The following is a 1,153,433-nucleotide window of genomic DNA, read 5'->3' as shown; positions in this document are numbered from 1 at the left end:
TTACAGCAAGACACTGATATTCCTCCACTGAGTTGGCACCAGGGGTCAGGGGTGGGTGGTGTTCTGTGTTCCCTTCTCTTGTATTTGGCTAGACCTTTGCAACTGCCTTGACCAACAGAATGTGGTAGAAGTAAGGCTGTGTGAATTCTGAAACCAGGTGCAATTACACACAAAATACAATTTTATGTGTCAACTTGGCTGGGCCACAGTGCCCAGATATTTGGGGTTTTGTTGTTGTTGTTGTTGTTTTGTTTTGTTTTGTTTTGTTTTGTTTTTGTTTAGTGGAGGTACTAGGGATTGAATCCAGGACATCATGCACGCTAAGCACATGCTCTACCACTGAACTATACTCACCCCTCAACACCCAGATCTTTGGTAAAACATTATCTGGATGTTTCTGTGAGGGTCTGGGGGGATGAGACTAACATTTAAGTCTGTAGACTATGAGTAAAGCAGACTGCCCTTCATGATGTGGGTGAGCCTCATCCAATCAGTTGAAGACTCAAATAGAACAAAAGACTGACTTTCCACAAGCAAGGGGGAATTCTACAGCAGATGGCTTTTGGACTTGAACTGCAGCCTTGGCTCTTCTCTGGGTCTCCAGTCTACTGGCCTACTTTGCAGATTTTGGACTTGCAGCTTCCATAATTGCATGAACCAATTCCTAAAATTTAATCTCTTTATATATATTATATATTATATATTATATATATATATAGCTGACCCTTGAACAGCACAGGGATTAAGGATGCTGATCCTCTGCATAGTTGAAAATATGCATATAGTTTATAATCTGCCCTCCATATCCAAGGTTCCTCCGTATCCATGGTTCTGCATCCAAGGATTCAACCAATCAAGTATGGCATAGTAGTGTAGTATTTACTATTGAAAAAAATCCCTGTATAAGTGGAACTGTACAGTTCAAACCCATGTTGTTCAAGAGTCAACAGTCATGTATCTCCTCTTGGTTTTTTTTTTTTCTCTCAAGTACTCTGACTAATACACCAGGTCATAAAAGGCAATACAGCCTTCACCCTGCTCTCTTTGTCTCTGGACACTTGCCTTCTGGAAGAAGCCATCGTGTTGTGAGGAAGCCCAGGCCACATGTAGAAGCCACATGTGGATGTTCCCGCAGACGGCCCCCGCAAAGCTCCGGGCTGGCAGCCAGCGTCAATCACCAGACATGTGAGTGAAGCACCTTTGAATGACTCCGACCCCCAGCCTTCCTCAACACCTGCCATCTGAAGCCTTGGACATCACGGGGCAGAGGTGAGCCATCTCACTGTGTTCGTCTGGATTCCCAACCAACAGAAATCTTCAGATAACAAATAACGAAATAATTTTGCTTCACAACTTAGTTGAACATTTCAGTCTAAATGATTCAATACTTGAAAGACCAAGATAGATAGCGTTTCTAAAGAGGGTGAAGAGTAAAATTAAGGAAGGCTTTGCTATCAAATTTGTGAAGAGCTGAGCTCGCCCTCCCTCTGTGACTTCCTGCACAGGTGCTTTAAGTGATGACGCCAAGTAGGGCCTAAACCACACCCTCCAATGTCCGGCTCAGAGAGATGCCACTTCCCTTCCCAGGAGCTACACGCCAGGCCCCCAGGGGTCTGGCCTGCCCACCTTTGAGGAAGACTGATGGCCAACTTTTGGGAAGAAGCCACTGTCCGGGAGTACCTGGCTGCTTTCCAGAACTTCTGAAATGAGGACATTTAGATGGGCCACCTCCAGATCCAGAGTCATACCCTCTGGAGGCTGAGAGGAAATTCAACCAAGCCCCAGGCTGTTCAGGAAGAGATAGAAGCTGGCCCCAGGATGCTGACACCAGGGAAGGGAAGCCCAGATTGTGAAGCAAAGGCTCCGGGCCAAAGCTTTCCTTCAGACTACAACACTCTGACTTGGGAATCTGAATTCAGGCCAAAGAAAATAATTCTGACTAGTAGCTAGTAGCCAGGGCAACTGTGCCCACGATGACGCTGACGTGTTCTCAAAGCAGATCGGCCAGGTGGGAACCTGGGAGGGTCCCAGCCACAAAGCTGGGAAAAAAGTGTTCTGTACAGTTAAAGTTCTTCACCCCCTTGCAACATGTGCAGGCAGTAAAGATGGCCAGAGGTTATGAAGGGCGTGCCACACGCCAGGCACCAGGGTAACCTCTTTACCAACATCATCTCATTGAATTCTTAAAATACCCTCTGAAGCAGGTACAGTATTAGCTCCACTGAACAGATGAAGAGACTGAGGCTTGGCCTGCGATAGAAGTCAGGTAGGTGGTATTTCAAAGCCCATCCTCTCACCCACTTTGCTGTTATCCTGCTTTCAAAGGCAGGGCGACGCTTCCTTACTTACTACTTGAGTGTGTGTTTCCCAAGTTCAAGGACATGCTCCAGCATAACCACAGTACAACCATGACAATTAGGAAATTGACACTGATTCAATAACACCGTCTAATCCACAGACCCCATTCAGATTTCACTGACTGTGCCAATTATCTTGCTTATAGGTCCAGCACCCAAACCAGGATCACAGCTGCATTCACTTGCCATATCCCTTTGGTCTCTTTCAATCTAGGACAGTTCCTCAGGCTTTCCTTATCTTTCACGACCTTGATGTTTTGGAAGAGCACAGGCCAGTCACATTATGGCATGCTCCTCAAATGGGGTTTGTCTGATGCTTCCTCATCATTTATGTATTTGGGGCAGGAATACTGCAAAGATGGTGCTGTGCTCTTTTCAGGGCATCATATTAGGAAGCTCATGACATAAGTGTGTGTCATTGCTGGTAAACACAGAGGGAGTTTTAAGCAAGGACTTGGAGTCCTATACGGAGAAGAAAGACTGCAAGAGCCTGGAATTCTGCCCCATGTAACAAACGCTTTAATACGCTTTGACCAGCGGGCCAGCCAGGCAGAAGCCAGCCCTGTTCTATAAAGGGGAACAACAGAATCGCTGGGAAGCTGTTAGGACAGAACAGGCTGTGTGGGCTGGGACTCCGGAGGGGAGAACCTGAGTGGTTGGAAGGAATTCTCCAACAAGCAATTTGGAGGGGAGTGTAGGGCCCCACAGGGGTATCCTCACACAGCTGGAAGAGCAAAGAGCTGGATACTGGTAAGAAGAAGAGTGAAGCTGATATGGGAAAGGGAAGGAAAACCGGAAGGAAGAAAAAATGGGTGGGAGGAGAATAACAGGAAAAAGCAGCAGCATCCAAAGGGCTCAAAATATTCGCTTCATACACCTTCATGGGAGTTTAAAAACTGTAGTGTTTAGTTGGCTGTGCTTCTTATTCACTGCACTTGGAGTCAGACCACCTGTGTTAATCCCAGATTGCTGGGTCAGTTACTCAGTCTTGCTGATTCTCAGTTTTCTCATCTGTAAGATGAGGAGAAAAATACCTCCCAGCATTGCCCGGAGACCACACCCCACCACATACCCCGCAATATTGACAGTGCGTCTGCTGTGTGGCACCCCTGCTCCCTGGGTGAGGAATGCTGCTGAGAGCAAAACAGAAAGGAATGCCTGCCTCCATGGACCTGACTTTCTAGGGGGGCAGCCTTCCAGAGTGTTCTCTAAACTGTGGAGCACGGTGCATAGTCGAGGAATTACTGCTCTCCAAGGTAATGGTGAGTGTGACCTGCGTACTACAGATGGGAACTAAGTCTCAGAGGCCATGGGAGCAATGGTAGCACTAAGCAGAAAAGGGGGGTCACCACCCTCTGTTCAGACTCTTATGGATGGAAGAAATGTGCCCATCTGAAAACCCGACATAGCTGGTAAGAGCAGAAAAGCTCTGGAAGGACAGTCACTAAACTTCCCGGGGAGGAGGATAATGACAAGTTTTACCCAGCCACAGCCGCTGAGCAAACTGGGCGTCTGTGTGACTTCGGGAGTCTGGAGACAGCGATCCCGCTGGGGGAAAAGTTGCCCCCTGCGTTCGGCCGTTGGCTCCCTCTTGCCTTTCTGAACTTCTCTGCTCTTTCTTAAATCCGTGTCCTCCTCACATCTCCCCAAAGCCACACAAGCGCCAGCACACACACCGTCAAACATTTCAGTCGTCATGATTTCCAGTTGGACTTCATCCCTAAGCACCTACCTCCCTTTCCATTTTCTCACCTTCCTCTTGACTTTACAGAGGGCTGATTTACATGCCAAAAAAAAAAAAAAGTTTTTAACAGAAGCATACAAAGCAACTCACTAAAAACCATTTCTTTTTGTCATGGTGAAATAGCCATAACACATTTATCTTTTTAAACATTTGTAAGTAAACAATTAAATGGCATTAAATATATTCCCAATGTTGTGTAACCATCATCACTCTCTTTATCTAAAATTCTTTTTCTCTCCCTGACTCTTGTGAATCTGCTTTTCCTGGAGTGTAGGGGATGGGCTGGGAGATTTCTCCATGGGTTACTCCCTCCGAGGGAGTTGTCCATTCCCATCTTCCTGGGGTAGGTTTTGGAACTTTTTCTTCTTCTTGGAGCTGCTGTCCTTGCTGCCAGCAGCCTCTTCAGGTCCACTGCTAAGCGGCTCCTCCTTGGAAGAGAATTTCCTCTTTTTCTTGGGGACACCCTTGTTTCCTGACTCTTCAGGGTCAGTCACTAACTGTTCCTCTTTGGGGAAGGATTTCTTCCTCTTGGGAAGATTTCACTGCCAACTGTCTGTTCAAGATCACTACTAACCAGTTCCTCCCTGGAAGAGGATTTCTTTTTCTTGGTTTTGGAGAAAGAGACGGATGCATATTCCATCCCATTCTCCTGAGGAGCCTCCTGGGGCTCTTGGTTTTTCTTTTTTATGGGTCTCTCACCTGTCCCCTCGCACTCCCCCAGAACACCACTGCGGTCTTCTGAAGATGTGAGGGCCATGGCAGAAGCTGTCTGTCTTCCTTCTTCAAGCATTTCTCCTATTTCTCCAGCTTCCTGGTCATCTCAGCAGCCATTTCCTCTGCCTGAAGCATTGCCTCCTTGATGGCATCCAGATTCTTTCGAAGAATCTCCCCAGTCTCACAGAAGAACAGCTGCTCCTCGGCTTGTTCCTGAAGCTTCTCTCTAAATACACCCGTGGGCACCTCAGAGAAGCAACCAGTTTCTGAGGCAATACTGCATTTGTCTGCCAGGTATCAGGAGATTCAGCCTTTGTTCTCGGCAGCTGCATGGCCAATGAAGGTAGAGGGGAAAGGAGTTCATATTTTGGGGTGTTTCCCCTTGTCTTTAGGGCTCCAGAAACTTGGTCCCTTTGCTGAGCCCAGGGAATCACTCAGATACCAGGACTGCCCATACTTAAAATTTTTTCATTACCTCCAACAAAAACTCTATACCTATTAACAGTGATTCTTCCTTCTGCCTTCCCCCCAGCTCCTGGTGACCTCTGTTCTATTTTCTGTCTTCATGAATTGGCCTGTTCTTGAAACGTCATATAAATGGAATCCTACAATATTTGCCTCTCTGTATCTGGCTTATTTTTTTCTGGCATAATGTTTTCCAGGCCCATCCAAGTTTTAGTGTATATCAAAAATCCCTTACTTTTTATGGCTGAATCAAACATTTTGTTTCTCTGTCCATCTGTTGATAGATGTTTGGGCGGCTTCCTCCTCTTGGCCGTTGTTAATAATGCTGCTATGAACATGGGTGTGTGAATATCGTTAGCTCCAGCCTCTGCTTTCAGCGCCTCAGGATACATACCCAGAGTGGTGCACTGTGAGCACATTCAAAAGGCTGCCTCCTTTGCAGATGATTCCATGTCCATGAGTGTACAAGCTGCCTCTCCCAACGGAGCACTGCATGTGGGCTGCACCATGTGTACAAACCATGTGGAAGCTGGTACTGTAACCTTCACTGCACCACATTTCTCTTGGCTTCAGACTCCCGGCTGGGCAACCAATGATTAATCTAGGGCAACCCTCTCAACTTCCAGATGAGGAAAGTAAGACTCAGAGAAGTGAAGTGTCCTGTGAAAAGACACTGAGTGAATAGCAGAACTGAAATTCAAACCCACAGGTCCTGACGCCAGCATAGACTCTCTCTGGTGCTGCCCCGCCTTTCACTTCCATCACTCTGCTTCCCATGGCTCCAGCTCTGCAAACTCTTTAATTATTTGGGAAATCATTATTTTTCTCCTTTTTAAACTTCTCCAACAGTTATGCAGTTTCAAATTCCAAAGGCTAAAAGTACTGCTACGTGGTACCAAACAGGGTGGACATTAACTGTCTAATGTGGGAGAGATGCCACAAATCCCACTGCTGAAGCGTCAGCTGTGTTTCTTATTTTATAATACTTTCCATTAGTTGGTTCCCCAAATAGGAGCGTTGCTTCCTGGTTTCCGTGGTGATTTTTTAAATTTTGCTCAAACATTAATAACCGGATGCGACTGAACACGAATTCAACAAACCAGAACTTCATCATGACCAGAGCTGTCAGAACTGCATCAGCCAAATACTCGCCCAGCTCTTGGCCACCACCAGCTGGGGACACAGATCCAAAGACTACTGCGCCTGGGGTTCCATTTTGATGTTAACATGAACACAGCTGCTTGGCTTTATTTGTGTTCACTGATTTTTTTTTCTGCTGATAATTAAAAAAAAATTTTAGGGCCATTTTAGGCTCACAGCCCAACTAAAAAGAAGGTACAGAGATTTCCCATATACCTCTTGCCCCCACAGATACATAGCCTCCCCCATTATCCACATCCCCCATCAGAGTACTAAAGGATTCTCCCTACACTTTAGCGATCCAGACTTCACTAGTGGGCTGGGCAGCATGGCTACAGGCAGCTCTAGGCTGAGATCAGGCCAGTTTGGCAATGCTAAGGAAGAGAAGAACTTCCCAGGGAAGGCCTCTAACTGGCTGGCATGGGTCTCATGCCCACCTCTCCAGCTGTAACCAGAGAGCTGTGATGGGCAGCTGCTGTGGTCTGAATGTGTCTCCTCAAGATTCATATGTTGGGATCCTAACCCCCAAAGAGTTTAGTATTAGGAGGTGGGCCTTTGCTCTAGTCATGAATATGGAGCCTTCACGAATGCAATTAGTGCCTTATACAAGAGATCCCACAGAGACCCCTCGCCTGCTGCCTCCACGGGAGAACACAGCAAGAAGGCATCAGATATGAACCAGGAGGAGGGCTCTCACCCAAATACGACCATGTAGGCCCCCTGATCTTGGACTTCCTGCCTCCAGAACCATGAGAAATAACTTTCTGCTGATTATAATCCACCTAGTCTGCAGTATTTCATTATAAGATCCCAAATGGACTAAAAAAGCAGCTTCACTAAAGTAAGGAGGCATGTGCTAGCTAACCCTCAGAGCAGTAGGTCCACTGCTGGAGGTCAGACTGCGATGCCCAGGCAGGTCTGGAAACTGGAGGACAGCCCAAAGCTGACAGAGAAATGCACTGTGGTCATATCACATGATGCGGTGAGGTTGTAACCAGCCATATACAGAACGTGGGGATTTTATAGGACAAACAGTCTAATTTCTTCAACAAATAAACGTGTATAGAAGAAGGCAGGAGAGGGGTGTAAGGAAAAACTGACAATGGATTAAGAGATACTTAAAAGACGTATCAACCAAATGCAATGTGTGAATCTTATTTAGATCATGATATGAAAAAGTCAATAGTAAGAAGACATTTTTTTAAGATAACACGAATTTTCAACACAGATTGGGTATTAGAGGAAATTAAGGCATTATTAATTTTGTTAGATATGATAATTCTATTATGTATATGGCTTTAATAAATCTCTTACCTGTTAGAGATTCATACTGAAGCATTTAGAGAGGAAATGATATCCAGTCTAGTATTCACTTTAAAATACTTTACTGTAGGGTTGGCAAAAGTTTTCTGTGAGAGGCCAGATAGAAAATATTTTAGGCATTGTGGGTCACACGATTTCTGTCATGACTGCCCATCCTTGCTGGTAAGATGCAAAAGCAGGTACAGACGATACACAAACGAATGGACATGGCTGTGTTCCAATAAAACTTTATTTACAAAAACAGGAGGCAAGTCGATTTGGCCCCTGGGGGTTGGAGTTGGCCAATCCCAGCTCTAGTGCAAAGAAAGGAGAGGAGCAGATAGGTGACAAATGTTGGTAATTGTTGAAGTCGGAATGAGAGGTACCCAGTAGTTCATTACTCTGTTTTCTCTACTTTTGCATTTTTTGAACATTCCTATCATAAAAAAATTCAAGTGCCCAGAAGAGATCTTTTTGGAAGGAAAGAGAACTATTTGCCTTTGACCTCTCACCTAATCTCCACTTTCTTTGCTTTTGCCTGTCTTTTTCTTGGATCTGTTTCACACACCCACTCACACACACATCTCCACTGTGATATATTTTTTTAATCAGAATGAACTTCCTAGACAGCCCCATCCTGAGAAAGGCAGCAAAATTCTGCAGCACATCCTCGTCGTGGGGTCTCAAATTCTTTCCCAGGAGACTCACAGGCCCCTTTCCTTTTAGAGCTTTTATACCCTTGTGAACATTTTTCCTAAAATGGAGATTCCAGGCCTCAGGGCTGAAGCACACCACTCTTAGCAAAGCACTGTTGTTTTCTTATTTCTCCCCAGGAAATAGGAATGTCCCGGAGAGGATTAGAAAATTAGCAGACAGCTCTGGTGAAGGGCTGGGAACATGGGCTGGAAGTTGGAATCTGCTCAGAACATCTGGGAGTTCAAAGAAAGAAATGTTAAGCTATTCATCAGGCTCCATAAATTTTCCTGAAAGCAGATAATTATGAAACAGAGAGAACACAGTGGAACATGTTGTCAGAGGAAAGGAATTACATACATCTCACTTGAAACTGCCTTGAATGTGTAGGCTGAGCACATACGTCATTTCAAAGCAAGGGCTGAGGATCTGCTGAGGAGAGACGGGTTAGTGACCCTTCTGTTCCCAGATCCTGCACTGGGTGACAAGGGTACCTGCAAAGGCTGCTCCGCATCTGTCCTCCATCAGCATCAGGCCCCAGCCCCTGCCCCTACCTGGAAGGATTTCTCCTTTGACGGACCCAAGCCCCATCCTCCACTTGACTTCCAGCTCTTGCAGATGGGAAAAGACCTTTCCTGACAACACCAGCCCTGGTGGCTTCTCCTTCTAAGGAGCTTCTCGAGCACATTCTGATGGTACCACCTGTTATCACTTAATTGTATTGTCCTACATCCCACCGAGGAGAAGTAATGCTGACTGATGCAATAGATTAACTCCAAAGTCTCGGTGACTTAACATAAAAAGTTATTTTCATTCATAATGCAAAGTGGGTGTTCCTGGCCAGGTAAGCTTTCACATCATCATTCGGGGTTCCCCAAGCTTTATTGTGTGGCTCCATCCTCTTCTTGTCCTTGGAGTCCTTGTTATTCGGTGGACAGATGAGAAAAGAGAGCATAGGGAAGTTCCATCTACTTTTGCACAATATCATGTCTGTGAGATTCATTCATAATGTCGCTTCAAAGAGTAGTTAATTCTATTTCATTGCTGTATAATATTCCATTGCATGAATATTCCACAATTTATCCATTCTACTGCTGATGGGCATTTGGATTGCTTTTTTAGTTTTGGACTATTATCAGCAAGCTATTATGAATGTGTCTTCTCGTGTACATATCTGTCCATTTCTGTTGGGTATATACCTAGTGGTAGAATTGCTGGGTCATATAAAACTTTAGTAGAGGTTGCCAGTTTTCTAAAGTGGTTATACAAATTTATATGCCCACCAGCATTGCATGAGAGTTCAACTGTTGCTTCATATCCCTGCTAACTCTTGGTATTGTCTGTCTTTCTTATTTAGCCATTCTGGTGTGAATACAGTGGTATCTCACTGTGGTTTTAATTTGCATTTTCATATTGACTAATGATATTGAACATCTTTTTTAAAGGCTCATTGGCCACTTTGGTATTCTTTTTTGGGAATTTTCTGTTCAAGTCTTTGGTCAACTTTTCTTTTAGGTATTTTGTCTTTTTCTTATTCTGGATGTGAATTACTTGCCAGTCATATGGGATTACAATTATATTCTCACACTCTGTGGCTTGCCTTTTACTCCTTTCATGGTTTTTATATTTTAATGAACAAATGTTTTAAATTTTAATGAATTATGGAGCACCAATCTTTTCTATAATGGGTAGGACTTTTTATATCCTGTTAAAGAAATCTTTGCCTCTCCCAGGGTCACAAACATATTCTTTTCTGTTTCCTTAGTTATCTTTTGGAAACTTTATTTTTTACCTTTCACATTCAGGCCTGTAATTTAGCTGTAATTTATTTTTGTGTTTGGTATGATGCAGAAGTCAAGGTTTTTCCCGTGTCAATATCCAATGGGTCAGCATCATTTACTGAAAAGACCAACCTTCTCCTGCTATATTGCAGTGTACCTTTGTTGCAAATCAGGTGATTACATATGTGTGGATCGATTTGGGGACTCTTATTATTTTAGTCTCTTTGTCTATACTTTTGCCAATACCACACAGTTTTAATTATGGCAGCTTAAAAATCAGTGATTTACATCCTCTAACTTTGTTCTTACTCAAGATTGTCTTTGTCGTTCCTGGTACTTTGCATTTCAGAATTTGCTTGTCAGTTTTCACACACACAAAAACACACATATACATCTGAGGGGATTTTGCTTGGGATTGAACTGAATCTACAGATAAAATCAGAAAGAGTTAAGAGCTTTATAATATTCTTTAAGTCCATGAACATGGTATATAACTCCTCTTTCTTCCTTCTTCAATTTTTCCTGGTAATGTTTTGTAGTTTTCTGTATAGAGGTCTTGCACATCTTTGGTTATATTATTCCTAGCTGATGCTTTTTGGTATTATTAATAATGGAACTACTTATTGAAATTTTACTTTCAAATTGTTTATTGCTAGTATCAAGAAATACTATTGATTTTTGTATACTGGCCTTGTTCCCAGTGACACTGACCAATTTCTTAACTATTTTGGTCTGTCCCAATCACAGTTCATTGCCCAGAACTCAGTCACATGGCCACACCTAAATGTAAGGAAGACCACAAAATTGAGTCTATTTGAAGGCCCAGGAAGAAAAGGAAAGGAATTTTTGGGAACACAGCAGATTCTTCCATACTCTGTACGAGATTTTGATGTCCGTGGGTTCACCCTGTCACTATGTTGCAAGGAACTCTAAAGCTCTCCAAGTCTAAAGACAGCGTTTAGCTAATTTATAACTTTTGGAGCTCTTCAGAATGCCTTAGTTGGCAAAAGACTGCCTTACTAGTTATATTCTGTTACTTTGGATAATTGTATGGCCCCAAGGTAATCATAAACCACATATGAAATACTGCTTTGAAATCACTTGGTGGGGTCCTGCTCCACACTAGACATAAGTACCATTCAAATTATGCATAGGTTTCTATGGTTCCAGACTGGCATAGAAATAAAGCACACGCCACACCTCCTAATGAACCTGCAGACCATACTCCCCACCCCACCGCTCCCTACTAAAGGTGGAAATCACACAGAAACAAGTTACTTTATCTTTTGAATGACCTAATTCAAAGTTTTTGCTCCCATAATGTTGTGATCTCATGTTATGTTTAATTGTTGTTACCAGATACAAATGATTTAGTTTCTCAATTAACCTAATTTGGTTATAAAATGCACAGCTGCCAAGCTCGCGGCTCAGTCACTGAACTCTGATGGCCTGTGTCGGGCACTGCTGAGTCCTGATTGGTTGGATTTGAGGGTGGTCTTTAGTCTGTCAACAGCGCATACAAGATATGGTTAACAGCTTTTATAGTTTAATATTTATGCAGAACACAATTTCATGTATTCTGAGAACACATCTGACAATGTTCAGGTCAGTCGATTCCAAAGCTGGGATGCTCCAAAACACAATTTTTCCCCCTAAACAGCAGGTGGGAACATGGGCACGGTTCAGCCACGTGTTTTGTGCAGATTGTACTGCTGTGAACAAAGGAGAAACCTGAATGTGAACGGAGCCTCACCCTTTCTCACAGAGGCAGGGAGGGTTTCTGATGAAGTCTATTGGGGTCTGAGGCTCAGGCACAATCCTACAAAGCTTTGGACCCCCAAGGAGCAGTCATGGGCCCTGAGTGTCCCTTCCAGAGGAGCCACATCCAGCTGTGCCTCAGGCCCCCACCCCACATCAAGCACAGAGAGAGAGGGTATGGGAGTGTTTGCGGAAGGAAGAATGGGCTCAGGAGGTCATTCTCCAGCCCTGCAGAACTTTATTCTCACTTTCTCTCCCCTTCCCTCTCTCTCCCCTCCTCTCTCCCACTGTCATAGAAGATGCTTAGCTAAGAAGCTCTTCTCAGCTCCCACAGCCCCTGTTCCACTCCCTACTCTCACCCCCAGCACAGAGGGCTTTTCCCTGTGATGGCCTTCCTACTCTTTGTTTGGATTTATTTTGCTTCAATATATTTCTAAGGTGTTTTCTCCCCATATGCTGCTGAATCATATCTGAGCTTTAGTCAGTGGCTTAAATTAAAGTTCTAAGATCAGAAATAGGGGGTGGACATGTCAAAGACAAAGTAGCCTCCAGGGACCCCTCTTCCCCAGTCCCCCCAAAAATCCTTGTAGTCTTCCTCCTCCTCCACTGGGTCAACTGTAGTTCTTCTGGGAACATTCTGGACAGAATTCTTCGTGTTCATGTGTGTCGGGGAGGGTTTGTTTTGTTTTGCTTTTTCAGGAAAACCAGGGTAGTGGAGCAGGGTAACCTTGGAATAATAGAGAGGGTCGGGCTGGGACAGAATATTCCCATGATGTGTGTCTCACTTGGGGCTGGACCCAATCCAAGGGAACAAAGGTGCTGTTCTAAAACACATTCTCTGACAAAATACTGGGTTACTATGGGTTAATATGTTACCATTTTTCTAGGTTTCATAGAATTTGGGAACCAAATTCAGAATAGAGTCACCATTCATTGAGCATTTACTACATATATGCCAGGATTTTTACATCCTTTTAACAACTCTATGGGGTTGATATTGAGCTGAGGCTCCCGCCATGTGCTACAGCTGGTAAGGGTGATGCTAGGAGAAAGAACAGGTTTGTTCATCTACTCCAGTGATATTTGGTTGTTTTCATGTCTATGGAGGTAAAACAATTACAGGGCAAATGAGATCATTTCAGGAGGCAAGTATTCGAATTTTAATTTGATACAGCCCTCATAAATGTTAAAATCAAGATCTAACTAATTATCTCTATATTCTGGCCAGTTGCATAATGCCTCCTTGGGGGCCACTGGAAAAAGCAGCCGCAGGTCGTGGGTCCTGTGCGCCCCTGCTCTGGCGGCTGAGATGCACCAGTAAAATTTGAGACTGGGTTTGAAGGGCAGGGCCTGCTGACATTCTCAAAATGTCCAGCAGGTGGCAGTGTTTCCCACACCGGCAGAGCCGACCTGGGTCTGCACTGAGAGCCCTGGAAGAGACATGAAAACAAATTTGTGGGGACCAATTGTACCACCGGCCTGGATTCGACTTTTTTTTTTTTTTTGCCTTTTTCTACATTTTATTTTCAAAACATTTTAGTAAAAATAATCAAGGTACTTCCGTGAAGAAGTAAAACCGGGTGCTTCCCTTCTCCTGTCCCCGGATGCCCTTGACTGCCTGAACCCCTCACTGTGATGTTCCCAATGGGTCTGTCCTTCCACAAACACCCCCAGGAAGATTATTTCCAACCCTCACCTTCATCCACCTGTCCCACCACCCCACCACCTACTGCCACGTTGCTGCCCCACTTCCTTTAAAGCCAGCTCCTGCCATTCAGCTCTATCCTTCTGAGCTGTAATTCTCCTGGGAGAACCAAGCACATTTCCTGGAGGAGATTGTGAGGGAGGCCAAGCTGTCTCAGAAAAATCCTGGGACCCAAAGGAGTAACCAATGGCTGCAGCTGCTGACTGTAAGGAAGACCCGTCAGGACTGACGGAGGCTTTGCCAGGTCTGTGCCTGCATAGCCAACAGGCAGCTACTGCAAGTTCAACCACAAGCAACAGTGGGAAGTATCTCATCTCCCACTCACAGCCTCCATCTGTCACACAGCCTGACATCTTAGTACTGGAGATATACTTTCAATTTTGAGAATGGTCAGATTTTCTAGCGCTCCCTATTAAAAATGTAAATGTAGCAGGGACAGCATCAAACTGGGGTATAAATGCTATGGAAGTGAAGAGGGGCTGCTTCATGGGAACTGGGAACTGACAAGTGTGTAGATAAATATGGTAAGACACTCTCTGGTAATTTTCCTAATGACAATGTAAAACATTTTTATATGCAAAAGCTGAATTATGTATAAAGTTAATTAGAAAGCTAAACAGTCTGAGAAATTTCATTTTTAAATAACAGTCCACTTTAATAATGACTCACAGGCCAAAGTTTAAAAAATAAATCATTGTATGAATTCTTATGTTAAATTAAACTACCTAAGCCTTGCTGTAATACTGTATTCTCCTCAATATGTGGTGGTGCAGGGAAGAGGCTAAACAGAAGGGCAGTATTGCAGAGGAGCATTTTATTTGGTTTTTTTTTTTTAGGGGAGTGCTGGTAATTAGGGTTTTATTTATTTAATGGAGGTACTGGGGATTGAACCCAGGAGCTCGTGCATGCTAAGCACACATTCTACCACTGAGCCATACCCTCCTCCCCTCAGAGGAGCATTTTAAATTGCAGAAGTAAAAAAATTACACAATTTGTAATTGTGATGAGTGTAAGTTTATTTTTATGGGAAAGATTTTTCTTCCCTAAAACCATTTCTGGAATGGTAAATTGTTTCCATTATTAAAAGTTGAAGTCGTTAGGAAAGAAAGAAAGAAAGCCGGCCAGCCAGCCTCTGAGTTTTGGTTAGAAGGACAGGCATCATCCAGGCAGGAGATGCTAGGAAATTTAGGAGAAAGGCTTTTTCGTTTGTTTGTTTGTTTTGAGAGGGGAGGTAATTAGGCTTATTTAGTTTTAGAGGAGGTACTGGGGATTGAACCCAGGACCTTGAGCTTGCTAGGCATGTGCTCTAGCACTTGAGCTGCACCCTCCCCCTAGGAAAAGCTTTTAATAAGTCCAGTATCAGCTAACTTTTATCAAGATTATTAAATGCCTACTGAGTGCCATGTGATGTAATAGACACTTTGTATACATCATTTTGTTTAGTATTGGGCCATTTTATGGATAGGAAACTGAGGCTCCACAAAGTTAAGTTGTCCAAGGTCACCAAACTTATAAGCACCAGCCAGGATTTAAACCAGAATTCAAGCTCCGGTTCAAGACCTTCCTGCCCTTTCCACTTGATCCCACTACAGTTACGCCAGAGTAAACCAGCATCACAAACCTTGGAGAAGTGACCAGAGACTGGAAATCTCCAAAAGTCCCCATAATACTTGTCTCAGGTTTTTACTGATATGCAAGGAGCTCATTCTTACAGTCCAATCCCCTGACTTCCTGGGTTGTCAAATGCTTCCCTGTGGGAAACGCTGTACTTGGAAGGATTGTATGTTCCAGTCCTACAGTCAGGACGAGTATTCTGACTTGGAGACGTTCATGCAGTGCAGTACACTATTCAAAGGGGGATTTGGTCAGCCTCTGGGACACGAGTCTTTTTTTTTTTTCCAGGCAAATGAGTGTGTTTACTTAAATATTTATCCAAAAGTGGCCCTAAGAGCAGTGGATACAATTCCCAAATATGGTGGCTTCTTCTTTGATATAGCACGCTAGAGAATGTCTAAGTTTGTTAATTCTCAAAATTAGATATCAGTGCTATATTTTTTAAAGCTATATGACTTGTACTATGTCAACAGGGAACCTTATTAGAATCACAGTGTCATCCAACTTGCAGCAAGAGAAATCAATTGGTAAGAACGTCATTTTAAAAAGTCAAATAGAGCTCTAAACTTGAATCATTTACATCTTGACTTTTAAAAATATTTTTAATCCTTTCTAAATATTCAAAATATACAATTACGTACTTTCTACTTTAAACAAAATGAATAATGTTTTGAAAATTAAACAGTATATTTTCTACCTTGTAGACAGCCTCTTCCTCTAACACTGCCACTGAGTTAGCAACTTTTACTTGATGTAAAGCTCAGATTCAGATTCCACGCCCTTTTTTGTTCCCAGCACATGGAACTCAGCACTCCTGGCAGCTCCTGCCCCTGACATACATCTACAGGTTCGGCTGCCCACACGCTTCTCTGGTTGACAGGCACCCTGGCTGTCCAGTGGCTCCGGGGAGGGAAGGAGACAACAACACACCCCCGTCCATCTTCCCGTGATGACAAAGGGAATGTTGTCGTGGGCGACAAAGAGGCAGCTTATTTTGCTCTCAGGCCTGGGTGATCAGGGCCGGCCCGTGGCATGGTTCCCTTGTCATGGGAATGACACTTCTGAATACACATTAAACTGCTATGTTTTTCTTTCCACTTAAATCATGATGTTCTGTGGTTCTCCGTCCATTTAATCAACAGGTTTCCATGCTTCAGGGACCAAGAGATGCCAGTGAGGACAACCAGGTCACTGCTCAGCTTCGGCTGCCAAATTCTTTGTTTGTTATTTTTTTTGATCCCTTGACAGACAACAGTAGTGATAGTTGCCTCCAAAGTGAGGTGTGGCCAGGGTGCAGAAAGAAAATATTAGCACTCACCACCATTTTCATGTTTATCTTATCTTTTAAAAAATTGAAGTATATAGTTGATTTACAGTATTGTGTTAGTGGCAGATGTACAACGGAGTGATTCAGTTATACATATGTATCTATATTCTTTTTCTTCCAATTCTTTTCCATTATAGTTTATTATGAGATATTGAATATAGTTCCCTGTGCTGTACAGTAAGTCCTTATTTATCAATTTTATATATAGTGATGTGTATCTGTTAATCCCATACTCCTAATTTATCTCTTCTCCTTCTTCCCTTTGGTAACCATAGTTTGTTTTCTCTGAGTCTGCTTCTGCTTTGTAAATAACTTCATTTGTACTATTTTTTAGATTCCACATACAAGTGATATCATATATATTTGTCTTTGTCTGACTTACTTCACTTAGTATGATAATCCCTAGGTCCATCCATTATCTTATCTTTTAAAGTGTCTATTTTTGGATGGATGTTTTATAAAGCATGCAGTATATTAATACACTAATAAATGTAAAGGCATACATATACGATGCGCAGATATATCAAATATAATATATGCATATATTCAAATTATTTTACTGGAGGGTGGGGATGCATGATCAAAAACTTGTGACCACTGATTTTGAAAGCCAGACTTTTGTTTTAGTAGAACATTTTTTCCCCTAAATTCCAAAAGCTCCCTTTAACTAACAAAAGTATTGCTTAGAGCACTCCACGTTGACATTTACTACAAACTGTAGGAAAAGAAAACTTAAGTACCTTCTCGTCTAGGGGACGGTAGATAGTACCTCCCGTGTGGGAAAGCGGTGGGAAGAGGAGGAAGAGAGGCAGATCGCGTGCGTGGGAGGGGCACGTCCCACTCCCCGCTTGTGCTTGAAACACTGGTGGGTTAGTCTAGACGGCTCCCAGAGCACTGGGGTTGTCCCTCTTCCCTCAGGCACCTGAGGGAAGGTCCACATTCAACACAGGCCTCCCAGGCTGAAGATGGTGGCGAGGTAGGCAGGCTGCAAGGTGGTCTCTCAGAGCCCTGACCCTCCAGTGGGAGTGCAGCGGCAGCCAAGGGTCTCAGTCCCCTGACAGGGTGCTGGAAGTACTCAGAACCATCAGATTACAGAAAGTTGAGGGACAATGAGAAGCCACAAAATTTAAGAACCAGAGAAACTATGGACACAGGAGCCAAAAGAACCAGGTGAGATCAGCTTCACCTGAATGAGTGCTTGGGAGGTACTGGAAGCTCAGACACCACACCAAACCAGCCACTCTGCAGTGAGGACCAAGGGGGACTCAGAGACCCATTCCTAGACCTTCCACCCCCACGAGGACATGGTCGTCTCCCCTTCCACTCAGATGCTTCTACAGCCAAACACTGTTTGTGATGGGCTGAATTGTGACCCCATCCCCACCCCCATTCATACATTGAGGTCCTAACCCCTCGTACCTCCGAATGTGACCTTATTTGGAAATTGGGTGGTAGCAGACACGGTTAGTTAAGATGAGGTCATACTGGGGTGGGGTGAGCCCCTAGTCCATCTGACTTGTATCCTTATAGAAGGGGGAAATTTGGAGACAGATGCTCTCAAGGAAAACACCATGGAAGAGACACAGGAGGAAGGTGGTCTGGTCTACAAGCCAAGGAGAGACGCCTGGAACAGATCATTCCCTCCCAGCCCTTGGAAGGAACCAACCCTGCTGGCACGTGACCTCAGACTTCCAGCCTCCAGAACACTGAGACAATACATTTCTGTTGTTTAAGCCACTCAGTCTGTGGTCTCTTGTTACAGTAGCCCCAGCAAACTAATATGCCATCTTTGCTAAAGATGCAAGGTGGATGGGGAGAAATCCGGAAGACTAAATCTTTATTCAAGAGGGGCTGGGACAACCTGGAAGAGACGGTTCTAAACTAAAAGAATGTGAGTTTTCTTGAGATATCTCTCAGGGGAAGTTACCAGGGGAAGTCTTCTGCCCCCAGAAGAGGAAACAGAGGCCTTAGCGGAAGATAAGAATAGTCATGGACAATGAAGCCGGGACATTTTGCACATCTGAGTGTACTGAGTAAGACCTCAGCCCAGCTAGTTTCAAATCTCTGACGCTGCAGCCTACCCTGGCCTCCCTCTCAGTGTGACCAGCGCCCGCCTCCCAGATAGTTTATGGTTTCCAGGCTGATCACCTATGGTATTATAGTCTTACAATAGACCCCAGCCTCCTCACTCCTTGCGTTGGTCCAGGTAGCAGGGTCCTAAGCTGAATAAGAAGCAGTGTCATGCTGGAGCTGGTTTGTACCAGCTCATGAGAGCTGGCTGGTCAGTTTTCAGGAATTTTGTGAGCCAGTCGTTAAACAAAGCCATTACTAAAAATTAAATTATAAAAACTTATGATCAAATCAATTATGTATTTTTTTAAAGTAATAAATACTCAAAAATCCTCACTTCCTAATTATTTTACTATTATCTATGCTTCTGAGGTTCCTTGTCTTTACATCTGTACGGTGGAAATATTTTATAATGAATTGCTACTGTGCATGAACTCTTCCCAATTCCATATCCGATGACGTCCCATTGAAATCAACTATGGAACTGGTATTTACACCACAGAAACTGGCTGTGTATCCGCCCCCTCCCCACCCGCAGGAGGGCCAGCTGTTACGGGTTTTCCAGCATACACACCATTGTGTAGATGTGGACGTGGGTGTTGGGCTTTTTGTTCTGATTAAGTAGTAGATCAACTGAAAAAGCTGAAGCAACAACTGTTATCAGGTGTGCTCAGGTCAGCCTTGGTTCCTAAACCATGCAGGAGTGATGAGAACAAATCCAATCTTCCGCAGTGCCACGGAGGAGAGAGACACCCAATGAGGGTGACACCACTGAGACCACCCATGTGCTCCCAGATTTGGGGCCGGAAGCTAGACAAGTAGCTACTGACCTCAATTCCGTTGTTCTCTTTTGCCACTGTTGAATAACGGTGCTGAATGGGGCACCTCGGAGCTGGCTTCTACCAAACCATCCCTATTCCTGTAAATTACCCTGGAACTAACTCTTCTAATCCTGCTTCCCTGCAGCAAGAGAACGAGGGAACTCAGAGGGCACCCGAGTACCAGGACTCAATCACGGGACTCTGCCGTCTTCTCTGTAAACACCCCTCCTCCACCCGCTAATACGGCATTTTAACGAGCCAGCGAGTCCTTCGGGATTCGACCCTCTTTGCATAGTAAGAGGTGTAAAAATAGCAGGTGACCCCACTTCAGTGACAGGTGCCAGGCAAAAGTGTTTTCTGGGACCACAGCACCATAGCCAGGCTTGGGGGCCAACCTGGGCTTGTACCCAGCTCCTCCACTTACCAACCATGTGGCTTTGGGCAAACGACCATCCTCCCAAGCATCCATTTTCTCATCTGTAAAGTAGCAAATCAAGGGAGATGTCAGAAGTTGAATGAGCAAGAGATAAAGATTTAAGCACATATATTTTCAAAGTTACAATGTCAGTCAGTGCAATAGAGGGGGAAATAGTAAGTTAACTATAAAGAAATGGGAGGGATGTCATAGAGGTGGTGACATAACCTGAATCCTTGCTATGACAGCAGGACATCAGACGTCAAGCATGTTATTTAGAGATCAGGAGTTTGCCCCCAGAAGCAGTAAAAACAGAACAGGTAGAAGGAGTTACCTTAAGGGTCTGGGACTCAAGATGGGGAGAGACACAGCTGTTACTTTTCATTGCTGGATTTTTCCAAAGGTTTTTACTTTGAAATCCTGTTCAAGTGTTAGCTTGATTCAGTTTTTTAAGAAGAAAAGAGCTGTGCCTTCTATTAGCTAGATTTGTAACCTCTTGAAAAGTGAATTGATTTCATTTGTTCTTCTCTCTAGAGTTGACTTTATATGTCCTTTGGAAGTGGTTTATTTTTACAGTTTCTGAAACTCTGTTTCTGTGGCTCCTTTAAGTCTGTTTTGTATGTCTCTTGATTTATAATATGTTGGCAAATCATTCCAAATAAAGCCTCTTTTCTTGTGAAAATATGTAAAGAAATTGCACCGGATGGCTCAGAGTTTGAAGTGGGAGCTCTCATCTCCGAAGCACTGAGCAGAGTGGCAGGCAGCTCAGCTGAGCCTGGTCCCGACCTCAGAACCAGAACCTTGGTCCCATTTAGCAAACCCACCTCCCACCCCCATCCCCATCTCCGGCCAAATTGGAAACCTTCGACCCATTAGCCTCAAGTTCACAGACCTAATGGGTCCATGGATAGGCTGCAGGGGACCCACAAACCCCTAGAATTACATTTGCAACCGTGTATGTTTCTGGAAAGAGTGTCCAGACAGTTTTCAGATTTTCAGTCTCCAGGACCCTAGAACGGAAGAGGTTTTGCTGTCTGTAGATCTCTAAAACTCCTGACAAAGCAAACTTCAGGGCATTTTACACCTTTATAAACAGTAAAGATTCTCTCCCCTTCTTATCTTTCTAATGTAGAGTGGTAGCTAAGAGCTCCAACTCTGGACCAGAGTGCTTGGATTTGAAGCCTACCTTCACCATTTCCTAGCTGTGTGATCTCAGGCAAATTACTTAACCTCTCTGTGCTCTTATCTTCTCAATTATAAAACAGGGCAAATAATAGCACTGACCTCATTGGCTTGTTGTGTAATTAAACTCCAGTGGCATTTTTGGCCTTTATTTTGTTTAGTCTCCTGTGACCCTCTTAAAGACAGAGGTCATATCTGGTTCATTTCTGCATCTCAAACATCTGTTGTTGTGCCTGCCATATAGCAGTGCTCAAGAAATGAATGGATGGATCTCGAATTCAGGCTTTGCAAAATTTCTACCCCAGCTCTCCCCAATTACAACCTTTTAAAAAGGCTTCCAGCCTTGATCGGGTGATTTTTAGATTCCCAATTCACTCTTCACTCATCATTTATTCAGTAAACAAATATTTAGTGCCTCCTATGTGACAAGCACCGAGGATACCGTAGTAAACAAAACAGCAAAACCTCTTGTATTCATGGAGTTCATATTCTCTTTCCACTGACGAACCCAAAACCTTCGCGGGGACCTCCCCGGGCAGTGAAATCCTGATGCCTCTTGATGGGAAGATAATGGTCAAGCCCACAGACGTGCCCTCTTGGATTTACAGTCCTGTAATGGATTACAAATACACGGTGATCACACTCAGACCAAAATACTCCCAGCTTCCAGGTAATTGACAGCCCTAGGGCCCCTGTTTCAGGCACAGGAGCCCTCCTGGCATCCTCCTCTGGGTTCACTGTCCCCATGTGCTGGGCTGCTGCTTCTGCTTCCCCCTTCCCCTCCCCCTCTCCCTCCTCCTCCTCCCTGGGCCTGACCCAGGGGAAGAGCCTGGGCAGGCCTGGGCTGTTGTCAGCCGAGATCAAGGAGAGAAAGTACCAGCGGGGAGTGCAGGGTAGGGCAGCGGGGGCCTGAAGGGAGCTGGCTCTGGGTTGGCAGTGATGGGACATGTCAGGTCAAGTGCAGGGAAATGCTGCAGAGGCTCTGAGACTGAGCAGGGTCCCAAGGTCACAGAACTCACCACACACGTCCTGCCTGGTATTTTCTCTCTGTGAGCAGATATTTGACTATAAAATCTTTTGCAGCCGTGGGAGGGAGGGAAGGCGTAGTCTGTCACTTCAAACAGAAATCTTTCTACTGGACTATGGAGGCTCCACACAGAACCCAGAGGCTGGGGCAAATCAGCCCTTGACTCCTTCCTTCCAGTTGCCTCCCTGCCCACACCTACAGGACAAACAGAGCTGTCCGGCCACCTGGCCTCCTCCCACCACACGTCAGGGCCTCAGCACTGGCACCGACCTTCAGCCTTCTTCAGCAGCCCTGGCTGGGGTCTGCCCCACTGTCCCGCCTTCCGCCCCAGCTGGCCTCGGGCTCCCAGTGCTGTCTCCCTCCCTCAGTCTCCGCCCACACTGCCTCAGCTGCTGTAACCAGCTATTTTTACTTCAGTGACTGAGTATGCCTGCTTTGGCTTCCTTGGGGCTGGCGTGGGGGACTGGGATTGAGAGGCTGCTTCGCCTTCAGGGGTCTGGGCCATCTCTTGATTTAGGGGTAGGTCTTCTCCCACTCAGTTAAAGCAACGGAAGGAAAGAGTCTGGAAGAGGTTCTAAGTAGAGGAGGGGCCACAGCATGGGTCCCCCAGAGTGCTAGGTTCATCCTTCCTTTTACACAGCGTGGAGCGCCCTGAATTTCTTCCCTCTCTTTCCTCCTAAATAACTCTTCCTTGGTTTTTAAGATTTAGTTCAAATAGCCCCTCTTCTAGGTCACCTTCTCAGAGCCCTCCAGTCCACAGCGACCTCCAGCTGCTCTGAGTTTGTCGAGCTCTCACCGTACAGGCGACACAGTCCCTGTTCCTGTGTGTCTTCTTCTGGGTTGAGAATCGGCCCTATTCATTATGGGCCACATGGGTCTGTGCGGAGAAGATGTTTGAATTCATAGTTTGCGTGGCCAACTCCTTGGGGGCAGAGGAAATGCCTTGACCTCTGGGAGACTTTCTCACCCCTTGGTGTCTTGATGGTGAATGGTAGGTGTGTACTTCCTTGCTGATCGATGGCTGATTAAAGGTGGAAACTTGCCTTGTCATTTGATTTCACTCCTGGTAAGACAGGGAGGTCACTGGCACTTTGGGGAGGAGCCCAGACCTTGTCTGTTCTTTGCATCATATGCTGCTTCAGCAAAAACCAAGGCTGAATACGAATTCAAAGGAGTGGAAATTACAGGGAATGTTTTGCTTTTCTAGGCTCGTGTTCCAAGGCGATAATAAAACATCCAAGTACACTTCCATTCCTAGCTCAGAAACCACAACAGATGGAAGCAAGTGTGGGCAGTAATTAGAGACCAAGGTGAGGGAAAAGAGTCATCCATCGGGCCCTGAAAACCTCATCAAAGGAAATCAACACAGAGAATAAAGGCACCCTCGGTTTGTTTTGGAAGCAAGGACGGGGGATTATGTCCTGGCTCCTACAAGTACAAGAGACCTGGCACTGGCTTGGACCATCCAAATATTAAACCCGGTAATTATGTGCTGTGGGCAGGGCCAGCCTGGTTTCTCAGTGCCACATCCATTTCCTGTGGTGGGTGGCAGGTCTACAAGGCACAGTGGTGCCAAGTTTTCTCAGCAACCTTCTCAGTGTGGGGAAGTTAAAGTAAGGCCAAAGACCTCTGTCTAGAAACACAAGGTGAGCCACTGTGAGATCGTTTGAACAAGATGGGCCAGGTTTCAGCCAGAACGGCTAGATCTTTATGAACAGAAGCCAAGCCACGGAACATGGTCCTGTGGCAAAACCAATCAGGGGGAACTGGATCTCCTGGGTGAAGAGGCACCAAAGGCAGGAAAAGAGAGAGGAAGCACCTTCTCTGATCTGGGCCAGTGAATGGTTTGGCCAACTTCGTTATCTTTCCGTAGGCCTGCAGGGGAGCATCCCGGGGCTTCTGAGTCCCGCAAGAGGCAAAGAATCATGGTCCCTGCTCTCTCCTGTGACCCTAGCATCGGCACCCTCTGTTAAGGGAGATGGCTCCTTTCCCTTTGCCCCACCAAGTCAACTAAATAAAAATGACCAAATTTGGTAAAAATAGCCATTATATACCTTCACGTATAAGCTGTGTGAGTAAGAGGAACCCAAGAAAAAGAAGTTGGGGTCCCCACCATTTTGGAGCTAAAGGAAGAAGATGGTCACTGGGGATGCCAGCACTGGGAACGGAGCCTCCCAAGAGGAGTCCTTCCCAAGGCTATGCCTCCCGTGGAGCAATGCTCCAGGGTGTCTGTCCCCCGATGCCTGGGACTAGGAGACACAGCTCCCGGTGTGAGGACCGCCCACAGAGCCCCTGAAGGTCAGAGTCTCCTGAAGACCAACCCACAGTCCTGTTAACTCCACCTCCCTGAAGGATCTAGGATGAGGCCTCGCCCACAGTGCTCAGTGATCTCAGTAGGAGCTGTGTGCAAAATCTGCTTACCTCATGTACATTTTTAGGAGGAACCCACTACTGTGATGTGTTTCTCAGCATTATGGGAGTTACGCTCGCACACGCTAAGGCTGGCACACTTGGTTCACTGCCTTGGCGAAGAGATACAGCCACTGAGCTGGAGAACAACCTGCTGCTGCCTCTTTTTCTACCCCTCTATGGACGTGTGCCACCAAAAAGGCCTTACATTTTTTTCCAGCTTTATTGAGCTATAACTGCTTGAATTTATTTAAAGATGCAAAAATTTTTTTAAGTTAACTTAAATAATAATTTAAATAATTATTTTAAGATTGCATTTGCTAATGTTTTTATTAGTATTTGGTCATGGGAGCAAATCTAGAAAAAAACAGAAAATTATTAAAATAATTTTTTAATCTCTTGTAACTGCACAAACTAGAGTTAGCCACTGCTACCCTTCAGTAAATGTGCTTCCAGCATTCTCTCTCTGCCCCCCTTTTTATTTTTAAAATTGAAATCCTATGGCATATATGTATGTATACACACACATATATATAGACACACAGAGATATATATGTATACAGATATATATACAGGTATTTCTGACATTACTAGACAAATATGAGACATATATCTCTCTGTGTGTATGTGTATATATATCTGTGTGTATATATGTACATGTGTGTGTGTATATATATATATAGTTTTTCATTTCGTCACATTGTAAATATTGGCAACAAATATTTCTTCATACACTTCAAAAGCCACTACCACAAGCAAGATATAACATATTCCCATTATCCCCCAAAATTCTCTGTCTCTTTCTTGGTCAATTCCCTCAATTCCTAGCTCAAGGCAACCACTGATCAACTATCTGTTAGGATAGGTCAGATTTGGTTTTCTAGTGTATTCTATAAATGGAAACATACAGCATGTATCTGTTTGTGGTCTGGCTTCTTTCAGTCAGCGTAGTGTTTTGGAGGTTTACCCAGATTTCTGCAGGTAAACTAATTCATTCCTCTTGATTACTGAGTAGTATTTCATTATATGGATACACCACAGTTTATCTGTGAATGTGTTGACAGACACCTGAATAGTTTCTAGTTTTGGGCTATGATAAATAAAGCAGGTCTTTGTGTACACATATGCCTTCATTTCTCTTAAGTAGACATCTAAGAGAATTGCTGGATCATAAGGTAGGTTATGTTTAAATTTTTATATTAAATTTATACATTTTTCAAAAGTCAAAGTGTTTTCAAAGTGTTTGTACCATTTTACGGTCCCACCAGTTGTGTACAAGTGTTTCAGTTCCTCCACCTCTTCAGCAATGCTTGGCATGGTCGGTATTTTAAATTCTAGCCATTCTATTGAGTGTGTTATTATATATAGTGGTTTTTATCTAACATTATATTATGAGTGTTCCCCAGGATATTAAATATTCTTTGGACACATCATTTTGTGTGAATTCAATGTATATCATTACATGGGCGAACCACACTTCAGGTAAGTAATTCCCCATTGGTGAACATTTAGCTTGTTGTTTTCTCCATAAATAATGCTGTTAAAACACTTTGGTCAGAGTAGGTGGTTATTTCCTTAGGATAAAGTACTCAAGTAATTCTTATGGAAGAAAAATTAGAAAAATACAGATAAGCAAAAAGAAAAAAAATCATTTATAATTTTGCCACTATGAGAAAACCATCCTCAACAATTTGGGGTATAGTCTTCCAACCAACTAGCTAACCAGCTAGTCATCTCTACACTTTTTAAGAGTCCCTTTTGTTGTTGTTGTTCACTGCTTTATTTTAAGCACTGTTGTATTATAAAATTTTAAAGATTCATAATGGAGAATGAACTTTTGGTGGGCTCTTGATACGTACTGCCAAGAGCTCATTTCTGGCATTTGGGTGCAAGGAAAAAGGATTCTAGCATTCCATCTGTCCAGTGAGCAGCTCTGGATGCTTCCAGTGGAAGAGGTCTGAACCTTAAGGATAATCCTCTACCTTAAGGGTCATCTCCTGTAGATCTCAGGGCAGACTCTAGAAATGTTATCTCTAAAAACCTCAGATAGAGCCGTAGAAGAAGCTGCATGTACAAAACTAGAAAGCAAGAAAGCAAGCTGCTTCTTACAGGCACTCTTGTCCCCTCTGCCAAATATATATATATACATGTTCTAGAGCCCTTCTGGTGAAATTCTTCCGTTTCTGAACTTTGTAAAGAATGTGCTATTTGACATACGCTCTCTGGATCCAGGGAGGAACTTCTTAAAGGCTGGGTGCGTACTAAGAACAAGAAAGGCTATGAGCTGGACCATGGGGACGGGCCCTGACAGGCAAGTGTCTCTGAGCCTTCAGTCTGGTGAGCACCTGGGGAAGACACACGGGTAGAAAACACCACTTGCAAAAGAATAAGAAGGGAAGAGAAAAATTTGGTGTTTTTTTTTATCCAGAGGTTATAATTATAGTTACAGTTATAATACAATGCAAGCAATCACTTCTTAGAAGCAACACTTAGAAAATGTGTCAACATTGATTTGTACTTCCTATGTGTCAGGCACTGAATTAGTGCTTTATGCACACTGGCCTCTTTAGTATTCACAGTGATTCCATGAGGCTGTTGGCACTATTACCCCAATTTTTTAGACAAGGAAATAGAGGCTCAGAGAAGTTAAGTAACTTGCTTGAAGTCATACACCTCATACATGTGACTTGAGCCTGTCTGACCAGATCTGTATTATATGAATCCACATGGCCCAGTAATTCCCCTCCCTTCCCACTCCTCCATACCTGGCACCTCTCTGAACTGTGCCCAGTAGTGTTACCTCTGCTCCGTTCATTATATCCACACCTGCATGTACAGCTGGTCACACCAGCACTTTGGAAAGTATATACACCAGGATGTAAGAAATATGAGTGATTCTCCCAGGGCTCCCAGATGAGAGAGGCAGCATTGTGTGAAGCAAAGGGCACTGGCCTGGGAATTAGAAGGGCTGAGTCCTAACTTGAGATCTACCATAACAGCCTAACAGCCTCGCGTAAGTCCTCTCTAGGTCTCTGTCAGGTCCTCTGTGCAGGCGCTGGCTTGCCTCCAGCGTCCATTTCCCCATGTGATTATAAGGCCTCCCTCAGGGGTCCTTGGGGGACTAACTGAGACCATGTATTTCAATATGAAGCCTCTTGAACCACTCAGCTGCCCTAGGAAACTGCCTGAATGAATGGAATCCAAGCTTCGTCACTTGCTGGTTGTGGACTCCTAAGCCATTTATCTAACTTGCTGTACCTCAGTCTCTTCTCTGCGGACTGGATCTCCCTCATAGTGTTACTGTAAGGATTAAAGAGACAGTGCCTGGACAGAGTAAGGAGTACATAAATATTATGAATACTATTAATAACAGGCACTCTCTACACCCCCACGCTTAGGTTGGTTTTCCCTGTTGTGTAAACCCCGTTCTGTTTGTCTTACCCATGATGATGGAATGAATTTCACACAGGCCTCTGGTTCTCTTCAGAGGTTTGTCACAGGGTAAGACATGCTTGGTGCTATTATTTGAAGGTGTTTAAACCCAGAGCCAGTAAGAGAGCTGACTCCAGCTCATTGAGGTGAGAGCCTCCTGCCTCTTGGTTCACTGCACAGCGATCGTATCATGGGCAAGATGCTCTCCTGGAAATACTCAACACCAGTATGGTGTGTGGAGTGAAATTCCACTGTGTATGTGTTCCCTTGCGATCTGAAACCAGGGAGGAGCCAGGGCTGCAGGAAGAGTGGGAGCAAGAGGGGAGGGTACTGCACAGACATTACCCATCTGCTCTTCATTTTAAAGCCTGATGGGAGCACAGTGTCCTTGCTCCTGTATTTTAATAAAATTGTCCCAGTGGCACATTGCCTTAAAACCTGCAGGCAAACCACACTAATTCAGACCAGGTGGATTTTGTAAAATGTCAGCATTTTTGACCATTTCATTCAATTCAAAATATTTTCTAATTTCCCTTGCAATCTCTTCTTTGACCCAAGGAATATTTCCAGCAATCTTTCTTTTATTGATTTCTAGTTTAATTTCCCTGTGGTTAGAAAACGTATTTTGAATTCAATTCTTTTTAATTTGCTAAGGTTTGTTTTATGGTCCAGATTATAGTGGAAGCATATTTCATTTGCACTTGAAAAGAATGAATACCTACTATTGGGTGGGTTATCCTATAAAGGTGAATTAGGTAAAGTTGGTTAATAGTTTTGTTTTGGTTTTCTGTAGTCTTACTACTGTTCTGTCTGCTTTGTCTGCTTGTTCTATCTTGCTATTGAGAGAAGAGTGTTGAAATCTCCAACTATAATTATAGATTGCTCTATTTCTTCTTTCTATCAGTTTTTATTTTACATATTTGAAGCTTTGTAATTGGTTACATATACATTTAGAATTATGTCTTCTTTTCTTGACAAAATTATTTTTTATCTTTATGTAATACACCTCCTTATCTCTGGTACTATTTCTTGTTTTTGAAGTCTACCCCGGCATTCTTTTGATTTACCATTCTCTATCCTTTTACTTTTCAACTATTTGTGTCTTTATATTTAAGGTATATTTCTTATAGGCAGCATATAGTTGGTTCTAGCTATTTAATTCAATCTGATAATCTCTGCCTTTTAGTAGGGGTAGATTAGACTATTTATATTTGATGTAATATTTTTATTGACGTATAGTCAGTCCACAAAATTTTGTCAATTTCTGGTGTACAGCATAATGTTTCAGTCATACATATACATGTATATTCTATTTTCATATTCTTTTCCATTATAGGTTACTACAACCCCTGTGCTATACAAGAGAAACCTGTTATTTATCTATTTTAAGATAATTATTGAGATATTAGACTTAAATCTACCATCTGCTAGTAGTTTTCCATTGTCACATCTTGTCTTTTTTCCTTTTTTCTCTTTTTCTGTCTTCTTTTGAATTAATTCAGTATTTTTAAATTATCCAATTTTACCTCCTCTTAAATTATTTTACTTAAAAGTGTTCCTATATAAACTTAAGCCTTTTAACTTACTGATTCCTTTAATGCATTGTCAGCTAGAGGTCCTTTTTATTTTCATTGAAAGAACAGTGGACTTGGAATCAACCAAACCTTTATTTGAAACCTGACTCTGCTACCACTGGCCATCTTGGCCTTGGTCAACTTAATCTTTATAATATTCAGTTTCCCCATTTGTAAAATTGGGATGATTATTACCACTTTTCAGAGTACAATGGGAATCAAATGAAAAAAATTAATTACAGTATCTAGCATAGGCCTAGAACACAATAAATGCTTAATTAATGTTGCTTGCTTTCATTTTATTTGTTTGTTCTCTGTACAGCTGTTTCTAAAAGAGATTTGAGCACTGCTAAGGAAACAAGTACCTGGCCTATTTACTACCAATCTTGTATCTTCCTTTGAGACATTGCTAATGAATCATAGTGCTGTTTTAAATAAACTCAGCTATAATCTTTCTTTTCCTTCCTTCCTTTTTTTTTTTTTTAATGTGTAATCTTTCTCAACATTGTGCCAGTCAATTGGAGATGGATCAGAATGCAAAGCCTATGCACCAAGGTCCAGCACATCAACCCTACTTAAAGCCTTTTAACACGTGAATTATTTTAATTAGGTTAAACCCCCTCTTCCTCTAACAACTTTTTATCTTTGTTTATTTATCAAACCCTTTGCTGAGGTATTGCAAAGGAAAACTTTAGTCAGTTCAGCTCCAATGATTTCAAATGCTGAATCAATGAGGTTTTTATCTGGCATCTGTGAAACCGGACACCAAAGAAGAGAAGGGGGCGAAAGTGGAGTTGCTGGCCAGCGGTCGGGGGCGGGCGGCAGGCTGGCTCATCAGGCTCATTTTAGAGCCTGACACAAGCATGTGATGAGGGTGTGGCATCTCGTGATGGGCACCAACCATTCCTCTTGGGGTCTTGGGTGTCACTTAGCTACAGCCAGACAAAGAACAATCTGTCATTCGCTTTGAAAAAAAGCCTTGACCTTGCACCACAGCAAAACACTGAACACTCCTCATTCAGCTGCCTCTCCCCCACCCAGCCCTGAAAAGAAAGACTTCCTGTTAATGGTGCTGGGGCCCTTTGCCAGTCCAGAGACTGGTTGGTGCTCAGGGACAGACAGACATGCAGCTTTGTCCCCACAGGATCCTGAGCTTGCTGGGTGGGGACCTGCCTGGTCAGTGGTGCCACCACTGCCCTCCTTGTAACCCCAGGATTCGTTTCTTCTTACTAAGGAAAACATCAGCGAGAGAACAGCATGGCTGCCTGGAGAGAGAGTAAGAGAGACCCCTGCAGCCCCCGCTCGGCCTGGCTCTGCACGACACCAGTGTCCTTCTGCCTGCTTTCCTTGTTCTCTCTCCTTAACATTCTCCCCGCTGTTCCTGTCACGGAAACCTTCGTAACAGCATGCAGGGCAGTGAAATTTCTTGAAGTTTCCATATCACCTGTAGAGTGTTCTATGCTTTCACCAATTTGGATCCTAGAGATAAACGGGGATGAGTGTCTACCTCTCACACACTCCTGTGATTTGCATGGATGTGACCAGAGCCCTGCCAAACAGGGCTCCAGGAAAGAGTACCTTCTCTTCCGTTTATCACAGACAGGACATCTTGTTCTGGCACTTACTGTTTTACTATTGAGAAATGGTTTTGGTCCAAATATGTAAGAATGGCTAAAAATAAATTCACAAATAGATAAGCACACACCAGGATTCTTACTCTGAGTCGTTAGTAGCGCTTTTGAAGTCTTTCTGCAAAGCGGAGGTACAGCTTAATCCTGTGGCCTCTGAATTCTTGTTGCTTCAAATACCGCTTCATGTCCATCTAGAAACATCACAGGTCTCTGCCAGCACAGCTTAGGGGAAATAATCACGGCAACAATAACAAAAATCTGGTCCCTGGACCCAACAGGTCACTCTCTGGACCTCTCAGCTTCACCTGAGGAATGCTCTCCCCTCTCCTCTTTCTTCAAAGTTCACTTAAAGGTCTGGGCTTCTGTAAGACTTTGGTGATTCCCAGGCAAAAATCATGAATCAGGCTCTGTGCTTCCATGGTAACTTACATCTGAAATGTGTCCTCTAAAACAGACTATTTTTGCTTCTTCTTTTTCTTGTTAGACTGTGCGGTCTCTAAAGGCAGGGAATGAGAGTCATTTGTCTTTCTAAGGGCCTAGCACATGTCCTCAATAATGGTTAGTTGAACTGAATGGAATTTATTTGAATTGAGTTAAACTGGCTCCTTAATACAAAACTCAGGTTGTAAATATATTCCAAGGTCTGAGATGAAGATTATTTGATAATATCTCTGCAATATCAAAAGGCCAAGGAGCAAATATTCCCATGAGCCATGTCCAGGCTTGCAATCCATGTGATTGCATCTGTGCACTGTGTGCTAGGCAGCCACAGCTGGATGCACGAGGTTTATAATTTTGTGATATAAGAATGTGATAGAGTGAGGCCATGTTGAAATGATGGCTAAAACATTGTGTGAGATGTTTAGCATAGAGACCATGCATTGTTCACAGAGCTGACATGAATTAGAACTACAAATTTAACCATCCGTTTGAGATAGTCTGTTAAATGTTTCAAAAGAGATTCAAGGATCCCTTCCAGGAGCCCATTCTAGAAGTCTGACTGTGCTTTGTGATCAGCCAGTAATCATACACTTCTCAGGGCTTAACCTACATCATCTCATACTATCCTCCCCACAGCCCAATGAGGCAGACACTATTGCCCTCCCACGTCTTAGGTGGGGAAACGGAGACAGGATTCGGGTAAGTAACCTGCCCAAGGCTCATGGCTATTAAGTGGCAGAGCTGGAACTGGAACCCAAGCAGTCTGACTCCAGAGTCCATGGTCTGTTCATCCCAGGAACTATATACACAGTTACCCAGTACACTAATCTGCCACAAGCAAACACATCCTTAGATCTAACCTAATCCAAATTACTGCATGTCTACCTCCGGATTTCCAGCTGTGTCTTTTGTAGAAAAAAGAAAAAGATACTCAGCACTCTTTTTATAATCACAGCGTGAATATTTGAAGACAGTTTTAAAGTCGTTTCTGAATTTTCTTTCTGCAGTTTAAATGATTCCAATTAACTTCATTTTTCTGCCAGAGATTTTTTTCCCCCAGCTCATAAGTCATCCACATTTTTCAGGCCACATTTTATTATTATTATTATTTTTTGGATAGAATTCCCAAATTATGAAGGCCCAAACTGGATAGGAGTATTTTCCATTTAAGGCCTGACCAAGGCTATATGCGGGGAAAAGTATCCAGTAGTTTTACTTATCTTTTCCTCATTAATATTCCAGCATCATGTTTTTTTGTTTTCCCAATAGTTTCTCTATTCTGACTAATTCTGTTTGTGACATAGTTGCTAACTTTGAAAATCTCGTAACATTTTTTCACTATAGCTCTTGTGAACCACTTCTCATCTTGTACTTGTGATATAGGTCATTTTTTAAAAATGTGTCAAGGCCAATTTAAAAGGGTCATAGGGAGTTTAGTTCTCACTATTTGTGATGTTAGCAACTCCACCTAATTTGGTATCATCCACCAAACACAAGATGCTTGTTCTCAACTCCATCATGTGGGTCACTGGAGAAAGTATTTATATAAACCTCTTTTCCCATAAATACACTTTTCTGGCTTCCAGATAGCCTGGGAGTGCTGAACTGAATTCACAATTTAATCTTTTCCAAGAACTGCAGTTGATTATCTGAGCTTTATGCAGACTTAGGAAGAAACCATCAAGATTCAGTTCCAAATCTAAAGAAATACTGATGTTTGGCCACTGCTCAGTTCCTGGAAGACAACCAAAGCTGAGTTTGTTCTAAATGCAGGAAGGCTAGCAATGTTCTTTGGAAGCAGAAGCTTGGCCTGGATATCTGCAACTTACTGAGAGGGCTCTGCCCTCATCTTGCTTCTAGACTGGCATTCCTTTTAGTTATTGCTAAACAGAGACAAATTACAATCTGGTAGCAAGCCAGGGTAACTATAAACTTAAGTATTGGAAGTCTTTAAACACAGGTTTTATATTGTTTATTTTATATCTTGTGCCTTAGAAAGGAGAACACAGGTCTTTTTTTTTTTTTAAAGGAAGTTTCATGACTTTTTCTTCACTTTTGTATTTGTAGGGCCAACTGCTGCATTGCTCATGCCAATAAATCCCAGACCTAGAGAATCACCTGCAGAGTTTGGAAAATTCACATGGTCCACCTCTCCCTGGAGGGATTCATAAGAACCTGAAATTAGCAATCTATCAATTAACACTGGCTGATTTAGGTGGGAGGAGAAATTACTGGGAGAATATTGGGTAGAATCACCAGGTAAGGCTTGGAAAACACACCAGAATTAAAGGAGAGTGACAACCAGCCAGGACCACAGGCAAAGCCACACTGCTGAGCCAGTTCAGGGAGCCCCCGGTGCCATTACCCCTGCTCACTGAAGGCAGCTGCTGGCACCCCTTGCAGACTTCGGAATAACACTCGTGCATCATCTTGTGACTGTTTAGACATCATCTTCCCCACTCACTGGACTGTGAGCCCCTGGAACATAGAAACAGCATCTTATTAATCTCCCAATTTCCAGCCCCTATACCAGTCCTCAGGACAGAGAGAACAGAATGCTGAATGAAATAAATGAGCAAGTAGAATTTAATTGCTAGATATTAAAGTAATATAGGCAGAGAGGGTGAGAATTATACTTGGCTCTGTGTGTCACTTTAGAACCTCAGAAACACATGCTTTCTCATCCTCCATTCCTCCATTATGGTTTGTCAGATGTGGTTTCAACAAAAAGTTTCATTAGCTTTTTTTCCAGGTCACCAGAGGGTACAGACTAGGAAGCTGTTAGGATGAAGGATAATAACATGCTAGTAACTATCACAATACAAAAATAGTAGATGGTCTTTGTTTATTCATGATTATATACTATCCACTCATCGAAAAAGACCTGGTACAATTAACTATAGAAGGTCTAAGCTCAGAGAAATGAAAACTTATGCTCACACAAAAACTTGTTCGTGAATGTTTGTAGCAGCTTTATCTGTAATAGCCCCAAGCTGGAAACAACGCATATGTCCTTTGAAGGACGAATTAAACAAGCTGTGTTACCTCTGCATCACAGAATACAACTCAGCAATAAAAAAGGACAAACTATTGATATGTGCAACAACCTGGATGAATTTCCAGAAAATTATGTTGAGTGAAAAAAGCCAATGCCAAAAAGTTATGTACTGTATGATTCCATGTATGTAACACTCTTGAAATGACACAATTATAGAAATGGGGGACAGATTAGTGGTTGCCAGAGGCTAAGGAGAGGGTGGGGACAGGAAAGATGTGTGTCGTTATAAATGGGCAACATGAGGGATTCTTGCAGTGATGGAACGTTTTACATCTTGACTGGATCAATATCAATATCCCAGTTGTGATTGTGCAAGATGTTACCATTGAGAAAACTGGGTAAAGTGTTCGCAGGATCCCTCTATGTTATTTCTTACAACTTCGTGTAAATCTGCCATTATTTCAAAATAGAAAGTTTAATTAAAAAACAGAAACAAAAGAAAAGGTATAAGCAACACAAAGTTGTGAAAATAGAAAATAAAAACCTGAGAGGCCAATACTCTATGTTCTTATGATTAAGCATTTCAATAATAATGAATTTATTTCTGTGCTTCCTCGCAGCAAAAGATAAAGAGGAAACCATGATAGGTTTTATATTCTTGTTCTGTGATGAAAATAATCACAGAAAAATTTTAGGAGACAGTCTTTTCCCTGGCAGTCAATTTTAGAAGAGCAATGAACTTAAAATAGAAGCCACAGGGAACAAAATAAGATCTACAAATTGAAGCCAACTCAGAGCTCAGGTGCTGTTCATTTTAATGCTTGATGGTCCATGACTTGGTTAAGGGATCCTGGGGGGAAAAATGATACAACCTTCACAGCTGGTCTTACACATAAGTAGAATAGATGATCACCCAAAAAGTGTGGCTTCAGGGAAGCCAAAAAGACACTTCACAGACCGTCTGTTATTTCCTGTGCAGTGTCTAAAAGTCTACCATTCAGAATGCACTTCTTTGGCTAAGAATTTTTGCTATCTGTAATTCTTCTACTGAAAATTCAGAGACTGGGCCTTGTTTAAATAATGTACACAGAAGGGGCTTTTGGACATCTAAGAGACTCAAAAGAATTTGGGCAAAGAGTGTCACATCCTCTGCTTTCCCTCCTGTGACTGCAGATGCCTCTTCCCATTAAGGGCAACCCCCAACTTGTGCTTCCCATCCCAGCCCTCAAGGTCTAAGCTGCTACAAATATCCCCTACCTCCACTAGATCATCTGTATCAGCATACAGACACGTTCTAGTACCTCCTATCTCTAAAAAGCCTAAAACCAAGCAACCCTACATCTCCCCCTATATCCTGCACCAATTCTTTCCTCCCCTTCACAGCAAACCTTGAGTTGTCCATAGTCCTGGTATCCACTTTCTCACTTATCTTTCTCTACTGAGCCCATTTCCTGGGGGCTACACACCTCAGAGTCTGCACAGCTGACCGCCACATTCCCATATCCGAGAGTCACTTCTCTGCTGTCATCTTACCAGCTGTCTCTGCAGCATTTCTACCCAGCTGCCACTCCCTACCTCATGTCACACTTTTTTCTCTGATCTCCCATGACTTCCCACGCTCCTAATTTTCCTCTTACCTCACTGGCTGGTGGCACATTCTGAAAGTTGAGTTGTTGCAACACGTAAGGGATTTGCCACATGTTACTTGTTCCTCCTCTGTCCCCTCTAAACTGTAAAGTGACCTACAGCTCCTCCTTTGTCTTCTCTAGCTTCACTTTCTCTCCAGGAAATCTCATCCAGGTCCACAGCCAGTTACTTCCAAATCTGTATTTCCAGCTCTGATCTCTCCCCAGTACTCCTGATCTTCGTGTCCAAAGGCCAACTCATCTCTACAAGAATGACTAATTGACACCTCAAACCTATCAGTCCAAAGCAGAACTCAAGATTTTTCTCCTTCAAACTGTTCCTTATTCACTCTCCCCTGTGGAAACACCAAACAGCCAACTGCTCAGGCCAAAAATTTTAGAGGTTTCCTTGCTTTCTCTTTTCTCATCCCCAGCATCTAATCCATCAGCAAATCCTGTCAACTCTACCTTATGTGGAATCCACCCCTAGTCCAAGCCTGTAACAGGCCTGCCATTCTCCATTCCCCACCCAAGCCCATTTTCCACAGTGGCTAGAGAAATCCTTTCGAAGTAAATTGGATCATATTCCTCCTTTGCCTAAAATCCCCCATCTCGTTCCCAACCAATTAGATAAAATCCCAACATCTTGCCACAACCTACAAAGCACAGACCATTTGGTCCCTGCTAACTCCCTCTCACTCCTGCCTCTGCCAGGAGGGGATCCAGCCATGTGAAGGGCACAGATCGTGTCTGCCTTGTCATGGGGGTGTTCTCAGGCCCTAGGGCTGTAGGTACACAATAATTATTTGTGGATCAATAAGGCAATGATTTAGGCAGACAAACTAACCATTCTACACTGGTAACAACAGCTTTGTACCTCAGGGTCCTGGCTTGTAAGCCAGCATCATAACCACCGTTCTTCCTGGGCGTCTGTGGGAACTAATGGAAAAAATTCCAGCTCTAAAAATTCACCCAACTGTTCTTTAATGGGTACATGTTACAGTGTGTGTCCTGTGATGACATTCAGAGCTCCTCCTTGCTTTATCCTTTGTGTGCAATGACACAAGACCCTTCAGTCCTCAAGTAAATGCTCCATCTGTGCATCAGCGTGTGATTATCGGCTGTGGTAAGGCCAGAAGGCTGAGCATCAGGGAGGGGATCATCACTCCCAAAGAAAGCAACGGTGTCTGGGGAGGAACCAGAGTCAGCGGGCTCAGAGAAGCCGCACAGAACACACGTCCCTGAAGGAGGAGGTTCGGTCTAAGTCCCCGGCCCGATCCACGCGCGGCCTGACCGCCTGTGCCGGCGCGGTATCCGGCTGGTTCCAGCTGGCTGAGCGGGTCTCAGATTCGCTGCGTTCTGTCATTGTTTTCCTTCTCTGGAGGGTATGTTTTGTTTGTTTAACATTCTCATGCATCGTTTAGTCTGTGCTTGTCATAAAGTAAAAAGATTAGGGAGGAGGGTGTAAATATCACCAGTCAGCCTGCAGTTACATCCCATACTTTATGGAGAGCTGATACCTACTCAATTTTCCCATCTTCCTTCCCACTGCCTGCCTTCTTTTCCCCCTTCTGTAAATGTTTAAGGTCTTGTTTTTGATTTTTAATGGAAGTACAGGGGATTGAACCCAGGACGTCATGCATGCTAGGCATGCACTCTACCACTGAGCTACACTCACCCCTGTAAATACGTTTGTGCCTCCAAAAAAGGGTGTGTGTCACAAAACACCACCAAAACAACACCAAAACAAATTAACCAAAAATTCCTTAATATCAAATATACCCTTAGTAGTAAATTTCCCTGTTATATATATATATGTATGCATACAATACATACAGCATATATATCTTAAAATAATTGGCTTGTTCAAATCAGGATCCAAGCAAGGGCCACATATTGCATTTGGGTGATGCGTTTTAAGTCTCTTTTTTCACCTGAAGGTTCCCTTTTCCTCCCTTTCTTTCCTCTTGCTATTTATTGAAGAATAGGGTATTTTTTTCTGTAGAATTTCCTCCATTTTGAATTTTTCTGATGGAATCTCTGTAGTATTATTTAGCACGTTCCTCTTCCCCTGAATTTCCTATAAATCAAATGTTATGTTTAGAGGCTCAATCTGATCTGGGTTTTGTTTTTTTGGCAGGAGCACTTCATAGGGGATGTTGTATATTCCCCTTGGGGGCACTTGAGGACTAGATGTCTCTTCTTATGTTTTCTCCCTCTGATAATCATGGCCTGCATCCATTATTCCATTAAGGTTTTGCAAGACGGTAAGATTCTAACTTTTATCATCCTTCTACATTTCTTATCTGGACTATTTCTATACAGAGAAATTTTCCCTCATCAACTATTTGGGATACCCTGAGGGACACTTGGAAAGAAATCACTGCTTGCCAGGGAAAAGAGGCAAACAAAGAGGCACCAGCTGCGCTGTCTGGTAAGAGTGTTCCTCAGAGCACTGGTGCCGGAGGAGGAGGAGTGACAAGTGGCAATGAGACGTGAGCCTCTCCTATCTCATTATTTCTGTATGGATGATTCTGAATGGACTCATTGTTGAGTCTCTAGTCTCCAGTCCACAACTTAGGCTTATCTGCACACTCCCCATGCTGTCACTGAGCTTTGTCCTGACTCTGTAGTTCAGCTCCGAGGACAGGAACCTTACCTTATACTTGAGTCCCTGACAGACCTCGCAAGGCACTGAGCCCTATGTAGGCTATCAATAAATGGCTGATGACCACTCGTAAATTCAAGAGGATAAGTTATTTATTTTATCACTATCATAATCATCCTCAGAAGCCCTTCTGAAGTGTCTGTCTGATGACAGGGCTGCATGGAATGATATAGTTCTACTCCTCAATAAGGTTTACACCATCACAGATTGACATAAAGGAGCCAGATACCTGAACCAGCCCAAAATGAATACTCAGAATACACAGATACGTTCTAAAGGTAATGTTACTGCTAAATTGCCTTCCAGAAGGCTCATACCAGAGTACCCTCTCCCATCGGTGTATGAGAATGCCTACTTCCCCTCCCACTTGCCAAGGTTAAACGTTAGCAACTCTTGGAATCTTTGCTAATTCTATAGGTGAAAATGGAATCGTATGTTCTAATTTATACTTCCAGTCAGTGGTGAGAATGAATACTCCTTCATATTGGCCACTTGTGTTTCTCCTTTTATGGTTAATTACCTATTCATATCTTTTTCTGTATGCACTGCGGTTCCTGTGTACTGCTGGAGGGGGTGGGTGCTAGATGGCACCACTCAGCAAGAAATCAGGGACACTTTGGAAAAAATATCTATTTTAAAAAATAGAAAACACATGCAGGCAAAAAAATGTTTCAAGAAAAATCACACATAATCCTACTTCTCAGAGAGAAGGGTTGTTAATAATTTAGTTATTTCCTTCCAGATTTTCTACGCATATAATGATATTTTTTTACACACATGGGATCTTACTATCTTCAGCTTTTCTGTAACCTGTTTTCCTCATTGGAACTTTTGTGGTTTCTTCAAATAATGACAAATCAATAAAAGAAAGATAAATATAGAGTCCATTAACAGAAAACTAAGCAAAGGATATGGATATGGATAGATCAATGATCAGGTACTTGAGTTCAGGCTGTTTTCCTCCCATTCCTATCAGGCTGGAGGTGAGGGTGGTGGGTCAGGAGATGTGGAGGCAGATGGAACTCCTGTCGTAGGTACCTTTAAAAGTATTTTAACAAGTTTAACTGGGGTCTCGAAAGCATTTTGATATTCTGAGCTAAAAGATGGACAAATATATTTTATCAGTTAAGAACAAACACCCAGAGACCACTTTCCTTCATCTAGAATTCATGACAAGGTGCTGTTGTATTATCCGTGATACTATAATATAGTTACTTGGGTTGGCTAATGCTTTTACTCCAAGAAACTCTAAGCATTTCATGCGTTACATTATGTCTGTGATAAATCAGAAGAGTAGTAGCACAAATGCCCGGGAGGTATCCATCCTTATGGTTAATGGGAAGTATACATGAAAACAAACATATGATTCCATTTTCCACTACCACAGAATTGGCAGAGATTCAAAGGAACAGTAATGTCCAGCTGCGGAGGGGAGCCTTCTCATACACAGATAGGGGTAGTGTGCTTTGGGGCCAGCCTTGGGGAAGAAATTTGGTAACCATAAGGTCTTGAGAATGAGTGTGCTCTCTGATGCAGCGGTATCATTGGCAGAGCTTTATCTTAAGGAAAAGAGCAGTAGTTTGACTGACAAGGTATATATACAAGAAAGTAGGGGATTGGGCAAGGACATTGTGACATACTCATTCCACAGAATACCACAGGGCAATTAAAATCATGTTTTAGATGGGTACTGGCTGACACAGGAGAATGTTCATGAAGTATTACTCTGTGATGGAGGGAGGGTGCAGAAAAGGGTACATGGCACACCCCCATTTTTGTTTGTACACATATGCACAAAAATGACTGAAAGATCTGCCTAAACACTGAGTGATGAGTTACTGTGAGTGATGAGATTATGGGTGTTCACTTTGTGCTCTCCATCTCCTGAAATTGCTTGCTTTCTGCAAACTGAAACTTGTTTAGAAGGAAGAGGGCTGCATGGAAATGTGCCTGGAGAAGGCAAATTTATTTTTCTGCCTTGGTATAAAAATTAGCTGAGAGATCAGAATGCCATATGTCAAGTCCAAAATAGGATGATGTGTATCTATGATGGAACAGAAGCTCAAAACAGAGGTAAAGATGGAAATGCTGACATGGTTGGACAGGCTGAATTACAGTAGAGGGTGGTGGTTGAAATGTTAAGACCCTGGAGTAGGCAGCCTTAGAACAAAGACTGTAGAAGAAAGGGTCCTGCAGCCCCTGGAAAAAGGTTAATCAATAAGACCCCATCTTTCCTGTCTGAAGAAGTCTTCACTGCTCCCCTAACCAACCCCACAGTCCAGCTCAGCTGCACAAGGCCTCCTCACCACCTGGTTTTCAGGTCTGAACCCTGTGAGGACCCCAGGAAGCATGCTGTGGTACCCCCACCCCATCTCCGCCTATTCAGACCCCTTCCATCTTCAAGAGTCATACCTATGCCCATCTCCCAATCTTCTGACCTGAGAGGCTCTCTCCTTTAAGCCCTTTTGCATCGTGTTTCTTGATTTCTGGCTTCTAGCCACCTTTTTGAGCATTGCTTATCTTATCCTTCTGCTTCTGCCCAGAAGGCAACCTGAATAAAGACCACATATTATCCAGCTTGATGCCCACATATCAGGTGCTACGTAACTATTTGCTGAACATTTTTAAAATCATCTTTTTATTTTAGAACAGTTTTAAATAAAAATTGCAAAGATAGTATAGAGAATTCCTGAATTCCTACATCCAGTTTCCTTGATTATTAACATCTTATATTACTATGGTACATTTGCCACAGTTAAGGAACCAATATTGATGCATTATTATTAACTATAGTCCATACTTTATTTGGATTTCCTTAGTTTCCGCATAATAGCCTTTTCCTGTTTCAGGATCCTATCCAGGATACTAGATTAGATTTAGTCATCATGTCATCATACGGCAATTTCTCAGACTTTCCTTGTTTTGTCTTGTTTTTAATTGAGATACAATTCACATACCATAAAATTCACTCTTTTAAAATGTACAATTCAGTGATAGTCTACTGACAAAGTTGTGTAACCATTAGCACTATCAAATTCCAGGACATTTTCATTGCTCCAAAAAGAAATCCTGCTCCTGTTAGTGTCACTCTCCATTCCCTTGCCGCTTTAGTGTCTGGTAACCACTAATCTACCCTGTCTTTCTGCATTTCCCTATTCTGGAAATTTCGTATCATTAGAATCATAGAATATGTGGCCTTTTGTGTCTGGCTTCTTTCACTTAGCATGATGTTTTCAAGCTTCATTCACCTTGTAATATGAATTAGTACATCATTCCTTTTATGACTGTATAATATTCCATTGCATAGATATACCATTTTTTGGTTATTCATTACTTGTTGGTCATTTGGTTTGTTCCACTTTTTCGGCTATCATGAATTATGCTTCTTTGAACAATTGTGTACAAATTTTTGTATAAACATATGTTTTCAATTATCTTGGGTATATACCTAAGAGTGGAATTGCTAGGTCATATGGTAATTCTACACTTAACTTTTTGAGGAACTGACAGTTTACCAAAATGGCTATATCATTTTACATTCCCATTACATTACAGGAATGTTGTGAAGTTTCTGATGTCTCCACATTCTTATCAACACTTCTTCTGTTTTTTTGCTCACAGCCATCCTAGTGAGGATGAAGTAGTCTTTTACTGTGGGTTTGATTTGCGTTTCCCTAGTGACCAATGATGTTGAGTGTTTTTTCATGTGCTTATTAGCCATTTATATATCTTTTTTGGAGTAATGACTATTCAAAATTCTGCCCATTTAAAATTTGGATTATTTTTTACTGTGGAATTGTAAGAGTTCATTATATATTCTGAATACTGGACTTTTTTCACATATAGGATTTGCAAATATTTCCTCCCATTCTGTGGATTGTGTTTTCACTTTTTTCTTTGTAACATCTTTACTGATATATAATTCCCAAGGCATTCAATTCATCATTAAAGTGTACAATTCCATTTTTTAGCATATTCACAGAGTTGTTATACAATTATCACCCTCATTTTCTTGATATTTTTCTTTGAAGCACAAAAGTTATTAATTTTGATGAATCCCAATTTATCTTTTTCCTTTGGTTGCTTGTTTTTGGTGTCATTACTATTTAAGAAACCACTAACCCAAGATCATGAAGATTACTCCTACATTTTAAGTTTTCTAGTTTTAGTCCTTATATTTAAGTGCGTGGTCTATTTGAGTTAAATTTTGTATATGGTGTAATGTAGGGATCCAACTTCAATCTTCTGCATAGGAATATCCAGTTGTCCCAGCACCTTTTATTGAAAAGACTATACTTTCCCCAATGAATGGTTCTAATACCCTTGTTGAAAATCAATTGGCCATAAATGTATGGGTTTATTTCTGGAATTCTGATTCTATTCCATTGATCTAAATGTCTATTCTTATACCAGGACCACATAGCCTTGATTTCTGTAGCTTTGTAGTAAGTTTGAAATCAGAATGTGTTAGCCCTCCAACCTTGTTTTTGTTTCCAAGATGGTTTTGGCTATCTGGCTATTACATTTTCATATGAACTGGAAGAAACTTAAAGTAAGAAACTTCAAACTGTCTTCTAAGGAGATGCATCGTTTTGATTCCCACCAGCAATGAATAGGAGTTCCTGTTGTGCTGCATCTGCACCAGCATTTGGAATTGTCATTTTTTTTTTTACTTTAGCCATTCTAATGAGTGTGTAATGGTTATCTCAGTACTTTTTTAACTTCCATCCCTTAATGACAAATAATGTTAAGCATCTCTTCATATGCTTATTTGTCATGTGTATATTTTCTTTGGTAAGATATCTGTTCATATCTTTTGCCCATTTTTCATCAGATTGTTTTTCTTGCTATTGAGTTTTAAGAGTTCTTTGTATATTTTGCATGCAAGTCCTCTATCAGATATGTGTTTTGCAAATATTTTCTCCTGGTCTGTAGCTCGTCTTTTCATTCTCTTAATTGCTGAATATTCTGAATTTAAAAAAATCCTCTTGGTAAGCTTTAAAACCATTAAAGGGTACCCATTCAAGGCTGCTGCTTTATGAATTACAAAAAGGGACTCCCTCTGGAAAGATCCAGAACCAGATAAAGATATGCAGTTGGATTTCAGCCCCCATCCACCTCTTTCACTGGCACCTTTGTGCAAGGCAAAAATTGCACAATCCCCTTGCAACAACCCATCCTGAAACACTTACAGAACCTTCCACAACAGGGCTCTTGCCTACTCTCCAGCCACATCTTATCCTTCCAGCCTTCCTCTCTACATCCTCAAAAGCTTTATCTCAGCAACCTGAAGGAGCTTTGCTTCCAGCCTCAAGACTTTCACGTGTCCTCTGCCAGTGCGGCAGGTGGAATTTTAAGATGGCTCCCAATGATCCTTACCTTCTGGTGTTCATGGCCTTGGTGGTCCCCTCCCCTTGAGAGCGGGCTAGACCTTGTGACTTGCTTCTAGTGAATAGAATAGAGCAAAAACGACAGAATATCACTTCCATCATTAGGCTGTAAGTGACTAAATTCTGTCTTGCTTGTGCACTCTCTCTGCCTCTCTCACTTGTTCACTCTAATGAAGCCAACTAACCTGCTGTAAGCCAATTTTGGAGAGGCTCATGTGGCAAGGAACTGAGGCAGGCCTTGAGCCAATAGCTTATGAGGAGCTGAGGCCTCAGTCTAATGGCCTGTGAGGAACTAATCCTGCCAACAACCACCTGAGTCATAGTGGGAGCACATCCCCACCCCCAATAGAGCCATTAGATGGTGACTTCAGCCCTGGTTGACACCTTGACTGAAACCTTTTGAGACACTGTGAGTCAGAAGACTCAGCTAAACTACACCCAGATGCTTGACCCACAAAAAACTGTGAGATAATAAATGATACTATTTTAAGCCACCATGTTTTGGGGTAATTTGTTACACAGCATAAATAACTAATACTGTCAGGAATATTCCCCTCCTCACTTCCCACTGCTCTAATGCCTACGTGTCTCCAAGTCTCTGATTTAAATGTCACTTCCTCTTTCCCTAAAAATTCTCTACACATCAGCAAGTCTGACTATACACACTCATACCATTCTATTCTCTTCTGCAGCATTCATCACCATTGCAATAAGTTCATTATCCAAGTATTTGTTTCCTGTCTGTCTTCCCCAAGACTGTTGGTTCCAAGTCCGAGCTGGCTATATTTTTTCCATACTGAATTCCCAGCACCAAACATGGTGCCTAGCACAGAATGGGGATATCATAATTGCAAAATGAAAGAATGAATAAACAATTGAAGGATTAATAAATGAAGTACACAAAAGTCAGAAAGAAGGAAGTGGAAAAAAACCCAAAAAACCCTGGTGCCTTGTAAAGATAGTTATAAAAGTATTACAATTCCCAGGGTTTCTTTTTTTAATACCAAAAAACAAACAAACAAAAAAACCCAAAAGAAAATAGAACCACGTTCTAGATAAAAATTTATGACAGAGTGCATTACAACCAAATTCACTACATAAATAAAAAGTCAAACAAGGGTTGGTTCATAGTCCAGGATTTTGATTAAAAAAAAAAAAAACTTTGCAGTTTTAATAGGAGTAACAGGAACTGACCTGGGTAATAAAGGATGAGAGAGTGAAGACAGAGTTCCTGTTGAATAGATGTTGCCCCACATGATCACAGACTCAGACTGGAGCTGGTGTTTCTCTGCTCTTGATATTAAAGCTGGGAAAAAGCATCCAGTTTTTTCTGTGAAATAAATTTTTAGCTAAATGCTAAAAGGAGGATTTTCAAAGTTTGAGTATAAACCTTTGGCCACAGAAAGGTAAATTCAGACCAGCCATTTTAGTTGGCTAATCTACAGGACTTTTAAAATGGTAATACAACATAGTTAGCAGCCAGTGAAGTGGTTTCATCTGCGGGTCCTAATCTTCACCGCCTACCAAACAGCATCCAGTGCGCTCCGAGCGGGCTGGGCTCGCAGGGCTCGGCCAGCCTCTGCAGGCGGCTCCTCTGTCCCTCCCCTTCAAGCACCCCGTGCTCGTGCTCGTGCCTTCCTCAGTCACAGGCACACCTTTTCATCTCTGTGCCTTTGCACATGGTCTTCCTCTGACTGGAGGTCCCCCTGTAGGGCCACCAAACCCCTGCGACGCCAGATTCAAATCTCAACCCTCCTGTTCCCGACCTGAAGGAGGGCTCCACTGATTCGTCCTCAGCGGGCACTGGGGTTAACCTCTTTAATGCCCTCAAACACAATCAATGTTGTATTGTCAGCAGGCATGTCTTTTACTTACCTCCCTACTACTCAGACCAGAGGATATGGTCCCTGTCTTGATCTTTTTTCATCATCACATCCACAAGTCTTTGGATGCAGTGGAGGCTTAAAACATATGTTGTTAAATAAATAAATGAAAAAATGAATGAAACACATATGCTAAAAAGCTTTTAAATGAATCAGATATACTTTATATTCCAATGCCAATAATAATACAGCCATAGAAAGAGATTTAATGTTTAAAATATTTTAATTTGCCTTGCTATGGAATTTTGTTTTCAAATGTACCAAAAACACTCTCTCATAAAATGAAAAGGAACTTAGAAACGAATAAACAGACTTTTTCTTCACTAGCCCACTAGCACACTGGCTACAGGTCCTAATGCATTACTTGAAATAGTCACATAAAAGCCAAGGAAGTAAATAAATAACAAAGCAAACTATTAAATATGGGAAAATGAGGTTTTAAAAAGCTTTCTGTGATTCTTAATAGTCTATTGTTGAACTTTCAGCCAAATAATTTGAACAACGTTTAAAGTTTAATAATAAATATTAGTCTTGTGCAAAGTGATTAAGCCAAAGTAGTTTACTTCAGATACAGGAACTTAATTACAGAAAAGGAATGTACCAGATTATTTAGGGAATGTTGTTTGAGAGGACAGTGTTCTCATGACCAAGTCCAGTGTATCCTGAATCCTCATGTTATTCCTTTCTATCAGGGAAGACTGTCTCCCCGACGACTTCATGTTTTCTTCTGGATCGAGGGGGATAAGGGTATGGGGGTTGAACAGACATCGAGGCTCCCCCAAGATGCCAACTCTGAAAAGAATTATTGGTACAGTTGAAGCTTTGCTGAGGCCAAAGACTAAGGAGTATGGCTGTTCTTACGCTTGTTCATGTATGTATTAAGCTAAGACAGACAGACAGACACACACACACACATACCTTTTAATGTTTTTGTTGTTGTTGAAGTTTTCCCTGTTTCCATGAACCATATGGAATATGGTTCTGAAATATGGGTCTAAAAACCCCGCCCATAGCAAGATTTTGGACTGGCCACATCTCCCAAAAATGATTCTTCTACATTCTCAGTCTTACAAAGTCTGCTGCTCACTTCACCAAATCAGAACTATCTGAAGTCTAGGATAGATAACTCACTAGTTTTTTCTAGTCTAGATGTGTGTAATCAGAGCTGATCTGGAAAGGAAAAAGGTGGTGAGGAGAAGGGGGTGGGTAGGAAGACAACACTTCCACCTTTGTTCACGTTTCTGGCAGAGGCATGGTGTCGGAGCCCCTGCCTCTCCCAGGCCCCACTCAGGAAGCACCGTTCAGTCTCTCCTCAGTCTCTCCCTTCTCTCTCCCTGGGCGACTTACACTGGCATGTGCACAGAGTCCAGGTTGTCCCCGTGCTCTTGCATCCGGGCTGGGAGTTTGATGCCCGCTTGATGGTACTTTTTCTCAGAGATATTCTGAACTTTTTCCTTGAGAGAGGGCAGCAGAGTAGACATGACTGGAGAGCGCATGTTAATGGCTTTTTTAATCGCTGGGCGTTTTGCCATCATTCTCCTGGGGAAGGGGGGTGACATTTAGGTCACATCATCCTGTTTTCTAGAAATGTCTTTGAGCTTAGGAGAGTCAAAAAGTTATACCTGAATTGTACAAAAGTCATGCGTTTCTTTTCTCCTCCTGATTCTTCATCCTCGTGCTTCCTTCGAGGAATGTTAAACATGTTGGAACGAAAGAGCCTTCCTATTTCCTCCTCAATCTCTGTGAAGTGTTGACGCCGGAAGACAATCCAGGCTACGTAGGTACAGAAAGTATAAAAGGACTACGACAGAAAACAGACAGGATATGATATGTATATGGTATGATGTGAAAACTCCCACCTGTCTATGTAATACCACTAAGTAGACGCAAACCCTCATGACCCAATTTCTCAACATGCCTGAAAGGCTGTGGAAAATTATACATGTACTCACTTTTCCAGGAGGAAAATCAGACGGAAGATTAAAGGAGTGGCAGGCAGCTAATTAGCATCCTTTATAGGAAGGATATTCACTAAAAATAAGTGCCTGACAATTGGCTATTGGTTATTGCCATGCTTCATGCTTCATACCAAAGAGCAAAGGCCCCAAACGTAAATGACTCACCTCAAAGAATTTCCAGTCTTTTTGTGTATCTGATATTTTCTCCCTGAAATAGAACAAATCACAACTACAGGTTGAAAGGGAAGCTCAGTATTTCAGTGACCTAGGCATCCTTTATCTTCAAAAGGCCTCTCTGCAGATCATTACCTGTGGTCCCATGACCATTTAGTCACATAAATGCTATCAAAAGGCATTGCTAATGAGTGCCAATGACTTTTTCTTCCACTTCTTAGGTTACCCAAATCAAAACCTCTAGCGTTTGGTAAAAAGTTAATCAATATAAATTCAGGGTAAACAAGCCAGTGAGGAACTGCATCTTTCAAAATGTTTCTGGTAATGTGAGTGTTAGGGAGGTGACGAGAGTGGAAAGATGTGAAGAGGTAACACAAGGTGTTAGTAGCTATGGAAATAAGAACTAGAGGCTAAGTCTAAAATGAAGAAAAATAAAATAAAAAATTTAAGCAATGATTATGGCTACTGGGCACAAAAAGAATCAGAAACAAAACAGACACAGGTCTACCTTGCCATGCAGTCAACTGGCTGGGAGGACTAGTGCTCTCTTCCTTCTGAATGAGGTATGTAGACTGCGCCTTGTCTCTTAAAGACAGGCAAACGCCCAGGAGTCCTTGTGATACAAATTCAGCGTTAAGGATGCTGGCGTGGGCATACTTAGTAAACCTGGCCTCCCTTTTCCATTCAGAACACAGGCCATTCTGATCCTGAGTCCCAGCCTTGGGAAAGCGCATAGCCTGGGGCGGACTGGAGTGCTGAGTCGGGGGCTGAGCACCTGCAGTCACCCGGTCAGTCGTGGGGCCCAGGCCAGACCCAGGGCACTCTAAGGTTGATCGTGGGTTTGCTTCTGCTTTTGTTTTGGTCTTCCCTGGAGTAACTGAATCCTACGACTGGCCCTGCTATCAGGCTCTCCAGAACCGTCCTGAACTCCCATGGTCTGGAGAAGATGACCCAAACCCCTCTAGTCTTCTCACAGGGACTTCACAGTCTGGATGGGCCCAAACTATCCCTCTATTTAGGGGAACCACTGAAGAAGTGGTTCAGCTTTTACCGGGGCAGGTCCCTCCCTGGATCCCTCCCTGGATCCCTCCCCTCTTGCAGATGCTTCATTTCCACACATGCAAATCTTCAACAAAGAATTAAGACAACAGTAATTACTAAGTGTGGTGCTAAGCCGTTTACATTTATTATCATATTTAATTCTCATAAGATCCCTATAATATAGTCAGAATTATTACTCCCACTTTACAGCTGGGGACACTGAAGTTGAGACTAATGTCCAAAAACATATATTTAATTAGGGACAGAGTCTGAACTAAAAATCAAGCCTGTCAGATCTCCACAGCTGTCCTTGTAATTAGGATGCTAGGGAAACAAACTTTTTCTTTAAAATATTTTGCAGATAAAAATACTAAACAACAGAGCCCAGCAGAAACTTTGCAGGATAAGCCTCGGCATCCTTCTGTGTCACCTGAAGCCTCCCCCTGACAGGAGCACTTCTGCGGTACCCCTGCCTTTCCCCGGCCTCTAGCAGCTGGAACCAGAGACCACGCACACCTGCCATGCTGAAGCGGAAACCAGCCAAACTCCGTTTCAGAATACTAAGTCAGCCTGCATCCTGGGAGAAGGTTTACAGCAGCACTCACACTGGCGCAATCCAGACCAAGCATCATCTTAGCAAGGTTTTGAAATAACAGAGTGACTGCCCAGGAAACATATACTTTCTCACGTTTTCTTTCATTTTTCTTTTTTTAAACATTACAAGAGAAGGTACCATGAACCTCCTCCCTTTGCCTCAAATTGCCATAAAACTGGAGCTTCTTTTTCTCTTAAAGCCCAGAGCAAACTGATGTATGCAAACCGAAATTAAGTACAGAATGCAGTGGGTTTCTTCTCACCACTCTGCTGTAGCTCCGCACATGACACTGAAATGAGTCCAGGAAATGGAGGCAGAGAATGAGTACATTTGGGAATGAGCACATTTAAATCTGCAAATTCATCTCTTGCTAGATTTTAAGTTGTTTTTCTTTTTTAAAATAATTCTTAATATTTTTATTCTATATACATAAATTTGAATATTAAGTACATAATAATTATAAATTGATCAGAAATTTAGAAATGTACTGAGTACAAACAACAAATTTAAGTTCTCCAAATCCTCTACCAGTTGAAACAGGGTTGATCACAGCACCAACCAACAGAAATATAATATAAGCCTCAAATATAATTTAAAATTTTCTAGGCACCACAGTAAAAGGAAACAGGTGAAATTAATTCTAATAATGTACTTACTGTATCCGAAACCCCATATATTATCATTTCAATATGTAATCAATATTTTTAAATTATGAATGAGATACTATATTCATTTAAAAACTTTCTGTCTAGTGTAAAGCATGATTCAGTACCCGCCAGCCACATTCTAAGTGCGCAAGAGCCACCTATAGCACATGGCTGCCACGTAGGTCAGCAAAGATGCTGGACGTTCACCTGTGAGAGCAGAATTCAAAGGAAAGAGGGGACAGTCAGGCTGTTGGTAAACCCAGAGATTATCGGTGGCCTGTTAGGTGCTTTCTTACTCCTTCTTGCTACATGAGACTCTCAGCTCTAGACCAAAATGAGGAAAGCTTATTTTTAGTCATTCTTGAAGTGGTGCAAAGCCTAGGGCCAGGCCCAAGAGGTTCTGGGCTGGAGACAGAAAAAAGACTGTGTTCTCACTTGCCCCCTGCCTCTTTAGGTGAAATCAGGTTTAAATGATGGCCAAGTCCTGCTCTGAACAAGGGAAGAGAAATTTCAAAGGAATATGTTTGGAAGAGGTGGGGAGAAGGGGCCTTGGTGCATGTGACTGCAGGTGAGGGTGGGGGACTAGTGCTTAAAGAGGATTTGAGCACTTGAATTTCAAAGAGACCCCTTTCTCCTCATCCTCATCCCCACTGCCAGCCTCTTTGGTCACCCATCAGGTGACAGCTGCACTGAGAGAAGAGGAGGAGAGTACATCTCCCAGGGTAGAGACAGAGGAGCCAGAGGGCCACAGCCAAAGGACAGATCTAACTCTACGGCTTGTGCCACGAGGAGGTTTTCTTATCTGTCTTGGAAAACACAGAGAGCTTTTACTGAACATGTTCATCAAAATTTTGCCAAAGCTTTTGTAGTATCAGGATTTCACAGATGCATTTAGAATAGAAAGTCATGTCCTCCTACTTCTCAAGAAGCACGAAAGCACTAAATTAACAGCCCCCAAATTGCCGGTTTTAACTCCAGAGATAAATAGCATAGAGTATTCTAGTCCAATATTAAGTATGCAAATATTAGAGACAAAAGTCAGAAAATACACATGAAAATGTTCTCATTAGAATATCAACTTATTCACATTGTGAAGAAGTGGAATAACAATATGTTAAAATCAGTTAATCACTCATAACTGGCAAAGACATTGTCCTTCTCTTCTCCTAGATAAAAACAACCAAGAGAACAATACAGACTTCATTCAAGGACACAATCACACCCATGGCCAATTACAACTTTTACTGGTTAAAATATGCTGTAATCTGTTTTCCACAATATCTTTTGTTCAGCTCTTTGACCTGTATAAAATTTGTTATGTGAATGGGAGGTGGAGAGTTCTGAACTGATTTTTTCTTTAAACTGCTATCCAACAGGCAGGAGAAAAGCAGGCGACATTGCCTACAATGACTAAAGGACCAACATCTCCTGGAAACGAGCTAGTACTAAACGGAGGCAATCACTTACTTTCAAACATGAGTTCCTTTAAAAGTTTGTATAAAAATTACATTGTCATAAAAATGTACTGCTAAAAGTACAATAAATTAAGTGGAAGTTCTATATCCAGGAAATGAAAAGATATGCTAAAATCTCTAATTATGATATAATTATTTATAGTTTGTTTTTTACCCCCAAATTAGTTTGCAATGCATATGTTCTTTTAAGGATTAAACATTAAATATGGACAATAAAATTATTTTTGGGGGGGGTAGGTGTTTTTTTTAACCTTGTTATAGACTGAATGTTTCTATCTCTCCCTCTACCTTAATTCATATGTTGAAGCCCTTTAAAAACCTAATGTGATGGACTTGGAGGTGGGCCCTTTGGGAGATAATGGGTTTAGATGAGGTCATGAGGGAGGGGCCCTATATAGAGATTAGTGTTCTCTTAAGAAGAGGGAGACGAAGGTTCTCTGTCTCCACCATGGAGGATACAGTAAGAAGGCAGCTATCTGCCACCCAGGAAGAGGGCCCTCACCAGAACCAGACAATGCTGGCCTCCTGATCTCACACTTCAGGTTTCAGAACTATGAGAAAGTAGATTTCTGTTGTTTAAGCCATCCAGTCTGTGCTAATTTGTTATGGTAGCCTGAGCTGACTAACACCAAACGTAAATTCTAGTTTTCTCAATTTGAAGTGACACTTTAAAGACAGAAAAAAATTAATGTGAAGTTGAGAAAAGGTGATTTTTACAAGTGATTGAATAGGAAACTTCATAAAGCTGACTATAATTTTATCATAATACTTTTCTTCAAACTTTTGTCAAGAAAAGAGAAAATTCCACATCTTCCTAAATAATAGGGTTTTCAGCAACTGAATTTCTACCAACAGCTCCAGGGACCTGGAAAGGCCTCCTGGATTTGGACCACAGGAATGTTTTTGATGCTGAAATTTCAATCTCCAATTTTAAATCTCTCTCTATTGCTTCTACTACTGCACCTCACAAGAAAGTTCCGATCAGGGAAGTCCTCAAGCCCAAGTCACCCACCAGAGGAGTCCTACGTCTAGTTCTAGTGTCCCTGCTGCCCCCAGACAGTCCACGGGAAGCGTGGCCTCCATGTAACATGGTGGCGGAATCAGAGTGCAGCAGCTGGGGCCGCTGGTCAATTACACCCCTGACTGCAGCAGATCTGGGAGGCATGTTTTCATGGCTGCCATGCTGGAAGACAGCATGAAACCTGTCAACTCCAAAAAAGAATTGAACACAGCAATGGAAACTCTCAAGAGCAGAAATGATGTAGCAGGATAAAGAATAAATGCTGTTGGAGTGAATTAAGAGCACATTCCCAAATGGTGGTAAATCACATTGAAGGGAATCACACAGATGGTGGTCATGGGAAGCAGACCAAGTATATGTACCACTGTGGACAAGAGGGTGCAAGAGAAGAGAAATGGCCAAGAAAGCCAAAATATAACCAAAAACAAAGAAAATGAGCCTGAACTGAAAATCTATCCATATAAACATCAAGTCCCATTTGTGAGAAACCTCATGTTCATTTTTGTTTTTAAACTTTATAGACCAAGTATGTCCTTATAAATAGCCAAGAAGAACTGAGAAAACTGGAGAAGCCTGGAGAGAACCCACTCCAACGAAACAACGAAGTTACTAACCCAGCACCATCTCTATCCGACCTGACTTTCTTTTTTGCAGGTAGAAGGAAAGGGTTTCAAGACTCAGAAAAACTGAAAAAAGAAAAATTCTAACCACATGCAATAGTTATAAAGTTCATTACGTAGAAGGGTAGAAATCCAAGCTCACATGAAAGACTTTAAAATGTAGATAGAATAAAATGTTTAGTAAAGATTAATGGTAATGATTTTAAAAATAAAGTAAAATAAATTGGAAAAATCAGGTGAGAAGTGCAAAGTATTATATAGAATTTCATTAAGGGTTTTAGATTCCCAATTGTAACAAAGAAATGGGGATAAATCATAAAACCTCAAGAGAGAACAGGAAAACAATAAATATATTCTAGATCTCAAAAGATCCAACAACTTGTTTAATAATGCAAAGCATTTTTTAAATTGCCCACACTTCCTTCACTCTAACAGATTATGTTTTTCCATTTATTCTCTTGCCCACTGTACCATCTATTCTTGAACAGGACTTTTAAAATTTAAATATAATGTGTCATATACTCTTTGACGCTGGAATTCTACTGTGAAAAATTTATCTTTAGGGCAAACTAGACAAGTACCTAAAACATAGGTATAAGAAAGTTCATTGCAGTGTTATTCATAATACTTAAAAAGGAAACATTCCACCTTTTCAACAATACACTAAAAACATTTGAAATACCAGGAAGGCATTAAAGATGATGTTGTAGAGCTATATTTACTACCATATTCCACAGAATATTAACAGTAATAACAATAATAACAACAAAAATGAAATAATAATAGTTAGCATTTACTGAGTACATAGTATGTGCCAGGGATGGTTCTAAGTGTTTTATATGTATTATATCATTAAAGTTTCACAAAGTAGGTATATTATTATATACATTTTACAGGTGTAATGTTATAGAAGAATAAATTCTATTTATTTATATAAAATTGTGTGTCTGTGCATACAAAGATGTCTGAAAGGATAATAAACGAAATGTTGGCACCAAATTTACCCTTTCCTTTTTATGTATTATTTAATTATTTTACATGATTATGGGTTAATTTTATAAAGAGAAAGAACAAAACTATATTTGAACACATAGGGAAACAACAAGCTGTTTTCTTGACATGATAAAAAATTCATCATTTAAACTAAGGGTCAACACAGTAAGTACACAGCATGTGCTAGTCTGTTCTCTTTCAAAACAAAAAAGGTAAGGCTGACTTTAGTTGCTTTTTTAATGGAATTAGACACAAGAAATGCTACTACTATGGCTAATTAAAAAATTTAAAATATGTCTACAGGAGAAATGAAATCTAAAAGCTACCTTTTATAGATAATATGCCTAGAAATTCCAAGGAGATAAATTAAAATTTTACATAGACAAGAAATGTGTTTAACAAATGTATCATAGGTTATAACAAAAATTGATAACACCAAATGCATTCTTTTTTTTAACCAAATGTTTTCTTATATATTTTTATCATCAAAAGTATATTACCAAACATGCACCGATAGGGGAATGGCTAATCAGTTAATTATAATAAATCCATAATATCCATAGTTTAAGAACTATTCCATTCTTAAAAAGAAAATGGTAGATTTATATGTACTAATCTTCAAAAATATCCAAGATTTGTAAGTGAGAAAAGCACATTTCAGAATGACAATATAGCATTATTCTGAGTATATTAACTACAACAACATAAGTACATGTGTGTAATTGAATAGCAAACTAGAAGGACATACATCAAAATGGGAAGTAACAGTACTTACTTCTGGGGAGCAAATGACATCAGGGAGGGTGGAGGGAGTAGGAGACTTTCATTTTTAACTCTATATACTAACTAACTATAAACTATGTACATAACTATTTAAAATTTTTACCCTTGGGATACGTACATGAAATACTTGCATAATTAAAAATAAATAAATAAACCAAAACTTTACATTGGTATAAAAAAATTTAAAATGTGGGTGCTAGTCTAATTTAGGACCACATAAATTTCTTTAAAGATTACTATGTAAAACTTTAATGGACAAAATAAATTATATGAATAAATGGAGACTACATCTTATAGCTCTTTGGGAAGATTCAAAATAGTAAAGATGACACTATTTCCTAAGCTAAAGTATAGGTTTTAATACAACAGACAATAAAAGGTTCTTGGTAGATAACTCTTAGAACTTGATTAATAGTGAAATTTACCTTAAATAGGCAAGATCACCAAATACAAGGTTTCTGGAGGTAACAGGAGTGAGCACTTGTTTTCAGCTAAATTGTTTCCTTTCCAGCCTGGCTCACTGCCTTCAATCCCTGAGGTCCACCCCTCCTCACCTCTCCTGCTTTGGGTGCCCAAGCTCTGTCTATACCTCTATTGCACCTGTCCCCAGTCATTGGCTTCCTTACCTGGTGACGCCTCCAATAGACTGTATGCTCTTAAAGAGGATAGACTATTCTCCTTGTACCCTGGCACTTAGCACCGTGATTAAGACAGAGCAACAATGTTTGTTAAATAAAGCAAAGCAAAATATAAACTATATAGTTCTCTGTTTAAAACAGGAAAACTGATCAATAAAATTCAATAGGAATTCCCCAAAACAGGTCAAAATATTAGAAAAATTCAACATCTAATAAACAAGAAGGGTTACAATAGAAAAAAATCATTAATAAAAATTACTGGAAAGTTGGATATTTGTAAAGAAAAAGTATCTTAGATTCATAGCTCATCTGATCTGATATCTTATAAACAAATTTCAAATGGATCAAAGCCTTAACATTTTTTAAAACTCTATTTTCAAAAACTAAGAAAGAAAGGTAAGGAGTTTAGCCCAGGAATGCATAGAATCAGCCCAGGAATGCAAGAACTTGTATGACTATCAAATAGCATCAGAAATAAGATGGAAATGCTCAAATAAATAAAAATTTAAAACATTTTCATAATGTGTAAAAACATAAATATCAAAATGAAAGCAACAAACTAGAAAAACAAGTGACCAATCCTAGCTGTATGAAACATATATTAGATAAATTCTCTTTCCACTTGATAAATGGTTAAAACTAGACGAAGAACAGACAGTAAATTATTTTACACAGAAAAGGAGCACAAACTCTACAGTCATGAAAGATATCCAAAGTCAAATAAAATATCTTTAAGATTTTTATACACCTATAAGCTATCAAAAATATTAAACTAATAAAACCAAGTATGCTTATTGCTGACGGTGATATAGAACGTTTTGGGAGTTTGGGGGGGGGGTTGTTGTTGTTGTTGGATACAGAATGTTTTAACCTTTTTAAAGAACAATCTGGCAATATGTAACAAGTGCTATAAAATTGTTCATGCCTTCTAGGCAAATACATTCTGGGTAATAAGCCACAAGTAAACAGTACAAATGAACAAAGTTATTTATATAAAGATCCTCAATGCAAAAACATTGTAGAGCAGAAAAACTGAAGCCACACAAATGTACATAAGACGAATGGTTAAGCAAACTGGTATATTACAAAACAGAATAACTACAGTGGCTCCTCAAAGCGGCAGGTGAGATTAACTAAGCAGAATAACAGAAGAAGGTATATAGAAAAAACATGAAATACAAAAAAGCATAAATAATACAAATATTATTTTGTGTTTTGAAAATGTGGAGGAATGTGGAGAGAGAGAAATCATGTACTGCATTCTTTTCCAATAAAGCTTAAAAAAAAAAAAAAAGAGGTCTGGCCATGACCATGGCATGGATCTTGAGCCAGCTGTGAAAGCACTACTCTGAGAAGGAAATTTTGGGTGAAGCATTGGAGCTTTCCCTCCTGCGATCCCAAACTTTCCTGTGATGAGACACTTTAAATTTTTAATTACAGTAGTTTATAACATGTTATCCTAAGGTAAAAATTATCTTCCCACAAGCAAGGTCGTCTTATAATCCTCACCTTACTTGCTTGTACCCACAACTGTTGCTGCAAAACAAGCAGCAGAAGGGCAGGGGACACACCCAATACCCTTGTCAACACGGGCCCATCACTCATTCTCCCACCCAGGGCAGCCAAGTGGCCCTTGTCTGGCAGCTGGAAGCCTTCCTGGTGGAAAGCAAGATTCCATTGAGCTGATATAACTTGAGAGAAAAGTCATTTAAACCCAAGTAGCGGAAGGTTGTTAAAATATCAGTCACAACTGAAACACACAATATTGTAAATTAACTATATTTCAATTAAAAAAAAATCAGCCAAGATTCTGGGATTCTTCCTATACTCACTTGCCTCTCACAAAGGAGACACCACATGTGTCTGTACAACAAAAAAGACACCCAATTACTCTGTACAACAAAAAAGGAAACTTTCTAAGAGCACCAAAAGTCAAAGTTAAGGACTGTAAGGATATGGATATACAAACATGTGAAGAAACAATGAAATCCTAAATGTGTGCTTACTTTCCGCAGCACATGTGATGCTTATCAGGCATTCCCAAGCCCAGGACCAGCACACAGTACTTCTGCGCCAAGCATTTCTGCGCTAGTTCTAACTTACTGATAACCAGTTTCATCTCTTTTTTCTCTACAAGGCCCCTGAAAAGAAAAATAATAATTTGGATTAATTTTGACAAATGTCTCTATTAACTAGTGAAAAGTCAGAAGTATAAACTATTTGGAAAGAAGCAGAAGTGAGTCAACACATCTCACTCATCCTTTCATTTATTGAGCAGTGGCAGAGGAAGGTCCTCAAAGTCCTTTGATATTTATCACTGTAATCAGCATCTCAAGTTTATGGTGAATTTTCACTTTTTGATAGATCCTTTATACATTGTGCTATGTATCCGTAATTTTATACACAGTCCTAATCTATATGGAACAGTTCAACTAACAAAGTCCCTATTCTAGTAGTTTCTGAGGCAGTTAGCAGCCCACTTCCCTGCTGTTTTGCTAATACAGCCATGGAGACTCTTTCCCACCTTAGCTTTCCTTGGGTTCCTGATGTTACTGTTCAGTAAGTTTGGGGGAATCAGTGTTTGAACTACTCAACGTTTGCCCACCTCAGTTCTGTGTTTGCTAAGGAGGCATTTGTGGACTACTACTCTGGGAACTTTGGCATCAATTATATTTACCTTGCTTCCTCGTGAAAACACAGCCCCAGTTCCCATTGAATTGCAAATGAACTTTCTAAAAGACAACCTGTTCCTAGGTTACAGCATGTCTGAAGTCTAATTTTAGAAGTCTTTGCAGTACAATACAGCATGAAACAATACTGCCATAAATACATTCCAATGATTCCTACTGGAAAATGAAGTGTCACTAGCTTTTTTCTTGCCCTTCTACTTTCAGAAAGATTTAAACCAAATGAAATGCACTCTAAACAGCAGGGACAGCATATTGCCCCTTCTGATGTTAACCACTAGACTGACCACATGAGGATAAGTTGTGGGGGAAGCGTGTGGGTTGAAAGATAATATACGTTTCAAAGTCAAAACATTATTACATGTGGTGAGAAGGCTTGTGAGTCACTGGAATAAAATGAGTTTCTGGAATAGATTAAACAGGTTCCAACTTTAAATGCCCAAATACACACACATGCCCCCACCAACACCCCAATGGCCATCACTGTGCCTGCTCCCTGTTTTCTTCAGCAGTACCACCCTCATCCTTCACCTGTACTTTGCCAGAGTAGCCTGTAGTTAATCTCTTCTATTGCTGTTGAAAACAAAGCAAACTAATTAGCAACAATGAAGAAATGCTTTGAAATGTTTAGGTCAATGGCTCTCAAGTTTTAATATATGTAAGAATTGCCTGGGGTACTTGCTAACAAGTGTTGATTCCCAACACCACTCCTTCTTCAAGATTTTGGTTCAGTAGGTCTGCGTAGAGCCTGGCATTTAACTTTATTTTTTATTGAAGTGTAGTTGATTTACAACGTTAGTTTCGGGCGTACAGCAAAGCGATTCAGTTATACATACATTTTTTTTTTCAGATTCTTTCCCACTATATGTTATTACAAGAAATTGAATATAGTTCCCTGTGCTATACAGTAGGGCTTTGTTTTTTATTTTATATATAGTAATGTGTATATGTTAATCCCAAACTCCTAATTTATCCCTCCCCTGCCCTTCCCCTTTGGTAACCATAGTTTGTTTTCTATGTCCATGAGTCTGTTTCTGGTTTGTAAATAAAATTTGTATCATTTTTTTTTAGATTCCACATATTAGTGATATCATATTCTATTTCTCTTTCTTTGTCTGACTTACTTCACTTAATATTATAATTTCTAGGTCCATCCATGTTGCTGCAAATGGCATTATTTCATTCTTTTTTATGGTTGAGTAATATTCCATTGTACATATACCACATCTTTATTCATTCATCTGTCAATGGACATTTAGGTTGTTTCCATGTCTTGGTTATTGTAAATAGTGCTGCTGTGAACACTGGGGTGCATGTGTCCTTTCAAATTATAGTTTTCTCTGGACATATGCCCAGGAGTGGGGTTGCCAGATCATATGATAAGTTTATTTTTAGTTTTTTAAGAAATCTCCATACTTTCCCTCCATGACCCTGGCATTTAAAATAAGCCCAGGTATAATCCACTGGAAAAAAAATTTTGGTAATAATTTCAAGTGCCATACAATTGGTTATAAACTTTGATCCAATAATCTTTCCTAGAAATTTATCCTTTTTAAAAAATTATCCAAAGTTAGGGGAGAAATCTAAAGCATGAAGATATTCAGTGCAATTATTATTTCTCTATTTGTCTATCAGAAAAACTGGAGATGCCCAAAATATATAAAATAGAGGGACTACAGAGTAGGAATACAGGCTGTAGAAATATAGCCAGGTACTGTTTAGGACTTGACATTAACCTAACATATGAGTCCCCGTGGAACTTAAGCCAGGCACCAAAGTCTATACTTTTAATGACTATACTATACTGCCTCTTAATAGGTACATCAATAAGTCATTAACATACACTGGCTTGATGGAAAGTTTTGCCACCATTAAAAATTATAATTACAAGATTGTAATGATTTAAAAATGCTTATAATATGATGTTTAAAACTGCATACATAATTGTACCTTTGTTCAGAAGCTATAAATCCTAATTACAAATGGATAAACTCAAGAATAGAGAGTAGGGTTGACTGGTAGGGAGTGTGGGTACACTACACAGTGGTTTCGGCACAGGCTTTGGAGTTAAACCAAACTGCCTCAGCTCCACCACTAACTAGGCATGTAATCTCCAGCGAGCTCTTTAACCTCTCTGAGCCTTAGCTTCATCTGTAAAATGGGAATAAGGCTGCTTCTTCTGCAATTAGGGCTTTATCATCTAAAGTCATCAAATGGTGGCTATGATATCCTTCTGCACCTCTTCCTGCCCCGCCTCACAGGTTGTAGGTTTCCTCCCAAGTGCCAACCACTAGGGGAAGATAATATGCATTACCTCATCTAATCTGGATGATAACTGCAAAGTGAGTGCTATTATTATCCCTATGTTATACCTCATTAATTTGACTGAAATTAATTTTTTTCTTAAAGTTATTTATGTCCAGATATCTCAATGTAATTTATATTTGTTTATATTAGAATAAATAAACCAATTGACTGCTGGAAGCCTGAAAATGAAGTTATTATACATTTTTTAGAATCACACCACAGAACCATTAATTTTAAGGCTTGGATTTTTTCTTTGTCTTTCTGTAACTGATTCCTTCTAAGAAAATCTACCACATACCACTGTGTTCTAATAAGTTTTAGTATATTTTAAAAATAACTAAGAAACCTTTCTTCTCTGTTATCTATTGCTATAAATTAAGAAATGAAACAATGTCTCTGCTTGATTGGCAATAACCCACAGAATTGGCAAACACCATACAAAATATAAGCTAATATGCTTCCAAAGTCTATTCAGTTTCTTCCTGGTAAACAGTAAGACTCCTCAAACCTTCTGAGCCCACAGCTGACTGAGCCCACAGCTGACTGAGCCCATTTGCTTGCTACCACAGAAACACTTCATGATCTCTGGATGCTCTGCTGGATACTGCATATTATAATGGCTTTACTGGAGCAGCAGTGTTTGAATTATTTATTTGGTTCTTTACAAAACTGTCATCCAAATACATGTATCTATGCATAAAATGTTTTTCAAACTGCTTATTTACATGCAAGGATTTTGCATTTTGAAAACATTCTACAGTAACAAATTGATGACTCTACCCGGCATTCCTAACAGCTAAATCATTGGGTTGGTTCCACATGCACTGGGGAGGGCAGCCTGGGCACTGGGAAGTTCCATGGCTTGTAAAGGTCACCAAGCCTGAGAGGCATTGTTCTGCCTTGGACTCTGAGTTCCCAGATTCTTGCCCTGTATAGCTCTGAACCACCTCCACCTCCGGGGATTAAATTCTTCATATGTAGCCTAAGAAGTCTTGTTTTCTTCTGTGATATGGAATATCATTTTGGTCATATCTGTTAATTTTTAAAATTCTGAGTTTTTTTTATTAGATGCTTACAAACTCTTTAGCAAGAACTTTGTAAGCATGAAAAGCATAGAAACAATATCTATATCGGCACAGTCCCACACAGTAGCTGTGAGCCACAGCAGCCACTGAGCACTTACTGTGGCTGGTCCACACTGAGGTACGCTGAAATTGTAAAACAGACACCATTTCAAACACTTACTACAAAAAAGGAAGGTATTTCATCAGTAATTTCCTAATATTGACTGCAGTTTGCAATGATAGTATTTTTGAGTCAACTGGGATAAATAAAATATCTTCTTAAAATTAATTTGACCTGTATCTTTTCACATTTTAAAAATGTGGCTATTAGAAAATTTTAAATTCCACACGTGGCTCTCGCCTATTGGCATACCCTTCTACTGGGCAGTGCTGGTCTATATTTGGAATATTTAGTTCACAGAATACCCATCTGAATTATTCAGTGAGCTTTAAAACCGGTAAGCCCCTCCCTGTAAAATGTTCTAGTAAAATCCAAAGATTTAAAAATTCCCATCATCTCTTTACCCTAGACAAAGGTTAGCTTTAATATAGACAGTGATAAAGCTTCAAAGTGCACCGCAAAGTCCTACTCACACCATACAGCTTTTGGGTTTCTTTTCCAGCGAGATTTTTTCCAAGTAGTAATATAAATAGTATAATAACGCCATGAGGAAATTGTCAAGATGCTTATTCCTGTGGGGAGATTAAAAGAAAATAAAAGATTGATAACATATTTCAAACAAAAAGTTTGTTATAAAAATACACACGGACACAAAACATAAGAATATTATACCTATCACACAACTAATTTACCATTTAAAATTCTATCTACTGTAACCATTGAAGATATAAGACATATCTGATTTCTGTAAACAAAACTTTTTGGGAGCTCACAGTCTGAATTATAGTTTTACTTATTCATAAGTTTTCATTTTAAAAAAGTTTTACAGTACAGGTAATTTTTTTCATTGTTTAAAAAATGTACACAAATGTAGCAAGTAAATAGCCTCTCTTTCTCACTCCTTTCTCACCATCCTACTCCCTAGTGGCAGCCACTGTTAAGAGTCTGGCATGAATCCTTCCTAAACTGGCTAGAGCAAAGACAATCACATGTAACATCCTCCCCCACCAACACACATCCATATGCATGAATATATGCCTTAAATTTTTTTTTTTTTTGGTAACAAATGGGATAATGCTGTATACACAAGTCTTTGCAACATGCTTCTGTTACTTACCTATGTAGCATGGACCTCTTCCCATGATACCATGTAAAGATTTTCATCATTCTTTTAAACAGCTGGATAAAACATTCTACAGCTCATAATTTATTTAACTAATCTTCTACTGATGGATTTTTTTAGGTCTTTTAAAAATATTATAGACTTTGCTGCAGTAATTACCCTTTTAGCCACATCTCTGAGTAACTGCCTAGAAGAGAAACTGCTAGGACATAGAATATCTGCATATTAAAGTTTCATAAGTTTTGCTCTCCAAAAAGACTGCATTAATTTATAATCCTACCTCATTTGTTTTAAAACTAGGAGCCTTTGTTTTCTTTCTAAATATTCTTACAAGATCTTTGTTGCTTCCCTTCTAGCCCCAAATGGAAGTTCTGACTCTAGTGTGCTTTCCTTAAACCATAACTTGAGAGTAGGATGAAGGTGAGAATGACAGACTTTTTTTTCATATTAGTAACTACTGTCCTCGGTTGGGTTCTCCCAGAAACACATCATGAGATAAAGATTTGAGAGACAGTAGTTTACTTGGAAGTGATCACAGGAAATGTCTGTAGGGGAGTGGGGAAGCAAGACAGGAAAGGGATGTTAACAAGTTCGTTATCACTGTGCACAAATGTAGTTCAGTCCCATGGAGGACTCTGGAAGACCATGCAGAAAACTCAGGATTATCCTAACAGACGGAAGCTGGAATATTTACCTACCAACTGTCCCCCCGGCACATCACTGATTGGAGGCTGCTTTAGGGGCACTGACTCCCTAGGGGCCCAAGGCTGCCTTGTAGTCAAGTTGAGTGTGCTCCTGCCATAGAAAGAAGCTGCAGGTAGGGAATTCTCAGGTGTCTGTCTCCACTGAATGCTGAAGGAATGAGAGGGCTGCCAATAGCACAGGACACCCAGCTACCACTGAGCATTCACAAGTGCAGGTGCCATGTGAAGCACCCTCCACGCGCAAGCACACGGAGACACCATTATTCCAATTTAGTATCTGAGGAAACTGAGGTTTAGGAAGGCCAGGAAGCTCACCCAGGGTCAAACATCTAGTACTTGTTGTGGCTGCCAAACATAACTAGTGGAGAAAACTGATCTTCAGTAAATGAGTACACCCTTTAGCTAATATATATGTGGTGCAGTCTTTTTTTTAAAAATGATTTTTAAAAATTTCTCTTTGTCCATTTTATTTATTATTTTTTTGGTGGGGGGGTAGTTAGGTTTATTTATTTACTTATTTTCAATGGAGGTACTGAGGATTGAACCCAGGACCTCATGCATGCTAGGCATGCACTCTACCGCTAAGCTATACCCTCCCCCACATAGTGCAGTCTTAGTGGGACTCCAACAATGTGCTTTCCATACTCCTTGCCCTGGGACTTTATTTTGGGCTCCCGTGACTTCTGGCTTCCTCTCTTTGGTCTCAGTCTCTGAAACTGTGTCCTGAGAGCTTGGCTTGCATAAAGCCAGCCCTTTCTCCAAAAATCAGATTTGCCATCATTAATTAGATGGAATTACTTCAAAATAAAAGATAAAAGATCTAAAATGTCTCACAAGCATTACATACCTCATAAACGTTGAAAAAGAACAGATACGCTGCATCTCAGTATCTTGTAGCAAAAGCAAAGCAACAACTGGAAGGAGAGAAGATGGACAATTGAAAGAGGGACAAACAGCTGCCCCAGAGGTTGGCACCAGATAAGTCATGTAAGGATGATGAAACAGTGACTCACATTTAGCATCGTGGAGTGTAACGTTGCCCTGCTGACTCCGTTTCTCTAAGCCTTTGGCTGACATATCCTCTCTTAAAGCGAACCTTTTATCTGTCAACCTGTTTTGGAATAGAACAGTGTCTAGTAGAGCTCTGAAAGGTTTTAGTTGTATTTAATCTATCCTGAGGCACATGAGATGTTTACTGTAAAGTAAGGAGAGTCTGAGTGTCACGCATGGGTTTTGTTTAATGTAGGATCATTTTGGAATAAGTTTTATTACACATTATATTTACTATGCTAGAGGTAGGAGGAATGCACAAGGCCTGACATAAAATGTAAATACCAATTTCACCCTAAATAGATCATTTAAATCATCTATTTATGACACAGCTTTCATTTTCAGATTTTTTAAAAAGTATAAGAAGCTGAAAATTTGCTAATAGCCAAATGATCACAGGGATACATTTACAGGGATAACTGTAACTCCCACCATAATTGTGAAATAGTGCATGTTCTTTCCTTGATGGGTATTTGCATCTCAACCTAAGATGATGGGAATGCTCTTTTTGTAGAACTGGTAGAGGCTTAGGCCATTCTGCTGAGACGCACTTTCAGCAACATTGTCGCGGCGGTTGGTTAAGCTACCTGTCTGAAGCTGTACCATCAATTTCAGCAAAGTGAACTGCTTTGCCTCTCTTTCCTCTTTCCTTGAATTCTACCGCAGGTGTAAAACTGTAATAGAAATGAGGAAATTAGGATCTTAACCTTTTCTTGGGGGAAGACTGATCATAGCATGACCATAGCTCATGGAACCACAGGACTAGCACATATTGTGAGTGGAGTCCCGGAGAGAATTTGAAGCACAGCAGTACTCAATTCATGTACTTACATGTGGATCAATCATCTACAAAAAGATTAAAATTTCAGACTTTATATTCCACCTCTACATAATCAGTAGCCTCCAGAACACCACCACACACAAAACATTTCCATCTGAAAACGCTGCAGCAACTTCACATGAAATAGAAAGCTCATGATCGGTTTGGAAGAATTTATTTCCTGAGTACTCATTATGCTTCAAAGTGCTTTTAAGCACGATCCCATTCAACCCTCACAGCAACTCTATGAGGAAAATATTACCATATTTACAATTTTTATGCATGAGAAAGATTGAAGCTTAGAAAGAGATTAAGTAACTTGACCAAGATCACTTAGCAAGTGCCAGAGCCAGGACTGGGGCCCAGGTTCTCCAGCCACAGAGCCATGAGCTTACCCACCAGGCAGTCCAGTCTCCAGAGCAGCCACCTCCGTTGTCATAGCTGTGGACTCTTCTAGAAGCCTTAACTATCTCTAGGAAGGTTTCAGGACCCTTTACTTAACTCCAGGTTTCTTACACTCTAGAGTCATTGTAAAAGCATTACTGAGCAATAGCGGGCGTAACTAACAACGGGCACAATTAAGTGACAAGTAAATATATACTGAGGCCATACTCTGTGTCAGGCATTGCTGTAACATTGAAAATAAGGGATGTCTAATTAGAGTCAATGCACAGGCTCTCAGGAGCTCAGCAACTGTTTAATAGGAAAACAGAGAAAAGCATTTTGAAGACCAGCAGGATGTGGTTCCTGCCTTACAGAGAGTGCATTTTCTGGGAGAACTGTAGTGTCTACCAAACATGTTGATTTGGTGGCTGTTGTGGATTATGTCTTTTATTTTTCTGGCTGAAACAATGCCATGTTGATGATATCATCCAGAAGCTCAACCTCTCCCACAGTACATGTCCTTCTGTTAAATGCAGTCATAGTAATAGAAGCACTTTCTCTCAAACTTCAGTCATTCTCTAATCATATATATACGCTTATCATCTCCTTGTCAATATAACAGTTTTGAATTTCCTTTGAAATTTTTCTAGGATTGACTGCCTATCAAGTTACCAATGGCATTTTTCGCATAACTAAAACAAAAAATTGTTAAATTTGTATGGAAACACAAAAGACCCTGAATAACCAAAACAATCTTGAGAAAGAAGAACAGAGCTGGAGAAATCAGTCCACGACTTCAGACAATACTATAAAGCTATAGTAATCAAAACAGTATGGTACTGACACAAAAACATACACACAGATCAATGGAACAGGATAGAAAGCCCAGAAATAAATCCCACACACTTATCATCAATCAATCTACAACAAAGGAGGCAAGAATATACAATGGAGAAAAAACAGTCTCTTCAATAAATGGTACTGGGAAAACTGGACAGCTACAGGTAAAAGAATGAAATTAGAACAATTTCAACACCATATTAAAAAAAAAACTCAAAATGGATTAAAGACCTAATTGTAAGACCAGATACTATAGAGTTCAAGATTTATAGATACTAACAGGTATATACAGAATAGATAAACAAGTTTATACTGTATAGCATAGGGGAATATATTCAAGATCTTGTAGTAGCTCATGGTGAAAAAGAATATGAAAATGAATATATATATTCATGCATGACTGAAAAATTGTGTTGTACACCAGAAATTGACACAACATTGTAAACTGACTATAACTCAGTAAAAAATCAATCAATCCATTAATTAATTTAAAAAAAAGACCAAATACTATAAAACTCCTAGAGGAAAATATAGGCAGAAGACTCTGACATAAATTGCAGCAATATTTTTTCCGACCCATCTCCTGGAGTAATGTAAACAAAAGCAAAAATAAACAAATGGGACTTAATTAAACTTAAAAGCTTTGGCACAGCAAAGGAAACCATAAACAAAATGAAAAGAAAACTCTATTTGGAAAAGATACATGCACCCCAATGTTCACAACAGCACTATTTCCAATAGTCAAGACATGGAAACAACCTAAATGTCCATCAACAGATGAATGAATTAAGAAGATGTGGTGTATATATAATGGAATATTACTGAGCCATAAAGAAGAATGAAATAATGCCATCTACAGCAACATGGATGGACCTAGAAATTGTAATATTAAGTGAAGTAAGTCAGACAAAGAAAGAGAAGTATCATATGATATCACTAATATGTGGAATCTAAAAAAATGATACAAACGAATGTATTTACAAAACAGAAATAGACTCACAGACATAGAAAACAAACTTATAGTTAACCAAAGGGGAAATCAGGGTAGGGGGGAGGGATAAATTAGGAGTTTGGGATTAACATATTACATTACTATATATAAAATAAACAACAAAGACCCACTGTATAGCACAGGGAACTATATTCAATCTCTTGTAATAATCTAAGATGGAAAAGAATCTGAAAAATGTACATATATATATATAAAACTGAATCACTTTGCTATACATCTGAAACTAACATAACATTGCAAATTAACTATACTTCAATAAATAATGGTTAAAATTTTTTTCTGAGGTTGGTTACCCACAAACTCATTATTTTAGAGAAATACTTCCCCTTGGAAATAATTAAGTTAATCCATTTGGTACTTTCTTCTTTCAGGAGTTTTTGCCAGCATCCTGGCAATATTCAGGTTGTGAAATAGGTTAGAATCTAAAAGCATGTACATGATGTCACCTCAAGGGAACAATTTTCTGTATTTTTCTTTGTTTCTTTCAGACCACTGGCACCACGTTGGTCAGTGGGTGATTTCTAAACTTTTCATTCTTTCCTGTGCTCTTCTTATCACTGGTCTCCAAGCATTGGGTATTTAGTGGGAGAGAGTATACTGAAATATTGAGGGGGTGGTGGGAAAAAAGAAATGAGAGGATACCAAATGGGGATGGTGGCAACCTCCAAAGAGAGATGGGGACCAGAGGAGGCAGAGAGGTGGCACAGTGATGGAGAGAGCTATCTTCTACATCTGTATACTTTTGTGTTATTCGAGTTTTTTTTTAATAACAAGAATGTACTGACTTATTATCTGTGTACCTAAAAAGAAGTTGATAGAGATATATAGGAAGAAACAGTATGTGGTTATTGACAGACCATTTCAATAGCCTCTAACAAAATGCTCAAATCCCTCAAACATTCAGACATTTTCTAACGACTCTTTGAAGTCCATTCTGCTTGCTGGATGTCTAATGTGCAGATTAGTACCTCCTTCCTGAATATAACAGCCCCCAAATAAGAACACGAAGTTGTTTTCAGTGCTTCCTTGGATCATCACAGTGTTTTGGCCACTTACAAGCCATTGACTGTTAACTTTTCTACCAGGCTAAAGAAGTCTCAGGTCACCAGCCCTTCCCAGGGTTTCTCTTCTCTGGAAGATGAAAGAAAGGTACACCCAATTTCAGTTAATTTCAAATGAAATTGCTGCCCTCCTACCCTTGTCTCAGTCCCATCCCTATAATTCAAGGTTTCCTGCCTTATTAGTTGCCTGAGATGATTTGAGATGAGAGAGCCTTAAAATAAGAAATTTGAAAGGATACATTTGGAATCTTATAGATTAGATCTATGAACCAAGTCAAATGAACTTATAATTATATAAGCATAAGATCATAGATAGAGGACATCTAAAAGATCATCTAGTACATGGCTGTCGTTTTACTAAAGGAGAACTAACGCTCAGAAAGGCTGACCATGTCTCAGTGATTGAAATTTGTGGCAGGCAAGTGTCTGCCCTTAGCCAACAGGCTGGCATTTACTGCTAAACCGCTAGTCCTTATTTTCTGACCTGTGGACATGCCTTCCCACACTGCCTGAGTGGCTTTTCACTTGACTGAAGTCATCCTCCAATTCAGATAGTGAGATGGACTTCTCCCAGTGAGTGCCCTGCCATAGCCCTAAAAGCAGCCTATGCCCACAGTACATTTGGAATAACTTAAGAAGCATCACTAGTAATAACTGAAAATTGTCCTTTGAACTGCACCTCTGATTGGCTCCCAAACCAGTTCTGTACCTTCCTCCAATCTCCATAGTCTCCCCTTCAATTTGGCAACCCATTTAGAATCACAGACCACACTGTGTTGATGTACTTTCCTAATATTACAGCACAATCACGTCATTTCCCTTTGCCCTGAAATAAATGAGAAAACGCAGTCATGTTTTCTCCTGGAAGTCATTACTAAAATGCAGAGGGTTGAACCACTCTTGGCTTCCACACAAGTGAGAGGTTTTCAGTGGTCACTAGAGTCTTTTCTTAGGCTATAAAAAACAAGAGAAGTTCGGGGCTTCTCAACATGTAGTTTCCTCGACTGTATGTCCTCAGGGGAGTCAGTGACCTTGGCAAAGACTCAGAGGCTGCTGGTTCTCTCCCCAGTTGGGAGCAGGGGCACTTGAAACATGAAGGGACAGGACTATGGACACTGTATCACAGAGAAGCACGTCATGTGGGCCAACCCAGATGTGGCTTGTGAATAAAGGTATTCCCTCTTTAACAAGGAAGAAATGGGCATGCATGCTGATGAATTATGCAACACCCTCATTTACTCCTCACAAGGCATTATTATTCCATTTTGTAGATAAGGGAACTGATAATTAACAAGGCTAAGTAACTTGACAAATGATAATCACCTAGTAGGTGGCAAACTAGGATTTGAACCCACATTTCCCTCCAAACCACTCTCCACTGTCTCTTCCCTAACTGCCTATTAGGAAATAATTATCATGCCTTCTCTGCCCATTACTGTGTGTCATTTTTTTGTATGGAGGTGATGGGTATGCTGTTATAACCTCATACAGTTATTCCCCCTCAGGGTATAATCTGCAAAGGTCAAATTCTGCCTGTAAGTAGGGAATTAGGTCTCTCAAGGGTAGGTTTTCCATTGTCATTCATCCAGGAAAGATGCCAGGAACTGCAAGGTGGGGAAGAGGAAAGGGATCATCTTCCCTTGATCTGAATTTGAGAGTATACAGATGTCTGCAAACTCCTGTTGGCTAGTGGATGTAAAATGTGGTCTACCTCATGTGGAGGAAGATTAAAACCCTAGAAGGGATTTCCAGGGTCTTAAATTGACAAGATAGAATTTGAACACCGCTGAGATCAAGCTGTTACTTTGTAAAGCAGATTATCTGGATTCATGACACGCTTAATTCCCTCCAGCCCCCAACTCCAGCTGCTCTTCCTTAGACTCCTTCAGAAGCTCCTTCACCCAGGCATGCTCCCTGCATGAGGGCCTTTCTCAAGGTTGCATCTGATTATTCTTCACACTTCCTGTGAGTAATTCCATCTACTCTACTAATACCGATAATTCACAAATTTATATATAAGGTTCAGATCTTTCTCCAGACTTATGAATTGATCCATATGCCTATTGGACACCTCCGCTTGGGCATCCGACAGACACTTCAAACACAGCATGTCCAAAAGTGAACTAATTCCCCTTTTAATCTGTAGTCCCTACTCCTACTTCCCCATCTCAGCAAATGGGTACCACCATCCACCAGGCACCCAAGCCAGAAAACAGTGTCTATCCTTGATTCCTCCATACCCTTAGCCCTCACAACCCACTAATCACTTAATTCCTTAATATATCTTGAACTTGACTGCTTCCCTCTCTTCCCATTGTCACCATCTTAACTTTAGCTACCATCACCTGTCAACTGAATTTCCGCAACTGCTTCTTCACTGATATCCCTGCCTCCAGTCTTGTCTCCCTCCAAGACTTTCCAAGCTGCAGCCAGAGTCATTTTCCTAAGATGTGGTTCTCATCACAATTTACTTCCCTGTTTAAAACCTTTTGATGGCTCCCCTGTGCCCTCTGAATAAAGTTCAAATTCTTCAGCATGGTATGCAAGACCTCTCATGATCTTGCCCTGGTTTAAAACCTCTACTTCATCTCTTTAACACGCGCCTGGAACTCTGTACTCAGCCTACTGAACTCCTTGCAGTCTCAGATATGTCTGGGCCTCGGCACATGCTGTTCTTTCTGCCAGGAATACACACTCCTCCTCCCCAACCCAATCTCCATTCACCTTCCCAACTCTTTCTCCTCCTCAGGTCTTGGATATCACCTCCCCTGGCTTCAGATAATGACCCCATTTGGGTACTGGGTCAGGGCCCTTGGATGAACAGTTTTCCTCAGCCCCGGTTCCATCCCAGGTGGCTGTGGTGGCAGTTACTGATGAGTGAGACCTGAAGGGAGCAGCAGTCTCAGGGGCAAGAGTCAGGGTCAGGAGCACTGCTACCAAAAGATTCTCCTTACAACGGTAGCCTGGAAGGGTCTGGTTTATTTTCAGTAAGAAGAGCAGCATAGATATATCTTCCTGTACCTTCAAACTCCCAGGCTTTCCTGTCTGTATCACTTCCTTCCCACCACACTCAGTGGAAAAGCTAATCCGCACGCTTGATCCCATTCCCAATTCCTTCTCTTCTATTCTTGCTCCCCAGACTTGGGATTTTCCTACCTTTATGACAAAACCAGCGACAAAAACCCCCTTCCCTTAGTACTGGGTCCCCTAAAGGCTACTACCTCTTTCCTTTCTCACTGGTAAACTTACTGATAAGAGATACTATTTTTGCTTGTTTCTCCTCTTTATCTCAGATTCTCTCTGCAAGCTACTATTATCTGATTTCTACTCCACTGCCCTCCTGAAACTGCTCCTCACCTAGGACCCCAGTGATCTCTTGTTAAATCCAAAGGATTCTTCTCAGTATTTGCCCCACCCTGAGCTCTCTTTAGCATCTGACATTGCTGACCACTCCCCACTCCAATTCCCTTTCTTATTTTACCTTTGAAGCCCTTTGTGTCTCAGGGTTTTAACTCCAACACTTCTAATCATGCTTTCTCTTTGGCTAGCTCCTCTTTCTTCACTTGTCTGCTATTCCTGAGAATCACGTGAAGATACCTATCAAAACCTTAAGAGGTGCACACTGATTCAGAGATGTAGCAAACTGTAATGTAAGGAGAAGATTATGCGGATCCTGATTGGAACAAACTTTAAAAATATTAGACAATAACCAGAAAGTCCTACTGTATAGCACAGGGAACTATATTCAATATCTTATAATAACTTATAATGAAAAAGAATACATATAAATGTATAATTGAATCACTATGCTGTACACCAGAAACTAACACAACATTGTAAATCAACTATACTTCAATTATATATATATATATTAGACAATAGGAGACATCTGAATACAAACTGAATATGTGACAATGTTAAGAAATTACTATTTATATTTTTAGGCATGTAAATAGGAATTTAGTTTTTAAGAGAGCTTATTTTTTTGACATACATACTGAAATATTTGCAGGTGAAATATCTGGAATTTGTTTCAAAATAATCAGGGGTAGAGTAGAAGAGGGTATAGATGATATGAAGTTAACCTTAATTAATGATTGTTGGTGCTGTGCCATGGGTGCATTGGGGTTCATTATCCCATTCTCCCTACTTTTCTTTGAAATCTTCCAATATAAAAAGTTTAAAATGTTTATATATTTTTTTAATGTTAAATAATGCTAGAAAAAAAAACTGGCAACAAAATCAGACCTACAGTGACTTCAGATATTGGAATTATCAGTCACAGGATGTAAAATAAATATAACCAGTATGTTGAACGTTGGTTCAATGGTAACCCTTAACATTGGTGCATTGGTGGTTTCTGGGGGTAGAACTTGGCAAAAACTTCACCTCCTAGTTTGTACATTTATGTATGTACTTGTTTTTCAGTAATTGTGTGCAACTTTGTAATGAGAAAAATAGATATGTAAATGCAGAATATAGTAAGTTAAAAACGTATGTGTGTGTACACACACAGAGAGGAAGATTTGGAACTATACAATAAATGTTACATGTTAACAGCTATACTCGTTCTGTGTGGGATTGTAAAGCTTTTTTAATTTGTTTTTGCTTAATGGTATTTTCTGATTTCTAAAGTAATATGATTGAAAAAACTTACTTCATAATTTTTAAAGTAGGTATTCTCTAGGCCACTGTCATTTCACTTCCCACTGTAATTTAGCACCAGCTACTCTCATGAATGCCAAACCCCTGCTTATTGAATTCTTGACCTGGAGGTTTCACAGGCAGGGACAGTCTGCCCTCTCTATCCTCAGTTGCGTAACCCGCAGATACAGACGGCTGACTGTACTGTGTCATTTCATAGAAGGGACTTGAGCATCTGTGGATTTTGGTATCTGTGGGGTGGTCCTGGAACCATCCCTTTCAGATACTGAGGGATGACTATACCTCAAACTCTGCACATTTGAAAAAGTAAACTTGTTACCTTTACCCCTTCCATAAACATACGGGCTCTTACACCTTTATCTCAATGGACAATATCATCACCCACTCAGTGACCCAGACATTCTTGCCTTCTCTCTCTGTCTCACAGCTAGTCTCACTAGCTATTCCCTCTGTACACAAGACTGGATTTATCTCCAAGTTGCCTCTAGAATGACTCTTTGACTCTCTGTTCTTCTGCAAGTCTCCATCTCCCCTTCGGACTGCTGCATAATTGTCTCGTCTCCCTAGTTCTAATCTCGCCCTTCCATGCTCCATGCCGTAGAGCACAGATACAACCCCATCATGTATGCCTGTAAAGGTTTGTGATGTGATACTGAACAGAACCGGGTATGAGAGCAGTGACTGAACAGGCCTTCACCTCTGCAGCTCCCATCCTGACCACTGTCTCCTCTCCACCTTCTCTGCCTCTGCCCTGTCTCATTGCCATGAATTGGGATGACATAAGTGTCTGCAGCATTGTCTCTGAAAAAAGAGCATGTTCCAGGTCATAAGTCCTCTCTGACTTCAAACCTACATTTTAATGTGTGTTGGGACATGCTTTGACTTTAAAAGGGAATCAGTACCTACCTTTCCAACAAATCCAAACGCTAACTCTGGCCTAAAACCTACAGAAGTCTGCTTTCCTCTTCCTTAGCATCGTCCTTACTAGCTGGACTCCCAAGGTAATCCTGATACTCACCCTCGCCACACTGAGTTGCTCAAACACAAAGCAGCTCCACCATGGAAGGGTGGCCCCTCATCTATTCTTCATGGTACTCCTTTCCTCATCTTTCCTAACTACCCCCAATTTGTGTACTTTACACAGTCTGGAGTTTGGGCTCATTTGTTTTTGTTTTGCTTTTTAAATTGAGGTATAGCTTATATGTAGTAAAGTGTATAAATCTTAAGTGGACAGCTTGATGAATTTTTTACTACGTATATATCCAGGTAACCACCACCCAGATCAATATATAGTCCATTTCCAACACCTCAGAAGGTTCTCTTATAACTCCCCCCATCACTGCCAATTGATAGTCCCCCAAATGTAACCACTATTCTGAACTCTATCATCACAGTTCCTTTATGTCTATTATTTTAAACTGTCTTATAAATGGAATCACACAATACTTACATTTTTGTATCTGGTCTTTTTTTGTTTAACATTATGTCATACAATCTACCTTTTAAATTATATCATCCCATGCATATTCTACAAAATTAGTGGAAATCAATCGAGCCAATTTAAAGAATAATTTGGTAACAAACCCAAAGAAACTCTGATTTATGAATATGAATGTTTTTGAAAAAGAAAGTCAGTGTGAAACTGATATTTGTGAATTTGTTGGTAGGCTCATACAGGAAATAGTGCCACTTGGGTAGGTGGTTATTAGATTAGTGATGAAAATTAGCTTGAAAAATATTACAAATGAACTACATTTACAAAGAAGATCAGTAAGCAAAAAGTATGGTCCGATTTTCATCATAAAAAGAGAGGACTGAAATGGCCTTTAAATATATGAAGACTGAGGAAAGGAAAAGTTGGCACTAGAAATTCATACCTACATTTTCTTGTGCTTTAACATGTATTTTGACTCCTGTGATTATCTTGCTGTCTAACCCCAAAGCTATCTTGATGTCTTTCTCACTATCTCACACTCACTGAATGTGATGTTTTAGGAGCTACTCGCAGAATCTTCTGTGACCTACCTGAGAACAAAAATTGCAACCACTGCTTTGGACATGACAGATTACTCAAACACTGAAATATGTATTCTATGAAATATAAGCTTTCAATTTTGATTCTAATGTAATGGCTTAGCCTTTATTTATGTTTAGTTGACAGTAAATATTTCATTATATTTATAATGTAACTATAAGTTACGTCTGCATAGCCAATTCCCTTCCTGAGCTCCAATCCCATTTGTCCAGCAGCCTGAGATGTGTCCATGTGAGCACACCATAGCATCCTCAAACACAACACCAGTTTTGCCTTTTATTCTGTATGTGGGTAAAAGGCAATTCCAGCCACCCAATCACCCAAGCCAGACATCAGGGAATCAATTCAAGCACCCACTTCTCAATCTCCCTTCACATCCAGGCACTATATCTATCAATTCTATCCGAACAGACTGTCAGTTTCATCACCTAAGTGTTTCTTAGTCCTGCATCCTTCTCTCTAGTCCTCCCACATGGACTTAGTTCTGACTCTCACTGTTTCTTACCCAGATAACTATCTTTAATCCTCCTGCAATTAGCCTTCTACTTGGCCCAGTGCTTGAATCTAGTTGGTTGTTCAATAAACATTTGGTACATGCCTATTCTGTGAAGTTCTGTGGGTGGCTCCAAGATATGAAGATGACTAAAACAGTTCCTGCCATTGAGGGCTTACAGTCTAGCAGAGGAAGACAGTGTATACAGCGGAAAAGATATTGGCATCAGATAAATCTTGGTTCAAAATGTCCTTCTGCTACTTACTGGCTGAATGACTTTGGTTCAATTACTCCCTGAGCCTTGTTTCTTCATCTATGAAATGGAGATATTAACCCTCACTTTCCATGGCTGTTTTAAGAATCAGAAAAATATACGAGTGTCTGAGACATAATAGGTGCATAGCTGGTTAACGGTTAGTATTCTTAGGTTAGCGATACACTCTTTAATAGAGTCATTATTCTCCCAATAGAGAATTAAAATTAGTTTTTCTATCTAATAAATTTACCTTGTAAAAATTACTGTCTGTGGCAGCAGATGTAATATGGTCCCATTAATGTAAAACTCCATTTCTGTAACTCAAAAAGGCAATTTTATAAAGTCATTAAGAATATGGACTCTGAGCCCAATAGACCTAGGTTTAAATCATCTTAGTCACCTTTGAGCTGTGTGATTTGGTCAAGTCACTTAGTTTTCCTCAAACTACTTAACCCTTTGACATCGGTTTCTTTACCTGTAAAAGTGGATTAACATGCAGCAGTTTCAAAGGGTTGGCAAACTGATTAACACGGTGTCTGGTACATGAGAAGCAGTTGACAAATGTTATCAGAAAGTGATACATGGAAGGCTGGTCACCAAAATGGTTATCTCTAGACAGTGGGATTTCAGCAGATAGTGATTTTATTCTTTATACTCCTCTGTATTGCTTGATTTTTTTTTTACCTCAAGCATATGTAATTTTCATAAAAGTGATAATAAAGTCTTATTAAAATTTACCTTCTGAATTCAAGACTCCTGGTTTCATCTCTCCAGTACCACATCCCTAACCGTAATCCCAAATGCTGTAAAATGAAATGATCACAGCAAAAATAAAGGTTCAATTTACAATCCACAAGTCACAGTGAACTTTTAACAATACTTCCCACTAGTTGCTCTTTAACTCTATTCAGTAAAGATGTAGGATATTAAACTTTTCTTAACTTGAACCTAGGATTTTATCTTTTTATTGTTTTTAGGTGATGTTTCAACAGAAAAAAAGGAAGGGAGGGAGGAAAGTAGGGGAGAAAGTAAGAGAAGGAAGGAATCTTCACTCAGCCTGCACTACCTCAAAGCTCATCATAACAATTTACTGATTATTGGGACTCAGACAATAATCTGGTGCTCAAGGCAGCCTCAACTGTTCAGAGGGGTTAGATACTCCTAACAGGAGCCTGGTAACCCTGCCCCTGCCCTTCAGAGCCGTGGGCGAAGTCAAGTTTACCCCTTCCAAGACGCGGGCGCTACGAGTCCGGAGCCTTTCCTTTCGGGGTACCCCTCCCACCGCAGGGCGGCTTCCTCCGCAGGAGGTCTATTTATTTTGCAATCAATCAATTAGAGGGGGTGAGGGGGTAGTTTCGTATATCTAGATATCTACGCGGGGAGCCGGAATTCAGTTCTGACCGTTTGCTGAACACACCTCCATCGTTTGGCTTCCGTAGACAACTATGCCCCGTCTCCCTGAGTGCGGCTCGCCCGGGGCTAGGGCGGCGCCCCTCCTAGGGAGGGGATGGAGGGCGCGGACCACCGAGCCCGGTCCGGCGCCGCAGGGCGGCTTTTCCACCGCGCGCGGGTGGAGGCGGCCCGGGCTGCACTTACATCCGGGTGAGGGCCGCCCGCGCGTCCAACCGCCGCCTCCTCGAACAAAACTCGGGCACAAGGTACGTGGTGTTCCGCAAGCCGCCTCATAGCGTCGCGGAGGCAACCGTCCGCGGGCGCGGGAAACGGCGGCCGAGGGCGGGCCCTGCTTCCTCCGCGGGCTGGCGGCCGGCCCGGCGTCGCTCCCGCCCCTTCTGACAGTCTTTGCTGTGGCGGCTCACTGGCGCCTCACAGCAAAGCTGCCCGGGGTTTCTTTCTTTAGGGTTCAGTTCTTCGTTCCTTTCCACCGTGAAGTAAACCACTTCACTGTTTTTTTGTTTTTAATTAGAATAACTAGATTCAGTTCCATAGAGAGGATTCCCTTTCTTCCAAACTTTAATAGCACTAAATTAAGTTCAAATCCAGGTTGGGACTAGGTTGATGGGAGTGGCGGGGCGGAAGGGGAGGAAGAGTGGAAATAAGGTTTTAAGAACTTGGTTCTGTTGCATAACTTAGATGTGGAACCTAGGGCTAGACAACACCGACCTCGCTTCTGAAGATATTCAAAGAGGGGTTATGTGAATTTTTAAGGAGTAATGTGTGTAAAGCAGCACCATTAATAAGTACTCAGAATTAGCTTTGCTCAAAGAAATTTGTGTCTATGGGTAGTCAATTGACATTTCTACATTTACACTTTTCAAATCATGTCTTGTAATTTCTTCTTGCAGCTGAGTTGATATGCAGATTCTGGTTGGTATTTTTTTTTCCCTTCCAACATTGATGTAAGCAATGCTAGATGACACTACATGATTGGGAATGCCTAATACATTCTTTTGTTTTACCCCAAGGCTTAATTAGCATTAAATGGTTGCTCAGTAATTAGTTGATGATTGTGTACTTAGCTTTTAAAATATAGCAATAGATCTGCTTCTGCCTACCCCCACCGTCCCAGTCTCACTACTTGATAAAACATAATCTGGTCACCATGGTATAAAACTGTAATCTCCTAGATTTATGTTCCACTCACTTGAGTCTACTGTCTAGCTGTTCCAGTTGGCTCAAATACAAGGAAACCCACCTATATACTGGCAGTGCTGCTTTGAGGCTGTGGCTTCAAGGCTGGCTTATATCAAGATGACTCACTTGAAAAGATGTCACCAAAATATCTCAGTCACCAAAAGCTTCTCACCTAGCACTGTATATAACATGGGGTGGGAACCTGGGGAAATACTGAGCTGAAGCTCCAGAAGCACCTGAGAGCTATCAAGGACTCTGAATGGGACCCATTCACCAAACGTTCAGGCAGCCTCTTCCCTTTATCTCAGTGAGTGAAGAAATTTTAATAGAAAACCAAACATCTTTTACACCTTACCTTGTTTTACTTTGGGCTGTCTAATATACAGTATACTAAGGTAAAAATAAAAGAATTAAGGACTCAAAACAATGACCTACATAAACATGTGCTAGAGGGACATAATATTTAAAGGAAATCTTTGATACCTCTGAAGGAACCAACTTTTATTTTTGTCTCACTACCAGACACTATCAAAGAGAGACTAAATGATTGTTTTCATAGCTCTAAATCATTATTTTAAACGTGATTCAATCATTTCTTAGATTTTTTTTCGCCAACTAGGTTTTTTTAATGACATTAGAAACTCACAATCTAAAATGGAAATAATTTTCCTTTAAAAAAATCATCATGCTTTAAATAGGGATAAAGATGCTGTCTAAATATTTAATAATTCCAAATGTCCTGTGAGGGAAAGATTTGTGTGTGTGTGTGCCTAATTCAGAGAAATGTCTAAGGTCATAGAACTAAGTTGCTGGTGTCAGATTTAAGGCCCCAAATATTAACTGGATATAATGCATACTTATACTATGAAAAAGTCATAATGGATTAGTTTTCAAAGTTATAATTCTACCTTTAAATACTGACATGTAAGGAAACAGCTATGCCAGTATTTGAATTATCATCTCCATTTTCTGTTGCTTATTTCCCCAATCTTCAATTCACAACCTGATCTATACTGAAAGGGGTGGAGGAAAAGAGCCTATGACTTCATTTGTTCTAAGGGAAAGATATTACAACAGTATCAGCCTACTGCATTTCAGAAATACATACACCCTAAAATATTTCCATTCCAAGAGCTATATCAAGAATAAATACTGCGCTCTTTTTTCTAAAGATCCATAATTTTTCAAGGATTTGAATTCTGTATCTAATTTTAATGCTTAAAGATAGTCTTCCATAACAGTTTTCTCATACCTACTTATATATGAAATAAACAGAAGTAATTGAATATTCCTGTTGTTCCTTAACCTAAACATATATATTCCCTTAGCAATTGTGATGTATGGGTTTGAGATTCTTTAAAACTTCAATTTAATTCCAGTGTTCAAAAACAAGGGTAACATGTCTCATAATACAACTTTTATAAACAACATTCAATTGAAAATAGGTGAATACCTTATCGTGGCCCAGTATTTGAGCTTCATAAAAAGAGATCTTTTGATTTCATCTAGGTAGTCAGGTTATACTCATGTCTAAGATTACACATAGGATAAAGAAATTCTTGTTAAGTCCCCCTGTCATATTGAATAGATGATAAAGATCCTATTAGGCATGTTAAGTTTAAAGATGTAAATAGCACTAATATCTCCTAATGTACAAGTCAAGTTTTAATTAATTTCCATTATATATTTCAAATTTAGAATAAGCTTGTTTTGAAATCTCACATATCCCAAATACTATAAACAACCTGGTATGTCTTATTTTGACAGGTGTCTAAATTTATGCCTCAAAACAAGGACAACTATGTTAATCAGACATTTAGGTAAGAATTCTGAGAAAAGTACTTTTTCAATCCCTTAGCATCCTATATGTATTGCATTAGCTTTAGTCATGACCACTAGTCCCTAGCATAACACTACTTTTAAGTTCAAATGATGCTAATTAATCTTTAAACTGTAATTTAGCCTCATCCTAACATCAAGTACTTTTTCCATTGTCATTTGACTATACTGATCTAACATTTGCTAAGGAGTACCCAGGAGTTACCAAGTTACCAGTTTCAACTGATCCCTGGAAACAGTGAAAGGCTACTTTGGTGGCTTTATCTTAGCAATATTCAGATCTAGGCAAATTTGAGAAGCTAGAATAAAAACACTCAAGAAGGCCAGGAGTTTTACAAATTACTTTTCAAAATAAAAGAAACTGAAGTCTCTACATAGATTGATGTTAGTGTTATAGCAAGTTATCAGAGGCCAGGCCATGGATCATTTTTCCAATACTTTTCCAATACTAGAAACTAATCTCTTCTAAAGATAGGTCTAAAATGAGTAATACTAATACCTAAAGGCACTTATATAAAGACTCCATTATACTTTGAAGTTAGAGCAAGGGATAAACACTTTCAACAAATAAAGGACTCATAAAAGGTTAACAGAACAAGTATCTTGGTAAAAACTCATGTTAACTGTCACTCTGAGGTTCCTGATTACCTGATTCTGTTAGTAACATGGTAGTTTGTCAAATATTTATGTGATGCTATCTGCAGTCAATGAGATACCCTTAATGCCTCCTTGCTGAAAATTTTCCATCAACGTGGCATCAGCACTGGAAAACTCAAGTTATCGTCAGCTTTCTAAGTGTAAATAGCAATTACTTTAAAAAAAAAAAAAGTTTATTTTGAAGCAACTTCACAACTGCCTTCTTATCTTCCTCTCCCACCCAAATGAGACTTGCTAAAAAAAAAAAAGTTCTGTGTGTACATAAGAGTCAGCTCTTGTGTGAGAGTCGTTGCCAAAGCCCAATATTTTTAGGTTACTTTTTTCCTCCAGTTTTTATATTATTTCAAAAATTAATCTCTCTGCATGATATAGATAGGTACACTATGAAATTAAATATTAACTTCTATAATTCACTGTTATGAACAACATGAAGTAAATCTATATCATTTGGAAGGAGATATTAAAATGTCTGTGTGATGAAAACATTAGGTTAACGATGCATTTTCCAATCAGCTTTACTGAATTTCTCCCACATTCTTCTTAAAGAGAATAAATCATAACAAAGCAGATGTGTCATTCCACTAAAATATAAAAATAAACATGAACCCTCTTCTCCCACGGATTTTAAAGCTTAAGCCCAGGACAGTGGATCCCAAAAGGCTGCAATATACCTATATTTAACAATCTCAAATCGGAAATACTGGAAAATGGACAAGTTGTATATTAACAAAAATACAAGACTATCTTGTAGTTTGTCTTTTGAAAACAGAAATCTATTCCAGTGATTTAAGGCAGGTATTGAAAAAGCATTGATTCTCCAATCAGAAAAAAGAATCTATATTATTTCCCCACTGCCCTGCAAGTAATTAAAACTGCTGGAAACATACTTATGGAATTTGCCCTAAAATCAGAGCTGTTTCACTAGAAAATTAAAGTTAACACAAGTTTGACTAAATTTGGACTCAATATTAAGTGGCTTTAATATTTGCCTGCTGGCTTTTGTTTCAGGCACCTGTATGTTAACAGAAAGCAACTTGTTTCTTAGTATGTTAGGCTCTTATCAGAAAACAATTCCTGCCCCAGGTTTTGTTAGTTTAGAGATCATTTTATACTTAACCCTGGAATGTACTTTGCTGGACTTTTCAGGTGGATTTTCACTTGAAAACTGAAGCCAAGCCTTAGGAGTTTGAACACTATCAGACCACAGTCTGGTTTCTGTATTAAAATAAGGGGAAAGTTTATCCAGATCTTCTCCCCTTAAGTTGCTGGTAATTCAAAGCAGGAACCTTATCTGAGAATTAGACAAAACTGAGTTAGATAAATTTCACCTTATACTAATAACGTATTTATTTAGAGATCAACATGAGTAAAACAGTAAGAAGGGAAAATTGAAAACTCAAAAGACAGTAATTTTGAGATCAATTTCAACTTTACTTTAAAATTTGTATTTATGCATTTGCTTCAAAAAATATGCCCATCCTTAACGTTACTAGTGTTCACTTTCCTCAGAAAGTAGTACATAAAAATAAACAATTCAAGCTTCTATATACTGTTACCAAGCTTTCACAGAACACGTGTGCAAGCTTCAGGTTTCCCATCTCAAATCTCCATGCACAAACTAAGCTAACCAAAAATGCTCAAGTCAGCAAACACGCAAAATGCATTAAAGAGAAACCTCAAATAATGTTTTTAAAAAGCAAACTTTAGAACTAACCTTTTTAATTAAACTAAGTTGTTGCACCTTTCCTTTCATATGCATACACCGGGCTAAAAAGCCTTCCAACAATAGATCTCTTACTTGGCACAAGGACATTTCAAAGAAGAAACAAAAACAAAAGGAAAAAGAAAATACAAAGGAAAAGAGGTTTACGCTGACTCGAGTGCAAGTTTAATCCACTTCCTCGATGGTCGGTCCCCCGGAGGCTCCAGAACCGCCGCCGCCGCCAGGGCCGCCTTGATAAAGTTTGCTGATGATGGGGTTGCACACCCTTTCGAGCTCTTTCTGCTTGTGTTCATACTCATCTTTCTCCGCCATCTGGTTTCGGTCAAGCCAGTTGATCACCTCCTGACACTTGTCGAGGATCTTGTTTTTGTCTTGCTCGTTAATCTTGCCCCTCAGTTTCTCGTCTTCCACCGTCTGCTTGATGTTGTAGGTATAGGACTCCACGGCGTTTTTGGCCGCGACCCGGTCGCGATTGGCTTCATCTTCCGACTTGTACCGCTCCGCCTCCTGCACCATCCGGTCAATGTCGTCCTTGCTCAGACGACCCTTGTCGTTGGTGATGGTGATCTTATTTTCTTTACCGGTGCTCTTGTCGGCGGCGGTGACGTTGAGGATGCCATTGGCGTCGATGTCGAAGGTGACCTCTATCTGGGGGACCCCGCGGGGCGCCGGGGGAATCCCGGTCAGGTCGAACTTGCCCAGCAGGTTATTGTCCTTAGTCATGGCCCGTTCGCCCTCGTACACTTGCACCAGCACGCTGCTCTGGTTGTCTGAGTAGGTAGTGAAGGTCTGCGTCTGCTTGGTGGGGATCGTGGTATTCCTTTTGATGAGTGGAGTCATGACGCCGCCAGCCGTCTCGATGCCCAGCGACAACGGGGTCACGTCGAGTAGCAGCAGGTCCTGAACGTTCTCGGACTTGTCCCCGATGAGGATGGCAGCCTGCACTGCGGCTCCATAGGCCACCGCCTCGTCGGGGTTGATGCTCTTGTTCAGCTCCTTGCCGTTGAAGAAATCCTGCAGCAGCTTCTGGATCTTGGGGATGCGAGTGGAGCCGCCGACCAGCACGATCTCTTGAATCTGGCCCTTGTCCAACTTGGCATCGCGCAGCGCCTTCTCCACCGGCTCGAGGGTCCCGCGGAACAGGTCAGCGTTGAGCTCCTCAAACCGGGCGCGGGTGATGGACGTGTAGAAGTCCACGCCCTCGTAAAGTGAGTCGATCTCGATGCTGGCCTGCGTGGAAGAGCTCAGGGTGCGTTTGGCGCGCTCGCAGGCGGTGCGGAGTCGGCGCACCGCGCGTTTGTTGGGTGCTATGTCCTTCTTGTGCTTGCGCTTGAACTCCTCCGCCAGGTGGCTCACCATGCGGTTATCGAAGTCCTCTCCGCCCAGGTGAGTGTCGCCGGCTGTGGACTTCACCTCGAAGATGCCGTCCTCGATGGTCAGGATGGACACGTCGAAGGTGCCGCCGCCCAGGTCGAAGATGAGCACGTTCTTCTCGCCGCCGGCGCAGCCCTTCTTGTCGAGGCCGTAGGCGATGGCCGCCGCTGTGGGCTCATTGATGATGCGCAGCACATTGAGGCCCGTGATGGTGCCCGCGTCCTTGGTGGCCTGGCGCTGCGAGTCATTGAAATAGGCCGGGACCGTGATGACCGCGCTCTGCACCTTGCCCCCCAGGTACGCTTCGGCGATGTCCTTCATCTTAGTGAGGACCATGGAGGAGATCTCCTCGGGGAAGAAGGTCTTGATCTCTCCCTTGTACTCCACCTGCACTTTGGGCTTCCCTCCCTCGCTCACCACGCGGAATGGCCAGTGTTTCATGTCCGACTGCACTGTGGCGTCTTCGAACTTCCGTCCGATCAGCCTCTTGGCGTCGAAGATGGTGTTGGTGGGGTTCATGGCCACCTGGTTCTTGGCAGCGTCGCCGATGAGGCGCTCGGTGTCGGTGAAGGCCACGTAGCTGGGGGTGGTGCGGTTGCCCTGGTCGTTGGCGATGATCTCCACCTTGCCATGTTGGAAGACCCCCACGCACGAGTAGGTGGTGCCCAGGTCGATGCCGATAGCCGGGCCGCGGGCAGACATCCTGACCGAAAGACAGGCAAGCGACGTTAGACGAGAACACCTGGGACAGAAAATCCGCGGCCTCAACTAACGGTCGCCTCACACCCAACACCGCGAGCGCAACCAGCGTCTCCCGCTCCCCTCTCTCAGCTCCCGGCTCTTATAGTTGCCTTCCTGCCGCCTTCTGAAAACTCCCAGAACCAATCCGCTCCCGGGACCGCCCGCCACAGGCTTCCCTGGGTCGGAATGACCCGCCTACCGCCCAACAGATTTCTAGCTGGGTGAGGGGCGGGACCCCGGCCTGCGCAAGGACGCGAGGGGCGGCCGTTATGCAAATAAAGCCCCTCCCTAGTGTACCCCGCGGCCCGCAGCTTGGGGGCGTTAGGCTCGCGCCCCCGGCCAGGTGTGCGCGCTTTTGCCTTTCCTAAGACGGGGTTCGTCGACGTCCGGTGGATTGGCAGGAAACAAGGCCAATGAGCAGCGCGGACGCCCAAGTTGGGTGGGGCAGGAAGGGCTGGGGCGTGGTGCGGGCGGGAGGCGCTGAAAGATAACCCGGAGAGGGTAGCCGTCTAGGTAGTTCGGTCAGTTCTTGAAGTCTGAATTGCTGTGTAGTGCCCAGTGTCCCAGCTAACCTAGCTCTCGGGGGCGGGACAGTTCATTCTGAGTCGGTTCCATCGAGGGAATAGGGCCAGAGCCGGCTTTTTTTCTTCCTGCGGAGCCGTGGGCGTTGGCGTGGCCTTGGCGTGAGGGCGGCTACCTCCGGGCGGGAACAAAAAGAAATGACAGAGAAATTTCTAGGATGAGCGGTCGGCCTCCTGGAAATTTATTTTGCGCGCTCAGCGTCTCGGTGGGTGTGAGCGTTGGTTAAAATCAGCCTGACGGGGGTAGGGGGACAGCAAGAGCCCGGGAGAGCGTCCGGGGAGGCCGGCTGTTTTTCCGCGTCGCTCGCCAGGCGGCCTGCAGAATGGGAGGCCGGAGAGTGGTTGCAGCTCGTCGTCCCAGTGTTTACAAACTTTATGTACCTCGCTTTCCATTCCCCCTGCTTGTCCTGCCATGCAAAGCTTCGTAGTTTCACCTCCCTGTTCTCTCTACTGCTTTCCTTATTTTCCGTTTCAAGTGCTTTACCCGCCGCTTTGGGTTCTTAACAGGGAAATCTGTAAATTAGTTAAAGCCCACATGTTGACACACTATAAAATAACCCATTCTCGTGTCCCTCGTGATTCTCTCATCTGCAGCTTAAACACACACGATCGTGTTTATGATTGAGTTATATTATGACTGAACTCAACTGAGATAATTTTTTTTAGCTATGATGAAGTTATACCAGAGGCATAAACCCTCAGAAGGTAAATGAAAAGGGGCGCAGTTCATTTTATGTTTAAGAGGAACATGAGAGTAGGTCTGGAAGTACGATCTGGCTCCAGGTAATCGGAGATAGAACCAGTCACCTATAAATGTGCTCTTGAAGTAAGACAATAACAAATTCGCATCATGTAGGGAAGCTGGAGACATTCATTATAAGAACATTAACAAATACCTGCTGTGTGAGAGTAGAAAGACAAATGTAATAGTCCTTCCTTACGAACTTGGGAGTCCAATAAAGAGGTAAAAATAATTCGAGAGAAGTGCTATAGAAACACAAAGAAGGAGCACATCCAGACAGGGGAAAGTATGTTCCTGAGGGCTTCCTGGAAGAGGTGACATACCCTAGCCAGGCGCCGAAGTTTGCCAGCAAAGGGGAGGAAAGGCATTCTTTGCATGGGTTGTAGCATGGGCAAAGATGAGAGAAGTGTGTGCTGGAGCAACTACAAGTTTTGTGCAGAAGATTAATGGCACTATGAGGGGAAAGATAGAACAACAAATAGTCTCTTTAGGTAGACAGGATACATTTAAGAGCTTTATGTGCCATGATCTTTTTCCTGGGGCTATGGGAGGAGGGAAACTATCCTTTGAAGGAGGCTAATGTATTGTCCATATCAAAGTTGTTTGAGACAGTGCTGGAGAAAAATTTTTATCTGAGAGACACAAAAGTTATCTGACCAAAAAATAATGTTGACAGAATCCTATGAAGTCAATCAATGGACATATAAGTTTCTTCTATCTAGTTGTGTATGTAATTTCCACTTTTTAAACACACATTAGCTATTAATTTGTTAATCTCATTGGTTAAATAGTACTGGTTTTAATCACAGGTCCATCTCTTTTTCTATGAAAGAAGTTAGCGAAGAAATTTGAACTAGGAAAACTTTAAAAAAAATTAGGAAGACAAAGATCAAACCAAAATGTTTTTATTGAATTTACCTTAAATTGTGAGAACAGATTTCTTGATTTTATTCTTGGAAATTTTTGTCTTTTGTGTGTTAAAAAAAGGAGTGGTGGAGGGAATTAGTGAGCTGGAGAGCAATACCAGTTCTTTGTAGAACTAATGATATGATGTGATTTAGAGACAGGATCCCAACTACAACTGAAAGCAGAGAATTGTGTGAAACACAAACTCTTCAGATCTCTTGGATTCAGACAGCCGGCACACACATACCTCAAGCAAAGCCAGACTGCAAAAAAACAATCATGCTTGTTCTTACACACAGACACTAAAATTAGTTTTTCAGAAGGGAGGGGTTCTTTTGTATAGTAACTAGGTACTATCTCTATGCACAATTACTACAAACAGATCTTGCAATCTAACTACCACATTTATCTTCAATACAGCTTCTGAAACCACAGTAGCAATTTTATCAGTATTTTCATGTTTTTTTCTGCTCTAACTTTTCACCTAGTGAACTGATGTTTCATATGTTTCATACTTTAAATGGCATCCTGAGCTTTCCCCCAAAAGACACAGTATTTGCATTTTGATTTTATATGAAATGAACCTTTGTAGTCCTAGAATGTTATCATATACTGACCGTTCTTGGAGTTTTTATATTTTTCCTTATTTGTATTGATTTTCTTTTTAATGTTCTTTTTGATGATTGTGGCTCACATTTCATTAAAGACGTAGCCCATTAAAATTATCAAATTAGCAAATTTATGATCAAATGATACTCTTCAGTGCCAATAATGTTGCAACAAAACAGGTAAACCCTAATAGTGGGAATGTAAATCAGTACAATCCTTCTGGAGGGCTGTGTGACAATATTTTTTCTTTACCTTAAATATGATCATACCCTTCATTTAGCATTACTCTTTGTGGGATTTATCCTTAGGAAATAATAGAGCATGCCGGTATATTATTTATGATAACAATGATAAAAGGGAAATGGTTTTAATATCTGACAATAAGAAAATTATTATTTAAATTATAGTTATGAATTATTATGTAGCCCTAAAAATTGTTTCTAAGATTTTTGATACAGGAAAATGTTCTTGATATTAATTAAGTGGAAAAATAAGATACAGGAGTTGTACAATCATACATAGGTATGAAAAATGCATCAAAATTAGTTATCTCTAGAAGGTAGGATCATCAGTAATTTTTCTAAATTTTCTTGTACTTTTACAATTGGTTTTCAAAGCTTGACTATTAACATTCAACTGAAACAAAATTCGCTAATCCTACTATTTACATAGAAATTGCTACTGATTTTTAACAAGTGAAATCCGTTTGGCAGATTATAAATACTAGGTTGTTTCAAAATATTTTTTAATTCAAAGAGTGAGATCCCACACAGTCTGGAAAAAACAAGAGCTTTAATATGTGTCAAATTTTCTCTAATTAATCCCCAAAACCCAAAAGAGTACCTGGAACACAGTAGTAATTCACTAGCTCAATGTTTATTAAAAGTGACCTGAGGCATATTATTTAACCAAAAGAATCTAGAAATTATTTCCATTTTTTTCTGAATAAGAGGAAGATTCTCTTCCTACTGCTTATATTCTGTACTAAATAATACTGCAGAGACCAAAACCTGAAATAAATTCACATCTGAAAATATTTGTACCTGAGATTCAAAGATGAATAAGATGAGGTCTAAAACTATGTGCATGGGTAGCCGTGCCTCCCTAAGGAGACTAAGCAAGAATACATTTCTTCCAGAATTGGTAGGGAAAAAAATTAAGGATTTTGTGGAACCCTCTCAATCCCTACCCAGGCAGAACCTTAATAAAAGTTGTGGATTGTTTGAAGAGTAATGTTGGCCTGATGAGAAGCTGGAATAGGTAGCAGTCTCTAATTTGAGGGCCTATGAGCAAACCGGAGTTGAACAAGTTATTATATTTAAGATCTCTATAAATGCTGCCATTTTATAATTCTTTGGATTTACCCTGTTCCAAAATATTTCTCCAGTCACCTGTCACTATAGGAAAAATTTTACCACTTTGAGTCTTAAAAAACTCAGTCTTTAAAAGTTGTAATTAAACTGTATATTCACAGTAGCCTGTGGTAGGACACTACCATACCTGGTTTGCAAGGCTAAGGGACCCAAACCTGGAAGAGAGGCTTTTCCAGAAAAGAAGTGAATCTGTGACAATAGCAGACAAATTGTGCCTTCTTCAATTTTATAGATGCTAACTTCAAGAATGGACTCTTGTGGAGTAGTCTGAAATAATCTGAAAGAAGTGAAGTTGTTGTCTTATACATGGAGACTCAGACTTAATATGCTATTATTGCTAATACTTATTAAATTCTGTGAAATTAGGCAATTATTTTTCAGGACTTACCTGAAATGAAGAGAATACTCATTGCTGATCACATGGAAAAAGAAAAACAACTTGTTAAATTCTCAAACTGAAAATAAACAAAATGAGTTATATTGGTAAGGAAGTCATTTTGCTGAATAAATTGTTTGTTAGAGAAATGAATTAACCATCCAAAAGAACTAAATACTATGTTGGTGGATTTTTATAAATAATTAACTTTTTTTTATATTATGAGAAAACCACCTTAATTTGTTGCCATCTGTTTTTGCCATGAGATAGTACTTTCAAATCATTCTATATTGAAAGAAGCCAGGATTTGGAAATAAGAATTTTAGTTAATTCTTTGTGCACTTCTTAAGCTGCTCAGAAATATCATGATTAGCTATATTAGATTCTTTATTATTTTGATATTGAATGAAAGAAATTGATAACTTTTCAGACAAAATTTTTTAAAAGAGCCAGGTTGAAAAAGTACAGTATAAATAAAAGTAATATACAGACAGTTTAACTTCTGATCATAGAGGAGGAAATTTTATTATGTATAAGCAGTAGATTAAAAAATGTAACAAAAATTGTCTTTGTAACACAGTAACTCCATTTTATACTTATACAGAAAATAATCACATTATAGAGTGCATTTATATCACTTATAATTATTGTAATTCATTACATTTGTAGTTTAGTCCAGTCAAAATTTAAGCCATATTTATTTCGTACATCTAATTCCACCAGTCAATCAAAAATCATTGTTACTGAGTTTCTACTATATTGATCTGGCACCTTTAATTATTGATAGTATTCTTTTATCTTTTCTGTTTCTTGTCTGTTAGAAGTCTGCAGTTCTGTATGCTTATTCATGTTCCCAAAAGAGATTAGCTATAGTTTTTGTTTTAGACTCTAAAACTTCTCTAAGCATTTTTGCTTTATTTCTCTTAAAGCAGTTGAATTCACATGAATTTGAAGTCTTTAATAGATTTCTCATCTCCCTTCTCAACCCTGTACCCATTATCACATTCTAATCAACTCCCTGTGATTTTTTTGTTAATTGGGTTATTAAAATGAATATTCAAGTTATCACTCTGTTTTATAGATAGAGATGTTAAATGATATGCTATTATGTATTCTCTAAGTTAGATCTCTTTGTGCAACTCCTTATTAAAACATTTGAAGAAATCGACTTAAAAACAAACAATTCTGAAAATATGTAACATCTTGATATTGCAGAAGAAACGATGATGATGATGATGAATTGGGTACACAGTTAACTAAAACCAGAACTACAAATATATTCACAATAAGGATATAATGTAAGATTCATATGGTTAATAAATGTGTGTATATCTATCTGTCTGTCTATCTGTCTATGTACCTATCTGTTATCTCCAGGTTAAAATCTCACTTAACATTTCATTTTCCCATGAAAGTTTTTTTTAAACAGGTTAACCATTGTTTGATTCAATACTTAGTTGAATTTCTCTTGACATTTGAAAGCTGAGAAGCATGGTATTATACATTAATACCAAGAATAAATGTTTAACAGAAACTTATTCTGCCTTATTAGGTTACATTACTAAGTTGAGAAGAAAATACTGTGTCTTAAGATACATTCTTCTTGGTTGTCTGTGATTTGTAAAAATATACTACTGTTGAAGTAGTACCACTTCTATTTTTTCTTCAAGTAACAGACTTAAAAGGGAGCCCCATTAATATTAATAATCAAGTTTGTATACACAGTGAAAAAAGAGGAAAAGCAAATGTTACATTACAGGAAGCAATAACTAGATTATTTTTTCTTATTAAAATATTGGTCTTAAATTTTTTCTCTGTACCAACATCTTTTTATTTATACTCTAAACTGCAGATTTTGGGGTATAATTTTTGAAATTGTCTAACTACATTTCATGATATGTAAACTATAATTCAATGTATTTTAAGTTTAGAATTATATGTGTTTATACAGATACGTGATTATCTCACTTTATAATGTATTTATAGTAGCCTAGCAAGCCCTTTTATTTTAGGAGGGACCCTTGAAGATAATTAGCATATAAAGTTTCATTTTAGTGTAACTTTAACCACTGATGTCATATGAATATTCCAGTTATTTTTCTTTAGCAGATTTTCCACAAATAATAGATAGGAGAGTCACCACGAATCAATTTTGTCACAACAAAGTGATTCCAAAGTGATATTTACTGAGTTTTCTTGGATCCTTGCAACTGGAACTTTGGGGTTTGATGAGGTTTGTCAGAAGACAGAAAAGATGGTGTCACTTCAGATCTGATATTCCTGGGTCTGGACTTAAAGATTATCTGTTGAAGATTGATTCTTCCCCATGTCCTCTCCAAATTCAGATCTCACTTCTCCAGAGGTTTAGAAGGCCCTATTTGACCACTGCCACACAGAAAAAGACAAAACTCAAGAAAAATAATATTACAAGTTGACTGCTCTACAAGATACAACATAATTCTTAGTTCAGAATTTAATGACTTTTGGCACCAGGCCAGTACACTACACTGTTAACAGAACAAAGAATGGGAACAAAAAGCACAATTCCTAGAACTTAGATTTATTTAACTTCTTCCCCAATGTAAATTCATCATACCCTTCAAATATAAGGTGTTCTTATTACCAATGTAATTTTTCAGCTATGGGGACAATTTTTTTCTTACATGAGCTAGGTAGGCTAGAATGGGTATGGCTCATAAGTACATAACATAAAAAGATAGGAGGGCAGCCAGGTAGGGAAAGGTAAGGAGAAAGGAAGCAGTTAAGAAATGTTTTCCTTCAAATAAAATAATTTTACAATGTATTTGTTAATGGCAAATCTCTGAATGAAACATAGATCTAACAAATTTAAAAGTTCATGTCCTTTTTATTGAGTGCCTTCAGCCATCAAGTTAACATTATTCTCTTTAAATATTAAGTGCTTTACACTCTGCAAATGAAAATAAACACACACGCACAGAGACATACACACACACACACGCATGCACACACAAAGGAGTTTTCCTTCAAATTCCTAAGTTCATAACTCCCCTAACCTGCTTCAGTGATTCTGGGTAGAATTATATTTTTCGCAGGAATGCTTTGTCCTAATTTTGTCAAAAAGAGATTGTCACTTAAATTATTTTTTTTCCACATCAGGGAACACTTAAGTATTTGAAAGAAACAATGACTTTCATAATCTGGATGTTTATATTTGTCATCTAAAAATGAGCTCTGCTGATTCTGATTGGAAAAGCATTTGGTTTAAGTAGAATAAAAACAAATAGTAACTTTAAAAATAAAGCTTAACTGGGACTTCATAGGCTGTCTCCCTAACTATTCCTTTCCCAAATAGGTAAGTACATAGAGTTAGCAAGTTTTCTAACATAAAATTATTAATATTCCTGACTCTGAAATGAAATCATGTCTTTTACATTTTTGTCGTCCTTTGGCCCTAGAGTTTCCTGTGATTTACTTATTACAATGGTGATTAGTACATTGATACATCTAATTTGGAGCCAAGTACTGAATTATAATCTTCACACCATCTTTTTTGTCAGCAAATGAGTAAGATAATGAGAAAAATTATAAGTGGCTTGCTGTCCAGTAGTGATCTGTGGTGGATTTTGATAAAAACTGTGAATGATTCTGTCACTACTAATGGATCTCTGTGATTTGGTTCTCCTAAACATAACAAGGGAGCAACTTAAATGAAATTTTAACTTTTTAATACTAAAGTCAACTAAGCATGTGCATATAAACATCAAGTGGTATTAAGTTGGTTCAAAATTAGCATGAATTTACAAGCTGTTGTCATTTAGTTAATATTTATATTTCCCAATACTCTGAGATCCAAACATTCTAAATCCTTGCACTTTTGCCTCTTGCCAGCATATAAATTTATAAATAGGTAAATTTCACCTGTCTTAGTATGAGACTGTACCTGTATGTTACCAAGGAATATGTCCATGAGTTTGATAAAAGGCAATGAAAGTAGGCCACTTAAGAGACTATGTAGACATTATCCATGGAATCTTCAGCATCTTATCCTATTCTTTAAAAAGTAACATTTGGCAGATGGTAGAGAGATCCTTAAAGTAGGAGACTTAACATAGTAAAACCAATTGTATAAGTTTCAGAAATCAGGCAATAGAGGCATAAAATTATAATCAGATTAGATTGGGAGGAGCATTGTTTCACTTACACCATTCATTTCTTAAAAGTTTGCTGCTAGGTTAGGGTGGATATACAACTGTTGTTTCTTGAAATTATCTTTCATTTCTTTTACGAGTAAGACTGTCTTTGTAAGTTTACACTAGAAATATATAGGTATTTTTGGTAAATTGAATAATAAACTTTTGTTTTTAGACAACTTAGATTGATTTATAAGCCTTAATCAACCACAATGTGGTAATTAGGGATTTTGTTTTGTTTCTTAATCAAAGAAATGAAAATTTTCTTATCCACATCATCTTTTAAAGCAAAAAGAGGAAACTGATTATTCTGGGGTCCTGATTTTTGGGGAGGATATTTTCAAATGATTTGAGTTAGTCAACTCATCAGTCTCATAACCAATAAAAAGAAATGGTGACTGATGGGAGAGATTAAAACATAAAGGTAAGGAATAGAGAAGACAGAGGGGCAAAAAGTCACAGAGGTAGAAGTATAGAAGTTGAACTCAAATTTATTTTTAATTGAGCACCTACTATGGCCCTGAAAAAAATGGCTGATATACCACTAAATGTTATAAGTTTAAATAAAAGGAAATTAAAACATAAGTGTTTAGTATTTATTTCTAAAACATCATTCTGAACGACCCATTCAAATAAAAAGTTTTGTTTCTGACTGATAAATATGCACATTATTCAGTATGTTCATTAGGTACCCACTATAACCAGGTACCTTACGAGGCATAGTAGGTGATAGATGATGAACGAGGAGTACAGTCTCATAGGAGCTTTGTCACATTTGTTACTGAGCTGAGCAGGCCCTTCTTTGTACTTCTTGATAGGCAGAGTATGTAGCTTAGTGGTTAAGTACAGGAATGTAGAAATCAGATAGGTCTAGTTTCAAATTCCAGCTCTACTATTTAGTTTCTGTGTGATCTTAGGAAAAAGACTAAGTCTCTCTGAACCTTGGTCCCACATCTGGAAAATTAGAATACTTACCTCATAAGGCTATAAGGATTAATTAAAATTACATCTGTAAAGCATTTAGCAGAGTACAAGGAGTGCTAACTAAATGGATGCTGGGATTACTGAGACCCCTGGGATGGGTGGATCATGGGTTTCCAAATCTGGGCCACAGTTTCAAGTTCTTAACATCAAATCTAACACTATTTGCTTCAGTTCTCTGGCATTCATCCTGTCACCCCCAGTTTATTGCACCTCAGGTATCAGGAGAGGGGAGACATTCCACAAGGATATGTTCCCACAGAGCCTTTCAGTACCCTAGAATCCTAGGTGCCTTCAGAGCACAGGCTTGTATCACTGAGAAGCATTTGTCACAAAAGAGGTGGAGGTGGTGAGGAAAGATGAAGAGCTGATCAAAGTAGATTAATAGCAAAAAAAAAAAAAAATTGTAACTCATGAAACCCATTTAGAATTAAGAAATGTACCAAGTTGCTTTATTCTCAACTATGTATACATATACATTCAAGTTTTTCTCTTCTGGTTGGTACTAATTTAGCATTTTGTTAATAACAATGACAAGTTTTAGGTTTAACTGTTACACCGGTTCTTTGGGGAATTTTCCAGAGATCTATTAAATATATCAGTTCCTTAGTTAGTGATAAAGGAACAAATATTATTTAATCAGGGAGAAAGTTGCCAACCATCACCAGCTTCTCTTCCCACATTTTTAGAATATAAACATTGGTATATTATCTCAAGTATTTATGCATACCCTTGGCATGTTCCTAACAGTTGTTTCACTAGGTACTGTATAGCTCTGAGTGAATTGGTTTAATCTGATCAAATCATTTTAACCTATCAAATTTACTTCCATTTCTACTCATCTCACCTAGAAAATTTCAAATGTTTATTTTTTAATTCAACTTTTGTGTCATGTTCATACTTTTGTTCTCAACTACAGTACTTAAATATGATTTTTAGTCAGTCATATTTCTTTAATTGATGCAAATTCTCCTTATTTTAATTCTTTAATTTTTATAACTAGCTCCTGGAATCCTTATGTTCCTTTTCTAATTTTTGTTCATACTCAAACTTCATACATTAAACTTTAGCCATGTACGATTTTACTCACATGAGTCATTTCTCTGAATATTTTTACTTTAAAAATTCAGGGGTGATTAAAATAAATTTCTGAGGCTTAATCCACTGCTGCCTTGGTTGTGCTTTATTAATCCCTGAGATTCTTAGACCTGTTTACTAAAGAATTATAAACATCTGAGTTGCATGGTAATTGGTGGCAAGCTTGTTAAGCACTGACTCCATTCCTCAGGATTTCTTGCTGGAGAACAAAAGGCCCTTTTAGCAAGACTATGTTTGTGAGACAGAAAGAGAAACAAGATTTCACATATATAGATTCTCCCTGAATTTTCAGATTTGGAGCCTAATCATGTAAATTATAAAGGCAGGAGGAGGAGGCAGCTTCCACAGCCTGGCTTCACCGCCTTCACAGCACAGGATGGCAAGAGGCAATACTAAGTAGGTACAGCTCTGTAGCTTCATCCACCCCAGGAGAGAGGAGAAAGAAGTGGGAGGAAACTGGGCCGGAGAGAGGTGCTGAATACCTTTCATTCCCCCTAGTTTTAAAAGGCAAGTAGCCTTTAAAGGAACTCTGCCTTAATAAGGAAAATTGTACATTATACTCACAGAAGCTTGTGCAGCCGGAGCTAGTTGCAAAACAAAATGTGTGTCCTGTGTATCATGCAACTGGCAGAAAACAACATTGTGAGGTGTGGCTTTGTGAACTTATAAACATCTATTATGAAAATCAGAGATTATGTTTAATATTTATATATTTGCTTGCTAATTGTTGGCTGTTAGTATGTGTCTAAACTAAACCCCCTTTCCTTATGGAATAGGAAATCCTTTTTACAGAGTGGTAGTGTTTAGAAAGACACCTGTTCTTTAGTGGTGGGAAAGCCATTTCATAGAGATTTTAATGAGGGGGTCATGGAAAAAAGTGGTCTCAAAGAAAATGATGTCTACTAAGACTATATAAATAGCTTGGAAATTTGGTTTGAGTTAATCTTCTCTCTTTACACTACTCTGACGGTCTCTGGGTTTGTTACAGAACTTTTGTTAGATTCCTATCAGTAATGTATATACTGTATTTCATTTTAAATTGCTTTTCAGATTTAATTACTTGATAAAGTATTGTATCCAAGACTAAGATGAATCACTTTTCTTGGTTTTTCTGCTTTATGTTTTTTTTTTTAATTCCTGATTTCTCATTCATCTTTTCATGTGTTTTCCCCACCTGTTCTTCCCATTATTTTGTTCTAATTCTGCATGGCTCCGGAACTATTTCAATTCTTACTTAACACCTCAACATATTCTCACAAATCTATGAGCTCACACTGTGCTCTAATATAATACTTCTCTTTCAACTAATTCTGTGCTAGTCACTATGTCTCTCAGTTCTCTTGGCAACTTGTTCTTTTATGCAAATTGTATACAAAAATATGACTTGCATATCTTAAAAATGTGATGTAAACAAAAAGAACAATACTGTTAAATTACTGTTCATAATCACAAAATTATACTTTTAAATATAAGAGTTATTTAAAATCCCTTTCATTATGAGACGGGTATTACAATACAAGTAATTCACATTGAAAGGCATTCTATCCAATAGATGTGTTGATTGGTGGGCCAGTTTTGCCAGTGTTTTAATTCACATGTAATTCATGTAGACTCTGTGTCAGCAACAACTAACAGTAATACTACTTTTTAAAATGATAAACTAGTTTCATTTATATGTTCTGTGATTATTTTATAGTTCTCAAATTTTATAGTCTTTTACAGAAAAAAAAAATGCATGGTGATAAATTGCAGTTTGCTATAACACATTTTCTCCAAATCTTAGATAGTATAAAACACAAGACATTTTTCTGCACACTCTACTTTTATAAAAAACCAGATTTGTAATTGATTTCTTTATTTTATTAGATTTATCAATATACATGGCAGCTTTCTCAAATCTCAAAGTAAGTTCCAAAAGTATGTCATTTTAAAGGTGAAAAATCATTTTCCTTTAGATGTCATATTCCTAAAGAACTATTAAAGTCTATTTATAAACAAAAATAATTGATAAACTAACACACTTTAGAAATCAAATATTTTAAATTATTTTAAATGAATACAAGATATGCCTTTTTAATTAACTATCATAGTTAAATTTAATATCACAAAACAAAATGACTTGTCCCCACTAATTTCTCAAGTGGGGTAAAGTCACTGGGTTTTTACACTTAATATAAGTTTTAAATGTGCATATTAAATGATAATATTTTATCAATTATACGAAATATTCATTTATAGGAATTTCCTTAAGTCCATCAATCTTTTTAGGCCAAGTTAGAGCCCATGTCAATCTTCGAGGTTAGATTCAGTGCACCTAACCTGCCTAATAAACTTGTCAATTTAAGAATATGAATTTTCATTGATAAGAAGGGGAAATAAACAGTGACTAAATCACTGTTCAAGTTACAAAAAAAAAAGCTAAAGTGAATGAGATAGTTTCAAATAATTACTTTAAAAAATTTTTAAAATTTAAACAGGAATGGCCAATGATGTCAGGTTTAAAGTTTCATATGGTAACCTTAAAAAAAAAACACATAAAAATAGTGAAGTCATCATCTTATTGATAAAAATACCTAAACTTTAATAGTCATTGAAGGGGTAACAACCACTTGTAGTCTACATTTAAAAGTAATTTTAATCATAGCTAAAACAAACTAAAAACAAAGAATTCTATTAAGAAATAACAAAAATGATAAACATTTAATAACACCTAAAATGTAGTTACTTAAGATCCTAAACAAAAATATTAAACCTAAGAGGGCTCTGAAATTTTTTTCCAACAATTCAACTTATAAAATCATTTTCTAAATAGCTGATATCCTTTGCTTTGGTGTTTTGTCTGCTAACTAAACATTATACAGTAGAAAATCACTTATGTTCTTTTCAAATGCTTGGCATTATAATGTGATCTCATATCTTTCCTCAAATTAAATTTTGCTCCACATATTCCACATGTATACAGATGAACATCCATGTGCTGTTCCAACTGTTCATTATTTGGGAATATCTGAAAGCAGACCTGGCATATAGTCTCACCAGCAGATAAGTGAGAAATCATATGCCGTACATGGTCATGTTTTCTGAAGTTGCCTTGATCACAAATGGAACAGACATACCTGGCCATGCCTTTGTGCATATCATTGTGCAGGCGCAACTGACGTTCTCTTAAAAACTGCTTTCCACATGTCTGACAAACAAACTGTTTTTCCTTAGTATGAACAGTATAGTGTTCTCTTAAGTGACAGCGCTGATAAAATCCTTTTCCACACAGATTACAAAAATGCTTTCGTCTGTGATCTCTTTCGTTCTCTTCCATGATGGCACTCTTAAACATGTCTTGGTCTAGGCAGCTAGACATATGTTCAACTACTAGATTTTCAGTTTCAAAACGCTGGCCACAGTTCGGACATCGAAAAGGACAGGCAGAATGTTTAAATAACTGCTTTTTTTGGATACTGTTTATCTGGAAATGATTGTCCCGAAAATCATCCAACATTTCAACAAACATATCCCTTATTTCAGACTGCTCATCAGGATTCTCTTCCATGTCCATTTTCTCCTCGGTGTTTCCTAACCCGTTCATCGTCAGATCTTGGGGTTCTCCACACCTCTGGGCATGTTCCTGAAGCTGTCTACCCTTCACAAGTATTTGTCCGCATTTACCACATGCGCAGATATTCTCGATGTGTTTGGCTAAGTAGTGAGACGACAGGTCCTCCTCGGTGATCGTGAGCCCACAGAGCTCACAAGATGCGTTTTCAGTATCCTCTTGTACTGGACTGCTGTTGTTTGGGGGCCTTAGATTTTCCAAACCACTTCTTTCATCAGCGTTTATTGACATCCGAGGTTTCAGACTTTTCCTCCCACTTTTTTTAACACTGACATCTTCTTCCACGTAGTATCTATAAAATGGCTCTTCAGGTTCGTCTTCTAATTCGTCATTGTCAGTGGACTCGTTACAGTCTTTATCGGTAACTTTAATAATGTTAAAATCTTTCAGTTCATCTGTAGGAATATCTTCTGGTTCCATCTTGATAATGATTCTTTTCCTCTCAGCAGCTCTGCTTTTTTCTTCGCTGGCTAGTTCAGACTCCACTGTGCTACTTTTTCTGCTGCCAGTAGTTGAGGCTGAATCATCAGCAGCCTGGCTTGTGTCTCCTCTGTATTTGTCTGTCTGTGCAGAAAATGTTTTAGAAGAATCCTTTTCACCAAATTCAGCTTTGATATTACTGTCTTTCCCATCTCTAATATCCACTATTCTGTGATAGGATCTTGTGTTTTGGTATGAATGTCTGTTAGTACAGGTTAGCACATGCTCATCTAATAATTTTTCACAGCTAAAGCCAAATCCACAACTATCACAGGTAAAACTCCGTCCAAAGCGTCGTGACACACGTTCTTTTGGAGTAGATAATTTGGACACAGAACTCTTCTTACATACATCAAACAGTGGTTCAGGAAAAGTACCTAATTGCAAAGACTCTTCATCAGGCTCTCTATTATGGGGTGTATTTACTGTTGAACTTGGCTCTGCACACCACCTATTGGCTTCACTGCCATTTCTAGCTACGGTGTCTTCATACATTCTTACCCCAAATATCATTTTGCTGTTCTGTTTGCTAGAAGCAGAAGATGAACATTTTGAACTGGAACAATCTGCATCCTGTATGTCTTCTAAGCAGTCAGGAACATTGTACAGCTGTAGGTAGTTCATTGCCACTTTAAACTGCTCAAAACTGGAAGGAGCTGTCATAATTTTTCCTAAATACATAAACTGCAAAATGAGATCAAAGCACTCGGCACTAATTTTCATGTTGCTGAGATTCAGTTGTGCAGTACTGTGCTGATGGTTCATGAAAAACATTCTAAAATAGGAGCTACAGGCAGCTAGAACTGCTTTGTGTGCTTGAAAGTAAATGTCATCAATCGCAATACAACAGTCACAGAGAAAACCCCATTCCCTTTGGTTGTTTAGCTGCTGAAGGACGTAGCTGCTGTGGCTGGGCTTTGCCATCTTCTATTAATTAGGGACCTATATGAAACAAAAATATTAAAGTCAGACAAGCTATCAGAAAAACACTTGAAAAAAAGAATAATTTTGGCCATGACTTGTGAATTGTGTGACTTTGCTATCAAGGTACGAATAGCTTTCCATTCTAATGTAGCACAATGCAATAATATATACCGGAATCATTTTTAAAATTTGTTAAGTGAAGATACCCAGCCATTTATTCAAGCTTCTGATTTTTATTTTAAGAAATATAAGCAAAGATGTCAAAAGCAAAAACTATCATTTTGGTTTCATTACAACTCTAGTGGGAAAAAGGTATACTGAATTTGAATGGAAAAAAGACACTAGTTAAAAGTACTTGAAGGATACAAACAATGAAAGTAAATAAAATAGCAATTTAAATTGACAGTAATTAGATTGCAGAGTATTAAAAACTTCTTAGGTGATTGACATAAAGGAATTATTTATTGCACATCCTTAATTATGATGTGGGTATTTTGGTTGTGTCAAAAGAATCCTTATGTTTTAGATATACATACTGATCATTTATTGATAAAATGATGTATCTAAGATATGCCTGAAAATAATCCAGGGGGTGGGTGTGGGGGCTATAGAGGATAAAAGACTGCCATGTGTTGGTAACTGTTGAAGCTGGGAGGTAGATATAATTCTATGCTTGTATGTTTGAAATTTTTTCTTAGAAAAATTCTGTTTACAAAAGCTTATTAGATTACATGGAAATGGCACCAAACAAACAGATTTGATCAATGCTCGTCTCTTTTCTTATTAGAGAAGCAGTAATTCTGTAGAGTCAGAGTATTTGTCTGATAGGGGTTGGCAAGCACATCAGGGTATAAAGAAGCAGTGGATCTACTTGGGAAGGAGTTACCTATCCTTAGATTGTAGATTTTTCTTCATTTTTTAATCATTATAAAAAAAAAGTATACAAAAGTAACACATGCTCATTGCAAAAAACTGAAACATAAAAGTACACAGAATAAAAACACACTTTATATCACAAACCTCTTCCCAGAGGTAACCTCTCCAATTATATGTCTTCGGATCTGTTTACATGTATACACACAGAGTCAACAGCTACTGAGTACCTACTATGTGCCAGGCACACAGTTTTGTTTTTGTTGTTGTTGTTGTTGTTGTTTTACCTAAATGGTATCATACTGTATATACCTTTCTGCAACTAGTTTTCTTCATTTATCAACATATGGTAGGCACTATAAATATTTTTGAAGTAGGGAGTTGACATCAAATGAAGAAAAAGAAGACAAACATTTTAAAAGGATTATAAACCCTATTATATTATAAAGCTAAAATAAGATTCAATTTTAGCCTCAGTTTTTAATCTGTATACATAAAACTTCAGACTCTATCTTCTACTTAAAAACAAGTTCCTACGCAATATGACTGAGCATAAAAACAACATTTAACAAGCTGTTCAGGGAAATAAAATGTTCATTCTTCAGTCCCCAAACCCTTCAATTCCTGCAGTAGTAATTAAGAGATTACCTAAATTTAGTTACTTCCACTTGCTTTTTATCTGTTTGTCACAGATCACATGTGATCTCATACCCCTATTCCCCACTACCTAAAGATCACTCTGCCTCCTTCCTGCCTGAAGACACAGAGCTACATAGTCAGGATGTGCACCTGGTGAAATGAAGGTGGCTTATAATGAGATCTCCTGCCTTCTTAAAATTGCAACCAGAAGGCCTTCTCTGTAAGCTAGATCAAGTATTTCAAATAGGCACAGTATTTCAACCTTGTGTAACTCCAATATCTGTACTAAAATTAAGAAGTCATGTTCAGTATGTACCTAAATACAAAAAGCAATGTATGGACAGATATTTATCAATGTGTTACTTATAACCTGAAGTGCCTGGTAATAAGGGAGTCATGAATAAACCAAGGTAAATCCCCTCCCTAAAATTCACTGTCATGTGGCCTTTATGAAAATTATTATTTATGAATGAAGACCATAGAAGAAAATGAGAAAAGATTTCAGGATGGAAAGTCAACTAAATAAACACAGGCTATGAAATTATATAACAATTACAATTACATAAAACAAATCCAAATAACAACTAAACCTTATTCAAAGGGTAAAAAAGGAAAAAAAGAAAAAAACCCCACAAAAATATAGACCTCAAGCCCCATTTATGTACTTTGAGATTTCTCAGTCTATAGGTATTCTGCAGAATTCATAGAGAACTTTAATGAATAAAGAGTGTAGGGATAGGTATTATTGCAAATTTTTTCTAGTAATAAGAGTTGTTCAAAAATGAAACAAACTCGTCCAAAAGATGAGTGCCCTGTGGAGTTCAGAGATGTTGATGACAGTACTGTCCAAAGAGCACAGGCTTCCAAGGGCTTCCAAGGGCTTTGGATCAGAAGGCCCGAATTCCAATCTAGGTTTGCCACCCTGGATAACTTGTTTGTTCTCACTGACCCCAAGTTTCCTGAATGGTCAAAGTGGGATAATAATATCTCAAATAATGTATCAAACATTAGGATTCGTAGGAGCAATGTGTAAAATGTCTAGTGCTTGACTTGTGATAATTAATGGAAGTAACAGTGGTGGTAGTTGTGGCAGTGGTGACACTCACTTAAGCGTAAGAGGTAAGTTTGACCAGATAATCTTAAAGTTTCCTTCCAAATAAGAGTCCAGCAGGATGAAAGCCAGCTTTTCATCTGTTTATCTCTTAAAACTTTGAAGCTGTAAATATCCCATGCTTGAAATGATTACATAAAGAACCTAAAAGTTCCAAGGACCCTTCTAATCTAAAGGAAAAGCAGTTTTATGGTCAGCAACCAAAATTAATCCAGCTACACAGAAAATCAATGACAGTCATCATTCAATTAAATTAGTGAACATACATTGTGTTAACATAAACAAAACACTACAAATAAGAGCATCAACAGCATCTTAACACACGTTAATTCAACAAACATTTGTTGAGTATTGTGGTGTACCAGGCACTGAATAAAATACTGAGAATCAACAATAGCATAGGTACTCTGTAATCTGAAGGATACATAGTTGCAGGGAATTTTGACCTGTTCCAGATTAGTGACTTCATTCAATATATACTCTGCAAAGTGCCTACTTTGTGCACAAAGGCACTGTGCTGGGTGGAGAAAACAGGGCTCTGGGTCAGACAGACTTGAGTATGAATCCCACCACCTCCATATCTGTGTGTATGTTTCTTTCCCTCATACAGCTCCAGCTGAACAATATCTTTTTGTCTAAAATCAGTGCTAACACTTTAGCTCCTAGACTGACCTAAAACTGCAGTTTCATTAATGTTATTATACAAATATGCATGTTCTGAGTAAAGATGATTTTAGGGAGAGTAACTTTTTTTTTAATTGAGTTATAGTCAGTTTACAACGTTGTGTCAATTTCTGGTATACAGCACAATTCTTCAGTCATACATGAATATACATATATTCATTTTCATATTCTTTTCCACTGTGAGCTACTACAAGATATTGAATATATTTCCCTGTACTATACAGTATAAACTTATCTATTTTATATATACCAGTCAGTATCTGCAAATCTCAAGCTCCCAGTTTATCCCTTCCTATCCCAATTCTTTTATTTAAAATTGTTTATCTTTCAACTGTTTTTGCTTTTCCAACTACTTCTGTGATTGCTTTTGGTTGTGTTACTAGCTGCATCACTGGTAGAACAAGTTTGTACAGCTAAAACTCAGGGCTGGGGTCGAGAGTAGAAACTTCAAATGTGATCAAAGTCAAGGGTTCCCCGAAGGCTAGAAGGACACCTAGTGTGGAAGCAGTTCTCCAGAGGAACAAAGAGTTAGGGGATACAGAAAGATTTACACTGGATTTTTAACACTTTGAAAAAGCTTAACCAGCTCATCTCAAATTCAAAAACAGCTACCAAGCCCATTAAGAATATTAAGGAATTTCGATATTTGTAGGCTTTTAGAGCTTAGAGATCTAATCTAGTCCAACCTTCTTATTTCATAGAAGAAAGACAAAGATGTAGTGCTGTTAAACAATGTTATCAAAGATACAGTTAACTGTGTTGAAGTAGGTACTGGGACTCCTGACCATCCAGATGGGTACTAAGCACTGAACAGTGGTTACTACACACTTCTTGGTACTATGCAGTGTGCCCTTCTGCAAAGAACAAGGACGGGGCATGTATCCTTAATATAGGGTTTATTAAGGCTCTAGCACAATTAATTACACCATCTGAACACCATCTGTAACATGGTTGTATCTGCATGTGTGTAGCTAGTCTTATTCAGTAGATGTGTTCCCTATGTTATACTCTGTAAGTTGTTTCAGTAAATTTTTCACTGACATGGTGAGATTTTAGAAATACTTTTCCTTCATTGCTAAATCTCTTAAATTGGAAAAAAGTTTTGCTGGAAGTTTCCTTTGCCCTAGCCTTAGTCAAATGATAAATTAAAGGTCTATAAATAAACATATAAAGTGAATGAAAAAGTAAAGGAATTCCGGAGTGACTTCTTTAAGGCAACCCATCACCCTCTAATTGCGTCATAGACTTGCATTACCTAGGACAGCCCCTGAAGACCTCAGTGAGTCTGCAGCAGAGCCTAGCATCGCATGCAATTCAGCACCTCAGTCTCTGAACTGCAAACACTTACCTCTGGGTATCAAAGGAAATTTAAGTATATATATTCATTTCCTCATACCTATTTCTTATATGACTGAATGTAAGTATATGGATTTAATTTGAGGGCTATAGACTAACTTCTTAAGAAGCCTGAAATATAGTGAAAGGATTTTCTCATGTTTATAAATCAGAGTATCAGAGTGTACTAAACACCTATAATGTTCCTAACACGGCATAAAGCATTGAGGTAGAGGATGGAGAAGGGTGGTATACAGTAGAGCCAATTACATATGAGGGATTACATTTTAAACCAAGAAACAATTTGACAAAAATTAAGTACTAAATTATATTGAATAAAGTTCAGTAAGTTTAGAAAAAGAAAAGCATGAATTGGACTAGAACAGTAGGCTTTAGGAAGGATTTGAGTGAAGTCTTGATGAATGAGTAGAATCGAGAAAAACAGAAAGCAAGGGGAAAGGCATTTCAGATACCCGTATTGGTGTGTGCGTAAATAACTGGAGAGAGGTACACAGCAACACAAAAGCTTGGAAATGTAATGAGAGGGAAGGGAACTTTGTTTTATGGCCTTCCTATCGAAGTGCCAGAGTTTAGTCTAAGCAGAGGTGTGTGTGGCTTAAAACTAGAGCCTGGCACATCAGTAATATATACGTATATATGTACACACATGTATATATATATGCATGTAAATATGTATATCATTTTATCATTTAATACCCATAACAAACCCCATAAAGTATATACTGTTTTAAGACCCATTTCCAGATGAGAGAACGAAACATGATGTTACATAACCTTCCTAAGGCCACAGAGGACTTGGTGAGATTAGAACACAATACGACTCTTGAGCCTGAGATCATAGCCTGAACGACTTTGCCACCTATAAAAATAAGGTCACCTTGGCAAAATTCTTTCCTAGAATACCATTTTCCAGCGTATACAGTATCCCAATCTCTAAATTTAAGCTTAATAAAATTTTCTAGGTTTTCTCCTTGAGATTTCCAGGCAGAACTGGTTGTATAAGGCTCCCAAAGGTAAAAGGTCTTTACTTCAAGGCACTGAAATTGGACAGACATGATCAAGTTTAGAAAATTTTACTCACTTTTTAGAACAAGCACTCTGGCTGGTTATTAGACTACAAATTCAGTACTTAGTACAGGAAGTTCTGAAATTATAATTGGGTTATGTTCTAAAACTTTATTTTTAAGTTTTTTATTTGTAACTTGAAACACGTATTCCCATAGAAACAAAGCTATAAATGGTGGCTCCATTCCATGCTCACACCCTAAAATATTTAAAAGCCCTAAAGTAGCTGTGTGTTCATTTGTCCCAACACTGCTGCAGTAGTACCTGCATTTTTAGCACTAACAGCGGTACTGTGCAGCAATGCCTACTACACCCAACTCCCTGGGACAGCACGAGGCTTACCAGCCTTTGTGTTCCCTGTGCCTAGCACACTTCCCACATAGTTGGCACTTAATTCATGCTTGTTAAATGAAAGTATTAAATAAGAGCCCAGGAAGCATACACTGATAAATTTGAATACCAGTCCTACCATTTATTTAGCTATGAATTTTCTTAACCTCTCTAACCCTACTTTTCTCATCTACAAAGTAGAGATAATCATACTCCTCACAGAATTCTTCTATAAATTAGAGATGACAAATGTTTGTCTTTTCAATCTGCGCATAATATGATTTTTCTTAAATATTAATGTCATCATTGTGAATAAAGTTCATAGAATTTTATGAAATAATCAAGTTCAACCCACTGCTTTATAGATGAGAAAACAAACTGAGGCCCTGAGAGGTTAAGCTATATACTCAAAGTCACGTCTAGTTTTAGTGGCTGACGGGACAGGATCTTGGTCTCCTCAATCCTGGCCTAGAGATATTCCTGCTATTCTAAGAGCAGCCCCCAGGGACAGCAACACCTGGCTGGCTGCTTTCTCCTCTGCATCAATTATATTCTCCTGAAAAACAGGAGCTGTTCAAATTTGCTAGGGTTGTTTGCACCTACACAAAATGGCCTGAAACTGTTGTGCTTTGGGAGACTGTAGTTTGTTGGTTGGTTAGTATTTTTCCGTCTCCTTACTTGTCAAGCCAACAGCTGTCACTTCTGAAAGGTGTGCTGATCTCCTGCTGCCCACCATTTCAATGTGTTATGGGTGATGAAATTAGATAAAAACTCACTGAAACTGAATCTACATAAATAATTTCATTTTCTGTGAGGACCTAGGGAAGTGTTCTATGAGTAAGATAAGGATTTTAATGCCTGCACTCCGTTTAATCTATTTTTATTGCTGATGGGCAACAAATTGCCTTAGTCTTTGGCTTCAAGCCAGGGCACTGGATAGCTGAGGCTGTCAACCAATTTCTGAATAAATGAGTTTGTTACCTTAGTTAAGTGCTAGGTCTAGGAAATGAATTTAGCCACAAAGAAAGCAAAGGGAACATACTGGCTTCTGAAATACTTCTCTTTCCCTCCAGGCGTGGAAGAGGAAACGCATTTAATTCAGGCAGTCTACAGTTTGATCTGTTCATCCTAAAGCAATATGGCATCTTCTGACCACCAGAGGGCACTGGGTGAACAGCAGGCCTCTCTCAGCAAAAAGCAGCTTCACTAGGAAGTCCCTTTTTGCACGTGGCATACATATTCTTAGGGTTCATTTTGTGGAACTTCTATCTATTCCAGAGTACTCACTCTGTGACTCTGGGACCCACCAAAAACTGCTCGGGGTCCCCGTCTCCACCATGCACCAATCACCCAGGCTACTTGGGAATCACATGGGACTTCTTCCTCCTAATTAACTATTCAATCTTGCCAATTTTCTCACTAAGTATTTCTCAAATCTGTCCATCCTTACCTTCCCTGTCCTTCTGAGGCAGGGACTCATTACTCCTGAATTATTACAATAGGCTCCTTAACTGGTCCCTCAAATCCATCTTTTACCCTCAGACGATTCATAAGGAATAAAAATCAGACCCCATAATCCTGCTTAAACCCTTCTATGGGTCCTTTCACATACCCTCAGGCTAACATACAAACTCCTTAGCAAGGTATACAAAAGCCCTCCGTGCCCACCCATTTAGTCTCCTGTTTGGCTACGTCCTGCTTCAGGCTCCGTGTTCAAGCAGCATAAAATATCTTGTCACCCCCACTCCATATACTTCATGTATTTTTTATCTCCATTTTTACTCATGCTTATTGGTTCTTCTGTCTGAACCTCCCACATATCTTTTAAGAATCAGTTTATCACTTCCTCCAGAAAGCCTTCTGTAAGACCTCCCTCTCCCACTGTTTTAGGTTTTGATATTACTCTGTGTATCATCTCCTTATTTTGCACCTATTATGCTATTTTCAATCATCAGAACAGCAACATAAAGTAGATGTTAACTTACTAGGTGTGTGAACTTGAGCAGGTTGTTTAACCAATCTGTGCCTCAGTTCTCTCATCTAAGGATGGGGATGGTATATCTTTCCGGCATTTAGAGTTACTGTAAAGGAGTGTTTGTCACGGAGCAGGTGCTAAATAACAATCAGCTACCACAATTATCTATGTGTCGGTCTCTGAACTAGACTATGAGCAACTTTAAAGCAAGGACTCTGGCCTGTTTGATTCCCTGCAACACAGCAGGTACTCAGTAAATGTTGCTAAGTGAGGCACCTCTATGGCTATGGGAGGGACTACCCAGCTTTCTTCTTTCAGCAGATCCACACATATTTTTTAAATGTATTTTTTTCCGATTTTGTAGCTCCAAGTGTTAAATTTTTAATTCTAACCAAAATCCTGAAAACTTCACACTCTTACCTAATTAAGTCAGTAAAACCAGGGGGGAGAGTAAAGCTCAGAGGTAGAGTGTGAGCTTAGCATGCCCGAGGTCCTGGGTTCAATCCCCAGGACAGCCACTGAAAATAAATAAATAAATAAATAAATAAATAAATAAATAAATAAATAAACAAACAAACAAACAAACAAACAAACAATTACCTCCCCTCACAGCCCCCCCTGCCAAAAAAAAAGTCAATAAAATCAATAAAAAAGTATCATAAAAAGTATGTTCATAGTAAGAAACTGAACTCCATTTTTAAGCATTAAATCTATTTAAGATTCCTCCTAATCCCAAAGCAAAAGCTTTCATGCTTTCATACATGATATTCCCTTGCTTAGAACCTCTTCAATGTCCAGATCACTCTCTTCAAGAAGTTTTCTGATTCCAGGGTAAGGCAGATGCCCCTCTTCTGTGCTTCCAAAACAGCCTATACCTACAACTACAGGGTGACAAATAGTGTATCATCCAAGCTGGGATGCTCTATCCATCACCATACTCACAGCAGGGATTATAATTATGTGGTTCCCCTGCTTTGCTGTAAACTCCCTGAGATCAGGGCATTGTCTTAGTCATTACTGTATCCCCTGAGCCTCTAAAAGTTGCCTGACATTTAGTTGATATTTGATCAGTTTTTGAATGAGTAAGTGTTGAAGTAAGCAAGTTTTATTTTGCTTATCAATTTTTTGTGTTATTTCAATTATGGCAATTTTTATATAGAAGTCAAAATTTTACAAAGTGATTTTCCATACATTATACAACTGATTCTCCCAACAACCCTTAGGTAGGTGTTTTTATTATTCTCATTTTGTGAATGAGGAAACAGGTTCAGTGGTTGATACTCAAGGGTTCATCTCATAAGACAGGACTCAAACTCTGACTCTTGATTCAGAGCCCTGACTTTCAGTTTCTATAAACCAGACCATACTCTTTCTGGCAATGACTATTAACTGAAGTGTCCCTTTGGACACCAAGCCTCCCAGAGTCACCCCATTCGCATAAAACCTCATATTGCAGGCAGAATGCCCTGCCCCTCCCCATCTCCTCTTCCATCTGCTGACTCCCACTGCCCATCAGAGCAAGCCCTCCCCTAATACTAAAGATTTAAAGTGAGGATGGAGCTCTTCAGTTATCTCTAAAAAGGATTATATGCATCTCACATGCAGACAACAAACAGAAAATATGATTGGCAATTAAATTCTTTCTTTAGTTTCCCAATATTATTTTGAAAATCATTTTTTAAAGTCGGTAACTTTTATTTATAACTAGCAATAAATCTCCAGAAAAGAATATGGAGAAAAATATTCCATTCACATCAGTGACAAAATTTTTAACTACTAATGACTAAGTTTAATGAATGCCTCAGGACCTACATGCATAAAGTCTCATTGAGGGATATAATTAAGGATTTAGGAAAATGGAAAGATAAATGATGTTTTAAGGTGCAAAGACTTAACATCACAAAAATACGACTTCTCTCCAAATTAATACACAATTTAATTCAAATTAAAATCCTAACAGGCTTTTTACTTTAATTGGATAAAATTATCTTTAAGAATAAAAGGAAAATCAACTTCTGGCATGACAGGGTGTGAAGTATCAAGGGTCTGCTCCCCAGAAAAACTGATGAAAATTGTTTAAATATTTTAAGTCTCTGGAAACAGGCCTAAGGGCATATAGCAAGTAAAGAAAATCTACTCAAGAAAATCTACTCAAATTTGGTGAGAACTAAGAGATTTTGTGATATCTGAACCAAGAATGCTCCCTCCCTTTCCTCTCCAAGGTCAGCAAACCCAATCTCTGCTCAGGCTGCTGCAGCCAAGAACCCAGAGCTCCCTATCCCCTGAGCTCTCAGTCATAGGACTTTCTTCCCTAGAGGTGCAGGAATGGCAGCATTTCTTATCCTTTGCCCGGCTACCAGCAGCTGACTCTAAATTCTGGGAGAAAGTGGCCAAGAGGTGGGAGTTCTATTCTTCCATCCAGCCCCTACTGGTGGGGTGAATTATATGGTATATGAATTATATCTCAATAAGGATGTTTTTTAAAAAAAAGAGTAAGTGGAAGAATATATGCCAAGAATAACAAAAGTATGAAAAGGGAGCACATGAACCCCCAGATATCAGAATTTAAATAAGGCCACTATAATCAAGCCAACATGGTACAGGCATAGAGATAAACAGATCTGAATTGAGACACAGAAATAAATTCCTATGCATGTAAGTACCAAAATTGATTTTAAACTCAAAGCAGAGTAGTGTAAACAACACCCAAGTCGCCAACAATCTCAAATAAGCAATGTTGATTTAACTTCTACATACTGTTTTGGGAATTTGTCTTTAGAACATCAACTACTTCACAGCTCACTCTTCTTGAATATACCAGGCTAAGGAAGAAGTGATTCTGTACTTTGACTAAGACTTCTTATAGTTACTATACAAATGACAATACATACCATCATATAAGTACACTTAGAAATCTATCCTAAATATGTACCATCTCCTTCCAGGCCACATCTGAAAATTGCACAGTCATTAATCCTCTTCTTTCCCCTAATTTCTTTTCCTTGATGTTTGGCATGTGCCTCTGGATACTGATCAAGGGGGAACTCCATCATCCCATATCAGCACTGGGATATCCTGGCAGTGGTCTTAATGGCAAGTATACCCATTCCTTCCCAACTATAAATTATGAAACTCTTAACAAACATGAGGGTTTTGTTTTAATGAGTTTGGCCAGTATAAATCAACCTATCAGAGGCTTGACACCAACATTAAAAGTGTGAGAACTAGCCCACCAAGCTATGGTAAGCACTTCATAAGGACAAACTTAAAATAGCAGCCCTGCTATATTTAAACTCTCATGTCTGTTACTTAATCATAGAATTTTAAATCAGTCCAGTGCAAAACATTCCTTTTTCCTTTACCTGGCCAATTCTCATCAACCTGAGTAGGGAACAGAGAACATAAGCCCATGAATCATCAGGGCCATCCCTAGCAGGGTGAGGCACACACAGCAGCACATTATGATCAAGTGTTATCTTCTTTCCTTCTCAACAAGGAATTGACTATTAACAGTGATTACCTCTTGGGAGTGGGAGTCAAGAATGTCTTTCATTTTTGTATTTTATGTACTTCAGTACAGTTTGAATTTTTACAAAGAGCACCGATTTCATAAAAAAAAATCTCCATTTTGAGAAAAAATAAATATGAATCATTTTTAGTTTGGTTCCCATTAGAGTGTAAGAATAAATAAAATAATTTCAATATTTTATGGTAAGAGATATCAGCACAAGAACAAAGTATCAGGAGAAAAGGTCTTACATAGAGACCAAACTGACCTCTCAAGCAGATGTTTTTCAAATATACCTCGATTTTCGGGGGAGGACAACAAATTGTAGCTTAAAAATAAAAATCTATGGGAAAATTTCTGCATTTTTATCCCAAATGGTTTCCTCCCCTTTGGGCCAGAAGCTTAATAGCTAAGGCTAAGCACTTGCCCTGGATGGAGGAGGAGAGGTCTTGTGAAAGCAGACAATTCTTTTCTCTTGCACTTTAGGATGGGAAACGGTGCTGCAAGGACCACAGAGACACCCTTAAAAAGCTACCTTCCCTAGAGCCTGGCAAAAGAGAATGAGGAAACAGCACAAAAATTCTGCAATGTTAAAGCGAAACACAAGGTCAAGAGCAAGTAGCTGGGACTGTGCTCTGCCCTGCTAAGGTCCTGGTTAAATATGGTTTCTCTTTCTCTACAATGATACCTCAGGGCTCCCCCTTTCTCCTAAATTAGGCCATACTGGGGTAGGGAGAGTAGAAAAGCTTCAGATAAGACCGTTCAACCTGAGTTATTCTAAACCATGAAAATGTGGTCATAATGAAGAAGTTTGTTTTTAAAATGAATACAAGACGTTAACTGAAGGCTGTATTTCTAGAATGTTTTTATTAGTCTTTGGAAAAGCATTTCACCTCAACTATGTTTCAGTTCTCTCTGTTTAAGATGAGGAAACCCTCATCTAGCTTTGAAAGCCATTCAGTTATTTACTGAGACTTTATTACATATCCAGCAAGTGATTCAGAAGGAAAAGTTTCAAGGTTCTGATGGCCAGCTTCAAACTTCATCTTTTTGTACCCCAATTCTCTTCATCCCATCCATTTGAAATGACAAAATTTAATAGAATCTAATTTCTCCGTTTCAAAGGAGAAGGTGGTGAGTGCTTTGGAGTTATGAGAACTGCAACCTTAACCAAATCTGGTCCAGAGAGGCTGATTCTAAGTCAGAGGGCCTGGGACCACTTCTTGGGCTCCACTGTCAAAGAGAAAACTGTTCCTGCCGTGATACATACTGCATGGAAATACACTTAGGCCAACGGAGAATCTGCGCGTGACTACCACGTTAAAGCTCGATTTAGGAATATTATTACACGCAGACAAATGCCTTACTGTCCCCAGACAACATCAAGGACTTTCATCAACATCTCCTTGACGCTCCCAATTTGGAAAACGCCATGTCAACCTTTCAGATACCGTAGACGCATTGCTTAGGTAGCAAGGGAGCCTGGCAAAGTGCTGAGCTCAGACCCAAGCCTACATATTTTAGTGGTAGCGACGCTCGATCTACGTCCAACATATTTACCGAACACTCACAGAACTTCTAATAAGCGCCCACCACTTGGAAGCGAAAGCACTTTCTTCCCAGGAAACTGAAGATCTTTCCACTGAAAATTCCCAAACCCGAGACCTATCACTTTTTACTGAACAAAAAAGCGTGTGTGCCGGCAAGAGGGAGTGGGAAAGAGCGTGGCAAGAATTTGCACGGCTCTGACGCCTCCTCCCTCGGAGCGCGCCCAAGTCTGCGGCCTCGGGCTCCGGGACACTTCCCCTCCCACCCGCCGAGGAGCCGCGGTTGTAAGTTGAGAGAAGCGGGCTGGGCACGTCAATCAACTGGGTCCTCCCGCCTCCCGTCTACACCTACCCTCCCCTCCCCCCTCAGAAAAATAAAGGCAGAGAAAGAAAGGGAAAAGAAGGTAACTAATTTGGGAACTAGTTGTCGTGGGGTCTCCGTCTCAGACCCATGGAGGCCGCACGTCCCCGGCCAGGCGCGCCAGCGGGCGGCGGGATCAACCAGGCGGCCCGGCAGCCGCCCGTCGCCGGTCCTCGCAGCGCGTCCGCCGCACTCCGGCTCCCCGCACAGGTCGGCGCCGCTCTGGCCCCGCACTCCGTCAAGCCCGCGGCCCGCCGCCCTCTGGCCCGGGCCAAAGTTGCGCAAATAGCCCCACAACTGGCAGATACTCACCGGCCGCAGCAGGAACCGGGGCTGCGGAGATTTTAGGGAGTTTAAGGCAAATCAGCCACGGGAAAGGCAGGCGGAGGCGAAGGGGCCGCGAGCTGCAGTGGCGACGGCGCGCGGCGCTCGGGCTGGGCTGCGCGGAGAGGCTCTGGCTCTGCCAAGGACTGTGCTGCAACAAAGGACTTCCGCTGCCGCACAGCCGCGCCTGCCGCACCGCACTGAGCCGGCCCCGCTTACGCGGCGACTCCGGGTCTGCCCACCAGTTCGCTGCGGCGTCCGCCAGCCTTCCCCTCCCTTTCGACCGCCCACCCACTCCGCCGCTGGCTGCTAGGGGCACCCGCGGTCGCCTGTTTGTTGCAACAAGTTTCTGCGTCGGGCTCCGAGGAGGCTGGCGCAACCCGCACCGCGGGCGCCGGCGCGGTGGCGGCCTGACCACCCCTTTCGCCCCTCTCCCACGGGTAGGCTTGGGACCTCCTCCTCCTCCTGTTTGCACAGCTGGATGGGACTGGGCTCCTCCCGACTCCCCAGTGGCAGGATGCTGCTTTCCCACTTCGTCCAGATGTCAGACCCCGGCCCCATAGGATCTATCATCTGGGCTGTCCTTCACTGTACGTCCCCGGCGTTCTGGGGGAGCCGGCACCCTTGCACTGTCCCGTGCGCGGCCAGTCGGTTCTGGGTCGCCCATTCCCCGCGCTCCCCCCACCTCTGCCTTCCGTGGGCCTGTCCGTCTCTGGCCTTGAGTCACTTCCCCCGCCATGCCCCACCCCGCCCAGCGCGCCTCCCCTCCCTGGCTCCCGTGGCTTAGCTTCTTTGGCCCCGCGCCCTCACCCCTCTCCCCGCAAACACGCGGGCGCATCCTACCCCGCCCCCACCCCAGAACTGAGGGGGTGCCCATGCTTTTGCACACCCTGGGGAAAGTCCCCAGGTCACGCGGTTGTGTGTGGGGAGCCTGTGACGCTCAAGCTCATCTCCACGCTTCCGCCTACAGAGTCACGACTAAAGACCGGGGCTGCGGCGCCCGGACTGCGAGCCGACCCCGGCCTGGCCACTTGAGCTGACTGGCGGGCAGGCGCGCACGTACGCACGCACGCACGAACGCACACCCCGGCCCCCGCGCTTCTGGTTCCCCAGCTACCAGGCGTGCGGTCACGTGGCCCTTCGCGGGGCGGCTGGAGCGGGAAGCCGCGCGAGAGCGGGCCGCGGGGTGCGTGAGCCGGCGCCGCGGCGTGACGTACGCGGCGCGGGAGCCGCCCCTCCCGCACGGAGGAGTCGGCCGGCCGCCCGCCCGCCGCGGCGGCCTCTGGGTAAGCGACGCGGCCCGGCCCCTGTGGGCTGCCCCGGGCTCAGTCCCTCCCGCCGCGAGCCACCTTGGGCGGCGGCCTGCAGCTGCGTCGGTCGCGGGACAGATGCAAGTAGCTGGGGAGAGGGGTGTTTTTGGTCCGTTTGAGATGTCAATCAGGGCCCAGGAGGAAAATGGCAACCGGAGTGAGAACTGGGCCGAGGATATCCAGAGCCGCCCTTCGCTGCCCGCATAAAGCGGCTGCCGGGGCCTGATGCAGGCTGGGACAGCGCGCGGGGGCGCGGCAAAGGCACGGAACCGTTTCAGCTGCGGGCCGGGGTGCGTCCCCGCGCGGGAAGCCCCGACGGGCCTGCGGCATTCCCCAGGCAGCCGCGCCCCCGACCCTTCTCGCAAGTGGGAGGGTCTCTGGGTGCCACCTGCGAGACGCGACGGCTACTGTCCTCCCTCTCCTTCCCTACCCTCGTTTGTGATCACCCCGTTTCTAGGGCAGAAAGGGCCCCCACCCGCATAATTCATTTTTATTTTTTCAGATTATATTAATCTGATTCTGAGCAATTCCAGTCTTTCCTTAAAGTTTGCTCCATCACTGCCTTCCCTAGCACTCATTATTTGGAGAAATCAAGCTGTTGTCAAGTTGTTTCGGCAGCGCCTGGCTTTGTACCTGGAACTTGACAGCAGCTAACATGTTTCATAAATTAACACCCGTTTCCCCCCAAGGGATTAAATTTGGCGTGAATTCTCTTGAGACTCAAGTCTCTTTGGCAGAGCTGTTGAGTCTCCCAGGATTTTGTCAAGTGTGTAAAGTACACTTAGAATCACCGATTTTAAAACTGAAAGGGGCCTAACAGGAAAATGCAGTTCATCTCTCATGTTACAGATGAGACCACCAGGCCGAAAAGTGTGTAGCTTGATCGAAGTCCTACACCTCTTCAGTAACTGGACTCCGAGGCTCTAGATGCCTTCCTTGGTCGTTGCGCTCTCCACCAAACCAGGCGTGCGTTGCCAGTTTAACACACTACTGTAAAGACAGTCTGCCAGAGGTGATTACACTTCAGTTGATGTCGGTTATTGAGAAATCAGTCTTGGCCAGTGTGTGAGGGCTCTGGTATTTTAAGGAATAGGGTTGGCACTGTGTCTAGGTGGAATAAACTTCCTTTTAATGTGCTTTAGAGCTCAAAGCCCATCCCACCCCCACCCCCCAAAATATTCAGCCCTATTCTCTGCAAGAATAACAGGATTTGTAGCATTGGTTGCTTCTTTGGGTAAAGGTATCAAAAGACCTCTTTAGCAATCATGATGTTTTTATTAAGGGTAAACTATTAATCCATTATCAGACATCAGCTCCTTAATAGGGAACAGAACACTGATGGCTAGGAAGTAGAATAGATGGGTTCTGATGGCTGGGAAATTATCAGGAAGCAGTGGAACATCACAAGGATGGCCAGCAAGCAAAGAGGAGACTTCGCATGACTTGCAACACCGTTCTGCCCAGCCCTGCCCTGAATGTCTTATTTGGAGGTAGTGGAGGTGGATGCTCCTCAGGTTTGGTTGCTGTTTATTGAGTACCGGCAGTGCCTAGCTGCTTTCATAGATGAATTTTTAATACTTACGAAAAGGGGTTAGTATTGTCTCCATCTTACAAACGAGGAAACAGGCTCATAGAGTTACCTGTCGTCGATGATGCTGTCATTTGCAGTAGAATATTGAAGCCTAGATCACTTTATCTCCCACGTCTGGTCAGTGCTCATTTGCGTTAGATCTTGCTACCACTTCAGCCGGGAAGGGGATGAGAGAATCGCCTGTGGCTGATTTATTGGCGCCTGTGGTTGCCCAGAGAAGCTGAGCAGGACTTTCAGCTGCCCTCTGTGCCTTAGAAAGTGGAGTTGTGTGCTTCCACCCTATCTCCTGAGGGGACTGCGAAGGAGCCAGGCTGTCTAGCTGGGGAGGAGGGGCCCAAGTGCCTTGGCCATAAATTATCCTGGCCAGAGCTGTGCTGGGAAGTGTTGCATAATGCCCTCCCCACCACTGAACCAAAGTGATTTATTTACTATGGTCCGTAGGTGATGCTTGACCATCTTGTTAAAGAAAAATTTGCCCATTTTAGTAATAACAGGGCCAGAAAAGAGTTGAGGGCTTTATATTATTGCAGGGTTTTCTTCTTGTCTTAAAAAGCAGTGCAGGTGCTCTTATCTTGATAAATTATGAAGTACTTCTACACCACTTCCTGTGCCCCCTTTCTGCTTCTTTATTCCAAATTGCATGTGACGAATGCTAAGAAAAATACTGTTCCAGTTTATAGTTAACCAGCACCAGCTATGGAGTCAGACGTAGCTTTTGATCTCCACTTTATACTATTTGCTAGTTGTGTGTCCTAAGCTTAGGTTTTTCCTCATCTGTATAATGGAAATAAAAATAATATGTATAGTCATGGTGAGGATTAAAAGAGATAATATACATGGAGCATTTAGCACATAGGCCTTAAATAGTATCTACTCTTTATAATAGCAGCTATTGATAATGACTAGAACAGTATTTCCTCTAACATAAAAAAGATATTGCTACTTGAACTTGCTTAGAGAGAATGGAGGAAGAGGAGAGAAAGTGTTTGAAGCAAACATCAATTTCAGAATTATTGGTTGCTTTTCCTTGCTAGCAGAACTTTTTTCTCTTTTAACCTCACCTGGAGAAAAAAATGTTTATAGTGTTAAGTTAGTTATTTTTGAAAAATTTTCTAATTCATTTCTTCCCTGGTTACAAATCAATCATACAATGACTTTTTGTTCCTTCTGAAAAAGGCACTTTAAGCAAAGGGTTTCATTAGCCCATGTGGATAACGTGTTTGTGGAACGTTCCATGGCAAAGGAAGTATTGGTTCACCTATATTCAGAAGTTGTAATCATCCTTGTTTGTACTATATTCTAGGTCTATACTAGCATTGTTGTTTTCCAAGTTTCTCCTGCTTTGATTAGTTTATTTTTTTCTTTCAGAAATGCAGTCTTTATTTTTTTTTAGTGGATTAAGAAGAATCTTTTCCTTTCCTTTACAGAGTTCTGATTTTTTTAGGTTCAGTAGTAATTTGCACTCACTGGTGTTAGCATTCTTGTTTGCCGGGTGTTGCGGCTTTATCAGGCATCCCACATGTTGGTTAGATGGGGGTTAGAGATGTAGTAGGTTGGCTGTGTCTGCCAACAGGCGGGAGGCCCCAAACTAACGTTCCCCTGTTCCGTTAAAGGTTTCTAGAGCATAACTGCTCTTCCTGTATCATCCACCACGTTGCTGCTTACCCTTTTCTTTTACATTCTTAGTGATTTTCATAAGCAGAGGCCTAGAATTACTGCAGATTTTACTTCAAACAATAATTTTCAGATTTGGACTTCCCGTGTCATTTTCAGATATGAAAATAGATGTAATGGCATATGAGAGAGTAAATATACCTTTCTCCTAAATACTTTTTTAGAAAGTCTGAAAATGGTGTGTTCCTCATCTGCCCCCAGAATCCATCCTACGAGCGTGGGAGTATTTCTGTTTCTTAATCTGGCTAATTTTTTTAGTTTAAAGTTAAAATTAGAATTACAGTTGGTGATTTTTGTTCATTTAATGAAACTGGGATAATTCCCGCATTTTGAGCACTTCTCGTGAAATTGCTTCCTTTTTTCTGTAATTTTAGAGTGTGAAATAGTCTCTTGGGTTTCCTTGGTCCCTTGTTCTTCTAATGCAGTGGTTCCTAATTAAGGCATTATATTAGAATCACCTGAGGAGCTTAAAAGGGATCTGCGCCTCATCAGCAATTCTAGTGTAGGACTCAGGCAACAGTACAACTCTACATGGAAGGTTTTAGTATACAGTCAGAAGTTGGAGCCACTATTCCAGGATGAAATGATTTCTGCAAATGTTCTTTCTCTCTCCACAATCATCTGAAAATACCATTAAAACGTTAAAATCATTGTATAAAGCCTTTTATTATGTGGTGCTTTGAATATTTCTGCTTTTACCTTTGTATTTATAGCCATGAGTAAGTATCTCAAAAAAGCTGTACACATTTCTCTGTCAACTTTCTTGTCTCCATTTCTTAATGATAATTAATAATAAAGTCACAGTGGTAGGAACCACAAAGAAAATATCTAAGACTATTTGTTTTCCAGAGAAACAGATGTCTTACTCCTTTTATTTCTTCTTTTATGAAAGATTCTTAGAGCCTGCAAGAATGAAAAACTGTATTCTAGGACATCATCTTGGCTATCAGAGATCTGAGAGTCCAGTCTAACTAATGTAATAGATTTTTTTAAATAAAAATCAACGATGTTCCCTATCAAGCTAACTTTGAATTTAAAAAAGCTGTGCTAGCTTACTTAGTTTGAGCTAATCCAGAGTTACTACAATCTAGAAAGTAAACAGGTTTTTTGTAGTCTCTCTTAAATATCATTACTATTATTGTAAATACCACTCTAATAACAGATGAAGCATTTTAAGATGTAGCACTGTTACATTTTGACTATAGTATTTGTAAATATAATGATTATTTTTCTGCAACCTCACATTTTAAATTTCCACAAAAATTCTCAAATGCAACTTCTAAGATCTTTCTGTATACATAGGAAACTTTGGCTATTCCACATACTAGAGAAAATAAAATGCGTGGTCAAAAAATGATGAGCAAAGGCTGTATAAAAAGCCTAGCTAAGGGGGATGATATAGCTCAGTAGTAGGGTCCCCTGGGTTCAGTCCCCAGTACCTCCATTAAAATAAATAAACCTAATTAACCCCCCAAAAAAACAAATAAAAATTTTTTTAAAAACTTTAAAAAAAGCCTAGCTAATAACTTATAAAGTAAGTTGTATTAGAAAATGTTCTGTAAAACAACTATACTTCAATTTAAAAAAAAAAAGGATAGTTGCCTTACAAGGTTAGGAGGAATAAATTTGATGGTTTAGTAATATCTTTGCATATATGAAAAAAATGTTTTGAATAACTTTGTAATGTATTAGCTCTATTAACATGAGGTGAAATCTGGTTGTACTGCCTTAAAACATGAAAGGTCTATTATGCAAACACGTTTGAATGAACTTACTATGTTTATGAGGTTTTTTTAACAGATCTGAGTTTATTTTTATTTTATAAATTTGGAACATTTACCCTCCTAATTTGATTCAGTGTATTTGCAAAATCTGCATCAGTATATATATTGAAAGTTCTTGATAGGGCTTTTGAAGAAAAGGCACTGAGTTTAAAGTCAGACTTGAATTAAACAGCGCCATATAATAGCTAGTACTTTGGGTATCTTTCCTGCCTTCTCTGAACCTATGGTTTCTTAAACTTAAAATGGAAATAATATAGCACCCACTTAACTACCTTATAGGTTCAAAAAAAGATAATGTAGGGCAGAGGTTCTCCAAGTGAGGTCCAAGGACCCCGAAGGTTCCTGAAAGCCTTTCGGTGGGTTTACAAGTATTTCCCCTTTGCCAAGTCCAAATTATCTTAATACATTTGAGCCAAGCAACATGCGGCAACAGACTGAATGCAGAAGCAGAGAAAAGAACCCAGCTGTATTTTTTAAAGCCTGGTATTAAAGAGGATTGCAAAATATAAAACAATGCCACCCTTCTCACTTTAAAAAAATATCTATTTTTTAGAATAAGTGTGTTATTTATATTAGTATATAATGGGTTTACTATTATTTCAAATATATTTAAATTTAAAAAATTTTCAATGTTGAATATGGTAAATATTGGTAAATATAACCCACATAAACAACAGTTTTTCACAGTCCTTAATACTTTTCCTAAGAGTGTAAGTGGATCTTGAAACCAAAACTTTTTAGAACTGCTGATGAAGGGCAATGAATGGCTGAGTAGTCCCTATCAGAACAATTCTGCGGATAAAAACCATAAACTTGAAAAAAAGTTTAAAAAACAACTAGATAGCACTTGAGAGTGACAAAAAGCAAGCAGGAACTGGAATGTGGTATACACCATGAAGAAGGAAATGGCCATGAATAATTTTCCATTTTTATGGCTTTTAGCATGAGAGAAGGCCCCAGTTGGTGACATGATGGGATGGCTAAAACTATGATAACTTGTAGTCTTACTTGCTTGAAGAAAAGAGGACAGAGTTCAGAGTTACTACACAGGAGGAAAGTAAGGATGAAAATCCTAGAAAGGATGTTGGGGGAACCCCAAATTCTGTGTATAAACTCAACTTGAATCTCTTGCCAACCCCTGAACGTTTAAGTGTGTTGCACAACCTCCAAACAGCACACCTAACACTAAAAAAGCTGAACTTGGAGTTTAAGTTCAGACTAGTTGATTTGCAAAAAACAAAACAAAAACATCAGTACTCTTTGGAAGAACAGTACAGTACCTCGAGTCTTTACTGCAGTAATTACAATGTCTATGATATCATCCGACGTGACTAAACATAAGAAGAAACAGAAAACTCATCCTAATGAATGGAGATTGACCCCAAGATGATGCAGAGAGGATTTAAAGCAGCTATTATAACTATGTGCAAGCAAAGCAAAATAAGGTGGTAATGTGTGAACAAATAGGAAATCTCAGCAGAGAAATAGAAACTAAGAAAGAATGAGATGAAAATTTTAGATTTGAAACTATATCTGAAATAAGAAATGGGTCAACAGATTAGAAATGATGGTGAACTTGAAGATAAATAGAAATGATCTCATCTGAATCAGAAAGAGAAATTATTGTGTGTGAAAGTTCTCTATAAACTTCAACACTCTGTATTAGCTCAGGGATTAATACGCTAGGTTTCTTTCAAGGCCTAAACTCACCTCTCCCCTCTCCATATGGACTGACTTCATAGTTTGTAAATCAGTGCCATCTAAGAGTACTCTCAAATTCTCTCTGCTTACCTCAACCATCTCCTTTCCGCTATTGGAGAAAGAGATCCTTTTTTTCCTCCATGACTAACTGCTACACTTAAACTTTTGATTACATTCCTTCTGACATCTAGAGATTCCACCCCTCTTCAGCCTGCAAGTCTTTGATCTGCAGCTCCCTAATGTCCTGTTCTATCTATAGCTACCCTTTATGGCCTCTGGTTTCTAACATCCCCCTGCAGTCATATTTTGCTCTTGCTGCTTTCCCAAACTGTTGTCAGAAGTCAGCACACTTGGGGGTGTTTGTAATAGGCCTCTTCCTCATTCTCTGCAGCATTTTATACCATTGCCACCTCCACCTGCCAAGGTTCTCACCTTTCCTTCACTTCCCTCAATGACATGTATTTTTTAATGTCTCTTCTTCTGTCCAGTTATATCTGTTCTTGTTTTTCAGGGATTCAGTCCTAGCTTTTTCCCCTTCTTATTTCACTCAATAGTCCCATCCGCTTCTGGTGACTGCAGCCTTGTTGTTTCTCTCCCTCTCTAGCCCTGCTCTCTCTAGAGTCCCAGTGCTGCTTATGGTCTCCACTGATAACTAAACATTTCTACTTAGATGTTCTAGAGGGGGTACCTTGAACTCACTTTGTCCAAAATGAAACTCCTCTCTTACCAAGCCAATTTCTATGCCTTTCCTGTGGCATTCTGGGATGCTGCCTTTATATCAACACCTAGTACATGGCAGTTACTCTGCAAATGGGACTCGAAGGAATGAATTAATTTTTCCAGTTACCTAAGCTGGAATTCTGAGACCCACCTTTGACTCGATCTCTGTGGCTGGCCACATCCAGTCTGCTGCCAAGTCATGCCAGTTCTACATCTGGCATATCTTCTTGTGTTCCTTTCTCTATTCCCACGGCCATTATTTGGACATTGCAGTAGGCTTCTTTCTGGTCTTTATTTCTCCAGGCCTTTCGCCTGTTAATCTTTTTTATATGTTGCTACTAGAGCAGTCTTGATTCACAGGCCCAGTGATGGTGATGATGGTAACTGGTATTTATTGAACATTCACCGTGTGCCCCCCTGTTTCTAAGTGCTGATATGCATTGTCTTATTAAATGTGTGTAATAATCTGTGAGGTAAAAACTGTAATTATCCATATTTTACAAGTGAAACTGAGGGCCAGAGAGTTAAGTGTCTTGTCAAGATCACACAGCTAAATGGCAGAACTGGGATTTTAATCCACGCTGTCTGATTCCAGAATCAAAAGTTTCACTCTGTGCTGTTTATTCTCCCTCCACTGAAAATGTATCTTAATATAGTTCTCCATTTCAAACACAACTGTCGTAGCTTTTAGTTTGGCATTAAGTACCCTCGGTGACCTGACCCCCATCTCTTTTTATTCACCTACTTGTGTTTTTTTCTATGCCAAACTGAAATCTTCAGTTATCTATGTATTCATACCTCTCCCTGTAATTTCACTCAGTCTGTTTTTTTCTGCCTACAACGCTATGTTCATTTTCTGCCTGTTTTCCAGATCCAGTTCAAATAGATTATTTTTCATTGGATTTCCTGTCACTTATCTCCCTCTCATAGTATTTTCTTCAGCTGCCTATGGCCCTTATCACTTTTGCTTCATGTTGTAATTACTTTGTTTTACATTTTATCTCCCCTGTTATCTTCTTGATTGCAGCATCAGTGTAATTTTTTCCTGTCCCCATGTTTTGGCCAATGCATGCTTTCAATTTTTTTTCTTTATTAAATTTATCTTCAAATAATATTTATTCTCTAAGTGAATTTAACTGTTACTCATAGACCATTAACCACAGATTTTTGTATATGTGGCTTTTTATTGTGCTATTTTCATTTCCACATGGTTCAATAGTTCATTATACTAATGCATTATGTATATATATCTATATATAGAAAGAACTGGTGAAAATGTTTATGAACTGAGGGGTTTTTTTTATTGAGGTATAGTCAGTTTGGAGGAGGGGGTTGAGATAATTTGTAAGACTGATTTAAGGTACTTCAATTTGAACCATTTTATTAAAACTAAGACATGTTTTTCACATACTGCAATCTCCAATATACAGTTTTACTTTGGTTTTTTAGTTTCTCTATAAATTGGTGGATTTTAGAATCAGAAAAATGTGGCAAACATAATAATGACATTTTGTTAAATGGCCTTTTGGAACAATGCCCACAACTCGGATTTTTGTTTATATTCTTAGAAGATAGGCTCAAGTCTCTGTAGGTTCTGTTATCTTGTCATTTCATTGCAGCTTAAAGGCTTTTAAAGTGAGATAGTAAGGGGTATGAGTTTTGGTTTTAATTCTTTTTTACTTGGGGGAAGGAATAGGGGAAACTGTTAATGTTAGGTAGGATTTTTTTAAAGTAATGTATGAATGTAGAGTTAAAAGAAGCAAGCTGCAGGATTCCTAAAGTACAATATTAATTACCTATATAAAATTTTAACACATGCAGAACAATACCATACCTTCTTAAGGGTTATATACAGAATATGATAATGTACAAGAGAGTCATAAACACCAAAATCAGAGCAGTGGTTAATCTTGAAGGCAAAGTGGGTGAGAGGATAGAAAGAGGGAGAGATGCCAGGAGATCTCTACCATGTTTGTAATGTTCACTTTTGGTGCCCGGGGTGGGGGTGGGGGTGGTGGGATGACATTATTTTCTTTACCTACTTGCCTATCTGAAATATTTCATAATTTTAGAAACTGAGGGAAAAAGGAATCATGTAGGTATGTATTTATTATATTAAACTTCCATACAAGTTGTTTTTTTAAGTTCAAACAGTATAGTTCCCCCCACCCTTAACTCCTTACTCCCTAGTTTCCCTCCCAGAAGTGAAACTCGTTTCTTTGAACCTTTCCAGAGATGTGTACACAAACCTTTAAAAATAAAATAACTACTCTACCACTTTTACATAAATAGTAGTCTTCTCTACACAATTTTATATTTTGCTTTTTTTTTTACTGAATACGTTTTGGAAATTATTCCATATTAGTACAGTAAATTTGTAGTTTTAATAAAAATAGATTTAACCTATTATCAGTAGTAATTACTTTTATCTTTACCAGTTATAATCTAGATTTTATCCACTAATAAGTATAAACATTTGTCTTGCTGTGTCACATTTGCTTAAGCAGCAGGAAATCTGGGTTTTCCCTGATTCTTCTTTCCACATATTCCTGAGGCTTCCCAGAGCCATGATGTATAGACTTTCCCTAGGTGCCCTCAGTTGCTGGGTCACGTTCCCCCTGGGAGGTGGGGAGGGAGGACATCTGGGCTCTGGAGCCCAGTGCCTGGGTTTGAATCCCCTGCTCTGCCACTTACTAGCGGTGTGACTTGGGTAGATTAACTCTCTGTTGATTATGTCTTCACCTGTAAGGTGCATTGAGTATTCCCTTTCTCACAGAGCTGTATTGAAAATTAAATGAGTGAAAAGTGCCTGACACATAGGAAGCATTAAACTGTTAGCTATTTTTATTATATTGTCCATCACTCAGCGTTTTGCTGCACAAGCTACTGCCAGTCTCCAGACAGCTAACTCCACACTCTCATCACTGACCTCCTTAGACCTTGGTCTCGCTTGTTTAGTGAGAAAACTTCATTCTTTTATTTCAGGATCTCCTCTTCTAGAGGACATTCTTCTAGCACCGCAGTGATGCCCTTTATACCACAGCTGCCTCCTCTCTAAAGCACCAGGGCTTTCTGCACAGTTGGGGCAGAGAAGGTGGCAGAGCCTCCCACCTCCCAGGGCACTCTTGAATGTTCTTGCTGCTCACGCTAGACTTCTCCGCCAGAATTCTTTTGCATCTTCTCCCTCATGCACAGTTTTTCCCCCTGAGACCAGTGGTCCCATCCTGTGTTCTACTTCTTTGGGAACCTCCATTCTTATATGTATCTGAGTCCATTTAAAATTGGGGTTTAGATTCTTTCCCATGGGCCTCTTGGGCCCCATGTGAATCTGGGGATATGGCTTGACATCCATTTTAAGGGCTTCTGGACTTACTGTGATAAGTTTCCCAAACATTGTATGCTGGTCAGGAGGCCAGTGTCCCCAGTGCACACAGAGGATCCCTAAGGAGCAGTGACAGCACTACCTACCCCAGCCAGGGCACACTGTTATGTTTTTAACATTTATAGCTAACATTATACCTTACATCACAAGGTGCTTTTCACATAACTTACCTTGTTTCACTCTGAGGCAAGGATCAGTAACTTATTCCCATTTTTCCAGTGAGGAGACTGAGGACTAGAAACATTGTGGTCACGTAGATTTATAAAAAGGACAGACTTCCTTTCACGACTGTGTCAGTTGACCAAGCTACCTTCTTAATGGGTTAAAAAACAAGGCCACATTTTATGGTTTCAGCAGGTTCGTCATGATGTGGGATTTAATGTTAGCTAGGTTTGGGGTAAAATTAACAGTATTGGAAACTGTTGAATAATGTCATTTAAATTTAGGTCTCTTTGTACCTTGTAGGTTTGTGTGAACTACAGCCAATTTTGTAAACAAACAAAAAAACAACCTATGTTGTCCTTCTTCTTAGAGGCACCATGGATACAGCTAGCCATAGCCTTGTCCTTCTGCAGCAGCTGAACATGCAACGAGAATTTGGTTTTCTGTGTGATTGCACAGTTGCTATTGGAGATGTTTACTTCAAAGCTCACAGAGCAGTGCTTGCTGCTTTTTCTAACTATTTCAAGATGATATTTATTCACCAAACAAGGTAAGGATGTGCTTTTGTAAATCAGAAGAATTTTTAATATTGTGATATAGCTAAACCTTATTATAACATCATTTTGGGTATTATTTGTTACGGGGTCACCTTAGGAAATACTAATTTTTTTTTAATTGTATACATCTTAATTAAACTGAGTGGGTAGAATCTATGGTAGAAGAATGCAAACAGTAATAGCGAAACTTTATTGAAGTCCTATCCCATAACCAGGCACTAGTATTTACCTAATGTAAATTCTACTGTTATCCATACTATTTTAGAGAACAGGAAACTGTAACTGGATGTCAAGTAACTTGCCCAGCCAGGATTATACAGTTAATACATCAAACTCCAGTGCAAATTTTTGCTCTTAATCACTAAGCTGTTGATTTCTATTCCATAACACTTTCATTGTCATAGTTCTACCCACCCTATCTTCCATATTGCAGTTCAGAGGTCATTTATTTCAAATATTTTTTCAAAAAGTTTTTTTGAATTTAGATTACCCCAACATGATAGGTCCGTAGGGAGAGAGCTATGAGGTGGTATTCAGATTCTGAGCTCCTGGTAAAGAGTAGTCTTAATACATCCTAGGTTGAAAGTGACAGAACAGTCGATGCTTTTTTAAAGGAACTTACATGAAAATACTTAGGAGTCCAGCTTCAATTATGTATTTTAATTGTTCATTCATTCAACTATTTATTGAGTACTTATACATCAGGTACTGTGCTGGATAGACCCCAGTAACGGGTAAGTTATGCCCCTGCCCTCAAAAAGTTTATAGTCCAATAGAGAGGTAACAAATGTAAAGAAAATAATTGCAGTATAATTAATCTCTCTGCGCCTCAATTTCCTTCTCTGTAAAATGCCAGAGTAGTATACCCATTCCGTGGTGTTGAGCAAGTTAAATGCATTAATAATATTAAAATGCTTAGAACAGAGCTCTGCACTGTTAGCTGCTGCTATTGATAATTAATGTGATGTCTATGACAGACAAGGTAGAATGGAGTGTCAGCAACCTTATTTTGAAAAGTTTGGAACAGGTTTTACAGAGGCTCTGGATCTTGAAGGAGCAGGAGGAGTTTTTCAGATGTTGTAGAGGAATGCAAAAAGGTACATTGCAAGAAGAGGGAAAAAACACATGAAAACATAGGCAGATATGAACCAGGCTAGCACATTCAGAAAACAGAGTGGATCAGAATGATTGGAATATATGACAGAAAAGGGAGAGGAGGTTAGAGTAAGGGACAAGTCATGCGTAGCCTTTTCTGCCACACAAAATAGTTTCCTCTCTGACTTAAAGTGTCAGTGTAGAAACCAGATTAGAAACACTGCCTTCACATCAGTCTCATCCAAGAGCTGTGAGTTGGTTCACCTCTTAAAGCACCTGTTGTGCACCAGGCACCGTGCTAAACTAAATCTAGGAGAGACAAAGGTGGCAGCCCTGTGTTGTGGTATCTCTGTTGAGCAACTAAAACTCCTCAGTTAACACCTCTGTGCCAGTATTTTAAAAACCCTGCCACAGACCATGGCAGTGAGTGGGTCAGAGGTAAGAGTGAAACACAAGAGGGAATCCTAAAAAATCAGGACTAAAGAAATGAGCTGCCAGCATACTGACACCCAGTGCTTTTTGCTGCATTGTCACAAACTTTTGCTTCAGGGAAGGTAAGTGATTTCATTGTTACTTGTCATCCAGCATTTCCATCAGGTTGTCTTTATTCTAATTTTGCAGCATGATTCCTGATTTCTTGTTATACAGTTATTTCCATCTGTTGTCTGAATTCTAGATTCATATGTGAAAACTGGGTTTAGGGTTAATTTAAAGCTTTTCAGGGTTATACCTGTATTCATTTGTGATCAAAAGAGTGATTTTATTAATATAGTTTGGAAGCCAAAATAAGGTTAGTGGAATTTAAATTCTAAATATTACCAATTCCGATAGACCTCTTTGAGTTTTTTAATTATTTCTTATTGTAGTAAAATATATATAAACATAAAATTCACCATTTTAACCATTTTAAATTGTACAATTCAGGTGGCATTAAAGGCATTCAGATGTTGTATAACCCTCACCATTTTCTATTTCTAAAACTCTTCATCACCTCAGAAAGAAACTGAACCCATTAAATAATAACTCCCCATCCTCCGCACCCCCACCCCCCACAGCCTCCTGGTAACCTCTGATCTTGTCTCTATGAATTTGCCTTTTCTAGATATTTCTGATAAGTGGCATCATATAAACTTTGTCCTGCTGTGTCTGACTTATTTCACTTAGCATAATGTTTTCACTGTTCATCTATGTTGTAGTGTATATCAGAACTTCATTCGTCTTTATAGCTGGATAATATTCCATTGTATGTATATGCCACATTTTATTTATCCATTCATCTGTTGATGGACACTTGGACTGTTTCTACTTTTTGGCTAGTGTGAGTAATGCTGTAATGAATATTGGTGTGTAGGTATCTGTTTGAGTCCCTGATTTTAGTTCTTTTGGTTATATACACTTAAAGTACACTGTTAAATTCCTTAAGAGTGGGGTACCTATTTTATTCATCATTTGTCTACCTCTGGCACTTGATATAAGTGCATTTCACTTAGGAGTAACTAATTAAATGTCAAACTAATCAGAATATCCATGTTTCTTAACTTTAGGCAGTAGACTGAATACATGAAGACTTTTGCTGGGCCATAAAACTGCTATACAATGAAAGTTTAAGCTTTCATTGCTGTGTTTCATCAAGGCAGATTGCTAAGTCAGAACTTTTTGGAAAGAAATTGCTTTAGCCCAAGACTGTATACTGTTAACTAAAAGGCCGACTGGGTTGTTTCATTCTGTGTGGGTCTGTTTTTTGTTTTTAACAGTGAATGCATAAAAATACAACCAACTGACATCCAACCTGACATATTCAGCTATTTGTTGCACATTATGTACACGGGGAAAGGGCCAAAACAGATTGTGGATCATAGTCGTTTGGAGGAAGGGATTCGATTTCTTCACGCTGACTACCTTTCTCACATTGCAACTGAAATGAATCAAGTGTTCTCACCAGAGACTGTGCAGTCCTCAAATTTATATGGCATTCAGATCTCAACGACCCAGAAAACAGCTGTCAAACAAGGGCTGGAGGTCAAAGAAGCTCCTTCCACTAACAATGGAAACAGAGCTGCTGTCCAGGGTGACCACCCCCAGTTGCAGCTTTCTCTCGCTATTGGGCTGGATGATGGCACTGCAGACCAGCAGAGGGCCCGTCCTGCTGCCCAGGCCCTGGAGGAGCACCAGAAGCCCCCAGTGTCCATCAAGCAGGAGAGATGTGACCCAGAATCTGTGACCTCCCAGAGCCATCCCTCACCTTCATCAGAGGTGACAGTCCCCACATTCACTGAAAGCGGTATCAAAATACACTTATGCCATTACTGTGGGGAACGTTTTGATTCCCGAAGTAATCTAAGACAACATCTCCATACCCACGTGTCTGGATCTCTCCCTTTTGGTGTCCCTGCTTCCATTCTGGAAAGTAATGACCTTGGCGAAGTGCATCCACTTAATGAAAATGGCGAGTCTCTTGAAAGCTGCAGGCTCAGCCCCTTCACTGTCAAGGAGAATGAACAGCAGCCTGACCACACCAACCAGGGCACCACTGAGCCTTTGCAGATCAGCCAAGTGTCTCTGATCTCCAAAGACACAGAGCCAGTGGAATTAAACTGTAATTTTTCTTTTTCAAGGAAAAGAAAAATCAGCTGTACCATCTGTGGTCATAAATTTCTCCGAAAGAGCCAATTGCTGGAACACATGCATACACACAAAGGTAAATCTTACAGATATAACCGATGCCAAAGGTTTGGTAATGTATTAGCCCAGAGATTTCAGCCGTATTGTGACAGCTGGTCTGATATCCCGCTGAAAGGGTCTCGCTTGTCGCAAGAACAGTTAGACTCATCTTGTGCCTTAGAGTCAGAACTCACACAAGAAAACGTGGACACTATCCTAGTTGAGTAGCAGTTTCTTCTTCAGGATTTTTTATACCAATTCTGAAAAAGAAAATTTACATGCATTTTTTAATTCATAAATTATTTTCCTCCTCAAGTTCTATTGGCATTTTCTTTGCCATTTATCCTTGGTTTTAAGGTTGTATATACTGGCTCTTATTGTAAGATATATTGATGCATAACTACTAAAATTTAACCTTCATTTAGGGCTGTGAACTTTTCATAAATTAAATCACAATTTAGACATCAGAAATCAGTATGGAAATATGGAACTTCAGATTCAATAGTTACTTACAGAATTTCTAAGTTTTTCCAGGCTATAGGATCTGTAAAATCAAATTGAATATGAAATAAATGAAACCTATTTTAAAAAATATTCTATACTCTCACTTTTGGCTAATGTTCCACATGAATTAAGTTCTAGTGTGGATTATTTTAAAATGTTTTCTGCTATATAAGAAATTAATAGTTATTTTAATGCATAACTATATGTTGTAATGTATAAAAAGTTTGTTTTAAGGCATAGCTATACCAAATCATGAGTAGTTTTAAATTACTTGTTACTTACTAGCTCTGCAGCATCTTACATGGCTTTATTTATTTTTTCACACTGAGCATACCTCATTTTCAATAAAAGTATTTTATTTGAAAGAAGAGTTAGTCACACACAAAAAAATCTTAAAGAAAAAAAACAGTAAGATACACATGTGTACATAGATAAGCAGAGAAGCCCGCAATGTCAGAGACAGCTTCAGATAGGTCTGTGGTGACTAACACCCCAGTGTTAACCTTAATCTAGAGTGTTTTCTTAAAAACCTTAAGAGCAACTTGAGCTTTTTATGACCAGAGGTTTATATGAGCTTATGTAATGATAAAGAAAATGATAAAATACAAATTATCTTTTACCCTCAGTGTCAGAAGGTTTTCTAGGCTGCCTGAGTTGACATTAATTTTCTAACAGTCACTTGAAAAAGTAATTTTTCAGTGACACAACTGTCACTTTTTTCTGTTCCATAAAACCAGCATAGTAGATACAGTCAGTGTCCTAAAACTATGTTTAAAATCCATGATAGCCTTCCCTCCGTGAATCAACTTAACTCTCTTTTATAAAGATGAAACGTACAAAGCTAAAACTGCAGAAAAATTAAAATTGATGGACTGAATGGTAGAGTGTCCTGCTCTATGTAGCTGGGAAATAGCTGGTCAAACTTCACCACGGAGGGTAGCTCTAAATGGTTTCCAAGATGTTTAGTTTCAGATACTAGATAGTCAAGAGTAATGAAAGAGAGAGGCTTCAAAATAGCCTCATCTTTTTCATATGGTACCTGTTAAATTCTAAGCCTCACAGATATATTAGTAAATTTGATAAATTTGGTTTATTTAGCTTAGAATTTAATTGCATACAAAACCTCTTTGATCTCCTTCCTGACTGTATGTTTCTGAGATTTCCTGATAATATCAGAGTTCTTCAAGTATCAGAGTTTAGTCAGGAGGGAGCTCAAAGAGTAATCTAGCTTATTCTAAGGGCACAAAGGTTTTCTCTGGGTTAGCAGTGAGTTTAGGGGAATTATAAAGTGATAACTTTTTTTTAAGGACCGAACGAAGAAAACCAATGGGCTTTGTCTAAGCTGGTTGAGTTTCTGCCCTAGACAAGGGAGGGAAGCCTCCTGGGGTCAGGATCAACATGTTGAGAATGAAATCTAAGTAGCTATTGATACAGGGTCAGTTATGTTGGGAGTAATTAAGACAAATGTACTGCTCTTTGGGATCAGAACTTCATCTGACCTTAATCTTAAATCATTTAAGGAATTATTCAAATTCATACTACCCTCAAAGATTTCATCTCATAGGATAAACACAAAATAGATTTCATGTATTTTAGACTATTCTGGATATATTCCCTAACCTCCTTCACATAAAATTTTATTTTCCTCATTTAGATAACAATTTTTTTCTGATTTTTTTTCTTCTATGTTCTTTCCTACTTGCTCAGTCATTAGTCTTTGACACAAGAAACGTGTACAGCTAAAGGGTAGGACTCAGTGTGCATATGAGTTGTGGGCAGGGTTGCAAGCTGTGCAGGGCAGAATCTGGAGAAATGGCAAGTTTGCTTGTGGCTGATTGGCCATGATGGACATTAATTTAAAGAAGAAATATATCTACTTTTGATGGGTATTAAAAAAGAGGATGAACAGTATTTTTATTCTTATTCATAAAGTTACTTTTAATATTAGGAATTCTGGGGGGAGAGTATAGCTCAGTGGTAGAGTACCCGCGTAGCCTGCACAAAGTCCTGGGTTCAGTCCCCAGTACTTCCATTAAAGTAAAGAAATTTAATTACCTCCTCCCAAAATAAATAAATAAATAAAAATAATTTAACAAAAAATATATTAGGAATTCAAAGTAAATGTTCTTTCCTTCATCTTCATAATATTCTTTCTGTTTTAGAAAGTAGAAAAATGTTTACTTCATTTTATAGAAAAAATTTCCAAAAGCTGGATTCCTGAGAGTCAGTGAGTAGTGGTGTGAGGAATGACCAGGTTTTTTTTTTTTCATTCATTCAATAGGCATATTTTTAAAATAACTTTTATGACTAAAATTGTGCCCTGAGTATATTTTTTAAGATATGATTCCTCAGTAAGAAAATTGACTTTGTATTAAAGAAGTTCTCCTAACTAAACCCTTTAGTTTTAACTACATCACTTGCAAAATGGAGCTATAATCTTAGCCATATTAGTATGGTTTGCATAATGATTATCAAGTTCTTAAAACTAGAAATGTTGTGTGCACCTTAATCAATGTATCAGGGAAATATGAAACAGACATTTTCCCCTTGGATCAGCTTAGAATTTTCCCTTCTTTCTAGATCCTACATATAGTTGTTTTCTGCAGAAAAACAGACTGTTTCAGTGTTTATCCTTACCAGCATATTATCAGAACTCAGTATCTGATAAGTGCAGTCTGCCTTATTAAAAAAACAATTTTTTTTATTATTTCTTGAGATTATTTACTTCTTGCTCTGATTTTCTGATTTCCCATCTGTAAAGGGGTGTTGTGAGGACTGTATTAAAATTGTGTTAAGTTCTATCAGTATTATTGATAAAAACCAACCATACAAATAAAACTGTTTATTCCATAGCTAAACCTATTGACTTCAGTATTCCAACTGATAAATTCTAGAATGTCTAGAAGTGATCATGTACTATTTAATACTTAATAATTGACAAAATTCTTTCTATTTTTTACAAATACTCTATAAACAGCAGTGTTAGAATTCCTATCCTACTGTAGTTTAATCATAGTATTTCTCTTTAGCTTTTAGCAAGGAGGATATTAACTCTTTGGCATTATAGAGAATGAAACCTTGCCAATTGGAGCTTTATTGAAAGTTCCCCCAAACATATTATTTACATAAAAGAAAAGGAACAAAGGCAATGGAGAAAAAAAATATCATTTGCATTTCTTTGATGTAGCTCATCTAAAAAGTAGATGGGGACAGGAAATGGAGTAGGGGTAACATAGAAATTCATTGTTTTATTAAAATAGGATTGGAAGAGGCTTCTCTTAAAACTGAAGGAAATATATATTAAACATGGAAAAGAGTCTGAAAATGTATAATTCCATTAATGTTTACTTGAACAGGCAGATTCTTGATATTGTAACTCAGATCCTTGAGATTTTTTTTTTTTTTTTGGTAGTAATTGAGGTGAAGAGTTTTCATAATGTAACGTATCTTTGTGTGGTCTTAAACTAAATGTAGCTCTGTGGTATTTTATTATAATTAATTTTTAAATTCCTAAGAGTGAAATCTATAAATTATTATTCTTTGTTGTCCTTCTGTGTTTGTATGATTGGACTTTATGAAAACTGGTGAGATTACACAGTTCTAAGCCTGGATGTCTTAAATACAGGAATTACAAATTGTGATTTTTGTCTTCAAGATCTGGGAGAATCCTTTGTGCTTTAGTGTGTATCTGTGTCTCACTTGATTACTTGGTAGATATTGCTCCTGCAATTGACAGTAACTGTCATCATCAGCTCTTCTGTTTTGTGCCAAATAAAGTCATTTAGTCAGATTAAATCAAGTATCAACTTAAAATACTTTCAAAGAAACTTGGATTTCAAAAACTTGTACAATTTTAAAAAGGCCCTCTGAAGAAATCTTCACAGTACAAGCAACACATAGCAAATACAGGAGACTGAAATCAATACTCTGTTGTACGGTTAAATTCTTCCACCTAATGTATTGTGAGTTTGCTTCAGAAAAATTCTTTCACAAAATTTTGTATCCTCTATTTGAAATGAAAACAGCGAATTTCATATACTTTATCAAGACAAATAAATTAATGTGATGATGATAAAACCTTTTATAAATGAAATGTGTTCTTATTTTACAGAAGTGTCTGGCAAATGTTGTCTTCCTAGTGTTGAGGTAAGTAGTCTCTGTGCCAGGTAACATTTTGGATGTGTGATACAAAAATGCATCTGTGAGCCCAATTCTTACCGGCCATAATCTGTGTTAATAGAATATTGGTGTCCTAATCAACTGTTTCCCAACCACCATCTCAGAAAGAAAGATAATATCTAGTTATGTCCCAGAAGTTTCTAGCCTTGTTCCTTTCTTCCCTATACACTCTCTATGTCCTCCAGTAACATAATCTGTAACAGTGGTTCTCAGCGAGGGCGTGTTGGTCAGGGTTCTCCAGAGAAACAGAACCACAGAGGGTGTGTGTGTGTGTGTGTGTGTGTGTGTGTGTGTGTCTTAGAGAGAGAGTGACATGCAAATTTGGAGGGCAAGAGGTCCCAAGATCTACAGTTGGCGAGCTGTGGAGACCCAGAGGGGCGCTGATGTAATTCCAGTCCAAACTTTGTAGCTGAGACCCACAAAGGCAGGAAGAGACCAGTGTCCAGGCTAATAGGCAGAAGTTCCCCGTATTTTCAGGAGGATCAGCCTGTTTGTTCTATTCAGGCCTTCAACTAATTGAATGAGGGCCATTCATATGAAAGGGTAATCTACTTTACTTAATCTACTGATTCAGATGTTAATCTCATCCAGAAACATCCTCACAGACACATCCAGAATAGTGTTTGACCAAATATCTGGGTACCCAATGGCCCAGTCAATTTGACACATAAAGTTAACCATCACACTGGGTGATCCCCCTCACCATGGGGACATTTGGCAGTGTGGAGATGTTTCTGGTTGTCACACCTGGGTGGGAGTAGGGGGAGAAAGTGCTTCTGGCATCTAGTGGGTAGAGAGGCGAGGGGTACAGCTGAACATCTCACAATGCAGAGGATAGCCCCCCACAACACAGAATGATCCAGCCCAAAATGTCAAGAGTGCTGAGTCTAATCCTGGTCTAGAAGCTTAAAATAACCAGATTAAAAAAAGAAAAGAAAAGAAAAGCTTAAAATAAGTTTTCTGATGATTGTCAAGAGCTGAAGGATACAAAAAAACTTTAAGGATTCTTGTCCCAGTCATCTCTGAAGTTAATACTATTCTTAATGGAGTATGAGATGTGTTTTCATTCAGAATTAAATTTCTATTTGTATTATCTTTTATCTTATTTTTTCAAATATAAAAATGTGATTATTAAAATTCATGGATGTATTAAGCAAGAGGACAGTTTTAAACCTATTCATACAATGTTTGAACTAAACAGTTGTGTGTGTCCCTCAGAAGTAGGCTGTGAAATTAAAATGTGATCATACTTTGTGTAAATATTTAATCTGGCCAAAAGGTGGCACCAATGTGCCTTTTAAAAATCTATTTTACATGGTGTTCAAATTTGTCATCTGTCACTATTTGTTTAATTCACTATTCGGTACTTACCTACTCTTGGATATTGCTTTACTTTATAGAGTCATGACTATGAGAATTTTCCTAGAATTCCATAATGTATTAGGCACTAAAATATCTTGGCATCCCTCTTTGATCAGGATGTTTCCAATTTACATATATAGCAGTAGATAACTTTAAAACACCACATTTATATTGTGGTTGTTACATTGAGCATTTCTGAGGATTCTTGTAGGTCTTTAACAGTAGGGCCTTGGAATTTTAGTCCCAACACATAAGCTCTTCTAGTCAGGTATCAAACAGTTTTGGTGTTCTGTCTAGTCAAGATAAATCCAGGGACATTTGAGTAAAATACTCCCTTGTTTCTTACCTGTTGTTTCTTTTCTTCACATCCACAACCTGTGAGATAGGCCTGTATACTATTTTCTGGAATTTACTTTCTTTTCAGCTGCAGTTCAACAGCTGACTTTCTCAGCTGGTGTTCTTCATCCCTTTCTTCCCTCACTTTCTTCCAGCCAGTTCCGTTCCCTGAGTAGGCTGAGACCCTCTCCCATAGAGGTCTTGCATACTCCAGTCCTGAGTGAACACAGTCCACCCTCTTTTCCCCCCCCCATCATTTCTACCTGCAATCTTATTATTATCCTAGGACTCTGTATCTCCTCACCAGTGCTTCTATGAAATTTATTTTACAGCTGATTAGCCAATTTGGAGAATGAGCCAACTTCCTCTTAGATAAATTCTCTTCTAGTGTGTGTATAATGTTGAAACTTCTTTCACTGAAGAAGTTTGGTGATGTATCAAAATAATGGAAATAAAGTATCTTCCCTTAAACTATTAGAAAACCTTGGTGCCCTTTTATGTCAGAAATCTGAAGGAATAGCAGTGCTCTGGGAGGGCCTCTGCACAACTGAACTGGTCCCTGCTCTCTTGGGAACTGGGGGAGAGGCTCATGCAGGAAGGAATCCTGAGAAGGAGGTCTTCATCGGCTGTAACAGACATTACCTATTGTCTGGTCTAGGTTATTACTGAATTTCAGGAAGATCCATGTTAGGTTTTTGTGGACCAAACAGGCCTTTGAGGAGTGAGATCTTGTGAATTTAGCTTTGCCACATTTTTCTGTAGTGGAAGCCATATGGTACTTAGTCCAAACTAGATGTAGGTAAGTATCTAATTAAAAAAAATTTTTTTTTGATAACTGGCATTTGTACTTAAGTGCCTTATAAAGAGGAAAATCTAAAGAACCTATGGTGGTTTGTTAGAAAAAGGATGTAACATTTGCAAAGATAAGGAGAAAGGTTTCAAAATGCAGATCTAAGATTCCAGGGGAGTGAGTCTCGAAAGTTTTTTTGTTTTGTTTTTTGTTTTTTTTTTACTGGACCAGTTCTCATTTGCCAACACTGCCCTTCTTTCACATAGGTGCATGGTCTGTGCTGTGAGCTCAGTGGTTCCTGTTCTCGCTTTACAGCGTTTTAAGTGTGGGAGGAAAGGCATAAAAATGGAGGACTCCTTTTTAAAAATTTTAAACATCTCCTGTTTCACTGTCAACATCATCACAGTTCTGCAGACTTCTCAAACTGGTGGTTATGTTCAGACCCACTACATAGCACCATGCAAATTATGCACAGTTAATGCTAGGGGGCACCACTCACCAAATGCATGCTTCTGGGGTTGGGTTGTGCACTTTCCATAACTGTGCAGGGCAGCCTGCCTGTCCTTATCCCGGTTTCAATGTTGGGTTTAAGAAGCCTGTATTTTGAATTTCTCTAGCAAGTAGCAATTTTCATTGATGCAGCCAGGAAATTATATTAAAACTAAAAAACAGCTGGTATAAATAGCAATGAAATTAGAATAAGAAAAAAATTAATCCTTCCTAGGAGATACAACTATATGTTTGTCAAAATTTGTAAACTGTGCACGAAAAACGGTGGATTTTACTATACGTAAATTATACCTTGATGGAAAAAAGGTTAAGACCACCCAGATTAATATAGAAGTCTTAAAGCTTAATGACTCATAATGATTATCATTCACTATTAATCCTTTCACAGGTCAGAAAAAAAACACCTCAGCCAGACACTAAGGGTATAAATAAAACCCATAAAACAAAAAAGATAATTCTGAAATTTACTCTGAAATTAGTGAAATTATTGATAAGGCAGTTTGTGGCACATCTGGATAAAAGATCAGAAAGTCAGGTTGACTTTTCACCTGAATTGAGTAGTGGGTGACCAGTTATTTTGGCATTCTGTACATCTCAGCCTTACACAGAGTGCAAGGACAGTTCTAACTAGCCATTCTGATCAGGAGGATGGAAATACTCTGGTTTTGGATGACCTGTTTAAAGGGAAGTGATATTCTAAGTTTTTATGCCTCAGATGGCTATTCCACAGGAATCCCTGCATTGTAATTTATATATGAGGATATTTGACTTGAGCATGCATGCCTGTAGCTGCGTTACTTGTAACTGTACACATCACAGATGTGGTCCAGAGACCCACTTACAGCCACACTGACCAGACCTTCCTGTGACCTGAAGGTCCAGATGTCAAAGTAGGAATCTAGAAATAAAAGGTGTGAGTACACGTGTATAAATGACTGCACCTGCTTTTGTGTCACCCTGTGCTCTCCATCTCCCAAGAGTGCAAAACTGGAAGGCCTGGTTTTTATGGCCACAAGTAAAGCTGTGAAAAGTATAAGAAAAACTTAATCCTTGCTGGGAGTTTTCCAGCCTAGGAGCCATCACCCCATCCTCCTCTCACCTAGGTTTTCTTTAACTGTTCACGGTGCCCCTGCCCAGCTTTGCTGAGGATTTTCTGCGGACATGTAGTTTGCACATGCACGTACACACATACACTCACTCTCTTTCCTAAGCTGGGGAATTGAGCTTCCAGTGATCTCAAGCTTTGGGGGAAAAGAAAGGTATGTACTTCACAAAGAGATTGGGGACTCCAGACTTAAGTGGTAAGGGCAGAATTGCTTGTGAAGACAAGCGTTGCAAAAGGTTATGCATTTTTCTCATAATAGAAAGATGTGATTTAATAAAAAAAAATTTTAATTCTGCAAAATGTGAAATAGTAAATGCTCTCTGTACAGTATGTGTACGTTAATGACATTTTACTTTGGAACAAAGTTAAGTTCTAGGACTTTTAACACAGTATCAACTTTGGTCCCAAGATTTAGAACGCACACTCTTTCATAGAGCCTAATTATTATCATTGGGCTGTGCTTAAGAAAAAACAGGGCTGTCGATGTTAAGAGCAGAAAATCAATGTCATAGTAAACACAGAACTTTTGAAACACCCAGCTTTTAGCAGGCACCATCTCAATAAGCATTTTCACTTCAAGATTGCTTAGTTATTTGGAAAACCATACGGATTATTAACAATTCCTAGGTTAGTATAATGTGGAAAACAACTAGTGAGAACAGCAAGAGATGATGAAAACAAGTGCACTTCTGCCAAGTTCATAGATGCCATCAAAGTCAGAATTGCCCTTTAGATGCCATTAGTTCATGACATGGAATTCAGGTTCTAGGTGTTTGTGTTTCTCTTTGCTGGAGGTGAGCTCTTTCAGGCATGCCATCGTAAATTCTGTCCAACACAATCAGCAGAGTAGAACTTTTGGTGGCTCTACCTCAGTGGCTTCAGCAGTGTGATCTTTATAGTTTTAGGAAGTGAATGTACTATACCAGGTTTCTCTTGAAAGGTTTGGATAAATAAAATAAACACGAGCCAGTAGAACATTTATTCTGTATTAATAGTCAGTACATTTATTAATTCAGGTTGAATTTCTTTTTCTACAGAGTATTATTTCTTTAATATTTGCATCTGATCCACAGTAATATAGTACTAATTTTAATGAGAAATACAAATTGGAACTTTTGCTTTCATGATAACTCATCCACTTAACATTTTTACAAAGAACTACTATAAATATGTAACATTATGCAGGCCTTTTTCTGCACCTGTTCACAAGTCAGAAGGAATACACTGTTTAACTATTTAGAAGCTGAATACTTTCAAACTGCCCAGTATTTATATGGCCATCGCCCCACACCAGACAAAATTAATCACCGTCTGTTCTCCCACCAGTGTACTCGCGAGGCTGCATCACCTGTGGTTCTTTGCCTTAATGTCTGCCCCAGTTCCAGTTGCTACTGCTCCCTCAGTTGAGCTCTTGGAGGGCAGGGAGCCTGTCCCCTTTATTCAGTATTTGGCATGTGTTACATACCCAATACAAATTGAATAAATTGAATTTAAATTTAAGTAGTTTCCTTCTGTTAAACTTTTGTAACTAAGTAAGGATTACAAAAAACTGTTTTCAAAAACAAACAAAATGTACTGTATATTGAAATTTTGAATTCTTTATAATAAGAAACTCCATGTTACACAGTAAAACATCATAGGAATTTGAACCTAAAGAACTCTAAACCTTAAATGAGGATTTAAAAAAATGCAGAAATGGCAGGCAAAAAGTTCACCCCTGATTATTATTATTAGGTGAAATTAGAAAGTAGACTTTACACATTTGAATAAAGTTGATGTTAAAAAATATTTTCAAACAATGGGATTCTAAAGCCTAACAATTGTGTTAAAAATTCTGCTGTAAACCCCCCCAAATTAATTCTTAACTATAAAAAATAAGGCAACTTGAAGTTAGAAATTTATGGATGAAGTTAACTTTGGATTGCATGCAGAAGCCAGATCTGACTGGTACCCTCTCATAACCATTATCTCTAAAAGCTTTTAGCAAGAAGGCCATTCACACATACTGGTGAAATAACATAATCTCTCAGAAATAAATCAGAGTTTATGACTTCACTAAGTAGTAGACCAATTAAGAGCATCACAAACTTCGTGCTGTCAAATACATTACCTTGAAAGAAAATTATGCAGACAGCTTTTCTGAAGAACTCCATTTGTGCCCCATGCTTATTGTTCTTTGAGGTGGAGGAGGTGGCAGGGAACATAATTTCTCTTTGAAAGTTCTTTTGTTTTCTGCTACCTGTATTTAAATGTTACCAAGGACTATTTCTGTATCCTATTAAGTACTTTGAGAAAATGTTAAGAGAATAGTGCTACATAAAATAGAGGAGGATTTTTATATTCACTAGTTGTAAAGCTAACTGAATAATCCTTGACTCTTAAAAGAGAGAAGATAACATGCTGAAAAACTTAACAAGTATCTGATAAACCAACCTGCCTTGTAAAATTCTGAGTTGAAAAAGAAACTGAATCCCAGCTAATTAATAAATGTTCACTAAAAGCAGCATTTATACCACAGCAAATTTAAATGCAAATTAATGTGGTGTTATTAGGTTGCTTTTAAATGATCACTTTAATATTGTCAAGTGGATGTGAATTGAATAAGAACCTACCTATATTCATTTAATATCTTGCATATAAGGTCAAAGTGCTTAAAATAAATACCATTAAAATGAAAAAAAAATGAGTGGCTTCTAAGTCATCTGATTCCTAATTATTTCTATAACAACAAAAAAATTTGGATCACCTTAGAATTCACTGCAGTAGAATTCGGCCATGTAGCAGATATAATCAGATTAAGACCAATTTCTGGATTCCTTTTTCAAACTGGAATCCTACTTATTTAATTCACGAGATATTCTCAATAGAAAAGATCAAGGAGAATCCAGTTAAGAATGAATGCAAATAGACTACACATTTCATCACAAAAACAATCAATTATAATACATTCTAAGCAAATATGTATCACACCGCAGTGGGAAAAAAAAATTAGAAACCTAGGACTAGTTAGATAAAATGTTACTTTCTTTTAAAAATTCATTACACATACTTACCTCACATTTGTTTTTAAAACTCCCAAATAAATATGCCTAAACATTTCAAAATATTTTCAGTAACTGGTAAGTGCTGTACTTTTTGCTCATTCATGAGAAATTACTAAAAACTTACAATGCAAGTATATTGGCTTGAGCCATCATTGCAGAAAATGAAGGCAGGATTCTTTAAAACACTGTAAAATGCACCAAATTTAATCAGTTTTTAAAAAATTGTTCACTTTTAAATATGTAGCTGCTGGTAGCTGTCCAAGTCCATTAGCACCACATATAGTGAATTAAAAGGAGTATTTTTAGGAAGGATGACTTAGCAGTCTTTTTTAAAAAAAAATGTTTAAAAGTTATAGAATTAAAAGAAACTGATTTCTTGAATCATGTTTTGAAAGATCCAATTTTAAATTGCTAAATTGAAGGATTTGGGTGGGTACCTTGCCCCCTAAGGTTATAAGCATGAAGGTGGGAAAATCTGGGAGAATACTTTTGTATTCTTGAATCTTGCTAATAATATTCATTATTTGGTTCAGTTCCAAAGTCAGATTAGGTTCTTTTGCCAGAGGTCTCAATATGTACTTCAGGAAGAAACAAAGATGTATGGAACAAATTAGCACATACCTTCTATATGCAATCCACACGTAATGGCAAGAAGTCACCAGGTCATTTAAATCATTTAATGTACATTCTTTTCTCCACGAATGTGCAAATACCTTGAGCAAAAACCTTACAACTCAAGTGAAAGCTCTTCATTACTTCATTTGCTTTCAGAGTGACACTGTCACTCAGTTTAGACAGTGGGGAACTATACAATATGAACCCTGACCTGTGAGGTAAGGAAATGTGCTGCAGTATTATGGCCATTTCACACAAGGAAAGACTGAAACAAATACTTTTTCAAAAAAATATGGCAATCACTGAGATCGATTACTTAAATAACAATAAAATGCAAATAAGCCCTTCTTGTTATATTAAGTTCACTTTTTGGTAAAGGATTAGCTGGACTGAAATTACTGATGAAAAAGTTACTTTTCAATATTCAGGTAAAGTGTTTTTTACTGGTGTCTCTCAACCCATAGGCACAATAAAAGAATTTTGACATTTAAAATATAATGTTCTTTAGAAATAACTTTTCACTTTCTATTCAGCCATGTACTTTGCTCATTCTTGGCCAAGAATGACTAATATTTTCACTAAATCATTATGATTTCCTAGGATTTCTACTGCCAGGCTGGCTTGGAATCCACACTTTCCTCTTTGAGGAGAGATTGGTGAATAGTCTCTAGAGATGTAATCCTGTAAGATGAATCCTATGTTATCCGTGATAACTTGTTACTTGGGAAGTTTGCCTTCTCCTGGATGGAAGATAATATTCTACTTTTTGTTTTTATTGTTGCTGTTGTTTTTGTTTTTGTTTTTGTTTTTTTTGACTTTTCAGCAGATGATCTCATGCATAAATGGATTTACACAGGTCTGTTTGGGGCAGAAGAAAGATGGAGAGGGAAAATGCACTCCCCGTTTCCCCACCTTTGCACTTGGTAATTATTTGCCTGTTTGTAGTAATTTGTGAGTGGCTTTTGTAAGGGACCTGAGCAAGACTAGAATATCACTCATGTTTAACCAAGCAACATATATATATATATATATTTTTTTTTTTTTTTGGCCTCCAATATTTGGGGGGGGGTTAAGACTACTGCCTAGGAGTGTAACAACTATAAATCACACATTTACAAAAATAGCTCACCTTATTCACCATTTTAAACAACATAAAAGTGCACCGTAAAAAAAAAAAAAAAGGTTGTTGAAAACTGAATGCAATATTCACCTATACACAGATGTATCAAGCAGAACCAGGCTTTATGACATCAGAGGATATTAAAGAGCTTATGGTATACCACAAGTGCTCAATAAATACATCCTCCCTCAAGCACCCTAATCTCCACATGCCATTTTAGCAACTCCCTGGATGTCACCTTGCATTGCACTCTGTACTGACCTCCTCCAATCCAGAAGTGGCTTCATGGCAGTGGTAGGGAGGGTTTCGTAACTTGATTAATTCTTTAGCACTTCTGGGCTGGAATTGTACCTTTAAATTCCACAGATGGTATTTCTCTCATTTGTTACAGAATAAGAAATGCCACAAATATGTAAAATACTTCACCGTTAAGCTTTTCTTCCTCCCATGATCTAGAAACTAAATCACTGTAGAAGATTGTTTATTGTATTATCATCAGAGGCCATTTCATTAACCAGCTGTTCTATGGACAACTGGATAGCATTCTTGACAAGAGAAGAAGCTGTTTCTATTAAGAGTGTTTCATATTGTTCTGAAGTTCTACCCTCAAAACCACTATCATTAGCAAAAACCCCTACTTGCTCATTTTCAACTGAAATTAAGAACTGCTTAGGGACATTTTTAGACTTCTGAACATCAAATTCACTGATTTCGGTGTCTGTGATAATAATAGCAATTGGCTCCATTCTTTTGCTTTCTTCTGGTTTGGGTTTTTCTGCTGTGATCTCATTTTCTTTAAAATCTGATTCCTGGCTCAATTCAGTATCTTTTGGCTCACTCTCCTCAGTTACAGTCTCTCTACTTTCATGGTCTTTCCAGTTTGGTCCACTTTCTAGGGTATCATTTCTGGCTCCTTCCACAATTTGTTGATCTGGGAGTGCAGGTGAGGGAGGAACATCAGAAACTACTGGAAGCTGACATTCTGTATCTGGAGTTTCCAGTGGGCTTGCTTGCTGAGGTTGAACGCTTTGTTTTTCCTCAATCGTTTCAATATCTTTTTCAAGGATTAGAGTTCCTGTTTGAATAGCAGAATGCCCCGTATCTAACTCCAGTTCTACCAAAATCACTTTCTCTCCAGAAGTTATGCTGTTGTTCACATTTGATTCACAGACCTCATCACCCTCTTTCTGTGAGACATCTTCCCTTATATCCTGGGTCGACTTGGTCTTTGTTGCCTTGTCATCTGACTGGGTCAGAGTTTTTGTATCCAAACTCTCAGCCTCTGCCTGCATTTTGATGCTGCGGTCTGAGTCTTCTATAATTTTGGAATGCTTCCTTTTCTCCCCTTTTGAGAATTTTATGCAGGGAATCTTGAGTCTGGATTTTGCCTTTTTCTTAGAAGGATCAGCATCCTCAGCATTGATTTCAGGTTGCACCTCAGCCTCAAAGGACTTTTGCTGCTTTGAAGAATCTGACCTTTTCCTGCGTGTTACAAGGCGTTTGATTGAGGCCCAGGCCCCTCCTGGGGGCTGTGGCTGATCAGAAGCTCCTGCTTCTGGGGAGCACTTCCTTGCTGCATCAGCAGTTTCAGAGCCAGCTTTGGGCTTCATTGCTTTGGCTGCTTTCTTTCTTCTCTTGAAGCAAAGCATTGATGCTTTTTCCTCCTGCCTCTCCTCCTGAGGACTAACTTCTGCCAATCTCTTCTCATCCTTGTTTTCTACTTGAATTTCAGAAACTGTGGTCTCCATTCTTACATTACACCTTTTCTTTAGAAAAGTATATGTTCTCTTCCTTAGCAGACTTTTATGATAAAAAAGTGGGCAAAAATATACTGAGTAAAATTTCTTCCAGGTGTATTCACTCCTTTCGTCCTACTCCATACAGTTGTTTTAGGTGGTTTCTCCAGTTACACAAATACTTAGATTCTCTATTACTTGTAATTTCTCTCTTTAATATCTTCATGAAAGCCCTTTACTGGATAGATTTTTGTTTTATTTACGGATCAACCTGACAAGAGAAAAGAGAGTGGTATTTTATTTCACCATCAGCCTATTGTTTTCTATAAAGACTATTTCAGTTGATTGTATAGATTCTGCCAAGCATGTTTCCCTTATAATAACTTACTAAAATGACTGGAGAGTAAAACTTGGGGTTTACTTTTGCCCTATCAGAAATATTTCAGCATGAATTTAGTTTGTTCTTCTCTTTGTTAAAACTTCATTTTGGATTACTCTGCAAATCTGATATTATTTAATCAGTTCTGTAGTTGTGCTGTCTTTATGAATTGTTTATGATTCTGAATTGCAAGTTAACAAACAAAAACCACCACCATCCACAAGAAAAAACAACGAAGGGCAGAGTGGTGAGCAAGCTAGTGTAATTTTTATTACGTGTAATAAACAGTTTTGAAGCTTGCAAAGGGTCCTAGAGATTATTCGAGAGTATTCAAGTCCTGCCAGATGAAGAAATTGAGCTCCAGAGTGGGCAGCTGGCATGCTGAAAGCCATACAGTTAGATGAGGTCATAGCCAGAGTTAGAACTGAAGACTTTGACTCTCTGATGTTCTTTCCGTTATACCATAAGGTTTCTGTTCTAAAAATGTGTGTTTCATGAAGGAGGTGCTACTTTTCATACATGCTCTTGGGAAATTTAACATTACTGTCCTTCTCCACTGTTAAATTTGTTTGTATAATTTTGACATTTTTTCCTAAGTAGCTGCTGTTCAAATGTTTTCCATAATGAGCACATAGTTGAAGGTCAGAGTGAGTGATAATAACAGCTGACATTTATTGAGCTACTCCTGTGTATTAGGAATTGCTAAGCACTTTTACATACGTCTCTAATCCTCCCACAACATTACAAAGTGAGTAGGTGGTGGTATCACATCTACAGATGAAGAAATCGAGGCCTAGAGAGGTTAAGCAATTTGCCCGGGATTACATAGCTAGTAGATAACTGAGCTCAGATTCGACCCAAGATTGCTTGTTTCTGAAGCCTGTCCCCTGAAATTGGGAGTTTCATTAGAAAAATGAATTGTTTGGAGATGCCAATCTGCACTAGATCCACTAGTCAAAAAATTTAAAAATTGTTTAATGGTCATGTGACCATAATACAGCCCAGCAACTTATAACTGAACCAAACCTGAACGGGGAGTTCTTGCTGTTTTAAAATCAAGCTTTCAAACTCTTTATATTTTCTTGGTTCTTGATCTAATTTGAAAGCCAAAAATAAGTTGATAAGCTATGCAATTGGCAAACTGATTAGTTATATATATAAATATAAAGGTATATTTTAAAATTAGTCCACAAAATGGTATGATAGTATCAATGGTGATCACCTAACAAAAATCCTATGAATTTTAGTTGATGGATGTCCTAAAATAAAGAGACTCTTTATACTGTTTTTATGTAAATCTTTCACTATTGAAGGTTTATTTGGGTAGCTCTTGATTCTATGAACTACAGAAGGAAAATCAGTTTATGATCTAAGTAAATATTTCCTTAAGCTGGGTGTTACATATACTCCATGCCTCTGGCAGAAAAACAAAATCATCCTAGAACAATGATGGAACTAAAATATGCACATTTTACAGTGTCCCTCCTCATGAGATGCTTCCGTAAGCATTGGAACCACGGGTGATTATAGCTCTCTTTAAGTCTCCCCACCTCTTGTAAGTTCTCAGCGCCTGAGAGTTTTTATTAACCAGAGGATGCATGACTGATAGCAATATTGAAATTAGATCATGTTTAGGAACATATCATTTGAAACCAGCCTGGATGGCCCACAGACAACTGCTTGAGAAGCTCACTTGAATGTGTATCACGATGCAGAAATAAAACATACCCAAACAAAACCTACACTGAAATGGGGAAAATGCAGTCTGCAGACATTAAAACTTTGCAGAACATTAGACCGCAAATGATTAGTCCTTAACCTGCACCGGTAGTTTTATCGCCTCAGAATCTTAAAGCCTCGGTAGTAATTTCCTGATAGAATCGCAAGTCTACTGCCACAGAAAATACCCCTTCCCCTTCTCCCGTGAACAGAGGAGCACGGAGGCAAAGAGCAGCCACTTCCCGAGGAAAGCAGTGACTCTCTCCCTGCGCCAGGTGTGGACCACGAATTTTCTTCCCGGAGGAAGGCGTCTGCCCTCCCTCTCGATGCGCCTTATGGCAGGAGCTGGAGCGCAGGGTAAAGTAACTCAAAAAGGAAAGTGCTGGGGCGTGGAACAGACAACCCAGCTTCAAGCTATCTGCACAATTACCACGGCCAAGAACCCCAAACACATTTCTCTCCAAAAGGGCAAAGGAGGAAAAAAAACGACCAGCAACCCATGCTCCTAGACTCGCTGTAACGCGGAGAGGGTAGGTGGGCACAGCTGATGAGAGTCGCGCTGGCTGGAGAGTCCTGCAGGCAAACGACCTTCCCAGTTCTTACCCCGGCCACGTCGAGGGGCCCGGATTCCCGGTGTCCAGCGGGCACCTCCCGCCCACTCCACCGGCAGGCGGTCAGCGGACCGGACACCCGCCCGCACCCTCTTCCCCGCAACCTCCTCGTCCTCTTCACTTACCGAAGGCGCCGGGGTCCCTGGCCGACGCTGGGGTCACGGGGGCGTTCGCGGGGCCGGGCGCCTGGGCAGGCGGGAAGCCACTGTCGCACCCGGAGCGAGCCGCCCTCTGCAGAGGGACCGCAGCCCGGAGGCGCCCCCTCCCCAGAGCGCGGGGACCGACAGTCGGCGGCACCAATGCGCGCGGAGCGGGCGGGCGCGGGGCGGGGCCCGGGCTGGGGGCGGCGGGCGGGGCGTGGGGGAGGCAGGAGTGCCACCTGCGAAGCAGTTCGCCCAGCCGCGGGGGAGCAGACCTTCGCGCTCCCAGCCGTGCGACCACATCCTGGAAAGGGCCGAGGGCCACGGAGAGAGCCAGAGACACAGAGAAAGCCGGCAGATGGGGAGGGGACCAGGGTCGCAAGCCTCCCATTTTCTCAGACGCAAAGCAGCAAAATCCAGTTTTAAATTATAGGTACTCCCATTTTAAATCCCCTCATTGAATATTTAAAGTCACAGCAGATATCACACTTTAAACGTAGGCTTCAAAACTATGCAGAGTGCATCTCGTTTGGAGAGAAAATTTCATATATGAATTGGGAAAAAAAATTTTTTCCCCAGGAGTGGGTTTGGGTGTAATGAGGTTATCAAGATTCGTTGCCAAAGGCTCTCAGAGGCCCAAGATACAGACCTCTGTGTCCCTAAGTATCTAGCAGGCAGGTAGAGATGATGCAGTCTGTGTGCCATTAAGGTCAGCAGAACAGAGGAGCCCAGCCCCTTCCATTCCTTATACCTTATGTATTTCCAAGAATAAGGAGCTTACAAGTTATCCGTGCTTCCCTTTCTGATATTCCTAGGTGCCTGCTTAACCTTGTCCCTCTCAGTTAAGTAGGGTTGAGGGATGGAGAACAGAAGCCTTTCCTCACAATTCCAGTCTTGATCAGAGCAAAGGGTGCAAGACAATATCTTCCCTCCTGCCTGACTGGCTAGGCTGTATATTTTCATACATTTTGAATCTTTATCTAAACAAGTTCGTAACCATAGTGAAAAGCACCATAAGCATTTATTTGTACACATAATCCATTGTGTACAATGCATTAACACCAATAAAAGTTGTTGCATTGAGAGTTTAGAGTGATTTGCTTTGGGTTTAATATTACCTACAAAAGGGCATTCCCAGGAGCTCCAGCAGTGAGGTCCTGCAAGAGGAGTTCCTGCCTCCTCCTCTGGCCCCTTCCAGGCACACAACCCAGATGAAGAAGCTATTAAAGTGGAGGGAAGAACTACTGAAAAGCAGTTGTATTTATCTCTTTTCTTCAATAGGATCATGATCTTTGAGAGAGTAAACTTCAGTTACCCATTTTTCAGTGTTTTTCCAGGAATATATTTTACCATATAGAATATATTCTATAGATTCCACTGAGACTTATTAAGGAAAGAACTATTGAGACACAATAGCAAAGCTGAGTCTAAGCTGTCAACATCTTAGAGACAAGAGCTGCAAAACAGGAATATCCGTAAGCATCTAATTTATAGTAGTTGTAATTAAGAATTCAGTTTATCTTTGTTCATTCAGCAAACCCTAGTCTGTAAAGATGTCCTTTATATCCCTAGATGGGGTACTAACCCTGCTTACTGCCAGTTTTGAACTTTAAACAAACCAAAAGAAATCCATGCCACTCATAACCAACTGAGATACTACTACTTATTGAGATCCAAGTTTTCTCAAACCTAGCAGACCTCGGAGTATGCAACAATTTCAGGCAAAAATAAGATGAGCTTATCTAGATGAAGACGAGGTAGAACAGCTATCTTATTAGGAATAATTGGAAATGAAATAAGGGACAGGTTAAAACAATAAAGGCCATCTTAATGACTTACAGATCTTATTCCACTTACTTGAAAAAAAAAGACTAATGAAAGGGAACTGAAGGGTGGTTCGAGGTAGGAGGTGAATTGACTTTGTATTTGAAGGGCAGATTTCTTTAAGGTACATTACATATAACTCATCCCCAACCTCCAACACACACAGAGTGGAGAACTATAAATAAAATAATGCACTATGGTTTTTCTTTAGGATATAACTAGAACCTGACACCATATCTGAATTTTAAAAATGTATCCAGTATCTCATACGTGAAAGAAACCTGTCATCCCTGAACTCACTTAAGTGACAGTTAGTAAGCTATTACCCATATCATTGTCTGCAACTTCATGAGTAGCTTTTCATTATATAATGAGAAACAGGCTCTAAATATATCTCCAATCTGATGAGAAATTATCCTACCTACAGCTTATCTTGTTAACATCATCAGATACAATGTGCCAATAAAATAGCTTATTTATCTGACCTCTACTGCTTCATAACATTTATCCCATCCTGGTCCCTATCCACCCACAGCCTGGGCCGGTATCTACCAAAAAATGTTTTATAACTCTGTGATAATCATTCTTACATTTTAGAGACCTGCTGGGAATAAGCCCTCCACTCCCCCATTCCTGGTTCGCCATTAAATGAACCTGTGGCTCATTTTCTGCTGGTTTGATCTGTTCCTGGGCACGATCAGGGTTGCACCAGCCAACACAAACTCAACTGTAATTCTGTTGTAATCTGCTTTACTTGACAGCACCCATATGCTGCCTTGTCTTTGAATTGAGAGTATGTATACATTTTCAATGCACAGCAACAGCCTCCGAGGTACAGATCAGAGAAGGTGCAGTCTGTGTAATAGTAATATTATGAATATGGGGAGGGAAGCCATTAGCAGCCCAGATAAGGGTCAGAGTAGGGACAGGGAGGCAGTGACCTTGAAGGACTCCTAGCCCCAAGGTAAAGGCCCCAGACCACCTCTGGCTACACACACTATGTATCCCCAGCATTCATGCTCCCATAGGTCTTGAATTCAGGTCTTCAGTCAGCCTGCAGGTATTTCTTGTTCTTTATGCTTTCTCTTTCATCACACCTCTTTTTTTTTTTTTTAAATCACAGATTGAAGACCCAATTCCACAAAACCCGTATCATCAATAACTGTTCACTCGCCTTCCTAACTTCTTTATTTCTTGTCTCTGCTTCTTCCACAATTTCATCAACCCTTTCTGCCTGTCACAAATAGGATGTCTGTTTCTGTACAACCTGGCAGGGGCTGCCTGCTACAAAGGGCTCTGAAGGCACAATGATGTTAAAGAGTACAGGCTTTGGAGTCAGATGACCTTAACAAGTGCACTTGGCAGAGAGTAGCAGTGTAATTGTGAAGTGCTTTTCTGTACAACAGAGACACATAATTTGCCTATGTGTTCTATTATCATTTATCTCTACATATCTCCAACCAAAGGTCAGCTCCCATTCTGAAGCTAGAGGTCACTCTGCACAAATTTGTTAGGAATTTATCCTATAGATGCTTCTACACAAGTTGCAAAGATACATATGATATGAGAATATTCACTAGGACATTATTTGTAACAGTAAAAACCACGAAACAAGTGTCTATCAAAAGGACTATTTAAACAGTTCACAGCCATAAGAAACAAGATGTATCCCAAACTGCTGATGGAGTAAGAACTCCAAGGTATACTGCCAAGTGGAAAAGGCAAATTGTACCATTTGGATTTTTACTGAAGGCATATTTCACTTCTACTTAGGGAAATTCTTGCATTAGTGATGGTCCCTTCACTCCAAGCAATACCTGGTAAAAACAATTTGACTTATTTATTGTATTAGGGCTTTGTTTATAATCTTTGCCTTATTAAACCTCCACACATCTCTCCCACCAATTCAGTTCACTATTTCTGTCAACATGAAAGATTTAAACCCACATGGCTTTTGGTGATATAAGGAGGCCTAAATTGTTTAGATGATCTTTAAGTCACCACGTCTGACAATAGACTGCTTTCTTCCTGTTTACAAACTGAATTCCCAGCAAGTCCCATTCCAGATGTTTTACAGGACATTTTAAAGCACACCAGAAACAGTGAACTCTGCAGGGTCCAAACAATGCTTTGTAACAGGAACATCACTGAGTGTGTACAGTGTGTAGAATGTGCCAGGTGGTGTTCAAAGCGTAGTGGAGCTGGGCTTTGCGCTCAGGAACCCTTTGCCCCATGCCCTCAAAAGCACTGCCATCACTCCTTAGACTGGAAAACTGACCATATTACAACACTAGTGTTTACCTGGGGGATTAAAAATAGTAAAACCAAGGGCACCAGGAAAAATACCACTCTGCCAATGCCAGCAGTGTTTAGCATGGGCACTGGGGGATGCAACATCTGGAAGGATCCACTGCAAGAAGAAAAAGGGGAAAAGGGAGGAAAAGTGGGATAAGAACAGAGATAGAAGATAAATAACAAGAAGGGAAGGGAAAACATTTGAGGGAAATAAAACATTCTGTAGGGAGGGGTAGAGCTCAGGCACATGGTAGAAGCTCAGTAAATACTTGCTGAACCAACAAGGAAGAAGAGCTACCCTGCGGTTAATGCAATATGACCATCCTTCCTAAAATGAAGAATGAATGGTACTAGGGGCACAGGCAGGGTACAGCTCAGTGGTAGAGCCCATGCTTAGCATGCATGAGGTCCTGGGTTCAATCCCCAGTACTGCCACTTAAATAAAAAAAAAAAAGAATGTCTAGTTCTGTGAAAAATGTCGTGAGTATATTCTCAGGGATTGCACTGGATCTGTGGATTGCTTTGGGTAGTATGGCCATTTTGATAATGTGGATTCTTCCAATCTAAGAGCACAAGATATCTTTCCATTTCTTTGTATCGTCTTCAATTTCCTTCATCAATGTTTTACAGTTTTCAGGGTATAGGTAACCTCCTTGGCTAGGTTTATTTCTGGGTATTTTGTTGTTTTTGATGCAATGGAAATGTTTATGCCAGTTATAAAACTCTGGTTTTTGAAGTGCCAAAAAAAAAAAGTGAATGAAGGGCCACAAATGGCAAAATATCCCCAAAAAAAGAATGGTGCTAAGGCTGTGACAGAAATGAGAATTCTAAGGAAGTTCAGGACAAAAACCTGTATAAGCGATACTTTCTCAGGGTGAAAAAAAAATGGAACAATATAGAAAAGTGCATGATAAAAAGGCACATCCTCCATACTCTGCTTCTCCCTCAACCGTCTCAGGAGGTTTCTTTATTACACAAGTGTGTGCTGTTTCCCCTCTAAACACAACAGCATCATAAAGTACACACTGCAGCTTGCTTCTTCAGTCCCAGGGCCTGCCCGGCAAACGGGGTCCCATGGGACAGCAGAGAGCCGGCAGCACAGTCTGTTAATGCTGCCATTTATATTTGAACACTGAGATTAACTGCAAAATTATTTACTTTTATTCTATGAGTTCAGTAAAGTAATTAGACATGAGCATGATTTATGCTAATTGATACATGAGGATGGGAATTAAGGCTGAAGAAAGGCTTCTGGGGGAAACTCCCACTGCTTATTTCAGAAGGTCTTTGGGGCAGGGACTGACTTCTCTCGACTTCCCCACACTTCCTGACAGGAGGCCTGAATAAACACTGACCACATTTTCAAAGTAGCTTCTTGAAGATGGACAATCTGGAAGGAAAAGAAACAAGAAAGCGCTGAAGTATTTCCTCTACCCTCCCTCACCGCACCATCACCCTCTGGCACCGCCAGAGCTGTTAACGTTCATATCCTTCCCCACAGCTGACTCTCCTAGGGTCTGTCCACAGACTTGAAAACAAGGAACGGCATTTACGTCATGGCCGTGTGACTACTGTTCAACGCCAGTCCAAGCATGAGCCAGGATGACATCTCCAACGTCACAGACACCCTCCTGCAGAACAGCGTTCCCCCAGCATCAGCACGAGGTCTCTCTTCTTTGGAAGCAGAGATGCTTCTGGGGGTAACCGTCCTTACAGTTTCCTAATTGATGACTGCAGTTTGCCTCCATCTGGACCCTTACTTTATTAAACCATGTGAGAGCTTTTGTTTTGCATCATTACCCTTGACTTCGTCGCCCTCTCTAGGCCTTTTAAATTCCTCCCTCCTCCTGATGGATTTATAATTCTGGGTCACCTGCAGTTGTCAGGACTCCCCTTCAGTACTGTCCAGATCAGGATTTGGTGTCCTGAAAACCATGTCTTCCTTTTTCTTGGTTTAGTCCTCACTTTGCTGGAGTACACTGCTAGCTCCCTTCCCAGGAAGAGATGTGGGGGTGGCAAACCTATACATATGTGAAAACCTCTGGATAGACTCGGTGGGGTGTACGTACAAGCGGAAGGTCACCTTTCCCTGTAGACCTGGAGGGCGTTTCTCCATCGTCTAAAAGCCTCTTACTGCTGATAAGAGGACAGCGGTTCAGTCTAGTTCTTTTTTTTTTTTTTCCATAGGTTAGCCATTTTTTCTCCTCTGGAGAAGGATTTTTAGGATTTTCATCTTTGATGTTTCTGAAATTTCACCTGAGTGTATCCAGGGGTGGCTCATTCATTGTGATGAGTGGTGGGGGCCCTTCACTTAAGGCCCCACGAATTCCTGGACCGATCCTGCTTCCTTTCTCTTTCCTACGTTCCGGGGCATTCACTCACTCTCTCCTGCTAACCATCTATTCAGAGTATACAGACCTTCAGCTGCTCCTGCCCTCCAATGTGCTATCAGCTCAAAGCCCAGGGCTTCCTCGGGTCCCCAGAGGAGGTCTAACCTCCACTGCAGCCCCTCCGTAGTTCATTCAGATGGCAGCTATCTCTCCTATACTGCCAACCTGTGACGAGCTGTGTTCTTCTTCCAAAAATGTATTGAAATATAAATGTTTCATTCACTGGTTACTGCCAGCTCTTATTATAGTCCCCCACCCTGCAGTGATGTCTGGAAAGAAATCTTTTGAAAGCATTAGAACTTGCATTTTCATAGCTTTGGAGCCCTATAATTCACAAATATGCCTCATAAGGAAAAAAGCAAAACTTTCACCAGTAACAACTTACCCATTCAGAACAGCCCATTCACCTGCTCAGTTTCAGGGTCCAAATCAATATCATAGAAACAGGGCCGGGTAGGGAGTCCAGGCATGGTGCTCATCTAGGTGTGAAATACCATTAAAAACAAACTGAATGTGATCTATTTGCACCTTCCCTTCAGATAGAAAGCCCAAGGCACAAAGATAAAATATTATTTTACACTTGTCCATAAAGTGGCACTCTTCATGTTACACATTAAAAATCAAGTCACTGATCCTGCTACGATCTCAGCAGGAATCCCTCAGGTCCTCCTGCAAACCAAATGCCAGACTTCACCAAAGTCCCCCATACCAACAGTTGCAACAAGAGGTAGAGGAGATGCATCCACCTTCATCCCACAATGGCAGGTGCCATGGAGGCTGAGGGGTCAGTTGTTTACCTCCTCAGTTCTCACGTCACAAAATAAAAAGGAGATGCATGGCTTGTCTGCTGTTTCATTTTATTCTAAGGAGTCTTGTGCAGATACTGCTATTATTTTTGCTTCAGCAGCACATTAGGAATCAGTATCAATTAACTTGGGCTAAGCTAAGACATTTCTGTACATAATCTACATGGTTTCACAATCACCATTTTTACTGGTCCCTTTGGCCTTCTGAACCTGAACCTGCAATGCTTACGGATTTTATTTGCACTTGCTTCTTTTTCTGAAGACAGGTATCTACTTAGATGTAAGTCTGTAAGGCTTGTAAGTGGAAACTCGGTATATTTTAATCTGTAACAATGTCCTTTATGATGAATACACAAATTCCAAATCAGATCTAGACAGGAGAAGAGTTTAAGCTGAACTTCTACCACTTAACTGTAAAAATGACGTAGAAAAGGATCAGTCACCTTCTGTAACACAAAACACCTAGGCTTTAGAAAACCTGATCCTGACATCTGCGTGCCAGTCAAGGAGGGAACTGACATCGGTCTCTAGTCTCAAATTCTATTAGAAATAAACAACTGCTGAACATGGGGACAAGTAGGAAAAAGGAAGGGAATGGTCCTCAGACCTAACAGAAAAGCCTGAAGATGACATTACAGAGATAAAGGACATGTGCCCATCGACGTAGACACGCATGTGTGTGTTGGCAGAAAGCTCTGAAGATGATCCCTGAAATAGGGATTAGTAGGAAACACTGGTCGTATCAATAACCAGAAAATTTTAAAAAATGGAAAGATTATGTGGACACATATACAGAAAGTTACATTAAAACTCCAAAAAGAAGCCACCACATCTTGAATTAATACGTAAAATGCTCAGATCCTCTGAGCCCTGTTCAGGCCCCAACAGGAATTAGAAGGCGTGAAGAACAGTCACTGTTAAGCCATCTAGATTATGTGTGGAAATGTCTTGGTCCAAGCTGGCGTCTAACATGAGAATTTATTCTAGATGAGAAAGTTCTGAACTAGGCAGGCTGTGTTTCTCTCTGAACTTCAGGCCCGACTGCTTTCAGTTTTGCTTTCGTCTCTTAGAGTCACCCTCCTGCATGCAGACATCAGAAGTGACAACACTGCTTTTTCAGCTGCCAGCTGCAGACAATGTCTCCAGAAAGAACACACATTTCTGCAATATTCCAGGTGCTGGGTAAATGATTTGCCATTCCTATTAAAAAGGAATTTCTACAAACCCCAAGGACTGATGAGCATTATAATAGAGCAAAATCTCCTGTCTCTGGAGCGGCTGAGGGGCGCTGATTTGCAGGCACGTGTCTGACCACCACTGTCATGGGATGACACTGCCCCACAGAGAGCTGGGAGGTGCAGGGCTCCCCTCTTCAGTAACTTGCCCAAGGCCAAAACCAGTGGAGGTGAAAGTAGATTCGGCTTTAATGTTATGAACTGTTGACTCCATAATACCACCTCCTACCATTTCCTTACACTGAAAGAATAATAGCTCCGAAAGGAGACCTACTGGTTTCTTTTATCTGTGTATTGGCTTAGTTTACTATTTCAATCCTGTACTGCAGGTAAGTACAATCTGCAGACATAGGACACTGGCCAGATCTATGGGGGAAACCTGGGCACAGGACCAATGTTGACTCTGGGACAAAGTTAGTCCAGACTGTGATTATGCCCTTCAGCTTCCCTTTACCTCCCTGTTAGCAATTTTCCTCTTTAATATGCATAAAGCCCATAAGATAAGAAAGCATCTGATAATTAACTCATCTTAAAGCGTAAGTAAACAACCTCACCTTTCACATCTACAGGGTTTACTCACATTTGAAGGGGGAAATACTTTACTCAAAAATGATGAATTCCCTGAATTTTAGACGTAAGCTCCAGGCCTGTCAAGGAGACCCGGGAGACTCCTGGGTATATATCTGAAGGAAATTATTTCAAAAGGACACCTGCACCCCAATGTTCATAGCAGCACTATTTACAACAGCCAAGACATGGAAGCCACCTAAATGTCCATTGATGGATGACTGGATAAAGAAGTTGGGCTGAGTTAGTTGATGAAAGGTGCCCAATAAAAGTCAGCTGTGATTACACAGAAGCATTAACACAGCCTATGAATTAGGCTCATCCTGGACTCCGTCAAGGTCACACTGCCTCTGGGCAACAAAATGATTATTCAGTACAACCAGTCATGGCGTCATCCTTGAACTGACACTAAGATGGCCCAAGATGATTAATCATAACAGGCTGGATTCAACGGTCTCCTCAGCAGCGAACTCTGCTAATTCGGCATTTGTGTGATGGCTTCAGTAATCGATTTGAGGAGCAGAGGTGAATGAGCAGCCCTCTGCCCACAGCACTCACTTACCGTTCCCACCAGAGGGTACAGAAAACCAGCCCCGACACTGGCACGGATGTCTCTAATGGGCAGGACGAAGCCTGTGGGCATGCCTTTGAGCTCTGGGTTGTGAGACAAGGACAGGTGTGTCTTGGCCATGCAGATGGGCAGGTCCCCAAAGCCCTGGGGAATAGGGGCAGAAGTGGGACAAATGAAAAGCTGAAGATGCAACAAAGAACAACCGGGCACTGTGATGACATGGCTTCTGCAATTTATGTGAACCATCTAACTCCCCTTATACCCCTTACATGGCACTGCCCTCCTCCAGCTGGGTTATTATAGATTAAAAATCTTCATTGGGAGGAGGTGAGCACTTACAGCCATATTCCACAAGTGAATATCTTACCTTCATTTATATAACCAATTACAAATGATAGTTTGGAGCAGATGTGAGGATACAAGTAAAGGCACGCTTTCGGCGGGGAAGGATATAGCTCAGTGGTAGAGTGCATGCTTAGTATGCATGAGGTCCTGGGTTCAATCCCCAGTACCTCCATCAAATAAAAATAAGTCTAATTACCTCCCTCAAAATAAAAAAAAATTTTAAAAATTAGAAAAAGAAAAAAAAAAAGCAGACTCTCAACATTTTAGTAAGACATTCTATGTTTCCTCACAGCTTTTCCACACACTTATATATCACCTCTGGGTAGATAAACAACGTGGGACTGGATCACCTAATTCAAGCTCAGCATTTTAAGAGGGGAGAAGGCTGCTGCCCAGACAGGTGAAGCAGTGCTTGGTAGGGCAGGAAGAATGCAGGCATCCTGACTCCAAGGCCTGCTGTAGGAAGAGATGAAAGAACAAACCAACCAAACAACTACCTGCTTTGTGTAGACTTCAGCTTTGTGCTGTGCTTCAGGGAGCAATTCAATGTCATCTGCCCCATAGATCTTCTGTGCAATGATCCTGATTTTATCCTCAACGGGGAGCTGACAGACAGGAAAAAGGGGAGACCGTGACTAAATACATGTGAAGACACTCACCGGGGACATGGCCATTTCCAGGTCAGAATCCCCAAAAAGGCCAGAGGTGTTTTAATTTCTATACACTTACATGGATAGGCAAGTATTTTGAGGTTTAGTGGGTTAGAAACTTTTTTTTAATACCAAGCCCCAGATTTTATAAGTGGAAAATGTCCCAAAGGTATAAGGTTACTGTGTGCATGTGTGTGTATTTAAGATCTCACTAGGTACATTATAAACATTACTGCTGACTACCCAAGAACAACTATTTCTTCACAAGTGGAAAATAATACTCTAACGCTACAGACCAGTTTCCTGTGAAAGCAGATCTGGGATACTGTTTATGAAATAAGGCAACTGATACCCATCCACACAACCTGTTTTAATACAGTATATTGACTGTTAGTCACTGTCAGTGAGAAACAGTAATAAAATCATCTACATACCTAGAAAACAACCCAGTGACTTACACAATCAATATGCTTCAGGGATGGTGTGAAAAGACATGCTTTCCATAGCACCTGAAGCAAAGAGAGCAGTGGACGGAGGCCAGTGGCCTAACCAGTGACTTCTAGGTCTAAAGAGGAAGTGCAGGGCTGCTTCCTCCAGGGCAACGCTTTCAGAAGTGGGGCCTAGCCTCTTAAATGCTGCTACAGCCAAATTCAGGGCACTAGGATTCAGAGGAAACAGCATAGGGAGAAGCTGCCTAAAGGAAATGGGAGGGACAGCTACCCACAGGTAACCTGGATGAGCAAGTCACCAGAATTAGGCAATATGGGACTCTATGCTCCCTAGCAACTAAGGCTAAGAGAACACATTGAGTGACTTTTGTTTTTTGAAAGGAATAATCATCTATCCATGAAAATAAACATTTCCTTTTGAACTAAACAATAATAATTTATGAAGGGGCTTTGGAAAATGGATATAAATAAAGTGACTATTCAATTACAGCTTCATAAAGATGCAACAGAGATTATTTTCATATGCCTCTTATCATTGGAGCTCCAGCAATGCTAAGGCACATTCAGAACTTCTGAAGCAGAAGTACTTTTGTTGAAGGGTGACTTAAGACCAACAGATGCTGAATGAGACAAAAAGTGGCTGTCTCCTGTTTCTCAGAACAGAGAAGAGTTCCAAGTAGAAATGGGTTATAAAGTCCTCTTCTTCCAGGCCTCCTGCTTGCCTTCCAGGACTGGGGTTCCTAATTTAGGCACTGTGGATGGAGACTTAGAGAGGATGCCTATAAATGCTTTGTATTTGTGTGCAAATTTGTGTTCATGGCCATTTCCTACAAAGGTGATTGGCTGAACAGGTTTTCAAACCAGTTTATAAAACTAAATAAAGTGTCCAAGTCGATAGGAAAATGTTAATTAACTGTAATTAAGAGAAGTGTATTACATTTGCAAAGGGTAAAGAAAACAAGAAAATGTTAAGAGAATGTTAAAATTCAAGAGTAATAGGGTTTCTTCCTTCTATCTTTTTATGGCTAGTTTTGAAAGTCTATGATTATCTTCTAAAAACCAAGCCACGGAGCAGCCTAGATGACACAAGCAGAAGTAGCTGCAACACCCATCCCATGTTCCGCACAAAGTTACCAACTGTTGTGGGCACACACTTAATGTCCAATCACATCCTGAAACACAGGATAGAGAACTGAAAATAAAATACAGCCCCATAATAAGAACAAACTTTCTGTGAACTAACTTTACTGTATCCCAGAATAAGCAGTGCTTCTGCCTGAGCCAGACCTATTATAATTTACTCAGTTTTGGAAAAAAGGCTGAAGCCTGCTTGGGTGCTTTGGTTTTGCACCTGAGTGCTGCTCTGAACTTGAGGCAGCCCTGTACCAGGAAGTGCCCTTAGGACCACACTGCTTTCCCCTATGCTGGGCAGTGGTTGGAAAACTTTTCTGACCTTGATGGAGCCCCTTGCCAATTTGCCATAATGTGGCTGGTGCCCTAGGGTAAAGACTGTAGTGAGCTACACTCTTGGTTCTATATGTAACCCTTTTCCTGCCAGCAGAGGGACTATACTATGAGCCTTTTCAAAAGCCAGGATGTGAGCCAACCTCCTGGGGCTTTCTTGCCTGGACCCCCTCCTCTAGAATTAAGCAAAGCAGCAATGTGTGCTGGTAAGAAAGCGGTCTGGAGTTGGGAGTCTAGGCTGTGGTCGTATAACTCACCCACGTGGGAATCAAACCCACAGGCTGTAGCTGCTAAACATGGGCTCCAAACAAAAGCAGCCACACAGAAACCCAACTGTGCTTTTTGTTTTTTTGCACCCAGCAAGCAACCCACCTTGAGGTCATAGAGGAGCTGGAAGCTGCTGGGCGCCTCAGCTGCTCTCTGGACGGCCTGAGCCAGCGCCAGGGCGCCCTTGCCCCCTTCTGCCCAGTGAGTGCACTTCACTGCATCAAAGGCCCCATGCTCTCTGGCAAGTTGGCTGACGAGATCCAGCTCGGCCTCCGTATCTGTCCTGTAAAACAGGCAGCGCTTCGTGTAAAAGCACTGATGATGGCTGGAGAGGGCAGAATGCCATGTTTTTGCTATTAAAACCCATGTGAATTACCCATGGATAAACCGACACTAATCAAGTAATAGTGCCTGGGTTTGAATTGTAGCTCCACAATGTACTATCTGGAGACTTGCAGCCAGTTACTTAACCTTTATGTGCCTTGGATTCCACATGGGTATAATGGGAATAATCACAGTACATCATTGGGATGTCATGAGGCTTAGATGGTAAGTACACGCAAAGCACTTAAAACATTCTAGGCACATCATAAGGAATCGAAAAACACTAGCTTTAAGAAATCTTTGCTTCCCATTTTGCTGTGGTTAGACCCTCAGAACAAGACCAAAACTGGCACCATGATACCTAAATGACCCACATAAGTTCTCTCTTAAATGAACAGTTCCAGCTCAATAACGATTTGTCAGGATAACATCCCACCAGACCTGGTGAAATAATGGGACTCTGTAGGGCTACGATTAGAGACCAAAAAGAGTATCTAATAACCGGCCCATGTTACCCACTTCACCCAGGGAGGAGGGCACCCACAGGAGCCAAATTTGACTGCAGACCCTCAGCAGGTGAGGTGCCGGGTCGCTGTGACATAAGCGGTGCCTGTAATGCGGCAGGCTCTCATCGGCATCTCCCAAAGCACAGGCTTAACAACTAACAGCAGCAACTGCAGAACGAAACGAAGCTCAAAGCAGTGCTGCACAACTTGCTCCAGGCAACGTCTGCTGGCCGTTCTCCACAGTCCCCAGGACGCTTACACGCTGTACTCACTTGAAGGCATTCACAGCCACTACTACTGGAACTCCAAACATTCTGGCATTTTCAATTTGTTTCCTCAAGTTACTGAAGCCTTTTTCAACCAGCTCCAGGTTCTGCAGAAACAGCAAAAGGTCTGTGAGGTCAGAGAGCAGGACTGAAAACAGTTGCCAGTTCTTCTTAAGAGGGAAACTGTCTCCTTGAGCCAACAGCCACTCACTGTCAGGACAAGCGGCCAGAGAGCAGAGGTGCGGATGCGCTTCTCGGGCCGCAGTGAGTTGCGCTCCAGAGCCTGCCACGCTGGAGGGGGTCTGGTGTATCTGCTGTCAGCCCACCGAATCTTAACACCTTATTTGCTGTTTGAAGGGCATCAGCTGCCCTTGAAAAAATTCTACTTATAACCCGTTTTATAGATTGTATGTACTTAGATGGTACAGTGATACAAACTGACTCTATTCAGCATGGCATAGGCCCTTCCATCAGAAGATACAGTGCCTGGTATTTGTCAGAAAACGTGGAGTCATCAGTGACGCTTTCAAAGGTTTTTAATGAACTCAACTATAAACCTTCCTGTGTCAGAAATAGGATAAATATCAACTTCAAGAAGCAAATACTATGAAATTTTAAAGGAAAGTAATTAAGGAAACACTTTAAAATATGCTTCCTGGAGCACTGCCTGCAGCATTGGAAAATTGCAAACAACACAAACCTCCTTCATTAGGGGACTGGCCAGTGAATTATGATATATGCACTCCATAAATATGTATCACACAGATGTTATGAAAAGTAAAATCATCTGTATTAGCGTGGAACCATTCAAAGATGTACTAAAACTCCAGAACTATGAAGAGCTTAATTCCATTTTTGGACAAATACAAAAATATATGTGTATATTCAGGAAATTTTTTAAAATGTTGAGATATGCACCAAACTGTTAAAAGGGGACTCAAATCATATATATTGTATTCTTGTATTGTTTAATTTTTCTTATACAAAGGGTATGTATTATGTAAGTTTAAAATCCATTTAAAAATACATTAAATATTTTTCAAATGAAAATGTCAGTCTTATACAAAAGTATGTACATTAGATTGTGAGTAAAAACCCAGCATTAATAGTGCTTGGTTTGTGGTTTCCATAATACAGCAGAAAAAAAGGGTAAGTTTAAGGCAGAAAACAATTGAGATCATTATAAACATGATTTATACTTTTCTTCCCTTTAATAATTGAAAACTGAGATTAGAATTTAGTTGGTATTTTAAAGGGCACAGCTAATTCCTTACTTCTAGTCACACAAAAACCAATTAATATGTAGGACTGATTGAGAACAGTTTTAAATAAGCAGAATTTCTTAAATGAAGACACCAGCTGGGCCAGTTAGGGGCAGTCACTCTAATTAGACACAGGAAAAGGCTGCGGGGTGGCAGGAGGGCCAGATCTGTGAATTCCCCTCCTACGCATGAATCAGACAAATGACCATAAAAGGCAAATCATAACTCAGGAGACAAGCAGACTCAAGGCACCAGTAGTTCTTTTCTAGCTGCTTTTGAATCACTTCATCTGGGGGCTGAACAGTGACCCTGTACTGCTTGACAATTTAAAAGCCTCCCAAAAAGGCAGAAATCATAATTAACAGCGATAGCGGCCGACCTTACCATCTCATACAGGGGCCCTTCTCTGGCCGGACCACCCCAAACTGGTGCTAGAGATGTTTCTTTGATGGGAAATGATATAAATATGAAAAGGCTCGTGCTCCCAATTCTTCTTTGAGCTCCCGCTTGATGTCATAAACCAAATTAGCTCATGAAAATTTTGCCTAGAAAAATAACCAGGATGCTGACCATATCTCAGCCCTTTAATATGGATTTAAGTCTGCAGAGGAAAAAGCATTTCAAAAAAAGGCCCTACTTGCTTCTAAAACGAATGGTATTTGGAAATCAACCAGCCAATGCAGGGAAGACTAGGAAACTTCCATCGTCTAGGGCAGGGTTTCTCAAGTGCAGCACTAGACATTTTGGGCTGAGCATTTCTTTGCAGTGGGGATTGGCCTGTGCATTATGGAATGTTTAGCAGCCATCCCGGGGCTCTACCCACAGGATGCCAGTGGCAACCCCACCTCGAGTTGTAACAATCAAAAACGTCTCCAGACACTGACAAATGCTCCTGGGTGGGGGTGGGGGGGAATTGCTCCAGACTGAGAACCACCCACCGGTCTAGGAGAGTGGTCTTACTGACATCCTATGTGGGCAACTGCTGTATGAGGCCGCTCTTCCTGTTTCCTCTAAAAGCTCTGCAGCACACCAAGGGCCATCGGCATCCCTTGCTCCGAGGTGCTTCCCTGGGTCACAGTGACAGCCCTGCTCATTTCTAAATGGGTCAGGCTGAGAAATGTGGATTCAGCATGTGGTGCTTTCTAGGACAAATAATTAGAAATGACTGCAGTTACCTCCTCTATGTAAGCCTTGGGAAGAGGAAGTCCAGCAGTCACCTGGAAGGAAAAGAAGCAAAGTCAGAGGCATTTTCCATTTACAATTAGACTTTAGCTTAAAATGGTGCTTTGCCCTGTGTTAAAGGCCAGAAGCTGCAGGCTTAGGGGGATACACAGTAGTAGAAGGCTGTTTTCTGCCCTAAGGATTAGAGCATATGACCAGTTCTACAGCACAGAACAAAAATAACGGCTTGGAGCAGAGTGGGAGACCTTTGTGGCCTGAACTGAGGAGGTGAGAAGAGATGGCCCTAAGGCGGCAGGCGGGGGAAGGGATGTGCTCTCGCGGGGCAGTTACCCCAGTGAGGGACGCGGACAGCAGTAGGTGTGGGAGCAAAGGTGAGTGTAGGGAGAAAGACAGCTGTCAGCCCTGCAAAGTCCCCCTGAGATGTCCACTGCAGCATCTGTGACACGCCCTGCGACGGGCTCAAGAGCTGGTCCATGGAGCCAGCCCACGCCTTTGTGGAGCTGAATCAGAGCGCATGAGCAACGCAAACAAGAGGGAAACACAAGATTTTCTTTCTCTACAGGCGCTCACTATTACAGAGGTACCTGGTGGGGCAGCCCTGCTGCATCCACAGGGAAGTGCATGGGGGTGAAGGTGCCGACTCCAGGGACCCACTGTGGGCAATGAACAGTGATTAAGAAGCCTTCAGCTTGGTCAGCTCCCATTCCTCAGAGACAGTGCGGCACTCCAACTCCAAAAGGGGCCCCAGAGAGGTGGGGTGGGAAGCAGGGCCCTGAGGCTCACGGAGCTCCACGAGGTCCCCTGAGCAACAGGTGTGGCTCCTTGTTGGAGCTGTGTGGAAAGCTCTCCATTCAGTACTGCCCAGTGTACACAGTCGCATTATTTTTCAGACAGTGACACTGGGAGGAAAGGAGGGAAGGAGGAAAGTGACCTCATGGCGTGAGGGTGAGTGAGGGGGTGTGAGACAGAGAAATGTTGGTTCTGATCAGGAAGAGAAAGGAAGTCCGTCCTGCACTCCTGGGAGAAAGGGGCGTCCTGGGTTAGGAGAGCTCCTGGTGCCCGCAGACAAGTAGGACTGGAGAGGTGTGCTGGGGTCAAGATGGCCGTGGCTCACACTGCGTGGTCTGGGGACCTAATCCTTTCATGGGGCCCAAGAGGTCAAGGCTATTTCCGTAACAATTCTAAGATATCATGGCTCTTTTCGCTCTCATTCTCTCACTGAGTGTATGATGCACTTTCCCAAAGATTATGTAACATGTGATAACAGATCAAGTGCAGAAGATGAGAATCCAGGGATCTTCCATTAAGCAAGACACTGAAGAGATCTGAAAAATGTACAATGCCTAGGTGTTTTGGAAAATACAGTCACTTCACTGTAAAAAATGTTGTTTATGTTAATATTTGATTTCTAATATAGTAAATACCAGTAGACATAACCCACTGAGCCAAAAGTGTAAAGAAGTTCTGAGACCAAAATTCTTGAGAACTGCTGTGTTAGGAAACCCTGATCACTGCACTAAGAAGTACTGACTTTCTTCTGCAGGTGAGGGAAAACTCATTTCTCAAGTTACAAGACCAGCTCCTGGAGGACAGGAATTTAATACTTCTTCAAATACTTTCTGAAAACTAGCACCATTTCTTCACATGCAGGCGCTGAAGAAAAAGAGTTAAAATAAGAGAACACAAAGTACAATTTCTAAGCAGTATGAGTTTCAGGAAAACACAAAGCTCAGGTCGGAGCTGAAGATAAAGTGTCCTAACCTCTGTTTCTCCCCATCACCCGGAGGCTGTCCTGAGCATCCCTGCACTCCTCCTTCCCCGCCGACTCCAGGCGGTCTGTGGTCCTGCCCAGCACGCACCTCTCAAGAAGGGGCTGACCTCTAGCTCGGCTAAATGGTTTGCTTGGCTGGCTGCCAGTGTCACCATTTAGAGGGAAATGGGACTCAGAATTTAAAAGGACAGTCTGAATATAAAGGAGTTTTTGTAAGTATAGAGAAACATGTGTCCATGGAGGGGCCGAGATATTATCAGATGTTTTCCTCAGAAAGGCAGGCCGTGAAGGCAGCCTGGGCTCCGTTAAAACACTGAGAGCTGGGCTGCCTGTGAGTGATGAGGCAGCCCGCACAAGTGCTGTCTGAACACCCCCTGCTTTCGGCATCCTATTCATCGTGAGGCTGAGAGCAGCTTAATGAAGAAACAGGCACAAGTCATCCAGCTTCCTTCAGAACATTTCTGAGAATCCAACTCCTCCAACTCCTGATCCTCACCGTGGGGCCGCCTCCGTGCATCTTCAGAGCCCTGACAGTGGCAACAAGCACCACCACGTGAGGGCGGAGGCCCGAATACCGGCACTTGATGTTAAAGAACTTTTCCATTCCAATGTCTGCTCCAAATCCTGCTTCGGTCACTGTAAGTGAGGAGAAACGCAACTAAAAATGCCATCCCAACTCCCTGGATGTTATAAGAAAAGCAGTCTCTCACTGATTTCGCACAAGTACTCACCTACAAACCCTTCAGGACCAACAAGCTTGAGTGCGACCCGGTCTGCGATGATGGAAGAATTCCCGTGCGCGATGTTGGCGAACGGCCCCGCGTGAACAAACACTGGAGTGCCCTGTGGATATTGAGACGTCATGAGCAAAGATGCCAATCCTGCTTCAGAAGGGATGACACGGCCCAGGGGACAGAAGTTAGCTATAGAATCCCAAAGAAGAAGACTTCCCATGGGAAAGTATGAGGCTGCGTCTCTTTATTTTTCAGTAAAGTCCCTGTCACAACTGTGAGAAAGGACAGGAAGAAAGGGATGAGCAGGGAGAGAAGGTCTCAGATCCCTGAGAACAGTGGGCTTTACCACCACTCCGCTCCAAATGTGGGAAAACAACCCGGGAGGGCGGGAGTCACTCTGCTCACCTCAAGTGTCTGCATGAGATTGGGCTTGATGGCGTCCTTCATAAGCACCGTCAATGCCCCACTCACTCCCTAGAAAACAAAAGTAAGAGTCGTCGATTCCTACCAACAAGAAAACCAAGCCAAAATCAACATTCTTATGTCTTCCCTCTTTAACCATCTTGGACCAATTAGCACTTTTACCTAAACTAGACCATCCATTCATTTGGTTATTTATTTTGGGATATAATATGAAGTTACCAATTATCTTAAGGGAGAACAGAGAATGAAAATGACATCTGTATGTAAATTCTGGAAAGACAGGGAACCCTGGTAACAAGCACCTCAGTCAAGCTCTGCTGCTGACCCACGTGGGGAACCCACTTTAGACCAGTTCCCAGAGTCTGGAACTACATGTAACTCTGGTGTCTGGCGGAGACGGCTGTAAACCAGATTCAGTATGCGTCTCCTGGGCCTTAGACTGAAAATCCACCCAGGAGTTCAACACTAACTTGTGCATTATGTCCCCCTTTTAAGCCATCCAACCACAGATAAACAAACCGGTATCAAAGTAAGATAAAGCTGTATTCACTTATATTCAGTTTTAATGAGTTTCTAAGTTTCTAGTTTAGGTATAAAAATTTAAAACAATTTCCTTTCTTACACATATTAACTGTGAAAACTGGAAATTACTATTGCCCCACTTTTCTGAATTCATCTATCATACCGCTAACCACAGGCCAACCATTTTGGTGCATATCAACACAAACATGCTTTAAAAAAATTAATCCATAAGATCATCTCATTCCAAACTTCATAATCCCATGTAGACTGTTCAGAAATAATCTCGAAGTGGACAAGCCTAGTAGGATCATTAGAAGAACCAGCTGAGTCATTCCCGATGTGAATATGGTGCCAACGAGCCTCTGCCAAGGGTCCTCTGTGCTGGGAGGCCTGCCACGGGGAGGGGCCACGGTGTGACTCCAGCTCAGCTCAGAGGGCCTCACTTGGACTCTCGATGCTCTCTAAACTGGAGTCATGCAGCCTCTTTTGGAAATACTCACAGGCTGAAGATACTGCTCAAACCACCTGAAACCTGTGGTCTGTTACTGGAGCATACCGCCTGTCACTCACTATGAAGTATTTTTTATAAACGTCATAATTATCTTTTAAATAGCAAGATCGTATGAATTTATTAATTTCAGCAGCTTAAGTACGGCAGTTTTTGTTATCGGTCACGGCTGAGACATGCTGGGACAATAGACACAGATGCGTCACCAAGTCTAGAGCGCCAGGGCACCCACCAGGTCTTCAGTGCTGATGGGCTCCCCTTTCTTGCTGGATGCCACCACCATTTTGCTCAGTCTCTCTCTCATGTCTTCTAGAGAACTGGTGAGAGCCAGGACAGCCATGATTTCACTGGCCACAGAGATATCAAACTGGGTCTGTCGGCAGGGAAAAGACACAACAGGGAAAACCGTGTTAAACCAGACATGTGAACTGCGAAAGCAATCTGTATTTGCACCCGAGACCCAAACAAATAGCTTAAAAGGACAGAATAAAATAGTAAGCAAATAACTCAATGAAAATAACCCCCCAATAGCAAAAACTTGTAATTAATTATTCCAAGACCTTGAGTAATCAATTTTTACAAATAAATGTTCCAGTAGGACCAATAATCCCCATGAAGGCAGCTTATAATCATGTGATTACGGTTTCCCTAACATACAAGGGAACAGCACTGAAGCTCTTACACCAAAGAGACATACTATGAAATGGCCACCAAAAAGCAGCAGTTTTAATCAATTTAGGTACAAGGATATTTACTCGGGGCTCTCCACCTTCAGGAAAAAAATGAGGGGGGAAAACATACAGGTGACAATGGGATCTACTGCAAAAGCTGTCAGGAGTGCTCAATACCCCACACACCTACTCACTCACATTTTAAAAGGGAGGAGGCAGAACAACACCTGGCAGTATCAGTGCACCGGGAGAGGATGGAGGAGGAGAGAGGAAGCAAGGACCTCGTTCCCATGAGCTGATGTACTTGGAAAGGAACAGATAGTTACCATCCGTGTGTGCCCCTTCTCCGTCGGAGCCTGTCCAATTGTGATCTTCCTCAGGAATCTATCGTTGGTATCCAACACTACAGCACAAAGAGGTTAGGAAGAAAAGATACAGTAGAAGGGAAGACACAGTAGATGCAGTAGAAAGTAGAAAGAGAAAAGGACCATAAAGGTAAAGGAACCAGCAGAACTTTAAAGCAACAAGTCCAACTTAATGACCATCTATCAATAATTTGATTTTAAACTTAATGGTAAAGCTAGAATATGGGTCCAAGTTAAGTACTGATGCTCACATACCACTGATGTACAGGAATTAAAGACAGGAATGTGGAGTGGCTTGGTTTTATTCTGCCTAGAAAATTTGAACAATTAACTAGAAATCTGGAATCTATTTCAAAGCGTATTTCATAGCCCATGAAAAACAGGGCAAGCCATAGTTTTTCAAAAGGCCGAGGTCTGCATTGTTCTGTGGGATGACTCACTGACCTTACACACTCCTGAGACACAAGGGCCATGAGCACAGGGCAAAGACAATGCCTTCTGAAGTGGGCTGGGTAACAGCCCTGCTTTTTCATTCAGTGCACTTAGAAGAAATAATTTCCGTTCTGATGCCAGAGTAATTATCCAATTGCATACCCTTGGAAAACATGGCAAAGATCAACCTACTAACTAAACTTAACCCTCCTCCTACATCGAACTACTGTGAATTTCAGTGTTTTCCCAATTTTGTTTTTTATATTACATGCCAAAAATAACAACAAAACATATAATGAACAGCAGCAAACCAGTTCGCACTCTTTTAGGGTAGGTCAAAGCGGAGAGGCATTTTTAAGGTACTTGGCAACATGCCAAGTTATTTTTCATAAAGACTGTAATAATTTAAACACCAAAAGCAGTGTCGTATACAGCACTTGGACACACACACACACACCCCCATCTGATAAGTGAAGTATGTAATGTGTTATTGGAGCCTACCCTTATTTTTCAAAAACAGAACAAAATTTTAAAAAGTATCAAGTTCCTTATATCTAACTTCTCTGTATGAAGCAGCCAGTCAACGGGTATGATCCATATTTTTGTCTGCTTCTACTTTCTTAGAAAGCATGAATTTTCATAAAGCAAAGGAAAACTGAATGAGATACTAAATTTTCAAAACAGATCTTTAGCTTATTCCTCAAAATATTATATTATGTGTCTAAAGCTACTGAAGCAGAGAAATAGCAGTGTTGAGTTAGATATTACGAGTTGCCTTAAAAATGTCAGTAGCTAGCACAGTTACTGAGCCAATGACAATCACAAAAAAAGTCAATAAATTGGTTGTCAGCTGTATTCTGCGCACTGGATGAAAAGTCCTTCTCAGCAGTGATAGAGTTAGGTGGATACGCTGTTGGTACAAAATAAAACTCTAAGCCATGCTAATTGTACATAGAGAAAAGCAACTCATGGTGGTGAAACCGGGCAACTCACTCAATAACCTGTTAAGTGTTTAAACCTTGAAGGCTGCCTACTTTGTTACAAGAAAGTTTAATAAAATGAGTTAAAAATGAGAAAAATCAAGTCACTTATGCCAGACGAGAGCGCTAAGACTAAAGGACAACATGATTCAGGAAGTGATTCAACATGACTTCTCTACTTCATGACACCAAAACTTCTTGCATAAAATGAAATTTGCAAGATGTTATTTTTGGTTTATGCATGAACTTCTGTAAAGCCAATCTCTTCACACCAATCAACACTGAACAGCCAGCAAAACGTCCGGCTAACCAAACGAGAGGAGGTTTGATTACACCTAAAAAGGGGAGAGATTGATGGAGGTAGTCGAAAAAAATGATCAAGTTGCCATCTTAATCAGGCCTTAACTACAAAAATACCAACACGCAAGCTTCTGGACCTCACATTTTACCAACTCTTAGGGAGGGCATGGGGCGTGCAGTATAACCAGACCAGTGGCGGGCAGGGGGAGTTGGGGGGTGTTGTGCACTGCTCTGGTACCTCTTTGCCAAGTTATAGTTTCCGGATCAATGTCCAGTCTTGCAAATCTGTTTATCTCTTCATCTGTCAGCGTGGTAGGGTCGGTCTTTTCGATGCCTAGTCTCTGAAGAGGTAGGGAAATTAAAACAAAAATAAGACAAAACAAACAAATGTACACCAAATTAAAAAAAGAAATTTATCCCTATCTCCAGATAGGGTCCCCTCTAAGGAAATACGAACCCTATTAAATTCAGAAGGGAAAACCATGATCCTTTCGGTTAAATGTGTTTCCCACTCACACAAGTACAAAGGTATTATTAACACAATTGTCCCTGTCACTGGGCACCAGAGCATGTCCCTAAACCAAAGCCCTATGTAAGCACAGTGACCAAAAAGCATTGTACCCAATTCATTGTATGCAGATATAATGAAAGGAAAAGATGTTCAAAGCTTTTTCAATCAGTTGAGAATCCCCATTCAAATGCAAAATTAGGAAGGGCAAAAATAAATATCCACAATAGAAATCAACGTAAATCACTTCTGCATGCTTTTGAAGTAGCACTACTCTTTCACTGCCTTCTTACTGTTTCAAAAGGCACAAGAAGGGTTTGGCTCTTCCTCCTCATAGAACTTGGGAATTCGTTTATTTACAAGGTGTACCATGGTCACATCCTGAAATGGAAAGTGCTTGTAAAATGTATTCTCTTTTTCTTATAACTTGAGGTAGATCTGAGTGGGCCCAGCAAGCCCTTCTCTTCCCATAGGTCCTGTGTGGTGAGGACTTTGTTTTAAAACCTCAGGTGTGTCATCAGAGCTGGTGTTCACTGGCTTGTCAAATAGCCTCCACAAGCCTGGCACGTGACACTGTTTACAGAAGTCAGCAAAATCCTGAGTCATTAAGCCAAGAATCTGCTGTTGACAACCCACTCTTGACTGAGCACCCGGGGACTAGCTGATAACAGTGCAAGAGAGGATGCTTAGGGACTGGGAAACAGGAGACTGAAGTTCTAGTTCCAATCCGACAAGGGGTGCTGTGGCCGTGGACAAGTCCTTTGATGTTGAATGCCAGAGCTTCTTAACGGATCATTTTTTTAAACATCTAGTCCAGCCCCTCCCCACATCTGACAGAAAGTTCCATCAGCAAAGGTAAGATTAAAAGTTGCCTGCTCTTTCCATGGCACTTGCTGCCTTGCAGAACACAACTCTTACAAAACAGGGTAAGAACCGACTTACCTCATGCGTAAGATTCTAGGGGGGAGTGTGAAAACAAAGAGAAGCTAAGAAATATCAAACTGTATAAATGTCACTTTTTCTTAAGTCCAGAGAAGAATGCATATATTTAAATATAAATCATGACAGAATTGTAAAGCAGGTAGGGCAAAATGTAAACTATTTCTGCATCTGGGTAAAGGGGAGCATCACGGAGTATTCTCACAGCATCAAAATACTAAGTTGCAAAAAATTAAAGTGAGTGTTAACTATTATTGATAATAAGGCAGCACATACCGGTGAGTGAATGCATACCTGTGCCAGGCAGTCTAAAGAATATTTATAGATACATAAAATTTCCTTCATATGTAAAAGTAACACAGAAATATATTTTTGAGTTTTATTTTTAAAATCCTCCTGTGCTATCCCTTTTTGGTCATACCTTCCCTGATCCATAACTTCTGGCACCCGCTGATCTGCTCTCCATCACTATTGCTTTGTCTTTTTAAAGAATGTCATATACCTGGAAGCATACAGTATGCAACTGTTTGAGACTGGCTTCTCTCACTCAACGTGCCTTTGAGATTCATCCAAGTTGTTGTGTGTATGAACAGTTCATTCCTTTTACTGTATAGACATACCAGTTTATCTGTTCACCCACCGTGGGACATGTGGGTTGTTTCTAGATTTTGGAAATTATCAGTAAAGCTGCTAAGAAATTCATGTTTTTGTATGAACACAAGTTTGTATTTCTCTTGGCTTAACACCTAGGAGTGGAATTTCTAGGCATATGGTACATGTATGTTTAATGACTATATATTTGTTACAGGAAGTCAAATAAAATAGAGAAGTAACCACTCTTGATTAAGGTCCTGATGCTGGGAAGAGCAGGTATTCAAACTGCTGTGCTGGCATCCTGACTCCTATATGCTATAAAGGAAGTGTCACTCCTCTTCTTAGCTGAGAGCAGGTTGTCAGTGCTCTATTTATTCTGGGACTAACCACTAAAAATTTACAGTTAAATGAGAAACAACCTCTACCACCAATTTCTGCTATTTATATCATGACCTTATGATTATGGTTATGGATATAATTTGATGCAAAACAGGCTACCTTAAGGAGATTTTTACCTCCTTATCATTCACCCAAATTCATACTAATCAAAAATGAAGAAGAGAGACGCTTACCTGTAACCTTCGGATTTGGATATCAGAGAACGTTCTCACTCCATTTACTGATGGTACCAAACGATTAAAGAGAGCCTTAAGAAAAAGGAGGAAAAGGGCTGTTAAATGAGAGGAACCACAATGCCGTTATCGGCACTCGAGGGCCCCATATTAATTCAGTGCTTTAAACCCTTCACAAGTGCCCTGCGGCCTCAGCAGCCTACCTTGTCTGTCTGGGTCTGTTCGTGGAACATCCGGGCGTCGATGGCTGCAGCAACGAGGTTATTCGCTGCAGTGATGGCGTGGATGTCACCAGTGAGGTGGAGATTAAACTACAAAAGGGCAGAGGCCACATCAGCCTTCCAAGGTCTCTGCATCTTTCCAACATCACTGTACTGTAACCAAACCAATCCCTACACTAAAGCCAGTGGGAAACGGATGGCAGCACAGCTAGCGGACAAACGCCCAACACAGATAGCTCTTGAGAACAAATTACTATGTGTCCCCAGAAGGAACTGTGATTTTCAATAAGAGACAGGTCCAGTAGCCACAAATGCCACACCACCGGGATCAACGGCAACACTGGATGAGTAAGAACACTCACACCCTCTGAGCAGTGAGCAAGCAGCACACCGGATCAACCCAACTCCACGCCTATATGTTGCTCCCAGTGCGTAGTTATTACTCTGAATTCACTTCATGTTGGTTTGTCCCTATCTCATGCTTTATCTGATCACCTGCTTAAAATGACTATTTCCACTGAAAGCCAGACTTTGAAGTCCTTGTCATGTTAAAAAAACTAAGCAGTTTAAAAATTAGCAAATTGAGATTTTTTTTCCTTAAGTGTTGCTTCAGCTACAAGTCATTTGTCCACTAAGACCTTAACAAAAAAGGTTAATCTTGGAAAGGAAAACCTATTAAAAAAAAGTCTACTTCAACGAAATCCCGGATCACATTACCTCTTCCATTGGAATGACCTGTGAGTAGCCACCGCCTGCAGCGCCACCTAGAGGACACGTCAAGGGTGAGGACTCAGGTTAAGCATGTTTCTCCATGACTTGGATATCAAATAAAAGCAAATCGGTTTTCATCACTGCTATGCATATTATTTTATTTACTTTTTTCCAACCATTTGGACAGATTTGATCAAGTGTTTCCTAATTTTCTTTATCAAGCTAAACCATTTGATCTTGTTCATGCTGAATAGTGTCTCAGTTGGATCCGAATCTAACTGATGAAACCATGAACACATACATAACCTACTCACTATCTTTAGAAACAGGTGCCCCGTGATTCCTACCATGTGTTAAAAGACCCAGCCTACAGTTACATAAAAGCAGACCTGTTCAGTTTCCTACTCTTATAAACACTACTCTGACATTTTAAAAAAAGAATATTTAAAATACACACACCAACAGAGACTGCAATTCTTCCTAAGTAGGACACACATTTTAGAAAACAGCTTAACTGCTAGATTTTTGCTGGCCCATTTGGATTATTAACCAAAAGTCAGTTAAAAAAAAGTGTCCAGGTTATCAGGTTATCAGTGAGATAAAAGTCAATTTGAGGTAATGGTTTTTTGTGTGGGCTTTTTTGCGAGGCAGAGATCACGCAATGAAAATGGGGCAATTCGTGTTAAGAGGAAAAGCAGAGTGCTGGGTTCAATAAGCAGAACAAGGAGGGAGGGTATAGCTTAGGGGTAGAGTGAGTGCTAAGCATGCACGAGGTCCTGGGTTCAACCCCCAGTGCCTCCACTAAAATAAACAAACAAACAAATCTAATTATTATCCCCCCCCCAAAAAAAACCAAACAAACAAAAAGCAGAACAAAGGGAAAGGCTCATTCTGAATTAAAAGGGGCTTGTTAAGACAAGCTCAAAAGCAGAACTAAGTTAACACACTTGGCTAAAGAGGGGCAAAAGTGTACCCTGTGTAAAGATTCATAGTAACCACTAGAACAAGCAGGTATGTGACACCCTAACACTAAGCAAATGACAAAGCTAACGCTGAGAACCTATTACAATCAATAATAATCTGAATTAGAAGAACACCATGCTGCAGTCATCAAAAACTGATGGCAAAGTACGGTTACTGATGTGTTTTCATCTCATCAGAAGAAATGCTGTTTTAGAGCTTGAAATAGACCCGGGGGCTCCCTCTGGTACTTGAAGACAGTGCCTTGACCAAGTTACCTCTGAAGTCCCAGATGCCACTGTAAGTGGTGATAATACTACCCTATATTAGAAAATAAAACAACTGGCAAAGACCGCTTAGCACAAAACCTGGCACAAAGCTTATATTTAATAAGCAAAGGCTTTTCTTACTCCCACATGGGAAACATCTGTAGGGTCTGTCTTTGTCTCTAGAAAGTCAGCATGGTGATCAGTCTCTGTGATTACCTTCACTGTTACTGTGACAGCTGACTATCAGTCAAACGAAAGGAAAGCATCCCTGTAACTGAATCGCTTTGCTCTACACCTGAAACTAACACTGTGAGTCCATTACACTTCAATAAAAAATAAAATTAAAAAAGATACAAGGCTATATTGTAAGGCATATTTTATAATAACTTTAAATGGAGTATAATCTATAAAAATACTGTATCACTATGTTGTATACTTGAAACATACTAGTCTAATAGTGTAAATCAATGATACTTCAATAAAAAATGAATTGAAAGGGTATAGCTCAGTGGTAGAGCACATGCCTAGCACACGGGAGGTCCTATGTTCAATCTCCAGTACCTCCATTTAAATAAATAAATAAATAAACATAATTACCTCTCTGCCCAAAACAAACAAACAAACAAACAAACAAAAGAGTTTAAAAAAAATTTTAAAGAAAGCATCCCTGGCTACATGTTACCCATCCCAGGGAATCCCTGTGCAGTGCCAGACAGTGGCAGCAGCAGCGGGGGTGATCTGATGAACGCCATCACCAAAAACACAACAGGGGGTGAGAGGAAGACGGTCCCAGTGCCTGAATGAGTTGAAGACCCCCTAGACACTCACAGGCTGAGGGGGCCCGAGGAATGGAGGAGGGGCAGGTGCCCCCTGGCCAGCTAGGTCTGGTCCCACTAATACCTTTTATTCCGAAGGTGGGGCCCTGTGAAGGCTGTCGCACGCACGCGAAGACGTTCTGATGGAGATGGGCACCGAAGGCCTGCACCAGCCCAATCGTGGTTGTGCTTTTCCCCTCGCCCAAGGGTGTTGGAGTTATTCTTCAAGATGAAATCAAAAGAGGAAAATTAAATTTATGTGAATTAAATCCATGTATCACTAAGTCAGGTCTAACAGATGCTGGAGAATGACTCTTAATCTGAATAATTAGAAAGATGAAAGGCATGAAAGTGATCTTTTCTGAGAGTCTTAGTTGTAACTTCCCCTCAGTTTTAAATTAAAAAAGACTTCTGCACTTCAGCTCTTCTGACTGTAAGGGGCAAATATAATTTACCTTATAAGAGATATTGCTACAATTTTAATTTCTCAATTTAGTCTCAGAAACTAGCTTTTATATGTATATAACTCAGCCAAGCAAAAAGAAAGATGAATGTTCAAAAGGACTACAGAATTAATGAATTTTGGGTTAAAAAAGGCAATCCCATCTGAAGACCAGGTTTTAAGACCCAAATTCTTCCACTTACTAGATGAATAACCTTGGCAAATTTTCTCATCTCTGCAGAATTATACTCTACTCTTACCTCACAGGGTTGCTGTAAGAATCAAATTAAATACATGTGAAAATGCTAAAACTAAATTAAAGGAACCTCTACATATACATGCTACATGCAAATGAAACCCCTGGTAATAATAATCAGGACTAATATTAAGATTCAATTGAAAAAAAAAGAGAAAGATTCAATTGGTAAAGGAACATTTAAAAACCATACCCGGTCACCACCACGTATTTCCCGTCGGGCTGGTGTTTCAGGCGTTCCAGCGCTGACAGCAGGACTTTGGCCTTGGTTTCACCATACAATTCTACCTCTTCAGAGAACAGACCAATTTCTCGAGCCAGGTTACCAATGGGCTTTGGCTTGCAAGCCCGTGATATATCGATGTCACTTAGAAGAAACACAGAAAATATGTATCAATCTTTATCCACTGGATTCAATTAATCCCATCCTACCCACCCCAACCACTGGTGGTGCTTTCTGAGGGGGCATACACACAACCAGGGCCTCCATCAGCTAAAAACCCACAGTCCGCAGAGGTTCAAACTAGTAAAATTTTATTTTCACCTTGGCACGGGTGTCTTGAGGTTAAGTTTGTTATACTGAATGATCCACTTTCCCGGCTTACATTTCTCCAGGAAACGCTTTGCACTCTCTACCGTGCTCTAAACAAAAGGACACAAATGGAACTGAGAAGAGGTGATGGTTTTAACCTCCGTCTCAATTCCTAATCCCAGTCACTCAAGTTTAATCACAAAATGAACAGCTTCATGATCCGCCTATTAACATGCTTCGATTCTAGGCCAGAGTCTATAGGCAGCTTAAATGCCCTGGGCTGCCTGCCTCTCCCCCGCCAGCTGGTGTGTGTTAAGAAGGGCAAGAAGCCAAAACACACTGAGCAAAGCCAGGGTCTTTGCACTTTTCTTCCCCTGAAGTTATCACATTCCAGAGTCAATGAAAATCGTGCTGCCCCTGCTTTCCTCCATGTGTATGACCGATTCAACCTCTCAGTTCTTCCATTCCCTTTTTTACTTCAGAAGATTCCCATCCTTACTTAGACTCTGAGTAGGTCCTTCTGACATTTCCATGTGGGGAGAAAAGCAGTACCTGGAATTCTGTCTAGAACTATTACACAAACTTCCATTCACACCCACCTCCATTAGCATCGCCACTGTCATGGGCCCAACGCCTCCAGGAACGGGGGTGATGAAGCTCGCCCTCTCCTTGGCCTCATTGTATGACACGTCACCCACAACTCTCCTCCCACTTGCTTTTGTATTGTCTGGTCAAGAGGGAAAAAAATCAAAGCACAGCCTCAGAATCACAATCCTGGTGTTTATTTCTAAGTTAGGTGATTAACTACAACAGCTTGCTCCAAAATCTAAGTCGAGTTTGGGGTGTGTAGTCCCATCTGGTTCAAGTGTCGACTTTACTCAAAAGCCATGGGATGACAGGTATTCGCTATTTCCTAGGGATAAATTTATTTTACCTGCAAAATTCCACAAGATGCTTCAGTGGTTTCTCAAAACCAGGTGAATTTTTTTTTTATTCTTAAAGCCAATCACCCAATATATAATGAGCACCTTTTAAAATGTTAATTTGCTAAGGCCTTCAAAGGAATTTTTTGGGTGCACAAAGCTCCAACTATATCACAGCTGCCAGATACTGTTTCTACAGCAACTGTCAGCATTTTGTAAGTTCCAGGCATGAGCTGGAGGAACAATTTAACATCCAATTCCAAAGACGAGCAGCTACTTAAATGTATGCAAAAGGCAAAGAATATAATTACACTTCCCTTAAAAGGATACCAGAACAACTACAAATCTTACCAGCAAAGAAGAGCTATTCAAGAGAACAAACCCCATGATGCATCATTGCTCATGCACACCAAGTACATCCTACCTTTGGCTTCAGTGCACTTCCGGGAGGGGCTGGGGACAGAGCTAGACCTTTTGGCTCTAAGACTTCCAAGGCAGGATCTGGTAGGATCTTAGCCACTTCATCTCTTTGATCAGATCGCCACAAAGGAGAAAGGAAGCTTCATAGTTCAACCAAAAAGCCAGAAATAAGTGACCTAGGCTCTAGGATCAGCTCTTCCCCTAACTGCTAGTTCTCAGCCCCTGGGGGCTCCTTACCGATCAAAAGTCCAATCCAAAGGTGCAAAGAAGGATGAATACTACCTATTTCGCAAACTTGCTGAGAATCAAGTGAGAAATTGTGTATGTTTCTTGAAACTGAAGAAGCATTCTCCAAACATAAGGGTTTCTCTCCCCATCCTAGATAAATAAGATATTTTCTGTATGTAATCCAAGGAACACAACTCCTTGGGAAGGCTTCAGGTTTCTAGATTATGAAGCAGCAAGCTTTTGCTATGGCAGAACATTTCCTCTCCTAACCACTAAGGCTGTTTCAAAAAGCCAAGGAAATACAGTTGAACGCTGCCCTTTGTATAGGTTTCAATTGTCTAACCCTGAAGTTTGCTTAAAAATGTCCCTGCAGCTATTTCTATTTCGGAGTGTTAGTCACTTTCTCTGTGTGTTTCTCCATACACAGAAGACACGTCAATTACTGCACAACTTAATGCTGCACTGGGTGAGCTCAGCTCTGCTCTTTAACTCTCAGGGCTGACTTGAGTGCCCTCTGATGTAAGTACAGGGTTTCATGGGAAGTGTGATGTGGTCAGTGGACCATGTCTCAGTGAAAGTTATGGCTTCAGTAACCAACATTTTGGCTGTCTACCCCAGCCCTAGAATTTCTCTTTCAACGGGAACTATTAGTACAAATCTATTTCAGATCCAGCTGAGCCTTGACTCCTTCACATGTAATTTGGGGACCCCAGTAAGAGAGTCCAGCATAAAAGCTGCTACACTGGATAGGTTGAGACTGGATTAGGGAAGGGAGTCGTTTCCCCCTTTTATAACCCTTCCAAATAAAACACACTATTAATCCAACCCTTCTCAAATTATTTTTAGTAAGCCAAGCAGGTAGAACACTTTCACATATTTCTCTGGCCAATACTTTCTGCTCTGCACTTAAATCTTAAAAAATATTCCTTAAACGACAACTACATATCTTAATTCATCCTTAATTTGGAAAATGACTTAAGATATTATTCCTGAATGGACCATGCAAACAATTTAAATAATCAAAACATGAATCCTTCAAGAAGTGGCCCAGCTGTGGAACATGGTATTTCAAAAATGAACATTGCAAAGAACAGTCTTCAGGTCTTCCAGGAACATGTAAGTCCGATTCTGCTGTCCTTGGGAAACAGTAACATCTAGTCTTATTGATACTTCACCTACATGCCCAGGGTCAGTAAAAGTACAGCTGACCAGGAAGGAAGATACTGCTTTGACCTAATTCACATTTTACCATCTACATGAGGAATACATTTGTGCAGGATGGTAAGTTCTGTGCGTAAGTCAACATTTCATACCTGTCTGCAAGACTCAAGAGCCCCACCTGGGTTTTGCTTCTTCTATCTCTCAAATCCAGTCCAAAAAGAAAAAAAGCCAAAAGCAGAAATATGACACAGAAGATACAAGGTTTTCAACAGAATGAGCCTGAATGCCATATTGCAAGGGCTGTAAGTGAGGCGTTGTAGGAGAGCAATTTCTTTATCATCCATTAGATAATTACAGCACAAGAAAATGAGTGATCAATTATGAGCTACTGTCTTAAAAGCATGGTACGGAGAGTGGGAGGGAGGTTAAAAACGGTGAAGGCTTGACAGTGACTAATGTTCCTGGCAGCTTAGTGTCTATATTTCAAACTTGAGATGGGAAGGGAGAAAAAAGGAATATTCTTCAACAATCCGACAGATGCAAGTGCCAGCAGTCAGAGGGCACAGGCTGGACATGGCACCGCAGAGACCACTGCCCTGAGGTACCTAAGGGCAGACTAACGGCGAAGAGCACAGGACAGCAAGCGTGAGACACCAGAGGAACACCCAGCTCTGTCGGGGGGGCGGGGTGTGCGGAACAGGGTTGGGGGAGAAGAATTTTCAAAGGAGGAGAGATCATCTCTTGCTGAAGGGCAATCAGACAAAGTCTGGAGGGAAGAATGGACATTTCGGACAGGGAGGAGGTGGGGAGGAAGTCTCTGAAAGTGAAGAGCACAGTTGAGCTTTACTCAGTTGTGCAGCCCACAGACTGGGATGGTGCTGGATACACAGAAACAGGTGCTTGATTAAAGACTGGTCCTTTCTTGGGGGTGGAAAGAGATAAATTAGAAGTTTGGGATTAGCAGATACAAACTACTATATCTAAAATAAATAAACAACAAGGTCCTACTGCATAGCACAGGAAACTACATTCAATATCTTCTAATAACCTATAATGAAAAAGAGTATATATATATATGGATAACTGAGTTACTATGCTGTACACCAGAAACTAACATAACATTGTAAACCGACTATACTTCAATAAAAATAAATCTTTTTTAAAAGGATCGTTCCTTTCTTGAACTCACAAGGTATGCATCCAAGTATTCACTGAATTGTCCTTTCAGAGTTTAAGTCTGAAAACTTCACAATGAAAGAGCAGCCTGCTCCACGTGAGATTCAGGCACAGGAGCGCAGAGGACAAATGGGGCGTGCGTGGGAAGGGCACATGACCCCTTGTACGATGGTTCAAGACAGGATCCACAAAGTGCATGTGAAGAAAAAGGCCGCAGAGGTGGCTGAAACTAGCATGGGGCTAAGGAGTCTGACAAGTAACAGGGGAGAAGGAGGCTCACGGGTCCACATCAAGACCCGTGAATGTGGCAAGAGCACGCAGATGGATCTAAGTGAGAGTCAGTCGGCGGCCGGGAGACCAGGGAGAAATTCAAACACTGCATTTGGTGGAGAAGGGGACAATGAGAACAAAGAAGAGAGGGGAAAAATTTCTAATATTAAAAAATGGATTCACATATAAAACAAAAGGGAGGGAAACCGAAAGGGCTTCAGACCTGTGGGAAGGAAGAATATCACTAACCAAACAGGGGAGTGAGGAGTAACTCAGGCATGAGGATGCCAAGTCTGTTTTGGACATGACTACAAGGCTGGGTTTATCCTCTCAGCCTGGAAAAGGCCCAGGTCAAACGTCTTCTTTGCAAAGACCTAATTAGAGGACTCTTGGCAGCATGAATCCCTCTCCTGGAGCCTCGCAGCACTTTGCAAAGATCACGCTGTATTTTAAATTCATCCATCCCTTGTTAAAATAGAGGGTGATCTCTACATGATGATAAAGTGAGATCTCCTCTTGCCTTCTCCCCCACCCTCTCCGTGGACAAAGTCATCTGGGAAGTCATCTGGGACTGCACAGCACACTGGCTGACGTCACGGGCTCTGCCCTCGAGGGGCAGCTCCACCACTTACTACCTGCATGCACCCATGGGCAGGCCAAGCCTTCTCAACCTTAGCACTTCAAGCCTGAAACAGTACAAGGGGTTCTCACTTGGGCTACATCTTCCTCTGCCCAGCCCACCTCCTCCAGCAACACTCACCTGGGACATAATTGATTCCACAGTCGATGACTATCGCCCCAGGTTTGATCCACTCCCCTTTCACCATTTCAGGCTGACCCACTGCAACTACCAGGATGTCACCTTTATTTACCTAGGGAAAGAGGGTTCTGACTTCAGAAATTAAACAGTGACACATAAAAAAATCTAGGTGCAGAAAAGACATCCCTAAACTTTGCATGAAATTCTTCATTGTCATCAGCTATTTTATGCAAGTCATGCGCCATCTCCGACAGCCATTCATATACTGTGCTCATTCCTACACATGTCAAAACCTCCCCTTCCACTAGACATTTTATTGAATGGGGAACTTGGGAACCTGCAGGGTAGGGAGGAGCACAGGCTTGGAGCCACAGGCCCGGGACAATGTCCCTGAATTACACGACACCTGGAGACTGCTCCATCTCCTCCAGAATGAGGGGTCACAACCTTCCACAGAGCACTGCTCGGGGAGGACAAACGAGGTGCTGGGCCTCTCTGCTGGGCTCTCTCCACATTTAAGAGGCTGTGCTGTCAATGGGATGTGTCCATGTGAGAATTCTTCAGCTCAGGAATCTAATGCAGGGGTCAAGAACAAGTTGTGACTGATGTCACAAGACCACTGTCTACACCCTCCCTGGGACACCTCCACCTCTGAGGCTACCACTGTCATGTATCTGGGATCTGGCTACCCCCCAGTTCCTATGCTGCTCATCCCTACATACCATGAGATGGGCTAATGTAGAAAGAATATAGTCAAAACAAAATCTTTATACACTTGTGCAAGTTTTTAATTTGAATCTGCTTCTTCATCTTGTGAAATAGACAAGAACCACAGAACTGTTATGTTAAAGGAGATAACAAGGTAAAGTACACGGCAGTTTCTGGCACTTAAATGTTAGCTATTCCCATTATGCAAGAACCCCCACCACATACGGGAACATTCGTGCATACATGCATGTGCACACGCACACACACACACAGAACGCCTTCCACTCTGTCGACCCCTTACCTCCTCGTTTAGATTGGCAGTCCTGGAGTGGCAGGTGGTCACTGTGGCATGGTTCCACAGAAGCAAGTCATGCATCGGGGCACCAACTATCTTGCTGCGCCCGACCACGACAGCATGCCTCCCGGCAATCTTTACCCCTGGAAGAGAAGCCAGCTTGCATCAGAGAAATAGGGCAAGCTGCCTTCCTTTGCATGCCGCCTCAACAGGAAAATTCAGAACAAGTGCACAAAAACAGGTTCTTAGCATCAAAAAGACATCTTCCTAAAGCTATTCCTTCTTTGGCAACTCAGTGTTTCAGTTTCAAATTGGGACATATACATGTGTCCCACTTGCTGTGGGCTTTTGAGAGCAGCTTAAGCCCAGATCCATTCATTGAGTCATAGGAGAGTGGGAAGAAAACCTACACTCAAGGCAAAAAGAAACCCTGACATACAGCTCAACAGCCATATGGAAGAAGACAGCAGGTTAAACCACATGGAAGAACAGCTATAACAAACAGGGTGCACGTAATGGGGTGGAGGGAAGCGAGGGAAATTACATCAGTATCAGTAAATCTTTAGTTCTTCAAACAAATTTCTCCTCTGGCTTAGGGCCTGAGCCACAGTGTTATTTGCAGGGAAGTGGTAAAGGGGCACTTTAACTTAGTAGAAAGCTTTCTTTTCGTTTACTCAGTACCCGTTCTTCTGGCACTATTCCAACGTCCTTTTCAGGGCAGACATACTCTACTCTGTAGAGGTGGTTTGGGTGAGCACCAGCGGGTAAGTGACCACAATCATCCTCTGGCCAATGGGATCCATCCCATGGCTATGAGGCATTAGGATGGAACACGCTGGAGCTGCTCGGGACCACCAAGTGGAGCTGAGGATGAGCTACCACATAGAGGGGAGCAGAGGAAAGGTCTTGAGGACTCCGCTGAGTCCCTCTACCCAGCCCTGTGGAAGTGGATGCTTGCTTCGGGGAGTGTGGGTTTAAAGTGTGCTTGTCACTTAACATTAACCCCATCCCCGAAAGATAAGTTTCTATATAATGTTCACATCATGAACATCTAGAAGTAAAGCCCTCACAGTGTGAAGTGTTTAAAAGGTACCCAGCTATACTTCTTAGGGTTCAACAAAGGACCTGAAGCTGCATTCGGGCAAATGGTAGCTTCACTATCAACAGGAGGAAGTGGGAAGCCTGCAGGCGCTGTGGCTCACAGGACTTGTCTCTACCAAGCTGTAACACACTGTGTGCTCGGCACGCCATAGAGTATAAATTTAGTTGTAGGACTGAACAGCAATAGCTGTCCCAAGGCTTATAGCTTGACCTTTCCTTGCCAGCCACAGAAAATTTTCCCTTATGTTAGCCAACATTTTCCACTTGAAATTTCTAATCCACCTCCTCTAAACAGGACACCATGCCTTGCAAAAAATAACCTCTGCTGAAAAGTATTCATGATGAAATTAAAATACCATGATGCTGACCAGGTAATGGGCTAATATGGCCAACTGCTCAAGAGATTCATTTCCAGCTGTCTGTCTAGTCCTAGAACTACAATGGAGACTTGGTGCCCACTCTGGGGTGGGGACTTTCCACTCTGTACCCTTACAGACTATCTGAATCCTTTTTACCATACAGGTTATTTTTTCATACAAAATAAATTGCTTTGAAGTCAACTACTGAGTTCAACTCTTGGCTCTGTTCCCTCTTGGACAAATTACTCAACATCTCCCAGCCTGTTTTCTCAGCTGTCAAACAATAAGAGTACCTACTTCATAGGGCTATTGAGAAAGTTGAGATTTTAGGTCAGGAAGCCCCTAGCGGATAGGTCCAGTGCCAATCCACTTATTTAGGGCCCACAGCGTACCTCCCTTATAGTTTTACAGGTCAAGACCAGGCTCCACAGAATGGTACTTTACTTTTGTCTGTTTTTACCTGTCTCTTTGATGAGTTCCAAGCATCCTTTGGGTGTACAAGGGATGAAACAGTCATTGAGGTCACCTCTAGCAAGTTTTCCAGCATTGATGCTACTCAGTCTAAAAGAAGGAAAGTGAAAGATGTCTTTCCTCTTTAGAAGCAAAATGGTGTGTTCCCGAAATAGAAATGTATTATAATTAGAATCATGCAATGTGGTACAGACAGCCAAGCCAAACTCACCCGTCCACATCCTTTTCGGGTGCAATAGCATTGACCAGTGCTTCAGTGTTAATGGGATTCTCTGAATCTAAAGGTAGCTGCACTATGAACCCATGTACAGTGAGGTCTTCATTCAAAGACGTAATGCACTTTAACACCTAGAAGTAATACCACATACAATTTGTATACCACATAGAAAGGGTGGCAACACTTTCTAAGTCAAAAGCCAGCCTGCCACATTTTCCCCTGAGAGTTTAATTGTAATCCTCTGAGAATATAACTTCCTTTGGCTCCTGAGGGCAACTCTACTTTAATACAGAATGTAACCTTCAGGTGTCTGGTAAGAAATCCATCAAATTAAAGAGCTAAGAACTTTAGTAAAAATCATTATCCAAATCAAGATTCCTGTGATGACAGAAATATTCCATAATTTGCATCTTACAATGTCAAAGTGGCTACTGAATATTTGAAATGTGGCTAGTTCATCTAAGGAACTGAATTCTAAACTTTATTTCATTTTAATTAAATGGCCACATGGGGCCAGTGGCCACCCTGCTGGACAGTGCAGACACAGAACATTTCCATGACCTCAGAAAGGTTCTTTCTCCCCCTGCGCCTTCACAGCTAATCCCCCACCTACGGCAACCACAGTTCTGACTTTAATCACCGATGGTTTGTTCTGCCTGTCCTTGAACATCATGTATATAGAATATGCATTTCATTTTTAAAATGCAATACAGGCCAAGGACCAGTTTCTAATGAACATCGCAGGTGATGTGGAAACAAACGACGCGGCAGTCCCACTGTGAGCGCCACACACTCATACGCAGGACGGCCCCGTTTACTCTGTGGGTATTTCCAAAGATTCTTCCGGAGGCCCAGTCTGTGAAGACTTGGTGGTCTCTTATATGTTTAATGTTATCGGTTCCCAAAGTTTCCCCAAACCAAAACCAGACAGGAAAGCACTTTGGCTGCCCTCTTAACAGCTGGTTCCTAACAGCTCACCTCAGATTCTGTGGCCGTGCGTGGTAACTTAATGTGCTTGACTTTGATCCCAACCTGCAAGAATGAACATTTAAAACAGGAACATGGCAAAAGGACTTGAGATATGGGCCCATTTCTTCCACAGATAGGAGTAAAACCAACCAGGCGGTGCTGAGCATCATGTCACCCTCCTCTGTCCTGAGAATGAGTCTCTCAGTTTGACCCATTCGTCAGGTATTTGCTGCCTGTCACCACTGCACTTTGCAGTTTCCTGCCCACGACTCCTGTCCTCTGGGAGCACACAGATCACTGATTAGAAAACATTCCAGGGCAAAATAAGAGGCCAAAGCTCTGCCACCCATTTCTAACTTGCAAAATAGGGCGATAAACGTTTTTATGGGAGGACCGCAAGGGGCAAGGGATAACAGACAGGGCCTGGAGGGGGGTAAGGGCAGGGGTGGGGGTGATGGCACCCCTGTTCTGGGCCTTACCTCTTCAGCAGCCTTCAGCTTCACACTTATATAAAGGTTAGAATCATCTCTGTTGCCAACCTAGAATGACAAAGACATGCAAATCAGACAATTAGGGAAAGCCAAAGTGTAAGGAAAAGCTTCTAAAATTTTAGTTTTGATAAAAGGAATGTTTAATCATGAGATTCCTGCTGCAGAGAACTTTTACAGGAGAATCAGGAGAACGTAGGGACAGCATGGAGATGTGAACGTAAGTGGTATCACCCATCCCTCTCTGAACAAAGCACACCTGACTCCCACTGAAAAGCCAAAAGAAGAGAAAACAGGGGACAGCTGCATCGGCCTTGGAAACTAAGCAAGGATGTGACAGGCCTGCCTAAAACGTGTGGAATTTCTGCTTGCCACCAGGTTGACGTGCCAGAACAAAAGGGCATGACGGCTGAGGAAATGTCATCAGAGCTCTGGTGTACATTCTGCACCCTCTCCCCACCCCGGGGACAGAGGAAAGCTCTCAAGCCCCACCACACAGAGAAGAGAAACCAGCGAGGGTGGACCTAATCCCAGCTCACATAGAACAGACACCTACGTGAGGCAAAGGGCAGTCTGCTGCCCTCCAGATGGGGAGGAAAAAGCACGAAGAAGCTGAACCTTCTGACCCGCCACTCTAGGTCTCACTATGTTCCCCGTTTCTTTAATTACAGACATATTTAGGTTTTCATTGTAATCATTTATCTGTAAAATTTTATTTTACAAGTATTTTTTCATGTTCTGATGGTTGACTTTTGTCCTTTTCAAGGCTGAAACAGTCTCTCAGGGTGATATGCCACAGTAAGTTTGGTTTTTCCCAAAACTGCAGTGGGAAAAATGGGAGGTCCCTTGACACCAAAATGAACTGACGCATGGTTCCTTTAAACGGGACGACTGTGGAGAAAGAAGCTGGCCTTAAGGAGAGTCTCTCCAGTTCCTGTCCTGTTGATGCTGCTCTGGGAAGCCCCTGTCAGGCTCACAGCACATGGCCTTACTCTTAGCTTCAGGTGTCCTTTATAGAGAGATTCTCAGTTTTGCCAGTGCTAATTTGAATGTCAAGAGAGGCCGATGAGTCCGGTGAGGGGAATTTGATTTTTCTATGGGTTATGTGCACCTCAGTGCATTAGTTGCTTCCTGTGGGGGCGTTCCTAGAATTTTAGTGCCTCTCATGTTTTTTCTTTGGTCATTTTCTATACATGGTCTTTGCCCCTATCATCCAACTCTCATTGATTCAGCTACCAGACTTAAAATACTTTGGGATTCTTAGCTCAAGGTAGGAAATATCAGAGTATTGTTTTTTCATTTTTATTAATACTGTAAACAAAGAATGTTGCCCGCCATTCCAGTTCCACAAGGATCAAGTCATTAGCCGCTACAGTCTCTGACCTGCAAGTACACCCTGAAAGAAATTCAGGATGAAACATTCTGTGTTTTGGATACATGGGCCCCTCCATAGTTAAAATACACATCTAAGGAAGTATCTCAATGACCCCAGATTCTTGCATCTTCCCACAAAAAGAAAAGCACTAAAACCATTAACTGAGATACCTGATCCTGTGACTAGCAGTATTCTTTCACTAAGCTCTTCACTGCCTGTTTCCCCAGCCAAAATTCTTGTATATATCCTGGCTCCTCCCCTACCTCTTCAGTTTCTACGAGCAATCCAAGAGGCAGTCTCCTGGGCTAATTAGGGAAGGGAGGAAATGCAGAAACTAGGGAACAGTCAAGAAACAATAGTACAGCCTTGGGGCAAGGTCCAGGTTCCTCCTCAAGGAATCTACATCATATCTTTGAGATCTTCCCCTAAACTGGGTGGAGGACCACAACTTCAGGCTGAGCACAAGATTCCTGAAACACTGCCCCATTACCTCACCACCAACCAATCTGAAGAGTTGCACACTCTGCAGCCCTCACCCCAAATTTTGCCTATATAAATTTAATGTTCGGGTTTTCTGAGCATGAGCCATCTGTTTTCCTGTTTGTCCCTGCAGTAGACCTTTCTCTGCTCCAAATTCTGACGTTTCCGTTTGTTTGGCCTCACTCTTTCGGTAACGATAGTTATAAGCACATGTCACAGTTTTAGTTATAAGCACATGTCACAGTTTTATTGTAATCCTAATGCAAAGGAAAAGACCTCTTGGGATGCAGTTCAAATACTCCTAGTAGAGGCATTTTATAGGGAAAAATGGTTATACAACATTGATAGACTGGAGACAGAAAGAACGTTTAGTTGAAGAACAGTAGATTCTTGACTGACAGTCAAGTGGGTGGATAGAAGACTGGTTTCCCAGAACAAATCTTAATTCCATTATAGTTTATCAAAAAAAAAAATCACTTGAGGATTTTTATCAGAAATACACATTTCTTCCTTGAAGAAGGTGAATTACATCATCTAGAAAAGGCCCTATCCCAGAACAAGTTAGGGATAACATTTTTACACCAGGAGTCTGCAAACTGTTTCTGTAAAGGGTCAGACAGCATCTATTTTAGGTCTTTGAGCATCTATTTTAGGTCTTTCAGGCCACATACTCTGTCATACATTTTTCTTATCTAACCATTTACAACCTGAGCAGTTTTGAACATGGGCCACAGTTTACCAATCCCTGTTTTACACCATAAAATTTCTTGGGTGTTAGCCTACTTGCTAAGTTTTCTTCTGCTCCAGGAGCCTTTTGCAGATTAATAAACTCAGGCTAGCTGAGTTTATTAATTTTTTTGTTTTGTCCATGCCTTTTGTGAGAACTGAATGAGTTACTGTATGTACAGTGCTCTGAATAACTCCTGGTAGGAAGCAAGTGTTAGTTATTATAATAGTTAAAATATATTATGGGCATATTTATGGAAACACAACCTTATTTGTATCTCTTATAATGAAAAGCCAAGTCTTAGTTTCCTTTAAATATTTAGTTGTTTGGGAAGCTACCAGTCCATAGTTTCAAAAGAAATTCCAACTTTTAGGCATATATCCCTGGACCAGATCCTGAATATCCTTGAATGTGATGCTAAGGAATTAGAAAGAAAATTGGGGCAAAGCAAATGGGTTTTGGACATAGACAGAGCTGGGGTCATATCCAGACTCAGGACCTTCCAGCCTGTGGCTTTGGGTAAGCTACCCAAGATCTTTGAGTATCAGTTACTGTGACTATAAGGAGACAGCTCCCATCCTGTAGACAAAGGCTAAAAATTAGAACAACTAGAAACATATGCAAATCATTTGAAATACAGTAGACATTCTACACAAGTCTGTCATTCTTTTCATAAAGGATGGGGAGTGGGTGTGGTTGGATGGATTGCAATTAGATCTGCATTTTGACAAGGGCTGCAATCAAGGTTAAAAGGACAAACTGGAAGCGCCCAGGTCAGAAGCCTGGAAGCAGGCACTGCAGTGGCCCATGGGGTGAAAGCAGCAGAAATCAAAAGGAGGGAACAGATCCCAAGATCAGGAGAGGCATTTTCAACAGCACGACAGTCCCTAAGGGGATGTGGTGAGCAGGGAGAGACCCTAAAGAGACATTTCAGGTTCCTGGTTTTTCTAGTTTTCAGGTTTTTCTGAGTACGTGGGGAAATGGTAGTGCCAGTCACCAGGATGGAGAAGAAACAAGAGGTTGGAGGTGGCACAGATGTGATTACAACATAATATATAAGCCTTGCATCATAGAAAGACATTGATTCTGGTGCTAAAGTGCAAGATTAAAATATTCCAACACTGTTTTCTTGGCAAGGACATAGGAGACAAGCTGCAGAACAGCGTTTATGTAACAAACACACTTTGCAAGCAATAAATTTAAAATACGAGTTTGGAAGCCAATCTTGAAAATCAGAAAAAAATAAAAACCCTCAATATTGCTACCAAAAGGTTTACAGAAGCAGAATTCTTGTCTACGACACTTACTCTTCCTACAACAAATAATTCACAAGTATAAGCCAAGAAATAGCGGGTCCTGCAAATGTACCAAGTGTACACCCACAACATACACCTTTGATTCTTAGTAATTTGCCAGAAAAGGAAAATCCAGCACAGCAGAGACCACACCAGGCAGAACAACAGGCCTTCTGTGCTTTTCTTCTCAGCTAAGGCCCTGTAGGTCATGAGTAGCAAGGAAGAGAAAATATTTAAGTACTATTCACTCTGAAATTCTTGATGAACATGGAACAGAAACTTAGCAAGGGATTAAATGATGTATGTAGAGACATACATACAGAGAGAAACAAAAAGTGAGGAAGCAGGTATTTCTAAAGGGAATTTCAAATGCAAGCTATCACTTTCCTAACTTCCCAATCAACTCTTCAAACATTCATTTGTACATTTGTTCACATGACACATATTAACACTCTTTACTGCCTCCTATACTGGGTGAATCTGGAGCTCTTGGAAGAAACGCTGGATAGAGGCCTAAGTTAGGAATTATTGTCCCATGTAGCTGCGGGACTGGGTAAGCTCACTTAGGGAAAGAATAAGGTGGAAAAGAGGTCTGAGGGCTGAGCCTTGAGGCACTCAAATGGTTTAGGTATCAGGAAGATGGCCAACAACAAACAAAGGAGATAAGAGAAGGGAGTGATGTCCTAGAAACCAAAAGTCTGGAACTCAGAAGAGATCCAGGTTTATAAGTTCCTAACCTACAGCTGATATTTGGGGCCAAATTAAATCGCCTAGGGCAAAAGGTTCCCCAAGCATGGTTCACACACTCTTGGGGAAAACCCAAGACCCTGTGAGAAGATCTGTGAGTGCCACCACAATACTACAATGTCATCTGCTTTTTTAACTGTATTGACATCCTGCAAGCCAAACTAGCCAATTTTTCAATGGAACACCATCTTTACTTGAAAGAACAACTGACAAACAATGATTATTTGGGCTTGAAAATTTGGCAAATATCTTCTCAAAATTGGACAAAGTCAGTCTGCTACTTCAAGGAAAATAACTAACAGTATTTGTTGCCAATGGTAAAATTCAAGCTTTCCAGCAAAAACTGGAGTCTTTTATCTACTCCCGTGAGCTTGACAACTTCTCAATACTTACTTTTCTGACGAGATCATTGGGAATATTAATGATTATGGTTTTTAAAATATTGCATAATGAAACATGTTAACATTCGTAGGATCTGCATAATTCAGTGAATTATTCCAAATGAGGCATGAAAGACAAAAGACAACAAAACCACGAACAGGTAAATATCCATTCAAATAGCAACATAAAACAGGATTTTGACTTAACAAAGTATGAAAGTTCACTGATATGGTTTCAGATGCCACATTGCAACTATTCTTTAAAAACATGACTTACTGAGCCCTGTAGTATTAAAAGAAAATTATCTGGGAAGACTATTAAAAGAACTCTTTCTTTTACAACCATACATCTGTAGAAGGTCAGATTTTCTTCATATATTTCAATCAAGCCAGCATAGCAAGAGGTTGAACACAAAAGTGGATGGGAACCTAGCTATCTTCTACTAAGCCAGACAGTTAAGGGTTTTGCAAAATGTAAAACAATGCCTCTCTTCTCACTCAATTTTGTTTTCTAAAAGTTTTTCATAAAAATGTTACTTACGCTAACGTATAATGAGCTTACTATTGGCATTTTAAAATGTATAAATATTTTAAGACTTCTTAGTTTTAATTTCTAATACAGTAAATGTCAATGGATAAAGCCATATAAACAAGGGCTCTCTAAGGTCTTAAGTTTCTAAGAGTGTAAAGGGGGCCTGAGAACAAACTCTGAAGAGACACTGGACTCAGGAAAGGGTCCCCACAGAGAACGGCAGAGGGCCGGGGCACACCAGCGTGGAGAAGTTGGGCTGGAGGAGCCTCAAAGAGAAGCTGCAAAGGTCTGCGGCAGAGGGAGAGGTCTGAGGTGCCTGCGGTCTTCAGAGCTACTGAGATTGACAAAGGAAGGGACTAGTGGAAATACACTATCACAATACCTGTAAAATTGCCAGACCTGGTGAGAAACCAGGTACTTGCTCCTTCATCTGAGTGATTTGGTTCTTCAGTTTCTCCCTTATTTGTCTAGAGAAAAGGGAAAAGATTGGAGTTAACACTTAATATTTCAAGCTACAAATAAGCGATGTGTGTTACTGGATGTATTCCTCTTTCAAATTAAAAGCACCTTCACTGGACAGACGTTATCTGGCATAAGATGCTCCTTGTAGCGCCCAACAATTTTCTAGGCTTCAAGAAGATATGGATCTAACTGCTGTTGACACTGACTGGGCCATGGGGTATGGGACAGTTAGTTTTAAACATATTAGTTGACAGTATTCAAAATCATACAGTGAACAAATAAAAACCTGGACCAGCACTTCTGGAAGACATCTAACCCTTGTCTTTTTCAGCATTTCCACTCTCCAGGTGCTGTTCGAAAAAAGTTGGCAGGAAAAAACTCAAGCTCACACCTTCTGCTCAACCTACTCTACCTAGTAAGACAAACACATGGTATCCATATAAGGCTGAGCAATAAATCAATGACTCTCACTCTGATTTCAATATGAATTTACAAATTATATCCTAATTTACAAAAGAATTTTCCTTACCCAAAGTTGAAAGTATAACTTCTTGTGAAACAAAGATACATCAGTTTACTAACACATTTCTTAACAATTCAATAGGACATCAAGTAAATTACACCATATCCATAAGTAAATATTCAAAACAGTTCAACCTTGTCCAGTTGTGATACAGTCATAAACTCGAACAAGATCTGTCTCTCCTGGAAGGACCAGTTTTGCCATTTGTCTATCTGCATCTTAACCACACTTGACACACAAATATACCTGGCATTAGCAAGCATCTCTTCCCTCATTCTAATTTGGTTACTCCCTTCCCCAATTCTCTTGACAAATATCTGGCATAAAAAGGCTCAGGAGTCACAAGAAAGACACTATTTGGATTACCCTACGATATGGTAAGAATGTTGAATGATGCGAGAAGTCACACCACAGACTTCAGAATTTAACTAACTACTAACTTGTTTTCTCAAGTCAATATTCTATAAATCACATAGTTCAAAAGAATTAATTGACCGTTGGATTTTCTTTTACTGGGCTTTGACCTGAACAAAGGTCACAGTTCTGCTCTGACAGAAGATAATAGGAAATACTAGAGCTGCCAAGTTTTCACTAAGCTGCCACTGAAACTCCCCAGCTGTTCCAGCCTGAACAGTTTCCCCTGCTTGACAATCAGAAATGGTGCCTGGGTAGCTGCAGAAGGCCTCTCCCAGGAGCCAAGTTTCCAGACTCCACTCTCTCCCCTCCTTTCCCTCCAACCATTATATTAACACAAAGGGCTAGGCAAAGGTTTCTACCGGCTGTCCCCAACCCAAAGAAAACCCATGGTGGGGACGAGAGTGTGTATAAAAAACAACCATTCCTAGTGCAACATGGGACAACAACCAACAGTAAGAACAGATAAAACACATCTGAAGTTCTCAGTAACCCTGTGAGGTAGGCAAGGGAGGAGAAGCTTTCTTATTCCTGCTCACAGATGCAGACACAGGCTCAAAGCAATGAGGTGGCTTCCCCAGGGCCAACTAGCAGAAAGAACAGCGAGTGCAAAGGTCCTGAGAGGGTGAATGAGGTCCAAGGGGGATCAGTTACCGGATGAGGTAGATTGTCATTTATTCTGAATGTGATGGGAACCCATTAGAGGGTCTTGAACAGGGCTGACATGATCGGACTCACATTTTTAAAGGATTATTCTGGCGGCTGAATTGGGAACAGACCGTAGGGGGAAGTTACTGCAAATGCAAAAATCCAGACCAGAGGTGATGGTGGCTTGGGTCACGGTATCAGTGGTAAGCTGGCAAGAAGTGGATGGATTCCCAATATACTAAACATGAAACACAGGGAATGTTGGGGCTACAGATGATTCTGAGGTTTTTAGGGTTGGGAAACGGAGCTGGAAAGACCGACTACAATTACTGTAGGGACAGAGCTGATTTCATACTGATACAGTGAATTTATTTACCAAATCTTACAAGGATTCTAGAACAAGTAGGCATGCCCGAGGAAGGGCATCTAGAGAGAAGTAAAAGTAATACTTACACCCAGCAGGTAGCAAGCATTGGGAATCCAGTTCCACAAGGTGCTACAGGTGGAAAATGTTTCAGCCCAATAGGTAAGAGCAAAGAACAAAATGTTCTGTATTTTCTATGCTATAATTTAAACGAGTCTAAGTGTGCATTTTTATTCCTAAAATAGATTATAGCTTGAGATCAGTTACACCAACTCCTTTCAACTTCTTCTAAGAAGCAGGATTGCTTTAAAGTTGCATTAGCAGGGATATTCTTCCAACTACAAAGATCTGTTTAAAAGCTAACACATCGATCTCTTTATGGGACAGGAGCAGAACAACAACGAGATATTTAAAAATGTACGCAAACCATAATCAGCAAGAGCTAGACAGCCCAGAGTACTAAAGCAACAGGTGGAAAATTTTCTGCCCTGGTGAGAAAAAAAAAATCAAGGCAGTTGTAATTAGGTCTCCATAAGTTCCTTAAATTTTTTTCCTGCCTGGTTTTCTTGGTTGGTCACTAAGTGAGGCAACTTAAAATGAAAAGTGGAATATTGGAAGCCAAGTGTCAGGTATGGTTGAAGTTGAAGAAACTATAAAAGAAGAATGTGGAGAGAAAAGTTAACATTTCCCCTGTTGTCTGTCTATTTTAGGGCCATAGAGCTGTGATGAATTAAATGGTAGGAAGCACTTTAATTTTTATAGCTCATTTCCAAAGTTTAAATGCTATAGTAGAAGAACTTTAAAATCACTGAAACCTCCTAAATCAACAGAAACTTAGTTGCAGATGCCTCCCATTTCCATCCATGGTCCTGTGAGTTATACCATCCTGGTGAAGATTCTGGGGGTAAGGTGAGGCAGAAATAGGCATATGGAGAAACATCCCTGATCCCTGAATAGAACTACACATGCCAGTCACACCATCTTCCATCAACATTCACTAAAATCTAAGGGAAGACATATCTCAATCTCGACACAGTAGAAATCAGAACTAGAGTGCCAATGAATACAGCAAGACAAAGTAGCAGTAAACCAATGAAGACTCGCTGATCCTAACGGACAGATACTAGTAAAATGTCATAGCCAATTAAATATGAACAGACACAGATATAGTTTTAACAGAGTTACTACTGGCATCTAGTGGGTAGAGGCTAGGGATGCAGTTAAATATCCTACAATGCAGAGGATAGCCCCTCACAACAAAGAATTATCCAGCTCAAATGTTAATAGCGCCCAAGGTTGAGAAACCCTGCTACTGGCCAATAAAATGCAATGTTTCGAGTTATCTTTTCTTTCCGAGGGGCAAAAATCAAGGTTGAAATCATTTATGGTTCAATCTGTCAAAATGTGTTTGAATCTCTGTGGGTAAGATCATTTACATTACGATCTAGTTTTCTCCAAGTTGACTTCCCCTACACAGTCATCAAAGAGCCTAGTCAATAAAAGTCAAAGGTGTACATCCCCAGAGAACTGTAATACCCTCGAAGAGTCCTAGTCAGAGCCTAACGTCCCTCAACAGTCACCCAGATCCCTTGCCCCAAGTCTTGTACAATTATTCCTGAAAATTTCCATTACACATTCCAACTCATTCTGTTTCACACAATGGCTCATTATCAAATTGTGGACATTTTATGACTGAGAAAAAAATCATTGCTAAATATAACCTAACAAGGACATTTCAACAAGAAGCTATGGGTAGCAGAAGGAGTAAAGGGTATTTAGCTACATGGCTAAGAAATCTAAATCCCGAAAATAAAGCTGCCCAGTCAACAATCAAGGAAATGTAGCACAAGCTTATAGGAATTTGCAAATGATCTTTAAAGGTCCACAGAATATACTTCCAGTAACTGAGGAGAAAGTGAGGACATTCATCCTCAACATGCAGGGCTATTCTAAACAAGGACACACATTTCTTTCTTCCCCCCCGAGGAGGTTACTGTCATAAGATATTAACAATGCAGTTACACCACAAATGTCTTATTTCATTTGCTTTATTTTCATTTTGTTCACTTGCTGTTTTATTTCATTTTCCATTACAACTCTTATACTGCTAAAAACTACTTCAAATTTTTTGAAAAACTTAACATGTAGTTCCTTGTAAAAACAATTGAGGCCACCTAGTGTTCCAAGAAAGGCATGTTTTTCAACTTCCTAGTCAGTTACGTCAAATTAAAAGACCAAAGTACCTTCTTGTTGAAACAGTTTTCACTGATATGTAGTATGACAGCAAAAGCTACATTATAAAGTATACAGATTAACCAATATCAGTATTTTCTTTTATTATGTTTCAGGATAAAATACTTAAATAAGAATTATTACAATTTAATACAAGTATTTACTAAACTTGACAGGTATCTCAAATATTTGAAGCTTAATGCTTAATGTGAATCTATTTTATGCTCCAATGAAAAAATTTGTAATGTAAAATTCTTCCATCCAATTCTCTCAAACTCTCTCAAAGACCTAAGAAGTGAAAGGTAAATTGTCCAATATTTATGACATGCAAACAGCCAAAAGGCATGCAATTCTAATGAACCCCCCAATTCCCACAGAGTGTAAAAGTCTTCATTAATCCATATACCCAAAAATACAATAAATGCTTTTTAGGCTTCTAGATCAGGGTTTATTGATCTTAACACTACTGACATTTGGGCCAGACAATTCTTTGTTCTGGGGGGCTGTCCTGTCCATTGTAGCTTCTAGATGCCACCAGCACACAGCCACTCCTCATCTGACAATCAAAAATATGTCCAAATGTGGCTGGGGTGGAAGAAGGGGTAAAACTGCCCCTGTATGAGAACTACTGATCAGGATGGAACAAATGGAGCTGGGAACTAGGTTGAATTGGTGGAGAAAGGCTTCATAAAATGCAGGATTTAAAAAACAGATTTAAAGTGCATTAGCATTAGAGAAAGGTCACACAGAGAAAAGTACTGTCAGAGCCCAGGTGCACACACCAGGTGTGGTAGGATGCCTGAACAATGTGGTCCCACCTTCCTACCCACTCATGGAAGTAGGGGCAGTTTCTACTCGGATCCGACAAATTGGTAACACTAAGAACAGACAGCACAGTGTTGCTAAACTTTCCATGCCCTTTCAAAAACTCAGGCGTCTAGATTCTTATGTGTAATTACCCATATTAATGTGCTGAGAAGTAATCTAATTCTTAAAAATAACTCTGTAAGCCCAACAAAGCATATGGCCTCCAGGCTATCATTCTGTAATCTTCAGCAAGTTACGAGACATGACAAGATGGCCCCAAGTCTGAAGATCTGTAAGAAAAGGCCCAACACCCCAAATTAGCCTATTTCAGGACTATCTAACCACAGAACTGCCCATCAGAGCAGACTATGGTCCTAAATCCCAAGCAGGCCTCTGGATCATCATCCAAGGGGAAAGTGGAAAGAGTATGGAAAACTAGGGTCTCCACTTGGAGAGTCAACTGGAGGAGAGGGGAGCCTTTTCCCTCAGCTCCAGGGACCCTCTTCTGTGCTAGGCCAGCCTGATATCCCTTTTCCCAGAGGATTCTTCATGTACGTGGGGATATAACAGGGGACCACACACTCGGACTCAAAGCCCCACTGTCCAAATCCCTAACTGCCTGATCCCCACCCTCCTGATAAACGAGGATGGACACTTGCTCTTGGACCATATCCCTGGTCAGAATTCTTGCCAGTGCCATGACCAGGGTAGTTGGTTGCCAGTCCAGTCTCTACAAGTCCAGCTACAACACTCCCAACAGCCTGGCTGGGTGGCCTGTTTAAGGCTGAGCAGAAGGTCCCACCTCTCAGGAACTCCCATTTGCTCTTCTACACAAACTCCCAGAATCCAGCTAGCTTTGACAGTTAAGCTTCCATAGAACTTCAGAAAGGCCTGCACTTTGGAGCTCATTAGAGGCAAATCTTTTTAAGCACAAAAAGGCCTACAGGTACTTTACTTCCAGGACAAGATGAAAGCTTATCGACTTCACTGTGGTGAGCAGACTCTTTTTATAGAAAATAGTTCTAGCTCTGTAGCTAAGCATATAGTCATGGTTCCATTTTTATCTTTGAACAGCAGGATACATTCTAATTTTACGGCTCAAGATTATAAGACAGCCACCAAAGATACAGCTGGGATAAACACAAACATCACTTGTTTTTCAACAGGTATTTTCTAAGCATCAATTTATTAAAACTCAACCATGTGCCAGGGCCTGCTTTAAATGCTTTATGAGTAATGACTTGTTTAATTTTTAACAAACTTATGAATTAGTTGCCCAACATATGGCTGACGAAACTAAGGCACAAGGAGGTAAACTAGGTTGCCTCAGAGGAGGGAGCAGCATGATGTCCAGCTCCAGGGATCCCACCCAGAGGGAAGTGCGTTACAAACATACCTAACTCACTCTGCTCAACCCACGACTCAGAGCACCTTCTCTCAGCGGCCTGACAAGTAGTAAACCATCTGTCTCTTCTCAAGCAGTCTTTCTAGAAAGAAGACTTGATCAAGAAAAATGCCACCCATGGCAGGCTCAACTCTAGCAAGCTAACAGAAGGAAAGGTCAAACAAACCATACAGAATTTTGTCGGCTCCACTTTGAAAAGCACACATAGGCAAGAATTGTGGTTTGTAGTCTAAACGCCAAATCAGGGTGGTTCTTCTGACACTACTTCCCACCCCTTTCTATTATCTCTTGAGAAGCACCTCCATTGAGTCAGGGAGGGCTCTCAGCCCCAACATCCGTGACTTTCACTCACTCCTCTACTCACTCCAGCTTTTCCAAGGCCATCATGGCTGATCCCAGGGCAGTAGTTTAATAACTTGTGAGGTCAAAGGTCCATGGCACGTGCTGTTGTTTTTGGCTAGGAACCATAACATTGGCAGGCTTCCCCACCCCATAACATTGGCCGGCTCATGGCCCCACTTCCTTCAAAACTGTGCTTTTTACAATGAGTATGAGCTTAACTCCCATATTCAAAATTACAACCCCCATGTCTCAGAAATCTGTCCCTCTTTCCTGCTCTGGTTTTCTTTTTTGCACCTCTCACTACCTTACATTCTATTTCATCGAATCTGTCATCTGTCTCTACCCATTAGGACACAAATTCCAGGAGGGTAGGGACATGATCTATTTTGTTGACTGTTAAGAGTCTAGTGGCTTTGAAGAGAGCCTGGCATAGAGAAGACACACAGAAATTTATTAAGTGAATAAATATCCCAAAAGACACACTTGTCCCTAATCCTCAGATCCTTCCCAGTTTTCAAATCCAGGTTACAATCTTGGAACTCCCCTAAGGAACAAATGGAAGTGTTCCTTCCAAAGGGACAAAATTTGGCAACTAGATCCAGATTTCCCACAGGGAAAAAGCCCAGAAGGAATCTGGAATGATGGACTTTGTCTATTCCTGGCTACCAGGAAGGTATAAAGGGAGTATAATAAAATTAAACAAAAGTTGGGGACAGCCTTCTCAGGAGAGTGGGAAGCATAACAAAGAGAGGAACACTGTTGTAAGGAAAAAAAATTAGTTTACGAAATTCCTTCTAGCAAAAGTAGAAAGTGCCTGATGGAATAAGAAACACCATGTACAGGGTGAAGACCTTGGTTCTAATTGAGCCTCTGCCATTAACCAGCTAAGTAACCTTTGGCCAAATCACATCATTTTTTTTTTTGCAGGGGGATGGTAGTAATTAGGCTTATCTATTTATTTATTAATTTTTTGGTGGAGGAACCGGGGATTGAACCCAGGACCTCATGCATGCTAGGCACATACTCTACCACTAAGCTATCTCCTCCCCTCCCCACATCACTTTTCTTGCCTCAACTATTTCCTCAGCTGTGGGATTCCTCCTTGGGATGGGGAGTGGAACAGATTTTGAAGAAATTCTGACTGTGGAACTCCTGACCTGCCCCACACTTCTTCCCTCTAAGGAAGAAATTTTTACAACTCAAGTACTACATCAGGCAAGAAACTGCCCAGGACACTTCAAGGCTTGCAAATTTGTTCCCCAAGAGACCCAACAGTTGGTGGCAACCAAGGAAGCTGACCTGCAAACTTGGGGAATGAGGGACCCTTTCCTCAGACTCCAGCATCCCTGGCTATAATGTCAAGAAGTTCATTCACCTTTTCTTTCTAAAGTGTACTTGAGCTATTAAAAGAGGAAAGATAGAGACATCCTGCCCAGAGCCTCCAGCTGCAGCCTAAACTGCTCAACTGTATGAACCACGTTTTTGTCCAGGGTTCCCCCAGGGCCATGGTCAAAGGTCAGCTGCCTGCAGCAGCCCCAGCAAAAGGAGGTGGGTGACTGCACTACTCCAAGAATCAAGCAGGTGGTCCCTCCTCCAGAGCTCCCCATCTCTGAGGAATTGTGAGCTCTACCTGCTCCTGGATTCAAGCTCTTCATGAAGGTCAAGGTGCCAAGGTGTGGCAGTCTCAGAGCCACTTTATATGAAAAATCTTCTGTAAGCACAAATAGGCTTTAGCCTTAATGCACCTTGAAGAACTGTGTTAGTAAAAATGAACTGCTTGCTCAACCCCCCGGGCAATGTAAAAGCTCAGCTATGTTAATTCTGAGCAGCCCAGGGAGAGGAACCTTTCCAGTACCTGGAACAGTCTTTTCCAGAGAATGCTTTCAAAGCTGCTGCCAAATCAATCCCATACTGTTCTTCAATGATGAAACTTGGACTTAGATTTAAGACTTTAGCTAAGTGGTTCTCAACCTTCAAGACACATTAGAATCACAGAATGAGCTTTTAAAAGATTTAAAAAATACTGAGTCCAGTGGCTTATTGCTGGCAATTCCAATTAAATCAGCCTGGTGTGGGCACCAAGCATGAATGCTTTCTATAAATTAGTAAAACTACCTTGGAAAAGATTGGCAATTTCTACCAAAACTGCCTCTGTCAGTCTCTCTCTCTCTGTCTATCTGTATCTATATTTAACTATTGAGACAGATATAGATACAGATATATATATCGCCTGTTACTCCACAATTCTACTCTTAGGGGTGTAACCAACAGAAATGTGTATATGTCCCACCAAAAGACATTTAAAAGAATGCTCATAGCAGCACTATTCATATTCATCAAAAACTAGAAACCAAATGTCCACAGGTAAGTAGTGGTATATTCACATAGCATACAAAACAGCTATGAGAGTAAATGAGCTACACTACATGCAATGTGAAATAATTCCAGAAACACAATGTTGACTTAAAGAAGCCAGACAGAAGACTTCATACTGTATGAAGTCTTTTACATAAAGTTCAAAAGAAGCAACACTCGTCTACAGTGTTGGAAGTCAGGACAGTGATTATCTTTGTTGGATTGGGGTGGTGACTGGATGAGAGTGAAGGAAGGGCTTCTGGAGCGCCAACAATGCCATTTCCTGAATCTGGGTGCTAATCAGGTAAATTCAGTAGTGAAAAATTCATTAAGCTGAACACTTATGATAGGTGCACTTTTTTTTGCACGTATTCATGTTTAAATAAAAATAAATTAAAAAAACACAAAAAGCTAAGTGATTTTAACGTGCAGGTAATGTGTTGAGAACTACTGAAATGATCTCAAGGCAACTATCACTGTCAAAAAGATAAATCAATCACCTATGTATACATTAACTAATTACGATTAACAGCTGACATGTATTAAACACTATGTACCAGGAACAATTCTAAATGCTTCTCAGCCAAGAACTCATTTAGTTCTCCTAACAACTCAGTGGCCTAGATACTGTCTTTATTTTACATTTGAGAAAATTTTGGCATAGAAAGGTAAGCTAATTTGCTTAATGCCACAAAACTAGTAAGGAGAGAAAGAAGGTTTCTAGGTGTTTTGGATATAGACACAAGCAAGACAGTGCACATATTATTTACCCTTATGGAGCTTACAAACATATTTAACTTGCTCTCCACTCAACCAAAACATACCCAGTGAGCACCTATTCTCAGAAGGCTGGCAAGAAGCAAACTTAAATTATCTCTTCACAACCAGTCTTTCTAAAGGGAAGATTTTATCAAGAAAAGCCACTGATTAAGGGAGTTGGTTTGAATATAAGCAAACAAAAAACAAAGGTCAAGCAAAAACAATGCAGTTTAGCAAACCATATGCAGAAAACCATGTTGTGATTTCTAATCCAAAAATTTGGGGTTCCTCCTCACCAATGTGAAAGATTCACCATCTTTTTTATACCTCACCTTCTTTGTCCCCACCATCTCTACCTTCCAGGAAACAAACATTTTGGCTCAAGGTGGATTTCACCACCACTGACTCTACAACTCACTCAAAGATCTCTACTCACAAAATTAGGGATTCATAGGGCAATTACTGTTGCCAGCTACAGCTGTTGTTAAATAACTGGTGAGGTCCAATGTCCCAAGAGCAACCTCCTAGAGGATCACACAAAATATACCCTTCCCCCTTCTACTTTCATCTTCCCCCCCAGACTTGTCACCTCCCAAACAAAAAGCAGCCAGGTGTTACTTCCAGGTAATTAAGTCTGGTAATCACATCTACTACTGAAGCATTTAGATTTCCCATTGGGTAGAAATGGCAGAAGTCAAATGGAATACAAAATGTTGTCAGGGCTCAAAAGCCAAACTAGAAAGAAACTCTAGAGATAGGACAAGGAGATAGCATTTAGAGGAGCATAAAACTGAAGGGGAAAAGGGAACGTTTATTGGGTTCTACTTAGCAAATGATGTCTCTGGTGTAGTGGGAAAAGGCATGGACTGGAAGGAGACCCTCTGTCACTAATCAGCCTTGTAACCTTGTCAAGTCTTGTTACCTCACTTATTTCAGTCTACTCACCTTCAAATTACAGGGAAAGGGAGTAAATTGCATTTCTGAGTTCTAACTGTGATGCTGCAGGCAACCGCAACTATTCTTTCTTGTGGCAGAAAATTGTCAGCAGCTGCACTTTTGGGGGCACAGTCGTCGGGCCAAGTAAGAGGGCTTGTCCCAGAAGCACAGAAGCCAACGGGCACAGCCACCAGGCACCCAATCAATCTGCAAACGCAGATCGTGCCCAAGCCCCCTTTCTTCAGTTGCAGGGAACCATTCTTCAGGGGGCTTAGGACAAAGTTCCTCCTCCCCACCCGGCTGACCTGACTCTGTGCTACTAGTCTCCCTCCTGCAAAAAGTGGGTGCCTGGGGGCCTGCACACCCTGCTCAGAGCCCTCGCCTACAGCCCAACCACGCCCTAACAGCAATGACAGGTGCTTACGCTGAGATCACCTTCCCGTTCAGGATTTCCGCCGGCGCCATGACCTTTATTAGTCTGCTGCCCACAACGGACACCGCCAAAAATCGAGGTTCGACTCTCTCTTCTGCAGCCTGGGACAGCCCAGCACACGTGCTTTGCGACCGCCCAGGACGATGCCGCTACTGCGCCTGCGCACCCCCAGACGAGAATGCCTGTGAGCGATCTGAATAGACGCAAGCCCTCGGGCAGCGAAGAGCGGAGGACTGAGGGGTCTGAAGTGCCGCGGAAAGATGAGGAAACTCGGTGAAGATTGGATGGAGGAAATGATTGGCTGGTGGAAGGACCCTTCCCAGAACGCGCCTTCGTGAGGGCGGGGAACCAGCTGTAGAGGGAATCCGGCCTCGACCCCAGCCGTTTTGTGGCGGCGCAGGGGGCGGAGCCGAGCGGGCGGTCTCGCGGGAGAACAGTTTCCCGGGCGCGGGAGGCCGGCGCGGGCTGAAGGAGCGGGCCTGTGCGGAAGAGTCGTGGCCCCGCTCCCGCGCGCGGAGCCTGGTGGGGCGCCGGCCTGCCCCCAGGAGTTACACCTGCCGGATGTGCGGCGGCTCCGGGCGTTCTCGTCCCTTACCGGGCGCCGTCAGACGTGTGTCGGGGCCCCCACCCCCATGCTGAATCGGAGGGTCCTGGTGGAGCCCCTGACTTTGTATCATCTCAGGCGAATCTGACGCTCGGCCATGGTTGAAGCCCAGCGCACAGTTTCAGGCCCGCCGAGCTGGAGCACTGCGTGGCTCCCTCGGAGTCTAGGGTAACCAGGGGGTTGGCCAGTGCGGAGACGGCCGTCAGCTTTCCAAGTCTAGCTTTGGCCAGAGTGCCCCACATCTGGTGCTGGAGAACAGACCCAGGGCTCACATAAACTGGATGCCTAGTGACCGACGAGGGCGGACACTCCTCCCAGTAGGCGTCCACTCCGGAGGAGAAGTGAGATTGGATGTTTGCTTGCAGAGCAGGACCTGAGGAGGAAGGCAGCCCGGATGTTTGTGAGGACTGGTCTTGCAAGTTTGATTGGTTCCAGGACCGCCCCGCAGGTACTAAAATCCGCGAATGCTGAAGTCCGTTATAAAAAATGGCGTGATATTTACATGTAACCTAAACACATCTTCCCGTGCAAGTTAAGTCATCTTTAGATTACTAATGCAATGTAAATGCTATATAAATAGTTACTGGTATACAGCAAATTCAAGTTTTGCTTTTTGGAACTTTCTGGAGCTTTTAAAAAAATTTGGCCCAGAATTGGTTGAATCGGGAAGATGGGGAGAGCTAACTATATAATAACTTAAAAATATAAGGACCTCTGAACATGTACAGTCACATACCTGAACAACTGAAATTAAGAGGAAAATTGAAACATGTGCCTAGTAAGTTATAGGTGGTGACACTTTTGTGGCTTATAATACCAGATAGGTATTGACTATGTCTTGTTTACTGAGGAAGAAGACCTCGATTTACAGATAGAAGAATAGACTTTGAAGGATAATTTGCCTAAAGCTGCATAGCTGTGCCTGGGAAAGGGACCAAACCTGGATGTTTCATCTCTAAATGTATTGCTTTTACCATCTCAACAGCCTGGTTTTCAACTGTTACGTCTCTGTCTGACCTGCACAATTCATTCATTCATTGAGCAAATAGTTATTGAGTGTCTACTGTGCCAACAACAAAAGACCCTGCTCTAGGTGCTAGAGAAACCAGGGTGAACCAATAAAGTTACTACCCTCCGTTAGTATTATGGTGGGGGAATCAGTGATCAATTAAAGAAATATGTACTCTAATTTTAGATATTGAGACATACCATTAAAAAAAATAGCTAGCAAAGAGTTTGGGGAATGGTGGTGGGCAGGAGAGTGCTGTTTTAGAAATGTAGTAAGAAAGGCTTCTTTAGGGAATCTGACTTGAACAGAAACCTGAATGAAGAAAGGAAATGAGGGTGTAAGAGTAAGAAAACAGGAATTTGGTTTGAGCAACTGGAAAGATGGAGTTGCCATTACTGAGTTGAATTAAGATTTTAAATGTTTTTAGATGCCTCTTAGACATCTAGATGTCTAAGTAACATTCATTTAAATGAGAAATATGATGTTTAAATCCATTAGAGGTTAGATGAGAGCCCACGAACGGTATGCTATAGGTGTAGGTAGAGAGGACCAAGGACTGATCCCTAGGACACGTCAGTGTTTAGAATTCAAGGAGATGAGCAAACAGGATAGCGCATTGACAAGAAGAGGCAGTATGTTATGAGAAAAAAACTTTGAGAGCTTGCAGCCTTAGAAGATAAGTGAGAAAGTGTTTAACGGGAAAAGGGGTAACTAATTCTATCAGATATATTGCAGATTGGTCAATTAAGATAAAGACTGAGAACTGATCATTTCACAAAGAATAGACAAAATATTTTTATGCAAATGCTCTTAGTGGTAGTTACTTGAAAAAATGTGTGTCCTTTCTGCAGAAGTTCCATTTTCACAAAAATTTTGAGGTTTATTTGATAATACCTGTCAAAACCTTAAATGTATACATTCTTTGATCTTGTGATTTCACTTTTAGGAATTTATCCTAGAGTAATAATTACACATATACGCAAAGATATGTGTATCAAAATGTTCCTAACAGCATCAATTTCAATAGTAAAAAAATAATAAAATCTCCATCAGGATGGATGCAGTTGTTAAAGGAACAGTAAATATGCATCTATAGATATACTGTAAGATAGCTTTCACATATTGTTAAATGATAAAGGCAGGTTATCCAATAAAATGTATAATATGATTTATGTTAATATATTCAAAACAGGCATTTGATTACATTATCAAAATTTGCCCCCTTGCTTCCTCATTACTATCACATTAGCCTGTTTTATTCACAGCACTTCTCACTATCCAAAATGATTTTATTTAAATCCTTGTTTACTATCTTTTGCTTTTTTCATAGGAATGTAAGATTTATAAGGCATTTCTGGGCTTGTTTATAGTGTGTTTCTGCTGCTTGGGGATGTAATTTTTAAAATCTAATTTTAGAGAAAAAAAATATTTCTTATTTCCCTGGGTTAGTTGTTAACTATTACTCTCATCCCTGAGAATACCACTTATTTTATCCCTGCCTCATTTTTATCATATATAAATGAAGATAGTCATCTCAACCCTAAAGTCACACTAGAATTACCTGTGTAACTTTTAAAAAATGTTTATGCTTAGGCTCCACTGTAGACTAATTAAATCAGAACATGATGAGGTAGTGTCATGGTGTATTTTTTGAAGTTGTCTTTGAGATTCTAAAGGGTGGGCAGATTGAGAAACACGAGAATAGATGATATTTGAAGTATAGTTCTGGTGATTTTGGTATCAAAAATACATAGGGATGTACTTTCTTAGAATTAGGATGCCAGTTTTTCAGACAAATCATCTTTTGCTTTAGGAATAGTAGATGGAATCATCATTTTTCTCCTCTTCTCTAAGTACTTCTCCCTTGATAAGGTGTAGGTATTGAAGTACAAATATTTGACCTATTCCAAGAATTTCACAAAAGACAGACCCAAAATACGAGCTTCACTTTTGCTGGAAACTTTACTGTTGGTGGGATCACTTTCCTAAAGATTGTTAAGTTCACTAATGCTTGATGAAGCCTCTTCATGTTTTTACTTCATTAATTAGGGAAGTAAAGACCCTCAGGCCTTGCTGTATCACTTTGGGAAGCCCCTTTGCCCTTCCCTGGATCTTTGTGATGTGTTCACCTAGCAACAGCTTCTTTGATGTGCAAACATTCTACTGGTAAATTGTGCAGAGCAGCCATTCATATTGGACAATTCAGGTTTCTTCTGGGAATTGACCTTGGATTTGGAATTTTCTCTTGTGCTTGATATGGTAAAAATTTACGGTTTTTACTTTCCACTAAATGAAGCATAGCATCCTGTATCTTTCTAAAGTGAAATACTGATAAATCTTATGAGTGTGTAAAAAATAAAATAGTTATGTACAAAACTAAAGTCACAGAATAATTGTGTTGTATTGCTGTATTTTACTTTTTACTTTAGACTCCTAATATATTTTTATTATATTTCTAAAAGGTAAATTTGGGAGGGCAGTACTATCACCTATATAAGTTAACTTTGTGTTATGGTTGGGTGTTGTTGGTTTTGTTTTGTTTTGTTTTTCCTTTTGGGTTCTTTACTTGTTCAGTTTGGGGGTTTTTTTGTACCTAGTATGGGATGATAAAGATAAACTAGAAATAGATCCTGCTTTTAATATACCTTTAATGTAGGAGAGATAAGATTTTGACCTAATACAATGTTGAATGAGATGACAATCAAAAGAAAAGTATAGATCATATACTATTCAAATTAGGAGAAGAGAGATTCCCTCACCTGGCATGAATCAAGGAAGGAGGTAGTATTGGGATACTGCAGAATCAGTTCATATTTCTGAGTATATACTTCAGTCCACACAGTAGCTTGTTTCCTAGAGGCAGTATGAGTGAAACTCATAAGTTGTTTTTAATAAAGAGCATAAGATTCATAAGATGGTAAGGAAATAAAAATAAAAATAAAGGATAGGATTCTTAAGAAGACCTTATTTCCAATATCGTTCTTGCTCCAGAACTGAGGAGAACATTATCCTCCCTTTTCAATTCACCAAAACTTCAGTAGTTGTTCTTTAAGTCTCATCTTTGGTTCTTAGAAAAGGAATTGATATAGTTATGATTTTAAGTATCAAATGATTAAAATAGGGAAGAGACTAAAATTTCATTGGAGATATTTGTACTTTAATAATTGTCTTCAATATCGATAAATGTAGAATGAATTAATAAAGGAATTTCCAAGTAGACTCCAGGGTTACTAAAGAAAACCAGGCCTTCATACTTTCTGTTCCATGCTATTCAAATCATACTATGCTAATTTTTTTCCTCCTCTTATAAAAATTCCTCTTATTCTGGGACTGTTCCATTTTCTGGAAGATACTATCAGCAAAGAAAACACATATCCCACTTATGTGTAACCCCTCCAGTGCACAATTTCTAAATGCCACTTTTTTTTCCCTCCTAGAATACCTTCTCTGATCTTAAAAAAGAAACTACCATCTTATTGCTTAATAAAATATATGGGCATTAATTTGGAAGACTTATTTCTTCTATTTCTTTCATTTTCATTTTTGAAAAGAAAGATAATATATGGATTTGAACTGGGTAGGGAAAATGAATTTAAGGCAGTACTGAGTTCTTGGGAAAATATATAAAAATTATAATGTGAAGTTACGTTTTATGTTCTGGAGCAGAAAGCGCTATGAGCTATCACATGCTGTATTATTAACTCATTTTAGACTTCATCTTTTGGCTGAATCTTGAGGGATATAGTTAGCATTTCTGATAGATTCAGAAATTGAAAATGAAAGAAGACTGCAAGTCAGTTGTCTAAAGATATGATTCACAAGTAGCATTTAAGTATATTGTTATGAGTACATATATATGTATCAGCAGCCTGTTTCAAGCAGTTACAATTTAAAAGATGTTTTGGTACTGTATTTAGAAACTAGATCTGCCTTGTCTCCAACCAACAGGTTCAGCGGGCAGCTCCTTCTGAGATCTGGCTAAACTGTAAGGATCTGAAGTTGAATCTGCCTGAAGACATTGTTGATGCTGGGCAGACCTCAGCATCTCTTCCTGACCACTCTCTGCAGACTTCTCTTGGAAGCACCTTGGTTCCCCATTACTAGATCTGTTGCATACTTCTTTTATCTCCAGCATGTCAGGCCCTCTCCAGCTTTTAAACCACTCAAATCCAGGAAGGCTTGCTACTGGCCAAAGCAAAGGGCCTCACAAGGCTAAGCCATCAGGAGTCAGGCATCTGTCAGCTTACACGTCTCAGAAGAATAGCCCAGGGGTGAGTTGTACTCTGGCATTTATTTTTTTCCCCATTCTCGGAAGAGGTAAGACAATCTCTTGCATAAGTGAGAGCTAGAAGAAGACAAAGTCCAGTTATGTTTGCTCACTTTCCTGTGCCAGAGCCCTGTGCTAATGAATGATGCAAGCCATGAGTCAAATGATCTTTCACTTCTTATGATTCCTGGCTTGACTCTAGAACAAGTAGCAGTGAAACACGTGAATCTAATGCAACCTCAAAGTGGATTTTACTTATTTTTGCCTTTTTGGTGGTTCTGACATTTCACCAAGGCCCACAGTTCCAAAACAATATAAAAACAGATATAATGGGCCTCTGTTAATTTGATCCAACCCCATCATTTTGCAGATTAGGAAACAACACTAGAGAGAGGACACAGTGATTTAAGGACAGAACAGAGTAATCTGACTCCCATCACCTTTCTATTGTACCATATTACCCCCTTGGTATACAACCTTGTTTTTAGGGCTAGACTCGAATGAGACTCTTCCTGGAAATCAAATACCCTCTCGGATCAGATGATGTCCCTTCTGTTGATTTTTTTTTTAAGACCACTAGGAAGATCCACCTAGTCTAGTTTTGTAGCTCCTAGGAAATGAAGTCTGATCCTGGGGGTCAGCATAGGGGGAGTGGTTTATTTCAGTTCCCTTTTGGCTTTAAATGAGAATGACAAGCCTAGTTTCTTGGCTAGGAATGGAAATACATTGCATTAAAAGTAAATACGTCAATGGATAAAGGAAGTTATACATATGTACATTGTGCGTGTGTGTGTCTGTGTACAATGAAACATGATTCAGCTTTTAAAAAGAAGGAAATCCTGCCATCTTCAAAAACATAGATGAACCTGTAAGACATTATACTAGTGAACTAAGCCAGACAAAGACAAATACTACATGATTTCACATAAAATCTACAACAGTCAAACTTATAGAAGCAGAGAGTAGAATGGTGGTTTCCAGAGGCAGAGGGGAGAGGGAAATGGGGAAATGTTGGTCGAGGGGTACGAAGTTTTAGTTATGCAAGTTGAATAAGTTCTGGAAATCTAATGTACAGCAATGTGACTATAGTTAACAATGCTCTGTTGTATACTTGAAACTAGCTAAGAGGATGGATTTGTAAGTATTCTCACCACAAAAAAAGAAAGAAAAAATGATAACTGTGTAAGGTGTTGGATATGTTAACTAGCTTGATTGTGAAGATTATTTCACAGTGTATACATATATCAAAACATTTTCACATACTTTAAATATATATATATAATTTTTGTTTTTAACCAAACCTCAGTAAATATAGGAAGAAGTAAATGATACAATGCAAAAAGACAGTGTTCCACAGTCTTAGTAGTTAACTCCTTTCAAGTACATAAATGCTCATGAATCCCTCTAGGAAATTAAAAAATTACTTTGCCATTTTTCACAAAATATGTTAACAAAATATTTTTGAATATTGGTACATTATAAAAATATAAAGTGTGTATTAATAATTATAATCTTATTTTCAGCATGTATTCATTTAGCTATGAACTATATTTTGTATCAATTGTAAAAAAGTTTCAGTTTGCAACAAGTAATAATAAAAATAATATTTTATGTTTTCTTTGGGAGTAATATATATTAAAACCCAAATTGAATTATACCTATAATACAGCACCATACAAATCTTATCATCTAATAGTGTCCTTATATTGTGATTTAAAAAGTCAACTGGATTATGTTTGTAAATTTTAATTTTTGTATTTAATTTCAAACATTTGGAAAAGTAAGGAGACAAATAAAACACCATGTATCTGCCACACAGACTTAAATTTGGCATTTCCCTCACCAAATTTGCTTCACTTATTCTTTTAAGAAATAAAACTTCACTGATAAACTTGAAGACTGTTTTGTAACCTCTGATCCCATTCTCCGAACTCTTGGGATCCATGATATAAATGAATTTAACAATTGGATCTGACATCAACCAATAAGAATCTTTGCCACTCCCAGCGCTGGGGCAGGCCTTGGAACTCTGCTTAAGCATTAGCCATCTTGGTTACTGGATTGTAGGGGGAAGTGAGAGGACTCAGGGTCTGGGTGGTGAGAGATGAGGGTGTTAGGGCAGTTGCGGTTAAAAAACTATATGAAATCTATTGGACCATCCTGAACCTTTTTTTTTCCCTTTTCAGAAATAGCTATTCTGAACTAAGTGTATAGCTTTTATGTCCATGTGTGTAATACTTACATATATGTGAATGCGTCTAATGTTTTGGGCATTAAAAAAATTACATGAATGATATTCTACTAGACATAACTTTCTACCTTGCTATTTGCACTCAGTCTTACAATTTTGAGAGTAGTTCTTTTTGATTCACATAAATTTAGTCTGTGCATGTTAACTGCTGTGTAGAATTCCATTAAAAATTATATTAATGTATCACTGTTTTTATACAATTTAATTTTTTCTTATATAAATAAGCTGCAGTGAGTGTCCTTATACAGCATGCCTCCTATTCATATCTTCTAAATTATGAAATAAGAAAAGTTTTCAAGCTTTATTTGAAAGAACTTATCTGCAAAAATTAATTGCAGGCTGGATATTTCTAATTTTTATAAATTAAAAACCTAATTGAATTTTTTTTTCTTATTATTGGTGTTTGGTATCTTAGTGATATTATGGTATACTAAATAAGACATTGAACACAATTTAATCAATTTGCTCTTTTATTTTCAGAGACATTGTCAAGTTAATCATGCTTAGTTCATGGTACAGTATCACTTTTCTGTGCAAGGCACCTCTCACTTTATTTTTCCTCCATCACCTCCATTTCTTACCTCAGTTTGATGTTTTATGCATCTTTTAAAAATATGCAGTTTTGTTTTGTGTGTGGATTTTTAAAACATGTGTCATACATTATAAAATCTATACACAGATCAGGTCATAAAACAAATACCTATGAACCCACCACCTAGTTTCATAAAGCACTGTTAGTACCTTAGAATTTCCCTGTGTGTTCCTTACTAAATCCCTTTATTCCCACCTAAACTTCAAAATAGTAGGTATTTTGAGTTTTGTGTCATTCATTGCCTTCCTTCTCTTCCTTCTCTTTTATCACTCATGTGTAACCCCAATAAATATTAATTTTATCTGTTTTAAAAGTTTATTTAATGGAATTATACAGCTTTTGTCTTCTTCCGTTTCATGAGATTTGTGTTGATCTATGTATAATTTATTCAATAATTTTCATCATCTCGTAGTATTCTATTGTATGAATATACCATAAGTTATTTATCCATTAAACTTACTTGACATGTGGGTTGTTTTCAGTTCTTTGCTTTTTCAAATAGCATTGATAGTCTTTGCTTTCAATGGAAAGCTTACATTTATTGATATTACTGATTATTTGGGTGTATTTTTATCATCATACTATGTGTATTCTGTTTGTACCATTATTTTTGTTTCCTTTTCCCTCTTTCTCTCATGCTAAAAACTGATTGTTTTTGTTTTATTGTGTTGCATTTCTTTTTCCTCATTCCATTTTTCATTTTCTACTAGTTTAGAAGTTGTTTTAGTAGTTAGGTTAGCTATTTTAACATATATACTTAGCAAAGTTAACTGAAATCTATATGTTACTCTTGAGAAATCTGAATACTTTATAGTGCTTTAAACTACTTTTCTCTTCTCAATGTATATATTTTTTGGTCCTGCGTTGGGTCTATTCTTTATTTTCAGTCCCATAAATCACACTTTTAAAATTAATGCTTGTGTAAATATACCCACATATTTACTATTATTTTTTGTTCACTATTCTTTATTTTATCTCAGACTTTGTAAGTTCACTTTCTTTCCGTATGAAACACATCCTTTAGAATTTTCTTAAATGAGGACCTATTGGTAATAAATTTTTGTTTGGACTAAAATTTCTTTATTTTACTGTGAATCTTAAAAAATAATTTAATTCAGTATAAAAGTCTAGTTGGCAGTTACCTTATGCCCTTGATTTAAGAAATACTATTTTATCCACTATTATGAAATTTGAAAGTATGTTTCCAGCTAACCTATCCATAATATGAAGTGATATCAACTTTAAGATGCACCCTAGTTGCAGAGATGTGAAAATTTTTGCCTCTTAGACTCAATGAAAGATGATATATTTTTCTTAGTACATTACAGATATCGTCTTGCTATTTCTCAGCTTCTGCATTACTGTTGAGAAGTCACTCACTAATCTCATTGCTGTTTCATTGTAATTATCTGTCCTTTCTGTTATTCACTTTTTAGATACCTCTCTTTGATGTTCTGCAGTTTCATTATAAATGTGTAGGTAAAGAAATTCTTTTTATTTACTTTACTTTGGATTTGCTAGACAACTTAGATTGGTATCTTACAACAATTCTGTAAAATTCCCAAGCATTATTTCTTCAAATATTGCCTCTTCCTCATTCTCTAAAAATAAAGCCTCCTTGGATTCCAAATAGACATATGATAGACATTCTCATTTTATTCTCTCTGCCTTTAAACTCTTTCATCATTTATCTTTTTTTCTATATGCTTGATAATTTCTTTCATATTTGAGTTCACTCACTCTTCAGCTAGATCTAATTTGCTTTTTAATGTGTCCATTCAATTTTCAAATTAAAATTATTACACTTTTCATTTCTAAAAGCCTTATTTGGTTGTTTTTCCAATATGTTTATTCTTTGTGGCCTCTTGTGACTTATTCATATTTTCAGGGTTTTCTTTATTTCTTTAAACATTTAAACACAGTTATTTTGTATTCTCTTGTGCAAGTCTATGTTTGTAGTATCTTGGTAAGCATAAAATTCTAAAATCTGGTAACTTTAGGAAAATGTACTTTGCTCCTTTAATACATTAAGCACCATGTGATGTATTTATACACCTTATAGAGATTTAGATGAGTACATTTCCTTAGTTTCATTTGAATCATACAAACTTTGTTCTTAGCCAGTTATGCTAATTAAAAATTAAAACATTGCACACTCTTTTGACAATAGGAGGAGATATTATAATGCAGGCAAATCTCCCTAATTTTTACCCCCAATATAGGTGTGAAAGAAACATTAATCAAATTAATGTTGATTTGCTGAAATCAGATTTTTTAAAACATCAATTTGCATGATGATACAATGCATAGGAATTGATTTGTCACACAAAAAAAATAAAGTAAATACTGGTAGTTCAAGTTTCTATAAAGGTTTTATAAGATGTGAATTAAAATTTCCCCAGACATTTTATGTGTGTTTTCTTGGTTCCTGTACTCTCAGAAAGTATGTTTATTAGATGTGCTGCATTTACTTATGGCTAGTGTTATTGATTGTTAGGTAAGAATTTTTAGAAAAGTATTTTAGAAAAATTTTTTAGAAAAAAATTTTTTAGAAAATAGTTTTAGAAAAGAATTTTATAAAAAGCCTTATAGGTCAACATGTTACTTGCTATTTTCTTGAGTCCTATTTCATTTGTTGGGATAGCACCTCAAAATGAATATTTTAAAGTTGTATTCTATTTAGAGCTACATACTCAAGTTTGTATGGGCTAAAACATTGTGGGTTGTGATTTCTAGGGTATATGTTTAGTTAATTAATTCAAAATTTCTCTTTGTAGGCTTGTTTGGATCCACCTCTTAAAGTGGTTCCCACCAGGAATCCAGTCATGTACAACAAAAAGGCAGCTGACCCAGTCCATCCTGACCTTACTGGTTTGTTGGTGAAAAATAAGAATCTTTCAGCTGAGGTATATGGATTACCTGAAAATAAAACACAGTGGGAAATTATATCCTCTGTAGGGAGAGAAATATTCTGATAAAAGACTTAAAGTATTATCTGAACTCAGTTTTGCTTTTTTCTCAATATTGAACCCTTTTATCACTGAGGAGCACTGATGTAGACCCAAGTCTGTCTTTTGCCAGAGAAATCCTTTTGAAGATGGTACATAGTGCTTTTGAGTTACTGCTGAATGCTGTAGTGTTAGACCATTGCTTAGGAACTACCATGCTCAAAATGTTTGTAATAATAATAATTACAAAATGTATTAATAATAACAATTACACATATTAAGCATTTTTCAGTGGGAAGGATGATTTCCTACTTACAATATAGCACCAAATGGCGAATATCCACCAGTCTTATTAAATAACTTGAACCATCTGAGTTATATCAACAGATGAAAAAGAAAGAAACCGCATTTATAGGAAATGCCTTGACTTTTCCCTTGACACCCTGTGATGAGCTAGAGAGTGCTTGTAGGTGTTTTTTAGTTGAACCCAAGTACTGTCAGCGTATTTGTTGCCAGAGAAAGGAGTTCCAAAGGTCACTGACATTGTTAAAGGTAACATGATGTGACTCTTTGTCTGGATTGCCTCTGTGGTGACCTCTAAGTAAAATGTTCTGAACGCTTATATTCTGGGACATTGACCAGCCCTTTGAATGAGTAGCTGTCTCTGGGTCTGTATTGGTTTGCTTGGGCTGCCATAAGAAAGCACAATGGACTGGGTGGCTTAAATAACACGAATTTATTTTCTTACGATTCTGGAGGTCAGAAGTCCAAGATAAGATGTCAGCAGGGTTAGTTTCTTCTTCCTTTTTAATGTTTTCCCCAGCTCTATTGCCATATAACTGACATACAGCATCGTGTAAATTTAAGATGTACAACATGATGATTTGATGTATGTGTATATGTGTGTATGTATGTGTGTATATATATATCACAAAATGATTACCACAGTAAGGTTGCTTCATACGTCCATCACCTTACATAATTACTTGTGTGTGGTAAGAAGGTTGGTTTCTTCTGAGGTCTCTCTCTTTGGCTTGTAGGTGGCCATCTGTTCTCTGTCTTCACGTGGTCTTCCCTCTGTAACTGTGTCCAGATTTCCTTCCCTTATTAAGAACACCAGTCATACTGAATCAACCCACCCTAAAGATGATCTCATTTTAACTTGATTACCTTTTTAAAGACCCTATTTTCAAATACAATCACATTCTGGCAGTTAGGATTTCAACATACGAACTTTGAGGGGGTGCAACTCAGCCCATAAGAGTGGCTTTATTCCTTGAGGCCTCTTTTCACCCTGACTCCAGGTTTTATTTAAATAGATATAAATATATAGCTAGATAGATATGTAAACAAGCATATATTTCAATTTTTATGTGAATATTTTCCCTCTTTTAAGATAGAAAGATGAATAGAGATTAAGTGTAATTTATATAGTTACAATAAATCTTATGACACTTTGTAGAGATTTCTTAATTTGTCTTTTCTTTCAGAAAAATGTGATGCAAATCCCTGAAAACTGTAGCAGTTTTACTATGGGTAGTATTGTTCTTCTTGTCCACAGAATAACTTACTACTGGTACTTAAGAAGTTTGAGATTTTTTAATAATTTGGATTTGGGTTAGATTAGGGTTTATGTTTATGCCCAATTCACCAAATTGTAAAAAAAAAAAAAAAAAGACTTGTTTTAAACTTGTTTAAAGAAAATATGTAAGCTATTTTCAAGAATTTCAAAGTACTTTTTAAAGGCAGTTCTCTACATGTGCATAAAGCATTTGGTACCTATACATATTTTTAATCTGTTTTCCAAAGCAGATATTTAGAAGGCTATACAAGGTCTCATTTTGACTTGATTTTAGATACTATATACATTAAAAACTATTCCATAGCTCATATTGGCATTTTTTGAATTTAATAAAAATTAGTGACAGTTTAACTGCTAGTTTTTTTTTTTTTTTAAGAGCCTAGTGATTTCAACAGAATACCTTCAGCATGAGTCATCTTTCCCTTTTCCAATAACCTATTATTTAATCCTACAGGAACTCAATTGTCATGATGAGACAGTCTTTCTCTTCACTGCATGCATTTAAATTTTTTATAATTAACTTTATCTCTTTGTGGACATACAAAAATAATTATCATGTGTTTCTGTCCAATAATGGAGAAACAGGTGCAAGAGAGCTTTATTTAGGAAAAGCCAGGTATAGAAGGGATAAATATTCAGTTGGTGATTGTGTTGTCTAGTTTAGGCAATATGATACTGAGTTAAAATTCTTTCATAGTGCTAGATGGGCTGCTGTTGTAATAAATAGGAGTTAAACAACTTGTAAAAATGTTACTGATAATATATAATAAGCTCTGGTGTCTTCAACTTAAGATTAATGTGTTTTGTCAGTAGTTCTAGTGCGATTTTTATAGAAATTTTTATTTGTGAGGGCAACATGACTGTTTATGCAGATAAGATGTTTTCTTTCCCTTCTGTAGTAATAAGGCAAATAGTAGAAACCTGGTAGATATAGCCAGCTCTGGAGGGGGTGAAGGGAGGCAATATAAATTTTGCAACTAAAAGAAAATGAGAACCAGTTATTAACTTTAATTGGAATTTGTATTGAGATAATTATGGATTCATTTGCAGTTTTAAGAAATAATACAGAGAGATCCATTACAAGCTTTGCCCAATTTCTCCCAATAGTCAAATTTTGCAAATTATAGTATAACAGCCTAAATGTTAACATTGATATAATACAATCTACCAATATTATTCAGATTTCCTGAGTTTTACTTGTACTCTTGTGTGTGTTTGTATTAAGTTCTAAATAGTCGATCAAAATACTGATTAGTTTTAACACCACAAAGAGCCTTCCTTATTGCCATTTGATATCCACACTAACTTCTTTCCTCACCTTGATCTCTGGTAACCACTCATCTTCTCCATTTCTAAAATGTTGTCATTTTACTTTTTTTTTTTTTTTTTAATTTTAAGAGTACTGGGGATTGAACTCACGACCTTATGCATGCTAAGCACATGCTCTACCACTGAGCTACAACCTCCCCTCAAATGTCATTTTAAGGATATTGTATACTCACAGAGCTAAACACAGTGTTACCATATGACCCAGTGATCCCACTCCTAGGTGGATACACCAGAGAATTGGAAATATATTCACATAAAAACTTGTAAATGAATGTTCATTGTAGCATAATTCATAAAGCCAAAAAGTGGACACACCCAAATATTCATCAGTATATAAGCAAAATGTGGTATATTCATATAGTAGAATATTATCCAGCCATAAAGAGGAATCGAGTACTGATCCATGCTACAACATGGATGAACCTTTAAAATACGCTAAGTGAAAAGAAGGCAGTCATAAGAGGCAACATTGTAAGATTCCATTCATGTAAAATGTCCAGAATAGGCAAGTCCATAGAAACAGTGTAGATTAATGGTTGTCAGGGGCTAGAAGGAGCGGGGAGTGGGGAGTGACTACTGATGGGTATGGGGTTTCTTTAGGGGATACTGACAATGTTCTGAAATTAGATCATGGTGATTTTACACAAGCTGTGAATATACTAAAAACTGAATTGTATACTTTATTTTTATCATTATTGTGTTAGTATGTTACATTATGTCTTGTATTTTGGTGGGGGGGATTAGATTTATTTATTTTTAACAGAGGTACTAGAGATTGAACCCAGGACCTTGCGCATTCTGGGAACACAGTCTACCACTGAGCTGTACCCTCTGCCCTGAACTATATACTTTAAAGGATGAATTTTATGGCAAGTGAATTATGTCACAAGTTTCTCTACATCCTCACCAGCATTTGGTGTTGTCACTATTTTGTATTTTAGATAGAGTAATATCTGTGTAGTGGTATCTCATTGTGGCTTTAATTTGCATATCCCTAATGGCTGGTGATGTTGAACATATTTTTATGTGCCTATTTGCCATCCACATACTCTCTCCAGCAAAGTTTCTATTCAAATATTTTGCCCATTTTTTTCATCGGCTTGTTTTCTGAGAGTTTAGAGTTCTTTATATATTCTAGATTTAAGTCCTTTGTTGACAATCTTTATCAACAAGCTGTATCTGAGGTTTTCGGTGCCTGAATTTAGCTAGGTTCTGAACATATTTCTAGTTTGTTATGCCCAAATCCAGCATCAAACTTTTCAAAAATTGTGATTCTTTAACATGAAAAATACAGGTATACCTCATTTTATCGTGCTTCACTTTATTGCACTTTGCAGATAATGTGTTTTTTACAAGTTGAAGGTCTGTGGCCACCCTGCATTGAGCAAGTCTATCAGCATCATTTTTCCAACAGCATTTGCTCACTTTTATGACTCTGTGTCACGTTTTGGTAACTCTTCCAATATTTTAGACTCTTTCATTATTATTATATTTGTTGTGGTGATCTGTGATCAGTGATCTTTGATGTTACTATTGTCGTTTTGGGACACCATGAACTCTGCCTATATAAGACAGAGAGCTTAATTGATAAATGTTGTGCGAGTTCCCACTGCTCCACCCACCTGCCATTTCTCATCTCTCTCCCTCTCCTCAGGCCTCCCTATTTCCCAAGACACAACAGTATTAAAATTAGACCAGTTAATAACCTTACAATTACCTCTAAATGTTCAACTGTTAAGAGTACACTTTAAATCAAAACCTAGAAATGATTAAGCTTAGTGAGGAAGGCATGTTGAAAGCCAAGACAGGCTGAAATCTAGGTCTCTTGTGCTGAACTGTTACCAAGTTGTGAATGTAAAGGAAAAGTTCTTGAAGGAAATTAAAAGTGCTACTCAAGTGAACAGATGAATGATAAGAAAGTGAAACAGCCTTGTTGTCAATATGGAGAAAGTTCTCTTGATCTGGATAGAGGTCAAACCAGCCACAACATTCCCTTAAGCCAAAGCCTAATCCAGAGCAAGATCCTAACTCTCTTCAATTCTAGAAATGCTGAAAGGGGTGAGGAAGCTACAGAAGAAAAGTCTGAAGCTTGCAGAGATTGGTTCATGAGGTTTAAGGAAAAAGCCATCTCCACAACATAAAAGTGCAAGGTGATGAAGTAAGTGCTGATGTAGAAGCTGCAGTAAGTTATCCAGAAGATCTAGCTAAGAGCAAGATGAAGGTGACTAAACAGATTTTCATTGTAGACAAAACAGCCTCCTATTGGAAGAAGATGCCATTAGGACTTTCATAGCTATAGAGGAGAAATCAATGCCTGGTTTCAAAGCTTCAAAGGACAGGTTGACTCTCTTTTTAGAGCCCAGTACAGCTGGTGACTTTCAGTTGAAGCCAGTGATCGTTTACCATTCCCCAAATCTGAGGGCCCTTGAGAATTATGCTAAATCCACTTTCCCTGTGCTCTCTAGATGGAACAACAAAGCCTGGATGACAGCACTTTTGTTTACAACATGGTTTACTGAATATTTTTAACCCACTTTTGAGGCCTACTGCTCGGAAAAAATGATTAATTTCAAAATATTACTGTTCTTGGTCACCCAAGCATTCTGATGGAGATGTTCAGTAAGGTCAAGGTTGTTTTCATGCCTGCTAACACAACATCCATTCTGCAGCCCATGGATCAAGGAGTAATTTTGACTTTCAAGTCTTATTATTTATGAAATACATTTCATAAGGCTATTGCTTCCATACGATTCTGCTAATGAACCCGGGCAAAGGAAAACCTTCTGGAAAGGATTCACCATTCTAGATGCCATTAAGAACATTTGTAATTCATGGGAAGAGATCAAAACATCAAGATTAACAGGAGTTTGGAATAAGTTGATTTGAACCCTCATGAGTGACTTTGAGGGGTTTAGCAAGCTCGTCAGTGGAGGAAGTCCCTGCAGATGTTGTGGAAATAGCAAGAGAACTAGAATTAGAAGTGGAGCCTGATGATGTGACTGAACTGCTGCAATCTCATGATAAAACTTGAATGGATGAGGAGTTGTTTCTTATGGATGAGCAAAGAAAGTAGTTTCTTGAGATAGAATCCACTCCTGGTGAAGATGCTGTTAAGATTGTTGAAATGACAGCAAAGGATTTAGAATATTACATAAATGGTTGATAAAGCAGGGACAGGGTTTGAAAGAGTTTAGTCCAATTTTTGGAAAACTTCTGTGGGTAAAATGCTTTCAAAAAGCATTACATGCCCAGAGAGATTGTGGAAGGAGGAGTCAATCGATGTGGCAAATTTCATTGCTGTCTTATTTTAAGAAGTTACCACAGCCACTACCAGCTTCAGCAACCAGCACTCTGTTAAGTCAGCAACCATCAACATGGATGCAATTTCAGTTGCCTCCATCAGCAGAAAGATTATGACTCGCTGAAGGTTCAGATGATGGCTAGCATTTTTTAGCAATTAAGTGTTTTTAAATTAAGGAACATACATTATTCTTTTAGACAGTGCTATCACACACTTAATAGACTACAATATAGTGTAAATGTAACTTTTATATGCACTAGGAAACCAAAAAATTCATGTGGCTCACTTTATTGTGATATTTGCTTTATTTCAGTGGTCTGCAATATCTCTGAGGTATACCTGTAATGCAGGATTTAGATTTTTAAATCTTAGTTTGCAAATCACAGTTCATATGGAATAAGTAAATATTAGAACTGTCAAGCTCTCTGGAAGACTAATTGACAAAGTTTGGTCATTAAAAGGAAAATTAAGCTAGATCTAGAATCAATGTTGCGTGAGTCTGAGACTCATGCAATTTAGATACTTTTCAAGAAACCTGTTACCTAACATTATTTTAACAATACCCTAACAGTAAGATAACTAAAACAAGATCTTAAAACATAGTTCTTATATCATAGTACAGGGAAGTGGGACCCCTGCATCACACAACTCCAGGGGACATTCATTATTTATATGGTACCTTTTGGTGAACAGTAACCATTGCAGTGCAGAGAACCCCCTTACTTACTGGTTAAAATAATGAATAAAATGCTGAAGGATCTGAGCAATCACTGTGATTACTAGAAATTGTGATCCACTTGATAGGATAGAGTTTCAACGCAACATTTGTTGAGGTCCTGCCATGTGAAAAGTACTAAAGTAAGGCACTTGGGAGATGAGGATAGAAAAATTAAGTAATCACGATTCTCATCTACAAAAAAAAAAAATTAGAAAATGGGGAGACAGACATATACAGTAAAGGAAAATACCAGGTAAACTGTGAGCATAGGCTTCTTGGAGGCAGTGGCAGTTATGACGAACCTTGAAGGACATCGAGGACTTTACAGAGGTTGAAGACAGGGCTGAAGGACTGTATAAGTAGGTTCGAGCCAATGAAGTAGCTAGAATAACATGCTATAGTGAGTTTGTGGCTCATGGGGAATCATCCCAGGGTTTTGAGGAGGAGTGGTATTAGACGGTCTGAAACAACTGAGGACAGAATTGCTATCCTTTGCTTGTGTTCTTGGAACATTCTGTTCATACCACTGTTACTGTACCCATTATAGTATATTCTAATTATTTGTTTTCAAATTGGTCTCCCTGGTGAACTGGGAAATTTTTGAGCATTCCTAATCTTCTCAGGATCCCCAGAGCCTAGCACATGACTGGAACATAGAAGACAATAAAGGCTTGTTTTTGAATTAAGAATGGTTCAGAGAGTTGCTAGATTGGAGGTGGGAAGACCAAGTAGGATGTCTTACAACAAACAGTGCATGAGATGGACAATGAGGCCATGAAACAAGACAAAGGCATGGGAAGAAAGGGGTAGATGTGAAAGACACGTTAGAGGTAAAATGAACAGACTTGAGGGGTGAGATTTTTAAAAAGAGTGAATCAAAAATGACTATGATCTAATTAACATGTTTTTAAATGAATGAATTTAAATATAAATGGATTTTAAACTTGCTACTTTTAAAACATTTGATCTTTCTATTGAAAGATATTTTCTAAATACATCTTTCATAGTATATTTAACCCATTATTTTTAGTAAATTAATTTATGATTAAATAGATAGGTCTTAAAACAGGTTCTGATTTGCTATACGCAGACTTAGGGATGAAGCAAATCACACTCTTTGATAATAAGTAGAAACTGACAAATGAATGCCTCGGGAAGGAGTGGAAGTGCTCAAGAAATGCCATAAAAGAATAGCTCCTCTACACAAGGAGTGAAAGTTTCACTTGCGTGCAAAGTAAGAAGGGGGGGAAATCCGATCCTCCGGTTTAGTACAAGGTAGAAAGAATGAAAATGTTTCATTATTAACCAGTGATGCTGAATTCTCTTAACTAATCACTTCACTCTTTTTCTCTAGAGAAAATTTGCTAATTTTATTTCACTAATGGTTGTATTCTATTCTAGGAAGTTTTAGTTTAATAATGCTGTAATTTTTCTTAGAGAACTCCTGTTCTCACTACTTCATACTGCAAAACTGATTTCTCTTCAGAATTTTGCCGGAAATATCCTAAAAACCCAACTTCCCACTGTGAGCCATTTACCATTTCCATTTCCTATGTGGTAGAAGGTTGTAATTACCCTATGAGAATTGCTCAAGGGTCAAGACTATAGAGCAGCATTTAATATGCGTGTTTTGGGGAAAATGGAAGAATATTTTATAAAGAAGATTATTCCCGAGCTGGAAATTGAATTAAAAAGCAATCTAAATGATGAAGTCAATGCAACCCTGGAGGCTATGGGACTGACCATGAGAGTTTATTGAATCTTGAAGATTCTTCTTCACCCTGGGAAGCTTCATCTGGTTTCTGAACTATAAGATGCATTTTTTTAAAAAACCACATTTACCTCTTTTATGGTCATTTAAAGAAACACACACACACACACAACATAGTCTGTCACATCCAACTTAGCACTGTTCTTTAATACCAGCACTAGGAGTGCCTCCATGCAAGAGAAAAAGAAATCATAGTAGAAGAATGGAAAGAAGTAATCAGGAAGGGAGAGGAAAAGGAGTCTGCCAGTTTCCTGAAAGTCAAGAATCAGTCATGGAGTCACTGTGGAAAACAGAAACCACTCTACGTATTTCAAACAGAAAATGATTTAATACAGGGAATTATGTATACACGAAATGACTGGAAGGTCTGTGTGTGGGAACTGGAGCCAGCTTCGGATGAGTGAATTCAAAGACACGCCAATGTAGACGGGATCCTGAGGTTCAGAAATTACTGCTGCTGCCATTGAGCTTTTAGTGCACAGCCACAGCCACCTCTCAACTTCCACAAAGCTAGTAACTAGGTAATGGGGTGTTTTTTCCTGTCCCCCTCCTTGACTTTGCTTACTAGCAGAAACAGTAGTGGGGAAGATGGTCTCTTCTCCTTTGTTCTAAATTTCATGGGAACGCATCTCTTTGGTACAGCTCAGTTTACATATAGCATGGCTCTCAAAGTGTAGTTCTCTAGACCAGCAACATTAACATCACCTGGAAACTTGGTAGAAATCCAAATTCTCAGGCCGCAACTAGAAACTTTGGGGTTAGGTCTAGCAATCTGTTTTTTAAGAAGCCCTCCAGGTGATTCTGTAGCATGCTTAAGTTTGAGAAACCATTGGCCTAGAGGAATCCCACCCTCCACAAGGGAGTCTGGAAAAATAACAGTTTTATTTCTAGTTCTGTGGAACAAGAAGATACCACAGGGTTAGGAATGGATACCAAGTGCCAATGACCACATCTAGCAAAAAAGTATGCCCAGTGGTGTCAAATGCTTCAGTGACAGGTGGAGTATGGTGACAAATGAAAAGAATTGTTGAATCTGATATGAGATCATTGGTGACTTTAGAGAGAAATGTTTCCATGGTGAGGCATAAGGGATGAGAGACGGAAAAATATAAAAATTGAATTATGATGGATGAAGAATAAGCACAGAAGGTTCTTATCATTGGTGTGTCTGGGCAGTGAAATGGAGAAATGGGTGTTAGCTTGAGCTCAAATCTTTCACTTCATTTCTATGACCTTGTCTGTGCCCTCTGCCACCCTGCTCCATTTCAGACAGTTTAGTCAGTTCTGCAGCTAATTAAGGAAGTTTGTGGAGCTCTTTTTGTATGGCTTAATTTCCAGTTCTAAGGGAGCACAAACTTCAATTTAGTGTGTACTTATGTTTTAATATGTGCCAGATGCTATGATAGGCCCTTGATATATGTTATTTTTATTTCTTACAACCAGAATGTAAGGTGGGTAAGAAAATTTAACTGATTTGCCTTGGCCATAGTCTGTCTTACTCCTCCAAATTTTGAGGTCTTTTCACTCTTATATATTTTCTTTCTCTATAAATTGTCTGGCTTCACTAAAGTGTGTTTTTTCCAGTGGCAATATAGTTTTTAAAATACATAAAAGTATGTTTTGAGAACATATAAATTTCATTTCATTGTTTGAATTTCACAGACTTTTTTTTTTAGGACATATGGGAAAAAGCACCTTATACACATACTGGACAAAAATGTAGTTTAAAATGCTTGGGCTTCATACCTCCTTTGCTGCTGAGAATTACAGCATTTCTAATTAATGTAATTATTTTTCAGTAACAAAATATTCCTAATCTTTTTTCTGGTTATAAAGCTAACAATCTTTTACAGTGTCAAATCAGATGTGTCTTTTTCCCCCTTGTTCTTTTACTAGTTCATCAGGATCATACAGAGCCTATTAAGAAATTTGAACAAATTAGATTAAAAGTTAATTGACCCTTTAATGTTTGCAGTGCCTCAGTTTTCTTCAACTAGTGAACATTCTTACCTTATCAGATAAAAGAGCAGAGGTTTTTTTAGATGCTACCCAAAAATGAACAAATCAGCTCACAGCAGCTGTACCTCTTATAGCTCCAATCATTTTTGGTCTCTTCCTCCAATGGCAGCCTATGGTGTCTCTCTTGTGTCACTTCCCCTCTCTCACAAGCCATCACTCTTACTTCTCTTTACAGCTCTATGATCTCTTCTTTCCTTTATTTGTCTTAAATTTATTTATTTATTTATTTATCTCTCTATCTATCTATCTATTTATGCCTGGCTCTTTTTCCTGACTTCCATCTCCACTCACTTCTCTGATCAGCACAAGTAAGGGCAGGAACCAAGTAGAGTAAACATAGACTGTTCTTTAGAAGAGAGGCCTATGAACACACTCTCTTTAACAATCCATCATAAAATGAAACCAAAGTACCAAGGATTTCTTTTCTGCTAGGACTTTTAAAATGTATTATTTGAATAATTTAGTACAAGATCTAAACAACTTCAGCGCTGATGAGAATAAAATCACTTATTCCAAACCCTATGTGTCAATTCGGTATGATTTTTAAAATGTATTTAACATTGGAATCTACTATTAGATTTGAAAATCTTTATTGTAAATAATGTATAACTTAAATATCCATTATGATTTAAAATGATGATTTTCTAAAACCAAAATTATAAATGATTTTAAAATAACACTTTCCCTTTCTCATTAGCTAAGAAATCTTCAAAACAAACTTTTCATAAAAGAAACTTCATTACAAGAGATGAAGAGTGAGCTAGAAAGTTACAAAGAAAATAATGTGCAACAGTCATTCCAGATAATGTCCCTGAAAGATGATATCAAGGACCTAGAGGAACTTATTGCTTCTCTAACCAGAATTAAGTCTTTGAAAAACACCAATATTCAGAATCTTGAAAGAGGCAACTGGGATCTAACTGAAAGAATTCTAGAACTAGAAAACCTTCTAAGGTAGGGAATTTTCTAGTTTGTTTTCAAACATGTCACTTTTCATAAGCTTGTAAATATATGCAAACTCCAAAATCACAGAATTTAAATCTAGCAGAATTTCACATACCTGACTCAAAATTACATTTTTAAAAAATAATTTTATTGAGATACAATTTCCATTCCATTAAAATTCACCCTTTTACAGGATACATTCAGTAGTTTTTGGTATATTCACAAGATTGTGCAATAACACCACTCTCTAATTCCAGAATATTTTCATCATTACCTAAAGAAACCCCATGTCCATTAGCAGTTACTCCCCATTCCACCCTCTCTAGTCTCTGACAGCCACCAATCTACTTTCTCTCTGGACTTGCCTTTTCTGGACATTTCATATGAATGCAATCATATAATACATGGCCTCTGTGTTTGACTTCTTTCATTTAGCACAGTGTTTTCAAGACTAATCAATGTTTGTAGCATGAATTGGTACTTCATTACTTTTTATGGCTGAATAATATTCCATTATAAGGATATACCACATTTTGTTTATCCATCAGTTGATGGACATTGGGTTGTTACCTTTTGTAGGTGCTCTATGAATAATGCTGCTATCAACATTTTTGTATGAGCTTTTATATGACTGTATGTTTCATCTCTTTTGGGTATATGCCTTAGGGGTAGAATTGCTGAATCATAAATAACTCTATGTTTAACCTTTTGAGCTTATTTTTGAGGAAGTTCCAGGCTGTTTTCCAAGGCAGTTGCACCATTTTACATTCCCACCAACAATGTATAGGGATTCCAATTTCTCCACATCCTCACCAACACTTGTCATTTTTTTTATTATAGCATTCTTGTGGCTAGGAAGTTGTATTTCATGGTGATTTAATTTGCATTTTCATAATGACTAAAGCTATTGAGCATTTTTTCATGGGATTATTGGCTATTTGTGTATCTTCTTTGTAGAAATATCTATTCAGATTCTTTGTCCATTTTTAAATTGAGTTATTTGTCTTTTTATTGTTGAGTTGTTGTGTTCTTTACATATTCTGGGTACTAGACCCTTATCAGATATATGATAAAAGCACAACATTTTTAAATTTTAATGAAGTTTCTCTTTTTTTGTCATTTGTGTCTTTGGTGTTATATCTAGGAAACTATTGTCTAATCCACTATTATGAAGATTTACACATATGCTTTCTTTTAATAGTTATTGTTTTAGCAGTTAACTTTATGTCTATGATCCATTTTGACTAATTTTTGTATATGGTGTGAGTTAAGGAATCCAAATGCATTCTTTTTCATTTGAAGATCTACTAATTGTGCCAACACCACTTTTTGAAGAGACTTATTTCTTGTGTTGAGTTGTCTTGATAATCTTACTAAAAAAGAGAATTGACCATAAATGTATAGGTTTAATTGTGGACTCTCAATTCTATTCCATTGGTCTATATATCAATTCTTAGGCCAGTACCACACTGTTTTGATTACTGTAGCTTTGTAGTAAGTTTTGAAGTCTGAATCTTTTTCAAGATTGTTTTGGCTACTCTGGGTCCTTTCCTTTTCTCTATGAATTTTAAGATTGATTTGTCAACTTCTGTTAAAAAGGCAGCTAGGATTTGATAGGGATTGTATTGAATTTATAGCTCAGTTTGGGGGAGTACTGCCATCTTTTTTTTTGTCATCTTAATATTAAATCTTCCAATCCATGAATATGGGGCATCATTCCATTTATTTAGATCTTCAATTTCTTTCAACAGTATTTTGTAGTTTTTAGCATACATGTCATATTTCTTTTGTTAGATTTAGTTCTAAGTATTTTATTCTTTTTATGCATTGGAAATAGAACTGTTTCCTTAATTTCTTTTTTGGATCGTTCATTTTCAAGGAATAGAAATATAGTTGATTCTTGTATATTGATCTTATGTCCTGCAACCTTACTGAACTTATTTATTAGCTCCTATAGTTTTGTATTTATGTGTGTGTATGTGGATTCCTTAGGATTTTCTCTATATAAGACCATGTTATTTGCAAAGAGATTTGATTTTCCTTTCTAACTGGATGCTTTTAAGTATTGCAATTGGTAATCAAAATAAGAGCCAAATAATTAGCTGTTTGTATATTTGATAATAAAACATGTTTTTACATATGCTATTCTCTATTGCTGTATCATTATTTTTAATTCCTTTACCCCTCATGGAATCTCATTCAGGGATTCATTTGAGGAGCCCCTTCAGGTGTTACTAAAATAGGAGTACAGTTTTTCGTAATCCTTATCTTTCATCCCTTGTCCCTCAGTGTCCACAGGGATGGTCCCAGGACCCCTGAGGATACCAAAATCTGTAGATGCTAAGTCCCTTTTATAAATGGCATAGGATTTACATTTAACCTATGCACATCCTCCCAGGTACTTTAAATCATCTCTAAATTACTTATAGTATGTATTATGATGTAAATGCTATGTAAATAGTTGCTGATGTACAGCAAATTCAAGTTTTGCTTAAAAATTTTTTAAAAATATTTTCAATCCATGGTTGGTTGAATCTGCGGATCTGGAACCCACAAATACGGAGGGCCCACTGTACTTGCACCCACATGGAACCTCCTGATCATCACAATATTACCATAGTGACAGACAGGTATTTATATGCACATTTCCTCTCAAAAAGGATGGTTTCAAAATTGACCTCCCCCAGGACTTAACGCTGGATTGTTTTTCTCTCCATTTGTGTACCATTTCTCATCTCTCTCTAGAAATAATTGGTTAACTGCATAGCTCTTTTCATAAGAAATACATTTTTATGTGATATGTATATTTAAATATATTTTAAATGGAAGATATTTCTTTTTATTTTAATTATTGAAAATTGATTGACTTGGTCTTATGATATGGTTACCTGTCAGTATGTTACACAGGGTACATCTGGTTGAAAGAAAAAAGGCAGAGAGAAAACCAGACCATTTGGAGAAAAAGTTAGCAGGTGCTAACAGATTCACCCCTTATATAAATATGGAAGGACAAGAAGATTCCTTCAATAGTTTCAAAATGAAGGTGAGAATATACTTTGATTGATTTTTGAAGAAACCAGATTTTTATTACCTTGTCTTACTCCCGGAGATAATTGACAAATGTTGAGTGGCTCGTTGGTCCTCCTCTCTGGAGGGTCAGAGGAAGTAGTACAGCATAGTTGATGGGAAGCCTTTCTGAGATGTGGAGAGAAAGTGCACGAAGGATCTGAAGGTCTCTATGTTACCAAAGAAAAGGTTATAGGGAATGGAGCTGTGAGAGAGCTGGGAGAAGAGGTGGTATTTGGAGAGTGAAATATTGGAGTTTTAAATTTCCAGTATTGGTTAGTACCTGCTGCTGACAAAAATCTGGGCTTTGGGGTTGGGGTATAAGGGTTGAAGGAGGGTGTAGGTGAAAGTCATTGAAACTGAAGTGCAGGAGTCACAGAACTAAATTGGTGGATCATCTACCCCGGACACTGATGTCTAGAATTATGGCATGTGTTGGGTTTAGAAAGAAGAGGTAAAGCTGGTCCGTAGTAGACAGCAATTCTCAGGATGAGTAACAGTTTCATGGAAGAATGTTGGAGGAGGATGGGGGACAGACTATCGTCAAGAAAGTGGTAAAAGTCTATTTTGAAATCCTTAAGCTGTCATTGTTTATTATACAATCTGAATGTAAAACAAGGTCCATTGTGATCCAATTAATGTGAGGGCTTCCACGTCAAAAAATTCAGCAACTGCTTTCAGAGAAGTTTATAGTAATTTCAATTTTTAATCACCTCTTTCAAGTAATTCACAGTAACACTTCCCATTGTTTTTTCACTTCTCTGACCTATCTGCCACATCTCTGAAAAACTCTCCCACATCAGAGTCCATGTAGATCTGACTTTTTTTTTTTTTTACCATTGCTCTTTTATTCGCCCTTTTTTCCTAGACTTTTAGTGATACAAACCCATCATTATTTCAACAACTCTAGGTCCCCTTCTATTTCCCAGTTTCACATGACAGAAAACCCAGAAAATAAACATGTTTACTCAGCTTTCAGAGTTGAAGGTGGCAAGAAGGTGGAAAGAAGACTAGAATTTATAAAGACAGAATCTTCCTGGGAGCTGGGGGTGGGGAGGAGAAGTACAAGCATTATCTTTTATTTTTCTCCTGTTTATAATGAAAGTAGGGTGCTTATAAGGGAAAGGTTGGGCGAAAGAAATGTGAAGTCTTTTATTTATGCTTTTACATTATCAAAGCTGTTACTATTAAATGATGTTTTAGAATCATAATTAAGTCTTTATGAAAATATCCATTTCCCTGCCAATTTTTCACTTAATTGTATTAGCATTCACTTATGATCCTTGCCTGAATCAGTTATTTTGTTAGGAGAAGCAAAATGCTGAGTTTTAAAATTCTATCATGCTTTCTATACTTATTAGCTCAAAATTTTCTGTAAAGAGTTCCCCCATAAACTGGAGTGGTTTGGTTAGCTGCTTCTCTAAGCTAAATTTCCTATGTTCTCAAAACAGTTTCTCCATAACATCACTTTAATATCTCTTGATGTTCTAGTTTACTTTTTTGAGTATGCCCTTGTCTTTCTCATGACTCTGTAACTCTTTCTTTCTGTTGAGAGCTTTTTCTCCTGACGTTTTGTCTTATGACTATATTTAATATTTCAAAAAAAGGAAGTAGATGTCTCAATATTAAATTCCAAATGGGACATTTAACATGTGTGTTGACATATTTAGGATAAGGATGAAGGTATCCTAGTCAAGAACTTGGAGAGAGACATTTTTCACTCTGAAGGACCAAAAGATGGGCAGAAAATTTGGGATAAATGTCAACAAGATTTGAACCATAAGGAAAAAAAAATATGTGAGTTAGACAAACCTCCATATTCATTCAGCTGGGAAACTAAAACTGCACGATCCCACTACCAGAAATTCCTCAGTCGGTTGTCTACTCTTCCCAGCAACAGTGTTGAACCCATACCAGCCATGGAGGAAACTGTGAAAGAGAGCATTCAGGAAACTGGTGCTAATGGGCAATCTTGGAAGTCTGTAAGTATATATACTGATAGATGACTTACTCTTTCAGATTTGTTTAAGATGTGGATTTTGATATTAGCCGACTTCATAAACTCTGTCGCTCTGATTTTATTTTTATTACTGCAGTGATAAAAGGGAAGAGGATGTCCATTATCACAGTAGAGCTAGTGCAGTGTGTCAAGAGCAGAGGTCTGGTTTGAATCCCAGCTCTGCCACTGTCAGCTGTGTGCTCTTGGGCAGATTACTTCCTCTCTGTGCTTTCATTTCATTTGTAAATTTTGGCAGGAGCAGGGGTGGGGTAGGGGTTGGGGAAGCATAGTTCCTGTCCCACAGAGTGGTTTTAAGGATTAAATGGATTAATACATGACAAACGCTTAGTACATTTTCAGTGTAAGCTCAATGAATGCTGGCTTAAAATAGTGGTATGATGAGGAAAATGTTTCCATCATGATCAAACACTTGTCCGTTCAATCTGTGCATAAAAGTAATTGTCAAATCAGTCATTAGTTTGAATTTACTGGTCAAGTCTATCAAAAGATTGAACCAGCAAGTTTAAGTGGTATATCTCCTTGTTATGTCTAAATCATTTTGGTAAAAATTTCATGACTCTCCACCATAAAATTCAAATGAAGATAGGTATTGCTTAAATTCAATGTATTAGTAAAACCTGCTACTTAGTAGTCTTTATTGTACAGTTCCAAACTTTTTACACTCTGCTCTCTTAAAATCCATTATACAATTTTATTTCTCAGTACTCCCTAAAATGTCTTATTTTTATATATCAAACCTGTTTCTTTTTTTAAAAAACAGCTTATACATGTCAAGTCTTCCTAAAATCATCCCCATTCATCTATTTAGTAACTTAATGTTACTACAATGTCAGTATAAGTAGAACTTGCACATCGTTTTGAGATGAAATAGAAATCATGGACCATCAGGATGTCTTATCTGCTTTTTTTTCCCTGCAGAGAACTGAAGGCCTCCAGCAGGAAATTCAGATGCTCACTAAGCGACTGGAGAAGCTGTATCCTAAATGTGAAAAAACTGCTGGAGAATCATCCCAAACTGATGAAAAGTTTAAAGAACAAATAAAACCCTTGAAACGTCTGGAAGGAAAAACTGCTATTAATGACCTTTTTCAAGAGAGATTAGAATTGGACATGAACAAAGTAAGAATTTTTCTGAAGTATAAGGTGTTTCTTTGACAATGAAAATGATCATTATATTATCTAACGTTTAAAGCTGTTAATGCTATTTGTACTTTTCTTAATATTAGGAAAGAGGAAAATTTGCTACAAACTTTTAAAGTTTCTGATTTTATCAAAAAGCCTCTCTTTACTCCCTATCTCCCATTTATCTACTATACATGTTTGATATTTACTGTATGGGGATTTGTTAATGTTTTTCTTAATGTACTTTTTAAGAAGGATTCGAGGGAAAGGAACGCAAAGGAATGACTCTCTAAAGGTGGAATTTCAGGTGTACTGTGTCAGCTAGATATGATGGGTATTGGGAAGGGGCTGTTGATAAAACTCTTCAATAATCATCTTATAGATCATTAACTTCTCTATTTTCTGCTTTTCTGCATCTATAAGGAAAAAGTCAACCCTGAAAGTGGGGTGGGAATAGGTAGGATGCAGTATAATTCATTTTCAGGGAATTTTGATTCTATTTCACTACCTCTTCACAGAGTTGCCTGTCATACCCATACCTATGTTATACTATTTCTATAACTGCTATGCCCCAAAGCGTAAACTCATTCACTCTCTACTCTCTCAGTTTCTCATTCCATTCACTCATTCATCGATCCAACATGTTTTGATCATTCACCTTTTAAAAACTTCCAGCCCTTGATGCAGTAGTATTGACAACGTACTCAACAGAGTCCAAAGATGAATCCAGCGACTACCTCTGCTCTTGAATATGTAATTGATGATGATTCGTTTCCATTCAAATTTTAAAAATACTATATTGAATTTTAAGCATATACAAATAATACATGCTTTCCACAACCCTTGAATCCATGCTAAAAGTTTTGAAGAAAACAATCATAATCTTCTCCAACATTCTTTCTGCCTACTTCACCTCAGTAACCAGTGTGCCTATGTCTTCTACAACCATTGCCATGGTTATGGAAATATATGAGTACATACACGTAGGTGGTGGTATTTTTACAAAATTGGGACTGTACTAGTCAAAATACTCTTCTTACTTGGTAAGAAGTAAGTATGTTATGATCTTTCTTTAGGTCAAAAGATACAGTTTAAGTCATTCCTTTAAAAGCTGCATAGTATTCCACAGTGTGTATATATAACTTACATAATCGACCAATTCCTTATTAATGGACCACTGGTCATTCTTATTTCCACTTTTTATGCCACTACAAATAATGATGCAATAAGTATGTTTATACGTATATGTTTCTACATTGGTGCTTTCTCCCTCTATGGAGTTGGGTTCTAAATGTGGAAATACAGGACTACAATGTGTGAGTATTTTAAAGTTTAATATAAACTGTAAATTAGTAGTGTTTTAGAACTATTTTCATCTTTTCTACATCTATGCATTCTGTATGTTTCTCCTTCCTAATTATACGTGTTTTCACTTCCTCTCTTTCCTCTTTAACCAGGTTTGCCTGGGGCATCTGTTTTATCTTTCCAAAGAACCAATGGTTCTTTTAATAAATACATTTTACCAGTTTATTTTTGATGTATAAATAATGAAATATATGGTATCTTTATTTAAATCTACACTCCTAATTTATCTTTTTCCTTATGTAAATATACTTGTTTTGGGTTCTTTGTTTTAAATCATAAAAGCAGCAAGGGTTATACATATTCCTTTGTAGCTTGCCCAATACATTTTATTATTATTTATTATTTTATTGTTTGTTTTTTTGAGGGGTAATTAGGTTTATTTATCTATTTTTTAAATGAAGGTACTGGGAATTGAACCTAGGACTTCATGCATGCTAGGCATGTATTCTACCACTGAGCTATATCCCTCCCAATACATTTTAATATGAAGTGTTCTTTTACCATGTTTTATATATGTGTATAATTTTGCTGTTGATTTCTATTTCTTCTTTGATCTAAAGTTATGTAGATTTTTTATTGTTTACACTTATGCATATATATTATGCACATGTACATTAAAAAAAAATCAAATATACCAAAAGTCTCCCATTGAAAAGTAGTAGCCCCATTCTCTATCTCCACCTGTCCTCTTTCCCAGAGGGAACTACCTTTAACCCTTTTAGCTATTACTTCTATTAGTAAATTCTGTTTTCCTAAATAATTTGTTTATACTGCTATATCTTGAGTTATTTATTTTAGACATTATCTGTTGACATCCTATTATATGCTAGATGAAGATTTCTCTCTTTTATACCACTTTCCCACCTCCCCCTTCCATCTTCCCAATATGGTTATATCAATATTTTTAGCTAAATCCATAATCAGCGTTTACTTCACTATGACGCTAATGTTTACAAAATGCCAAATACTCTACTCTTGAGACCTTTCTTTTCTTGTAGTACATGTTATTATTCCTAGAGTTAATACTTTTCTTGTATTTTCATATATATAATTTTCAACATTCATTTATTAGTTTTCCCCCAGATACAACATCAGATGATTCTTTCCCATCCAAAGTCCTTAATTCTCTTGCTTCAGTCTGGACTGTGCTCAGTGGGCTTGGGCAGAGCTATGATCCTGTGACTTTTCTTCTCCAGTCTCCTAATTAGGTTGTACTGTTTCCTGAAACTCTTATATTCCTCTCTTTGGGTTTACTTTCTTATTTTGCTGGGGTGCATCCGCTAATAGATTTCTAAGAAGTGGTATATTGCAGAGTGAAATTTTTTTGAATCTTTGCATGAATAGCAAAGTCTTTTGTTTTTAACCTTCACACTCAGTTGGATTTAGACTTTATTTTCACAGAGAGATTTGAAGGCATTATTCCATTGTCTTGTAATTTCCAATGTGTTATTGAAAAAATGGTGCCATTCTGATTTTTGTTCTTTAATATGTTACCTGTTTTATTTCTTTTAATGGATTAAAACATTTGTGATAACATTTTAAATAACTTCTTTCTCATAATAAAATTAACTTATGTACATTAGTTCTGTGTGTTTCTCCTTCCTAATATTGCATATTTTCATATTTTCTTCCTTCTTTAGCCAGACTTGCCTGGAGTATCTATTTTCTTTTTGGAAAGAACTAGTGGTTCTTTTTAATACATTTTATTAGTTTTAAGGTTATATACAATGAAAATATATGGTATCTTTATTAAATCTGCTCCTATTCTTTCTCTCTCTTTTTTTTTCTGGTAGTAACTTTATAAAGTACAGAATAGTAGAAAGAGTACAATTAAAATAACCAGTAATTCTGCCACTTTGAGATAACCAGTGTTAACATAGAGGTATATTTTCTTCTGATTATTTTCCATGAATATTTTAACATAATTAAGACAGGCATAACTTTTTTTATCCTGCTTCTTTCATTTAACTATATCATTAGTACTTTCTCTTAGTAAATTTTTGGAAAACCTGATTTCTAAGAAATGTATAATCAATCATATGTAATTTTTGACATTCACTTTGTTTTTTTCACGTAATGAATAATATTGTAAAGAATATCTTTGTGCTTGAATCTTTATCTAAATATTTGATTATTTCCTTATACATTCTTAGAAAAGTTGAACTAATTTATGCTATCACCTGGTGTTTATAACATTGTCTACTTAACTGTATCCTTGTTAGCATTAAGCCATCACTTTTATTGTCATATTTTATTTTCTGGATTATTTTAATAATGCATATTTATAGTAAAAATATTTTACAAATACCTAAGAATTAAGACTGCAATTTATCAGTCTAGAGTAGATCTAGTGTGGTAGTGTGAAATACCACCCTAAAGCATAACTTGTTTAATACTGTTGACTTCTACAAAGGAAAACTCCAGGATTCAGACTTCCCAGATGGATGAGCATGAGAAGACATTCAAGCAGCCTGAGAAAGACAATAAGCAAGAAACATTATGGAATATTCAGAAGAATCTGCAGATTGTTACAACTCAAAGATTAGAGGAGAAAATTCAGAAACTTCAGAAACAGCTTAGTGATTTGAAATTGTCAAATGAAAATATGAAAACTCAACTGACAAGAGTAAATGTGCTTAAAGTAAGTAAAGGAAGTGAGGCTTTCAAAAATTCATTTATGCTTGGGTCAGTTAGTATTTTTGCTGCATGTTTCTCACTGAAATTAAATTAACATGAAAATTATTTTACATACATATGAAATATATATATAATAGTAAAGCATATAGAATAATAAAATTAGATGCCTGCAAATCTACCACTCATCTTAAAAATGAGAGTATTATCAGTCCCAGTGAAGCCCCATGGTATCCTCCTCAAATGTTGCTGGTATTCTAAATGTTAGGCATCGAGATCCCTTGCTTTTTGGTTTAATCTTACTTGTGTTTTTGGGTTAATAGTTAAAAGTTTTAGTCATTTTGGGGGGATCCTCTTTGGATCTTCTCTATCAAGGTTCAGTTGTGGGATTTCAAGCATACATTTTATGCTTCAAACAGAAGATGCACTAGATACTTATTGATCAAATTTTTTTTTGCCAGTTTATCAAGAATTTTTCTCACTGCAGCCAGTTATTTTCTCTTTCTGTGTTTGATTAGCTCAAACTGGAAGACTTTTGAGGACATGGAACACATGTTAAACCTCTTTAAATCCCAAGTGCCTAGTTTATAAAAGTGCTCAGTGACTTGGTTATGGATGAGTGTGATGGTGGAGAAATGTCCTCTTAATTCATAAATTGTGGAATGTTTTTTCTTTCCCATTATCTAGCTCTTAAAAAAAAAAGGAGGAAAAGAAGCATGAGTTATCATGCATCATGCCTGTCTGTTATTTAGAGGAGATCTAATCACAGTCATCTCCCTTTCCCCCACCCTTACCCTCACAGGACAAAACAATTGAGAAGCTCAGGCAATCTTTAATAGAAGCTGAAGCAATGAAAGGGAAGGCAGTTATGGAAACAGACTTGAAAACTGCACTAGACTCTGCTAAGCAAGAGGCAAGATGGAACAAAGAGAGGGCCCATCCGATGTTAGAAACCGTCACTCCTGAGCTCTGCACAGCAAAGAGCACACTTGAAGAAGTACCGGGACAAGAGAAGGTTTTTTTAAAAAATTACTATATTAAGATTCTTTAAGTTGAAGTGATAAACACCCACCTCAATTTAGACTCTACCTAACTTAGACAAAAGGGAATTGATTGGCTTGTGGAATCAAAGGGAGTTAAACAACCAGAGCTCTGAGAGGCCAGACGTGCGCCTGGGCCCCGGATCAGCACCTGGAACCTCCAATGTATGGCCTTTCTCACCATTTCTTCTTGGCATCTCTCTGTTAACTTGTCTGACTGACAGCCACAGAGTTTTGTAGTTAGAGTTTCTGTAGCAGGAGGGAGAATCCCAAGAAAGGGTCTTACAAGCCCAGCTTGGGTTAAATGCCTATCCTTGGTGAATTCACGGCGGGAAGGAATGGGATATATGATCATCTTAGCTTAGGTTTGTGAACACATCCTCTAACTAGCCAGAGAGGGTAGGGATGAGAAAGAATGGAAGCTCAGGGGAAACCATGTGTTTGGGCTAGGTCACTTTCTAGGGCAAGCATGTAGTGCTTCTAAATTTGGGTACATTTTCACTAGATTTATAAAGAAGATATTTTAAGAGAACTTTTAAAAGCCTAAATGATACTTTTGGGTTATTGTGGGATTGCATGTCACACCTCCATATATTAGTTGCTTAAGGAATATGAAATTTCAACCAATTCCCTTAAGAGATTCTTAAAACATAAAATCATGATATTATAATTTTATTTTTTCCCACTTTTAAACGTTTAATTCTGCATATTCATTTTCTTGATTTTTTTTATTCTTCTCCTCAGTGTCCCTTGTATTTTCATTCCCATCTCTTCTCCTTTGGGCACTCTGTAGTTTACTCTTCATTTCTGAGACGATTTTGGCTTTTCTCACCTGCATTCAGTCATCACATTTTCCTTACCCATTAGGCGTCTTAGACATCTTTTTTGTCCATTTCTATTCTGAATTATTGCATATCGGATGCAAAAGAAAGGTGTTTTTCCTCCATGTCTGCAAATCCTTGTTTAATTACTATTTAATTCATATCAGGTGTGTCAAACAGGTTTCCTTTGCTTCATGGCTGTTTTTTGGAGGGAGTATTTTCACCACTTGAACAGTTTGGATGATACTGCCTTTCTGTTTCCTTATAGTAATTTTGTATGGATATTTGCTATTTATCTATTCATTTAAAAATCCCTTTATTTGCCCTGCCCTCTTAATTTCAGGTACTTCTACGTTAGGGTAGTCGGGGGCAGGGTTTACTTACTAGGTTTCTTAGCTCAGTACCACCCTCTTCTGTTGACACAGTGAGTGCAGTTTCTAAAGTTTAGAAAGTAAAGCTTTTCATTTTGAGAAGGGGTTTATGCGATACCTGATTCTGCAATACTCTAGTTTATATAAGTCCCTTAATTTCCAGTGCTTGCTTTTTTCTTTTCCTTTATCACTGAGCCTCCAAGGAACACCTCAGCCTTTCAAGCAGCTCCTGCTCCCTTCAGAAACCCTTGCCCTCTAGAACTGCCATTTCTGGTCTCACATGCTTCTAAGCCCCTTTCCTTTCCTTCACCACTTTCAAGTGTTCTGTTCTACCAGGTCTCAGACTTGTTCTTAGTATTTCCCCATTTATGAACTGTCCCGTTTCTGGGACACCAGAGGAAACCAGCTGCATCCTCGAGGGTGGGCTCTGGAGCTGCCTCTGTTGGTTTAGGATATTTATTTCCCCACTGAAATGCAACCTGAAGTCTTTGGCATTCCCTGTTTAGGCTTTAGGCATGATTGATTTATGGGTGGTTTTATCTGCTCTCCTTGTTGGTCACTATAGTTTTTGGAGGATGGGCAAAGAGATGTGTATTTAGGGATCTGCTATTACCTACAGCAAATCAGAAATCCAAAAAGTAATTACCTCATGGATGAATAACAAGCAGCAATTAATTAGATTTAGTCTATAAACCTGTAAAAAATAAAAACAGATCTTAAAATGCAAACGTAACTTTAGAGTTCTTGTAATAAAAGGTTTTTTTAAGCTTAAAAATACTTATTTGAATGTAGGATATGTTGCATTTCATAAAGAAATGTTTAATAAAACTAAATTTTTAATACCAGTTTCATTGTACACAGTAAGTAGGTGACCAAAACTAATGACATGTGTTGATTATTGTGGTGGTTCTTTGTAGCTTGCTGACTTTCGAGAAACTATTATGAAGATGTTGGGATTTAACGTGAAAACAGCAGACAAGAAAATCATCAATCACCTAAGGCTTATTATACAAGTATATGAAGCATCTAACAAATCAAAGATTGCTCCTGAGTGTCAGACTGGACAGGATAATGAATAAAGAAGTTCTGTTAACAAGAACTCAGCAGATATGGACCTTTCCTCCAGCATCCTGAATATGGCTACATTATGAATAAAATGCATTGGAAACTTTTCACTTGAATCTGTTCTCTCCTTTGATATTTGCCAATTCACTTTTCTTTGTTATAATCTTGTTCTATACATTTATTTATGGTCTAGTCTGGATTGTTAGTTGTAATATATAGTATTATCTAATTATATTTATTAACTGTATTTTAAACAGGATATTAATCAGCATTTGTTCTTAGTTGGAATATTCGTATCTAAGCTAACGGCCTGTTTCTAGAATGAACAGTTTTTTGGGTATACCCTGTTACAAATCCAAGTAAAGTTATAGACCATAATTTGAATCTAATCTATTTGTTTAACTGAGAGTTTGAAAATCAGATATAAAGTGCTGAAGGGTAGGAAAGTCATTAAGAATTCTTAAAAATTGGAGGGGAGGGTATAACTCAGTGGTAGAGTGCATGCTTAGCATGCATGAGGTCCTGGGTTCAACCTCCAGTACCTCCATGTAAAAAAAATTCTTAAAAATGTACAATAGTCTGTATTGTGTTTTTTATTTTCTTAGTATTTAATAGTGTCTACCAGTGTTTTCCTAGTTATAGACCAATATTTAAGCTAATAGGCTATTTTTAAATAGTATAATTTCTAATTTATTATAATTCTAATTCTAAAAATAGGAAACTGCTCATCTTCCAAACTACTTTTAGATTTATCCAAGGTGTCCTCTGTAGGAACAGGTCAGAATCTGGACAGGTGGACACTCAATGCCTACTACAGTCATTCAAAAGGATCTCCTGTGGGGCTTACTTTTAGAGGGATCTTCAGGGTACAAGGAGTCAGGTTTCTCTGGAACTTACAGAAATAACAGTTTGGAAGAAAATGATTATTGTGAATACTCATTCAAGTTAAAAAAATGAGAACCACTTCTAAATGGTCACACCCATGGTTTTCCAATATGTGCCAACTCACTCTGGAGCACGGCAGGGATCTCAGCATGCCAAATCAAGTATTTCCGATTATAAAGGTCTTTTTCACACTTTTATTTCTCTGGTTCTCCTCCTCCTGCCACCCTCCTCCCCTTTTAAGGGCTCTGTGATTACATTAGGCCCACCTGGACGATGCTGAATAATCTCCCTATTTAAGGTCAGCTGATTAGCAACCTTAATTCTCTTTTGCCAGGTAGCCTAATATACTCACAGATTCCGGGGATCAGAACAAGTACGATTTTAGGGAGCCATTATTCTACCTGCCACAGTCCACATCTAAAATTGAACACACGCCTGCTTTATAAACCAGCAACTCCATTCCTACATATCTATCTAACAGAAATGGGTATATATTCCACAAAAAGACATTTACAAAATTAGTCATGGCAGCATTGTTTTTAATTGTCCCAAACTGGAACCTACCCAAATGACCAAGAGTAAACAGGACAACGAGATCCACTAGCTACGCGTTCAGATCTCCTTTAGGTGTGCGAGAGGGAGAGGTCAACTGGAATGCTGAATTGTCTCAGGAGCCAAACCAGAAAGTGGCTTTAGGTCCAAGACTAGGGAGATAGCATATAGAGGAGAGCATGAGTTTGAGGAAAAGCGGTCAATTTCTGGAGCTCCACTTCGCATGTGTTAAGGCTCAACCTTGGTGGAAAAAGCAGTGGCCTGCAAGGAGACTTTAGTTATTGAACATCTATAACTAATCAGCCTCATAACCCTTGGTTACATCCTCGGTTGAACCTGAATTTTCTTCATCTCGAAATTAGATGAAATGTGATCTGGATTTCTAACTTCTGACTCTAGATTCCAGGCAGCTGCAACTACCCTGGCAGAAACCTTTTCAGGTCAGATTAATGGAGCTTGTTGCCACATAAATACAGGAGACAGCAGCACAACCACTAGGCACTTTCTGCCGAGGGCCCTTTTCCTTAGCCGCAAGATGCCTGTCTACGGGTCTGACAGGCTGACCTCAAGCCCTTCTTCTGAGTCTAGGCGACTGGGGCTTTCCCCTAGAAGTGTCCCCTTCCGCGAAAGAAGAGCCATTATGACTTGCACTCCTTACTCTTCGCCTGCGGCCCAACACATCTTAGCAACTGCTTAGGCAGAGTCCATCTTCCTGTGCAGCACTCCTACTCAAAAGTCCACTGTGGACGTAGCCAAACTGGGGATGCAACTCCTCCTGCCACGCCGAAACCCCCGTTCCACTCGCTTACGTCCGTTCGCGAGCCCGCGCTACTGCGCCTGCGCCCCGCTGAACTTGGCTGCGCGTGCGCAGCCCTGCGCGGAGCGGCGGCGCGAAGATCTCGGCTGTGGGGACCTTACGCTGCAGTTCCGCTGCAGGCGGAAAACGGCAAAGAAGACGCGAGGGAAATGGTGCTGATTAGCTGACGGAAGTGATTGGCTGGTGGAAGGAGCCGTTCCACATCGCGCCTTAGTGGGGGCGGGAACCAGCTGAAGAGCGGTTCGGGTGTCGACTCCAGTTGTTTCGCGGCGGGGCAAAGGGCGGAACCGAGCGGGCGGTCTCGCGGGAGAATAGTTTCCCGGGCGCGGGAGGCCGGCGCGGGCTGAAGGCGCGGGTCCTGTGCCGGAGAGTCTTGGCCTCGCTCCCGCGCGCGGAGCCTGGTGGGGCGCCGGGCTGCCCCCAGGAGTTACACCTGCGGGATGTGCGGCGGTTCTGGGCGTTCTCGTCCCCTTCCGGGCTCCGTCAGACTGGTGTGGGGCTCCCACCCCGTTACCGAATCGGAAGGTCTGAGAGGCCTACCTGTTTTTAAATCCCTTGGGGTGAATCTGATGCTCGGCCAAGTTGAAGCCCAGCGCACTGTTTCAGGTTACCCCGCCCCACCCCAACCTCAGGGCCATGTGGCTCCTTCAGGCTGAGCGGGTAACCCCTGGGCTGGCCAGTGTGCGGAAGGGTCCTCAGCCTTGCAGGTTGGCTGTGGAAGGCCTGTTTGTGTGCCTGCTGCACAGTGAGGCCAAATAAACCCAAAGGTCGGAGTTTGGAGCAGAGAAAAGTTTATTGAAAAGCCAAGCAAAAAGACCGGTGGCCTGTGCTCTAAAACCCCTAACTCTCGATGGTTTTCAGGGAGAAGTTTTTAGAGGTAACATTTGGGGTGAGGACTGCAGGGTGTGTGAATTTTTTCTGATTGGTTGGTGGTAAGGCATGGTGCTCGGACTCGGGCTTAGCCTGAAGTTGCCATCCTCCACCTGGGTGGGGGACCTTCATTCCTACAGAAGAACTCAAAGATGTTATATATATCCCTTGAGGAGAAACGAGGATCTTGCTTTTATGGCTACATTATAGTTTCTTGATTGTTCCTCCTTTGTTTCTTCCTTTCCTTATTTCCCTGACTAGTAACTATTTGAATCTGTTCTTTGATATTAAGGAATGTCTAGGCGCCTGTAGCTTTTTTCCTGCAAATAAGAAATGGGGGGCACAGAAAGGATTTTGTGCCCAGGAGGGCCCCACAGGGTCCTGCTTGATTTCTAGTCTAGATTTTGTCAGATCCCCCATGCAGGTCTGGAGTTAGATACCAAGTGACCAACAAGGGTGGACATTCCTCCCCATAGGTGTCCACTCTGGAGAAGAAGTGAGATTGGATGTTTGGAGGATTGGGGAACAAGTCCTCTGGTCCTGCAAGTTGAATCCATTGAGTGCTGTCTCTGCTCAGGGAACTTGACTGGTTCTTTTGGCGCTCAGATTACAAACTGTTACCCTGATACAGTTCTATAATTTTCCTGTTACTCAGGTCACTTTGGGCTTGACCAAATGGTTTCTTTTACAAACCATCTCTTAGGATAGTGTAATCAATGGCGGAGCTCATCTGTTGAATTTGATTCATTTTTTTGTTTTGGGGTTTTGGTAGATGGCTTTTCCTTATTCTTAAATTCTGATGACATCTTACAGGAGCCACATATATGGAATTAGAGAATCTCTGTTTCTTATTAACAGTTTTATTGAGCTGAAATTTACATACCATAAAATTAACCTGTTTTAAGTGTACAAATCAGTGATTTTTAACATATATACAGAGTTTTGCAACCATCACTGTAACGAAATTAGAGAATCTTTGGCGATTTTTTTTTCCTACTGATTGCCTTTACTATTCTCAAAAGTTTGCCTAAGTGGATGTTTTGGAAATACAACGTAAGAACCTCTGAAAATGTACACTCAAGTTGTGTTATACCTGAGCAGATGAAATTAAGAGGAGAATTGAAACAAATGTTCCTAGAAGTTGCAGGTAGTGAAACTTTTGTGTATTGTAATGCCAAGTAGATAGTAACCATTCCAGGTGTTTTGTTTTGTGAAGAATATGGCACAAACCCCATTTTACAGATGACAACATTGACTTTGAAGGATAAGTTGCCTGAAGTTACATGTTTGTGCCTAGGCTAGGCCCCAACCCAGGATGCTTTATCTCTAAATGTGTTGCCTTTGCCACCTCATGAGCCTAGTTTCCAATTATATTATCTATGTATGACCTGTACAATTCATTCATTTACTGATCAAATAATTATAAAGTGACCACTATGCCACCAAAACCAAAAACACTGCTCTAAGTTCTAGAGATACCATAGTAAATGAGCTAAATTCCTGCCCTCAGCTTATATTCGATGAAGAGACAGTGATCAATTGAAGAAATATATACTCTAATTTTAGATATTGAGACAGGCTTTTTTTTAAAAATAGGCAAACTAAGAGTATAGGGAATGATGGTGGGAGATGGGATCTGGCTGTCTTTTTGAGCAGAAATCTGAAAGAAGGGAGGAAGCTGGGGCATAAGAAAAAGCAAAGATTTAGTTTGAGCAGCTGGAAAGATGAAGTCGCCATTTACTGAGTTGAAATATATTGGATAACACTGTGGAAGGACCAGGCTTTTGGGTTAAAATCATGAATTCAGCTTTAGATGTTTTTAGATGCCACTTAGTCATCCAAGTGGAGAGAAGGGGTTTAAATCCATGAGGTTGGATGTGATCTGACCAAGGGATGGGTGGAGGTAGAGAGAGGACCAAGGACTGATCCTTAGACACTTCAGTGTTTAGAATACAAGGAGATGAGGAGGAACCAGGAAGGAAGATTGAAAAGGAGAGTCCAGTGTGTTAGGTGGAAAATGCACTGGAGATAAGGTGAGGATTTAGCCTTGGAAGACAAGTAAAGTGTTTTGCAGAAGAAGTAGTAATTAACTATGTCAAATGTTTCAGATTGATCAGATAGAATGAAGACAGAATGGTCCATTTGTAAGAGAGGTATGTAAAATCTTTTGCTTTAATTGTTCATATTGGCAGTTACTACAGAAACAGCGTTTCTTCCTTTTTGAGGTGGTGTACATTTTTACAACTTTTTGAAGGGTGATTTGATATTATCTAAAATTTAAATGTGTGTTTACATTCTTTGGATAATTTAACTTCTAGTTTATCCTACACAAGTATTTATACATGTATACAAAGATATATGTATAAAGGTGTTTATCACAGCATTATTTATGATAGTAAAAGAAAGAATGCAAATTTCAGTCAAGATATAGTTTTAAAGGAAAGATAGAAAATGTATAGATATGAAAGACAGCTGCTAAAGACTGAATTTTATCCACCCAAATTCATATGTTGGAAGTCTTCACCCTCAATGTGATGCCATTTGAAGATGAACCTTTGGGAGATTATTAGGTTTAGATGATGTCATGATGGTGGGACCCTCAAGGTGGGATTAGTGTCATTATAAGAAGAGGAAGAGAGACCTGAGCTCTCTTCTTTCTACCATGTAAGGATACTACAAGCCAGGAAGTGGGTGCTTACCAGGAACGGAGTTGACTGGTACCTTGATCTGGGACTTCCCAGTCTCCAGAACTGTGGGACATAAATGTTTGTTGTTAAACGCACCCAATCTATGGTATTTTGTTAGCAGCCCTAACCCTATTAAATGATAAAGTCAGATAACCTAACAGAATGTATAGTATGATTTCGTTTATCTTAATATATCCAGAGGAGGCCTGTCTACTCATACTATCACAGGTTACTCCCTCATTTACCTTCCCTGAGCACTTTTCTATCTGCAGCACTTATCACTGTCTAAAAGTATTAATTTTTATACTTATTTACTGTCTATCTTGTTGTACTGGAAGGTAAATTCTATAAGATTTTTGCCTTCGTTGTTTTTCTTTCTACCTCCAGCACAGGGGTATGTAATTTTTAAAAACATTGTTTTAGGTGAAAAACTCAGACAGACAGTATTCCCCTGATAATTTTACCACAAATTCTTTGATATTCTTTCCTTCAAAGCATTCCCCTGCTTGTGAGTGTGGGCTGGACTTAGTGACTAGCTTCCAATGAGTAGAATATGGCAGAAGTAGAGGTATGTCAGTAGCTCATCATGACTTCCTCCTTGCTCTCTCTCTCGGATCATTCATTCTGGTGAACCAGCTGCTGTATCATGAGGACATATCACACAGTGCTTGGGAGAGGCCCATGTGGCAAGAAACTGAGGCTTACTCCCAACCGGCAGGGAAGAACTGAAGCCACCTGCCAACAGTCATGTGAGTGAGCCACCTTAGAAATATTTGCTTTTCAGTGCCAGTCATGCCTTCAGATGATTGCATCTCCAGGTGACAGCTTGACAGCAGTGTCACAGGAGACCCTGAGCCAGATCACTCAAGTAAGCCACTCTCAAAATCCTGTTAGATAATACATTTTTGTTTTAAGTCATTATGTTTTGGGGATAATATTGTTATCAGCAATAACTAATAACTATTTTTTGTAAATATTATGTTCTGTTGTTTTAGTTAATAATTATTAGTCTCATTCCTGGCAAGATCAGTTTCTTCCTGCCTTAATTTTATCATATATAAAAGAAAATAGTGGACAGTCCTTCTCAACTCTATTTTCAAATTAGAATTACCCTGGCAGCTTTTATAATATATTTACCTAATCCCTATCCTAGATCAGTTAAGGTCAGTCAGAAGTCAGGGTAGGGCCCAGGCATACGTATTTTTAAAAGTTCTCTTTGAGATTCTAAATGCAGGGTGGGTTGGAAACTCCTAGATGATCGTTGAGCTTTCTCCTATTGATTCTGTTATGATTAATACATAAGTGGGACATACTTTAACTGCTGTAAAAGCATTTCCCTGGAATTAGAATCTCAATTTTGAGATAAATAATCTTTGCTTTAGGAATAGACAATGGAATTATTAATCAGGCTTCTTCTCTAAAGTGATGAGTATGTCTGAAGAACAAAATTTTGGCCTGTTTTAAGAATTTCACAGAATTACCCAAAATATAAATTTCATGTTTGCTAAAGTTTTTCCTTTGGTGGATTCATTTTCTCCATTTTTTTTCTTGTGCTTGATTAAATTCACTTTGTGTTTTTATTTTATTAATCAGGAAAGTAAAGAGCTGCAAGTTTTATTGGATCATTTAAAAAGTCTCCCATACCCCACTTCTTTGGACCTTTATGAGGTATTTATCTAGCAACAATTGCTTCTTCTTCCTCTTTTTTTCCCCAACAGCTTCTTTGATGTGCAAATATTCTACCACTCAGTGCAAACATTCATTTTAGAGACATCAGGTCTCTCCTAGGATTTTCCTTGCATTTGGGATTTTCTCTTGTACCTGATGTAGATTTGTAGGTTTTTCTTTCTACTTAGATGAGCATACCATATCCTTCGAATCTGAGGTTTTGAAAATTCTTATGAATGTGTAAAAAGTAGGAGTAGGAGTCATATACTAACCTAAAATTACAGTAGGATAATTGAGTTACACTTTGTTTTTCCATTTTTATGTCAAGGTGCCAAATAACTTACATTTTACTTTTATAAAGTTTGGGAGAAGAGTACTATCATCATCTGTAAAAATGACAAGCTGACTGAAAAATTTATATGCAAACACGAGGGACCTAGAATAACCAAACATTGTTGAAACTCTGAAAAAAAGAGTAGCAAAGCTGAAGTGTTAACAATACCTGATTTCAAGGTTTATTTAAAGCTACAGTAATCTATACAGTGTGATACTGAGATAAAGATAAAAAGATCAATGAATGAATAAATAGAAAGTCCAGAGAGAGCCACACATGTATGAAATCTGTTTTTGTTGTTCTTTTAAATAAATGTAGAAGGACAATTTAGTGGCGAAAGAGGAGTCTTTCAACAAATGATTCTGGACAATTGGATCCATATGCCAAAAGGAAAGAAAAGAAAAGAGTGAGAGTGCACTTTGATCCGTATCTTGTGCCATATACAAAGAAGAACAAAAATGAATCCAAGACCTAAATATAAGAGCTAAAACTATAAAACTTCTAGAAGAAAATGTAGGAGAAAAGCTTTGTAACCTTAAGTTACAGACTTCTTAGATATGACATTGAAAGTGTGATCTTTAAAAGAAAAAAATGGACAAATTGGACTTCGTCAAAACATCTGTTCTTTGAAAGACAATATTAAGAGAATGAAAAGGCAAGTCACAGACTGAGAGAAGATATTTGTAAACCACATGTGATAAAGGACCAATATGTATAGGACATATATAAAGATCTCTCAAAACTTAATAGCATGGAAATAATCCAATTAAAAATTGGGCAAAAGGTTGAACTGACATCTCACCAAAGAAGTTATACAGATGAAAAGATGCTTAATATTCTTAGTCATTAGGGAAATGCAAAGCAAAACCACAATGAGTTACTATTACACACCTATAAGAACAGCTAAAATTAAAAAGGCAGCACACTAATTGTTGGCATGGATGTGGAAGAACTGGAACTCCCATATACTGCAGGTGGAAATGTAAAAATGGTACGTGCATTTTGGAAAGCAATATGGCAGTTTTAAAAAATGTTAAATATACACCTACCATGAGATCCAGCCCCTTTACTCCTGGATGAAATGAAATGAAATGAAAGTGTATATCCCTCAAAAATTTGTATACGGTTGTTCAAACAGCTTTATTTTTAATAGCCCAAATCTAGAAACAATTCAAATATTTACAAATGGATGAATCAAACAAATAGTGGTATAGCCATACAGTGGAATACCACTCAGCAATAAAAAGAAATGAATTATTGATACATGCAACATTGTAAGTTTAACCTCAAAGAAAATGTTGAGTGACATAGACCGGACAAAAAAGACTATGTACTATATGATTCAACTTATATAAGATTCTAGAAAATGAAAATAATAGTGACAGAAAGCAGATCAGTTCTTGAATGTGATGGGATGGGGAGGGATGGGGCAAACAGCAGGAGAGAGGGCCTAAAAAGGGGCATGAGGCAACTTTGGGGATGAGAGTATCTTGATTGTGGTGGTGGTTTCATTGTGTATATATGTATTACAACTTATTAAATTGTATATTATTAATGTATACAGTTTATAGTATATTAATTAAACTTCAATAAAGCTATTTTTAAAGCTACATTGAATCTATTATCCTGTTTACAGATCATCTTCATTTGCTTGTAGGCAGAAGGGTACTACATAATCTTTCTCATTTCTGTATGCTCAGATGCAAATAATAAACTTTGTGAATATTAACTATTGACTGCGATTGTTTTGCTAGTGCCTTCTGCATGTCTATTGTGGTGAAATTGTTTACCAAATTTTGAATGATTTGCAAATGAAACTTACCTGAAAAAAACTGGAACACCAGGGAAGGAGGGAGAGAGACAGAGAGACAGGGAGGGATGGGGAAGAATTACAAATAAAGAAGTGTAATCTTTCTTCTTTAGTGATTCAGAATTTGGACTAACATTCAGTTTAATTTCACATTTATTGAGTGGCAAGCATACAGAATCTGAGACTACAAATACTACATTTCATGACTTTTCTTGTTTCTTGAGGTAAGCCTGTATTGCTGTGAACTTCCCTCTTAGAACTGCTTTTGTTGCATCTCATAGATTTTGGAAAGCTGTGTTTTTACTTTCATTGTCTTGAGGTATTTTCTGATTTCCTCTTTGATTTCTCCAGACAACTCCCAATCCACCGCCTCTGTGAGTGGCAGTAATGGCCGCCTCACCCCCTTCAGATGCAATGCCAGGTCCAAGCCTGCTCTGACCACCACAAATGAGCACTCTCCTTGGCACTGGCAGCCTTCGCCCCAGTGGGGCGCTGCACTGGAGCAAGAGGTGCTAGAGTAGGTGCTCAGTGTGGGCTGGGGACTGCTCTGGGGTGGTCATGGGAAACTGGCCAGAGCCCTGGGCAGTTTCAATCTGCTTCCTCCACCTTGTTCCCAGGAGTAAGCAGGTGTGTGTGTGTATCCTTTACAAGCGGAATCTAGGTTTCTTACAGCCCTCCTGTTAGTCCTACTGTTTTTCAAAGCAGCTAAGGGTAATCATCTTTCTGGTGCCTGATCCCAGGGCCAGGGTCCCCAGTATGTGGTCAAACTGCTCACGCCCCAGGATCTTTTGTGTCCATCTGGTACCTCCACTTCTGTGTCCCCTCCTAGAGGCACAGGTCCCTTCCTGATCACTTCTTTTCCCTTCCCACTGACTCTGTGGATCTTTCTTTACAGCCTTAGTTGTATAAGAGCTGTTCTGTCTGTCTCCAGTTTGTTTTCAGTGAGAATTGCTCCACGTGTAGATGTACTTTTGATGTGTCTGTGGGGGGAGGTGAACTCAGCATCCTCCTACTCTGCCATCTTCATCTCCTCCCCAAATTAACTTACAGGTAAGTCTAGACAAGCTTCTTTACTGCATCAACCAGATAGACATTAAATGCTTGAGTTGTGACTAGTTTTATTTTTATAGAATATTTTATATAGTTAATTTTTAAATAAAGCTTTAAATAATTTTAATTTAAAACCTCAATATTTTAAAACTTGACATTTTGCCTGTTAATTTTCGTAAGGAGTTTAAAAGTTTTAGAAGTAAATAGCTCTTTTGAAAACATTTAAAAGCAATTTTAACTTTTCTATTTGAATACTTTTGTGGGTAAATATATATCCACAGTTTGTTCACTTGAAGTTACAATTTTTTAAAATTACATTTTATTTTTTTAAGAAAATAAAACAAATTATATAAAAATTCAGTTATAACAAAGTTGGTGAATTTCTGAAGCAAAGGCAAGAAATATAACTGCAATGATCTCAGTGTTTGTATCCCCCCAAAACTCATGTTGAAACCTAATACCCAAGGTGATGATATTAGGAGGTAAGGCCTTTGGGAAGTGATTGATTATGAGGGTGGAGCCCTCATGAGTGGGATTAGCACCCTTATTAAAAAAAAACCCAGAAAGCTCCCTTACCTCTTCCGCTACATGAGGACACAGTGGTGAGCGGTAGTCTACAGGCCAGAAGAGGGTTCTCACCAAGACCTGACCATGCTGCACTCTGATCTTGGATTTCCAGCCTTCAGAGCTGTGAGAATAAATTTCTGTTGCTTATAAGCTATCCAGTCTGTGATTCTATTATATAGCAGCCCAAAAGGACTAAAGCCATAACTTTTAGGGAATAATTGTGAATTATGTATGTTTTCATGTTATTACTCATTCAAATGTTATTATTTATCCAATCATTGTTGTCCCATCGACAGAACCCAAATGTGCACGATAATAATTAAATTTAGTCATCTTGGATATTTTGCCAACTTTTAGTCCTAGCAAACCATAGCTTTACATATAACTTTCAATTTTGTCATTTCAAAGATATCTGTGCAAAATATATTTGTACAATAAATACATTTTATTTAACAATTTGTTAGCTTATTTATCATGTTTAAAATTTTAAACAGTGGCATGTGAGCCTTCATTTGTATGCTTGCCTGAGTCCCTGAAAATGTTAGGGACAGCCTGAAGGAGGGACTCTTCCAGGTCTTGAGTCTGCTCTGGTGGTCACTGTGGAACCACCTGATCTGAGCTATCCCTGACTAGTTTCCTCTTCTTCCTTTTCTCCCTTTTTTTTTTTTTTTTTTTTGTTGTTGTTGTTGTTGTTGTTGTAGATAACTGGGCAAAGGGGAAGAAGAATTTCCGGAAGATAAGTCTATACACTTTTCCCTTTCTAAGGAGGACTTAAAGCAGGTGAGTGGCAGAAGAGGTGTCTGGGAAGACCTTCCTGTATGCATTGACCTGCAGGGGGACTGGCTGACTTCCCGGTCCCCACTCAGTTCTCCTCAATGCTGGAGGATGCCTAAAATTCCACCCTTAGAACTTTATCTTAAATTTCAACTCTTTTATATCTTAGTGTGTTGGTATTTCCTGAGAATGGACTTGATTTTGGAAAAGGAGCAGAGAGGACCTGGGTTTCCAGTACCACAGAGAGGAAGAAACACGGCACAGGGGAGCTGAGACAGAGGTGAAGGGAGCTGTGATGGAGATGGGGGAACTGGAAGGAAGTGAGGGGAGGTGTGATGGAGATAAAGTGAGCTGGGATGGAGATGAATGGAGGTGGATGGAGATGAGAGGAGGTGGATGGAGATGAGAGGAAGTGGGATAGAATTGGGAAAGGAGATGAGAGGGAGAAAGTCCAACTGCCCTTTCAGCTATTTTTCCTAGGGCTAAAAGGAAGGAGAATATTTTAGGAGTCAGGTTTTGGCAGTGATAGGGAGCTAGGCTTTCTGTTGAACAACTTTGAAGGGGGCCTTGTTTATGCTGATACTTGAAAACATGGGCTTCCAAATCAGACAAATGGGCTCAAATCCATATGACAGTTTTTATTCTATCTTTTGTTGTTGTTATTGGGGGGCAGGTAATTAGGTTTACTTACTCATTTATCTTTTGATGGCGGTACTAGGGATTGAACCTAGGACCTCGTGCGTGCTATGCATGCACTCTACCACTGAGCTATACCCTCTCCCTTCATCTGACAGTTTTTAGATATCTGACCTTGGGCAACTTGATCAACCTGCTTGGGTCTCAGTCTTCTCATCTGTAAAATTTAGCAGAATAATAAGACCCATTTTAGAATTTTTGTGAGGAATAATGAGTGTCACTTGATAAGTACTTACTAGTGTGCCTAGAACACTCTATGTAAGTTACAGTTACTGGATAATTCACTCTCCTCTCCAGACAAAGAACAAGTCATCTGAGTAAAGAATCCATAAATTGTCTTTAACATAGACTCAGCCAGCCTATTTCTAGTCTTACCCTGAGGTATTCTGACCTTAGACAACAGGTATGAAACAGAAAAATTACCGAAAAGGGGATCTGACTCTTACCTTGCTCTAGTCTAGACCTTGAATCTTCCCTACAACATTGCCACCAGAATGCTCCTTTAAAATGTAAATATAATTATTACTTTCCATCTAAAGTCTTTGAATGGCTTGTTGCCTACAGAACAAAGCAAAAGTTCTTTAGTTTTGCATAGAAGGTCCTCGTTGACCTGGCCTTTTACGACCTTTCCTGCTTCCATGCCCTCTCTTGTATGTGTATGTAAATTTCCTCCTAAGTAACTGAACACAGGACGTGCCTCATTCATTTCTGTCTTATTAACTTTCAATGTTAGTTTAGTTTTGATTATGGCATATCTTCATATGGTTCACAATTAAAGATATATAAAAGGAATACAGAAAAAAGTCTCTCTTATCTCTATTTTCCAGATACACTATTACCCTTATAGGAAGGAACCAAGTAATGGTAATAGGTTTTTTAAAATATCTTTTGGAAGATGTTTCATGTGAGAGTGTGTGTGTGTGTATTCTTTCTTTCTTCTTTATAAACAAATGGTAGCATATTATTCATGCTATCCTGTACTCTAATTTTTTTCCATTTAATATATCTTGGCAATCTTTTCATATTAGTATATTGTGCGTTTTCTCATTATTTTTTGCCATTGCATGGTGTTGTTCATATCTTTATACCTTAACATCTGGCACATAGTTAAATAAGTGATAAATATTGAATGAATGAAAACAAAGGACACTTTTGCTCTGCTCTTGGACATTAGCTGAGTAAGCTAGTGTATATTGTTTCAACACATGTTACACGTATCACACATGACATAGACAAATCATACAAAGTCTTCCGATCTAACAACAATTTGTTCCTGTTAGGAATCTGACTTGTCTTATTCTTTCCCATCCATTAGAGGGAGACATGAACCTGTTGTGTAAAACTAGTACTTAGATTCTCTAACTAGAAAATCTGAACCAACTCTATAGCATGTGGTCGTTCGTAGAATTTGAGCCCCTTACTCAATCTATCCAGGACTGCAGGATCTGGAATGATAAAGGGGGTAATTGCAGGAGGAGGAAGTGTGGACTAGGAGTGAGGGCACAAGTGAACTCTGTCTAGTTACTAACAGCAAGACAAATCCATCATCTTTGCTCAGTGCTGTGCTAGTCAACCAGCTCTCAAAAAGAAAGTCCTGCTTGTTTGCAGTGTTTACAGATTCCCTAGAGAAAAAGATAATACAAAGTGAGCTGTGAACCAAAAACCAGAGAACAGTTGAGAAACATTCATGTCAATCAAGTCCTGTGTTGTTCTGAAGGAAACAGACCCAAGCACCCCTAAGTTCCTCTGACCAAGAGATATCTTTAGTGTAACTACTCACTGCACCAGCTTCAAGCTATGATTGGTTTAAAAACTGAATTCCAAATTCCAAAATTGCAAATTCCCTGGGTATTCAGCTCTCCTGAGTGTGACCAGGCTCCTGCATAATGCTAAGCCTTGTTGGGCTATAGTTACCTTATCTGTAAAATGGGGACAATACATCACCCATTATGCAGATTCCATTGTACAGTGGACACATACGCACTTTGAACATTTTAAAACTATGTTCCCCAAACATTCCTGATTATACATTCACCTTGGTTGTGGGAAATGCACATTTCCGGGACCTGTCCTAGGGCTCCTGGTTCGAGCCTGCTGGGGAGGAGGGGCCTGGAACTCTGTACATTATGAAATGATCACAGTAACTCTAGTTACCATTTGTCACTATACAAAGTTACCACAATATTGTTAATTAAATATTCACTATGTGTATATTATATATCCTCATGACATTTTATAGCTGGAAGTTTGTACCTTTCAATTCTCTTTACATATTTTGTCTATCTCCCCAAACCCATCCATTTGGCAGCCACCAGTTTGTTCTCTGTATCTGTGAGTCTGTTTCTGTTTTGTTTGTTTTTTTTTTTTTTTTTTTGGATTTCACATTGAGTGAGGTCATATGGTATTTCTTTATCTCTAATTTACTTCACTTAGTATAATACCTTCCAGGACCATCCATGTTGCTGTACATGGCAAGATTTCATTCTTTTTTATGGCTGACTAATATTCCATTGTATATACAACATCTTTATCCACTCATCTGTTGGTGGATATTTCAGTTGCTTTCATATTTTGACTATTGTAAATGAACATAGGAGTACATAAATCTTTTCTAATTAGTGTTTTCATTTTCTTTGAGTAAATATCCAGAAGTAGAATTGTTGAATCATAAAGTATTTTCAGTTGTTTGAGGAACCTCCATACTGCCTTCCATAGTGGCTGCACCAATTTGCATTCCCACAAACAGTACATGAGGTTTCCCTTTTCTTCACATCCTTGCCAACACTTGTTGTCTCTTGTCTTACTGATTATAGCCATTTTGACAGGTGTGAGGAAGTTTCTCATTGTGGTTTTAATTTGCATTTTCTTTATAATTAGTGATGTTGAGCACCTTTTCATGTTGCCATCTGAATGTTTTCTTTGGAGAAAAAAACTTGTCTATTCAAGTACTCTGCCCACTTTTTAAATGAATTGTTTGATTTTTTTCATATTAAATTGTATGAGATCTTTATATATTTTGGATATTGACCCCTTACTGGATATATCATTTGGAAATACCTTCTCCCATTCAGTAAGTTGCCTTGTCATTTTGTTGGAGGTTTCCTTTACTGTGCAAAAGCCTTTTTTAGTTTGATATAGTCCCATTTGTTTATTTTTGCTTTTGTTGCTCTTGCCTAAGGAACAATATCCAAAAACTATTGCTAGGATGGATGTCAAAGAGGTTACTGACTACTTTTTATTCTAGGAGTTTTATGGTTTCAGGTCTTACATTCAAGTCTTTAATCTACTTTCAGTTTATTTTTGTATATGGTTGAGGAAGTGGTCCAGTTTCATCTTTTGCATTTGCTGTCCAGTTATCCTGGCCAATAACACTAATGAACATAGATTGAAAAAAATAATCAACAAAAGGTTAGCAAACTGAATTCAATAATACATTAAAAGGGTCATACATCATGATCAAGTGGGATCCATTCCAGAGATGCAAGGATGGCTTAAAATCCAAAAATCAATCAATGTGATGCATCATATTAACAAAATGAAGGATGAAATCTTATGATTACCTCAATAGATGTAGAAAAAGCATTTAACAAAATTGCCCATCCTGTGACACAGTTTTAAAAAACTGCAGTTTAAAGGGCACCTAGACTATACTGGAGGGAAATCATTTACTAACCTTAGATCTTCTGCCAAACAGGGAGGGAACTGATGGATCCCTCCCTGGGATCAGAGGTGCTGGCAAGTGTCATAGTTTAAGTCCCCCCAGAACTCCCTCTGTGCCTGTTCCAGCTCCAGATGTCCTACTAAGGTAGCCTTGGGTGCAGTGTGCCTCGGGACTGCCCTAAGTGTGCACTCACTCCAGCTCAAGTGACCTGAGGAGACCCTAGGGGAGATCAGCGCCCTATGTTTATAAAATTCAGTCAGGTCAGGTAGTGAGCTCTGGGGGTGAATGGAAATCTCCCTAAGAGGAACTCAAACATGCAGGGCAGTGACTTCTCGGCCTCTGAATGTCTACAGAACTCCCTATCTCCACCATTCATTTGTCACTTATCGTTTGTAACAGGTCCTGTAAGTCATTTCTTAGGCATTTATCTTCTCTTAACTAGGGTATAAAGCCTTAGGGAAGTCAACAGTTCAGAGAGAATGGGCATTAGAGTGAAACAGATTTGGTTTGAACCTACTGCTGTTACTATCTGTGTGATGTCAGGCAAGTTACTTAAACTTTCTGAGCCTTAGTCTCCTCATTTGTTAAATGGGAACAAAAATAGCACCTACCTTGTGAGACTGTTTTGATGATTACATGAAATAGTGCAGATAAAGGGTTTACAGGCAATTGCTGAATGAATGGCAGTCATAGCCTCCTCTATCTCCTCCTTCCACCTCCTCATCCTTATCTGAGAACAAACACCTTCATATGTGCTTGTGTTTCAGGTGGACACTTAAAGCATTGTTTTTCAGCATTACAGGGGGCATTTTCACAAAGAGATAAATGCATAAGGTCAAGAAGCATTCTCAAAAAAAAAAAAAGAGTGTTTTATGAAAGAGTGAATGTAATGTCAAGTGTCAGAATAATTTTAAGGTGGAAAAAACTGAAGAAACTCCCAATAATGTTCTCCCTGGAATGGTATTTTAGACTGAGACAGGATGGGAAGGGTAGAGGGAAGGGATAGGGTCAGGCTGACATAAGACTACAATATCAGCGGTAGCAGTATGGAGGACATTCGGAGACCCCAGTGTTTGGAACGCAGGAAACAAATCTACTGAGGGGAGGCATGTATGGGAGCCACATAGCGTGTCATGTGACCTGAATTCCTGTCATTGTAATCCTGGAGAACTCACTAAGTTTCCTTATCTGCAAAATGGGGATAAAATCATTGTCACAGAGTAGGTATGAAAATGAAGCATTACACGGCCACGTGAGTGCCTTGTTAACTGTAGAAGTCAACGTTATCCCAGGAGGCAGTTCTCAGTAAGCTGTGGCTGGTGGAAGGGAGAATGTGGGAGCAGCCTGAGCAGAACCATGAAGGAGAGACCAGTGAGCAAAACTGCCTGGGTAGATAGGGAAAAAAATGTAGAGGTGTAAAAAGAAGAGAAAAAAGGGAAGAATGCAGGAATGTTAGTATGTTGGACAACACTGGCAATCCCTCAGAAGCTGTATGAACTATTTAGAGAAGTTTATTTCTTGGCTGTAATTCCCAGCAAAGGAGAGGATTGAATAATGGAGAAGACCATTTCTTTCTCTGCTTAGGCTTATCAGTTCAATCTATAACGTATGTGAAAGAAGCACCTTCACTCTGTACACAAAAGACAGGGTCTGTGTTTTTATAAAGGCCACTGATGCAATGTGCGTCACTAGAGTGTTAGTTGATGTGAGTCTAAAGGACATGAGACATTTCTAGTAACTTTCCATGATATGAACAAAGAACTGGAAAATGTAAATACGTTTACAAGAAGTAGATAAAATTTAGTCAGTTTTTTGGAATTCTAAACTCTATGGAATCAGTCTTATTAGAATCTATGGCCCCTTAAGCCATGTCTGTCTATACTCTATCTCCTTTTTGACCTTATTTCTGGGAATATTATACTGTCTGACGTATTATTAATATTATCTTATTCTGTGCCAGAAGAGGGAGGGAAGTTGCATTTCAAGAATTGCATTTGAGTCATTTGTGGAATTGCATATTATAATTTCTCACCATTTCTAAGTTATTTAACATATGTTTCTCAGCTGGGTGTTCACATTCATGCCAGTGACCTCGAGGGGCTAGTTGCTTTTCTAGCTCAAGAGAGAATTACTTTAATCAGAGGACAAGAAAATATATTCTTCATGTTGTTTCTTTTCAATGGACAGAAAATTAGGAACCAAGGTATGTGAGAGATTTGTGTGAAGTTGAAGTACCTTCAAGGAGCAGTAGACAGGACAAAAGTTATTTTACATGTATGTTTGCAAATGTCAAAGACCAAGACTGAAAAAAATAAGGTGACTTATAAGGAGTTGGCTGCGTATGCTGGCTGCCCAGGTGGTTCATTTTAACTGTGGGTCAGAGTAACCTTGTCCTGTGGTCTGGGTGTCCAGGTATCAGGTTAGGTCTGCCTTGCTGCCTATGTTCTTGGTCACCTTACTAGAGGCTCCAGTAAAACACGTCAGTAAAGAATAAAGTTATGTAAATATGCACACAGGTGGTCATGCCTAGGCAACAACTTGGCAAAAACTCATTCAGCAATATCCAGGCTCTACTGGACAAATATGCCTCAGTTTACACAGCAAATAAGAAAAGCATCACAGGGTTACAGCAGAGAAAGCAAGGGATTAGCAGGCAGATGACACTGGGTTGGAACCGTCACTCTGCCACATGCACATGGGTGATCTTACCAAAAATGTCATCTCCTTGAGCTTCATTTTCCCATCTATAAAGTAGGGATGGCCACAGGGATGTTATGAGGATAAAAATGAAATAAAAATAAACCAACCTGTGCAGGCCTGCCTACTGTGGCACTGGGATTGAAAAGATTGCATAAATATTACGTGCATTGTTATTTCTAATAAGACATGATCCTGAAGAGCTCTACCGGAATTGGACTTTCAAAAATCAAAGCTTATTATATGAACCCTGATTTATGAGCAGCTGAGATAACCTCTAATATACTGCACTGGTAATACCATGTTCCCAAAATACATGTGTTATTGCAGGTGCAACCAATCTTTCCCTTCCCTTTTATTAATTCCATAAGTTTAGGGTTTTATCTCTCATATCCTCTTAAAACAGAGCAATTTGTACCCACATAATATGAAGAATGAGCCTGATCTTGTTATACTTTGGAGCAGGTAAGAGCATCCCAGGACCTAAATCTTCCCACTTGGCCTCAGGCTGAGAAGAGAGACAATCCCCAGCCATCCTATATGGTGTGACACTTTCTAGTCATTTGTGAGAATCCTCTGCCTATACATTTTGCACATCAGCTTTTGCTTTCTTGTCTTGAACAGGATTTTACTTATTTATTTAGCTTCCTGGTAGTTTCTTTGCTACAGAAAATCCCTCCCCTTTCCCTCTGATTTTTCCAAGTTGAAGCCTTCAGGAGGTATTTGTTGAATTCCTGGGTTGTATTAGGTGGGGGCTATGCCACCGTGAGAGATGCTAGAGATACAAGACGTGCATGGTGCAATCACAGCGCAGGCAGAGTTGATAGGTAGGCTGAGTGCTGTACGGGAGACACGTTCTGCTGGGCTGTCACAGTGTTCACTTTACTAAGGCTCCTGGCTTTGGGATGGGTAATACTTCACTAGACAGAGAAGGGATGGGATGAGAAGATGAGGAAGGTGCACCCTGATGGAGAGACTTTCCTTTCTCCTACTGAAAAATGTACCTGTCTTACTCTGACTTCCTTTGATTTCCCAGGTGACATCTAGCTCATCTTGCAAGCTCATCTTATGAATGTAATTATGCATGCTAGTAAATTAATATTACCCATCACATAGAAGATAACTGAATTTTAGCAATCCAGTGCTTTAACCCCAAAGGATGACTGAATGGTAAACAAACACTTCAGTCCCTGTTGTAGGATATTTTGGGGCGAGGAAAGCCTTTCAATGTCATAGCATGAGGATGCTTCCTTAGGCAGCTTATGAGTGAGGTGGAAATGAGACTGTGACCCTGCTGAACAGGGCACATCCTCAGCACTAGATTTCAAGTGCTTTTTGGCCTAGCTAATGGTATTAACTGTTTCAAGAATGCCTTCTTTTGGTCCTGGTTCAGGGGGTTGGAATAATCACCCTCCCCACTCACTGTATTAAACTAGGCAGTTTCCATCCCTAAGGTACCATTATTGTTCTTGATCCACAGAGTGAGTCAGAAGGAAATGTACTCACTCTCGTTCATTCTTTTGCTTAACATTTCCTTCAATGAGGTTTCCTTGTGTAACAAATAGCTTCTGTGGGTGTTTGAGGGTCTTAAAAAGAGAACAAGCTGTTCTCGTGAGTGGAACGCATTCTGAAGGAAGCGTCACAGCAAACACGGAGCCCTAGTTCTCGTTCTGGGCTTGAGCAGAAGCTTTTCTCACAGTTGGCAGGGGGCTTTAAGGTGGGTCTTGTCTGCAGGAGATATAATGTCCTGACATTCAAGCCATCTTCATTTCCAATTGATTTTAGTTACGATATGGAAGAAAACAGCATTTGGGGATCTGGCCTGGGTTCAAGTTGTTCTCAGCCACTGACTGGCCATTTTCTCAAATGTAAAATGGGGCTATTTAACAATAGAATATACCTCAGAGGCTTGTCGTATATGAAATGAGATAATTGTAGAAAGTGGAACACAGCTAAATGCCCAATAAATAGTAGCTACCTAGGAAAGCATCGTTGCCACTGGGTTCCTTTCCTACAATGCAAGACTTCAAGTCGCTGATATAAGCTCTATGAGCCTCAGTTTCCTCATCTGAGAAGTGGGGTCAGTATTACCTAGTTCACAGAGCAGCATGAGGATTAAATGAATTGCTGTGCAAGCACTTAGTGCACCCTCAGTGTGATGTAGATACTTAATAGATGTCAGTTTTCACCCTCACAGCATCTTTGTCTGCCTATTGGCTTATGACTGAAATTCCTTCGTGATAATTTCCATTCCAGGGATATCTTGTTGACAAGTGCTACCAAATAGAACCGATATTATATACATATTTTATTGAAGTATAACTGATTTTTAAAAACCATCACTTAAAATTTTCTCCTTAAGGTGGAAAGAAGGAAAAAGCCTATGGGTACTAGGTACCTGAAGCGACACCCAGCAGAGGGAACCAGAGAGAAGAGATTGGCAAAGATAAGCATCTTGTTTACCTGCCTTCACAGGTGGATCTGTCAGCTACACACCCTCCTGTCCAAACTAACTTCTCTGCCTCAAGGATCAGGGAACTCTGTCCTACAACTTGAGAGAATCCAGGAGTCCAAGCTTTCATGAAAACTGGAGGTAGGGGGAGTACAAAGTTTTGATAACCACTGTTTATAAAGTAGGTGGCTCTCCATATTTGGAGTCCAACTGCAGACTTCACTCTTACAAACCCAGAGCACACTAGTGTCCCTCTAGGCTATTTTTTGGTTAAACCCCAACACTGGCTCTGTAAAAGTTTCCCTCCAAATGTCCCTTTGGTCTTCGTCTATCAGCAATCTGGAGTCACAACCAGATCAAGGACCATGTCCCTTTTGCCACGTGCATGGATAGTCTGATGATTATAGGCACAAATATGGCACTGTAGTCTAGCAATGGCCTCTGGGACACCTGCTACTTCCCTTTCGATATTTGCCATCAAGAAACCAGTCACTTCTTTGTGAATATCAAATAGTCTTACCAGTCCTCACACTATGGGCTACTGCCGGGTGGGTAAAGAGAGCTTAGGGACCGTGCAGATCTGGGGAACCGGAGCTGCCACCAGGGGACGCTCGCCCGCGGAGAGAGTTTGACACAGGCGACGCGGGGGAAGAGGGGCGCCTCCACAGCCAAGCACAGATTTCCACCTCCCCTCCTCCCCAGCCCTTCCTTGCAGTAGGTGAGTTTGAAGAGGTCCCTGGGATCTTTGGTCTAAGGCGAAAGGTCTTCCCAGCCAACCCTTGAGAGATGGGAACCCACACCCTCCACCTCCCGGCCGTGCAGCGTGGCCTTGCCTCTCGGGGCACGAAGCTGCGCTTGCCGCTGGGGACTGGACAAACCCAGTGCCTCTCTAGTTTCACCTCTAGATGCTTTAAAGAGTCAGGCTTATGTATTTAACGACGCCAAAGCACCCGGCCCCTCTCACACTCAACGTGGGTCAGAGCCTAGGCACCTGTTCCTCAAAGTGTGGCCGCCAGCCGTGCAGCATCAGTTCCGGCATCACCCCGACCTGGTTAGAAATGGACATTCTCCGGCCCCGCCCCAGACCTTCCAGATCCAAGGCCGGTGAGAGGGGCGCCGCCTGTGCTTTGGTACCCCTGCGCGTGACCGCCTCTGCCCTGGGTCTTCGACTCCGCACAGGTGAGTTGAATCGGGAGGCAGGGAGCCCGGGTCCTTCCGAGATCTCCCGGCAGCTGGGTAGGTGGTCACGTGGGCTCTTGGCTTCCTCCTCCCCCCAGTCCCCGTCTTTTAAAGGAAGGCGAGGCTCCTCGTTAAGTCGTTTGTGATCTTGGCAGTGTCTTCGGCTACTGGACCTTTTGACACCCACTCCCTCGCCCCTGCTGCTAGGCCGCTAGAAGCTAGAGGCTGCGAGAGACGCCTCTGGAAACTTGCAGGACGGAGAGGAGGCGGCAGGAGCCCGGCGGGAGAGGGACCGTCCTGGGCTGCCACTGGCATCCGGAGCTGCGGTAAAGGCTGGCGTTTGGGGTCTGGGCTGCGCGAGCTGCGCCCACGCTCCGCAGGTGGTGCTGCTGCCTGGCGCGGGGAGCAGAACTACTCCGGAAAAAGCACGTGCCGTGCTCTAGCGGTTCCTAGGCCGGTGTTTACAAGTAAGGTAAGTGCCCCTTCGCTCACGGTGTGATTTAACTGATTTTCTGTTTGGAATCTAGCGATGGGGAAACAGTAATACTGGGAACAATATAAGACACCCCACCCCCAACCCCCGCCAAATCTACCCGCCTGGAAAACTACTGGAAACAGTAATTTCATGTTCTGACTAAATATTTTCATCCAAGTCTATGGCAAATTAACTAATTAATTTGAGCCTGTGAGCTCTGTGTCGATTGTGCTAATATACATGTCTTTTAAAAGAAAAAAAACTTCTCTGTGTTTTCTCTACGGGTTTCCTGACAGTGGGTGAAACGGTGGCAGTGGGAAAGTTGACCAGGGCACTTTATCTTGAGTTTTATGGGTCTGGGAAGATGTGCATGCATCAGGCAGGTGGCCCGTATTTTCAAATATATTACCTGGCATACTTTAGTCATATCAGAAAGCAGAGTTAATTCTGACTGAGCAAGATTAAGATCATCTGGGCTGTTGTATTTGTTGAAGAGGAACCCAGCCACTGTTCTCTTAACCCGTTGTTTTATCATTCCTGCCTAATTCATATTGGATATAAAATTAAGTCAAGGGAGTATACTTTTTATGAAAAACGAAACTTGGATTTGAGTGGTTTTCTATTTAGGAAGATAAAGTTGACTCAATTTTGTTAGCTTTTTAGAAAGCAACTTTGTGCTTTGGTGTGGTACACGACACTTTTGAGGAAAGATTTTTATTTCATTTTGTTAGATTTCTAGTATTTACATGGGCATTCCATTAGGAATTTTCATTTTTGTTCTACGTTTCTACACTCACAGTGGCTGTTTTCCTTTGTGTGGGGGGGAAAGATGTTATTTTAAAACCGAACACATGAAAAGAAAGATTTCTGCTGTCTGTATTGTAAAAAGTAAATGTACTGTAATGATGAAGAGTGTTACACACTTATTCTTTGACTTTTATTTTTTCTGCAGAAAAAATATATATGTTTCTGCATACATTCCAGAAGAGGGAAGAATGTAACCTTAAGATTCCATTTTACATTTAAGCATTTTTTTTTCAGTTGAATTACTGAAACACTCTTATTTTGAAAGCCACCAGTCCTCTGTAACACTTAAGGCATATAAGTCATTGAAGCCAATTAAAAACATTTAGGACAGCTTTCATAGTGGTTCTGAGGGCTGCAAATAAATCTAATCACGCTTTACATTTCTCAATTCATTTATAACATGGAATAGGTAAAATTTAGTAGTAAATTCAGCCCTTAAAAATATAATTAGCATTTAATAGGTATTGATATGGCCAATTTTAAGAATAAGACACTGCAATTTTCTATAAATGTATATCTAACAGATAATGATTCAGATACATCTTATGATAATTTTAGTTCATGCTTTGAATCATTTTACATAATATCTATAAATAATAAAATAATTGTATAGACTACTGAAGGCTGAACTTGAATCATTTACTGGTAAGTTTTTTGATAATTATATCTAGAACCCTTGAGAAATGCATGCGTGAATTTTAGACTTCATTATCCAGTGCCTAGTACGTTGTTTTAGACCTAATAGCATTTTGAAAAGTCAAGCTTATTGCAGTATAATTTACATGGAGTGAAATCTAGCCTCTTTAGGTGTATCACTCTATGAATTCTGACTGTTGCACACTCATATAATCACCTCCACGATCAAGACAAAACAGTTCCATCACCCACCAGAAGTCCCCTTTGTGGTCCACCCTCTCCATTTAACCCCAGCCCCTGGAAATCACTCATCTGTTGCTTATATAGTTTTCCTCAAATATAGAGTGATTGCGACTACTTAAGTTAAAATACTTTCCTTAATAGGAGCTAAGTGAGGGCTGTGCCCGGTTTATGTGTAGATGTCATTTTTTTCATTTCTGTGCTCATGGTTTGAAATCTAGATTTTCCTGCAGGATATGGATGCAAAATCTTTTATAAACTAATTAAGTTTTACTGTTTAATACATTATTCAATTCAGTAAATAGTTAGAAGCCTGTTATTTCTAGTCACTCCTAATAAAATGTCAGATTGATGGCTTTTTTCTTTTTCCTATGTGCTATGAAAAACAAGAGCCTGTCTTTTAAATACGTACACAACTTCCCATTCAGAGAACTGCAGTTGGCAGTACCTAGGACATACAGAGGGGCCAGTTTATGAGGCACCAGCAAACTGGGTCGTTGGCATTTCTAACTGGAACAGTTATAGTTCTGGATAATAACTGAGGGCTTTACTCAGGAAATCTTTGTGTGGGTGTATTTGAGAGAGGGCAGAAGAATGAGGGTCACCTAGGAAGACAAATTACTGGACTTGTCTATATTTCCTTAAAGCGGGACTACAACCTTTTGTTGGTAAACGTTTTGTGTTCCACTGTCAAACCTGGGACTGGAAGGGGAGTTGAATGCCTTCGTTCTAACTTCCTCATTGGTCATGTCCTCTTGAATCTCCCCACCCACAGCTCTCCCCCACTCAGCCTTAAATGAATATTTGAATATGGTTCGATTTCCTAAAAGTGGAGCATTTTCTCTGGCTGTTGGTATTGGGAAGGAGCAGAGGCTTGCTCTCCCTCCAAACACCTGCCTTAGAGTGTGCAAACCCTGGGGTGAGGCTTTGTCCTCCTCCCATCTTCAAGTCCTCGCAGTTCTATTTCCTTTGCAGCTCAGTGGGCTACTAGGGGAATTAGGTTTTCTCATTTTAGAAAGTACAGATACATGTTCTTAAGATTTGCATGTGAATCAATTATTAATTATCAGTTCTGTGATGATTTTGAAGTGTTTTTTCTCTATTCTTAATCAATATTAGACTGAGAGCCTTAACATTGCTTGACACTTAAGACCTATTTTTTATCTTTTCCATGAAACTCCTTCTAGTGTCTGCTTTGTGAATGTGAGTTTATGACTTCTGCAGGCCACACACACGTGGAGTGTTCGAACTGAGTGCCTGGGGAAGTGTGACAGGCAGGCTTGAGAAAATAGCATAGGAAAATGTGGCATGTGTGTTCCACACAGGCTGCTAGCAGCTCAGCATTTTGGGCAGTGTCAAGAAGTAGTTAAGAAAGTAAAATTAGGCCAAAATCTTCAGGGTGACCATAAAGGCATCTTAACCTACATTGTCTAGAAACTCTGCCAAATACTGTAAGCATATTCAGTGGCATGCGAATAGACTGACCTCATCTTCTTGGATATGTGATGATAGGTTGCAGAATGCTTCCATGTACATCATTTCACTTCATCGTCAAGTGCTGTGACACGGTGGGACTCATACTGGTCCCTAGTCCTACTGAAAACGATGTGAAAGCCCAGGGAGTTCACGTGATTTATCTAAGATCCGCTGGCTTTCAGGCAGGGCTGAGCCTAGGACCCAGTGTACTGCATTGTCCACTGGGCAAGAATACACATAATAGCAGGCCGCTGATGACTGTCTTCTGATTTTTAAACCAGATTTGATGGGCACCTTACTAAAAATCAGTCTACTCTTTCTGGAGTGTCTTTCTGCCATTTCTAGGGCCTGCCTTTTTCCTCTCCAGGAATCACTGTCAACATTTGGAATTTTAAAAACTTTTTTTTTTAGTTTAAGAGCCATAATGTGTTCCCCAGCAAGTACACTAGAACACTATGTGTAATCCCATGTGTACAGAAAGCGTTCCTGCTGCACACAGACGTGACCCGAGAGGGCTCCACGCAGCTGTGTGTGCTGGGGGAGCGTGAGAGGGACCTCTTCCAGCAGAAGACAAGGGCTGTTCATCACAAAGGCTATGGGCCAACTATTATAGGCTACGGTGAGTAATTAAAGAAAATGGGAATGATTGCAGTCATTTCAGGATGTCCGGGTACATGTTCTTTTGTTGGCCAGGTGAAATTCCATGCCTGCCAGGCCCAACAATTAAACTGTTTAGAGACTCTCTTTCCCTGTTGTACCAGATATCGTGGTTATGGAGGCAAAGCTTGGGTGTTCAAACAAATGTGTTGAGAATATCCTTTCCCACAATGTTAAAGAACTTTAATCTTTTTGGAATTCTTTTCTTCAACCAGTTTATATCCCTGTGTTAGAGCAGAACTACTTAAATGACCACAGTTGGTTTATTCACTTTTCTGGACCTCCAGCAGAGAAGACATTCTTTTTGCTGCCTGTTCTCTTGTCTCCCAGGTCTACTGCAGTGATTTAAGTTCATCACCCCTTCTTGTGTCTTTGCTTAAGAAGGAAAAACCCTTCGCGTTGGCTATCAAGTTATTAGTTGCCCAAGACTCCACTGACAGATGGTTGTCACGTGAATCTGGATATATCTAAAATATAGCCAACCAAAAACCAATGTGGCCCTTTAATCACTGTCCAGAAACCAGTTCTCACATTGATTATCATGGTACTGGGGATGTGGGGGAATTCTAGAGAGGCTGGTGAAATCCGTATTTTCTAAGGAAAGTTGCTGTGGCAACTCATTGATTGCCTGGATGAATCCTGGCATTTGCTGTTTGGCGGTATGTGTCTGACAGGTGATTTCAGCCTTTCTGGGCCTAGAATGAACATTCTGTCGTAGGTGCGAATGAGTGATGGAATTGATCCTCTGCTCTTCAGAGAGAGAGACGTCATCTTTGCTTTAAATTGAGTGTTCCCTTTCCTACTGGATAGTGGGAAGTATTATTGCAAGTTCATGAATTTCCATGATACTGTTCATCACTTTGTGTCAGTAAAAGGCCTAATGAAAAAGGAAAAGACAGCAGAGGTTTTCTGACAGTTTGGTGTGCTGGCTTTTCTGAGCTACGTATGCTGATATGCTAAATATATTTTTTGGAGCAATGTAAAGTTGAGACCTCATGAAATTCAGTAAAACCTTGATTGACCAAAATCTTCAGAGAATAATTTTTTGTTTAAACAATTTAATTGATTTTTTTAAAAAGTTGATTGAGTACCAAGCTGAAGTCTCTTGTTCAAGTTCTTATTCTAAAATCCACTGCTTTCCTGCTTCTTAATTTCCTGAATATAACTGAATCTTCATTTGCTGACTGAGAGTGTTGAATTTATCCCATGTAAGTTTACCTTGAGCAGTGCTCTGTATAAGAAAGTTATACTGTGGTGATCACACTAAACTTTGGATATACTTTCTATTTATTAAATTGGGTAAGGCATCTTGTTTTCTTATACTTTTTTTCCCTAAGTTTGAGAAATCTAAAGTTAATTGCCACCTCTAGGTTACATTTTATTATGTATAAATACAATTTGTTATGTGTGTTACCTTAAGTATTTTGCTGTCAATTGTTGTAACATATACTATTTAAGTTGTGTGGTTAAAGTACTTTGTTTTTTTTCTTAATATTTTTATTGAAGTATAGTCAGTTTACAATGTTGTGTCAATTTCTGGTGTACAGCGTAGTGCTTCAGTCATATAGGAACATACATATATTCATTTTCATATTCTTTTTCACTGTAAGTTACTACAAGATATTGAATATAGTTCCCTGTGCTATACAGTATATTAAAGTACTTTAAATGTCTTTTGATTAAACATTGGCTACATAAGATAGGCTCAGATTATTTAGCAAAAACAATGCACTAAAACATAGTAGCCAAGGTACAATATTGAAAACATAAGCACAGAGAACAGGTGTATGTGTAGGTGGATTGAAATAGGAGGGGTGTTTTCAGGATAGATTGATAAAAGCCTCTAAAGAATACTGTCAGTTCTAGTGCTGACATCTAAAGGTTACCAGTGACCTAATTACCAACACCTGTGGTCTCTCCTGTATTCAGCCATTTGCTCTAACTTAGGTTATTTCCATTTTGTAAATGGTTCTTAAAAAAAAAAAAGAAAAGCATCTCTGTTTAAAACTCTTCTTTGATAGATAAAATGTGGAATATACATACAATGGAATATTATTCAGCCTTAAAAAGGAAAGAAATTCTGACACATGAGGCAACATGGATGAACCTTGAGGACATTATGCTCAGTGAAGTAAACCAGTCACAAAAGAACAAATACTGTATGATTCCTCTTATATGAGGTACTGAATAGTCAAATCCATGGAGACAGAAGTAGTAGGGTGGTCACTAGGAGCTGGGGGAGGAGGAATGGGGGCACTGTTGTTTAACGGGTGTTGAGTCTTAGTTTTGCAAGATGAAAAGAGTTCTGGAGACTGGGTGCACGACAGTGAGAATGCATTTCACACTACTGAACTGTAGACGTAGAAATGGTTAAGATGATAAACTTTGTTATGTGTATTTAATACAACTTTTTTAAAAAGTTTGGAAATTGCTAGTTTTGACAATAGTTAGCATTATATGCTTTATCTTCCATATTCTCTATTAGGAATCAGGAATTGTATATGTTAGGAAGCTGAGGGATTGAAATATGAAATCCTGTACTCATGATTAATTCATGCACATAGTTTTTAAAAGACTCCCTTGGTCCTATATTCGTCTCCAGCTCCCATTCTCTCTCCTGTCCCTTGTGGTCAGTCAGTGTTGATTAGAAGTGGTAGCAGCTTTGTATTAGTTCCTTGTCATTTCACCTGGTCTGTCCTGTCTCCTTCACCAGACACAGTGGTGGCTTCCTGAAGGCAGGGAACATGTTTTGGGACTCCTCTAGATTCTCTGTCTCAGCTCAGTATCATGCCTTCTGAAAATGCTCCATCTTTGATTAATACCGTTGATGGGTGAAATTGTGTATTTTCAACACATTTCTTTATATTCTTTTCTTACAACAATTGTTTATTGAATTGTAGTGGGAGGTGAATAAAATATAATGTGTGCCTTCAAGGAGCTTAAAATTTAACTGTACTTACTTTTTACTCTCCCACCCCATCTTTACCATTTCTAAGAATTCAGTATAGTTCTAATAAGGAAGATTAATTTTCTATGTAGGTAACTATAGGGATGCTGGAGTGAAAAATAGTAGGTAACTATAGGGATGCTGGAGTGAAAAATATACTAAGGCATAAAATGCCAACCACTTCACAATGCACTTTGCATATTTCTTATGGACATGGCTGGTTTTCTGTAGGAAAGTTGCAGGAGATTAGAGTGGAATGATGAGTTGGGGCAATACAGTGGAATGCCTTGACTGTTAGAAGAGCATGAGTTATTAAGAGGCTGGTGAGAAGCAGAGGACTGATCAGAGCTGGGTTTTTAAGAATGCTAATCTGGTTGCTCTGTGGACCTGGAGAAAGAGCTCAGTGGAGGCAAGGAACAGTAAGGAGCCTAGTACGGATGCACAGATAAAAGGTAACGAGAGCTTGCTCAGAAGGTGGCAAAAGACATAACATGGGGAAAGGCACTGTGGAGGAAAAACCCAGCGTGCCTTGGTCATTAAAGGTAATTGGATGGAGGGAGAAACTAAAGATAACTGTAATGGGCTTTGTCACATTGAACACAAATAGGAAATAAGGAGTGGTTTGAGGGAGGAAAATGATGACTTTTGCCTTGGATGTTTTATTAATTATCCAGTGCTGTGTAACAAATTATCATAGAATTTAGCAGCTTAAAACAACAAACGTATTATCTCACACAGTTTTTGAGAGGAATCCAGAAGCAGCTGAGCTGGATGGTTCTGGCAAAGGCCTTCTCATGAGGTTGAGGTCAAGATGTCAGCCAAGGCTACAGTCATCTGAAGACTAGACTAGAACTGGAGGATCGGTTTCCAGAATGTCTCACTCACTGTAGTTCCTTGCTGGCTGTTGGCAGGAGGCCAACATAAGGCTACTTGAGTGTCTTCACAAATGGCAGCTAACTTTCCCCAGAGTGAGTAGTCCTAGAGAGCAAGCCAGGGGGAGGCTGCAGTGCCTTTTATAACCTAGATGTGGAAGTCGATGCCATCCCTTCTGCCATAGTTTATTCATTAGAAGAGAGTCACTAAATCTAGCTTATACTCAAGGGGGAGGTTAGGCACCACCGTTTGTAGGGAAGAGTGTGGAAGAATTTGTGGATTTTTTTTTAAAACCACCATAGGTATATTGTGTTTTGAGGACAAAGGAAGGGAGCATTTAAATGATGTGAGGAATAAGGAATCAGGAGCTTTCGGGAGTCAAGTCACCTATGCATGGAAGTAGATGACTGCTGGAGCTGAAAATATTGAAGACTGAGAATTTCTTTAGGCAAGTTTCTTAATGATCTCTCTCAACCAGTCTCATTATTAATGGTTATTGTTCCCTTTCCCAGATTATATTATTCCAGTTATTTTAACTTTTAAAAAAAGACTTCCATTTTTAAGTTCTTTGTTTTATTCTCCCAAGGTTATCGTGAAAAATTTCAAGGTTACAGAAAAGTTGAAAGACTAGTATAATGAATATCCATATGTTCCTACCACCTAGATTTGGTAAATGTTAACATTTTGACTTATTTGCTCTATCTTTCTATCTCATCTATCCATCCAAATATTTTTCTAAACTATTTATTAAGTGCCATTCTTTGGTAAAGAAGGGTTCCCCAGGGGTGGCAGGGTATAGCTCAGTGGTAGAGCATGTGCTTAGCATGTACGAGGTCCTGGGTTCAATCCCCAGTACCTCCATTAAAAAAATAAAAAAATAAATACCTAATTACTTCATACACCTCCAAAAAAAGATAAAAAATAAATATAACTAAAAAAATTTTTTTAAATGGGGTTTCCCCTCTACTTTGGGATAAATCATAGATTCTCTTAAAAAGCTGGAATACAGGTTTAATTCTTTTTCCCTAATTACTAATTTTTAGAGTGAGGAACTGATGTAACAGTCACTTGCAATGGTGGCAGATGATTCTCTTTTTCTTCTCCTTTTTTGAACATCACTATGGACTCGTGGTCCAAGGGGTAAAAGCATATGTAATTTTGCTGTTTATTGCCAAGTGCCCGTGGAATTTGTGCCATTTTGCACTCTCACCAGCAATGTAGGAGACAGTCCGTGTTTTTTCCATAATCTTGCCAAGAGAGTCTTGTCAAACATTTGAATTCTTGGCATATGTGAGAACTGGTATCTTGGTGTAGTTTAATTTGTATCTCTTTGCTGAACAAGGTTGAACATCTTTTTATGTATTTTAAGAGCCATTTGCCTTCCTTTTTTTGTGTGTTCTATCTATGTCTTTTACCTATTTTTCTAATGAATTTTTGGTCTTTTTCACCGTAGTATAAGAGTTCTCTCTCTATACCAGGGTGATTAGCTCCTTGTTGCTGTTACAAGTTGGGAGTATTTTTTTTTCAGTTTATCATTAGTCTTTTGACATGGTATTTTATGATATGCAGATATTCACTTTTATGAGTTTATGTACTTTTATGCACATCTTTTAATGGCATCTGGATTTTGAGTCAGAGTTAAGAAGTTTTTATGATATGCTAAGATTTACTATTATGTGTACTGCATTTATGTACTTTTATGTACATCTTTTTATTGTATCTAGACTTTTGTGTGTTTTCCCCACACCCATGTTGTAAAGGGACTCACCTAAGTTTGACTCTAGTACTGGTGCAGCTCCCGCCCTTCTCCCCTCCTCTTTCCTCTCCCTCCTCTTTCCAGTTCTCTCTCTCTCTTTTCTCCAGTTTTCTTTTAACATTGGGGTCTCTAACATTTGGAGTTTATTCTGGCATAAATTCTTTTTCCAATGATAATTCTGTTGTTGGGTGCTTTCCTAGTGATTTGAGAAATTTGGCCACCTTTATCATGTGCCAAATTTCCAAAAACTTTTGAGTTTTTGAACTTGCTGTTTTGGGATTTTCTATTCTGTTGCATTGCAGTCTGGGTCCAATGAGGAGATAGAAACTACCTAGTAGGTTCAACAGGGGAAGTCTAATATAAGAATTACCAACTACAAGAAGAGATTAAGTATAAGATATAAGACACTCTATATGGCACCCAAGAGCTGAGGGGAGAGTACCCAAGGAAGGACAAATCTGGGGGATTCAGCCCTCCTTGGAAAAGATAGTTTGGCCACTAGTTAGTAGAGATATCTACTGGTTTAGACAGGCTAGAGTGGTCTGGAGTTGCAGGTGGGGAGCAGGCAGTCAGCAATGTGTGGTGTGGGGGCGTGCACTGGGAGTCCAGGTGTCCGCAGAGCATGCAGGTGCCAGAGATGAGGGTTGCACAAGGAATGGCTTCTCTGTGACTGCTTGGGCCACAGCCTGGGCAGGTGACTGCAGAAAGGTTCTCTCTATGCCAAGGCTGCAGGTTTGCAATGGGACCTCCTTCTGGATTCATTTCTGTCACAGACTCCACTGGATGTTGTCACACCCACCCCGCCAGCCTCTGCCCCTGCCGGGATCACAGCAGCCTCTTCCCTGCGGTGTCCCTGAAGCACCCTCTACTGAGAAAGCTTACACTGGGCTCACTTTAAATATTTAAAGGAATTCCATTGTCATAGAACATATACTGAAGAGTGCATTCAAAGGTGAGAGGCAATAAATTGATTATTGGCAAAGGTACATTGGCCTGTCTATTCCTTTTTTATTATTGGCGATTCATAGTGTATTTGAATATCTGTTAATGCTAGTCCTCATTGATCTGCTCTTTCAGGGTTTTCTTGGTTATCCTTGTTTGTTTCTTCATAAGAACTTTAAAATGAACTTACCTAGTTCCAGAGAAAGCGTTTTTATTTAATCTTCTGTTTTTTAATTTTTAAAAGAATTTGTATTAATTCTCATGGTTAACAACAAAAGCAGTAAGGAGGTGAATGAAGTAGAAAATGGGTTCCATGCCTCAGATTCCCACCCCTCTGAGGTTAACATTTTCATGTTATTTTTCAGGATGTATTTCTAGGTCCATACAAGTGTGTGTGTGTGTGTGTGTGTGTGTGTGTGTGTGTGTGTGTGTGTGTGTGTAAGTGTTTAGTAAAAATATGTCAGCCTTTTAAATAGTTATGCTTGTACTTGTAACTTAGAATTGCCTTTTCTTCTCCTTACAGCCATACCTGGCCATGACTCTTTGAGAACATTATGGTGTTCCTTTGTGCTTCTTCTCACAAGGAGTTTTCCTAGCTGTTACCTGTTCAAGACATGGATATCAAAAACTCACCATCTAGCCTTAACTCTCCTGTCTCCTTCAACTGCAGTCAACCCGTCCTACCCCTGGAGCCAGGCCCCATATATATACCGTCCTCCTATGTAGAGAGCCGCCATGAATATTCGGCCGTGACATTCTATAGCCCTGCTGTGATGAATTACACTATTCCCAACAACTCAGAAGTTGGACCTGGTCGACAGACCACAAGCCCGAGTGTGTTGTGGCCAACTCCTGGACACCTCTCTCCTTTAGCCATCCATTGCCAGTCGTCACTTCTGTATACAGAACCTCAAAAGAGTCCTTGGTGTGAAGCAAGATCACTAGAACACACCCTACCTGTGAACAGGTAAATCCAGTCTTCATTCTGAATTGTAGTTCATGGGAGTTATTCAGGTCACTTCATGATTTAGTGAGAATAAAGGTATGTGTTATACAAGGTCTTTATTAGTCACATAGATCACTTAAAACATCTGATATTCTGAGTTCTAGAATGTCTGTAATATCTATTCTGATAGTCTAGTCCTGATTAAAAAGTTAAGTTTACAGATCTGTGTTGTGGGGGGAATTCACTTTCATGACTACATCTTTAGAAAATAAAGATTTAACTTAAATCACTTTCTTCTTTTTGTTCGTTTTGTTTGTTTGCTTTTTGGGGGGAGGGGGAGGTAATTAGGTTTATTTATTTCTTTTTAACGGAGATACTGTGGATTGAACCCAGGCCCTTGTGCATGCTAAGCACACACTCTACCACTGAGCTATACCCTCCCCCACCCCAAATCACTTTCTTCTTGATTAAGTGATTTGGGTTTGAAAAAGAAATTTTTACTTTACTTTCAAGTTAGAGCCTTCTTACCTTGTAAATTGAAATCACAATTTAGTGTTCATGACAAATTGTGTTAAAGATAAAAGTAACTGTTGGTATTACAACTTAATGAAATACTAGATGCATGAAGCCCGAAAAGACATAAAAAAATTGGTACAAACTTTTTAACAATGAACTAAAATAATAACACTTCATATGTTCACAAAATAATAACATTTTATGAAGATTGACAGGAAACTATTTAAATGTAGACTTCAGTTGAAATTTCTTGAACTCTAGGTGCAAGGTAACATGGTAAATCATTTCCATTCAATTTATACTATTTTTAATGACAAGTGCAGCTACAGAGGACAGAGGTGTTCTAGGGAGAAGCATCGGGGTGAGATATGTTTCCAAAACAACCGAAGAACTAAGTTATTGCATATTTAATATTGAAATTTATTACTTTCATGTGCTGTCATAGAACTTTGAGAAAGCTGTACTACACAATTTTACTTTTGTTTTTTTAAAAAAATTGTTGGTAAAAGAGAATATGAAAATTAGGACTTTTTAAAGATAATGTTTTCTCATTCAGCCTTTAAAGAAAGAAATATTTTGTTTCTAAGCATGAGTTTTGCTAATATTTGGGTAAATTAAACCATAGTATAATTACCTTCATTCATAAATCAATCATACCCCTACCATTTCCTTTCCATAAGAAACACGCCCTAGCAAAATTAGGAACTAGCCAGTTGTGTTTTTGGTGCCTCTCTTCCTCTGTGGAAGCACTGGCCCCTCCCTCCACCTGCTTCCTTCAGAGCCTTCTCAAAGGACAGGTCCGTACTCACTCTCCCCTTCTCTTCTCTCTTCTCCCTTCTTGCTCCCTTTTTCTTCTCCCACCCTTCCCATCCAGACTCAATCTGGTCACTTGCTACACTCAGAGATGTACACCCTGATGGCTGTAGCTGGCCATCCAGTTACTGGTGCTCATCAGCACTGCATGGATGGGCATGAACTGGCCTGACCGCTTTCAGGCATCAGTCATTCCCAACAATGACTCTTCATAGATCTGATATCAGTAACAAAGGTTTTGCTTGATCAGGTATCTTGGAATATATTTAACATGAACCCTGGAGGGCAAAGAGATGAATTGGGCAATGTTCATGCTGTTTTTTCCCCTAGAAAGCCCCTGTTTCCTTTTAATGATCTTGGACAATGAATGTTTTCTTTGCCCCCAGAGAGACACTGAAAAGGAAGGCCAGTGGAAGCAGCTGTGCCAGCCCTGTCACTAGTCCAAGTTCAAAGAGGGATGCTCACTTCTGTGCTGTCTGCAGCGATTATGCGTCGGGATACCACTATGGAGTCTGGTCGTGTGAAGGATGTAAGGCCTTTTTTAAAAGAAGCATTCAAGGTACAAGAGTATTTTTAGCTGCTTCTTTAGTTCTCCACTTTTGCTTTCAAACAAGTTTGCAGGTGACCTGGCATAAATTTCACTGTTGGCCTGCTTGGTACTCAAAATACTTGATGTGCAGTTCAGAGGATCATGTGTGTTTGGGGGCAGGGTGGATTGTTTAGTGTAGAGCACTTTGTCTTTAACTGCGGATCTCTACCCCAGAACCCAAATGGGTCTCACCCTACCCATCACCCATCGCTGTCTTCTTGGGAGAAGACGCCTACTTACAACCCTTGTGAAGATAAAGCTTGGGGAAAAAAAGTGTGCTCGCTAGGAACTGCAAAGATTGTTTCTTCCTTTGACTTATGTTTAATATCTGGCATATGTAACAGTCATGGTGGGCTGGCTCCTGAGGAAGAGAGAATAAATACATTTTATGGAAAAGGTCAGAAATCAGTAGTTCAACTCCAGTGGACTTTGAGAATTGACCCAGAGGCGTATCTTGCCCTTAACTAGTGGTGCCTCCCTTCACAATCCCCTTATTTTCTGGTCTGGGTTTAGACTGTTTCCCTACCCTTCTCCAGATTTCTGCTGGGCTGGGTTTTATTTGTTTGTTTTAAATCACGTTTTTAATCAATTTGAAATTGTGCACTCCTAGTTTCAAGGCCAGTCAGACCCTCACCGCACCACATGGAGGAAGGTCCTTGCCGCTCTCCTTCCCTTGCCAGCTCTAATTTGCTGAAGTCACCTTCTTTTGTGTTCTCATCTGTCTCTGCCCCGTAACCCCTCCCCTAGTAGCCCCCCTCCCAGGCAGTGTCCAGTGTTCTCATCTCAGAACTCCCTTCCCTTTTCTGCCAGAGCCTCAGTGCCTTATTCTTATCTGGTGAAGGAAAGCAACCTTAAAGCAATTCATAGTGTGCCAAAGGCAAACAGCAATTTACTGAGTTAATTCACCCAATGATAACTCTAGATTAAGAGAACATTTTACTTCAAGCAGAGAAACTGATGGAATGCAGAGGGTGGTGAGCATAGAATGTTAGTAAATAAAGAGTCCCTTTCCTGTGAATCCTCTGAAATTCATCCTGCAGAGGTCCTAGGTCCTCCACTTAGCCGCTCTGTGACTTGACTTTCCAGCCTGTTTCTTACCTGTGAAATGGAGATGCTCACAGGGATGATCTAAAATGAAGTGAGGTTGGTTATGTGAAAATATTTGGTCAATTGTAAACATCCTACAAATTCAGGATAATCTAGTTTTTCTTCTAACTCTTCTGTATTTAGATATCAAGATCTTTTCTTTCTTCCTTGTATTTCTCTTCTAATCCTAATCTCATTTAAACCTACCTCCTCTAAAATCTTCATAGTTAGGTGGATGAGGGCCCTCTGCCATTTCCAAACTTAATTTTCTTATCAAAGGAAAAACAGCACAGATAAAGGAAGATGATGTCATCAAATGCTGTCAGAACATAAACTGTGTTGTCTGCTTATTTTTGCTTTTACACACACAGAGCTTTTCATTCTATATTTAACATACTCAGTGCTTGAAATTTTTTGTTTATGATGATTGTACTAGTAGATTATAAGGCCAGGTCCAGTTTCCAGCTGTATATGATAAGAACAACTCAGATTTTCTGAAATTCAGAACAGAGCTCTTGATAGGATGACAATTCTCTGTCTTGTTGAGGTTCTAGAATTTTATCTTCTAAGGAAATTTTACCCAGACAACTAACTACATCCTTTAAAAAGAAATTCTTCTTATTTGCTGTTGGGGAAAAGTTCCTCTGCATGAAGTATTTTCCATAATATTTCGTGAACCCTGAGACCATAGCTGATAACAATGAAAAGTAAGTTTCCTCTGCTTTCCCTGTGTCATTCCTTCCTGCTGCATCAGCAGAGGATCTGTTAGGAAAGTCACATCCTAAAAGTACAAATGGGAGTTAGTGCTCTTACAGTTGCTTAATGCCTAAATGATTGTTTCTTTGGTCTCTTCATATTTTTGGCATCCTCTTGTATAAAGGCATTGCAGTAGCTGAAAATGGCCACTCAGTTCTTCTGGTATATTGAATGAAATAAGAATCAAATGTGTTTTCATAAATTGTTAACTTTCTCCACATTGTTATATTACATAATTCCATTTTCATTGATTTAAAAAAAAAAAGGAACTTATTTTTTGTTTGAGATTTAATTTACATACAATGAAATTTCCCTATTTTAACTCTATAGTTTTATGAATTTTGAGAATACATGTAGTCCTGTAACCACAACCATAATTAAGATATGGAATATTACATTCATCCCAGAAAGTTTCCTCATGCCAATTTCACCCCAACCTCCCAGGCTCTAGAAAACTTGATCTATTTTCTGTCCCTCTAGTTTTGCCTCTTCTAGAATGTCATATACTTGAGTCATAAAGTATGTGACCATTTGTGTGTGGTTTCTTTCACTTACCATGTTGCCTCTAAGATTTATCTGTTGCTGTATGTATTAGTAGTTCATTCCTTTCTGTTACTAATATTCCAGTAGATGTATGCCAGTTTCTTTATTTGTCCATTTGAGTTGTGTCTAGGAGTAAACTTACTATTTTCCAAAGTGGATGAAACATTTTGTATTCTCGGTAGCAACGTATGAGAGTTCTAGTTGCTCCACATTCTTATCAAAACTTGATACTGTCAGTCTTTTAAATTTTAGCCATTCTGTTGGGTATGTAGTTATATCTCCCTGTGGATGTAATTTTCATTTTCTTGATTACTGATGATTTTGAACACTTTTTCATTTGTTCATTGATTTTTCTATATATATGATGTACATTAAGTTCTTATATATATTAGTGTTTAGTCTGACTGTTCTGTTGATCTGTGTCTTCATTCTTGTTTAAGCACCACATTATTTTAACTATTGTAATTTTATTGTAAATGTTAATACATGCCACTATAAATACCTCCTATTTTTAAAATATCCTGGCTATTTTCTCATGTTTATTTGTCTACAAGAACATTAGAATAACTTTATTAAGTGGCCTCCCATCCTTAATATTAAGAACAGTGGATCTTTTATTAAACCTAAGAATTATTTTAGGAGGAATCTTTGTTATAGTCTTCACATCCAGAAGCACGTCTCCATTTATTTAGGTCTTTTATATCTCTTACAAAGTTTTGTTGGTTTTTGATATGTATTTGGCCCATTTCCCTATGATGTTTCCATAAATTTCATCCTTTTGGCTATTTTCTATCTATACATAATAATAGTATTACTGTTCTACATGCTTTCACTTTGGTGTTCATAATAACCTTTTACCATTGTCCTTGGACAGTTGAAATCTATCTGCCTGCAGCTCATGAATCTTCAACTCTTTGTCTCTTAAGACATTATAGGCTAAGCTTTAAATGGGAAGCTCCAGCAGCCCATAGTTTGTGTAAAGGATTCTTGGAGGCATATATTTCATTACTTGGGACTTACTTAGTCTTGAACTCAAGAATAATGTCCTGAGGGAGCAAAACACAAGGTAGATGCCTGCTGCTTTAAGAGTATTGGTGAGGGGATGGGTGATAAACATATTGCTCTATTTTAAAAATAAGAACTGGGAAGCTGAGCTGATACTGAACTCAGATCTTTTGATTTCAAGTTCAGTGCTGTCTCTTCCCTCCATGCAGTGGGATATGAATGATAATTAGTATTCAGACAGACTCAGTAATTTTGCAGAGGGAAGAAAGATAATCTTTTATGTTTTATAGTATAAAATGTACATTTTCCTATAAAGCTCTATATCTTAATTAAAAGAATTAGCTTTATATTTTGCTTTTAATTTTGCTTTGAGCTTTTCTCTCAGCTCTGTCGGTAGGGAGCAGCATGCTTCTCAGACTGTTGCATGGAACAAGGAGACCACGTTCATATATTAGGTGGCTGGCGCAGTTCAAGGAAGACTTTTTTCTTTTTGCCAGAAGTGAAGTGAATTACCATGACCTTTTGCATAAGACATTTTCTAGGCTATTTTATTGAGTGTGTTCATATAATTGTGCTTTCTGATCTTTTTTTTTTTAAGTAAAATGATCTTTTACAGTAAACTCTGTGAGAAAAATAAAAGTCAACCTCTAGTTGTCCTTTAAATGCTTAATGTTATAAACCGCTTTACAAAACCAATAAGGATGACATCATGTATAGTTCTTGGAGTTTTTAGAAGGTACTTAGAAGATTGCTCCTGCTATGGAAATACTGTGGGATTACATGTATCTTCTAACTATAAAGCATTATGTTCTAAAGTATAATAGAAAGTTACTGATTAGAAATGTATTTTGGCTTTTAAATTTTATTTTCAAATAGTGTGAGGGTAAAAGCAGTAACAGGATAATTAGCTGTTCCTTAAAAAATTTTTTTTAGCACACCTTATATTACCCCCTACTCTTGGGTGTGTGTAGAAACTGTAAATACGATGAAAGGAGTTGCTCCCTTGGTTAGGTTACATTATATGGCAAATAGTGATAGGATAGTCTCTTGTGATTATGCTATGATTATATGCGACTCCATCATAGCAGACTGGAGAGACACTGGAAGTCAGAGAGATGCATTCCTCCTGGCCTGGGAGAAAGCAGCCATCACACTGTGAACTACTTCTGGGCAAGGAACTGCAGGTGCCTCTAGGAGGTGACAGCAGTGTCCAGCCTATAACTAGCAAGAAAACCTCGGAACTACAGCTGCAGGAACTGATTCTGTCAACAACTTGAATGAGCTTGGAAGAGGATCCTGACCTTCAGATGAGTCCACAGCCCAGTCAACACCTTGGCTGCAGCCTTGTTGGGACCCTGAGAAGAGTAAGCTGTGCCTGGACTCTTTATTCATAGGAACTATAAGCTAATAAATTTGTTTGGTTTTAAGCTTTTAAGTTTGTAGAAATTTATTATGTGGCATGGAAAACTGAAACAATAACTTTAAGGAGATTATTAATGAGCTTAAGCGTTTTCACTTGTAAAATGGGGATATAGGGAAGTTGTAGGACTAAACGAGATGCCGATGGAAAGTACTGGAAATCAGTAGGAGGTCAGAAATGTTGGTGTGTCAGGCTGGGAAGACATTGCTTCCTGTACGTGGCCAGAATGGAGGGTCACTCGGATCTCTAGGGCACCTTTGCTGGTACACAGGCTGACTCAGGATGTGGTGATAAAGCTACAAACAACTAAATTTCAATTGGTGTTTTGTTGAACAAATGTTATGGGAATCTACACAAAGGGGGAGAGAATTATTAAATTTAATCTGATCATAGAACCATGTCTTTTGGGGAATGCTCTTTAAAATCTGCTAAGTTGGAAGGAGGAAAGTTAATTTCAGGACTTAAAGCAATAACATTTGAAATATAGGTAAATTTCAACTTATCTGCATTTGTGTATTAATTTGTACGTGTTTGTATTGAATTAGTTTATTGTTTTATTGTTTGAGAAGCTAAAAGAGCATTTAAAAAAAAAGCCTCAAACTTATAGAAAATGTGCATATATAATATAAAGAAACTTTATTCCTGAAATCATGAGTTGCCAACATTATACCCCATCACCCTCAAATACTTTAACATGTACTTCTGGTATAGCCACCACACAAGAATCAAATTGGGAAATCAGCATTGATACATTACCACCATCTAACCCTTAGACTTGTTCAGGTTTTGCCAGTGGTCCCAACAGTGCCCTCTACAGTTTAGCATCACACTTTGCGTTTAGTTGTTAGGTCGTCAGCCTCCCTCTATCTGTCCAGAAGAGTTCCTCAGTTTTTCCTTGGTTTTCATAATCTTGACACTTTAGAATCTTATAGGCCAGTTATTTTGCAGAATGATCCTCACTTTGGGTGTGTGTGATGGTTCCTCATCATTAGACTCAGGTCACACATTATTGGCAGGAATATCACAGAAATGATGCTATATTCTTCTCACTGGCTTCTTTCATGTGGTGCCTGATTTCAGTTTGTACACTTTGATTATTTGGTTAAGGTGATGTCTGCCAGGCTGGTGCTATCCCTGCTCCCAGACTGTCTCAGGGGGTAGAGTTAGGGAATATATTTATTCCAGTATATATATAATTATTTATTTGGATGTCCAAATTATCCCAGATTTGGCCAGTAGGGTTCCCTTAAACTGGCTTCTGTGTCTCTTCTGACATGTGCCCATAACTCTTTGGACATTCCTTTACTTCCTGGCACAACAGGATGTTTCAGACTTATCTTGTACTTTCTCTGTCCCAGTGGGATAAGCTGGAATAAGCTGTTTCTCCAAGATTCCCTGTTTCCTGTTGGTGGAGAATGATATTTATAAACCAAGATCTGGTGCTAGTTCGTTCGTTGCTCTCAGGATAGCTCTGCTTCTAGCCTCTCTCAGAGGATAGAGTTAAGGAATGTATTTATTCTAGTATTTTTATATATATATATATAAAAGTATATAATATATAAAATATATACAGTTTGATATTTATATTCAGTTTAAAGAATAATTATAAAGCAATCCCTTGTGTGACTAGTGCTCAGGCCATGAAACAGGATATCTTCAGTGCCCCAGAATCCCTCTGGGTGGTCCTTTCAATTACGGCACATTCTCTCCCTGCAGAGGTAAGACTGTTCTTGTTTCTGCCGCCTTTGTCATGAGTTTTTTTTTAAACCACCTAAGCATGTATCCCTAAACAATAGAGTTTAGGGGTTTTTTTTCTATTTTTGAACTTTATACCAACAGAATCCTCTCCTTTATATTCTTTTGTGACTTCTTTTGTGACTTGCTCATTTAATTTGTCACTGAGATTCATCCATTTTTCCACAATGAAATTCTGGGTCATGATATGTTTTATCATAAGAAGTTCAGGCCCTGTTGTTTACTAGAAAGACTCAATTAAGAAATAAAGGCAGCTAAGCACCCTATTGACTTTGGCTCTTCATCGGTTTTCTTATCATTTCTGTTCCCTAAATCTCCCAGATCTCTGTAGCTCTCTTCATCTTCCCTGCCAATACCCAGTCCAGGCAGCCCCCTCTCCGGTTTGCATGACTACAGTGGGTTCTTGCTTGATCTCCTGGCCTCCACCTGTTTTGCTGCCTTGAATCTATTTTCCATACAGTATCTGAAAGAATGTTTTTTGAAATGGAAATTTTATCTCTTCTTTACTTAAAAAATTAAAAAGTACCATTGTCTTAGTCAGAGATTACTATACAACTCTGTTTAGATTGTAGATTACTGCAGTGAGCATTACTTTTAAAACTGTGGGTCTTGAGTTGTTTAGGGTGGCTCTACTTCATAAAGCTTGGCTCTGGGCTTTGGGTTGAGCTCTCGTCTGCACCATACATCTCCACGTTCTCCTTGGACCAGGGGCTGCCCTAGGCATTTTCTCCTCAAGGATGCTCAAGAGGCCAAGCCAGGCTGTTGGGAGTATCACGTCTACTAACATACCAGTGCCTACTGCAAGTCCCATGGCCACGCCCAACATGAATTGGTGGGGAAGTATACTCTGCGTGCTCTAGTACACGGCAAGGCCACTGGCTGAGGGAGGGAGTGAAGAATTGAGAACAATAATTGAATCCGCCACAACCATTGTCAAGTGGCAGTTCTTTCTGTCCCTGTTTGGTTTGCTAACTTCTATTTTCTCTTATTGACCAGTTTAGGTCTCTTATTTAGCTATTGAAGTGTCACTTTAAATCCCAAAGAGGGATATATGTAAAAGAACACAAGCAGGTGAATTTGGTGACTTGACACAAGTGCTCCTCTTGAGGAGTCCTGTGACTTGGAGCAAATCAATTTCAGGTGACTGTCTCACTTTCCACGTGTAAAGGCAAATATGTCTAAACGTATCTCTTGAGAATTCTAAGAACACGCACAGAATCACCTTATTAGTCAAAAAGAAGGCTACTAAAATATTCCCATCTTTCCTTTCCTCACTAAGAAGGCACTGATGGGGCTGAACATGGCCTTGGTACCTGTACTGTGGTTGAGAAGATGTCTCCTATCTCTCAGCTGGGTAGTGGTAGCTGTATTATTGGCCAGGAAGAGATGTAACTAAGATATTGTAACGATAAACTTCCTTTTCTTTCTGCTCTGCTGTAGGACATAATGATTATATTTGTCCAGCTACAAACCAGTGTACAATAGATAAGAACCGGCGTAAAAGCTGCCAGGCCTGCCGACTTCGGAAGTGCTATGAAGTCGGAATGGTGAAGTGCGGTGAGCGTTCCCTTCCCCTCTCGTTGTGTGTGGGACATGCTGAGAGCCGTGTCAAACAGGACAGTTTGAGGACCTGGGGACATGAAGCCTGGGTGAGAGGAGATTTAGGACTTGGTAGCTATCTTCAGGTGTTTGTTTGCTGTCTTATTGGAGCAACATTGACTTAGTCTCTGTAGCTGCAGAGGACAGAGCTGGGGTGAACAGGGACAAGTTACAGGAGGCAGATTTTTTAAATTGAAAATATCTAATTTATCCTCACTCTTGAATGGTAGGTTTGCTAGGAATATAATTCTAAATTGAAAGTTTCTTTTTTTTTTTTCAGTTGAAGTTCAGTCAATTACAATGTATCTGTCTCTGGTGTACAGCACAATGTCCCAGTCATGCATATACATACATATATTTATTTTCATATTTTTTCCAGTAAAGGTTATTGCAAGATATTGAACATAGTTCCCTGTGCTATACAAAATAAACTTTTTAAAAAATCTGTTTTTATATATAGTGGTTAACATTTGTAAATCTCAAACTCCCAAATTTATCCCCTCCTTTTCCTGATAACCATAAGATTGTTTACTAAGTCTGTGAGTCTGTTTCTGTTTTTTAGATGAGTTCATAGTGGCCTTTTTTTTTTTTTTTTTGATTCCACATTTGAGTGATATCATATGGTATTTTTCTTTCTCTTTCTGGCTTACTTCGCTTAGAATGGCGATCTCCAGGTCCATCCATGTTGCTGCAAATGGCATTATTTTATTCTTTTTTATGGTAGAGTAGTATTCCATTGTATAAATATACCACAACTTCTTTATTTAGTCATCTGTCGATGGACATTTAGGTTGGTTCCATGTCCAATCAAAAGACATAGAGTGAAAGTTTCTTTCTTAAAGACATTGCCTCATTGTGTTTGGCTATATAAACTCATAGTAACTGAAACATTTTGGTACCAGCACAGGAATAGAAAAATAGGTCTATGAAAAAGAGTAGAAAATCTGGAAGAAGATACTTTTAAACATAATTATTTACTAAATGACAAGGCATTTTATAAAAATCAATGGGAAAAGCTTATTCAGTAGATGGTATTGGGAAAGTTGTTCATCCATTTGGAAAGACATAACATGAAAGAGCAACATGACATAATACAAACATACATAAAATTCCAAAAGGTTTGAACCACAAAAGTGCTTAAAGAAGATATGGAAGAAATATTTGTATAATCTTGATGTGAAACAGAAAGACAGATCGACTATGTACTAAATTTTATGACAAACGACACCATGAGCAGAGTTAAAGGATATATTAACAAATAAGGCAAATATTGCATATAATAAAAGTTATCTGTTATTGCTATATAAAGAGCCTTTGTAGGTAATTAGGGAGATAAAGGGCAAAAGAAGCAAATACGCAATATACAAGTAAAAAAATATGAAGGGCAAACGTATTAGTTAACCTCACTAGTAATTAACAAAATACAAAGTAAAATGAAATTGTTTAGTCACCGGTCAGGTTGGCGAAGATTAAAAATGATTTTTAATGCCCAATGGTGTTATGAGAAAATAGGTAGCCCTTAAAGTGTTGCTTAGACTATAAATTTTAAAATACTTTTGGAGGGCATTCTTTCAATACATATCAAAAATTTAAATGTGTATATGCCTTCAGCAACTTGACTTCTTTGAATTTATCATAAGAGAGTAATTAGATACAGGTACAAAGATGCATTTTCATTGTAATATGTATAGTAGCAAAGAAATTAGAACCAACCTAGATTTCCATCAATAGGGGACACTTTATTATTTTTTTTAATAGGGGACACTTTAAATGAGTGGTGCGATACTCATAGAACAGAATGCTATATAGATTTTTAAATCGTATGATGACAGTTTTAATAAAAGAGAAAAAGCAAGTTATAAAATAGCATATATGCTATGATCCTAATTTTGAGTATAAAATATGGAAAAGTATAAAAGCATTAAAAGAAAACTGGCTTTAAGTCAAAATTTGTGCTTTTCTATATTTTCCAAACTTTTTCAATTAATTTATTATTTGAAATAAGCTTATTTGTGTAAGTAATGTAAAAAGAATTATACATGCATGTAAAAAATTTGAGTGTATTATAAAAGTGCATTATTTGATAACTGTTTGGAAATAATCAGTACTCACTTCCTAACTTTTCTCCATTTTCTGCCTGAAGAAAATTCCTAATTTCATGGTTTGGAAACTGAGGTATATCAGCACTCTTTAGAAGAGAAATGGATTTAGATTTAGAAATGGAATACATGACCTTGAAATGGAGACCTAAAGATCATTTGGACTATTGTCCCTAAAAAGTCATGACTGATTTTGCCAATACAGTTGCAAATGTAATAATCTTTAGTACATGCCCCACAGACTCCAGAAATAAAAGTCAGGCTCCTGTTCTAAGACACATTCTGTGAATAGACTCAGGTCTTACAATGATACCATTGCTTCATTTTCACCCTGGTGATTGGGGGAATTTGAATGCTGGGTTGGGGAAGAGATGGGAAAGTACTGTGTTACCATCTGCTCTCTGCTTTAGGCTCCCGGAGAGAAAGGTGTGGGTACCGCCTAGTGCGAAGGCAGAGAAATTCTGAAGAGCAGCTGCATTGCCTGAGCAAAGCCAAGAAAAATGGTGGACATGTGACACGAGTGAAGGAGCTACTGCTGAGCACCCTGAGCCCCGAGCAGCTGGTGCTCTCGCTCCTCGAGGCCGAGCCGCCCCACGTGTTGGTGAGCCGCCCCAGCACACCCTTCACCGAGGCCTCCATGATGATGTCCCTGACCAAGCTGGCCGACAAGGAACTGGTGCACATGATCAGCTGGGCCAAGAAAATTCCAGGTAGGGCTTTCTGGGTCTTAGCTTTAAATTTATTTGTAGAAAGGCCTGCTCCTAGCATTTATTGGGCAGGAATACAAAATGGAGGTCCACAAGCTATGTTTCAGGTGTTTAAAAGTTTGACAGCTTGACTTATAACCTTTACATGAAATGTGTTCTTTCGTCCTTTCTTGATATATATTCAACATGTCTTGGAAGGCCAAGTTCCAATTTAGAATTCTTGGCCTCCTCTGAGTTCTGTACCAGATACAGCAGTGCAGAAAGAGTGGTATACCATGGACCCCTTCTCTTCCGGACTCTCCTGCTTTCCTAACCCTGGATCCATCCCATACCACCTTGTACATACCCCATCCTACGCATCACGTCTCTAACAGACACTAGCCTACAGGCCACATCTCATGCCTAGATGTGGTCTGGGAAGATGGGCCCAGGGAAGAGACCCACCCAGGCTCTGGAAGTGGGCGTGGAGCCATTTGGGCAGGAAATTCTAGTGTCCTGGGACCTGGAACATGATCTAAAAGGAAGAGATCCGGGTCCCCCATTAACCCATCTCTTGGGTGTGGACTCCTCACTTTGGGAGGAGGGATGTGATCAGGTGAGGGTGGGGTGGGGCACAATATGACCAGTTTGAAAATGGTATGTTTCTCAGATGCTAAATTTGAATGGTAAATTATTGTTATTTTGTATGTATATAAACAAGTACATATGGACAAATAGAAAGTCAGCTGCTGAGGTAACACGCATCATCAAAACCTGGAATTTTTTTTAACTTGATAAAACTGAAAATGGATTTGGTTATTCATGAATTGTCATTTAGGACGTGCATTTCCTATCCTATAATGTACTCACTTTCCCAGGCCAGTTTGTAATATATACCTAAAGTACTGCATCAGGACAAAATTGCCCTCTAATTACTATTTGAATTAGTGTTTCTGTGAAAGAATGAAGCAAGGATTCTAACATAGAATGACAGCAACCCATCATCTCCCTGAAAGGCCTACTTCTATATCATTACATTTGTCTGAGAAATGAGGGCTCTCTCCGAGTTCTAACCCACGAGGGACAATTCCTATGGCCTGGAGGGCAGCAACTGAACTAGGCAAATTTTAAAGACTGAGCAGGGTGTGCAGCTGGGTGTAGTGCCTCAGCTTCTACAGGGTCATTTGTTGGCTTCTAAGCTATCTAAGAGTCTTCTCGTTTCCAGTTCTGGTTTTGACAGTGTAGCATCTTTACTTTTGCCAGAATGAATTTTCTTTCCTCAACTCTTTCCCACAGGAGACAACACTGACACAATTTCCTCTAGCTTTTATTCTCCGTGTACTCCAAACACTGGTTTTCCGGAGCCCACGTGGAGAGTGATGGTGAAACTAGTTACTGCTGAGAGCTGGGCAGCATCTTGTGTTATAACAAACCCAGACTCCTAAGCTGCTTTAGTCCTTCTTCAAGCCTGGTATTTTGGAAATTTGTCAGAAAACTTAGGTATAGTCTGAAGTTGTGGGTTTTTCCCCTTTCTTCATTCATATGTCTTTGTCCAAACCAACAAATTAAAAAAAAATCACCTAGCCTTGATTTTGTTGAATACCTACAAGTGTGAAAAGCTTACTCTCCCCTGGATAGGCTTATTGTCTATAACTGTGGGTGAGACTGGAACTTGGACACGTATTAGGGACCTGCACTGAGTACAGGATGTGGCTTTGGGAAGGATTTATCCATCTTTTCACTCATTACTCTATTAAGTGCTCCTTTGTGCAGATGTGTTCTAACTGTTCAAAGATTTGAACCGCGTATGTTCTCTGTGCCATAGTTCCCTCACCTGTAAAATGAGGGTGATGAGAGATCCTATCTGTAGGAAATTGGCAGACGTCAGTATGGTTGCCCCATTTTTCCTGGAGGGAAAGGAAGACGTGAAAGGAGGTTAGGTGACTAGGTGGGATGAGGCGGAGCAGGTGTTCTGACCAGAGTCCACTGTACTCTGAGGCCATTTGGTTGGTGACTGTATTTAGGGGACACAGCCTCCTCGTCCTATCGTGGCTCATGGAGGAAGTACCAGTAATGTCCACTTTGCCTCCGAAGCGCTCCCCTCCCTTAGGGACCTGCTCCAGTTGTCCCATGAGCTCTTCAGCTCAGAGTAGCCTAGAGACAGCACGCCTACTCTGAAGAACAATTCTAACACTAGATGGGAAATTTTAAGCAATTGGAGAAATTCTTTCAGCTAGAGCTTTGACTTTATGCAGAGGCCAGCTCTGCTTTCTCTGCAGGCCTCCCACTCACCACCACCCCCATTCGCCCCACTCGTCCCGGCCCGTCATGGACTGGGCCAGACAGGCAGCCCCTCTGGCTGGCAGCCAAGCCCCGTCTTTCCCAGCAGTGCAGACAGTCATTAGGATCTAACTCACCAAGATCAGTGCCAGCTTTCTGTTCTTCGCTAGCATCTGTCTGGGGAGCTGTATAAGCCCAGGTAACAGTCCTTTAGAAATTCTAAATGAAGTTCGTTTCTCCCTAGAAGGGGTTTGAGACTGGGGACTGTGACTTACTTTGAGTTCAAGATTTTCTTCCTCAGGTCAGCATGTAACTGCATCTTTAAAATATTGATTTCCCCTCCTGCATTACGTGTGTTCTCTTAGCTTTTAAAAACTTGCTCTTCTGTTTTTATGGAAACAGGGAGCTGAGGAGGAGGGCGGGTGTGCTCACGCCTCTTGCTTTCCCCAGGCTTCATGGAGCTCAGTCTGCATGACCAAGTGCGGCTCTTGGAGAGCTGCTGGTTGGAGGTGCTAATGGTGGGGCTGATGTGGCGCTCCATCGACCACCCCGGCAAGCTCATCTTTGCTCCAGACCTCATTCTGGACAGGTGAGAAAAAAAAATACTTTGTGTTTCTTCTCTGACTTGTTTGAGTGAGGTGCTGAGTGAAGTGGGAACAAAGTCCTGGGTTCTGCAATTAAAACCTCACTCCTGAAAGGGCAGGTAAGAGGAGGATAATGTCATGAGCTCCTTCACAGGGTCAACAATCCAAGAAGGGTAGCAGGGGCACAACGATTCAGCCTCCTGTGACTCATTCTTGCCTGTGGTGAGGCAGCACTCGTGGGCCAGACCACAGCGGGGCCTGTGTCCTGCAGGGTATGTGGCTGCTAAGTGTACAGGTCAACTTAAATTTTTCTGCATTAAAAAAATTCAGTTTTTGGGTTATCATTTTAAGCTGTCCTGCCGTTCTTTCCATCAGTAGGGATGGACCATTTATATCTAGCTATCTAGACAGGTGATGAAAGTCTTACAAATCTACCAAGTTTACTTTAACGTGCTTTAACTCACTCTAACTGCTTGTACTGTAGAGCATTTTTGGCAATAGTGACAAAAGGAATGGTTATTAAAATCAGATGAAAGTTAACGGAAATTGGGGAATGATAGTGTCAATGCTGTAACTTGGTTGTATTTATTTTTCTTTTAAAGATGGCACAGAAAAGGAACCAGTTTTCAATTAACCTAGGTGAACTATTCACGGAGGGAAAGCTGGGATGTACCATGACACTCGAGCCTTTTAGCAGGAAAAGTAGAATGCTTTCTTGGTGTAAATTTGAACAGTTTGAAAATCTCCATGGAAACTGATTTCCACATTCCTTGTATTGAAAAAGTGCTAGTGTTGAAAGTTTGGTCACATTTGACTCTGCACAGATTAGAAGGATGCCCAGTGCTGTGACTAGAAAGTGTCTGCCCCCAGCTCCTGGCAGTACCTTTGAGAGCATCAGAAGACCCCCCTGCACACCTCATGCAGGTGAAAAGTGACAGCCCAGGGTATTAACTGCCATTCTGCCTGTTGTCATGGATGACAGCGTTGGCGAAGAGCACTAAGTAACTGAGGTGTTTTGTTGGAGAACAGGGCCTTGGGGAAGAGCTGGAGCATGGACTCCAGCAGAAGCAAGCCCAGGTGGTGAACCACAGAGGGCGGTTCTGGAAGCTCAGACTCTTCAGTAACAATAAAAATAGCTAACTTACTGGCTTGTATGGCCTGGCACCATCTTAAGCACTGATGTGTGTTTAGTCATTCCATCTTTACAACAGCCCTTTAAGGGTAAGCACCATATCCTTATCCTTCAGATGTGGGAAACGGAGGTAAGGTAACTTGTCTGCAGCTTCAGTAAGTGATGGAGCTGGACCCAGGGGCTGGCTGTGAAGTTCACACCCTTACCTACAATGGTACCTGCCACTCAGTGGGGTAGAAGACTGGATGGAGGGAAGAGGACGAGGCCAAAAGGCAAAGTAACTTTCTACTTTATTCTTTTCTCATAGAACAATTCTCTTTCACTCTCTGCCCACTCAAAAACCTACTCCCTCTGCTGTCATCTTGGACATACCTGTTATAAGGCAGGCTGAAAGGCCACGCACCCGGCCAGGCCATCTCTCTCAGTCATTCGTTCACTCCTTATGTTCCACTTGGAATTTAAGTAAACACACACACACACACACACACACACACACACACACACACACACACACACACACACACACACACACACACACACACACTCTCTACTTCCCTAGGAGTTAGTGCTAGGAAGAAGTTCTATCTTTCGGTGAACCAATAAATTTGCAGACATTGGGACTGGGTTATTTTACTTTCTGTCTTCATTTCTAAATTGATGCCAGTGACTGTTTCATTCCTGGTTTTTGGTACAACTAACTCTCCTCTTTGTATGGGATCTTTAACTCCTATGTGTGTATAAGTTACTGTAAATTGAAACAAATCCCAGATAAATTTTAGGCCTACCCCTTGGTTAAGGAATAGAAGAAAAAAAGGAGTAATTTTTCTTACATACTATTTTAATAGGCTCTTAGTACTTTATGAATATCTGAAAGTATTATTATTTTTAATAACATAGGCATTGAATATATTGGATTGAGTACTGAAGAGGAGTTCATGGGAATTGTAAATACATTCCCACTGAACAGAGATTTTTTTTTTTTTTTTGGAGTGCTTACTAGTGGTTATTTTTTGTTGAAATCCCTACTTGTTTTTAGAACATTAACTCTGAAGTCTAGAATTTTGGGTCTGGGATTTTTAGTGCATCTTTATATAGATAATACCCTAATGTAATGAGTACATTTCTGGAGGACTTGCTTATTCAAAAATGTTCAAAATGTTACTTATTCAAAAAGTCAAAGGTCATGCACCATAAAGGAGTTCTATTATGAATATTTTTTGCAGCGTGAATAAATAATTTTCACACTACTTGAAAATAACTGTCTTTTGGTGAATTGTCCTGTCAGAGTTCTTTCAGGTGCCTTGGTATGACCATGTGAGCAGTGAATACAACTAAATTAGCCTATTTATTTATTTGTGTAGACCGAGACTATAATTTATTTCCCTTTATTCTTGTTGAGGCTTCTGCAGCGCGAAAACTAGAACCTACTGAGGATGAGAGGGGAATCTTAGCTTATGTCTAACAAGGTGGTTCTGTTAGTAATCACTAGAATCCCAAGTTCATGGGAAGATCTACCACAGAATCTGACCTACTTGCTCACAAAATCATACATGCTAAGGCATTGTGTATCCTTAGCGTCAACAGGAAGCTGTCTAAATTTAAATGTTATTAAGAAGTCGGAGGAAGTGGATGTTAATGGAATTCTGTGGACTCGTAAGTGTAAATGTCCTGAATTTGCATTCATGTTAGGTATTGCATATTGAATTCTCTTCAAGAGACCCACAGAATCTTCACTTCTAAAATTTTATTTCCCTTTAGTACACAGATCATTTCACTCAAGTTCAATAGTTAAGCCCTTTCCATGTGTTAAGCTCTCCTAATCCTGTTACTGTCCACACACAGGTAAACAGACTGATCTGTTAGCCACATGTGTGCTGCCAGCAGGTACGTATGTCAGCAAAAAAACAGTGAACCCCAAAGGGAGGCCCACTTGTTCAATGTATTGTCCCTGGTATCTAACAGAATATTTTTCTTTTATACAGGAGTGGTTATCAAATAATAAGATAGCCTACATGGAACTGCTACTTTTTTTTTTATTTAGCACAGGTTTATAGGCAAATGGGGTGTAAAATTAAATTTCCATGAGCAGGTTGCTTTGATTGATATACTGTTTCAGTATTTTAACATCCAACTCATATACCCACTATCTTGAATTCAAATCTTTTAAACTTGTCCTAATTTCTTACTCATAATTCAGTGTCAATCCGTTATTACTTACAGAATAAATGAAATACGTCTCATTGACTTGTTATTTCAGAGTCCTTCCTTACTCTGTTCCGTATAACTCATTTTAAAGTAGAAATTTATTAGGGTGTCATTTATTGCCCCTGTATTTCTCATTCGTCTTCTAGAAATGTATTTGGTTTCTACAGCCTGTGAAGTGAATAAAAATATTCTGATCTTGTTGCCCCTTGAATGGAATGGTTGGCTACCACACCTGCTGGAGATAGCAATCAGACTTAGTTTTTTAGGGCTGCTTAAGAAATTCACTTTTCTGTGAGGTACACATGTTCTCATTACTGGAGTTGCAGCATTTATCAGGGCTTAAGATACCTTAGAATGTAAACTCTTCCTCCATTTTTGAAATATGAATTTACATTAAAAATGGTATGTATTATAAAGAGGAAACAACACTACTTCAGTATTTAGGAATGTATTCTTAGGTACAGGTGGCAATTTCTGCAAAATAGGATTGATTTCAAATGAGTCCCCTTATCATACTACATGGGGAGGGGTGTGTATGTGTGTGTGTGTGCGCCCGTGACCCCACATCCTAGTCTCACAAAAGAACAAAGAGCCAAACTATTAAACTATCAGTGCAGCACTTGGTGGATTCTTTTTTGCCTCCAGAGATATTTGTAAACCAGCTTTTCTCAGTATCAGATGTCCTCAAGGCCAACAATCATAATTTCCAAATACAGATTGTCCCAGGCAGAGTGATTTGATGATTGGCTTGAGGGACATTCAGTGAATAAGTATTTCTTGGGCTTCTGCTTTGTGCAGGGCATGCTTATCCTTACTGGACACTCTCAGCAGGTGCCTGGGAAAGCCCAGAGCAGGGGAGGAGGGAGGATAGCGTATGGGAAGGGCTGAGGGCTTCCGATAGATTTTGGCATCCTTTGCCCGGGGCTCTGATTCTCCAGGGTGGCCTTACCCTATGAGTGACTTCTAGGGAGCACTAATGTTTTCTCACTTAACCAGCACACTTTTGGAAAGTCTCAACTGGTTGCCGAAGTCTCCATGCTTGTTTGCCAAAGTGGGCAGTATGCACACTGGTAGCTTTGTGTAGCGAGCTTGCAGGGGTGTGAGCGCTGTGGACTGCAGGATCCTGGTGAGCTGCTGTCCTATCATAGCACCGAATGGGAAAGGATTTACCAGGATTGGCAGTACCCACCAATGTCAGTTTACACTGAACTGAATTCAACAGAGGCCCTTTCCCCAACCACTCCATCACTGGAAATGTGCTGGGTTGGAGTTGGGGGAAGGAGGAGGGAGCAACCTGTTCTTTGAAGATCTCAGATCCCCTTCAGGGGCTGCTATGGAGGCTGAAAATGAAACTTGCAGAAATCCATTGCCCCTATGGCTGCCCTTTGCTGTGCACTGTGGGCTTTTACAAGCAAATGAAAGTTTTGTGGCAAAATCATGTAACTGCTTGCTTGTCTGCTTGCTTGTCAAGGACTTCCAATAGCTCTATGACTGATGATAATGGAAGCTTTTTGGGAAAAATGAGGCAGAATAATGTGTGTCTGGCTGGAGTGAATTGAAGCTGGTATTTTCTAGATACATTTTAAGTAATTTACTTCAGAAGTATGTTAAACATTCATTTCTGTAAGGAGGGCTGAAAAGAATTTGAGATGATTCAGTCTGTCTAAAACTTTTGCTTAAAAATAATCTTTGGCAAGTCAAAAATTACTGTGTCTCCATTTCTTCGTTCCTTTCCGGATTCTAACCCATCTTCTGTAATTGCGATTTCCTTGTATGTCATACTCACTTTTTTTTTTTTCCAAACTACATTTAAATGTCTCTTAGTTGCCCCACCAGTTTCTAATTGACCACCAGGAAGTAAGAATTAAGCCTTAGCTATAAAGAATTATTTCTTCTTGGGATATTTGCTTCTGTAATGTTCATTCTTTCCTCATTAACACTTCAGGGTTTTCTGATGAGAACTTGGAATACCTAATTTTAGTAACATATGTTATATTAAGAGCTGGTTGGCTGAAATGGTTTGGATTGAAAATAATCAACGGAAATCCCTTTAAGAAAACATTTGCTCAACAAGTAGAAGGAAAAATGTAGTTTCAATGTACAGTTTTGTCTAAATAGTATCATTCAAATTTTGTTTTAGGGCCTTATAGGAAATGCCCTTTCTTCTTTTTATAAAAGTAATTCTAGTAATTTCATATTTCCAGATGTGGTCTCATTGCCACCCTGTTATAGTTAAAGGATGTACAAGATGAAATTTGAGATTAAAAAGAAAATATTTCTTATTACTTTTGGTGGGCATCTGAAGCTGTATGTTCCTTAAATTTCCAAATGGACTTTTGCAGGGACGAGGGGAAATGTGTAGAAGGAATTCTGGAAATCTTTGACATGCTCCTGGCAACGACTTCAAGGTTTCGTGAGTTAAAACTCCAGCACAAAGAGTATCTCTGTGTCAAGGCCATGGTCCTCCTCAACTCCAGTAAGTAACCACACAGCTGGGCCGTGTTTTGTGGGGGAGAAATGCTGTTTCCAGAGCTGGCATGGTGTTGAGAGTACTGAATTTTTTAGTTTATTTCAAAAGGGGAAAATGGCTTTCTTTCTGACTTCTCTGTTTCATTTTATAGGGATTTAAACTGTAGTTAACTTTTGGTAATTTGACTATAAATTATTCATTGGGTGAATTACTGGTAGTAATGTAAAAATTGACTCAAACCACTCTGCTGGAAAAAGAAAAAAATGAACTTTAAAATGTTTACCTTTCATCTTTTTTTCTTGACATTTTATTGTGTGAAACTAACATGTAATATATTAGTTATAGGTGTACAACATGATTCAAATTTTGTAAATATTGAGAAATGATCACCACAGGAAGTCTAGTTAACATCTATCACCCTGCACAGTCACACATTTTTTTTTCTTGTGATGAGAACTTTTAAGATCTGCTCTCTTAGCAACATTCGAGTATGCAATACAGCATTATTAACTATAGTCACCATGCTGTACACTACATCCCAGTGACTCATGTATTTTGTAACTGGACCTTCAGCCCTTTTTCAGTGTTTATACAGACCTTTAACATGGCTGACACACATTTATATTTACTATTTCGGGTTCTGTTTTTACAGGTTCATTCATTTAGTCATTTCATTCATTCATTCACTAGAGACGTTGAGGATATAGTCCTGCCCTCCAATAGCTTATTAGGGAGAGAGAGAAAACAAATTCATTAAAGAGAATGATCTCTGTACACCAGAAACTAACACAACATTGTAAATCAACTATACTTCAATAAAAATTTTAATTTGAAAAAAATTTTCAAAAAGAATGATCTCAGGGCTATCACAAAGTATGTACAGAGCACTGAGTAGTCTGGGAAGACAGGAGAGACGCTGAAGGGCTGCAGGAGGGACTGATGTTTGAATGTGGAATGCGTTGATGGGTGGATGTTAGCGGGCAGGTGGGAGGAGAAGGACAGGGGTGAGCCAGCAGCTGCAGTCTTGCAGTGGAAGAGCAGAGGAAGGTGGACAAGATTGGAAAATTCAGTGTTGACGATGACAGTGCATAACTCCGCTTGAGAAATGTTGCCTGGGGCATTGAGCAGCCCTCCAAGAGGGTCAGGCAGGGAAGTGTCACGGACAGACAGGCGTTCTTGAAAGTTCACTCTGGCTTCCATGTGGAGGACTGACCGTAGAGAGGAGAGAACGAGGCAGGGGGCCCAACAGGAGTCGTTAGGGACAATGAGATCCTGAACTAACTTGGTGTGGAGGGGACCTGACTTGAGGGAAATAGATGGGTTAGAGGTGGGAAATGGGGAAGGTATCTAAGATATGTGTACGTTGTAGCTTTGCTGTTTTTTTCTGTTTATATAAGTAATACCTGGTTAATATAAACATTCAAACAAAAGAAAAACATACAAGAAAGAAAATAAAAATCACTAGGAGTCCATCTCCCTCCTGCCCCAGATAGCCACCCTAACTTGGATGATCATTTAACAGCTCTTGATAGATAGAGAAATATGTATGAAAACTTATGCTCATATATATAATTTTACATAAACAGCATAGCATCTTGTATTAAAAACTATGGAAACTTTGAAAAAGACTTGCTTTGATCTTCCTTTTTGTTGATCGTTCCACCCCAAAACCAAGTAATCTTAACAACTGGAGGGTAGGCTTCGTACCTTCTTCCATCCTCTGATAATCATTTAAAATAATACCTCACCTCCAGTATATAGAGATAGGCCTTTTGTCCCCATTTTAAAAACTGGGACACTACATACAAATACTTCTTTGCATCTTGCTTTTTTACTTTTCAAAATGCTGTGAAACCCCCTCAGGTCAATGAGGAGAGAGCTACTCAGTCTTTGAAGCAAGGGCATTGTCTACATTGTTCAGTCATTTCTTTGTTGATGGACTTTGACCTTCTATACATTTCCTCTTTTTTTTTTAACCATTATAAACATTGCTCCAATAAATGGAGATGTCGTATTTTCACACATTTTTAAATTTCTGTGTAGTTTTCATCCTGTTCAGCTTACTGTCTATCTAACATCTACACCAGTTATTGATTGCTTTGTTTATTTACTCTTGTTGGGCCTTCGGGTTATTGGTTTTATTTTCTTCTTTCTCAAATAGTACGTATATTTATATTTTAATCCTCAACTGATGACTTATACAGACCTTCATTTGGGCAACATTTGGGGCTTTATTACCTAGATTTTATTCATTTTAGAGCTTAGTGTTTGAAACAACAGGAACCTGTGAGATGCTAGTATGCTGCTTTATTTTAAATCAGGCCAAGCAGCAGCCAAAGCTCGGTGCAGAACCTGTGGCCATGTGGGTCCCAGGCTGCTTCCAGATGTAGCGCCAGCTCACCTCCTCCCCTCCAGCCTAAATTTCCTCTCTAATATGTACTCTCGACACTGGCACTAGTTTTGATGAAAGAGAAACACATAGAGCAGTGCTTCTCAAACTATCTGTTGTGGAAGACCAGGTTTCTTTTTCTTTTTTAATTTCCAAATTGTTATAGACAGTTACTTTTATAAAATATAACAAAAACAAATTACTAGAAAAATGAAGGTGCAAAATACAAGCCCTAGAATTTTATTGTTACATTCAGCTGATTTAAAATTACTCTGTCCATTGCTATCAAAGTTTCCAAATCCTTACCCTCAATTTCTACTTCTCTCTGTGTAGACTGGTAACAGACCATACTCTGAGTAACCCTGGTACAGAGCATGGAGTGCTATCCAGGAGATAGCTGGTCTGGGTGGGAGAGAGGTTAGATTTAGAAGGAGAGGGGAAGGGGAAATGCAGAAGGAGTCTAAAGGTCATGTGAGGCTCAGAGACCCTAAAGAAGACAACCTTTGGGTACTTCCTGTTTGAATCCCAGTCTAACCATACTTGTTTGACAAGAGATTTCCCTTGCACCCAATACACTCCCTACCCCAGTTCTGGAAAACAGTTTGTGAGTACAAATGGTAAACTGTTGGACAAATGAAAATTGTAGGGAAAGCCAAGAAGACTCCTAAGTGCTTTGGGGCTTCTGGCACCTTCTTGACATTTGTTGTTATGATTCACCTTTTACAAAACAATATGAAGGCCCAGTTTACACTAGTAATTAAGTTGATGTGCATGTAGGAAATGTCCAGCTGGGACAATTGAAGTTGATTGTGGAAGAAAATCAACTTACTCTGATTTTCTCTTTGAATCTACCTGCAGACATTGCCTCAAATGTTCACTCTCATCTCCATCTTTGTTAAAGGGAAAATTTGCCTGAAAAGTACATTCCCACCTTGGCACAGGAGGACCATGAAATGCCAGATTATGGGGCCTCTCTTACTTGCAGAAATAACTTAGAATTCTTTTCTGTGCAGTGAAGTGCTCCTTAGAAAGCAGTTTGCTTCTGGTTACAACACTGCAGTGTGAAGCCTTCTGTTTGGCAAAGCTCCTTACAGTCATTTCAGCCTCTGAGATATCATATTGTATTGTTGGGAAGCTAGAAACATCATCTATGCAAATGAGAAAGACTAAGGCCAAGGTGTTCCTCCTGCAGCATCTGAAGGAACTGCCATGTTAACAGAATCACAGAGGGTGAGGCAGGCATGTGATGTAATTACAACCCATGGTGGTAAATGAGTTGATGAGTTGAATCTGTTTACAGTAAATCCAAATTTAAGAAATCTTTTGAGAAAGTGGTTTTTTTTGGGGGGGGGCTTGGTAATCATAACAGTTTTCAAAGTGAGTTTATTCTGTTCAGCATTGCTGTTCAGAAAATGGGGTTCTGTTTCTATCAGAAAATTTCCCACTTTTCAGGAGAGGTGAGTCTTTCTATGCTAAATTTTAAGCATTTGAAGTTACAGGCTTTTTTTTCCTGAATAATTTGTAGCACTAATGTAAATACAGGGACAGAAACCACTTTTCCATCTTAAATTTTTAAAAAAACCCTATGAAATATATAAAACAACCCAATGGGCAGAGGACATAAACAAGCAATTCTCCAGTGAAGACATACAGGTGGCCAAAAGGCACGTGAAAAATGCTCAATATCACTAATTATCAGAGAAATGCAAATCAAAACTACAATGAGATATCACCTCATACCAGTCAGAATGGCCATTATTCAAAAGTCTATGAATGATAAATGCTGGAGAGGGTGTGGAGAAAAGGGAACCCTCTTACACTGCTGGTGGGAATGTAGTTTGGTGCAGTCATTATGGAAAACAGTATGGAGATTCCTCAAAAAACTAAAAATAGACCTACCATATGATCCAGTAATCCCACTTCTGGGTATATATCCAGAGGGAACTCTAATTTGAAAAGACACAAGCACCCCAATGTTCACAGCAGCACTATATACAATAGCCAAGACATGGAAACAACCTAAATGTCCATCGACATTTAGATGACTGGATAAAGAAGTTGTGGTATATTTATACAATGGAATACTACTCAGCCACAAAAAGAATGAAATAATGCCATTCGCAGCAACATGGATAGACCTAGAGATCGTCATTCTAAGTGAAGTAAGCCAGAAAGAGAAAGAAAAATACCATATGATATCGCTCGTATGTGGAATCTGAAAAAAAGAAAAAAAGACACTCTTAACTCATCTACAAAACAGAAACAAACTCTCAGACATAGTAAACAATCTTATGGTTACTGGGGAAAGGGGGTGGGAAGGGATAAATTTGGGAATTTGAGATTTACAAATGTTAGCTACTATCTGCCAAGGGTCCCCTTCATATCTTCAACTGGGCACTAATCTTATGCTTATTTGGAAACTAACCTAGGACCGGGAAAGAACCAGAAAGGAACAGGCAGAACAACCCCTGGCATTCACACGGGGCAGGGATTGTTCTCTCACCAGCCACAGGGAAAACCCTGTGCTACGCTGGACGCTGGCTCTAGTACTCAGAGAAGTATTGCCTCAGCAGCAAGGTAACGCGAGCCCTAGGCTGAAGGCTGCTCTGGTCCTACCAAACGAAACTTAAAAGTGGGTCTCTAGGATCAGACTATTGCCAGGTAACTCAACTGCATCCCAGAGTGAAGCTCAAGAATATTTAATGGAATGGAAGAGTACCCAGCAGCTAACAGGGAAAACCAATCAAAAGTTAGCAGTCACGCAGAGAAGCAGGATGTATGACCTAAAATGAGGAAAAAACAATAGTTGGAAAAGACCCCAAATGATGCAGATGATAGAATTAATAGACAAGGACATGAAAACTATTATAACTATATTCCATATGTCCCAGGAATAGAGGAAAGTATGAGCAGGTTAAAGAGAGACAGAAAATATGGAACACACATTTGAATATTAGATAAAATGGACAAATTATTTGAAACACAAATTACTGAAGCTCAATCAAGAAGAAACTTCTTAAATTCTGAATAGCTATATATCTATCAAAGAAATTAAATTTGTAGTTAAAAACCTTCCCACAAAGAAAACTCCAGGCCCAGATGGCTTTTCTGGAAGAATTCTACCAAACATTTAAGGGATAAATACCAAGCTTGTGTATATTCTTGCAGAAAATTGAAGATCAACTCATTCTGTGAGGCCGGCATTACTCTGATAGGAAACCCAGACCAACAATATTGGAAGAAGAGAAGACAACAGACCAATATCCCTCATGTACATAGATGCAAAAATTCTCAAAAAAAAAGTTTTTTGAAATAGAATCCAATAATATATTACAAACAAGTGTGATTTTTCCCAGGAATACAAGGGTTCTTTAATATTTAAAAATCAATCAACATAATTTACATATTAACAAAATAATAATGAAAAAACATGATTATTCCAATAGGTGCAGAGAAAGCGTATGACAAAACCTAAGGCCAATTCCTACTAAAAACTCTCAACAAACTAGTAATGGAAGGAAAGTTCCTTAACCAGACTTAGCGTGGGAAAGGGAGGTCAGGGAAGCTTCTACAGGGAAGTTCATAACCAGGCTGGACTCTAAAGGAGGAATGGATGTAGATAAGGAAGAAAAGGGAGGGTGGAGAGGAGGAGGAGGAGGAAGAGAGGGAGGGGAGAAAGGGCCTTAGCAGAGCTCGGCATGGTCAGTGCATCACCTGTTCAAGGAATTGAAAGTAGGGTTCAAGGTGACGTGGGCTGGGAACTGAGAATGAAAAGTGTAGAGAGAGGCCTGGTACCTTGATAACTGCAATAAGTAGTCTGGTCTCTACCCCAAGAGCTGGGAAGTCATTAAAAGGAGCCACATGATCTGCACTTTGCTCTCAAGGGCATGTTGGGTGAGGGTGGGGGCAGGGGGAGGGCAGTCATCTGCTCTGGGGGACAGTGGGAGGTTTGAGGACTTGGAACGGGTCTCAAGAAGGGCCTCCGTGAGGAACAAGGTGAGCAGGTGGGTTGGAGAAGCAGCTTCTGGGCCAAAGATGAATATCTGCAGACTGCATCATAGGACATTATGGAGGGATGTGCCTCTAGGGAAGTGGCAAAGTACTACACTGGCATAATTATGGTTCAATACGTCCCTTGTCTTAATTGAACTATGTTGAACTGTGTTGAACTGAGTTGCCTTAACTGAACTGAAAATGCCAATAAAAGTAGAGAACAAAAACTTTCAAAACAAATTCTGTGGTGATGAGTACCAGCCATCCTTCATTCTCGTTACCGTCAAACGTCAGCTTTCCTTTTGATTTCACATATTTGCTATTTATTATTTGAAACTGAAAGCCTGGAAGAGAAGCTAATTACTTCATGCTGCCAAGAATCAAGGAGTCAGTGTTGGTGGCGGTGAGGACAAGATTTAACTGAGCTGTTATTTTGCAACTGTTGGGAGGCTGCAGTATCTTAGATCCTAAAGTCAGAGGGGAATGAAACTTGGGGCAGGGCAGGTTAGGGGAAGCACCTTCCTCATGAGGTGGTCGTGGGGACCTTGGGAGACACATGCCTGTAAGCTTTGCTCAGTGAGGAGCTGAGGCTGGAGGAGCTGGGTGACTGGTCCGGGGTCAGAGGGCTAGAGATGGTGCATATAAAGTAGGTCTGTCTGACTCCAAATTGGTGGTCTTCCTGTCCCAGCAAGGTGCCACCTGCAGTGAGAGGCCAAGGGCCTGGACAGAGGTGGCGGTGGCCCTGCTGTGGCTTCTTCATGTGGCACACATGGTCGGGGGGCTGTATAGCTGTAGTCGTTAGCTTGTGTCTATTAAGCTTCCTTTAGAAGAGGGGCCCTCCTAGGGGCTAAGAGTTGAATTACTCTCCTGACCATCTCTATACGGGTATTTGTTGCAGTGGCTGATATACAATGCAATGGTTTGAGGCAACTAAATACATTCCCTGCTGTGGCACGGCCACGGTTCTCAGCCAGGTGGCACTCTGCGAGTCCATTGGGTCTGCCTGCATTCAGCTAGGCTTTCCCTTCCAGATCAGTGTCAGGGCAGGCTCTCGGAGAGGGAAGGACACCATGCACAGGTGAGGCCATACTTTTAAGGTTTCACCCCACATGCAGATGTCAGGACAACCCAGATCCATCTGGCCTCCCTTCTGGAGAACATACACAGGCTGAGTGCCTGAGCACATGACTTCTGTTTCCTTTTCTCAGAGCAATGACTCTTGGCTTTTATTCTTTGTCCAGGTATGTACCCTTCAGCTGCCGCAAGCCAGGAGGCTGAGAGCAGCAGGAAGCTGACTCACCTGCTGAACGCTGTGACCGACGCGCTGGTCTGGGTGATTGCCAAGAGCGGAATCCCCTCCCAGCAGCAGTCCGTCCGCCTGGCTAACCTCCTGATGCTCCTTTCTCATGTCAGACATGCCAGGTATGATCCCTGTGGGGGCCGCTCCACTGCAGGGGCGGCGGTGGTGGTGGTAAGGGTGGTGCACATGCTCAGAGGAGAGTGAAGAGCTTTGGAAAAAGGGTTTTGCAAGTTTGAGATGGATAAGGTAGAATTGCCACCTTAAAAGGAAAATGAACTGCTGAAAGGAAATGGGGGTGCACCATCAGTGCCCACGCTTGTAACCAAAGATCGGCACACAATGGGCACTGAATGTGAGATGGTCCTTACAGGACCTTTGTGGCACTTTCCAGTGGTGGCCCATCTGTTTCTCAGTTGCTGGGGCTTTTAGCTTGTTGATGGAGTTCTGCAAAGGGCAGTTAGTTCCTCTACTAAAGTGAACTGCGACCTCTTCCTGTACTACCCAGGGCTGGGGTCCTGAGGCCTTTTTTTCTTTTCCAATTGAAGTATAAGTGATTTACAGTGTTGTGTTAGATTCTAGTGTACAGCATGGTGATTCAGTTATATGTTTATATATACATATTCTTTTTCATTATTGGTATTACAAGATACTGAATATAGTTCCCTGTGCTATACAGTAGGACCTTGTTGTTTATCTATTTTATATATAGCTGGGGTCTTTTCTTGAAGAAGTTAAACCCAGCTCCTCTAGAGCTGCTCTTGAGGCCAGTGATATGGGGAGGTGCACAAAGTCTTCCCTGAGAGTGAGAGCTAAGAGAACTAGTGAGCCCAGTAGGTTTGGGAAGGCAGGGCATGAGTAGAGTGTACTCAGGAAATGGAAATGCACTGATGGAGAGGGATGGTGTCCAATGATGGCCTCGTACTGGTACCATGAAGCTCAGTGCTTTGTGTCCTCCGGGATGAGGGCAGCTATGTCCTGGGGCTGGAAAAGGGGAGGTGATGATGGAAGGAGGAAGAAAGTCTAGAGGCTGTGAGAAAGGACAACACACACCTCAAGGATTTTAACACGGGGGAGGAAGAGAAACTGGATTTTGCCTGTTTCCACTTTAATGATTGTACAGCACACAGCCATTTGGAGAACAGAGTCAGTCCATTCTCGTTATTTGTGGATTCCTTATTTGCAAATTTTCCTGCTTGCTAAAATTTATTTGTAACCCCAAAATTAGTACTCACGGCACTTCCAAGGTCATTTGAGGACATGCACAGAGTGGCAAAAAATTTGAGTTGCCTATACTTACGGTGCCAGCTGGAGTCAAACAAGGTGATGCTCTGCCTTCTCCTTTCTGTTCTCATACTGCAAACAAAGGCCTGTTATGTGGTCTAGTTAGTGCCCTGTTTTGGCATTTTTTTTCTTTGTGGGACATTTTACTGTCTGAAAATGACCCCCAAGCATAGCACTGTCTAGGTACTCCTAAGTACAAGAAGGCTGTGAGGTGCCTCACAGAAAACACACATTAGGTTAAGCTTCGTTCAGGCATGAGTTTTAGTGCCATAGGCTGAGTTAAATATTAATGAATCAACAGCATATGTTAAACAATCTAAATATTTAAAGAAACAATAAACAGATTTTAAAAAGTTATGTGTTAATGGGCTGATGAAGATGTTGGGACCAGGAACTCTCAGGAACCTAACCCTGTATCTCTCCTGGTAGCAGGGTTCCATGCTTGGTCATTCAGTGTTTGCAGAGTCTATAGACCTTAACTGTGGTGAACAGCGAGACCCCATCACACTCGGTGATGCTGGGTACTGTCGGGCCATTGCGGGTGGGTGGTGGGTGGTGGGACACCAGGGCCCACAGGACACTGTCCTCACCGTTATGTGTAGATCATTGAACCAGTTGCAGGAACTGGAGAATAAAGGCTGGGGGAAGTGCAGGGTGGGGGTGGAGAGCTGGCTCTGTTGAGAGTTGGAGAAGATGTCAGACCTCCCATGGCTCCTTCAGGAAGGAATCTCAGCACCTCTTTGTCCTTTTAGTAACAGGGGCATGGAACACCTGCTCAACATGAAGTGCAAAAACATGGTCCCCGTCTACGACCTGCTGCTGGAGATGCTGAACGCCCACACACTTCACAACAGCAAGTCCTTGGTCACAGGGCCAGAGCGCAGCCCAGTGGAAGTGAGTGAGAGCAAAGAGGGCTCCCAGAACCCCCAGGCTCAGTGTGCCCAGCCCTGAGGTGTGACAGGCTGCAGAGGAGATCGGAGGCTGCAGCGTGAACTCCAGCGGGAATCAGGAGCCTGTCAGGGGTGGGTGGGCTTCTCAGGCCTTCTGCTGTGCAGTCGGTCACACCAGGCTCGGTCGGTACTGTCCTTCCCTGACCTCCCCACCTCCTGGGAGGCAGAGTGAGAAGACCAGTGTTTTCTGTCACCAGGGGGCACGGCTGAATGCAGTTTATGTCTTGCTTGGCCTCATGGGATCTCACTGGGCTCTCTCTTACTTCCCATCTCCCTTCTGCCCTTTGGAAAACATCATCTTACAGGTTTTGGGGTGAATGGTGGAAACCTGACCTGGAAGGGTTGTCAAGTAGAAAGGGAGGAGAATGTAGCGACTTAACCTGCCCCTTCCAACAGTCCTTCGTATGCTGCCTCCTGACCACTTGATTGTAGGATTGAAAACCACGATGATAATCAACTAACTGGTTCCACACACCTACCTCACAGGCCCATGAGGACGGATGTCACCGTGACTCTGTCTAAGGCCAGAGGGAACGTGATCTAGGGAGCCAGTGGACAAGCTAGGACCTTGCTGCCATCTTCATGCAGGTCCACCCCTCTTGATTTAGAGAGCCTGCGAATTATTTGGGGGGCTGTGTGTCTGTGTGATCACCTTCATGGAGGAGTGTGGATTTACATACCCCTGCCCCTGGAATCCTGGGATTGGCCCCCCACACACACCTTTTAATGGAGGTACTGGGGCTTGAACCTAGGACCTTGTGCATGCTAAGCATGCCCTCTAGCACTGAGCTTTGCCCTCCCCACTTCCCCGCCATGGAATTGCTCTTTCATAAAACTCTCTTGTCCCAAGGGACCCAGCATGTGTGCTAGAGGAATGGACCAGTATTTGTAGGAATGGGGTTTCTCCTGTGAGTGTGCATCCCTGGGGCAGCCACAACTGCCACACCAGCCACCCAGGACAGACAGGGACACTTCAGGCTGTGTGTGTGAGGCGTGCTCCTACGGAAGGATGAACAGCTACATACACATCAGCATGTCAGGTTCAGGGCCAAACTGTATAGAACGGATAGCCACACCACTTGAACAAGATTGTGAACTCTGTTTAAAAAAGAAATATTTAGGGGTAATTATTTATAGCTAGAGAGAATTCTTTTGTACCCTAGGGGTCTTTTAAAATATTTTCTTATCAGAAAACATTTATATGACGGGCTGGGTGAAATAAACTTACTAAAATATTAGTTCTTATTTCACGTGGAATTTAAATAGGACACAATGACAAAGCACCTCTGAAATCACAATTTTAACTCACTTTTTAAAAACTGAAAATTTTGTACAAATTTTCAGGAACATAGTGAATGCATAAAATGAGTTACAGCTATGCTTTGGAAGGGAGGAGTTAATCATGTGTGATTTTTGCGATATTTTAAAAAATTACCACGTGGTAGGGGATTCATGTATTTTCTTGTTGAAAATGGTAAATATGGAGTGTGCCAGCCAAATTAAACCTAGTCATTAGGAAGATTATAATCAATAACGTAAGGTTGGTTTCTTCTAAGGTGATCTTGAATAATTCTTAATTTTGGTATCAGTGCAGTTTTACTAAAAAAGTTGAGCAAAGCTGTATCAGAAACACTTGGCCACATACCTAGACAGCACAGCTGTCCGTATTCTGAGGTGATTTGAAATTTTTCTTAGTGACTCAGTGTTGCAGCCTCAGTGAGACTCAGTACAGGAAAGAAGCTGGACTCCAGGGAAGCAGTGTTTTTCAGAAGGTAAATTTTCTTTCTTTCTGGCCAGCTCAGAATCCTCCTCGCCGACAAACAAGGAGACGAGGCTACAGAGCAGGAAGTGGAGGCAAAGAAGGCAGCCGCGTGGAGTGACTTAATTGTATTTCTAAGAGAGACCACCAGGTTGAAAAAACAAAAACCAAAACAGAATGAGGTCCAAGCTACTGCCCCGTTAGTAAGTAGTGAGGCTTTGCAGGTTGGTTTTGATGCCAAAGTGGGTACCAGATTGGTCCCAGGTGTCCAAGCACCTGTCTGTGCCAGCCCCGTGTGCTCGCCCACACGTGCCCACTGCTCATCCTCCACAGACACTCCTGCATGCTTCTCTGGGCGGCTTGTTCCACTGCATTTGGATTTAGCCCGCGAACAGGAGGTAACAATTTTGGTCACTTCTTCTTGGCTGAGGTCTCAGCTGGGTGCACTGGGAATACAGGTTACTCAGTCCAACCTGAGAGGCCGCGCCTGTGGTCTGGGCCAAGCAGGCAGTTGAGATGATATGGTCTATGGTTTAAAGGTGGTGTTCTTTTGACTATTTAGGGCCCTTTCCCCCTTCCAGGTGAGTGTTTCGAATCTGTTCCCATTAGCTCCAGATGTGTCCCTAAGGATGAGCCCAGTGTGCAGAGTCAGGCTGCTGTTTTTATGGGTTTTGGGTAAACCCCCGTGTCCACTTTAAAGATTAGTCACTTCTCTTTAATAGTGCTTTCTTTTGAAAGTCGTCTTTTGTGAGGGTCTCTAACTGTCCCTCCCCACAAAGTGGTCCACAGGCAATTTAAAATTCTCCCATAGCTAAGCAAGGATTTGTGTCTTCAAGTTCAGTTTTTAAAAGGAGTTACCTAGGAGGAATAGGACCTGACAACTGTAAATGAGAATTAAATAGAGTATTGAAAAAAAACCCCACCCAAGTACATTTTATATATCATGGAAAAGTGACCCTCAGCTTTGTCTTAGACTCGTATGGCAAGATCCCTTCCCCTCATTTTGGTCTGTGAGCAATCGTTTAATACTAGAAACTTCTTTGTGGAAGATGAGTGAGTTTTGAGCTAAATTCCAAAAACATGAGTGTCTAATATGGGATCATATAGACACACTTTAATAAAATAATTAACATGGACTATTCTTAATGCAGAAAACATTAGAACAGTGTTCACACAGGTTCCTGGGAGCGAGCTGGCAGCCCCAAAAGACGACCGCGCAGGCTGCCTCCGGAGAGCCACACCGTGAGTTTTCACACGTTCCGCCTGCATTCCCTCTGTCCTCACCACGTCCTCTGGCCTCAGGCCTGTCACGTGCTCACTGTCCACTGGGACTAAATACAAAAGATTTGACCCTAAAATAATTTTGAAGAGGTTTTTCTTCAAAAACAATGCGGTAAGAACAGAACATTGTCAGCTTAATAACATTTCTGGAGGGTCTTAACGATATTAGAAACAAACAATGCGAAGTCAGCAAAAGCTCGTTGGTGAGACAGTCTTCATCTGGATTACTTCATGGGCTAACTCAGCTAGAAGGGCAATTATTTTTTATTTCAGTTAAAAAAAATCAGTTCCCAATTCTTGGCAGACCTACGTTATATATTCAAATATATAAGCTAAGTGGAAGCAATTCCAGAATTTTCTAGCATGTGAAAACAGTTTGGTTGTTACTTAAATCTGCTAAGAAACTTGCATATATTGAGTTTTTCAAATTCAAGGGTGAACCTTCAGTTTTTAGGTCTACTTTGAAACAAAACATTTTTTAAAGTTTTTGGTGGGGGGAGGTAATGAGGTTTATTTTTAATGGAGGTACTGAGGATTGAACCCTGGACCTCATGCATGCTAGGCACACACTCTACCACTGAGCTATACGCTCCCCACTAAAACATTTTTATTTAATAAGATTTAACACATTTCCTTAAGATGCTAAAAGTCTTAAATATAATAAAGGTTATGTGAAGGTAATTATAAAAATACATTGTTTATTACCTAAAAATAACGTTTGTGAAACACTGTGTGCCAGACACAGTGATAAGTGCCTCGTACATTCACATTTAATGCTCATAATAATTGCTGTTATCCCAATTTGCTGGCTATGGAAACTAGAGAGTCTAAGTAGACTTGCTTAAGGTCACATAGGGAGTAAATGACAGAGTTGACCACAGGCAGTTCCAGTGCTGAAGGAAATCACGCAGTTTAAAAAAACTGAAGAAAAAATATTTTTAGGCTGCAGAATCCATCAAATGCCATCTGACACGCACAGCTACTCTGGTTTAAGTGGGGCTTGGCTTGTGGCACCTGCCTGTCCAATTTCCAGCACATCCCTGTAGACAAGAAGCCCAGTCTCATCTTTCATACGTGTGTCAGTTAAAGCCCAGAGGGGTATGTGGACCCGCTCAAGGTCATAAAACTACTATGGCAAAGCTTGGACCAGAACTCAGGTCTTCTGCCTGCCTGGCCAGCACTCTTCCTTCCGCAGGACTTACTTTAGGAGTCTGCTGCTCGAGCTGAGTCTCAGCTCATCAAGGAGAGTTACGGCTGCCTCCTCCTGTACCATCTGCCTTCAGTTTAGATGGGGTCTGCATGAACGTTACCGAATAGCAGCTGTGACAGGTGGGAAAAAATAGGATGAATTGTATCATTCCTCCCCTCTCATCCTGGGCTCATAAGCTCATGGGTGGTCCTTCTGTCACCTCCTCCTGGCTGTTACTGCCTTCCCCAGATGTATTGCTGTGAAGTAGTTCCTGGATACTTACTTGTGTAACATTCTCGCACCTTTTAGGCAGTGATGCTTCCCCATGGAGTCTGGTCTACCACTGTGCAAAATACATGCATTTATTGTGTTTATAGCTCTCCAAGTTGCTGGAATTTTTGCTCCAGTGGCAGCTCTAAGATGTGCATCCCCTGCGATATTATTCTTATAACCCTTTTTGTTGCATTGGAGTTGAGGGTCTTTTTTCTTTTAATTGCAAGGGTCCTCTTCACTTGTGGGGCTAGTCAGTGCTATGTGACGGTGGGCTTCCTTTACAGGAAGGGGGTAGGTCTGCCTAGGCAAGCCCAGATCAGCTCTTGTGACTGCAGTCTGTACTGGGTGTCTAAATGCCATGACTGTTGGTCCTATAACTTTGCTATTCAGTGGTCCTGTGTACCTCAGAGCCCGCTGGCTGCCTGTAACTTGTCATTTTTGTCCGATGAATGCTTTGCATCATTAAGCAGGCTTTTAAATTTGGGCCTTTTGACAAATGAATGTTTGCTGTTGTGTGAAAGTAGATTTTGAGATCTGCTTTCTATTCTCCAGGTACTACTTTTTCTTTGCTATATGCCTTTAATGTCCATGGAACTGTTGCAGAAATAAGTTTAACGTGACATAAGCTAAATAAAGTGTTTTTCATAATTTTGGTTTTTGTTGGGAGTATAAACTTACAGTAATTAGGTGAAGTAGTCTGTGTACCAATTCTATTCTGAATTCTATCCCATTTTAGGTTTGCAGAGCCTTTTAAGAATTTGATGAAAACCACAGACACCTTTCCTGGAACAAGGTACATAAACAAAATGCTTACATACAAGTGCAAGAGTTAAGAATCTCTGACAAACTGTTGATGACTTTTTAATAAGCAGCAATTTAATCTTTAGTCAGCTAGCCTCGTATTTGTGATTTATGACCGTAGGCACTGTGTGCTCAAAATACAATTGCAGCTCACACATAAAAAAGTCCTGGGATGCGGCTCGTCAGTTTTGTGGGTAGATTTTCTGTCATTACCTCATCTGAGTCAATTAGTATTATACCCTATTAGGGATGGAGAGAAAAGTATTTGATTCATACTGAAGTTAACTTAGTGCCAAGAGTCATTTGAAAATTTCTTTTGCAAGTAGGGAATGGAAGATGCAAAGCCTCTTGAAGGTGTGAAACACAGATCACATCTCATAACAAGAGCTAGGGAATACACTGAGCTTTGAGTGGGGGAAGGCTTCCCCTGGGGTAGAAGCCTGGAGTACAGACTCGAGACGCAAAGGCTTTTATCCTGAGAACTGATGAGCATTGTCAGACTTAAAAATGCAAACAGCACTTTCCTTTCTTTGCATCTTGGGCTTGCCCCCAGAGTCCCTCCTTATGGACAGAAAAGGTCTCTAGGACAGTCACCTCCTTTGGGCTGGAAGGAAGGGAAGGAGGTAGAGATTCTGCCTTTTGCCTCTGGTGAAGCTGGAGCAAGGACTTTCTAACCAACCAACTCAAGGGCTTAAAGTGTGGGCAACACTGTTACTTAAATTTCCCTTCAGGATTATTGTAGTCCATGAAAAGTGATGAATTACTTTAGAATTAAAAGACTGAAGTCGCACGGTAAAAAAAGAACCTTTGCCTCCATATCCCTTCCAACGATTTGGTAAAGAGAAGACAGATGACAGGGTCTCTTCATTCAGTAAAGCTGCTGGTGAACTGCACATGTCCCAGGTGTCTGACCACAGAAGGGCCACGGGCGCTGACGTCTGAGCTGCACCTCCTGACAAGCTTCCTTGACGTCCCCCAGGTTTGCACTTTGTGGAGGAGGGAGGGACCGAGGTTGCTCTGAGACCATGGTGTCTCCCAAGTGTCAAGAGATGCAGGTTAGAAGCAGGTAACCAAGGAAGTGGATCAGTAACTTCTAATCACACTCTTTGTTTAGGTGGGGAACAGTGGTGCTGGAATTGTGCGGAAGGTGGATGGCTTTGTCTGTAGCGTTTGTTAAATAGTATGTGTTAGTTCGCTCTGGAGAGAGAGCTGGCAATAGAAAAATGTGGGTGAAATGGTCCTTCCTTTCATGGCCACGTTCTACACTGTGTTGGCCTCAGCGCCCCCTACAGCACTGGAGGCTCCCACACAGGGTAATCTCCACCTATACGGGTTGTGGGTTTCTAGACCTCGTAAGTTATTCTGTACAAAGTTAAATAAGTAGACTATAAAGCTTAGCTCAAAATTAGTAAAACCCATGAATCCCCCAGATATTTGAAAAATAATTTTTGCTCTATGGAAGGTTATATATAACATTTAACTGTTTTGTAATATAATCCAGTATGACAAAAGTATGGCATTTTTGTCTTGTTTTAATGAGAAATAGCTGAGTTGTACATACCACAAACAGCTTAAGGTTTCTGTACCAACCCCCACCCCGTGGCCAGTTAAACAAACCTGAAGCATCATTTTAAATGTGAAAAGTCTTACAAAATTAACTTACAAAAATGTCACTACCAAGTATGTAGTTTGGCATTTACTGTACATTAGTCAAAAGCTCAAGCTAAAATCTGATTTTTTTAAAAAAATCAAAGTTTACATTATTCATACAGATTCTGGATTGTTAAAAAAATATGCACAAATAACCACATCCATGCAATATAATTTCTTTAAAAATTTTAAAGCAATATAAAAGAGCAGACCTACCTACGTACTGAACAGAACATTTTGGTTTTATAACCTATAGCTCAAGATTGCTGGCTGATTGGAGTAAAATTAATTCTAAACATTTTAAACATGATTGTTTCAGTCAGCCAAGGGTACATGTGAGTTTCTGAACCATTTCTAAGGCAGAATCTGCTTGTTTGTTTCCATAATATATGTGACGAACACTCTGTTGTTCATTGATCATATTTTGCTACACTTTAATAATGTGGTTTTCCAAATCAGAATTTACAAAGTGCCTGGCTCTTTAGGAAACTGCAGTTTCCAGAGATCATGAAACCAATCAGCTAGCTTTGCCAAACTGCCCGTGGTAACTACCGCCCGGGTTCCCTACCCCGGGGAAGATCATTTGAAAGCTGCCCTGGGTCCCGAAAGACCTCTCTCTGGTCAAGCCCAGAAGGGAGGTGTCCACAGCAGGTATGTCCCTGGACCAACACTCAGAGTCACTCACAGGTTGGCCTGGGGCCGTGTGTCCGACCCTGTGTAAACAGGTGGTGGTACGGCGCTGCAGGCCAGGCCGAGCCTTTATGTGGGGGGTGGCCCGTTGGTGTACCTCAGCATGGGGTAGAAGGACCTCGCAAAGTTGTTGGCCTGAGTACAGCTGTAGTCCTCTTCGGAGGAGGGCAGCAGGCAGGCCAGGAGCAGCAGCAGGAGGAGCAGCAGCTGGAGGGGCAGCGCCGCCCTGATCACCCGCGAGAGGAAGGAGCGCTGGGGCCGTGAGCTGCCGGGGCCAGCGGGGCCGGGCACCCTGCCAACAGAGGAGGTGGAGAGCTGCTCAGGAGGGTCCAGAGGCAAAACCCGCCCACGTCACCTGACCCCTGCGTGTGTCAAGACAGACATCTAGGACCTGAGATTAAAACAGGGCCAACAGCTGGGGTTCAGTTTTGGAAGAGAAGCCCAACCCCTTCCAAATGGAAGAAAACCAGAAAACCAGTTTTTACAAAGACCTTGACACTGGCATTGGCAAGACGGCTGCGGTGAGCATGTGACAAGGGGACCGCACTGCTGCCACTGGAGTACCCTTACCTGCTGTCTGTCCTGTTCTTGTCTTTTGTAATTCTCTCTGCTCCCAACTGCTGGATAAAAATAAGCCAGTTAGTAAACTAAAGATAGTTTAGCCCCGTCAATGATGACATGTTCTTCCTTCTTAAATTACACACCTTTGCTTAGGTTGTCTTCCTGCCAAGCTTTTGAGACTAGAGTAATACATTTGAGACTAAACTCTCTGAGGTCAGAAATAACTGGGTTAAAATAATGAGTGTCATACTCCAGCCCGCCGACCTGTTGATGGAGCGACGAGGAAGCCCCTTCAGCAACGCTGGGAGGGCTCCCAGCTTCCACAACCACCACGATCCGAAAGGAAAGTACTGAGCAGAAGACAGCTGTGGAATCAGCTCTTTAAAAGTATTTTAATGTTTCTTTGGAGTGAGCCCCTCCACTGAACAGCAGGCTGAAGCAGATCTGGGCTATTATGAAATACCGCATGGGGCCCTGGAGGCCCAGGTTCCGTCATCGCAGCAACTGTGAAATCCCCAGTGCGGCTCTCCGGGCAGAGAGGGGCTCTCACCTTGGCTTGGGGAGCTGGCGCAGATGCGGCTAGAGGCTGTCCAGCATCTACCTCGTCCAAGCTGGGCAGAGATGAGTCTGGGTTCTGAAATCCACACCCCAAGAGTTCAGTTCGGGGAAAGAGAAGGCTCTGAGTGGTCTCAAGAGCACAACAAATGTGCGTCCTGCAGGCTCTTCATTGCATCGCTCATTCCTCCCTGACTCTGATCTTTCTTGAAGTAGGGGCTTCTAGTACTCTCACTCCCCCTCTAACAGGGCCTCCCTCAAACAAGGGGAGGCCAGCCACCTGCATTAAAAACCCATAGCACACGTTGTGGGGACGGCCTGACAGTGAGCTCTCTGTGGGTACTGAGTAATCACGTGGCCCTACAGTCCAGGCCGCACAGGAGGAAATATCCAGAGTGGGGGGAAGGCCTGCCCTACACCTGGAGAGGCTGTGCGTTGGACGGTCCATTTGTTCTGAGTCGGATCATTTTAGAGGAGAAAGCAGACAAATGAGCATGATCAGGAGAGTGACCAGGATGGTGAGGGGATTAGAAACTGTCATGGGAGAAAAGTGAAGGCATGAAGGCAGAAACGCAGAGGGGCCCGGCTTGTTTTCCATAACCCCAGCCACACTGATGGGTGCTACTGTTATCTCCCTCTTAACAAATGACAGAAAGACTTCCAAGACCTTTGGTGACTTGTTAAGGCCACACAGCTAGAAAGGAGCATGCCCACTCTGACTACTGCCACATGCCCACGGCCTCCCCAACAGCAAGCCTGCAGCACTGCTTTCCCATTTGAATCTAATAGGACATCTTTGTATTTCAAAGTCACCAAGGGACTCACCTGGGTTTGCTGCAGGAACAGTAAGTCTTGAGACACTTGCTCAAGTAACTGTTTGAGTTTCTTCTCAATAACATGTACCTTCTCTTTAGCCTCGATGTAGTCTTCTCCATGCCCCCTGATGAGAAGGCTGTTGGAAATGTCTTGTAAGGACTTTACTTGAGGTTGACGTTCCACTAGCTCCTTTTCCAGTTGCTTAAAAAAAAAAAAAACCTGTGTGAAACAGCTGTTTATCAAAAGGGAAGCTACTGTGGCTGGAAGAAGCTTTCTCAGTGCTGGGAAAGTTCCAGGATGAATGATGGGTGGTCCTCAATCCAGAACCGCCTTCCTCTCCTATCTGCCTGTCTGCCTTCAAGCCTGGCATCATGCAGAAAGCAAAGGGGTCACACCTGACCTCCTCATTCTAGAAACAACTGTGATGCTGGAGGAATTAGAGGAAAGTAGTTGACGGGTTGGTGTGGGAAGACTAGGCCCTCATCCACTATGGCAGGAAGTTGATGGAACATCTGAGTGGGTACACTGAGGAAGCGCAGCTTAAGCATATTATTCGGAAATACAGAGGCATCAGGTGAGTCCGCTTGCAGTGTCCTGCTTGATGTCTAATGCAGTAGCCACTAGATAACACATGGCTACGTATATCAATTAAAAGTTCAGGGTCAGTCGCAACAGCCACAATTCAAGTGCTCCACTGCTAACGTAGCGAGTAGCTGTCACATCGGACGGCGCAGATAGGGAACATTTCCATCACTGCAGAAAGTTCTATTGGACAGAGTGGCTCTGGACAGTGGGGCTAGGAGTGAGTGGGCAACAGCTCAGTGGTGGAGCTCATGCTTAGCATGCCCGACATCCTGGGGTCACGCTCCACTACCTCCATTAAAAAAAAAAAACCCAGAGTAAATGGACAATGGGGCTTTACAAGATTTTAGTACAAAAGTATATTTTTTAAATAGTGACCAGCACTTTGATTAAGTGTTAGCTATTTAAATTAAACCACATTCAAATATATGGATAAAAATGTCACTTTAAGTGCAAGTGAGAAAACATGGCTCTCATCTTGGTTTGGTGGTGAAATAAATACTTGAAAACACAACTGCCCTCCAAGAGGCAAGACTGTGCTACGTGGATACAGAAAACTCATGCAGCTCATCACAGCTGCGGGGCCGCTGAGCACCATGTTGCCCCCCACGTGAGCCATATTCATGAGGGAAAAGTACTGCAAACAGCCTTAAGTTTCTCAGGATCCTGCTAAACACCTGCTCCCCCAGTTTCTGAGAGTCCTGAAGCCTTCCTGCTCTGGACCATGGCTCTTGGTCCCTGCTCTCATCCCGCTTCAGAACAACGAAGGGATGCTCCATAGACACCAACTGGAACACGAGGCCAGAACACCATGAGGGTGTTGGTCCCAGAAATGCCAGGCGAGGCCACCTAACTCCTGACCTCCCGAAGAGGCCAGTGGGAGTGCAGGACAATGGAGGACAAAACTTACCATCAGCTCTTCCTGATACGCCAGGAGAACCTGGGGATCTGCTTCTGGGTCAGCGACATGAGCCTCCTGTCGCCGGCTCTCGGCGCTCGCTAACCACAGCAGCAAGTTTTGACTCAGCTGGTGGAAGTCCTTAAAAACAACAGACGTCATGGCTTTGCCCTTTCTTAGACTACAAAGGCGGGTGTGCTGGGAAGTGGCTTGCTGTTTCTAACCCATCATCATCATCTGCTCTTCTCGTCTTTAGCCAGTGAGTAAAAGGGCTAGATTTAAACTAAATGCCAGGGACCCCCAGGGAAAGCAGAGGTGGGCACGCTTGCCACAGTCCTAGGAGGCATGGTGAATTGTGCAAAGTGAAAAGTGCTGACAGAAAGGTGGGGCTCAGAATGCCACACCTGGTATTACATAGGAAGGCCACACAAATTCCTCAACAAATCTGCTGGATTCACTGTTCAAGGGAGACACCCCAATAGGACAGGCTGTGGCCCAGGGACAGGGCTGCATGTGGGCTCATGTTCTCTATGATGGGGTCAGAGCTAAGTGGGCTGAGCATTTACTATGTGTCAGGTACTAGATTAAGGTTATATGCATGTAGTCCTAAAAAGAACCCTGTGCGGGAGGCACTAGTATTCCCATTTCTCAGATGAGAAAACTGAGGTCTAGAAGGTTCAGTGATTTGCACACAGTCACACTAAAGCTACAGAGCTGGTTAAACTGCTCCTTGTTCCAGGGCCAGGTCTCTTAATCACTCTACTATCCAGTCTTCCTGACAAAGGACAGACATGCAGCAACATTGGTGTGACATTACTGGAACCCTTGTTGGAATCCTTAGACCATGGGTGGGTCTGGGCAACAGACTGGGAAACGCAGGGCAAGTATCAGGTCCCTGAGACAGCAGGTGGGCCTCTTTGGAAACAAACGGTAAAGCACATGCTTCCTAACACAAGCCATATTTGTCTGCTCCAGAGCAGCCTGACGATGATATAAATATCTGCTTCCCCCACCCACGCGGGCCTGGCTCTGCCCGGGACTGGGCCTTGGGTGCCGGCTGGGGATGGCTGGGTGCTGAGTCAGCGTACCTGGCACTGCATGAGTGACTGCCGCAAGCCCGCTCTCCAGCTCTCCACGGCGCCCTGGGCTGCGTCCCAGCGCAGGCTCAGCTGGCCGACTCTGTCTTGGAGCTCTTTGGAGTCGGTGCTCTCGGTCTGCAGAAATTCCTTGCTGCTCACGTTGACAGAGACCAATAATGCCTTGTAGGTGTCAAAGGCTTTTACTATCTCCTACCACAGAGGGAAAAGCTTGGGTCAGGCACTTGGAAATTAGTGACACAGGGTTCATTTTGAACCTCGGTGGGGAACGGATCTTCCAAACACTTCTCCAAGCCGTGGCCCCAGATACAAGGGCAACGTCGCCTGTGACTGGCTGAGAAGCATCAGGTGGGGGAGCTGCCTTACAAGGTCACAGCTTGGCGGCCAGCAGACCAGGCTGAGAGTGGAGGCCTGTCTCCTGGTGAACCAGCTGCACCGGAGGCGTGAACAGACCCTGCTGACCCCTGGTCGACTTACCGTGTCTGGATCAGGTTAAAAAGCCTCGCACGTAAGGCCCATGTGGCTACCCTGCATGTCCCCTTATGCATCACAGAAGTATCATTCTTAGAATGAATGGTAACCCCTGACATGCACACAGTAAAACAACAGCACAAACGTGAAGACTGCCTGGGTACCACAGAACCCCTGCCCTGGGTCCTCTTAGGAGCCCAGCTCATGTTCAGGGCTCACAATGGACACCCCTCCCTGCGCCCAGTGGGGCAAGGACTGTGTGGGTGACAGACCCTCACTGCGTAGCAGAGTAACCAGATCAGGTCGCAGAATCCTCACGGGTAAGCTGGTCCTCCTCCCCAGCCTCAACACTTCCCCCCAAGTCTTGGCTGCACATAGTTTGGAAGGGAGTGTTACACCTGGTCACGGCCACTCATGCCCCAGGGATGCCTCTGAAGTCAGATCAGAGTCACACCTCCCCAGCGCTGCTCTGGGCTTTGGGGTCACCTGTGGGTGCTCCTCAGGGTGGAGTAACAAGGCTGCGCTGGGGTCCCTGCCAGTCACAGAAGTGAAGCGGGAGGGACTGCCCACCACCACACACGACGTGCTACAGGCCTCCCTGACGCGCCGCCCGCATCAGCACGCGCGTTCTGAATCCCTCTGCCCCTCCACGCTCTCACTCACCTTCAGCCTCTTCACCCGCAGTTCCAGCTCCTGCACGTCAGAGGGAGGCTTGGCCAGCTTTAACGTCTCTAGCTCCGCTTGGGTTTTTTCCAGCCAGGTGGTGACGTCGCTGATATCAGAGTTCAGCTGCTGCAGGCTTTGTTTTAGTCTGAGTTTACTGTGAAGTTCCTGCGCTTGGATCAGCTCCCATCTGTCAAAGGCACCTGGAACAAAAAGCCACCAATAAAAAGAAGCAATAACGTAAACAGATTTCTCTGCTTCCAACTAATTCGGGGTCACTGTGACAAAACCTGTAAGGGCTGCTCCTTGCAGGAGGTGTGGGGGTTATCACTTCCCCCGAGTATGGAGCTGCACACTTCCCTCGCTCCGGCTCAAGGCCTGGGCCGCCATCCCCACGAAGGCGGGAAGGAGGTGGGGGGCGCTGGGGTCCCACGTTCAGCGCTCCCGTGCACGCCGTTTGTGAGGCACGTTCTCCGGTCATGAACGGTCAGGTCAAGGCTATGAGCTTGGCTCTAGACTCAGCTGAGTCATTACTTTCATGGTCTCATGAGGAGGCACCTGACAACTCTGATCATCATCTTTGTGTGAACTTTACATACAAGTGAAGTCATGCCGGTGAAAACAGGCACTTCATCACACGAGGGTCCTTTTGTCAATAAATAGCTTCAAAGGTAAAGTGAACAGCCTAGGAATCTGTTCATAAGTACAAGTCAGCTGGTTCTAAAATAACACTGGCTGCTGCAGGCCAAGTTTACGAATTATATAGTTGGTCAATTCCTAATTAATTTTCTGTCGAGCAATGACTTAAAGCAGATATCCAACCAAGGGGAGGGCACAGCTCAAGTGGTAGAGCACATGCTTAGCACACACAAGGTCTTGGGTTCAATCCCCAGTACCTTCTCTAAAAATATTTATAAGTAAATCTAATTACCTTCCCACACCAAAAAAAAAAAAAAAAAAAAAAAAAAAAACCAAAAAAACCCCCTAATAAAGTAAATATCCAACCAACCCCAAATACAGTCTCTACATCTTAACAACCACCTGATTTAACTGTACCTGACTGCTGCCCGGTGAGAGCGGCCAGGCCCTCGTCTTCTTGCTGGGGGCTGCCGTTCAGGACTCGTGGGTCTTCCTTGTCCCCATCAGCGCCTGGAGATAACAGCAGCTTTACCTAGAATGAGACAATTTTTATGTTACCATCTATACATGTTAAAGGCGGTCTGAAGAATGTCCTGCTTCATATTAACAGGTAAGAAATGATGATATGGGTGCCCTTTCCTTCGAAGGGCAACTTGCTGGGAATACAGAGGCACTTTGGTGGATGGCTGGCAGCAAAGCTGATGGTAGAAATAAAGCCTCAGCCAAGCCTCAGGGAGGGAAAGCAGGTGAGATGTCAACACTGGGGATAAAAGGCCTGATTTGATTTGAGGCTTCCTAACGCCCCTCAGACGAACTATGCAAAGAGCATCGTTAAGCTTGCCAGACTGTTACTGCGTTAGCCCTTCTACATGTGCACAGTGTTTTACAAAATTTTAGTCATCCCTCCCAGTCACTCTGTGACCGGCATTATCGTCACCGGGAATCAGAAACACACAGAGGACAAATCCGCCTCCCAGGGTCATTCATCATCGAGCGTTTATCTTTCACTGCACATACTGACGCTTCTGTTATCATAGAGCTGGCTGGGCTGTTGTCTCAGGCCTTTCCAAAAATAAATGCATCCGTTTTTAGAAAAGCCGTGCTTTTCTATGGATTGTGTCCATATGGCCTATTTGTGTGGAATGAAAAAAAAAACAAAACCCTTCAGATTTGTGGCTGCAGACACACACAAAAAAGGCTGAGCTTTTGAAAGTGGCCAGGCGAGGAGCACAGGCACAGTCATCGGGAAAGGCCAAACCACACGGCCCTGGGTGCAAAACAAAGGTGAGGTGCGGGGGTCTCTGTCCCCAGGACTGCCAGGTCTTATTCCCCACCACAGAGGGGCAGATGAAAAATGACACTGCTCGCTGAGCAGGAGGAAGAGGTTCTGAGTTGGGCACAGACAACCCATTATCAAATGACTACACCAGCGGACTCTTCTCCAACTATCTGGCAATATGCACCCCTACACAAAGAGGGCACTCTGAGGACTGATCTAGTGACGCTTACATGGCTTTTGGTTTCTCTAAGAGATGACACCAAAAATGTACAAAACATTTTAATTTCAACTTGCTCGTCACTAATTCTCCGTACTGAGAATGATCTGGGGCCAACATGAAATCCTAGGCTGGCTGGCAGTAATAATAATGGTGACCACTTCTGAGGGCCTTCTTTATACCTTCATACACATTAAACCTAACAACAATTATGTAAGACGTGTTTATCCTCAGGTGTGGAAGGCTTATAGAGGCAAGGTAAAGTGTTTACAGCCTTAGAACAATTGATTGTTAGGGCTGGGAACCAAACCCAGGTCTACCACAGCACATTGTGAAATCTTTCTGAATATGAAGTCACAATTTTTTTAATAGGATGTGTAGTCAAGATAAATATAACAATAATAAGGTTTGGGAGCTCAGGAGCAGCTCAGGAAAGCCAGCACTTTGCATCTCCACTGTTTGCAGGGATGACTGACTCAACAGTAATAATCACGGTCATACCATGTCAACACTCAAAGATGGTGTTTAGCCAGACACTTATCTCTAAGTCTAGTCAGTTTTGCCAGAGTTCTAATGAAGTATGGACAGTTCAGCAGAGATGCCCTCACCATGGGAAAATCAACTCAAAAATATGCCTGGGGAGTCAGCACACACAGCATACACCCAAATCTCTCTTTAAAAATTTTAACTACTACTCATGCACTTGGGTTATACTCCCAGTGGAGGCAACACTTACATAGGCTGGTTTATAAGGGGTGCTGGAATCAGGGGCACTGGGCTGTACGTTCCTATCACCTCCCATTTGCTTGTAATGACGCTTGGGGCAGGAAGGGCTGTCAGGAACATGCCACGAGTGGCCTTCAGAAATGGATTTACCTGAAACAAATAAATAGCAAGTGACAGTCCATCCTTTCCAACCAAAGGATTCGTATTTAGTTACACAAAAAAGGTCATGGGTAACATGGCATCAGGTTACAGTATAACATGAATTCTGCAGCTTTCCTTGCAAAGCATGCATGTTTGCAAAATGTCAGTATGTCCCAGAAGGGAATGAAATGAGACTCATGCAACTGAGCGACACTGGGCCTTCACTAGATGGGTTCACGATGGAGCATAACAAACAGATGATCTGCTGTGGGTGAGTGGCCTTTTGGAGCTGGGGTCTCTGTGGTGGGAGCACTGGCAGTGTGGCCAGGTCCGTGGGCCAAGGGGACTGAAGGCCTCTCAGGAACGATGGGAAGAATGAACATGAGGATGGACTTGGGGACCAAAGGGCTGCTTGTGGCGCCACCTCACCACTGTAGGTGGGCCTCGGGTAGGGAATAAAGGTCGGAGCTGCAAGTCAAGGAAAGGAAGGTGTCTTCTCCTGCGGCAAAGGCAACAGCACGCACCCCCCCGCCCCACCTCCCCACTCTGTTCCCAGGAAATCACCGTAAGCAAGGTAACAGTTCCAAACCAAGCCACCATGAAGAAAGCTTGGCTCATGCCAAAGGACTTGAGTTAGATGGAGGGACAATATAAATACAAAAAGGCACCGTGAAAAATTCCCTTCTGCACAGGCCTGGGGTCGGGGTGGGGGATGGCGTGGGGACTGCTCTGGTCTGGGCGGGTTTTGTATGGAGCACGCAGCTACGTGTGAGTATGGCAGTGCGAATACACCATGACACGAGGACCAAGGCGCATGGTGTGCACAGAGGCAGGGTCAGACATGACGCGGGAGCGAGGTTTAGGATGCGGTGTGCGCCACAGGGGGCTGCCATGTTGAGACACATGCACGGGCAGGGGCCTACCAGAAGACGCTTTCAAAGTTTTTGTGGTCATTTTAAGATAGGCCTCAGGATTTTCGGGGATTTCTACATCTGAAAAAGAACAATGTCATTTTCCTTGCTGCAGGCGTCTGTAGATGAATGCCCAAGTATTAAAACAATAGAAACATTGTCACCAGGGAGGAGAAACGTAACTACCCTTTATCTGTTTCATGAAAAACCTTTAAAAAGCCAGGATTTTCTTCAGCCAACTCCTGACTGACTGAAGCCGTGGTGGGGGAGGGCAAGTGCACAGACAGAACAGAGGAAATCTATGGATGTTTCATCTGAAAAACTTGACTGAGAAGTTCACCAATGAGCTCCCATATATCCAGAGCCATCAGTGAAGAGCCTTCACGACCCAGCATGAGTTTCTTCTCTCTCTCCCTCTCATTCCCCCAGGGATGGCAGTGAGCTGACCTGCAGGTAGGTCAAAGGTGGGAGGACAGAACACGGGAAGCCACACGAAGTCTGGGTCAGCTGGGCGCTGGACTTCGATCCCGAGCTGGCCGTGTGGCTCAGGGGCTGGGAACTTAGCCGGACGGGTCCGTACCTGACAGAGCACTGTAGAACGGGCCCTCCTCGTCGTCTTCGTGAGAGGACGAGCCCCCCACGTCACCTGTGTGATCCCACTCCAGTGGGATGGAGTCCACGCTGACGGGGGTCTCACAGCCAGAGCGCTCGGGCCCTGGTGCTGGGGGCACCAGGTGACAAAGGGACTGAGGGGATGAGGGCTCCTCGCTCTCTCTCCTTTTACGCCAGGAGTCATCCTGGATCTCTCTGGGGTCTTCCATGTCCGTTTCATTCTCAGAGGCCTCCTTTTCATCTTCCAAACCCTGGAGCGGGAGTGTCCAGTTCTCAGAATTACCCAAATCATGGCCTACTGCAATTATGAAGAGCATTAGAAGTCTGCCCCGCCAGCCACCACCAGCGTTTCTGAGGAAGCTCTGAACAGAATGAGGTTCCCTGGCCTTGTGTGTGGCTGTTCCTCTTTAGGCTATCACGTGTGGGGCCTACAACCTGTAGCTTCCAAAACTCTACCGTCTTTCCTAGGAAACCCCAAAATTTGAAATCTAAGTTAAATATCTTTATATAGAAGATAAGGAAATGGGGGACAAAGTTTCATTGTCGGTTAATGGCAGGTTCATCCAAGAGTCAGAAAATAGGAAAAAAAAAAAGTTTTAAAGGCCATTAGAGTGTTCTAGATGAAATTCACAACTTCAAAGACCAGGTTCTTTCTTCCTTTTCTCTAATCTTATTGTTCAGAATATAGAATCTTACTCTGTGTTACAATGATTCTAAGAAAGATGACTGTAAAAGGCTATATTTTAAAGTTGAGTGGGGAGGGTACAGCTCAGTGGTAGAGTGCATGCTTGGCATGCATGAGGTCTGGGGTTCAATCCCCAGTACCTCCGCTGAGAAAAATAAAGTAAAATAAAATTGAGGGACTTGTAGGGTAATTTTTGAGGCTAGCTCTGATGCAGAAATTATGTTTCAAGTTGGCCCACTGGAGACACAAAAATAGAAAAGGTGGCCAGTCGTGTTGGTCAGCAGTCACCAGGGAAGTTTCTGGCACACAAAGGCAGTGAGCTGTGAATAATGGCCTTGCCTCCACCTGTGCTTCCCAAAGGCCCCTTTGTGCAGGGGAAACATAGCTGCTTTTGAAAGCTGGTGCTTGTGGAGCGTCAGGTGAGAAAAAAGCACCAGAAAGGCACAAATACTAAGAGAGAAGAAAAGGCCAACACATCCCAAAGTTACTACTGGAAGCAAAACCAGACCAGTTATGAACGTGTCCCAGGGGTGCTGACACGTGCCAGAGAAGCCCTGTGCTGAGGAATCCGTGGGAAGCAGGAAAGAGCAGCAAGAACTTTCAGAAGGGCCATCCTTTCCATTAGAAATGGTGGCTTCTAAGTAATTATTGGCTCTATATTAGTAAGAGCAGAAAGAACATTTTCAACTCAGCTTTTTAAAGCAGACTCACAAGGAACAAATGAGTGGTTACCAGTGGGGAGAGGGAAGTAGGGAGGGGCAACAGAGGGGTAGACGAGTAAGAGTTACAGACTACTGGGTATCCAATAAGCTATGAGGATCTACTGTACAACACAGGGTATATGCCAATATTTTATAATACCTATAAATGGAGTATAACCTTTAAAAGTTGTGAATTACTATATTGTACACCTGTAACTTACAAAATACTGTAAAGCAACTATACTTAAAAGAAAACCCCCAAACTCCAAAACATTGCTTTTTTTTAACCATAAAAGAAATCACTGTTAACCATTATACAGTAAGTTTTCCAGTTTGTTAAAAATGGAGTGAGTGGGGGTGGTGGTATAGCTCAAGTGGTAGAGCACATGCTTAGCATGCATGAGGTCCTAGGTTCAATCCCCAGTACCTCCATTAAATAAATAAACAAGTAAACCTACCTACCTCCCCCAACAAAACAAAAAAGAACTAAAAATAAATAAATAAATAATTTTAAAAATGAAAAAAAAAAAAAAAAGAGTCAAACATCTACTTCAGTGGGGTTGGGGTGCTGGGGAGGAAGGCGTAGCTTAGTGGTAGAGCACGTGCTTAGCGTGCACGAGGTCCAGGGTTCAGTCCCTAGTACCTCCAGTAAAATAAATACATAAATAAATAAACCTTATTACCTCCCGTCAACAATAAAAAATTAAAAAAGAAAAACCCTAAAAAACAAAACCCATCAACTTCAGGTGGCCCAGAAGCCCTGCGTGGGGGATGGTCCCCTTACCGGCGTGTGGGAGGTGAGCCTCCGGTGGAATCGGGAGACCCTGCCAAACACCTCCTGGCAGTAGCGGTGCAGCTCCTCCAGCTCATCCTCGATCAGCACAGCATCCAGGGGCTCGCTCTTCTGAATGAGCTGCTCCCCAAAAACGATGAGCTGATCAATCTTGTTGGTATTTAACGTAATTTCCTGCTGGAAACCCTATTTAGAATATGAGAAGGAAAGGATTTCAAACTCTAGCTTCATCAATTTTTAACTAAGTGACATAAGATTTAATAATCTAAAACAATCATACAATCCCCCCTCCCAGGCACTGACTTTTCCAATTAAAATAATTCTAAAATATAATTCAAAATGACACATGCACCCCAATGTTCACAGTAGCACTATTTACGATAGCCAAGACATGGAAACAACCTAAATGTCCATCGACAGATGACTCATAAAAAAGATATGGGATATTTACACAATGGAATACTACTCAGCCATAAAAAAGAATAAAATAATGACATTTGCAGCAACATGAATGGACCTGGAGATCATCATTCTAAGTGAAGTAAGCTAGAAAGAAAGAAAAATACCCTATGATATTGCTTATATGTGGAATCTAAAAAAAGGGGACACAAATGAACTTATCTACAAAGCAGAAATACACTCACAGACATACAAAACCACCTTATGGTTACCAGGGTAAATGGGAGTGGGAAGGGATTAATCAGGAGTTTGATATTTGCACCACTTGGTAAGTGATGGAAATGTTAGCTATCTTGATTGTGGGGGTGGTTTCATGGGTGTATACATCAATCAAAATTCATCAAATTGTACATCTGAAATATGTGTAGTTTACTGCACAGGAATTATACCACAATAAAGGTGTTAAAAATAAAATAAAACAATTCTAAGAGTTAGATACGAATGGACATTTCCTATTACTGGATGTGAGGGTCAGGTCTCGTCTTAACGACACCTGGTGGAAACAGAAAATTTCCTATCATCAGTCTCCAACGGGCATTTATTGCTGCTGACATAGTAATAATGCCTACTGGTACCATTACATCAGGGAAGGTAAATTCCCATTTCTCAGCCCCTTATAAAATCTAGCTAAGGAGGAAATTACAGTGTGATTAAAGCGTGATACCGACACGTGTAGCAGTGGGAGAAGAGAGAGCTGTCCCTGGCCCCACTAGTGAGAGTGTCCCTCCTGTTACAGCCTGCAGGTCGCATTCAGACTCGAGCGCTGGAGAAGCAGCATCATACAAAGTTCCGCTTGGAACCTAAAGAGCGTTCTGCCCTTGGATGATTAAAAATGACAAAGAGAACACAGGGCCTCGTTCAGTGACCCCTTGACTGTAAGGAACAGGATCCTTGCTTGTGATAACCCGGCAGTGCACAGGTGGATGCAGTCAGGCCACTCTGATAATGCTGGACTCTGCTCTTGGGGTACTGGGTACTGTACTTGGTCCGCCCCACTGTGCAGAGGGGCCCCCCTGGGGGAGCAGGGGAAGCGGGCCTCACGTTCAGCTGGCGCATCTTGTCATCAGCGTCGCTCTCCGAGAAGTGCTCCACGTTGGTCAGCTGCAGGTCCATCTCCGTCAGCCACACCAGAATGCTCTCCCTGGTCCCCTCGAATTCTTCCCTTTGGTTGGTGAAATGCTGCGAAGGGGGAAGAAAATCATGTTTGTGCTGATGGTGGAACGAGAGCTCAGGCTGACAGCAAGGTCACTCTCAGCAGAAGGGAACAGGGGCCCAGAGTAGCCCCAGGGGCCCACAAGGCGTTCGGCGGGGCAGTGTGGGCTCAGGAGCCTGGGGTCTGGTCCTGGCTGTGCAATACCCACAAAGCCCCTGACTTCTCTGGGTCTCAACACCCTTGTTGGTGGGGGTGTGGGAGTGTTGATCATGATCTCTAAGGTTCTTTCAGCATTTGAAATTCTGTAGTTCTCTGGTCTGTCAGCGATTTTCCCACTCTGTCCTTTGAGGAACCACCTCAAAGTCCAGGCCAGGCACGTGCCTATTTTCACCTGTTTGCTTTTTGCAGAAGCTTTTGCTTGACAGGACTTAGTAGCTTTGAGATGGAAAATTATCGCTCTCAGCGTTGAGCCTGGACGAGTGTCCCATTGCCTTTACTGATATAATTCTGAATGTATTTTCTCAAAGAAAGAAGACTCAGATTTATCACCTCTCAGATTACTGCCTCATAGACAGGCAGCTGATGCTCAGACAAACCAGGATTCAGGGCCAAATGAAGGCGTAGGCTGGTCACAGTCAAACCAGCAGGAGATAAAGAAATTAATGCAAGGGGGCTATCTGAAAAGGTGGCCAATTTCTTCCTGAGAGGGTTAAAAAAAAAAAAAAGTCCAGGTTTTCACCTTCTTGGAATGGTTTCAAGAGCACTCTGCCTTGAGAACAGAAGCAAGGATTAGAATCACTTCCTGTAGCCACAACCCACACCAGTCCTGTCAGTTTACACCTGGACTCACAAAGGGAGATGTACGGTGTCTTCTGCATGACAGAAATCTACAGTGAATGTGTACATCCCAAATTAAACCCATCCTTTGAGGTTAGCGTGCTCTGAAACTGGGAGGATAATCACTGCCCCCAACCTCCACGATCCCTCAGGGTGCAAGAACCAACAGGACACACAAAAGTGGGCAGGCGGGCAAAGTGGGCCTCCTTGCAGGCTAAGAGGTACCTTCACCAGACCCGCTGATGGCAGTGCCTGAGACTCCTCTAATGTGCACACCCTCAGGGGTTACAGATGTCAAAAAAAAGAGATGTGTTTGGTAACACAAACCCTATACCTAGGCTCTGCTCAAGAAACCTGCTCTTTGGCAAATAACTTCTTTAAAAAAAAGAACACTGGCAGCTTGGGTTTAAAGAGAAGGAGGGCTGTGCTGGCGGAATGTTACGACAGCTCAGGCCTCACATGAAATCTTCTATCCGCAGCTTTGTCACAGGCCTGATATCACATGTCAGCCTCCTGCCACCCCCCACAATCTACAAATAACCCGGGACGGAGAGCAGGTTACTCGGAGTCTCCGCAGGATGGCCGTGACCCGCTTCTGGAGGTTGTCCCAGCGCTGGTTGCCCTCGTGCACCATCTGCTTCAGCCTGCTGGCCGAGTCCGTGCGGTTCTCGCGCGCCAGCCGCCGGTACTGCTTGTTGATGAGCTCCAGCTGCGTGAGCCGCTCGTGGATCTGCCGCTGGAAGGCCTGCGGCACAGGGGGCGTCAGCGCCAGAGGCGGCCCTCCCCGACCCCAGACCACCTGCCTTGGTCGGGGCACCCCCAGACTGAACGGCAACAGAGGGCTAACTGCACCGGTTCTGCTGCTGCTGCTGCAGAACAGGCCTCCCAGTTTGCCGCCCGGCGGCCGGCAGGGACGGGTGACCCCCGCAGGGCCGCTGGGGCAGCTGACAGCCGGCTCTGGATGGGGTGTCCTGGCCGCAGATGTGGGGAGCCTGTCCCTTACAGGAAGTCATCTTGGCCATCCCGGACCCGCCATATCCTTGGTTGACAGGAGCATCGGGCAGGGGAGGGTCTTTACCTCAAACCTCTTCAGTTCTTCTTTGGCCACGGTGTACAACACCTCTGAGGAATTCGGGTAGGCCGCTGTCCTCTCTGCTGACTTGAGCCAGTCCTCAAAGCGGGAGTAGTCTTCTAAAAACTTCTGCCACAGCCGCCACGTCTCCTCGATTCTGAGGGGAGGAAAGCAACTCAATATGAGCCATCTATTTCAACCAGAGCGTTCGTGTGGCTTTTTCCCCCTTGACTGGTCCCATCCTCAAGTCCCCTTGTACCGGTGCTAACCCAATGGGAGAGAGACCCGTCTACTGCTTCCAGGAAATAATCTGAGATGTCATTTCTTGGTCAGGACACCCTCCTTGTGGGAGTGCCAGGCTCTCCGAGCTCCTGCTTCATGGAGGTTAACCAAGGGGAGACAGGTGTCTTCTAGTACTTAACGCTGGGACACAGCAGTGCAGTGGCCACCCTCCTTACACCCCGAGACACAGGAGAGCTGGGGAAAGACATGACTCTGATGATACCTTCCTTGAATGATTCCTTTAATGAGCACTGGTCACACCTGCTAAGCCTTCCTTTCTCATACTGGGCACGTCCCCCAGTGAAATGAACAGAAGGGTCACTGTTATGTGGCTCAGAAGGGAACACAGAGTTAGCCGACCACGTGGAAGACATTCAGGGGAGCTTGGTCCTTACTTCATTCTCCGTTCCATCGACATGGCACAAATGTTCCTCCAGCGTCGGTCCAGGCTTCTGGTGGTCTGCTGGATGGAGTCGCACTCGGTCTCGTTGGCACAGGCATCAGAGTCATGCAGGAGGACGTCGCAGATGTTAAACACAGACTCCACTCCTGCGCTGTGCTGCTCAATGTCTCGCTGCAGGTCCTACAACGGTGGAGTAAGAAGCACTGTGAGGTGGCGGTGATGGTGGTGGCATCGAGGGACCTCCAGTGCCCACACTCGTCTTCCAGCCCAGGGGGCACAGTTCTGCATGCATTTCTGCCTAGGTCTCTCCCATCTCCGTGTACCCCTATGCTGTAGCACCTGACACAAGGCCCAACTGCCGGCAGCAATGGGGTTGATTTGTTGAACTGTCTACATGAAGGGCTAGGAGGAGTGGGGGGTCCCCCCGACTACAGCCGACTGCCCCAGGCTCCGGGGAAGCAGGAGCTCTCTGTACTACCCCAGCCCAAGGGCCTCCGATTTAGACCTGGCTTTGGCAAAGTCTTCCCTGGCAAACTGACTATCTTTAGCAGAATCTAAAACTTCAGCAACAGGATCTCGTAACCTTTTATGGGTCACAGAATTTTTAAATCTACTAAGACCTCTGTGCCATCTTCACACACAGAGGCCAGCCTACCCCCGCAAATGAAATTGTGCCCGCAGCTGCGTGGTGTCCACAGCCTCCCCGGGGCCCATCCCAGGGCTCCACAGGCCCAGGAGAAAAATGCCGGGTAGGGACTCCACCCTCCAAGTGACAGAGTCTGGCCACGGCTGGAACTTGGGGAAGGGGCAGGGTCTCTGGAATCTTGTTCTGTGATGGTGACAGTGCTACTGATTCAGGAAAAAGAACTTCACCAAGAGAAAATGCAAGGTTGTAGGAAAAAATGGAAAACTGTTTAAGAAGAAACGTGGCCATTTTCAGTCATCACACAGAGCACGTAACGACACAGTGGCAGGGCTAGGGGAGGGCAAGGTGAGGAGCCTGCTTGTTTTTGCCAATCAGGGTGAGCCAGGCTTCTCCCAACATCCAAATTCTGTGACGAGGGACAGGAGACCACACCACTCATCTTATTACCCAATTACATTGCGACACAGCAGAGACCAAGTTAGATAAGCTGCTGCTCACTATAAAAGTTCCCCAGATTCAACAAAGTTCATTTTACAGGAGGGCCACTGTCCACAGAAAGGAAGTTCATTCTAGGTCACCTTAATATTTAATAATTTTGGAGATTACAATTGGATTACTAGACAGGACTAATGTCTTCTTACTTTCCTTCTGATTAATGTGTGATGTGGATCATTCTGTGTCCAGGTGGAAATGAGAGAATAAAATGCAAACATTTAAAAGTTTTAAATCAAGAAGTTCTTAACACAGATCCTAACTGATTAAAAATCAGCACCTCAAAGTTATATTCAGAAAAAAATGTGTTTTGTCACCCTGTATGTCCTGTGGAGAGAGAGATACAAGGTGATTTTCTTAAGCTCTGCAGTGAGTCCTGGACAAGTGCCTGAAATGCTGGGATGGAACCGTCTTCTTGGCGACAGTGGAGGACTAGCTTTATCACTATTAGGTTTAAACACAATTCCAGATTTAAGAATTCCCACTGGTTCATGGGACTGCCACAGGCTTTCCTAATATTGATAAATACCCCTCTTAACTTTTTTGTCAAAATAATAAGGAACCTTAACGTTGGTGCTAAGTGAGTAATACTGACAATTTTAATTGGTACCAATTTTAACAGGTATCAGTTGAAAAGTGGTACCTGCCCCTGACCTCACCTGGTGAGGCTGGGCAGAAGCCGGAGGAGAAGCACTGAGAAAGTCTAGTCTATGGATCAACATGAGTGTCATGCATCTTAACAGGCTCTTTGCAGTCACTCTACATTATTTACTCAGCTTACATCGAATAAAACAGCTCCAGAAAACTGATTAATATAAAGTGTGAACGAGAACAAGAAATGAGCTCTATGATCATTGATACAAGATTATCCATATCTTGGTTAAAAAAGGAGTCCAAAGGTTTTCAAAATTTCCAAAAGAAACTTCTAAAACACCACAGAATGGCCCACTGATACTGTAGCACGCACTAGTTACTCTGTAAAACACAAAGTGATGGACCATATTTAAAAACACAAACCACTTATGTGCTGAACAAGTGACATTTTACAAACTGAAATGATCCTACCACTAGCACCCATGGAGGCACGCGTGTGCGCACTGAATGGATTTCAAAACTGTTCCAATGCAGAGACAAGCTGGACTTAAGAAAAAACAAAACAACATGAAAGACTTTTTTGTCAACGGTTCTGGAAGCACGGGCTCCTCTTTTTTTGTTTTTCTGCTCCTGAGCAGGTGACACAGAGCAATGAAGCTGGGAAAGAGCTAAAGGAAGTTGGGCGGGGGGTGGGGGAGGCAATGGGGACAGATTGGGGGAGACAGGAAATTAGAGCTGAGAATGCAGCCAGGAAGAATGAGAATACAAAAGGAACTAGAAAAATAAGATAAAGAGGGAAAAGAAGAAAACCATGTGGTGCGTTGTGGGGCCCCAGAATGTCTCCACGGGAGGGGATAGGGGTGGCAAGCAAGTCCAGCGGGGTGGTCTTGGGGAGTGGTCTGGGGAGTTGGCATGAAGCTGAGTTGGCCCAGTTGGGGGTACTGGTAATTACAGGGTGTGGGGGTAGCCACCTGTGTCCAGCCGCCATCAGGCACCCTCAGAGAATCAGGACACCCAAAGAAAACAGGAGAGAGATGCTGGAGACAGTGAAAGTGGTTCAGGGTTTTCAGGGTCACAGAGGTTGCCACCACTTCCTTTGCATTTTGAAGACAATATATTCTACAGGAATAAGAATATAATCCTTATTAGCCTAAGGAGTGTCACATAAAGAAGAGAAGAACAAAAGACTTTTATAAGGCCGACTCCTTCTGCACCAGGCCCCCGAGGGCATCAGAATGAAGGTCCAGGGACTTCACCACTCTTAATCACTTTTGGGGCCTGAGGGCATTTGCAGAAGACACTACTAGGTGATCCCCAGTGTTTGGGTCTTATTTCTGGAAGCAATAAGCAACTCATTATATTTAAATCAGACAGAAACATAGGTAAGGTTTTTTTTTCTTCAAATGGCTCACACACAATTTTTTGTGTGACACATTTCCTGTTTTTAGTGGAGCATTTAAGGTCTGGGTTTAGTTATAACTTTGTTTTTACAATAAAAATACTAAAGGTTTCCTCAGGACATCTGTAGTAGGCAGAATACTGGCACACCCCAGCGAGGTCCACGTCCTCATCCCCAGCACTTGTGACTATGCTAGGTGACATGGCAAAGGAGAATTAAGCTTGCCAATCAGCTGACCTTAAAATAGGGAGATTATCCTGGATTAGCTGGGTGGGCCCAATGGGTCCTTGAAAGTAGAAGAAGAGTCAATCAGAGGGAGGAGCGACTATGGAAGAAAGGCCCAGGGAAATGCAGCATTGCTGGCTTTGCAGATGGAGGAAGGAGACCATGGACCAGGAAACGTGGGTGACCTCTAGGACTTCAAGGCAAAGAAATGGATTCTCCCCGAGAGCCTCCAGTAAGGAATCTGGCCCTGCTGACATGTGACCTCAGCCCTGTGTCTGATATCTGACCTCCGGAATTATAAGATGATAAATTTGTATAAAGCTGCTAACCTCTGGTGATTTGTGACAGTGGCAATACAAAACTAATACAACATCTAATTTCTTTACAGCAACGGTCATCCTGAACACGAACTCCATAATTTTTTTTTGTAACCAAGGGGTAAGGATTCCAAAATGGTGATTCTGAATTCTATAAAGAGGAAACCTTCAAATCATGATACCAGACTGAAATATATACCATTTCAGTACTGGAACAAACACAGCCAAGAGAATGGCAGCAGCTCCAAACTGTACATTTTGGGGAATAAATTCCCTGCAAATTAATGATAAAATGTTAACAGATGTTCTTAGTCCCTGCCAACAGTCAGTCATTCTTGAAGAGGAAAAATGTTGTCAGCTTCTATTCTGTTTACCTGAAAGAACTCACCAGTCAGGGTAAATAATTATTTGCAAGGCTTTGTCTATTAAGAGGCTGTTCAAGAAATTCAACCTAATGGGTCAATCTTGTAAATAAAGCTGATAATGTTCAGTAGCTGTGATTCTACTGATAAGGGCATTAAAATCTCTGTAATGTCCATTAACGTGGTAGTTATATCAATATTCATTTCTCTACAAAGCAAAGACAGAATTTAGACGACCTCAATGAAAAAGACATACTTGAATTTCTGAGGCTAAGTGGAAAAACCAGTATTTTTACTTTGCAGCATGGCTAAGTCATACTAGCTTGAAAATCAGAGAAGAGGCATTATTTAAACAGTAATTGTAACAGGATTAAATAAAGATCTAAGTTGAGAGTAATATCGAAAACTTAGCTCTCTTTCGTGGTAGCATGAGATGTTACTTACTACCGTGAGAAGGACCGATCTGAACTCAAGAGAATTTACCATCAAGGAGTGGCCTTCTGGCCTTGATGATAATCTGATGAAAAAGGTTCAGCCCCTAGCTCTGTCTCCAAGCAGCTGTGACATGTAGGTGAATCTCTCTGCTGTGCTGACAGACAACAAACAGCAAGGTTTTGGAGGTAATGTGAAGAAAGCAGTACACGTCTGAGAACCTGGTGACCACATGCTTATGTGGTTAAAACATAAACTGCTCACAGGACTGAGGAAATCAAGTGAAGGAAAGCCACTAAGAGAATAAAGTAAAATTAACTATTTTAAAAATAAAGACAAGCTCAGGCACCACATATGAGAATGAACAGGCGAACATGAGCCCATGGAGGGCAGGAGAGTGGATCTGTTAAGTTAGATCAAAGAGCACCCACCAGGTTAGGTGGCAGCACCCAGTGAAGTTTCCAAGGTTGGCTAAAAGGGTACGTAACTGATGACAGAGATGCACAGAACATTGCAGGAGAGGCTTCCTATGCTACGGGTCCAAGTATGCACCCTTTTTTTGAAGCTCTTAACAGACACATCAGGTATTGTCCCATGAAAACCTTCTTTGGTTAGAAAAATTATTTTTCTTTCAATTCATTGCCTTCTAAAACTACATTAACAAAAACAAAACAAAGATCAAAGTTAGGAAAATACAAAATAAAAGACCCTGTTTATCACTAAGATTAATGTCTGCATCTTAAAATTACTCCAAGTATTTCCCAAAGAGCTACGTAAATGGTTGTGGTGGGGTGGGCACTTCAGAGACGGATGCCTCACACCCCCGAGAACATGGGAAAGGTGGTCAACTTTCTTTAGAAAAGACAAACCAGTATCATGACACGTGAACCTGCTAAAACACACAGCCAGTGCGGGGAGGGTCTGAGCTGGCGGAGACTGTGCACTGCAACGCTCTGACAAAGCCCACTTCTCACTCCCACCTGCTGTTCGGCGAGCCTCTTCTGGATCTCTTGATCATCACAGACGTCATAAACCACGGGCTTAGAAAGCTCAGACTCGATCCGAGCCAACCAGGTGCGAAGGTTGCTCATGTTTTTGTCTAACTGCTGAATAAAAGCAAAGGTCTCCTTCAGCTTCTTCACCCTAAACACATTTGCAGGATAAAAAGACATGGAAAACAAAAGCAGAATGTTTAGTGGTGAGCAGAACGCACCCACAGGCGTGCTGGAGGGTAAAAAGTAATCTTTGTTGGTAACTGATTTTTACAGCAGGGACAACACTCCTGTCCCCAGATAAGAGTTTTCACAAAACATGGGACACTACAAAATTGCTGTTCTGGTAGATTTTTCAGATGGATTAAGAGTTAATCTACCCAAGCATATGTGAATTTCTGTCATTCCCAGGGTGGGACCCTTGAGACCCAGAACAACTTTCTGGGGCACCAGAGGAGACAAGAGATGCCATTTCTTTCTTTTCAGGTTAAGATAACCACACGTGGCACCTGTCCAGTTTCCATCCTGGGTACGCTCGAGATCGCAGCAGCCAGGGACCTTCTCTGATGGGTAAACATGTTACACGCCTGATTCACCAGTGGTATTTGGTCCATGATGCTTCTCATGGGACCTTCCTCCTGAGCAAGTACAGAGCACATGCCAAACCCCACCACGGCCAGTCTGAGGGACTGCGGGTGCCACACGCACAGACGCAGCCGATGATGGCGCAGCTGTGTCAGCCAAAAAAGGGAGGGGGGGGCACAGTTCACCTGCAAGAACCGCTCCACCTCCACCTACCTCAGCAGTCCGCCTGACTCGGCATGGAGAGGATCTGAACTAACGCGCACGGTGTCAGCGCACACAGAGAGCTCATGCGCACTCACGTGAATGTGCTGCCAAGGGGACATGATGCAGGGGCTGAGAGAAAACGATCTCCATACAGATCCCGAAAGAAAAGGAGAAAATCCTCAAGTAGAGCAAAGGAAGGCTTGTTCTGGTCACCGGTGGACTTTTTAGTTAATCCTAGAGACTGGAAGTAATGCCTCCAACAGAAAGTTCCCACTTATCAATCCTCACATTACGAGGTGTTGTCAGAACTGCACCCCACAGCATTGGGAAGAGAAAGGGGGCGCTGACCCTAACTCAGGACGTGTGCCGCCCATCCCACACTGCCATCTCTTCCTCGACTGCCTGTGAATGGCTTCCTGCCGCCCTCCTCACCCCTCTACCAGCCTTTGGTTCTGGAGCTAAAGTGTACAGCGCATCTGATCCTCACCCTAACCCTTCCACAGGCCTCACCCTGCCCTGCCCTCCTCAAAGCAGCCCCCTTCCCTCCTCCTGGAGCCCCTGCCCCTGCTCTCCGAGATGAGCGGGGCCTCCGTGCCCACATGCCCCCTCAGTGCTCCAGCTCGATGTGACTCTGCATCCCTCATCCACGGTGTGGCATCAGGACAGAGCCCATACCCACCTGGCCACATGGGGCTTGCATTAGTACACCCTCCCCCACCCTGTCTGGTGGGCAGGAACTGTCAATAAACATCTGGTAAATTAAATAATAAGTATGAGCTATGATGCTGTTATTTCAGTAAACCACAGAGTTGTGTGTGTTTTGTTGTTATTATTTTTTTGCCTCCTACTATTGACGAGATCAACCCTGGGGGCTGACTTCTAGCTTCAGCTCTATTTCCAGCCAGCCTTCTGATTTAGGGAAAAATCCTTCTACTTTAACCCTTCGTCTCCAGTAGGTCTCTGAGGTCCCTCCAGCTTCAGGGAGGTGGTAGCATCAGGGAGGTGATACTCAGGTCAGAGCTCTGGAGGTGAGCAGACCCAGGTCTCAGTCCCACTGTACCATCTATAAGCTGAGTACCCAGCAAGGAACCTAACATTCCTGACTCCATCTCCTTCTTATCTGCAAATTATCCACCTTACAGTTAATTGTTGAGTCGAAAACAAGAGGATGCATGTAAAGAATTTGACGTACAGTAAGCACTCAGTATAACACTAGCTTTTATTATTGCTGATTTTGACCACACAATTCTACAAATAACACCTCATTTATACAGCACTGGACCTCACACAGTCCTTTTCTAAGTATTTTATCCTCAACAGCGCCATGAGATAGGCAAACTTGGAAGGAGGCCGTGGAGCCTGGTGGGGAAGAGCCAGACTTTGCGGTCAGGGTCTGGGTTTGAATTCTGGTTCTGTTTAACCTCACCTGTAAAATGGTGTCCACAGCAGTACTTTCCTTCACTGGGTGGCTGAGAGGGCTGAATGAGATACAAACTCATGAAAGGCACTGGGCACTGTGCCTAACAGAGATAAATGCCCAGAAACTGTGGTCACAATGATTTTAAGGAGGTATATTTTCCAAATTATATTCCTCCTCAAATACCACAAAGAGAAGTTTCCTTCAAAGCCACAAGATGATTTATTAAAAAGGAAGTAACAGAATCTGGGGCCAGGCATGGATGCAGCTGTAACCTAGATCCCTGCCCTTTGTTCCCATGGCTTTAGAGGTACACCTTCCTCACCCCAATGTCTTGTCACCTTACGTGCCCAGGGACCAGAAAGAACACTACAGATAATGCCAGAGTAGTGGGGAACCCCGGGACCCATGGGACGAAGTCTTCCATGCAGTTTGCAAGGGGCTGCCTTCCTGGGAGGCTCTGGCTCTCTAGGAAGAACCCTGCCCTGAGAGCTTCCTGGGGGTGGGGGGAGAGGAGCTCAGGCCAGCAGCCTCTGCACAGCTCTCCTGCTTCCTGCTCCCCCTACCTCCTCCTAGAATGGCAGCCCTCACTGCTTCATCCAGCACCTGATCCTATTCCAGCATACGGATCTCAACCTCTTTATTTTAAAAAGAAGAGGGCTAGAACACAATTTTTTACATGAAGGGAGTTAACAAGTAATAAAATAACCTGGGTGCAGAAATACTGAGATGCACTGATCCTGAATCCTGTTAATCCCAAGGGTGAGGTGCATAGTAAGCAGAGGGGGAAGTATAGAGAAGGTGGACGAATAATTTGCTTGGCTTCCCCAGGACCATGGAACTCCAGGCCAGTGGTGTCCAAAATGTGGTCCTCAAGATAAACCAATGGGGTGGGAATAAAATATTAGACTTTCTATGGTTAGCCCATCCTTTTAAAATTTCTGCATTGGGTATGCTTTATAATTCACAGACTTCATTACTAAAATGGAACATACATGGAACATGCTGACATCTCTATGTGCCAGGCTTGCTGTGTTTTATCTCTGTTAGCAACTCATTTAATCCTTACAACAGTGCTGTGAGATCAGAATAGTGATATCTCCATTTGACAGATGGAATCACCGAGGCAATGAGATGAAATAGTTTACCACAGTCACATGGTCATTAATTAAATGGCAGAGGCAGGATTCCAACCTGGGCAATCTGGCTGGAGCTGCTGTCTTAAGCACTTCTCTCATGTCATCTCCTGCATATGCTAATGTGTGCATGTTGAGGGGACCTGATAGTTTCCACTGCTGTCAGGGAACATGATCAGGAGTCTAGACCAACGGCTCCAGGACACACCAGGGGGTAGGAGTCCATCCACCAAGTGCTGCATTTGGGGTACCCACTTTGCCTCTCCATGATTTCCCTTCAATAACCACTGGCTTTGTCCTGGGTCCTGTGCAGGTCCTGAGGATTCAAACATAACTTATTCCCAAAGAGCTCACTATATAATTTAGATCTTAATTTAGATATCATAATACAATATAGGAAGTGCTCGATAAATATCTTCTGAATGAGTACATGACATTCACTCACACCTTCGAACCTGTCTTTTTCATAAAAGAGGTGGTCATACTTTATTTTAAAGGCAAGAGGTAAAGATCAGAGCACCTCTGAGCCATCTTGCCACCAACAATTTGGTGTCACACTATGAGCCACGCATGCTCCTACACCTTTGTTCCATACTGGACAAGTGAAGTACTTACAAACAAGCACACACACCACATGCACACCTAGGGCTTAATTAAAGAGGAAGAGAGAGTAGGTGGGAAAGAAAAGGTCACCAAGAAGCTACAAAACATTCACCCAATCAGGACTTAACCTGCTTCTATATCCCAACCTCTTACTGAAAGCATCACATCCCAAAAGGCCCAGTGGTACAAAGAAATTGCACCAGATAATCACACGTTACCACTCACTCAGAACTGTCAGATGCACTGCTGAGTCTGTAAGGTTCTATTCTGCACAGACACTAATCTGATTATCTAATTTCCCAGGTCAGGAGCACACATCATTTGCCAACTCAGGCAACCTACCTTTGAATTAGGCCTTGTTAATATTGCTCTTGGAAAATTTTAAATCTCAAGTTAATATTGGGAAACAAGGAAACCTATTCAGAAACCAGACTGTTGGCACAGGGAAGCAAGTACAATTCTGCATGACATCAACCACCAAGGCCGTGTAAGTAGCTCACTATCTCTGCACTGGCCCATGCTTCCCCCAGGGGTGCTAGAATAATACTAATTACACATATATTTCAACAAATCCTATTTTGCCAGAAAAAATCAGCATGATTCCCTGAGCTAGTTCTGAGGATGGCAAAAACAAAATATTTAGGTGCAACGGGGGAAGTTTTTCACTTGTGTGGACTATTAGAAGGCCTGAATAAAACCAAAACATTTTTCTATGAAATCAAACAAAATAAGAATTTTGCCAAAGAGGAGCTATGAACTATAAAGTCTTTTGTGGGGACTGTGGGTAGAAATGCAGAAAATAATCAAGGTGAATAAAGTTTTTCCTTTATCTTTAGCTAACGATGGATCGTAATTTAATACTTACGAACCAAGCTCTCCCTTCAAAACAAAAATCAAGCCAGGTTGGTATCATTCCATGTATCAGGCCTAAGTCTTACAACGTATGATGGAGGCTTTAAATATAAATTCCTGTATATGGAATGGTTTACATTTCAGTTCTATTCTCTACTCACTAAAGGGTCAACAGTTGAATTATAAAGGCCCTGGACCAGCATAAGTTTAAAAAATTCCTATGCTAATGTGGACAGCATAGCTTAAAAAAATACGAAGGAAAACTGAGATGGTTGAAGCATCTGAATTTGTATTGAAACAAACAGATACTCAGACCTGTAGGCAGCTGTCAGTTGCTAAAAACACTGTACAAATTGCGCACAATTGCATCTTTGTAAATGACTAACCGTCTTTACAGTAAGATAATCAGTTACTACAAGATCTTGAAGCCCTGATTTGAGGGCACCGACATGACAATACATTTGAGCTAATCGCCTCTTTGAAGCATTTATGTCGCCGGAGGACTTCCATTTTCCGCACAGCATAATCACTTCTCTCCCCTGCTTGTCAAAGACTGGCTGCAGACACCACACGCATGCTGACACTGGGGAAGAACCCATCCCCCGATGGCTGAGCGCACGCACTCCGTAGCCACCATCTCATCTGTAATTTCTATTGTAACCAACATGAGAGCGCGAGACAGCGAGACACAGAGACAGCAGCCAGCCGCCCCTCATATGCAGAGCTGATGGCTGAAATGGCACTTACTGTTGATGAGAAAAAATCATTCCTTAGGTTGGGCGAAACCTCCAAGTTCCCGGCTGCACCTCCACCTCCCGGGGACGCGGCGGCCCCTCCCCCGCCCGGCGCCGCTCCATTCACTGGTTCAGCATCTTCCGCAGGCCGCCCTCCCGCCGGCTCCCGTGGGCACGGCTCGCCCGCCGCAGCAGAGCAGCAGAGCAGTGCCCATGGGCAAGGAAGAGACTTGCTTCTGTGCTAACTGCAATTTTTTAATCTCAGTTTTCTCCCTTCCAATAAACAAATATCTCTAGCTCTTGCCTCTCTGACACGACACACACACACGTCTTTGTTCTGACGCTACAGGACTGCAATGCTGGAGAAAGAAAGTCCCAGTGTTATCTTGGCTATGGGTTATTTATGAAGTGCTATAAACCCAGGGAAGAAACATTTAGATTTGGGGCACGGAAAAGAAGATTTCTGTTCTTGTCAAATTAAATGTCTCTGTTTCAGGTTTAAAAGCAATGGTGAAATCTGAAGTCCCTAAGTCCAACAGGAGTGCCTTCCTCCTTTCCTCCCAAAGAAGAAATTTCCCCGGGAGGTTTTCTGCCCCACCTTTTTAGACCTGTGCATCCTGGCTTAGGAGGGGCAGAGAGTTCACTTGGTCCATTCCTTAGCTTTTTTTTTTTTTTCCAGAAAAAATTCTATCTTGTAGTACAAATGGAGTTCAAGACTTTGTAGAGGAAGAAATTTTGCAGTTTCCCTTGCTAGCTCCTCCTAGGGTTTACCATAATGTATCTGAGAATTCCTCCAAAAAGGAAAAAAAAAGAATATTCCTCCACATCCCTAAATACTGTTCTCTATGTGATCCTGAGTGGCTCTGCTTAGCAGTGCACCCTCGGTTTGTGTCCAAGCCCCTTTTAGGCTCAGTCTCAGCCTTATTTGAAGACTTGATGATACTGGTCATTTCTCATGGGCCCTTAAAGCCCAATGTTTAGTCATTATTACATCTCCACCTTGAAACACAGCAAGCACATTTTAGACCAGTGAAATTAGGAATACAGATTTGGAAATAGTTCTCCCCAAATGCAGCATCTGACCAGCTTGGGTCCACATGCTTGGCTGTCCCTGGTGACCCCAAGGCACAGTACATGGGACCTGCCTGATGCTGGACACCAGGCTATTGACTGCTCACTGCCCTGTGATGGCTGCTGTCTTTTTGGGGAAGCTCCTCGACCCTTGGGAAGGCACTTCTGCAGGGCTCGGGGACAGCAGTCATCTGCTCCAGAGGTAGACTGATGGGGCTAATGAGAAGGAAAAAGGAAAGAAGGGAGGCCGACCTCACATTTAGCTCTCCCTATGCTAAAAACCTCTAAGTCCTTCCAGTCCTACTGGATCAGGCAAGCTGCTAAGACCAGAACAAGTCAACTCTATGACTAGCAGCATTGTTTGGTCTTCCAGAATAACCTTGAGAAAATACAGATAAAGGAAGAGCAATGAAAACGTATCAGTTTAAAAAGGCACATATCTCCCTGCTCATTCTTCAAGGGATGGAAAAACAATCTTAACACATGGTTGCCATGGTAATAACTGCTGAGTGTAAATGACAACATTTTAATTGCTACTCTTGTAAAGCAGGTGGGCTTTTCATATTGGTAGGTAAAATGTGAAAATTACACTTGGTTAAAAAGTTTTTTCATAGACTTGATCCTTCTGATAGCGAGAGAGCTATCTAGTCTAAAGAGGAAGGGACCATATGGTAGTATGTCCGAGTACATCCTTCCTTCATAACGTCAGCTTAAGGATGCCAAGTCCATCAATGATGCTACCCTCAAAAAGAAATTAGTAGAAAGGTAGTAACAATCATGACTTTTTTTTTTTAAGGAGAAAAAGCTCCCATATTCCTTTTTCCACAATTAACATTTAGAAAATACACATTAAAAAAAAAAATCACTGATGATGCCAACCCCAACAGATGCCAGTGTAAATGCTCTGAGGTATGTCTTTCCACTGAGCTGTCTTGTGTTTCAGGCACTGAAAGCTGTGACTAGATCATTCTCACAGGCTGCTACAAAGAGTCTTTAAAAAAGGGCCCCCCAACCCCATGTCCCTGAAGAGGCTCTGCCAAGACAAACAACCAGACAGAGTCACTCACTGAGGACACAGGGCCCCTGTGTCATGGGGCACAGCAGAGGCTGTGATGAATGAAATGGGGAGGGGATTTGGGGAAACAAAAGGATATGGATTTTTAAGGAGTTCAACTATTGTGATTTTGAAATCAAGAGTAGGTGAGATTATGTGTTGAGCTGAGGCTTTCTTTGGCATCAGTCCCATTAAAGGGACGATGACCGGGGACCCTCTTTGCAGAGCTGTGGTCTGTGCTGAAACAAGTCAACTTCGCATCCTTTGGCCCATCACCCATCACCCTGGGTCTAAACTATTCTTCTTAATAGATAACTTAGCTTTCTCCAAAACCCAGACTCACACATATCGGTAGTTCTGCAAAACGACTTCTGTGACTTAGCCATCTCTCCTGCATTCAGGTTTCTCTGGGTCACTTTTCAAAGATACTATCTAAGAAAATATGGGGAAGAGAAAGAGCCAACAGCTACAATGAAAAAAATTAACTTTTCATTTAATCTGTCCATAAGCATAGTAGGATACACTTAATATTTGTCATCAAATCAGACTGGGTTCCAGAATAATCACACCATTCCCAAAAAACATACAGCGCTCCAAATGGGCTTTCTGTTGAAGAAATTAATAGCGTGTTTTATAAGAGTTCAGATGACATAAATCTAAGAAGCTGCCCAAGGGCCCACGAGAAATGCTAAAAGCTCCTGTGGCAATTCAATGGAGAGCAAGTTCTGTGAATTTTAATGCCAACATGAGGGACTGTGTGACCTTATGCGAGGAAGTCAGCATTAAGACTGACATAGGCACCCCAACCCCCTCGATTATTCGGTTATTTTAGGAGATGTGTCCTTTAGATTCTTTGCTTTAAGGCTTTTAGAGAAGCTGGAAAACATTTTACAGGCAGAGGGAAAGCAGTGCTTTGGGTCCTAGCACCACCGCCACCCATCACACAGCCACACCGCACTGGAGGCCAACAGCGCATATGCAGGGACACAGCCATAGCTATCCCGGTGCTCTTTCATCCAGGACCTTGTACAGTTTAACAAGCAAACAGGCTCGCAGAGGCCACAAGACTTGGTCATGGTAAGTGGCAAATCCACCATGTCACCTCACCCTGCTGCTGGCTCTAGCTGTGTCCCCTGGGCCAGCACCATTGGCAACACCTGGCACTCTAATGTTAGAAATGCACATTCTTGGGCCCACCCAGACCCACGGAATCAGCAGCTCGGCGGGGGGGGGGTGGGGGTCGGGTCCAGCCATTCATGTTCTCATGAGCTTTCCAGGGAGTCCGATGCATGTTTGAGAACCACTGCTCTAGAGTAGACAGTAAAGACTATATTGAGTTCTAGGTTTTAGAAAATTCTAATAACCACTTTGAAAAAGTCTCAAAGCTGCCAAGTGCTCTTCTGATGCATGGTACAGGGGGACAGAAAGACCCTGGCTCCGGCCCAGCCTGTGCAGAGCTTCTTCTGCCCCTGGCTCAGTTATTTACCCTCTCTGAACTGCCACATCCTTCTCTGTGAAATGGAGAATACTGATCTTGTAGGGTTGTTGCAAGAATGAGATGAAATAATACAGAAAAATAAACAACACTGGTTTCTTCCCCTATCTACCTCATAATGGAGCCTACTGCCTGAAATGATCAGTAAACTTAATGTGCATTTAAGTAACCCTGTCCTCCATGTTTTAACAATTCTTTAAAATTTACCTCTATATTGCTGACAATGAACCCAAAACAATAGGCCTTTTTCCATTTTTTTTTCCCTTCCAGTGAATTAAACCTGATTTACTGAGATCTTGGACTTCTGAACACCATTCCCAGCCTTGAAGTTAAAGGCTTGTAGTTAAAATCTTGAAGTCATGAAGCTCAGTACCTGTACAGGGTATTCCTCCAAATCTTACCATTTTTAAAGAGAGATGCTGTCCCTGCCACAGGAGTGAAGCAGCACAATACTGTGAGCAGGACAGAGTGGTTAAATGGTGTCTAGAATTCTTTGGCCAAATGAGGCCATTTAGTGTATCCTGCAGGGCTGCAGGTTCTGGTCGGTGTGGTTCAAATTCTGCAGACTGTGCCCCCCTGCTTTCCCGATGGTGATGTGATCAGCGTCAGAGATTAGACGAGGAACTGATTCTACAGGAGGCCAATTTATGGTAGGTCCAAGTTTGCTGCCTCAAACCACAGATTCACCGGAAGTATAAACTCAACTGGGATTTTCCTTGACTGTCTGCCATCTGTCTCAGCCTGGCCTTTGCTTTAAGGTAAAATAAATTATTCCCTCACTATTCCCTCAGCTTTGAAGGGATTAGGGTCTCAATATGATCTACTCATTTCAAGGTAACAAACTAGACGGATCTGGGGTAGCAGGGAGGCAATACAACTGTCTGAGTTCAAGTCCTGGTTGCCTCATGTGCTGGTAATGCAACTGTGGGCAAGTTACTTAACTTCAGTGCCTCGGTTTCCTCATCTGTAAAAATGGGATAATGCTACCTACCTTTCCGAATTACAATGATTAAGTGAAATCATACATAAAAAGCACATTGTTAAGAACATAGCCAGTGGCCAATATATTTGCTATTATTTCAACTCCTTATTTTGCCAGCTACTCCTTCCAAAAAGACCGCTGAAATTTCACCTGCTTTTTTTTTTTTTTCCCCTCTTTCCCACCAAGGAATTGGCTAAAGACAGGCAGCCAGAGAGGAGGGAGGAAAGCAAATAGCCTGTTAAACTGAAGTGACATCACCAAAGCACAAATGATTAAGAATGAATCAGCACTCAGGTCTTCAGGAAGCATCATGTACATCCTGCTCCCAAATGACCTAAGAACAGGCATGATGTCCTTATCCCCTTGGCCAGTGCCCGGTGCCCAAGAAGACTTAGAAGACAAAGACAGTGATGACAAAGACACATCAGACACAATTTACCCAACAGAAATGATCACATTCATACATACTGGAACATTCGTTCATTTCAACAGATATTTGAAGCACTGTTCTAAGTGCTAGAAATAAGATAGACTCTGGTCTCACAGAGGAAAGACCTCTCACTATTAGACATAACCGAGGGAATCCTCTTTCACTCAACCAGTGTGCTACTTAGGGTCTTAGGGAAAGACAATGATAATAACCACTGGATAAATGCTGGCTCCCATATGCTGGTCGTGGGCCAAACGCAAGACATGTGTTACACATCCTCAGACATAAGTGGTGCTGTTAGACACAGTTTGCAAATTTTGAAACTGAGGCTTAGAAAGGATAAATCACTCCTTAAGTTTCCACGGTAAGTGGTAAAGTCAGGACTGGCTCAAAATCTGTGCTCTTAATCCTTACTTGGGTCACCACCATGGATTTCCATAGACTCTTTTTTTCAACTGGCAGTAAAGAGATTTTGAATTCAGCCCAGCTGAGGCTGCCAGCAAAGTCACCCTAATATTAGTCTTCAACAGACCCTTCACAGCTGAAAAACCATGAACGACTTAGACTTTGTTTAGGAGGCCATGTCTTGAGTTGAGATTTAAGCTCTTCTAAGACTCAGCCCCAACCTACCTTTCTAAAAGCTTCATCTCCTGCACTTGAGCCAATGAAGCTTCTTGTAACAAGTTTTCTATACTGCTCTACCCTGTACCTTTTTGCTTACAACGTACATTTCTCCTTCTCGGCCACCCGTTGCACTCGAGTCCTAACCCCTAATTTAGGACCATCTGGGAACACCTCTCTTCTATGAGGCTCTTCCCAATCCCCACCCCCACTGCAGGAAGATGAGCTCTGAAGCCATTTGGCTTTACAGCTGCTCAGATGCCTGCTCCCATTAATAAAACTGACTCATCTTACTTCCTGTCTGTAATTCTCATAGCACTTATCCTGGTGCCTCTGCTGACTGAATCAGGTTCGCTTAATGCTTACAGTCAACAGCGAGGTAAAAGAGACACCAAATTATTGAGAGTATTTTATTTTCAGTATTCCCCAGTTCATTTACCTTACAGGTTTCTCCTGTGCAGTCCACATATCATAAGTGTTCAAAACAGCTGAGCATTATTATGTAAAAGACTCACTCGGCCAGTGGAAACAAAGCCGCATGAATGGCCCGAAAGCCAAGTGACTGCTCTTTGTGTACCAGGTTACAACTGACAAATACTTTGGTCGGGGTCTGTCTTTGGACAGAGGATTTGAACACAGGACATTTCAAAGCTTTGAGTAGCTTTGTCATCATTATTTCATGAAGAGAGATAAAATGATCAGTCTTGTTCCTGATATGCACTAGAGAGCTTTGATTTATAGTCACAGCCCTGCCTCCCTGGTCCACACCTGAGGACCAGATGCCCACTGGGGACCGGGCACACCTAGCACACACCTCCAGAGAAGCTGGGACTTGGGTGTGCCAAGCCCCTGTGGGTGGGGGCAGGGGGCGGTCAGGGACCTCCAGAAGCAGCATCTGGAAATCAGGCCTGTGCCCTTGACCTGCTTGCACTTGCCACACACAAGCAGAAACAGACAGGCCTGGTTTCATCTGGGGGACACGGGAATCTAAGGCAGTATTAGAATTTCTAAATAATACCCCTTCAGGGGGGAGGCTATAGCTCAGTGGTAGACTGCGTGCTTAGCATGCATGAGGTCCTGGGTTCAAGCCCCAGCACCTCTGTTAAAATAAATTAATAAACAAACCTAATTACCCCACACACACAAAAAAACCCCCCAAAATAATAAATAATACCTCTTCAAGGACCAACTCTCATTAAACCTAGTCTAACTCATGTGAAATCTTCAGTTTAAAGAAAAAAATATTAAAGTGAAACTTATTAAAATATAATCTTCCTATTGTGTTGAAATAAGAATTTCCACTCTTTTGTACCAAACCTTGCCTCTCTCTACCTGTACGTTTGTAAAAGCGCCGGATTACCCCCTAGGAAGACTGGGCTGTTTCGAGATCTGTATCCAGGGAGCAGGAATCGATGGTTAGGCCATTTCTTACCTGGATCCAATGACGTCAAAAAGGTGCTGCCAACGGTCATTGATTTTGTGCAGCTTGTCATCAATCTCAGCTGCTCTTGTCTTGTTGCTGGCCTTGATGAGACGGTCACCCATTTGCTTTAACTGTAGCTTGTTTTCAGTGAACAAATTTATTTCCTCCATGCAGTCCTGGCAGAGGCACCAAAACACAAAGATGGAATCACCACCCAAAATTCGTCTCTTTGCCAGCTATATACACACAGTTGTGCCTCCTGAAATTTTTCAAAAAATAAAAACACTTCTCACACCCATTAGTGCAGCTCCCCAGTGAGCAGCTAAAGACTCAAATGATGCTCACTGAGTGCATGTGCAATATAGCAGGCAGTAGTTACTTTCTTAATTCAAAAGCCCTGGTTTCCCTCACAGGTTTCCTCTGATCTAACCTACTTGGGAGCCAAGGACTAGTGAGTATAACTAATTGAACCGAATAGATCAGCAAGAATTTTCCTGAGTTTTAACTGGGTGACATTTTGGGGGACTGTGGGAAGAATGTTCTTTCTTCCTTTCCCTGTGGGATGCCCACTTAGAATGACCCACATTTCCTGTCTCATTGGAAATGTACCTACAACATTGTACAGTTCTGAGCCTGGGAGTGAGGAGGGCAGAAAATACCATGGTAGTCGTAACTGCACTCATCTGGGGACCCCAGCTTACCTTCTGTAGCTTTTCAATCATTTCTTCAATACTAATGTCTGCTGTCTGCAGAACTTTGTTTTCCATCTGCACCAGCCACGCACACAACTCTTTATTTTTTTCATTAAACACAATCCATGAATTGAGTCTGTCTTCTATCTCCTGTTTGCGTAGAGCCACCTGGAAATGAAAATACATTTGGCAGCTGAGTACATGCAGGAAGGAAAGTTTTTCTCTTCCCTTTACCCCCATCAAAAGGACTAAGAAGTCATTCATTTTAATCAGTGGTCCTGTAAACATTGTGATGTTTCTGCCTTTTAAATCCCTAGGGTTCAACTTCAGCAGAAGTGTCTTACACCTTGATGAATGGCATAAAAAGCAACAACAGCAAAATTGTACCTGAAGTATAACTGACAAAAGGATTCGGTTTTATCCAATATATATCTATTATTATTGAGTTATATTAAAAACTAGAAACAGGAAAGAATATATTACACAGCATACAAATTTCTTCTGTTCCTTATTCTTTCAACATGTTTATTTACTGCTTGCTACATGCTAATTTATTACCTTTCTTAAAAATGATCAAGTCCTTATTCTTACTTAAAGCCAATGTTTTGCACATTTAATTTAAAAACTATCACCTGGATCACAATATAAATCTACCATCTGTAATTCATATAGACCATGAAAATTAAAGTCATTTAAATGTTTTAGTGGTATATTTTAAAAACAAAGCAAAATAAAATAAAACACAATACACATCACTCATTTAATCCACCTTTCCAATGTGCACAATGGCTTTGCATGGGAACCATGGAAATGGAACCAAACACTGGCCTGTAGTGAGCAGGCTGATTCCAAAATACTCAAGTGCTCCTTTATGCATTAGCAACCCCTAAGCTGACATCATCAAAGGGTCTTCCTCCTTACAGGGTTCAATTTATAACTTAAATAAATAGAAATTTAAAGAATGCAAATCACCCTTTCTAAATGTACAAAAGTATTCCCAGGTCTCAGAAATCCTTAGAATCTTAGAGATAGGAGTAGCTAAGAGTTCTTTCCGTCAAGTTTGAACATCCCACTTTGCAAATGGGGAAACCAAGGCTGAATTCCCAGAGATTTCTCTGCTATGTACAAAAAACCCCTCTGCTCTTTCCATAGTGAGGCAAAAATATCTTAATGTTTGTACATCCACCCAACCAAATAAGAAGGCTCAAAAAACTATCCCTAAAAAAAAGTGTTTTCCTATTCCTCAGAGCACCTACTTAGCTTTTAAAAATCCTGGCACTTTCCACGGCGTCATTCTGACTGGTTTCAAAATGGTAACGATTAGGAACACCTGGGCTCCAGTCTGCTTTTCAGGATACTTTCCACATATTCTAAGTATTTCCCTTCATACAAAATTTGAGTAAAAATTCTAAAAGGACTTTTAAAATTAAGGGTATATTGTGAACATTAAATACTAAGATAAAGAAGGGAAAACATTTTTATTTTACTAAAATGCATTCAAAAGTTTCTGAGTTTCAACTTTTAATACATCTCTTCTTAATTCACAAAAATGAAATTAAGGAATTTATTTTCCTTAGAATTAAATGTTTTTAAAACAAGGCTCTGTTAGAACCTTTTAATTCCATCCTGATCCTGTCACAAACATACCCTAACCACAATCTAATTCTTAGTAAGCAGAAGTGATCCACTGAGATACTAAGTAGAGCAGCTAATCATTTCTTTTAGAGTTTTAAAAACCAGCTACTTGAAATAAACACTGGACCGCATGTGAATGCAAAGTTCTCGGATAAAATGCCCCCAAGTCTGGCACCAAGTACGACTCCCACTGTTCGTTGGGCCCAGAACAGATACTGCTCCAAGGCCAGACGAGACCTCTTTGCTGAAGTCCTGATTCTAAGACAGGGACTGGTACGTGTCATCTGTACCAGACGAGAGCAGAGTGCACACAGCTGCTCAAAACTGCAAACCTCCCCTCCCCCCAACTTAAGGTGATTTTTTAAAAAGCTCATTAAAAGTGTGCAAAGTTCCAGCACTGAGCACTGGAGTAACAAAGGGTCAAATCTGTTAAACAGTGTTGCTGCCTTCTAAAGGAACAGTGGCCGGCCAGGGCTCCAACTGAAAAGGGCCTCTGGTTCAATGAAATTAAGCTCCTTTCTACTTTGTCTGGCCTTCGGAGACATTTCAATAAACACCAGAACAGCCGTGCCCTGTAGTGAACTGACTTACTCTTAAGCAGAGGTCCTCCCATTGTCTGTGCAAATGCTCTATTTGCTCCTTCAAAACCATCACGTCTTCCACAAGAATGTGCCGGGTGAGGTCGGTCTTCATAGTGTGAAGTTCTTTCAAGTTCTGAGTCCAGTGAGCCAAAGACTTCTCTAGTTCCTGCATTTACACACAAGAAGGAAGGGGGGAGGAAAGAAAAAAAAGAAACCCTTCAACTCAGGCTGCTGTTGTTTCCAAACCTGTAGGCAAATCCTTTGATTGGACTCTGGGGGAGGGGAGGCCAGGAAAGGGGGCGGGACCTTCGCAATGAGAAACAGCCCAGGGCCGGCGTCTGCAGCTGTGGTTGGCCACCTCCTCTCAAAGGAAAACTCTTTTCTACCTTTATTTTCACTTTCTCAGGTGTTTCAGGCTTTTATAGAATTCATTCTGTTTTAAAGTCAAATAGGTCTTTATTTAGAGGAAAGTATTTTTGGAACCTAGTAATAATCTCTCACACACACAGGCATATTTTTAATCCTGAAACTGTGTTACGAAAATGTAGTGTAAAATGTGATTTGCCATGTTTAAAAATACCTAAGAAATGCATTGTTGCTGGGTGGTAATCATATAACAACAGCTTCTGTTCAAAGGAAACTGTTTCAGTTAACTTTCAAAAAGAATGAATATAATCAAAGAAAAAAATAAATTCTTTCCAAATGATTGCCAGACATGGGTTAGCAGAACATTTCCTCTGACCCTGGAAATACTTTTTCTTTTTTTAATGAAGTATTTGTCAAATAAGTGTTTTGAATTCTAGGACTTAATTGAGATAATTACTTTCACGACAGAGAAGGTAAAATCAAACAGCCCAAACACTCAAGATTCTTACTGTGCTTCCAATTCTTTGTATGTTAGCACATTTTAAGGGTCTCTATTCATACCTGTCCACTGAAATCCGAAAGAAGAGACTATTTCCTTTATATCAGAAATAAGTCTGAGGGGTGGCAACAATAAAAATGTGCTAACTCTGATTGATTTTCAGAGTTCTAAAAGCTACACTGGCATGATTTCATAACTTGCCATCAAAGATTCACATTTAATAAGATGGTTCAGAGAAGTCTTTTTAAAGGTTGCATGGAGTTTAAGAAATACCATCTTTATCAGAAGAGAAATCATCACTCCAAATTTTTGTTTCCTAGTTTTAGCTTCACAAGTCAAGTAGCATGGATGAGAGCAGATTCTGCAGTGGAACACTTTTACCAGCTCCATAACATAAGGAGGGAAAGTCACAAGTGGACGTTTGCCACTCACTAACTCAAAACTAGAGATCAAAAGACTGAACTTCAAGCAGTGCTTCCCGCTCAGAGGTGCGGGCCGCAGGTGCCTGCCCAGAAGGGAGGCTTGTTTAAGGTATCCACTGCCAGGTTTAAATCAAGTTGGTTTGGATACTTGGATTCTTCCTACAATTAAAAGGATAATTAACAGGTGTAGAGCTTTTGAATTTGGATGTATTATGATTCTTAATAGATACTGCCAGGCTGTATCCTCAAAGGAAGGACTATCTTTCTCCACACACTGTTTAGTATTGAGTTTTATGTATTCTGGGGACAAGTTCAATATGTGTAATGATCCCTAGTTACTGTTTAGATTTGTATTTCTTTGATTACTAGCCTGAAATGCTACCCACTCCTTCTCCCTGATGCTTCCCGCAGATATATTTAATTCCTAAGGACACTTTCAGATCTTAGACACAGGTAATTCCCCAGAGGAGCCTTCTCTGAGTCATTAGATGAGGCTGGGACCCCCGTTTCATGCTCTCACAGCCCCCTTGTCCCTTTTCCCTCTACCACTCACCATGCTTACAGTTATTCACACACATATGTATGTACTTAGTGGGACTCTGGTTAACATGTGTCTCTTCAATAGTCTAGGCTGTCAGTTCCACACTGGCTGGGGCCATGACAACATTGCTTACCAATGTGTTGCCCACCCGGCATCTATCCCGAGGCCTGGTGTACAGTAAGTCCTCAGATACCAACACGGATGATTGAAAGGAAAGAATCTGGCAGTGTATCTCAAAAGCTTTAAAATGTTCATAAATATTAAGGAAAAAAGCAAGGAATCAAACAACACCTAGAGTGAGGGCTACTGTGGAAGTTTATTAAGGCTGATGCTCACTTATTTGTATAAACATTTCAAAAATCATGCTTCTGTGGGGGGGAGGGTATAGCTCAAGTGACAGAGCACATGCTTGGCATGCATGAGGTCCTGGGTTCAATCGCCAGTACCTCCTCTAAGACTAAATACTAAGTAAACCTAATTACCTCCTCCAACCAATAAATAAATAAATAACTAAATAAACTTTAAAAACAAACAAACAAACAAAAATCATGCTTCTGTTTTTAAGTCAAAATAGTTCAGGTCTGCTACCAAACTAATTGCAAAAGAGAACGTCAGTCAGATGTTTTCCTTTCTTAATTTAACTAGGAAAATTTTCTATATTGCAAAAGTACCTATAAAATTCCAGTTGTCCCTATAACACATGATGTAAAACTTAAGAGTTGTTCGACTACATCAAGTGGTGCACTGCACAGGCCTTGAACAGACTCTAATACAGCACAACTGCCTTTAAGCTTTTGCCTGTGGACTCAATTACTGTTGGGATTGTCAAGTCCCATTTCTCTACTCTACCATTTGGGTAAAAAGAGGGCCAAAAAATGAATGTGCATGTATGTGAATACTGACCTGTAATATGCACAGAATATCTTTGGAAGAATACACAACACATTGGTAACACTGATTGTCTCTCTGGAGAGAAACTGATAGGAGAAAAAGTTTCATGGGTACCTTTTGCACCTTCTGAGTTGTGAACCATGTGACTACATTACTTATTCAAAGATTATTTTATGAAGAGGTACAAACCTCCAGTTATAAAATAAGTAAGCTATAGGGATACAAATTATAGCATAAGGAATATGGTCAATAATATTGTAATAACTTTGGGGACAGATGGTTACTAGACTTATCATGGTGACCACTTCATAATATATGCAAATGTCAAGTTACTATGTAGCATACCTGAAACTAGCATTATGTTGTACATCAACTATATTTCAATAAAAAATCATTAAAAAAATAAAACTGTCCTAAGGACTCAATTGTTTGACAGGTTTTATGAACACAGATGCTCACTATAGCAATGACAAGAAAAGGTAGTATATAAAATATATAAAGAAATCACACACACACACACACACATATAAACATGTAAAGCAATTTTTCCACACATCAACTTGGCTGTAACGGGAGTGTAATTTTCCAAGTAGGAAAGTAAAAGGTCAGACTGGTCGAGAGGTTAGGTATCTCCCCCAAGTGATTCAGGGACGATAAACACTGTCCTAGACAGGTTTCAAGTTACTTGGGATCTTTTTGGAATATGGATATAGGTTGGATGAACTCAATGCCCTTGGCCTCTCTCTTTGATTCTTTCCACTGAGAAACAGAATGCTGACACCATAGAACCTGAAAGGATCCTGGTGGACACTGAGAAGTGTCCTACTTGGGAGAAATTATGCTTCCTCATGGGTTTATGGTTCACATTTGACACAGGTTTCTGGACTTGATAAAAGTAAACTCTATGTGTCAAATGAGAGAGTAACTTGAGATCCTCTTATCTGTTACTGAAGTCTAGATTTAAACCAAAACACACAGAGATGATAAAAAAACTTTGAAAATCAGGGATAGAGAGGAAACTTCTTAACCTAATAAAGGCATCTACTAACACATCACCACCAAAAATCACATTTCATGGTGAAATGTTAGAATCATTCTCTTCAAAATCTGGAATGACACATAAGAGCCAGTTATCAATGCTTCTACAACACTGCTCTGAAGATACTGCCAGTGTAGACAGAACAGAATGGAAGTACAAGAATTAAAAGGAAGAAACTTTTTTAGTCATTATTCACCAGTGGTGATTGTGTTCATAAACCCCCCCAACAAGAGAATAGATATATAAAGTATCGAAATTAACAAAAGAATTAAGGAAGACAGTTGAGTATCATATTGATGCACAAAAAAATCAGTCATGTTTCTAGGCACCAGTGATAAACAGAAAATATAATTAGAAAAAGATAATATTTTCAGTAACTTAAAAAGTAACCTACCAAGAAATAAATCTAACAAAAGATGTACAATACCATATAAATAAAGTTATAAAACACTGAACACAACCAAAAGGAGAAATATGCCATATTCAGAAATAGGAGTACTCAATGTCCAAAAGATGTTAAATTTTCCATAAATTATTCTATACATTCAATACAATTCTATTAAAACTCTTATCAGGATATCTTGTAGTTTGACAAACTGCTTCTAAAAGTTGTGTAAGATCAAAGAACCAAGGACATCCACATTCATGTGGGAGAATGACGTATGGGTACATGTCCCAGCTAAGATGAAGATCGGTTGTAATATAGCACAGTACTCGGGGTAATTCGGTATGAACGCTGAGGTAAGTAAACCAATGGAATAGGGTGGAGAACCAAGAAATAAATCATAAACAGAAACAGGCTCACAGATTCAGGACACAAACTGGTAGTTGCCAGAAGGGAGGAGGTTGGGGGACTGGGGAAATAGGTGAAGGGAATTAAGATGTAAAAGCTTCTAGTTATAAAATAAGTCACAAGGATATAAAGTACAGCACGGGAAATACAGTCAATAATATTGCAATAACTTTGATGACAGATTATTACTAGATTTATCATGGTGATCACTTCATAATACGTGTAATCACCATGTTGTACGCTTGAAACTAATATAAGATTGTATGTCAGCTATACCTCAATAAAAAATTCTATTTTTAATTTAAAAAAAGAAACAAATCATGCATATTTGGAAACTTGATATTGGACACTGGACTAATCAGTAAATGGGCACCAGGATTGTGGTTGTGCATATGAATAAAACAAAAATTGGCTCTTTACCTCAAAACATATACGAAAATCAGTTCTTCACTGAATAAACATGGAAATGCAAAAACCAAAATAGGAAAACTTTCAAAAGGAAACGTAGAAGTATATCTTTATGACTGTAGTATTAAGTAATGGTACTGCTTTTATAAAGTTTAAAAAAACCAAAAGTAATACTTCTACATTTCATTGAGATCTACATACCCATGGGGTAAAACTATAAAGAATTTCACAAGAATGATCAAACACCAAATTCAGGGGTGTGGATACCTCTAGGGAGGGGAAGTACATTGGAGGTCATACAGGGCATTTGCACTGTATTTATAATGTTTGGTTTTTCAGCTAGGTGATGCTCTCGTGGCACTTTGTCATATTATTTGTTATGTTAGAATTTTTTTTTGCATGTTAGAAATTTTTACAGTGAAGAAGAAAGGTTCAGGAAGGAGGACACTAATTTCCAGCACAGCCTGAAGTATGAGACTATTCAATTCTTCCTAATTTCTCAATTTGATCCCTGAAGTCACTAAAGGAAGAAAGTAAAAAATTTTAAACTATATTCCATTAGGCTGTTGATGTCTTTCAAACATCAGACCTACAGATAGAGGGAGTTTCTGGGAATTTTACTGGTCCAAACTCCTATCTGTAAGTTTGCCTTGTCATCTGCAAAGCCCTAAAATATCCAGGAATTTTTGTTAATTGTGGTATCAATTAGGCAGAATATAGTTTGGAAAGTATTATAAAAATGTATATTTGAGCAAAACCTCCAATGTATTGACTTTTTTTTTTTAAGAAATATTTATTTTTTAATGACGGTACTGGGAATTGAACCCATGACTTCATGCACGCTAAGTACATGCTCTACCACTGAGCTATACCCTCCCCTGCAATCTACTGACTTCTAAAAGTGAATTCTTCAGTCATACTTTACTGTCATTTTAAAGACAAGGCCATTTGACAAGGGAACAGCGTTCAATGTAATCTCAGATGCCAACATTTATATTAGAGAGGAGAAACAGGAGGAGGATCTGAAGGAGAAAACCCCCAAATCCTAAGAAGAATTTCTGCAAACTCTTTCTCATTTTCACACACGGACCTTAAAAAGCATTGATTCTAACTGCTTCAGAGAGTAGGATATTGTATTAGAGAGGAGGTAGGAAAAATGTTTTCCAATTGGACATGAAAGCTTAGTTTCACACAGGCACTGAAAGGCAAACAAACACTTCAACATCGCAGAAAACGGCCGAGTGATTATTTTGAACACGACTTCAGATGTTCAGTACCTTCACGAGCTCTTTTTCTTTATGGAGGTCCTCATGAAGTTCTGGAAGAGGGTCTTTACTTTGTGCCTTTAAAGCCTGCAGCCTGTTTTTCAACTCCTTGATTTTCTTTTCACACTGGTCCCAGGTCTATTTGAAAACAGTATTAAAATTGATAAGTATTTGGCTGTTTAAGAATGAATTGCAGGAAGAAAAAAAACGAATGAATTGAAGGAACTGGATAATTAATTTAATCCATGTAATAGTTCTATTAAATGTGTTTTTGTAAACCATGCAGAAACCCAGCTCCTTGTCTTGAGCAGACTGTGGTCGAAAAGAGCAGATGCGGCACCTGTCTGGTTTGATGCCTCTCTGCAACTTCATGTGTGGCTCTTCTCAACCATCGGTTGCCTTTTGCTTCGAAATATTTCTTCCTCCCTCTCATTTCTTCTGATCGAGGTAACTTATTTCTACTTTAATCTGGGGGAAAGTTCACATTTAAAAGGCTACTAGAAGGATTCATTTTGAGCATTTACACTTTTGGGCATACGCTCTAATAGCACTGAAGAGCAAAAGCACTCAACCACTTTTCTTGTCTCCTTTTCTAATGTCATCCAACTGCTCTCTCTCTTCCCTCTTCTAGAAATAGCTTGGCTTCAGTGACCCTTTCATAGTTAGGTGTCACTCTCCATTTCTCACCACTGCCCTGACTGCCACTTTCTGCTTGAAGCACTTTGTGGTTTAAAAAAGCATTTCAACCTCATCATCTCACTGTAATTATAATAAGTTTAGGAGATAGACAGCACAAGTGTTATCATCACATTGAAAATGGGAAAACTGAGGCTCAGAGAAAACCGACTGGTCCATGGACATGTAGTCAGAGATCGCAGCAAGGTCCTACTGTACAGCACAGGGAACTATATTCAATACCTTGTAATAGCCTATAGTGAAAAATAATATGAAAAGGAATATATATATATATATGTATAACTGACTCACTATGCTGTACACCAGAAATAAACACAACATTGTAAACCGACTATACGTCAATTAAAAAAAGTAGCTGAATCAAGAGTGGAGCTAAGGTTGCAGATTCCCTGGTGATGCCATGCTTTCACAGCAGCTCTCTTTCTTAAACCTTACATTGCTGAGCAAAGAGTTGCCTGTATTTTCAGGTAAAGGGGGTTTATAATTCATTAGGATAAATTTCTATCCTTGAAATTACTAAAATTATTGACGATACTAGAGACAGACAAACATAGACTCAAACAGAATTCTACCCCTCAGTACAACTGACACTTATATGTCATTGGGTTGGCCCAGTCCTATAGTAACACCTCACTTAAGGACAGGCCACCTGTCTAGCAACAGCAACTCTCTGGGACATAACTAAGAAGAAAGTGAAGGGAGAAACAAAACAAAACTATGAGTCCTTCCTTAGCTCTTCCACGAAAACTTTAATTGCATTTACCTCCATGCTTTGCAAACATGGCAGGTGCTCAACATGTGTCTGCTAGTTAATGAATTTCACAGTTTGTACATCAAACAAAATTTAGATAATTCACTCACAGGAGAGATGTTCCACACATATTTATTCTTTATTCAGAAAAACACCTCTGACAAGCTTGGTTATCTGGTCTGGGGACACATACAACAGATCAAACGCTGGGCTATAAGGAGCAGGTATACTCAGAGAAACAAAAGATAAAAATAAATAGCTTAACATTACATAGAAAGAAAGAAAAACCATGACCATGTAAGAACTCAAAAAGCATAGTAGCGTAGGGGCTAGGCTCAGAGCAGCGCAGAGTCCTTGAGAACAACATGGTATATTTTAGCATAATAAGATATCAATGATTTTCCTAATAATCACTCAAAATAAAGCATTCCAGTGCCTAAAGGTATAGTTATAAATTATCTGGGAAATTGACTTATATGGAAAAGTGTATTCTTTGATGACAGCAGAAAGATGACGTATCACTGTGTTTATTTTCATATACTGTGCCCAAAGTCAGGCTACATGTGGAACATTAGCTATGGGTGCTGAACTTCTCTTGAGAATGAATTAGTTTCCTGTTTCAAAAGGCAAATGTAAAATAGCACCTCAAGTACTTAGCTATTAACCTCAAGCTTTCCCAATAAATGTTATATTATTCTTTTGCATTAAGGATCTAACATGATTGGCGGATTAGTAGGACTTACTGTCCCTCGGAAAACCCATAATAGTGGTTCCCTAAAATCATTCTCATCTTCACACAGCAAACAAAAATTCTACATATTGATTTTGAATATCACGAATGGAAAAGTGAATGGTGAGCTTACCTCTGCAATGCTCTGGAACTGTTTAATCATCTCTCCCAGTTGGAGTTTTGTGTCCTTCCAGTTGTCCTGAAGTTGACTGATTCGCTTGTCAATTGACTCTTTAGTTTCCAGGTTAGTTGTGTTCAGTAACTTTCCCCCAGCTTCCAAGGTGAGTGCATAGGTAGTCTGCCATCTCTGGAAATGAATTTCTTTATTCTAAAAAGAAAAAGGAAAAAAGTGATTTGCTTAAGCCTCTGATGTGATCAAAACGTGACTGCATGTGTTTGTGTGTATTTCCTTTGGAGTTTCTCTTAAAAGTTAAACTAGATATGAATTAGACAAATCTTGTTGGAATACATACACACTCATTCACGTCAAAGACTAATATTTTAAATGAGTAGACAGCATACTACAAACTGATGTGCTCTTAGAATAATTTCCAAGGGTTGGTAATAGATAAGATTTTTAATATAATAATTAGAAGAACAAAGAAACTGAAAATATATTTTATAGAATAAAAGCCTACAAGATAAATGAATCTAAGAGTATTAAGAAAATGACTGGTATTAGATCTGTTATTAAGAGCAAATACCCTTAACATTTTGTATAGAGTAGCCTACTCCTAACCCACCATGTAAAATGTGCACGTTGTGCTAAACAATTTAAAAGAAGAGAACAAATAAAAAAAGTAAAATACAAGAACAGACACTTAAGCACAGAAAGAGGTACATCTGTGTTTGCACTAAAGGGACAGCTTTAAAAAATTCCATTTGGATATCACATAGGCTTCTCTTTAAAGGGTATTGAAACTCGGTATTCATAATACAAAAATAAAATAAAAACTTTATATTTGATTGATATTTCCAAAAGCATTTAATTTCAGGAGAAAAATTAATTTTTTTCTGTTCTAAACATGATTTCCTTTATTTTCAAATTTCTCAAGGGAGAAATAATAAAGGCTTTTTCCAAAGTGGAAGCTAATATATTAAAACAACAACAGAGTATTGATTCACAAAGATATTTCTGAGAATACTTAGGATAACCCAAAAGCAAAGGAGTAAGACAGGTAGTCCTCTCGGGAGCAGACACATATAAGAAAAACTGCAACTCAGTGAATACCCTGCCACTCCACACGTGTCCTTCTAATATGCAGCACTGCTCGACTTAACTCATCAAAAGCCCTGCTCCTCGTCCAGGCTCCTCTGACTTGGTCAACAGCACGCTATTCACCAAAATGCTCAATCCAAAAATCTGGAGTCACCTGGATTTAGATTTTTCTTTACCTGCCATATCCAAACCATCAGCAAACCCTGTAAACTCTACCTACAAATATATCCTTTTTATCCTCACTGTGACAACTCCTGTCTTATCCATCATAACCACTACCCAAGACCTTGAAACAGCCTAATGAGTTACAGCAGACTGTATTTTTCACAAAACGGCGGCAACAGTATCACTAGCCTCACGTGTTCTTCCAGAACCTTGCCCTTCCCCATCAACTGGTGGTGCCTCTGTCCCCTCCTCTTGAACCCACGTGGGCAGGTGTGATGGTCTTGACTAACAGAGGATGGTGGAAGTGCACGATGTCCGAGGCTAGGTCTAAAAAGGCAGTACAGCTTCTCCCTGGATCTCTTTCTTGGGACATGCACCATTGAAGCCATGAGCCGCCATACAAGAAGTCTGGTTACTGGAAGCCTCCAGGTGGAGAGACCACTGGGAACAAAGCCCTAAGAGCCTCAGCTGTTCTATTTTCTGGCTGGCTGAGCCTTTCCAGCTTAAGTGCTAGACAGGAAAGTGAGGGAGCCCTCAGCCCCATTCGCCATCTGACTGACACCACCTGAGACTCTAGCAAGAGCCACCTAACAGCCCTGAAAATCCAGAATTGTGAGAGAGAACAAGAATCTTCCTTGTTATGCAGCAATAGGTAAGTAATATGCTGGATTCCTGCTCCTCCTCTGACCCCTCACCCCCATCCCATCCTCCTCCTCAGAGTAGCCAGAGGATCTTTAAAAATATATAAATCGTATCATGCTGCCTCCTCTTCCAATTTCAAAGGCTCCTTTTACACCCAGACTGTCATCAACCTGCCACACCTCCCTGCTGGAAGCTCTTCCCCGACGGCCTCTCAGAGTCCGCTTTCCATCACTGCTGCCTCACTGGCTACAGTCCAGTCATACTAGCCTTCTTTCTGTTCCTCTGCTTTGCCAAGCTTGCTCCCACCGTGGGGGCTCTGGGAAAGCTGTTCCCTGTGTCTGAAGGCTCTGCGCCCAGATCTCTGCACAGCTGGCTCCTTCTCGTCATTCAGATTCCCATTTAAACATCACATCCCCAGTGATTACCCAATCCAAAGTAGCACCCAGCCTCTCCATCATGGGCCCTGTTTTAATGGTCCACATAGGCCATGTTGCAATCTGATATTTGCTTTGTTTATTAGTTTGTTTCATTTCTCCCACCAATCAAATTCGTCTTTTCTTGTTTGTTTACTGACTTATCTGATGCCCTCACAAAAGCAAAGGTCTTCTCCTGATCCACACCCTATGCCTAGCACTTGGAACAGTGACCAGCACAGAGCAGGTTCTCAATATCTGATGCCCAGATAAATGAATGAGGCAAGCACAGGATTTCAGAAGGATGCTGTTTTTGTTTAGCTGTCCCTCTACAGTGAAGAGTGGTTCGATAGCTCAGTGGAACATGCCCTAGGAACGGCCAACCAATTATTCTAGTCCGGTGCTCCTCAGACAATTTTCTGACTGAAAACTTGGTTGCCTAAATGAATTTGCTCTTCATGAGGAAGCAGGAGTCCCATTGTAAATTACCACCCTCCACCTACCCATCTCTACTCCCACGGCCCACGAAGCCTCACTACTTCTGGATGAATGGATAAGATTGGGTTTCTGACCCACTAAGGACAAGGCTGAACAGGGTCCCCATGGCCAGCTGGCCTCCCTACTGCAGAAAACACACTTGAAACACGATCTCACAGAAATCATAAACCTGAGTTGAGTGAACATCTTCCTAATAAAGACCACCCCACGGTTCCCACAGTTGCTGCACACACACTACCTGCAGCTCACGGACCAGACTTCTCGTTTGGTGGAGGCTGTGGTGATCCTGGCACTTCACTGCAGAGAGTAGGTGGCCAGTGTCAGACAGGAAGTGGAGCAAGTCCCTCTCGGAGGTGGTGAAGTACTGCCACTGCCTCACCAGCCCATCGACCTCACTCTTCCTCTGCCGGACGCCCTGGGTGGCACTCTGCCACTGCTCCTTCAGCCTCGCAAACTTCGAAACAAATTCCGGTCTTGGTGAAAAAAGATAGGTGGTTAGAGTATTCTGACATTAACGTATAGAAAAATAAGTATCAATACGGTAATAGTAATTCAGATTTGCTATTTAGGTGCACAATTTACATAGAAAAAAACTTCTTTAAATCTGAGCACCATTCGACTTAAACATGATGGGGAACGTGGGGCAGGGCAGGGGCAGTGAGTGGGCTGGCGAAAGGTATTTAGCAGAAGATAATTGCACCTGGCCTGGTATTTTGCTAGCATGCATGACAACCAGTCCCTTAAACAAACTGAAGCTGTTTTAACATACATTACGCCAAGTGCTGTATAGAAAACTAAACGTTGGGTCAATGGGAAAGAGATGGCTAGGTAAGTCCCTTATAATATTATCAATTACTTGAGGGCTGTATGTTACGTAAATGCAGCAGTAAAGAACATGCTTTCTGCTACTACTCAACTATTTCTTTCCCAGATAGTATCCTTCACATGATAAATAAGGCCTTTTATTTATTATGGGAAAAGTCATGCTTTGCTGAACTGATCAAATCTAAACTAGTTAATCATCATGAAACTGGCTTGAATCCATTACTTCAGAGCTAGGAAGAAATAGGCTTGATATTTCTTAGTTATGTTTAAAGAAGATTGAGAGGTACATGGGTCATGATGGGAAGGAAAAATAATGCCTATCGAGACATGTGGAGAAGCTACTTAAGAGGCCAGGCCACTTCCAGGCACTGGTGGCGTGTGCACCCGCTGTGCGAGCAGCTGCAGTCACTGTCACCAGGCCGGCCTAAGGGGCTCTGCTCAGCCTGACTGGAGCTGCCCAGAGACCCTAGCCCAATGCATACAGCATGGTGAGAAGCCTCTTCTTTCACAATGGTGACACAGCTACCTGCTAGGCACAGCAGCACTTTAACATTTATTTTTTATTTTGTTTTTTGAGGGGCAAGGTAATTAGGTTTATTTCTTTATTATTATTATTATTTATTTAACAGAGGTACTAGGGATTGAACCCATGACCTAATGCATGCTAAACATGCACTCTACCACTTAGCTATACCCTCCGCCTTTAACATTTGTTTTTTAAATAACAAAACGTCATGAGATTGAAGATAGAGAAGAAAACATACTATAGAAGAATCCTATGGGGTAAAAACTTAATTAACTGTACTTGGCGGATGGGTGTATGCAAGGCATCTGGTCTCCTAAGCCCACCCATCTACCATACAGAAAAGGGCCACTGATGCTTTTATGGCCACAAAGCAAGACTCCATCCTCACACACAGACAGAAGACCAGCCCCACGTGGTCCATCAACAACATGGCTGCAGGGCACTCGTGGTCAAGATTCTTATGGTGGGAGGCCTGCCTGACTGCATTATCTTCCACACGTCCACAACCATCATGAGCCCCAGACAGCTTACCTCTTCTCTATTTCTGCTGTGTCCAGGAGTTGTAAGGACTGGATGACGTAAGAATCAGCAATCGTCTGGTTTATAGAAACTTCGGCTTCTAACATCTGTATATGAATTAAAACATCAAGTACTGGCTAGTAGAATTGTTTTTATGAATCTGAAACCTACATTTCCTAATAAAATCTAAGCTCACAGAGGGTATGAGAATTTTCAGATGATTTGAGCCTAACTGCAGAAAATGCTTAACCATCACAGCAGCACCTATGAATATAATCGTAGAAGCAAACAGGTCTAGTAACAACTGCATCTAAGGCCCATGTACTGGGCATTTACTATTTGCTATGCATTGAGTAAAACATGCATTGTCTCACTTTTTCCTCAACCTCAGGACTTAAGTAGTACTACTGGATTCATTTGAAGAGGAGGAAATGAGGGTATTCAGTAACTTATTCAAAGTCACCCAGCTTTTTGGCTGGATAGATGTCATTTTCACCAGATGATCTTAATGTAACAATACAGACTTAAATCAGTTATGTTAAAAAGTTATGATGAATTAATCATGTACATTTTGGAAATGCAGGATCTGCCTATAACCACCAGGGGTATCTTCAAATGTCTGTCAGCATAAGCATGGGGGCATTCCTCTGTGAAATGATTAATGCTACAATTATGATTATACCAGATGCATCAATATTTTAGAGAACTATTCAGGGAAAATGCAAAGATGAGTTGAAGTATCTTAACATGCTCCTGGTAAAGTGGTATAATGTTCGCATTCTGTGAAAGCGAAGTTGTGCTGGAAGCTACTCCTTACTGCAGAAAATCTAGGCATTCTGTCATTAACAAAATAGAACAGTAAAACAAAACTTGGAAATTTATGAAACGTGTGAGAATTTTACAGATGATCGATCAACTGACAACTGAATGTGCACAGAGACATACATCTTGTGTTTAGGGATTGATGAGGGACAGGTACTCTCTGTATTTTACTTATATCCATCTTACCCTAACTTCTGTCCCAGGGTGAGGGGAACAAGGTAGCAGAGAGCATAGGTTGACTTACCTCATATGTTCTCTGCTGTTCCAGGAGAGCAGGAAGGCTGTCAGCAATATTCACCTTGAGCATCTCTTCTATCTTCTCTAAAAGCTGGACCCACTTTTCACAGCAATAAATAAACTTTTCATTCAATCCAATCCCCTGAAGCTCACTACAAAGGTTTAAAAATAAAAGAAACAGAGCCATGTAACAATCACACTCCTGAGCTCAACCATTCCTTTCGCCTTAATTCAAACAATGTTGGAGCGGGGCTGTTCTGACCTGCAGCGTTCCAGTGCTGTCGCCGTGGCCCGAATCCACTGCCGGTTCACATTCTGTAATGTCTTTACAGCCATGTCACTAAGTGGGAGCTTGAGGCTTACTTCATTCAAATGCTCAATATCAGGTGACTGGGCTGTAAGTGCCAGCACGTGATTCTGTTAAAAAGAAATTAAAGTCCAGATTTTGGGATGCCCCTAAGAAACATCTAGATGATGAAAAAGCCTCAGAAATCCTACAGACCATCTTTATCTCAAAGGCAAGGGAAAACTGGAGCCTACATAGGTAAATGACTTGTCAGAATTGGACCTGAACCCAAATCTCTCAATCCTATGGCTTTTCGAGAACAAGCAGCATACGTGGCCAGAACCGAAAATAGCCCAGGAAAGAGAAAGCAAGCTCAAATTTTGCTTTTGAGGAAGACGGAAATGAGATTTCTTTTTTAAAGGACCAATTCTGGACTTTCAAGTCCCATTTAGCCTGCCAATAATTTGACCTTCAACAGATCATGCAGTTTATCTACAAAGCAAATGAAAATTTAATCCTTAAGATAACCCTAGGAGAGCATGGTACTCACATATTCATATTCTGGTGAAATCACAGGAAAGCAAATTCACCAAAATTTTATTCTTAAGACAATATTCCAGGAACAGCCTCTAGGTCAACAATCTATTAAGCAAACATCCTTTACAATATCCATGTTGTCACTACAGAACTCTGTTGTAACAGTCTATGTCAGGGTCAGGAAACTTTTTCTATCAAGGGTTAGGTAACAAATATTTCAGCCTCTTATGGGCCATATGATCTCTGTTGCAAATATTCAACTCTACCCTTGTAACATGAAAACTCCCACAGACAGTACGTAAATGGAAGGACATGACTGTGTACCAATAACACTTTATTTACAAAACCAGGTGGGGTGGGGGCTGCATTGGGACCATGTGTCATATTTGTGCTGACTCTTGATCTAGGTTATGAACATTGGTCCTTAGGAGTTTGCAAGATTCAGAATTCTTTAACTCTTCCATTCATTTATGTTAACTATACTAAGCTTACTAAGGTAATAAAGAAGGAAAAAATATACCATTAATTTAATAGGACATATTACATTTGATCTTCAACTTCAAATAGAAAAATTCAATTAATCACAACAGCCAACTCCTAGATTATTCTGGTTCATTGAAGCTAATTAGTAAGGACATCAAGATTTTTAAGTCTCCTACAATTACTGAGAAATATTACTTAAATAGATCTCTATGTTGGCATACTTTTCTAGACCTTAGGGAAAATAGGACAAGACTGAATGGCATATCCATGACTGTGCTCAAGAGTTGGGATGCACACAGATTCTACAACGTGACAGTAATTCACTTATTTTTTAATCCTGTGGTGAGCCTGAGCCCTTAGGAATGACAAATATTGGCAATACCAGGAATAAGTCAGGATTTCCTTCTTTTTCTTGCTGGTAGAGGTGATCCAAATTCTCTTCTTCATGCACAATGAGACCTTTTAAAGATTCCAACTGGTCCCCAAAATCCTTGAACTGTGATAGAACAAACTGGAACAAGAGGAGTTTTCATTAGAAACAATTTTCACATGCATCTATGACAGAATCAAGCACAGCCCTGGGAGCTAATAAAAGTTCAAGTTGTTTTCAACCCTCAGCAGCTCATGGTCTTAAATATTCAGAAGACTCCTGACATTCACTCTGTGCTTTTGTGGGGACGAACAGATCATCTGCTTGACGGGAGCTTGTAGAGGAGGGTTACTGAGTATTCTGCTCTCTCAGTCCTGCTAGTTAAATAGTTTGTTCCTGCTGGTACTGAGATGTGAAATTGGAGCTCTATGGTCTTCTGTTAAGCTTTTTGAGAGTTCATGCACTAAGGGCTTTTCAAAAAGTGAACGAAATATACACCAAAAGGCCATGCTCTAAGCAGCTACTCTATGACTCAATTACCCCAGCTGGGGATTCAAATAACTGTGAGATGTGAACAGTGTGAAAAAAAAAGTGTATGAAATATATCACTTTAACATGTTCAATAAAGAAGAAATGTTTGGTTAAGATCTGCCCACTGTCCATGTGATTGAAGGATCACATGATTGAAGAATCATGTTAAACGGTAGGCATGTCTAGGGCATCTTTATTCTGCTGTTTCCCTACGGTGCCATCCACAAAGCCCTAATAACTATCACTTCACAGGATATAAGGACTTGGGAGTGTGCAAACGTCCAAGACTACAACTGGAATGGAAAAATAAGATGAACCTCAAATTCATTTGTTTTTAGAAGTAGCATCTTTTCCAAGTAGGAAGTCCTCTGGAGGGAGTGCAGTTGACCAGAGACGAGCACATGGGGGTTGGACTCTGTGGATTGTGGGAGTCGATCTAGGAGAGTTGAATTTTGGAGAAAGGCTTCTTTTGTCTTCTGCACATCATGCTGCAGCTCCTGGAGAAGAAAAAGTGATCGCAAAACATTTCCTCCTCCTTTCCCAACACAAATTAAGCTACCCAAGCTACTCCATCAACACCTAGGAGAATTTCTGCCCTGAAATTGTGGGCATGGCTTTTTGTTACTATCGAAAGACCTAAAAAAGCTAAGCCTTCTCTATATGATGCACTTGGTGCTGTTCTGAAATCTGTCAGTTCAGAGCTAAAAGCGACCACGGAGAAATAGAGTTGGGGCTTCTAGATTGTAGAAACTGGAGATGACTTGGGTAGCATCCTATGTTATATATTTCTAGTTACTGAACACTTGAGGGATCTGCTATAATGCATTTTAAGAATCAACCCAACCCTGTCCTCTGCCTGAAGACAGGAATGATGGGCTTACATACCTAGATTGGTTTGTAGAGAGTGTAGAATCTCATTAACCAAGCCAATTTTAGGGCTACTCTGCATTTGTGTGAAATTTGTTTTCTTTAAACAACAGATTAGTTAGAAGTCAGTCAGAAATATGAATCATATGTGTCGGATTTTTGTCTCTAATTTAATTGGTTAACACTTGTTTATTTGACCTATGGTATCAGAAGATACAAAATGTATCTGGTCATCCAGTTTAAAACTAGATAGTATTCACTTTCTGGGTATTTATTAATATAATAGGATAAAACCACATAGGAAAGTATAGAACTCTTAAATATAGTCTAAAAGTCATTATATCCACAGAAAAGCCTTATTAACATGGTGGTCAGTCTATGACTACTTCTAAATCAAGAGATTCAACAACTATAATTCTTAGATGATCACACTCATTTGAGATACTTCTTTTATTAAAGACTTTGTATGAGGCTTTTGCTTTAGAGATTTACCTGCTAGAGTGAAAGGGGAGATTTGGAAGGAGGTGGGGTCAGATGCGTCTGACCCAGCTACCTGCTGCCTGGCCCTCACCTCTAAGCCGCTACCTGACTCTCCCAACCCTGTACATCCCTGCCTTGTCTGTGTCCTACATGGTCTGCCCATGCACCTGTTCTGACCTATTTCTCCCTCCCTGTGGTCTGTCTAGTCTCTGGGTCATAACCCTGTCTGTCAGGCTGTCTTGGCCTTGGTTTTCCCAACGGGCTTAACATCTACCTTTATGTCCCGCAGGGCCGGGGGCAGGATCTCTGCCAGGTTGTTTCCAGACGTGTTGATGTTGGCGAGCTGTTGGTACTTTGCTTCCTGCTGCTCCAGTCTTGCTGCAGCTTCAGCGTGAGCACTGTTACATGCCTTCCAGAGCTGCAGCAGACTCTGGGCCCTCTGCAACTGTTCTGCAATGTCTTGGTTTACCTGGGTCCACCTGTCAGGGCAACATGAACAGGATCCCCATCCATCCTTTCCTTTGCAGCAAAAGCACAATGCACACACTCTTCCCATAAGTCACTAGCAGATGGATTCAGAAGACACTGTTTAATGTCCTTTTAAAATCAATGGCATCATCATTATATAATCAGAATTCCAAATTAGGATATTTCATTGACTTTACAATTCTCAACAAAAACTAAAAAATTTGTGATTGGCAAGAAGTATCTATTGTATTAGGATAGGAATGTCTCAGGCAAAGGTGGAGAAAATACCGAACTATATGCCTGATGAAACTTTCTCCACTTGGGAGGGACTCTTATTTTATAGAAGGGGGTTTTTAAATAGGCCTTGTTTAAAATGTGTTTATGTCAAATTTGTTTTCCAGTTACAAAAGCAACATGTTCCTTACATAAAAGTAGAAGTAAAAAACAACATAGTTCCCTACTTCTCAGCAAAGGGTATTTATTTTCTATTGTTTTCTAATGTTTTAATGTTCTTTAGAAATATGCTATGTTGTAGGACTAATTTCTTTGTGGATTGAGAGAAGAAAATGGAAATGGCTGATATTAACTGGTATCTGATAATATTTTATTTCTTCTTTAGAGAAGTGTTAATTCCTGTGTCTTCGCTGTCTACTTAGGCTAATTTGCATCAGAAAGGTACTTACTCGGTCTTAAGTCACTCATTGTGATCTTAGTCACATGAGCAGAGAAACTTGTTCCCAGGTGGACCCTTCAAAGGATGCTAGCACACAGTCAGTGAGAGAAGGCAGCAGCCGAGTCCTCAGGCCCCAGATTTATACAGCTGGTCTCTGTAAGGGGCCAGACTGAAAAAAATCACCTCGGAGTCTGTGACCTTAACTAGTGCTCTTGATGAAATTTAGGTAGAGACTGCGTTTTTAAAGTAGATACCGCCAAATTATAAACAATGGCAAATATTAAAAATTTATTTGCATCCATGAAATTAGCTAATTTTGTGGGGTTGGCCCATTCACTGGTTGTATGAATTTTTTTTTGGATTCTCATTTACACGCAGTCAAACTGATACAAAAACTAAAAATTGCAATAATAAGAAAAATAAGAAGAACGTGTTTTCTGTAATACATTTTTCATTCTTTTAAAATTGAAAAGTAAAAAAAAAGTAGAAATAAAAAAATTATTTTTATTCCATACTACAGATTGTAATATCTTGCCTTTCTTTCTCATTTAACTTAAAAAGATTTTCCCACATTATTAATAAAAAGTAAGTAAGCCTAACTCTAAATGGCTATACATAATGGTCTATATGTAGTCTGTTTTTTGTTTCAGTACTAAATTTCAGTTTAGTCTGGATACTGGAGTAATTTTTAATTTTTGCTTTCAAATACAACGTTCAGATACAACTTTGTTCAAAGGCTTTTTCTGTATTTGAAGATATTGGTCTTAAACTAGATTTTTTAGAGAATTATTGGGCCAAAGAATATAGATACGTAAATATTTTTAATGTTACGAGTATATGTTCAAACTGCTTTCTGAAAGCATTATAATATCTACATTCTCATCTGAAGCACATGAGAATAACTGTTTCACAATATCCTCAAATCCTTCTAAACGGGCAAAAAAGGTGAAAAATGATGGCACAACTGCTTTACTTTAATGTATTTCACAAATCTCAGAACCATCTGTTTTTAAACAAGATTCTCCTTAATTATATAAACAACATATGCTTACAACCCCCACAAAAAACGTATGTTTAAACCTATCTATCCCTAACTATACTGAGATTATCTACCCATCTACCTACCTACCCAGCTATAACAAGGAAGTAAAAAACCACCTGACATCCCATTAATCTAGAGACAACCACTATTAGCATTTTGGTACTATCTTCTTCAGTCTTTTCCAGCATGCCTTCTGATACACTCTTGTGCCAACAATTCAATGTGCGTGTGCAGTGGTGACGACTGAATCTCTTTAACAGCAACCTGCACCACCATATGCTTCGAAGGTGACTCCCAATACTGTACATGGAGTCACACATGAATCTATGTTCCTCTCCCTGCACTTGCTTCCAATAAGGACTGGATCCAGAGTTGAGGACACCAATGCAGGGTATATAAATTTGGTGTCCCTTGTTCAACCCTTGTTCAGAGTTGGTTTATAGGAGAGGCTAAATCTGCATGAGGTGGAGGTCACTGAGGGCAGCTTAATCTCTTCATCACTGTCTGGAGCAAATAAGCTTTAAGACAACTTTCACATCCCATTCAGCAAAATAAAAGTCTCACAATTAACTAGAGTCACATTCCTTAGAAGGCGCTTTCTACCATAAGCATCAAAGAATTCCTCCCAACCTCAGAAATCATCTCCAATATCCCCTGTCTTCCAGCTGATAATGTTTCTAGTAAGACAGACTGCCCATCAGGCCACCCCTTAGTCTGTTTCTGCCAGTGATGCTGGTGTCCCGGAGGACTACAGCGGGCATTTAGCCCATGCCCAGTGAAAGTGGCTCCACTGGGGTTGTAATTAGGACATTTCTAGACTGATTAGACCAAACACTTGTTCAAGGCAAGTAATAGCCTTCACAACATCAACTCTTACATGAACTAGATCCTTCAAAGCAGGGGAGACCAGAATAGTATGAAACCAATAATCTCAGATGATCAAGAAGACTTTACAAAGCCTACGTCACCTTATTTGCCATGTGTCATTAAGTTAAAAATACTTGACCTACTATTCAAATTGCATCTTAAAGAGTACCTTGTGTGAGTATTTTGGCATTTCTCTTGAATTATTTCAGCAACTGTGGGGCAGTAATCTTTGAGTTTGCCAATAACCTCCTGGAGCTTCTTCCAACTCCCTTCACTGCTCTCAGCTTCGTCTTGAAGAGACTACGAGGACAGAGAGGAATGTTAGTTTCAGAAGGGCCTGGGCCCATTCAAAGAAGGCAGCAGCTTGTCAACACTTGCTGCTATATCACAATAATATTAACACTCAAACCTTAACAGGACAGGGATAAATCATTAGAAATGTGAAGAAGATAACAACTGAAAAGGCATTCTTTCATTTGAGGCTAGAACTTAAAAATAGCATACTTAAAAAAAAAAACACCCAAACCAAAACCTTTAAATTGTGATATAATATGGACATGACAGATGAAGAAAAATTCACTGTAGACTTTTTACAAAGTTTCACTCATTTGGCTTGTGTGGTTCATTCTGGCATTTCAAGTTACAACTTTGACAATGCTGTTCAAAATACTGTTTTGTGCTTCTCTGTGGAAAGCGTAACAGCAGTTGTGTCTCTTTCTGCGCCTTCTTCCATTGGAGAGCTTCTGCCAATAACGTACTGTGCCAAGATCTGGTTAACTTACCTGAAGATTCTGCACCTGACATCTTAAGGCCTCTAATGATAAAACCACAGGCTTGCTGTGTTCCATGCAGTACCCTAATCGGATTGTCATCATATTCACTTCATCACAGAGTTTATCATAAATCTTCCACTCCTGTAAGACAGACTGCATGGAGGTCTTGAGCTCGCCGACCTACACAAGAAGTGGAAACACATTTAGGAAATCATCGACAAGGGGCTCTCTCACCATTCTTCTTCCCTTCTCAGGATTCTACCATTGTACCCAATTTAGACATTTCAATTCGAGGGTACTGGGAGGGAGCTTTGGTGATTCACTGAAGGTCAGGAGGTAGGTCAACAAACAAGAAGCATCAAATAAGACTAAGTTTTAGAATAGGCGAATGGAAAAGAGCCCCGAGAACAGAAGGATCAGCACAGAGAGAGTTCAGCCCATGGAGGGACAGACCAGGGAAAGAACGCTGGGTGAGGAGTCAGAATCTCTGACTGTATGTTTCCGTGACATCTGATTAGCTGTCTGACCTTGGGCCAGATATTTAATCCTTAAGTCTGTTTCTTCATCCACAAAACGGATATAATAAAGGAAAACAAAGAAAATACCGTCTGTGAAAAAGCTTCGAAAACTGTAAAGTATTATAAATGTGTTGCCTAGCACTTACGTCTGCTTACTTTTAGGGAGCCAGAATCACACTTGGCCAAAATGGTGGGCAAGTGCAAAGCAGCAGGAAATAGCCTTGGTGGCCGTATCTTACCCTTTAGTATGTTTTGATAATCATGAAAGGATTAAAGCTGAAGCATGTAAACGATCTCTGATACAATCAGACTACATAAGTACATACATCTTTATATATTACATAAAGAACACTTACATCTCAGCAATAATAAGACAAATAGCTAAACTAAAAAATGGACAAAGGATTGAACAGACATCTCTCTAAGGAAAATACAAAAATAGCCAATAAGCAGATGAAAAGACACTCAACATCCACAGTCGTTAGAAAAACATAAATCAAAACCACGAGATATCACTTCACATCCACTAGGATGGCTACAGTCAAAGTTGGGTAATAACTAGTGTTGGCGAGACTACGGAAAAATTGGAACCCTTGTACCTTGTTGATGGAAATGTAAAGTGGAGCAGCCTCTGTAGTAGAGTTTGGCAGTCCCCCAAAAGGTTAAATACTGTATAGGGTTATCATATGACCCACATGTTCTACTCTCAGGTATATACCCATGAGAACTGAGAGCGTATGTTCACAAAAGGAAACCTATACACAAACGTTCTCAGCAGCGCAGGAGGGCTTCCACGTCTCCATATCCTTGTCAACACTTGGCATGGTCTGTCTTATTGTAGCTATCCTCCTGCAGCCTGAGAGCATTTTGGGGGTCAGATCATTTATTTTCTTGTGTATCTTTGCACCCTTGGCAGTGAGCATAGTGCCGCCCAGAAGATATGTTAACAAATGACTCACACGAGACATGTTAAGCTCATCCCTACTCTCCTGCCTGAGTTCTAGGGGAAGAATGAGGCTGAGGGCTGCCTGTGGATTTCATTCATACAGGTCATTCCCAATTCTCTCTTGGGACAAATGGTTCAAAGTAGATTTTAGTAGATAACAAATAATCCACAAGAAGGCCTCTGGAAAATATGGACACACCTATTAAGAGGTTAGTATTTACAGTTTCTCCCTCCATATGCAGGGAGACATCAGGGTTGCAGTGTCTGAAGATGCCTGTCCTTTCTCTTTCAGTGCTCTCCCCACTGATGGGGTAAATGCAGACTCTGACACGCCTTTCAGACAATTACCAGACGTCTTCTACACTCTTCTTCCAAGCTTTCTCCTCACCCACATGCTGTTTTTCCTCCACCTCTGGAGTTTCCCCTATGCTGACCATGTTTCTAGCTGAATAGAAGCTACACGAGATAGGACCACCCCCTCTCTGAAGCATCAACCTGGGTGGGAGGAATCTGAGCTGCTTCTTCATAGCTGCTCCAAAATATCTGGCCAGGAAACAATGCCAGATGCTCTGTCGGATTTGGGGGAGGTGGAGACATTTTTGTCTGTGTGAGTATACCAGACAAAACAAAGATAACCGAGCAGGTTTCTAGCTTGCCAATGACGTGGGAATTTGGTGGTTTTGCCTCTAATTATCCAGTGCGAAAATTCCCATGGGATTTGAAATGCTTTTTCTCTACTTCACTTAAGGATTTTTCTCAGTAACTTTTTAGTTTTTGGTATGGAGTGAGTGCCCATTATTAAACAACAAATAAGACAAAAGGACATGTGAAGAGAAATAGTACACTCGGAATGAATTCTGGTACCTGGTGGATAACACTGGTTTTCTTTTGAAATAACTCATCAATTCTGGATGCTGTATCTTCCAACAGTGGCATTGTCCCACTCTCCAAAGTCAAATAACTCTCTCTCAACTCATCCAGTGCTTTGGATTTAATTGCAAGTTGATTTTCTATATCCTGGAAGGACAAGAGGAAAAGGTTTTTACATGCTCAGTATTACAAAACAATGAATAACGGGTAAGAGACAGGAGTCCCCACTTTTGAAGTAAAAGTGCTGTTAGAGTATATAATTAAATAACATTACACGAAGACATTTTACTATCACACTCTAAATTCAATTTTTACAACGAAATTTTGTAGTATAAATATATAGTATTACCATATGAATTTTTACAGTAATTTCGATTGATCACATGGCTCTAGATTTAGAAGAATTTGGTAACAAGTCCTTATCATCATGGTATGGCAGAAAGAGTCCAGGAGATACAGTCCCCGTTACGGGTCTGCCCTGTACTGGCAGCTGGATCAAGCATTCAGCCATCAAACCCCCAAGTCTGCATTTTCTCATCAGGAAGATAGTGATGACATCCCACGCCTGAATAACTTAGAACTCAAGGGAATCCACAGTGGCCTGCTGTGGGTGGTGGAGCTCTGAGCTGTGGAATGGAGGCTTCCAGTCAGGAGGTATGTTGAATCAAGGTGGCTGTAAGAACTCTAAAATGGAGATGGCCAGTGGGTAGTTAGAAACAGGATATGACCATTTGAAAAGATCTTTTATGTTGGTGTTCCTGCTCACATATTATGTCTAGTGTTACTCTGTAACCTTCCAGGTAGAACTGGGGTCTGAGCGGACTCTCCACCCCCAACGGTGAGGAGGGCCATACCTTCAGGTAGTCGGTATAGACGCAGCATCACCTGCGTGATGGGGGCAGCGGAACTGTTCTCATTGGCGAGTGACATAATCAGGGCAGTGTGGAGGGAGGAGTAATCCACACTTGTGTGAAGGTGCCTGAAAGACTAAGTGACCTGGCAAATGACAACTGAACAAAATAGGGCACGGCCAACATGCTCTAGCCCAAATGTGATTAAGATAGTGGTTCCCAGGGGAAAGTGGTCCTTTTAAAAGACCTTACACAGTAGATAAAAAAAATTTTCTTCTGAAGAAATAGAATGAAATACTAAAAATCATGGAGACTTCAGATTAATTTTGTAAATATTGGATAAATTAATAAAAAAACATAAAAATTGGAAAACATCTAAATCAAAGTATTTGGAACATTTCTTTCTCTGGAGTAGCACTCAAATCTCTTAAGAACAACAATAATCATGAAAATACCTTCTTCTATTTATCATAAAAATAGCATTTTGCAGTAATGTAAAACTCATGGACACATCTATTTACTATAAGAAAGTAAATACATATCTTGTAGTAGCCAGTAATGAAAAAGAATATGGAAACAAATATATGTATGTACAGGTATGACTGAAACATTATGCTGCACATCAGAAATTGACACATTGTAACTGACTACACCTCAATAAATTTTTTTTAAAAAAGTAAACACATGGGGGTTTAGAGGAGAACCTTCAGAAAAGATAGCACCTTGCCCTACTCCTTGGGGCAGGAGTTGTGACCAATAGCCTAATCAAGCCACCTGGACAGGTGCTCACCTGACAATCCAAGAGCATCTTTTGCACTGAGATCACACTTTCAGGTTTTTGTAAACTGTTCAGTCTCTCCTTTTGTGCCTCCATCCAGTTGTTCAAAATCTGTATTTTGTTTTCATTCTCAGTGATACTTTCCAAAAGTTGTTCTAAATGTTGAATCTACCAGTTATGAATAAGAAAAGAAAATAAAATTTTCTAATTTTAAAACACATGCTTTAATACATAAACATCATGACTTGTTATTTTTAATGGGATAATTTTGTTCCTTCTCAGATTTCTAATATTTTACTTAATATTTCCCAATAACTTTTGGAATAAAGATTCATAAATCAGGAAATAAGAATTAAAATCTCCTTTTTTAAAAAAATCTAATATTTGAAATGAAAGCTAACCTGCTAAGAAAGCTGGCTACTTTGGAGTCCCATAATATTTATATAAAACAAAATCATGTTGCTAACATTCAATATTTTTTATTGCATCATCTATTGATATAGGGAAAGCTTAAGAAAATTTTCTTTCCCCAGACTCTCTTCATTAGACTCACTTAAAAATTAAGTCAATATAAAAAAATCATACATAATTCATCAATTTAATAAAATATTTTTAATGTCTGTGATTCTTCTCATTACTAATGCTCACAATGTTTATTAGGTTACAATCACAGTATATGTAAAGTTTTATAGTTTTATATTCCCTTTCACATAGGCACTTGTTGTGTCATAACATATGATTCATATTAACTTAAAAGGCTGCCCAATAATTCATCAAATGGACACCATATAATTTGATTAATTATTCCCCTGGAGTTGGGAATTCAGTCAGTCTACATTTTTCACCAGTATAAATAATGTTGAATTGAACACTTTGTGCACATATTTTTTCCTTTTTGAAGGACTATCTACTTAAGATAAATGTGTAAGAAGTGGACTGCTGGGTTAAGAGATAAGATGATGATTATGGTTCTTGAAATTCTCTGAATGCTTTTCAAAAGGACATGTAAGCCATTACCTGCAATGTATGAATGTGAGAGCTCTGGGCTTTTATCTCTATATTGCTAAATTTTTCTACTTTAATAAGTATATAATGTTATTAATGTTTATTTCAAATGTCTAATAATTGATGCTGTAATCTTTCCATGTTTATTTGCTAATTATTATTTTCTCTTGTGGATTATCTGCTCACACTCTTTGTCCATTCATGTACTTGAATCTTAATTGTATAAATCCATTTGCGTGCATTCTCTACACAATAAAAGAAATCAACCAATCATCACTGTTATATGTAAATATTAAATATTTCCCTAAGAATAAGTTTCCTTAATCTTTTCAGTCATGGAATGAAAACCTACCAAAAGGTCACACACATTTTCCTTCCTTTATATAATCTTTCTGAAGCTGAAATAGCTTTGCTGCTTCTGAACACCTACTTTCACAGAAAAAAATCAAAATCTCTGACCACTTAGGTGCCTCACGTAATACTCAACATCTTAAAAGAAAATTTCTCCTTAGCACTTGCCTAACTCAATTTCCCACTAAGAAATTGCAAAGAAATATAAAAACTCTTTCCTACTCTTATATGGGCCAATAGAGACTGCTGAAACGTAGGACTTAAAAAGGGCTAGAAATGAGTTGATTATTAGGCTTAACTATAAATTGACTATATGAATGTATTTTAAAATTTTTCAGAAAGTGGTGTTTTGCAAAGGCCAAACCATACATCAGACTGTGACTCATGAGCACACCTTTCTATTCAGCTTCCCGTGGACCCGGTGCCACTGACGGTTCATCTCTCCCAGGTGCTCTGCAAACTCTGTTCTCTCATAGCGCTTGCTTTCTACATCACAGGTGCTTAACTGAAGTAATGACTGGTTGACAAAATCAACTATCCATTGTTTGTAGTCCATTTCCATTCTAAATTCCTAAAACAAAAACCAAAATTCAACAACCAAAGCCTAAACTGAGGAGAGATGAATTGGACCTTCCCTCTGTGCACTCTAGGGGGCGCCAAGCTCCCACCCACTAATCAAGGGGCACCTGTCTGGAGTTACATTCTACCCTCCCCTAACTCCTCCAGGTGTCTGCTTTATTGGAATGGAGAGACTTTTTAGGAATTCCACATTCCTGGGAACAGAGGGACTCACTCCTTTCAAATAGACTGAAAAGTCAAAGGTGGTACCACGTATGGTAGTTGCATCATAGAAACCAAATCAGGACCCAGGGAGTGACAAAGGGTTCCTGTGAGAGGCCTCCCAAGAGCTATGTTGGAATTCAGAGCCATCCCGTGGGCTCATGGAAACGGCAGGATGGGAAGCCTGAAGTTATGACTCTCCCAGAAAACCCAGGACACCTTTAAGGAACTCTGACAGTTCATCCAGCTTCTCTGTTCCTCGGAGGACCATCTAGCCCTCCCAGTTTGAATAACTTTAAGTTCTACAGCAATCCTAAACTCTCCCAGGGTCAAGCATGCTTCTGTCGAGCCCAATACTTTTTGGATTTACCCTGGCAAGTTCCAGCACCAACTCTGGAAACATCCAGGGGGAAAACTAAGTGGTATGCGCTAGGTTACTAGATCTTGAGAGAATACATATGTGTGGACCTTCTACAGACTCTACCATTCACTGAAGTTAGGACGGGACAGGACATAGAGATAAAATCCTTGCTAACATCATGCTTTATGATTAAGCCATTCATCTTCTGCCTACCAGAGGCTAGATCCATCAGCCTGTAAGGTCTCTGAAAGCAATGATTGGGGTCTTCATTCATCTGTGTTCCTAGGGGCAAACCTTGCCCAGCACACAAAAGTGTTTGTGTGTGGCTCATTAAATGTTAGTTGAATCTACTTGAAATCAAATATCATGGAGAAGGCCACATTCCTCTCTATTTGTAGAAGGATATCAACTTTTCCTTATGCATTCTCTCATTCAAAGAACGTTTATTTAACACCCACTGGATGCCAGGTGTTGGGCTAGGTGTGCTATTTCAGGGGGGTGAAAGAGGGCCCCTGCTCTCAAGAAACTAAGTCAAGGTGGGGAGACAAGCAAGTAACCAAATAATTATAATACTCGGTGACAGGAACTATTGATAGTGCCATGAAGACATCTAATCCTGGAAAGTAAACTGATCTGTCCGGGAGAGTAGGGGAGCTGACTCCTGAAGGATGACTAAGAGGATGTCTACAGCTAAAAGTGGGACACTGCAATTTCAGGCTGAAGGAACAGCACGTACAAAAGCATGAGGGGGAGAGCACTGAAAGGGGTCGAGGGACTGCAAAGGCTTTGGTTCAGGCAGAGTCCCGGGTTTATGTGGGGAAATGAGGCTGGAGAGGCAGAGAGAGGCCAGGGCCAGTTAAAAAGCTCAGATCCTGTCCTGTGGTGGCAGGAGCTACCAAAGGAATGTGGGCAGAATAAGAACAAGTATACCAGCTTATCAATCCATCATCCTACAGTAATTTTTCTAAATTATATCCTCCATGTCTCTCTTCAGTATTTCCCTTCTGACTGACTTGCCTTCTTATTTAATGAAAGGGCTTCTGGCTCTTTTGTATAATTACCTTGTACTTCTGAAGAAGATTTTTAACTTGAGTTGCAGAACTCAGTGAATGCTCGGAACCTTCATCTGCAGTTTGATGTTCCACATTGTTCATCCAGTTAATCATTTCTGTGATTGCTTTACGAGACGGCAATTTCTCCATCTGAAGCTGCAAAAACAGAATGATTTCCATTTAATTACCTGCAGTTAACAAAATGAATCAGGGCATCACTAAAGATGATATCTGGTTTGATAAAAGGTCTTGCTACATAATTATGCAGGTTACTCACAAAAACAAACCCAGCATTCAAGCTTAGAAAAAGTGACCCCAAAACAATGACAATGACCTTCACATAAACTAACACAGTGGTGCAGATAAACTGGGAAATAAAGTAATTAAGCCTGATTTCTCTTAAGAAAGATCCCATTGGAGGAGAGTCCAGTAATTAAGACCTACATTCAGTGGTGCCAGAGAAAAATAGGTGGTGTCAATGAAAATTATTGAGTCAGAGAAATAATTTTAGAAGAGTTGCAAGCTAACAAGTGAATGCTAATTCGAATGCTGGGTCTTTAAATACTCACCTGGTGAAGTTTTTCTTGAATGTCTGGAAGTTGAGTGATGAGCACTGTCCACTTTTGTTCAAACTGTGCTAAAGAAGCTCTCAGTGCAGCTGTATCAGCTTCTTTCAGGTGGAGAAGCTGGTTCCCAGTACTTAGAACTGCAGTCTTCAAGGAGGACTTTTCATCAAGTTCCTTTGAAAACTCCTAAAAGGAAACAGTTTTAAAATTTAGAAACTTTTCAAAGTTAAATATGGCATGGAGTAACAAAGGGTCAGAATACTCAATTCAATTCAAATAGTAAATATTTATATGTGTATTTGTGTACATGTATACATGCTCATATTTGTGCACAAACACACACACATTTTTCCTATGAAGTGTCAGGCACTGTTCCAGGCATTGGATATATGAGGGGGAACAAAAGAGATGGAATTCCTGCCCCCTGAATGGCTTATCATCTGGTAGATCAATATTTTTAAAAATAGACAAGTCATCATTTCAACTTTATAAAAAGAAACTATAGAACAAAACACAAAGTTCATATTAAATGAACTAAATGCAACAAAATTTTAACTAAAATATTTGAAATCTTCACTGTGTACTTACAGGTTGTTTAGGTATATTTTAAAATATTTTACATTTTAATATCAAAGTGAGAAATCATAGCTACAAAATATGAGAGAAGAGAAAAGTGGAGAGAAAAGAAGCACTAGGGGAAAAGACAAAAAGGTTTCAAAAGTATAATTTATATTACAAAAGTTAACACTTTCTTTTCTTCAAAAAAAATCAGTATAATAGAACAATAGCATTTCAGTAGAAAATCAATTTTGTACATAACATTTTAAAATCATGTATTTATTAACTAACATTTATGAATTAATTATCCTATGAGGTTTTGGTGGGGAGGGTGGGAATTCTTTTCTGCACTTGTAAAACATGCCCCATGTCAGAGCAAGTTTTAAATTTTTATACACACACACACACACACACACACACATACATACATACTTTAGGGTCAATTAAAAATATACTTTATCATTATTATAAATATATAAATCAACAGTATAAACAAGTAGTTCTAAGTTTGAAGAATGCAGCTGCTATTAGCCCAAGTCTTACTCTTCATCCACGAATGACTATGGAAACTATCACACCAACTCTCATAATTTTCCCCTGATATTTATTCTATTATAACTTACAAAAAAACTGTTTATGTTGCTTCTGATTGTATCCAAGTCCTGAGACACATTGAGGGACTGCTCTTTCCAGTAATTCAGAGTTTGCTGAGAAGATTCCAACCACTTGGTTAACTGATCTGAATCTTTGTTATAACTAACAGGAGCAAAGAGAAAGGAAATTAGAAACAATAAACATCACTCACATATTTTCTTCTGTTTCACTACATGTCTTCCTGTGTTGTCCAGCTCTCTTATTCAGGAAAATCATGATTTTAAGGACTATACCTCATTTCATCCTGGGCCCCAAATCTGATGCTCTTGGCATCTTCTATGATTATTATGACTAATCAAGAACAAAGAGGCATTTTCAAGTCTAAAATAGTCTTTAAAAAATTTATTACAGCTACACAAAAGTAAACTCATCGGTAAAGACAATGATTATTTTTATTCATCAAATGTCCTCCATAGATTTGTGTGTAGTAAAAATATAATCAGCATTTGTATAAGTTGTATAACAGCAAACTGCTGTTGGCTGCCTACCAACATATTTATTTGATGTGATGAAAATATGCAAGCAAAATGCTGTCCCTCTTGTAACTTCTAAATGTCTTTAGGTTAAGACAGCTCCCCTAAGAGGCAGGGAAGAGAATGAGGTTTAAATGTTCTGTTTTCTGCCTCCCTCAAGGAATTCAAGTTTTGATCAGCTAAAGCAAAAAAATTATCTGAAGAACTCCAAAGACTTTTCAAACTATTGTTAACTAACATTATTTTTTAAATTTAAAAATATTTTTGTTAGAGTGAAAGAAAGAGCAACATCATAATATAAAGGTAACGTGTATAATTTTATAACATAATTTCTATTTTCCATGGAACTCACTACCAATTATCCTGAGTCTTACACACCAACAACAGAGACTTTAGATCCCATTTAGCCAGGAAGAGGGACCCAACTGCTTTAGACTGTCAAAAACCATGCAACGGGAGGACCGCATGTAAACTCTGATCGGCAGCAGGATCCCTCTGAGGTCTTTTTCCACAGCAAAATCTGATGCCAATCAATCCCTAAGAAAACATACCTGAGCAGATGCTTGAGAAGCGTCTGTAGTCTGTGTAGCTCGTGATCAATTTTTCTGTTCAGGGACAACCACTGCTCTTCCAGTTTGGCAATCTGGCCCTCGAGTTCAGGACAGCTCACAGATGCCACCAGCTGTTTACCTTCATTCAGAGTCTGGTAAAGCCGGGCATGCTTTTCATCAATGTTTCTTTTTATTTGCTAGTAAAAATAAAGTCACAGAACAAATTACTTACAAATGAAACCAGCCAATCAGTTTATGAATACTTCATGAAAAATCTACAGTAGAGGCTACTGAAGAAACAGCAACACTTTCCTAACCCTCAAGAATTGTAGTCTGGCTGGACAAATAGGATTTATGAATTATTAATTATCTTTCAGGGTGAAATTGTCCAACCAGTGCATTTCTATGGCACAGACTAATACATGCAACAGAAAATGAGAATTTACAGATTTAGATCTGACAGTTAATTCCTCCATCTAGAAACAAAAAAGGTGGCAGTCTACAGGGCCCATTTAACTTGCAGACAGGGTTTGTGTGACTGGAAGATTATTCTGAAAAATCAGGAAGTTTTACATAGAAATCAGGATTTCCTGTGACTCGGGGAAAATGGGACGATCTAGAGAGCGGGGTCTGCATCTGCATGTGGTGACTGGCAGGAACCGTGCAGGAACAGCCTGCTCTCCTAGGTTCTCCTCCACCGCAGTCCCCACCAGCCCTCCAACCGTCCACCCAATCATCATCCCTTATTTCCCATCTTTTGCCTGGCCCCTAGAAGGATTTTATATTGCAACTTAGGTATGAAGGGGATCAATAGGAAAATATTTCTTCATCATCCTTTAGACCCAAATAGTAGGGGAAAACTCATTTTGAGAAACTTCTGGATATAAAGAGTCAGGAAAGAGAAGGAAAGAGAACTTTAGAAGAATTAATTAAAACAGCACATTGCTAATCCAACTTCATGAAAAGCAAAAGAAAATTCTTCAAAACTGCAAATACCATGACCCCCCCACCCCCGGAAGAGGGCTCTGTCGAAAGGCAATTATCTTCTGCAGTTGGGCTCAGCTAATGACATGTATCCTGACAGTTATTTAAGTTTAATCTTGAGAAATAAATTATGATCAAAACAGAACATGTGCGATTTTCCAATTAACTTAAGTCTTTTTAAAAATTACTAAAAAAATTCTAACTCCATCTTCTAGTTGCAACTCCCTCTCGAGTCGGCTCTGAAAAGTTTTAATTTCCCAATTTTATACACAGGATGTCAGACTACATTGGTCCCTTGGCCCGTGAGGTGCTAACCGGCATTGGAACATGGCTTGTTCAACTCCAGATGTCACACAACTGACCAACTACGTTCCCTGGCCCACAGATGTCCACCGGTCAATATACACACAGAGCTCTCCATGATGCAGAAGAGTAATAACAATCTAGAGAATGCGCCAAGTGAGATGGGCTTCACTAGATACCTGTCTTCTTTCAGTCTGGCAAATGCATTTAAAAATTCTTAGAACAATTACTTCATTTTTTATAATATTTCAAATTAACAAAATAACTGGCTTTATTTTAAGGTATAGGGCCATTCTTGGGGAAATAATCAGATATGCATCAGGTTGGCTAATACAAACTGCTTCCTAATATAATGATGTTTAAAAGGCTGTTTTCAACTGCATTCTTCTAGCTGTGCAGATGGTACCTTCTGTAGCCCTAGGCTAACAAAGAATTAAACAGCAGTTTCTCGCCCCCAGAGGATTCAGATTTATCTCTGAGTTAGGCTCAATATGAGAAGATGGCAAAGAGGTTAACTGCAGCTTTCAAGACATCTAGAGAGCATAACTACAGCATTCCAGCCTCTGGAAAATGTTCCTTATAGGAGCTAAAATGTCTCTGGGGAATGGTGGGGCCCTGCCAAGTGTTTCATGTTTTCGGTTTCCATCCTGGCTGGTCAGGCAACAAATCTGCTTCTGAGTTTTAAAGTTGATATTTGATAGCAACCTCTGGCTGCACAGCTCAGATTCTGACTACATACATTCCGAAGTTAAAACTAAGTATTTTAAGTTTCTGTTGAGAAGATTTGAAACTTGTTTCTACCTTGTTGGTCATGTTCTCAATGGCACTCGAAAACCAAAAGCTTTATCTTTTCTATGGCATTGAAATTTGAGACACAGATACTTTGATAATAACAATACTGAATGTTATGCACAAAAAAAATGTCAAGTTTGAAGGCTTTTTATATCACTGGTGGCAGGTAACAGATCATTGTCCATCTCATGCGCTATGTCCAGTTAGGGCTTCACTGCAGTCATTATACTCAAAGTATGTTTAGAGGCCCATGTTTTACAAAGTCCTTTCCATACTTTACCTCATTTCCACACCCACTGACATTCACTTCCAGAGACAGGTAGAACCCCAGCTCGATTACCTTCTACAGATAAAGACACTGAGGCTTAGGGATAGAAAGTTGACAAGTGAGAGCCAGGACTCAAAGCAAGTCCTGATCCCACGTGAGACATGGTTATGCTGAGGAGCCCACACGCAAATCTGCAGTTTCCCTGAATATGTCTCATTGTGAGCTGCGTGATGAACGACATTTCATTTCAATTCAAACTGATTCAAAGTCAGGCAATTTAGTCAAAACGCAATAAAAACGCAAAATGTTATAGACCATAACTCTGACGGCTTCAATGGAAGTAAAATACCTGGTAAAATGAAATCCTTTCCACTAATCTTTCTTCTGTCTCTTCCACCAAACTCACAGAGGGCAACGTAGATACAAGAATTTCCAGGTCCTTTTCAAGAGATGCGTAGTTTTCATCAAATTCTTCCCATTTCTAGAGAATCAAGAAGACAAGATCGGGGGGGTCCTTTTCTAGATTAATTTCAGACAATGATGAAATTAATCCTAAACACAAAAATGAACTCTGAGATCATACAAAATTAAAGCACAGATCCCAGGAGTTTCCACGATACAACCTCACCTAGTGAGAGCTCAGTGTCTGGTGGGAAACAATTCCACTTCCACTGCCTTTGTTGAGAAAGTTAAAAAATCCAGTTGGAATTAGCAGTTAATGCTTGTCGCGTCAAATCGAGCAGGGAGTAACAGGACTAGGTGAAAGGGATACTCTCAGGAGACAGCTCTGTGAGGACGCAGAGCTGTGAGAGAGCCTTTCTCTCATTTGTAAAGGAAGGGACTAACTTCTAAAGACTTTTTCAACAGAAGTTCCTGTTAGACTGTTTCCGCCTTCCCTGCTCCAGTCCCCAGTCCACAGAACATGACTCAACAAACATTACCCAACCCGTGACCCTACTGGGCTGCTTGACGCATAATTCCACTGGGTGAGAAGTGCAGGCTTACACTTCGTCAGGGGAGGACTACTGCCTTAGGCTGAGTCTGCCTTGCCCTCGCCCTCTTCGTTTCCATGGAAGCCCACCCGAGGGTCTCAGCACACCATGGAGCTGACTTATGCACAGTACTATCACCTGTTGGAAAATTAACCACCTCACTAACTCTCTTATCTAGTGAAACAGTGGGTCACCTGGCTGTTAGGGGTACTCACTGGGCTCATGAAGTCATTTTTTTAATTAAAAAAATTAAATCAATTAAATTTTAAATAAAAAATTTTAACTTCAAAATTTTATTGATTTATTTACTTATTTGGTGGGGGGAGAGGTAATTAGGTTTTTAACTTATTTATTTATTTAAATGAAGTCACTGGAGATTGAACCAACGACCTGGTGCATGCTAAGCACACACTCTACCACAGAGCTATACTCTCCCCTCCAGAGTCTTATTTTAAAAAATACCATGAATTATTACTATGAATATCAATTTGACACACTAATTTGAAAATTAATTTTATTAGCAAAAATAACACCATATCTTATTATCACATTAAAAGTTGAGTATTTCTTTGCTTTTTATTTATTTCCCTTATGTGTTAACACCCACTGTGTTTAAGAAGTTAAAGGGAAAATTTTTAAATTGAGAAAGCGCTTTATGTAAGCTTAAGTTTTTAATTTGAATCTGGGCAAGACTGTCACAAATCCACATCAGCAACAGATCACCTGGGCTTGCCCTCTTAGGAAAGCAGTTTCGGAAACACTGTTTCATCCAAATGATCTCACTGAAGATCTCGAAGTGCTCTCCATTTTGCTTATCTGCACACACACCTACAAGGATAAAAAGGTGCTGCGCCACCCCTGCCACCCCTAATTGACAAATTAGAAATCTTAGCTAATATTTCATTCGAGGAGTAGCAATCAGAGCTGGAACAGTGTTCCACATCCCTCACTGCTCTGTTTTGACGGGTAACAATACTAGGTGCTTGTTTTTCGATACCTGGAAGTGGTGGTTGAAAATCCAGAATTCCTGTCTTAAGTACAAAGTTTATGTAAGCCACATACCTGCAACAAACTCTGCAGCTTCATTCCACATTGCTGTGACTTTTCTTCTAGTAATTTAACTTCTTTTACTTGTTCTGCCCAAAACGTCTCTTTCTTTTGCAATAAGGAAGGAAGCATTTTGTTGGAGTATGTTTGGATCCACAGCATATCAGCAACAAGCTTCTGGAAAAAAAGCTATGAAATCAAAAGGATTTTAATATTTATTTATTTTTACATTGTGAAAAATCTTAAAAGCCAAGTTATTTCAACACTTCGTATTGTCATATTTGCTTTTTAATCCAAAATCCCAGAACAGCCATGTAGAGTCAAACATATGAGAAAACAAAATAAAAACTGCCTATGTATCCTTGATCTTTGAGCACTAACAGCATTTTAAAAAATCATAAAGAGGCAGGAGGATATAGTTCAAGTGGTAGAATGCATGCTTGGTAAGTACAAGGTCCTGGGTTCAATCCCCGGTACCTACTCTAAAAATAAATAAATAAACCTAATTACCTCCCCCTGCCAAAAAACAAACAAACAAATCATAGAGAAAGAAAAATTATCCTAGGTAATATTTTTCCACATAATAGTCCATATTAAAGGGCATACATTATTTAGTCAGTTTAAATTTCCAGTGAGATTTTCCTAAATCAGTTATTCCAAGTGTTAAGAAACTTTACAAAAAAGTAGACACTGATGTGGCTGATTAGTTTCAAGATGATAAACTGGATGGATAGATGTGTGAGCCCAAGAAACTCACATGCTCAATAGCCAGGGGTTCCTAAACTCTGGTTCTAACGTCTACTCAGTAAAAGGCTAAAGGGAACTTTCTGATGGGGTCTACTGGGATTCCAGCTGGAAAAACTCCTAGAAAAGCACTTTAAGACCTTTAAAGAGGAAGGCTTCCCTTCACATGGTTCTCCATTTATAATCGGCTGCCCCCTCTCATTGTTTGGGGGGGCCTCTTATTAGGCAAATCCCTTCTCCTACTCCTTGAAAAAGGTACACAGAAGGGTTTATAAAAAGCACGTAGCACAGGGCCTGACACACTGCAGATATCAGTTAACATACTTCCTCCTCTTCCTCTCCATCCTTTATACAATATTACCTTTGAATTTTTCTTAGACTAAGGTCTACTTATCAAAAGCCTGGACTTCAGCTTGATGAAGGTAGGAACCATGCCACACATTTTTATTATCAGCACTTAGATGGCTACCTGTTGTCAGTGATCATGAGGTTTTTGTTTAATGAAATGAATGGAAAATGAAAGGATTTATTGTAGCACTGCAATAGATACACCCTTACGTGTTTAAATATTTCTTTTGATCTCAGTTCGTACTAAAGCCTCTCCTAACCTGCTAAATTCAATTCCCTCTATTAAACGCTCTCAAAACACATACTCCAATTTTAATTTTAAATTTGCTTGAATGACTCCTTCACAAATATTTCTCCTCAATCAACTGAGAGCTCCGTAAATGTAAGGAACTATCTCTGTTTTGATTCACAATCATATTCTCAGTTTAGCAGGGTTCCTGGTACACCGTGAGCACTCTAATGGATGTTTGCTAAAGGAATGAAGGAACGATGCACACTTCACCAAGGAAGAAAATGGACACTCTCAGTTCACACTCAGAAAGATGTAGAGTGATGAAAAGGTGATATGAGCTGGTGTCTTACCTTGTGATTTTGTATTTGAGCCTGTAAGGCATTTTTACTTTTAGTCTGGTGTAAGTGGTCATGAGCAAGCTTTTCCTTTCCGACATTCACCAGTTCCACCATGCCTTGCAACAGAGCATCTTGCTGGCTCTCAGTGATAAAAGGGCTGCTGAGTTCTGTGTATCTGGTTCTCAGGATTCCCCATGTACTGTCAAGTACATCCTGAAAAGAAAGAGCAGGTGTGCACAAACATTTTCATCCAGCCATGAAAATAATCCAAATGAAGACTAAATCCAAACTCCCTTGATGGAAGAAAAAAGTCTTACACTTTTTTTTAAACTGAACTATAGTCAGTTTACAACATTGTGTTAATTTCTGGTGTACAGCATATCAATTCAGTTATATATATATATAATATATATAATATATATATATTCTATATTCTAATATATTTGTGTTTATTTATGTTTGTGGACTAAAGAAAGTCTCACTGTTTATAACCATGGTAATTCACTGATTGAATGTCTTCTGCTCAGACATACCTCTAATTTGTAAACCTCTTGTAGTAGAACATAAGGTAAGTGAAGCCTCTCCCCTTCATCTCTTAGTTTTGCCACTCGGCTTTCATAGTTCTGCAGCTCCACTGTATACACATCTGCTTTCTGAAGTGAGAGATGGTACACAAAAGTAAAACCCTTTAATAAATTAGATAAGTATATATATTCATTTAAAAAGAATTACACATTACAGAAAAGAATTGGGGACAAATGAAAGCCCCATTTCTCCTCCCTCCTCTCCAGCTCTCCCCAGAGATCTCAGTTGACAGTTTGTTCCTAACGCATTCCAATCATGTACAAATAGAGGTCTACACACACATCCTTAAATGCGCCAGACTGCACACATCATTGCTCTGCACTTTGCCTTCCTCAAGTATCAGCTCCTCATCAGCTCTTCAAATCAGTACAGACATATCTGGATCCTTTTAAACAGACACATAATATGCCACTGTACAGCTGCACACTACTTTAGAAACAGTCTGCTCTTCATGGATTTTTCAGCTACTTAGAATTTTTAATTCAAGCAGTGCTGCCAGGTCCATCCTTGAATATTTATACACAGATATATCTTTATGCATCTGTTTTATTTCCTTAGGATAAGTGCAAGTCCAGCACCTAGAGCAGTACCTGAACACAGCAGGTCCTCAATACTTGTTGCATAAATGAATGAAGAAAAACCGCTGCTGGATGCAACAGCATTCATGCTTAAAGTTTTGATAATGTAGCCAAATGATTCCTAGAGGTTGGACTAGTCAGCCGTCCTACTAAGACAGTGAGGGTCTCATTCCCCAACACCCTTTTCAAAACTACAGAAACTTATATTCGGGGATGTGGTTCAGAAGCACAGCTTACACCCACAGCTCTTTGGTTCAAGGTTAAGTCAGTTTGAATTATCTTGACTTGATTACCTGAAGCTGCTCATCAATACTCTGGCCACTAATTTCATTCAAAGACTGTTGTAAAGATGTTTTATTCTTAATAAGTTGATCATATAATCGCTTTATTTCATTCTGTATAAAAAGATAAATGCAGAAAACAGTGAGGATCTCATTTAGGCCTTCAGTACCTTTTTAAAAATTTGCTTGTCCTTTAGTTTCTATGCTATCAGACATTTCAAACATGCCAAAGTAGATGAATCCCTGCATTACCACCATCCATCCAGGTTACCTCTAACAACTACTGACTTGTGGCTGGCTGTCTCTCCTCTGCACTCCCCCCTATGCTTTCTTGACCTCCCTTGCCTCTGATTATTTTGAAGCAAATCCCAGCTATCACATTATTTCATCAGTGTATGTTTCAGTATTCATCTTTAAAAGATAAAGATTCCTCTCTTTAAAAATACTACAAATCAATAATAATTTCTTAGTATTAACTGTCCAGGCAGGGTTCACAATTCTCTAATTGCCTATACCTTTTCTCTTTGGTTTATCTGAATTTGGATCTAAATGAGGTCGTGATGGATTAACATGTGTATTAAGTCTCTTATAATCTGCAGGCTCCCCACTCATCTCTCTTTTTTGTGTCTTCCATTTTTGTTGTTAAAGAGGCAGCAGTGGTGGGAAAAAAATGGGTCCTATATTCTGTACAACTTCCCACTGTCTGGACTGGTCTGGCTGCACTCCCACGGTGCTGCTTAACATGATCTTCTCTTGTGTCTATTTCCCTTGGATTCTAGAGGCTTCCTCAGATTCAGGTTTGATTTTATGGGCAAGACTCCTTCCCAGGAGGTGTTGTGTTTCATTTCCTTTTCATTAGACAATTTTTAGTAGCTTCCTAACTAGTCCACCTGCCTCAATTCTCTGCTCCAATCCACATGAGCCATCTGCCGGATGGATCTATCAGAAACGTACACGGACTGTCATTCCTTTGCTCAAAAACCTTAATGGCTCCCTCTTACCTAGAAATCCTTCCAGATGACACCCTTTAAGTGGCCGAATGTAAACCAGGAAAAAAAATATTACTTTAGCTCAGCCTAACAAATTCATACCCGAGACTCTGGAAAGGACCTGCTTTCAAACGGTCTCCAACCATGAGCAGCTGATCTAACCTAAGGACCTTCACAGAAACAATGTTTCACCGCTTTCCTTAGCAATACCCATTTGTGAATGCCACCGAAAATAGGAATGAACGGAAGTTAGAGGTCCATGCTGTAACCTAAAGCAGTGCCAGAGTAGGAGGAGCGCCCAGACTCGTACCTGATAACTGCGGTTATAGTCGAGGCCAGCTTTCAGGGACTTGCTTTTAGAGGCAGCTGTAGCCTGAGTGTGCTCCAAGTAGACCTGGAGGTTATCAAAACAGTCAAGGAACAGGCTGGGGTTCTTGCCAGGCCAACTCATGGCTTTCAAAAGATCATGCTTCTTGTCACTCATAGCTAAGTAAAGTTTTTTCAACTCAAGAGCCAGTGTCTGCAAAGTGGGGAAGAACACAGTCAATGAGTTCTGACCTTAAGAGGCGTCAGCTCTGACTTAACACATGGGCTGCCTGTGGTAACTGCCAACACATGGGCTTGACGGACGCTCCCTACCTCGTAGTGCACCTGCTGGGCACCGACATCCCCTCGGAAGAGCCCAGGTGTCTGCAGCATCTCCTCCATGCTGCCGAGGCACTGACTGAGAGTCAGAAATAGATCAAATAATTTTTTATCCAAATTTGTGTATGTTTCTTCTGACACATTTTCCTAAATCAAGAGGAGAAAAGGAAAAATAAAAATCACTAAGATTCCTTGCCTTCCTAAGCTGACATTTCCCCTGGTTTTCATTATAGTTTACAATTTATGTTATGATTGTTGTAATAATTTGTTGTTTCAAATACACTGTGAACTAGGTAGTTTAATAAAGAAAATTAAGGTGTTAATGCTGAGAGAAACAAGTTAAAGAAACTCAGTGTTGGGTAGTGAGTTGGCTATTGAATGAAATCAAAAGGTAAATCAAAAGATGAAGGACTCCCTTAGTTGGGCCATCCAGGTGGAAGTGCGGTCCTGGATAAACCATACTATCCTCACTATTCCCTGCCTCCCACATCTTAATGTGGGAGAAAGTGGGTTAATGAAATCAACTATGGCCTGGAGAAGGAAAAGAAGTCAAGAAACTTGAAGGGGTTCATTAGAAGGGGGTGCAATATCTTAAAGATAGGGATGGTACAGCATGGTGACCATAAGTAATTTAAAAACCTGCGAAAGCTACTAATCACCCCAGTTTAGGCTGCTTCCCACCCTCCTCTCTGATGGATACCCAAGATTATCCACATGGTTTCAGTGTTAAGCCTATTCAACACTGGAAACTTTCCCACGACCCCCTCCCACCCTTGCGGTCCGAGAGTACCACAGCAGACAGTACGAATCAATCACAATCCTTGTTTCTGCTAATCCTGGATGTAGGTCAGAAGCCCTTGCACGTGGTATTCTAGGCAACCACTCCCAAGAGTTTATCAGAGTTGGCAAGAGAGATAAATTCTATTTGCAATTCTAGGACTCATTCCATTATATGTCCTATTATTTGTTCAGCAGAGAAAATTAGGACCAATTTACAATATCACATTTCCCTTCATTTTTGTCATTAGAATGAGAAAAATGTACAGCAGCTACCTGTGTCTGAAGATTATCTGCTTCTTGACGCAGGTCTTCAAGTTGGGTGGTGTAAGTTTTCAGTTCATCAGTTGTAGGGTATCTAAAGTTATGCACACTTACACTGGGTAGAATACTCGTATTTGTGGCAACCTACTTGAAAAAGGGACACCCTATTACAAACAGTTTGAGATTCTACTGATGTTACTGTAAAACAGCAAAAATGTCTTAACGTGCTACCTTCCGAGTTACTCTCTTGGTAAGTGTTTTTGTCTATCTTGTCATTTAACACTTGTCATTTATAAGAAAAAAATTAATTAAATTAAAATTAAGTATTTTGGACAGCTTTGAAAATCATGACAGGCTTTACTCAGACACTGGAGGGTCCACTTAGATAACAAAACGAGGGAAAACAAACTGTAATTTGAAAAATAGAGTAAAATCACTAATCTTTCCATTTAGTAGTGATGCTATCCATGTTCTGAGGTTAGCTGTTTCTTTTCCCATTTACTGGTAGACTCCTGGCACTTAGCCAATTCTTAGAATAGAACAGAGTCACTTCCGGGGACAGATCCACATCTTGACTTGTTATTGAAAAGCTAAATAAGTATTGAAAATGAACTGTGACTTCAGAAGGGAGAATGATTCAGTTAATTTCCTTCCTAAATTGGAAAACTAACATGTTAAAAAAAACAGGATGGGGTGGTAGAAGACTCTGCTGAGGTGGGAGGGGGGCAAACCAAGGATGGGTTTCTGTCCTTGGAAGAAGAATGACATCCATGTTACAGTATGTATGTCAAGGAGAAACCAAGGCTAAAGCCCTACTAATGAGTCTGATTCAACTTTAATTGGTCAAATAGGTTCTTGGCAGAATAGAAGAAAACTGAAAAGCTCCCACCAAATTGGGGATTGGGAAACCATCAATAACCTTTGCCTGAGAAGTCTGAGTGCAAAGCTGAAGGCAGAAGCTTGATTGCTGGTAGCAACAGTGCTAATCTGTGCATGGACTCCCTGTTTAGAGAGAAATCCAGCAGTAGCTGGCACAGCATGAATAAAACCGTGTAACGGCATTGATAAGGTATGACAAAGTGTGCTGGGGAGGATACCTATAGACAGGTACCACTGGCACAGGGGCCGGTGGATTCCAAAGTCTTTGGATGAATGATACTCATATAGCACTGTGTCATTTTTAAAGTGTTTTTTTTTTTTAAACATATATTATCCATTCCTTTATTCACAGATACACAGTAACCGAGATTTTATGATGTTCCAGGTACTGTGTCAGGCGCTCAAATGTGAACCAAGAAGACCTGGTCTTTCTTCCCATGCCATCTAGTGCGAAATACAGACAAATAAACAGGCGCATGGCAGAGTAAGAGCTATTCTCAGGGAAGCCCAGGGTGCAAGGGAAGCACAAAGGGGAGAATTTAATGCAGATTGACAGGAAGGTGGAAAGGAGACAGCGAGGTAAGAAAACCCACGTGGCATCTTTGCTTTCTGAAAATAAATTGCTACATAATACAGAACATGCATGTGTGTTTAATGCATGCTTGTTGGACTTTTCAAAGATAAACACGCTTATCAACGCTGTGTGCACATACACACTGACCTGGGGCTGCACAAGCTGAGGGAGAGGGAGCTTTATTTTTGATGAGAGTTCATGATGTAAATATTGCCACTTGTCTCCACTTTGGCCCTGAGGTGACAAGACCGAGTCTGCAGAATCATTTTCAGGGCTAGATGCCTTACTACTTTTAAGGGAAAACAAAAAGTGAAAAGAATAATCAACAAAAACTTTATTAATTCAGACGTTTTCTAAGTGACATTAAAAGAAACACTCTTAATTCTCCCAACCATAAAACTACTGAAAGTTCAATTCTTTAAAAATATTTTACCTCACGGATGATGTCTGAGTTGTCTCTTTATTGTGTTGGCAATACTGGGGCCACATTTTGTGAGCACTGGATTCTATGAATTTGATGAAATCTTTCTGTTCCATTGGGTTTAACTCCAGAACCTATAATTGAGTAAGATTCAAATGGTCCTATCAATCAAGGTTTTCGATTAGTACCCAAGGGTTTCTTCTGTTGAGATCATCTGATTCGGAACCACTTCCTAAATCATCATTTACTATTTCTTTTTCTTGCTTGATTGTTCTTGCTAACTTTTATTTTTCAAAAACCTATTAAAAATATTCACACAATGACCAAGTATCGTTTAATATATACGACTTACATGGAAAGCCACCAGAAGATACTAACACAGTTTACAACAATAAGGAAAGCAGTGCTGCAGTTATAAAGGTAAGCTCATCCTGCAGATATCTGCTTGCTTGGATATAAGATGAGAGTTAGGGAAGTTCAAGTGTCCCCAGCTGTAGCAGATAAAAGCCCCACAGGTCCTGCAGTGAAGGCTCAAACTCAGAGCTACTGCACACCCAGGAACACCCACACATCACGCTTCCTCTTAAGAAAACACTCCAATGGCAGCTCAGTATTTAGTTCAATGGGAAATCCCATACAGAAAGCTTTATTCTTATTCTTGTAACTGTTCAGGGCTGAAATTACCTGTTGCTGCTGGAAATCTTTTTGTCTGCTGAATGGTGGCCTTTCGGTTACAACAGATTCAAATTCAGAAAGGTCATCTGCTTGGAGAACTTTCTGATGCTCTGAAGGTTTCTTTAGAATGGCAGAATGCTGCAAAACATTTTATGATGGCCATCTATTTAAAATGGTAGCCCACTTGATTTCGATTCAAATAATGAGACTCCATAATGGAGAAGCTTTATATGAAGTAGATGACTGGATTTTGTTAATTATGATAACTAAATACTATGATTTAACATACTTGTTTCATAACAACTTCAAAAGCCACTACATCTGATGAAGTGGTCATCTTATCATTTCCTCAATTTAATTCACCCAGTGAATTACTAAAAGAGAGGAAAATCTATTGCCTTTTTTTCCTTGAGAATAAAGTGGAAAAATACCAAAAACAGACACAATATTATGCTTATGAACTCAAATTTCCCCCATGTCTAAAACTTAAGTAGATTTTTTGAAAGAGAGAGAACATATTAGTTTAATAAAAGGAGATCCACACAGCTGGTGTACGTGGAGCCAATCTTCTTTCTCTGACTGTAAGTCCTATAAGTGGAAACCACCATCTCATAAGTACAGATGCAAACCTTACATAGTAAAATCCCACTCATTAGATGCACACTTGCATATATATATATATATATATATATATATATATATATATATATATATATATATATACACACACAAACAGAATGCTTTTAAAAGTCACAAGAACACTTTTAACTGTAAGATACTTCAATCAATATATATAAATATTTGTAAATGAATAACAAAATCACCCTGGAAACGGGTTTTTGTATTTCTGATGTCAAATTTTAATCTTATCTATAAAGGCTTAATTTTCCAGTCAACTGGAGTAACACAATTCCTTTAAAATACATCCTTCTTGTATAAAGAAGGCTTGCTTACACCAGAACTCATTATCAGTAAGAACAACCAACCCAATTCAACCAACACCTTCCCTAACAACAACCTAGGTGGGAAAAACCGCACAGCAAAATGAAAACAGTGACAAAACCCAGCACAACCATCCCTTACAGTTTTAAGAGGCATAATTCTATAGTTGTTTCCTGACCTTCACCCAGAGTTCCCTCCTGATGGGTCTACTGTATGCGTATACGTACATACATGTCTACACACAGCCATATTTTACCTGGTCCTCACTGTATTTCTCCTGAAGCATCATCTGGACTTTTTCTAAATTGCACTTCACAGTTTTTAGTTTCAAGGAAAGTGCTTCAGCCTCCTGATGAGTGGCTCCAGTATCTCCCAGGCCCTGGTCTTTGCAATTTTCTAACAGAGAGGCAACCTTGTGTTCAATCTCTGTTAGCATAGCCTAGAAAATAAAATCATTCAATTGTACATAGTTCTGGTCTTAAACAAGTGTTACACCCCAACATAAGTTAGATTCACTCTCTCTACCTAAGTGTATATAAGAAGTCTCAGAAACACAGGTTGGAAGGGATCTTGAGGGGAAAAAAAAACTACCACATAATTCCTCTGCTTTTTAATAGGAGTACAACCAAACCAATCCCAAATTAAAGATATCACTCTCTAATCTAAAACAAGTGATTCTATATTCACTTTAGAAAACACAGCTGAATGTACCCAGTATAGCTTAGTGGTTAAGAACACAGACGCTGGAACTAGACCCCTGGGTTCAGACCCCAGCCCTCCCACTTAGCAGTGGGGAAAATTGAGGCACTTGACACGTTGCATGAATCTGTTGTCATAGATTCACACACATATGACCTCTAGTCATTTGCAAAATGGGGATAATAATAGAACTTACCTCCTGGGGTCACTTTGAGGAGCTACAGTTAAATCCACGTACTTTGACCAGGGCTTGATACACAGTCTATGTCAACTACCATTATTTTTCCCCCCACCTTCCTGGACTTTTTCCGTTTGAATCCAAGTGTTGAGCAGTAATTTTAAAAGATCTCCATAGAACTCTTTGAAAATTCTTTCCCTGGCTCTTTTCCTTGTTTTTCTCAGGACAAATAAGCTTCCAAAATATCAGAAGACCACAGAAGACATAATTTGTAACCTAAAACACTTAGTCATTGATACAACTGGCCAACTTACACCCAGGTCTAAAAATAAATCAGGAGGATGAAGTAAGTTTCCCAGCAAGTCACCGTCGTTGTAATCCTCCTCAACAGGTCAAGTTCTGTCCTCTCCCGGGGCTGTGGAGCCCCGAGGGTCGTGCCAACTGGCTGGGCACACAAATGTAGCCGCAGCAGTCAGACTCACATTCCAGCACTGTGATGGCTGTGCTAACATCCTGTGTGACTAAGAACAAGTCCAATGCTTTGACAAAAACTTCAGGAAAAACTCTATTCTTAAAACATTTTCAAATAACATCCTTCTAACTTCTCCATCCAAGCAAACTACTTGTATCCTCTAGACTCTTCTAAGCTTAAACAATACGAGCTCATAGATTTTAGATTGGCTGTAAACAAGGCGTACTGTAATTCTGTGCTTCTTCTCCACTTAGCTGTTTTCTGTATACTTTTTCATGTGTCTCATATCTACGCTTTACAATTCCCATTTTAATAGCTGCAAGTTAACACTCCATGGTTCTCTTAACCTCCCTATTGTTAAGCCTTTAAACTGTTTCCAGTTTTTCACTTTTGTACTCAATGCTGCCTTAAATACTTTTCTCCTTCTTGGGTTATTTTCAGAGGTTAAATTTAAAGTAATGGGATAACTAGGTCAAAGCAGATGGACATTTTATCTGATGACAGCTGACTTCTGAAAACTTGGAATCAGACAGACATTAGTGGATCAATTTCTCCAGAGTTTTCCTGGATGACATAATTTTGTCAAGGTAATGTAGGAACAAAACAACAAATGTTTTGATTTGCATGTCTTTAATAATCAAGGCTGAGCATTTTTTCTCAAATATTAAATTACTGAATATAATTTTTTCTTGATGGATCTGTTTGCTCCTTTCAAATTTGAACATTTTTCCTCTGGGAATTTAGCATTTTTACAGACCACTGTAAGGCTTTTTACGTTTCAATATTAAACTATATGTGCCATGGTGTTTTATAAATGAGCCAAGGATAGCCCCTATGTATGGACCCCTATATTGTTTATTTCCTCACTATAGGCGGGACCATTAGCTCATATTTCACTGGTGCCAGACTCAAAACTAGATCCCCATATCTGCTAACCCTGGTTAAGACAAACGGTGTTGCTCTGAAGTCCTCAGCCTTTACTGTCCTTCAGAGTTCTCTGACATCCCCTAGACACACAAGCCTCTTGGGATTCCCTATCTCCTGGAAGTCCCCTCCTCTCTTCCCCTTCTGGGTGGTGGCCCACCCCTCTCCCTTGCCAAAGCCTCTGGAAGGTGCCCTGCCATGAGGGACTCCCAGTCCCTTCTGATTATGCCAAAACTGTGCCCAAATAAAGCTCATTACCCGCTACTGCCACCTTGTGGTCATATCTTTTCCTTGAGCAGCCCCCCAAATCCTTGAGCTCACTACAAGTGGCCAAGGATGGGATTCTGGTGATGATCAAGGAATTGGCCATGGGGTCTATCTAACTAGTCAGCAGGACAGTCAACTGGCAAATGGCTCCTGGACAGCCTTAAATGGCTGGGTTTCAACACTGGAACGCAGCAGTGTCAGGGTAGAACAGCATTGCTCTGTGTGGAATTACACTGTCTTTTCCAGACTCCCCTGCACCACCTCAGCCAGGCCACGTGGCAGTGCCAGTACTGGCGTGAACCCACCCCTTGGGGCTGACTTTTGGGGTGAGAGGTGCTGAGCTGTCCAGCGAAGGAAGTCAGCCTGCTTGCCTGGGTCCCACTAGGCAGGTGCTGGGTGTTGGAAGATTGTGGGTCTGAACAGAAAAAGGGGAGGAGTGCCAGCCTCAGGCCAAAGTGTCTTCCCCAACCCCAGAACGAGCTCTAGTGGGTGGAGCTCCCTGTGGCTCTGGCCAGTGATTTGGGGGTACTCGCAGAGGAAGTCCCTGTCCCTGGGGACCACTGCAAACAAGCCGATCAGGCAGAGACATCAGGCCAAGGCAAGTCTAAGGGGCCTTAGGAGTGGCGCCTTGGCTGTTGTGACACTGGATTATGTTGCTGCAAGGTCAGCAGTCTGGCCCCTCCCTGGAGGGATACAGAGATCCCAAACTGTGGGCTATGCCAGCAACTGTTACTCAGAGTGACTAAAGGCAAGGAAGTTGACATTCCTGTCCCTCCCAAGCAGAGTAGGGGCATTCCTAGTAAAATGACAGCACAGCCCTTTTATGCTGTATCTGCAATCTTGCAAATCAGGGTATTCAGTTTCATTTCTGATGAATGAAAATTCAAAGAACTTAATATCCTGAATAAAGTAGCAGTATTTATTGAGCACTTTATATATACTTTATACAGCAGACACTGACTTATATACTTTATCTCATTTAAATCTTGATCAAGTCTCAGGAGAGAACCTACTGTATGAGGAAAATGAGGTGAGTTTACTCACTCCAGTTCAGTTAATGGGACAGAGCTGGACTGGAGTTCCAGATTCTGAGATCTTACCCATTACTATCTTCCCAAATACTCTGTTCACATAAATCACTTCAAAGAATTATCCTGAGAACAAGAATTTGAGGCCGCAGGGGTCAGAGTAACAGGGAGAATCACACTGTTGCTTTAAGAGAAATTCACCCCGTCTTGGAAGGTGATTGGTGAAGAGGCCGTGAACTCAGCTCCGGCCGCCTTACCTGGCACCCTACCAGTTGCTGTTCCACCACCTGCTGCATGTCTGCGTTTAATGTTTCCGGCTCGAATGCCACGTTGGCCTGGTGCAGCCACAGCTCCAGCTTGGCCACCTGGGTCTTGCAGACATGGAGGACTTCCGCCGGCCCGGGCCTAGGTTTCTCCACTGTGGCCTCAAAAGCTCCTTGCTCGTCAGAAAAGCCCGCAGCTTCAGCCCTGACAGGAGACGTGGCACCCTATGATAAATCCAAAGATAATCCAGCGGTGAAAAGCCAGGAGTTCTAAATGTTTAGATTCGGACTGGCAAAGATCTGTGAACTTACAGTATTTCCCCAGTTAAAAGAAACAAATATATATATGGGCAGAAGAGGTAAGAAAGAAAGAAGAGAAAAATGCACCTCCATGGGCATAGCAATGATCACGTGACCTGGCGCCCCAGGTTTCCAAGCAGCAGATCTGCAGGTACACAGGTACAGGGTTCCTGGGCGCAGAGGACGCAAACGGGCTTGTCGTTCATTAAACGGCCCCAGGAGACAGGTGAGTACAAGCGAGAGGGTGTGCGTGTGGGTGTGTGTCTGAAACAGTTCAGCGAACTGGCTGCTGTTTAAAGTTGCGTGACACATGATTAAGCAATGCTTACATTGCTGTGCGCTCTGTTCAAACAGGAAAAAAAAAAAGATCTTTACACATTGGCTGGAATATAAGGAAATATGCCTCATACTTTTAACTTAACATCTCAAGTAGTTAGATTATAAGATATTTTGGCTTTCTTTCCCCTGATATACATGCTGTTACTTATCTCAACTTCTCCCTACTAAAAATAGCTTTGAGTTACAAGCTTCAGGGGAGTAGTTTGGAAATTTTTCTCCTATTCTTCAGAGAGAATCTCTAAAAATACTTTTCACCTTCTAGATATTCAAATATTATTGAGTTAAGGACTAGATGCTTATAGTACATAGTAAAAAGAAAATATGATGTGTGCCATGTGTACTTTTTTTTTTAACTTAAGTATAGTCAGTTTCAATGTGTCAGTTTCTGGTGTACAGCACAATCTCCCAGTCATGCATATACATACATATATTCGTTTTCATGTTCTTTTTCACTAAAGGCCATTACAAGATATTGAACACAGTTCCTTGTGCTATACAGAAGAAATTTTTAAAATCTATTTTTATATATAGTGGCTAAAATTTGAAAATCTCGAACTCCCAAATTTATCCCTTTCCACCCTCTTTGCCCCCATAACCATAAGATTGTTTACTACGTCTGCAATCTGTTTTGTAGATGAGTTCTTAGAAAACCCTAAAAACTCTGCACAAAAACTACTAGAGCTGATAAAAGAATTTGGCAAGTTAGCAGGATACCAGATTAACATACAGAAATCAGTTGCATTTCTTCACATTAACAATGACATAGCAGGAAAAGAAAGTAAACAATTACTTTTAAAATGGCATCCAAAACAAAATTTAGGAATAAACCGAACCAAGGAGGTGAAAGACTTTTACATGGAGAACTACAAAACACTGATTAAGGAAACTAAAGATGACTTAAAGAAATGGAAAGATATTCCATGCTCTTGGATTGGAAGAATCAATATTGTTAAAATGGCCATACTGCCCAAGGCAATCTACAGATTTAATGCAATCCCTATCAAATTACCCAGGACACTTTTCATTTTTTCTTTTTTTTTGGGGGGGGGGTAATTAGAGTTATTTATTTATTTAATTAATGGAGGTACTAGGGATTGAACCCAGGACCTCGTGCATGCTTGGTCCTGAGCTATAACTTGAGCTATAACTTCCCCCCAGGACAATTTTCACAGAACTAGAACAAATAATCCTAAAATTAATATGGAATCACAAAAGACCCAGAATTGCCAAAATAATATTGAAAAAAAGAACAAAGCTCGAGGAATAACCCTCAGACTTCAGACAATACTAAAGAGCTACAGTAATCAAAACAGCATGGTATTGGCATAAAAACAAACATATGGATCAGTGGAACAGAATAAAGAGCCCAGAAATAAATCCACAGACCTATAGTCAATTAATTTTTGACAAAGGAGGCAAGAATATACAGTGATGTATACTTCTTATATTGAAACAACTGGGCTTGCTTATCCGTCCAGTAGAAAAATTTCTCCCAGATACCAAGTGAAGACTATTCAAGTAAATATACAATAGATATTTTCAATTTGCAGGCAAAAGATGAATTGATGCAGAGATATTTTTGCTTCCCACATCCTTTTCCAGAATGGTGAGAGTATTTTCAACCCTTCTAGAGGCATTTCTTTAGGAGTAAGGATTTGTGTTTTGCTCTACAAAATCACTGATCTCAATATATATTTTACTCACTCTATGATGAAATACAGTGTTTTCCATATAAGACTTCGCTATCTACATGTTAGCATCTAATAAGGCACAATTTTGGCCAAGTGAGAAATGGGAGTTGCTCACAAATATATACCTTAACTCAACTCAAAGTCACATTTCCTAATGTTTGTGAAAGTTGGTTTAAACATAGAACTTTCCATACAACAGAAGCCGACAAAATTGGCAAGTGGTAACAAAAACATGCAGGGTATGAAAATACCAGCCATTTTCACACACACTGATGAGGACTGGGAAAGCTCTTTTGGCAGAAGGGTCTCTGAGTTGCACTCATTCCGTACTTGTTCCCCTGACCCTCTATTAACTTCACATATGTTTGCTCTTTTCTGCCAAAACGCTGTTTCTCCCCACCTTCATCAGTATCTTCTTCAAGAAATCACCTTCCTAAGGGTCTTCCTTTGCCTTGTGTTCTCTGTTCATACACAGTTAGGTCTCTACTTAGATTTCACCTGTTTCAATTTTCTTTTTTAATCCTGATCTTTAGAAAGGGAACAGATATGTGATTTTACTGCCAGGCACCAATTTCTGATCATCTGAGTAACTGTTTTCTACTTTTCAGATACTGCTATATCTTAGTGGCAAAGATTTGGGGATCCTTTTTGGTCACCTGAGATAACAATCTGTTAATACTGATTCATTCATTAGCTAATTAATCTGCAAAAACCTTATTTATTCCGCCTTTCTTATTTATTCAAAAACATTCTTTGAGCATCTGTATCTCCAACACACATTTAAAAAATGACAATACTGAGTTTCTTTCTCATTAACTCACTCAATTAATGAGGAAATAAGGAAGCTGGATAACTAATCTCATTTTTATTTGTTAGTTATTCAAGCCTGAAAAGAATCCAAAGGTGACTGAAGAAAAAAAGATTATTTGCAACCGTAGAACTTCAATAGCTTAAGGTGGCCTGGGGAACGTGCCAGGAATCAGTTCACTCACTTCTTCTTATAGTAAGAGAAACCCAAATGCATTTAACATTTAATCAGTTCACACACCTCCCATCCCACTGCTTCTGAGCTCAGGCCCAGACATAAATTAGTTCCCCAAGGTCACACAGCTCTGTGACCTTGTAATTCTGAGTCCATAGTTTTTTCCACAGTAGCACCCCTGCTCAATATCTTCTCCAAATGATAACCCCAAATTCTAAAAGCAGAAATTATTTAAATGAAAGTTTTATGATTGTACATTTTGGAGGGCTAAAAAAGTGTGACCACTAGTATTTCCCGTTAAAGACAAGCATGTCATCTGTAAAGCATTAATGTAAATTGATAATGCCCAACCTTTTATCAGGCCCTAGAGCTGGGCCACTGTGCTAAGACCATCTCATACTTCACACAAGTCCATTGTTCCTGTGTACAGAGGAAGAAACTGAGGCTGGAAGAGGATATTCAAACTGCCTATGGCCACAAAGTAAAACCAGGATTCAACCTCTGATTTCATTATGCCTTAGCGTTTACAAGTCCACATTCTTGACATAATTTTGTCAACCTTCTGGCATCCAAGTTAGCCTCATAGTTAGCGAATGTCAATACTGCTTGATTTCTGCATAACACATCGCTGATCTAAGTTACAAGATCCAGTTAAAATGCAAATGAATTTTCTGGCTGCGGCTGTATTTCATGCCAAGATACCAACCCTTTAAACAATCTACCACCAATGCTACAAACATCTGCACATCCTGCTCCTCCTTTTGATAAAATGCAAAACTGCCTGGCTAAAGTATCCTATCTAATTGCACTGGTACAAATACTAAATATGCCGCTGGGATGGTATGGTGGCGGCTTACTGTGTGATGCCAAAACTACCTTGGTTTCACACCTTTAAATACTAAATATCCAAATTAGGAAGGCACATTGGAATAGTCTGGCTTTGTCTCCTTACTCCTCTACTTACCAGTTGTACTTTTCCTCCCTGAGTTTTGATTTCCTCATTTATAAACGTATGGCAGGCATTAACCTACCTTATTTAATCTGAGGATTAGACAGCAAATACAAATGCCTTTTATATAATGGGCAGTTAATCAGTAATAGCTCTCCACTTTCATCACGCCCGTAAGTTATATCCACGGAAGAAGGAAGTAGGTGTTATTGAAAAGGCTGGTTCACCCTGACAAGTGGTGAGCGAGTAAAAAAATCTTGAATTGCTCTGTGCCGTGCTGACTCTCGATGTAAATATCTGATGGCAAATCTCCCAGTTTCCCAGCCTGGCAGCACATATGAAGATGTCGAAGTTCACAAAGAATTCTTGGTTTGCAACAGAAAATATTGCAAAACACAGAGAGCTGGTCATCTCGGGGGCTAGTCTGGGTATCACCGACAGGGACTTACCTCTTCTGTTGGGTTGGGGCTCAGGGAAAATTCGGGACCCTGCTCAGTGTTTGGTGAGTCTGGTGCAAGAATCTGTGCCATGGAACTATCACATATGCTTATTTTTCCAGCTGCCTCCTGTAAAAAAAAAGAACCAGGGGTCCAGAAAAGTTCCTGCCCTGCTGCCACACAAGTTAGTCTTCCTGCATCTGCTCATTTTATAAATCATCTGCTTGCAAAAATGTCCAGAGAAGTCAGGTGTTATTTAGGAAAAAGTTTGTTCATTAGGGAAAAAAAATCCACTTACTCACATTTGTCTTCATTTGTAGACTGAAAGGCTCTAAGGCTCTGTAGTTAATGAGGAACATACAAGGAATCTAGAGAATTATGTATTTAAATGGATTATTATGAGAATTAAAATTAAATAAGATTATATGATAAAGGTCATATTCCCGATAAATGGGAGGAAAGATGAATTTTTAAAATTTGGGAACAACTATGCAGGCATTTCATGAAAAATATAACTAAATCCTTGTCTCACTACTAACAGTGAATTCTAATTATATCTAATATTTAGATGCAAAAGTTGTAACATAAAAATTCTTGAAAAAAATATGAGTGAATCTACTAATCTAGGAGTGGGGAGGGACTTTTAAAGCATGACAATAAAGGAAAAAATGTTAGTATTAACAATGTAAATAAAATAACACACACCACAAAAGACACCACAATCTAAGTTAAAAAAGAAATAGACTGGGATGACATCTTGCAAAGTGTTAATATCCTTAATATATTAAGTATTCTTATAAGTCAGTAACCCCTCTGTAGAAAAAGTCAAATGGCATGAACAAGTAATTCATTAAAGAAGAATACAAAAGCCAATAAACACCTAAAGAGATATTCTACATTCTTATGTATGTAAGACAATTTAAGCCACTGGCTAGGTTTGGCTGAGATTGAAAATATCCAGTATCAGCTTGGAATCAGGAAAGAGGCACTTTTATGCATTCCTGGTAGGAATGCCAGGAATCCTTCTTGAGGACAGTTTGAGGGCAGTTTTTAAATGGATGTATACTTTTTTTGGAGGGGCAGGTAATTAGGTTTATTTATTTATTTGTTTATTTGTTTTTAATGGAGGTGCTGGGGATTGAACCGAGGACCTTCTGCTTGCTAAGAACACACTTTACCACTGAGCTATATCCTCCCCCCGGATGTACACTTTGATCCAGCACTCTCACATATTAGCTTAATCAAGGTTGAACAATGGGAAAATGAAATGTACACAAATAATTAACACAGTACAGTAGGAAAAGTTTGGATGTCACAACGGACCAATCTTGGTTGCGCTATTTACAAGCTGCGAGATCTTGGACAAGTTAACCTGGACTCTCAGAGCCTCACTTACTTCATCTTCAAAGTGGGAATATAACCCACCTCACTCATTCCTATGATTATTAAACAAGAAAACATATACAAAGCACCTCATAGTTCCTAACAAAACGTTACTTTTTATTGTCCTGAAAATAGTAACTGCTACTAGAAAGGTATAAACCAAGAACCAAAGGTGAAGCTTACATAAACTGGACAGGTAGGTTGGGATCATGAAGTCTGGAATGCCAGGCTAAGAAGATAGCATTTTATTCAGTGGATAATCAGAATCCAGGAAAGACTGGAGCTTAGCATGAATTGTTTCAGGAAAAGCAATCAGTTAATACTGTATAGAGATATAAATGACTGGAGGTTATGAACACACTTAGAAGGCTACTCCCAAAGTCTAGGGAAGATGTTAACAAATTGCCTGGAACAGGATGATGACAAAAACAATGGGAGGAGAAGAAGGATCTGATGATTGACATCACTTGGCCACTGATTGGACATGAAAGGTAAGACAAATGAGGTACCTAAGATGACTCTGAAGTTTGTCTTAGACTGAGAATTAGTGATGCCATTAACAGACACGGAGAGATTAGAAGGAAGAGCAAGCTTTGAAGGAAAATTGGGTTTGAGATGAAGAGAATACATCCAAAAAGAAAAATATATATATCTGGAGGGTAGAAATGCGGAACAGATTAATGGGAAAGACAAGACTCGAGATTTGATTTGGAATCCCCGGCAAAGAGGTTACTGCCAAACCTATGAGAGGACCAGGGAGAAATCACCGTAAGAGAACGTAGAGAAGAAAGAAGAGGAGGAAACTCTGGGGGAATGCCTACTGTCACAGAAACGGCAAGAGAAGGAGACAGAAGAGGGGCTGCAGGTAGATGAGACAAGAAAGTGTAGAATTGGGAAAGCCAAAGGAACATTGCATTTCAAGAAGGAAGAGGTGTTTAGTGCTGGAGAGATCAAGAAAGGTTAGGACTAATAAAAGGGCACTAAATTGACACCCAGAAGTCAAGGGCAGTTTAAGTATAGTCATGGGCAAAATCCTGGTTACAAAGGGGGCCAAGAAAGAGGAGCGCCAAGTAAAGATATGTAGCTATAAATCAAAGAGGAAGCACCATGTAATTATCCTGGAAGCAGGATCAAGAAAGTCAGTGCATTAATGTAGCATACTGGGCCCAGGACAGGACATCAAAACGTAGAAGATAAAGATGCCCAGCATTACCTGAACAATGGTTCCAGAGGACGAGGATGCTCTATCTTCCTCCATGTCCTTGTCATGTTTCCAGAGTAAAGATGGAGACCCAGAAGACGGTTCTGCTTTCTTATCTCCACTCTAATACAGCAATCAACTGATTAGCAAAGGGAAGTGATTTCCTACCATCCTTCTCACCTCCTATGTAAGACTCAGTTTACCAGGTGGCAGAATGGTAGCCCTTAATCCCACCCCTCCCCCTGTCTGTCATCGATTTCTCTGGCTAACTACACCATAGGAGTCCAAAAGTGGTTGCTATTCCTATAGCCCCCCAAATAGTCTTAAAAGCTGGGGGTCAGCTCATGTCACACGAAGGGGAGCTTTCAAACAGTGCTTTAGGAATATGATCTGCTTTGGTAAATGTCACCTTAAAGGCTATGAACATGTATTTTTTGATTGTAGTCAAAGACAACAACCCATGTGATAAACATATCAGCTCAGAGGCAAAAACGGGTCTCAGACTTGTACCGAAATGCAGCCCTTTTTTTTTTGGCCCCGGTACCTCCTCCATTCTCACAATTCTCTCCACCGTGAAGGGGCATAATCAGATTACACAGCTGTCTGGTGGTCAGAGTCTAGAGTACACCTCACTCCTCCTTGTCCTACAGCTCAGTCCCGCGGTGTCCTAGTGGTGACTAAAGGACAACAGGCTGTTCTTTGTGACGCAGGGCTACAGAGCAGTCCACAGAACGAGCCAAGAGAACGCCTGGTGGTTACGTGTGAGACGTAAAAACTGGAAACCGCTGCTGTCTCCTTCCTTGTGGCACACGACCCGTTGTAACTTTAGTTTTTAAAGTGTGAAGTGGAAATTGATATCAGAAAAGACAGCTGGTAATAAAGGTCTCATTCAGCCAGCTCTGAGGGAGAAGTAAGGACAAGGAGTAGGGGTAGCTGCTAACACAATTCTTTGTGTCCTTGGCAATGCTGTCTTAGACTAAAAAAGTACTTGAAGCATGGAAAAAGAAAGTTTATAAAGCACACCTGGAGTGCCAAGCAAACGACAGACTTTCAAAACTCCCGAGAAAGTACTCAGAACTCAGGATACGACAAAGAACTTCTTCTCCTGCCTTACATCAACAAGTGTGTCTGAATTACATTTAGCCCACTCTGGCCTGAAGTAGGTTTTGACGCACTTAAACCACCTTAATAACGTAAGACAACTACTTCAATCACCCTTATAAAATACCCATATTAAATTTTTTAAAATCCTCATGTTTCCATTCATTTGAAGATCTTCTCATTGACCTTTTTGGAGATTTCGGTTCTAACGAACTTGAACAAGAAAATCATGTTCCTTACTTCACTCTTCAGGGAGCTCTCTTCTGCTTCTTCCTCCACTGCCGGCAGGAAGGACATGGAGCCTTTTCTGTTCAGCTGAAAGGCACAGCACAAAGACATGCAGCCAGGTGGCTGATCACCGCTGCCAGGATCCTGGCCTGGCCGCGTTATTACGTAGCTCATTCTTTTTACATTCTTGACCCAAAATGTCCTCCCACACAAGTAGCCTCTGGGTCCAGCAACTTTCAGCTCATCCAGCCGAATATCACGACTCGGTCAAACCTGAGATCCCTTTCACATGTGCTGCTCTCTGTGCCCCCTCATCAAACAATTCAAGAATGTGATTCCTTGATGTGGATTCAGAGCGGGCTTAGGGAGGTCGGGGCCCACTTCTGAGTTTGCAGTGGGCTGACTGTTTAGTAGGAAGAGACTTCAAAGGGCGGCTGCCACCCACCTACCCATGGGATTTCACAAGCAGCTTTTTAAGTAACTTGGGCAGAAGAATTCTGGGTTGAGTCCAGAACAGACATGCCCTGAGGATTAATATTCACTAGTGAATAATTTCAGCTGAAGTACTTCCACTTTTAAAAATTCCTTTACCTTATGCCATAGACATAGAGGCCACAGGTTTTGCAGGTGAAAAATACTACCAATTAAAAGCCCATGTGGAATGTGGGACCAGCATGAACCTGAAGCCACACCCACCTTCCACTCAGGAGCCTCCCTCTCAGCTGCGCCGTCCTCCTCCGGTGCTCCGGCTGCCAGCATCTCTGTTTCTGATTCCTGCTGTTCTTGCTGTAAGTGCTGGTGAAGGTTCAGTATGGCTGCCTTCAAGTCTACCAACAGGTCTTCTTTTTTCTGGTTCAAGCTCAGAATCTGCTTTTCCATATCTTCGATTTCTCCCTGTGCAGAAAAAGTGTGCGTTGCTTTGGGATGTCCATGACCTTTGCCACAGGAGCCGGCTTCATTTGGTACCAGGGATGAAGATTTTTCTGTGCTGTGTGGTCTGCACAGCCAGGAGTTAGTCTCTCCATCCTGGCTGGGAAGGGTTTGTAAGCTCCCTTACAGGATGCCTCAGCCTCACCTGATACCTTGATCATTTTTTCTTCTACAGACAGAGAAACTCATCATGTTTCCACCTGTAAGTGAGAGCTCTGAAGTCCAGAGAAAGAAGGTGATTTTTCCAGGGCTGCAGTGGTGACAGAGCACACACCTGGACTTCTAACACCCAGTCCCCATGGCTCCTCGGCTACTGCTCATGTCCTGACACCAATATCCCGATTCTGTCTGAAGTTAAACTTCTTGTGATTGTTTTGGGAAATGATAACTTAAGTAAATCTGAATTGGCTTTGGTGTATTTCCCTTTGCAGTAAACACTCAACTTCAGAGGTACAGTGTCTCCCAACAGATGTAATACTACAGCCATTAGAATAACACTTAGAGACACAGACTAGTCTGCAGAGCCAGCAGCATTATGGTGGCAGAGAAGGGCTCAGAGCAGCCATTCTCTAAGTGCCATCTGCAGGGGGTCACACTCCATGAGGTCAAGATCATTTTCATAATACTCAAGTGTTACCTGCCTTTCTCACTGTGTTGACATTTTTCACTGTGTGAGGTCACAAAAGCAGTGGTGGGTAAAACTCCTGACACCTTATATGAATCAAAACAGGGATATCAACTGTATTAGTAGTGACTAGACGCTTCACTTAAGAATATCCTTGATAAAGCACAAGTATTTTTTATATTCTGTATGACAACATGGGAAGAATGTATAAAGCACTTCTGCAGTTCACCAAAGTATGATGATGGTTGAGGAAGAGCTCTCATATAATTAAGTTTCAAGCCAACCTATTAATTTTTTTTTCATAGAACACTATTTCTACTTGAAAAAAGACAGCTATTAAACTATACATACATACATATACACACATATATAATGATTTTTCTGAAGAGGTAGATGTTAATATTAATACATTTATAAATATTAATAAAATTTAATATCGGCTACTGAAATGTGTCACCATTTGGAGGATATACATAGCTAGTCAAACAATATTTTCCAAATGATCAAGCATGATGTTATACAATCACGCATGGCTGGAGATCCATTCCAAGTACAAGACAGACCAAGGGATTTTAATGTAAGAGTATGAAAAGTTCACTGACATGGCTTCAGATTCCATTTAACAATGAACCTGTGAGTAATATCTACTGGCTGGAGTGTAGTGTAGTTTCAAAGGATGTCCATAATTATTTAAAAGGGTTATTAAAGTAATCCGCCCTATCCTTGCATGTATCTTTGAGAGGTTGGATTATCTTTATATACTTCAAACAGAACTACGTATCTCAATAGACTGAATGCAGAAGCACATGAGAATCTCTCCTAGTAGCCAGACAGACTAATGAGATTTGCAAAAACAAAAAGCGATGTCACTCTTCCCACTACATTTTGTTTGGGAAGATATAATTTCTTGCACCAAAATTTTCTTGCTATTAATATGTAATGGGTTTACTCTTGTCATTTTAAAATAAACTCAACAAATATATTTACATTTCTGAGTTTTAATATAAACAAAAGCTTTTTGGAGTCCTGGAATTTTTTAACGTAAAGGGAAACTTGACACTTTCAAAATACTGAAATATTTAATATATTGAGTCTGTCTTATTGAGTCCACCACCTGATAGCTGTGTCATCTTGGACCCCTTTGTACTTCACCTTAGACGCTGAGAAATTTGCCCTACATCTCACAGCTAGAAAGTGGTGTAACCTGGCTTTGAGTACCATAGCAACTGCTGGCCTACATCCACTTAATGGCAGGAAAAAAAGCAGTTCTCTACAATCCTTGGCCTGCAACTAGATTTCTTCATTATAGAAATGATGATTCAAAAACAAAGATTAAAAAAACCCATAGCAAGAGAGGGTTAACGTGCAAACCACTGGACCTGAGTCCACAGGACATTGTTAATTATGGCATATGGAAAGACTGCTTAGTATATGCAACTGTTTATTACAACAGCATTCAGAGTCTTTACCTCTAAAGCCCAGCCTGTCTGACCCCCATGCTAGAAAATTAGCCAAAAGTCAGGTTGTCCAAAAACCGTATGTTACATCAGCTTCTTTGGTACCAGGGCAAATTCAGGCCAAACGGCACCAAGTTGAGGCTAAAGACACTTGAAAGGACTTCCATTATGATAATTATATAATTACCTATTTTTATGAAGTAAAAATGGAAAGTAAACACGTGCATAAAACACCTCAATTAGAAGAGAGAGACAGGAAATGCACCATATCATCACAAAGGCCTCTAGGCACCACTGGCTTACAAAGTGACTGTTGAATGAACTGCGGGACAAATGAATGGAAGAAACATACCTGGACTTGTGGCAGGCTGGCAGCTTGGTCTGGTGACATATGTTCCTGGGAGAATTCAGCTGAATAATTATTTAAGATCTGTTTCAATTTTTCTATTTCTTCATCACATTCGCTAGTCTGTTTCATGACTATCTATAAAATAACCCCCCAAAGAAGAATCTTTGTTACAATCCAAGGCCTAGATCAATGGGCTACTGCTAACATCTGTCCTTATCACAAGTTCCAATCAATTACAGCAAATACGCACCACATAGATTCCAATAGGAAATGGTAGCCTAAATAGAGAACAATGTTTGCAAAGCTGGCACCCGACCTTGCTCTACCTGATGCCAGAGCGCCTTGTGCAGTGCTCGGAATACAGATCTAATCACACATACTTTTGCTCCTAAGTATTTCCAGACTCTTGGGCTTATCCTGGGAGCATCTGATAGCATGTTAACATAAAGCTGCCAAGTTTTATGAAATTACTGGTATGTCACATACACCATTTTAATACATATTCCATGTGGGGCTTTCCTCACAGAAAGGTGACATCCCTGATTCAGGATGGAACGGGCATGTGATTTGAGAAATGTGGATTTTCCCGGTCCAGACACATCCTTACCTGGTACCTCTTGGGATCTGTGATACACATTTTATAGTAAAAGACTGAGGTTTGAAAGCAGTCAAGAGTTGGTAGAATAAGACAAAACCAGAACAATACCTGGGATCTAGGGTTAAGAGAGTAGCAGAACTTGAACCTACTTGTGTGCTGAGATAATCCACGTGTAATGAAAGATAAAGAAATGGACTTCAAAAGAAAATCTAGATATTTCCCTGGTATGCTTCACAATGAAGCAAAATGCCTTTTGAAACTACGAAGTTTCTGGCCAACACAGAATTCTTCCTTGTATTTTCTTTAATATTTAACTATAATTTTAGCTGCAGGCTGGAAATGAATAACTACGTTCACTGTGCACACCTGCTCCCCAGCCATCAATAATGAGCTACATCCCACTACTCCCACCAAAAGTAATTTGTCTTATTCTCCACAACGAGGGCACTTAACAATACCTAAAGCAGGAATTCAAAGAAATGTACCATATTCTAATGATTTTCATTACCACTGGCTTACTGAGCTTTGCAGTATCTGAGATGACATCCGATTTCCACTAACACAATACGATGGAAAATTTTAGTAGCACAGTTTGATACCTAACTTGGCACAAAATCTAATTTCCTCTCTATTTCCCCTCTTTCATCTTGTGAGGGAGTCACTTTAAAGCATAGTTAGGACTGTTATTCTCCTTTCCTGACCAGGAGACCAATAAAGCACAAAAAAGATTAAAAATAATAGGTCAAATTTCCTATCTTTCTGTTTTTCTTCCCTTTATATTATTAAAAAATAGTACATTGAGTGCCAGATCTTTTTTTCTCCCTGTGGACGTTAGGAAATGACATCAGCTGATCAGTAGTCAGGCCAGAAACTACGTGAACTAAGACTCAAACCAGAGATGACAATATTCTCCAATCTTAGGAGAACAGAGTGACCACCAAAAGTGAATGAAATGTAAGAGGGAGAAAGAGATAGCAGTTTTCTTCCCATAACCAGGTGATGGGCAGGAGGAGGAAAAATAACCTGTCCTCCTAGCCTGACCCATTTAATCAAAAAAAAGGAGGCAGGACAGGGTGACTACCAAGAGGGCCGAGAAGCCTGGGACTCTTTCAGTAACTTTCTTTTCTTGTAAGAGTAGTTGTTGATGTAGGAATACAAACCAAAATAAAATATGATTTCTAGTTAATGATAATTCCTGACTTGAGACAGATTAATCAAAATGTAAGAATAAAAAAAAATCCCTGAGCTAGTAGATGTCAGAAGCAAGAGACCCCAAAATGGAGAATAAATACTAGAAACTCAACTTCTTTTCTTATTTGAACACGAATTAATCTCGACACCAGTTAACTCTGGTCCTTTAGCAAGTCACCTAACCTTTGGACATTAGTCTCCTAATGTGGAAAAATAAAGACGGCAAAGTGCCTATTCTACCTGTATCGTGTTGGTAATAAAACGAAATGATTAATGGGAAAGCAGCTGAGATGTATAAAGAGATTATTGTGGGTCTGTCAGCTTCAGGAGACTGCAAATGCACACTGTTCAGGGTTGAATCTCTTCCCACAGCATTTCACCCATGTAGATCTTTGATTATTATAGACTGAATTAAATACACCATAACTACACTTTAATGTCTTCAACCAGGACAAAGGTAAGAGCTGAGAAAAATCACTTTGGCCCCATTTGAGCAATAAGACACTCTCTTATACCAAATGTCACCTCCTGGATAGTAATACTAGAAGAGACCAAAAAAAAAAAAAAAAAAAAAAAACACCGGTAGCATCTTACTTTGTCATGGGAATGTGATCAACCCAACCGTTAAAACAGAAAACACAACCAGCTTTTGCTGAACACTTTCATCCAATAGGTTGGCCATCACCACAAACTACTCACCTTTAATAACTCATTTTGCTCCTGCGTCACATTTTCCAACAGTTTTACACCTTGTGAAAGCTGATTTGTCCTCTGAAACACAGGCAGAGGTTTCATTCCTGTCTGGGGCAACCTCAGCTCCACTTGGTAAGACAGTATTTCAGCAATGGTTTTCTTCATGGGACGTATATTTCCCAGTATGACCTTAATGATATTAGATAAACATGGTACATAAATGGGGAAAAAAGGCCACTTCCTAAATCTATTTCAAATTAAACTTTAGTCTTTAATCTACAGTTTTGATTTTTAAAAAAGTTCTTTAGCTCAGGTTGAAAAAAATTAAGGTATTACTTGCAACCCAGTAGTTAAAAGTCTCAGAGAAGAATGCCTGGGGCAACAGTCACCTCCCGCACATTATGCATCTAGACAACCCTGTCCTTCTTTCTCTCCCTCCCACCCGTCTCTCTAGAGCTGCCGTTTGGCTTTGTGTGTCACCCTCAGACAGCGAGCTATGCAAAAGCAGGTACGGCTTCCTATTAACTTTCATGGCAACTGCACCCAGCACAGGGCTCTCCACACAGCAGGCCCTCCAAAAATGCTTACTGAATTGAACAGAATGGCCTGGCCAAATTTCATAAGTCCCAAAAACGTACTCATACTTTTCTTTAATGACATCCGATCAACGGAAACCTGGATTTACATTATGAATAAATTAGAGGAGAGTATTCAAGTTACTAAGTACTTCGTATATAGTATTTCATTTAATCTTCACACCCACCCTAGAAGGTAGGTATTATGACTTGCTGTTCACAGGTAAGGAAACTGGGTTCACAAAAGTCAGAAGACCCAAGTGAGGGCAGACTATAACAGGCAGGGTTGGGATTAGAACCCCGGGCTGCCTGACCCCAAAGCCCATGCTCTTAACTGTAGGCTAAATAGTATACAACATTTATATGCTGTTTAGCATGTCTCAGCTCCTATGCTAGCGGCTCTACATACATTATAATTCTCCAACATAATCACTGCAATACCAATGTACAGATATGAAAGCGAATCCATGAAATGCTAACCAATCACTCAAAGGCACACAGCCAGCAAGCAGGACAGCTGGGGCTGGAACCCAGTTTCCTGACTTGGAGGCTTAAGCTCTTGGACTATTAAACATCTGGGTTTGACTTGAAGGAAACACTATCAAATTTTGAAATTTTAGAAATTAAATGAAAAAATAGCCTAAAGGGAAAATTATTTTTATATAAATAGCACTGCAAATGGTTTAAAATGATATTTATAGTCATTCATATCTACTTCTCAACTTTATTTTGCTATTCCTTTAGCAAGACCAAATACTTTATGTCACATCATATTTTTTAAACGTATTTCTTTTTTTTTAAATTGAAGTATGGTTGGTTTAAATGCTGTGTTAATTTCTAGTATACAGCATAGTGATTCAGTTATACATACATATATTACATATATATTCCTTTTCATATTCTTTTTCATTATAAACTATTACAAGCTATTGAAGTTAGTTCCCTGTGCTATGGAGTAGGACCTTGTTGTTTATCTATTTTAGATATGATAGTATCTGCAAATCCTGAACTCCCAATTTATCTCTCCCCACCCCCTTTCCCCTCTGGTAACCACAAGTTTGTTTTCTATGTCTGTGAGTCTGTTTCTGTTTTGCAAATAAGTTCATTTGTCTCACTTTTTTAGATTCCACATATGAGTGGTATTATATGGTATTTTTCTTTCTCTTCTTGGCTTGCTTCACTTACTATGACAATCTCCAGGTCCATCCATGTTGCTGCAAATGGTATTACACCACAGCTTCTTTATCCAATCATCTGTTGATGGACATTCAGGTTGCTTCTGTGTCTTGGCTATTGTAAATAGTGCTGCTATCAACATTGGGGGGTATATATATCTTTTTGAATTAGAGTTTCCTCCTAATATACACCCAGGAGTGAGATTGCTGGATCATGTGGTGAGTCTATTTTCAGTCTTTTAAGGAATTTCCATACTGTTTTCCATAATGGCTGCACCAAACTACATTCCCACCAACAGTGTAGGAAGGTTCCCTTTTCTCCACACCCTCTCCAGTATATATTGTTTGTGGACTTTGGAATGATGGTCATTCTGACCAGTGTGAGGTGATATCTCACTGCAGTTTTGATTTGCATTTCTCTGATAATTAGTGATAATGAGCATTTTTTCATGTGCCTATTGGCCACCTGTATAATCTTTTTTTCTCCCCCTTAATGGAGGCACTAAGGATTAAACCCAGCACATCAAGCATGCACTTTACCACTGAGCTATACCCCACACCCTAATATCTTTTTTTCACATCATATTATAAGATATTTTAAAATAAGCATAGTAAGTATTAAGAGAAAATATTTTTAATGATGATCCATGCTTACCTCCCCATGCTTAAGATGTTCTTCAGGTGAAAAGTCAAATATTTCTTTTGATAACAGGATAGCTTTGATTTTTGAAACTCTTTTCTCCATTGATTTTACTTCCGTTTCAATGGCAACCACATCCTAGAATTTCACAAACAAAAAAACACACTCAGATAGTATATGTTGTATGTTAATAACCTGTATAAAACACAATTTATTCTCATTTATTCTATGCTCGTATTTAATCCAAATGTGTTTGCCACTTCTATCTCTTAAGAACTAACCATGTGCTACACAGATAATATGGATTGTTTTCAATAAAAATGTTATTCTATTAGTAATAGCATACTGTACTACAAAGCACTGCTTATACCTTGTTGAGTTAAATATCCTCATAGGGCCAATTTTCAATTATTTATGCTATGAGAACAAAAGCAGTATGCATTTGAACCAATTTTTAAGTAAATTCTCAATTATCTACAAACTCTTTAGATTTATCTTTGGAATGTGTTTAAACACTTGAATGCAATGGGTCTAACATTGAAAAACTTCCCACTACTTTAAGTAAAATGCTAAAGTCACTCTTGGGAAACAAACACACAAGGAGCTGGAAAATTGCCAGATTTTCTTGCCAGTTCCCTAACAATCTGTTGCCATGTGGAGAGTCACTAAACAACCTTAATACCTACTCAGATTAATTTAGACAGTCAATCATTTGTGTAGTGGTTATTCTCCTATCAATGTCAACTTCTAGAATGTGGCCAAGAATCTTAAAGTGAAAATGCTGCAATTTGTGCTATTAAACCTACATATTTAAGAATATGTGCTTTAAAACCTACCCACTGAAGTCCACCTACACTGTAAGAGGGCCTTCAGATCTTTTGAGCTTAATGCAGATAAACTGAAGCAAAAATAACATATATTTAATATTGAAAGGAATAGAAAAACTTCCACAGAAATAGACTAAGGGTTTCAAATTATAGCAATTTGGAGCCATTCAATATAGGACAAACATAACTATATAAGCAAATGAAGCAGTAAGTATAGTAACTTATAGTGATATCTTCAAATTATGAGAAGTTCAATTATATTGAAATTATTTTCTGCACTTTATATTTAAAGAAAGTATATAAAGGTATACAATGTATCTTAGAGTAACTTCAAGCAAAAGTTGCAGAAGCATTTAACGATTTTGGAAAAAGCTTCAATAACCAAGAATATTTAACAAGTATGAGTCCCTGAAATTAAGTAAGTATGGCGCTGGGAATGTAACTAAGAAATAAAAGGTAAATAATTAAGACTAACTGCACCTGCCTTTGCTGTGTGTCTCCATCTTCAAATAAATACCTTACACGTTTCAAGCTAAAATAAATAAAATAATTTAAAAATCCAGTGGCTGGTATATAGCAGAACCTCAACAAATATTTGCTATTGGTGAATGAAGACTTTGGGAAGTTATCTGCTTTAACTCCTTCTTTGCTAATCTGTGCTTTAAAATCAATAATATCTCTTCTCTGACAGAGAAAACACTGAGCTTATTTGATCAGGATTCTTCCCTTTAAATAGACCACTTCTGGACTGAGAGTGGGGATATAAATTTTTGTTGTAGTTGCACTACAGGTTGCAAAGTAAAGTAAGATATAATTCAAGGAATAACATAAGTGCAAAATGTGCCAGATCAATGTGTCTTCATATAATTAGGAGCTGATTAGCAGTATAACTCTAATTTACTAAATGAACTATAAACTCAGAATAAGAAGCCACATCTATATAGAGCCAACTTACATCAGCCATTCGCTGAATCTGTGGAAGGCTTTCCATGATTTTTTGCTGTAAAGCTGCTACTTGATGACTTAACTCTTGAACAGACTGTGCTAAATCATCTGTTTCAAAAATTATGGACAAGTCTTCTAGATCCGTGAAAACTGAATGTAACACATTGTGCTTTTGTTCTGAATCTTCCAAAGCCATCTAGATAATGGGAAATATGGGGAAAAAGACAGAAACATCAAGATACTGGAACAAGTGGGTTAAAATTTTAATCAGAGAAAATTCTGTAACTACGTATGGGGAACATGTTAACTAGACTTATTGTGGGTGATCATTTTGCAATACATACAAGTATTGAATCATTCTGTTGTACACCTGAAACTAATAAATGTATGTGCATTATATCTTAATCAAAAAATTTAAACCAGGAAATTTGAATTTTGCAACATTTCCAACTCCTGTTCATTTCCAGTTTCATAATAAAACACTGAACATTGTCTCTTGTCAATGGCAACAGATGACTATAGAGTCTCTACCTCATTCTGATGGGCTTGCAGCAGCTACTTCACACCATATAACCCTGCTCCTCCAGCCATGGTTAACAGGGTCAGAAACACTTGACCTGCAGTCCATCCCCCTGAATTTTGGAATTAGGGCCAAGAAAGCCATTCAGTTGGCAGGACTTGTAATGTTGGGAACATGGATTTGGGAGAAATAGATAAATGAAGTGGGGACGAGAAATGAAGAGGCAGTCCTGTGGCTTGCCAGTCCTGGTGCCAGTGTCGTCCTTGGTCTTACCACACAGAGCCACTGACTCCCATGATACATCTCTACAGCTTCAGCTGACTTGAATAATCTGATACCAAAAGAGCTCTATCTGACAAAACCAATTAAACTGAAAAATATCCCTTTTTAGAATTTCTTAGATACTCTTCCTTATAATATTTCTTTTTCTCTTAATAATTATAATTATTAACTTTCAAGCTTAAGATTTCAAAATATTTCAGCCACCTATGAGAAATGTTCAACTCACTAATGTAGTCTTCAGGTAATTAAAAGAAAATCACTGATATGAGAGAACATTTACTTATGCAACTAGAACTCTAGTCTTAAGTCTAAAATGGATCAGGTTATTCAGGATTTTATATTGATCTTATTCAAAACTTTAGCAGGAGAAAGCTTTAAGGAAAATAGAACTTAAAACCAAAGCTTTTTCCAATAATCCTATTTACAGTAACAGCAAGGAAAAAAAAAAACCCCATAAAATACTCAGGAATAAATTCAACATTTTACATTAACGAGAAATTAAATAAGATGAAAATAAATAGAGAGATACATCATGTTCCTGGATTGGAACAGTCAATGTGGTTAAGATGTAAATTCTTGCCAAAGTCATCAAGATGTAATATAACCCTACTCAAAATTCCAGCAGACCTCTGCATAGATATTGACAAGTTGATTCTAAAATGTACATGGAAATGCAAAAGACCCAGGTTACCCAAAAGAAATTTGAAAAAGAAGGACTAAGTTGTATAATTTCTGCTACCTGATATCAAGATTCACAATAAAGCTGTAGTAATCAAGACTGTGTCATATTGGTAAAAGAACAAAGATCAATGGAACAGAAGAGAGAGCCCAGATACAGACTCAGACATGAGAGGTCAATTGGTTTTCAACAAAGCACCGAAGTAATACAACAGTGAGTCTTTTCAAACATGATGCTAGAACAACTGGATATTCCCATAGGAAAAAAGTGAACCTTGATTCTTGCTTCATACACATACAAAAATTAACTTAAAATGGATTATAGACCTAACATAAGTGTTAAAACTATAAAAATTTCTAGAAGAAAAGATAGGAGGAAATCTTTGTAACCTTGGGTTAGATAATAATTTTTCAGATATAACACAAAAGTACAATCCATAAAAGAAAAATATTGATAAATCAGATCTCATCAAATTAAAAACATTTGCTCTCTGAAAGACAATATTGAGAGAATGAAAAGACAAGCCACAAGCTAGGAGAAAATATTTGTAAATCACATATCTGATAAAGGACTATATTTTAGAATATTTTATAAATAACTCATATAATTCAATGGTAAGAAGACAAATACCCAGTTAATAAATGGGCAAAAAAAAAAAAACAACAGACATTTCACAAAGGAAGTGTATAAATGTCAAATAAGCATATGAATAAACACTCAAATAAGCACACGAATAAATGTTCAAATACATAAATCATTAATCATTGGAGAAATGCCACTTAAACCATAAAGAAATACCACTACATGTCACTAGAGTGGCTAAAATTTAAGACAGATAATATCAACTACTGGTAAGAATGTGGAGTAATTATTCCTCACACTGCCAATGGGAATGAAAAATGGTAGTCATTTTGGAAAACAATTTGGCGGTTTCATATGTAGTTAAATACCATAAGAGCCAGCAATATACTCCTAGGTATTCACCAAATGGAATGATGTGAAAGCATACGTCCACACAGAGATTTGCAAATGAATGTTCATAGCAGCTTTGTTCATAATAGCTGTCCCAGCTTCTACACTGGCCCCGATAATCCCTACCTCCTGGCATTCATGCCCTTATAATTGGCTCTCCTAAATGTAGGCTCAGCTTACTGATTTACTTCTAATAAAATATGGAAGAAGTGATGAGATGCCACTTCCAAGATCAGGTTAGAAGAGGACTGTTTCTGTCTTGGAAGCCCTCTCCCTCTCTATTACTTCATTTATGTGAGGGAAGCCAGCTGTCATGTCATGAGGCAGTCTTGTGGAGAGGCCACATGTCTATAAATGGAAGAGGATCTCCTGAGTCCTGCCCACAGCCAAGGGAATGAGCTCAGAAGTGCATCCTGTCTCTTCCTTCATCCAAACTGAGCCTTCAGATGAGACCACGGTCTTGGCCGACACCCTGACTGCATTCTCAGAGAGACCTTGAGCCAGAGGCACTCAGGTAAGCCGTGCTTGAATTTCAGACCCACAGAAATTGTGATGTAAGAATTGTTTCTTCTTGTTTTAAGCTGCTAACTTTAGGAGTTACACAGCAATAGATGTGGAATACATAGCCCCAAAGTTGAAACAACCCAAATGTTCATTAAACATATTGCATATTTCCACAAATGGAATAATATTCAGCAGTCAAAAGAATAAACTACCTATAAACGCAGCAACCTGGATGAATCTCAAAAGCTAAGTAAGAGAAGTCAGGCGCAAAAGACTATACACTGTATGATTCTATGCATAGTGCGAGTGGAGAAAAGGCAAGACCACAGGAACAGGAAGCAATGAGTGAGTGATTACATGGGCTGAAGACAGGTAAAAGGGCACTGACTGCAAAGGGACACAAGGAAACTTCTGGGGGTGATGGAAATGGTCTTTATCTATTGACAGTGGCAGGGATTACACAACTGTATGCCTTTATCAAAATTCACCTAACTACATTTATATTTTACTCTATGTAAATTAGACCTTAATGAAGTTGATTTTAAAAACAAGATGCTTCCCTATTTTCACAATGATAATTTACGTTTCAGTGAGTCTTAATTACAACATCCGTCTTTATGGAATCATCTTCAGATTATGAAAACCTATTTTAACAAATACAATCCGGGGGAAGGTTATAGTGCAATTAAAACAGATTTTTAAAGCTTAGTTGAGGGTTGTGATATTTCTTTAAGAGTCATTTTAAAAATCAATGCCAGGTAATGTTAGAAAAATGGTAAAGGGTATCCTAAAAGTAGGACAACTATTTTCAAAATAGGAACAAAATGGGGTATTTACATGTACCTAATAATTTGGGACTTGTTTCCCACTGGGGGATTTATTAGGATATATTTTATGGCAAATCAGCCTGCATGACCCCTTGTCCCTACTTCCTTTAGTAATAACCTAGAATTCTACTCAGTTCTAGCTCATGAACTAAGGCCAGCAAATTAGGGTGTCCTGAACAGTTTGAGAGAGATACTTTCACACTTTCACATTTGTGTCAGAAGATAGTAAAAGCTCAGCTGTTTTTGCCCGAGCTCATTCTTGTACAGTTTTTTTTTTTAACTCCTAAGTAAGTATTTGAGGAAAAAAAGCATCATTCCTCTCTTCTGTCTTTGCAAACTTACTGCGAATGGTGAAAACTACAGGAGATTTAAAATAAAAAGACGACATGCTTGGGGGATGTAGAAAGTCATCCCAAGAGGTGGAGGCAGAAATCACTGGAGAGGGGAAGAAAAGAAACAAGTGGGTGAAAATGCAGTATCTTTACAAACTGTTACCATAAGAAAAAAACGTGCCAACAAATCTCAAACATCAGGGAGGTACGAAGTCAGCTGTTACTTAGGAACACAGTGTGCTACTTTTAAAGATATATTTAAAAAAAAAAAAGAGCTGGATTAACTTTGAGGTCTGATCACTCTAAAAAATTGTTATAGAATAAACCCTTTCTAAAGAGATTCTTTCTCCTGGCTGGATAATATCAGAGAAGAGAAATATGCTTTCACAACAAAATTTAATCCAATATTTGGCGTCCGGGAACTCCCCTGCAGTCATGGCCCTGAGTAGGAAAATACTTTTCATTTGTTTTGTCTCTGGAATTTAGCATGGAGACACAGGGCACCTGCGGAGCACCAGGAAGAATGGGAGATTTGGAGTCATGGCATGCTAGACCCGGAAGGAATGACAGATTCATTTTCTAATGCTGTGTAACTACCACAAACTTAGCAGCTTAAAATAAAACAAACTTATTGTCTCGTAGTTTCCATGGCTCAGGAGTCCAGGTGTAGCTTAGGTGGGTCCTCAGCTCAGGATGTCACAAGGCTGTAATCAAGGTGCCATCTGGAGCATGGGTTTCTCTTCCAAGTTCATTCAGGTTGTTGGGGGTAGAATTCAGTTGTAGGACCGAGATTCCTGTTTTCTTGTTGCTATTGACTAGGGGTCACTCTCAGCATCTGGAGGCCACCCTAGGGTGTTGGCCCCACGGCCCTCTCACAGAATGTTGATTACTTACTCAATCCAGCAGGAGAATCCCTCTCTAGTTTGCTACCAGGGAGTCTTACATATCCCTCATTGGTCATGTATTCATGGCAGCAACTGTCCCATATCCTTAGCTACATAATGTAACCTAGTCAGTGGAGTGACTGTCTCATCACATACTCAGATTCCTGCCCACACTCAAGGAGAAGGGACCAGACAGGCCCTCTGCACCAGGGAACAGGAATATTGGAAGCCATCTTGAAATTCAACCAACCAAAACCATCAACACCACTCAGTGCAACATTCTTACTTTATAGATAGGGGAAACCATGGCCCGTGGAGAACACAGGAAATTACCCAAAACATCATGAAGTAGTTATCAGGATGGAAAGAACTAGACCCTAGTCTCCAAATTCCCTGTCTAGAGCCTGCCACTCTCACAAGCTTTCTTCGACCACGTGGCATGCTTGAAGACAAAGTTGTTTTTTCAGGAAAGAAGGAGGAACAAAGCATCATGACAGTCAGCTAAGCAACTGATCATTCTGTAGATTCTATGACACCCAGGAAACACCAGAAGAACACTCACCTGAAGAGTGCTAGCATGGTGACTCAGCGTCTTTGAAGAGTCATAGTCAGCAGGATCAGCCAGCAAACGACTGGTATTTTCTATCCAAGCCTCAGTACTCTTTAAAAGATCGTGATACTCCTCCATCTTAACTGTGGCCTGTGAAAGAGAGGCAGTACCAAACCCAGCCTGATATCTTCCACCTGAGTTGAATGATTCTTGAATGAAGACTTGGTTCTTGTTGGTCAGTGGTGGCAGGCCTTGTAGGGCCCCAACCCCCAATGGCTGGGCCACTTGCCCATCCCTTCAACCTGTGAAACTCATGCTGACCACAGGCAGGAAGGATTGAAGAAGTTCCACCCCAAAGCTAGGGGCCTCAGCAAGGGTTCCAAGTTAGCCTTGCAACTAGTCTGGTTCTCATTCTATGCTCCATTCTGAAAACTGAACTTAGACTTTGTCCTCCTGTACAGGCCCTATCCTAGAGTACCACAGTTCCTCTGAGAGTAGGTTCTTTGCTTGGCTTTTACTAGATCACATGCACAACTCACCCACCATGACCCCTACTTGGAAGGGAGGGCTGGGGTATCTTATTCCCAAATGTCATCCTTTCTCTGGCTCCCTCTGGGGGCCTCTTGAAATCGCCTGTCCAATATTCCCTTACCTGTGGAGAAGCCCAGTTCTCACCTGGACTCCTACTGTGGTCTGACTTTTGGATCCTTGCTTCTGTCTGTCTAACCAGACTCCCTGCCTGTGCCAGCAGTGAAATCTGTCCCCTTGGTGCCCACCTGAACCTATTGTGTGGCTCCAGCTTCAGGTCCTAAAACTGGCGATTGGAGAGAAACTGGCTGCCTCTGAATATATATTTTTGTTTTGTTTTAAACCCATCCCAATACCACCACATGCTCCGTGCAGCTGTCGTGCGTCACAGTGATACCTTGTTTAATTGTGAGGTTCTAGATTCCGCCCTCTGTGAGACTTGCTGATACTGCTGGAAAGGAATCATCAAGTTATCCATCCATTCCTGTGCCTGTCCTGGGTCCTGTTCAACAATGTCCTGAACTTCTGAATCCAGCTCATTTAGCTTGGAATGCCAGAGATCCAGCTCATCCCACAGTTTCTGAAGAAGAAAATCGTAAATCAGTTTGGATGAAGATGGGTTAATTCCTAAGTTTCCACACAGTATTTGCACTTGTAAATGCTACCAAAAGCACATCACAGAGACAGCATTGCAGGCAAAGTTTTTCACTTATGCCCAGCAACCACTTGTGACCTGAACCGAAAAACACTTTTTCTGAGGTCTCTTACTCTTAACTGTATTCATTTCACTACAAATTAGCTGTAACAGGGCAGAAAGTCCTGGACATTTCCAGAGATGAATGACACCAAACAAGGTCAACATAACCTTAATCTTTTGAGAATGATGAGGTAACATTATGTTCAAAAGGGCTTAGGTAAATAGCTGAACCTATTTAGAGCTATCCATACATGTACTTAATCTACTCAGACTCAGGACTAAAGCAGTGGCAGAAAATTCTAGCCATATGTATTAGTAGCAACTGCTTTTGGCTCAAGAAACCAGTAGGATGGGTTCAAATATGGACTTGACTGGGCAGAGAAAATCTCAAAGGTAACATTCAATTCTTACTTAATATCCACGTAAGAACATAAATTTTAGAAATGGGAAAATCTGACTGGTTAAATTGCTTATTGAGAACCAAGATTTTGTCCAATGGTGAGCCATATTCTGACCAATTTTAATTTTTTAATTTAATTCTTTTTTATCTTTGATATCACATTAGTTTGGTTTAGAGGGGGCTGCAAAGTCAAAGGCAGGTATGATTGTAAGCAAATCTTGTTTATCTTATTTTAAGAGTATGTATAGTATAATATCTTCTTATATGAAAGGACATATACAATAGATATAATTATTTCTTTTAATTTTTGTTATTATTTGTTTATTTTTACCAAAAGAAACAGTAGAGTTAAATTAGAAACCAAAGGAAGGGCTTAACCGCAGGGAGGGAATAGAAGGGAGGTGGTAAGAAGTTAGACTTCTTTGAGGATAACTTTTTTTAAATTGAGGTATAATTGACATATTATATTCGTTTCAGGTGTACAACGTAATACTTCAATACTTGTATATACTGCAAAATGATCACCACAATAAGTCTAGTTAAAATCTGTCACTATATATAGTTACAAAAATTTTTTTTCCTTGTGATGAGAACTTTTACGATCTATTCTTTTAGCCCTATTTTTAAAAGTCTCCATTCATATTAGAATATTAAAATGCAGATTAAAATAGTTTTCCGTATGCAGTTTACTTGGAAGTTAAAAGAGGTAGAATGTTATGTTTATATACTGTTCTACCTAAAACACTTTACAACAGAAATAAATTTGGAATTTCTAGTTTCCTGTTTCCCTTTAGCAGTCTAAAGAAAAGCTGTTAATACAATTCATATTCTTTGGCAATTCTAGGTCTTTGATGGTTCCATATAAATTTTATTATGATTTGTTCTAGTTCTGTGAAATATGTCCTGGGTAATTTGATAGGGATTGCATTAAATCTGTAGATTGCCTTGGGCAGTGTGACCATTTTAACAATACTGATTCTTCCAATCCAGGAGCATGGGATATCTTTCCATTTTTCAAAGCCTTCTTTAATTTCCTTCATCAGTGGTTTATAGTTTTCTGTGTATAATTCTTTCACGTCTTTGGTTAGATTTATTCCTAGATATTTTATTACTTTGGGTGCTGTTTTAAAGGGGATTGTTTCTTTACTTTCTTTTTCTGTTGATTCATTGTTAGTGTAAAGAAATGCAACTGATTTTTGAACGTTAATCTTGTAACCTGCTACCTTGCTGAATTCTTCGATCGGCTCTAGTAGTTTTTGTCTGGACCTTTTAGGGTTTTCTATACATAGTAACATGTTGTCGGGATTTCAAAATTGCAGAATAGATAAACAAGATTATACTGTAGAGCACAGGGAAATATATACAAGATCTTACGGTAGCTCACAGAGAAAAAAATGTGTCAATGAATATATATATGTGTTCATGTATAACTGAAAAATTGTGCTCTACACTGGAATTTGACACAACATTGTAAAATGATTATAAATCAATAAAAAATGTTAAAAAAGAATACAATTCATATTCTATTTAAGTATTTTTATAAATGAGTCTTCCCAAGGTAAGATTCTTACTTTTCTTCACTCCTGAAAAGGCTAGCTCACAATCATAGGCTCTCAGGAGTTTGGGCATATTCTCACCATGGAAAAACTGAGAGCAATTCTTAAGTGCAGCCTTCTCCGCCAAGCGCCTGCAGGTGACACTCTCAGTAAGGAGGCCCCAGTAAATCTGGGTTAGGATCCCCGTCATGACGGATGAACCGGGAATATACCAAATGCTGAAGGAAGTTAAGGGAGGATATTACCTTTTGAATTTCTTGAGCTTTCTCAATATTTTGGCTTTTCTGCTGCAACATCTTTTCGACAGTATGAAGTCCTTTGTTAATTTCGTCTATTTTTCTACTCATTGCATATGATGGTGAGCTTTTCAAGACTTCACTGCTAATCTGTTACAAAGGGAGAAAGACAGTGGAGATGTTTTTACGCACTCTACTCAGAAGTTCAAAGGATGAAAGGGGTAGTCACACTGGCAGTTTTAACTTGTGCAAGTCTTTCAAAGGCTAGGGGGAAAATTCCAAGCCATACCGACTAAGGCGTTAGTGAGAGGATAGATTAGTAGGTTAGGAAATGGCAGCTGTGCTGACCTGACCTTATAAATCCAACCTAAAAAAAAAAGGAAAAAAACTGACCAACAAAAATGTGTCAAATGTAACTGACAGAGTATGTACTACAGACACGTGTTGGACAAAACTACTGAAGTGACTGTTTGAAATATACCCTAGGGAGCAAATAATATGAAAAAATTCCTGGGATATAAATTATTTATTATACAGTCTCTCCATTTCATGAGAGAATCCTCTGCACAGATCTGTTTTCAATAAAAGCAAACATTCAACCTGACTTAATAAATGTAACTCCCACCCTAATATTCATTTGGGTGAAATAATCTTCTAAAACTAGCTATTTCTAGCAGCAGGAAAAAGCTTAGTTTTTCTCTGTGTGAATGTTTCTAGTGTATATTTTCCTAGCTGCTGAACCGTGTAATTTTTTTATCTGAATGATTTTCCTGAGAAAATAAATTCGCAAGGAAAGATAATGAATACTGAATGTGTCATTTTTTTCAAATGCCTGATTAGTTTGTGTTCTTGGTTTTTTAATCTATGTTGATAAGGCTTTCTCAAAGCAGCCACCAAACAACAGAATAATACTTAATGTTTTTGTATAGCCCTTTTAATTCACTTTTTAAAACCACTGTATCTGTATAACCATTGAGACCAAACCTTCCAATGCAGATAATATACAGATGCAGAAACTGAAACGCAGTCTAAGTGACTTGTTTAAAACCACACAGCAAGGTAGTGGTTGCACTCCTGCAGAGAAGCCTCCAGCCACCAGATTCCAAAGATCCAGACTCTTTTACAACACCAGGTTGTTTATACTTTCATGTAATGATTTTATTTCACAGACCGTATCACAGTCAAGATTTTTAGGAAAAAAATTAATCCTGTGTTAGTTTTTTTTTTTAATTGCTGTATTAGCTTTTTATTGCTATGTAACAAATTACCACAAAAATGAAGCTTTCTGATATTTTGGGCAGTTACTCTTCTGGCAGAAATGCATATCATTTTGGTATGTTAGAAGAAATCATGATTTAGGAAAAATATGCAGTCACCTGAATTATACGGAATGGTACTATGTCGGTTGCCTGGACCCTTGAGACATATCACACAATAAAAATCAGTTGCTGTTTGTTACAAACATATACAAATATAAAAGTGACAGCTGAAATCTTCAACCCTAAATTTAAAAGGTGGATTTTGATTATTAATTCACTTTGTTGGGGATTTTCACACGTCGTCACGAGGACTAAATTAGTTTCTCTCAAAACATTCAGTATTCTCTTAAAATAAAAATCAATAGTACATGATCCCTGAGGCAGTACCTCATAACAGATTATCTTGTGTGTCAAATCTACAAGGTTTGTTATTGTGGATATTAAAAGTTTGCATGTTTTTTACGCAGGTTAGATTTTCCGAAAAAATGTCATCAGTTCAAAATCTTTTGTGTGCATAGACTATTTATTCATTAAATTATAGGTATTCTAGGCTTCAAAAAGCAATACAAAAATCCTTTTGTGCATGCTGGACCAAACAGAACTTTGTTGTTGGATCTGGGCAGCCTTTAAAAAAAAATACAGTAAAATTGTCTTGCTAAACAACTATGTCTCTACCACTACGAAACACTTCCCACTCTTACTTCCAACCTGGACTTCAGGTATAAAGATTTGCCCAGGTATGCTTTGTGAGAATTCTGTTACCATCATCATTATAAAGACACTGTATATTAAGTGCTATTCCTTGTCAGTTGTGAAATGTGTATTCTTATTGCCCTTGGTTGCAGTTTCAAAATGTTCGCAGGGAATACGTTCTACAGCAAAGTACTATTCATGTCCAAAATTTTAAAGTAATTCTCTGGGGGAAAAAAAGCCAAGTGAAAGAAAATACATAACTTTATTTTTAAATGCAAGAGAAGAAAAACTAAGCAAGCATCTTGACAACTAAAAATAAATAGACAAATTCTGTTATCTGTGTCACTTATTTAGAGCAACTCCATCTCAGTATTCAACACACAAAATTATCACTCAGCTAAACTCTATAAAAACAGACATACCAGAAATCAGGGCAAATGAAAATGTGATATTAAATGATATTTTTTCTTTATATTCATTCACCTCCATAAATAATGACACGAACACAAACAGTATTACCTTCTCATCTACGTCTTCTAAAGCTTTTCTGCATTCTTCCACCTGGGATTCAATCTCTGCAGGGACTATGGTGTACATTTCAGAATACTTGATTCGCAGTTTTTCCATAATATTCTCAAAAGTTAGCTTCCCTTTCTTAAGAAAGTTTTGAAGCTCCTAAAAAAACCAAGAGAGTTTCAAATGCTCACAGGACAACGAAAAAGTTTAATTCTAAAAAGGAAAGCAGCTTTCCAGCACATCCTTATGATTTAAATGAGCAAACTTTGCATAACAAAACCTCACTATTGATACAAGCTGATTAAGCCTGAGAGATACTCAGTCTGGTCAGATGATGCTAATTTGTAAGAATTAAACTTGATATCTCTCCATAGTGTCAAACCATTGTCCTGAAAAGACATTACAACATCCCTTGCTTCTAAAGTACCTGGAGGATTTAATGGTATCTCAGTCACAGTTTGGGTCTAAAAAGCTGCAAGTAGCAAAAAGTTTCAAAGAATTTTTTTTGTTGTTGTTATTAACTTGTTGCCATTTCTGCTTCTTCCTACATTATCATCACAATGATTCAAGGCCACTAAAAGCCCTGTGCTTCAAGCAGAAGTGTCTGCTTTCATGTAATTAGACAGCCCAGCAGAGCTCAACTTCTTTCAAAATGGAGGGTTCCAGTTCCTTGCAAAGAATGTGGGTTTTTAGGAGATAAAAGAAACCTGAACAAATAGTCTATTGGTCGTGGCCTAGAAACAGAATCTGATCTACGTTCTCCTGCACTAATTATAAAGGAGAAACTCATTTGTTTGGTAAAGTTTCTCAACGATCAAGTGGAAAAATACTTCTTGACTTTACTGTGCCTTCTTGGGGTTTCTTTTGTTTTTACAGTAGCCGCTCAGGAGCATTATTTGTGTTAATGGACTGAGTCATCACTCTGAAGAATGATAATAATTTCGAATGAGTCCACGATGTGTCACTGCTTTCTTTCACCCTCCGCAGACAACAAGTCTAGAGAGGGAAAGTTAAAGAACAATGCCATTCAGACAAAGGCGGGGGTTGAGGTACAGTGTGCTCCTGTGTTATCCAGACCTAGCCCGGGGTACAGGTCTTCATTCAGACATACTCTTAGATGGTCTTCCCATGAAGACAGCTTCCATGAGGGAGTGTAAATTTCCTTTTTCGAAATTGATAACCAAAAGCTCTGGTTAACAACAGCATGTGACTTTTGAATAAATTTCCAAATGTCATTTTTTGCCTGTTACCTCTGAGTAAATGAAAAGAGATCATTCTGAAAATGACCCTTGGCCTATGCATAGATATGGTGATATAATAAATATATTTGGTCTTCAGCCCTGGTTACTGGTGCAGCTTCTGAAACCCTTGGAATTTCCTGGATGGGGGTGAAAGGAGCATCTTTTGTTAAGTACAACAAGCCTTTTTCAGCCTTACCTGAGGTGGGGGGATGACAGCTTCAGGATGGGGGCTGGCTGCCAGAGGAACCAACCACGTGATTAGAGGGTTGGAACTTTCAACTCCACTTCCAGACTTCCAGAAAGGAGAAGGGCTGGAGGTTGCATTAATCACCAACTGCTAATGATTTAATCAATCGTGCCTATGTAATGGAACCTCCATAAAAACTCTTCAACAAGGTTGGGAGGGCTTTGGAGTTGATGAACACATCAAGGTGCTGGGAGAACAGTGCAGTCACAGAGGACATGGAGGCTCCTCGCCCCTTCCCCCTCCCCTTCCCCTACGCATGTCTTCCAGCTGGCTGTTTCTGAGTTGTCTTCTTTATAATAAACTAGTAATAGCAGTAATAGTAATACTTAAGTGCCTTCCTGAATTCTCTGAGCCATTCTAGCAAATTACAAACCTGAGGAGGGGTCATGGGAACTCTTGATTTATAGCCCATCAGTCAGAAGCATGGTGGCATCTGACGTGAGGGCAGTCTTGTGGGAATGAGCCCTTATCATGGGGATCTGTACTAACTCCTTGGAGTTAGTGTCAGAATTGAATTGGTGTCCCATTTGGTGTCCAGAGAACTGGAGAATAGGTTGGTGTGGGGGGAAAAAAAAACCCCACACATTTGGTGTCAGAAGTGTTGAGAGTAAAAACTGTTCCACTCCTATCAGAGATAAGACATTACTCCCGCCAAAGGAAGCAGTCTAACATGCTACTCAAGAGTGGTCTGGCCTCCCTGTTCACCAAATACACTTGAAATGTGGTTGGAAAAGTTCTGCTTGGTCTAGACTGGCCTATCTCCTAACATGGCCTCAATTCTTCTCTCTGGACTCCAACCATACCTCTCCTGAGGCTCTGCCCACATCATGCCACAGGGCCTTTGCACGTACTTTCCTTGCTCCTACACCACTCCCTCCACACTAGCACAGAGTTACCTCTGCCGTAAAGACTTTGGATTCAAGATTTTGGACCTGTATTAGCCACATTCACTAGCTCATTTCTCACTTACCTCAAGCTGTTCTGCCTTTTCTGGGAGGTCTTGTAATTCCATATTTTGGAAAGACGCTGTGGTCTGTTGAAGTAAATTCTTCAAAGTAATTATTTCTTTTGTAAAGGAACGTCTTTCTTGGATTTCATTCTGTATCAATTCCTTATTTTTCTGAGCTTTCTGGAAAAGCCTAAAATATAGCATCAAAATAAAATTGTTCCTCTATCCTGCTTTCCTGTGCAATAGTTTTATTTCAACACTTAACATAATCTCTGCATAGCTCACAAAAGATTTTTTCCCCTGAGAGAAAAGTAACAGTTTTCAATGATTTATATACTACATACACAAGCATACATCAGATTCTATCAGTCCATCAAAAACCCCTCTAACACTTTCATCCCCAAATATCTTCTTTTCATACTTTGCATTCCAACTGCCATTTCTATCCTCTTTTTTCTGTGTAATCCCTGAGTTCAAGTGAACATGACTCAGAGGTGTGAATGGAGTCACACATGGGCTCTTTGAGTCATGGACGACCCCTCCAGCATTTTCATCTGAGCTGAGCGCATCTGCTGCGGATGTAGCCATCATATTAACAGAGGACTTTAAGTGGGTAAAGTCTTTCCTAAGGGCTAGTTGGTAAATATTTCTAGCTATAAACATATTTTATCCTTTGACCCAGTGATTCTACCTCTTGGCATCTTTCTTAATTGATCAATCACAGATGCAGAAAGAGATTCTAGCATAAGAATATTTACTACTGTGTTTCATTAAAGGTTCTATATTAGGGGCTTGGTTAAATAAACTATGGCAATATCCACATGGTGAAATATTCGACAGCTATGTTTTACAGAACATTTAATAGCATAGGAAAATAAACAAGATATGCTGATAAATGGTTCAGCAGAATACAAAACAGTATAATATTATGATCACAATTTGTTTAAAAACATAATCACAGTAAAAAGATGAGAAAAAAAGCGATTGGTATTGATTGGTAGTGACTGTTGCTGGGTGGTAAAAGTAAACGTGGCTTTTTTCATAACTTGCTAAATTGATTTATGGTCTATAAATCTTCCCAGTATATGCCATGCTTTTTTTTTTTTGATTTTTTTTAACATTTTTTATTGATTTATAATCATTTTACAATGTTGTGTCAAATTCCAGTGTTCAGCACAATTTTTCAGTCATTCATGGACATATACACACTCATTGTCACATTTTTTTCTCTGTGAGTTATCATAACATTTTGTGTATATTTCCCTGTGCTATACAGTGTAATCTTGTTTATCTATTCTACAATATTGAAATCCCAGTCTATCCCTTCCCACCCTCCACCCCCTGGTAACCACAAGTCTGTATTCTCTGTCTGTGAGTCTATTTCTGTCCTGTATTTACACTTTGTTTTTGTTTGTTTGTTTGTTTTTGTTTTTGTTTTTTAGATTCCACATATGAGTGATCTCATATGGTATTTTTCTTTCTCTTTCTGGCTTACTTCACTTAGAATGACATTCTCCAGGAGCATCCATGTTGCTGCAAATGTATGCCATGCTTTTCTAAGCACTTGATAATAATAAATCTTATAAATGTCTCTGAAGTGATGCCTTGAAAAATGTTGATGAAAGTAAAGATTAATAAACTTATATCCTTACAGCAAAAAAAGTAAAGGTGGTTTTTATATTAATCTTTATAATTATCCCCATTCTCTAAACTTCCTATAATGAATATATATTGCTAAGAAAAACAGCAAATTAAAAAAAAATTGTATTCTGTACACCAGAAATTGACACACTGTAAACTGACTATACTGCAATTAAAAAAAAAAAAAGGTATTTCCCCTCAAAAAAAAAAAAATTGAAGGATATTCACTCACAGTAATACCAGGATGGAGAATGTGTGCTTGTTTTAATTATCATTAATACTAATCTTTTCCATTCTTTTTATACCTATTGTGTTGACTCAATTCGATTCTGTCATATTATCTGTCATTATTCTGTAATATTTTTACATCCTCGAAATTCAGTATTTTCTAAATTTTAAGCCTGAGTTGTCAAGCACGTTTCCTTAATAGTTTTTCATATATCTTACTTGCTGCATCGTTCTTGCATAGACGTGATCTCCTGAGACGCCGGCACAGTTTCCACGGCCCCCAAGCTTTCTGCAGCATTCTGCATGTTTCTTATGCGCTGCAGAAGTAGGGCCAGTAACAACTGCTGCTTCTCGGCATTCTCTTCATGTTGGCATAAACAGTCCAGCAGCTCAGAGAGTTCCTCTGTGGTGACCGCCTCTTTTGTCTTAGAAATTTCAGGGAGTTCTTCTTGAAGATTATCTAAAATAATTGTTTCCCGTTCAATCTATTTCAATAAGCAAAAAAAAAAAAAGAGAGAGCCAAAATAAGTAAAATATACTCTGATCACTTCAGGACCTGAAACACACCTCGGCCATCATAATTTTTGCATACCGGCTCCTCAAAGGATTCTCAATGCTATACCTTGGTTTAAAGTAATATTTGTCTTCCTAAAGCTCAGAATATTATTCCTCCACTATCCCAATCCCATAGTTCCCAGCTATGGATCATGTAGATGTGTGATTAAAATGAGGTATTGTTGTTAGGAGCTGAATACTGTGTATTTTCATAATTTCTTTCTCCTGATTTTAGTTGCTCAAAGCAATTACTTCTGCTGAGACACCTAAAAGGTAGTTAGAACGAGCTCCACCAAACTGCATCCACAAAATAGAAGAGGTTGGGCAAGTACTGGATAATTTTTCTGCAGGTCTCTTTTCTTTCGCATTAAATCCCAATATGCTCCAAAAAGTAAGTCCAGTGCATCTCCATTACCTTGACACCTACCTACACCAAAGGGAAAGCAGCCCAAATTACTGGGCTAATCATGTATCTCTCAACCATGGCTAAATTTAGAACTCAGAAACACACCACCTAATAAATCAAGTATCTGGAAACTGGAGTTCCACCAGCCCTGAAACACAGAACAAAGACACAGAAAATCAGATCCCTCCTATTCCCTCCTCAAATCCCCTGGCCCTCCCCTCATCAGCACTGTACACCAATCACATCCTGTCCCAGCATTGCTCACATTCCTGCTCTGTGTTCAAACAGTCAGGCATCCTGCAATCTGGACATTACTGAATGTCACGCAGGTCAACAACATTTATGACAGCATGCTAGTTGAAATGATGAACAAGGACCTGGATGCCCAGTAAAACATGCCAGAGAGTGGGAAATAAAGCTTATGAGAATTCAGGCGCCCCAACATCAATTAGGTTTCCAGTGGGCCAATGGGCTGGGGCATGCCAGGACTTCTATCAGGTAAATATCAAGTTGTTCAATCTTGAACCTCTACTGCTAAGAAGGAGGCACAGCACTGGATGGGACTACTGGGATTTTGGTGGCAGTGTATGCTATACTTCTGACTACTGCTCAGATCCATTTACCGAAACACTGCCAACGCTGAGGGGAGCAGTGCAGCAGGGCCTGGCTGTGGTGTATGCTGCCCTGTCGCTTGGGCCATAGGTTGGATCCCCACTCACTAGAATGCATGGCTGCAGGTGTAGACTGGCTCCTCTCCAAGAGACCCAGTCATGGAATTTGTGCTTTCCATCACCTCAAACCTAAATTCAGTTGAACTCAAGTCCTGATTCTTGGACAGGCTGCTACACTTCCACCAGGGAACGGAATACAGGTTCCACTGGGTCATTTTGCCACCCCCTCTGCTGAAGAACCGGATTTCTTTAATGCAAAGAAAGGAATGGCTATGTTGACAAAGATAATTGTACATCTAGGGCTTCCCATACACATCACGGTTGGAAGAACTACGTCCCTAATTCAGGACTTAATGGAGCATCTCTTGGTGCTTTCAAGGCCAGTGATACCCATAAATGGGCAACTGTAGGACCCAGGACCCAGTAAGAGTAAAGTAACTAAAGGCACTAATCTTTCTGGTGTCAGCTCTCCTATCTCCCACCCTGCTTCCTCAGATCACTTTCCCCCATAAACCATCTGGTTACAAGCCCCTGTCTAAGGCTCTGCTCTCTGCTGTACAGCTAGTAAGTAATTAGGACGGGAACACAAGGGGGAAAACTAATTTTTTTAGAACAATAATTTTACCCAAAAGCCAGGCAATTCTTCAACTTGTGAGTGGATAAATAAACTGTTGTACATGTGCCCAACAGAGTATTACTCAGGAATAAAAAGAAATGAACTATTGATACAAGCAGCAGCATGAATGAATCTCACATGCCTTAGGCTTAGCAAAAAAAAAAAAGGCTAAACCCAAAAAGGCCACAAAGTATCCGAGGCCATTTATATGCCATTCTGGAAATGGCAAAACAGAGTCATGATTGTCACGGACTGGCGGTAATGGAAGGGGCTGACTACGAAGGGGCTGACTACAAATGGGCACAGGGAACTTTCTGGGGTGATAGAAATATTCTAAGTCTGGATTTTATTGCTGGTGATGTGACCACATGCACTTGTCAAAACGCAGTAAACTCTCTACACTAGAAAGAGTGATGACGGCCCCCAAATTAGTAAAGTAGTTGCCACGAAGATTACACATTCACTTTTCTACCTGGAAGAGGTTCTGCAGCCCTGGATGATTTTCCCTGCACAGAGAACTCTAACAAAAGTGGTTATAAAACTTTTAGGTTCACAGTCAGTTTATAAAGTTGACCCTAGAAAAGGAGAAGGAACCATAGTTGTTCCCTAAGCAAACACAGTGAAGAGACTGAATAAACCTGTAAGTGGCAAAAATAGGAACTAAAACAGAAAGACTTTTGGACCTTTGGTACAAGGGAGAGAAGACAGCCCCACACCTCCTGTTAATCTTTGAAGACATGCCTTTATTCCAGCACATCATCATCAGTGAGGCACAAAAAGATGATGCTGAATAAGCAGAAATGAATAAATCAAGCAGATTCTGCATAAGAGAACAGAGAGGTAAGATTTTGGAGGAGGAGGGGAAGTGGTAACTCAAAATTTAAATTAATTTTTTAATTTGCAAATTTAAATAGAGCATTTAAGTTTTAAAAAATCTACTTATACAAAACCTTTCTTCCATAAAGATACTGGACTGTTGTATTAGAGTAGACATTTTAAAGACAGAAATTCATTTTGTCACATGGGAAATCACCAATCATGCTAACAGAATCTTGCATGTACAGGTATTTAGATGCTAAAACTTTTATTGAATGGATAAGAGCTATTTAAAAATCTTACATCAATCTAGCAAGTGTAAATAACATTTAAGTTGACAGTTCAGTGGTTAAAAATCAGTGTAAGTTTGAATATTCATCTACCACTCACTTCTGAAACTGGGCAATTTATTCAATCTCTCTGTATCTTACTCCTCTCATCTGTAAAATGAGGATAATAAAAAAATCTACCTTGTAGGAGTCTTACAAGGATAAATATAAATGTAACACATGTACAGTGCTTAGAACTATGCCTGACACATGCTCCACAAGCGCCCAGTAAGTGCTAGCAGTTGTTATTGTTACTACATGAGAACATATTTTGTTTGCTTTACTTTTTAAAAAACATTTTGTTAGCAGATACTGTCAAATGCTTGTGTGAATAATTACAAAGTTCTAAATGAACGAGTTCTGAGTTAATAAAATCTGATTGCAAATGGATATATAGCAACAGAAAGATAATGTAATAAAATAAAAAGAACAAAAGGTTAGATTAGTGCAGACCCGGGTTTGTATAAGAGCTGTCCCTCCACAAGAATTTACTAAGCCCCGACTAAGAGCAAGGCCCTGGCCAGATTCTAAAATTACAGCGGTGAGCGAACAGATGTGGCCGCAGCCCACAGCCCCAGCTCAATTACTAGCCGGGAGGGCTTGTACCAACTTAAGTCTCTCAGTAGTAACAGGTAATTCCTGTGAGTAATGCAAAGACTCAGGCATCAAGCATGAACTGTCTTCTTAGCACAGCACACAGGAACACAGTGCACAGTAAGAACTCAGTAACGGTGCCATTGTGGGTGGGAAAGAACTGAAGGCTAGCAGCCCTGCTGAAAGTATAACTTACAAAGTTCCTTCGAGTTTTAACATTCACGAGACTATTTACTAATCAAACCCCAACAACCCCGCCAAAATGATGCTCATCTTCGAGAATATCAAGTTTTAAACAGGAAAATATGATAGTGCTAAACATTTAAATCCTAAGGCATGTGACTTACCTCCAATCGAGTACTGATTTATTATATTTCTCTCTTAAATAAATTCAGCAGGAATTTTGACATGAATAAGAGAAAAGGGTTTTCATTTATGTTGTGATCTGTACCTCATTTATACCTAGTCCTTTGGAAAGATTAAAGAAGGTCCTAAGATACTTTCATACTATTTTAAATTTTCTTTCTAAATATATATGATGCTTAAGTCCTGAACCACAAGGGTTAAAATAGCATCTGTGATTGATATCTATTATGGAGGGTTTTTTTTTTTTTTTCCTTTTTAAAAATAGTATAAGAAGCACAGTCAGTTTACAATGTGGCGTCAATGTCTGGTGTATGGCATAATGTTTCAGTCATACATATATTCCTTTTCATATTCTTTTTCATTATAGGTTACTATAAGATATTGAATATAGTTCCCTGCACTATACAGTATAAACTTGCTGTTTATATAATATTATGGAGGTTTTGAAATATTCTTCAGAAAGAGTATCATACATATTTTTAGATCCATACTTAACAATTGTAGTTAATTTCCATAGTTAACAATTATAGTTAATTTCAAAATTAGTTGTTTATTATGAATAGTACCTAATTCTAACCATTAATACAATGTAGAGATGGTGATTTTTTCCTCCAGGGCAGGGGGAGGGAATTAGTATGTCTGTCTGTCTGTCTGTCTGTCTGTCTGTCTGTATGTATTTATTTATCAGAGGTGCTGGGGATTGAATGAAGGACCTCACATATGCTTAGCATGGACTCGACCACTGAGCTATACCCTCCCCTCCCTGAGACAGTGATTTTTAAGAGGGGTTAACTTATTGGCATGATAAAGATTTTCAAGTTCAAATGAACAAGTAGTCACTTCTGAGAATTATCTGACACCAAAAACAATGCCACTATCATGAAAGAATCTGAATCATTTTCTGGAGATGAATGTACTAGGAACTGCCATCTATGAACATTCATGTGTTGTGTACATGTGAGGTAAACAAATGGTGCACATTGAGTTGAGATTCATTTGGAATAAAAACAAAATGAAAGTAATAAAACCCTTTAAATGACGTTTGTGAGGACACTGTATGGCTTGACTGTTGAAAATGAAGCACTTACTTCTTCACTGACAAATTTCCACTCCTGCTTCAGTTCTTCACACCACATCTCCCACTCTTTAGCGGCTTCCAACAAACTCAGCCACTTCTCCCACAGAGCCGACATGCTTCTGAGCAGACACTCGCCATCACTCTCCGTGCACATGGGTCTCAAGTGTCTGAGGACCTGCCGTAGTTTCATGAACCCTTCCTTGGTTGACACAAGATTTAACACCAGGGCCTTAAGGAAGAAAAGAAAAGGAATAAGAGGAATAGACTGTCTGTTAATTTTTTTTTTGAAACTTCCATACAATTTTGAATCTTGAACAATGATTTTAAATCATCTATAATATTACAGATTTTAGTCCTTTTGGACGCAGATGAGAATTATCTATGTACTACTGTATTGCAAATGAATTTGGAACTACAAGGATAAATAATGGCTCATAAACCACTTTTTCCAAGTGAGTGGGTTTTCAAAGGTAAATACCCTAGAAATTCATTACGTTATTTTAATGTAAGTCTCATATTTTACTAGGTAGCTAATTTGTGCAATACTTATTGTATCAACCACCAGCATATTATTTAGCTTTTTGTTTTCGTATATGTTTGTTTGTTTTGGGGTGGATGATGAGCATAGATGATTTTTTTCAACTTTTTTTTTAACTGAAGTTTAGTTGATTTACAATGTTACATTAGTTTCTAATGTACAGCATAGTCATTCAGTTATACATACATATGTGTGTGTGTGTAGATATATATATACATATACATATATGTATGTATTCTTTTTCATATTCTTTTTCATATTCTTTTTCACTACAGGTTACTACAAGCCATTGAATATAGTTCCCTGTAAGCACAGATGATTTAGAATGTTCTCATCCAAAGCCTAATAATACGGTAACATAGATTCTGATAGATGAAAATAAGCAAAAACTAAAATTGCTCAGTAATGGGGTATAAGAAGTAACCAGAATTTAGCACTTATGATAGCTGCATTAAATTCTCTGTCATTGATCCAGCAATGTCCAACAAAATAACATGCCAGGTAAAGCTTAACAAAGAATGGTCAATAAGGCCAGCATGCTACTGGGGAGAGGATTGTCCTGTGAACCCAACTTATAAAGTCTCTCAGGAGCACTGCTTCATCTTCCCCAAGGCTTTGGGTTTAAGGAATTTTTTTTTTGACTCTCCAACTCTGGTTGAAGATTTCTGTGGGTCATAACAGAGCCACATCCCTGCTGCTTCCCCTGCTCTTTATGCCCGTTTTTTGCAGTCTTACTGGAGATTTGCAAATACTATTACCTTGCTCTGTTCCAAGCGCTCTAGAGCTTCTTTGTAAGACACTGGCAACGGGGACATGGACTGCCCAAGAACTGTCTCCATTTGACTGAGGTTACTGCAAATTTTCTCTTTAATTTTTTGATAGCACTTATAATTCTCGAGACACCTAGGGAGTAACAGTTAGAAAAAAAGTGATTTACATTTTATTTAGTGCATTTAAAAGTGGCCTAGTAACACTGTATGTGAATGCAAAAACTCGAAACAACCCAAATGTCTATCAACAGTGAGGTGACTGAATTTTACTACAGACAAGTACATAAAGAAACTTCAGGGTCATAATGGTTAAGTTTGAAAAAAACGAAGTCACAGAAGAATACACATACAGGAAAATGGGACACAAACATGCTGCAAAGATATTTTAAAGAGCAAGGACATGGTAAATTAAAAAAACAGGATAAAGGTTACTTATGAGAGGAGAGGGAAGGAGCGCACAAGAGAATCCAAAAGTCATCACATTTATCTTTGAAACTTTGTGTACAAAGCAAGATTTTATCATGATGTTGTATGCCATATGCATACTTTCATAAACATTCTGTTGTGTGTACTCAATATTAATTAAGAAAAAAGTGAAATAAGTACAATAGAATATTTGCTATAGTTTTCCTTAAATTGGGGTTTTTTCCTTACTTTTCCCTATTTTCCAAATCATTTCTAATGTGTACATGTTAAGTATGAAGAAAAAAATCTGTATTCTGTTCTTAAAGCATTACCTTTGGAAAGAATTACCTACCTTTCTACTTTAGCTTCTTTTACTTTGGCTGCTTCCCTCATGGCCGAGTTCTTAGAAAGTAATTCCTGCAGAGTGCACTGAAGTTGTCGCTGGGCTTCCGGGCTGCATACAGTCCCCAGATTCTCGGCGAGGTCCTGGATGTCTGCTATTGTGGATCCTAGTTCCTCCTGTTTCCAGCGAGGCCCCTCTAGGGACTCATCGGGATTACTGAGGTCTACTCGATGGGATGCAATGATGGCTTCAAGGGCGGTGATGATCCCCGCCGCCCTGGAGACTGCCTCATTATAGCGTGTCATATTTTCATAAGCATCATTCAAGGCGTTCTGGTGAATGGAGGTTAAATGTTGTAAAGAAACTGTCAAGCTTTGGGGATTTTTGTCATTCTTAAATTTTTGTAACGCATTCATAGTATGTCTCTAGGTCATATAAGAGTGAGCATCTCATGCTTTTAGTTTGACAATACTGCACTAATATTTTTGAATAACTTTTTGTTTGCATAAATTGTTTCCAGATTTGCAAAGAAATCCAATCTAAGTTTAAAAATACATCTCGGGGGGGGAGAGTGTAGCTCAGTGGTAGAGTGTGTGCTTAGTATGCATGACATCCTGGGTTCGATCCCTAGTACTTCTATTAAAAATAAACCTAATTACCTCCCCCACTTCTGCCAGAAGAGTATGTCCTTCATTAAAAAAAGAAAACAAAAAAAGCTTCTGCTTTTTGCATCCTCCATTTAGCCTGTAGTAACCATTTAGCCTGTAGTAACCACTACTTTGCCATCATATTAAATATACATCTCACGGGTCATGTCTAATGATGGATGTTCCTGCTCTAGAACTCTTGCATTAGACTATAAATTAAATAAAACAATTGAATATAGTTAATGTATATAAACTTAATCAATATTTGTGCAAAAATCTGAAGAGAACGCAGATAACCTTCCCACCCCTTAGACCTCTTGCATTTTTAAGTTAATGACTCTGCCACTAACTGTAGTTTGGAGCACCTCACTTAATGTCTCCAGACTTCAGTCTTCTCAGTGAAATAACAAACAGTTGAAACAAGTAATTTTAAAGGTCCCTTCCAGTCCAGCTCTAAGCATACCATTTTGGGGATTTATATATATTGTTTCTGGAAGCTTTATTAAAATCAGAGATTTGTTAAGTACCAATTTAAAGAACATATTAAGGTTCATATGACTTTACATTTTTATAGCATTTATACCTAGCAAAACAGTTGAAATATATTATCTAACAGCTATCTAACAGAATTAAAGAAGGGAGTTAATTTCCCCATTCTATAAACTTAATGTGACAGTTCTGAAAACACAGTGAAAGGCATTTTACTAAAACACAGTGTGTTCAAATGATGCTGAAGATATCTACCCTATTATTACAGGAAAGGAGGAAGTTTGCTGGAGTTGCTCTGCAACAGAGATTAGCAAACTTTTCCTGTAAAGAGTCAGACTAAATATTTTAGGCTTTGTGGGCCATCTGGACTGTCACAACCACTGAGCCCTGCTGTGTAGCGGGAAAGCAGTCACAGACAAGCCATAAAGAAATGGGCATGGCTGTGTTCCAATAAAATTTTGTTTGTAAAGTCAGGCACTGCGGGCAGATCTGGCCTTAATTTGATGACCCCTGCTCTAACATCTCAACATGAATCTTGGTTCCGTTACTACTGCAAGACCCTGAGAAAACTATTGATGGTTCTGAATTTCAATTTCTTTTTTTTAAACAGGACTAATGACAGCACCCACCTCGCAGAGCTGCCGTGAGGATTAAAGTGTTCAGTACAGTGCTCAGACCCTGTAGGTTCTAAATAAATGTGGAGCTATTATCTTATGTTCTTTTCTCTACACTCTATTTCTTCCACTATGCCCTACTGTTTCTAAAAAACAAAACAAAACAAATAAACCCTAAAATTTTTTGGTTCTGAGCTCAACAGAGGCTATAAGGGATATAGAAACAAAGGTGTCAAACTCATCTTTTTCCAAACTGTCAGGCACTGTATTTAGATGTAGAATAAGTTGGGATTATAACCTAATCCTTTGCAATTTTTTAAAATGGCTACTCTCTAGTTAATGCAGATATTAACTAGAGTAAAACATAAAATCATGAAATTAAAACAAGTACACAAGCCAACTAATTAAAAAAAAAAAACTTACTGTGCGTGAATCAATGCTTGCATTAAGCTGCATGTGAAGATCTTCAATTTCGCGTAATTTTGCCTCCACATCACTAGCTTTGGAAGAGTTTTCCCCTCTCTGCTCCTCAAAAACAGACACAGCTTTAATGCTAAGCATTTCTGCCTGAACTTGTTCTTGAAAAGCTTCACAGTTATCCTTTTCATTTTGAATATGTTCAATTTTCAGATTTATAAGTATAGGCTGTTGTAACCGAGATTTTATCTGATTTAAAACATGGAAGGAATTTTCTAGTTTGTCCTGAAAATTTTTTTCATCCATTTCTTTTGGTTGGGATTCTAAGACTATGTGTTGGAGAACCTCATTTAACTTCTCATTTTCTTCTGCATATAGCTTTATTTGTTGTATTTCTTTCTCTTTGAATGAGTCATCAAAGGCCTTACTTTCACTTAATCTCTTGATTATCTCATGATACAAGCACACGACTTTCCCGATTCTCTGACTCAGAATTTGAGCACTGAGCTGCCTGCTCCCTGGTGAGGTATCAGGAGTTGTCAGCACTGCTTCAGCCCTTTTCTTAGTTTGCAAATCCATAGCCCTCACTTTACCTAGTGATGTTTGATATTTGCCACGTTCTGCCACAAATGTATCCAACTGCTTAACTTTTCCTTCAAGTTCCTTTTCTTTCTCAAGTGCTTGGGTTTGTAATTGGTCAAGTTGGGACCAATCCCAGTTTAGTCCTATACAATCAAACACTTCTTTGAGTTTCAGTACTTGTAGGATACCAGATTGGATACCAGTGAGTCGGTCTTTAAGGCTATACAACTCCTCTTTAACATCTTGATTTAATTCTGGATTTAGTAGCAGTTCATTGTGTTGTATGTGGTCAACCGCCTTCTGAAGCATAGATGTTTTTTCATGGCATTCTCGGTAAAAATTTATCTTGTGTTCTACTTCATCACATTTATTTTGAATGAATCTTTGTATTCTGTTGGCTCTAGCCTTAAGATTTTTCAATTGATCATCTAGAAATAATCTTTCAAACACACTTAGATCGTTACAGACATCTGTCTGTTCCTGAAGATGAGTTGAGATTACACTCTCAATTTCCTGCAATTCCTTCTGAGAAGTCGTCAAAGTGCCATGCTGATGTTCTAATTCAGCTTCTGTGGAGGTTGTTTCCATCTTGGGGATTATCAGCGTTTCATTTCCTTGAAGCAAAAGTTGAACCTTCCCTATTAATGCAAATATTTTGCTTCTTTCTTCCAACTTAAATTCTAATTGCTGTGATCTTTGAGTTGATTTTAAAACTAGCACTTGGTACTGATTTTGTAAATCCTGTAGGAGGTTATTTAAATCATTGCTCTCATGTGCTGTAAGGTTAGGAATATTACCTTTGACCTCTTCAACCAATGATTCCACAACCCGCTGCTTGTCTAGAATGCCATCATGCACCACCTTGCATTTTCTGATCTGTGAAAGAATGTCATCTGGGAGAAGGGAAATGGTAGGGACGACTTCACCTAACAGATTCTTGACCCATAAGATAGTCTCTTTCATCCTGTACCGGGTTTCACACTTCTTGATCTGATTTTCCACCTCTACGTTTAATGGTTCCAATGCTTCCACTTGCTTCTGCAAATTATTTATTGCATCGTCTAAAGTCTTCTTTTCTTTTTCTCCCCAAATCCTCTTCATCTGAAATTCAGCTTGCCCTTTTAAAACAGAAAATCTATGCTTGAGAGTCTGGAGTTCAGTGGCCAAGGCAACCATGCTCTGATTCCCCTCCTGTTCTGGAGAGATCAGCCTTAACTGCAGACACCGCTGCTGTTGCTGCAGAGAAACTTCAAGGGCTTGGACCTTACTCATGAGAAATGTAAACTCATCATGTCCAACTACTTCCTGGGAATACTTCTTCTGGACCAGCTGTTCCACCTGCTCCCAATCATGTTCAAGTTGCTTCATCTGGCTTTCCAACAGCTTCTTATCCATGTCAGTCAGATAGTTTGATAAACGTTCCCTTTCGATTTTCATCTTACTTAAAGAAACTTTCTCTTTTTCTATCAATGCCAGGAATTTTTTAATTTTGTCCATATAGGTTGCACTGTCTAGTGGTCCCCTAGAAAAAGAAGGAAAACAGAGCTTATTAATATTTACTATACCTCAACACGAGATTAGCTGTCATTAAAAGCAATTAATTCTGCTTTGAATTCACAGGAGATCAGGTTGTCTGTAAGAACACTCTGTCCTTAAAATAAGTCAGAATCTTGTTTACTGTGACTCTCATTTAGTGTGTGAGAACGCAGAAAGCTCTCCTATGAGTATCATGAAAATGCAGAACCACAGGAAAGGAGTGAAGAGTGGAGGGAACAATGTATGTAAAAGTACTCTGTAACCTGTAAAAAATGTGTACATAGTTAGCATAGGACTAAGGGAAATGATGCCACCCAACAACTTTGTTATCATCTTACCAATATTAATGTTAAAGAGACTGACTAAGAAGGTAAGATCATCAGACTAATCTTTTAAACATAAAATTGTTTCCTCAAGGGATATCACTGAAAGTAAATCCCCTTTAGGCAAAAGTATAAAATAAACCTTTTTAATAATGAAAAATATGTTTATACATTAAGATTATATATACAACCTTTTGCCATCATTTTCAAAGGAGTACTTATACGTAAAAAGAAACCATTACAATACATATATATTCAGTATGTTCCAAACTATTGAAACCAAGTATGCTAATATTAAACAGTTGTATACATAATGTTTCTGCCACCCCCACCGTAGTTTAGAATAAACTCTTGACCAAAAAAGTACTAAATTTCATAGGACTTAAATCTATTTTATGGATATTTATAGTGTGAGTTAATACTTTAATAAATTAATTTGTAAAATAAATAATTATAAAATTAATATGAATATTTTTTGCATGAAACCAACACAGTTTTCTTCAATGGTTTCCACATGAAATTAATTTAAGTATTGAAATCATAATATTTGTTAATAGTATAAACTCTTAACACCCTGGGCCTGTCCAATTATAACGGAGCCTACGGTTGAATAAAAAGAACGCATGTCCTCGGGGGTGGTGAGTGTAGCTCAGTGGCAGAGCACTTGTGTGGCATGCACAAGGTCCTGGGTTCAAACCCCAGTGCCTCCGTTAAGGGGAAAAAAATAAATAAATATACTCCAGGAGCTCAAAAAAAAAAAAAAAAAAAAAAAGAACACATGTTCTAATTCTTATACTTACACTTTTAGACTTTCCTTTTCTGTCAACAAGGCTTTCATTGAGGATTCAACTGCAGCAAGGTGTTTCTGAAAATCTTCAAGGAGACCGTATTGGCTTTCTTTATTTTTCTTCAAAGTCGTAAGTGCCTGAAGCAGACTGCCCAAGTGGTGCACTGAATGTCTTTCACGGTGGGGAACCAAGGCACTGGTTTCCACTTTGTTAAGATCTTTAGTTTCTTCAAGTGGTTCAATGGCTGCTTTCTTCGCTTCCAACTGGGTATATAATTCCTAAAAACAAGTCAGGGCAATCAGTAAATATACACTCATTAATTCACTCATTCATTTTTTACCCCTGGCTCTTCCCTTTCAGTAGCACATTCTAGCCCAAGAAGGTATTTTAAATATTTCATCTGCACACAGAGAAACTAAAGTCCTGACATGTAAAAGATTTTTTTCACTAGAATCATGTTAAAATCTAGACTAACATTTACCATTGGTCTAACATTTAATAGCAGTTTGATTATCCTATTGTGTTAAGAGGTTCTGCAATGTCCGAAGAAGATTTACTTTACTTTTATTATTTAAAGGCATTCTCTCTCTTTTGTTTTAGATAACTGTTTACTGCTACGTAAACTTAGCTAAAATTTAAGGCTCATTTTAAAAAACATGGTCTTATATTGGACTTTCAGATGCCTCTCCATAGCTGTAAGTACATAAATACATAAACACAGCTATATAAACAGCTGTAAAAACAAAGGAGTGCCCCATAATGCTGATAATTAGGAAAAATAAAAGGAATTTGTTAGAATCAGAAAAATACATACGACTAAGAAAAAAAAACGATGACAAGTCAGAATCTCCAAATTTTGTTACTGAATAAGTAAGTTTTTTGGAACTTTGTGAAAGAGAAAGACTAATGTTCATTAAACTCTTCCACTTTTTAAATGGAAAGATTTATACAACTTACTGATTAGTACATAATTATATAGTTACCAAACTGATCATCAGGCAAAGGTTAAATAAGACTTTTCATTCTGTGCAAGCAAGTTTTTGGTAATTAAAATATATTGTATTGCACTGGATAAATGATGCAATCATGTTGTCAGTGTTTTTCTTGTTTCCATACCTCTATCTCTTTTAATTGTTCACTTCTTAACATAACATCTAATTCTAAAGGTTGATTTTGCAGCTCTTTGACTTTCTGCTCATCTGCAGTGTTTTTCATGCTTTCTTGAACATCAAGAGAAAGTTGTTTTGACAAAACCATTTCCACAGCTGAATTCTGAAAACATAAAAAGATTAATTGCTGAATAGCCTACTTTCCAAATAAATCATTTTTATTTTTCTTGATGAAAACATTCCAGTTTCTTCTATTTGCTCAGATTAAAGACTTTCAAAAAGTCTATCTGGGCACTACCAAAGATGATTTTACCATGCAATATTTAATGTCAATATCAATATCTCAAGAAAAATGAAACTTTTTTGACAAGATAGGTTAGGATCTAGCATTGCTCAATTATATACCAAGGCATATGTATAGTCTTTGAAGAGAGAAAACAAATATGGAAAAAGCAAAAGTTCCAAAGTTTATACTTGGTATTCACCATGATGCAGAGGGCTGGGGAAATAACAGGCATTAAGCGTTACCCATCGGTAAAATACTAAGTGGACAGGTGAAAACCCCAAGATTTCACATTTTACAATATTAAGAATGTTATGCCTTAAACCAAGTAACTATAAGAATTCCAACCTGGGTATGACAGAACAAGTTATATATGGAATAATTTGATCTCTTCTGAAAGCGCTAAGAGCTTGAGGTTCCCAATAGTATATAGAGAGATGGCGTTTGCATTCATTCATTCATTCATTCTTTTAGAAATATTTGCTGAGCACTAACATATACCAGGTACCATATCAGCAATTTAAAAAGATTTCCCATTATTTTGCTAAGGTATTCATTTTTATTTTCAGGTTACTTTATAAGTGAAATATCATTTGATTTTTCCATATACTTTCATGTGGGTAAAATCTTTGTGCTATCAAGTCTGTGAATAAAATGTGTCCACATCCCCGGACAAGGTGGAAGCTGTTGTCTTTAAAAATACTGTCTAGATAGTAAGTAATGTAAGATGTTAACAATAGGGGAAACAAAAAAAGACAACCTATAGAAAGGGAGAAAATATTTGTAAATGATGCAACTGACAAGGACTTAATATCCAGAATATACAAGCAGCTCATACAATTCAATAACAACAACAACAAAATCAAAAATGGGCAGAAGACCTAAACAAACATTTCTCTAGTGAAGACATACAAATGGCCAACAGGTACATGAAGAAATGCTCAATATTGCTAATTATCTCAAGAAACATAAATCAAAACTACAATGAGGTATCACCTCACACCGGTCAGAATGGACATCATTAAAAGAATCCACAAATGATAATGTCAGAGAAGGTGTGAAGAAAAGGGAACCCTTCTACACTGTTGGTGGGAGTATAGTTTGGTGTAGCCGTTATGGAAAACAGTATGGAGATTCCTTTAAAAATTGAAAATAGAGTTATACGATCCAGCAATCCCACTCCTGGGCATATATCTGGAGGAAACTCTAATTTGAAAAGACACCCCAATGTTCACAGCACTATTTACAATAGCCAAGACATGGAAGCAACCTAAATGTCCATCTGTAGATGAATGGATAGATAAAGAAGTTATATTTATATACTGGTATATTTATATTATAGAAGTGCTATATTTATACAATGGAATACTACTCAGACATAAAAAAGAATGATATAATGCCATTTGTGACAACATGGATGGACCTGGAGATTGTCGTACCAAGTAAAGTAAGTCAGAAAGAGAAAGACAAATACCATATGATATCACTTATATGTGGAATCTAAAAAAAAAAAAAAACAATGACACAAATGATCTTATTTACAAAACAGAAATAGATTCACAGACACAGAAAACAAATTTATGGTTACCAAAGAGGAAAGCGGGTGGTGAGGGATAAATTGGGAGTTTGGAATTTGCAGATACTAAAAGGCTACAAATAATTGAAATGATTTTGCATACATCCTCATGTGAACTATGGTTAAAATCTTCACGGAAGGCAGCATCTTGGCGAAAAGATCCAGGAAGGCTCTGAGAGGAAAGGAGGGAGGAGCTACATCACAGATTTCCCTGGCCCATGGGTGCTTTTTGCCACAAGCCATGATCCTATGAGACAGATGCCAGCCTCCCGTCCACCAGATGGTTACTGTTATTTAGAGCACCCCCACAAATCCACCTACAGGGAAAGAGCACTGAGCTAGAGGTGTAGATACCAGACCCAGGAAAACTTTACTGCTTAGCAATCACTTACTAGGAATTCAGAGCCCTGGTCTCTCTTACCTGATGGGCCAGTCACTCGAGACCTAGCCACATCTGTAACGTGCCATTGGTAACCTGCCTTCAGTGGTCACAAAGAGCATTCTGAAAAACCTGAAATCACCCCAACACACCATTTGTTTACCAAATCCACAAGTAGTGTTTCTATTTTGGCAGAAAATCCAACAGAATCCCTCAAAGGAACATTGTAATTTAAAAGGTAACATTCCTTTGTTCACGTCCAAGAGGTTAGAACTCAGACTCACTCCCTGATTGGCTCCTGGAAAGATTCTTTTGTAACCAGTCATCCTTTGCCCATCATCCTTGGCTGTTTTTTTATTTTGATTTTGCAGGCTCTTTGAAACATCTTCTTTTAAATTATATTTCAAATATATTTAAAAGAACCCAATATAACAAATACTCATTACCAATGACACAGATATAAATGATATAATTTTCTACATTAAAAATACAACTTAAAGCCTAGTTCTCATCCCTTTTCATCTCTTCCTCCCCAGAACTAACCACTATTCCAAAATCCACACATACATGCTTTTATACTTTGACTACATATGTTAATATTCATCCAGTATTGTTTTATGTATTTTAATTCTTATGAAATTAAAATCATGTATGTATTATTTTATAACTTGGGTTTTTTTTTCACTCAGCAGTATGTTTTGAGATTTAATACGATGACAGATATAAATCCAGTACAGTCATTTTAGGTTTCTATACTGTTCTGCTGTCTCCATGAACACGATTTATCTGTCAGGCTACTGTGAACATTATCATTGCTTCCAATTTTTCCTACTACAGATATTGCTAAATAAACACCCTTGTGTAGGTCTTCCTGCACATATGTGAGTTTCTCTGGGATGTTTTCCTAGAACTGAAGTTACTACTTTCGATTCTCCATAGTTACTGATTTGTTCTCCAAACTGAATTAGTTTTTATTCCTACCAGCACAGTAAGAGAATTTCTATTTTCCCTAAGCCTCTCTGATATTTGGTGCTAACATTAGACTTTAATTTCTGTCAATATAGTAGGTGTGAAATTAATATCATTATTGTTTTATGTTCACTGGCCATATGACTCTCATCTTCTGTGAATTACTTCTGCATGATCATTGCCTATTTTTTATTGGGTTGTTCATAATTTTTGGTGTTCTTTTCATATTCTGCATACTAATCTTCTGTTTTATGCACTGCAATTATCATCTTCCAGTAGATTGTCTTCGAACTTTATATGGGGTATCTTTTGTTGAACATGACTTCAATGTTTTAATGTAGTCAAACTCATCACTCTTTTCCTGTTTGGGCTTCTGCTTTTAGAGTATGTTTAAAAACAATCTTCTACACATTGAGATCTCAAAAATAGAATGCATTTATATAATAATTTACATAATATTTATTTATTGTTTGCCTGTTCCAGGTTCTCTGTACTTCTTCAAACTGAGGATTCATATTTTTCCTCAATTCTGGAAAATTCCCAGCCTTGCTTTTCCTCCATTCCCTCCAAGAATTCCCCCAGAATTGTGTTTGATCATCTCATTACATCCTCTGGGTCCTTAAAACCTCCTTCCTCTTTTCCATCTCTCTATAGCTCTGTGTTGGATTATGGGTTATTTTGTCGGTCATATGTTCCAGCTAACAAATTCTCTCTTCAGGCTATGTTACGTTTGCTACTTCACTTGGCCAGAGCAATCTTAACCTCAATGACTTATTTAAAAAATTCACTGAAGTTCCAAGGGGTTGTTTTTAAGATCTCCCCTTTTTTCACGAAGTATTTTACTCTTTCATTATGATTTCAAATCCATCTTTTATATCACTAACCATTTAAAACATATTGTTGTATAATAGCTTTCAAACTGCTATTTTGAAAGAGTATTTTATTTTCCTAGAGTATTAATTTCTCTCTTTGGAAGTGAAGAGGGCTCTTCTTTGTGGTAAAATGTTCCTTTGTGCTACTGACTGATACTAACTGATTCGTTATCAGACAATTTTTTTTTAACTCCACTGTGGGAATCCCTGTGGCCTGATTCGTAGAAGTGACCTGCCCCTTATATGGATTTGTGCTTGCTTCTTCCAGGTACCCCAAGAAGACAGATACTGATTTTCCTGTTAATTTCTTGACTTGAACTGCTCCACAATGCAAGGAGTATAGATTTGGATCCTAAACTTGTTTGAGATACACGTTTGGTTTTGATTTCTCATGGGGGACCGTCCTTTCCCACCTGCAGTCAGGATAAGCAGGTCCTAGTCCTAGTCCTTTCTCTGGGTTAGAGATTTTCTTGTCTACCTTTCTTCCAGGACACAAGATCTTCCCTGTGTCTGTTCTGGAGTATCCATTCCAATGCATGGACCCTCGTGAGCCCTTAAGCCCTGCAACATCTGATTCCTTCCCTTCTCCACTTCTCCTGGAATTTCTCTTTTAAAAAAAAAAAAATCTATGATTAGCACAAATTTAAGACAAAGTATAACCTAATTAAGTGTACATATTGAGCCTCTGGGCATAACTGGAATTTTCAAAACTAATAACAGATTTAAAGTAGAAAACGCCTGACTGTTTTATCAAAACCCTGGTTGTGTTACATTGTTAACTATGTTTATTTTTTTTAAATTGTTACTTTTTTTCAACTACCGATCTTTCCTTAGAGTTTGGCCTGTTTGGAAAAGAATAAGAGGTGAGAAAGAATGTCATCAATTCTCCTAATGGGCAGGACCACAATATTGTCATCCTTGTGTCTTTTAATTCATGAAGTAAACATTTTACTTTAACATTTAAAATATTGAGCTTTAAACAATTATTTGAGCATTGTCTCTGTTTAGCAAACCTAGCAGCAGAGTCAAAAGAGATAAAGACCATAATAGCTTCACCATCCCTTTTCCCATCCAGGGGCAATGGCCCCATGGCCATAATAATTCTGGACAGTGAGAAGCTAAATTGATCACCTGTAACCTCCCAACGACACTGGGACATTGTCGTACACACTCTAGAGGATATGTTTCTTTCTTCTCTAAAGCATTCCAACATGAAGCAGTGAAAAACAATTCTAAGCATAAGCAAACAGCCATCACCTTTAGAGACAAAACCAAATAGCAGGTCAGCATGGACTCAGAGGCTGCCTCTTCCTTTTAGCGTATAGTCTAAAATGTTAACACGACCTGGAAGGCACTTGTGACTCAGCCAGCCCCGCCTACCTCTCAGGCCTCACTCTGTCACTCTCCTCTCCTCCACCCTCTATGCACTGGCCTTAGTTCAGTTTCTGACTCCTCAAACTCCCCCACAAGAGGAAATTCTACTTCCACTGCCAAGAATGTTCCTAGCACACAGTTCTGAGTTCTGTTAACCCCAATCCACCCTGCTGGTCTCAGTTCAAGTGTTTCTTCAGAGAAGCTCTCTCTGACTACAGTTCAGGTCAGACTCCTTTACTATAGACTCTCATGGAAATGTGTTCCTTCCCTTAGTTCCTGTAATTAGACTCTCATCAGTGAATTAGGTGCTTTGTGGGTGTCTCCTCCTCTAGACCAGAAGCTCTATGAGAACAGAGATCACGTCTATTTTCACTCACTGCTGAACCCTCACTGCCTGTTCAATACATTTTTATTGACTGTATGTATAAATAAATTCACATTAGAAAAAAAAGAAAATTTTATTTAGTCTCCGATTGTCAAGATTAACAATTGGTGGTTTATAGAGTAGAGTGGGAAGAAACTGAGGAGCCAACAATCTAGCAGTTCTTGACCTGACATCTGCTAGAAATGCTAAGAACAAGGTTTGATTGGGCTTACAGAGAACAGAGTAGAGAAGGATGGAAACACACACAAGAACTCAGTAAAGGGTCCACTGAAATCAGGTACAGCTCAGCATATTAAACCTCAATTAACAACCCATGTAACTAATACATTTGATAAAATGGTGGGGTAGACCACCACGCATCAGGCTGAGTAGCAGATACATGGGTTCTAGCCCCAGCTCTGCTAGAATGAAAACTTGGCCAATTAACAACTTCTGACTTTAATTCCCTAACTTGAAACACAGCATCAAGATACAAATTTCTAAGGTTCCTCAACCTCAGATTTTAGGACTTCAGAGCATGTTCTCAAATGCACGCTGCTCTCAGATGTTAATACTATGTACAACTATGTAAGTCATCTGTCCTGTAAAGAAACAAACCTTGGACTGAGAAAAATACCTCTAAAGTAAGAAGCAAGATTTGCACCCTGGCCAGAAGAGTGAAGTAGTACACCTGGAAGACAGGGTTGACACGTGACCCAAATATGTGTTCAGCTACAAAAATTTCTTTACTGAGTTACTAGGATAACCGACACCAGAAAGAGACACTCTTTACCCAGGACTGGAAACTCTTCCTTTGCATTCTACTACTGACTCTTATGAGCATCGGGTTGCTCACCCACAGCTGGACGCCCTGCGTGTTTTGTATCTGTGATTATCCGCCTTCCAGGACTTCTGTACAGGTGCCTTCTTAAATATTGAAATTATAAATGCACAGAAAACGTTGAAAAAAACAAAAAACAATTCAGACATACTGACTAACAATTATACCTAATGATGAGGAAATTAAGTAATTATAGACAAAAGATTGTTGAAAAGTAATGATGTCATGCAGGTTGACATTTGGGAAGGAGGGCGCAAGAAAGATCACTCCATATGGGTTAAGCTGTAATGTTGCTTTATGACTTTTTAGAAAAATAATACATGAAAAATGTATCAGTTTCCCTGTTTGCCTCTTTATCATTTTCCTTTTTGGACACCTAGAATCTTAAGAGATCAGTCCTTACTTTTTATCATATCCTAATTTGTTACTTCAGGGGGAGGTGGAAGGTAGTTTTGCCTTTTCATATTTAAAAAATTTTAGAAATTCACCTCTGTAAAAATATCCAGTGTGATCTTGGATCATAAGTGTCCATATCCTTCAGACTACATTTTATAACTTCTTTTGTCTCTAAGTCTGCCTTAATATTTTGGTATTAAAGAAGAAGTCAGCCAAAGGTCCAGAACTAAAATATTCCCTACATTTCATCTAAAATGAAATTCTTGGCAATGGATTCAAACATATGCATGCTTTAATGGCAATTTTTGAAAAGTGCAATTACACATTCAACAAAACTCTAAGACCAAATACAAGCTAATAAAAAAAAATTAAATAAAAACTTCCTAAAAATTCTCCTGGAGATTATTTTATGTAATCTGATAAAAGCCCCTCTAGATTCCAAAAGGCACATGAAATGAGCATTAATTAGATATCTAATTAGCATTAGATTTTACACTGTGACAACTGTATTCTCACTTCTAGCTGAATGACTGGCAAAAGAGGTCTCAATAAATGTTCTTAATGAATTAAGTGGTTATTTTCACTGTCACAATAGATTTTGATTAATCAGATTTATAACTCTGTAAATTTTGCTTTTATGTGCTATATGTATTCATCATACAGAGACTCCTGCTGAAGTAATTGATACTTGTGTCTTACATCTGTCAAATTATATTTGTATTACATTTGTCGATGCATACTTTGATTTATTCTAGTTGTTATTCAACTTTAAAACTGCTCTTGATCTTACATGGTCTAATGTTACATAGAATAAAGTAAGTATAGTCAGTACTTAGAGTAAATAAGAAGCACAGATTCAGAAAAAAAGGACTCATGTTACAAAAGGAAGGAAAAAGGGAAAATGCTGCTGGAGAATTAAAACTAGCTTCCTATAGTCCTGACCTGTGAAAATATCTGCTCTGGAAAAAAAAATCATTTTAGTGAAGTATCATAAATTGTCAATAACTCATCATTCAAGATTAAGTAAAAGCTTAGCGTAAAAAAAATCTTATTATTGGTTTATGATCTTTATTTAGTTTTCAATATACACTATTGAATTTTGGGAGTTTGTAGCCAAAATGGGTCTGAGAAGCTAATCTTAAAGTTATTCAGCAAGTCTCTTTAGCAATGTCGTCGTATATTAGGATAGAAAGCACTCAGGTATTTTTCCTTTTTTACGTATCTAGTGCTCTTCAAGTACCATTAAGAGAGTCTCTTTTACACATACAACTTCAAGAGTCTCCCCAGTCCTTTAAGACGTGTCTTTAGCAGTATCTAACACTGTGGGACTTAGAAGAAGTCTTTTCTCATGGCCAGAGAGATGCTCCACTGGCATTTAACCTTGGCATTTAACATGTTTCTATAAAACCCTATCTGGATCCTCTAAACCTCCATGCGTTTCTGCTTTAGGAAGACATCAGAAGTACAGATTCTCCTCATTCCTGAGTTTCACGTATTCTTTAACAATCTGATGAGGACTCACATGAGAAGGGTTTAACCTTCGCTATTGTCCCACGGGACCCTGGATTGTGAGAGGCTGCCTAACAAGGAGACTCTTTCAAATATAGTTTACTGCATGGCTGTCTGTCTGTGCCTTTTCCATTTCAATCTCTAGCCTATGAGAAAGCACTTTAAGAGCCATAGGAAAATGTACCCATTTGGCTGTTTGGAATGGAAACAAAACAACATTCTTCTTTCTTCTTTGCAGGGAAAATTAGGAGCCCAAAGTTGACATTCTCACACCAAAAGATCTGACAACATTTAAAAATACATTTGCACTACAGAGTTAACAGAAGAAGAAAAAGAAAGGAAACTATCCTTTCAAGCAATCTCTGATTTCATTATGAAATCAACCAAAAAAAGAAAAAAAAAAACCCCAAAAAACAAAAAAATTGGGCTGTTAGATTTTTTTTTCTAAGAAAATGGATAAAGCACATTTTCTTTTGCCTTTTCTAATTTGCCTTTGAGCTCTTGACCCAAGAAACTGTGTCTGATTACATATCAGAGAGAATAATAAACCTAAATTGATGACTGACATTTGTAACAGATGAACAGTAATATTTCACCACTGAAATCCTGGACAGTTTTCTAAGGGCTCTTTTTACAAGTGGGCATCATAAATAGCCAGCACATGGAGGGTTTAATTATGAAATCAGAAGGCTTGATTCACAACCCTCTTTTCAGAGCCCAAAAACACCTCTTCATTCTCAGACACGATGTCTTAGAGATGCAATCACAAGCACTTACCTTATTTATTTCCCAGTCTTCCTCCAACTTTTCCACTGCAGCTGAGCCCTGAGTGGACTCCTGTACATCAGAAGTAACCTGCCCCTCTCTGTCTGGCAGAGTAAACTTTTCTTTCTTTTCGGTTGAGCATTTTGATTTGAGAATGCTATTGAGACAATTTTCCATCTCCTGCTTAGCAGATTCAAGTCGGTTTTCCAAATCTTTTTGTTTACACTTAAGTGATTCTATATCATCTTTAATAATCTTCTGTCCCACTGAAGATGTGTTTTGCTTGACGGATTTTGCTAAAGCTATAATCTTCTCTAATGTGCCATCTTGTAAATGGAGACTATTCTCTAGCTCCTGTGAGAGGAGAAAGGATTATCCAGAAAGTATCACTGTTCAATTGTCACAAGAGTTAACTAACTTTTGTAAATCATAAAGCATTTTCCTTGACTAGTGGAAAGTCTAAAAAACTTATCAACCCATATCGCAAAGAAGAAACTTTGAGTAAATTTAAACCAACGTAGCAGCCCAGATCAGATTCTCCAACAGATTTTATAGGATACTAGAAGTTTATAAGAAGTAATCAAGAAAATTTTCACAACCCAGTTCCTGGAACATAGGAAACAGTCGACACGTATTTGTTGAGAATATGTTTTGTTCAAGATACAAATAATACTAAAATCAAACCCAATCAAAACACGAAATAAGTGCCCACTTGATGCAAAGCCTTGAAAAGAAAAAAGGAACCATTTAGAATGTGCCTGCTTGAATCTAGTGCTAATGTCTAAAATTCAGAGCAAGGCTTAAATCAATCTACCTAATGCAATATCTTAAATATAGTAGAAGCTCAATTGGTATTTACTAAATACATGAATGAATGAGGCTAATTTGAGACCTCTAGACTCAAGGGAATCTGATATACTATAGCAGCTACTGGTGTTACTCTAAAATAGAATAAGACTTAGAGTTACTAGGTGAAACTTATTTATTAGTCACTTTCCTAGTGGACTCCACAACAAACATTCATGCATTCAGCTAACAGCAAGTATTATGACAGGTTGGAAGTTACATAAGATGAGTAAAATACAGACCCTTCATAATCCTATAGTCTAGTGAGAGAGACATGGAAGTAAACAGAAAGTTGTAACAGAATGTGGAAAGAGCTATGCTAGCAAATATGTATGGGTCATGGAAACATTTTCAGCTGGAAGAAGGGAGTTCCAGATTGCACTCTGGATAGATTCACACTGGAGAAAGGGACACTGCCAGCAGGGAGCCCATTCAGATGTCCAATGTAGGCATCTGTGAGATGAGGGTCTGTTCTAAAGCAGCAGTAACGGGGGTAATGGCAGAGGGACAAATTGCAGAGCTAGTCCAGAGATGAAAGGGACAGCAATTGATGCCAGACATGTCAGACTGGAGTCTGGGGAAGGATATCCAGGTTTCTGACCTGGCAGCCTAGACAGATGATACAGATATTCATAGAGTCAGAGAAGAAAAAGCAGATTCATGGGTAGGGAGCTGGGGTATGGAGAAAGGGAAGGAGATGATGAGTTATTTTCTAGCCATGCTGAACCACAAATAACTATGAGACATCCAAGCGGAGATGTCTAGTGGGGTCAGAAGACCTGAATTGCAGCCCCTACTCTGTCATTTAACCCGAGTGACCCTATAAGTTCCTAACCTCTCCGTAACTCAGCTCATCATTTATGAAATGAGGAGTCTGAACTCGATGGCCTCTGAGATTCCTTCTAGCTATAGCAAAAGGCTCTATTTAATTTTTCAGTAGGAGCCTGGTCCCTCAGAGTGAGGCTCAGGTCACACTCTCCTTAGTGTCTGTGGCACCCAAACAGGGCTTGGGACCCAAGCAGCCCTCAACCCTTGTCACACTATCACTGTTCAAAAGGGAGGCAGCCCTGTCACAGTGATTTGGTCACTAGAGCAGAATATTCCCATTTTTTGTGACTTGTCAGGACTTTATCCAACAGTCACCTGAATAGCATTTTTCAGGATTTGAATTTCTGACCAACGACAGTGATGTGTTAAGTTGTAATTAATACTGATTTCTTCTCATTTCATAGTCTTTTATTATAAGGATGTTGTGTTCTCAGTATATGACATTGTGACAAGGCTCCTCCCTTTTGAACAGCGATATCCTCCAGATATTCTAGAGAAGTCTTGCTTGATTCTCAGTTCCCTAAAAAAGGGAGATGAGAAATCCCCAAGCTCATGCCAGCAGTGCTGCCCAGAGACTCACTCCAGGCAACATCCAGTCAGGGAATTGTGAAAGCAGCAGCTAGGAAAATGCTTTACTTTGTTTTCTTCTAGAGGACACCACTCGTGCCTGTTTATGTTGGTTTTGCAAATGGTAAGCATCTCAGGAATGTGTTTGGAGGATGTAGGTAAAGAGATGCAATCCTCACTGTACAGGGTGAGGTGGTGCTCGAGTGAGGGTGGAATTTTAAGAGCCCTACATCTGCAGAGAGCTCCAGTGTGGTCCACGAGTATGAAAATTACACAGCTCCCATCCACCCACCATGAAGAATGCAAAATTAAGCCACTTCCCCCTAGGACCTGTTGCATTAGATGCATCCTTGGGCTACCCAGTATCTACTGGAATCACTGTGCTATCTCTAAAACAAAGATCTCCAGAAGCTACAGACTGGTCATGGGTGGAATTGTCTCTGAGGGCCCAGAGTACAGAGAACTGTTCAATTCAAACTATAAACAGATTTGGTCACTAAAGAAGAGCACTCACATTTTTTAACGACTGGTCAGGACTTTATCCAATAGTCATCTAAATAGTATTTTTAGCATTTGAATTTCTGACCAAAGACACTGATTTGTCAAATGGTAATTAATATTCATTTAAAAAAATGTCTATCATGTCTGGACATTGTTTAATACCTGCAGTTTCTGCAGTTTTTCTTCAATTGCTATTGGATCCACAGGCTCTTCAGGAAAACTGACAAATTCCTTTGAGATATTATCCAAATCAGTATTTAGGTCCGTGACGCAAACCTGGTATGAGTCGTGTTCTCGAACATGACCTTCCAATTTTTGCACAGAATCCTAAACATAAAATGATTGACAATTTATAAGATAGGTCTCTGAATTTTCTCACTCAGAAAATAATTAAATTGCTAGTAAACATTTGTCTTATAAGGTTTCATCCTGAAAAAGGCATATAGTCATAAATCATCCAGAGTCCCTAAGTTTAAAGTTTTTTGTGTTGAGATATTTCACCATAAAACCTCTCTTCTCCACAACAAAAATGACTTATTGAAACCAGATTTGTTTCACCCATGTTTCTTTGCCTTCATTTCACTCCTAAAGACAATTTGTCAAGAGGTTTACAAAACGAAATGGCTACAAATTATATCATCAAATCACAAACATCCATAATAAAGCAGTTCTCTAATCCTTCTCACTAAAACCAAGTTCCCACTCTGGGAAGCGAGACTATATGAAATCAACCTAACTTCAGACTCCTTTCCTAAGAATCAAACTTCAAAATTAGTGCGTTAGGGAGAAGTAATCCTAACTCAAGAGCAAAACCATCTTCAGGTTCTTTTCCTGGAATAAGAAAATAAAGTGAGCACACATAATCAGAAAAGTAGCAACTATGAAACGAAATAACTTAAAGGCAAGCAAGGATAATCTTCGCCCCCGCACAACTCCTGCTCTCTGTATAAGCAAGATTTCTTATCCAGGGAATCCTTACATGGAATCTGGCTTTGTGTGCAAAGAATTATAAACAATTTTCTTAAGAGAATACTATCCCTCATGACAGGATGACATTTTACCTCTTCACTCTTTCATTGAAGATCATGTGGAAAGACTCAAGGGAGAAACCTGACAAGGGAGAACCTGACAAGGCTTATACAGAATAATGGATATACTACTGCAATAGACAGATAATGAATGGATGGATACGTGGATGGATGGATGGATGCATGGATGATGCATGGACAACTTTGACATTGTCACCTACATAGAGAAGCCATAAAAATCTTAATCTTTCCTACCCCCGAAGAGGGGAACTTTGATGGAAGGAAATAACACTATCATCAAATAGCACACACTGGATTCCTCTGGCAAAACTGACTGAACTGATTCCTCCATCTTGAAGAGTCAGTATTTGTATCAAAAAATGATAAATTTTGAAAGCTTTTTATTTACCAAAAGAACAAAAACAGTGGTCCCATATACAAATACTACATAATTAGAACAATTATTTAAAATTTTATTTTGACCATTTACCTGCAGTTGTTGAAGAAGACTTTCATGGAGTTGCTTTATTTCCAGCCACGGCTCTTCACTAAAGTTGGGATTTTTGGTGCACTCTAAGAGGTAATTCCCTTGAGATTTTAACTCCTCTAGCAAGGATGTCAAATCTTGTGCCTTCTGGAGGAATTTCTTATAAATTTTCAATTGCGCCTTCTTCTCCTGCAAACCATGTTGCAGAGCAAAGCCCACTTCTTGTTGCTTTTTTAGTTCTGTGAGCATTAATCTCAGATCCTCCTTACTTTGCAAATACTTCTCTCCTTCCAGTAGTAGCTTTTCTTGATGGCTAAATTTAACAAAACATTTTACAAGTGAAATGACACTTAACAAAATGGAATGGCAGTTTGCTATATTATAATACAACTTAAATAAAAATCATTAAAATAACAACTAATAGACATTATTCCCTGAGACTCCTTTGTCATTAGAACATTCTAAATAGCACTAAGTTTAGCTCAGAAATCAAGATAAAAATCATTTGTAATATTAAAAATTGTTTTGTTACATAATTTGACTTGAGAGTAAGTATTTAATAATTTAGATTTCAAACTATTCCAGTTTTTATGATGTTTAACTATAAATATATTATTCTATGTTTTTCTTTTTCATAGAAGTAAAATAAATCAGCATTTAGTATATTGGCCAACTAACTAGTTTATGCTTTCTATAGCTTAAATTTAGTTTTGATGTTTCCTTAGAAACACATAAAATTTACATGTCTCTACCAAACATTGAATGTATCATTTCAGATGTGATATGAATTAAGAATTTTCACCAGAATTATGTCCATTAAATTCAGACAACATTTATCAATGTTTACATATTTGAGAATCTCTTAGCATACATATTTAAAAGCATGAATTATCCTACAGTAACACCACACAGACACTGAGGTTGTCCGGGGCGGGGGGTTGGTACAGAAGGTGAATGTTGAAGGTGGAATGAGTGTCAATTTGGTACCAAGGGCCCCACGGGTTGATGCACCAGCCAAAGTAAACACTGCCACCGAGTTATGACAGTGTATTTCATATTTGATCCAGAGAACTACTCTTCTTCGTTTCTGCCTCAATATTGTGGTTGCCGCAGACATACTTACTTTCTCTCCAACAGACATGTTATATCCACATCCAGAAGGCAGACAAAACATACTTGTTATGGCTTCACTGCACAATGAAAACCCATGGAAGTGGTGAAGCCATGCCCTTTACCTTAGATACGTGTTGGCTAAATGGAGTGTGTTGTCCCACTGGTTCTTGATATCAGTAAAGGTCTTTGGAACCAATGGAGCCTTGCTGCTCTCAGCCTGATTCATGATGGTCTGTATTTTAGCGTCCCCTTCAGGTTTTAGTAAAATGATTTCCTAAATTAAATAAAAAAGGTCTTAAAATCTCATCTGTATTACTGAGGGATATTACACATGATATCCTTTTATTTATAAATATTATTTGGAGATTCTAATTGCAGAGTATATTTCAAAATTACCTTTTCATTTTTATACATGCCCCAAACACAGAGACATCTCCTTCACTTGTATAGAACTGGTTCTCAGTGAACGTTTGTCAGGTTGAGCTGATTGCATTCCTACTCTCCTCTTGATTTTTAATTGCCCTCAAAGAAATTATATGCCAAAAGATCCCTGGAATGTCCTCTTTTCTATCTACGCCATTATTTACAAATGAAGAGTTAGGTTACAATCTGAACAAGATACTTTTATCCACCCGAGACTGGGTTTATGGCTTCCTACAGGAAAACGCAGAGTGACTCAAGATAACTCTTATTTCTCTGACCTAATTAATACCCATTCCCTGTTCTTTTCTTTTCCTCCTTTGCTCCAAACAAGCAAGTCCCGCTCTTCTTGGAAACACTACTCCAGATTCTCCTTTTCTGGAAAATCTTTCAGATATAATCCCAAATGATTCCGATTACTTCAGTTAGTCAATCCAACCCTTGTAGCTGGACTATATCTTCCTCTCTATTTAGTATCTAACACCCTTTAGGAACCATGCATCTCCACTCTGAAGAAGAGGTCCTCTCTAGCCCTGCCCTTGATGCTGCTGATGCTTCTGAGGTACTGACATACATTCTTTTTTTTTAAATTGAAGTACAGTTGATTTACAATGTTGTGTTAGTTTCTGGTGTACAACATGGTGATTCAGATATATATATATCTACACATATTCCTTTTTATGTTCTTTTTCATTATAGGTTATTACAAGATATTGAATGTAGTTCCCTGTGTTATACAGTAGGTCCTTGTTTTTTATCTACTTTATATATAGTAGTTAGCTCTGCTAATCCCAAACTCCTAATTTATCCCTCTCTTGCTTTTCCCCTCTGGTAATCAACCAGAAGTTTGTTTTCTGTATCTGTGAGTCTCCTTCTGTTTTGTAAATAAGCTCACTTATACCATTTTTTAAAACTCCACAGGTAAGTTATATATGATACTTATCTTTATCTGACTTACTTCACTTAGTATGATAATCTCTAGATCATACATTCTTTTTATATTCTAGAAAAATTCCATCTGCTGCAGCTCTACGTTATTGTCTTTATTTTCCATTCTTCTGCACTCAGTGAAGATGAACAATAACTGGACATTGCTCTCACAGAGGATATACTTTCTCTCTTCTATATGCACTAAAATAATTTTGATCCATCACAGCCCTTCTCTTTTATAAGCTCAGTCATCTGAATTTCTTCACCCAATCCACAGTGATCCTATTTTCCATTAAGAAACAAATTTCTTTTCAGTCTTCCTCTAAAGTTTTTCAAAATTAGAGTTCACCCCAACCTCCAAAATTTAGCTATACCTTTATTTTTTGGATTCTTTCCTCCAGCGGCATCCTGCCTTCTGATGAATTCAGAACCATAAGGGACTCTTTAATCCCTGTTATCCAATGAATCACATCATGTTCAAGATCATGCAAGGGCTGGACCTCGGCAGGATGTAATTTATCCTCTTCATCAGTTTCACATATTTGTCTCAATAATGTCTGGTATCTATCAGTCAAACGTGTTGATTCCATTACTATTTCTTCCTCCTCAGTAAACCCATATTCCTTCACAGAGTTGCTCAACTGGGCCATAGATTCAAATTGTTCCCTGTAAATTCCAAATGTCACCGAAAGTTTGTAAGAGCCACGATGCCATGTAAGAAAACATATTCCCAAGAAATGTATTTCATGCAAGATCAGCTATACCTCTTTCTAGCTAGAGCTTGGCAAAACAGCTCAGTTTTCTCTCCTGATCCTTCCATTTCTTTCCATTTTTCTTCTTGATTAGTCAACCACTTACTCAGGTTTCTGTGATCATCCTGGAGTCTAAAAGAACATCACACATGTTAGAATATAAAACAAGCAAAAAGTATTAATCAGAAGAAAAGGTTGGCGCAAATCTTATTAGCCAACCAGGTTTTTCTTACTACTTTTTTTGGTATCCTTTAGAGAAAATTTAATTTGTAACATTAAAATCTGAAAAATAATAACCTATATCATAGTGGAATTCTAATGAGCCATATATATACATCATAAAAAACTGGAAACAAATGGAAAATACTTTTAGACTCTCCCCAGAAACTTTGTCATAATTTGAAGAATTCTCCAAACGTCTACACTCCTAGAGCCAAACTGGGATTTGAAAGTATGTATTTTATTTTTGAAATTTGTGTGTACTGTGTAGCCCACTGCTAGCTGTACTGAGGCAGAGAATATATGAAGATGCCATCAGCAAATATTTCATTAGTCATCACCCTTATTTCCTACCTCAGTAGCTGCTGCAAGTACTCATCAAGCTCCTTTGCTCGTGCCTGGCATAAGGACTCCATTTTTTCTAATTCAATTTCTTGACTTACAATCCAACTGTGAAGATTCTTAAAATGTGCTTTGGGCAGATGCTTCTTCACATGATTCAGTACAGTTCCCACCTGCTGTATTTCACTGCCTCTTCCTTCAAGAGTCAAGAAATCCTTAAGAAAGACAAAGTCAATTATATCCTATAGGCAAGTCTAAGTATGGTCCCTACCACCCCCGTGACACTTTTCCAACATGGTATATAGACATGCCATCTTCTTAGCATGCTATATAAAAGAAGGTCTATGAAGATATGGCTAACTCCAATGGCCAATGATCAAAAGACACTTTATATTAGTTCTACAGTGTGTGTGTACATTTGCATTTGCATCTGACTTTCTGGGAATCACATCAAGCGAAATAATGCCAACATCTGGGTCAGTGGGAGTAAGACCCGGAAAGCCACATTTTCCTATCTTGGCTCTGCTCTGCTTCACCTAACTACTTGCTCCTTTCTGGCAATCAGTATGTAAAACTAAATAGCCTGTTCTCTATTTCACTTTGTCCAAATCAGGACTTTATTTCAATGTTTGCATTTCAAGGTTTGAACATCAATTGCTGAGACTCATGCAATGGGCAAAGTTAAAGGAAAAAAAAAGTTGGGCTATAAACTAAAAAAGAGAAGAAAAGTGATTCTGTGAATAAAGAATGGTATCATCAAAGCAAGGAATGTTTAACATCATCGATAAACTTGAGAGTATAATTTATCACCAAAGCCTAAAGTACTTGATAATCTACCCTAAAGTGATCAAGTATTAAGAATGCCACATGCATTTTAAATGCCCCAGGCACTTTGCCTCCTATTTCAGGCTACCTTCCAGTCCACTCCCATCATCAGTGTATCAAAGTTCAACTGCAATTTTTGAAAGAAATATGGCTCAGAAAAGACTTTATAAAAAGTCAAGAGATCTCTTACAGAAAGTAACGGGACTTCAAAGTTCATATTAGGTAAAGTCTTTATTTTATTCAAATATGATTTTAACACAACTGATTTCACCAGCTAACATTAAGTTAATGAGCATCTTAGAATAGCTGTAAAAAGAGATTTTAAGTCAGTTGTACCCTTACCCAGTAAACCCAGAGTTTCAAAACATTTGGGAAAAGGCTAGGTTTTTTGGAAATATTATCTCTATGTAGGAAAATAACTAAGGCAAATCTCCTTATATACAATTCTGTCTCCACTATTTTCATTTTGATAAATTTTGATTGAAATGTGTACATGTTGTCTTACAGTAAGTTTTTGTAGCTTTTGTTCCATACTCTTTTTTGTTTCTGATGATTCAAAACACTCCTTAAGGTTCATTTTAATGTTGCCAAACCAGTCATTAAAGTTCTTGCACTGATCTGCAGGAAAAAAACAAAAGAAGCTGTATTCATTTAAGGAAGACTTCATACATCTGGTTAAAGTAAGAGATTTACTTGCTTCCCACACCATGGGTACAAGGGAGTGTAAAATGATAATAAACTAAAACCTAATTTTGAGGGTTAATAGAGGTCTGCATGATAATTGTGACGTATTTTCTACACCAAACCTCCTTTCCAAGTATACAGGACACCCAAAGATACCTGCAGAGGCTCACAGGCATGTCCCCAGATTCACTGACCACACTGAGCAGGTCAAATGCTAGGACCCTGGTGAAATACTCCTTCATAAAATTAAGATCTGGGACTTGAACAAAAGAGATGTTATTTACAACAAGTATAGATCAGTGAATATTTGCTCTGAAAAGATTTATCTTAATATTATTTCCTTCAACAGAGTCTGTGCATCTCTAAGTGAAGCTTAGATTAATTAGCCTTTGTGTTCACGGTACTATTCATACTTCAAGATTCCCAGAAACACGGTAAGAGAAACACTGCACTCACCATTCAGTAACTTAGAAAAGTGATCTTGCAAAACACTTTTTTTGGTATTAAATAAATCACTGACACTTTCATATTGCTTTTTTAATTCAGAGAGTTCAGGAGTCAGACAACCTATTTGATTCTCCAGTAATATCATACTGTGCTTCTGCTGTAGAATTTGCTGTTGAATCTCCTAAATATACAAACAAACAACAATTAAGTCTTAAAATGGGCTCAGTTTACACAAAGCATATTAGGTATCCATTGTTTCAGTAAAAATCTGGATGATTTTTTATTGGGTGGATCTACTTTCTCTTAGCCAATAAATGTATAATGCGATGCAATTTCGTATCAAATAATTACTGTCCACAATGCAATTCAAAAGTGAAGCTGTTAAATACAAACTGTTTTTCTGAGTTTTTCCCCCAGGCTTTCATTTTTATACTGTTTTTATAATAATTGTTTTTATTAACCTCAGGAGGACAAGACCATCAGAAACAAGTGTGAAAATAAACCTGAACCACAGAAGAGAAGATGCTGGGAAGTACCTCGAGTTTAGTAAAGATCTCCAAGCTGTCGGAAGGAGACAGAGCATTTAAGAGGGACTCAGTCATTCCAATCTGGGTCTTGGCTTGGTCGAGATCCTCCCTTAGCTCAGCTGTGCTGCCACTGAGCGCACAGCAGTTGGATTCACCTGTTAAACGCATTTTCACACTTTCTATCTTGCTCAAAATAGAGGACTCCATGACCTGAAATCACGAAATATATAAATTACTGTAATGGACTTTATTTAACTGGATTTTAAGACAACTGCATTGCTGGAGAATGCGTTGAAACTTTGCTTCCTTTCAATGTGAAATAAATTCTTCTCTCTGATTCTTTGCTGTTCTGTATCACTGATACAACAATTCAAATATTGTCTTTAAAGAAAAAGAGTAACATGAAAACCTGAAATTGATGGTCTGATTTTTTTTTTCTAAGAGACTAACCCCTAAAACAGGTTTCTCTAACATACCAGTTGAGGTGCTATCTCAGGGTGCTCATCTGAAAATATATTAAAAGCATACGGAAAAACTTAAATAGCCAGCATTTATTAAGTGATTATTATGTACCCAGCATCATGGTGAGCACTTTGTGTATAAAACACAGGCTTCTGAAGGATAAGCAACTTGCCCAAGACCACAAAGCTGGCAGGTGGCAGAGCCAGGCCCTCACCCAGAATGCCTGACTCTAGAGCTCACATTCAGGCATTTTGCATTTTGATTTAAATAAAAGTCTAACAAATCTCTTCACACAATAGAAAATCTCACTTGGGGCAATCTCTCTATTTCTCCATCCAGCAACAAATCAACCTGGTACCACTTGAGCCATATTGCCCTTTCTATGCCCAACACACTCCTGAGGAGACCCTTGTTACTTTACATGGAAGCAGGGTAACACCTCCCCTCTGCAAAAGAGGCCTGAGAAATAAGTGAAACGAGAACAAAAGAATGCAAAAAATACTATTCATTCTAAAATAGGACAAATAGAATAACCTATACTGACTACTAAAAATTTGGTTGGACAGACATACTTATGGCTACTAAAGGGGAAAGAGGATGAGGGAGCGATAAATTAGGAGTTTGGGATGCAAATTACTGTATATAAAATGGATAGACAACAAAGTCCTACTGTATAGCACAGAGAGCTACATTCAGTATCCTTAAATAAACCATAATGGAAAAGAATATGAAAAATAATATGAATATATTATACCTGAATCACCATGCTGTACATCAGAAACTAACACAACATTGTAAATCAACTATTCCTCAAAAAAAAAAAAATTGGTTGGACATAATATAAGAAATGAATAAAGGTAAATTAAATAATGATCCTAATTTTATTTTAGGTTTAAGAATTAGAATTCCAGTTTATGAATATTAGTTTAGAAGATACAGAGCATCTTTAATTGCAACTTTTAAATAAAAATTCTCTTACCTGTAATTCAAGAGGTATCTCACTGCTTTGAAGCAGAAACTGTATTTTTGCCACTCTTTTAGAAAATTCTGAAGGTTTTTGTTCATGGACTTGTAACTCCTCCTAAAACACAGTGTTAATGAAAAACATTTTTTTATTTTATATCTTATTTCCTGGTACCCTTAATTGCTACTGAAAATATATAGAAAATGAAAGAGCCTTTAAATTTCCCCTAATCACTTGTCTTTGACAGAGTCCTGGGAGTTACAAGACTAAGTGTCTTCAAGGGCTAGGCAAATGTCATAACTGAGTGAAACGTTCTAACAACAAGACAGTAAGAGGGGCTGGACTTATGCTACCCGAGAACGCAGTGCCCGCCTAGAGGCATCACTGCTCATAGATCTGCACGTATAATCTGCATACATAAACACGTATAAACTTTATGTGTTTACATAAAGCCAATACACACACACACACACACACACACACACACACACACACACACACACCCCCCACATGCTGGCAGATGTGGCCCACAGGCTAGCAGTCTATATTCCTTAACTTCAAATTTTTAAACAACCTGTATCTCAAGACAAATTTAACGGATTCTTAGTGATCATTTGTTCCACTTAGAACAAATTACTTCATGACTATCATAATATACCCAGGAAACTCATAAATCTCCACACATTTTGAAAATATTTTCCAAAAGTATAAAAATGGATATGTGAATTTACAAGTGAATAAAATGACCAAAATTAGAGAAAAAATGAGATTTGAAGCCTTACACCTGACATACTGTCAAGCCATCATGCACATACGCATACATTTCATATCCCACTACATCACATAAAACTGCCAAGATTTGGCTGGTTTTTGACCTTTCTGTAGTTAATTCTTTTTTTCAGTGGGGGAGGCGGTAATTAGGTTTATCTATTGCTTTTGGTGGAGGTACTGGGGGTTGAACCCTGAACCTCATGCATGCTAGGCATGCAGTCTACCACTGATTTACACCCTTCCCACTAGAGTTAAAAGAGATAACTTTAATTCTTTCTAAATGGCAACACCTGAATTGACTGTTTTAAAAATTAGCCTTTTTTGAAGCTCTATAAAGATTTTGATACTTAGCCTAGTGTTTTTCTAATCTTTCTGAGGGAAGGCTTGATTAAAATCATGAAGACTGTCCATCATGATCTAGATCAGAAGTTAACAGTCTGAGGGCTGGCACTGTTTTTGTAAATAAGCTTTTGGGCAACCCAGCTACATTCAAGCATTTACATATTCTTCATGACGCTGCTTTCATGCTACAACAGCAAAGCTGAGCAGCTGTGACGGTGACCAAATAATTGATCTATAAACCTGAAATTACTATTCAGCCCTTTAAGAAAAGTCTGCCAATCCCTGGGGCCTAGATTGACCACCTAGAAACAATTATGCATTTTGATGATATTCTTAAAGATCCCATAAATCTTATGGAAACTTTGCATAATAGTATCTTAAAAAATAAAACATAAAATAAATTATGAAGGATTATAAAGGAAAACAATTACATTAGGTTAGTTATAAAAATACTACAAATAATTTATACCATAATAATATATATGTTTCTCTATTAATACCTTAAAAAATAAGATCTAGCAGTGGACCTACTAAATACCATAGTTTCTAGTGACAAGGGTAATAGCTGCAATAACCAGAAAATGACTTTAAAATATCTGTAATTTTCTTGATAACAATTGTCACATAAAATGTTCATCCTACTATGTTTGCTGACTATTTTCATGGTTGAAACACATATTACATTTTAGTTAGACATTCATGGAAATAAAGATGCAAATGAGATTTTTTTCCATATGAGGTCATTCCACCTACGAAACTCCTGGGTGTCTGCGAACCCCAGATTAATACTACCTGCTACCATCTTCCTAGGTGTCACCAAGCAAACGACAGAGTTCAGGTCCCACTCAAGGGATAATGAAAGAAATACAAGATTTCTTTGGTATTTCTCTACCCCGCTTCAAGAAAGCAAACTTGATATTAAAATGTCAACTGTGTACAAAAAGAGCATATATTTTATCTCTGTTAAATTACCCTCAGTTTTTCTCTTTCTTCTTCAGTCAGTTGATGTAATTCTATTTTTTGAAGGGCCTTTTCAGTCCACTCATCGATACCGTTTTTTAAGTTAAAAAGTTTGTCCCATAAAGCTAGAGCTCGACCAAGATTTTCATAGTAGTCTTCTGTCTTCTCATTTATCTACCATAATTAAAAAATAAAAATAACACATTTAGTGGTGAAAAGTATAGGAACCACTGTTTCAGTCAAACACAACTTTTTTTAAACATAACTTCAAAATAAAATTTTAGACTACTTTTACTTGCTTTATTCATCAACAAAAAATTTGCTTTAGCATATCATGTAGTTCTTTCTTTAACAGAAAAAAAAAATTTAGCTGGTTTGCTGCAGCTTATATGCAATTAAAAGCAACAATCTAAAATAATTTTAAACCACAATAAATAAAAGATGCTTTAAAAAACCCAGATCAAGCTATAGCATATACAAATTCTTAATTTGCAAGTCATAAAAATACCATTACTACTCAACCAAAAATGTATTAAATAAATATAAAGTTGAACATCAGTATCCTGCACAGATGGGTAATAATATTAACTATTTTAAATGAGTCGAGTATGCACCTGTGTATCGAAAGACTATAGATCCATTTGTTAGTAGTACCTAACTCTGGAGGTAAAGTTAAATCCTAAGTCGTAAACTTCTTATTATTTGAACATTTTTCTAATGAGCACTTTTGAATTTTATAGATAAAAAATATTAAAAATACAAAAGAAAAGATCAATTTAATTGTTAGAAGATAGAATTTCTAGTCAATTAAATTATAACTTACATCCAGCCATCTATCCACAATAATATTAGCCTCTTTCTCAAAAGGAGGCTCTTCAAAGGTTCTCATTTTATTTAAATGAAATTGTAGATTTTTGCAGATCTGGTTAATCTTGTCTACAATCTCTAAATGTTCATTAAATTCTTCTTTGACAACTTCAATCTGTAAAAAAGATATGAAACATGTTTTGATATACTGACAGATGAACTGATAAAGACTTATTGGCCCACTTCATCAATGAAAAGTTTTTCGAATCCTAGCCATCCGGTTTAATAATAATCCTACACCCCAATTTCTTGCCCCACTCTGCATGATGAAATATCTATAATGGTCTAAAATCACGTTTCTTGTCTATGTGAAATAATACTCTACCCCAAAAAAGGCACCTCCACTCAGTGGTATATAAAAATGACAGGTCATAGATTCCTCCAGTGGGAATCATCTTTGTAATGTCAAAGAACCTAAGCGCTCATCTGAATAAAATGGACAGAACTTTAAAAAATCTTTAATATGACTTCTAGTTTAATCTTCCATGATTCTAACTCCAACATCATTTCTAACATGGAAGTTGTGAAAAACTCACTATCTTATCAAAAGGCCAATGATCTTGAACTAAAACATAAAATTTGAGCGTTGAATAATGCAGTCTTAATGTATCCACTCAATTTACTAATCTTACATAAACATTTTTAATGATTATACAAAATTTGAAAATAGTGATTTCTCATACACAAAAAACTAAAAATTATACACCGAGGGTTGACTTCCATTTCTGGGAATATGCAGCAGACATAATTTTCCCTATTCTTCCCACTAAGTACAATTAAAAACCCTGGACATCATATACAAAATAAACCTAAGACTGAAAAGCGGAAAATTCAAGCAGGGAAAACAGCTGGGGGCATCAGCTCCTGAAGACGACCTGGTGGTGAATTCCCTGCATTTTCTTTTTCCATTAGATATCCCAGATTGTGTGTTGGAGAAGCCAGCACCTGGTAATACCAACAGATATAGACCATAGACCAAAAACGCTCCAAGAAAAGCCTCCTCTCTTCAGCCAAAGAACCAGAACACAGCAACCTAGCGGCCCGGTGGTGGGGGAATAAATTGAGAGTTCAGGATTTGCCGTCTGTTTGATTTTAAAACTTACCATATAGGTACAATAATAAAGATTACATCAGTTGGCAGAGGGACAGACACATAGATCAATAGATCAAAGAGAACCCAGACAAATTCACCAAACTGATTTTTGACATAGAAGAAGAAGCACTTCAAAAGAAGACTTCAACATATGGTGCTGGAGCAATTGGATATTTATAGACAAAAACATGAAACCTGACCTAAGTCTCACATCTTATACAAAAACTAACTCTAAATGAATGATGGACTGAAATGTCAATCATAACACTATAAAACTTTTAGAAAAAAAAATAGGAAAAACTTTTTAGCATCTGGAGCTAGGCAAAAACTTCTTAGATTTGACACCAAAAGTACAACACATGAAAGGAAAAGTTGATAAACTGGACTTTACCAAAATTTAAAACTTTTGCTCTGTAAAAGACCCCATTAAGGAGATGAAAAGACAAGCTACAGTTTGGGGGAAACTATCTACAAACCACATATCTGACAAATGACTAGTGTGCAGAATATAAAGAACTCTCACAACTCAACAGTAAAAAAAAAAAAAAAAAAAAACACAAAACAATCTAATTAGAAAATGGGCAAAAGATATGAAGAGACATTTCACCAAAGATGACATACGAATGGCAAATAAGTACATGAAAAAATAATCAACGCCATTAGCAATTAGGAAAACGCCAATTAAAATCACCACGTGATACCACTACACATCTGTCAGAATGACTAAAATTAAAAGTAGAGACAGTGTATAATGCTGGCAAGGACGTGCAGAAACTAGATCACTCATACATTGCTGGCGGGCACGTAAAATGGTACAGCCACTCTGGAAAGTTTCTTTAAAAATGAAATGCATCCCTGGTCATCTAGTGGTTAGGGGGGAAAAAAAGGAATGCAAGATTAACACACAACCCAGCAACAGCAGTGCAGGGCATTTATCCTTGAGAAACAAAAACTTATGTTCACACTTCCCCCCAAACCCTATACAAATGTTTACAGCAGTTTTATTCATAATAGCCAAAAATGAGAAACAACCCAGAGGTCCTTTGGAGGTGACAATTAAACAAACCATGGTATATCCATATCATGGACTCCTCCTCAGCAAGAAAAGGGAACAGAATACTGACGCATGCAAGAGCCAGAAAGAATCTCCAGAGCATTATGCTGAATGAAAATGGCCAGTCCCAAAAGGTTACATAATATGATTTTATTCATAGAAGATTTTTGAAATTATAGAAATGGAGAACATATGAGTAGTTGTGAGGGGGCATGAGCAAGAGGGAAGTGGTAGGGCTATAAAATGACAACACAGGGATCCTGGGGTGATGGAAATATTCTTTCCCTTGACTGTATCAATGTCTGTAACCTGACTGCACTATTGTACCACAGCTGTACAAGATTTTACTATTGGGAAAACGCAGTAAAGGGTACACAGGATCTCTCTGTATTATGTCTTACAACTAACTGCATGTGAACCTACCATTATCTCAAAGTTAAAAGTTCAATTAAAAAATTTTAAATTATTTAAATGTTTTAAATGGACAAAAAACAACTAGAGTGGTTTCCTTCTGACCAGAAGCTGACTGATATGCTGGCAGAGCTGGGATGCAAACTCAGCGGTTTTTTTCTCCCAGTTCAGGACTCTTTTGCATTGGACGTAATAAATGCTTATTCAGATAAATGAAAAGATACATACATATACACCCTCATTTTTATTACATGGGTGAAAAGAAAAGAAGGAGCAGGAGAGGACACTGTAGCATTGGCAGAAACTGCAAATTTTGCTCTACCATGAATGGAAGGGGTAAAATAAAGGAAACTGGATCCCTCTGACAGTTCCCAAACTTTAATAGTCCCCTGACAGTCTAGCCTTCCAGTCTTACTTTCGCACTTCTGCCTTTCATTAAAGAGAGTGGAAATCTGGCACCATATCCTAGATAAACATCCAGGTTTCTACGGTTCTGAAGAACAAAAGTTCTCAGTGGTATCATATTTCAGCCACCGGTGCAAAGCATCATGACAATACATACAACAGAACTGAGATTATTTCTGAAGACAGTACCTGTCTTAACTGAGAGTTATGTTCACAATCAGTACTAAACAGTTAAAAAAAAAGTGTATGAGAAATAATTAAACATTAGCGTATTTCTTTATATTACATGCAAGATAATATATTATTTCAGCAAATATACAAAGATACCACATTAGATACAAGATTGTCAACATAATAAGAAAAGATTGGACATTTATATGATTCTTAATGGTAATTACACTTGTTTAATTAATTTTTAAAATATTTTTGTGAGTAAAGCTTTATATTTGAGAAAGGGGTACAAAGCAAAGTTAACCAATTTTTACTTCTGCCATATACATATTTCAACTACATCTATAAGGAAGGCAAATTATGATGAATGAAACATGACTTTGTTGTCATATACATGGGCTTAAATAATGATTCCGCCACTTATTAATCAGCGATATAATTTTGGGAGTTACTTAACCTGTATCCTTACTTTATTTCCCTGTTTAGAGAGAAAGTTGTTAATCTGTCCAGTGAAGCCAGAGTAATGATGCCATCCCAGTGGGTATGGAAGGCAGAACATCAAGCCAAAGAGGATTATTCTCAAGCCTTAAGGTTGAATGTTGTTTGCCTTGTTAGGTTTCGGAGTTACTTGGGACCCACCACCCCTTTCTTCTTTCCTATTTCTCCCTTTTGGAGTGGAAGTATCTATCCTATACGTGTCCCACTACTGTATTTTGAAAGCAAATAATTTGTTTGGTTTCATGGATTCACAGCTAGAGAGAGTAAAACAAACAGAGATCTCAACTATATAGAGCTGGGAGACCAGAAGAGGGAGGCGCTCTCACGCCTGTGATGACAGCAGAGCCCAACAGGAAGAAGAAAGACTCTTCTTCACTGGTAAGGACTCAGCCAATGAAAAACCATGGACTCTGTTCACTAGCCCGCCCAACTTCCTTTTCCCCTCTATGAAAGAATTCTCCTTTCCTGCTGTGTAGGGACTTGCCCGTGACTCTCATAGTTGCAGAACCCGAAGTGCAATTCTGAACAAATCCCTCTTTGCTGGAGAAATATCTGGCAGTCTGTTTGTTTTAGGTAAGTGAGAAGAATTTCCCTCAGGCTGAATTATACCTTGAGTTTCACCTACATCTAATTTAGATGACATTCAGATGAGACTTTGGACTTAGCTGGAGCAAGTTGAGACATCTGGGGCTGATGGGAAGGAATAAATGTACTTTGCGTGCGAGAAGGACATGAATTTTAAGGGGTCAAGGGCAGAATGTTATAAACTGTAAGAATTGTCTCCAGAACTGTAAGAAATGGTTACAGATAGTGGAATTAGCTATCTGGTCAGTTCACAAGGCAGGGACTTGGGATCTGTGGACATGAGGTCAGTTTAGCAGGCAGGGACTCAGGATCTGTGAACAAGGCAGAGACCTTGGTCCTGGAACAACAGTACAAGGTGGGAAACTGGTATTCCAGGCATAGTAGAAGAGTAACTATGTGAACTGGGACACAAGGCTGAGGGATCTAGTAAAGCTGATCATGTTGGATACTCTGAGAACCAAGGGAACCATAGCTTCTTAAATCCACTTGGTTGAAGACAGGATCCTCCTAGATTCTGAGTCCACCAAACCCAGAAGCTGCCTCTGCTGGATAGAACCAGACGGGTTTCATCTAAGAGACTCTGACTACTTGTCTGCTCATAGCTTGGTGGCCTTCCTCAATTAGGTCTCATGGAGACCAGTTACACAGTCACATACTGTATAACTGGTGTCCAAACAGAGCTCCTTCTGATTGGCCAGTTCCAGGAAAGTGTGTCTGAGAAAGTGGGCCCCAGACAGGGGCTACTCCTCATCTGTGCCACTGATGTGACCTTGAGTGTCACTTCAGCTTCAGAGACAAGAGTTCTAGACAAAGACTAAATTGCCTGTAAGAATCTGGTCTGCAGGCACACCTTGAGATACTGCAGATTCTGGTCAGATCACTGAAAGAAAAGTGAGTACTGCAATAAAGCGAGTCACGTGAACTTTTGGGTTTCCCACTACATATAAAAATAATGTTTATACTATGCTGTAGTCTGTTAACTGTGCCTAATTATGTAAGGTATGTACACAACGTACATACCTTAATTTAAAAATAGTTTGTTGCTAAAAAATGCTCACCACCATCTAAGCCTTCAGCAAGTCATACTCATTTTGCTGATGTAGGGTTTGAAATCTTGTGACAATTATCAAAATGTGACATAGAGACAGGAAGTGAGAAAATTCTGTTGGAAAAATGGCATCAACAGACTTGCTCGATAAAGGGTTGCCACAAATCTTCAATTTGTAAACACATACAGACTCACACACACACACACACACACACAAGCAAAGTACAATAAAACAAGGTATGCCTGTATATGTATAAACCTCACTGAGGATGCTTTCAGCAACTGGGAAGTTTAATAAAATTCTTCTAACAACCAGGCATATCAAGTAGAGGCTATTTCACATATGTCTCTGATTCTTTGGCAGAACTTTAAGATAGTACTCACAGAACCAAGAGGAAAAGCAAAAATAAGGTCCTACTGTACAGCACAGGGAACTATATTCAATACTTTGTAACAGCCTATAATGAAAAAGAATATGAAAAGGAATATACATATATATGTATAACTGAATCACTATGCTGTACACCAGAAATTAACACAACATTGTAAACCGACTATATTTCAATTTAAAAAAAAGATTGTATCTGTGGAACAGCTGAGGCAAAAAGAAAAGAAAAGAAGAGAAAAAGAGGAAAAGCAACTCTCTGGTATACAGTAATGCAGTGTTGGATATTCTTTTCTAACTACCCTATTATTCTGCCACTCTGGTTGATAATCAGATTAAATCATAGAAAATAATGACATCTAGTGTCGAAAAGTGTTAGTCTTAGAATATGAAGTTGTGATCACTGAGGCTATGAACACAGAGCAACTTGGAAATAAACTCACACATCTTTATAGAGATTGAATAAATAAAAACATAATTTTTCCTCTATCCACTAACAACAGAGGGGGTTCTCCTAGTACCTTCTTTCTCTCAAGTCTGCAATGAAGTCTTAGGTTCTTTTTAGGTGGAAGGTCAGAGCACAGACTGTTCCAACCTTACAGAGGTAGCAGCAGGGGTGACCCCAGACCTCAAAAGAACCACACCCCACCAGTATTAAAACCCAAACAGAAGCAACCCAGCATCAATTTAGGGGCTGATTTTTTTTTCAAGCCCTAGTGATAAGTTCAATAAATTCTTAGATACCTGGTAAAAGAGAGTCACCAGTAACTTCGCCTAAACCAAGTTTTGAAAATGACTCCACTTATAATATCCTGTCTACTGCCAGGCTTGCCACCGAGGCCACCACACAGTTTCCTCTGGAATTTGGACTCACCTCTGCTATCCTCTTCTTCAAATTCTCCTTTCCCATGTATGAAGCCTGGAGGGAGATGACATTCTCTTCTTTTTGAATCAAAGTTGTCAAGACATTTTTAAAATTCTGATACTGTTTTAAGAGCTCCAAAACTCTTTCACACTGGTCAAGACTACAAAGAGGAAAAGAAGTAAAAAAAGCTAAATGTCTGAAAATAACAAAACCATTCTTTCTCTTTTAAGTATCCCTCCCACATTAATGACTAATAAATTATAGGACTTTTCCTCTTGACGTGGTTTATAATTATTTTATAATTTAACCTAAGAATGATGGCATATATACTTATCTGACAAATGGATGGTGTAAATAATCACTGGATTACTATTTTCACAAGGTCAATATTAAAAAGTTACCAGATGTAAGCTCTAGAAAGAAACACAGGATTCATAACCTTAAGGAATTGGCACCTCAATTCCTTTTTTTCTTTCTTTTTCTTTTTATTGGAGTATGGTCAGTTACAGTGTGTCCATTTCTGGTGTACAGCACAATGTCCCACTCATGCGTATACATACATATATTTGTTTTCATATTCTTTTTCATTAAAAGTTATTACAAGATATTGAATATAGTTCCCTGTGCTATACAGAAGAAATTTGTTTTTTTAATCTTTTTTTATATATAGTGGCTAACATTTGCAAATCTCAAACTCCTAAATTTATCCCCTCAATTTCATAATTAACTAAGAGACATCTTGGAAAACAGCACCTCCCTAATATTATTCTTAGAGATTGTTTCAATATTAATTTCAATATGATACAAGTATGTCTATTTCAGCTCATTCTAGATTTAGTCCTTTAAAAAAGAAAGTACAGATGATGTGGCAGCTAGGACACCTGGTTTCTAGTTACAACTGGGCACTAATGGGTCATGTGACCTGAGATAAGTTACTTTAGGCTCTTTGGACCTCGGTTCTTTCCTCTGTGAAATCAAAGAGCAGACTACATCAAAGACCACAGACAGACTTCATCTTGACTTCTGTACGCTCAGGTTCCGGGAGGAAACAGGCAGTGCACTCAGATGGAGATGGATGTGGTGAAGAGACCACTGACAGCAGAGCCATAGAGGAGAACCCAACAGGAGCTGCCAGGACCACTTGCCGAAAAGGGAAGGGGTTAAGATGAGCCTGACCTCTCTCTCTTCTTGCTCACGAATCTCCTGCTAGGACCTCCCACTTCCTAACCCAGCTGGAATCCTTGTCGTGGGTGGTACGGTCTATAGGGGTCAGTCTTCTCCACCACTCCCACCCCGGGCAGAGAGTAAGAGGAGAAGGATGGAGACTACTCAGCAGAATCGCCAGCCGGGACTGATAAGTAATGGCTGCCACACAGTGAAGAAAACTTGTGAGCCTTATCCAGGCTCTGTAGGAAAGATAGTGGTAACTGAATGGCATCACCTGCCATTCAAGTCGAGTGGTGTGGTAGAATAATGCCCCACCTCCCAGAGATGACCAGTTCCTCATCCCTGGATCCTGTGACTATGTTACCTTACACGGCAGAGGGGACTCTGCAGATGTGATTAAGCTAAGGGTCTTAAAATAGGAACATTATTCTGGATTATCTGAATGAGTGCAATATAATCACAAGGGTCCTTATAAGAAGAGGCAGGAAGGTCAGAGTCAGAAGGAGATGTGATAACAGAAGCAGAGATGAAAGAGAAAGACAGAGAGACCAAGATTTGAAGATGCTACACTGCTGGCTTTAAAGATGGAAGAAGCAGACACCAGCCAAGGAATGTGGTAGGTGGCCTCTAGAAGATGGAAAAAGCAAGGAAATCGATTTTCTCTTTGAGCTTCCAGAAAGGAACACAGCTTGGTTTTAGGATTTCCAACCTCCAGACTGTAAAATAAGTTAATACTTGTTTTTAAGCCACTACATTTGTGGTCATTTGTTACAGCAGCAAGAGAAAACTAATGCAGGTGGGGCAATAAAAATCATATACATACTGTGAGCATCTGTCATTCCTGTTAGGTAACCTCTGAAGTTCATCTGGCCATAATCTAGGATCCCTCGTCTTGCCCCAGACATGGGCCTGGTGAGCTTCCAGTGTGAAACTCTTAAGTTTGCCTCTCCTTTAGGTCCACGGGAATGTGTTGTCAACATACAAATTTCAAAAAGTTCACTGTGCCACACTTTTTCAAATTTGGGAGGAATTTTTTTCCTTACCATTCAGCGACCGAAGCCTTTGTATTCTCCCACAGGAGTGCTGTGTCTTGGCACTGCTGACTCAGAACTTTCTCCCTGCCATCTTTGAATTGTGGAAGAGAATTAGCCATTTCTTGCAATTGTTTCTTCTCTTCTTCACATTCATCGAGATCCTTATCCAGTCTGATTAACGATTTTTTCCTTGATGATGAGAGAGAAAAGTTTGATCGCCAATTATTGGCCAATTTGATTTGACACAAAAATGGGTAATTTGGGGGAGCACACTAACTTTAATTTGTCCTCATGAGGTTTATGCCAAAATTACACATTCCTATGACAGAGTTCAGGAGGCGCTGCATTTCCAGGATACTGGCTGGGTTTTTACTAGAACAGATAAACAAAACCACCAGCAGTAACATTTCTCCATGATGAGTACACTTGTAAAGGAAGTGTATATACATGTGAGAGAAAAGAGAGAAAGGGTATGTATGTATATTGTGGGGAATGCCCACAATGTTTGTATAAGAGGGGACAAGTGGCATGGAGAGAAAAGGTGACAGCAGAGCACTGCAAGTTCCTGGGAAGGGCAGAGGGGACAAGAAGAAAGGGAATCTTGCCTGTCTACCTTGTGAACAAAATGCTCCCCCAGACCAAAGAAGCGTCATTGGAACTAAGGGCTTTATCCTGTAAGTTAATCCTGGCAGGATTAACTGCATTCACTTAGGTCCAAATCACTTTTATCAGGTCCTTATTGTCTCTGCTTCCTCCCTTCCTGTTCTCTCTGGCACCCACTCCCATAAGGCTCTCACTCCCTACCGCTCCTCCAAGACCACTCTCAGGATATCCAGTAACCTCTGCACTCCTAACCCATGTTCCAGTCCCAATCTTCATCTGCCTTTAGTCGTCGGCAGCATGCTACCCAGTGGGTCACTTCCTCCTAGTGGAATGGCCTTCTCACTCAGCCCCCACAACTCTCTTGATTTTCCTCCTACTCTCCTGGCCCCTCCTTCTCAGTATCTTTTGCTGGTTCCCCGTCGTCTCCCTGATCTCTTGACAGGAGTGTCCCGGAGTACACAGCACTGACATCTTGTCTTGTCTGCCTAAATCACTCTGCTGGCAATCTTATCCATCTCATGGCTTTAAATGGCATTCTAAAATGCCGACGACTCTCAAATGTATACCTCGCCCAGACCTCTCTCCTGACTCCTGACGCCACCTATTTTTAACAGTCTATTGATAACTCTACTTGAATGTCCAATAAATATTTTGAACCTGCCATTTCTAAAACTGAGCACACCTGATCTTCCATTCAAAGCCTGATAAACTTCAGTCTTTGCCATCCCAGTTAACAGTAACTCCAATCTTTCTTTTATGCCTCATGTTCAATCTGTCAACAAATCTTGTGGACTCTGCTTTTAAAATATACACAGAATCTCAATACTTTTTGTCACTTCACCATCGTTCCGTGCCACCATCATCCCTTGCCTGGATTGTTGCTATGGGTCAAACCAGACTTCCCATGTCTTCCCTTGACTCCTACAGTCTAATCTCAACATATCATCCTGTTATAATGAAGACCAAATCATTTCCCTCTGCTCAGAACCCTCCAAATGACTTCCCATGTCACTCAATAAAAAAAAGGAACTAAAGTCAACACATGACCCACAAGTCCCTACAGGAGCTACCATCCCACCTGTTACCCCTCTGACCCTCTTTCACAGCTCTTCCCCTCACCGCTGACCTCCTCACCTCATTGCCTCTCCTCAAAGATGCCGGACCCAGTCCCTCACCTGCCCTTTGTACCTTCTGTACCCTTTGTACTGCTCCCTCGGCCTGGAGGGCTCTTCCTCCAGGTCGTCACTTGGCTTGTCTCTTACCTCATCTTACTCACACGTCACCTTCTCTGTGAAACTGCCTGATGACCCTATTCGAATCACAACCCCTTCTCTTTCCCGGCTTAATTTTTCTCCATAGCCTTTAGCACCATCGAACATACTGAATATCTTCCACCTCCCACTGGATCCTAAGGCCCATGAGGAGCAAGAACTTCTGTCTGTTTTGTTAACTGCTGTCTCCCCAGTACCTAAAACAGTGCCAGGCTTGTTCTAGTAGCAATGCAATTAAAAATTAAAGCAATTTACTAATGTATAGTTTTCACTTATAATTTAATACTTAATTTATTTGTTACTTGTTATTTATAAATCTATAATAAATGTATTAACAATGAAATTGATAACTAAGTTAGTTCCATCCCTCATTCAGAACAGGAGCACAGTAGAAATGGAAGTCTCATTGAGACCAAGGGCTCCGAGAAGTTTCAGAGGGAAGAGCTTTTTCAGCTCAAGAGCCTCAGAAGAGCACTGAGCCTCTGAGGGATTCCAGGTGGTCAGGTGGAGAGGCAGAAAACGGGAGACATTTAAAAAGGAGAGGGCAGCTCCACAAAAGGAACCCTCGCTAACTCATGCTAACATTTTCACCTTCAGGATCTGGTGGCTGACTCTAAATGCCAGAATTAAAACAGCAGCTCTATATAGATAGATGGCTGTCAACTACCGTTTACCAGAATTCTACTGAGTCTGCAGAATCAACATGAACCATAGTTTACCTCTTAAACTTAGCCCCCATCCTAGTCCTGCTGGGAGGGGGAAGAAGGGACAAGGTGTGGCATGTGCACTTTCCACCACTATATTTTTTATCAAATGTGTGGAGTTTTCCAGGCCTACCTCCCTCGAGAGAACTCCATAATAAAAACACAGCAGTAAAGGGACTTTGAAGCAACTCTTGGACTTTATACATATCTAATTTCACTCTTCCTCTGTCCACAAGAATGAAACTTTAAAGAAAAAAAATTATATCATACTTTGTAAAGCATAGCGTCAACCGAAAAAAAAAAAAAAAAAAAAAAAAAAGCCTGTTTGAAAAGTCTACAGAAAAGAATGCCAAATCCCGAATACAGCGGGATGGAACAGAAGCAGAAAGACGTGTGGGACGCATTGTTTCAACTGATAAATACCTGGGGGGGAAAAAACAGAAAAATCTCATTATGCATGGAAATGGACCAAAATGACACCTACCGTTGTTTTATGGCTGGAACAGTTGGATCCTTTAAGCCAATTTTACTGATTTGATTGTGCACATCTTGAATATTTTTCAGGAGTTCATTATTTTTGAAAATACAAGTCTCCAGTAATTTGTCTTCTTCAGTGAGTTCCTCCTGTCCGCCAGAGCTAAGTGTCTCCGATGAGTTTTTGGACAAAGCAGCCAGAAGTTTTTCACAGGAGGTGTCTTCTCCCTGCTCGGCATCTGTAATGCTTATCCCAAGCACCTTCAAATGTTCATCCAAATGTCTGGCCTTGTCTTTCATCTGATAAATTTCTCCCTCCTTATTTTCCACTGTCAAAGTATTTTCTGGTAACACCTGTGAATTGGAGGCTGAAAGGTCTGTAAGAAGCCCAACAGGGCATTGAGCTGTTCTCAGAGAAGCCAAAAACTCTTCCAGAGCTTTGAGGGCATCTTTACTCCTCTGAACTCTGTGGTTCATTTCTTCAAGTTGTGTTCTGTGTTTCAGGATAATATTCTGTGTTGCCTGCAGGTCAAGCGGGTGTAATTCCTTTAATGCAAAATTGCCTGGCTGTTCCAAATTGTTACATATTTCCATCTGTTTTGCTATGGAATCTTGGATATTCTAAAATAAACATAAGAAAAGCTGAAAAGACTGAGGCAGAAAAAATAAAGACTGCACATCAGAAACTAATCTTAAATTATGTCATGAGATTTGATCTAGAAAACTGCTCCTTAGTTTATCCAAGGCTGATGGTCTCCACAGAAGGAAACATTTTAATTACAAATGATCAGATGGCCCAGCTGTTTCATTATCCGATACACTTCCTGGAGTTACAATCCCCAAAATAAAAGAGGTATAGAAAGCTATTGCTTCAATGAGAATTATTACAGGTTGAATCTGAAAAATAAAACTTAAAAATTTTTTTATTTAAGATGGGATTTGGAATGAGTAAATGAGAATATGACACTTTAAGTATGTAAGTCTAGTCCAGATATTTAGGATTTCAGGCATTGGAGAAGGCATTCATAAGCAAGCCTTCACTTTGAATTCAAAGAAAATACCTCATTCTTTACTCCACGGTACCTATTTCCAAACTGGCAAGGAATTACACAGTTAAGAAATAAATAACAAGTCTAAATTATTGAAGATGTTTCTGTCCTGGTTTATATTCTAAATAAATACGATTGATGTATGATTAAAAATCCATAAACATGTATAAACCTCTGAAGAACTGATTATTCTATAACTACACCGTGAGGATGTGTATTTACCCTCAGGTTTTGATAAATGTCATCAGCATCAGTGAGATGAAATTCCTGAATGGCCATTTCACGGGGGAGCAGGTCTGAGCCACAGAGGAGGAGCGATTCCTTCTCCACAGGTAACACGATCTGCAGCGCGGTCTCCAAAGACTCCATTCTGGGTGGAAAACAAATCAGACATGAGGGGAAAACACAGCAGAAAGATATCCTATAAAACAAACTAATGCCATTATTTAACTAAGAACAGAAAATAATTATTCAATCAAAATACATACAAAGGTGTGTACAGATCATCACATAAAAGAAAAACCCAGCGATCCAGAATGGCAAAGAATGAGTTGACTGCTAAATCCAAGTTCTCCTGAGAGTTTAATTGACACGGCATGGAATGGAAAACTGCTGTAAGACATACTCTCTTTTGAAATACAAAATACTGAATATAACTGAGCCTTGCCTTCATGCCAAAGAAACCTCATTATGAATACTAATGATTTCATTAGTGGACATATAATAGGGTTCAAAGAATAGGCCAATAAGAAATTAAAATGTGTGACCCTGGATAAATAACATATAGACCCTGAGCCTCAGTGTCCTCCTATGTAAACTGGGGATAAGTGCCAAGGATACACACCCTACGTAAAGGGGTAACATCAGCACCCTTTCATTTTAGAAATGAGAAAATCAGCGCCCAGAGAAGCTAAGTGACGTGGCCAAATTCAGGCTAAAGGGGAGACAGTCAGAATAGCACAGCCTTTGGAACGCAGCAGACTTTAAGTTCCACTTAGGTCTCCAGCCAGCGGTGTGGCTGGGCAATGTGATTTAACCTCCCTCAGTAGCAGTGTCCTCATCACTGAAATGGCGATCGTAATGGTAGCTTCTCTAATGGTTGTTGTGACAACTAAATAAAATAACACACTTAGGATAATGCTAGCCTTGCTTAAAAGAGGATTTAAAAATTTAGTAAATTTAGTGAAGTCATGGTTAATAGATCTCAGAATTATACCTGGCATTAAGAGTCATCTGAAGCTCTCTTTCTGTCCCCTTTAATCTATCTCTTGCCTGAACTATAGAAGGCTTCTTTACGTCACTTTCCAGCTCTTCTAACTTCAATGAAGTGATTTCAAATTCTTTCCAGCAAGCATCAGTTTCATTTTTTAAGACCTAGATGAAACACATAAATTAATTTATCAACAAGTGGGTTAATGAGCACAATTATTCTGTTCTTTCAAAACAAGACATTCACACATCTGTGGGCACAAAAAGTTTCACATGAAAACACATTTGAAAAGATATTTTCCAACCATCTGCAAGTAAACTATCCTTCAGAGAACAATGATATGGACTGTGCTCAGAGGATTCATTCAGTGAAGTCAAAGGAGTCAACAACATGGCTTTCAAAGGAATCCAAACTCTCTTCCTGCAAGTTAGATACCCAGAATAAAACTCAAAAAGATACATACAGATGTAAGAACAGATATTCCATTAGATAGTCTATTTCCTCTACGTAATAATTCTTTGCTTCTCCCTAAACTAAAAGCAAATTGCAGTGAACCAAAATCATTTTCAAGTGAGAAATGAATAAAATTAACTTATGATTTATAATTAAACATCTAAAATTCTACACCATTCACTATTCTCTTTATCCTGGCTTTTTATTTTTTTAAAAGGCACTGCCTCAGAATCTGAGTGCTCATTGGTATAATTTGTTCTTCACTCTCTCCGAGGATTAGTATAGTTTTTCTAACCGATTCATTATTCAGTCCCAGGAATAAGATCTCAAGAGAGTGTCTTAATTGTGAAGAAAATGTGCTAAATCCATCACTTGGAACAACAGAGATTTTAACGTATGAACTTTGCTTGTTCAGATGGAAAACAGAGAAGCCAAACTGGGTAGAGTGTGACTCCGGGACTGGCCTCATAAAAGGAAGGTAACTAGAAAACAGCAGAGGGCATTGTAGGAACCACCCAGGCCTTTTCTCCACCTGCTGGGCTCTCTACAAGAGCTCGCTCTAATGCACTTCCAAGCATACAAGAGTGTTGCACTGCAACACACAGATGACCTTCAAAATAAGAAAGATGGTTATTTGTAGAGCTTACAGTTGGTGTGCCCACCACTAGATTGTTTTTTTCTGCAGCCCCTGAATCTGACGCAGTGCTTCCTCTGATGGCTCTCCAGAAGATCATCCCTCACAGTGAAAACTCCCTTCACTACCTGCGCCTTTCTTATTGCCCAACATCAGACAGACAACGTGACAGTTGGGTCACGATGATCAGTGACAGAAACAAATATTCAGAGTCACTGGTTTTTCACAGATTGTTAATTCTGTTGCCTTCAAACACATTGTTTTAACCAAATCATCTGAAGCCTTCATCCCCAACCTAAACACAGTCCAAAACTCTGCAAGCCACAATATGTAGACTATCAAATGAGAGCATGAGCATAAATTAGGACTCTGAATCAAACTCTTCCCTGGGTTTGAGTGTCTTTCTGGAATCAGATGACATTAGAAATGCAATCCAACCAAGAGAGTTCTTTAGAGACATAAACATATGAGACCTCAACAATGCCGAAGTCTATACTCATGGTGGTATTATTTCCTGAAAAAACACAAAACTCCTCTAATAATATTTTCACTATTTACCTGGAGATCTGTCAGTTTATCCTGGAGACAAACACTACTCCTTTCCTTGTCACCAGGGAAATCTGAAGTAATCCTCGCAATGTTGTTCTGCAGGTGTCGTTCAAGAGTTTCTCTGTGTGTAACATACCTGGGGGAAAAAATTAAGTGCAATGTTACTTAATTTTAAAGATAAGACCAAAAAATTTTTTTTAAATTACTGTCAACTGACAATGAAGAAATCCCAGAGAATTTCTGTTTAAGTTACTGGACCACGTGTAAAAATCATGACTAAAGGAAAAATAAAAACTTTTGAAAAAATAACAGTTTTGCAATGATGAAAGGTTTTTGCTGGATTTCCTAATTGTTTGGAAGAGTTTAGTTTACCTTTCCAGTAAACTATTGACAGACGCACTGTGATCCTTTTCATGCTTCTCCATGACGCTTTCCTCCAGTTGAGGCTTTAACTTGGATTCCAGGCTAACATCCTTAATTGATTCCATTGCCTAAGCAAATATGCAAAACAGTAAACATAATATCTTCGATATACTTAACTGTCTGGAAAAGATAAACACTTTATGATACAAAGGGATTTCACTGATTCTTTATACCCCAAACCAGGACCCCTTGTTCCTTCCCCACACCTTCTGACTGGCAGTCTGGGCTGTGATACACAGCAAATCCCCACTTACCTAGAATTCAAGCATTTAGAAATTCCAATTCCCAGGGAAAGTAAAAGATATCATAATGAGAAAAAGATAAGTGATAAATGAACTAGTTCATCTCAATGAAGCTGAAACACCTGTGCAGATTAAGTGCAGCCTCTCATGCCCTCAAGAGTAACGGGCACAGACTGCGTGTATCCATAATGGTTCAAAATGGTCTCTTCTGGAAAGAACTGTAAATCTCAGAGGAAGATTAAGTCACGCTCACTCTAGCTTTGGTTCTCGTATTCTAATTCTTTGAAAACAGTCTTCCTTACATTATTTAAGTGAGAAATCACAGCTGATGGGAACAATCAGATAACTAAAACTCAATGACAAGTGGTTTATTGGACACTTGGATATTTTCATTGTGTTTACTTCTAAAATACATTATCCAAATTTAACACCTTTTCAGCCAATGGCTGATGGTCTGATTTTGCAGATGGCACCTGGCTGAGGGCACTCCTTCCTCCATTCTCAGATGTGTCCGGGGTCCTCCTGGGAAGAAATCAAAATTGCATATTAAAATACAGGGAGAAGACTGAATCCTAAAAGAGAACGAATAATACTCAGTGTCCTTCGATTCTGCAAAAGGCTTAATTTCATTTCTCCTTGCTCTTACGAAGCACTAACTTGTTTTTCGATGTGCCTCCCACCATGGGTTGCAGGGTCATATGAATCTCGGAAGCACATTTCCGAAGTCTTTCTATCTTTTGTTCGTAATCTTTGAGCGCTCTCCTCACTTCCTGTTGACTCTTCTGTGAAGTCAGCTCCTCACACAGCTCCCTCAGGACATCCATGTGGTGATCAAGTTGGTACAGGCTGCCTTCCTCAGAAAAACAGGCCTAATTGAGGAAAGAAAGCAGGAAACGTGTTTCAGATGAATTTACATGATTAGTCCATGAGGATTACACTCTGACAGATGTGTGTGACTTTAACAACACGTTCTAAGCCCGCCCAAGGTGTGCCTGGTGTGGGAATGGGTACTGAAAACAAAGACCACGCAGCTAGCCTTAGGGCTCCCTAGAGCCCAGTGATGTAGTGAAGGAAACCAGAACTGTCACCCCAAAAGATGCCTCTTTGATAGGAAAATTAAGAAGGTAATTAGGAAGTAGTAAACAGAAAAGGCAGAAAACAAAGCTCCATTTACTGGAGACAGAGTCTTATCAGTCCAGAGATGGGACCAAAGGAATCTGCAAATAAATTCAGTTATTCATATTCTTTTTCAGATTCTTTTCCACTATAGGTTATTGCAAGATATTGAATATAGTTCCCTGTACTATACAGTAGGATATTGTTGTTAATCATTTTATATACAGTAGCATGCATTTGCTAATCCCAAACTCCTAATTTATCCCTCCCCCGCCCTTCCCCCTTTGGTAACCATAAATTTGTTTTCTATGTCTGTGAGTCTATTTCTCGTTTGTAAATAAGTTCATTTGTACCATTTTTTTAGATTCCACATATAAGTGATATCATATGATATTTGTCTTTCTTTATCTGACTTCACCTAGTATGATAATCTCTAGGTCCATCCATGTTGCTGCAAATGGCTTTATTTCACTTTTTTTTTTTGAGGGTCATTTTTGTTTGTTTTGTTTTTAATTTTTTATTGAAGTGTAGTTGATTTACAATATTAGTTTCAGCTGTACAGCAAAGTGATTCAGTTATACATATACATGTGTATATATTCTCTTTTCAGATTCTTTTCCATAATATGTTACTACAAGAAATTGAATATAGTTCTCTGTGCTACATAGTAGGTCCTTGTTGTTTATCTATTTTATATACAGTAATGTGTGTTTGTTAATCCCCAATTCCTGATTTATCCCTCCCTGCCCTTTCCCCTTTGGTAACCACAGTTTGTTTTCTATGACTGTGAGTCTGTTTTTGGTTTGTAAATAGAATTTATATATATATTTTTAGATTCCAGATATAAGTGATATCATATGATATATAACTTTCTCTGTCTGACTTACTTCACTCAATATGATAATCTCTAGGTGCACCCATGTTGCTGGAAATGGCATTGTTTCATTCTTTTTATGGCTGAGTAATATTCCATTTTACACACACTTACACACACACACACACACACACACACACACACACACACACATATCATCATCTTTATCCATTCATCTGTTGACAGACATTTAGGTTGCTTCCATGTCTTGGCTATTGTAAATAGTGCTCCTATGAACACTGGGGTGCAGGTATCTTTTTGAATTGGAGTTTTCTCCAGAAATATGCCCAGGAGTAGGATTGCTAGATCATTTGCTAACTGTACATTTAGTTTTTTAAGGAATCTCTATACTGTTTTCCATAGTGGCTGCACCAATTTATATTCCCACTAACAGTGTAGGAGGGCTCCCTTTTCTCCACACCCTCTCCAATATTGATTATTTGTAAGCTTTTTGATGATAGCCATTCTGATGGTGTGAGGTGACATCTTATTGTTGTTTTGATTTGCATTTCTCTAACAATCAGCTATACTGAGCATCTTTTCATGTGGCTATTGGCCATCTGAATGTCTTCTTTGTGAAATGTCTATTTAGACCTTCTGCCCAGTTTTTGATTGGGTTGTTTGTTTTTCTGACATTAAGCTGTATGAGCTGTTTGTATATTTTGGAAATTAATCCCTTGTCAGTTGCATCATTTGCAAATATTTTCTCCCACTTCTGTTATCTTTTTTGTTTTATTTATGTTTTCCTTTGCTGTGCAAAAGCTTTTAAGTTTAATTAGGTTCCATTTGCTTATTTTTGCTTTTATTTCCATTACTTCAGGAGATAGATCCAAAAAAAATATTGCTTCAATTTATATCAAAGACTATTTTGCCTATGTTTTCTTCTAAGATTTTTAGAGTATTTGATCTTACATTTAGGTCTTTAATCCATTTGGAGTTTATTTGTGTATATTGTGTTAGAGAATATTCTAATTTCATTAAGAAGAAGAAAAATCTGAGAGGTGATACTATTGGTTAGTTTTGGACTTGATGAATTTGAGGTATTTGCAGAACACTGGTGATATCAATTACTTGGTTAGGAACAGAACTTGGAGCTCAGGAGGAAAGACTCAGACTGAGGTGCTGTCATTATAGAGAGGGCAGTTTAAACCCCAAAGTGCTTAAAATCACTTCAAGCAAGTGTGAAATTAGCCAAAAATGGAGACCCGAAAACTAAAACATTAGGATAACACAATGAAAAAGGAAAATCTGTGAAAGACACTAAAATAAGCCCTCCCCCCAAAACAATAAAATTTTAAAAAGCAAGAGAGATTGATACTGTGACAACCACAGCAGTAGAAAGTTTAAAAGAGATCAAAAGAGGGGTCAATACTATCAAATACACAGAAGCAATCAAACAGGACGAGGACCAAAAAGAGATCATTACATTTGCCCCGCCTGGTTTATATCCTGATTTGCTGTCTTTCACAAAACTGCACTTCTGAGGACACAATGTCTTCACAAAAGCAAACATGGGAACTTCAGCAGCAGGTGACACGTTTGTAACCAGAGCACAGAGGCCACTGAGACATACAAAGCAAAGTCATGAAATATTTTGCTCAATGCTGAACTTTATTCACTTCTAAAAAGTGAAAAGCACAGCCTCTAGTTAGAGCTTGAACTGCCTAAGAGGTAATCCCCCCGGACAAGGTCTAAAGTAATTTTCAGAGCAGATTTAATCTCAGCCAAGGACATCCTAAACCACTTAAGATCAACCCCAAAATGATGACAAAATCTGAATGGAAGCAGGTTGTTTACCTCATGTTCCTTGATGAGACCCTTAGTCCTTCCTCTGCGAATTAGTTTCTTTTCTTTATTTATTTGTTTTTCAAGTTTTGCGATAGTGTCACTAAGTTTTCCTTTTTCAATGTCTACTTTTAGTTGTTGAATATACAAAGACATTTCATGATGAAGAGACTGCAAAAAAAGGCAAAGGCACATATTAACCATAGGTACAGCATATATTGAAAAGATTTCCATCAGAAACACAGAAATAATTGTGGTAACAAAGGGTAGAAATAGAGCGTACATGAAATTCTGATTCATTCTTGTGTCTTTGGGGAGGATGTTTTAAAATATACCAGACCCATAAACATATCTTTTTTCTTTCTAATAACTAAAAATGTGTTTTAGCTGTGAAAGACACTGTTAGAATTAAAAGACAAGCTGCAGACTGGGAGAAAACACATACAAAACACTTATCTGAGCCTATGGAGAAGTAACAAGTAACTGTAATGTGTATCCTGGATGGGAGTCCAGAACAGATGAAAAAGGACACTAGGGAAAAAACTATGGAAATATGAATAAAGTATAAACTTTAGTTAATAACGTATCAATATTATTCCTTTTATTGTGACAAAGGTACTATGTTAATGTAAGATGTTAGTAACAGGAAAAACTGGGCAGGGGCATTTGGAACTCTGTACAAACTTTGTAATAATTTTGTAAACCTAAAATTGTTGTAAAATTAAGTCTATTTTAAAGTGTATTTTAAGAAGGCCTTGAACAGTAGATATTCAATTATATTACCATATTCTTTCTCTTTCTCTCCATATAGTCACACACACACATACACAGAGACACACACACATGTATTTAATACCAAATATCATTTTCTGAACACGACCTCTGTGGTAGGTGCTTTATATAAATCCTTGCAAACATCCTGTCAAGTAGGCGGAGTTACCCCCATCTTATGTGACGTGCTCAGGAGCTAAGCAACTTGCCCAAGGTCACAGCTGCTGGGTCTAGGTCTGTCTGCCACCAAAGCTGATACTATTTTCTGTGAAACTCTGTATATGTGTCAGTATGTTGTCTCAGTTAAGATCCAAACAGGAAGCCAGAAAACACTAAATATTTAACTCAGAGAGAATTAAATGCAAAGAACTGATTATACAAGAGATGAAAGCCACAGTGGGGGCAGTAAGGCAACCCAGAGACCAGCATCGGCAGAAAGCTACCTCCACCCTGGGCTGCAGGCTGCAGTGGGGCCCAGGCAGAAGGGTCACTCAACAGAAGCTGGACCTAAGGAAACTACAGGCTGCCAGGGACAGTGTACAAGAGAGAAAGAGGGAAAGAAAGCCTTTGGACTCTCCTTTCACCTTCCCATCGCCCTCTAATCTCCAGACGCTGTTGTCATTGGCTGAATGCAGACAGAAGCCAGCTGATGTGGGGCCTAGAGTCAGAGCCTGCAGGGATCAGCCCTCTCCGATACGGGATAGACAGGGGACCACCAAGGATGACTCTGATGACAAACTGGTCCGGGGTCAGATCTATAAGCATCAGCCCCAGACACACATGCTCTTACCTCCCACCTGGCACAGACATCTCTACTCTTTTCTTCCAAAGACATCCTTACATCTTCAGTTACATTATTTTTCAGTTCTTCAACAGCTTTCAAATACTTGGCCAGACTTTTACTATTAAAAATTATTAGTGCTTCCTAAAAAGACAAAAACAAAGACACACAAACAAGAACATGAAAGCCTCATTCTCCTGCCATGTCCTCAAAACTAATTTAACAGACAGAACTTTAGAGTCTGAAACAGCTAGAACCAGGAAAGGACTCCACGAAGACTCTGAAGATTTAGGGGAGGCTTCTCTTTGTAAACTGAAGTTGATATCCCTTTTGTATCTCTCAAATTCTTTTGAAAATAATTGCCAAATATCTATTATTCAGATGTAGTTACACATCTGAGGTCCAGATAAAGACTTCCTTATAATACTCAAAGTGATTTTTATTACCCCTTTGATTTGGGTTGGTTTTTTTTTTTTTTGGCAGGGGGAGGTAATTAAGTTTACTTATTTATTTTTGGAGAAGAAGCAGGGATTGAACCCAGAACCTCGTGCATGCTAAGCATGTGCTCTACTGCTTGAGCTACACCCCCCCCCCAACCCCTTCGATAATTAAAAGGCTTATTATTTTGAGCCACTGGCAAAGTTTCCTCTAAAGTTCTGCAGTATTGAGTGGATGACACATTTCATAAGTAATAACACTATGAAGAGTATACCGACTTGAATTAGAGATCACTGTTGCATACGACACAGTTCATGGTAGAGTTAATATGTCAAATATTTAATTTCATGCATAAGCGTTTTATGCCGCAAGGAGGCAACAACCCCTTATCACGGACTTCAAAGTTTCGTCCAAGGCCAACCATGATGGCAGTTCCATCCCAGGGAAGGAGATGGGGTCTGCCTTTCAGGCATGTGTCTGCCCCTGACCTCATACTTACCTACTTTAGACAATATTACTGGCAATGCGCTGTATAAGAACAGAAACCTGGCTTAGGTACCCATCGACTGACAGAACAAAAAATAGTTTGGGGCCTATGAATGGGGCAGAAAATACACAGGAGATGAGAAGATGAAAGTAATTCTCAGGGAGAAGACAACTAACCAGGTGAGGATTTGTTCATACACTTATTACGTATTGATTAATGGTCTCCTACAGAAGAGGTACAATCTGACCTCCAAGGCCGCTGTGAGGAATGCTAGATTTACGGCCAAGGAAGACAGGCCAGCCCCATGTGCGGCAGAGGTCTCTACCACCCACGTGTCTCACGCATCCCAGGGTCTCAGGGCAGTACTGGCAGGGCAGGGATTCTGCTTCTGCAGTGAAAAAGGATCTACTCCACTAAACACCAGAGACAAAAAGGGGGAGTCCCTGGCCTCAATTCCAAAAGGAAGACCTTCAGGGAGAGGAAAATGGTGTGAGAACCGACACTGTCGTACCTCTCTCGTAGCAAAGGGGCCTGGAGCCTCTGCTTTGTCTTTTCCTTCCCTTTTTCCTGAGCTGACCATATCTGTTCTATTGAAATCCAGCCTAGTGATTATTTAAAGGAATCACTGACTCTTAAGTTCAGTTTGGCACTCTCAGCAACCAAGGAGGAAAAAAGACAGTGGGGTTGGTCAAAGCTGGTGGCTGGCAAAGTGCAAACAGCGTAAGATGTTTGAGGGAAAAGCAGTGTTGCAATGGCTGATACCAGGGTCAGGTACAGCGACCAATCTAGAAAGTCAAAGTAGGGTTTAGCCCAGACAAGAGCAGGAGGCCACATAGACAATGAAGAGAGGCTCCCAGGGGAGCTCCTTTTCCTAAAAGGACTGGGCACAGTAGTGCTGGGAATATTGATTTACTTCACCTTTATCTCCCCCCAACATGCTTAGCTCATTTTAAATGTTCAGTCAATATGTCAGATGCTGAATAAATAAAAGAAAGAAAGAACACGTATTACTCTATCCCTCCAGGTCCAAGGGTGAAAACCTTGTTTTACTCTTATTTCATATCCAAGTACCTGCCACTGTGTTAATTAATAATGAGTCTTGATTTGGACATATCTTTTTCCTTTTTTAAGTATATTTGATTTACAATGTTATATTAATTTCGGGTGTACAATGTAGTGATTCAGTATTTTTATGGATTAGATTCCTTTTAAAGTTATTATAAAATAATGGCTATATATTTCTGTGCTGTACAAATATATCCTTGGAACTCATTTATTTTATACATAGTAGTTTGCACCTCTTGAGTTGGATCCATCTTAAGCTGCCTATCAAACAAAGAAAAGTCAACCTAAAACTGTCTCCATACAAAACATTGGATCTTTAATTGCTGATAAGCGTATGTCCATAAATAACTTTTACTGAAGCATTTTAATAATAAAAGTGCTATATTACACTTGGAGAATTTTAACCATTCAAAGTTTCTTCATATTACTTATTTTTATTTATTGGCAGCTGGATAGGACCAGAATGGTTATGCCCATTTTATTGATTTAAAAAGCCAGAGAATTTAAATACTTGCTCCATGTCATAATCAGCTGTGCTTTTTACATGACACCACTGACTTCGTTCAGGGGCTACAATACAATTGAAACTAAAAGAATTCTTAATTTGAATGTTTATTTTTAAGACTGAGGAACAATGTATAAAACTAGGAAGTTTTTGAAACTTACAATAACTTTATTATAATTATAGTGATGGAAACACTCTGATTTGAAATCCTGTAGGTAGCTAATGATAAATACCCTACATTTGATGGTTGAAGGAGGCCCACCTTGTACTGTGAAATGAGTCCACTATGGCTCTCTCTTTGGCTAAGTAACTGCTCAGCCCTTGAAATGTAGGATTCAATTTCCTTCCGTGATTCTTCCACCTTCAACCTGACATCCAGGTCTGGGGAAACATCAGTTGAGTTCTTCAATGTTGCCACTAATTTTATCATATTGATCTGTGATGACAAAAAATTCTCAACTTAACATGGCCTAGTTGCTTACACAATTCATAAGTTAAATATTTTCTTTGAGTAGCAACTCAGATTTTCCCACCAGGCTTAAGAATATCCTGTTTTCTAACATGGTCTAAATTATAAAGAGATAAAATATGAAGCAAAATTCATACTTTACAAAACATTTCCAAACTACAGGGCAATCCTCCCCTCTTTCCTGTCCTCCCACTGATCACTTGGATTTAAAGACTAAATTCACTAAACAGGGAATGTTGAAGAGAGACCTGGATTTTCTCTTTAGCTTCTTGAATCTTTGCCTGAAGCCCAGCTGTGAGAACATGTTGGAGAGACTCCTGGCTTGAAACAGTCTGTACATCCATTTGTAAAGTGTCTTCAGTTCTAGACAGAAGCTCCTCGTACATAGAGCCTTTGGCAATAAGATGCTATTAAAACAAATTAAAGCGAGATCACAATAAATATTCTGATTATATGTTAAACATTAACCTTAACAATCTCATCAGGAGATCATAAAAAGCTAACTATTAATCCAAAATAAGGCATATTTATATTCTAAAAGATGTTATTTTAAAAAACCATTTTGAAATTTTATATTAATACAGTCAGATTCTCAGCAACACATTTTTTATAGATTTATTCTTTATATACTAAGCACTTCAACAAAATAAAGACTAAAAGTAATACAATGCCAATAGAGAGACTATAAGTTGAGAAAGTAGTAATTAACCTCAAAATGAAATTGTTCTAAGGCAAATCAGTTGGAAGGGAATTCAATAAAAATTATTGAAGAAAATGGCTATTGTCGAGTAATCCTTTTAGAACCATGCTTTATACAACATACCAAAACTAAATGTCAGATGAATTAGAAAATTATATATAATATATGAAACTATAAAAAGAAATTATCCATGAAAATTGACCTGCTTTCTGGGTGTGGAGGGCCTTTTCCTTAGGGATAGAAGTAGGGATAGAAATGACTACATAAACAAAAAATTTTCTGTGTGAATAAAATAAACAACTTAAAAGTCATCAAGTTGGTAAAAATATTTGCCACACAAGTGAAAATGGGTCATGATCCAAAGAGCTTACAAATTCAGTAAGAAAAATGCCAAAATCCCAAAGAAAATTCAGAAAATATAAAAACAACTAATTCACAGAAACAAGTGGCTAATGAACATATGAAATTTCAAGCTTACATGTAATCAAATAAGTACAAACTAAAATAATGAGATGCCACTTTTCAGTTCTCAAATTAGCAAAAAAAAAATTTTTTTAATTACAACTCAGAGGTGGCATAGGTATGATAAAACAGAAATTATATTACATGATATCAGCTGTGTGAATGTTGATCTTATTTATCTGAGAGCGGTGGAACTAAAATGATTTTTTATTTTCCTCTATAGACTTTCATGCATTATTTAAATGTTCTAAAATTAGCAGATTCATTTGTAATTTCGATTTTCTATTTTTAATTATGAATGTAACAAAAGCTCCTGTAAAAAACCCAAACAAGAATAGAGAATTACAGCACATAAAGGAAAGTTCCTCTTCTCTCCCATCCCTCCCTCAATTATAATTTAATCAATCGTTCACACACTCATTTAATTTTATATCTACTATGTACCAGGAAATACATTAAGAGCCATGCAAGATGAAGACAGAGTTAGCTATTTGTATATCCTTACAGATATTTTTCTATGGATATAAAAGCATAAAGTATAAAAAAGCGACTTTTTAAAAACGCTAAAAGGATCACATCAACCCTACTGTTCAGCAACTAGCATTTCTTACATTATAATGTATCTTGATCCAATAAAGATCTACTTAATTTCTTCTTAACAGAAGTATATTCCAGCATGTTTGTGTTTTCACCATTTATAAGAGGGATCATTGTTACAGCTTTGAAAATTTTTTTAAATATTGATTTTCTCATTTCTCACTCATTTCTTTTGCTAAAATAAATTCCAGATACAGCAAAGAAATAAATATAAAAATAAAATTAGGAAAACACTGGCAGATGGCACAGGTAAGTTTGTATAATATTTTCAAAGCAATAAAAAATATAACTTTATAAATAATGAAAACACAAAATTCTACATATATATCTTTCAGAAAGGTAGGTTTAAAAGAATTACATAAATGTTCCTTTATTTCAGTAACTTTCCATCTTGTAATTTATGACATGCTCTCTAAGTTTTATAGCTGAACTGGAACTCAGTAAAAACCTCAATTGTAACTTCCTTCCCGGGAGAACTGAGTGATATTAAAACACGCTCTTGCCTCACTGCTTTTCAATGAGTTGACTGCCTGCGAATAAAGATCGAACAGAGTTTTAACATCTATCATCCTCCCTGCATCACATAAGGAAGAGAAAGTGGCTTAATTAGGGGGTTAGCTTTCAAAGCATAGATTGCATAATCTCCTATATATTATTAACAACCTCTTATATTCATGCTGCCCTGGGCTACAGGAGACTGAACTCACTCATGTCCTCACTGCCCTCTGATACAAGAGAATGTTTCAACCTCCATTCTGTAGTTGGGAAAAATAGTTCAAGAATTTAGATTCCTAAGGCACTGGTCTTCAAATCTATCCTCTATCTTAAAGCAAAGTCACAGCAAATGATCCAGGGATGAGATTCCATGCCATTTAAAGAAAAAAAAAAGGCAACAAAACTTTAAACAGTAGTCTTATTACTATTTCCTTTATAACTTTTTATTTATCTTAATACATAAGTCTACAACTATGAAAGCTGCCTTTTTAATACTTTACACTCATACCCGCAAAGGATCTTCCACTGAGGTGTCTACATCATCTTGATGTCTCAGAAGATCCAAAACAGATGTGCTTTCTGCCTCCCAGATTTCCACTTGTCCAACGAGTTTTTCAACCTCTTCAGCTACTTTTAGTTGCCTTATAAATTCTTCATTTTCTTTTTCATCTTCTTCCCCAGCCTATAAGATTTGAGATTATCACTAAGAAAATGGTAGCATTTACATTATAAAATAATCTTCATTTTTTAAAAGTTATATCTCTATAGCAAATTGATTGAACAATGAAAATCTCAAAAACAATGGCTGTTTTTTAAACTCAGTGTTTTAACACTATCTTTATAAGGGTTAGTTAAAAATGCACAAGAAATCTTTATGTCAAAAAAATAAAAATAAAAAATAAAAAGGTTATAGAGCTCTTTTTCCTGAGGAATGCTAATTCAACATGAACATTTTAATGATGTAAGAGTTAGTTTTTGGACAATGATAATAATACTTTATGACAGCATATATGACCTTAAAAATTAAAAAGTTTATTCACAAATATTTTCTTAAGGGTAATGTCATTCTTATCAGTTAATTACTATTATCTCCATTTAACAGATAAGATTATAGCTTAGAAAATTAGGGTACTGACTCTATAAACACATTTCCAAAACTCGTATACAATTTAATTAAATACAGCTATTAGCAATAGCAGATGTGAAACATCAGAACCAAATTTCAACAAAATTAATCATTTTCCCATTAATAATCTCTCAATATCCTGTAAGTGGATACTCTCCAGCTTTACATGATAGACATATTCTTACAGTTTTTAAAATCAGATCATACTTTAAATGTATGAGATGAATATAATATCCTGTATTCTTCTATTCTAAAAGCATATTGCACAAATTTAGATCTTTCAAGATTTCCTCTGATTAGGGTCTTCTCATGGTGGAAAAACATGGACACTCCATCAATGGCAACCAGCCAAAGTCAGCTAAAATTTATTTTCTTTAAAACTGTATAAGTTATTATTCTGAAGGAGGCATATTTCCAAAATCATAGGTGTTATACCTTACAGGTGTATGATTTATTGTTGTTGTTGTTCCTTTTTCATATCCTTATCTATAACCTAAAGTCATCTTCTGAATTATCCAACAAAACAGGAAATAAAGATTATATTTCCCCCATTTTACAGAAAGGAAGCAAGACACTGGCCAGGGGCTAGCCTAAAGCTGGACAACTGCTGAACACTAGTCAGAAACAATCTCAAGAAATATCAGCTCCCTTTCCACAGCTCAGAAGTTGTGACTGCAACTCCTCAGTGAGTGAGAGTCAGGACTTGAACACTGAAGACCACTGTGTGGTGGGAACCACTGAGGTATTTCATTGGAAAATGAACATACTTTAGATGTTATCTAAGAATCACATTTACCACTATTTCAACAATATGTTTTTTTTTTTCAAAAGAAAAATAGCAAAGTTAAATTATTTCTTTTTTTTTTCAGGAAGGTAATTAGATTTATTTATTCATTTATTTTTTAATAGTAGTACAAAGGATTGAACCTAGGACCTGATGTATGCTAAGCATGTGCTCTACCACTGAGCTATACCCTCCCCCTGAAGTTAAATTATTTCTATATAAAAATGAAATATATGAAGTATGACCACTCACCATAATATTCTGATTGTGATTTTCAGGAAGTTCTATTGACATATCTGTTGAAAAATCAACAGTTGTTTTTTCTTCTTTAGATAGTTGAGTATTCCCAGAATTGTCAAGAAAGGGCTCATCCTGTTTTTTTATAAGTGGCAAGTTCATTTCCTATAAAAAATTCATGTCATGAAATATAATGCTTATATTTTTTATGGTAAGATAGAGTACTAACAACAATAAGGGGACATAATATATTCAATATATTTTTAGGATTTATCCGTTAGTAATAACATTATAAAATTTCCCATATAACACCTCAGTCATAAATTGTCAAGATAAGAAATAGAACAATTTAATAATTTAAGCTTAAAAATTATTTTTTATTAAAGGTGTGCTTTTATGAAGCAGTATACGAAACATAAGGATAAATAAAACTAAGTATATATTCTCAAGCAGCTTGAAATCTGGTAGGCAAAAATGCTTATGTTATTCTTTAATGGTAAATTAATTTCAACTAGAAATCTCTGTTATACATCCACACAAAAACTTGTACAGTCATGGTCATACCAGCATTATTCATAATAGTCAAAAAAGTAGAGAGAAGCCAAATGTTCATCAACTGATCAATGAATAAATAAAATCCATACAGTAAGACTATGATTTGCCAATAAAAAGGAATGAAGTATTGATACATGCTACAACATGGATGAACCTTGAAATCATTACATTAAGGGGAAAAAGCCAGAAACAAAAGACCACATTTATACAATTTCATTTATGTGAAATATCCAGAATAGGCAAATCTTGAGAGACATAAAGCAAACTAGTGATTGCCTAGGGCTGGGGACACTGGGAAAAGATTAGGAGTGACTACTGATGGGTACAAAGTTTCTTTATGAGGTGATGAAAATGTTCTAAACACTAAATACACTGAAAACCACTGGGTTATTCACCTTAAATGAGTCAACTGGATATATGTGAATGATGCCTCAATGAAGCTGTTGCCAAAAAATAAAAAAACCCAAAAAACTTACAACCTGAGTTTTTGTAATAAATTTCCTCCATCTTTTATTCAGCCTTCTCAGGTCTTTGGAAATAGCTGATCCAACTTCATCATTGCTGGCTTGAATTAAGAAATTTCCCACTTCATTTAAGGTAGTATGTTCTAGATTCCATTGGGAAAGTGTCTCAGAGGGAACCTATATAACATATAAGCAATGTAATATTTTAATGACATAATATTTATCTTTCTATTACCTATAACAGACCTTCACCAAGGTTGATTGTAAGCAAAAGTGAGCGTGAGGATTTTGCAGAGATTCTGACCCTCCCTGTTGGTTTAGCGATTCTTTTCTAATCACTAACTGGCACCTGTAATCACTCTTGGTCCTGGACTTTTAGGAAGCATCTGATCTTCTCTCTCTCTAAGTGGCTGATGAGCTTAGAGCAAAGGTTCTCAAACTTTCTTAGTTCATGGCCCCCTTAATGTCTCAGTAATTTTTTCATGGATTCCCCAGCCCAGAAGAATTACCTAACAGTTCTCATTTTTCAGTAGTAGAGTCCAAGCAACTCGGTAGTAATTTGTGTTATGTCCAACAGACAGATGTTGCTATGTTTCCCTCAAATTATCTCGAGAGTTCTCTTTGGCAGATCAGGGCACCTCAGCAGAGTTTGGAAATTGCAAGGCTTAAAGTGTTATTTTCTCAAAGAAAGGTGAATTTTAATAAAAGACTTTCCATGACAGAAGAACTGTTGAAAAGCCAAAGATCTGAACTTCTGTTACCAATATGGGTGCCAGGGAGAAGTAATGACTCACTAACCCCTCAAATATTTATTCTTTTTGCACTCATACAGGTACCAGAAATTTTACTTTCATATAAACAGCCTGTTTTTTGTTGAGTAATTTCAGTTTCTCTTTGGAAAATGTTTAATCTGAGAGGCTGTCTACATTCATTTGCAAAAGAGAAAACAAATGAAAGAAAGAAAAACTACCTCAGACAACAATCATAAACACATTATTACACAAATAGCAAATGAAGCAGCCACGAATTACACCAAAGTTTCTTCTACATTTCTCCACATAAGTCTAAGGTATTTTGTTGTTCCTCCTCTAGAAAGTCTGGAAGATTTTAGAGCTGAAAGGTATTCACCCAAATGGGGAAAAAAACTTTCTAAAACATCAATTGATTTTCAGTGTGCACATAAGCTAGTCAGTATTCCACATCTTTTATTTTCTTTCCAAAGAACTTAGCAATATATCTTCCAAAAGCTATCCTGTGTATGTGAATTATACTTCAACAAAGCTGTGTGTGCGTATAAAACCTATAATGAGGAGAAAAATTCCTTTAAGCAATTGTGTGAGAATGTTAAACTCTTTCCAATACTTTGCAGAATTTTTCCAACAGTCATGCTTACCCTTTCCTGGCCTCTCATTTTTGGATTGAAAACGAGGGTCTCCAAACAAAACAAAACACAAAGTAAAATTAAGCAGATGCCATTAGACTGAAAATACCTCTTTAATTTGTTCCTTCTTTGGTTCCTCAAAACAAGCCTTTAGTAAGCGAAGGTTTTCCACATAAGTAGCCCAACATGCCAGAACTTTCTGTAGAGTGGACTTCACATTATATATATTTTTTCTACACATGGAAAAATGATATTCCACCACCGTATACTGTTTAGTAATATTTGGATATTCCTCAGCTATAATGATAACAAGAAAGTAATTTTAGAAAAGTTTCTCATTAATAAAATAATACTGCTAAGAAAAATATTTGCATACTAATTGGCAGTGGTGAAATAAATACGTACTTTAACAATATTAAAATGGATGCAAGAATTTTCCAAAGAAAACACATATGGTAAACCAATTTCTAAACACTTAAGGTATAAAGAAAATTAAACAAATGAAATGCTGTTAAATGACAATCATTCCATTGAAAAGTAATTATATAGCTTTACCCAAATCCTTATGAATTTCTTCACATTTTTGAAAAGAAGTTTCAAGTTGAGCTAGGAACTCTTTTTCTTCAATAAATTTCTAGTGAAAAAAAAAAACAAAAAATAAAACATACTGATAGTTTTCACTTTTTAAAATGTGTCAAGAAATACAGATAGAAACATAAATACACTGATGAAGCACTTACGCATCAAAATTTCTTTACAGTTTTAATACTACGTGTTTTGGTAGGAAAAGAAAAGTAGTTTATGAAGAAAGCTAATTAAGGTCTAGGAGACAGAAGTGTGAGTATGAACAATATGTGGGTATGGGACCTGACAAAGTTTATCTTAATGTAGTGATGTGGTTCTTTTTAAAAAAGTTTTGGGAGGGATTAGATTTATTTATTCATTTATTTATTTAGGGAGGTAGCAGGTACCCAGGACCTTGTGCATGCGGGGTAAGAGCTCTACCACTGAGCTATACCCTCCTCTGGTGATACAGTTCTAAAATGGTTTTCCTTTCATGAGAAAAGGCAAGTATTTATAGCAATTTCAAAATCTCTTACTTCACATATTTATCAATATTATATAATTTGTATCAGTTCCTCTTTATTTCATGTTTTTATTAATACTGACTAATTTTTATTTGATATATTAGAGTATGTTATAAATAGATACCACCCATAACACAAAAACATTTGAGAAAGATGATTAACCAAATTATTATGTGTCTTATGCTAGCAAATTCTGCTATGGAAAAATAGAGAGTTAACTAAAAACTCATTTATTAGACCCTTTTCATGTACTGATGGTATGGCATTTAAATGGAAAAATGAAAAAATCGAAGTAGGAAAAAGAAATTAAAATATTTAAAGTCTAAGTTGGAATGATGCTTTCTGTTCAGGAATGTACAGTGTTTAAATCATAAATTGTAAATAAATCTATCTTCATGTTTTTCAACTTTTGCACTGAAATTTACAATCTTGGGGTTTTCGTTTTGGACCTCACTCCAAAAAGAGAAAAACAGAAAGAAGGATAGTAAGGCCTAACTGTAGAAAAGACACTGCTAGGATGCTCTAGTTTTAATTTACCAAATAAACATACATATTTAAATCATTTGCAGCATCTTCCCCTATAAATTGCAAAAGCTAAACCCCTCCCCCAGAAAAGTCTCAAGACAAGACACATTGTTTCTCCCACTCTTATAACTTGAAAGGCTAAGATTAAAATATTCTAAGGAAAATTTCATTTTTGAATAAAACTATGAATTTGAGTGGGGAAAAATGTCAAACAGGAGGTCCAGTAAGTGAAACTAAGAACTTTTAAAAGGAATAACGTTGAAACTTTCTCTATTATGTAACAGCCTGGTTAACTCAGTCTCCCCTGTTGTGCTAAATAATGTTTTCTCTTTCTTACTCTTCCTAACGTCTGTTATTGGACTACCTGTAATTCTTTTCTCCAGACCATATTTAAGCTAATGAAAGCTACCAAGAAAACCCATCTCAAAACCTGAGAAGTAAAGGGAAATAGTGTCACAGAAAAATGCAAACCCAGCACCATGGAGAACAGTTGTCTAAGACATGAAATAAAGCAGCTTACATGCCAGTCTTCCAGCAATAATTCCACGGATTCTTTGCTCCCATATTTGATGTTCCAAGCAACCAATTTTGATTTCACTTCATCTAGCAAAGCAAGAACTGAGCACTTATAGTAATGAAATTCTAGAAGTGGAATGAATTTTTTCCCCGAAATATTGTTGATTCTGGAAGACAGTGCAGGTTTTAGAATTTAACTTAGTATTATTGGCCAAATGTGAGAAATCTGTTTGGCATTTTTTAAAATACTGGGGCTTTAACTTTTTCTTTTATACATATCGAACTCAGATGTATCCTCAAATCTTTTGTTTTAAAGAAACAAAAACAAACATTGTGACGAGATATAAAACAGATACTTCTAAAGACAAAACAACCTAACATTGAGAAATTCTCTAATAACATTAATCTCTAAAATATTTTACTAAATGTGAAAACTTCCATATAACTTAATGCAACTATAATTTCAATGTTTACATATTAATAGCTTTCATTATTAAGGCTAATACCCTCTTAATATCATTCTAATAAGCTGCTTATGAATAATGAGAAAAGAGAGGATGATGTAGACAACCATCAATTACATAACCTTTATATTTGTAGCTTTTTTGAGTTTATAAAGTGCTTTCATATACCTCCTCCCATTTTACCCAGGTTCCTTGGGGGGACATGAACAGACTGTATTTACAAATGAGGAAGCATGCTCAGAAACACACAGTAACTTGGACAAAACCAAGATACAGAGCTCAGTTTATGACTCTCAGTCCAAGAACTTTTTCCAACACCACATCCTACCAGGCAGTAATAGTATGTTAGCATGATATAATGTTACTATCATGTAAAACATCAAGGAACTGTTAGCAAGATTTAAAGACCAATTGTCAGAAATTATCCAAAAATCTGTATTTTCTGGCCCCCGTTGCCCCATGTTATTGCTTAAACATGAAGGTGTCAGCAGTTGTGAAAGGTACTGGTACAAACCGTCTTTTCATTTCCTCCAGTTTGCTAGGTGGTACCAACGGCAAATGTTTTTCATCTCTATTTTCAAATGCCAGGAGAGCATTCAAATGACAGTCAAATTTATCCATCAGACTCTGGAAAGACATGAACCAGATTTATTGCCAAACATTGTAACTGAGGGTTTGTTAATCTCACTTGCTCCTTGTGTGCATTGCATCTTTTTTCAAAAAAAAAAAAAATCAAAAAGCACTTTCTTTCTCTAACTAAAATTTTCTGAACAAATATTTTCATCATAAATGTTTTAAACTGGAACATTTTACAGCGAAGCAGACTGCAGTTTCTTTGGTAAAAGCATTATCAAAATCTTTTGATTTTAGATGGATTTTCCATTCCTTTATGAGCTCCAATGCTATAAACCTCACATATCAAATTCTTTCATATCATTTTAGGGAGAATCCAATCTCCCACATTTTAAAAGTCTCCCCCCTTCTTTTTTGTCAGACTTTACAGCTGCCTTAGAACTTACTGGACTCTTTTCTTATTGTTTCCACCTTAAATTAGCACAACGCTCATAAAGAAAGTGAAGGTATTTTCTGGGTCCCAAAAATCCCCAGGGAAATCATCTAAACCATCCTCAAAATCCCATTCTATTTCCTTCCCTTTCTAGCACAAAGTCTTCCAAAAGAACAATGTCTAACACAGTATAGATTTTTCCGTATTTCTTTTTCTTTTCCAACCTTGAATAAAGTCATTTTCTCTTGAATTAGGGCCATGGCTTCACGGTAATCCTGGGAGGCTGGCAAATCTTCATCTAGAAGCTCCTCTATCTCCTGGAGCCAAGCTTCGATTTCATTGAGGGGTGAGGGCAAGATATTATTCAAGTCTGTTTTCCACACATTAATCTGAAAAAATAATTTTAATTTTCTTCAGTAGACATTTTTCTAGCTTATTTCTTCACATACAGTATGTCTAATTCTTTAAAGAATTCTTTAAAATAAATTCTTTGAACATGGTATATTTAATTCTCTAATCCATTAGTCAAGGAAATCGTGATCAACAAGTTAACTTTTTAGTTCTAGGTATCATTTGGCTAGCTGCCAATTGAGAAGATAAATTTGTTTAAAAGCTGTAGAAGAGGGCACAAGAATAAATACAGATGTTTTCATAAATCCATAATTGGTTATGGGAGGGAAATCAGAAATATTTAAAACATCCCTCTAAGCAGGGGTAGACTATTGTATTAAATGACCATAACGTGTGATGTTGTATGCCCTTGCGTTTTCTGACATTACAACTATACTTCACACGCAGATTTGTATTTTCCTCACTAGCCCTAATCATATATTCATATTCGATACCTCTACCATATCTCCTGAGTATCTGTTCTTCACCGAAGCCCTCCCCTAGTCCAGCCAACTCCCGCCTTCCTCAGCCTTCCCACCCTTCCCTACGGGCACACGTGAGTCACACAAATGCCAACTACTCACCCAAACACTGACTGCACTCCCACGTCTCCCTTGCTGCTCCTGCTACCTGGATTTTCTCCCTGCTAAGCACTGTCAAAACTCACTCACACATTCATTCATTCAGCAAATATTTATGAATTGTGCTAAGAGCTAGGTAGAAAGACAGAAGGCTTCTGGAGTAGAGAAGAGACTTGTGGGGGGTCACACACCACCGAGGGCTGTGCCGCAGTTAGATGCACACAGGTGGCAACATGGAGGCACCTTAAGTATGTGGGCTCAAAACTGAAAGTAAGAAATGGAATAACATATGACACCAATTTATACAGCTTAAAAACACATGGACACAGAAATACAATACTGCATTTTGCAAGAACGTAGAAAACAAAAAGATACCCATTAAGCACATCACGATGGTGGGCTTAGGAAAAGGAGGATGGATGGAGGGTATTGGTATAAAAGAAACAAATACACAATTTAACAAGTGGATAAGAGTAGAGCCTTGCCCAGACCTATGTACCATGAAGGGAACAGTAAGTTTAACACAACCCTCTCCACCTGAGGGTCAACCAGACAAATAAAAGCCATAGCTCTTGCCTGAACACGAAGTGGGGGAAGCAAACAAGTACAAGGTCACAGTAAAGCATGGTCAACAACATAACAGAGCTGGGGCCAGGGAGGACTCGGAACAACACCAACTCCACACTGATACTGAAAGTATGAGTTTTAAGTCTGTATTTTCTCTTGCCACTATAGTTCTACTAAATGAGTTGTCATGATTCTTAGAGTTAAGTTTGCTTTTAAATAAAGAAGAAGCAAAATTAGGTTATTTTTTCAAGAATCGGGTTATCTGATTCATCATCAATTTTGAAAAACATTTATTGGGTGCCCACTTTATGCAAGGCAAATATCAAAAAAAAAATCATTTAATCAACCACCCAAGTACAAAGATGTTAAATGAAGACAAAGTTAGGCTCCTTCAGGGCAGTCAAATGGAACTGTTGATAAACTAGAAACATTAAATATTATAGTTTTTGCATTTCACTTTGCTTTTTTTTTTTAGCTTTATTGAGGAATAATTGACAAATAAAGATGTAACATATTTAAAGTGCACATTATGGTCATTTGACATATATACATATCGTAAAAGGAGTCTCACCATCTAGTTAAATAACATATCCATCATTTCACATATTTATCTGTTTTGTTTTTTTTTTGAGAGCATTTAAGTTCTACTCTCTTAGCAAATTTCAATGATATAATACAGTGTGATTTATCAACTATAGTCACCATATTTCATATTAGATCTTCAGATCTTATTCATGTTACAGCTGAAAATGTGTACCCTCTTACCAGCTTCTCCGTATTTTCTCCACCCCTCAGCCCTGGACAACCACTTTTCTACTCTCTGTTTCTGAGTTTGACCTTTTTTTTTTTTTTTTAAGATTCCACATATAAGTGATACCATGTAGTATTTTGTTTTCCTTTAATTGCCTTGCAGTTGTACTTTCTCAAAAGGCATATGGCAAAAGTCAGCTCTACAACCCTAAATCATTAACTATATGCCATTAGGCCTCCAGTTGGAAAATAATGGGAAAAAGAAGCTTTCATTATTACAAATTTTTAACACAAGCAAGCTAGCATGTACTTTTATTTTATATATATATGAATTATTTGTGCATTTGCCAAAAAATAAGCAACCCTGCCCCCAGAAAACTGGCAAATAACTGAGCTAAAGAGAAACAAAGAACAATACCTCTAACTCGGCTGTTACTCTTTTCAGCTGAAAGAGAGCTGTACATATTTTGAATGAAACCAGATGTGGGCTTTTGACTGAGGGCTGTACTCTGCAGAGCAGTAGGAAGAGGAAAGACAGAGGCAATGTTTACCTTTCATTCCTCTCCTTTCACTCTTAACAGAAAACTGGTTCCACATTTTCTTTCTCAGTGTTGGAAATTACTTTTGAATTTAGATGAAAATTTACATAAGACTTGTCAGGTCAAAATAACATAATGTTGCTATTTCCTATAGCAGGCCTAAAATGAAACCATTTATTAAGATGCTTTGAGATATTTGTGTCCTTAAACAACTGAACGAGAAACTGTCTGGACAGTATTGACTGCTACACAACCTGACGACTTTAAAATTAGTAAGTCTCATTTTGCAACATCAAGAAAATGAGTGGGATGCTACCTAAGGAATGGATTTTCAAGCTACTATCAATTTGTAGCACTTAATCTTGCAAAATAGTTCTTTTAATGGTTTTTCTCATTACTTTGGGTGATTTTTCTAAATCATATGCAGTAAAATTAGGCTGGGCCTCTGTGGCCTGGAACAGCCTGAACTGTACAGACAGTATCTTCTTCCTCTCCTCCCACTTTGTTGAGGATGCATTAACAGAGAGCTCCTGCCCTTCACGGGGGTCAGGGTCAAAGCTGTGATCAGAACAGGAGCTGAAAATGCACTGAGCACTGCCACTCGACAGGAAGATTTCTGGAGCTGCAATAGTGCTTCAAAATCAGGGACTCTGAAAGGGTGGCTTCTTTAAGTCACTGTGCTAGTGTTGAACACACTTCACAAATGGTGCGACAAATGTATTCTGACAACAGGCTGTGGCTCCTGATGGCCAAGAGACCTGAGCAGGAACCGGCAAACTTTTCCAGGGCCAAAGAGTATTTTTGACTTGCAGACCACACAATCTCTGTTGCAACTCTGTAAATTCACTAAAAATCACTTAATTAGCCATTTAAAATGAGTGAATTCTATGTATGTACATTATACCTCAACAATGATGTTTCAAAAGAACGAAGGCAAAATTAAGGCATTAAGACCTTGGGGGAGAATACAGCTCAGTGGTAGAGTGCATGCCTAGCATGCATAAGGCCCTGGGTTCGATCTCCAGTACTTCCATTAATAAACAAACAAAAAAACAAACCTAATTACCACCCCCCTCAAAGACATTAAGACCTCAAAGAAAACTAAAAGAATTTGCCATCCACAGACCTGCATTATAAGATAAGTTAAAGGAAGTTTTTTCAAGCTGAAATGAAATGAGTTCAGGTAGAAACTCAAATCTTTAGAAAGGAATGCAGAACAATGGAAATGATAAATATCTAGATAAATATGAAAGACTAATTTTCCCCTTAACTTCTTTAAAATATATGACTGTTTTGAGAAAAAATTGATAACATGGTCTTGGTGACTTTAAAACATAAGTTTGTGTCATTTATATATTTACATATAAAACAGTGAAGCATAATGGATGAAAGATTTGATTGCAAGATTTGTACATGTTATAAGAAGCTGTATAATAACTTAGAAGTTGTAGAACTTTAAGTAGACTGCAAAATTTTAGAATGTAATTGTAATTCCACTAAAAATATGAAAGGAATAGAACCAAAAAGCCAATGGATAAATTAAAATGGAATTCTAAAAATATTAACATAATCTAAAACAAGACAGGAAAAGAACAAATAAAATACAAAAAACAGAGGGAATAAACCAAAAAAAAAAAAAAAAAGAGTAAGACACAGTATACCCAAATTGAACCATATCAATAATTATACTACATGTCAATGTCTAAACAATCCAATGAAAAGGCAGAGATTGTCAGAGTGGATAATAAAGCAAGATCCAACTACATGCTGTCTATAAGAAATGCATTTTAAATATAAAGACACAAACAGGCTGAAAGTAAAGGAAGGAAAAAGATGTGCCAAACAGTCAGCAAAGGAAGAATAAAATGATCATATTGATATCAGATTAAGCAGACATCAAGAAAAACAGTCTTACCAGAGATAAACAGGAGTATTTCATAGTGGTAAAAGTGTCAATTAAGGAAGACATAACAATTATAAATACACACACCTAATAACAAAGTCTTAAAATACATGATGAAATATTTGACAAAATTAAAAGACTCTACAGATTTTAATAGCCCTCTCTTAGAAATTGACAGAAAAGTTAGACCAAATGTCAGTCAAGACATAGATAATCTGAACACTATCAATCACTCTGTCTTAATTGATATTTATTGAATACTATGCCTAACAACTACAGAATACAAGTTCTTTTCAAGTGCAAATAACATGTACACTGATATATACCATATCCTGGGCTGTAACACAAATCTCAGTATACATTTAAAATGACTGAAATTATACAGATACATTCAGACACACATACCCACATTCATCCTTGCACGTTCTCTCTGAGTTTGTCCCTAATCCCCCTCAAGCATCTACTGATAGTGACACATGACACGGGTCCAAAGTAGAGAGGAGGCTTCAGGTCAATCAGAACAAGGATAATCTACTGCACAAATCAAGAACTGCTGGCAAATATAAAAACTGTGGATAAGCCTGTAATTTCTCTAAATAGAATGTTATAAATTCCTATTTAAATATCAACAACCACCCAAGCAAGACCATGGAGAAATATAAAAGTGCTCTCCCAACTTCCTGATGAAGCATCTGCTCTTTCACAGAACTCCTCATGGGAGTCTAAAGTGCTCATCCAACGAGCAAAGCTGCCTCGTGAAAACGTGCTGGTAGCGTAACAGTAACCTGGTAGCTGAGACCATCCCAGGCTTCTTTTAACTGTAACTGATCTTCATGCAGCTCATCTGGATTCCTTCTTATCAACAGGACATCCAAAAAGGGGTTTTTTTCTTCATTGAATGACTCCAAGAAGGAGAGCAGGCTCTACAAATAGAAGAGTATTTTAAAGACTAAAATGTTTAAACCAGTTTATAAAATGCAATTCGCTATTTGAAGGTCCATAGCTGTAGGTTATATTTAAATTTTCACTTAGAGAAAGGTAAAATTCAGGATTCTCTCACCGAACCAGTTTCTTTCTTCAGTGCAGCCTCGTGATCTGGGAACCCTCATAGTGACATAGGTCACAGCGTGTGTCTCATGTCACTATTGTTGGATTTCTACTGGAATGGAGCAGCAAGGCCACCCGGCCCTAGAGGACAAGCCATGATGCCCCACAGAAAATATGAGTTTGTTTGTCCTCCCCAAACATGTGTTCACAACAAAATAAGAATGAGTGGCAGTGAGAATTATATGACAGCAGTCATCATGTCTAAGTGATCTTTGAAGTGTCCATGATTAACTGCACTTGAACCAATTCGTCCCAAGTCATTTTATACAGATTTCAAAAAATGCTTTGTCTCTGTCCTCAAAAATTTAATTAACAAAGCTTTCCTTGGTTTGTGTTTGAGATATTGGTGTGAGTCATCAATTCCATAAATATTGTTTGAAAAATCACCCCTAATTATTGGCAGCATTTCTAATTACATTTTGTGAACAAACTAATTAATGGAAGAATTGAAATAACTTCATAAAGCCTTTAAGAAACCTGAATCTGTGTGGTACATTAATAAATCAAAGACATATGCGAGAGGAGGGCACTTCCTGTGGACACTGAGCATCCTGTCAATGAAAAATATCTCAGGCCACAGCTAAGAGGGAAGCCCCAGAAGCCTATGTAGATCAGATGGAAGGAAGATGAGAATGTCTAGGCCCTTTCTTCCCTAATGGCTCTAAACCGAAAGGAATGGTGTGGCCAGAAAGTCACACAATCCACTGAATGTTAGTGTTGGGAAGGCTGGGTTCATCCAACTCCCTCCCTTAACAGATAGGGGAATGGAGGCCTAGAGGGGCTAAGTGCCCATGAGAGTATCTCCTTACCGAGGATGGAGAACGGGTGGGGAGCACAGAGTTGCATAGACTGAGTATTAAGAAACAGGACTGTGGAACTTTCACTGTGGCTTCTGTTGGCCTCTTTCAAGATGATGCAGGAGAAGCAACAAGATGTAAATAAAGGCCAGGGCTTTGACGCTAGACTTCATTCACATCCCGCCTCTACCTTTCAGTAGCTATGTAACTTTGTACAAGTCACTTAGTCCCTCTAAGCCTTGCTGTCTCTATCTGTAAAACTGGAATAACAATACCACACTCGGCAAGATGTTGTAACATGTAAAACGCTTGTCAGCAAGGTGCCTGCTATGTAGCCTGTGTTCAACATGGTGACAGTAACATAAGTCATCACTCCCCAAAGGACCCTTTGGTTGAAACCCTGTATTGTGATTCTGGGATGGCTCCATTCCTGAGTTCCTAATCTTTTTGCCTTCAATATTCATTCGAAGAGCAGGTTCTGCTCTAGACCGGGGATTGGGAAGCAGAAAGACAGCAGACGTAGGCTTTGTGGGCCACGTGGTCTGTGCTGCAGCCTTGTGAGAAAGCAGCCACAAACAATACTTTAATGGGCAGGACACTACTCTAATAACAAGGTGTTTACAAAACAGGTGGTGGGACCCAGAGACCAGTCTGCCAGTCCCTACTCTTAACACCTTACTCCTCAAAGCTCTGTAAGGACCGACAGCACCATCCAGGAGCTCGTGGGAAATGCAGACTCTCAGGCCCTGTCCCAGAACTACTGAGTTAGGATCTGCAATTTAACAAGATTCCCGAGGTGATCCCAATGCACATTAAAATTCTAGAACCTCGATCCCTAGAACTCAGTGCTAAAACGTGGAGTTAATTTAGTATTTAAATAATTAACTCTGAAAGACTTTTTTCTAAAAACATCCATTACTTTCCTGAGAGTAAACTACAAATAAATTGCTGTTTAAAGTCATACTTACTTCATACTTGTTAGCGTAGGTCTCACTTTCTGAATCCTTTAGCATTTTCTGTAGTTTTTTCTCTTGCAGAGTTAACCAGGCCATAGCATCTTTCATCTTTCCCTATAATTCACACACACACATTTAAAACTGTATCTTAAATAGACTTGGTGATTTTTTAACAATAAAATTAACAACTGCAAACATCAGTGAAACAGTGTAATCATTACACACCAATGACTCATTGTGCCAAAGAGGAATTTTGCTTGTTCATTTAACACCTTAAATTGTAAAATGAATCGAAAGCAGCATCTGAACATAACGTGCTAAAGAAACAGGGTAAGCAAGCCTTTATATATTTTTTTGATTTCTTCACTTCCAGCATTATTCAATTTTAAAGAACATTATTTGAAATTACTTATTTATAATAGGCATTTCAGAATACTGCTTTCCAATAAATCTAAACATGGGTTAAGCAAAGAAACATTTACATCTACAAAATACACTAACATCAACAATATCTTGAACAATTTAAGGATCTCAAAAATAACACTACTAAAGGCTTTGGTTAAGCTATCATATGGAAGTGAGCAACAATTTTTTCTTCTTTAGATTCTTATTTAGGTGGTTAGCTTGCAAACATCTGGGGGCAAATTTTACTGCTGGAGGATAAAGCAAAATAAATTACACCTTATGTCCATTCTTTTTTGACTTTCTTTTACTTCATTCTATTAAGCAAGAGTGCTGTCTATATATTTTTGCATCTGATTCCATGAATAGTTGAATTTTTAATTTTATTTTTAATAAGAAAATTAATTAGAAAAGAGTAGCTCCTCAGCAGGTCAGAAATGAATGACCTGCATTGTGAGCCTGAGTTTCAGCTTGAGTCTCTCTGCCAGAGTCAGCAACAATCTGGCTTGGTGCCTCAAACATAACAGTTGGAAAAACATAGGCCTAAATTTGTCAAAGAAAATGCGATAACATGACTGCATGTTTACAAGTCTGAGGAAGCAGTTTAAGTAAATTTTAAAATAATATTCAAAAACATTTCACTAAATTCATAGCACTCATTTATCTTTAGAGAAGCAGAATAAATGTTTATTTTCAGCTCAGTGATTTTTATGAAATTTCCACCCACCATATTTTGTGTCACTGACTGAAAGTCAAAGGGAGAAAATGAAGAATCAAATGGCAACCTGATGGTAATTCAAGAGTATCTCAACAAACAAGGGTTAAGAGCAGAACACAGAGCTTCTGTCTATATGAACTATATGATTCTACTTACATGAAGCTAAAGAATAGTTAAGATGGAAGCACGCTAGAATTAGATTGCGATGACAGTTGCCCAACTCTGCAACTACACTAAAACCACTGACTTGTAAATTTTAAACAGATGTGAATTGGACCTCAATAAGGCTGCTAAAAATTACAATAGAAAAAAATCTGAAATATCTAGAATTTTTAAAAAGCCTGCTAAACTTCATTTATCTTATAATAGTGCCTATCTAAAAGTTGTTTTACAGACTCACAGACATAGAAAACAAACTTGTGGTTACTGGGGGGATAAACTGAGAGTTTGGGATTTGCAGATACTAACTGCTATATATAAAACAGATAAACAGCAAGGTCCTACTGTATAGCACAGGGAACTAAATTCAACACCTTGTAATAGCCTGTAATAAAAAATATGAAAAGGAATATATATATTTTTATATATATATAAAAATAATATATATTTTTTATATATATATAAAAAACTGAATCACTATGCTGTACACCAGAAGTTAACACAACATTATAAACTAATTATACTTCAATTAAAAAAAACTAAGAATTATAAAAATTTACTGAAATAAATTTTTCAAAAGGATGTTTTAGATAATTTAGCCAAGTTTAACAAATTACCAGTTTTAACTTTAAAAAAAAAAGGAACAAGCAAATAGTAAAATACATTGGCTGTGTAGGGTGGAGGAGCACAGACAGGAAAGAGGCACGAGGTAACAGAAATGCTTCACATCATGATTAAATTATGCTTTAATGCATTTATCAAAACTCACTGAACTGCACATTTACGTTCTGTATGCAAATTATCCCTCAGTACTAAAAATTAAACCATTAGTGGGGTACAACAAAAATGAGTGTGATTTGGACTTACAAAGACATGCTTGGGGTGGGGAGGGTATAGCTCAATGGTAGAGTGTGTGCTTAGCATACATGAGGTCCTGAGTTTAATCCCCAACACCTCCATTAAAAAAATTAAACCTAATTAACTCCTGCCAAAATAAAATTTTCAAAAAACTAAAATTAAAAAAAATAATACCTGGGCTTTATTTCCAGTCCCAGGTGCATTCTTTGAATACTGCAGAAACTGGGCCACGTAGGTCATGATGGACTTTTCATCAGGATTAACAACATCCACATCTGCAAGACACGTCACACTATCAATTAGCTGGAGATGTGATTTATTGTAATCAATACTCAGAACAGGCTGTGCCTTGAAATAAACCAAAGGAGTCACCAGCTATGCAATCTCTGCTTGTTCACCCTTGTTCCAAGACTATGAAGTGGTTAAGAGTTTAGATCTAGAGTCATACGGAGCTGAGTTGAATCCCGGCAGGAGTACAAGCACGGCCTCAGTTTCCTAAAAATAAAATGTCACTGTGAATGTTGCATGTATGAGGGCCTAAGCAGTCAGAAATGGTGGAAAGGAGAAAGGGAAGCCTTCCTCTTTCTGGTGACACACTGGAGAAAGTCCTCCAGGAGCACAGGAACATGGAGCAGCTAGAATCCACTCCTGACATGCTGGTCTCAGCATATAATAAATCACAAAGAAGAGATTGCAATATGTTACAGACCAAATGAACACATGATTTTAGGATATCTTTTGCTATGTTGCCAAAACAAACAATGAAGATATTAACAAGGAAGTCTGTGCTTATTTATTAATTCAGTTAAACGCAATTCAGCAAATAACGATAGAGAACCAACAAATGCAGGTCACAAGCAGGATATGTAAGGCTCAGTCCTTGCCATTATGGGCACTTATGTCTCATCTCTTCATTCAACAAGTAGATACTGGAACTTTGTGTAGATATTAGATGCCTTAAGACATTATCTGTCCCTAACCTTGCAGTTAGAAGAAAAACAAACAAATACAACACACTATGTATGCTTTAGCAAACGTATTTACTGGGCCCAATGGGTTCTCTAAGTCCACTGAGGGAGGAAGTGAATATAATTTATAACCAAAGAACAAAATTCAACGCAGTATGCACATAAAGAGTATCAATAAAAAGCCAGGACTGAGGTTTCCATAAGAGTTTAAGTTATTCCATCTTTTACTGAAAAAAAAAGTATAAATATAAAGAGATACATAGAATAACAATACTGACTTGACTGGATACCTCTTATTAAAATTTTCTCGATGTTTATAAAGCTGTGCATAATGGTTAAATGTGTTAACAAAATTATGTCAAAAGAGAACCCCTTTATTCAAATATGATTGTGGTAATGGTTTACATAAGTAATCATGATGTATTTCACATTTTTGAGCTATTATTTAAGTTTTATAAAATGAATTATGGGCAATCATTCATACAGTGGAAATTTGCTTTCATTAAATTGTCTATTCCACTGGTTGCCTTGTTATTTTCACATGCTAAAATAGAGAAAATATTTTACACTAATAATCAAGACTTGCTGAATCACAATGAGAGAAGTATAAAAGAAAACAGAAATAGGGAATATAGCAAAACATGGGGGGAAAATGAAGAAATTTTTAAAAGATAATAACAAGCAGAAAGGAAAGAGAAAAGACAAAAAAGGGAGAAAAAGAAGAAAGAAAAAAATGAAAGAAGAAAAAAACAAGGAGATGGGGGAAAGTTAAATAAGAATTTTTAACAAGCAATATGAAACCAAACAAATGACAAACCTGATATATATAGAAATATGGAATCATTAGGCTAACTGTGAGCTTAGGAATATCACCTAATTAACTCTTTTTAAAAACAACTGAGGTCCAAAAAGGCTAGGAACCAGTAGCAATGAGCACACCTAGCACCCAGATCTTGGTTTCTAATACCATTTTCCAGTAAAAGGAACCAAGACTCCTTGGAGGAATGGCTGACCCCAAGACTGCAGTAGGAAATACACAAGATGAGCCTGGAGCATCTTGTAGTGCCAAAAAGCAAGGAACTGCCCCAAAACAAATAAGCCAACCCCACACTGATGGGGATATGTCGAAGGAGCATAGGAGCCAACTGAGAGCCAAATGGCCCAATGGCCAAAACTTTGAGGTTTGAAAAAATGTTGTTTAATTTGAGCAATAAAATAAAGTAGTACTGGAGTACAGCCCAAAGTATAAAATAGAACATCCATGAGTCTATATTAATACAAATAAATGGCTGGATAAGGAAATAAATGGAAAAGAACAGGCAGATCTCCTGTGCAGAATCCCAAATAATTTACATGGATCTCCTGCCCTCAAGGAGAGTGAGCGTAACTCTCCTAATGTGGGCTGTGCACAGCGACTTTCTTCCGAAGAGTCCAGTATGGAAAGGGGGGAAACAAAGCACAACTTCACAGAGGGGTAACCTGACAAACACCACCTCGGCCAGGCGATCAAGGTCAACATCAACAGCGACGTCATGTCAACAGAATGAGAAAAAGCGTAACAGATTCCAGCAGAGAGGCATCCCACAAACACCTGCCCGGGCATCTTCAAAATAGTCAAGTCATCAAAACACAAAAAAGTCTAAGCAACTGTCACAGTCAAGAGGAGCCCGAGGAGATAGGCTGACTAGATGTCATGTATCCTGGATGGGATCCTGCAGAGAAAAGAGGCATCAGGGAAAACTAAGAAAATGTGAATGGAGTATTGCCTTTATTATAATATATGAATACTGGCTCACTGACTGCAACAAGCGTACCATACTAAGATAAGACGTTAACAACAGGGGAAACTGGGTGTGGGGCATATGGGAGCTTACTGTACTGTCTTCCCAGTTTTCCTGCAAATCTAAAACTGTCCTAAAAAATAAAATAGCTTAAAAAAAGTCCCAATAAATGCCTCAACAGAGATAAACTTTGAATACTACACTAACTTAAAGAAGCTAGTCACAAAAGACCACATATTGTTTGATTCTATTTATGTGAAATTTCCAGAACTGGCAAATCTATAGAGACAGAAAGTGTATTAGTGGCTGCCTAGGGCTTGCAGGGCAGGGGTGTGTGGGGTGGGCAGGAGGTTAGAGGGGAAATGGGGAGGGACTGCTAATGGGTTCAGGGTTTATTTTGGGGGTGATGAAAATGGTCTAAATTGGATTGTGATGATGGTTGCAAAATTATGCGAAGAGACTAAAAACCATTCAAACTATACAGTTAAATGGGTACATTGTATAGTATGTGAATTATATCTCAATAAAGCTGTTTAAAACCAAAAAGGTTTAGTGACAAAGCCACCGGCACTCAGTCAATGGAGCCAGCTGGCTTACATCAGCTTGAGAGAGCTGATTACTAAATTTTCTGCAGTTTCGTAACTCAGTTGTTAAACATAGTTAGCGTTAAAAATACAATCATATAAATGCACAACTATGTAAATTATATTAAAACAAAGGCAATAAATACTCATAACTCATCACTTCCCAACTAATTCACTGCATTTTACTATCACTCACACCAGGAGGTTATTTGTGTCTATTGTATCCATATGACAGAAATAACATCTAATGGTGGGCTAACTGGGCATCTTTTCCCAGTTCTGTGTTTAGTGACTTCACATTGGTGGTGGTATTTATACCACAGAAAATCAGCAAATGAGGGCTTGATTTGCTGTTTTGTTTGTTGACTGCTAAGAAAGGGATGGAGAAATTGTTAATAAGGCAGGTTAATTTTAAAAGTATGTTCTGTCTCTAGCTGTCAAATTGAGAATGGCATAAAAATCTACTTTTTCCAGTATTCCATTCAGCAAAAAATTCACTCACATCACTGAAGAACAAGTGAAGTTCTGACATACATCTCTGCTGTTCCACTTACTCATTAACATAAAAGAAGTTATCCACCAACATTCATGTCAGAACTGCACTTGTTCAGCAACTGCAACCATAAGTTGTCTACAGGTGGGTGCAAGAGTTTGGCAAAAATCAGCAAAAGTATTTGGGGGCTAGATGGAAGTTATAATACATTGTATCATATATTTTATTATGATTTATAAACTGTGTGTTGCACATCCTTCATATTTGTAAAATTTATAGCACAGGTGTATGTACACACACACACACACACACACACACACACACACGTTGCTTCAGAGAGCCTAACATTAAACAGTGACCTACACACCCCTGTTGTAGAGCTGAAACTAGAACTTGTATCTCTTGATCGGTTAGTTCATTATAACTTTCACTAATCCTATAATCAAACCCATTTCCCACTAGACATTGTTTTAAAATGAAAGAAGCATTTTTCTTTACCTTCTGGTTCCAGCATTTTGGGGATTTTGAACTCCTCTTCTGCAATTCTGAAGGCCTCTTTCAGATTGTCTGTGTTGGATCTATGCCTCACACTCTTCATGTCAACGAGGTCTGGTCGCAAGGCATGAATGACGGCCAAAAAAGCCATTCCATTTCTCCAGCTTGACTTAAAATCTGTCACGCTGACAGATTCATACCTGTCACAAAGGAATGGAAACATGATAAATACTATTTAAAAGACTATATCAAGGCACCTCCACTATATTCATCAGGAATTAAAACACATTTTAGCAAATCAAATAAATCACATAACTCATTCCAGGAAGATATTTTATTTTAATCTTGGGGTCAGATTGAAGTAAAATGTCAAGTCTGATGAGGCTCACGATACTACAGAACAGTGGTTCTCAAAGTGTGGCCCCTGGACCAGCAGCAGCAGTATCACCTGGGATGCAGGTGCTAGAAATGCAAATTCTCAGCCCCAACCCCAGGTCTACTGAATCACACTCTGGCAGTGGGCCTGAAATCTGTGTCTTTAGAAGCTCTTCACGTGACAAGGATACCCACTCAAGTTTAATGCTCTTTATTCAACAATCTGTTGGCTCAAGACTAAGTGTGAACCTCTACAGATCATTAAGTTCCTTTCACTAGAGGAAATAATTTTACTTCTCATTGGAGAAAACGAAATGATATATTGTGCCAGATCAATGGCCAATAGTTCACTGTACAGACAGAACTTGTCACTCCTCTGCTGAGAACTGGCCATTATGAATGAATGGATAAACAAAATGTGGTGTGTACATACGATGAGGTATCATTCAGTTCTAAAAAGTAAGGAAATTCTGATACGTGCTACAACATGAACGAACCTTAAAGATATTATGCTGAGTGAAATAAGCTTATTAAAAAAGGCCAAATACTATATGATTGCATTCATTCAAGGTACCTAGCCTAGTGAAATTCACTGATAAAGAAAGTAGAACTCTGGCTGCCAGGGACTGAGGGGAGGGAGGAATGGGGGGATGTTTAATAGATACAGAGTTTTAGTTTTGCAAGATGAAAAAAGTTCTGCATATGGATAGTGGTGATAGTTACACAATGTGAATGTACTTAATGCCACTGAACTGTACACTTAAAAACTGTTAAGTGGTATATTTTATGTTACATATATATTACCACAATAAAAAAATTATTTGAAAGTAAAATGTCAGTTTGTCATTGTATTTAGAATAACATCTCTCACTCTGGCTTATGGGGTCTTACAAAATTGGGTTTCTGCCTATCTCTCCCACCTTTATATCTCCGCTCTCTTACCATGTTGGAGTGTGTGGCCGAACCACGCTGACTCCATTCTGTCAGCTCCACCCGAGGCCCGCAGTCCTACCCACTCTTCTCTCTGCATGACTGAGCTTCAGCCTACCCACAAGGAATGTGCCCAAGCCAGTTAAGTTCCCCATCAACTTTCACCCTTGCCTTCATCGGATATGAAAACCAGAAGAATGCCTTTTGCTGACATTGGCTGGTTGATGATCATGAGACCCCGGGGGGGGAAAAAAATCTCCCAGTTCCCCCTTAGTAGTCAGATTCTACTCTTAGCTTTGGCCCCTTTAAATCCTCCTGTACCCCTTTATGGGGGCACAGAATGCAGCTGTGAATGCCTCTGGATCCTTGTCTGTCTGTCCTGCCTGTATGTAAGTTACCTACAAGAAACTTCACAATTGCATTTTATGGAGTTGCCTGCTTCTTTCCTCGGTCTTAAAGTTCTTTCTCAGTTTAGAGGATATTACTCCTTATCTCTATCTTCCAACAGGCAGCCACATCGGCTTCATTCCTGTTTCCTGATTACCTTTCTAATCCTTCTGCCTAGACGCTCTTTCTCCCAGATCTTCATACACCTGAAGCCTCCTCCTCCAGGTCTCAGCTCAAAGGTCTTCTCCTCAGAAAGGCATTCCATGACCACCTAAGATAAAGGCGACCCTCTTTCTACTCTTGACATTCTCAACTATATCATAACTCCTTCCTAACTTCACTGCCAACTATAATTACCATATTTATTCCTCTGCCTTCCCAACTAGGGTGCAAGCCCCTTGACAATACGGGTGTTTTCTTCGTTGCCCATCATGGTAGACTCACACCCTCAAACAATGCCTAGCATATAAAGGTCTTTAACATATATATTTCAAACCACTCAATCACTATTTCGTATCTAACAAAAGATCAGCGTACAGTTGCCTACAAAATGTAGAAAATATTCCAGAACAATGATAATTTCCTTTAATAGCCCATAAAAACACAAGGTAATTCAGTAGACTAATTAAAGGTAGAAATCAAATGACAAAAGCTACTCAAGAAATAGCCTGTTTCAGATGACCTGGGCTTTCTTGGATCCCTTAGGAAAAAAGCCTAAACTATGATTATAATAAACTACCTAGTGGTCAATGATTTTTGTCTTGTTTAACAAACATTTATGTGGTACCCATTGTGTCCAGAAACTGCTCCAAATGCTTAAAAAAAAAATCCTTGTAATACACATAATAGCTCTATGAAATAAGTGTTAGGGCTGTCCACTTTTTGTGACTGAGGAAACTTGAACACAAAGAGATTAAAGAGATTAAGTGTCTTAGGTCACAAGTTAGAAAGTGCTGGGGAGCCAAGACTCAAAATCCGGTATTTTGCTTCAGAGCATGCACTTCAACACTACACTAAATTGACAGCTACAGGGATGGGAGTCGGGCCTAGGGCAGGGCCAGACCACCACCAGAGGGCTGGGCGGCGCCAGGACTGGCTCCAGGCTGACTGGCAGGCACTGTGCTCAATAAAGCACCAGGCTTGTGAGGGCAGCTCTGCACAGACGGACCAAACCAATGTTACAAAAACATACTGCTGCCGGGTCTTAGAGAGGGCGGGGTTTGGCTCCAGAGTGATCAGCAGGATCTGGGTTCATGGACACATCACAAATGGGGGCCCAATTCACCTCCTTCGGAAATAAGAAAACACAACTATTTCTTACAACATCGCCTCACATCTGAGTCCTAGAGAATCACAGCATACGGAAACAAAAGTTACCCAATAATACCACCAACAATGGCCCAACTACAAGAAACTCCTGCCGAATTACCTAAGAATTATGTACTCCATCTTAGTAAGTTTAGCATAAGCTCTATGTTGAAGATAAGGACGGACATGGGGAAAAAAATAAACTGTGGTAAAATATGTGAACTTTGAAAGGGTCTGAAGCTTATTTACGCATAAATGAAACAAGTCTGTAAATGATGTAATAAGGCTTTTCACACATGCTTCATTTTGGATTTTAAAAATTTAGGAGCCTGAAGTAAAATTATCTCTAGGAGATTCATGCAAAAGTTACTTAAATATACTTAAGACTTATGCGATGTGTCTGTTTGTGTCCCTCACAGAACATGGAGAATGAATGACAACTAAAGAAAGGTAATGCAGAAATTAATGTCTTAGCCTTTCATTAGGAAGGAGCCTAACATTTGAGAGAGCTTAGCTGTGTATTTATGCCTCTGTGTATCTGGAGAATGCTATGATGTAATGCCTTTTGAGCTCCATAGCTCTTTTTGTGGTGGATCTCCTGAATCTAATTCCTTACTTTTCCTAAACTCCATCCAAGCAGTCGGCTAAATCACAAAAGGAAACATCTCCCAAGAGTAGAAAAAACTTTTCTATGTAAAAAAGAAAGTATAAGCACTAACTTCCTTTCATCATCCCCTTTCTTAAAACACGTCCTGTCTTGTTTCTTCCTTTCCTAACTGAGCTGTAAGTTTCTACACAATGGGGACCGTGGTCTTTTCACATTAGTCATAATCAGTTCCAAGGGATAATTTTATGAGTTGGTTACTCATTCACTCATTTGTTCATTCATCCACTCAATGCATTTAAGAAGCACCTGCCATGAACTCACATTATGCTAAATTCAGGGAATATACAGTCAATTAAGACAGAGTTCCAACTTCTAAAGAACTTGGCAGTGTGGTAAAACTTTTATCTGCACACAGGAAAAGGCCACCTACACAGGGGCTGGCAGTGAGGTAAGTTACCCACACGAAACCCCCTTCTGGTCTTCAAAATGGAGTGGCTGAGCTCAGTCTTCCATGTTTGGAAGAGTCGCTGTGAGAGGAAGGGGGAGAGTAAGCATTTTCTTTTTACGTGAGGGGAGTGTTCAGGTGGGTGTTACACTCAGTTGGCCTGATTTCCAGACCTAGAGGTAAGGTTGTGTTGGTGGGTACAGCTGCCCCGTGTGTCTCCTCTAGTCATAGCAAACTACTTACCTGGCACATTGTTCCTGAGCCCACAGGAGAAGAGCCTTCTTTGCAGACATCTGCCATCTTTCTTGGACTTTGGAGCATTTCTTAGCTGGAGGACTTGAGGTAGGAGATGAGTCAACCACACTCACACTGTCTGGGGAAGGTTGATTGTAATTGCAAGAAAGAGTCCGGGCAAGCTCCTCAATCTAAGGAAGACATAATAGTAGTTAACACATCTGGAATCACAACTCGGAGCACTGAGGCAAAACCTTCGGCCAACATAAGACCTATAAAGTATCGTGTAACAGCGACAGTTTACTCGTAGTGAAATGAGCACTGGACAAACCCTTGAATGGTGGCATTTGCCATCTGGAGCTACACTTTGGCTTTCTTTCAGTGGACTTGGGTCACTCCTGCCCTCACTCAGGCATAGCGTTCCACATGGAGGGCGACCTCTACTCATCCCCTCCTTTACTGGTCCTCAACATCTGTCAGTCTAAGCTGAACTGAGCTAAATCGAACTCCCAGTTAAGAGTGTCTTCAGAGACACTGGGTCAATTAAAATGCATCCTTGATTCTAAACCACTAAGGATAAAATAGTCAAACATGGAGAGGTTAAGTCCCAAGAAAGAAAAAACTGCCCTTTTATATATGAAAAATAACCTCATTAGTCATTTCAGGAATCTAAATATACACAGCAAGAGGACAGTTTTTTCATATACAGCACAGGCAAACATTTTTTAAAGATAACAGCCAGTAATGGTGAGAGTACAAGAAATTGAATAGTCATATATTGCTGGAAACACACAAATCGGTTCAGATTTTTCGGAGGGCAATGATAATATCTGCAGAAAATGTTAAAAATAAATCCAGTAACATAAAAGAAGTATTACTAAAAGATGTACCCTTCTTTCAGTGACCAACAGATTCACCACACAACTAGCAATAGTAGATGTGACCAACACAATGAACAAACTTGATCTGGCTGGTATATCCTATTGCACCTAAAATGGCAGGATCACCCATTCTTTCCAAGTACATATAGAATATTTACCAAAATTGACCATGCTGAGCCATAAAGCAAACCACAGCAATCCCAAAGGGCTGAAATAATTCAGATTATATTTTCCAACCACATTCAAATTAAGGTAGACATCAGTAATGAAAAACTAACAAACAAAATTCCAAATATTTGGAAATTAAGCAACAGATTGTTACAGAATCCGTGAGTCAAATGAGAAATCATAATGAAAATGAGAACATATCTTGAACAGAACAAAAATGAAAATATTATTCATGAATTAAAAGTTGCATTATTTAAAAGATGTCAACTTTTTCCAAATTATTCTATACATTCAATGCAATCCTCATTAAAATTCCAACAGGTTGTGTGTGTGTGGAAATTAACAAGTTACTTATAAAATTTATATGAATATCAAATCAACATGCTGTCTACCTTAACCTTACACAATAGTTATATGTCAATTACATCTCAACAAAAAAAATTATATGAAAATGCAAAGTGTAAAGAATTCAAGATAATCTTGAAGAACAAGTTGGACAACCACACTATGGGACATTAAGTCTGACTGTAGAGCTACAGAAAGTAATTTAGTATAGTATTGGTGCAAGGATAATTAGTGGAACAGAACAGAATCTGAAAATGAAGCACACCTATTGATTTATGAAGGTGACACTACAGTACAATAGGAAGATGATCTCTTCAAAAACTAGTGTTGGGTCAACTGGAAAGCTATATGGAACAATAAACCTTGTTAGTTTTAACATAACGCACTCAAACAAATCAATTCATTCTTGAAAGACTGTAGCTCTAAATGTAAAATGTGAAACTCTTAAGCTTTTAGAAGTGAAGTGTTCAAGAGCCATATACCTGGCTAATGGCTACCGTTCTGTACAGTACAGATATAGAACATTTCCATCACTGCAGAATGTCATATTGGACAGAACTATTCTAGAAAATAACAGGAAAGAATTCTTTAAAGGACATAAAGAGTACTAGGCACCCCCCAAAAAAGAAGCTAATAAATTTGAACTACATTAAAATTATCAATGCCTATTCATTAAAAGATTGAAAAGGCAAGCCAGAGTCTGAGAGGATATTTGTAATTTATATACATCCAACAAAGGACTTATATCCAGAACACATTTTAAAACTTTTACTAATCATTACACACACTATCATAGCTAAAATGAAAGTTTTTAACAACAAGTTTAGCGAAGAGTAGAGCAAAGAATTTTCAAACTCTGTTAACAGTAAATCAGAATAACAAGTTTGAAAAACTGTTTGGCAGTATCTATTAAAGCTGACGATCACGCGTCCCATGGCCCCGCAGTTCCAGTCCCAGATAAATATGCAACAGAAATGAGGGCATATACGAGAACGTTCTTAGCAGCTTTATTCTTAGTGATTAAAAACTAGTAACAGAAGAAAGGTCCATCGACAGTAGAATGGTAAATAAGTTCTGGTATATCCATGTAATGTTATACTCACACAAAGCAATAAAAAGGAAAAACTCACTGATACCTTCCTCAAGAGGATGAATCTCACTGACCTGATGTTAAGTGAAATAAGTCAGACACAAAAGGGTTTAGGATGTTAAATTAATTAACGATAATGATCAAAGTAGTGGTTACCTTTAGGGAGGGAGAGCAGTGACTGGGAGAAAGACCTGGGGACTCTAAGATGCTGGCAATGTTCTATCTTTTTATCTTCAGTCACATGGTGGTTACACAGGTATGTTTAATTTACAAAAATCCATCAGGCTCTATGCTTAAGATTTGAGCATTTTTCTCTATATGTATTATATGTAACAAAAATTTATTTATAATATTCAAACAAAACTTTAAAAGCTTTAATTCTGCAAACCTTATGGCCCAAGAATGCCATCTCTAGGAATTTGGCCCATGGAAATAATTAAGATTATATGCAAAAGTATTATTTTAAGGGTAGTCTTTTTGGAATTGTTTATTGTCACAAAGAGCTGTGAGCATTCTGACTGTCCACTAATGGTACAGTGTTTTACAATAGAACATCAAGCTCCCACTAAAATACATATAAATTTAGAAAGATGTTACATAGACTAGCTTGAAAATGGTATGGATAACATGATCCCATTTTGTTAAAAACATACATATATAAATATATGTAAGTTCCTGCTATATATGTCATGAGGACTATACACTAAATTATTTGAAGTGGTTATCTGTGAGTCACTTTATTTTCTTTTTATTTTCTTTTTTTAATCTATATTGAAATTTTAAATTATATTTCAAACACCCTGGAAAGTGTGGAGAAAAAAATATAATAAATGCCTGCAAATTATCAAATTTTAACATTTTACCATATTTAGTTCATAATTTTTTAAAGAAGTAAAACATAAATGCATTCTAAGCCTTCCGTCTTTCCCTCTTCAATTCCATTTCCTTCCTTTCCCGGAGGGAGAAAACCAAAACCGTAGATTTAGTTTTCATCATCCTCGTGCATACTATCCTACTATAACTACAAACACAGGTATCCAGAAATGATATAAAGTCTCGTTTCACATGTTTGAAATCTTACTTAAATGAGTTATGCTATTTTCCAGTTTTTCTAAAATAAGCATTTGTTTCCCACATAATTTTTAAAATTGTTTTTAAAGTAATTCTTGAGATTCAAGTACGTAGCTTTTAAAGTAGCTACAGAAAACTTGCACAAATTCAGAATCCCAGGCCTGAAAGAATGTATTTATCAATCATAAGTGTCACAAAGTCAAGACTACAACCTTCTTCGCTGTTATGTTCTTGGTATCCTAGCACAAAAGCTAGCATGTAGTAGGTGCTCGGAAATATTTGTGGAATGAAATGACATCTGTGAGTCAGTCTTGGCACAGAACTAGACGCTGCAGGATTATTAGATTGGAGAAGGGACCTCAAAAATAGGGAGATTTTACTAAGCTTAGTGGGTTAGTTTTCAAGAATTAACTCCAGAAGTTCCCTATTCTCTCTTCTGCTGGAGAAAATAAACAACAATGAGCAAAAATTTGCCACAGCAGGTTCTATTCAGACTGGTATTGATGCTGTGGATAATTCAGGATATCATGATAATTCAACATTCAGTTTTCAATTGAAGAATAACATAAATGGCAAAAGGTCTGCCATATATTTTCCACCTGGTAAGACTTCCAGTGTGTCCTATTTCTGGAAGAAGCTCTAGCATCAAGTCACACTTAGTGTGTTACACTTATTTCATACTGTGGTAATTAGTACAGAGACAATTTTCTTATCATCAAACTACTTACATGAAAGTGCAGTATAATTGTCCAAATTAGGCCAAGAATAATGGATGGGTTTCCATCTATAATGTCAGCAACGTGAATATTTATTAGCTTGATCTGGAAAAGAAGAAACTCAGGTTAAAAGGAGAAAATACTTCACAGTATTAATCCCCTTAATGAATTTTCGTGAATTTCATACTCACTGATCGGTTTTTCAGGAATGTCAGGGCATGTTCTATATTGATTCTACACTGGAATGTATTAGATCCTTTATCTCGAGGCTATGAAATTCAAGCAAAATATATTACTCAGAAATATGATTTAAAAAAAAATCCACAAAATTTCTTAATGTCGTTTTAAAAGCTTACCAACTGTTGTCCTGAGAGTACTTCTAGCAGGTCCAGGAGGACATGCCCCTTCTTAATGTCTGTGAACAGGTCTGATATAACTGAGGGAGGAGTGTGCTACAAAAGGTCACAAGAAAAGTACTCATTGAAACTTTGGTCCAAAAACACAGTAACTTTAAGAATCTCATAAATGTGCTTTTGCAGAGATGCAAAAGCTTCAGTTGTGGTTTTCTTCTTAATTAACAGAATGACAGAGAACACACAAAGCTCCATATCAAAATACGATAAGGAAAGTAGTAAACTTAAGTTATCTCATGGCAAATTTCCAGTAACAGAACACTCTTTCAGCTTTCCCTGGGAGCTTAAAACGTGCACAGACAATGGCATTCAAGACATTCAGAATCAGCCAGTATTGACCCATTTTGGGAGGAGATTACATTTCTGGAGTAACCTGTTTATGAATTTATCCTTTTTAGAATTATGAGCATTGTGCTGGGATGGGTAGCCTGGGAGAAGAGGCTCATTCATTCCGTATCTAGGTTATTCCAGGTACCTGGCATCCTTGACATTCAAGATGGCACAGAGATTAAGATCAAGCTCTTTGGGTCCAGACTACCTGGGTTTGTATCCCAGAACTATCATTTACAAGCTGTGTGACCTTGGAGAAGTCACACAACCTCTCTGTACCTTAGCTGCCTTGGTCTTTAAGCAGAAACAATCCTCTCTATCTCATGGTACTGCTGTGAAGTCACTGAAATATAATGAGTGGTTAGGACATTTAAAGAACTTATGACACATAACACATAACACTCAAAATATGTGACTTACTATTATAATTCCATTTGATAAAAGAGATGTTGCTGCTTTAAATATGTTTACAGCACCATCTCCCGTATCTTCAATAAAAGTGCCCCTTTTTTGTGTTGAGAAAAAATAACAAATACTTCAAAGCAAGATCAAGGACACATTCAGCACATTCTTTCAACCTTTCAGATGTCACCAGTGCCATTTTAGGGATTCAAATTGAGGGAGTAGGAGGAATCACGTAAATATATTTATAGCGTGATTTGCTCTGTTTTTCCTTACCTTTGCCAACTGTGAGTTTATCCAGCAGGTGAAGGTTTTCTTCTGAGTGTCTTCCTGTTCAGCTGTTTAAAAAGGAAAATAGCAGTTATAAAACATGGCCTTGATGGTGAGGAAAGAGAACTCCTAATCCGAAAGACTTGCCATCTTAGCCAACACCACAAGGTATTTTAAGATAAACCCAGAACTTCCGAAAACATTTTAAAAAGCTCATAAAGTCGTGGCAGTTTAGCCTTGACATTTATTGTGAGTATTTATTATGGAGAATATACTGACACTGAATTAATTATAAATGAGTAGCAATTGGAGTCAGAGAGACCTGAGTTCAAATCCTGCCTCTGTTACTGAGTAGCTGTGTGATTCAGGGAGCAGATTCCTCACGGAATAAGGTAAGAAGTACTCACCTCCAGAGCCTGTTAATGATGCCCTTAAAGTGCACAGACCCTGGCTCTGAGTTAGCACATGAGAAGTGCTAGCTCTCACTCTTACTAACCTGGCAGGAGTCCAGGGAAAGGTCGGGACACTCAGCGCCCGGCAACTCGGAGGACTCTGCCTTCTCTGCAGCCCTCCCAAGTGGTGGCGTTGCTTTCTCTTACAGACCTTGGACCAATAGCTCCTTGCTCTTTACTGATACTTTCAGATCATTTTCCCCCCTCTTTGTCCCTGAAACGCTCCAGCTTTGACTCTCCAGTCATCACTCCCCACTGTTACAGTCATCCCTCATCATTTCTCAAAGATTTAGTTTCTTCCCCACTGCCACTCTCTCCAGTATAATTCTTGGCAATTTCAAAATACATACTGATGAACCTTCCAACCTTCTGGCCCGTTTCTTGAATTCTTCTCCAATAAACGTGGCTTCTGTCCTGCCTCAACCACTCACTGTCTGTCATGGTCATATCCCCACCTTGTCGTTACTAATAACTACAACTCCTCCTAATCCTGAGTTCACGCATCCCCATCTCTGAACATCATCCCTTATCTTTTCAGTTCATCCCCTCCAGTGCCTCGACTCCAACAATCCTTGGAGTCTATCCGCAACTCCAAGCCATCAACTCTGCCAGCTTTACAGCTTGCCCCCTTGGTCTCCTTCCTTTCATCCTTACCCATTGTAAATTCCACAATCAATTATTACATACACTCCCTTGCACATCATTCTGTGGTGTGCACCTCATCACTAGTCTCTGCTCACTCAGATCTGCCCACGTGCTGCTGAATGTGGCTGGAAGAAAATCCATAACCGCGCTGACTGGGCTCATTGTGACCCCAAGTGGCCCTCAACGCTGCCTGCCAGTCATACTCTCTCCCGCTCCTATAGGCAGCAATTTCATATCTTCCCTTTCTTTCTCAAACTTCCAATACCTCCTCTCTCTGCTGAGATCTTGCTTCCCCAGGGACATTTAAGGAATCATCTACCCCCTTGTCTAATAACCTATCAAAAAGCTTGGCCTGCAACCTGTTAGCATGGGTGAACTAGCCCTGCTCAGACCTAAAGTCACTCCCTTCCTTCACTCACTCACCAGATCTCATCCCTTTGAAGCTACTCCAGGATATTCTGCTCCTTTGTTTCCTATATTATCCTCTTTTCCCACCTCTTTTCTCAGACCATGCCCATTAGTATTGATCCATGCTATTAATTTGCCCATCTAGAAATAAAAACAAAAAACAAACCTCTCTTAACCCCAGTTCCCCAGCAGGTAAGGCTTCATTTGTCTGCTGCCCATTGTGGCAAAAATCCTCAGAGTTGTCTGTGTTCACTGTCTCCGAGGCCCCTCCTCCCTCTCTCTTAACTGAACCCACACCAGTCAGGCCCTCGCCATTCCACTGAAACTGCTCTGCCATCAAGAGCACCGCGAATCAAGGTCATCAGCGATTCCCCCTCACTGAAACCAATAATCGATTCTCAGCCTTCATCTTCAGCAGCATTCAATTCTCTCTACGCCTGCTTCCAGGCTCCCACTCTCTGTTTTCCTCCTACGTCACACGCTGGCATCTCTCTTCCTCTCACACTTCATATCCAATGCCTTGGGAAATCCTCTTAAGTCCACCTTCAAAATATAATCAGGATAGGTCCTCTTCTCACTACCCTCACTGCCACCACCCAGGTCCAAGGCACCTCCAATCTCCACCTGGATGACTGCAATCGATTCCAAACAGGTCTCCTTCCTTGCAGCCGTGACCTCTAAACACTATTCTCAACACAGCATCCAGAGTGATACTGCTAAAATGTTAACTCAGATCAGCAAACCCCTTTGCTCAAAACCCTGCTTCACTCCTTAAAATGGCTACAAGCCCCACACTTTCTGCCCCCCAGCCCCCGTCTCCCTTATCTTCCCCTTATAAGTCATTCCATCCGACCCCTCTGGCCTCCCCGTGTTTCTCAAATTCTCCAGACACATTCCCACCTTAGGGCTTTTGCACTAGCTGCCCTTTCTTCCAGGAGTGCTTAACTACACATATCCCCACAAGCTAACTCCCTCATCTCCTTCAAATCTTGGTTCAAATGGCATTCATCCACAAGGTCTCTCCTGACCATCGTATTTAAAACTGTAACAACCCCACTTCTGCTTCCCCTTGTCCTGCTTGACTTTTTTTCTACAGTACTCATCACCTTTAGCATTCTATGTAAGTTATATATGTCGTATGTTTATTATTTAATACCTTGCTCTCCTCCCAACAGAATGTAAGCCCCACACAAGCAAAGATGTTTTATCTGTGATATATTCCAGGGGCCCAGAGTAGGCTCTAAATAAATATTTGCTAAAAGAGTAGCCACTAACTCTACTAATCAGTATTACAGTTATATTTTATTTACTCTACAAGAAGGTCAAATGTGTTCCCATTCCTTCTTTTAAAAGTTGTCTGTTCTACCTTCTTACACATTGTTTTCTGTTGCCTCTTTCCATTCTCCCTTGTTAATCTCCAACACAGTTGAAGTGAAATTGTTGGCATGACATCTAACTTGAGTTCTTGAAACTTTTTTAATCTGATGAGGGTTCAGGTTGAAGAAATAAAGAGGATGTGGGTAAATGGAATTTTAGGGTGTTAACAATTGTGATTGATTAGAGATTAAAGATGTACTTAACCTCGTTGGATTTTTTTTTTCTTAACTTTTTCAGTCAACTTTCATTTTGTCTGTATTACCAGCTTAAATTAGTTATAGGCCAGTGATTTACACATGAAAGGGTGCTCAACCATTGTTAGTGGAACTGAATTGAGTTCTGACAAGCCAACCGGATAGTTAAGGCTATTGAGAGTTATTTCTGTTTTGTACAAATTTCACTTAAAAGAATTTTAAAGAACTACAGTTTTGTCCTAGAATTCAAAATGTTACTAAATCTTCTGGAGTCTTTGAGATATGTTTTCACTGTTTGTTCCTCTAGTATTGGGAGATGATAAGACAATAAAAATATTTTTGGTTTGTTTTTATTTTGGGAGGAGGTAATTAGGTTTATTTATTTATTATTATTTTTTTTTAATGGAGGTACTGGGGCTTGAATCCAGGACCTCGTGCATGCTAAGCATGCATTCCATCACTGAGCTATGCTCTCCCCCGCAAAACAATGCATTTTAAATGTGTATTGACACTTACTAAAAAATATGTTTAGGGTTAACTTTGTTCCTCAATAGAAAAAACTAGAGAATAAGTTTTTATAATTCCAGGATAGAGTTATACGTACACAATGTACATTAATCAAGGTGATGTGTAAAAGTGGGAAGAGACTTATTCATTATTACAACCACAGAGCAGAAATTTAAAACAAGAACAAAACAAGCAACAACAAAAACAAACAAAAAAGACTCTCTTCCTTATCCTTAAGGGGCCAAAAGAGATTTTTTCTTTCTAGGTGACAAAGTACGAAGAAGAAACTAACCAGGAATACTACCAGGTCCAAGAGATAGTGTCTGCACTAAATTTAGGGGAGCCATAGCGGGAGAAATAAAGAACCATAAAGGAGGTGAAATGCTGGCAAAAACGGAGTGTAAAAGAACACTGTGTGCCTAAGGAGTCTGAGTACTCCACATCCACCTGGAAACGTTAGTCATTCTGAACTATTTCCAAGAAAGATGAGGCATCATGTGATCACTTCCATGCGATGCTAGAGAAAAGAAGTCTTGGTACCAAGCAAACTGAAGACTATGAACTTTCCCAGGCTGAGAAAACAGGCAGCACATCAGGCTTTAACTGGACTTTACAAATTAGAGCCCCTAATTTAACCTGAGGTTGGACTGACTATCCTCTGACAGGGACATAAACTTAAATTTAAAACAATCAAACATTTCCAGTGAAAACCTTACGTTATCCTTGTCCTAATTTGATTAAAATCTAATAGAAACAAGGAGGAAAACACTAAGAGGAGCAATCGGAACAAATCTCCACGCAGTATTTGCCAGTTAGCACAGGAAACAGTGCACCAATGAAACCTTCAGGAAAAGGTTTAAAAAGGAAACTTGGTGGCTTTTAACTAAGGCATTGTCCAAACTTACAGAACACCTTGTCATCCTGGAAATCAGAACCCTTCCAATGCAACAAGGACCCTTTCGTGACAGCAACAAAGATGCCCCAGATGCAATCAAACACCTGTATAACCACTCAATTAAATAGTTTTGTCTGTCCTGCTTCATTTATCCCCTGACCTGCTTTTCTTGCATTTTCACACTGTCTTATCCCTGCAAAGTGGTATTCATTCAACAGGAACCAGAGCCAAATAGCTCACCCTATGGCAGGATAAGTAACCTTTTGTTCTTTTCAAAGGCTGACCCATTGGGGAAAAAATAATTGAGAGGCACATGCTTTAAAGCAACTTAATTTGAGTGGGTGAGATTTTTTTTTTTAATTGTTGGGTTTTATTCTTTAATTTCCAGAGTAACTTTCCAATAAAATAATAAAACTCTTCTCAAAAAAAAATTTTTTTTAATGCATTTGTATCTCTCTATTTGTATTTCTGGAATTATGAAAACCACTAGCTTATTATCTTCAGCCATCTTTTACATTACTCACATCTCTGGCAGGAGTTTTTAAACTCTCAGTACAACCTAAATATTATAGAATACATATATTCATACCTAATGATCAGTTTCTCCATTTGGGCATCCATGAATATAGACAGAGACATACACAGCATAAACACAAACTTTCATGTTCCAGGGGAGGGGAATTCTGAGTTTAATTTTATCTTTAAGATATTTGTGCTTATAGTCTAAAACATTGCAAAATGGTCATTAGGAATATAGCAAAATACTGATAAAATGGGAATAAGATCTATAAACTTACATAAGTTATAGAACATTGCTTATTCCTGGCAAAGAAGAAAATTTACTCTGTTAAAAAAAAAATCAGAAGACTACATAACTTTTGGACTTATGTAGATGGATATGTTCTTACATCTAAACACCTGATACTAAGTTTAACATAAATTACCATAATAAATTATAAAGCAAATGAAAAATATCCTCTTTCCACAGTATACTATGATTTCAGTTAAATGGAGAGAAGTTATTTCAAATCATTGAAATTATATTTAAGTTTGAAGTATTAACTATAATGTTTCTGACTATTGTATTCCTTAATTATAATCTAAATAAAAATGTGTCCATCAGGGTCAAAAAGACCCTGAGAGACCAAAGAGAATAGAACATTTTAATTAGCAGATGTTAGGAACAGAAAAAAGCAAAAACAGAAAGAAAATAATAAAATCTATCTTAAAATGCCAAGGAATAGAGAATGAGAAATTCCCTATTCTGATTTTTAAGGCAAATAAGAAACACAGATAATGCAGGAAAACGCAGTCAGTGAGTTTTATTCAGACCCATATAGGTATCCTTAATGATCATTCTTAGAAAATATCTGACTGGATTTGAGAAAGGAGGCACAGAGGGAAAAGATTTTTCTCTAGATGTCATTACCATAAAAATACATTTAATCCTCAGGTTTGTTCTTATTCAATCTGCCCTTTATGAGCTGGCAACTCATACTCTTAGCTGGAAGGGAACTTAAATGAAAACAAACTGAGGTAAGCTCAATTAAAGAGGGTGGATTTTAAGTTCATTATAAAGCCCATTATAAAACCACCCTGGCTATTGGGTCTCAGCAAGGTGCAGTTTCACAAAAGTTCACCTAAAATGTTGACTCCAGCTGTCCTCCTCAGTAGTAAAAGTTGCAAAGCAGTCACCCAGGCATGAGAATCACTAATTTACATTTTCACTTAAACACACAGCAATGCATCATTACAACGTGGTGGCTTCTCCAAGACTGCTCCCTACTGCATGAGGTCCCAGAGGAAGCTTCACAACCTCCTTCTCTCCAGGAATTTCCCTTCTTCCCTTTCTCTTGCTGGGTTATTGATAACAGGTTTACTGCGCATGGCCCCAGATTTATTACTTTGATCTTTCACTCTCCTCATTAAAGTCTTTCGATCATTCCCGAATTCCTTAATGAATAAATTAGAGGCTCTTAGTCTAACATTCTAGGTCATTCATAATTTGACTCCAATTTACTTTTTTCCTGACTCATCTCCCATGACTTCTCTACTCATATCCTACTTCTTAGGCAAACTAGAATATCTGCAATTCCCCAATTAAGTTTCACTCTTTTCTGCATTGCCCGGCTGGGAGCCCTCTGGGATGGCCACTCCTCCCGCCCCACTCCGCATTCACAGAAACCCCAGCACCCAGCATTCAATAAACATCTGTTAAGACATATCCTGTCCAAATGCCCCCTTTCTGAAACAGAAATCATCTCTTCTGGCTCTGGCCCACCAAAGTTCTTTGTTGGATCTTTTCTTCTAATTATTACTGTTGGAAAGTAATATATAATCCCCATAAAACATTTTTTCAAACAGTAATAGAAATTGAAAGTTAATCTTAACTTTCCCCTAACCCCGTTTTCCCTCCCCAGAGGCAACATTAAGTAACAATTTCCTGTGCATCCTTCGAGATTACGCAGGCAAAGAACACAAATCCTAAAGGGCAAGGGTTTGTTTTTGTTAGTCACTGGGTCCCCTACCTCCTGGGGTAATATTTCACAAGTAGAAGGTGCTCAGTCAATATCTGTCGAATGAATGAATGTATGTGCATGTAAATTAATATACATCATATAGTTTCATTTTTTAAGTTCATCATTCAAAAGGGCAGAAATTGAAGTACACGATTTTTAAAAAAATTTCTCTTTGTCCATTTTATTTTATTTATTATTATTTTTTGGTGGGGGCAGGTAATTAGGTTTATTTATTTATTTATTTATTTATTTATTTATTTATTTATTTATTTTTAATGGAGGTACTAGAGATTGAACCCAGGACCTCGTGCATGCTACACATGCATTCTACCACTGAGCTACACCCTCCCCCTTGAAGTACACGATTCAAAGTTAAAAAGCATCTGTTAAGCCATAAAGTATTTTTAAAAAGCAGATCATAAACCTTGCACACTACCAGAAAGGAAGAAAATTATATCTGGCTAGTAAAAAGAACAAAGTAGATACGTATGTGCTGATGTGGGTATATTCTTAAGTGAAAGAGACCAAGTTATAAAACAGCATGTGCATCACAATTCTATCGTATTTTTATGAAAGGACAGCTACACGAATAACCCAACAGTTTTGTTTCTATCTTATGGTAATTACCACTTGTTACTGTAGTCAATGTACCTGTGTGTGGTTTTCCTCCTGCTCAATGTATGAACCTTAAAATTAAACCTTTTGTGTTTTCGCTTCCCCTTAGCACAGTGCCATGTAGGGAAGAGGTACTCAATAAATTCTGCTGATTGAAAGACTTAGTAAACATTAAAAGGATTGAGGCTCATAGTAACTTGTCATCACAGGAAGAAGAATTTACCAGCAACAGTTTACTAGGTCTATGTCTTATCCTAATCTTTGTTTTAAAAACCCCTGGGCAATTTCTTTCTTCTACTAAGAAAATGTCTTGAACAAAAGGTCATATACTAATGAGACCCTGTTGCTATGCCCTAGAACAATGCTGCCAACGCCCCGTTAGCTGGGACAGACATGTCCATAACTTCAGACGATAATGCAACACGTTTTAGCCATGGGTTGCAACAGCCATACCAAAGAATCTTAACCAAACCGTTATCTAATAGAAAGGAAACTAAAAATAATAAGGTCATCTCTTCTATTGTTTCTCATGGAGATGATAAACAGAAATAAGTGAAGAAACGAATTAAGGGAATAAAAACACACAGGCACGCACAATCAAAACAAGAAAAGCCTAAAATATTTGAAGAACAAACAAGAAAAGGCCTGTTACTGAACTACCAAAGGAGAAACTATGAACTAACAGAGAAAGTCGGCGTACAATTTACAACGCATTTTCTTGCAACCAACCATAAGCAAGCAAATAAGTAAGAAAGAAAAATAAATAGTACCAGGACTGAGATCTCTCTTAGTGAACTAGAAAAGTGAGTTTAGAAGGTAACTCCTAGATAACATATCTCATAAGCATGTTATGAAACCATGTCTCAACCTCAAAATTCTTTTACTTCATATATTTCCTCCCAGAAGAATCTATGTGTCACTATGGAAACAAACAGCATTTGCTTGTCAAATTCAGCATTCCAGGACTAAAATCTACCTCCCTGCTTCTCCCCAAACCTGTCCTCACCTGTGTTTTCATCTCATGGATTTGACACCACCATCCTTTATCATCCCCAAGTCCTGCCAAATCTGTCTCCACGTGGCTCTGGTATTCACTTTCTTCTCTACATCTCACAGCCCTCCTGCCCGATCCACCATCAGCTCTGGCCTGGACCATTTCCATGACCAACCAGGTCTGCTCTGCTCCCTTCAATCCGGTTTTCACTTCAGCCAGTAAATCTGACTACAGTACCCGTTCCACCCTTTGATGGGTTTCTCTCTCCTCTAAAGATCAAGAGCAGAACAGCTTATGAGGTCCTGCATGGTCCACACCACAGCATCTCTCCAGCCTCGGCACACACCATTCATCCTCATGCCCAGGGCTTCAGCCACTCCATCTGCCTTCAGAGCCTTTACAAGCTATGTTCCCTCCTGCCACAGTCATTTGTACCACCCTGCCCCACTCCCTTCACCTAGGTAACTTTGGCTTACACTTGGGCTCAGTTCAGTTGTGGCATCCTGCAGGAAACCCAAGTCAATCTGTCTTCCCCTACTACTCAGCACTTGCCTCAAGTTACAATCATTAAGAGCACTGGCCCTACAGCCAGACTACCTGGGCTCGATCCCATATCTGCCACCTACTAGCTGTGTACCTCGGTCTTCTAATCTGTAAAATGGGGATACCAGTACCTACTCCACAGAGTTGTTTAGAGGATTAAGTACTTGTACTGATGTAGATCAGGAGTCAACAATTGATAACCTAAAGGCCAAATCTAGATAACCACCTATTTTTGTAAATAAAAACTTTTTGGAACACAGACATTCAGGTGTTTACATTTTGTCTGCAGCTACATTCATGCTAAAATGACAAGGCTGGGTAGTTGCAACAGAGACCATAAAAACCTCAAAGACTAAACTATTTCCTACATGGCCCTTTAAAGAAAGTTTGCCAATCCCTGGCATAGACTACACTTGATCTACACAAATGAACATTAGCTACAACATGGATCAAAGCTGAAATCATTATGCCAAGTGAAAGAAGCCAGTCACAAAGTACCACATATTAGATGACTCAATTTGTGTGAAATATCGAGAATAGGGAGATCTGTAGACACAGAAAGTAGATCAGTGGTTGCCTGGGGCTGAGTGGGGGAAGGGTGGAAGGTTTTGGAATGGTAGCTAAAGGGTATACTGTGTTTTCTTTTTGGGGTAGGGGGGTGATAAAAATGTTCTAAAATTAAATGTGATGGCTGCAGAATTCTGTGAGTATACTGAAACCTATTTGGGGTTTTTTTTGGGGGGGGGTAATATGGTTTATTTATTTATATATTTATTTTACTGGAGGCACTGGGGATTGAACCCAGGACCTCCTGCATGCTAAGCACACACCCTACCAACGAGCTATAGCCTCTCCCCTAAAAGCTACTGAATTGTACACTTCAAATGGGTGAGTTGCATGGTATGTGAATCACATCTTGAATTATATCAATAAAGCTGTTCCCCCCCAAATATCAGCGAATATCAGTGAGCTTATTTGATTACTGTCTGCCTCCTCATTTGCCTACAGGCTCCAGGAGAGCTGGGGCCGAGTCTGATTTTGCTCCTCACTTTGCCTGCAGCACCTACTGCAGGGTGCTTCCTGTTGCAGGAATTCAGAAAGTATCTGTTGAATGAATGGTTATACAGCTGGGTGAGGAACTATTTTTCCCCTGTCAACCCAGAAATTTCAGTATGTCATTTGTGGGGAAAATTTATGACACACAACAAAGAACTTCTGCTTTGGGCCTTAGCATGTGCGATTCAGCCAGGTCGTGTTGCCGCATGAGGCAACCACACCCTTGTGCAAACACTTGAGATTTTCACACTGAGGCTTTTGTTTCCTGCCCAGTGGAACATAGCTCCTGGCTCTGTGAGTAAGCAAACCTTGTATTTCTAGCACATGAAAGTGAGCCCACAATACAGATAAAATGCCTAAATTCTGGGGTGCTATTTGTCCCTCTTGCCCTCCTCTGATTCATCTGAGCTGCTCAAAAAATATCTGTAGAATGAATAAAGCAAAGAAATCACGACTTTTCTTTTAGCACATATTTCTCACTCCTTACTACCTTTTACCAACCACATAAATGCTGTGAGTGCTTTTTTTCTGAAAATCGAGGTGTAAGCCCAAACACCTTTCACTAGGGCCTCAGTCCAAGCACCCCTAACTTCTGAGTGCAAAGGAACCAGACTGCAGTGAGATCTGTGCTGTGATTACAAGCCTAGGAGTCTTATACTTCTGGATGCTGGCGAATCACTCGGGGTCACGGTTTGATTACAGGGTTCTGCGTCCTAATTCCCAGAGAGTCCAAATCAGGGGGTTCACATAGCTCACTCTGAGAAACACCTCTCTAAAGCAAGACTCATTTACATGTGTGACTGATTCTTGAGACAACATAAAGGAACAGGAAGAGCCTGGCAAAAATAGTGATGGAATAATAAATTCTGAGATAGTAACATAATGTAACTCAATATACATCTATTCTAACACACGGGTATCCTAAGATATGCTTGGAGGGGGGCTCAGAAGGCTGGTTAAACAAGCCATGTCCAGGAAGAAGTAAGACTCAAAGGTAAAGAAAAAGGACATTATTTCATTAAAGCCTCATGGTCAGGCAGGCATTTTATAAATGAGAAAACTGCAGCTCCTTGAAGATGAAGGTTTTTAGTCACTCATTCATTAAGCATTTATTGAAAGTCTACTATGTCCTGGATACTGTGATGTCACATTTGGTGGAGAAGGAATTCAAAACCAGATGTGTCTGATACTAAAATTCATGTTCTCCTCATTGTAATTAAAAATCAGCTGAAATACCAGATCCACGGCCCCTCCAGCTACCACTCTCTCTCTCTTCTCCCAAACTTCTTGGAAGAATTGTCTACACTGGCTATCTTCACTTCCTTCCCTACCACTCACTTCTCAACCCACTAAAAGCTGGCTTCTACCCCATCCACACCACTTAATTCTTCGCTAGACCAGCTACAATATGCCCATTGCTAAACCTCATGGAAACTTCCCAGTATTTTTTGGATATCTTGAAACTTCTGATACTGTTTACTACCCTCTCTTTCCTGAAATAGTCTCATTCTTAGGATTCCACGGTTTTCTTCCTACTTCTCCAGCTCCCCTTCTCCGGCCCTATTAGGAGCTTGTTTTGCTTTTTCTATGTCTGTAATGTTCTGCCTAGGCCCTTCTTCTCTTTTTCTAGGTACTTTCATCTACTCCAAGGGAACCAATGATCATTTCTATACTAATCACTTCCAAATCTTTACCTTCAGCCCAGGGGTCTGTTTCTCCTGAGCTTCGTGTATGTATACCTGGCTTTCTTCTGGGTATCTCCACTTAGTTACTGCATAGACACTTCAAACTCAACATATCCAGAACGGAGTTATCATCTGTAACCAACTCCCTCCCTCACCAAAGTTGTTCTACTGCATTTTTTTTTTTTCAGTAAATGGTTCCATCATCCACTCATTTGCCCAAGAATAAACCTGAATTATCTTTGAGACTTCCCTCTCCCTCATCTTCCCATACCCAGTCAATCAAAAAGTCCTGACAATTACCTCAATAAAGCTGAAGATAAAATTAAAAAATTCAAAAAGCCCTGAAAATTGTACCTCTTAAGATAGCTCTGGGTATTTATTTCTCTCAATCTCCACTGGCACTTCCTAGATCAGGACACCACTATCTCTCGGTTGGACCACCAGCTTCCTGTCTCCACATTCAGTCCAAGAAGACCACACCCCACAGTGCCACCAACTGAGCCCAATCTAGTAGCCACAGTTGACCACACCCCCTTCTTGAAACATCCTCATCTAGGGGTTTCCAAGCCATCACATTTGCCTGGTTTTCCTTCTTTGGCCCTTGGCTACTCCTTCTCAGTGTCCTCTGCTTACTCCTCTTCTGCTAGACCTCTGAGCACTGAAAGACCTGAAAGGTCTGCTCTAGCTACACACTCCACAGGGACTCTCATCCAGTCTACGGCTTTTTTTTTTAATTGAAGTATAGTTGATTTACAATGTTTCAGGTGTACAGTAAAGCAATTCAGTTTTATATAAATATGTATATATGTATATATATTCTCTTTTTTTGGATTCATTTCCTTTATAGGCTATTATAAGATATTGAATATAGTTCTCTGTGCTATACAGTAGGTCCTTGTTTATCTATTTTATATGTAGTAGTGTGTACCTGCTAATCCCAAATTCCTAATTTATCCTTGTCCTTCCTTTCACCTTTGGTAACTATGTATTCTATGTCTGTGACTTTATTTGTTTTGTATCATCCTTTTTAGATTCCACATATAAGTGACATCATATGGTGTTTGTCTGACTTCTGACTTACCTCACTTAGTGAGATAATCTCTAGGTCCATCCACATTGCTGCAAATGGAATTATTTGATTTTTTATGGTCAAGTAGTATTCCAGTGTCTGTGTGTGTGGTGTGTGTGTGTTTTCTTTATCCATTTTCTTTATCCATTCATCTGTCAATGGACATTTAGATTGCTTCCGTGTCTTGGCTACTGCAAATAATGCTGCTATAAACATTGGGGTGCAGTCCATGGTTTTAAATGTAAATATACCAGCCATATGCTGATGGCTCCCAAATCTATACCCCTCTAGAACTCTGAATCCTGACATCCAATCATCTACTCGGTATCTCCATTTAGATATCAAATAAGCATATCAGATCTATCTTGACAAAAATAAGTGCTTGATTTCCCCAAAATTTGTTTATCTACTAGTCTTCTTCATTGTAATAAATTATACAACCAGCTACTCAATTGCTCAAGGCAAAAATTTAGAAATTATCCTTGATGTCTCTTATTACTCACCCAACACATCCCAACACTCACAAATACCCTTTGAAAAAAAAAAATCCATGGTTCTTCATCCCATTGCTACCACCCTGGTCCAAAATACTATGATATCTCACCTGGACTACAACAAAAGCATTCTAACTGGCATTCCTGCTTCCCTTCCTGCTCCCAGATAATCTCCTCCCCACCCAGCAGTCAGAGTGATCTTCCGGAAAATGTAAATCAGATCATGTTATTTCCCTGATTAAAACTTTCCAAAGGTTTCCCATCCACACACCTTAGCTTAGAGCAGACGAATCCCTGCCTGACACAGCTCTGCCTTGCCCTGCTCTCCAACACCAATCACGCCACCCTCCGTCCACCATAATCCAGCCACACCAGGCTCCCTTTTTCCCTGAATGCATCAAGTCTGTTCTTACTTTTGAGCTTTTCCTTGAGCCATTGCTTCAGACCAAAATGTTCTTCCCTAGTTCTTTGCCCAGAAGTGCCACTGTGTTATTCAATCACTCCTTAAGCATCTCCTCCTCAGAGGCCTCCTCTGACCATTCAGTTTAAAGAAGGCACTCAGGCAACCACTGCAAAAATTCACTTTTAATGTTTGATTTTTTTTCTTGATTATTTATTCTTTGTCTCCCTAACTGAAATGCAAGCATCCTGGGCATATGAAGCTTGTTGGAGTTGTTCACCTCAGTAATCTCTCAGCCCAAAATGGTGCTTGTTACAAGGTACAGTCTCAGGAAACACGCTGCAGGACTATATCCATGAACAGATTTACCTGTACTCATAAAGATCCTAATTATGTGATGAAGTGGTAGGTGTGAATTCACCTGTACTTTTGAAATGTTTTGTTTTGAAGATATCAAACCCTCAGGGAAGTTCTGCCTGGTAAATGTTCAGATGGAGGCAGACAGACACACACAGCAGAACCAGTTCCCACTATTAATATCCTTCTTAACAGGAGATGAGGCCAGCAACACGACTGTTTTGGAAAGATCTTACATGTTACTCAAATTTGAGAAGGGCTGTTTGTGTTCTGTATTTGAGCCAGGTGCCCTTCACCTGGTAACCTTTCGCTGCTCTTGTAATTGGTGGTCTCCTGAGTAGTCAGGACTGAAAAGACCACGGCACGACCAGTAGGTACTGCTCCCCACCGAGAGTGGCGAGTGTGTGGCACCTCTCCTACCATTTTCTTCCCATTCAACACGTGTCACCTCGCAGAACATCAGTGACCAGGAGAGATTATTCAGGATAATTCTCCTCTAAAGACGTACACACTGAGTCCTTCGAATATTCCATTTCTCTAATAACTCATTCATATCCTTTTATCTACCAGTTTTAAATGACTCTAAAAACACTGTGGTCAATAAACTTCAGTTCTCATATATACTGACAACAACAAATGCAGGTGCCTTTTACTGAATTGCCCTGCTGGATGGTTTAGAAAAACGGAGCCATTTGGAGAAATTATAATCACCAATGCTGAAACCAGATAAGGGAAGTAATCTCTTGAAGAGGCACGTGTAGGATGACCTCCGATTTTTAGAGAATAAAATCACACACTAAACCCACCAAATGATTATAAATTAATCTCTTATATTTACTTCTTACTTTCCCATTTTCAAGGGGAAATTATTTTCACTTTTATTTTTCCTGAATAATTACTCCCCCTCCCAACACATCCACATACACAAACACTCAGAAAAATCTTGTATCTCCCATGGGGCTAATTAAAAAAGATTCTGATTTCTATAAGGAATGAATGAGATCTTTGTTAACCTACTTTAACAAGACTCTAAATGACCCTGGATTTATCTTGCCCTACTTTTCAAAATGTAACTGACCCAGAATAAAGTAAGCTTATCCCCAAACTTCTGGAAAACACAGAACCAAAGTTCCCAGAAGACAAAACCGCATATACAACCTAGGAAAAAAAAAAATCTTCCCTGAAAAACACTGTTCACTGCAAACACCACTGCTTACAGAACTATTTTGTTTTTCATTCAGTTGGGATATTTTTAAAATCATGAAGCTTTACAATATCAAGGCAAATAATCCCCTAAGGAAATACTGCAAGAGACAGTATCAGCTACTATGAAATCAGAAACTTTGTTAGCTTTTGTGCTGGGTTAGGACAGTGCTGATAGCCGGCGAAGGACTATCCCTTGATTATTTTCTCTGGGTATAATTATCACCTAATTAGCCAAGAAAGACCCCATAGTAATGAAGCAGTCTGACTTGGTTAGAGAAGCAGAAATACTGTCTGCTAATTACTACACACATGTCCTCTTCTTACTCTTCACTCATCACTTCCACCAAAATCCCACTATGAGGACCCGGGTGCAAAAGGGGAGAAATTCTACCCAGAAGCCTTTTATTAATTCCATTCCTCTTTCTCAGAGTTCACCCAGTTTCATTCACTCACTGTCATAAGGCAGAACAGAATTTCTTTCAGAAACACGATACTAGAATACTACTGAGCCCCCAAACACCATACACACGCCTCACTGCCTCGTGTCTAAAGAAATCTATGTTTCCATTGTGGCTGACTATCCTGAACGCCGAACAATTCCTCTTTTTATTTGGTGGGGGGGAGGTTGGGTGGGGTGGAGTGGTAATTAGGTTTTTCTTTCTTCCTTCCTTCCTTCCTTCCTTCCTTCCTTCCTTCCTTCCTTCCTTTCTTTTTAATGGAGGTACTGGGGACTGAACCCAGAACCTTGTGCATGCTAAGCACGCACTCTACCACTAAGCTATACCCTCGTCTCAAATAATTCTTCTAATTCAGGGTACCTAAGGTACATTTTTTTATAGTAGAATGGCCACTCATTTTTTCATTATGCAGTTATTCATTGAAAGCCTAAAATATGTCAGAAATTTCATTGGCAAGAAAGATACAAGAGTTTCCTATGCAGGGCACCTAACATACACTTAGAGAACTCAGATGGCTTCGTAAAGTAAGTGATGTTCAAAGATGAGAAGAAACTCCAGGATAAGGAATAATTACAAAGGGTTGGCAAGAAAACAAACTCCAGGGAAGTCCTTATTTGTCTTACTTGCTGATGTCACTTCCACATGACACCAACAGGCAAAAGCACAGCTGGACCACATGCCTCTGGAAGGTATTCAATCTATTCATCTTTGCATCCTTAACACCCAGCACACAACATATGGTTGGCATCTGGTATTTACTGAACAACTAAATAAAATTCAACATTACCTCACATAATTATGCTTGTAAACGAAACCACTGAATACAAATAATTTCTAATGTTATTAAAAATAATACATATATTGAAAGCCTCCCTTCAGATGGCTACTCAGTAAATAATAAATACATTTAAATGGAGTAATAACCTAACTACAGAGACTCACATTTCACTACTCAGCCCTACTAAGCAATGTCTACCCAGGAGGCATAAAGGGCTTTTCAATCTTTTAAAATATGTCATCTAGAAGGTAAGAGCACTAAATAAAACAGACGAGCATTGTTTGAAATGACACAGTAACTGGGCTGAACATGGTTTTGTACAGGTTCATGCAGACGGTTAACCATTCACCGGCATTTTGGCAGGACTGCATGAAAGTTAACTCCTCCTCTGGTCGCAAAGGTAACAGAACACATACTCCTTCCGAGCTCTTCGTCTGGCTGATGATAGCTCTGTATTCAGATGCTGTTGTTCTAAAGCCCTGGCCTACCTCATTTTTGAAAACAAAATAAGGTGCTCCTGGTACATACATTTACTGTGTCCTTTTATGGCCAACAAATTCTTATATTTATGTGTTAAAAAGAAACAACAAATCTGAAATACGTAAAGGATCCAAAACAGTTCAAAATTGCCAAGATTCCATTTAAAATACACAAGATGAGTCAGCCTAGTCAGTCAACTTCACTTGTTAGTAATTTTTTTTAATTCTCATTTTTTACTGAAGTATAGTTGGTACAGCACAGTGATTCAGTTATACATATACATACACATTTTTTTTCCAGATTCTTTTCCATTACAGCTCATTACAAGATACTGAATATGGTTCCCTGTGGCATACAGTAGGTCCGTGTTGTTTATGTATTTTATTTACAGTAATCTGGATCTGTTAATCCCAAACTCCTTATCTATCCCTCCCCACTCTCTCCTTGCTGGTAATCACACTTTATTTTCTATCTTCATGTCACTCATTATTAATCTGACTTTCAAAAGGGTCCTCTACCTATGTCGTGCTTTTAAGCTTTCCATGATATGGGAAGTTCTCAAGAAAGAGTTTCTTTGAAAACAGGATCTTTTATCTACAATAATTTATTTTAAGCACATTGATGTAAAATAGTATTCAATAGTCTTATCATTTGATGCCATTAAAATACTTAGTGAAAAGACATCTAAATGAAAAGGAAGTTAATAATTTGGATGTTACAGCTGCCACCACTATTATCTCAAACAGCTCAGGTTCTAACCCTTCTAACCTTGGAGCTTCTCCACCTTATTATCCATATTCAGTAGTTGACGACTGCTGTCCTACTGAGTCTGCCATCTTAACGGTTTCCTGTCTGCCCCACACTTTCCTACTCACCGCTGTAACTCTAATCCAGGCCAGCATTACCCAACACCCAGGAATTTGCAAAAACTTCTAATCAGTTTCTCCAACTTCACTTTCTCACCCCTTTCAAGTCTTCCTAAACCTCAAAGCCAGATTAATCTCCTAAGGCACAACTCTGATCACTGACCACGTCCTCTCATCCTCAAGACCCAACAGCTACCTGCTGCCTAAAAACAAAATCCCCAAACTTCTTGGGCTTGAATTCAACTCCCTCAAAGATCTTCATTCCAGAAATACTACTGAAGGAATTCCTCCTTTGGTCTCAGATTAAATTGAATGGCAAAGAAAGTCCCTTACAACTTGAAAATGCTGTGATATTATCCGACTTTACCCCTTACTGCTTCCAGAATCATATCTATCCAATACATCAAAGAATTGTTTTCTGAACATATCTTCCCCACCTGAAGAGCTTAGCAGAGATGTTATTTCAGACAAAATATGCAGTTACTACTTTCTTAGGATAAAAGGGAAAGAAGTAGCTATTATTTTTGCCAAGTAAGAAATGCAATGGAAAGATTTAAAGAAATTTTATAATGGAAACCTCAGAAAAGCAAATAATTTTTAAAGGTGGCCATTTATTTATAATTTTAATAGCCTGAACTTTTATTTAAATTTTTATATAATTTATTTAAAATGTGGACCATCCATAGTAGTACCAAATGCACTAAACTGAAATAAATTACATTTTTTACATTGGCTCAAATTCACAAATGCCATTTCTTTTTCCTCCCCAAAATCCAACCATTTCAATGCTAGTATCCTCACCAGACTAAGAGAACACAAATATCTTACTATAAAAGGGGCCCTTAAAAATCCCTTCATAAAGACATTTTCTCAAAGATCACACAAATGATGAACAAAAAGACGAAGTCGCTTACTTATTGTCCTGCTCTATGCGTTTCAGCAAAGTACTGTCTGATCCCTTCGGCCTGATGCCTTATCAGCCCTGCACACAGAAGACACCTGTTTTCATAGCGTATCAACAGTGATTCACATTTCAACACAGACATTCTAATCTCTTCTTGAGCATATTATCCTCAGAGTATGGCCATAACTGTCTCCCCTTAGATAAGTTTTAGCTAAAATAAAAACAGGCATTATAAGTTAAATAGGCCTCTGTCTGCCTTTTAAAAAGGTTCTGAAATGAGGAGAAAAAAATTTTCTTATGAGCAGTGATTTTGATCCTCTCGTGTTATATAAAATCTCTTTTCTTATAGTATCCCAAGGATCACTAAGCACATGTGAATTTTGTGGAACACAAGTCTGCTTACATAGTGTACAAAGACAAATGCTTTTAAGACTATTGCCAACAGCCTGCAGTTCAATAGTAGCTCATGTATTTAACACTGTCTATCAATTTTTCATCTAAATAGCTAATAATCCTGCAATGAAACCAAAGCTACCTTCAGAAATATATACAAGTTCCTTCCTTCCTTCCCTCTGTCCTTCTTCACCCCCTTCCTTTCTCTCCTTCTTTCAACAACTCAGGCCAAAAGAACTATTATAAACCTGCTGATACAACTTTTTGGGAAATCCATTCATTTCACAGTTATGCCTTCATTCTATAGTCATGGAAACTCCTTGGCTGAAGGTACCTGGCTAATGTGAGCACCCTTGCCCAGGTCAAACCTGAAGACATCATAGTATTGGCTTTCCACCTCTCCCACAAAGAGCAATGCATGCAGCATCACATTCCTCTAAGTAAACCGTGAAGGAAAATCATTCACACTGGTAGTACACGTACATTACATTTCCAATGCCGAACAGCCCATCCTCATCTCCTGTTGTAAAGCAGACTGTATAACTGAGCATAATTCAAAACATGCTATAAGAAAACAGTCATTTATCAGTAATTTGCTAAGTATTTTGAGCTATTTGTGAACCTGAGATCCTTAATGTTACTTGAAAATACCCCTCCATATTCTGGATGTAAAAGTTTGCTAAAAAAAAAATTTAAATAACAAAATAAAAATAAAAGTTTGCTATGGATTAACTACGATAAGGCTAAGATTTACAGGCATCTTCCCAAGAAAGTTGTTGGGGAAATTCCCTCTTTGAAACTGTTCTTTGAACCATGTCAGAGTGGGTGTGGTGCAGTGGAAAGAAAACTCTCCTCCAGGTCAAAACCCAGCCCTGCTGCTCACTAGCTGGGTGACTCTGGGAGAGTAATTCCGTCTTTCTGAGCCATAGCTTCCTTCTCTGTATCTTGAAGAAAAAAAAATCTACCTTACCATGGTTGTGAGGATCAAATGAGACAATGGATGTAAGAGTGCTATGTACACTAGAGTGGGCTATATTAGACTCTGCAGTGGGGAAACATCTTTAAATATAATATTCATCATACAATTATAAGCACTAAAATAGGTACTATGGGTGAACAGAGGAGGGAGCACAAATCTCAACCAAAGAGAAAGTGGGGCTTGTGGAGGAGGCTGAGTCCGGCTGAGTTTGGGATGGACCAGGATAGATGAGGGCTGGATGAGCTGGATTCTTCCAGTGGGAGGAGGAGGCAGTGGGGCTGCGGGGGAGCAACCTGAACAAAGCTTGTGAGACCTGAGGGCAGAGAGAATGGAGAGCAGCAGACAGGAAAAGCCACACCAAGAAGTCCAGACTTTATCCCATTTGTGCTGGGAAGCCATTGAATAAAAATGTCAAAACAAAAAACCAGGAAAAACCAGACTTCTGTTTACAATTTTTTCCTACCCACCATGCTGTTTCTACTTTAGCTTTGTGCTCCTGGACAAGATATCCTTTGGGACAAAGACTCGGACTGTAAACACATATAAAGAAACTACAATGCATTTTCTGAGCTCACATTCTGTGTCAGGCAGGCACTGTGCTAAGTTCTTTGCATGCACTGTATTTCATCTTCAAAGCACAGATGCAATATAGGCATTATTATCCATATTTTAAATATGAGGAAACTGAGACTCAAAAAAAATAAGTTTCTTATCCAAGCTCAAAGAACTAGTCAGTGCAGAACCAGCATTAGAAATTAGATTTACTGGGCAGAAGACCTAAATAGACATTTCCCCAAAGAAGACATGTAAGTGGCCAATAGGCATGTGAAAAGATGCTCAACATCACTAATTATTAGAGAAATGCAAATCAAAACTACGATGAGGTATCACCTCTCACCATTCAGAATGGCCATCATCAAGAAGTCTACAAATAATAAATGCTGGAGAGGGTGTGGAGAAAAGGGAACCCTCCTACGCTGTTGGGAATGTAAATTGGTGAAGCCACTTTATTCTATAGTCGTGGGAACTCCTATAGTTCCCATGGAAACTACAGAAGTTCCTTAAAAAACTAAAAATAGAGTTATATGATCTGGTAATCCCACTCCTGGGCGTGTATCTGGAAAAGACAAAAACTCTAATTCAAAAAGACACATGCACCCCAATGTTCATAGCAGCACTATTTACATTAGCCAAGACATGGAAGCAACCTAAATATCCATCAACAGATGATTGGATACAGAAAATGTGGTGTGTGTGTGTGTGTGTGTGTGTGTGTGTATGTGCATGCATGTACAATGGAATATTACTCAATCATAAAAAAGAATGAAATAATGCCATTTGCCGCAACATGGATGGACCTAGAGGTTATCATATTAAGTGAAGTCAGACAGAGAAAGACAAATATCATATGATATCACTTATATGTGGAATCTAAAAAAAAGATACAAATTTTATTTACAAACCAAAAATTGACTCATAGACATAGAAAACAAACTGTGGTTACCAAAGGGGAAATAGGAGGAAGGATAAATTAGGAGTTTGGGACTAACAGATACACACTACTATATATAAAATAGATAAACAACAAGGATTTACTGTGTAGCACAAGGAACTATATTGAATTTCTTGTAATACACTATAAGGGAAAAGAATGTCAAACATATATATACGTACATGTATGTATAACTGAATCACCTTGTTGTACACCTGAGATTAACACTGTAAATCAACTATACTTCAATTTAAAAAATTTTTTTAAATAAATAAATAAATAAACAAACCTAATCACCTCCCCCCAAAATAAATAAAATAAAATAAATAACTTCTAAAAAGTTTAAAAAAACATAAATACTAGGTAAGTAATGTACACATGATAAATATAATTAACACTGCTGTATGTTACACATGAAATTTGTTAAAAGAATAAATCCTATGAGTTCTCACCACAAGGAATAAATTTTTTTTCTATTTCTTTAATTTTGTATCTATAGGAGATAATGGATGTTCACTAAACTTATTGTGATAATCATCTCATGATGTATGTAAGTCATTATGCTATACACCTTAAACGTATACAACACTGTATATTTCAATCAACTGGAAACTGTATCTCAATAAAACTCAAATAAAAAATTAAATAAATAAAATAAAAATCAGGATCAATTAATTCAAAGAAAAAAAAAAAGAAATTAGATTTACCTGAAAATTTATTGATGCACTATCACCCTGTAGGTCACATGAGTTACTACTCACACACAACAAAAACTTCAAACAAAAACAAGAACGTTGGGTTTTTTCAGTTAAATGAAAATTTGATTCCAACTGCTTATAAAGAGTATATGACACTATTTTCATTTTTTTTAATTCAAGAATCCAGGTATGAGGTTATGAAGATTACTGCAGTCCAGAAAGAAAACTTTATTGCCTCTTTGAACTTGCAAGTACCTTGAAGCATGCTTTCTAACAACACAGCAGAGTAAGGACTGCTGGGAGACAGCAGCAGCTGACAAGCCAGCCTGGCACCCAGTAAGAAGGAATCCCATAAAAGGGCAGCAGTATTCCTAGGGGACCACTCTGGGTGAGGCCCAATAGTTATTTTGTTTTCCAGTGGAATAAAATATAATAAAAGGTTTTTTTAAGTATATGACACTATTAAAAATGTACTTACTGAGGATTTTTTAAGTTCTTACCTCAAGTACTATCCCCTCAACATATTGTATGTTTCTCAGTCTATACAAATTACATATTTCAAAGCCTGATATATATAGGTATAGTCTATTGCAACAGCTATTGCCCCAAAGTCGAGAAGCTAATCATTCAAAACACATTTTCAATTACAAAGAGGTATCAAAATGAAAGTCTTTTGGGGATCTTTATCATGCATGACTCAAACAAATATAATGTACAGCATGGTGAACACAGTTAATAACACTGTATTGCATATTTGAAAGTTGCTAAGAGAAAAAAAAAATCTGACTGTGTATGGTGACAGGTGTTAATTAGACTTACTGTGGTGATCATTTTGCAAACTCTACAAATATCAAATGATTACGTTGTACACCTGAAACTAATGTTGTATGCCTATTATACTTTAATTTTTTTTAATATTACATTAAAAATAAGCTAAAAATTAAAAAGTAAGTGATTCAAAAGCTATGGCTTCTGGAGAGGGTATAGTTCAAGTGGTGGAGCACATGCTTCACACACACAAGGTCCTGGGTTCAATCCCCAACACTTCCTCTACTTAATTACCTCCTCACTCAAAAAAAAAAAAAAAAAAAAAAAAAAAAAAAAGCTATGGCTTCTAAGTGATACTCTAAGAATGTTGCATAATACTGTCAATAATCTTTAAACTACTTTAAAACACATAGTTATATAAATATTTTCAAAGACTTGCCATGGCTTTTTTTCTTCTACACTAGCTAACTTTACTCAGCTCCAAGATTTTCAACAGAGGTGGAAAGTCTAGTGGCTAATGAATTTTCAAAGTACATAACGAATATTGCCATAAGCCATAAGAAGCATTTAAAAAATACAGAAATTACTTACTTGCATAAATGTAAACATAATTCATGTGACTGAAAGTTCATTCATTTTTAATACTACTACTCTTCCTTTTTATTAGGGAAAAATAAGGATGTACATTTAAAAGAGGCTATATACAAAAAGATGTAAAATAAATGCAAACAATACCAAGAGGACCATGGTTAACTATTTAATTTTCATTGCAAATCAAACACATGAGCTCAGAGTGAGAAACCAAGATACCAAATTCCTTCCAGGTATTCCTTTCTTACAGAGCTGAGACAGCAATAAGGACATTGAAGTATACGGAGAGGTTCTACAATTGTAAAAATATAGACATATGTATGTATTTTACCATACGAGAGACAGAAAGCAATAGAATTTGTGAATAGATGAGGGTGAGGTCCCCAAAGTTGCTATGGGTGTCACCCCACCCAATCTTAATTACCTTGCAGTGAAATATGGAGATCATCGATGCCCAAGGAAGCCTGTTCATCTTCGGTGAGAAGCACAGGACTAGATGCCATCCTTTGACTCAATGGAGATTATATCATGTCCATCTCAGTTAAAGAAGTGAACTAAAAATAGAAACGGATAAATGCTCATTAGTACCTCTGCAGCTCCGCATTTCTAGTAAACACGCATTGCCAGAAAGCCACAGCAACCAGAAACTGCCCTCCAAAAGAATCACAGCTTTCTAGTGAGTGTTTGCTTAGACATGAGGAACCAAGTGACTACACCTTCGTTTTTGAATCATAATCAAGATTTTGCCCTAGGACCTCTTCAGGCTCTTTAGAGTTGCAGGCAGAACTCCACAAGAGCAAGCATTGTGGGTTCTGAACTAGCAGTGAAAATGAAAGCAACACAGATTAGACTCTGTAACTCGTCCAGAGGATGTAAAGTTGACACAAACTATCTTAGGTGTTTGTGTGTATTATTTTATTAACCTTCAACCAACACGGATTTTCTTTAAAACTTTTAACTTAGTTCCTTTTCTGCTCCATGATTGTTGCCATTTACAGGAAACAGTAAAAACTTGGTTTGCATAGGTTGCAAAGTGAAACTAAAAAAGAACTCTATCATAAAAATGTTTTCATGAATTATCTAATTATATTATTTTCCCAAGTCCTTAGTTTCCCACCTACACATTTCTTTCTCAACCCCCACTTTGACTCTTAAAGAATCCTTCCAGTAAGAGTAATTCTTATTGTGCAGCTCGTTAAAAGTACTGCTTCATGTGTGTGTATGCCACTATTAGTATCCTGGGGACTGAGAATAAAACACTGACTTCTCCCATGCAGACGATGACCTTCCTATCAAAATAAACCTAACAGAACATACTAAAACATAAAATGTACTAGGGGATGAACAGATGAATGGACAAGTGTTCAAATACAAGTATAGCAAAATGTCAATGGCAGAATCCAGGTGTTGAATATATGAATGTTTTCCACTGTAAAATCCATTAACTTTGCTGCATATTAGAAATTCTTCATAATAAAATGTTGGGGGAGGGGAGGCTAAAAAAATAAATAAACTTGGTGGGGGGGTATAGCTCAGTGGTAGAGCGCATGCTTAGCGTGCATGAGGTCCCGGATTCAATCCCCAGCACCTCCATTAAAAGAGTAAATAAGTAAATAAACCTAATTACCTCCCCCACAAAAATAAATAAATAAATAAACCTAAGGCCAACAGCCAGTTACAATCAATCATATCCAATAGACCACTTGAAAAAAATGCAAAGAACAAAAATCATTAAAAATCTTATGCTAGAGCCAGACTTCAAAAATCTTTCAATTGTCTTCTCATCCAACTACTCTGCTTATCATCCAAACTCCTTTATCATCTCTTCCATGGATCACTGCTGTTAAAGATTTTACCTACCAAATAAATTATGTTTATTAACTAGTGATTAATTTCTGTTACCTTGCAGAGATGAATCAGAGTCTGCCTGAGGTAAGAGTTCCTATACTGAGCTGATACAATTCTAACCAAAATAAAAAGCTGCTTGTTAGTTCAAGTGAGCCTGATGATTGATAAAAGTACAAATGTCCTCAGTTCTTGGTGTACTGAAGACCTCCACTACCCCTTCCCATACCAAGAACTCCTGAATCCAAAGTGAAGATATAACACTTCTTCATGATGATGGGAGAAAAACTGAATTCCAGAATGAATTTCCTAAAGGTCCCCACTTTTCATGCCAGGGACATTTTTTTAAAAAAGGATAATAACAACAGTAGCAAACCTTATTCAGTACTTACTATACATAGGCACTGTTCTAAGCACAACTCTATGAGTTAGGTTGTATATCCTAATATAATTATCCTGTATTTGAAAAGACAAAACTGAGACACACAAATGTCATACATACACAGTTGTCTAAGGACATATAGCTAGTAAATGATAGAGCTAAGATTTGAATCCAGGTGGTTTTGGCTTCAGAGTACATGCTCTTAACCAAAACATGTTGGTACCTGGTAGAGCCTGCTAAAACTTTGCCAGATTTTGTTTATTCTTTCTTTCACTCGTTTATTCAACAAACGTTTATATATGCTATACCCTGCTCTCAAGGAATTCGGTCTTCTGAGAATGACAGATGAACATAATATTGAATGAAATCTCCTAAGAAATGTACGTAGGAGGTGTTATGGAAGCAACAGAGAAGGCATGTCCCATCACTTGAAGCTGGAGATAGATGTGATGCCAGGAGTGTACTTAACATAAATCAGCATCTCACTCCAATGAGTCCTGTAGGCATTATTTGGATAATTCCTTGACTTTAATATGAATGTTGCTGAGAACCACTCATTGCCATGCAACATGAAATAACTGTGAGTCATCAAGTGTAGGGGAAAGAATTTAAGATAAAAACAGAACAACAGACAACAAACTGATTACCAGAGGATCAAGAAATGTTCCTGTGCTAGATTGGTATGCAGGATCCACTACATTCTATATTAAAGTTGTAAAAAAGAAATTAGTATTTCTTTAAAAAAAAAAAGTCTAGACCTTAACATAACTGTCTGAGAGGTTTCTGTTTTTAACAGTGAAAATTTATTAACAAACAAGTCAATAAAATAAAATTAATTAAAAATTTTAATTTATTGAAGAATTTCCTAGAGCTTCTAAAAAAAGTCCATCAAAAGCAAAACCAAACTATGAAGACTGACACAACTGCAAGTGTTAGATCATTGATCCAAATACTGTATTAGTACAATTTTTTATCAAAACATGCTACAGAGGTCATGAGGATCTGACTGAAGGCGATGTATGATGACATTTCCAACACAAGTATTTTTGGTGAGAAACGACTGCCTCTCCAGAGAAAAACTTATTTGCTAAACAGGGCTCATGAAAAACTGGAACAGAGCAGAGAAGAAAAGCTTTGAGAGATTTCACACGATCCGTATTGAGAAGCTAGAAAGAATATGAAAAGGGAAGGCAGAAAGAGGAATAAAGGCTTGGCCAGGGTCTCAATGAGTTCTGAGGGTCTATCAACCAAAATCCTGAGGGCCATCTGATCCTTTGCACCAGATTTCCCTGTGGGGCCCAAGGGCTGCCTTTTCAGGGGAAAATCACAGCACAGAAGCCTACTTCCCATTGCCTTACTTTTCCTTTTCAAATAATAAGCTACACGCAATTAGATCACATCAGGGTTCAGAATGAAAATAATGGATCACCATGAAATATAACCAAAGATTAGGCAAAGAATTAATGTAGCGGCGTAAAAGAGTCGAAGATCAAGTAGAATCATGTGGAAGTGTGTTTTTAAAACCCATGTAAATTAATACATGTGCTTTCATAAATGGCATAAGCTATTGTGAAACGACTGTGGTTTGCTTATGCAATCTATCTTAATATGCACCTGGTATCTCTAAAACCTCAAAACACTAGAGAATTTCCTTTTCTAAAAAAGGAAAAAAAAAAAGAAATCTTGGCATATGGATTATTATGATTAGAATTTTTGCAACTCAAAAATGAAATGTGAATAGAGATTATTTGTAATGAATGGCATTGTGAGTGATTTTTATTTTCTTCCTTTCCCTTATCTGCATTTTTAAAATTTCAAATGATGAATGCCTATTTCTGCTTTGAGAAGAGAAACTTTTTTCCTTTCATTTTAATGAAATGACAGTGAATGGGGAACAAGGTATTACTTAGTTGAGGGTCAGTTCTCCAATCCATATGCTATGGAACCTGTATATGTATACCTTCACAATGAGAATATTTTCTTAACACAAAATATTAGAAAAATTCTGAGTTTCTATAAATTTCTAGAAAAGACTCCTAAAAGCCTCTTTTTTTCTTATTATTAGATAGTTTGCTAACAAGGCCTACTGTTTTAATAGCACTGAAAAATCTCTGAGTCAACAGGGAGAAAGGAACATCTATGTCATCTTCAGAAGATGATCAGAAGGTGTACGTACCATAGCAGGACATGTTAAGTACATGCAGGCAATTCTTTAACAGAGTAATTCAAATATCAGCATTTTCCCTGCGATGCCTCATTGTTCTTTTTTCTATTCTTCAGCTCCATCATGTTATTTATAGTCCACCTAGGAATTCTGAAGGATCTCTCCTTTGTCGGTTAAATTATAGAGTTCTTCCCAGCAACTGACAGTTATTAACTTTGATCTGCCTGCAAGCTCACAGAAGAAAGCTGGTGACACATTTGCAATAAGCTTCTTCATCCTTTTTCCATTTACTTTTCCCAACTGTGTTATTATTTATCTTTTCACCATCATTTGACTAGAAGCAATTGGTGTAAATTCCCAGATCAGTTGATTTTTAAGGTTTACTCTCCTTTCTCCTTTCAGGCACTGTGTTTTTCTAATAACCACCAAAAAACGCCAGAACAGTCAATCCTAACTATTCACTACATTTTTAAAAAATCAAACATGTAGCAATTCTCTGGATATGATACCACTGCACTTGCTACCTCACAAGAAGCAGTATCACTCACCAGCCAATGCCAACTGGGCTGCTAAACCAACCAATTCAATCACGATAACAGCATTCTGAGTGAATGTAGCCACTTCCCTCAAAGAGCCTTCTGTTGGCCTTGACCAAGTCCCAAGTGCTCTGAACTACAATGACCACTGCTACAGAAAGTGAAAACTACATATCTTACAGGGTAGTTCTTGGATTTCACTGAAGCACATGAAACGACAAACTACAGTAGTAACTAACATTTATTGAGTGCTTACAATGATAGGCATACTACAGCATATAAATGTATTTACTATAATCTGTGAAGTGAATTTATCAAGATTATCCTATTTCTCAATCAGCAGTAAAAATTAAAAGCTAATCACAATATTAAAACAAAGGGTAAAAAAAATTAAGGGTGAAAATGTCCAATGCTGCAAAACCAGATATGTTAAATCAGCACAGATCTAGAAAGCAGGTGCTCAGAAACTAATTATTTTTAATTTTCATCAGCACATTTTAACCTAGAAATTCTGCCCTTGCACCCCACAACCAATGTTTAAAGCTCATAATTCCCCCAGCAAAAGTTCCCTGCCTTTGTTACTACCATGTCACCAGTCTCCCAAAGAGCCTGGAGAGATATCGCTTTAAGTTTTAAGTACTGAAAATGGTTTGGATTTTTTCCCCCCATATATATCCATCTCTTCATTCCTTTTGTCATCATCTCTGCCCATGACCCCATTACTTTGTTCCTAAATTGCTACCAGAGATTCCTGGCTTCCCTATTAACTCTGGCTTCTCCATCCCTATCTTAGAAGAATCCCTAAAAGGTCTGGGATCGGAGGCAAGAGATACTGCCGAAGTTGAGGATGAGACACAGGTCTGAAAACGAATGGAACAAAATGTGTTGAAGATCAGGGCTAACAGCACAATTTTGGAGAAGTGTGTACAGCAACAGTAAGACCCGCAGCCCTCACCAGCCCCACCTACTCCATGAATACTGGTAGTCAGACCTATTCCCCAGACCTCCTGCTCCACCCGCAGCTGGGATCTCAGAGAATCCATTTCTGGAGAAAGTAAGGCCCCTAGAAAAGACCTCAATAGAAAGGTCAGTTCCCTGCCAAATCACCCTACTGTGAAATCCCACTAATTGGCTTTTTCCATTCCTCATTCTTGAATATGACTGGACAGCCAAAGAATACCAGACATTTAAAGAGAGCCTCCAAGAATGAAAGAGATCAAAACAAACACAAAAGAGGAACCTGGAGGAGCCAGCAAATGTGGGAAAGAAAATAAAAATAAAAACCAAAATTGATAATTGAATTTCTTTTAGAAATGACATCACAAGATGAATTCTATTTTAAAGCTTATAAAAGGCTTCTCAATATCAGTTACCAACAGAATCAACATTTCTTCCATTTTATACCTTCCCATGACAATGCCCTCTATAGCAAGGGATGTATTTTAAAGTTTTGTTCTGCATGCTGATAACATTTCACTAGCCTTTTCTTTAACCATTGTTTTTTGAACAATATCAAAGCAAAAAGTCATATTCTACTGGACAGAATTAACTTTAGAAAGTCCTTATAAAGTCAGACTTAGTCTTGCTTATAAACATCCACACCCACACATATGCTGAAATGGAAAGCAAAATGCAAGAAAACTACTTTGGCAGAAACAAATGCTTAAAGACTTTCATCACAGCCCTCTTGAACAAGCACTACTATTTTGTTCTAGTTCCTCCAAAAGACAAAAGCCAGTTTCATCCTCAGATACAAATGGTAGTACCACACAGAAGCTCAGAATGAATTCACAATTCCACAGGAATCTGGAAGTCACCAAGGTAATTTTTCTTTTTAGGATCATAAAGAGTACAGACTCTTAGTGAAATGGGCGGCCATCTCAGAGTTTTGAGCAGGGGAGAGATATAATTTGACTTATGTTTCAAGATTATCATTTAGATTGATGCGTTGGGAACAAAACATGGGACATGGAATGAAGCAAGGAGATTAGGTAAAAGGTTATTACAGAATGGATGGACAGATGAATAATAAACAAGAAAGCAAGCATGGTAAAACATTAAGGATAGACTCTAGCTATTGAGAATATGAGTATCTGTGTAAAGTTCTTTCAAGGTTGTTGTATATTTGAGAATTCTGATAATAAAATGCTGGAAGGAAGAGGATATGCCAGTTACCCAGATGCTGAAGAGTAGAGTAGTGACTGGTCAGTGGTCAGATTCTGGATTTATTTTGAAGATGGCGCCAATAAGGTTTCCTGACTGATTTGATGTCATATGTGAGAGAAAGAGGAGAATAAAAAAATACCTCCAAAATTTTGACCCCAGCAACAGGAAAGATGGAGAAGCCATGAATCGAGCCAGGGAAGGCAGCAGGTGGAACAGGTTTGGGGACAAAGCAGAAGCCCAGTTTTGAAATATCAGATGTACATCATGCATCAGTCTGATAAAACGGATTCCTATTCTATTTGAATCCAGGTAACTTGGGCATACTCTAATTTTTTTTTTCAAAGTAAAAGCTTCCTGCCTCATGGGAAACTAAGCCAAGACGATCAAGTCAGAATCAGGAGGATGGAGTTAGACAAGGCAATAAGATAGAAACAGGGTACTATGAAAAACAAAAAAATTAACTGCTCTATTTAAAAGATCAATAAAGGGGTTAGAATATAAAATAAGGACATCTCCCATAAACAAAAAGGAGAAAAACAGAAAAGAAATACAAAACTTAAAGGGCCAATCCAGTGGGTCTAACATCCAAATGAGAAAACAGAGGGAGAAAATCATCAAAGTGATATAAGAAGATTATTCAGAGCTGAAGGACAAGTGTTTTCATATTATAAGAGCACAATGAGTAACCAACAAAACAGAAGTTTTAAAGACCCTCAGCAAAACACATGGCTGCAAAATTTTAGAATAGCAGGAATGAAGAATCTCCTGAATATAAAAACCAGACCATAAACCAAGGAACAAGAATTAGAAGAGCATCAGACTTCTGTATAGCCACACTGGACAACAGGATACAGTGAGGAATATCCTAAAAATTCTGAAAAAAAAAACCCAAAAAAACTAAACTAAACATAAGAGCTAAAATCACAAAACTCTTGGAACAAAAAAAAAAAAAAAAATAGGCCAAAAGCTTCATGACATTGGATTTTGCAATGATTTCTTGGATATGACTCCAAAAGCACAAGCAACAAGAGAAAAAATAAATCGAACTATGCTAAAACTTAAAATTTCTGTTCATCACAGGACATGATCAACAGAGTGAAAAGGCAACCTATGGAATGGGAGAAAATATCTGTAAATCATATATCTGATAGGAAGTTAATATCCCTAATATACAAAGAACTCCCACAACTCAACAACAAAATAAACAACCCAATTAAAAGTGGGTAGAGGACTTGAGCTTAATCATTAATCATAAGGGAAATGCAAATCAAAACTGCACTGAGATACCACCTCAAACCCACCAGGATAGCTACTATCAAAAAAAACAGAAAATAGCAAGTGTTTCCAAGGATGTGGAGAAACTTGAACCCTGGTTCACCGTTGGTGATAATGTAAAATGGTGCAGCTGCTAAGGGAACTGTATGGCAGTTCCTCAAAAAATTAAAAATAGAATTACCATATGATGATCCAGCACTTCCACTTCTGGGTATAAATACAAAAAAAAATTGAAAGCAGAGTTCTCAAGTAGATATTTATACACCATATTCATAGCAGCATTATTCAGAACAGCCAAAAGGTGGAAGCAACCTGAGTGCTCACCCACAGATGAATGGATAAACAAAATGTGACATGCACATACAATAGAATAATATTATTCAGCTTTCAGAAAGAATGAAATCCTGACACATACAGCATGGCTGTAGCTTGAGGAAATTATGCTAAGTGAAATAAGCCAGTCACAAGAAGACAAATATTATATGATTCAACTTATATAAGGTAACTACAGTATTCATAATCAGATTCATAAAGTAGAATGGTGGTTGTCAGGGGCTCGGGGAGAGTAAGTAGGGAGTTAATTGTTTTAATTAACTCTCAATTAACTTTTAATTGTTTAATGAGTATAGAGTTTCAGTTTTGCAAGATGAAAAGAGTTCTGGAAATGGATGGTGATAATGGTTGTTACACAATGTAGAATGTACTTAATACCACCAAACTGTACCCTTAAAAATAGTTAAATTGGTATATTTTATGTTATGTGTATTATCACATTTTTTTAAAAAATCAGATAGTATTTTCAACCTACAGTCTATATCCAGTTCAAGTATTAATCAAGAGCTAAGGTAGAAAAAAGTCAAAGAAGCCAAAAAATTTACATCCTATGTTCTTGCTCTTAGAAAGCTACTGGAGAAGTTACTCCAACAAAATAAGAAAGTGAAACAAGAAAGAGGAAGGGAAGTATTCCAACAAAACAGAAAACTAAACTAAAAGTGAGAAAAACAGACTGGATACTGAACACAGGAGAAGTAAAGGAAAGTTCCCAGGATCGAAACAGGAAAAAGTAGGGCTCTGGGAGAGGGGTCCAGAGAGGGGGCTGGGGGAGGATGAATTGGAAAGAGGAGACTGAAGACAAGAAGTGGAGAACAGATAGGATGAAGGGGCACAGAGACTGCTGGCTCAGGGAAGGTGAAGAACCACCACCGTGAGAACACTCGAGGAATTAAGCTAGAAGAGTTTGGAGGCTGTGGTCAGGGAGTATTTGAATTAGTGATTCTGAAGATGATGCAGCTCCTGGTAAGATGAAGTTCCAATCTGGGGTCAGACAAACTTAAAAAAGAAAAACAACTCCTACCTCCATTCATTCCATAAAGAATTTGTGATTTGCAAAACATGTCCACCATTTTTCTGAGTGGAAATGCTGAAAAGTTTGGGGCAGAAGGATTGAGGGAGCTCTCAGTAGATGACCTCATTTTTCTCAAGAAAACAAGAAGTCGGGTCATCTGTCAAGTATGGGAGAGCCGGGTAGGGTAGGGTCCTTGAGAAATGAATAGTGCTTGGAACAGGCCATGGTCAAGGACCTGAACAAACCGAGAAGCAAGAGGTACAAGGAGTTGGAGAGCATTACAAGGCGCACCAAGGTCAGATCAGCACTGGCTGCAAATGGGTTCAACATCATTTTGGGTTCAAGGTTCTCCCAGGAGGACTCGGCATCTGGCTGACATGCATGTCGGAGCAACAACGGCTGGTGACTTAATAAATTTCTGCCAACTAAAAAAATGCTCGAAAATTCCACATAGACATAAGGACACATGTTCAAGAATGTTCACAGCAGAAGTATTTATAACAAAAAAAGTGGAATCAGTTGAATGTGTTTATGTAAATTTTAAACATGCACATACACATATGGTAAAAGAACAGAAATATGCTTGGGAATGATACCCCCGACTTCAGGGTGGAACGCAAGGGATGGGAGGGTGGGATTTCAGCTCTATAGAATGGAGTCAATGTTTCTTTCTTCTAAAAATGTGACATTTAAGTAGGGAATACATTATAAATGTATGAAATAGTCATTCTTAACACTTTAACATTGTGATAGAATCCTACTTAGAGAAGAGATGAAATGGTTGAAAGAGTCCTAGGCTTAGAAGAATTTGGCTTTGGCCCCAGTTCTGCCACTGACCCCACGGCCTTGGATAATCATCCACTTCTCCAAGGTCCCGTTTCTTCATCTCTGAAATGATTTTGTCTGAGCCAACGCACAGCCTCTCGGGTTCTTGCCAAAGACTCTTACCCCGAAGTTCTCTGCTACGCATTTAAAAACACTGAATTACAAGAAATAATACTCATGGAAGAATGCCTGAAAGACTTAAAGTCCACCCATTCCTGGATGTGGTCTTTGGATGCTGTCCAAACATCAGGGAGCTGTGAACCCGAAATGCATTGTTTTATCCCTTCAGAGAATTGCTCTTTAAAACGTATTCTGGCATAATCCCGTAAACCTTACCGAGCAGGATATTAAGGAAACAGTTAAGAGAAATCTACTTCTTACACAGAGGTTCAGGAGTACAGTCTACAAGCCACACAATGTTCCTTTTATGAGAACACGCTGTGGAAAATTCTCTCAGGTCTCAGTACCAAGAAAAACTGTGATCCTGAGCATTTATTCTTTTAATCGAATGACCATGTTATTTCTATAAACAAAGTTGCCCTCTCTCTTTTTTTGGCTGGTATAACCCAGCTGTAGCAACTACAAATGACTTTATGGAAAACAAGGTGCTCTCCCACTGGCTTTACTCATCTACTCATATTTTTTCTTCACTGCAATGTCCTCATTTATTTATTTTTTTATTCTATTGAATCCTGTGTTTCTGTGCAAACTACTTCAAACTTTCTCTAGAATAAGGGAGGTAAGTTAAATTAACTCAGTTTTTTTGTATGGACAAGATGAGATAACATGTATGGCATGTTGAAAATTACAAAATGAGATACAAATGCAAATTGTTCTTCATTGGTGAAGAAGAAAAATTTTCCAGTGGATGATGAAAGTTTATGTGCTTTCAGGAAGTAAGATTTTTAAAATATTTCTCAATGCCAAGTCGCTGGAAGACATCTAGATTCCAGTTCTAAGCTCTAGGAAGAGATCTAATTTGTAGACAACACGGTGAAGCATCCCTAAAACGCTATGAATAACTTTGCGACTTACTCTGCATCAGTTCTGCCAGGTTCTGTTTGTTCCTGCCTCATCCTCTTGCACTAAGTGCATGTTACCTGTAGCCTCATTCCCATGGAGGCCCTGAATCAATGGAGAGTCTTGCCTGGAAGCAATGGATTAACAATTTTTCTGGTGGGAGGTGGAACACTAATAGTGGGCAAGGAGGTACCGAGGGGCATAAGTTGGCTTCTTATTATTCGTTAGAAAAATATATTCCTAAGAATTCTTTTCACTAAAGAATACATATTTTCAATGATTATACTCCTTGTGAATATATTCTTACTCTGCCTTGCCCTGATGTCCCCATTCCCTGCCCTTCAATGTCTACTCTCTTCGATCAGCAGACCAGGCTCTGCGATATGTTTTCCTCTCTCCCTGCCCCAACCCCCTCCCATTACAGCAGGACAAACACAAATTGAACATTCCATAAAATGCCAGCACATTAAAACGAAAAGAGGCCATCCTGAAGATCACCCACATCTTCAAAAAGCTGTTAAAATCACTGTATGTTGTATGAACTGCTTAAACTTTCCAAACAGTGAAAAGAAACAAGCAATTAAGTAGGTCCACTTGCCCTTCAGGAAACTGGCTTTGGGTGGATTGGCCTTTTTCCCCCCGAGAAGCAGCTGTGTGACTAACAGACCACTGACTCTGGTCCCCACTGCAGGAATAACCTCAGCCCTGCGCCCAGCCAAGCCAGCTGGAGCCCTGACTCCCATCCATCACCTAGTTCTTGTTAGCCTCTTGCCAGCATCTCATGCTGGAGCAAACTGCAAGCATGCATGGATATAGGGGCTCTAGGTCCTGAGCATTAACTTGAAACCACAGTGAACAAGCAGAAACCCAATGCTCACAAGCTCCTCTGTGGAGCCTCCCTGTCCCTTTGGAGCAGATCCCGTGGCCCTGGGACTTCTTCAGACTCGAGACAGTGAGCTCAGAGGCCTAAGTCTGGTTCACAGCTGACTCTATCATCTGGTGCAGCGTGTGGCACAGAGCAGGTACATAATACATGAGGGAAGAGTACAAAGAGTGAGCAAATGAAGGAACAAACCGGAGCAATTTTTTTTTTTTTAGTTTTTTTTTTAAATTTACGTATAATCGGTTTACAGTGCTGGGTTAACTGGTGCAACACTACTGAGGACACTGTTTCTACAATTCTCAGCTGCCCTCTGGGAAGCCCTCCATTAACATTTTTCTTTTTCTTTTCTTTTTTAAGAAGTTATGCTAGGAAATACTTCATTTCCTTGGAGAAATGGGTTGGGTTTTCTGTGGTCGTTTTTGTATTATTTGTATTGTTTTCCTTTCTGAAAGTAAGAACTGTATAATTAGTGTTCCTTTTACACTTTGGCTGTCCAGAAACACAGAGCTAACTCTGAGGTCAGATTGTAGCAATTATGTCAGTTCTCGCTATATTTGTTTCACCCTGGTATTTGTCTCATTTTTTTGTTTTTACTGTTTATTGACATATAATACCTTATCTTATACGTATTTGTTATGGTTATCTGAAATCTTTTGTGAATAAGGTAAGGAATGAACAAATTAAAAAACTAAATGAACAAATAAGCAAGCAAACCAAAACTCAGAAAGTATACTTTACAAGGATTTTTTTAAAATACAGACACAAACAAAACTAAAAATAATTTTGAAATTCAGGTCTTCTCAAGTCACAGAATTTTTTTTTAAAAAGTTACAATTTCTTCCTTCAATATCTCCACTTGAATTGCTCCCCTTCCTTCTATTTTTGACAAGATTTGTTCTCTGCCTAAATGGCCAGAATTCTTTACCACCAAAAAAAAACAAAAACAAAAACTGAATTGCCCTAAAATGTCTTCCTGGATGCATTTAAGGCAAAATGTCTATTTCTATTTGTAATTTTTTTCCTTGGATTTTCAAGATTTCAGAGGAACTTTGGTCTCAAACTATTCTGGGGGAAAGAGGCAGTGGAGGAGATGGAGGAATTATGTTAAGTTCACAAAGCTGAATTAGTCCTACTAAGCTGTGGTCAAAATGGTTGCATGTTAACTAGCAAAATTCTGAAATGATGGAAACATTTGGAAAACTATGTGCAGGAGGATCTCACTGTGCTAATAACAGTATTTTTGTCAAGTGTTTCAAATAACCGTATGTGCATTTTTACACGTTTCTATTGGATAGCATTTCCCCACTGATGAAGAATTTGCTGTCCTTAAAATTCCAAACACTGATCTCTCCAAGATATTTAAAAGAAATATTTCTAAATTTGAAATGTTTGCCAGCAAAATACAACAGCCAGAAATATGTTGGCTGTTAAATTGAGAAATTTGTTTCTGAAACATACTATTTTTTTAGAAAAATACTTGCCAGTTTTAGTGGCAGCTGCAGAAATGTTTTCATACTCAGAAATTAATTTACTATTGAATGTGGGAAAAGGAAGAGTGATTTGCTGTTTCCTTTTGGCCTGCACTACTACAACCAACCCAAATTACACACGTCTTTATCAACAGCTGCTGTTTGGCCAGGTACCCATTCTTTCTCTTCCACTGTGTTCTTACAGAGGAAATTAACAAAACAACCTTTTTGAGATAAGGTCCATTTTGTCTTATAATGGCTAAGTCCCACTCCAGCCCTCAATCACATGTATATGACTGTTAAGTTTCTTGCTTAACTTAGAAGCTTTCTGACCCAATTTTATTCTACTACTCAAGCTTAAGATAAATATTACAAAAGCTTGAGCCAAATTCATGGAGAGTTGAGAGTTCCAGATGAGAGTGTATTCATTCATTCATTTAACAAATATCCACTGAGTGCTTACTAGCTGCTGGGCACTGTATCAGTTACTGGGATGCAAAGATGGATAAGTGGGAAAGGTTTTCCAGTGACAGGAACAGAGTGCTCGGGGAGCATAACCAACAGCAGGAACTAACTGCCTGAGGAAATCCAAAAAAGCAAGGCTTGTGCTAACAGGCTTAATGGGAAAGGAGCATATTTGTATATTCCTACCCTCAAGATTTGCTGGCTAATGCAGGTAGGAGGTAGCAAACGTAGATTGGTGGATGAGAAGATTGGCCAGGACAAGTGAATCTAGTCCATTTATAAGTTTTCAATAAGTGCAAAAATAAGTTTGTTCCTCCAATTCACCACCACAACAGAGCCAAGGATTAAGAAACAGATCTAGGTATATTTAGAGGGTGAAAAAGATCTTTAAAATCTTAATCACTTATACTATAAGGATAAAAAGTCAAACTGTAGGCCAAATTTATTTTCTACAAAATGGAATAGACATTTTATTTACTTTTAAGATAATTTTTGTATAATAAAAGTAATATGTGTATATTAAAATAATTTCTGATATTACAGAAAACTAAAAAAAAACAAAAACGATAAAATCTATCCACAGTCTCACCATCTAAATACCACCACTCCTAATAGTTTGGGGAATGTTTAGACCGTTTAATCTCTAACATAGGTTTTTTTTTAATTTTGTTTTTACAAAGTTGTAATTATACCACAAATATTTTTTCTTCTGCTAAATATTAAACATCACTATTTCTTTGTCATTAGTCTACATAAATATCATTTTAATGCCTACATTATATTTTGATGGTATATAAAAATTTGAAATAGAAAAGAACAGCAAGGGTGAGTCTCCTAAACTTCTCAAGAAGATCAGGAAAAAAAATGTTCTGTTATTGTTTAGCCCTCATTTGTTTATTATTACCCAGTAATCTACCCAAAAAGCATTAATGTACAGCTTGTATGTTTCAGGTGCTATGCTGGCTGGTCAGCAAGATAATCGATCTTTGGAAAAATGGTCTCCAAGACAAGAGGGATACGTAACCCCTCTAATTTGATTCCTGCACATTGTTCTCTGAGTGCTTTAACTCTGCTCTATGCAGATTAAATCAAATAATTAAGTGAGTTATACTATGAGACTAATCTCCAGAAGGACAGAAATAGTAAATGGGCAGCAGCAACAAGGACCCAGGCTCATCTGAGCTAGAACAGAACCAATTCTGGCTCCAAGATCCCTGCCCGTGATGAGAGAAGAAAGGACCAGCACACATCAGCTGCTGGATGGCTATCACGTCATGAGCAGTGTTTCCCATGCAGGGATACATGAGCCACAATGAGCCTAGTTTGGGAAAGTGAATGGTCTTTGAGGAGGCAACGTCATGTATGTCACAGAATTATTCCCAGACTAGTGGTGTTTACAGGCCTGAGTTCTAGTCCTCATTCTGGCTCAAGCGTAGAGAATGCATTTAACATAACTGAGCCCTAATTTTCTCATCCATAACATAAGGGTGGAGCCAGACATTCTCTAAGAGCCCTTCCAGCTAAATCAATCTGTGATTTTATGATGCTATAAAACACAGGACTCCCAGTTCATAAAAGTACCAAACCCAACCATCTTACCATTGTTTAAGCATTATTTCAAACACCAGGAATGAAGGAAAAATAGTTTCTTGCTGCTCCAGAAGTACATGTCTTCCAGTTCAGTTGCTGAGCTACTCTAAGTTGTGACCAATTTTCAGACTGGCTGGCAGTGCCAATGAGGCCCAGGTAGGGGTTTGAACCTCTGGATTCTCCAGGAGGACAATCAGCTGTGCTCTCTAATGTGGCCACTAGCTGAACTCCTTCCCTGTGCTACCACAGAGAGTGTCTGATGGGTTCAAATCTGCTTTTCTAGTGCAAAAGTTCAAAGTACTGCCTTAAATGACCGAAGGTCACACTCTCATTATATGATATTCTCTGACAGTATGGAAACTAGAGGATAAATTCTCTTTGTTATTGAAAAATTATTTTTATTTTTTCTCAAAATGGTAATTATTTCCACGCTGTTAGGATTTTCCTTACAAATTTCTTAATAGTTACAGAACAACCCATTCGCTTAAAAAACACAAAATTAATAAAGACTACTACCCCAATAACTACAAAATACTCTGTCAAACAATTTAGGCAGCAAGTTACAAAATATCAAACTGATATACATCCAGTAGGTAAACAAACTTTGCATTTAATAATTGACTTAATAATCACACAATGTACTCTTAAAATTACCTCTGTTCTACCTACCTCTTGAAATCAAAGTCTGTGAGTCAAAAAGGAAAAAAGGAAAACTCCATATAATAATCAAGTGGGCAACAGAGCATGCATTCTACCCTGCCTTACAGGAATTAGAGTCAATCATTCTTGAAAAAAAAAATTATTACTTATCTGAAGATCATAAAGCCAAAAAAAAAAAGTACCATCAGCTCTCAGTGACCCAAGCACACAGATTCCCTACGGTGCATTAGTCAGAGTCCCCTTCCGTGGCTGAGGGCATTAAACAGGTGATAAGTTTATGTGTCTGCCTGTACATATGCCTCTGTAGGCTGTGAGTCCATCCAACAGTGCAGCTGAAATCTTGTTTGAGTCAGAGGCAGTGGGAGTGTTAAAGTTCCTTTCACCCTGTAAAATGGCGTCATCACCTGTCGGTGCTGGTACACAGGAGGATGGAGGGCCCAGTCACTTAACTAGAAAGCAGCAGGACCTCATGTTGGTGGTAGGAGGGAGGCGGATGGCCAATTAAGAAAATCAGCATCCATTCTACTTGCTTAGACTAAGACATCATCTCTCAGCTACAATTAAGTGTTCAATAACTAACAGATACACAGTACCATATATAAAATACATAAACAATAAGGACCTACTGTATAGTACAGGGAACGATATTCAATTTCTTGTAATAACCTATAATGGAAAAGAATATGAAATATATATATATATATGCATAACTGAATTACTTTGCTGTACACTTGAAACTAACACAATGTTATAAATCAACTATACTTCAATTTTTTTAAAACAGTGTCCCATAAATGTAAGCTGAATATCTCAAGTGAACATATCGCCAACTGCATACCAAACATACAGCTAACAGTTCTACTTCAGTGACTCACAGCTCAACATATTCCAGGTAGAACAGGTGACCAGTTCTGGCCATGAAGGAGTTACAGAATTAACCTTCCTCTATAAAACTTTTTTTTAATATAGGGAACAATTATTTTAAGGGCGCAACAGGCAGTGCAGGAGAGTCAGCCTTCTAAGAGGGAAACAAGCGAGGAGAGCCCTGGGATTGTCTGTGCTTTCTACATGGAGACAAGGTCCAGACCTCAGTGCTTCAAGGGGAACACCAACTAGAGCCCGGCAACCCCGCTGAGATCAGAATTCAGAAAGGTCAAGGTGGCCAAGGTAGGGAAGGAAGCGGGGTTGGGCAGAGGAAGAGGTTGAGCTGCAAAGCAGGCTCCAGAACAGCCCCGCCAACCTCACAGTGGGCTCTGGAGGTTACATGGTGCTTCAGAGTTATCCTGAGTTGGATGACATGGTCCTCACACTCCCACCTCATCAGTCACTGCATGTGGGACCCTCCATCCCCATCCCACCTCTGGAAAGGGGCATAATGTTGGGTCAGGTGGTTTATTGCTACTGAGGCAAGCCCTGAAAGGCGGATAGCACTCCCAGAAGCTGGGCAGTGAGTCCTCCATTGAAGGGAGATCTGGACAGCACATCAGTGTCCACCACAGTGAGCTCTTAAAACCACCAATCTAGTGATTTTACTTCCCTGCTTTAAACATTTCAGAGGCTACTACTCCTCAGCTGCAGAGCATTCGAGCTTCCTCAAGATCTGGCACCTTCCTCCTCTTCATCCCCATCTCCTGACACTCTGCATAGACTGACCCACGTTCTCTCTTTTCTGCCTTCGCACGTGCTGTTTCTTCTCCCCGAGACCCAGGGCAGTGAGGTGGTCTGCTTTTGTGCTCCAAACGCACGCCATGCCTCAAACTCAGCACAAATCTCACAACCATCAGGTCCACGTGTCTGAGACCCCATCTGGACCGTGAGCTCCTTGAAAGTACCGCTTTCTTCTTTGTGGTCACAGCACCAACACCAAGTCTGATGCGAAGTAGGCACTAAACAAATGTGCAAAGAGTAAATGGAGGGAGGGATGGATAGAATCATCAAGCATCCTCACCAGGTACCTCCTACTGAAACTGTCCTGAGAGTCACTTCTCTTCTGCCCCTACAAGGCTGCTGTCTCCTTGTGCTCTCTAATCCTAGAAATTTCACCTCCACTGTATTCTGTGACAGAGTCCATTTTTTTAATTTACTTTTACCCTCAATATTCTGTCTTGTCTGATATGGTCTAAGAGTGAGAAGATGCTCACGCATATATCTTCTGGCCCCAACATCCTGACTGTGGCTCACCTCTAAACTTAGACTTTCATGGCTCTTTTCATCTCCTGGGCCAGACTAAGGGGACCTACCCCTCAACACTCCACAAGATCATCCACCACCACCCAATGCCCCTTTGCAAAATTCTCTTCTTGATGTCAAATATATATTTTTTCATTTAAAAACAATTCACTAGCTTCTATATTTTAAGCAACAGAAATAGTACTACATTTATATTTCATCACAGAAAACATCAGGCTCTGGTCTAAGACAACTTCACCTAAATTCAGAATACCTCTGTAGGGAAGGGATATTTATCATCTAATATAAATTCTTGTATTCTTTTTTGTTGCATGTTCAGCCTTTATTAAGTGTCACTTCTTTGTATGAAGAGTACAATGAAGCTTGTACTCATAATGATATAAAAGGACTCTGAAGCTTTGCAATGTCCTAAGAGATATGAACCTCAAAGAAAATTTCAGTTGTATTCGAGATGTTTATATTGTTAATAGTCTAAGTCTCCGAAAATTAGCGATCTAAGTACGCTGGGTTTAGTAATTCTCCAATAAATAGAGTATGAGTTATTTTACCCCTCAATTATGGCATAAAACAGGTAGAGAAAGTTGAAGATACAGTTCTACATCTAAGAAGATCCGTTTTAGACAAATTATATTAGTGCAAAGTTTCCACTATGTTGGTAAGTGCTATCTATATCCTAAAACAAAAGCAAACTATAGCTAAAATCTGACACATCTAGAACTAAAAGTTTCCAACAGTAAAAATATCTTTCCCATCTTATTCCCCAGAAAGTACAAGTGAAGCATAAAACAGACAAAGGCAACAGAGTTAAGGAGCAAACAAGAGTTTAAATACATACAAAAGCTAGGTAACAGGTCCTTGGATAATTTAAAGTTGATTATAATCTCTCCTATATCATACATCCTCAAATATATTTTGCCTTGTCTGTGTTTACTGATGCTGAATTTGGTTACACACAGATCATTATTATAAACTGAAATAAAAGAGCCACAAAAAGCAAGTTCATTCCAAATATCAAAGGCCAAAAAGTCCTCACAAGATTCATGTGCAAATGGAACTTATGGAATACAGATAATTCCCGAGACTTGATTCATAAGACTAAACATGGTTGAAAGGACAAGATCACAAGGAATATCTGCCCACAGTCAATACAAAGTGTGCCTGTCCGAAGCTACATTTACTCACTGCATAGAGTTTAGCTGAAAAAAAAAAAAAAAAGGAGGCTATGTAAAAGAAGTTATAACGAAAGGGGACTGTGTATGAAACCAACTGTTTCTTATTTCTAAACTTTATGCTCTAATAAGAGGAGCACACGTGAAGAGGCACATGTTTGACCCTAAATTTTAAAATTTAAAAGAAAAAAGGAGAACTGAAGCATATTAAACCAATAAATAACACCTAATTCATGGTAAAAATAGAGTGCTCACTATGCACTAAGCATTTCACATAACACACGAAGTATCTGCAGATACTTCATTTAAGGCCCATGAAGCATCTCTGTCATGGACACTAGAAATACCACTGATATCACAGGAGTGACGCATCTTATCCAAGAGGCTCAGCCAGGGAGCTGGGTCTCAGAGCCGTATCTGTCTCATCCATGAGTCCACATTCTCAACTCTTATCTCATACAATTCTAAAAGAAGATAGTCAGGATAAGTAAACTTTTCAAGTAATTACATAATTTACTCTTTTCATGACATCAACATTTGTCTTTAATCATTGGTGATGGAAACTGATCCACTAAATACAGTATCTGGAATACGATTTTTCTTTGGTCACTTAAAAACATCTTTATTAATCACTGTACTCAGCTCTAATTATAACCATGTATGGCACTCTATCTAGCTCCTCACTAAATGCATCCTAAGGAGCACATTATTAAAGTTGACATTTTTCAGGATGCAAAAAGAATCACTGCTTCCTGCACTGGCTCTGCCCCATATCTGTGCTATGACCACGAGTGAGCACCTGGCGCTCTCTTGAGCTACCACCTCCTCTGCTATAACACAGGGGCCCATGGTACACCAACCTCACAGAGCCTGCTAGAAGGCTAGGATGAGAAAGCTAATATAAACATGATTGAGAAACTGTAAACCATAGCAGAAGTGTAGGCTTGATTATCTCCCTTCAATGAAATGTTTGGATTTTAAACTCTTCCTCTCAGATATGATTTTAAAGAGGAATGAAATTCACAGATGGCTAAAAGTCTTGATGGTTCAATAGCAGTTTGTGTGGCTGGCCACGCAAAAGTATGTTACAGCTTCCAATAGCAATTGTGCTCTTGTTCTAACAGCTTCTGCAAGACCACAGCACGAAGGCTTGGGAAGCTTGTTTCCTCGAGTGGTGTGAGTATGAAGTATCTTAACCACCAGACGTTGCACAAAATGCAGCAACAGGCTTTCAGATGTGGTAGGTTAAATTTGCTGAGAGAGGAATTAATTCGGACTTTTTCTGTTTCCTTAGAGAAAGTAATCTGTGTTATATCTCTGACACAACGGGTCAAATTCTTCTTCTATAGCAATATCCCACAAAGATATGAAACAAACAACCATGTGAACAGCTTCATAGGTAATTAGAAAACACAAAAAGTTTCCTCCTAAAAAACCAAGCTCTGACCCGTATGAACAGATAATTCACATAGAAGGAAACATAAATACTAAACAAACCTATGAAAAATGTTCACCTTCCCTAGTAGACGAAGAAATTGATACCTGTACACTATACACACAATATTATTTTGGAAATTAATATGGTGATATGTAGCTTGAGTCATAAAAATGCTCATACAGTTTGACTCAACAGTCCCACTCCTGGGAATTTATCCTAAGAAGTAATTAATTAGAAACAAATATATGTGCGTGTGTGTGTATATATATATATTCTCAACTAACATTGGAATGCTTTGCAAAATCTGGTAATCAACATTGGGGAAAAAATATTTTTAATCAAAATAAAACCAATCATTGTAAAGTCTGGAAAATATTACATAAGAAAATACTAAGTAAGGTAAACAGAATATAAATGTTTTTGTTCAATAGGACGGTACCCATATAAACATATATACATGTGGCAAAAGACTAAAATGGTAAAGTGCAAAAATAAAAATTGTTGTTAGAGTAATGTAACTTATGGAATTCTTCAAAATCTTTGAGCATTATTGTTACCTCATCTTCTAAATGAAAAATATTTTAATTCATTCCATTTTTTTAAACACTTAAAATCATCTTTTACCACAACCCTTCCAACAACTGAAATAAAATACATAAAATTTTAGAAGGTTATTGCCTATAAAATAAGAAATAACCAGAAAAGAAATTCCCTTAAGAATGTGATTTGTAAAACAAACAAACAAAGATAAAAAAAACAACATGGTCCTCCTGTGTAGTACAGGGAACCATTATATTCAGTATCATGTAATAGCCTATAACGAAAAAGAATCTGTATAACTGAAACCACTATGGTGTACACCAGAAACTAACACAACATTGTAGATCAACTATACTTCAATTAAAAAAAAAAGAATGTGACTTGTGGTCAATAAAAACAATAATTGTAAACCTAAGTCTTCCCAGTGTCCCTGTGATGTTCATCACTGGCTGGTACTACAAACCTAAGGATCCCCACAATAACCTTGACTAGTTTGTTGAATTCTCCTGCACTGCTTTTTCAGACTAACTGAAGAACTAAATCTTGTGGTATTTGTAACATATGCTATCTGTGGAGTACTACCGGGAAAACACAAATATTTTTGTCTACTGTTCCTTAATTATCTGAATACATTTAATTCTCCTCCTTTGTCTCAGCCCTTGTTAGATGAACTCTGGAAGCCCCTTCATTTCTCAGAGGAATTACACATTATTACTCTCTTTCTGCACACAATTAACAGTCTACGTCAAATTGGCATTTCCACCTTCCCAGCTTCCTTTCTAGGGTACACTAACCCCTTGGGGAGCCTTTCTTGGAAGAAATGAAAGCCAACAGACTATTTATGGTAACTGTCAGAATTAAAAGGATTAAGACCCTTCGTGAGTTCTGCCGACCCCTCCCTGCACAGATGTGTGGCTTGGACCTGGGGCTCTGCCTGTCTCCTTCATCTCCCCATAGTCTGCATTCATGGGGACAGGCTCTGGGGCAGGTGGTCCCTCAGCTCCAGAAGTTAAGTTTTAGACATGTTGGGTCTTCTTTCTCTGCCTGACAGGGAAAGAATATGTGCAACAAGAAAGGTTTTTCAATTTATCTTCTGAAAAACTTGCATGAAGGAAGCCTTCTCGATATCTTTTATTACAGAGACAAATTAACCCTACCTCAGTTTTTCCCACTACAGTCTTCTTAGTTTGTGAGGCAATGTGACTCTTTAAATTCTTAGCATCTTTCAGGTACAGAATAGACTTCTTCTACGTACCTTCCTTCCCTTGATGAGGATAAGGTCATTCTTTCCCCAATTTTATTACTCCTCTATAAGCAAAGACCCACAGGTTGTCTTGGAAGGCTCTCAAACACTCCCATCTGAAGTCAGGGACTTCCAATCTGCCTGGATGTAATGAAATCCTCTGTGCTCTGTGACCCTTAGCTATAGACAAAAAGCCTTTTTTTCTTAGGTTTATCATCCTAAAATGCAGGGGGTTGGTTAGCACCTGCAAATTACCATCTTCACATCCATGAATTCCTTCTGTCCCTAATGTAAAAGGAGAAGATTCCTCAAGGATTTGGGATTTTATACTGTTAAAAGAACCGACAACATGTACTGAGCAAATGAAGCAAACTGCATTATTTACTGGATTGGGTCAGGTATTTAAGGGTTATGCCTATATTTCCTTGATTGCTGTTTTTAAAAGGAGCTTCAGTGGCAGAAACTACAATGTCTGAAATCTAGGGCGAATGGGTATCAGCAAATCATCATCTTGATTCCGATGAGGCCCCAAATATAAGAGACATTAACCAATTTCTAAAAAAATAAACAATCCCCCAACCCCACTGCCCTCCACCCCAAGGAAAGGGTGTGCATGCCCCCACAGCAGGCCTGTTACTGGGGTGTCAGGCTCCATTGGGTGCTGTGGATGTATCAGGTGCAGACCGACAAGGTCTAGACATGCTGGCCCCCAGGGCAGAGACACATTCAAGTTTCCACATGTGCCATTTCACATTTACCCACCCACTCACCACCTAAAGGAGACCATGTGTGTCAAGTTAAATGGTCCCGCCAGTAAAATGCAGAAAGCCACACCTTGAGACAGCCAGCCGTGAAGTGGCAGGGTTAGAGAAACACAGGAAAGAAAAACAGACTCAGAATAAGAAAGCAAAGGAAACACTCCTTCTGAAAAATAAAATATGCCTCTTTGATCCCCAAAACTATTGGTAAACACCAAGCTCCACTTAACTGCCTTTTAACAATATGACAAGGTTAGAAAATCAGAGCAGTGACACTTTCCACCAGGGTAGATCTTCCGAAGCATTCTGTAATTCTATTTCAATCACACTATCTAAACATGGAGATGGTTCTTCTTTCTATTTCCCTGGTTTCCTTAATCTCTATTAAGGCAAAATATGAATGGAGGTAACCAAGTCAATTGCCTCTCAAGAAGGAAAATGGAAACTCTCAGAAACCTCTTGTTTCTACAAATCGTTCCCCAAAATCCTCTTGCCAAACTTTTGACCTATTGTTTCTAAACTTACCAATCCTTGGCAGTGAGTGGTAATAAATTTAAAAAGTGAGGTTTTAGTCATGAATCATAATTCCTATTTTGACGAAAATTCTAAGTTTTACACTTCCCATTTCTTCCTTCAAGTTGCATGGGCCTGCTATTTTTATACATCAAAACAACCATAATGTGACTTTTTTCTCTCCCTGAGGGCTTCCCATAATCTATTTATAGAACTGGAAGTTTTCCAAACCCAAACATAATTCACTGTGCCATTTTCAATGACTGACAATTCGGGTTTTGTTTGTTTCTTATCTTAAGGAAAAATCAATTTCCCAGCAAATTAATGTATCCCTCACCTCATCCTTTCATCCTAAGAGACCAGCTGTACACCAGAAATTAACACAACATTGTAAACTGACTACACTTCAGTTAAAAATAAATAAATGAATAATTATTCTTTAAAAACTCACTTAGTACAGATGGCTAACAGGCATGAAAAGATGTTCAACGTCACTAATTATTAGAGAAATGCAAATCAAAACTATCACCTCACACCAGTCAGAACAGCCATTATCAAAAAGTCTACAAATAATAAATGCTGGAGAGGGTGTGGAGAAAAGGGAACCCTCCTACACTGCTGGTAGGAACGTAAATTGGTGCAGCCACTATGGAGAACAGTATGGAAGTTCCTGAAACTAAAAATTGATCCAGCAATCCCACTCCTGGGCATATATCTCAAAAAAGACGAAAACTCTAATTTGAAAAGATATATGCACTCCAATGTTCACAGCAGAACTACTTATAATAGCCAAGACATGGAAGCAACCTAAATGTCCATCAATAGATGAATGGATAAAGAAGATGTGGTATATATATAGAATGAAATATTACTCAACCACTAAAAAGAATGAAATAATGCCATTTGCAGCAACTTGGAGAGACCTAGAGATGATCATACTAAGTGAAGTAAGCTAGACAAAGACAAATATCACATGACATCACTTATATGTGGAATCTAAAAAATAATAAAAATGAACTTGTTTACAAAATGGAAACAGGCTCACAGACATAGAAAACAAAATTATGGTTACCAAAGGGAGAAGGGAGGAGGGGTAAATTAGGAGTTTGGGACTAACAAATACATACTACTATATATAAAATAGATTAACAGTAAGGTCCTACTGTGTAATATATATATATATATATATAGCACAGGGAACTATAGTCAATATCTCGCAGTAACTTATAATGGAAAAGAACCAGAATAAGAATAGATATATATACACATATATAGATGTGTATGATCGAATCACTTTGCTGTACACTGAAACTAACATAACATTGTAAATCAACTATATTTCAATAAAAATAAAACAAAATTGTAAAAAACTGACTTAGGTCTCAATTGGTCTATTTCTGGCTCTGAGTGAATGCTGATCCTCAATAACAGGGTTGTTGGACTGGACAAGAAATTGGGCATCCAGGGACAGTGGTTCTGATCCCTTTTATTCTTTCACTTACTCACTGGGAGACCTTGAACAAGTCTCTGTATTATCCTCATTTCTCTGACCACAAAAAAGCCAGATTACTAAAGCAATCAAAAGGAACATAACCCATTGTTTTTTTAAATTAAGAAATAATTAAACTATCATGGTATCCACCTCTGCAATTATATAAGCAATCAACTCAAACCACAGCCACTAAATCCATACCTGTACCTTCATAAAACACAGCCCTAGCACACACTGGAATCGGGAACCAAGAAAAGAACACACTGTAGTTAAACTGATAATGAGCACACTGTATTTCCCTGAAGCCCTGGAATCAATACAGCAGCACGGGCTACCAAACCCTCTTGAGCATCTGCAGCTTTGGGAACTCTCATGATCTAGGGTCCCATCAGGAACTCACGTTGTCAGGTTCCCAGCAGGGCCTGAGGGACCGCAAGAGGACTCTAGTGCATCAGGGCGGCTGGAACCACCCCAGAGATTTGATGAGGTCAGGCCTTGGTCTACTTCAAGCCCTTAAGAGCTCAGGGTCCACCCAAGAGATATCCACACTAGGAGAATTTCTTAACTCACCCAATGTTTTTTTCTATTCATTAGTCTAAATCAATCAAAGGATTTCACTTCACCAATCCCACTGTGCAACATCCAATAACACTGAGAGAATTTGGAGGTCCAGACCCCTATGTGTGAACCCCCTTATGAAGTTCTGTTGGAGAGAAGGAAGAAAGAGCACTCAAAAAATGAGACACTTTAGATTTCTAAGGTCAACTGACAGCAAATTCTTGGGATCAGCTTAGAAACAAGGTAGGACCTTCAGGTCCATCACAGTTTAAACCAGAATCACAGGATGATCCTGGTCCAGACTTCCCTAGAGCAGAGCAAAGTCAGAGGGATCTTCTAAGAGATGCCCCTTGCAACAGGCACTTTGGCCAGAGATCCTCTTCCATCCTGAGGTTTCTGGCATGATCCAGGGGCGTTGGGACCCTGGAGAGAGCATCAGCCAGCTCTTCCACCTCACCAGCTCTTCCACCTCAGCAGCCAAGCATCACCTTGGTGACGCACTGTTAGTACCTCAAATACACCTGCTTAAAGATTCATGCCCCCCCCAAAAAAAGGAAAAAAACTTACTGTGAACATTAACATTTTTGAAAGTATTATTTGTTATTGCTTAAGATGTGGTTTTTTATTCCCATGTTCTGATTGCTATTGATTAAGTATTTCTTACCTCACCCAATGTTTTTTTTCTATTCTGTTAGTCTAAATCAATCAAAGGACTTTCACTTCACCAGTCTCATTGTGCAACATCCAATAAAGGTCTGGATTCCACAAAAGCAGGCAACAGCTTGAATGCGCTGGTCCAGTAACACCAGTGCACCTCCTCCACTCCAAGCTCAGCTTCCCCTTAGAAGAAGGAAGTGACAGGGTTGGAAGACAGCCCTAAAATGTTGTCATTGTTATTGTGAACCTTTAAATAGACCTTTGGATCTATAAAGGGTTTGGGGTTCTGCTCACAAAGATCTTGTGGGACAGTCTGTGCTGTTAGCCCCATCTTTCATTTTTTATCTACATCACATGTTACATTATTACTAGAAGCTGGGACTCATAAAGCAATAACTACCCCTAAAAAATGAAATCAGGATTCTTTAAAAATCAAAGAATGAAAGGATTATTTTTATTCATGTGACTATGAAGATAAAAATTAATCTGGATGACACCATCTCTCAGAACTCTGCTTGTCTGCTGGTTTTAACAAACTGTCCTCTGCACAACAAAATTCCTTTTCCCCTTTGATATTTTTTTATCTTCTCTATCATTAAATCAATTTTATATGGCAAATCATGCAAGGAAAAGGAGCATTTCAGAACAACTGTGGTAATATTAATTTTGACTAAAATCACAGAAAGCTAAAATAAAAATGCAGCTTACTTTCAAAATGTTTATATATATATTGCTAATTCTTTCAGCAAGATTCTTGTTTTCTCTTTGGGATTACCCACTTAAAGTCCACTTTTTGTTTCTTAAGAAAGCATTTATGGCAAATGGGCTTAAAATATTTTCTGCCTCTAAAAATAAACATGTTTCTTTTGAACAACATTCTTAACTTTAAAGTTCTGATTATTCCCAGGACAGAAGAGACCAGTTAATCAGCAATTTTTAAGAGAAGGGAGCTCGGGCAGGTTACAGAAATGTTTCTGGGAACTCCTTGGCCCATCCTCCATCTGCAATATCCAGCAAATTACAGTACTTTGTTAGCTCCCAACAGCAGAAGAGACCTACAGAGCAGGGAGGGTGGGAGTGAGGGAGTGGGGAGGTGGAGGGAGGGGTTGCTGGAGGATCTGATCTACTAATTAGAAGGTGAGGGGGGCTGGAAGCTGTACTCCAGGGAAAGGCAACCTCCAGTACTGAGAGTATTTTTAAATGTTTATGTCCTTTTGTACAACAAAAGGAAGGTTAAAAAGTTAAAATGAACAAAACGTTGGAAGATCTGAAGGATGGCTCTCTAACAAATGAGGCAGTTTGTAAAGAGAAAGAAACAAGGAAGGGAGGAAAGGAAGCAAAACCAATAGGAAGATTACTCTTTCCAAGTCCAGGAAAGGTTTAAGTGTCCTGACTCAGATGTTTAAGATCCCTGAGAACAATAACCTTCTAGAAAGCAGACAGAAGTAGCCAAACAAAAGAACAAATAGCCTAACATGTACCTCTGTTGAGTTCTATGGGGGAAAAAAAGGGGAGGGAACCAAAAGCACAAACAACCCAGACAGTTTAAATAGCTAAATTTCTGGAAAGAACTTCCTGAGCAATGGCCTCAGCCCTTCCATTCACTTTATAGTTTCCTTCATATCCTGTGGCCCATCCGTGGTTCACTGAGGAAACAAGGATGCCATCCACTTTCCTGCTTTTGATTTAGTAAAAGAAAAAATAATAAGAACTTTATAATTTCCCATAAAGGCTTTCCTCCCACACTTCAGAGTTACAATGAGGTCAATCCCTTCACTGGCATGACCATATAAATATGGGGAAATTAAGTCCATCCTCACAATCACAAAGGTTAAGACTATGCGAAATTCATTCTAAATAACAGAATATGTTCATATCTACAGTCACAGGCAATGCCCTTGGTAAACTTGACATCAGCCTGATTAGGGGATACTCTAAGACCCTTTTCAACTGTGAATAGCCATGTGTAACTCCAATAATATTGGAAAGGCAAAGCTATGATAGGTTTTATATATGACTTCTTAAGTACAGATGTTAATAACTTTGTTTATTTAACAACAGTTTCCGAAAAGAATACAAAAATAATATACTCACAAATTGATAAGGAAAAGACAAACAACCAAATAGGAAAATAAGCAAAACATATGAACAGGTGAGAGGGCATAAAAAAACTAAGTATCCAAAAATAAGTGAACAGATAAATAAAACTGTGACATTCATGATTAGAATATTAAACACTAAAAATGAATAAATCAGAGTTATACATATTAACATGAATGCATCTCACAAATATAAAGTTGAAGGAAAAAAAGCAACTTGCAGAAGAATGCATACAGGATGAAACCAACTATATGAAACCTTAAAAGTATTGCTTAGTCCACATGGATGGACCTAGAGATGATCATACTGAGTATGATGTAAGTAAGTCAGAGAAAGACAAAGATCATATGATATCACTTATATGTGGAATCTAAAAAAAAATAATACAAACGAACTTATTTACAAAACAGAAATAGACTTACAGACATAGAAAACAAATGTATGGTTACCACAGGGGAAAGCAGGGCTAGGGGAGGGATAAGTTAGAAGTCTGTGATGAACATATATACACTACTATATATAAAACATATAAACAACAGAGACCTACTGTCTATATAGCACAGGAAACTATATTCAATATCTTGTAATAAGCTAAAATGGAAAAGAATGTGAAAAAGAATATATATATGTATGTATGTATTTATATAATTGGGCCTGATACTCAGTCAGCATCCCTTGGCACAGCCGGATCTGCTGTTTATGTGAGCACACCTTATGAGCAGTAGTGTGCGCGCACACACACACACACACACACACACACACACATCTATGAGAGCAAGAGCTTTGAGCAAGGACATAGAGGTTTTATTCCTCATTCTGCCAATTACCAGTGGAACTGTGCCATCCCTGAATCTTGGTTTGTCATCTGTGAAATAAGAGGATTCAGGAATCATTGAGTTCTAAAATTCCAAATTAAAGTCAACATGATGGGTGCTGAACTCTCTTGACTCTAATAAGGACCCATCATTTCTGTCACAAGTGGTATAAATCATGCATGAGATGAGATTTACTGACCGACTCACGATGGATAGCACACGCACATTTTAAAGTCATCCCCTGAATGGTCTTTAAACCCACCACACTCTCTCCTTCACCATTCTTTGTGATGATGGCAGACCTTTGAGAGCTGGCTGGCTTGAGTTAGGAGAGTAGACCAATGAATATCGTAAGGGGGTGGGACAGTTTAACTGATCCAAGACAAAACATACTTTACATTTAGTTGTGCTTACAGGTTATTTTATATTGTCGTGTTACTCCTGAGGTGGAAAAACTGAGAGAGTTCACATGAGTGATATATTCAAGAACATAAAACTGGACAAACCCAGGATTCGAATTCAAAACTGGTATCTTAGATAAGTTGAGTAAGATATTGTTCTTACTCATCTTCTCTCTCTCCTATTCTGGACCATTACTTCTCAGACCCTCAAGACTCGTCTTAGAGAAGAGTTCCCCTCTACTCCCTACAACTCAATTTTACTGAATAATTTACCAAGACCTGCATGGCTGACAAAGCAAATAAACTAGCAAATCTTTAGATTATTCAGTAAATCACTGTAGACTTTAATCTGTAGTTCACAGATTCCACTAAATAAAATTTCACCTAGAAAGTACAATAACTTGAAATAAAAAGTAAATGAAATTTCTTCTAATTACTTTAGATTAGGGCTTTCACAGCAGAATTTTAAGGAAATTGTTGTAGAAGAATTTTTTAAATTCTAATCTTCCCAAAATTAGAGCTCTTTTCAGTCCTTTTTGAGTTTGTGTTTCTCTTTAACTCTTTACTTCCAAGGAACCAGCCATTACTGCATTGGTACACGGGGAGTTCTAACTAAATACCAGACACCCAGTCTTACCTAAGCATGAAATCTTGGATTCTGAATGTTTAGTGGGAAAGCAGATTGGGGTGGGGAGCTGAAAAATTAACTGCTGTGTGGTTTGGAAGCTGTTTTTCCTAGGGTGCCAGGCAGCAGTGCAGCTCTTCAACAGGTATTCATTTGTTTAAAAGGTGTTGAATCAAGCAGCTATGGAAACAGAAGGTGTCTCTGAAAAAGGGATTTGATTTCTGAAGCAGCAGAACCTCAAACTGTGAAATCACCCCTTCTCCCAGGCTTCCTTTGTAACTTGCTACAGAGCTTGCAAACTAGCTTCCACTTTACTTCTAAACATGGCAGAAGTTTCTCACCTGAAGAGAAACAACCAGAAATATTTGTTTCTATGTTTATCCCAAAGATACAGTTCCCAGGTCTGTAAGCACAATTTTAAGATCCGATATGAGGTCATATCATCTCAGTGAAGGAACAGAATGCACTTCTGTGTACACAACATTATCTCTGTTGTTACTTATAACATGTGCAAGGACTCCACTAGAAATTTGTCTGGGTTTTTTTGTTTGTTTGTTTAAGAAACCTCTTTCTGTCTACTTCTAAGATTACTTTTTCTTTAGTATATCTTCTAGGTCATTAAGATATTTAGAAATTATATACCTTCCTATGAAGATAAACTTTCTAAAGCATAAATAATCTTTCTGACCCCTAACCTCCAGTAACTCAGAATACAAAATTCTTAAGATTTTTTTATGGTTTTTCAGACTATAGTTTTGAGGTTGCTAAGAAATATTTTTTCCTTCTCTCAAAGCCTTTCCCATGGAAAGATCCCTGACCTGCCCCCAGCCCTCCAAACTCATATAACAGAAAACATCCTCAAAAAGAAATATGCCCAAGCGGTTTTCTCCCAATCAGTGAACAATCAGAATACTCTTACAAAAATGTCTTATGTATTTTACAATATTTTCCTGACTAGAACCAAACTGGAACCAATGAAGAATCTTGAGAAGTAGGACCACTAAGACAAAAGAAAATCTCTGTAATCCTTTGGTTGAAGTTCCTCCAACTTATTTAGTTAAGAAGCTGACCAACTAAGAGAGGTACAGAGATCTATATCTGTTTAAAAAGCTTATCCCAATATTTGCACATACCTCCTAACAATCTGCAGTGCAATAAAAGTGAAATATACTGACATCTCCTCTGTGATAGCTTGAAAATGAGAACAGGTAAATTATTCTTACATGAATGACCAAAATTGTACATTCTCTATTTGATAATAATGATAAAACGGTAATAAGAATAGTTAATATGTATTTAGTTCTTAATTTGTGCTAGATATTTTACATGTACCATCTCTTTAATCCTCATAAGACAGACACCATCTACCCCAATTAGGGAAAAAGGGAGGTTAAGTAACTTTCCTGAGATCACATAGCAAGTGACTGGTAACTCCTTGTTGCCAATGTGCAGGTTCTGAACTCCATGTCCTTAAGGTTCCTAACAGACAAGATATAACTAATCTGCTAACTTATCCCATGGTTCCATAGAAAATTTACCAGAATGTTCAACATATGAAGCAATTAAGGGATTAATATAGTGACTAAAATAGGCCTGGGTTAGTTTAAATTCTCAGTTCTCTGTCCTTTCTTCTCGTCATAATACATAAATAAATAAGATGAACCATGTTTCTTGCCCACTGTTGCAGTTAACTGGCAAACTTGTGTAGTAAATTAACTAGCAGAACTGGTTTAGCAACCAGCAAGAAGCTCAAGGTTTCTAAATTCTAACCCTAGGTACGTCACTGATTTGAAAGATGATCCTAGAGCATTTAACATAAGTTAAATCTGATGTTCATAGGGCTCTGAGAACACAGTCTAAAAGAAGAATCTGTATTTACGAAACCTCAATAATAAACCCTGATACCACCTATGTGAAAAGGAAAAAGCTTAAAATCTAGCTACTTTGCCTAATTAATTCCAAGATTCCAAGTGTTTGTAAACATTCAAATGGGATAAACATACAATTGTCCACAGTGATTATCTCCAGGAACAAGAGACTGCAGAAGTGGAAAGTGAAAATAATATGAGGAAGGCCTTTCACATTTTAATATGTGTGTGTTCTATGGGTGTTGTTGGATTTTTATAATGACAAACAAAAAAAATTTTTTTAAGATATGCTCAAAGTCTTCCCAGACTTACTGTTTATCTGCATTCATGAGCTTAACCTCAGGACTACACGTTTCAACATCTAACAAAGGGGATAACATTAAGGAAAAGAGCATCATTCTCTCTGCCTCCCTCACCCTCTCCAATTCAACTAAAACAAGGCTCATTCTACAAAGTTTTAACCCACTGCTATCCAAATGTTTCCATTTCCTCAGAAGCAAGAGGGGGGAAAAAATCTTGAAGGACTTCAAATTTCAAGCAGCTCTAAAAGAAAAGAAACATTAGAACTTGAGAAATAAGATTGAGAATGAAACTCCCTCAACATTCTTCACATAACAATTACTAACCACCCAGTTAGAGGGCAATTCTCTCCTCGTGGTAAAGAATATGTATGAGAACCTGAATGCAGAAATGATAAAAAAAAAAGTGCCACAGAGGGCCACCCACTGCCTTCAGCACCCACTCGCCCATTCTTCCCAGCCCTGGCTCTCCTCTTGCTCCAAAGAACTTGAAGAGAAAGATAAAAGTAAGAAATGCTTTGAAATTAGGGCAGATGTAAATAATATTAGGTCTCTTCTCAGCCTCTGTTTCTTCATCGATTAAAATACTATTCGCTTCCAATAACGGTTTGTGAAGATGTTTAGCATCAAACCTGAGACATAGGAGATGCACAATAAATGTTAGCTTCCTTCTCTCAGAACTAAATGTCCAGCGGCCAGCCAGATATCCACTAATCTTTGAGCTTAGAAGAGCCATTAGCCCACCCCACCGCCAGACCATCAGTTTCCTCCCACACCTTCTTCTCCTGTAGTATCTCTCTCTCAAGTAATGCCACCAACATTCTCTTCTGACAAGTAATTTAGAATTCTCTCTTCCATCTCCTTTTAATCCCCTCTGACTCTGTGCTCTGAATTTCTTCATCACTCATCCAGATTTGTGAAAACATCCTTGTAAACTGGACTCCCCACTTCTCTGCTACATCTTTCAGAACATTACTGTGAAACAGAGCTCACACCAAGCACATGCTTTGGGTCCCCACTGACAAGAATATGGTCCAGACACTTTCACATGCAAAATGCCCAAGATCTAATCATAAAGCATCTGTCCAGACCCCTCCACCACATCCTGCCATGAGCCCGGCGCTTCAGGTTGTGCTGTTCCTCAGCCCATAATCTACTCTCCTTCATTCCCCAGCCATGAAAGCCCTACTCTACACTCTAGACCCAGCTACACGCCTAGCTCCAATGTCAACCTTCTCTACAACATCAGCCCGAACTTCCCCACAGGTAGCACTGGTTACCACTTCAAGCACCCACAGCATGTCGCTTGCACTGCCGCTGGCACTTCTCTCAGTCTGGATCATACTAGAGTGATTTGTTGACAAGGCTATCTTGCCCAGTTCCTGCAGAACAGGAGCCATGTCTGATTCACTTGTGACTGCCCCTTAACACCTGTCACCCAGCCCCTTGTTCACTGTCCCTCTGAACTGAATGTAATAACTAGCATTCACTACTATGTGCTCTATGGTGTTCGACTCTAGGTACTGTACTGTCTGTTACACGCATTCTTTCCGTAATTCTCATAATACTCCTACAAGGTAGGTCATATTTTGGCCTTTGTTTTACAGATGAGGAAGTTCTACTCAGAGAGGTTATGTAATTTCACCAAAGTGACACAGTTGGTATATGGCAGAGCCAGGATGTGAAACAAGGTCTGTCTAACTTCAGAACAGTATACCACAGACATTTCTAAAAATCACTTGTGCCTTTAGCACTCATGCCCATGGGAGTATTACTCAAGATGAAGACCCCAGTAAATATAGTTTATCCCATCAGCACATGGAGGCCGTTTTGGTTCTGCTCTGTACAGGGTCATAAAAAAGCAGGTCCACAGTCTTTCAGATTCACTTATTTTTCTCTTTTCTCATCCCCACCCTTAAACCCCCGAAAAACAGATGAGAAGAAAAAAGATTTGGAAGGCAGTGACAGGAAGAGAATGAAATTGTTCCTTCTTGGTGGAACATACAACGTTAACAGTAAGCTTAACAAGGTTTAACAGGCATATATAACCTGAAAGAATATGTTGGCTCATTTCAAAACATACTTTCCCAGCTCAAACCTGAAATCAGCAGCTGTTGCTAAGAAAACACAGCCAACTGCGAGACAACATGATGACTCATGAAAGGGGCAAGCTTACCTTCCAAGTCTCAGAAACCATCACCAGCAGAATCTGTAACCAAATCATCAACCGGTGGTTACAAACATTTGGGGTTTTTTTTTAATCTGGCTCAGAAGAAAATATAATCAGCTCTGGACTAAACACCATTTATCAAGTTAATTATTACCCAACTGAGTTGGAGCTTCCTATAATGAACAAGCAGAGGCTACAAAGGTAACAAACTTTCTTTTAAACAAAGGCCTATTAACAGAGGAGAAATTTTTACTCAGTGTCATCAAATGAGTGACTACAAAGGACAGTCAAACAAGAGACTATTAGTCACCTATTTTCTTTGTCGACATACTAGTGCAAATAATAAAACATGTTAAACTGCTTTATGAACAGAATTTACAGTCAACCTTTATTTTTTTCATTCTGAATTTTGAACTAAAAGCTCTAGCATGCATTATTCTATCCAACAAACCCATCACACATTAACTATAACCTATCACAGTACCAGTAGCTCAGATATACTTGAGTTGTTGTAGGGTTTTTAAAAAATTTGTTTGAGGGGCATGGGGAACAGCCTTGAACAGCTTTATTTGTTTTGTTGCCATTTACACTTAAGATAAAAAATTACTTTTAAGTAATTACCATTTTTAAATGAATATTAGCTAACTCCTATGGTATGACCCCTTAATTAACGTACCATACAGAAGCAGCCAAACATGAAGAGCTCAATCGTATTACAATCAGCTTTTCCTCAGGATATCACAACTTATACTCCAAAGCCAGAGTGGGAGAAAACAGGTAGCATGTCTGTGTAAGTTAATTCTGCACCCTCTCTCCAAACATGAACTGTCTCATGGCCTGAGTTCTAACTAAATAGGTTGTCTCTCACCTTGGTGAAAAGACTATGTAACACTTACATTAAGATGGGTGGGTTTTTTTAAATGTATTGTTCTTACCACAATAAAGGTATTAAAAAAGAAAGTATTGCTCATCCCTAAATGTTGAATGCCTTTTCTTTCCAAATGAGGCAACGTAATTGCCCAAACGAGTAATGAGAATTTTTTATTGAAATAGATTAAAAATTTGCCTAGAAATCTGCAAAACTTTTTTATAATACTGTCCTTCCTAAAAACCTGCCTTTCAAATTAGTTTCCCCTTCAAGCACAATATTTCAATTTTGGTAGCATAGGGGTATATATTCTCTCTTACTATTTTGGAATATTACCTATAAGTATAATATATATATTGCTATCATGATGATGAGGGTATGCAAAATTTTTTCACTACTGTAACCAGTATATTTATTTTTAATGGACTTTATAATAGGAACATATGTACATGTGTGTCCACACTACTGTTTTGTTTTACTCATCTCTTGTGTAAATGAACTCCAGATAAACTTTATCTATAATTTAACATGGAACCATGAAATGGCTATATGTGATTCAGTTTTAAATTCATCTCCAGCAACTTAATAGCTCATATAATTTAAAATATAATTATTTATGGATGAAATTATATGATGCGTAAAATTTACTTCAAAACAATCCAGTATAGTTGGGGACAGGTGAGGATATAGGTAAAACCAGATTGGCAGGATTTGATCATTATTGATACTGGCTAATGTTAACAGAAATTCATGTCACTATTATCTCTGCTTTTGAATGTATCTGAAACTTTCCATAATACAGGTTTTTAAAATCTAATTTACTTTTGCTCCAGTGTCAGGCATAACTTTACCATATTAAATTTCTGTTTCATCCACATAGCAATGAATGTTTTACATGACACCGCATTACTGCCAACACAGTTCTCAAAGTACAATGGGGTAAATATCACATTTTGAAATCATATTCATAGAAATCAGGACCGGGAAAAAAAAATCCCAGAGATCATCTAATCCTCTATGCCAGTGGTTCACAATCTTGAGCATGCATCAGAATCACTTGGAAGACTTACTAAACACAGGCTGCTGGGCCCCACCCTCCAGGTTTCTGAACCAGTAGATTTGATGCTGCTGGTCCCTGGACCACACTTTAAGAACAAGTACTTTAAGCTTCCTCCCATTGCCCAGTTCATGTCTCCATTGCCAGGATCACCAATTACCACATTGGGATGCATATTCCTCTATTTTCAGGCCTTTCTTCTACTAGACAGTTGGCTTTCAAAGGGCAAGGGACATAAATTTTCATCAATGTGCCAGAACCCACGTTCAATAAATATTTACATAGGAAATTAATTTATTGAATGTATTAAGTTTTCTCACTCGTTTACAGCTGAGTGTTTGTCAATGTATTAATACTCAGAATAGGGTACTATTTACATACCCAGACAGAAAGGAGCTACTCACTGATAAAGGAAGACTAAAAGTCAGAGCAAGATGCAGATGGCAAATTGTAGGGAGTTCCAAGAACAGCATCTCAGACTGGAATTTTCAGTCAAATATGGACACTGACATGCTGAAGCCTGGTGCCCACGCTCATCAAATGTGTTACTCTGACCTGAGGAGCTATAACCAAGTGCTTTTCATCTCATACACCCTCAAAAGAAAGAAATGCTTCCAATCTCATCTTTCAGAGTTTCTCAGGGTCTGGAAAATGTCAGTCTGGGAGGACTGACTGCTCCCCATCCACCTCCCTTTTCCTGATGCAGCCCAGGGGAAAGAAAAGTACAGCACACTCAGCACTGCCTGTCTGGGGAGTTCTCCAAGTGCAGGTGTTCTGAATCTTGGACTACCCCACAGCATCCTAAAGTGTCTTGCTATTACAGCAATGATCAGCTCAAAGACAATTCAGAAGATTTAGGTTAGGAAAATGAACTATGCTCTAGTTTCCGAAGTCCAGTACTTCTTTAAAGTTTATTCTAAAATTATAAGTTAGAATATATATATATATTCATATATATGAATCCAATAACCTCAATATGTATGATTTATTTTCATTTAACAATAGTGAAATAAAGAATATAACCTGTGTAAATGCATGGGTCAATACATGATTTTTTTTCTTGTTATTTAGATCCCTTCAAAGAATAATTGACTGCTCAAACAAAAAATAATAATGTAGTGTGGGGTTTATAACAGACAAAAAGTAAAATGTATGACAATAACACAAAGGTTAAGAGGAGAGAAACGGAATATACTCTCAGAAGTACATGAAGTACATGAAGGGGTATAATAACACTTAAAGATAAACTGTGATAACTTAAAGATGTGTACTATAAACCCTAAAGCAAACACCAAAATAAAAAAAGAATGATAGCTAATAAGCAAAAGCAAAAGATATAAAACAGAATGATTAAAAAATTCAATTAATCCAATCAAGACAGAAAAAGAGAAAAAAGGAAACAAAGAACAGATTAAAAAAACAGAAAACAAATAGCAAGGGGAAGAGAGTGGTAGAGCACATGCTTAGTATGCATGAGGTCCTGGGTTCAATCCCCAGGACACCCCCCCATCAAAATAAATAAATAAATAAACCTAATTACCTCCCCACATCACAAAAATAAAATAAAATATCTTCTTTAAAAAGGAAAACAAATAGCAAGATTATACATTTAAAGTGAAAACGGTCTAGATACCGCAATTAAAAGTCAGAGATTGTCACATTGGGTAAAAAAGCAATACCCTTCAAGGGGAAGAAGCATAACTCTCCACTCCTTAAGGGTGAGCTACACATAGTGACTTTCACCCCAAAAAGTACAGAAGGGGAGAAAAGAGTAACTTTACAGTAGGGAAATCTGACAGTCACTACCTCAGCCAGGTAATCAAGTTAACACGAATAGTGGTAAGTCATGTTGATGGTATGTTCCTTTGACATGGTGTAATTAGAATACACATTCTTTTCAAGCACACATAAAACTCTTACCAAAATTAATTATATTCTGGGATATAAAAGAGCTCTCAATAAATATAAAAGGATTTGAGCCATACAAGCTATGCTCTTTAACAAGAAGAGAACTAAATTTAGAAATTAATAACACAAAGATCTCTAGAAAATTCACAAATATTTGGAAACTAAGTAATATACTTCTAGGTAACTCAGGGTCAAAGAATAAATCCAAAGGAAAAATTTAAAGTATTTTGAACTGAATAAAAATGAAATCACAGCTTTTCAAAATTTGTGAGCTGTCCTTAAAGCCATGTTTAGGAGGAAATTTACAGGACTAAATACCTATATCAGAAAAGAAAAAAGGTCACAATGACCTAAAGAAACTTGAATAAAAAGAGTAAAATTAAACTCAAAGTAAGTAGAAGAAAGGAAATAATAATAAGGATCAGAGTGAAAATCAGTTAAACAGAAGACAGAAAAACAATGGAAAATAAAAATGAAACCGACAGCTGATTCACTGAGAAGGTCAACAGAATTGATAAACCTCTAGCCTAGGGTTTCTCAACCTTGAAACTACTGACATTTTGGCTGAATGATCCTTTGTTGAGAGGATCTCCCCTGTTCATTGTAGAATCATTAGTAGCATCCCTGGTCTTGACCCACTGGATGCCAATAGCAAATGCCCATGCCACCCCTACCCCAAGACATTGCAGACATGATGTCATCTCCAAAACTTGTCAAGTATTCCTGGTGGCAGTAGGGTAAACTTCAACCCAAACTTTGCTCCATAAACAAAAATTAACTCAAAGTAAATAGACCTAAATGTAAAATGAAAAATTTTATGGTTTTTTTAATAGAGTTTCCTAAGAGTTTTACAACTCTAAGGAAAAAAATCTTTGTGATCTTAGTTAGGAAAAGATCTATTAGGTATAACACCAAAAGTATAATCCATAAAGGAATAAATTGAAAATTATTCATTAAAATTTAAAACTTCTGGTCTTCAAAGATCTGTTAAGAGAATATAAGATGAGCAATAGATTTAAAATAAGCATTTGCCTATCATGTATCTGATAAAGGACTTGTATCCAGAACACATTTTTAAAAAAGCTCTCAGAATGCAATAAGGAAGCAACTAACCCAATAAAATATGAGCCAAAAATGTAAACAGAAACTTCAACAAAAAAAAATATGTGGATGGTAAATAAACACATTATTAGTCATCAGGGAAATGCAAATTAAAACCACAATATCTAGCAGAATGGCTATGAAAGTCTGACCATACCAAGTGTTGACAAGGACAGAAAGCAACTAGAACCCTCATACACTACTTTGGGAATGTAAGATGAAAAAGTCTGGCAGTTTCTTAAAAAGTTAAACATATAGCTACCATATGATCTAGCCATTTCACTCTTAGACACTTAACCAGCGAAAATGAACACAGATGTTCATACAAAGACTGAACATCATGTTCATAGCAGCTTTATTTTTAATAGCCTAAAACTGGAAAAAACCCAAATGTCTATCAATAGGTGAATGGATAAATGAACCGGGGGTATATTCATGCAATAGAATGCCACTCAGCAATAAAAAGGAATCAACTATTGATATACAAAACAACATAGATGACTCTTAAAATAATTATGTGAGTGAAAGAAGCTAGATCGAACAAAGGGAACAGACTATATGATTTCATTCATATAAAATTCTGAAAATACAAACTAATCCATAAGGTAAAAGCTACCACTGGTTGCTTGGGAAAGAAGGATGCAGGGTGTAGGGAGGGGCCAGAGGGAAAGATGGATTCACAAGTTGATAGGTAAGTCAAAAACTAATCAAGTTGAACACTTGAAACATGTGCAGCTTACTGTATGAGAATTACACTAAATGAAGCTGCTTTTAAAATTATCACTCAAAACCAGAAAGTATAGACAGTTGAAGATAACAACAATCCAAAAAGAAGAACATAACATGCAATTTCACAAAGAATTACACGCTTTAAACATAAGTGATTTTACACTATTGCACACATAATTTTTTATTTGGTGAAATTGGGGCAGAGGGCACAAGACCCAGGTAAATGTGAAAGCAAGCGGGAAAAAGCAAACACACAGTGACGTCCTGGAGAATGGGCTATTACATTTAACATTAAGATCATTTCTTAACTAGAACTAATCTGAAACATTTCATAATTCTTTTTAAGAAAAGGAAAAATGGGGGAGGGGAGAGTATAGCTCAGTGGTAGAGTGCATGCCTACCATGCATGAGGTCCTGGGTTCAATTCCCAGTACCTCTACTAAATAAATAAACCTAATTACCTCCCTCCATTTAAAAAAATTTAAAAAAAAAAGAAATAAAGAAAAGGAAAAATTATTTTGTTTTTTCCAACTTGGCCTGTCCCACTCTCCAGCAAAACTAGGTGCTTCCCTTCTCCCACAGCCCCTGAGAACATGTCTTTTCTAGCACTGCCACATGTGCCCTGCATGATCTCTCTTGATTTAGTTCTCTCCCTGCAGCTGAGAGGGCTCGGCACCACCAAGCTCTTTCCTGACTCAATGCTATCTCCTCTGCTGATCTTCTGCCATGCCTCTCTCCTCTCTTCGCCTCCTACCCTACAACCCACAACATGCTCCTTGCCTTGGCTTACATGTCACCTCCACAGAGAAGCCTTCCTACTATTCACCTAAGAGCCCCCATTTTTCTATGTCTCAGCATCCTGTGGTTTCCTTCTCTCCATCCAGGAAACAGTGCTCAAGTTCCTATCCTATGCCAGGCGCTGTTCCAGACTCTGAGAATGCAACAGGGAACACAATCGCCCCAGTAGAGCCTACAATCTAGTGGAGTAAGACAGAGCACAAATGAGTAAGATACAGAGTATGTTAGATGATCATAAGTGGTGTGGAGGGGGAAAACATAAGTTTGAAAGCAGGGAAAAGGAGTTGCAAGGGGGGAAGTGTGATTTTAAATCTGGGATTCTGTGAAGGCTCACTGAGAATGTAACACTGAGTAAAGAAGTGAAGAGGGTCAGAAAAAGAATCACACAGGTATGAGGGCACTTCAGGCAAAGGAAACAGGAAGTCCGAAGACCTTCAAACAGCAAGGAAGCCAGTTTGGCTGTATGAGGAAGAAGAGCAGCAGGTAAGATCAGAAAAGGTGACAGGACTGGGGGTGAGGAGAACCATGGGGTAAGCTCTGGATCCACGGTCAGGTCTCTGCCTTTCACTCAGAGGGAGACGGAAGCTATTGGGGAGTTCTGTACAGAGGAGTGGTGTGATCTGATTTACATTTTAAAAACTACAATTAGTTTGGTAACATCTTTTGTGTTCTGCTTATCTTCCCAACTTGCTAAGATAAAGATAAAGGGGGAACCACAGCTGTCCTGTGCGTTATTATAACTCCAGCACTATACACTGTGAGCACTCAGTAAATATGTATTCCATGAATGAGGTCATCTACGTGAAACATTTACCGGTACAAAATAAGCATTTCATAAACGGTTATTATTATTTGGACCCCCAGAGGCCAGCACAGTGGCTGGCATATGGTAAGAGCTCGTTTAGGTAAACAGAAGAATAATTCTGTGAAATTATTGAAAAATCGATATTTAAAACATATGAGTAATGACAAACGAATCAATTGCCTTTCACACTTTCCCTGACTTACCAGGACGGAACTGATTCGGGTTTTGAGCTTTACCTTCAACTCTTGTTATGCTACTGAGGACACAACTTAGAATAATCCCACTTTGACTCAGTTCTCCAAACATACTGCAATATCCTGCTAACACAACTAGCAGTAATGCACTGAAATGCTTGTAAAATTTCTAACTGGGTAAACTTATTCACGTGGTTTAAAAAAAAAATTCAATGTAGAAGGCCGAGCTGACCCAATTGGTTTAATTTTGGTTTTTGTTGAATTCAGCTAAAGCTCCTTAACTCACTCATGTGGACAAAGAGCTAAGAATTTCCACTTTTTACTTATTTTGACATCTCCAGAGTCTTCACCAGTAAAAAAGTTAACGGGGATTACACCTGTTTCCTTCTCTTTCGAGGGAGGTGCTTGCGGGGGAGGGGGGCGTCAGGGTGGGGGAAGGGGGGTCATGGCGGGGCTAAGGCCATTCAGGAATCATCTCAGGAATCATCTCAGGAAAAGCCCAAGAGAGTCTCAAGAGAGTTTTTCAGAAAGAAAAGTAGAAAAGGAGTCATGAATTAAAGTATAAAACCACACCAGATATTCCATCATAAAAGGTGAACACCCACCCCTGACGATGTTTACAATGGCTCAAAGGCCTGGACCAGAGCGGTGAGAGGGTCAGGTATGGTTCGGGTGTTTAACTGAAATCCCCAACCGTAAAGGTTCGACCAAACTCATCCTAGCAAAACTACATAATATCTGCAAGGAGGACTCCGGAGCTGTGGAAACTTTAAGAAAAGCAGATAAAAGTTGCTTGAAATCAAACTTAAAAAATAAAAGTAAAAAAGCGATGCAAAAGGGTTGGGCAACTAGAAAGAACCTCCTGGGTTTGGCCCTGACTTGCTGGTGCATGTACACAATCGTGCCTGCTGGCATCGGCTCAGACGCTCCCTTCCACTAGGGGAGGGGAAGATAATAACTTTCGGAAATAACAGACGTCCACAAAGGCAATATTACACAGGACTTCTCAACCTCCATCAAATAAGGTATAAGGAGGCTAATGCTGCTTGGAGCAGCACTGATTTCACAAAAAGTCCCGCCCCCTGCTCTTTTTTAACAGAAGAAAAACAACCTAAGGAGGAGAAGGTACAACCGTCAGACCCTCAAGGCAATTTCAGACAACAAAGACCCCAAGCAATCAAAATGGAATTATAATTCAAGCCGTCCGAGCGGCCCCCTCCGCGGAGGCGCTCGGCCGCCACGCCCGCCGCGGTTCCTCGAGTGCTGGGGGCTGGCGGGGGGCGGGCGGGTCCCCGCGCCCTCTCCAGCCCCGTGCGCCACGGCCCGCTGGTCCTCGGGGACCCCGGGCGAGCCTCGCGCCGCCCACGGTCTGGCCATCTCCGCGCCGCGGCTCTCGGCGTTCTAGCTCACGCGGCGTTCAAAATCTTTCCCGCCCAGGCGTGACGCGAGAAACGAAAACAATCGGAGGACCCCGAGCGCCCAGGCCTGGGCCCGACGGGTCGGCTGGGGGATAGGAGCCGAGTCCCCTGCTCAGCCTGTTTTCCCAGGCGGGCGGACCGGCGGGCTGGGGACCGGAGGTGACACAAAGAAGCCGAAGAGACAAACGCCACCCGCTGGCGCTCGCTCCAATCCCTGGAGCGCCCCGCCCGCTGACAAGTTTGCGGCGCCCTCCACGCACCTGGCTCTCCCCACCCGAGCAAAGTTTCCCGTGGCCGGGCTGGGACGCCCGCAGCAGGTCGAGTCCAGTCTCCCGCCGCCCCCACCCCCGCCCCCACCCCCGCCCCCGACTCAGGGACCTTGCCCTGCTTCGCCCCCGCCCCTTCGCCTCCCTCCCTCGCGCTCTCCCTCCCTCCCCACCACAGCACGCTCTCTGCGGGGCGCACCAGGGTGCAGGGGCCCCGCCTCCGCGCTCACTCGCTGCCTGCCCGGAAAGAGGCGAGGGCGCTGGTTGGGGTCGGCCCGGGTCGGCGCCCTTCTTGCCTTGCTGCGTTGATCACCCCTTTTTCTCGGGCTCCCGCTTGCTTTTTCGGTCCAGCGGAAGGCTCCGAGCGCAGCAGAGCGCGCTCGGCTCGTTGGCGCTCAGAAAGCCGAAAACCACGCCCCGCTCCTTCCCCGCCCGCTGCCAGCCGCCGAGTCCCGCGCTCGCCGCGCGGCGGCCACTACCGAGCCCGCCCGCGAGCGCCGGAGGCGGAGCAGCCGCCTCCCCCCGCAGGCCTCGCCGCAGCCCAGGGCTAGCAACTTTCTTTCCATGTTTTGGAAAATCAGAGGTGGTCTGAGGGAGATGCTAACTCAGAATGCAAGTTAACGACCGGGGTGGGAGTTGGAGGGTATTCACAAACTCCCTCAAATGAGCTTTTCATGCCGATTTCAGCGAGAAACTTCTCTAACATTCTTGACTCCTCGGTCTTGGAAGTGGGGGTAAGAGAGCAGATCTGCGGATTAGGTACTAGACTTTAATCAAGTCATTAAACCTTTGTGGACCCTTTGTAATAAGAGATTTGGACTAGATGGCCTTTAAGATCTGGACCAGTACTTCCTATAGCGTGGTCCAGACCTCAGGGTCACCTGGAGGGAAGGGGAGGCGCTTATTAATAATGCAGAAGGCTGGGTTCCTCCCTCCCGTAGAGGCGGGGGAGTGGAGAACAGCCTCACCCTTACTACCTGATATACAACTTCCAGATCTGAAACTCAGTGGAAACTGGATCCTTGGGAATACACCTTGCAGGTACCAGTTTGATTTTCCAGCAAATGACTCAATGCCTTTGGACTCAGGATGATGCCAACTGACTCCCACTTAACTCCCTGTTCTGCTATTACAAACTTACTGAACATTATTAAGGCACTTGAGGTCTTAAATGGAAGGTATTGTATCAACTCACTATCACCACATAAAGCAATGACTTTAAAGTATTTCTCTACTGAGTTGTATCGCCATCAAATTTAATTTCTTGTAAATCCAAATTCATATATGCTGTATAGGCTACAGAATCTTACCTGGATTACTTACGTTTGGTGTTTATGACCCAAACTAAATGGTAAGGAGCAGACATTAGAGGTTTGATAATACATTCAATTAACATACATTAATGGAAAAAATTAGTTGTAAATTGTACCCACAATTTGGAACAATTATTTCAAAAAGTTGTACCTGTGTACTAGGATAATTCAGGTAAGTTGTCTGAAACGCACATTGTATTGCTGATCAGTAGCTCAGCTCCTCACAAAATAGCACACTAGAAGCTACTGTTATTTGTACTCTAAGATAATCGTTCTGATAGTGTCACTTCTCTTCTTGGATTACCTCGGTTTGCATTATTTATTATTAAAGGCTTGAGTCACAAGAAGTCTACAAAGCAGGAAAATCCTCCTGGTGTCTTTTCATAGCACCATTCTGCCTGATATAATACATGCAAATCAGTTTCAGGGAGTAGCTGGGCTCCAGGTTTCATGAAGCTGTCTACAAAGTGTTGTACTGCTATTTTCCTTCTCTGTACTATTCATTTTACTTGTTTCCACTTTATGTTTGTTGTTTCCTTTATAGTGAATGCTACAAAATCATTGTGGCAACAGTCTCTAGAGAAAATATTATGAATAATTTCTTAATTATTTTTCCCTTCCAGTCCTTGAAGTGAAAGGACTATTGTCCCATATTATATCTAGTGCACTTAAGAGTCCAGAATAAAGTGTCTCAAAATGTTTTCAGATGTCCCTAATTAGAGCCTTTTAACTACCTGTGATGTCTCCTAGCCATGCCAATTTGGATATTAAATTAATACCTACTTTTAAATCCACAAATTAGACTAATGGCAGGAGCACTGAAACAGATCCTCCATACTTTGAAATGAAAATAAAATGTAATGCTAAGCCAGAGACACACCTGATTCTTTTGAAATACAACACTAGGCATGTGAACGGATGGCACATACACTTACATCCCTGACTAGCAGAGTCAGAGCTGCCATGAACCCATGCACCAAAACACACACACTGTCCCATGCACCAAACATCAGACATGTTACATCTTAGCTATTATTTACATCAGACCTCTGTATTTATAGCAAAAGATCCATCCAGCTCGACAGCCCACTTAAGAAGCTTTGCTAGCTCCAATTGTGGTAAGCACAAGTTTTGCAAATTGATCAAGTTGAAAGCACATCTTGACTGGGTACACAAGTATGCTGTGGCATATGGTGAGAACTACTGAAGCAGACATTCAATATACACTGGCACATTGTACTGAGCAGGACAAAAATCACGGTCTGAGGCATTCAGCCATGCTGGACACCCTCATGCCATTAAAGGCACTAGATTCACCACTCTTTAAGTTAGAGAGCAACTCTTCTCAGAACTAGAGTTGCTATTTTCATTCCTGCATCCCACACTAGACTGAGTTCCTTGTCTTTGCAGCCTGACTGTCTGAATAAGAAAGGCAATGGATTTTACACTGGGAGCAAAATTCTAGTCTGATACTTGGGTGCCATGTTGAGGAGGACTGTTGGGCTGCATCAAGGTTTGGCAAGAAAGTAGAAGTTGATTATTAGCTGAGTCTCTGCCATGGGCACAGAACAGGAGAATACTGACACAAATATCATATATTTATCAACATGATGGTAATAGGAGATAATAATAAATGATCCCCTGGATGGATACATGAACTTAAGAACACAAAATATCTTTAGCTGAAGAGGCAGGTATAATATTAATTAATCTGAGGCAGGGTGAGACCATCTTATTACTTGCCTCCATTTTATTAACAATGTTACCACTAAAGACAAAAGGAGGTTGGTTTAGAAGTAAGCACTCCTTGTTAGGATGCCAACTCTGCCAAGCTCAAGGAATGATCTTTTGCTACAATACTTTTTACACACTGGGAGCACTTGTGTAAAATAGAAATGATGAAAATAGCTGGCCAGGAAAACAGCTCTGTTCCTCTTTGTCCAAAAGTCCAATCACACCCTGTAAAGGCCTAAGCTCCTTATCTCATTCTGGTCTTGTTTCCTGCCAAACCTGGAAACAAACAGAAATAAACGTTGGCTAATTGCTCCCTGGACCAATGTGATCTTTCGGACCATTGTCCTGATTCAAGTAGAAAGATGTGTCCAACAATGTGCAAGTGTGAGCTGCCAATTTATGCTGTAGATGATCTCCTAAAATACTGAGCCAAACAATCAAGGTTCTGCCAGTTGAATCAGAGTCCAACATTCTAGAGTTTGAAGGAAAATTAAAACAAAATGCCATGATTCAATGAAACTGTATATGTGAAGTGCTAAGCATGGAGCCTGGCATGTAGTAGACACTCAACAAATTATAGCTGTTATAACAATAATTTTAGTAACAGTAGGGCTTACAAGGGTATTATTTCAAAAGCATTTTTATTGAATTGGTAAATTAAAGTATTGGATTTATTAAATAAATAAATAAATAAGATTTATTTAATACTTAAAAAAGATTCCATAGCTCACCTCATTTTATATAGGAGAAGACTGAAGCTTTACAGTAAAATATGTGCTTAGTGGTATAAAACTAGTAGTATCAGTCCCTGGAGAAGTTTTTAACAGAAGTAAATGTATCACTTAGAGGAATCCTGTTGTATATCTTGTTATTTGTTCTATTCTTAAATGCAAAGCACTGAATTAATCATACTTCTCAGCTCATAATAAAACAGCAATAAAAATAAGAGACATCAATATATCTCTCTCAAAATTAAAAGGTCTGCCTCCTAAGAATAATCTTTTCTGGGTTTTGTTTTTAAACTTTTTTTTTTTTAGTTGAAGTATAGTCAGTTTACAATCTTGTGTCAATTTCTCATGTATGGCATAATGTTTCACTCATATATATATACATACATATATTCCTTTTCATATTCTTTTTTATTATAGGTTACTATAAGATATTGAATAAAGTTCCCTGTGCTATAAAGTAGAAACTTGTTGTTTTTCTATTTTATATATAGTAGTTAGTATCTACAAATCTCAAACTCCCAATTTATCCTTTCCCCCTCCCCCTGGTAACCATAAGTTTGATCTCTATGTCTGTGAGTCTGTTATCTGTTTCTGTTTTGTAAATAAATTCATTTGCCTTTTTTTTTTTTTTTTTGAGATTTCACATATAAGTGATAGCATATGGTATTTTTATTTTTCTTTCTGGCTTACTTCACTTAGTATGATAATCTCCAGGTCCATCCATGTTGCTGCAAATGGCATTATTTCATTCTTTTTTATGGCTGAGTAGTAGTCCATCGTATAAATATACCACAACTTCTTTATCCAGTCACCTGTCAATGGACATTTAGGTTGTTTCCATGTCTTGGCTGTTGTAAACAGTGCTGCTATGAATATTGGGGTGCATGTATCTTTTTGAATTACAGTTCCGTCCAGATATATGCCCAGGAGTGGGATTGCTGGATCATACAGTAAGTCTATTTTTAGTTTTTTAACAGATCTCTGTACTGGTTTCTATAATGACTTCACCAAACTACATTCCCACCAACAGTATAGGAGGGTTCCCTTTTCTCCACATCCTCTCTAGCATTTACCATTTATGGATTTTTGAATGATGGCCATTCTGACTGGTGTGAGGTGATACCTCATTGTAGTTTTAATTTGCATTTCCCTGATAATTAGCAATATTGAGCATTTTTTCATGTGCCTATTTTCCATTTGTATGTCTTCTTTGGAGAATTGCTTGTTTAGGGCTTCTGCCCATTTTAGGATTGTGCTGTGTTGTTGTTGTTGTTGTTAAGTTGTATGAGCTGTTTGTATATTCTGGAAATTAAGCCCTTGTCAGTTGCATCATTTGAAAATATTTTCTCCCATTCAAAGGTTGTCTTTTTGTTTCGTTTATGGTTTCCTTTGCTGTGTTAAAGCTTATGTTTAATTAGGTCCCATTTGTTTATTCTAAGAGTCATTTTTTATTATCTTACAGCAAAAATGTCACCATTTTTTTCAGAAGGTAGATATGCTTTGTACAGGAAAACAGATAGTATTTCCTCTTGGGAGTTTCCCTTTATAACTTGGCTTTTTCTTCCACGTGACAAAATTACTATATTTTCAGATTATTTCATCTTGAACTGTTTTGAGCTTTTGTGCAATGTAATGTTTTATTGATCCATTTTTGTATATTTTCATTTTATTTCTTATGTCTATCTCCCATCTATTTGTTTGAATCAGCTATTTCAGATTTGAATTCACTGGTTTAAAAAGTTGCTTTGTATATTTCCTCATGGGATTTATGTTAAATAGTTTTACATTTTAATCTATTATGCTATGGAAATTATTCCCAAGTTTACATTCCTTTTTAAGCCTGCCTTAGACTACCTTACATCATTTTTTATGGTTTAAGGAAGAACACACCAAACTTAATATTTTTGTTTATTTTGAGGAATAAGAAAAAAAATTTTTTCTTCTCATTTTAAGGGAAAAACTACCTTGAGTTAGTAAGTACTATTTCAGTCAAGATACCTTAAACCAATCCAGTATGTGTCAGGGCTACACTTTGAGGGGAAGGGCTAATCCTCTTTGCTGTTCTGAGCTATTATTATCAACTGCTATTGTACATACTGTTATGTGTAAGGGTGTTAATATATTTATTATGTTTGTAAAATTCATTATGTACTATTGCAGATCAAGGTTGCTCTTCTGTGATATACAAGACACTATGTTTTAAAGACCATCTTGGAATATAATTAGAGAACTTAGTATTTTGATGTACTAAGACCTACTTTAATATTTTACCTTTACAAAAACTTTAATTAAAGATGCTTTAAAAAATTTTTTTACATTTTTTTTGGTGGGGGGGATTAGGTTCATTATTTACTTTTTAGAGGAGGTACTGGTTGAACCCAGGACCTCCTGCATGCTAATCATGAGCTATACTCTCCCCCTAAAGATGTTATTAAAATACATAAATATATCTTTCAAGAAAAGGCAGGTCGAATGGATCAAATTAAGCATAGGTATAGAAAACCTAAACAACATAGAGAAGGTAAATCTCATTGATATATTCAAATTTACAGCTCAAAAATAGAGAATATATTTTCTTCTCAAGCACTTACAGACTCAGTCATGAAAACTGGCTTTACATCATGTCACAAAAAATTCCTCAATGGTAGAAAAAAGTAGAAATAATGCAAATAGGATTTTGATTAAACAATAATAGTAATAAATACCATAATAAAACTAAAAATTGGTAACAGAATCAGAAAACAAATAGTCCTTTCCAGCTGAAAATTTTAAAGTGAACTATTACAGAAGTATTAGATGAAATGGAAAATACAATATAGATTGAACTCAAATCATTTCCAAAACAATAGTGCTGATGGATACAATAGATATCAGAATCTATAAAAAACAAATCAGTGATTAGAAAAAAATTGCAGCTTTCAAATATTTACACAATGAAAATAAAAGAATGACTACAAATGAATTATATTTCTAACATGAAAAGCTAAAGCAAAGAAAAGTAGGAGGAAGAAAATAAAGATAAAAGCAATGAGGATGAATGCAGAGAACCAATGGGACTAATAAATAATCAACATGATGATTACTTGAGGAGAAAAAAGATTTTAATAACACACCACACTAATGAACCTACTCCAGGGGAAAAAGAGGCAGAACGCATAAACATTCCAAATAAGAAATGAAAAGGAGGTGTAGAAATAGAAGTTTATATAGCATTACATAATTATTTTCATAGTATTATAAAAATACATTTGAAAACCTAGATTTAATGGAAATCACAATATGCCAACATTAATCCCAGTAAAGACAGAAAGCCTAGACAAGCCAATTTGATTAGAATAAATAAAGAAAGATATCAAAGATCTACCCACACAAAAAAGTACCAGACCCAGATAGTTATATCCCCAAAGATCCGATACTTAGATGCTATATACATTGTTTCGGAGCATTTTAAAAGATGAAAACATTCCAAATTGTATTTACAAAGCCAGCAAAACGTCATTTCCAAAATAAAGCAAATACTGCACCATTCTCACTTATGAATATAAACGTAAAAAATTCTAAGTCAATATTAGCAGCAGAACCCAAAAGCACTGTAAAAATAGAAATCCTTCATGGAATCCATTCCTTGGTATAGCCACACAAAAACCTGCACATATATGTTTACAGGTGCTTTATTTATAATTGCCAAAACTTGGAAGTAACTAAATGTCCTTCAGTAGGTGAATGGTTTAAAAAATCCTGTAATACATCCAGACAATGGGATATTATTCAGAAACGGGCTATCAAGCCATGAAAAGACACAGAGGAATTAAATGTGTATTACCAAGGATGGGGGAGAGGGGTGAATAGGTGGAGCACAGAGGATTTTTAGGGTAGTGAAACTACTCTGTATAATACTATAATGTAATGACTATATATTATGTCATTACATATTTGTCCAAACCCATAGAACGTACAACACAAAGAAAGAACCCCCCTGTAAATCCCTGCTTTGGGGTGATAATGATATGTCAGTGTAATAAATGTTCCATTGCAGAGGGGGATGTTGGTACTGGGGGAGGCTTTGTGTGTAGAGGGCAGGGAGTAGGTCGGAAATCTCTGTATCTTCCCTTCAATTTTGGTGTGAATCTAAGACTCCTCTAAAAAGTGATGTTTATTAAATTTTTTTTAAAACCTAAGCTTTATGACCAAGATACATTTATTCTAAGAATGTAAAGATGGTTCAATATTAAGACCACTAAAATAATTCATCATATTGATAGATATAAAGAGAAAAACGAAAAGATTATTTCCACAAGTGCTGAAAAGGCCTTTGATACAACTCAATATCTTTTTCTGTTTTTAAAAAACTAAATAAAATAGAAATTGATGGATACTTTCTAACATAATAAAATAATAAAATATACCTCAGCCTCCTACTGGGGAAACATTAGGGGCATTCTTACTAAGGTCCAGAACAAAGCAAGGATGCTCACTACCTCCACTACAACTTTCTATTTTAATGGAGATTAGCCAATATAATAAGATAAAACAATTCAATTAAAGGCATAAAATCTGGAAATGAAGAAGTGAAATTACATTTGTGAATGTTTTGAGAATACACCTAGAAGACCTATGGAATCAAGGCTAAAACTAATACAAACATTAAAGAATTCAGTAATGGTTGCCAGATTTTAGATTAACATACAAAAACAATACCCTTCATACATATCAAACAATAGGAGAGAAGACTTAAAAGTAAACCCTGTTAACAAAGGAACAAAAACATACAATACTCAAGAGTAAACTTAACAAAAATTACACAAACTTATAGGAGAAAAATCTTAAAACACTCTTAAAGAAACAATAGTAAACTTGAATAAGTGAAAAGAATCCCTTGATCCTGGATAAGGCAAATAAAATTGCTTAAATGTCAATTTTCCTCAAAATTAATATTTAAATGTCATTTCATAATGGTACTGACATGATTTTTTTTTCTGCAGTTAAGTAAATTGATAAGCAAAGTCAAAAGACAACTGACAAACTGGGAGGAAACATTACTACTTACATGAAAAGTAAAAGGCTAATTGCCCTAATGTGTGTGAGCAAAATCATCAAAATCCAATATAAAAATAGGCAAAAGGCCTGAACAGACAATTCACAGAAAAAGATACATAAATGGATCTCAAGTATATGAGAATGTTCAACTTCGTAAAAGAGATCCGAATTAAAACAACACTGAAATATCATTCAGTACCTATTAGTTTGGCAAAAATTCAGAAGTTTGACAATGCACTCTGTTCCTGTGGCTCTGTGGAAGACACTCATACGTTGTTGCTGACAGTGCAAAATGGTTCAACCTCATGTGGAGAAAAATATGGCAATATCTAGTAAAGTTACATATAATCCCACTAAGAATTTAGCCTGAGGAAAAATCTCCACAGAAATAAAACAACACACATAAGGTTTTCCACTGCAGCACTATTTGTTCCACTGACAGATGATTTCTCTTAGGTTTTGCCAGTGAGACAGAGATAGGAAGGCAAGAGGAGGGCTTGTCTCCAGTTCCCAGTTCCAGTCAGACCCCAAGCCCACGCCCACCCCGCACCCAGCAGCATGTGGACAGCTGTATCTCCAGCCCCTGCTTCTTTTGGCATCTTCCTCCCAGAAGTTCCAACACCAGTCAAAATCCCCCAGACAGCTGAGCACCACCGTGGAGCACCTGAGGGCCAGCCCCATGGCGCCCCCTAGAGGTCACAGCTATGGGCCTTATCCTCTGGAGGACAGGGCACAGCATGTGGGAGCCCCTCCTCCAAGTCCCCAGGTTCTCTTTCAGCTACCTCTTCCATTTTGTTCCCTCGCCCTGGGAGCAATGTCTCCTTTCTACAGCTATTAATTAAAGGAGACCTAAATAAGTGAAGGGATATATCTTGTCATGTAATGGCAATGAGCAAAGCACACTTGACAGAGACACCATCAAAATTGGGGTCCCTGAATGACCCCACAAAGCAAAGTCAGTCTCCAGGCTAAAATGCTTGCTTTGCAGCTGTTACTTAAAAGAGAAAAAAGTCTATATTCTTTAAGGCCTTTATTTTAAGCTCTCTTTTCTAGAGCAATCTTAGCCTTACCCACGCTAAGACATTGGATTAAAGGTTTAGATGTGAAAAACAAAAACTATAAAACTTTCAGAAGAAAATAGAAATTATCTTCATAACTTCAGCATTTGAAACGATTTCTTAAAGACATAAAAAGTACTAATCATAAAGGAAAACACCTCACATTAAAACTAAGAACTGTTCATCAAAAGACATCATTAAAGGAATGAAAAGACAATTCACATAAAGAAGATATTTTCAGCACAAACCACGAACAAAGATCTGGAATCCAGAATATATGTAGAAGTTCTACAAAATCAGTGAGAAAAAGTGGGCAAATTAAGAGACTAGTTGAACTGCAACTTCACAGAAGAGAAAATCCAAACAATCAGTAAGTGGAAGAAAATGGTCCACTTTATTACTAATGAGAAAAAAATTTAATTAGTCCATAGTGAGGTAATATTTTTACTCACCAAATTGGAAAAACATTTAAATCAGAAAATATCAAGTGCTGATGAGGATGTAGATCATTAGGAACACTTGCCTGTGCAAATGTAAGCTGGTAAAACCATTCTGAAGAGCAATCTCACATTATCTTGTAAAACAGGAAATTTGCAAACTTTAAGACAGAAGATTTCCACTTCCAGGTATACATCATGCATATCTAAGACATGTAAAAAATGTATATGTATGTGACATGTACAAAAATACTTATGTACAAAAACAACTCATATATACATTTCTATTAGCATTATTTTGAAAACAAACTTTATTGAGGAATAATGTACTTAGAATAAAATGCACAGACTTCAAGTGCAGTTAAATATGTTTTAATGAATGCATATATTTGAGCTACCAATTCCACAATCAAAATATAAAAACATTTGCATAACCCTGGGAAATTCCGCTGCACCACTCAGGAGTCAAGCCCTTCCCCCAGGCAACCACTGACCTGACTTCTATCAGCATAGATTACTTTCATCTATTCTAGAATTCATATAAATGAAATCATACATTCTTTTGTGTTGGCTTCTTTCCCTCAACATAATGCTTTTGAGATTCATCCATGTTTTTGCAGGTATCAGTATTTCATTCATTTATTCATTATTGCTAATTAATTTTCCATTGCATAAATATATCACATAACGATGGTCACTGGGTTACTGGGTTGCTTCATTTGGGGTTTATATTATAGACGAGTCTACTGTAAATATTCTATACAAGTCCTTTTGTGGACATGTTTTCATTTCTCTTAGATAAATACCTAGGAATGCAGGGACATGAAAAAGACACATGCTTATTTTTATTAAAAAAAACTGAAAAAATTTTTCCAAGTGATTGTACTATTTTACACTTCCATAAGCAATATACAAGATTTCCAGTTACCACACTTGATGTCATGAGTTTTTTTATGTTAATCATTCTAATTGGTATAAAGAGGTATGTCAGTGTGATTTTCATATGCATTTCCTTGATGATTAGTGATGATGAGCATCTTTTCATTTGCTGATTAGACTTTAATATATATATGCATATATATACACAATGTATGTATCTGCTTTTATGAAGTGTCTGCTCAAATCTTTTGTGCATTTTTAATTGGGTTGTTTACCTTTGTACTGTTGTCAGAGTTCTTTATGAAGTCTGTTTACCAGATATATGTGCTATCTTGCAGATATTTTCTCCTAGTTCGTGACTTGATTTTTCATTTTTTTGCAGGTATCTTTGGAAAGCCAGTGATCTGGTTTTGGAATTTGAAAAAACAAATTATCAACAAACAGGTACCATTCTTTATAAATGAAAAAAATAATGTTCATGATAGGTCACCTGCCAAGGCCACTCATTACAGTAAATCTTGAAATGTGGTCATATGTTAACTCTGTTTTAGAAATTTTGTGGAGCTGATAAATTGTTTTCCAAAGTGACTGTACCATTTTACAATCCCACCAGTAACGTATGAGGGTTCTAATTTCTCCATATCCTCACCAACACTTATGATTGTCTATCTCTTTCATTTTAGCTAGGGTAGTGTGTGGAGTGGTATTTCATTGTGGTTTTGATTTGCATGTTGAGCATCTTTTACATGCTTTTGGTCCTTTGCATATCTTTTTTGGAGAAATGTCTATTCAGATACTTTGCTCATTTTTAAAATTGGATTGTATGTGCTTTTATAGTTGATTTGTAAGAATTTTTTAATCATTCTGAATACAAGTCCCTTATTTGATATATGAATTGCAAATATTTTCTCTCCTGTGTGTTGTCTTTTCATTTTCTTGATGATTTCCTTTAAGGCACAAAAGGTTTTAATTTTGATGAAGTCCAATTTATCTGTTTTTCCTTTTGTCCTATGCTTTTGGGGTCATATTAAGAAACCATCACCTAACCTACAGCCAGGAAGATATACACCTGGGTTTTCTTCTGTGAGTTTTACAGTTTTAGCACTTACCTTTAGGTCAATGATCCATTTTCAGTTAATTTTTTTATATAGTGATGTAGGATTCCGGCTTTATTCTTTTGCGTGTGAATATACAAATGTCCTAACACCATTCATTGAAAAAAATGTTTTCCCCATTAAATTTTCTTGGTACCCATGTTGAAAATCAATTGATGATAAATGTAAGAGTTATTCATTCTGTCCTGTACTTCTGAATTTACATCTAATATAATTTCTCATATCCCTAAAAATTTCCCTTAGCATTTCTCATTGTGGCAGCATTAATGCAAAACAAATGAAAAGTCCCCAAATGTCCATACATGAAAGAATAGATTAATGAAAGGAGTTATTTTCCTACCACAGAATATCATCTAACAATGAAAATGAACCTTCTATAATTACACACAAAGATATAGACAACTCTTACTGAGTATTAAGAATTCTGGCTTTCATTCAATGTGAGATGGTAATTCACTGTAGTGCTTTGAGCAGAGGAGGAGTATTGTATGACTTACATTTTAACAGGATCCTTCTGGGTGCTGCGTTGAGGTCGACTGTGGAGGTGGGAAGGGGTAAGGGCAGAAGCTGGCAGACCCAGTGTGAGACTATTGCAATAATTTAGGCAACAGATGATGTCTTAGACTAAGATTGTGGTTGTGGGAATGATAAGAAGTAGTAAAACTCTGGATATATTTTGAAGGTACAAGCGACAAACTTCAACGGGTGTTGGTAAAGGAGAGAAATCAAGTAGATATTAAAATGAAAGGAAAATGAGTTAACTTAAAAATATTTTAAAAAAATAATAGCACAGTTGTGGGGAGGGTATAGCTCAGTGGTAGTGCATGCTTTGCATGCACGAGGTCCTGGGTTCAATCCCCAGTACCTCCATTAAGAAAATAAATAAGTAAATGAATTATTTCCCCCATGAAAGCTTTTTAAAAATAAATTAAAAAATAAAACTGTTGATATAATGATACTGTAAAAACTATGAAGTATAACAAGTGAAAGGAGTCAGTGATCCCAATGTTTTTAGTCTCAACAAACAGAATAAAGTCTTATTGCCTGAACTTTTCCATATGTTTCAAATATTTTATAATACACAAATGCTGAGAATAACTTTTAAGAAAAGAATTATAAATATGAATTAAAATATTAACTGGGATAATTGGAGATTTTAAAAATTAGAATAATATTTAAGGAATGAGATACTAGAAGACACTGATGAGAGTATCTCAAAGATAAATATGTATTTTAAAACTTTTCCATAAAATTTTGTTTTATAATAATTATCATGTATACATCATAACAGTAGTTTTATCTATTAAAAAAATTTTATCAATACATCTCCAGCACCTAGAAAAAGACACAACATGCACTCAAGAGTTGTTGGTTGAATAAGTAACAAAGAGCTTTATTTTTTCTTTAGGTCCAATTCTTTCCTTTACCCATTGTTTAAACTCCACAAATGCTAAGTTTGACATACACTATTCTGCATAATAAGAATTAAGAGGCAGTGATATATTTGTGTCATCATTATCAGAGTAGACTTCAGTTGTTACTAAATCAGTGTAAAGAGTTTTAAACAAAGAAAAATCCACAGATGATTTTTCTAGAAGAGCTATTTTTCATCTGTGAAATACATAAGCAAGTTAAACTAAGAAATTCAGAGGTATTACTTAAATATTCTTTATTATGTACATCTTGGAATGTGTCTACTTAGACGTTACAAAAAATAAGACTGCTTTTTGAGATAGAAGATAAAGCAGCTTATGTTCTGTATGGCAGGATTCTATGTTGGTACATTTATCATTCTTACTAGGTGATAGCAAAGCTGACTCGACTAACACTGTGGTTATTCAAGTGTGGTGAGCCTGCCAGTGGGGGTTCACATGATTGTTTTAGTTGATGATACACAGACACACGACTGAAAAAAAAAATCTGCAATTCCATGGGTATTAATGCTTAGGACTAGGTATTACAATGAAAGAAATCTGAGTCACCTTAAAATTATTTTAAAAAACAATAGCACAGGTGGTATGATGATATTATTAAAATTGTAACGATTGTAAGTGTGAAGTTTTAGAAACACTGCGTTAAATAGGACGAGTACAAAGCATATTGTATATTATTAAAAAGGAGTTACTAATTTGATGAAATTTTGAAAGAAGATTGGGAATTTGGACAGATACTATTTCTAAATGATCCATGGACAATTATTTGAGGGAAAAGGATAAGCAAATGATATTAAAGAAAAGGTGCTGGCACTTAGCTGTGACATTATCACATATAAAGATAGGCTATATTGGTGTCAATCAGTGGTCAGCTCAGTGAGTGTCTGCTGGTCTGTTATATGTCTGTCTTCACATCTGTTATCTATCTGAGAAACAAAAGTACAAGAAGACTGGGACTTTATCTGTGAGTTCTACCTCTTTTCGTATTGGTAGAGCAGAACACACATGTGGATAGTTAATGAATATTTTAATACTAATGAAAGAGCAGTATATATGATTTGATTCAGAAACAACTTTTTCTTTTTTGTGGGGGGGTGGTAATTAAGTAATTATTTATTTTTAAAGGAGGTACTGGGGATTGAACCCAAGACATTGTGCATGCTAAGCATGTGCTCCACCACTTGAGCTGTATCGTCCCCCCAAGAAACAACTATTTCATAAAGAATAATATGCATACAGAATAAAGTATATCATAACTACACAGTTCAGTGAATTCTCACACCCTGAATGAATCCATAAAACCTCATTTGCCCTTTGTTTTTAAACTATCTGCATTGTCTAAACTTGTTTGTTCACTTTTCCCTGAATGAAATAGAACACTTGACTACTCATTAGGATTTCATGCCATGTCAAATCTTAGAACTTCATTTACTGTTGGTGCTTTTAATGTTTAAAGCCTACATGTGAAATACTAAGCTTATTTTTCATTTTACTTTTTCTTCTGCCTCAGTATGGGAAGTGGGGGTGGATAACGATTAGGGAATTACTTCTAGAGTGCCATATGTTATTCTATTTACTTTAAATATGTTCAGTTCCAATAGCAATAGGTCTTAATACTTTTATTTTTCCTGGGCGCCCTCTCTCCTTTTGTCTGATTAGAAGTTCAAATAGATACAACATGTGCATTATTATTAACCAATAAAATGATCCTGCTTTGGTATATTTTAAGTAAGTTGCTAAACTCTAACTTACTGACAATTATGATTTTCTTCAAGCCGTTTCTTTTCTGTGACAATAGTTAAATGCTGTAAAATGTATGATGGAGAAAACACCAAATCGAAACCTCCTGTGATGATTGTATTCTGGACTCCTTAGCTACAATCTAATATAATAGTTTTTCCTTGGTGGATTATTATGATTTTTCCGATTCAGAAGAGAACTTCTCAAACTTTAAGGATTAGAGGAATTACAAAATTAGAAATATTGGCTAGCATTTTAATTAAAATTTAAAGTAGATTTAATAATTGACAGTTACCTATTTTAATTTCAATGCACAATGCAGTGAAAACAGAATAAATTTTTCTACTAATCCTTCCAAAATTACTATTAATATTTCTCTGACTTTTTTTTCCCCCTTTTCCCTTGTTTCCTTATTTCTTTCTTTTTCTTCTTCTTTGTGATTCTACCTCCATTGTATTTTTCTCCTACACTGAGTCTTTTTTCAAAGTCGTTCTCCTCTTCTTTGAGGTGTGTGCATCTCCTTTGCTCTGAATTGCTATCCATTGGTCTATTTTGTTGGTCTGGTAATTTGTATGTTCTCTTTGTCTTTGTCTCTCTTTCCCTCTGGTTTCTTCCTTTCCATTCTCTCTCCCTCCCTGCTATTTCTGCTCCTCTTTCTTTTGGTTAGAAACTGAGTATGGCAGAAATGAATACAACATTGTAAACCAACTATACTTTAATTAAAAAAAAAGTCATCACATATATTTAAAAAAAAAAGGAAACAAAGAAAAATGAGAGAATTCATCTTGAGAGCTCAGAGCAAAGAACACCTTATTAATCTGAAAATCATATTTAGTAGCTTTATTTCTTTTTTAATCCATTATGTTTGTTTTGGAGATTTATCCATAAATCTTTGTCATTGACATGCTATTATACATAAAAATAATGATAATCTTTGTGAGGTACAAGAATAAAATAATGAAAAATATGAACATGGTTCCCATAAAAAATGTGGTCTCTTAAATATTGAAATTTTCCAAAAAAATTACTTGCTAGTTAGTTTTAAAAAGAATGTACATTATTTCAATGGCTTCAATAGTCACTAAGAATCCTAGAAAAATGAGTATTATATTCTAACAATCACTACTCTCTTAAGTCAATGAGAAATATGTGTCAAGAAAAAAAATAATAAAAATAAACCAATATTTAGACATATGCTGGAGAAAATCTTGAACTTCAAGAGAAAAAAATAAAAGAATCATATAAGAATACAAGCTAAGACAAAAATCAAGAACAAATGCCAACAACGACAAAAAGAATCAAACCAGCTCAGACTTTTCTTCTATAACATCACATACTAGAAAGCAATGAGATAATGTCCTTGTATATTAAAAGAGATTAAGTCCCAAGACTTTTATACTTTGTCAAGATGTCACTTCATATGTGAAGGCAACAGAGTCAGATATGCAAGGGGTCTGAAAATATGTACTACCCATAACCCTTCCTGAAAAAATACTTGGAGATTCTAGTCAACCAAGAGAGTAGTCAAAATAGAAATTCAGAAGTGGACGGATTACTGTACTGAGGGATTGCTGGTGAGCACTAAAAACCCATTTACTTGGAGGGGGTGAGGAGAAAAGGATACCCTCCTACACTGTTGGGGGTATATAATTTAGTGCAGCCACTGTGGCAAACAGTATGGAGGTTCCTTTAAAAACTAAAACAGAGTTATCATAAGATCCAGCAGTCCCACTCCTGGGCATATGTCTGGAGAAAACTCTAATTTGAAAAGATACATGCACCTCAATGTTCATAGCAGCACTATTTACAATAGCCAAGACATGGAAACAACCAAAATGTCCATTGACAGATGAATGGATAAAGAAATTGTGGTGTGTATACACAAACACACACACACATATATAATGTGTGTGTATATATATATAATGGAATATAATTACATATATAATAGAATACTACTCAGCCATAAAAAAGTATGAAATAATGCTACTTGCAGCAACATGGATAGACTTAGAGATTATCATACTAAGTGAAGTAAGCCAGAAAGAGAAAGAAAAATACCATATGATATCACTTATATGTGAAATCTAAAAAAAGGACACAAATGAAGTTATTTACAAAACAGAGACAGATTTACAGACATAGAAAAACAAACTTATGGTTACCAAGGGCAAAGGCAGGGGAGGGATAAATTAGGAGTTTGGGATTAGTAGGTACAAACTACCATAGATAAAATAGATAAATGACATGGTCCTATTGTGTAGCACAGGGAACTATATTCAATATCTTGTAACAACCTATAAGGAAAAAAGAAAATGAAAAAGAATATATATGTATAACTGAATCACTATGCAGTGCACCAGAAACTAATACAACATTGTAAATCAACTATACTTTAATTTAAAAATACAATAAATAAAAATCCATTTAATCATAAAGTTGTATTATAATAACTGTTGTGAACAATTACAAAACAAAATACTAGCAAGTCTTAAAAGATGTATAATGTAAAGGTAAAAATAACTTGAATATAAGAAATAATTTAAATTCCCCAGACAGATGGAGAAAAATAATGAGATATGGGAAAAATTTAAATGTCCTGATAACCTTTCTATTTTAAGTGTGCAATTCAAAGACCTCGGTATATTCACAGAGTTGTGCATTCATCACCACAATCCATTTTAGAATATTTTTATTATCTCAGAAAGAAACCTTACACCTCTTAGCCATCAGCCCACAATACAACAGAAAAGAAACAGACTCACAGATGTAGAGAAGGAACTAGTGGTTATCAGCGGGGAGAGGGAAAGGGGAGGGGAAAGATGGAGGTGAAGGATTAAGAAGTACAAACTATCAGGTACAAAGTAAGCTGCAAGGATGTACTGTACAACACGGGGAATATGCCCAATATTTTATAATAACTGTAAATAGAGTATAACCTTTAAAAACTTTGAATCATTATATTGTATTCCTGTAACATATAATATTGCATATCAACTATACTTCAATTTTAAAAATATGATACTGCAAAATAAATACATAAGTTAAAAAAATAAAGAGAAAAAAAAAGTGTGCCTAAGAAGGAGGGGAGGGTATAGCTCAGTGGTAGAGTGCATGCCTAACGTGCACAAGGTCCTGTGTTCAATCCCTAGTGCCTCAATTAAAAACAAATAAACTTAATTACCTCCCCCATAAAAAAAAATTTTTTTAAGTGCCTAAGATAACATAGCTAGGAAGTGATTAAAGTGGAAACTTAAACTCATGTCTAATTGTATTCAATATAGTACTTTATAGTTACTCATCTCAGAATACCGACTTTAAGTTATATCATTTAATTAAAATGATGTAAAAATTATAGAATTTTTTGAAACAAATACTGATTTCCAAAAAGTAAAAAATTGTTAACCCAAGTCACTAATTTGAATCATTCTTAGGGTAGGAGAAATAGGCAAATGAAAGATGAGTCACGGAGAATGTCTTTCTAAACTCTACCTCCTCAATCTTCTGCAGCTGGAAAATAATTTTGACTAAAGTTCTAAAGCTTTCCCATTTCTCTTCTTTACACTGAAATCTCACAACAGGAAGTAAAGGAGTTCTTAAACTAAAAGACTGTTAAAGTGACATTTATTTAAACAGTGGTTCCTTGTCCAGGAGCTTAACATTCTCTTCAACATATTTTAATGAGCCACATAGTGCAAGACAGAACATATCAATAATCATCACTTTTGCACAGCAAAGGAAACCATAAGCAAAACAAAATGACAACCTACAGAATGGGAGAAAATATTTGCAAAAGATGAGACTGACAAGTGCTTAACCTCCAGAATATATAAACAGCTCATACAACTTAATAAGAAAAAAACAAACAACCCAATCCAAAAATGAGCAGAAGATCTAAACAAGCAATTCTCCAAAGACATACAAATGGCCAATAGGCACAAGAAAAAATGTTCAATATCACTCATTATCAGAGAAATGCAAATCAAAACTAAAATGAGGTATCACCTCACATAAGTCAGAATGGCCATCATTCAAAGTCCATGAATGATAAATGCTGGAGAGGGTGTGGAGAAAAGGGAACCCTCCTATACTGTTGGTGGGAATGTAGTTTGGTGCTGCCATTATGGAAAAGAGTATGGAGATTCTTCAAAAAACCAAAAATAGACTCACCATATGATCCAATAGTCCCACTGCTGGGCATATACCCAGAGGGAACATCAATTCAAAAAGACGCATGCACCCCAATGCTCATAGCAGCATTATTCACAATGGCCAAGACATGAAAACAACCTAAATGTCCATCGACAGGTGACTAGATAAAGAAGCTGTGGCATATTTATACAGTGGAATACTACTCAGCCATAAAAAAGAATAAAATAATGCCATTTGCAGCAACATGGATGAAACTGGAGAATGTCATTCTAAGTGAAGTAAGCCAGAAAGAACAAGAAAAATACCATATGCTATCACTTATATGTGGAATCTAAAAAAAAAAAAAAAGACAAACAAACTTATTTACAAAACAGAAACAGATTCACAGACATAGAAAACAAACTTCTGGTTACCAGGGGAGAAAAGGGTGGGAAAGTTAAATTGGGAGTTCCGGATTTGCAGGCAGTAACTAATATAAATTAGATAAGCAACAAGTTGATACTGCATAGCACAGGGAACTATATTCAATATCTTGTAGTAATTTATGGTGAAAGAGAATATGAAAAGGCATATATGTATGTATATGTATGACTGAAACATTGTGCTGTACACCAGAAATTGACACAACAGCATAAACCGACTATACTTCAATAAAAATATATTTAAAAAAAAAAGCAGGGATCCTCTCACAAAAAAAAAAAAAGAATCATCATTATTCTCTTTCTTTCTTTTGATCTTTCTTTGTTTTGGAAAAGCACTAATAGCCTTTGACTCCCTTCTCCCTGTGTAGCATGTGTCATATCCTACTGTGCATCCATCTGTTCTATTTCAGTATAACCTCAGGATAGGGAAACAGTCAAGGGCTCAAAAACCATATGCTGGTGGGATTTTTGTTTTTACTTTGTTAATAAATACAATGGGGAAGGAAGAATGAAGAAAAATTCTGATTTATCTTTGTAATTTCTTGACTAGAGAAATGGTTAGTGTTATAATTTGAAAACTGAAATATGACTATAGTTTTTGTTTTGAGGACCTGGATCACAAAAGGGGTTGGGATGTGAAAGAAGGAAAGAATATTGGAGAGGTGTTCTGACTACATTCTATCCTCAGAAGAAAGCTGGTGAGGGGTTGGAAACAGGAAACAGTTCATGAAAAATTAAAGGAATCAGCAAAAAAAAAAAAAACCCTCTTGCCCCTAAATGAACAGACTAATAGGAAAATTGAAAGGTCTTCACTAGACTGGGCTTTGAAAATTTTCATTCCTTAGCAGGCTTTGGATGCTTCCAGATCTTCTGGCCAAATCCTAAATTCTGTATAAGAAATTCCTTCCCGATTTCCCTTTGAAGAAAATTATTTTGCAATAAGATTAGTCTGGGTCATCTTATGGTATCTTCTTCTGCTAGAAAAAAAGAAATATGCCATTCCAAGACCAAAGAATTTAACTTTCATATTATAAAAAACACAGGAGCTTATTTTTCAGGTGCAACAGTGACACCCAGTGGACAAAATCCTTTAGTAGTTTACCAAGTAGAACTAAACATTCTATATTTCTGTCATTAAGAAAAAATACGATTAAAAAAAAATTGAAGTATAGTCCATTTACAATGTTGTGTGAGTTTCTGGTGTACAGCATAGTGATTCAGTTATACATGAGTATATATTACTTTTCATATTCTTTTTCATTATAGGCATTCGGTATAGTTCCCTGTGCTCTAAAGTAGGACCTTGTTTATTTTACATACAGTAGTTAGTATCTGCAAATCCTGAACTCCCAATTTATTCCTCTCTACCACTTTCCCCCTATTAACCATAAGTTTGTTTTCAATGTCTGTTAGTCTGTCTCTGGTTTGTAAATAAGTTCATTTGTGTTATTTTTTTAGATTCCACATATAAGTGATATTCTGTGGTATTTGTCTTTCTTTTTCTGACTTATTTCACTTAGTATGATAATCTCTAGTCTAGGTCCATCATAGATGCTGCAAATGGCATTATTTCATTGCTTTTTAGGGCTGAGTAGTATTCCATTACGTGTGTGTGTGTGTGTGTGTGTGTGTGTGTGTGTGTGTGTGTGTGTGTGTGTGTGTAGATGCCACATTTCCTTTACCTGTTCATTTGTTGATAGACATTTAAGTTGCTTCCATGTCTTGGCTATTATAAATAGTGCTGCTGTGAGGAAAAACATGCTTTTAAATATTTGTCCCTTAATAAATATTTTTCCCCCTAGATGCAGGTCAATAATCACTGATAGAAAAATTTTCCCACACTTATACTAAAAAAGGCTCTCAGTGATTTGTGTGACGAGGGCCTTGGGCCCTATGGAGAGTGGTTCAGCAGGACATTAGGTAATCTCTAGCACCCATAGAACTCATCTGGGGAAGGGAACAATACCTGTTCCTAGCCACCTTTCTTCCCTCCATTAGAACTTGGATGAGATGTTCTGACAGTGTCCACACTCGGGAGGAGTCCCTGACCATACCCCTTAGAGGAACCTGGAGATAATAGTGAATTGTATCTCTTAGAGGCCAGGATTAGAGTCTAGTTAGAATCCAAAATAGAAGAAAAGGATTAAAGTAAGATTTCTATGTTAGACATGTGCACGAGGAAGAGGAGTCTCTTAATTCTATATTTTAACGCACTAACCTAGAGCAAATATCAATCAGTCAATCAATCAAGCAAGCAAGTAAGTAAGCAAACAAATAAGCAAGCCATTGATGAGTTCTAAAGTGCTCTTTGTCCTCCTTCAAGTTTAACCTTGTTAAGAAGTCCTAGAGAAGGACTGTGCTGACCTCCCCTAGAAGACATGACTGGTTCTAGCATATAAAAAGACACCTGATGCTGCTGACTAAAGAAAGCTCCCACTTGTTCAGTGTCTACTGCAAGCAAGGCCTTGTGCTACACTTTAGGCACGTTAACTCACACCATATTTAATACACATAATCCTGATGTGTAGGCATTATTAAATCTCTTTTTATAGATAAGAAAAATGAGGCTCCAAACAAGTTACATAACTTAAGTAGCAGGATCAGAGATCAAATCTCAGTTATTTCAATTCTCAATCCCATTATATTTTCAGTGTATATGTTGCCTCCTGCCTAGCAGTCATTTTGAAAAATATTAATAATTTTTAATTAATAAGCACTTAATTTACTTTTGTTTTAATAGATTTTTTTCAGATCAGACTATCTGAAGCTCCTCACGTGGGTAATTTTGAATAAAATTCATATAGGCAAGAATGGTAAATAATTGATAGTAACACTGTAAGCAGGTAAGGTAGAGGGACCCAGAAAAAAAGGAACCAGGCATGGCTTTCTTGACATAAGAGAAGCCATTTTTGGCCTAAGCCATTTTGGGATCTAAGCCTGGTCACAATGCTCGCACTTGAACAGATATTAGTGATAATGCAAAAGAAAGTAATAATAGGAAAGATAATAAATCAGTTGTAAAGATTCGAAGCACTTTCTTGATTTGTCTTGCAGAATTTAACCCGCCTGGAGCCCTCAACCACCAGATCCACAGGAACTTAAGGGATGATGATGTTAACCATTTCTGACCCTCGTGACTTCAATCAACTACAGCTTGGACTCTGTCAACCTCTGCCCCAGTTCTATGCTGAATTCTCCCTTGCTCAAGCCCCCTTCATGAATCTGCATGTACTCTAAGCTTAAAACTTCCCCAGTTTTGCTATTTGGAGAGACACTGCTTTCAGAAGATACCTAATGTTCTCCTCACTTGCTGCAAATAATAAATCTTTCCTTCTCCTGATCTTTGGCTTGGTGTGTCTTTTGGCTCAACATCCATCAAGAGGCAAACCTAGTTTTGGGGTAACACTACCCCAAAGTGCCAAGTGAACTGATACATCTTCAAGGTAGATATCCAACATATTCTTTCTTTGTATGAGTGATTTTGACAGCCTGTCCATCAAACTTGACAATGACATGAACCTAGAAGGGAATTTAATATACTGGATGGCAATCTAGGGATCCAAGCAGATTAAGAAGGCCAAAAGAGTGAGGAAAATAAGAGAGCTGAAGTTTAACAAGATATGAACATTATGCCAGTTAGGAATGAATTTGGCTACATAAAGTAGAAAGTCTAAATTTATAATAGCTTAACCAAATATGCACTATTCATAAGAACAATGTGTGACAGTACTCCAAGCTCATCAGACAATGCCTGGAGGGTGGTGTTGCCACTGTAGGATTCACAGACTGAGTCATGCTGTTGGAAGGCTGTTAGGATCACGAGGGGACTCAAAATCATGTCTATGAAAAATACTTGAAGAGAATGGGGTGCTTATTCTGGAGAAAAGAAAATATGCTGAAAGTACTATGTTGGGAAAGGAGAATAAGATTTTCTCTGTGCTACCTCAGAGGGGAAAAATAAGACCAACTGGTAGGCTGGCAAATTTCAGATCAAATTGAGAAGTTTTTAACGTGAGAACACTCCAGAAATGAAATAAGCTGTTCAAGGTGATAACAAATTTCTAGTAATAAAAATAATGGCTATATTTACTGAGGTTTTACAATGTACAGGCACTAATCTAAGTGCTTTACATTTAATGAACTCATTTTATCCTCAAAATTACCCTATTAGGAACTACTATTATCCTCATTTCACAGATAAGGAATTGAACTTACTCACCCAAGGCCAGACAGCTAGAAAGTGGCAGATTTGAATTCATTGAGTCTGACCCTGAAGCCAGAATTCTGACTGCCCTGTGTTCAGGCAGAGGCCTGCTGACCAACGGTAGGGGTGGAGTGGGCTGGAGGGCGTCACAGGCAGATCAAAGCCTGGCTAGGATGAGGTAACTTGAAGAGACTAATAGCTCTAATAGCCATATTTATTGAACATCTGCTGTGTGTCAGGCATTGGGCTGAAAATTTCATGTACATTAAAAGAGATAAATATTCCAGCAAAGCACCTGGCAGAGCACTGAGTACATCATATTCAATTACTATTAGCTGCTGTGATTACTTTTAATCCTCTCAGCAGTTACAGTAGATGAGTATGATTGTATTCACTTTGCTAATGGGGAAACCGAAGACTTCAGGGACAAGTAAATTTACCCAAGGTCAAATAGCAGTAAGAGCTAAAGCCAGCATGTGAACTCAGATGAACCTGATGCTCCAAGCCCATCCTTTCCACGATGCCGTGCTTTCACTAGGGCACATACCCTTCCAATCAGGAAAATTTGTAGTCTGTCAAACCAGAAAGCAAATGATAAGTTTAACTTTAAAAAAAAAAGTCTAACTTTAAAAAAAAAAGTCTATGCAAACTTTGATAATTCTTACAAATTAGTAGACTACTAGCTATTTGAAGTTAAATCCTACACAGTATAGTAAGTGCTCATTAGAAGTGCAATGAAATGAGATTGGTTTTGTTTTGAAACTTTCAAACCCACTTACTTGCCAATTAAAGATAATTTTCCTGACTCTTCTCTTTACAAATTCCACCTGGAAATTCCCAGTTGCCAATAAATGAAGAGAAATTCCAAGCTAGAATAGTGATCATGAGTTAAAGCCAAATGGCCCTCAAGGATCAAAACTGGACATAAGCATAAAGGGCAAGGGTCTAAAAAGCCCTTGAGAAAAAGGGACCTGAGTCCACCACCAGAGCCAAAGATTCTTGCACAAGGTAGAATTGGAAACGATCTCTCTGTGGAAAGCAGGCACCCAGGTAAAGCTGTTCTGCCTGCGAAACTCAAAGGAGAAGAAAAACTCCATCCACCAGTGTGTGTCGAGATATTTTTGTAAACAGGTCAATAGGCTGGGTCATGGACGGAAAAGGAATCACCAAGAGGAATCTGAATACAAAACAGACAGGTGGGAAGTGAGCAAGGCAAAACAAGTAAAGGAATGACATAGCATTTGAAGATCCAACTCCCAGTAGACCATGAAACCGAAGAAGGCAGGAGATTTGACTTCCAGTACACCTTAATTTGTATTAAGATTCCAAATATAAATAATATCACATAGTATTTTTCTTTCTGTCTGAATCATTTCACCAAGAAAATATTCTCTAGGTTCATCCACATTGCTGCAAATGCAAATTATTTCATTCTATATCTGCTCTTTATTATTTCCTTCCTTCCACTTAATTTTGATTAACTTTGCCCTGTCTCTTTCTTTTCTTCCTTCCTTCCTCCCTGCTTCTTTCTTTCTTTCTTTCTTTTCTTTCTTTCTTTCTTTCTATCTTTCTTTCTTTCTTTCTTTCTTTCTTTCTTTCTTTCTTTCTTTCTTTCTTTCTTTCTTTCTTTCTTTCTTTCTTTCTTTCTTTCTCTTTCTTTCTTTCTTTCTTTTCCTTTCTTCCTTTCTTCTTTTCTTCCTTTCCTTCCTTCCGTCCTTCCTTCCTTCTTTCTTTCTTCCTCTTCCTCTTCCCCTTCTCTCCTTCTCCTTCTCCTTCTCCTGCTTTTTCTGTTAAATCTTAGATCATTGTCTTAGACCTTTCTTCTCTTCCTGTTGAACATTTTTTTTTTCAACTGAATTGTGAATTTGTTTTTATTTTTATTGGGATATAGGGGATGGGTAGGGAAATATCTTTGCAGGAAACGTCCATCCTAATCTTGCTGGGATAGCTTCTGGAGCTTTTTCTTTTTCTTACGCCTCTGCTTTTGCCAACAGAGGCCTCCTCAGGTCCACTGTTGAGTGTCTCCTACTTGGACAATTTCCTCTTTTGCTTGGAGACACTCTTATTTCCTAATTCTTCAAGGTCACTAACTGGTTCCTCTTTGGGGAAAGAGTTCTTCCTCTTGGGAAGACTTATACTACAATCTGTCTCTTCAAGATCACTAGTAACCAGCTCCTCCTTGGAAAAAGATTTCTTTTTCTTGGGTTTGGAGAAAGATACAGATGGGTCTTTCATTCCATTTTCCTGAGGAGCTTCCTGGGGCTTTTGCTCTTTCTTCTTTTGGGGTCTTGTCACTTGTCTGCTCACACTCCTCTGGAGTACTACTGTTCTCTGAAGATGCCAGGGCAATTGCAGCCAGCCGTTTCTTTCCCTTCTTCAAGCATTTCTTTTCCTGTTTCTCCAGCTTCCTAGTAATCTCAGCAGCTGCTTCCTCTTCCTGAACCATCGCCTCCTTCATGACATCCAGATTCCTTCATGGAATCTCTCCAGTCTCATAGAAGGACAACTGCTCCTCTCCTCATTCTTGAAGTTTCTCCCCAAATACACTGGTGGGCACCTCTGGATATATGTATATGTAGGTGAACAAAGCCTGTCGGCCTGTAAAGTGACAACTACTCCCCGCCCCCAGTATTCCCTCTACCTTCAGCTTCACTCAAACCCAGAGTATCAACATCCTATATGAACATTTAAAGTTACAAATTTCTCTCCCTATGAGAGCAATGTGTATGAACTTAGAGAATATTACACTTAGTGAAATAATTCAAAGAAAAATACTATGATATTACTATATGTGGAATCTAAATAATGCAAATGAATGAATATACAATACAATATATTCACAGACATAGAAAACAAACCTTGGTTACCAAAGGGGAGAGAGAAGTGGGGAGGAACAAATTAGGGGTATGGGATTAACAGATACAGACTATTCTATAGATAAACAAGATCCTACTATATAGCATAGGGAACTATGTTCAGTACCTTGTAGTATCCTGTAATGAAAAAGAATATGAAAATGTATATATATGTATATATAACTGAATCACTATACTGTACACCAGAAATTAACACATTATAAACCAACTATACTTCAATTAAAAAAAGTTTCAAATTTCTCTCTAAACACTGCTTTAGCTATCCCTACAATTTTTCATGTGCTATGTTTTCAGTATCATTTAGTTCAAAATATTTTCTAATTTCTCATGTAATTTCTTCTTAGATCCAAGGATTATTTATAAATTTGTTGCTTAATTTCCAAATATTTAAGAATTTTCCAGATACCTTTTTTATACTGATTTCTAATTTAATTCCATTAGGGTCAGAGACTATGTTCAATATCATTTCAGTACTTCAGAATTTATTGAACTTTTGGCTCAATATATAGCCTAACTGGGTGAATATTCCATACGTACTTGAAAAGATGTGCATGTTACCCTTTTTGATTGATGTGTTCCATAAATGTCAATTAATGCAATTTGGTTGATTGATAATGTTGTTCAAGTTGCCCATACCTTTACAAATGTTCTTTTTACTTGTTCCATAAATTATGGAGAAAGACATACTGAACTGCCAACTATAATTGTAGATTTGTCTGTTTCTTCTTTCTTTTTTTTTTTAACATTTTTTTATTGATTTATAATCATTTTACAATGTTGTGTCAAATTCCAGTGTTCACCACAATTTTTCAGTTATTCATGGACATATACACACTCATTGTCACATTTTTTTCTCTGTGAGTTATAACATTTTGCGTATATTTCTCTGTGCTATACAGTGTAGTCTATTCTACAATTTTGAAATCCCAGTCTATCCCTTCCCACCCTCCACCCCCCTGGTAACCACAAGTCTGTATTCTGCATCTGTGAGTCTATTTCTGTCCTTTATTTACGCTTTGTTTTTGTTTGTTTGTTTGTTTTTGTTTTTTAGATTCCACATATGAGTGATCTCATATGGTATTTTTCTTTCTCTTTCTGGCTTACTTCACTTAGAATGACATTCTCCAGGAGCATCCATGTCACTGCAAATGGCATTATGTTGTCGCGTTTTATGGCTGAGTAGTATTCCATTGTATAAATATACCACATCTTCTTTATCCAGTCACCTGTTGATGGACATTTAGGCTGTTTCCATGTTTTGGCTATTGTAAATAGTGCTGCTATGAACATTGGGGTGCAGGTGTCATCCTGAAGTAGATTTCCTTCTGGATACAAGCCCAGGAGTGGGATTCCTGGGTCATATGGTAAGTCTATTCCTAGTCTTTTGAGGAATCTCCACACTGTTTTCCACAGTGGCTGCACCAAACTGCATTCCCACCAGCAGTGTAGGAGGGTTTCCCTTTCTCCACAGCCTCTCCAGCATTTGTCATTTGTGGATTTTTGAATGACGGCCATTCTGACTGGTGTGAGGTGATACCTCATTGTAGTTTTGATTTGCATTTCTCTGATAATTAGTGATACTGAGCATTTTTTCATGTGCTTTTTGATCATTTGTATTTTTAAAGTCTTCTTTAATTTCCTTCATCAATGGTTTATAGTTTTCTGTGTATAATTCTTTCACCTCCTTGGTTAGATTTATTCCCAGATATTTTATTACTTTGGGTGCTATTTTAAAGGGGATTGTTTCTTTACTTTCTTCTTCTGTTGATTTATCGTTAGTGTAAAGAAATGCAACTGATTTTTGAACGTTAATTTTGTAACCTGCTACCTTGCTGAATTCTTCAATCAGCTCTAGCAGCTTCTGTGTGGACCTTTTAGGGTTTTCTATATATAGTAACATGTCATCAGCATATAATGACACTTTTACCTCTTCTTTTCCAATTTGGATCCCTTTTATTTCTTTCTCTTGCCTGACTGCTGTGGCTAGGACTTCCAGGACTATGTTGAATAGGAGTGGTGATAGTGGGCATCCTTGTCTTGTCCCAGATTTTAGTGGGAAGCTTTTGAGTTTTTCACCGTTGAGTACTATGCCGGCTGTAGGTTTGTCATATATAGCTTTTATTATGTTGAGATATGTTCCCTCTATACCCGCTTTGGCGAGAGTTTTTATCATAAATCGGTGTTGAATTTTATCAAATGCTTTTTCTGCATCGATTGAGATGATCATGTGGTTTTTGTCCTTTCTCTTGTTGATGTGATGTATTACACTGATTGGTTTGCGTATGTTGAACCAGCCTTGTGTCCCTGGGATGAACCCCACTTGGTCGTGATGTATGATCTTTTTTATGTGTTGTTGGATTCTATTTGCTAAAATTTTGGTGAGGATTTTGGCGTCTATGTTCATCAGTGATATTGGCCTATAATTCTCTTTTTTTGTAGTGTCTTTGCCTGGTTTTGGTATCAGGGTGATGGTGGCTTCATAGAATGATTTTGGGAGTAATCCCTCCTTTTAAATCGTCTGGAAGAGTTTGAGAAGGACTGGTATGAGTTCTTTTTTGTATGTTTGGTAGAATTCCCCGGTGAAGCCGTCCGGTCCTGGACTTTTATTTGTAGGGAGGTTTTTAATTGCTATTTCTATTTCCTTTCTAGTGATCGGATTGTTCAAGTGTTCAGATTCTTCTTGATTCAGTTTTGGTGGACAGTATGTTTCCAGAAACTTGTCCATCTCCTCTAGGTTATCCAGTTTGGTTCCATATAGTTTTTCATAATATTCTCGTATGATATTCTGTATTTCTATTTTGTTTTTTGTAATTTCTCCATTTTCCTTTCTTATTTTGCTAATTTGTGCTCTCTCTTTTTTCTTCTTTGTGAGTTTGGCCAGAGGTTTGTCAATTTTATTTACTTTTTCAAAAAACCAGCTTTTGGTTTGGTTGATTTTTTCTATGGTCTTGTTAATCTCTATTGTATTTAATTCCTCTCTGATCTTTATTATTTCCTTCCTTCTGCTGCTTTTTGGGGCTTTTTGTTCTTCTTTTTCTAATTCATTCAGGTGGTGGGTTAAATTGTTTATTTGAGATTGTTCTTCTTTTTTGAGGAAGGCCTGTATCGCTATAAACTTCCCTCTTAGCACTGCCTTTGCTGTGTCCCATAGGTTTTGAGTGGTTGTGCTTTCATTATCATTTGTCTCAAGGTATTTTTTAATTTCAGCTTTGATTTCCTCATTGATCCATTGTTTTTTCAGTAACATATTGTTTAATCTCCATGCTTTCCTTTTTTTCTCCTTTGTTTCTCTGTTGTTGATTTCCAGTTTCATGGCATTGTGGTCAGTAAAGATGCTTGAGATAATTTCTATCTTCTTAAAATTGTTGAGGTTTCTTTTGTGTCCAAGTATATGATCGATCCTGGAAAATGTTCCATGTGCACTTGAAAAGAATGTATATCCTATTTTTTGGGGGTGTAATGCTCTGAAAATATCCACCAAATCTAGTTTTTCTATTGTAGTATTTAATTTCTCTGTTGCCTTGTTTATTTTCTGTCTGGAAGATCTGTCTAGTGATGTTAATGCAGTGTTAAAATCTCCAACTATGACTGTATTCCCATCAATATCCCCCTTTATCTCTGTTAGTAATTCTTGTATGTACTTAGGTGCTCCTATATTGGGTGCATATATATTAACGAGTGTAATATCCTCATCTTGTATCACTCCTTTAATCATTATAAAATGTCCTTCTTTATCTTTCTTTATGGCCTTTGTTTTAAAGTCTATTTTGTCTGAAATCAGTACAGCAACACCTGCTTTTTTGGCTTTTCCATTTGCATGGAATATCCTTTTCCATCTGTTTCTTCTTTCTATTGTCAGTTTTTCCTTCAGGTATTTTGAAACTTTGTTATTAGGTGTGTACATATTTAGTATTTTTATGTCTTCTTGATAAATTGAATCATCTATCATCATGAAATGTCCCCTTTATCTCTAATATTCCTCATCTTGAAGTCTACATTATCTTATATTAATTGTTAATCCAGCTTTTTGACAATTCACATTTTCATGGTATATTTTTTCCATTAAAATTTTTAATCTATTTTTTTTTTATTTTAAGTGAGTTTCTAATAGACACATACAGTTGGGTCTAAACATTTTTGCTTGCCTTGTCATTGGAGTGTTTAGCCCATTTACATTTCATGAAGTAATTGATATGATTGGGTTTAAGTCTATCACTTTGATATTTCTTTTCTATTTGTCTCATCTGTTCGTTGGTCTTTTGTTTCTTCTTTTACTATCTTATTTGGAGTATTTTTAATATTTTATTTTATCCTTTCTACTGGTTATTGACTATATCTCTGTTCTGAGTTTTCCCCTTTAAATTATCCCAATCATCTTCAAATAATATTATACCACTCTTACAAAGGTATGTTTCCACTCTCCCTTTCCTGTCTTTGTGCATTATTGTCATACTTTTACTTCCACGTACAAGCCCTAAAATACATTATTATTTTTATCTTTTATTTAAATAATCAATTACTTTAAAAATTAAATGAGAAAAGAAGTCTCTCATATATACCTATATATTTACCTTTAATGGCACTCTTCATCCCTTTGTGAAGATCTACATTTCCACACTATATTATATTCCTTCAAGTCTACTGGTGATATATTCTCTCAGCCTTTGTCTGAAAATGTCTTATTATGCCTTCAGAGTTTGAAAGATATTTTTGCCAAATATAGATGCTACATGGTAGAGACTCTGGAGGGTTCTGAGTGTTGTTCTATCAGGCAATTAACACAGCTGGACTCAAATTCCAAACACTGTCTCCCCTGTGGTTGACAGCAATAGTTATCGCTGCTTAGATTTTCTTTTAGCCTGTTTTTTTTTCAACTTTTTTTTTATTGAGTTATAGTCATTTTACATTGTTGTGTCAAATTCCAGTGTAGAGCACAATTTTTCACTTATACATGAACATACATAAATTGTCACATTCTCTTTCGCTGTGAGCCACCACAAGATCCTGTATATATTTCCCTGTGCTACACAGTACAATCTTGTTATCTATTCTACATTTTAAAATCCCAGTCTGTCCCTTCCCACCCCCCATACCCCTGGCAACCACTAATTTGTATTCTATGTCTATGAGTCTGTTTCTGTTTTGTATTTATTTATTTATTTTTTAAGATTCCGCATATGAGCAATCTCATATGGTATTTTTCTTTCTCTTTCTGGCTTACTTCACCTAGAATGACATTCTCCAGGAACATCCATGTTGCTGCAAATGGCATTATGTTGTTGGTTTTTATGGCTGAATAGTATTCCATTGTATAAATATACCACTTCTTCTTTATCCAGTCATCTGTTGATGGACATTTAGACTGTTTCCACATCTTGGCTATTGTAAATAATGCTGCTATGAACATTGGGGTGCAGGTATCATTTTGAAGTAGGGTTCCTTCTGGATATATGCCCAGGAGTGGGATTCCTGGGTCATATGCTAAGTCTATTCCTAGTCTTTTGAGGACTCTCCATACTGTTTTCCACAGTGGCTGCACCAAACTGCGTTCCCACCAGCAGTGTAGGAGGGTTGCCTTTTCTCCACAGCCTCTCCAGCATTTGTCATTTGTGGACTTTGGAATGATGGTCATTCTGACTGGTGGGAGGTGATACCTCATCGTACACCGTACACAAAAATAAACTCAAAATGGATCAAAGACTTAAACATAAGACAAGATACAATAAACCTCCTAGAAAAAAATATAGGCAAAACATTATCTGACATACATCTCAAAAATGTTCTCCTAGGGCAGTCTACTGAAGCAATAGAAACAAAAGCAAGAATAAACAAATGGGACCTAATGAAACTTACAAGCTTCTGCACAGCAAAGGAAACCATAAGTAAAACAAAAAGACAACCTACAGAATGGGAGAAAATTTTTGCAAATGAAACCGACAAAGGCTTGATCTCCAGAATATATAAGCAGCTCATACAACTTAATAAGAAGAAAATAAACAACCCAACCCCAAAATGGGCAGAAGACCTAAACAAGCAATTCTCCAAGGAAGAAATACAAATGATTAAAAGGCACATGAAAAAATGTTCAATATCATTAATTATCAGAGAAATGGAAATATTTTAGCCTGTTTTTTAAAGCTTGCTTTTAGCTGTGCTGCTTGGAGTCTCCTTCATGAATGTGCAGAAGGGAAGCCAAAGATTTGGGCAGAAGCTATATGCAGAGTTCACTACTCCCCCTTTGTGGTTATTTCCTCTCCAGGATTTTTCCCTTTACTTTTCAGCCATTCTGACAGTCCCAAAGACTAGAAATTTTTTGTTGTTGATGTTGTTTGAATTCTAGTTTCTCCATTCAGCATGGACTAGAGATGCTCACAGGAGAAAATTCATTAAAACTGCAGATACATTTCAGTGATTTTTCCCTTCTTTCAAGGGTTCATTTCTCTCTAGTTTCTAGCAGCTTTTGGTCACTCTCTAGTGCTTCCCAATGAATATTAATTATATTTTATCTAGGGTTGAGAATTGTTATCCGTGGGAGGGTTGGTCCAACTCGAACTACTCCATTACCAGAACAGTATGGCTATGGATAACCAAAAATTATAGTTGTCTTTGAGTCTTTAAAATTTGAGGCCCTGAGACAAATATACCAATTTGTGCAACTGTTTTAAGTAGACGATATTAACCATACTTGGACATGTTTCCATTAGTAATCATTTACTTTCTGGAAATGTAATAGCAAATATGATTTCTCATGATTTTTTATTTGAATTGCAAGACTGTCCTCTGTTCTGACAAAGTACTCTATTAAAGCAGCCAAGCGTAAATTCTTTCAGCGTGAGTCATCCTTACCATAAGCTTCATTATGTAGCTTACTTATTTTCTCCCTTTGTTAGATAAAGGAGAATTTCTCACCCTCTTCCAAAACAGCTCTATTTTTGTTAGTTTTATATGTTAGGCTAACGTACATGATTTTGTTTAAAGGAAGTGTGCCACTGACAGTCTCTAAAATTCAATAACTTGATATATTTTAGTTTTCTTGACTATGAAAAAGTGATATATGGATATAAAAATAATTTTTGGCATAGAAATTCCTACACCTAGGTGATCTGCAAAGTGCTGCCTACTTAATAGCAGGTGGAAATCACTTACTAACAAAATACTCCTCTGATTTCTTTGTATTTGAACTCATTCAAAGATCCATAATGCAAAAGTCTATTACTAATTATTTTGCCATCAATATTACTAGGCTGTATCATTTGGCTTCTTCATAATAGTAATCAAACTAAAAGAGAAGATTGGTGCTGAGAAGTGTGTACTGTTCATAGCAAATATTACTTAAGCTCAAAGACGTGTATGCAGCTGTACTATATGAACTAAGACCTTCACAATAGTTCAGAGCTATTATTGTGCTAACCTCCTAACATCAGACAATTATAAAAGATTGTTATTACCCAAGGGTTATAAGTCATTTCTCTGATTTGTTCTTAGTTTCAGAGTTGTTATCATCTTAATATTCCTATTTATCAGAAAGCTAGAAATTTTCATTTCAATTGTAATATGGAACTCATTAATCATCTGCTATCATCTTAATCTAGAAAAATAAATTTTGTAATTAAACAGTCACTTTAAAGCCTCTGGGATGGGGTGGGTATAGCTCAGCTGTAGAGTGCATGTTTAGCATGCATGAGGTCCTGGGTTCAATACCCAGTACCTACATTCAAAAAAAAAGTTAAAGAGAATAAATTGCAACAGATAATTAAATTAAAACAAAAAAGCCTCAAGTGAACTAAGATGCTGTTTAAATGAAAAACAATACACTGACAGAGGTCAGTGGGTTCCCTCCTCCTTGGTGTGCTTACTAATTTACAGGATGTACTCTGAAGGCTTTTAATGTTAAAAGAAAAGTACTAGGTGCTCTTTCTAGTGTGTTAACTGAGAACACAATGTCTAGTCTTGGGCACACATACAAAAGCTATTATAGTGCCTGATCTAAAATACTGGTAGATTCCTCCTTCTACATTGAAGCTTCTTGGCAACACAGACCTTGTCATATCATTATCTTTATAATTCTGTAGTGCCTTGCATTTTGGCAGGTGGTCAGCAAATGTTTATTGAATAAACTCATTTTTATTTAGTAAATTTTTCTGTAAGTAAAGTCATTCAGGTAACAGGAAAAACTCAGGACCTGGTGGTCTTTCATATTCAGGATATTATTATTGCTGCTATTTTTATTTCTATTACTAATGCAATCATTTAAACCTACGTACCAGATAGTACTATTTTACTGATTCAATCCTTCTTTCTGGTCTTCAGTTTCCTAAACTGTAAAATGAGGGAGAGATCTTCTTGTGCTACTTGATAATCAACTGAATGGCTGTGTTACCCACAGCATGTCATGCAAACACAAATCATTAATAATTTTATTATAGTTGCAAGGGTCCTATGAGTGGTCAGAATTGCTAATTCTATAATCATGTTGCAAAAAGAAGGTATTCTCAGCTCAAACAAAAAATTCTTCTGGCAGAAAGATAATCACAGGTAAGAAGCACAGACAAATGCATTGGTATATGCACTTTTTCTTTAAAACTAAAGTCTGTTGCTTTAGACTCCATAATCTTGCTCTTTACAGCATATTTAAACTAGATAGCTTATTTTAAAAATGAAAAAGTTACTGCTAGTATGTAGCTCAATGATGATAAAAAGTACAGTTTTTAGAATTTAGACTAGTAAGTAGTAAAAATGGCAGAAGCAAAGACCGAGAAGTAAGAAAACTCATAGGGCGTTTCAGTATTAGTGAGAGGATCTGTGTGTCTACAGCAGATGCTGTGGTAGAAAACAAGACAAGGAAGGTCAACTGGGATCAACCTAGGGAGAGCCTTGAATTCTCTATTACCTGGAGTGATTGTACATCACATTATGGTGAATAGGAAGCCTTGATGCTGTCTGTGTAGGGATTTGGGTGCTGTAGACCATGTTAGGAAGGCTAGTCTCATAATGATATCAAGCAGAAATCAAGAATAAGTGGGTAACCCTTACTCTAACAAATATAGAATTAAATTAATACTTCCTATTTTACTTTATAACTGTAAAATATATCATAAATGTAAGAGTAAAATATAATAAGTATGTACAGTTGAAAGAATAATAAACTCCAACTTTTTAACTTTTTAAATATATTCACTACCTAAGAATATATTCCTGGATTATATATTTTTTGTTTTGCCTGTCCTTGACCTTTATATAATCAAATCATACTCTAAGTACTTTTCTGTGCTAGCTTTTTCCCCACTCAGCATTTTTGAGATTCACATCCATATTCAAACCTATAGCTGTATTCCATCTTTTTCAGTGCTGTATAGTATTCCATTTGTTTGACTACACCATAGTTTAATCCTTTAATGATGTTTCCAGATTTTTACTATCATAAATAGTGCAACTAAGGAACTCCTGCACATGCCTACTGGTGTACATTAAGAATCATTCTCTAGGGTAAATATCTAGGAGTGGAATTGCTAGATGATTAGAAATAGTATTTTCAACTTATAAGGCAATACAAAATTGTTACCCAAAGTCATTATCAAATTTGCAGTTCCATCAAGAATGTATGAGGGTTTCTGTGTTTCCATTTCCTCACCAACATCAAAAATTGATCAATTTTCAAGCTTTTTGCCAGACTGGTAAGTGTGAAATGGTAATACAGTGATTTTAGCTAATAGTTCTTTACTCACTAGTGAGGTTAAGAATCTTTCCATATGTTTATTGGCCATAAATGCTCCCCCTTCTAAGCTATGATATGATTCTTTCATATAGTTAAGAGTAAGTGAGAAATATCTAATTATATCATTTGCCCACTTTCCAGTTAGTTTGTATTTCTTTTTTTTTTTATTGAAGTATAGTTGATTTACAATGTTGTGTTATTCTGGTGTACAGCAAAGTGAGTCAGTTCTTTTTCAGATAGTTTTCCACTATAGCTTATTACAAAATAATTGTGCTATACAGTAAGTAGGACCTTGTTCTTTATATTTCTTTACTGATGTGCCAGGCTACCTCTGTCTTATATCAAGTTTCCATTTATCCATGGGTCTGTTTCTAGCATCTGTGTTTTTCTGGTGAATTAATTTTTCACTTATTTGAATATTTAAGACTAGTCATCTAAAAAAACTATTTTCAATGAAAGCCACATTTTTTTTTTTTAATTTACAAGAGATTCTTGAAAATACTCAGCAATCACTGAGGACTGGTGTGCCATGAGAGGGAGTTCAAAGGGGTCTGTGAATGTACAGCACAGCATCCAAGTGTGCACAGGGTAGGGGAGTCTAGCTTTACTGAGCACTTTATGAGTATTTTTCACTATTAGTTACACCCAGATCTCGGGGTTTTAAAGTATTTTTGGAGTATATCTCATATTTCCCTCTAGTATTTTAGTATTTCTATTTCATTTTCCCACATCACTGTAGCACAAAAAGATACATCATGAGATGAAATAACTAGATTGGTAATTAACCCTAGGATTTTTAATGGCCTGTCTGATTCTCTGTCCTTAGCGTATCTAGCCACTGCAATTTTAACCCCTCCCTAGACTCTGAGACCAATCCTAAAAGTGGGAAGCATTAGCTCTGGTCACTTTCTACAAATTAAGCTTGTCCTGTCCTAATCTTTTTCTTTTAATTGAAGTATAGTTGATTTACAATGTTATGTTAATTTCTGGTGTGTAGGAAAGTGATTCAGTTATACATATATATTCTTTTTCATGTTCTTTTTCATTATAGGTTATTACAAGCTATTGAATATAGTTCCCTGTGCTATATAGTAGGGCCTTGTTGTTTATTGTCCTGTTATAATCTTAATGGACAGGACTAGTAATGGGATTCTGTAACCTCCTAAACCCTCATTGCAAGTAACAAGGTTTGCATTTTGTTCTTTAACAACTGGGTTCCGATCTGAAAGCCAGTTCCTCTCTGCCTGTGTTATTTCAAGAGACCAAAATCCTGCCCTGAAATCCAGGCCAGTGATATGGACCTTGTACTCTGCTCCTTAAGGCACTAACAACCAGGACTCCAGAGCGACTTTCTTAGCTACAGTGTTTACTTGTTTTTTCCGCACTGCTTTCTGAGATGGAGGCTAATCCTTGGCTTGTTAGGCCACCAGCCAAGTCCCTTGGCCGCTTCTCTTTTTGTTCTGGTTGCTAGGAATTTGAAAAATAATTTTATGTTTGATGGCGGTAGCTTCGCTTGAACAGCAAGTGAGCAAAAAGTTTCTTGATATATTTTCATCTCTTTACTGAAACAAAGAACTTATTTGCTGTGCACTTTAGAATATGGCAACATAGAAGATTGACATAATCCTTGCCATCAGGAGCTGGTGGTCTACCAGAGTGCAAGGCATCAAACAAGCTGGAACAGGGTAAAGACTTCAAAAGGGAAGACTCAAAGTAAGCTTACATGAGGATTTAACCTCAGCTGGTTAATATTTATCACTAGATGAATGCCTTTTCTTCTAGTTTTTTTTTTTTAACTTTTTTGGTTTTATAGTCTATTTCAAGTTAGTGCAAATTCTTTTAGTTATATTTTAGTTATATTAGAATTTAGCAAATTCTCTAGTTCTTTAGTGCAAAGATATGTTTGTGCACATAATCACACAATTGCTTTCATATATTCCTCCTTTCACAAAGAATTAGAAACGGGAGTATTTACTAGAATTTCTGGCCTGGGTTTCACTGATTCAATAACTATTGACTTAACAAGTAGACCCTAAGCATTATAGAAACTGATTCAATATGAGAGGATAGAATGTTAGAGTGACAGCCAGTGTAAATCTTGGCCAGTCTAGAACGAAGAGAAGAAAAAAAGAGGATGATTTGCCTACAGAGGCCAGGCAGGTGACATCCATGCCTGAACCAGACAAAGCTGGGATGTAGAGTACTGGAAAGGGTCTGTTTCAGCAAATGTCTGCCATGTGGGATGAGGGCCCAGTGTGGCCAGTGCATCTCAACTTATTAGAGAAGCTAGAATTTAAGTTTTGTATAAAATTCTCATTTTTAAAATTGAAGTATAGTCAGTTTACAATGTTGTGTTAATTTCTGGTGCACAGCATAATGTTTTGGTCATACATGTACCTACATATATTTGTTTTCGTATTCTTTTTCATTATAGATTACTGCAAGATACTGCATATGGTTCACTGTGCTATACAGTAGAAACTTGCTGTTTACCTATTTTATATATAGTAGTGTGTATCTGCAAATCTTGAACTCCCAATTCACCCTTTCCTATCTGCTTCTCCACTCTGGTAACCATAAGTTTGTTCTCTATGCCTGTGAGTCTGTTACTGTTTTGTAGACAAGTTCATTTGTGTCTTTTTTTTTTAGCTTCCACATATAAGTGATGCTCTATGGTATTTTTCTTTCTCTTTCTGGCTTATTTCACTTAGAATGATGATCTCCAGGCCCATCCTTGTTGTTGCAAATGGCATTATTTTTTCTTTTTTATGGTTGAGTAGTATTCCATTGTATAAATATATACCACAACTTCTTTACCCAGTCATCTGTCAATGGACATTTAGGTTGTTTCCATGTTTTGGCTATCGTGTATAGTGCTGCTATGAACATTGGGGTGCACCTATCTTCTTGAAATTATCAATTTTTAATGTCAAATAATTGTGCAAGCTGAATAAAACATCTCTGCCTTTTTATCATCTTTAATGTAGACTCTGCATTTCATGTTAACTTTCCAACCATGAACTCATCAACAAGGGCCAACTAGCTCTTGTTCTCTCTCCTATTTTACTCTTTCCTCCATTCTACCCCAAGTCTTCAATCGCATTCTCATGGGCTTGCTCCTGGTACTATAAAGTGATCTAGCTGACACAGAAGTAGGTCACAGGAAATTTCTGTCCCTCTCTCTCCACAGAGGGAGGTGGAAGCAGGTAGGGTAGGTGAAATGCAATGATTTTAATCCCTGCTTCTTCCTCTGAAGTGGTCTACAGACTGAAAAGTTTAAAGAATATTGTCCCAGAATTTCTTCCCTATCTAGGGAATGGTCTACCTAGAAGAGAGTAATTAATGGAGATTTTCACCACTGTTGAATCTGTGCTTATATGCTATTGTATGACTCCCTGCCGGTGGGTAACTGAATATAGCATGGTACTTAACCACACAATAACAAAGAAACTGCTGCCTCATTTGTGCCAGCTGTTTCAACAATTGTTCAACATCCCAGGGATGACACTTCACCTTCAGGCAACCAGGTTCACAATTTAAGACTGTAAATTCTCCTGGAAAACTAATTTTACACTCCGGGGATTTCTGTTCACATATTAGCTTATGCCAATGGCAGACATAATAATAAAAATATTTAACTGTTTACTGAAGATGCAAAATGAATTTGATATATTGTAACAATCCTGCAGAAGTCCAGATATACTTTGAACATATTGTTTTTCAAAATCCTATTTTCTCATTAGTTTTAAATCAACTCAACAACTAGCATTACTAGAATGATCTCCTATTGTTCCTAAATAGCCTATCACAAATGACTGTGAAATTTGAGAAATTTTAGCAAAAGAGCAAAAAATGTAATAGAAAGTATGCCTCTTTTCTAGCTGCTGGCTCTCAGATCCATTTCATGCCCTCTCGCTACTGCGTTCTTTATTACAAGAAATTACTTACCCCAAACTCCCTTGCCCTATGACTTCCCCATAGGTTCAGCCATTGAGAAGTGCTAGTGAAAGGTTAGAGGAGGGGAGGAAGGGGAAGGCAGGGATTTCTCCCCCTCTCCCGGGCAGTGGCTATCTCCTGCATAGCTCCAGATCCCACGGAACAGCCTCTCCCTTCCAGAGTCCTGCTCCTACCTGCAGCCAGACGCCCCCCCGCCCCCCCCCCCCCCCGGCTCCCGGCTCTAGCTCCCAAGGACAGCCCCAGCTTCCATGCTCTGATGACACCATTTCCTCCCACTCTCCCCTCCGCTCTAAAGGTGATAGAGGCTTCTTGCTGTGCTAACTCTGAGTTGCTTCACTGTCCCCTTTGGCTTCTCGGCCTCAGCTGTTAAATCCACTGTGTAGCCATTTCTCTACATTAAATTCTCTCTTTCAAAAACTGGTTTCTAACGATGTTCAATATTGCTAATTATCAGAGAAATGCAAATCAAAACTACCATGAGGTATCACCTCACACCAGTCAACATTAAAAAGTCTACAAACAATAAATTCTGGAGAGGGTGTGGAGAAAAGGGAATCCTCCTCCACTGTTGGTGGGAATGTAAATTGGTGCAGCCATTATGGAAAACAGTAAGGAGATTCCTTAAAAAAGTAAAAATAGACTTACCATATGATCCAGCAACCCCACTCCTGGGCATATATCTGGAAAGAACTCTAATTTGAAAATATATATGCACCCCAATGTTCATAGCAGCACTACTTACAAATAGACAAGAAATGGAAGCAACGTAAATGTCCATCAACAGGTGACTGGATAAAGACATTGTGGTATATTTATACAATGGACTACTCAGCCATAAAAAAGAATAAAATAATGCCATTTGCAGCAACATGGATGGACCTAGAGATGATCACACTAAGTGAAGTAAATCAGAAAGAGAAAGAGAAATACCAAAAAGAAAAAAAAAAGAGAATACCATATATTACTTATATGTGGAACCTAAAAAATAATACAAATGAGCTTATTTATAAGACAAAAAGAGCCTCACAAACATAGAAAACAAACTTATGGTTACCAAATGCGAAACAAGGGGAGAGATAAATTAGGAATTTGGGATTAGCAGATACAAACTACTATATATGAAGTGGATAAACAAGGCCCTATTGCATAGCACAGAGAACTACATTCAGTATGTTGTAACAATCTTTAATGAAAAAATGAAAAAGATAGATATATAACTGAATCACTATGCTGTACACCAGAAACTAACACGACATTGTAAATCAACTAAACTTCAATTAAAAAAAAAAACTGGTTTCTATTTTTCTGACTAGACTCTCCTCACTGATATAAAAACTGTGGAGTTCTTTAAAAATACTATTCTAAGCTTTCAGGTATGTGTCATTAATCCAATCAGTTGACTAACATGTCAGTTTTATCTGTGACCAGACATGCCTAGATTTAGTCATATTTTCTACCTACAATGACTATCCCCTAAAATATTTATTATCCTGGTCCGATGCCAAAAAGTCCCATTTTGCAAACTTGTTTTGAGTTACCTATATTGCTTTCCTTTTAAAATTTCTTGGGAAGATGAACATTTAGCATTTGTCCATAAATCTGTATTTCAGCCAAATTGAAAGGTGATTCAGGAATTAAAATGGCTTTTATTTAGCCTCTAAAAGCCATGGGCAATGCTTCTTTACAAAGGCTTCAAAGGCAAATACCCTTTTATAGGCTTCAAAAACCTTTTTGTTTACATATTTTCCTCCAACTTTTTATTTTGAACCTACAGAGAAAAGGAAATAATAATATAATAAACCTACATATAATCTTTGCCTGGATTCACCACTTGTTAGCATTTTACCAGTTTGCTTTTTTTCTCTGTCTTGCTTTCTGAACCATTTGAAAATAAGTTGCAGGCAACATGACATTTCACTGCCAAACAGTTAAGCATGTATTCTCTTACAGGACCACAATGCCATACTTATGCCCAAGAAATTGAACAATATCATCCATTCTAATTTCCTGAATTGTCCACAACATGTTGTTGATAGCTTTTTCCTCCCAACAAAACTTTAAAAAGGGAAGTATTATGCTATTATAGTCAGCCAACTGGATGACATAAAAGAATATTGAACAAATGTGAGTATTAGTCAGTTCTTGCTTATTTCATTACTTATTTGTATATCCAGTGAGCAGGCAGATTACAGTTAAACCAGCTAATTTTGCTTCTTTTAAATAATTCTGACTACAAGTCTAAAAGTGAAGTTGTAGCCGATTATTCATTTACCTTAGATTTGGAGATAATCTACTTAATTATATATACTACAAATCTGGTCTAAACACTTTCAAAATAAAAACAAACAAAAAAAGATTGTGTTTTATTTTCAGTTTATTACCTCCCTGATCCTTCCTGTTTATAATATTGACCCAACATTGATTGGTTTATTAAATATAAACTTATAAACCTTACTCCTTAATGTTTTCTTCAATCAGTGACCAAGGTTCCTTTTCTTCAAGGACATTAGATTTTTTTTACTCCCTTATACATGGTTAATATTAACTTCCCATCCCCTTATCTATAGGCCTGCTAAAAAATGGAGACTACAGAGTTTGGAAATATTTTTTGAGCTCCTGTTTGAATTCTTTGAAGTATTTGCTCCTTCCTGAGGAACAGTGTCCTAGAAGGCTAAAAGAAGCAATTAAAAACTCTTCTAACTCAAACCAGTAGTGCTTATTTTTGCACGACAGCTCTCTAGAATATGTGTTAGAGTGTGTCTTAGACATGGCCTCCCCTAACTCTGCCCACATCTTCTAGTTCGTGGGCTGTGCTTCACAGTTTCATTTATACTTCCAGCCTTTCCTATAAAATTCTATAAAACATACTTTAAGCAACGAATGCCAAATTTTGAACCCAAATAGTAAACACAATCCTCAAAAATATGAATGCAAGATCTAGTACAAAGGGCATACACAATTTAGTTCTCATTTTCTTTCTATTATTTACTTTCACATTTTTTTTTAATGGAAAGGAATACAGCATGTAAAATGTAAAACCCTAAGCCATTTCACTTTCTAGTTTTCAAAGGCAATGGTCTCCAAAGTCTGATGTGTGTCCTTTAGGGCTACACAAAACAATCCACTGAGGTATGGGGAAAAAACTATTAAATAAATGTCCATTTATATTTTTATTTCATCCTTAAAAATGTCTATGTACTGCATAATGTGCATTAAATATTAGTACAGTAATATACATACATAACAGAAATAAATAAATCATATGCAAAAGAGCTTGGAAACCACTTTTTAAAAGTTGGTACACTTTGATTTAGTATATTTTGTTCAGATTTTGAGAGAGCTATGGAATAAACTTTCTTTTTCAAAAGAAATAAACTGAAATGCACAGCTAGATATAAAACGTTCAATTACTGCATTTAGACTGCTAACCTTTACAATAGTCATCATATACTAAAAATCACCACCCACTTTTATGAATATGTTAAAATAATGTCTTATTTAATTTTTGCAAATTGTAAAGATAATTACAGAGAATTTGAAAGTGACATGAAAATAAAATGAAGGGAAAATACCACAAGAGACAACCATTGTAGTCATTTTACATGTTTTCTTCTAATCCTTTCTTATCCACTTTTTTTACAAAGATGAAGTCAAATGCATAGATAAATCTCCTGTATTTTTCATTTGTTGTAAAATAAATTCATAAATATATAAATATTTGAATATACAAGATTCATAAATTCATAAATATACATTTTAATGACTGCATAACAGCCCATGTTGACATATAGGCCCTTGTGAACACTGAAATGAAACAGATGTGCAGGAAGAATTGTGGTGCTGATGACATTTCTAGTAAATCCATTCCAGATGGTTTTATGAGAGAAATCTTTCTTTAACATGCTATTTAGATAGACGATATTCTATTGTAGGCTGGCATTAATTTGATGTGTGTGCTTTGTTGTGTGAAGATTTATTTCACATCTATATTTTTGCTTCTATGATATATATGTAAATATATTTGTATGTAGTATATGTGCATGTAGAAATATAGAGACAGATACATACACACTCTAACACACACAACATATGTGCGTGCCAGAGAGTGATTATTTGGATCTCTAGGGTCTCTTAGACCAGAGGCATTTACTAAAGGAAACTCTTTCCAGAAGGTCTGAAAGCACAATGATTAAAACCATGGAGTCACTGCAACTATATTTCTTCCACCAGTGCCCTCAAGCTGTTAGCTACAATTTCTATTAAAAAAAAACCAAGTTAGCCTTCTTGTGCAGCAACAGAAAAAAGAATACATCAAAAGCCAGGTGGAGGTTCCGGGTGAGGAAAGGCTGGAATTATTATAAAAATTAAGCCAACAAAGTCTGTGAAAGAGAATAAAAGCAGATACCCCAAACAAAGAGGTGCTATCAACGGCAGTCACTTTAAAAAACATGTCAAACAAAATAAGCGGCTTAAGTTACGAAGAATAAAAGATATTGAAAGCACTCTGAAACATGAAACAACTATTTCTACTACTCTAATCCTTCATTAAAGCATGTATTCCTTTCTTTGGTCATTTTCTCTAAATTACTGAAAACAAATATTTGACAAGAGACAGCTGAAGTGAATTAATCTTTTAGCTTTTGGATAAACTGAGATGAGACTAGTTAGTTTATCAGCATTTAACTGATAAATCTTTGAATACGTATGTCAGTTAATATTTCAGCCCAGTTATTTTTAATATGCATAGTGACATAGTCTTACTCCAATAAACATTAGGTTCATTAAACAGCAAGATTCAGAACAAATGTTTCTTTTCAATCCACTAGGAGCAAACTCACTGATGAGGATATGACTAAAATTTTTATCCTTTGTAATTTCCAACATTTACAATGTTTGGATATTCTAATAATATCCAAAGTTTTCTAATGTATAATGTTCAACAAATATGAAATACTAATAGAAAGCCTTTAAAATTATGATTAACTCTCAACTAGAATGTGACTGTATATAACAAAAGGGGTAAAAGTAAAAGGAAGTCAACTTGCCAAAGTTCTTTCGTTAATGGTATCAGGAATGTTTCTAAAACTATTTTAATAATAGGTTCTAGATCATAAGAATACTGCAGTAATACCTGGCACCATTAGCTGCAAATCTGTTTAAATCTACTGGCAAAAAAAAGTGTAAACATGGTATAATACAGACTTGGAGTAATATTTCTCAATCTAAAGGCACTTATCTAATAAATTCAATACAGAAAGTTTATCACAGGTACCACACCCATGCACAACTCCAATTAAAAACATTATTCATTCTTTAATGTGGCAATAAAATATGTCTTATGTTTCCTTTCTTTTCATAATGTCCCTATCTTCACCTTTTCTCTTTTTCACAAAAATGTCATGAGGCACACTGCAACAATAAGGGAATCCAGCCTAGGGTTCCTCTGGGCTGGAAGTTTCTAAAGTTTCACAATTACGGTGGTCTATGTATTTTATAGGTAAGTTGTCTCTCTATATATTGCATACTTCATAACTGCCAATTTAAAATACCAATTCTTAACCAAACCAATTTGATAAATACATTTTACTCTCTAAACCAGTTTTTCTTCAAGTGAGACATTTTAGGGTATTTCATTGTCAAATGAATTTTTTTCAGTGACCCAAAGATAGGAAACTAGAATAAAGGATGTGAGGAAATAGAAACTTTAAAAGCTTCAATGAATACTTCCAAGAAAAAAAAAAAGATCAATTTCAGCACCTTATAAAGAGAATCAACAATAATAATTACAATTTTACACCAGAAATTGACACAACATTGTAAGCTGACTATACTTCAATTTAAAAATAAGAAAAAAATAATTACAACTTATTAAACATTTCCTACATGCCAGGCACTGTGTTCAACTTTTTACATAAATAACCTCATTTATTCTTCTCCAAATCCCTATGAGATAAGCATAGGTAATAACCTATTCCAAGTTCACACCAGCAAGTGGCAGAGCTTGGATTTGAACCTACTGCTACTTGTTTCTAAAGCTTATCGCCTACTCACTATGCATTCTGCCTTCAACACAACACGTATTGGACATCAAATTCTATAAACGTAATGAAATGGCTCTGAGTGACATGGGAGATAGAGAATAAAAGTTTAATAGTTTACAAACCAAAACAGAAACAGGGAGGAAAATTGGGGAGGTAATGGACAACACTGTCTCTAAATGAGTTCCAAAATCTAGTCAGAAATTCTTAGCACTTATCTGGTATCTTGGGCAACAATACCTGCTTTAGACAAAGTCAAGTAATTATTCCAAGGACAAGCAAATTAAGCCAAGAGAAAAGATATTCATGTTGATGTTGTGGCGCCTTTGATCAAGAAAATTTGTGAGTCATTTTGGATAAATCATAAAACGTTACATTATGTTTTGCTGCAGTACATGATTTTTCTCAGAAATTCTATTCACAGAGCTGAGCCCTGAACTATAATATTGTTGGATATTGGCTAGATCGATGTACTGCAACGTTTCATATGTCATAAGAAGGATAATACCTTCCTGGAGATGGTTCCAAAATTAAACAATTCGAAACAGCAGTGCACATTGAGGATCCAAAGTTATTTTTGTGAGAAACAAATACAAGATGCTGGACACGACAAGCCACTTTAGTATTGACAGAGAATTGTGATAATCTTTTTCTACCCAGTAGACATCTCCTCCCTGCTTTTTTGTGGCGACTTCATTTCTTGTGGTTCAGATGGGGCTGATTCTATACCACTCTCCACCACGCATACACTTCTGCACATACCACCACCACCACCACCACCACTACCATCACCTTAGGAAGTAAACAGATGGTGCAGACCTAGCTAGACTACACATCTCTGGCGCCAGGATTGGTCATTGGGAGGGACTAAGCAGGGGTAATTACAGTCCCCTTTGGGACATTTGCCAATAATGTTGAAGAAAAGGCACTCTTCTGCTGCTGTGATGAAAACAGAAGCCCAGAGCTGCAGATGGCCATCTCTGCCACCATTTGGAGAAAGCCTGTAAGAGAATAACGCCAAAAACTGCAAGAAAATGCTGAGAGTGGTGGGTGTGTGACAATGATCCTAATGACATCATTTGAGATTCTGAATCTTGCTGTAGTTGAAGCTGGAAGCAATCTTGCATTTCCCAGGTACACAGCCAATAGAAACACTTTGTGTTTAAAGTAGTTTGAGTTGAGTTTCTGCCACTTGCAAATAAAGGAGAACTTTGACCACAGGTACACTATAAATGTATGCTATAAGTACAATAATACTATTAATATTATTAATATTACTAATAATGCTATTATTAGTAATATTACTATAATCTCAGGTACCTGTGTTATCAGGAGTCCATAAACTCTGGCAAACATGCCATAGCCTTTGCTGTGGTATGATGAAATACAACTCCACCATGATGGCCCTGGTTTTTAAAGCTTTGTTTCAGTTTCTTTTTTGGAAATGTATCATGCATACAAAAGGCTACAAAATGTATCTACACAATTTATTTATTTTTATACTTTATTTTTATTACTTTTTAAATTGAATTATAGTCAGTTTACAATGTTGTGTCAATTTCTGGTGCACAGCATTTTTCAGTCATACATGTATATATATACATATATTCATTTTCATATTCTTTTTCATTATAGGTTACTACAAGGTATTGAATATAGTTCCCTGTGCTATACAGTGGAAACTTGTTTATCTATTTTATATATAGTAGTTTGTATCTGCAAATCTTGAACTCCCGTTTTATCCCTTCCCACCCACTTTCCCTTCTGGTAAACAAATTTTTCCATAAGTTTTCTATGTCAGTCTGTTTCTGTTTTGTAAATAAATTCATTATCTCTCTTTTTTTTTTTTTTAATTCCACATATGAGTGATATCATATGGTATTTTTCTTTCCCTTTCGGGCTTCCTTCACTTAGAATGACGATCTCCAGGTCTATCCATGTTGTTGCAAATGGCATTACTTTATTCTTTTTATGGCTGAGTAGTAGTCCATTGTATAAATATACCACAACTTCTTTATCCAGTCATCTGTTGATGGACATTTAGGTTGTTTCTATGTCTTGGCTATCGTAAATAGTGCTGCTATGAACATTGGGGTGCATGTGTCCTTTTGAATTAGAATTTCTTCTGGATATATGCCCAGGAGTGGGATTGCTGGATCATATGGTAAGTCTATTTTTAATTTTTAAAGGAATCTCCATACTGTTTTCCATAATGGCTACACCAGTTTACATTCTCACCAACAGTGGATGAGGGTTCCCATTTCTCCACACACTCTTCAGCATTTATTGTTTGCAGACTCTTTAATGATGACTGATGTCAGGTGATACTTTATGGTAGTTTTGACTTACATTTCTCTGATAATTTGTGATATTGAGCATTTTTTCATGTGCTTATTGGCCATTTGTATGTCTTCATTGGAGAATTGCTTGTTTAGGTCTTCTGCCTATTTTTGGAGTGGGTTGTTTGCTTTTTTGTGTCTTTTGACACACACAAAAAACTGTATGAGTTGTTTATATATTCTGAAAATTAGTTCCTTGTCAGTCACATTATTGGCAAATATTTCTCCCATTCTGTAGGTTGTCTTTTTGTTTTGTTTATGGTTTTCTTTGCTGTGCAAAAGCTTGTAAGTTTAACTAGGTCCCGTTTGTTTATTTTTGCTTATATTCCTATTGCCTGAGTAGACTACCCTAGGAGAATATTGCTAAGATTTATGTCAGAAAATGTTTTGCCAGGGGGAGGGTATAGCTCAAGTGGTACAGCATGTGCTTAGCATGCACAAGGTCCTAGGTTCAATCCCCAGTACCTCCTCTAAAAATAAATGAATAATAAACCTAATTACCTCCCCCCGACCGCCAAAAAAAAAATAAAATTAAAAAAAAGAAGACATGCTAACAACAACAAAAAAAGAGAATGTTTTGCCTATGTTTTCTCATCTTCACAATTTAGAATATACCTATATAATGATCATGTATATACTAATCCCTGATTCAAAAACTGAAAATTACTGGTCCTCAGAAGCCACAATGTGCCCTTCCCCCATAGCCTGCAAAGTAACCACTATATATTATTACTTGGGTTTGTGTTTCTTTGGTCTTTATATAAGTGAAATCATACTATGTTATTCTTCTAGGACTTGAATTTTTTTCTCAATATTTTGTTCTTGAGAATCATCTATGTCAATATGTAGAATAAAAGTTAATTCATTTTCACTATTGTGTAGAATATTCCATTGTGGGAACATACACCAATTTGTCTGTTCTTTTTGCTGAAGGACAATTCAGGTTTCCCATTTTTTTGCTATCACAAACATTGCTTGTATGAATACGTGTGCTGCTAGGGCATGTGTGCAAGAGATGCCTTTAAGGTACACCTAGGAGTAGAAATAGTGGGTTGTGGGTATGCTTGTGTTCTTTTTTTCCAGAAAATGCCAAATTATTTTCCAAAGCGGTTGTACCAATTTAGATTCCTACCAGCAATGTATCAAAGTTCTGATTGCTCCACATGGCCTTACCAATATCTGTATTAACCTACTTTAAATTTTTGCCAGGCTGGCTATTGTGAAATGGTATCTCTCGTTTAAATTTTCATTTCCCTGATTACTAAAGAGGTTGAGCATATTTTCACATGGTTATGAGTCATTTAATCTCTTCTTTGGTGAGATGTCTGTTTGTGTCTTGTATCTACTTTTTTTGTATCAGTTTGTCTTATTCTTATTAACAGTCATATTTATTCTAGATACTAATCTTTTGTGAGTTTTATGTATCTTCTCAATTTATTACTCTTTTTGGTGTCTTCTGATACACCATGTTCTTAATTTATGTCTACTGAACTAATCCATATACTATTCTCTTATGGTTTGTTTTTGTGCTTAGTTGAAGAAATCTTCCTCTACTCTTAATATAATAAGGATTTTTTTTATATATCATTAAAGAAGTTTAAAGTTTTGCCTTCCACAGTTAAGTTTCAACCTCCCTGGAATTTTCTTTCGTATATTGTATGAGGCGGTGGTCTGTAGCTTTCCCACAGAGATTCACAGTGGCCTCAGCATTGTTTATTGAATGCTCAGTCTTTCCTCCATGATCTGCAATGGCCATTATGCTGGAAGGTTGTTCTGCTTGTTTGTTTGTTCTTTGTCATGCTTCATTGGTCTTTGCATACAAGTCCATGCCAATTGTACTTTGCCTTCCTTAGTACAGTCCTTTAATAAGTTTTGTTATCTGGCAGATCAAGTCCTCTTACCCTGTTCTCCTTCTTCTTCACTGTTCTTAATCTTTTTTACTGCATATAAATTTTAGAATTAGCTATCAGGTTCCACTAAACATTTTTTAATCTCCTTAGTTTTAAATTTTAATTTAATTGAATCTGTAGATAAATTTAGGGAGAACTAAAACTATCAAATTGAGTCTTATTTAATAACCTGACATATTTATTTGTTTAGGATTTTAATGTCTTTTCATAACATTTTATCATTTCCTTCAAAAAGGGATTATACATATTTTATTAAACTTATTTCTGGGTACTTTTGGTTTTTCTGTTGCCATTGAAAATAGCATCTTTTTAAAAATCACATCTTCTAAATGATATTTGCTATTGATATTTTGCTATTGAATTGTAATTCACTTTTGTATACTGATTTTTATACAATCTTGCCAGTTTCTCTTATCAATTTTAATCATTAATTTCTAGATTTTTTACATGCACAAAATTTTATTATCTACAAAAAAATGACAATTTTGCTTCTTCCATACCTATCTTTGTCTTATTAAAGCAACTAGGATCCAATACAATGCTGAAGAGAAGTGGTAATAATGGATATCTTTTTCTTGCTCCTGGTCTTAAGGAAAATGTTCAATATTTCACTAGTAAGTAAAATGTTTGGTATAGTTTATTTTTGCAGATAACTTTTATCAGGTTAAGGAAGTTCCACTATAGTCTAATTTTTAAAAAAAGATTTTGTTGTGAATGGATGTTGGATTTTACTTAATATTTATCCTTTATCTACTGAGATGATCATACGTTTTTCTCCTTAGATCTGTTAATGCGGTAAATTACATTGATCAATTGTCTACTAGTAAACCAACTTTGTTTTCCTAGGACAAATCCAATATGCAGGCATTTTTAATTCATTGTTTGATTTGATTTGCTAACGTTTTGTTTAGAATATCCACATCTTATTTCATGAGTGTAAGTAGCCAGCAATTTTCCTCTCTTGCACTGTCCTTTTCTGATTTTGGTTATCAAGGCCATGTTAGTCTAATTAAATACTACTCTATGGAATGGTACATTAAAAACTATATCAGTTGTGGAATCCCCAACATTTTATATATATATTTAATAAATTCAGTATTAGCATACAGCCCTAAACATTCATTCAATCCATTTCCATTAACATACTTAAAAACTGTTGAGGAGTGCCATTTATCTATAGAAGAGAAATAGATACATCTGTAGATACATATATTATTCTTGCCCAAAATGAACCAATCAAAGAATGCATGTAAGACAGATATATTCAAAGTAAATGCTTTCATCTACCACTATCATTCCTTTCAATTTAATCTTCTTGCATTCCTACATAGAATATTTTTCCAGATATGTAATATATAAGGCAGTATAGTAAAAGGAAAATAGTATTCCACCAATACCCAGCAGACTTAATTCTCATTCTAGTTCTGCCACATTCTAAGTTGCCTCGACTATAGATTAGTGATAATAATTTATTACAGTATCACTATTAGGAGCAAATGAAATAATGTATATGAAAGTCAATTTTATGGAAATATACTATGTAAACTATGAAGCATCATTATTCTTTTGATGTTCTGATACTTAAAGATTCAAAAAATGGAAGTTATGAAGTCAAAAGATTGTTTTCTTTTACTTAGTAAATGGAAATGGTATGGATTTATAATACTCATAATTTACACATGAAACTAAATAATTTTGTTCACCCAACAATCAAAACAATATGAAAAAGAAGAATAAAGCAATAGAGATCTGCTTTTGAAGTGACATCCCACTTCTGGATCTAGGGTGTATATATGAATATATATATGAACTTGTTGGTGTTGCTAAAAAGATTTTCATAACTTTTTAAAATAGTAAGGAAGATTTCACTTAAGATGCACTACTGCATTGGGGGTTTTGTGGTAGGGGAAAGAGTGGGCTCAACTCTGAATACAAGGATAAGTGGGGATTTACAGACAAGGAGCAGGAGAGACGTCAGTGGATAGAATAGTACTAAGAGGAAACATCAGGGGTGAGGGAGATTCTTCCTAGATCGACTCAACAGGATTCCTGGTGAAAGCTGGCCCAGGATAATAAGACATCAAGGGTACAGGATGAGGAATTTGATCTGATGGTGAGGGTGACCATATACCTACGGTAGGGGATTTTCACTAAACTGACTCAGCAGGATTCTGGCTAAAACGACTCAGTGGCCAAGGGCTGAGCCCAAGGTCGAGTTAGGCTTGGTCCAGGAGAGAATCTTTGTCTACTCCTTGACTGGATGTTTAAAATCTCAGCTTTTTCTAGCCTCACACTGAGAAAATCTAAGGTTGCTTCACATCAGCTCTCCTTGTTATCCTGAACTTCAACAATTAAAAAACTACAGTGTTCAAATTACAGGTTTGAAGCCTAAAATCTTCTCTTTGCAGTTTACCTTTCAGCAATAATTTCAGTAGCTGGCAACCATGGCTATGCTTAGGGACTAGCCCTGGGCACTAAACTGTAATAAGAACAGCTCTGAAAACAATGGAATGACTAAGCTCCAGATAAATTGTAAAATACTAGAGTCTTTGTCCTATTACTCGATGTGGGTGTGTGAGTGCTTGACTGCCCAGGTGTTGAAATGAAACTTAAATGTTTGGGCTTAACATCCGAAGAACACTAACACCTTTGCTCCTCAACAGGAATCTGACTACAAAGTAATGCCTCCTTGTTTTATTTGACAATGTTGACCTTTACCTGAAGGTTAAGCAGTCCCTCACCCTCTATGAGGAATGCAAGGAAGCATTCTTCCCCACAGGACTTGGATAAAATGCCTGCCTTATCTGTGACAGTGCCATACACAGACCCTCCGAATCCCCATTCTTTTGCCTTGTAAATGATTAGCAACTCAACTGTTTTGTCCCCACTGATCTACAGGAACAGAATGAAAATAACCAAACTTTGGTTAAGCTCTTTCCTTCCCCCAGGAGCCTAAACTTGGTCTCACCCTGAGCTGGAGGCAGCACACAGCCCCTCCTTAAGAGCAGCTCCCTGAGAAGAGTCTGGCCTCAGGGTGGAACATTTCTGATTGACCATCAGCCCACCCCTTCACCCCACATCCCCTCACCTGGTTCTTTCTAGCCTTGTTCACACCTCTCTATAAAAGAAAAACTCTTTTTGCCCAACTCCTGTTATGCTGGCCAGTGTTCTGATCAAGGGTCCTCCCTACTGCAACAGTCTCCCCTTTTCCCCCGAATGATCCTTTCAGATTTGTTTATTTGGCATAGTATGATTTTGAATATGACATTAAAGTAATTTCATGTTATTTCATCCTAAATAGAGATAGTTTCTGAATATCTTATATCTGCCATCTTTTTTCCACTGCTACTGTTCTCCTTCAGGCCCTTACTAACCTCATCTTTGTCCATTACTAACTGGTCTCCTTAGCCTCTCCTGATTTCTCAAGTTGCTAGCAAATTAATCTCTCTAAAGGTTACTACTCCAACCTCAGTATTCTTTTGCACTCTTTTTGCTCTCCTTTTTTTTTCCCCACTCTGTTGCCTAAGAATAAAGTCCAAATTCCTTAGTGTAGCTTTAAGTCTTTCCAAGAGGTTGAGCCTCATCTTTTCTTCCTTCCATTAAATGCTTTCAGCCATTTCTAAAACTGGCTTGTTTTTTCCAGTCTCATTGTGTTTGCCCATTTTCTTTTTCTGTGCCTTGAACGTATTCCCTCCAAATTTACCCCCTCTGAATTTCTATCCAACACATATGCTATTCCTTCCCTGTTTGGGAATTAATCTCTTCCATTATTATTCCCCTGACACTGTGTCTGTATCTCCTTTAAAGTATTTAACACAGTTGTCTTTTATTATAGTAACTTGTCTACATTTTTTTCTCTCTCCTTCTAGATTATAAGCTTCTCAAGGGCATGGCTGTACTTATTCTATGCATATTCTCTGCCCTTAGCCTAATGCCTAACATTTGATAAGCACTTGATATTTGCTCTTGTAATTAAAACTGAATGGAGATAAAATGAGGGTTCAGGACTCAGAAGTCAATTGAACATTGTTTACAATAAAGCAGAAGATGGAATTTCCTAAATAATAATGGTAGTAAGATAATAGCAAAGATTGAACTGGTCGTTTTAAGACCTCTTGGGAGGCAATATAGCTTAATATGTTAAGAGTATGGGCTCTGGTTTCAGGTGTCTGAAAGCAGGCTCTACTACTTACCAGCTCTATTACCTCAACCACATTCTTTGATATTTCTATGCCTCAATTTTTCATACGTAGAATGGAGGTAGAAAGAAGATTTACCTTATGGGGTTATTATGATTAAATTAGTTACTATCTGTAAAGCATATCAAATAGTACATATTGCACAATAAGATCCAATAAATGATACCTTTACTATCAAAACTGGCTATCCAAAAAAGGAAAAGCTTCACTTACTTCTTAGTGATCATTTAAGTCAAATAACTCCAAAGAATTCATCACCAAATAGCTACTGGACACACTGGTTTGAATAGACCTTTGGCATCTCTAAGGATCATCAGGTCTCTCAAAGATTTGTATGAGCAATGGACAAGGGAATAACCTCTTTTCACATACAGCTGTGCTGGGAATGAACTGAAGCCAAATTATCAAGGTCATATACATTTTAACAATCTCTTTAGACTTCAGGGTCTTTCTAGGGGAGTTCTGCAGGAAGGGATTTCTGAAGCTCATTCATTCATATATATTCCTTCAGTTTTTCAGTAAATATTGTGAAAGGAAAATCAAAACAGAGTTGGTGTTGCTAAGAGACCTCCCTAAAATGGAGCCAGGAGGCCACTGAGGAAATTTGACCTGTGCTTATCTCACCATCTCACCACGGATGGAATCTGACCTATTGACAACTTACTGACCTGACAAAGGCATCCGGAACATCTGCCAGGAACTCAAGATACTTGTTGGACCCTTACCCTAAAATAACTCAACTCATGACGGCCTATCCCTTAAGGACAAACATTTCCTTTCTTATGCCAGAGGACAGCCTGATGGCTTTTGCCTCCATAAGCCCCTGACTCTTTCCCTTCCCTGAAACACTGTTGATTTTACCTGAATATGAGTTTCCCAAATTGCAATTCTTAAGCCCCCAAATAGACTTTTTCTCATTTGTAGCCTTCTGTGTTATATATATATATATAAATAAATATGTATTTCATATAATTTATATATATATATTTTATGTAAAAGTATATAAAATATATATATATATATATATAAAATTTCTTTTTTTTGGTTGAAAACATTTAGGTGTGAGGGATATAGAAATCAAGGATACTATTTCTGTCTTCAACGAATTCATGTTCCAGGGTAGGAGACAGTCTTGAAGGATTCAGCCAGGTGAGAGATGGAAGAAAGTGAGTTCAAGACAGAAATAATATGAACTGATGTGACACCGAGAATTGACACGAGGAAGCATGAAATATTCCAAGAACTTCATTTCAGAATAACTAAATAGAGTGAGCATGCCAGGGCAGAGGGAAGAGGCAGATGCAGGAGCAGGATGATGATGACCAGGTATATGAGGCCTGAATAGCACCTGGCTTCCCTCATTCTCCCTGTTAAAAGTCCCCTCAGTGTGCATATCTTGTGAGGAGGGGAGAAGACAACAAAAAGCCAGGAGGTAGCCAAACAGCCTCTGGGAAACCAAAGTTCTGGGTAAACTATACCTCAATCACCTGTTTTCCCTCATGTATCCTGAGAGACCTAAATTTAATCCTTTGTGAATGCCAAAGTAAAATGTGAATTTTATCCTGAAGGCTATGGGGAAACACTGAAGGGTTTTAAGCAGGATAGAACTGTGATCAGGTTTGCCTTTCAGAAAGCAGTTTTGAAAGCAGGGAAGTGATTTCAGGGGGTGGCGAATGGAGTCAGAAGTATGAAGACAGTGTATTCTATATGAATATGCTGAGTCTGAGACAATGATGGATATTTGTATAGTGATGTTAAAATGATAAGATATCAGATTCAATTCTTTAAATAAAATTTCCAAGGTACACCCTCTGGTTAATTCACCTTAGAGTTTAAGAATTTCTCACCTATATAATGTCATTTTAGCCTTTCCATAATCCCATAAGGACTCTTATTCTCTCCAGTTTGCAGCGAGGATTTATACCTCTGAGACTGTAAGTGATTTATTTGCCTTGGATCTTAAAGGAAGCCAGTGGCAGATCCAAGTTCCAAATCGAGCTCTTCTCAATCAAGACAGTGTTCTTTCCATAACTGCGTACATTTATAGTAACTCATCAACTCTTTATTCAGTTTCTGTTTTGCTCCCAGCACTATGTTAGTGGAAAGGAAAAGGAATTAGAAGATGAGCACAGGTCCTTGCCTCTGGGGGATTGCAGCAGATTTTGCAGCAACAAAAAAATTGTTTGTCAGCAAAGCTGTAGATCAGCAATCAGATCTGTCTTCCAGTTCTAATTCTGCCTCTAACCACGCGTATGATTACATTTTATTTGAAAATAAAAGAAACCCACCTCAAACAAACTTAAATAGAAGGGGAATGTATTGACTCCTGATATCCAAGGAATGACTGAAGAGTCAAGCATCAGGAAAGGCCAGGCGGCAGAGGTGGCCTGAGGAACCACCATAGGGAGGGGCTCAAACCTTGGTAGGAATCTTCAAGACCTTCTGTTCCTGCTGCTGTTTGGGGCAGTTTCACTTTCTCTCCCTGCCGTCTAGATTTCTCTAAAGGAAGAAATATGTCTACTATGTTTCTGAGTTTAGAAATTAAAGGTTTAGCCACTGAGGTGATATCACCCAATCTCTCACTGGCCCAAAGTATAAGAATCTTGGGGAACCTACCCATTTTGTCCAGTGGGTAGAATAGAATCCACCAGAATTACTAGTCTTTCCACAGTGGGGCTTTGGTTTACAAGTAAGACTTTGTCCTTATCGTTAACAGATCTATTGCACCAGCAGGACAGTGTCAGCCCTTCCAAGTTTTGTCAACTTGCATTCTTGTTCCTTTTTAGAGCAGTCATAGGCCAAGTCCCCATTTCCCCTCATCTCTGTCACCACTACCTTTAAAGAGAATATTTTATTCTGACAAAATCTGCCAGTGCTGAAGGACTCATAATTTAGCCATGGGTTATACAGACAGTCTCCCATTTATGATGGTATAAGTTAAGATTTTTCGACTTTACAACGGTGCAAAAGTGTTATGCATTCAGCAGACACTGTACTTCAAATTTTGAATTTTGATCTCTTCCTGGGCTAGGGATATGCAGTAGAAGATGCCGGGCAGGGCAGGGCTCCCAGTCAGCCACTAGGTCACAAGGTTAAGCAACCTGCACACTTATAACCATTCTGTACCCATACAGCCATTCTATTTTTCACTTTCATTACTGTGTTTAATAAATTACATGAGACAGTCAACATCTTATGACACAATAGGCTTTGTATTGGATGCTTTTGCACAACTGTAGGCTAATATAAGTGTTCGGAGCACATTAAAGGTAGGCTAGGCTAAGCTATGATGATCGGTAGGTTAGGTGTATTAAATGCATTTTTGACTTACGGTATTTTCAATTTATGATAGGTTTAGCAGGACGTAACCCCTTGAAAGTTGAGGAAGATCCGCAAAAATCATTTTGTTTTATATTTTTTCCTCTTTTTTTGCTGTCTTTAGGCTAAATAGTCCCCATAATCAAAAATTTCTTGGATAAATCTGAATAATCACCCTGTAAACAAATTGTTTTCACAGAAAAGCATGTGTAAACTAACTCACCGAAGCTGTTCCACATTTCTTTATAAACCAAGTTGCTCCTTGTTTTTGAATGTCAGCTAATCATCTGTTTTACAGAACCATTCGTAGCTAACCCAGTGCCACCTCCCTGCTTCTCATTCCACGGATAGATTGCTTATATCTCACTTCCTAGAACTGTTTATTATGTCTGGCTTTACACCTTTGAATATACTTGCATGTCTTCTCATGTTTTGTCTTCCTCTCTAGATTATAAATGCCTCAATATTAGACACAATGTGTTCCAGTCAGGGATGGACTATTATTTGCCTGCAGACTGATGGATTCAAATGAAATCCTCTCAAATCTTCCTTCCAATTCCCAGAACCCCAGCTCTAGTTCTGGCACTCATCATCTCTCACCTGATTACTGTAATTGTCTTCTAATTATTTACCTGACCTTTGGTCTCTGACCTCTGGCAATTCATCTCTGATTTCCGTCCTAGTCATCTTTCTAAAGTACAGTTCTGACGGTGTCACTGTCTAGCTTAAAGGCAATCAACGCCTCCCTTCTGTTTACAAAATAAAATCCCCAGCCTTTACAATTTGGTCCTATCTTCCCTTTCTAACCCCCTTCCAATCTCTTACCCTTCCAGTGCTGTGTTCTATAAGCTATTAATTGTTTACCAAATACATCTTTGCACATTTCCATCCCTTGTCTTTATTCAATTTCTTTCTTCCTAAAATGGGCTTCTCCACTTATTCATATCTTGCCTTTAATTATGATTCAGCTCAACTGGATCACCTCTTAACATCTTTCTTGCTGTCCCCAGTCAACTTGCCGCTTCTCCTTTCCAGAGCATATTGCTTATGTCTCTATTTTAGCACTTACCATTTGCTTTGCACCCCAGAGGTGCGTCTATCTCTGTCTCCCATTTATACTGTGAGCAACTTGAGGGCACAGGTGATGATTTATTCATCTTTCTATGGCTACCTCCTAACAAGTAGAGCAGGAGGAGGAGAATAATTCTCTCTGGGAAAAGAAGAAAATATTTCTAATAACATAAGGGAGGGGAATTTTCCAGCCTGTTTCTTGGAAGAAGTTCAAAATTTTTAATTATAGACATTCACCTTACTTGAACTAACTTCCTAGAATTAGAGTTCAGAGTCCTTCTAATAAAAACTATTCTTTCTAGAAGTCAAGTTGGTAACTTGTGAGACATGAAAGTTAAGTCTCTACACCAGTTTTATCAAAAGACCCAAAAATCTACCCAATGCATTAAGCCACCAATTACATTTCTTCTGTGCAAGACTACTAGCTATTGGAATTTAATAAAAGGAAATTCTACATGTAAGTCAAGAATAACTGTGCTCCCACACCAAAATATTTGTGAAAAATAAAACCGAACGGAGTCCAACCTTGAAAATTCCCTGGGCAGACAAATCCAATTTAGTCAAACAAATAAAGTTTAACTTAGCTTATTTTTTATGACGAACTTGACCTGAGTCATTTTTTGCTTATGCCTCTGGAAATCATAAACAAAACTGTTTCCCAAGGTTGACATGAGGTAACCACTGAAAATTCTAATATTATAACCAATCACTATGAAGAAGAAATAGTCACTTAAGTCTCACTGCCTAAGATGCTAACAATATACCCCAGAGCCTCACTCCACGTTTTGGTCCCTGTGCTCCCAGTTTGCAAACTGTCCTTTTGGTGTGTTCACAATACACTTTTACTAATTACTACTTCAGTGATTCTTTGGTTTTACTTCGGCTATTTCTGAACGTTTGATAATCAATGACACACTATTGGCCTGGGATCTACATCAACTCTTGCTCCCACTAGTCAATTGGCACGTGGCTTTCAGGACATCAACCGTCAGGGACAGGTCTGTAATTACTTGTGATTCCTTGAGTCCGATTCCGGGCGCGTGGTGCTTACTTCTCCTTCATTCACCGTTTGATTCTGGGCTAAAAGGCCGTCCGGGTGCTTGGCACCAGCACCGCCGAACTTGGCACCAGGATCGTGGTCTCTCCCAGTCAACACTGGACAGAGGGAAGTCGGGAACCCCAGGCTGAGGGGAACCAGGGCTGAGGATAGAGAAGGGGGACGGGCGACGTCCTGCCCGCCGAGTGCCGCGACGCCTGGTGGGTATTAAGCAGAACCTTAAGGCCGCCGCCCCGCGGCGCCTCAGCGCCCCTGACGCCGCCCGGATGCGCTCGGGGCGAGCCCGCGCGGCCGGGTCCCCTTCCTGAGGCGCGGTGGGGGCGGGGCACGGCGCGCGCCGGCGCGTGGAGGCCGCGGGCGGTGGCGGAGCGCGCGCGGGGCGGGGGCGCGCGGCGGCCGCTGTGGCCTGTGGCGCCGTCAGCCGGCGTAGCAGAGCGAGGCGAGAGAGGTGCAGCTCCCGCTGCGGCTGGCGCTGCCGTTGGCCAGGCGCGCGGGGACGGTTCGGAGCTGCGCCGGGGCCGCCCCACCCTCCCGCCGCCGTCCTCCGGTCCGCGGGCCGCGCCGTCCCGTTATCATGTCGTTGAGGCAGCGCCTGGCCCAGCTGGCCGGCAGTTTGCAGGAGCCGCAGAAAGTGGCCCGTTTCCAGCGGCTGTGCGGGGTGGAAACGCCGGCGAGCCGCACCGCCACGGCCACCGCGGACCCAAGGGAGGATGAGAAGGCGGAGGCGCCCCCCGCCGGAGACTGCCGGCGCCGAGAGCTGCAGCTGGGGGCGTCCGGAGGCCCCACGCCGCCCGGGAGCGACCGCAATCAGTGCCCCTCCAAGCCTGGTGGCGGCGGCGCCCCCAACGGCGTGCGGAACGGGCTGGCGACCGAGCTGGGCCCGGCCTCAACGCGGCGCGCGGGCGCCCTGCGCCGCAACTCGCTAACGGGCGAGGAGGGCCAGCTGGCCCACGTGAGCAACTGGCCTCTCTACTACCTGTTCTGCTTCGGCACGGAGCTGGGCAACGAACTCTTCTACATCCTGTTCTTCCCCTTCTGGATCTGGAACCTCGACGCCCTGGTGGGCCGGAGGCTCGTGGTCATCTGGGTGCTGGTCATGTACCTGGGCCAGTGCACCAAGGACATCATCCGCTTGCCGCGGCCCGCCTCGCCGCCGGTGGTCAAGTTGGAGGTCTTCTACAACTCCGAGTACAGCATGCCCTCCACCCACGCCATGTCCGGCACGGCCATCCCCATTTCCATGATCCTCCTCACCTATGGCCGCTGGCAGGTAAGGTTCCCTGTTCTCGCCCCGCTCAGCCTAGGGGAGTTAAAGAAGTCGGATCCTCGTTGATCTCCGCAGTTACTTCAGTTTGGATGTTCCCCTCCCAAACCTCTCTGCACAGGTTTTCACAGTACCCGCAGACAGGCCCTTTCTAGGTTTAAAAATGATCGTAAAACGATCAGGGGAAATCTGGAGACTAAGCGGTCAAACTGTATTTTATACTAATGCCTTTCTTAGAACCTAAAAGAAACACTGTTCATGGGCTAATAATACATTGTCATCGGGCTTTGGTTGAGTTTCTAAATGGCTTTAATACTTGTGATGCAGAGAACGTTATTGTGATTAAGAATAATGTCCTTATAATTAATTAATCGTTGGGTGACTAAGATTCACCAGTTATATGTGGTGCCTTTCCCCACATTGTTTCAGGCGTAGATAAAGTCATTGGCTTTACTCCGAGACAGTGTTTTTAAAACAAACATGGTCGTTCCAGGCTATGAAGTAATGGATTTTAAATGAAAGCCACCCTTTGTGAAAGTTAATGGAGCACCGCCTGAGTGCTCTTTTAAGGGGTGTGGTTGCTAATTTGCTGATAGACACAAAGTTTAATTAGCTTCTGGATCACAGATCTGTACAATCAGTTGTTGAGCTGCAGTATTACTGTTGAATGAACTCTGTCTGTAAATGCACCCTTTTAAAGTTATTCTTAAAATTAGGATTCTTCATCAGACTAAGTGGGTTTGTAAAAATGATAAGTATGACAGCAAGATCAGCCTGACAGTTTTCAGTTCATCATGGTTTGTAAATGTTACTTAAATTTAGAAGTGAGTTCTTTTTCATATACAAGCAAAATTTACTCTTAGACTGATGTTCTTTGCTTCTGTTTAAAATTTTATTGGACTATAGTTGATTTACAATGTTGTGTTAGTTATCTGTCTTAAATTGTAAGGTTTGTTCATCCTGCAGATGCAGACCAGTCCACTAATTTAAGAATAAAGTTAATAACTGTGAAGAATCCAAGGAATCAGACTCCCTTGATTTTATTTTCCCATTACAACACAGAATCATCTTACAGTGAGAAATACACATTCTGTTTAAAACTCCATTATGATAAGCTCACTTATCTCAGATTTAATTGCCCCCATGGACACTTCCGTGCAGTGCATCTCTCATACAAGAACATGGAAAATATGTACTGTGTATACTAAGAAATATCAGAATTATGAGGGAAGAGTACCATGGGAAGTTTTTTTTTTTCCTATTTAACCACAGGAGATATACAGTAATATTCAGACTGTAAAGTAGTACTGCCTGTTTTACGTGATAGATAAATATTTCAAATTTATTTACTCTAGATGCTTCAGAATTTAAGATTGTCATTGAGTTATGTTACTGGTTAGCTAATGATGTTTCTCTTTATTTTTAAGAGATTTTCAGGATTCCATAATGATAACGCCTTTTGTAACTCCTCATTGCGTAGCTATGTGGCATGTTATTAATATTAGCAGTCCAAGTAAGAGAAGATGGTTTTGGGCTCATCATCATTCAGAACACATGTTAACAAAGTCTGAGAACAGTACTGCTGGACTGTTTATGGGATGAAGCTATCAATATTTTAACATTTTGGGGTTATTTGAATTGTCAGAATATGCTTATGTTATAGTTTTTGAACAACCTAGTATATTTAATACAAAGTTTGAGGAATTTATATATCATACTGTTTTAGAATTTGAGCTGGACAAGACTTTAAAAATCACCTAGTCTCAAATTGTAATTTTACAGGTTTGGAAACTGACCAGTTGCATTAGAATTAATCTGTAAAATCAGTTTGTTTCTTCATTTACATGTTTTCACTCTTAAGTTTGAATGAACTTCCAAATTTGAATAATTGTTTATTTTTGGTTAGCTGTTTTGAAAGAAAGTCTCTTATATGAATGTTCTATGTTTATAAATGTACATAACTTAGTACAAAAACCAAAATGACTTTTCTACCTTTTTACTTTTTAAAAAAATCCTTGTTATGACTTCAAAACAAAAGGGCCTTCCTTTTGCTTAAGTTATTTTGGTCCTCTTCTCTACCAGTTAATATTTTAGTACTTAGGAGGCTTATATTTCCAGAGTGAGTAATGAAAAAAATATATGTATTGGAAAGTGGGATAAGAATTAAACAACAAAAGCCTAGTGTTTTTGTAATTAATAGCAGTTTTGGTTGACAGTTGTGTCCACCTGCTTGTGCCTCTACTGCTTATTCAGGACTTCTATATGCTTAGGATGCCGAAATCTCTCGGGAAACTGAGTCATCTTACATGCCATCCCTTTGGTTTGGAATAACTACTTCATTCTTCCCTTCATGCCACTTACTGTTCCTACTTGAAATCTGGTCAAGATTCACTTACATGGAGCCTTTTAAAATAACCCTTTCTGTTTCATTATTCCTCGTTTCTTCTTAAAATGACAGTAAACCAAAAAAATTACTTGAGGGCTTGCTTAAAAGTGTGGTTTCTGCACCTTACTCCCAGAGATTCTGATTCGTTAAGTAAGTGAGGGGTATTACATTTTACTGAAGTTCCCCAAGTATTTTTGAGGGAAAAATGTACTTTCTAAAGTCCCTTCAGTAAAATTAACTCTTGATCCTTATAATATATTTTATATTTCTCCAACATTGCTGTCTCAGTTCTTTTGTAATTCTATTCTTTGAATCCTCTTGCAGTATCTTGGTAATGCAAAAAGGGAGATTGAAACAGTATGGCTCTAAACCATCATTTGGTATACTGGAAGAATTATTTTTTAGAAATTTTACAGTAATGCAAGATAGAAAGTGTTATGGCATTTCTATGTGTATTAAATAACTTGATCCATTGGACAAGATAATGATTATTGTTCACATGTTATTTATTAGGATTTTTTGTAGCCTGAATTGGGAAAAAATAAGAAATAAAGAACATCAGGTATTAAGAGCATAGTCCTTTGAAAAACAATCTGAAATTAAAAAAATAAGGCACTCCTCTTGTATTTATGTCCACGTGCTCTTTTCAGAAATAAAAAGGCTTAATTTTTAAATAAGACAACATATAATGAATGAGTTCTAATTATATACTTGATTTAATAACATTAAGCAAGTTTAGATGAATTTCATTTTTTAAAAATGAATGACATCACACATTTTATAGCCTAACCCATTCCCAGATAGTCCCGGGTAATATGTTTTCACTACTTTTAGTAATATTAATGGTTGCATTATTAACATTATTAACATTTATTAAGGTCTTACTCTGGGTCAGACATTGTTTGAAATGTCTGTTACTGCATTTATTCTGCTCTTAAAATATCCCAATGTTTGGTCCTATTATGAATACAAGTTTACAGATAGGAGACTGAGGTAGAGAAAGGGTAAGTGATTTAGTCAAAGTAACATAGCTAGTGATTCAGAGGCTGACTTTAAACTTTATAGACGGGCCCTAGAGCTTTCAGAGAAAAAACTCTTTTCACGTCACACTTTGTGATTTTTAAATAATCTTTGCAATAATAAAATTTTTCAAATAGATACGAGTGTGTTCTTAAAATACAAAAATAGCTTTTATATGCCTTGAGAAGATTATGTGTACATACATGTGCAATAAGCACAAGTATTTGTGTTTTAAAGATGTAAGTTGTTAACTGAAATTAAATGCTGATTTGACCACCCTTCCTTTTCTCTATCTTCCTAATATAAATAAAAAATTAAACATAATGAGGGCTTTAGGGGGGAAAAAAGAACATAAGATATTCTATCAAAATATAGCTTATTATAGATAATAAAGGAAGATATCTGTGAGATCATGGAAAGGTAAACAGAAGAAAGGCAAGAAGTAGGAGTTACAAAAGTAGGTCACAAATGACAAAGACCAGAAAAGGCTTTAGGAGTCAGGGGAAACTGATCATTCTGGGAAGAAACACAGTTTATTAAAAAATCAAATTGGATTGCTACTTGATTTCTTTTTTATCTTGTGTGATACTTGTGTTTGAAATGCACATTTTCCTGATTTTATAAGTGCTTATTATTAACTCTTGATTTTAAATTATTTGGATAGGTAATGGATTGTAGAAAATTCAATATTTACATAAAAATATGAAGAAGAGAGTACATTTCTCTTCTTTTTCTATTCCACAGCTTCCAGGATCTCTTTTCCAGAAGGATTCATTGTTAGAAGTTTCTTGATCAATCTTCTAGAGGTAGTCTTTACTTTTGTAGGCATACATATATATTTATTTTTAAAAAACTTTAAATGGTGGTACCGGGGATTGAACCCAGGACCTGGTGAATGCTAAGCATTCCCTCTACCATTGAGCTCTACCCTCCCCCTAGTTTATTTTTCATACAAAAGGTAACATACTATCCTAGACCTTGCCTCTTTCACTTAAAAATGTATCATGAAGATTTTCCTTTTCTTTTCTCCAAAAATTAAAGAGTACTAACTTTGTGCTTGCAGTAGAGGGAGCTATCTGATTTTTTTCACATGTGCATGATGTTCCAGTATATTAACATAATTTATTTAAAAGTTGACTGTTGACTGTTCCAGTACTGCGTAGTCAAAGACTTTCTCTATTTTTTTTCTATTAGATTGTTGGTATTTTACTAATTTATAAAGACTATACCTCTTTGGTTTTCTTTTTTTTCCTTTAAGTCCATGCTCTACATTCAGATAATGTTATACCACTTCAAGTATAGCAACAGTATACTTCATTTTCCCCTTTTCCCTCCTTTGTACTGTTGTCATACACTTTCCATCTATATATGTCATAAAATTCAGAAAACATTGTTATTTTTGTAGTGTTCCTGCATTATTTCTAGAAATAATTTTTTTCTCCCTTCTTCCCCCACATCCTCCCCTTCTGGAACTTCAATCTCATGTATGTTAGATTGTTTAACACTGGTCACTCATAAATCACTAATACTTTGATGATGATTATGATGATGATAATGGTGGCAGTGATTATAGTGTTTTGGCTCTCCAGGCTTTGTTTTGGATAGTTTCTATTGCTATGACTTCAAATTCACTGATCTTTTCTTCTACAATACCTAATTTTCTGATAAACTCATCAAGTAGAATGAAATATAGTTACAGTTAAATTACTTGTCAGTTTACTCTTTTTAGGCTTTCTAGAGTGGGTCTAGAATAACCATAATCTAGAGCTAATTTAGTCTCACTACTAAGGTGATAACCTTCCAGAGACAACCCAATTCCCTCAGCACTGCGCCTGTTGGAAAACCAGTTACAAGCCTTTGTGAGCTTTGGGAATTATTTGTCCTACTATTTTCCAATAGTTTTCTCCCAGCCTGGTGGACTTTCATTCCATGCATGCACAGATTAGTTCTCAGCCAGCAATTTGCAGAGATGCCTCTACAGATCTCTGGGCCTCTCCCTCTGTGCAGAGTCCCTTCCTAGTACTCTCCTGGAAATTATAGCTGCTTTGGCCTCTGGGAACTCCTGTTTATCTCCCATTAATTCAGTGGACTGAATTGTTTTGGTTCTTCTTCTGTGCTACAGCCTGGAAACTGACTCTAGCAGCAAGCCAGGGCAATCATAGGACTCTTCTCATTTGTTTCCCTTTTCTCATGAATCACAGTCCTGTGCTACTTGTTTTCTGAAAACCGTTCTTTCATATCGTTTGTGTAGTTTTCTGGTTGGTTACAGTGGAACAGCTATTCTTACAACATTTAATCACTTAAGGGCAGAAAGAGAAATCCTCTTAAATCTACTTACTGTTTTCTGTTTTTTTATAAATAACACCTTACTGAGATGTAATTCATATACCATACAATTCACCCACTTATAATAGTCCATTCAGTAGCTTTCAATATATTCATAGAATTGTGCAACCATCAACACACTCAGCTTTAGAACATTTTCATCATCCCCCAAAGAAACCTCATACCCATAGTAGTTACTCCCTATTTCCCCCCAATCCCTAGCACCCCTAGGCAACCACCAATCCATTCTATAGATTAGCCTACTATTGTCATATCATGTAAATGGAAGCATGCAGTATCTCTTGTGACTGGCTTCTTTCACTTAGCATAATGTGTTAAGATTCATCTATATTATAACATGTATCTTCATTCCTTTTTGATACTGAATAATATGCCATTGGATGGATATACCACATTTTATTTATCCTTTTCATCTGCTGATGGAAATTTGGGTTTACTTTTTAGTTATTTTGAATAATGTTGCTATGGATATTTTTGCGTAAGTTTTTGTGTGGACATGTTTTTGTTTCTCTTGGGTTACTTACTAGTTTTTGAAGCCTTTTATGTGGTGAAATTAGCCTTTTGACTGTGGTAATTTGGAAGTGTTTTCCTAAATTGTAACTTCTCTTCTGACTTTGTTTTTCTCCAAGCAGAAATTTTTCTTTATATGTCTCAGTCCTTTGTTTTATAGTTTTTAGGTTTTGTGTAATATTAGGATGGCTTTCTACCATGGTTTCTTATGGTACTTTTATGGTTTCTTCTTTTTTTTTTAATGCTTAAATCTTTGAACCATCTTGTTTTGAGGAAGGAATTCAACTTGATATTTCCCAATGGCTCCATTTATTGAACAGTCCATTTTTCCATATTTACTTGAACTGTCACTTTTATCGTATATTAAATATAGGTATATGTTTGGGTCTATAACCATAATTTGATTTAGAATGATATATCTGATTTTTGTGTGCAAGTTCTAGACTATTATACTTATTATAGCTTTATAAATATTTTTTCAGAATTCTTCCTGTTTTAACTTGTTTATCTTTCTATGTGTACTTCAGATTTTGTCTAGCTCTAAAAGAAAAATCTTTTTGCTATTTTTTTTTTAATTGGAAAGATAAAGTTGTCCTTTTGCATTTAAGTCTTTGATGCATCTTTAGTTGGTTTGTGTGTATTGTGAGGTATGGATCTGGTATAAATAATAAACAGACCTTGTGCCATTTTTGAATTGTTTATCCTTTCTCCACTTACCTGTCATGCCATTTATGTTATATATCAAGTTCCCATATGTGTATGGGTCTAATTCTGGGTTCTCTGTTCTATGTCTGGTCTGTTTGTCTGTTTATCAATATCATTGTCTTAACTGCTGTAGTTGCTTTAGAATAAGTCTTGGTATCTGTTTCTGGATGTTCTTTATCATATTCTTCAAAACTGTGTTGGCTATTTTTGAATATTTGCTTTCAATATGCATTTTAGAATCAGATCTTTAGTTTCCATGTAAAACCCTGTCTGGACTTTTACTGAAATAGCAATGAATTTATGAAGTAATATGGAGAGAATTGATAGCCTTATAATACTGAATCTTCTTATGTTTGAATATGGTAAATCTTATTTATTTAGATTTTCTTATATGTATTTCAATGAAGTTTTATACTTTCCTCCATATAGATCAAGCATATCTTTTGTTAGGTTTATTTCTGGTTACTTTATTTTTTTGTTACTGTTGTAAATGATATCTTGTTAAAATTCAAATATTCTAACTTTCTATGGCTGGAATACAGAAATGCACTTGATTTTTATACATTGATCACCTATACAACTTTGATCAACTCTTCATTAATTTAGTTATTTGTATTTATATTCTCATCTGTAATCTATTCTCATCTGTTCTAGAAAAAAAATCATGTCAACTGAGAATAATGACATGTATATTTTTCTGCTCTAATTATACTTCTTTTTTTCCTCATTGACTAAAAAGCTTTAATCAAGGTAATGACATTCAATTCCACAAATATAATCTCTTCATATTTCTAATAAGTACTAGGCAATAACATAAGCTCTCCAGATATCAGAGTGAATAAAACAAATATTGTCTGTTTGCTCAAGGAGATTATATTGGTGTTTTAGAAATACTCTTATATCAATAGTATGAAAAATGGACTAAAGAGAAGCAAGACTGGAGGCAGGTAAACCAGACCAAGTAAGAGGTTACTCTGAGAGGCTGTCATCCCAGGCTCGAGGGATTCGAGTCCTCAGAGATGTCCACTGAATAAAACATAACTCTCAGCTTTTAGGTTGTGCATTTTATTTCAGTCGACATTGGTATCTGCCGATCCCAAACTCCCAATTTATCCGTCCCTCCCCTCTTTTCCCCAGTAGCAAAACAAATCAAGTTTGTTTTCCATCTCTGTGAGTCTGTTTCTGTTTTGTAAATAAGTTCATTTGTGTCATTTTTTTTTCAGATTCCACATATAACTGATATCATATGATATTTGTCTTTGTCTTACTTCACCTAGTATGATCATCTCTAGGTCTATCCATGTTGCTGCAAGTGACATTTCATTCCTTTTTATGGCTGAGTAGTAGTCCATTATAAATATACATATATTACATCCTCTTTATCCATTTATCTGTTAATGGGCATTTAGGTTGCTTCCATGTCTTGGCTATTGTAAATAGTGCTGCTATCAACACTGAGGTGCCTGTGTCTTTTCAAATTAGAGTTTTCTCTGGGTATATGCCCAAGAGTGGGATTGCTGGATGAGATGGTAACTGTATTTTTTTTTTTTAATGGAGATACTGGGGATTGAACCCAGGACCTTGTGCATGGTAAGCATGCAGTCTACTGCTGAGCTATTTCCACCTCCCCTGGTAACGCTATTTTTAGTTTTTTAAGGAACCTCCATACTGTTCTTTGTAGTGGCTTTACCAATTGACATTCCCACTAACAGTGTAGGAGGGTTCCTTTTTCTCCACACCCTCTCCAGCATTTATTATTTGTAGACTTAAAAATATATATATTTTTAATTTTGGGGGGAGGTAATTAGGTTTATTTTTTAAATGGAGGTACTGGAGATTGAACCCAGGACCTTGTGCATGCACTCTACCACTGATCTATAACCTCCCCCTTATTTATAGACTTTTTGATGATGGCCATTCTGATGGGTGTGGTACTACCTCATTGTAGTTTTGATTTGCATTACTCGAATAATTAGTGAGTTGAGCATATTTTCATGTGCCTGTATGTCTTTGAAGAAATGTCTGTTTAGATCTTCTGCCCATGTTTTGATTGGGTTGTTTTTTTGATACTGAGCTGTGTGAGCTGCTTGTATATTTTGGAAATTAATCCCTAGTTGGTTGCATTGTCTGCAAATATTTTTTCCCATTCCATAGCTTGTCTTTCATTTTGTTTATGGTTTCCTTTTAAAGCCAATTCTTTACAGTGAATCTCTCAATATATATGTATACATATATATCCTATTGGTTCATTTTCTCTAGAGAATTCTTACTAATACATTATGTCATAAATTTTCTATCGGTAAAAACTAGAAAGCATTTTTAATGAATAAAGTATTTTCATATACCTGCAAAATACTTTTTATACTATAGGATTGTCCTTACTGTTAATATTATTTTCTTTATAGATGAAGAAACTACATTGCAAAGAGACTATGAAACTAGCCCGTGGTCCCATACCTGAAGAACTAGGCACCTTTTGGGGAGTCTGCCTAACTCCCAACCCCCTGAAGGCTCCCTCACCTACAGGACTGCCGTATTTTCTCTACATAATCTTGCCCATCAGGAACTGAAAATGGTACTGAGTTTGAGCAGGTTTCCTCTATGAAGAAGTAGTAAATTCAGAAATCTTCATCTGCCATGTAGACTGAAGAGCAGAGAAGCTAATTTGCAGAAAAAGAAAAATGAAGTGGATATGTACAAAGAAGGGGTGGTCCTGTGACTGTCCAGTTTATAATTCCAGTTTCTTCTTGAAGCTTAACCTCATTCTGCCCTAGGGTTATGTGAGATACTCTGTATCCTTCTCTTTTTTTTTTTTTTTTTCTCAAGATAATTTGATGTCTGTTATTTACAATTTTAGAGACCCAATAAATACATACAGTAAGTGGCTAGAGCCAGATCTGTGTAGCTCCAAAAACTGATCTTTAAACCACTAGATTATAATCCATAAATATTGATTTATTCATTGTTGCATGGTATATGTAATTTTATGATAAACATATTTACATATAACCCTTGCCCTCATTTCTATGTCTTTAGTGAAGAATTCTAGGAGAGAGGTTACTGGGTCAGTGTATGTAAACATTTAGAGCTCTTTTTTGTATTGACAAAATGCTTTCCAGAAAGGTTGCCTAAGTTTATAATTTTTTTCTTGGTCCTACCTCTGCCTCATGTTTAAGTTTCCTTGAAATTTTTAAAATTCTTCTAAAGATAGTCTCTGTAATTGCTTTAATTGCAAGTCATTTTCTTCTTCTTTTACTGATTTCAATGAATGTGAATGGAAAATGTCCTAATAAAAAAAAAATTCTGATTATGTGTGATTAATAGCTAAGGAAAGCATATCATTAAGAATAACACCATTTGGTAGAATAACTGAAGGAAATGTTTAGATAAGTGTTCATGTAATACAGTTTACAATGACATGATTGGATAGTGGCATGAAATTAAAAATATCTAGGAGGTCTTGTAATCTGTTTGGGGTTTGGTAAATTTTTATTAATTAGAGAGTGTGAAGGATTTGTACATTTTCTTTCATCTTTTTGATAAGATCTAAATATTTAAAGTAAAAACATTCTCTTTAGAGGAAATACATATATTCAGCAGACAAGACTCAACATTCTCAGAAAACAGAAACTAGGAACCCATGCCAAACTTAAAATTATTGCCTATTTGTGTAGTGATAAAAGTGTAAAGTAATAGTCAAGGTAAATTGGAAAAGGCATCAGAATTGGCCACTAGAATATAATACTAAATATTTAGCATCCCCTGGGTCTGTTTCTTATTCTGTAAAGAGAGGGGAGTGGAATTAATACGATCCTTTCTACTTCCAATTAGCTGAAATTTGTACCTAGCCTCCATTCTAAGAAAGACCTAAGTAAGAAATATCTAAAAAGAAGAAAGAAAAAAAGAAAAAAAATATCTGAGTGATATTTTTGATCCTAGGGATATAAAAAATTAAACAAACAACATACTTTATACACATTTTATACAGCTTACTATAGTGGTTAAGAGAGCTCAGAGTGGGAATCAGACCTCCAGTGTTTGAATCTCTGCTCTGTAATTTAATAATTGTTTGATCTAGGGCCTCTCTGGGCCTGTTTGATATAAATTAGAACACCTACCCCTTAGGATTCTGATGACTAAATGAGCTAATGTTTGTATAGCTTTTATTTATTTATTTTTTAAAAATAATTATATCTTTATTATTTTGTAAAGGCATCATGCAGGTAAATATTATTCTTTTGCTGCCTTTATACGTACACTGTCTTTTTTTTAACATTTTTTATTGATTTATAATCATTTTACAATGTTGTGTCAAATTCCAGTGTTCAGCACAATTTTTCAGTTATTCATGGACATATACACTGTATAGCACAGGGAAATATACACAAAATGTTATGATAACTCACAGAGAAAAAAATGTGACAATGAGTGTGTATATGTCCATGTATAGCTTTTAGAATAGTGCCTGGTACATAGTAAACTATGTTAAATTAATCTGTTAACATCTCAGTAAACAAACTCACGTGCATTTCTTGTAACATCTGCCTAGGATTGAATTTTGGGTATTAAAAACCCAGTCAGTTTATTTTTCAGAGATAAAGGATTGGGTTAGGTAGGGATAGAAGTGGAGAGTGAAGTGAAGTGAAGGAAGGACCTTTCGACAAATATGTATCAGAAGTGAGAGAAAGTTTGGTTAGATTGCTATGGCAGAGCAAAAGTGGAGAGCTGGTCCTTCCTAGTCTTCCTAGTTCTGATGTTTTAAAAAATAGAAAGTGGGGCTCTTAATGATTTGCTACATTTGCCAGTGTGGAGAAGACAGAGTTTGAGTTTTCTATTACAGTGCCTTTTGCATTTTGGAAACTACTGTAATGAACTGCCTCTACTCCACTTACTCCCCTAAGTGCTGAAGGGTTACTGTCATCCCAGACTAGATTTGCTCCCAACCCTAGAGAACTGAACTGAAGGTTAAAAAAAAAAAATTCCACAGAATCCACACTAGACAAGGGAGAAATTTTCTGTTATCCAAGAGACAGTTAGATATAGAATTATTTGCTAGGTTGGAATTGGAATGAATTAATGAGTTGGAAACTGCCCAGAAGAATGGATTTACTAAGTTTCTTTTGTTTCTACTCTGGTTTCTGCAGAGGGAATTAGGAATTTCCTTTTCATCTTAACTATCTGGAAAGCAGTGGTCTGCCCGCAGCTCTAAAATGATACAAGCTGTAGTATGTAGCCCTTATTTTTTTCCCTCATAAATCCCTTCCCTGTAATAGGAATTGGGAAATGGATCCTATTTTGTTAATAGAAGGCTACATTAACTAGTTTGGTAATAAATAGTACTTTCCTGATTGTGGTTTGTGATATAAAATATATTTTAAATCATAATTAAGTTCTATTGATGAGTTTTCTTGCTAAATTGTTGTGATTTAAGAGTTTGAAACTGAAATAGTAATTAAGATGACAACAAATATGTTTGTTAAAACAATGGATTGAGCTGAAAATGTTTTAGTACATATTTTATTAATGTGTACTTTGATTTAAAGTATATAAGCACATGTAATATATATGTACATATAGAATATATATAAAATATATCCTAGTGTATAAATATATCCTGTGTCAAAGATAAGAGCCTTTAATTTCAGTAATGTTATGTGGTTGTCAGTGTACCATTCTTTCATTTATTTGGTTAAATTTATCCCTAGGTATTTTATTCTTTTGGGTGCTGTTGTAAATTGAATTGTTTTCTTAATTTCCTTTTCCGATTGCTCATTGCTGGTGCATAGAAACAAAACTGATTTTTGTGCATCGATATTGTACCCTACAACTTATGCTGAATTCAGTTATTAACTCTAGCAGTCGTTTGTGGATTCCTGGGATTTTCTATTTTTAAGATCATGTCATCTGTAAATAGAGATAGTTATACTTTTTCTTTTCTAATTTAGACGTCTTTTCTTTCTTTTTCTTGACTACTTTGGCTAGAACTTACAATACAGTTAGGTAGCAGTGGTTGGAGGTAGACATCCATTTCTGTTTCTAATCTTTGCAGGGCAGAGTGGGAACCTTTCAGTCTTTTCAACCATTGAATATAAATTTATCTGTAGGTATCTCATAAATGCCCTTTATCATGTTAAGGAAGTATCCTTCTATTCCTAGTTTTTTTGAGAGCTTTTATTATGAAGGACTGTTGGGTTTTGTCAGAAGCTTTTTTCTGCACCAATTGAGATGATCACGTGGTTTCGTTTTTTACTTTGTTCTGTTAATGTATATTATGTTGGTTGATTTTTCTTTGTTGAGCCACCCTTGCATTTCAGTGATAAATGCCACTTCGTCATGGTGTATAATATTTAAATGTGCTGTTAGATTTTGTTTGCTAATACTCTATAGAAGATTTTTGCATCGGTATTCACAGGGGATATTGGTCTGTAGTTTTTTTGTGATGTCTTTGTCCGGTTGTGGTATCTGGGTAATAATGGCCTTATAGAATGAGTTAGGAAGTGTTTTCTCTGCTTCTGTTTTTGGAAGAGCTTGAGAAATGCTGATTAAATCTTCTTTAAATGTTTGGTGGAATTTAGCAGTGAAACCATCTGAACCTGGGCTTTTCTTTGTTTGGAGGTTTTTGACTACTGATTAAATTTCTTTACTTGTTATGAGTCTGTTTAGACTTTATATTTCTTCTGAGTCAGTTTTGGTAATTTGTGTTTTTCTAAGAATTTGCGTATTTCATCTAAGTTATCTAATTTGTTAGCATGTAATTGTTCATAGTTTTCTCTTATAATCCTTTTTATTTCTGTAACATCAGTAGTGATGTCCCCACTTTCATTTCTGATTTGTTATTTGCACTCTTTCCTTCCTTTCTTTCTTTTCTTCCTTCCTTCCTTCTTTCTTTCCTTCCTTCCTTCATCCCTTCCTTCCTTCCTTTCTTTCTTTCTTTCTTTTTTGTCAGCCAGGCTATAGAGTTGTCAATTTTGTTGATCTTTTCAAAGAAACAACTTAGTTTTGTTGATTCTCTTGTTTTCTATTCTGTTTCATGTTTCTCCATTTTTGTCATTTTATTACTTCCCTGCTGTTTATTGCTAGCTTAGCATTAGTTTGCTCTTCATTGTCTAGTCCTCAAGGTACAGAGTTGTGACTGATTTCTTTCTTTTTAATGTAGGGCTCCACTGCTATACATTTCCCTCTGAGTGCTGCTTTTACTGCATTACATGATTTTTGGTGTATTGTGTTTTCTTTTTTATTTGTTTCTATTTTATATTTTCCCTGTGGTTTCATCTTTGGCCCATGTTATTTAAGAGTAGCTTAATTTCTACACACACTTGATCCTCATTGTTCATGGATTACATATTTGTAAATTTACCTACACAGTAGAATTTATTTGTAACCCCAGATTCAGTACATTCAGACATGTGCAGAGTGGTCAGAATATTGAGTCACCTGGTGTATGTGTTCTCAGCCAACACTGAACAAGGCAGTGGTCTGCTTTCTTGTTTCAGCTATGATACAAGAGTCCTTTTCAAAGTCTGTTTAGTGCCACTTTTTTTGTGTTTTTATGTCTTTTTTTTTTTTTTAAATTTTGCTGTTTAAAAGGGTCCCCAGGCTGCAGTGCTGTTTAGTGATATGCTTAAAAAAAAAGGTATTAGGTAAGATTCATTCAGGCATGAGTTATAGTCCTGTTAATGGAATCAATAATATAGTACATATAGGAAAGGGAAGAGGAAATTCACCAGTGTGTGTGTAAGGCCACTCTGGAAATGCTCAGGTATTATCTGTAGTGTGTGATAAAGCTATGGAAAAGGTGGAAAGATGGCTGAATTTGTGGATTCATGAGATGATGACCAACTGAAAAAAAGCATAGTGGACAGCATTGTTGTGAGGCTGAAAGCCAATGAAATGATGTCACTGAGAATAAGGAAAATATTAAATTCTTCTCTTGTAGTGCTGCCTGGCCTGCACATTTCAAAAGACTGCACAGCATGAAAAATGTTAAACTTGCAACAGTCTTGAGTTAAGATTAAGACGGTGATGGAGAAACTTTAAATTATCTGTTGAGTGTCGTTTAGGAAAAGGGCTATGTGGAAAAGCAGGTTTTTAATGCTGATGAGACTGGTTTTTAGAACTATTTCTCCAATTCTGTCAATGTTTGCTTCACTTATTTGGGGGCTTTGTTTGGTGCAGTTATGTTTATAACCATTATATCTTCTTAATGAATTGATCCTTTATCAATATATACTGTCCTTTGACTTTAGTAACAGTTTTTGACTTAAAGTCTCTTTTGTTTGATATTACTGTAGCCATCTAGCTCTCTCTTTTGGTTACTGTTTGCATAAAATGTGGTTTTCCATTTGTTCACTTTCAACCTCTTTGTGACTTTGGATCCAGTGAGTTTCCCTAGGTGGCATGTAGTTGGATCATGTTCTCTTATCCATCTTGCCAATCTCTGCCTTTTGATTGGAGAGTTTAAACCAGTCCCATCTAAAGTAATTACTGATAAGGAATGACTTGGCATTTTACTATTTTTTTCTGTATGTCTTTGCTTCTAATTGCCTACATTACTGCTTTCTTTTGTGTTTAATTTTTTATAGTATGCCATGTAATTCCCTTCTCATTTCTTTTCTGTGTACTTTTTAAAGTACTTTCTTTATGGTTACCCTGGGGGTTACAATTAACAAATAGGTGTATTTTGAAGGTATAACTGACACTTTCAATGAATTGGCTATGATGGATATGAGTGAGGATGTCAAGGTTAACAGAGTATTTGGCCTGGGGAATGGAATAGTGGAGAAGTCATTTAACAGGAAGCAGATAGCTAAGAATTTAAGCAGGTTAGATGGGAAGATGGAAGAGAAATCAGGGTTCAGATTTGGTCATGTTACCTTTGAGATGCCTATTAGACATTGAGCAAGTAGGCAGTTGGATATAAAAGTCTGAGATTCAGGAGAGACATCTCGGCTAGAGGTGGAAATTTGAGTCATGAATATAAGGACTGTGTATAAATCCTTAGAATGAGATCAAATAAGGGAGTGAGTGTAGATTGGGAAGTGGGCACACTAATACTAAGGAGTTGTGAATAAAGGGGGGAACCAGTAAAGATGACTGAAAAGGAGTGGCCCATAAATACTTTATATATTTGTAATAAATTCTGTCATTTTTTAGGAAAAGATAATTCTACAGAAATCTTTTTTGCTTCCAGTTATATCTAAATGAGGACAGTGGTCCTAAATTTTAGTGGTTCTAATTTTAGAGGTAGTTAAACTAAAAAGGTAGATATAATTTGGATATTCTTAAATATAAAGTAAGTGTGCCAGGTGAATTGGTTACTGTGCATAATCTTCCTCCTCCAATACAGCCCCACTTTAGGAGGATTACTTTTATCTAGTTTATCTAGTTCTATTTCCTATGGTCAATAAGATCTGTGGTCTTTTTTATCTGCTTAAAGATGACTAATAAAATACCTCTTTACTTTGATACTATTATACTGAATTCTGTTATTCTCTGGGGAGTAAATATGAAAGTCAAGTAGTCAGAACTGGATCAGATCTTCCCTCAAATGTGTTTCTTTTCACAAAAAAATCTAGGGAAAATATTCTGAAGGTAGAGACTAATGGCTGAAAAGATTGACCAATCAATAAAAATTGAAGTGACTTACTCTTTTCCCAAGTAGTCCTCTTACCCAGTGAGGTCTAAAGGTGCTCTGGAACAGGGAGAAAGCCTCTGCATCTAGCTTGGAGAGAGTAAATCTGAATAAATGTGGATTGAGTTAAATTCAGTTTCATTGTCCCTCCTCAAAAATGCTCCTTTTCCCCTACCTTTAGTCTTAGCTTTTGAGACTCTCTAAGTGAACTGTCCTTCAGTCTGTTGGGTACAGAGAATTCCCATCAATATCTGTACATTTTTTACTTCCTTACAGGGTCTAGATGAAAAAAGAGAAAGAAGAAAGCATAAAAGACTTTCTTGGTGGTGGTGGTGGTGGTGGTTTTTACTTCTTTGGCTCTCCCGTACTATTAACAGGTTTCTTTTTTCTTTATAATTAACAGAAAAATTGAAAAGGCCTGAGTGCCTACTACAGACAGAAGCCACTGTCATCTCTCACCTAGATTTTAACAGCCTCCTAACTGGTCTCCCTGCTTCCATGCTTTCTTCCTTACTTAATTTCATGGCACTACTTTGCTCAAAACCCTGCAGTGGCTCCCCATTTGATTCCCCCCAAAAAGTCAGATTTCTTACAGTGGCCTTGCTCAGGTCACTGCTACCTCTCTCACCTCTCCTTCTCCTTGCTCTCTCTGCTCTGGCCACATGAGCCTTCTTGCCGGTCTCATTTCCTCATTAGAGACTTTGCTCTACCGATCCCACTGCTTTGTGTATGGTCTTCTGTCAGACATTTGCTTGGCTAATTCTGATTTCCATCCTGTCTTGCCTCAAGTCTCAGCTTGTCAATAAATCCTATGCTGACTGTCTTTCAGTACTTCAACGTGCCCCACTCACACTCCCATACTCCTGATCCTATTTCTGTTACCATCTCAATTATGATACGGGATATGCTGTGGTACATTATGCTGTGGTAATGACTTATCCCTATAAATGTAGCTTAACAATAGAAGCTTATTTCTCATTTGTGTTTTATGTCTATCATGGGTTAGCAAATAACTAACTCTGTTCTGCTTAGAACCTCAGGGACCCAAGCTGATGGAAGTTTGCCCATCTTGTGATGCATCTCAGCATGTGGCTTCTAGGTCACATCTGAAGGGAAGAGAGAGTTCATAGAATGATTGAAAGTGGTATAAGTGACCCTTTTCCCAGTTCATTGGCCAAAACCAGTCACATGGCCCCACTCTAACTGCAGGAAGAGCACAAAGAATATTTGATGAACATTATTGTTTCAACACCTGTTCTCTTCTTATTTCTCCATAGTACTTAGGTTTAATTGTATAATTTGCATATATTATGTGTATTATTTAGTGCCTTCCCTCAGCAAAAATGTAAACTTATTCTCTTAGAAAACCTCACTACTTAATTTCTTGCGCACCAGCCTTTCTTCATTTGTTCCTGCTGTTTCTAATGTCCTCTTTTTTGCCCTGTACTGCTTTTTTCCTCTAAAGATTAAACCCTACTCATCTTTCAGGACAACTTGAATCTTACTTAATCTAGGAGACTTTGCCAGCATCCTTAAAGTAAGTTAAAGGCCCATCCCTTAGACTCCCTCTGAATTTTTAGTATACTCCTATATAGCCATTACCTCATTATGTGGTTACGTGTCTCTCTGCCCCATTAACCAAGTTCCTCATGCATATGGAATAATGTCTGAAGAAATAGTTGGAACCAAGAAAAGAAACTATGGGGATCTGAATAAGGACAGTTTAAGTAAGGTGGGAAGAGATGACAGAACCAAGAAATATTTAGAAGGTAAAATCAGCAAGACTTGGTTATTGGTTGACTATGAGGGATAAGGAAGAAATCAAGGATAATTCATGCTTCTTATTTAGATTATGATACTTCCAAATGAAATGGGGAAAATGAGAGGAGGAACAAGTTTAGGTGGTCGGATGATGAGTGTGGTCTGAGGTATAGCAGGGTTAACTCCATCAGGATATCGAGCTGGACATAAGTGCAGGGATTGCTTGGCTAAATGATTCTTAACTCAAGGACATGGATAGGTCTTAAGCATGCAAAGTAGTATTTAAAAAGTAAGAGAAAGTGAGACTGCCAGTAATTACTAAGGACAGAATCCTTATTTATACCATTGTTAAAGGAACAGTTGGAGGAATACATGCTCTTGTGTGGAAAGCACAGGATAAAAAAAAAAAAAAGGTGGTGAAAGGGGAACCAGGAGGGTGAAATGCTGTAGAAATCAGGGGTATTTAGATTTTCAGGGAAAAAGTGTGGGCCATGTTAAATGTAGTAGAGAAGTCAAATCAAAACAACTCTGTGCTAAATCTGACCACTCTTCTTACAACCTTACTTAATTCCCTTCTTTCAACCCTACTTCTTATTGCACCACCTTGAATTCTTGTTGAATTGAACCATCATGGCTTCAGTTTCATTGAGAAATTTGAGGTTGTCAGGCATAAATTTCCTCAAATGTGCCCCTTCCTTCTTTACAAACTTAAAACCATGCCTGTCCATCCATTTCCTCCCCTCTAATATCAGGAGATTCCAAGCCAACTTATACCAGTGCCATTGATGCTAAGAGTTCTCTGCATTTTATGTTTTTCCCCTTTTTATGGCTTTCTGCTCCCAGTATCCCACCAAAAATTTTCACAATAAGGTTGTCATTTGAAATTTTAGTGGAGGGGCAAAAGTGGGAAGCAAATTACGTGATGTTGAATATTGAAAGGAAAATGGGAAAATTGCAAATAGCAGTCACCGATGGAAGTGAGAGAGAGGTAACGCCTTCTCTTCAGGGAAGCACGGACACTTAACCTGGACCAAATTGAGGCACTATTCCAGAGGTGCTTTTATTTTGGAGCTACAGTAAAAGTATGTCTCTTACCAGTTTTTCTTCTGTAGCATGCCACTGATTGAATCTTTACTATAGAAGCGAGAAATGAGCCAGTTCCCATAATGAAGACTGTAGAAACATCAGATTTGGTTGATTTGTTAATTCATGAAAAAGTATTTCTTGAATGTCCGCTATGTGCCATGCTTAGGTTTTGATGTAGGGAATACAATGGAGAGAGAAGACACATAGTTGTTCTCATGGAGTTTTATAGTACAGTGATTTGTTTTTTATTTGCTTGTTTATATTTAACCTAATTTAATTAACTAATTTTACTTTCTTTTTCCCCTTTAGTATCCTCTTATATATGGACTGATTCTTGTTCCCTGCTGGTGTTCTCTAGTTTGCCTAAGTAGAATTTACATGGGAATGCACTCCATTCTGGTAAGGAAAACATTGTGTTCATAGTGCTTTATTTTTTCTGAAATCAACAGGCAATTTTATAATTCTTAATCATTTTCCAACTTATTGGAAACCTAAATGAGAAAAAACAATTATTGTAAATCTTCTACTTTGTTTTATAAAAATAGCAACAGGATGCTTTGTAAAGTTTTAGTGTAGTTATCATATATTTCATAGAAACTGTTCCCAGAAATCATAATAACCAAATATTACACTCAGGATAACATTTCTCCCTCCTTCCATTTTCAGTTTTTTTTCTTTCTCATTCTCTTCTGTGTCTTTCCTACCCCTGGGTCAAAACAAATATAGAAACCAAGGAGAGCTCTACTTATTTTTACTGGTGAAGACCCAGTGACTAGAAACTAAATGAACTTAAACTATCGTGGTACTTGTATTTACATATTAAACTCCAGTTTTCTTCTCTTTCCCAGTAGTATTTTAGGGCTTGTATCAGATTTTGTTTTTTCAGTGGAGGTACTGGGATTGAACCCAGGATCTCGTGCATGCTAAGCATGTGCCCTACCACTGAGCTACACAGTACACTCCTCCCCACCCAAACAGATATTTTGAGAATGCAATTTAGTTTCAGAAGCAGCAGCACAGGGACCCTGCACTCTTTTCAACCACACCTACTCACTTCCCTTCCTCTCTATCCATTGATATTCCTTAGCTCTGGCGTGTACCATCTCTTAACCAGATTACTGCAGCAGCTTCTTAAGCCTGCTTCCAGTTTGACACTGCTCTGTATAGTATTTAGGGTCCTGTTGTAGTTTGCTTCCCAAAACACAAATATGATGCTATACTAAATAACTTACGTTTCCTCAATGCAAAGGGTGTTTCTTATCTCCATATCTTTAGGAATGCCTTAACCTCCACGTGGAATGCCCTTTTCCTTTTCTTTGCCTAACTGACTATCCTATCCATTCTTCAAGACTCATAAAAATGTTACCTCCTTTTAAAGCCTTTCCCATCTTTCCTTTCTCAAGACTGGTTAGGCGACCTTTCTCCCAAAGCGTCTTAAGCATAATCCTGGCATAGCACTCATGCTGAACCGAAATTGCTTTTTTCTTTGTTATTCCCATTGGACAATAAGCAACACTAGAAAAGTAACTCTCTATCCCTTGTATCTAGTGTGGTATCTCTTGGAAAACTCTGTGAATGTATTATGTATTATCCTCTAGATAAAAAGAATCAGAAGAAAGGTGGAAAGATAGAACTAATTTATGGAATTCAAAAACTTACAATGGGCTATATCAAGTTTTTCTTGTCCTTAACAAGTTGACACTTTTAAAATTTTCTCCTCATAAAAATGTCTCATTGGCTTATTTCATAGCTGTGGAAATACTGGATTTCTATTTCTTCCTTAGATTGCTTGCCTCCAGCAGCTGCCCTTTCACTAGTAAATTTCCAGAAGTCCCAAATGCTATGTTAAGAAACAAACAATTTGTGTTTGACTTTATAATTAATTATATTAATGCAAATTGTGAATTGACATATAGTTCTATCTTTCTGACTAATCTACTAATTTTATAGTAGACTATCACATTTTAATGTCAAATCTAATATTAATCACAAGAAAATGTTATCTATCTCTGTGCCTTTTTAGTTATTCCCTTCCACTCCCAATTTGCAATATTGCTCCTAAAAAACTATGAAAGGTTATAAAAAGAGGAGTAAAAATCTGATTTATTGAATATATAATTTCAAACATGCTGTTCATTTTAAAAAAGGAAATGTATAGTGGTTTTGTTAAATATTCAAGCTGAGTTCAGCTCATGTTTTAGATACTGAATAGTAACATCTATTCTTGAACCAGCTGAAGTAAAAACAGTATTGATGTATTACTTTTGAAATCATGAGTCTGATAACCCTAGTCTTTTAATTATTCAAAAACCATCTTGTCCCATAGAATGTCTTATCTGTTTTATTCTGACTAGCTACTGAATTTTATAATGTGTAATAGTATGTTGCTTTTCTTTTAAAAGTAAAATCATGGATGACTTGCAAGCATTGTAAATTATGATTCTGTGATAAACCACACTATTCTTAATCAATAATGTATTGGTTCTTAGATCATTTGATAATTGATATATGAAATTAAGTGATAATGAACCTCCCTCACCTTTTTGCATTATGGATCTAATGTATCCCTACAATTTTCACTTTTTCCCATATTTTAATGTTTCAGTAATTACCTGCATTTTGAACTATTCTCTTAATCGTAATTTGTATCTTCATTGTTTATTGTGAAATTACTATGGAACTATAGGTAGAGTGTGCCAATCTGTATCATATTAGATACTTCTATATTATCTATATATTTAATGTGATACTTAGGTAATACCATATTATCTAAGCAGATGTCTTTATTAACATTAAGAAGAAGTTCTAATGTGTTCTAAATAATTTATAATGAACACTTCATTCAGCAATTGCCAAATGCTTTGTTGTTATTGTTAACAACACAACAAGCAACAACTTAGTTTATTTTCAACATCTGCCTGGTTTCCTAAATTGATTTTCTTAATTCCCAGAAAAATAGAGGAGTTACTACATCCATTTTTCCTTTATTATCAAACCTAGTTCTCGAAATTTCTTAAGACATGAGCCATTTTTAAGTTACTAGACTAAGTAGTTGTCAAATTACTCTTTTGTTTCTACATTAGAAAAATTATGAATATGTTATAATTACCACTCACCCAAAATTGTACTAAAAGTTTATATCTCAATTTGTGGAAAGTCTTTTTTAGAAAGGTAATATGAGATTATAAAATAGAATGTATCTCTCAAACCCATTTTTATAACAAGATATAAAAACCAAACTAACCAAACAATAAGAGCCTCAAAAACATGTTCTAGACAAAGATGCAAAACAATAAACACTAAGAGTTTTAATAGTAGTTATTTCTAGGTAATAACTGCTTGCTATTGCTTGTCTGTATTTTCTAGTTTTTCTATAGTGAGCATATTTTAAATTTGAATTTTAATTAAAGATAAAAATTTCAAAATTCATCCTTAATAAATGCCTTTACAATCAAGGATAATACATTCCAATAATATATTTTGCTGTTAGAAACCCCATTGGCATCACTGGCAAGTTGAATTAGAAGCAGGATACCTGGGGTGCGGTGGGTATAGCTCAGTGGTAGGGCACGTGCCTAGTAACCACAAGGTCCTGGGTTCGATCCTCAGAACCCCCACTGAAAAAAAAAAAAAAGAAGCAGAACACCTAAAGTGTGTTATAATTTTTTAAAAAAGCCCACTAGGCTGACAGAAGTTTTGAATTCTAGTCTCAGCAAATCACTGGCCTCTAGTTCCATTTACTGTCAGGAGAAATGAAAAGGAGACAATTCCAGATTTAACACATAATAAATCTTTATTGAATTTATGGTATTTGTTATCTTCTACCATAAATTTGATGGTAGCCCTGAATATTCCATTCAAATGTGTAATTATCTAGTAATTTTTAGGGCATATATGTTATCTGTAATTAATAACTATCTAAAGTTATTTGCTAAGGTTTTTTTTGGAAAATTTGCAACCTTGAGTTCTTTGTTACCTTTAACATCAACTTTTCTTTATTGCCTACTTTGTGCTGTAATGCTTTAAGCCACTTACACATTTTGATATTATACATTAAATGGATATCAATTATAGCCACCATGTTTATGTCCTGAATTCAGTCATTCCTTTGTTCTGGTTCTACTGCATGGAAGTTAAATATGCCCTTATTATCCAGGGTAATATGAAAAAGAATTAATAACTCAATCAGAAACAGAAGCAGATTTGTATAAAGTCTTGTAGCACTCTAAGTTTAATATTCATAGAGCTGTACAAAAAAAGTAGAGGACAACAAATATTGGATGTTTTACATCATACTGAAATATATTTCTAAAAGTGTAATTGATCTGAGTTATCATTTTAAAGAGTTCTTTAAATGTTTAAGTGACCAAATCTTAAAAAGTCTTAAGAAGTCATTAAATCAATTAGTTAAAAAAAAAATTAAGGTACTATAAAAAGCCATATATGGAATGAACATGTACTTACATCTATAATATGACAGAACTGTAATTTTTTAAAAAGTAGCTAATGTCAGAACTATTAAGTCTTCCTTTCACTTAGCCTAGAGTAAATATACTACGTATGATTTTATATAAATAATTCATCAATTGTCATTTATTTAGAACATCTAACTTAGTACACATTCTTTGTGAGAATTTCAAGGCTCAGAACATTTCTACATTAGCATATAACTTAAAATTTTGAATCAGCCATAAAATTTAAATAAAAAACAAAGTAACAACTTCTGTCTTAGTGGCCAAAAATCCCATAGTTATTCCCTAAGACTTGTCCTGTTAATTACAAGGTAGGGAAGAAACGGCAAGACAGCAAAATAAGGGAACATAAGCTCATAAAGTGAAATTATTTGGCAATATGAAGAAATATGAAGTATGAAGAATAAAGGTTTGACAGTTACACAGTTTGAGGTCTCCATATCCAAAAGTATGGTCAGAATTTGAGTCACTTGTGGGGTCTTTGAGTAATTACTGTAAAATTCAATTAACCAGAATTCTTAGGTAAATTTTATTATCAATGAGTTTTCATGAAAGACCTCATGTTTTTTTTTTTAAATGTTGGAAATTTAGGGACCTAATCAAATTTAAAAACTTTTGCATAGCAAAGGAAATGATCAACAAAGCATAAAGACAGCCTATGGAATGGGAGAAAATATTTTCAAGTGATGCAATCCACAGGGGGTTAATTTCCAAAATATACAAACAGCTCATACAGCTCAATATCGAAAAACCCAAATAACTGAATCAAAAAATGAGCAGAAGACCTAAATAGACATTTCTCCAAAGACATACAGATAGCCAACAGGCACATGAAAAGATGCTCATCATTATTTTTTTTTATCATTGCTAATTATTAGAGAAATGCAAATCAAAACCACAGTGAGGTTCACCTCATACCCATCAGAATGGCCATCATCAAAAAGTCTGCAAAAAGTAAATATTGGAGAAGGTGGAGGGTAATGGAACCCTCAATGTAAACTGATGCAGCCACTGTAGAAAACAGTATGGAGGTTGCTTAAAAAACTAAAAATAGAGCTATCATATGATTCAGCAATCCCACTCCTGGGCGTATATCCCAAAAAGATAAAAATTCTAATTTGAAAAGATACATGCACCTCAATGTTCATAGCAGCACTGTTTACAATAGCCAAGTCTTGGAAGCAACCTAAGTGTCCATCAGCAGATGAATGGATAAAGGTGTGTGTGTGCGCGTGCACACACAATGGAATATTACTCAGCCATAAAAAAGAATGAAACATTGCCATTTGCAACAACATGGATGGATAGAGAATATCATACTAAGTGAAGTAAATCAGACAGAAAAAGACAAATATTTTATGATATTTATATGTGGAATCTAAAACAATACAAATGCATCTACATACCAAGCAGAAACAGACTTACAGACATAGAAAACAAACTTATAGTTACCAAAGGGGAAAGGGACAGGGGGAGGGATAAATTAGGAGTATAGGATTAACAGACATAAACTACTATACATAAAATAAACAACAAGGGAAAAAGGCACTTTTGATATTTATTCTGGTCACAGCAGAGCTAGAGGAGATTGTCCAACACAAGCTGTCAAGTGGTTTTGAGGATTAAATGTGAAAATAAATGTGAAGTATTAGAACAGTGTTTTTAGTACCGAAAGTATTATTATTCCCGGAAAATGTCTTTAGCCTAAGTTAAAAAAAAAATATGTCTCATCTATTTCTTATACAAAGTTCTTATTAGGCCAGATTATACAGTCTCCCATCCAAGTACTAACCAGGCCCGACCCTGCTAAGCTTCCGAGATCAGATGAGATCGGGCACGTTCAGGGTGGTATGGCCATAGACAAATGAACTAATTATTATTTTGATTTCTTGAATATGTGTAAGCACATTTGACTGTCTTTATGATTGGATTACTGCATTCTGTTGATTCTTATTTTGTAGTTGGCTTTATTCCTTTGATAACTAAGTTTAAAAAGCTAAAGATCCAATCTGTTCTTAGAAATAATCATTAGTACATATATGAAAACCAAAAAAATGTGCAGTATTCTGTTTATATGTATTTACATGCAATATAAAGTGTATGTGCAGTTGAACTGTAATAATTTTACATAAAACTGGAAAAAAATTAAAGTTATTACAAAATAATGGCTAAAAAAAGTTATACAGTATATGTAACAAGTCCAAAGAATTACTTTAGCTGTCTTAATGTAACTAACCAAATATTGCCAGCTCACTGTGTGCCAGACACTAGGAATATACATATATGATATTTTTTTGCCCTTGAGAAATCATAGTCTAAATATGTAATAGGTAATATAAATATGTAATGCAGTAATTCTCAACCAGGGCTGCACAATAGAATCTCTGGGGAGCTTTTGAAAAAATATATTGATGCCCCAGTGCTGTTTCAATTCAGTTAAGTCAGAATCTCTGAGAAATGGCCCAGGCATCAATACTTTTGTAAATTTCCTGTAGTGATTTTAATGGGCAGCAAGGGTTGTGAACCTTTGGTTTTCTGGGAGAAACAGATAAGCAAAAAATGAAAAACGATGTGATTACTGCCATAGCAAGTATGTAGAAGATGCTTTGGGAGCAAAGAGGAAGAAATCCCTTATGGGGGAGGAGGAGAAGGTTTATGAGGGAGATAGATGTCTGAGCAGAATCTCAAAGGATATGTAATAGTTTGCCTAAAATGTAGGTGGGAAAGGTAATTCCAAGATGAGAGCCTATAAACTCACTGTGGGATCTGGCAACGAAGCTTAATGATAGGCAGAAGCCAGATATGAAATGCTTTATATGTCCTAAGAAGTTTGAATACAAGTGGTATTTATTGCCTTAGTTGATGCTTTCATAAACATTTTGTTAATTGATTATATCTTCCTTCAACTTACTGTATGAGTCATTTATATAAAGAGAACACAAAGTTTTAAATACCGTCACTTCATACTATAGAATAGAGAAGTACCAGCGAAAATTTGTTCTACATAGAAGTAGATTTTTAAAGGTTTTTCTAATGATATCTATAATACAGTGAATTGTTGAAACTCAGTAAAGATGTTCATTTACAAGGAATTTAGATTGTGTTAAAATAGATGAAACAAATTCCTGTAAAGGATTCATTTATTCATCCATTCAGCAAATATTTGAGTGTCTACAGTATACCAAGCTACTTCGGAAGGTGGTGGTGAACAGAACAATCTATTTCTTCAAAAAGTTTCAGATGAATATTCAGTTCTTAATCTCTTCAGTAATTGTACCTTCTGCAGCTATTCTTGTATTCCGCTGTATTCTAATTTGGAATTGGATGTTATTTAGAACAGTGGTTTCAAGCATTGTACTTTTTTTTTTTAACTGAAATGTAGTTGATTTACAGGATTAGTTTCAGGTGTACAGCAAAGTGATTCAGTTACACATATACATACATATATATATATATATAGCCAGAAATATAGATACATAATTTCTTTTCAGATTCTTTTCTATTACATTTTATTACAAGAAATTGAATATAGTTCCCTGTGCTATACAGTAGGTCCTTGTTGTTTACCTATTTTTTAAGCATTGTACTGTTGACTGCCAGTCCATGACAGAGTTTCTACTGAACTGCTGCACAGAGGGAAAGTCATGAATTTTGAGTATATTGAAGTCTTAAATGTAAAAGACAAACTTTAAAACTTTTTGAATAGCATATCTTTATTATCTTGTGGCAGGGAAGGCTTTCTTAAAAAAAGAAATAATGATTTAAATATGACTATTTTAAAATTTAAAATTTTGGTTCATCAGAAGGTGCCATAAAGAAAATGAGAGGGCAAGCCACAAACTCCAAAAAAGATGCTGACAGCACATATCATTTATAAAAGATTTTGTTCATAAAGGACTTGTATTAAGACTATAGAAAGAAATTATGTAAATCAGCAAGAAAAAGAAAATCCAAAAGAACAGTTGCCCCAAAGACACACATATACATTGCACAGAAAAAGAATAGCCCATAAACTTATGAAATAATGCTTAATTCATAATTAGGGAAATGCAAATTAAACATCAAAAATACCAACAACTGATGAGATGCAAATGTCTATAAACATTTTGGAAATTTTTTTATTGCCTTGTAAAATTGAACCTGCACATATCCTCTGATTCTTCCATTCCATTCCTAGGCATATGTCCTAGAGAAATTTTCATAGATCCATGACTGGGAACATTAAAAGAAAGAACATAGTAGCATTGTTTATAATATTCCTGTTTGGCTTCGGAATATATACCAATTAAGAAAACATTCAAGCTCAACTATAACCAATGAACTATCCAAAACCTGAAAACAACATAAATGACCATCAGTGGGAAAATGGATAAACTGTATAATCACACAGCAAAATATTACTTAGTTGTGAAAGTGAATGATCTGTAGCTACAGATAATGAATTAATGTTAAAAGCTAAATGTTAAGTGTAAAAAGGAGACTGCATACTGTCTAACATTTTTATAAAGCTCAGAAAGAAGCAAAACTAGGGAATATTTTGTTGGGAGATATATGATAAAACAGTTTTTAAAAGCAGGTATTTATTCAGCCAGTACTCAGGTTTATGCAGAGTGACAGACCTGGGAAACAGCATACCAATGGAGTCAAAGTACTGATAAATTATAGTTCTTTTGGGGGGCAGTGATTTCATAGATATTCATTTTATAATTTCATATATACTTTACGTATCTTTTTCTATGTACCAAATATTACATAAAAAAAGTTTTAAGACAGAAAAACATTAAGCAATTAGTCTGTTCCTTAACTGTACTGAATGCTGTTGAGAAGTAACCATTGTTTCTGGCAGCATAAAAGTCACGAGTATCTATGAAAAGAGTGATTTCAGTGCAGTGATAAGTTTAGGAAAAAATAGGAAGTGAGGAAGTGAAGGCAGTGAATATAAGCAACTCATGATAAAATTTTCAGTGATGGAGAATAGATCCCAGGGTTTGATTTTGTTTGTTTTAAAGTGGAAGTTCTGGAACAATTTTGTTCATGTCATTCCAATTCAGAAAGGAAATTGTTTGTACCTAAAACTAGGAGTCATTTTTTTTTTCCTTTTTCTTTTGCTTCTCTCTCACATTCAGATCATCAAATTGAAATTAGTCAACTCTAATCTTAAAATATTTTACTAAATCCATCTATGTACTTCTCTTTATGTGGATAAGGACCATATATAAAGTGAACCACTACAGTAGCCTCCCACTCGTGTCTCCAGTGGCCTCCCACTAGTGTCTCCAGTGGTCTCCTGTCTTCCATACTTTACCCCTGTCATCTATTCTCGACACAGCAGTGGTGTGTTCTTTTGTAGATACCAATCAGATTATGTTACACTCCTACTTTGGAATCTTTCAGTGGCTCTCTATCACATTTGAAATAAAATCTGAACTTCTTACCTAGCCTACAAGGGCCCTCCCTATGTGATTTGACCTCTGCCTGTCTCTTTCTTTTCACATCACATCCCTCTTTCTCACTATTTGAGCCACACTGGATTTCTCTCAGCTCCTTGAACTCACTAGGCCCTTTTCTGCCTCAGTGCCATGGCACTTGGTATTCCCTCTACCTGAAACACTATGTCTTAGATCTAAAGATAGGACTGACTCTTTTTTGGAATCAGATCTTAGCTTAAGTGTTATCTCCTCAGACAAGTTTCCCTAATCACTGTATAGGGTCTTTCATCATACTATCCTGTTGTCTTGTTTTAGTTTCTTCATAACATTTATAACAATCTGAAATTATAATATTTATCCTCTTTTTAACTCACATGGTTATTGTCAGTCATTCCCACTAAAATGTAAGCTCTATGGCAGCAAGAATCTTCTCATTTTTTAAGCAGTGTATCCTTAGTCCCTAAAATAGTGCCAAGCACATGTAGGTACTCAGTACTTGTTCAGTACTTTGTATACAAAACAGGCTTTGTATCCTCTTTAATCATGTAAATAATTATATGTTTAAATGTGTGATTATTATATTAAATGCATGAAGAGGAAATCTTTGAAAAGTACACAAGTTGATCCTTGAACAACACAGAGGTCAGCACAGTCAAAAAAAATCGGCTATAATTAGCCTGTCCTCCATATGCTCTGTTCCACCCTATCTGTCGTTCCTTCCTATTGGGGATTTTGCATCCTCAGATTCAACCAACCAGGGATTGTGCAACACTGTACTATTCACTGTTGAAAAAAAAATCAGCAGATAACTGCATCCACACAGTTCAAACCCATGTTGTTCAAGGGTCAACTGTATATTGTTGTTCCGGAAATCACAACTACGTAGAATAAGCATAGTTTATTGTTCAGGATTTGAATATAAATTTCCATACAGCATATATGTATTAATTTATAAAAGGGTAGAACTATGAAAACAATAACTTTATTATCAGTAAATCTTTTTAGTATTATTAAAACACTTATTAGTACCTATTATGTGGTTAATTACTAAAATTTACTTTAAGAATGTGACATATTTTAAAAACTTACATTTATTAATATTTGAAATGTGAAATATATATATTTCTTTAAATGCCCAAAATAGTATTATACTAAACAACTCTACTTTTCTCTTTTCTCAGGATATTATTGCTGGATTCCTATATACCATTTTAATCTTAGCTATTTTCTATCCATTTGTGGAACTGATTGACAACTTCAACCAAACTCACAAATACGCTCCATTAATCATCATCGGGCTTCATTTAGCCTTGGGGATCTTTTCTTTCACTCTTGACACCTGGAGTACGTCCCGAGGAGACACAGCTGAGATTCTAGGAAGTGGTGCTGGAATTGCATGTGGATCTCATTTTACCTATAAAATGGGTCTAATATTAGATCCTCCTCTGGATATATTACCTTTAGCCAGGCCCCCCATTTCTGTGACTCTGTTTGGAAAAGCCATATTGCGGATCCTCATAGGGATGGTATTTGTCTTAGTGGTCAGAGACACAATGAAAAAGATCACTATTCCTTTAGCCTGTAAAGTCTTCAACATACCATGTAGTGATATTCGAAAAGCAAGACAGCACATGGAAGTTGAACTTCCTTATCGGTATATTACCTATGGAATGGTTGGTTTCTCTATCACATTTTTGGTTCCTTACATATTTTTCTTTATTGGTATCTCTTGATGGAGAGATATTATTTATGACAAGAAAGAAGTGTATCAGTTACTGATATCTAAAACCATATTTTAGTTAAAAGCCAAATCAGAGTTAGGCTTTTGCAGGAATTTAACTTAAATAATTATTTAAGTAAATTCAAGAGTCAGTGCATTTTATCATTGCACATCCAGTTATTGTTTTAGGCGAGCTGAGTTGTTTTTAACACTGAGAAAAGTATCCATTTGGAATGTTCATATAATATTTGGACAGTTTTGTGCTGTTTTGGATTCAAGTTATATATAATATATATTAAGGAACATAATATACAATTATGTATCTAATATATGTTATATGTAAAATAATATTCCTACTTTTTTTAAACTATGGGGTGTATTATAAAATCAGTAATAATATGCAAACAGTTGTGCCTGTGTATTTGGACTTAATACAGGTATGTTGTTATTAATAGGTATATTTAATGTTTATTTACTGTGGGAGCCATTTCCTAATCAAATTGTATAATTACTAGAACAAAATTCCATATACTACCGCATATTGATTTACTGCCTCTTTTTACACTGCCATCTCCTTTCATGTTACCCATGATGTTGAACATGGGAGGCATTTTTAATGAACCAAATTTTCAGAAAAATTAGTTTTTGGATCCTCCCCCCCAGTTCTGTACGCTGTGTTGAATGTACTTTATTTGCAGTTGTTCTTTAGTTTAATAATTCAGGTACTGAATTTTATTGTCTGCTAATTGTGCCTTTCTGTTGCTGAATTAAGAAATGCCATATATACTGTGATATAAAAATAAGATGCTAACTTTATCTTAAGTTACATAATCAGGCAAATATTTTAAAAAAATATCTGTCAAGCTAACAGGGCTTGAAGTAAACCCCTTCAATTCTTTAGCCTTTGTTTAGAAAGAAATGTGGAATAGGCTGAACTTTCTCACTAATTTATTGGGAACCTAAATGGATAAATATTTCCATTTTTGTAGGTATTTTTCTGTGCATTGTAAGTTACAGGAACAAGATATATTTTTTGTACATTGTCTTGATTGTTTATATTGCAGGTAGATATTTCCAGTGAATAGAAAGGTAATTGAAATTTATAGATGGGACAATGCACATGTTTCATATGTAAACAAACCATTTTTCTAAATTATTTAGAAAATATTGGATTTAGCAGTGTTAACTTTTAATACCCATTTATTAGCTAGTTAAGGTAAATTATAAGATTTAAAACTCAGTATTTTAGATCCTTTTTTAAAATTTTATTTTATTATTTTCATGGTGGATAATTTGAGTGTTAAGTATTAAACTATCCTTTAGTCTGTCTGTGCCTTTATACTTTGAAGTATGATCGTAATTAGGTTAACATTCAGTTTATTTGTAGTAAGTTTTTCATAAAGAAGAGAATTAACTTTCCATGTAAATGAGCATCAGGTATGGAATTACTGACTTAGTGCAATATCTGTCTGATTATCCAGAAGTATCAACTTAAGATGTGTCTATTTTGGGCAGCATAACTATTTGAGCTCATATTTTTATAATTCTAATTGAGAATATACGGACATGGTAATTTTTACCAATAGTGAATCTGACAATTTTAAGAAAAGCAACTAAATTTTAGACTTTACCTATTAGTTAAAAGGAAACAAAGGCACTTAGGAACATACCGGTACGTTGGAAAATGTGCAAAGAACTTTTCTTTCAAAATGTATTTGATGGATCGAATTTTAGGGACTATTTCCCATAATTTGGGTCTATGCTATCTTATTAATTTTTATATCTAGCTTAAAAGGTGTTTGAAAATATTCCATTTCTTTGTGATTTATTATTTTCTGTCCTATGATAGTTCCATGCTAAATGTATTTTAAAATAAAAGTCAAATTCAGTATTGAAGGGTGTTTTGTTTTGTTTGCCTTTAGTGCATTTGTTTCTGTATTGTTTGATAGAGATTTATAAAATATATGTAGGATTTTCATTCTAGCAGTCTTTCCCTATGAAGCATTTTATTCTAAATAAGTACTGTTTTTAGTAATTTAGAAGATGCTGAAGAAATTCTCTAAGGTTCAAACTGACTTTGGACACCATTTATGATCATTCTGATATTGTAGTTTTAATGAAAAATCTCATAATTTTATCTTAAAAACTCATGCACAAAAACATGTTTCAATAAAATCCTTAATTAACAATACTGAGGTAGCTGACTGCTAATCCGTTAATTCAGGAATTAATCAATACTAGCAACAGGTACTTTTTCAAGCAGAATAAAGATATGGACATTTCATTTTTTAATTTTAAAGTGCCGTGACATGTGAATTGCAAAAACTAAGGCTGCCAGAAACTGCTTATAAAAAATAAGACCTAATATAAAATGATGCTACTATAGTAGATTTACATAATTGTTTTAATTTTATCTACTAGCTTTCTTTACAAATAATGTTTATTAAATGTGTCTTTCAAAGACAACATAAAAGTTAATTCAGTGATATGAATATAATTTAAAGGCAGATTTTCATTAAAAAATTGATGAAGATGAGTAAATACTAAAATGTTTTTAGAGTGAAAATTCTGTCTAATCACAATTTTATACAGCAAAGATTTTCTTTATTGCCAAAGCAGTTTCATTATTGTTAACAAAGAATGTTTACTCTAGATTTAAAATCAAACTGTTTAATCAGGATGTCAGTAAGGGTCAATTTTTAAAATTCAGCTTGATCGTTGAATTTGTTTTTCTGAAGGGAGTTTCTGTTGTTTGCTATGGAGAGTTTTTTGAGAAAGGGGAGAGGCAATAGTTTGAAAAAGTAATTCAACGTAGTGGATGTTACTATGCTGATTATTTTGTCAAATTTTGGTCATGTTCATTTAGAATAACTTACACTTGGATTTTAATTGTAGTTACATAAGCTATAAATAGCACAATAAAAATAAGTATTAACATGCTAATTATAAAGGACATTTTAGAAAGCTTTTCATTTTTAAGCACAGCAGACCACAACAGATCTTTAAAGACAAAGCAGGCCATGCCTTCCCTGTGAGACACCTACGAGGAAAAATTCAGAGAAAAATAAATACTTTTTTTTTAAATGAAAATGTTTACATAAATAAATACTAACTTTTAAACTTCAACTAGCTGGTATCTCCTAATCTGTCCTTTTTTCCTTTCATCATGTTTATTCTTGGTGCACTTTCCATGGATGTCTAAAAAGCCCAGCTCCTAGTACTGTAAAAAAACAGGATATGGCAGAAACCTAATGTTTGGTTTTCAAGGGTATTTTCTGAAAGGCAAATGAATGTTTAAATTGATTTAGGCCTATACTAACATTGTATCATGATGTCTACAATGTTTATTTTCAACATTAAATGTCATAAAGTCCATGATCTCAGGTTTTAAAAGTTCACACACTTACCTGTTAATGCTGTTTGCAATATTTGATTTAATGCATATTTTTAAAGTTTCCTTTGTTACATAATGACATTTTCTTATGAGATGTAAAATAGATTCTTTTTAACAAATCTTTACCACAGTAATCTGTGTCTTCAGATTTGAGGTTTATCCCTTTAAATTAGGGGTTCTTATAACTGAAATCCATTGTGGCACATATCACAACCTGTAATGGTTTACATATTACTTTTAAAATTTTCTGTGTTCATCTCCATGATGTAAGCTCCATAAGGAAAAGTGGTTTGTGCCTCTGCTTCTGGATCGCTGGGACAGCAGGCATTCAATTATATATACTGAATGAATACCCAGTCCCTACACAGGCTTCGGTACGTGCATTTTCCCCGGGGGGAAAAGCTCTACAACTTACATCAGATTCTCAGAGAAGTCAGTGATCCAAAAAAGTTTTAAATTATGTAATAGTCTACCTTTTACTTTTTGTTCTAGCTGTTTTAAAAGTTTAGGCTGTAAATAAATGCTTCCAATTCATCTGGTAAGAATTTTGTCACTTGTGCAAATATTTAAAGGAGAACAGATTCTTGAAATGTTTTGCATGTTATTACAATGCCCTGCTGAATAGAATGTGACTTGTCTCCAAATTAGTTTTAAGATGTTACTTCTTTGGGATTAAAATCTGAAGAGAAAGTATTCTGCATATATGGGGCTATAACTTTAGTCTCTAGTAATAAGCAATATAAATGTTCTTGAGAATATTACTCTGTACAAGTTGATCTTTAATCTTCCACATAACTATGTCACAATCTGTGATTTTTATAATTAAAGTGATAGTTATAATTAAATCGTAGATGAGATATAGTCAGGGCTTAGATAATCAGTTTTTTCACTTAAACACAAAGGCTTTCCTGGATTCCAAATGTCTTCAGGCCCAGATTTGTGAGACTCGACTGGGGTTGGTGATATAAAAGAGATTCTAATTCCCCTAATATTTAAAGTTCCCCTCTCTTTTATCTTGGCTGATTTAAGAGATAAAATTCACCAAACTCATTAAAATGGATAGTGTTACTTTTGCTAATTTCTGATTGAAGTACTATAACAATCTTGAAACAGTAAAAGAAAAAAAAAATGAAGTTACAGTCCCTCAACATTTTCCACTCTGCAAAATGTTTCAAATAGCTTTACAAAATAAATATTTAAAAATATTTCTTTCTCTTGGCAGTATATTCCCAAAATCTTATTTAAACTGTTCAAGGACACAAGGTGTAAATTTTTTTAATTAACATATAACTTAATTTGTAAGTATTATTAGTTATAAACCCAAACATGACATTTATAACTGAAATGTTTTTCTACCTTTCCTAAGAATAGTCTATATTTTCCAACTATGTTATATACATCAAAGGTAATTATAGAATTATACAATATTTTAGATATATCTGGGATCTTAGAGCTCATACATTGCAACTCCTTACCAAATTCATAAATCTATTCTAATATTACCAGCAGATAATCACGTGCAATCTTCTTAAGTATTTCCTCAGTCAGGCAGACTGTAACTTCATGATGCATTGTTGAAATGAATGAATGAATGAATGAAATAAGTGAAATAAAATTTCCATGGGCTAAGATCAGTGTGGTGGGGCAGCGGATACATTTTAGGTAGAAGTAATTGGATGAACCAAGCATGGAAATAGGGATGTGTTAAACATGTTTGGCAAGCAAATGGATTGCAGTTTGTCTGCAGCATCAAGGTACCTGGAAGGGAGTGGTAGAACGTAAAGCTAAGTTTGTTAAAATGTTCAGTAAATGATGGGTACAGTGGAGTGCTGCCTTTTTTAACCAGTAGAAGAGCTGCACTATTTATTGCTCACTTAGCTCATGGAAGAAATAACACCCAACTTGAAGGTTATCAAAACTACTGTTAGATAAGTAAGAATATATTTTTTAAATTTGTGATAAAGGAAGAAGTTATGTGTTTTGCTTTGTTTTGTTTACTTATTAAGAAGAGAAATAAAGCAATTTTAGGGGGGCAATTTTTTTATTATTAATCCTGGATTTTATATGAAGAAGCCCCAAGGCCTTGGATTTGGTGGCATGAGATCATGACTGCTATAGCTGCAGTTATATAGAGGAGGAGCCCCCAGTGAGTCAGGAGCACTTTGAATGTGAAGTTATCCTCCCCCAACCTTCCAGCTCTCACTAGAGTGTTGTGAAGCAAATCATGACACACCCAGAACCTGATTTACAGACCCTGAGGAAATGTGGCATAAAGATTGCAGTCTGCAGGCCTTTCTGTGTTCTACAAGGACTACCCTGCAGGGGACGCTGGGATCTCTAGCCGAGCTCTGGGAATAACATTGGTGTTCTTCAATTTATTTCTTATCCCACTATTCCTCAGGCTGTGAACTTTCTTCTGTGGATTGAAGTCAGAACCTACCATGCATCTGACTAACCCCAACTGCTTGAGACATGGATTGTAGGTTGAGAGCAGGAAAGGTGTTTGCTAGTAAAATCACAGAAACAGCATAAATATGTTCCATATCAGGTAATCCACAATACACCCATGAGCACCTAATTTTTCTGATCCAACATGATTGTTCAAGAGGGCTCTTGGCTTCCTCATTGAGAGTGTGTCAGTGTGTCTATTACCTATTTTTTATTTTAAAAGGACATAATGACTATATCTAGACATTGCAGATCTGTAAGTATAGCCATTCCATATCATTCACTTGAAACTCTCATTCAGAGAAAACTTTGGTGACTCTTCCATGAGATTATTTCATAAGTAGAAAGGAAAGATGATAGGGTTCTGTTTTGGGGGACTCTAAGGTGTTCACATCATAATATGTCTTGCCCTTGCAGGTCTATCATAAAGCTGTCTTTGGATGGCTTGCAAGCAAGTAGTTTTGCTCAAATCCTGACCCTGATACAGAACTTTTTCCATTTTTTTACAGAACTCTTGTTCATTCTTGTGAAAATTGTGTATGAATTCCATTCTGTGTGAAGATGCTGCTGCCAAACTGGTATTGGCTTTTATGTTCCCATTCTGTGTCTGTCTTCTCCAATAAGTACAGTGACAAGAAAGTATGTGGAATAAAAGAAATAGATGCAAGCCAGACTGCTACAAAGTCAGAAGAGCAGAATTTTTGTTTTGACTTTGGTTTGTCTTTGTAGTTGGCTACATACCTTTGGGCACTAGCTCCATCTTTTCTGTTTTTTATTAGGATACTGAAATTTAATGCAAAAATTAATCCGTGTTCACTGAGGGGACAGAGTTGAAAGAGCCTATCTTGTCCTGTCCATAGAAGGTTTGTATACACCCCTCAAAGAAAGTTTCAGGTTTCTCCGAAGAGAAATGAGTTAATTGCTTTAGAAGAGTCATAATAGGAGGCTACAAGTCTCAGTCGTAAGTTTTGTTTGAATCACAAGGTTTAAAGTGATTGCTAGGTATTACCCAATCCAACCTACTATCCAAATAGTTCTGAAATGAAGTCACCCTACCAGATGGTTCTTTGTTTAAAAAATAAAGGAACGGGGGCAGGGTAGGGTAGACACTAAAGGCCTCAGTAATTCTATAATTCATTCAACAAATCTTGCCAGCTATGGAGATGAACACATAAATGAAAAAGAGACAGAAAGAGAGAAGAAAATTCCCTTTGGGAATCTCATTCAGAACTAAAAGGAAAAACTGAGAAGAGAATGCTTGATAGAGAATGTAAAACTACCTCATTACAAGCATAAATATGAACCTTGAAGATTCATGTTGTATTTTAGAAAAGAAGACCCTTGTAATAAATTCAAGACATTGAAAAATTGCAGAGCACATTATCAAGTTACAATATTAAAAAAAATAAAAGAAGCAGAACAAAATCACTACTTTCATTCATCAGAACATTTCTAAAATTTAACAATGCTTTTACAGTAAGGCATTTAAAAAATATTTCATATGTTCTGTAAGAAAACAGGTGGAACATCAGCTGTTTTCTTACAGTGAAATTTCTTCACAGAAATGAGAAGTTACTTGCCACAAAAAGTTACACAAGATATATATGGATCATTTGTGTTGTAAAAAATTCCGATGTAAGAAAAGCAGAAGTCCTCTTTTGCCCATTACAATATTTGCATTCTCCTCTGTAACCACTGTTGTTGCCAGTTTTTTTCCTCCTGTATGTGCATCCACACATGTTGAAATACATAACTGTGTTTTATAAAGGTTGGGTTTTCTAAACAAAAACAGGATATTGTACACATTGTTTTGCAAATTGATCCTCTTTTTTTAAAATTTTCAATTAATGATATATATTGGAGTTCCCGTAGAACTTCTCTCCTGGAGTTATCTTTTTTATCCTGAAACATGAACTTTTCCCCACCTACTAAATCACTGCCAAGAGCACGTGAACACGCTCTGCCCCATGTCTCTGTTCTCTACTTCTTGGGAACTGTCTGTATCTTCGGTCTCCACTTCGTCACCACCCGTTCCCTGTTTTATTTTAGAATTTAAGAATTATAAAGAAGTTAAATGAATATAATAACTTGGTTAAGTTGATAAATTAATTAAATTAATAAATATTCCCATTATGTAGAATGAACTACCCTTAGTATCTTGTCATATTTGCTTTCAGTCTATTTTACTTTTAAAAATTGAGATATAATTGACAAATAACATTATATTTGTTTCCAGTGTAAATATAATGATTTGATAGTATGTATATATTATGAAATGATCACCATATGCCTAGTTAACATCCATCAGTACACAGTTGTAATTTTTTTCTTATGTTGATATCTTTTAAGATTTATTCTCTCAGCAACTTTCAAGTATATAATACAGTATTATTCACCATAGTCATCACACTGTACATTACATCCCCACGATTTATTCATTTTATAACTGGAAGTTTGTACCTTTTGGCCACCTTCACCCATTTTGCCCACTCTTCACACCCTGCCCCCCACCTCTGTCAACTACCAACCTATTCTCTGTATCTATAAGTTTGGTATTTTTGTTTTTCAGATTCCACATATAAGTGAGATCATATGGTATTCATCTTTCTCTGTCTGGCTTATTTTATCTTGTTGCATTTTATTCATTTTGTTGCAAATGGCAAGATTTCATTCTTTTTATGGCTGAATAATATTCCATTGTTTGTGTATGTGTGTGTGTGTATACATACATCACAGTTTCTTTATCCACTCATCTATTGATGGACTCTAGGGTTGCTTCCATATCTTGACTATTGTAAATAGTGCTGCAGTGAAAATGGGGTTTCATATATCTTTCTGAGTTGGTGTTTTTGGTTTTTGTGTTTAAATACCCAAAAGTAGAATTGCTGGATCATATAGTAGGCCTATTTTTAATTTTTTGAGCAACTTCCATACTGTTTTCCATAATGGCTGCACCAATTTACATTCCTACCAACAGTGTACAAGCATTCCCTTTTCTCCATATCCTCACCAACACTTGTTATGTGTCTTTTTGGTAATGCTATTAACAGGTGTGAGGTGACATCTGATAGTGATTTTGATTTGCATTTCCCTGATGATTAGTGATCCAGTCTATTTTTAAAGAAGTAAAACATTACAGTTGAAGCTAAAGCATCTTTTAACCATTGCCACATTCCCATCTCCCGCCATGGTCTGCAGAGGCAACTGTTATCATCAGTCCTTCCACTTCATTTACGTTTATGCACATATTTGTATATCCATAAACAATGTACAATATTTTTGTGTTATTTTAAATGTACATCAATGATATCATTGAAGAATTGCTTTCCTTTGATTCAACATTAGGTTTTTGAGATATATGCATGTTTGTAAACAGATTTAATTCATCTATTACCCACTGTATAGTATTTCATTATATAATTATACCACAATTGATTTATTTATTCCTCTAGAATGGACAATTAAATTATCAATATTTTTCATTAAAACATTTAATAGACTATTTTTTAGAGCAGTTTTAGTTTCATAGTAAAATTGAGCAAGAAGTATAAAGGCTTCTCACATTCCTCTGCATCTCCTCTTCCCACACCTCACATAGCCTCCACTACCATCAACATCCTGCACCAGTGCAGTACATCTGTTACAACAGATGAACCAACATTGACACATCATTATCAACCAAAGCCCACAGTTTACATTAGAGTTCACTCTGTGTTGTACACTCAATGGGTTTGACAAATATATAATGACACGTATCCACAATTACAGCATCACACAAAATAATTTCACTTTTCTAAAAATCCCCTTCTTCTACCTATGCATCCCTTCCTCTTCCTAAGTCCCTGGCAATCACTGATCTTTTCATTGTTTCCATAGTTTTGCCTTTTCCAAAATGTCATATAGTTGGAAACATACAGTAGTAGCCTTTTCAAATTGGCTTCCTTCTCATACTATTATTTAATTTTATATTAAAATAATGTGCTTTGATGTATAACACAAAAAGTGAGCCCTAATGTAAACTATGGACTTCAATTAATAATAATAATTTACCAATTGTACATCAATAGTTGTACAAATATATCACACTAATGCAAGAATTAATAGGGGGAGCTAAGGAGGGAATTAGGGGGCATATGAAAACTCTGTATTTTTCCCTCAGTTTTTCTGTAAACCTAAATGTCCTTAAAAAAAAAAAAACAACTCATGTTAAAAATTAAGCTTAGAAAAATTAACTCAAACTGTATCAAATTAAGAGCTAAAACTATAAAATTCTTAGAAGGAAACAAGAATAAATCTTTGTGATTTTGGATTAGGCAATAATTTCTTATATACTACACCAAAAGCACAAACAATAAAAGGAAAAATAGATAAAATGGACTTCATCAAAATTAAAAACTTGTGCCCCAAAAGATACCATCAAAAAAGGAAAAAGACAATTCACAGAATGGGAAGAAAACACTTGTATCATATATCTGATAAAGGTCTAGTATCTAGAATATAAAGACTTCTTACAACTTAATAACAAATAGATGAGTAATCCAATTTTTTAAATAAGCAAAGGATTTGAATGATATTTCTCCAAAGAAGATATATAAGTGACTAATAAGCACATGAAAAGATGCTCAACATCACATTAGTCATTAGGGAATTGCAAATCAGAACCACAATGATTTCACTTCATACACTAGGATAACTATAATAAAAAAGATGGACAATAACAAATATTGATGAGGATGTGGAGAAATTGGAACTCTCCAACATTCCTGGTGGAAATATAAAATGGTGTAGTGACTTTGGAAAACAGTTTGGCAGTTCCTCAGTACACAGACAGAGTTATCATATGACCCTGAAATTTCACTACTAGTTATCTACCCCAGAGAATTAAAAACATATGTCCGTGTCTGTGGGTCTGTTTCTGTATAGAAAACAAACTTATGATTACTAAATGAGGGACAAATTAGGAGTATGGGATTAATAGATACAAACTACTATACATAAAATAGATAAGCAACAATTATTTACTGTATAGCACAGGGAATTACATGCAATATCTTGTAATAACCCTTAATATTTGCAAAATTTTTATATAATTTGCCAAAAAGCCCTGAGCCACTACACTGTACACCTGAAACTAACAGAATATTGTAAATCAACTGTACTTCAATTTAAAAAATAAACATATGTCCACACAAAAACTTTAACACAAATGTTCATAGTAGTATTATTCATAATAATAGCCGAAAAGTGGAAACAGTCCAAATGCTCATCAACTGATGAATGGATAAACAAAATGTGGGATGTCCATGAAATGGAATATTATTCAACTGTAAAAATTATTGATATATGCTACAAATATAGATGTAACTTTGAAACTGTGTTAAGTGAAAGAAGCCAGATATAAAAGACTACATATTTTGTGAACCTGTTACATGGAATGTTCAAAACAGGCAAATCTGTAGACATGGAAAGTAGATAAATTATGCCAGGGATTGGGGGAGGTAAGGGAAGAGGGACTGGGGAATAAACTGCTAATGGATATGGGGTTTCTTTTTGACATGATGAAAATGTTCTAGAATTAGATAAGGGTGAAAGTTTCACAACTTTGTGAGTATACTAAAAACCACTGAATTGTACACTTTTTAAGAACTATGACAAAAAATAAAAAGTCCTATAAACACCTTTGTGCAATTTCCTTGTGGAATTATGCAATAGTTTCTCTTGGGTACATATCCAAAGTGGAAGTATTGGGTTGTGAATTATACAGATTCATGATTTTAGTAGCTGCAACCAAATTGCTCTCCAAAGCAACTGTACCAATTACACTCCCAATAACAGTACTTTTTGCTTCACATCATTGTCCACACATCCTATTTTTATGCTTTAAGTTTTTGCCAGTGTAAAAGTATGAAATGGTATCTCATTGTTTTTATTTGCATCTCTACTCCTTAGTGCAGTTGAACTTTTTCTTCTATGAGCCATTCGAGTTTCCTTTTGTGGCTTGCCTGCTCAGGTGTTTTGCCCATTGCTTTCTTGGATTGTCTTTAAAAAATTGATTTGTAGGAGTTCTTTAATCTTTATTTAAATCGCAAATAATGTCTCCTCGTCGGTCACTTGTCTTTGAGCCTTGTTTGTAATATCTTTTGCAATATGGACTTTTTTCTACTTTAATACAGTAAGCTCATTAATCTTTTGCTTTATAGCTTATGGTTTTTAAGTTTTACTTATGAAAGTTTTCCCTGCCTTGTGGTCATAGGATATTTCCCCATATTTTCTTGTAGTATTTAGAGAATTTGCCCGCTCCCCCCACCACTCTATCTGTATATAGTTACTCCTACTGGATTTTACTACCTGCTTCTTTCACTTAAACTTCATTCCAGTCACAATGGCCTATTTTTCCAACTTAAGCATCACAGCCTTTGCCACTGGCATCTCCCCCTCCCTACCTCTTCATGTGCATGGCTTCCCCTCATAATTTCACATCTCAGCTCAAATAGCATCTTCTCAATGAAGCTTTCCCTGGACATCTTATCTAATGGGCCCCTGTCTACTATATATTTTTCTTTACTACATTCTCCTGTTGTATTTTGTTCATGGCACTGAAATTATTTTATTTGTTAGCTTGTTATTTTCTTTCCCCACTAGCAGGGACCATATCTATCACGTTTTCTGCTTTATTCCCAGCACTTAGAATTAGTTGAGACTCAATAAATATTTGTCCTATTAATGACCGAATGGATCTACCTTATTATTTTAAACTGCTGCATGGTATAATTACATAAATCTACCACAGTTTACTTAACCAGTGTTCTGTTAATGAACCTTCAGATTGCTGCTAATTTTTGACTGTAACAATGTTACTCCAGAGATTCTTGTATGTGACTTTTTTTGTAAATGCGTGTGACTGCAGATAGGCAGAGAGCCAACAAGAGATGGATACATAAGACTATATCCTGTCCTCCTTCCTGACATCATTTCTATTTTCTTTTCCAACCGAGATTTAAAGAGCACTGATACACAAAATAATATTTAAACATAAAGCAAATTTGTCTCTTTTAATAGCTCAGATCCAAAGAGAAAGTCCCTTTATCATCAAGACTGTCCTGGTCTAGTTAGATTGAAAATTCTCTTATGTCTCAGAAATCACCATGAGATTACAAAAAGATAGAATAAGACCCTTAAAATTACATATAGTTTTAAGTTTGATCTTCCATCAGCTCATCATCTTATTCATCTCTGTTGGCTCCCTGCCTGTAAACATCTTCAGCAACTTATACTAGTATGTTAAAAAGTCCTATACTGGACATTTTGGAACTATCACTTTTTAATAGATAATTATTGCTATTTGTATTAATTTTTATATTTAAAAACTTAGTATATTGAAACAAATTTAAAAAGTGTAATTTATTTTAAGAAAATTTGGAGTTAAAATCTGCATCTGGAGGAAGTCTTCACAACATGCATTTCACCTCAAGGACAAACACCAATCATTTAAGATTGTGTTTAAGGCCTATGTTGTGAAGAAATCACTGAAATTCTGTGGGCAGGACTGCTATAATCAATTAATGACATCTGCCAAAGACAAAGGGAGAGGAGGTGGAAGGTAAGAAGTCAACAAAAAGTACACTAAAACCCAGACTGAAAGAGAGGAGAGAGTTCCCAGAAGAACAAAGAGATCAACAGTGTCAAATGCTAGTAGAAGGATTCAGGATGAGGGTAGAGAAAAGCCATGGGTTTCTTGTCTACCTTTAAGAAAGCAGTTTCAGTAGTATATGTGGTAGGAATAGTAGTCAGATTATAATGAGTTAAGGGGGAAAAAAGGGAATTGGGGGGATGAGGCAGTAAGCATATTTCTGAAATTTACAGGTTTGTGAAATTGGTAGATGAACATGCTAGAACTGATTTTATTATATACAGTTTTTAAAAAACTACACTACATCTAAAATTAAGCTGGATCTGAATCAGGAAGAATGTAAAACCTAAAGCTAGCAATGTCCATTGTATGACTTTGTAGCACATGATCTTAAGCAGGAAATTTTAGTACCATTAATCTAGCTTTTATCTCACATTTGTCAAAGAGAAAACATCAGGAAACCATGTCAAGGGAATTAGCTAAACTCCCTGGAGCAGCGATTCTCAATGTGCAGTCCCCTGACCAGCAGCATCAGCATCACCTGGGAACTTGCTAGCAATGCAAATTCCCGAGCCCCATCTCAGGCTTTCTGAATCTAAAAAACTTGGGAGCCTGGACCCAGGCTTGGAGCCTGGACAGGTATTTGGATACACACTTGAGTTATTGTATTATAATGGCTTATAACGTATTATAATGGCACTTTCTTATTAAATAAGCCACATAGTTATTAAGCTACTAATCTACTTGGTGAGCTTGACCTAGATTCTGCACTGCCAAACCCTTTCAAGGGGTTAGCGCCAACTAAAAGTCTTTTAAGGGTGTTGTGGCCTATTGGCCAGCTGTGGTCTACCACAGAAGCCCAGAGCTGAAGAAAAGATGATTACTCACATTGGGGGCCAGCAATCCCACAAGTGAGAGAAGCTCCTCTCCTTACTCCCTGGGGCTTGAACTCTGAAGTCTCATATCCAGAGCTAATTCCTAACACATCAAAACTACATAGTTATTTTTGACATATTTGTCTATGAGGAACATACTCTGCTGAATGTTTGGCTAACCACTCATTTGCAACATGCACCCCGCAAAAATTCTTTTTTTTAAACAAGTCTATTCCAACATCTGTTACATTGTTCTGTTACACACATACTATACTGTGTTTCAAAATAAGTTCTGTTACACACATACTATACTGAGTTTCAAAATAATCAGATCCTTTTAAAAGACTCCTTCATCTAGAAAGTATGCTTCGCCTGCCGAGTTCTCTTTCAGCCTTGTGATTATTTAAGGTCTTTACCTAAAGTAATTAAAAGCTGGCTTCTTTGTATAATATCAACCCAGTGTCGAAGATCGGCTAGCTAGCACTTACAGACATAGCGCTGACTCTGCTGAACCTGTGCTCATTACCCAAGGTCCTCTCTTATCTCCTCTGGCTGTGGATTGGTCCTGGTTACCTCTACCGGTCAGTCTGTGCTATGAGCATGAGACTGGAACTTTGCCAACCCTATGTATGCCAGGGGAGAAGGGCTAAGATAGAACATCACCATTTAGATGTGTGATAATGTGATTCATATTTGTAAAACTGGCCAAGAATATTTATTTTCAGTGTTTTTTAAAATAAAAAATTGAAAATGCCCTTTACTAATCAACATGTTATTTATAATGAAAGTTACAGCATGGGTGTAATGGATATCTGTATCATCAATTTCAAAGCATTTTTACGATAACCTTAAGAGTGATATCATTGTTTCTCTTTCTGAACTTTGTCTTTGATTTATCTTATATGAATCTCTAGATAATCTATGCTTCAGAATTATCATGTAACCTTGAAATGATTGATAGTGTTTATAATTGTTTTAAATTCATGTATTCAACACATTTACAATTCATTAAAAAAAATTTCCAAATTGTATTGAATTCACTGCTAGCAATCAAATGCAGGTGCATTATTATTCTCTTTATTAAATCCACATTTCAATTAGTGCAATGAAAAATCACACATCACTAATGTTTATTAATAATCATGCAATAGCATAAACTACCATGTTTCAAATACCTTCTAAACATTTATCAACATTTAAATTGACAGTATTTTATTGAAAAATTATCAATATAAAACAATAATTTCTCCTGCTTCAAAAGTAATAACCTTATAAATCATGGTTTGGTTTGAAAGAAAAGAGGAAGAACATTTATGAAAGTTCATATAAAATTACATCTAGTACATTCAATAATGTGTATTTTGAAAACTCTGTTTCTTCTTCCATAAGTTGAACAAACTGAAATTTCTGACTACTGCTCTAAATGTATCCAGATTTTCAAATCAGCATTTTATTTTCTGCTATACAAACTTTCCTTAAAGTCCCAAATTTGAAATACTTCACTTCAAAGACATTTCTGTTGCAGGGGGAAAAACCCCGTAAGTTAGAACCATAATAATTAGAAAAGTATAAAACCACTGGAAAAAACCCAACCTCTCTTATGCTATTGGAGTTAAGCCCCCAATAAAGGATGTCATCTGATTAAGGACAGAGCAGAGGTGAGTTTTTCCAGGTTTAAAATAAACCAACAATTAGATGATGAAGACTTCCCAATTGTTAACAATTAACTATCAGCTCAAACCATAAAAGGCAAATATGTATTATTACCAGATTGGACATTAATCTTTGTTGCCAGACTTATACAACACGGATCTTCTTCTCTACCGTGTTCAAAAGAGAGCATGGTCATAATCTCCAATATTACATACCTACTAATGTATCATTAGTAATATTGGTGGGAACTTAACCTACATATGCTACCTTTTTCAAGGTTCTCAATATATAAATGTTTCTTGTGGCCATTCCAGAGGACTCTTTGGTTACATGCTGCAGCATGACATTTAGATATCCTGTGTAGGACAACTGAAAACAAGGATATCTGGCAAAGGAAACCAAGCAGCTTCTTGACATTAGATGTAGCATGTCTACTTTTAAGGACCCCTCCTCCATCCAATGCTGTTTGTGTAAGTTTTGATTATTTCTGTTTTTGTGCTTCAGTTCATCCAGTGCTCTCTGCTTGAATGGCATAATAGATTTATAGGCTTAATTCTTGGTCAGGTAGAACTTCAGATGAAAACATTTGCATCTTCACTATACTTTCTAAAGGGCAATCAGATAAGATACGTTTTATGTAATTAAGAGTTCATTGTAGTGGCTTTATTTAATATGGCTCTCTGGGAGGAACAGGGCTTCATGGCCCTGTACAATGTAATTTAAACTTAACAGCATTTTTACAGTGCATAGTATGCTGTCCTCAGTGGCAGTTTTGTACCTTATAATAGAGGCAGAATGCCTCTGATCACTGTGGTTCTTATTATAAAAATTAAGTTTACTTGTGTATGGAACAACCACAAGAAATTTGATTCTGTAAAAAATATATTTCAAGTAAGTGTTCAATCCAAATTTTAGTAATATAGGTTAGTATTTCTTTAAAAGATTGTATGTCTGTATATGGTATTTCTGGAATAGTATTCTCAATATTTTTATCTTATGAAGAGAGTGCTCTCACTAGGATCAAAATTACACTTATATTTCAAAAATTAGGAATATGTATAAGTACAGAAGAGTGGAACAGCAGTTGCTTTTTCCAGAGAAATAACTTCTCTATTTCTTGCAGCCATTCAAAACAATATATTGGAGTTCTGCAAAATCAACAAGTAACATCAACAACTTACTTCTCTGTCCTCGGTAGATAAGTCCTAAAACTAATCAGAAGGTTGTACATTTTAATATTATCTGTATTTTAAAGTGTATTGTTTTATAGCTAAATGTCAGTTAAACAAAACTGACCAAAATGCTTTGAGATGAACTATTTAATTTTTTTTAAAAATTAGTTGTGTTAAAAAAGAAACCTCTTTTTGATGAAAATCTTTTAAAACTGACAAACTATTTCCATGACTTTGAACTACACCTTAATTTTCCTTTAACAATGGAGAGAGTCTAATCTCCTCTTACAGTCAATTATCTTCCTGAGATATCGCCGTCTGTAGAGAGAGCCTGTTCTTGGAGCTTAGAGCCCGCTTTTTTCCTGAAAGGTGACTGCAGCAAAGATTTCTGACTGCGTACATGACATTTTAATGTAGCCATTTTATGTGGCCATGTCAGTGTATTGATATTTTAAAGAATTTATCACAAACTGATAAAACTTGCTCATAGTTACATAAAAAATTAAAATATAACAGATGTAAATGGAAAAATAAGTCTCCCCCCTCAAATAATTTCCCTCCTGAGAAGTAACCACTGTTGGCCAGTTCTTCTGTAGACTTTTAAAAATGTGTACACTAGTATAAAAATCCCATTAGAAGTTAATTCAAATAAAAATGAGCTATATATATGGTTCTGTACAGTTTTCTTCATTTAAAAATGTGTATGAAGGGCATACCTAATTTTAATGGCTGCATATTATTGTATTATTGTAGCATAGTTTAACCAGTATTATATTTGTAAATTTAAGATATTGCTAGGTCTTTAAAAATTACAGTGATACAGTCACTATCCTTGTATATACATTTTTATGCATTTATGTGAAGTGAAACTGTTCAGAGTTTTTGTGGATTTTGTTGTTGTTCATAAACTGCCCTCCCATAGGTTATACCGATTTACAGCACCACTAATGGTATATGAAAGCAGCTGCTTCTCTATTCACTTTTTAATGTACACAGTTTTGTGCTGTTTCAAGGTTTTTTGTTTTGTTTTACCATAAATGTGAATCACTTGTTCAAAGTTTGTAATTTTTCTAAAGAAGTGAGAATTTAAATTCAGCTTTTTTCTTTTATGGCTATCTTGTTTTACCAAAACTACTGTTGAGCCAGCCACTCAGTATTCTGAAATGTTGTCCTTGTCATAACCTAAACTCCCACGTAAGTATTAGTCTTTTTCTAGATTCTTTATTTAGCTTCATTGACTTCTTTATCTGTTTGGAAAGTATTTCAAGTACTTTAGCTTTAGAAGTTTAAAATTCTAGTAAGACTACGCCTCCATTAATGCTTTTTTTAAAAAAAGGTTTTTTCCCATCTATTCTCATATTTCTAGAATTTTTTTGGCCAGTCAGATTTTTTTTTATTATGCTAAAATGTACATAAACTTTACCTTTCTAACCATTTTTAAGTGTACAGTTTTGTTGTACACATTCACATCATTGTGCAACTATTACCACCACCACCATTCATCTCCAGAATCTAGACGAATTCTAATAACACTTTAAATTCCAAAAAATAATGCTGTCGATATTGTTATTATATTCACTGTGTAGATTAATCTACATAGAAATAACATTTTTACAATATTAAGTCTAACCAAGCAAAATACATGTCTTTCCATCTTTTCCTTCATTCATTACTCACTTTAGAAACAGCTATTGAGTGTCTATTACACCAGGAACTCTGCTAGGCACTGGAGATATAAATTTAACTAAAGTAATGTATCTGCTCTCATAGATTTTATGAAATCCAGTAGGGGAAATAGAGACTAAGCAAACAATTGTACATATAAACATAAAATTGTGAAGCTGTAAGGGAGAGATAAATGGTCTATGGTGGGCTTATACTGATTTGATCTAACGCTGGGGTCTGAGCAGTCTTCCCTGAGGAAGTGACCACCAGCTGACTCTGGTTAATACACTCAGATCATCTTCAGTCTCCTCCAACTGGCTTCATACAGACCCAGTACATTTCTTAGGTTTGTCCGTGAGTATATACAATTTTAAATAGCTTATGGGATCTTTTATTAACTTTATTTTCTAACTGAGTCTTTTCTATTTATGAGAAAGCTCTTAGTCTTTGTGTATTAAACTTGTAACCAGTTGCCTTTAGGGTTTTTAAGTTGTTTTTGAGGGAATTCATTCTCTCATTCTTGTACATTTTGCCTTGGCCAATAGAATAGGAATGTCTGTCAAAACTTCCGTTCTTTGGGAAGTTTTAGAGAGATGCTGCTGTCTTCTCTCCACCTCTGTGAATTCAAGAGTGACATCTGTTTGATGAAATGGTGAGAATATGACATCTGTTGGATCATCTTTCTGTATTAGTAGAATTAATGTGTGAAAGACTCCTAGGTGGCCCATCCCTCTTGGCTCTCGATAGTCAACAAGTAAGGTAGACCCCAGTTCACTTTGCAGCAGGCTCGTTCACGTTTGCTCTGTTGACATAGCTCTCCTGTTACCAGAAGGATGTTTGAGTTCCATACACTGAATTACTTCATGTAAAATTTCAGGTTTTTTGGCTAAGAAAAAAATTGAAAACTGTATTTTTATCCTCGTACCTTGGATTTTCACCTATCTTAAAATACTTAATTGTATTGGCTTTGACAGTTTGATTAAAGAGCATTCTGAAGTACTTACTACTATTCACTAGACCAGTGGTCATCAAACTTTTTGACTGCATATTCATCATAAAAAATTTTACGTATTTACTCCTAATCTTTAGTTAATAAATTATCTATATGTACTATAATAATGTTCTTTGTATTAAAAAAAAATACACATGGAATAGAAATTATTAAAGAATGAGATTTCTAAAATTTTTACTTCACTTATTGAGGAGTCTCAAATATTTTGCTCTCAGCAAAAATAATAACAACAATTTAATTATTTTTGAAAACCTTAGTTCAACATTTTGGTTATAAAGCTTTACTTGAAAGTCTGATTCTACATTCAATTTATTTCATTTCTTAGTTTTAATGTCTATAATGGATGAAAAACACACCTCAAAAAAGTACTAAGATTCAAAGGGAAGGGGTGCAAAATCAGAATACTCATTTTTTTTTCTTACCTATACCCTAATTATGGAAAGATTTTTGTTGAAATTCCACTAGAAATACCCAATTTCCCTAATGTCAATCAGAAAATGTTGCATATTTATATCTAACATATGGATTAAAAGTTTACTGTAACTCTTCATTTGGAAAAATTTCAAACAAGTTTGATAATTCTGTTTTCAAATTTCAGCATCCTTGAATTTTTATAAGCGGCAAACTCACGTCATTTTCAGCAGTAAAATCACAGAATGATAGAAACATTTCCATGCATGTTTTCATATTGTGCTTGCTTTTGATAAGCAGTTACTTTTCCTTTCATTGTTAAAAGGTCACTGTTACCTAGAAGGAACAGATAAAGTGTTCCTTTTTTCTGTTCCCCAAAATATCTGCCAACGTGGCATTTTACAGAAAGCCACTTGTCAGCAAAGGAAAGGACAGGAAATTTGAAACTTTGCTTTTTGTAAAAGGAAAATGTGTAATTCATTTTCACTTTGGCAGCTCTTGTATTTTGCCACAAAATACCAGTGAACTGCTCTTTGCTGTATAATTCTACACATAATTAAAAAGTATTGTAAAGAGTCTACACTAAAATTTTAAAGTCTTGTTTTTATTAAAATAGACAGATGATATCCTGTAGAAGTTTGTATAGTCTGGCCCAACTTTCTTGTTACTATAACTTACTAATGAAGAATCCAGTGATATGATTTCACCTGTGTTATTAGCTGTAACTGTATTCCAGAAAATTCATTTGTTCTAGTGAAATCAGTTGCTCCAAAAATCAGTATTGGTTTATCATGAAAAGTTGATTTATTAGCAAAGTGATTTATTATTGAAAACATAACTTCTCTGGGATACCTTTCTTCTAACGGCCTAAGAAAAATAGTTCTTCCTGTATTTCATTGACTCAGAACTTACCAAATATTGTAAGCTAAAACAGATGAGAAACAATTGCACTTTCATTCAAATGAACAGGAACCTCCCACATGGCATAATTTGTTTTAATAATCATTTCTTAAACTTCGCATAATATTTTCTATGCATATTCCCTTCAATATATATTACCTAAAGAATGCGTTTTAGTTTGTCTCTTAAAAATGCTTTATTTTAGCTATTTTTAGCTGTGGCAGGAAAGAAATATCTCCCTAGTGGCGTAAGAGTTGATTTTTTTTTTAGTTATTGCTATTTTTGTTTTGTCTCATCTTTCACTTTTAAGAAACTTAAGAAATTTTAGAATTTTGAACATTTATCAGTTTAGTGAAATTGTATAAAGTGTTGCATGTCACATAATTTAAAATATCACTAAAAAGATTGTTGCAATTTAGTTTCATATTCAGTATGCATCAATTTTAAATACCTTGCTTATAGTGTTTTTATAGTATCATTAGCTAACGCCTCAACCCATTATTTTCACTAAGTCAGGATTCTTTTGCTAGAAAAGTGGATAAAAATCTGTATTTCAAAGTCTTCTTTATAGTTTCTAATTGTTTTAACTGACTTGTTAGATCTCATTAAACTGTCATTTTTATCACATACTTTGGTTAAGAAGAGACTGTCCAGGGAATAGGAAAAATCTAGTTCTGCCATTTTGTTGTTGCTTTTGCTTTTATTATTGAGCTTTCCAGTTCTTTCTTCTTTCCATGACTGTTTAACATTGTATATTTACTGTCTCAAGCCACGTTCTCAAGAAGCCGAGTTGGCGATGAGGATTTTTGGGCCCAGGATTCTTCGAGAAGGTGAGTGATGTCAGCTGAAATCTGTAAGGCAGTTCAGGAAACAGAACAGGGCAGGGGAAGGAGCTAGGCAGTGGGTTCAGCTGAAGTTTACCCTCAGGCTGATCCCACAAGGGCTCTGGAGTATGAACGGCAGCATTTTCTCACCTTGAAGAAAGGAGAAAAGACTTTTATACCCCTTTATCTTCCAGTTATTGACTACAGGCCGCCTGCAGCACGGGAGGGAGGGTGGTGGAAATCAGCCTCCCCGATTAGGTAACTTCCATCATTTAGGAGCAAATCTCCTCAGCAGAAGGGTACAGCCAAGAACTGTTAGCAGCCAAGAGTCACAGTGTATGAGGAAGGGGTGCAGTGATCAGTAAGAAGGACCCTGGCAGGACACCAACATTTTGTGAAGTTAGCTTAGCTAAAACTAGAAATCATAATTGGTAAATCTTTTACTTTACCAGTGTGTCACAATGGACTGAAAAGGAGTAAACATAGGAGGGTGACAATTGTGGAATTCCTACTCTTGTTGCTGGATACCCACTACCTTCTGTGACCATCTGACCTTCAGACTGAGTAAAGATGCAAGACATCCCACATATATTAAATATTAGTAACAATGTCCTGTTTTTAGATAAAAAGAAACAAACAAAATTTCTAATATTTTCTTTCTGAACCTCAGTGAGTCACCTTGCAAACTATACCTAGTGTACATGCACTAATGCCCAGGAAGCAAGGCCTATAAAACACACAGAACAGAAAAAGCTGGTATTCCACATCCTTCCACCTTCCCTTCCAGTGTCTTTTTCCTTATGTGGACACCTTTCCCCATATTTGCCTGGTGTCTTCATACTATATTTCTTCAGGCTTGCCAGAATCTCCATTTCCAGCACAGCCTTCCCAAATAAAAAGTTTCTATAAATCAATGAAACCAATGATCCAGCAGGGAAATGAGCAAGAAATAGCTCACTGAAATGGAAAAACACTTGTAATGATAGAAATGCAAATCAAAACTACAATGCAGTAGATACATGGAGATAAGGATGAGTTGGGAGCTCTAGGGGGACTAGCAAAGATCTATATAGGATGATGCCTTAATTAAAGTTCCTGGTAAAATCTTAAAACAAAACAAAACCAAAAAACCCTACAATGCAATAGCAGTTTTTCATTTATTGAATGACAAAGCTAAAATAATTTCATAATGCATTGTGCTGTATAAAGTTGGAGAAATAGATATTTTATGAAGATCAAGTTTGGTAGTAGCTATCTAAATGTAAAATGTATATCCTTTGACCCAACAATTCTGTTTCTAATAATTTATGCAAAGATATACTTGTGTATGTGCATAAAGATGCATTAACAAGGGTATTTATAGCATTGTTTCTAATAACAAAATTTAACAATTATATCCACAATAAGCAGCATTATAAAATAATGTATGTTTTGTATGTGGATAAGAACAAATCTCTAAGCTATATTGTCATTTGGCTGTTGTATGCCATATGCTAGTAAAGGCATAGAATATTTCTGGCAGGAAAGACAAAAAATTAGTTCTGGTGGTTGCCTCCTGCCTGGGAATCTGGGTAGGTAGAAGGATGATTTTCTTTTCATGTTTATCTTTTCACTTTTTTTAAATTGAAGTATAGTGAGTTTTACAATGTTGTAATAATTTCTGGTGTACAGCCCAGTGATTCCAGTCATATATATATACACACACACACACACACACACACACACACACAACACACATATATATACACTCCTTTTCACATCCTATTTCAATATAGGCTATTACAAGGTATTGAATATAGTTCCTTGTGCTGTACAGAGGACCTTGTTGTTTATCTGTTTTACATATAGGAGTTAGTAGTTGCAAATCCCAAACTCCCAATTTATCTCTTCATCCCCCACCTTTGCCCACTGGTAATCACAAGTCTGTTTTCTATGTCTGTGAGTGTGTTTTTGTTTTATAAATAAGTTTGTGTCTGTTTTTTTTTTTTAGATTCCACATATAAGTGATACAATATGGTATATGGTATTTTTCTTTCTCTCTGGCTTACTTCATTTAGTATAACAATCTCCAGGTCTATCCATCCACCCATATTGCTGCAAATGGCATTACTGTATTCTCCTTTACAGCTGAGCAGTATTCCATTGGGTGTGTGTGTATATACATACACACACACACACACACACACACACACACACACACACTCCACGTTTTCTTTATCCAGTCATCTGTCGATGCACATTTAGGTTGCTTCCATGTCTTGGCTATTGTAAATAGTACTGCTGTGAACATTGGGGTGCGTGTGTCTTTTCAAATTATATTTTTCTCTGGATTGATGCCCAGGAGTGGGATTGTTGGATCATACAGTAAGTCTATTTTTAGTTTTTTAAGAAACCTCGATATGTATGTATTTAAAACCACTTTTTAAAACCAAAAGTCCACTGAAGGTTTAAGCAGGAGAGTTAAGGATTTGCTCTTTCTAAAAGATAAAACATTGTTGACTTTATGGAGAAGAGGCTGAAGGAGGGGGAAAGTGGGAGGCAGACAAAGTTGGCTTAAAGCTATTGCAAAGTCCAAGCAAACTATAATGAGGGGCTGAGTTAGGCTAGTAGCAGTGGGGAAAGCAAAGTTACCTGAAAATGTTTTTTTCCTTCTTCTTCCAGATACTATTGATGTGTGACTGCATGAAGAGGGTTAAGCTGAGGGTCAAAAATTATGTTAAGGCTTTAGTGCGTGTGGTTGACTAGGATAGGGAAGCCACTGAGAGATGGAACCCAGAAGAAGGTGGAGACAGCTTTTTGTGGGACTTTGAGGACATTACATTTAGGAGGAGGCAAAGGGGCTAAAAGAGAACCAGGCGGGAGGAAAACCAGCGGACAATGGTATTTCACAAGGTGGAGGGGGGAGTAGTCAACATTTTCAAATGTAGGTAGGTCCTGTCTGACAAAGTAGAGAAAGCCCTTGGATTTGGCAATTAAGAGTTGATTTGTGACCTTTGAGAGAAAAGTTTTCATGGAAGCCTAGAGGCTAACGCTATATTCCAGCAGACTGAGGAATGAAGGTGAGATGATAAAACAGAGGCAGCATACAAGATATAGAAAATGGAAAAAATTAGTGGGTAGCCAGGGTCACAGGAGAGGTTTGTATAGAATGGAAGAGATTTACATATGCGTAGGAAGAAGGAACAGGTAGAACTGGGGGAAAGGCTGAAAATAAAGTGAGGGCACAACTGATGATGCAAGGCGTTAGAGGACATGTGATTAAGTGCATGGGCAGAGATCAACCTCAGGGCACCCCTGAGGTTCCTAGGGTTCCCTTCTTGTAACCTCTGCTCCCCTTAAAACAAACACAGAAAACATCCACCTATAAGGTTTTGGTCTTGAACTAGGATCTGTCTCTCTCCATCACACCAGGAAACAATAATTTGTTGTAGTATATATCCTAAAATATCAATTATTCAGTCCAGAATAACACAAAGGAAACTTCATTAGAAAAGTCTAAGGCGGGGAGGGTGTAGCTCAGGTATAGAGCACATGCCTAGTAAACACGAGGTCCTGGGTTCAATCCCCAATACCTCTGTTAAAAAAAAAAGGTAAATAGATAAAAACCCAATTATCTCCCCCAAAATAAAATAATAAATAAAAACTTAATAAAGAAATAGAAGAGTGTAAAGTTGGCTTTGGCACTCTGAGTTCTTGTTCCCACCGAAGTCTCCCTGTCAGTGTGTGGTGAACTGATCCCCCATACTCTGGTCATCCAACAGTAACTATTGTATAAAATATCCACATGTGTGCATGTGCGTGTACACACACACATCTCCCCCAAAGCCACTATACTCTCAGGAAGAATACAGTTATTCTGTTATTCTCCATCCTCTTAGCCTGCTTTATTTTTCTCCATAAGAGCTGGGCTGATTTTCAGCCGATATACTTTAGAATGGCCACATCAATTGCTATGGCATGGAAATACTCTACTTCTATGCTGGCAAACAAATAGCTACTGCCCCAGACCCGAGCGCATCCCCTGTTCTTGCTATGCTTGCATCTCCTAGACCTTCCCGTGGTCTAGCAACTAAAGGAACACCACCAGTCACAACAAGGCTAAGGCTGGCCCATGTTCAGGGGGGTATGTGGGGAACATAGTCACAAGCTAAAGCTTGCATACTAACACTTTATTGAGAAGTTCAATGTTAAAGGAAGTTGGAGTGAGCAGGAAAAGGGAAGTGAGTCAGAGAAGACAGAGAGAAAATACAGGGGAGTACAAGGGATGTGAAACCACACCAAGTATCACAACCAGCCATATCAGTGGCTAGTTGGCTATGGAGTACATACTCCATAGTACTTGTCATTAGCTGAGATTACATTATATATATATTTTTAATAGATATTGCCTCTCTGCCCACTAGAAAGTAAACTGCTAAAGGCAGGGACTTTGTTTAACATTGTAACTCCACAATGTAAAATATACTAGGTAAATAATAGGTGATTGATAATATCTGTTGAATGAATGAATCAACTCATATTAGGGAGAAGCATTTTCTAAACAAAGCACATTTTACGTAAGTTCCTGGCCATAATAGATGTAGTATTTTATCTTGTTTTGAAGAGTGTTTTCCATTCCTCATTTTCTATTCTCCAGTTTCCTAATCACACCCAGACGCCTCCTTGTATCTAAGAAATGACCACAATGGTGATCATTTCACATCACAGCCAGCTGCCTCTAGTTCTACCATCTATCTACTCAAAGACCCAGCAAAACTTTGAAGTTCTTGCTTTTCCTTATCTTAGCCGATCAAATAGGCAGTCAAGGCATCTAGAAGGAAAAAGATTTGTTTTCTCCTACACACAGCATTCTCTCAGGGGCAGGGGACAAAGGTTATAATTTAGCCCACTCACACTTGGTGTTTATTGATTTACTTATTTATTGAAGTACAGTCGGTTTACAGTGTTGTTAGTTTCTGGTGTATAGTATAGTGGTTCATTTACATATATATATATTCCTTTTCATATTCTTTTTCCTTATAAGCTATTATAATACTTGGTATTTATGACTTTGCTTTTTGAAAGAAACAGTTCTCTTCATTGCTTATGCCGTTCTAAGTAGTATTCAAATACATTTTTTGAAATATATATATATTTTTAACATGGAAGGCTTACAGGAAAAATTATTACTCACTAGAAGTTTAAGTGGGAAATGATTATCAAAAGTAGTCAGTTTTACCACGTATAGATTTTCAATTTTGGAATTTAAGGGTGAGAAAATGCTAATTAATTAGATTAGTATATTCAGGACTGAGACTTAATCTACTTAATGTTCCTTTCCTCTTCTAAACGTTCACTTCATCAGCCTGACAGCAATCATCTGTAATCATTTATAATCATCTGATTACAAACTTACTCAAGCTGCTGACTCTCACTGTGACTGTTTTATTTCCTTCATCACTGCAACATATTTCTTTAAGTGAAATAAAACATGGCTTTGTTGCAGTGTGATATTATTATTGCACAGGCATTAAGATGCTGGCAATCATGATCAGATCCATCTTTATCATGCTTGTTACAATTTAGGATATTATTTAATCTGGCAAGGAAATTTATTTAATATAATGCTTAGAAAATTAAATCCAACCTCCTACTAAATACTTTTCTAGGATAAAGATGAGAGAGAATCAAACAATATATAAATCCAAGTGTAGGCAATGAGTGGGGAGAGCAGTGGCATTTGGGTCTGCAGGCTAAAGTTTCCAGAAAGCCTACAAAAGAAAACAGAAGACTTTCATATTCCTTTTACAGCTCAGACAGTTTTGTATTTACCATCACATTCATTGGTTGGAGATCACAAGAAAAAAAAAAAAAAAAGAAAAATCCTAAGACTATGAGATTAGTCAAAGAGTGTGTATTTCAGCTAAGTTCACACCAACTGTCTTTTTATTACTGGGCTCCACTCAGCCTATAACTTTGATCTACTTCATTTAAACTTCTTTGGTTCTACCTCCTGGCTGTTGTACACTCCTAGTGCTATCATTTAAATTTTTTTTCTAATAATTTTCAACTACTAAAGGGCTCAGCAAACATCCTTTTCTGTCATCCTTCCTATAATCTCTCAGAGCAAGTGGCACAAGTGGACCAAATATTGGAACCTGAACCAATAGTTCCTGAATGTCCACATTGTGTCAAGCACTGTGCTGGGTGTTTTATTTACATTATGTTAATCTTCATAAAACCCCCGAAAGGGATATATTGTCACCTAGTGAGTAATTTGAGTTTAGAGAGGTTAAATAACTTGCTCAAAATCAAATACCTAGTTTTGAGCAGCAGTCCTTATTAAAATATCTGCCTATTGTAGTTATGTTTCAGAGAAAAAGTCCTTATCATTTAGAGATACAAAGAACAACATTTACAAGTGAAATGATGTCTGGAATTTGCTTATAATAATCTGATAGACATGGTGGGAATGTGGGTGACAGCACAGATACATGTAAGTTTAGCCATCAGTTAAAGTTGGGTCATATACGTAAGGGTCCATGATATTTTTTTTCTACTTCTGTATACGATGGAACTTTTCCACACTGAACAGTTTTTAAAAGTAATAACCTGGAAAACAGAATTACAAAAAAAGAAAGTGTAAATGTCTAGTAGTGTTCACCTTAGCGATTCAATAGCTATGTCCTTCTAGATCTTGAGGAAGTATCCTGGATCAACTTCACACGCATGGGCAAACAGGCACTTTCATAACATTTTTTCACCAGTACTTTCATAACTTACTTAAGAAAGAAGGGAATTTATTTTCCTAGCAATTATTAAGATCCAAAGCTGCTCCTTTTGGTCCTAACCATACTTCTCTGTTTAAAATAAACCATGGTCCTAACATTTAATTAAATAGAAGACCTAGAGACTAGTTTGTTAAATACTCTGGTCTTTCTTCTTCTCCTCTTAACTCAATTTAGTGAGCTATTTGACTATTTGTTCATTCTTTTAAACTTCAAAGTGGCAGGAAGAGAACAAACAGCTTAAACCAGTCAATTCACCACTTTTGAGCAGCCCTGTGAAGGGGTTTTCTGGAGGTAGGTGGTATTTTTGATTAACATAATTATCAGTTTCAGTACCACCTCTGCCTCTTCCCCAACTTTGTCTAAACTAAAAGGGGTAATAGTAAAGTCCATCTGAACACTGAAGGAGTTAAAATACAATCACTACCTTGAAAAAAAGTTTGGCATGGTGACTGGTATACACCAGCTGGCACCTGTTACAGGAGGTTCTAGCCACCACTCCACCTTCTGGCTTCAAGGGCATTGTTGTTGACATTTTCAATAGCCCAGAGCTGGTAATTTATGAGGAAATATTCCTTATATAGTAGAGGCATGTATATCAAGGGGTTAGCCTTATTTACTAAGAAACCTCTGTAACTGACGACTTGGGCAAAGTATTCCTGGTGCTAAGGAATGGAGCCAAAGGCTTCAAATGTAGGCTGTTAGGCCAACATCTCAAAGACTAGACAGCCAAAAGAGGCAGGGAGTTAGACAGGTAGGCTGGAATGAAGTTTGAAGGTAGAACTGTTCCTTCTGGAGGTATTTTCCCTGAGAGTGGAAATAGATTGGTTTGTACATCCTGTATGCTTATACTAACCCACTTCCCAAATTATAAGACAGTGTCAAACATGGTTTTCCGGAATGATTTCCAAGCCTGAAACCTGACTCTCAAATAATGATATGAAGTTCTTGATCTGTGTGTTGCTGTGAAGGTATTTTGTAGATTTGATTAACATTCATAATCTATAGATTTAAAATTTTTTTTTCTTGGAGAAGGGAGATAATTAGGTTTGTTTGTTTATTTACTTATTCATTCAATTAGGTTTGTCTGTTTATTTACTTATTCATTCATTTATTTCCTGGGGGTACGGGGGATTGAACCCAGGACCTTGTGCATGCTAAGCACATGCTCTACCACTGAGCTATACCCACACCCCTTCAATAGACTTTAAATAAAGTAGATTATCCTAGATAATCTGGGCAGGCCTGATTCTATCAGTTAAAGGCCTGAAGAGCAGAACTGAGGTTCCCAAAAGAAATTCTGCCTGTAGATTGCAACTTCAGCTCACACCTGAGAGTTCCAGCCTGCCTTTCCTAACACCCTGCTCTACAGATTTCAGACTCGTCCCCTAGCCAGCCCCAGCTATTTAAGTCTATTCCTTGCAAAAATCTCTTACTACATATCTCTTAATGGTTCTATTTCTCTGGATGGGCCATGATACAGTGGTTGAGCCTGAGTATTTCTAAGTGGTATTATATGTAATCTAGATTTTGTATTTTAACAATAGCAAATACAATTTTTTTGTGTGTATATAAGAGTGAGCGTATGTGGGGGGTATATCTATATATACATGTGTTCTCTTTCGACTAGACTCGACCTTCAGTTCCTATGTCCCTCCTTGTAATGTCCAAGAATCCTGAACAAGCATTCTGCTAAGGCAGTTTAGCCAGAATCACCCTTTCTCAATTTCTGAGTGAATTTCTCATCCTTCACTATCCCCGAGGTGATGTCTGATTACGCCCACCTACTTTCAGTAAGAATACTGTTGAGTGATGCAGCAATAATCCCCTTTACCCCTGATGCTTCCTTTTAGTAATTTTCCATTCTCTGGCTCCTTACCCACTACTCTATGGCTATAAATTCCCACTTTTCCTGTTGTATTCAGAGTTGAGCCCAATATCTCTCCCCTATTACAAAACGCTATCATAGAAGCCCCTCTTGAATAAAGTCTGCCTTTCTGTCTTTAACAGTGTCATGAATAGTTTTTTTCTTTAACACCTCCAGACTTTTTTGATCACATACTTCTCAATAAATTTATTACCATTCATTGATATATATAGTTAGATTTCAAAAGTTTAGAGTTATATCATATTCACAATTTTTTAAAACATAGAAATAAAAAGAAAAATGTTGATATTAAAAAGTAAACACAAACAGGGGTTGCAGTATTCTTATCCTGTATCTCAAGAGTCATCTTGCATTTATCCTGATTTGAGGTCATTCTTCAAATTTATTTCCCAACTGACAGTGTACAAAGATGATTCCAGGGCTCACATCTTAAAAGGTAGTAATGGTGCCTGTTTCAACTTCTACTTTTAAAATCTCAACAGCAACAAAAATTATTCAAGTTTTTCTTTTTAATATGGAATGCTTTGGGAGCTTCCAAAAGACTCCAAAGGAGTGAGCACTTAGGACAGTTAATACAGATCAGCCAAATGCATCCAGGATTCAGTCACTCAGCTTATTTATCACTCTGCTGAACACTACTAACCACAGAAGCAGTCTTGATACCTGCCGTTTTTAATGGTTTTTATTCTTAGTCATATGAATTTAACTAATATCCCAAATCGATCACACATTTAAAATAGGAGGCAAAAGGAAAATACTTTCAAAATGCTAGCTAATGGAAAGCATTAAAACTAACAAATCTGCATTTCTGTCTCAGGGTGATTTTTGTATCCATATATTTCACTTAGCACATCATATAAAATATTAAAGGAGAAATAGAGTGCTGATTACACCCAATTTGGCTCTTTATTTATTGAGAACTTTTAAAAAGTTATGTCTCCCATGTTTCACTTAAAATAAAACCTGAAATCTTCTCTTATCACTTAGAAAAAAGGCACAAAAATTATAATTTGACTTTTTAAACAAAAAAGCAATTATTCCAAGCATCAGTCATAGAAGCAGTTTCTGCTTGGCTTGAATCCTCTAAAGTGTACTTAATTTTCAGTCCAGCAACAAGCCCTGTTTTTTCTTACACAAATGAAAGTTTGTATTACATATCAAATATGAAAACATTTGCTGGGAAAAGTTTTGGTATTTATAGACTGATTTTTTACTTTCGCTAAACACAAAGTGATGAAATATCACTAAGTGTGTTCACAGAAGTGAAAGGAATTATGATTCAGTAAAGGCAAGGAAAGGGAAACTCTGCCTAAAACCAACATGTTTAGATTACGACTGAAAATGGGCTTTGAATAATATGCAATGTGTGTGCTTCCTGAAATTGGTCACGCTTGACATTTTAACTACAGCACTACTTTCCTGTCAAGACAGCAGTCAGTTCTTCCTGTCATGCCAACACTTCACTTATGTAAACTGCTATTTGCTACAAAACAGTATATATAATTGTTAAATTTAGAACAATTATCAAATATTCTCGAGTGGACACTAATAAGAAAATCAGAGACCATTTTTGTTGTAACAGCAAGAATTTCAAAAACCAATACTTTTTACTATCCGCTTAGTACGTTAATTACGAATATCAAGCAAGCGCCACTCACGGCAGTAAAATGCCTGAAACACTTTACAAACATACATGAAGTCTTTCCAGTTTTCCTAAGAGTCCTTTGGCTTTAAAAGTGCTTTTAAGTGAAAGGATAAAAAAGCACAACGGAACACATCAAAACCACAGACGTCAGCAGGTGTTAACAAGGAAGAACCCAGCAACAACCACCGCATTTAAAGCTATTGGACCTGAGCGCCCGTAACTACAAATCCCGGAGCTCCCTGGGGGTCGAGGCGGGGCTATCTTCAAATTGATAACCTTTTCAGCCAACGACACAGCCGTGCCAAAGAGCGCGTGAAAGGGCTGGGTGCTCCGCATTCCAACAGTGAAGTCATACAACAGTGAAATTCTGAGCGTAAGGGGGTGTTTCAGGGTCAAATTCTAACTACTGAGTAATTATCGGCCGCAGAACCTTCCCGGACCCTCTAGCAATTCTCCACCCGAGTCTGGCTCGGTGGGAGTTTTAACGTCTAAACGCTGAAGGGAACTTACGTTGCCCCGTGTCGACGGAAGGACCCAGTCGCCCGAGGAAGAGGCGGGACTCGCTTTATTCTTGCCCTTTATTGGCCACGCAGCCAGGAGGCTCAAACCATCATCACCACCAGTGAGTCGTAAAAACTTCCGCTGACGTAACGTAAAGGGCGGTGGTGTGCGGCGCTATAACGGAAGCTGGGTCTACGCAGGCGCAGACATCTTGCTTTTGTCCAATCCGGAGAGAGGCCAGCTCGTGGCACTTCTTCCCGCCCTGCCGACTCACCTCTTCCGCTTCCCCTGGGCTATGGCCCTCCTCCCTGCTACTGACCAATCACCTGCATCCTTCTTTGTGCCGTTATCCAATGAGAGAGGTGGAGGGTGGAGTTCCGGTCGTCCGCTCTGCGCCGAAGCTGAGCTCCGGTTCTCTTCAGCGCCAGTTGTGGGCTTGCGGGTGAGGTATCTAATTCTCAGGGCTGGACTCGGCAGATTCTCGGGATGGGCAGTTTTCTTGGCAGGAGGCGACAGTGCGGGTAGAGTCTAGAACGCCGGAGTCACTGAGCCTATAACTCGAGGAGCGCCGAGGGAAATGGGGAGGAGGTGAAAAGGGGGAGCCACGTGTTGGGGCTTCTGGTGCATTGGTAGGAGCTCCTGAGTCATACCGGTGTTGTCCCTGCCTCCCCCCCCCCCCCCCGGGCTTCCAAGGGTTATGTTTGTGTCGCCGAAGCCGCCCGAGCACTTCTCTGGGCCATTCTTCGGTAAAAGCAAAGCACCTGTTCCTCAAGTGTTCAAGAAAGGGGATCCAGGACCTACTTTTCCCCTCCCCTCGCATTCTTTCCTGTCTACCTCCTGGGTTTGTTAACTTTCGGAGTTAGAAAGCAGATTTTCATTTGGGAAGGGACGTTCTCGAGTATATAGTACCAACTGTGAGACTAGTTACTTTGTAAGCACTTTACGTATATTATCTCATTTAATCCACATTGCTAGGTCTGAAGGGGTAGGTACTGTTACTGTTTTCATTTTCATGCGAAGAAACTCAGATATGTTAAATTACTCGTCCATGTGTTCTCTTCAGCTTTTCTCTGACTACTTAATTGAGCTTGGCATTCGGTTTTCATGCACATAAAATTAAAGTAAAAGGTTGCTCATGTTTTCTTTTCTAACTTGAAATTATTTTGAAAGTTAATACAATATACCTAGAAGTAAATGGATTGTTGTTCTCCAGGTAAAATGACGTACGTAGTAGAAAGACATCGGAGTAGGAGTCATTTATTAACCTTTGGGCAAGTCACCCTCTCAGCCGCAGCTTCCTCAACTGCAGATTTGAAATCAATACCAGAGTCCACTTCCTAGACTTGTGAGGATCAAATGAAATAATGAATAGAAATTACTGATACTAACTACATATGACTACTTTGGCTTTTCAGATTCTTTCCTCTACTGGCACTTGTGTTTACATTTAGGTCCCACCTAGATAATCCAGAATAATCTCTCCTTCTCAAGGCCCTTAACTTAATTACAAAATCCCCTTTGTCATGTGAGGAAACATTCACAGGAATTAGATCTTGTATGTTTTTGGAGGGCATTAGTTAGCTTGCCGTAAAAACGATAAAGAAGGATAAAACAGATCCGTATCCCAGTGCAGCTTGAAGTCTAGTAGGCTATCCTAAAGAGAGAGAAGGAAAAAAAAAAGACTTCTGGATTGCTGTGAAAAGATCCTTCTAAATTACCATGGGTTGGTGCTTCTTCAGCTTTTCCACTGGAAAACAGAAGAGGTAAATAAATATTCCTGTGATAATGTGGACATGAAGCCTGACTTAACCCCTGAGAAGAGTGAAATTTTGAATTCTAATCTTCTATCTTAAAAATTCTTGTGAGTTTTGCATTCAGTTTTATAATATGCCTATGTTTGATACTGTTTTGAATTATTGCCACATCATAACATTGCCGTTCTATGGCAACAGACTGTTATTTTGTGGCTTTTTATGATTGCCAGTTTACTGTAGTCATTGATGTGTCCTCTAGTTTAAGAAGCATGACCTCAGATGATGGGGATTTATTACAAGGAAGCCATTTAAGCAACCAAATAAAGACTCTGTCCTGTTGTTCCTAGAATATGCTGTTAAGGTGGGAATATGCACTAGACTTCATGGAGAACTGGATTGATAGTCCCTCATTATTGATCCTCCAATCCTTCCAGCAAGGAGATAGTCACTCTGATGACTTCAGTTTTTGATCATAACTTCAGAAGAAGACAACCATCTGTTGCTCTCATGTCTGGCTGGAATTAATAATTCTCTGTAGACAGGATTTAATTAGTTGGGTTTGTTACCATCCAGTATGGATGCATTGGAATAAGATAATATTTGAAAGATCCCAGCTCCAAGTAGGCATTCAGCCATATTAAGAACTATTTAGTAACCATCTCTGCTTTTTGCATGGAGATGGAATGGAACAGGGCAGAGAGAAGCACATGAGGAACATTTCTACGCAGCAGGCCTAGAGGAGGGACATTTCTATGCAGCAGGCCTAGAATTCGTCACATAGCTCCACCTAACTAGTCATCTACCCTAGTGACTGGCTGGTGAGTTAGCAGTCTGCTTCAATGGGCAGTACCTCTAGCCAATTTCTTACTATATTATTCCCTGATGGAGGCACTGGGGATTGAACTCAGGATCTCATGAATGCGAAGTGTGTGCTCTATCACTGAGCTATATACCCACCTTGCCTCCTAGCCAACTTCTTAAGACTTCTCCTCAGCCTTCAGTTTCTTCACCTTATGAAGCCTGTCTGCATCCATATGCCTCCAGACGACCCTATTGAATGAAGTCCTTTTTAGGTGGGCTCTGTACCTATGCCATCATCAGGTCCACAGGAATAAGTCTCACATTCTTTGGCCAGATAATAACAATGCAGTGCAGCTATTTGTCCTTATTCTCTTTGAGTAGGTAGCCAGCCAGTGTCTTGGACTTTTCAGGCATGGATCTTGTATCTGCAATCTACAGAGTACCAGATCAAGGTCTGAGTTTGAACTACTCTCAACGTGTGGTAAAGTGGGAAAGAGGAAAAAAAATTCCACAATATTTTTCCACAAATAACTTCTTCCAAAAAAGTTCCTTTTCAGCTTCTTTAGTGCTTTTATTCTCTCAAAATGGGTATCAAGCTAATGATTAAAAAACTAGTTTTAGGCCATCTTTGCAAGTCTGATGTTGGTGGTCTACCACATAACTTAGGGCTGTGAGGCTGGAGTATGCAGTTATAGGCTACCAAAATTTTTACTTTTATACACTTAAGGTCCAGTTTATTGAGTGTCTTCTTGATAATTATCTAACTGATTTTTAAAAAATATACCAGTAATCCAAACCTAAGGTATTTCACTTATGTGTTAAGTGTTCCTCTTTGGTTCACCAACCCTGTGTGTTCTTTGGCTGGGTAGTAATTCAGGTGAAATAAGTATAGAGGAATGGACATTTAAAAAACTATCTTGGAAACTGGTCATCTCTGGAAAGCTAGCTAGCATTTAAGTGATTGAGATGAATGGTAGTAAGAAGTGATTTTTTTTTTAACTCCTGAAAAATAGTATTATTGTAGTTACATGATTTCACATTTATACATTTAAAATTGTATTCACTTACCTTAAATGAAGATTTTTCTTGAGTTCCAGGCTCACTTTGGCTGAATTATCTGGTTCGTTTCAGCTGGATAACTTGTACATCATACAATAATGAGATTTTTGGCAAAACAACATTTTAGAAGATCATAAAACTTCATTATTTTTTCTACTATGTATTTTTCACATTTTCTTGGGCTAAGCATTAATTATTATGAAACAACTTGAAAAAGTATATATCTTAAAATTTTGGCAGCATGATGTGATAGAAGAAACACTTGGAGTCAGAAGATCTATCCAGACCATGTAAAATATTTAACTTTTCTGAGCTTTAGATTACTTATTTGTAAAATAATGATATACATGTCCTACTTAACTCTTAGAGTTATAAGAGTTAGGTGAAATGACAAATACTATAGTCTTTTGAAAAATGTGATTCTTAAGCAAAATTTAAGGTTATATTAAATATCGTGCCTTAAAAGTGTTCAAATTTAGCATTAATTCCATTGTGGACACTGGTTCATGTGATTCTTCTTTGTAAGTTTTTTGCCATTTCATAAATTGACTGGACCAAAAAATGATACAAATCCTGTCTGTTGGGGGAAGGGTATAGCTCAGTGGTAGAGTACATGCTTAGCATCCACAAGTCCTTGATTCAGTCCCCAGTACCTCCATTAAAAAAAAAAAAAAAGCCTAATTACCTCCTCCCAACAAAATAAAAAAAAAATCCTGTCTATTAAGTCTTTTAGGTTAATATTAGTGTTAATTAGTATTAATCTCCAGATTTAATTGCTTTATCTTGCCAACAATAAAATTTCGTAAGAATTAAAAGAAACCTCTTCTTCCAAAGAATAATAAGTTCGGTGTGCCATTATAATTAAAACTGTTTTCCTGATAGTTTAGATTAGTTTACCGTATCAGTTAATGTATTTTTTTATATGTTCCTTTATATTAGTATGTATACTGAGGTAAATGATGGGTCCATTCTCTTTGTGGACATTCACCTGATCATTATTACTTTTTATTGGCTTAATAAAAAAGAATTTCACCATTCCTTGAATTGCAACAGAGCTAGTTGTTAAGAGTACAGATTCTTAAACCAAACTACGTGAGTTGAATACTGGTTCCAGTTATTAGCTCTGTGATCTTGGGCTGTTTACTTGTAACTGTTTTATGCTTCAGTTTCCCCATTTGTGAAATGGGATAACTATAAGTACTTTGTAGGCTGTTATGAGAAGCAAATGAGTAAATATTTGTGAAGTGCTTAGAACAGTGCCTGATAAACACTATTAAATAATCCTTTCTCAATGATTTTATTCAGTATCATTCATCAAGAATTAATGTGAAATAATAGCTAGAAAAGGAAAAGCTCTAGATGATGGCTTATATTTTAAATTTATTATTATCTTGTAGCTGATATTTTAAGTCTTTTTTAAAGCCTATAAATACTTGGAAATATGCTCAACCAGGCAACTAAATGGATTTCACATCATTGATATTACCACTGGCTTTGAAAAACTTTATTAGTATTAAGACTTTCCACATATATATGTGCTTTAAATATTTTAACTGTATGTTGCTTGGTTGTAGAATTCATTTTGGTTAGTGCAAATAAATTATAGTAACACTGCTTTACATTTGAATGGCCATTTAAAAATCTTTGTAAAATATGTCCTTTCTATCATTTGAGAGCAGTATAAGAAAGTATTTAAGGGTTTGGGCTCTGAAACCATATTTGAGTTGCAGTCCCTGCTATGCATTTGTGAGCCAAGTGACGTTTGGCATATTACCTACCTTTTCTAAGCTTTGCTTCCTAGTTACAAAATGTGGGCAGTAAATATACCTACTTTGTAGGGTTGCCTGGAGGGTTAAATGATATATTATGCATATAAAGCATTTAGAACAGTGCCTGGATTATAGCAAGAGTTCAGTACACCTTAGTTACTGTTAACGTCACTGATGCATACAAAAGAATCAGTAAATAGAAGTGGAAATGTGAGGAGTCCAAGATTCAGATTAGATCAGTGATTTACTGAAGATCACATTCTCCCCCCGAAAATAAGCTCCCTCACTTCTAGTGCAGATCTTTTCCCATAAAAACTGTCTCCTTTTCCACTGTTAACACCTGTCAGCTCACTCATAATGACTAGGTCGAGCTTAGAGACACGTTCCTTCATTTCCCATTGTGTTTCCAATTCTTGGCTGCTTGTTAGAGTATTTTTATCTTGGTTCTAATTCTGTCAGACACTACCCTTTCTTCATGAATCCTTCAGCCCTGTGTTACTCAGACCTAAAGTTGTTAGCGTGCATGACAGGCATCTATTTTTAAGAAAAAAAGGAAGAATAGATACTGACGCTAAATTTTTCATGCGGTTAGTTTTTTTTTTAATGTGTGATTTCATTAGCCTGTCATTAATTTGTATTTAATATAGCACTGAATTGTATTTGCGCAGCTATTTTATTCCTTCCAAACTTTTCCTTTTTCACCCTGAGATTGTAAAGTCAAATAGAAGTTATTTTTGTAGGACCTAAGAAAAGAGTTTGAAAATCACACAAATACCCTGATCCATTCTAAAAATAGGAAGGATACAGTTTATGGATCATTGGGTTATTTTTAAAAATCTTGAAAGATTAAATTGATGTATCTTTTGGCGTTAAAAACATGTTTATATCATATAAGCAAAGCACATAGTATTTAGTGTGTTATACTGGAATTTTGAGTTTGTTTGATCCTGTAAAGTATTTTGTAAAAAGAAGAGTTGCAATTTTGAACATATCTGTTCAGAATTTGGGTATGTAGGACTAGTTATTGAATTACATTCAAACCAGTAGGTGTTTGTTGAATACTTTCTGCATATAGTGAACTGTGTAAGACTACAGTGAGGTGATGTTCCCAAATCCTAGACCTTCCCTTAGCTTCCTCAGTTATGCCTTCATGATGCTTTTTGTGATATTAGGAGGTTGAATGAATTGACCTCAAACTGTGGTTATGAGTGTTTTATCAATATTGATAATATTATTACTATTTGATTTCTTCAGAGAAGGTGCAGCTCCTTCTAAGGCTTGGTCTGCGTATGTGTGTTTCCTGTCTTTGTCATTGTTTTACATCTATGGGCAGCTCCTTATCTTTGCCTCTTTTTCTTCCTCTGTTGTGTGTATTTGTATTTTTACACTCTTCTCATGGGAAGTTGGATTTCATGAGGTAGGCTGTGGAGTTAGTCTCAGGCTGTTAAAGGACTGCTATTAGAAAATTGGGAAACACGATTCCTGACCTTAAGAAATTTATACTTTACACTGGGGAGAAGACAATATGAATATGTAAAACATAACTAGAGATAACTAACAGTTTAATATATTTAATAAATGATTGCTCTATGAATAACAGTAGTACTGTTACTCAAGTAACAAAAAGATTTTGTAGTATTGGTATAATCTGAGCTAGACCTTGAAGCACGGGTAGGACCTAGATAACTCAAGAAAATGATACATGATTCTTGGAGAGAGTAGCAACCCTCTTCACATTTGTATTGTGGGAAAAATATCTTCTCCATTAAAATATGAGTCTGAGGTTGTCATAAAATATAATGCATAATTCACATGTCCAAAGGTCTGCAGCCCATGCAGAAACAACGAAAGAATGTATATGATACTTTATAAAAATTAAGTATTTAGTTTTATATGCTTAAGTAATGTTTGTAAAACCATATATTTGCTTTTATTTCTGATAAACTGAATGTCAGTAGTTTTTACAACAGGAAATTGATTTCTAAGAACAAAACTCTTACATGATATTTCTCCTGTGGAAAGTAAGAAATTATCCCATTCTTGCCATCTTTGTCCAGGAATCAGTTAGATGTTAAATTGAGTGTTTCCTATCATGCTCTGTATCTGGGACACAGGAGTTATTGCAGTTGCAGTGAGAGGTAATGTAAAATGAGGAGGATAGTGGCAGGACAGACAGTGAGGAGATGGATGTGAAAAGTGATTTTCAAGATAGGCTTTATTAGCTAGTTGAATCTTGTCCTATGTTTCCCTTTAATCAAAGATGATTCTGAAATTTAGAGCCTTAGTGACTGAGAAGATTGTACAGTTAACAGAGATGAAGAATGTATGTTTGAGTTATATTTTAAGTGAATTTAATTTGAAGTTTTGGTAGCACGTTCAGAGGAGGAGGTCTAGGCAGCCATTAGACATAATGCGTTTGAAATTTTGAAGAGTGCTCAGGGTTGAGGATAAAAGCTAGGAGTTCACATAGAGAAAATAATTTATATTGCCAGAGCAAGAGAGGGAAAGAACAACTAAGAAGAATTCAGTCTCAGTTATCATGGGTAGCAGGGGAGATTTATTCTGTTTATAGAGACTTTGTAGTTAAGTCCAGAATGACTTTTTGTGTGTTTCTCTAATTTTTGCACATGTTGCTCGATGGCAGTAGTAATCAATGCTAGAGCAAGGAAAGCAAGTATTAAAGAGAATTTGATAGCTTAAGGCCGAGCTAAACATTTTCACATGTTTAGTAAAGTTAAAATTGACAGTACATTATTTCCAGTCCTTTTTATCCTTCATATCAGATCTATACAGTAAGTGTGAATTTTTTTTCTCTTACTATCTGCTTTTGCAGGATAATTCAAGAATTATGCCTTTTGTTGGTTATTTCTCTGATATCAGGATCTTTCACTGTTCAGAGGAAAGGAAATGAGTTTAGAACTTAACTAGATTCTGATCTTCCTGTGATATGGCATAAAATGGTTAAGAGAGCTGTTCTGTCCTACTGAATCTTTACACAAATATAAATTTATGTTTATGGGTTTGAGGGTTTTTACCACTGTTTTGATTTCTATTTCAACAGATCCCTTTTAGAAATTCACCTAATTTGGAGTAATAAATAGTGAGCCTATACCTTAAAATGTAAAAGAAAATGTCTTTATTGATTTGTTGATGTTTATAAAATACTGCCTTTTTTATGGGAGGTATGTTGACATGATTATAAGCTTTTCAGTGTCAGGAAGCCTCATTCTGGCTTAATCTTGTTTCAGCCGCTGGTTATCAGTGGAAATTTAAAGAATTATTAGTATGTTAAAGTGTCTTTCTGTTTGGTGACTTTGGTAGGTAATATTTCTGCAGATTTTCTTTAGAAATATCTAGTCTACCTGTGGGCCCCCCCCCCCCCCCCCCCCGTATACACACACACACAAATATATTCAGTTCAATCTCAGTTATCATGGTTAACAGCATGGGGGATATGGTATATCTTAAATCTAATTGTTTATTATGCAAGGTTATCATTTGACACTATTGCGTTTCTCTGAAATTCTCTATGCTGGCATTTACTGATCTTTTTTAGGCCAGGCATCATTCTGAGCACTTAACATGGTAGTAATTATTTCTTATAACAACCCTATTAGGCCAGAACTGTTAACCCCTGTTTAAAGAATAAGAAGTTGAAACACATAGCTAGTACAGCCAGGGTTTGAACCCTGGCAATCTGGTTGTATATCCATTCTCTTAACTATTGTGCAGTACCTATTTCTCTAAGCCTCAGTTTCCTTATCTAAAAAGCAGTAATAAAAAGATTATCTTTTAGAGTTATTGGTGGGGTTAAAGGAAGCAATGCATATGAAGAGACTGATATAGGAACCTAGATTTGATGGTCAGTTAATACTAGCTGTTTGGCCACTTTCCTGGGTTTCCTCCAGTTCTTTTCTTTTTTCTTTGTTTCCTTTATAAGTTTTATTTCCCCTCTGCCTATTTCTTACTGGTGTTCCAGGGTTCTATTCTGGACCTGCTGCTTTATATCATTCTGTATAATTCCCTTTCAGGAGGTTTATCACTTTCCTACTTTTTGAGTACTGCCTACTTCCTATAGTGTGATGACCCAATTTTATATTTCCCTCCTGAGCTGTAAACTGATGTGTTCAAATGTCTGCTGTACATCCTCTCTTGGCTACCCCCACACGTCCCTCCAGCTTGATATGGATAAAAGGATTTTAATCCAAAATGGAACTGAAGGATATCAAATAGAGAATCTCATACATGTGCCCTCAGGAAAATGAAACTTAAAGACTGAGAGACTGATTTCCCATAAATGCCTGGTTTACAAAAGATTGAAACTTAACTTCTGACCAGTGAATCTCTCCTCATCTTTGAGATGGTGATCTCTGTGTTGTTCCTTATTGGACTCTCCCCTTTTGCATACCTTGCCCATGAATGCAACCTAGCCTAAACCTTCAGTGGACTCACCTGTAGCTCACTGCAGCCTGCATGTCCTGAATTGCAATATCTCTGCTACTCCAGAGTAAACTCAATTCTTGGTAACTTGAGTTTGCATCAGTTTATCTCTTTTCTTTTTTTTTTTTTAATTTTCTTTTTTTTTTTTTTTTTTTTTTGGTATTTTTTTGTTTCTTTCTTTTTTTGTTTACAAACCCTTGTGTTGAGGGCTGACTTTCAATAGATTGCAGCAAGGGAGCTGTTCTGCTATGTAGGAAACCCCAACCCAGAAGCAGGTCATCTACAAATGGTTTAGCACCAGGTTCCCCATGAACATGTGGTGTGTGACTGGTGAGGGGGTGGCTGCCTTTCTGGCCACGCCCTGTGTCCCAGGACAAAGGGCTCTCTGCACTGGACCCTGGTCCCATCGCACCATGTGGGCACGCATGTGACGGCCCGCTGATGGGGACGGTGAGGGACCAGCTATCTGAGGCCAACCAAGGCTCCTGTGGTGCTGTCGTATCATTCCACCTGGACAGGGTTCTGATTTAGAGGCATTCAGTCATAATCCCACAGATGGTAGCTTCGCCCCATTGGCTCCTCAAACAAGTACATACACCAGATGTCTGAGGTTTACCTCTTTTCTTTAGGTTGACATTACATGGTGTCATAAGTGGGATCTGAAGGCGCCAACCGTCAAGAAACAACAGCCTCTGGATTCAGGTGAAGTTCCCGCACTTGAGTCCTTTGCTCTTTGCTTCTGTGAGTTGCTGTAACTTTCAGTTTGGTAAGTCTCCTCTCAGATCTCAAGCTACCTCCTTTTGGTTGAGCTTTCCTACTTTATTCAGGATCTAGATAGGAACAGCTCGTCCTTCTGGCAAGTACTCTTTTGTTTCTGATAATTGTATCCAGTCATCTGAATGTTCTAAATGTGGTCCTCCTTGGGGAATCCTGGCTGGTTTTATGTTAAGCCAGTTAGGGTCCTTCTTCATGTGCCTGTTTGACTACCTAGACCAGTCTTACTAGGGATAATGTAGCACTCTAGCAGCCATTATGTGAGACTTTAATCTCCCCAAACTTGTTTTCTTTGAACTAAGTTAGAAAATTGTGGCCACAATATTAAGCAATCCAAATGGGATAGTTATTTTAATTGGTATCTAGAGGCTACTAAACATTCAGGATTCTAAAATTGTCTCCTTACTGTTTCTAAATTAACTGAAGGAAATAAATAACCAAACATGAATTGAAAAATACCAGAGGCCTCTTCCTCATTGCTAACCAAGGTCCTTTCTAGCCCCCCTGTTTTACCTCATCTGTATCCTTCTTTGGCCCTCTCTTTAGTCTCCCCTCTGTCTGAACTGACTTTCTTCATGGTACTGAAACTGCACCAAACTGAGCCCATTAAAACCTCCTTTTACAAAATCAGACCTTCTGAGGATCCTACTAAAAACTGTAGATTTCCTGTGCCCTATTAACAAAGGCCAAAATTAGGGCTATATTTAAGGGTTTCCCCAAGGTAACTGAGAATCCTTGCACATTTGTTGAGGAATTCAATATTGTAACCCCAGCCTACCAACCTGGTCTCTCTGATCTCTATCAGTTAGTCTACTTGCTTGTTGGAGAAGGCCAGGCCCCATAATGGATTAAAACTACTGGTTGGGGAAACCCTGAACAATTTCTATGGTTAATGCTAAACCAACCAGTAGCCCTTGTATATGGTCACGCTCATGTTATAGCCAAAAGCCACACAAAGCCATCCTTAGAGCCTCCCCAAGCCTGTGGACTGGAATAAAAGTCAGGTGTGCATCCAAAACTTGTAGAATCCTTTCATGACTATTACAACAAACTCCAAGCCTTTTTTTTTTTTTTAAATATGTATCTTTATGGAAGTATAGTCAGTTTACAATGTGTCAATTTCCGGTGTACAGCATAACGCTTCAGTCATAGATGAACATACATATATTCATTTTCATATTCTTTTTCACCTTAAGTTACTATAAGATACTGAATATAGTTCCCTGTACTATACAGTATGAACTTGTTTATCTATTTTATATGTATTGGTTAGTATCTGCAAATCTCCAATTCCAGTTTATCCTTTCCCACCACCTTCCCCTCCTTGGTAACCATAAGTTTGTTTTCTTTGTGAGTCAGTTTCTGTTTTGTAAGTAAGTTAATTTGTCTTTTTTTTAGATTCCACATATAAGTGATATCAATACGGTATTTTTTCATTCTCTTTCTGCCTTATTTCACTTAGAATGACAATCTCCAGGTCCATCCATGTTGCTGCAAGTGGCGTTATTTTATTCTTTTTAATGGTTGAGTGGTATGCCATTGTATAAACATACTACAACTTTTTTTATTCAGTCACCTGTCGATGGACTTTTAGGCTGTTTCCATGTCTTGGCTATTGTAAATAGTGCTGCTTTGAACATTGGGGTGCATGTATCTTTTTGAATTAAGGTTCCCTCTGGATATATGCCCAGGAGTAAGATTGCTGGATCTTATGGTAAGTCTATTTTTAGTCTTTTGAGGAATCCCCATACTATTTTCTGTAACGGCCGCACCAAACTACATTCCCACCAACAGTGTAGGAGGGTTCCCTTTTCTCCATAACCTCTCGAGCATTTATCAAACAAACTCCAAATCGTTTTCAAAGAAAATTTTGGACTCCCTATAGATGTTCAATCTATTCAGGTGGCTTTTAAACTCCATGTTTATAAATGCCTACACAAAGACTTGTCCTTGTTGGTCAAAAGAATCTGTATTGAATAGGAGACAGTGTCCACTTCTGACCTTGTCAACCTGGCTACTGAATTAACTTACACCAAAGAAGATGACTTCAGAAAAAAGACAACCAAGATTTTGAATCTCCAACACCAACAGATAGAAATGCCAAAGTAAATCCATCCTACAGGACTGTGTCATTATTGCAAAAACCTAGCCATGGAGGATTGCTGCAAATTGAGATCCAAATAGACCCAACCTCCTAAGAACCAATTAAATCCCTTGAGAATAGTAATGCTTTGGAGAATTAGTCTTTCCACAGCATACTCTCAGGAGACGAAGATATCAAATACCACACTTTGCATCCTGGGGACTTTGTTAAAAAAGGCATCTCCGTAGAGTCTCCCTCCAACATAGCAGGTGTTGCTGACTGACTCCTGTGTCACCAGACTCCAAAGGATGGACTCCTGGATTCACGTGCCCCTTCTAAAAAAAGGCCACCAAACTTGAGTGGATCTGCAACCCACCTGGTGATTCAAAGCTAAAAATTTCTAAGGACTGAAGCAGGTGACATCAGAAGTAGACAGTTTTCCCAAGATATCCAGACCAGGCCTGTGTCATGCTGCTTAAAGTTCTAATTGTCCTTTCTATAGCTTTCTTGCCACCTTTTTTTAGCTTTAATGCATCTCTTGGTTCCCACCTTACAAAAACTCCTGGATTCTGCCAACCTTACTGATTGTTTGGTTTGTGCCAGAGCTAATAATACTCATGATGAACCAGAACTGGTGGCCTGGCCATTATCCTTAGAAGGCTGGCAAAATTTGTTTGGCAGAGATGCATGGTTTTTCCTTTGGTACCTTTGAAGCAGTACATGTTCTTCCTGCTGGCAAATTAGCACCAGACATTACAGCAGTCCATTTGGTTCCCCACCCTGCCGATGAAGGATAAAGCCTTCACCCAAAGCTCTTCCACTTGGGTTGGAGTAACAGAACTTGAACAAGCAGTTCAAAACCTCTCCATAATCATGGCAACAACCTGTGATACTGCCTATCAATTTCTAACTATAACACAATATATTCAAGTGGCTTTTTCTTTGATAATGTTAGCATCACTCTGTTATAGACCATGTTTTTTTTTTTAACTCCCTTCTTTTTTTTTCTTTCAGTTATTAAAGAACATTTGCTTAATTTTTAAAAGCATCTATTCAGAATTAGAAAAAGAAGAAGTAGTAAACATAGAGTACCAATTCAAGAATTGGATTATTCCACATTGCTACTAACTGTTCCAAATTAAGACATCTGGTGACTAGGGAAGTTTGGTTTCTCTCTGTTTGGTTAACCAGCTGGTTGTTCTGGAAAGGAAAAAGAAGTTCATTGGTGAAAGAAATTGGACATTCACAGACTTACTTTAAAGAATGACTTTTGGTGAAAGAAATTGGACATTCACAGACTTACTTTAAAGAATGACTTTTGGGTGGAAGATTTACTTGAGAAACTGGACATCTGAGGATGTTATTGAGGAAAATGTCTTTGTTTTTATAAAGATGCTTTGAAAGTTATATCTGGAACCTGAAAGATAATCTCATAATTCACGAGAAAGCATGTGTGTCATTCCCTCCCACCCCCTTCCCTTTTTCCTTGGTAACAAATTCCTGCACTTTTAAAAACTGTGCTTTCCCTAAGAATTTTAGTGTATTTAATGCATAAAGTGCCATATGTTGCTGCAACCAGTATCTTGAAAATTTGTGTGAATAACATATTCAGACTCACTAAGCAGGATTAATTTACAGAGACATTAAGTCTCAGTCATTAATGAATATGATACTCAAAATTTCATTGAAATTGTAGCAGATGTCAGTTCAGCATACCTTCCACTAAATATTCATCACTTCTGCCCAATTTAAAGCAAATGGCCCTTTGGTAAATTGTTTTAAAGCCAAGTCTGTTAGTTTAACACATACACATACATTTCTCTAAATTTTTGGTATAAAAGTTTTCTGGAAAGTGTTCTGCTGAAGTGAAACTAATCGTGCTTTTTATCCCAAGGTATTGTTTTCTCTAGGACATACTGGCGATGCGTACGAATGACTATTCCTATTTCACTCTTCTCAGTTTTTCTGAAATACTAATAACCTGTTTCCTAAGTTTTACGCGTGCAGTTTTGCTTCAGATAAACTGACATTAGAAATGCTTGATAAATGTAATGTCCAGTATAGAACTTTTGTGGCTACCATTAGATTTTTCTTGTTTGCCACTGTCCTTGCCGCTAGTTCATGACATTAGACATTAGCAGCTACTGCTTCCAAATGCTTCCCCTTTAGAAAAAAAAAAGTATGGCATATATTTATTATACAGGTAACATGGTCTACCCCTGTTTAAAAAAAATGTACTTACAATAGAATGTAGTATATTGTAGGCAGCATAGTGTAGGAGTTTATGTGTGGGCTCTGGAATAAGAATACTTGAGTTCAGAAACCAGCTTTACTCCTTGATAGCTGTGCTTTTCTCGTAAGTTTAATAAACGTAATAGTACTTGTGGGGTTGTTATGGGGTTATATCATCATTAAAAATTTTAGCAATATTGAAAAGTAGTGGAAAGAAGGCAACACATCCTCTAGATTCTCTCTGTCTCTCTCTCTCTCCAGATAATTGAAATACATTTTATGAACATTATTCCAAAGACCTTTCTGGTATATATACAGACAGGATGAACAGAAGCATGCAGATTAGGAATAATTTTATTAAAGTAGAATGGTATGTTAAACATTTTCTCAAAATAGTATTACATATAGTTTAACTTGGATTTAGTAAATGAAAAATAAATAAAATGAAAAAATTGCTAAAATGTGGGTGTTTCTTCAATATAAGAGATTAATTCCTTTCAAAATTTGAGTTAACCCAAAGAAAAGGTAAATGATTTTAAGAGGTTGGAATTATTATACTTTGGAGTTTTTTAAACTACATGTTTCAGATATCTACACAACTGACTAACTGATGCAGTCAGACATAGGTTTTTCTGGTCACCAGATATGTGACTGAGAAAGTCAGACTCCTTTCATTTTGTGGCTCCACCATCCTTTAGTGCCTTGGAGTCTCCTGCATCCAGCTGGCAGATGGGTGAAGAGATGGTGAAGAAGGCACCACCTCTTGATCACCTGGCCCTGATACGACATGTTTCACCGCTACTGGCAAAAACTGGTCATGTGCTAGGGTGAGGCAATCCTTGCTGGGGGACCTGGACTCTGTTTTCTGTTCTGGAATCCCATGAAACGTTTTATGCCAAATCCCAGGTATATCCCACTCCTACTGGCTGCTTCTCATTTCCTAAACTTAGCTTGGCGGTAGGTCTTAGAAATATCCTTGCCTTTGCTGAGGCCCTGCAGTAGGAAGAGTGATTATTCCTGAGACTTGTTCTGAGGTTGCCCACCTACACCTCCATTGGCTTCTCTCCAAATTTAGGAATATTAGTGAAAACCTTGAGATTTTATTTTTACTTTCCTCAGTACGACTTTGGGGAAAGTGGTGCTGTTGGCACAAGGAAGGAGATTGTCTTGAGCTCTGCTATATAATTTCCAATTTATAATGAAGATAAATCAGAGGTGACTAGGACAGAGGTTGGTGGTGGTAGTTGTGACTGTCCTGTCTGAGCCATCTCATGTCTGGAATTGAGATTGACAGAAGAGCTTTTTGGCACAGGAACATTCCTAGTGTGTAAGTACCTGTTTTTTCCCCCTATCTAGAACCTCCAAACATCCATGGTATGTGTCAAGGGAATTTTTTTTTTTACTTTTTATTTTGGAATAATGTTAGGTTTCTAGAAAAGTTGCAAAGATACTATATACCTTTCACCTGGCTTCCCAAATGTTAATGTGACCATAATACATTTGTCAAAGCTAAGAAATTAACACTGGTACAATACTATTAACTAGAGTTTATTTGGATTTTACCAGTTTTCCCACTAATCTTTTTTTCTGGTTAAGAATCTAATCAAGGATACCACGCTGCACTTATTCACCACATATCTTTAGCATCTCCTCCGACTCCGCAATCTGTGACAATCTTTCAGACTTTCACTTTTTCATGACTTTGAAACTTGAAGAGCCAGATATTTGTAGATTGTCCCTCAGCTGAGTTTGACGTTTTCTTAAGATTAGCCTGGTGTTATGAATTTTTAAGAAGAATGCCACAGAATTGGACTGTCTTTCTCATCACATAACACCGAGGGACAAGTGATGTCAACATGATTTACCACCAGTGATGATAAGTTTGGTCAGTTGATTTTGGTGGTGTCTTCCAGTTTTCTGTAATTGAAGTTATGTCTTTTACTGTTTCCATACTCTGTTCTTTGGAAGCAAGTAATTAAGTCCAGCCTGTGCTCAAGAAGGGGAGCATTGAGCTCCACCTCCTGGAGGGAGTTGTATCTGCTTATATCAGTTGGAATTTTTCTCTAAGGAGGATATGCCCCTTTTGTTTTATCGCATTTATTTACTTATTTAGTCATTTATTTTTATCAGTATGGATTCATGGGTGTTTATTTTATTCTTTGGGTTATAATCCAGTGTTATTTTCATTTTGTTGCTCAAATTGGTCTCGAGTGACCAGTGAGAGAACTTGGCTCTTGTGTCTTTTTTTTTTTTTTTTTTTTTTTGAGGGTGATATTTTGCTTTTGATTTATTTTATTTATTTATTTTTGTTGAAGTATAGTTGACTTGCATTGTTGTGTTTGAGTCTTTTTTTTTTAAGCACTTCTTTACTTTGAGGCACTACTGGATACTCTGTGCTTGTATTTTCCCTGTCCCAGACCTAGATTCAGCCCATTTGTCCAAGGAGCTCAAAGGGTATTTTTAATAGTGTAGATCTTAAGCCATTCTGATTGATACCCCACTAAAAGATAAAAATCTTTTAGAAGTTCACTGAGAACTTAAGTTTCACTTAAGTGAAGCTTTGTCATCTTCTAAAACATATTGAAGTTCATTTGATCTGTAGAAATCTGTTTTTCATTATAAAATGAAAAATAAAATCTTAAAGAGCACAAACTCGATATGTGATTGATTTATTCAGAATTGGGTTATTGGTTTGTTATTTGTGTTCATAAAATTTTGCATATTGATTCACTTTTTAAAAACAGTTTTAATATAAAAATAACAGACTGCTGTTTTTTTTAAAAGCTGTAGAATGATAGTTTTAAAAATGTGAATGTGAAATGAAATTAAATAAGGCAAATCTAATGAAAACTTACTAAAAAGAGAGGAAATTAATATTTATTTTGTATTTCCTTTAGCCGAGAATTGTGCCCACTACGTACTTCTGCTCCATTCCTGTGTTAACCTGTGATTGCCTTTGTTCTTGTACCATCACCCTGTATTGTAATCGTTTACTGGTCTTTCTTGAACATAGCAAGTATGTTACTTTTCTGAATCTCCAGCAGTTTGCATAGTACTTGGCTATAAAAGGCATGTAATATCAGGTATGTCCATTTCTATCCCCATTTTAAAGGTGAGGAAACTGAGGCTTAGAGAGGTTGGGTTAATTTGTACTATTTGACTTTGCTAGTTTGTGGTAGAACAAGGGTTTGCAATTAAGATATTTGCTTCTTAAACATACTCCTTTTTAAAATTGTACCACGGACAGTTTATTGATAAGCTGAAAATAACTTTACTGCATTATTTCCAAGTTGACGATCTTTGAAAGTATTCATAAGAAACTGGTAACATTTGTTGCTTCCTCAGAGAGGGGCTTGACGACAAGTGTCCTGAGACATTAATTTTGGAACTTTTTGAATTTTGAACCATGGGACACATTTTAGATATTCAGAAATATAGATACATTTTTAAAAGACACAGAAACTTACCAGATAGAATTGTATATTAATTTTTTAAATATTGTATTATTTCACTGTTTTTTTTTAAATTTTGTTGATGTCTTTTGAATAGGGGTCTTACCATTATTACTGAGCATGGATTTTTATAGTCTTCTGATAATTCCTTTGTGTATCCTATTTTTTCCCTTTTATTTTTGAAAAAAATGTATAAAGGTGGGAAGGGGGAGAGGATAGAATGTTCTAAAAGGAACAAAAGATTAAAGTCCCTCTGTTTAATATGAATGAAATTTGACTTTTAAAACTATGTTCCCTAAATCTTTCTTTATAGGAGCCTTTTACATTGTCAGTACTTGGTGATATACCCAAGACTTTATCTTTAATTAGGGTGGTTCTGGCTGTATTATCAAATACTCTACTGCAAGCTGACTTAAATAGTCAGAAAATGTTGACTTTTGTAAACAAGGAATAAAAATTCTTTCCATCAGTTGGATTGGGTACACTTCAGTGTTCTACATGTGCTTGGGAGGGGAGTACATGCTTGGATTGGCAAAAATGTAAGGTTTCTGAACCAATTACTGGTTAAAAGGGATGGAATTACTATGATTAGGTTAATCAGGATCCACCTCTGTAGCTGGGGTCAAGTCCTGACCATGTTGATGTCATAGAGGGGGATGCGGGGATGAGTTAGAGGTGTCCCATCATACTCGATGTCCACTGGAGGTTCTTAATTGCCCTTCAAATAAAATACAATATATAACTAACCCTTCTACCCTAATAATAACTTTTGAGGAATGTAATTGTGGTGGATAATGAGTTGCATGGGGATTCTTTTACTATTCTCTATTCATACAAATTCTGTAATAAAAAATGGGACACACGAAAAAAGTGATTGTTGCTTACTGTAAGCTTCTCTAGGTTGGTATGTGTTTTTTTAGTCATCCTCTTCCCTTTGTTTCTCCTCTGCTTATAGAATTAACATGTGATTCCTCCTCTCAACGCCTAATAGGCATATTCCTTAGTTAAAGTTGACACTAATAATTTAGTACTTACATAGAAGAGGAATAACTTAGGATTGAAATGAACGCAAGTTCAAAGGTTTTGAAGTTACAACTTGTGTTTCAAATCAAACTCTCTGTATCTTCCCCTTATTGCCTATTGGCAAGTTACTCACTTTCTGAGAACTTCAACTTCCTCTCTAAAACAGGATAATAGTACCCATCTCATAGGGCTAAATAATTAGGATGAAAAAACTAGATATAACTTTCTAGCACATAGCCTAGAATTTTTTGAACTCCAGTTACGATTATTTTTTTCTCTGTGAGGCTCAATCATCTTAGCCCAATTTGATAGTTGGGTAGCATTATTGTAGTTAAATTATTATTGTGGATTGTGAGGTTGTTGGAGCGCATTCCTGAATGACACTTCCCATTAGCGTCTCCCTACATTTGGGACATTAGTTGGATGTCTGCACTTCAGAGTCATCAATTCCTTGTAGTCAATGGGCAATATTTAGTTTCAGCTATAGGGAATTAGTTTTTCTGATCCATGTCTGATAAATTGTCCCAAAAGAAAACTAGTCCTTTATCCAACATATACTTCAAATACAGTTGTTACTCTTTAGTAGTATAAAATGTAATAGGATATGATGCTTATGCTGTCAAATTTCAAGTACAATAAACATCCATACCCGAAAGATGAAAATACATCTATTTCAAAGGATACTGCTCATTTCTGAATTCATACAAAGTAATACGCTGAAGACTTTTAGTATAGTGCCTTTTGTAATCAATAGTTTCTAAATAGATGCAAAAATGTATGTTTTCTTTTAATATTTTTTTCATCTTATTTAAATGGGAAAGGAAATGACCTCCATTATGGAATTATTTAATCTAGTTAGACTGTCCTTCAGATTTCGTCTCAAACTTGGACAATTCAGGAATAAGAGCAACACCTAGTTGCAGCTAGATATATTTAGGATGTACTTTATATACAGCAGTAACATTTTATTGAATTTATTTTAATAGGAAATAAAAGAATATTTTGATTGATAAAAATAACTTAAATCTTATTAAAGCAAAAGCCACAAAAGAAATAATTATTACCAGTTACTGCATTATATTCAGATCAGAGAATTCTGTATCCCACTAAGAACCGCAAGAGCAGTGGTGATTCAGTGCCATGGCGCTGCTGGGGTTCTGCTATATCCTCATCTGCACTAGGTGAGTCAAGGTGAGATACTGGTAATTTTTTCAGAACAATTAGGCTATTATTTAAATTGGTGATGGTTGCTTGCTACATGCTGTAACTCAAGGAAAGGAGTTTTTTTTAAATGAAAACTTCTTTTTAGCCAAGCAAACCAACATAGCTTTAAACTCCACAGAACTCCCTTTGTCTGGACCTCTTCTTGTCTCATCTCAGTGTTGGGAAAGTAAGAACCACAATATGACTTAAAAGGTAGTGGCAGTTCAACACCCATTTATGATAAAAACTCTCACAAAAGTGGGTATAGAGGGAACATATCTCTACATAATAAAAGCTATATATGACAAACCTACAGCCAGCATAGTACTCAACGATGAAAAACTCAAAAGCTTCCCACTAAAATCTGGGACAAGACAAGGCTGCCCACTATCACCACTCCTATTCAACTTAGTCTTAGAAGTCCTAGCCACAGCAATCAGGCAAGAGAGAGAAATAAAAGGGATCCAAACTGGAAAAGAAGAGGTAAAAGTGTCACTATATGCAGATGACATGATACTATATATAGAAAACCCTAAAAGGTCCACGCAAAAACTAGAAATAATCAAAGAATTCAGCACGGTAGCAGGTTACAAGATTAACATTCAAAAATCAGTTGCATTTCTTTACACTAATGATGAATCAACAGAAAAAGAAAGTAAAGAAACAATCCCCTTTAAAATAGCACCTAAAGTAATAAAATACCTAGAAGTAAATCTAACCAAGGAGGTGAAGGACTTATACACGGATAACTATAAACCATTGATGAAGGAAATTAAAGAAGACTTAAAAAAATGGAAAAATATCCCATTCTCCTGGATTGGAAGAATCAATATTGTTAAAATGGTCATTCTGCCCAAAGCAATCTACAGATTTAATGCAATCCTTATCAAATTACCCAAGAACATATTTCACAGAACTAGAACAAATCATAAAAAAATTTATGTGGAAACACAAAAGACCTAGAATTGCCAAAACATTACTGAAGAAAAAGAAAGAGACTGGAGGAATAACTCTCCCAGACTTCAGACAATACTGTCATCAAGGCAGCATGGTATTGGTACAAAAACAGACATATGGACCAATGAAACAGAATAGAGAGCCCAGAAATGAACCCACAAACTTTTGGTCACCTAATCTTCGACAAAGGAGGCAAGAATATACAATGGAATAAAGACAGTCTTTTCAGCAAATGGTGTTGGAAAAACTGGACAGCAGCATGTAAATCAACAAAGCTAGAACACTCCCTTACACCATACACAAAAATCAACTCAAGATGGATCAAAGACTTAAACATAGGACAAGATACAATAAACCTTCTAGAAGTAAGTATAGGCAAAACATTATCTGACATACATCTCAAAAATGCTCTCCTAGGGAAGTCTACCCAAGCAATAGAAATAAAAGCAAGAATAAATAAATGGGGCCTGATTAAACTTACAAGCTTCTGCACAGCAAAGGAAACCATAAGTAAAACAAAATGACAACCTACAGAATGGGAGAAAATTTTTGCAAATGAAACTGACAAAGGCTTGATCTCCAGAATATATGAGCTCATATGACTTAATAAGAAAAAAACAAACAACCCAATCCAAAAATGGGCAGAAGACCTAAACAAGCTATTCTCCAAGGAAGAAATACAAATGATCAAAAGGCACATGAAAAAATGTTCAGTATCACTAATTATCAGAGAAATGCAAATGAAAACTACAATGAGTGAGGTATCACCTCCCACCAGTCAGAATGGCCATCATTCAACAGTCCACAAATGACAAATGCTGGAGAGGCTGTGGAGAAAAGGGAACCCTTCTACACTGCTGGTGGGAATGCAGTTTGGTGCAGCCACTGTGGAAAACAGTATGGAGATTCCTCAAAAGACTAGGAATAGACTTAGCGTATGACCCAGGAATCCTGCTCCTGGGCATATATCCAGAAGGAACCCTACTTCAAAATGACACCTGTACCCCAATGTTCATAGCATCACTATTTACAATAGCCAAGACATGGAAACAGCCTTAAAGTCCATCAGCAGATGACTGGATAAAGAAGTGGTATATTTATACAATGGAATACTATTCAGCCGTAAAAACTGACAACATAACGCCACTTGCAGCAACATGGATGTTCCTGGAGAATGTCATTCTAGGTGAAGTAAGCCAGAAAGAGAAAGAAAATTACCATATGAGATCGCTCATATGCGGAATCTTAAAAAAAAACAAAACATAAATACAAAACAGAAACAGACTCATAGACAAACTTGTGGTTGCCAGGGGGACGGGGGGGTGGGAAGGGACAGACTGGGATTTCAAAATGTAGAAAAGATAAACAAGATTGTACTGTGTAGCACAGGGAAATATATATAGGATCTTGTGGTGGCTCACAGTGAAAGAGAATGTGACAATGAATGTATGTATGTTTATATATAACTGAAAAATTGTGCTCTATACTGGAATTTGACACAACATTGTAAAACGACTATAACTCAATAAAAAAAGATGTTTAAAAAAAAAAGATAGTGGCAGTAGCTCCACTTTCTTTTGTCCATTCCTTTCTCTTTTCTTTGCTGTTCTCTTTTGGCTTGTCTTCATTTCTCTTCTTTTCTCCTCCCTCTTCCTTGCTCCTCTTTTTGTTCTTTAGTCCTCTTTTCTGTGCCTCTCTTTGTGCCCTTTTCCATTTATGGGTATGTGTATGTGTGTGTATATATATATATATATATTTTATTGTTAGGAATATGTATTTCAGCACAAGAGCAAAGTGAGAATAAAATCAAGAGTTTGCAACTGCAGATTTGAGTGTGAGATATTTATGAACTTGTTACATTAAGATTTTTTTTAAATTGAAGTATAATCCGTTTACTATGTGTCAATTTCTGGTGTAGCGCATAGTGTTTCAGTCATACATATACATACATCTATTCATTTTCATATTCTTTTTCATTATAGGCTACTACAAGATATTGAATATAGTTCCCTGTGCTATACAGTGTAAATTTGTTGTTCTGTTTTATATATAGTAGTTGGTATCTGCAAATCTCAAACTCCCAATTTATCCCTTCCTACCCCTAATTACCCTGGTAAGTATAAGTTTGTTTTCTATGTCTGTGAGTCTGTTTCTGTTTTGTAACATTTGTGTCTTTTTTTTTTTTTTTTTAAGATTCCACGTATAAGTGATAATATATGGTATTTTTCTTTCTCTTTCTGGCTTACTTTACTTAGAATGATGATCTCCAGGTCTATCCATGTTGCTGCAAATGGCATTATTTTATTCCTTTTTATGGCCGAGTAGTATTTCATGCCATATATATATATACACACACACACATATATATACACACACACACACATACATATATGTATACACACACACATACACAACAACTTCTTAGCCATTCGTCTATTCCACTATCTTGGCAATCTATGTGTATGTATATGTGTTGATATAAGAAAGGCTCACCCTCAGATGACTGGATAAAGAAGTTGTGGTATATATATATATATATATATACACACACACATATACATGCACACGCACACATACATACATACATACACACACACAACAAACTACCACTCAGCCATAAAAAAGAATAAAATAATGCCATTTGCAGCAACACAGATGGACCTGGAGATCATCATACTAAGTGAAGTAAGCTACAAAGAGAAAGAAAAATACCATATGATATCTCTTGTATGTGGAATCTTAAAAAAAAAAAAAAGATACAAATGAACTTTTTTACAAAATAGAAACAGAGTCACAGACATAGAAAACAAACTCATGGTTACCAGGGGGAAAAGGAGTGGAGAGGGATAAATTGGGATAATTCAGGATTTGCAGATACAAACTACTATATATGAAATAGATAAACAACAAGGTCCTACTGCATAGCAAAGGAAACTATATTCAATATTGTAATGGCCTATAATGAAAAAGAATATGAAAAGGAATACACACACACACACACACATACACACACATGAATCACTAGGGCGTACAGCAGGAATTAACACAACATTGTAAATCGACTATACTTCAGTTTAAAAAGAAAGGCTCACCCTAAGTTCTCAGCTCTTACTAGCCTGTTGAGATCTAGAGTGCTAATAACTAAGCTTCCTTTTATGCATCTAACAGAAACAAATAGAAAAAAAGATAAAAATTATAGTTAATATTATTTGTTTTCTTTACATGTTTTTGTTAGGTTGAACTATATGAAATAGATTTAACCTTCTACTTCCTTTAGCTTGCACGAAAAGTATGGTTTAGAAACGAATAAGATGAGAGCCCCAAGTAGAAGTGTTGGCTATTTCCCAGAGGGTTTGGCTTAGATAACTGGGTAGATCAGAGTGCTGTCATGGTGCCAATGCCATTGATAAGAATGGAGAAAATTCAGCAGCATATGTTGTTTTTATTTTTAAGGAGAAGCCCTGGTGAGGGATGAGGAAGCATGAATAATCAGTTTTACTTTCGAGTGGGACCCAATATTCAAGGAGAAATAGCTAGTAGACACTTGGAAATGGACTTGTAAGTAGAGAGATGAGATCATTGGCATGTAGATGGCAGTTGAAAACGTGAATATGAGTGAGGTTACCCTGTGAGAGTAGAGTGAGAAGAAGAGAGCCTGTGGCTTCTCTTGAGGACTGGGAAGTGGATCATGCAAAAAACAAAACAAAAAAACCCTCAGATAAGGGCTACATAGAAGTAAAAGAGTATATTCATCATTTTGAGAGATGATTCATTAGTATGTAAAATTAACTATGTAAACTTGGAAGTTATATTTCAAATATGACTCACTTGCATGTTAGTGTATTAAAGCATAAGCTAGAGGTTCTCACCTTTTCTCTACGAGATGAAACTACTTTGCTATTTGTATCTGTGGACGAATAAATATAAGCTCTATTGCTTGAGTGTTTTGGGATCTACCTACCTTCTAATATTTGAAGTACTGTGTTGCATTTAAACCATATGTCACATGGACAGCCATTGTGGTGGTTGCCATTGCTGCAGTCTTGAAGTGTTAGTTTGCTGTAGCGTTCCATCTGGGGCCCACTCTGCCTGCCTCATCAGTCCCCAGAATCCTTTGGATTAAAGCCTTGCAGGGGACTGTTCAATGTGAAACAGACTCTCCAGGCAACACAGTGGAGGAAAGGAGTATAGTACTACTGTCCTGCTTGGGGTAGCAGTGCATAGTCATAGTCCTATAAATTATTAGCTTAAAGGTTACGTTAAACTTTCTTATTGTTTAAAATTCTTATTAATCTGCTATTTCATATGTGGAGGTCAATATGAAGCAGTAGCAAAGAATTGTTATTTTCATAATCTTATTAACACTGACTATTTCAGGAATGGACAATTGTTTTTCTCTGGAATTAAAAAATTTCTTCCTTGAAGTGTATAGGAAGTACACTTTTTTTTTTAACTTTTTAACTTAGTTTTATGTTTTAAGTACCAAAATTTGGAGAGACAATTTTAGATAGATATTGTCGACTGAAATAAATGCACAACCTAAAAGTTGAGCATTATGTTTTATTCAGTGGACAATTCTGAGGACTCAGCCCTGGATGACAGCCTCTCAGATGCTCTTAGGGACTGCTCCAAAGAGGTAGGGGAGGAGCTAGGATATATAGGAGCTTTACAACAAAGACCAGGCAGTTGGAACATTAAAAGATTACTTGTTGAATAAAGAAAACCAGACATTTCAAGTTAAAGAATAGCGCTTTTCTATGTATAGGAGGAAGCAAACATTTGGGCTCATTGAATTCATTCCTTTGACAATCACCTAGCTATCTAGGGCCAGTATCCTGTCTTTTCTTATTCTGAGTCCCCTCAGAGTACACCGTTGTGAGGGGCCGCAGAGGCTGGGCTGCAGGCTTGTCTTCACTGGGGGGCAGTACACTCTTTTAAGTGAACACACATCTTAGGATATATTTGAATAGCTTGTAGTAAAAAAAAAAAAGTATATTAAATAATGGTTTTTTTTCATAAATATAAAATCTATATTTCCTTTTTGTCCTTTATTTAAAATGCTGTTGGGGGAGGGTATAGCTCAGTGGTAGAGTGCCTGCTTAGCATGCATAAGGTCCTGGGTTCAATCCCCACTACCTCCATTAAAAATAAGCCTAATTACCTCCCCTCTAAAACAAAAACAAAACCATGTAAAGTACTGTTAAAGAATGCCATTATTTTACTAATTTCTATAAGCAGAGCTTCCCCTTCAAACACACAGACACATGCAATGTCATTTTAGGTTTATTCTGTTTCTTCTAGAACTCTTCAGCTCTTAATGCATGAAAGTTGAATTAATTATTCATTTATTTATTCATAACCATTTCTTGATAACAAAAAAGCAAGGAGTTAGGTAATAAGTTCAACAGTAATACTGGGTTTTACAAAAACATTGAGTGAAAAGCACAAATTGCGAAGATACACATAAATGTGATGCCATTTTTATAATTTCTTTATCATAGGAGTTGTATCTGTAATGTTTCATTTCTTTAAATAAACTGAAGCAAATATGGCAAAATGTTAACATCTGTTAAATCTGGGTAATAGGTTTTTGGGTGTCTCCTTTTTTCCATACTTCTATGTACATTTGAAATATTTCATAATTAAGCATTTTTAATTTTTTAATAAAATAGGTAGTATGATAGGGAGTGACAGGGGCTACTTTAGGTTGGTTGATCAGGGAAGGTCTCTCTGGGTAGGTAACATATTGAGACCTGAACAACAGGAAGGAATTAACTCATACAAAAAACGTACAGAAAGTATTACAGGCGGAGAAACAGCTATTGCTACAGTCCTGAGGCAGAAGCAAGTGTGACATGTTCAAGGAAAGAAGGCCATTCTAGCCTATCTGGTTGTAAAACCAACAGTGATGCTAGGGAGGTAAATGGTCATTTAGTCTCTGAGTACTTGAATGAAGCTCACCATTTTCAGACTAATCTTCATCTTGTACCATGTAGTTCCATGTAGGGCTTACAGGCTAATGGTGATAATGACATATCAAAAGGACACACAGTTTGGGCTGAAAGGTTTCTCAGTGGTCAAGTCAGAGACACTTTGAGCACCAACAACAACTTAAGCAAGTGGTTAGACTTGGTATTATGAGCCTCCTTGATGTGATGCAAGAAGAGGTACCCAGCATCACCTAAATTGTATCCCTGGTAACAATGTTAAACTGGAATCTAATCATGAGGAGGAAACAATTTGAAAAATCCAGAATATGGGACATTTTATGAGACAACTGGCCTGGACTTTTCAAAAGATTCAGTGTTATGAAAACAAAGGATTAGGGTATTTAGAAATGAAGCGGTATTTTGTTTGCAGTTAAGTTTCAAATAGTTCATCAAAAAATGTGTGTATGTGTGTTTATAGAGATAGAAACAAATGGGTTAACAGTTGGTGAACGAAGGAAGCGAAAGGCTGTGTGTGTGTTCATTGTACTATTCTTTCAACTTTTAAGTTTTTAAATATTCAGAATTTAAAGTTGGAGAGGATGCTTATTCCTTTTTTGAACCCAAATCCAACTTTTTAATGTTTTTTGCTTATTGGTTTAATTGTGCTATTTTAAGCCACACTGACAGATCCAAATTCTCCCCTATATGATATTAGTGGTATTGTCAGTGGTAATTCTGGTCAATTACACATAACGTTTGTTGAGTATGTATTATGATATGCCAGACATTGTGCCGAACACATTATTTCAGTTAATCCTTCTAACAACTCTTGATTTAGTATTCATTTCTCCTTTTAAAGATGAAAGGACAGACTATTTAAAAAAAAAACTATCACTAAAGCAACAGGGAAAAAAGGCATTTCATCTTACGAATGAAAATGTGAATTTGTGAGGCAGGCTAGAATACTCATTGGTGAAAGCAAGATAGAAAAGTTTGTGATAAAGTCACTAGGCATGCCTATTTTTCTGGCCTTGAACTTATTCTATATATCATTGAGAGACAAGCTAGGGTGGTTAAGAGCACAGTCCCTGAAGCCAGATGCCTGGGTTCAGATTCCGCAATTTACAGGTTGTTACTGTCTGAGAAGCACATCTCCAGAATTCCTACTGGGAACCTTACTAGTTTTCTGTTTCAGTTGTCACAGATGACTGCAAACCTGGTGGCTTGAAACAACACAAATTTATTATAGCTCTGGAGTTCAGAAGTCCAAAATAGGTCTTACCAGGCTGAAATTAAGGTGTTCGCACAGCTGCACTTCCACAGGAAGTTCTAAGGGAAGTTGTTTCCTTGCCTTTTGTACTTTCTAGAGGCCACCCACTTATTGGCCTCCTTTGCCCAAACCAGCAGTGTATCTCTCTGAACCTTTCTTCCATAGTAACATCTCTCTCTGACTCTCATATTCTCCTCCTTCTACATTTAAGAACACTGGTGATTACTTTGGGCCCACTCGGGTAATCCGGAATAATCTCCCTATTTTAAGGTCAACCCATTAGCAACCTTAATTCCATCTACAACCTCAAGTCCTCTTTGCCATGTAGTCTAATATGTTCATGGGTTCCAGGGATTAAGGCATGAACATCTTTGAGGGACCATTTTTCTCCAACACATATGTTTGGATTCTATAGTTGTGTAAGGCAGATGGGGCCAGGAGAAGATGATTCCAAAGTGGAGATCCTGACTAATGCTGAAGACTATGAGTAGGACCAATAATTGGGTTTGAGCTAAAAGGAATTACTAAGCAGTGCATGTACATGTTTTTAAATTCTCTTACTGGCATAAAGTATATATGGTAGATTCAGTATTCAAAAAGTGATTGAATTAGAAGGAGGCAACTGAATTTTATTACATTATGGTAGGGAAATTATTAAAATATTAGATTTTTTTCTATTGTTTTGTGCCAGCCCTCAGAGGGAAATGTCCTTGATTTAATTACAATGTGGAGATGCTTTGGGTTTAATTTTGATTTTTGTTTTTACTCCAGATTTTTACTACCCTTGGATGCACACCTGCTATGGAGAAGATTGAAGAACAGTTTGCTAATTTGAACATTGTTAAACGTTCCTCAGAAACTAAAGAACCTACGTATTTGCTTGGCATAGACACATCAAAGACTATACAAGCTGAAAAAGGAAGCTTGGTTGCTGTTTTATGTTCTAATGGATCAATCAGAATATATGATAAAGAAAGGTTAAATGTACTACGAGAATTTAGAGGCTACCCTGGACTTAGTGGAGTCAAATTTGCACATTCCTGCGACAGTGTGTATTCATCATGTACTGATGGCACTGTAAAATGTTGGGATGCACGACTAGCCAGTGGAAAACCTGTCCAGCTGTTCAAGGGTTACCCTTCTAATATTTTTATCAGTTTTGATATCAACTGTAATGATCATGTTATTTGTGCTGGTACAGAAAAAGTTGATGATGATGCATTGTTGGTATTTTGGGATGCAAGAATTAATTCTCAGGACTTGTCTGCTACTAAAGACCCACTTGGTGCATATTCAGAGACGCACAGTGATGATATCACTCAAGTATGTTTCCATCCCAGCAATCCCAACATGTTAGTTTCAGGTTCAACTGATGGCCTGGTAAATGTATTTGATATTAGTGTTGATAATGAAGAAGATGCACTGGTTACAACCTGTAACTCAGTTTCATCAGTAAGCTCTATTGGTTGGTCTGGGAAAGATTATAAACAGATTTACTGCATGACACATGATGAAGGATTTTGTTGGTGGGATCTTAATCATCTGGATACTGATGAACCAATTACACGTTTGAACATCCAGGATGTCAGAGAAGTAATTGATGTGAAAGAAGGTATTTTGGACTATTTGATTGGTGGCCTATATCATGAAAAGACAGACAAATTATTTGTTGTTGGAGGAACATACACAGGAATTATTCACGTAATGAGCTGTACTACATCAGGATTGGTCCATGTGACCAGCCTTCAGGGAGGGCATGCTGCTACAGTCCGTTCTTTCTGTTGGAACATGCAGGATGATTCTCTGCTAACTGGAGGAGAAGATGCACAGTTGTTACTTTGGAAACCTGGAGCAACAGAGAAGACATTCACAAAGAAAGACAGCATGAAAATAGCATCCTCTGTGTACCAGCGAGTTCGAGTTCACAGTAATGATTCTTACAAGAGAAGGAAAAAGCCGTGATGTTACATTGGGAGTTTACTTGGTAGGTTTTATAATTGCAAATAATTATTTCAGTGTACTGCTTGTGGTAGATATGTTTAAAGCTCATATGTAAAAACAAGCCAGTTAGCACACAGTCCTAGAAAAATGTTGAGAATGGTTTAATTCAGGTCTTCATGTATTCTAAAATAATTATTTTTTTAAGCTGCCAGTTGAGTATATAATCAGTGAGTTGAAAGTAAAATTACATTCCTCATTTTGAAAACCCATCTGTTAAATTAGTAAATGTTGGGTTTAAAGAAATAGCTTTGATAAGGACTTTTTAGAAGTAGATGGCTGTTATGACTTTAAAAACAGGTGGTTTGGGCTGTGTTTTTTAAGCTCAATTTTTTTACATTTTAAATCATCTTCATTATTTATAAAACCAAATCAGACTGTTTTCTTCATTTGAGAAGCTCCTACTTGCTTAATACATATAAATATTCTAATGAGTCTAAATAGAATTAAACTTTTTCGGAAAGAAAGTGATTTGCATTTATTTGAAAAAATACATTTAGTAAATATTTGCATCTATAATATTGTTGGTTAAACAGTAAACAGATGTTTCACTGATGAAAGGGAAATTATCTTGCAAAATTCATTTGAGACTCAGTGAAAATCTAAAAATGAAAGTATTTAATAGAATGATTTTTAATTTCAAAGTATTACAATATTTTTTGGTAATACTTTATTCTACAGTGTTTCATCCATCTATAATTCTAAACTTGAATTTTTGTTTACTGCTAATTTTTCCATCCTTCCTTTTAAATTATTTCTCCAAAGAATCTTAATTAAAAAGTTGATCCCTCTAACGTTTTGGTATCTTTTCTTGTTTAACTAAAACTGGAAATATTTATTTACTTATTTATATGTAAAATATTTATATTCTTTGAATTAGAAATATTGTCATGAAAATCACAAATGTTACTTTAGAACCTTTTACATTTCTCTTTAAATGTTAATAATGACTTATTATCTCTGAAACTGTAACGCTAAGGGAAATCTTTATTTTTCCATAAGACATTTGCAACTTACATTTATAATTTTTTTTTTGGAGGGGGGAAGTAGTTAGGTTTATTTATTTATTTTTAATGGTAGTACTGGGGATTGAATCCAGGACCTCGTGAATGCTAGGCACACACTTTACCACTGAGCTATACCCTCCCCAGCCACAACTTAAATTTTGATATGATCTAGCTTAACTCATAAGAGACTGAATAATAGGTAAGTCACTGTTAAACATATTAAAAATATTTTATTCTTATTTGGAGAAATCCAGCTATTCTTGGTTGTTGTCCAAACCATAAACCTGAGGGTAATTTAGTACTTTTCTCTTTTTTCTTAACCAATCACTGAGTCCTGTGTCATTCTACCTCCTAAAATCTGTCAGCCTGTTCTTTTGCCTTTACCCCACCACTGCTGCCTTAGGTCAGACTTTTCATCATTTCTCTCTTAGATTACAGACTGTCTCTAATCTGCTCCAATTCATTCTCCCTGCAACTTATAGACTGAGCATTGAAAATACAGATTTGATCATGCTTTATGCTGCTTAAAATCTTCTGTACATTTTGATCTTTTGATGGAGGACTTTGTAAAAGTAGAAAACCATGTTTTCAAGATACTTAGGATATAAGACAATGCTGACTATGTTGTAAGCGGAAAAAGTTGGTAAAAAAAGACTTGGTGGGGAGGGTATAGCTCAGTAGTAGAGCACATGCCTAGCAAGCACGTGGTCTGGGGTTTAATCCCAGTACCTCCATTAAAAATAAGTAAATAAATTAAAACCCAATTACTTCCCCCCCAAATAAAATAATAAATTTTAAAAATTTTTTAAAAAGACTTTCAGAGACTGCACCTATACAATATCAGGAACTTCAACAGGAGTTATCAAAACAGTAGAGCTTTAAATTTTTTTTAAAATTCTAAAGTAATCTTTAGAGTTGTAAGATAAAAGTGAGGAAATACCTCTGAAAGAGACAGAAAGTGAGAGAAAAGATAAAGGTCACAGAAGATAAATATAGGGGGTCTGATATCAGACTGGCAGTTTTACAAAGTGGAAAAAAAAAAATTTGAGGTGTAGGGAGGGATTATTAAAATGAAATAACATGTTGTTCTCCCAGAACTTCAGTCTTCAAGTTGAAAGGCCAACAGAGTGTCAAGTGTACTGCATGAGAAAGACCCACACAAGACACAGCACTGTGAACTTTCAGAACTCCAAGAATAAAGAGGAAATCTTAAAAGTTGCTAGAGAGGGGAAAAGCCAAACACTAATCACTTAGGAACAAGAATAACATCTTGAGGGGGCAGGTATAGCACAAGTGGTAGAGCGCATGCTTAGCGTGCACTGAGTCCTACGTTCAAACCCCAGTACCTCCTACAAACAAACAAACAAACCTAATTATCTCTCCTGACACACACACACACACACACACACACACACACACACACACACAGTAACATCTGCATTAGACTCCTCATTAGCAAATCTGGTTGACAAAAAATGGTAGATTAATGCCTTCAAAGTTCTGAGATAAATTCCTGCTATCTTAGCTTAGGCTCTCCAAATTCATGAAGATTACAATAGATTCAAACTATTCAGTCTAAGCTCAGATTACAATAAATTTTTTTGAGACATCCCTTGCTAAGTGAACATTTTCTGCTTGCTCTCTGGAACTTGGCAACCAAATTTATTTAGCTAACAGAGTATCCATTTCTCACTGAACTCATTGGCTGAACCCAGGAAATAAAAGAGATTTGGCTTTCAGGAGAGACTTGCTTTTCCAGCCTATAATTTTATGACCTGTCAAACCACCCTCAAGTGTGAAGTTAAAAACATTTTCAGATATACAAGATTTTAAACTTCACTTTCTATGAAGCTTTAAAAAAGTCTATTGGAGGATGTACTCCACACACACACACACACACACAAAGGAATAAATCAAGGAAGACAAGAGATACCAGAAATTAGGGGCCAACCAAGTAAGCGGCAAGATTAAAGATTTGCAGCAGGCCCACAGTATTCAGTCCAGAATGGAAGAAGAGGAGGAGATGTCAGAAGGTAGATGTCTGGGGAGAAAAATGAACTGACAGATTACTCCATGCATTTGACCATGTAGAAATGGTATAAGTGGGTTAAACTTACCAATTAAGAGATCTTATATTGAAATTGTTAAAGTGAGAACTTTTAAAAATAAGTTTAAAAATATATATAGGTATGTACATGTATAACTGAATTGCTTTGCTGTACACATGAAAATAACATTAGTAATTGACTACACTTCAATTAAAAAAAAAAACCCTGGAAACAAGGCTTCTCACCAAAAGCTTCTTATCAAGAAGTTTTACCCACACACCTACAGAATAGAAAGACCAGAAATAAACCCACAGTCTTATGGTCAATTAATCTTTGACAAAAGAGGCAAGAATATACAATGGAGAAAACACAGTCTCTTCAGCAAGTGGCATTGGGAAAACTAGCCAGCCACATGTAAATCAGTGAAGTTAGAACACTCCCTCACACCATACACAAAAACTCAAAAATGGCTTAAGACTTAAGCATAAGACTGGACACTATAAATGTCCTAGAAGAAAACATAGGCAAAACATTGACATAAAATGTAGCAGTGTTCTCCTAGGTCAATCTACCAAGGCAATAGAAATAAAAGCAAAAATAAACAAATGGGACCTAATTAAACTTAGAAGCTTCTGCACAGCAAAGAAAACCATAAACAAAATGAAAAGACAACCTACAGACTAAGAGAAAATACTTACAAACAATGTGACTGACAAGGGCTTAATTTCCAGAATATACAAAGAGCTCATACAACTCAATAACAAAGTACCTAATCAAAGTGGACAGAAGATCTAAACAGATTTCTTCAAACAAGACATACAGACGGCCAACAGGCGCATGAAAAGATGCTCAATATTGCTAATTATCAGAGAAATGCAAGTCAAAACTACAGTGGGGTTAGTTCACCCCACTATGGTCAAAATGGTGATCATTAAAAAATTCCACAAATGGTAAATGCTGCATAGGGTATGGAGAAAAGGGAACCCTTCTACACTGTTGTAGGGAACATAATTTCATGCAATCACTATGGAAAACAATATGGAGATTCCTTAAGAAACTAAAAATAGACTTACCATGTGATCCAGCAATCCCACTCCTGGACATATATCTGGAGAAATTTCTAATTTGAAAAGATACATGTACCCCGGCAGCACTATTTACAATAGCTAAGACATGGGAGCAACCTAAAGTACATCGACAGATGACTGGATAAAGAAGTTGTGGTGTATATAATGTGGTATAAATAATGGAATGCTACTCAGCCATAAAAAAGAATGAAATAATGCAACAGCATGGATGGACCTAGAGATTACCATACTAAGTGAAGTAAGTCAGACAAAGAAAGACAAATACTATATGATGTCACTTATATATGGGATCCGAAAAAATGGCACAAATGAACTTATTTACAAAACAGAAACAGACCCCCAGACATAGAAAACAAACTTATGGTTACAAGGGTGAAAGGGGTGGGGGGAGGGATAAATTAAAAGTCTAGGATTTGCATGTACTAACTACTATATATATGAAACAGGAAAACAACAAGTCCTTACTGTTTAGCACAGGGAACTATAGTCAATACCTTATTATTATAATGATAAAGAATATGAAAAAGTATAAATATGTATAACTGAGTCAATATACTGTACACCAGAAACTAATGCAACATTGCAAATCAACTACTTCAATTAAAAAATTAAGTTTTAAGAAGATTAAAAAATTAGTGAATAAATAAGAATCACTTAAAGACATAGGTTAAAAAAGAATTTAAAAGGATGAGGAAGGGTATACCAACCCACAGACTGAAAATATTTGCAAATAATAGAGTGCTTGTATCCAGAACATATTAAAAACTTGTATAGGTTCTTGCTTGTATCCAGAACATATTTTTTAGAAAAACTCTTAGAACTCAATAATAAAAAGACAAATAACCCAATTTTTTAAATGGTCAAAGGATCTGCACAGACATTTCTCTAAAGAAGATATACAAATGGTCAATAAACACAAAACAAAGATGCTTAACATTGCAAAATGCAATTGAAACCACACTTGGATGGGAATAATCAAAAAAGTGTTGGCAAGGATGTAGAGAAGTTGAAAGCTACATACACTGCTAAAAGAAATGCAAAAAGGTATAGTTGCAGTCTGGCAATTCCTCAAACAATTAAACAGTTGCCATTTGATACAGCAATTCCACTCCTAGGCATATGGTGAAGATAACTGAAAAGTCCCCACAAAAAGTTGTGCCATGAATGTCCATAGCAGTATTCATAATAACCAAAATGTGGAAATCCAAATGTTTGTCAGTTGATGAATGGTTAGAAGTATATTCATACAATGGAATATTACTCAAATATAAAAAGGAATGAAATACTAATACATGCTACAACTTAAGATAAATCTTGAAAATGTGCTAAGTAAAAATTGCCACAAGAGATCACATATTATGTGATTCCATCAAACGTTTAGAATAGTCAAATCTATAAAGAGAACATATATATAGTGGTTGCCTACGGCTGGGAAGTTGGGGAAAACGGGAGCGTTGGTGGATAATAGCTAAAGGGTATAGGATTTCTTTTGGGGGTGATGAAAATGTTCTAAGATTGATTGTGTTTATAGTTGCACAACTCTGAACATACTAACCATTGAATTGTACATTTTAAATAGATGAATTGTGTGGTATGTGAACTATATCTGAATAAAGCTGTTGCCAAAAAGAATTTTTTTTAATGAAAGATGGGCCAGACAAATACGAACCAAAAAGCCTGGGTGACAATCTTAATTATTGACAAAATGGAATTTAAGGCTAATATAATGTTGATTCCAAAACCAGAGGAAAATGAAGAATAAGTTAGGCCCATTTTGTTTTTGAATATGTATTCACAGTTAAAAATATTAGCTACCAAATCTAGTGGTGTATTTTAAAAAACGACCAAATAGGATTTATCTCAGCTATACCAGGATGACTCAACATCAGAAAATCTATCAGAGCAATGGACAAAAAGGAAAAATACTGTGATTATCTTAATTGATATAGAAAAACATGTGGTAAGGTTTCATATATATTTATGAAAAATATAAACATCAAACTATCAATAGAATAATTTTTAAGTTGATTAAGGTTTACATGTAAAAAAATCTACATTAAATGTTACTCTAGTGGGAAAATGTTGTATTAAAATACATTTCCTTTAAGACCAAGACTTAAGCCTATCATAAGTAGTGTGGATTCTGGCTAATACTATAAGGAAAGATAAGGAACTATAATGTGTAAGGATTGGAAGAGAAGAGTGAAAAAAACTCCTCTGCAAATGATATATACCTGGAAAATCCAACAATCAGCAAACTTTGAACTATAAAGAGGTTTAGCAAAGTTACCAGAAGAAGGTCAGCCTGTGAAAATCAAAAGAATATCATTTCACAATAGCAAAAATTTAAAAACTATCAAGGAATTAACAAAGAATACATAAGACCTATTTGGAGAAAACTCTAAAATTCCAATAAAGACAGAGAAAACGATCTAAGAAACATTCTGTGCTTCCAATGAGAAGACAATATTATTTATTGAAAGTGAACATTCTAAATTTAATTTGAAAATTAATGTTATCCTAACCAAATTCCAGTTGAATGTTTTGAGGAATCTAAACTTACTTTAAAATTTGTAGGGAAGAATAATATCCACAAATAATTAAGTAAACATTAGAAAGAGGGATTTTCCCTACCAGATACTAAGACATTCCACAAAATCATAGCAGTAAAAACTGATAGGGCCATGGAACAGTGCAAATGAATAGAGCTCAGAGACAAAGCATGGATATATGGCAACTTAATATTTTATAAAGGTTACACTGGAAAAGAGAGTTTTTGATTTGTTCTGAGGATACCTGCTCACTATGTAGAGAAAAATAAAACTAAGTTCCTTAAATATAGACTTAAATGGTAAAAGATTAAAACTATAAACTTAATACGAGGGAGTATAGGAAAATATCTCTAACCTAGAGGTGGCAGATGGCTTCTTAAACTTCAAAAGTGTAACTAATGTATAAGGCAAAAACAAAAGTTTTATTATATCAAAATTAAGCATTTCTGGTCACAAAAGATCTCTAGATAAATGACAGAATGGGAGAAAAATACTTGAAATCAATGAGTGATTAAATATAGACAATAGAAGGAATTCTGCAAATCAATAAGGGAAAACAATACCAACGGAAAAATGAGCAATGAGTATTAAAAGGCAAATTTCAGAAGAAACCAAAAAAATCATCAAATTCCTTAGTAATAAGAAAAATGAAGACTTAATCACTTTATATCTTTTAGAATTACAAAAAGTAGGAAATTAAATTGATACCAAATGTTGGAGACACCCGGGCATAAAGGAACCCTCATGCATTGCTGATGGGAGTGTAGACACACAGATACAGCTACTCTGGAGAGCAAAAACATACATGGTCATGTATACTCTGTCCAAGCAGTTATGCTGCTTGGTGTAATATCCCAAAGGTATTTGTATACAGGTCCATCATTTGGCATTATTTGTGGTGTCATAGAGTTGGAGACAACCTGGATTCCATCCCTGGGAGACAGGTAAACATATGGTGGATGTACGCAATGAAGTACTCTGCAATACAATAAGCCACAGACTAGAGCTATACTTTAGCCATATGGCTTGATCAAGAAAAATATAGCATCCAATGAAAACAGTAAGAAATAGAATGCATGTGAGGGGAAAACCAATTATATAAATTTAAAATACATAAAAAGCAATTCAATTTTGCAATAACATACAATTATACATAGTAATCACCATAGAGTGGTTACCTGGTTGGTTACATGGTTATGGGGGGGAGAGAGAATGAAGGTGGGTTTAGAAATTAAAGAGGAAGGGAGAATGAGAGAGGATGGGGAGAAAGAGAAGACAAGAAATTTTAAAAGGAAAGAAAAGAATCACTTTGAAGGGATACAACACCTCTTGGAGTGTTTGAGAACTAATCATAGGCACGTGAAAAACCATGCAAATGAAAAGGGGTGGAGGATAATTTTTAACTCCAAGGGGTAAAAAATGGTATAAGAAAAGAAACAATCATAGTATATGGCTTGACCCAATGGTAAATAATATTTATGTAGTCATAATGTAAGCACAATATTGATTTGATCAAAAGTTGTAAAGTTATATTGAGAGCAGGGAAAGGAAGTGGAAGGGTATGCAAATGCTTAGTTTTCCTTTTCCATAGTAAAAAGTAAGCATTCTTTCTGTGAATAAATCAGGAAAATAGCAATCTAAGCATATTAGGTTAGAAGTATGTGAGAAAATCACCTGCAAAAACAGCTAAAAGAAAGTGGTTCCCTCTGGAGAAGAGAAGGGCAGAAGGGAAGGATAGGGGACTGCTGTTTTTGTTGTTCTTTAAGTTTTGTTATATCCATACCTTCTGGTAGAATATCATGATACTATTGGCTGCAAATAACAGCTCAATTCAAATTAACTAAGTAAGGAACATTTGACCTCACGTAAGTTCAGAAGTGAAGCATTTCTAGGGCTGGTTGTTAACAAGGATGCAAATTCTTCCCACTTTTCTTCTCTGTCAATTTTCATCTTGTCAGGTTCAAGTTCGCAAGATGACTGCAATTAGCCAATGATCACATCTATACTTAACAGTGTTTAATGGAAAACAGACTGTTTCGTTGCTTCTGGTTCTTTTTATTAAGGACTCATCACACTTTCTGAGAAGGCTTGCAGCAATTATCATTGGCTGAAATGTCATTATTTGCCCAAGCCAAAAATAGTCACTAGCAAGAGGAACACAGTCACCACCAAGTGGCCGTCATGATTCACTGCCCATGGGGCTGGAGTTAATGTGCTTCTTTGAAGCAATGGATTCAGAGAAGGGTACAGAAAAGTAGGTTGGGGTTGATGAATAGTTGTTCTTCTGCAGATACTAACTACTTCTATTATGTGTACTTGTCACTTCAAAATAGTTTTCATTTTAACATTGAATCAAATAAATGAATGTAACATATTTGTGAGACAATGATTAACTTGCCCTGTTTAATCAATGTGCATTAAATGTAGACTATTCTATCTCTATAGGACTATTGTTTAGAGAAGAAGTAGGCATTAAAAAAAATTAAAAGGAGAAGCTGAAAAATACGTCAAATGATTTTTGTTGTCCTTTTGGCAAGGTTTACTTAATCTTCTGCCAGTGCAATCAGTAATATCACATAGAATTAATTTAGTCAATTACAGACTCATTAGTAAATCCATCTCTCAGATCTACAAACCAATTCTTAATTATCTAGCTTTGAGATTACTCACACATTGTCTTCTGGGTTTTGTGCTTTTCACTGTCCATTATCTTTTCGATCATGTGAAATGTCATAATGAAAATCACATGACTTTGCAGCCTCATCACCGTCCATCCTTCCCACTCTTATACATTACATATGAGCCAAAAGAAACTACTTGAAATCCCTGAATGCACCATGAAAATAATGCAACCACACTTTGCATCGGTTTTGTTATCTGAAAAAGAGAGATAAGTATGTGACAGAAACTACTAATTGTCTCCTATTATCTCTCCTCCCTTTCCATAGTTATGGAACCCGTACACTTTAGGTGGGGGTGTAATGCCCAGACTAAGGATTATATTTCCCAGAGTATTCTACAATTGTTTGTGGTTATAAGACCATATTAGGTTAATAAGATGTATGTGGAAACTTCTGAGAACCTGCATAAAATGACAGTTGAGTTCTCTGTGCCCCCTCCTGCCATCTGGAATGTGGATGTGATGGCTGGAGCTCTAGCCAACATCTTGGACCACGAGGATGAAGGCCACAACTACAGCAGTTGGCTTAAAGAGTCAGAGACCCTGAGGTTTTGTGGAGAAAGGGACTATGAAGCTATTGTGTAAGCCACTGTTTTAGGTATCTGTTACAAGCAGTGGAACCTAACCTAAGTATAAACTTAAGATTGCTGACAATATCAGATAAACTGATTCACATCAAGCTCTTAGATGTGTATCTGAGAGTAGAGTAAGAGCAGAGTAATACTGATAATGTTATACTAGTCCCATGCTTTGGTAAAGTTTTCCCTCTGCCTGGCAGTTTGTTTGGCAAACTCGTATTTGTCCTTAAGACCCAAATCAATCATTTCCTCCTCTCTGAAATGTTTCTGATCCCCAGCTGGGCAGTTAACTTCCTTTGCTTTATACTAGTTCTCAACCTTGTGTATACTTTTATAGCAACTTGACATTTAATTTAATTTTATTTATTTATTTATTTTTTGCAACTTGACATTTTAGTTTACACATCTGTCTCCCTTCTATACCACTCTTTCTCATTCAAAACAAAACAAACAAAAACAACTGGAGTTCTCTCTCAGTAGATTTTGATACTGCCCTTAAACCTACTACAGTGTTAATAAGCCAATCCTGCAATTCCCTCCACCACCCCTAAAGACCTGATGCACCACTGGGCACTGTAGTAGATGAAGCTGGAGAAAGAGGTTTGGTCTCTGTACTCACAGAATCTGCAATGTGCTCAGTGAGGATAGAGTTTCAAATAATAATAATACGATGTACAGCGTGCACATGTAGGAGGGACGAGAGCATGATTCATTCTGATCTCAGGCGCAGGTTAAGAAAAGATGATGCCTGGACTGTATTTTAAAAGAAAAAAATAGTTTACCCGGCAGACTGGAGAAAGGGGAGAAAAGAGCCCCGGGAGAGAAAATAGGCAGAAGGAAAAACATGTGCAAAGGCGCAGAGGCACAAAATATGTGGTTAATTTTAGTCAAGAGCACTGGACTCAGGACTTCCTGAGTTTCTCCACAAACACATTCACAAAACATGTTGTAGGTTGAGTTACTTCTGCAGATGGCTCATCTCATCTATTATGTCTTGAGTTTTCACTGCTTTAAATCTGACGATAACATTTCCCTGAGCCTGTTTTCTAGACTCAATACTGCTAGATAATAATTGAAGTTGTGCATATTCAGGAGCTCTTCCTTCTAAAGGCTCACTCTCTTCTCTGACATTCAGAGCATTTGCAAGATATCCTTATAAAAACTTCCCGGTTAGGTTTTCATTTGTGGTTAACAGCAGATTTGCCTGTTTTCTACCCAGTCTTTAGTCCCTAGCCTAGGGGCAATGCTGTGTTCATTTAGCTTAGTCTTTCTGTTTGTTTTTCAGTTCCAGTAGCCCCCTTGTTGACTCAACTAGCTTGTATATATGAAGTTGCTGTCTGTGCCTTTATTTCTTTTCTCTAGGACAGAATAAAGGCTTCATATTTCCTTGGGGGCTTGACAAATAAGTAGCTTGGCCCAGGAATGGAATGAGATCCTAATAGGTTTAATCAAGTACTCTCAGAGACCCTCAGTGGCTCTGAGTCTCTCAGAGCCCTGAGCCTGGCGTAGTTTTGCTGTCGCTTGGCTGGACAGAGCTGCCATGTTCTGCCTGGAAACTCCTTTTAAGGCTGGACTGAGTCTTGGACAAGCCTTAAAGGCTGTTCGAGATCCAAGCACCATCAGTGCGGGTTTCTCTTCGCTTCCATTGTACTTTACTCACACAACTCTCCCGTTGTGATGTACTGGAGATAAAATTGTTTCCATTTCTACCTGTTCTGTCAATCATTGCTACCATTAGTACCGGCCAAAGCCAAAGAACCGAGTTAATAAGAAGTCAGGGTCCTGTCTCGTGAATGCTCATTCTCTTCGCAGAGCCTGCTTACTCGTCATGGGGTCTTTGATAAGGCCCGAGTTTGAGTGCTGGTTCTGGCCTCAACCTGCAAATACACTCAATAGATGCTTAGCGCCTCCTAGGCCAGGATTCCTTGTTCTCTGCAGCAGTGTGGTCCTTTTGCTTCTCTTCACTGCTGCATCTGTTGTGATGTGATCAACCACTTGCACCGGGCTCTAGGTTTGATCCCCTACCTGGCTTTGCTAACTGAGGCAGTGTAAGAAATAATCTCTGAACAACTTGGTGAGATAGAAACCATTAATCTCCCCATCTCACATGTAAGGATGCAGAGGATTACAGCAGTAAAGTTACCTATGACTTCAACACCAGAGCAAGAAGCAGTGTAAGAATGGGAAGTAATCGGCTCCTGTTCTGACCTGGTCACATCCTCAGGGTTGTATGTAGCAAGCAGTAATGTGATCTGTGTTGTAGAGTGTGGACTCAGAAGTCAGACTGCCTGGGTTTAAGCCCTTGCTGTGTTAGTTATTACTTCTGTGGTTTGGCGGGGAGGCAGGTTACATAACCTCTCTGTGCCTTGGATTCCTCATCTAAAAAAAATGGAGAAATTAATAGTCTTTACCTTTTATGTTGTTCAAGAATTAAATGAGTTAATACAGTTGAAGCACTTAGTGTAAGGGCGTGGGACATGAAAAGCCCTCAATAACTGTTAGCTACCATCATCATCATCATCACTGGAACCAAGTTTGTCAGGTAGTAGAGGTCAGATAAAATGAGGCCTAGGGCGGTTAGTCACTGATCACACAAATTTGTGCTTGCACAATGCTTTACAGTGTCTAAAGTACTTTCATATTCATTATCCTGCATAATTCCATCACTCAACACTCTGTTGGCTAGTGGAGCCCGTTACACCATCTTTATTTTAGGGATCCACTCAACACTACTTAGTAAGGCCTTTTAGGTGTTGGGCACTGCTATGTTCTGAAAATTCAAAGATGGAAACATATGGCTTCTGCTTTTAGGTTAACAAGAACTATCTGTGGGAGTGGGTTTTGAGGGGCTGTCATTGTGGAGGTACAGATAAAGGTCAGTGGACATAGAGGAGTTCCAGGAGGAAAGTCAGAGTAGTGGCATTTAAGCTGTGGCAGGAATGTTGAGAAGTTTCCCAAGTAGATGAAAAGGACAGTGCACAAGCAGAGGAAGCATGAACGACTATGGTACATCCTGAGGAAACTACGTACCATTCACTGTCGCTGGACATGAAGTGAGGGGCACGTGGTGTAAAACATGAGTTAGGTAAGCAGGAATCAGATAATGAAGGAGTATACTGGAAAGAGGTGTTCAGAATTTGCCCTGTAAGTGATGGGAGCTCATGAAGAACTTTATGTTGAAGAGTGACATGATCAGATTTGTGTCATTCTGTCGGCAGTGTAGACAAGGGGGACATAATTATCTCAAAGGCCAAAGTGGTCAAATCAACTCTGGTCTCTTTGACCCAAGTTTGGCAGATTTTCCATTAAATCATGCTGATCCCTCTGTAGAGCAGTATATAAAAGGTCCCACTATTTACTATATTGATTTGTTGGTGTGAATTTAAATTCTTGACTTACAGAATGGGAAAAGATTTCACATAATCACTATACAACTCAACCCTGTCTCTTCTCTGTGGGGGATGTGCCTATCAGAAGATACTTTTCTCTTGAATTCCATCTCCTCACTTGGATGGAAGAGATCTACAGCTCATTCCTTCTTCAGGTATGTGCAGAGCATAGTTTCCACTGAGCAGTTTGTTCTAGGGCCTGTGTCCTTTATAAATTCATGTAATTTTCAAGTCTAAATTTAATTTTCATTGATACAGTGTAATTCTATTTCTCCTTTCATAAGATTATATAGTAAGTCCAAAGATGTACGGACAGTGGGGTGGGGAGGGTATAGTTCAGTGGTAGAGTACATGCTTGGCATGCATGAGGTCCTGGGTTCAATCCCCAATACCTCAATTAAAATAAATAAATAGATAAACAAACCTAATTACCTCCCCTCCCCCCCAAAAAAAATTTAAAAAAAAAGATAAGGATAAAGTAGGAAAAAAGGGTAAAAAATAAAAGATAAGGGTAAAAACAGAAAAAAAAAATTTAAAAAGATGTGTAGTCAGCAGCCTTTAGCAGGAGAGTTTGCTTTCTCCATGAGACAATAACTACCCTCAGTGTGTTTAATCCTCTTTGCTTCCATACCCCTGTCCCTATCAGAGGGCATCAGTCAGCCTAACGCACAGCAAGCTGGCCAGCAGGGAATCTTCCACTTGAGGTGACAATGCTTTTGCTTCTGATGCTCTCAACCCAGGGATCATTCTGTCTGGCCAAAGAGAAAAGAAATATAGTCCTGTACTATTAACGCACTCTCTTGGCTTTTCCTACTGTCCTATCAGTCTGGCAGGACCTTATTAGAATTCCAGGAATTCCCCAAGGTCCCCAAATTCTCATGGTTAGTATGATTCTATGTTACTGGCAGAGATTTAGCCCAAATTTATCCTAGGGATGTTATTATCATTCTGGCAAAATTGATGTCCTTGAACGTTTCTTTGCCATCTGTGTTCTACTTCCTGCTTGCTGGAACAAGAACTGCTAAATAAACTCTTCTCTCTCATCAATAACAGCACCCACTTCTGAGGTTAAGTTCAATTTTTCAAACTGTACCCAGAAATATGGTCTTTTATTCATATACTCACTCAATCATTTATCCATACTTTGAGTGCTTATTATTTGCCAGCCACTGTATTAGTTATTTGAGGCATAGTACTGAATAAAACAGATAGGTCCTTCCATCATGAACCCTCTGATCTACTGACCCTGATATTTGGGAAGAAGGGGGATATTAAAAGTAATGAACAGTTTGTTAAGTGAGAATGGGAAGAAATGGAAACGGCTACAGTTGGCAACATTGTAATTTATGCATCTTAAGTAAGAAGTTTAAACATTTTAATCGTTATATATGAGCATGATTGCTATTTTCAATTTAATTAGAGGGAAGGCAATATGCCGCCTCTTAACATATTGCAGTAGAGTCCATGAGAATGGGGCTATTTGTTTAAAAGACAACTGGTTCCTTAAAAAGCTAAATATAAAATTACCATATGATCCAATGATTCCACTTCTAGGTATATATTCCAAAAGACTTGGAAGCAGGATCTTGAAGAAATAGTTGCACCTCCACGTTCATTGCACTACTGCACAATTGCCAAGAGGTAGAAACCACCCGAATGTCCATGGACAGATGAGTGGATAAAGAAAATGTAGTACATACATACAGTGGACTATTTATTCAGCCTTTAAAAATAAGGAAATCCTATCATATGCTACAACATGGATGAACCTTGAGGACATTATATTGAGTCACAAAAGGACACATACCATATGATTCCTCTTATATGAGATATCTAGAACAGTCAAAATCATGGAAACAGAAAGTAGAATGGTGGTTGCCAGGGGGTAGGGGGAGGAAGAAATGGGGAGTTGCTTGATGGCTAGAGTTTCGATTCTGCAAGATGAAAAAATTCTAGAGATCTGTTACAGAACAATGGGAATATTGTTAACCCTGTTGAACTGTCCACTTAATATGGTTAAGAGGGAAAATTTTGTATTATGTGGGTTTTTTCTGGCTACAATTAAAAATTTTAAAAAGTAGTTTAAAAAGTTAACATGATGACTATGGAAGCAACTGTGGACATGACAGAATGAATGGTGCGTTGGGGTCAATTAGAAGGTTGGGGTTGCAGACCTAGCACTGCTGATCCTTAGCTGTGTGACTGTGACCTGGACTTGCATTTGGCCACTAAGCCTCAGGGTCCTCTCTGGTAAAATGGAGATCATGTCACTACTTCAAAGAGTTTTGCAGGGTTAAGTGAGATGATGTGTGTGCAAGTTGGCAGACCCTAAAGAGGTATTCAAATGTAAGGCATTTTGATGGTGATGATGAAAGATTTCTCTGTTATCTGGCCTTGCCACTGTTGCATCAGGTCATACCCAGGCATGGTGGGATGTTGAAGTACCATGAGAGACATTAAGCTTCTCTCTTCCATTTCTCCTGCTATTTTTCTCCACATCCAGGTTATAGATGTTAAAAGTAGAATGCCTAAACTGGTTGCTGATTCTCTTACCCTCCTGAACTGTTCTTACTGACTTCTCTCCAGGAAAATTTTCTTTTTTCAGTTTTCTTATTTTGGTTAATGCAATCACAGAATTGGAGAGATTAAATACAAACATATGAGAAAACTGAACTGCAATGCTATTAAAATAGTGGGTTAACTCCTGTCTAGCACCCTTAGAATAATTAGGACCCCAGCTAGCCCTTCCTTCCAGTTAGGAAGGAAAAGTCTTGAATAAACAAAATGGGGGAATGGAAGGAAGGGTTGGCATTTCTGATGGCAGGGAAACTTATGAGCAAAGTTTGGAGAGAAAAATAGATAAGGAAAGCTTAGGGGACAAAGAAGACAGAGGCCTGCTTGAAATGATGAGCCTAAAAGATGGGAAAGGGGTACAAATAATGGGGGAATTCAGTAGCAGGCTTAGTTAGGGTAGTGGGTTTTGTGTAGTGAGGAGTTTAGCCATTTCAGTTTGAGAGTAGAAGAATGATCTATTGAATGTGGGTTTTAGACTAAAATAATTCTTGGGCCTATCATTAAAAAGTCTACAAATAACAAATGTTGGAGAGGGTGTGGAGAAAAGGGAACTGTCCTACACTGTTGGTGGGAAGGTAAATTGGTGCAGCCATTATGGAAAACAGTATGGAGGTTCCTTAAAAAACTGAAAATAGACTTACCATATGATCCAGCACGCCCACCCCTTGGCATATATCCAGAGGGAACTCTAATGTGAAAAGATACATGCACCCCAATGTTCATAGCAGCACTATTTACAAAAGCAAAGAAATGGAAACAACCTAAATGTCCATCGACAGATGACTGGATAAAGAAGATATCACACACACACACACACACACACACACACACACACACACACACAATGGAATCCTACTCAACCATAAAAAAGAATGAAATAATGCCATTTGCAGCAACATGGATGGACCTAGAGATTATCATACTAAGTGAACTAAGTCAGAAAGGGAAAGACAAATACTGTATGGTATCACTCATATGTAGAATTTAAAATATGACACAAATGAACTTATTCATGAAACAGAAAAAGACTCATAGAATAGACATGGAAAACAAACTTATGATTACCAAAGGGGAAAGAGGATGGGGGAGGAATAAATTAGAGTTTGGCATTGGCAGATACAAACTACTATATATAAATTTGATAAACAATGATGTCCTACTGTATAGCACAGGGAACTATATTCAATATCTTATAATAAACCATAATGGAAAAGAATATGAAAAAGAATATATATGTGTATATATGTATGTGTATGTGTATATATGTATGTATATACATACATATATATGTATATATGTATGTATCACTTTGCTGTACACCAAAAACTAATACAACACTGCAAATCAACTGTACGTCAATAAAAATATTCTTTGGCTTAATGCAATTACAATAAAATCTCAATGGGTAATTTAGGAGAGCTCTACAACATGATACCAAAATTCAACTACACAAGTCATTAAGTGATAATAAGAAAGAAAAAGACTTAAAAGTATAATAAAGAAGGACTTGTCTTGACAATAAATGATGATGGAAAAGTTGCTTATTTATAAAAAAAATCAATTATGATTCTCATTTTACAGCATATACTAAAATTAACTCAAGTTCAATTAAAGAGTGTAGTGTAAGAGAAAAATAAAACAAAAATTAGAAGATAAATATAGATAAATGTCTACTCTCTGGATGAGGAAGGGTTAATTTGAACATCAGAACATCTTATATGCTACTGGTGAGACTGCATATTGGTACAAATATTTAGGAAAGCAACATGCCCCTATCTCGTGAAGCTGAAGATACACACATCTAGGGTATGTGCTTCTTCAGCTTCACGAGATAGGGGATGTGCCCAGGAATGTTCATAGCACCACTATTCAAGATAGTAACATGCTGAAACAATCCAAACATTGCAAAACAAGGGATGAATAAGCTGCAGAAGATTTGTAAGTAGAATGCTACATAACAGGGAAAGTGAACGATCCAAAGTATCTGTATCAACATGGTTAAATTAAAAACACATCATGTTGAGTGAAAAATTATGTTACAGGAGATAATATACACTATAATACCAATTATATGCAATCCTAAAATAATGAAGAGAATACTACATGCTCTTTAGGAATACGTACTTTTTTAGTAAAAGTATGACATGGGAATAAAGAGCACAGAGTCAGGGTCATGGTCACTTCTGAGAAAAAAGGGATGTGATGGGGGATGGTTACATAAGAGGCTTCCACCATGTTCGAATTTATTTTTAGAGCTGTGTGGTTATATTATTGTTATAGTATTAATTTTGGATCTTTGTAGCTCTAAAATGTTTTGTGAAATAAAGTTTAAGGTGATACATATTCCTTATAAAAAATTAAACTATCTCAATATATAATTTAATTTTTACCACCTACCTCCAACCCATGCCCAAAGATATTCACTGTCAACAGTTCTAAGTATATCCTTACAGACCTTTTCTAGACTTTTACCTTTTCTAGATATCTATATATTTTGTACATCTGGTTTCTCCTAATATAAATAGCGTACTACTTTACCTATAATGTTGTAATTCTTGCTTTTTTCACTTACTGTCATAGACACCTTTCCATATGAGTACATATATATCTCCCTTATATTTAATGGCTGCATAATAATCTATAGTATGAATATACCATATTTTATTTTACTATCCTTCAACTGATACATATTTAAGTTGTTTCTATTATTTGTTATTAAAATTCTGCAATGAATATCCCTGGTGAAACTTAGGAGTATTTTTGTTTGAAAGATTTCCAGGGGGAGGAATTTTTAAGGCAAAGACTTTCTAATAATTTATGCTTAGTAATGAAAGAAATCCCAAAGGAAATTGGGTAAACTCCTGTATGTAAAATCAATATGTAAAAAATTCATATCAGTAAATTACAAAAGCACTAAAACTGTAATAGAAAAAGAAGCTATGTACACTAACAGACAATTTGCAGGAAAAAGAAATACAAATGACTACTAAATATGTGGAAATATTTTTAACTATTCTAGCTAATTAAAGAGGTGAAAGTTGTAATTAGCTTTAAATTTGGGGCTTATCCATTTATTTTCATTTTATTTTATTTTTAAAGTGAGAGTAGGTTTATTTAGAGAGATACATATTCCATAGGCAGAATGGAGACTGTCTCAGAAGGGGCCTATCAATTTAGACAAGATGAGAATAATAGTGTTGGCAATGTGGAAGAACTTAATCAAGGACTTAAAAAATGTTCTTATCCCTAGACCATTAATTCCACTATTATAAATTTATTTGAGGGGAAAAAAATCAGAGATGTTTTATGTAGACAATCATTGGATGTATTTTGGGGCAATGACTTCTTTTCTTCTTTTTCTTTCCCAATACACATGAAAACAGCAGAGAGCCCCCATCACTCATTTTGTGCGATGTACCTCTGATGTCCTGCCCACAGTTAATGGGACCAGACATGGGTAGCCGAACCAGGCCCCCTTTCCAGGAATTCTAGCCTGACTTCGGCTGCTCTCTTAAATGGAAACGATGAAAATGTGAGAGCTTGATCTGCCATTTTGCACCATGTAGCCTGGTCCTCAGAGAAACTCCTCTTTAATGAGTGAAAAAAAAATAAAGCATAACCACAGCAAGGGACAGAGATTAAAAAAAAGACCCCAGGGCTTTCCCATCCTGCTGCTAGTCCCTGCTTGCTGAGGCTAAGTGGTCCTTGCCCAAGATTTTCTAATAACAATTCCTCTCCTTTGCTTACACTGGCTCCAATAAGTCCCTGGTAAGGTTCCTGCTGGTCTGGCTGAAGAGAGAGAACCCCAGATTCTCAATATTCCAGCACATGGAGAGGTGAGGGGAAATGAGTATCCCAGTCCCCACCTCTGGAAGTAGACTGGGGAAGACAAGGAGGAGTGGAAGGAAGAACTCAACACTGGTTGAGAACTTATTAATAAACTGAAAATAATCTATGTGACTCATTTAGATAGCTCCTGAGCCATAGTAAAGAATACTTCAAACAAACAAATGCATCAAGCCAGGAATGAATGAGGGCTCTGAGTGTCATGAGGTCCAGCTTAAATACTATGTCCTCTTTTTCCTTAAATTTTTTTTTTCTTCCATTTCCCACTCTTGGTCACAAGGTATTACACTGGGCTCTGGGCTCCCGTAGTAATTATCCCTTGGTCATAACATCTTGTCATAGTACTTATTATGTCTTATTCATATGTGAATTTCCCCAGAGCAGAGTAGGTACTTAAATTTTGGAATGAATGTATGAGGGAATAATTAAATACAATAATGAAAATTTGGTAGGGAAAGTTCTCTAATATTAAGTGTTTGAAAGGCTTATTGAAATGTACTCACCATCCATGATGGTGATGATTTCTATTGAAGCTAAGCACTTACCCCCCATTTGCCTCTGAAACCAGTGACTTTTAGTTAATTACAACTCTTTCCTCTAAAGGGTCAAGACAGCTGGAATTTTATACTTTGAATGAGTCTCTTCTAATGCTTGCTCTTCAAAAATACTTTTTTTCATAAATAGTTTGTTCCAGCTGCTGACGGTTTTGTTAACTAGGGCACTAACCATCCAAATCCGTGAATGTAAGCTTTATTGACTTTGAAACCCATCAGACAGAATATTTTCAAATACTACAGGTGAACTGCTGCCATTATCCCTATTTCAAAGCTCTTTAAACCTAAATTCTCCACCTACCCCCTCCCCCAAATCTCTTCACTAAGCAGGTTGATTTGGATCCACACTGCAACCTACCTCCACCAGCAAAGTTTGTGCTTCTCACCAAAGACAGAATGGGGCTTCTTTGTTATTTTGGAAAAAGAATTAAATATCAAGGGAAATGAGCTGGAAACTATATAGAATGTTTTCTATATATTCCACACGGCACTATACGCAAACCAGATTGTAGAGAGGATTTCCCAGAGAAGACAGGCAGTGAAACAGTTTAGAATTTCAGTGCCTAACTTCTAGTCTTAACTGTTACCCAACCAAATTCTGCCCCTTACTAGCTGTATGCCCTTCGAAAAGAAACTAAAACTTTCTGTATCTTAGTTTCTGCATCTGTAACATTAACAGGTTATTTTAAAGATTAAAAGAGAGAATATACATGAAGTATCTGCCACGGTTCCTTGCTTACAGTGTTCAGTGAGCGGGAGTTTACGTTGATGATGATGAAAAACTTGGCCAATTGTTTTCACTTTCATTGTATAAGACATTTAACCTCTGTATCTTATTTGTCTTCCCTTCTGTAAGATGGAGAAAATAGTAGCCTTGTATTAGTCTTATATTAGCCTTATAAAAGTACTTGACCATATCACTAGCAAACAAGGATTTAAAAATAGAGGTAACTTGGTACACTGTGAAGAGAGCTGGCCCTCAAAAGAACTGGATACAAATTGTGGTTCTTCTAGTTACTAGCTGAGGGACACTGGACAGCTTCCCTGATCCTCACTTTTCTTATTTATAAAATGAAAATGATATGTATCTACAGAGTTAAGATTCAAATTAAGTAGTACATATGAAAGTAAGCTAAATTGCTATGCACGTTTGGAGTTATTACTAATACCATATAAGATTGGATATGTTGTCTTTTTTTTTTAAATAATAGCACATTAAGATTTACGTTCTCATCCTCTTTTGGTTGTCTTGCCCCATGAGAACATTTTAATAGTGATTAATCTTCTGTTCATAGGTTTTACCTAATTTTATTGATACTTTAAAAGCCATGTTCATTCTCTATGATAGATAAGAACCTTAGATGCAATATTCAACTATAAGCTGCATTTTCTAAAAAATGGCCTTGGTGTTTTAAGTGACACAGTAAAAATAACCTGCTGAAAAGCAGTGAGAATAAGCAGGAATAATTCTTTATTGCTAAGAATAAATCTTATTTTCCTGTTTGGTAGGTCACTGCACTCTCTCTCCTCTTGTAGGTGTGTTCTAGGGAAACTTTACTCTGTTAAGTCTTATTCTTAAGAATATCTGCTTTGAGTCTTAAAATAAAACCCAACAAATAAATGTGACCTGATAAATTACATTAAAAAGAATTTCTGGCAGGGTTACTTTAAATGATATCTTTGTATCTTTAAGAGTAGGTTTTGTTGAAAGATTTCATTTAGTTCAACCTGCAGAAAACCCCAGATTCAAGGCCTAAGAGCAAACTGAGGCTTGGAGAGGTTTAGTGACTTGGCTGTGTATTATTAGTCATGATTCTTATGGGTGTAAGTTATAGAAATTCAGCTCCAAAGAAGCTTAAACAAAAAAAGGGAATTCACGGGGTCACATAACTGAAACTAGCTTTAGATATAGTTGAATCCAGCAGCTCCAATCATGTTATTAAAACTCGGCATTTGGCGTGGAGGTATAGCTTAGCGGTAGAGTATGTGCTTAGCATGCATGAGGTCCTGGGTTCAATTTCCAGTACCTCCGTTAAAAAAAGAATCAGATTTTAGAAAATCAGGTTACAAAAAAAAAAGAAATGAAAAAATTACGTAAAAAAATCAGCATTTGCCAAAGTTTGAATGAATGAATAGATAAATAAATAAATAAATACATGCATGCATGCATACCATGGTACTGGCTTACTCCAGGATGGAAGAGAGGGAGGAAGGTGGACATATGTAGCCCCAACTTACATAATTTCTATGGTTTATGATCCAAAAGGAAGAGAGGCATCTCTTTCTCAGCATTCACAGAGCAAATCTTGTGGAAGATCCTAATGATTCCCTTGGTTCATGTACCCATCACTCATGGTTAACAGTCCCACCAGGATCATGTGGGAGTGAGGAAAAGGGGAGATGTGTGGGAAGCAAATACCACCACACCAAGGCTAGGCTATTACTAAAGGTAGGGCTAGGACCTCAGTCCTACCGCCGTTGTGAAGGTTATAGTGAGGATGAGAAATCGGTAAGCTTAGAGCAAAAATAGTTTAAGCCCATTTTAAAGGAATATAATTTAGAAATGAAGATAAAACTCTAATAAGAGTTAAATCCAATGACTTTTTTATTTTCATAAGTATATGGATATTGTAAAATGCAAATCCCTGTTATTGCTAATGAATGCTCCTACACACACTCAATAATTGAGTGTGGAAGTGAACTGAAAGCCATGCCTCTCATTTCCTTGCTCCTTATTTTCTTCCTGTCATAGAGGGGTATTCCAGGTATAGTTTCAAGGGGGAAAAAAAGACAAAACGTCTTAAAGAAAAATTTCCAAATGGATAAAAATTATTAAAATGTGAAGAAAGTGGATGATTATGGTAAGTTATCATGTGTCAGGCACTGTAATCAGTGCATAACCTCACTTCAATCTGATAACTATCTTATGAGTTAGGAAGTGTTCTGCTTCTTTACAGGCTGTGGGGAGTGAGAAATTTGCCCCAGCTCCTGGCTCTCAGAGCTGGGATTCCACCTTGGGTATGTCTGATTCCAGAGTCTGGGTTCTCATCATTATGCTTATAATTAGTTACAACTTTAGTGCATTTAATTGTGTAATTTGACTATTTTAGAGGCAAAATTACCACTTGCGGTAAATTATTTTCTGTTTTATCCTGTGTGAAATAAAGTGTTCTTGAAGCTGGCTTTCTCTTTCTTTGTTTTTTTTTTTTTTTTTTTTTTCTCCCTCCAATTTTCCTTCCGCATCAGTGACATAGGGTCCCTCTCCCTGCCTTGATCCATGACTGACCTGGGCCTCTCACTGCCTGGTATGCACCAAAACACTTGAAGTCTCAAGCTATACTTACATACATTAATCACATGAAAAGCCATGAATAACCTATAATTTCTGAGGTACATCTGAAAATGCAATTGCACTATTTATTTATTTATTATTTTTAAATAGAGGTACTAGGGATTGAACCCAAGACCTCGTGCACGCTAAGCATGCCCTCTACCACTCAGATATACTCCCTCCACCTGCCATTAACTGCATTAAACTGTGACTCATGAAAATGTCACTGTGGAGGGTGTTTCCCGAGACCAAAGTCCCTTGTCTACACTAGCTGTCTATGTATTCTTTTTATTGTTTTTGCTGAGAGAGCATCTCTTGTCTCAGGCTTTTTCACTGTTCTTCCCTCTCAGCTCACAACCAGCTTTGTGTACCCTCCCCCCCCCCCCCACGAGTTGGGCTAGTCTACCTCTGATGATGTCTTATCAGCGTAGGCCTTTTCCTTCTATATTGGTTGATAATTGGTTGGATGATGGTTCTGCTTATTATCTTAGGCCTTCTTTAGTTCACCGGTCAGCCACCATTTGATACTCTACAGACTTCCAGCCTCATCACATGGCCAGCCTACCAGTAGATTCATGATAAACTCATGAAGCAAATGCTTTCATCTGATAGCAAAGCACAGTGCTTTGTCACTTGATAACGGCTTCCCAGATGGCTATAATGTATTTCTTTTTGTATTACCACTCAATCATAATATATGCTTAGGGAGAAGTTCATTGTAAATGACAGTGGATATAAAGTCACATTCAAATTATCTTTTTGATGAATTTGATATTTTTAAAGTCAAAATTGGTTGGATTTATTAAATTGTTATTTTAATTTTGAAATGTGACTGTCAGAAATCTGATACTGGGAGAAGTGTCAGTCCTACCATTTACTTGTTTTCCTGTGGTTTCTTTGCAAAGGACACTGGTAAAGTGACTTTCTTATTTTCTATGGGTTAGTTTAATTAAACGTAAATAATACAATCAGTAAGTCAACTGAACCTAGCAAATCGTAGTAAGTCACTATATTTTTGACAGGGACCGACTGGGTGGGACCACCACTGGCAACCCCTGGAAATGAGTAATCCCACTTTTCTTTGAAGACATCTCCTGTGTTGTTCTAGGCCAAGAGACCATTCCATGAGTTGATAGTAGGGTCACTCATCATGTATATAAAATATTAGTTTTCTTTTTTGATTAAAAAATTAAACATAAATAGATGCCCTCATATTTTCTGCTCCTGCATCCTAAATGGACTGCCTTGTACTATTCCTGGAATATACATACCCCTGGGATGCGTGGACTTCCTTTAGAAACTATTGGTCCAAGGAACAATCTCTCACATAGGCAAAGATGTTTCCATTTAAAAACCTACTCATTTCAGTTACTCAGCCACTTTACAGAAAGTGAGTTTTGAAAGGAATTGTCTTTATAGAGATCCATAATTTGCAAGCAAAATATCCACTCTACAAAATGTGAAATGTTCTAAGCAACAGCTGTGAGCATTTCAAACATGCACTACTCTTTGACAGTTCAATTGTTGCCAAGGGAAACTGGGTTGGCTTTAAAATCTTCCTTGGTTTAAATTCTGCTTTTACCCTTAATCAGAAATTGAGCAAACAAGTTCTGCATGGCTGGGACACTGAGCTTTTCATACAAACTGGCATGGGAAATTGAGATGTGGAAATGTAAGTTTCTTGAATACAGGAAGGAGACTGGTATTCTACCCAGTTTTCTAAGGCCTAGGGGTAATGAACTTTTCAAACACTGGCACTGTCTACACAGTGGCTGATCACCTGGTGTCAGAAGGGGAAGCTCCTTTCCATCTAAGACCACCATCTTTTTGTTTCCCATTTCACTTCAAAACAGGAATTGAAAAAATTTCTTCATAGTACAAAAAACCTTTTTCCATTCAAGAGCTTTATCTGGGAGTGTGCATAAAAATTTGTAACATTTGAGTATTAAACACCACAAACGAGAAATACAACGCATTTGTTGTTGTCACTCGTATATATGGTACAGTTTTATTTATATATAGTTCTATTTCCTAACTATAGAGAACATGACTTAATACAAAGGGGGAAAAATAAATCTACAGAATGGCACCCACTATACTAAAAAAAATACTGGAGGAAAGTTCACCAAAATACTAACAGTGGTTACCTCTGGGTTGAAGGATTATAAATGTTATCTTTTTCCTTTTCCAAGTTTTGAACATTTGGTACCGAGATTTGTACTTAGCATTAAGACCCGGAGACTGCTACTCTAGATAATACAAATCTACGTACACCCTCAAAGATGTACGTAGCGTGCATTCAAATAGAGCGACAGTCCAAGAATACTCTCTGGAAATGCACCATTTGGCCTAGAGCTCACCAGGGATGCAAACGTCTCTCTAAATATTTTATCACTTGTTGTAGCCAGAATTAAATGAAGCCTTCTCCAAAAACTCTTTCGGATTCAACCCGCCAATTAAGAAGCTCCCATGCTCCTACAGTTTGGAGCCGGGTTTCCCTGAGCTCCGTGCAGCGGGTGGGCCGGAGCGGCTGACCTCAATAAATGATCGCAGAGCGTAGACAGCGTTGACACCTGCAAAAGCTACCCGGAGCTGGCCCCAACCTAGGCTGGCAGGAGCTTCAGGGAGCTGATATTCAAAACAGAGGTTTAGGTTAAAGGAGACGAAGATACAAATCGAAGCGATACCCAACCCTGGGCCGGGCCCCAGGGGTTCAGATTTCGGTGCCCACTAGGTTCAGAAGAGAGCGACTGCGGCGGGATTCATATCGCGCTGCAAGGGGCCCATTTACACAGGCACAGGCGCTGGTTCGCGTCCTGAGTAGGACTTCTCGAGCCCAGAGGCGCCAGCCTAGTGGCTGAAGAGGGCAGAATCAAGGCCCAGGGGGCGCCCCCGCCCCAGCCGACCCTTGCCCTTGGAATCCTCCAGCTGAATACGACCGCCACCCAGAGGCTCTGCATTGCGCGGAAACGCGTCCCATTGATCGTCAGCCGCACACCCTCGGGTTAAGGAGCTCCTCTCACGGCAGGCGGCTGCAGCTACCACCCTCCTCGGCCAGCCCCACCGCTTGGCGGAAGCGGCAGCAGAGCGGCCGAAGATCGCGGTTGCATCCGGGTCCCTCTCGCCTCAGCCCAATCCTCTGCCTCCTCTCTTCCCACCCTCCTGTTTCTCCGCCCCCCCGCCGCCAATCCCTGATCGGCTCTCAGCCCAACATGCTGGCCTGGGAGTGAAGGCGAGCGGCGGCCAATGAAGCCGTGCTTCCCGTTTGAAGCCGCCAGTGAGTGGGCGCGGGAGGCGGGCGCTGCTGGCCTGAAGGTTCGGTTGCGCGTGTGCCATGGACTCAGCCGCCCGGTGATATTGACAATAGGAGAGAGAAAGGGGCATTGACGGGGACTCACCGCGGGTACCGAACGGCGGCTCTGGCAGCGGCGGCTCCAGCTCCAGCAGCTCCTCCTCCTTCTCCTTCCTTCTCCTCCTGCTGCCGCTGCGGATCCAGTCTTCCTCCCTCCCTTCCCCCTCCCCTCGTCGCCGCCGCCGCCGCCGGGACCGGGGCAACGAGCAGAGGCGCCGCCCGCCGGGAATGTGAGCGAGGAGCCACCGGCGGAGCCGCAACGGGGTCGGTGCCGATTTGATGGGACGGGCCCGCGGGGGAGGATCGTGAGGCCGCCGCCGCCGCCGCGGGAGCGCTGAGGTTCAGGTCCGGCCGTGAGGCCTAGAGGCGCCGCCGCCGCGGAACCGGAGGGACGCCGCGCCGGACAGCCGTCGCCCCGGGCTCCCTTTCGCTGTCCGGACCTCCCCCCGCACGTCCCGGTCCCGCCACCCGCCCCCGCTGCGGCCCTCTCTCCCATCTCCCGCCCCTCGAAACCACAGATCATCTTCGGATTCTTCTCCAGAAGCTTCAAGGTAACTTCGTCCCTCCAGCACCGCGGCTCGTCTGCTTCCTTTCCTCCTTCCCTTCCTCCTCCTCCAGGAGAACCTGCAGGGCACTGGCCTCGGAAAGGCCTGGCCCGGGCCGGAGAGGGGTGCGGTGGGGTGAGGTGTGGGAGAGGGAGCGCCGGTCCCACTTGTCTGATTTACCTGCAAATGCTTCTGGTGATGCCTCTTATCCACTCTGGCCCCCTCCCCCTTTTTCCTCCACCTTCGGGCATTGGAGGCGTATTCTTGTCCCCCTTTATCCACTGACGGGTGCGGGGTGGGGGAAAGGGAATTGGTGTAGTGAGAAGGATTCTGTGGCAGCTTGGGGTGGCGAAGGGTGGGTGGGAGCAAAGGGAGTATGTGAGCATCCCTACAGACAAACCCCTTCCCTGGCTTTTCCCTCCACCCTAGTACCGCCTTTGGATTATCCTGAGCCTTGGAAATGCCCCGTGCCCGCTGCTTAGAGGATGATAAAGCTTCAGGCGCTTTGGTCCAGGGCGAAACCTGTTTCCCCGGGCTTTGCACCGACCCGTTGCCGCTACTGCACGTTCAGTTTTGCAGCGCTTTAGGGTTGAGATCCTTGACGTTTATTATGGGCCGCGGGCGTAAGGGGCAAATGGTTAAAATTTTTTTTTGCTACCAATAAATCATCTTTAGAGATAGGAGGTGAAGAACCTTTATTTTAAGAAATGAAGAATCTTGTCTTTAAGAAGCAAAAAAAGTGATGCAGAAACAGAATTTACTGAAATCTTGTGTTGTGAGGGTTAAATGAAACCTAAGTAATTCACATACCAGATTGGAAAAGCGGTCCCTAAATTTCCAACATACAAATGTGATTTGGAGCTTCTTGCTAATGCAGTCTTTACGAACATTTTTAAGTGATTTTACTTCTTCTGTAGTTATTCGTAGTTTGCAATTCCTTTTTATCTGTCACATTTTATTTAATGCTTAATTAGATAGATTGCTAAAAACTTTAAAAAAAAATAGAGAACCAAACAAGACCTCAAAATTCCACACCTCAACATCACTCGGTTTTGTTTGTTTTTTGTTTATGTTTTTGTTATTTTTACTTTGCCAGAATCCAGCTAATCCAGGTAACTTTTTATTCTCACACGTTCACGAAGAAACTCCCTTACTCTTTTATCTAGAGGTTAAAAAACACTTATGTATTGGGATGACAGGTGAGTAATTGCATTTCAGCATTTCTCCCATATGCATTATTTCTATTCAAGTCTGCCATTAATCTTGCATGGAGACTCAGTGCCACGGAGATGGTGGCATCTGTTTAAATTGGCGAATGAAACTGAGCTTAATGCTTGTTACTTTTAAGAAATAGCCCTTATTTTAATAATTTGAGAAGGTTAAAAAAATCCAAAAGAACTGTTCAGTTCCATTAGTTGGATGGAATGAAAATTAATATTTGATGATGAACTTAAAGGGAACTCACTTGGTTGTCTGTGTAGGCTGTGAATTTATGTTTTTATTTCAACTTTGGTGCACAGTTTCATTATAGTTTGTTAATTAAGCTTTAGTAACTTCAGATGGTTTCATTCAAAAAGAAGACTTCTTTGAAATGATTTTAATTATGCCTTTTATGTATTCGTTTAAAGTAATCTAGCTTGTCCTCGTTTGTGGTGTGGTGTAGTTTATCATAGCTAACACAGCACATTGCATTTAAAGTCATGTCCAGGTAATTCAGAAATTCCAAGTTTCACCTTGCTGTGATACATTGGTGTAGATTCTTGAAGTACCATAAGGGTTTCAACTCTAGAACCCATTCATAATATTAAGTATCTTGGAAAATGTTTTGGTGGAAGTTTTCCAGCTGCAGAATAGCTCCGGAGTTACTTCAGGAATCTCAAATTGAGAAGAGCTTTGCAGTTAGAAAATGAGCACGTGACTTAGAAGAGTTCACATATGAATGAGCATCTTTAATGTATGTTGTAGTGGGAGAAGCACAGGGCGTTAGCATTACAATATCGCTTACATGGTACTTATGTTACTTCTGTTTTCCACCAAGTTTTCACATTTCCTCATTGAATGTATGAGTGTTCTTAATTGATTTTATTTGCTTTCTTTTTCACGTATTCCCATTTTCATAAATAGTGTGTATGAGAATTTTCGAATTTGTGTGTAACTCACAGGTGTGCTTCCTTCTCAGGAATGTGTTGATGATACCTCTTTCTCTTCAGTAGGGATATGTCCTCAGCACCAACTACTCCTCCATCAGTGGATAAAGTAGACGGATTTTCTCGGAAGTCCGTCAGAAAAGCCAGACAGAAGAGGTCGCAAAGCTCCTCACAGTTTAGGTCTCAAGGCAAGCCTATTGAGTTAACACCTCTGCCGCTGCTAAAAGGTAAGTCTCATGACCAGGTGATGGGTTTCTTTTCAGTTGATTTTTTTTTTTATATCTGTATAAGTTTTCTTTTTGTAGAGTTTCATCTTTGTTAAAATTCTGTATTGCAAATTGAAGGGATGGGAGATTTCAGACCTCCTGAAGTAACTGGTGTGACCAGATACACCCACTCTCTTTTTAAAAGGGCTCGGTTTAAAATAAATAGCTGTGGACAAATGAAAAGAGATTTATTATCAGGAGAATCTCTCACAGTGATAAGCAGAAAAAACTGAATGCCCGGGAAACTTTAAGATGTCTAGGTCTGTGTTTTTCTTTTTTCCTTCTGTTGACTTTTAGATGTATATACTGTGTGCAGTGACAACTACAAATTATACAGACTTAGTCACAGGAAGTAAAACTAGTAGAGGAGATGGTACCATTAACTTTCATATGGAAAATTATGTTTGAAAGAATTGATTTAAAATCGAGAAAAAATGGTCAGTAATTGATTATATACATTCTTGTTTTCAGATTTGACAAATAGAAAACAGATTGGATGATCATACTTGTTTATGGAATGAATTAAGGATATGTTTTTAATATGAGAATTGTTTTTTTCTAAATTAAATCTTCTACCTTTTGTTTGATTATGTGGGTACTTTTTGTTCCTTTTAATTTTTATCTTTTTGATTTATGTTTATGAACAAGCATTGTTTGAAATGTATCAGAACATAGTGTTTATAATGTGAAACTATTAGAATCTACCTTTGAAGGTAGATTTTTGTCTGCTGAACACTTAAAATGAGGAGAAAGGGGATGTGAACAGCACAATGCACTTTAGTGGCTCAGAGGAAATTTTAAAAACTTGGTTTGCTAGTTATTGAACATTTATTTCTATAACAGTTTGTGAAATCAGAAGGTATTATGAGAAAAACTGAAGTTTGACTACATCCTCAAAATGTAGCTTAGGATATTTCAAAAGCTACTATTTTTCCCATGTGACCTTGTTTTTAAAGGGAGGGAGATTCATAAATGAGATTCTAATGTTTATACTTGAAATTGGTAGATGTGAAATGAATCCTGATTACTGTAAAAATGCTGTATCCACCAATTAGTGAAGATGAACTTGTATGAGTTTGAGGGGAGAAAATTTTGGCTAAAGATTTTGCTAGTCAAAATGAAAATAGTCTTTATGAGGCTTTGGAAGAAAAATGAAGGAAAAATTCTCTGGGTATAAAAGTAATCATGCTTGAAATACAAAGTTGGGAGCTGTATTTGTTTCTTTAGTAATTTATTTAATCTGGACTAGACATATAATAGCTATTAGCATCTATATCTGGAAAAGGACTTTGAGGAAGCAGATTAAACTTTTTTAGTGTTATAACGCATTTTAAACTTAATTGTTATATTAATTTCTTGGGGCTCATGGTAAACATTTACATTAGAATTTAACTGACACTCAGAGCCAGCATGTGGTTTTGTGGGTGATGGAAGAGGCATGCATGAGAAGAATTTGGTACATGTTTTAATATTTTGTTTTTCCTTGTCTCATTTTTAAAAATTGTGGTAAAATATACACAAGTTTGACCATTTAAACTATTTCTAAGTGTGCATTAAGCGTGGCATTAAGTCCATTCACATCGTTGTGGGTTTATCACCACCACTCATCTCCAGGACCTCCACCACTATGTTTTCCCCAGCCGAAACTCTGTATCCATTAAATACCAACTCCTCTTACCCCTACTCCTAACCCCTTGGCAACCACCATTCTACTTTCTGTGTCTGTGAATTTGGCTGTTCTAGGTATCTCATATAAGTGGAATCACACAATGTTTGTCTCTTCTGTGGTTGGTTTATTATACTTAGCATAATGTCCTCAAGGTTCATCTGTGTTGTAGCATGTGTCATACTTTCTTTTCTAAGACTGAGTAATATTCCATTGTATGTATATACCCCACATATTGTTTATCCACCTGTCAGTGGATACATGGGTTCTTCCATCTTTTGGTTATTGTGAATAATGCTGCTGTGAACATGGGGGTACAAATATCTGTTTGAATTCCTGCTTTCACTTCTTTTGTGTATATACCCAGAAATGGAAATGCTGGATCATATGTTTAATTTTTTGAGGAATTGCCATACTGTTTTCCATGGTAGCTACACCATTTTACATTCCTACCAGTAATGCACAAGGCTTCCAGTTTCTTCACATCCTCACTGACACATGTGACTTTCTGTTTGTTTTTTTTATAATAGCCATCATAATGTGTATGATGTATCTCATTGTGATTTTTGTTTGCATTTTCCTAATGATTAGTGATATTGAGCATCTTTTCATGTGCTTATTGGCTATTTGTATATTCTTTTCTTATATTTTAAGTGGAATCTGGTGGTATTGAAAAATTTCCAAGAACTCTGCTCTCCAAGAATATGATTTTTGTGAACTTGTGTATTTTGCCAGCATAAATAGGAGAATTGGAGAGCAACAGGATTGTATCGTACTAGGTACACCCATAAGCTTAATTCCAGACAGACTAAAAGTGACTCTTATGTAGTAAGCACATTCTGGGAAATATTCTGGGAAACATTCTATAAACTAGATTTCCATATTTATAAAATAACAGTATAGTTATATAGAATAAAGTATAATTATATATAGACTTCAGAAATTTGTATTCACTCGAGTTTTATAGTGAGTGTAAAGAGTTAAATAACATTTATTTTCCTTAAAATAGATTGACTTTTATTTGTGTGCCTTCTCACCAACTTTAGGAAGTAATTTATGAAATAGAAAATATAGAAGGAATTTTTCTTTCTTTCTTTCTTTTTTTTTTTTTTGCCATTTTCTTAGGAAAAAACAGAATAAATTATATGCATGCCAAAGGATAGTTATTGATTTAATTTTCTGTAGAATTGCTTTGACTAAATTGGAAGGTTTGAGTTAATTTTATTTGGGGGTGTAGTATGAATTTTGAAGTTACTTTAAAGAATAAAGTAAAAAAGATGTCCTTTAAGGTCTTTAATTTTAGGGGAGTTTAAATTGGGAATTGTGTACATATAAGAATTACATAACCCATCTTTTTAATATGTAATTTTTGAGAGCTCAAAAATTAGGTGTTCCTAATGATCACTTATTTTGTATATTGCCTTATAAGAATGTTTATTACATGTATCATAATATTTGACTGACTTATAGGTAATACTCCCACTACTCCTTAGCATTTTAAAAGTCTCTCTTCACTTCCAGAACTGTATAAAAGTGAAAGGAAAATTTCTTCTAGCTTGCTCTTTTTCTAATAGGTGGGGTTTTGAAATTTGTGATCAATGATGTTATTTTCTACAGAAAGCAACACCCCCATGTAGTTCTGTAAATGTACCAGAGTGACCTGGCTTTTCTGCAATAATGAAATTGCAGGATAAACTTTGACATACAGATATTTGAATTTACTCCATCTTTATGTACTACTGAAAATGTCTTCAGAGAGTCCTAAAGTTTTTGAGCTTGAAGGACTCTTACTCATTTTCCTGATAAGAGAAATCCAGTAGAGGTTTAGTATCTTATGTGCTTGTTAGTAAGGAAGTAAAGACTTGGGTGCTTACTTTGTGCCTCCATAGCAGGTCATGAAACACGCTTTGATAGTTACCTAGGTCAGTCACTGAAAAAGGCCAAAATAAATGCTTAGGCACACATCAATAATAATCACAATAATAATAATAACTGTTAGTAGTAGGCGTATCTGGTTAGGTGGTTTATTTCCTTACCCATGCCTTACTTTCTTCTCTCTTTAACTTTAAGATTATTTAAGTTTAGATTTGAGTGAAATGTTTTTGAAAACTACCACCTCTTTGAAAATGGGATTAAAATGAAAGTGGCATCATTGTTGCTAGCCTCACAGTTCGTGGGTTTCTGAGGCATTTTCCTCATAGTTTGGATAGTCAGTGTTAAACATTCCAAAAACTTTGATGACTGAGGCTGAAAGTCTTTGCCTCTTAGTGTGGAAACCTTTAAATTGGTAACGTATTTCTGTAACACTCATTCTCTGACTTTTTTTTTTCAATCTCTAGGTTTATGATTCAGCTTACATTTTTATTTTTTAGGGTGACAGTCTGTAAGGAGCTTAAAAATTCCAATTTAAAACTAATTTTTGTGCTTTTTAAATTATTGGGTGGGGTAATTCCTCTTTCATCTGTATCTGCTTTGTGTAGTGTAAAGGAATATGCAGATATAATTCAGTTTTTCTGATGGACTAGTCCTCTAAGCTGTATTTATAGTGGGAGCAATCTCCTAAGAAGTGATGTTTTCTATTTTAGTGTTTACCAACCTCCTTGGAGGGGATGCTGCGCTGTCTTAGGGCAAATACATGGTACAAGTACTTTGTTGCCTGCAGGAGATCTGGCTCACTCCCTAGCTGTGTTGCCTGGGGCAAATGAATTAACTTCTGAAGGCTTGGTTTCCTTATCTGTCAAATGGGGATGCTAATGATAATCAGTAGATGTGGCAATGCCAGCTTCAGTGCATACTATCTATTGTCATTTAACTGGGGTTCCAGAAGTTAGAATATGAAGAATGTGGAATTATTATTTGACTTTTTTACATTTTCCTAGCAAAGAATCAAAATTGGAAATTTCTCTGAAAATTATGAAGCAAGAGCATAGTTTTGCAGTCATGAGTGTTTTCTCACTCCCAGATTCAAAGAAACAGTTTGCAGATGTGTTGAATTTAGTAGACTAGTTATTTTAAATATCTTTATTTGGAGATTTTTTTCATCTGCTGCGTTGGTATCCTGCTACATTTTTTAGTGTAATGCTTTTTATTTTTACCTTTTTCATTTTTTGAATAGATAATACAGGTATGTAGTTTAAATTTCGAAAGATACAAAAGGTTGTATAATGGAAAATCTTTCTCCCAACTTGGTTTTCCTAGTTAGTTCCCCTTCCCAGAAACAACCAGTCATAATATACCTGTATTGTAGGTATAGACATTCTTTCTGCCCTTGACTGAATTTGAAATGCATTCAGCAGCCTGAAATTATATGCATACTTTATATGCTTATGTCCACTTTTTTTTAAATGGGAGAATTCCAATCCAGTTTTTCCGATTCTCATAGGGGTGTCTGAATCAAAAAAGGGTTAAGAACCATCGATCTAGTTTGTACCGTACGTTAATGATGTATATTTGTCGGACAGCTAAATTATAGTTGTGAATGTGTGTACGTATGTGTGAATGGTTTTTAAAAAATAATCATAAGCCTTGCTTTTGAACCAGAAGACCATCTATAAGTTAATAGGTGTTAACACTCAGCTTTGCAGCCTTTGAAGCAATGTAATATTTTTGGGGGGGCAAAGAAATGAGAAGATCTTGCACAAAACCAAGGTTCAAATCACACTGTTTTCATGTGTGAAAGATTACACTAGTTGTAGTAAAGAGGTATTTACTTCACTTTTAGGTGGGATTTTTTTTTTTAATATGTATGTCCTAGTAGTTTGTTTCTATAGCATAGAGAAAATTCCCATACAGAGTCTTATGTGGGCCAAAAGAAATTGAGAGTAAGCATTCCTGATTTATGAATCATTTAAAAGCAGGGTAGCAGCTTGCACTCATAACATCTCAGTGTGATAATTATTGCTTAGCTCTTGACCTAAGTTTCATGGATGTTTTTGGGATGGAGTCTGTGCATTGTGGATGGGCCTTAGAGTTCTAAGAACTTCTTAAAATTACATGTAAAGTTTCTGTGTATGTGCTTTTTTTTTTTTTTTTTGGGGGGGGGAACAGGGTTCATTGTTTTCATCAGATTGTCACCATTCCTGCTCTTTCCCCAGAGTTAAGAGCTTTTGGTTTAGACTAAGAGATTGGAAATTGTTTTATTGTTTTTCCTGGGTATCATGTTAGCTTTATGTGTGCACACGTGCATAGGCTACTTACTAGTACATATTGTAGGCTTTAAACAGAATTCATCATGATGTGGGTCTCTCCAGGATGTAACCCAGCCAGGACATAAAAATACTAAGGTGCTAAATGAAACTTCTCATAAGATAAGGTGGTCTTTTTCTACCTAGAACTTTTCTTCTCTTAACTTTGGATCATTCTTCAAATTTCAGCTCAAAGGGGACCTTCTGAGGGACTGTCCCTCATGACTTTTAAAAATAGTCTTTTTTGAAGTTTCTGTCACTGTTGTCTCTTACATCGTATTTATAATCTGAAATTATTTTATCTTTGTTCATTTGTTTGTTATCTGTTTCTCCTCCCCCATTAGAATCTAATCTTTGGTGTAGAAACCTGGCTTGGTCTTATCTATAGGGTCTAGAGCAGTGCCACATACATAGTTGGCATTGAGTAAGTATTTGTTAGTAAATGAATGAACGTTGATAGTAGACAACATCTAGATTATTAGTAATAATAGTATAGACATTTATTTTCCCATCCTGAATATTAAATTTTTTTCCCCGAAACCTAAGCCATGCAAATTTATTTTAACTTGTGATTTACATGAAATTACAAACTTGTTTAATGAAGACTTTTTGTTTTCAAAGGATCAATTTGCTGAGTGTTCACTTAAAATGCTGAGGGTGGCTCTGTGCTCTGGTATTTCTGCATGTTTCAGGTTAAAAACAAAAGTGGTATCTTGTGGAAAGAGAATGGAGTAGATTTTATGTATGGCAGACTAAGAGTTACTCCTTTTATTTAGGGGATTTGTTACTTTTAATTTTGCAGAAGTTAGGATGTTAAGTACAGTGAAATGCCTCTTTTTTACTGGTGTTTGGGAACTGAATTATGGGCTGATCATATCACCAGGCTTCCTTTCTTTATATAGTTTAAGAGAGAGATATTCATGTCTGAATATTATAATAACTTTCAGAGCAGGGTTTTATGTTCAAGTTTTCTCTTGTCTTTAAAACTTCTATTTTATAATAATGTTAGCTCTTATTATTAATTAGATTTTGTAGTGCTTGAGAAAGAACAGTGAAGTGTCTAGATGTTTCAAAAAGGCTAACTAAAGTAGTTCTTTGATTCGTTTGCCAATAATGGCATTCTCTTTTACTACTTAAAAATATTTTTTTACCTTTTGTATTTGAAGATTTTATAAAAACAGATCTTAATTTTATGTTACAATAGAATTATGCATAAAAGAATATTAATTAAAAAGTATTATATTATTACCTAATATATAACAGTATGTACCTACTGTATGCCACATACACTACCTAAGGGAGGCAATTGGCCTCTCTGAGGTAAGATTGGAGGCTCTCAGGTTACACACTCCTAGGTTTGAAATCTTGGTCCATTCCCAGCTATGTGACTTCTAAGCACTGGTTTTTTTATCTCCAAAATTGGGAGAACATTAGACCCCACTTCATAGAGTCAGGTTAAGTGTCATCAAGCAGGTAGAACATTTAGCTCAGTGCTGGGTGCACTGCAGGAGATGAAGAATATTAACTATTACAATTATAGGAAAAAATGCATAATGAAAAATGCTTACCAATGTTTTTCAGTTACTTTTTATGTCTTTAAGACATTATGTGAATTATTTCTATTTAAAGAAGAAAAATATGGCATATGTAGAGCAGCTGGAATTAGACTTTTAAAGTAAAAAGGAGAACTAGCTCTTATGGAACCATCTCACATCTCAGCATTACTGTTTAGTCAACATCAGTTTGAAACCAACTTCTCATTTCAAGAATAAGAACTTAAGGTGGCTAATGTCATTATTTTCAAGGGAAATTCCATTTGTGGAGAGTTACCCAGGTGACATTATTGTTTAGATAAACTTATTTTGAAAGTTGTCTACTAGGACAGGATCTGCAAACTTCTCTTGTAGTTGCTTACTCCTAGCAGTAAAAATAACAGATATCTGGTTATACATTGTACGAATGTGCTATTATATGAATATATGACGTGCGTTAAAAACAGTCACAAACGCTGAAAGTTAAAAACTTTGATACTGAAAAAGAAAATGTGTAGATGTTCTAATACTTAATTTTTATACCTCCACTTAATTTTTACACCTCCTTTTCCCTTGCCCACATCCCCAGTGCATACACTAGCCCTGAGCACATCTTTGTTTTGATATGTATATATTTTAATGAATTCTTTTAAAAATATTTTATTTATTTGTTTATCATTGTTTATTTAATTATTTTTATTTTGGCAGGGAGGGGGAGGTAATTATGTTTATTTATTTTTAGAGGAAGTACTGGGTTTGAACCCAGGACCTCGTGCGTGCTAGGCATGCACTCTTACCACTTGAGCAATACTCTCCCTCTGTTTTGATGGTTTGCTTCAAAGAGAGAACCTTCCCTTCAGGTTTTCAGCCTTGTTAATTTTGTAGCATTTTGTTTTGAGCCAGAGAGAGATGTGAAGAGTTGAATGAGAAAATTTCTTTCTTTACCTTCTTGGGGTTTTTGTCCCTGCTTTTGAATGTTTTGCACCTCAAAGAAACAAAAATCTGAATGGGGGGGTTTTGCCAGTTGAAGGAGTATCATAGGTGGTTCTTTGTTGAGGGCTCTTATCTTGCTGTGGATGGGGGGTTTCAGAGGGCCCTTAACCCTCTTGAAATTCTAGGCAGTATTTTGTGTTTCTGTGCAGATTGACATTTGTCTGGGCAGAGGGTTGAGAGCTTTCATCAGATTCTCAAAGGAGTTTCCCCAACGTTGGGAACCATTGCCTTGGGTGGTGGGTGTCAGTTTCCTCACTCAGAGCAGAGAGAATTTGTCATAAAATCTCTTTCTGTGTAGAAGGGATATCTCATGCCAAGAGGTTTCTCCTACAGGTCTCTTCTGATTTTTAATTCTTTTTGATACCAAACAGAATTTTAAAGGGCTTTTGTAGATAGAAGTTACTCTATGACTCTGGTGTGGTTGTTTGGAAATTTTTGATTAGCAACATTTGAAAAATTAAGCTGGGTAGATAGAACTAACATTGGTAAAACTGAGTGTGCCCATAAAATAGTGTTTTCTCTGGAGCAGCTGTGAATCTAGAAGAAGTCAGGAGGGAAAACTCAGGTTATCTTTGCTGCTGAAGAAATAATTTAGTAACCAATGAAGGAGAAGACAAGTGGTATCTGTTGGTTCTGCTATGTCCCCAGAGATGTACCATCGGTGTCGCTTTGAAGCTTCCCAGTAACTCCAAGAGCAAGGGATTTTTGCTGTTAACTGAGGGTGAGGGCCTTGGCCATTCCTGCAGAGAGAGCTGGCATTGGGACCCCAAGCCGCCTGGTTCTGAAGCCAGGGTCTTCTCCCTTGTGTGCATTTGTGGGAGATGAACACAGGTAAGCACTGGAGGTAATGGCCGTCTTTCCCATGTTGTGCTGGGGTGACTTACTAAGTGAACCATCCTGCTGCTTCTTGTAAGACCCCTGACAATCATGAGGAGACTGAAGTGATGAGAAGAAGAAGCGGAGGTTAAGTGGGGAGCAGCCAGGCTGGCACTAGCATTGTGGATGGCAGGTGGTGATGGGGAAAAGTCATGGAAGAGCTGCAGGCCTCAGACTCAGCTCCTCCGAAAGGCCTGACTGTGCCACCAACAGGCAGACAGGATGGAGAGCTGGCCCCTCATGGTCGCAGAGAGGGGAGGATGCCTCTCTGTACCCCTAGGGGACTCAAATGCTTTTACTATAAGGGCTTGTCAGCCATGGGGAATTAGAGTGTGGCAAATTGGTAGCATTCTGGCAGTGGTGTTTTGTACCGTTCATTGTCCCATCTTTGGAGACTATTGTAGAAAAATGTATGGCTTTTAAGTTTAGGTGATACCCTAAGTTTGTGAATTGAGGTCAGTTACTTTTTTAGGGGGAGTACTTAGGTTTATTTGTTTGTTTATTTACGTGGAGGTTCTAGGGATTGAACCCAGGACCTCATGCATGCTAAGCATGCACTCTGCCACTGAGCTATACCCTCCCCTGCTGAGACAGTTATTTTAACCTCTTTGGAGCTTTAGTTTTCCCTTTTGTAAAATGGGACTTATACTTCCCAGGGTGGTCGTGAGCCATGAGTTCATGTGGGCAAACTGCCAATGTGTGGTCAGTCGCATGATAAATATTTCTTCCCTTGTCTTTCTGTTTGCCATTGATTTTTGTTTGAGTCACTCCTGTGGCCCTGGATCATGTTCCAGAGCGCACGGTGTTGTGAGGGAAGAGGTCTGGCAAAAGTTCATCCATTTCTGTAGGCACCATGCATGACTTTTATCTTAAGGTGATATTACATTTTAATGTAATTAGCTCCCAATTACTAGTGCCTGGAACATTGTTTAGAGTAAAATGGTAAAACCTTAAAAAGAACATGGAGAAAATTGAAACTTACCACCATTTCAGGAAAAGTACTGTCTTCTAACAAGGAAGATAAAAGCTTTGGAATTAGCCTTTCACCAAAGCATGCCCAGAAGACAGTATCTGGAAATGGAGGGGGGCGATTTCTTTGCTGTACCTTATAAGGATGTACAGTGAGAGTTCAGGGTGGGTTCAGGCTCCTAAGTAGCTCTCTTACATTCTTACCGTAGTGGTTTGGAAAGCACAGCTAGCATGCACCTTGCACGTTATGGGCATGTGACACTTTTCTTTTTGAATGATTATTTTGAAGTCAGGGACACTCAGCAAAAAATGAAGCTTCTTTTGAAGGTCAGAAGGCAATTTCAACCTTTGACTCATCAAGTTAATTTTTCAGAAAGATAGTGATGAATCAGAAGGATTGGTGTTTTTCCCTAATTTGTGAGCACAAGTCAAAATGACTGGAAAGCAGATCGATCCAAGGGACTTTCTGAAAGGAAGTCTCATTACTCTCTGTTCCATCCTCTTCCATGCCTCTAACTATGTTTGCTATTCAATTCCATCCGCAAGTGGTATAGCTAACTGATGTTTTTAATGATAACTAGTCACCTAGAAATAAAGTTCATTTCACTTTAAGAAAGCTTAAAGATTTTAATCAGTAACAGTTACGATGAAATTCTGAAACTCAGTAACCTCAATCTGGGATGCGGCTAAATCTTGGGGGAGCTCTTTCTGTAAGTTTTCAGGTATGAGGAGCCTTGATGTAACCTTTGGCTGCTGAGAAGACTTTGTGCTTTACTACCTAGAGTTAGATATTCTCTAAATATTTTGGATAGAGCTATATTTTATTGTATTTAGTTTATATCTTAACATTGTAAAAGGTATTTCAACTAATGGTGGTCTTTATTTAGGCTTTTCTGGTTTAGTGGTGTATCCTAGAAATGGGATGTACTTTAAATACCTCTGGGTTTAGGAGTGGTAGATCCTGTACTCATACTCTTGAATTATGGTGAGATTTGAATGAAATCAGTTGTGTGCAGATGTTTTTCAAAGTGTGAATGCAGCAAATAGCTATGAAAGGAGTCTGATTGTGACCTGGCTAAATCAGTCTTGTCCAAGGGCCTTAAATTCTCATTTTAAAAGTTGTTCTGTGGGCCATGTAATTCAGTTCATTTATTCATTTATTCATCACATTTCTACTGGATAGTGTGGTTCATTCATTCATTCATCCATCAGATTTCTACCGGGTAATGTGATGTTCCAGGCACTGTCCTAGGAACATGGTGATGAGCAAAAAAGAAGGTTAACCGGGTTCTTCTCAAAAGGCCATTGTAGCTGGAGGTTAGAGACTGACGGGACTATTTAGATTGTCAGGCCAAATCATCCAGGCTAGGTTAAAGTTTGTCATTGGTCCTAAGGGCATTTGTACACAGCCATAAATATATAATGACAGCATATATAAATCACTCATAAACCTCCTACCCAGTCGTGAGGAATATTTCCCCTCATGTTTAGATATTCTTGTGTTATGCTTTACATTTTTTTTGGTTCTTTGTGATGATTAATAGCATTGTAATTACTTTGAGATAGTCTTATTGTTGGAGTTGGAATTTTAAAAAGTTTTTTTTTTTTGGTCATGGTAGCATGTGCATGTCATGATACTGAGGTTTCTTTGAAAACAAATCACTTAATCATTGCTTGCTTTTTAAAAGTTATTACCAATTTACTTTCAGAGTATACACATGAAATGTACAAAATCTAAAAAACATAGCAAGCCTTTTTAAAACTAAAGATAATCTGTCTGTAGGTCCAGCTGCGTGCTCCATAGGTGGCACTGTGTTGTTAAAGTGCGTGATCTTAAGTTTTCATGCGTTTTAATTCACTTTTATGAACTGCTGCTTGGAATAGAGGGGGACATAATACAATAGATTTAATTCATTAAAAAGAAAGATTTAGAAGATGAGAGCTAGAATTACTGTGAGCACCAGTTGAAGTTCTTTAAGTGAGAATGCAAGCAACAGTAAAACCACAGTTAGGCAAAGCAGTTAATGTTGGGAGTGTTATGGTTACTGTGAAGACTGGGAAAAATAAATAATTGAAAGTATTTTAAACATGACAAATTGAATGAAGTTAAAAATTGAATCCACCTCCTTGTCACTTGCTAATTTAAAAATTTCCCGAGCTATTATGATTTACATTGTTGAGCATTATTGGTGCTGCGTTCTGTGGGTGGTGAAAATTGAGTGGAGTGAGTGCTTTCAGTACCAGGGCTTGAAGCAGAGCTGGATTTGCGATGGTTTACATAAGGAAAAAGCATGATTATCTCAGACTCTGACTGTGGGAGAGTCTAACAAAATAAATAAAAGGACTGTAAAGTTTAGAGTTTTTGACAGTCAGGGCTTAAATGACCACCCTTGTACCTAATGGTGAATGAATTTCAAAATGATTTTAGAATCATCTCATGGTTAGGCAAACAGTGTGCACTCCTGTGAGTACAAATCTATATTTTATGTTAACATAATCTTAGTGAAATTATATTTCTTTACAGTTTTACTTAATGGAGTACTTTTACATGTTAAGTAGGTAGGACACTTCATCTACATACATTACCTGCCTAGAAAGATACTCCTTTTTTATTCTGTACTGTCTCTTAAGAGAGTAATTTCTTCACATCAGGTCATCACAGTTAATGATTGATACTCATTTCTCTCCAAATAATGCAAGGATAACTTAGTAGTTATTTGCCTCTTTCTTGATGAGATAGCTGTGATGGTTTTTTTTGACCCATTTGGAAAAGATGAGAGATCAAGGACTCCTCCACAGGGTGGTTTTGAGGATTGAATGGGTTGGTAGAGTTAAGGCTCAGAACAGGGCCCAGATCATGGCAAGTTTTATATAAATGGAAGCTACCTTTGTCATTGCTGTCGCTGCTATTATCATTTATTTATAAATAGTACTTATTGTCTGTATCCTAAGGCTTGGGTTTCAAGTGGATCCCATAAGGATGATCTAAAAATTTTTGTATACTATGTTTAGGAAGTGGGTGTTTTGTTTTTTAAAATCTATTTGGTCTATCCATAGACTGAATTGTTTAGGTGAAATAATATATTACCATGTATTCCATTTGCTAATGAACTTTAAAGAACATTTAAAATGAATTTTTGAGTGAAGTAACATTTGGAAGCTGTCAAAAAAAAAAACAAACAAAAAACCAACTGAATCCGTGGACTTGACTAGTCTAGCCAGGTGTGAGCTGGGTTGCGTTATGATGGATGCTAAAGTATCGTGTTCACCTGTCTTCCCCAGCTGATGTGTTTGGTGCTTCGGGGTGGTGGTGGGTTGGGGAGTTGCGTGTATGTGATGACACTGAACCCTGTCTCTGTGAAACATCAGGAGGGACTGTAGGTGGTTGCTAAATGTAGTTAAGTCGTTGGTGAATGCTACCTGGACAGATAGAAAATAGCTGTCAGCCTAACATCTTTCATTTAGTGGGAACACTGAAAAATCTTAAAAACAAAAAACAGAAAAACTCTAAGGAGTTTGCTACGAGTTTTGCTGAAGTATCTTTGGAGCAGGTGACTTAGAATATGAAATTCATGTGTTGGAAATTTTTCTTCATCTGTGAGTTTTTACCTAAATCTATTTTTATGAACTGAAATTATGGATTTGTTGTGCATGTGTAATTTTGATTAGCAGTGATACCTGTATTTAGTCTTTATTCTGTCCTAGACCTACAAAGTGTTTTTTTTTCTTCCCTTAATCTCCCCATGGGAAGTTATGGTCATTACCATGTCCAAACCACTCTTTTCTTATACTTATCTCAAGACAGTGTGTATTGTTATTGATATGTCTACAGTTTCTGTTGAGAAATAATGAATTCAAATAAAATAAGTGACTGTGAATGAAAATATTCTTAAAGGCAACATGTGCATGTATTTGAAGTAGGTATATTATGAGGGAAACCAAGGCTTCAAAAACTTGCTGGCAGTTCAGAGTTCAGTAAGTGTAGTCGGATTGGAATGTCAATCAGAAAAGAGCTCTCTCTTCAAAGTTATCCACCTCCTTGAGCTGGTAGATGCTGATGTTTCGGTCCTACCTTGAATTTTAACTTTTTACCCCAAAGATTTAAATAATGACTCAAAGACTGAAAAACGAAGGCTTCAGTCAAGGCAAGTCACTTTAGTTGTGTACTATATTGTTTGACTTCAGCTTTATTAAAGCTTGAGACAATTCCCAGACATTTTTCCCCCTCCCATTTGTTTAGAAAAAATTTTTTAAAGAGATTTTTTTTTATTGAGTTACAGTCATTTTACAATGTTGTGTCAAATTCCAGTGTAGAGCACAATTTTTCAGTTATACATGAACATACATATATTCATTGTCACATTTTTTTTCACTATGAGCCACCACAAGATCTTGTATATATTTCCCTGTGTTATACAGCATAATCTTGTTTATCTGTTCTGCATATGCCTGTCAGTATCTACAAATTTTGAACTCCCACTCTATCCCTTCTCTCCCCCACCCTTGGCAACCACAAGTTTGTATTCTATGTCTATTTCTGTTTTGTATTTATGTTCTTTCTTTTTTTTTTTTTTTTAAGATTCCACGTATGAGTGATCTCATATGGTATTTTTCTTTCTCTTTCTGGCTTACTTCACTTAGAATGACATTCTCCAGGAACATCCATGTTACTGCAAATGACGTTATGTTGTTGGTTTTTATGGCTGAGTAGTATTCCGTTGTATAAATATACCAGTTCTTCTTTATCCAGTCATCTGTTGATGGACATTTAGGCTGTTTCCATGTCTTGGCTATTGTAAATAGTGCTGGTATGAACATTGGGGTGCAGGTGTCATTTTGAAGCAGGATTCCTTCTGGATATATGCCCAGGAGCGGATTCCTGGGTCATATGGTAAGTCTATTCCTAGTCTTTTGAGGAATCTCCATACTGTTTTCCACAGTGGTTGCACCAAACTGCATTCTCACCAGCAGTGTAGGAGGGTTCCCTTTAAAAGAAATTTTTGACATTTGTTTTACCTTCTCTGTGTTGCCCCCACTCACCTTCCCTGCTTAGTTTTTTGGCAAGTGGGTTTACTTCTGGCCCTGCAGAGCTATGGCCAGGTCAGAAATACAGAGGTAGCTGGGAAGCTAGGGAGACTGATAATTAAAACAAAATGTTGCATGTTCAGCAGGGTAGGGTTACAGAAAGAAGATAGGTTTGTGAGTCAGCCAGCCAAAAATCTAGGAATTGCAGCTGATTTTCCTTGTAAGCTGGGTGACTTTGGACAAAACCTCAGTTTTCTCGTGTGTAAAGTGGTGATAATATCTATCTTGCAGGATTAGTTTGAGAGATGGTGTATGTGATATGTCTAGACCAATACCTCATACGTGCTAGATACTTGGTAATTGACAGTTGTCATAATTTTTCCATCCTTGGGGTCAGGGACCATATCCATTCATGATTGTATTCACATTGTCTAGGGTGGTGCCCCCTCGCATTCACTACCTGTTGAGTGAGGCCATCCTTTCAGGTAGGAAAGGAATTCTTTATGTATACAAAGCAGTGCTGGCTCATAATATTGCTGCTTGATGCTAATCGACTCATCTACAAAACAGAAACAGACTCACAGACATAGTAAACAGCTTTATGGTTACCAGGGGGAAAAGGGGTGGGAAGTGATAAATCGGGAGTTCAAGATTTGCAGATATTAACTACTATATATAAAAATAGATCAAAAAAAATTTCTTCTGTATAGCACAGGGAACTATATTCAGTATCTTGTAGTAACCTTTAATGAAAAAGAATATGAAAATGAATATATGTATATATATGTATGACTGAAACATTATACTCTACACCAGAAATTGACACATTGTAACTGAGTATACTTCAATTTAAAAAAAGGTAAAAAAAAAAAAATATTGCTTCTTACTCAGTCCTTTTTCTTTTCTTTTTTTTTTTAACTTTTTTTATTGAGTTATAGTCATTTTACAATGTTGTGTCAAATTCCAGTGTAGAGCACAATTTTTCAGTTATACATGAACATACATACATTCATTGTCACATTACTCAGTCCTTTTTCTTTTCTGATTTGTATCTTAAATATTCTTTTAATGAATGTACATATATATTTTAAAATGAAGAGACCTTTGTGTTATGTTGTCTAATAAACTGAACATAGCTTTAAAGACAAATGTTTATAATTCTGCCCCACTCTGGTTAGCAGAAATGTTGCTGCTTTGGACAGAGCACAGTCTCTGAAAGGGTTATCAAAGGTTGCCAAGTGCTTTGAAAGGCTTCCTCTTCTGGTTTTATCCTCAGTGTCTTCAGCTGTGATTGGGAACCGGCTGTGTCTGTCTGGCATGCAGAAGACATGAAATGAGTGTTTATAGAACGAATGAATGAATGAATGAATATGGTGATTGTTCAGATACCAAAATTTAGTGGAGTCTTCATTGAGTAGTATTTATTTGATCAGCTTTGAAGAGCAGAAATAGTATACAAACATTAAATGAATTCTAATATCCCTTGACGATAAAACCTACTCAGTTTCCTGACACACTTCAGGTTTAGACCAAACAGAGATTTGCTGGTTCACAGAGTTGCTGCTGGCACTAACCTGACACTTTGCTGCACTCCTTGAAATATACCGTAGAAATCTTTCCACTGGGCTGGAACTGAGGACCTGAAAAGCATCACGTTTGTATAGTCTCCTCTGGGTGGGTAGGTGGGGGAGGTGTGAGAGTGAAAGAGTGAGCTGTGGGAGGGAGTGGATATTTCAGTCTTTTTTCTCCCGTTGGCCCCTCTTGCCTTGTAGGGATTTATGTCAGCTCGGATGCACGAGTTCTGGCTTGTCATGATTAATGAGAGAGAAGGGCTATAAAAATTACTACTCCGGGCCTCTGTGTAGTTTCTCTTTTCTCTTAGATGGACTTTCTTCTTCACCCAGGCTGTCCTTACTTTTGTTTGGTGTGTGTTCAGGAAACCTAAAAAAGCTTATTTTAATTCTATCCTTAAGCAAACATAATTATAAAGGACATGTTTGCTTGCTGTAGTAGGAAACCCTCCCAGCTTCTACCCCCTGCTTCCCACCCCCTTACAATCGGTACATTTTCTTCACACTCGGGAAGAAGTGAATTTTAGGTTATCCATGTTTCTGTCCCTTCATTAGTGAATATAATTAAGAGGTGTGAGGATTTGATGTGGTTTGCTAAATTTTGAAGTAACATGAAGAACACACGTAGTGGTTCATAGTTTTGAAAATCTGTATAGGATTTGGGATGATTTTCTTCTACTAGCAGCCTCATTTTCTGGGCTTTTCATTTTGCTATGCATAATTTGATAGGACTCAATCTGTCTATCTGTCCTTGTCGTTTGTACTTGAAAGGAGCTGCAGTGTGTAGTCGGAATAGACTAGTCTGTGACCCTGGGAGGGCTTTATTTGGTGAGTAGAGCTTTAGAAACAGAGGTAATCAGGTTCTGTCTCCAGGAATTTCCTATCTTCCCAAAGACCCATTTCCACACGTCAAATATAAACTAAGCCCATAAACTCTGGCAAGTGCTTTCATTTAACCATCTAAACAGTTTCTGTTTCAGTTCCAAAAAAGGTAATTTTTCCTCCACCCATTAAATACTTAGGTTTCAAATTTTAGAAAAAAAAATTTGGAGGAAGAGTGGAATCGTTCACTGCTGTTGTATTTTTTTTTGGTGTTAATAGATGAGCTATTTCAGAAATCAAGTTGTTTGGCATATAATAAATACGAATGTTAGATTTTTATAGAATTTGGAAAGCTCTGCTAGAACACACAGAGGATTCTACTTGATTCACAGGGTTAGCTTGAAAAAATGATAAATGTTTTAGTTTTGAAAAATGCAGTGTCAGATATAACTTTTAAGAGAGACATTGTTTAGAAAGAAATACAAAGAAACTGTTAATAGTCGTTATCTTTGGGGGAATACGAATGGAGGGTTTCACTTTCTACCTTGACATTTAAAAAAATTAATTAAAAGCTGGAAGGATAGTCCTGTGTCTGTTTTCCAAACTAATGAAAGTAAGCAAGCTAGTGGGAATAAAATGATCCATTTAACACTGAAATCATCAGATTAAGCCTTTAGAAACTCATTTGTAGCGTGAGGAAATACACATGGGAGTCTCTCCATACAGCATACTTATACTCAAAGTAATTAACATTCAAAATATTATTTGATGCATGTGTGTTTGTCCTTCTACCTTTCCATCCTCCATCTACCCATCATCTATCTACCTGTCTGTCTGTATCAGTCAAGGAAGAGTGATTTCAGGTCTTGATCTCTTTAATACAACTGGTTTCTCTTCTGTAAGGAAAGAGCTTTTATTGTTCATCTATCTCAATAACCTTGAAAAGCATTATTTTTGATATTTAGCAGGCGGATAAAGTACTTAATAATTTTCAGAAATGTTGTATAGGACATTGGCAAGATATATTCTGTTGGTGTGAAATCTCTTATTCTTACAGTTTTCTGAGATTCTTACCTTGGTGATTTTTATTTCAGGAAGAACTCAGCTCCTGGCTGTCACACATCACACTTTAATGAGCTACACAGTAATTTGCAACTTGTGCTCTCTCCTTTTCTAATCAGCTCATCAACATGGTACCTCTTCTGTATCAATTGACTTTAGAATTGAAGTTTTGTATTTGTGTAATGCCGTTAGAGAAACCAAGAGAGCTTGGTGGTTTGCTTTCGATTTGGGGGATAAAAAAGATATTGAATCCGCTTTTGCTGTTTAACAAACCACTTCCAAACTTGGTGGCTTAAAACACAGCCATTTATTTAGCTCACTCTTCTGTGGTTTGGCAACTTGGGCTGGGTTCAGCTCAGCTATGTGATGGTCCTGGCCTCTGCTGGGCTCACTCATGTATCTGCAGTTGGCTAGTTCATAGTGGTCTCATATACATATCTGATGGTTGGCTGACTGTTGATTGGCTGTGGCTACAGAGGTGTCTGGGCTGTGTGAGTCTCAACATTTAGCAGGTTAGCCTGGGCTTCTTTATGTGGTGGGTTGTGGGATTCTGTAAAGCAGTGAGAAAGGGCAAGTATAAATGCTTAAGTACTTTTCAGATCTCTTGCATTGTGTTTGCTGTTCTCTTATTGGCCAAAGCAAGTTACAAATGCGCTGAAATCCCAAGGGTGGAGAGAGACTCCACCTCTTTGTGGGAGGGGCTCTAAAATTATACTGCAATAGCATGAAATCAAGGAGGGAAAGGATTTGTGGCCATTTTTGCAGTCTGCCACAGATATTCTGAGGACTTCCACTCTTGGTTCAGTGAGTAATATCTCTCTTTTCAAATATCTGTAGAATCTCACCACTTCTCACTACCTCTCGTGCTACCTCTGAGTCCAGACCACTGTCACCTTTTGCCTCCTAATAGGTTCCTTGCTTCCACTCTTGCCCCTGTGTTCTGCACAGCATCTAGAGCAAACTTTACAAACTAGAAGTCCAGTCATGTTCTAAACTTTCCATTGGCTTACTTGTTTCATTCAGAGTAAAATTCAAATTCCCTGTGAGGCTTCAAGACTGCACGTTGTGGCCCTTTCTCTGACCTCATCTTGCATCATGCTTTTCCTCACTCATCCCATCCAGCTACACTTCCCTCCCTGCTGTTTCTCAGATACACTAGACATGCTCCTGCCTCAGGGCTTTGCATTTGCTTTTTTCCCTGCCAAATATTCTGCATGGCTCCCTCCTTCACTTCTTTTAGGTCTCTGTTTATATGACACATTCTCAGAGATACTTTCACTGATATCCCTGCATAAAATAACGTTCTTTCCTACCCATCTCTGGCTAGCTTTCTTTTACTCCCTAGCACTTATCACCACCCAACATTTCTTTATTTTCTCTCTCCTCCAGTTACAGTGGAAGCTCCTTGAGGGCCGAGATTGAGTGTTTATCTGCAGAACAGTGTCTGGTGCAGGGTGTGCGCTCCCTGAGCCTCAGTGGAATGACTGTTAAGTGAAATTTATTGCCTGGTCTTAGTGGTGGTTCTTTCGTAGAGCTGGTGGGGACTGTGTCCCATCATTACTGGGCTAGAGGCAACCTCTCCTCCCCCTGCCCGATGCTCAGCTGAACTGGAGTAATGATATTTAATGAAGCATTCACCCTATTTCCCTTAAAAAATTCAATTGATTTAAATTTTTTAAAATAAATTTTACTTTATTTTATTAATTTTTAATCAATTTTTCTTATTTTTGGGGAGAAGAGTAATTAGGTTTTTTTATTTCCTTATTTATTTTAATGAAGGTACTGGGGATTGAACCTAGGACCTCATGCATGCAAAGCATGCGCTCTACCACTTAACTATACCCTCCCCTCTCAAACAATTTAAATTTGATGACTTTTGGATCATTTTTCTTTATAAGTATCTATCTTCATGGACTTTGATATATAATTATGCTGTTTTATCCCTATGGCTGATGTAAATACATAAATATACATTTGTATTTTTTTGCAGAGGGTGGCACACAGAGCAGACTCTTTAGGCGAGACGTGAAGGCCTAGTTGTGGTGATGTTAATACCCTTTTTTTTCGTTAATACCTTCTTGTGCTCTTGAAATTCCTCCCATCCCCCAAGCCTCTTTTTTTTTTAAGACCTGTGCACCAAATTTAGGTCCCGCTGGGCCAGGCTTCCTGGGCCAGGCTTCCTGGGCCAGGCTTCCTGGGAGCGTTAACTAAGCCAGCCATAGAGTTGCTGTCCTTCAAGTGCAATTCTTCTCTCAGATGCCTTTCCTATAGCTGCTTCTCAGGCTTTAAATCTGAATTCCATTAGTCCACAGGAGTTACCGTCTGCAAGCGTGTGTTTGTAACATAGTCAAACCTCTAATTGGAGTAATGAGGTGGGATGGGGATGAGTAGGAGGAAGGGCTGTCAGGCTGAGTGAAACCTCTGAATCACAGAATATTTAAAAATAAAGACAATTATATGATTTTTAAATTATAGTGCGTATGGTCGACTAATACATAACTGGGACATAATGAGCCGTGCAAGCAGCAGTAATGGAAATGTTTACAATTCACAGCAGGCCTACAGAACAAGCTCAGAATGGTAAGCGGCAAAGGGTTGTTGGACTCAGAATTTGAAGGCTAATCCGAAGAAGCTAAGGAATCATTAATTTCCTGAACACTTTGATTTGAAAAAGTTACTGGTTTTTCTCTAGAATGTTCTGAAGTTGTGAAGACCTGAAAATGTGCAGGTACAGATTGACTTGTACTTGATTGTGATCACATTCTTCAAGTTTAAAATGAAAATATGGACGAGGGGGAGCTGAGACAGAAGATTTCACAGCCCCGGCTTCCTTCCCACTGTTCGGGTCATCCTCCATGGACACATCTTCTCTCATCCCAGAAAGGGGATGGGGATGTGTTAATTTCTGCTGCTCCAAAGCTGGTTGAGTTAGGAAGCCAGGAAGCAAAACAAGAGGGGGTCTTAGATAGTTTAGTGGAAAGTTAGTCCTGATGGATGGCAGCAGGGACTGGGGGACTATTCTGGACTCTGGCTTCTTATGATGGGTTGGACATAGCTAAGAACATGCACTGTGGAGGCAGACAGGCTAGAGTTTTGGTCACATTTTTGCCATTTACTATTTGAGTGATCTTGAGTTATTTAACCTTTCTACATGTCAGGTTCTTTTGAGATAAAAAGGGGGTGCTGATGGAGCTTGTATCTTAGATTTCTTGTAAGGAGTAAATGAAGCTATATGTGAGAAAGGCTTCATGCTAGAAAAAGGCACATCTTGTATACTCAGGAATATTAGCCAACATATAGATAAGGCAAACTTTCTCAAGAATCTAGAAAAATGATGATACCAGAAGGGCTTAATTGGGCACCTGGGCACAGTCTTTTGTGACGTTTTGGCCCTTGTGAAAATATTGGATACATGCAGTTAGTTTGGGAGAGGGACAGGGAGAGGAAAGGGACTGTCATAGCACTCACAGGGACTGCAGCTGGGGTGGGGAGCCACTGGGGGGGTTTGGCAGGGAATGGGCAGGGCCTTGGACATGTGCACAGTGGCTCCAAAGAGAGGAGTGCGAAGTGTGTGAGGAGGGAAAAGTACGTGTGTGGTGGTGGTGGGGACAGAGAGCTGCAGGGGCAGGAAGAGAACACGGTGCATATAGGAGTGTGTTGGGGACAGCAGTGGGAGGGTGGGAGGTGGAATAAGGACTTACTGACTTCAATCTCATGATTACATCTGATTCCAGAGGCATTTAGGAACCACCTAAGCAAGGCCTCTACAAGGGGGAATGATACAGACTAAGGTGCTCCTGTTGGTATAAGACAGATTCTTAGGGTAATGCTCAAACTTACCCACTCAAGTGCCCCTAGACATAAGAGAATTAACCTTGTCGCAGTCATGCATCTTCTTTGAAGTCTTGTTTTTTACTTAAAAAAGAGAGATTTTTGCATTTCATAACATATTACTTCTTTTCATTCTAAAAATTGCTGTGGCTTCAGGGAGATGTACCATGTTTCTCCTGTGGCTTCTAGAAGACACTTGGATTAACTAGAAGCAAGGTAATTAACAAGTAGGGGATTTGGACTATCAGGGCCAAGGGACTTTAGGAAGGCTTCCTACTCAACAGTCTGCAGATGGGCAAGTGGGGCCCCTTGTTACTTGTCTTCCAGGCCTTCTTGGCCCCAGATCCTTTCTGTAAGGCATCTTGAAAGTTGTTGAAAGCCCATTGACAGTGCTGTAGTGCTCACTGCTTCCCCATCTTTTTTTCCTCTTCCCATGGCCTGAAATCCCCAACCTCTTACTGCTTTTTTTCAAACAATTTTATTAAGATATAATTTACATACTGCATAATTCTCATATTTAAAGTGTTCAGTATAGTGTTTAGTATATTCACAGAGTTGGGCAGCCATTACCACTTCTAATTTTAGAACATTTTTGTTCCTCCTAAAATAAACTCTGTACCCATTATCAGTTATTCCACATTTTCTGAACCCGACCCCTGCCACTCCTAGTCCTAGGCAACCATACTCTACTTTCTTTGTATAGATTTGTGTATTCTAGACATTTCATATAAGTGGAATCAGACAGTATGTAGTCCTTTGTGACTGACTTCTTTTCACTTAGCATGTTTTCAAGGTTCATCATGTTGTGGCGTGTGTATCACTGCTTCCTTTTTTATAGTTGAATAATATTCCGTGATAACACATTTTGTTTAGCCATTTGTCTGTTGGTGAACATTTGTCTTGTTTCCATTTTTTGCTGTGTTTTTGTGTGGACATATTCTCATGTTTCTTGGGTATATACCTTAGGAGTGGAATTACTGGGTCACATTATAATTCTATGTTTAACTTTTTGAGGGATCACCAAACTATTTTTCACAGTGGTACGCCGTTTTGTATTCCCACCAGCAACGTGTAAGGGGTCCAATTTCTCCACATCCTTGCCAGCACTAGTTATTCTTTTGTCTTTTTGATTGTAGCCATCCTATTGGGTCTGATTTACATTTCCCTGGTAATTCATGATGTTGAGCATCTTTTCATGTGCTTATTGGCCATTCGTATGTCTTCTTTGGAGAAATTTCTTTTCAAATCATTTGCCCATTTTTGGTTTGTCTTTTTGTTACTGAGTTACAAGACTTTTTATGTTCTGAGCACAAGATTCTTATCAGATATATGATTTGTAATATTTTCTTCCGTACTGTGGGTTGTCCTTCACTTTCTTGATAGTGTCCTTTGAAGTAGAGAAGTCTGATTAAGTCCCATTTATCTATTTTTTTCTTTTTTGCTTGAGCTTTTCTTCCTGCTTTTTAATCCCAAGCTATTCTGTAGAGTACTGGAACTAGGAATAAGAGAACCTGGGTTTTAGTCAATTTTGCCGTGAATGAACTGGTTGACAGTGTGCAAGTCACTGTTTGCCTTCCTTCCATCAGACTGTCTTTCACGAAAGAGATCTTTAAAAAAAAAACCTCTAAACTTACCATGTCACTTCCCTCTTCACAAATGTCCACTGGTTTCCTATGGTCCATAAAGGATAAACTCTAAATACTTTAGTTTAGCAGTTAAAGCTGGCCCTCTCTATTTCTTTAGCACATCCTCTCTAGACATGCTGAATATCTCACCCGTGTCTCAGTCTGTCATGCGTTTTTTCTACTTCATGACTGTGTGCTTTCTTCTTGACTAAGAAATCCTTCCCCATCCCCTACTCTTCTTTATGTAGTAAACTCCCTACTTAGTCTTTTAAGATCTGGGGCCAATGTTCATTGTGTCCATGAAGTGCCTGGTACATAGTACATGCTCAATAAATGTTGAATGAATGAATGAAACACCACCTTTTCTTTTCTTTTCTTTTCTTTTAAACACTGCCTTTTCTTGAAAGCCTTGCCAGGCTTTTTATACAAAATTGTTATTTTGTCTCTTGGATTTCTAGAGTGTATACTGTTTTATATCTGTTGTAATACTCCTGTAGAGTTTTGCAATTTATTTGTAGTACTTTTCTCTCCCACCCAGTGATACCTTGAGAAGCAGATGCTATGTCCACAGCTGAGTTTCTGGTATATGCAGCAGGATAGTTAGTACAGGGTGGTCGGTCAGTGTTGCCTGTGAATGGTTGAGTTTCTCTAGGGAACTCGGTAAAGTGAAAGAGGGGCTATAGATTGTTGATTCTCAGCTTTCATGAACCAGGTTAGATAAAGATTGTAAAGTGGATATAAAAGGATGTGAAGGGTAAATCCTCCCCAAAAGATACTCCTCCAGCTTGCTCCACATTTTGACAGAGACTCTCTGGAGACGGGCTGGCTCCAGGAACATAGCCTCCCTTGCCTGGTCTTTTGAGTATGGGGAAGGAGCAGGGGCGGGGGGAGAGTGAAGGCGAAAAGTGTGCAAGCAGGTGGTTATTATTACAGTTCCCTAATCCCCACCGTTTAGGTGGATTTCCTCAATTTTAAAGTAGTTACTCCCGAGTTTAATTATCTTTTTAACCTTAGGGGTATAAAGCTGCTCTTGGCACCCTTGGAAACTTTCTTGGGAGTTAACCAGATTACATGATTCTACTAGTGCTGTAAGATCTCTTCCAGCTCTAGATTTCACGGTTCAAGACTTTACTCCTACATGAAATATTTCTTGATTACTTTAGTCCTCAATGATCTCTCTCTTCTTCACCTAAGTCATGCAAGACATATTTACGTGTACTGCACCATATCATTCATTCACTCAGGAACATTATACTGCGAATGTGCTAGATCCAAGTGACCAAGATGGTGAAAACAGCATCTATTTAACAGTGTTTATTGAACACATATTTTAAGCTATGTCCTGGGGATAAAGTGTGAATAAGAGAAGCAGGGCTCTTGTGTTGTACAAATTGTTGCTTTTCACGGATGTCGGTTTGCTCTCCCTAATTAGACTGTAAGGTATATGTTTTGTATTTCATTCCCCTAATCATCTTAATTTGCTGGATAAATAGTTCTCAAGAATTATCTCATTGACTTTTTGAATGGGGTTCTTTTGATTGCCAAGAAAAGCTCTGCTTACCAAGAAAACATGAAGGTTGTTTGGAGAAATCAGAACTTTGAAGTTTGTAATCTACAGAATGTTTCCGGGTCTCACAAGTGGCTACTCGGGTAGTGTGACATGAATATATATCTGTAGCTGCTTTTTCATTTGAAAGAAACATTTGGAAATAGCTCATACTCCCCTGGGTCTTTACACGATTTCATTTCCGAATAATGAATTTATGTATTCAGATTTTGGAGTCAGGGCTCTGACATGTAATTTTGGTACTACATGCTAAGTCAGAGCGTCAAAGAGTTTTTCTATTTTGTTTTGTTTTGCTTTTTAAAAACAGAGCTATACCCTTCTTAGTAAAACAGAATATGTATGTTCGTTTGAGTTGATTGGCACTTTTCCAAATGTTTTCCCTCACATTCTGCTATTAATCAGGGCTTTCAAAGCCCTCATGCAATTCTCATAGTTTCATTATGCCTAAGAGGAGATAGATTATTTATGATTGTCATATCATTTGCAAATATTTTCCCCCACTCCATAGATTGTCATTTTGTTTTGTTGATGATTTCCTTTGCTGTGAAAAATCTTTTAAGTTTAATTAGGTCCCATTTGTTTTATTTTTGCTTTTGTTTCCTTTGCCTTAGAAGACAGAGCCAGAAAAATATTGCTGTGATTTATGTCAAAGAGTATTCTACCTTTTTTCTTCTAGGATTTTTTTGAATTCCAGTCTTCCATTTAGGTGTTTAATCCATTGTGAGTTTATTTTTGTATATAGGGTGAGAAAATGTTCTGATTTCATTCTTTTATGTGTAGCTGTCCAATTTTCCCAGCACCGCTTATTGAAGAGGCTGTCTTTTTCTCGTTGTATATTCTTGCCTCCTTTGTCCTAGATTGACCATAAATGTATGGGTTTATTCCTGGTCTCTTCGGTTCCCTTGATCCATGTGTCTGTTTTTGTGCAGTACTATACTGTTTTGATTACTGTAGTGTCGTTGTATAGTCTGAAGTCAGGAAGCATGATACCTTCAGCTCTGTTCTTTCCCAAGATCGCCTTGGCCATTTGGGGTCTTTTGTGTGTCCATGCTACTTTTGTATTTTAACTTTCCTACTAGCTTTGTGTATGGTTGATTTACTACCGTTGTGGTGTATTTGCCTTTACCAGTGAGCTTTTTCCTTTTGCAGTTTTCATGTTTCTTGTTGTGACCTTTTCTTTTTCACTTAGAGAAGTCCCTTTAACAATTCTTGTAAAGCTGGTTTGGTGATGCTGAACTCTTTGTAAAACTTGATCTCTCCATCAAATCTGAATGAAGATCTTGCCTGGTAGAGTATTCTTGATTGTAAATTTTTCCTTTTCATCACTTTACATATATTGAACCACTTCCTTCTGGGTTGCAGAGTTTCTGCTGAGGAGTCAGCTCATAGCCTTCTAAGAATTCCCTTGTACATAACTTGTTGCTTTTCCCCTGCTGCTTTTAATATTCTCTTTATCTTTAGTTTTTGCCATTTTAATTATAGTCTGTCTTGATGTGGTCTTGTTTGGATTGATCCTGTTTGGGACTCTCTGTGCTTCCTGGACCTGAATATCTGTTTCCTTTCCTAGGTTAGGGAAGTTTTCAGTTATTTATGTATTTTAGGTATGTTCTCTGCCTCCTTCTCTCTCTCTTCTTCTGGGACCTTTGTAATGTGAATGCTGGTATGCTTGATGTTGTCTCAGAGTTCTCTGAAACTGTCTATTTCTTTTTATTCTTTATTCCTTTTTCTGTTCAGCTTCAGTGATTTCCGCTACTCTGTCTTCCAGCTCACTGATTTGTTTCTCTGTATCATTTAATCTACTGTTGATTCCTTTGAGTATATTTTTTATTTCAGTTACTGTATTCTTCATCTCTGTTTGGTTCTTCTTTATGTTTTCTAATTCTTTGTTAAACGCTTCCAACTGCTCACTTTGTTCACCCGTCTTTCTCTTGAGTTCTTTGATTATCTTTACAATCATTACCTTGAACTCTTTACTGGGTAGATTGCCTATCTCCACTTCACTTAGTTCTTCTTTTGGGGTTTTATCTTGTTCCTTCATTTGTGACATGTTCCTCTGTCATGTCAATTTGCTGTTTTTATTCCTTTGTGTCTGATAGGTTTATTACATTTCCTGACCTTGGAGAAGTGGCCTTTTACAGATGTCCTATGTGTGCCAGCAGCCCACTTCCCTCTGGTCGCCAGGGCTGTATGCTGTAGGAGTGCCCCCTATGTGGGCTGCATAGGTCATTCTGTTGTGGTGGGCTGACTACTGTGGGCCATCTGGTAGGTGTACCTGGCCCCCAGCCTGGTAAGTTGCCAGGTCCTGCCTTGTGCAAAAGCTGCTGGTCACTGGTTGATGGGGCCAGGTCATGAGGCAGCTGACTGTGGAACCCCAGGGAGTCCCGGGGCTAGTGCTTGCTCACTGGTGGGCAGAGTTGGGTTTTGGAGTGGGTGGTTATAGGATCAAGGTTCCTGGATCTAGTGTTGGCCTGCTGGTGAATAGGACCAGTCAGTTCCTGTCATGGCTGACTGCAGGTTCTCAGGTGTTCCAAAGCTGGTGCTGGCCCACTGTTGAGTGGGGCTGGATTCTAGGGTGGCTGGCTGAGGAGTCCAAGGTATCTCAGACCTGATGTTTGCCTGTTGGTGAGTGGAGCCAGTTCCTGCAGTCTCTGGCTGAAGGGCCCAAGATGTCCCAGAACTGTTGTCAGCCTGCTGATGGGCAGGACCAGGCCCCTTGGGGTCCTGGGGCTTTTGCCAGCCTGCTAGTGTGTTGAATGAGTCCTGATAAGGCAGGCTACAGGGCTGTGGTGATTCTGGGGTTGGTGCCTGCCCATTGGTGTGTGAGTTGGTCCCTGGGCTAGTGCTGGCCCTCTGGTAGGCGGGGCCAGGTTCCAGAGTCTCTAGCTATAAGATAGGGGTCTGGGAGCTGATGTCAGGTTGCTGGTGAGGAGGGCTGAGGTTCATGGGATCCTTGGGTGAGTGCTGACTCACTGGTAGGCAGAGCTGGGTCCCATGGTCTCTGTCTGCATTACTCTGTGGGGTCCTAGAATTAGTGTGTTACTGGTAGGCGGGCCTGGAGCCCAGGGGATCTTGGGGCTGATGCCTCCACTCATGAGCAGGGCTGAGTCCTGGGTTCTCTGGCTGCAGGGCCCTGGGGGAGGCGGGCTAGTGCCTGGGTACTGGTGTGTGGGGCCATGTCCTGGGCCCTCTGGTGGACAGGACTGTATCTGGGGGTGGCTGTGGGCTCAGGGGATCTTAAGGCAGCCTGCCTGGTGGTGGGTGGGGCTTGCCTAGTTGCTTGGCCTAAGACTTCCCAGTACTGGTGCTGACAGGCTGATAGGTGGGGCTGGATCCCGGTGCTAATAAGCTAGAGGGAGGATTCCAAAATGTTGCTTGCCAACACCAATGTCCACATGGTAGAACGAGCTCCCAGTAATGGCTGCTGTCAGTTTCTTAGATCCCCAGGGTGAGTTCCAGTTGTCTTCTGCCTCTCTGGGAGAGTCTCCAGGATCAGCAGGTGGGTTTGACCCAGGCTCCTTTCAAATGACTGTTTCTGCCCTGGGTCCCAGAGTGTGTGAGATTTTGTATGTGTCTTTGAAGAATGGAGTCTGTATTTGCCACAGCCCTCTGGTCTCGTGACAGTAAGCCCCACTGGTGTTCAAAGCCAAATGTTCTGGGGTTTTAACGTTTTTCCTGGTACAGGATCCCAGGGCTGGGGAGCCTGCTGTGGATCTTGGACCTGTGGCTCCTTGTGGAGAACCTCTGCAGTTGTAATGTGGGTTGCGCCTCAGGGGTATGGGTCCTGACTATGCTGCAGCTCCACCCCTCCTACCCATCTTGTGATTCCTTCCTTATAGCTTCAGTTGTAGAAGATCTTTTTTGCTAGATTCTGGTCTTTCTCATCAATAATTACATTGTAAATAGTTGTAATTTTGGTGTCCCTGTGAGAGGAGGTAAGCTCAGGGTCTTCCTTCTCCACCATCTTGGCCAAGCTCCTTGAGTATGTGATTCTTGACTTTTGGTGTATAATGCTTGTTGGACCATTCACATACGTTGACCTGCCTTACTCACATACCTTTCAGGGCTCTCATGGACAGCTTCACAGCTTCATGCTGCATAATGTACAGCCTTTTAATGTGAAAAATAGTCCGTTTCTCTCACTAAGATTTTAAGTTTCTTGAAAGTGGAAGTAATCTTAGATTTTTGTTTTCTCTGTAGGACCCAGTTACCTGTTTATATTCAACTTATTTCTCCTAATATTTTTGTCAATTTCATATGGCAAAAATATAGTGGTAATATTTTATCTTTTATTGAGGAAAGAATTGTACTAACAAATGATTTGAGATTAGTCACAGAGTCTTAAATTTGATGAATGTTCTTTCTTAAGTTTTAGCATCCTTTTCCCACCAATGCTTCATTTCCATTATAGTTTAGTAAGTATGTGACAAGTAATGTTTTACTAACCATTAAAATGAAAATATTAGTGATTAAATTTTGTCTTATGGAAGACACAGCTGCTAAAGGAGATGTGGATGTAAAGATTCCAGTTAGAAGCCTTGAGCTAAGTTTTTCTGAATCTCTCTCCCTCCAAATGTACAGATTGTTCATATATGAAGAGTTGAATATGTTTTTTGGTCTAAGGAAACTTTTTCAAAGTTATAAAGGCATGCATATATTATTATAGAAAATATAGGTAAATGTTATAGAAGGACATAAAAAAAATCACCCCTACTCTCAGCTCCAGAGATGACTACTGTTTCAAACATTTTGTTGAATATCTTTAAGCTTTTTTGGGGTGAGGGGGTGGCTTCATTCATATGGGATCATAATCTTGAAAATAATTCTAAATTTATATTTAAATTGACTCCCAGTTGTTTTTTTTGGAAGGACTAATTCTATCCTGTTCATCACTATGAGTAATTTATATTAATTTGCCTTTTTATCAAGTCACATCAAGTAATTGACTTATTCAATTAGTAGTATATCTCCTGGTTAGATCAGTGCTTGAGCAACAAGAATGAAATACAAAGAGTATAAAGCAGTGCTACTAGAATATTAGGTGGTATGTCCTCTGCTTCAGTGTCTTTTTTTAATATTGAAAGCTGAGCCAAAACATTTTTGCTTGTAGTTTGAGGAAGGAGATGCTCATGCTCAGCTTCTCTGCATTTTGGAGAGTGATGGTTTATGACATACTGTGGTCACTTCTCCAGTTCCCTTCCCACCCTTCCATCTTCCTGTCAAAAGAAATGCAGACAATTGCTGACTAATGCCAATACAAAGATTTCTTGTGTTCATAGAAGGATTATGGGGTAGTGGAAGAGAACAGGTTTGGAGATTTGCTGCTTTCTACCTGTGTGTGACATTTAGCAGAACTTAACCCTTTGGAGTCACAGTTAAGTCATCTATAAAATGGGAGTAAACCCAAACAGGAGAGATTAATGTGACAGATAAATGAGATAACCACTTTGTCTTCAAGTCTCCAGTCCCACCCCTTGTTTCATTCCCTTCTTCCTGTCCATGCCCTACTGTGACCGTGTCTCCTTTGTGATAGCCGTCAGGCATGAATTGTCCTAAACTTTCCACCCCGTCTCTCATCCTGTATACGTCCATAATGTTTTCTATCACTGTTTAGTACAGTCACAGATTTGTGTAACCATCACCATAGTCTAATTTTAGAACATTTTTATTCAAAAAATAACCCTATACACATTAGCAGTCACTCCCCATTCCTCTCTCTGCCCTTTCCCCGCAACCCCGGCAACTGCTAATCTACTTTCTGTCCCTCTAGATATTCCTGTTCTGGACATTTCGTGTGCATTTTCCACCATCTCTGTATCTGGGTAGCATTTCCTATACAGACACTAGAGCTACACTCTCTGAATTTAAATCCTGGCTCTCTCCTTTACAAGCTTCTGACCGTGAACTTGTCATTTAATTTGTCTCTGCCTTGGTTTTTAGTTTGTAAAGTAGAAGATAATAATAGTACTAACATATGGGGTTTTAAAAGTTAAATGAGTTAACATGTGGAATGCACTGAAGTCCCCAATAAGTGCTCTATAAATTTTAGCTGTTGTTATTATGCTATGATTGGTCATGTTTCTAATTAATTCATTTTGAAATTTTCTGTGTTGGTATTTATTGTTTCCATGTTAACAGCTAACCTTCAAGTGTAGAAAGATTATTCAGGTCAGTTTTAGTATTGTGTCCTAAATCCAGACTTTAGAATTTAGTCACTGTAAACTATTTCCTGTCACAAAGACTTGGTGAAAAAACACTGCAGCATTTGGTGGCGTAATTATGCATCTTCATTTGGCACTTTGGTGTATTTATTTGAATGAGACATGATGCACCCATCTGATTTAAAGTGAAAGTAAATCTAGGGCACTCGTTTCTGAAAACCAAATTGGTCTTCATTAAAGTAAGTTGGTTTCTTGACAAGTTACATTTGAAACAGATTTTTTGGACACATTTCTCATAGATTTCTAAGATCAAAGAGGAGATGTGTTCCTATAAGAGAAATTCACAGTGCCCCCCAAAACATACCCACCACTGCCATCTCCATAGACGAGGAAACTCTGAGGCTCAATTTAAATGATCTGCAGGATAGTAAAATGAAGTGTGAGAAATGTCTGTTTAAAGTAGTTATCGTTGGCAAGATAATTTTCAACATAAAGGCGAATCAAATCTAGATTAGGTCATAAGAGAGGGATTGTGAAATACCAGATAAGATGCTAGTGACGCTGGGCTGGGAACCAGAAGTTCTGGGACTAGGACTTGCTGTCAATTGGCTGAAGCACACGCTACTTAAGTTCTTTGGGCTACAATTTTCTCATCTGTAAAATGAGACAGTGGGATTGGAACAGGTGTTCTTTTGGGGCTTATTCAGAGTGAAAATCCTTTGGTTTATTTCTCATTAACAGCAAACAAGATACTACAAAACATTGATCAGTTCTCTGTGCATCAGTAAGGGCAGGGCAGGGCGGAGAAACCACTAGATCTGTGTTTTCACTGCTCTTTTGCCCGTTCTTATCGTCCCTGCCTCGGCTCCTCTAGTTTCACAGTGAGATGGCTGTTTTCTGATTTGTATTTTTGCACTTCTGCCATGTGTATTTGTCTCCTTTACAGGCAGCTCTGACTTGTGATACCTTCAAAATCTTATTAAGATTATAGTTACAGATGGTCTGGCTGGGCAGCGTAGCTCAGGACTAAAATCAGCCTTCCCTCGGGGGTGGTGGGAATGGAAGCTGGCATGCCCAGTGTTCCAGTGTGTCCTGAGGCGTTTTTATGAGTAATTGTATTTTCTTAAAAATTGCCTGTGAGGTAAATGCATGTGTGTAAATCGTTTCTGTGACTAATTTTGATTTTAAATTTGGAATTCTAGTTTAATAGGGGAAAAACATATTCATACCTGATGCATAGTAAATTGTGACTTAAGAGTCCAAATACTTTAAAGTGCTGTTCTGTTGGTAACTAGGTGGTTTTGTATTTCATATTCTCTGCTAGTGGTTCCCAGCTGTGGGCTTCAAAAGATGAGGGATGTATAGTCATTGTAAGGGGTTCAGTCATTCTATACGAATCCCTAAGCTGCAGGCTAAATAAATAGGCATTAGGCATAAATGTAGTGTTTTTCAAATGTATATAGGTGCTTGTGATTAACGAAGCACAAATTTATTTAAAAGCATTTACTGAATTCAGAAAAATCTTTTGTCCTTGTGTTTTCTTTAATGATATCAATGATACAGTTGCTAGCACGTAAAGATCCACAAACACTTCAAAGCCTTCCGAAGGAAGGTCCATATACTTGAAGCTTAGAAAGCAGTCTTCTTTAAAACTATGTCAAGAAGGTAGTGCAATGGTCAGATGAACCACCTGATATCATATGTTTGTTTAGAAACATGTATAAAGTCCTTTCTGTTTTAGGTAAAATGTAATTTAAGCAGTCTTTGCCTTTTCATTTAGTGAAAACCACATCATTTGTTTCTGTAATGGTTTTCGGGCATTGGGTCTCAAGACAAAATGACAAATCTTCAGAAAAGGCCTCAGGACTTTGTTCATCCTAACTAAGATGGCTATCTAACTTCTAAGGAATGGATATTGATGTCATTTCTAAGATGATTATTTTGTTACCTGAGTTGGTATCATGCTTAAAATAAGACATAAGCTATAGAAATTGAATTCAGTTATTGCCGAAGGTTCACAAAATGTATTATCTTCTCCCAAGTGAATAAGAAAATGAGATTTATTGATATATGTGGCAAAAAGAAATATTGAACGTTGGAAGTGTGATACCAGGTGATGCCATGGCATGAGCGTGTTTCTGGCCATGAACGGAGCTATGTTCTGTGACAGCTTGCAGCAATCCCTGAGTTACCTTTGCAGTTTCTGGGTAAACTTTGAGCAAACTTGTGTGTTTATACCCAGTTACTTACCCTGTACACTGTTAGTTACCTTTGAAGGGTGAAGGGATGTGGTTTATCCAGAGATGGTGGTTGTTAAGAAAGAAAAGGATTGTGGCCTTTTGAGGTGGACCCAAGTTATTTATTTATATATATTAAAAAAAAAATTTTTTTTAATGGAGATACTGGGGATTGAACCCAGGACCTTTTGCATGCTAAACCTGTACCCTACCACTGAGCTATATCTGCCCCATTATGTGGACCCAAGTTTTATGAAATCCCATGGGGCAGTTTTGAGATCCAGGGTTCTAATTGACTTAAGACTTTCAAGGTTCTTTTGTCCTATTGTTCTTTCATTGGAAAGGAAATAGTATCACACTCACATTTATACATCTCTGTATAAAATGTTTAGAAATGGTATCATATGGATATTGTATAGTTGTGATAAATGTCTTGGAAAAATGGGAAAACTTAAGCAGGAGGAAATAGTTTATTTTTACATTTTAGAATGTTCCATTTAAAAGCAGTTAAACTGGTTAGAGCTGAGGGTAGAGGGAACGGTGCTAGATGGTTTAAAGTCCATAGCTATTATGGTGAGTGACTGACATTTTGTTTTGAATTGTGTCTGCTGATTTTTTTAGAACCAGAAAAATTTTTTTTAAAAACTACCTTTTCTACCGTGCACCCAGATAAAACAGTTTGTTATTCTAAATCGAGAGTTAAGACTTTAATTTTTATTTAGGTCTGTCAGTCCTTCAGACATTTGACTTTGGTTATTTATTCAAGATTTATGTAGAAAAGAGGAAAAGCTGCAGCAGTAAGAGTTGATCATTTGGATCAATAAATTGAAAAGGAAAATTAGAATTATTTAAATTTGACTGCATAAGATCAGAGTCTGCTAAATTAAACAATAAAACTTTTATTAACATTTCATAAAAATTTATTAAAAGTAAACATTCTACTAAATTAAAGTACTTCTCTCTGGATATGTTCTTAGTTGTCAACTGATTGTGGTTCAAGAGGGCACCTTGGTGAGATTTCTTCTTTGAAACTGGTTTGGCAAATTGAATTAAGCCTTATGTCACTTGCTCTGAAGGCTCAGCAATGTCAGCGTAATGTTGGTGGACAAACAGCGGACCAGTACATCTCAATATATGACCAATATATGACATAGAATTATCCACAGAACTTGATTTCTCAGAGAAGTGATGTTTGCAAAAGACAGCTTTTAAGCCTTAAATTTGAAAAATGAAGATAGCCCAAGTCTAATTTTAAGTCTGTGTTTTGAAAATTATTATCAATGGCTTAAAAAAACACATGCTTGTTGAAAAAAATGAAAACAAATTGGTGTTTATTCTTTCAGACTATTTTCTTTGTCTGCATTTGCATGTGTCTATACTGGTTTATTTTTACAGAAATGAGACCATATTCTCGGTATATTTATTGTGTGTTTATTTCCAACTTAAAAGTTTGTCATATCGTTTTGCTTTTTCAAAAAAATGGCTGTACAGTCTTCCAAGATGTGAATATGCCATAATTCATTTAAAATCATTTACATATTGACATTTGAGGTATTTCCAGTTTGTTGCTGTTGTAAACAGTGCTGTGAGAACTGCCTAATACACATCTCTCCTTGTGCATAGGTGAGTATATCTGTGGGATAGATTTCTAGAAGTGGAATGTTGACTGAAAAATAAAGTTTGGTAGATGTCACCAAATTGCTTTGCAAGTAGCAATTTACATTCCTAAAAGGGTATCTGAGCATACGTGTTTTTCCCCCAGTCCCAGGATGTTCTCAGTCCTGTTAAGTTTTGCTCATTATATGGGTCAGAAAGTGGTATCTTATTCTTATTTAAAACTATATTTAAAAAAACAACAGATAATCTGAGTTTAGGAGTTGGAACATCATGTCTTGGAAATAGTTGACCATCATTGTTGGTTAATCTGATAAAGAAAAATGTTTACAAACGAAATTAGTTTCTGAGGCAGGAAGCTTCACTTCCGCTGTAGTTGGAGAACCTTCTGTCATGTGAAGCTCGGCTGGTTCATATCCCTAGAGTCCTTCATTAAATTGTTATCCTTCATGTTTGGTAACATCAGAAACTTTGTCAGAAGTTATTTCTTACCAGGTGTTCAAGACCAGCTGTTTGAGGACAACTTGCTGCCCTGAATGCAGAGAAAGCTGCCTTTGACTTGGCGGTTACTGCAGCTTTTTTCAGGTGCTTTTGCTCTCTGCCAGTGATTCTCAACCAGGGGCATTACTGCCTCCCAAGGGACATTCGGTAACGTCTGAAGACCTTTTTGGTTGGCACAGCAGTGGAGGGATGGGGACTTGAGGAGATCACTGCTGGCATCTAGTGGGTAGAGAGGCCAAGGATTCTGCTGAGTACCCTACAGCTCACAGAACATTCACCCACAGTAAAGAATTTTCTGGCCCAAAATACCAATCGTGTTGAGGTTGAGAAACCCCACTCTACACTAAGAAGTTAATTAAGGTGTTCAGCCTTACAGCTATTTGATTACTTGTCTTAAACTGGGACCCCCATTTCTTGCAGCTTCATGCCAGGTCTGCCTTCAGGATATCAGGATGTCGCTTATCTAGAGTGTCTGGCGGGTAACTCTGTGACTACCCTTGGCTTCCTCTGGGGACTGTTAGAATTTCCAGCTTTTTCATATTTTGCTCAAAGGTGGAGATGGGCAGAGTTAGGTAGAACTTGGCAAAGCAGAGCCTGGTATAGAGTCAACTTGTGAGTTCTGGTAGGGATTCTGGTAATTTCTGCCCTGGAATTGGCTATTAATTATTTTACTACTAAGTACTTTTCTAGTCAAATGGAGAAGTAAACACACCTCCCCCCTCAAAACAAAACAAAAAACCAAACAAAAAAACCCCAGCAAACAAAAACAAAACACCTGGTGGACAAGGAGAGCCTGAAGTAATTATCCTTATTCCACATTTCAAGTTTGTACTTGACTGGGGCTTGCATAAAAGAAAACTAACTGGTATGACTGTCCTGAGTGCATTTCCATTGAAGAGGCTGGGACAGTCCAAAAGAATTTTGAGTCATCAGGTCCTTTTAAAATGCCAGATTCTTTCCGTGGGGTTAATTTAAACCTGTTGTGACCCTTTAAAAATCCTCACAAGAGGCCTCAGCATCATAAGAACACGAAATACTGCTTGTTTAGTGGAGGTCTTTCTAAAGGGCACCTTTATATTTGGCAACATTTCTTACATTATTAACCGTCATGTAAGAGAAAAACAGGTAGGGATTTTGGGGTCCTTAAGAGGAAAGAACAGCTTCTTAGGGTAGAGATTCCCATGAAGTAAGTTTCCTTTTGAATAAGAAGGATGCTCTCCCACTGGAATATAAGGTATATTCTTTCCTCCTTTTCCCTGACACGTTAGGTTTAGACTAACCATCTGAAGTGTATATCAAGGTGCAAAAATTCAGTGTGCTGTTTACTTAGGGTATGAGTGCAATTCTTGTTCATGGGTAGTTAGTTGTAAGTCAGGTTATTGAAGAACAGAGAGTGGTTGGGTTTCTTTTATGACCGCAGAGTAGAAAGGTTATGGGCTATTCCAAGGGAATGGGGACTTTCCCCCTTTGTTAATCGTTGTCTCTCTGTCTCCTTTGTTTCTTTCCTTGCATTAGTTTGGTGCCCCACCTCTGATAAAAATAAGATGTAAACCACAATGTGAGCCACGTATGTAATTTAAAATTTTCTAGTAGCCAGATTTTTTTTAAAAAAATAAAAAGAAACAGATGAAGCTAATTTTAATAATGTTCTCTTTAACTCAGTGTATCTAAAATACTATTTTAATATGTAACTGATATAAGAAAGAGTTCTTTTACATTCTTTTTTCTATACTCAGTCTTTGAAATCTCATGTATATTTTATATTTACAACACCTCTCATTTAGGACTAGTCATATTTCAGACTCTCAATAGCCACATGTAGGCTAGTGGCTATCATATTGGACAGCAGCCTTTTTTTTTTTTAAATTAAAGTATGATTGCCAAATGAAAGTTGTATATATTTAAAGTGTACAGTGTGATGTTGTGATATGTGTATGCATTGTGAAATGACCACAGTCAGGCTAATTAACATATCCATCACCTTACATAGTTACTGTTCGGGTGTGTGTGTGTGATGAGAACACTTGAAATCTCTTCTCTTAGAAAATTTCAAGCATACAATATGTTATTATTAACTGTAGTCATTGTATATTAGGTCTCCAGAACTTACTCATCTTATGGCTAAAGTTTGTTCTCTTTGACCAACATTTCCCCATTCCCCCCGCCACCAGGACAGCACAGTCTTAATTGGTCTTTTCAACTGGGGAAGAATTTTTATTTTATAAGTTACAGGACATTCAGACAAAGGCATTCATTGACTAACACATATTATTTAAGAAAAAAAAAATCTTAACCACTCTTGTTTATGATACTCCAAATATGTTGTTTCAGCATTTGTAACTGATAGCATAAATTGGCCTGGATTTCATTGTGTTTGTGGCTGTTCATATACCAGTTTTCCAGTGATGTGTATTCTTTAAAAACAAGTGTATAGCTGAGAGAAGCATCATCCAAGGAAAAAGAAAATGACTCTTACTTGAATTGAATTTTAGCATACTCTGATACAGACTTCCTAAACCTCAGTGTCATTGAGAACTTGTTGATAGTTAAGAATTAAGAATTTGGGTATTTGGTGACCAGCATTGAGTGTGGTGCTGTAGTACAAATCCATGAAGAAGAAAATGGGTTCTGCCTTTATTAAGACTTTGCAACTTGAAGGTAAGGCTCAGTTAGATTTAAACTTGTACTTCAGTAAATGAAACTTGAGTTCTGAGACATAGAGTTTGTCATGGGTAAGGGTATGTGGCAGGCAGTGGTATTTTAAAAGTGAATCAAATATTTTCATGCTCAGTTTTTACTTTCCAGATATTCTACTGTGAGCTTGTACTGTTTTTTATAATCAGAAATACCCACCCCCACCAAAAACGGGGGGGGGGGGGAACTAGAAGGAAAAAGAAGCATGAAACCAAAATAACCAAAATCTGCAGTAATGCACAAAAGCGAAGAGGTTTGAAGACTTGGAGTCTAATCCAGGTTTTTTCGTTAATCATCTGTATGATCTTGGTCAAGCCAGTGAATGTCTTTGGGTCTCCATTTCTTCACCTGTAAAAGCAGAAATTAAGTTGATTAGGTTCTTTAGGTCTTTGGTCATCCAGTAATACAATCCCATGATAGTTCTCTTGTAAGACTTTGGGGGAAATTTTTAGAAGCAACATGTAGCCTGAAGAGAGTCTTGGGAGCTTCTCCTGAAATCATGCACTGAATGAATATTTATTTAAGTACACTGCTAAGTGCCAAGCAATGTCCTTTAGCTCTAAAAAAATTTGTCCTAAGTAGGAGTGGGGGTTGAAATGGTGATAGGAAGGAGGAATGAAGCAAAAAGATGAGAATGAATAATAGAAATAAAGTGAGTATTTACATAGAGTTGTAAAAGTTAAAAGGTGCTTTTTTATTTAGTATCTCATTTAATGCTATTTAATATTTTGGAGATATGTAGGAGAATATAAGGAGGTAGTTGGGACCATGTGAAAGGCAAATAAATAAGAGGAAAATTTTAAGACCTTGAGAGTACTGTAGTAACACAGTATTTGGAATAATCTGAGAAAAAAAATATTTGGACTGAATCTGAGAGAATAATTAAGAAAAAATGATTGTGTTGAGCTGACCAGTATGAAGGGGGAAACTTGAAATTAAATATTGAATTTTAGAAATAACAAGAAGGATTTTTGGGGATGGTAAATATATAGAGGTTATACAGTTGAGTTTATTACTGGGTTTAAAGATGTTTTGAAAGCTGAATGACCAATTTGTGAAGTAGAAAGCATTAAAATCACAAATACGTTAAGGTCCTCAAAGCAGATACTCCTCTCAGGTTTATATGGTTGTCTCTGAAATGCTTTTCAGAAACCATTGGATTGATACCCACACGCCCGCATCGTTGGCACGGACCCTGTCCGTTTATCCATGCTTAACCACTCTGCTTCCCTTCTGCTTTTTAACCATTTTCAAGCCCCTATTCTTCTCCGAATGACTAAGCTTAGAAGAAAAACATCTGTTGCTCTGGAGAAAGACCAAACATTTCAGGGAGGCAGGATAAATTGTTTTAATTGTTTAATTACTTTAATTCCAAATCTGATTTCCTTGTGGAATGTATCACTTTTCTCTTATTTTAAAATGTCTTAACAACTTGAGCTAATATTTATTTTCACTTTCAAGTGATACATTTCACTGGTGGCATTATGGAACACGAGATGCTATGTTAAAGTATCGGTTTTGTCTTACTTTTCTGGACGAATGACTTCCTCTGATTCTTCCTGAACTGGAAGCCGTGCTTCTGCAAGGGCCTGGGTACAGGTGTAGCTTTATGGGCAGCTGTATTTAAAATAAATTATTCGCTACAGAAACACATGGGTTTGAGAAAGCTCAGCTCTATTCATGTTATGTGTTGGTCTCATAGAGGGTTCAGGATACAAACATAATTAAATATAATTCTAGGAGGGCAGATATTATTGCATCCTGTAATCTAGTTAAGTGCAGTAGGAGGGGTACAAGCAGGGCCCCCCTGCAGTTCAAAGGAAGGGAAAGATCGCATCAGGTTGAGGGAATCACCAGGAAAGGCTTTGTGAAAGAACATCACGAAAGTGATATTTGAGAGGGACCGGTAAGGATGGATGGAGATGGAGTTTGGAGGGGGAAGGGACCAGAACAAAGTTGGGCAGGGGAGTGAAGGCTTGCTTGAGGTCTTTTAACTGAACCACTAAACCACAGGTCACAATTTGGATGGAGTGTAGAGTTTATATGGGATGATGGAGAAGGAGGAGGCAGGAAAGCAGAGAGAGAATGGGAAAGAAATTGGGAGGGGAAGGAAATGGAGCGTGGGGGGCCATCTCCTGATTTTTCCAGTTTTATATCCTGACATATCCCAAATGATAGTGTTGGTAAGCAGTTTGTGATGACAACTTGCAGTGTGTACTTTAGTTTGCATCTCAAAATAGGAATATTGGCGTATATACAGAAGAGATCTTTCTGTATGGGGAAGAGAGGAGAAACTTAATGAGGAATAGAGGGTTTCTTCTGGGATTTGTTAGAGAACCTATCATTTGTGCAAATGTTTCCACTTAAGAGCATCGTGGAAAAAAGTTGCTTCCTGGTAGAAATGTTTAAGGAGTGTGTGTGTGTGTGTGTGTGTGTGTGTGTGTGTGTGTGTGTAAGAGAGAGAGAGTGGGGAATTGGAAGAGGGCAAAGGGGAAGAAAAGTAAGGGAGAGAGAAGTGAAGAGGGGTTGGGGGAGTAGCTAGAACGCAATCTCCCGAGGGTTTTTTTAGAGGAAGTGCCTTTGGTGGGGCTTCTTCACCACAGAAGTTTGTCAGAATATGGACAACCATACAGACAGCAAATTAATTCCAAGTTATGTATTACTAAAAATGGAAATACATAGATTTTTTTCCCTCTACCTTAAGAAAAATAGGTAAAGAAAAAAAAGTGGAAGAGAGTGTTCGCATTTCATAGTGCATCTTGTTGAACTCTGTATGTGAAAAGTATGTTTTTACTAGAACGCCGTAGCTGAGTACCAGCTCTTCTGGGAATCAGAGAGCTATCAGGCCAGAATCCTACAAAAGGAATTGGGACAGGACATTCACTTTTGTGAAAACAAAGCAGGTGAAAAAGCTATTCAAAGAAACGAACGGTTGACTTTGGATATAATAATGACTTCAGGAGAAAGGTTTTTTCCCCTTCTTTTAAAGTGCTGAAAAGTTATGTCTTAAAGTAAGAAGTGCAGTTACATTGTCCCTTCATACAGGAGAGATGAAGAGATGCAGAGATGAACAAATCTGCCCAGTTTGCTGCAGGCAGCTCTTCTTTGCTGCCTCCATCTCCTGCACATTTAAAAGAACCTACTGGCTTATCTGTTTTCATTGTGAATTATGGAAATATTAGGCTATAAAAATTGAGCTTTGAGGTGCCCTGGTAGTGTTCTCTTGTTATCTTTGACTAGCCTGAGAACATTGTGAAGGACCCAGCAAATATACTTGGCCTAGATTTGGAAACCTTGTTGTGTCTGGCCTTCCTGATCTTTTGAGAAAGTTTTAAATACTTTTCTTTGGTCTGAATTATAACATTGTTTCTTGTGGTTTGGAAAACCATCTGTAATAGCCTCATTCTTGTTATTGCCTCAGTCTTAAGAAGTTGCTTTTTGCTTTTGGGTAATTGTGGATCTTTGACACAGTTGGTGCTTAGGCTGGATGACAAAAATATTACTAGTGGTGTTGTTGCAGGCTACTTCTTTCTGAAAAGGAGGATGATTAGAAGTCTTTGGTACTCTTCTTTATAAGTGATCTGAGTGTGTGTGTGTGTGTGTGTGTGTGTGTGTGTGTCTAAGAGAAAAGAAAGGGAGGCAGAGAGAGAGGGAGAGGGAGAGAGAGAGCGATCTTATCCATTCTGATGCCTTTAACTGCTTCTCTTGGGTCTGTATTTCCAGGCTAGAATTTTCTCTAGTCCAGATCTGCATTTCCAACTACTCCTTGGTCCCTTTCACTGGTACCTCAAATTCAGCAAGCCCCAGATCTCTCTACGTTCTCTTCTTTGGAGTTTCCCCCTTTTAGGGAGTGGCACCATCATCCCTGTTGTGGCCCTTGCTGCATCTGTTGGGGCTCCGAGTCTTTCGGCTTCCAGCTGCTCAGTAGTTTGTCCTGTCCTCTCCTTTCCCCATCACTGCTCTTCCACGTTTTGCCTGGCCCCCTGCGAGGCCAGCATTGGAAGTGTGAGCTTTCTGTGTCACAGCTCTGTGGTAGAAAGCTCCGTTGGCGCCCACCCTCCCCCGCCCCTGAAGATGGAACGCCCCTGCTCTGACCCCTGCCTGCCTGCCTCTCTCCACGCTGCCTCCTCCCCCTCAAGTACACTAGGCTTTGTCCCCGGGAGGCTGCCTGCTCCCCATCTCTGGGCTGGTGCTCCTCCCGGTGCCCTCGCACATGCCGTTCTCTGGGCACGGAGAGCCCTTTGTCCTCTTGTGCTTCTGGCCAACTTCTCTTGCTCTTTCAAATCTTGGCTCAGATGTTCCTTCTTCTGGGAGGCAGAATTAAGTGCCGCCGCCTCCTCCTCCTCCTCCTCCTCCTTCCTACTGAGCCTTTATCAAATCTCATGTAGTTTTATCACACTGATGTCATAATTAGGTAAATGTCTGTCTTCTCCACAAGTCCGTGAGCTCACCCTATTTAAAATTGTAACCACGCCGCCCTCCCTATTTCTCTTTCCTTGCTTTCTTTTTATTTTCCCTATTGCACTTACCCCCTTTAATACACTATGTAATAATGTTCTTATTTGTCATAGGACCTGTGCCCCCGTGTGCCCCCATGCTAGGACATAAACCCCACCAGGGCAGAGATCTTCGTCCCTGTCATTCACCACTAAGTCATCAGTGCCTCCAATAGTGTCTGATACACAGAAAATACTCAAGGAAATCTTTCTTGAAGGAAATATGCCAGGGCCCAGCTCACAGCAGTCATTGGATAAATTAAACTATTGATGAACAGTTAGATATTCTAGGAGGTGTATGCCTGTGCCCTTGTCTGGTACGTAGAAGTAAATATAGTTAAATACTTTTTAGGATATTTACGCCTTCAAGTAAGTTTGTTCTTTTGTAAAAGGCTGGCTTACTCTCTATTAGTTTCAGATGTCCTAGTTGGTGAAATGTGTTTCGTGCTCCCTTCTTATATAAGCCAACACCCAACAACTGAACAACTAAGGAAATATTTCACCAAAGCTCATGCTTGCAGAAAGCCATCTACATAGAGTCCAAAATCACACATGCCCCTTGGCAGTAGTTTTCAAACATTGTTGGTCATATAGACCTGACAGAATTTTGTAAAATGTTGGATTTTTGAATTGATTTTGACAAGTTTTCTTGTATGTTTAGATAATTGCAGAGTGTGTAATTTCCAGGATATTGTAAATATTGACATTTAGAGAATGTCAGAAAGAGAAGCGGGATGATGGGTACATGGCGGTTTTATTAAACCATTTTTTTCTTTTCAGTATATTTTAATACAAAACAAAAAGTAAAACAAAACAAAGCAAAAATTCTGTGTGGAAAGTGTTCCCATATGTGTGTTCTGGTCTGAGATCCCTGTCCTTTGATGCTGCTAGTGCCGTTGGTCTTAGTGCTAGTAACCAAGTAGGGCATTCTCTTAGGTTGAACCAAATGAAATTACCTATATTTCATACAGGCTTCGGACCACTTTTGACCTATAAAACAAACGGTTTTATGTAATTCAACCTAATAATATTTGATCGTCTGTATTGGTTTTCTCTCCACATCAGTTTCTTTTTACTAAGTGGGACAGTGCTTGATGGCTTAGGGAGAATTTTTTTCAGGCTCTTTAATCCTCGTAGGCAGTCTTTTTTTTTAAGTTGAAGTATACTCAGTTTACAAGTTGTATCAATTTCTGGTGTACAGCATAATGCTTCAGTCATACACATACATGTATTCGTTTTCGTATTCTTTTTCATTATAGGTTATTACAAGATATTGAATATAGTTCCCTATTTTTTAAGTAAGATTTGTCAAAGAGATTTTTAAGTTGCTGTCAGTATGGTGCTAGGTGCTATATAGATTGAGTTAAACATGTAGCTACGTCTTACGTTTATTGTACCAAAGACTTAAGTTACGTTTTGTTCAGCTCTTTATTCCTAAGTGTGGGCAAACCAACTGGTCAGTTCATTTTATGAGGTGTTGAATGAACAGGAGAGAATGTTCAGGACCAGACAGATGGAGCTGTCACCTGAATGGTACCTGACAGGTTTACTTTAGAGAGAAATTAATCTTCTGAAGAGCTCAGAATATGTCTCTGTGTGTTTTTGTCTTTGTTGCGAAGTATGGGAATAACAGATGGGAGACAGATACTGTTCTTAATGTTTTCTTTAGCAAGAAGGAGATTGGGATCTAGGTTAAGTGATTTAATCTGCGATCATGATCAGTCAGGATAGAGTCAGGTTCTCATGGATTCTCAGTGCCTGCTTTATACCCTGGACTAGTTCTCAAACTGTGCTGCCCTAGCCAGCTTGGCTGCTGTCACCCAAGAGTTTCCTGGCACTGTAGTTACATGTGTTACTCTAATACTTTTTGACATTTCAGAGGATAAAATATTAAGCTCTTAATGCATTTTTTTTTTTTTGCCAAGTTACGTATCACATGCCATAAAGTACAATAGAACTCTGGCTTTGTGATAGAGACCTAGCTTCCAAATTGTCTTTTGTAAAGCTCAGTAGAGAGTTTTGCCCACGGTACAATGTGCTTTGATACTTTAGCCTCATTATAGAGAATCTGAGGCATGTTTATGATTATTTTGTGGTAGCTCATAAAAGAGTAATAATGGTAGGAAATGACCGTGAATTCATAGTAATTTTTCTGTGTTTTGGATGGGAAAAAAAGCTAAGCCATAGATTTAGAACTGCTAAGCCGTATGATTTTAGTGTTGCCTGAGTTTTGTAGGGTGACCTCCTTGGTGCAATTCTGGATGTATATTTCAAGCTCTCGATTTCATGTAGGTGCCATGTTATTGTTTTCCAATCCAGTAGTTGAAACTTAGGGTCTGGCAAAGATTTAATTTTTCTTCATGATTTTTGATACACCTTTGTACAAAACTCAGATCCTATTTAGTTACTATACTTCATTTCACCTTTATTGAAAAATACAAGGTCACATAAAAGTGGAATTATCCTAGAAAATCTAAGATGGTGTTTTTTTGATTTTTTTTTTGCTACCTGTAGTAAAGAATTCATTTTACATTCTGACTATAATATACACACACTCATGCACATTTACCCCCCGTTAATGCAGCAGTGCACATATAACCAATATAAAAGTTAAATGCAATAGAACTTAGTCCTATGTTAGAGGCACTTATTTCTATTACGCTATTTCTATTCTACTTCATTTAAAAATGTAGGGTGTCACAATTCTCTAAGTTGAGTTTGAAAGAACAATGAAATAGTACATATTGTTACTATACATATGGCAAAAGTGCTCCTCTAGAAGGAATTTTGAAGACCTGTGTTGAATATCAATTCTTCTGTCAATTATTTGTATAATCTTTCTTTCTTTCTTTCCTCCCTGCCTCCAGTATTTAATGGCAACTCTATGCAAGGCCCTGTACCAATTGCCTAAGGCAGCTGTAGCCCCTGCTCCCTAGAAGGTTGTATTCATAATAATAACAATGATAACTGTCACCTACTGAGCCACCTGCAAGGAGATTGTAGTAACATTGAAACCAGTAGCTACCACTTACTGAGCGCCTATTACTTGCTAAACGTTGTACATTCTGTTTTCATTATTTCCCATCACAGGTTGCTGGGAGAGTGGTATAATTCTCCCATTGGATGAGAAGAGTGAGGGAACACTTAGTCAGTGAGGGACTCTACTCCAAGTGTGTCTGATTCCAATTTGTGCTTGCTTTCCATTGGACCGTTCTCCTTTTTTTGTTGAACTTAACATCTCTGGGTTTCACTTTCCTTATTCTAAGAAAGAGAGAGAGGAGGGAGGGAGAGAGAAAAAGGAGGGAGGGAGGGAGGAAAAAGGAAAAAAAAGTTGCATAGTTGCATGCTGGATATTAGGTTGCTGAGGACCAGAAGTTGTCATATGATGTTGAGCAAATTGTTTCACAATAGTAGTCTCAGTGTTCCATTCTGCAGGGCAGGTGTCCACATCATAAAAACCTTTATTCAATTTGCCCTTCTTTGGTTTCCTTATTAGTAGTTTCAACAGCTGACCAAGTATTAAATGAACCAAGTGTTAAATGAAATTGAGTTATGTCTTTTTTTGTTGTTAGAAGCAGGAAAACAGCCTTAAGTGAGTATTTGAAGGATCTCAAAGTTAAGTCAGATTGATTCCTTTGCTCATGTTTTGCATAAGAGCAGTATCAGTTGGAATTCATTGTTTCTCTTAGGTAGATTTTGGCATTTTTAACTGCAGTATACATGTTTATTAAGTGCTTTTTCTGTAGGACCCAGTAGTGGATAGATTAGAGACAACCTTATGGCTTTGCAAGGGCCTGCTTTAAAATGATGATTCACATTTATTTGGCAGTTAGTTTTTTTGGGGGGGGGTGGTAATTAGGTTTTTTTGTTTGTTTGTTTGTTTTTTGTTTTGGAGGAGGTACTGGGGCTTGAACCCAGGACCCTGTGCATAATAAGCCTGTGCTCTAGCACTTAAGCTATGTCTTACACTCTCCCCGGCAGTTAGTTTTTATAGTGTTTCCAACTTCTCTATCCGCCATTTTCCTTATTCCTTCTCCCCTTCCTATCTCCTTTTTCTATCACTGTAGTTTTTAAAATATAAACAAATCAGTAAAATGATAAAGACATTTTAATACAAAGAAGTAAAACAATCCTTTGGGCAGCATCCTTTAACTTGGCCATTCTTTCTGAAAGCGTTGACTTCTGTCTTCTGGAGGTGTCATCTATTGATCCGTTTGCTTCTTTCTTCCCAGTTTCCTTTTGCTTTCCTTATTCTTTTCTTCCACTTTTTATTTTACTTGACTGTTATGAAGATTGAATAATACTGGTAACAATTACTAGCATTTATGGAGTGTTTATCATGTGCCAGACATTGTTCTGAGCGCTTTACTTAAATTAGCTCATTTCACCCACACACGATGAAGAAAGAGCAGAGAGGCTTTGGTGCAGTTTCTCCCTAACTACTCGTGTGACCTTGGGCAAAATACTTGGTTTCTACAGATCTTAGCGTCTTCGTTTGTGAAGTGTGGTGTAAGGAGATAATTTCTGTAAACCACACAGAACATTGCTTGGCTCACTTTAAAGGCTCAGTAAATGTTAGCTGTTGTTCCTTTTTTGTTATTGTTAAAGCAGATTGACAGTTCCTGGAATGTATCAAGTGCTCAGTAAATGGTAGATATTCATATTATTTAATATTACATTCCAGATTTGCTTTTAGACGGTGTATTGAGTTTGGCTAAGGCAGATGTGAAATAGTAGTAATCTTACATGCTGTCTTAACTTCTAAATGAGATCTTTTTTTCTAATGAAATGATGGAGATACTTTATGACTATGATCCAGATATTTAGTAGATACTGTGGACTTCATAAAGGATACTCCTGAGTACAACCCAGTACATTAAATGGGAAGTGGGGAGATTTGATACTTGTAAATAAGCATTTTAAAATGGAATTTGGGGGATTTTTTTGGTGTGTATGTGTATAAGTAAAGTCAGAAAACAGGTTAAACAGATTCTCTGATGCTTTACAGTCTAAATGATTCACCTTGTTCTTTAATTTTCAGCTATTAGTGGACTGTTAGGTTTGTATTAAATATGTGATTTTATTCATGAATGTCACAAATGAGTCATTTATAGATTACTTTATGACTGCTAATTGTTAATGGGTTTGAAATCAAGGAAACTTCTAAGAAAGGATGGAAACACAGTGACCACCACCAGTCTTGTAATGAGTTCTGTGTGCTCTTTAGGAAAAATAATACAGTAACATAAGGAATGAACTGTCAAAATTGGCTTTCTAGTAATATACCTGTATAGTAGAGCATCTAGTGCCTCAGAACTAATGATCAAAGCCTGGTTAATATTAATATTACTTGGGTGAGTAGTTGAGTCTGTTTTAGAAGTCATAGTATGGTATGTGATATTTGAACCAATTCCAGCAGGGATTTGAAACCCTTTTATTAAAGGCTATATCAACGTAAACTTTGGTGGAGGGAGCAGTGGAACTCTTGAAGCCTACAAGACATGGATTTGAATGTGGTCCCTGTTACCTCCTGTGTGTATAATTTTGAGCAAATTGTGCATCTTTGGTGCAACTCAGGTTCCTCAATTGCAAAATTGGTATCAAACCTAGCCAGCCTAGCTCCTTGGCGTGTTAGGATCATTAAGTGAAATAATATACTTTGAGGATGCTTTGAAAACCTTTTGAGTACTATACAAATGTAAATTAGTATCGTTTCTACTTTCAAATGCAAAGGCATTGTTTGCAGAGTGTTCTTACTCCAGCTTGTATTTATGGCTTTAATTTTTGTTTAGGTTCATCAGTGGCAAGTATAAGCTTTAAGTATTCTGACCCTCTATTTTTTTTGACCACTAATTGAAATGAAGGATGTCTGCATTTGTGTGGCTGTATAGATGTAAATACATGATAGCAGTGCTGTTTGTGACGCTATAGTTAAGCATTTGTCAGAGTTTCCACTGTAAACTTCCCTTTGGATGTTTTTTCATTTTAGCTTGGCTTTCCTGTGGGATGAAATTACAGGGCCTGGATGTTTTTGGATGGAAACTTTTTTCTTTTTTTTAAAATGGAGAATGAATACATGCTGTTAAAAACTGTCGTTTCTTGCACTTTATTACATTTTATTGTAAAAGTTTAAAAAACACTTGTGTAGTTTCTTTAATGGCTAAAAAATTATGTCTCTGTGCTCAGAAACAGTTTTTCTTTGCAGTTGTAGTTTTTCCTCGTAAAATGATCACTGTCTCCAATGTGTTTTCCAAGTTAAAAGGATGTAAACCATTTTTATGAACTATTTTACGATGTAGAGAACAATATCTTGAACACCTAGATACCTATTCGAAGTTAAGGAAGAGTAAACTGCTTATAATTTATAAACTTCCTTAGACCTTCATCAGTAAAAATGCTCGTTGATCTTTGTTCTGCATTGGAGTAGAGTGTATTAGAGACTGGCCAAGACTTAGGATACCCTTTATATCCACAGACCCCTTTCTAATGGATGTCATGTAGAACCCTGTGGTCTGGTCTCAGATGACTGGATTGAGGGGCCACCTGACTCAAGACCATCCGTTCGATAGGCAGGCCTTTGACTGAGGCTGTAATCAGACCCAAAGGCTCTACTCAGTGAAGATGAGAGTGTGACATGTTGTACCAATCAGAAATCCTAAGTTTGAACTTGACACAGAGCAGTTAAAGGCAGGGATAGAAGCTGAAAAGACAAGAAAAAGAATCATGTTAATGGTGGGGTGAGAGTGTAGAATTCCATTAATTCTTGCTGTTGTCTAGTTCTGTCTTTATCATTGCTTTGCTGACATTACTCTTGGCCAACGCCACCTCCAAATCTGATGGACACATGTCTGTCAGCAACATTTGATACTTGTGCATGTTCTCCTTGAGGAAACATACTCTTCTTTGGCTTCTGTGATACTCCTCATGTTTCTTTCTACCTCTGGCTGTTTTTTTCTCATTCTCTTTGTGGGTTCTTCCTCCTCTATTCCACTGGTACGTGTTGGGTTCTTCAGGGCTCCTTGTCCTTCACTTTCTGCACTCCCGCCAGAGGTGATCTCATCTATTCCGTTGGCTTTACGACCATTGATAGACTGTTGGCTCCCACATTTCTATCTGCAGCTCTGACCTTACTTCAAACTTTGGTCTTGTATGTATGGTTACTGATGGGACATCTTCAAGTATATGTCTCCTAGATTTCTCCAGCTTACTACGTTCTCAGTGGAACACTTGATTTCCTCCCACCAAACTATTTCTTCTCTTTTTCACTTAGTGACTCCTCTATTCACCCAGCTGTTCAGAGCAGACAACTGACAGTCATCTTTGACTCCTCTGTTTCTCACTTTCTACTCACTTTCATACCCTCCCCCCAGAATGCTTACTATCAGCAAGTGCTTTTGATTCTACCTCCACTGTACATCTCTCATTTGTCCACTTTGTCTCTGGTCATTATCGCAACTCCATAGCAGTAAGTAGCCTCTTATAAAGCAGTGGTCTAACTTATTTTCCTGCTTCTTCTCTTGCCCCTTTTCCAGTCATTTAACTCACAGTGACCAGAGTAATCTTTTAAAAACTACAAATCATATGCTATGTGTCTTCCTTAGACTTTAGCATTGCCATGATTTTTCACTGCACCTGGAATTAAATGCAGACTCCTTACCTTCACCTTTTGCTATTCTCTCCTTACCTTGGCTTTTTCTCATGCAATGTTTCTGACATTTCTAATTAAAATTTAATATGAAGATTAGATGCTTGTGAGTGAAAACTCCTTTCCTGAGAGCTTAAACGGACTTGATTTTTCCCTTTAACTCTTATTTTTCTCTTAGTTAAATATAAACCACACCAAAGCCAAATCGCACCTGGCCCCGTCCCAGTCCCCCAAGTCTTTGATTTCATTAGATGTCTCTCAGCTCTCTTTGAGAACGTCTTTGGGTTGTTTCACTAGCATCAGGGGAATTTCTTTAAGACTACAGAGGGAGTTTTTCCACTTGTTAACAGTTTCCACACTGTTAGCATTGGATGTGGCTTAGAAGCTTTACTTATGTTTTTGGTGACACTTTATCTTCCTGCTTCTCTGTGCCATCCCACACTGAGCTTTCTGCCTCATTGTTGAGTTTTCTTTATCTTGTCTCTAGCCAACTTATGGTTCCGTTTTTAACCTTCTGTCCTTGGTTCTCCATTTGCTCTGTCATTGAGCTTATCTGTTTCTCTGACTTCCCCCTTTATGGGAAAACTCTGGAATCTCTATTCTCTAGTTTAGTCCCATGTTTCCAATACGATCATGAATTTCTCCTCCCTTGGATGCCCTGGAGTTACCTCACACTCCATTGTCTGCAACACTAAAATGCATGAGCTTCCTTTATCAACTAACTTCTGGTGATTCCATTTTTCAGGCAGTATTAACATTCTCTCAACCTGGAAACATCAGTAAGCTTTGACTGTCTTTCCTTCCCATTACATCTAGTATGACCCCAGATCCCCTTGTTCTCGTCTTCTAAATGTATCTCAGGGTTCTTTTTCTTCCATTTCTCCATTGCCATCAGTGTAGTACAGGTGCTCATAACTCTTCATGCTTGGTTTTGGTGACGGTGTTTTGATGAATTGGATTGCCCCCCTCCAGATCGCTCTGTAAGACTTACCGTGTTTGCTTCTGCCCAACGTATCTCTGCTGTCAGTGGCATGAAACCCAGATTACCCTGCCTTTTTCGAGGTTCTTTGTGGCCAGGTGTGTTCTAATTCTTCACTTTGGTTTCCTACTCCTCCCAGTCAACTATCTCCTCTGTCCAGTCATGCAGATCTTCTCATATTTTCCCTCTAGTGTGCTCACTCTTATCCTCCATGCTCCTCCTGCCTCAAATGTCATCTTACCTTTCCTTCATTCCTTTTTTCTACTCATACTTCCCCTAAGTCCCATTGCCATCAACCTCCCGGTTGCCTTCTTGGCCTTAGGCTGTACCAGTGATAACAAAGGATTGACACTCAATTTGACTCATCTTATCAAAACATAAGAAGGATCAACAAATGTCAGGTGTTCCAGAACAAAATGAAACAGCTAAACCTCTGTCATTACATTTCCCTGAAAAGTAAATTAAATCCAAACAGAAAGTATGTTGAGGTCTTTAAGGCAAGGCAGCTTAGGTGTAAAGGAGAATGTTGGAAGGCCAGGGAAGACGTGCAGTCACCATTTGAGAGACTTAACGCCAACATAAAGGGATCCTTTAAATATTAACAGAAATAACAAGCCAGTGAGGGTATCTGTATAACCCTTGGTACTTGGCATTTTGTTTGGTCAAAGTGGAGATAGATGACTGAATTCATGCCTACCTCAGTCTCTATTCAAGAGGAATCTACTGGGAAGATCAGCCTTCCCAGCTAGTCCCTCTAGTGTGTGTTGTAGGTATGAGATGAAAAAACAAAATTGATGCGCCAGCTCACTTTACTCTCTAGCACAAGTGATGTAGTGTACAGGTGCCAGATTGCCTGGGTCTGAGGCTCGGCAGGACTCCTTTCTAGCTGTGTGACGGAAAGCAAGTTACTAAATATCTCAGCTTCCTATATGTAACGTAAGAATAATAATGCCTCCTTCACATTATTATGGAAAGGATTAAATGAGTTAATGCATGTAAACTGCTTAGAATAATGACCGTCTCAGAGTAAGTGCTTACTAAATTTTTACTATTATTATGTATACATGATATGACTGGGAAAGGGTGACTCATTCAAGATTTTCAGAAAGAACTATTTATTATGAAACGGGAAATGGCTCTTCAAAATGTGTGTGGGATTTTTTTTTTCATACCTGCTCTGTCCTTGATGACTGTTGTTTATTTTGGTTTATTCATTTATTAACAAATAGCTTTGGACATTGTTTATAGTGTTGCAGATCCTGAAAGGGCAGATTGTCTCTAGGAGATCATGGTATTTTCAATAGAAGATGGATTCTGAAAAATACTCTAATGAGAGTTCTGTGAATGAGATTCTTCTGGCGCATCTGGATTTATGAACAGTCTACACAGATAAAGCATCTGGTTTCATCGGAAGTTGGAAACATACACATTTTAGTGTGTGCTTTCAATTCTCACAGGGAGTCTGGTGCATATTTTTCCAGATTTACGTAATAGGAGAATTTCTGAGCTCTGGGTGAATGTCATTCAAAACTGCTGAGCTTGCTGCACTTGGCGTTTCAAAGAGACATTGTCATTTGCATGCAGTGCTTGGTAACTCTCAAGACTAGGCTTCACGGAGGAGCAATGGCTCAGAAGCTATGACTTGGACAACTTTGTGAACTCAGGGTGCACTTATGGTGTAAGGGAACAATGCAAATTTCTTAGACTTCAGTATAGGTATTTGATCTTTGTAAGGCCGGCCCGGGGGAATTGGATGAAGGCAGTCCAAAGGTACAAACTTCCATTTGTAAGATGAATAAGTACCAGGGATGTAATGTAAAACATGGTAAGTATAATTAACACTTCTGTATGTTATATATGAAAATTGTTGAGAGTAAATCCTAAGAATTCTCATCGTAAGAATTTTTTTGTTTCTTTAATTTTGTACCCTTATGAGCTGATGGATGCTCACTAAACTTATTGTGATAATCACTTCATCATATGTGTAAATCAAATCATTATGCTGTATACCTTAAACTTACGCAGTGCTGTGTGTCAATTATACTCAATAAAACTGGAAGAAAAGACAGGTATTTTCTCTTTTTATCAAGATGTGCTTTTTTTTTCCTCCCCAAGATCTGTTATTAAGTCTCATCTTGCTGTGAAAGTAGACTAGATGTGGGGAGAGGGGCTCCATGTAATTTGCCCATTTTATGTTTGAAATTTCATTGTTAACATTAGACCATTGGTTGAAACCATTTTGTTATTGTTTGTGAAGTCTTTGAAATAGTATAAATAGGTTTCTTTGTGAGAGTAAACCCATTAGCTCTTTAGCATTCAGGGTAATCAACCAACACATTTTCAGAGGACAGGCAGATTTTTGTAGTTGCGTAAAGGTCACAAGCATGCTGAAGATACTGTGTGCCTTGGAGGGTTGAGGTATGCTGTAAAGAGGGAAGTAGAGGATGAGGACCACACATTCATTGCCCTGGTCTCCAGGTTCCTGCTGCCGCATATATCTGTCTGCCCAAATTAATGTAAGGAAGGATTCCGTTTTGATGTAAAATTATCATACCTTCTGGTTCTGTGAAATGAAGCTGCTTCTACGCCATAGTTACTGACTCATGCTAATAAAACAGTGTTGCCGCCTCACTTTTCTTATCTGTAAAATGGGAATATTGATGCCTACTTTGCAGGATTTTTGCAAGGCTTCAATGAGAGCACGTGGAAGGACCCTGGCTGGAATATTGTAGGTCCTCCCTGAGTACTTTTTTCTTCCTGTCTCTCAACTTGATATATGAAATTTAGGCACTTAGTTGCATTGTTCTTATATTTTTTGCTCTTATTTATATGTTAATCTTGCTTCCCACCAGACTGATTTTTTTTTTTTTAGGACAAGTACTATTTCTTTTTTTATTTTCTGCAGTATATGCTCTTATAGTACCTTGTACCTTTTCTTCATACTACAGCCTGTTTTATATTTATTTATTTGACCATTTAATTAGGTTTTCTTCCTTTCTGGTCTGTAAGCCTCATGAAGGCTAGAATCCTGTTTGATTTTGCTCAGAAATGTGTACTTAAGGCCTAAACTAGTGCCTGGTATGTAAAAAGTGTTCTGTAAATATTTGTGGAAAGGATGAATGAATGATTGATTATTAGGTTAAACATAGTAGATTCTAAGCAAATACTTGTTCTGGGAAGGTTGAAACTACCTGTCATACTCCTTCCAGATTTAGCTCGAAGCCTTGTAGGAGGCTATAAAAAGTGTGCAGAATTTTAGCTAACACCTTAGATCTTTAAATAACAGGGTGTGGGGAAAAGAAAAAAGGTTTACCAAATACTTTGAAGTGGCTCAGTACTTAATGTTATTTTAGTGGGAGCTCAGTAATGTTTATTATAAATATGTTATTATAAAGAACTCTTTAAGTGTAAATTACTATTCTTACTTTTAGCTAGTATTTATAAGTATTAACACCTGTGAATACTAATATTATTTTAAAATTCAGGCTCCAAGGAAAAGCTGTCAAACATGGTTTGTTTTTCTTTCCTTTCCGAACTTTGCATAAACCTGATTGTATCGGAAGGGAGCTTTGGGGATGTGTGAGAAATGGGTGTGTCCTGGTCTTGGCAGTGCCGTCCACATTGTTGTACTCTCCATAAATTCTTGCTTTCCTGTCCCGAGTCCTCTGTTGGGCCGTCATTCATTCATCCCAATGCTGACTCTTTCCACACTCCAGGATTTTGACACATTGCTGATGCATGTCCTGACAGCTGAATCATTTCACGTATTGAACTGAGTCAGCATCTTCACCTTTGCTCTAATCAAATTACAATTTTATTTTAAAGTAATCTCCCTGGATGTCAGTCGGTCAAGTTCCCTATTATTTTCTTCAAATGTGGCTTACACGGTTGGACACACACACCAAAGGGAAGGGGAAAAACTCTACCTATGTCAGCAATTTATGTTGTTCATTTGTTAGGTCATTTTTTTGTTTTTTCAAAGCTGACATTTATGGAACATTTTCCATGTGCCAGGCATTGTGTGAAACATTTTATGTATTATCTCATGAGATGCTCAAGCTGTCACTGTGACAGAGCTACTATTCTTAGATTCATTTTGGGAAGGATTTTAAGATTCAGCAATGCTTTTTTTTTAAATTAAAGTACGGTCGGTTTACAATGCCGTGTTAGTTTCCTGTGTGCAGCATAGTGGTTCAGTTGTCCATATATATTCCTTTTCATATTCTTTCTCACTGTAGGCTGTTACAAGTAGGTATTGACTGTAGTTCCCTGTGCTCTACAGTAGGTCCTTGTTTATCAGCAATGCTTTTTAACAACAGTTTAGCAGCTCAAGTTTACTGAACATCTGGAGTGTTCCAGACATTGTTCTATGTGTTTTTATTTTCATTCACTCACTTAATCCTTAAGTCAACCACGAGGTAGGTACTGCTCTCATTTACCAGCGGAAAACGATGCACTGAGACTCACTTGTGGTTTCCTAGCTAGGAAGCGGCAAAGCCAGGGTTGGGATCCAGCATTCTGGCAGTCTGATTCTGTAGCCCATTGTCTTAACTGCCATCTTACGCTGCCCCAAGTTGCCAAGCTGGTACATGGTGGAGCCCGATTAGAGCCCAGGCCCCTGACTTCAGAGTGTGTGGCCCAGAGAATAACCTCAGCCATCTGGAAGAATGCAAAATGAGTTTATATTGTTTTTCAAGTTCCCAATGGTGCTGAGAGAAATCAACTTAATTTGGCATTGTAAGCATTTCTGTGATGTTCCTCCAGAATTACAACTGACAAACTTTTGAGATAGTAGACTTAGGTGCCTAGCTTAGTTTTAACTTCTTTTCTTTCTTTTTTTAAATTGAAGTTTAGTCAGTTTACAATGTTGTGTCAGTTTCTGGTGTACAGCAAAATGTTTCAGTCATCCATATACATACATATATTCATTTTCATTATATGTTACTACAAGATATTGAATGTAGTTCCCTGTGCTATACAGTAGAAACTTGTTGTTTACCTGTTTTATATACAGTAGTTAGTATCTGCAAATCAAACTCCTAATTTATGTCTCCCTATTCCCTTTCTCCTCTGATGGCCGTAAGTTTGTTTCCTATGTCTGTGAGTCTGTTTCTGTTTATAAATAAGTTCATTTGAATCTTCTTTTTTTTTTTTTATTTTGGATTCCACATATAAGTGATATCATATGGTATAATTTTATTAACACCAGATCTTATTTCTCATATTTGGTCTGGCTCTTTAAGTGGAAGATATAGAATGTTTTCTGAAAGTCACTTTTAGTATAACTGACAGGGAAATGTTTGTACTCTCCAGTGGCATGTTTAGCTAAGCCCTTGGGTACCACATTGGGTGGAGAATGCTGTACTATATCTAGATTCAGTAAAAAGACTTGTGCTTAGAACTACATCATTAGGATGCATAGCTTTAGGTTTCAGTGACTCTTCCTTCCTTTGGTGACAGATGCTTGTGGCCAGGAAGTCAGTAGCAAACAAGGAACTAACGTTGTAAATATCCTGGCTCAAACTGGATCATATCTTACAATTCAGTGTTTTAAAATGGTTTTCTGCTCTGAAAGTGTTAAGCTTTACAGACACATCCTTTGTCTTTTACAAAATCTTTGTGTTATTCTTCTCTAAGTTTTGGCTTTGGAGTCCTGTACTCATGATTATACATATATATGTGCACGATACAGAAATACATACATGCAAGTTTCTGTCTCTCTGTTTTATACTTGACAGTACTGTTTTTATACATAATAGGAAATAAGGTTTCAAAATGGATTTCATTTTTTTTCAGTATAGTGTTTCAAATTTGAATTTTGGATTTCCTTGACCCTTATATTTAATTTATATTAATTTCCTTTGTATGAAGCATAGGCAAGTTCACAATTAGTGAGGTGTACTACATGCCATCACTGGATTTTATCGCACAGATTATAACTTTAATTATAAATGCACACTCTTTATTACTCTTGGGATTAGAGGCCATTCCACTGTACTTAGTCCTGTGTCACTCTCAGGAGCTTAAGGTCTTAAATTTAAACCTCCCAGCTGAGGTTCAGAAATAGCATCTCTAAGCTGGCCTTGTAACATTGGACTGACTCTGTTTTGTATTTTAAATCTTTTCTTAAAAAACGTTTAATGATGTCTTTGATGTCAACTGTAAGTTGTGAAATAGCAGACATAGGCTTAATTGATGTTAATGTGGTATCTATTTAATTTGTTTTTAAACCTCATAGCATCCTGTTAAAATAGCTGCGGTTTCATTTCATTCTGAACTGATTCCCATTGATGTTAATTCTCAAATGGAAAGTAGATAGGTCATTTTTATCCCTTGTAAAAGTAATGGAGGCGGGGAATGGGACATGACCCTCAATTAACTGAATGCTTGAAAATAATGTGTTCTTTTATTGAAGGTTTTTTTCTTTGGTGGGGAAGGGTCAACCAAAAGTGTAAGTGCTTGCTGAAAAATCTGTAATCCCATTAATTTATTTCTCTACCTTATAGTTGTGGCATAAGTGAAAATAGTCTTTTTGAAGATTTTTGTTGCTCATACTTTTGAACCTGGCTGAAAATTGGGCTTTAACAATGTTGACCCTTGGGCACATCCTGAAAGTTTGTTTCATTAATTACTTTTTATCAGATTATGATTTGCTCCTTGTTTTAAAAGCCACGTGCAAAAGAGAAGCCAAACTATGGTTATTTGAGGGTTTTAAGTAGATAGCCTTTGTTTAATTGAAGTTTGATATTATTAAGATAACATTGCAAAAAAATCTCAGCAAAAACCTTTGGGTTTTGCTTTAAGTTGGAGACTATGTATTTATTAGCTTTTGGGAAAGGAAAACCGGAGAGATCTGTGAAAGAATAATAATAAGTACATGTTGATTGTCCAAGCTGGGAAGAATAATTATATATTGTCATTATTTAAAACTTTAATTTATCAACCTACCATTGTTCCCTCATTACAGGCTAATTTTATGCTGTTTAAGTTTTAAAACCTGTAAATACTTGAGGGAAAGTCAGTCAAAACTTCCTTTACTTTTAGATTACAGCTTTTCCTAAAGGTTACGAGCTAAGACAGTTTACCCATTGCTCCAGTGCTGGTGGTGGTGGTTTTGCTGTTATTCACCACAATCATGGCCATCATCAGCATCATTACTGTTACTAGTGTGGGCACTGGAGTAAGATAAGACTACTTGGGTTCAGATACTACCTGCAGCCCTTGATAGTGGGTGATGTTGGGCAAGTGACTTAGCTTTCTGGGCCCCGTGTTTTTCATCTGAAAAACTGGGATGTTAACAGCGGCCACTCATAAGGTATTCTGAGGATTAAAGGGGATAATGTGTGTCAGGAGCTTAGTACAGTGCTTTGCAATAGTAAATGTTCGCTAATCATTGTCATCATTCTTTTTGCCTTGAAGTATCAGTACTGACCTTTTCTACCTTTCAGTTTGTTGTTTAATTGATACTCACATCTTGGTCTGATTCTTTTGATACTATTTTTATCTATGTAGCAGTTCTATGAGACATGTTTTGAATTTAAAAAAAAGTGTATGCTAATAATCAGCAAAGTGTTTTTTGATCTTCCTAATACATTGCAAAGAGTTCTAAAAGCAGCCAACTCTACATTCACTTATTTATAGCTGAGGCCAAGAAGGAATGTTTTCACTGTTGTAGGTATTGCCAGGGACCTTCCTTTGCTTGAAAACCAAAAGTTTTCACTGTTAGCTTTAAATAAACAGAGAGAGAAAGAATTTCAAAGGTGAGGGAGATGGAAGAAGGATTTTAAAAAACAGTGGTTTTCATCTGTGGTCACACATTGAAATCACTTGAGATGCTTTTGTAAAATACAGATACCTAGTAGAGGAAACACATCACCATACCACCACCATCAACAACTAACATTTTTTGAACCCATACTTTGAATATAGTAATAGGGTAAATGGAATGGTCAGATACTTAATACTTATTTTAGTTAACATGTCAGTTTCTTATTTGGTTATGTACATGGAACTACTTTGTGTAACCAACATGGTTACTTAGGTTCAGTTCATAGACATGAAGTCTAATTTTATTATTTGATTCTTTATAAGGATTTATAGTGGTCTCCTTGTTTTGATGAAAATATTGTTGGCTATCTCTCTGATTTTGGGGACATGTCAAAGGCAATTCCTAGTAGAAGCATAGTTCCATGCATAAAATAGGATTCTTTTAGGTTTTCCCAAATACATGTGACGTGTAATGTTACCTGTATCTGTGTTTAGAAGTAAAGTTGGTGGCAAGGGTTTGGGCAGACCACATGGACAGGCAGTTAGGCATTTTACCATGTGTACTGACATACCACGCTTCAGTCCTTCAAGGCTAAGTCAACTTAATATTTTAGTGCTAAGCTCTTCCCAGTGCTGTGAGACCAGTTTTCTGTAAATATATTGTCACATGCTTGTGCATGTACAATCTGATTCCATTTTGTTGAAGTTTTAGAGGCTCGTGTGTGAGGGACTGATAGTGACCTGAATGGGGATTTGTTCACCTTAAGGCAAGTTCTAAAGGATGAGGTGAAGGGGATCAAAGACCACATTTACACTCTCGATCTGTGCTGGTACCTTTATTTTTTTTTTGTGAGAGTGGGGAAATGGATGTAAAAGGGCTAAGTGAGTAATATCTTAGGACATTTTCAGATGAAGAGCATTGTTAGTTTAGAAGGATTTTTTTTCCAGATCTTTTGAATGGAAACAACCGGTTATAAATATTGTTCATTAGGACCTCAAACAGTGTTACTGCTTAGCTTCCAGTGCAAACAGGACCATTTTATAGAAACATTTATCTACATACATTTAAAAAGCCTATGTCTAAATAAGTTATCAGCTCACATTTTTTTTTAAACCAATCTACCTTCTTCCTGTGATGGTGTGGCTAATGAATAATGATGCCAGCTTTCTTTATTTACTTTGTTGGCGTATTTGCGAGGGTGAATTTAACATTCTGATTTTCAACAATTTCAGTTGACTGGAGTCCCAGAGCACCAAACCCAAAGGACATTGGGCTCATGTTTTGTTTCTCCTACCTTTGCTGCTTTCTGCTTTGCAAAGTATTGACTGAGTCAGGCCCCAAAGGAAGATGGGCTGATATTGGATCTATGATTCTCTGTCCCAAACTTTAGATGGGATGGAATCATAGAAGCTGTTGACTAGGGAAGAATGAGCTTCTGCTAATTATAAACAAACAAACAGTCAGCCCTGGAAATCATAATGAGGGTGAGAGGAGGTGTGGGTGTGTGTGTGTGCATGCATGCATGGGTGCATGTGTGACTAAATATATATAACACCCATCGACTGTTCTTTAAAACACAAGGAGAATCTTTGTCTCTTAATCTGAACTTTCATCCTCCCTCTAGTGTTGAATTCTGTGCTCATTTTTGCATTACTTGTTGCACTTATAAATTTTAACATTATTTGAGTAAGAACACCTTGGAAGTGAGAGTGATTATTTCCCCCAGCTTATTGATAAAAATTTGCTAAGAAGATGCTGGGAGATGGCAATAGAAAAGGCACGTGTGAGAAAATGACTAATGCTCAAAAGGAAAGAGAAGGACAATACAGTGAGAAATACACCCTCCAAGAGGATTGACCACTTAAACTGGTCATTACATTATTTTCTTGGGTGAGAAACATATTCTGGAAATCAACTTAATTCTAAGAGTTGTTCCAGAGTGGTGGAATCCGACCTTGTGGACCCTTATCAAGCTATGATAACTAGATCACTTATTCTTCCCTTTAAGCAAATACTAACATTGGATGGATGGGTTGTTGTGCTAATGACCTTCATGGTATTATATAACCACTTACTGATTCTTCATTATTTATGGTAATGATTCTGTGTGATCCCTCTCCTGGGGGTAGGGACGGCCTGTGCAGGCCAGTAGTTCCCATGGGAAGAGAGACGGCACAACTAGCATCCACTGCCTGGTTTGCTTTGGGATTCTGTGATGACCCTTAATTTTTCTAGTTTACATTTATTTCGAATGTCTATAATTTTTTTTCCTTCCATCTTAAGTTACGAAATGTTTAGATTTTCAGGTGGCTCAGACTTGGGAGATGGGTAGCTTTGAGTTGTTAAAATCTAGTGTTACTGCATGTGGTCACAGTGTACTGCTTGTCTGATCTCTTCTTTTTGTCATTTATGAGGTTTTCTTTATGACCTAATACCTGACACTGTTTATAAATGTTTCTTTAAAAAGAATATTTGTATCTGCTTCTGGGACTGATTCCACAGACATTAAACTTTTATCACTGGAACCTTCTGCACTACTCAGAGAGTGTTGCTTCTCTGATCCTGGCCTGTCTTACCTTTCCACATTCTACCTTTTCATATCCCACTGGGAGTAGGGAAATGAGGGGAAGAGGGGTGGGGGCAGCGTAGCCACGTCGGGTAGTCTGAGGGCCAAACATTATAGGAAGAGCCCTATGCATGGACTGTTGCTGGTTAGGCCATCCTTCAGCATGAATTCAAACACAATTTTAAAAAGTTGTTGCCATAATGGAATTGGCTCTCTGAGGACACCTTTCCCCATTTTTCTTTTGGTCAGTCATAATTACTTAAATTCTTTAGCTTAGAGAAAGGAGGTCATTTTAGAGGAGTTTAGTCTGTGATAAAGGAGAAAGCATAGCTTGTTGCTATATGAGTTCATCTCTGGGGAATGGGCAAGACGGGTTCAGCATGACACTTATGAATGAGGGCATGTTGGAAATTAATTGGTTGATTTCTTTCTGCGTCCTTCCTCTTTTCTCTGTGTCATTACCCTATTTTATGGAATACGGAGTTACTCTTGCGTTCCACTGAGTCTGACTGTTGCACAGTGGTGAAGAGTTCAGGCTCTGGGACCAGTTTGCCTGGGTTTGAATCCTGTCTCCACTGCTTATTAGCTCTAAGACTCTGGGCAAGTCACTGATTCTGTGTCTTGGTTTTTTCATCTGTTAAGTTGGAAATAGTATCTGCTGTATAGGGTCGTTGTTGGGACTAAATAAAATGTAATATATGTGAAGAGCTTAGAATAGTACGCAGTACAAGTACACAGCAGTGCTTAATAAATGTAAGCTAGTATCATTATTCCACTGGGCAGGTGGATAGCCTGTTTCACATTTGTCTATGACATTATGTCAGTTTGGATAAATAAAGAATAAATTTAAACTAACATTTTTAAAAAAGGACTAAATGTTAGCTGTCTGAATTTTTAAAAAATAGCCAAATGTGAATCTCTTGAATATTACTGCAGTGACCACAAAGATTAATCATTGTTGTCACTACTTCAATGATGGTTTGCCTTTTGGAGGAAAAGCTGTCATTTATAGATGCTTTTATAATTCATATGTGCTGAATTCAGGAGTTCTCCATGTACATGGTCTGGTTTTTAAGTTTTATTGAAATTATTGTATCAAAAATAGGATTAATTAAAATTTGTCCTGAAGACTTAATATGCCTTTTCTTGTTTCTCTGTGCAGCAGCAAAATTCCCATTCAACTTTGAGGTATGGGATCTAATTTAGAACTTAGAAGACTATAGTAATTAACCGTGATGGTCCCTTACACATAGTGAGCCCTTGGTTAAGGATACATAGTCATCTTGATAAGCAGCCTTGTTGAGTGTTTGAATTTGTTTATATATTTATTTAAACACCTGAAACAGATAGCAATTAAAGAAAAGGCTTGGTCTGTCTAGATTTAGTTCTTATAAAGCTAGATGTTTTGAAAGTGATTAGGTCTAGGGGCATAGAATAAGACATACTTCATGGCTTGACTCAAATCTGAAATTCTTGGACTGTAAGATATATTAGGGCCTTTGGGGATTTATGGGAGTGGTGGTGGGAGGGGACACTCACTGGATGAGAATAATTTCTGAAGTTACAAATTGTTTTTTGCTGAGCAGCAGTGGTGCTACAGACCTTCAGAAATATCCACTGCTTCTTGTTCCCTTATTGCTGGTAGAGAATCCTGTACTTTCAGATGTCCTTTGAGTATCCTAAAGCCGATGTCAGTAAGCACTGTTTTGGGGGAATTATCCATGAGGTCCTGGGTCCTTGTGTTGGTACTTGGGTTGTGGGATGTGAGGAGAGGAAGGGGGTTGTGGAGAGGAGTCATGTGGATTCTGTGGATAGGAATCTAGCCCTCACTCCTCTCTTCTGGGGTTGCTGGAGGCTGTAAGATGGGTACTATTAGCCATGCACTTACCTCCAGGGAGCAGGTGGCCCACACTGTGAGGCTACTGTGAAGCATTTACTGGGAGGCTGGCAACTGCAGATTGTTGCAAGTGCCTGGCCAAACGTTGTTAAAGTCCTTATTAGTACAGAAGGAATATGGGAGTGTGGTTAGAGACCAGGTACTGTGCCCAACTTCCCAACTCTTTCAGTAGGGGACCTCCATGATTGTCTCTAACTTTCTTTTTGAGAAATGGAGAATAATAATCTGAGGCTACCTGCTTATCTTGAAGAGTGTTCTGAGGATGAATGAGTTAATCGTCTCATCGTGGAGAAAGCGGAAGTTCTCTTGTCATAATTTCATTGCCTTTCCAGGGAAGCTCCAGTTTGGTGGAATAAAGTAGTGGCAAGAAGGAGTGGAATGAGCCATCTGCGGCTTAGTTGGTGTCTTTCAAGTCCAACTCAGGGTCAGATTTCCAGTCTAGCTGAGGAATTTTTTTTTTTTAACCTAAAATTTTTACATATTTCTTAGAAACAAAACCAAACCAAATGTCTGACCTGCTGTTTGTAGGAAGAGAACAGATGTTTATTCTGAGAACATGTTAACAAAAATGTTAGTGGTTTTATCCCACCGTAAGGGAAGAAGATGGGTCAAAAGAGAGAGCAGAGATTTAAGTAGAGTTTGCTTTTACTGCCCCATTCCTGACGTGCCCTTTTTGAGAGACTTGGTATTGCTTCATTTTATTGATTTTTCAAGTTTCTTTGAGAAAGAAACTTCATGACATCAAGCCAAAACAAAAGAAAAAATACAAACACACACACACACACACCAGTTGCTTTAAATACCAAGGATGTCAGCATGAAATTAAAATGAATCAACTGACATTTCTGCTTTGAAATTTTTTAGTAAAATTAATTTAAACCAACAGTGAAAACTTCTGTCTCTACCTTATAATGGAAAGTTTGACCTTTTTCAGTGTTTTTGGCTTAAGGGTGTTGACATTGGGGTGTTTTTGGTTAAAATTTGCTTCAACTCTCTAATGGCTCGTGGGATCTTGGTCAATCTTTGGTGGCGAAATAGCAAATACTGTCAATTGTGTTGGTACCATGTAGTTTCCAAAGGCAAGGTCTCTGAAGCAGTGGGTGTGGTATCCCCTCCTGCCCATGTGTAACTGTTAAAAAGAACACTGTTGTCATGTGAATTCTTATTTTTTTGAGCTTGCTTTTGAAGTAACTTTCGCAGAGAATTCCTGTTACCTAGAAATTGATGACAGACTTACACCATTTCCTTTTTTTTTCTTAGACGTTCCATCCTCAGAGCAGCCTGAACTGTTCCTAAAGAAACTTCAGCAGTGCTGTGTCATTTTTGACTTCATGGACACGCTATCTGATCTTAAAATGAAAGAATACAAGCGCTCCACTCTTAATGAACTGGTGGACTACATTACAATAAGCAGAGGCTGTTTGACAGAACAGACTTACCCCGAAGTAGTTAGAATGGTGAGTTTCTTTTTTTCGCCGCGGACACTTTTAAGCGCCTTCCCTAGGGACTCACAGGTGTACTGATTGCAGAGTCAGGTCACTGGAGGTCACCTCCACCAATGAGAGCCAACCTTCTGAGAGCTAAGCGGAAGTAGTCGGCACAATACTAGAATTTGAAGAGTATGCTTTCATGAGAATGAAATCCAGAACTTTTCACCAACAACAGTATTGGAGGAATCAATGACTTCAAAATATGAAGCCGAGATTGCCAGGGTGTTACTGGATTTCTGGCACTGGGAAAAGAAAAGACATAGGAGACTCAACAAAAGTTTTAGATTGGTGTTTGAAAAATATGCAAGCCTGTTGGATGTCTTGATTTTTTTCTTTTCCTCTATTCGTTGTGGTATATTAGAAATGGCTTTAAGCTTAATATTAATTTCAATTTGTAGAATCTAGAGAAAGCCTCTCTTGGCTTGATAAACTAATCATCCACTTTATAAACTTAAAATTGGGAGTGATGTCTTTCATTATTTTTGTATAGCGTCTTGTACTTTGTGTGGTCGTTAAGAGTTACGAGGAAAAACATTATTAATATAATACAAGTAATTATGTTCTTATTGTATCAATAATTATATTAGCTTTTCAAAAGCTGAGCCAAAATATGGTTTTCTGTTAGGTTTCTGTGGGAAGGTTGCCTTCCTTGGCATCCTAGAAGATCTTGGGCTAGGGGCCCACGCTATTTGGAGGAGATGGGGCTGGCCTACTAACTTGTGAAATCGTGCTGCAGAGGTCCAAGGGGGTCAGTGCGTCATTGCAAAGCCCACTGGCCCACTCTCTGTGTACTGATGAATATCTCCCTAGCTTTTCTGTTTAACTTTTGTCACTTGCATTCAACACGTACAGAAAAGAGACATCTGTGTTGGAGAAGAGATGGTTAAAAATGAATAGTTCAGATTTGGGAAGGGACCTGAATTATCACAACTTGAGAAACTATGACAGATAGATGGTCATTTCAAAACAACATCTAGTATATTTCTCAGCCCCATGTTGGAGTGTATATTGCATTTGTTAATTTATAGGAATATAAAACAGTGTTTTGTAGGGTTAATTGTTAACACTGTGGCTTGTGAGCAGTGGTTCTCAACCAGGGGCAATTTTCCCTCCTAGGGCAGCATGGCACTGTCCGGAGACAGTTTTGGTAGTCAGAACCAGGGGTGGGAAGGGGGTGCTACCAGCATCTAGTGGGTAGAGGCCAGGAATGCTGTTAAACATCGTAGAGGTACAAGGCAGCCCTACAACAAAGAATTAATCTGGCCCAAATGTCAATAATGCCACTGTTGAGAACCCCTGCTCTAGAGTTTGCATGCTCTCTGAACCTCTTACCCTGATACTTAGGATCTTCTCTAGTCCACCTGCCTTCTGCAGAGCATGGTCCTTTGGTTTTAACCTCCTCGTGTCCCAGCCAACAAAGATATCCACCGTTGATCACTTTCTTCTGTGTCTTTCCATGGATAGTCCATGAATATTGAAGCATATATAAGCATATATGTATAAATAATGTTTTTTGTAAACACACGAAGAGTAGCACACTGTACACCCTCTCTGTCCCTTGCTTTTTTCACTTAGCAATATATCACATACATCAGTACTTGTAAAGCTGCCTCATTCATTTTTATAGCTGCATTTCATTGTGTGGACGTACCATAATTTATTTAACCCCAGGACCCTATGAATATCCTCGTATGTACATCAATTTGCCCTTGTGTGAGAACACCTGTATATTTGTGGATCTGTTTCGTAATAGCCTGTCTTTTTCTCTGTTTCTGGACCTTCATGTACTCCCTCCCCTCCTGCCTCTAATTCTGATTCTCCCCTTCGTTTCAAGATCTGGCTTAAAGTGCTACCACTGTTTCCTGAAAAGCCCAGAGTTTTCTTCTTCTTTCAGTTCCTCTACTTCTTGGCAACCCACCCTTTTGGAATTTGTTCCTTTGCTGCTGTTTAATCCTTTCACATGTTTATCTGATTTTTTCCCCATCTAGACTATAAGTACTCCTAAGCAGGAACTGTGGCATACACATCTCTGTGGCCTCTGTAATGCCTCCCTAACCCAGAGATTGTTGAATGAGTGAATTCCCTCTTAAAATGTGGGCATTTCAGGCTCTCTATGATGAAGATACTGGATGTCATTGGATTATATCCAGTTTTTAAACCCAGTATTTGGCATAATCCAAAAATTTGTTCATTCCTGTGAACCAAACTAGGTCCTAAAGCAGCTTTAGTCTCTCAAAGGAGACCATTTTCTCTTCTCCCTGAACACCTCCCCCCATGGCCCTCTACCCACACCAGAAATTAAAAAAAAAAAAAAAAAAAAGACTCCTACCATTTGTGTGTGAATGTGTGTTTTAAAATGTACTGCCTCCTTTAGGAGGTGTTGAATCTGTAGCATGCAGATTCTAGGGCATTAGAAAATCGACATTCTAGATGATAGTTTAGGGTTCTCAGAGGTGTAATTTATTTTTCTTATCTTCTGAATTGTGAAATTGCTAACTGCTAATTTTGCATGGTTCTTAGGCATTATGGCATTTACAGAGAAGGAAGTAGTTGGTAGAGTAGAAAGAGAAAGGGCTTTGGAACCACACAAAGCTGGGTTCAGATGCCAGCTCTGGCCACACTTACTTGCTCCATCACCTTAGACAGAACCCTCCATCTTTGGGGGTCTCAGTTTTTGTGAAATGCTAAGAGGTATGTAGGATTGGGGAAAGGGTGGCCACAGTCCCTCCTACCCTGTTCCGTCAGTAGTCCACCCGAGGAAAATTGTTGTGCTTTGTCCATCAAGGTTCTCACCACCTCGAATACACATACAATCTCGTAAACAGGGATTTACCCCTCTACAAGGGAGATTGGAACCAAGTCCCCTCTTGCCCACTACTCCCTTCTGTTTTGCCATCTGTGAGCCCCCTTTATATAGAAATCCTACTGCTCGCTTTCCTCATCTGTATTGTAGCTTCCTTTTGGGTATTTTATGAGGATTGGCGGTAGTGTATGTAGAGCTCTTAGAATAGTCCCTAACGTATGGCAAGCATTTCATCATTATCATCATTTTTATTATATCAATATTATTATTATATTTTAATGATTTTGTTTTTAGATACTTGACTTTATAATCATTGGGGGAGGAAACTAGTATTCCTGTTTGTGGACTTAAAATGCCCTGTCAGCTAAATGTGTTATGTCCCATTGCATCAGTGGTCCTCAGATTTTGTCGTTCCAATACTGTCTGTTGAATAGTCCCTATCCTCGCCTATTCTTCTTTCTTATTACTGTAAAGTGAAACTGCTTCACTAGGATTAGTGAGGGAAATGGTAGTACTTTTAATGAAATGTCAGTAAAGCGATAGCCAGGTTTTACAAACCAGGACGAGTGATGTCTCAAGCTGGCACGTTCGGATGTCAGCATTATTACCAAAAGCCTTCGATGCAACCTGGTGGACCTAGGCTTTGAGAGTTGCTACTTTTGTTAGGGTAAGAAAAGAGTGACAGATGAAAGTAATCTATGAATTGTGGAAACCATTTTCAGCATTTAAATGAATTCTGGATAACCACCTACAGAGTGCTAGAATTAAGAAAGAAAAATAACTATTTCTGTGTAAGCAAAATAAAACAATATAGCACCCAGCTCACCTGCAGAAGGGTAATGGGGTAGTGGAAAGAGCCCCAGATAGAGAAAGCAGAAGCCACTGTCCTCACTTCTCATCTGCCACTTAACTAGGGGTGAAATCTGGGGTAAGTCAGTTCCTCTCTAAGCCCCAGTTTCTCCTCTTGTAAATGGAAGGAGTTGGTGGTGATCTCTCACATCCTTCCAGCTCTGAAAACTACCAACTCTTTTGATCAACACAGTCTAAGAGATTTAGAATGGATTCTGCTCCTCTTAAGTTTCCAAAACATTGTCCAAAGTAGTTGCTTCTACTTTGTGAGTGGTGTCTTCAGTGTGTTTCTTTCTCATGGTGTCATATCTGATGGAGAAACGAGACCCAGGACTGTGAGTTCCTTAGGGTTTGGCACATTTTGCCTTGTATCATCTTGAGTGTCAGGCTTCTGTCCTTGAGGCAGTATTTTTACCACATTATGCTCATGTTTTCTTTCTGTTTCTGCTGCCATGCATCCATTTGAAAGATTTCTTAGAGTTTCTGGCTCCCCAAGGAGTCTTGGGTTAATTTTTTTTCTTTTAACCTGAACGCAGACTCTGTATTTTATACTCTTTATGTTCACACATTTTCCTTTTCAAAAACATCTCTTTTGGGGATAGTTCAAATGTGAGATGAAATCTTGTGGGTGAAGACATTGTTTTCACTAATTTCAGGTAATGTGTGGAGTGGTTTAGAGCCACGCTTTTATATTTTGATGATTAAAAAAAGACAGGGTGCTGCTCTGTCAACAAACTCACAGTCAGGTAGAGAGGATACTCATGTGAACAAATAATAAAATAATGTCATCTGTGCATTAACAGAAGCAGGCAGAAGGCAAGGAAGGGGTAGAGAGAAAGGGGGATTAATCCGAGGATGGTAGGGGTGGTCAAGGAAGGTTTTACAAAGTGAGGATATTCAAAGGTGAATACATGTTTTCTAGTGGCTGAAATAGTGTTGAAATGAAAGAGAAATACACGATGCAAAGGAATTCCCAGACCACATAGTATATTCAGAGGAACACAAACAGTGCTGTGTTGTTACAGCATTAAGTGTGTGTATGTGTGTTGGGGTGTGAGAGGAGGTGAGTGATGGCAGTTGAAGATGTAGCTATGGACCAGAAGATCCTAAAAGAACCTTACAGACAGTGGATAACCATTGAAAAGTTGTAAGCAGGGGAGTGGAATGGTCAGATTTGTGTTGTCATGGCAGTGGGCCAGATAGATGGGAGGGGTCTGAAATTGAAGGCAGAGAGGAATTGATGAGGGTCTGTTGTATTAGAGAAGTTGTAGAGGGCCTCAGCCAAGCACGGGGTGGAAGTAGAGACAGTGAGGCGAGGATGGCATTTAGGACTCACTGGGAGGTCAAATTGAAGCCACTTAACGCTTTGATGTTTGGAGTGAGAGAGAAAGGAGTCTAGGGTAGCTTTGGGAATTAGATAGTCATGGTGCTATTCGTGAAAGGTACAGCAGGAGGGAAAGCAGGTTTGGGGTGGAAGCTGAGTTGATTTTTGATGTGTTAACTTTGAGGTTGTAGGAGTCCTGGATGGGGAAGTTGGAGACGGAGGTTGGTAATTATCAGCATGAGAGTAGGGCAGGGGAGAAAAAGAACAATGATGGGAGCCCAGGTGGTACCAGGGAATCACTGTGCTTCAGTGCAGTGGTTTAGGGGGAGCTGGTAGGATGAGGAGTACATGAAATACGAGGAAGTTAAAATGATGGCTCTGAATAATGATTGCACATACTGTGGTGGACTCTTGGGTGTACTGCCCTCATTAGAGTAAAATCCTCTCTCTTCTCTCCTGCACAAAGTACATCTTGTCACACTGGTCATTTGCTTTTGTTATTTTCTTATTTTGTCTTTTATCTGGCTTCTCTTGGCTTTGAAGTCTGTCTCACTCCTACCTAATCTGTGGTTAAATCTCTATATGTCTCAAATTATAGAATATAGGATTTTCCAAGGCTAACGTGGTTTTAAGATAAGATGTGTTGAACAATTTTTTTTTCTTTTCAATAGAAATCTTTCCTTGAGTCCTTTAAATTGTGTCTTGGCCACACATTAGCTTTGTTTTTTCCCACTCTCAAATTATACCCTGTCACTTGGTTATCTAAGTGCTTTATCTTTTAGGCATTCTGTGATTTAACTGGAAATCACAGCTCTGGTTAGCCTCTTAATAGAATAATTTGGTTTTGTAGAAAAATATGAAGTAAAAATTGAAGGTTTCAGAGTCTGCCTGCCCAGACTCTTAGGAGTGCTTTTTTAACTTCCCTACATCCTCTGTTGGCTGTAGGATGGAGATTTTTTTTTTTTTTCATAAAATAACAGCTATCTGAAAGTAGCCTTGGGAATGATAACTACCGGGGGAAATGTGAAATTTCCATTTTTCATCTTCCTGCATCTAATAAGGAATATGACTATACATCTAGCCAGAATTTGCCTTGAAGTTAACTCTTTAGACCCAAGGCAGATAAGATCTGCAGGTGTGAGCCATTGAGGGTATGATGGGGAAAGGTGGGTTCTTACAATATTGGAAATATAAATAATGAGCGAGAATTGAGTGATATCTGGGAAAGGCATTTAGGAAGTGAACTTGTTGGGAGATTTTTAAGGCTAGTAAAAGTCTAAAAGATAGCACCTAAGAATTAACTTAGATAGTAAATAATTCCTTGGTACTTCAAAAAGAATTTAAGATTATGATGATCACCAAAAAATATTTTTAGAATGAGATCAGGAAGAATTCACTGCTCAAGGTTAGGAACAGATTGTTACCATTTGAAATTTATCAGAGGGTAGAGAAACTGGTGGGCACTCTGTCCTTTCCTTAAACAATCACTCTGAGCTACTTCAGTTAATGCCCATTTAACAGTATTTGTTTAGCATCTTTTGGTGATCATAGATTGGTTTCATGGGGGTCGGTGGACATCCTTATGTTGACTGCAAAATTGTGTATGTTTTGCCTATTTTTGTGGGAGATCTGTAGCTTTTGATTAAATTTTCAAAGACATAATCTGACTCCAAAATGGTTTAAGCTCAATTTTACATGTGCAGTGTCTGCTAGATGCTGCTCTGTTGGAAAATGTAACACCGAGATTGGAAAGGAGCAGGCTCTTCCCATTTATGGGAGTAGCTAAAGGTGAAAGATGAAGTTGTTAGAATGAGTTCACCAATGAAACCGTCTGGGCCTGGAGTTTTCTCCCTGGGAAGGTTTCTGGCAGTGAATTCAGTTTTTAAAATACATGTCTGACTATTTAGACTTTTTGTTTTATCTTGTGTCAGTTTTGATAGGTTGTTATAATGGTTACACAATTTGGAGTTGTGGTTGAGGACTTGATCCTTAGAGGTTCTTCATAAAGGTGTGTACTGATGGAAGAAGAATGCCAGCATCTGGACACCTTCCATTGTTAGCAGCATAATAATCTGCAGCAGTTACCGTGTGAGTTGATTGTCTTCACAATATTATTATGTATGATATAATTATTATATACTGTATTATATTGTTACAGTATTGTTACATACTATTTTATAGATGATGTAAAGAAGTGGAGGGAGGTTAAGAAGCTTGCCCAAAGCTCCTCATCTGGGTGACTGGCAGAACTGCAATTTGAACCTCCAGAGCCTATCCTCTTGTCTGCTGTGCCGTAATGCTCTCCTGGCATCAGTCTTTCTAATAGGAATGAGGACTAAAAATCTCTAAATTTGGACTTCTGCCTCTGTGCTATGTTCTTTTCCTTGGGCTCCTCTAAATAGGTAGTAAGGCCTTTGATAATGCTTTCCATGTACCTTTTGATTGCTTATTATTTTGCCAAATAATAGGCTTTGGGGTTAGATGTTCATTTCTGCTTAGGAACCAGCTTTCCTTTTACTCCCTCCTCACCCCCCAGCACCTCACTATCCTATGTAATAATTACATTGCCTTTGTGTTATTCTCAAATTAACAGTGCTTCTTTTTAAAATACCTTTATTATAATATGATTCCTGTAAACTACTCATATTTCAGATGTACAATTTGATGAATTTTGGTAGATGTATACACCCATGAAACCACCACCGCAATCTAGATAGCTAACATTTCCATCACGCCCCGGGAGGCGCAAATTTCAAATTCCCAGTTTATCCCTTCCCACCCCCTTTACTCCCTGGTAACCAGAAGTTTGTTCTCTATGTCTCTGAGTCTTAACAGTGCTTCTTAACATTTTCCCCTGCCCTACCACTCCTTCCCAGTAGGTAAGAGTGTGCGGTGACTCGGGGTGAGGATGCACTCAGGAGGAAAGCCGTGTAGTTCAAAACTCTCCTCTCTTCCACCCAGACTACAGTCCTGGAGATGACTGTATCCCCTGAGTTCATGAGTGCCCCCCCACCCCGTGCCAACCCTCCCTCCCCCCAATGCCACTTCTCTCTCTCCCCCATCATTAGAAGCAGGCGAGCTGTATCAGCAGCCAAAAGGATCCTTACATTGCTTGGTTAGCCTGGATTTGGAGCAAGGGAGTTAGATGATTTAGAGGTCCCTCTGTCTCTTTGATGGCCTCTAATCTTTGGAAGCACTGATGTTTGTACAGCCTGTTTTTCCTTTTTGTGGTCCTTCCCAGGTCGCCGGTATAGACAGAATGACCTGGGTCACTTACTTAGCTGTGTGATCTTGGACGAGTCTTACTCTTCTTCAGCTTATTAACCACTCTAACCTCATAAGATGATTGTGATGTCATTGTTGTTGCCATTATTCATGTCACCACCTTGGCCGCCTCTGCCAGACTTACCTTCCTTTGAATGGATTAATCCGTTTTTCTGCTCACAGTGAAGTCTTGCTAGCCTGAAAGTTTTTTGTCTCTTTAAGGTGACTTTCTATATCTTTGACTGTTGATTTTTAACTTTAATTCTGTCTGGGAAATTTTATTTTCAAGTCTTGAGGGGGTCCTATAAATCTGCACGTGCCCGTGTGTGTATAAATATATATGTATATATACACTGCCCTTTTAGTTCAACTGCCATAAAAGTTTTCCAGATATGACTTGCATATTAATATCCACACTGTATTAATAACTTACCATTTCTCTCCCGTAAACATTTTCTTTGAAAGAATCTGACAGGGATTTTACTGTGTTTAGTTTTAATTTAATCGTTCTAAGGAGTAGGTTTTTACTCAGGAAGCAGTTAACTACTCGTGATTGCTATTTGCTTCACTTACAAGCTGTAGTCCCTCTGGCTTAACTGCTTTACAGATTGTTCAGAGTTTTCAATATACTTAAAATGGTTTGACAACTGTGACTTGCCTAGCGCTGATCTATCCAATACTATCATTTCATGGTGATGAGAATATTCCTTCTCTTTCTCCATTCCCCATGCCCCCAAGCAGAGTTTTGCAGGATAAGTTACAGTATTACATTCAAATTTTGATTTCTTTTTTCTCCCACCTTTTAATTTAATCTTGAAAATATGGTTGGTGGTGTAAGCAATACTACTGGAAAAGTCTACCAAGAAAGTGGATGATGCAGTGATTGGGAAATATTGCTGTAGTATATGTAAGTGGGTCTTCTCTCTGCCTAGCACTTTGGTGTTTATACGGTTCAGTCGTCTCTCTGCTGAGGGGAGTCAGAAATGAGAGAGAGAATTTATTGGTTGGTTCTCTAAGGAGAAAGCTGGTTACACTGCAGTGGTGTATTATTAGCAGGGAAAAAACGGAGGAAATGAGTGCCCTCCTTGTGGAATTCTCACAGACAGTAATGTTTGAGGCGAGAATTTGGCAAGAAGACAAGGAGCAGGTCATTTCCAGGAGGTAGCTGGCTTCTGACCAGTATTAAAAGCCAAACTTGATCTGCAGATGAAAACAAGAAGACATATGCTATCTAGTGACTTCTGCAGAGGAAGTTGCCTCTGGAAAGTGAGACTAAGATAAGGGACTGTAGAGCAAAAGTGTAGAGACAGTGATGACTAGAGAAAGGTGGGGGTTAGCCTGGCAGCGGAGGAGGGAGAACTTGAAAGACCAGGGCTTAAGGCGGAGGCAGGTCCCCGGGCAGGGGAGGGGAGGAGCAGTGCTGGGAGGGTGGGGGTGAGGTGGGGTGGGGTGAAGGTGAGGGGTGGGGGTGACACGTAGAAGAGAGGATGTTTCTGAACAAAAACCGGTCTGGTTAGAACTATTTGGTAAGTTGGAGAGCAAGTTTATTTTTTTAATAAAATGGATAAGCAAGGTATTTTGGAGAGTGTGATGTTTCCTGACCCTTCAGAAATTACAAGCGGATTGAGGCTGGGCAGATGGTGTTCGGTAATATGTGGGCTGCTTTGAAATACCGTGGAATTTCCCTTCCTGAAGAGGTTAAGGCTTTGCTGAGACTCGTAGAACATTCTGGAATAATGCTGGCCTCTTCCATTCGTGGGACTTTTGGCTCTTTCTCTTAGAAGTTAAAAAAATTTGTTAAGCTTAGACAGTAGATAAGGTGTTAGAAAATTGAGTTTTGTGTTTGTGCTGCCATTAGGTACCATGTGGGGAGTCTGTTATGCCCTCTTCTGGAAAGAGAGTAGAATAATTAGAAGGCAGTGGTCTTTAGAAGCACATTTAAAATGGGAGCCAACAGGGTTGGTGGGTAGTTCTTGCCCCTAGAACCGTCTCTTGGCTTCTTTCTGAGGAACTTAGACCCACACTCCTTCCTCCCCAACCCCAGGATGAGGCTGGCGCCCCTCAGTGAGGCAGGGGAGGGAGGGTTGTCTGTCTGGAGTGGCCAATCTTACTCAATTCGTTATGAAGCAGTAGTTTCTGGTAAAGAGTGTTGTTACTCTCTGGTCAGATGTAGGTCAGGTGTGTTTTTGTTTTCATTGCTCACCTACTAGCTCAGGGCTTTGTTTTACTAATGAATGGGTCACAGACAGAGACATGGACACAGAGTAAGGGACAGTGACAGTTTGGGCAGTTTCCTGTTTATTTTCAGTGGTTTCAAATAAGAACATATACTCAATAGCCAGAAACGCTACATGGGGAGCCTCAGGTGTTCTGAGGTTTTTTTTTTTTTTTAATTCAAAATTCAAGACATTTAATTTTTCTTTTAGCATTAGCTGATTTTGAACCATAAAGTGTCCAAAGCAGAGGTCAGACCTCATGTGTTTTCAGTAAAGCCCCGTGTTTTTGCTGTTTTAGCAATTTGTGCACTTTGGTTCTTACAGAAGTCACTTAATCTAACAGTTTTGGTACCTTTCAGGGATGTAGGACCTGCAGTCCCTGCATAATGAAATTTAGCAAAAACCTGGTATCCTGCAGCTTGTCTGTGTGTGGGACTGGGAACGCCAGCAGTACGACGGCCTGCTCTGTATTTATACACAGTAAGCACTATGACTATTGCAGTGTTTACACCTCTATTTTTGGATTCCAAGATTTAATATCAACAATCTTCACTTTTGGATTCACTGCTACATTTCCAATTTTGGAGACAGTACAATAAAGTTGTCTCTCTGTGTGAAATATTCCCCTGTGATGGTTTGTGTGGGGATAATGGACTCTAGAGAGAATGAATTTAACATTACTGTCAACCGCTTCAGCAGGTAGAAAGTTGCCTCTCACTTTGAGCACAGTTTTGTCTTGAAATAGAAACCGAATGGAAGTGGAGGGTTCATGGTTGGAATTTGTGGGTAATCAGGTGCAGAGGCAGGGAGGGCTCTAGATTACAGAGGTCTTGGCAAGCTGAGTAGCAGAGGTTAGACTTAATCTTGTAGACAATAAGCAGGGAGTTGCTGAGATGTTTGAGTAGGAGGTGAAATGTAAATGATATTTTTATTTTTCTTTCTCATGCCGCACAAAGAAAGTTTTCTGCCAGCTCCTTTATGGAGGTGTTAGGCTGGCAGATTTAACTCTGGATGGCCAATGGCAGAGGGCTGTTGTACTAATCTTCTCAGATGGTAAAAAAGAAAGAAAAAATTGAGAAGAGTATGGAAAGGAACTTCCATCTTCCCTGTTTTTTCCTGTGCTCATCAAAGAAATTTTGGAAACCAGAGAAAAAAAATTATCCTTAGTTTCATTATTTAAATCCAATCATTGTCCACATTTTGGCCAATTTTCTCCAAGTCAGTTTTTTAAAATGAGGTTTTTCCCTTAAAAACTTTTGAACATGCTTATATGCTATACAATTTTAAGAAAAGGTTTCTGGCAGTGAACGTTCAATGAAATTAACAATTTTATACACTCATCCGACCATAATCCTGTATCTAGAACACTGCCGTCGCCTAAGAAAATTTCCTTGTGCCCTTTTGCTGCTTCCCCTTGTTAATTTTTTTCCCTAATCTTACTGTATATTTAATTTTGGATTAAAAGTTTTCTTTAGATTATGATGTAAGCATGCTTTCTTTTAATTAAATATCTTTTAAAAACATCATCTGATGTCTGCCTAATAGCCCATTATGTAGATAAACCATTGTTTACTTAACCTTCTTCCCACTTTGGGACATTAAAACTGTCCCCAAATTTCCACTATTAAAAGTAACACCGCCATTAGTACCAAAGAGACATTGTAAAGGAATGAATAAAATGACTTGCTGGTAAGTTGCATAAAGTAGATAAAGGAGAGGAAGAATTTAAGAAAATTCCAAAAGGTTAGACAAAATGGGGAAGGTGAGAAGAGAACTCTCTTATAGGGGAAAGTGGAGGTCAATGAGGATGTGATTGGTTGAATTTGAGATCTAGTGAGATGTCAGAACTGCTCTGTACATAACTGGAAATAATGGAGATAAGGACATCCTAGTGCCCTGGAAACAGAAGTCAGGGGAGAAAAGGTGACAGAACTGGGCATTGAGAGAAGAGCATCATGCCAGACATTCAGCTTTGCTCGACCTTGAGTTGTGGTGCTGATTTTTCTTCTGAGATTTGTGTACATGTTCATTGGGTGAAATTGATGACTTCGAGGCATTCATTTGACTTTTGTATTCAGTATTCCAAGATCCAGAATGCACTTTGCTTTCTGTTTTGCTTCACACTAGGACCTCCCAGTGTGGTCGGTGCTGATTCTGAGAAAGAAAACTGATGTGGGGTTGTCTCACTTTACCTTGGCTGAGGTTAGGGCGACCGCCATTTAGTTTTCTGATGATTCTGCTGAATTCTTTCCCACTAACGGGGGATTGATGTATTTGCATAAGAAAATTAAATTGCTTAAATTAGCAGAAGTTGCTGGAGAATGGAAGAAATAATTTAATAGGAAATAATTGCTTACTTTTGAGTAAATAGTGAGAATTGAACACGTGTGTAGGTTTACTTCCTTTATCTCTGAAACCACACAAAAATTACTGAAAAGAAATAACACCCACAAGAACAAAGCAAAATGGAGAGGAGCTCTCAGAATCGATGTTTTGGAAACGGGAAAGCAAATGAACTACAAGGTGGTCACTACCTTGGCTGATTAAAGAAAGCGGAACCCTAAGCAGCAGCAAGGACAGTTCAGATGTAGCCAGCTCACACCACGTTCTCTCCCAGAAGGTTCCGAAAGGTAGTTTTCAAAGTAAGTGTGCTTTGGAGACTTGGTGGAAAGTCTGTATAAGAAGTAGCTGGAGCTCCTGAGCCTACTCAGTCCCCCCAAACCAGGCAGCCAGATGCTCCTCCCCATTCCCAGCAAATGACTGAAGGGTTACTCTGGAGAGGCTGAACTGGAGGGAATCTGGATGCAGGGACACTAGGTGCAGGTTCCGAACAGCGGTGCCTTTCTGATAGCAGGGGAAGATCCTTAACCCTCTTCCCCACTCAGCTCCTGGATCCCAGAATCCCTAGTCTGGAGATGGATGATTCTTCTCTGGAGAATCAGACAAGCCTAAAAGAAAGGACCCAAAGGTACCAATTAAAGGAGCATCCCTAGGGGTATGAAAGAGTGGTGGTGGTAAGGAAATAGCCCAGCCAGTCTCACTACGGGCAAGCCGGCTACTCAGTGCCACCCTCTCATACAGGGGTCCCTTCTTAATGTGACTGGGTGTGGCACTGTAAGAACGCAGATTATGTGCGTTTGAATCCTCTCTCCTTACACTGTCCTGACATTAATGCTATCAGTTAGCTTTGTGTGATTTTGAACTTTGTATAAATATACATGGAGGGGGCTCAGTTCAGATGTCTTCCTCTTTCCTTTGCATCCTGCTACCTTCCCATCCTCTTTTCCTGCTTTTGTGGCACTGCTGTCATCCGATGGGCATGTGGTAGGTCAAAGCGAGTGGAACAAAAGGCTGAGTCATTTGCTTCTCATGATTTCTCCCTTTTGTTTCCTTATAACGAAATGTTGATGTATTCCTCAAAACTATACCTCGTATTTACTTTTGATCTATATTCAGATTCTGTTGATTCTCAGTTGTCAATGCTCTGATCCTTCTAGAAACTGATCGTCTAAAGGGATCAAATTGTTTTCAGAAAAATCCAGTTACACCAATTGAGCATAACAATTATCAACTAAATACTGCTACTGACAGCAGCAGCAGTAATAACAACAATGAACACTGAGTTTTTTCGTCTGTATAAATCTGAACAGTGTGTATACGTAGTGGATTTTGGAAGAAATACCTGATGAAGGCAAAATAAGTAAAAATGATGGTATCTTTGTGAGTTAGGAAAATAGTACATGCCCAAAATTTCTACTGCTTTAGTCTTATCTTTTGAATTTGGCTACATGTGTAAAAATTCTAATTGGGCAACATAAATTTTTAAATGTCTTTCTTTTTATTGTTTGCTCTTCCCCTTCTTCAACTGATTGCTGAGTTTCCTTTATCATTTTAAGATGCTCTTTCTGCCCCATTTCAGAAATCAGTTTTAATAGAATAGCTGCTATGTCCTAGAAAACCCAGTTAGTACAGATTTAAAATATGACATTGAGTGGGTAACAATAATAAGGTTGTAATCATTGACTTTAGAAATCGTTTAAATCCTCTTCTAGAGTTCCGGATGTTGTAAAACTAACCCCACAACTGTCACAAATGCATGTTTCTTAGTCACGTGTAAACAGTGCTGTCTTTGGTTCTGGTTCAGTGAATGCTTTCTCAAAGTTATAGAGCTTTGTCCACAAAGGTGCTTTTATGATAAAGATGTGAACAACCTTGCTCTGAGTAGCTTGACCACATCTGTGTGTCACAATATTTCAGTCCCTATTGTGTTGCTAAGACCTTTGCTTATGGCAGACAATGGCATTGTGTAGGTGGTTTTGGTTCAAGGAATCATATTTAACTCAAGCAGGCATGTTGGGAATAATAACTCATGAAAATGCTTGTGTGAAAATTTTAATTGCATCGATAGTATTGCATAGCAATGACAGTTAGATATTTGTTATGTTAGAGAATAAAGTGACACCTACAGTGGATGCTTATAATCTAGGAAGTTGTCAGACTGATTTAATTAAATCTCTCCTCTTTAGAATTAGTGCTAAGGACTTCTCTTTATGGTAGAAAAAGGAACTTTAATGGTTTCACAAGTTCAGATAACTTTTGAACAGCCTTGTCCATTCACGTAGACAGTGAGGTTTAATACCTAGTCTGAAGTGGAGACCACAGTAGAATTATTGTGGTAATTAAAAGATATAGTTTGGCTTTAGAAATAAATTATTGATTAAACAAATTGCCAGTGAATTAAATTAAATGCTAATTGAAAGTTTAAAAATGTTGCCATTTGTTTCCTGATCAAAATATCAGCTTAAAAGATATTTATCTGCTCTAAGTCCCTTGAGCATAATTACAAATGCTTTGGGATTTTTTCCCTGTCTTTTTATTTATCAATAATTATTCATCTGTAATTACTTTAAAAGCGGCTGAGGGTCAGATTTGAAAGGTTCTTTATCATTGGGACCATTACGAATTCTTAAATTTGGTGTTATCAAAAGTAACTTTGACATTATACATATATTACTTATTACTTCTATGTTATAAAACACGCAAAATAGCATAAAGGTATCTAGGAAAATACTGTTGGAATTTTAGTTTTTAGAGTTTGAATATTTAATACAAATTTTAGTATGTTTGGAAATAGTCTTTAAATGTCTGATTTAGAGATTTAAAGTAAGTTTTGTTTATGTTCACATTTTTTATTGTATGTAATTGTTTTTAAAAATTGCATCCATGGTAAGTATTGATGAACTACTATGAGATTTTCCTATTGTCTTTCAAGATTTAGTTTTATCATATCTATTTAGATGCATCTTTTGGGCTAACACAAAATACTATGAGAATAATTCACAATGACTTAGCTCCAACATTGCATTTACTGGATTCTCCCTCTGGTTCTAAATGCTTGATTAAATCGCTTTGCTTCTTTTTCAATACGTGATGGATTATGGAACGAACGAATGAATGAATGAACTGGATGCAAAAAACTCAGAGATATCATTGTAGCTGTTACTTGCACGAGGTCTTAATACAAATAGTGCTAGAGGAATAATGGCACTTTGAATTTTGCTTGAATGGTCTCTCTTTAACATCATTCATATAGTGCTTTTTTGTTAGAAAATTTGCTTCTTAGATGTAATCCCAAGAAAATTTATCTTATAGCTATGAAGTCATTTTTGTGTTTACAGTTGGTATACTTGCAGTGTTGCATAAGTATATGAAATTATAGTTTCACAGATAAAAGAGGGAGAAATCTTTTTGATGTTAATTAGTTCACCTGCTTTTATCTGAGAAAGATGATACTTAATCATCTGGAAATTATTATTTTAAAGCACAGGGAAGATGATTTAAGTTGCCTTATGATGCTGTAATGAAAGTGGTCCTTGATCACATTACATGCCTGGTTTACCCAAGCCTTAAATGTTTTTTCTCTTTTATTTTTTGCCTTAAATGTTAATAGTGCTAACAAATATATAACTAAAGGAAGTAAAAAGTATTTCTTTAATGCCTTTTAAAAATACTTTTTGGTGGGGAGGGTATAGCTCAGTGGTAGAGGGCTGCTTAACATGCATGAGGCCCCGGGTTCCATCCCAGTAGCTCCATTAAAAAAAAAAAAAAAAGTAACCAAAAAGTAAAGAAAGCCTTTTTAGTATTTCTTTAGGTTAAATAATTTTTTTTAAAGTAGTACTATATTGTTCTTACGTTCTGTTTTGTTCATTATTAACCATAGTAGCTACTTAATGAGTAGCTACTAAGTGCTAGCCACATTCTGTTCTTTTATAATGTGCCTGTTATTTTCCTTAAACTACAATAACAGCAAAATGTCAACCAAAATCATGGTGTAAAATTACTAGTTTCTAGGGAGAGAAAGAGATTGAGGACAGTGAGTTTGGTTTTTTTTTTAGGTTTTTTTTCCTGCAGTAATTTAAATAACTTAAAAATATTAATAGTTGTATTTTGATACTGCAAGTTAAAAAGTGCTAAGTTGTTTGTTTTATCAAAAACTGATGGAAACATGCTTAAACAATTTTCCTTTTTTTTATCGGGTCGTGCACTTAGGAACCTTTCAGTCTTCTCTTTCACATTTGGCCAAGACCTTGAAATTTCTTTTTTTATACCCTAGTTAAAACAGTAATCAGCAGTAAACCAAAGAACTGAAAAAAAAAGAGAGCAGCCAGCCCCTCCAAGTAAGCGGCTGTTAGGTCCTGGGCCTTGCCTGCCGCACTTCCTGCCCCCTGCCCCCTCTTCCCTGGTATGTTACATTGCCAGATCTGAATCACAACTGAGTTGTAACCAGTAGAGATTCTTAATTAATATTAGTGTTATTTTAGGGTTGTCAGATTTAGGAAATAAAAATACGAGGTACCTAGTTAAGTTTGAATTTCAGATAAACAACGGAAATATATATATAATATTATATATATATTTAGTCTAAATAGGCACTATATGGGACATACTTGCTACGTGGTGGGGAGTGACGTTGGTGGCTACTTGTGGTCATGATACATTCGCATAAGCATGCAACCGCCGCTACCTATTTAATAATGTTACCTACTTAATAATTCGTTTAAAACCTAGGCTATAAATCAGAAGTGGCTGCAACAATAGAGGAAGATTTAATGGAAGCAAATTTATTATTTTGGACAGGGGTTTTTAACCATTTCTAGATCTTGGAAGTCTTTTGAAAATCTGATGAAGGCAGCTGGATCTTTTCCCAAGTTGGACTTATACATGTAAAATATTGCAGAAAACTCAGGGGATTCAGAGGACCCCCTCTCCCTCATCCCTTCCCCTCAGCGCATCTCATGATAAATTTATGATTTTGGAGTTCAGCTATATAGATAAACTTGTCCATTCATTCAGTCCTTCAGCCATTCATTCATGAGCCAGACTCTGGGCATCGTGAGAGTCTCTGATTTTTAATTCTCTCCAGACAGTAATAGTCTCGTTCAGACAAATTCAAGAGCCCATTTTCATCTCGAAATTAAAGGCATAACTCACATACCTCATGTCTCTACTGATTTAGGACTTATTTGATGTGTCCCAAGAGGGTAAACAGCAGCTACCAAGTTTCATCCGTATTCCTCTTGCTTTAATACAGCTTTTCTTAATTTCTCTTTAGTTTTCCATTTCCATTCTTATCTTTATAGTTAGAGCCACACCATTTTAAGTCATCTTTCCCCCTAAATCTTTATTTATAAACATTTCTTTGTGTTTCAGGGTAGCGATCATCTTTAATGGTACACAGGATTCTGCTAAGTTGATGTACTTATCTCATGTTGGACATAAAGGTTATTTCCAATTTTACACTCTTTGGAGAATGTTGCAAATGACTCCTTTAAGTTTTTCCATCTTGTCTTAAGTTAGTTTCTTAGGATAGATTCTCAAGGATGGGAGTGATGGTTCATTCATTCATGACATTTTTATTAAGCACCTGTTATGTGCCAGACAGGGTCAAAGGCTTGGCCTTTTGCATGTCACTTGATTTGCTTTGACATTGTTTCCATTTGTGCTAGAGAAGTGCTTAACCAATTGATTTGACTATTAATTGTCTAGCCTAATAAGTCCATGCTTCCTCATTACTCATGGTGAATGTTTAGAAGTAAACTAAATAAAGGATTATAAGGAGAGCAAACCTGAAGAAATGGCAGTACGTGGCTAAGTGAGATGTACATGCCTTTAGAATTACTGTTTGGATTATTGACATAATTTGACGTTCTTTTGATGTGATGATAATTAAGAGATGAAGCTTTGACCCAATGAGAGGTTTAGAACACTGTCAGAGTAAAACATCTTAGGTTAAGTAACCTAGATTTATTTAAATCACTAAGGAAAATTTAAATTGAAATTTGGTTAAAGTAAAACCAAAATACACTGTTTCGTTGTATATCCAAACCTTTATTTTGTGAACATTTAGTGGATGCCTCATATGTGCTAAAAAACCAAATGTGAATATGACATTGCATATCTTAATTAGTGGGAAGAGAGAAACAAATACGTAAACAGATGTTTGCTGCAGCACATGGTGGGCACTGTAAGAAAGATTATACGTCCCAGAGTACAGAGGAACAGAAGTTTCTGTGTCCTTCTATCCAGAATTTTTCCTGCAGAGAAGCCATTTCTCTTTTTTCTTTTTTTGTCTTTTTTCTTTTCTTCTCTTCTCTTCTCTTTTCTTTTTTCTCTTCCTTCTTTACTATTTCTTTCTTTCTTTTCTTTTCACTTTCTTGATTTACTTTTACATCTTGGCCAGAGGGGGGAAAAACTTGTTCCAGAGTACAATAAATACAAATGATGTAGTTGGGTTGAAAACTCAGTTTCTGAAATACACATATAGTTTAATGAAGATTCAAAAGCAACTAATTAAAAGACTTTTGTTCTTTTGATTACAGTATAGCTGACTGGTTGAAGAGAAGTCATTTGTTGATAGTTATTTGGAAAATCACTAGTTTCTTCATAAACATAATTTCTAATATTCATTGGAAGGGACAAAGTAAAATAATAGAACTGTGCATGCTGTAATTAGCCATAGCAAAAATATTCTAATACGTTAATTTTTTTTTTCAGTCATCTAAGTTAAAGGAGAGCAAAGAGGGTAGTCTGCCCACTTTTCTAGAACACTGTGGTAGAGCCTGACAGCCTGGGTTCAGCTGTAACTGCTGGTTACTAACTGTAACCTCAGATCTCAGCACCACCTGTGCTTCTGTTTCTTCAGTGGTGAATATTGGATAATAATAGTACCCACTTCATAGGGCTGCTGAATCCAGTAGATGCTACTCTGTGCTCTTGTTTTTCCTTCTTAACACACTCTTTTCTCCTAGCTCCTGAGACCCCTAAACTCTGCTTATTTTCTAATATGACCTCCAGAATATATTTTGAATCAGTCTATTTCTGTCTTCTTTGCTACCATCCTAGTCCAAGCTGTCATCATCTCTTGCCACTTTCATAGGCTTCTAACTTATCTTTTTCCTGTCTGTTCTATACACTTCTACCAGAGTGATATTTTTTAAAAAGCAAAAATCAAACCATGTCACTTCTCTGTTTGGCGTCACTTTCTCAGTAATGGCGTCCCATTGCGCTTAAAAAAAATCAGATCTTTCCATGGCTTACACATCTGGGCTCAGTTTCCAAATGTAGAAAGTAGGAATAAATGTGACTTAAACTAGAATGTAAACTCCTGGAGGGGGCAAATTTTTATCTGCTTTTGTTCATTACTATTTTTCAGCGCACAGAACAGTGTGTGCACATAATGAGCACTTAATCATTATTTGTTCAATGAGTAAACACATTCAGATTATGTGGGCTGCCAAAAGCCTTTCTTTTTCCTTCTTTCAGAGCAGCATTTTATAGCTTAGTATCTTCTGCATTATATAGAAATTCCAGCAAAGACTTCTGGTACAGTCTCCTCCTCCTTCCCAATCCCCCATTTTATTTTTTAGATCTGAGGGTATATTTGGGTCTTTGGGAGAACATAGACAAGTAAATAGAACAAGAAACAGAATAGAAACTGGAAGGAACCCTGAGTAGGTTACTGTAAAATAATAGTAACAGCATTTTAAAAATAAGCATTTAACTGTAGAAATCTTGAATATATACAGAAATAGTAGAATCGTATAATGAATTCTCTTCTCTTTATGACCCAGTTTCAACAGCCAACTAATGACCATTCTTTGAGCACCTAGGATTTAATTTGGAAATTTGGATATTTCTCCTAGTAAAGAAATACCCAGGGCATTGTTACTATTTTATAAACCCAGAACAGATTAGGTAATTTTAAGGATTTTCGGTTCTGAAATATCTTTTCTGATTTGCTTTTTGTAATTTGTAATTTTGTAATTTCACCGTTCGTCTAGCTGTGAATTTGCAAATTGTGAATATGCCTGAGAAGGGAAATACATGAAGCCCGTTAGCAGTTATTTGTATCTTAGTGTAAATTGATTACTTTGAAGCATGCTTGACTGGTAAGTAACCAAGCACAAGTTTTGATAGAAGTTATAAATAAAATCCCAGGGACCTGGCGTGGGGATGACCTTAGAAGGACCAGGAGTACTATTCAGAGTGTAGAAGGTGCACCCTGCTACTTTCCAGCTTTGCCTGGAGGTAGTCCTGACCTTAAAGCAGTAGAAAGAGATCCCCTTCTCATTTGGTGGTGTTTCTGTCATCTTCATCTGGGGTCCCTTCGACTGGCCGCAGAGACCTCGGGTAAGGCTGCTGAGGAGGTGCCTGCATTCCAGCTAACGCTGCTGCTTGTTTATTTTTAGGTATCTTGCAATATATTCCGAACTCTCCCTCCTAGCGACAGCAATGAATTTGATCCAGAAGAAGATGAACCTACCCTTGAGGCATCGTGGCCACACTTACAGGTACTTTGAACTACCATTTGTTCTAAGAAAAAGAGCCATTAACTCATTAGCTGATTAGCATGGGAATTCCTTGAAGGCCTTTATTCACCAAGAAATCAAATTAGAGTACATTAATGGAAAGCTTCCGAATGCTTTTGATGTTTCTTACTCTCGATAATTAGGTTGCCCAAAGAATAAAATAGTAAGTATTGTAATGCTTTAGGGCGGGCCCTCCGGGGTTGCAGGCCCAGCTGGCAGTTCGTTTTATTGGAGCCTCTGTGATCCTGCCTGCTGGAGCCTCAAACAAGAACAGAACTACTTTCACATTAATATTAGTTAGATGTGATTAGGTCACAGAGTACATACCTCATTTTCAGCAGTGAAGTACCCTGGGGACTTTGAATGCCTGTCTTCTTGATAACCACAAACGTGCTCCTTTAGCCTGGAAGGGCAAAAACAAAATTGCAACAGCTATTTCCGAGTGTTGTAAGGAGGAGCAATAGCTAAGAAAAACCTTTAGTGAAGGCCAGTTTTGTTCTCTTGCAGCGAGAAGGCCATGTTTTCCACACATACTTAAGAAAAGACATCCCAGCATCCCCCTTCCCTGCACCAGCCCTATCTGCATTGTATTTACTTATCCACATCAGACCGTTTCCATTCTCCTTTCCTGGCTGCCGCCTTTTTTGCGGGTGCTGGGGAGGGGGTGGGGTGCAGGTAATTAGGTTTATTTATTTATTTATTTTTAGAGGAGGCACTGGGAATTGAACCCAGGACCTTGTGCATGCTAAGCATGTGTTCTACCACTTGAGCTACTTGAGCTATCCCATCTTTCCTCTACCTGGCTGCCTTCTTTCAGGGCCAGCATTTCTCAAATGAGTAGAACAAGGAAATGGGAGTATAAAGAACCTCAAAGCCATCTTTCCATTTAGTTAGACTGTTCTCAGAGGCTGGGTGACAACTAGTGAGGAGGGAAAGGATGGTAGAGAAGAAATATAACTTTGTAGATTTTCACCCCAAGACAGAGGGCACTGTGTCTTTGTAGAAGTTACTTTGCTCGTGGTTACTAGTTAGCTTTCTGAAGGGCAGAAAACTACGCAGCAGGGAGGTAAGGTCTAGAGGTATTCTAAGGGTTTATTTTTTCCCCCAACTTTCAAGGTGGCTGCAGAAATACATGTGTGCTCCTTTCCCTAGTTACAAAGACAGCTTTCAGGGGCTCTGTTTTCTCAGCTCCTACCTAGGCATATTATATATATGTATTCCTGCTACCGATGCCAAGATGGAGTAAATTAGTTAGAACACAACTAGTGATTTCTTAAGGTGCCAGACATGACTATTTGCAATCTAAGCAGTTTGCAAAACTATTTGTGCTCTTCTCATGGTGTATCCCAGATTGTGACAAAAATCCAAAAAAAAAAAAAAAAAAAGGAATTCCTTGTTTGGATAGGTGGACTTCTTGCCATCTCTTAAAAAAACATTTATTTGTTTTACATTGTCTCTTTTTGGGAGGGTTAAGTAATTAAGTTTATTTTTATTTATTTACCTCTTTTTTTAATGGAGGTACTGGCGATTGAACCCAGGACCTCATGCTTATTAAGCACACACTCTACCACCGAACTCTACCCTCCCCACTCATGTCTTATTCTTAATGTGTTCATAGAAGTTCATAGAAGTGCAGTGTAATCTGGAAGAAATTTGAGAAACAGAACAAACAAAAGGTAATTTCTCAGGAAAGTCTTACATCTTGTGGTAGAAAAGACAGGGAGGCCGATATCTTCAAAGCTTCAACTTGTTGTCCTCTCTGTATCCCAAAGAAGAGATAGTAGACCACTCTTGCCATTTGTGAGAGCTTTTTGAATACTCTAAATCATGATCACCATAGATATAAATTTCCCCTAAAGTACAATAAAGTTTAACTCAGTATTTCAGTTAATCCTTCCTAAGCTTAATGACTCTATAAAATATGGGACCAAGTTAATTTCTAAAGCTATTAATCTGAATTCTGCCACCAAAAATCTCTAGCTTAAACCATGTTGTGACTCCAGGAACATTAACCATTAGTTCATCTGAAACTTAAAACCAAAGCCACTGTGAGGAGTGATGTTGTGAGACCTGTATGTGCCCTTATGGATATAGAGTCACAAACTGTATCTCGAAACGGGCTGGTTTCATCTGTGTTGATAGTCTTGTTTGAGCCTGTAGTCCTCTCGCCCCTTCTTTACCTCAGGGGAAAAAGTGAGCTCTGCCGGATCAGCTCAAGAAACTTAATCTTAAAATTCACAGTCCACCTTCATTCATAGCAAAGGTCAAGTCATAGACACACTCTTGCCTTAACCAACTTTTGCTTTATAGGGAGTCTCTGTACCAGCTCCTGACTTACCTCATAGATTCTGTGTTTCCTTTGTACATTCTGACTCCACAAATCAGTCACCTTTCCATTTTCACTGAGAAGTGGTTTTAGTACTGACAGGAGCCCTCATTGAATGATTTCTTAAGGAAATCTCCTTTTCCATTCATGATATGTCATTCACGTGATAGTGACCCATCACTAAATTCAACGTTTTACTTTATGATTGATTCACAATCTATTTTTTTTTTTTGACCAAAACATAGCACTTTCTTTGACCTTTTCACTTTTTCTTAACACCAGCATTAGCAGTGTGCTGCTTCTTCTGGACCACATTTTATGAGAAGCATAGTGTTTATGACCAAATCTCTGACAATAGTAGAGAACAACAAAATCACATTGTGGTTGTTGGGTGATTGGCTCAGCTCCTTGCCTCACTAATTGACTGCTCAAACACACTTTGATTTAAATTTATGGTTCATACAAAATTGCTCATTATAATAAATCATGGATCTTTGAGGATTTTTGAAAGTAGGAAAAAGTGTTAAATCCACAAGTTTTTAGTTCACATATGTCAAAAGTTCTTCTGTATGTGTGTTATTTGATTTTTTCTGTTTGTGTTGGGATCTTTTAAACTGGTATCCTGTGGTTACCGTGGTTACTCTTTGTGTATTTTCTGAAACTGGGTCTGTATTTCTAGTAGAATATGATTTTCTAGAACCTTCATTAACAATTAAGGGATTGTTTTTAATGCTTTACACTTTAGACTGCAAAACCGCAATGCTGAAGTCTTTCTACTCATGTTCCTTGGAGAATTCACTCATGTGACCTTGAAAAGTATTTTATCCTCCCCAATCCCTAGTCTTTCCCTTTAGGAACTCAAGGAGACTTTTGATTCTGAGGTAAAATCTGTCTCCTAAAGTAGAGAACATCTATGCTTATTAATAAATGTGTCTGAAGTGTTTCCACCAAACTGTTTCAAACCATAACTGCTTTCAAGGGACCAGAATGGAGAGGACACTTTGCCAATCCCACTGGAAAGGCCTGCCAGCCCACAAGTCAGGCCTGGAAGATGAGAATCTCTTTACTTTGTGGGAATCAGAAGAGAGATGAAAGCCCCTTCTGTGGGTTATTTGAATAAGGGTGACGTTCTATTTGTAAAACTTAGAGTTGAAAGATTAATGTTTCGAAAAAATAGCAATTCTTTTAGGGGATCTTTGAACTCAGGCATTTTTATGACTAGAAGTACAACTTGGCAATGTTCAGATCCCTGGGAAAGAGGTTTTTCTGAATTCAGAGAGTTTCAAAGAGAAAAACAATTTTATAAAGAAGTAAAATCCTAGTGTGAATACCTTATATCAGTGTTAAGTTAGAGTCTGAAGCCACAAGGTCGCTATGTGACACATTTAGGTTAGTGTAGCTACAGACCCTTGGGGCCTCTGAGACCTGATTTTCAGTGACCTGCAAGGTCAAAACTAGTTTTACAATAATACTGTGTTATTTGCTCTTTCACTGTGTTTGACATGTGCACTAATATTTGTAAAAGCAAGGGTGGTTGAAATTGCACAAATCAAGGCAGTTGTGCCAAACTGGCTGAGTAGTCACGTTCTTCACTGCCATGCACTTACAACTTCAATGAAGAATGTCCTTGGAGAAGCAGCAAAAATTATTTTATTAAAATCTTGACCTTTGAGTACACATTTAAAAAGATACTCTTCGCAATGAGATGGGAAGTATACATAAAACACATCTGTTGCGTACTGAAGTGCAGTGCTTGTCTTGTGCTGAGGCATTGTGTGATTTTGAGCTAAACTAGCTGTTTTTTGGTGAAATACACCATCTTTTAGTTGCAAGAATACCTGAAAGCTGTGGTTGTTCCTGCTTGGGTATTTGGTAGATGCTTTCTCTGAAACACAGAATACAACTGATAAAATGAGAGCATTTGAGCAAAATTTAGAATTAGAATTTTGGAAAACTTGTGTCTGTCCTTTATCTGTCACCTTGAGCTTTACAACTCCCCAAAGCTTAGGGTTTTGTTTTGTTTTGTGTTGTTTTTTTGATAAAATTGGAGATATTAAGGAATGTGACTTTTCCTGAAACTGTGTAATGAAGTGTGTCAGCATTTGAAAAACCTCCATAACTCAGTGAACCAATGTTTTCCAGTTGGCCAATGAATGATGTTAGGAAACTGTGCATGGGTAAAGATCATCCAAAATACAAGACACATGATTGGAATTTAGGGTAACAGAGTATGAAAAGTTCATTGATATGGTTTCAGAGTCTACACTGAAGCTTTTCTTTAAGAAATGACTGTTGAGTTCTGGTGTAGTGTCAAAGAAGAGTATCCACAATTCTGTGAAAAGGCTATGAAAGCGCTCCCCCTTTTTCATACTAGTAGGTCTGTGTGAGGCTTGATTTTCTTTATATACTGCAACCAAAACAATATATTACAACTGATTGAGTACAGAAACAGATAAGAATCTGTCTTCTAATATGCCATGAAAGAGATTTACAAAAATAAAAAACAATGCTTCTTTTCTTAGTAATTTTTTCAAAACAAAGTTGTTTTTCACAAAAATATATTGATGTTAATGTGTGATGTATTTTATTGTTGTAAAATAATATATAATTATAAATAAAAATAAAAATATTAAATCCATAAATACAATAAATAATAAATATATTAAATATGTAGTAAAATAATAAATATATTAAATATAAAGTAATAAATACATTAAATATATAAAAGATAAATAATATTAAATGTATTAAAATTTCACAAAATATAATGTTAATGTGTGATGTATTTTATTGTAAAATAATAAATATATTAAATTAAACTTTATTTCTACTTTTATATTTATGTCTCATGTAAAACAAGCTTTTTGGAGTCTTCAGTAACTTTTAAATGTGAAGGAATGAGACTTAAAAGTTTGAGAATGCTGTGATTTGTATTAGTCACTTTGCAGAGGACTTTTTATATGTATATTGTCACATTTAATCTTAGGGATTATCATCCCCATTATGCAGTTAAAGCTGCAGACTTTCAGAGAAATTGACTTGCCTAGGGTTACACAGTAAGGGACAGAGCTGGACTTTCAACCCAGTGTTTGTCTCTTAAAAGCCCTAGTTTTGATATACTGTTGTATACTACACCAGGATCTAATGTATACTTTAACCTAGATTTGTTTTACAAAGAGCATAACCAGTGATCTCCCACTGTTTAACAGAACAGATATTTGAGGTTTACTTTGTGTATGAGAATATTCTAACTCTTCGCAGATGAGAATATTCTGATACTCCATCATATATTGCTTAGTAAATTACACTTAGTAAAGTGTAAATTACCATAAACGTCCTGAAAGGAAATTGGTAATGAGTGTTGAAAATCCTGTAATGTTTGGATTTCTTCTGATCTAACAATTTCACTTTTAGAATTATTTCTTTATGAACTAATTGAGCAAGTGCACACTGATGTATGTTCTATGACGTGCATTGTGGCATAATTTAATAAAGAAGTAATTCAGAAACTACTTAATTCTAAGCATAGGATATGGGTTAAATTAATTATGAATAATGGAATTATTTATTATAAATTATGTATAATGGAGTGCTTGTAGTTACTGAGAATGATGGCTTAGATATTGTTGGCATAAATTGTCCACAATGTATTGTCTAGTAAAAGATGATAAAAGTAGTTTGAAAACTATGTAAAAAAATATATTTATAGTACATTGGCATATTGTAGAAGCATAGAGAAAAGCTGGGAGGTTTATATGTTAATGTTTACAATGGTTACTCTGAATGGTGAGATTGTGGGAGATTTTTATTTGCTTTGTTTGGCTATGTTTTCATATTTTAAATTTTAAAAGTTAAAAATTATAACAGCAACTGAAAGCTACAAGAAAGGCTAACATGGCTAGTTGATTGATATTAAAACCCACTGACCTCCCTGTAAGTTTTAGTATTAGAACTTTTTATGGTTTTTGATACTATTCTCAGTGAATTATAATTTGAAATTAATGATAATCTATTTGTTGCAGCTTGTATATGAATTTTTCATACGATTTTTGGAAAGCCAAGAATTCCAACCCAGCATTGCCAAAAAATACATAGATCAGAAATTTGTATTACAGGTAAGCACATTCTTGTGGTTGCATATATTTGTTTTTCAGTTGATAACACTATCTCATTTTCTCTTGATGTTTGTTTTGTTAAAAAATCTTGCAGTGACAATTACATCACCCTGTAAACAAATAGATACACATGTTAGTTTCCATTATTGCCTGTTAAAAGTAATAGGTACCTCTTTAATTTATTGTGCTGGAAATTAATTACATTTTAAACAGCAAGGAATGCTAATGCTCAAATCCCTGCAGTTTTCTTAAAATTTAATTATGAAGGAATTTCACTTATATAAGCCTAGTTTGTGTGAATCTCTATGTAGCTTGAAAACTTCTGTTTGCATAAGGATTTCAAACTATTTATGCTCATAGGCATGGCCTATGAGCATAAATAACCCTTAATAAATCATCAGAGTCAGGGTACAGGTAAGCTTTCACAGCTAGGAAGTAGCTTAACCCTGTAAGATTTCCTTGAAGAGATTAACGCTTACCTACCTGTTTGGAATTTCTTGGGGTATCTATGCATTTTTCTTGATTTGTCATTTTACATTTTATAACTATCATATCTTCTTATCCTGGACTTGGGCACTTCTGCGGCCCTGAATGTTTAGATACTATCTCCCTGCCCTTTTTGTTGACACTTACGTATAAAAATGGGCACTTGAGCCAATTGGTGTATAGACTCTTGTAGCTCCTTTCTAACTGATTAATAAGATGCCTTATGTTAAAAAGAATAAATATCTCCTAGTGAGCCAGTATGTAGAACTTCAAATTTAACACATTACTTTGGCAGGAAATTGCTCTCCTATGCCTTATCTGGACAAAGAGTGATAACCTCAGTGCTCACCTCATTCCCCCTCCTTCACTAAATTAATACATTCAGAATTTTTGATATACTAGATTGAGAAGCCTTGGGAAAGTGCGGTTTGATATATAGATAGAGAGGCAGGTAAATGATCACTGGGAAATGGGTAGGTTGGTCCAGATCCTTGTACCAAGGAGGCAGAATGCATTTCAGGCAACACAAAGGCAAGACATAATAGTTCTGTATTTGTCTTGGAAAGTCCTTGCATTTCTGTAGCACTGTATGGTTGTCAGAACACCGTTATTTAATTTGATTTTTACAACAATCTAGAGCAGACATGGCTAAGTTTTATGCCCATTTTATAGATGAGTAATCTGAGGTCTAGAAAATTATCCAGTTTTCCCAAGCACAGTTCCTCTTCTGGTTTTCTGTCCATTATACCATGATGCCTCCCTGTGAGTCCCCTCACTGTAACTTGGAATGACTTCAAGGCAGGAGTAGCCCCTGCTTCTCAACACTAACGAAATAACAATGTTCTCTCACACTTATGGTAAATTAAAGTGCCCAAGAGGATCACATAATGATTCTACAGTCGAACCTGTGTTTAGTTGACATGGAAACAGTAAATCCTGCCATCTGACTGTGAAGCCAGTGCTTTTCCTACATGAAAAGCGTGCAGGGCCCAGTCAGCGTGCTCTGCATGGTAGGTGGGTACTGATGATCATAAAGCTCTGAAGATGAAACCAACAGAGAAAGCCAGACTTGGAAGGGACACTGGGGTTGACTATTCTAGTTCTTTACCCAGTAAATCAGTTTCCTTTGAGACCCCGATAACAGGTGACCTCTGCTTGTCCTTTTTCAGTGGGGAAGGACCACATACCCGGGCTGATTGTTCCATTTTTGTTAGAAAATTCTTTTTTATGTTGAACCTCCTTATGACTCATACCCTTTGGCCTTATTTCTTCAGAATAGTCCCTTAGTATGTCACTAGCCCTGGCATAGCCTTTCAGGTATTAGAACACAGCTTTTATATTTACCTCTCACCTCTTTTTCTCCAGAACAGCAGTTACAACTCAAATTCTTGTAAGCTCATTTATAATAGTCTGGTGGCCAGATGTCAGACAATAGGAGGTAGACCAGCTCCAACTGAGAAGAACTTTGACTACGCCTCTTTCTTCAGTTATTGCCAATTTTTTTTTTCTGGGAGAACTTTTTTCCCCTCCCAAATCCAAATTTTTATGTGAAATTTTCTGGTAGTTCTAAAATCCTGTTCAGGATGAACTGTGAAGCCATTTGCCTTCTGGAGGTAGCCTACCAGCTGTCAGTATCTGTTCTCTGCTCTAGACTGAGTCCTGAGTTCTGTCAACCCTGTCTCACTTGTCAGTTTTTGAAGTCTTCAACATGTGTCAATTTGTCTTCAAGGATGACATCTGTGTCTGCACACCGTGCCCTGAGCCTGATCAGTCCAGTGCAGCTCAGAGTTGGGGTCTCCATCCCCTTGTCTGGATGTTAGGTTTCTTAAAGGGGAAGTCTCATTAGCTCTCCTTGCTGTTCTGTGACACTGCTTACTTACGTTAAATAAGCTTGTGGTCTTAACTGACTTCTAATTTAGTCTTACGCATGCTTTTTTGTACCCATTTTTCCCTTTTTCTTGTTGATTTTGCAGTTTGCTTGTTTGTTTTGTTTTTTTTTTTTTACCACCTTGTTCACTGTGCCTTCTATCATCATGTCTGTGACTTTCTTAAATACACTAGCAATTGGCTTCATCTAAGCCATTGATTAAAATTGTTAAACTAGCCAGGGCTGAGGGTAGAGGCCTGTGGCATGCCTGAGCAACTTCCTTTATTTAAGCACAGATTCACTAATCAGCAGTCTTTGAATTTCCTCCTTGAGCCAGTTAGAAATTTACTCTAGAATATCATCATCCTTGCATTTAGAATTTGTTTTTATAAGGAGAGTATAAGACTTTGTCAGATGCGATGGTCAAAGCCAGGACTGTGTGTTTACAGCATTCCTGTCATCTGTGGGCCTTGGACCTTTACCATTAAGGGAATGCTATTCATCTGCCGTGGGGCATTGGTGAACTTCTGGGGGCCGCAGCTGTTTACTGGTAACGTCGCCCTGACTACCTGCAAATCATGGCCTTGATCATCTATTCCCGGGTTTTGCCAGAGACAAGAAATAGAGAATAAGTAGTGAAGCCCTTCTTCTTAAACTTGATGCTTTCCTCCCCTGCCTCAGTTTTTCAACTTTTTTGCCTTCTTCATCTTCTCTCTGCTGGTTCTATTGATGAACTCATCCTTTAGACGAGGGCTCCTCCCAGTGCCTGAATCAGTCCTGAAAGGGTGAAGCAGGGTATTGGTGGAATCAGCATCACCTCTGAGTGGTACTTGAATGTAATCATGTGACCAACCAGTGCATTGACTATCATGTTGGGGATGAGCTCTGGCGCCTGTTAGCTGCCATCTTCCAGATTACCCTGTTCATTCATGTAGGTCACCTGTAAAGTTGGCCTCCTGTTCCTTTTCCTTCCTTAAGTTTGCTGATGACTTGCCTGGATCCCAGCACCTTCTTGGAGTGGGGCCTTGATCCCCTGCTTACTTCTCCTGAGCTTCCTTCCTCAGAGCTTTGGTCCTGACTTGGGACCTGCTGGCAGTGGGGGGCCTTTTGGAGCTCGAGGCATTATTGCTGAGATTCTGCCCTGTCACCCCCGACCCCACCCTACCCTCCTTTTCCTCTGGCCACCATGCCTTAACTGTCATTGAGCTGGCAGGTCCTGCATACTTCCGTACCCTGTAGTCAGCTCATTCATTTGCCTGCCCTCTCTTTCCCCTCTTTCTTCTCTACCCTGTGGACTCCCATGGTGCCCCTGGTCCTAGCCTGGTTCTCTTTGAGAGACATGAGACGTGGGAACCCTCGTACTTTTCTCTTTTGCAAATCATGATGTTTACCTTGTTCCTTTTCTTTGAGCAGATTTCTTGCTCTCTGTGGATTCTCAAAGATCTCAAAGAGAGTTATGTTGAGCTCAACTCATAACTTTTTTATTCAGTTGGACATAATTTGTTCTAGCCACAAGATTTACTGTGACTTTCTATAGGAGATAGCTGTATTCTTCACAATCTGTTCTGATTCTCGTTCCTCCATCCACGAAAGCAAAATGAGAGTTGAGCTATTGTCACGTGATGTAGTGGAGGGAAAGTTAGAGGGCCCTGGGTTTGAATCCTGACTCCCTTATATACTCTTGAGTACATTTTAGGAGCTGAGAATATGAGCTGAGGGATAAGAAGAAACTGCATTCAAACTCTGGCTTTCCTGCCTACTTGCAATGTGATTTTCAGCAAGTTAATACACTTGCCACCCAAGCTTAAGTCTCTCATGAGTGACATGGGGATAACAGAATAAGTGAGGTACTGATAAGTGAAATAGGATATACCCTCAAACTGAGAGCTGTTAAATCTGCTTAACTGAGTTGGCACTGTGGGTACAAACACAGGCTCCCGACCTTCAGTCTTAAACAGGTACTGAAAACTTGGGCAGATTATTCACTGTTCTGAGCCTCAGTATTTTCCTCTGTAAAATGGCAATAACAGTTGCCTCTCTTACAAGTTATAACAAAGTAGGCTTGTTATGATGATAAAATACTATGACTAGTAAAAATATCTGCTGAAATTATATATGGGGCATAGTAGTTGTTTATTAAATAGTAGCCCCCCCTTTTCCCACCCTCCTTATCTTATATTATCTGTCCACATTGGTAGGATATTTTATTTTTCTTGATTCCAGTATTAGTTTTAAAACCTTCATCTTTTGGAACAAAAATTTAAAATTTATATGAAACTTACAACGAAATTTTGCAAAGAAGGCTAGAAAAAAATGCAGAAATGTACCATATTCCTGGATGGGAAGACTTACCATCATAAAGATGTCCATAGGGTCTCCAAATTAATTTATACATTTAGTGTAATTCTAATTAAATCTTTAGGAGTTTCTTTATTTGAAAATTTCATAGTTTATGAAATAGAAGAAATTTTTCAAAAAAATGATAGTTATTAAAGCATAGTATAAAAGAACAATAAATTAGTTATTAAAGCATAGTATAAAGTACAGTAATTAAAACAGGAGACTGGGACACAATAGAGGCTTGGATGAAAAAGATCCTTCTTATTATGTCATAAAACTCATAGAAATGTACGATTAGACAGATAGATACCTATTACATACATATGTATTAAATTGGTATAATACTCTGAAGAGACCTGATAGTATTCTATTGACTCAAATTGTGACTGAGCAATTCCATGAGAAATAGTCAGATATGTACACAAAACAGTATGTATAAGGATATTGAGTACATCGTTATTAATGATGATTAGAAAATTGTAAACACTTAAAAAGTTCCTCAGTAGGGGGTTGATTGGATAAACTGTGGACATTCACATAATAAAATATTCATCTGTCTGTGAAAAGATTCAGAGCTACACATGATCTGTTTTTAAGTGAAACATGCACATTATAGAACAGTACAATATCTTGAACCTGAATCTGTTATTTTGGGGAAAAGGAATATTTGTACATGTACTAAAATTTTTGGAAGGAGATACACCAAATTTTTGTTAATTGTCTGGTATGTGTGATGATCTTCACTTTCTAATTTTTGTATTTCTTTAATTTTTGCATTTAAAAAATAATGAACATGTATGTTCTAATCAGTAAGAATAGTAACTATTTTAATTACAGTTATATTCTCACTGTGTTGCCTTGCATTTTTTCATAAACTTGAGCTGATTCTGTGCATTAACCTTCTTAAGACAATTTTTGTAAGATTACACCATTCTTTTATATTTAACATTTTTTTGTGTTTCCTTCCTTTTGTCATTTGTGTATGTCTTTTTAAAATCTAAAGCTCAATGAAAAGCTTCCTGTGTTGTCTCAAGAGCATCTTTCAGTACTTCTCCTTTTTCTTCCTTATCAGGAAGCAGTGTAGACTTGTGGTTAAGTGTATAGACTGATTTGAATTCAGACTTTACCACTTTTCAGTGCTCAACCTTGGGCAAGTTACATAACTATTCTATGCCTCAGTTGTCTTGTATGGAAAGTAGATGCAAAAAATCCATAATATGATAGTAATTATGTTGTAAGGTTGTTGTCCAGATGTATATAGTATGCACTTAGTAGAATTCTTGACAGTAGTTTGTGTTCAGTAAATGGTATACTGCAGCTGTCACTACTGTTTTTATTAGGATCAGTTCTTGTTTTGAGAACCTTCTTTCGTCGTTATTTTCCAGAGCAGCCTCAATCCAGGAAGTTACATCGTGTTAGTCTTATCGTGCCTTACCTAGCATGTTACCAATTTTTTGAAATCCAACTTTTACCATTCTATAAAATTGAAAAGCCCTTTAGACTCTACTTGAATGGTTCTTCTCTGGCTGTTGGGTGTTTTTTAAGATATTAAATATGGTCTTTCCTGTCCTTGGGTTCTCATCAGTTCCACTTTACCAACTGATTTCTTCCAATCAGTGTTAGAAGTAAATGTGTAATTAGTGCCAGGCACATGTACTTTTCAGTATGTGAGAGCCAGGGAAAGCGCATTCAATCATTACGGAGGCCAGACAAATGTTACATAATGAAGTAATCTGGGTGTGACAGAAAGGAGTTGATGGAAACAGTGGTGACCCAGGGAACTTGGATGCTATGGCCAGCTCACCCGTATTAAATGTTGGCTCATTGGCAGGTGAGCCAAGTGTTGCTAGAACTTTTGACTTTTTTTTTTTTAAGAGAACCTGGAAATCCAGATTTTTATATGGGCCAGACAAAACCATCTGTGACTTGCACCTTTGAAGGTTTTGTTTGTTTGTTTGTTTGTTTGTTTAACTTAAGAATGGACTGGCTTACTTAAATTTCATTGTAATTTTTGCTAAATCTAGCTATACATAACCTTTAATATTTCGTATGTACTTAATCTCAGTCTTTACATAGGAAAGCTGTCATGTACTTATCTAAGATAGTCGACTGATTACATAGTGCACTTGTGTCCATGGTAATGTTGTTGATTTTAGGCTCAGGTTACTTAGCTGGAAGTGTATAGGCTTGCCTAGGCTTATGAAACAACTTTGCCTATTCCCAAGAAAGATAATTTTCATCTGTATTAGGATGGATGGGAAAATGGGTTCTTTGTGACACCTCCCTCCTCCAAGACCAAAAATGAATTGCCAAACCTTAAATTATTTCATTCGGTGGATTATGGTGGCAAGAGTTTTAGTAGCATATTGTCTAAAGACTGCTTTCAACCACTCTGCAAATCTGAAAAGTAGTCAGCGGTTGCTAAGAGACATACTATTCAAGTATCTCCATAAACATATGATGGAGATGGCTGTTTAGTAATGTGAACTTCACATTTGCAGTTATATTTAGCTAAAAAGTGCCATAATTATCATGCAAATTATGCAGATCATCCAAAAGGGACCTTTTGTTACTGTGTTTTAAAAACTCAAGACAAATTGGACACGGCAGGACACCAAACCAACCCATTAAACAATTTTAAGTTCTAAACTGAAATACATTTCAGGAGGCTTTAAATTTCAGCTCCGAAACAAAGAACTATTTTCCAAACAAGTTCCTTGAATATGTCAAAATGTTTGCATTTCTCTCTAAAGAGTCAATAACAAAACTTCAGGGAATTTATTTCTACTGGCAGTTTTATCAGATAGCCATTTCCAATTAACAATAAATCACCTCCTCCCATCCTGTCAACCTGTAACTCAAAAACTATAAAAAGGGCTTTACTGCTCTGACTCCTGCATCCAGAGGAGGGTGGGCAGCTTGTGCAGGGGTGGAGAGCCCCATACTTGTGGAAGGGCCTTGCTCTTGGTTTAATGCTTTACTGTTGCTGTTTTGAAATTCTTAATACTTCTCGAACAAGGAGCAGTGCATTTTCATTTTGCACTGGGCCCACAAATGATGTAGCTAGTCCCTGCCCGTATCAAACTAAGTGCGTCATTAAGTAGCATAACAGCTCTTTCTCGCAATGCTGACCAAATTGGTTGTCTTACAAATTTAAGTCAAAAGGTTTTCTTGAATCAGAATGAATGCTTGAGGGAGGAAAGAATGGATGTCTCTCGTCTGTAGGAAGAATACCTGAAATTAGGAAGAAAAAAGCATGTGGCTTAGCAGAGTTGTTCATATTTGTATGATTTACACCTTTGGAATTTTTATACTGAATTTCTATGGGGGTCTTGAAGTAAGAATTGCTAGAAGCTTATAATGTACAGCCTTTTGATCCCTCATCCCCACTGTGCTTTCTCAGTGGTTGCTCATAGGTCAGTTCTTTTCATATGCTGGTCCTCTTGAGTTGTTATGATTCACTAGAGCCAGGCTGCTGCTGGCTCTTGTTTCTTAGTACTGGGCTGTTTTCTCCATGTGCATTATTACTTGATCGAGGCGATAAGGGTATTAGGAAGATAATCATTTTTCAGGTAGCCTGCAGAACAGCTTAAGTTAAAAACAAAGCCAGAAATGTCTGATTTTGGTTTGGACTAAAACCTTTAGAACACCAATTTCATTATTTACATCTTTCTTTGCATGGAATAGCACAGGAGAGTTGCTTCTTGATTATCTTAGAGGACAGTTGGGCTTTTTGTTTCAAGTTTTTAGCTTTTAATTTTTAAAAAGTAAAAGATTTAAGTTAAAAAGTACAATCTTTTAAAAATTCAAATATACTTAAATGGTTTATAAAGAAAAATAGCAACATCTATCTAATCCTTCCTCAATCTAGTCTCATTCCTTAGAGGTAACCACATTCACATCTTCTAGGTATTTCCTTTGTATATATCTCCATATTGCTAAGTGGCGTTCTTATACTGCTGTTTCTTGATTTTTTTGCCTGTGCCTACTTTAAGCCATCATGTGTCTCTCTTTATATCTCCCCCCTCTACATCTTTCCAATGCAATTATGTCTTAAGATTTAATTGAATCAAATTGTAGTGTCTGCATTAGTATGACTGTATACATGTTGTTCAGAGCCAAGGCACACATTATGCTATAATTAAATTTCTTGTAAGGCTTTTTTTTTTTTAAACCCCTGGAATTAGTAGTTGCCTTATTTTTCACATGCTTGCTTTCCTATGTAGTGGTCACTAGTTCATCCCTTAGTTCTCAGAGAGCATCATACAACTCCTTTCATTCTGGCCCACACATCAGCTAGTCTATCAGTTCCATTTCTTTTTTCCTTCCTTTGGAGGCCTTCTTCCTGGAGCCCCAGTCATCCTCCTCTAGTTGTCACTGGTTGCTTTCTCTAGGCTGTATCCACAGTGGTCATCCTGGGGCTTCCCTTTGCCATCTTCTGGACTATGTCTTTCCTTGATTAATTTCCTCTCTCCCACTTTGGTGGGCTATATTCTCTAGATACTTCCTAAGAAAGCATGAATGGGGTGTCAGTTTTTTGAGACCTGTTTCTCTGAAAATGTCTTTATTCCACCCACATACTTGACTGACATTTTGGCTAGGTATAGATTTATAGGCTGGAACCCGTACTCCCTCAGAAGTTTTAAGGGATTGCTCTATTGTCTTCTGGCTTTCATTGTTGGTATTGAGAAGCCATGCACCAGCTGAACTCCTTATCCTTTATAGCGACCTGTTTTCTCTGTAAGCTTTTGTCCGCAATGCTCAGAAACTTCAAAGTGTTGTACTTTGCGAGAGGCAGGGCAGGGGGTGCCTTTGTTCATTTATTGTGTAGAGGACATAATGGCCCTCATCTGCGTTGAAACTCAGGTCCTTTTTCCCTGGAAAGTTACATTGAGTTATTTCTCAGATAATTTCCTTCTTTTATTTTCTCTGTTTTTCTGTCTCTGTACCTATTTAGAATGCCTGTTAGTCATGTGTTGGCCCTTTTGGATTGGTCCTCTAGGTTTCTTGTCTTCTTCCTTCTATATACTATCTTCATTGTTTGGTTATATTTTCAGGGTAGATTTGCTCATTTTAATGTCCCAGTTCTGAAATTTTAATTTCTGTTACATTCTTGAATTTCCAAAAGCTCTATTTTATTTTCTGAATATTCATCTGTAATAGCATTTTGGTTTTGTTTCAAGGATCCAGTAGATTTGTTTATTTCTGAAAATGTTATAGGGTTTTTTTCCCACAATTTTTTTCTACTCCCTGCAGTGTGACTATTTCCCCTGAGTTCTTTATGATTGTTTTGGTCTCCGTCTTTTATGTCAGAATGTCTGGTGATCCTTGACTTGATATTTAGAGTTACATTTGTCATCAAAAAGCCTCTTAGAACCCGTGTGTGTGTGTGTGTGTGTGTGTGCATGCTTGCGTGCGTCTGTGTGTATACATGCACACATGAGAGATACTTGGCACATTGGGCAGAGGCCTTGCCATTTCATTGAGAAACCTTCAGATATTAGTTTATCTATAGGTGTTTCCTGTGGAGGCCGTCAGTTTTCCCAAAAAGGGACCTTCTTTCTAATCTCCTCCCTCAGCCAGAATTTGGAGCTTAGTCAAAGAAGGGGCTGGCAGAGGTCTCACTCCTCAGCTCACAGAGTTGTATTAAGTCCCATTATTTTCAATAAGTACTTTACCAGCTGCATCTCATGTCCCCAAGACCAGAGACTTACTCATTTATTCCCTCTAGACTTTGATTGTAAATCTGCACGGGATAAGGATCTGGGAGGTCTGCTTTCAAGCAGCCCTCCTGTTTTTAGCTCCTCACACCCTTGCCATCAGATGTATCTGGTGCCTTCAGTTCTTAAGCCTTTTAAGGGTTCTCCAGTATGAATTGGCTGGCTTCTTGTTGGCTTCTCTCCCTGCTGGCAGAATGGAAAAACCCTTAGCAGAGTGGAGAAAGAGGAAACCTAAGACAGTTCCCCCTTGCCATCCACGTTCCTTCTTTGAGAGATGTGCACATTTGTCTAATCTGCTCTCCCACCCTCTCTGACCCATGGATTTCTTCTGGTTTTATTCCTTTACTCCCATTTCAGGGAGTGTTCAAGAGGAGAGAGGTTCAGTCCTCCGTGTCTAACTGGAAGACCCTGACTACCTTTTTCATTTTGTTCTTTTCATTTCGCTGTAATTTATTATGACATTCACGGGAGGTTTCTTTGGCTAAATCACTAGACAGTTCATCTTTTGTCTGTTAGCTTCAGGAAGGTGGGTTTTGTAAACTGGGAGACAGCATGTTGACAGGTCTGTCTTTGCTCTGTAATCTCCTTGGAAACTCTCCAGCTTCTTTTCTTTGACAACAAGTTGCCTGTTATTTTGTAGGGAGCACAGTCTACCTAGGCATGTACAGATACTGGATTATATTTTCATTGCTTTTTTGGTGAATAGTGTTTAGAGTGTATTTATGACCAAGCACACAAATACTACTTTGTTGTGGGGATTAAAGCTCATCCTACTCCCCCTTTTTTTGGCCGAACCACATTGTACCTTTTCTTTTATCTCACACATCATAAAATCATCAAGAGTGTGTTTTATAGAGCAGCAGAAATGTAATTTATACACTGCATTTCATCTTTCTCATAGAATATAGGATATATAACATTTGGGACTTGAAAGCTGACTCCAGTTAGGTGCCTGGTAATACATTTTCTTTGAGGGCCTGATGAAAACATTGGTTAAATAGTTTTTGTTTAATTATTATGTCATCATTCAATCCTAAAATTAACAGTATATGAGCATAGTTGATTCAAGTTTTGCTAATAGCACACCCCCTCAAACCTTCTATGTTAGTTGCAGATTACTCATTAAGGCCTTTTACAACACTTAAAAATAGAAACCAGATAAGAAAGATAGAACTCAAAAGGTTAATTATTTCCATTACCAAGGGAGGGAATGGGTAGTTGAGAGATCCTCTATCATTTTGTGCAGGTAGTGGATAAGAGATACTGAGCCCATGTGGCCTTTTTTGCCCATAGGGCTCAAATCTTTCTTTGTGTCCTTTGGAAATGTATAGTTGAGCTTGCTCATTGCTTTCCTTTGAGCTCCAAAGTTTTTTTGTGTGTGTAGGTGTGTGCATGCCACCCAACAACAAGGACAATTCCTGGCATGTGTAAATTGATTATTGATTGATCACTTGATTGCGTGACTAAGTGGGCAGAGAGAGGCCAGGTATTTTAACGGCGTCTTCTGTTTGGATAGGGTGCTGGTGAAGGTATGTGCTATTGCATCTGCCCTGAACACTTCCCCCACCTCCAGCTCCTAATTTCTTGATGGATGTCACTTCCTATAGAAGCTTCCCCTGATCAACTCCACTTCTCCCAAGTAGAGTGGACATGTCTACTAGGTGTATCTAGTACCCTGAGCCACTTACCATGCTGTTGATTTCCCTGTATCCCTCATCACCCTGGGCTCTGGAAAAGCAGTGTCTGTGTTGCTCATCACTGTATCCCTGACATGTTGCTCAGAGACTGGCTCTTAATAGGCACACATGTTCATTTAAAATGTTCATTTTTTGCTAATTTTTCCTTATGTTTTAGGGTGGCATTGATGATGATGATGTGATGTCTAAGCATGTGCTCTGCCACTATAATACCATCCATCCATCCATTCAGAAAATTAATATTTTCTGAATGGATGGATGGACGGATGGTATTATATAGTCACAAATTTTGTCTGTCTCACTGCCTAGTTTTGAAGACTGTCCTTCAATTTGTGCTTGCAATTATTCAAAGAACTACTTTTTTTTTTGGTCTGTAACTCTACCTTTGTTCAAAGAAAAGTACCAAACAAAAGTAGATGATTTATTTGATTACTGCCCACCGAGTTATTTTTCTACTGTCAGTCTCAGTGTCATGTCTTAATCACCTGAAATCATGCTTAAGGATGTCTTGATAGCTCTTTTGGTAATTAGGGTGTTCTGCTTTTGTGTGCTGTCTGTATGCCCTTGAAGTGTTTTGCGTATGAAGTCCACACTAGAGCTGTGAGTTCTGTTTTATTGTGATGATAATGAATGTATGAAGAACTCAGTAGAATTCAACCCAGTCTCCAAGTTTGTTCTTCAGCTGGAGGAAACTGGCCATTATTGTTTGGAAAAAAAACAAACAAACCCCAGAGCTTTATTGGGATGCAATTCATATACCATAAAATTCGCCTCTTTAAAGTTTACAATTTAATATTTTTTAATATATTCCATAGAGTTGTGTAACCATCACTGTCATATAATTGCAGAACATTTTGTATCATCTCCCCAAAAACGCCATACTCGTTAGCAGTCACTCCTCATTGTCCTGTCTCTCTGCATTTGCTTGTTCTGGATATTTCATATAAATGGAATCATACAATATGTGGCCTTTTTGTGCCTGGCTTTGTTTACTTAGTATGGTGTTTGAAAGATTCATCCTTGTACTAACATATTTCAGTACTTCATTCTTTTTTTATAGCTTGATAATGTTCCATTGTAGCACACTTTGTATCAGTTGTTGGACATTTTGAAGGTTATTTCCATTTTTTGGCGATGATGAATCATGCTGCAGTGAACATTCATGTACAGATTTTTGTGTTGACATATATTTTCAATCCTGATAAGATGTGACCTTGTAGGATTCAATTATTGACTTTAGATCACAAATGATTGGGAATTAAAAAATGTTACTCATGGATAACATAAGTACGGAAATTGTAAATGTTCATCTCAATTGGTATTTATAAAGTGAGCACACCCACATAATAAGAGCCAGGATCTAGAAAGAGAACATTTGCCAGTATCTTTTTTGGTGTTTGCTTTGGTTTAGGTTATCTAAATTTACTTGCATGCTCTGGTAGAGCTGAAAGCTTATCTTACCTGTGTTTTTGGAACATAAGTTCAGTAGGTAGCTTATGTTCTAGTGGTACACTGGTTGAGGTGATGGACTTTAGGGCCACAGCTGCTTGGGTTCAAATCCTGGCTCTACCACTTATAGCTGAGAGACCATGAGCACGTTACTGAGCATCTCTGTGCCATAATTGCTCATCTGTTGAATGGGGATAAAACAATTCACGGTGTATTACTGTAAGTAAATTGCTTGAAAATTGCTGATAATCATATCAAATGCTGTATGTGTCTTACCTATTATTCTGATTATTGTTATGATTATTGTTGCTTTTGTGTATCTCCTCACTAGAGTATCAGCCCCTTGTCTGACTTATTTATCACTGTATTCCCAAAGACTAGCACTGTGCCTTTTTTGAGAAAGGAAGGAAGGAAAGGATTTTAAATAATGAGTGGCAAAATTCCTAAATTCTTTCCTGAAACTGCTTGTGACAGCTACACTGTCTTTTATTTACAACAGCTTTTGGAGCTGTTTGACAGCGAAGACCCTCGGGAACGGGACTACTTAAAAACAGTCTTACACAGAATTTATGGCAAGTTTCTTGGTCTTAGAGCATTTATCCGAAAACAGATTAACAATATTTTTCTAAGGTAAGTGGAGGGTGGGGGGAGAAGGAGAAGCAAAGTTGGTGGTTTTATAGAAGTATTAAGTAAACCTCAAATATTGGAATATACTGTTCTGACCATTTCCTTTTCTCTTCCCTTTCTCTCTCTCTCTCTTTCTCTCTTTTTAGGTTTGTTTATGAAACAGAACACTTCAATGGTGTAGCTGAACTGCTGGAAATATTAGGAAGGTAAGCACATTTTTAGCTAGTTGCTAATTTCAGGTGAATATCGTTGTGGAGATTAGGTTTGGGTGGCACAGGGAAATGCTGCCCTAGATCTCTTGCTGTGTGTACAGCAGGGCTCTCTCATTTGTGCTTCTAGCACGTTTTCCAGCTGACTCTACAAGATGCAGTTGCATGTTCCCCTTGTTCCACAATTATGCATTGCTAATTCTTCTGGAATGACTGAAAAAGCTAACAGTCTATTCCTTACTGTAGAGCCAAGGCATCTAATTGCCGTCAGGCTGGTTTCTCTAAAACGTCTTATTCTTACCAGTTTCTAGGCTCCCTGTCCTCTGCCATATCTTTTGAAAGTAAGTTTGTAATAAATTGGAAAGATTCCTATTTTCAAAGGAACCGTGTCCCCAGGTGTAGTTCTTGGAACAGTTGCTGCCTGGAGTAGTGGAGTGAATCGGAAAGAGCCAGCCGTTGTGTGGGCTTTTACACACAAGGGAGGCTAATGTAACTGGACAATGTGATTTGTCTCTCCTCCTAATAGGAGGGGAGAGAGAAGCTGCACTCAGATGGTTCTCTCGGTGACTCCCCTTGGCTGGGCTTTATATCCAGGGGTGTTCTTGATCTGAGCAGAGATTTCAGGGATGGGAAAGAATGATATCTGGAAGTGGAAAGGGTCATCAGCGAGCAGAGCAAGCCATAATTTGGGGAAGGAAGAGAGGGACGGAAAAATAAAGAGTTGTTGATACAAAAGCTCTTGGGAACCATTTGACTAGATGTAAGAGCTCAGGAGCCTTTGCTGGGAGATCTTAAGCAAATTTCCTTCTTTTAAATTTCCTTCCTATTTAAATATGTGCTTTAAAAAAATTAATTCATTTTTAATGGAGTAGTTAGGGATTGAACCCAGGGCCTCATGCATGCTAGGCATGTGCTCTACCACTGAGCTATATCCACCCCCCTTAAATATATTCTTTAAAGCAACTTAGGAGTCTCGAATGTCACTAGGGTGGGTTTTGGGTTGTTCTGTTGAAAACTGACTAAGATTTAATGTGATCTCACAAGAACAGTGTCTCAGTTTAGCTTGTTGTGGTAACATTGCTAACTCATGTCTCTTTCCTTTTCCCTAGTATTATCAATGGCTTTGCTTTACCTCTTAAGGCGGAACACAAACAGTTTCTGGTGAAAGTGTTGATCCCTTTACACACTGTCAGGAGCTTATCACTCTTCCATGCCCAGGTAGAATTTTATACTACTACTTTTGGAAGCAAAATAAAGTTTGTAAACCCAGTGTTATACTGATATAGTTATTTACTTAACTTAAACAAAAGGTTTGTTGAAGTTTAAAATAGTCCCCAAGTCAAATTAAAATGTGTTTATACTTTTCTGTGTTTACGAGAATCATGGGGCTATTTTTGAATTGGGAGGAGCATTCATTCGTTTAATCATCTCATTTTACAGAGAACTTAGATACTTGCCCAAGTTCAAACAAGTACATATTCAACATGTTGCATGTAATAAAATTTATGGGCTTTTTGGATTTAGACCTTCGGACATGTGTAATCATTTTGGAATGATCTTAGATCTTTTGTCTTATCCTCATTTTGCATTAGACTAACCTTGCCCTTTGCCCCCTCTTCTGGTTCATTCACCATTCCTTTCGCACTTTCTATGTGCAAATAAACACTCTCACAAGTAAACAAATCAATATTTTCACTTATTTTTATTTTTAGCCTCCATTACTTCAAAAAGCATACCCTGTCTTGTCCCCACTCTCATTTCCCTGCTAACACAGCCTTGCATGGTAAGCATGTCACCAGCGGGTAGATAAATGACCTAGTGGCGTTTTAATTTTAGCATTTCAAACCTCTGACTCCCTCTCCTCCCCCTCCCCCCACTGGGAATGTTTTGATTTTGCTTCAAAGTGTAACACATTTTTCTGAGTGCTGATCCTCTTTAAATGTGAAGTTCTGTGTTTCGAGGAAAAATTAGCCCATATGCTTGTAATTTAGAACCCATCAAAATGTTGTTTCGCAAGAGTGGATTTCTTGTCCAAGAATCTTTACGAGCCCTTTTGCAGATCTTGCCTCCAGTTTTTTAAATAGGCAATCATCCTTTATGATGATTTAAAACAATTCTTTACCTCAGTAAGTTAGCATCAGACGTAGAATTCTGTTTGTCCAGGTTCTAACTGTGGCAGGTACAACCCTCTATCTCTTCATGAAACGGCTTTGGTTTGCATGTGCCATTTCAGGCAGTGGGCAGTGTCTACTTGTCATTTAGGACTCTTTTGGAACCACAGTAAAACCCAGTACTGTCGACGTTCTGGCAAAGAGAAAAGAAACCTATGAGATGTAACTCAAAACTATGTGCAGATGAGAAACTTTCAGAATATACTGGATGTGATATTTTACCTCTGCTTTTCATTAGCTGGGTACTTCATGTCCCAATATTCTTTAAAAAATTTTTTCCTTGCAGCCTTGTTAGTGTCAATCTTTGGCTTTAAAAGATAGTTTTGCAATTTGCTTTAATACGTATTTTATTTTTAAATGAATTGAATGTGAAGTTATTAAAACTTTTTAGGGAGTTTTAATAATACGTCTCTGAGCCCCTGATGTATAGAATCTCCAACTGTGTCTCCCGTTTGCTTGTTTCTCCAGCTGGCATATTGCATAGTACAGTTTCTGGAGAAAGATCCTTCACTCACAGAACCAGTAAGTGTTTTTCCCATAATTTCAGAAAACTTTAGAACGACCCCTGTTCATGGAGTACATGAGGAAAATTAAGTGCAATTTGTTTTTCTTCTTTTCATTTTAGGTTATTAGGGGGTTAATGAAATTTTGGCCCAAAACATGTAGTCAAAAAGAGGTGAGTGTTCAATGTCAGTGTGTTAGTAGCTTCCTAGAGCACTGCGATAATCAGCACGTGTAAGAATGCATTATCCGCTCTCATCTTCATTACAGCTCTGTAAGTCAGGACTCTAACTAGTCTCATTTTACTAGTTAGGAAGTTGATATTTAGAGAGGTGAAGTTGCCTGCCCAGGTAGACTAAAGATAGGTGATTAGGCTAGAACCTGCCTCCCTGATTCCTAACCCTGGGCTTTTATCCTGTGCTGCTCAGCCCTAGGTTAGCCCAAGGCAGACCCCAGTCATGTGTCCTACTGTCAAGCTCCATTGATGTCCCCTTCTTAGTGACACTTGCATCGTGTGGAGGTTTTGCTGTCACTATTGATAGACAGCCTTCCCAAATACCCACTTTATAGCATCATGTAGATGGGATCTTACTATGTACAATCTTAAAATACATTACAGTCATTTCATTTCAGCTGTTCACAAGTGGCCCTGGGAATCTCTGACGTCCAGTCATTTGTACTTTTGCCAAGACCTAACCCGGCATGTGCCGTGTGAGGTGGTTGTGGCGGAGTGAGTCTCTTAGCTTCGAAGTGAGCCTAGCTGGGCACCAGATCTGTCCCCACTTTTCTGAAAGGTTAGGAACCATATGGAAAGTGGCCCAGAAAAAAAGCTGAGCTGTTAGTTTTACATTTGGCGATTATTTGGGAAGAACTTCAGTGTGTTCCTTAACAAATGGCAAGGGTCTACTATATTTTGCTTTTAACAGAAACACCTTCCTTCTCAAATCAGCTTCAATTCTCCAAAACCGTCCTTTACACAATTTCAGAAAATCATCTCATTTCTTAATGCGTGCTAGGTAAGATTACACTATGCATTGCTACTCAGTTGCATCTCAAGATATGAAAACATTGTCCTTTTTCGTATTTTAATCGCATACTAATTTTTTTCTAATTATCTTTTCATGCCTAAATAGGAAAATGGTTTATATTTTTCTGTCAGTTTTTCATTATATTTAAAACAATTGACTACACTATTGATTTGGCTCCATTGGGATCTAAAAGCTGTATTTTGAGGCACGTGGTGCTGAGGCCATGAGATTCTTTCTGCTCTGTAGTGAGCAAGTGTGTGCATGTGTACGGATGTGGGGATGTGGAGAGGGAGTCAGCGTGTGCTGAAGGGTTTAAAGTGACACCTGTGTGTGGATGAATCTGCTCATCTGTGTCTGTCTGACTTTGTGTGTAACTGGTGTCTCCTAGAGGAGCACCTGGTACATAGCAAGGGCTGTAATATAAATGTTTGGCAGATAGTCACACGTGCCTCCGTGGACTTTGTGCCTCCATGCAGGAGGGCCACTTGCCCACTGTTTAAAAAATACGAGGGAGGGGAGGAGCGCCCCACAGGGCCAGTCCCGTTTCCCAGGGGCACTGCTTCGGTGTGTAAGTGCCCCTTGTTCTGTGTAGTAGATGTAGCACATACTTTTCCCAAAGTAAATGGAATCATATTTTCAGTGCTGTAGGGAATTTGTTCTTAACAAGTACCCTCTGGTGAAGTCGTGAAATGAACATTTAACATAAGTTAAATCTTGATTTGTTCATGTTTGGTTTTATGTATGTATTTTTATTATATTAAAACAGTGTAAAACTCTCATGAATCCTCATCGTCTGTATGGGGTTTTTGATGGAGCACCTGACACTTTGTGTTTCGCATGTCCTTCCAGGTCATGTTTCTTGGCGAGCTGGAAGAAATACTGGATGTGATTGAACCTTCACAATTTGTTAAAATCCAAGAACCTTTGTTTAAACAAATTGCCAAGTGTGTATCTAGCCCCCATTTTCAGGTTGGTAATAAAGAGGGCAGGAGCTGGAGTGGCTTATACAACATGTATTATTTTGGTAAAGTTTTATTTGTATTGAAAGAGATACAGTGGACACGACCTACCTGCTGTTTTTGCTTACTGTGTTTTCACATGCTGATGATACATTTGATGATACCCACCTTCATCTTGAGTACCTGCTACAGTGACAGCCACTCTGCTGGTGCTTTCTGTCCAGTAACTTGACTTCTCATCACCACTCTGCGAGGAGGGCGTTTTGATTTTTACAGATGTCGACACTGCCAGTCAAACTGGTAGAATAACTTGTCTCAAGTAAAAGTGCTGAATGAGAGGTGGACTGGTAGGGCCCCTACAGTGTGGAAGACAGAAAGCTAAATAAAGCTTCACTGAAAAAGAGAGCACTCGTATCTGTACTGTGCTAGGTGCTCTACGTAAGTTATTCCAAAACTTCAAATTATCCTATGAGGCTTTCCCTCAACTTTCTAGATGAGAGAAATGAGGCTCAGAGGATGATTTGCTCAGGGTCCCAAGTAAGTGGGAAGTGGAGTCAGTAGGGGTGTAGCTTTGTAGCTGCTTGTGAGAGCCGGTGACCTTCCTGTGGCGCCACTCTGCCTCCTGGTGGCCACTCGGGGAGAACACAGGGAAGGCGAGCCTGGGCAACTCTTCTCTCAGGTGGGGCCGTTTTAGTAGTGTTGCAGGACCCACCCGGGAGGGAAGAGGATGATCTGGGTTGAAATACAGTAGGTTTTGTACTTTGGCTGTCTCACCAAAGGTCCAGATCACAGGCCTAGAGAATCGACTCTTTATGTACTGCCTGTGGGGTTGAAGAGCTTGTTCAGGCTGAGGTTGGCAGCCCAGAACCCACTGCCGACATGGTGGACTTGACGGTGGACTTCTCCCCTGTGTCGTTGTCCTGCATACTCAGAGACAGTGGCTGTAGTTGCTGTTTTAATTTTGGGCCTGAAGATGTCTTAGTATGTTAAGTCAGTGATCTTATGACAACCTTGCAAATGTACCACAACCAAAAAAGTAGAAAACCTTGCAAACGTGCCCCACCAAAAGAGTAGAAACCGTTACATTAACCATTACATTCAGATGATGTAACCCACGTCTAGATTTTTAAAAATGCAGGATGCTATGTAGATGTTTTTCATATTACATGTGGCCTGTGGTGCTCAAATTTCTGGATTGTTTGTTTTTCAGTTTTTATCAGGATGTTTGGTATAATGAGGTCAAAGAGCAATAATCTCTTTCAAAATGAGTAACACTGGGAAGCCTTAAATGATGCCCAGAAGCTTAGAAATGAGACAAAGTGTTTTGATCGGCTGGGGCCACTCTAACAAGGTAGCACAGGCTGGGCAGCTTACAAACAGCAGAAGTCCCTTCTCGCAGCTCCGCAGGCTGGCAGTCCGGGGACAGGGAGGCAGCGTGGGGAAGCGGAGGGCCGTCTCCGGGGTCGGAGACCTCATGTGTCTTCACGTGGCAGAGGGGCTGGGGAGCTCTCGGGCGCCTCTTTTAAAAGGCACTAAATCCCATCATGTTTGGAGGTTAGGATCTCAATGTAGGAGTTTTGTGGGGAGACATAAACATTCAGGCGATAGCAGGCTTCCAGAACAAAACACCACAGATGGCGTGTCTTAAAGGACAGGAGTTGATTTCTTGCAGTTCTGGAGGCTGGGAGTCTGAGATCGGAGAGACCAGGGTGCCAGCGTGCTCTGCCTCTGGGAGGGCTTTTTCTGGCTCACGCATCTCACTGTCCTTACGTGGCCTTTCCTTGCTGCAGGTGTGAGGAAAGAGAAGGAAATCTCTCTCTACCTCTTTGTCTAAGGCCACCTAGCATATCAGATTAGGACCCCACCCTCATGACCTCATTTAACCTTAATTACCTCCTATCTCCAAATACAGTCACACTGGAGGTTAGGACTTCTGCATGTGAATTTCGAGGGACGGGGAGGGTGGACACAATTCAGTCCATAGCAGAAAGGAAAAAGAAGTTTAAGTTATTGGACAGAAGTAAAACTGAGAACAAAAGAAAGGAGGAGAGTAGAGAGGTTCTTTATTCATGCATGTGTTCATTGGTTCACCCCGTAAACGTTTATCTGTGCCACTCCGTGTAGTCAGATGCCGCTCACTACTTGCCCCAGGTGTGGCATTGGGTTATAAGGCTGTGAGCCAGAAACGCTGTGACTGTGTGTGCAGGAGAACATGGGGTCCCAGGGAGGTAGTGGTCTGTCTTACTGTCAGACATGCTCATTTTTACTCTGCATAAACAATACTTTTCCTCTTGAAGGGGCTTTGCTGGATACTGACTTTCTTTCTGTAAGTGATTTTACATGTTGATAAATAGATACATAGAGATTAGGATACTTGTTAGCATTGAGTAGCAGGTAAATGTTAGACCCATTGCTGGAGAAGCCTGGGGTCCCTCCTCCTTAACTAGCATCCTCCTGTGGGCTCTTTAAAACTTTCTCCGGTCGGTTGTAAGTTTCAGAACAGCTTCTTTCCCATTCCTCCTCTCTTGGCCCTTTTCTTGCCTTGTGCTCTACCTGCCTCAGCCCACTTGTGCTTCGTGGTTTCTAGACACATTGTCCACGTTGACACCTCTGCCCTCCTTTCCTGTAGTTCCCTCAGTGCGGAATGCCCTTTGCTTCATCTCTTCATCCTTCAAAGCCCAGCCTAGACACTCCTGCCTGGGGGACGTTCTGCCACTCTTCCTCTCCCCCAGGTCATCGGGACTGTTCTTTCTCCTGTTTCATCTGGCGTTTTAGTTCTATATCTGATGCATTTGTCACAGTTTACATTGGAATGGGGATGGTGGAACCCCCCTTCCCTACCAGCACATGAGCTTTGTAGGGATAGTAGAGGGAAGAGACTCTGAGCAGGGACTGGGGGGGTCTGCCACTTACTAGCCATGTGACCTTGAGGCAGTGCTCATCTCCTCTGAGCCTCAGTTTCCTCATTTGCAAAGTAGAAATAATGGTACCTACTCTGTGTGTTGATTGTGAGGATTAAATGAGCTAATATGTATATGAAACACTTAACACAGCACCTGGCATATAGTAAACATTCAATAATGATGAATGATTTTCTCTGTACTCTCAGCATCTGGTACCTTAATTTTTTTTTTTAATCAAATTGAATAATGTAAATGAAAAGGATCTCATTTCTCGGAGTCTGTTTGTAGGTACAGCTTGTACTGTTTTACTAAGTTAACTGCATGTAAGTTAAATTTAAATTTTTTAAATTAAAACATAATTTCTTAATCTGTATGAATGAAAGAAGCTATTCTTTTTCCCCCTATGACCAGTCTTTTTAGAGATTTTAGGGTTTTTTTTGAGATTTTGGTTTATTTGAATTATTATTACTTTAGATTACTATTTACATTTTTTTTAGTCATTCTTTTGAATTCAGTCAGTTGATAAATGTGGCAGCCAGAAAAAAGGGGCCTGAGATAGCAAGCAGATGTATGTACAGCCAGCGTCCCTGAGTCCAAAACTGAGTCCTCCAAGCTTACCCAGTTCAAAGGAAGGGACCAGAAAGGAACTCTGGAAAGAGTGCGCACTAGACTGAAGTCCCTACTTTTGTCATTTACTAGCAGTATGACTTTGGCCAGGTTACCCATCTCACTGATCCTCATTCCCCTCATCTGCACACTGGTCCCTACTCTTTGGATGGTGGTAAGGATGACACATGCTGCCCGCAGGGCAGGCGCAGTGCCTGGCCCTAGGAGGTGCTTAGCAGATGTGACTGCTCTGCAGGGATGGGCAACTGGGTTTTCTTCAGCAGCTGTTGATGGAATGCCAGCCATGTGCTGGGCCCTGTGGTTGATCTGAAGTGTGTGGGATGAAAGAGGTGAGCCAGGAAGGGAATTAAAGTGACGGGGAAACCAGCGTGGCATGGAGAAATAGGGGAAAGGTGTTCGGAGCTTGGGAACAACATCGGGAAAAGTGTCAGATCAGATGAAAGGGCCAGTGCGTGTTAAAGGAGAATATAAATAAATTGGTTGGAAAACTTCTTTCTCTTCCCCAAATTGATGAACCGTTTGGGAACTTTCTGAAAGATTTTAAACCCACAAAAATCTAAAATGTGATTAATATTTAGTTTTACACTTTTGATTGATATTAAAATAGTCTGGATATACTTTGGTTTGAAGAGATTGTAATTTTGTTTTATCTTAGTCTTTTCCTCTCTTAACATTTTCTTTTTCTTTTCTCAAAGGTGGCAGAAAGGGCACTCTATTATTGGAATAATGAATACATCATGAGTTTGATAGAAGAAAACTCTAATGTCATCCTTCCCATCATGTTTTCCAGTCTTTATAGGATTTCAAAAGAACATTGGAATCCGTAGGTTTTCACAGTTTGTTCGTTCGTTTCTTCGTTCCTTCCTTCCTTCCTCCCTCACCCCCTCCCTTCCTCCCTCCCTTTCTCCCTTCCACCCTCCTTCCCTCCTTCCTTCTTTTCCTCTATTTTGGCTTCTCTTCCTCCCTCCTCCTCTTTTGCTTAATAAAATGTCTTGAGTGTATGCTGTGTGTCAGACGTTGTGCTTGTTGCTGAAGATAAGTATGTGAAAAGTTAAAATCCCTACCTTTTAGAAATTCCCTGACTGTTTGGGGAGACCCACAGTTAAACCAATATTTTATGAAACAGTATTTTAAGTGCTGTTATGTTTCCTTGTCTGTTTACTTGAGGGCTTCCTGATCCGTCTGTGCATGTAGCTGAGCTACTTTGGGGATGCTCTGGATCAGGAGGAGAAGTTTGTGGATATTTTGGAGCGATGATACTCAGACTGAATTTGAAAAAAATCTGGCAGGTGCATGGGAGAGGGGTGTCCATTCAGATAGTGGGTCTATCCAGTACATGAAAAGGCACAAAAAGGTAAAAAGCACCTGTCATGTTCTGAGACCTGTGAATTTGGGAGGGCTGAAGCACAAGATTGTTTGAGGGAGGTTGCTGGAAGATTGGGTTAGAAAGTGGAGTGGGGCACACAGGAGTCTTCACCAAGTGGATGCTAAGGAGACATGAAAGAGGTGCAGGAAGGGAAGTTGTCTGAACTGGCGTGCATTTTGGCAAGCGTTTCTTAAAAACCAGCTCAGTCAATTATATGTGTTCTCTAGGGGGGTGGGAAATAGTTTAAAATGTTCAAAGAGAAGTTTATCATCTCGTCTTATAAAAGTTACAGCATTCTGTATTTGAATGGCTTTACATATTTCTCTAAGAAAGAGAAAGAAAATTTAATGTGGCATTAAAAATTAGATATAATCCAGTATATTCATAGTATGTTTGTCTAAAAGTTTTGCCTACAACTATAATATACCATCTTTCCCACTTTTCAAAAATGTTAAAGTTTATTACTAAAATTCATAAAAAAATAAGAGCTGGCAGACAGTGAAGTCTCATTATGTAGTCTCTGGAGACCCTCGAGAGTGGTTCTGGCAAGTGTCTGTAACTGCTTGGTAGACTGGCTCTTCGCCATCACTGCCCATCGTATTTGCAAAGGGAGGTAATTAGGTTTATTTATTCATTCTTTCATTCATTCTTTCAAGTGGTGGACCTGGGGATTGAACCCAGGATCTCGCGCATGCTAAGCATGTGCTCTACCACTGAGCTATACCCTCTCCACCCTGGGAAATGCTATTTAGACTCCAGTCTGAAGACACCAAGCCCATAAGGGCAGAGTCCTCACGTTGCCAAGAGCTTATTCTTCCCCTTGAGAAGCATAGACTGCCTTTGGCTCTTCAGCTGTATAGTATTCCACAGCTAATCACAGCCACCACCAGGTTGCCAGCCTTACCAGCTGATGTGTTGGGTCAGCAGGGGGACTGAGCAAGAGTGGGTGGACCAATGCAAATCACAACTGAAAGTGTAACTCATGTTAAACTGCCCAACTTAAGGGGCTTGGTATCATCTTCGAATATGAATTGTGTAGATGTAACATTGGTTACCATAGAAATAGCCTTTGATTTTGATGAATTATGTATATTACCACTTTAAAAATAAAATTCTATGCAAATTCAGGTCTTGAAGGTTGGTCCTACCACAGGTGCTGATTTTTAGGGTGAAGGTGCTTTATTTTTATACTTGCCTTTTTATTAAATGAAGTTACCAAGTGCCCACTGGCAAGTCTGTTCTGGGCACCAATAATTAGAGGGGCAAAATTAGATTTTCTTTTTCTAATCCTGCCAACCCCTTAGAAAGATATCTTGCCTTAAGAATGGTACTCTCTTGATGTGGAAATGAGTTGTAGGTCATGAACTAAAAAGGGAGGGAGACCGTGCAACACGAGGGACTCTTTCAGACACAGCCATGCGTCCATTTTCTTCAGGCAGCATCCTGTTATGTAAGACCAACCAACACGTTCTCTTCTCTCTGCTTCCAGGGCCATCGTGGCGTTAGTGTACAATGTGTTGAAGGCATTTATGGAAATGAACAGCACCATGTTCGATGAGCTGACGGCCACATACAAGTCAGATCGTCAGCGGTAACTTTTTAAAGCTTTTTTGTCAGACATGTCTAAAACTCTTGAGTTCTTTCCCCACTCTTTGCTGAACTTGCCTAATTGTATCTGAAAGCATAAGCAGCACAATTTTATTTATTTACGTATTCGTTTTCCCGTGCTCATTTGCTGTATCTTTATTAGTGTGCTCCTGGGTAACGAAGTGTTGTTTTGCAAAAGGCCGTGTTCCTTCTTCCGTTTGAAGATGATGATGATGATGGTGATGATGGTGATGATGATGATGATGATGGTGATGATGGTGATGGTGATGATGATGATGATAATGATGATGATGATGGTGGTAATGTGTCTCTTCTGCCTCAGGGTTAAGAGCCTGGCACGTAACTGATATTTCAGACCCACTTAAGGGGGCTATCAGGTAGTTTGCCATCTGGATCTGCTCCCCTCCTGAACTAGCACAGGGCTGATTAGTACTTCACTCCAGCAGCAAGAGAGAGATGAGGCACCATTTTTGTTTAGCTCTTTGGCCCAGAACTTACTTTCTGCACTACAGCCCAGCAAATATTCCTTGTGACTTAAGGGGCAGTAAAAAGAACAGGGAGGTGAAGAGTCTGATATTATGCAAATCTTTTTTTTATAACATGGTGAAGAGATTTTTATTTCCAGCAAATATTTAGCAAAGCAAAAACATTTCTTAAAGAAATCTACCAGTTTCCTTTTTTCTATTTTCTCCTCCTTTATTTTGCTATTTCTCTCTTTTCTCTTTTCTCCATAGTTAGATAAAGAGAAAACATCTCTTTTAAGTAATTATTTTAAAATACCAATCAAATGAATGATTTGGTAATTTTTTTTTAATTAACAAGTTTATTCTAGGAAGAGCAACTCATTGAGAGAGAAAACCATTTAAAAATTTGCATATATGTACTGTTCATCATTTCTAAGAAAAAAATTTAGAGCTTTAGCTTTTTAAACTTACATAGTTATCAAAGGAATAAAGCCAGCCACAAAATAAGAATCAACAGAATGCAGTAATCCAATCATAAAGGACAGTCAAATGTGCTTACCCATATTCAAGAAATCAATCATCTAAGTTATAAATAATAAGTTCACTTATGCCCCCTTTTTTAGATTCCACGTGTAAGTGATGTCATATGGCATTTTTCTTTCTCTTTCTGGCTTACTTCACTTAGAATGATGATCTCCCGGTCCATCAGTGTTGCTGCAAATGGCGTTATTTTATTCTTTTTTATGGCCAAGTAGTATTCCATTATAAATATACCACATCTTCTGTATCTAGTCATCTACTGATGGATATTTGGGTTGTTTCCAGTGCAAATCTTGAAATGTTTAAGATCAAGAGGGAATAGAAACCAGCAGAACTTTGTATAATAAATGCTTCTGGCTGAGTAAGTCTCTTTTCCTTTTCCTTTTCCTTTTCCTCCCCTCCTCCTCTCCTCTCTTCTCTTCTCTTTCTAAAAAGACAGAATTTTATGTCACTGTCATGTAATAGTCCAAAGAGAATGCTCCAGGTCACTTAGGTACCCAGGTTCTTTCTATTTTGTCGTCTCCTATGGTGTTTTCCTTATCTGCAAGGTTGAAGTTGGGTTGCAGGCAATTCTAGCTCTAGAGAAAGGAGAAGACCTTGGAGGAGCACGTATGTAATATTTTAATGACTGAGCCTGAAGTTATACACATCATTTCTTATTTTTTTCTTTCCTTTTTTTTTTTTTTGGCATTCTTTTTTATTGAAGTATATAGTCAGTTTACTGTGTTGTGTCTGTTTCTGATTGTACACATCATTTCTGCTTATAGCCTTGTGGTGAGAAATTAGTCACTGGACAGGCTGGGAGTTAGTAAGCCTTTCTTGATTTCATTTACATGATCCTTGAATTTTGTTATTTCTTGTTCAATATGTCCAGCTTTCCAAAAGAAGTTGTTCTAGTGCATTAGGGCGGCTACAACAAAGTACCACATTATGGATATTTTAGTGGTACTTTATAAACAACAAAAATGTATGGCTCACAGTTCCAGACTCTGGAAGTCTGAGAACATGGTGCCAGTGAGGTAGGATGAGGGTGCTCTTTCTGGTTCTTACTGGTGCCTTCTCACTACGTCCTCACAGGGTGGAAGGGGCAGGGGATCCCTGCGGGCTCTCTTTCATAAGAGCACTGATCCCATTCACGAGGGCTCCACCCTCATGACCTAATCGTCTCCCAAAGGCCCCACCTACTAACACCGTCATCTTTTGATGGGGTTAGGATTTCAACACATGAATTTTGGGGGCACATAAATATTCAGACCCTGGCTGGACTTTCATCTACCGTGAAAGTCCATGTTTCATGTACTCTGGAGAGCTTGTTAATAGTTGAATGTCTGGTTTGGCTTTTCTCATCCAGAAGCAAATGTCAGCTTTGTGTATAATGTAAAACCATAGTCTTTCGAGGATCCTGGAGTGCTCATATTCAGAACCTTGCTGAACCTCCTGAGCAAAACTACTTGTGATTCTCTTGTATCTTTGCCTGATTTTTAATGTGTTACTTGCATTTTGGATGAAAAGAGCAATGAGAGGAAAGGTTTGGTGGCAGAGAACAAAGGACCATCAAAGTGATTTTTTTTTTCAATTATCAGGATGTGGTATATTGAAAAGCAACTTAATTATGGAATATGGCAAGTATTTAACAGTAGACAGAAGAGACTGAAAATTTTTTCTACCATATTGAAATAAATATCAGTTATTGAATATGTTGTACCACACTTGGAATTTAAAGAACTTTTAATTTACTAAATTTATCAAATCATTATGCAAATGTTTAAATTTATAATACTATCATTATTAAATTTATAATAGTATCATTAAATTTGTAATAACCCTCCAAGTTCCAAACTTAAAATCTTGTAAAAATATTATTTAAGTAAAGGAGGTACTGGGCACGTTTTCATATTGTAACGTATCATTAAAGACTGCATTGTACGTAATATCCTTTACAGCAACTGAAAACCCATTTTTATTGTTCTAGTTAAATACAGATCATATATGTAGAACCCCATTAAGACTATTAAAGACCTTACTTCTAAAATGCTCAAAATGATTAAAGAAAGAATAGGGGCTTACTTGGTATTGTCCAAGAAGAACTGAAAGGAGGACTTCACTTCTGGAAGGCAAGAAATTAGTCCTTGTTTCAGTTCCGATCAGCTTTTTTTTTTTTTTTTTTTTTTTGAGTATTACAAATCTGAAAATGGTGGGTAGAATAAGTAACTAACACATATGCCAGCAGTGGTGCTCTGTGACACTGAAATTGGAAGAGAGTTTGACATCACCCCTAGGATGACAATGTGGTGAAGTTTTAAATTGCCACCTACAGGGAGAGAGAAAAGTGGGAAAGGATGGGGGTGACAGTAGCTATATCAGAAATATTTAGGATTCTTGAAGATAAAGTTGTCAGTATGAACGATGTATGATAACTCAGCAAAAAGTTCACCTGGAAGAAAAGCCCCGCAGGACAGACTATCGAATGCCGTGTAACTCTTCATCTTCATCAAAGACTCGAGTGAAACGCTTCAGGAACAAGATGATGTATACTTTAATCATGTCAGCACTTAATTTAAGTCTGTAAATTAGGGCCTAAAGAACCTAACATATGTTTAAGCTGGGTTTTTTTTGAATAAAGTCCCTAAGCCCTTGCTTACCATCTTCCTCCTTCTCCAGATAAAAAGGTCACATGCATTGAAATGCAGCAGGATCTGTAGAATTCACTCAAATGTACTTAAATCTGTATTCTATGATAACATTTATTTAGACCTAATATTATCCCCAAACTGTACTGAGAAACCAAAATCGATAATTTACCAAACAGCTTGCTTTACAGTTAAGACTCTCAAATTCATAGTGCTTGGAGAAGTATCTAATTATCTGATCTTATCTCTATTGCCCTATTAATAAAATTTTTTGCCCTATTAATAAAAATGATTAAATAGGAAATTGTTTTAAAAACTATTATGCCCACTGAAATTTGTATTGTGCAGATTTTGTGTGAGCTAGTTAAAACTAGTTGTACTAAACAAGGCTTAAATTAACAAAATAATAAAATGATAATGTTAATTACTATATTATATAATTAAATATTCCCTCAATACTCCAGGGGATTGAAAATGTAAAATTCCTTAGATATTTCTAGAGATGTTTTGGAGGAGGATGAAGATTAATTTCTGTTGCTATAGATATCAGTATAACTTAAAAAATTGGTGATGACATAAAAAATATGAGGCAGTGGAATTATACACAAACTTCACATAACCTATGTGGATTTCCTTCCTTGAGTAAACACTGCACTGTTACTGAAGTTAAATTCTTAGTAAGTGAACTAACAGAAGGACCATATCCATCATGCCTGGCGTAGCAGAGCCCCTGTTTTCAGGAATTATCTGAATTTATGGATTCACAAATGTTACCTGGATCTACCGTTTACTAGTTCATCAGAACATGAGAAAACTAGGGACACAGTGCAATGAATTATTTTTAATAAAAGTGACTTTATTTAACTTACAGTATAGCCACATATCCTGGATTGTATACTTACTACTTTATTGTTGTTAAAATTAACATCCATTCTTTTAAAAAAATATATAGCCATCTAAAAATGTCCTTGGCAAAATAAAGTTTGTTTACCCTATTTTGGATATCCAAGTTTTTGGTAAATTTTACCCAACAGTGAACTCTGGAAAGTCTGGAAATCACTAGTCAAACTGATACTGAGCCAAATTTGAAGGCTTGGAATCGTAAAAATGTAATACATAAAGATATCAACAAAGTTCTACCCGGTATTAAAACTGAAATCATGGAAGAAAGAATAGTTAATTTGTCTGAGCATATAGGTATAAAATAAGTTAATAATTTGGATTTTCTGGTTTCCTATACACAATTTAGGAAAAAAGTGGATACTAAAAGAAAAAGTATTTTTTTTTTTTTTGATCTACTGTGTTCTCTGTCTCAGTGTCATCTCTAGCATCCCTTTGGAGAAACTATTTGGGAACAAAGAGAAAATTAGATTTGAACTAGACCCCCCCCCCCCAAGTGAAAATTACTCATGTGCTGTTGGTTTTAGGATAACAGATATGTATAAATGATCCTCATATGTGTTTCTCAGTAATTTTGAAGTCTATTTTCTTTATTAAACTAAATGTTAAGGAATACCAATGTGAAATATTAAAATATTCTTGTCATCTCCTACTCTGTTCATTAATACTACTTTTGTGTCTATATAAATGTCAAGGAAAAAAAAAAAAAAGAGCAAGAGAGAAAAAACCAAAAAAGAAAAAACACCCACAAGCTTAATGCCAAACTTTTCAAAGACCCTTTAAAACCATACATGGGGAAAAGTATGTCAAAGGGGCAGTTATTGTTAGATAATCTCCTTAAACTTTCTCAGTTGTTTACCCTGTCTTCTATTTTTTTCCCCAGTGAGAAAAAGAAGGAAAAGGAGCGTGAAGAATTGTGGAAAAAACTGGAGGATCTGGAGTTAAAGAGAGGTCTTAGACGTGATGGGATAATTCCAACTTAACAAGAATAATGACAACAACATTACTAACCTGTGGAGTCACACATTTATGTAGTAGAAGATGGAGCAACAGTTTTCTGTATTGTGCAACTTTTCAGTAGATTTCACATTTGTTTCATTATTACAACAGCACTGTATATACCTGTCTCTAAGTAAAGAAAAAAAGAATAAGGACTTCAATCCAAAGTTTGGACAGTAGATGGACTTCTCAGAACTTGGCAAACATAATCATTGTTCTAACCCTCTTTAAAAAAAAAAAAAAAGCAGTCTTCAGAGATCTGTCGATGAAATTGCTGTGTTAAAATTCCATTATCGGGAGTTCCTTATTTATCATTAGCAGAGAGTATGAAACAGTTTTCAAATGTGAAAATCTTAAATTTAGCTTGTCTTTCTGCTAAGCTGTTAAATGTATTTATAGTAAAGAAAGAAAAAAAAGACTGTCATTTCCTTATCAGTTTGTGTAACATCCTCCTCTGGATAACTTGACTGTAATTTGACTTCTTTTCCTTTTGCACATCTTCATGAATTGAATGTCCACATGGAGTGGGGCCATGAATTTTAAAGGTCCCTGGTAAAAGTTTTGTTTACTGGAGTGAACATCTTTCCAGTAACTAGGTAGTCTTGGTACTCCTTTAGTTTGAAAATTAGGAGTAAAAGAGAACAGGTGATAAACATAGTAGGGAAGGGAATGTTGGATTCATGCATCAGTTTATGGTGAATCCAAATCAATGTCTTGAATCCTTTGAAAACAGGCACTGGGACATCATAGGCTTCAGTACCTGAGCAGTATTAGTTCCGTACATCATTGAACACACATACAAGAGATGTTCTAAAAATGTCAGAAGACATCCTTTTGGACCATTTTGAAATAAAGAGAAACACTAAATAGTACAACCATGAAATTGATTGCCAGGATTGCAAATCTAATTGGGAATAGAGTTGAACGGACAGCTTGGACTGTTTGGAGTTGTTGCCTTACTTTTTAATATGTATTTATAAAGTATTCCAGCAGAAGAGGATGTAGCCTCTGGGGGAAAAAAATACCAAACATATTACAGTGTTTTTTGTAGATTCTCGTTCTATATCCCATCACAGCGCCAGCCCTGTTTTTAGCCAGAAAGGATTCAGGATAAACACTATGCATTCTGAATTGGATGCATATTCCTAACTACTGTATTTGTTACCAAAAGTGGTTCTACAAATGCTACTGAAAAAAATCTGGAAATTCCTAATGTCCTGAGTATTAATAATAAAGTTTAAAAATGCTTTTATATCAAAGGTGCATTGTGACCAAATTGTTTAAGAAGAAAAAAACCAAACAAAACAAAATCTAGGGCTGTACTATAGATCTGTCTCATTGGCTCTCTGCTTTGTATTTAGAAGAGGAATCTTACATCTTGGGGAGTTAAAAGTGCTGATAAAACGTGTGTACATTATGTACTTAACCTAATGCAGTTGCATTATTATGTACTGAAAGACGTGTTTAGGGAGTTATTTCCAGGATGCTTTTGCTTGTTACGGACGTGGCAGCAGTGAGTTGATAATCCTAAACCATCACTTCCAGCAGTATTCGTGGTACAGAGCTGATTCTGCATTCATGTGTTGAATTGTGATAGTAGCAAACAGGAGCATATGAACTCTTGTTGCTCTTAATAGAAATGGTATCAGTATGGGCTTGTATATTTTCTTCCTTCCATTTAATATATAAGGTAGAATATGCAGTTTTATTCTTTCCAAGAAAAAAAGGAAAAAAAAAAAAAGCCGCTGACCTTTCTCCCCTGTTAAGTGTTTCAGGATTATCAGGTCACAGTTTGTGCGTTAAAGTCAGCTGATTATGGATGTTGTCATCTCAATAACTTTGTAAAACAAACACCAAACTTGGCATTGTTAATTCTGAAGAAGAAACAGCAGTAAAAGAGTCGTATGCAATACCAAACCCAACATGGTTTAGTGGAATTCATAGATTTTTTTTTTTTTTGAAAGAACAATGTAAAATTGGCAGGGGCTGCCAAAGATGAAATAACTTACCTTAAAAGTGCTGGAGCAAAAGTGCAAGTTCAGATGCTAAAGGTAAAAATAAATTTGTCACAAATCATCTCCTTTACCTCTTTTGATTTTAGCCCATTAGTTTTTACTCTGCTTTACATTTAATTTTGACAGTATAAACTTTTGTTGGCCATTAATTCATCTTTGTAGATAGAGGACATTAACATCATGGGTTTATGAAATACCTCTGCCCATTAGAATGAAATGCAGTCATTTGAAATGAGAAAGACCAGGTTCCTTTTTTGCACCTTACTCTGTCCTCAGAGTTAAGGTGAAAGTTACACAGCTATCCTTGATGTCAGTTTTGTATGTTGATCATTCCAAACTGAGAAGCATAAAGCCAAATTTTAGACGTACTTAAAGAAGCTCTTATAGATATATGTCTAAAATTCATAGGGCAACTTCTGAGAAGAAACACTGTCTTTTCTTTTTTAACCGAAAGTGACAATGTGACGTTTGTCATGTTGTGTCCAGTGACGCAGAGTAACTGACGTAATCTGACTGTTGCACTATGTGACATATTTAAGGACGTACTTGCTGCATTTGCAGCAGCCCTCTCTCTTTGTCCTTTCCCACGTTTCTGCTGTTGCTGCAACTTGAGTTAATTGTGACAAATGCATCTTTGTGTTATATTTTGTTTGCTTCATAATTTCCAGAACTATATATAAATATATTTTTTAAATAGCAAATATTGTAGTTAGTGAGTGATAATCACTCCACCCTTATCCCTACCATATTGGTTTCAGGGGTAGGATGATGAGTGTCTTTGGAAGAAAAAAACAAAAAACAAAAACAAAACCCTCTGGTTTAGAAGGATGCTGAGGCCTTAGGCTGTGGGCCTGGAACAACCATGTTGAGTGAATTGACCCATCTCATACTTTGAATCAAGCATGCATTCCTTTTCTCATTGTGCAAGTGTCCCGAGTTGTTTTCCTTTGGTGTTTAGTTTTTGTCCTTTTAAATTTTATTATATTTTGCTCTCCCTAACATGTTTTTTTATAAAATAAAATAAAAAATTTTAAAAAGTAAGAAATAAATAATACCCTCAATGCCTCTGGATACTCACAAGCAGGGTGATGCTCCTTCATCTTGGGCTTCTTGCCTAAATGGAAGGATTTAATTTATTTTGTACCTCCTTCTATGTATGGGACAGTCCAGGGTGCAGAGCCAGGAATTGCTTGTAATTGCACCTGCTATACGTAAATATGTAGCCCTAGGCTCAATCACACCATGGAAAGAAAAAAAAGTATATTCAGAGCTTTAAAAGCTTTTTTATTTTTTTGTGGGGATGGGGGTGGGTGGGAGAGGGAAGATGTATGGATATTATTGGCATTTTTAAGTGTTCAGAGATTCCCTGCCCCCTTCTGTTTTTTTTTCCCCCTTTAATTGGATGCACTGACCTGGCCCAAGAAATGAAGAGATTCTCTTTTTTGATGCTGTTACCAATGTTATCACAAAGTGACAGTCACCTAAAGCAAAATGGTGGCACCAGACATGATCAGTGATATTTTATTTGCACATCAATATTTTTATTTTTATATTCTGGCTCAGCTGCTTCTCTGAGTGGAGTTAAGGAATGAGCCACAAAGGATTTTTGTAGTAGCTATATTGGCAATGCATTTTATATTTCTCAATATTTAATTTTGAAAACTCTGAAAGGATTGTGCATCTTGGGAGAAAGCTGAGCAAATTTTAATCTAGTGGAATGTTAATTTGTGCTGCTTCTTATGCACGATAGCAGCGGTAGTATCTCTTGGAAATAAACATCCCATATTATGATGTCCATGAATATAGGTTTCCTTTTCTCCCCTCCTTCCTCCCCACCCTCCCTCCCTCCCTTCTTTCCTTCCTTCCTTCCCTTCTCTTTCATTACTTTTTTTGGAAATCACTTATTGTATATAAGTTGTAATCCAGACCTCATGTATCAGTGGGGAACTTTCAAATATAAATACTACCAATACATTTTCTGGTTGTTGTCTGATTTTTGACTGAGGTATAATGAGGATGACATGTCCATTGCTTTTGGTTTGAGGATTTCGCTTTAGCTTCATAGATCTTTTGGTATTTTAGTATTTCATTGTTTTAGCAGGAGAGGGCAGTAGAAGTTCATTTTCCCTGTTAGAAATGCTGTGGTTCATGATTGGTTTTAAATTTAGTTGTGTGTGTGTGTGTTCTTTTAAACAGCATCTGTTTGTGGGTAGAGGTAAAAATGAAGCATTTTTGATGTGAAAAGTTGCATATGAAAATGATAGACTGGTTCAAGCAGACAGTGAAGACGTCTGATCCAACATCAAAGTTAAAATGCCACAAAACAATCTTCCAGCGCTGGCTAAAATATGCTACTTCCTTTTCAAACACAACAAAATGCAAGCCGAGTCTTATAAACACTTGGAATTTAAAATGTCTTTCTTTGAAAATGATTTACTTTCTTCAAAGTGGTAACAGAAACAACAATGAAGGTGCTCCCGAAGGGAACTGTAACCTTCCCCTTTCACAGCTGTGTGAGAGGTTCTGTACTGTGGGTGCATCCTAATAAAGAAGCAGTGAAGAGTTTTCAGGTGCCTGGCTGTGTTTGTTTGTCTATTTGTTTGTTTCTGACCTCCGTGGCCTTTTAAAAACATACAAGTAGTAGATTTGGTCAACGTAGCTGTGAGGCAGTGGGGTTGGTTGGTACGTTCAGGATTTCATGTTGAGAAAATCAGCTTATGATTAGGGAATGGTTCAGTGTCTATTGCTGGATAAGAAACTACCCCAAAACTTGGTGGCAAAACCCAGAAGTTGTTTATCTTGTTCACAAGTGTACAGTGTGAGCAGGAATTTGGCAAGAATGTCTTGTCTCTGCTACTTAAGCATCAACTTAGGTTTATCTACTGGGTCAGGAGAACTCGCTTCCAACATGGCCTACTCATATGGCTGGCAAGCTGGTGTTGGCTGTTGGCTTGGGGTTTAGCAAGAGGCCTCAGTTCTCAACATAGGCCTCCTTAGGGGGCTGCCTTCTTGGGCTTCCTCACAGTGTGACAGCTAGGAATGATTGTTTTAAGAGACAGGAAGTAGACGCTGCCAATTCTTTAAGGCCTGGGTCCGGAAACTGTCGTGGCATCCCTTCTGTCATATTTTGTTGGTCAAACAGTGACAGTTTGCTGAGACTCAAGTGGAGGGGACGTAGACCTCTCCGTGATGTGATAAGGAGAGCGTCATCTCATGGACCATGGGATACTCTCTTTGTAAAGCATTTGATTTAGGTGTGATTTACTCTCAGCTAATTAAATCGTATCAGCTTTAGAACTATGTAGAGTTAACCAGTTAATGTTTCATGTTCAGTTAAACTTTGAGTTGGGGAGGGAAAAAATCCTTGTAAATTCAGCAGTTTTGTATTTCGAAGCATGACCATTTGTAACATCTGAAAATGATCTTCTTGGTAAGTGGCTTATCAAGAAAAAGAAACTTGTAACAAAGAAATTTAGGGTTCAAAGAAATTTAAGAGTTGATTTCCATGGAATATCTAACCCCTTCTATAACATTGCCTCCTGCCTATAAATAATATATTCTAATAATGGAGGCAAAGTAAGCGTATGGTCCAATTTCTATTTCCCAGATTTTTATATAAAAGGGCATCCTGGTGGTTTCTATTAAATAAAATTTACTTTTAGCTTTTTTTTTCAACTAAGACTAATTATGGGACAACTAAGGAGAATTAAGATTCTATTTTTTTCTGATTATGATACGTTTATTGTATAATTTATTCTTGAAAAGAATGGTCTTTTTTTTTTTTTTAAGCAAGTTGAGTATCTACATGCTGCTCCCCATACCTAAAAGTCCACTACAAGTCATGTGCATTTACTGATTGATTTGGCCAGTGTTTATTAATTACCTCTGTCCATAGTCTTGCCCATTTTCTGATGTTCAGATTTTCTTTCTCGTTAATGTCTCATTTAATTTCATTCACCTCTTTTGCAGTCATAGTCTGAATTAACCATACAGTTTGAGTCAAATTTTGCTGCTACCAAGTGGTATAATCAGGATGGATATCAGCTATGGCCCCTTTGTCCTCCCCGAAGCTCTTCAGGTAAGATGTCCCTGGTCAGAGTCACCTAAGGTGATGGCTGTGGAATTGGAAATCAGAGACCTGTGGGATCATTTGGCCTCTGCATTTATCAGCTTTGTGACTTTGGGAAAATTTCTTGATCTAAGCCTCAGTTTCATTTGTAAGATGCAGGTAAAATAGTACTTAATTTATAGTGTTCTTATATTCCATTAGGTAATATATGTAAAGCAGTTAGCATAAAGCTTGGCACATGGTTTCTTGCAAAATACTATCTTTAATAAATGCTTATTTTATTAAATCCAAAAATTAAACCCAAAGTTGGCAGAAGGAAGAAGTGATAAAGATTAGAGCAGAGAGAAACAGAAAAGAGAATAGAAAAATAGAGCAAATGAAACCAAAAGTTGATACTTTGAAAAGATCTGCAAAGTTAGCAAGCCTTTAGCTAGATGGATGAGATAAAACTCTAGTTAATAAAATCAGAAATGAAAATGGGGATATCACTACTGATTCTACAGAAATAAAAAGGATTATAAGAGAATACTATGAGCAAGTGTTTGCCAAAAAAATTGGATAGCCTGGATGAAATGATTAGGTCACAAAGAAAGAGAAAATCTGAATAGACCTATAACTAGTAAGGAGATTGAATCACTAATCAGAAATCTCCCAACAAAGAAAAGATCTGGTCATGATGGTTTCACTGGTGAATTCTACCAAACATTTAAAGAGAATGAATACCAATCCCTCTCAAACATTTCCACAAAACTGAAGAGGAAGGAATACTTCCTAATTCGTTCTATAAGGTCAGCATAACCCTGATACCAAAAACAGACAAAGATACTGCAAGAAAAGTAAACTAAACACCAATATCCCTTATAAACATTGATGCAAAAATCTTCAGCGAATTACTAGTTAACAGAATTCAGCAGCATATTAAAAGGATTATACATCGTGACCAAGTGGGATTTATGCCTGGAATGCAAGGATGTTTCAATATACAAAAATCAATCAATGTAATACACCACATCAACAAAATGAAGGAAAAAAACCCTATACAATTGTCTCAATTTATGCAGAAAAAGCATTTGACAAAATTCAATACCTTTCATGATAAAAACACTCAACAAGAAGGATGGAAGAAAACCACCTCAATGTAATAAAAGCCATGTATGAAAAATTCACAGCAAACATCATATTCAATGGTGAAAGACTGAAAGCTTTTCCTCTAGGATCAGGAAGAAGGCAAGGATGCCAATTTCCACCACTTATATCCAACATAGTGCTGGAAGTTTTATCCTGAGCAATTATACGAGGAAAAGAAATTAAAAGCATCCAAATTGGAAAGGAAGAAGTAAAATTGTTTGCAGATGATATGACATTATATGGTAGAAAACCCTAAAGACACCACAAAAAGTTGTTAGAACTAATAAATGAACTCAGCAAAGTAGCAGAATACAAAGTCGACACACAAAAACCAGTTTCATCTCTAACACGATGAACAATCTGTAAAGGAAATTAAAAAAACAATTCCATGTACCAATAGCATCAAAAAGAAAACCCTTAGGAATTAACTTGTACAATGGAAACTGCAAAACATGGCTGAAAGAAATTTAAGACATAAATAAATGGGAACACATTCATTGTTTATGGATTGAAATACCTATTATCGTTAAAATGTCAATACTATACAAGGTGATCTACAGATTTAATGCAATCACTATCAAAATCCTAATGAAATTTTTCTGTAGAAATAAAAAATCTATTTTAAAATTCATATGGAATCTCAAGAGAGGCCAAATAGCCAAAAAAAAAAAAAAAAAAAAGAACAAAACTGGAGGACAAATACTTTCTGACTTCAAGCTTACTATAAAGCTATAGTAATCAAAATAGTGTGGTGCTTTTAGCATAAAGACAGATATATATATATGGAATAGAATAGAGAGCTTAGAAATAAACTCTTACATATATGGTCAAAAGATTTTTGACAAGGTTGCCAAGACCATTTGATGAGGAAAGACAATGTTTTCAAAAAGAAATAGTTCTGTGAAAACTGGATATCCACATGTCAAAGAATGAAGTTGGGCCCTTGTCTAACACCATATACAAAAGTTAACTCAAAATAAATCAAGGACTTAAATGTAAGACCTAAAACAATAAAACTCTTAGACAGAAACAGAGCAAAAGGTTCACAATATTGTATTTGGCAATGACTTCTTGTATACAACATCAAAGGCACAGGTAACAAACAAATTAGGCTTCATGAAAATTTTAAAAATGTGTGCATCATAAGACAATATCCACAGAGTAAAAAGGCAACCCACAGAATAGGAGAAAATATTTGCAGATCATGTATCTGATAAAGGGTTAGTATTGAAAATATATAGAGAGCCCTTTCAAAGATTCAGTGACAAAAAAGCCAAACAACCCAATTCAAAAATGAGCAAAGAACTTAAATAGACATTTCTCCAAGAAAGATAAATGAATGGCCAACAAGCACATGAAAATATGGTCAACATCACTAATCATCAGGAAAATGCAAATCAAAACTTCAGTGAGATACCTTCTCATACCCATTAGGATGGCTATTATCAAAAAATAAAAACAACAAAAAACAAAAACAAAACAAAACAGAAAACAACAAATTTTGGTGAGGATATAGAGAAATTGGAAACTTTGTGCACTGTTGGTAGTAATGTAAAATGATACAGCAGCTGTGGAAAACAGCATGGCATTCCTCAAAAAATTAAAGATAGAATTACCATATGATCCAGCAGTTGCACTCTGGGTATATACCCAAAAGAAGTGAAAGCAAGGTCTCAAAGAAATATTTGTACACCCAAGTTTATAGCATTATTATTCACAATAGATAAAATGTGGGAGCAACCCAGGTGTCCACTGACAGATGAATGGATGAGCAAAATATGATATATACATAACAATGGAATATTATTCTGCCTCAAAAAGGAAGGAAATTCTGAAAGATGCTACAACAAGGATAAATCTTGAGGACATTATGCCAAATGAAATAAACCAGTCATAAAAAGATAAATACTTATTTTATAAGAGGTATTCGGACTAGTCAAAATCATAAAGACAGCATAATGGTGGTTACCAGGAGGAGTGAGAGGAGTAGAGAATGGGGAGAATTATTGTTTAACAGGTACAGAGTTTCAGTATTATAAGATGAAAAGATTTATGAGGGTGGATAGTGGTGATAGTTGCACAACAATGTGAATGAATTTAATACAAATGACCTGTATACTTAAAAATTTTCAAAATGGTAAATTTAATGTTATGTATTTTACCTCAATAATTAAAAAAAAGATACTACCAAACCATTTTCTACAGTGGATATGACATTTCTACACTCTCACCAACAATGTAGGGGAATTCCAGTTGCTCCACATTCTTGCCAACATTTGGTGGTGTCATTTAAAAAAAAATAATTTTAGCTGTTCTGGTGGATGCATATAGTGACATCTTATTGTAGTTCTAATTTGTATTCTCCTGATGACTGATTATATTGAACACTTCTTCATGTGTTTTTTGGTGATTTGTACATCTTTTGTGAAGTGTCTGCTCAACTCTTTTGCCCATTTTGCTTTGTTGTGTTTCTATTATTGAATTGTAGGGGACTTTTATATATCCTAGATTCTTTGTCAGATATATACTTTGTGAATATTTTCTCCCTACCTGTTGAGAAAAGGGTTTAAATTTTGTTGAGATCTAATTTAACATTTTTTTCTTTTATGATTATTGTTTTTCACAACCTATGAAATCTTTTTCTCCCCCTGCTTCCTTTCTTCCCTCTCTTCCAGGCCAATTATATACTCTCTTATGTTTCCCTTTAAGAGCTTTATAGTTTTTACTTTTGTATTTAGGTCCATGATTCACCTTGGATTATTTTTTGTGTGTAGGTTTCAAGATAGCAGTCTAGATTCATTTTTTTTTCCTGTATGGATATCAAACTATTGCAGCATCAATTTTTGAAGTCATCCCAAATAATTGCTTTGGTGCCTTTGTAAAAAATAAGGCTACCATAAAAGTGTGGATCTAAATTTGTGTTCTCTATTCCATTTCAATGACTGACCTATTAGTTCTTACATCAGAACCACAGTCATGATCACTGTAGCTTTAAAATAGTCTTGAACAATAGTCTTGTCGGGTACTTCAATTTTTATTTCTTTTTCCAGATTTATCTGTCTATTATAGATCCTTTGCATTTTCACAGAAAATTTAGAAGAAACATGTCAATTTCCACAAAAGGAAAAAAAACAGGTGGGATTATGATTGAACTTGCATTGTATCTGTATTTAATTTTGGGAAGAATTGACATCTTTATAATATTGAGTATTATAATCCATGAACATGGTATAGTTCTTCACTTATTCAGTCCTTAATTTCTCTCAGCACTATTTTATTATTTTCAGCATAGAGTTCTTGTCCATCTTTTGTTAAATTTATTACTAAGTATTTTGTGTTTTTTGAAGTTATTATAAATGGATTTTTTCTTACAGTTGATTTACAATGTTGTATTAGTTTCAGGTGTACAGCAAAATTATTCAGTTATATGTATGTGTATTCATATATATATTCTTTTTCAGATTCTTTTCTCTTATAGGTTATTACAAGATATTGAACATAGTTCCCTATCCTATAAGTAGGTCCTTATTGTTTATCTATTTTATATATAGTAGTGTGTATCTGTTAATCCCAAACACCTAATTTGTCACTCTCCCTCTTTCCCCTTTGGTAACCATAAGTTTGTTCTTAAGTCTATGAGTCTATTTCTGTTTTGTAAATAAGTTCATTTGTATCATACTTTTTAGATTCCATATATAAGTGATATCATATATATATGTATAAATATATATATATATTTGGGTATCCATGGTGGGTCCTGGAACCAATCCCTTATGGATACTGAAGAATGACTGTGTCTATATACATATATATGTTTCTGATGACTGTGCAGTGTTTATTCAACTTGATATTCTCCTGAATATAATGTGTGATTTCCTCTGGCTATTCTCAGGATTTTTCTTTATCTTTTGTGCTTTCAGTGTGCTTCTGATGTGCCTAATGGTTTGCTTCATATTTATCATGCTTGGAGATTACTGAGCTGCTTAAATCTCTGCATTTATATCTATCACCAGATTTGGTAAATATTTTGGTCATTATTTTTTCAGATAATTTTCTGTCCCATTCTCTCTATTGTTTTCTTCTGTGACACTAATTACGTCTTTGTAACCGTATTTGTTATTTGGTCACAGAGGTAGTGTTCTTTTCTAAATTACCTTTTTAGTGAGATAGAATTCACATAAAATTAACTATTTTTAAGTATACCATTCACTGACAGTTTGTACATTAACGATATTATACAACCTTCATTTCTATCTAGTTCCAAATATTTTCACTGCCCCAGAAGGAAACTCCATACACCTTAAGCAACCTCTCCCCATTCTTCCTTCCCAAACCCTGGCAACCACAAATTAGCTTTCTATTTTTATGGATTTACCTATTCTGGATATTTCATATAAATAGAATCAGATAATATGTAACCTTTTGTGTCTGGCTTCTTTCACTTAGTGTATTATTTTTGAAGTTCATGTTGTTGCATGCATTGGCACTTCATTCCTTTTTATTGCTGAATATTATTTCATTAAATGATATACCACAACTTGTTTATCCATCATCAATTGATGGACATTTAGGCTGTTTCCACCTTATGGCTATTGTGAATAATGCTGTGATGAATATTCATTATGGGTTTTGTTTAAATATCTATTTTTAGTTCTTTTGGTAAATAGGTAAGAGTGTAATTGCTGGGTCATAAGGTAATGGATGCTATGTTTAACTTTCTGAGGAACTGCCAACTCTTTTCCACAGCAACTGCACTATTTTACATTCCTGCCTGCAGTGTATGGGGATTCTAATTCCTTTACATCCTAGCTAACACTAGTTATTTCCTGTTACTACTTTTTATAATCAGTGGATGTTCTGTTCATTTTTTAATATCTTTTTTTCAATGTTCCTTAAATTGAATGACTTACTGATCTACTTTCAGGTTCACTGGCTTTTCTCTCTGTCATCTTTATTAACTGTTATGTTCATATAATGAACATTTTTCTTTTAGACACTGTATTTTTTAGTTTTAGGATTTCCTCTTGGTTCATTTTTCTAGTTCCTACTCCTTTGTTGAGACTTCTATCTTTTCATTCATTGTATGTTTTTCTTAATATCATTAAGCATAATTATAGTAGCTGTCATAAAATTCTTGTTTGCAAATTCCAGTATCTGGGCCATCTCAAGATCTGTCCCTTATAATGGTTTTTTTCTTGAAAATTTGTCACATTTTCCTAGTTCTTCATATGTTGAGTAAATTTGAATTTTTGTCCTGGATATGTTGACTATCATGTTATGGGAACTCTGGATTATGCAATATTTCTCTGAAGAGTATTAATTGTTTTGTTTTAGCAAAAACTAATTTGGAGGGACTCAAACTTCAAACTTCATTTCTTGGGCAGTAGTGCAAATCTCAGTTCAGTTTTTTTTTTTTTTTTTAATCCTTCTCTAGAGTTTGTTTCATGTAGAGGAGAGTCAGATGTTAGCCATAGATTTGGGCTGAGTTATGCACAAGATTTGGGTTCTTCCTCTCGAGTGCTCTCCTTTCTGTAACATTACCCTCACTTTCCAGTGACTATGGTTGCCCTGAACTCTGTCCTCTGGTTCTTCAGTCCAGAAAAGCAGTTTTTCTATTTGTTTTTTCCTGTTTCACATAGTATTGTGAAGGTTAAAACTCATAAAAATTGAAGACTTACTCAGGGTCATCCTTTTTTTTTCAAGTTTTGACTCTCCTCCAGAATATGCCTTTTAGTGCTTTACAGTTTTTTCCTTCCTCTCTCTCTTTCTCTGTATTTTGGCTACATTTTTTCATTTTTATTTGCATAAGGAGATCTAGCAGAATTTTTATCAGATATTCTGAAAGCAGATCTTCTCTCAAGGACTATCATATGGAGACACATGATTCCCTCCCTCCCACCACCCCAACATGTTCTATTCTGCATATCAGGCATGGTGCTAAGTCAAGATTAGCATTTCCCACACGTCATTTATGCATCACTGCCATGAATTTTGCACTTGTAATATTACACTTTTAATTTTTAGCTTATTTTTAAGTGAATCATATTTTCATTCAATTTTATTTATTTATTTGCTTTTTGGACTGTTCATTTTGAGATGATTTTAACTTATACAAAAGTTGAAAAATAGTCCGTGAATTCCTAGATACCCTTCTTCCAGCTTCTGTTTGTGTTAACATCTTCTGTAACCATAGAACATTTATCCTTGGTACAATTATCCAAGGTAAAATCCTATCAACTAAAATACACAAGTTATTCAGATTTCACCAGTTTTCGCATTAATGTCCTTTTTCCTCTTCCGGCATTCAATCCAGGACTCCATGTTATATTTGGTTGTTTTGCCTCCTTAGTCTCTTCCACTCTGTGACCCTTTTTCAGTCTTTCCTAATCTTTCATTCTTTTGAACAGCACTGGTCAGTTATTTTTAGGAATTTCCCTCACTTTGGGCTTTCTGATGTTTTCTGATGATGAGATTGAAGTTACAGGCACTATGTCAGGACATTGATAGGCTGCTTCAGAGAGGATGAGCCTCCCTCAGTGCGTGATACCAGGGAGTACCTGATGTCACTGATTATTATTAGGCTGCAGAAAATATTTACATACTCAAATCAATGCAATCCCTGATTATTGATTTAATTCAAATGGTGATATAATTACATTGGGAGGATGGGAGAGGGAGACATTGGTTGTGCAAAATTAAGCTAAATCCTTGACAATGTCTGTGGAGTTGCCAAATCAAGAAATAGCAGCATAAGCAATTGAGTGTGGAAGCAACTACTGACAGCTTATGGAGGTAAAATTAGCTAAAGGCAGTCAAGAGGAGGGAGAAGAGAGTGATTATGAAAAAGAGGTGTAAATGCCTTTTACCAAAGTCGCAACGACTGAGAAATAGGTCAAATAAATAGTGTGCATTCTTTTTTCAAAAGCTCCGTGGAACAGACCTTAGACAACCTCAACAGCAGATTGGGACATGCCTGTTGGTATAAAAGGGGCTTTCTTCAGGCCAGAGTGATGACATGTGTATGGATAAAGCAGCCCCAGGTCAAGCATTAGGCAGTCACAGGTTGAGCTGATATCCTCCCCACCCCAGTACGTTATTATTTTTTTTCAGCTTTTGAGAATGCAGGGGTCAGGAGTTGACCTCTGGTGCCACTGTTTACTGAATCCCAGATGAGGAAAGGACCTGGCACAGAGAGCCTGCTAGTTTGCTTGAATGAGGAAATGTGAACATCAGATGATGTTAATGAGTTAGGTTTACAGGCTATTTCACTGACACAAAAAGGATATTATCACTGCTCCTTCCTGCACCTCAGCACCTGGAGTGCCTCAGACAATAGCGAATTCACACAGCAAGCAGTCTGAAGTGTCGAGTGATTATGATGGAACAAATCGAGCTTGTGGAATCTCAACAGGCCCATTTCCTTGTGAGAACTCAGGAAGAGCACTGTCTCTTTAGAAAGCCTACAGCTGGCTCCAGCAGCTCCCAGGAGCCAGCAGGGGGCCGCCTGGAGGGGCCCGAGCGGAGGCAGGCAGGAGAGGGAGCAGAGGTATCGTGGTTGCTCCTGCAGACTCTCACTACTGTCACCATATCCTGGACTAAAGCAAGTCACCGGTCCAGGTTGCGCTCTAGGGGAGGAGACTACACAGAACGGGAATGCCAGGAAGCAGGGGTCCCTGGGCCATCTTAGAATCTGCTTGTCACTGTGCACCTTCTGGCTCCCAGTGGTTTACCTCCTCCTATGTGTCCCTCCCACACACAGAAGTGCATTCACCTCCTTCCTAGAGGAGCCAAGAGTCTCATCCCATTACAACTCCTGTTTCAAGTCCAGAATCTCATTATCCAAATCAGAAACTGGGTGAAATTCCTCAACATTTATCAATTTTTAAACCTAGAGAGACAAGTTATCCACCTCTTATCCCTGCAACCCACAACTGTGGAATAAGCATAGAATAACAGCTATTGATATTTCTGTTAAAAAGGGGGAAAATGGGAGGTACAAAGGAGTGCTAGGAATAATTCTCACTGGTTCTTTCCTTTAGGCTCTTTGTTTCATCCTCTGAATGATCCTCTTTTTTTTTTTTTTTTTAATGATGGATAGCACTCTTTGCCACTTAGTAGTCCTATTAGCTGCTTCCTGTGGGTAGGATTTTGTGAGTCCAAATGCTTCATTTCATTTGGTCCTACCTGTTTCCTTCAGTTCAACCTGGCAGTGTTTTTGCTGAAGTAACTTTCTTGAAAACTTCATGGGTCTTTCTTGGATTCCATTGGGGTTCACTCCATTAGGCAAAAGCCACCCCTGTAGATCTTTGTGAGATAAACCCTTCTCTACCTGTGCTCCTGCTGAGATGTCTGAGGGACAAGGCTCCTGCACTCCCTACTGGCTCTTTGTTTGATTAAGAGGACCTGGGAGAATACCCTTAATGTACTGAGAGGACCTTCTGCTCCTCTGATCTGTCTTGAGATTTTAACAAAAGGTGTACAGTCACACTCTTGGCTTTTTCTCCATGCCACATCTTCCTGACAGTGCAAAGGAAGCCATTTCTTAATGTTAGCATCTTTCGTCACATGGGAAGTCTAATAATTTTCAGAATCATTAAGTCCTTGTTCTTTGCTTAACACTTTTCTCTCAATTTACCTGTCTCCTTGTGCATTTTCCTATTGTACAAGCACCAAGAAGCCGCCAGTCAGTACGTTCTTCACTTTGCTTGGAACTCTCTTCAGCTAAATAACCAAGGTCTTTCCTTACATGTTCTGCTTTTCATCTAACTTCAGGAGACAACTTTGCTAAGCTTTCTGCCACTGCACCACAAGCATTTCCCTTTTTCCAGCTTCCAATAACATGTTCCTGACTGCCTTCTGATCCTTCTCCAGCAGTGCCCTCAAAATCCCTTCTACTAAGTCTATTGGAGCCAATTTAGGTTTCCTCTATCATGCTTCTTAAAATTCTTCCAGTCTCCACACAGCTCCAAAGCCATGCTCATATTTTTAGGTATTTGTTACAGCAGCACCACACTTCCACATACCAAAATCCATAGTGATAGGTTTTGTGTATGCCTCCCATCAAGCTGAGTTAAGGGAAATTCACAGTTGACTCACTTTGATTCCCTAAGTGCTGAGTAAAACCTTAGAATACTCCCAGCAGCAAGTTTGGTGCAAGAAAATCTATTTGATGGCAGTTACCTTTATGGGCAAGGTTGATACTATTGTTCTGACTCTGTTATTCCATCATCATGGATAGATTTTCTCTGTACATTTATATACCTGTGGGGTTGCCTCTCTCTGCTGAGTGAGTAGGGCAAGTTCCCTTGAAGCTGAGCCACTGGGTATAGATTTGAACTTGAGGTTTCTGGGAAACAGCATCAAGGGGATATGACCGAGTGAGAGTGGCTTAGAGGGGTATTTGGGATGGAACATTCAGTGATGGGTTTATGCTTTGTGATCTGCAACTTGTTTGAAAACGTGGATTCCCCGGCAGGCTGCTGGGTCACTGCCTGCCTGTTTCCTCCAGCAGTCTGACCTTTGAATGAGAGTTCCTATGGCGGTTGTCCCCTGGGGTGGCAGCCAGGGTACCCAAGCATCTTGACACATGATAAAGAAGCTTCAGGCTAGAAAGCCCTCCTGGCAACCCTGTTCTGCTACTAACCAGCCCAGCTGGCAGTGGGATTCCATGACCTGCGTCCACTTCTGGGAATACACCCTGAAGGGCACCTTGGGATCCCAGCTGGGGGCCTCCCACAATTCAAGAGTGCTGCTTGGCATTCATGCTTGGTCCTTACCAATCTGGAATGTTTCTCTCTAGCAAATACCAGAATGACAAATCTATAGACATTTGAGTGCCCTAAGGATCATGCCTGTCTAACTTGGTATGTATCGCATGAGCTTGATTCAGCATGATCTCATGAATGCCACGGGCATGTTCTTATACTTAGTGTCCTAAAGTCTCGGTTGACCGAGTGAATCATTCTTCCACACGGGAAATTGCTACTGCATGCGTAGCACCCATCCTTACAGATTGTTCCGTTTCATCTAGGTCAATATAGTCCTCAGTTCTAGCCAGGATCCTGTTCTCTGCTGTCATGTAAATGTATTCTTTCTCTTTTGACAGATTCATGTTTACTTCTTGTCTATTAGGAAAGTGCCCTCAATCATGCGTGGACCTGTCTTGTAATTATCCCCAAGAGCCTTTGTGCAATTTTCTGATCAACTTTAATTAAAACTCATCTGTTTTACTTTTTGGGGTGGACAGGAGGCAGGGTTCCCAGGGACAGTGTTGTATGGTTAACAGTAATTTCAGCTGATGTGAGAAACAGGCAGTCTTAGAGTCTTTTGCTAAGTAGAAAATGCTAATTCTTTTTTTTTTTTTTTAGAATTGAAGTATAGTTGATTTACAATGTTGAAGAAAATGCCAACTCTTAAAAAAAAGACTCACAAAGGTAATTTTTGTTTTATTGGCTCCCTTGGAGTAGGTTCCTATTCAGGTCAAGAAATATCACATTATTTTTGATCATTAAGCCTGGAGTGTAACTTCTCCAGAGGCAAAGGATAAGCTGCTTTAAGCAGAGGCAAGAATAGCATTTGTTCATCCCTGCCCACCTCCTCTTCTCTCTTCTCTTTTCTTATGGTGTAGTGAGTGAAATGATGGCCCTCCAAAAAATATACCCACACAGAACCTGAGAATATGACCTTATTTGGAATGAGTCTTTGAAAGAGAATTAAATTAAGGATCTTGAGATGAGGTCATGCTGAATTTAGAGTGGGTTCTAAAACCAATGTCAGGTGCCTTTAGAAGAGAAAGGCAGAGGAAAATGTAGACCCAAATTAAGCTCCTTGGAGTTCTAGGATGAAAGATCAGAAGCTGAAGGGACAGTTGTTGGCCATGGGGTTAGAATACAACACGCTTATACTTTCCTCCTAATCAGGTGAAGGCTAGGTTTAAGAAGTCGTACAATGTGTTCAGTTATTTATTAGAGCATGGTTAGTGGTAGCTGAAGATTGGAGAAAATGAAGCAATATTTTGAACGGATGGACTATACTATAGCATACCATGCAGATAGAAATAAAGGATGAGGGAGAGCTCTGGAAACTGATAAGGTGAGATCTCCAGGATATATCACTGGTTGAAAAAAGCAGTATTAAAAAGAATTTATACCTAACTACTATGTATAAAATAGATAAACAATAAGGTCCCACTGTATAGCAGAGGGAACTGTCTTTAATACCTTGTAATAGCCTATTATGAAAAAGAATATAAAAATAATATGTATATAATATATATATGTATAACTGAATCACTATGCTGTACACCAGAAATTAACACCACATTGTAAATTGACTATACTTCAACAACAAACAAAAAATTGGAAAAACGAGTTTACATAGTATGCTTACATTTAAAAAATATAAAAAGATTTTTAGGGTATTTCTCTGTATTTACCTAAGGATATACTAGAAGTATAAGTAAGCCATTAATATAAATGGTTACCTGTGGGAGTGAGGGCGGACCTGAAAGGATGGGGACAGGTTGAGAGTTAGACTTTAATACTGACTTGCTTTTTAAATAATATATTAAAATAAATAAAAAATTTAAAATATATAAATATATTACTTTTCAAGAAAAAGAAAGAATTAATAAGATTTGGTTTTTCTCCAAATATAACATAAAAATCTGATATATAATAATGTATGATAATATATATGATATTATATAATGTATATGAAATCTATCATTTAAGTCTAGAATTTTTAAATTCACTTGACAATTTAGTCTTTTACTTAGAGTAAAGGCGTTGAGAAGATGAGTGTCCAGAACAGAGAGAGCAAGGAGCAAGGCTGGTGAGGTGGGCGAGGGCTAGATCACACCTAGCTTTGCAGGCCATATTAAAGCATTTGGATTTTATCCCAAAAGCAATCCGAAGCTACTGAAGGGATTTAGGAAGGGGAAGGGTTGAATACAATTTCTGTATATCATCTTGGCTGCTCAGTTTTTTGGCCATTTCACTGATAGGGTCAATCGAAGTTATTTGCAACTCCTAGTACTTTATCACAAACCATTATGAATTGACGATATTGCAGGGCAAAACACTTTCGAAACTTAAATAAAATCTGATGCTGTTAACAGACTAATCATCTAATATAAAGACCATTCTCTCAATTAAAACAGTTTTGCCTAAAAACTACAGGAATTTTATTTTGAGATTCAGGAAGAAATCTTTAATTGGTGCCAGTTGATAAGTTACTGACTTCATAACCATTAATGAGAGTTGCTGATTATTTTATTGGAAATGTAATGAAATTTATTTTACTTCTGCTATGAATAAATTTAGGTAAAAATGATAGTGATTTTAAAAAATTAATTAACCAGAAAGCAAATTTCTCTCTCTTTCCCCTAGTCTTTCTAGTCTAAGTTTAGTCTAATTTTTTTTTGCAGGGTGGTCCTTCTCAAAGTATGGCCTTTGGACACTGAGATCCTTTTAGGAGTTTGTAAGGTAAAAACTATTTCCAGAATAATATTAAGGTATCATTTGCTCTTTAAACTATGTTGACATTTCCTCTGGTGGTGTAAAATCAATGGAAGATAAAAGTGCTGGCAGAGAGAAGTGCTGCGTTAAGGGCACCAAACCATGTTAGTCATTGAAAATTTCACCACCACACATTCTCAGTTAAAACAACATAATGCCAGTTTCAATTAAAAATGTCCTTGATAAAGCAGTAAGAATGATTACTTTTACTAAATCTCAATCCTTGGGTGATTTTAATATTTGTGTGATAGTGATATGAAAAGTATGTGTAAAGCATTTCTGTTGTATATTAAAATGTGGTTGTTGAGGAACGCACTTGTGTGACTGAGTTGAGAGCCGAATTAACTGATTTTTTCCATGGAACACCTTTTTTTAAAAATTGAATTGTAGTTGATTCACAGTGTTGTGTTAGTTTCTGGTATAAAGCATAGTGACTTAGTTTATATATTCTTTTTCATATTTTTTTTGTCATGGTTTATTACAGGATATTGAATATAGTTCCCTGTGCCATACAGTAGGATCTTGTTGTTTATCTGTTTTGTATATAGTAGTTCATATCTGCTAATCCCAAACTCCTAATTCATCCCCCCAATCTTTCTCCCCTTGGTAACTGTAAGTTTGTTTTCTATGTCTGTGAGTCTGTTTCTGTTTTGTGAATAAGTTCATTTGTGTCATTTTTTTAGATTCCACATATAAGTGATATCATGATATTTATCTTTCTTTGGCTGACTTACTTCACTTAGTATGATGATCTATAGGTCCATCCATGTTGTTGCAAATGGCAATATTTCATTCTTTTTTATGGCTGTGAGTAGAATTCTATTGTGTGTATATATATATATATACTGCAACTTCTTTATCCAGTTATCTGTTGATGGACATTTAGGTTGCTTCCATGTCTTGGCTGTTGTAAATGGTGCTGCTATGAACATTGGGATGCTTGTGTCTTTTCAAATTAGAGTTTTCTCCAGATATATGCCCAGAAGTGGGATTGCTGGATCACATGGTAAGTCTATATTTTTTGTTTATTTACGGAACCTCCATACTGTTTTCCATAGCGGCTACACTAAATTACATTCCCAGCAACAGTGTAGCATTTATTCCTCCACACCACTCCAGCATTTATTGTTTGTGGCCTTTTTAATGATGGCCATACTGACTGGTGTGAGGTAATACCTCACTGTAGTTTTGATTTGCATTTCTCTGATAATTAGCGATACTGAGCATATTTTCATGTGCCTGTTGGCCATCTGTATGTCTTCATTGGATAAATGTCTGTTTAGGTCTTCTGGCTGTTTTTTGATTGGGTTGTTTGTTTTTCTGTTATTGAGTTGCATGAGCATGAGACAACATTTTTACTTGAAAGAATGACAGACTGTGGTTATTTAAAATTGGATATTTGGCATATATTTTCTGCCAAAAATTTCAAGTGAACCTGTCATTTCAAGGTAAATAACTATCAGTATTGCTTGGCAAAATGAATTTTGAGATTTTAAAGGAAAATTAGAATTTTGGAAAACTTGTATCTACTACCGTGAGCTTGTCAGGCTCCAAAAATGTAAAGACTTTTCTGCTGAGGGTGCTGGTGAAATGAATGAGTGTGATTTTTTTTAGATACTGTATGATGAAATGTGTAAACATTTCGAACATTTGCAAAATTCAGTCAACTAATGTTTTCTAAATTACCAATGCAGTACGTGACATCATGCCTGGGTAAACAGTCACTTCAAAGTGAAGGCATACGAATGGATTTCAGTGTAACTCATTATAAAAAGTTCATTGATGTGATTTCAGAGTCTACATTGCACCCTACCTTTAAGAAGTGACCATTTGCTGAGTTTCGGTTTAGTATCAAAAATTACACCTTATCTGAAAAGGGTATTGCAATATTCCTCTCATTCCCAGCTGTGTATTATTATGAGGCTAGATTGCCTCCATATACACCAACAAAAACAACATATCACAACAGATTGAATATAAAAATACTTATGAGAATCCAGCTGTTTCTATATGCCAGATATTATAGCAATTTGTAAATGTGTGAAACAGAGCAGTTTCCCCTACTATTTTTTTTTAGGGAACATGGAATTTTTTCCACAAAAAAATGTTATTTATGTTAACATGTAGTGAGCTTATTATTGTTATGTTAAAACTAATTAGATATTTTAAAATATCTGTGGATATTTACCATAATAAAAATGAAGACTAAGGATTTGATGGATAGAACTATATCAGCAAAAGCTCTTAGGAGTCCTCAATAGTTTTTAAGAGAAGAAAGAGATCCTGAGACCAAAGAGTTTGGGAACTTGTGGTCTAGAAAAAAAGCTCATGTTCTGTCATGTGCACATCCAATATTATTCTTGTGCTCAATGATTTCACATGATAAAGTCTTTAATTTCAAAATTCTCAGTTGAAGTGAAGCACAAACTAATACGTACATGGGATAGACAATGAGATATTTAAAAATTTAAATATCACTCTTGGTAGTTTATTATTCTTTCTTCCTGTAAAACAGCATTAACATCACCAATTTTATGGGGTTGTTGTTGGGATTAGATGATGTATGTAAAATGCATGGCATGATTCCACTTGCCTCTCAGTAGTCTTGATGATTATGTTTCAAGTAGATGTACAAATACGCTTAAACATGTTGACTTTATCTGGGTCATATATTTCTTGCTGGTGGCTTTGCTAGCCCTTTCCTGGGTGGTATGTGCAGTCCTACAGCTCTCCCCCTTATCATCAAATGAAAATTCCATATAAGGAATATTTTAGATATTTTTCTTCATGCCCCATAAGAAGAATGAGTCCAAGTGGTAACCTCTAAGCAACAATTTTTGCTTTTCTAAACAGAAAAAGTGATGAAGACTGCTACAGAATATTACCTATGGAGAGCTGGAAAGCCTGCTAGGACACCACATTATCCTAAAGCTACCTTGGAACCTTAGTGAATTTGAGTGACAAGTTCCTAAGAGGAGAGATTAAGCAATTCTGTTATTGCATTGAAAAGTCCCTACTCACAATCTTTTCTTTTTCCCTCCACTTGACAAACTATTCCTAAAACCATTACCATTACTACTATTTTCTGTGAGGTTTTTTTTTTTTTATTTAAATTCACCTACAACCCCCCTCAGAAATCCTTGGCTGTGATATCTGAGATTTCAGAACAGTCTGGCTCATTATTATGACTAGAAACCAAATAATGAAATTTGTGTTTGGCTTAACTACCAAGGAAAAGAGTATGGAGAACTAAGCCACAGGGAGTCCTTCTAGTATTTTTCTTTGATCAAATGTCATGGTTATGAATAATAGAAATCCTGGTTTAGCTGGAAAGTTGACTAAATAACACAGAGTTACTATGTTATTCTAAAGTAAACAAACATGTCTTTTGTTGTCTTTGTGGTTTCTTTTCACAGATGGGTTTTAAAAAGTTTCATCTTTTAATGATATGGATTTCATTACCATTGATGACAGCTGATTGGCAGCTTATGAATATGAACTGGAAGAAGATTAATTCTTTAGGGGAAACTTTGGAGATGACTGGAGAATGTTTCATTAACAAGTAGATATCCTTTCTGAAGGAAACCTTCTTAGTATCTAGTCATACAAGAGATTAGAAATCCACTTAGAGCTTGCTGGAGAAAAACTGGATAATGGAATTGGAAGAAACTTATGCAAAGTTGATTTTTCCATATTAGCTTATTCTAAGTTCTGAGTAAGTGGGCTTTATTTGCCTAGACAGTGACTAATTTATTCTAACTTTGGATTATTGAAGTCTCTTGCTTTTATGTCTTCTCTTACTTTCATTACTCATTAATGTTTACACCAAAGGATGAAGCTTATAACACAGAAGAAATTTAAGCAAGATGGAAGTCTAATGATTACTTTGAGCTTGCCTTTCCTCATCTGAAAAATGAGAATGACAATATCCTCTACTTCATAGGGTTGTTCTGAGGATGAAAGGCATAATATGTGTCGAGTGCTTAACACAGCACCTGGTACAAGGTAAGATCAACAGATACAAATTGTAAACCATTTTACGTAAATTAGTTTTGTTGATTGAGGGGACGTGGAGGTCAAACTACTGGCTGAAATGAGGCTTAGATATTATCTTTGCTTCCATCATTCTCTCCTGAATTAGCTGGTCAGAAATATTATCAACAATGTACTTATGAACTCACCTAAGTAATTGTGCCTCTGAACTTCCTGACCTAAATACATGAATACTTCAATTTAAGTAATTCAGTGCTACCTCCTCACTGCAGCAGTGCTGTATGAATGACAGCTGGCAGGTGAGGGATTCCACTATGTTGGTCCCGTATCAGATGGAATGTGGCTGCAACTAACAATAAATTGGACTAAAAGTGGCTAAAATAATAAAAATATTTATAAATTCACATAAGAGGAAGCTTGAAGTTTGTTTAGTTTAATGGAACAAGTGGATACAGGGACTTCCATCTTATCATATTGCTGTCCTCATCACGCTGGCTTTTGGTCACAAGCCTTGTCTTCTCCTGCCTCCTAGAGGGCTGCCTCAGCTCCAGGCATCATGTCTGCATGTTACTGCATCCAGAGGAAGGAAGAACAATTTCTCCTTAGCAGTCTCTTTTCATTAGAGGGAAAATTCTTCCCTAGAAGCCTCACAGGAGTCTTACCTGCCTTTGCTTGGGCTCCCCAGAAAGCAAGGTCTGAGTGTCAGAATCTTAGATCTTAAAGAGTAGAGCAGGGAAAGCAAAGAATTACCGATCTGAGGCAAGAAGAGTTAAAAAGGATGAATAATAATGGTGAATTTTTTCTAATGATGACCGTGGTCGTCTGGTATATAACGCACTTTCTCTCTTGTGCTCTCATTCTGTGTGTGTATATGTATATATACACTCTTGGTTGTGTATGAATTCATTCATTCCTTTCTTTCATTCATACATAAATTCAGTATGTACTGAGCATCACCTATGCTGGGTGCTGGGATTCAGAGATGAGCATGACATGGCCCTTGCTGCAAGCACGCCATGGCCTATCAGCTCTCCCTTGTCCTTGCTCCCTCATCCAGTTCAGACTCTTGCTTCATTTCCTCACCCACTTTGTTGACAACACTCTCAAGCCCCTTGCCTTTCAGCAGTCCTGGAAACCTCCTAATCTTGCCTCAGTTCAACTCTCTGCTTTCTGCAGTTTGGCTGACCTGGGTCACTGATTTCTGCTGAATAAACTCATGCAGACCTGGAAATTAATTTCTCTGCTATATGTAGCTTCAGTCTTATCTGACTTTCTTTTGTAGCCTGTCTGTCTATTTACTCAGCTGAAACCTATCTGTCTCCTCAGTGGCTATTTTAAACTCTTGCTATGCTTCTGTAGACCCCAAGTCCACTTCCACCTTCTCTTTGGCTTACTTTCTGTTTTAGAGAGATAACATAAACCATAAAATATCTAATTCCTAAACTTCTTGTTAGTTCCTTTCTGGCAAATCCGTCCACTCTTGCTGGACTCTGCTTTGGGAAGACCACAGAGAATTGCGGAGAAAGAGGGGAAAAGCTTAATTTTCCTGGAGAGTGTCCGACCTTGGGGATTTAGCTGTGTGAGATAAATTCCTTAATTGGTTAAATCTGAGTCAGATTTTCTTCTTTTTCCAACGACTTATTTATTTATTGTTTTCTTTACCTTTAATGTGTTTTCTTCCCTTCTATTACTTTCTTCCTCTGTGTTTTCTTTTAACTTTTTTAATTGAATGATTCTTTAAATTCTATAGTGCTATACAATTTTCAAAAGTTTTGCACACATGATTTCAATACCCCTTTTAAAAATCCCCTACCCCTATATTGCTCCTCTCCCTACCCTCTCCCTGATGGTAACCACTAGTTTGTTCTCTGTGAGTCCACTTCTTTTTTCAACAATGTATTTAACGTAATATCTATTTAGTAGCTACTATGTGCCAGGCACTGTCCTAGGTACTGGCTGTTCAGCAGTGAACAATATGGTCAAAGTGCCTACCCTCATGAAACATGCTTTCTGGTAGGAGAGAAAACAATACACACATGAATACATAATATGATGTCAGGTAATCAAGCAGGGAAAGGAGGTAGGGAGGGTTGATTGGGGGGTCATATGTCTGAGAGGCCTGCTATTTGGTCAGGGAAGTGAATGAAGTGAGAGAGGGAGCCATTAAAACACTGGAGGAAAGAAATTTCTAGGCAGGGGAAACCGCAACTTCAGAGGTCCCAGGGGAGGAATGTGGTTGGTGTGTTTTAGAAAAAACCTAAAACACTGGTACAGCTGACTGAGATGGAGATTGATGGTAAGACGGAGGCAGTGGTAAAAACATGGGTGTTGATAGACGTGGAATTGCCTGTCTACATGAAGCAAAGCTATTGGAAAATACTGAGAATGGGAGTGAATTGTGGCTCAAAGCATCCTAACGGACATTGAGGTAAAGTGACTTGGACCTGAAGGTGCAATCTGCAAAGACTAAGGCACTCTGATAGCAGGGCTTGCTTTTGAGTCTTTAAATAGTCAGTCCACTCATTTTGCCTTTAAGGAACTCATCAGACCAACTAACTGTTGCTGCATTTTCTGATCATTCTAATAACCAAAATTCAGTGTAACTACATATATATGTGTGAATATACAGATGATATTGAAAAAATACCTATTTTACCAAGAATTTGCACATTATTTTAAATTAGGAAGAACTGTTGAATTTATTTTATTACGTGCTTTTGCAGTCTCTGTTGACATGACATCATGTGTTTTTCCTCCTTTGATCGATTAATATGGAGAATTAATGAACAGACTTTCTGTTAGTGAATCATCTTCTCATTTCTGGAATAAACCCAACTTGGCCACAGTATATTATTTGTTGAATATGTTACTAGATTCAATTTGCTAATATTTTATTTGTCACTTTTACATCAGTATTCATAAGAAAAATAAGAGTATAGCTTTCTTTTCTCATGCTCTTCTGTTCTGGTTTTTGTATTAACACTTTGGTAAAAAAAGAATTAGGGTGTTTTTCTTCTCTCTGGGTTTGTTTACATAGTGCCAAAATTTTCTTTCCTTGAAGATTTGAAATAATTCAGTTTTTATGATTTACACAATCTATTCACCTTAAAAAATTATTTTTCATATGACTTTTCAGTTTTTGCCCATAGGCTTGCATAATTGTTAAACAGATGTAGTTATACCATTTATTATGTATAATTTTGCATTTTGAGTTTTCTCCTTAACTTAGTTCAAAAGCTCTTCCAAATGCTACAGTCTTTATAATAATTTAAATTGATAAATACTATTCCGTTGTGTGGACGGACTGTAATTGAATGCTTTCCTATCCTTGCACGATGAGGATATTCCCTACTGCAATTTTTGTCAAATAATGCTGTAATAAATGCACTTTGCAAAGTTGTGTTTTCATTTTAGATTTTTTTCCCCTTTAGGATAAATTCCTAGGAATGAGAGAACAGAAAACTTTCAATGACTTTTAAGACCTACAGACAAACTATTTTCCAAAAGGTTTGTACCAATTTACAAGGTCTCCAGCATTTTGATGCGTTATTTGCACAACATTCTTGTCAGTATTGGGTGTTATTTATATACATTTTTTCTGTTGTCAGGTATGAAATAGCGCCATAAACATCTAGTCTCTGGTCTGAGGGGCAGGAGGGTAAGTAGAGGACTTTTCATGAAACACTGACCATCCCACTGAGATTTCAGAGTTGGCTTAGTTGCTGTCCTTTCTCAAGTGTAGCAAGAGTCATTCTTGAGCTTTGCCTGGGACCAGGGCCCCAGTTCTTGGCTGCATTGTACTGACTGAAACCAAGGCCCAGTACTCAGACTTGGTCACCTTTTAGTTTTATTTGTTTTGCTTTTAAGTTAATGTTGACTGAGCTCTCACAATATAGTAAGCACAAAGTCTTGACTGCATTTGCTTAGTTACTAACCAGGACACAGTGATTGGGGAACAGGAGGCCCTCTCCGGGCAGATGGAGCAGCAGCCTGCCTCTGGTGGCCTCTTTTCAAAGACAAAATGCCTTCCGGCTTAACTTTCTCTCAAACTTAATTTAGTGCCTATATAACAAATCACTATCTGCTGAGCAGGATAGCTGGCTCGGGGAGGGGAGGAAAATCTTGGCTCTTTGAGCTTGTGGTTCTTCCCCAGTAAATCTGTACAAAACAAAACACCACTTGCCACCTTAGCAGAGAAGTCCTCTTATTTTTGTGAAATCAAAGGACTTTGTAACCATGATGAAATTCCAATGTCAGTACACTCTCCCGAGGGAGAGGCTGTGATTACAAGCCTCACATACAGTAACCACGCTGCTGGAATTGTCACACTGGTGCCAGCCCTCGGAGGGAGTCTGATCTCACCCTTCCTGCCAGGGCCTCAGAGAAGGATTAACTGGAGAGCAGAAGCCAATCAAGACCATTTCTATGGTTTTTAAATTTAGTTTTAAGAGTGAGCCCAGACAATCCATTGTTTTCTCTGATGACTTGAACTTTCTGTGGATTGCAGACCTATGTGTTTACCTGTGAGTAGACATCCCCACGCAAATGTCTGACAGATATTTCAAAGTCAATCCAAAGTGAACTCACCTTTCCCCAAACCTCTTCCTACAGTGTGCCCTGCCGGCCGGTGGTACCACCATCTACTGAGTAAGCAAGGCAGACACGTGGGCCATCTGAGATATCTCCCCTCCTTCATCCTTTATAACTAGATCTTGAGTTAACCTCTCAGATTTCAATTGCTTTCTTTTCTCTTTTGTCCTACACTTCCATTGTCTTGGTCTGCACTCAGGATTTCTCCCTTCGTTACTTCAGTGGTCTCATGTCTGGTCAGAGTCTCCTTTCTGCAGTCTCACCCTCCCTTCCCTACCACACACACACACTTTAGCTCCCTAAGTCAGAGGGATCCATGTGAAACTCATATCTGATCACATCACTCCTCTGAGTAAAACCTTCCAATGTCTGCCTAGCAGAACCTGGCCCTTGCGCCCCTGTGTGTGTGCCCTCCACCTCCTGTCGCTCCTCCCCATGCCCAGATGACTTCTGATTCCCTGACCCTTCTGTGTTCTCTTTCACATCTGAACATCTTCATGCTCTTTCTTCTACCCAGAATTCTGTTTCTTTCCCCTCAACACGTTCACTCCTAAATTCTTCACATGCTCAAAGGGCACCTCTTCCCAGGAAGCCTTTCTTCCTTCCTGCAGGCTGGCTCAAGTGTCCCTCCTCACCCACAGCCCCTGTGCATATCATAGCCCTTGTCACTGTTGAACTTTATTGACTTATTTTTCAGTCTATTCCTCTAGACCAAGAGCTCCTCAATGGCAAGAACTATTAACATGTTCTTCATTTCTGTTCCCTGCCCCCCAACACCTAGAACGGTATGACATCTACTGACCATAGGATGACTGTTGTTGAAGGGGCAACTGAAACCCCCACATCCAAAAACTATGGTCAAGTACTTCGGACCAAGTAAATGACATTCTAATCTAGTATACCTTACAGAACTAACACCAGAACCATGGCTAGTGAACTTTTGAAATAATGGAGGGCAGCAAGAGAGCCAAGAAAGGGATAAATGTTGCCTAAAATAATTGTAATGGTGAATTCTTCAAAATTAGACAGGTAAGATTGATAGATGTGCAAACACTTTGGAAGGCAATACTCATTGGTGATGCACGTGAGCTCACCAAGCAGTCATGTCCAACTAGATAAGGAGGATATAGAGCATATTGATCTCAGAAAAATGCCTAAAATGTCTTATTTTTCCTTTTTGGGGGGCAAGATGGAAGAGAGGCCCAGCACTGGTGATGGTCACTAGTGCTGTCCCAGGTGCTCTGTTCATGGCCCCTTCTGTTTTCCCCTCTTTCCTTGAACCTGCTCAGGAAGATGGGATCACCAACCAATGTTTTTAAAAAGAATTAAGTGAAAGAGAAAATACTGTACTTGGGGTTCAAAGAAGGTACCCTATTAGGGCACACTTGCCCTACCCCATTCTTCTCTCCTTGACATTTTGAAGTCATCATGAGGTCCGTGGTGGGACCTTTGGGTAGGATGAAAGGAAAAAATTATGAAAACATCTTTGTCTCTCTTGCCTCTTTATTTTAAAAATATGCAAATTTTTAGCAAAGGAACACATTACGTGGTTATAAACTCACATACTATACCAAGGGCTATAATGAAAAATGGCATTCTTGAAAAAGAATATGAAAAGGAATATATGTATGGCTGAAACATTATTTTGTACACCAGAAATTGACACATTATAAACTGACTATACTTCAACTGAAAAAAAAATGGCATTCTCTTGCTGTATCCCAACCCACTTCCAAGTTAAGCCATCCTGGAGCAACAGTTTTCAACTTGTTGTAACTGTTTGTTTTGTAATTTACTTCTCCATTTCCAAGTACTATGCTTATGATGCAATTTCTAGATTTATACATTTTGGATTATTTGTTGACTTTGTATAATGCAGATGAGGGAGCAGGGCATGGTGGTATAGTGGACACTTATGCCACCAGCCCCCTTCCTCTTTTCCCCTCTTCAAATGCCATCACCGTACACCCTTCTGCTCCGGTTTGGGTTTGCCACTCTCTGAGCCTTCTGTACAGCTGTTATTTCTGGACTTCTCTTCAACTCTCTCCTGCCCTGGATCCCTGACTCCTGGATTTGATGTTTTCTTCTTCCTTCATTTACTTCCTTGTTTACATTCTTTGGTAGGTTTCTGAGAAAGGGTCCACGGGGTGTACACTTTTTGAGATGTTGCACGCCTGAACATTTCTTTATTCTACTTTGATGCTTGATTGAAAATTTGTCTGGATCTAGAATTTCCTAAGTTGAAAATGCTTCTCATTAGAATTTTAAAGGCATTTTTCCGTATTACTGTGAAGAAGCTCTGGTGAAAACAATAGTATATGTTCACCAAATTTATTTCATCTTCTTGGGTATACAGGACAGCCTCATTCCTCAGCCTTATTTGCAGTTAGGTCAGGGACCAGAAGACTGTGTTATGGCCAGTGGGATGTGGGTGGAGGTGATGTGCCCACTTCAAGCTTGCAGTGTCCTCCAGGCTCTCTCTTCCCCTTTCATGGTGGTCTTACAGGCCACACCTTGAAGATAGTGTTATTGCAAGATAGACCCTCTGTCCCTTAATGATTGCAGAGGCCTGCCCTCTGCTTCTGCTGACTGTGAGTGATTTCTTTGTGTTAAGCCATTGAGAGTCAGGGACTCTTGTTAGCTGATCCTGATTAGTAAGTAAATCCTATGCCATTGTGACTCTAGTTCCTTCTCATATGACTTGTTTTCCATATGATCTGTTTTTCTCCTTGGAAGGTGAATGGGAAGAACACAGCCAGGATAAGACACCTCATCACATTCCTGATGGAGGAAGGAGTCTGCTGGGCAGAAGGAGCAGGATAAGCCAGGGCACAGCAGTGGAACAGAGTACGTTTGGAGGGCAGTGAAAAGTCTGCACAGGGAGTCATTCATTCATTCTTTAAGTATTTATTTTTTAACACCTTTATTATGGTATGATTCCTGTACAGTAAACTACACATATTTGAGATGAACAATTTGATGAGTTTTGATAGATGTATGCACCAATGAAACCACCACCACAATCAAGATAGCTAACATTCCCATCACTCCCCAAGAGGTGCAAATTGCAAATTCCAAACATCTCTTCCCGCCCCTTTCTCCGCTGGTAACCATAAGTTTCTTCTCTATGTCTGTTTCTGTTTTGTAGATAAGTTCATTTTTGTCCTTTTTTTAGATTCCACATATAAGTGATATCATATGGTAGGTATTTTTCCTTCTCTTTCTGCATTCATTCTTTAAGTATTTATTAAGTGTCTACTTGCTGTCATGTTCAATACTAGAGGATGGAAAGACAATGGCCCCTGTGGATTAGTGGTAGAACTAGAAATGTAAACAAAAGTGAAGAAACTATTTAAATACTGTCAGAGAAATATAACAGAATGGTTGAGGGCATGGGCTCTGCCTACATTCAAATTCTGACTCCATTACCTTTAGCTGTGTGACCTCGGGCAAGTTACTTAATTCCAGTTTTTTCATATATGAAATGGAGATGATAACATTATCACAATATTTGTGTGAGGGTTAAAAGAGACAATGAAATATAAAGTGCTTTATATGTATTGAGCGCAGAGTAAGGCTAAAAACATTAGCTGTTATTATTATTACTGAGTGTGTGTGTGTGAATACAGGCTGATGCTAGGCTGGGAATGAACTTTTATAAGCTATGTCCGAGCATTCGGGCTGTACCTGTAGACAGCAGAGATTATTTCAATGCAGAGTTGAAGAGACCTGTTTTTAGTGCCTTGTCACGCTGCTTGTCTTATAAAACTCAATTTCAAAGAAACAGCAATTTTCCTAAATTCTTGTAAGCCCATTACATGGCCACTCTGAACAACAGGCTTAGGGCATATTCACAAGTTCCTATTTTTATTAAACTGACACTGGCTTCAAAGTGCATCATTATTTACTAGTTTTGATTCCTTAAGGCCAATATAAGTCAATGTGAGTCAAATTTTTTCCCTTCATAACATTTCTTAGGCTCCGTGTGATTTGCTTCACTGCTTGGAGACATTTGAATGCACAGTCATAGAACCAAGGACTGTCGGGGCTGGAAGGGGGCTGTAGAGATGCTCTCATCCAAATCCCTTGCTTTGCAAATAGAGAAACTGAGGGTGGTGGTTTATTTTCTCACAGTCAACAGTGCTCCTGGCAGTAACTTAGTGTTAGAGGGTAATAAGTAATCATGACTCTCTGCTTGCTCTGAGCTTGAAACTAACAGAAAAATAAGACACAGGCATCTGACAGGAGGAAGTAAAAATATTGGCTTTCCTACTGAATGAGGTTAAGTTAGAGAGCACGACTTGACATGGCCTTTGCTCAGACTTGAAGCGATGTGTGTGACAGGCACTGGTAGCTGTCTACCCTACCCCAGTAAGTGCCTTTCTCCCTTGCCAGGAGAACTGCTCTTCCACGGTAGAGCCTGGAAATGCCAGGTACTCCCAGTCCCAGCCTTCCTTACAGCCAGGGCATGATTGTGTGGCCTGATTCTGGCCAATGTGATTAAAGAGGAAATTGGCAGGAAACTTTTGCAGGACCTTTCCTCTCTTAAAACAGAAATGCTGTGACAAGGTACTTTCCTCTTCTTATTCCCTTTCTTCCTCCCTTCCTCCCGTCCTCCCTTCCTTCCTTTTTGCTTTTGGACACTGTTGCTTTAGAATACTCAGTTTGGAGCTGGGGTGGGTCATGAAAGGAGGTACATCAACATGCGGGGGATGACAGACCTGAAACGGGGAGCACCTGGGTCCTTGATGACGCCGCCGAGCAGCCACACCGGCGCCAAATCACCCTGACTCTGGGCTCCTTGTTACTTTGTTCAAGTATGCTGATGGCACCTTCAGTGGCTTGTTATTTGCAGCCAAATCTGTTCCAACTGATAATCTACCTGGACTCTAAAGCTCCAGGTGTTGAATCACCATGTTTACTTCCCCGTCTCATCAGTCGACCAGATAAGAGACACAGGGTGGGAGTGTGACGTAGAGAGACAGAGGCCTGAAGTATTCCAGCCACGTTTTCTCCCCTTGCCCACTGCAGACACGTGGGAATGGGAGACAAGCATCCTTCCCCGCAGCCAACCCTGATTATCGCATCAGGAGGAAAAGATTAGATCAGAGTCTGAAAACACCAGGGTCTTGTAATTTTTTGAATTGAGGAATTAGAGCCATGAGTTTACGTGATGAACAGAATTGAACTGAGTGCGTGTGCGTGTGCGTGTGTTCTGATAGTACTTTAAAAAATATATTTTTATTGAATTATAGTCAGTTGTGTCAATTTCTAGTGTACAGCACAGTATTTTAGTCATATAGGAACATACGTATATTCATTTTCACATTCTTTTTCACCATAAATTACTACAAGATATTGAATATAGTTCCCTGTGCTATACAGTATGAACTTGGTTATCTATTTTATATATATTAGTATCTGCAAATCTCGATAGTACTTCTAAAGCATCATGCTTTTGGCTCAGTCTCCCGCAGGCCTCATCGGTCTTCCAGGCAGTTCGGAAAACAGAGCATCAACAACTGTATTAGCCATGCCTGAAATATGCATCTTGTTTCCAGAGTCCTGGACGTGAACAATGCGAAAAGGATGAACCTAGTGACTACAGCTCTGAGGCACAGTAATTTCAGTATGAAGTTTCCTTCTTTACTTTTGCCCTTGAGGGGAGAGGATTATTAAAAATTATGTCATTGCCCATCAGGCTGTCAGAAAAGCCTAAACTCCTTTTTCCAAAGAGAGCTACAGGATAGCAGAAGTGATTGAAGCAAATAGCTAGCTGCCAATCAAATCTGATTTCCATCCTCTCCACATATCTTTGATGAGCTATTTCAAGCTGCAAAGAAGGAAAATGCTTTTTTTTCCCTCCAAGTAATTGAAATTAGTCATAACACCCAAACAAACAGACCAAGGTGCCAAGGAGTTCCAAGAAACAGATATGTGCCCTGCCTGACCACTCATATGAAGGAGTCTTCATATTGGTGGGGGTGCTGGGGTGGAAGCCATCAAGTGTAGTGTCTTGTGATGGGAAAGACGATAATGGGGAAGTGGGTGCTCACCCTGCTCCCTGGGCCTAATGCTTCCAGGACTGCTCTTTGCCTGTGTAAATCCACACCCCACCGTGGGCTCCACACTGCACTAACTCAAAGCACTTCATGGTGACACCTGCGCTGGCCCACTGAGTTCTCATTTACATATGGGAAGGCAAGTCTTGTTGGATTGACTGTTTGCTCTTCTGGAAATATTTGCCAAACTTGAATGGAGACTGACAAAGTTTTGAGTTGGGGGAAAATGGGAATAAGTGATACTTGGTGTTCTCCACAATCATTCTATCTTTTACTCATTTACTTAAGTATTTATTGCCTACGATGTGCAGGCACTGGGGGTGGAAGGGTGAGCAGGAGAGTGACAGAGCAGCTGCTCGGAGCTAACAGTCTGGTGGGGGTGGGAGCCAAGCAGACCGTGGATGATGACCCAATGTGGAAGGAGCTGCGGTTGGGGAGGCCGGAGGCATGGTGAGAGCTCTTGTCTTGGGCACCCATCTCAGTCTCTGAGGATGGGGAAGCCTTCCTGAAAGAAGCAAGTAGCTAAGCCAAGTCCTAAGGGGTGGGAGATGGGGTGGTGCTGGACTCAGGCTGCAAGACCTGAACGTGGGGTGAGAATGGGGAGGGGCAGGAGAAGAGGTGGCGGGGCTAAGAGTGCTTTGTTAAGGAGTTTGTAGTTTATCTTGGGGGCTGTGGGGAGCAGTGAAGAGTTTAAACCAGAAATGTACAAATCTGGGTTTGACCAACATTTACAAAAGAGCTTTCCAGTTACAGTGAACAGAGAGGAGGGGGTTGGAGGCATCAGCAAGAAGGGTCTTCAAGGGTTTTGAATTAGGAAACGGAGTCACAGGTACTTTGGAGATAAAATTGACAGAACTGTGTGTGGGGTGGTGCTGGGAGGGTATGGAGGAGTGTGGGACAGGGATGTGCTTAGACTGAATCTCAAAGGGTGTCATTTACAGAGATGGGAAATGCCAGATGGAGGGGGTGGGAAAGACCCTGGAGAGAAAGGTCATGAACTTTGGGACATAATGAGGCTGAGGTGTTTCTGTGACATCCATATAGAGAAGTCATTGTCGATAGTGAGGAAGTCACCAAATGGTATTAGACGTTTAGATACATAATCTTCAGACCATTTCAGCTTCATGTTCTGGGCCTTAGTTTGCTTTCTATCCATGGCTTGTTAACTCAGAATCATGGGTTTGAGACTTGTACTTTATTCAGCTTTTAAAAATCTCAAACTACATCTCTAATCCTTGGCCAGCACTATGCAAAGGCGGGTCACTGGTTCCAAGAGAAACCCATGACCCAGGGGCAGCAACTACAGAGAGAAATGGGTCTTAGGTCAGCCTTAAAAACACTGCTGTTCACTGTCCCCGCTGCCGTCATGGCTTCAAGATCTTATATTGTATTTTCCTCTTCCTCAGCCTTTACTTGTTCAGATTATCCTTTAGGCTGGCGATTTTTTTTTTTCTTCCCCAAAGCCTCTCCTTAATTATGAAATTCTTCCATCTCCTTGATTATGTTAGTTTCCTTTCTCTGGACCCGATTACCACTTGGGCTTCATTGTTCCCTAAACGTCAGGGCCATCCCTACTTAGGGGAATCTTCTCTCCGTAATTTATTCCGACGTAGGCTCTTCAGGGACGTTAAGGTAAGAAACAGTGATTCAGTCAGGCAGAGCAGCACATTTCTAAAGACTGAGACTCTCAAATCAAGTAATTAGGCACAGCAGATCAGGAGTCAGGTTCTGGATAAATAAGCATTTTGATAGATTCTGATAAAAAAAAAAGATCATCTCTTAGACTCCTTGCTGCGTTAAGCTTTGAAATTTCACATGCTTCAGCTGCACGGGCTCAGCTGGCGAGGGCTCAGATGTTTCCGTAAGATTGATCTAACGCCCTCTCACCGTGGGCCACATTTTCTCTCTGGAACAGCGTAGCAAAGTGGCTAAAGCAGCTGGATACAGGGAAAAGCAGGCAGAGCCGAATTTGAATCCTAGCTCCATCCCTCATTAGCTGGAAGGCCATGGCCAATTTGTTTCACTTCTTTTGGCCTCAGTTTCTTCATCATAAAGGGTGGGTAATAATACTTCATAGGGTTTTTGTTGTTGTTGTTGTGAGAATTAGTAGATATGCCACATGAAAAGGGTCTAGAAGGAGTTCAAATAATTTTTCCTTTCCATGGGTAGCACCATCTATGCATTAGCCCTGTGCCATCCAATATGGTAGCCAGTTCAGGTAGCTCTTCAGCCCTCGAAATGTGGCTGGTTTGAACTGAGATGAGCTATCAATGGTATATATCCATACAGATGAGACTCCAAAGACTTAGTTTAAGAAAAAGATGTAAAAAGAATGTAAAGTATTTCGTTATTAACGTTTTATATTGATTGCATGTTGATTATGTAATACTGGGTACAATCTTATTTCTAGCACTTAACTGGAATTAATTTCTATAATTAATTTCCCCTTTTTCCTTTTGTTTTCTTAATATGGCTACTAGAAAATTTAAAACTGCATATATGGCTTGAGTTTTATTTCTATTGGACACCTCTGCCTTGGACATAGGACTTATCCTGAAGGACCTCCAACATATAAGATTGTAAGCAAAGGACGTACCACTTACCTGGATCATCACAGCAACCTCCCCAGGTGGTGTCTTTGCTCCAGTCTGTCTCCTCACTATGCCCAGAGAATTTTTCTGAAACACAGACGTGTCTCCTGCTTTAAACTGGCGTAGAGGTTGAGCCCTTTGGAGTCCCTGACCTGAAGCCCATCTTCTGCTACTGTCCTTAGTCCTCTCTTCCCGAACACACTCTCCGCTCCAACATGATGGCTCCTTGTAGCTTCCCAAACTCACCACACCCTCTTCCGTGTCTTTATTATTCACTCAACAAACAGTTTTTGATAATTAACTGTGAGCCAGGAAGTGTTTTAGGCCTTGGAGAGAGAGCACTGAACAAGAGAAAGCTTCTGCTCTTAATTCCACTGGTGGAGTCCATGGGAGGTTTCCTCTGCCCAGCATGAATTCTCTCCCAACTCGCTGGAGGCACCTCAGCAGGAAGTCTAAGCCCTCGTAACATCTTCTTTCCATTTTTATAACCGTGCTTATCCTGCTTAATGTTATATTGATTAATTTTTTTAAGCTTCAGGTTCTTTTAATTTCCTAGTAGTAATACTTAAAAATTAACTTCTTTATTTTGTTTTTCTTAATGCAGAATAATTTTTTCATTAAAAAAAATGAGATATATATGGTATATACCTTTGTCTCAGTGTTAGGGGTACAACATGATGGTCTAATACATGTGTATCTTGTGACATAATCACCACATGAAGTCTAGTTAGCATCCATCACTACACACATAGTTACAAATTTTTTCTTGTGATGAGAACTTAAAGAACTACTCTCTTAGCAACTTTCCAATATACAAAACAGTGCTAACAATAGTCTGCACTGTGTATATTACATCTGCAGGACTGATTTGTCCAGCTGACAACTGGAATTTTGTACCTTTTGACTAACTTCACCCATTTTTCCAACCCCTAAATAAAATGTTGATTTATTTTTAAAAATGTTTTTCTTTTCTTTCCCTTTCTTTCTTTCTCTTTCTCTCTCTCTCTTTTTTCTTAAACTGCATTCTCTTTTATTTTGGGGGGGAGGGGTAATTAAGTTTATTTATTTACTTCTTTATTTAGATTTTTTAGAGTGGTTATTAGGTTTATTTACTTTATTTATTTTTTAATAGAGGTACTGTGGATTGAACCCAAGACCTCCTGCATGCTAAGCATGCACTCTCCCACTGAGTTATACCCTCCCCCTGATTTATTTTTTAAATCAAACTTTTAATCTTGAGAGTTTTAGATTTGTGTGCAATTGTAAGAAATAATACCGAGACATCCTGTGTCCCATTTATCCAGTTTCCCTTCAACGTTTTTTATACTTAAAACTATAAATATTATAACCAGGCTATTGATGGCAATATAATCACCCATCTTGTTTCGGTTTACCCAATTTTACTCATATTCGTGTATGTGTGTATATTTAGTTTTATTACATATTTTGTTCATTTATCTACCACCACAGTCAAGAGCAGAACATTTCTACCATCACGAAAATTCTACCTTTGCCCCTTGTAACCACATCCACTTCCCTCCTATCTCCGGGTCTCCTTGGCCATTGGCAACCACTAGTCTGTTCTCCATCTCTGGAACATTATTTCAAGAATGTTATATAGATGGAATCAGATGGTATATAACTATTTGGGATTAGCTTTTTCCACTCAGCATTATTCTCCAGAGATTCATGTGAGTTGTGTGTTTGTTCCCTTTTATTGCTGCGTGGGAATCCACTGTATGGATGGACCACAGTTTGTTTAACCATTCACCTGCTGAAGGACACCTGAATTGTTCCCAGTTTGGGGCTATTATGAATAAAGCTGTCATGAACGTTTGTGTAAACATAAATTTCCATACCTTTGGGCCGAATGCCCAAGAGTGCAATTTCTGGGTCATGTGTATGTTGGCTTATTTATCATCCTCGCCAGACTAACGACTCTTTGGTGGCAGGTTCTTAGCTCTGTTCATGTTTGCATTGCCTGTACTTAGCATGTATCTGACATCTGGTAACTCTCAATAAAATATGGAGGGACAGAAAGAAGGGATGGAGAAGAGACAAAGAAAGGGAAGGAGGAAAGAAATCTATCATTACCCTCAGTTGTTAGCTATTCCATCTCCATGACTCCCAACATAATCTTTTTCTTTATTTTTAATGAACCCAGTGAGTCAAGTGCTAGACAGTGCCTGGCACATAGTAGTTGCTTAATAATTATGTGTTAAGTTATGCAAGGAGAACTCTGGAGAACAGAACAGCTCTCCACTCTCCCATCGCACTGCTCAGTCACTCGGGCACAAGCATGGTGCACACAGACACACGCTCACGCTCTGGGCCCATGGTCCTAGGAAACTTCTTCTAGAACAAAGTCAATAGCTCACAAACGAGGTGCTGTTGCTTCAAAGCTTAGCTAACAATAACTTTGGCCTTGTCTGTGCGGCTGCCTAGGGAATTACAAATGAAGGATTTGGGGACCAGCAGCTTTGTGGACTCATTCCAATGAGAATACAGGATACACTTGAAATAAAGAACGCTTCTTTGTGACTCATTAAGCTCCTCTCTGTTCCTCTCTATTAGGCATGTGTCTGCCATGCCGTGCAAAGCTATGACATTCACAAGTGGAAGAGTCAGGCGGAAATAAAAACATTCCACTTCAGCGCCTAAACCATGTGCCCCTTAATCTGAGATAAGTCTGTGACAACTGACAGATACTTCTTTCAGACAGTTGTGGAGAAAGGCTTGACTTGTCCTAGTAAATCAGACACAGGCTTCATTATTTTTAGTCTTGTTAAAAAAAAAAAAGGTTACCATGGCAACGGCACAATCATCTAGGGCAAATGTTATCTCTTTAAATCAATAAAACGAAGAGCTGTCCCACAAATACCCAGGGCTTCGAAAGAAAGAAATGACTTTTCAATAAAATTAATTTCTTCCACGACTTCACCATATATCTTCATTTATAAGCCCAGAAGTTCTTTTTGCCATGTGAATGAGGGATATTAAAAGCAAAGTACACCCTTGTAAAATCCCAGGCTGACCTTTCTTGTATCTGTTTGCAGAAAATCATTAATTCTATTACTTCCTTGAAACAGATAGCTTCGTTTGTGGCTTTTTTATTCATCCACAGGAGGCACCATGCTAATGAATTTGACCCTTGGACAGAGCGTTGTGTATTCCCAGAGGACAATGGGGAGACACACTGCAGAGCATGCCCACCTTTTCTCAGCTCTGCAGAGATCATTGTAACTGGCGCAGCAGACAGCTGAGTTCCTTCGGGCCCTCACTTACTACCTGTGGACAGAGGGGCTACTCAGTACGCACTGGTTGACTCAGTTTCACCCCATTCTTGGTCAGAACTGAATTTATTTGGGAATCTTCATGAAGATTTATGGACATACTAAAATTTGGTACTGTGGTAAAGCTTGTACCCACAAAGTGTGAGCTTTGAACTTTAAAAATTATTTATATTTTATTTTTCTAATTTATTTTTTTATTGAAAAAGAGTCAGCTACAATGTGTCAATTTCTGGTGTACAACATAATGTTTCAGTCATACATATACATGCGTATATTCGTTTTCATATTCTTTCATTAAAGGTCTACAAAATATTGAATATAGTTCCTTGTGCTATACAGAAGAAATTTGTTTTTTTATCTATTTTTATATATAGTAGTTAATATTTGCAAGTCTCGAACTCCCAGTTTATCCCTTCCCACCTTTCCCCCTGGTAACCATAAGATTGTTTGCTATGTCTGTGAATCTGTTTCTGTTTTGCAGGTGAGTTCATTAGTGTCTTCTTTTTCCTTTCTTCAGATTCCACATATGAGTGATATCATATGGTATTTTTCTTTCTCTTTCTGGCTTACTTCACTTAGAATGACGATCTCCATGGACTTTAAAAATTAAATCTAACATATCAGCCTTTTTTTCCTACTGAAAAGTGTGTAATTTCAGTGTCTGGTCAAAGCACCACAGACCATGGGGAAGTATGGCTGGTGCCCACCCAAGTCTCCTGGCTTTGGAATGCTGATATGGTCTTATAGCCCCCAAAGCCTTTGCTTCCTCTATTTTGAGACATATTGTTTTTTCACATTTAAGACTTCCTGAAATCAGGATATGCCTAATAATTAATGGAGTGACATAATTTTTTATTTTTTAGGGGTACACTTAATGATGGTAGGAAAAAGGCTAAAACATTTACTGCTTGTTTATCATGTATCAAGCGCTGAGATCAGCAATTTCTGGACGTTATTTTGTAGATGCTCACAAGATCCCTATGAAGGAGGACTTTTCAGTTGTGTGGACAACTGAGACCCAGCGGGTTACTTGTCCAAGATCACAAGTTGGCAATTGTCAAAGTTGGACAAACATAGTGCTGGATGACTTTATTATAATATGAACCATCAGATTCTCCAGCTGACTTGCCCTCAGCTTGTTCTGTTCATAAATAGTTTGCAAACCTTTAAATTCTGGTGCTAAGAGGGACTTCATGGTCCTAGGGTCCAACCTTATCATGCTACAGATGAGGAAACTGAGGCTGAGGGAAGCGACTTGCCCAAGGCAGTCACGAAGAAAGTTGTGCCACTGAGAATCAGCATGGCCGAGCCAGGGAGGAGAGTTTCCAGGCTCTCGCAATGACTCCGTTGCCTGCACGGAGTGTGAACTCCCAGGTCCTCCCTGCCTGCTGCTCGCCCTGGACCAGGCCTCACCCCTTCAAGACCCTGCCGCTCAGCTCATTGCTCCTCTGTTGTGGTGCTCCCTTAGACTTCAAGTTATTGCTCTCCTGCACCCCTTCTCCCCTCTCCTTGCCCCTACTGAACCTGTATCTTGTGACTCATCCTTCCAGGTAACAGTGAATCCACGTGAAGATAATGGAACAAGATGAAAGGAGATTCTCTAGGACTTGTGCATGGAGACATTGTCCACATCTTTGCTACATCAGGAGAGTGACTTCGATGGTGGGAACGACAATGGGAATGGAAGGGAAGATGGCAGATACAGACCAAGGGGCCAAGATGTTCTGTAGGTCTCAGGGCCTTAAGGAGCCTTGGAAGTCACACAGTGACTTCTCACTGCCTATAGAGAGGCAGGTGGCATGGCACAGAGAAGGACTGCAAAGACGTGGCCTCCGTTCTCCACCCCCCTTTCCTATGCTCATGATGAAGTTAATGGACCACTGCCCTCTGCACTGGGAATGGACTCAGAGGCCTTTCTTAGCACAGTGTTCTCTGTGGCACCTTCCAGTTGACTGCAGTTGTCTGCAGGGATGAGACAAATCTATCTGCATCCTCAGTGTCGTCAAAGGCTTTGGAGGCAGGTAGATTACAAAATAACTGAGCCTCCATTTCCCCCAGTGGAAAAAGGAGAAACTAATCTTTGATTTACAGAAGTGTTGTAAGATTTAAAAATAACATAGGCAAGAGCACAGCAGATTCCACAGCCTGGTACACAGTCGGTGCTCGGGGACTGTGAGTTGTCACTCTTGTGAAGTTAATGCTGATGAGGAGTAGGTGTGATGCCACAGCTCTGCACTGTCAGGAAGCTGGGGATTGTGAAAGCAAGGGACTCTTGGCCTCCCTTTGTTGTCTTTATCTTGTGACATTGCAGACACAAGTATGTATGTTTCAGGTCTCATCTCAAAGGCTTGAACAGTCTCAGGTCAGGACAGCAGCTCGCCACTGGTTGGCTAGCTCTTGGCCCGGCAAGTTAGGAAGATCACGCCAGGTAAGCAGTCTGAACACATAGTAGCCCAGGTCTGGTTGTGCTACTCATAGGCTGGAGGGCTGAAGAAAGTCCTTTATTCCAAGCCTCCTTCAATTTCTATAACATACATATAATAATCTGACTCCAGAGATCGATATGTTGATGGTATCATGATGGATTCACTTAGAGTTGTTATATGTTTTGAAAAACATCAAACCCTTAATGAGTAGCACGTTTATTTAAAGAACACGTTTCTTTGCAGAAAATAGAAATGTTTTAACGTTTTTATTTAGTAACATTTATTTATTTAATGTGCATCTTCAATGTCTTGGGCTATGTCATTATTTGTTATGATATGTAAATTCCTAAAGGCAAGCATGAAGTCTGCTTCATTTATTTTTTAGAGCACCCAGAATAATGCCGTGAACAATGAGGTTTTCAATCCATTTGTGTGCTACAGTTGCAGACTGGAATGTTAACTGTGTCTCAAACTCATAAAGAATGCTATTTCATTCTTACTTTAGACTTTTAAGATGCAGAAATCGAATAAAACATTTCCATTAGAACAGCATTGACTGTTCTTACATACAGCACAAATGTACACTTATCGGTTTATTTTAATTTTTAAAGTATCAATACTAATTGACTTTCTGTTACAAAAGCCTGCCCAATGGAGAAATTGTGGAAAATACTGAAAACTACATAGAAGAAATAAGAAGTCATCTTTAATTCCCATGCTGGAAGATAATCACTTTGAACATCTTAATATTTTTTTCCTGTATGATTTGAAAGTGTTGTTGATACGATTTAATCCTTAACTAATTTAAAGAGATTCACAATGTTCCTTCTCACTGTGATTTCCATCCTTTCAGTTAGTGATCCCATGTTCTTTCCAGGAAGAATTATTGCTTTGTTATTTTTCAATGTATTGAAGTGTGTTCTGAGTTAAGGGAAAGAGTTCACCGTGAGCCGCTGGTGACTGCCTCCTGTTTCGAAGGAAACTCGTGGTTACCACAAAGGAAAATCTAATCCATCTTGCCCCAGTGCACTTGTTCTCCCGGAGCCAGGTGAACTACCTTTGACTCTTTCCCTAGGATTATGTCACCCACCAAAGGTAACTTTCTGTTTCAGTAGTTGATGTTAAGAAACAAAACAACACCCTTTAAGTTAATCACCTTTGGAAAATAGAGGATGGCTTTATATCCCAAGGCTTTGATGTGTTTAGCGGTTCCTGTAATGCTCTGCCTCCCTTTTGTTTTGATTGACAAGGCCTTTCCTATATATTTGAGCAATCAAGGAGCCCAGTTACAGAGGGTAGAAGCATTTACCCAGAGCAAAGTCACTCATTGTGACTTTCTGAAATCTTGGGTGCAAGTTTCTGCTTTAAAAGAAGTTAGCTTCAGCAAAATCAGGTAAGTGCCTCTCCATACTGCCTGAGAGTAAGTCCAGAGAGTCTTGCTAAGGTGATAGATCAAAAGTAGGAACTAAGAGATCAGTTTGGAAATAAGTAACTTTGCAGCCCGTGTTATGTAATGATGAATTGGGGGAGGGGTCCTATAAATGCAGTGTCCACCCTCGTTTCAACATGCAGTATGTTCTTCCTGGTGGGCCAAGCGTGAAAGGAGTGATTCTGGCTCCTGAAAAAGCATAGGAAATGATCAAGACCCAGAGAGGACTGACTTGGCAGTAGATTGGGGTTATGTTTTAAATACCTCTGGTGCTGTCCATCATTTGGACTTAATGTCAATCACAACGAGGAGCCTGTTACAGCAGAGGCACAGAACAGAGGGAATTTGTAGCAGGTAGGACACATTTTATGAATGGTCACCAAGTCAGGGGCCAGGTTTCATATCTTCCACATATCCATGTATTGTGGTGGGTTGAGTTAGTAACAGTATGTACAGGACATACAATTACTGTTTATCTACCCCTCCCCATTCCCCATCCATGACACTGGAAATATAATTTTGAGCAAAGCATGTACCATAGCATCCAATACCTTGGATCTGAATAAAAATAATTTGTGTGTATTCATGTATCATGTTAGGCTATGCATTCCTTTTGGTGTTACTCATATTTTGTGTTCATTTTGAAGAGACCATTGGAACATATTTCTTTAACACTCAAGTCCAGTCCAGCGTAAGGATGGGCTTGGGATGCTGTAATGAAAAGCCTGAGGATGCCCTTAGAGGGCTGGTTGTTTAGTGAGCTCCATGGGTCCATGGAAACCATCCTGGAGCCACTTGGAACTTCGGGCATCTTTGTTGGAGTCTGTAAGCATTTACAATTTCTTGGCTCATTTCTGCTGAAGTGGGAAAAGCAATGTCCTTTTGATAGTGACTGACACCTGCAGGCAGCCTCGTGGAGGCAGCCAGATCTGTTAATAAGTCCTCTTTCTTTTCCCTTTCTGGAGGAACAGCATGAGGCTGGCACACCTATTCCTTGGCCCCGTGGCCCTCCTCCTCCTGGCTGGCTGCGGCTGTGTCCTCAGCACCTCCAGCGAGAATCTGCGTACTTTTGTGGGCTGTGCAGTGAGGGAGTTCACTTTCCTGGCCAAGAAGCCGGGCTGCCGGGGTCTTCGGATCACCACGGATGCCTGCTGGGGCCGCTGTGAAACCTGGGAGGTGAGTCCCAAGAGAGGGCAATGGCTTCTGGGCCAGATACTTGGCCTGATTCTTAAGTATTCACTTCTTAATGAAACGAGACAGAGCTGGGGTATCTACCCTTTCCTGTGGATTAAAAATAATCAGACAAACAAAAAACAATGACATGGCATCATCCAAAAGAAACATGATGTTGCTCTTCTCACAAAGCATTGATCAAGTTGATCATTTGATTTACCCAGTGTCTATTTGGGAATCATCTCTGGGAGATCAAGATATGCTGTTATTCTACCCATTTTACAGATGCTATGGAAGAACTCAAGGGGGTGGCTGACTGCAAAGTCACGTAGGGAGTTAGTGGGAAGTTCGGAATAAATTCTTGGTTCAAACTTGTCGCCAAAACCCTTCTCCCTATTCCTCCACCTGTGAAAAAGCCAAGAGAGGCCCTAAGCTGAAGAGCAGGTGAGGGCAGGTCTTCAGCCTCCCCAACAAGCCCTGCTTTCTTCCCTCCCCCTGGGGGTAACTCCTGGGGACCCTCAGGGATTATCACTAATAGATCCATTAAGGCCCTTCAAATGCAATTATATCCAGTCTTTTTAGAGACAGTGCATTTAAAATGGGATAAAAAATCTCCAACTAAGTTAGAATCCTCTTGGACTGAGATGAGGAGGTGTTTGAGGGGTGAGCTCTTAAGCACTTATGTTTGATAACTCAAAAGGGGAGTATGTCTGAAAATAAGGACACGCATGATGGCAAAGTGAAGCTAGGACTGTGGCTGGAAATCGCCTTTGCTCATGGCCAGGGTTCGTGGTTGCCAGAATTAGCAAAAATCCAAACCAAACCAAACCAACCAGGATGCCAGTTACATTTGAATGTCAGATAACCTTTCCTGGAGGGGGAGGATGTGTGTATAAGTGTGAACCATGCAATATTTGGGACATACTTATACTAAAAAAAAAAAGGTTGTTTATTTGAAATTCAAATTTTATTGGGCATCCTGTATTTTATCTGGCGGTGCTGTCTGGGGTCCCAGACTACTGAGGGTAAGAAGACACAAAGACAACTGAGCAAGGGGACAATGTTACCTGAGAAGTAGGAGGAAGCAGTTGATACTGAATTCAGCTGCTCTACATGGTCCTTGTCAGAGGCAAAACCATTATTTCTGTGATATTTATGTAAGAGCTTCACCCTGGGCCTCCATTAAACATACTTCATTTGCCCAGGACAAGTGAGGACGCTGTCCTCTACAAGCTTGTGAGTTGTTATTTTGATGATTAATTCCTTACTCTTATTAGAACTCTGATAGGAACACGGGATTACCTTTACTGAACACTTACTTGGCCCTAGGCAGGTAGGTATTTTGTTTCACAGATGAGGAGACTGAGGATTCAAGAAGTTAAATGGATTTTCTAAGGTCTGCAGCGAGTGGCAGGACAGGGATTCCAGCTCAGCAGGTCTGACTGCAGGGTTTGAGATTTTAACTATGAATTTGCTGATTTCCTGATCTAGATGCTTTATTGATCGACATTATCCTTGAATTCATGATTTATAAAAGGTGGAGGAAGGAAGTGAGGCCTTCAATGATCAGAACTAGCACACAGGGCATTCAGGAACCTGCCTTGCTCTGTTTTCTTTCATTGATTCAACAAACATGGTTGAGACCCTCCAGGGTGCCAGGTATGACGCTAGGTAGTCAAGGCACAGCCATGAGTAAAATGGGCAGAAATTCCTGTTCTAATGGAGCTTGCCCTCCAGAGTGGGAGAAACGCAGCACACATGTCACATGGTACTGACAGGTCCTGTGGAGAAAAATAAAGCAGGAAGAGGGAGAGAAAGTGGCAGGGTGTGTGTGTGTGTGTGTGGGGTTGTTGCAGCTTTAAAAAGGGCGTTGAGGAAAGGCTTTCCTGAGAGGGTGATGTTTGAACAAAAACCTAAAGTTGGAGAAAGAGTGAATCACAAGACAGAAGAACATTCTGGGCAGGGGGGATAGCAAAGGCAGAGATCCTGGAGTGGCACTGTTCCTGGTGGGTCTGAGGAACCATCAGGAGACTGTTGTGGCTGGAGCAGAATGAGGAAGCCAGCAAGATGGGCTCATCAGAGACATGTCACAAGGTGAAGACCCAGGGAGGGTGATGTTGGGTCTTGAGGGTGATTGTAAGGTCTTTGGGTTTTGCTCTGAGTGAGGTGAGAAATCACAGGGGATTTGAGTAGAGGACAGATTGGATCTGACTTACATTTTAAAAGGATCACTTGAAGCTACCCTGTCATAAATAGACCATAGAGAGTAAGAGTAGAAATGGAGAGGGTGGGGAGGGAATAGCTCAAATGGTAGAGCATGTGCTTAGCAGGCATGAGGTCCTGGGTTCCATCCCCAGTACCTCCATTTAAATAAATAAATAAACCTAATTACCTCCTTCTCCCAAAAATAGTTTAAAAAAGTTTTTTTAAAGTAGAAGTGAAGAGACCAACTAGAAGATTTTTGCAATGACTAAGATTATTCATTTGCTAAATATTTATTTAGCACCTACTCTGTGCCATGGGTTCTTCTGGGAGTTCAAGATAAGCTGGTGAACAAAAATTAGCCCCCTGCTTTCAGGAATTTGCCTTCTCCTGGGAGGAAATTGATTAACAAGTAAAGAAATGAATAAGAAGCTCATTTCGGATAGTGATACATGATCAAGACCATGAAACAGGATGGTCTGTTCTAATGGGTTTTCTGTTTTCTACCTGTGGGGACAGAAGCCCATTCTGGAGCCCCCGTACATCGAAGCCCATCACAGCGTCTGCACCTACAATGAGACCAAACATGTGACCGTCAAGCTGCCCAACTGTGCCCCCGGGGTCGACCCCTTCTACACCTACCCCGTGGCTGTCCGCTGTGACTGCGGGGCCTGCTCCACGGCCACCACGGAGTGTGAGACCATCTGAAGCTGGTGTGACCTGCAGAACATGGCTGGCAGCCTTGAGCCTCACGGACCCACCTGTCCGGGCAGCACAAGCAGCTCTATCCCCTGGACTGAAGGACTGTTCAATTTGGACCACACCTGTGGAGGAGGTGACCCGTCTCCCTTACACCCAGCTCAGGCACAAAACCCAGAGGCAGCAAGTGTATGCTGAAACCGCAGAACAATATTTGTGCCGTCACTAAAATAATTTCTCTGGTCCACACACTGCAAATTAATTTTTCTTTACCTTGAATCTCAGAACACAATTCACGTAGCACCATCCTCCTCCAATTTGAATTTATAATCAGCCAAGGTTTTAAATGCATTGGGCCTAATTAGGAAATGGGGTTAGAAAGTCTTTAAGTTCTCATGTCTTATTTAATGACTGGTCTCCAACTAGATTTATGATCAAAGTGCCAGGAATTAATAAAACCAATGCTTTAGTCCTCATGCCCTCAAAGAAAATCCAATTGCAAGCTCCCTTGGAGAAAATACTCTCTTCTTTTAACTGAGCAATTATCTACAGAAGAAATAGCCCCGGCTCAGATTAAAAAAGGGAGGGCAATAGTAGCTCAAATTGAAAGGTGTCTGGAGTTGGGTGATTTTTTTCCCCCAAGCAAAATTTTGAAAGTCCCTTTAAGAGCCTTAATAAAGAGGCCCTTTGGTGATTAAGAAAAAAAAAACCTCAGAAAAAGTATGTAATCAGAGCGATTATTTGAGCTTCAAGCAAAAATGATTGATTACAAATATTCTTTCCCATTTAGCATATTTTGAATTTAAATTGTAATTTTTTAAACTTAAAATTTGTACGTGTTTGTAGGGGTAAGACTGCACTGCTGACTTAGAGGAAAAAGTCTGTGATCGCCTAGCTCTTGTCCTCGCTGAAATCTTACAGCAGCTGATTCTCTGTGACCTTTAAAAAAAAAAACACTCTGCTATGCAAGTGTTTTTAATTCTGACATTTTTGGGGTTGAAGTTAACTTCGTTCCTTTTTCACACTATGCCAGGAAACTCTGTAATAATGCCAATAAAGCATGCCCTCTGCCTTTTGAATTCATGAAAACTTTCAAAAGCATCTTTTCTGTCTTTAATATACTTGGAATAATGGTAACAGTCACACTGAAAATGAACTACAAGGTTATTTTTATTTGCATATTAATTTAGGATGTCATGTTTAGTAAGGGACACAGACAGATGACTGGGTACCAGGAGTCCCAAAAGTGGCCCCATCTGTATGTATACCCCTGGTGTATCATAACTGGGAGCCAGGAGTCCTCCTTGAGTGAGGAGTCAGTGTGTCTCCATGGAAACAGTAAAGCAAATGTTGGGATTGATGGTCAAGGACTGGGATGCTGAGGTGGACATCCAGGAACAGAGGGCAGGAGCAAAATCCACCCACCCTTCAGTGCAGATCTATTGGAAGGCAAGAAAGTCACTCTAACGTGAGAAGTGGTTGAATGCCTGGGGTCTCTACTAGGGTGGAGAGTGGTGATTAGGGATAAGACTGGAAGGCACCACTCAAGTGTTTTCAACCCATCCCTGAGGACTTCCCTCAGAACTCTCTGGGAGAAAGAGCTGCTTCTTAAAAAACTTAGGGGAAGAAGCAGAAGCAGTAAGGTCTTGCCAGAATTTGAGAAAAGATGACTGTAGCTTCAGTAAGGGTCCTGGCAGGAAACCAATGATACACCGCAATGGACTGCTGAGAACTAAATGAAGAGACTATTTATAAACGTGAGGACAGAGTTAAGGAAGCCAACAAGGGGGCAGTGAAACACGTCTAATCATTGTTTAGAAGCAATGGCCACCTAGGCTGAAGGACCAAGAAGAGGAAGTGATTATCAGAACCCGAAGAGAACTGGAGGAGAGGAACGCCTGCCAGCGGCTGTGGCTGTCCGTGGGAGGGTGCAGCTGTTACCAATTTGAGGCCTGGGAGGGCGAGAGGTGGGGAGGCCAATAGTCCAGCCTCACTGTCTTCCATGCCCTGATCTGCTGAAGCAAATGGGGAGGCGGGGAGGAAGGGAGCCCATTGGTTCAGCTCATAAGTGTTGGCCACCTAGGAAGCAGGCTGAAGCGGGTGGAGAGTGGATCTAAGGGGGCTAATGGAAAAAATCCCCCACAGGTATCCTTTGGGAACCTTAGTTGGAATGCACAGGCAGTAACGGCTGTGAGAGTGGTAAGGTGGAGGAGCATGGTGATTACTGAGACTCCGCTTACACAGATGCAGGATGGGATCCACGTGGAGAGGGCTGGGCTGGCTAATGCAATATCGACAACATTTGAGAAGTGTGGGAACAATGGTGATGGTCAGGACTGTGGGATCAATTGGTTGTTAAGTGCAATCAGAGCACCCAGCGCTTGGTATGAAAGCCACGTTTGAAGAGATTCTCTCCTGGAGCTGGAGGGCAGACTGTGCTGAGAATCAGCCTCAGATCTCATCAGAAGAGCGGCTGAACCAGGCAGTATCCACCACCCTGGCGGTCTCTGGTGCTTAAGGCAAGGCCCTCACAGGGAGGGAGCAGGACACGCAACCTGCAGTGGGGACAATACTTGGGTGAGCGGGAGGTCCCCTTGCCCAAGGGGCCGGCTCCTCCCTGCCAGAGGAGATCAGCTGCCTGTGCTTGGAGACCAGGCTGTGGCCCCGGCCCAGGAGGCTGCTTTACTTGGTGATGCATGCCCTCCTTAAACACCGCCTGCAGCCCTCATTTATTCTATGTGAATAATTAGGGGCAAGTCTCAGGACGACTTGGCTGGGGAAGAACTTTCCTTGTGATGGGAAGAATGAGGTTTTCCAATGAAGAAGCCACAGGACTTGGTTAATGCAGACAGGGATCAGGGGAATGTGCTTAGGAGTAGATCTTGAGGGTGTCAGAGTAGGAATGAGGGGGGCAGGTGGCAGAATATACGACTGGGTACGGAGAGCTTATTGGGGCCACCTTCCCATGACCCTGATGTAACATCCTCGCAAGGGCACCTGGATCTGGTTTCAGTGTGCTTGGGGGAAATAGTGGTTTACATCACTGAAGAGAAGATGCCAGAACTGTCCTGGCAGAATATTTGAGGACAAAGGCTCAGAGAGCGGGGCCTGGTGTGCCCACATGGAGAGTTCAGTGGACACTCCCTTCATTAAAGCAATGAGGAATGGATGAGTGAGGGGCTTCTTCATCACAGAAAAGCCCGATAGTGGGTGTCCTTTGTAGACTGGGGTTGAGGGCGGGAGAAAATGCCGTGGACCAGGCTTGCTGGTGTCAGCAGAGGTGAGAGGGGTCTGGACCAGCAGAGACCAGGTGGTGACATAGCTGTAAGGGGCAAGGTGAACGTGGCTGCTGTAACACACAGCAAAGCTGTAAAGGCAATTGGTGGGCTCTAATCGGCAGGATCCGTGGTGCCGGCTGCTAGTCCACGGTGTTCCTAGTCCTTGGTACTTCAAAAACTTCTACAGTAAGTATTTATTATAATGAGAAAAATTATTAATGAAAAAGAGGAAAATGTCTCTGTCGGTGCTAAACCTGAATCTTTTTCAAATCTCTCTTCCCTCTTCCTGTCTCCCTCTCTCCCATTCTCTTTTCCTTCCTCCCCTCCACAAATATTTATTAACTCTAACTTTGCACAAGGCACTGTGTTTGCAAAGTGAATTTATAAATATTGCTACCATGCTTGGATTTCTTACTATAAGCAGGACCCTTTATATTCTTTGTAATTCTTGTGTCAACCACGTTCGTAGGCATTGTTATTGCCATTTATTACCGTTTTACAGATGATGCCATCGAAGCTCAGAGAATTCAAGTCACTTGCCAGAAATCAGAGAACTGATTGACAGCATGTGCCAGGCTTCTCTGACCCAGAGCCAAATTCTTGCCCCGGAACACGATGGCTTTTTGGAGTGTTCCTCCCAAGTCATTCCTGCTTGGAGAAGTCTTTGAGTTTATTGCTGTCAGATGGTCTCTTGCATTGATTAGCAGGTCTATGGTCTCTCCTGGAGGTGGCTCAGTGCAAGCTTGGGTTGTTTTCTGGAGATTGCAATCTTTCTCTAGTTTCCTCTCTAACCTCTAGCAAGATAATGCTTTGCCACAGCTCAATTCAAATCTTATAACAGGAGTGACTGAGGGAGAAAAGGAGAAGAGCCTCAAACGGAAATTCAAAGAGACTGCAGCAGAGATGAAGGTTGTATTCTCTCAACTCATCTCCCAGGCAATGTGAACACTGGGTGCAGAGGGACGGTAGTCCAGCGCCTTTTGGGGACGCTCTAGATAAAACTCTCAGCAACTCCTTACTCTTGGAAATATATTTATTTTACAATTAACAAAAGGTAAGCAGAAGGGGGAATTTTCTGGATTCATGCTTTCCTCCTTCCAAAGGTTAGGAAATGAATCAGCCACCAGAAAAGCACCAAAGCCTGCTGCAGTGACCCAATTAACTTTTCAAATTAATGAGATTTTTAATGTCATACAAAGCATTTCTGAGATAATAAATGAACTGTTTATCTAATTGAAAAGACTGTGGCATTGAGAAAAAAAATTTGCATGTCATACAGTTTTCCAAGAGTACTGATAATCTTTTTCACGCCGGAGACATCTTTGGAAAAATAATATACACCTTATCCTTTCTGGTTTTCTTCAAAATATTAAAGCAAATTATTAAGGAATTTTTAAGTGATTCTTTAGCAAATTTGGAAAATTTTTATTTTCTGTTGAAAATTTCTACTAGAGAAATAGCTTACTGGGTTAGAAGAATTTTGGTCCTTATTGGCAAGATGAGTCGTCTAGCATTTCTCTTACAATGATCTCCTTTTGTTTCCATGAATGGGGTTGGCTGGAATTGTGTACAGGGAGGTGTAAAAGACTCAGGGGCTGGTTGTTGCGATCCTGGAGTATCGGAAGAGGGTGCTAAAGATCTCTGAGGAGGTGATGTCTAACAACAGGAAGAAGAAAGCGGGAGAGGATGAGAAAAGGAGCAGGCGCACAGCACTGTGACTGGTAGCGGAGCAGAGACTTGTTCTGGCGTTAAGGCATTTGGAGGGATTATTCTGTTCTCTTTTCCAGGCCCTCGTTATCAGGAGTAAAGTAAACATATCCTAAGCTGTTTGGCTTTGTTTTTGCCTCTAAGTTCGTCTGGCTGTACAATTTCTTTAGCATACTGAATAACTGGGTTAAAAAAATAAAAAGGCTTCCTGATACACAAAATTGCTTACATGTTTTGACCTTGATTGTGGGCCATTGGTGCTTCTGGAAACTCATTCGAACCCCAAATACAACCACTCCCAAACACACACACACAGAAATAATCTTCCCCAAAAGAGAAAAAAACATTTTGCTTTAACAAAGAATATCAATATTACCAGGTAGTGAGTGGGTAGTGATAGAGCGCATGCTTGGCATGCACGAGGTCCTGGGTTCAATTCCCAGTACCTCCATTAAAAAAACAGTTAAAAAAATATAAATCAATATTACCAAGATGAGAATGCTAATTTTCTTTTGGTGATGTTGAAGAGAGGATAACCAGCAAGGAATGAATGTAAATATCCCTGAGTCACAAATAATATTGTACACCTTAAAATCACTTGAAAGAGCATTTATTCACTTAAAATAGATTCTGTATAGACACAATAAAGGATATTGATGAATTATTAATGGTCATTATCTCGAGGAAGTATGCATGCAGAATTAAGCAATTAAAACAGAAATTTAATCCTCTTAGTTTGCAAATTCTTTCCACATGAAATACATGAACAGATCACACTTTCCAGGCCTTACTCTGTTGCTTGTGCAGATATTAGCAAGACAACTGCGACATGGAGAGGTACACCCTCAAAGGAGAGTGGTCTAAACTTCTAGGTGGTTCTCAAACTCCATCTTCCATTATCTTCTAGGCATCTGCATATCAAAATTAAACTATTTGGGTGGGGCACCAATTTTACTGAGCAGATTTAAGACATCCAGCATTTTAAACTATGTTGGAAATGTCTTTATTTATTTCCTAAAATTGAACTATAGTCAGTTACAATGTGTCAATTTCTGGTGTACAGTGTAATGTTTCAGTCATACATATACATACATATAATTTCTTTCATATTCTTGGAAATATCTGTAAGAGGAAGATTTTGCTCATCTTGTGTCTCTTTCTTGAGCAAACTCAGGAAGCTAATGCTGAAACATCTCCCCATGGAGACATGAACACTAATGTTAATGAGAAAGTCTGATGGAAATCAGCAGCAAATTTCAGCATTAACAAAATCTGAGCCACCTTCAGGACAAATCTGAGAGGAACAAATGTACTGTAAGTTCGCCTATACGGGTCTGTCCACGCAAGCTGCAGACCAGTGGAGGAGCAGAAGCAAGTGGGCTCTGACCAGGGGGCTTCTCTTCCTCGGCATGTGATTATTTTAATGTGCTTAATTCAGTAGAGGACTTTCCAATTTCCCGGACTGGGGTTTTGTTTTACTGTTGAAGTAGAGGGGCTGGGAATCAAGCATTTAAAAATGATAAGTAAATGGCTTTTTAAAGAGAGATTGATCAGAGTGTTTTTCCACGTGTTGAAAACATCAACTTTTATTTTCCATAACTGGGCAGACCAGTTGGTCTACTGAAGCACTCTACCCTTCCATAGACCATTGCACTATTGCAGTGATGCTGATTGGGAGACTGATGGTGCCACGTTTTTGCCCTATTAGTTTAAAAAGAAACTCACTTATTTTACATTGTCTTCTCTTTTGGCAGGGGGAGGTAATTGGTTTTTTTTTAAAAATTTTAATTTATTTACTTTATTTTTGTTTAAATGGAGCTACTGGGGATTGAACCCAGGACCTCGTGAAGCTAAACACTCACTCTTCCACTGAGCTATACCCTCCCCTGCCATTAGTTTTTTATGAAGAAGACAAAATAGACTTAATTTTGTGATCTGGGGAAGGAAGTGAGTGGGTGGGGGTGCAGGGCTGTAGGAGGCTGTGCTGTCCCTGGGGTAAGAAGCACTTTTTGGCAGCTCACACCAGTGGTTATGAGCAAGGAGTCAGTGATTCATTTGCAATAATGAAAATCATCTTTGGTAAGACTCTGTTTTGGGATTTGACTTAAACTCTTCCAAGAATGCAGGCTGCTTTGGGTAGCCAAGCTGCTACGGATGGAAAAGACGTCCCAGTTTAACACTGTCCCCGATTTAAGGGTACCTTGGGACACAAGTGGGCTCTTGCAGCCTTGAATGTGAAGAAGCACCTGAGTGACAGTGTGACAGCAGCCTGCTGCAGGAGGCGGGGTTGACCTCGGAGGAGAAGGTGGTCCTTTAGTGACGGTACCCGCACAGTAACATCAAGTTCTTATTCTGGGATGGGATCATTGATATCCTAGCCAGAAAACTAGTAGGTCACTGGTAGGCATAAGGGAAATAGTAGTCCTTGTCCTCTTTATTTGTTTGAAAGTAATTATGATTTGCCTTCTCAACTTTTTCAGCAACAGTGGAATTTGAATAAGATGATAGGCTTCAGCGTGTGTGTGTGTGTGTGCACATGTGTGTACAATTTTTAATTTTTCAAGGGCTCTTGTACACAAGGTGGGGTGTGGGTGTGGAGAACAAAGCATGGTCCCTTGTGATGTTTAGTAGAAACATGTTGACTAAGTGACTACAACTCTGGCCTGTGCTCAGGGCAATAAAGATGCAAATCTGTGGAATACCCTTTTTAGAGGACAAGTTGTTTGTGGTCAGTCTTTATTCTGTCACCTAGGGCACTGTCTAGAGTCTCGTCTTAAGCAATGAAGAATGAAGCTTCACCAAGAGTTATGCCTCAGAAATCTGTTTCATCTTCGTTTTATAGGTTTATAACTTTAAGTGATATAAACCTTTATTTCTTTATGGAAAATAATTTTGGAGGGTATTTTTTTCTCTCCCTTATAAACACCAGAAAGATTTTCAGAAAAGGAGCACTGTAGAGTTACCAGCTCTTCCAAATCAGATGCTGCTTTTTCTGTTTTTGATTCTAAAATATGCTTTCTCTTTTATGGCAGCTGGGAAGCCCAGGATGAACAGGAGAAAGGACTTCTGAGTCTTTATTCATTCAGTAAATGTGAACAACTCAAACATTAGCCTAAGGAATACCCAGAAGGTAGTATCAGACAGGCGAAGCCGATGGTTTCATCATTTGGCAGCTATGTGTTTGGGTGTTAAGACTGACAATAAATTTCGTTGTCTCATAGATCAGTATTCTAAAGTTTTAACGTGCACACAAATCACCTGGGGGTCTCATTAAAATGCAGATTTGGATTCAGTAGGTCTGGCCGGGGCCTGGGATTCTATAGTCCTAACTAGCTCTCAGGGAGTGTCCATCCTGTTGGTCCCCAGACCACACTTTGAGGAGCAAATTTCCCATTCTAACAGAGGCCTGGGCAAAGCAGTTTTCTTGACTGGCTGATGGAGACCCCCTCAGATAACCCAGAAATGAGAGTAGGAAAAAACACTGTTCAATGAGTTAAAAATTAGAACATGGCACAAAATAAACCACACGGTGAGAGGACATGAAATAACATTCTGTTAATTATGAAAAGTGTACACAGAACGGCCGTTACATCAGAAGCAGACTGTAAGAAAGCCAGCCTGGGAGCAGGCCAGCCATGCCTCCCTTGTCTGTCATCTCTCCGTGGAGGTTACGTGGGGAGGGGTGTGGATCCTTTCCATCGGGATGAAATTCTGCTGAGATGTACTTAAACAGCAATTACTGTTTACTCAGAGCGAAAAACAATTTAAGCTGGGTGGTGAGAAGAATGGAAACCATTCATCTTCCCACCCACAGCTCCTCTAGGAGAAAAAATTCCAGTTGCTCAAAACAATTGATTTAAAAATAGCAGGCGATCGTACTTTTAGGTGTGTGTTTACGAAGTTGCCTCGAACATACCACCCTGCCGGGAGAGTTTCTATTTCTTTCTCCAAAGGATTAACATGAAATGACTGAGGTGAAGTGTGCTACTATGGCTGTTAGGCTGAGAGTCAGCTCTGGGCCTTAGGGACCCTCTCCGCAGATTACCCTGGACATCACATCCCCTAAAACACTGAGCAGATCCTTTTCATCAAAAAGTTAACTGCATATGCTGGAAGGCTTGGAGGACATGGCTGAAAATACAACAAAATGACACCAGCTATAGTATCATGAAGTTTCTGAGTCACTGCAGAACTCAGAACAAAATGACATTACCAGGGTAGAACACGTTTATAACACACACACACACACACACGCACAAAATGACTCTGGATTTTAACATCATATTCCCTAAGGAGAAAAAAAAATAGATTGTGACCAAGATTAATCATGCAGCTTTTACTCTAATTTCCTGTAGTGGAAGTTAAAAGCCAAGAACGGTCACTGAACTTGGATCCCACGGATTCACAGATGAGCCAAACCCTCCTTGACTCATTCCTGTCCTAACCCAGTGATATCTCCAAAGAGCAGGGCCGAGCCTCTGACGCCTGGCAAGCCTCTGCATAGAGCTTCACTCTTTAATTTCCTTTCTGGCCTTTGTTGATGACGGAAGCGCCATGAATTGTAACTTTAACTCATATTTCTGTACTCCATTATTGCTGTTGTGCATTTTAAATGCTATCTTTCTATTCAGAGATACTACACCAAGATGAATAAATATCCTTCACACAAGTAATTGTCTTTCCAGATACCCCAAATCATCCTTTTCAGGATTTAAGTCACATTCATTCTCAAGGAAACTTTCAAAAACAATTTCTTCACTCATATTTCTTGGGACCTTTCCCTTGACTACTTGCTCTGTGTTAGCAGGGAAGGTGTGAGGGCAATGACCTGACCTGCTATTAAAGACCCAAAGACCACTGTCCCTCACTTCACCCAGTTTTAATGAATCAGGAGGTGGAAGTATCGAGGATTATCACACGATTAACCCTGTTGGCTGACTCGCTTGGATGCCCAGAGTCATGGAATGCCCTTCATGTGACAGGTCCTGCTTTCTGCCCTCTGCCTCTAGAGACCAGGCAGAAGTTAGCAATTCTCTGGCAGGACTGTCAGCTACATGTTTTTGCCTTGTGTTTGGTTTTAGTTTTTTCTCCATCCTCTAAATATTTCCTTTTTAAAAGTACCTAACTCTCTTTGCAAGAAACTTGGTCTCCCTGATCTCTCTCTCTCTCTCCTTCTCTGTTTCAGATGGTCCTCGAAACTAAAATATTTTCTTGAGTTTCCTTATTTGTACATGGGCAGCCTACCCAATGACTCCTAAGGGAATAGCTGGTGACCTGTGGTTCTCTCTGTTGAAGAGAATGCACATTTTGTATTCTGGCATCTAAACATAGGGGTGGATTTTAAAATGAAGATGTAAATGGTTAATCACCTCCAGTATGGTGTCAAACATTCCATTAAAGCATAACCTCAGTTTCAAACCTTCTATCACTTTCGTCTTAAGGGTGAGTTCGCCTTTATGAATGCAGTTCTGCCTCTTTAAAGGCTGACCTCAAGTCAGATAGTTCTTGACGACTCTCTACTTTGCGCAGTTATTGCTCATAGGAACTTGCAGTACTAATTATGACATTTTTTCCTGGATTCCAATTTTGGGTTTAACTTTTCAGATTTTCTCCTAAAATTGTGAGTGTAGTTATGAGTGCCTCTTTCCTACCATTTAAATGTTATTTCTTTATTGGTGTTCTGTGAAAGTTGTGTAAGCTTACATCCACTTCATCTATACTTCTCTTGTAGAGTGGAAATCTTCCGAATGGTTCTTTGCATGTCATTCATCAGACATATTGTTCTCGAAGTCTCAGGACTAAATCTCTCCTCCTGTCATATGTGAATGACTTACTTTTTGACATCCCAGTTTAGTGCTTCCTGGTTTAGGGTTGCTGTAGTCATTGCATTCGGTAATTGCTCTTTGAGTATAAATTTTCTTGGCGAGAAAGCAGCCCAGATTTCTACTGTCAACAAGGATCTGACTAGTGTCTTATTCCTTTTGTGTTTTCAAAGGAGTCCATTAATTCTACCAAACAACCAACGATCTGATTAAAAAAAAATCTGTCAAAATAGCTACTTGATTAAGCCATTAGACTGAGATTATATTACACTGTGTATTGTGGATTCCAGGCATATTAGCACACAGGTCAAATTCTTTTCTCTAGGCTATTACTAGTTTGATGGATTATCTTATTTATAGTAGCCCACGTCACACGTTTGAAATGTGGCTAGGATCTATAGGCTAAACAGATGCAGCCTGAGTGATACACCTACAAAACTCCAACTTGATATGTTGATACTGAACAGATTATAGTATGGAGTTGAAGGGCACCAGATGGGAAGCAGAAAAGCTGAGGTCTACCCCAGCTTTGCAGCATTGCATCTGTTTTAACTCATCTGGGCTTGGGTTTTCTCATCTGAACAATGAGGGCATTAGACTATAGCCTCTTCTCTCTCTGAAAAGCTGACTCTACCCTCCAATAGATACTGGTTGCCCCTTCTTGACTTTGGAAGAGAGTGTAGACCTTTAAAATATCCTTGTTGAGATTTCTATGTCTTTTTATCTTTGGTTTCAGAATATAGTTTTTATTCAATCTTTTGGAAGAAAACTTTTTTTTTTTTTTTAGTGAAATGAAGTACCACTGGCCATGAAACAGAGAGTACCTGATTAATTTGGTGGAATGACATTAACTCATTTAGGTTGCTTTGTTCTTCATCATTTTATTCCACTATTAGCTGGTAAGACTGCTAAGAGCCTGTGTGCCACCCAGACACTAACAGTCTCTCTCCAGGTTCTGGTTCCAGGCAAGAGAGTGATCTTCCTACCATGAACAAGCTAATCTCTGCGGCCCACTAGGGAGGTGATGGCCTAGGGTACCATTTGCCTGTTGAGTGCGCACACCTGGAAAATTCTCCTTGGTGGAGGAAATACACTGTTCTCAATTTTTCATCCACATCAATGAGAAGTGAGGAGTGGCTCTTTAGCAAGATGTAACCACGCAATAATGGAACAAAAGCAGCTAACAGCACTTCATTTATTATAGGGCTAAATGCTCATTATTGTTTCTAAAGGATGAATTCATACCCTCTGCAGAGTTACAGTTTATACACGGTTCATTTCCATTTACAAAGAGAGAAAGTCCTTGTTTTCTCTACATGTCAAGCTTTGACTTACAAAACTCCCGTTTTCTTTTAGGTTTGTGTGTGTGTGTGTGTCTAAGAAAATGTTTAGCAACCAGATAGGGAAAAGGGAAATCAAACTTGAAATGTGGAAGAAGGGAAAGCACATTTAAGAAATCCTAAAAAAACAAAACCCAAAAAACTGAGGGGGTGTCATGGAGGGTCTTAACAGAAAAGACCCACGCCATATGCTTTTTTATGTGCTTCCTCTAGGAGCAGAAGGGACTGGAAAGACTGGATTTTTCCAACAGGAGTGTGAATCTGGTAATTCTTAAACTAAAACTGGTGTAATTTCACATGGCAAAGAGGCACTTTGCTTATGCAATTGAAATAAAAAAATTAAGTGCCTACCTGGGTGTGTTCAGGGTAACTGTAAGCAAATAAGACCAATTAGAAACTTTCACAGTCTCTAAGTAAAAGCTAGGCAATAACTCACTCTGCGACACAAAACTCCCTGGATGTTTGGGAAGAGTCACTTCCCCAAGGCCAAAGTCCCTGATCCAGGGAGCACATCAGTTTGGAAGCAGGGGATAGATGGATGCAGAGCTCAGCACCCAGGGATCTAGCCCTGAAATACACATTTGGGACAATGAGGACAGGAAAGAGGGAGAGGCAATATTTTAGTACCAGTAGTACTTGGAAAACATCATTTAAAGAGAACGGGAGCTCCCACGGGGCAAGCCGAGAAGCATTTTCAGTTGAGGCTAGAGGGAAAATAGAGGCACTTTGCTTAACTTCTGGGACCTTCTAAACACTTAGCTTCTTCATGCCCCATGGCCAGGTCCTTCTTGGGAGTCAGGTTACTATTGGGAGTGGGAGAGAGCGTGAAATCAAGAGAGGAAGAGGGCATGCGATGGGGAAGGTAGGGAGCAAGAAAATTCCCTTTGCTGAATAAAGAGTATTTTAAAAGAGAGGCCTACCATTTTCTCTCCCCAATCAATTTGACTGAAAAGCAACAACACTACTTTCTTAAACACAGTTCATCTGTAATTTTCCATGACAATGTAATGTGGGAAAAATAAAGCTACCTATCAATACAGGCATTTCTGGGGCGAATCTTAGGCAAAAATGTGGACCTACAGCAATTCAGCTGGTGTTTTCTTTCAACCAGGCTCAAAAGTCATGGCTCTGTATATTTCCAAAAGTTTCAATGTTTTCTTGTATCTTCTTAGAGTCAGGTATTCAGAGGTACATGTTGGTTCAAATATCTTTGGTAGAAACGTGCTGAAAAGAGAAATTAATACAAAATCCTTTGTCTTTAGGCTAATTCTGTATGGATTTGTAAGGCCTGAGTAAACTGGTAAATTAGTAAATTTCTTAAAATAATACAAATGAATGTAAGACACAGAGTAGAACAGCAGATTCAGGAAAAAGGTTAGTATTGCATTTCCACGGTTTGTAAAAGACATCAAGTAAGGCCGCCAATATGGAACTGAGTTTTGTTTTTAGTTTTCCTGTGATGATTTCCTATCAGCTTCTTATTCTTGGAGGGGGAGATGCCAAATGCAAGGTGGCCTTAGACTTCATTTCCAACATGGTCAGCAGCGGCACTGGCTGAAACCCGGGCTCAGTGTTCTCGTAGAGTGTGCAGCGTGGATACTTCTGGCTGGTTGGCAGGACGGGGCAGTTGGCTGATAGTGTGCTGTGCTCAGGAGGGCTCACAGGGCGGAGGAGCAGGTCTCCGTGTCCGAGACTTCCTCTCTGGTCATGCCCTCCTTTGGGCTGGAGCTTGGTCCCAGAGGTTGGCTGCCCTTCTCACCCTTCGATGGGGTGGAGGCGGGTCTCTAGCCGCCTCAGATAACTGAACAGCAGTTGTGACAGCCGGAGCAGTGTTTCTTCTTCTTCTTGGGGTGGAAGATGGTGAGGATCGCTTCATCAAAAACTGCTTTGAGACCTTTCTGAGTCAGGGCCGAGCATTCCAAGTAGCACTGCGCTCCAATCTTAAACACAAAAGAGAGAGGGACGTGAGAGGGAAAGGAAGAGAGAAAAGCACAGTGGTGTCTGCCGTCTGTCCAGCCAAGTGCTACTGCTGCTTGTCTCACAAACAGCCTGGGGGCTGGTCTTTCCCTTTGCATTTCAGTTTGCATCTGCTATGCTGATGTTTGGCATTTTGACATTTTTTGCTTTCTGATATTAACAGTAAATGGTGGTGGATTGCTTCTGATAAGCAGTAAATTCTGAAAGTGCTCCATAACCATTTATTTCTAAATATAAGAACATAAAAAATGTAAAAATTAAGAGGCTATTCAAAATCAGTGGTACAGTTTAAATATGTTCTGTGAACAACATGATATGTGATGTTTTTAGTACCGTCTCATTTGTATGCAGAACATGTAAATCTGGGACACGTGAAATGGTTTTCCTTCTGTAGGTCGCAGGGCAAAATGTCAAACTGGTTGATAAAGCACCTTGAAAGACAGTGGGTGATATGGTTTCACAGATCATTTTTGATTAAAATGCACTTCTGATAAGGTATCTCTCAGCAAAGTAATGTCTGGTTGATATTCGGTTCTTGACTTACTTTAAAAGGCATATTTTTAGGCAGTTAAAAAAACCCAAAACACATAAAAATAAAAATAATAAAACACATTTATTGACACAGACACCCTCCTTGTCAGTGTAGAGTCTATATGCATTTAAATGATAAAATATTTTGTGCTTGCTTAGGGCTTTACTTCAAAGCTTTTGATGATTTCATACTATGGTATATTTGATAAGCACAAAATCTCAATGAGAAATACAGAAATTCAGGCCAGAACTATAGACTCTCATTAAAAAAAATTACAGGGCAGAGCCGACCATGTTTGGCAGTCAACTTCATGAGATAATTCATGTGAGGGAGACCTGGGATTTTAATTACTCCAAGCTTAGTGAGCTAACAGTTTGACGTGGGCCTTTGAATATTAAGGACATCTGGAGAAATGCTGCTGTTAGATGCTTCACATTATAAGAATCACTTTGAAGAATGAAAGCATATTCCGAAGAGGGTGGCTGGATGGTGAGCTTCTGGAAACCAAGAGCAGATAAAGGACTAAAGTGGGGTGGCAAAGTCACATGCAGTTAAGGCCAGTAGCTTATGTACAGGAGTAGAGCGGGGCTCGTGCCAGACAACAGGGAGAGGTGGAGGCTGCGGTGGACTGTGAGGAGCTTACCCCCTCTAACACTGGCAGTCTACTCGACTTTGGACAGTTGCTGCCATGCAGGAATGTTGGTTCGTTGTGGCCCATCTTTGTATTTTTTAAGAGCACTTGGACATTTGGGTTTTGGTTAATATTTACCAATTTAAAAACACGCTGTGGGCCAAACAAAACACTGATGTGGGATGTCTTTGGCAGCAACCAGCAAGTTTGCAATATGTGGATTAAAGGGATTTTGGTTTAGCTTAGAACAGAGTGAGAACAGCCCCGGAAGGTAAAATGTATTAAGGACATCCAACCAGAAAGTGCAAGATCTAGACCTAGAATCTAAGTCGCTTGGTGTGTCTTCTTTTCCTGGTTCCCTGGCGGAAACTGTGACCCTCATCACTCAACTTTGCAAGAAGCTGGTCAAGCTGACAGTTCATGAAATGAAGTTGTCCACTCCTTTGAAAGTCCAAAGACAAGAAAATTAAGCATGAGGTAAAATCGTTCTGATGAGGTCCAGATACTACGTACTAGTTTGTCCTGTAAATAATGCTTACTGTATGAGCCAAAGAAAAACGCCCAAAGAAAAGATATTAGATATTAAAAACTTATTTTATGGTTAAATTTTGACCATGATTTGGGCTTTGGATTATAAAATGGCTTTTTGATATAACTAAGAACAGTTGGATGCTACAGGGGGATAAACGATAGAGAAATTTGTCCAAATAACATCATGAAATGTCATCTGTTAACGTTTTGGGGTTGCGCTCAGTACTTGATATGAACATGCATGAGAAGCACACTAATCTAATGAAAGTGTCAACTGAATGAGAGCTTGTAAAGTGCTGGCTCTTGTCAGTCATCCTGAAAAAATACCCGGAAAGCGCTATAGGGCTGTTGTCTAGAATACCTCCCCTGTAACGATCACAAACCTCAGTTGATTCTGGAAATTACAGGAGAGCTGGGCTGAGCTGGGCTCACACATGGACTTCTGGGTCTCCTGGTCCTGCAAGATGGGTGAGTGCACGCTCTCTTCCACCCCTCAACTCCCGCCTCCCTTCCTCCCCCTCCCCCCTGCTCCACTGGGGCTGCTGATGGTGTGTCAGGGTTTGTCTTTTGATGCTGCAGGAGGAGTCCAAACTTGTCTTTCCCAATTCAGACATTTCTGAAGGTAATTTAATAGTTGATCAAGGCCTTATTGTGTAACTGGGTTAATACAACATTATTTCATATTGATAGTTCCAGGAAAAGTAGCAAACAGATTTTGTGTGTGATGTGGGAAATACGTGTGAGAAACAGATCCCAGTTATGAAGTGAGTATCGTTAACCATGTATCAAGTGCTTTGAGGGTCAGAGAGAGTTCATCCAGGTCCAGGGAAAAGGCACGGCCGTGGTATACAGATGGCTAAAAAAAATTTGTGCCCTCAAAGATGTGAAATGCAAAACAGTCTCAAGGAAATACAGCCTCTCTTACAGCAGCAGCTTCACCTGCCTTTTGGAGCAAAGTGATGTACACAGTCAAATATTTAGAACCAATCTGTAAGAGCTCAGGATTCGCACATCTTTGTTTAGATACATGTGTTAGCAATCTGGGACGTGTTTTACCAAAATGATTTATTTTTAAGAAAAAAAATAGAGATTGAGAAATGTAAATCGAGAGAACACTTTCCTACTAACTGTATAACAGCTAAACCTTACTGTCTCAAATGCTGGGAAATTTATCAGAGGTGTACAGAATGTAAAAGAGTCCAACAAGAAGAAACTAAAAAAACAAGCAAACACTCACGATGACTAATCAAGGGGAAGAAGCCCCAGTACTTCTTCCAGGCCATCCTTGTGGATGGTGGGACATGTTCTAGAATAAGATAAAGTGGAACTGAAAGAAATAAGGGCAGAGAGGTCTTCCCAGCTGTATATGTGTCCTGAGAGGGCACACAGATTTCCCCAACAACTCTAGCTTGCTGAGCTAGACCTCGTGGTACACTGGCTCATTTAACTGCTATAAAAAATTTTATGAAGTTAAGTCTGTCACCATCCTCCTCTGCAGCTCAGAAAACTGATGTCCAGAGAGGTTAGGTAACCTCCCTAAAACCACACAACTAATAAAACAGCAGAGATTTGAATTTGTCTGCCTCCTGAGCCAGAGTCTTCACTGTTCTGTTGAGCTCTCTCTAGCAAACATGAAGAAATGTGTCTGAAAGAGCAAAACTAATGAACAGGTGGAGATGCTGTTATGGACTGAGTGAGGGTGATCAGAGAAGGGAAGGAAAAATAAGGCAGTTCCTGCAAATGGAGAAAAGAGATGATGGTGGAATAAACAGTATGCTGGCATCTAAAGAAACGACTAATAGCAGAGAAGTTCTTTGTTTCTCATTTAGGTGTTGGGAAAGGTACACGGAGAGACAGGGCAACTTGAGCAAGCAAAGGAAAGCGAACCAAATGGCTTGTGAAGGAAATTCCATCTCAGTGAATCAGCATTATGAACAAATTAATGACAAGGACAAGGGTTTCTAGGCTGGAGGTATTTGCTGCTAATGTTTTTTCAAGAGTTGGTAGAAACTGCGAATTCAAGGGTGGATAATGTGAGTACACTGCTGGAGTGTAGGACATTATGGAGTGGCGGGGATTGTGGCTCACGGAAGGGTATATACCTTATCTAAAAGACTAAAAGTTGGTGAGGAGATGCTGGATAGTGTTGCCAAACTTACTGATTTTTTTTTTAGAAGCCAAAAATGTGTCTATTTACATAAAGTGTCTAGATTGTTCAATATTAGCCACTAAATCACTTTAAAAATACCTGTGTGGATCGATCAAACCATTTGTGAGTGAAATTTGGCCCATTGCTTGCATGTATTGGTCTACTTATTTGAATCCGGTCTCCCCAGTTCTCTAACTTTGTCCACCTTACAAACTTGTCCCTATCCTTCAAACCTGGCTCCAGGAAATTGTCTCTGAGTCCTCCTCCATCACTCTCTCTTCTCTGAATGTCCATCACTCTCTCTTCTCTGCTCCCTCAGTCCTTTGCACATGTGTGTATCGTAGGGTTCAGTTGGCCTGCTTTTGTTTGCCTATCTCTCTCGTCCTCTGGCCTGTGGGCCTCTTGAGGGCAGGCCTGTCTCTCTCACCTGTGTAGCCCAGACCCTAGCGGTGGTGACCGATTTCCAGCGACCACAGGAGAAAGAAGAAACGGCTGGCACACAAAACAAGGCGAGTAATGGTGACTTTTGCAGTCAGGAGGAGGGTATCAAAGATTCCAGTTGATTAACATGACCAAGCGTTGATGACAGGATTTTGGCTGCAATTTTGCTCCTGTAAACCCTGCTAGTGCAGGTTAAAAACCCAGCGGGAAACAGGTGCTAAGTCAAAGAGTTAGAACAGCAATTAAAAAAAAAAAAAAAAAAAAAGGCGCGGGGTGAAAAAGATGGCAAGAGAGGCCAAAAGAAGGCCAAGGACTGAAAGAGGAAAAATGGTCAAGTGTTTTATTAAAAAGTACCTTAGGAAGGTCTGAGCTTAGGAAATCACATCTAGGTTGTATTCAGTGGAACTGGGAAAGAGAATGCATGAAGTATTTTCTTAGAGCTGAAGTGCAGCATAGCACCTGGCACATATGGGGTAGTCAGTCAGTTATTGCCAAATAATTGTGCATGTCCAGCAGCAGTATGGATATTCACAAAGGAGAAAACATGGGAAAAGCAGGCTGAAGATATAAAAAACAGAAAAATGAAAAGAAGAGAGAAGATAAAACAAGTAAAGGGATAACAATAAATATTTATTAAAAACTGATACAAAACATTTATGTAAATGTAGCTGACCTTGGATTGTAAAGAATAACGTAGGATATGAAAATGGCCTTTATAAATAAAATGGCCTTTGAGGTAAGAAAGAGATGATAGATCAAAATGTTTTGGAAATTAAAAGGTATTGAACAAAAGGAATCAGATAGAAAAATGATGAAGCATTGTTACATTGGCGAATCTGAAATCATCAATGATCAGAGAGCTGGAAAAATTATGGTGAACCTCACAGGCAGACTAAATACATGTGGGGTGATCAGCCCCGGATTTGAAATGCAACTCAAAGATCTAGAAAAATGGCAGAATAACCTGCTGCTCCCATCCCGTTGCTTTGGTTTCGTCGTACTGACAACCTCAGATGGCGTCATGGACCATGAAGCAGCAAGATGAACACACAGGAGGGAAAATCCTTGGGTTCTTTTTCTAGCGCTGTGATACATATGTGCAAACAAAATGCCTCACTGGGGGGAAAAAGGAATCAGATAGCAAAAGAATATGAACTTTCAAGGTACTTAAGCTACAGGGAGAACCTACACATTAAAAGATGAGGCTTCAGTCTATAAACAAAGACACTCCAAACCTAAGGGTTCTTTTCAGATTATAGGAGGGACGCAGGAGAGCGTGGTGGTTAAAGCACAGCTTCATATCCTGGCTTTGCCACTTTCCAGTGGTGTGACCTTAGCCTCTCTGAGCCTCAGTTTCCTCTAGGAAACTGGAGGTAATAATATACACACCTCAGGGGTTTGCTGTGAGGATTAATTAAGACGAGGCATGTGAAGCGCTTGGCATGAAGCCCAGCACGCGGCAAACACTCCATTAATACTGACTGTTATTATAAACTACTTGACAGGAAAGTCAGGGAGCAGAGAAACTTAAAGCATCTCTATAATTACATGAATTGTGATGAAACAAGTTAAACTCTTGCTTGGTCTTCTCCCAAACTGGATCTTGTAAGCGCAACATGACTCTCTGTGTATCTGAGAGCAGTTGCTAGGAGAAACTGGCAAAAGGCAGTGAAGTGGTGAACTCAGCCATTGTTCCTAAAATAAGTATGAAATGAGATGGGAGGCTTTGGAACGACTTCTTTTCAGAGGGGGAAAAACAACTTTCCAAGTGAGAAGGCAGTCTAGGAAGTTGACAGGGTGGTGGCAGGAGAGAGGCCAGAAGCCAGGGACACAGAAAAGAAGCTCCTGCAAAAAAAGCTGGCGCTGCGCCTCCGGGACCTTCTTGTCGTAAAAGATGTCCAGCTGGGAATCACACAGAATCATTTATGGAGACATATATTTATGCACCTTTGTGAGAGAATGGAAGCTGAATATTTGAGGAAAAGGTAGAAGAACCTATAGACAGGTACTCATTTTATAGGAGGAAAAAGAAATGGTTGGAGGAGACAGTTGACACTATGGTCAGATGTACGGGGAGCATGTCCATGGAGCTGGCTTAGAGTTTTACTGTATTACTACCAGTTGCGTGAATCACACATGTTCATCTCCCTAAGACTCATCACCTGTAAGAGGAGACCAATGCTCTCTGCTTAAAAGCGTCAGTGTGAGGCTGAAATGAGACAGAACTTTTAAAGCGCTTAGGCCAGTTTTAAAGGGTGACCTCTAACTTTGTCCAGAGCACACACTTTGCAGGATTAGTTATTGTAGAAAGGGAAAGAGACATTTCTGAACCCTCCGGTGGAGGTTGACGGGTTTGTGACTACATCACTGAGGAAGTGGATGCAGGTAACGGAAATATGATTAGAAACCTCCCCTTGCATCCAGTACCTGATCCTTTCATGTCCACTTTTAGGTCTACTTTTGTACACATCTTGGTGATAAATGGGAGACAAAGATTCGGTCCAAATCGTTTCCCAGCCAAATCACTATTCGCGTTAAACTCTCAAGAATGAAGAAAGGTCTGTGGAAACAGTTCCAGCTGTGAGCAAGTTGCTATTATCTGTCGAATAGCCACTTGGAATCTTCAGCTAGTTACCTTTTGGGCTATGTTATTCTTCTAGATGCTTATGTGACATAACCCAGCCTCTGTAAGTGGATATTCATCATAGGGTGAGAAATGCTGACTATAACCCTGCCAGATGCAAATCTAAGTTTCTCCCAGGAAAATCACCTGCCTTTTACAGAGTCATATAAATGAGTTACACCAATAATAAGCAGCGAGGTTTACAAATATATATCTAATGACTCCCTTTATTCATGCTGAATATGGCCAATGAATATTCTAGAGGTTGCTAAATCAAATGATAAGTCCTTCAGCTGTTTAAATTCACCAAGTTTCTTTCTTAATGAGAAACAGACAGTGCTGGCTGACAAGAATGCAAACCAAACAGTCCCTTCCAGCCCGACAAGAAAAGAGGGGGGCATATAAAGCAGTGAGAAGACTCTGAACATATTGCATTTTAAAGCAAATCCTACATAGCCCTTCCATCCCAGAGCAACAGACTCTTCCCTTGACATCCATTTCAAATTAAATTCAAATCTGTACCGCTTTTGCAAGCTTCACGCCGTGCTCGTACGTGAGAGGTTTCTCTTTCATATACAGCAAACGGGCCAAGGTTTTGGGGTCATCTCGGAGATCAATCTGGCAAAAAACACACATGTGATACACTCATTTATTTTTTCAGGCGTTGCCAGATATTTGAAACTTTGACATCATAGAGATGTTTTTCCCCTCGACACTCATGAAGCTGCCAAATTTTCTCTAAGGAAGCACATACACGTGCCCATAGTATGTTTAAAAATTACAGTGAGTTCTTTGTAAATGTATACATCAGGCTTTCCTTACACTTTCCCCTTCAAAGCTATTACCCTGGGAGCTGAGGACTTATTCCAATGATTCCATGGCTGTCTCAAGTGTTTTTTGAAATTTCCTATTTATTTCTAGATCGCACTTATAGGAGTTGTACTCCTATACAAATAATCAGTCAATCTTACTACTCTACAGTGATGCCTCATTTCATTCCCAATTATGACTCATTATTTTGTAGTTTATTTCCTGGCTCTGAACACATTTTTGGGGGGGGGTTGTTTTCCAAACCAAATCTTTACCCTCAAAGGGATGAAGATTTGCCACCTGAGAGGATATTCTAAATGCATGTGCCACAGGCTCTGAAGACAAGTCCTGAAAAGGAATTTCCAAAGGGTTTGCTCAAGGAATAAGCATTAATCTTTTCAAAGGTAGAACTACTTCAAAAACAGAATCAGTTTTTGGATTAGGGTTGATAACTTAAATATTTTAGTTGCTTCAAAATCTCAGTGTATGTGAATCCAGGCATACATGAATGGGTATAAACGTGAGCACCTAAAGGCTTGCGTTTTATTTTATTTCTTTTAAATTTCTTTTTATTTTTTTAAAGTAGAGATAATTAGGTTTATTTATTTCTTTGATGGAGGTTCTGGGGATTGAACCCAGGACCTCATGCATGCTAAGCAGGCACTCTACCACTGAGCTAAACCTTCCCCTAAGACTTGTGTTTTAAAGAAAAAACAGTATCTTCATATATTAGGCTCTCATTTGTAAGCACATTTCTCAGCTTTACTCATTTGTGTGTGTGTGTGGTTTTTTTTTTTGCCTTTATTTTTTAACTTAGAGCCCATCTGTTATCAAATAGGTTCCAAATCATACGAAGATGCTTCACCTGTCCCATCAAATATTTATCCATCAATACGGTCAAACATGATCATCTGGAATTAAGGCAAAAGACTTCATTTAACAAACAATGATCTTTCAGAGCAGAAGCATTAACTGTGTTCTGACTTATGGGCGTGTTAACTATCTTTCCATGTATTCTCTAGGAAATATTTTTCTTTCTTTTATTTATTTTTAAAATTTCTCTTTGTGAAGTGTAATATAAAATGAGAAACAGAAAGGAGCAACATATGGAACAAATAACAAGAAAGCTCTTTGGTATTATTACATTTATATGTCTTTGGGATAGGTATTTGGGTTTTAACATAGCAAAGAAAAAAATCTACTTAAAACTATAAAAAGTTGGAACAAGTTTTAATACATTTGCACAATGGGCTTACCGTTGGAGATTCGAACTATGGAATTTTATTATCTTTCAAAACACTTTAAAGGCTTTTAAAATCTCAGCTCTTTCTGGTATATATGTGTTTTAACTTCTTTTCTAAGATCTGGAAGACCAAGGGGCTTAACGGGAATATGGAACAGTGAATTTCTGTCTTCCTTCTCAAGGAGTGTTGTTAAGGAGTTTCTGCCATAATGAGCCTATTCTATTGCTGGGGTCATTTTGACATTCACACCTATTTTGTGACTTTCAAACAATCAGGGATTTTAGATATAAAAAATACTAGGTAATGAGTGTAACTGATATTCGCACCTCATGCCTTTGGCTCAGGCCTGGAGAAGGGTGTCTATGTAAAAATTTCTCTGTTATTTAAAAACAAAAAGTGAAGAGATTAGTTTTTAAAGGCCACATCAAGACTTCCTGCTTCATATTAAATTGGGCTATTGTCTTTTCAACCATGGGCTAAATAATCGTGCAGCTTAAGAAAGCCCCTTCATAGAATTGATACATCTGAGACACTCTTCTATAGTGTTTGGTAGAATAGGATGTTGGTGAGATACCTAAAGGGTCTTTCCTTTTTCGCAAACCTTCCTTCCAGCGCCCCACTCCCATCCCACCCCACCCCTTCCCTCCCCCCTCCACCTTTTCACCTGTGTCCCTATGAGGACATAAGGCACGTGAGGCATGCAGTCCTTCAGCTCCGGCACCCATTCCTCCTGGACGTTGTGGTAAGAGGCAGGATTTACCACCGAGAAGCAGATCAAAAACACATCCGTGTTGGGGTAGGACAGTGGCCTCAGCTGGTTGTAGTCCTCCTGCAGGAAGAGCAAAGAGTTTGTGTGTTTGTACCGCCAGGGTGAGGTAGGTCCCGTGGGGTTCCAGGGAGTTCCATCGCAGCACCCTCTGACCCTGTTCCTTCCCTCAGCCCTGAATCTGATGGTTCCTTCTATCACCAGAAAAAAAGGAGCCATGGGTTAAGAAAACATCTGATGGTTGTGTATAGAGATTATGAATTGCCCCCTTCTAAGATGAACTAAAAAAAAAAAACTTTAAAAAATATTTTTAATGACTTTAGTGAGAAAATTTCCATACCGTAAAGTTCATCTGTTTAATGTGTGTAACTCAATTAGAATTATTGCAGTTCTTCTGCCACATGGGAATTGTATTGTATTGAATATGGATTTAAATTAGTGGGCCATTGGCCAAGACATAATTTTTAAAAATTGCATGCAAATTTAATTTCAAATAAGCTAACTAAAATGCAAAGCAAAGGACTGTTGCCAAATCAGGCACCACAACATTTAAAGAAATATATTGTGTGGGGGTTTAGAGTTAAGAATTAGGGATTTATTTCTAAGTCTACCTAAAGCCATAATATGGCCTAATGAATAAAATACCAGATTATTTTTCCCCAAAGACTTTTCAGACCAGAATATGCTCTGGTTGAAGAGTTCCTGGTTGCATAAGATGTTTACGTATATGCTGTTCTAGTGGGAGATGGTAGAGGTCAACACTGGATCACCTAAGCTTTGAGAAAATGTCAGTGATTACTTGTTATTGCATGTAAAGTGTTTTAGGAGGTTCCAAAGTGAAATATGCTACTTCACTAGAAGCTTGTATATATTTTCATAGAATTTAGTAACACATAAGCCCAAAGAAACATTATGTGTGTGTGTACACTTTATATGCACCTACTAGGTACACACACAATGTTCTCACATAACACAATGTGACACAAACGTCCATACACACAACATATAATTCATGTATGTATACAGACTACATACAGGCAGTAATTATACGTGCATTGGTGCAACCAAATCTGTATTTTCACACTTAACACATGTGCACATAGACATGGACAACATACCAATTCATTTATCAGGATTTGTCCTTACTACCCTTCCTGACATTTAAAAAGTTATAAAACTTATATATGCTCATTGCAAAAATTCTGACATTATGAAAGTTCATAGAGTAGAAGTAAAACTTGGCTCCCATCCCCTACTTGGTCCCATAGTTTTTCCTCTCTTCCCAGAGGGAGCAGTTACGTAACAGCATCCTTCCCGGCATTTTATATTTATTTACATACATAACATACACATGTTTATTTAAAAGAGAAATAGATTCTATAGCTCATATTTTTGTGACACTTGTTATTTTAAACTTAACATGTCAGGGATATTTTAAAATATCAACCCCACTATCTTTCTGTTGACTCTAATGACGTCTTTGTAAGAAGGGGGTGCACCATCCACGTAAACGCGTGACTGGAAGGAAGCCCCTTGGTATGTCAGGCGTGGTCATCTCTGGCTGGTGGGTATGTATTTATCTGTCATTTACCTCTTCAAAGTGCCCAGCATGCAGGGGTGCAGTATGCATGGCCGGCACTCTTACTACTTCTAATATTATCAAAACCTAAGCAAAGACTTTTAGCTACCTAAACAAAATGCAATGCAAAATGGCAAGAATGCTGAAAAATCCTAAAATCCTAAAAAATGAACTACAGGGACATATACAGACAAAAATCAGTCGTGGTGGCTCGTTCACCACATTTCTATTAAAGCAAATAACTGGGAGTTGCGTACGTTGGCTGAAAAACTGGTGGGACCACGCCTACTGATTGTATCTCAGTTGAGTTGTGCCCTTGTCTGTGTGTGTGTGTGTGTGTGTGTGTGTGTGTGTGTGTGTGTGTGTGTGTGTGTGTGTCTTCATGGCGGGGTTGGGGTGGTGGGAGCAGACAGCTCATCTCTTTTCACTACCTCTTTCTCTTTACACAACTAGCCCTGAAAACCAAACCTCTCCCAGGGTCTCTCTGCCTTTCCCCTTTCTCTCTGAGAGTAGCCATGAGGCCCACAAACTAGGACCTCTCCTTCCCAGGCCATAATCTACAACTGTCCACGACACCACACGCCCCTACCATTTCAACCTCTCACCAGGATTGTCATAAGTGGAGTAGGGGCCGTGTTGGCTTTTTTCCCTCATGCCCCACTTATACTCTGTCCAGAGCAAATATCCCATAAATGCTGTCGATTGACTGGGTGACACCAGGTCTGCAGTGACCTACAAATGAACACATGGGTTTTCTGTGGGTCATTTACTGCAGCAGTTTTCATTAGAATCACCCAGGGAGCTTGAAAAACATCCTGATGCCCTGGTAGCCAACGACCTGCCTCTTCCCACCTGCCCCACTACTCTGGGACCAATGGAATCAGAATCTCTGGAGAATGGGCTTGGGTATCTGGGTGTTCTGACTTCATTGGTCTGAGGTTGGCATGGAGTCGAGAATAACTGATTTACATTAACATCATCATCACTGTTAGCTGAGGATGTATCAAGGGCTTATTGCTAAGGGCCAGGCACTGTTTCAAGCTCCTACATGCACTATCTAGTTGGACCCTCCCACTAGCACTGAAAGGATGTCACCACCAACACCCGAATTTCACAGAAGAGGGAGTTAAGGTTTAGAGAAGTTTGGTAACAGACCAGTGTCACAGCTGCGAGATACCAGGATGGGGAATTTAGCCTGAATCCAGGTCTAGTTCTTAATTGTGACCATGCAATTTGCTTCAGCCCAGAATTTGAAGTGACAGATGAAGAATTTTCTTGAAAACTCAGTTATCCAGGAATCTGAATATGGATTCATGCTTTACCCGAGGATCTAAGAAATGTTAGACCGTGGGGTATGGTATAGCTATAGATCTACAGAAAGGCCCGTCTCTAGGCCTGCACCTGCTAGTAATTACCACCAGATGGCAGCAGACACTGCATGTTTAAAACCTCAAAGCCAAAACCAAAACACCCTTGGAGAAATGGCACAACTAGGTAAGACTGTCTCCCAACTAGATAAGCAAATGACTGGTGGTCTGAAAAGATCGTGTTCACTTGATCCTTTACCCAGAGACTCTTAAAGGAATTCGCTCACATTATGGACAAGTTAGGAAGACGGTGGGTTGCTGGATTGACTGTAGGTGGGGAGATCGGAGGAGTTTGGTTTTTTGAGATTTGCCCTCCTGGTAGAGCAGCCAACGCCCTCCAGCTGAGTGACTTCTGACTGTGTCCTTTATCCGGCTGTGTATTCTCAATCTCTCTTCTGTTTAAACCTGAGTCCTCCTGTATAATTCCATTAAAAAAGGTTTATTACTTTCCCACTGACCGTCTAGCGTCCAGCATTTAAGGATGCTGTATGAACCGTACGAAGTGAGTAAGAATTGGCAATCCAGTGGGGGAAAGAAAATGAAAATGTGAGAAACTATCCCATTTGTGTGAAAGTGAGACAGGTGAAGTTTCTCTTGCTTTTAATTTGCTCTCTGGTAATAGAATAATGTACAATAGTTGCTGGACTGAGTTAGGAAAATACAGTTTGAAGGCTGGGAGAGGACTGAGGGCTCAGCTAGGGCAGCGGCTGGCACAGGAGTGTCCCCACGCGCAGCGCTGGCATAAGCTGGGAGCTGGTTGGAAATGCACGTTCCAGGCCCCGCCCAGCGGCCCAGGAGCCGAGGGTCTGGGGGCGGGGCCGCTCCATCCGGGTCCTTGCAAGCCCCCGGGGTGACTCCGTCTCAGAACGGCAGGTGCTGTGCTTGCCTGGCCCGTCGGCCAGTCTGATAGTTTTAGAAACCGAAGTCTAGACACTGAATGATTCAACTGGGGGTACAGAGCAAACGTACCTTTAACGAAGGCTTCACCCGTGGGCTGGCCGGGCTCACTTCAGCCCCCGTTTGCCGCTGGCTGCAGCTATGAAACATGGCGGCGGGTTTTCAGGAATAATAGTAAGTAAGTGTCCTTTCGGGACTGACGGGGCTGGGCCCTGGGAGGCTGGGGAACTTGAATCTGTACCAGCTGATGATTGGGTGGCTTTTTTTTTTTTTTTTTTTTTTTTTTGCGATGGGGCAAGTTTTGAGCCTTGGTTGGATGCTCACATGTTGAGATGATGGAAAGGGGCAGTGAGTCCATGGTCTGTTTGGTATTGAGGTCCCTTCCAATGTTGAGATTGAGAATGGAAGACAAAGTGTGACTCGGAAGGGGCTTTCAAGGGCCAACGTGGACTGAGGCTGGAGTGTGGGAGGGGCTGGGGAGGAGGGTAGGGAGGGATTTGGGCAGGGTCGCTTTTGAGTGCTTCTCACCCGGCTTCACATTGCAAGTAGGAGAGGGTTTGGTTTGAAGGCTAGTCTAGTGTTCTGGGGTGGCTATGGGTGATTATTAAAAAGATAAGTTCAGGGACAGCCTCAGTGTCAGATGGGCCAGACACCTGGGTTCAAATCTGTCTGGAACAGCCTCATCAAGATGGCACAGGTGTGAGGAAGTGATACCGTGAGTCCAGCCCTTCTCAGACTTTGTGTATATTTGAATCACCTGGGGACCTTGTTAAAGTACAGATTCTTATCCGGCAGCAGGTCTGGTATGAAGTCTGAGAATTTGCATTTCTGACTGCTTTCCAGGTGGTGCTAATGCTGCTGGTTCTGGAACTGAGCCACACTTTGAGTGGCAAGGGGATTTGCACTGAACACTCTCCCTGTCTCTCCCCACACCCTCTCTGCACCCCTGCAGCCCGTACCTACATTAAATGGGAAATAGAATTCTGCTTCCAAGTTCTCTTAGGTTTAGTGACATTTACCCCAGGTTTTCAGCAGAGTTTCATTTTCATATTCTCCCGTAAATATACTCATATCTGCCAGGCTTCGTTTGGAAAATGTGGACGGCACACATAGAGTGGGAGTGCAGCAGAGTGTTTCAGAGCATGGGATGGGGAGACAGTCTCCTGCTTCAAACCCCAGCCCCACCTGTGACTACTGTGGGACCTTGGGTATTTTCTCTCTGCCTCAGTTTTCTTATCTGTAAAATAGGCTGATAATAGTGCTGGCCTCGGAGGGTTGCTGTGAGAATAAAATGTGTGTAGACCATTTAGAACAGTGTCTTGAACACAGCAAGTTCTTGAGTGTTTAATGGTCCAACCTCCATCCCACATCAACAGCTCCAGGTCCTGGTGTGGTGTCCTGACCCTCATTGGATACAAGGGCTGAAGAAGAAATGAACTTTTTCTAAACTGAGAAGCAGTGAGACTCAAATGTTTGCGAACTCTGATTGTTCCTCTGAATCAATGTTCCCACAGCTTCATTTTTCATGATCTGGAGAGAAGTAAGATCATGTCCTAGGATTACTTTTACTAATAATTTGTCACATGGGCTAGCTTCTTCCTCATCCCCCAATTTGAACACCGCTAAAACCACATTAAGGTGCATATGAGCAAGAAAGGTTGAGTTGCTCATTGAAGAAGAACATTTGTTCTGAAGTACTGGGCAAACTTTCCGTGGAGGATTGGTATCAGATTCTGGACTCCAGATGGCCCGACTGGGTCAGCCTATAGCAAAGGGGAAGGCTCCTGTCCTTCTAAGTGGACCTTCGGTTGCCATCAGTGAGCCCCAGATGTACTTGCCTCCTTCCTTGGTCGTATGTCTCTTTCTTCAGCCCTTAGGGGATGGGGAAGGGCTTCAGAACTCAGGGCCAGTGAAGACACGTGGCGGCGTGCAGCCCTGGCTGAGTGAGAGGGGCAGCTGTTGGCCTTCCTGCTCCTGCACTTTTGTGGTCACTGGTGTCAGCTGAGCTGCTGTGGCTTCTCAGTGACAGACACCATTCTCTGCTTGCCCCCATGCAGACAGCCCCTGAGCCAGTGGGGCTTGTGTGCAGAGAGCTTGGGCGTTTATCCTGCTGATAAGCCAGGCTCCTGACACCAGGAGACTCTCACTCCCCCCTGGCAGTGCTGCTAACTGCCACTTTTGTGCATGTTGCCTTTGAGATAGTCCAGATGTGGAGTTTGGCCGGAGAGGCTGCCATCTGAGCAGGGTCTTGCCCACATTGCTCCTGGGGGCATCTTAGTACCAGGGCCGGTTCCACTCTAGGTGGCCGGTGTGGGGGTGGGAGGATGCCTGGTTCAGGGCCCTGACCTAGGAAAGACCCCTCTCGGGATTTGTCACTTCCCAGCAGGCAAACGCCCAGGCTCACGGCAGCAACCCCACCCCAGCTTCCTGCTCTCCGCTGGTCTCTCATGACACCCTCTAAACAAACTGGCCTGCAAGTACGTCGTGGAAAAGTCGATTCTCAGACTCTCTGTAGTCAAGCCAAAGATCTGAGCTCTAGAAATCCCTTTCATAGAGACTTTCGGTAACACACTGCCAGGGGCATGTGCCGTTCAGGCTGAGTTGGCACCACCTAAATAGATCTGGCTTACGGACCTGTCCTGCTTGTCTCCCCAGTGTGGGCTGAGGGGTCACGTGCAGAGTCACCCTGTGAAAAGCCCCTTGCTTCATTGCCTGACCGAATGTTTGGAATTCCACCTAATAGAAGAACCAGAGTTCTGAAGACTCTTTGTCTCCAAAGGACTCCACTCAAAGTCCAAATATCAGTTTGTTTTAGGGGTTTGGGGAGAGAGCTCAGCGGCCATGGGCTGGCAGTGTATGCATGTGACTTCATTGTCAACCGTCTTTAGCAAACGCTCGGCTGGCTTGTGAAGTGCTGGAAACGTGTCTCAGGCGCGGCCGGTGGGGTTGCATTGGTGCCCGGGGCAACTCGGTGTGGGCAGGTGGAGGGAACCAGGTCAAATGATTTTGTCCAGGGCTGACTATGAGGGTAGAAATAATGAACTCCTATCACTTTCTCTTTACGAACACGTGCTTCTTGAAGTTGTTTTTGCCAGCTCCGACCCACAGTTAGCTCACGACAAAGCCGAGGGGTGCTCATGTAAGAAAATCTGATTATTTACAGCAATTTGGAACTATATACAGCCAGGCTCAGAGACTTACTTCTTTTTTGTGGTTTAGGGATTAATCAGTTGGTTTTGAGATCACTTCTCTTTCTTGTTAGTAACTCTAACCGAATGAGTAATTTTGAATTAGTTATAGATCTCTCTTAGCCACGTGACCTCAGCAGCATTTGCTAGACTATAATTGAGGAGGCTGGATTAGCCTCCCTGAGGCTGGGAGTGGAAATTTTGGGACAATGCTTCTAAATTAAATTTGTCACAAAGCCTTCTTGGCAGAGTCATAGGACCACAGGAATCAACTTGAGTAACTGTTGTTTTCCACTGCCTCCTCCTAATGTTAGGCACAATGTTTCAACCCCCAAGACTTCAAAGGAAGTAATCCTCAAATTTCCATGTGCATACAGCTCACCTGGAGATCTTTAAATGCACTTTCAGAATCCTTAGGCGGGGCATGGAGCCTGGGATTCTGCATTTCTAATAAGGCCCCTGGGGAGGCTGATGCTGCTGGTCACTGGACCAGACTCTGAATGACAAGGTTCTAGAAGGGTGGTTCTCAAAGGATGGTGTACAGACCCGCAGCAGTGGCACTGGGAAACCTGTTAGAAACCTAAATACTTGGGCACCATCCCAGCCTGTAGAAGCAGAAACCCTGGGGGTGGGGTCCAGTGGCTGGGGTTGAACAAGCCCTACAGGTGACTCTGATCCCTGCTCAAGTTTGAGAACCACTGTTCCAGGAAATGAATCACGTGTCCTCCTTCAGTGAAACGCATTCCAACATCTAACAGTCCTTTACTGCTGCGAGGTCTCCCTTGGGTCGAGCCTCAAATTGCTTTGCTTAATTACTCCAGTTGTTTTAGGTGTTCTTGAAGTCATTTTTTAAGGTCCTAATCATAGAATTTTCATCCTAGAAGGAACCTTAAGATGTGTTCCGATTTCTCTCCCCCATGCTTTAGGCTCCCCTGCGAACCTTGTCCCCCCCCCCCCCCCGGGCTTTCAAAGTAGCTGGTGGAAAGCAATGAAGTGAAAGTGAAGTTGAAGAGGTATCCATAACCCATTTGTTGTGACATTCTATCAGCGCTCATCACTTTCTTCTGGGTCAGGGGATTGGGTCCATTTGGAGTTTAAAGAAATTTTTCCCACTGCCTTAGAGCCTCAACTCCTCTACTAGTATTATTTTAAAAATTTTTCTAAAAAAGACAGCAGCAGAGAAGAATAAACTGTACAAGAACTTTTTTTTTTTTTTTTGCAGTTGTATTGGATTTGAAATTAAATAGAAGCTGGGGAACATTGTTCTGGGGACAATTAATGCACAGAAGCTAACAACTGTGGATTTCTCTAGAAGAGGGGAGGACTGGGTGGGCACGAGGGGCCAGAGAGCTTTTTCAGGAGGCAAGGGAAACAGAGGTTTCAGAGTCAGGCAATAATCCTTGCTGTTTTGAACGTTTCAAACTGGATTATATTCATAAAATGTGACTATGGGGGAGAAGGGTGTAAGGTCCTCTCTCTCAGGCTGTGAGCTCTTGATGAATGCGGACACCCCAACGACTGCACGATTGAATGAGAACAGGCAACTGCAGCCCAAAGAGCAGTGTACCTCTTTCCTGGGATGCTTTCTGGTGGAGGGAAAACCAAGCATGAGGTGCACTGAGGCCCCTGTACCTTAGCTCAGAGGAGCCAGTCAGTTTCCCCACGTGGGCACCTAGGCATCCTTTCCTGGTCTTATGTCTTTCTCGGTAATGATGTGAGAGGCCTCCTCCACTCCCCAGCTCCTGAGAGTAGCTGGCCGGAACCGCTGTCTGCCAGAGAGGGGGACCTGGATGCTTTTAGGAGCCTTGAGTCTGGTGCTAGATTTTCCAAGTTCCCCACTGCCTGGGCCTGCCCAACACCAGCCTTTGAAGTCCCACAGACATTTGTACAGTGGTTCTTGCCAGTGCACACAGAAATCCCAAAGAGAATTTTATTTATTATTGTCGTCTTCTAGTATAGAGGTTTCAAGCTGAGCAAAAAGACATATCTCCAGATAACTGTGAAAAATGGCGTAGACAAATGCAAACCACAATTACCAGGAACCTCGCAGTGGGACTTGGTCAAACATTCACTCTGAAGGACTTAAGACGTTTGCATTTGGACAGACTAAACAACCCGCTGATTTTGACCTAAATAAATGACCCAGGATGTCTGGTCACAAAAGCTCTGTCAAAGAAATCAGGCCACAGCCATCAAGTGCTTAACCACGTCCCCTCCAGCCCATGAACTTGTAACATCAGAAACTTTGTAGTGCAGTGGAAAAAAGTGCACTATGGGGTGCGAGGGAGAAAAGATAAGGTAGCATTTTCACCCAAGTAGAGTGTGTGCCAACTGATTAAGCATTGAGGGTCCCAGTCCATTGCCTTACATTATTGGTTGGCCAGGCCCTTCAACTTGAAGAAACATTTCTGACGGAGTGAGAATATTTCAAGAATCTTAGAGAATTTAGAGTCAACCCCAGTTTCTTCAAGAGTTGACCCTCACTTTGGGAAAAAATCCAGGATCTTGGCTTTTCTTCCTTCTAACACTTAATCCATCTCCTTCCTGCTCCTCAGTCCCCATCCACTGTATCTTTTTGTACCTTTCCACAGCTCATTAGGCAATTCAGATAAAGAGTGAGCAAAGGCTATAGCTTCAACAGAAACAATGGGTGAAACTAAAGTTTGTAAAATTGACTCAGTAATCCTGGATCTGGAATTGGTATGGGTAGAATTTGGAACTCTGGCCCAAATGTGATATTGGTTATTGATAGTCATCAATCAGTAAATGAATCATTATTTGCCTGTCAACACCTTGAGTCACGCAGTGATTTAGTTCTTTGTACTTATACATATTTTTAAGATATTAAAAATACTTTGGTCGCCACTTCGGTACACAGTAAATTTGTCACAAGCGATCAGCGGAGGTAATACCTGTACATTAGTCCCCATATGCTCAGCCAAAGGATCATTCTCCCCCCTCCCAAACCCTTAATGAGTCAAGAAAATAAAAGTGTACCTGTCCTGCGGTGTCATACAGTCCAAGCAAGTGTTGCTTGCCTCCCACTGTCACAGTAACTAGAGGAGAAGAGAAGAAAGTCTATAAATGCAAGCTTCAATCAGGAGACTTCGCGTTTCTCCATGCCAGCATCTCCCTCGGCAGCAGGGACAAGCATATGCCTCACCCGAGTATATTCCAAACCAACTTGACAGCGTGATTTCCAAATGAAAGGCAACCTTGGGCTGCAGTGAGAGCAGGTGGGCTGAGTCAAGTCCAAATTTCTCAACCAAGGTGAACACTTGGTGCCACTGGGGCACTCTGCAAGCTGTTCATCGGTCCTCATTAGCTCCTGTGATACCATGCTTCTGAAGGAAAAGGATGCCAGACTCTTTCTTGGTTAGATTATTTTCTTTTGTTTGGTTTGAGCCGCCTTTTGGGATATAGGATCATGGAAGCAGCTTCCTTAGAAATCGTTTGGCTTTTATTTGTCATTGGAATGTTAAACACTGAAAACAAAGAATATTAACCCATTTGCCTGTTTTTCAAAATTTTAGAAAGATTTTAAAATTCTTTTTTGGGAGGAGGTAACTAGGTATATATATGTATATATAAAATATATTATTATGTATTTGTATTTATGTATTTAATGAAGATACTGGGGATTGAACCCAGGACTTTGTGTATGCTAAGCACGCACTCTACCACTGAACTACATCCTCCTCCCACTTGCCTGTTTTATAGTCTATAAGACAGAGCCAATAATGAAATGAGAAAGGCTTAACATTTATTTAAAAACTATTCTTATGAAATATCTCTGTGCTGTTGCTCAGTGAATTCATTACAATTTGAACCTTAGTTGCAGAAGGAGATATTGTACAGAGTTAGTCTCTCATACCTGAAGGGTGCATGGAGAGTGAAAAGTAAGAGAGTTTGATTTACCCAGCAGGCTTCCTGCCTCGCCAAGCAATTATGTCCGAAAGTGAGAAGTAATAGAGGGTACCAGCCACTCTTTATAGGGCTGGAAATGAAATAAAGTCTCAACTCGAAGCTAAACTGAGATTGAACATATCGAATGCAAGAGTAATACAATTCTCTTGCGAATGGAAAGAGTGAGTTTAAATTTCCAAAAAAATTTAATCTGTTCTTGGAAAAAGAAAGTAAATTATGAAGGAGAATGTGATTTTTTTCCTAGTTGATTAAAAAAATGTACCAATGCAGAGATTTATATTCAATATCTTGTAATAACCTATAATGGAATATAATCAGGAAAAAAATGACTGAATCACTAAGCTGGACACCCGAAACTAGCACGATATTGTAAATCAAGTATACATCAATAAAAAATGTGCAAACCCAGTGCAAAGATGATTTTTGATTCCTCCTCCCATTAGCCGTGCAGGAAATGAAAGATAAATGGAATAGCAGCTTTTATAACCATATCTCTAACAAGCACCAGCCAGATTCTCTCGTTTGCTGCTCAGAGTTGCTGAGTTGGTTGCTGATTTTACTTTTATTTGTTTTCAGGTTCATGGGCTACATGTAGGCAAAGTGCTTCTTCATGGCTCATTCTTTGAAAAGCACTTGTTTAAAAGCACTGGCTCCCCAGACACTGGGAACAATTTTTCTAATCTACTCAGATCAACATGTGTTCAGCTTGATAACATGGCTGCAGCCACTGAGATGAGCTTTGAAATGTGTCCTTTTAAGTGGTGAACCCAGCTCCATCCAGCACTGGTGACAACAGTTGACAGGAGAGGGGGCATTTAAACATTTTTACTTCCTTTCGTAAGTCTGGCTGGCGATGGAAGTGAAGGCGAGATGGTGCAGTCCTGAGCTCTGTGTCCTGTTATATTTTCCTCTTCCTGCCCAGTTGGAGCCCAGTCAGATGTTCCTGAAATCTGCCTAAATGGTTTCTTTAATGGCCAGTTCACCACCTAGTCATGGATCAGGAATGAAGGGAAGAAATCCAGCCATTACAACATGGAATTTCCTGCCCCCAGTGAGCCCAGTACATGCAAGTTGGGGGCAGCTGTTCTGGGGACCCCCTTGGGCAGGCCCCTGACCTCCAGACCCCAGGCCATCTGTGCAGTGAGCACTAGAAGCTGACTCATCCTCACGGCCCCACTGGGCACTGCAGACGTGCCAAAGCCATGGCTCTGACCTTTGTCACTGGGGCCCTGAGGCTTGAGTTTTCTCAAGAAGAGAACGAACATTCCCCCCAGCCTGCTTTTCCTCAGGCCTCACCCTTTTCTTCCCTGGCAGCTTTGACTGTGGGGAACCGTACCAGGGCCGGAGGCGCATGCCAGCCCTGGGAAGGTTGGGCTTCAGGCTGAGAGTCTGAGCCCAGCCTTCCCTCCATTTGTCCTTCCCTCCATTTGTCCTTCCCTTCCTCAAGGGTTTTTACTGGGTTCTGGGACCGTGCTCCGTGTTGGGAGTATAGGGACCAGATACAGTTCTTCCTGTCATGGGGCTTGGAGGGGAGGGCACAATGGCATGCAGTGAACCCGATGCCAGGCAGCGTGGGTGGGTGTGGGAGCACGTGGTAGGGGTATGACTATGCCTGTGTGTCTGCTGGTGGGCTGTGGGAACACGCACTGCTAGGGTGTGCTCAGAGAAGGCTTTCTGGAGGACACGTCCAGGCTGCATCCCAAGGATGGCCGAGAGTTCCCCAAGGTGCCCTGGGAGAGGGGCTCAGGCTGGTTCTTGCGCTACCCAGGGTGCACTGGGGGAGATGGGGCTGAAGAGGTGGGCATGCAGGGTCTGGCCGCCCTGACTCACTAATTTAGACTTTACTCTGAAGGCTCTGCTAAGCTATGCAAGTCCTGCATTCTTCCTTTTCCCAAAGTAAGTGAAAGAGAAGGAATTACCATAATTTTCTTGGGTTAAGGCAAAGAGGTGGGAGGAGGGAGGATGACGTTGGGGTGGAAGCCAGGTTGGCTCTCAGCTTGGCCGTGGTGGCTGCCTGCGCTGCTCCACCAGCCCTGCGGGAGGAATCCTAAGGGAAATGGGGCAGCGCTTGTGCCCCTGTCTCTGGAAGTCACTTTTATTCTCTCTTCTTTGCCCTTTGATTCTCCCATGTCATCAGAAGGAAGATAAGTGGGTCACACAGTTCATGCTAGAGAGACAGATCCAAGCATCACTGACACACCGTGGGATGTACAGATGGCTTTGGGAGTCCTTATCTTGGACTACCAAGGATGCCTTATCTCTGCCAGCTGGTGTCCTGTGAGGCTCCTCAGTTTAGACATCAATCAGTCACATCAGCACAGAAGGAAGGTGTGCCCTCAAATGCTAACGGGAAACGTAGAGGCTGGGAGAGCAGGCTCTTTGCAGTCGGGCGGCTCTATGTGGTAATCCTACCTTTGCTATTCACTTTTCTGAGTGACCTTGGGAAAGTCCTCTAACATCTCTGAGCTTCTCTTCCCCTATTTGTTAAAAATGGGGATAACCTCACCCACCAAAGAGAATACTTGTAAGGGTGATGTTAAATGAGAAAACGCCTGGCACACAGCACAGTAGGTGCTGAACAACTGTTAATTTTGTGGATGAAAAATATTGCTAGCCATATCAGTAAACAAAGGATGCTGCGGCCATTAAGTCATCAGCTGCTACCGCTGCCCCTGACAGTGAGTGAAGGGAACTCAGGATGGAGACAAGCAGGCAGCCCAGCCTCTGCAGCCACCCCCAGGGGACTCAGGACGGGAAGGAACAGGACGCTGGCCCTAGATAGCTAAAGGTGCATATCAAAGGGGTGATTTCAATGAGCCCAGACTTTCGTACCTTCCCATGTATAGAAAAGCGCTACATTCCTTAACTTGAGATAAACCTGGCTTTCTTTAATTAACAGTAATCTTTTAATGTTCCAACCACCTGGTCTTTGTTGCAAAATCCCCTGTATATCCTGGCTTCTCCCTTGCCTCTTTGGAGCAGTCTTTTAGAACAATCTGAGAGGCTGCCTGCCCGGTTCGAGTCCTCAGAAAGTCTGCCGAATAAAACGCAACTTCTGGGTTGTGCAGTTTTTCAGTCAACAGGTTCCCTCCTTCAGCAAGTGTTTATGACCCTCTTCTAAGGACCACGCCTGTCTGTCTTGTCTCCCCTGTATACTCGGTGCACGTGAAATGGACCAAAGCGTTTCTAATATTTTTGAATTACCGGTCACTTTCTACCCTAAATGACAGCTGTTTAGAGCGATGTCTGTGTTTCTGACTGGACAGGAAGACCCTTGAGGAGGAATCTCGGTGCCCCGTGTCTTCCACGGCCCACAGCGCAGTGCCTGGCAGACGTAGTGGACGCTGAGTATACAGAGCAGGACTGAAGCACCAGGGGCGGCTCAGGCAGAAGGAGGTCCCTCCGGAAGTGCGGAGCTGCCGCTTGACGCTCCCTGGCAAGGTGCTGACTGCCGGCAAGTACCTGCAGCCAGCAACGCTGCCCTGCAGACAGTGGTCAGGCCAAAATCCCAGAGCCCTTTCTATTCTTGGAGCTATTAGAGTCGCTTTTGAGCTCAGAGACGTTATAAAGAGAGGGTTGAATGATCTGCTAATGGCTCCGATGGTTCTCTCCATCAAATGTGAAAGGTTGTCGGTGACCTGTTAGGTGTGTTAAATGACTTCCTCCCCAGATCCCTTCCACTCTTTGCTTCCTTGTGTTTGTTCTTTGTGTGGATTAGTGGGTCATTTTATGAGGTGGAGGAAGTGCTAATGAAGTTGAAATCATGGGTTTGCTCTCTCCAGGGTCAGCTGGTTTTACCCAGAGAGCAAAGTGTCCCTGCAGGACCTGAGCCGATGGCCCTCAGCATCGGGGTCACCTCACACAACTGTGTGTCATTTGCAAGCCTGGATGAGGAAGTGTTGGTTATTCCCTGTGAGGCAGCTCAGACCAGCAGTCCAGCCCCTCAGCAGCACTAGGAACCTGGTTCTCAGCCCCTTCCCTTTTGGGTGGTGGGCTGGCCATCTCATCTGCCAAGAGCAGTCTTTTGAAGTCAGTCTGATGAATGATGAATCCCGAGAACTGGAGTGGTGGAAATGCCAGCTCAGTTAGGAGGAAGCCTCCCACTGCCCTTCCATTCGCAGCCCGCAGCCAGCTGTTGGCATCACTCACATCGAGTGTCCTCTGTTTGGCAGATAGGATGAGGCAGACCTGACTAGGTGTGTAGATACACTTGCTAGACACAGCAAGAGAGATTATTTTAACACAGTTAAAAACATGGCTGTCATGCAAATGTAGGATGAGGATATGTCAAAGATTTATTAACTTGTTAATGAGAGAATCAGTAAGATGATAAATTTTGTTCAAAGAGCGTTTTGAAGAACTGGGCATTTATAGGAACTTAAAAAGCAGAATTTAGAATAAAATGGCTAGAATAATTCCTTCCTGGTGGGGTTTCATCCTTCCATCCTTCAGTGGACAACTGGTTGTTGTCCTGTGGAAAAGACCACCTTTGGTTTTCTCCTTCTTACTAAACAGTAATCGTTTGCATCTTTACCCAACAGGATTTACAAGTTGATGTGCAACTTCAGAAAAGTCTAAACTTTTTGTTAATAGCAGAATCAAACAAAAGTGTATTCCCCGAGATCACTAATCTTCAGGGGAGGGGTGTTAAACACGGCCCCATAAAGTTGAAAGGACAGTGCATGCTCTTGGCCTTATATCCAAGTTCCAGATAATTCTTCATGTCTGAATTCAAGTCCATACTTAGCTAGCTGCTCATGTGGTGAGATGTGGGGCGAGTCAGTGGGTTTTTCCCTCACGTGGAAAATGAACAAATTGTGTGTACCCTAAAGGGGTATAAAAACTCTTTATAAACTGTTTAAAAGTCAGAGGTAATCTTCACTACAGTTTGTCTCTGTCTCGAAGGCTGCAAGAAATGGAGTGTTAAAATGAAAAATCTCAGTTCTGACCCTCTTCATGCTTGCTGACTGAGTATCTTTAGCAGCGGCCACTGACCTTTCTCTCTCTCTGAACTGACCCTCATCCCTGCTCTTCCTCCTCCCTGGAAGATCCCATCTGGGACAGTGGCTCACCTAGAGCCAGGGTCCACTCTTAGGAGATGCTCGTGCATGTTTGCAGTGTGGTTTAAGCCTCACAAACTCACATGTACATTTTATAAGGAAGCAACTCAGAGGCACCTGGGATGAGAGTCCCCTCAGATTAAAATAAGTTAGATTGAAAGATGATTGGATAAAGAAGATGGGGGGTATATACACAGTGGAATACTATTCAGCCCTTAAAAGGAATGAAATATTGCCATTTACAGCAATATGAATGAACCTAGAGATTATCATACTAAGTGAAGCAAGTCAGATGGGGAAAGAGAAATATCATATGATACCACTTATACGTGGAATCTAAAAAAATGATACAAATGAACTAGTTTACAAAACAGAAATAGACTCACAGTCATGGAAAACAAACTTATGGTTACCAAAGGGGAAAGGGGGTGAGGGATAAATTAGGATTTTGAGATTAACATACATACTACTATATATAAAACAGATAAACAACAAGGACCTACTGTGTAGCACAGGAAACTATACTCAGTATCTTGTAATAACCTATAATGGAAAAGAACTTGTAAAAGAATAGGTATTTATATGTATAACTGAAATCACTTTGCTGTACACCTGAAACTAACACAACATTGGAAACCTGCCATACTTGAATAAATAAAGAAAAGAAAGAAAAAAGTTAGAAAATAGAATGTAATTAGAAATTGACAGTACATTTTCACAAATACGAATGGTGGTGAATTCTTTCCTAGTGGGGTTTCATCCCTCCAGCTCTCATGTTTCTCTTAAGGTGGCTTGAAAATCTTATCCATCTACACTGGCCCCTTCAGCCAGCTCATTTCCTTTCTTTGCAAAGAATGCCTCTTGTTTCCTGAGCAGCAGACTGTATGTGTGTGTGTGTGTGTGTGTGTGTGTGTGTGTGTGTTTGTGTGAGATAAAAGTTGCTCAGGCAAGTTTCTTACTTGATGTGCTGGTGTGAGGTCCTGTTTCTGCAGAACAAAGACTGAGGAGAAAACAAAATAGGCTTCCTGAGAATCCATTAGGACTCTGAGCGGAGAGTTTTCCTTTGTTAGGTCTGATATTCATCCTACAGCAACAAGAGTTCCATTTGAACAGGGTAACTGTGTATCTGCCAAGTGTCTTCTATCCCTGGTCATGTCTCTTTTCTCATTTAGGTATGCCTATCATGACAGGGGATTTGGTTTATCATTGTTTGGGGTTTTAACCACCCTGGATTTTAGGGCAGAAGAAGTGGGCTCACTGTGAATGAACTCTGGGACCTTGAGCAGGTCATAGCTTCCCTAAGTCTTGATTTTCTTACTGGAAGTTTGAGGAGGAAAAAAAAGATCATGAGTATAAAAATTTTGTATAAGAAAGCTTACACAAATGTAAGCCTAGCATCACTGGGCAAATGGCTCCCAAGCAATACTTTCGGGAACAGAGCTTGCTGGAATGAAGTTGGGCGTAGGGTGGAGGTTCAGAAAGGTCTGTCCTTGTCAGTACTTGTTTGATGATGGGGGAGAGGGAGAGGGTGAAGAAGGAGGGGAGGAGGAGAAGGAGGGACACGAAAGGCAAGAGGAAGAGGAGCAGCTTGTGCATTTCCAGGACTCTTGAAACTGAGGATGAGGCCAAACCAAAGACAAAGCCACGATTCCATGACATTCACATCCTGGGATTTCAGTCTTGTTTGGCCTCACCCTTCCTTCCTCAGCACTCATTTGGTCTCCACATCCTGCCAGGTCTACCTGCTAAGTATGTCTAGAATCAGGCTCCTCTTTACCATTCTTGTAGCTGTCCCCACGCAGCCCCTTGCCTCCAACTGCAAAATTACAAAAGGCTTGTAATCCACATTTGGGTTCCCAGGCTCTGTCTCCTGTGCTGCTTTTTTGTCACCACCACCAGCAGTCACACAGCTGTGGCTCCTGATCATCTCTAAGATAAAATTCAAATACTTCCCAAGAATGGACAAAGTCCTTGTAATCTGCAAACCAGAGAGTTTGCCTTTTCAGATCTCCTCTATTTTTTTTTTAATCTTCCTACAATCCAAGCTTCTTGCAATCTGTCATCTTCACAGTGCCTCGGCTTAAGCTGTTCCTTCTAGAAATCTGGAAAAGAAATTCTGGAATGCTTTCCCCACACCTGTCAGCCTGGAAGACTTCCCTAAACTGGAAAACTCACTTCCATAACCCCTCCTTGATGCCCCCTCCCCAAATACCTTAAGCCTCTTTACATGCTTACTTGCCCACTGGGTCTTAAAGTGCTATGTGTCATTTACTTTCAAGTCCTGGCAGCTTGCACGGGCCTGGTGCGTAGCTCTGTGAATATTGGTTGGATGACTGAAAAGTGAATTCATCTCAACCAAAGTGGAGATTTTCTCTGAAGCATCTATTTCTCTGGATGAGTCTTTGGCCCTTCTCAAAGGGTCACCGTGAGCTTTTCTGGACACTGAGTGGTCGGATGGGGTCACCAGCAGTGACGTTCTGCACTATAGCTGGCCTGCCTGCTATGGGGGTTGCCATGGAAACGTGGCTCCACTGGGTGGAAGCTGTGCTCAGTGCACTCTGCCACTTTTGCAGGTAACTCACCAGCTATGGGGCTGCTGGACTCCACCAGTGGTGCAGGACTGAGACAGGAGGGAAGGGGACAGGGCTTACCCATTAAAAGAATGATACAGCAGTTAGCACCAAGATAGTGGAAGATCCAACTCCCAGTAGACCCACAGCTTCATTATACACTCATTGTAATATATTAGCATGGTAAATGACACACTGACAGGCGCCATAACCATAAACAATCAAAAAGTGATCAGTGGTCCAATTCCTGGAAATCCCCACCTCTTCCCCTAAAGTAGTTGGAATAATCCTCCTGCTTGTTAGCATATGAAGTTACTGAGCCCATGAAAACTAATCACCCCTACACCCAGTGTCCGATCTCACTTTCTTATAGGACCCCATGTTCCGAGGCTGCTGCCTGTCACCTCTTGCCTCTCGAGATGGCCCACATTCTGCCTATAGAGAGTGTGTCTACTTTTACTTTAAAATGCTCCCTACGTCTGGTGTCCCCTCTGGCCTTCTGAGTTGGCCTGCACTCTGTGGAGTGTGCATCTCTGAATAAATCTACTTTCACTCAACTATGGCTCGCTCTTGAATTCCTTCCTGTGCGAAACCAAGGACCCTCACTTGGCAATGTGCGTCCCAGGCACTTGCCTGAGACCTGGGACATGGCCATCCTCTTACACCCCATTTTTCCTGTATCAAGACCACTGCCTAGGTGTCCTGAAGGTCACTATGACTGTGTAAGCCATAGTACCAGGCTCTCTGGCATGAGCCACAGAGTACAGGGGAACTGTCTTTTGATTAGGACTTTGGGAAGAAGTGACTGAATTATAAGTGAAGCCTACATGTGGAGGTGTGTGGTCTGTAAACAAGGGTGTGCTTTTTGCAGGATCCTCTGTATAAGGAGATACTTAAAAAAAATGCCGGTTCCTTGAGTCACACTCATACATCACTAGAAATTCATAATAATTAAGCTGCCATTGAGGTATGCTAGAATAAATATCTAATTTAGAGGCAGAAACGTCCAGTTTCAGCGTTGACTTTAACTTGGTGAAATGAATTTTCATGGCAGCCACCAGGGGGCACTAGTTTAAAAACATAGGTTCCCTGGTTTCACACCCCACCCCAAAGATTCTGAGGAAATAAGTCTGGGGTGGGGCCCAAAAGTCTGCATTTTTGTCAGACTCTCTCAGAGAATGATTCAGATCTGAACCTCAGTTTTCTTATCTTTAGGATGAGAATAATAACTTGATTACTTTCGACCCTCCCAGCGACTTTAGAGTTTTGTGAATGTTAGATGAGGTAATATAAGGGGAAAAATTAAAATTTATAAAGTGCTACACAGATGCTATCTTTTGATCCTATCTGACACACAACACAGGAACAAGGCGGTCTGTGTGTAACAGTACTCTCCCTCTCCTTTTCTGGAAATCGTCACTAAGGAAATTCAAACACCGAGGTGATGATACAAGTGGAATAGTGTGTTCTTGTGAAGAGTTTTCAAAGAATTATTAGGCTCATAAAAAGTCTATCAGGTACCCACTATTACTACTTAGAAAATATGATGGAGAATATCCTTTTCACAATAACAACAAAAACTCTAAAGTGTCTAGTAATGAGAAGAATAATAAAAAAAGCACTTTGCTGAAATTCATAGAAGATGATGAATGGAGAAACAGCTCATGGTCTTGATTGGGAAGCTCTGTACTGTAAAGATGTTAGATGTCCCCAATTTAATATGTTTAAAGTAATTCCAATAGGCTTTTGGAATTGAATTGAATGACAAAGTGATTATAGCAGTTATATTCAGAATTTAGCTCGTGAGAATAGCTAATAATTTTAAAAGAACGACAGGATAACTGAGCTAATGCATGTTCACATGTACTGTAAAGTTATCAAGGCGATATAGCATCGGTACAAGAATCAGTGAACCAGAGCAGGCATCTCAGCCACTGAACTTGCGCTGCATACGTAAGGATTTGGTATGTGATAAGTGGCAATGGGGAAGGGCGCAGTATTCAGTATATGGTATGTGGATAGTTGGTTACTCTTTGGGAAGGAAAAAAGGACTCAACATGTAAAAGCAAATGAAGAGAACCATAAAGAAAATGACTGATACATTTGACTTTTATAAAGTCACGTATGTTCACATATATTGTGAAAAATGGTCACAATATATGAGAGTCAAGAAGGTTATTATCTCTGATGCATAAGGGTGCTTTCTGGCTAATAAGAATAATAATTACTCCAAAAGAAAACGAAAAAGAAATATAGACAATTTACAAATAAAGGGCGAGTGAATATTAGAGTAAAAAAAAATCAAATTAAACAAGATGCCATCTTTGGCCTGCCAAATTGGCAAAGATGAAGAGCATGGTACCCAGGGCTGGTGAACACATGACAATGAAGCACTCACATGCTGCTGGAGAAAACATACATTGGTTCAAGTTTCCTGGCAAGTCACTTGGCAATATAGATCAAAAGCCTAACCAGGGTCTGTCACTCAGCAATGCATCCCCAGGAACAATCATACAAGTGTTTGCAATAGCTAACAATTGGAAACAACCTAAATGTTCCATAATTGGGGACTGGCCCTCATCAGTCCTCATTATGGAACGGCCTTACAAATGGAACCTTTTGAAGAATGTTGAGGTAAAATAGTTAAGATATAATGTCTGGAGAGTAGGAGATAAAATTCTCCATTGCATATGTAAAAATATTTATAGAAAACACTTATTTTTTTCCTTACTTGGTTCCATGAGCATGTAAATCAGAAAAGATAGTCGAGTGCTCAACAATTTTGGTTATTTTGTTGTCATCATTACTGTTGTATATGGATTGGAGTCAGTGTCATCTAAGTTGTCTCCCATCACTTGTGTTCTACCGTTTCTTCTTGATTCTCTCTCTGATTTTGTCTTGGGCTTATCGAGATTTATTTTAAGCTGTGGGACCAAGCTTATATTTTTACGAGGAGAAACGTGATGAATAGGTCTACTGCAGTGGAGGTTTATGAACTGTGCATCACAGAGCAACTCGTCTTTTTCCGAGAATTATGGTGAAACACTAATACTCTACCTATACGTGCATTCTGAAGGTACCGAGAAAATATTGTGCATTTGAGAATGTTGGAATCTGCCAAGGGTATTCGTTGTAAACCGAAAGAAGTATATGAGCTGTAAAGACAACAACAGTAAATTGGTTCTAAATATAGCCCTTTATTGACCATATCTAGGCATAGTGAAATAAACTAGTCAAGTGAATATTTAGTGTTTGTTTCTGCTCCCAATAACTTCTTTTCCAAAGTATTACAAGATAATTTGGAGAACATTAAGCGCTTTTTCTGTTATGGTTGTTCTAAATTATATTTGCTCATCTGCCTCTTTGTTATTCAGGGTCCAAGAATTCTATGTATTTGTGTTTTTTTTCCCCTTTATTTCATTTATCTTAGTGTAATATGGGATTCTTTTCAGGTAGAAATTTTATTTTTTAGTTCTTAAGAATTGTCAAGAAATATTAATAGTTGCTCATTAATTATGGTCAAAGGAGGATCTATGTGTGACAATTTGAGATAAAACAGTTCTTGGATCTTTTCTGTAATGATATCTAAGAGACTATCTTATAACTTTATTATTTTCTCAGAGTTTGCATGCAGTAACATCTACCACTTTTATGTCCCTGCTCACATGTTTTTCTCCAATTGTTTTTCTTCAAACCATCTAAAAATAAAAAGTATAATTTTGGAGATGCTTATCAGCAGTGTCGCGTTCATGGCTAGTCAGTTCTATTAAGGAGGGGTCCATAGCCAGTAAAGGGATGTCCTGAATGCCAGGTACCCTCAGAACGCACGGTATGCCTGTCACCCAAAGCTGGAAAGAGGCTTTGTGCAATGCGTGGCACCTGAGCTCGACTGGTTCAGTGGATTAGCACTCTGAGGCTTTGAATTCTTATTCTTGGTTTTGCTGATGCTTTTCTGTCAGGTTTTACAAGGTACAATTAATTTAGTAGAATCAAGGTACAATTAATTTAGTAGAATTTCTGTGCATTTTCAAGTATTTAAGAAATGCAAGAAATAAAAGGGGAACCATATGGTATGGTCTCAGTGTGGTTTCATATTCAAGGACACACAACACTGACAACCCAAAGTCCTCATTAACCATTCTGACCTTAAGTGAAAGATAAAGACACCAAAGGGGGATTCAAATTATAAACCATAGTACAGCTTCTTAAACTCATCTTCTTCTCAGTATTTTTCCTAGTCTGCCACAGCCTTGAAGGCTTATCTCTCCCCTCCTTTCATCACCAGCACACCTTCCATGAATATTTTAGTCTCCTTTCTGCCAACACAAGAAAGCCAAGACTTGACTGGCGTTCTCCTTTGGAGGAGAGCTGAATAGCCAAAGGCACTTTCTCTCCCCATAAGAAGGGGGAGGGAAGGATAGTGGGAGCTCTCTGACTGGTGGCTTCTCTGTCCTTCCCTCATTCTGACCTATGACTCTCCAAGTGGGAAAACCCAAGCTTGCTCTGAAGGATTCTTAAACTCCCGATTTGAGCAGGCTGGGTCAGGAAAGACATATGGGCCTGGGCTGGGTTCTTGAGTGGCTAGCTGTCAGGGGTGCCTCGGGTGGGGTGGAGGGAGGGCTGGCAAAGAAATCCTTGTCACTTCTGTCTGGCCTGTTCTTTTCTGGATGGAATCAAGCAGTACTGAGTCCTGTCTTCCCTGAGGGTGCTGATAAAGGGACAAAGGTAGATGGGGGACATTGCACAAGACCAAAGTGTTGACGTGGGCAGGGAGGCCTCACCAACACGTGTCTGTTACCTTTGCTGCAGCTCTGCTGCCCCACCTTGTGCTGCTGTGCCTCTTCCTCTCCTCCCATTATGAATTTCTAATAAGGGCTGTGACGGTTAATTTCATAAGTCAATTTGACTGCACCATGGACTGCCTAGATATTTGGTCAGACTTTATTCTGGGGGTTTCTGTGGGGGTGTTTTTGGATACAATTAGTATTTTAATCAGTAAAGCAGATTGTCCTCCATAATGTGGGTGGACCTCATCTAACCACTCAAAGGTCCAAATAGAATGAAAAGACTCACCTTCCCCTGAGTCACAGGGAATTCTCCAACACACTGCCCTTGGGCTCCATCTGTACCGTTGGCTTTCCTGGGTCTTAAGCCTGCTGGTCCACACTACAGATATGGAATTCCCAGTCTCTGTCATCACCCAAGCCAATTCCATTTAATAAATCTCTTTCTCTATCCTATTGTTTCTGTTTCTCTGGAGAACTCTGTCTAGTACAAGGGCTATCTGGTAGGACTGCACAGTCTGGTCTACAAGCTCTCAGCTAGATGGTGAGTGTCTAGCATAGAGTTTGGCTGTCCATAGCGATTTACAAAGGGACAATAAATAAAAGGATACTTTTAGTGACAGGGTTTCTTAGGTGACAACGGACGCTAGTGCCAATTGGTATATAGTGTGGCAGGTGAGGGACACAGAGCATGTACTCTAGAAGCATGAGGTTGATTAAAAAATGTACTAAGATGATTTGCTAAGGGCTTGGCCATTGGTGAATGGCTCAGAGCACCCCTCTGTTAATAGCAGAAGAGGCATTCTTGGTGAAGGCAAGGCAGGAGCTACAGCTCCAAAACAGAGATGGAAGGGACAGATATGGAGTGGGTGGCCCGTCAACTGAGTGTGAGACGGGGAGAGAGCAGAGCGGGGGCTGTTTTCATTCCATGCTGCCACCACGAGGTGCCTCTGAATCATGAGGGTGGTGGTTAAGGATGAGGAGGTGAGATTGGGTGGTAATGTGGTTCTCATTAATGTGCAGATTCTGATTCAATTGGTCTGGGTGAGGCTTAAGAATCTAGATTTCTAGTAAGCTTCTAGGTGGTGCTCTTGCTTCTGGTGTGCAGGTCACTCTTCAAGTGACAAGGCTGTTATCCCTACCGTAAATGTGGTTTATTTGAGCCCTACAGGTGGTTGCCAGGTACAGAGGGGAAATATACCCCACAGAGGAGATGCAGAAAGGACACTGGCTGTGGACAGCGGCTGGAGTACCACTCTCACCTGCCCACAGAAATCAAGGGAGTGGGGCGTGATCACCTTGTCGGTCCTGCAAAAGAGCCCAGGGCGTCTGCCGTGGGGGAAGCCTCTGACTGGCTGCCAGTTTCATTGGTGGGGATTTGAGGCATGGAAGGAACTGCAGCCAAAAAAAGAGGACTGAAAAAGGATGAAATTATAAACAAGTAATCTTGAGGCTTGGAAAATTCTGTCTCACTCCCCTGGGTCATTACTGAGGGGAAATTGACCTCAAAATGTGAGCACATGGGTGAAGGAGGGAGGCGAGTGATGTGGGCAAATTAAACCATGAAAAGGGCTGATTTTCTCAGTCACTTATTTCAATATTTCAGTAGATTGTACCCAGCAGTTTGAGTATAATAAAAATCAATGTGCTTTCTTCTATATGGGGTTTCTGAGTGTCTTTGTGAAGTTCTGTGATCTAATTTGAAAAAGCGTGTTTCTGGACCTGTGGAGGTACCTGCTACTGCTGTCTGTCTGACTGTCCACTGTAAGGGCCTGTGTGGACATGGCTTCAGGGTCAGCTGGCGAAGTGAGACAAATTTACCTTCTCTGGGTGAGCTCCCCTCACCCTGCTTCCTCTTCCCTGGCCTAGTAATTGGTGTCATTCTTTCCTCTTCTTCTTTATCAAAATCTGTCCTCTTTTCTTTTCCTCCCAGGTCACTGAGGTTCTACAAATGATTAATAACTGACTAGGCTGTGAACTCTGTATAGGAAGAGAAGAACTTCTAGGGCCCAGAAGAGTGTCTTGAAGGTAATGGGTGTTTGATAAATGGGTATTTGTTGAGTAAATGAATAGTTTAAAGTCTGCCCCCCCACCCCCAGCAAGAGGGTATACATTTTAGGGAGGATCACGTCAAACCAATGTTTCTCTAATAGGGATCTTGGGAGCATCTGGTGTCCTGGAGGGACGTTTGTGTGAGACTTGTAGCCTTCCTAGCACTCAGAAAATCACAGCAGGAGGTCCTGGTGATCCTTTCTAGGGTGGATGACAGAGACATAATTGTTGAATTGAAACTGATCAATTCCAGGAAACAAGGAAAGCTATTGAACCCATGGCTTGGGCACACTCCAAGACAGACAGTGATGGAGTGTTTGGCTAGTTCCCAGCACTGACAGTTGAGACAACTCTGATCCAGGCTTGTGGCAGCTTTTGAGGCTGTCAGTTTCATAGTCTGGAGTGCAGAGCAGCCCAAGCCCTTGACCCTAGTCTCTGCCAGGGACTGGCTCTGCCATCACCCCAACCACCGGGCTGCCCGGGAGCCCTGTGCGGGAGATGCTGGGCTGCCGACTCAGCTCCCAAAAGTGACCCCCAGTTAAGAAGTGTAGAGAAAAATAGCAAAGTTCACCTGCTAATTATGTTACAGATTTAAAAATATATATATAATTGATGAGTGTAAATGAACATTAACCATATTTCCTGAGACAAATTGAAACAGTTTTTTTTGTTTTTTTTTTTTTTTAATCATCGCATTGGCTGGCCCTTCAACAGTCAGCAAAGAGTTTTCTCTTTTAGACTTTGGTCTGAGGATCAGGTCTTCTGGCTCTTGGTTAGGCAGGGCATTTGTAACTAGCTGTTTCTGTATATGATCTCAGGAAGAGTGAGAAAGGAATAGCCTTATAAATCGGTAAGTGCTGACCTGCCTAAAAACAGAAATGCCTGGAGGAAAGCAGAGATAAGCAAGGAGTGGGCAGTGTTCTAAACCAGTGAAAGAAAATACTAAACAAATAATTCAAAACACTGTCTGAAACCTACGTGCTTTTGAAATTTTCAGGTGAGGGTACTGTTGGCATGTGAAGGAATTAGGAATTGGAACTCCCAGACAAACGATGCATCTACTGAACAACAAGCATCCATTCACAAACATGCAACTATTGAATGCCCCCCCACCCCGCACGGCACTACGCTGGGTTCCCAAAGGCTTTCACCTTGAGAATTACAGAGGCATTGACCTTTTGGGGCTTATAAGTAAGTATACATGTAAGAGAGTAAGGGAAGGCAAGAGGAATGAACTAGATATATATGTAATACAGAGCTAGCAGCAGGGCTAGAAAAGTTGTCTAAAAATCCAGGCAAATCCTTCTTGAACAATTACGGAGAATTTCCTTATTTCTGTGTTAAATGTGATCCCATCTTCATGTTCCTGTTTTTAAGAGATGCTTTTTATCCCATCTTTATGTTGCAGTTGCATTTCTGGGAGTAGGAGTGGAGGAGTGAAGAGAGGTTGGAAAGCTCTAGGAGCTGGGGGTGGAGGGGGTGGAGAGGGTTTAGGGGACCACGGAGAGAATGGTGAATTCCAGGCAGGAGGAATAACAAAATAATTTCTTTCATCACAGCTGCATGCTAGAGGGCTATTAATTAGGAAGCAGTGATGTTTCTCTTAGGGTTAAAAGCATCTGAAGAATATCCCTGGACTACTTTTCTAGGGTGAAAAAGTGCTTTATATCACATCCATGGACTGAACTGTTGAAATACATGAACTGGTTTGAATGGATGGTACCAGATGCTGGAGACAGTTCTTTGCTATGGTTTGAAGCACATCCCGAATTCATACCTTGGGATGTCCACAGACACCTATCTATTTAGAGTAACAATGGTAGGCAGATAATGGTCCCCCAAAGATGCCCACCTCCTAATCCCCAAAACCTGTGAATATGTTACCTTATATATGGCAGAAGAGACTTTGTAGATGAGATTAAGTGAAAGATTTTGAGTTGGGGAGATCCTGGATTACCTGGTGGGCTCGATGTAGTCACAAGAGTCCCTATAAGGGACAGAGAGTGGCAGGAGAGTCAGTCAGAGAAGGAGATGTCAGAATGGAAACAGAGGTTGGAGCGATGAGAAGGGGACCTTGAACCAAGAAATGAGGGCAGCCTCTAGAGGCTGGAAAAGGCAAGGAATGGATTCTCCCCTGAAGCCCATAGGAACGCAGCTCTGTGGACACCTTGATTGGAGCTTAGTGAGATAAGTTTCTAGAGGTCAGAAATAAGGTGATAAGATATTAAGCTTTTGGTAATTTGTTACAGAGGCAATAGGCAACTAATACAGTAACTTCATTATAAAATATCTACTAGCTGAAATAAATGTTATAAAGTCAATAATATTTGGCGGAGAGAAAGCATCCTTGCCCTTGACTTTCTGTTCCCATGTGACAGGCATCACTTAGAGTTAACACTCTTGGCCTGACTGCCCCCAGGGGAGTGGAGAGAATGCCCTGATTGGTATATCTGAGAACATACTGGGCGGGCACTGCTCAGCCCTTCCTTTCCTTTTGAGCTCTGTCTGCCAGAGAGGTGAAAGCTCTGTTTCTCTCCTCTCTCTCTGCCCCACCCGCTCCATACGCCTTTATTTTTCCAGTGCTGTTTGTGATGGGTTATGTGCTTAAACCCATTCTGGTCTCTCTCAGTTTGCCTCCTTTTTGTTTCCCTCTAGTGGAAAAAAAGGGTGTCCCTTATTGAAACCCTTGAAACATAACTCATCACATACTCTTTCTCTTTTCATTGAATAAGTTGTTTTTCATTATTTAATTTATTTACACTGTCTTGCTTACTTCCAGAGAGTATTTAAGATAGTTTACAAACACATTATAATTAAAATGAAGAGCAGAGGGAAAATGAAAGAATGACTGATTAGATTAAACTGGAACAAGGTTAGGATGCAAAATGCATCTCACCAGCATCTGTTCTGGAGCTGACAAGGGATAGGGTTGGGGACGGTTACAAATTTGGCTCTAAACTTCTTATAAGTCAAAGCAAAGAGGGAAGCCTAATTGGTTAATGATTAATAGAATCATTATAGAATCAAAATAGAATGATCTATGGAATATGATAGCAAAACACCAACTGGTTACTCAAGAGAACCATACTGTTCCTAGAACTGAAACTGGAAAAACTCTCGTATGGCTCTTTGTAAAGAGAACACTTAATCTTATGTAGTGAACAGGACTCTAAACATCATCTTGAGTAAATATGGCTGTACTTACCTTGATAAGCTATTTTAAAAATAATATCCTTCAGTGTAAGTGGATGGTACAATAAAATACACTTCCTTCATTTACACTGAGCAAGGCAAACACTGTGTGTGTAGTGGGAAGAGATCATGAGTATGTGTGTGTGTGTGTGTACAGAGCATTCTAGGCAGAGGGAACAACACACACAGGGGCTCTGGGATGGAAAAGATGGAGGAAATCGGTCAGTGTGGCTGACGTGTCATGAATGATGGGAGTGAGCAGACAATGGCCTGGAGAGTTTGTGTACTTTTTAGCGTAAGCAGTGGGAATCCTTTGAAGGTTTTTGAGGAAGGAAGTGATGTGTTCTAATACATATTTTAAGAAGCTTACTCTGGCTGCTGTGTGACAGCACACAAGAGAGAACTGGGAGCCTGTTGCAATGGCCCAGGGAGATGCTGGTGGTTAGACCAGGTGGCAGTGGAGATGTGGAGATGTGTCTGTGGTGGGGGTGGGGGTGGGGGTGGGGGGCAAAAGCAGGCACAGAGAGCTATTTTGCTGTGGATCTAGGGAATGTTTCTCCCTGTTTCTGAATTTAATTTAATCCTAAATCAACTTCAACTGATTGGCTTGAGCATTTAAATTAGTTACATGTGCAAATTGGGCACGTTTCCTAGGAGACACATCATCATCCCTAACAAGGTTCTACTTAGGGCAGCAGTTCTTAACCTTGGCTGCACCCTGGACCAATGATGACAGAATTTTTGGGGCTGAGACTTAGGCATAGACATGCTCTAAACTCTCCAAGTGCTTCCATTTTGCTGCCAAGATTAAGAGCTACTGACGTAGAGCATTAGATTAACGATGAGGTGTAACATGTGAGATTAGAATTAAATCCAATACTCAAGGTTGTAAACAAGGTGAAGAAGGAATATTTTTAGTAATGTGAGATTTGAATGAAGCCAACTCTGCAGTTTTCTTTAACTGGCTATACATGCGGAATATTAAATCACGATTAAGTGAGGAAACTAACATCCTTGCAACACTAACTTACAGCAGCTCTTGTCAAATTTATCTGAAACCATGGACTTTATAAATAAAGGTGAATTCTTAGGCACTGCATGAATCAAAGTGTAGGCTAATTGGGGTATGAAAGGTTTTATCTCTAAATCACGGCCAGAGGCTGGCAGTTGTGAGCACGTGGTGGCTGGTTAGCCATGAACAATCGGCCTGCATCCTGTTGCTATGGGAAGATTCCCAGGGCTACACACTTGTTGGCCCTCATGTATCAGAAGTGATTCATGCATGCACTGAATCGGTGGGTTCCCATTGTCCAGCCCATTCTGCAGAGGCTATTAACTCCATAAGGACAGGAAGTGCAGCAGTTGTATCTTGTTCTTTCCAGCATCAATTTCATGCCTTCCTCTGTTTCCCAAAAGTGCTCGGAGGTTCTCAGCACCACTCAGTGGGCTCTGACTGGTTCCAAGAGTGGGCTGTGATTACTGTAAGCCTATCACATACCCTCTATCCCTGATCACATTGACTGGTTGGGAGTTGGCACATGACCCAAGCCAGACCAATTGGGACCAACAAGACTCAATTCCAGGTTCTTTATTTGTGGTATAGGGGGATGGACCCACTTTCTGACTGAAGCTGGGACTTCCCCTGTAACTTGCAACGATATAAGGACTACGTCTGCCTCGTTCACTGTGGCTCCAGCCTGACAATAAACATCTGTCAAATGAATGGGAAATAGAGGAAAAAGAGCAATGTTAGGAAATAGAAATCAATATTGAGTTTATGTAATTGCAGAAGAAAAGACCATTACCTAAGAGGCCACACTCCCATCACTTTTCTGATTCTGACATCTACTTGAAATAGCAAAATATGAAATTTCCTTCTGATTACCTTACAATGACAGAGGGAGCTAAAATGGAAAAGAGCAGTAATAAATAATAAATCTGGCCATGGGATGGAAGGGAGGGAGAAAATCCTTTTTCCATAACACTGGTATCAGGGGAAATCTGACTCAGATTTAAGGCATGTAAATCAATGAGTTCCCAAACTGAAGGATTTTATTATTTCCTTAGCTTTACAAATGTTCCACTTCAATTAATCACATTTACTTTGACATAAATTATTAAAATCTTGCCCATATTTGAATTTTTAGAGTCACCATATTGTGAAAGAAAATACGTTCACACGTCTCAATATACGAATCAAAAGATAAAGATTAGTCAACAGTCCACATCATAGTTTCTTATGTGATGCTTTCCTGGGGATGACAAGCATGCTTTATGTGGAAATCTATTTCATTTCACACATAATACACAGGTGGGAAGAAGGCAAAGGAAGGAAGATTGACCAGTGACCTCTGTGATGATTTTACCCAAGGATATATTCAAATTTGAGGAGACAGCTCACTTTTACAAGTGGGAAAAAGGTAGTTTGCATTTGCCAGTGGAAGTTTATGTAGTTTCTTCCCAGACAAAAAGCAATGAAAATTTTCATCACTTCTTCCCTTACTGATTTCTCTCTCTCTGTTTTTAATCTATTTACTGGAACACACTAGGTTCTAGGCGCAGAGGCTGGAGGGAAGTAGAAACAGAAGGATGATAAAAACAGGGTGGAGTCAGCCTAAAGGAAAGGTTTTAGCGTCCAATTTCATGCTTTGGAAAATTTGGGTCCATTTGGTGAACCCTTAACCACCTTTGGAGATGCTGTTCTAGAACCAGGTACTGGCTGTGGGATGTACCCTTCCAAGTTCATGCCTCAAGAGACTTGTTGAGGGTCCAAGGAGCCAAGAAATACTGAGTGTGTACACTGAGAAAGCCTTAGTGATTATTTCAACACAGATACACCAACTTTTGCTTAGACTTTGATCTGGCTACTCCATTCTTCACTTCATCTAACAATTAGGACCAAGATCTTATGCCTCTTAGGAGCCTCTCTGGTTAACTCTTTCTGATTCCAGCCTTGTTCCACATCCCCTTCCAATTCTGTCTCCAGATCTGTGACATAGTTCCCATGATAAGAACCCAGGGAATAGTTAAAAGGAATGAATGAGTCTATTTCCACTAGGGGCTGACTCTAACATCTCCTATAAACCTATAAACAGATTGTGATCTGAAGTTTGTCAAGCTGAATTAGTAACTTGGAATCCAACGTGCCTCCCTCCTTCCCTCCCATCAATGGCTAGGTTTCTAGGCTAGCCCAAGATAGCATATAATAAAGCTAAATTCTTATAAATGTATATAAAAAACAATAGAAAGTTTTCTTACTCCACATACTGTTACAGAAAAAATATTGTTAAAAATTCATCTTGAATCTAGCTATCAAAGAAAAGCTAAGTGCAAGAAATAAGAGGGGGGTATAACAGGATTAATAATACTGAACATTCCCTGCATGCTTGCCATACAGACACTGTACTAAGTGCTTCATGTGAATGATCTCATTTAATTTCTCTTTAACGGTTAAGGAAAAAGGAGTCTCAGGTTATAGGACTTTTCCCAGAACACACCAGTAGTAAGACTCACAACTGGGGGTAGAAGATAGATTTGTCTGATTTCAAAGCCCGGGCTTTATCTGCTGTGTGGTTTTTGTAGAGGTTCTGAAGAAAATGTCTGGAATCCTACCAGCCTCCTGATGTCACTGGCTTATTATTAAGCCCAGTTTTCCTAAACACTCAAGACTTTCTTGATTTTTTTTATTGCACGTTGTGCTTTTAGCTTATACACGAAATGGGAGAGGAGAGGCTCAAAGAGAAATATTTTGAAGACAGAGGTGAAAGGTGGGGACTAGAGCTGAGTGGTGAGAAGAGCAAGCATGAGGAGCAGGGAGGAGAGGAAGGGAGTCCTGGAGAAGGTGATGGGAAACAGACTTGGGGTGGGCCCTTCCCTGGATTCTGGCCCAGTTCCCTCGGCTGTTGCCAGGAGAGAGCTAGTGGTGGGGGAGGGAAGCGTGAGACGCTCCTGATCTGGGTTTTTGCAATGTCAAGAAGCCCTGCGCTATGGGGTCTCCTTTGGCTCATTAGCTACATGGCTCATAGGTGACAAAGCCAGGATTAGAACCCAGGCTCTAGCTTCTCCCTTCTTTTATGTTTCTGGTGGTCTGACTGTGAATGTCTTCTATGAGGTCCCTGCCATTCGGAGTTACGGGTTTTAGAAATTTTCCAGACCCTTCAGTTTGTAAGCATTTACCTGCGAAGAGATCATAGTCCCAGATTTATACATTGGTCTACACTTAGGTAAGATTTGTATAGTTTAAAAAATAAATATTCTTCCAAAATATTTTTCCTTGTGTCCTAATGTAGCCAATTGGGTCTTCTGCCTTTCTTTCCAATGAAGTAAAACAATCTTGAAAATTTTCCCATTGTTGGGTTTCCACTGTGATGACTTGGAGGTAAGGCAAAGTCATGTTCAGAAGCAAAGGCACTGAGTTTAATTGGTTTAGTACAGAGTTCTGAAGAACTAGATGGAAACAGTTTGGGTTTAGTATGTCCATAGATGTGATTGAGGTGATGAGGAAATATTTGTTTTTTTCGTTATTTAGTGATTTGATATTACATTGTGCTGGACCAATTATTAATAATTGATAAATTATGCAATTTTACTCTTTATGTGTTCAATATTTTGCTTTTCCAGAAAGGGTTTAAAGGGGTTTGCTAAAACAAATAGAGGATTTTTGTAAAGTGAAGCAATCAGGGTGAAAAGAAAATCAATGAAGGAAAAAACTAAGTGAAGGCAAAGAATATGTCATTATACAAGATACACAGTATAAGCGCCTGTATACTGACCCGTGAGAGGCAGAACACAAATTCGGCCCTGCAGCTTCTGCAGCCAGTGTGAAGAGGGTGGAAGGATGTCACAATGTCCATGAAACAGACACTCCCATTTTACAGTTCAGGACCCTGATGTGCACAAAGAGTCACACAGCCAGTAAACTCTGGACACTGTGTTTAAATTCATGGCTGTTTGACTCCAGAGCTCACGCTGCTTTCAGTTAGCTCTTGCTGCTTTTGTGTACTCACAGATACCCGTGTGTGAGTGGACTCAGAGTCAAGTATAATGACATCAAAGCTAAGGCTTTGCTTACCTGAAAACTCCCTTATTTGTTGAAAATTACTTTTTATGTAGTCTTATGATCTTGGGCAAATTTTGTTCTTGTTAGTATTGTTGTTGTGGTGGTGGGGGGTCCAAAATAGCTAGTAATGGAGGCTCACAATTGGCAATGCCACTTTTGCCACATTCCATTGGCTGAAGGAAGTCACGAGGCCAGACCAGATTCATGGGGTAGGGATTCCATCTCTTGATGACAGTTACTGCAGAATCACATTGTACGGGGTGTGGATACAGGGGGCTGGAACAATTGTTGGCGATTTTTGTACTTAATCTCTTACAACCTCAGTCTGTAAAACAGAGATGGTAATAATAGATTCTTCTTTGTAGGTGGATTGGGAAAATGAGATAATATGGATGTTACCTGGCACTTAAGAAATGTTGGAAATTTGTTATTATTATCATATTACTTATCCTCACAACCAACCATATGAAGATACTGTAATCCTCATTTTACAACTGAAGGCACTCAGAGTTTAAGTAACTTGCTCCTGATCACACACCTAGTCAGTTATGGAGCCGGGATTCAAACCAAGGTTTGTTTGACTTCAAAGCTTGTAGCAGAGACTTCTAACTTTTCACAAAATCTATTTTTTTCCCAGACACATTGGTAGACCCTGTTTCCCAGCCTCTCTTGCTGTAGGGGTGACTGAGTGACCTAGTCTGTAAAAGATGCTCGGTACTGCCCAGTAGGGAAGGAATCCAGATGTCTGAATCTCCACATGGAAGAGAAGTACCTACAGATTAGAAACACTGATTGTGGATTTTAGTGAGCCAGAAATAAGCTTTTATTGTGAACAGTCAGTGAAGTACAGGAGTTTGTTACAGCAATAACAAACAAACTACTAGAGTTTAATTGTTAACTAGCTAGCTCCAACAAACTGGCTAATGCTAGTTGTAACAAGCTAATAGTAGCTATAACAAACTAATACTAGTGGTAACAAACCAGCTAATTATATTATTATTAGCTATAAAACCCTGGGCAGATTAATTTATGTATTTGAGTTTCAGTTTCCTTGTTTTTGAAATTGGGATCTTAATACTTTTGTGGTACTGTTGAAAGGATTAAAGATGGTATCTATCTCACTAATGTAATGCTTGAGATTCAACAGCTGTTCCCAAAAAAGCGGCCGTTATTAATTTCCAAAGCTGCTCATTTCTGATCAGGCATTACCTTGGGTTGACAATGTCCCTAACAGTTTCACAAATGACAATAATAATAGCACTAATAGCTAAAATTTATTGCCTTCTTGCAATGTACAAACTACCGAGCACTTTTTATGAGCGTGTTATATCTCACATGTTCCTCCCGGCAAAGCCTATGGAATCAGAACTCTAATGTCCCCATCTTAGAGATAATGAGACTGAGGATGAGAAATTAATAGAACCATCTGTTTCAGAAATGAGTGTTGTAACTGTTCTGAGCAGACATAGGTGCTGTTAATTGATATTAGTCTGTTGCAGGAGTTAATCTGTAAAATACGCTGGTCGTGATGCTACTATTTTAGCATCACATCAGAGATAGTGCCTTTTGGGCAACTGTGCGAATGACTGATTCATCTTGGAGAAGAGTTTATGGCTCTCACTACCTAATTCAAAAGAAGGTCAGCACTCCAGAATAGTTTCCCCATATCATGTTTAAAGGAGCCATGCATGAGTTAAGCCTTCTTCAATTGCTGAGGAGCTGTTTGTTTCACGGCATTCCTTCTTAGGCTATCCTAACCTTTTAGGCAAAATATGATGTGGGTCAAATCCTTTGCTGGTGCTTCAGAAACAGCAAGTTTCTTGCCAGTGTGTCATTACCAAGGACAGGGGGATAGGAGGAGCTAGCCTTGATGATCGTCGGTGGATCAGCCCAGTGGAGAGACCAGTTAATGATGCCATCTGCGTTACCTCGGGACACACAGCGAAGACATACTTTTCTTTCCTTGGCTTTTAGAGGGGCTTGTTCAGATTGGGAATTGAGAGAGCCTGAAGGTATATTTTATCCCTTTTTTTCCTTGGAAGTTTTTTCTTCAATTTGTTTTTAGTTTAAATAAATTTTTTAAAAATACAAGAAGGTACAAGTACTCCAGTTCCATTTGGCCACCCTATCATTTTGAATATCTGAATTCCCACACTATACATTCCCGTGCTCCCTGGAATCTGGTAGGTTCCTTGCATTTGGTCATGGGGCTGACACAACATATGTCCTCTTATCAGTTTGAACTGTAAAACTCAATAAAGAGTGAACCTTTACAGAGTTTTTTATTTGTATAAAAATACTACGTGTAGCAAATCATTGCATCGTTTCATTTTATATCTCTGAGTTATCTTTTTTGTATACCCATATGATGTAACTGCTCATATAGGTCTGTTGACAGTTGTGTTTAGTTTGGATAAGAGCTTGTGGCTTTTTCTCACAAAATGGGAGTGGAGAATGGCTTTTTTTTTTTAATTGATTTTTTAATTAAAGTACAGTCTGTTTACAATGTCGTGTCAATTTCTGGTGTACAGCATAATGCTTCAGTCATACATATACATATATGTATTCCTTTTCATATTCTTTTTCATTATAGGTGACTACTGGATATTGAATATGGTTTTCTGTGCTATACAGTATGAACTTGTTTATCTATTTTATATGCAGTAGTTAGTATCTGCAAATCTTGAACTCCTGTTTTATCCCTTCCCACCCACTTTCCCCCCTGGTGACCGTAAGTTTGTTTTCTATGTCTATGAGTCCATTTCTGTTTTGTAAATTAGTTCATTTGTGTCTTTTAAAAAAAAATTTTAGATTCCACATATAAGTGATACCATATGGTATATTTTCTCTTTCTGGCTTATTTTACTTAGAATGATGATCTCCAGGTCTATCCATGTTGTTGTAAATAGCATTATTTTATCCTTTTTTATGACTGAGTAGTATTCCATTGTACACCACAACTTCTTTATCCAGTCATCTGTCGATGGACATTTAGGTTGTTTCCATGTCTTGGCTATCATAAATAGTGCTGCTATGAACATTGGGGTGCATCTATCTTTTCGAATTAGAGTTCCCTCTGGATATATGCCCAGGAGTGGGATTGCTGGATCATGTAGTATGTCTATTTTTAGCTTTTTGAGGAATCTCCATACTGTTTCCCATAATGGCTGCCCCAAACTACAGGGAATGGCTTATTTAAAGAGAACTATGGCAAAGAAATTTACGGTGATTGCTACTGTGTGCATTTCCCTCAGGACCAGGCTTCTCACACTGGGCTTGAGGAATAAGGCACAGAGAGAAAAGTGGAGCTTCTTCTGGCCACATCAACTCCCCCCAAAACAGGCAAATGACATTTCATTTTCACATTAAAACAAAGAAGACTGTATTATGAATGCTGAATTCATAAGGATGTTCCATAGGACTTCAAAGAAATTTCCACTTGTCACTGTTGGGTATACACCCCTGCTTTCCCCTTCCCCCCATGCCCCCAGTGTTTCCAAGGCACTCTCCTCCCTTTGGGCTCACCACCAAATGACTTACTTTGCAGTGCTTTCCCCCAAGAGATGACATTTGGTGGAAAATTTTGAGAAGCACTGGGGATTCCACCATGACCCTTTATTTCACTGGAGGGTATCATGGTCTCTGAAAGTGGTCCCCTTACACCATTTAGTCCTTTGTCGTTATACCATGGACTCTCCTGGTCTGAATATAAATTAGCTTGACATTGTGACAATGAAGATATATATGTTCATGTATAACTGAAAAATTGTGCTCTACACTGGAATTTGACACAACATTGTAAAATGATTATAAATCAATAAAAAATGTTAAAAATAAATAAATAAATAAATTAGCTTGACATTTAGCTACTGAATCAACCAGAGCCGACACCCTGCAGGCCTCAGGCTGACCTCCCAGTTGGCTCTGGGTACCAGCCTGTGCTTTTCCTCTTAAGCTCTCAACAGCATAACTAACTGCTCTGCAAAGTTAACTGGATATTGATGTCTGTCATCTGCAGAGCTGCAGAAAGCACATAAAGGTAGTTAATGTGAGTGTCTTTGGCTTGTACTCACTTTCCTTTATGTCAATAAATCCTAAATCCTCCCTTGAAGTCACGAAAAACTACTGGCAAGTCATTCTTCTGAACGTGTGCCCAGAGGCAGGGGGAACAAGTATTTGTTTAAAATATAAAACTATCCAGGCATGTGCAGCCAGGCAGGCAGGGCTCTCCTTCCACCTCGTTCCCCATCTAGGGATGTGGCTTCCCTCTTGGGGGTGGGGTAGGCCACTGGCACTTCTCAGCCCCAGCCCCCAGTTCCATAGTGCAGAAGCATTATTCCAGACAGACACGGCCAGGAGAACCTGTCTCCTTTCCTGACACATCTTCCGCTCAGAAAAGAAGCTCTAATCCAGGGACAGGAGGCTGAGAATACTGAGTCTTAAATGCTTCCGCCAAAGCTCACTTACAGGGCAAAGATTCCATGCCAGGAGGAGCAAACCAAGAAGGCGAGGGTCCACGTCCCCACTCAGAGCTCTGTTCATGGACCAGGGGTATTATTCTTGGACAAATGGGCCACCGGCTTCACCGCAACTCCAGTGCAGAGGCACAGAAATTTTGCTTAGAGGGAGGGACATACTTAAAGAACAAAGAGCATGCCTCCGCTTAAGGTAACGGACTTGATTTGGAACAGAGTAAGGGGAGGTTCCTACCTAAGGGTGTTGTGGAAAACAACTGAGATCTTGGTGGTGAGCAAGTAAGAGGAGGCGAGTGGCTCCTGGGGGAGACAGCTGTGTAGGAGATGAACTGGAAGTTTAACAGGGAGAACCAGAGAAAGAGACATTAAATTAAGAAGAGAGCTAGAGGCTTGAAGCAAACTCCAAAGAGTCTCCCCAAAGACAACCCCTGCGGGGAGGACCAAATTTATTGGCTCAGACTGTGGGGCCATTTAGGTCCCCAGGTGTCAGAAACGGTAGTGCCATCAGCCCTCAGTGAGTGGAGGCAGCAGCAGCTCGTGGTGTCCACAGAGGCAGTCAGCCTAGAGGGGAATCAGGGCAGGAGAGCCCCACAAAATCCACTTTCATCCGAGAGTGATCAGACACAGGCCAAGGCAGTGCCCTCAGAGGAGTGACAGCAGAGGCTGCCCACAGAAGGGGAAACAGACTTCACTAGAATAGTCCACCCAAGACACAAAACCAACCAACCAGCAAACAACAAAAATAACACGCCCGGAGCTGGGGAGGGGAAATCAGTACCCACAGTTGCTATGTCATTGAGAATGTCCAATTTTCAACCAAATAGGAGACACGCAAAGAAAAAGGCAAATGTGACCCAGACTCGGGGGTGGGGGTGGAGGGAGGGGAGGAAAAAAGAAAGTAAAAGAAAGCTGGCAAATCACTGACGGGATTAGAAATCTGTTTGTCTCTCCCTCTTTCTCTTGTGTATCAAAGCTTGGGAGGTTGCAGAATTTTTTGGTCCTTGTTTTCCCAGAAAGCTTGGAGGATAGATAATCATTATTATTAGGATGGCATTGTGTTTTTGACTCACTGTTTAAAATCCACATTAAAAAAATGTACATCGATGATCGTGGGACAAACATCTGTGTGGAGTGGCCCCCTGCCGTGCTGGAACTGTCCCTGAGTAGTTTTGTGAGAGCCTCTAGAACCAATAATAACTTCAAAGGCACTTTCTTGGGCAATGTCTTTGACATCTGGAATTTGTATCATATTAGTCTATTTCTCATGAGTCCTCTGGGAATAAAGCACGTGAAATAATGGGAGAGAATTGGCCATTGATTTGAAATTGAAATCAAAAGCTTTAGCTACTGAGTCCATGGTGGAACTCATTCTTAACAAAACATAGTTCATTTAATGGAACCATTTTCATCTCATGGAACCATTAGCAAAATGAGAAAACAAAAACAGTGGATTCCTTTTATTAACATCTCAGTTGCACTAAATGAGTTAAATAATTTTCCTTGAAAAATCTATTATAGGGTGGAAAATCCTGATATAACTCGATTTCGCTATGTTTTTACTTGTTCTGTAAAGTCAGTAAGTGATTATGAAGTAACCACTGTGAGGCTTAATAACAAGATGATTATAAGGTGGTCCCATAGTTTGTGGGCTTGATTGTTTTTCTTGACAGCTCGTGCTGGGCGTTGATCATCCAGTCCCTCCCTCACTGCTCCTGCCTTGTACTCAGTGTAAATATTCACGGATCTTTCTGTTTCCTCATTATTTCTCTGCTGCTGCCTTGAGCTCTCCACATCTTCAGCCATATAATTTTTTTTCCCTCTAAGATCAGTCAACCAGCAAGTATTTGTTATCCTGTGGCTGTAACAGGCTTTGTTGGAGGATTAAGCTATAATTCCTAGAGGAAGGGGAAAGATTTCTGTCCAAATTGCACCACCCAGCCGTTAATGTAGTGATATTTCATCCCAAAAAGCACCAAATGATGTTGATGACGTTAATAAATATACACCTTAGGAAAGAATGGGATCATTAATTTCTTTCTTTTAAACACAACTGCACTATTCCAGAAAGAAAGGATATTCATATACTCTTTTCCTTTCTTTTTTTTGAAAGGGACTCTATGGGTATTTATTTATTTGTGGTATAATTGACATGTAACATTATATTAGTTTCTGGTGTGCATTAGATAATGATTTGATATTTGTATATATTGTGAAGTGATCTCCACGCTAAGTGTAGTTAACAGCTATCACCAGACATGTTCCAAAAAAGCTTTTTTTCCTTATCCTTATGATGAGGACTTTTAAGATCTAGTCTCTTAGCAACTTTCAAATATGCAAAACATTATTATAAACCACAATCACCATGCTGTACATAATATTCCCATGACTTACTCATTTTATAACTGCAAGTTTGTCCCTTTTGACCCCCTTCACTCCATGTCCCCAACCCCACCGGCAACCACCAGTCTGTTTTCTGTGTCTAAGAGTTTGGTATTTTTAGACTCCACATATAAGTGAGATCATCATGTCTTTCTCCATCTGACTTATTTCCCTTAGCTTAAGGCCCTCAAGGTCCAGCAAGGTCTTGCCATGTCACAAATGGCAAGATTTTATTCACATTCTCTTATTATTAAAACTTCTTTTGTTTTTGCTTAATCATGAATCACCTTCCAGCCTCTGCTTCTTCCTATTAACCAAATCCAGCTCCTTTAGAGTTTTCTTAAAGACCCTGTTTTCAATATTATAAATTCTTCATTTTATCATTCTATATTTACAGACTATTTACCATCCAGAATAAAATATAAAATTCTATGAAACTTTATAAAGGACATGCAAGTCAGGGTCATCGCCCCTGAGGACCGGAAGTAGGGAGGTTCAGATAGCCACAAAGGTTTCGATTTTCGTTCTTCAGAATTTCATCTCTGGCCTTTTGGCATAGAGCTGACTTGCTTGATGGCCTCCCCTTTTCACTGTCCTTAATTCCAGAAAATACCAAATAACACACATTGTTAAAGAACCTTGTCTCTCCCTTCCTCTTCTCATCTTGAGAGAAGTCTGCTTTCACATATCCCTGTCCTGCAAGTAAACAGCAGTGACCATCACAAAATTACAGCCAAGGCACCCTGACCTGCCTCTCTTAACTGCTGAAACAGACAGTTGGAAACAACTTGAAGCCATATAAATGTCCCCAAAGAGTCCGTGAAAGTACTTGGACTTCTGACTTCTAATGTTCTTAGAATGACATGGGAACCACGGAAAGTCTACGAGCCCCCCCATCCCCCGAAGTCTTTCTAGTAACATGGGTCAACTTCGTTGGAGTTCCCATTTTAATTTCCACTTTAAAATAATTTGTTATTCATCTGAATAAATCATGCTCAGCCATGTGTAATGACCTAGAAAGACCGTGGGTTGAATTTGGGCTCCTGATATCCCCAGCACCAGCCCAGGGTGTGACAGGGTGGTGCGGGTTTATGGTTATGAGCATGGGGTGGAATATCAACTCTGTCGCTTGCTTGCATCTGATGACAGTGGGCGCATTTCCCAATTGTATGGCACTGTCTCATCTCCACAAATGGAGAAATCACAGTTACCTCCCAGGATCACCATGAAAATGTGCTGACATATGTGAAGGTCCTCATCGCAGTTCCTGAAGCATGAGCAGCATCCCACAAACTCTATGCTGACTGTCATCATCCTAGGCAGAGTGAAAAGTACACAGCTCAAGACTTCTCTCGACCCTGATTTTTGAAAAGTTCATTATGTACTATGCTGATGGTGACTGTGGCTTTAACAATTTCCACAACTTCCCAAGTGGTCTGGTCTGAACTAAGTTTTTTTTTCCCCTGTGCTTGAGAGTAAAAAAAAAAAAAACAAAACAAAAAAACCCAAAGACACAAACAAGCAAGCAACATATTGGAGTTACTTTTAGTAACACTTCTAAGATGGATTTGACTTCGCTTTCTAAATACACCTGAACTCTACAATGTTTTTCCCCCTCATCTCTCTCTTTTTTTTTTGAGGTGGGTGGAGGTAATTAGGTATATTTATTTTTAATGGAGGTACTGGGAATTGAACCCAGGACCTCATACATGCTAAGGACATGCTCTACCACTGAGTTATACCCTCCCCCACCATCTCTCACTTACGAGTTATCAAGGACAAATTTTTTCCCTATGTGAAAGATTTGCCATGTTAGGCCATGATCTACTGCTGGTGGAAACCAAGGCCAAGAGGTGAACGCATTAGAGTAAATCTTAAGCGAGTTGAATATGGTCTGACGCTTGCCAATGCTTGGCAGCTGCAGGACCAGCAGGACAGAGCCGGGTGGGAAAACAGCCAGGCTTAAGTGGCAAGAAAAATTCCTTTCACACCTAAGCTGTACTTGCTAAAGAATGAGAAGCATGTGAAACATCCCTTGATCTCACTGTACCGTTAAAGCGAACAGGTGTGATGAAGATGTTCTGATGACGCGTATCAATTAATTCAGCCTCACCTTCAAATACAGTAGAAGTTCACGATAAAATCAAACTTAACAAAATGTCTACCTAAATTGTCATCAGCATTTCCCAGTTATATTTCTTGTTTCTAACATATTGAGATATTTGGAAAATGGAACAAGAAGTTACCCCTTGGAGCCATAATTAAACTGAAACCTCACAAGTGTGTAATTGGGGTTTTTGACAAATAGCTAGCTCACAGAAATGCCATGTCACCCACCGCTCTCCTGCTGTTGGCCTAAGAGGGAAATGAGGAGGATTTAAGAAATAATAATGACTTTTAAGAGAAGATGTGTTTTAATGCTTAAAATTAAAATTTTCCAGGGACTGATATGGATCTGACATTCAAACGATCTCAAGTGTTGTGTAGCGTCTTTGGCAAACAAAAGAATTCTTCTTTTTAAATTTTAAATTTTTTTCTCATGAGATGAAACTGAGTTGGTCAATGTCAGATCATGCTTTCTACGTTATGTCATCTTGGTTCCTGCCAGCACCAAACTGTCTAACAATAGAGAAACTCATTTTTTCTTCTCTTGCTCATATCTTCTCTTATTTCTGTAGGCGAAGTATATCTCACGAAATATCCTCCTTTTGTCTACTTAAAGTCCATTGAAATAAAGTTTCCTGTACAATGAATATATGTATGTTCATGCATAACTGAAAAATTGTGCTCTACACTGGAAATTGACACAACATTGTAAACTGACTAACTCAGTAAAAAAAAAAAGGAGGGGAGGAGTTTCCTGCAGCATGTGTATGAGTATGTGTGTGTGTTTGTGTGTGTGGCTTTCTGGAGTCAGAATAAGAAGAAAGGATGTCGAAGGGGAGATTTGTTCTATGCAGAAAAATGCAGAAACAATTTCAACTATTTGTGAGTGCTGAGTTTAGCTTTTAGAACATTGAAAAACTGAAGAAATGTATTTATGAAGGAGAATTTCTTCCATGTGTCCCATATGCACATTTTTCTCTTGGGGAAATATATTTGTCCAAGTGAAGAAAAAGAATTTATTAAAGATGGTCATATGTTTGCATTTTGATATTTCCTCTCTGGGAGAAAACAGTTCTAACCTCAGGTCTTTTGGTGGGTTCTAATGTAGGATTAGTGAATTTAATCTTCTGATTTAAACACAGTTCCAAAGTTAGTAATTGAAAACAAGCGCTGCCATCTCTGTAGCTGCAATTCCAACAAAAGACTTACTTATCCCTAATCCCAAATGACTATCTCAGTTTGAAAAAGTGTGTGTTGTAGCACAGGGCACAATTATCATTAAAAAAAAAATCTTCCTCTAAAGAGGATTTTCTCCCAATTTTTTATTTCAAAAAATTTGAAACATACTGAAGGGTTGAAAGAATGATATGAACACCTCTACCCCCACCTAGATTTAATACTGTTAACATTTTGCCATGTATGCTTTGCCTCTCTCTATATGCACATAATTTTTCCCTCTAAATTATCTGAAAGTGAATTGCAGACATAGTGACATTTTACCCATAACTGCTTTCGCAGGATCTCCTAAAAAAAAAAAAAAAAAGGACCTTCTCCTACAGAACCACAATACCCAAGATTATTAACATTAATTTCTTAATATAATCTAAATTATTCCATATTGAAATTTCCTTAATTGCCCACAAAATGCCTTCAACAGCTTATTTTTTTTCCTTTTTTCAAAATCAGGCTCCAGTCCGGATTAAAACCTAACATTTCATCTTCTCTTCCCCCTCTCTGTGTTATTGATTTATTTTTTTTAAGTCCAGGCCAGTTTTCTTGTGGAAAACATTACATTCTGGAACTAGTAATAGTTTTAATATGCCTTTTGAGCATTTAGAATCACCAAAGAAGCAGCCAAAAACTTAGTTTAGTATGTTAGTAAAGAGATAATTACCAAAGTGGTGAATGCTTGTGTATTAATATATTTTAATACAGAAACCCCAGGAGGTTTAGACTGGACAGAATGAATTCGGCAGGAAACATAGTAGTATTTTGGGAGCACAATGCTTCTGAGTTTACTGGTTTTTAGATATTTTAAAATCAAAAGAAAGGGAACTGATTTCTTTAACAGGTGATCATTCCTCCGTGGATATATTTAGCAAATGGTTGAGAATGCTGGCCTGGGGCTTATAAGAGAAAGTGTGGTTAAAGGAAAAAAAGTATCTTTTCCAACAGAACAGGAGGGAGCACTTCCAGATTCATTCGATTAGGGCAACATTACGTGATACCAAAACCAGGCAGGGATAAGACAAGAAAATTACAGGCCACTATCCCTGAAGAACATAGATGCAAAAATCCTCATCAAAATATTAACAAACTGAATTCAACAATACATAAAAAGAATCATACACCAAGATCAGGTGGGATTTAATCCAGGGAGGCATGGGTGAGTCAGTATCTGCAAACCAATCAATGTGATACACCACATTAACAAAATGAAGTATAAAAATCATATGACCATCTCAACAGATGCAGAAAAAACATTTGACAAAATCAAACATCCGTTTCTGATGAAAGCTCTCAACAAAGTGGGTATAGAGGGAATGTATCTCAGCATAATAAATGCCACAAGCACATGGCTCCCGTCATACTCAGTGGTGAAGAGCCGAAAGGCTTTCCTCTAAGATCAAGAACAAGACAAGAATGCCCACTGTCACCGTTTTTATGCAACAGAGTGTTGGAAGTCCTAGCCAGAACAATGAGGCAAGACTCTGATGTACCAGAAAATCAATTTCTCTGCATGCGCTTGGTCAAGACAATCACAGAACCAGTTCAGACTCAAGGGTTGAGGAATAAACTCCACCGCTTGATGGTGGAGTGACACATTTATGGAGGAAGGAAGGGATCGGTAGTGGTTGTCTTTGTCATATCATTAATATCCTATTTTATCGTTATTATTTAAATCAAATTTTAATTATTAATTTTTATAAATCTTTTTCAATCTTCGTGAAGGTGATCATACTATTTTTCTCCTTAGACCTATTAATATGATACAATTTATTAATAAATTTTCTACTCTTGAGTTTTTCTTAAATGCTTGGAATAAACCTCTCTTGCACGTGGCTTTATCTGGATGACTTCATAAGGTCTAGCGTCTACGATTTGAATCAGATGTATGGAGTCTTCTAGAACCTTCAGATATTCTCTTTTCTGTACAGTTTTATGTACATGGGATATAGTTCTTTTGCCTTCCAGATGTGGCCCTTACCTTTGAAAATTATATCATTGTTGGCAGTGTTTAAGACCAGTCATAACTGGGCTCTGTCTCCTAAGCTTCTCCTTCAATTGTTCCTTCTGTGAATTCTGCTGTTTTTGGCATCCTTTTCAAAATATTTTGGGATCTAAGTCTTAGTTTTGCTGAAAATATAGTTTGTCTTTTTGTTTTCCATTTTTTTTCCCTTTGGATGGTTTTCAGGAAGAGGAGAAAACTGGATTTATGTACTAATGGTCATATCAGAAGTCCCAATGAAATACTACTAATTTTACAGAAGTAAATATCAAAATATAAAATTGATTTTCACAGACTCTCAGTAGACATCTTAGAGATTGCTTGAGAAATAAAAGATTTCAGTATTTATGGGCATAGGGATGAGATTACTACAAGTTAACGATTTACCTTCTTTTCTTTGGCAAACACAACCCTCTCCAGAAAAGCTAGAGGTAATTTACATTGCTCCAAAGGAAAATTTTTCTCCTCCATCAACCTCCAACTGTAGCTTAAAAATGTCTAAATGATAGTTGTATAAGTGATAGAGCTTAAGTGATAGTTGGATTCACTTGGGGAAAATGCTTTTCCTTGAAGACGGACCTCAATCACTTCTAAAATTGTGTTGGGGCTGAGGAGCTGAGGAACCAGACTGGGAGTTAGTGAGAGGCCCCAGGGCAGGGGTATGGGATGAGGGTGAGCATTAACTTCAGAAGTCAGAGAATGCTAGGGCAACCAGGAAAAATACAAACAAAATCTTCCAAACAACGAACTTCTGAATCTATCCTAGTAGGAACTAATTGCACTTATTAACTGCTCTGTGAATTTGGTATGAAGTAGGCTCTGATTTTTCACTAGGCAATAAATGATTTAAGACTTATTTTCAACAGTAAACAGTACAATTACAATTATTTTTTAGAATAGAGTGTTTTAATATCCAAATGTTCTTATGGTGAGTCTTTTTAAGGTCATAAGAATGGATTTACATGCTTGATTAGAAACGATTCTTCTGGTGCTGCAGCTGGGTGATCTGGGCTGTGGAGACCACCCCCTCCCCACACCTGCTGTGAGATAAAGCCAACAGTTTGGAAGCATTTCCACCCATAAGAGTAGTGAGCAGGCTGTGTGCATGAGTTACAGTACGTGGAGCAGAGACCGCTGGTTCTGAGCCCTATTTCTGGCACTCATGCATATTGCTTATGCATGTGTAAAGGAACAAATAAGGATTAACTGCATTCTCAGAGATGCGGTCCTGGGGAAAGAGGATGTGTTACTTCCATGCTTTTGCTGTATTTTGTGTCTAATTACATTTTGTGTCATTCTCCATGTCATTTTATGTCATGCAGCATTTAATAAATAAAGTGATTTATTACTAATAAGAAACAATAACATTTGGTAGTGTTTTCCAGCACACAAAATGTTTTCATATGCATTATATAATTTATAATTTCTTGAGGATGTTTGGCAAATACAGATAGTTGCCTGGGGACCCCTATAATACCGTGTTATCAAGAAGACAGGTTACTTCCTAGATACCTGGTTTCAACGTAAAATGACATGTTAGAGAGAGTTATAGTGGTAATGAATTTGCTCAACAAGATATTTTTAGAGGCTCTCAGGGTAGAGTAAAATTAGACTGTGAAATGAGACTATAGAAACTTTTAACGGGCTTTTATAGGTAAGCCGATCTTTTCTTAAAAATAAATAAAACTCATTGAAATCATCTTGTAGGGATGAGATTAAACCCTAATCTGGAAAAGCAGAGCTGTGTAAGGGCAATACCTGAGGAGTGTAGCCATGTATATCCTTCCTTCTTTTTTCTACCAAAAGAGTTGGGGGTTTTTCTGTTTCTCTGTCTCTCTGGATCTCTCTCTCTCTCTCTCTCTCTCTCTCACAAACACACACAGTCAAGATCAACAGTGAGTTGCATTGCACTTATTTTAATCTTGCAGAGGTGTCCATGAACTTAGATGGGAATGCTCATAGTGAAAACACTGCCGCCAGCGCTGAACTGATAAAATAGGTATGGAAGTCACCTTCTTTGAATATTTCACGATTTTCCTATGAAACTCTCCAGATAGTAACCTCCTCGTGAGGGAAACACTCATCCAGGGGTGACAGAATGAGGCTTCAGGGCAATAATCAACTCACTGAATGTGCCCTTCCCTTCCCTCCCTTTTCTGTGTACCTCTGTGGATCACCTAGGATGCTGTAAACCAGAAATTAACACAACATTGTCGACTGACTATACTTCAATTTAAAAAATTAACAAAAAAAGAAATAACAAAACACCTTTTAAGGAAGTTGCATTCCTTTGCCTTTGTTCTCTTGACACCTGGACCCAACACAGTATCAGGCTGCTCCCATGATGGCATGGATCCATTCACCCTGAAATCATCTCCGATCCTTTGAAAGAGAAGATGCCCAAGTTACTTTGGAAGTCGGACAGCAATGTCATATTTGAACCAGGGCTTGTCCAGATCCCTTATTTTGTAGTTGAAGACAATCTCTTTGAGCATGTCCGTGGGAGATGTATAATGCAATTTTCATCCCTGGGGCATCCATTGTGTTCCTGACACTGGAAAAGGTGCTACATCCTTTATCACTATTCTCTGGTGCTAGAAATATAATCAGCCCTTGTAACCTAGTGCTGACTCTAAGCCCAAGTGTGATAGAGGGAAAGAGCCTTGCCTTATGGGAGCAGCCTGGCAGAGGAGGAGAGAAGCAGCTGTTTTAAGGGAGGTATTCACATAGCTGAGAGACAACAGAGAAGGAGGAGTGGGAAAGCTATGGGGGTCTTATTGCCTTAAGAGACCTGCATAACAATACAGATATTTAGAGATAGGACATAATGCCAGATTCTTTAGTAAAAAATTATAGTTCTGCTCTTTGAATTTCTGCATCTTTAGCCATTGAGTGATAATGTGTATAAAAGAAGGAAGGTGTTTGGGAAGTCAAGTTAAAACCACAGTCTTTTATGATTCAAGAACACTTGGATCTGTGCTAAAAACACCCAGCTCTCACTTTTTGTGCCTGCTCTGATTTAATGGAACAAGACTCCATGCAGATCCTGCTTTAAATAGCACCTCTCTTGGGGAGTAAGATGGAGTTACCTGGTCAGGGAGCCCAGGGAGTAGGAATTCCCTGTGCTAGTCTTCATCCTTCGAATACAGGAGTGTTCCTGCCTCTGAGACGTGATGTTAAAATGAGCAAAAAGGAGAAATAAGGATATTAGAAGAGGAAGATCATTGTATGTACTGAAGAAAGGATCCTAATGGATCCTAGTGGAAAAATGACCAAGGATTTGGGGCTGAAAGAACCTTGTCCTTGAAGAATCACAGAGAAAAATTTTACTTAATTTTCTCTTTCCATAGATTTGACAGACATTGTTTAGGGGTAGACTTGCATTAGTCCTTCTGTTATTATTTTATTTTATTTTATTATTTTTAATTGCAGTGCAGTCAGTTACACTGTGTCAATTTCTGGTGTACAACACAGTGTCCCAATCATGCATATGTATACATGTATTTGTTTTCAGTTCCTGTTCTTTTTCATTAAAGGTTATACAAGATATTGAATACAGTTCCCTGTCCTTCTTCAGTCCTCTTGCATCGTGGTATAATTTCCATCACTGAATTTCTATGATTCTCACATGAACCATTTAAATATTTCTCAAGTATTTTTTTCCTTAATAGAGGATACAATTTAAATAGTATGAGTATGAAAGTTGGTTTATCAGGAGCTGCTTGTCAAGTTAGTATACCACTGCCTTTCTCTTAGAAGATGTTTATTCCCTTTTCTGCAGAATTCACCAGATAGAGGGACTTGAGAGGTGGAAGAAAGCCCTAGTGCACATACCAAAGAAAGTGTAGGATTTTTAAAATAAGAAGACTAAATAAGAACAAAAACAATTTTTATGAGGCTTTTTTTCGAGTATGTCATCTATCTTTCAATAGCTGATTATTGATTTTAAGAACCATGAAAAGAACAACAAAACTGCATGAAATCCTCTGAAGTCATCATTTTCAGTTACTTTGTTCACAGGTTGTTGGTGCCCATTTACAAAGAAATAGAATAATGCTAACAGTTTTTTTAACGGACAAATGGATCATTCTGTGGGCTGACTGACCCTTCTCATCCTCAGAATGCTTTACTTGGTGCTTTTTTTCTCTGGGCTTTGGGTGATTATCAGGGTCTGTAGGAGTAACCAGATGTCAACTCTGTAAGTGGAGCTAAGTGTCTGTCAGTGGAATAGAAATTCTCTTCCTCATTTCACAGGGAGCAGGCTTCTAAACTGTCCGTGAATTGTAAAAGCAAGGCGGCTAAAGCAGCAGTATCAGATAGGAAAACTATGATAGGGTTACTGGCTCCTTGTGACATGGAACACAAATAAAATGCGTTTTTCCAAATGCCGTGTGGATGCTTTGAAAGCTATGCATCTATGAATCCATCTTCCCAAAGAGGGTCCCTTTTACTCCTCCCCTACCACTGGAAGAGTCAACACTTGGATAGCAGTTGAAATTTTGGAAATCACTTGAGGACCCACATATACAAGTAGACACAACATGAAGTAATTTCTTTTACTGTGTAGATTACTTAAGTTTAATTGATGATGTAGTAGGGTCCAAAATAACTCATGATCTCTTGTAGGTATTTCAGGGTTTGTTTATACCTCGGAACTCAAGATTTCTTTCTGTGTCCAGAAAAATCTAGGTTACCCTGGAACAGAATGTCTTCTGTGAAACTGGAATTCAGTCAGTGGTAATTGGTGAGCTTGTTAAATAGGATGCTTGTCTGCTGTACACTACCCTGAAGAAGCATTTAATGTGTTGACTGGTAGGAAGTGAATGAAGTAAAAAAAAAAATTATTCATTTGTAATCTACTATATACTAAATCCTAGTAAGACTAGCATATCTGTTACAATGATAGAATATTCAGTACTATAAAATACAGATCTGTGATAACCTCAGGGACCAAAATGTCTCCTATAATACCAAAGAGTATGTCAACCTAAGGACACATTAATTCCCTAATAACAAGGACAAAACCCCCAAAATAGAGGTGATCTAAAAGATTATTTAGCCTAGATTTCTACATCTTGTTAGTACTACATCTAACCATGTTGACGAAGTACCCGTTACTATGAAAAAATTACAAAGCCTACTTACTGTGTGCTTTGAAATTACAGATTTGAAATGTAAGTTGTTCATGATTTACTTGAAGTGAATTCATGAGAAGTTGCCCAGTAAGAACGGGGAATGAATAGGTCAAGTATCTATGAAGGGAGTTGGAAAGATCTGCGTGTATTGTCTGAGGATGATAAGGATGAAAATTTCCTTGGTCTTCAGATACACTGAAAGCTGTTATTCTGAGGACGATAAAGAGGATTTCTCCATCTATGCTAACTTGAGTGAGAGAAAATGGCTTCGATCTGCAGCCTGAAAGTTTCAGCTTATCTCAAAGGGAGGACTTGGTGGGGAGAGTTATTTGGAGGGTAAATGAATGAAATGAACAGAGTACAATCTCTACAGAAAAATTTATGCCTAATATTGACACTTAAGATTTAACATTCACTCTGTCTCTTGTGAGAACTTTGGTTGAAAACATGTTTACTATTGAAAATTCTTAAGGCTCTAATTTACCAGCTTGAACTATTGTAAATGTCCTATGAAATTTCATTTTAGCTGAGGAAAGAAGTATTTGGGCTTATAGTGCAGTCTTATCCAATTTGAGCAGAGGAGGCTTGAGGAGAGAGAGCACAGCCATTTTCCTCTTAATCACTAAAGCGCCCCATTATTAATATACATGAACATGTTCATTGTATTTCTCACAAGCATACCAACTGAAAATTAGTATACTTTCTAGCAAGTGAATGGTTACATTTTATCAACAGCATTCATAATTTTTAGGAAGTTTACACTTGGTATAGACTAAGGACATTATTGACTTATTGTTTTTCTCTTAATTACTCTAATTATTTGAAAAAAAAGTGACACAATACATACATTAGGGAATTAAATTTTTCTTTTTGCCTCTAGTATATAGCATCCAAAAACCTATCTCTAATATAATTAGGAAAACACTTTTTTTTTTTTGCCTCATTAAATCATTCAGCTCACAAGTTTGAAATTGGACTGGAAACAAAAGCTTTTGGAATTTTTTTCGTAGAAAAATAAAATTGTTTTACAATTTTTAAAGAAAGCCAATAAACTATTCTCGAGTGTATGTCCATGATGCTTAGGATAGATCCTTTGAGGATGTAGGAGAATCAAATTTCAACATAGAAAATTTTCCTGACTGTTTACCCGGGGTGCTAACTTCAGTGCAGTGCAGTGGTTAAGACTGTGAGACTCTCGGATGTCAGCCATCCATTCATTCAATCATTTATTCATTCAATCATTCAACAGACATTTTGGGTGTGTATTGTGTTGTAGGCTAATTCCAGACATTGGGGACATAAGAGTAAATAAGACAGAAAGAAACTTTCCTTTATGAAGTATACATTCTAGGGTGAGACAAGCACTGGACAAATAAATAAACACATAAGATAATAACTGTAGAGAAAATAAACAGGTTTTGAAAAGGTGGTCAGTTTAATCAGGGTGATTTGGCCTCCTGAGGAGGTAACATTTGAACTGACAGATTTTAATCCCAATTCTACCACTTCCTGGTCCTGTGGTGTTGGACAGGTTCCTTCTCTGAGTTTCAATTCTCTCATCTGTGAAATGAAGATACTTACTAATTAGAAATAATTTGAGGCTCAAAGAAGATAGCAAAGTAACACAAGGCTTGGCCCATATTAAATACTTAGCTAATTAATATTAGTTAGTTACTATTTCATTAGTAAACTGTAAAAAGGACCAGGAAGCAGTTTCTTTCATTAGAGTACATTCTGCTCAGGCCACACAGAGCATTGTTTTTCTCTCTTGTTGGCAAGTAGGATCGCATTCTGAGGCCTGACTGACTAATCTGTATTAAAACAGCTGGAGAGACTCCAAAGGAAGGCTTGGTCCCCGTGAGCAGGAGTGCTGGTCAGTTAGTTGTCCAGATGAGGATGCCTGAGACTCAGTTACAAAATGTCTGTCTCTCCCAGAATTTACATGTTATCTCTTTCAGGAGCCAGATTCTAGCCCAAGGAGAAGCTTTCTGGGACTCTGAGAAGTTGAATTTTAGGCAACGATCCATTTTTGTTTTTTCCCCCCTCCTTTCCGCCAAATGTTAGGTCAAAGCATGAAGAAGAACAGAAAGATTTGCAGAGGGGAAACAGATGTTTATGTTCATTTCACAATCATGGGCCCGGTGGATATGGAAGAGCTCTAACAGTGTCCAAGACAGAGCTGCACCAAAACCACCCCAAGGATTCCAGTCTCTTTCCTGTTTGCTTAAGACTCCTTTGCCTCCTCCCATGAGACTAGGTGTTCTCTAAGTTTCCCTCAGTGACCCCTCCAAAGGTCTCACAGTCATGCTGATGGCTGTTCTGCAGACAGCAGGCTCAGTGAACAGCGATTCTCACTTACACAGCTTTGCCAGTCCTGCCTACGGCTCTTCTCCCAGCAGCTGGTGCTCGTGCGCCCGAGTCTGCCTGGTTAGCCTTCTTCCTGCTCTGTTTTACAGCTCTCTGCGGCTTTCCCCACCTTGCGCCAGCCTCTGCAAACACCTCTGCTTCTCAGCCTTGTGCATTCTCTTTCTTCCAGGGTCTCTCTGTGTCCCAGCCATGGGCACAGGTCTTTCTAAAAAGCACTCTGACTCCTCATTTAGGAATTTGCTAGCTGTTTCTGAGAGGCTCTGAGGGCCTCTTCTGTTTTACACAATTTCTCCTGTTAGAAACTACCAACTCAAGAAATTCTATATATATGTATACCTATTTTTAAATTGCTTTTTACTGATTGATGATTGTTTATGGAATTGTTCCTCTTAACTTGATTTCTAGGCATTTTTATATCATAGAGAAGGGTTTTATGAACTTTCTAAATTACATTAGATTGAACAATAGGAACTTAAGATAGCCAGTGGTTTTGAACTACAAAATGGTAATTTCATAGGTTCCACCTAATAAGGAATGCTTAGGATGCTTGTTGAAGTTTACATTTACAGCTCTTTCTCTTATTGGGTCTGGTATAGCAGCTCTGGTATGGACCAAAGAATCTGTATTTTTTTTTCCCTTTTAAAATTGAAGTACAGTTGATTTACAATATTGTGCTGGTTTCAGGTGTAGAGCAAAGTGATTTAGTCATATATATATTTTTTCAGATTATTTTCCACTATAGATTATTACAAGATATTGAATACTATTCCCTGTGTTATACGGTAAATCCTTGTTGTTTATCTATTTTATGTATAGTAGTGTGTATCTCTTAATCCCATACTCCTAATTTGTCTCTCTCCCTCTCTCTTTCCCGTTTGGTAACCATAAGTTTGTTTTCTATGTGAGTCTGTTTCTCTTTTGTATATAGATTCATTTGAATTATTTTTTAGGTTCCACATAAAAGTGATGTCATATGATATTTGTCTTTCTCTGTCTGACTTACTTCACTTAGTATGACATTCTCTAGGTCCACCCATGTTGTTGCAGATGGCAATATTTCATTCTTTTTTATGGCTGAGTAATATTCCATTGAGAGAGAGAGAGAGAGAGAGAGAGAGACAGAGAGTGTGTGTGTGTGTGTGTGTGTGTGTGTGTGTGTGTGTATGGAAACTCCATACTGTTTTCTATCATGGCTGCACCAAATTACAGAATCTGCATTTTTAACAGGCAGGTTTTTCTAATAACCAGGCAAGTTTGGGAAATTTAGGTATGTCATTTATAGTTGAATAAACATCTAATTAAATATGGCACTTAGGGCAATTTATATTGCTTATGGGTCGATTCTATTTGATGTAAGAAATTTTAACTTAGTGTGATGATGATTATTAAGTGTCCATTAAAATCTGTTCACCCTTTCTTTGGGCATATAGCTAACCTCTCTTATAGTGATGTGTGGCCTAGGGTTTAACTTCTCTCCAATGAAATGTGAACAGAAGTCATGCCTGCCACTTAAGGACCTGGCCCAGACCATGACTCTCTGTCCTCACTCTTCCGTATTCTTTCATCTTCTCCTGTCTAGATATAGAGCACTACAAAGTCCTACCCAATGGCAGAGTCACAAGATGGAAAAAAGTAAATCCTTGAATGACCATGTGGAACAGAACCATCTCATCCATCTGAACACTTGCCCAGGTCTGTTATCCAAGCAAAAAAATAGAATTCTAACAGTTTGAATCATTATATATTTGAGTCTATTTGTTCCACTAGCTTTTCTAGTGTGGTTCCATTATTACAAAAACCAAAACAAGTGTGCTGTTAGCTCCACCACTAAGAGGCAGGTAATAAGAAAACAGAACAGACTAGAAAGGTGAAGAACATTGTTACACCGTGGCAGAACATTCTGTACAGCTATTGTCTGCCGAACCTGGAGGGTAAACCTAATTCTTACTGAGTCTATAGCACTCAAAGAAAGGATTGGGAAAAGCCAGAATATTAGAGTATATTAGTTGTTGCTGTATTGAGCCAGGTGTCATAAGAAAGAAAAGAATTGAGTTGGTTGTTTTTTAAGCAGAGGTTGATAGAACGCCACTCTTAATGGCCTTCTAGAGAAGGAAAATCGACCATTTTTGGATTCTACAAATAGAAGATACAATTAAAAAAGGATTTGAGCAACAAATGTTCATTTCTGTGTTTAAACAGGGAATCAACTCTGTGGCAAAGATAAGTTCCAGGGAACTCATCTAAGTTTTCTGCTTCATATGGCCTCTATGTAGCTATTGTTAATTTGAGGGCAAAAGGCACTGGCTAGACAAAGCAGGCAAATAATGTATGTTTAAGAAGTACGTCTGGGAAAGACATACTTTAATCTTGGATGTGGTTACTGGTACATGGAACTTAGCAGAAGCCAAACAAGTTTTTGAGAGAATTGCATTTCCGAAGAAACTCCAAACTTGGACTAAACAGTCTTATGACTATAAAACAACACTTGAGCCTCAAAATTGCACAAGCAAGAAGCTGGCTGTGAAAGCCGCATAGCTCCTAAGAAAGACAGAGTCCCTAAGGTCCAATTCAGATGTGTGTTATGGAAGATAACTGATGAGGAAGAAGAAATTCCCAGAGACCCAAGCCAGGGAAAGTTGAGAATAATGGATGAAGAAATTGCTCCCAGAGAATAAGATGAATGTCAATTCAAGAAACTTCCCCCACTGCCAGGGCATGGAGTCTTCTCAATATTTGCCATCAGGATTCTGTTATTGCTATGTCTCTCCCATTCTTCCCTTTTCCAGAAGGGGGTTTGAATATTTTTAGTTATCCCATCCCTGTTCTATCATTGTCTAAGGGGTGAGTGTGTGTATGGGGCACATCTTGTGGTCTTCTATCTCCATCAGATGGAAAGGACCACTTATCACCTGAAGATGCTTTGTTTTACATGTGGGAAAAAGAATGCAACGATATTTGGTGGCTAGAGAGCCTGATGCAAACAGAAATGGCTATTTTCCATCAAAATCCATTCTTTCTCTTGCGGACATGTAGGTGGGTTTTATCTCCCAGCTTCCCTTAAACCGAGATGGGGCCTGGTGACTAAGTTATCTCCTATGGCATCTGATGGGAAATGATGTCCGTCACCTCCATGCCTGGCCCATAAAACTTTCAAAATTCAGGTTTCTCTATGCTCTTTCTCATTAGGCTGCTTGGATGCAGATGCAGATAACTATGAGATCTTAAGAGATGGCAGGGTCACAAGATGGAAAGAGCCTGGGTCCCTAAATGACTGAATGGCAGAACGCAGCTCCACTGACTTGACTACCTGCCCAGGACCATAACATCAGCAAAGAACATCCTGCTATGGTGTTAATCCGTTACGTGTCTGGGTTTATTTGTTGTAGCAGATTAGCATACCCTAAATAACAGTGGCTTTTCAATTAATGCTGTTAGCTGTAAACCTATACACAGCTTACACTGTTTATTTACTGTTTCATGGCCTCCACTTACTCCCTTACAAGTTATTTAATCTCGGGCAAATTGGTTACTAACTTTGTGCCTTGGTTTCCTCATCAGTAAAAATTGAGAAAATAATAACACCTCATAGGAACACTGTGAGGAGGCAATGAATCTACGTCTGAAAATGTGTCAAATATGCCTGAATCGTAGCAAGGACTATGTAAGTGGACAGCTATTGCTACTGTTGTTGAGTACATGTTCTAGTGGCGTTTGAGTTTCAACCACACTGCGTGTAGGATCACACGTGGCCATAATGAAATTCACACTGAGATTGTGAACGACAGACACCATAAATAGAAGCTGTGGTGTGAACCAAGACAAAACGTGGAATGAATACACATGAATCAGGTCCTTTTGTCTCGTGAATATTGGGCACATCCAGAAAGTTGGTGGACTTCAGAGAATTCAGGAATGATATTGGGCCACTCTATGATTCACAGTGGGTACCTATTGAATTCATGATGGGATTTATTCTGACTGCGTTACACCCGGAAAATTAACTATCTAGATTCTGCTAACTAACCCAAGGGGTGGCATGGATTTCTGTTGATGGGAAAATACATTTTCAGCCTTATCAGAAACTGTATCCTTACATGAAGGGTAGGACCTTTGTATATCCTGTGACCTTGTGCTTGGGATTGGTGAGGGGGGTCATTTCTGTTGAGTTTTCTTACCTGTCCTTTCCTCAAAGTCCACATTAGTTGCCCACCTTCAAGCTGCCTTTGTAGAACAAGCCAACTATATCCCAAAACATAGATGTCCAATGTACAGAGCCATCTCTGAGCTAAATTTGTTCTTTGCCCCTCAAGAATAGGGAGTGATGGCAGATTCTGAAAATGCTATCCTGGAAATACAATACTGTTTACCTGAAGCCCAACCTCCTTGGGCAGTTAGGTACTAATAAAATGCATGAAGGATTTCCTAGCTTGGACAGTGTAGGGGGCCAGGCCTTGCAGAATGAAAGTCTTGGTCACAGGGAGCCTGTCCACTGAAGCCGGAATTGGCTGCAGGGCTTGGTTTGTCGCCAGCGGAAGCTGGAATGCAGAAGGGTTATGAACTGCAGATGCAGTTTCTTCTGATCCCGGGAGCGTGACTTTTCTGGGGTCACTCTGGTCACAGATACTTAGTTTTCTTTTTCCCTCTGCTATTCTTTGTTACTCCTGGGAGATGAAGCTCACGATTCACACTCTCTGCATGTGCTTACACTCTTAGGCACCACAGTGGAGATTGTGGAAGGGACTGTTTCTATAATTCCTGTCACTGCATCTTTGATGTGGCCTCCAAAAGTCCAGAAAAAGCATCACACACACACATCTCACCGCCTCAGAAAAGGACACTGGAAGGTTGAACACCTATAAGCCGTTGGGTACTGAGCATCATGGTATTTAGAAGGAAGTGATTCAACGGGCCCATTCTTGTCTCCTCTTTCACATACTTCTTTCATATTTTTGCCTAAGGTTAGAAACCTGGTGATTTATTTCAGTGTCCCAGGAGAGGCGTTTTAGTTTTGCTTTTGGCTTACAGAGAAGCCCAGAATCTCATCCCTTCTCCAGAGACTCTTGGGTGTCTTCAGAACGAACAAAAGAGAAGCTCCTGAGTAAATATTCCCAAGTGGGCAGAACTATGTCATCACACTTGATAGGCCTGGGGTTTTGTTTTTATTCACTTTTTATTATTTTATGTTAGTTTTCCCCTCATTGATTGGGCATAGTTTCCCCTTGCTCTGGCCATTAAGGTTCTGATTGCATCTACCTTGGACTGATAACCATTTAATTAGGTGGAAAAAGTTGAGAATCGATGTTCAGCTCTCTGGGAAAACAACTTCCTTTTACGTCTCACTCAGCTGATAGAGCAACTAGATTTTTTTTCCCTTTACACAAATTGTGTTAATATCCTGCATAGGCAGCCTAGATCTGCAAATAGTGACTCAACTTTTTAAACATAAGGGATTTTCCTAAAAGGGTGGGTAGAAAAAAGAGTCATAGACAAGACCAGTTATAATACAGAGGATGATGGACAAGGTGAATGAGGTCCATCATGCACAGGCTTCAACCTGAATGGCCTTATTTTACACAGCCGTGCACATAAATGTACAAACCACAAGCATAATCTAACTCAACATACAATCTAAATTCAAAATGGAATATGTCATCTGTCATGTGAAACATTAATTGGTAATACTTTGTCAGTGAGAGGTCTGCCGTAAAACTCAAAGCTGAAGATCAGATAAAGACAGGAAGGGAGAAGAAATATGATTGTCCCATGGTAAGATGTGAAATCTCTAAAAGTTGTTAGGACCTCTTGAGTCATTCCTGGAAGGGAGTAGGAAGCAGAGCCCAGAGATACTTCTTAGGCACACTTGTAAAAAGCATGAGTGATCCATTCTACCTTCTTCCTGCTGGCCCCAAGTTTTAGACCTAGCCCTTAGCTGAACTTGGGATTACTCTGGAAGATGCTCCTTTATTAAGAACTATAAATGTCTGAGTGGGTCACTCAAAGTTTAGGTAAGCTTTTGAATGTAATTCAAATGGAGGAATTTGAATGCATCCCATCTGTTTCCGAATGAAATTTTTACATTATATAGTTAACACCATTTAACAGATGTGATGCTGGCCCCTTGGGTCAAAAAAATTTAATTCCTGTAGGGGTAAAATGATTATTTAAAATGTGAGCAAAATAGTTCAAAAATATAATACATTTGATAAATATTTTGTATGTTCTTTCCTGAAGAGACATATATTGGACCAACAAATTGTTCATTTATTCGCCAAAGTTTTAATGGACCAGGACTTATCTAAGCACTTATCTAAGATGATTAAGACATAGGAATTAATTAATTCAATAACTAGCTATTGAGAGTTTATTATATGTTGAGTTCTAGTTAAGAGATGAGGATAGAGCAGTGAACAAGACAGAGTCCTTGCCCTCGTGGAATTTATATTCCAGTGTGGGACAAAAACGGTAAGCAAATAAATATAACATCAAGTAGTGTTAAATCTTATGAGAAAAGATGAAGCTGGATAGAAAGTGACTCTGTGTGTACGTGTGTTTGTGTTTGTGTGTGTGAATGCTTTGATAATGGGATCAATTGAAGATGAGGAGGATCTGGGGGAATAAGGTCATGTTGGGGGAAGAACAAGTACAAAATCTTCAAGGAAGGAAGGAGTTTGGTGTGTTTGAGGAATATCAAGATGGCTGGTGTGGCTAGAGCAGAAATGCTGAAGAGCAGAGTGTTAGGAGATGAGGTTGGAGAGATATCAGGGACCAAGTCATGGAGTGCCTTGTAGACCATGATAAATGAGGTCTTAGGGTGAAGGGAAGTGATTGGTGGATTTGGGGCTATAGATAGTCCCTCTGTTAGCTGTGTGAAGAATTGACTACAGGAGGCAAGACCAGAAGCAGGGAATTGGGACGTGATTCCAGTACTTTGTGTGAGAAATGATGGTGGTTTGGATAAGAGTGAAAGCAGTGGAGATGGTGAGCAGTGATCAGGTTTGAGATGTATTTTGAATGTTGACCTGATTGATAGTAGGAAGGGATAATAACTGGTGGTTTGAATGGAGACGGATGGTAGGTATTGTCAAAGGAAGAAAGGAATTAAGGATAATAGCAAAATTTTTGTTCTGAGCAACTGGGTAAAAGATAGTGGTCATGTACTTCAATGGGAAAGAATGAGGAGGAGTAGATTGGGAGAATTAAAAAATTCTGTTTTGAACAGGTTAAGTTTGAGATGCTTATTGGATAACCAAATGGACAGTTGGTTATTTGAGTCTGGGTCAAGGACTTTTTTTTGTGGTAGAGATACATTTGAGAGTCATCAGTGTATGAATAATATTTAAAGTAATGAGAGTAGATGCAGTCAACCAGGGCAAGAGCATAACTAGAGAAGGGGACTGAACACAAGTATGCCAACACAGAGTGGTAGGGAAGAGATGGAGAGAGATTTACCAGAGAGGGGAATAAAAACTGGGAGAATGTGGTATTCTAGGAACTAAGCAAGTGTTTCAAGAAGGAGAGTAATAAACCACAAGAAAAGCCTTCAAGAGATCAAGTAAGATGAGGACTGAGAATTGAACACCAGTTTTGGCAAGACATGACTCTTTCCTTCAGGAGCTTACAGTACAGTGGGAGTGGGAAAGTAAGGAAACAAATAAATTGTCATACAATGGTGGGAGCTGTGTTCTAGCAGTGTTAGCACATTTCTGGAGATGTGTTGAAGATAGAGCAAGGAATTCTCTTTGGGGAGTCAAGGAAAGCTCTGTCAAGGAAATCTCTATCAAGGAGAGGTAATTTTGGATTCTGGTAGGTAGGAAGAAGGGAAAATAACCAAGATTCATAGAACTTAAAAACAGCTTTTTCTACTTGGTTGTTGATTTTTCTACAATCACTCATGCAAAACTAATACTTTCTCTCTTGAGTGAATATCCCACTATTATTGCTCCACGTGGACATATTTATTAATTATCAGTAAGCACGGTGTCTATATTCTAGGGACAATACATTCACTCTGTCATACCCTACTCCATCTGGAGGAAGTGCTCTTTCTTTCTTTCTTTCTTTCTTTCTTTCTTTCTTTCTTTCTTTCTTCCTTCCTTCCTTCCTTCCTTCCTTCCTTCCTTCCTTCCTTCCTTCCTTCCTTCCTTTCTTTCCTTTCTTTCCTCCTTTTCTTTCTTTTCTTCTTTCTATTGATTAATGGAGGTACTGGGGATTGAACCCAGGACCTTCTGCACACTAAGCACACACGCTACCACTGAGCTGTTACCCTCCCCCACCGGAAGATATTCTTGAAATTATCTTTCCTTGTTGTAGTCTTTATCTTTTAATTAATTTTAATTCCCTTTCCTAGCTGTGTGCAAGTGTAGAGACCCTATTCTTAATAATAATAGCTACTATGTACCTAACGTTTATCATGTGTAAGGCTCTGTTCTAAGAACTACATGTATTACTTTATTTTGTTCTCATGATCTTAATACCTCTATCGTCTCTTTAAAAAATTCATGATAACTGAGGTACAGAGAAGTTAAGTAACTTGCTCAAGGCCACACAGTAATGGCAGAGCCAGTATTAGAACTGGGCTGTCTGGCTTCAGAGCTCACTATCTTGAACAGTATGCTGACTTCCATTCTTACTGTTATATCTTCACCTTCCTGGGATGGGCGGCTATTAGGGAAAAATCTTCTTTAACAGAGAGATTCTCTTTGACTTGAATTTTTTAAAATTCTTTGCCTGCAGTTTTCTAGACTCAGTAAACCAGTTGCAGAATGAGCCAACAGGACCCAGGGACTGGACAGTGGAGAAGAGAGCATGAGTTCTTTTACAATTGTAGATTCTAGTGTGACTGTGTAAGGGTTTACGTTCAATCAGTTCCTGTATGAGGAGGAGGGTAGTAGAAAGAGTTAGGGTCTTTGTGGGAGAAGACCCCTCTACTAATGGATATATTCACTTCCTTGCGCTCCTAAATGTATGTGGCTCGTGTCTTCATTTCCCTTATAAACTAACTGCAAGCCCATGAGATGACTGTGTACTTACAAAGGTACAAAGTATAAACCAAAGTAACAACACTTGGGAATGCCTACTATGTGCAAAGTATTGCTTTGGGTACAGTGGCTGAGATTTCTTGAGAGCTCAAACATGGGGTAGCCAAAATCTTTAAGAGAGTTTGTTGCTCAAATAACAGTAAGTATGTACACGACTGAAATATAAAACAGCTTGATCCTACTGGACTCTAGCCATGGTTCAGCCTTTGTTTGATCGCTAATGTATCTTCTTATAGGCTGCCTTTGTCTCTAAGGATGGCTTTAGCCTCTTTCTTCCTGACACTATACTGTAATCAGTTTCTCCAATAGATGGGGAGGGGAGATATAATTTTTAAAAGCACTTAAAAGCTCTCCTTTTGATAGACTTTGGGTTCCACTTTTGATCTAAAAGTTTTTGAAATTAGGTACCAGCCAGTTCCCTATCCTGGCAGAAAGAGGGTGTAGAAAAAATAACCTTTGCTGAGATGTTTACAGGTCAAGTTGCAGACCTAATTTTATAATTAGTTTTTTTTCCCTCAAGGTGAAAGTCTACCTGTAGTTCTCTTTATTCTGTTCTCATTAAGATGTTTTTTCTCAGGGCATAGTCACCATATTTTCAGAAAAGCTTAAGGGAGCCAGTGTTCAAATTTATTCTTAATTTCCACAAATATAGAAAACCCTGCTGGGAAGTGAAGACTGTTTTCACTGTGGTTCCCCCCGGTCTGCTGTGTAATAGTGTCATAAATCATGTACGCGTAGTAGGAGGCGGAGTCATAGGTGATTGTTTAGTTCTGGAAAAGAAGCTACTTCCTATAGAAAGGATTTCAAATGGCCCCACAGCAAAGCCAGCGCGCACACAGGTTTCCTGTGGGCCGCTTCCCCTTTGCTGAGCCGGACCTAAAGCCAAAGTGAAGACGAGAAATTTTCCTCTCACAAAACCTCAAATCTCTGGTAACTCAAGCTGATCTTACTGTGATATAGTGATCAAGTTGATCACTGTATTAAAAAAAGTTATACAATCTAGGCTATTGTAAACTCAGAGAATTTTATGAGTTGACTTCTAAGAAATTTAGTAAGTTTTCTTGCGGGGAGGGGGTAGATTAAGAGAAAAAGGAAGAGTCAAGATGCAAAAAATTTAGATAAGCTATCACACTACAAACTTTAGAACACTCAAAAAAATGTACCTGGAAGACTGTAGTGACTACAGTATCTTAACTCTCAGACCTTAAAATACTTTGTGCCATATTTTGTCCTTTTGAGACAGGTTTTGAAATACTAAAATTTTATTTTTATGTTTATTTTTACTTTAAAAACATATTGATTAAAAATACCATTTTTAGTTCCAGATACAGATTGTCTGATAGATATTTAAAACTTTTTAATACTCTTCCCTCTAACTGTCTCCACAGGAAAGTGAAAGTATAAGCACAGCACCAATTTTCACAGAAAAAGGAATGTTCTAATGTTGTTAATCTCAGCATTTCATTTATAAATGGCCCACGGTGAATATGTGAAAAGTGGCAAGAACACTTCCTTCACCAGTTGTGTGGTTAGTGGGGATTTTTTTTTTTTTTTTGGTAGAAAAGAATTGTGATGCAGTTACACTATATTTTAAAATGTTCACAGTAAAAAGCTGATGAATCTTCGGGCAAATGCTGAGTAAAATTTCTGGCCCCAAAGCCTAGGGGGCAGTTCAGGGTTTTTCCCTGCGTTACTCATTTAATTTACGACGGGTAAAAACGGCTGCAATAAAATTGATCTACGAGTTGTTCTAACAAGTCCAGCAAAGACCTTGGTTGTACGTTACGCCCAGCTACCTGGCTCCTGCCAGGCCCACACCCAGGACTGATGGTAGAGATAAACCAGCCCCTCTGGAGCCGGGATGTCGCCCCCCTCATCCCAGAGGGTGGTACCCCAGAGGCAGGGGGCGGTTTTCCACTTTCCTTACCTGCGTAGTGGTCGAACACAGTGGGCACGTATTCCTCCGGGAAGGCGTCGTTGGCGTAGCTCATGAGCAGGCAGGTTTTGCCCACGGCGCCGTCCCCCACCACCACGCACTTGAGCATCTTCTTCTCCTCGCGGCCGCCGCAGCCGCAGCTGCCGTCGCTTGCCTCCTTGCCGTTCATTCTGGCGGTTCCGGCTGCCGTGACCGTGACCGCGCGGCTGCTGCTGCTTCTCCCGCTTCTCCCAGAGCCCGTGCACAAGCGGCAGGCTTGAGATCAGGCTGTCTCACTCTGGGCACCTCGGGTGGCGCAGACTTGTCCCAAGTGGCTGGCATGTGCCCTCTGGCTGACCATCCTGGTCAAGAAAGGTAACACGCTGATGTTGATGAAAGGGGTCTGTCCCTTTCCCCCAGCAGTTTGAGTTAAGAAACCCTCATTTTCACCGATTCTAGGGGCTTCCTGTCCGTCTAGAAGTGTCAACAGCCTGAGGGTTTCACTCTGCTCTCCTGTTCTCCCAGCCTGGCTGAAGACACAGTGGAATTTTGCTAAATCTTCCCCATTTTCCACTTCATATCTAACATGGAGGAAAGCTGGGCTTTTTCATGGAGTTTTCCCTTGCTTCCTCCAGCTTGCCGAGTGTCAGGAAATCATGGGTTTCCTGCTGCATTCCATATTAGGATCAGTGGGCTGGAGAAGGCTGTAACAATGGGAGCTCTGTGTGTGTGTGTGTGTGTGTTTGTACTTCTGGGGAACGCTGCCAGGACGTGGAGTGGGGAAACACTAGGGGTCCCGCTGCAGACTCAAGCTGTCAGACTTCCTGTTCCATCCGCGGCTGGGAGGCTGTTTGCCTGTGGCTGGCTGGGAAGAAGCTGACGAAAGGATGGAAACTGGGGAGGACTCTCTGCCCCAGGAACAGAGGGAACGGTTTAAATGAACAGAGAACCACACCAGCCGCTGTAGCATAACACATGACATCATCCCTCGCTGAGTCGCCAGTTAAAAGCTCTGCAAATTAAAGATGGTCAGTTCTTTGCACACTTAAGTGAGAAACCTTACACAAGTTGTCCTGGCAGTAAAGAAGAAAACTTTCCAGAGTTTCATTATTTCAGAAGGAAAGGTTCTTGGAGATCATAGGTATGAGATCTGTGATAAAGTTTGTAAGCTGCCACGTTTAAGCACAACGCTCAAACGTGTATTCCAGACACAACCCTTTTTATGGTTGTAGCACATAAGAAATCAATCAGATGTGGGATGCTTGCATCTTCTCATTAGCGAATAAACACACATGTGCTTGGCTCACCCTTACTCTTGGAAGTGAGAGTGTGTGGGACGGCTGTGTTGGTTTGTTTCAGGTCCCCAAACGCTGCTTTTGCCGGAACAGTTCCGTTTTTTTATTTAGTTTTCTCTTGTTCCTCAGCCTGGCCCTCTTCAATTACAAAGGAGCCATTGGCAGCTAATTTATTTGTCTGCTGGTTCACTCAAAACGAAGCCCCTTTGAAGCTCGGCATTTGATTAATGTACTTGGTCTTAGAAAAGAAGCAGAATTCTGCAAGTGATTTTGACAAGTGGGTAAAGTACTTTTTTGTTGGGGGAACTGTGTGTTTCTTTGAGATTTTTGAGCACTAAGTTTTAAGAATTCAGATTATCTAGATTATCCGATTGATTTGAGGAGGTTTATTTTTTTTTTAATTTTTTATTTTTTTGTGGATGGGGTGAGAAGCCTGTTTTAATAAGTGGCTGTCAATATTATATATATCCACACATATATGCTACTGTATAATAGATATAGCCTCACACTTCCTCTGTGTTGGATTATAGTAAAATTTGCCATAGTGTTTAGTGTCCTAATATTTCTTTCCTATAAGAAATGGTGATTTGGTCATGTTGTTGTGTATCTACTAGATTATGTTTCTGTAACAACTCCCAATGCTCAATAATTTAAAATAAGATGTATTTCAGTGAAGTATCACCTCATGCCTGTTAGAATGGCTGTCCTCAAATAGTCCACAAATAACAAATGTTGGCAAGGATGTGGAGAAAAGGGAGCACTTGTACACTGTTGGTGGGACTGTAAATTGGTGCAGCCACTGTGGAAAACAGTATGGAGGTTTCTCCAAAAACTAAAAACAGATTCACCATATGATCTAGCAATTCTACTCCTGAGTATATATCTAAAACCCCCCTGACTAATTCAGAGAGACACATATACCCCAGTGCTCATAGCAGCACTATTTACAATAGCCATGACATGGAAGCAAACTAAGTTTCCATCAACAGATGAATGGATTAAGAAGATGTGGTATATATGTACAATGGAATATTATTCAGCCATAAAAATGAGATTCTGTCATTTGCAGCAACATGAACGGACATAGAGAATATTACCCTTAGTGAAATAAGCCAGACAAAGACAAATATTGTATATTATCACTTATATATGGAACCTTAAAAAACCCAAATGAATGTGCATGCAAAACAGAGACAAACTCATGGTTCCCAAAGGGGAGAGGGGATGGGGGATGGACAAATTAGAGGTAGGTAGGGATTAACAGATACAAACTGCTACATCTATTTATAATACAAAATAGATAAGTGATATACTATATAGCACAGGGAGTTATAGCCATTATCTTGTAATAATATATATAATACTATAATGGAGTATAGTCTGAAAAAATACTGAATCACTATGTTGTACAACTGAAACTAATGAAACTAGTATAATATTGTAAATTAACTGTAGTTTGATTAAAGAAATAAAATACTGTATATTTCTTGCTCATATGGTATCTGTACTGTGTATTTTTGTCAGCTTCATTCAGGGATCTAAGCTAGTGGATAAGCCACATTGAGAACACTGATGATCCCTTTGGCAGAGGAAGAAATTAATGCAGTGAAGTGGCATTGGCCCTTAAAGCTTCCTTCTGGAGGTGACACTCCTGCTGACATAGCCAAAGCAAGTCTCATACCCATGCTAGGTTCAACAGGATCAGAAGCATAATCCCACCGTGTGCCAGGAAGGAGAGAACTAAATATTGGTGAGCAGCTTGAATAGTTCAGAGATAGTTTAGACAACCAGAGATAGTCTAGTTGAGGTTCAGTAGTAAGTGCGAGAGTTGAATTGTTCAGGTTTAGTGCCATTCTGCAGCATTGGAAGCCACCTATGACTTCATGTGATTTATGGAATTTTATTTTCATTTAGCCTACCTGAAACGTCTGGAACGTGCAATAATAAAATTGCTGTAGGCTCAAGTGTGAAGGCCAAACAGATCTGTGCAGGGGAAGGAGTGATTGACCGTGCCAAGAGCCTCACCCTGGGAACGAGCAAGACCACTTTGAGCACGGGGTGATGATGTGTTTGGCAGAACCTTATACAGGTTCTGCCTTTGACCTGGTTCCTGAAGTCAGGCAGTAAATGTGGCATGGAGTAAATACTCCGTTCAAATATGGAGTTCTTAAACATGGCTGCCTGTCCTGTGTTCCTACACCACAAATATGCCCCAGCCCACTGAGCACTTGGCCAGGGGAAGACTGAGAGATTGGATTGGATGAAATTTTGCCACATCTGTGTATAACCTAAACCTTGTGCCATCAGGCACAGATACTTAAGTCCATGCCAATTGCTATATGGACTGTAATTTAACAGACATTTAAAGAGACCTGAAGCAGCCAATTATAGGTCCTTTATGTCTAACTCAAAATCCAACCTGACAGATTGGATTGTATGCAAAGATGGATCATGTCCATTGAGAATGTTGGCTGTATTTCTCAAGATAAATTTGTTTCATCACTGTTTACTATTCCTACCCATCACTGCCAAATTGAACATTTGTGGGGAAAAATGTTTGAGACGCCCTAATGAAAATGGTCAAACAAGTTAGAATTTCATTAGCCTGCTAATTATATGAATCATGTTGTTCATGTAAGAATAAATCTTCTTAAATATTAAAAAATTGACCTGAATCAGAATAATAGAATCTTAAAAAAAAGTAAAGACAATTCAATATTGTTCTTATAGGTCCTTGAGTCCACAGAACTGTGACTACTTGTCCAGATAAAATGGTCAAGAAGATACTTAATTTCAAAAGTTTATAAGTATGAGTTAAGTGGTCTGAAGGCTATTTGCTACAATATTCCTTACTAGATGCCTGTACTTTAGGATCTTCAGTCATGTCAACAACGGAGTGGTGGTTTGTAGCCATTAATTATTTGGTTTACCTCAAGCACCAAGTTTACACAAACTGACCAGTACATGGTAAGATCTTCTTGGGCGATTTTTCCTGCTTTTTCCAAGAGGTCTTAATTCCCTGGCTCCGTCTGGTCCTCTAAGCTTTGGCTTCACATGAATTTTCCCAAATGCCAACAGTGCATTTTTGCATAAAATTCTAATTCCTCTGATTAATTCCAGTTTTTGTTTGACTTTAGTAAAAGCGCTTAGACTTTCTCCCGTCTATTTTTTTTCCTTTTGTGCTTGAAACTAGAAGTTATACAGGGAGATAATGCAATTGTATCAGATACCCTGATGCTGGATTAGCCTCTATGTAAGAGACTTTTTCAACTCCAGTCTTAGGAATGTGGGATATGCTGTGGTTACTATGATTCCAGGATGCCCAGCCTTGCCAGGACTCAGCCCCATTCCAGAGAAAGCCCTCCCTGGGCTAATATGAAAGTCAGGCCTCTGGTGGAGGGTATGGTGTGAGGCAGGAGGGCTGCGTAGTTCTAGGGGTTCTGACCCAAATCTCCCACTGAGACTAAACCTCAAGATTAGTTGGGGCACTGCGAAAAGTTAACAGGCTGTCCCAAGACTGGCCTGGACTGGAACTGCTCCTCCGAAGGCCAGTGAGTCATTGCCATCAGGGATGCTTCTGTATCTGTGTTTGTTACCTGTCAGGCCACCTGCACTCAGCCTCTGGCTGTTGCCTGTTTCCTATCATATCATATATCATATCATAATCATATCAGCTATGTTTTTTTGAATATGATCTTTTTATCGTTCCAGAAATGGCTTTCAGTTTTCCTGCTTGAAGATATTTTCTGTCTTTGCCAAATCTCTTTATTCTAATAGAAATAGTTTACTTGCAAATCTAAGGCAGATGGGGACTTCTTTCCATCTTAGGAAAGAAGAGGCTGATTTGGCCAGTAATGGTCAAGGGGTGTGTGTGCGTGCGTGCACGCATGTGTGTGTGTGTGTGTGTGTTTCTTCTGTGTTTCACTAATTGCATATCTTAATTCTGAATACAAAGCCTTGTTCCAGAAAGAGTCCCTCTATTCAGAAAATCTGGAGAAAGATGACAGTAAATTTAGAAAGAAATTTCCCATTGATTCCTGATCTCCCCGTTGGAGAGGTATATTTTGGAAGGTGGAGAAGTTTGAGATTGAGGGGGTGCTGGGTTGTTCCTCCATCAAGGTCATGGAGTAGGAAATAGCTTATGGAAATAGCCCTTAGAGTCAAACAAAGATTCTTTTTTTTTAAAAATTATCTATTTTCCGGGGGGAGAGGTAATTAGCTTTATTTATTTATTTTTGGAGGAGGCACTGGGGATTAAACCCAGGGCCTCATGTGTACTCAGCATGCACTCTACCTCTTGAGCTATATCCTCCCCCCAAACAAAGATTCTTGATGATTGTTTCAACTGGTGAGTGAGATGAGCCCCAAAAGCCTACAGTCATTGGACTGGTCATTGTCTAGTGGATGAGCATCACGGTGTCACCACTACAGGCTGAACTTCTCTGGGCTCAGGGCCATGCCCCATCTGTTGCCCAGTTTGCATGGGGGATCTGTCGGGAGAGTGTGAGATTGGTGTACTTGTCTACCTCTGCTAGAAAATTCAAAATTTGACCTCTGCTTAGGATGCATTATTGTCATATTAAAAAAATTAGTACATAAATTGAGGACTTGAAGGGCCTCTCAACATAACAGGGGATATGGGATACGTACAAAACATAAGGGGATATCTGTTATGTACAAGGAGGCATTTGGTTGTTGTGACTGCATTAAGCACAAAAACGAGTCCTCCTGAGAGACTGCAGGTTGCTGGCCAACTCCTTGTGGTGAAACACCAAATGCAGAGGGAAGTGCAATTCTACTCCATAGACTTAATGTGTCTCTTTCTATATCTTGAACACCCACTTGCTAATTAATTTCTATCTAGAAATTGCATGCCTCAGAAGAAAGAGACATAAAGACTAGCAAGGCTGAAATCACAGATCAAATCTCAGATTCGGTGTTCATGCATGGTAGGGACCGAGAGGAAAGATCTGGAAACTGACTCTAGTGGGATAAGTGGAGAGAGAGTGTTGGGGGAAAGAAAACACCTTCAGACAAATCTATGAAACCCTCCAGGACAGAGGAAGGCAGAGAATGAGTCTTCCATGCTTGTAACCCCAACAACCGTAGGCAGAGGATGAGTGGAGTCTTTCTGTAAAAGGACACATGGGTTTCGGGTTGAGAGCCCTAGAAAGGACAGCCCATGACAGTAAGAATTGTCAAGATGGAGAATTCTTGTGAAGTGAGAATTCCAGACAATTTTATGCAATTTTCTTTTTGTTGTTTTTCTATCCACTCTTTATTGTGCTGACTTCTTAAAAGCACCATGGGTACTTCAAACATGTTAAATAGTGTTCTTTAATCTGCTTCTATTGGTTTTGATCATATTTGTCCATTCTATTGTACTTTACCTCACTTTTGGAAAACTAAAAAAATTGTAACTGATTTTGTGAGATGTGGATCTCCTTTGTCTCCTCTGGAATTCTAAAGGTAATTTCTTTTTACTTTAATTTTATACCATAAAATAATATAATTTTTTACTGACTTTATAGTGGGAAAATTGATGATATGCTTAAAAATTTTGTTTTTGTAAATTTCACACATATATTTTTTTAATCCAACCTTTCTTTATTTTACTTTTCCATATCAAAGAAAGATGATCCCTCAAAAATGCCCACATCTGTGAAGCATTCTTGGCTAATTTCAATGTAGAGCAAACCCCAAGTACCCAAAGATTTATTTCTATTAGACTTGCATTTTTTTATTATGTTTCAAAGTCTTTCCAAATCTCAATCTCATTGAATCTGGAAGGACCTTTTTATATTTATTCAATCCAACTTTCCAAACAATAAAGGAATTTTTTTTTTTTTTAAAACATGGCTCACAGGCTGTGTCGACTGTTCACTATATAAAACAGCAACAATTGTTATTTACTATTTTAGTGATCAGGGTGCAGTTGGTTCTGTTGTGGATATTTGTTTTTTTTCTATCTATCTTTCCTTTTCTTGGTGCTAGCACCCCAACTTACCATCTACCTCTTTCCTACCTTCAGTCCAATTGTTCATCTGGGGCTGACCCCACCCTTTAATGTAGATGTGGGCACACGATCCAGGTATGGCAAATGAGAATTATTTTGGGGGCTTTAGTGATGCTCGCTGGAGACAGGAGCTCTTTCCCCCTGGAATGTCTCTCACTAAGGACCATATCAGCTTGTTGTTGGGGCCACCGGGTATAAAGATCCTACCTGATGCTAATAATAATAATGATGATAAAGCAGTTATATCTTTCAACCACTTAATCCTCCCCCCAAACCTAGGAATTGAACATTATTATTATCTCCATTTCTATGATTTAGGAAACTGAGGCTAAGTGAAATCAGGTGATTTGGTCAGTGTGGTGGATCCAGGATTCTAAATTTGGCAGCTGGCTTCTGGAGTTCATACTTCTTACTCTTATACTACAGAACAATACAGCTGGAAGACGGAAACACAGATTCCCAATCACAAAACTTGAGCCAGTGGATCCAGCTATTCCTAACACGGCACCAAATTTCCATTTTGAATGAGCCAATACATTCCCATTTTGATTGAAATTAACTTGGGATGGATTTCTATTACTTGCGCGTGAAAGGGGTCTGGCTCGAGCCTGAAAGAGCAATGGGGAAGTCTTGGGTAAACTATGCTTTGTCTTATAAAGAGTCTATAAAGAGCACTTCTTAACTACAGATCTCTGCTTGCTTAACAAAGCTATGAAATGCTGGACGAGCATTCTGGACACATGTGATTATAATTTGGGTTGATTTTCTCTTCAAATTTGTGCTTTTGATTTTACATGGTGCTATAGACTGAATGTGTGTAAAATTTGTATGTTGAAACCTTATCCCTAGCATGATGGAGTTTGAAGGTGGGGCCTTTGGGAAGTGATTAGATCATGGGTATGAAGCCCTCATGAATGGGATTAATGCTCTTATAAAAGAGACCCCAGAGGACTCCCTAGCCTCTTCTACCATGTGAAGACACAGCAAGAACACAGCTGTCTATGGACCAGGACCAAATCTGTCAGAACCTTGATCTTGGACTTTCCAGACTCCAGAACTATGAGAAACAAATTTCTGTTGTTTATAACAGCCTATGGTATTCTGTTACAGCAGCCCAAATAGACTAAGACATGTGATTTAGAACCAGGTCTAAGTCACTTAAGCCCCTATTTGTGTGGACTATAAGAGAATCTTCATTAAATAATGACTTTTTGTCTTTTAAATAAAAATAAACTAATCACACTTCTAGAAATAGTTATGAATATATAAAAGATCTAAGGAACACAATTGGACCCTTTTAGTCTTAGCTAAAAGGCATGTATAGTCATGAAACTGAGGTTTGCTATAACTGGTTTGGCTGATCCAGGAATCTACGTTGCACTAGGTTCTACTCTTGGCCTCCTACTTCCAGGCTGGCTTCATCCTCAGGCTCCATAAATGGGCCCCTGGCATCTCAGGGCCACTCCACAGCCACAATGGAGGTAAGCGTCACTTCTTCAGCCACCTAGCCCTGTAGGGAGGAAAGTGTGTATCTCAGCATTTCCTCACAAGGACCAGGTTTCTCTCTGACTTGGGTTAAATGAGATATGCTGATGAGTTTAAGCCAATCAAGCTCCATCCCTGGTGCCCATTGAATCACAGGGCTGAAAGTGGAGAATGAGACTGAAGGAGGAAACTTATAAGCCAAGTGTGGTCACCTATCAGTTTCTGAACTCTGGTACTTCAGGCTGTTATCTATATGCCTTTATTCTTACTGCAGGTGTTGATAAAGCATGATACGTCTTAGTGTATCATCTCTGCAGCTGATTCCAACCATACCTGAATCAAGGATGACTGTTAGGTATCCTTCTCCCCTGTTTGTTTTCATGGCTCTCTTTTGCACAATCAAAATAGGATTGGAGCTGTAAGTGTGAGACATGCTCGGATGTTGTGACTGTATCTTTAGCTACATGTTTCTTGCTTTGATGTAGAAGAGGAGCCATCTAACCTTTTGTATGGTTTAATTTTGTTCTCCTTTTCCCGGTAGGTAAAATTGGCACGTAATAGGAAACGTTTATATCCTTCTAATTTGGCTACAAAAGCTTGTCAGATAAGCTGATTGCCTTTGATACCGCTTTTTTTTTTTTTAAAGAACTAAATACAATTTTACCCACTCCCTTCCTTCCTCCAAAATATATTTTGGACATAATACATGTTTTAGAAAATTAAGCTATCACATTCTCTATGCCATAAACATAAGAGAGATTGTTACCAGGCCAAGTCAACTTGGTGAATAACAGATCATAGGAGAATAATTATATCCATTTCTAAAGTTCTTATCCTTTTCAGTTAACATCTGTTTCATGCACTTATTCTTAGTATTTCTTATACCACTGGAATCCATACCATGCTTAATCTTAAATTATTCTGGACTGAAGATCTTTTTAAAAAAATGTTGACATTCCCTTTATGTCTTTGGGAAAAGCTCCCTTAGAGTAAAAGTGAGCTTTGATAATCTGGTTGAGGAGATGGGATTTGTGAAGCCTGATTAGCTAACCTTCTGTGGTTTTTAGACCCAGGCCTGAATATACTGAAAGAAGCAGACTCCATAAAATGAGGTGACAGCTCAATTGGTTTTGATAAGCCGTTGTAGAAAATATAGATTTTCCACTGTTTTTCCTTAAGCCTTTCCTTAACCTCAGAAATAATTCTGCAGTTGACACTGGTATAACATAGCTCCCCTCACAGTTATGCTAGAAAAATCAAATGAGCAATTTGAGAAGTTGAGGGTTCTTCTATGAGGCAGTAGGGCAGGCCATTGAATCCTGGATGGTGGATTCTGCTCCATTGCCACCATTCTCTCCGCCAGTGCCAGGATAGACGTTGTCGTGGTGTGCTGGTTCTAGCCGAGTCTGGACGTGGCTGCCATGTCCTTCTCAACACAATGCTCCAGCATCTGCCGCAAACTGATTGGCATGCAAAGTCAAGTCCTTTTCCAGCCCTGCTCAACCTTCAGCAGGTAGAGCAAATAACTCTTCTTGTAATCCAGGAGGAGGGAGAAGAGGGAGGTGGATCATCTAACACTTCCTGAACAGCTGTTACATGTTAGGCACTGTGCTGAGAAATTTTGCACACTTATCACATTGATTCCTTTCAGTCATCGGAGAGGTATGTGTCATAGTTTCCATTGTTTTCAAATGAAATGGAGGCTCAGGCCCAAAGTCACAGAGCTGGTAGACTAAGTGATGAAGCAGGGGTTTAGGTCCAAGCCTGAATCTGAAGGCCGTATTTCACTTGCTATTTAAGCCTTTTTAGAATCATTTGTGATAACCCATTGTTTATATGAGTTTAAATGTATAGTACAGGTTTGGGAAAATGCCTGGGAGTATAGTTTACCGTGGATTTATTTCTTTCTGCAACAGAGATCCTTTGAACACCTGCCAGGTACTGGGGATATTGTGAAAAAATCAGACTGAAAAAACATTGTTACCTTTGTGGAACTTACGTTCTAGTAGGAAGAGGTAATAGTAAAAAATAAACGTGGTAGATATGTAAATTATATCAATCAGTGAAAAGTGCTATGGGAAAATATAGAAGATGATGGTAAGATAAGGATAATTGTCCACCAGAGGTGGGAGTGGGGAGCTGTTCTCAAAGACTGAATGTTTAATAGGGGATATCTGATATTTAGAGAAAGAATAATCTAGACAGAGAGAAGCCAGTGAAAGGCCCTAATGTGATGGTGTCCGAGGAAAGTCTGAGCTGCAGTGTGCCTGGAAGAGAGTGAGTGAGGGATACAATGATGGAGGAAGCAGAGTTTCCAGGCTGTGGGTCTTTTAGGTCATGGTATGGACTTTGGCCAAGTATGATGGGGAGTCACTGAAGGCTTGGAGCAGTGGAGTGATGTGATTGGGCATATTTTAAAAGGATCACTCCAGGTTCTGTGAGGATTATAGACTGGGAGTGGGGGGCAGGATGAAAGCAAGGAGATCAATTGTAATAATCCAAGTGAAATACGGCAGTGGCTTGGACCAGAGAGGAAGTGGGGAGAAGAGGTGGTATTCTGGGTACACTAGGGATCTGAAGGACTGTATGTAGGTTATGAGAGAATAAGATGAATCAAGGATGAACCTTAAAGATTCTGGCCTGAACAACTAGATGGGTGGAACTTCCATAAACTGGGACTGTGAGTGGAGGTTTGGGGATAGAGAAGATCAAGATTTTGCTTTTGGAGATGATGTGTCTGTTAGACTGAGACATATATGGTCCTGGATTTCAAGAGAGAGCTGGAGCCGGAGATGTAGATTTGCTTCTCTGGAGAGAGGGGAGGCCTCTTGAGCTTAGAGGAGCAAAGGAGATTGACGAGGAGCAAGGAGAGTGCCTCAGGGAAGAACCTAAGAAAATGCGGTGTCCAGGAGGCCAAGTAAAGGTGTTTCCCAGAGAAGGCAATAATCAACAGTACCAAATGCTGCTGACGTTCAAGTGTTACAACTGACAACTGACCATGGGATTTTGAGTGTGAAGGTCATTGGTGATCTTGACAAGAGTGGTTTTGGTGGAGCTGATGGGGACAAAAACCTGACTGGATTTGTTTAAGAGAGGAATCAGAGAAATCGGAGGGTGTTTTTTTCTTTTAAAGAAAGAATTAACAGCGTAGTTTTTTTATGCTGATGAGAATGATCTAATAAAAAGGAAAAAAACTGATATAGAAGACAGAGGAAGAATTGTTGGTGAGAGGAAAGGTGTTCACAAGTTTTTGCAATGAGGAAAAAGATAAAAATAGTTCTTGATGATCTGATAATGACAGCTTTATGTCACTGAACTATGTTTTCAAGTGATGTATCTTAGTGACATCAGAATCTCAAATAGTCTGATGCATTATTCCAAAGCTGGCATAGAGAGATTTCTAATGCTGAGGATAAGATGGCAGAATTTGTTACAGAGATTGACTTACAATGACAAGGGCCCCTGTACTGAGAGTCTGGTTTTTTTTCCCAGCACATGATGATGTTCTTCAATGGCTCCAGAAAAAGATGATAATGTATTATTAGGGTATATGTGAAAATCATGTCTAAATGCTATAGTAGAACCTGAAAAAATGAAATGCTGTCAGAATTGGATGCTGTCAGAGTGGAATGGAATTTGGTTCAAATCACTAACCTTTCTGCTCTTGTGTGTGATGTGTTCCTTGACTTAGTGTCTAACAGAGCTTTGAAAGTGATCTTCAGTGAAAAATCATCATTATAATTTTTGGATTCTCTGCTTAATTCAATTATGAGATCTCTGACAGATCCATCCTCGACCCCATTCCTGATATCTACAGTTGTGATTTAGGACTTGACAGTTACTAGAGATAAAAAGTAAGAAAATAAATCACCCATATGCGAATGGAAACTGATCTAACTTGGTGTGGAACTGTATGCTTTGTTGAAAAATTAGAAACAATATTCTACTTCTCACTTACATATAATCATTATTATTTTATTTTTAAATTATATTTTTATTATTTAATATTAGGATGAGTTTTGTCTTTTTTTTAACCTAAAATTTGTAGTACTGTGTCTAGACTTCTCGTCATGTGGTTTCAGCTGTCAAAAGTTGGAGAAATATATATGTATATCATGTATGACTGAAGCATTCCAGCTACACTGGAAAATGACACAACATTGTAAACTGACTATACTTCAATAAAAAAAAGTTAAAAAAAAAGAAAAAGTTGGAGAAACATGAGGCTAGGTCATGCAGGGTCATGTAGCCTTTGGAAAAATGTTTGGATTGTATTCAAGCCACTGAAACACATGAAGCAGGGGGATGACATGCTTTTATCAGTGTTTTAAATAAAGACCCTCTAATTGCATTGATTAGAGAGGTACAAATGTGGAAATTGGGAGATCAATAAAAGGCTGGTCTACTTGAAAGATTATGGTTGCTTAGACTGGAGTGGTGGCGAAAGAGACAATAATATTTAACATGTATTGGGTATTTAACTGTAATAATCCTATGAAATAGAAATATTATTGGTCCCAGTTTTATAGATGAGGAAACTGAGGCACAATGAAGCAAAGTAGCTTGTCTTGGGACACCAGTTAAGAGATTAGAGCTTGGATTTCAATCCAAATAATCTGATTTTGTAATTTATGATCTTAATCCCTAAACTAACTTACCTCTCTTAGATGGAGATGAAAAAATAGATGAAGATATATTTAGAGATAGGATCAAGAGGACTTGATTACTGATCATCTGTGGGTGGTGATAAAGTGGAAGATGCAGAGGTGACTCCTGTGTTTCTCCCTGAATCACCTAGAAGGATGCCATATTTACTGAAACAGAGAAGGACTGGGGGATGCACAGATTTGGAGGGGAACATCAAGTGCGGTTTGGCAGGTACAGGTTCTGATGCCTGTCAGAAATCTAAGTGAAGATACACAGTAGGTTGTGGCCCATATAGAATTACAGCTCAGGAGAGAGGTCTGTGCTTGCAAATATCCATCTGGGAACTGGCAGTTTACTGGAAACTATAGTTGTGCTTTGAGTCAGCTCACAAACCATGCAGTACCAGACACACCAGGGGAGCCCAGTGATGCTGAATGAATTTGTAGAGGAGCCATGGTTCTTCTGGATTTGGAGTGCACCATATACAGTACAGACTCCTGCTATTCAAAGCTACCTTACTGGATATTAGGGGATTAATAATGTCCACTCAAAACATTCTCACTCCTCAGACATTTCCAATGAAACTACCGTGAAAGAAAAACATTCTGAAAAGTATCCATTTTGAACATACACGTGACACTTAACAACTGTCTGTTTAATGAGTAGTTCTAATGATTCTGTGTTCTTAGTTTGCTAAGAGATAAACATCTTTTTTTTTTTTTAAATTCTAGTACTCACCAATATTATTAACCAAGATAGTGGGTATTGAAAACAGTAACTTTTCTTATATTCAAGTCTTAATAACCTTATGTCTTAAAAGAATTAAGTTTAGACATTTTAAACATTAGAATAACTTTAATGAAGAATTACAAAAAGAGTACAAAGAACTCCCATGCGTTCTTAATCTCGACCCAACATTTTGCCACATTTGTTTTATCATGCCTTCTGCCTTTATATATACACAATATTTCCTGGACCTCTTGAGAATATGTTGCAAGCATCATATTTCTTTATTCCTAAATACTTGAGTGTGTATTTCCTAAGAATGAGCTCATTCTCATATTTTGCCATAGTACAATGGTCAAATTTAGGAAATAATAGCATCTTTATAATACTATTTTATAATTTTCAGTCTATATTCAAGTTTCTTTATAGCAATTTCCCCTGCCCCCACAGTAAAGGATCCAACCTTAGGTCATGCATTTCATTTAGTCATCATGTCTCTTTAAATCTCCTTTAGTTTGGACACTTCCCCAGCCTTTATTTGTCTTCCAGGATGTAATTTTTGAAGACTATAGATCGACGTCTTATAAAATGCTTCTCGCTTTAGATTTAGCCAGTGTTTCCTCAGGATCAGGTGCAGATGAGGCATTTTTGTTAGAACTGCTATACAAGTTAGGGTTGCATTATTCCCTGTGCACCATGTCAGGAGGCAAATGATTCCAGGGTATCTGATTATTGGTGCTGTTCATTTTGGTCACTTGGTTAAAGTGGTATTTGCGAGGATTCTTCCTAATCAAGTTGTAACTTATCCCTTGAAAATATTAAGTAATCTGAAAGAGATTTTAAGGTAAAACTTTCCCCCTAAAAGTTACATCTACACCTCAAAATCTGGTTTGCTAATTGCCCAGATCTCTAGGAGGAAGATGCACTAGGAATCGAGAAGCAAGCTAACTGAAACTGGAATGGGACCAGTATTAATTTGTTCAGCTTCTAGCCTGCATTCTAAGTCTCTCAGCCACACCATTGGGTTAGAAGTTGGAAGGGTGGTAATATGAGGTCACATTCCTGATGTGGTTCCAGCCCATTCTGGTAGACAGAAGAAGACATCGGGCCTTTGTGCCACCCCTGCATTGCCTCACAGTCCACATCTAAACAGAGGCTGATTATTATCCAATATGCATCCACATTATTTTACATAAATTACCATTGCCTTATCGTCCCCTTCATAAGGACTTTAATATTCCTAATATCCTGGACTTGGATATTGGCCTTTTCCCGTGTCTCTTACTCCCAATAGTTATCAATCTTGGAATGCCAAAATAGGCCTTAAAACATCAAGAATCTATTCATATATTCATAAAGAAATGCACAACAAAGCTTGTTTTCATTTTATTCTTGAAGCAAATGGTTATTCTCTTAGACTTATTATCATCAGTTTTAACACAAATTCTGAAACAGCCATAAAAACGTGAAAAGTAACTTATTTGTGTCAGGTTTTGTGCGTATGTTTATTTTATAAACTTCTATGAGTCATCCAGTATGAATTTTGGCAGATTCATGTGAAATAGTACAGTTCTGTGATTTTTCAGACTCTGATAGCATTGGGCCACATTTTGTCTTGTTCCACATCTGCTCAAAGCTTACAACACGTTTACCAAAATTCCTGCTGTATAAGGGCTGCTCTAAATGAGAGAGATTTCAGAGAGAATTCCTATTAAGCACAAATAGTCAAATAATTCATTTGTGCTTAATTTCTTCCTATAAAAATTGGCTTCCTAGTCCTGTATTTCTGGTTGCTTAACCCTCAAATGAGCTCTACTGGGTTAAAAATAATTACAGAAAATGTATTCCATTCTGTCTTGTTGTCTTCATGACTGACCCCCAAGGTAATGGAATGGACCACAAAGTAGAAAGAAAAATATGCCTTATGCTCTTTAGTAGAGTATCACATCTGGTAATAATCCATTTTCTTATTTACTATTACTCAATTAAAAAATATTGAATATCCGTCTTGAAACAGGAACCTCACCTCATTTGGCCCAGTACTGAGACTGGATACTTTAAAAATATACATTGCTAACATGAGCAACTAATCCTAGCCCAACAGTAGGTTGCATACTTTGAGTACTCTTAGAATACTTTTCAACTAAATCAAAACTACAGAAATTTTTTTTTGTGGCCTTGAATACATTGTACTTTATAATAAATTATAAGAAATTTTCTTATTGCACAGCTTGGTTTTAGACTCTTTTACAGTGTTCAGTTGCAGCAAGACACTTCTCCTGTAGGAGAATATTGAAAGACCCTCATCATTTTATAATAATGTTCCTATTATTTTCCCTTCATGGAAAGAATATCAACCAATTTCAAACTGACCTCAAGCATTATTTAATACTGAGGCACAGAGGGTGTATTAGTTAGGACAAAGGCTAAGGTACTATAAGAAAGAAGCTGAATTATGCTGTGGATTAAAGAGTGTAGAAGCACATTCCTCTTGTGCTGTGGTCTAGAGTATCTAGACCGATGGGCACTTCTGCTCCACGTAGTCACTGAGGAAACCAGGTACCTTTCACCTTGTTTCTGCAGTTTCCTGGGAGGTTGTTGTTGTCTTTGTCTTTGACTGGGTGAAGCTAGGTTATGGGCGCATCCACATTCCAGTCCTTCAGAAAGAGGAGAGAGTATGAACAAGTGCATGTCCAGTGTCTGAAGGTCCAGAGCAGAAGATGGTGCCCATTTATTCTATTCATGTTCCTTAGCTACATAGTTACTAAATGTAAAGGAGGCTGGGCAATGTAGTCTGGCTGGGCAGTAGTGTGCCCAGTGAAAATTGTATTACTGTGGAAGAAGGGGTGGTGGACATCTATCTGGCTCCACAGAGAGGCTAGATAACTTGCCTAAGGATACACAGCTAGTAAGTGAATGAGTAAGTGGGATTCAAATCCAGGCAGTCTTGTTCATTAAGTATTGGCCTTAAATACTGTTTCAGTTTTCATTGCTATAAAACAATCATCCCAAAATGAAGTTTGGTTTTTTTTATGATTCTGTGGGTTGGCTTGGTGGTTCTTCTGTTGCCTGGAGTCACACACATGGCTACATTCAGCTAGCAGATTGGCTCAAGGCTGGATTCATTTGAAGCTGCAAGTAGGGCACCTTGATTATTATTCTTGTGGCTTCTCCACATGGCTGGCTTAGGCTGCTTTACAGCATGTGAGACAGGATTCCAACAGGGAGTGTTCCAGGAGCAAAGAAATAGAAGCTACATGTTCTCTGACAGCCCGGCATTGGAAGGCACACATTTTCATTTCTACTGCACTCTTTTGGTGAAATCAAGTCAGAGGCCTGGGGCAGATTTAATGGGAGGCCCCCTCAGCTTTATGAGAGGAGTAGAAAACTCTAATTATAAAAGGTATGTGGGATGGGAGATATGGTTATGTCCATCTTTCTAAACAATTTACTACAAATGCTAGGCAATTTCACTTCTCAAAATCTAGGACTGGAAAGCACCTGAGGAAATTATAGTCTGAGAGATCCTCTGATCCAGGTCTGAAATTCACATAAAAGCTACTTGGGATCTGTGGTTTTCCCATTTTCATTCTGCTCTAAGGGAAGATCAGAGCAGGAAGCGAAAAGGATTAGACTAAAAGATTAAGGGAGAAAATCTGGTTTGGAATGGATGATACATACCATTAACCTCCTGTGGTATAACGTGTTATATTTTAGTGTTTTTTTTTTTTTAACAAACTAGGAGGCTTAATGAGTGAATATGTGTTAGCTGTGTTCACTAGAGGGCTTGAGGTTGGGAGTGACTTCATCTAGGGCATAACCAAGAGCTGTTTCCTGAATAAAAATATCTAGACCTTGGGGTTAGGATGCTTCTGAATTCAGAGGGAGAGTCTGTGAGAAGCAGAGAACCTGAGCTCTCTAGAGCAAGGTAGAGGGGCCAGTACGGTTTCAAGTGGGAGTCAAAGATCTGGAAGGCAGTCAACAAACAGTGGGAAGTAAAGTTCACTGGGGATGACAGGCAAGAGGATCATTTGGGATCAGAAGCATGGAAGAAGAGAGACTTAGAAGAGCTGAAACTTCAGGTGGAAATGTGAGATAAGTTAGCGCTGAAATCTTCAAGGGTAATGACTGCCTCTCATTTACTCTCACATCCTTAGAGGCAAATTGGTGTTAGGCATGTAGTAGATACACATAATTATTTATTTAAATAAAGTAATTTTATACTAAAGAAGAAGCGAGAAAATTCCTAACCAATAAAGTCAAGGAGTAGTGGGTGCTAACGAAAAGCTGGGAGCCTGGTGGGTTGTGGATGGTCAAAATTTGTGATTTTGAAAATCAGAATGGGATTTGTCCTCTCCGGTTTTGTGGGAAGAGGTGCTTAAAAGAACCATGGTATTCTCTGCGATACCAGTCTCTGATCTGATGGGATACCAGTCTGCGATACCAGTCTCTGATCTGATGGGAAATAAAGTCTCTATGTATTTATCCATGGCTACTTGTAGGATAAAATTCATTTCTCCTTAAAAACCAGTTTCATAAAACAGTGGGGCATTTTAAAGATACTTTACTAAAGTATACAGCTGAATTCCCAATTCTGAAGGTGGATTATCTCAGTTATGTAGAATTACTGATTTTCAACAATTAGTCCAACACTTTATGTCTCCTTTCACTATGGTGATATAAAAAGGCCTTTTCTTAACATCAATTCTATAGTTCCTTTCTGGCCTTAGTTTTAAGCATGCAATAAAATCTAGCTTTTAAATTTCTAATTTTTTTGGCACTAAGAATTATTCTAAGTAAAATTCCCGTGGGTTTCAGTGAGCAGCACTGCTAGCAGCTGTTGTCTCTTAGCTATACTGGTTCTAAGGTTTAAGGTTTGTTGATTAAATTCAAAAGTTCTTATGCTTGAGCTGAATTTGAACACATTTACCCGAGAACAATGATGCAGCTGCTGAGTTTTTGTATAAAATACCTTTGGAGTTCCTATACGCTACATTGCAAGGGTATATATCAGAATTAGAGTCAAAACCTTCTACCTCTGGTCATGATATAAGAGAATAAGAAAGATATTTGCTCCTATGATAATAACAATAACTAAAAAGCCACATGAAGTAAAAATTATTTTTTGATATGGAGCTAATGGAGAGAGGTGAACAGAGGAACCCTTGAAGAACTAAATTCTAGGGAGAAAGAAAGGAAGGAAGGAGGGAAAGAGGGAAGGAAGGAAGGAAGGAAAAAAGAGAAAGAAAGAGAGAGAGAGAGAAAGAAAGGAAGGAAGAAAGAAAGAAAGAAAGGAGCCCTTTATGGGTGAACAGGGAAGTGTGGCAGCTTCTATACCTTGGATCAAGTCACTAATCTAGGTTTGAACAGATGGTGGTGCAAACTGGCCATAGATGGAGAAATCTTGTAGGGGTGAGGAAAAATCAGTCAAGCCTTAGATGACTACATGAGCAGGTGGGATGGACTGGAATCTGGAAGAGTCCTACAGACAAAAGCAAATTGCTTCATCCCCAAATTCACCCTTTCCCAGTGTCCTTGAATATTGTTCAGTAAGCTACAGTGGATGAGGAGCTGAAAAACAGAGGGAAATCCTATTGTTTCACACATTCTTGTGGGAGTGGATTCTGGGGTTCTACCAGGGTTAAATACAAAGGTGAGTAAAAAAAAAATCTATCACTGCTGTCTCCAAACCCTTCGTAGCTTAAATACCTGTTGTCAAAGACTTGTGAGGGTCTGAGATTTTACCATACTTGCCAACTAACAAGTTAGCCTGCCACAGTTTCACGGATGCTGGTAGAAGACACAAAGATCCTGGTAAGAGAAGAAGGATAATTTCATACTTGCAGCAAGAGCAGTAGCCAGAGAATCAACATATTTGCATTGGTTCCCTAAGCCCCAGTTCCCACAGGATGATGCAAAGAGGGTCAGGTGATGTCTGAACATGCAATGGGTTCTGTTACAGGAAAGTAACACTGAGCTTAGAAAACCCAAATATTTTATAATGGGCTGTGAGTATACCTGCTCATTGTTCCAAGTAGAGAAGCTATCTCCATCTTCCAAGGCTGTTTGCTGTACAAACGTCCTTGAAAAGACAGTCTGAGAGATCATCAGTCTGGAATACAGTCAGCGTGTCTGCTTGAAAAAGAAGAATCACAGACTCATGGAAAATTGTTTCCCAGTACTGATGACCAAAAAGGCAGAGGCTAAAGGGGCATTAGGGGTTGGGGCCAATTACAGGTGAATATAAACTAAATAAAGCTGAGCCTAGCTTCAGCTTATTTGAACATCAGCTCTGCAATTCAACTACCTGATGGAGGCGAGCTTTTACCTTTGGAGAAAAAAAAATCCAAAGTAAACAAACCAAAAATATTATACTCAGCCATCACTGTTTTTGATACACAGTGTCTGGAATACATTACAAAATTGAGACCTGAAAGAAAGGAACATTTAATTCAGAGAAACAGAGCCACTGGATGCAGACTTGTGGATGACCCAGGTATTAAAATTAGCAGGCAGAGACATTAAAACACCATTATAAATGTTCAAATAATTTATGGGACAGAATGGTTATAATGTGTGAAGAGATAGGGCATTTTAGGAGATAACTAGAAATTCTAAATAAAAACAAAATGAAAATTATAAAATTGAAAAATATAATTTATGAACTAAATAAAAACAGAGTATATGGGCTTAAACTAGATTGGACACTGCAGAAGAAAAGACCAGTGCACTTAAACCATACCAATAAAAATGACCCAAAGGAGGTGGAGAGATTAAAAAAAGGTTTCAGAAGAGCGACCTGTAGGATAACATTAACCAGTGCACAATAATGATATATTTGGAGTACAAAAGGAGAGGAGAGAGAAAATGGGGCCCAGAATTTTCCACATATTATGAAAATCATTAACTCATGGATCCATGAGGCTTAACAAATCCCAAAGAAAACCATACATAGGCAATCCAAGAAAAACAGCTGAAAACCAGTTAAGACAAAGAGAAAATATTTAATCAGAAAAAACAGCCAAACAGTAGAGAGAGGAAAAAAACCCCACAAAGCCCAAATTAACTCTTAGAGGATTAATAAGATTGATGATGTACACCTAGGAAAACTGATGAAGGTTAAAAAAAAAACCTCCACAAATTATTATTAGTGAGAGTGAAAGTCTGGACATCACAACAGATCTTAGACATTGAAAATATAGAGAATATTATGAGCAACTTTATGCCAAGTTGATAACTGAACTGAACTTAACTGAGAAGGACAAATTCCTTAAAAGACACAACTTATAAAACTTGTATAAGAAATAGAAATTATAAATAGTCCTTAAAAATAAAAAATGAAATTGGAGGAATTACATTACCTGATTCCAAGATTAACTATAAAGATATAGTAATCAAGATAGCATGATATTAAACTAAGGATAGAAAAATAAATCTATGAAATAGAATAGTTTGGAAATAGATCTATTTTTTTTTTGTTCATAGTCGACTGATTTGCAACAAAGGCACCATAGTAATTCAGTAGATGAAATGGTGGTTTTTCAACAAATGGTGCTGGAAGAGCAAGATAACTGTGAGAAAGATGAGCACCAAGCTCTACCATGTACCATACACAAAATTGATTCAAAATAGGAGAATATCTTTCTGACTTTGGGGTACACAAAGATTTCTTAGCAGAATATGAAAAGCATTTGCTTTAGAATAAAATTTGATAAGCTGGATTTCAAAAAAATTAGAAGCCTTAGTTCATCTGAAGGCATCATTAAGAAAATGAACAGATAAGTCACAGACTGGGAGACCATATCTGTAATCCATGTATCTGACAAAGGACTCACAACCAGAATGTAACAAAGACCTACTATAACTAAGAAATCAAAACCCACACAATTCACATAAGAATATGGACAAAATAGTTAAATAGGCATTTTTACTAAGAAGATATAAAAATGGATACCGAACACATGGAAAGTACTCAGCATCGTTTATCATCAGGAGAATGCAATTTAAAATCATGTGAGATGTCAAGTCGCATTATCAGAATGGTCCAATTTAAAAAGACCGACAACACCAAATGTTGGTGAGGTTGTGGAACACCTGGAACTTTCATGCTTGGCTAGTGGGAGTGTCAAACAGCACAACTGTTTTGGAAAAACAGTTCGATAGTTTTTAAAATATAGTTAAAATATAACTATTTATTAACCCAGTAATTTTATTTCTGGGTATTTAGCCAAGAGAAGTGAAAAATCTACATTCATAAAAAGACTTGTACAGGAATGTTCATACCAGCTTTATTTATAATACCCCCAAACTGGGGCTAAACCACATGTCCATAAATAGAAGAATAGAAAAATACTCCTACAGTGGAATACTGCATAGCATTGAGAATGAATAAATTATTGCTGAATGCAACAATATGAGCAAATCTTAGAGGTATGATGTTGAGTGAAAGCAGCCAGCCAAGAAAGTCCACAGTCCTGTATTACGTCTTTTATATGAAGTTCAAGAACAGAGAGAACCAATCTATACTGATAGAAATCAGAATAATTATTGCCTCCGTGGAAATGACTAGAAGGGGCAAAGTCAACTTTCTAGGGTGATTAAAAAGCTCTGTATCTTGATTGCAGTTAAGTGAGCCTATATAATTGTCAAAATTCATCGAATTGTACACTTAAGATCTGTGCATTTCACTGTATGGAAATGATAATTCTATTAAAAAAAAAAACAACCAAAAAAACCTCCCACCTGCATCATAGTAAGGAATTGAAGATTGCAAAGAAAAATAAAAGAAACTCTCCTGTTGCTCACGTTCTATAATGCGATAGATACAATTTCTTCAAAGTTAACCTGGATTGGTAATTATTTTATTTAAGAAAAATGTATTGAGTACCTCCTGTGTATGAGGCGTGTTCTAGGAATTGGTGAACAGAGCAAAAAATAGCCTTATTTTCAAGTGCTTTACATTTTAGGGGAAGTGAAGGATGAAGGTGAGGGGAAGAAGCAAACTATAGACAAGCAAGCAACTTAAAGGATAAAGTAGTTTCAGGTCTGTGCCGTGAAGAAAACTGACTGGGAGAAGGGGTTGGGAGGGAGATATTTTAGATGAGGTAGTGAGGGAAGACGTCTTTGAGGAGGAGGTGACATTTGAGCTGAGTGTGAAATGATAAGAAAGAGCCAAACATGTGAAGATCTGTGGGAAGGGTATTTCAGGCAGAGGGGACAGCCAGTGTACAGGTCCTATGGTGACAATGAGTGTGGCACATTAAGAGAACTGCTGAAGGTCCATGTGACAAGAGCACAGTGGGCAGTGGGGAGGCGGTGGACCGTAAGAGTTATCTCATATCTGCTACTTATGGCTATGTGGATTCTCATTGATTGTTTTGAATATTAATATTCCTGGCCAGTGTCCAAGTCATTTTATGGGTATAGAATTTGCATGAGAATATGCTTTGCAAACAGAATGACTAAATGCATTCTGGTTATTATGACTATTATTGTTAATGAGAAAATATTTGTATTTTTTCATCAGTAAACCCTACTTGTAAAAACTCTGCTTTCTTATTGCTTAGTAATCTAAGTTATAGTGGAACAATTAGAAAACCACAAGTAAAGCCAAAAGAATTTTTAAAAAAGCCATGTATTTATCTTAGTTATAGATTTCTGAACATAATCAGGTATATTAACTATGTTGTACTATTCTGAAAATTGATGTCACTACTCTATTTCCATGTCACTTAATCTGTATCACAATATTATTTAAAATGCTACACAGTGAAACACTGCATAAACATACAATAATTTAGTCCTGTAATCTTGAATATTTATGTTGTCTTCTGCTCTTCACCATTATGAATGATTGTGCATCTTTGTGCTCATCTCTAATTGTTTTGGGGATAGATATTTGGAACTGAAATTCCTTTTGACATACGCGAATTGACCTTCCCAATGCCTGTACCAATATAATGAACTGTTTCAGTGTAACTTTTTCCTTTATAAAAGTTACCTGGAAAAAATGATAGTCTTTCTATTGTTTTGTAGGCATATTCTGAACCAGGAAATGTGCTGTTTTGGTTTTTTAAAAATCAAGTCCAAGACAAAAGCTTTGTTTGGAGGAAAAAAAAAAAAGAAAGGCTGTGCTCCAGTGGAAAAGTGTGGCTCAGGGGTTGACCCATCACGCTTCCTTCTTCCTGTTTGGCTGGTGTGTTACTGGAATCATTATGTGGTTGTATGACGAGGGGAAAGAATGAGAAGGAGACAGAGGTCATAGGATGAAGAGAAGAGGTGCAAACAGAGCCTTGGAACGGGATGAGGGAGATGGAATGAGTCTGCTGGGGTAGGCAGGATGACGGTCCCCAAACATGTCCATGTCCCAAGCCTCTGAACCTATGTTATTACACGTGGCAAAGGGGGCTTTGCAGATGTGATTAAGTTATGAATCTTGAGTTACAGAGATTATCCTGGATTCTCCAGAGGGGCTCAACATAAGCATAGGGATTCTGATAAGTGAAAGAGGGAGGCAGAAGGATCACAGTCAGAGACAGAGATGTGACAGCAGCAGGAGAGGTTGGGGTTACGCAGTTGTCGCTGGGAGGGAGCAGCCTCCAGAAACTGGAAAGGGAAGAAAATCAGTCCCTCCAGCACCTCTAAAAGGAAGGCAGCCGTGCCCACACCTTGAGTTTAAGCCATTTAGCCACCAGGGAGATCTATTTTGGAGTTCTTACCTCCAGAACTGTAAGGTATTAAATTTGTTTTGTTTTAAGCCACTAAGTTTGTGGTACTTAGAAGCAGTAGGAAAGTGGGTGCCGAATTTAATGGGGGAGTTAGGAGGTTATGTGATTTGAGAGAATGTGAATACACACAAAATGAGTTTGATGGTTAGGTGGAGAGACAATGATGGAGGAAGACAATAATGTCCGTGTAAAACTACAGGGAGGGGTAGAACTGAGTGATGAGGCCCCAACCCCTGCTGGGTTTTCTTAGCGCTTGTAATTTTCCTTCCTAGCACTACTTGAAGTTAAAGATACATTTATATGGATAACATATAATACATATTTATATTTATGTGTAATTATTTATTTAATCTGTCTTTCCTTCTAGACTGCAAAATCTGCCAGGGCAGAGACTGCTTTGATGTTCATAGACTTCTGAGCTGTGTCATAATAGCTAATAAAGAACAAATGGGCATGATAAAGATTAAGGTGAATGAATAAATTGGGAAAAGAAATCAATGATGGGTAAAGAGAATTTAATAGAAAATCCAATGAGGAGGGAAGCCTAACATAGAACCAACTTCTTGTAGCTGTAAAGGTCCTTACATTGGCTGTAGTGATTTTCAGCCTGCAGGATGTAATTTTTTCTTTTGCAGTTTTGCTGGCATAGTGATTGAGTAAGATCACGTGGGGGCTTTAGAACTAGACTCCATTGGTTCAGCTCCATAGAGCTATGCATGCTGTCCTGTGTGTATGTCTCTAACATGCTCAAGGATGCTATGTGTCAGATGAACTGGGCTAACATGTAGCAAAATGGTCCATCCATCCATCTAGTTCAGTGGTTATGAGCACAAGTAATAGAGCTAGGGTTCAGTCGCAGCTGACAATTGCTATGTGACCTTGGGCAAATTACTTAAAACTCAGTTATTTATAAAATAGGGACACTAATAGGGTTGTTGTAAGGATTAGATGTAAAACAATTTGAATAATTCCTGGCACATGGTCATTGATAAGTAACATCTACTATTATTATTAGTGGAATAGGATCGATTTTGGTTTAATAGAAAGAGGCAGAAACCAGGTCTGCTGCTGATAGCTGTGTGACTGAGGCCGGATTTTACCTCTCTGGTTAGGGGACGGGGTTTTCTGAACCAGGGATCTCAGTCTCTAACGCACACATTAACTGCCCGAAAGTCTTTGCGAAATTCAGGTTCTGACTCGGTAGGTCTGAGGTGGAGGATGAGACTCTGCGCTCCTAACACACTCCCAGGTGGTGCTGGTGGTTCAGGCTCTAAGGTCTAGCTCCACTGCTCCTGCTGTTGGCATCATCCGCTAGTTTCCCAGGCTGTATAATCTTGCAGTTTACATCAGCTTTTTCTTCCTTCTCATTGTCTAAGTCCAATCTTTTTTTTTTTTTAACTGATTCTGTTTCCTCTTTGAAAATGTCTCTTCAGTGACCTCTGAACCTAAATTATTTAGAAAATTGGCATAACTGCTTGATTATGTAAAATTGTTAAGAAGAATATTAACTTGGCAAACTTTGTATAATTTAACATCATGAATGTGAAAATGTACATCGTATATGAGTAAATCCAGGGAGGACACCCCCCCCCCATGCTGTCTACAGGGAAAAGAAGGGCAGGAAGGAAATCCCCCAAATGGGCTGAGTCTGGATGATGGAAATATGGTTTTCTTCTAGGTATGTATTTTTTTTTCTTTTTCTATAGTTTCTTTAGTGAATATGTACCATTTGGAAAATGGAAACATTGTTTTCAAAGAATTATCAGACTGGAATCCTTCCAACTCAAAGGGATTTCTGGAACCCTTGGGGACTGTTGGCCTCCTTTCTCTCATAAGCATCTTTACAGGCTCCTCTCTTCATTCTTTATCTTCAGGCGTCACTGACAGGAAAGTCCCCACTCTCCAAAAAGAGTTTTCATTTCATCTCCCCTGTGAACAGAAATTCTTTTTTTTTTTTTTTCCCACAGCTTCTGCCTGACTGAAGGGATTAAACCTCTTTCCTAAACCTTAACACAGTACAGAATGCTGGTCCCCATACACCTGGATCTCACTTCCAGTGGCCACCGAGGCCCTAGGGCCCGAGTACTGACACCATCCAGAATCTTGCCCCGACTCCTTTGGGGTCTGCTTCTCGTGAAAGGATGTGGGGAGGATGTGGAAGGACGAAGTCAGATGTTGCCCAGCTGCAGCTTATGCCAGAAACGACTTGGGACGCAGTTTCACAGCTGCAGAGCACACCAAGCGCCAGCCACGCCCACAGCCGCTGAGTCTCCCAGGGGAGAGTGCCACAGAGCCAGATATTACTTCTAGAAAAAAAATGCTGTGCGGATCTTGGCCTCTGAAGGGTGCATCTGTCCAGCTTATCTTCCACCTGGCCGTAGATAATGCAAATTCTGCTAAGGAGGCCTGGAAAAAAACAAAGGAGCATAACTTGGCTATGAAAAGAAAATCACGAAATACATGTTTTTGCCAAAGCATTTATTTTGGAGTTTCTCAGATTTCTTAGCTTGAATTCATATTGAACATCCTTTCTGGGAGGAAGAAAGTCTTCTGATGAGCTGCTGATGCACATTCCTCTTGATTCTACTTTTTGTTTCCTATAGGGTATGAAGAGGAGGTTTGGTTATACCTTAGAATAGAGAAAGAAAACCCTTTCCTTGCCTTCGATTCTAGACCTTTCCAGAACAGACCTTCTCCTACTGTTAAGGCACTGTATTTTCCAGGTCAGCTGGGTATGGTTGGACAAGTTGTTTACTGCCCAAGGGTGACTGATTGAGGAATAAGAAGGAAGCTAGAATCTAACCTGTGTCCTAGACACTAGGCTGTGCCCTGCACAAGTCTGTGTCCAACTGGGAGGGGCACCTTTTTATAAAGAATTCAAAGGTGCTGTCCACTTGCAAGAGCTGTGCCTACAGGTTGACCTTTGCAGGAACAGGGTGCATTTTCCTCATTATGTGGACTTAAAGCCTGACCCGCAGACCCCCAAAATGGGACCACCGTCTTTTTAGTTGGTGGGCCGGTAGCACCCAGGTCTTCATCCTGACTGCAAACAGAGGACTTGTAGGACTCTGCCCAGGGGTCTAAATACCAAGTCTGGTTTTGAATTATGTCTCCATTCTGGTAAGGGAGGTTTGGCCCTGAAACCCAGGCTTCTCACTTAACCTTAAGAGATAGATTCTTGTCTTATTTTTTGAGCCAAATTGATATCTCAGGTACATGCCTGGTATCTTGGTCCCTTTAGAGCAAGGGACCTGTTTTGGTCTGGCAATTCCGCCTGCCAGGGATTCAAGCAGCCTGACTGCTGCTCCGAGTTTCCCGCCATGGCCCTTTCCTGCTTGGGTCTCAGAATATGACCCACTCAAGGGAGAATCTCCCCTCATTGTTCCACTTGCCTGTCTGGACGTTCTGCCAATTTGTCTTACGTTCCTGAAGTCGACAGCTTGCCTGACCACTTCCTTTCTCTGTTGCCTTGAAACCTCTGGCTACCGTGTTTGTTTCTTGGCCCGAGCTTGTCCCTGAGGCCAGGCTCTCTTTGTTGGGTGGGTCTGGTTCTGTGTTGTTTCCTTGGCTGCCTCAGGCTGCGTCAGAAGGCACATGCTGGCCATCCTCTGAGATGGGGCGCTTAGCTCCAGGAAGGGCCAACTTTATGTGAGCAAATAACCATTTAAATATTAAAATGGAATACTCCTTCTTAAAAGTGTCTCCCTACCAGGTGTGCAGTGTCTGAAATTCTGCCAAAGGCATTGCTCCCTCCAGGAGTCCTCTGGAAGGGTAAGGAACAGTGAGCAGCCAGTCACAAGCACTTAAGACCATGCTTACTAATGTCATGATCTTTCCTAACTGCAAGAATCCAGGGTAGTGTGTGGGCGTAAGACGTCTGTTATTCAGGGAGCAGAAGAGGCTTATTCAGGGAGGAAGAGGCTTATTCAGGGAGGAAGTAGAAGGAGGCACTGAAGACAAATTTCCCACTATTTTGCCTTTACCTGGAGCCAGTCTTGGGCAAACAGTTCACGTAACTTTAGGTTTTGATGTGGTTTGGTTTATTCATGGAGGCTGAGAGCACACTGGACAACAGCATTGTCTTTTAGGATTAAAAGAGAAAGAAACAGAAACAGGGTCTTGTTATTATTTGGAAGTGGGCAGAAAAGCTGAGGAAAAAGCCATAATTGCACCAATTCAATAGATTATCTTGTGAAACAGGGACCAAAAAATGGCTAGCGGCAGAGATGCAGTAGGAACGAAGGTCAGGGAAAGGATGCAGGATTACAGGTGTGTCAACTAGCAGTTCTCACATTGCTAACATTCAGCTTTGAGTGTAATGTATACACTCAGACTCTCACATAAACACTTGCCTCTTTGGCATAGGTGGAGCACCTCATTTCCTCCGTGTTACAAGGGTCGTACAGGCTGAAGGGAAGAGCTCGGTATGTGATTGATAGGTCACTAAATGGGGACCAAAGGCCTTCCATTGATTTTTCTGAATCACTAGGGTTGCTTCATGGAAACTAATCCACCCTGAGAGGTGGTGAACCAGAGGAGCTGGCACTTGGCTTTGGTGTCAGCCAGAACTGGGTTCTCTCTAGTCCTGGCTCAACTACTTGCTGGTTGCCTGGGTGACAGTGCTTAACCTGAGCCTCAATTTCTTCATCTGTGAAACAGGTGCTATAATAGTACCTATGTCAGAGGGTACTGTGAGGATTGCACGGGATCTTGTGTTACTAAATGATATGATATTACAGAGATCCAAATAGAATGCCCAGCAGAAGCTGTCTGTGAATGGTGACTGGTGCTTCTGTTTTGGAGGAATTCCCTATTTCCTCACAACACAATCTGGTATTCCTGTCAGCAGAGCTTCTCAGATGTCCAAAGAGGTCAGAGCACTTTCATTTTTGAACCTTCTGGTAAATGAAGAAGTGAAACACAAAAGCAGATACACAGTTTCCATAAGAGCATTTAGAAATAAATGTTAGTGACAAACACATGCACGCTCAGGAGAAGTATCATGCAACTTGTCTTACTCATCAGACCCTGGTGCCCTACAGGGTGGTCTGGAAGGCACCCAAGTTTAAAGTTGTCGTGGGAATGACTTTCAGTTCTGTTTGTGTCTTTCTGTAACTGAATGTTTAGTCACTTTATTGGAAATAAAGTGGAATAAAGTGAAAAGTCTAAATCTGAGGCTTGGGCTCTGTGGCCCTCCTACCCCTCGTGTGATGAGCTCCAATTGTCAGAGAATCTGAGCTGCGTAGACAAATCACTTCTGTATCTTTCTGCTGCTAGAAATTGGAGAGTGTCTGCTGCTCTCCTATTAGTGTAACAAACACAAGAAATGTAGGCTGAACTCGTCTTTATTAATCCTAACGTGGAGTGAGCGCTGGATTAGGAGGAGGAGCACTGCCTTAAGGTGTGAATCCGTGGACCAGCACTAGGAGATGTGGAAGAAGGTGCTTCTCTTCCAGCCAGGCTTCGGTGTCCTGACATTCCAGTGATGGGGCTGGGACTAGCTCTTCCTGAGGTTTCTACTCATTAAGTGTCCATAGTCCTGTGTGTACATTGAGTTGGCACATATGCATGGGCATACTTTCTTAAATAATCTAGTAGAGTAAAAGCTTTGATCTTGCAATTTTCAGACCAACTGAGTTAATTACAAAAGGTAATACATTAGTAGTTAATTAATCACTAAATTACTTATAGGGATTTCTCGAAATCATCAGATAATGGTTATCTTTAGGTCTACTGCGATCTCTACAAGATTGAAAACATCAGGGAATGCAGCGAACCTGGAGATGGAAGGAGTAAGGAATCAAATCAGTTAGAAAGGGACGAGTCTGGGGTAAGAAAACCCAAAATCTTCACATACAATCCCAAGACCCATTAGCTGTTTTTTCCATTCAGTCTTTACTTCATTTGTTTTCTCACTATGTTTCCTTTTTAGCTTTATTATGTTCCCTATTTTTGTCCATCCACTATTCCACATTTATTTTTTCATTTTTAATTTACAAATGTCATGACTAGAGGAACTGATTTCTCTATAAAATGCTATTCTTATAAGTTATTCATAGATAATGGTAAATTTACTGTGATTACAGATCAAGACAAATCTTAGGGCTCTGGGTGTGCCAGTCATAGTTCTCAAATTTCACTCTTAAGAGTTTTATTCCTTTAGATCCTGAAGATCTTTCATCCTTCTGAGGTCCCAGTGAAAATTCAAATATTTCTGGAGGGTATGGTTGGACCTTTATGCGTTTTGAGGGAAAGAGTTGTATGTGAGCATGGCCCAGGGTCCGGAGCAGGACTCACAGGGGTGTAATCCCCTCTGTTTCACCCATGTAGCTAATACTGTGTTGCCAGGGCCATGTGGAAGGCTAAAGCTGAGAGGCAGAACAATGACCCATTAATTCAAATTCTGAGGGTTATCTTGATCTTAAGGGCAGGGAACTCATTCTTGGAAAGTGAATGCATAGATTCCAGGGAAAAGAATAATGACCCCCCAAGTGCATGGAATACTTGGCATCACCATTCACAGAGATTTCGTTTGTTCACAAATAAATCCAACCTACTCTCTGGAGAAGTCACTAAGTGAATCTGGGGAACTGAAAATTCAGTTCGTGCCTTTGCCTAGGGGGTCAATGGGTATCTTTCTCCACCTAGTGGCCAGTGGCTCAGGACCACAAAGCTAAAAGACAATTGGTTATTATGGCAGCGAAACAAGCTTTCTTGTTTTGCAATACTAGACTATCAAATCTTAGAATGAAGAAGATATTTAAGCATACGTTTGGAAAAGCCAGTGGGCATATTAATAATTAGGTTGGCTTGCATAGCTTCCATTGTTCGGTTGACATGTTTTGCGTTCTAGTGGAGAAAGAGCAGTCAGGAACGCTCGCTGGAAAGTAATGCATGCAAATGGAATTAAAGCTTGAGGCTGGTTTCATAATATCAAATAATCACATTATAAGACTTTTCAAGGACAGAAAAAGATGAGAAGAAGAGATTCAAAGAAACTTAAATGATTAGTTTTATGTGATTTTTGGATAGTCAGTTTCAATTATGCTCTGGGCACACTAGAGGTGTTCAGTCAGAGCCTTTGCATTGAATTGAATTTGATAGATCCGCCTGTGCCCCAATTTTTATGTTTCTCCTGTTTCCGCTTTTGCCAACTAAAATCATATTCCTTGAAAAATAAATACATATTTTAAAATAGGTATGTAATGAGCATTTGCCAGTTGTTTTCATGTCGGTTCCTGCAGGATTTGACCCTGTTGAATACCCCCTTCCCCTGGAAACGATTCTCTTCCTCTCTGCTGTGGTTTCCATGACACCACCCTCTCCTGCTTGCCTCCTACTTCCCTGGCAGGTTTATTTTGTGTTTACTTTCCAGCGTCACCCTCCTTTCACGGTCTCTTCTTTTCTTCATTCAACTTGTCTTCCTCTGAGATCATGTATCAACATTTGAACGCTTAATGGGGATACTGGTGGTTCCCAAGCCTCCATCTCCAGCTCTCACCCATTCTCTCCTAAGTTCCAGACCCCAATTCCCGTATGATTGTTGGTTATTTCCAGCACAGGGCCCTGGAGTCCCTTGAACCATGGGAGGTCCTCACTGAGCTCATTATTTTGAGCCCTTCTGCCACTTGGACTCTTCTTGCTGGCATTTCCCATCTGGGTATATACCATTATTATTCGGTATTCGGGAAACAGAGGATGAATAGTGTTTGTCTTCCTGCAGCTTCCTGGTAACAAAATTAGTATTAATAATAAGAGCTATGATTTATTAAGCAGTTACTATTCTCCATATGCTGTGCTTGGTGTTTCATATGTTGTGCTAGAACATTTCTCACCCTATTGCCTACATCAGTTTTGAGTGTAACTGTGATGGAAAGTTCTAAGGTGGTTACTGTCATCCCACCTCAAAGACAGGGCTCAGCTTTCCTGCCTCAGGGCTTCCTCTGATTCTAGGGAAGGCAGCTCAGCCAGTAAACATGCCAGTCAGGTTGGGAGAGGGGAGTTAAGCTCCCAGGAGTGAACTTCAACAAAGGAGGAGTGGGAGTTGATGGATTAATGCCCCAGCTTCCCATCCTTCAAAGGTATGACTTTGAGGGCCATTCTGTAAGGGTCCTCAGAAGGGACCCTGTGGGACTAAGCCTGAGTTGCTCAGAGTAGTAACCAGTCCAACAAGGCATCCTCAGTGAGCTTGGGATTTCTCTCTCCCTTGCCTTACAATCCCCACTCCCTGGGAGCAACTCCCAAGCAAGCTACCTGAACCCAAATGCATTCCTGGCTTTGCTTTTGGGAGAGCCCAAATGGAGACACACACATTTGATCCTCACTATAGACCTTCCTGTGAGATAATACTAGTCTTAGCCCCATTTTATAGATGAGGAAACTGAGCACAGAGAAGGTTACTAAACTTGCCTGGGGTTATTCAGTCTAGTAAGTAAAGAACTGGGATTTGAGCGTAGGCAGTCTGTCTCCAGAACCTTCTGTCTGCCAAAACTTTGATGTGAGGGCCATTGAGAAACAGGCAGGCAAGGATATCTGACTGGCTCTGATATCCATGTATCATTGGCCCTTCAATGTCAACAGATTTTTTTTCCTCAGCTTTTTCAAGTTTGATGATGAAAATTCTCAGGAGATTTTTTTGGTTTGTTATCAAGTAGAATGGAACAATGGACAGTTTTAAAGATTTGTACATCTAAAAAAGAAAACAAAGTAGACTTGCATTTTTTTGGACAAATTTAAAGAATATTAATGTTTTACAAGGGAAAATACGAATGATTTCTGAAACTTTTTAACAGTTTATACACTTGAGGTTAATGCGTGGATATTCTTGTGAATCTCTTTGCTTTAAAAACAGAAACATCTAAAATGTTTCCATAAAATGATTACTTAGCTTCATTGTGAAAATGTATTTTAAAATGTGGACAAAATGCAATAACTTATACTAATGCCTGATAGAAATTTTAGAAAAATTAATAGTTCCTTGTATAATCATACTGATTTAGACAAAAGAGAAATCAAAGATAGAAATTTACCTTAATTCAGAGCAGCAGATGGATTTTGAAACGTTTTTGAAATTGGAAGTAGAATGAGGAAAAGGAACCATGCTTTGCCCTAAGCGCTTTAAATGTGTGATCTCCTTTCACGTTCCAGCATCTCTGCAAATATTCTTGTCATTTTTCTTGTTTTGCAAACGAGGAATAAAGCTGAAAGAATTTGACAAATTCCCTTTAAGTCACGCAGATAATAAGCGGGAAGCTGGGGTTTAAGCCTGATTTGAGTGACTCTCCAAACCATACTCATTGCGTTGCCTGGGAAATAGAATCTATAAGCAGGATGCAAGGATTTTGTAGATGCAGACTTACAATGAGAAATCAATACGTCTGAGTCTTTTCAGGTTACTGATACGCCACCTAAAGGCCAATGCTGTGGTATAGGATATGCGTGAGTACGTTTTGGTGGACCTTGAATGAAAGTAGACAATGATCTCCCTTAGAATAACGACTTCCAAATTTTCTCTGATGATGTTCACAGGAGCAATCAAGAATTTTACATGTAATATAATCTCAAAAGTATTCTAGTTTAGAAAACTACCAACTTTGGCAAAATTATTACACAGAAAGGAGTTAATCTGTATTGATTTTACCAGAAAAATGTCCAATGTTAGTATCTTTTATCTGTTTCTAATTAAAATATAGTTGGTTTACAATATTATATTAGTTTCAGGTGTACAACATAGTCATTCAGTGTTCTTATAGACTGTCCTCCATGTAAAGTTATAAAATATTGACTGTATTCCCTGTGCTGTACACTGTATCCTTGTGTCGTATTTATTTTATATACAGTAGTTTGTACCTCTTAATCCCCTAACCTTATCTTCTTCTTCCCCCATCCCTCTTCCCACTGGTAACCACTAGGTGGTTTTCTACATCTGTGTCTGTTTCTGTTTTGTTATATTCATTCACTTGTTTTATTTTTTTAGATTACACATATCAGTGATAATGTACAGTATTTTTCTTTCTCTGTCTGACTTATTTCACTAAGCATAATAGCCTCCAGGTTCATCCATATCGCTACAAATAGCAAAATTTCATTCTTTTTTTATGGCTGAGAAATATATATTACATCTTTATCTGTTCATCTGTTGATGGAAACTTGGTTTACTTCCATTTCTTGGCCGTTGTAAATAGTGCTGCTGTGAACATTGGTGTGCATGTATCTTTTTGAATTAATGTTTTCATTTTTTTCCAGATGTATACCCAGGAGTGGAATTGTTGGATCATATGGTACGTCTGTATTTTTTTTTTTTTTTTTTGAGGAAGCTCCACACCATTTTCTATAGTGGCTGCACCAATATACATTCCCACCAGCAGTGTACAAGGGTTCCCTTTTCTCTACATCCTCTTCAATATTTTTTATTTGTTGCCATCCTGACGGTGTCAGATGATGTCTCATTGTTGTTTTCATTTGCATGTCTCTAATAATTAGCGATGTGAAATATCTTTTCATGTGCCTGTTGGCCATGTGTATGTCTGCTATGGAAGAATGTCTAGTCAGGTCTTCTGCTCATTTTTTAATTTGGTTTTTCTTTTGATATTGAGTTGTATAAGCTGTTTCTATATTTTGGTTATTAACCCCTTATTGGTCATATTATTTGCAATAATTTATCCTATTCTATAGGCTGTCTTTTTGTTTTGTCAGTGGTTTCCTTTGCTTTGCAAAGGCTTTTAAGTTTAATTAGGTCCCATTTATTTTTGCTTTTATTTCTTTTGCCTTAGGAGACAGATTCAAAATAATATTACTACAATTTATAGGCAGAGTATTCTGTCCATATTCTCTTCTATAAGTTTTATGGTTTCAGGTCTTGCATTTAGATCTTCAATCCGTTTTGAGTTTATTTTTGTATATGGTGTGAGGAAATGTTCTAATCTCATTCTTTTACATGTAGTTGTCTAGTTTTCACTTATTGAAGAGACTGTCTTTTTTCCCACAGTATATTCTTGCCTCCTTTGTTGCAGATTAATGGACTATGGGTGATGCGTTTATTTCTGGACACTCTATCCTGTTCTGTTGATCTACATGTCTGGTTCTATGTTGGCACCATACTGTTTTGATTACTATAGCTTTGTAGTATAGTCTGAAGTCAGGAAGTGTGATACCTTTAGCTTTGTTCTCTTTTCTCAAGATTGCTTTGGCAATTTGTGGTCTTTTGTGGTTTCACATAAATTTTAGGATTATTTGTTCAAGTTTTGTGAAAAATGTCACAGGTGTTTTGATCGGGATTACATTAAATCTGTGATTGCTTTGGGTAGTATGGCCATTTTAACAATATTAATTCTTCCAATTTATGAACACCAAATATCTTTCCATTTCTTCATATCATCTTCAATTTAAGATGCTTTCTTTTGTACCAGGGGTTGGCACACTTACCAAGTCCAGCCTGACAAGTGTTTTTGTACATTCCATGGGCTAAGGGTTAAATGGTTAAAAAAAGTTAAAAAAAAGTTTAAAAACCCATTGTTAAATGGTTAAAAAAGTCAAAATAAGAATAATATTTCATGACATAAAATTATATGAAATTCAAATTTTAGTATGCATAAAGTTTTGTTGGAACACAATGATACTCATTCATTTGCATATTGTTTATAACTGTTTTTATACAACATCTGAGTTGAGTACCTGTGACAGAGATCATATGGCTCACAAAACCTAAAATATTTACCCTGTTTATATTTATATTTATAATATTTATACTGTTTGGTGGCTGAGCTTGAGACTTGGAGCACTGTCTTTGTTTTCTAAAAGTTGTTAAAATGTCCAGTGAAAATTCACTGTACGCTAAAATGCTCATGTGTGTGTACATTTTGTTTGTACATTTTCTAAACTTTTTCTTCTCTACTTTCATGTTAATGCTATCTTGAAACTTATCTTCAGAGTCATTTCCAATAATAAAGAGATATAGGGAGTGAGGACTGAATTCATAATAGGGACTTGGTCATTCTTTGGAAAGCAACTTGCCTGGAACAAATCATATTAACATTATTTATAATGGTGACCTAACACTTTAGAGTTTAGATATCACTTTCATGTACCAAGTCACATTTAATCTTGATATGTAACTTTGTGAGATCATATTATTATTACTTGCTCTCTTTTTTACAGATAAGGAAGCTGAGGCTTTGTAAGATTAATTGACTTGTCCAAGATCCCAAAATCAGTAAACATCAGAGCCCTGACTCAAACACAGTAGTTATTTAATTTTTTGTTTTTTGGGAGGAGATATTTTATTGTTAAAAGGAAACGTTTGTGTTTTTGTACATATAAACAATAAGAATGTTTCGTTATCAAAAAGTGATGGGAACTTACTTAAAAGAAGTTTTTAGAATTTTGATTTTATTTTGGACTGCTTTACTATTTACAGTATTCTTCTAGGCAACATCCTTTTGTCACCATAATTGCCAGTATTTGTTTTATGCCAGTTAAATTTCCAACGATGAAGTAGAATTTGCAAGTAGTGACATATGTGTGTATACTAAAATTATTTTTACTTATGTGAGGAAATATGTTTATTTGACTATAGAAAAATTCCCATTGAAGTATTTTTCTGAATGAAAACCAGTATTTCAAATGAATTAAATATATTAAAAAGAGAAGAATAAATGTTTCAAGGCATATGAATGAATTAACAGGGTCTTAACAAATGGTTTATTTGGATTTGTAGTTTGCTCTAAATCCTACAAAATTATTTTATTTAATTTATTTTTTACATATTTAAAAATATTAATGCAGAATAATTTCAAGCATTATGTCAGGTGTTAGTGATGGGGAGGGAGTCTTGTGCCTTTAACGAGTTTATGGAGAGGTTAGCATGTGAATCAATAATTATAATATAACTCAGGTTGATGTGTGCTATCATGGAAATCTATATACAAGTGCTGTGGGTACTAATTAATTCTGAGTGGAAAGTGAGAATATTGTCAAAGGATGGGTTGAAGAATTGAGTGAATAGATCCTGAATAGAAAATATAGATAAAGGGAAGTTTGGGTGATGGAGAGTGAATGGTGGGGTGAGTAGGGGTGAGGTGAGGAGAAGTTATTGAGTTTGGTTTGGAGTGCTGAACCACTCACAGTTTAGTGGGGGCCAATATAGGAGAACAGATGGTTGCGATATTTTGTGAAGTAATAGCTTGAGGTACCAAAGGAGGACAGAAGACAGGCACTAACTTTGACTAAGAGAGGAGTCCAGAAAGGTTTCTGAAGGGAGGGACCTCTACTCAGACTTAAGGAAAGGGCAAGAATCACCTGGATAACCTTGGTGGACTAGGGCCATCATGTACGACTGTGCAGACACTACAAAACGCCAGGGCAAGGTGGTCACCTAGACTCACGTGAATGGAGCTCTCCTGGAGTTCTTCAGTGCACATCCTGTACAACCATCCTGCACAACCTGTGTGGGAATGGGCACTGGGTGTTCTAGGGAGAAAGCAGTGAAACAGGGAGTGGGTTCTACAGAGTGGGCCAGAAGAGAAGAGAAGGTTCTGAGGCAGGAGAAACCACGACGTGGTCAAGGAACCAAAAGTGGATTCCAGTTTCTGTTGTGGAGTCAAGAACAGGATGGGGATGTAGGGGAGTTATTGTTACCGAGCCTTTTGAGCTGATCCCAGCAGGGATCCTCCTTCCTGGTGTCACTTGGGCCAACAGAATGAGACCTAGTTCAGTTCAGAAGCTAAGGAAAGCTTCATTCTTTGATCAAAGAATGGGGCAGTGCGCACTCCGGCTCCCGCTCTCCCCGTTTCCTAGAGGCCGTGCGTGTGTGTGTGTTTGCGTGTTGGGGGGGGGGGGGCTGCTTTGTGGGCGCCCTGAGCGCAGCGGCGGTGGGGGGAGGGGGCAGAGTTCTGGCGGAGCAGGCGCAGTGTGCGGCTCAGGCTCCGGACGGCGGGGGGCGCGGCGGCTCTGCACACAGCCCGCCGCCATCTTGAGCTAGAGTGGCGGGCGGCACTTCTACACACGGACCCCCAGCTGAAGTGTCGCCACAGCCGTTTGGCATTTGGAACTCTGGTCTGAAGGGCTGGAGGGGTGCAAGTCCTCTGCACGCAGCCCCCTATGAGCAAGTGAAAATAGATGAAGCACCAAAGAAAAAAAAAAGGTTAGACTTTATTACCTAGATTTTATTTTTATTTCTCACGAATTGTTAACGGGCTTTCCTGGTGATAAATCCCTCCTCTGCCTTTTGTGTCCTGCTCCTTATTCTTGAGGGGCACTGAGGGGCGCAGGTCCGTCTTCTGTGACTGCTTCCTGCAGATTTGGGCACCGTCATAACCCCGGGTTGGGGAGCAGGGCCTCTCCCCAGCTGCCTTTAGATAACGTGGGTTTGTCATCAGGCCTTAGTCCTGACTGTTCGTGTCCCTGAGTGATGCCATTTGTCTAACCCTTTGCAGACAAAGGACATCAGACAATTTCGATGCATGGCCCAAATATTAGCAAGAGAATAATGGTCACATGGCAAATTTTTCCTAAAAATGACGGCGTCTGGATCTTTTGCCTGAAGGCAAAGTGTGCCCTGCTGTCGAGGCTCACTGCCCTTGCCTGAATCTCCCTGGTCACACGTTTCTTGTTTTGGGAAGAGAAGCTTCAGGTCAGAGAGAGTTTCACATGAGTAGTTGAGGGGGTCCATTGCCCCAGGTTGTCTCTCTGGAGGTTGGGGCTCGGGGCCCTCTTCACTGGAGTGCGATGTCCCCACAGGGTGGTCCCTGCAACTTTAGGGCAGAATGGTGGTTAGGACGCCGAGTGGGATTCATTCCACTCAGGAGTGAGCTGGTCCTGTGGACAGTCAGTTTTCCAGGATTTTAGGTTCACCCAGGCTCCTGACCGGAAGGGGTGTAGGGCCAGGTCGGTGGGTGCGGGTAGCACCTGGTTACCATATTCCATGAGGGCTTTCAGGGTTTCGCCTACCTGGAGGGCACACTTGAGCTGTACCATTTTAAGGGGGTTAAAGTGTCCCTTCTCTCGGGCTTGGGGAGTGGGTCCACCACATGTGAGTTGAAATGCACTTCAACTTACTGTTTGGGGCTGACGGTATGCGGAGCAGGGGAATTGGAAGCCACTGAATCCAATTTTCTTGAGTTTCCTGACGTAGCTTGGCTAAGGCCCATTTTAAGGTTTGATTGGGTCTCTCTACTTTCCCTGACGATTGGGGTCCCCAGACTTGAGTGCAAAGTCCATTTTATGCCCAGGATGCTCACTGTCCCCTTCATCACTTGGGACTCAAATGCTGGACCATTATCGTTTGTAGTGATCCTGGGAGCCCCAAACTGGGGATTATTTCTTTTAGTGATGCCTTAGCCACTTCAGCTGCCATTTCAGTTCTAGCAGAGAATGTCCTCCCAGAAAACGTGTTTACTAGCACCAAGAGTAATGGGAGGTGCTCTCAGCAGGACAGCGAGATTAATTGGCCAGTCTTCTGCAGGATCTGTCCCTCTGGTCTGAATGGGCCTTATCTCGGGGCTCTGGGGGGTCTGGTGTTGGAGTTGTTCATTGTGCATATGGGGCGGTTCTCACTGTCCCACTGACTATACTTTTCAGGCCAGGAGCTACAATGACGTCAGCTAACCAATTATGTAGGGCTTCCCTCTCATAGTGAGTTCTTTGATGAGCCTCCCTGATGGCTGACAAGCTGCAGTTTGTGGAAAGAAATTCCTCCTGTGTTCATTGAGTAGCCCCCTGTGGCCTCCTGGATCTCTTTTGAAGCCCCATTTTCGGGCTTTGTCTGACTCTTCCTTAGTGTTTATTGGGGAATAATTGGATGGATCTGGCCTTGGAGGTATGACGAGTAGTGGCCAAGTTACTTGTTCTAGGGCTGCCCTTTTGGCAGTTGCACCCTCCTTCCTGTTTGCCTTTATTACCTCTGAGCCCCCCTTTTGGTGACCCCTACAGTGAACCGGTGCCACCCTTTTTGGAAGCTGTACTGCTTCTGAGAGCTTCTGTAAGCTGAAGCCTGCATAGTCTCCTCTCTCTCACCTGTTTATTCTCCGCAGTGGGCATTCCTCTTTCCTTCCAAACAGCCCCGTGTGCGTGTACGATGGCATTCACATACCGGGGATCTGTGTACACATCTAAGATCCTCCCTGTCCTGAGCTCTCGGGCTTGGGTGAGGGCTATCAGCGCTGCCTTTTGGGTGGAAGTCCCACTGAACCTTACTTCTATGACTTAGTCTGGGCGGTCACTGCGTATCCAGCCCTCTTCCCTCTCCCATAAAACTGCTCCCGTCTGGGAACCATTCCTCTTCAGCGTTTGGGAGATTCACTTCTAGGCCAAGGCAACTGGGATAGGTTGTGTCCATGGTGTTGTGGGCACACAACATAGCAACGGTGACACAGGTTGTTAGAAGAATTACCAGAGACTGAGAAAAGTTTAGGAAAGTTTAATAAGTACGCTGCTATGGCAACAGCAAGCCACACAGGTGAGAGGTGCCTGCGTGAGCACCAAGGGTGGGCGTGCAGGGTCTTTTACTGGGGGGAGGGGGCTGTGCACACAAGGAGCAGGGGCTGTGTGATCAACTTGTGCACGGGTACCTGACTGTTGTAAGATCTGTCAGGGACTTCTCTGAACTATAGGTTTTACCACTTTGATAAGGGCAGGATGTGAGGCCTGTCCACCTAGGGTATTGTGAGCCTGGGTATCTCCTGGGGCGATGAGTTTTCTTAGGGTAAACACACATCAAGAGAAGACGTTTTATATTCTGCAGAAACTCAGGTATGCGAGGGATCCTGCAGTGGGGAGTCGGGGTTAAGATGTCAGTGGCTCCAGGCACACAGAGACTGGGGGTGGGGGTTTTGTGACCCCAGAGAGTACCAGCTGGCTCCACATTTGGTCTTTATACAGTCATGCTCCACAGGCCCCATTTCTGTGGGGAGCGGGGTGGCAGGATTTAGTGTGACAGGTTTTTGTTTTTTTTTTAATGGTAGCACTGAGTTGTCTAAAAGCATAGCCTGGACTTGAATCGAACTTCGAGGGGGATAGCCATTCTGTTCCTTAGAACTTACTGAAGCCTGCACCTGGTGTGGAGTCCACGTAGTGACTGGCTGACCAAACGTTAACTTCTCAGCCTCCTTTAGCAGGTCGTAGTAGCTGCTACTGCCTGGAGGCAAGGAGCCGTCCCTTAGAGGTTTGATCTAATTGTTTAGAGAAATATGCAATCACTTGAATAAGAGGTCCCAGTTTTTGAGCTAATACCTCAAGGGTAATTCCCCTTCTCTCATGAATGTGAAGTCAGAGGGTGCAGCTAAATCTGGGAGGGCCAGGGGAGGGGCCAGAAGTAACTGCTTTTTCAGTTCCTGAAAGGCCCCTCCACATCTGAATTCCATTCAAAAGGATCGTCGTCCCTTCCCTTCAGCTTTTCATGCACAGGCCTCGCTATGAGACCACAGGATCTAGGTGCGGCCACACCGCCATCCCCGGGAAACCCTGAAGCTGTCTGTCCTCCGGTTCTAGGAGCCGCGAGGCTGCAGATGGTGTCTTCCCATTCCTGGGGTAGGCTTCTCTGCCCTTCCGTGGGAAAGAAGCCTAGGTGCCTCGCCCTAGGCTGTAATAATTGAGCCTTTTTCTTGACGCTTTGTGTTCTTCATTGGCTAAGTGGTTCAGGGTGATCACAGTATTTTTGTGAGAGGCCTCCTTAGTAGGACTGGCGATCAGTGTCATCTACCTGCTGGAGGACGGCTCCCTCCTCCAGACGTTGATCTCTTAGGTCCTTAGCTAAAGTTTCCCCAAAGGTGGTGGGGGAATTTTTGAACTTTGGGGCCAGGACTGTCCATCAGTATTGTTTTTGTTGCGTGTTTAGGTTCTGCCACTCAGAAGCAAAAATTTCCTGTGACTCTGGGGCTAATAGAATACAGAAGCCATCTTTTAAATGGAACACAGAATACCAGGTCCTGGGGGACAGTGGAGTGGCCAGCAGAGCATAGGGATTAGGACTCCTAGACTTTATCCTCTGCGTCTTCATCGACTGCCCTGAAGTTCTGTACCATCCACTATTCCCCATTGGGTTTCTTTACAGGGAGAGTGGGCTAACTGGCATGGTTTAATAAGGCCTCTGTCAGTTAAGCCTGGTATAATGGGCAGTGCCCAACAAGGCCTCCTGACAGGGAGGGTACTGTTTTCTATTGGGCCATGAATGTCAGGGTTTAGATGGACTATCATGGGACTGGGCTCCTGTAGCTCATCCTACCTGTCCCTGGGCTCAGATTGCAGGATTCACTCCAGGGAGGTCGACTTGCTCTGCCAGGGAGGTCTGTCCTCAGCCATTATTGTCTTGTGCCCTTTGTTTAAGGGGACACCAATCTCCAGTTTGTCTCCCATTAGGTGGATGTTAGCCCCCAATATGTAGGATACATCTCTTCCTAGCAGGGGTATAGGGCATTCGGTGACGTATAGGAAGGAATGGGTGAGCATGCTTTCATCCAGTTTACATTCTAATGGCTCTTTGTCTGTTCTTGGGCCTTCCCTGATATCCTCACAATCTTACAACTCTTAGGACCAAGTTTGCCTGATGTCGTGTTCAGAACTGCTTAAGTGGCACTGGTGTCAACTAAGAATTCAACAGACTTTCCCCCTGTGTCCAGAGTTAGCCAGGGCTCCTCAGGGGTCAATAGGAGTGCCACCCTAGGAGCCCCCACTCCTTCATTCATCATCTATTTGGACCATCTGCCTTTGAGGATGATGGCCAGGACCTGTCATTTCCATCCCCCTTCGGGGGTGGTGCGGGCATTCTTTCTTCCTGTGCTGCTCATATTCATGTATGGTGCCCTGACTGGGTCCTAGTTTCCTTGGCTTGCTATTCCTCAGTGGGTGCTGGGGTGCACTCATCAGAGTTGAATGTTTCTGTGGGCAGTTAATCAGATTCCTGTGCCAACTTGTTTACATTGGAGGGCAATAGCCATAGATGGGGTTTTTTAGCCTTTGACTTTTCCTCCTCTACGTCTCAGTTATTAAATACCTGGTTTATGACTGTGGGAGAGGTAGATCTGGTTCTATTTTCAGCTTCTAAAGTTTACACCTAATGTTGGGGGCATTTTGCAAAATGAAACCCAACCTCAGGATTACACTCCTTTCCAATGACTCAGCGTCAGTGGTGGTGTAGACTCAAAGGCATTCCCTGAGGTGCTCTAGGAATGCCAAAAGGTTTTCTCTTGGCTCTTGATTGATTTCCTTTATCTTATTCCAATTAACAGGTTTCTTTCCGCTGCCTGGATTCCCTTTAGAATTCCATTTTTACAGTGGGTCAGCCTCAGTCTTCCACCCACTTCTCCAGCATCTTGGTGGTCCGTTGCATTTGTTATCTGGGGCCACTTGATTCTCTTGACTGAAAACAGCACAACCTGCATTGTTTCTGTTTTCTTTGAGAAGCCTGTGGCCTTTTCTTCCTCGATTAGGATGTCAGCCCAAGTTGGGTGATGTGTCTGAAAGATAACCTTAATCAGATTCAGGAACCTCTGGATCTTCCTTCAACCCCTTACTATGACTTTTCCAGTTACACGGATCAGAAGTAGGAAATAGAACATGTACCTGGATGAGCCTTCCTTCCCCATCAGGGACCTGCCTCAAAGGGAGTGAGTGCTTTTCCTGGCCAGTTGTTGGACCACGGCTGTTAATTAGTACTGCTTTGTGTAGTTGCTGAACTGGGTTCTGAGAAAGGGGGCTGGTAATTAGGGCCCCCCACCCCCGGCCAGCAGCTCAAATCAGGACATATGAAGGAAGTGGGCAGGGAGGGGACCGTAGGAGGAGGGTCAGGGAGGAGATCAAGAAGGTCCTCAGGGGGGAGGGTCAAGGACTGGTGTTACCTCAGTTGAGGAGAGCCCACATCCCTTCTGTGGGTCTTTGTTCAGATATAAGGCCATAAAAAACTGGACAAAGGGAATTTCATGCTATTGCTTTGTCTCTGGCATAGCAGGTCCAATTGCAAAATGGTGTTATAATTTAGAGACCCATTGATGGGCCAGTTTTCCCCATCTCCCAGCCAGTATTGAGGCCAGGCCATATTATATAAAAGGATTAAATGTTTTGGGGTCAGGAGTGATACCCTAAAAACTTCCCGTTCTGCAGGTTGCACCCTGACAGGCTGTCCTTCAGTGTGGTAGATGTTTGGTTCCCCAGGCCTTACATGTTCTGTTTTGGATTTGTTTCCAACTACCGAGGGGGCAGTTGGAGTGATTTGCTGGCACAAGATCTGACCCAAATAAGATTTCCAGTTCGGGAAATTTGGAATCAGCACCAAACTGTTAATGGATTCCTCAAAAGACCAAAATAGGAGGCGTCCAAGTGACGTGGACTCAGATACAGCCGGGGGTCTCCCTTGCATTTGTAATGGCCCACGTTTGAGACAGTCCCTCCTCAGTCAGAGTGTCCCACAGGAGGGTAGACGGGGCTGCTTCAAGGCCCGAGCCATTAGCCATGTTAGATCCTGGTCTACTTAGTCCCTTGGAGAATGGCACAGCTGTTTGAGGCAGGGATCTTCTCTTTCCTCCTTTCAGCTGAAAAGGAGGAGTCTTTAGACTTCCCACTGAGTGAGAGCTAAAAGCACAAGGGATCCCCACAGGGTACTCACCCAATCATTGGGGCAGCTGGTGTCATGTGCTGATACTAGGAGGAGAACCTGTGGAATCTTGGTCGTTAAATAGTCACCCAAGGCCCCCATCACAAGCAGAGGGGGGAGGAGAGGTCGAGCGGTATGTGTTTTCTGTTCTTACCAGCAGCTCACAGGGCTGCCCAATGATAGGGTTCCTGGTCTTGCCAGCAGCTCGCAAGGCTCCCCAGCCCACTTCAGAGGAATTAGCACTGACTGGAAGAGGTCAAGTCACCAGTCATGTACCTAACTTGGGACCCTTTTACACTCTGGCATCCCCAGTGCATTTTCTTGAACTTGGATTAAGAGCCCTGATGCTGTTTTGTCAGGCAGTCCTTGTTACCTAGGCTGTTCCCTGGTCTTGCATCTTGGCTCAGGGAGCTGGCCATTTTCATTTACCAAACTGAAAGTGACAATGGAGAATGCTACCATTGACCCCTGGAGGTCAGTGAGGAGGGCAAAAGCCCTAGTGTGGCCACTGCTGTCTTGTACAGGGATCAAGAGGGCAGCACAGCTGGCGAGACAGCAGACGAGGCTTCCATGGCCCCCTCTCACCCGCAGTCCCCTGGTGTCCAGCACTGTTGGAAGGCCAGCCAGAGGTAATGGACAGACACATGTGAGTTTCAGCCTCTGGTCTCCAGTGTTGCTACAGGATGATCCTTACAAAGGGTGCATTCCTGATTACTCTGCGGGCTACGTGGTGTGTACACCACACCTGGAAATCAGGCTGTTGGGCAGAGTTGTTCAAGGCTGGCTGAAGGATGCACCATTCTACCCAGTCTGAGTGAATGCAAAGACCAGTCAGTCATCCTCATGTGAACCTCCCAAAGCCTCTGCCATCCTCCCACTGGAGTCAGGGCGAGCCTGGAACCTAGTGGATAGGTGCAGCCAAAAGGGCCATGCGTCATCCCATCGGGGAGCTGTTATCAACCCTTTCGAGTTGGGCCCCAACAAGGGTCCTCCTGCCTGGTGCCACTCAAGCCAATATAATGAGACTGAGTTCTGTTCAGAAGCAAAGAAGAATTTTATTCTTCGATCAGAGAATGGAGAGGTGTGAGCTCTTGCTCTGGAGCACAAGCTCTCCCCACAGGCAGTTGGGGGCTGCTTTACAGGTTCTCGTCAGTGGGGAGGGGGCGAAGACCTTGCGGGCTGGCTGCAGCTGTGCTGCTCCGGCTCCAGATCGCAGTACCAGGCGCGGCGCCTGCACACTGCCTGCTGAGCTGAAGTGTCAGGCTCAGCCATTTTGCACCAGGAACTCTGGTCTGAAGGGCCAGCTGCAAGGCCTCTGCATGCAGCCCCCATGAGCAAGTGACAATAGACTAAGCACAAAGGGAAAAAAGGTTAGACTTTATTACTCAGATTTTATTTTTATTTCCCAGGAGTTGCTTATGGGCTTTGGAGTGACAAAATGACCAGAAATAAAACTAGGAGGCAAGTGTGGTCTGACCATCCAGATAGTTGGAATCAGGTAGTATGTTAGCACTAGAAATGAAGAGAAATGAGTATTTCAGGAACAGATTTAGGAAATAAGCCTAATACACTTGCAGGAAATTCTAGAAAGTGATGCCCAGTGACAAACAATAATAGCAAACATATTTTGTTTATTATGTTTCAGGTACTATTCTAAAGACATTACAAATAGTAACTCATTTAATCTGAATGATAATCCTATGAAGTGGGCACCTTTATTATCCCCCCTTCACAATTTTATGGATAAGAAAACTATGGCACCAGCTTGGGTGACTCCCTTGAGACCGTGTAGCCAAGGCATTTGGTTCCAGAGTCCATGCTTTTAACCCCCACACTCCTCTGCCTTTCCATGAAAAATAAAAATAATGAGATGGACTGGAAATAAGGCATGAGGGGGCATGTAGATGTAAATTTGGAAAATAAGCATAGTGGTAGTTGGAGTCAGTAAGGGCCCTGGAAAAAATGTGAGGTAAGGAGACAAATATGTGTCCCTGGGAGATGCCACCATGTAAATAGATGAAAGGGAGACGGTTTAAAAGGCTGAGGTGGTGCTGTCAGAGGGCAAGGGAGCTCAGACAGATGGTGCCCTGCAAGCTGAGGGAGGAGCTTCACAAATAAGGAGCAGTGGGCAGTGCCAAGGGCAGAACATTCTGCTGAAGAAGTCACCAGTCTTCACCCACTTCAGTTGTTAGAAGGCATGAGTGACCTTGATGGAAGCAATTTCAGAAGAATGAGGGGGCAGAGGCTAGCACAGACCATGTTGAAAAGTGAATGGGAAATAAACATGATGGAGAGAGTCAAGGTTGTGCTGATCGAAGTGGAAAAGAGGACTTATCTAGAGGAAGTTCGGTTAAGGGTAAAAATTTATCCTATCTATTTGTCTGTCTATCTATCTGTCTGTATGTCTATCTTCTATCTAATCTGAACCCCAAGGTGATATGGATCCTCAGGTGGCCTGCTTTTGACATCTTCTGTATATTAGTTTCAGAAGAACCAGAGTGGCATCTTCTGATCCACCAGATAGAAATGAGGAGTCCTTCTGCTTTAACTTTTTTCAGCCTGCCCACTTCAAGCACACCATGCTTGAGAGGGAAGGGAGTGCCTAGAAAGCTATAGGAAGCCCCAGAATTCACTCAGAGAATTCATCCTTCCTTTTACTACTGAAGATCCACCTCCCTTCAGGTCCTGCCTCACTTCCCTCTTCACTTGGCTCCCCTTTCTCATTGTGTTCCATTCAGACAATGCAGTCTGAAACCAACTTGCAAACCCTGTAGAGTACACAGGGTTTCTGTGTTTCTGACTCTAGCCCCTTGATACTACCTGCCTTGCAGAAGGTCTAAATGGTACTGCTGGTATGGATCACGGTCATTCTCACAAAGAAAGTGGTGAGTCACTGAAGTCATTTCAAGGCATGCTTAGAGACTGATGGCAAAAACCCAGTAGGAGGGAGATACTTTGTCTTCTTGATTACTGCATTCATTTCCAGGGCCTTCTCAAATCCTTATTTTTTTTTTTCTCTTACTTAAAAAAATTACCTTGTTGACACGTTCTTTCAGGCAGTCAATGGAAAAATAAAGCATACACAAAAACTGAAGCCTTTCCTCAAACTCCCTAGTCTCTCTCTCTCATTTATCTAGCTCACATTAAGTTACTGGAAAATAGGAGCTTTTTTCCCATGAGTAGTAGCTGATTTTATGATTTTAGGAAAATGTTTTTGTTCTGCAAATGTTAACTGTTGACATCAGAAGAAGGGAGATTTATAAAATTAGAGCCTGTGATTTTGTTAGTTTAGAAAGGTCTATGTCAAAGTGTTTTGCTTTGTTTTGTTTTTTTAACAAGAAAAAAGACAGATTTTTATTTATATACATATAGGAGTTCACAAAGAATTATGACTCTTTTAAAGTTTTAAAAATTATCTCAGTCGTCTTTTACAGTGACAATCAAAAACAAACAGTAGTTGGTCAAGTGTTCAATTATGAAGTATCAATATTAGATATTTATAAAATGTATCTTTGAAGAAGAGTTAACAAAACTCCCTGAAGTCAGGAACTGTTTCTCTTCTCATCTATTTATTTATTCACTTTGTTTTGCATTATTTTTTCCCCCAGGGCTTAGTATAATGCTTGTATATATATAAAGTGGTTCTTAATGAAAATCATTGTTGTTTCAGGTATCTGTTTTATTGATTTTCTGTTTCAACTCATTCGTTTCTACTTTTGCCTTGGTTAGTTCCTTCGAACTACTTTCCTTCAGTCTATTTTGTTACTCTCTTACATTTTGGGGGACTCCATGCTTTACTTATTTTCATGTTTTAATTATGTGCTTTTAAGGCTGTGAATTTTCTCCTGATTATTACTTTCACTGGAGCTTATAGGTTCTAGTATGTATTTTCTTCATTACTGTTGTTTTCTAGAAATTGTGTAGTTTCTCTTTTCATTTCCCGTTTGGCTTAAGAGATCAGGATTTTTTTTTTCTAGATAGAAGAACCTAGAATTTGTAGTCTTTATTTCATTTCAGGAAAGGCTTATGTTGTTGTTGCTGTTGTTGAAATAGTTTAAAATGTTTATGATGTTCCATCAGTTTGATTTTGTTTCTTCATCTATCTTTATGTGGATCAATCTACATATGGATGCCTATCTGTAAATAATCTTATACTTCTGACTTTTTAATGTAGTCGTTTTTCCTCCTTTCTACTTTATTTTGCATTTTGTTTGATTTTCTTTTTCTGTTCTTTAATCCTTACTGTGCTTTTTACGGTGTCTGCTCTTCGTTGTATTCCTTGTAGTTTAGTCTTCATCTCTGAAATGACTGTCTTCTTCTGCTGTTGCTTTTCTGACTGCTGTCAGTTCCTGTTGCGTATCTTCCTGTTATCACAATCACTTGCCTTTGTCTGATCATCTTTTCTCAGAGTTTTGGTATTTCTCCTTTATAGTTTCAGTTGCTGCATAAAGGTTTAAAATTCTCAGCTGGAATATTAGGTTGCACTTTTTAACCTGCTTTGTGTCAATATTTTTATGTTTTCACTGTCTGTAAGAATGCTGTTTTGCTCTTTTTCATCTTTTTACATTTTCTTTGTCGTATCTTTGTTTGAATAGAGACTTTTTTTTTGCATTTGTATTTTAATGATAGATTTTTGTTGTGGTTAGCAGGAAGCTCCTGTGGAGGCGTGGGGCCAGGGTAGGTTTCTATGCTTCACAGCTCTCAAGGGTGTCCACTTCTGCTGCTGTAGCAAAAGGCTTAAAAGATGGTGTCCTGTGAAGTCCTGCCTTTACTCACTGCTCTCTTCAGCCCTGAGCTCACCTAGACTGTAGTCAGCAAGAGAGAGCCTGCCAGGCCAGCCCAGCCTTTTATACTGCTTGTGTTTGCTGGTTCTTCCTGAGATCATTCCCCCTCTTGACTTCTCTACACAACTTTTCTTCCTTCTGTTTCTGCTCCATCTTTGGGCAGCAGTTATTTGCAGTTTGAAGTTTTATGATTTTTCTGTCTCCTAATTTCATTGAAAATAAAATTTACACATTTATTTTCATTTTCTTGCTGTTTTTTATGGTAGGAAAGTCCAGAACTAAGATGCTCCTGTGGTCCTACCTGAATTAGAACTCTTCTCGGTTGATGGTTCACCAGAATCAGAATCAATATAATGTAGTGCTTGTTAGCCCTCAAGTTCATCTTCACCCCAGACTTGGTTCCCCACTTCCCAGACCTGCAAGCTTATCCTCAAGCCACATTCGAGGTGATGGATAACAGTTATTTTGAAGAAATGTAGGGATAAGGATTCAGACTAAAGCAGATAATTCTTGATTTATATTTGCATCTCTTTCTCTTACGTGAATAATAATATTTCCTAATGATGTTTCTTGTTTACTGTATTTTATAAGTAACAGTGGCAACATTTCTATTAAAAAGAATATAGCTGAATGCAGTTTGTGATTTCTTGGCAGTTCTTTTGTCTTTTGTATACATTCCCAGAGGGAGATACACTCAAATACAATGTTTTAGGGTCACTTGAAATAATTCTTCTCTCTATATTTATATTATCAATTTGAAATACAATAGTATTTCAGAATAGGTACATTTGTTTCAGTTGTTGTTTTTACAGAGTACTCTTTTTAACAGAGTTTTTTTTTCAGTGGGGGTAATTAGATTTGTTTGTTTGTTGGTTTGTTTGTTTTAATGGAGGTACTGGGGATTGAACCCAGAACCTCATGCATGCTAAGCATTCACTCTACCACTGGGTTATATTCTCCCTACATTTCTATCTATTTTTAAAAGTTATGTAAAAGCATTTACGTGGTTCCAAAATCAAAACAATAAGCCAAGTCCTTTCAGAGATGTAGCTTTCATTCTTGTCGCTTGCACCCTGTCCTCTTCCTCTCCTATAGGTAGCAGTTTATTCATTCTTGGTTTATTCATCAATTGTTACTTTTTGATAAATACACACATTGGTATCTTCCTATCTCCATTTTTACATGAAATGTGTCATGTTATAAATACTGTGCTGTTTCAGTGTTTCACTTGGTAGTGTATCCTGGAGGTCACATCGTCGCACCACAGCAGTATACACCGTTCTCCCTCCTCTCTCTCTTCTGCTCTTCCTTTCTCCCTCTACTTTTCCCCTTTCTTCCTTCCTTTTATAAGTTATAACAACATAAATACAGTAAAGTACACAAATCCTGTGTCCAGTTCATGGAATTTTTTCATATGTATATGCCTGTGTAACCACTATCATATCAAGATAAAGAAATTTATCTCCATCCATTAAGGCTCCCTGTTGTCTCTCCTCAGTCAGCATTCCTCAAAGGAAACCATTATTTTGATGCCTATTTTCATGGGTTAGTTTTGCCTATTCTGGACATTGATATAAATGGAATCATATGGGTACATAGTCTTTTATGTCTGGCTTCTAACATTAAGTCTGTTAAATTTATCCGTATTCTTGAGTATTTAGGAATTTATTCTTTTCCAGCACTGTGTAATATTCAAAGGAATGAATATACCACAATTTATTTATCCATTCCACTGTTGACGGACATTTGGTAATTTCTAGCTTGAGAATACTTTATTTTCATACACATGTCCAGTTATATAAATGACTATGTCTTCTCCACTGAATTGCCTTAACACCTTTGTCAAATTCTGTTGACTGTATTTCCACAAGACTATTTCTGGATCCTTTACTCTGCTGTGTTGGTCTGTGTCTGTCCTCTCACTAGTACTTCACTGTCTTGGATACTAGAGCTTCATATTTTCTTGAAATCAGGTAACAGGAGTTCTCTAGCTTTGCCCTTCTTAGAAAAATTGTTTTGACAGCTTTAGTTCTTTTGCCTTTGACATAAATGTTAGAATAGCTTTTTGTTACCTACCAAAAATGCTAGGATTTTCGCTAAGACTATGTAGAGTCTACAGATCAGTTTGGGAAAAATTGACAGTAACATCGAGTCTTTAGACCCGTGAACAGTGTATCTCTCCATTCACTTAGATCTTCTTTGATCTGACTCCGATTTCTCTGATCAGGGTTGTATAATTTTCAATATAAATTACCTGCACATATTTTGTAACAGTTGTAACTGAGATGCTATTTTAAATAGTACTGTTTCTTTAATTCCAATTGCTAATTGTTAATTGTGAGTATCTTCAAATACAATTGATTTTTGCTTACTGACCTTGTATCTTGTGATCTTGCTAAACTCACTTATTAGTTTTAGGGGCTATTTTTTTAGATTCAGTGAAATTTTTTACATGGACAATCACTTTGTCTGAGAATTGATGACAAACTGTATGGATTTTATTTCTTTCTTGCCTTATCACATTTGCTAGAAATTACTTCTTTTATGCGCAGACTCTTCATGTGTGAAGTTCAGGTGTTAGTCAGTGACTTGCAGGGAATTTATATGCAGATCATGGGGCATGCCTTCCTGAGGCTCCCTACCTTCTGTGGTTTTAATCTTCAAGTTCTAGCTGCTTTGGCCACTTGGACTCCAAACTCTTAACATAGCCCATTTAGTTCCTTGTATTTCTGGTAGGGATCTGTTCCTCTGCTTACAGGAAACCAGAAAGCAACCCCAGGGAAAGAGCCAGATGAATATGATAAATCTCACCACCTGTTCCTTCCTTCCCACATGCACCAAAGCCCCTCAGATCCTGTCTGTGTGCATTCCCTCCAGTGCCTATAGTTACTTAAAAATATTTGCCCATGCTTTATAATTTTTTTCAGTGGGATGATTCATTTGATATCAGCTACTCCATTATGGCTACTTTTAAATGTACCTTTAAGTGAAAGAAACAAGGGAAATAAAAAGCTGATATCAAGGATTTATTAACTTTCAGACTTTTCCTTTTCTATATGACTCAGGCTCATGTATAAGTTTGGAAACACCAACCAGATTGAGGAGTAGCTACTTTGGGATCAGTCGGAGATCTGCAGCATTGATACAGTTGGCTACCATTGTACATGGTTAGAATTTCTAAAGTGCAACCCCAAAGTATGAATATGCACACATGATACCCCAAGCACCCTAGGTTTTTCTGGAATCTCCTGGTAACATGAGTGCTTAATGTCACTACCCTTATCTTTTCTCTTAGGGTCCAGTCCAGGTACTTTGATTATCCCTGCTGTTTATTGCCTGAGGCAATGCCTCAAGAAGCATTAATCAGAAAGATTCTATCAAAATGTTGCTGATTCCTATCTCCGTCTCAAATTCCTACTGCCATTACAATTTTATCTCCAAACGTGAAGCTCTTCCCATTTCTACTGTGCCATAATGCTTCCATTTGCTGCATCTTCCTCCTAAACAAGCTCCTCTAAGTGGGTAATCACACATGTTTAACCCTTCCTGGTTTATTTCACACCTTCCCTTGATAGACTCTCAGTATTTACATTCTCAGTTTGATTTCAGAAGAGTTTATACCTTTCCTAACCAAATTACAGTGTTACCGCCCATTCTCTGGGTCCTATGTAGAGGGTAAATTTTTTCAAGAAAAAGATTTTTATTTTGTGCCTATCTCAGATCTTAACAGAGTTTGTTGGTTCACAGCTGTTCCATAAATGCGCTCACCAGCTAAATTACAGCATCATATAACATTGCCTTTTAGTTGCTATTTGTATAGTTTTCCATGTTACTTTTTTTCCAGATGTTATTGGTGTTCAACCTAAAATTAGCTCCTTTAGTAAATAATTTGAAGTACGAAAGCTACTTGAAGTACGAAAGCTACTCCAAGGACACCATAAATATTGTTGATATCAATTTCCTATGTAGTGCTTTAGGACAAATTTTAGCAACATTTTTCCATGACCCTTAACCTCAGGGATTTATAATTGCAAAAGTGAAATCGAATGTAAATTAAATTTCAGGAACTCATAATGCTAAGCTGTTTTGGAAACAGAGTTAGTGCTGCAGTATGTGTGTTGCAGTTTGTTGTAGAAAAGCTGGTACTTGGTGTCATGACTGAGGTGATGGTGGTGGTCATTCTGCCATGCACAGCAGCCATCATTTGTAATCCGTTAATCTTTTGCCATTGGCCTTCTTGTGAACAGATTAACTGCAGTAGAAAAGTGTAGACATTTTATAATGAGACTCAATTTGTTCTGGAAATGAAGACCATAAGTGAATGTTTTTCTTTTTGTATTTCCTGATAGGACTTCAAATTGAGAGATAAAAATAAATGTTCAGAATAGCCAGAATTTGGTCCTGGAAATGGAAAATGATCATGAGTTCTTTGAATTACATTTCTGTTAATGTTGAGGTTTGGTCCTTATTCTCTCTACACTGAGGCTTCCTTTGTTGTCAGAGATTGATGTTCCTTCCTTATTCACACAAAAGATTAAAGAGTTCATATAAATATGAAACATATTCTTTTCCTTAATCATTGTTTTAATTCATTTTCTTGGTAGACATCAAAAGACAAATTGCTATGTTAGAATTAGAATTACATAATACAACTATTATGAGGTGGGTAGCTTTACCTAAACATACAGAAGTATTTAATATATTTCCTTATTCTTATTTTAGGTGAGGAGTTGTATGATGAGTGATGATACTTTTCCAACAATCACTCTGATTTTTTTATTTTTCGTTTTTTTTTTTTTTTTAACAGAAATTACCTTTCCTTGTCTTGGTGTGAATGACAAGGGTATTTAACTGGAAGCAGTAACTGTGTGTAGAGGGAAAGAAGTAGTGTCCAGGTGAAGGAAAATGGAGATAATTTATTGTGATACTGCAGTTAGAATTGTAGTGCTATAAAAGGTATTAGAGATGATCAATTCAGGATTCTTACAGATGATGAAAACTGATATTTAGAGTAGAAGTAGCCTTGCATGAGGTCACGTCACCAGTTGGCTAAGCGAGAATGTAGCCAGGAAAAATGCTCTTTATCACCCCATAGTGGTCACAATCCACACTCGGTACTCATGTGGCTCCTTAATAGTGGGGAGCTCCCCTAACCCCACAGGGTGTACGGAAAGGGTTTATGGGAAGAATTCCTGGTGTCATAGGGTGTTTCATGACCTAGGGAAACTAAAGATCTTTATGACAAGATGCAGTAAGGTCAAATGAATACCTATGAAGGAGCCTCATTCTCATGCAGGGTATCTGCCAGCTCACTTCCAGCTACCTGTTCTCACACCTGGTGAGCCAGGTCCCATCTGCTGAATGAAGAGCACAGCTTGGGTGCCCAGAGGGAGAGGGAGAGGTAAATGTGACACCACATCTAACATTGCTGACTTTTCTGGCTAGTGCCAGGTGGTTTTAAGGCATTGTAGATAAAGGCAAAGTTGATAAAAGTTGGGTAGTCTGGTATTCTAAAAAATCTGTGAAAATTACAAAAATGATACCAAACCAAGCAAGAAATGATTGAAAAATATTAAATAATACCAAAGAAACTTCTACTTACTCCTCTCTCCCTTCTTTGTTCTGTAGTACCCCCTGGCATTAGATTGATGGGAGTCCACCTCTTTTTCTATGTGTACACCAAGAAAGAATTAGGATTTTATTTTGTCTTGTTTTGATAAAAATGAAGCTGTATTCTACATACTTGATTTTTATCCACAACAGTCTTTTTTGATTGCACTTCATATGAGTACTGAGCTACGTAATATCCCAAGTTATGCATTATAACCTATGTGTTGAAGGACATATAAGTCACCTCTAAGTTTTTCTTGCAAGTAATACTGGAATGAATATCCTACACCTACCTATGTAAACATGTGTGAGCATTTCCTTTTGCTGAATCTGCGTAGGTTGAATTTCTTGGTCAATGCATTTAGGCATTTAAAATTTTTCTAGATACAGTCAGTTTATCTTGAGGATGTGATATAGAGGTGAAAACCAAGGAAAAGGGGCAGACCTGTATAGAAGTCCTGGTGTTCTCAGTACTAACATTTACAGGGATAAGGAAACTAAAATGATGGGCTTCTCTTACTCATTTTTGTATTCACTCCAAGTGGCTCTCAACCAGAGCTTCTCAGGATCTCACTCAGACTTGATTTGCTAGAAGGAATTACAGGATTCGGAAAGCTGTTAAACTCACAGTTTATTACAGCGAGAGGTTACAGATAAAAGTCAGCAGAGGTAAAGGGCGAATGGGTGAAGACAGGAGGAACCAGATGTAAGCTTGCAGGTGTCTTCTCCCAGTGGCGTCTCAGGGACGTGTTAGTTCTCCCAGCAGTGGTGCGTGACAGTGTGTACGAAGTGCTGCCAGCAGGGGAGCTGACCGAAGCCTTGGTGTCCAGGGTTTAGCTTTCTGATATTTCAGGCTGGTCTTGTAAGCATGCAGCACCCACATGATTAACCTTAGCTGCCCAATTTCCATCCCCCAAGATCAACCTTGTAGAACATGGCCTAGGATCTCAGGCATTAAATGCCTCAAAACGGTCATTCATCAAAGTCACATTGTCAGCATAAATCCCCCAGTCAAACTGACACAGTCTGGCCCAAGGCCTCAGTAACATAAAACTCTTATCAAGCAGGATATTCCAAGGGCTCAGAGGTCGTCTCCTAGGAGCTGGCCAAGGGCCAGTCCTTTTGGGGTCAGGCCTTTCTTTAGAATGTGCAGGGGCCTGAGCAACCAGGCCTAAGTTAACCCTTTCCTCTAGAGGCTTCCTGTGCCTTTTTGGAGTGGTTCTGTGATCACAGGTCCACTTGACGAGAAAGAGATACTGAGGCTGATTGGAGTATGTTTGATCATTTCTTTATTTTAGACTGAGCAGCTTCTACTCATAATATGGGGCCATCATGCACGTGGTGGGGCTAGTGTCTGACCAGGGCTGACATGACTTGGTTTGAGTCCTAGTCTGAGCAAGTCTTGAATTTGTCTGTAGAGACTCATTTGCTCCCATAAAGATCAGGGATTTGTACATGGGAGCAAAGTAAGATTTTCCGGGGATGGAAAGGCAGTGATGTGAATTTGAAAGATGTACTTTGGGCTATTGGTCCTTGGTCTGGTGGTGAAGATGTGATATTAACAAAAGTTCAGTGTCCAACACCAGTTAATATCTATTAAAAATCACAAACATTTCTGTATATTTACTATATGCAGGTGCCATGATGTCCAAATGGGGACAGGACCAACACTTGGTGGAGTTTCAAGGGGACAGGTGTTTAATATTATACAACTTAGACAACTGTATCAGTGATCCAGTTCTAAGGAGAGTGAAGTCCAGGACAAGAGTATAATTTCTTAGTCATACTGAGATATCAGGCAGAGAATTCAGAAATTGTAAATCCTGCTATTAAAGGGAAAAACAAGAATCTAGCCGTGAGCTGCTGGACCAGAAATTAGGAACTTAGATAAGGAATCATAAGAAGACAGGGTAAGAATTCAGTCACAGGGAACCTGGGTCACAAGTCAGGAAATCAATTACTGACAAACTGAAGTTTTCTATTAGCATGGAACCAGAAGTATCACTTGAGGTCAGACTCTTATATTCCCTGTGTAGGACCAATGTTGGGTTCAGAATCTGGGAGGGTCTCAGTGGCTCCATTTGTAGATTGGGGGTAGATTCAGGGGCTGGATATGAAGGGATTTCTACCACTCTTGTGCCTGTGGGTGGTAAATTTGCTTTTGTTTTGGGTTCAGAATCTGGGAGGGACTCAGTGGCTCCATTTGTAGATTGGGGGTAGATTCAGGGGCTGGATATAAAGGGATTTCTACCACTCTTGTGCCTGTGGGTGGTAAATTTGTTTTGTTTTATAAATGGGTTTTGTTTACTGAGTGCCAAAAAATTCAATACGAGATAGGAAAATAGAGATCCAGTTGACTTATGGGAGGAGGAAAGGTGGATGGTATGAATTGGGGGATGATAAGGCGAAGGAAACTTTCCTCCAGTACGGTGATTTTAGGTGGCTTTTTAAAGAGATATAAACCTCACTCACTGGACAGCAGGAGGCATCAATTCTGTTCTAGTCCATTTTCAGAAAAACCCATTCCTCCTGTTATGGCTTGATTTGTGTCTTTCCCCATCCCCCTAGAAAAATGAGAAAAGATATATTGGAGTCCTGGTATCACAGAATGTGAACTTATTTGGAAATAGAGTCTTTAAAGAGATAATTCAGTTAAAATGAGGTCATTAAGCTGGGCTCCTAATCCAGTGTGATTGGTGTCCCTATAAAAAGGGGAGATTTGGACACAGAGATAGGCACACACAAAAGGGAGGTGTTGTGAAAACACATGGGGAGAAGACGGCTATCGACAAGCCAAGGAGAGAGATCTAGAACAGATCCTTCCCTCTTGGCCCTCAGAAGGAACGAACCCCACCGACACCTTGCTTTCAGACTTGCGGCTTCGAAAAGTGTGAGATAGTACATGTCTGTTGTTTGAGCTGCTCGCTCTGGCACTTCGTTACAACAGCCCTATCAAACGAGTGTACCTCTCCTGTCCACCTCTTGCGGCTCTTCTTGTCCCTGTGTTCTAACTCCAAAGGCATGGTCTTTTCTACTTTTTACCCTTGTCTTATATTTTCTTATCCATCAGTTCCCCTTTAAAGTAAATGTGTTTGAGTCAAAACAATATGTCGATAAGATGTCATGTTAAGTAAATAATTGAGTAGATGGCAGGTAGAATAGATTCTGGGGGGCAGTGAAGAAGGAAAATAAAGAATACAGCAGGTAGAACAAAGAATGTTATGAAAGCACAGAACCACTCAAGGCTATGCGGCTTCAAGTAGCTGCTGGTTGGGGTAATAAAAGGAAGGAGAGAGAGAACTAGTTTAAAAATCTTTGTCCTGGGGTGGTTTGTTCCTTCGCTGGCTAAAACAGTTCTCTAATATGTTAATGCTACATTACTGATACACTTTGTCATGCAGTGATTTTATTTTTGTTATTGTGAATCTGAAATGATATTTTTGATCAATTTTTCTTTTTATTTATAATAGTTTTTGCTTTGCATGGTTGACATAAAAATTTATGGTGGTTTGTTCCTTTTGTCATCATAAATTCCTCTCTTTGCTACTTAAGTCTTTGTAATTGGTATGTATCCCTGTCTTACTTCTTTTGTCTCTTTGCACCTGATAAATAATATCTCCATCTTCTTGTTTTTTGACATGAAGTGCTCCCAGTTCGCTTCCTGGTGTCTGGAAGGCATTCATGTGGTGTGGCAACTGCCTGGTTGAGGTAGGATCTTATTGTATTTCCACTGCCTCTGACTCTATGAATCATTGTGGCACATGAAAAATTATAATCCCCAACATCGACTTCATCCAGTGCTCCTCCTTTCTCTACCTCCCTCCAAGGCTTTACGCTGAGGACTGTACCTCTCAGGATGAAATATGCCGCCTCAAGCTCCTTTCCCCCACCCTCTGAGTTGGTGGTTTCCTTGAAGTTGCAGCCCCCTGGTGTGTAAAAAGAGATATAAGACTGTTTGAGCAATCTGGGGAGTGGTATCTCAGAATGAATTACCACCATAGAAGAGGGATGTGCTCAGTTTTCCATTAGTGCAAACTCAGCATTTCTAACTGGAGGGCAACAGTAGGTATAATGAACGCTGTTTTTGTCCTTTTTATGCATTCCCGCTTCTTCTGGTATCAAAGTCAATTTTTCTTTGAGAGATTACTCTTTCTCTGTTCTCCAGGGCTGATATGGGGTGCGAATAGGGAAGCCGTTGTTCCACTAGAGTACATTTTTCCAAACTGATGCTGTCTCAGAAAGTTAGATCCACTGAGACAGTGGCCAAGGTGTAGCCTTGTATGTTCTGACTCTCCCTGTTGGGAGAAAGTGACAGTAAGTGATACTGTCCTACATAGTCCCTGTGTTTTCAAAGGGGCTCCTTCTCTGGTTCTAAGGAGGAGGCAGAAGGCTCTGGCACAGCAAATAAGAGCATTGCGTGTTTCCCTGGTCACGGTGATTCATTCGAAGACGGGATATGGCCCAGGCAGAGCCAGCAGGACATAGTTTCTCAGGCTGAGAAAGAGGTAGATGCTCTTGTCTTTTGCAGTTGGGCCCAGGAGGATATGATCTTGGAGCTGGTAGGGGCTACCGAATGAAGCCTGAAATCCATTCAGTTCAGCCAGTGTGAGATAAGATAGGAGTCAAAACATGAAGAGGAGCTGAGTCTTAATAATACAGTTCAGGCCCCTAGGTTGATCTCTGCCTGAATTTTTATGCTAGTTTGAGTTCAATTTCTATCATCTGGAAGCAAAGAAGCACTGGCTGGTATTGTAGCCGAGGGATGGATTGTCTGTCTACCTTTTTTTTGGGTCATCTTGTTACCTATGCTTCTGGTAGCAAAGGATGACCCTGAGGTCACCAATTATTTTTCATTCCTACTTTAATGGCCTCACCATTAGTTGAAATTCCTTCCAAATTCTTAGAATACATTTAACAGTCAGCCCTCGTTTTCCCTTTCTGGTTCTTGTACACGTCTAGTGGGAGGTTGAGTGGGAATTAATGAAGGACTCTCAGTCAGATGCATTTGAAACCGAGCAGTGATACTGATGGATGAGCTGAATCATATTCTCATTTGACAATCTTTGCCAGGCATCTCATGTTGATCCCTTATTAATTAGACATTTTTTTTTCCAGTTTGGCTGTATGTAGCAGAAAAGCCAAGGGAGAGTAGCTTAATCTAGTTATGTTTTTTTTTTTTTTTTCCTTCATGTAATGAAAAGTTGGAGGTAGGCAGTGTATTGATGGCAGAATGGTCTAAAATGTCATCTGGGACCTGACTTCTATCTTTCTGCTCAAGTATCTCAAGCACAGGTTGTCAGCCTTCAGTTCTCAGGGCCCTGACACAGAATTCCAGATAGAGAAGAAAACAACTGAGGGACAAACATCACATGCCAGCTAAGTGAATCCTTTAAGAAAGCCTTCTTTGAAGCCCTGCAGAGTGCCTTCCATTTACTCCTCGTGTGCTCAAACTGTCATATGGCCTCCCCTAACTGCAAAGGAAGCTAGAAAGTATAATTTCTTAACTGGGCACCTGGGTGCTTCACAGAGTAGGTGTTCTTTTAGTAAGAAGGAAGGGGAGAATGAGTATTTGATAGGCAGCTGGCAGGCTAATAGGTATTGGATGGGTAACTAAACGTCTCATCTGTGAAACCCTTAGTTCAACAACCCTTTCTAACCTTATCAGTGCTTTGTGTCTATTCCTGTATTTTTTGGTTATTATAAATATTCTCTGTAATTTTTTTTTTAGCATTGTTTCTCTTTGCGACAGTGCTCTGTTGAAGTCTCTGAAGCTCACGTGTACTCACACACTGAAGGATACTAGGAGATTGCATGTTACTCTTGTTCAGAATTGTATTTTACATATTTAGGCCATGGCTGGACCAGTGGTGTGCTGGAGCCTGCTTTACTGTCCCCTAAGAGTTGATTGTTAAATTTTTAGGAATTTTTCAAGCTGGCTATTAAACATAGTCATCATTAAAAACTAATTTATGTAAACTTACAATGAAGTAAATTATATTAATAACAAAGGAAAAAACTTATTACTTCTTAGTTATTTTACTCTGTAATTATACCTATGCTCTTGGGATTATTTGTATTTATTTTATCTGTCTGATGAAAATTAGATAACAGCATTTAATTTTCCCAATTCTGCATTTAATGACATCGTGTTGGTAGCTGGAAGGGGCCATGGTGGGAGTACTTGTACCATGGAAATCAGCAAACACGGCAAATTAAGGCTTGAGTTATTATTTTGTTGATTGTCTGTCTAGACCTAAGAAACCGATGGAGGAAAGGCTAATAAAGCAGATTAAACTTATGTGTGGTGATTTTTAGCTGCTTCATCATGAATAGCACACACAAAAAAGGAGAAAGCTGAAATAACTGGTCCAAAGCTGACTCAAAGCTGCCCTTTCCTTGGCCTTCTAGTTGCATAACATAATAAAATTCCTAATGTTTGGACCTCTTCTAGTTCGATACTCCATTACTTGCAGCTAAAAGGATCATAATGGATTCAGCTGCTCTTCTGACATAAAGGTGATGATTCTCGGAACCCATTGAGTCCTTTATCCATTTAATAAATACTAATTGAACATGCATGTGCCAAGCATGTGCTGGGTGCTGAGGTTACAGTGGAGAAGAGCGCAGATATGAAGCTGACATCATGGAGTGTTGTAAAAATGGAGAAACTTAGTGTGGCTGGAGCCTAGCTGAGGAAAGGAGAAGAGTACTGTGGGACGCAGTTCGAGAGAGAGGCAGGAACCAGGTTATGCACGGTATTGTCAGCCAGGTTTTGAGGATTTTGAATTTTATTCTGAGAGGGGTAGAAAACATTGAAGAATGTGAAACGAAGGAGACTTGATCAGATTTGAAGTTTTAAAAGGACGTGCTGGTTTCTGCAGAAGCACTGAAGAAAGTCTAGAGTAGAGGCAACTGTCTACGCTAGTGCAGTGAGAGATGAAGTGGGTTTGAATTAGGGTGGTAGCCATAGAAAAGGGGATAAAGATGGGGCTTCAGGTTATAATTTAGTGATAGAGTCATTTGGACATGATGAGCAGTTGGATCTGGGCAGTAAGGTAGAGATCACTGTGAAAGTTGACTCCCAAGTATCTGGCAGTAGGTGGATAATGGTGCAACTTTTTGGAAAAGAAATGCTAGAGGAAGAGTACATTGAGCCAGCATAAGATACAAGAGTTCAGTTTTGGACATGTTAAACATGAGATAACTAAGAGACATTTAAGTGGAAATTTTAAGAAAGATGGAGATGTAAGTCTGGATCTCCAAAAAGGAGTCTGACAACTAAACACATGCAGTTTCAAGGTGTCTGCTCATCGGGTCTTTAGCCAGGAGATCTTCAACAACAAAGAGGAGCAACGTTAACAGGGAAGTGAGCTTATGCTCTCAAGTCTCGTTGTGGTAGGCATCTAAAAATGCGAAGTAACCTGCATCTGTATGTCACAGACAATCCTACTGACACACCTTCACAATACATTCCAAACTCTATTTCTTTTACCCATCTTCACTGCTACCAATATAATATTTCAACTGGGCCAATGCCACAGACTCCTAATATCTCTTGGTGGAAATGAACAAGGCAATTAGATGTATGTTTTTGGGAGTCAGGAGAGAATCTGGGAGTAGAGAGGTAAATGTAGAGTCTTTGGAATAAGGCAGGAGTCAGTAGATAAGGGTTCAGGGTAGGGAGTATTCTAAGAAGGAAGAGAATGTGTGAAAGTACAAAAGCATAAGGTAGTATTGGTTTCGGGAACTAAAAGTTAAAAAAGGAAACTAACCTTGAGTAGTTAGTCACTGAAATCAGCGCTTACAGCATAGAGAGAACAAGTCATCTGCTTACGATTTACACAATTTGTTCTTTAAATATATTATGATATATTGTAATCAGTATGGCTTAAAATATATATGGGTTGGGCACATAGTTCGGGGTGGATGGAAGAGATAAGACTGATACAGGGGCAAGTGTGTGGTCAGTCTTGTATGCTACATAAGGTATTTTAGATTTTGTGCTGTAACTCAATTTGCTTGAACCCATGTAAGAGGAGGCTTTGATGATGGTGAGAGAAACACATTAGTTCAAATTTGACAAATAATTATTGAGAACCTATTATGTAAGCCCTGGGTGGTACAAAACGAGGCCAGACTCGGCTCTGACCTTAGAGATGATCGTCTGGTAGGGAAATGAGACATGCAAACTAATAACTACATTATGAGGTGGGATGTGAAGCCTGAGGGCTATAAAGTCAGGAAATGTGGGGAATAAAGATGTTCCAGGGAAGGTGGATGGAGACTGATGGGCTTCTGTGAGCATGTGAGTGCATTTGTTGCCTGTGCAAAAGGAAAAAGGGCTGAGATTGTCTTAGAGCGTGTGGTGCATTCAGAAAGGGGTGGAGACAGAACTTGTGAGGAAATGAAAGTTGCTCCACCATATCCAACAAAGATTCAGATTTAAAATGGATAAATTAGAGTAAGATTAACTATGTTACCAAGTGATATCTGGCTGTATGAAAGAAACTCACTGTAGAATAAATAAACAATGCTCTCCTCAAAGACAAGAGAGAATTTCATTCAAAAAATATTCTTTATACAACTCTCTAGCCCTCACTTGATGCAAGGTCTGTCTGTCAACTCCACGCACGTCTCTAGCACTTTGTCTTCTCTTTTGGTGCACATGACTCTACTGCTACATCTCATTTCCTGAACCTGTAAACTGTATCAACCCCAAGGCAACCAGGGGCACACACAAAGCAGAATAAAAATGTAGGTAATGAAAAGAGATTACTAGCCTGACAGGTAGTTCGGGCGACTGCTTTGTGGGAAGCCGATCACTCTGCTTTATAAGATAAGGTCATTGTGTAACGTCGGTCAGGGTCTGCCCACGGGAGGCAAACTGCTTTTATCTGTGCTGCTGTTGGTTGGCAAACCATTAGACTGATTTTTGTGTTTGTTTGTTTATTAATTCTCCATTAAATCTGGATAATACTATAAGCATAAAGCAGCAAGCTTAAAATTAGAAAAAAAAATTGAATTTACTCTGAAATCATGGCAATGCCTTGTAAAAAAGAAGAAACCAAAATTTTTATGTCAAAGCTAGTCATTTTGCTAGAAAAATTTGGGACATTCATAAGGTAAAACAAAAAAGTTTTAGTTTTATTTTGATAGTCTGAAATTCAGAACAAATGAGGAAAAAAGAAAATCTAAAGCTCTTAATACTCATTTAAAAATGAGTCTGTTTAAAAAGTGCAAAATTAAGACTTGCGTTCTGATATAGTGTGCTTTTTTAAGAATACAGGTCTACACCTCTCCCCTGTTCACCGTGAGCTTCATAGATTAGAGGTACACTGTATTGTGTGGGCGCATGTGTGTGCATGTGTTTAAAGCTTTTGCTTAATTGGATTTTTTTGTACCAATCTTACAGGGGGATTTGTGGAATCCTTTCCAGATATAATATTGCATTATTATAAAAGCTTTACTCCTCTTATCTTTGTGGGCAGAGGGTCAGAATGGACTGCATATGAGGATTAAAATCAGCCTGCCCTGGAGCCAAACAAACCAGGATGGATTACACAAAACATTTTAACAAATGCTGGAGGTCCTGGCTTGCCTTTATCTCTGACCTCTGAGATGTCAGAAAATGTTCCAAGGACATCATTTGGAGGAAAACAGAAATCAGATATAAAATTCCATCAGCCATGAAGGCTGAGCTTATGTAAAACGTTGATCTTAGTTTCAGGAACCACTTACATGCTTTAAAAAGACAGTAGAAATATTCTTGGCTCTTCCTGCATGGGTGAGATGGGGCACCCCAAGGCTCTGCCCTGTGCTTTGCTCTCCCCCTTCTCTGTCAGAGGCGCTCATTGCCCTTCCCTGGTTGCCTTTGGAACCTGCAAGTGAGGGTCTGGGCAGTTCCAGCCACACTTCTGAGCTCGCCTCGCACCCTTGGAGGTGCATCCTATTGCCTAGGTTCTCTGATTGGAAATTCTGGAACTGCCTTTCATTCCCTGTGGCACTGGATTGTTACTGCTAAAGCTTTTGTGGGAAAGTAGTAACTTAAGAGTATATTAATAGCATGGTTTGGGATTAATATAACACTTTTTCTTTAAAAATGTTGTAACCTAAGAACTGTATTGCCCTGCCAGTGCCCCTGGGGAATTAGCAGGAGCACCTCTTGTTCCCTCCATTTGAAGAGACAGATGTTTTCTGTGTAATTAAAGCATTAATGGGCTGTAAGTAATTAAAGTGTTAGTAAGAGTCAGTTAAAAAAAAGCAAAAACCCAAACTACAGTGAGAAGCATCTGACTTTTAAAGTAGGTAGAATAATTTACAGAAGTGAGAGAAATAAACCCCTATCCAGGAGCTAATGGGGAGAAGGAAAGAAAGGAAAGGAAAATGGGCCTCTGTCCTCTTCTTCTGGACATAAGCATCAGGGAACCCAGGGAAGCTGGTCCGTTATCAAGCAAAGCACATTAATGACTCTTAGAAAAGGAGTGACATGCACAAGACAAGCCACAGGGAGCGCAGAGCTAAAGTGTTCTGCAAATTAAAGAGGGGATTGAGTTTCCAGAGGATTCCTGAGGGAGGAGAGCTTGGGACGCAGAAAAGCATAAAGTCTTTAGGGAATAGCTAATGTTCAGATTTTGTTTGCCACATGGTACAAGGTACTTCATGCCTTGTGCTTTGGGTAGAAATCATACAAAGGGGGCCGTGTTCTTTCTCTGACACAGACTTGGGAGGACAGAGCAAGTGTGAGTAGAAAAGACAAAAGCAACCTCTTTTACCACTTCCCTCTTCCGGTCATGCCTCACTCAGGAAGAATCCTTGATGAGGATGGGCAAGGGAGCCTGCTTCCCCAGTGCGGGGGTCCCGAGGCGTCCTCCTGATCTCTAAGGGCATTGGAGTTGTACTTGGCTGTGGATGCCAGCTTGTTAGGCATTTTCAAAGGGAATTCTAGAAATAGTAGTGAAGTGCATACATACTTAGAGAATAATCTTTGGAGCCACCCTGACCTGGGTTTGAATCTTGGATCTGAATATTCATAAAATCTGTATGACTATGGATGGATTTTAAGACTTAAAAAAAATGTTTGACTCCTCATGTATGAATTAGGGGTAATGGTCCTTGCCCCAAGGTGTTGTACTGAATTGTATCGTATTTGTCAAGGAAGTGGCACTGAGCGTGGTACATGGTAGGTGTGTGAGACCTGGTACGGCCTCTTACACTAGCGTCAACAGATTGAGTTTTTATAATGAAACTTCAGAATGCGCTAAAGTTGAGGCAGGAGGAGTCATGAAGGTGCCTCACCCATTTCTCCTCCCCTCACTTCCCCCCTTTTTAACCTTCATTACCTTCTATTCTTCCTGCTCTAACTCGCACTGGGATGATGTAAGAATTGAAGTCGGGAGATAGTTCCAGATGGGTAAGGAATTGCTAGCAGAGAGCAAAGAGGAAAAGAAATGCAAAGAGGGGTGCTTAGCAGCAAAGAGGAATTCCCTTGGTATTCTGGTCAAGACAGCACTTCTTGTGCTCATTTGGTTGACAGAGAGTGATGCTCTGAGGGCACCTCCGTGTAACTTTGTCTCAGGCACTTCAGTTTTCTAATGGTTGCTTCCCACAGTTGTCACTCCCAGGCTTTAGGGGTGGTTGGAGGTAGGAGGAGGGGTTGGCCCATCCTGTGGTTATTGGGTCCCCACTGCAGCTGGCTGATCACAGGTTGGCCCAGTTAATTTAATGTACAAAACACTTCAGGAGGGAATGTGGCATCCCACGGCACGTATTCTGTCCAGGGTGCCTGGCCCCTTTCTGCTCGGGGCAGCCAGTTCCTAACATCTCTGGGTCCTGAAGTGTATGTTCACAGAGGTTTCATATGGTTTTTGGTCTTCTGAGTTCTGTTAACCTCTTTCTGGTGTCTGGGCATCTCCAAGGCTCGGTTCAAGGATGAGAAGCCAACCCTCTGCATGTGTCATCCTTTCCCCCAACTCCCTTAGAAAATGTTCTTTTTTTTTTTTGCATCTCTGATTCTGTTCAGATGTTACTCAGCCTATTAGACAGTTTAATTTTGTAACAGGCCTTTTGAATCTGAATCAGTCTACTCAGTATTGTGGAACCTTGGTTACACAGATTAGATGGGAAGAAAAGGCGACGCTGATTTAAGATAAGGAGAAACTCCACTAGGTGCTTACTCTGTGCACTGGGGAGTTATTTTATAACTTGTTAAAAACATATTTTAAAAAGAACTTGCAAAGTGACCCAGAGTATAATTTGAGAAAATGGCAGTGTCAAGCTTATCACTAAACTCTCTAGGATGGGCATCATCAGAATCATAGAGGTAGAGATACTACATATTTTTATTTTAAGATTGCAGTATAGTATTCTAGATACAAGACAGGATAAGAGTTAGTAAGAGCTTTTGTTGCAACATGCAAACAAACTGTCTTGAGAGGTGGCAGAGGTGAAGGATGTCGGCAATTTGACTAATTCTGTTTCCTTTCCTGAGGGAGGATTTGATCATCTGAAGGCACTGTGTGAAGGAAAACACTGTAACTGCAAATCATGTCTTTATGAGAAACAATGAAAAACCTTTTCAAATCAGTTTACTTGCTACATCAGCTTCTTTGTGCTATGGAACTTCAAAATGTAATTACTGGGCCAAGCAAAGACAATGAATTAAAAAAAAAAAAAAGCCATACAACCAAGACAGTCACACTCCTCAGTGCTCCCTTGGTTATGTGTAATCTGCACTGCTTCCACACAATGAACAATCCTTTGGGTTTTCTAAAGCTTTATTAATATTACAGCAAATGAAATATCCTCAGAGAATGATTATTTTCCCTTAATGTGTAATAATTGTTCTGTGCTGGCTTACCATGGCCGCTCTTCTCCAAAGAATTTTGTTATACTTTTGTATATTATATTTGTGATTTTATTTTTATCCTAGGATATTTTAAAATGAGATTATTATATATGCTATATCTGTGCCATTCAAATAAATTTGTGAGACTGGAGAAAACAATATTAAATATTAGCTGGGTCATTTACAAGCTGTGTGGTCTTGATCAGGTTAATTAATATCTTGTACCTCCACTTCTTCATCTGTATAATGTAACACAATGCATGGAGTTTTTTCTTTTTTTTATTAGATTTAAGAGATTTTGAATGTGAAAGTAGTTTTTAAAACATGATGGAAAATATAGTTATTGGTTGTTTTAATTATTTATAAGATAATAATTATTATCATGTGAGAAACAGATTCCAATCATTTACTGAATACTCTGATTTTTAGAGCATTTCTACCTCAACTCAGTGGAATCTTTGAATCAAAATACAGAGAGGTAGAAGTCCTTATTTCTACTTTGAGCTTCTACAGTTAGCTTCCTTTTTATTTCTCAGGAATATACCCCACCAGTGAAGGGAAACTTTTGACAGTACCCCATATACCCTTCGACCTGTCTCCTGGTGTGTCCGTCCTTTACTGTGTACATGCCTGTGGAAACATCTTTCTTCATAAGAGACCTTCATGCTAACAGTTTGTTGACTTTTATGAAATGTACCCAATTTATTTGACTTGATCTGTCACCAAGACTTCTGCTTGGGTTTAAGCCATTATGTCCACTGATAGACTTGCAAACTGTCATTTTGCCACATCTTTGGGCTCTGCATTCGTGGTTTGTGTGGGTCAAGTGGTCCTCCATGTAGTATGTTTATCTGTGGTCACTGTGTAAAGAAAGCACACCAAAGACGCAAGTCACTCATCTGCCTAGAAGGTTAAATGTGGCTCACTCCTTGAGTTTGTTTGTAGGACATATGGTCTTTAAAAGATGTCTGTCTCAGTACCAGTTGCTTTTTTTGGTTCAGTTGACCTCACTCATTTCAGACAGTTTTTGAAAAGCATGTTTATGATTTAAGTTTGTGAACCTCTTGGACTTACAGCAATGCTCTTTTAAAATGACAGAGGCCATCTTTCTGACATGGTTTAAGTCCCTCCAGGCCTGAGTGCAGTGAGAGTCGGAGTAGCCTGGAGACATTGCCTGGCCTAAGTTACATGATCTCCACACTTAACTGGAAAGTGAAACACTTCACAGCATAATCATACTCTTTCATAGTCATCTTTTATCTTCAATATCGTGACTTTGTAGAACATCTTCTCTGTTTGATCTGTCTGTAAAAAATGTTTACAGATAAATTCCATGTGTTCCTTTTTGGATTTAAGAGGTCCTGTGCTACCAGTTTCAAGTTGATGAAATATGAACTCTTTATCCATGCCTCAAAGCATAATATCTCAAAGAGATGAATTCCTAAGACACACTTTAAACTGAAAGTTATAATTCATTTTTGTAGGAAGACAGTCAGGGGGTATTTCAAATTTAGATTATTTTATTCTGAATTTCTAAATATTCTAAACGGTTTTATATGCACTTGTATGTTTTTTGCCTCCATATAGTCTTCAGTATTATTTCAAATACGAGTTGGTGGCCTACTTTGTGACCTTAATGGTGCCTTCTGTTTTTCTTAGACAAAGGGGACTAATATTCATTGAGTACCAGGTCCTGGGTGCTGTGCTAAGTGTACTGCCTACATTATCTTATTTAATCCATAGAATATTACTGTGAGTAAACATATGATTGTCTTTATTGTATAAATGAAAAAAAAAAAAAAAAAAAAAAACAAGAAAAAGAGAGGTTTAGCAACTTGTCCCAGAATAATAGTAAACAAACTAGTATATGACAGAACCTGGATTAGATGCCAGACTCTGAAGTTTATGATCCTTCTACTATACCAGGTGGTGGTAAGAATGTTTTAAAGAGGTCATCCGTTAGCAGAGTGTGCATAAAACTAATGTGTAGATGTGTGTGTCTGTGTATTTAATTATAGCCTGCCAACTTTCAAGTAAAGATTTCAGGTATCTTGGAATCCCAGCATATCCAGAGATCACAATTGCAGAACCTAAACATGGACATGGTCTAGCATTTGCCTGCACTGCTTAGTCAGTGTGGACGTGACGTCCTCACATGACTTTGGGAGCAGAGATCTTGCCTTTGGGTGTTTCCCTCTGCTCATTTCTAGTGTAAGGGTATTATTGCTAATGAATGCAATGGATTTAGGAAACTCTAAGTTACTAGAAATTCAGTACCAGTGTTGTCCTGCTGGTGGGACTTTTAAACATTATGGGCCCTAAAGTATATGAAGTTAATTTAATCAGCATGAGATGAAGCCAGTGGTCTAGTTATAAATGTAGAAACCAGCACTCAGGACCCAGTACTGGCAGTGGTTCACACTTCCGTCTCTCTTGGAAGGATTAGGAGTCATGAGTGCTGAACAATGGAAGGATTAGGCCTTTTCATGGTGACTCAGATTTTATGCAGAAGAGGATTTTAATTCCCCAGATGAGTGGAAATGTAGGCTTTTCTCATGGCTCTAAATTAGTAAGGTGGCATATAGATAAAGTAACCTGGACAGTATGTGGCTCTACAAAATTATTAAAATTTACCTTTGCTTGAATGTGGAGGAACTGATCAAGTACAGTATAATAATTTCCTATGGAGGGGAAATTATATATGCATATAGACAGACACAGAGGTAGATACATTGATCCGTCCATTGATTTATCCATCCATCCATCCATCCATCCATCCATCCATCCATCCATGTGAAACGTAAGAAAAATTAACAGTAGATAAGGAGATTGAAGTTACTTTTCTACAGATTGGAACAACTGTAATAGTAAAATGTAATCAGCAATATCCAGCAATCTGGATTAAAAAAAAAAAAAAAACAAAACCGTCAGTACTTGCAATGTATCCAATAAGGAATTATTCTGGCTTTGGGCTTGTATTTTTACATCAGGAGAACAATGGTATCCATATCTTCTCGACCTTAAGAGTCAGGAATCAGAAGTTCTACTTTAACTCCTTTAAGTTTCCCTGCATGTGAAATAAAAGGGTGAACTGGAAGATCTCTGAGATCTCTGTGAGCAGCTCAGGATAAATGGATGGGAAGAGCTAATTTTTTAATCTGACCTATGTTTGAATTCTGGCTTCATTCCTTTCTAGTTATATAACTCCTCTGTGCCTTGAGTTTTGCCTGTAAAGTGAGAGTGTAATACTATTTTGTATGATTGATGGGAATATTAAATTAAAATAACAAAAATTGCTTAGCGCACTTTTGTTCTCTTTCTACAACTATAGGGACTAATTTAAATACTAAAAGTTAGCTATTATTCTTGCTCTTTATTTTAATGGTTCAGATGAAACTGGTAAAAAGTATTGTGAAGGAAAAGCTGGGCTGGTCTAACAAGATAACTCACAAGTCTAGGAATGTGAAGGAGAGGCTGGGCTGGGCTAACAAGATAACACACAAATCTAAGTATTGGAATACTGATCTGAGTTCTGCTAGACTAACTTGTAAATCTAGGTTAATTAGTGTTGGTTTGCTGTTCATGTTTTTCCCTAGCCAGCTGGGTTTTCAAAGATACATATCTGGCTTTGGAATGTTGGTTTGCTGCCTTCCTGCCTCCACTTTTGTGATGATAATGCTGCTAAAGCTGTTCCATGCCTATTGGCCGAATACCCCGAGCTTGTACTTTACCCTATAAAACCTCATGCGCACATCTTGAAGGTGCTCAGAGCTTTGGAGCAAAAGCCCCTCTGAGCCCGCCGGCGTAATACTTATCTGAGTACTCCAACCCTCCGAGTGGTGCTTGTTTCTTGACTGGCCTGTCGTTTCTGTAACATAACCACAACTTAGTGCAATGCAGTTGTTGTCTATTGGCCCATGTAATATTATACTGTTACGGAAACGACAGGCCAGTCAAGAAACAAGCACCACTCGGAGGGTTGGAGTACTCAGATAAGTATTACGCCGGCGGGCTCAGAGGGGCTTTTGCTCCAAAGCTCTGAGCACCTTCAAGATGTGCGCATGAGGTTTTATAGGGTAAAGTACAAGCTCGGGGTATTCGGCCAATAGGCATGGAACAGCTTTAGCAGCATTATCATCACAAAAGTGGAGGCAGGAAGGCAGCAAACCAACATTCCAAAGCCAGATATGTATCTTTGAAAACCCAGCTGGCTAGGGAAAAACATGAACAGCAAACCAACACTAATTAACCTAGATTTACAAGTTAGTCTAGCAGAACTCAGATCAGTATTCCAATACTTAGATTTGTGTGTTATCTTGTTAGCCCAGCCCAGCCTCTCCTTCACATTCCTAGACTTGTGAGTTATCTTGTTAGACCAGCCCAGCTTTTCCTTCACAGTTAGGAGAGAAATATTTCACAGGGCGTCTGTGGAAATTAAGTAAATAAAACATTTTAAAGTGATTTGTGGATTCCTCCATTCAAAATGTGTTTCCTGAAAGGGTCTGTGTGCTGGCACCACTGCTGGTATACACAGGTCCTGCTCTCAGGAGGCTTAGAGTCTAGAGTGCGGGAGACCCTCATTATTCAAAGAAGCAAACTGAAGAACCACTATACATCCTTCTCTTGGGAGAATCAATCCACGTTGGTTCCTGAGAGATACTGAATATGACATGCTTGTAGCTACCTGGTGGTGAGTCAGGAGTAGTGCCTGTAAAGTGCTTTTGATATAAGGAACTGAAGTTCACTCAAGATCCTGCTTACCCCAGTCTATCATGAGGATATCTGTGAGCTGATAAAGGAAAGCAGCCAAGAACTGAGACCACTTTGGAGACCTGGAGAGACTCTGCCTCTGCTCTGCCACGGTCTCTCTGCTCATGGTATCTTGTTCTCTCTGCTGGTTTTTTTTTTTTTTTTTTTTTTTTTGCCTCTTAACATTGGTTTTCCATGCCCTACCATGGCCGTGGCAAGATTTCATGGCTTTGTTCCATCTTCTGCTTATTAGCAGCCTTATTATCTTAATAATTTCTAATTAAAATTTCCAAGGGAGGCAACTTGGATCATCTCACCTTTTTGCTCCAGGTCACACTGAAGTCCCTGGAATACTGCTCCTGATTCAGATCCACACTATCCTATCAGCTCCTGGACTGACTCTCAGCAGGAGGGGTGAGTAGGGAAGCCCTGGGGTGTTTACTGTGGTTCACTCAGCATAAAGCCTGGATGAAATATTCCCTCATGCCATCAGCTTCACATACTCACAAAGCCGCCCTCTGTTAACTCACGTGTCTTCTCAGATACCTGACCTTGGGAACACTGACTTATAAATGCAGTGGTGGTTGGAATATAATGGTCATGCCATTGAACATTAGTACATGGATATTTGGTCTGTAGATTCATCTCTCGTTAGGCAGTGACCACCAATCTGAGCAGCTTTAGGTGTAATGACAAAACTGATGTGCCAAGTGGAGGACCACACATGAGGACAGTAACCTCTCCAAGAACCAGGTTTGTTTTTGGAGTCTTTAATCTCACAGCATATGAGCATGGCCACACTATTTCAGTTCGAATTTGAGAATTAATTTGTTATTGTGTAATATTTGAACTTACTTCTTTCTACAAAAATAATACAGAATAAATAGATAAATAAAATACACATAATAAAAACGGCTTAGGGTTGGGGGTGTATAGCTCAGTGGTAGAGTGCGTGCTTTGTGTGCACGAGGTCCTGGGCTCAATCCCCAGTGCCTCCATTGAGGGATAAGTAAAAATAAATAAATTTTAAAAGTAGCTTTAATCCTGCTACTGAGCAGTAAACACTATTTAAATTTTTATATACATCTTTCCCAAAAGGGGGATGTACAAAATACATGCACTGCTATGTTTATAAAAATGGGATTTTACTGTTTATATTTCTGTAGTCTGTTCACGTACAATATTTATGGAATTTATTTCCATTTCTCTAAATGGTCTTTTGCTATGTCTTTAATGACTAACAGCATCCTGCTGTATGAACAAAGCATATACCTCCTAAAGTGTAAGGCAATTAAATGTAGTTCTTGTTACTATAAGCAATATTGGAATGAATTATTTTCACTAAATATTTGCCAAGCTCCATGAGGACTTCTTGGGGGTACCTGGTGGATTTAGAAGTTGCTGTGCCCAGATCCCCTTTACCAGACTGATGAACTCCCCCCTCCTTCTGTATTTTGGCTGCTAATGACTGACAGCTACCCCCTTTCAGACAGGTAACAGCTCCCTGCTAATGGAAACCTGCTCACTAAAGGGTCACAACTCCAACTGCTGGGGGCAGCTGCAGCCAAAGACTGACTAATATGAGGGGACATAAGACCAATTCTCTGGATTCAAGGTGGGCACCATTCTACAGGGGAGTTTAGGCTCCAGAGCTAACCTCTATCTTTGCTTGACTCTTTTGCTCTCCCAGAACTGTAGCCCTCATTCTCTTCAAAGTTTTCCCAAAGTGCACTCCCTCAATAGGTTATATACGCTAGAATCCAAGACTCTTACTCTGTTTCCAGGGAATATGACCTAAGATAATGATGAATACCCATATAGTATATACAAGAAAGAGGACATGCATAAAGGGCCATTGATTTTTTAAAATTACATCTTTACTGAGAGTAAAATTCATGCACTATATATAAATTTGACCCTTTTAAGGAGATCAAACCAAAGGTTCTAGAATATTCACACATATATGTGACCATCATCACAATTTTGGAACATTTTGTCACCTCAGAAAGAAACCTCTTATGTTTTAGCTATCACCCCTTTACCCAACCATCCTCCCCAGTACTAAGCAAGCACTAATCTACTTTCTCCTTGTCGACTAAAATAAATGTGCAGCCTAAAAGTTGAGAGTTATGTTTTATTTGGCGGGAGGACTCGAGCCGGGATGGATGACAGCCTCTCAGATGGCTCTGAGGGACGCTCTGAAGAGGTAGGGGAGGAGCTAGGGTATATAGGAGCTTTACAACAAAGACCAGGTAGTTGGAACAATAAAAGATTACTTGTTATCTAAAGAAAAACAGGCATCTCAAGTTAAAGAATTTAGTACTTTTCTATGTATGGGAGGAAGCAAACATTTGGGCTCATTGAATTCATTCCTTTGATAAGCACCTAGCTATCTAGGGCCAGTATCCTGTCCTTTCTTATTCTGAGTCCCCTCAGAGTGCACCATTGTGAGTGGCTGCAGAGGCTGGGCTGCAGGCTTGTCTTTGGCAGCAGCGGCTGATGACTTGATGGCTTCAACATTCTTTTTTTACTGATACGGATTGCAGTATTTTTTGTTCACATTCTTTAAAAAAAATTTTTTTTTCCCCACAGGGGAGGTTATTTATTTATTTATTTATTTATTTATTTATTTATTTATTTATTTATTTATTTTTAATGGAGATACTGGGGATTGAGCCCAGGACCTCCTGCATGCTAGGCATGCACTCTACCACTGAGCTATACTCTCCCTCCCAGCACTAATTTACTTTCATTTTCTGCAGGTTTGACTAATTTAGATACAGCATATCAATGAAATAACATATGTGGTCTTTTGTGACTGGCTTCTTTCACTTAGCATAGTGTTTTCAAGATTTATCCATGTTCATATTAAAATTTCATCAATTACCCTTGTTCTTAATCTTGGAGAAAAAGCATTTGATATTTCACAATTATGTATGATGTTAGGGGTCTTAGATGCTCGTCCCTTATGAGGTTAAAAAAGTTTCCTTCTGTTTCTAACTTTGCAGAGATTTATAAGTGACTGTTGAATTTTGTTAAATGTGTTTTCTGCATCTATTTAAATAATCGTGATTTTCTTCCTTTATTCTTTTAACATGGTGAATTGCATCAATTGATTTTTGAATGTTAAACTTACATTCTAGGATAAACTCCACTTGGTCATGCAGTATTTTCCTTTTTGTTTTGCTGGATTCCATTTGCTAGTATTTTCTTTAGGAATTTTCCACGTATGTTCCTGAAGGATATTGGTCTTGATAAAGCTAAAAGAGACAAATTTGAGGCCATGTTATAAGCTTATAGTGCCCACAACTAATGATTTGAAAAGCGGTGAGGAAAGTGTTGAAAGTTTTGACAATTTGTATTGTTACAGAAACGACAGGCCAGTCAAGAAACAAGCACCACTCGGAGGGTTGGAGTACTCAGATGTATTACGCCGGCGGGCTCAGAGGGGCTTCTGCTCCAAAGCTCTGAGCACCTTCAAGATGTGCGCATGAGGTTTTATAGGGTAAAGTACAAGCTCGGGGTATTCGGCCAATAGGCATGGAACAGCTTTAGCAGCATCATCATCACAAAAGTGGAGGCGGGGAGGCAGCAAACCAACATTCCAAAGCCAGATATGTATCTGAAAATCCAGCTGGCTAGCAAAAAAACATGAACAGCAAACCAACACTAATTAACCTAGATTTACAGGTTAGTCTAGCAGAACTCAGATCAGTATTCCAATACTTAGATTTGTGTGTTATCTTGTTAGCCCAGCCCAGCCTCTCCTTTACATTTCTAGACTTATGAGTTATCTTGTCAGACCAGCCCGGTTTTTTCTTCACATTCCCCCCTCTTGATGCTTTTACAACTCTAGTTGGAGTAAGCATCATCACTTATCTATTGCAGGGGCTCATAATTGGATGCTAACATTTGAAGTTTTATAGCCTCTATCCACTCACTGACAAAGCGGGTCAGGAAGTTTAGGACACAGGGCCCAAACAGCAGAACTGCAAAAATCAGGAGTAAGGGACCTATGAACGGTGCCAGCCAAGAGGTCCAGCCCCAGGGGCCTGTCCATGGGCTCTTATTTAAAATACATTTTCTCTTTTACTCGGTCTTGTAACTCTTGAACCATCTTTTTGACAATTTCTGATTGACTGGCATAAAAACAGCACTCTTTGTTTTAGGAAGAGGCATAGTCCCCTCTCTTTGGCCGTGAGTAGGTCCAGACCCCTCCTGTTTTGTAAGACCACCTCGGCCAGAGAGTCAATCTGATTTTGTGGAGTTCCCAGGGTTTTTGCTATTTATTGGAGATCGTGGCTGAATTTACCTGTAAGCTGAAAATACAGGTTGGTACATGGACCATTTGTCACCCAGTTCCATGCAGGTGCATTGTGCAGCCAAGGGGAGTGAGGGCATTAGCGTCAGTAACATTAGCCTTTTGATTATCTTAGACATGACGTTGCAGTGATGGCACTAATTATAACAAGATATAAAATAGTTATCAGGATTTTGTGGCCTATGTTCCAGTCAGGTGGGGCGGCGCTTGCTAGCCCCACTGCTAAGACACAGACTAGTATAGCAAACAAGGAAAGAGGCAAGGGAGCACAAAAGAAATACATTTAACAGCTGCGTTGAGCTTTCTTCAAGCTTCGGCCATGTGTTGACTAGCCAGCTTCCAGGTGTGGCTAGAGCAGGGCTTGTCGATCCTTTTCTGGTCTTGATCTTGATCTTGATCTTGAGCGGGCCTCTTGGGACATTTTTAATTTTTTAAGGACCCTCTGTCTGAGGTGAAGTCCTCTCTTAACCCTGGAGTGGTGGATCCAAGGGATGACTCCTGCAACTTTAGCAGCTGTAGGGGTAGTTAATATCACTAAATATGGTCCCTTACAGTGAATAACGGCATGTGTCACTAGATGGCCCCCTACTCGACAGGATTGTGGTTGGCAGAAGTGGCTGGCAGTTGAGCCCCAGTAGCCCCTATAATAGTCGCCTTTTTCTTGGTCAGGGGGGCTACAGGTTTGGTCACCACAGAATACTCTGCTCCTGTGTCTACCATAAAAGTCATTGGTTGGCCCCCCATAAACATCTTGACCTTGGGCTCCCGGGGGCCCAGGGGCAGGGAGCCTGGTCTCTCCTGTTTTGAGTCGACCCCAGCCAGTCTGATGTGATTACTGGCTGGTGGCTCCAGCTGATAAGTAGGCCTTTTGGGGGTGCTCTTTTTTTATCCTTCCTGTTTGGACACTCGTTCTTCCAGTGTCCTGTTTCCCAGCAGTATGCGCACTGGTCTCGGCCCAGGGGCATCCATGGTTGGGGTCCCCTCTTCCGGGGTGGTGCAGGATTCTGGCTGAAGCTTGTTTTCCTCAGGGCTGCTGCAAGGAGTTCGGCTTTCTGCTTTATTCGCTGGTCTGCTTTTTGTTGGGCTTCCCGTTCTCCGTTTACAAAAATTTTGTTTGCAACTTCCAGCAGCTGTGTAGCGTTTATCCCTGCAAATCCATCCAGTTTTTGGAGTTTCCAGCGTATATCTGGGTATGATTGGGCTATGAAGGCAGCGTTGACCATCTGCTGGTTTTCTTGGGCCTCAGGATCAAAAGGAGTGTAGACTCGGAATGCATCACATATTCTCTCATAGAAGTCAGTGGGGGTTCCATCTGGCCTCTGGGTCACCGTGGTCATTTTAGACATGTTAGTTGGCTTTTTGGCTCCTGCTCTTAGCCCTTGTAGGATGGCCTTCTGGTACTCACACAGTGCTTCTCTTCCTTCTTGGGTGTTAAAGTCCCAATCTGGTCTGGTGTCTGGGGCATGTGTCATGGCCCATCCCTCAACATCCATTGTGTCCCCAGGGGCTCGGCCCTGAGGCCATTTTTGTGCTTCAGTGAGAATGCTTCTCCTCTCCTCAGTATTGAAAATAGTCAGAAGCAGACATCTTCCCAGGTGGGCCGGTGAGAATGGAAGATAGACTCTACGAGGTCAATCATAGCCTGCGGCTTGGCAGCCTGATTACAGTCGTCATATACCACAAAGTAGAAATCATCGTGGGCTGGACAGAGACCAAATATTTGCATGACTTTGCAACAGAGCCCCAAGGCTGTCCCACCATCGTTTTGGGACTGGGCAGGGACTGGCGTCCCCCGATGGAGGCGGCGGCCGAGGTGGAGGCGGTGCCAGGGCTGCAGGGGCTGCAGCTGCTGCTATTGCTGGGAGGCTTTTCAGAGTAGGAAGGAGTATGATGGCGCCAATTGAGAAGGGCTGTGGTGCTAAAGGGTTGGTAGCAGATTACGGGGTTCCCGGGCTGAACAGTCTTGTTTTTCCCAACTTGTTGTGGCCCTTGTGTCTCCCGCAGCGGCATTTGGAGGGCCGGTGGTACTGGCTTCCCGGCTTGTGCTGAGCGGATTCTCCTTTCTACTGGCTCAGGCTGGGGGCTGGGCTTTGCCTCTGGGTCCTCAGTCGGGAGGTGTTGGTGCCCCGGGGGCATACGGAGGGGGTAGGCATATCTGTCTTCTGCGTCTCCCTGGAAAATAGGCTTTTTTCTGTCTGTCTTTTTGGCCTGGACTGGCTGGGCTGCTAATATTTTACATTGTCCAGGTCCATTTGAGCAGAACCGAATCCATGGGGATAGAGTCTGGGCGATATTCAGCCAGGAGTCAATGTAAGGGAATTGATCTGGGTGGCCTGGGGTTCCACTGATTATTTGATAGACTGCTCACACTGTTGCTAGGTCCAGAGTTTTTCCTGAGGGCCACCCAACTCCAAAGGCCAGCCATTCAAGCTCACACAAAGTGCGGAGCCTGCCAGGGGTCATTTGAATTCCAGTCTCCTGAGAACCCCTTTTTGAAATTCTTAATCATGCAGTCTAGAGTGGTGAGTTTCGACTTAGAGCCTCCCATTTTTTTAGATGTTTGGGAAGGTAGCCTTTATATCTTTTTTTTCTTCACTCCTCAAAACACCGGAGTTCCCAGAGAGACTGCTCTCTTGCTGGGTTTATGAGTTGTTTGAAGGCTAATTTGGTCAGGGAGTCTGGGTTCCAGTCACAGCTGATGTTTCTGGAGCTCACGGCCTCAAGCAGTTCCAGGGACTTTTTTCATTAAATCCTCTCTATATCCTGAACTAACCTATCAGGGGTGTGGGACGGCAGATGGTAAAACAAATGGACTAGAAAAGGGACCTCCAAGGCCGGGTAAACCCGGTCCTGAAGGAATTCGTCTTCTAAACTCGAGTCCTGGGGATCTGGGGCTAGGCAAAAGGGGCACTACTTGGGTCTGTTTTGTAGGGGAACACTAAGTCTCGGGTGTTCTGTGACATAATCAGGTAGGAGACTTTTTAAAGAAATAGCATCCTAGCCTCCGAGGGCACAGGGGCGTTGACTCATTGGTTGTCTATGTCCTTTTCCCTCCCAGTGTAGTTATCCTGTGCCCGTGTCACAGACAAGACAAGGGAGGGTTTTCGTTGCGTCCGCCTGGCCGCTCCCCTCGCGGGGACGAAGGTGCCTCTTAGCTTTGGCTGGTCAGTATAAGCCGCTGACTCCGATCGGGACCCTGAGGGACCGATACTGCCCTGAGCCATATGAGGTCACCACGGAACCGCAGGTTGGGACTCACTGGAACTCCGTAGCAGAATGCCGTGGAGCTACAAACTCGAGCCTGATCTCATGCTTCACAGGCCGCTCATTCACTCATACACACACACAGAGGTTAACAACATTCCTCCCACCAATTCCAATATCCTGTTTCCTGTAGGAGGGGATCCGCCTCCTCTTCTGTACACTAGGATAAGACCCGTTACCTGACCTGATTTCCCCGTCTGAAATACCATCAGACGGAGAGCCTGTAGGAGGGGATCAGCCTCCTCTTCTGTCCAATGGGACAGGACCTGATATCTCCCGGGGGTTCCTACCTTGTCCGGACGGCCACCTGGTGAGTCTGTCCGTCCCTCCATGGAGTCTGGATCTGGTTGTAGCCCAGCCACCCGGGGGCCGAGTTGCCGTCACGAAGGAGAACCCGAAATACCTTCGGGCGGCGCCACCTCGTTTGCTGCTGGAATCCCGTCCCCCGGTTGGCCGGAGCCACCAGTCCAGCGGCTCAAGGGGCCGGCGTGGTTGTATCTCGCTGGGGCCTCCAGAAATGTTACGGAAACGACAGGCCAGTCAAGAAACAAGCACCACTCGGAGGGTTGGAGTACTCAGATAAGTATTACGCCGGCGGGCTCAGAGGGGCTTTTGCTCCAAAGCTCTGAGCACCTTCAAGATGTGCGCATGAGGTTTTATAGGGTAAAGTACAAGCTCGGGGTATTCGGCCAATAGGCATGGAACAGCTTTAGCAGCATCAATATCACAAAAGTGGAGGCAGGAAGGCAGCAAACCAACATTCCAAAGCCAGATATGTATCTTTGAAAACCCAGCTGGCTAGCAAAAAAACATGAATAGCAAACCAACACTAATTAACCTAGATTTACAAGTTAGTCCAGCAAAACTCAGATCAGTATTCCAATACTTAGACTTGTTAGCCCAGCCCAGCCTCTCCTTCACATTCCTAGACTTCTGAGTTATCTTGTCAGACCAGCCCAGTTTTTCCTTCACAGTATGAGTTTATTCATAAAAAATGACTTAAAAATCCTCTATGGCAAATTGTCACATAGATTAAATTCACAAAGAATAAAACTAGAATTTGAGGTTTTTTTTTTTCACTTTATCTTTGTAGTAAAGTTATTCTGTATCCAGATAATATGAAGGAAAAGCCGGGCTGGTCTAACAAGATAACTCACAAGTCTAGGAATGTGAAGGAGAGGCTGGGCTGGGCTAACAAGATAACTCACAAATCTAAGTATCGGAATACTGATCTGAGTTCTTCTGGACTAACTCGTAAATCTAAGTTAATTAGTTTTGGTTTGCTGTTCATGTTTTTTTGCTAGCCAGCTGGATTTTCAAAGATACATATCTGGCTTTGGAATGTTGGTTTGCTGCCTCCCCGCCTCCACTTTTGTGATGCTGCTGCTGCTAAAGCTGTTCCATGCCTATTGGCCGAATACCCCGAGCTTGTACTTCACCCTTTAAAACCTCATGAGCACGTCTAGGAGGTGCTCAGAGCTTCGGAGCAGAAGCCCCTCTGAGTCTGCTGGCGTAATACACCTGAGTACTCCAACCCTCCGAGTGGTGCTTGTTTCTTGGCTGGCCTGTCGTTTCCGTAACAATAACAGATTTCTTTTATGAGTAAATTATTCTAGTTCTGTGTTTTTTGAATACTCTTAAATTACTTTGCAAAGGGATTATTTATTTTCTTGAAGTTAAAAAAATACTAATACAGTTCCTTATTTTAAAATGTTGCAAGTAACTATTTCTTGTCTTTGGACATTTATGACTTATCTCCTGTCCTTTCTCATAAGTCATCTTGATTTTGCCTTTTCCAAACTCAAACCCCAAATTCATAATGATAAAATTATTAAAATGGCCTTTATGGCTAAACTATGTTTGAGTTTCCCAGGAAACTCAGAGATTTCCTCTTCCTTCATCCTTATAAGAGAAAGTATATAAGAATACTTACGCTTGCTGGGCATTCTCTACATTTAAATTAATTCACAACTATTGAGAGAGATCTTTTGTTTACCAAAGACAGGATAAAGAACAATACAAGAAATCAACAAATCAAAAGAAAATTTCAGCCTTCCTAGGGTATTTATATAAAATGTGTTAATATGAATAGATCTCAATGATTGTGTATCTTTCATAGTAAAATACACATTATCATGTTCATGTATAAAGGCTGATAGTATCTCCAGAAAGTTTTTGTCTCTAGATTTTTATACTCTTGTCAGTCAGGGATAATTGTAACACAGTTTATGGGATAAATTAAAGGCCTAGAGGTTTGTCAACTTTCTAATTTTTCATAATAATCTTTCTCCCAGCATAATCAGTGACTAAATCTTTATAAAATTGATTATGTGTTATAGCTCAGTAGAAGGTTCCATTCTCCTCTGTTCTGATATTGTTAGTTCTTGTAAGAAATTAACCAGAGCATTTAGTTTTATCATCCACAGAGGTTTCTGCTTCTTCTTTTCATCCCCCTGAAGACCTCTGATGTAAGATTAATATCTGGAATGTGTCTTATGAAAGGAACACTGAAAAAAATCTGAGTAAGGGACTGTAACAGCTTCTCTCTCTTTTTCCCTCCCTCCCTTCCTCTTGGGATGCTCACTCTTGGAAAACTGTCACCATGTTGTCAGGAATCCAGGCCATATAAAAGCATTCTTGCCAACATCTCCAGCTAAAGGCTCAGCCCACAGCCTGCATTGACTGTCAGTCAAGTGAATGAGCAAGCTTTCAGATGATGCCAGGCCCATCCCTCAAGTCATCCCAGCAGATGCCCAGTAGAGCAGGGAGGAGCTGTCTTTACCAAGCTCTGCTCAGATTACAGATCCATGAACAAAGTATATGCTGTTTTGAACCACTAAATTTTGGAATAGTTTGTTAGGCAGTAATAACAACTGGAATTGATTTTAGTTCTGGAAATGGAACAGATAGTATAGAGGATACATTTATAGATATCGTTGCCTGTCAGACCCCTACTGCCAATGGGTGACTGAGTCAGGATTTCCACAACTATTTGGGTTCAGAAACAGAAAACAGCATAAAGCAGGCTACTTCCTTCCCAGATCATCGACACAGGTTTCAAGAGCCACTGATTGCTGTGAGCTTCTTGGCTTGTTTTTGTTTTTTATCCTCTTTGTTATTGCTGTACTGTTATTAAAAGTATTAGTAGGCAACCCCGTTCTTTTGTCACAGTTGTCTCAAACTCTTTATCCTTGATAATTACCAGATATGTGACTGTGACTAATTCTTCAAATACGGCAAAATTGAAAAACTCATGCCCAAATTAAAGGAAAGGCCAATTGGTTATCTATGGAAGATCAAAATAGATTATGAGATATATGGGATATGCTTCAGGTTTTAATAATAATCTTTGCCACTGGAAGGAGAAGTCTACAAAAATGATTTTGATGTAAGGAAAATTATTACTCAGGGTAACCACCACCAGAAACAGGTAGAGGATCATTTCTACATACAAGAGTAAACATTTTTTAGTAAGCTAAAAATGTCTTACTCTTTCTGATAAATAAAACCAAGTATCAATATATTTTTTTGAAATTTAAGCATAGTTGACTTACTGTATTAGTTTCAATGTATGACATAGTGATTCAGTATTTTGTTAGATTATTCATCATACAAAGTTATTACATTATTGACTATAACCCAAGCTGTCCATTACATCCTTGTGACTTACGTATAGTAAGTAGTTTGTACCTCTTAAATTTCCTTCACCTATTTTGCCTATCACTCCACTCACTTCCTGTCTGTCAACCACTAGTTTGTTCTCTGTATCCGTGAGTCTGTTTCTATTTTGTTATCCTTGTTCATTTATTTTTTAGATTCCACATATAAGTAAAAACATACAGTATTTATCTTCCTTTATATGACTTATTTCACTTGGCATAATACCCTCCAGATCCATCTATATTGTTGCACATGGCAAGAATTCATTCTTTTTAGTGGCTGTTAAACATTCCATTGTGAGTATATACACCACATCTTCTTCCATTTATCTGTTGATGGACATTTAGATTGCTTCCATAATTTGGCTATTGTTAAGTAATGCTGCAGTGAACATAGGGGTGCATATATGTTTTCTAATCAGTGTTTTCTTTTTCTTCGGATAAATTCCCAGGACTGGAATTGCTGGATAATATGCTAGTTCTATTTTTAACTTTTGAGGAACCTCCATACTGTTTTCCACAATGGCTGTATCAATTTACATTTCCTCCAACGGTGTACTATGGTTCCCTTTTCTCCGTATCCTCATCAACACTTGTTATTTCTTGTCTTTTTGATGGTAGTCATTCTGACAGGAATGAGTTGATACCTCATTGTGGTTTTGATTTGCATTTCCCTGGCGTCTAGTGATGTTGAGCATCTTTTCCTGTGCCTGTTGGTCATCTGTATGTCTTTGGAAAGATGTCTATTCAGGTCCTCTGCCCATTTTAAAATCAGATCTTTTTTTTTTTTTTTTTTTTTTTTTTGATATTGAGTTGTATGAGCTCATTAAACTCTTATGAGACATATCATTTACAAATATCTTCTCCCACTTAGTAGGTTGCCTTTTTCTTTTGTTGGTAGTTTCCTTCATTGTGCATAAGCTTTTTAATTTGATCTGGTACAATTTGTTTATTTTTGCTTTTGTTGCTCTTTCCTGAGGAGACAGATCCAAAAAAAATATTGCTAAGATTGATTTCAAAGAGTGTACTGCCTAAATTTGTTTTCCCCCCAGGGAATTTTTGGTTTCAGGTCTTACATTTTAAGTCTTTAATTCATTTTGAGTTTATTTTTGTATATGGTGTGAGAATATGGTCCAGTTTTATTCTTTTACTCAATATTGTTTAACTTGAATTTAGTTGAGTACCAGTACAGTTAAACTTTCTTTTTTTTTTTAACTTTTTTTTTTATTGAATTATACTCATTTTACAGTGTTGTGTCAAATTCCAGTGTAGAGCACAATTTTTCAGTTATACATGAAAAACTTTCTTATGTTTATTAGATTTAAAAAATTTCTGTTGTGAACTGAATGGTTGAATATCCTTTTCATTAATGGGGTGTTCATACCTTTCTATTGATTTGTAAGAATGTTTTACATATATTAAGGATATTAATCACTTACCTATCATAAATTTTCACACAATCTTTAGCTTGTAAATTTAAAAAATTTTATAGTGTTCCAACATATAGAAACTTGTAATTTTTTTGTCCCTCCATCTACTAAGCTGTTCTTTTATGCCTTTGGTTCAGACTCAGTAAATCTTTTTAAACTCAAGATTATAAATAACCACTTTCTTATATGCATTTATTATTTTAATTTTTAAAATTAAATATATATATGACATGTGACCCTTTTTGTTCTGTGATTAGGATTAAATAGATCATTTTTACATTTATTATCATAAAGCAGCGTGATTAAGATAATTTATCTTCCAATTATTTGTTTTACTTAATTATAATATAATCTTTATAATGACTATCAAATCACATTTTCCATTGCATATTTCAATATTTTTGCAAACAATCATCTTTTTTGAGTTCCTACAACATTTTGCAGTATTTCCAAAGTATGTTCTTAATTTTTCTCATCTTTTCATTTGTTACATACTTATTCATTCACTCACTAAACATTTGTTCAGCCCACTAAATACAAAGCACTGTGCTAAACCTTTCTACAATATCTAATCATATTTCTGTTAGTAATATACTAGCAGCAACTAAAGCAAAGATTGTACATGTTATAGTCACGGCCATAATTTAGTTCTACATGAGGAGTGTTGCCCTGTAGATGACCTAATTTGGGCAAAAAGTATTTTAATGCATATTATAAAGGTCATTATTGCATATCAGTCTATTTTGAAATTATTGAGTATAAATGTATCAAGTTTTGAAACAAAACTATCCCAGTGATTTAAAATATGGATCTAATCGTATACATAATGGAGAAAATTATAAGCTTTAAACTGAGAGTTATAGAAAAAAAGCTACCATTTGTATTTAATGGTAAAGAGGATTAATGTCTGAGTCCTATAAAGCATGAGTAAAAATATCTTAGGAAGAATCCTAAATAATGACAGAATTGTAAATTCCTAAAATGATTAAAAAATTTATCAAATAAATTTATATGTATATTTATATGTATGTACACATTATGTGTGTATATGTATATGTGTGTGTGTGTGTGTATATATATATATATATTTCTGCTAGAAATGGATTTGTTCTTTGGTAATAACAGTACTTGTAACTCTCTATGTCTCAGATGCTTAAAAATTATTTCCAGTCTTGAGACTGTATTGACATAGAAATATTTACAGTTTCTCTCTGTGATGCAGTTCTTATGTCTCCTAAATTGACTTTTGCCCCCATTTGAAATGCTAAAATCCTACCCATCCCTTAAGCTCCTGGTTATTTCACACCCTGTGTCAGAGGTCCCCAAGACCACACTACAGTTCAACGAGTCACTAGAAGGGCTCACAGAATTCAGAAGAGTTGTGATATTCATGGTTGTAGTACATTGTACTGAGAGGATAGATTGAAATCAACAAGGTAACCAGGTGTATAGGGCAAAATCCAGGTGAGATCAGGTGCAAACTTCCAGTTGTCCTTGTCCAGTGGAATTGTGTGGACAATGCTTATTTCTCCCAGCAATGACATGTGACAGCATTTACAGAGTATTGTCAACCAAGAAAGCTCACCTGAGCCTAGGCCTGCAGAGGTGTAATTGTAGGTCAGCTACGTAGGCATGGACCACCTCTGTGGGTGACCTTAGGTACTCAGTTTCCAGCTTATCAGAGGTTAAAATGATATAGTGTGGCACAATGCCCCCCACCTCACCCTGTTAATTCACACTGTTGGCATAAACTATCTGGCATTGGCCAGAGGCCCAGGTATACAAAACTGTCTTATCAGCAAGATACCCCAAGGGTTTAGAGGTTATCTCCCAAGAGCTGGTCAAGGGTCAGCCTTTCTCTGGAATGTGCAGGGTTTGAACCACCCAGGCCTGCTGAGTTAACCCTTTACTGTACATTTCCCATATTTGACATGCTGAAATCCTGCTCATTCCTTGAGGTCCAGATTATTTTGTACCTACCCATGAAGCTCTTCCTGATTCTCTCGCCTCCACTGACTGGCAACAAGTTCTACCGGCATTATGTGTTTCAGAAGCACTTTTCATTGAACTTGTCTTATTATAATACATAATAACATGACAGGGAGTTATAAATTAAGCTAGTGCAGTGTTTCCTCCCAGCACCTAGGGAGAAAGGTTGCACATTATAGACAGGTGCTAAATATTTACTGAAAAGAATTACGGTTATTTCTGCTCATGTCTTGACGTTCCTACTAATTGGTAAACTCATGATAACCCAGGAATCACCTTGTGTTCACTGATTTGTTTTCTACAGAGTTTAAAGCCTTTTGTGGAATGTGGTGGTTGATTTTATATGTCAACTTGACTAGGCTAAGGAATGCCCAGATAACTGGAAAAACGTTATTCTAGATGTGTCTAAGAGAGTGTCTCCAGAAGAGACTGGCATTTGATTGAGTAGACTGAGTGAGGATTCCCCCTCACCAATGGGGGCTGGCATCATCCAAACTGTTGAGGGCCTGACTAGAACAAAAACCCAAGGAAGGGCAAATTCTCTCTCTCTTTTCTTGAACTGGGATGTCCATCTTTTCTTGTCTTTGGACATTAGAGGTCCTGGTTCTTGGACTTTGGGGCTGCAGCTTCTCAGTTGGCTCCTGGTTCTCAGGCCTCAGACTTGGACTGAATTACACTACCACCTTCCTGGTTCTCCAGGTTGCAGATGGCAGATTGTGGGACTTTCTGCCTTCTGTAGCCGCAGGAGCCAATTCCTATAATAAATCTCTTTATAGATAAAGATATAGATGTAGATTTAGATATAAGTAATCTTCTATTGGTTCTGGTTTCTCTGAAGAGCGCTGACTAATACATGGAGTAAGGGATCAATACAGACGCATTGAATGATATGTTCATGAAGCACTGGTTACATATAAAATGTCACTTAATCCTCACATAACCCTATGTGGTAAGTACTGTTATTATCTTTACTTTATGGGTAAAGGCTAAATCTATTGCTGTTCAGCCAGGAACAGAAGTGGGACTCAGCCGCACAGTCTGGTTGCAAGGCCCCCACAGTTAAGAGCTAGCTGCCTCAGAGCCTCCCTGCCCTGACCAGAAGGCCGCAGTACTGCTGATGACTTTCAGAAGGCTGCCTCCTCTTACAAAACTATTGAACGTTAGTTTTGACTTACTTCTTAAGCTATGGTTTTCTTATCTAACTACCTTCCAGGACTACATTGTTTTAGTTTAAAAATATGCATCAATGACATTTATTGATCAAGTAACTTAATTTCACTACCTCTGAGATTTATCATCCCCGCCAAGGTAAACACTGTTAAATAGTGGTGACTGAAATTACCATGTTATCTTTCAACACTGAAGGCAGCAAACAGAGGAGAAGAATAATTTTATTTTCTGTAAATCCACCATTGTCACTAGCTATATTAGGAAACTAAAGCATGGATTTAAGCATTCTGTAGAAAAGGGGATTTAATATCTGACAGTGCAGAGCGTAAGAAGGTTCTTTCTACTCTGCAACTGTTATAATTTTTTAAAGCTTTGTCTACAGGTGTGGATTAACACCTGACTCTTTCTACTTCAATTAAATTAGATGAACCATTATTTTTCTACCACATTCATCAGAAGGTAGACACTTTTATGGTTGACAGAAATCCTTGCATTTGAAAATTTCCAGTAATTGTTGAATATTCTTTGAAACTTTTATCTTCAACAATATTTCACAAGACTACATTTTGCTTTCCAGGTTTTGAAGCACATAACATATATAATGTGATCGTTTACCCTCTTTTCTCCTTTGCAAATAGAAGTACCTTCTCTCCTTATTGGCAATATGCTGCTCTAGCGTGGGCCATTAGCGTTTCCCATGGCACCATGGTTTCTGTTTAAAACATGGTTTCTTGCTCCTGTCTCGCTGTCAGACAGATTCCTCTTAAACAATAATAGCAAAAATGATAACACTGTTGAAGGTATCCCAAGTTAGGCCTAACTCAGGCCACAAACCCATTTAAAAAGAGGCAAGATATATATTAATATGAACATTTTCCCCACGTTTTTTCTTCATGTCGTGGGCGTCTCCAGTTTCATTTCCTGTTCCTCTATTTCCCCGACCACACCCTGCCCCTAATTCTTCAGCCACAACTAGTCTTTGGTATCTACGCTCCACACTCCAGGCTGTGTTTTCTTCCTTTTCTTTCCTTGCCTTTTTCCTTCTTTCCTTTCCTTTCCTTCTCTTTTCTTCCTTCCTTCCTTCCTTCCTCTCTCTCTTTCTTTCCCTCCTTCCTTCCTTCCCTCCCTCCTTCCTTCCTTCCTTCCTTCTTCCTTCCTTCCTTTCTTTCTTTTTTCCTTTTCTTTTCTTTTCCTTCCTTCCTTCCTTCTTTCTTTTCCTCTTTCTTTCTTTCCTTCTTTCTTTTCCTCTTTCTTTCTTTCTTTTCCTTTCTTTCTTTCTTCCTTCCTTCCTTCCTTCCTTCCTTCCTTCCTTCCTTCCTTCCTTCCTTCCTTTCTTTCTTTCTTTCTTTCTTTCTTTCTTTCTTTCTTTCTTTCTTTCTTTCTTTCTTTCTTTCTTTCTTCTCTCTCTCCCCCCCCCCCCCCCTTCCTTCCTTTCTTCTTGACTCAGTGCTAGGCTTCTCCTTTGGTTATTTCTCTCTTCTTTGCTTATTCATCCTTTGAGTCCTTTATGAAGCATTTCTTTTACTTGCAGACTCTATCTTCTCTGTTCCCATCCTACTTTGTCTATTGCTCTGTAAAAGCAATTTTTGTGTATTGTGATAATTCAGCTGTGTATATGCATTTTTCCTCAGTGAGACTGTTAGTTTTTTTGATGGGAGAACTTTGTAATAGCTCTCTTTTGCATTCCTATTGCTTGTCACGGTGACATGCAAAAGATATTTATTGAATGATTTAAAGTATAATTCAAAATCACAGATTTAATATAGTCTTGGGCTGGAATCTCAACTCTTCAACTTACTGGCTGTGTAAACTTAGGCAAGCTACATACCCTCTCTGAATCTCCTTTTTAGTAATTACAATGAGGACATTATAATCTTCCCACAGGGTTATTGTGCAGTTTAATGAGATTACAGTTTCTAACAGAGTTTAACATATATCTTTCTTCTAGTAGATAGTTAAAAGTAGATCCATTCCCAGCATTTAGAAAACATCATGGGCTTAGTTATGTCAAAAGGATCAAATATAACAACTGATGATGGAATGTGAGAAAAAGAAGTTTGGATATTTGGATCCAATTGGATATTTGCTACTAGGAATTTATAAAGTGAATCATCTACACTGAAAATTGATTGAAAATTGACCATCCAAGGGTAGAGGTGGGAAATAGGACTATTGGGTAGATTTACCTTAATTTTGTCTTATGGAGGAAATGAGCAGGAATTTTTCCCTTTGTCTTAACATGTGTCAACTGAAATAAATGTACAGCCTAGAAGTTGAGGGTTACGTTTTATCTGGTGGGAGAACTTGAGCCGGGATGACAGCCTCTCAGATCTCTCAGAGGGACTGCTCCAAAGAGGTGGGGGAGGAGCTAGGATATATGGGAGTTTTATAACAAAGACCAGGTAGAATGTTAAAAGATTATTTGTTAACTGAAGAAAGCCAGACATCTCAAGTTAAAGAATTTAGTGCTATTCTATGTATGGGAGGGAGCAAACATTTGGGCTTATTAAAATCATTCCTTTGACAAACATCTAGTTATCTAGGGCCAGTACCCTGTCCTTTCATATTTTAAGTCCCCTCAGGCTGCAGAGGCTGGGCTGCAGGCTTGTCTTCACTCTGGGAGGTGGTGGAAGTGGCTGAGGTCTTGATGGCTTCAGCATTCTTTGTTTACTGATACGGCTTGCAGTGTTTTTCATTCACAGTGTCGAATCGCAGTCTTGTCCACAGAGTATGAATATAGAGTGTACTTAGGGCAGTCATGTTTGCTGGGGTTGGATGCCTGGTTTATCACTTCTTTCATTCACTTTTTTCCCACTTCAGTTGGTTAGAAATCTTTCAGTGGCAAGTGACAGAAAACATAATTCAAACTAGCTTAAACAATCAAGGGAATGATCTGTTGCCCAGACAGAATAACCAGATCTATATGCCAGGGATGCACATGTGGGCGTCAGTTGCAAACTCCATCTATTTAAGGTTCTTCCTTTTAGGTACCAAAATGGCTGTTTTAATTCTAGGCTTCCTAATCTACTGACTAAGGGAGAGAGAAAGAGAGAGAAAGCTTCTTCTTCCCAGGAGTGTTCAGTAAAGTCTGTTCACATCTCTTTGGTTATGACTAAGTAATATGCTCATCTTTAAACTAACCATGGTGGGCAAAGTGGACAGGGAATGCTGACTGACCGAAGCCAGATGGACTCTTCTCTTGGAGCTTGTGGTACAGTGGGGGCCATGGCTGTCTGTACCACGTGACAGAGACTAGGAGATGGATGCTATCAAAGGAGCTTTGGGTGCAGTTGAGGAAGGAGAGGGGGCCCAGGGGAGTACGCTTCAGAGAAGGTGCAAACAAATGCCCCTCACACATCCACTGATTATCAGCTCTCTGCCTGGCACTGTGGTGGCAGATGCTGCTGTTTTGTCACAGCCCTGCTGGCTCTCTTCCTGTTTTACAGGCAGAACCTTGAACAAAAGAGAATGTAGAGGAGGTGGGAAGGGGATACTCTGGTTTCAGTGTGCTAAATAGGACACGTTGGTAGCGTTATACTAAATGTTGTCGAGAAGGCATGAGCTTGCTTATGTGATTTAGAATAGAGTCATTTTCTTTCTTTTGATTTTTGTTACCTGGCAGCGACATTGTTTTGAGCATTTGCTCAGTTAAGTCCCTTGGGAAACCCTCTTTTCTCCAACTAAGAAGTGCTTTCTGTTTCCTTTCATATGGAATATAGTTTAGGGCAGAATGGATCTTGAGCATTCTTGAATAAAGTGAGTGGCAATTTTGAACATCACATATGGAAAAGTATTTTTTAAATCTATAGTTCCAGCTTTTTAACTCCTGATTTATTTCAGCTTGATTCACCTTATTTACACAGAAGACAAAGTTAATTGAGAAGTTATTAATAGATTGTAAAGCTCTATTGTATTAAACATAGTATCACTCCCTGGAAATTTTATTTCAAATACTCCTTTTCTAGGTTTCATAGTTACATAGAAATGTGTATCTAAGGCCTGGTTATTTCCTTGTGAGTTTACTGAGGTCAGGCAATAGGGTGGATTCATCTTTGCATCCTCATCATCCAACCAGAGTCTGGCCCGTAGGAGATGCATGCGAAGTGTTTGTTGAATTGAACTGGAGAAACACAAACCGTGTTTTGATCATGGCAGTGGCAGAGCAGCTGGCTGCCAGCCTGACTCTTTCTGGTTTCCACCTGAAGTTTCCAGACTGCTGTTTGTTTGGTTCTCCCCAAACAAAAATAGCTGTTTTGTTCTTTCTTATCATACAGATGTAAAAACATACGCATATAGAAATGTGTGTTTACTATAGAAAAAAACCTGATAATGCATCAAAATATGAAAAAGAAAGTAGAACTCACCCAGAGTTTTACCACCCAAAGTAAAAACTGTTCAAATTTTGGTACATATATATTTCTCAAGGCTTTTGGTGGGGGGGGGGATCATATCAATATGGTTATTAATTTATCTCTACCAAATAAATGACATGATTTATATACATTTGTTTTTTGTAATATGCTTTTTTCCATTTAATGTAATTCCATACTGGAAAATAAATATAGATTTATAGTAGCAATTTCAAATGGCTAAATTATATTTCATTTAAGGAATGCGCAGTAACTTATTTATCCTAGCCCTTACTGGTGTTTTCCTAATATGAATAGTGCTGTGAGGATTTAGTCTTTTTGTTGTTGTTCTGGTCTTATTATCCCTCTTTCTACTTCCAATCTCTTTATTTACTAAGACAGAAAAGATATAAAGCAACATACTCTGTAACATATGTGAGCAATTGTGGAACTGGTAATGTAGACACAGAGGTAATGTAGATGCCTTAAAGAAAATCCTTGCAGAATTCCCTTGGTTGAGATATCTTCATCTGCTCCCAGGAGTCAAAACCTTTCCTGTGAACTCCAGACTCAACCATCAGATTCCTTCCTTGGCATCTCCATTTTGAATATATCAAAATCAAAATGTCCAAAATGCATCTTCTGGTTTCTCTCCTGAAATGTGTCTTTCACTCACAGATCTTCCCCATCTCAGTCAGTGGTCTGGGTTTGACTTTCAGCTCCAGCTGGGACTGATGGTTCCTTGACTACAGGTGTACTGCGGAGATATTGCTAGTTTGGTTCCGGGCCACTGCAGTCAAACGAATATCACAATAAAGTGAGTGACAGGAACTTTTTGGTTTCTCAGTGCATATAAAAGTTATATTTACACTATAGTGTAGTCTATTAAGTGTGAAATAGAATAATGTCTAAAAATAGTATATACCTTAATTAAAGATAGTTTATTGCTAAAAATACTAATCATCAGAAACTTCAGTGAGTCATAATCTTTTTGCTAGTGGAGGGTCTTACCTTGATGTTGATGGCTGCTGACTGATCAGGGTGGTGGTTGCTGAAGGTTGGGGTGGCTGTGGCAATTTCTTAAAATGTGACAATAATAAAGTTTGCCACATCAGTTGACATTCATGAACCATTTCTCCATAGCATGCAATGCTGTCTGATAGCATTTTACCCACAGTAGAATTTCTTTCAAAATTATAGAGTCAAACCTCTGAAGTCCTGCTGGTGCTTTATCAACTAAGTTTATGTAACATTCTAAATCCTTTGTTGTCATTGCAACAATCTTCACAGCATCTTCACCAGTAGATGTCATCTTAAGAAACCACTTTCTTTGCTCATCCATAAGAAGCATCTCCTCTTCTGCTCAAGTTTTGTCAGCAATTCAGTCACCTCTTCAGGCTCCACTTGTAATTCTAGTTTTCTTGAGATTTCCACCATATCTGTATCTGCAGTTTTCTTCCACTGAAGTCTTGAACCCCTCAAACTTATTCATGAGGGTTGGAATCAATTCTTCCAAACTCCTGTTAATGTTGATATTTTGGCCTCTTCCCATAAATCTTGAATCTTCTTAATGGAATCTAGAATGGTGAGTTCTTTCCAGAAGGTTTTCAATTTCCTTTGCCCAGATCCATCAGAGGAATCACTTTCTGTGGCAGCTGTACCCTTACAAAATATATTTCTTAAATAATCAGATTTGCAAGTCAAAATTACTCCTTGATCCATGCTGCAGAATGGATTTAGCAGGCATAAAAACAACATTAATCTTGATGTGTATCTTGATCAGAGCTCCTGAGTGACCAGGTCAATGAATTGTTAATGAATATTTTGAAAGGAATCTTTTTTTCCTGAGCAGTAGGTCTTAACAGTGGGCTTCAAATATTCAGTAAGCCATGTTGTAAACAGATGTACTGGTTTTCAGGCTTTGTTGTTCCATTTAGAGAGCACAGCAGAGTAGATTTAGCATAATTCTTAAGGCCCTTAGAATTTGTGAAATGGCAAATGAGCACTGGCTTCAACTTAAAGTTACCAGATGCATTAGCCCCTAACAAGAGAGTCAAACTGTCCTTTGAAGCTTTGAAGCCAGGCACTGACTTCTTCTCTCTAGCTATGAAAGTCCTAGATGGCAGCTTCTTCCAACAGAAGGCTGTTTTGTCTACACTGAAAATCTATTGTTTAGTGTAGTCACCTTCATTAATGATCTTAGCCGGATCTTCTGGATGACTTGTGGCAGCTTCTACATCGGCATTTGCTGTTTCACTCTGGGCTTTTAGATAATGGAGATGGCTTCTTTCCTTAAACACTATGAACCAACCTCTGCAAGCTTCAAACTTTTCTACTGCAGCTTCCTCACCTTTCTCAGCCTTCAGAGAATTGAAGAGACATAGGGCCTTGCTCTGGATCAGGCTTTGGCTTAAGGGAATGTTGTAGCTGGTTTGATCTTCTCTCCAGATTATGACAACTTCCTCCACATCAGCAATAAGGCTGTTTTGCTTTCTTAACATTAATATGTTCACTGGAGTAGCACTTTTAATTTCCTTCAAGAACTTCTCCTTTGCATTTTCAACTTGGCTAATTGTTTGGTGGAAGAGGCCTAGCTTTTGGCCTGCCTGTTTTTGACATGCTTTCCTTGCTAAGCTTAAACACTTCTTGCTTTGGCGTAAAGTGAGACATGTGCAGCTCTTCCTTTCCCTTGACTACTGAGAGGCCATTGTAGGGTTATTAACTGGCCTAATTTTAATATTGTTCTGTCTCAGGGAATAGGGAGGCCTGAGGAGAGGGAGAGAGATGGGGAATGGCTGGTTGGTGGAGTAGTCAGAAGACACAACATTCATTGATTAAGCTACCTTATGTGGGCACAGTTCATGGTACCCTAAAACAACTACGATAGTAACATCACTGATCACAGGTCATCATAACAAATATAATAATAATGAAAAAGTTTGAAGTATTGTGAGAATTGCCAAAATGTGACACAAGGATATGAAGTGAGCAAATGCTGTTGGAAAAATGGCACTGATAGAGTTGCTTGACACAGGGTTGCGACAAACCTTCAACTTGAAAAAAAATGCAGTATCTGCGAAGCACAATAAAGCTAAGTGCAAAACATGAAGTTTGCCTGTGTAGCCATACCAGGTGCTCTCCCTGGACCTGGACTTGTTCCCAGTTCCATCCATAGCCATTGGCTGGGATGCTGCTTGTAATCAGACATGTGTCCTCCTGTACTTGTCCCTCTGCCCCTCCCTGCCGGTTTCACCACCTGACTGAAAATATTGCTGTTGTCTAGAGCTTTCTGCCATGCTTCACTCCCAGGTATAAATGACAGCCTACACTGGAATCAAGCTCACCCCTGTCCCATTGGATATTAGGTTGGACTGCTTGCTGTCTAGTTTCATTGGAACCAACCTACAGGAAGAGGGGTTTGGAGCCAAATAGTTCTGAATTTGAATTCTGATTCTGATACTTATTAGCTGTGTGACCTTAGACAAGTTCTTGACTTCTCTGAGTCTCAGTTTCACCATCTGTACTGTGGGGGTAGATAATATCTATCTCGAAAAGTTGTGAGGATCAGTGATTACCTATGACAGGTGTCACTAGTATGGCAATGCCTAGCATGTAGCTGGCACTCAAACCTCCCCACCCTGCCTGCTCTAGCTCCCATGTTCCTAGCTTCTTCCTCCTGCCCCACTAGCCCATGACGCAGATGCTGCCCTCTGTCCACAGAGTTGCACAGGTTGTTTCAGGCTGTTCTTTCTCTTTTGATTTGAGCCGAGCTGACTGCTTTAACTTCCTGAGTTTCTGTTTTCTTTTTGGCCCATATCGTTTAAACAAAAACTCTTTTTAAACTGCCTCTGGTTTACACATCTGAGCCACTTTGATCTATTTCTTTCTAGCATAAGAGCCATTTGTTCACTTTTGGAAGTAAGTAAGATGCATGCCATAGTTTTTTCATAGAACTGTATAGTCATCGCCTGAGATGTTGGCCTGATCTTCCCAAAGATGGTGTACAGGGTGGGTGACCTTCATTATGTTCACATGCAAAGGATGTTCTTACAATAGGGGGACATTTGTTGCCCTACTTAAGGCTGTAACAGTGCTTTATACTGCAAATGGGATGTAACATAATGGCCCTTTGTGATAAGAATCTTTTTTGCAATCTTTAAGTGCACAATTTATTTTTTTTTCAAGGTTACAATTAGAATTACATGACCAGATGACTTTTCTGGAAGGCATAAAGCTGCTCTCTGAAGCCCAGCCCCCTCAGACACCTTGGCATGAATTATTTGAAGAATGGCTGAGATCCCATATGTTTCTTCATTCCTCATAGACAGCACTGACATTTGGGGATTTATTCTTAGAGTTTGCTTCTTTGAACATGTTTGGTTCAATTAGTCTACTGGAGCTGAGGTGGCATAAACTGTTTTTTTTTTTTAAAGAAGTGATATCACATTCAGAACAGGATGTTTGAGACACAACAGATGGGCTTGTGATCAGGCTAAACTGCCATTTATCAAATTTAGAGTAAACTTAAGTGGATCCACAGCACCTAACCCAGTTCCTTAAAAAGCAGAAGCTTAAGAAATGCTGGTTAGAAGAAGATTGAATCATAAACAACTAACGGCTAGAAATTTATTGATGCCTGAGGGAAAGGAGAATATTTAAGCAAGTTGCAGATTATTTAATCTTAGGATGTCAGATGTACTACAGCATGAATAAATTGTCACAAATTTTTTTCCCTGAGATTAAAAGGTCAGAGCTGCTTTACGTGAGAGTGTGTTACCATTTACTGAAGACCTACCGTAATGGGCGTCTTCTTCTTGTTTGTCCAGCATCTCTATTCCTTTTGGGGGCCTGTGCCTGTCTCCATAATCAGTGAGATTATCAAACATGGTATTGCCCTGTGCATGCCCCACCGAGCCAGTTCCTGTGCTGCATACCCTGTGCAGCCGTTCTTGGCGTTCTTGGTGTTGACAGACATGTGGACATGTGACACAAGTGGTTCTTCTCATCAGGGTCTTCCTCTGGACTGATATGTAAATATAGAAAAGAGAGGTTTCTGTGTGAACCGTGATAGCTAAACTCAGAATTGGTGAGTCTAGGCATTAGCATGCAGGTAAATGTCCAATGGCTGTCTCTGGCTGACTTCCTCAAAATGTATATTATATATATGTGCATATAAATTTAAATTTATTATGAAGTCTACTGACATAACAGATGTGTAGCAAATAATTTTCAAACAATTTTAAAATATTTTGTACTCTTTATGGTAAATTCCATATCACCCATCGATTCTCACAGGATACTTTGACTGATTTTTGCCTAACTCTTAAGTCTGGTCAACCTATGGTTGTCTTTGAGGATAATGTAGTTTCAACAGGAACATTGGTTGGTATTTTCATATATCTTAGTGCTAAAAATGAAAAAATGACGATATACGCTGGAATATACATTCATGCTAATGATGTGAGCTACTTCTTTGTTGGATTGGGTAATAGTTTTTGAATACTGGAAGAACATTTCCTTAAATGTTTTGTTGCTATTTACAATGTGACAGCTATAGACATGAACACTTTTAAATTTAATCTGCACTACCCGTAACCTGCATTTTCTCCATCACTTTCTAAAGTCTAGATAATCAACAGAACAATAAGTCAGACCCTGATTTGTAGCATTAGCTGATTTCCATGATTGACTTCAAGGTTCCAATGTGATGTCTCTTGAACATGGGGCTGGAAATTAACGTGCAGTAATTCGCCAGTACAGAAGATTTCCATCATACAGATGTAACAGGCATCAGTAACCTCAAGAGCAGAGATCATAGTAAAATGTAGTAACATAATTAGGAAGGGATGAGTTTTGAGTATTGATTGCCTTCATTTTTTAATGTAATTTATTTAATTGCAATTACTGTAATTTAATTTTTATTAATGATTATGCTTAACCACCCACTCACAAGATCCCTGAAAATTTAAAAGTTGGCTCTCCCAAGCCAGTAGAAGCTAGTTCGAGCACATCACTGAACAAAGGGCTGTCATGTGGACAATTCCCCAACCTGGAAGAGAGGATTTGTCTGTAGAATACAGGCTACTCCTCAGGGGAAGCAGTGTGGGGAGAGGGACCGACAGTAGGGATACCACCCAGGGATTATCTCCATTTTCTTTTGTTTTCTAGCTAGCTAGACCTGGATTTTTGTTGCCACCAAATAGTCCTGAAATGTGTGGAGCTCTGTACTTCATATTTATTACTTCCATTTAAAATGGCCTTCATTTTACAGGTGAAGTGTTATGGCTATTAGATGCTGTCTCATTTAATCTTCAGAACAATCTATAAGGTGTCTGAATGCCTGTTTTTCTTTGTTCTCATTTTTCCAATAAGCCATGAGAAGTTACGTGACTTGCTGCAGGGTGGGATTCAATTCTGTCTGTCTGCAAAACAACTTCCTCAGCCTGCCCTCTCAGCAAATATAGGGTTACTAAGCGGTAAATGGATCAGCACCTGTAAGATTACTAAGCTTCTGACCTAAAAAAAAGAAAGATCTATTCTCTGGCTTCTTCCACCTCTCAGCCCCCTCCCCAGTCTGCTGTGATTCCTTGAAGCTCCCTTTTTGGCATTTCTCATATATTTCACCATTTAATCCTCTGGTCTCTTGAATCTAGAGATGTTAACAGCTTAGGGAAATAAAAAGTGGTTCCTATTCACTAAAAGGAGTCAGTCTAACCTCATTTCACAAATAAGAAAACTGAGGCATACAAAGTTAAGTGGCAGATCCCAGGCACTGAAGGCACCTGTGGGGCCAAATTTCCTGCCCCACTTTCTAACTGATGCTCCTTCCCTCTGGCTGACTGCTGGTAAGAAAGGCATTAAAAAATACCATTGTACCTCAGTAGACAAATTCTGCAAATTCCAGAAGGCAATTATGCTTTGGCCATTATTAATGCCCCATCACTGTAGTTCTCTTAGCAAACTTTGTTATGCATGGTGATCACCTGGAGAAAGGTGACTGCATCACTTTGCCATCGATACCCATGAAAACGTGCCCTGAGCTTCAAAATAATTATCCTGAGTGAAAGAAGGCAAAGCAGAGTACATACTGTATCATTTCATTTATACATCATTCTAGAAAATGCAAACTGTAGTGAAAAAAAGATCAGTCATTGCCTGTAGACTGAGAAGGAGGAATGGATTTTTGAGTGGGCATAAGGAAACTCTTGGGGGTGACAGATATGTTCACTGCTGGATTGTGGTGATGGTTTTAACCTCACACTTGTCAAACAAAACTCATCAAATTCAACACTTTAAGTATATGTGGTTTATTTATGTTAATTACACTTCAATTTAGCTGCTGCTGCTTTTTTAACAAATTGCTTTATTCTTACTCCCTGGACACTTTATGTGTCTATATCTTTTCTTCCAACCGGATATTGGCTTTGGTTTTTAATCATCTATTTAAACAACTAATAGTGAACATTAAATAGAAACATCAAAATCAATAATGACATGGACTATTAGTAGATGAAAAGGGAAAACAAAATCCCAATCCTGTAAATCACCAGTGAGTCATAAAATCTATAGACTTTTCCCATGCTCCTGCTCACAAGTCAAAAGTCAAAATAGGTATCATAGAAATCAATGAATATGTAATGCTTCATGTTACATATGTTCTTTCTATTGGCTGTATTTTTTGAAGATCTTGTCCATATTTCTACATAGTCCTTGAATTTGTCAATCTAATAGAATTTTGCTCACAATTAAATTAACATACTGTGATCTGCTTGTTGATTTATTCATATCCAAGTATTTGAGTTATTTAGATTTACTAGTAAGAATGCATAGTTTAGTTTTAAGAATTTTTGTAAATTTATTTTTTCATTTGAGTTACTCCTCTTTCCTATATTATTGGTATTCCAGTGTGATGTAGGGGAAATGACATTGAACATGGTGACAAAGAGCTGGGTTGGGCCTTGACTTGCCACTTACTGGATGAGTATCTTCTCAAAGTCACTTAATACATCTGGGACAGTTAAAAAGAAATGTGAACAATAGAAATAATTATACTTGTTCTAGTAATCTCACAAGGTGTGGTTGAGAATCAGGGGAAAAGTGTGAG

The 1,153,433-nt window shown here is 39.0% G+C and overlaps 14 protein-coding genes, 3 long non-coding RNA genes, 4 other non-coding genes and 2 pseudogenes across 55 annotated transcripts in view; 13 read left to right on the top strand and 10 right to left on the bottom strand.

The window, feature by feature from the left end:
• Positions 1-4,208, top strand: part of LOC135321314 (uncharacterized) — a 12,550-nt gene extending 8,342 nt beyond the window's left edge. Inside the window, exon 3 of the long non-coding RNA XR_010380998.1 lies at positions 989-4,208. This is a non-coding gene — a long non-coding RNA (uncharacterized LOC135321314). The remainder of the gene's footprint in view (positions 1-988) is intronic.
• A 195-nt stretch (positions 4,209-4,403) lies between these two features.
• On the bottom strand, positions 4,404-5,112 carry LOC116153382 (nucleolar protein 56-like; annotated as a pseudogene).
• A 14,406-nt stretch (positions 5,113-19,518) lies between these two features.
• LOC105086189 (uncharacterized) lies at positions 19,519-23,547 on the bottom strand. Its single transcript, XR_010380997.1, has 3 exons — positions 22,108-23,547; positions 21,597-21,698; positions 19,519-19,968 (listed from the first exon to the last, which is right to left on the bottom strand). It is a non-coding gene; the product is annotated as an uncharacterized LOC105086189 (long non-coding RNA).
• Positions 23,548-46,307: 22,760 nt separating this feature from the next.
• On the bottom strand, positions 46,308-78,457 carry PPP1R36 (protein phosphatase 1 regulatory subunit 36). 10 transcript variants are annotated; one of them, XM_064486023.1, is made up of 12 exons: positions 78,330-78,436; positions 77,472-77,536; positions 76,984-77,053; positions 65,755-65,841; positions 65,131-65,228; positions 64,965-65,031; positions 62,764-62,862; positions 58,118-58,252; positions 48,290-48,332; positions 47,789-47,967; positions 47,514-47,705; positions 46,308-46,958 (listed from the first exon to the last, which is right to left on the bottom strand). In XM_064486023.1, the coding sequence occupies exons 2-12, from the start codon at positions 77,497-77,499 to the stop codon at positions 46,772-46,774; spliced, it is 1,185 nt and encodes a 394-aa protein (XP_064342093.1). In that variant the 5' UTR covers positions 77,500-77,536; positions 78,330-78,436; the 3' UTR covers positions 46,308-46,771. The 10 variants fall into 10 exon arrangements, with proteins under 10 accessions (XP_064342093.1, XP_064342095.1, XP_064342092.1 ...); XM_064486025.1 differs by having other exon boundaries at positions 76,984-77,047; XM_064486022.1 differs by lacking the exon at positions 78,330-78,436 and adding an exon at positions 78,151-78,313.
• A 4,774-nt stretch (positions 78,458-83,231) lies between these two features.
• Positions 83,232-85,840, bottom strand: HSPA2 (heat shock protein family A (Hsp70) member 2). Its single transcript, XM_010976649.3, has one exon. The coding sequence runs from the start codon at positions 85,618-85,620 to the stop codon at positions 83,710-83,712; it is 1,911 nt and encodes a 636-aa protein (XP_010974951.1). The 5' UTR covers positions 85,621-85,840; the 3' UTR covers positions 83,232-83,709.
• Positions 85,841-90,224: 4,384 nt separating this feature from the next.
• Positions 90,225-90,292, top strand: LOC116153759 (small nucleolar RNA SNORD2). Its single transcript, XR_004137641.1, has one exon. It is a non-coding gene; the product is annotated as a small nucleolar RNA SNORD2 (small nucleolar RNA).
• Positions 90,293-90,753: 461 nt separating this feature from the next.
• Positions 90,754-115,806, bottom strand: ZBTB1 (zinc finger and BTB domain containing 1). Of its 2 annotated transcripts, XM_031453858.2 has the most exons (3): positions 115,273-115,806; positions 99,614-101,529; positions 90,754-92,631 (listed from the first exon to the last, which is right to left on the bottom strand). In XM_031453858.2, the coding sequence occupies exons 2-3, from the start codon at positions 101,509-101,511 to the stop codon at positions 92,595-92,597; spliced, it is 1,935 nt and encodes a 644-aa protein (XP_031309718.1). In that variant the 5' UTR covers positions 101,512-101,529; positions 115,273-115,806; the 3' UTR covers positions 90,754-92,594. The 2 variants fall into 2 exon arrangements, with proteins under 2 accessions (XP_031309718.1, XP_031309716.1); XM_031453856.2 differs by lacking the exon at positions 90,754-92,631 and having other exon boundaries at positions 95,823-101,529.
• A 226-nt stretch (positions 115,807-116,032) lies between these two features.
• Positions 116,033-156,019, top strand: ZBTB25 (zinc finger and BTB domain containing 25). 5 transcript variants are annotated; one of them, XM_064486020.1, is made up of 5 exons: positions 117,407-117,606; positions 127,979-128,158; positions 131,015-131,958; positions 136,537-136,571; positions 155,692-156,019. In XM_064486020.1, the coding sequence occupies exons 2-5, from the start codon at positions 127,986-127,988 to the stop codon at positions 155,794-155,796; spliced, it is 1,257 nt and encodes a 418-aa protein (XP_064342090.1). In that variant the 5' UTR covers positions 117,407-117,606; positions 127,979-127,985; the 3' UTR covers positions 155,797-156,019. The 5 variants fall into 5 exon arrangements, with proteins under 5 accessions (XP_031309720.1, XP_031309727.1, XP_064342090.1 ...); XM_031453860.2 differs by lacking the exons at positions 117,407-117,606; positions 136,537-136,571; positions 155,692-156,019 and adding an exon at positions 116,033-116,570 and having other exon boundaries at positions 131,015-134,692; XM_031453867.2 differs by lacking the exons at positions 117,407-117,606; positions 136,537-136,571; positions 155,692-156,019 and adding an exon at positions 116,577-117,364 and having other exon boundaries at positions 127,981-128,158; positions 131,015-134,692.
• AKAP5 (A-kinase anchoring protein 5) lies at positions 141,674-150,202 on the bottom strand. Its single transcript, XM_064486021.1, has 2 exons — positions 150,057-150,202; positions 141,674-147,493 (listed from the first exon to the last, which is right to left on the bottom strand). The coding sequence occupies exon 2, from the start codon at positions 147,232-147,234 to the stop codon at positions 145,951-145,953; it is 1,284 nt and encodes a 427-aa protein (XP_064342091.1). The 5' UTR covers positions 147,235-147,493; positions 150,057-150,202; the 3' UTR covers positions 141,674-145,950.
• MTHFD1 (methylenetetrahydrofolate dehydrogenase, cyclohydrolase and formyltetrahydrofolate synthetase 1) lies at positions 155,329-206,887 on the bottom strand. Its single transcript, XM_031453853.2, has 28 exons — positions 206,753-206,887; positions 195,464-195,548; positions 189,537-189,596; positions 189,067-189,120; positions 188,083-188,219; positions 187,861-187,961; positions 185,947-186,083; positions 184,938-185,049; positions 180,599-180,726; positions 180,012-180,109; positions 179,661-179,834; positions 178,855-178,991; positions 176,732-176,778; positions 175,997-176,104; positions 175,794-175,868; positions 173,419-173,521; positions 171,430-171,506; positions 170,665-170,805; positions 169,385-169,453; positions 168,977-169,088; positions 168,742-168,881; positions 166,468-166,509; positions 164,037-164,137; positions 163,040-163,217; positions 160,602-160,709; positions 159,751-159,903; positions 156,966-157,059; positions 155,329-155,580 (listed from the first exon to the last, which is right to left on the bottom strand). Exons 1-27 carry the CDS (start codon positions 206,791-206,793, stop codon positions 156,970-156,972), a joined length of 2,808 nt encoding a protein of 935 aa, XP_031309713.1. The 5' UTR covers positions 206,794-206,887; the 3' UTR covers positions 155,329-155,580; positions 156,966-156,969.
• On the top strand, positions 160,203-160,276 carry TRNAT-AGU (transfer RNA threonine (anticodon AGU)). The gene has a single exon. It is a non-coding gene; the product is annotated as a tRNA-Thr (tRNA).
• A 786-nt stretch (positions 206,888-207,673) lies between the features above and the next one.
• On the top strand, positions 207,674-243,717 carry LOC105086197 (coiled-coil domain-containing protein 170-like). Of its 3 annotated transcripts, none has more exons than XM_064486018.1 (10): positions 207,674-207,813; positions 212,323-212,645; positions 218,262-218,390; positions 229,850-230,106; positions 232,993-233,140; positions 234,834-235,145; positions 236,102-236,302; positions 240,084-240,311; positions 241,107-241,319; positions 243,454-243,717. In XM_064486018.1, exons 2-10 carry the CDS (start codon positions 212,508-212,510, stop codon positions 243,613-243,615), a joined length of 1,788 nt encoding a protein of 595 aa, XP_064342088.1. In that variant the 5' UTR covers positions 207,674-207,813; positions 212,323-212,507; the 3' UTR covers positions 243,616-243,717. The 3 variants fall into 3 exon arrangements, with proteins under 3 accessions (XP_064342088.1, XP_031309719.2, XP_064342089.1); XM_031453859.2 differs by lacking the exon at positions 207,674-207,813 and adding an exon at positions 207,880-210,633; XM_064486019.1 differs by lacking the exon at positions 207,674-207,813 and having other exon boundaries at positions 211,843-212,645; positions 233,005-233,140.
• Positions 243,718-245,870: 2,153 nt separating this feature from the next.
• Positions 245,871-253,232, top strand: LOC105086198 (uncharacterized). 2 transcript variants are annotated; one of them, XR_010380996.1, is made up of 4 exons: positions 245,871-248,758; positions 248,834-250,280; positions 251,006-251,080; positions 251,733-253,232. It is a non-coding gene; the product is annotated as an uncharacterized LOC105086198 (long non-coding RNA). The 2 variants fall into 2 exon arrangements; XR_004137401.2 differs by having other exon boundaries at positions 245,872-248,878; positions 250,049-250,280; positions 251,733-253,148.
• Positions 253,233-265,791: 12,559 nt separating this feature from the next.
• ESR2 (estrogen receptor 2) lies at positions 265,792-314,716 on the top strand. 2 transcript variants are annotated; one of them, XM_064486015.1, is made up of 12 exons: positions 265,792-266,300; positions 266,456-266,772; positions 276,941-277,119; positions 277,633-278,076; positions 279,771-279,943; positions 287,979-288,095; positions 290,647-290,946; positions 293,653-293,791; positions 299,466-299,599; positions 307,217-307,397; positions 309,309-309,450; positions 311,304-314,716. In XM_064486015.1, exons 4-12 carry the CDS (start codon positions 277,724-277,726, stop codon positions 311,778-311,780), a joined length of 2,016 nt encoding a protein of 671 aa, XP_064342085.1. In that variant the 5' UTR covers positions 265,792-266,300; positions 266,456-266,772; positions 276,941-277,119; positions 277,633-277,723; the 3' UTR covers positions 311,781-314,716. The 2 variants fall into 2 exon arrangements, with proteins under 2 accessions (XP_064342085.1, XP_064342086.1); XM_064486016.1 differs by lacking the exons at positions 265,792-266,300; positions 266,456-266,772 and having other exon boundaries at positions 271,321-278,076.
• Positions 314,717-317,082: 2,366 nt separating this feature from the next.
• On the bottom strand, positions 317,083-730,240 carry SYNE2 (spectrin repeat containing nuclear envelope protein 2). 9 transcript variants are annotated; one of them, XM_064486012.1, is made up of 116 exons: positions 730,009-730,240; positions 559,969-560,098; positions 535,728-535,789; positions 534,663-534,758; positions 534,498-534,575; positions 534,319-534,411; positions 530,045-530,226; positions 525,753-525,949; positions 521,603-521,703; positions 519,304-519,405; positions 517,217-517,354; positions 511,926-512,090; positions 511,210-511,322; positions 510,236-510,398; positions 508,658-508,736; positions 508,212-508,399; positions 506,734-506,898; positions 505,718-505,867; positions 504,064-504,237; positions 501,550-501,708; positions 501,095-501,268; positions 498,347-498,481; positions 496,798-496,956; positions 493,668-493,879; positions 493,442-493,532; positions 492,718-492,836; positions 492,355-492,481; positions 490,716-490,873; positions 489,722-489,869; positions 488,461-489,071; positions 485,408-485,587; positions 483,207-483,357; positions 476,639-476,797; positions 475,828-475,989; positions 473,758-473,859; positions 472,326-472,526; positions 471,799-471,970; positions 471,164-471,276; positions 469,846-470,048; positions 469,285-469,404; positions 468,895-469,186; positions 467,293-467,444; positions 466,061-466,370; positions 464,705-464,869; positions 461,813-462,154; positions 452,480-452,635; positions 451,376-451,641; positions 448,141-450,238; positions 445,977-446,299; positions 445,208-445,352; positions 443,922-444,140; positions 438,700-438,965; positions 436,633-436,801; positions 434,178-434,333; positions 431,716-431,856; positions 429,215-429,397; positions 428,302-428,439; positions 422,750-422,935; positions 420,983-421,105; positions 418,584-418,766; positions 416,099-416,230; positions 413,431-413,628; positions 412,747-412,821; positions 411,418-411,528; positions 408,834-408,950; positions 404,118-404,348; positions 400,549-400,731; positions 399,360-399,488; positions 398,688-398,809; positions 398,402-398,543; positions 396,814-396,945; positions 395,755-395,907; positions 395,426-395,635; positions 394,139-394,240; positions 393,216-393,335; positions 392,695-392,895; positions 391,036-391,209; positions 389,331-389,462; positions 386,635-386,831; positions 385,580-385,712; positions 384,402-384,584; positions 383,842-383,988; positions 382,034-382,210; positions 380,296-380,451; positions 378,649-378,801; positions 376,330-376,500; positions 375,717-375,847; positions 372,772-372,976; positions 371,468-371,647; positions 370,632-370,760; positions 369,206-369,360; positions 368,951-369,095; positions 367,897-367,991; positions 366,253-366,487; positions 363,211-363,405; positions 360,913-361,038; positions 354,687-354,842; positions 352,470-352,628; positions 351,778-351,944; positions 339,150-339,312; positions 333,695-333,882; positions 333,024-333,174; positions 332,508-332,690; positions 330,997-331,134; positions 329,488-329,682; positions 327,286-327,568; positions 326,718-326,786; positions 325,664-325,803; positions 323,849-323,963; positions 322,793-322,995; positions 321,650-321,850; positions 320,574-320,702; positions 319,091-319,282; positions 318,261-318,344; positions 317,720-317,769; positions 317,083-317,441 (listed from the first exon to the last, which is right to left on the bottom strand). In XM_064486012.1, exons 2-116 carry the CDS (start codon positions 560,045-560,047, stop codon positions 317,219-317,221), a joined length of 20,760 nt encoding a protein of 6,919 aa, XP_064342082.1. In that variant the 5' UTR covers positions 560,048-560,098; positions 730,009-730,240; the 3' UTR covers positions 317,083-317,218. The 9 variants fall into 9 exon arrangements, with proteins under 9 accessions (XP_064342082.1, XP_031309695.2, XP_031309701.2 ...); XM_031453835.2 differs by lacking the exon at positions 730,009-730,240 and adding an exon at positions 604,349-604,557; XM_031453841.2 differs by lacking the exon at positions 730,009-730,240 and adding an exon at positions 604,349-604,557 and having other exon boundaries at positions 317,720-317,766.
• Positions 601,035-601,107, top strand: TRNAG-ACC (transfer RNA glycine (anticodon ACC)). The gene has a single exon. It is a non-coding gene; the product is annotated as a tRNA-Gly (tRNA).
• LOC105086201 (nucleolar protein 56-like) lies at positions 629,490-631,096 on the bottom strand (annotated as a pseudogene).
• Positions 665,251-699,110, top strand: SGPP1 (sphingosine-1-phosphate phosphatase 1). Its single transcript, XM_010976659.3, has 3 exons — positions 665,251-666,154; positions 685,903-685,992; positions 696,676-699,110. The coding sequence occupies exons 1-3, from the start codon at positions 665,459-665,461 to the stop codon at positions 697,225-697,227; spliced, it is 1,338 nt and encodes a 445-aa protein (XP_010974961.1). The 5' UTR covers positions 665,251-665,458; the 3' UTR covers positions 697,228-699,110.
• A 2-nt stretch (positions 730,241-730,242) lies between the features above and the next one.
• WDR89 (WD repeat domain 89) lies at positions 730,243-769,942 on the top strand. 8 transcript variants are annotated; one of them, XM_031453831.2, is made up of 4 exons: positions 730,313-730,441; positions 740,452-740,588; positions 759,518-760,730; positions 769,398-769,942. In XM_031453831.2, exon 3 carries the CDS (start codon positions 759,548-759,550, stop codon positions 760,706-760,708), a length of 1,161 nt encoding a protein of 386 aa, XP_031309691.1. In that variant the 5' UTR covers positions 730,313-730,441; positions 740,452-740,588; positions 759,518-759,547; the 3' UTR covers positions 760,709-760,730; positions 769,398-769,942. The 8 variants fall into 8 exon arrangements, 7 of the variants coding, with proteins under 7 accessions (XP_031309691.1, XP_031309693.1, XP_010974963.1 ...); XR_010380995.1 differs by lacking the exons at positions 759,518-760,730; positions 769,398-769,942 and adding an exon at positions 743,694-745,385 and having other exon boundaries at positions 730,243-730,441; XM_031453833.2 differs by lacking the exon at positions 769,398-769,942 and having other exon boundaries at positions 740,452-740,524; positions 759,518-761,538.
• A 17,746-nt stretch (positions 769,943-787,688) lies between these two features.
• PPP2R5E (protein phosphatase 2 regulatory subunit B'epsilon) lies at positions 787,689-919,905 on the top strand. Of its 2 annotated transcripts, none has more exons than XM_031453828.2 (14): positions 787,689-788,294; positions 790,502-790,662; positions 856,240-856,436; positions 877,674-877,775; positions 884,142-884,234; positions 898,293-898,423; positions 898,567-898,626; positions 899,739-899,847; positions 901,269-901,322; positions 901,426-901,476; positions 903,179-903,298; positions 907,514-907,641; positions 909,674-909,775; positions 915,210-919,905. In XM_031453828.2, the coding sequence occupies exons 2-14, from the start codon at positions 790,506-790,508 to the stop codon at positions 915,307-915,309; spliced, it is 1,404 nt and encodes a 467-aa protein (XP_031309688.1). In that variant the 5' UTR covers positions 787,689-788,294; positions 790,502-790,505; the 3' UTR covers positions 915,310-919,905. The 2 variants fall into 2 exon arrangements, with proteins under 2 accessions (XP_031309688.1, XP_010974969.1); XM_010976667.3 differs by having other exon boundaries at positions 790,499-790,662.
• A 39,178-nt stretch (positions 919,906-959,083) lies between these two features.
• Positions 959,084-964,540, top strand: GPHB5 (glycoprotein hormone subunit beta 5). Its single transcript, XM_010976668.3, has 2 exons — positions 959,084-960,615; positions 963,334-964,540. Exons 1-2 carry the CDS (start codon positions 960,412-960,414, stop codon positions 963,520-963,522), a joined length of 393 nt encoding a protein of 130 aa, XP_010974970.1. The 5' UTR covers positions 959,084-960,411; the 3' UTR covers positions 963,523-964,540.
• A 10,961-nt stretch (positions 964,541-975,501) lies between these two features.
• RHOJ (ras homolog family member J) lies at positions 975,502-1,052,461 on the bottom strand. The gene is made up of 5 exons (XM_010976669.3): positions 1,051,696-1,052,461; positions 997,393-997,451; positions 987,263-987,427; positions 985,067-985,162; positions 975,502-977,600 (listed from the first exon to the last, which is right to left on the bottom strand). Exons 1-5 carry the CDS (start codon positions 1,051,871-1,051,873, stop codon positions 977,454-977,456), a joined length of 645 nt encoding a protein of 214 aa, XP_010974971.1. The 5' UTR covers positions 1,051,874-1,052,461; the 3' UTR covers positions 975,502-977,453.
• Positions 1,052,462-1,126,071: 73,610 nt separating this feature from the next.
• TRNAT-UGU (transfer RNA threonine (anticodon UGU)) lies at positions 1,126,072-1,126,145 on the top strand. Its single transcript has one exon. It is a non-coding gene; the product is annotated as a tRNA-Thr (tRNA).
• Positions 1,126,146-1,153,433: the final 27,288 nt, after the last annotated feature.

This window comes from Camelus dromedarius, chromosome 5 (assembly GCF_036321535.1).
Source record: "Camelus dromedarius isolate mCamDro1 chromosome 5, mCamDro1.pat, whole genome shotgun sequence".
NCBI classification, from domain to species: Eukaryota; Metazoa; Chordata; class Mammalia; order Artiodactyla; family Camelidae; genus Camelus; species Camelus dromedarius.
The sequence above is the reverse complement of the archived record's forward strand: the minus strand, read 5'-3'. Positions and strand labels throughout refer to the sequence as shown.

Bases quoted from the DNA above. Each gene is read 5' to 3' on its own strand.
- PPP1R36 (XM_031453868.2), bottom strand. From the start codon at position 78,419: ATGAGGCGGCTTGCGGAACACCACGTACCTTGTGCCCGAGTTTTGTTC. The intron at 65,032-65,130 runs GTGAGTCACTGT...CTCTCCTTCCAG, and splicing joins TACACTCCACGATGCTAAAT to TTGTTGCTTTGCTTTTGCTA. The intron at 47,968-48,289 runs GTGAGTCATTTA...TTTCTGTCGTAG, and splicing joins AAGACTGGAAATTCTTTGAG to TCCTTTTATACTTTCTGTAC.
- HSPA2 (XM_010976649.3), bottom strand. From the start codon at position 85,620: ATGTCTGCCCGCGGCCCGGCTATCGGCATCGACCTGGGCACCACCTAC.
- ZBTB1 (XM_031453856.2), bottom strand. From the start codon at position 101,511: ATGGCAAAGCCCAGCCACAGCAGCTACGTCCTTCAGCAGCTAAACAAC.
- ZBTB25 (XM_031453867.2), top strand. From the start codon at position 117,250: ATGTTTCATAAATTAACACCCGTTTCCCCCCAAGGGATTAAATTTGGC. The intron at 117,365-127,980 runs GTAAAGTACACT...TTCTTCTTAGAG, and splicing joins CCCAGGATTTTGTCAAGTGT to GCACCATGGATACAGCTAGC. The intron at 128,159-131,014 runs GTAAGGATGTGC...TGTTTTTAACAG, and splicing joins ATATTTATTCACCAAACAAG to TGAATGCATAAAAATACAAC.
- AKAP5 (XM_064486021.1), bottom strand. From the start codon at position 147,234: ATGGAGACCACAGTTTCTGAAATTCAAGTAGAAAACAAGGATGAGAAG.
- MTHFD1 (XM_031453853.2), bottom strand. From the start codon at position 206,793: ATGGCGCCGGCGGAAATCCTGAACGGGAAGGTGATCTCAGC. The intron at 186,084-187,860 runs GTAAAAACAGAC...CTTCTCTTCCAG, and splicing joins GGAACTCATCAAAGAGACAG to GGGTAAAGATTGCCGGGAGG. The intron at 178,992-179,660 runs GTATGGTTTTTA...TTCATCTTGAAG, and splicing joins AAATACGTGGTGGTGACCGG to AATAACTCCAACACCCTTGG.
- LOC105086197 (XM_064486018.1), top strand. From the start codon at position 212,508: ATGTCAGGCCCTCTCCAGCTTTTAAACCACTCAAATCCAGGAAGGCTT. The intron at 212,646-218,261 runs GTGAGTTGTACT...TTCTCTTTGTAG, and splicing joins CTCAGAAGAATAGCCCAGGG to GCTTGTTTGGATCCACCTCT. The intron at 240,312-241,106 runs GTAAGTAAAGGA...TTACCCTCACAG, and splicing joins CAAGAGTAAATGTGCTTAAA to GACAAAACAATTGAGAAGCT.
- ESR2 (XM_064486015.1), top strand. From the start codon at position 277,724: ATGGATATCAAAAACTCACCATCTAGCCTTAACTCTCCTGTCTCCTTC. The intron at 293,792-299,465 runs GTGAGAAAAAAA...GGACTTTTGCAG, and splicing joins CCAGACCTCATTCTGGACAG to GGACGAGGGGAAATGTGTAG. The intron at 307,398-309,308 runs GTATGATCCCTG...TTGTCCTTTTAG, and splicing joins TCTCATGTCAGACATGCCAG to TAACAGGGGCATGGAACACC.
- SYNE2 (XM_064486012.1), bottom strand. From the start codon at position 560,047: ATGGCATCTAGTCCTGTGCTTCTCACCGAAGATGAACAGGCTTCCTTG. The intron at 395,908-396,813 runs GTAGCTGCTGTA...CTCTTGATTTAG, and splicing joins CAGATAATCTTCAGACACAG to GAAAATGTGTCAGAAGAAAC. The intron at 369,361-370,631 runs GTATTGCCAATA...TCTTTTTAACAG, and splicing joins GAAATCCTGACTTATTCCTG to AATCACGTGCTGGCACTTAC.
- SGPP1 (XM_010976659.3), top strand. From the start codon at position 665,459: ATGTCGTTGAGGCAGCGCCTGGCCCAGCTGGCCGGCAGTTTGCAGGAG. The intron at 666,155-685,902 runs GTAAGGTTCCCT...TTTCCCCTTTAG, and splicing joins TCACCTATGGCCGCTGGCAG to TATCCTCTTATATATGGACT. The intron at 685,993-696,675 runs GTAAGGAAAACA...CTCTTTTCTCAG, and splicing joins TGGGAATGCACTCCATTCTG to GATATTATTGCTGGATTCCT.
- WDR89 (XM_031453831.2), top strand. From the start codon at position 759,548: ATGGAGAAGATTGAAGAACAGTTTGCTAATTTGAACATTGTTAAACGT.
- PPP2R5E (XM_031453828.2), top strand. From the start codon at position 790,506: ATGTCCTCAGCACCAACTACTCCTCCATCAGTGGATAAAGTAGACGGA. The intron at 898,424-898,566 runs GTAAGTGGAGGG...CTCTCTTTTTAG, and splicing joins ATTAACAATATTTTTCTAAG to GTTTGTTTATGAAACAGAAC. The intron at 898,627-899,738 runs GTAAGCACATTT...CCTTTTCCCTAG, and splicing joins CTGCTGGAAATATTAGGAAG to TATTATCAATGGCTTTGCTT.
- GPHB5 (XM_010976668.3), top strand. From the start codon at position 960,412: ATGAGGCTGGCACACCTATTCCTTGGCCCCGTGGCCCTCCTCCTCCTG. The intron at 960,616-963,333 runs GTGAGTCCCAAG...CTGTGGGGACAG, and splicing joins GCCGCTGTGAAACCTGGGAG to AAGCCCATTCTGGAGCCCCC.
- RHOJ (XM_010976669.3), bottom strand. From the start codon at position 1,051,873: ATGAACGGCAAGGAGGCAAGCGACGGCAGCTGCGGCTGCGGCGGCCGC. The intron at 987,428-997,392 runs GTACACTTTTAT...CTCTTCCTGCAG, and splicing joins TGTATGACACCGCAGGACAG to GAGGACTACAACCAGCTGAG. The intron at 985,163-987,262 runs GTGAAAAGGTGG...GTTTTTTGCCAG, and splicing joins ATGTCCTCATAGGGACACAG to ATTGATCTCCGAGATGACCC.